At 26.6% G+C, this 1,153,433-nt stretch overlaps 62 protein-coding genes, 3 long non-coding RNA genes and 1 other non-coding gene across 95 annotated transcripts in view; 20 read left to right on the top strand and 46 right to left on the bottom strand.

Moving 5' to 3' along the window:
- The window catches only part of LOC132922869 (homeobox protein engrailed-like ceh-16), a 13,529-nt gene extending 10,322 nt beyond the window's left edge, over positions 1 to 3,207 (bottom strand). The window contains exon 1 of the mRNA XM_060986590.1: positions 2,181 to 3,207. Within this exon, the coding sequence (XP_060842573.1) occupies positions 2,181 to 2,634 (454 nt within the window). The 5' untranslated portion in view covers positions 2,635 to 3,207. The remainder of the gene's footprint in view (positions 1 to 2,180) is intronic.
- A 23,730-nt stretch (positions 3,208 to 26,937) lies between these two features.
- Positions 26,938 to 34,740, bottom strand: LOC132920305 (probable cytochrome P450 305a1). Its single transcript, XM_060982580.1, has 8 exons — positions 33,651 to 34,740; positions 29,842 to 30,096; positions 28,767 to 29,155; positions 28,237 to 28,345; positions 27,765 to 27,945; positions 27,566 to 27,683; positions 27,192 to 27,333; positions 26,938 to 27,108 (listed from the first exon to the last, which is right to left on the bottom strand). The coding sequence occupies exons 1-8, from the start codon at positions 33,751 to 33,753 to the stop codon at positions 26,939 to 26,941; spliced, it is 1,467 nt and encodes a 488-aa protein (XP_060838563.1). The 5' UTR covers positions 33,754 to 34,740; the 3' UTR covers position 26,938.
- Positions 34,741 to 34,888: 148 nt separating this feature from the next.
- LOC132920306 (venom protease-like) lies at positions 34,889 to 43,364 on the bottom strand. Its single transcript, XM_060982581.1, has 9 exons — positions 43,188 to 43,364; positions 41,479 to 41,626; positions 41,279 to 41,391; positions 39,482 to 39,829; positions 39,218 to 39,365; positions 36,132 to 36,298; positions 35,627 to 35,728; positions 35,386 to 35,534; positions 34,889 to 35,311 (listed from the first exon to the last, which is right to left on the bottom strand). The coding sequence occupies exons 3-9, from the start codon at positions 41,361 to 41,363 to the stop codon at positions 35,150 to 35,152; spliced, it is 1,161 nt and encodes a 386-aa protein (XP_060838564.1). The 5' UTR covers positions 41,364 to 41,391; positions 41,479 to 41,626; positions 43,188 to 43,364; the 3' UTR covers positions 34,889 to 35,149.
- Positions 43,365 to 85,978: 42,614 nt separating this feature from the next.
- LOC132923018 (uncharacterized) lies at positions 85,979 to 94,707 on the top strand. 2 transcript variants are annotated; one of them, XM_060986802.1, is made up of 6 exons: positions 85,979 to 86,144; positions 90,716 to 90,763; positions 92,134 to 92,178; positions 93,332 to 93,367; positions 94,238 to 94,317; positions 94,572 to 94,707. In XM_060986802.1, exons 1-6 carry the CDS (start codon positions 86,024 to 86,026, stop codon positions 94,572 to 94,574), a joined length of 333 nt encoding a protein of 110 aa, XP_060842785.1. In that variant the 5' UTR covers positions 85,979 to 86,023; the 3' UTR covers positions 94,575 to 94,707. The 2 variants fall into 2 exon arrangements, with proteins under 2 accessions (XP_060842785.1, XP_060842786.1); XM_060986803.1 differs by lacking the exon at positions 94,238 to 94,317.
- A 2,533-nt stretch (positions 94,708 to 97,240) lies between these two features.
- On the top strand, positions 97,241 to 98,982 carry LOC132922240 (PRADC1-like protein). Its single transcript, XM_060985650.1, has 5 exons — positions 97,241 to 97,552; positions 97,658 to 97,794; positions 97,866 to 97,984; positions 98,054 to 98,221; positions 98,350 to 98,982. The coding sequence occupies exons 1-5, from the start codon at positions 97,477 to 97,479 to the stop codon at positions 98,468 to 98,470; spliced, it is 621 nt and encodes a 206-aa protein (XP_060841633.1). The 5' UTR covers positions 97,241 to 97,476; the 3' UTR covers positions 98,471 to 98,982.
- Positions 98,983 to 99,084: 102 nt separating this feature from the next.
- On the bottom strand, positions 99,085 to 116,091 carry LOC132922239 (sialin-like). 2 transcript variants are annotated; one of them, XM_060985649.1, is made up of 9 exons: positions 115,747 to 116,091; positions 115,070 to 115,269; positions 112,214 to 112,447; positions 107,037 to 107,226; positions 104,812 to 104,936; positions 103,957 to 104,106; positions 103,739 to 103,871; positions 101,389 to 101,633; positions 99,085 to 99,538 (listed from the first exon to the last, which is right to left on the bottom strand). In XM_060985649.1, exons 1-9 carry the CDS (start codon positions 115,763 to 115,765, stop codon positions 99,329 to 99,331), a joined length of 1,506 nt encoding a protein of 501 aa, XP_060841632.1. In that variant the 5' UTR covers positions 115,766 to 116,091; the 3' UTR covers positions 99,085 to 99,328. The 2 variants fall into 2 exon arrangements, 1 of the variants encoding a protein (XP_060841632.1); XR_009660996.1 differs by lacking the exons at positions 101,389 to 101,633; positions 103,739 to 103,871; positions 103,957 to 104,106; ... (3 more) ...; positions 115,070 to 115,269; positions 115,747 to 116,091 and adding an exon at positions 100,397 to 100,471 and having other exon boundaries at positions 99,464 to 99,538.
- Positions 116,092 to 118,111: 2,020 nt separating this feature from the next.
- Positions 118,112 to 124,803, bottom strand: LOC132919727 (polyadenylate-binding protein-interacting protein 2B). The gene is made up of 5 exons (XM_060981528.1): positions 124,589 to 124,803; positions 123,183 to 123,388; positions 121,286 to 121,398; positions 121,116 to 121,215; positions 118,112 to 120,268 (listed from the first exon to the last, which is right to left on the bottom strand). The coding sequence occupies exons 2-5, from the start codon at positions 123,360 to 123,362 to the stop codon at positions 120,179 to 120,181; spliced, it is 483 nt and encodes a 160-aa protein (XP_060837511.1). The 5' UTR covers positions 123,363 to 123,388; positions 124,589 to 124,803; the 3' UTR covers positions 118,112 to 120,178.
- On the bottom strand, positions 124,589 to 132,834 carry LOC132919725 (heterogeneous nuclear ribonucleoprotein A1-like). Of its 7 annotated transcripts, XM_060981522.1 has the most exons (13): positions 132,703 to 132,834; positions 132,263 to 132,452; positions 132,010 to 132,167; positions 131,044 to 131,164; positions 130,759 to 130,966; positions 130,546 to 130,698; positions 130,201 to 130,320; positions 130,034 to 130,129; positions 129,876 to 129,921; positions 128,803 to 129,737; positions 127,601 to 127,663; positions 127,467 to 127,530; positions 124,589 to 127,379 (listed from the first exon to the last, which is right to left on the bottom strand). In XM_060981522.1, exons 2-9 carry the CDS (start codon positions 132,272 to 132,274, stop codon positions 129,878 to 129,880), a joined length of 912 nt encoding a protein of 303 aa, XP_060837505.1. In that variant the 5' UTR covers positions 132,275 to 132,452; positions 132,703 to 132,834; the 3' UTR covers positions 124,589 to 127,379; positions 127,467 to 127,530; positions 127,601 to 127,663; positions 128,803 to 129,737; positions 129,876 to 129,877. The 7 variants fall into 7 exon arrangements, with proteins under 7 accessions (XP_060837505.1, XP_060837504.1, XP_060837507.1 ...); XM_060981521.1 differs by lacking the exon at positions 132,703 to 132,834 and having other exon boundaries at positions 129,576 to 129,737; positions 132,263 to 132,696; XM_060981524.1 differs by lacking the exon at positions 132,703 to 132,834 and having other exon boundaries at positions 130,037 to 130,129; positions 132,263 to 132,696.
- A 4,946-nt stretch (positions 132,835 to 137,780) lies between these two features.
- On the bottom strand, positions 137,781 to 139,263 carry LOC132921231 (KRAB-A domain-containing protein 2-like). The gene has a single exon (XM_060984130.1). It carries the CDS (start codon positions 138,731 to 138,733, stop codon positions 137,969 to 137,971), a length of 765 nt encoding a protein of 254 aa, XP_060840113.1. The 5' UTR covers positions 138,734 to 139,263; the 3' UTR covers positions 137,781 to 137,968.
- Positions 139,264 to 141,932: 2,669 nt separating this feature from the next.
- LOC132921974 (putative leucine-rich repeat-containing protein DDB_G0290503) lies at positions 141,933 to 154,244 on the top strand. Its single transcript, XM_060985246.1, is given in 11 exon segments — positions 141,933 to 142,250; positions 142,333 to 142,615; positions 142,672 to 142,813; positions 142,887 to 142,995; positions 146,860 to 147,013; positions 147,087 to 147,290; positions 147,359 to 147,763; positions 147,765 to 152,139; positions 152,911 to 153,086; positions 153,631 to 153,729; positions 153,829 to 154,244. Coding segments are annotated over 10 exon segments (5,973 nt in total). The 5' UTR covers positions 141,933 to 142,250; positions 142,333 to 142,447; the 3' UTR covers positions 153,970 to 154,244.
- Positions 154,245 to 154,434: 190 nt separating this feature from the next.
- On the bottom strand, positions 154,435 to 159,957 carry LOC132920587 (heterogeneous nuclear ribonucleoprotein 87F-like). 5 transcript variants are annotated; one of them, XR_009660747.1, is made up of 12 exons: positions 159,700 to 159,957; positions 159,382 to 159,515; positions 159,167 to 159,287; positions 158,789 to 158,996; positions 158,542 to 158,724; positions 157,971 to 158,198; positions 157,810 to 157,911; positions 157,618 to 157,699; positions 155,422 to 155,505; positions 155,000 to 155,176; positions 154,669 to 154,813; positions 154,435 to 154,561 (listed from the first exon to the last, which is right to left on the bottom strand). XR_009660747.1 is itself a non-coding variant. In XM_060983084.1 (9 exons), the coding sequence occupies exons 1-8, from the start codon at positions 159,709 to 159,711 to the stop codon at positions 157,638 to 157,640; spliced, it is 1,050 nt and encodes a 349-aa protein (XP_060839067.1). In that variant the 5' UTR covers positions 159,712 to 159,957; the 3' UTR covers positions 157,271 to 157,507; positions 157,618 to 157,637. The 5 variants fall into 5 exon arrangements, 2 of the variants coding, with proteins under 2 accessions (XP_060839067.1, XP_060839068.1); XR_009660746.1 differs by lacking the exon at positions 155,000 to 155,176; XR_009660748.1 differs by lacking the exon at positions 155,000 to 155,176 and having other exon boundaries at positions 157,813 to 157,911.
- Positions 159,958 to 162,003: 2,046 nt separating this feature from the next.
- LOC132922695 (zinc finger HIT domain-containing protein 2) lies at positions 162,004 to 164,787 on the bottom strand. Of its 2 annotated transcripts, none has more exons than XM_060986339.1 (7): positions 164,436 to 164,787; positions 164,133 to 164,347; positions 163,147 to 163,330; positions 162,994 to 163,090; positions 162,715 to 162,924; positions 162,464 to 162,635; positions 162,004 to 162,394 (listed from the first exon to the last, which is right to left on the bottom strand). In XM_060986339.1, the coding sequence occupies exons 1-7, from the start codon at positions 164,459 to 164,461 to the stop codon at positions 162,252 to 162,254; spliced, it is 1,047 nt and encodes a 348-aa protein (XP_060842322.1). In that variant the 5' UTR covers positions 164,462 to 164,787; the 3' UTR covers positions 162,004 to 162,251. The 2 variants fall into 2 exon arrangements, with proteins under 2 accessions (XP_060842322.1, XP_060842323.1); XM_060986340.1 differs by having other exon boundaries at positions 164,486 to 164,786.
- Positions 164,788 to 170,298: 5,511 nt separating this feature from the next.
- Positions 170,299 to 179,753, top strand: LOC132920300 (short/branched chain specific acyl-CoA dehydrogenase, mitochondrial). Its single transcript, XM_060982573.1, has 9 exons — positions 170,299 to 170,493; positions 173,334 to 173,466; positions 173,789 to 173,889; positions 174,020 to 174,226; positions 176,895 to 177,065; positions 177,279 to 177,404; positions 177,481 to 177,663; positions 178,987 to 179,122; positions 179,261 to 179,753. Exons 1-9 carry the CDS (start codon positions 170,461 to 170,463, stop codon positions 179,437 to 179,439), a joined length of 1,269 nt encoding a protein of 422 aa, XP_060838556.1. The 5' UTR covers positions 170,299 to 170,460; the 3' UTR covers positions 179,440 to 179,753.
- A 993-nt stretch (positions 179,754 to 180,746) lies between these two features.
- On the bottom strand, positions 180,747 to 183,730 carry LOC132920301 (SRR1-like protein). Its single transcript, XM_060982574.1, has 3 exons — positions 183,353 to 183,730; positions 182,303 to 183,289; positions 180,747 to 181,520 (listed from the first exon to the last, which is right to left on the bottom strand). Exons 2-3 carry the CDS (start codon positions 182,353 to 182,355, stop codon positions 180,836 to 180,838), a joined length of 738 nt encoding a protein of 245 aa, XP_060838557.1. The 5' UTR covers positions 182,356 to 183,289; positions 183,353 to 183,730; the 3' UTR covers positions 180,747 to 180,835.
- A 206-nt stretch (positions 183,731 to 183,936) lies between these two features.
- On the top strand, positions 183,937 to 189,815 carry LOC132920298 (eukaryotic peptide chain release factor subunit 1). 2 transcript variants are annotated; one of them, XM_060982572.1, is made up of 10 exons: positions 183,937 to 184,309; positions 185,528 to 185,703; positions 185,772 to 185,899; positions 185,982 to 186,092; positions 186,155 to 186,385; positions 186,465 to 186,594; positions 186,767 to 186,987; positions 187,062 to 187,209; positions 187,421 to 187,519; positions 189,507 to 189,815. In XM_060982572.1, exons 1-9 carry the CDS (start codon positions 184,218 to 184,220, stop codon positions 187,498 to 187,500), a joined length of 1,317 nt encoding a protein of 438 aa, XP_060838555.1. In that variant the 5' UTR covers positions 183,937 to 184,217; the 3' UTR covers positions 187,501 to 187,519; positions 189,507 to 189,815. The 2 variants fall into 2 exon arrangements, with proteins under 2 accessions (XP_060838555.1, XP_060838554.1); XM_060982571.1 differs by lacking the exon at positions 187,421 to 187,519 and having other exon boundaries at positions 183,938 to 184,309.
- Positions 189,816 to 192,107: 2,292 nt separating this feature from the next.
- On the bottom strand, positions 192,108 to 197,572 carry LOC132920296 (charged multivesicular body protein 7). The gene is made up of 10 exons (XM_060982569.1): positions 197,236 to 197,572; positions 195,386 to 195,469; positions 195,141 to 195,323; positions 194,685 to 195,020; positions 193,518 to 193,713; positions 193,063 to 193,443; positions 192,848 to 192,967; positions 192,669 to 192,773; positions 192,456 to 192,609; positions 192,108 to 192,393 (listed from the first exon to the last, which is right to left on the bottom strand). The coding sequence occupies exons 3-10, from the start codon at positions 195,155 to 195,157 to the stop codon at positions 192,311 to 192,313; spliced, it is 1,392 nt and encodes a 463-aa protein (XP_060838552.1). The 5' UTR covers positions 195,158 to 195,323; positions 195,386 to 195,469; positions 197,236 to 197,572; the 3' UTR covers positions 192,108 to 192,310.
- Positions 197,573 to 218,284: 20,712 nt separating this feature from the next.
- LOC132920297 (pantothenate kinase 3) lies at positions 218,285 to 228,920 on the top strand. Its single transcript, XM_060982570.1, has 9 exons — positions 218,285 to 218,423; positions 225,176 to 225,354; positions 225,423 to 225,596; positions 226,842 to 227,012; positions 227,099 to 227,175; positions 227,272 to 227,448; positions 227,509 to 227,644; positions 227,722 to 227,835; positions 228,303 to 228,920. The coding sequence occupies exons 1-9, from the start codon at positions 218,294 to 218,296 to the stop codon at positions 228,357 to 228,359; spliced, it is 1,215 nt and encodes a 404-aa protein (XP_060838553.1). The 5' UTR covers positions 218,285 to 218,293; the 3' UTR covers positions 228,360 to 228,920.
- Positions 228,921 to 255,885: 26,965 nt separating this feature from the next.
- On the top strand, positions 255,886 to 288,019 carry LOC132921507 (uncharacterized). Its single transcript, XM_060984568.1, has 3 exons — positions 255,886 to 257,350; positions 271,970 to 272,083; positions 286,784 to 288,019. The coding sequence occupies exons 1-3, from the start codon at positions 255,948 to 255,950 to the stop codon at positions 286,863 to 286,865; spliced, it is 1,599 nt and encodes a 532-aa protein (XP_060840551.1). The 5' UTR covers positions 255,886 to 255,947; the 3' UTR covers positions 286,866 to 288,019.
- Positions 288,020 to 289,861: 1,842 nt separating this feature from the next.
- Positions 289,862 to 701,646, top strand: LOC132921140 (Kv channel-interacting protein 1-like). 3 transcript variants are annotated; one of them, XM_060983999.1, is made up of 9 exons: positions 289,862 to 290,121; positions 342,862 to 342,923; positions 418,530 to 418,570; positions 514,682 to 515,113; positions 691,173 to 691,297; positions 692,202 to 692,268; positions 692,994 to 693,064; positions 697,951 to 698,163; positions 698,659 to 701,646. In XM_060983999.1, the coding sequence occupies exons 4-9, from the start codon at positions 514,744 to 514,746 to the stop codon at positions 698,767 to 698,769; spliced, it is 957 nt and encodes a 318-aa protein (XP_060839982.1). In that variant the 5' UTR covers positions 289,862 to 290,121; positions 342,862 to 342,923; positions 418,530 to 418,570; positions 514,682 to 514,743; the 3' UTR covers positions 698,770 to 701,646. The 3 variants fall into 3 exon arrangements, with proteins under 3 accessions (XP_060839982.1, XP_060839980.1, XP_060839981.1); XM_060983997.1 differs by having other exon boundaries at positions 692,202 to 692,271; XM_060983998.1 differs by lacking the exon at positions 342,862 to 342,923 and having other exon boundaries at positions 692,202 to 692,271.
- On the top strand, positions 316,591 to 317,559 carry LOC132921965 (cuticle protein 7-like). Its single transcript, XM_060985236.1, has 2 exons — positions 316,591 to 316,751; positions 316,864 to 317,559. Exons 1-2 carry the CDS (start codon positions 316,740 to 316,742, stop codon positions 317,308 to 317,310), a joined length of 459 nt encoding a protein of 152 aa, XP_060841219.1. The 5' UTR covers positions 316,591 to 316,739; the 3' UTR covers positions 317,311 to 317,559.
- LOC132921148 (cuticle protein 7-like) lies at positions 324,371 to 325,726 on the bottom strand. Its single transcript, XM_060984007.1, has 2 exons — positions 325,567 to 325,726; positions 324,371 to 325,158 (listed from the first exon to the last, which is right to left on the bottom strand). Exons 1-2 carry the CDS (start codon positions 325,576 to 325,578, stop codon positions 324,667 to 324,669), a joined length of 504 nt encoding a protein of 167 aa, XP_060839990.1. The 5' UTR covers positions 325,579 to 325,726; the 3' UTR covers positions 324,371 to 324,666.
- On the bottom strand, positions 331,818 to 333,456 carry LOC132921146 (cuticle protein 7-like). Its single transcript, XM_060984004.1, has 2 exons — positions 333,297 to 333,456; positions 331,818 to 332,632 (listed from the first exon to the last, which is right to left on the bottom strand). The coding sequence occupies exons 1-2, from the start codon at positions 333,306 to 333,308 to the stop codon at positions 332,111 to 332,113; spliced, it is 534 nt and encodes a 177-aa protein (XP_060839987.1). The 5' UTR covers positions 333,309 to 333,456; the 3' UTR covers positions 331,818 to 332,110.
- On the bottom strand, positions 338,462 to 340,032 carry LOC132921167 (cuticle protein 19-like). Its single transcript, XM_060984031.1, has 2 exons — positions 339,876 to 340,032; positions 338,462 to 338,996 (listed from the first exon to the last, which is right to left on the bottom strand). Exons 1-2 carry the CDS (start codon positions 339,885 to 339,887, stop codon positions 338,598 to 338,600), a joined length of 411 nt encoding a protein of 136 aa, XP_060840014.1. The 5' UTR covers positions 339,888 to 340,032; the 3' UTR covers positions 338,462 to 338,597.
- Positions 346,509 to 347,674, bottom strand: LOC132921169 (cuticle protein 19-like). The gene is made up of 2 exons (XM_060984032.1): positions 347,575 to 347,674; positions 346,509 to 347,050 (listed from the first exon to the last, which is right to left on the bottom strand). Exons 1-2 carry the CDS (start codon positions 347,584 to 347,586, stop codon positions 346,655 to 346,657), a joined length of 408 nt encoding a protein of 135 aa, XP_060840015.1. The 5' UTR covers positions 347,587 to 347,674; the 3' UTR covers positions 346,509 to 346,654.
- On the bottom strand, positions 350,779 to 351,266 carry LOC132923149 (cuticle protein 19.8-like; the record flags this gene model as incomplete). The annotated part of the gene is made up of 1 exon (XM_060986983.1): positions 350,779 to 351,266. A coding segment is annotated over one exon (435 nt), but the record flags the coding sequence as incomplete, so codon positions are not given.
- On the bottom strand, positions 352,819 to 353,895 carry LOC132921171 (cuticle protein 8-like). Its single transcript, XM_060984034.1, has 2 exons — positions 353,743 to 353,895; positions 352,819 to 353,655 (listed from the first exon to the last, which is right to left on the bottom strand). Exons 1-2 carry the CDS (start codon positions 353,752 to 353,754, stop codon positions 353,302 to 353,304), a joined length of 366 nt encoding a protein of 121 aa, XP_060840017.1. The 5' UTR covers positions 353,755 to 353,895; the 3' UTR covers positions 352,819 to 353,301.
- On the top strand, positions 356,531 to 357,312 carry LOC132921165 (cuticle protein 7-like). The gene is made up of 2 exons (XM_060984029.1): positions 356,531 to 356,682; positions 356,765 to 357,312. The coding sequence occupies exons 1-2, from the start codon at positions 356,671 to 356,673 to the stop codon at positions 357,176 to 357,178; spliced, it is 426 nt and encodes a 141-aa protein (XP_060840012.1). The 5' UTR covers positions 356,531 to 356,670; the 3' UTR covers positions 357,179 to 357,312.
- On the bottom strand, positions 359,501 to 369,976 carry LOC132923143 (adhesive plaque matrix protein-like). The gene is made up of 5 exons (XM_060986977.1): positions 369,816 to 369,976; positions 369,142 to 369,690; positions 364,379 to 364,837; positions 360,276 to 360,377; positions 359,501 to 360,157 (listed from the first exon to the last, which is right to left on the bottom strand). Exons 1-5 carry the CDS (start codon positions 369,825 to 369,827, stop codon positions 359,696 to 359,698), a joined length of 1,584 nt encoding a protein of 527 aa, XP_060842960.1. The 5' UTR covers positions 369,828 to 369,976; the 3' UTR covers positions 359,501 to 359,695.
- Positions 364,217 to 365,142, bottom strand: LOC132921157 (cuticle protein 7-like). Its single transcript, XM_060984015.1, has 2 exons — positions 364,987 to 365,142; positions 364,217 to 364,837 (listed from the first exon to the last, which is right to left on the bottom strand). The coding sequence occupies exons 1-2, from the start codon at positions 364,996 to 364,998 to the stop codon at positions 364,370 to 364,372; spliced, it is 480 nt and encodes a 159-aa protein (XP_060839998.1). The 5' UTR covers positions 364,999 to 365,142; the 3' UTR covers positions 364,217 to 364,369.
- Positions 371,707 to 372,930, bottom strand: LOC132921170 (cuticle protein 8-like). Its single transcript, XM_060984033.1, has 2 exons — positions 372,816 to 372,930; positions 371,707 to 372,505 (listed from the first exon to the last, which is right to left on the bottom strand). The coding sequence occupies exons 1-2, from the start codon at positions 372,825 to 372,827 to the stop codon at positions 372,143 to 372,145; spliced, it is 375 nt and encodes a 124-aa protein (XP_060840016.1). The 5' UTR covers positions 372,828 to 372,930; the 3' UTR covers positions 371,707 to 372,142.
- On the bottom strand, positions 378,356 to 379,618 carry LOC132921147 (cuticle protein 19-like). Its single transcript, XM_060984006.1, has 2 exons — positions 379,458 to 379,618; positions 378,356 to 379,076 (listed from the first exon to the last, which is right to left on the bottom strand). Exons 1-2 carry the CDS (start codon positions 379,467 to 379,469, stop codon positions 378,558 to 378,560), a joined length of 531 nt encoding a protein of 176 aa, XP_060839989.1. The 5' UTR covers positions 379,470 to 379,618; the 3' UTR covers positions 378,356 to 378,557.
- LOC132921144 (cuticle protein 7-like) lies at positions 383,848 to 384,702 on the bottom strand. Its single transcript, XM_060984002.1, has 2 exons — positions 384,567 to 384,702; positions 383,848 to 384,452 (listed from the first exon to the last, which is right to left on the bottom strand). Exons 1-2 carry the CDS (start codon positions 384,690 to 384,692, stop codon positions 383,991 to 383,993), a joined length of 588 nt encoding a protein of 195 aa, XP_060839985.1. The 5' UTR covers positions 384,693 to 384,702; the 3' UTR covers positions 383,848 to 383,990.
- Positions 388,359 to 389,278, bottom strand: LOC132921158 (cuticle protein 7-like). Its single transcript, XM_060984017.1, has 2 exons — positions 389,148 to 389,278; positions 388,359 to 388,969 (listed from the first exon to the last, which is right to left on the bottom strand). The coding sequence occupies exons 1-2, from the start codon at positions 389,157 to 389,159 to the stop codon at positions 388,541 to 388,543; spliced, it is 441 nt and encodes a 146-aa protein (XP_060840000.1). The 5' UTR covers positions 389,160 to 389,278; the 3' UTR covers positions 388,359 to 388,540.
- Positions 393,283 to 396,880, bottom strand: LOC132921141 (cuticle protein 19.8-like). Its single transcript, XM_060984000.1, has 2 exons — positions 396,730 to 396,880; positions 393,283 to 394,453 (listed from the first exon to the last, which is right to left on the bottom strand). The coding sequence occupies exons 1-2, from the start codon at positions 396,739 to 396,741 to the stop codon at positions 393,641 to 393,643; spliced, it is 825 nt and encodes a 274-aa protein (XP_060839983.1). The 5' UTR covers positions 396,742 to 396,880; the 3' UTR covers positions 393,283 to 393,640.
- LOC132921139 (DNA-directed RNA polymerase II subunit RPB1-like) lies at positions 402,422 to 407,106 on the bottom strand. Its single transcript, XM_060983996.1, has 2 exons — positions 406,956 to 407,106; positions 402,422 to 403,865 (listed from the first exon to the last, which is right to left on the bottom strand). Exons 1-2 carry the CDS (start codon positions 406,965 to 406,967, stop codon positions 402,648 to 402,650), a joined length of 1,230 nt encoding a protein of 409 aa, XP_060839979.1. The 5' UTR covers positions 406,968 to 407,106; the 3' UTR covers positions 402,422 to 402,647.
- Positions 421,361 to 426,977, bottom strand: LOC132923141 (uncharacterized). Its single transcript, XM_060986973.1, has 4 exons — positions 426,843 to 426,977; positions 426,054 to 426,698; positions 422,591 to 422,755; positions 421,361 to 422,446 (listed from the first exon to the last, which is right to left on the bottom strand). The coding sequence occupies exons 1-4, from the start codon at positions 426,852 to 426,854 to the stop codon at positions 421,514 to 421,516; spliced, it is 1,755 nt and encodes a 584-aa protein (XP_060842956.1). The 5' UTR covers positions 426,855 to 426,977; the 3' UTR covers positions 421,361 to 421,513.
- On the bottom strand, positions 436,607 to 437,477 carry LOC132921164 (cuticle protein 7-like). Its single transcript, XM_060984028.1, has 2 exons — positions 437,320 to 437,477; positions 436,607 to 437,212 (listed from the first exon to the last, which is right to left on the bottom strand). The coding sequence occupies exons 1-2, from the start codon at positions 437,329 to 437,331 to the stop codon at positions 436,790 to 436,792; spliced, it is 435 nt and encodes a 144-aa protein (XP_060840011.1). The 5' UTR covers positions 437,332 to 437,477; the 3' UTR covers positions 436,607 to 436,789.
- Positions 441,748 to 442,525, bottom strand: LOC132921166 (cuticle protein 7-like). Its single transcript, XM_060984030.1, has 2 exons — positions 442,407 to 442,525; positions 441,748 to 442,322 (listed from the first exon to the last, which is right to left on the bottom strand). The coding sequence occupies exons 1-2, from the start codon at positions 442,416 to 442,418 to the stop codon at positions 441,918 to 441,920; spliced, it is 417 nt and encodes a 138-aa protein (XP_060840013.1). The 5' UTR covers positions 442,419 to 442,525; the 3' UTR covers positions 441,748 to 441,917.
- Positions 453,204 to 454,756, bottom strand: LOC132921145 (cuticle protein 7-like). The gene is made up of 2 exons (XM_060984003.1): positions 454,601 to 454,756; positions 453,204 to 453,986 (listed from the first exon to the last, which is right to left on the bottom strand). Exons 1-2 carry the CDS (start codon positions 454,610 to 454,612, stop codon positions 453,429 to 453,431), a joined length of 570 nt encoding a protein of 189 aa, XP_060839986.1. The 5' UTR covers positions 454,613 to 454,756; the 3' UTR covers positions 453,204 to 453,428.
- LOC132921173 (adhesive plaque matrix protein-like) lies at positions 458,979 to 468,715 on the bottom strand. Its single transcript, XM_060984037.1, has 3 exons — positions 468,557 to 468,715; positions 467,108 to 467,815; positions 458,979 to 459,711 (listed from the first exon to the last, which is right to left on the bottom strand). The coding sequence occupies exons 1-3, from the start codon at positions 468,566 to 468,568 to the stop codon at positions 459,205 to 459,207; spliced, it is 1,227 nt and encodes a 408-aa protein (XP_060840020.1). The 5' UTR covers positions 468,569 to 468,715; the 3' UTR covers positions 458,979 to 459,204.
- LOC132921172 (cuticle protein 7-like) lies at positions 486,920 to 489,823 on the bottom strand. Its single transcript, XM_060984036.1, has 2 exons — positions 489,673 to 489,823; positions 486,920 to 488,678 (listed from the first exon to the last, which is right to left on the bottom strand). Exons 1-2 carry the CDS (start codon positions 489,682 to 489,684, stop codon positions 488,343 to 488,345), a joined length of 348 nt encoding a protein of 115 aa, XP_060840019.1. The 5' UTR covers positions 489,685 to 489,823; the 3' UTR covers positions 486,920 to 488,342.
- LOC132921142 (cuticle protein 7-like) lies at positions 495,484 to 498,037 on the bottom strand. Its single transcript, XM_060984001.1, has 2 exons — positions 497,876 to 498,037; positions 495,484 to 496,269 (listed from the first exon to the last, which is right to left on the bottom strand). Exons 1-2 carry the CDS (start codon positions 497,885 to 497,887, stop codon positions 495,595 to 495,597), a joined length of 687 nt encoding a protein of 228 aa, XP_060839984.1. The 5' UTR covers positions 497,888 to 498,037; the 3' UTR covers positions 495,484 to 495,594.
- On the top strand, positions 524,896 to 525,052 carry LOC132923548 (U12 minor spliceosomal RNA). Its single transcript, XR_009661203.1, has one exon. It is a non-coding gene; the product is annotated as a U12 minor spliceosomal RNA (small nuclear RNA).
- Positions 540,347 to 541,259, top strand: LOC132921151 (cuticle protein 7-like). The gene is made up of 2 exons (XM_060984010.1): positions 540,347 to 540,501; positions 540,604 to 541,259. Exons 1-2 carry the CDS (start codon positions 540,490 to 540,492, stop codon positions 541,072 to 541,074), a joined length of 483 nt encoding a protein of 160 aa, XP_060839993.1. The 5' UTR covers positions 540,347 to 540,489; the 3' UTR covers positions 541,075 to 541,259.
- On the bottom strand, positions 543,898 to 544,812 carry LOC132921152 (cuticle protein 7-like). Its single transcript, XM_060984011.1, has 2 exons — positions 544,657 to 544,812; positions 543,898 to 544,554 (listed from the first exon to the last, which is right to left on the bottom strand). The coding sequence occupies exons 1-2, from the start codon at positions 544,666 to 544,668 to the stop codon at positions 544,084 to 544,086; spliced, it is 483 nt and encodes a 160-aa protein (XP_060839994.1). The 5' UTR covers positions 544,669 to 544,812; the 3' UTR covers positions 543,898 to 544,083.
- Positions 547,634 to 548,549, bottom strand: LOC132921156 (cuticle protein 7-like). The gene is made up of 2 exons (XM_060984014.1): positions 548,393 to 548,549; positions 547,634 to 548,290 (listed from the first exon to the last, which is right to left on the bottom strand). The coding sequence occupies exons 1-2, from the start codon at positions 548,402 to 548,404 to the stop codon at positions 547,820 to 547,822; spliced, it is 483 nt and encodes a 160-aa protein (XP_060839997.1). The 5' UTR covers positions 548,405 to 548,549; the 3' UTR covers positions 547,634 to 547,819.
- LOC132921153 (cuticle protein 7-like) lies at positions 552,589 to 553,493 on the top strand. Its single transcript, XM_060984012.1, has 2 exons — positions 552,589 to 552,734; positions 552,837 to 553,493. Exons 1-2 carry the CDS (start codon positions 552,723 to 552,725, stop codon positions 553,305 to 553,307), a joined length of 483 nt encoding a protein of 160 aa, XP_060839995.1. The 5' UTR covers positions 552,589 to 552,722; the 3' UTR covers positions 553,308 to 553,493.
- Positions 555,629 to 556,546, bottom strand: LOC132921149 (cuticle protein 7-like). The gene is made up of 2 exons (XM_060984008.1): positions 556,402 to 556,546; positions 555,629 to 556,299 (listed from the first exon to the last, which is right to left on the bottom strand). Exons 1-2 carry the CDS (start codon positions 556,411 to 556,413, stop codon positions 555,814 to 555,816), a joined length of 498 nt encoding a protein of 165 aa, XP_060839991.1. The 5' UTR covers positions 556,414 to 556,546; the 3' UTR covers positions 555,629 to 555,813.
- On the bottom strand, positions 559,388 to 560,297 carry LOC132921150 (cuticle protein 7-like). The gene is made up of 2 exons (XM_060984009.1): positions 560,147 to 560,297; positions 559,388 to 560,044 (listed from the first exon to the last, which is right to left on the bottom strand). The coding sequence occupies exons 1-2, from the start codon at positions 560,156 to 560,158 to the stop codon at positions 559,574 to 559,576; spliced, it is 483 nt and encodes a 160-aa protein (XP_060839992.1). The 5' UTR covers positions 560,159 to 560,297; the 3' UTR covers positions 559,388 to 559,573.
- Positions 563,293 to 564,207, bottom strand: LOC132921155 (cuticle protein 7-like). Its single transcript, XM_060984013.1, has 2 exons — positions 564,069 to 564,207; positions 563,293 to 563,949 (listed from the first exon to the last, which is right to left on the bottom strand). The coding sequence occupies exons 1-2, from the start codon at positions 564,078 to 564,080 to the stop codon at positions 563,479 to 563,481; spliced, it is 483 nt and encodes a 160-aa protein (XP_060839996.1). The 5' UTR covers positions 564,081 to 564,207; the 3' UTR covers positions 563,293 to 563,478.
- A 5,309-nt stretch (positions 701,647 to 706,955) lies between the features above and the next one.
- On the top strand, positions 706,956 to 713,005 carry LOC132920161 (uncharacterized). Of its 2 annotated transcripts, XR_009660699.1 has the most exons (4): positions 706,956 to 706,970; positions 707,946 to 708,833; positions 711,223 to 711,745; positions 712,210 to 713,005. It is a non-coding gene; the product is annotated as an uncharacterized LOC132920161 (long non-coding RNA). The 2 variants fall into 2 exon arrangements; XR_009660698.1 differs by having other exon boundaries at positions 711,223 to 713,005.
- LOC132920160 (nucleolysin TIAR) lies at positions 708,832 to 711,128 on the top strand. The gene has a single exon (XM_060982324.1). It carries the CDS (start codon positions 708,934 to 708,936, stop codon positions 710,095 to 710,097), a length of 1,164 nt encoding a protein of 387 aa, XP_060838307.1. The 5' UTR covers positions 708,832 to 708,933; the 3' UTR covers positions 710,098 to 711,128.
- An 8,461-nt stretch (positions 713,006 to 721,466) lies between the features above and the next one.
- LOC132921413 (GTP-binding protein 2) lies at positions 721,467 to 728,840 on the top strand. Of its 2 annotated transcripts, none has more exons than XM_060984435.1 (8): positions 721,467 to 722,573; positions 722,641 to 722,853; positions 724,453 to 724,662; positions 724,965 to 725,306; positions 725,381 to 725,563; positions 726,809 to 726,920; positions 726,989 to 727,162; positions 727,235 to 727,463. In XM_060984435.1, exons 1-8 carry the CDS (start codon positions 722,394 to 722,396, stop codon positions 727,237 to 727,239), a joined length of 1,419 nt encoding a protein of 472 aa, XP_060840418.1. In that variant the 5' UTR covers positions 721,467 to 722,393; the 3' UTR covers positions 727,240 to 727,463. The 2 variants fall into 2 exon arrangements, with proteins under 2 accessions (XP_060840418.1, XP_060840417.1); XM_060984434.1 differs by having other exon boundaries at positions 721,473 to 722,573; positions 726,989 to 727,176; positions 727,235 to 728,840.
- An 838-nt stretch (positions 728,841 to 729,678) lies between these two features.
- LOC132921415 (uncharacterized) lies at positions 729,679 to 731,757 on the top strand. 2 transcript variants are annotated; one of them, XR_009660866.1, is made up of 4 exons: positions 729,679 to 730,133; positions 730,210 to 730,312; positions 730,522 to 730,686; positions 731,419 to 731,757. It is a non-coding gene; the product is annotated as an uncharacterized LOC132921415 (long non-coding RNA). The 2 variants fall into 2 exon arrangements; XR_009660865.1 differs by having other exon boundaries at positions 729,679 to 730,312.
- Positions 731,758 to 731,982: 225 nt separating this feature from the next.
- Positions 731,983 to 1,012,139, bottom strand: LOC132921412 (atrial natriuretic peptide receptor 1). Its single transcript, XM_060984432.1, has 21 exons — positions 1,011,320 to 1,012,139; positions 962,376 to 962,787; positions 948,822 to 949,211; positions 916,970 to 917,084; positions 907,881 to 908,025; positions 902,692 to 902,970; positions 891,303 to 891,435; positions 890,350 to 890,431; positions 881,292 to 881,418; positions 879,381 to 879,464; positions 868,850 to 868,927; positions 867,390 to 867,566; positions 865,891 to 866,065; positions 855,210 to 855,368; positions 764,440 to 764,605; positions 758,265 to 758,414; positions 749,579 to 749,771; positions 749,330 to 749,504; positions 740,880 to 740,978; positions 738,523 to 738,614; positions 731,983 to 737,838 (listed from the first exon to the last, which is right to left on the bottom strand). Exons 2-21 carry the CDS (start codon positions 962,656 to 962,658, stop codon positions 737,623 to 737,625), a joined length of 3,318 nt encoding a protein of 1,105 aa, XP_060840415.1. The 5' UTR covers positions 962,659 to 962,787; positions 1,011,320 to 1,012,139; the 3' UTR covers positions 731,983 to 737,622.
- Positions 1,012,140 to 1,014,090: 1,951 nt separating this feature from the next.
- LOC132921414 (atrial natriuretic peptide receptor 3) lies at positions 1,014,091 to 1,029,157 on the bottom strand. Its single transcript, XM_060984436.1, has 3 exons — positions 1,028,703 to 1,029,157; positions 1,014,257 to 1,014,431; positions 1,014,091 to 1,014,181 (listed from the first exon to the last, which is right to left on the bottom strand). The coding sequence occupies exons 1-3, from the start codon at positions 1,029,079 to 1,029,081 to the stop codon at positions 1,014,091 to 1,014,093; spliced, it is 645 nt and encodes a 214-aa protein (XP_060840419.1). The 5' UTR covers positions 1,029,082 to 1,029,157.
- Positions 1,029,158 to 1,035,279: 6,122 nt separating this feature from the next.
- LOC132923092 (myb-like protein AA) lies at positions 1,035,280 to 1,042,025 on the bottom strand. 3 transcript variants are annotated; one of them, XM_060986900.1, is made up of 3 exons: positions 1,041,816 to 1,042,025; positions 1,038,821 to 1,039,114; positions 1,035,280 to 1,037,518 (listed from the first exon to the last, which is right to left on the bottom strand). In XM_060986900.1, exons 1-3 carry the CDS (start codon positions 1,041,972 to 1,041,974, stop codon positions 1,036,649 to 1,036,651), a joined length of 1,323 nt encoding a protein of 440 aa, XP_060842883.1. In that variant the 5' UTR covers positions 1,041,975 to 1,042,025; the 3' UTR covers positions 1,035,280 to 1,036,648. The 3 variants fall into 3 exon arrangements, with proteins under 3 accessions (XP_060842883.1, XP_060842884.1, XP_060842885.1); XM_060986901.1 differs by having other exon boundaries at positions 1,038,890 to 1,039,114; XM_060986902.1 differs by having other exon boundaries at positions 1,038,821 to 1,039,109; positions 1,041,816 to 1,041,904.
- Positions 1,042,026 to 1,047,880: 5,855 nt separating this feature from the next.
- On the bottom strand, positions 1,047,881 to 1,055,160 carry LOC132920571 (uncharacterized). 6 transcript variants are annotated; one of them, XR_009660742.1, is made up of 5 exons: positions 1,054,981 to 1,055,160; positions 1,051,694 to 1,051,855; positions 1,051,401 to 1,051,608; positions 1,049,388 to 1,049,492; positions 1,047,881 to 1,048,292 (listed from the first exon to the last, which is right to left on the bottom strand). It is a non-coding gene; the product is annotated as an uncharacterized LOC132920571 (long non-coding RNA). The 6 variants fall into 6 exon arrangements; XR_009660743.1 differs by lacking the exon at positions 1,054,981 to 1,055,160 and adding an exon at positions 1,052,536 to 1,052,746; XR_009660740.1 differs by lacking the exon at positions 1,054,981 to 1,055,160 and adding an exon at positions 1,052,136 to 1,052,463.
- Positions 1,055,161 to 1,055,869: 709 nt separating this feature from the next.
- On the top strand, positions 1,055,870 to 1,074,654 carry LOC132920568 (proline dehydrogenase 1, mitochondrial). Of its 3 annotated transcripts, none has more exons than XM_060983055.1 (11): positions 1,055,877 to 1,056,503; positions 1,058,520 to 1,058,728; positions 1,062,463 to 1,062,515; positions 1,064,624 to 1,064,782; positions 1,068,622 to 1,068,686; positions 1,070,207 to 1,070,382; positions 1,070,454 to 1,070,628; positions 1,071,017 to 1,071,259; positions 1,071,421 to 1,071,620; positions 1,072,017 to 1,072,105; positions 1,072,185 to 1,074,654. In XM_060983055.1, exons 1-11 carry the CDS (start codon positions 1,056,174 to 1,056,176, stop codon positions 1,072,388 to 1,072,390), a joined length of 1,905 nt encoding a protein of 634 aa, XP_060839038.1. In that variant the 5' UTR covers positions 1,055,877 to 1,056,173; the 3' UTR covers positions 1,072,391 to 1,074,654. The 3 variants fall into 3 exon arrangements, with proteins under 3 accessions (XP_060839039.1, XP_060839038.1, XP_060839037.1); XM_060983054.1 differs by having other exon boundaries at positions 1,055,879 to 1,056,503; positions 1,064,612 to 1,064,782; XM_060983056.1 differs by lacking the exons at positions 1,072,017 to 1,072,105; positions 1,072,185 to 1,074,654 and adding an exon at positions 1,071,803 to 1,071,925 and having other exon boundaries at positions 1,055,870 to 1,056,503; positions 1,064,612 to 1,064,782.
- Positions 1,074,655 to 1,074,726: 72 nt separating this feature from the next.
- On the bottom strand, positions 1,074,727 to 1,075,519 carry LOC132920570 (probable RNA-binding protein EIF1AD). The gene has a single exon (XM_060983059.1). It carries the CDS (start codon positions 1,075,442 to 1,075,444, stop codon positions 1,075,001 to 1,075,003), a length of 444 nt encoding a protein of 147 aa, XP_060839042.1. The 5' UTR covers positions 1,075,445 to 1,075,519; the 3' UTR covers positions 1,074,727 to 1,075,000.
- LOC132920567 (DNA polymerase subunit gamma-1, mitochondrial) lies at positions 1,075,306 to 1,079,270 on the bottom strand. Its single transcript, XM_060983053.1, has 3 exons — positions 1,079,000 to 1,079,270; positions 1,075,528 to 1,078,909; positions 1,075,306 to 1,075,445 (listed from the first exon to the last, which is right to left on the bottom strand). The coding sequence occupies exon 2, from the start codon at positions 1,078,898 to 1,078,900 to the stop codon at positions 1,075,553 to 1,075,555; it is 3,348 nt and encodes a 1,115-aa protein (XP_060839036.1). The 5' UTR covers positions 1,078,901 to 1,078,909; positions 1,079,000 to 1,079,270; the 3' UTR covers positions 1,075,306 to 1,075,445; positions 1,075,528 to 1,075,552.
- A 129-nt stretch (positions 1,079,271 to 1,079,399) lies between these two features.
- On the top strand, positions 1,079,400 to 1,083,630 carry LOC132920569 (centrosomal protein of 97 kDa). The gene is made up of 11 exons (XM_060983057.1): positions 1,079,400 to 1,079,635; positions 1,079,868 to 1,080,010; positions 1,080,078 to 1,080,236; positions 1,080,325 to 1,080,426; positions 1,080,536 to 1,080,804; positions 1,081,032 to 1,081,216; positions 1,081,287 to 1,081,670; positions 1,081,739 to 1,081,862; positions 1,081,920 to 1,082,019; positions 1,082,819 to 1,082,899; positions 1,083,130 to 1,083,630. Exons 1-11 carry the CDS (start codon positions 1,079,629 to 1,079,631, stop codon positions 1,083,358 to 1,083,360), a joined length of 1,785 nt encoding a protein of 594 aa, XP_060839040.1. The 5' UTR covers positions 1,079,400 to 1,079,628; the 3' UTR covers positions 1,083,361 to 1,083,630.
- Positions 1,083,631 to 1,086,741: 3,111 nt separating this feature from the next.
- Positions 1,086,742 to 1,100,707, bottom strand: LOC132923390 (transmembrane protein 165). Of its 2 annotated transcripts, XM_060987364.1 has the most exons (6): positions 1,099,662 to 1,100,707; positions 1,097,120 to 1,097,295; positions 1,087,889 to 1,088,008; positions 1,087,341 to 1,087,505; positions 1,087,177 to 1,087,282; positions 1,086,742 to 1,087,109 (listed from the first exon to the last, which is right to left on the bottom strand). In XM_060987364.1, the coding sequence occupies exons 1-6, from the start codon at positions 1,099,984 to 1,099,986 to the stop codon at positions 1,087,030 to 1,087,032; spliced, it is 972 nt and encodes a 323-aa protein (XP_060843347.1). In that variant the 5' UTR covers positions 1,099,987 to 1,100,707; the 3' UTR covers positions 1,086,742 to 1,087,029. The 2 variants fall into 2 exon arrangements, with proteins under 2 accessions (XP_060843347.1, XP_060843348.1); XM_060987365.1 differs by lacking the exon at positions 1,087,889 to 1,088,008 and having other exon boundaries at positions 1,099,662 to 1,100,705.
- Positions 1,100,708 to 1,104,495: 3,788 nt separating this feature from the next.
- LOC132923133 (uncharacterized) lies at positions 1,104,496 to 1,108,678 on the bottom strand. Its single transcript, XM_060986970.1, has 3 exons — positions 1,108,132 to 1,108,678; positions 1,107,697 to 1,108,074; positions 1,104,496 to 1,104,584 (listed from the first exon to the last, which is right to left on the bottom strand). Exons 1-3 carry the CDS (start codon positions 1,108,676 to 1,108,678, stop codon positions 1,104,496 to 1,104,498), a joined length of 1,014 nt encoding a protein of 337 aa, XP_060842953.1.
- An 11,507-nt stretch (positions 1,108,679 to 1,120,185) lies between these two features.
- LOC132923125 (uncharacterized) lies at positions 1,120,186 to 1,134,127 on the bottom strand. Its single transcript, XM_060986958.1, has 14 exons — positions 1,133,938 to 1,134,127; positions 1,133,121 to 1,133,192; positions 1,131,181 to 1,131,228; positions 1,129,637 to 1,129,651; positions 1,128,692 to 1,128,730; positions 1,126,560 to 1,126,619; positions 1,126,406 to 1,126,462; positions 1,126,232 to 1,126,279; positions 1,124,673 to 1,124,705; positions 1,123,217 to 1,123,249; positions 1,123,111 to 1,123,131; positions 1,121,806 to 1,121,844; positions 1,121,533 to 1,121,559; positions 1,120,186 to 1,120,310 (listed from the first exon to the last, which is right to left on the bottom strand). The coding sequence occupies exons 1-14, from the start codon at positions 1,134,047 to 1,134,049 to the stop codon at positions 1,120,186 to 1,120,188; spliced, it is 729 nt and encodes a 242-aa protein (XP_060842941.1). The 5' UTR covers positions 1,134,050 to 1,134,127.
- Positions 1,134,128 to 1,150,033: 15,906 nt separating this feature from the next.
- Positions 1,150,034 to 1,153,096, top strand: LOC132923182 (uncharacterized). The gene is made up of 3 exons (XM_060987030.1): positions 1,150,034 to 1,150,489; positions 1,152,164 to 1,152,476; positions 1,152,538 to 1,153,096. The coding sequence occupies exons 1-3, from the start codon at positions 1,150,450 to 1,150,452 to the stop codon at positions 1,152,617 to 1,152,619; spliced, it is 435 nt and encodes a 144-aa protein (XP_060843013.1). The 5' UTR covers positions 1,150,034 to 1,150,449; the 3' UTR covers positions 1,152,620 to 1,153,096.
- Positions 1,153,097 to 1,153,433: the final 337 nt, after the last annotated feature.

Raw genomic sequence — 1,153,433 nt, 5'->3', positions numbered from 1 at the left:
ATTGCGAATATCATAATGCTCACCTGTTTTGTACATATCATAGTCACAAAAACAGTTATAATATTCAATAAATATATAATTAGTAAAAAGTTATTTTTAAAATACCTTTGTTAAGATCTAAATATTAGAAGAGTTAATATTAATTATAATACAAAGCAACTTAATATAATATATTAACGTATTGTAACGTAATGCAAATAACTATAAGTTTTGCAACCATATGGTTGAGTGTAAAAAAACCTTTTTAATTCGTACTTATATCAATTTTAAATTTTAATATAATATAAATACCGTAATTTTAGTAGAAATTGATGGAAAATAATACAAAGAAGAAATCATCTTCTATACTTGGGTATTTTATAACATAAAAAACTAGTTTAATTTATATTTATGTGTTATATCAAAATTTGTACACAATAATATTTTATTAGCTAACATTTTTGTGCATGGCATAATTGTATTATTTATATATTGTAATATTGCGTACGCAACATGTACGTCACGTACGTTTTATAGGCACAAATAATTATTTCGACCAATAAAAGCGATTGGTGTTGAATTAATCAAGATCAAAGGACACTAAATTTTAACTGATTCAATTTTATAATTACGTTGTGCGCAAAACATTTCGGTATCGTATTAAAACGGGTATTTTATTTAAATTAATGATAGGTACTTCATTTTCTAATATTGTTGTTACAATAGAGCGTGTATCTGTTGAAAGAATTTATATACTATACTATGAAAAGAGTAAACATTATTTAGATTTTGTCTACTTAGTGTGTAATCATGCGTTGACAAATTGCATAAGCAACTAGTCGAACATTTAAAAAAATATCATTATAAAATTATTTAGGTACTTGTTATCCTATATAATTGCAGTGTGTTATATTAATATATAAAATATAATTCACATTAATATTTATAGATATATTTAGGGTGAGTCTATATAGAGACGACAAAACTAAAACAAAAGAGTTTTTCATTTAATAAACACAGTTTAGAATGTTTAGATAGTCTGTCACTCTGTGATATGAGTTAAAGGTTTTCGTTTGGATCTGGCATGTAATGAGTTATCTGATAATACTTAAGTTTAAATATCATAAGTTATAGAAGCTAAAATATACTAAATACGCAAAAAAACTCTAAAATATAGACCAATTACCTATTATTAACTAACAATTTTGTATCGTTAGTTTATTACTATATTTAAAATTGTTTAAATTAATATATTAAATATCTGACGTGTTAGCAATGTAAATTATTGAACTGGAAAATATTATCGGCACTAAATAGTATTAATAAAAATATAAATTCAGTACTTGTAAAGGTCATATTTTAAAATATGTAAGTCTCAAAATAAAAAGATCCATTTTTTTAAGAAAACATGACAAATACGAATATCTATTTCTTCCTGAATTTGACGAAATATGAATAATATATGTATTTTTAATTTTTAAGCTGTTCAAAATATAGATTTTTAGTTTAAATCGAGAGGATATTAAATATAAAACATGAAACTCCTTCAGCTTTCGAGCCTAAAAATAATATATAGGTAGGTATATTATATATATAATATTACAGTAAATAATTATAGGTAACTATAGCTGAATAACCCGGCTTCGCTCGTGTGTTAAATAATCGATTCGTATATAAATTGGGTTTTTTATTATAATTAAATTTTTTAAAGCCTATAGCCACGTAATATATATATATATATATACTATTTTTTATAATTTAACTTAATTTATGATATTTATAACTGAAATGACAAATAAAATAAAACTAAAAATAAATGGAGTGATTTACTCGTTATGTTTGATACAGTGGTACACCCTTATGAAAAAAAAAAATCGTTAAATTATTCAAATAACACGCTAAAAAACCACGAACTTTTAAATACAACCTACCCCACCCCCTCCACTAAGATAAAAAAAAAATGGAAAATCAGGTGACACTCAGACGAGGATTTGGAACATCTCTGTGAAAAAAATTTGAAAAAAGTCAAACAATGTCGTCACAAAATTGGATCATAAAAAACGGCTGTTCTCTATTTGTATACCTATATGATAAGGATATCAATAACACCTATAGTCGTCCTAATAATTCGTTACAAAACAATATAATATATAATATATAGTGTGGATACAATAAAGACGTATTATAATATTTGATATTACCTTCACGGAGTTTTTTGCCGTGAGCCGCCGCCGAACCGGTGGAAAAATCGAGCGCGGTGACCGGGCCCGCGTTCGACGGGTCGATCGCGGTCGCCGCGGCGGACTGGCCCACGGCGCCCGCTTGAAGGCCGAGTATCGCGTCGATGGTGAACGGCTTGGACGGTCTGGGCGACGAAGAGCTCAGCCCGTCCGACTCGGCGCTGTCCCGGCTGGCCGTCCTCGCGCCACCCGCGTAACTCTGGAACACTCCCGCGGCCGTGGCGGCGACGGCTGCTGCGGCGGACGATCCGTTGCCGGCCGCGCGGTGCAGCTGCAACTGTCTGTTGGTGATGTGATGTTGTTGGTGCTGGTGCTGCTGGTGATGGTGGTACCGGTGTTGCTGTTGGTGCAGTTCGAGCAACTGCGACAGAGCGGTGTTGTACTCCTGGAACAGCGGGTTTTGCAACATCATCATAGTACCCCCGTCGGTATAGGCCTACGTGTGTACAATATTAGAAAAGATAAACCAAGTCCGATCGCGTTCCGGAACGCCGTCCACGCCGCGGTTAATACCGCTTAATAGCAGTTTGTCGCGGACCGACGCGAAAAATCCGTTTTCCGAGCTGTGTGTTCCGAACGGAAACAATAATACGCGAAACAATTAATGAGGTTTATGCACTTTATTATGTTACGACGACGGCCTTATAATATCGTCGTCATCGTTCCACACACACACACACACACACACACATACACAGACACACACACGAGCGTGGAGCGGACCGCGATAACCGGGGCGATATGCTGACGGAATATAATATGTAATATTACGGTATCGCGTCAGAATATTATTATAACATATTATGTCTGCGCGTATACATGTGGACGTGTGTGCATTGGGATCGGTCGTCAACCGGACGTGTTGCGCGCGATCGACTGGCCGACACGGCGACGTTGTCCTGCGGAAGACGGCTGTGCCGCGGGTCCTGTAGTTCGCCGAACGGGCGTGTACGCAACGGACTGCCCGCGGGCCACGCCCCCCAATCCGCCGCTAGACCTGCGCCATTGGGTGAGTGACGGCGGCACGTCGCCTCTCGTCCTTCGCTCCCCGCGTTTCCGTTCCGGGGTGGTTGGTTCGGTGTGGATGCGGTGAGTGTGGGGAGGACTGGCTTTCTGGCGGCCGAACCCTTCGCCTGCTTCCGTCGCCCCCTTCCGCGCCCGACTACCACTACCTACCCTCCAAAATACACATGCGCGTTCTGCATATTACGATAATATTATAATGTTATTATCTAAGTACCACACAGCCACAGAGCCGTGTATATAATTAATATAATATATACGCACCGATAGCGAAGTCTTCGTCATCTCTGAAAACGGTCTTTGGGACGTGTATATTATTAACTATCTATCTTTATATAATATATATAGATGGATGTGTAAAGATGTGTACACAATAATAATTACTCTAATGACGAACTACGAAGTGCAACTACTATATTATATTATAGCCTATAGGTACACTACTAATGATTGTAACGTGTATACCTATAATTGTATTACCTATTTGTGGCTACTAAGATAATATAATACATTATTTTACGTATTTCATATTTCAGTATGATGATCGTTTTGAAAAGATTTCGAGTGGGAAAAGGGTGAATTTATAGTGTACTATATAGTACAAAAATATACAATATTTAAAACTGATTTTTTTTCTTTGATTGATTGATTTTTTTTTTTTTGACGAAAGACGAAGACTTTATAATGTCTTACTACTGATTAATTTTTTTCAATATATTATACATTATTAAAATTAATTAACACTGTCCAAGGGGAAGGGTCGTTCTGATCGACCCGGTATTCCATCTAAAAGTTCTGTAAAAAAAAAAGTCCGATAAATCTTTATATTAAATATTATTGGTTTTTAATATACTTTTATGTAAACAAATAAATAAAATCAATAATAATTAATCATAATATAATAATAATATATTTCAATATAAATATATAGATTATATATTTTATACATTTATACTAACACGTAGGCATATATTGTATTTACAACAATATTATACAATGAACAAAAACAAATATTACATTGGAAACATATTAAAAATATGATAACCCAAAATAAAAAATATACCCTTAGCTTTATAACTTTTACCGTGTCGTTATATTATTTTTCACTTAAAATTAAAAACGTTTCTATACTTATAACTCGAAGTTATTAGTACGTTCGTATAATGTTTGGAGTCTGATGTGTTTTAAATTTATTTTTGATGTTTGTACGGGTTTTTTTTTTTTTTTTGTTTGTCCAGTGTTACTTAATACTATTTTTAACCTATTAGCTCTAATCTCGAGTTTAATTTACGAATTAACACCCACATTGTTGGAGTTCTGTAGAATGTTTATTATTTTAAGTGGCTTCAATAACATATTCTACTACTCTACGTTTATATTAGAAATAAAGGTTTTGATCTTCTATTAATTGTATATGCTTACTATCACCAATTCCCTAATACAGACCATTTACACATGTGGTGTCAAATTAATTTAATAATTCATTCGCTTTAGAAATACTTATTTGTTTAAAAACATCCTTTCCCCGTGAACCCATTCAAGGGAATAAAAATGAATGTTTGCGGCTTTTTATCATTGAATAAAAATGACTATAAATGTGTCGCCATTTATATTATTAGTTTGTAAACCTAACTCCTGAATTCTGTGGAATGTACCCCGGCAAAGCACCCTCTAATTGTTAGTAATTTGGTACCACCAACATTACTAGCTACTGAATTTACTGTTTTTTTTTTCAAAATCAACATGTAAAAACTCGGAATTAGGGAACAAATTTTGTTGTTCACTTTTTTTAGAATAGTTTTAAACATAAACATATATATATTAGTTCTAACGAAGCAGTAATAAAAATGTTTGCTTAATTTTTTAATTCAAATTCAAATTTTAAATTAAATTTAAAATGTAATTAAAAGTTTAATTTCATATAAGTTGTCATACAGCAATTAAATGTTGTGTATACTATAAAGCACTATATTATTATTATTCAACTAATCGATTACGTTTACCTTCGATATTAAAATTTCAAATATTCTAAGAAATAAGCAAGTTTAGAAGGATTAGAATTACTATGTTACTGTTGTATAACGCATTTAACAGAACTTTCGTTTGGTATGTTGATTAAAACTTCATCTAGAAGATCACTAACTGCCTCAGCAAAACTTTGACTTGGTTTATAATTACCTATAGATAATTTAACATGCATTTTTTGTTTTACCTATTTAAAGTTGTTTCTATACTTCCAATGCAGTGAGATTGCCGATACGATTATATATTTATATTTTCTTTTTAATTTTACATTAGAAGTATCTTTCGATGGTGAGCATAATACTGCATATGACACTTGTATTTATTCTTCATGCTACATTTTCATCATAAACTCTTACTAAGTTTATGTAGTTATTTAAATTGTATACGTGTAGTAAAATAAAAAATAAATACTTGATTTTTAAATTTCGGTAAAATCAACTAAAAAATACGACATCCATACAAAAAAACAGAGAAACACAATATTATAATGATAATTTAATGATCTATTACAATAAAATGTTTAATTTAAAATATTAAGGATTGACTAATTACAACACTATTTAAACGTATTTCATCGTATAATAGCTTTTATACAGAAAAAAAATTATAAATTTCTTACTACCTATCTATAAATTATATTATATTGAATTGCTCATATTTCATTCCATACTTTTCTATACAATATGTCTTAGGACTTAGAAGCTATTATTTATATTTAGTGCAGTTAAATAAGTTGTTGTCTAATCTTTATATAACTAATGTTTTCTAAATGTTTATATTTATTAATTTCGATAGTTAGTCATATATACTTATTCAATGAATTTCAATAAGTTCTATTTATCAAGGTCTCAGTAGAACAAAAACAAAAATTTGAATTATTTTATAAAAGGTCCTGATAATATATATAAATAATAGGCTAATAAATACTAATAATTTTTAAATTAAAAACAAATTATGAGGGAGGTAATAAAATACCTCAGTAGCATTTAAAAAAACATTTAAGTAAATATAATATGCACTATATAGTTTACACTACTTTATAGTTTATACTATAACTATTATAATTAATACACCTTAATAGGATATCGATTTTACATTATATCAAATATCAGTATGACGATAATGACACGATAAAATCCTGAAATCAAACACTGAAAAAATATTAAACTTAAAAATATCTTAGCTTATGTTATATATTAACTAAGTAGGCCTTCGAATTTCAAATAGCCACAGTAGTTGCTAATGACACCTATTTATACTATACACATTTAACAAACAATATTTGAATGCATATACTAAATTAAACAACCAAATTATTTTTAATTTATATAACTTATTATAACTTATACAGTTCACACAGGTACGTATAATATGGTAGGTACTGTGATACTTATACAATATACTGTTTTGTATAGATTATTTATACTGGTATACATATTGTATATCGAATAAATAAACCACGTTTTTTTATATTCAATAGAGACTGACTATAGGGATTTACATTTTTTTTTTTATTCATACGAAAATAATATAACGATTATAATGTACACCGGTCACATTCAAGTGGTTTGTGGTATTGCATATAATATAAACACACGCAGCAGTTAACATAGCATTGATGCGCTTTCACCGGAAAATTGTCATATAAATTCCACACCGCACAATAAATGTTGTTTTTTCTCACTCTTCTTTTATCATCCATACATCCAATTTCCTTGTTCGGAGCCAAGTATATACCTCTATACGGAGGTCTCGAGGCGAGATGAGCCCACCGAGTGTCGAGTATATAGAGGCTTATCACGGTCTGACGGCTTCAAATTAAAAGTCAATTTCAGAGGAAAAGTGGCACCCCAAAATATTCATGCCCGTTCATTCGTTCAGACCACCGGTCCGTCGATGCACAGCGTTGTTGTTACTTGTTACCACTGTTATTATTATTTTTATTGTATAACGACGTACCGTACATCACTTCTGTATACATGTATACATTGCACACGCGTAATCTCGGCATTGTCTGCAGAACGGGGGCTAACTATTTTGACGGTGTGCAATCGACCACGGGTTCGATGCGCGGTCGTCGAGGGATAATAATATTCTATAGTCCAATAATAACGTCATGACAGTTGATTATCAAAACGCGCGTGTTTAATTCGATTCTCGACCAACCGGTTTTCAAACATTTTTAATAATACCGCCACCGCAGTGCCAGCGATCAGCGACAACGCGTGAAAACAATGTAGATAAGTACCCATAGCAGTATACTGTTCTAAAAATTAATTATAATTTTATAAATATAATAATAATAAGATAAAACGCGTTATTAGACCAGTCGGTAAAAATTGTAATTCTTTTGAATTTTGAACCATTTAATTGTATTATTGGAATACAGGAAAGTTAACGTTTTTATAAAATTAATAATATATTTTATAGTGTTTAATTATCTATTCATAAATATATTATTTTTGTATACATAGATAATCCTTTATATCAAATATGTACTATTATCACGCAGTGTTTAAATGCACTGAAATGCAGAATTATTTTATTACAATTAATAAAAATACGTAAAAATGCCGGTTTATGCGTCTAATTTTTATTTTTCCCAATTATTAAGTAAAGTACAGAGAATTTTTTACTTTTGGCCAAAGTAGGTAGCAGAAAAAATATTGAAATTGAAAATCTAAAAATTTGCTACAAAAGCTGACGATTGACATAAAAATAAAGATAAACATCATTTTTACTTTAATACATTCATGATTCTAAAATGATAGGTAACAATAAGCTACCAGCTACAAGTTAAATATTATAAATATTAAACTCCAAACAGACATGAACGACACGGTATATAATTACCATTATGGGTCCGATTTTAACACTATAACCTATGCCACAACTACTATATATAATGTTTGTAACTTCCCCTCTTCACCGGTCGCTGCCGTTCGACGTGTTCCCTATGGCAAAGTTATGTCTATCTCGGAGACTCGACCTCGGTATGTAATATTAACGATCTTTAGATCAGCGTTACCTCATTTAAGTTAAGTACTCGATTCTTGATATATATAATAGATATATCGTATGTTTATAAAATACACGACAGACAAGGTAAAAAGAATATGAAGGTTATATCGATCTGGTTATAGTGTGCCGACGTATCGTAAGTGTGGGTGTTCTAATGATCGTCAGAGTCTTCTCCATTGTCGTATTTTTGTTCGTGTCACACACCCCTGCCAAGCACGCATCGGTCATTGTTATATATTACCACGTTGCGTGCTGGAAAACTTTAAGTCAGCAGTCGGGCCCGCTTGTCATTCCACAGACTTAACATATTAACCGTGCCCTACCAAAGTAGAAAATATACGATGTCAATATTGTCAATTATAGACGGCAATCGTAATGAGTTTATAATAGAGTTAATAGCCATACCAAACCTCAGATTTTACCATGCTGATACTCGTATATTTTTATTAAAAATTAACTATATTTCGGTTCATCGCCAATAATTTATTTATTTATTTAATTGTTTCTATGAAAATATTTTATATTACGGAGTACAATAATAGTAAAGTACACTGCATAACTGAAACATCATAAACAAAAGATAATATGTGAGAGTGTATATTGTTCGTTTGATAATATACAATAATTTACACAAGTGAAAAAATAAAATTTTCTACCATGGTAACTTTTCTTAAATTTTTCAATTTTTAAAATAGCTGCTTTCGTTTGAACTTAAAATGCTGTGAATGTTGTATTCTAAGTAAATTCTTAAAATTATAAAATATAAATAAATAATAAATCATAATAGGTACATTCAGTATTTTTGATAGGTTTTAAAAACGTCTTTAGAAAAGTATTTTGCTTTAGATTTTGCAAAATAATATACAATTTATTCAATTCATTAGCTACCATTTAAACAAGTAAATTAAGTAAAAAGTAATTATACAAAATACTTATTACTAATTACAGTAGGTATAAAAATTATACAGAACATTTTTATTCTTTTAAATTACAAAATATATTAATAAATTAGTATTGCAAGTCAAATAGTAGTATCTATGATATAATATTTTATGCGAAGAAATATTAAAAGTAATAATCCTATGATATCTTGTCAAATAACGAGTAAAAAATAATAAATAAACGTGCACTTCACCTCTACGGTCTACACGCAATTCAAAGGTAATAGAAAATGTTTATAAAGTACCTATTTCTTCTAAGTTCACGATTCGAATACAAGAACCCTGAAGTATATATAATATATTATTATGTATATTGTATACCATATTGTCCATATTATTATTATGTACAGTCATCTTCGTTGGTATTAATTTCAATGCACCGACACGCGGTAACAACCGAATAAGAACATGCCTATTGTTTCGCAGTGGTAACACAATCAGCCATATAATAATAATAATAGTAATAATAATAGTAATAATACAATATTGTCTTATATTAATCGCACGTTAGCTGGAAGTTTGGAGGAGCGAAACGCGCGAGGCCGGTCTCAGCTGCAACTGTACGCGACTGTGGCAGAGGATGTGGTCGAAGAATCCGTCGACCGAGACGCGCGTTATCCAATAATAGTATAATATTATGTGCGTAAGTCAGTGCGCGTTTCCGAGTCGCACGACACTCGTATGTCCGTCCTGCCGGAACTTTGTAACACGGTTTTTTGATTTTTACACGGTTACCCATAAGCATATACTTGGAGTATTATTTGATTGTTAGAGTCTATTTTTGACCGGATAATACACATCGTATATCGTATGCCGCGTGTCGACGACGCAATACGATATTATGTAATACATAAAGAATAGTAATATGTTTGAAACCTCAGGTTAAGATATTATAAATCATGTATTTATTTTTTTAAGCATTACGATTTATTTGATCATGGATTTTTGATGACAATAAAAATCGTTTAAATATTATATATAAATAAGTTCATGTTCAAATGTTTCAAATATTTCTTTACCGCATCATGTAAAAAAGTTCGACAATCAGCTCACCTATTTTAGGTATAAATATATACCTAGTATATACTATATAATAATTAATATCATTACTTAATTATTTAAATTATTAAGTTTATAGAATAATACTAATACAAAAAGATAGTTGGTATGTAATGCTAAGAAATTATTACATATTACCTGATTTATGCGTTGACGAAATATTTTGAAATTTGATATGAACCCGAGGCTTACCCAATCATCTATTAAATTCGTGACCGTAATCAGTCTCGTCATTCATGCTACTACGTTAGCGCGTTTGTCAATACATTTATTTAATTTACTTTTATTTGTAGTTGTGTCCTGCAGATAATTGATAACGAATAACTTGTCTATAGATAACTGTATTATATACACATTAAACGCACAGAAGAATATTTGTCTTATAATAAATACCTACTAGGTAGTAGGCACATTAATTGTAAAACCTCTTTACAAACAATATTGGTTAATTTTTCTAAAATATTTTAAATATTATCTCTTTTAATATTTTAAAATTAAAAAATATCATATAAATATAAAAGTATTTCTACAAAAAAAAAAGCATGTAACTTAAAAATAATAAGCAGAAGTAACGAACTAACGGCCAATGAATAGGTATCAGTGTATCACACTAAATATACTACGCTACATAAATAATTAAACATTTAACTATAACGTCACTAATGTCTTACTTGCTAATTATTATATTAAAAAAAAAAAAACAATAAATAAATACATTTATGAATTTATTATTAGAGAAACTTTAATCAATTTTTGCTATATTTGTTTGCGGTCAAAGCAGGAAATATTATATTATATTATAGGTACATTCATACGGAATTCACGAGATTATATAGAATCATATAGTAGGTACTTAGGCACAAGCTATGCATAGGTACAAACGAAAAAGTGTGTTATTCTAAAACCAAGTCGTTCTCAATAAAATAATAATATTAAGATTAAAAATAATAAGGATACAAGGTTTATAATATATACACACAGGACAAGAATGTCAGTATTAAATAGGTATTTAATATCATACAAATCGTCCACACTATACCTGTTGAAATATACTTCCAGACATCGCATATTATATTTATAATAATATCACCATTTACACGATATATACTTATACTGTGTATATTATATTGAGCGAAAGGAATAATAGGAAAAATATATAATAATAATATAATACAACTATGTAGGAGGTCTGTGTATCTATATTTCCCATATATATATATATATATATATGTATATTATTATTATTATTATTATTAAAGCATCACAAAAGGGGGCGAGCGTGCACAACGAACCATCCTGTATACATAAGTCATGTAAGTGTACTACAGTCGCTTAATCGGATTTATTGACGGCGACATCGAGTCGACTTGGACCGGATATCATTTAGTTCTCGGCGACGCGCGACGTGGCTTTGCAGGCGGACTACAGCGAGTATACGACTTACCCACGTAGTTTGTCGTTATTATAATATTATCATTACTCGTATTACCTCATATGAATTTAGCCCCTTTTGTTCATTATACGGCAGTTCCGTTTTTCTCTGCTACTGCCGTATCGCTTTCGCCGACCCGATTATTATTAAAAAGTGTTATTATTACAGCGACGACACGCAAAACCGAACGTCGTGTAAAATAATAATACTACCTGTGGCATAGGAATACAGGCGCATGTACATACTTATTAGTGTGTGAGCGGGTTTTTTCTCATCCTTTGACTGCGGAGGTGTCACGTTACCATCAACCAAGTATAATATGTATACCTACTATATACACTGATATCGGCCGTATAGGTTCTGTAGGTACTTATACTCATTTGTATAATATATGTATATACTTGTACATAATATAAGCATCCCACAACTAGATATTATATTATAAAATGTGTTCTCCCGTTACTATTTACCGGCCGTGGACATATTAAAATTAAATCCTTCAACCGATTCCGTTGATCGCATTTCCTGTCGCTGTCGGAAATAATCTTCCTTAGGTGTTTGTATTTTTATAGACATAAATTGATTTATAAGTATTCTATCGTTGTAGCACGTAAATAATACAAAAGGTAATAATCTGTTTTAAAAATACATATATATATACGGCATGTGATGTGAGTATATAGGAATAGTAAGGTAAGTAAGGTGTAGGTACTGGCTGAAAAAAGTGAATTTATGTAAACTGATGATTTACAAATTATGAAATGTGATATCATAAAAAGGTTCATATTTTATTGTGTGTAGTGTGTTACAAATGTTAGAACATGCGATATGCTACTGTTAAAAATGTCTTTCCGCTATTAAATAGAAACGATTGTGCCATGGGAGCATCAATAAAATCGAATTTTCTCAATAAGTGGACTACATCAAAACGTCTCAATAAGTACTATTTTATGTCTGTATAGTATAATATCAATACATAAATAGCAAACGGGAAGTTAATAAGTATAGGTACTTATAGTTCACATAATTGAACTATTTAAATTCGTTATAATTAAATGAAATTTAATCAATATATATATATAATTACACATTGATCAACTGTATTTAAATATAAGCTGTATAGTATGTTTTCAAAAGGTTAATATTGAAATAGTTTAATTGTTTTATTTTATAATTGCACGATGAATAAAGAACCGAGTAACCAGTCTTTGATGAACGAACAGGAAAATAATGTTCATTGACCTCAACTAAATCTAACCATTATTATATCTAATAAAATTAACAGAGAATAGAGATACTATAGTATAGAAATAAACAAATTAGTAAAACATGATTTGCACTACAGTACTTATAGCCTGGCATAGGCACATAATATTATAACAATGTGCAGTATGTTTATATTATTATTATATTAAAATAAATATCAGTAGATTTTACCGATATTGGTATTTAATTCATAAACAATAATATAATATATTCAGTATTTATAAACATAATATATAAACGTAGTATAAATATAGATGTAAATTCATTTATAAGTACTTACAGTAATAGGTTTTCTTTTGTATAATACTCAAAAGCTGTTTTAATTGAGCCACTTAGATAATTGTACTATTAAGTTTGAACAAAATTATAATTTAATGGAATAATAAAATGTATCATAATATAATATTGAATAATTAAACTATTATTTAACAAAATATATACAATATAACAATTATAATTTTTAACAAACTTACAATTTGAAATAAATATCACAGTGCACAATGATTACTGTAATATAGTCTGTTTATATTTATTAATTTAACATATATGTAAGAAAATATCACAATATTAAAATCAATACAATCTGAAAAATCTTAAAAACTTTACTATAGCCGTATACTGTATTGTAGATAATAAACATACACATTATTTAAACCATTATTAGTATACTAATACAGTTAAATTGAATACATTATGACTGTTTTTATTGTAAAATTATTTTAAAGAAGTAATTTTAACAAGTCTTTAAACACCCAATAAATATCTACAATATTATAATAGAATTTCATTAAAGGTTAAAATCGTTTTGATGAATCATTAAGTAATTTATCATGCATTAGCAATACTCTAGGTTCCAACATTTTTGGAACCTACTAATAATATTGTTTGTTTTACATGATTGAAGTAGTAAGCTATATTTTTAAATATTCCTGAAAAATAAACAAGTACCTAAAGAAAAAATCTTTCAAGATGATACGTATATTTCAATACTACTTTAAATAATATATTGTTTATTATGTCCATGGTTTATATACGTAGTACGTAGTTTATGTGTGTCACAAATAAATAATATAAGTAAAATTTAATAATAATATTATTTCTTTATGCTTCATAGTAGCTATTGAGTCATAGATTCCGTGGGTAACTTGAAATTAAAAAATATATACATTTATAATTTATAGTATTACTATAATCAAATTGCAATTACTATTGTGTGACGGTAAATATGTCAAAATAGTGTAACATGTACAGGCTTCTTTAAACAGAATGTATAGTAAAAATCTAATCAACCGACACCTAATCAAGAAACTATATTTTAAATGCTATTTCATTTTTTGTTATTTACCTATCACTAAAATATTATATTTTCTTTTCATTTTAATATATATATGTATTTGTGTAAAATTCGTTAAAGATAATGTTGATCTCTATTAAGATACTATATTACACTGTAACTATTTACCACGTAAGCCGTGCAATTAAAACGTTATACATGATATACCGGCAGTTTACCAATTGCGCTCAAAACATTTTACAATACATATTACATAAGGAAAACTTATTAGTTAGTTATAGTTATATAATAAATGAATACACTAACTGAGTATTAATACGTCATAATCTAATATAAATAAAGAAATAATTTCTTTCCTTCGCATTTAACAAGGTACTAATTGACCGTAAATTATTCAAAATCAAAGTTTAACTATTTACATTATAATTTAATTTTAAACATTTTTACTATGATAATAATACACTCCAATTTTTTTTGGCGATTTTTAATATATAAAAACATTTTTTTTTTCACATTGTTCAAGTTACTTTACTTGTGTGATCAAATTGCGTAATAATAATAACGATTCATAAAATTCCTGACCTATTATAAAATATATTATTACTAGTCACCTAACCAGTAATCAATTGACTAATAAATAAGTTTTTAATTCTCAAACATTTTAGTGTGTAGACAGTTTATGTTTATGTTGATGGAATTAGATCAAACAATAATATTTTTACATCTGTCAGTAGGAAAATTTGAATATAAGCGCAATTGGTATACTGACCCTAAAATATAAGGACCACAATTGGTACACTGACCCTAAACAAAAACTTTGTTTTAGGCGCAATTGGTTCATGCTCAATATACCAAATAATCAACAGATTAAACTATTCAGTTGCTCCACCCTCACAATATAATTAAGTAGTTATTAAATATGTTTATTAATTATTTTTTGTTTGAAAAATCATTCAATACCCAAATAATTTTAATTTTATAAATAATAAAAAAAATTCAAACACGGATCACGTGGTCTACAACAAACAAGGTGACAGTTGAGTAATAACTTTAACTTCCATGTAGGAATGCCATCTTCCAAAAAAATGTATTAGAATATTATTTTATAAAACCAACATTAGATTTTAATTTTGATAACAAATGTATGATAGACAAACACAACGGGTATGCAAGGTATTTAATTATTTAAGTATATATAAACTAAAACACGGAAATAGTCCAAATTAAATTGATAATTAAACCATAAACAATAATTATTATAACATAAAATTGATCATTATTTTATAAAAATAAAATACGTACAACACGACAGGTGCAAATTCAACAAATTTAATTACAAATTTTTTCTTTGTGTATAATAACTCTAGTTACTTTTGAAAACTACGAAAATTGGTTAAATAATTTGTATATCATAGTTACGTTAACTACTTTTAGCGTCTCTCACGATGTACTATAATATTGATTATAAATTTACAATTTTTATTTTATTTTAAAGACACATAGCTACATATATGTATATTCTAAAACTACTTAAACACACTTACATTACTTATATGGATTAATTTATGAAAATAATTATATAAATTATAAGCATTACAAATTTTAACAGCATATTATTGTTTATTACATATATTTAAAAATCTTTAGTAGATATTATTATTGTGTAGGCTTATTGTATCGAGTAGAATAGAAAATTTATGAGAGTTGAATTGTCAAAGAATATTTATAGAATTATATAAATTATAGATTTTGAATAAAGTATACGTATTAAAATTATGTGTGTTATGTTTTTATTTTATTTTATTTTTGTTCATGCAATCATAACTTTTTAAAACAGTAAAAATACTTTCAGTTCAACTAAGGGTATTTTTCTAGTAAAAAATTAGATTTAGTTTGTATTTTAGAGTGTAAAATTATATAATACTTTTACAAATAAACGTTAAATATAAAAATAATCTAAAAATGACGCGACTTCTCGAATTTTTAAAAATAAAAACAATAGTAAAACGTAGGAAAGTAATTAATTGTTCTGCTATACAGTAGATGTCGATACTGTATGTCTGTGTAGTATATCTGGTCATTCAGTACCTCAGTATAATGGATGTATCACACTTTAATCTTAAATTCAATGATAAATCGTTATATACGAAAATCCTAATTCTTAAGTATAGATGTTTTGTCAGCAAAATTAAATTAACATTATGTGTGTATTTATATATTATTACGATTATAAGTTATTTATTTTATTATTTATAATATGGCAAGCTAAATTAATTTTTGCTAAAAACATCACATTTTTTATTATACTATTATATATTTATATCATATATTACTATTATAAATGTTTAAGTTATATATATATATCAAGTATCTGTGAAAAATATTTTTGAATTACAATAAAATAACCAACTTAACTTTTATTTTTTTAAATATCGAATTTTGAAAATGTTGAACCTCAATTGTCTCTAGTCAATACTCTTTAAATTCGATATATAAAAAAAAATTGTAATAAGAAATTATTATGTTATGCGTTAATATTCAATGTTGTCAAAATTTTAACTTTAGATGTTTATAAAAGAATAAATGAATATTTATATTTTTTTTATAGCCATTTTTAGCAAAACTTAAATGAAATATCTTAATATATTTTCAATAGATACAAATCTTCACAATTTTATGAATCTTTAATTTTACAAATTCTTACAATTTTGATGAAAGAAACGCTCATAAAAGTATTATTGTAAATTTCTATGCTGAGATTTTTTTTTAAAATTTTGTATGTAAAACTTATGAGAAGCTTTATTTAAAATATTCAAGATTTTTGACCAAGTATACATTTTTTACTAATATTTGTAGAAAATTAATTAGGTATATAGGTATATTTATAAGAAAAATATATATCATTATTCATTGTTAAATCCATCGTACCTCAGAATCCAAAATAATATCATAATTTTATATACAATAAATTATGTGTTAAGTACAATATTATAATGTTTTAAATTTTCAGTCTGATGTATAGAAGTACTGTATGAGTTCTTCATTAAAACTCCGATCAAATGATTTATATATAGTTGTTTGAAATATAAAAAAAATTCTAGAAAAAACCTTAAAACAATTATGTATTGTGCCTTTTAATAATTTTAAGTAATTAATTAATTCATACTTCTTATAGACTAAAATTTAAAAAAAAATTTAACTATGGTTTATACATTTAGAATTGAAAATTAATTTATGCGAGATGTTATTCTAAAAATAAAAACACAATACTTACCACTAAAATATTTTTTTTTAATTTTTAATTTTTGACTAATATGGTCATTCTCTTGTAAATATATAAATATTTAATAAGGGGGAGTTATTTGTTCATAGATAATGAGTTTTGATTTTTGAAATTTAAACGCATACTACGTTCTCTATTATAATTTATTGATTCTTTGTGTGTAAAATAAAACAATAATTGAGCGATTTTTGTGAGAATTATGGCATGCACTCATCCAATTTTTAAAATGTATAGATTACAATTTAAGAAGTATCATGTGTTTATGAAACATCGTATGCATTTAGATATATAGGGATATATATTAGGTACTTAGAATTTATGGCTATGCAAATTACCTACAGCTGCTAGATTAATATTGAAAAATATTATGATCGAACTGGTTTTAAAACATTTCTTATAGTGCAACATTTCACGACTTTCGAGTTTGTAATGACTATAAACTACAAGTACATGTTATTTAATACTTTAAGTACCAAAAATATCAAAAAAATTAAACCAACCTATGTATCACAAAACTAAACGAAAACTATTTCGTATATAATGTATATTACATTACTACACAATAAATACTAGGTGTACATTGTAGTTGTCCATGAAATATGAATAACATCATACTTATTATAACGGCTAAAAAAACAATTACCCAAAAACTATTATATTATAAAAACTATAAAAATATTTTTCTATTTAAAATATCACAGTATTATAATATTAATAAATAGAAAAATACATATAATATGAATAATAAACATTGAACATTTTTTGGTTTTAAGTAATTTGATTTATTAATTAGTTATTTAATACCTATGTATTTCTAACACAAAACTAAAAATAAAATAAAACGCAAATGACTGATGTAAAGAACATCGTATTAATAGGTTTATTGTTCAATATTTTTTATAAGTACGTTAAAATGTATAAATTATTATAATTGACATAATTGTTCAGAACACACCACATGTGATGCACCTATGTAATATATAGATGTAACTATGTAAGCATTATACTCAATATAAATTAATTACAACACGCTTTACGTTAAAATCTGTAACTTATATTCTTTGTATACTAATATGAAAAAATAAAAAACTATAATAAAATAATAATGCAATTAAGTGTTTTACTGCACTTATTTCAAAGTATAGGTAATCGCATATATATTTATTTAATACATAATAGTTTAATTCAGAATACAAGGTAAGTATAAAATAATACGAAGGTTATTTCATGAAAAAAACTTGTTATGTCTAATAAATAATAATAATAAATAAATAATATTGTTATTATATTAATTTCCGTTCAACTTGACTTATATCAAGTAAACTATAATATTATTCCGTTGTATCATAACGATAGGTTACGCCGTCAATCATTAGTCCCTACTCCCCAATCTATAACAGGAGGCGAGATCTGATTTTCATTGTAAACACCCCATATTTCTCTGATTTCAGATAATTGTTTCCTATTGTTAAGTTCGCTATACCTAATAAATTAATAAGTAGGGACTAAATTGTTTTGTTTAAATTACTAAAGATTTAAATATGTATTTGCATATACTTAATATATTTAGTTTAATTATAATGGCACCTATAATAGGCAATACGATATAATTTTTATACCTTATATATTTTTATTTATTTAAATTTAGTAAGCAACTATTTAAAATGTATTTTAAATTTGTTGAAATTGTCATATTGAATAAAATTTGTTACCAATTTTTAAAATGTCCAATGTTTATAGTTAGAGATTCAAATAAAGGTTCCTTTTAAGTAGCTCATACTGTAACCAACATAACAATTTATATAAGCATAATATATTTTATAAATATTCTAAGTTTAATTTAGACGAAATTGGATATTTAAACGAATAATTATGATTTTAATTAAATTGCTGTAATTTAAAATATTATTTATGGATGATTACAATTTTTAACGTATCTATATTATATTATATTTTACACACACAATGATATTTTAAAATGCAATGTTTTTGGCAAAATTTAATTCAACCTACGATATTGTTAATAGTAAAATAAATTACTACGTATAGCAATACAAGTATATAAGTATCATAAAATATACTTAGTAATGTGAACTAACAGTCCGTCTTTTTTCAGAATCATATTTCGTATATCATTGAATTAATATTTAGCACACATGACACATTACAGTAGTTATTAGTTACTTACTCAACGATGAGATACACACGAGATTTGACACATCTAACTGTACAAGCTGTAAAAGCAGAGCAGTAAACTTACTTTCCAATTCCCACCCCTATAGCGAGTTTATACTGCATAATTTTAATATATTTTAATGTTATAATATGATTGTGTCTTAGGCTATATGCATAATACACAATATTCACACATGATACGCATATACGATTTAATAATAATATTATGGTGTTTACAATTAATAATAATATTATATTGTCGTGAATATAGAAGTTTGAAACGAGATATTTTGTGTGTCGGGAGTTGTTCCCCGTTGGATGGAAATCGGCACCCATAATATAGAACAATGTATTATATCATGTATACACAGGTTGCGTTCTTAAGTAGTGTTGCAACTGCAATAAACAACGCGTTTCGCGCAGATTATCCGACGAATAGTCATCGTCGGTGCCGCGCGTGCAGTGTTGTAGCGGCGTTTAATTATGATTATTTATCATCTTTATTCCGCGGGCGACCATCGAAAACTTTCGACCATTGTGCGCAATAATGGTAATAACACAATGCATAATAATTATTACGTATTGTGCCGTAGGTATATAAGTATATAATATGTGTATAATAGGTGTACAGTCACGTGTATTGGAAAATGTCGAACCGAATCCCCCCGCCCACGCAGTCACACGCCTATATACTCGCGCCATAGTATGTAGAACGCAGTAACGCAGTGGCGTGGGAGTAGGGTCACACATATTATAATATGTTTATAGTGTTATAATAAGTATCGAGCTTAAATCATAAATCGTCCTGTTCACACTATTTTCCTCACTCGTACTCCTTTCTCTCTCCCTCTCCTATTCTCAATATCGCACACACATTACTTTATATTCGCAGTGTTCGGCGGTGTCTACGCGCTATACCCTCGCGTGTTATAATTATAAGCAATATACCGAACCCCTTCATGTTCGCGTATACCGACAATTATAATATCGTCGTATTGATACTCGAATTTAATGCAGTGGACGAGTGGCGTGCGTATTTATTTCCAAACACCTCTTGTCCGACCGAATACGCAGAAAATCCCTACGTTTTATATTATTATATTATGATCGAAAAAGGAGCGCGCGTGCGCTGTTGCTGTTGTTGTTGTTGTTATTATTATTATTTTTATTACGGCTACTCCGCCAACAGCTCTGACCACCCACCCCCTCATAATCATCAACAATTTTCACGCATATATATTCCATTATTTATATTATTCACGTATATTATAACATTCAATAATATAATATAATATAATATATATACACAAGGTGGTGGTGTGGCTTTATTATTGTTATTTCGAGTGTTTTCATTTTCCCCACGAAGACCTTTATTATGTTAACGTCGCCGACACGGTATGTGTTTTGTGTGTTCCGTGTACACGCGTTGATTCAATAGAATTACGAAACTACTGCGTGACGTTTTTGTATATATTATTATTATTATTATTATTATTATTGTACCTATCTATATTCGGCATATAATAATGTAAACTCGTATAATATTGTGCTTTACAATTACACACACACTCACGTCAACATGATGGGGACATATGTGTTGTGTGTTAGTATTATGTTGGTATATATTATATATATTATACAATGCGTAAATATTGCAGAGTAGTTACCGTGTATCATCGTATTGTATGTGGTTACAATATTAAATTGTACCGTTTTTAGAGTTTTTAAAAATACACTTTATTTTTTTTACGAAGAAGACCGTGACGACTAACGATAAAAATCTCGGCAAATAATTATCATCGTAATATAATATTACTCTATAGGTAATAGTTAAGTTTTTACACTTATTTTCTTAAAGCCCGACAGACGAGATAATATTGTAGTACAAGTTTAAATCAGTTATAGATTCAGTAGTCGGTTACCATAAATGTATACTTTTTAAATGTATTAGTAACATCTAATAGGTTTTTGGATAAGTGGATTATTGTGGGATATAGTGTATACATAGTGTATACATAGTGGATACAACTATAAACGTATAATACGTTTATAAAAATATTAAGACACAATACAGACAAATACATATAATAGAAGGGGTAGGCAAGTAGGTACTCGTCTGCTGTAAATTAGGATTCGAGTGGATCACTGTTATGGGTGTGTTAAATATAAATACAACGAATAACGATACACTATAGTATCATTATAAATGAAAAACAATTCTGAGCGGAAACAGTCTGTCAGTCTATACCAAATAATATATTTCATGATATTATAATTTTTCATATAGCTATTAAAGTAATTTATTTTACTTTTAGTTTAATGCTAGGTTAATGTATTTTTTACAAAAATAATGTATTTATTATATTGATAGTACTTATTACCGATACAATAAAAAAAAAAGTCTAATGAAATAATTGTTTTATTATTGACTTAGATTACTGTAACGACTTATAATTATTTTTAATACTACGATTTGTAATAATAATTACTTATATTAAATATATTTTTTCTATAAATTTATAAAATATTTAAATTACATGGATATTATTATGAGATTTTAAAACTAATATTATTTTATTAATATTACTACATATAACGATTTATATTGTTATTACTAGAAATTATTACTTTAGATGCATAGTTCTTAAACAATATTTAGCGAAAACGTCTCATTGAAAAATTACATTTTGGTAGAAAACAGCTTTTATTCGCATATAAAAGGGAACCGATTATTTAGTGCTAAAAGGCTATGCTAATTTTGCATGGTGATTATAAAATAAATAATTTTTAATCCACTCTAAAATAATAATTTTTAAATATATTATTATTTATTTATCCAACAATAATATTTCAAACATATTAAAATTATATTAATAATACACTTGGTTACATAGAAACATAATACTATTATATCGCAACAATACAATTTCAATTGTTTTGTTACCTTTATCCATAATATTTTAAGAATACACACGGATACATTGTGTGACATATTTAAAAATTAAAATATTCTACAAAATATAATATAATGCATAAGAAATAATTTTTCTATTTAATAGATTTATTTCTAGATATCTTATTAATAGAGTTCGGGACTTGTACTTAAAATTATCGAAATATGCTTAAAAATATGCAGCTATTTTTTTATTTTGATTTTGAAAACGCATGTTAAAATTATAAAAATTAAGTAGGTACATAATAAAAATCGTGAAAGAAAAACAAATTGATCGTAGTATTAACTGGCACATACCTATGGTGACCAGATATAAACATTTTAAAAAAAGTACATTTTTTCGGTAAAAATACCATGTGTAAAATTTGAATAAATAATAGGTACAAAACTTTGTCAATATTTAGGAAACATATTAACAGATAACAAATTAAATTAACTATGCTACCAACCATATTAGATTACATTAGCTCGAACCATAAAATATAAATTTATACCAAATTATAAAAATCATAAACATGTATTAGCCCATAATATTTAAAAAAAAAAAAAGTACAATCTTTTGTACTAAACACTATTTTTAAGGACACTGGGACATGTATCAAAAAAGAGTACTGTCATACGAAAAATAGTACCTCTGGTCACCATACACATACCCTAATAACCAATACTGAAAATAAGAAATAACGTAAATGAGTGACATGATTGATATGTAATCAGTTAACCGTGATTAACGAACGAACATGTGCTGCTTTTAATTTCGTCGTACAATTATTTAGAATCTAGATGTCATTAGGTTTTACCACAACAATACAATTGTCAATATTGTCAATAAAAAGGTTAATTCTTAAACGACAAAGAAACTATCGTAAACAGACGTACGAGTCAGGTATAATAGACTACGACCTTAATTTATTAAAAAAAAAGTTTTTGAATGTTTTCCAAATATGATTTTACGTAAATGTGTATTTAAAAAATGTAAAATATGCACAAATGTGCTAAAAATTGCTCAAATATGCCCTTTTCCTAAAATATGAAAAAATATGCTAATTTAAACTTAGTATTTAGTTTTGCCATTGCATATAACAAATTTATAACCCAACTAGAATAATCTACGACCTTTAAAAAAAAAACATACAGATGCAAGAAGTTCTGAACCTTACTTTTAAACCATATAGTAAAAAACAATCAATTAATATGAAAAAATAATGATTAATTAATATGTACAAGTTTACTACTATAGCTATATTTGTCAATTATTTTGCGTTCCATCTTGGTTTATTTAAACGTATATTTTTTTCAAAATATTGCCTATCTACCATGGGTATGGTATTGTATTTTATAAGTTATTAAGGTATTTATAATTTTAATTTTATTATTCACGTCATTTAAAAATTATAAAAAGGTATCAATTATAACTAATGAATACTAAATATTCATTTTTTTTTTATCCAAAAGTTCATCACTTAACAGCTGTTATAGATAAGATTAAATGTCTATTAATTTGTCAAAGTTGAATTAAAATTAATTAATTTCATTTTTAGTTTATGTAATTAGACAGCTACACATAAAAAATACCTACATAAGTACCAACTTATATATTATTTATACTTCAACGAAGAAATAATTTTCCAATACAATTTTAAAACAAAATAGTATTACATCATTAACCTAACGAATAATGGGACCAAATTTATACTTTAATATTTTATGTAATATTAAAATGATCTTAAAATTGTTTTTGAAAAAAATATAACTATGAAATGGAGGGGATAACATTGTTTTATTTTTATAATAAAATTGGCCAGTTAATGTTAAAATTGACCAGGTATAATATTTATGTTAAATGGTTAAATATAGTTAAATTATGTCTCTAGATAACATCCTGCAAATTACTTATTAAAATAGTGAGAATTGATAATTATACTTAAGGTCTAGGTCACAATCTCAAGGTAAAATGTACTTGATAAGCAGGCAAGTAAACTATAATTAAAAATAAGTTTGATTTATATATCTAAATAATATTATAGAAAAATAAAAACTATATCACGTATAAATAAATAATTTATATAATAAAGAAGTAAAATTGTTACTTTTTGATTTTCCTATTACTTATATTATTCTGAAATTTGTGTTTATCGTGATAATATAATGCTACGAACCACAATAATCAGTGTAGTTTATCTGGCTTAATTTATTTGCACCTTATACGATAAGTACCAATGAACAATGAACGAGTGATCAGTAGAACGCTAAAATAAATAATAATAATAAAAAAGGATAATATATTTTGTGACTTGTATATGATATACATTATACTCATCTACTGTAGGTTAGACAAATGTATTTTTGAGGTACTAAGATTTTTATAATATGATGAGATAAAGATGAGGTAATGGATATGATAATGGTGAATGGTCGGTTAATTTAAGAATTAGGCATTAGGTAATAATTATAATTTGAGGTTATTATTATATTTGTATAAAAACATTTTAATATATTATATTTTATTTGATATCCTTAACTCATTACTTAAATAATATTGAATATAATGTGATATTTTAGTAGGGGTATGAATACTAGAGATTTTTCTTTTTTCATATATTTTCATAGAACATAGCGTGACAGGTGTTGAGTCAGATGTCGCCTTACTTTTTGTAGAGCTTGCACTTCGGAATTATCTTATTGCATGTCGAATTAGTTCATTTTTTAAGAGTTAATAAAATATAAGATAATATATTGAAATAATATTTTAACATTCAATTATGATACACACAGAATTAATTTAACTCTAGAAAAAACATGAATTTTGAAAGTTTACAATAATTGAATGAAAACTAAGTGAGCGACTAAGCCAGTTTTTTTATGTCGTAAGAGTTTTTATAGATGAAGTTATCATGTTAATCAAGCCATAGACTGCGGCATTACTCAAAACATTTGTGTGGAATATGTGTCCCATTATAACTACAGGGTATTCTATTGTGATAGAATATGATATTTAATGTATAGGTAATGATTTGAGTATTTAAATTTATTGATATAATTTTATAGTAGGTATTTAATTTATTATATTTACTTTGGTTAATATTTTTGTATTTTTAAATTTTCTAAATTAATACAAGAATAACTGATGTGTGATATTGTATTTAATTTTCAAGATTTTTTTTTAAAAACCCTACATATTTTTATTAAAACTAAAACAATTTAAAAATTGTATTTTATAAAATAAGTATGAATAAATATTGATAATTAAAATAATGATTGAATGTTGAAAATTTCTATAATGAATATTTTTTAAATAGTAAAAATGTTAACTTCAATCACTCATAATAATAACTTAACAATTAAATTGTTCTGAATTCCATTATTGAATACAAAAACTAGATTTAATAATTATGTATTATATTTTCAATACTTAGTATTAAAAATAAAAATTTATGAATTTTAATTTTAATGAACTATAAAATACGAGTATATCGCATATTTTTATTATTACTAGGGATTTTAAAAAACAATTGTTACTATTTGTTTATAATACTTTTTCATCGGAATAAATCAAAAAAATGTGAAAATTTCAAATATCTATAAAAATCTCAAAATAGTCAAAATATTTTCAAAATTATATCATATATAGCAAATTCTAATATAAATATTTGGAAAATATTTCAAGTCTAATGTTATTAAAATATTAATCTTTGATTTACGCAACGAAAAAAATAAAATTTATTATTTCAATGATTGTGCTTGCATACAATTTTTCAAATTTATTTAATTTTTTTAATAATCTTAAAAAATATCAGAATTTATTTTCGCTTTTGATACATTAAATATTCAACAAGATCCAATTTTCTAACAGAAACCACCTTTAAAAATCGAAACATTTTTAATATTAGAGGTGATGAGAACATACAAAAAAAATATATATCATTCTAAAACAAATACATTTATCACTCCGCTCAGAATATAAAACATCATTTCAACGATGCATAAACTATATGTTTTCATAGAAATTGTAGAAAATAATTTATCTGTCTAAAATATTCACATTAAAAAAAAAATTTAAATACGCGGAATTTAAAACTTCAACTTTTTCTTTAATAAAGATTATACGTAGCAATTATTATTAAGTAATAATTTAAAAATCTGCGTTGACTTTTGTCTTACCATAATTATAGAAATCGGTATTACCAATATTGGCTATTGCCATGGGAATTAGGAAATAATTTTAAAACAAAATACACTAAAGATGTTCATTTTCTTTTAGACATTTTTATTTTGTAAGGCTTTGGTGTCATAAGTATACCACAATTTACTCCATCGGGTAACCTATCGATTTCGATAATAAAGTCATGTATTAAGTTGGCAAATACTAAACTAACAAACCGCTGTGCTAACGCTTCACCAGGACATCGTCTTTTTCCTACAACAAATAAACAATGGCATTATTATTATTTATTAAGCCTAATTACATCATAATGCAGACGTATAAATTAAACTATTTACCAAATCCAAAAAAATACATGTCTTCAGTTGTATTGAGTTTTCCGTTTGTTTCCATAAACCTCTCTGGGCGAAATACTTCAGGGTCATCCCATCTCAACGGATTGTGGTGTACTGAATATAAACTCATCAAAAGTGTTGTATTCTATGAATAAAAATTAAAACTTTATAATATTTGTTTTAAATCGCTAAACATTTTATTTACAAAATATTAAAATCAAAATTCAAAACATCAAACACATTTAATATTTTATGGACAAGGTAAAATTCATGCAAATAAAATGTTCATAAAAGGGAAACTATAGTTGAAAAATGCTCCACTATAACATAATCTAAACTGATTATAACTAAATATAAGCATTTCAGACACATTATACCTTAGGTATACTATATCCATTAAGATTTGTATTTCTCAACACACGTCTAGGACCTATAATTGGTGTTACATGATTCAGCCTTTTCGTCTCTAAAAGCACCGCTTCCACATATCGATTTCTATATTTAAAAATAGATTTAATACGAAAACAATTATATAATTAATAAATAATTTAAAGATGCCCATTAAATTTATTTTACTTAAGAATTTGTTCGGCTGTAATATACGTTCCCGGAGGTTGGATCTCATCCAGAATAGATTGAACTTTAGTCTGGACATCTGGCCACCGAGCCATAGCTAATATAGCAAAATCTAATGTACTACTACTTGTTGATGATCCAGCAATAAATAAGTCCAAACAAACAGCTATCAATTGTTCTTCTGAAATAATTAATTATTTTAAAATGTATTAGAATGAACATGAATAATAATATCAAATGTATGATATTATATTGTTATTGTTATTTATTATATGAAATTCCGAGGATGTATACAATTATAATTAAGGTTTAATAGATTTTACTTAAATGCCATAGATATTAAAACACAAATTATGAAAAAAGACTATATTATTTAAATATATTAGAGTAATTACATTTATAGATTACAATACTTCAAATTAAATTTATGCTTAATAATTAATCATACAATTAAATATATTATACTACAAACCAGTAAACATTGTATTGTGTATATCTTCTTTTTTCATTTGATGTAAATATGCGTCTATAAAGTCCCTGGTAGTGTCAGTTATTGTTCGCTTGTGATCCGCAATATTATTCTATATTAAATATATATATTGTTCAATATTGTATGTATTTTACAGGTTAACATTTATAAAAGAATTTATTCACAAATAAATAAATAAATAGATGTTGTCATTTTTAGGAAATTTCATTCTGAGAGTAAGGTGCTTAACATAGAAAAATCACAAATATAATATTAGGTACTTACCTAATATTAAAAACCTCTAAATTACGATATTTGTGTTTATTGAACACCTATCTCTTAATTAATCAATACAAGAAAAAATATTGTGCTGTTAGGTATTTTTTTTTTTTTTTAAATAAAACACTTATAAATGTCAAAATATTATGCAAAACGCAGGGAAAGACAAAACAAAATACAGAATCATAAATATTTGTTAGGTTTAAATCATATAGGAAATTATAAAAAAGATAACGAATTTAATGAGATCTTACAGATATCAAGGAATAAAGTTGCTGATTGATATCAGTTATGAGTGAGTAACCCGTCCTGATAGGTGCCAAATACCGTAACCACGGCATCTGGTTAAGCAGCCCACCAGCCATATCGAATGCTGAACTTCGTTTCCTCATTAACGCTAACAACTTAGGGTCTTCAAACTTAGTTCCCGCTGTTAGCTCCCATAAAACATTCATTACAGCTGATTGCAAGTATAAGGTCGGCGTCACACTTCCTGTCGCATCAATTAGACGTTGTACCATGTGTTGATATTCATCATAAATCAATTCGTCCACCCTTCTTTTTCCTAAACCAAGTAACTTCAAGTGTCTGACCGCAAACGATCTGTGTACTTTCCAAAGATCTCCGTCGGTCATTGTTATACCTGGTTTAATGCATACCACGAATATAATGAATAATTAGGATCAATGGGCTCCTATAATAATTCCTACTTTTTTTTTTTGTAAAATGCAAAATAATCATGAACAACTAAAAATGTATTTTAAATCATCAAGATTTTAAGCTTTATTTTTCACATTTAATCATTTGTTTTTAGGTTCATATCTTACTATAAACGTTAAAATATTTAATAATTTAAAAAAATTCTTTATTTTTGATTTCTTATTTGAATGTATAAAATCTTATTAAACAATATTAATAATAACAATATTATTGTAAAATGCTAATAAAATATACAGTTTTTTATTTATTCGTTTGACACATAATAATTGATAATATTTCAAAAGACAAATTTCAACAAGATCACGAGATCTTGGTCGTTGACTTGTTTTAAATTACACTTAAAATAATATTTTTATATTGTATTCCCATACTATAAATTGTATAGTACAAAATATTGATAATGAGTGTAAATATAAGGATGAAAATCAAAATTGTTGGCATATATTACCTAACCTTATTAATTATTAGTAATTTATTACTAGAACTTTCAATTATTATTTTTAACAATATTATGTTAACTGTTTTATTTTCAGATTGCATTTTGAAAGTAAAAAAATATTTTATAAGTTTGACATTTAATGTGATAAGGATAACTAATTATGTATTTACCTCTACGTTTACCCATTGTCCGGAGTCTCATAAAAAAATTATCAGGCCGACCTTGAAATTCATCTCTATGAAATGTTTCACTCAATAGATCGTTTCCAAACACAATAACGACGTATTCACGTCCTAATTTCAACCCAATAATATCAGAATTATATCTTTTTCGAAGTTCCTCAAAAGCCAAATATTGGCCGTTTTTGATAGACGATAGTTTAGCTAATTGATACGTATTTCCCACAAACGGTATCCATTTTGGCCCTAAGTATATATAAAAATAAAATAATAAAACAAACATTAATATACATCACTAAACCTATATACTTAATACTTATATGCAAGGAAATCCATTCAGCATTATTACCCCCATGTTTTCCTTTAATAATAAATTATTTGAAATCCTAATTTTTTGGGACATTTAAATATACTCAAAGGCCATATTTTCAAATTCTTAAATGTTTTTGTACTACTTAAGAGCTAAGGAGTATTCTGTGGGCTGTGGCAATACAAAAATCTGTGTTTTTGTTTCAAATGAGTACCTCGATTTTCATGTAAATTATTTAGTGGATAATTGTTTTGAAATTTTTAATAAACCTTATAAAAATCTAAACGAGTAGGTTTTTAATTATTTAAATGTTTGTTTTAAGTTTAATATTATTTGGATAAGTATAAATAAAATAAAAAATATGATTTAATATTATAATATTAAAATGAAAATGCTTTTATAAAAATAGAAAATAGATTTTTTTAAGAAATTAGATTTATTGGATCTAGTACTTATTATATACTTCGATAATTTTACAAATTATAAATTATGATGGATTAATATTAATTAGTAAAATTTCTAAATTACTATAACTCCCATTATTTCTACATCTTCCAAACCCATAATTATGAAACTGGTATCCTTTGTACACGAAATAGTGTAAGTCAAAAATAACTTGTAAGATATCATCATGATTATGATGCTTCAAATTTTTCAGAAAAATTATCTGCTAAATTATTTACAATAGAAATCGAAAGTTATCATCTAAAAAATTGGAGTTTACATCTCTACAGAATCATCCTAAAATTGTACAAAGAATTTAAACATTTTTAATTCAAATCCCGTAAAAAAAGGTTCATGGTGTTTTCTAAATTTAGTGATAATTGAATAATATTAATATACTATTGTAGTCTGTAGTATAAAATGAAAATGTATAGTTTCAGACTTTCAGTACTTAAATACGGGCATGTAAAGAAAGTTATGTTATAAATGGAATAATTATAAAAAAAAAACTAATCCAATTGAAAATCATTATACTACAATATTATGTAGTGTTAATATATATTATATATATATATAAAAGTGTTAACCTTAAAAACTTGTAGAATACCTACCAAAAAATGTAATCAATTTATCGTATAAATAACTTATCGGAAAAATAATTTCAAAATAAAAATATTTATTCAGAATTTAATTTTTGTGTAAAAAGTAGGTGTAATAATTTTCCAACTAAATGGTTAAAAATATATATAACTAAAGTTAAATCTTTTTTGAATACATAGATACTAAAAGATAATAGATAATCTTATTTTTTTAATTTTGTACGCCCACCCCCATATATTCATAATAATAAAAGGTATACACATTTGAACATCATATACTAAACAACTATATGTATATACCTTCACGGTGATTCAAAATATATGTTACAGCTAGGGCAGTATTTAGGGGGGGGCAACAGGGAGCTGTTGCCCCGGGCGGCTGATTATTAGGGCGGCCCTTGTTACAGCCATTTTATCATACAAGTATAAAATATTCATGATACAGAAAAATTGTTGTTATGAAAGTTTTTTTATTCAGTTATTTTATTTATTTTTATAATTTTTTTACAATACTTTTGAGGGTCAACTTTATGGAAACATAAAACACTTTTTACAATCATAATGTGAGGAATTTTTTTCGTAGTATTTTGATATATAAAAATCGAAATTCAGACGAACAGTTTATGAGTTTTAAGTATTTAAAATTTATATGAACGGAGTTATGTTAACCAACATGTTTCGGGGCATTTCAATAACCACTCCACTCATCTAAACTTTTAATGCTTATAGTCTCTTAAACTTACTACCTATTTGAATTTTTATTTTTATGTATCAAAATTCTACAAAAAAAAATATTCATATTAGGATTGCAAAAAAGTATAGGTTTCCATTTAAAAATTCTAGAGTTGATCCACAAAACCCACGTTAAAATATTGTAAAAAAGTATAAAAATGACTTATCATTTTAGATATTTCTATATAAAAAAAACTTTCGTATTAATAATTTTTCTTTATTATAAATATTTATATGATGAAATGGCTATAGCATAATTTTAACCACTTTGTATATACATAGATAAACTAGTTCTATCAAAACATTCAAAACTATTCAAATGTTAGTTCCCGATTAAATAGTGAATTATCATTTTGGCTAAAAAATCATAAAGAAAACTGAATTCCATATTTTTGTTCACACATTTTTATCACAACATGACCTTCAAATTTCAAACCGACCATTTTCAGATTTTTGACCTGTTTCTGTAATTAAATATTTTTATACTATAACTGATAACTATTTATCAACTATAATTGAATGGAAGTAAAAATAATAGGAATGTTGTATTTTTCAATAAATACTTAAATACTCTTAAATACGTTTGTTTAAAATAATGTTTAAAATAAATAATATATATAAAAAAAATGACGTACCACATATTAAAAATATCATTAAAATTTTAATTAGTGTATGAATAACACTGTGACAACCATAAAATAAATCAATTATATGTAGTAATACTTTTGTTTATTTTTCTGATAGGATTCTATAAGATTTAGAAAATATAATAGGTAAGCTAGGTACACGCAATAAGTACTACCAAATTGTAATTATAGAGTACAATATTGCAACCTTTATATAGTTATGTAAATACATAATACAATATATACCAAAATGTCATAAGTATGTATAAAAATAGGTATACGATATTATAGTAATGTATTATTTTATTACGAGTACAAAATAAATAATGACGATAAGACTAAATAATAATTAACTCTAATAATTGGTTATATGGTATTATAATTATAATTAGTATTTGTAAATATATTTTAATCATCGTAAAAACCATCCTAATTATTATGTAATCATTAATCAGAAAATTTATAACTTCAAAACTCTATAACTGTAATAATGTATCTAATAATTTTTCATACTATAATATATTATATTATAGTGTGTGTATTGTTATTTGTTTATTAGGTAACACAAATAATATTATGTGAAATACTAAAATGTGTTTATTACGTACAACAATAAAATACGTAATAACGAAATTACAAGATACACGTCACATATTTTGGGACAGTCTCACACCATATATTTATAAAAGCATATTATAATATTATAGTATTATACAATACGTAACAGTGTTTAAAATGTAGAAAATAAACGAGTAAATATAAAAAGAAAAATTATAATTCTTATTTTAAAAGAATTTACATAAACGTAACATTTTAACTATAACTTACGAGTATAATTCATTAATTTCACAATGCTAGTTTATTTCTTTGTAAAATGGTTTTGAAAGCACCAAGTGATCTTTTTTATAATATATCCATATGGATTCTTGCATACCAAACTCCAGTAGCTAATAATAAATTAATTATTTGAATACTACGCTGTGATTCAAGATATATGTTACTTATCTACATACCTATACTAACTTTATTAACCAATTTTAAAGCAAGTCATTGTTGAAATAAAAATAATTCTGAAAATTTAGACTTTACCTGGTGGATAGTTTTTTGGTTTCCTACACGTACGGAGAGCGATCAATAACAGAATGACTGTAACGAAACATACAAAATACCAAGACATTAATAACAGAGACATGATATTATTATTGTTTAGTTAGCGCTGGGACAGGTTAGAATAACGATAGGACAAACGGCGCACGTGGTAGCCGGCGAACGACTGGCCGTTTTTTATTCACTCATATAACAGTGCTTCAATCGTATTTATTTAATATAGCAATGACAAAGAATACTAGTTATAATAATAATAATAATAAATTGCCTCTGCAGAATCAGATACATGCGTGTCGTGTGTGTACATTTGTATAATAGTATAACGTATATGTATAATAACAATAATTTGTGCAGTAAAAAAGTGGGGATATTTCCGTTGTCCACTGTCCAACAATAAAATATGTTGTATAAATAATTATAAACACCATTAGTTTTGGCCGTTTGCCCGGTCATATTATACAGAGTGATATTCACACCGTACTGTACAAGTTATTAACTATTAAATATAGAGGCAATAATTATTAATTAATACAATATTATGTATCACGTGTTGAGAAAGAGATACTTATAGATAAATATATACAACTGGATAAAAAAGATGTTCATCCTTAAATTATCATTTATAATGAAGAGTGTTCTCTATTGCGATACAAAATTTAGAGTTATTTAACTTTGCGAACTAAAGAGCTATGATAATTTTAAAATTAAAAAAATTAATATTAATTCATCAACATTTAATATTATATATCATATTTTATAGATTTATAAAACCATTTTTAAGGATTATTATCCTTAGTAAATACATTTTAATAACTCAAAAATAACTCGTTTAAATTTCGATTTATAAACACCAAACTTATCAAAAAAATTACCTACATAATAATTTACAGAAACAGTAGGTTTTCATTTGACTAAAAAATGTTATATCACTATAGTTCACAGCACACAATACAAATATTACTCTGTATATAGTCGCATGTACCTATTTAACTTTTAAGTGTCTCTTTCTCGGCAGATATATAAAAATAAAATTAAAATATGAATTTTTATAGAAACTATCATTTTATTCCTTTTGCATTAGCTATTTTTCCACTTAACATAATCTCCGTCACCAATAAGTAGGTAGTTGAATGTTATCAACATGCTATGAAGTATGTATAACAATTCAATTAAAGAACAAATTATTTTACAGCAAAATACTAGGATCAATAAATCACAAATCACAAATCATAATTTATAATATTAAATAATAAAAGTAGGTATTAAGTATTTTTTTTTTTTTAACGTGAAACACTTGTGTCTGATATAATATTATAAAAAAAGCAATTATAATTTTAATACAAATAATATCATTTTTAAAACAATTAAGGTTAATATTAAGTAGTTATCTGATTAATTATAAATAAACCGATTACATGGAGTTGTCTATTTTTCGTTTCGTTCTAAGGTAAAATTCATATTAAACAGTACAAATATTCAATTTAACTGTAATTCATGTTATCTGCGATCCATTCAACAAATGATGACACTCTAGTATATACACCCGGATAACCCGGTTCAGCACACTTAAATCCAAAAGACACAACACCCACTAAATAATATTGATTACCGCTTGGCCACATCAAGGGACCTCCGGAATCTCCCTAAAATAACCATGACAATTATAAATATATTACAAATACATAGTATAATAAAATATAATAATTTTAATCAGCACCTGGCAAGCGTCTTTTCCGCCTGCTAAAGATCCAGCGCATATTATTCTGTCATCAATAACGGCTTTTTTATTAGCAAATGCTCGTTTACACTCTGCATTATCTAACACAGGTATCTGAATTTCCATTAGAGTTGTAGTACTAGGCCCCCCTACAGAATACATATAATATTAATAAAACAAAATATATGTAATATACCTATTTATAATGTACTGTAAATGTACTCTATATTTGTTTACTTACGAAATGACGTGGCACCCCATCCAGCAACAAACGGTACAGATTTAACTAACTTGTTGGCTCTATGATGCGACAAGATGGGTAAACAGATAGGTTGAATATATTCTAAAAGAAAAAAGTGTATACTATAAATCAATTTCAAATATTAAATTAATTGTATTTAATATAGATACTTATACATAGGTAATAAAGACAAGAGAATCTATGTATTTGAAAATAGAGATGCTAATATTTACAAAATACTTTTTTATACCTAAATAATTATCTATGTCTTTTTACATATAACGGTACGTATTAAATAAACACACATAATATACATTAATTAAAAAAGTTTAGAGCGTTTAATGTTCCACATAACTTATTTTTTAAGTATTTTAAATTACAAATATTAAATTTCAAGATGCAAAGGAGAACGGCCGACAGAAGAGTCAACGTTGATCGGGTTATATAATAATACAGTATTTAAAAAATATATTGTTTTAAGTACTGCTTAATAATTAATACTTACGATCGAATCTAACATTATTTTCTAATTTTAATAATGCAATGTCATTGGTGTATTCTTGTGCGTTATATTTTTCATGTGTTATGACACGTGAAATTGGAATATCTATTGGTTGAGCTCCGTCATTCGTCTTAGGATCTAAGTTCAAATCACCTAAATGTGCAACAGCTCTGAAAAAATAAATAGTTTGAAGCTACGATATTTTATATTAATGATTTTTAAAAATTAATTTAGCATAAAAAATGTTTGATATATTGTTTGAATCACCTTTGACAATAGCCGGCAATTAAATCAATGACATAATTTATATTAGGTATATGGTATAGTTATAGAATCAACTCATTGCTTAAAATGTATTTAAAATTAATATATTTATTTTTCGTAACCGTGTTTTATAATCAAGTTATTATTTTACTATTGTACTAAGTATATTTTATTTTACTTTTGATCCACCAAAATAATAACAAAATCAAATTTTTTTCCAGAAACCACACTCAGAGTTATAACTCAACGAATTTTTTCCTACACTGCCCCCAAGATGATAATTAATTTAAAAATAAATACACACGTAATTTTAAAATGAATCTTATCGCTCAGCTCATAATTGGAAATTTTAGCTGTCATTCTTTATTTTTAACTGTTTTTTTTAAATTACAAAAAAATCAATTTAAAAATAGAAAAAGTAATAATATCAAAATAGCATATAAAATAATGAACGTTTACAGTTAAAATAAATATCCAGTACATATTTTTTAACAATACGTTTGTAGATACGTGCCTAAAATTTTTTTCGTATTTTTATATAGCAATGACGTAAAAAATACATACATATTACCCAAATCTACAAATATTTTTCGAGGAATCGTAAGTCCCTACACCAGAGTAGCAGGTAAAAAATGACATACGTTAACCCTATATAAATATTTATATATATATATATATAATTATGTATGTGATGTATAAATCCCTACACGAATATAAAAATAAGATTTGTAGGTAAAAAAAGTACGTATGTTACTTCTTACACGACGGAAAAAGATATGTACTCGTATATAAAAAATTATCAAACTGATTAAACGAAAATATATAACATAGAAGAATATAATAGTGCAGAGCAGGTGTAAATGATGTAATAATATAATTGCACTGGCTTCGATCACTATGCGTGGTGTCTATACGTTATTTATTATAACGATATCTAGCTAATCGATATAACATGACATATAAATTTGATTTTTCTACAAAATATTTATGACTTTTCATTACTGATAAAAATATTACAGAAAACAACACCGAACAATTTATATTTTACATTACCACATTGGATAATAACAGTTATGTTAGTATTATTCGAAACATTATTAGTGTACATATTTTTTACGAAGTGACGATGAGCAAAAATCACGTATCCTTTATGTTTAGTGAAAAAGCTAAATACCTACTAGTTTTAAATGATTTTCAATTTTTTAAACATCATAATATTATATCTAAAAAAATTAATGAAAACACATGACTGTGTGTTATAAATAAGTGTAGTGGAAAAGTATAGGGCCAGCCCTAGCTTTTGCGGGGCTCTTTTTCCAATAGGTAGGTTTGAACGAAAATTAAAATGTTTTTATTTTTCATCAAGATACAGACGTAAAGATGGTCTTTAATAAGGTTACACAAAAAATAAAAACAATTAATTTAATTCAATAACTCTAATTAAAATAAACATTGTGACGTAGGGACGATGTGCGTGGTCATCGCATTGTTGGGCCTGCAAGGATCTTAAATAATAATATAAAATGTAAAGAAACAATTTTATCGTTTAATCATAATAAAAATATTTACCATCAGGCGACATCAGCAGTTTATATTCTTCAATCAACGTCTAATAAAAGTAAGAAATTGGTACCTAGCATGTATAATATAGTAAGTATAGTATCGTATACAAATGCCATCTACAAAGAATAAAAACAAAACCGAATAACTCGCAACATGCGATTAGCCAGCAGCAGGGATAAGACTATTATAGTAGGCTTTGTACATTATTTTTGATATTCCATTGATTAGTATTATTTTTGACCACAACGCTATCAGTAGGTATATTAGGTTTAATCCGGAAAAATATGTTATTCGAAAGTTCGTATCGGTTCCCTCTTGGCATACCCCTATCATAAATGTCGACTATAATCGGAAATCTTTCAATAACGATCGTTGATAGACGACGCTGATTCGTATATACGTGGTAGAGGTATTAAGTGTTTGGCTATTCAATTAAAAACTAATAATTTATAATAATGTTAATAAGATCGCCGTTGCTCATAGCTGTGAATGGTTTAGTTTTATTCCTGATGTCGTAATATGTTATAATATTGTTCTTTTAAAATATTTGTCTTACTTATGTAGGTAACTAAAATATTTTTTTCAGTATAAATAACTATGTAATATGTAATTCTCATAAAATATGGCGCAGGGCCTAGGACAAATGTCCCATAGTCATGCAAGTTATGAAACTTTAAAATTACAACAAATTAGTAATTCTTGTAAAAGAAATGCTTTAAACTTCATATGCCGTGTAGGAACTTACATACGTACTTTTTTTATTGTGTAAAACTTACATATCACATATATATCTTTTTGTTACCGTTTATGAACTTACATATTATGTATCTTTTTTTTTACCGTATAGGAAATTACATTCACCCCATTTTTCAATCGGGAATTCTGAACACAAAGTGGAAATAGGGTAGCTGATGAAACAGTTTATCACGAAGTATAGTCGGTGTTTGCTTTGTAAGTAATATACAAATAATATAATCAAGGATCATACGTATACATTTTGATAATATTTATATTAGTAAATACTTGTCAACGTATGTATTTTGCCATGAACAGCAATAATAAATATATTTTAATATGGGTGATTGCAAGTTCACCAAGTGTCTATATAACATATTTTTTTAACAACATTTACACATATTATACGCCGTCATAAAAACATTAAGAACATAATATGATACTCATTATGTCAAATTGTGCAAATAAAATGAAAGAATTTTAATCTAATTTATAAACTTAATGAATGCAATATTAAAAACACTTACAATTTTCGATTACCAATACCGACGGTGCAGTGGGCAGCTGTTATTACGTATCGTTCTGATATCAAAGTACCTCCACACAACCACTGATAATCGTTACTTGGCCTGCTGAGATCTCGATATCCAAGGGCTGTCATCCAGGGCCATGCGCCTAAATATGCGTTGAAAAATCAATATATGTAATTCAACGAGTAATTTATATAAACTTAATAAGAACTACTATATATTTTGTAAAATTTTTCAAAAATTAAATATGATTTAATTTACCTAATTCAGCTGGATTTCCTCCGACTATTCGAATGTGGCTAGCATTAGTTCGACCACAAATCTTTTGAGAAGGCAATTTGATCGACGTAACTGTTTCGTAAACTGTTGATCCGGATGTATTAGGTTTTGGAGTAGTTATCCTTTGAGTAGTATCAGGGTTATTGGAAATAGGTTCATTTTCCAATGGACAACATACCTTAGGATCTTTACCCTCATATCCACACATAGAGTTTCTAAGAAAAGTGACAACAGTAGAATTTGTTCTCTGAGTTTCTAATAGTGTTCGTAGTGGTGCACATGATTTTATGTTAATACAAGAGCCGTTGAGATCATTTGGCGTGAAACATTCTAAAAAGCAATAAGGTAATACATTATTTTTATTATAACAAATAAGTAATGGTCAAATTGCTTAAATTCAACGAGGTTGCAATACCTATTATAATTTAATTTAGGATGATTAACTGAAAATAAAAATTATTGCAAAATAGTAATTGTTTGAAAATTAACGTATACTTTTTCATCAGTAAAAAACTTTAAATAATATTAATCGTATAAAATTATTAACTCGATATTGATAAACCACATTTAATTTAAGTATATGAATAAGCATAGTACGTTTACATCGCTTTTTATTAATATTAATAATATACTCATGACTGAAAAATATGTCCAGTTTTAATAAATAATATTTTTTCTAATTAAAATAATTTAACAAAAAATAATAAAATATGCACAATAATATAAGCTTATAGACCTTATTCGCTCAAAATTATTTTTCATATGTAATGATTTATCAATAAATAAATATAACACATAATTACAGTAAGCTACTCAATCATAAGGTATGGTCGACACCTATTATACTGCCCCCTCCGTTATTTCTATGAATGATTCTATTTTTTAAATGAATACGATGAAATGTCTATAGTATTAACATGGAAAATAATAACTCCTTAGGTTTTCTATAGAGTTATACATTAAAACCGTCAAAAAAAGCGTTTATTATATGATCATTTATTTTTCTAATGTAAATTGTAATATAAATTTTGATGACATTTAACAAATTTAAATAATATTTTAAAATATTTAGATATCTAATGAAAACCCTAGATTTGTTAACTTAATAGTAAATATAACAAAGAAATTAAATCGTATATAACAATAAGACTAATTATTTTACAAATTATACGCATAGCTCAAAAATTCTTCAAATATTTAAAAAATATTATCAGTTTGACATGTAAAAAACACTTATTAATTTATAAATAATAATTTGAATTTTAAAAATACAATAGTCTTATAGCTTTCTTTATTCATTAATAGCCCAATGTATCATACTCAATTCAAAATCAAGTTAGTGTAATCACTATTAATACTGGCTTGTTTTAAAGTAAATCCAACAAGGGCAAGCAATTCATTGAATTGCATATTATAATACTAAACGCCTTTTGATTTAATTATAATAACTGCATAAGCTAAACAATTTAATCGTAACTCCATCCGTAAAAATAAACAATTAAAAAAAAAAAACAATTTTTATTATTGTTAGCAGGTATAGTTATTTAAATTGCATGTATTCAATAAAATTATTTAAAAAAACAGTTCAGAACCACCTATAGATCTGGAGCAAACTATTCTTTACATTTTTCTGGTAGGTATCTCTAACAACAATCGCTGAAGTTGGTGTTAAAATTTATCAAGTATTTTTTGAGTATAAACTAGAACCACACACTCATTGTTTTTTATATACATTGATTAATAAACAATAATATTAAATAATTAAGAAATACAACACACCATTATTGGATTGTGCCTCCACTCTTCTACCAATCTCCTGACTGAACACGAATACTATACAAATAATAAATTTACATTTGTCCATGTTAAATTGAGAAAACCAAATCTTGTACCTAAACACAAAAATGTAAGACACAATTGTATAAATTAATAACACACAATATGCTAAAGTCTACTCAATAATCGAAAATATATATTACCTTCGGTGATTACTTCTTGATTATGCTGCAGTTCTGACTATAATTACGTGATAAATATGTTCATGGACATTGATTATTTCTGATCGAAGGCAATCAATGTTTACAATATATAATATACGTGGCCTAGCCTTCGTCAGCTGATGAATCCCTATAATGTTTTTCATTAATTTAATAACATTTATACACCCATACAGTTATACAGTATAAATATTAAATATATAGGTATGCGTCTAAAAATAGTGTCCTAAGAGCATTAACAATAGGTCAAACTGATTAGGTACCATTGATTATTATACCTATCGTCAATAGTAATTCTATATAAAAATCAATCGATGATTTATAGTCTTATATATTCATATAGATATATATTGTAAATTAATTATAACTATATATATATATATAATACAATTTATAGATAGGTTTTATTGATCAACTGTCTAAATACTCTAAATGGTGATTATAAAATATAAAATAATTTTTTAATTTATTATTATTTATTTATCCGATAATCATATTTCAAGCATATTAAAATGGTATTAATAATGCACTTGGTTACTTATAGATACATAATAATATTAATATGGCAACAAAATACAATTTCAATTTGTTTGTTACTTTTATCCATAATACTTCAATTAGAATACACAAGGATACGTGATGTGAAGTATTTAAAAATTAAAATTGACATACCAAAATATATAATATAATGCATAAGAAATTAATTGTTATAATTTTTCGATTTTATAGATTTATTTCTAGATATCTTATCAACCATGTTGTAAAAAAACAATCAATAATTATGAGAAAATAATGATTAATTAATATGTATATGGTTACTAGCTATGCTCGTCAATAACTTTACATCTTGATTCATTTAAACATACATTTTTCAAAATATTGTTTACCTAATATTATTTAGTCAAATGTATGGTACCTATTGTATTTTACAAGTTGTTTAGGTACTTACAATTTTAACTTTATTATTCACGTCATTTAAAAACTAGAAAAAGGGATCTATTATAATTATAACTAATACTAAATATTCGTTATTTATCCATAAAGTTGATCACTTAGCAGATATTATCTAAAATATTTGTAATTTTGTTGAAATTTAATTAAAATTTAAAATTAATCCATTTCATTTTTAGTTTATGTAATTAGACAGGTATACAATGTAAAAAATATCTACATAGGTAAGTATTTATAATACACTAATTATACTTCAATGCAGAAATAATTTTCTAGTAAAATTTGAAAACAAATTACATCATTAACCTAACGAATAATGGGACCAAATGTATACTTTAATATTTTATGCAATATTAAAATGATGTTAAAATTGTTTTTGGAAAAAATATAACTATTAAATTGAGGGGAGAACATTGTTTCATTTTTATAATTGGCTAGTTAATGTTATAATTGACCAGTTATACTAAACTACATCCCCCAAAAAGTTAAATTACGACTCTAAGATTACATCCTGAAAATTACTTATTAAAATAGTGAGAATCGATATGTTATACTGAAGGTCTAGGTCATGATTTCAAGGTAAAATGTATTTGATAAGCAGACAAGTAAACTATAGTTAAAATATGTATTATTTATATTTCTAAATAATATTATAGAAAAAAAATATATATAATTTATTAATATGTATAGAAATAAAAAACTCGTAAAAATAATGTACATGAAAAAATGTGCAGTATTACCTGTTAATCTGTTGATCGCTTCTATTAAATTGACGTTAGTTTATTGATAGAATAAACTACCAACTACCACAATAATCAGCGTATTTGTCTGACTTAATTTATTTGTACCTTGTACGATAGGCAGGAACTATGAACAATGAACAAGTGATCAGTAGAACGCCAAAAGAGATACTAATAAAATAAGGTAATTTGATAAATAATTAAAATTCATATACTCATCAGCAGTTGCAAATCCCACCTCCAATTCGCTTTGTTCAAAACCGGTCGACTAATATGATTTTAGTACGTCTAACGCTATAACTCGAAAACAGGTTCCCGATTGTGCATGGTAAAAATTTGTAGAAAACAGATAATAATAATTAATAATAATAACAACATAAAAATGATTATATATTCTAAATTGTATTTTAAACATATAAATTAATATCTTTACAAGAAACATATGATGAATATTATTTATGTGGTAATACCACTACGTCACGAAAACAATTTTGTTTTAGTAAAAGATAAGCCGTTGGTATGTACACAATTTGAGGCCTAAGTAAGGGGAAAAGTTAAAACAAAAGAATATTTAATTTTGATCAAAAACCTAAGGTAGAAAAATATCTCCAAATGCTATTAAACTCATTAGTTATTGACGACGTTTATCATTTAAAGGATAATGTTCAATTAGAAAATTATCAATATAATAACTGCATGTATATTATCTCACCTAGATAAATATTGTTTAAGTTATATAATGTTCATCTTAGATAAAAAAGCCATACCTGGATAAATGTATCTATGGATACAATTTCGAACTGCAACGGACACATTTAAATATTCATAAACAATTTTGAATTGTCATGAAATAATTAAAATTAATAAGACTATTCTGGGAAGTATTTTTAATATTTATATAATAAATAGAAGTCGATGAAACGAAAAACGAACACATCAATTCAAAAGAAAATAAGAATATTTCTTCGAAATTACGAAATGCCTAACATGAATTTTATTCGCAACACCCGTTTATCGATGTATAATAAATACGTATTTATATCAAATATGTTACTATTAAGAGGACGCTACACCAGCATGTGATGCCTCCATCTTATATGCATACAACATAGTAGATCAGTGGGGGGCGACATTACAAAACGTACTTACTATTTCCAAAATGTCATGAATTGAGTTATAAGTACATTAGTACATAGATTCATGGGAAAAACGAACAAGAGGAATCGAATGGCATGGGCGTGGTCAAATTGAACCAAAACGTGTCCATATTAATTAAAAATAATAATAGATTATTGTGGTATAATGTACTATTTCCATGTCTTATATAAGATCAAAACGAACTATTTACAAATTACATCAAAACGTTCTATTTTCCGTGATGAATAGGTGTTTGGTTTTTAAATATGCGAAAAACGCACTAACTCCTAATATTTTTACAAAACGAACTATTTTTCTTTCACTTCAAAACGTACCATGTTCTAAATTATAAATAAAGCCCGGAAGTTCGAGCATTTGGATGTTTTTACCGAGTGTATCAAAAAGTTGCTGGATGAGTTATTAATTTATTTATTTATTAATTTTTCTAGTAATTTTTAATTTTAGTGTGCATATTTTTGTATATTTGAGGTTTTTTTTAAAAAAATATGCATATTTTAAAATAAAATTGTTTTTTATATTTTTATTGTATTTTGTTGCAGTTTACTTATGTAATTATTTTTTTTTTTTTTATTAATATTTCATGAAAATTTCAGGCTTAGTATATTTCAAAATTTATTTGTTGTAAAATATGTCCTTACAAAAACGTTGCAAATACAGTGGCGTGTCATACATTTGTCCCATCATGTGTGCAAATTCCACGGGCCCTTGGCTTGGGGGGCCCATTATTGCTCAATGTTCCACAAAATAAAAAAATTAAATAAATACAGTTATGTATGAAAAAGTAAAAAAAATTGTTTTCAATTTCAAATGGTTCTCATTTTGTCAATCTGATATCAGTATATCATTGTTATAAAATATAAATTTATGCATATCTATATTATTAAGAATAAAAAAATGTAGGTGGAGGGCCTTTTTTTAGTTTTGCACATAGGCCCATTTTCGGGTTAAACCACCACTGTGCCAATATAAAATAATAACCTGATTAAAATTAAAGGTCGTAGATACTTTTATAATTTAATATTATGTAATTTATATCCTGATGATGATACGGCCTTCCAAAAGATCTTAAAATTAATGACTTCATACATTTCAAGTATGCGCCAATTTCTTCTGTTGATGCAGAACGGAGCTTTTCTCTTTACAAAAATATGTTGACTGATGATAATCACCGTTCATTTGTACTTGAAAACTTGTCAAAGTCCCTATAGTTGTAAATTTTAATTCTTAAAGTAAATACAACATATTATATCATTAAAATTGTGTATATTTTGAATTTTCCCCGTCATTCAATTATTATTTTCACCAAAAACGAAAAAAAAATTAATGTAAAAAAAAAATTAAATGCATATTTAGCGCATCATATTTGCATGCATATTTTGATACTTTTTAATGCATGAACTTTTAGACCTTAGAGTTATATCAAACGAAATTAAAATAAACACAAAATGTACTGTTTCTAGTATTTTTAAAACCTTTTTTTGTAGATTTTAAATAATAAATAAATTTATACAAATGAACTTAGCAAATTGATTTGAATGGTTGGGCGTATGTAATTTGCGCCAAAAATAATATAGAGAAAAAAATATTCATGTAATTTGCACCACTTTTTTAAGGTTTTAGTTTGAGCCACATAAAACTAAATAAAAGAGCATTATGTAGTCTGCGCCATCTTGTACCTTCAGCAATTGTAATTTGCTCCACTTTTAAATAACTAAACTATTTTTTTTACTGATTAATATATTGTATTTTTAATCATCAATCAAGTTCATTTTAATAGTTATACATTTCTAGAACATTATTTAAAAAAGTATTAAGTATAAGTACAATTCCTGTTATTATAAAAGATATAAAAATCAATTATATTATAATTATTATAAATAAATGTATATAAGTTTAAAATAACTAAACATTTTTTTTTTTTACAGATTGACATATTTTATTTTGAAGCGTTGATTAATCTAATTCATTTTAATAGTTATACATTTCTAGAAAATTATTAAAAGTAATTAAAAAAAGTATTAAATAAATATAATTTCAAAGTATAAAAGTCAGCCATATTATTATAATTATAAAAAAATGTATATAAGTATATTAAAATTCCAACAAGTTCAAATGTCGTTCAGATAACTAAAATTAATTTTTAGATTTGACCCAAAATACATGTTATATTTTTATATTTTGGCGCAAAATACCACCTCTCGAATAGTTTATTTATTTATTTCTATATCTTAAAATATTATTATCATACACCAATCATTGTGATTATTAATAGTGAATTTCGCCAAAAGTGTCAATGGCTAGTTATATCATATTGATATTATTCATTTCAAAGACCGTTAACACCTTTCACTTTTCTAAAATAATACAATTTTTAAAAAGTATAATTTAACTAATAAAAATTTATAAATCTAGAACTAGATCCTTTATGTATCAACCAAGATTGAAACTATATCAATAAATCAGACTAAAACGTGCTATTACTTTATTTGTTGGAAATAGGACGTTAGTATATGCAATTCAGTAATTTATATTATGAATTACTAAATTAAAATTAAAATTATATAATTATAAATAATATATTCATAAATTAAATAAGTGGATTTTTATGAATTTTTTTGTTATTTATACAATATTTCTACGAGTTTCTAGTAATTCAGAATAGAAAGAGTCACGATTTGTGAAAAAAATGTAAAATGGAAATCGTACGTTCTTAAATTTCGCCCCACATTTGCGTTCAACCGAATCCATTTTATATTGTCAGCTGCTTTAATATTTGTGTAAATTTACTTACCTACCATCAAACTTATAGGTAAGAATATTATTTAGATCATCTCATATTAGGATTTTATTAATATTATAATTTAAAAGTGAGTTATGTCCATTTTAAGATTGCAATTTTTTACATGACTGGCTATAATTCACTTTAAAATTATAATATCAATAGATTATGCTGAACAAAAATGTACTATGTTGTCTCGTCTTACTAAAGCATAACATATCAATATTTAGGTTCAATAGTTCCAGTTTTGTGTTTTTAACATAAATATTAAAATAAAAAATAATTTATTATTAAACTCTAAAAAAATATGTAATTAATAATTATCGATAATTGATTGTTAATTAAAATTGTCATGAGGAAATGGAAAAAACAATGAACTTATTCAATAATTATTGTAGACATCAAGTCAACTTTAAAATAAACTTTGCCAGTCAATCAAGTAATCGATTTGAATATTTTATTATATATTATATCGATATTTTATTGTATTTCCAAAAATAAACAATAGATATTTTTAATTTTCACCAAAATAATTTATAATATTTATTATATTATCATTTTCATTATACGATAACATTTTCAAAATTTTTTATCTCTAAATTATTTATAGTAGCGGTCTTCACTAGAATCTTAAAAAGGGCCAAATATAATTTTTGAAAATAACTTGCGGGCCGCGTACTTTTTTAATGATAATAATTAAAAATATAAAAATAATAATATAAGATAAAAAGTAACGTTAATTTTATTATTTTTATTCACTGTTTATAGAATTTAGGATTTTAGGATATACAATTTAATTTTACATCAGGCCGCACTAAATTTGTTAACGGCCAAAAGGTTGCATAGTAGGGACCACTGATTTATAGGTTTGAGAATTTCTTATTTATTTTTTTCTATAAATGTCGATCAAAAGTTATTCGCTGGGTTAAAATTCTTGAAAATGTAATATAAGATCCCACAAAATAAATTCTTATATAATAAAATTATCGTTTTCTATATAAAAATATTAAAAATGCATAATCTTTATTTTATATTATGTATTTGACAAAATTCTTCAAAATTGCAAAAAATTATAAGCTATTTGGTAGTTACAAATACAAAAGCTTTTCTTTTTTTATCTGAGTTTTAAAATTTGAATGCAAGATTCTTGATAAGTAATTCATATTGAAACTATCAAATCTGAAAATGTATAAGGAATGATTTTTTAACCAGGGGGACAGTAGAGTGACGATATTGAGATGGGGATGTGGTCAAGTATTATATCTTGTATATTTGAGACTTTATAGTTTTATAAAGGTGGTATTAAATTTGAGCAACTCGGAAGAGCTTTTGCATGTGAATTTGTCAGTTGGATCTATTTTGTTATTTCGTTTAACGCAAAATGCTTGTTGGTCTTAAATTATGGTTTTAATAAATATTTATGGTGATAGTTAAGTTAGTTTTCTTCATTGGTTTCCATTTCGGCGTCTTCATTTTGTGATAAAGCGGCGTATTCATTATGAACTGAAAATTGTGTGTTTTATTAGTTTTAATAGTTTTAGATAGAGGCGTATGTTCATTTGAATTTAAACTTTATGAAACTTAGGTAAGATGACTTCGATCAAATTTTTAGTGAAAACATCGACCACATTGGACTTGCTTAATTGACTTCCTAATGGTTTTGTTTTCTTTAGTACGGTATTTTGGTTCAATTTTAATTGAGGAGATAGCTTTATTTGATTTGATATCAATTTTTAACTAGTCATGGGGTGTAATGTAAGTAGACTAATACGTAGATAATATAGTTTTACGATGGTCGTGTATGTATTTAAAATAATAATTAATATAAGGTACTTGCATAAGTTCCTGCTATTCGCCACAGAAGAGTGGTGATTTTTTGAGAAAAGCATTTATGAGAATGTTCCGTTTTTCATAAAAACGATAGAATTTTAATTTGATTTTTATTCAAGCAACAATTTATAAAGAATACATACATCATGAATACGGTGCGTCAAATATTATAATTTAAAACATTTTTCGTGGAACTTAAGCTTTTGTATATTTTATATTATTATAGATTTAACTATACACAATACTTAATATATATAATAATATTTAAAAATATTATCTATTTATAGGTACTATGAATCTATTTTTACTGTTCTACGGTATTTACAGAAAGATGATATTAAATATTGAGTTATATAAGTTGATATGATATTGTACAAATATATTATATTATTATAATATTAAATATTAATAACATAATAAATGCGATATTTTCAAAAAAATTATATAAACCTAGTTTAGTACTAAAAGTAAAACAATTTACTTACTAAATTAGCTATATCTAAAAAAATATTATGTATCACTTGGTATCATAAGCTAATAGAACGTTTCCGCTCAGAATCGTTTTCGATTACAATGAAATATTAATTGAATATAACCTCACAGATCTATAATGGTGACCCACACGACATACCACCTAATATAAAGCAGTGCGCTCAGTGCGGTATCCACATAACTAACTTTTTAATAATATAAATTTGTTTTTTAATAACTGTAAAATGAACAATAATAATTTTTTTGATTTAAGATTGATAAGTATAATAATTATATACTAAGTAGTTAACCTATTCATATTATATTACATATAATATAAAAATATTATGATCAGTACCATAATTCATAATTTATTATATCGGTATACATTTCAAACATATAAAGTTTATTTTTTGATATGAAGTATTATTCGATCGTTTACAGTTGATAAAATTTTCTTATTTGCAAAAAATCGTATGATAAATTACTATTGCGCATAATTCATGAAAATAAAATAACAATTGTTCAAGTCAAGTAAGTAGACAAAACCGAACATTTTATGCAAACGCGTGATCAAATAGATTTTTAAAAAAATAGTTTTTCTTGTAAATAAATTCGTGTGCAAAAAGATATTGTGTTTTTCATTTTTAGTCAGCGGTTCCGTTGATTTGTGTGCATCTGCAGAGCATATGCATTAGTCTATATATATAGCACGGTAAATACTATGTATGACAACAGCTGCACTTATACTGATTATAATTTACGATTAATCGATATAAAAATATCCCTATTACTACACGCAATGTTAAATAAATATATAAAATACGAGTACATCAAGCAAGAATATTATATCTAAAAAATTATAATTTGAGTTGAATACTGAATAATTAAAATCAGTTGAAAAATTATATTACAGCAATTATTATAAGAACTAAAATATACATTTGAATTAGAATAACTTTGGTCTTAATTAAACATCTAAGAAAAAATCCTAATTTAATTATTTTATTGTAACAAATTGAAATCTAAAATGTTTGAAATAAATCAAAATCGCATGATTTATTGACAAGTTTGAAAATTTACTCTGAACTAAAAATTACAATATTTACGCTAATCAAACGCTCAAGATGAGCTGTATTATTGGTTCTCGATAGTCCATATACCTTTGATTTACGCACATTATGGGATTCAACTCTGGTATCCAAATACACGGGTGTTGCAGTTAACATAGACTTATTAAACTATACGTGGATTCAATTTAAAACCGAAGAATATTCCGTTCCGAATAACCTCATTGTATTCGAAAAAGAAAGCTATTATTCTCTGGATCTACCTGGTTAACTGAGCAATTTTATAACGACTTCAAAGTCAATTTTCCAGAAATTTACATCGTCTGGCTTGGACACCTGCACAAATATGTCATAAGTCCATTTTAACAATTATCAATTTTAATAATATAATTTAATATTTTATTGATATTAACATTTTAAAGAGAGTTATAATCATTTTAAAGTTTTAATATTTTACATAGCTATAACTCAGTTTTAAATGAAAATTCATTATGATACCATAATAGATAATATTCTTACCTTTAGGTTTTATGAAAAATAAATTTTCTCTATTATTATATCTATAACAGCATAAATTGGGTTATACTAAACAAACATGTATATATTGTACAATAGTAAGACGAAGACTACAAATGCGAGTATGACGTCTTTTTATGATTTTGTAGTTCAAATATGACAAAATTCGAAAAAATCACAAAATTTTACAAATTATTTGATAAATAAAGACTTATACAATTTCAATTTCTACAGCTAAAGCATGATATTATAATACAAGCATTCTCATAAATAGTTCTTACTGAAATTTTAAATTCTAAAAAATATATTACAATTTTTTTGTATATAATAAATATAGACATTCAAAAATAAAATTTAAACAGAATTAGATATTTTAACGAAGAATATTATAGTATATTAATCCAAAAATATATAGTATTCATGGGAAATTATTAGGTATACATTTTTTTGATATACACAAACATATATTATCATAATAATGAAATACTAATAATCAGTATTACCATATTATCCATATTATTATATGCGATGTTATATAAATATATAAAATACACAATCTTGCCATATTGTAGCTAGAAAATTATAATTTGGACATTTAACGGTTGGAGTTGAATATTGAAAAATTATACAAAAAATAAATAAAACTAAAAGATTCATTTAAAATTAGGACAACTTTGCTTTTAATAAAACATCTAAAAGAAAATCCTAATTTAATTATTTTATTATAACAAATTGAAATGTTTGAAATAAATAAAAATCACCTGATATTATTGACGAGCTTGATAATTTACTTGGAACTAAAAAGTACAATACTACAATGATGACATTACGTTTTTATTATAAGTCAAACTTAGTTGTAATTGACAATAATAAAAGCATAGAAAATTAATGATTTATTAAATTAATTTTCTGGACAATTCATATTACTATTTATTAACGATTAAAAGGTAGTATTTTCAAAGGATTTTAGATTTCGAAAAATTCACACTACATTTATACTATACGCACTTAGACAATTGCACATATTGAACTCTTCTTAAGATTTAACGAATGCCTTTGACATTTTCGTGCAGGAATGATGCTTTTTATTCAATTAAAAATAAAAAAAACAGATAAACTGCAAGATTATAAACAAAAAAAAAAATAATTTTTTTCAATTTATAAAACTCAACCTATAAAATTATAAATTTTTTTATTGCATGTCTTTTTTAATTCAACTAATATGTAAATATGTAGTTACAAATATGTATAGTTAAAGAATTATTAACTTAACTATGTCCCTGTAATGTGTAAGCTATTAAGAAATTTAAATATATTATTGATTTATTTCATAAGAAATATATTTTTAATATACAAAATACACTTTTATGAGTTGACTATATGTCTATATTTATAAATAATATTTTTTAATTATAAATTCTCAACAAATTATTTTAGTCTTCGATTTTAAGCGGATCAATGAATAAAACATGTATTAATTTCAAAATAATGTGTGTATGTGTATTAGACTCTGAGTAGAACGATAAATGTATTTTTATTCAATGTTAATTTTTGTTGTTGTTTGTATAAACGATAAGTAATCGATAAAATGTAACGATCTTTAGCTTTTATGGGGGTTTCTGATAGGAAATGGAATCGAGTTTACGGACTTTAAAAAAGTTCAAAATCAAAAATTCCAATATTTTATACGAAATTCCAGATTTCAACGACAAAGTTGATTTTTTTTTTTTGTATTACTCAAGAATAAAAACCAGTAGATACCTACTACTCGTACATGAAATTTGTAACATAATAAGTTTATATTATCATTAAAATATAATAATATCATAAAAAATAAATACATATTAAAATATTTCGACTTTTTAAACTATTAAAAAATATTTAAAATTTTTTTAAATTGTTATCAATAAAAAAAATGTCATTGCCTATGATAAAAAACTTGACAATTTAATATAAGATTCACATAAATTTTTCTGAAAAAAACAGTAAAAAAATATTCAAAATACAAACGCACTATTTATTTTAATAATAATCTTTTTTATAGTTAACGCTTAAACACTTAATATAAATTTCCTCATAAGTAAATAATACCAAAAACAATAAAAAACAAAAAATAATAATATTTATGCATAATTTAATTTATTCAGACTATTTTCTAAATGCAATATTTTCGGCAAAAAAAAATTCGATCGTAATTTTTTTTTTTATACAATAATATTGATTAAGCACATAGGCTTAACTACTAATTTAAGTTAGGAGAAGGGCTAAATTTCTAAAAATATTTTATAGCAATTTTTTTTTATTTGATTATTATTTATTGTTTCTATTGGTGTTTACAACTGATTTGAATGATTACTCGTTTGTATGAAATATTATATTTTGTTATATTGTAGGCAAAAATAAAGTTAATACTAATATGTTTATATGCACATACATTTTTCCGAAAATTCTGGGGGGGCTGAAGCCCACCCAAGTCACTAGGGGGAGTTACGCCTATGATTAAACCATATGTGTTGTGGTTAGTGCTGAACTTCCACTTAGGCAAATTAAGCAGCTGTTTAGGGGCCCATACTTTCACGGGGCTTAGACTCTCGGCCAATTACAAAATAAAAGTCACACAAAATGGATCAAAATGGGAAAATTGTTCATGTAAAGAATATTATTTATTTATTTTGGATAGAAGTAGGCAACTAATAATATTATTATAAGGATAGTACTAACATGGAAATTAATATAATATTACAATATATTGTTATGGATGTATAAAGTGATAATGTGTATCGGAACCGTATTTTATAGATTTGATTATTATAATATTATAATATATCTTTATTATAATATTTTATTATTTGCAGCTTCTTATTAGTATTCGTAAATTTTCAATCACCGTAAGTGACTAACAGCCAGATATACTTACGCGACTAATAACAATTTGAATTTGTTTTTTTAAAATTATATTAAGTAAATAGTATAGTTAAGACATGTAATTTTTTTTTTTATTCCCATATATATATGTATATATATATACAGTGTGTAGTATAAAAATTGACAGTAAAAATTATAGCTATGGAAAAAATAAATTATTCATAATTAAAACTGAAATATATGAATATAAATAATATAAATACAAACATAATATTCTAAACAAAATTATATACCCGTAATTTACAATCAACTAAAAATGGACTTCCTTTATAATTCCTATTGTCATCAGTATATCAGTAGGTAATTCAAAGAAGTGCTATTAATTAAAAACCAGTCTTGATTTTTTGTAAATTTATTATTAATACGAAAATATAATTATTCCAATAAATAAGTATAATCTATTAAATTGTTTGATAAATTTAGTAAAAATACGTAATGGAAGTAATTTCTTCTTTTATCTAATGATTCAAAATTAAAATATGATAATAAACCATTATACTCAGTAACTCTGTATGCCATGGACATTCAACTTTGAGTTTAAACGATGTAAAACGGAGAAAAAAATTTTGAACTGTTACGATATTTTGAGTTGTAAAAATATTATCCGTGTTCTAAAAAAAGGATGCATATTCATAATTATTGTGATCTGACAAATGCAAAATATAAATTTCTTATAACATCGTATTCGTTAAAATTTGTACTTATATATGTGTACTTAATGAAATTTAGATTTAAAAAAGCTTTATTTGTTATTATTTCAATATGACGGTTGAAACATAGTTTAGAGTAAAAAGTAATACATATAACTTGATTTTCTAATATTGCATATTAAAAGCTTTACATTTGTAGTGCATTGGATAATGTTTTAATTTTACGATCTGAATTTTATTAATTATAAAAAGATGTAAGGCAAGATAATAATGGATCGCAAAACTTAAAATTGTACAAAGAACATGGTATAAGATACTAAATATTATCATGTTATACATTAAATTTAAAAATATTTTTGGTATTATTAGTGTGATAATTTGTTGTAGAAGAACGTAATAATAATGACAAAGTACACAAGACTTTTAGGCATAGCAAAGCAGTTACCTATACTATCCCATATTTTCAATTTGTACAATTAGTAGCAATATAAATTATAAGTTATAATACTTATTCATTTGTTTTTACACCTGTAGTTGTTTTAATTTTATTTTCCTTACATAAAAAACCTGTATAGTTTTATTTTTCATTGTTCTTTCGTAAACGTTAATCACATACTGTATTTTTATAACTTTTACATACCTAAATCATGAATATGCTTGTTACTAAATGTAAATTATTTATAACTGTTTTAATATTTTATTATATTTCCAATAGTGTAGTTGCAGGATTTTTAAAATGTTTTAGTGATGGCGAAGACATAGATTTACAAACTGATAGTCAATATTATATAAAAATTGATAGGAGTTTATTAAGTAATTATTAATTTAATATAATTGAGTATTATTTATATTTAATAATTTTAAGACAATTTATTTTTTTTATTTATATTACAAATTTTTTGGTTAATATTAATTTGTTGTTTTATTTTTTAGGACCTACAGTTGGTAATTAAAATTAGATATTTTAATAATATAAAAAATTATACATTTTTTTACATAAACATCGAATGGTTTTCAATTAAAGTTTCTCCTAAATTTCATATGCCAATTTCTCGTGGAGTGTAGGCATAATATCTGAAAAACATGTCCACAGTAATTATAAAAGGAATTAGTATTTTCTAAAGTGTATACTGCAATGCTTTTAAATCTATTTTGAACCTGATTAATTTTATAGTACAAGGTGACGTATTCTAAGATAGAACGTAATAGGGCATTGTATAGAGCCAGAGGATATCAGGAGCAGGATTTGCTTTACAGAGTTCCCCTGTATGCCACCATATAAAACCAAGAACATCTAATGACTTATTGATTAAATAGTGGATTTGAAGACAGAAGTGAAGGGAAGACACATTTAGAACCATACATATTTTACCTGGTTAACGCGGTCTAGTGATAGTCTGTAAAGACTATAGTCGTAAAATGATTTTACATTTACCGATGTCATTAGACAGCTTTTAAACATTACACCAATAAATCAATTTTACTAGAACTTCTCGGAATACAAATCAATACACGAGTTTGAAAATTAAAAAAATATAATAATTTAAATTCATCTTTTTTTCTTTTTGAATAAACATTTATTTAGTTTATAATTTCATTTTCATATCTGAAATAAATTTATTTTTAGTTAGTGGTATTTATCGGAGCAAGCTGTATAACGTCCCCTCTTCACCGGGCCTACGTCTTCCGACCATACTGGCTTAGTTATGTTTATATTAACGTGTGTAATATTAATACTAAGATCAGGGTTACCTTATTGAAGTAAAGCACATAAATATAATGTATAAATTAAGTATATTATTATTATGGTAGATTATGTAAAAATATAATAGGTATTATTGTATTTAGATTATATATATATATAAATATGTTAATTGGCTTACCGATCCGGGTAGATGTTGACGTGCCGTGAGTGTGGATAGTTGATGGTGGCTGTACGGATCGTCGCGGATCATCGTCTTCACTGCTGTGTTCTTCTCCGAATCCCACACTCCCGTCAAACACCGCCTCGGTCATAATTATATATGCCGCTGTGTGCCTCAAACCCCTTGGACAGCAGTTAGTTCCGCTCGCCATTCCTCACACTAAGCATATTAGGCAGCGTTTACCCTACTTGAGGAATAATGTACGATGCCGATAGACGGCAATCGTTACACTGTAGAATAAAAATACAAATCACCACGAAATAATACTCATTACTATGAATAATTGAGTATGAATAAAATCACTAAAATTGATGTACACGAACGATTTATTATTTTTATTATTATTTAAGTATTTTACTATTATTTTGCCAGATAAATTAACTAGATTGGGATTCACTGGTTTGTATAAATCACTATGGATATCATTGCTAAAAAAAAATTATAATACATGATAAATATCTGCCAACTAATAATATTATATCGAACATTTTTTTAGGTAAGGGAGACGATGATGTGGATCGGGAACCCGAGATAATAGAACCGAGTTTGTATAATAAACTATATAAATACAAAAATATACCTACATATAAATATGAATTATTCCATAAATATATTATAATATAAAATAAGAGTTAAATTTAAATTATTTTTATTATATTTGTATTTACAAGTAACTAACTAGAGGGAGATAGCCATCGCAGAAAACTGTGTTTTATGGACAGAAATAGTCTCGTTTTTTTGCCACCTCAATATGAGTATTACAGTGGAAGAGTGTTGTAAAGATTTAAAAGCTAAATAAGGATCGACTTTATAATAATTATTGCATAAAATGTATAACAGTCAACCTGTATAAAATAAAACCTGAATAACACGGAAACCTGTATTTTATGGAAAATGTATTCAGCTAGCGGCTCTAGTAAATTGTTAAATACAATTATTCCCTGATACAAGAATATAAGATGGCATCTGCTTATCGTGTAATTAGAAACAAAATTTCGTCATGCAGATATATAATATATAAAAATATATTATATTTTAACATTATAACAAACGAATATAAATCTTCATCAATTCCTGTGTTTATTTTATGTTGTAGTAGTATTGTACTATAGTAACACGTAAAAATTAAAGCAAATTTACAATCGTACAAGTGTGTAAAAAGTCAAGTGTATAATTTAGATACTTCACCAAAAAAAAAAAATGGTAATCATAATTATTAAAATAAAGTGAAACTTAAAATTCTAGAATATAAAAACCATAAAATGAAAACAGTTGCATTGGGAGATCATCTCAATAGTATGTAATACAATTTTGAATTAATATATAACAATAATCTTTATTATTAATCTTAATTACTATAAAATGTAGATATAGTGTATATATGTAACAATAAATAATAATACAAAGATAATAGATAATACAAATATAAAATAATAAAAATCAATCAAAATTTTATTTTATGTCCTGTTATTAATGGAAACCTGTAAGAAATGGAAAAAATTGTTAACTAAAAATTAACTCCCTCACATAAGTTTCAAAAAAAAAATATTTAAATTTTATTATGTATTATTTTAAATACAATTCTACTTCAGAATACTTTGAATGTGTGAAATTATTTTTTTTTAATAAAACAATTGAATTATAATTTATGTAATATAACAGATAATTAATTGTTAATTTTTTTATTTATCTAGACGAAACAGAAAGTAATACATATGTTAAAATATTTTATAGTTTTATTAATAGACACCTTTTAAATGTGGAAAAAATAGATTACCGAAAATTAATTCCCTTATTATATTGTTTTCAGAAAAATAATCATGTCTTGTTATAATAAGCATTCTGATAATATATATATTATATATATAATATAATAGACGAATTATAATTTATTACAATGACGTTCGTTAAATATTAGTTATTGGAAATCATCTACAATTTATAAACCTATTTTTGAGCATTTTAAACAAGTAGCCCCAATTTCCATTTTGTTATTATTAACATATTTCACCTTTTTTAACACTAACGGTTCAAAAGATACACAGAACTTTTGTATATAACATATTATAAGATTATTGGTGAATCTAGGTTTTGTAGGTACAAACATTTTTCTTATTATTATATCATTTAATTTAATAAACACAACATTTAGTGTTTGATTTTAGGTCTTACATATTATAAACATAATATATGTTCGAACACCGATCCTCTTGGCGCGTTTCAGCCGGGTCAAAGTCCACTACAACACGAGTGACAGTCCGGTCATCACACTTGTCTATTTCCCTCCCGAGTGGTCAAGCTGTGATCGCCGCGAACTTGTCGCCGCCGTCTCGGTCGACGCGTGAACTTGCGCCAGTTTTCACACCTTTTCTGAATATCGTCAAAACCGGTCGCCGTGTGTTGTTGCCGCGGTAAGCCCGACACCTTTTTGTTATACGTGTGTGCCCGGTTGCGTTGTCCGGTGGCATAAAACCACGTGTTTATTACGACTTTTAAGCGGCGTTTATATAAACTTACGTTTTTCTATTTAATATCGTGGCATTGTGTGCGACCCGATATATAATTGTATCATATTCTGCTGATACTCAACGTGCGATCACTTTTTTGCCCAGCTATCGGCCAGGGTGTAACGTACCTTTTTCGGTCGTTGTAATACATACACTATTTTGTATATATACATATTATATCAGTATATTATACGTATACTGATTTACGTCGTCAAGCTTATCCTAATATTCGATTATACCAGTAAAGATTCCCAACTTGGACCCGGGAAAGTTTGGATCGACACCACTACTGGATATCAGGTCTATTTTTTATATTGTATTATTGTATACCCTTTTTTTTATTGCCGTACAGGTAAATTAATTATTCCATGTTATAATTTAGTATTTATATTTTATATTATTTATTATTATAATTGTTTATATATTATTATTTTGGGGCCCCGTGTTGTTATAATATTTTTTATAGTTGAGTGCGACAGTGTCGCCTTTATTATTATATATATATATTGAGACTTCACAATTGATTTGTTGTCATAATAATTTATTATTCTACATTGGTAACCTAATTCAAAGTCCACGCGAGTCGCGGCAAACAACTGCTCATACATCGCAAGATTTGTGGCGGCGACCAATCAATATATAATATAGGTAACTTTCAACAAGGCTCTGGCTTGTCACTCGCTCACTCCAAAAAATTGAATCCACCAGTACATATTATGATTAACTCTAATGAGAATACTTGCATAATTTTATTATTACCCATATCCTGACATTACCTTTATAATTGTAATCAAATAAAACATTTTACTGTGTTATTGTCACCTTATTTTTCTAAAGCAAATATTACCTACACTCCATACTCCACGTCAAAAAACAAAAAAATATTTAATAAATCAATATTAATTCATAAAAATTTTGAAACTTAAACGAAGAATTATTCATTTTAAATAAAATACTACCTCCGAATACTTCGAATTTGTGTAATAATTTGTTCAAAAAAACAATTTAATTATAGGTAATTTATGTAATATTGTAGATAATAAATTATCAAATTTTCTTTATCTAGATGACGAGAATGAAGGTAATGTATATGTCATAATAACTGAATGTAACAATAATCTTGTCTTACAATTTATAAATTATTAAATCTTATTTAATATTGTGTTTACCACAGTACATATTTTTAAAATAAAATAATTATTAAAAGATTGATTAGAATATCAATGCAAATTAACCCAAAACCATGGTTTATACCTTGCATTATACAGTAAGACCTTCCCGTGCGGAAATTTCTAAATATAAATGTCTAAAACATAATATTATCAAATGGTAGTGACTTCAAAAGCATTATGTCATATTTAACCATGCTATAAATTTTTCAGTATTTGCCAACCAATACAAGGACTTTATAAAGCAGAGTAAGAATATCATTTAAATTAAGCTGGCGTTATATTGGAGGTTTAATTTTTTGTCATTTGGTATGTGAGATCTTCGTGTGTCCATTTAAATCCTATTTAGTATAACTTCTTCCTTAGAATGACGTTTTGCCTTTAATATCTAACTGAATTTTCTATTCGTCTCATTTATTTTTCCATAACACTTCACCATTCAATTTTCCATATTTTAATGCAATATTAATTATCTACAATCCTTTGTACACCATTAGTTATTATTAGTTATGTACTAATGATGAAAAAAATAATGTTTTACTATTGGTGTTATTTCCTACATTTCGAAATATCAAATAGGGCATAAATATTACAGAAAGTGTGAAGCCTGTTTATTTAGGAAATGTGTGTCAAATAAGATGGGTTCGCTTTTATGAAAACGGAAGTTAATTTTGTTTTTCCATAAAGATATATGTATAAGTACTCTCATATTGAGTTAAATTATTAAAATTATAATTTTAGTTATATTTCTTTCAAGAATCTCATGCTTAATGGGATTACAAACAAACAGTTTTTTTAAAGGAGTTGGAGATCGAAATTTTAAAAAGTGTCCTGATTGATATCAAGTAGATATATTAACAAATTCATATCAGTTATCAAATGTATAATCGCATTACTACGTCCATCTGTAAATTTGACAAAATATTGGTATATTTTAGTTGAAATAACAGACATTTGCAATCTCTTTAATGGTTTCTATAGTTTATAATTTATATTGAAGATACATTTGATTTTTTGTCGTTGGTGTTGTTTATTGCGTTTAGAGCTTTTTTGTCAGTCTCCTAAGTCATAATATTATCTTTTTTTGCGATACATACTATAAATAAAATGTATAATAACAAAAGCATCCATTCATAATTTTTAAATTTTCATTTTCCCTAAGTCAAGTATTATAAGTATAATTGTTATTACTGTTTTTTGCCAGAGCAAAAAGAAAAAAAATATTCAAAAAATTATAAATGGTCATATGCATATAATTTATACATGTAAGTTTCAAAAATTAAAACTTGAAAACTTAGATAATTCATTAATTAATATATAAATTAAGTACTAAAACTAAGCCTTAATTTAAATGTTATTTTTTATCTTACAAAAAAGTAGTAGATTGTTTTATGCTTTACTAAATTAAATTGTATTTGTGAGCAATGGCAATTGACCAAAATTTTCAACATATATTTAATTTTGTGTCTAAATCTTAAACTTTTTAAATGTTTAATACAGACATAAAAATTATAAATAAGTGTGACTTTTTTATAGGATACATGACTTTTTTGACTATACTATATTTTTAAATAGATACAACCATTATTTTTCGAACCATTTATGACACCTGGCCAATGTTGTGTAATGCTATTTATAGTTAGAAAACCCTTCTAAATTCTTTGAAAATACCGGTGTATAATATTTTCAAAATATGGAATTTTCTGAAATACTATATAATTGTCAGGTAATGCTATTTACTGGTATCAACGTATAAAATACCGCTGGCTCTAGTTTAAAAAAATCAAATTAAAACAAAGTCGAAATTTGATTTAACAATACATTATGTATACTTTAAAATAATTGTAATATTATGATAAATAGAAAGAAACGATGTGCAATAATTCGTCATGTAATGATGTATATATAGTGTATAGGTACCGCAAAACATATTGAGCTTATAACTCTACTATACACGGAAATACGTCATTCATTGCATCTCATTAATTCATTGTAATTTTTTGGTAGGAATTAATTCAATTAAGTCAGTGTAATTTTATTCAAAAAATCGTATTTAAATATAATAAAAAAAAATGTGCAACAAGTACGCGCGGATGAAGTGAAACTTCTTTCAGTCATGCAACTGATATTAGATGTGTATTAGAATGAAAGAAAAATAATACACTTTACAATTTTATTTTCAATAGAACTATTTTTTTTTAATTTTACTATTTATATATTTTATTTATTTATTTATTTATTTACAATATGCAAAAGGGGCGGTCTGTGACGCCGGCTCGTGATGTCCCGACCGTGCCCGACCGTCGTCTTTTTTTTTTTTACCCTCCGTAAAGAAGTTTCACTTCAATAATAATTTTACATAAATATTGTAATAAATATTACAAAATTCAACACAAATTACAGTAACAAAATAACTCAATCTAAAATTGTTACCTTAATAATATTGTTTTTTTTGTTTTTTATAAAAATCAAGGAATCATAAGTGAAGGACTATTCATTTGAAAAATTTATATTTTAAAAAATATTAAAATTAAGAAAGTAAATAATCAAATGTATTAACTTGATCTTTATTTTAATGCTGTTTTAACGTGTCATTTTTCTGTTTATAATCTATCTAATTATTCTATTTAAATATACAATATAATGTTAATACTATTATCAATATTTTATATTTATTTATATTATTTATTTTACGGGTTGGACCCATTTTTACATTACATGCATAGTTTGTTAATTATTTAAAATATTATATGTCTTAGGCATAATATAATATTATTACTAAGCTAGCTTAGTGTTTTAAATATTTACAATAATAATTAGTTATTTACAATTAGTATAATATTACGAATAATGTTGAGAACGTTATTAACCTTACAAAATAAAAGAAAAGATAATAATAAATATGTAAATAAATAAATAAAACGCTTAATATATAATACAATTAAATTACAATTGTTTTCTTAATCTTATTATTAGCAAGTATCTTAAGTATTTGAATAACATTTTTGGGCTCTTTCATTCTGGGCCTTTGAATTCATTTCCCGGTAATATAAAATAGCCCTATCCGCCACTAATTTTGGCTGATTTAAATAAAAGAATACATAGTAAAATTTTAAAATGTATAAGTAACGGCTCGTTTGCTACGTAAGTAGTGCGGCGGTCGTCATAACCGCACACTTACAACTGTTCATAACCGCACACTTACAACTGTTCATAACCGCACATTTTACACCGTTCAATTCTGTAAAATAAACAGGGTATGAAGCTCTTATATTTCTTTAGCACTAGCTCTGGTGCGTTGTGACTTGAAATGGATTTCTATCTCACTGAAAAACAACTGTTAAAATCAGGTGGGTAGACAAATCCGAACATTTTATACGAATATCGGAATATGCAATCAAATAGATTTAAAAAAATAATTTAAAATAGTTTTTCCTGAAAACAACTTCATGTGCAAAACACCATCGTGTTTTTCATTTATAACCGTTTTTAGTGTCGTTGATTTGTGCACGTCTGCAGCGCATATTATGTATTCTATGTATATAGCATACTATGATATATACTATGAATTGCAACAACAGCACTCACACAAATTATCATTTACGATTAATCAATATAACCATATCCATATTATTGTATGGGATGTTATATAAAATACATTAGGCATGATTATTATAGCTAGAAAATTATAATTTGAGTTGAATACTGAAAAATTATACAAAAAATATTAAAACTAAAAGATACATTTTAAATTAAAAAAATTTTGGTTTTAATCAAACATCTAAAAGAAAACCACAACTTAATAATTTTATTATAAAAAATTGAAATCTAAAATGTTTGGAATAAATAAAAAATACCTAATTTTATTGACGAGATTGATAATTTACTCTGAACTAAGAATATTATATTATTGTAGTATACAATGTATATTATACTTCTTAGTATAATACTACAATAATGAAATTATGTTTTAATTTAATTATTTGAAAATAATAAAAGCATAGAAAATTAATGATTCATTAAAATGATTTAAAAAGTAGTATTTTCAAAGGATTTTAGCTTTCGAAAAATGCACAGTACATTAATTATACTGTCCACAGTACGCATTAAAAAGAAAATATTAATTTTTTTATTGTTTGTATAAACGATAAATATTCGATAAAATGCAATAATCTTCATTGTGGTTTCTGATAGTAAATTGAATCAAGTTTACGAACTAACAAAAAAAGTCAACATTAAAAATTCCCAATATTATACACGCAAATCCAGTTTTCAACGACAAAATGGATATTGATTTTTTTTGGGTATTACTCATCATTACAAAATCGAGGACCCACAGAAAAATTATGAGTTCAATATTTTCATATGGTATTTGAAGTCAAATACTTTATCACATCTGGAAGATTAGGAAATTGGCAAGGACACTTAAATTTTGTGAAAAAAATGCTGCTTTAAAATCAAACGCACTTAACGATAGCGAGTTGTTACTAATAAAACAATTACCCTCCATTTAGTAGACTATGTAATGCATAAATCACGCAAAATAAATGTGCGCAATACTCACAAAAATAATATTAAATTAAGATGTTTCTATAACGCAAAATACGACGACCAAACACAACTAAAAATATCGTACGAGTTCGGGCAGCGTGTATTGTTAAAAGAAAATAATGAATATCATCCTAACCTAGCAACCAGCCTTTCATTTGAATAATCATTCATTATACACATACATACATACATACAACATGCTTCACCACAAACAAACAACCGGTCGGTATCCAGATGACAATATTCTATAATGTAGAAATTTAGAATCTAAATGATAGACCACGTATAAACGGATGCATTCTTATAATTGTTATGTACTCGTAATGTTCTTAATAATGAATACTGCAAGTGCAATTACATAAATACATAAAAAAAAAACCCATCTTGTAGCTAATTTTCTCCTTTACAATTTTTATTTAAAACTTTTTTATGACCTTTGACCTAGAATAACCTTTGAGGTGCTCGTGATTTCAAGATCAACTTTTTACATGTTATTTTTTATGACGACGTTATAATGGTGTGTGACAAAATTCAGCTTGTTGGAATTTTTCCGTACAGAAAATTTAACCCCGCCCAAGAACAAAAATAAAAGTCACACAAAATGGTTCAAAATGGAGAAATATTTCGTGTAGATAATGATGTAAGTCAAGTTAATAATTGTTCGCAACATTCAAAATCTATAAAGAAAACTATATATGATAATAGATTTCATTTTATTCAATAAATTTCAAACCATTTTTGGTAGTATTGAAATCTTTTAAATGGTGTGGTATTTAGTTATAATCGTATAAAATAGAACGTAATAATAATGATTTTCAAGTACAGCAAAACCAGATATCTGTACGTTCCCATATTTTTAGTTTACACAATTAGTCGCAATATGTATTTTAAGTTTTAATATTTATTCATTTGTTATTAACATACCGTTGTTTAAATTGTATTTCCCTTACATAAAAAACCTGTATATTATTATTTTTCATTTTACTTTTGTAAGCGTTTGTTGCATACTTATACACACCGTTAGGCGTTTATACACACCTAAATCATGAAAATGATTCTTGCTAAATGTAGATTATTTATAACTATTTTAACATTTTATTATATTTCCAATAGTGTATTTGCAGGAATAACTAATAATGTCATGTTTAATAACGTTCCAAGGAAAAATTTAAGTAATTATTAATTTAATAGAATTATACTAATTAATAATTATACTATTTCTATTTAATAATTTTGAGATCCTTCATTTTTTTTCATAGATTATAAAGTTTTTAGTTGATATTAATCTGTTTTTTATTTTTTAGAGCCTATGATTGGTAATTAATATTAGATGTTTAAATAATATAAAAAAAATTAAACGGATTGAAATCAAAGTGTCTCCCAAGGTTTATATGCTTTATTTTCAAAGAGTATAGGCCTAAAATATACACATGTCGATAGTAAAGGGGGAAAAGAATTTCTTAAGGTATACACTGCAATTTTTAGAAATCTTTTTGAACCCGATTAATTTTCTGATTATCCAGTATAGTGTAAGGCGACGAATTCTAAGATAGAACGTAATAGGTCATTTTAAAAAGCAAAAAGGCTATTTGCTTTGTACAGTTTCCCTGTATGCCACCATTTTTACCATACAAAACCAAGAACGCGTTATGATTTATTGACTAAATAATCTATTTGAAGACAAAAGTAGAGGTAAGATACATATTGAAACCCTAGAAATGTTATCTAGTTCATGTAGTCCAGTGAGACTATAGTCGTAAGACAATGTCTTACCAGTCTAAATAAATTACATAATTTTAAATTTACCGATTCTATGAAACAGCTTTAGAACATTTCACCAATTAATCAATTTGATGAGAACTTCTCGTAGTACAAATAAATACTACAGTTTGAAATGTGAAAAATATTTTCGGGTCTTCGTTAAAAATAAATATATGAATATATGACAGAATAAAATAATAGAATGAACTTTATTCTTAAAAATAATTAGAACGCTATGTCTCTATAAGTGTGATTAATACTTTGGGGAGTACTGAAACTGATATAGCAAAGATCATCAGACGAAGATTCGTAAAATCCCAACAAACTAGTAATATTTGTTTTCCGACTTCTAACTAATCTAAATGTTGACCTTAGTTCATTAAATCGAGTTCCTATCTAACCTATCGAATTTTTTATTTTAAGTGAAAATAAACATTTTTTTCTTCTACTATAGCATTCATGGAAAATTGTTTAGCGTAGTGTGGAAAATAAAAATATAAATTGACAAATCGTGTTTATAGTTATGTTTTATAAGCAATTCATGAATTACTCAAATAATTTATACAATTCGGTAAATTAAACAATTGAAATTTATCTTCAATTTTATTTTATTTTTTCATAAACATTAATTTAACTCAAAATTTCATTTTTATACCTAAAGTAAAATTATTTTTAGATAATGGTATTTATTGGAGCTAGCTATAGAATAAAAATACTCATAACCACGAAATAATAATCACTGCTTTGAATAATTGAATATAAATAAACCACTAATTGATGTCATATTATCATAACTTAACTTGTTAGTTTTTAAAATTAAACATTCATGTGTATAATTTAATAATTATATTAATATATAATATTTATAATTTAAATATTAAACTAGTAACGTTAACCAAAATGGGATTTAATGGTTTGTGTACTTCACTATGGAGATTATAACTTTAAAAAAATATAAATGATTAATAACTGCCATCGCATGTTAAGTTGAGCATATTTTTAGGTAAAGCAGACCATGATTTGAAATTGGACGTCACTTTACTGGAACCGGGTCTGTATAATAAACTACATAAGCTTTAAATACTAAAAAAATACCTACATATAAATATGAATTATTCCATAAATATATTATATAAAATAAAAGTTAAATTAAAATTATTTTTATTCTATTTATACTTACATAGTTACATGTTACTAACTAGAGGGAGATAGCCATCGTAGAAAACGATGATTTATAATCAGAAATATTATTGTTAATTTGGTTCCTCAATACGAGTATTAGAGAGGAAGACTGTTGTAATGGTTTTAAAGCTAAATGAAGATCAACATGAATCGAGTAAATCACATTTTCGTCAGCGTAATCGCTTTTACGGGTTTCTAAGTGAGTCGAATTGTCAGTGAAGTAAAGATGCTAGCTAAAATTAGGAGTAAATATTCCCTGATATAAGATGGTATTTGCTTAACATGTAATTGGAAACAACATTTCCTCATACATTCGTGTGTTATAGAAATATCTATTTTAAAGTTATAAACAAACGAATATAATCTACATAAATTCCTATCTAAATAACTTGATAAATATATTAATTATACAAATTATTTTTCTGTCATGTGTTTATTTTATCATTTTATATTGTAGTAGTATTATACTATACTATAGTAACTATTAAAAATTAAAGCAAATTTAGGATCTTACAAGTGTGTAAAAAGTCAAGTGTTTAATGAAGCTGGTTAATGTACTTAACCAAAAATATTAAATTAAAGAACCCCCATGCATGAATGGTAATCTAAAATATTAAAATAAACTAAAACTTAAAATTTTAGATACTGATAATTTGGGATTAAGTACATTGGAGGAAAAACTTAAGTATAGTATGTAATTCAATTTTGAATTAATATATGATAATAATTTTTATTATTACTTTTAATTACTATAAAATGTAGGTATAATGTAAATATGTAATAATATTTAAGACAAATAAAAAATAATAAAAATCAATCATAATTTTTTTATGTCCTGTTATGAATAAAAACTTGTAAAAAATGGAAAAAATTGTTTACTAAAAATCAACTCTCTTTTATAAGTTTAAAAATAAAATATATAAATTTTATTATGTATTATTTTAAATACAATTATACTTCAGAATACTTCGAATGTGTGAAATTATTTTTTCAAGAAAACAATTTATATAATATAATAAATAACTAATTATCAATTTTTTTTAATTATTTAGAAGAAGCAGAAAGTAATTCATATGTTAAAATATTGTATAGTTTTATTAATAGAAACCTTTTAAATATGGAAAAAATAGTTTACCAAAAATTAATTCCCTTATATTGGTTTCAGAAAAATATTCATAGGTTTTATTAAAATAGGCATATAATAGACGGGTTATAATATATTACAATGCTGTTCGTTAAACATTAGTTATTGGAAATTGTCTACAATATATAAGATTCTTTTTGAAAATTTTAAATAAGTATCCCCAATTTCCATAGTTATTATTAATAACTTATTTAATTTTTTTAACACTAACGGTTGAAAAGATACATAGAACTTTTGTATATAACATAATAATATATGATCATAGGTTTTATAGGCCCCAAATTTTTTTTAATTTTAATATCATTCCATTTTATAAACACAACATTTAGGATTAGATTTTAGGTCTTACATACAAACATAATATATAGGTAATATAACTTTCAACAGGGCACTGGCTTATCACCCACTCACTCCAAAAAATTTAATCCGCCAGTATATATTTTGATCAACTCGTATGAGAATACTTGTATAATTTTATTATTTCCCATATCCTGACATTACCTTTATAACTGTATTCAATTAAAAAATTTTACTGTGTTATCGTCACCTTATTTTTTTAAAGCATACATTACACTCGATACTCCACATCATAAAAAAATTAATAATTCGTAATAATCATGACCGCTAAACGAGGAATTATGTATTTTAAATACAATTCTATTTCAGAATAGGTACTTAAAATGTGTGAAATAATTTATCTAATAAAATAATTTAATCTCAATTTATTTAATATTATAGATAATTAATTACAATTTTTTATCCATTATCTAGAGAAAAAAATGGAAGGTAGTATATATGTAATAATATTTTATAGCTACTGAATTTAACAAGAATCTTGTCTTACAATATATTATAAATTATAATTTACAACGGTACATATTTTTAACAATAAAGTCAAAATATAATCATTAATATATTAATGTAAAATAAAGACAAAAACCATTTTAAATCTATCGAAATTATTGATTTATACTTTATATTATAAAGTGTAACCTTCTTTAACTGAAACTTCTAAGTATAAATATCTAAAACAAACATAATAACCATAAAACATATAACCTAACTTCGTAGGATTTACGTCATATTTACTTATGCCATATTTTTTCCAGAACTGGTTAATGATTACAGGATATTCATATCGCAGAGTAAGAATATTATTTAAATTAAGTTGAGGTTATATCGGAGGTCCAATTTTGTGTCATTTGGTAAACATATGAGATCTTTGTGTGGCCATTTAAATCTCATTTAATATAATATCTCCCTTAGAAAGAAGTTTGGTCTTCAATATCCAACTGAATTTTCTATTCATCTCATTTGGTTTTCCATAACACTTAACTATTAAAAGTTCCATAAATTAATGAAATATTTGTTTGTATATTATTAGTTATATCTTATAAAATAAGATTTTAAGTATTATATTTAAGGTATTATTAAATTTATTTCAAATTTAAACTATTTACAAAAGCATCTATCGATTATATTTGCATGTTTATATCAAGAACTATAAGTATAATTGTTTTTTTTTTTGTCAGAGTTAGCAAAAGAAGAAAATTCATCTAATTTTATGATACTATATGCACATAACAAATTTATGTTTAAACAACACGGGTGAGTTTTTAAAAATCAAAACTTGGAAACTAAGATAATTAATTAATTTAGATAAAATGATAAAATATTAAAACTTAGTCTTAGTTTAAATGTTATTTTTTCTTGCAAAGGAGTAGATTGTTTTGCACACTACTAAATGAATAGAACTAAACGATATGCAATTCTTCATAAAGTATTAATGCTATATATTGAATAGGTACTGCAAAATATTGTATTAGGCTTTTAACTACACGGAAATACGACATTCATTACATTTCGTTCATTTACTGTAATTTGTTGGTAGATTTTATAATTGAATTAAGTCAGTATCAATAATGTGATAAATAATACATAAATTGCTTACAAATTACAATAACAAAAGGACTCAATGTAAAAAGTATATCTTAATATAATATTGTTGTATGATTTTTTTTTTTAATCAAAAATCAAGTAATCATAATTGGATGACTATTCATATGAAAAAATTTTATTCAAGCTTATTTTTATAATAAATAAACTGGGAAACTTGGATATTATGTATTAGATAATTAATATTTAAAGTAAATAACAAAAGGTGATAACTATTAACTTGATCTTAATATTAATGTTGTTTTATTGTTTATTTTTCTTTTAAAAATTTTATTTATATATAATAAAATGCATTTATTATACATTTTTCAATGTTTTATATTTATATAAACTTATTTAAAATGTCCATTACCAATTAATTTGGTAGCTAAGCGTAGTTTTCGGAATGGTTTATTAGGTACCGTTATAGTGTAGTCTATAGGTTTTCTATGGTGTGATTTCATCACGTTATTATAAATTGTTATAGTTCATACTTTATATACTATGCCTAATACATTCTGACGGACCAATAAAAGACAGCTACAGTGACAATCATTCATGTATTCTTATACACGATAAATCATTGTACATGCTATTATTATAAGACATTATTTTGCGTTTATTATTGCAGTAGAATTATTTACTTAAATAATTTTTCAGTGCTTATAATTATTTTTATATTATTATAACATTTTTTTTTTTTTTTAGTGTAATTATTTTATAGGTTATATTTACATTTCTATAAGTACAGTACATATATACCGTGTGTTCACCAATTTAGGGATCGCTGAATACATCGATTTTTTTTTTACAAACTAATGGTATATTATAAATGCACATTTTCAGATAAATTTCAAATTTTTAATCCTCCCGGTACGCGCATGTGCAATCAACATGCATTTTTTTAAATGTCAACCGATGTTTTTGATATCAAATTCGTATAGACTTTATTTTTTTTAAATCAGGGAATATTTATATTAAATCAATTTTTATTTTTATTTGGTACCTATTACTCATCATCACAAAATCGAGGACCCACAGCAAAATTATGGGTTCAATATTTTCATATGGTATCTAAAGTCAAAGACTTCATCACATCTGAAAGATTAGGAAATTGGCAAGGACACTTAAATGCTGAGAGAAAAAAAATCGTGTCTTAAAATCAAACGCACTTGTCCGTTTTTATGCGGTTAGGTTAAGAAACTGCGATGTCTTTAAAATGCAGCAATTCTTTCAATTTTACTAACGGTTTTGACATTGTAATTTGTAATCCACGTTCAACATTAACAGTTTCGCCTACTGATAGCCAGTTGTTACAAATAAAACAATTAACCTCCATTTCGTAGACTATGCAATATATAAATCACGCAAAATAAATATACGCAATACTCACAAAAATAATATTAAATTAAGATGTTTCTAACACAAAACACGACGACCAAACACAACTAAAAATATCGTATATTGCAGCCAGTGCTTGAATTGGGGGTGGACGTGGGAGGACGGAATCCGCTTTTTTTTTTTAGCATACCCCTTTTATTTATTTGAAACGCAACGCTGGAAACGCAAAATTTGCTGTAGTGATTTTATAAATCATCAGTTTTTTCTGATGCTATACTCTATAGCCATAATATTTGTATATTTGTATCGACTATGAAAAATACAATTGGTTAATAATAATGGGTAATTAATATAATCAATCGTTAGGCTGCGGTGACCACACCTAGACCTTTTTGCTATGCGACCACTGCGATCCTAGATATTGTGGATGTGACTATTTTAACACTTCATTATAATATATAATATATATATATATATATATATATGAGAAGAAGGTGCCAAAAATATGAGTATTTTTTCAACAAATTTTACACCAATTCACTTTAAACAGTGAATTGGCCACAGTTGAGTTAATTGCTCATTTTTTACAGGAAATCCATGAAAAAAAAATATTCATAACTAGGTGCTTATAAATAATAAACTTAACTTAATGAACGTGGATATATGTATTACTAAAAAAAATCTTGTATAATTGACAATTATTATACGTTACCATTTTACAAACACTACCCAAAAAAAACACATAACGTTTGCGTAATGTGTACAATGTTTCGAACAGATTTGTATGTCATTCAACGACGTCACAGCCACCGAATAATCGGATCAGAATCGAATCGCACGCGTTGTCAGATCATTACAGCGGCACACTAGACGGGCAGCTCAAACGAGAGCGATACACCCGTAACGCGGAACTCTGACGAGTCACTGGAACTGTGCCATCTGCTCGCTAGATCCGACGTACGCGCGACTTGTCATTTCTGTGGAACGTAACCCGCCGTAGCTCTGCGCATATGTCGACAACGACAATAACGCGCAGGGAAACGGGGTTTTACAAATATACGTTCTGTTTGGGTCGTTTGGGAAACATACTTGAACACTTACGAATAACGTATTCCTACGAATGACTGTTTATCGTATAGCACAGGAACAGACAAAATAAAATATGCAAATATGATGTGATGAACAGTGCTTGCGCAAACGCAACAAACCGACCACTAATGCACTGCCCGAACGGTGTCAGACTTATAGAGTTAAGGAAATGTTAGAGCTGCGAATAGGTATGAATAAAATCACTATTTAATAACACGACTACAAGCAATATAATGTGCCGGCAAAATAATATGTTAAAGATCAAAAAATCTTTGACAAAAAATATAGATGCCTCATGCCTTCCCTAATCGCGCAAGTCTGCCCGGGGTGGGTCTTGCTACGACGGAGGACAGACGGTGAATGTCAATGCTGATCGTTTCGCCGAGCCTTTTATACCCGATTCATTAGCGATTACCCATGCAGGACAGGTATCGTGTTATGTGACAGATAACAAGAAACCGTTGAAACCCCAATAGTGCAATCGCCGATAAACGCACAATTTAAATAAAAGTTATTATAAGAATAAAATAATTATAACAATAATAAAAATAGTAATATTAATAATAATAATAAGATTAGGAATAAGAATAATAAAAATGATAATAATAAAAAGGAAAAGAAGAATCTAAAACCTTATCCGTACATCCCCCACTCACACCGAACGGAAAAATCGCCCCTTTCGGACAAAAATTTAAAAATTAAAATATTAAACAACTATTTATTATGTACAAACTTTTCACGGGATTTTAAGACTTTTCCAGAGTTTTTTCCAACCCGTTCTTTTGTATTCGCGTAATTTGCGTCTTTTGAAAGCTGTGCGTATATATACGATTTTTTCACCGTTTGTGTTTGTAGCGGTCGCGATCGCGGTAACGAGTACGACTGCCGATGACAGTCCCCCCAGACGTTTTTCTTCGTTATTTTTTATTTTCGCACATAGGATCGCGGACGCCGATCGACGTACGAGATATTTATTCTATTGTTATTGCTTAAATTTCCACGTATATAATATAAATTTGATTCGAAGCCCATTTGTCGATGTACAATACTGTTTTTTTGATTCAATAAATTGCATTTTATCGTATTTAAATTTTTTGTTATTCTTCTTGGTAGCTAAACTTTTATGTCATATATATTCAACCACGGGTTGTGCTGTATACCATAAAAGTGTTTCTCGACGACGTTTGTGTCGCATAATACTGTATTCATGTACATGGGTGTATATAATGTAATAATACATGATACGTTTTTTGTAGGTGTATTGATGAGTTATTAATAACATATTATATATCTTTATGAATCGTAATTTAAATTATAATGTCATTGGATGACGTGTAATAAAATAAATAAGTGTTTCTTTATTTTAAAATATTTTTATATAATAAATTTAATGATTTTTGGGGATTACGGGTGGCTGAAGGGGATGTGGGGGCTTTGATATTGAATTTTGTGTAAAACGCTCGTTCATCCAAATCAAGCACTGATTGCGGTCGATATCCAGATGACAATATTCTTAATGATACACGCATAAACAAATGCATTGTTATGTACTCGTAATTTTCTTAATGGTGAATACTGCAAGTGCAAATACATATATACATAAAAAAAAACTTCCATCTTGTAGAAAATTTTCCCCTCTACAATTTTTAATTTAATTTTTTTTTTGTACGACCAATTTAAAACGAGATATTAATGCAAAGGCTGTTTGTACAATAACTTTTGAAAATAAAATTTAAAATCAACAATTAAAAAAAAGGTTTTGTTTATTTCACTAAACATATTATCAACTTGTGGTTCCGTTATCACACTACAGTTAAGTTACTGTGTCGAGTTATCGCTAACGTTCCAAAGCGTACTAATATTATTATAAGACATAGAAAAACACACAAGGCATTTGATCTAAATCATATTGTTATTACTATTATTTATAATCATAGTAACGTAGCTCTACCTTTCTTATCCTAATATTATTTCAGATTAATAAAATAATGTTTATAAATTTGAGCAACAAACGTTTAAGTGACCGATACGCATGTCTGTGAAACAGACCACAATACACTACATAGGTATAGTTTGGTAAAATGTTTACTCGGATATAAAAATATCTCAATCTAGAAACTAATCAGTTGTAACAACCATAATATCATAAAGCGTTTCTATTCATGATTTTTTTTTTTTAATTAGAAAAGTCAAAAATTAAGTTTAAGTTGTGCACATAAGTGCATCATGCATGATAAATAAACTTGTGGGTACATGGCATGAAATTCGGACAGATCCGTCGAAGAGGTGGCATGCAATTCGGTTGGAGACGAAACTTTTTATCCTACAACAAATAACAATCGAGAAATTTAAAAAAGGCTAATTTCGTGACCTTAGACCTCGAATAACCTTTGACGTTCACGTCATTTCGAGATCAAATTTTTACACATTGTTTATGACGACGTTATAAAAGTGTATGCTAAAATTAAATTTGTTAAGATTTTTTTTAGAACGGAAAATCTAATTTCACTGGGCTATAGGCAAATTAGCAGCTGTCTTGGAGCCTAGGCTCACGGCAAAGTACGAAAAAACAAATTCACACAACATGAATCAAAATGGAGAAATATTTCGTGTACAGAATATTATTTATTTATTTATTTTTTAAGGCTTGGATAGAAATAAGCAACTAATAATATTATTATGAGGAAAGTACCAACTTTGAAATTAACATAACGTTATACTATATTGTTATGGGTGTATAAAGGATAATGTGTATCAGAACAGTATTTTATACATTTTGATGTGTTTATCAGTGATTATTATTTTTTTCTTTTGATTATATTTATTATTATATTTTATAATTAATGGCTTCTAACAAGAAGCATACGTAAATTTTCAATTACTATAAGTGACTAATAACCTAATATACTTACGTGACCGATAACAATTTAATTTTGTCATTAAAAAAATATATTAAGTAAACAGTATAGTTAAAACTTATCAATTTTTTTTCGTTTATTTTCTTTTATATATATATATACCTTTTATACGTCTACGTGTATTTATTTGTCTAACCATTTACACTAAACACATCTTTAGCGACATCTTCTTTTTTTGGATATTATTTATTTCGAAAAATATGTATTCTTTATTGTATTATTAATATTATTTATTGATGGAAAAATATAATTTATGAAACAACCTATATGTAAAAATATATTGTGTTGTACAAAAATTGTACAATAAAACCTATAGTAAAATTATTCATAAATATAACAGCAAATATATGATTATAAATAAAAAATGCTAAACAAAATTATATAAACATAATTTACAAACAATTTAAAATTTACTTCTTTAGAAATTCCTATTATGGTTATCATTCATCAGTATATTAATAGGTAATTCTTAGAAGTGCTATTCATTAAAAAACAGTCTTAATTTGTTATGGATTTATGATTAATTAGAAAATGTAATTTTCCCAACAATTAAGTATACACTATGAAATTGTTTGATGATTTTAGTAAAAATACGTGATGGAGGTAATTTCTTCTTTTATCTAATAATTCAAAATTAAAATACAATAATAAACCATAATATTCAGTATGCTGTGGACATTCAACTTTGAATTTGAAAGATATAAAACAGAGAAAAAGATTTTGAACTACTTAATAATAATGATTTTTTATATAACTTAAAAATTTAATATTAAGTTCTTAAGTAGATCATACTAAAACTAAAAAATAAAATAAAAATATACAAGTATACATTTTTTGTTCGGGAAATGATATTTTTAAATTCTATATTCTCGGAAAAAATTAATTCAACCATAATTTTTATTTTTTACACAATAATATTGATTATAAGTTATAACACACGTTTTGTGGCCTAAAATCGTGTCTATTCAACTTCAATTTTGAAAGATATATAACGGAGAAATAGATTTTTAATTGCTTCGATATTTTGAGTTGTAAAAATGTTATCCGAGCACTAGAAAAGGGAAGCATATTCTAATTATTATCTGATAAATGCAAAATATATAAATTTCTTAAAGTACCATATTTTGTAAAATTCGTACCTAAATGTACGCGTTTTGAAAACAAGAAAAATTAAGAAAATTAATATATTCAGAGATTAAATACATTTTTTAAGATAATTTGGCATCATTAGTTAACGATCTATTACCACAATTTTTTATAATCGATTGAATAAAGTTAATAACATTTTAATAATAAAATAAAAATTGGTGAAATGTGGTCGCACTGAGGGACACCTATAGTAACATGGATGGATTTCGAAAGATAATGTTTAAATTTCACGATCTGAGTTTTATTAATTGAAAAAGATGTAAGTCAAGATAATAATGGATCGCAAAATTTAAAATGTATAAAGTAAACTATGTATGATATTAGATTTCATTTTATTCCAAAATACTTTTTATAGTATTGAAATCTTTTAAATGGTGTGGTAGTTTGTTATAGAAAAACGTAATAATTATGACAAGGTACACAAGACTTTTAGGTATAGCAAAACAGGTACATATACTATTCCACATTTTCAATTTACACAATTAATCGCCGTATGTATTATAAATTTTAATATTTATTCATTTGTTATTAACCTATCGTTATTTTAATTGTATTTCCCTTACATAAAAAACCTGTACATTTTTATTTTTCATTATACTTTTGTAAGCGTTTGTTGCATACTGTATTGTTATAGTTTATACACAGCTAAATCATAAAAATGATTCTTGCTAAATGTAGATTATTTATAACTATTTTAGCATTCTATTATATTTCCAATAGTGTATTTGCAGTAAAAAACAATAGGGAGATGTATAAAGACATTGCAAGAGAATATTTAAGTAATTATTAATTTAATACAATTTAATATTATTTATATTTAATAATTTTTAGATCATTTTTTTTTTACTTATATTACAAAGTTTTTGGTTAATATTAATTTGTTTTTTTATTTTTTAGAACCTGTACATGGTAATAATTATTAGATAATTTAATAATATAATAAAATTACATTTTTTTTTTTAATATAAGTAGTGAATAGCTTTATGAAAGTTTTTCTTATCGTTCATATGCCAATTTTTCAAAGAATATACTCGTAGACGTAAAATCTACAAAACATGTTCACATTAATAAGTAATAATGCCGCTAAAATTAGTGTAAAATAAAAAGTTTAAAATGCACCCTGGAGAATGTTAGCTAATATTAGTAGTTTATTAAAGGTATTACTTGACCTACATACTCGTGTTTCGACTTAAATCCATTTATGAATAAAGATGTAAAGTAATAAGTGCTGCGAGAATTAGTAGAAAATAAAAATGAAATTATTTAATGCATAAATAATGTAACAGAAATAAAATGATGACGATAACAATAGTCATCAAATTGTAGTTTAAATCAAACTCATTTCATCATAGTGTTCACTCTGAAATACAATTTTTAACGTTATAATAATAATTATTGCGTTAAATGTAAAACAGTCAACGGTGTAATATAGAACTTGATTAACATGGAAACCTGTATTTTATGGAAAATCTATTCAGGCCTATGACTCAAATAAATTTCTAACTATAATATTCGCTGTTTTAAGATGGAACCTGCCTAAAGTGAAATTTTAAATACATTTTTGTCATGCATCTGTTGTGTATCGCGAAAATATCTATTTTAAAATTATAAATAATCGAATACAATCTACATCAATTCCTATTTAAATAACTTAATTTATATACCAATTATATATTAATTTGTTTATTTTATCATTCAATGTTGTAGTAATGTTATACTATAGTAGAACAACAAATAAAAAGTAAACCAAATTTACGAACGTAAACGTGTGAAAAAAATCAAGTGTATAATATAGATAATAATATCGACTATAGAGTCGGAGACACAAAAAATGACCGCTGGTCTCGCATTCATATCCACCATCGTAACAATTTGTTCTCATCAACCAAATAATGAATTTAACCATAGAATTTAATTAACTGCGGACTATTTATTTTATGACTTTGACAACCACTATCAAAAACCATCGTTTGGCGCATGACGGTCAGCGCTCATTTTTCAAGTCTCGACTATAAACCAAAATAATAAATTAAAGAACAACCGTGAATAAAGAGTAATCTTAACCATATCAATAAAGTAGAACTCAAATTTCTAGATACTAGTAATGAGGCATTTGAGAAATTCAGAAAAATGTTTAATGGTATGTAATAAAATTTTGAATTGTGACATTATAATAATTTTTAATATTATTTTAAATTATAATAACATGTAGGTATAATGTAAACATTTACCTAATAATAGATAAATATAAATACAGTGAAACTTCCATAAAACGAAGTCGAATAAGCAACAAAAAAATTCGTAATTTGGAGGAATTCGTTAAACAGAATTACGTATTTATTAATGAAGGTCATAGTTCTTAAAAATATTTCATTAAACAGAAAATTTCGTAAAATGGAAGTTTGTTATATGGAAGTTTCACTGTATAAAATAATACTAAACATTAGTTGTTGTAAATTAACATCAATATATAAGATTCTTTTTAAGCATTTTAAACAAGTAGCCTCAATATCCATTGTTATTATTAATATCCTATTACATTTTTTTAACACTTACTGTTCAAAAAATGTATTAAACTTTTGTAAACAACATATGAGAAGTGGCAAATCTGAGTTTTTTTTTTTTTTGAGCGGGGGTCACAAAATTGTTCTAATCATTATATATTCATATTATATTATTTTATAAACACAATTTTTTGGATTTGATTTTACGCCTACATTATTTACATACATAAATAAATAATAGTTATTCACTACACAGCATTGAATAGCGGATTTAAATACTTTCAGAAATATTCAAGGAAGCCCTGGTTTTCACTCTCTTCATCACACAAATTGAATCCACCGCTGCATATGATTAATTCTTATGACAACACTTGTGTAGTTTTATCAGTACCCATCTCCTTGCATTATACCTTAATAACTGTAATCATTTAAATATTGAACTGTATCATGGTTCCCTTATTATATATAGCAAACAATATACTCGATACTCTATAATCGCTAGATCTATCCAAGGGGACAATGGAAGTTATAAGCTTAACTTTGAGGGAGTGGTTATTAAAGATTATTTACAATACTTTTTTAAGGGGGCGTCTGTCAGATTTTTTTTTTTAAATGGGTGGTAAAGATAAAAAGTTTTGGAACTAATGCTCTATATCATAAAAAAAAATATATCAATTGGTATAATTTTAGCACTTACATGAGGAATTATTTATTTTAAATACAATTCTACTTCAGAATATATTCAGAAACAATTTAATTAAAATTTACGTAATATTTTAGATAAAATTAAATTTTTTTTCCTTTATTTAGAAAAAGATATTGAAGGTAGTATATATATATTATAATATTTTATAGTTTCTGAATTTAACAAGAATCTTGTCTTATAAATTATAAATTATAATTTCCTATTTTATTCTGTGTTTACCAAGGTACAAATTTTTAACATAATATAATCATTAGTACCTATATTAATGTAAAATAAAGACAAAACCATTTTAAATCCATCGAAATAATTAGTTTATACCTTGCATTATATAGTGAAACCTCCCTTAAAAGAACTTTCTAAGCATAAATATTTAAAACAAATATACTTACAAATATATTTACAAATAATGGTGACTTTAAAAGATTTACGTCATATTTAACTATGCTATATACTTTCCAGATTTGGCAGAAAATTACAAGGAATTCATAAGGCTGTGTAAGAATATTATTTAAATTAAGCTGAGATTGTATCGGAGGTTCAATTTTTGTCATTTGGTATCCATGTGAAATCTTCGTTTGGCCATTTAAATCCCATTTAGTATAACTTCTTCCTTAAAAAGATCCTTGGCAATATCCAAAATGAATGTTCTATTCATCTCATTTGGTTTTCTATAACATTTCGTCATTCAATGTTTCATATTTTAATGCAATACACGTATGTATCTACAATGCTTTGTACATCACTAGTTATTATTAGTTATGTACTAACAATGAAAAAAATAATATTTTACTATTGGTGTTATTTTCTACGTTTCTACGTTTAAAAATACGGTACACCGCGGTATATCGACCTCAAATCGGTTTACCGGTATTACCGTCAGCAATTTGGGAGTTCACCTGTTTGTAAAATTTTTTTTGACGGGAGCCATTTGGGAATAAGCAAACAATGGACGAGAGCCATTTAGGATCCACCGAGTCTTGCCACACATTCGTGGTCCTTGTGCGTCGGGCAATGGGTAAATTCAGATTTTTAATTATCGTATTCAAAATTAAATCGATAATTTACATGTTTATATTCTCCATATAAAGTATTGTAAGAATAATTGTTATTATTATTATTTTTCAGCAAAATCAAGAAACATATATTCAAGCAATTATAAATGGTTATACTCATATGAAATATATAAAATATCGGTGTCATTTGAGGTAGGTTTTTAAAAATAAAAACTTGGAAACTTAAATTATTTATTAATTAATACTTAAATTAAATAATGCAATTTATTAACGTAATATTAATTTTAATGTTATTTTCTTTTTTTCTTATAAGTGAATAGTAGATAGTTTTACACACTATTAAAGAAATCGCATTTGTGAGCAATGGCAATTAACTGTTATTTTAAACATAAATTTAATTATTGTGTCTAAAATTTAAATTATTATTAATGTTTAAATGTTTAATGCAGTCACACAATTTACAAATAATTGTGACTTTTAAAAAATACATGTCTTTTTAACAGTACTTTATTTTAAAATAAATATCATGTATTTAAGACTGATACATTTATTTTTCTAACCATTTATACGCCTAACCAATATTGTGCATCACTTTTTATAGTTCATTTGACTTAAAGACTAATGTAACCGAACTAGTTATTTCAATTCATTTGTTTTAAAGTAGTTATATACTCGTATTATTATTAAAATCCGTTTTCAAATAATTTTTTTATAATTCCTATTAATTATCTATAGGTATAGAAGTAAAATGTGGAGTAGCATTCTGGATCTTTCCTGAAATGACAATATAATTCTATAGTATTAAGTAGTGGTTCCTTAAATTAACCAAAGACTGACTTGCGGATTACTTTTTAGGCTCCAATTCCACATGTCATTCCTGCTGCATGAATTATTTGTATAATATTATGTAAACGTAGTTGTAGAGTTTATGTTAGATATCGCAGTATTTTCGGTATACCTGTAATCACTGGTTTTTTTGGTATTTTAGAATGCCCATATACCGTGATTCGATAATTATCGTTGTTAACAAAAATACTGTAATACATTTATAATTTATATTTTATAAATTTTAAAATCATTTTTAAAATGGATGTTAAGATTTTCTATATTTAAAACACTTTTAAAATCATCGAAAATACCTGAGTACAATATTTTGGTAATTACCGAAGTATGAAATTTTCTGAAATACCGTAATACTTGTAGATTATAACGTTTACCTGCATGTATCAAAGCCTGAAATACCGCTAGCTCTAATTTACATAGCAGATTAAATCAAAGTCGAAATTTGATCTAACAATGGATCTGCATTATACATACTTTAAAATAATTATACTATTATGATAAATATAAGGAAACGATGTGCAATAATTCATCAAGTATTAATGTATATAGTGTAGATACAACATAATATTATATAAAGCTTATGACTTAACTAAATACGGAAATATGTAGTCATTAATTAAATCTCATTAATTTGTTGAGAGATTTTATAATTCAATTAAGTCAGTGTAATTCTATTCGCAGAAATGTATTTAAATATTAAACAATGATTTTACATAAATATTTTGATGAATATTACATAAATAGCTAACAAATTACAGTAACAAAGATATTCAATGTAAATTTGATTTTCTATAAATCAAAATCGTAGGCTCTTTGTATAATTAATATAATATAATATATATTTTTTTATTTTTGCAGTAAATCAAGCAAGTATAAGTGGAGAACTATTCATATGAAAAATTTAGATTTAAGATTTTATTGTACATGAAATTTTTACCATAAGTTTATATTAATCATTAAAATATATTATCATAAAATAAATATATATACTGAAATATTTTGACTCTTTTATTAAACTATTAATAAATATTTTGAATTTTCGAATTTTTTTTTTTTTTAATTATAATCAATAAAAAAAATTCAGTGTGTTAAAAAGAAGTTTGATAATTTAATTTAAGATTTAAATAAATTTCGGTAACAAAATATTCAAAATACAAAGGCACAGTTTATTTTAACAATGATTATTTTTATACCTAAGACTTAAAAATTTAATATAAAGTTCCTCAAAAAAAGATTATACTAAAACTAAAAAATAAAAATAAAAATATGATTTTTTTTTATTCAGACAATGACATTTTTAATGCAATATTTTCAACAAAAATTAATTCAACCGTAATTTTTATTTTTGTGAGTTGTAGACTGAAATCGACGTATTTAATTCCTAATTTTGATTTTTTAGCGAAACTATTTTTTTTTTCCATTAGCTGCTTACACACACCTAGCGAATACTTAAGCAAACCGCTTAATATTTATACCAGACATAATTTTGGTGACAAGCTTTTTTTGTATATTATTTATTTCGAAAAATTTGTATTGTTTATTTTAGTATTATTATAAATTGATAGAAAAAACATCATTTACAAAATAAACTATAAATTAATGTAAAAATTCACTGTGTTGTATTAAAATTTTACAATAAAAACTAAAGGTAGTACCAAAGTATAATACAAATAAAGTATTCATAAAAACTGCAAAAATATAAATATAAACAAAATTATTTAACCATAATTATCAATCAACTAAAAATTTACTTCCTTAGTAATTCCTATAGTCATCAGTAAATTAGTAGGTAATTCTTAAAAGTGTTATTAATTAAAATACAGTTTTGGTTTCTAGTAGATTTATTATTATTAATTCGAAAATATATTATACCAATAGGCAACAAATAAATATAATCTATGGAATTGCTTAATAATTTTGTAAAAATACGTAATGGAGGTAGTTTCTTCTTTTATCTAATAATTTAAAATTAAAAGACGATAATAAACTATTATTCTAAGCAACTCAGTATGCCGTGGACGTTTAACTTTGAACTTTAAAGATATATTAGGTATATATATTAGATATAAGGTAATATTTATAGCTAATATTTAATATAAAGTTCTTCATAACCTCATAAGTAGATCATAGTAAAACCAAAAAATAAAATAAAAATATACAAGCATACATTTTTTGTTCAGATAATGAAATTTTTAAATGCAATATTTTCGGCAAAAATTAATTCAACCGTAATTTTTACTTATAAGTTTTAACACAATAATATTGATGATAACACATGTTTTGTGGACTGTAATCGACGTATTTGATTCTTATTTTTGATTTTGTTAGTAAAAATTTATTTTTTTGCATCAGCTGCTTAAACATTAAGCGTATAAACAACTTTTACACCAAATAAAAATTTTCCGGTTAAAAACATTTTTTTATTATTATTATTGTTATTTATTTCAAAAAGTTTAAAACTTGTAAAATTTATTGGTGGAAAGGTTAATACAAAATGGTCAAATAACCATAATTACAATCAATTAGTAGTCCTATATATAATATTCGCGGCAACCGAGAATAGTCGGTTTTCGGTCGTATCAGTCGTATCGGTACTTGGTTTCTAATATGCCCATTCCCCATGTATATTATTTTCAGATTAACAAAAAAATCAACATTAGTTTGCAAACATATTTTTTAAATTTTAATTTTCATAATAATAAATTTTATTTTATTATTTTTAATTATTAATAAATAAAAATGTTATTGATGCATATTTTTAAACAAATTCTAAGCATATTTTTATACTTAATAGTACATAATTGCATGCATATTTTTAAATATTTTAGAGCATAAACATCCGCTCCCTAAGTGACCACACTAAGGAACACCTAAAGTTACATGGATGGAGTCCGAAAGATAATGTTTAAATTTCACGATCTGAGTTTTCCGAGCATTAGAAAAGGGAAGCATATTCTAATTATTATCTGATAAATGCAAAATATATAAATTTCTTAAAGTACCATATTTTGTAAAATTCGTACCTAAATGTACGCGTTTTGAAACCAAGAAAAATTAAGAAAATTAATATATTCAGAGATTAAATACATTTTTTAAAATAATTTGGCATCATTAGTTAACGATCTATTACCACAATTTTTTATAATCGATTGAATAAAGTTAATAACATTTTAATAATAAAATAAAAATTGGTGAAATGTGGTCGCACTGAGGGACACCTATAGTAACATGGATGGATTTCGAAAGATAATGTTTAAATTTTACGATCTGAGTTTTATTAATTGAAAAAGATGTAAGTCAAGATAATAATGGATCGCAAAATTTAAAATGTATAAAGCAAACTATGTATGATATTAGAATTCATTTTATTCAAAAAATTTCAAAAATTTTTTTATAGTATTGAAATCTTTTAAATGGTGTGGTAGTTTGTTATAGAAAAACGTAATAATTATGACAAGGTACACAAGACTTTTAGGTATAGCAAAACAGGTATATATACTATTCCACATTTTCAATTTACACAATTAGTCGCCGTATGTATTTTAAATTTTAATATTTATTCATTTGTTATTAACATATCGTTATTTTAATTGTATTTCCCTTACATAAAAAACCTGTACATTTTTATTTTTCATTATACTTTTGTAAGCGTTTGTTGCATACTGTATTTTTATAGTTTATACACAGCTAAATCATAAAAATGATTCTTGCTAAATGTAGATTATATATAACTATTTTAGCATTCTATTATATTTCCAATAGTGTATTTGCAGTAAACAATTTTAGGGACATGTATAAAGACGTTGCAAGAGAATATTTAAGTAATTATTAATTTAATACAATTTAGTAATATTTATATTTAATAATTTTAAGATCATTTTTTTTCTCATATCATAACATTTTTGGTTAATATTAATTTATTATTTTATTTTTTAGGACCTATGTATGGTAATTACTATTAGATGTTTTAATAATATAATAAAATTATATATTTTTTTTCTACAGAAACATTAAATGGCTTTAAATTAAAATTTCTCCTAAGGTTCATATGCCAATTTTTCATGGAGTTTAGACGTACCTAATATGTACAAAACATGTTCACAGTAATATTTAGGGAATAATGAATATTTCTTAAGGTATACACTGCAATGCTCATAATTCTATTTTTAACCTGATTAATTTTCTAAACATTTGGTGTAGTAGGTATAATGCGACATATTCTACATGTAACAAAGCGTTGTACAGAGTAGGAGGATATTAAAAGCAGGATTACCTTTACACATACACAATTTTCCTGTATGCCACCATATAAAACCAAGAACAAGTATTGATTTATTAACTTAAATGCTCCATTTGAAGACAGGAGTGAAGGGAACATACATATAGAAATCTTAGATATTTTGCCAAGTTCACGCGGTCCAGTGATAGTCTGTAAAGACTATAATATTCGCAAATTGAATTTTACATTTACTTATGCTATGGGACAGCTTTAAAAGATTATTCTAATTAATACATTTTATTAGAACTTCTCTGAGTATAAATTAATACTCAAGTTTGAAATAGGTAAAATCCTTTTGGGTCTTCTTTAAAAATGAGTATACGACAGGGTAAAATAATAAAATTAACTATAATCTAATAAATATTAAAAACTGTATAGGAGAGATTAATACTTTGGGGAATACTAAAAAAAAATGTAACAAAAATCAAACGATGAGCTAAAGATCTAAATACACTAGGAATTTGTTTGCCGACGACTAACTAATCTAAAAGTTGACCTTGATTCATTGATTCAAGTTAATCTAACCTATGGTATTTTTATTTTAAGTGAAAATAAATATTTTTTCTGCTAAAGCGTTTATTGAAAATTATTTAGCATAGTGTGGAAAATGAAAATATAAATTACCAAATCATGTTTATAATTATGTTTATTCAAGCAATTATTCAATTCTTTAATTATTTAAATAACTTGTTTAATTTGGAAAATCTAGCGATTGAAATTTATTTTTAAAACATAAATTATTATCATAGTTTAACTTTACTTTTTACGATTAAACATTCATGGAATTTAATAATTATATTAATATATTTATTTTTTTAATATTTAACTATTATTTACTAGATCTATTAAGTGATATTGGATTTACTGGTTTGTATAATTCACTATAAACATTATGGCTAAAAAAAAAAATTATAAATGTTAATAACTGTCATCGTGTATTATATATTGAGCTTTATTTAGGTAACGGAGACGATGATTTGAAATGGAATACAAAAAACCTGAGTCTGTATAATAAACTACATTATATTATTTAATAAATTATATAAAAGAAGAATTGAGCTTAAATATTTTCATTCTATCTATACTTATAACTAACATTTGCAGCAAAATTCGAAGCTAGGATAGCCGTATCATCGTCGTAAATGGCAAGAATAGTGTTTTTGGTTAATAGAATTTCCTAGGTGTAGACGTTTGTAGTGGACCAACAACTGGTTGTCGAAAACATAGGTCGTGTCAAAATTAAGTGTCAAAATATTACTAAGTGTCGTTTATTTTTTTAATTGAAAATATTTCTAAGTCCAAATGATTAAATTCTGATGTAGACTGAAGTCTGTTAGCGTGCTTACGCAGTTTTACGCTAACTCTGGTAGATCACGTCTATCGGAGTCCTCTCCTGGGCCCCCTTATATAGTCAGTGTCCCCCGACCTACTACTCATATCCCTTTTGGCCTATTCCTAAGTGCGTCATTTGTTCTCACACTTACGCATTTTAAGATGCATGTGCGATGATAAATTCGGTGGCGATCTGCTGCCCACGTATGATGGTCAACCGCAATCACTGAGTCCGGGTTCCCGAAATTCATAATGTGATTAACATTGTTTACAATATATAACTGTAGGTCTATGGTTGGGTTAGGTTAATGCACCACTAGATTTGTTCATCTCCCAGCCTTGAGGGTTAGAGTCGAAAGTGGTTTTTATTATTATTGTTTTTAGACCTGACACAATACCGTTTCGGTACGATGGGCGATGGCTACCATCCTCGCACTAATCGGTAGTATGTTTAAATAAACACGTCGTAGTATTCTAATTGCCTGCTATATTATTCTAATATATCAGTGATCGTTATCCTAATGTTTATGTCTACGTCGCAGTATCCTTTATTATGTATTATATTATTGGTATGGGACATCAGAGCACTTAGCACGTTGTATAGTAAAGGTGACAAATCATTTCCTTGAGAAACACCAACTTTTATTGGGTGGAGGATGGAGTTACTGTTTTTAATACATTCGGAGAATAGTCTATATTCTATTTTCTAAGAAAGATTTCATGATAAGGTAATAAATAGTAGGTAGGAAATTTAATGTTTAAGCTCGAAGAGTAGACCAACGTGATAATAAAATGAGCTAAAGAATTTAGAATTGAAATTATTTATTAGTATTAATTAATATAATATTATAATGAGTATACCTAAAAAATTTAATTTGAAATTTGAAGCTCACGGTTTTTAAGTAGTCCAATCTGGAGATTGTTTTTGTTTTTTGTATGTACAAGTTCCATGCTTTTATATTGGAGTTGACTTTAGAGCTATTAAATACCGTGTTATGTAAGTTTATACTATATAATATACTGTATAGTAATCTTAAATGATTATCAACCGTCACCGTAGTTTGTTTCATAAAAGACGATTAATAATTATAAATGTATAATACTTAACTTCAACTGAAGTCAATTACTGTTGTTTTTGAAATATAAAAATACAATATAGTTAAGACATTTTTATTTATTTTTGTACTTTTATCCCACTATTGAGTTATAAAAGCACAAACAGTGACCGCAATTAGTAGGTAACCTTTTAGATGGTTGACCGCAACTAATACGTAATTTTTGATTTTGACCGCAACTATAGTAATCACCAATCGTGACACGTTCGGTCGAACACTTGAGAGATATCGAGGAAGAACCCCTTGGATAGAACTGTTTTTTCCCAATAGAGGTTGATATGTGGTCAGATATTCTGTGTACTTAGTAGACGGTATTATGTTTGGTGCGGAAACCGAATTGAGATGTTGGCAGTATGTTATTCTCGGGGATTATAGCTGTTATACGTAACGTGTATACGTTTTAATAGTAATTTCTATAATAATTTACTAAATGTAGGTAGCAGGCTGATTGGTCGATAAGATGTAACTAATTGCTTGGGTTTGTTTGGTTTGGAAATCATGAAGATAATAGAGTGTTTCCTCATAGAAGAGAAATGGGATAGTCTCAAGATGGCATTGAAAATATAGGTTAACTAAAGTATTGATTTTTTAGTAAAATATTTAACAATTTTTTTGGTGATTAAATCATGACCTGGAGACTTTGTTGGGTGTAACTTGTTAATTTTTGTGGGTATTTAAAATGGAGCAATTGATTTAGATGGTAGCGATGTTAGTAGCAGAACATACAGAAATAAATAAAGTGTAGATTATTTTTAATTTTTTAAACATTTTAATAAATTACCGATAGTGTTTTTGTAGGAATAACTAATGGGCTGAAGTATACGGGCATTTTAAGGGAATATTTAAGTAATGATTAATTTAATAGAATTTAATATTATTTATGTTTAATAATTTTAAGGTCCTTTATTTTTTTTATATTTTAAAGTTTTTGGTTAATATTAATGTGTTTCTTATTTTTTAGGACCTATGTATGGTAATTACTATTAGATGTTTTAATAATATAAAAAAATTATAATTTTATTTTACATAAAAATTTAACGGATTGAAATCAAAGTGTCTCCTAAGGTTCATATTCTTTTTTTTCAAAGAGTATATAGGCCTAAAATCTACACATATCAACAGTAAAGGAGGAGAAGAATTTCTTAAGATAATACTGCAATTTTTAGAAATCTTTTTGAACCCGATTGATTTTCTGATTATCGAGTATAATGTAAGGCGACGAATTCTAAGATAGAACGTAATAGGTCATTTTAAAGAGCAAGAGGAAAATTTGCTTTGCACAGATTCACTGTATGGGCTGTATGCCACCATTTTTATCATACAAAACCAAGAATACGTAATAATTTATTGACTAAATAATCTATTTGAAGACAGAAATAGAGGGAAGATACACATAGAAATCCTAGAAATGTTATCTAATGTTGTTCAGTGTTAATCTATAAAGACTATAAGTCGTAAGACAATGCCTTATCAGTCTAAATAGATGACATAATTTTAAATTTATATAAATTAAATATATTTAATAATTAACTATTATTTACCAGATCTATTAAGTGATATTGGATTCACTGGTTTGTATAATTCACTAATATTATGGCTAAAAAAAAAAATTATAAATAATTAATAACTGTCATCACATAATATTATATCGAGCATATATTTTTAGGTAAAGCAGACCATGATTTGAAATTTAAAGTCATTTTACCGGAACCAAGTCTGTATAATAAACTACATAAGCTTTAAATACAAAAATATACTTATATATAAATATGAATTATTCCATAAATATATTATATAAATTAAGAGTTGAATTTTAATTATTTTTATTCTATCTATACTTACAAGTTACTTACTAGAGGGAGATAGCCATCACAGAAAACGATTTTTTTCTAGGCAGCAATATTTTCGTGAATTTGTCACCTCAATATGAGGATTAAAGAGGAAGAGTGTTGTAATGATTTTAAGCCAAATGAGGATCAACATGAATGGAGTAAATTTTTTTCAAAAACTGAATGAAACATTTTCGTCAACGTAATCGCCTTTACGGGTTTCTGGGTGTATCGAATTGTTGGTGAAGTAAAGTTTAAAATGCACCCTGGAGAATGTTAGCTAATATTAGTAGTTTATTAAAGACTTAAATTAAAGAGTTTACTTGACCTACACACTCGTGTTTCGACTTAAATCCATTTATGAATATAGATGTAAAGTAATAAGTGCTGCGAGAATTAGTAGAAAATAAAAATGAAATTATTTAATGCATAAATAATGTAACAGAAATAAAATGATGACGATAACAATAGTCATCAAATTGTAGTTTAAATCAAACTCATTTCATCATAGTGTTCACTCTGAAATACAATTTTTAACGTTATAATAATAATTATTGCATTAAATGTAAAACAGTCAACGCGTGTAATATAGAACTTGATTAACATGGAAACCTGTATTTTATGGAAAATCTATTCAGGCCTATGACTCAAATAAATTTCTAACTATAATATTCGCTGTTTTAAGATGGAACCTGCCTAAAGTGAAATTTTAAATACATTTTTGTCATGCATCTGTTGTGTATCACGGAAATATCTATTTTAAAATTATAATATAATATAATCGAATATAATCTACATCAATTCCTATTTAAATAACTTAATTTATATACCAATTATATATTAATTTGTTTATTTTATCATTCAATGTTGTAGTAATGTTATACTATAGTAGAACAACAAATAAAAAGTAAACCAAATTTACGAACGTAAACGTGTGAAAAAAATCAAGTGTATAATATAGATAATAATATCGACTATAGAGTCGGAGACACAAAAAATGACCGCTGGTCTCGCATTCATATCCACCATAGTAACAATTGGTTCTCATCAACCAAATACCTAATGAATTTAACCATCGAATTCAATTAATTGCAAACTATTTATTTTATGACTTTGACAACCACTAATGAAAACCGTCGTTTAGCGCATGACGGTCAGCGCTAATTTTTCGTGTCCCGACTATAAACCAATAAAATAAATAAAAGAACAACCGTGAATCTTAACTATAAAAATAAAGTATAACTTAAATTTCTAGATACTGATAATGCGGCATTCAATAAATTGAGAGAAACTTACGATGGTATGTAAAAACATTTTGAATTGTGACATTATAATTAATTTAATATTATTTTAAATTATAATAAAATGTAGGTATAATGTAAATATGTACCTAATAATAGATAGGTGCAAGTATAACATAGTACTAAACATTAGTAAGTTGTTGTAAATTAACTACAATGTATAAAATACTTTTTAAACATTTTAAACAAGTAACCCCAATGTTCATTATAATTATTAATAAATTGTTACATTTTTTTACACTTACGGTTCAAAAGATACATAGAACATTTGTAAAAAAACATATGATCAGTGACAAATATAAAATTTTTCTCATTATTATAATATTCATTTTATATATACAATACAATATGATTTGATTTTAGTCCTTATATAGTTATATACATACATACATACATACATACATACATATTACATACATATTACATAATATAACTTTCATCCTTCATCATTGTATCCACCACTACATATGATCAATTCTTATAATAAAACTCGTATAATTGTATTACTACCCAGCTCCTGACCTAACCTTTATAACTGTAATCAATTAAAACATTTAACTGTATCATCGTCACATTATTATGTATAGCAAACAAATACTGGATACTCCACATCATAAAAATATTAATAATTCAAAATAATTATGACAGCTAAACGAGGAATTCTATATTTTAAATAGAATTTACTTCAGAATAATTCAAATGTGTGAAATTATGTTTTTAATAAAACAATTTAATTACAATATATGTAATATTATAAATAATTAATTATCATTTTTTTTTTTTTTTTACTTTATCTAGAAAAAGATTTTGAAGGTATTATTATTTATATAATAAATTTATAATAATATTTTATAGTTAATGCATTTAACAAGAATCTTGTCTTAAAACTTATAAATTTTAATTTCTATTTAATTCTTTGTTTACCTAGGTACATTTTTTAATCATTAGCATATGAATGTGAATTATGTCAAAAACGATATTAAATCCACCGATATTATTGATTATTTTATCTTACATTATACAGTGAAAACTCCATAAACAGAAATTTCTAAATATAAATGTCTAAAATGTTATATTCGCAAATAGTGGTGACTTCAAAGAATTTTATCATATTTAACCATGACATTATAAATAAATAAATATATTTTTCAGACTTGGCAGACGAATACAAGCAATTTATAATCGATGGTAAGAATATTATTTGCATCCCCCTTAATGGTTTCTTTAGTTTATAATTTATATTGTAGATACAGTTGATTTTTCATTGTTAATGTTTATTGCGTTTGGAGCTTTTTTATCAGTCTTCTAAGTCATAATTACCTTTATTTTGCGGATACATAACAAAAAATCCTATCAACGTCTTGCCATACATTCGTCGTCCTTGTGCGTTGGGTAATTATTATAGCTTTCTAACTGCTTATAAAATACTACCTAACCATTTAGTTGAGCAATCATTGAATTCTATGGTATTTAGTGGTGGTTATCCCTAAATGGATAAAAAAAACTGACTAGATGATTATTTTTAATGGCTCCATTTGTACATCTTACTTCTATTTTATAAACTGTGTCTAAACTTTATAAACATTTAGTTTATACAACAGTTTCTATTACAAATTAAACCATTGTCAAGTCTCGATATAACAATGGATTTATTTAATTATTTTAAAATCGATATAATATTATGAATTATGATGAACAAATGTAAACAATGTACATAATATATCAAGCATGAAAATATACAGTATAATAATATACTGCAATGTATTAAATTTTACCTATATATAGGTATATTATATATTTAGTATACTAAATACCTACTTCATTCGTTATTCTGTAGTACAACATTTTATCTACATTTTATAATTAAAAATTATTATTATTAAATAATTTTTTTCATTTAAATGGAAATTCATACAAAAATAATTAATATTTTAAAGAGTACTATAAATTGCTTTCAAATTGAAAAGAATTAAAAAAGCATCCAACGATAAATTATATATTTATAATCTCTATATCAAGTATTGTATGTATAATTGTTATTATTGTTTTTTTTGTCAGCGATAACAAAAAATAGATATTCAACAAATTTTAGATGGTTATATGCATATGAAGTATATAATATGTCGGTGCCATTGGAGGTAGGTTTTTAAAAATCAAAACTTGGAAACTTAAATAATTAATTAATTAATACTTAAATACAATGTAATAACGTAATCTTAATTTTAATGTTATTTCTTTTTTCTTATAAATGAGTAGTAGTAGATTGTTTTACACACTATTAAATAATTCATTTTTGTGAGCAATGGCAATTAACTGTTATTTTCAACATATATTTAATTTTTGTATCTTAAATTTGAATTCATTAATATTTAATAATGTTTTTTTTTTGCAGTAATTAAAAAATCAAGTAATTATGAGTGGAAGACTTCATATGAAAAATTTATATTTAGGTCTATTATTGTAATAAAAAATTAAAATTAGTAAACTTGAATAATTGTTACTTTGTTAGGCACCTTATTAATATTTAAAGTAAATAATTAAAAGTATTAACTTAATCTTGATTTTAATGTTGTTTTATTGTTTCTTTTCTTTCTATAATAGTATAATCACTATAATCTAACTATCTAATATATTCTATTTAAATACAATAAAATGCAATGCTTATACATTTTTCAATGTTTTATATTCATATAAACTTATTAAAAATTGCCACCTCTAATTCAGCTAGCGATCGTATTTGGTTATTTGGTACAGCAGAGCGTGATTTTCAGACTGATTTATAGGTCCAGTTAGCGTCGTTTAAAGGTTTTCTATGTTGCGATATCATCGTATTATTATAAATTATAGTTCATAGTTTTATACAATTATACTTTATATTAAATTTATATTATTTCATATTCATATGCTATGCCTAATGCATCCTGACGGACCAATAAGAGACAGCGTCAGTGGCAAAACACTCGTGTATTCTTATACACGATAAATAATTGTACATGCTATTATTGTATGATATTATTTTGTGTTTATTATTACAGTACGATTATTTACTTAAATAATTCTTCAGTGCTTATAATTATTTTGATATTATTATTTTAAGTTAGATTTGTATCTATATAAGTACACACACACACACACACACACACACACACACATATAATATATAGGGTTCTGAATTTAAAATATTTAAATTGGAATATTTCAAAGCTGCAGATAATTTCAGTCTTCTTGAAAAATTTTAATGAAATATTGAAAACGTAATCTTTTATAAACGTGTTCGGTTATAGATAATTAGAAATAATATATATGTATTTATTTACGAATTTTATAACTTTTTCATCATAAATTATAAAATATGCTATAAAAAATTTTGAAATTAATAAATATGCTCTAAAATCTAAAAATCTGAAGACGTATTTATCGAGACTGACGATAATTTTCACGACCTAAGGGTAGGTCTATTAATGCCATCAACAATAATCATTGAATTATCTTTCGACAAAAGTAATTACTAATTATTATAAAAAATAATCGTAGCAACTTCTATAGTTCTATTGTATAATATACTATATTCATAATTTCGATGTAGCTAAAATTTGTAGCTATGAGTATAAATATATATTAATCAATGCAGGCAAAAGGCAAAACATAATTTTTAATGTAACATAGAAATTTTGAAAATATAATCCAAGAATATCTATAGTATCAATATCGTGTTTTTATTTATGAATTTTCAAACTTTTTCAGCATAAATTAAAAAACATGCTCTAAAATCTAAAAGTTGCTAAGTACACAAATTATGCACTATAAATTTTTTATATTTTGTACGTAGTGACTTGAAATGGATTTCTAGCTCACTGAGCGATAAATCTAATGAAAAAACATGCAAATTTAAAAACTTCCGAGCCCTAGCCCTGTACAGTTGATATCATTTTTTTATTTGCAAAAATAAAATTCCAATTTATATATGTTATTGGAAAGGTTGAAATTTTAGATAAAAATCCAAGGCCCCCCAATAACGGAGGCCATTAAGCAGTTGCCTATCCTACCTAATTGTAAATATGGACCAGTATCTGTGATAGTACTTACCTAATTAAAAACGAAAATAAACAAATTATACGTAAAACGTAAAAGTATAAAAAATTTAGATTCCAGTTGACCGAGTTATTGAAAATACAATATTGACTGTGTTTAAATATTTAGAAGGTTGTGAATATCTAAATAAAACATTTATAATTTAAAAATAAATATATTTTTCTAAAATATTATATAATATTAACATTTATTGATTTATTTATATGAAATATAAAATATATTTAAACGATTCTAATTTAAAATCTAACATGTTATATAATATAATTATATATATAAATTATATATAGGTATATATATCATACAGAGTATGTTATTTGATTACATACCCTTATTTTCAGATTCAGAAGGTCAGAATAATTTTATAGGTACCTATTATTAAGTTTTGTATATCAAAAACTTACATAATATATTCGGGTGTCATTTTAAAATTATTGTATTCAAATGACATCAGAAATTCAGAACATGTATAATCAGTGTTACATAAACCATCTAAATCAATATCTTCTCCGTTAAAGGAATAAAAAATGTTTGGGTTTCTATTCCTTTAACTTTCTGATTTTGTCGAAATCGAAAAAATAACGTTTATAATTTTATTTTGAAAATTACCTGGTATCTAGGTACTGAGAAATTTTGGATTTTGACTCTTCCAAGTTTGCTAACAAAAACCACCCTATATTTATATAGCAATATTGGAATCGGACATTAGTCATTACTCATTATAGTCATTAGTCATTACATTTTATGATATTATATTTTAGTCGGACACTCGGACCATGAGCATTCTTAATATTCTTTAATCTATGACCCAGAATGCGGACTGCAAAATGTTTCCGAAATTGTTTAACCAATTTTACCAACGTGCGTCGCGCATTCGTCCCATCCCGTAGAGATAACACGTAAACGTTATCAGATTGTTTAGCGAATCGAGGCGATAAGGTTAAAAACGTGATAACTAAGGCGGCATATCCTAACGTGTATCGTGTATTCTACATTCGTGTATAGATTTCATTTGTGGCGTTGCGAGCGACTAATATTTTTTTTTTTTCTTAATGAATACTGAATAATAATTAACTCCACTCTCTCAATATAGAATGCTAACATATGTTCAAAATGCTCACGATAAAGGACGCGATCGATAAAAGACGCGAGTTGTGCACCGACAAACAGTTCGTTAATCTTTTAGCTGTTGTGCCGTAGTGACGAAAATGATTTTAATACGAAAAGCGGTCTTTATTGTAAACACATTTCTGTTGTGCGTTTTGTCAGTTTTCAACATTTATTGTAAGCTTCTGGTCATCTAGTTATTTAAATAATATAAATATCAATAGTAACAATAGTATAATGGTATAATAATAATATCTATATGTTTTTATACCTTTTTTCCAGTCACAAATGGAGACATGACTATTGTCGATGTCAAAGAATTTGAATATGGAGGTGACATATTTTTTGAGATTACACATCCACCAGAACTACAGTACACTTATCGAATAAGACCAGCCAAAAGTTTTGGCATCCCTTTTGTAAATAATTACCTATTATTATTAACTAAAATTAGTGTAATAAGATAATATGGAATTTTTTGTTTGTTAAGGACAAGGAAAATTTTCCAGCTAAAAAAACAAAATTGGTACTTGTCGACCCTCAACATGGATGTGAAATGCCTAAAAACGCAAAGCAACTTCAAGGAAATGTTGCATTTGTGAAAAGAGGGTAATTTTATTTATTTTATTGTAAAGTAATAATACTGAATAAAAGATTTTAAAAATATTGTATAAACAGTGTTTGTAGCTTCTTAAAGAAAACTGTGATATCAGAATTATCTGGAGCAAGAGCTATCGTTATCACAGACAACAACATTTACGATGATACAGCTTATATACACATGATTGATGACGAAAGTGATATGTCTGCCAATATTCCAGCTGGTTTTCTTGTTGGAAAGTCTGGGTAAGTTGTTTCTTTAAAAAAATTTAAAAAATATATCTATAATTTACATTCTAAACTATTATTATTACAATTTGTTGAAGAATTTATAAAAAATTAATATAATATTCATTAATTACACTGTTTTCTAGGCATTTAATACACACTAAAATGTCAGAACTCATGATGACAGAACTGCCTATCGTGTTTCCATTAAACATGACCTATGTACCGATACATGAAATCAAGCAACCACCATGGATAACAATTTGAATCTTATAATATGTTCAATTCAAATATAGACTGAAAATCCCTCCATGTTATTGTATAATAATAATGTTTAATTAACTGAACGGAAATGTCATGTGTTGGAATATTATTGCAAAAAACTGTAGACCTAATTTTTAAGAAGTTTTAACCGTCATTAACTATAAGTATGATTTTTATATAGATGTATAACATTATAAGGTTATTTTATTACAGGGTTATATTAAACAGGGTTGTTTACAACATAAATATGTAATTTTTAAATATTTTATTTGATTGAACCATTCATTTTTTGTATTTAATATTTATTTGTACTTTTGAATCAATGATAACTAATCAGGTGGTCAACAAAAATTTTAACAATGATAATAAATTATGTTAACAATATTATGATAAATAAATGTACCTTTACTTTATTAAATGTAATTAATTATAATATACCACGTCATAAAATTACTAATTATATTTTAATATTAAATAGTGTATTTTAATAAATATATTACATTATTATATACTTATTTTAAAATTTTAATCACAGTAAATAATAACATACAATTATCTACTTTATCTACCCTGGTTTTAATTAGTTTTATCGACCAATGGGCAACTAAGGAAAGAAATTAATTTTTTAAATGTATGCAACAAACATTAATTTTTTTATACAATTGTTGTTACAATATTTCTTAGGAAATGAGCAAAATGGCTGGTGGACTGACCAATCTTAAATTCTATTTGTATCACACAACTAGACAACTTTTTGGAACAATGAGTTTAAGCATTTTCAAATACTTTTGTCATTATTCAATTATAATATAATATATGTAATTTCAACAGCAATATAGCAACTAAAAATTACGTTTTATTTTAAAACATATGTGAAGGACGTATTGTTGACATATTTCTGGATGCGTTAAATATTATTGTTGACCGGAATGTTCCTCTTTCAGGAACTTCTAGTTTGCCAACCGACCAGAGTTGCAATTTTGCTGATCCAAATATTAAATAAAAAAACATTATGAAGATAAATAAGGATACAATTATCCATAAAACAGTGTTCCATTCTTCCTTGGTGTTCTGTAAAATATAATGAATTATCTAATTGCTCACCCAATATCAAGTTTACAATAAAAGTATTTAATATTTTAATATGCATCATACTATTACTGCCATGTACATAAATTATTTTATTTTTATAAAATTAATTTTGATAATAATATATACCTGTCCTATATAGTATATATATATATATACATATAAATATATAATGATATAATATAAACTATATGAGGTATCAAACTGTAGCTATAACTCAAAACATTAAAATTTTGAGTTACATCAAGAGTGCGATATAACAAATTACTCATTATTTCAAAAACTATTAATATTTTAAAAGATATTTTTATCTTTGTATTTTAAGTTTTTACTTTTTTGAAGAACAACATGCATTTTTAATTTCATATTTTAAAGCAGAATATTTTAGGATTATTTCTATACATACAAATCAAAAATCTGATGAGTAGCTTTTGACTATAAGTTTTAAAAGTTTAGGTTAATGGAGTGGTACGGGGATATACTACAGAATGTTGGTCAACTATTCCACTTACCTAAACTTAAAATATAATTAACCATATAAAATACAAAACATTGAAATGCCATTAGATGTGTTTTTATCATCTCCTGAAAAGTTGTCATTTTTGTACTTTGCCTTCTCATAAAAACCGTCCATATAATATATATATGTAATATATATACGAGTTGGGCATAAATTAAATACAATTTTATTTAGATGATTATTTAAATAATATTTTATTCGAATAATTCAAAAACTATATTAATTGACTAATTTTCAAAAATAGTTATTCGAATAATTTTTAGTAATTTTATCTTAGTTAACATATTAATGGTATTTTGGTAATTAAAACATTTACGTACCTATTAAGAACAATAGTTAGCATTGTATTTTAAGTTCACGATTGTAAATCTTCTTTTATTTAAAATAAATAGAAAAATATTACCTATAAATGAAACAAATATAGAATCATTAAAAAAAAATAAAGAATTTATATATGTTTGTAATTTTATTAGCATTATGTTTGAAAATTATTTAAACACATTTTTATTCGAATAATATTGTTTTTGAATTTTTCAAATAATAATATTTTCAAATTATTCTAGATAATATTGTACTGAACTCTGATATATATATATATATATATATAACCTAACCTAACCTTGGGATCTACGTCCGATTATATAATACATTTTAACTCAGGTGATTTTTATTGGCTCATTAATTACCTACCAACTAATCAGTGATAATAACGACTAATCTATCGAATTAAACATCCGGATCATCAAGGCAGAAAGGATATATTTTTCGTTAACCAAGTTCCTTCCTCAAATCTAAATTATTTTCTAGAAGAACTTAAGTGCATATCTACACGGGGATAATTAGACCAACCTAGGTCCTGAATTTCAAATACCTAAAAACGGTAGTCGAGTGGAAACCCATAAGGAAGATACCAAGTGGACAACCTAAAAAGGAATGAATATTTAGAAGAAAACTGGACTTAGAGAAATTAAGGATACCAAATTGGAAGGAAAAATTAAAAATCTCGAAGAGTAGAAGGAGCTAAAGGAGATATCAGTGGCGACAAAACTTCTTGAAGAGTTGTAATGCCAAAGAGAAAAAGATAAACAAATTAGCAATTAAAAGAAAAACACTGCCCTGTACGTGTTTTAGAAATTCCATAATAATTTTAAAAAAAAAACATGCATACAACAACATAAGATACCTATCCCGGCTATACCCTGTATACATATATATTATTATGATTCAATATTATTTTATTGGCGATCCAGAGATAAGACTTTAATTGCAACAGCCAACAATATAATATATTAAAAAGTATTTGCTTTCTAACTTGTTTAATAATGATGCTGTTGACATAAGTTGATGGACAGGCAGTTACGAATGCGATAAACGTTGACACACCAGACAGCAAACCTGCATAATTTGGAGCTAAATCTAGGAGTGTCGGAAAGAAACCTCCGCTGTAAGCAAAATCGCCTAAAGCCAAGTTTATTGATATTGCGGCAACGACATGCCATTTGGTGACGTGTTCTTCAAAAATTATGCTCAATAGTGATGTAATAACCATTAAACACCCTGTAATTGATTGAATAATACAAAATAATATAAATATAATATAATTGTACAATATTAAATTATAATTTACATAATTTATTAATTGACAATTTATTACAATATTGTGTACCAACCACTCTAGATAAAATATATCTAAATTGATCGCAACCACCTATATGTTTTCTACTTAAATAGGTACTTACAAAATAAATAAATGTACATAAATAATAAATATACCTATTATCTTATAGGTACCAATTGTACCAATTATCAGTCGTCCAATAAAAATTCTAAACAATTTTTCAAATTTTATGAATTTGAACTCTTAAAATATTTTAAAATTGTGAATAATATTAAGAATTTAAAATGTCCGTGTCCTGATGCTCCGTATGACATCAAACTTAGCAAATAAATTTAAAAAGTGATTTTCAAATAAACTTAACGAGAAATTCAAATCTGTTTTTGACGCATGTACGTGAACCACGGATATAGATACTAGTATCTATATCCGTGACGTGAACGTATTGGAAAGCGTCTTTATTTATTTTACACTATACCTATTACACTATATTTATGGTAACCAGACGTACTCTTTTTCGTAGGACAGTACTCTTAATTGACGTATGTCCTAGTGTCCTTAATAATAGTGTTAAGTACATGATATTGTACTCTTTTTTTTTTAAATTGTTATGTGCTAATACGTGTTTATATGTTTTTACTGTTTTTTATAATTTGATTATTAATTTATATTTTATGGTTCGACCTAAAGCATTCTTATTGGTTGGTAGCACGATTTAAAATATACTAAATCGTATAAATTTAAATTTTACACTTTGTATTTTTACCTTTAAAAAATAATTTATACTTTAGTTTAAGTTTACTTTAAATTCTTCAATATCAAAGTATTTTCATCATAAAGACACACACTGAATGAGTTGACATTATAATTTCAAATAATTGGTTTTTATAATTGATTATAATAATAAAATAAAAAGAGTAATCAGATGAAAAAAAAACAATTTTTATAGAAGAAGATGACCTATGGAAATATGGGTAAAACGGGTAGAATAGTATACGCATTGGGCAATTACGACAGATAAGGAGTTAAGTTTTAAAATGTACTTTTTTTTAAATGTCTATATCTGGTCACTATAACTATATTGTACAGTTAGATACACACACTAACATAATCAAATAGATAGATATCACATATTATAATCATCTCTATTCTTCTACATACTTAGCTTATGTCAAAGTGCTCTGCTTCCTATTATAAAAAGCAAAAAACTAAGACATAGGAAAAATGAAAAATTCAAGAAATATTTGAACAGGATGTGTGTATCAAAAAAACTGCAATATTAGCATTACACTGATTTATTGTATCATGAAAACTAATGATTATAAACAATTCAGTTTATAATATTATTCTCATCATTGGATCGATCACTTCAATAATAATAATACTACGAAGGTGCTAAGAAAATTACAAATTTCGCTAAACACGTTGGGTAGTATCGACTAACGAATTCCTTTTGAAACATTTTAAATATTAAAAAATTCAATGTTATATAATAGGCAGACATCGGAAAGGACTTACGGGGGCTTAGCGACTAATCCCCCCCTGAGTATTTCAATAGACCCCCCCCCCCCAAAAATCGAAAGTAATATATTATATTTGTGTATAGAAAAGATATCACTTTACATATTATAGCCCCCCTAAAAATTCAACCAAATGTCTACTTATGGTTGTATGCTATTACCGGCGTTTGGGGGAGGTAAAGCGAGACATTTTTCCAATGCCTCAAGTCTTTAATTACACCTATAACCTATAGGCTATATGGTTATTGGTTCCATAATTTTTATCCAGGGCTTCGTAAAAGGCCTTGTTTAAGCTGAACACTCGGAAGACTAGTAATATTGCTAAAACTTGAATAAAACTATAAACGTATATAACATATAATAATATAATAAAATCTAATACAAAACGACATAAGGATGGATCAACAAGTTAAGTTAGATAGAATACTTTACGGACACATGGACAAAATGTATGTACTTAACTAATATTTAAAGCAAATTTAAATAAACCGGTAATATTGTTTAGAAATTTCAAGTAGATACGTTACCAAAACAGCAGTATAGTTTGCGGCACACGGTATTAGACAGTCCAGAATAGTTTCTAACTATTGGATATGTTGTAGCGTTAAAATTTCGCGATAAAAACATCAAGATAAATGGTATACAATACAAATATCCACTCTGAAAATTAAAATTAGACCAACTTTAGAATGAAAATTAGAATTCCACCAGTTGTATAATAGGTACTATTAATACTACAGTTTACTTCGTTGGTTTGGATATTCAACATGGTTTGCATAAACATCGGCATGTTATTCATCATGGTGAAAATGTTCCACAAAAATGCCGAGTAACACGCCATATATGCGATAAACGGCAATGATGTGAATATGGACAACCACGGTATTACTAGCGGCTAAAACGCAGCGGTCACGAATTGAAAATAGCATTTACAAAATATTACAACGGTTAGGAGGAGATAATCACCCTCATTTTCGAGGGGTTTAATTAGGCAATCTTAAAGAAAATTAAATACAAAATAATATTTTTCAAATACACCCGTCACGCACACAGCATACCTACCTACAACCTACAAGTTTCAAGTTACAACCCTGAACCCATTGATTATAATTTATAAATACTAAATACTATAGAACTTATAAACACTAATATTTACAATAAATGCTACAACCAGCACTCAATGCCCCAATTGCGAGAAGTATAGAATTTAGTGGAGAAGGGTAGATTATCTACTATCGTTTTGTTTTGCATACCCAGAATGGCCAGAATCCTCGACAATTTATTATTATTGAAACGATTGAATGCGCTGTGTCCTATATAAAATAACTAAAATATTATTTTTTTTTTTGATTTGGCTACATTTTTGTCAAAGATACTGCATTGTTACTGTTAATTAATGAATTGAAAATTTATTTAGTAGATATGTTGCAAAAGTAAGAATTTACTACATTTTTATCATATTTATAGTATTAAGGTATGCTACTATGTTATCATATTATTATCGATTGTTGTGTTTTATTTTACTTGGGATTCCTTTTTAAATCATTTATATATAACATTATACATTTATAAATATAGAAATAATATGAAATATAGTTACCTCTTCGGATATACCGACGTTTTGTAATAGATATTCATATTCTTCTGGAGATATTTTTGGGTGATTGTCGGGTACGTCGTACAAATATAGGTGCCAATATAATATGAACAAAATAGATATGGTCGCTGAAATTAGTCGCAATTATATAATACAATATAAATAATAGACCTGAGACATAATATGTATAATTGTTAGGCAATGTATTATGTAGGACGTAGGTGTATAGATAATTTCGTCAACATTTTACTTCAAATGCTTATAAAAAAAATTATGACTATGTATTTTTAATTTTTTTACAAATGAATCTTTAAAAACAACTTATGTGGAATTTTGTAAGAGTTTTCATGCTTTTTGACAGAGCAAAAAAAATGTTATCGACATTCATAGAAATAAAACTAAAAAAATTGGAAATGTCTATATACAACTCATAAAGAGTCTAAATATTTTGAGAATTATATAATGTATATGTCGTAGGCCATATGGAAAATTAGTTTTTTTGCATCAAGACTAGGCTCTTCGCAATGGGGTAGCCCGTTTGCGAACTACTTATTATTTTTCCAAACAGCCTGCTGTTTTTCAGGCTCATTGTATACAGACTAACAGCAGTTAGGCCTTTTAAGAATTACAATCATTTTATGGTAAAAACCATTTTAATTATTTCATTTTAATAACACAGTACAATATATGTAACATTATTATTCAATACTTATTACTTATTAATTGTGTACAGTTGTTGACTATTTGACTAGTCGTTTGATTGTTATCATATTATATTGATGTGCAAAATGTATTATTAAAATATTATTACATTTAATTACCATTATATAAAATTCTATTTTTGTATAAACTTTTGTAAAATGTCATCTCTACTAGCAGTACTAAATCATCCTGTTGTAGAAATTTGAACACATTCTTTTATAAAACTTCAAATCATGAAAAATATGATTATCAAAATATACGAGTAGATTATGTAAGAGTAAGTGAATATTAATATCATAATCATAGTAGGGTCAATAAGGATTTATATTGTTATCATCAGATTTTAATTTATTATAGATTTATTTATTGATTTTCTTGCATAGGTAATATTTTATAAAACTGTTCTTTTCAAAGTTGTTAATAAATCAAGTAGATACTAAGTAGTAAGTACCTAACTAATTTAAAAAAATAGTATGTATTGATCAACATAGTATGATAACTGTCGCTGATAGCTCTGACTTTTATAAAACGAAATTAATGGGTGTTATTACAGCTAACTGCTAAGTAATATGTGTAAAAGGTGTCAAGTCAGATATTGTTTGTGTCATTAATGTCAATTGTCAAATCACTTACAAAAGTCTTAAAATGATTTAAAATTTAAAGTTAATAAAAATCTAAAAATTAGTATGTCTATGAGGTAGAAATAACTATTTTACATAATTAATAAGTAATGATGAATAATAATGTTACATGTTACATTTATTGTACTGTGTTATTAATTGATAACCCTTAAAATAAAATAATTAAAATGGTTTTTACCATAAAATGATTGTAGTTCTTAAAAGGCCTAGCTGCTGTTAGTCTGTATGCAATGAGCCTGAAAAACAGCAGGCTGTTTGGAAAAATAATAAGTAGTTCACAAACGGGCTACCCCATTGCAAAGAGCCTAGTCTTTTTGCAAAAAAACTAATTTTCCATATGGCCTACGACATATACATATGGTGAAAATTTAAGGTATCAACTATCTACTTATCGTGTACACATACAGGTAGGTAATACAAGAAAAAACACACATCATTGTTAATTATTATAGGACGTCAATTTTTAACAATTTTCGACGATTAGGACCTGATGCACTATATATATATTATGTTGTAACTAACGAAAAGTAGCTACTTAGATATAGTAATATGGAAAACAAAAAACATGATAGATTGTAACAGATGCAATATCCAAGGTCTGACTACTACCATTTATCTTTATAAATTGGTCGATATTCGATACTCTAATAACTTTTATTATTATAGCCTACAGGTAAATCAAACTGCAAGTAAATGCAAAAAAAGGATCTAAGTAATTAATTTAGTTTCAAGAAACTAAATCACACACTCCTGAAAATTGAATCATAATGATATTGCATATTTGCATGCAATTTGGCCTCTGGTCACCATTTCCCCATCAGCAATCTGTATACATACAAAGATACACACTAGTTAGACCCACCTCGGTGACGGATATACATTTACCTGGTACGTAAAAGATTAGTGACCATCCTCCAAATCCATAAATATTAGAACTGCACAATGCACCACTCATCGGGTAAATTATAATAGTCCCGAACGAGTAACCGCTGAAGCCGAAACTGAGCAGAGTTGATGCTTCGTCGTCCGACATCCAGGCACTGAACAACTGGAAAAACGGACCAGCCATCAACCCCTATAAAATCGTGTCGTATATAATAACCTAAATAATATTATTATATATTTGTATTATAATAAAATTATACACAATTTATGTATGAGGATTGAACGCTCTAATAGTTACCATACACTATCATTTTATATGTTAACATATACCTACTAAGTAGGAGATATTTTGTAACCAAGGCCGTAGCCAGAAAAAAAATGTAGTGGGGGGGGGGGGGGGTTAGAGAATAAATATGTTATATTATACAAGTTTTAAATGTAATAGGCATTTAAACCTATTCAATCTTATTTCAAGAAAAAATTTCGGGGGGGGGGGGGGTTCTGAACCCTGAACCCCCCTGGCTACGCCCTTGTTTGTAACTATAAGTTCTACAATTTGTATAAGTCACTTAAATCAAATAGATAAAGCAACAATAAACATGACGTACTAAGTCACAGAAATATAACCTATATATAGTAAAGATATACATATATAGCGATATGAGGGTCTTTTCTAGCCAATTCGAAGACGATTTGGAATAGTTTCATCTTTTCTACTTTGGCCGGGGTTTCTACATACTTGGATATTATTTTTTATTGTGTTTAATTTGGTGTTTTGTTTTGTCCAGTGATTATGCCATTTATGAAATAGAATCATCTGTATGAGTACTTAAATTTAGAATATGAGTGTCGGACGTCGGTAGATGAGGCTGCTTTGGATGTTTCTTGATCTTCCAATTCATTGCCATCAATTCCACAATGGCCAGGTATCCATAAAAAGACTATTTCTATTCCTTTTTGACTTACTTCATAGGTGTTTTCGTGGATAAGTTTAGATATATCTGTTGGATTTGTTAGGTTATTTATGCCAGTTAAGCTGCTGAGAGAATCAGAATTAAATATTTATTGTGCGACGTTTCTTTGTTTATGATTATGTTTTGTACTGCTTTGTAAATGGCTAATGCTTCGGCTGTGTACATAGAACATTGGGGGGGGGAGTTTGTAAGAAGAGGCGGAGTTATTATAAATATTCCAACGTTTTGGTCTGTTTTAGATGCATCGGTGTAGATGTGTTTGTAGTTGGGGTATTTTTGTAATGTGTTTTTTAAGATGTTTCTATACATAATAGGGCTGGTGTTTTCTTTTTTGAATTCGGAGATTTCTAGGTTTATGTCAAAGTACATTTTCCATGGAGAGAACTTCGGGGGTTTTATTTTTACTAGGTGTTAGTAAAAAGTCTATGTGATACGATATTTCGTATTCTTCAGCTTTTTTTATATTCTTGGCTAGATATTTGAAGGGTTTTCGATATTTATGAGTGATCTGGCTGTATAGAGAAGAGTGTTATATGTTCTTCTTAAATCCGGTGGTAATTCGTTTGCTAAGTTTCTGAAACTTTCAATGGAACTGGATTTGAAGGCCCTTAGTGCGAAACGTAATCCCGTGTTAAGAGATGTATCAAACATTTTTAGGTATTTTTGGTTAAAACTAAATATAGTTGAACCATATTCAGCTTTAGATCTAATTAACGCTCTGTAAATCTTTAATAGTGACGAGGTGTCGCCACCCCAAGATGTGTGTGAAACGATTTTTATTATATTGAGTTTTTGTATTAATGACGTTTTGGTGGATTTTAAGTGGAGTAACCAACTGAGTTTTGAGTCGAATATCAATGCCGAGGATTTTGATTTTATTTTTAGTTGGAATATGTCTGTTGTCTATTTTTAACTGAGGTATTTCTTGGTGTCTTTTTTTTTGAAAATAAAATATATTGGGATTTCTCACTGGAAAAATTGAAACCAGTGTTGTAAGACCACTTTGTAAGACTGTCAATGGTTTTTTGTAAGTAATATTGTACCGTCTTTGTGTTTTGGCTTCTAATTACGATGTTGAAATCATCTGCAAATAAATTAGCAGTTACATGTGTCCTTATTGTTTCAACGATGTCGTTTATTGCTAATAGAAAGATATTTACTGCCAATGGGGATCCTTGAGGAATACCGTTTTGTTGTGAGAAAGGGGTTGAAAGTGAATTGGATACTTTTACTTGAAAATGCCGGTCAATAAGGTAATCGTTTATATAGTTATACATATTACCGTATGCTAGTATATGAGTACTCTGTACTTCCATACTGAGTCATAGGCTTTAGATATGTCAAGGCTTAACATTCTTAGCGTTTGTTTGTTTCCAAGAGCTAGGTCGATTTTTGATTTAATTATGTATAGGTTGTCGGCGAAAACCACTTTGTTCTATATTTATGATGTTATTTTTTCCCAGGAACCAAATGAGACGAGTGTTTATAATTTTTTCCATTATTTTTGTCATAGTATTTAACAAAGTTATTGGTCTATAGCTATCGATGGGGTGTTTATTTTTTCCTGGTTTGATAATTGGAATAATTGTGCCTCTTTTCCAATCGTTGGGAAGAATTTCTAATTTCTATATTGTATTATATAGATGCAGTAGGTGGTTTCTGGCGATGTTATCAAGATTGTGAATGAAACAATATGGTATTCTGTCGGGACTAGGGCTTTTACTTCTACATTTCACGAGTACTACTTCCATTTCCTCCATGGAGAAAGGATCATTAAGGCTAATTTGGTCTGGACACAGAGGATTTATGTCGAATTTTATTTTAATTTAATTTTATGGTATATTTTCTGACTGTTTTTATTTCGTTAATGAATTGTTGTTTGTAAATCTTATCACTGAAGTTGTCTTGGAAGTAGGAATCTATTTTTTGGGCAACCTCTTCTGGATCGGATGTTGTACCGGACGCGTCGGTTATGTGAATTTCCTAGTCTCGATTTAAACCTTTGAGTGATCGAATTTTATTCCAAATTAGGGACGGGTTGTTGTTGTTGATGGTACTTGTGCATTTTTTCCATGATTCCTTTTTACTATTTTTGATTAAGTCGATTAAGAACATAGATTTGGCTCTTAGTTTTTTGAGTAGAATAAAGTGTTTTTGGGTTTTGTTTTTTTTTTAATATGTTCAGAGCTTCTTTTTTATTTTTTATAGCTTCTTTAATCGCGTCGTTCCACCAACGAACTTTTGGTTTGTGTGGCTTCCTATGGTTTTTTCAGATGTTTGGGTTAATATAGTTGTGAATGTGTTGACAATTTCGTTAATGTTTGGTTGGTTAGAATTAACCAAGATAATTTGGAAACTTCGTCGTCAACCATTTCGCTGAAAAGTGTCCAGTTTGGGTTTTTTAGGTTCCATCTACGACATTTGTTTTTGTTTGATTCACCCGTCCTAGGGGTGAAAATAATTTTGATAGGAATATGATCGCTACTGAATATGTCGGGTAATACTTTCCATTCAATTCTACGTGCAAGTGAGGCAGAGTAAAAAGTCAAATCGATACATAAAAAATTTCCGTTTGCTATATTAATGTGGGTAGGTGCCGAGTCGTTAAGTAACGCGATGTTGTCCTTTTCGAGTAATGTTTCAATTTCCTTACCCCTGGGGTCTGTTTTAATAAATCCCCAGACCGGAATGTGAGCGTTAAAATCGCCTAAAAGGATGAAAGGTATAGGAAGTTGTTGGATGATGTGTTCTATATCTATTTTCTGAATTTTTTTTGGTTGGGGAGTTATGTATATAAATATATTATAAGTATTATAATATACAGATAGTAGGTGCCTGCATAATAATACGTATACATTATATATAAATATATTACTATTATTACTACATTAGTTTGTATAGTAATAGTTGGTATTGCTAAAAGTTAAAAGCGTTGGGATAATAACGCACTTCGCTGAACTTGAACATTTTATAAATAATTGATCAACTAAAAATATAATTAATATAAGTACCTAATACCTATATATATATATATATATATATAGGTAATTACTATTTATATTGTTCGACGGTTTTTTTTTAAAGTTCCTCTGTTTAATTTCAAGTACCTACAAAATGGCTTTTAATAGATCCAAGATGGATATATATCCACCTTCAATAGATCCTTAAAATATTTTTACGAATTAGTCGAAAAGCACCTATTCACAATGCATTGTGTAGCTTGTCTGTAAAATACTTAAATACCCGTCAACATCATATAAAAGATAAAAAGATGGAGTATAGACACTATAGAGTTTATAACATACATTATTAATTATACTATTATAGTATTATTACAGGTACCTACCTACCTATACAATAACTAATTAGTAAAACGTGTTAATATTTGCTCTAAGATTGTCAAATGCTTTATTTTTATTGAAATAAAAAAAATAAATACCTTAGTCCATATAGCAGCTCTCAATCTACTCAATATTACCTATTATAATATATCAGTAACCAGTACTAGCGGTACCTATCTAGCACCAAATTGTTCGAACCACTCATAATAAAATAGGTCTAAAAATTCCTTTAAAACACAGTTGCACGAATAAAGGAAAAACTTTAATTAGGATGTCTACTAAAAAACTATCAATCAAGAAAACACGATAATTTATTATGATAAGCATTTAAATTATTATTAAATAAAAAAATAAGTAAAAAATAAGTAGTAAGTTAATTTTTTTTATGTATTAAATTTTATTATTTTAATGATATTTAAATACTTTTGACTTATTATGTTTTAAATGAACGAAGACTTTAATACTATGCTCGTATTAGTAACTTTTAGTATCAAATCAAAATCACAAATTACTCACCATAATTTTTTCGTGGCTATATTTACCTAACCATTCATTCAGATATTCATCGATGAATCATATAATACAGTTTTACTAAGTGGAACAACTTTTTTTAATTTTAGTGATCACCACCTTCGGTCAGTTTTCAATATTAATAACAATTCTAATAATTTTCATCAAAATCACGCCCTACATTTTATAACCTGTTTGAAAACCATTAATGACCTAATGCCCTAACTCTTACCCCTTTACCACGAGTATGTTTTTTTATATTTTGCGCTGACGTTTTCAATGGTATATAATGTACCATTAGGAATAACATTATTATAAATTTATAGACATTAACCATAATGACACTTTTTACCGCAAAAATCCCTTGAACAAGACGGCATGCAAAAAACAATTCTGTATGCACCTGCGCAGCTAACGGGCACAATAAATGAACGATGATATTTCCATATCCTGCGACCATGAACGGAAGTTTGGCACCGTAACTGTTTGAAATTATACCGCCCACCATTGTCGTCAATACATATCCGTACAGGAACGAGCCCAAAATACGGCCGCGGGTCGCAGAGTCCCATTCGAACTCGCAATTCTGTATACATTATCAAGTGCACGTTATAATATAATAATAATAGTTTAAAATAGTTTTAACTTATAAGTTATAAATATACTGTTAAAGACTTTAAGTTAGGATTTTTAATAAAAATTTAAAAATACATAAATTACATTCGCGTTAACACTAAACAGTAAACAATATAAAATCTATACCATTAATGCACTATTATCAATGCAAAAGCATGCATGACACTCTTTTGAGCACATGTACATGATAACTCTATAATAACAATAATAATAAATGTAGGTATTTATGGCTAAAAATGCAAAAAAAAATTCAATATAACTGTTTCATCATTATACTAGTGATCATATAGAACACACACATTTATAATTTAGCCAGTGGAATATACGAGTACACGACTATAAGAGAAAAAATAAACATATTATCTACTTTATTTATTTAACGCCAATAGGCAATTCAAAGAGATACAATAACAAGTTAAATACAAAAAAATTACAACAATAATAGTGAATAAATGATCACGTAGACAAAACAAAGGTAGAATACAGTGTTCATAGTGTAGTGTAATCTAACTAAATATTTGGTACAATTATAAATATTACATACAATACATACAATATACAATACAACTAAAAACTAAAAACTAAATAACTAATGTTAGTAAATAAATTCAAAAAATCAAGTACGGACCTAAGAGTTATTGAGTAAACAAAGCATTCTATGCAAAGGATGGTTATGGGAGTAGTTGGAACGGTGAGAGGGGACTAGGTAAAGAGAGTGATTCTTCCACATTTTCATTATTTTACTATTTACCATTATGGCACCTAAAAGAAAATGTTATTTTAATGATGAGTTTTCTAAAACTTGGAGTTTAATAAAAAGAGATATAAATGAATTTGAAACATATTTCACTTTTTGTAAAAGCTTTTTTCAAGTCGTTCACAGCGGTAAAGCTGAAATAAACCAAATGTTTTATAACTCCGGATACAAAAGAAGATTAAAAATTAAATTAATAAACAGTAAAGAAATTTACCTGTTTTAATATATTAAAAAAAAATAAATAGAATAAAATAGTATAAAATAGTACTCTGTCCAAGTCGCAGGCGTGAGGAGCCCTATTATACTAGGTACTACCCAGGGCTTCAAAAAGGTTAGACGGCCCTGTCAGCTACAGTGGAAAAAATCCTATCTATATGGTTTGCACTAAAATCATTTGAACAATCTGAAGAATAATCTCCAAAAATAATATCCAATACATTTAATAGCCCGATGAGTGAAACATAGGTATCTTGTAAGTAATTATTACATGCACAACTCATTATTTTTAACAGAAACATTCTATTGATTGAATAATCCAAAATGAGTATAATTGAACTAAGAAAAATAAAAAAATTTGTTGGTCCTAGGAATGTTGAGAAAAGAAGAAATATCTAAAATTCTGAACAAATTTTATGAAGAAGTTAATGAGTTTTATGATAAAGCAACTATACATACTTAAACAAATGGTCGGTGTCAACAAATCACTTGTATAGTTTTTATTAGATTATTTGGACCAATAGTAGGGCGTGATGTAGAAGAAACATTTACTTATTTATCTGATAAAAATGTACAGCATAGGCGTGTTTACGGGGGTGGCAAGGTGGGCATCAATTGTCTCCCAGTGACTTTATTGTTTGATCTGCTAACGTACTTAAAAAAAAAATCAAGTTTCGTAAAAGTATAAGACCGGAAAAATAAAATTTATAGTGAAAAATTTAAAATAGCAATTTGTTTTTAGTGTGTCAATACAATACATCATCATGAACAACACAAATAACTTTTAAAGCTAACGCAATATATTTTCTACTAAATATGAAAGGTACAATATAAAGAAAAAGATACAGAAGAACCAGGCGACCAGACCTAGTACAACTGTACAAGCAAATAAATATAATAAATACTAATTATTACATGTTTCAATATTTGATAATTAAAAAATAAGTATTTATTTTATAGTTTATAATTTTTTAAACAATAAATAAATTTTTTTGCATTGTTATGGCCTTATGGGTGTATAAAACATGTTCGTTTTTTTTTTAATAAATAGATATCTAATACCTATGACTCAATAATATTTTTTTTCCGCACTACTCGGTTTTGTTGGATGAAATTATGGCAACCCTAACCTGGCTAACCTAACCTAACTGGTAACCTAAAGGCTATAATAATAATTTAAATAGTTATTGTAAAAATCGTATACCCATAAAGCCATAATTCAATTTATTTTCTTATTAACGTTAGTCATTTATGATTTATAGGTAGGTAGTGGTGGTTGGTCAAGTGATTTCACTTTTTGGTTAAAGCCACCGTAAATCATTAGAAATATTCAATCCATAGCAGACTTAATCAATTGATCATAAATTGCGAATAAATAGCTTTGAATTTTCAATTTTAAACACCCTTATTATTAGGTACATCCCTAGTAAGTTAATGGCGAAACTGTTTTTATTGTTATAATAACAATAGTCGTCAAATGATAAGTGTGAGAAGACGAGATGGTATTCGAGACAACCGTTTTAAAGTTAAAATTAAAAAAAAATACACATTATCATATATTTATATTAGTATGTATGATAAATATTACGAAGCGTATACCCGTTTGCTATCTACCCACGGCAGTGTGGGCACAATGGCTTCGTTCAGTTCGCACGTTAAATTCCCAACAGGTTTAGACATGCATAGCAACGCTATTCCGAGATTATCTCTGAGCATGGCCATCTGAACCGCAGCCAAAAAAACACAAAATGCTATGGACAAACGACAAGAACCCCATAACTTTGGTCTTGGAGCCTGAACTAAAATGAGAAACATAGTTTGCAATATATTTTTAATTAGCTATTACATAATTTAAAATATGTTATAGACAAAGAAAAATTTTAATCAATTATTCTATCAAGCTGTATGTATAACTAGTAGCTAGTAGGTAAGTCGATGAAGAGTTACCACTACCAACTAAAAAATGTCTGCAACCAGCGAAAAAATTCTGAATAGGTATGTTTATTTCAATTATACGCATGTTTTATTCTGCTGTTCATTAAATAATTTTTAAATCACCAAGGCCTAAGGGAGAAATATAATTATGACGTAGATTTTTTAATAGAACCCGAAATTTCATTATGGGCCATGGCCCAATTGTTCCTCCCTCTCATGCCGCCACTGGTTTGAGTTATACATTGAGATTAAATATGTATAGGTATTATTATTAAAATGATTTATAATAAAATAGTAAATATCTGCACTAATTAGCCGCACTGACGTAGGTAAGTACTTACGATCTACATGATTTGACATTTTTCAAGGCAATTTATACACAAAATTTTTTTCTATTAAACAATTTGTTAAGGTATTCCGTAACCACGGAAATATTTTACTTCTGTAGATGTCTGGTATATATACTATATATAATATAAATACCTATTATAATAATTACTATTTTACTAATCATACTTGGAAATTATTTCATCATTATTTAAAAAATACTTACCTACTAAGATTTATATAACCCCCCCCCCCAACGTAAACGGAATACATTTTCATTGCAAAATTGTTGACAGTTTTTATTTCAGCTTGCTTACTTGCCTAATAAATCTATAATACAAATAAACAAGAATTAATTATTAAACTTTGGTCAAATTTTAACACAAATTGTTATAATTTATCTCAAAATGGATTTCTTCATTTTAATTCAAATTCGATCACTCTTTCCAATAATATAGAATAAATTATCAAACAGAAAAATAAATCATGCTTATTAAAATAAGTACATTATAATTTTTAACGTACAAGCAGTTAAAACATTTTTTGGTTGAAACTTAAGATGTAAACTAAAATATTTCTTCAAATTAAAGAATACTAGTATACTAGAGATGACTAAGTAGTGACTATTTAAGTCAAATAAAAATTAGTAACTACATAATGTATATTTAAAATTAATTATGAAGATTCAGTAGGGTCAGTAGGTAATCATTAATCCGAACGAGATTAGAAATATATACGGGATCCACCCCGTGGTGAGTAGATGGAAAATGAAAAACTAATAATTTAGTATTAGCTATGAGGTTAAGTTATAAATATGACATTATTAAGTAGATGATAGATGGATAGGTTGGTGAAGTATATTAGACCAAGGGTCGCCAACCTTTTCAAACAAGTGAGCTACATTTAAAGTTACCAGTCCCTGGTGATCGACATCCAGTAAAATTTAGGTCATTCTTTAGGACAGTGGTTCTTAACTTTTTTCGAATGACGAAACACTTAACATTTTATAAAGTTTTCGCGGAACATAGCCGTAAAATACAACAGTAATTATATACATTTTTGTAATATTTTTCTTACCAATTTTAAAATGTTGGCGAAACACCTACCAAGTCCACACAGGACACCGGTTAAAAACCACTGCTTTAGAAGATATTTGTTTGATGAGCAAAAAAAGGTTTCAAAGAATAATTATACTTAAGAACATTCGGGCACATTCCACATTATCCGAATTTTTATTACGTGATCGACTGATTGGCGTCCCTTGTATTAGACTATATAGCCTCTGGGCTTTGAACAATTTCAAGTTTTGCCACTGTACTATATTAAATAACCTTAAATGGATAGACAAGAACTTCAAATACCAATTCTAATACACAATGATTAGAATATTCACTAGCTATATTCCAGTATTACACAAACAAAAGTAGATTTTTAATTATTTTATGTAGTAAATAATAAAATAAAACCATATTAGAGCATGTATTATATTATAATTTATAACTTTATATCACAAATATACTAAAATATATTTTAATATATCATAGGTATTAATTTGTGATTTACTCTCAGCAATATATTTTAGGTTTATGCAAAATGTATTCATTATTCAGTGTACACTGTACCTACATCTATGAATTTAATATTCAACTCAAAAATTATAAAATGATTTTAACTTTATTTGTTTTAATATAGGTAACCAATAATATATTTATTTTACTAAAATATTTTGTTAATCTACTATTAATCATTAATTTTAATTATCAACAATGAGGCAAAATATTGTAAAACATGAAAAAATATTTATTTTGTTGTATTACTAACCCCCTTAAACAACATTAATCAGGTAATTTGTAAGTATTTTATTATTGTAATTAGTTTAAATTTTTTCACCTAACATAAAATACAATAGTTTCATTTCTTTCATATTTCTAGAAAAACAAAGGTCCAAATGATAATGAACAAATTCACTTTTTGAATTGTTCCAATGATCTAATATTATAAATATTGACATTTTTATTTTCAAAATCATAAATATGAATTACAGGGTTATTAAATTTTATATAAATATATTATAGAATGAAATGATAGACTGGTGTAACAGCCAATGTTTGAAAATCAAATGATTAAACTAAGTAACCATTAGAAAATTATAAACCTTTATAATATTATTTAACCATTTTTTTGATAATATTATATACCAGTTCCAAAATTAAATTTAAAATAATTATGTTGAACAGATACACAAATTTGGTTAAATTTAAAATAGCTATCATCACTATAATTTCAAATGTACGATAATAAATAAATATCCCTATAGTAAACTGCACATAATAAAATGATAAGTTCATGGGTTTAGTTTTAAAGTTAACAATAAAAATATACCTTGGCTTATCACAAAGTTTATTACATTCATAAATTGTGTATACTACATCAACCTACCTAAAAAAAAGTTGATTAACAAATAACTTAGCTCAATTTTAAAATTTTTTAGAAATTTAACATTTTTTTTTTTTTTTTAATTAACATGATTTTGAATGTCTAATACATCAGATTTACACTGTACTTAATAGTTCTAATTTAACCCACAAAATACATATTATACAAATTTGCCTACATAATGTTAGACTTGGGTGTTATGTTTATATTTTAGATTAATATTATAGTACGGAATAAACTATTTAAATTTAAGGTAACAATAATGAATAATATTAATTAATCAACTTAGCAATCAAAACACATATTATTATATTTTAATTACATTACATACCAGTATGGTAATGTTCAATTTGATATAATTCTCGTCAGAACTAAGAAGTGTATCCGTTTAAGAAATTAAATTGCTATAGGGATCAAATTATTATCTACAATTTAAACATATTAGATACTATTTTAGAAAGTACTAAAATTTTGTTATAATTATATTAAAACAGTAAAATCATATTAAATAACTCATTCAACTAATATATAATAGATTAGAAGTATCAAAATGGTGACATAAAAATCAAGATATAAATTTTAAACTTTATTGGAAATAAAATCTAAATTGAAAGTAAATGTAACACAGTAACAATCAGTCTGACGAGAGTTATCCAAAATATCATTATATTAATATTCCCAAAACCATATTATTGAAAATCATAATTACATATAAACATTAAAAATGTAACTAACACAATACATCAAATAAAATATAAATAATTCTAAGCTAATTTAAATAATAATCACTCATTATACGATTCATATTTCATTTAATTTAGCCATGAAACATTACACACAGATTTCTTAATAATAAAACGACTACAATGAGTTAAGACGTACAAAAATATTACTTATCACATCACTAATATATAATTAAAATATTATATAAAATAATATTAAGTAAACAACATATTTGTACTTAAAATATTAATTATTTATTAGGCTCGCTAAAGAATAAAAAAATCAAAACATGATATAATTGAAAATATTAATATTTTGGCATTGTTTTTAAAACAAAATAAAGTAATTTAACACAATTTCAGAGTACAAAAATGAACAGTAAATGATTTGCTTGGATTAATAGAAAATATTGGAATATTTCCCCCCTAAAAAATGTATATACCTATATGTATATATATGTATAAAATATATAAACTAAAGAAATGTTCAATCAAACCATCTGAAGTTCTTAGATTGAAATTTTTTCATGTCTGATTATAAAAAATAAATTCAAACAGAATGTCCTAGGCAATTGGAAAAAGCAAGATAAATCAAAACCATAAAAAAAAGAATTAAATAAACACCAATTATCAATAATTTTAATTTCTTTTTAATAAATCAACAATTTTTGTTAATAGTCCACCAATAAAATTAATTATTCATCTACAAAAAGTAAAATAACTATCATAAGCATAATAATTATTTAATCTTGAACCAATATTCAACCATTATTTTTAAAGTTGGTTAAAAAATAAAATAATATAATAATAAACAATCAAATTAATGTTATAATGTGAATACTAAAATAATAATTGTAAAATAAAAGATAATATAGATTGGAAAACACGACAAGTTGACTAAGTGGCAATATATTTAAATATGAATTGTGTTAGTCATTTTGTTTATTTTCATTTTATAAACATTATACTATAACTTTTCATTGTTACATTATAACCGATAATGAATCCAAGTTATACAAATAACAATAGTGATCAAAACATAAGTGCAATTTTTATCTTATGTGTAATTCAGTAATTTGAAATTATGATAAAATTGAGTGAAAAATTATGAGTATAATGAAGATTTACAAAAAAAAAAAATCATTATAGTCATTTTATTGAAAATTTAAGTTTTGTTTAATATGAAAATATATTATACTTTGTGATGATAGATTAATATTTACTTTATTTTATATATATATATATATTTATAATATATAGTTGCATGTTAAAAATATCTATTTCTCGCTTATGAAGGACTTGCTACTACTACAGGAGCATTAGTCAAAGACCTGGTTGCTAATGGTACAAATTCAGCTGCATCTGGATTTAAAGTACTCTGTAACACACATTTAAAATTCTATATTAAAGCAATGGAATGAAATCACAAAAAAAAAATAAATTGTTTTTAAAAAGTAAGAGGTCAGCATAATAATTGTTTTATTTTCTATTTCATAAACAGTAAATAAACTTTAGCCAACTGGTCATATTTTTAATTTATGCCTATATTTTAAATTAAATGAATATAAACAAGATATATATATATATATATATGTATGTATTGCCAAACCAATAAAAAAAAAAGCATATTCAATACAAAATAAGTAGTAAATATTTATATTGAGACTAGTATTTAAAATTATGTAATTTTCAATTAGTTACAACTATCTTAAAATTGTTTATTATTAATTACAGATTTATTTCAAAGAAATATTATCTTGATAATAATTATGATAGATACCATTTTAGTTCAATTACAAGAATAGCAAAATAATTATAAAAATCAGAGAATAAGAAAACTAATTAAACAGATGACCATGTCAGAATACTAAAACTTGAAAGAGACTATAGGAACCAATTAAATTAGATTAATATTACATTTATTCATGTAAGAAGTATTCAATTTTAATTAATACAATCCATAGGCTAAAATTAATATTTTTTCTTAATACCTTTTTTTGTTTACAGATAATTAAACAACCAAAGATATTTAATGTTATTAATAAAGATATCTCCATATAGGTTAAAATCTCTCATCATTTATAAAATCAATATATCATAACAATATGTATAAATAAATGTCACATGTCAGTATGTCACCGTTAAATTTTAAACATGCACAATAATTTACTGATTATCGCCAATATTTATTTTGCATGAAGTTAAAAATATACCATAAAACTTACTGTAGATTGCCTTGGCTGGTCACCATTATTGCAAGATGTATTTAAGCTCAAATGATCAAGTCTATGGGTTATCATTGAGGTAGAACTACTTGAACCATTTCTATAAATAATAATAAAGTTAAATTTGCATAATATAAGTATAAATATGTAATATAAAAAATTTAATTTACGTTTGAGCATCGCCATTTGCTGTGCCATTCTGTTTGCTATTATGTTGTTCATCATCTAACATAGCTTCAAGACATTCTTTCATCAATTCTTTTTCTTCTAATTCTTTCATAACCTAAATTATAAATATTTATTAAAATGATATCAATTCATAACTTTTTTGATATACATAAAAACTAAAAACATTTTCTAATTATGACATTTTATAATAACTATAGTACAACTATGTAACAATGATATATTATAATATCAACTATGACAATTTTATCAAAAATTAATTTTGTAGCTGAATTAGGTACTTGTTAATAGTCACCCGACCAAAAACCATATAAATCACCCAGACACACCAAGCAAACTAGCATTATGGTCATGCGATATTTTGTCGATAATTCCAGTTAATCTTACATCAGTCTCTAATTTAAAATGTTAAAAATTATTTATAATCGATACTTCTTTGTATCTAGATATGTCTCGTGTATGTCATCTATTAATGGAAAAAGAAAAATATTTTGTTGAAATTATATTTTATTATATGCTGTCTAAAGAATGGGACTTGGATAAATAATATTACACCAGAAGTCTAGTAGCGTTGTGGAGAACCAGGTAGTATAATAAAAATATGAAAATACAAATATGCAAATATATGGTTAACAGCGTCATGCAACATTTTTCTTATTTTAGTATTGAGATATCTATCCTAAAAATTACAATAATACAATATTACAGAAATACAGAAAAAGTCAATGAATCAATGTCTATACTCAGGCCACCAAGAGACCACAATTGGAAGACAACCAAAATTCATCCAATCTCTTGCATTATCAGCACCAAACCACCCGTTTTGCTGGTCGCCGCCAAAACGTAACGAAGTATAGTATAGTAGCGAGAGAAAAGTAGGTACGGAACCGTGGAGCTCTTTCATTTGGATCTGCCAAGGGAGTAGCACTCTCTCAGTGTGCCAAGTATAGCAATGTCTTATAAAGTAATCTACACAATTTTAATTTTTTAAATAATTAAAACAATTTTTGAATTTTTCAAACAAAATAAATGTGAATCCTTGCATCAACATTCTTATTAAAAAATAAAATAATTAGAAAAAAACTGTAACTTAGTGTTTAACTGAAAAATCAATTCAAAACCACCAATATAAACTTAAAACATTATATCCCAAGTTATAATAAATAGGCAAATAACAATTCAAGTTTTTCTAATAAACTATAAATGTACAATATTCAAATTAGGCACCAGTTCTGATGTTCTTTGAGAGCCTAGTGACATTGTGGAGTATCAGGCGCCTAGAGGCTCTATATTTTTTAAGATTCTCAGTAATCTAGACACAGCAAATATAATATTATAATTGAAGTGTGGAGTGACCCATCTTACAAATTTTATTAGCTTATAAGAAAATATAGTTAAAAATTAATTTTAATGAGTTTTTCCACAATTTTTTTAATTGGCATTCTAGGTACTGGTTAGGTTATGTATTCAAGTATAATTATTTAATATACCACTATTAATTATTAACATTATTTACTGTTTTGAAATGATATGTAAAAAATATTAAATAACATCAAATGTTCACCAAGTGGCAGGGTAATTAATTTTTTATATAGCAGTAGCATAGGAATAACAAATAAATACCCTTAGTTTTTTTCAAATAAGTATAACATTTGTAAAACACTTTTGTTGAACCTACCGAATATACTAACTACAAATTAATTAATTTGTTAACAAGTAATCTTAGTAAACTAATTATTTATAACTACACACTGTTCCAAAAATAAAATAATCATTTTTCAAGCATCATGAATGAATGCCACTCTACCATGCTGAACGATAAGCTGCGGGAGATGTACCGCATAAGATGAAAATTATTAGATAAATGTTGAGTATATTTACCTGTAAATCAAACTCTTCTTGATTTTCCATCCACATATATTCAGAAAAATCTCCGTCTCTGGTTGGTGGATCAATAGAATCTGAATTTGATTCTGTATCATATGGATTACTCAAATTATCATCATCATTTAATGTATTGTCATTATTTTGTTCTTTAGATTCTTCCTTGGGGACCTTCATTATTATTGTACTTATTCAATTATTTTCTAAAACAATATATACAAAGATATGTTAATAATTATATTTTAGTTAACATTCTAAAAAAAAAATCCATAAATAGTTAATACTGTTAATAGCCTTTGGTAAACATGCAAGGGATGTCAAATCCCTTGCAGTCAATTTTAAAAATGCTATAAATTAAATTGTCAAGTACAATCAATACATATCTGGTATTCTATTAATTTGAGATTTATACTTTAATCATAATTGATGGTACTACCTACTACAATGTTTAAAATAATTGATTTTGATCTGCATATTGTTTTTCAAAAAAATTACAGTAAATTGGGGAAATATTTAGTATCATAAACTCATTTCATTAGCAATCAAGTATAAGTCAGTGACAACTAATAAGGTACCCTATCTACTAAAAAATAATAATGTAAAAAGGTATTACTTAAATAACACCTAATTGTCAATAAAACTTTCCAATTTCCTTACAAGTGATTGTATTTGAAAAAAACCAGTTTGATAATGCCAAACATGTTTTACCTTTAATGATCTCAACAGTAACCAAGACGGACAATGTTTAATGCAGTGCAATATCTAGCAGAAAAAATGAGGTTTACATAAAAAAAAAAGGCTACAGATATTGGTTGGAAATATTATAAGAAATCAATTAAAAGATATGGCAATAATAAAAAATAATAATAATATGTTAAATTAATTCAAACGCAAAGTACTAAATTGGTTTTAAAGTACATACTACATAGTAGCTAGATACAATGTAGGAAAATTATATTTTAGGAAGTATTGAGGGTGGCCTCTGATAAAACATCTATTGTCGATAGTTTATAATCTACGAGAAATTGAAATTCAAGTGAAAAAAATAAACGAATTTAATAATATTCGTTGCCTTTCACAATGCCCTAGTTTTTAATTTTTATATATATATATATGTATGTGTAATTGCTCACACGTACACGCGCACACACAAATTATACGAAATACACGCTCGTATACATATAGACTAACACATACACACACACGCACGCAACATTATAGGAACACACCACGGCAGTGTACGCGTGTCGATGTTCTTGGTGGAGATGGAGAAAAAGAGAGAAAGAGAGAGGCAACGGCATGATAAAATATATAAAAAAAATATCACATTCGAGACATCGACAATATAAAAATAAAACAATCGTAATAACATTGATCATAATTTTATGTAAAATCATACTCACGAGAAGACGAAGAAAACGACAACCGCGGACTCAAACACGCCGATGAAAATGTAATCCAACGACGGCTGTTGAAAACGTTAATGGGCCGACAGGAAAAAAATACACGGCGGCAGCAAATATGGACGGTAGACTGATACTGATGACGTTCGCTTTACGTTTATTGAACGGTGAGACAGAGTACAGACTACAGAATAATCGAGCACGAGGAATATTGCTCAGTGCTCACAAAATGGAAGGTGAACGGGAAAAACGTCGTCGACGAATGAGAAGTGCCGATGCCGAGTAACTCTGCGCAGCGCCCCCAAGCGGCAATATTATTGTATCAAAAAAATGAGTACACACGTCTGACCGCCGGAGGCCGCAACGAAAAGTTTTACAAGCTGTACAAGCCGTGGCGCGCCCATCAGAGTGGTACCTCTGAATCGCTATACCAGTGTCGCCGGCTAACAAACCCAAAATTGTGTATAGTCGTCGATAATAACATGACGTGCCCAATACTCAAGCAGTGGTGGATTGGCGGCGAGCCGGCGACTCGTGAATAATAAAATGAAGAAACGTAGTCACGTTGATCGCAACAAGCTAAAACTTAAACTATATTATATACTCAATAGTCAATAGCATTATACCTTGAAATATTTAGTATGCATGATGCATAACATATTCTGTATACCTACCCTAGGTATGATCGGATAGTACATACTAGTATACTACTTAATATTTAAGTAGACAATTAACACATGGTTAAATAATATTAACATTTCGTATATTATTATGCTTACGTTTTCCATCTGCAGAACAAGTGTAAAACGTAAAACAACAGAAAATGCAGTTGTAGTAACTAATAATTAGGAAGTAGTAATGCACTAATGAATAATGATTCAGTTAAAGCTTCACTCCCGCAAACAACAGACAAGCGCTTTTTAATTAAAATTATTCATGAAAATTAATACGCAGGTCATGGAGCCTACGGATTATAATGGTTATAAATGTATAATCTACAAAATAACAAATATCCCATAACCGACTACACATCCGACATTTTCCGCTAACACCAAGTTTCGATAAAATATTAAAAAGTAACAATGTATAGCATATAAATGGTGGTTAAATGGCTAATAAACCTTACCTAATACTACTAAATTATTTCATTGAATGAGTTGATATAAAATATAGATTGTTAATCAAAAAAAGAATTGAAAAAATATTTAAAAAGGTAATAATTATTAAAATAAGAAATATAATTTCTAAAAAATTGGTAGCTATACAGAAAAAATATGTTAATTTTCATAACTGGATATTTGTTTATATAGATAAGTACTTGAAAATACACCTACCACGTACACACACCATATTAAACAGCTATAGATTCTAGTGGTTAATTTAAAACACATATCAAGATAAGATATAAAATGTTTAAATTAATGTAAATAATATACTGGTATAACATCTGTACAAATACACATTTAATCAAGAACTCTAAATTTCATTAACCTCATTTAAATTCTTACAATTATAATTGGTAAAATATAAAGATGGATGAAGTTGTATTTATAATGTTACACATAATATGTACTACCTTAACAATATCCTAAAGTAAAGTCAAGATACTAAATTATTAGAAATTCAAATCCACAAAATTGTCAAATTGGTTAATTTAAACAAGTATAATTTGAAGTAACCTATTTGTAACACTTATTAACTTATATTATGGTTAATATCAAACAATAAAAAGTAAAGATATTTACTCTGTGTAGAAAACATACCTAATATTATCATTTTATACTTTTTACTGTAGATTTTTAAGTGCAATACAAATAAATAATAATTTAATATCAATTTAGTGGCATTTTAGAGGTGCTATCCTCCACCAGAGAACTTTAATTCTCAATATCATTTCTTTACTAATTAAATATTATAACAAATACAATCTAAGTACGCTACTTTATAAAACAAAAAAAGTGTTAATCTAATCTTACATTAAAATATACTTGAATTGTGGATATTTCTTAAAAATGAAGTTTTTGAACTATTATTCAGATCCAAATATAGTTTTGTATTTAAGTGGAGAAATGAATCAAACGGCATTCAATATACATATATTTGTCAGTAGATGATATATAACAATAAATATTAAATTCTATACAATTTAAAACATTATATTAATTAAAAATTTGTTCAGTAGTTTTTCACAGAGAAAAACCCAAATATTATGTTTATAAAACACTATAAATAGTATGATATAAACTATAAATTGCATTTATTTAGTTTCAATAAAAACATTTTATATTAATTATTAATATGTATAACATTAAGTTCTCTTCGCTTAAATGAAGAATTATATACATATTTGCAAATAGACATATTTATAAAAATAAAATCTTAGTCATACTTAAAAAATATTAACACATACTCTGTTCAGCGAGAGAACACACTGCAGACCGACCAAAATTAGTAGTAGAGTAACGCGGAGGGTTGCGCAGAATCGACATGTTCTCTCGCTGGACAGAATAGTGTAAAATTTATAAAATTAAGTTTCCCACAGGAATTTGGGTAAAAAATAATTTTATTACATAACCATTTATTTTTTATGTTAACTTCTAAAATAGATTAACAAAATAACAAATGTATTTTTAATTAAATAACTGTCAGTTATAACATCTTAACATTTTTCATTGATTAACTTAATATTGTAAGCACTTACTTCAAAACAAAATGATTTGATATATACCCAGGTATAATGTACATTTTGAACTATTTTCTATGAAGTAAATGTTATGTACCTCTTTTAAACCTGGAAAACACCAATTGTAATAAAAAATATTACAATTTACTATGTCATAAAATTAATAAACAAATGCATTTCAATATTTGAACTAACCAAAATACAGTTACATTGCAAATTACATTGTCATCTTTTTGATTATGTCAGTTTAATTTCAAAACTGTGAAAAGACAATAAATAACTATTAAAATACAAGACATTTTATACTTATAAAATATTTCAAAAATTACCTCTGTAAATGCATGTATCAATAAACTCTTGATTAGTCGAAAACTGATTACTTGAGTATTTGCCTAGACATTATATAAATGGTATCAAGAATAAAATAACATGAAATAATAATAATAACATAATCATCATTGAATGAATATTGAAAAATATTCAATCAAAGATTGAATTTTTGTATTTATAAATATACAGCCACTAATATTATGGGGCCCAGACGTCTAAAAGATTGATATACAAAATAATCAGATTTATTTTTTACTATATTAAGAGGATGCCAGCGTAGTATTTGTTATCTCTCTCTAACCCACGCGGAACATAGCAAATTTTACATTCACAAAAATTAATATAACCATATTAATTTCTCAAATTAGAGTGAAATGACCTATTACAGAATTTAAAGTCAAGATCATTATCTAGGGCATCTCATAAGTGTTTCATTATATTTTTATTTTAAAGCGAGTTATGAGTATTTAAAAAATTGTAAATTGTTTATACATCTTAAAAAACTCATAACTAGCTTTAAAATAAAATTATAATGAAACGCTTATGAGATGCCCTAGATAATGATCTTAACTTTAAATTCTGTAATAGGTCATTTCACTCTAATTTGAGAAATTAATATGGTTATATTCATTTATGTGAACATAAAATTTGCTATGTTCCGCGTGGGTTAGAAAGAGATAACAAATACTACGCTGGCATCCTCTTAATATTCTTTATTTTACAAAATGTTAACTAATATGGTATAGTAAATAGTAATCTTGCATGCATTTTAAAATATAATTATAATCATATAAATTTAAGAAACAAGAAATTGATATTGATTGATTATACTTATTTAATATTTGAATCATTATTAGATACTAATAACAAAAACAAATACTAAGTATAAATTTAATTTTCTTGTAAAACTGTCATATAACTGCCATATTTTACATATAATTAATACTAAAATATTAAAAAAAAATTGTAGATTAATTAATTAATCTAGCCCAACATAACTATAATGACAGTATATTTGTTTAAATATCAAAATTAATCAAAAAACGACATTTAATAAGCAAAACATTTGACAAATAATATAATTAAAATTTAACTTTAAACATATTTTTATTTTATCATTGATCAATTTCAAATATTATACAATTTCATTTTTATTATTTATTATTTATATTTAATAATAAATTATAAATTGCAAACCTACCTAAGAAACTTACTATCTTGGAACCGGGGGACCTAAGTCCTACGCTGTTGATAGGAGTCTCAATATGTTGGTCTGCATTAAATGCCTAATTTAATATCTTGTACCCACAATCTATAACTAATCATCTATTGATAGTGAAACCTCTATAAAACATAACGATGGTGGCCAAAAATGTGTATTGTTGAAAGGAATTCACTATTCTGAGTAGTAAGATCACATAGGTATAACAGGTTTAAATAAAAATCTGTTAAAATATTCAATAATTGGGAGACGTTGATAAATAGAGATTTCACTTTAATATGATTAAAATAAAACACATGAGGAAATAATGACGTTAATAATAATATTTTACAGAATTTTAGAACATAACAATGTACACTACTTACGATCTGTTCCAATATAGTAGAAATTATGCCTACCATACTTAAGCATTAATAAAAATGTTCCTTCTAATAAAAAAATGTTTTGTGAATTATCATTAAATTTATTGAGTCAACAACAATTGTATTCTGGTCCCTGTATAAAGACTGGGTATTTTTTATTTTATTAATATAATAATATAGTTACACAAAAATTATTCACCATTAAATAAAACGTATTACATTTCAATTAACCAGTGTTTTAAATTTTAAAAATGATATTGGAAAAACAATAATTAATTAAATAAAAAAATATATATATGTATATATAGAGCAGGTATATAAAATGTTTTAAACTTATTTCACCTAAATTTTAAATCATAATGAATATGATAAACAAAATATTGTACTAACATAATTTAATAGCGATAATAAATGGCATTAAGTGTCAACATGTGAAGAGCAGATAGTTTTTGTCGGAAAAAAAACATCATTCGAATAGTTCAATACCCAAAAGTTGAAGGAGAAAAATTTGATGGTTATTGATTCCTACCAGCCTTCGCTTCAGCAACCTGCCTAACAAGATACAAAAAAAAATCATTATGTATAAAAAACAAAAAAAATCCTCAGTATTATTTTTACTTAAGCTAAGAATAATTTTTAAGCATTAAAAGTTCTAGTTTAAAATATTAATGTTAAATATGCAATACTCACTTTTAATACCTTCCTCTCGAATTTTGATGGAAATTACCACTACCTCCTAAAATCAATTGTTATGTTATTAAAATAAAATTATGCTAATATTCATAATTAAATGTATATTTTATTATTGAAAAAAAATGTAATTTAATTATTTTAACAAAAAATATTACCACGACCTGTATGATATGGTACTGCTCTATTGTTACCGAAATTTCCTCGCATTGGTCCTCCACCATATCCACTTTGACTACCTCCCCAATTACCTCCTTTAAAACAAATATATTTAAATTAAAATTAAATTTATATTTATTTATCTAGTAATAGCTGATGTAAATACCTCCATTACCCCAACCACCTTGAGAAGCTTGACTACCCCAAACATTATTCCAGCCTTGAGGACCGCCTTGAGCCCAACCACCACCACTGCTTCCACCGCCATATCCCCCAAAATGGTTACCTAGAAATAAAATTACTTATCATAAGTATAATTTTAATTTTGTATTTATCAACATTTAAATTGTAAGCTCCACAATAAGATAAAATAAGCACTCAAAATTAACAAATATATATTATATTGAGTATTTAGATTATACATCATAGTTTCTTATAAGAAACTTTATAAAATTTATAATTTAGATGTGTTTATATATATTATATTGTATACAAAATACAATACACTTGCCTCCCCAATTATTATTTGGTCCTCCCCAATTTTGTCCTCTTCCACTACTAGCACCACGACCACCTCTACGGCCTCTAGAAGCTGATGCTACATCTTTACTAACAGCTTTTTTAACTTCTAATTTAGATCCGGAAACTTCATGACTTTTGATTACTAAAAGAAATATGTAATAAGTAAATCTTGTTCATGAAAAATAAATAAAATAATACATACAAACAGCTTTATCAACTGAATCTGAATCATCAAATTCAATGAATCCAAATCCTTTACGTTGACCAGTCTCTTTGTCTGTAATAATTTGAATATTAAGTATATTTCCATACTGTCCAAAATACTCTTTTAAATCTTCTTCAGATTGTTCTTTAATTCCAGAAACAAACATTTTTTTTACAGTCCATGCTATGTCAGGTTTATCTATGTCCTATAATCATATCATAATGAAAAAAAACATAAAAAATGTAACAACAGAATTTTTATTATATTAGATTAAATATTCACATCACGAGGTACAGCACGTTTTGTTTCTACTTCACGACCATCAATTTTATGTGGTCTATTGGCCATAGCATCATCTACCATTGAAGATTTTGAATATGTAATAAAACCAAAACCTCGAGACCTAAATTATAGAGACAAGACTTAAAATATGTAAAGAATATATTTTTTCTTATACTCTTAAAATCATAATTTATAATTAGTTTTTTAAATTCATACATTTGTGCACAAAGATGAATTAATAAATACAATTTAATTTTCCATATTTAAAGGATTTAGTATTTTTTTATTAAAAGAGTATTTTCTAAATTTAATGTTAACTCATTTTTAAAAGCGTTGATATATCTAATTTTTGTATCAAAAACAAAATTTTTTTGAAAACTATATTAATATTTTCTAACTTATAGTATAATCAATAGGTCATATTCTTTTAAATTAATAATAATAATATCCAACCCATATCTGTAAGTATAATAAAAATAATCATACAATACATACTACTATAAAAAAATATAGTTAAAATAAACAAAACTACCATTCATATATTCATCAAGAATAGATTTTTTGATTCGATTTTTTTTAAATATTATGTTAAGAAAAATAACTGCAAATAATTAAATAATTGTGGAATATTTAATAATAATAATTAACATTAACTATAAAATGATTCAAATTAAACATATAATCTAACTAATTTTTACACTTTCATCAAAGTGGGTATTAAAAATTAGTTAAAATATTTCATAAATATACCAGTTCCTTTCAATTTCTAACCAAGCTAACCTATAAAATAATTCTAAAAAGTATTTTTGTTTATTATTTTTATATTATGCTAAGTTTTTTAGTATGGTTTTGTAAAAACATTTTCAACTACTTATATTTAGTACCTAATATATTTGAATAAATAAATTGATATTTTATCAAAACAGAAAGTTAATTAGTTAAATAGTTAAAAATATTATGTATAACCTTTTTGTGACAGGATCTTTCATAACAACTACATCCACAATATCACCCCACTTTTCAAAAAATTCTTTTAATGAATCATTTGTAGTAGTGTAGTTAAGTCCACCAATAAATAATTTCCTGAACTGTTCCGGTTCTTCTACATCAACAGTATTTTCTCCCTATTTAAAATGATATTATAATTGTTTAAACACAAGTGAGCAATAAAAAAACATTATATTTATATATATTTATATAAATCAAGTAAAACTCTTACCGATACACTCATTGTATGTTTTATGCAGATAAATGTACTCAATGATAAATTATATATTTTGTGAGTCTCTCGAAAAGCCGTTGGAATGAAACCACGATAAACAGATTTGACGGATCCGTTGAAGGTATATAGTACTAAATGCTTATGATTTTGAGTAACTAGCTAACCGTGGTGGGTACTAGGTGCCTAACTGTGAAAGTGCAAACAAATAAACAAATTACCGACTATAAAATACAAACAGAGTTCTGCTCCTGCACCATCGGCATTCGGCAACAAATTACAATTCAGTATTCACAGGCCACAGCGACAGCACGAGAACCTAACATTTAAGATGGGCCCGCAACTAGCGCCGCGATTCGAAATTGATAGTTGATATTGCAATATATAGTATTAAAATATCTATGATGTATAGGTATTATACTGTATAAAATACTAATTACCGAAGTCTGTAATACAGGTTGCCCGACAGCGACGGGCGTTGGAAGTTTGTATTTGGAAATCTGGTCTCTGATTAGTCGGTTTCGTTTTGATAAGAGGAACCGCTAAATTCAGTTAGCCAGTGTAGTAAACAAACCATGGAAATGCATATGAAAAAAAAAACATCAGGCTGGCAGACTGTAGCAAGTAAAGTTAGCGTCAAGCCGACAATGCGGCGTATGTATCTTATGGTAACACTGAACACGAAAAACACAAACTCGAGGTTGCCAACATGGAAGATAAAAATCCCACTAATCTGTCCCAAACAGACAGTGCACCAACCTTATAACATAGAACAGCGCTTCTCAACCCATATGTTACGCGGAAAACTCACAGGTGGTAATACGCGAAGAAAATCCCTTTTATAAAAAAAAGTTTATTAACAGTAAAAATTGGAATGAATCATTATTAACATTAAATATTATTTGGTTTTATTTGGTGGTGTGGAGGTCGTTTATAATCGTAATTATAAATAATAATAATAATTGTGCATTTGTACATATTTAATTTAATTTAATTTCTTTTTGTGCATTACATACTTATTTGCCATCATTTTGTAATTCCTAATAAAATAAAATTCTATACATATAACATAAACGTATACATTAATAATAAGCAAAAGCCAAAAAGAATGGTCAGGTGGTATCTAGGAACTTAACAGTTTTCAAACTGTGTAGAGTAGTATATAATTAGTATAACTATATAACTATAGCTACTATTATATTATTGTTATTGCTTAAAAGTTTTAACTTTATTCATATTCTCACTCCCAGTCTCAGAGGTTAGTCGTAAGACCAGTAGTGCCGATTTATACTTCATGTTATGGGGAAAAAATGCTGGTGTTAGACCCACCTATACTAAAAAAATGTTTAGTTAGTTACGTTCGAATGGTACTATATTTATTTCTAACTATAAACATACAAGATACTCCATAACAAACTATTTTTGATTATCACCCACCCACCCATAAAAATATTTCTGGGGAATTTACCCAAGTTCATACCCGTGTTCGGCGCTATTGTTAGTACATATCAAATTTGAATATTGATAAAACTGTATATTTTAACGAAAAATAACGATTATATAGGTATAATTATCTATTTTGTTTTAAATTATTACAAAAATATTATTTAAAGACACCAATTCGTGTATTATTATTTAACACTAACAGTGAAGTATTCAAAATATTATGTAGATTAGTTATAAGCTGTTTATACCATAAACTTATTAACACCTGCAGTGGCGGCTCGTCAGGGGTCTTTGACTCACCATAAAAAAAGTAGTAAAGCAATAAAAAAGTTTGAAGAAAATTGTAGTACCTATAATTTAATATTTTTGTCTATTTGGAAAATAATTATGATGGTTTTCGATATTAATATTGATTATTGATAATATTATAATATTTTTACATTAATAATGAGAAGACGGGTGTCATTCTATAATAATACGGGCGAAAAATATCGATAACAACAACTAATTACTAATTTATGCGATGCCAATGGCAGAAACTTTGAATGAGTCTAGTCTCAATGTCCTGAACAACATCTATACAATCTACCCCGCCCTCCGCCTTGTCATGCATATAAAATTTGTATAAGTACACAATTGAGTCTCTCGAACGGCAGACTCCCGAATAAATTTAAATGTCTTGCTAATAATAATATTACAACATAATAATACAGTATATAATCTATTGATATGGATCTATCATATTAATCTATCATCTATGGTAATCATCAATCTTCGCTATTCGTCGGAGACGATTGACGGTTGTAATCATTTTAACGGAGAAAAAAGTAGACGTACAAATCGTTAAACCGTACTTTAATATATATAATATTTTACACGTATATGCCGTTCTGTTCAGCTTATTTTTATGAAATATCTCAATATCTTCAATTCGAAACGTGGTGAAGACGGACGAGGAAAGGTGTTCCTGGGTCGGCGATGTGGTTACTGAACGTATATGGACATTAAATATGACACAACTAAGTTTCACAAAAAAAATCGATGTTTACGTGAGTTTGATTTTCTATAATTTTGGAGCTTTAATTTACTTTTTTAGACATAAAAAAAATACATACTTATTGCACCGGACAATCTACTACACGCCGGGTGACGTATACGTATGCATATTTTATTCCCGAACGCGCGATGCACAAAATACGTGAAACCAAAAATACATAATCGTCATATTAGTATATTACCAGAGTACCAGACCCATTTTATATAATAATTTATATTTATATTAATTGTATAAATAGCATTTTTCATTTTTAACTGCCCGAGTACTTGACTAATATAAGTTTTTTTATCCCTAACAAAAATAAAAAGTTTTCTGAAAAGACGCATTAATATTTTTTTATAATTGTCTGAATTTTGAATTTTTATAACATTATTAGATATTCATTTCATATTTCTGTGAAAACTATTTCTGCTCAACCGATTTTTATTTTTTTTTGTAGTAATTTAAAAACGAATAACTGTAGTTATTTGAAAATTTCAACAAATGTTAATGTTTGCATTTATTATACATATTATAATTTTCAAAATATTTTGACTATACACTTATATGATAAAATAACAATAGCACAATAGCAAAAATAGATGCATTTATTATATATTTATATATATATATATATTAATATCGCAAATTATCTGAACATATTAACATTAGAACCTATATATAAATAGTATGAGTAGGTATGTATTATTCCTAAATAGGACGGTACCGAAACGGCAATGATATAGGTAGTCACATGTGTATATAACGATGAGTCGAATGTGAATAACTGCTTGTATTTAGAAATGAATTTTATTTATTTTGTAAGTCCTTCTTTATTATACGTAGATCATAATCTATTAACTATTTAGTATGAAATATTAATTGAATGATTCAACTTTTCAATATTTTTAAAATTATTAATCATTTAGTTCAGCCAACCCGTAAACTGCTGTATATAGCTACTATAGTAGGTGACTACAATACTACATGTAGACTAGGTTAAGTATGTCACTATAACGAATTTGTACAATTTGAATTAAATTTTCAATGTATAATGCATAAATGCATTGTATACAATGTAAAATTATGCTGGTCGAAGATGGTCTTATTTGTTGGTGAGAAATTTTACCAAACAACTATTGAAATAATAAAATTATAATTTAAAAAAATATTCAGGATATACAATTATTATGGTTTTACGTATGAAATTAATTAGATACCAAAAGTTTCGTATGCAAGACAGCTGAAATATAAAAATGAATCCTATAATATCACAAAGAGTTCTATAAAAAAAACATATGATCTATCATAATATTATATTTCTCATCCATGGCAAACATCAATCGCCGTCATTTGTAGGAGACGATTAACCATTCTAATATTTTATTGAACAGTCGTCAAACAACAGCCTTCAGTACATGACAAGTGCTCTCATTTTCATAAAAAATTTCAATCATTTCATTCTGAAGCGCAAAGAAGACGAATGAAGAAATAAGGGCTAGCTGTTTCTTCGGTGGCTGATGTGCACGTTTGAACTTTGATATGGCACAGCTTGATTTCGCCGAAAAGCGTCGAAGGATACTTACGTAGGTTAATTTTCCCATAATTATGGAATATTAAATTTATCTTTTATACTTAAAATAAATATTTATTGACGTGTACAAGCTGCTATACTTGGATGACAGACTTATATTTTATTTCCAATCGTCCAATGCAATGGCCGGCAACCAGTGAGCTATTGTCTACGGCCCGCTTTAAATTCTAAAACGAGGAATTTTTTTTTTTTTAATTTAAAGTTCTAAACAATATTTTTTTTGCATAGTAAATAATTTAAGTATATTAATTTTTTATTCTTTTCTTGCCCGCAAACAGTTTTTAGTTTGTGAATGTGGCCCGAGAGTCCAAAAAGGTTAACCACTGGTCCAATGTATAAAATAGCCAAGAATAAAATTAAGTCGTCAAGTATATCTTGGATATGATCTATTTAGTACTTTGGGTGGTTAATAGTAAAATAAAATAAAAAATTTCAAATCTTGTCATAATATCGAAAACACAAAAAAACAAATGTATTATTATACGCTATATACTTGTATAATATCGACAAAATTAATTTATTAATTTAATTTTTATTAAAAAATGCTAATTATAGAATTTTGAAAAATTTACCAATTATCTACATTATGATTTCTCTATAGGTAAATTGTATAATTTTAAAAGCATTTTCATTATTTAAAACAATTATATATATAATACTAGCTGTCCCGGCACGGCGTTGCCCGTGTAGTAGTTGGTTATTTGGCATTTTCGTAGGCCATGTATTAGTGTTATTATGTATGAGAAAATTCAAAAGTAATAGGTAAAGTATCTAAATGTTGAAATTAAGCACAAACCAATGTTATTCATCTTATATTAAATTATAGCCGACCCGTCACAGCTCCGCCCGTGATTGGTTGTTTATTTTGTCTTCGGATCATGATATGTAGTATTTTTTATTAGTGAAAACTGTGTGCTTTATTAATGTTTTTTAATAGCAAAAACTGATAAATGGATCAGAATCCTTGAAAATTGAATTAATAATTTCTTAATAAGTTGTTAATTTATTCATTAAAAAAATAAAAAAATGTATATTCACAATATTCTTATAAACGTATACAGTGGCGTAGCTAAGAATTTTAGTTTAGGGGGGGGCAAAATTTCAAAATTGTTCATAATAATCATGGATTATATAACGTTAAATACACAAGTATATAGCTGTTACGGGTAAGGTCCAAAAACGGTTAGTGTACATATTACCCGGGTAATATGAAACTTATCCATATGAATAGTGTAATGTATACATTATCCACCTTAAATATGTATTATCCAATCAATTTATACATTATGCGGTGTGCTGTGGATAAAGTATTTGTATTACTATAATCGTAAACTGATAACAAACTGAAAATAAACTACTTGACTTGGATAAATATTTTTACCATCAAAATTGTTCTTATAATCAAATTCATAAATTGGCTATTTTAATTTTTTTCAAAAATATTTAAATTAAATTTTATTTTATTTTATTTTCAGTAGCTAATGAAAAATAAACATAAAAAAATTAAATTATTCATGTATCATCGCTAAAGTCTCTTAATGATAAATAAAAAAAAAATTGAAAATATTAATTAGAACAAAAGTTTTTTCAAAAGTCAGTTCTTTCTGTTACACTTACATCCTGTATATTGTCAACAATTTACCCCTTTATCGGAAACATTATGATCGTCTTTTTGTTCATAGTCTGTTACGACACTTTGCAATATTTCTTCCAATTCTTGTTCAGTGGTTAATTTTTCCACTGCTTCAGCTGGTAGTAAAGATGATGACAAACCAATTTTCACATCAGTGCCAAACATGGCCATGTATGGTGATCTTTTAATGCCGTCGTGATAGGCCCTATTTTTCATTAGCTGTACAAATCGAAGTCCCTCCGACCATGATTTACAGTTATTTGTCTTCATCCATGTTATCAACATATTTTGTATGTCTTGGTTTGCTCTCTCGACACTCCCTTGTGACTGACTGTGGCGTGGTTTTCCATGAACGATTTTCAGTGTGTCCCACATTTCTTTTAAGTCTTCTATTATTTTATTTACAAACTCACGGCCATTGTCAGATTGTAATATCATCGGAGCTCCGAAAATAGAAAATATGTCAATAAGATGTTTTGCAACTTCTTCTGCTCTCTTTGTTTTTAAGGGTCTTAATTGAACAAATTTAGTAAGGTGATCCTGATATACCATAATAAACCGGAACTCTCCATCCCCCTGCGATTGCATATCAATCAAGTCCACTTGGCACCTACTATTCATTTCCGAAAACACCATTGGTTTAATCACTAGACCCTTACTTTTAGATTTTTGTTTTGATTGACATGATTCGCAAAATTTTAAGTAAATAGATACTGCTTCTTGTGTTATATTTTTATACTTTTTTTTAACTTCAGCATTCATGCGGTGTTTTCCACCATGTCCAATACTTAAATGTACATCATGTAGCACATCATAGATATTTTCATCAGTAATATAGTACAAAATGTTTGTATTACCTTCCAACAACGGCAATATTAATTTATTTTCTTTTCCAATAGTAATGAGGTCATACCTTTTCAAAATTCGATATGCCTTGTTACTTTTTATTCCACTTGATCTCACATTTTTAATTTCCGAAACTATTTCATTATACTTAACTGCCGATAAATAAACTGAATTATTATTTTTTTCATTGACTATTTTATAAAAACATTCGTAAAATCTTTCGCGTGAAGTCTATATCTATATGTACGACACATGTATTAAAACGAACGACGAACTAGCACTGTACTAAATATTATGTGTTTAATCAAAAACAATTATCTACAATCGTAATTTTATCGTATACATTTTATCAAAGTACTTTAACCACTCAGTCGTAGATAATGTGTAAAATACCCGAGTAATGTACGAAATAAACGTTTTATAATTAGTATTTTTACTTTATCCGATAGGTATAGGTAGTGTTCACATTACCCGGGTAATATGTACACTAACCGTATTTTGTACTTTACCCGTAACATAGCCATATAGGTAGTAATTGCCCCTCCATATAAAAAATAAGTATAAAGTTCTTGAAAAATTAACAACAAAGCTAATTCGTTTGTTCATACCAAATCCTCCTATACGATTGATCTATTATTCACAATTTAAAATGAGAAATTGCATTTATTCCAAGAATTCCCATGATTCCCTCTGACTCGCCGTTTTCTTTCAAACAGCTTCAATTCCCGGTTAAAGTTTCTTTTGCGATTACGATAAACAAAGCTCAAGGTAAAACATTCAAGTACGTTGTCGTAGATCTTCGGACAGAGTGCTTTTCACGTGGACAATTATACGTGGGATTTTATCGAACTGGGGACCCAAATCATCTTATGATTTTAATTTCAACAAGAGATAAAACATAAAACATCATATACTCAGAAGTCTTTTAAAATTCTTCATCAATCATAAATTACTCAGCATTTCTTTTTTATCTGTATTTATACCACTAGAAAAATTTCAATCCGTTTCCATTAACCGTTTTTTATATTTACTTGCCGATCACATTAAACAATAATATTTGAATAAAAAATTCTACATATCATGGTCCGAAGGCAAAATAAACAACCAATCGCGGACGAAGTCGTGATGGGTCGGCTAGTTTTAAATAAAATACCTATACAAATATACCTACTGGCTACTTATATTGCTAAATATATATAAACTAGTATTCAATGAAGCTGGCAGTTTATTTTCTGAACTCAGATGAGATTTAATTACTAATTAATCAATATATATATATTATAAATAAATGTATCGTAATTTAATTATGAGTTAGCTATCAAGCCGTATAAATAGTAAATACAATTAGATATTACTTAGCAGTTTGGCATATACCTATCGATAATAATACATAATATATTTCCATCGCGTGTTAAACAGAAATAGATTGGTACTCCTAATGTATTCGTCATCAAGTCATCTCATTTAATATGCTAGCTTGGGCTAAAATAATTACAATACGTGGTGAGCATTCCACTTATTGTATTCTAACTTCTAACCTAACCTATGTTCAATGCGACAATTCATCGATTATATACAATATACGTACCTATACAACCTACCTACATATTATGTATATACTAGGTGTATAAATTATAAATGTATAAAATTCAAAAGTATGTTTTTAAAACAATAACATCGCCATTGTCGCACATGCAGTCCACGGGGGTGCCAGAGGGTGCTTAGGCGCTTAGCACCCCCAGCTTATTTTGAGCTAAGAATATTGTTAAAAGTGTAATTTTGCGTTTATAAAAATAAGTTTAATAAGTTTGTATTATTGTATTGGTAATGCACTAATACCATGGACGATGGACGTACTTTATATATATAATTTACATATTATATATGTACAATATTGGGTATTTGGGTTTGCGATGTTATTATGTTACCTATTTATAATTATAACGCATTTGAATTTTGGAAACGAGACCTTAACATCATAAGCTATCGGCTTGTCAATATTTAATTTATAGGTAATTTTATTTTACAATTTGGTTTTTACGAATTAAATGTTAAGTACCTAAATAAATCCCACAACAATTTGGTCAATAAAAAAGGTCTTTTAATAGTGATGTACTGATGTCTGATGATGTTTTAGGAGCTAAATATAAAAGTTTTATAGTATAGATGTCGTAGGTGGTACGCGAATATAAAAAGGTTGAGAACTGCTGCCCTAGGTAGTATATACATAATAAAATGATGCACGTATGCTTATTAACTATAATTTATAATTATCATAACAGATTATAATGTTTAAATAAATGAAACAACTTTCAAGTCCAATTATAAAATAAATCAAAAAGGTATTCTATAAAATGTATTGAATATAAGTTATAACATACGAGGTAAATAATAGATACCTAAGTACCTTTGTTATCTTAATGGTACAGATAAGCTCTAATAGCTCTATAATATAAAATAGTACGTATACTTATATGTAATCAGGTATATTTAAATATTAATAACAGTTATAAATTAAAACATATAAATAAAAGACAAATACAGCATACCAATCACTTTTACATAGACATTAAGACATATCAAACAAACTGAAATTAAACTTATTAACTCTCCTACCTATAACGGAAAAATTCCTCGGTCGAAACATAATAGAATTCATATAAAATGTATATACTAAAAAAATTGTACGAACAATTTGATTTTGTATATTTATTTAGTTATTTAAATAAATATCATTTTAATTGATATGAATTTATAATTACAATTAATGTCAAATAAAATAAATAAATTTAATAAATTTATAATTTTTTTCGTCTACTAAGCTCTATAGTCTATAAATTAGTACAACTCAACTCACTACAACTGTAAAGTGTGAAATGGACAAATGGACAATGAAAATTACTTTTTGTAGTCAATGGGGGTCAATGGTAACAACATAAACCTTTCTGGTTATTTTTATAATAATTGGAAATCCCACACTGGAATTTGTGAAATTCACAGATTGACGGTTGTGAACTGTTATTCGTGTTGTTTCAGTAAGTAGTTTGTGTAACAATAATGAGAATGGAAACATTGGAAACAACTGTACAATTAGAAATTCTTTATAGGTAATAATTATTATTTTTTTGATTATAATTAATAATCTTTGGCACTATTGGCAGACATCATATCAGTTATGGATTTATGCCTTTATATGGACTGTGGCCAATGACCGTTGGGCTTAAGATAAGTTTTAAAGTTAAATGGCCAGTCTTAAATTAGTTAAAAATTATAAATATTATACTTGTAACTTACACTTTATAGCAGACTTACAATTATATTTATAGTTATGTCCTATTAACGCAATAGTATTCACTGAATTTACTACGACAATGCTTTGAAGTTTGCACTGATTAAGATAAAATCAAATTCCGATTACTAGTATTATAGATGTGTAAGTGCTATGATAATTTAATCAAAATAATTTTTTTGAAATTAAATTTTTGAAACTTGTAATAAGTCATTTTCTTTCACAGTAAATTTAAGGAATATATTAATATAAACAATTATTGGTGGACATTATTAAATGTATGAGTGTGTAAGCCTAACTACCTTAGCACGCTCAATTCTAACAACACATTGAATAAAGAAATGGAAGATAAAAAACAAAATCAGTTGGAAAGTGATGAAGTAAATGAATTTAAATACAAGTATGCAGAAGAAAAACAAAAAAATGAAGAATTAAACAAATATTTATTGCGTTTGCAAAATAATATGATCACATCAGCTGTAGGACACAATGATCAACCCTCAAATAAAGTAAATTAAGCAAACACTTTTTTTTACATTTATCCATGTAATATATTTTATGTTAGAAAGGAGATCAACAAAGACGATTTTGGAGTGGAAAACTAGATAATACATTTTCTTCTAATAGTATTCTTGAAACTATTGAAGAAAATGATAGTTTACATCAACCAAGTGAATCATTAGCTAACTTTGGAAATCTAAATAAAGGTTTGTTATTTGTTTTGAATATTATAATATATTTATTTAATAATGTCTAAGATTTATATTATTATTTTTTTAGAAATTAAAACACCTTTAGAATCATTTGAATGGAATTTAATAAGAGAAGAAGATCCTACTGCAGTTACTGAATTCATAAACAACGAAAATACTGAACATAATTTATCTCCGTAAGTCTTTATAATATTGATAAATTAGTTGAATTACCCAGCTTTGCCTGGATTAAATTTTATTATGATATAAAGATATTAAGAAAAACAATTTTTTTATTTAGAAATGTAATTATATATATTAAATATTTCCAGAAGACTATGAATGATTCATGATGTAATTTTGAATGTATAAACTTAAAACCTAAATTTGGATTATTTACCATTTCATGGTTAGGTTTATTACACAATTAAGTTTGTTAAAATAATATAGTAGTTTATTGTGACCATTTTAACATTTTACCTAAGTAAATAATTTAATGATTATGCTTACAAATTATAATTTATGTTAATATTAAGTTTCAAACTTTAAAATATTTGTCTGATTACCAATGTCAACAAATATTCTTATTGAAGTTGTAAAATATTGAAATAATTTGAAATTAGTTAATATAAAATGGTGAACAAGTGCCAAGTGGGTATCACCCTGTTGTTTAGTAGGTGATAGGTGCCAATGGTTTACTGTGATGGACGTGTTAAATTTAAATTCAATGATATATTATTGCATTGACAAAAAAATTCTGTGCAGAGATAGTCATAAACCTATAATACCATCATTATATAATCAATGATGCCAGTGTTTATTTTATTATTTGTAATACTACTAGATAATTAATTAATTTTTGTTGAAAACATTGCATTTTCAAATTTTAATATGTATATAAAGTATAAATATGTACGTAAAAGTTCTATGTTGCCAAGAACAATATTTTTTAATTAAAATAAAATAATAAATGCTTGAATATTGTTATTAATAATTTAAATATAGAATTTTTTTTTAAATCTGTTTAAAATATTTTTAAAAAAATTATGTTTTTTTTTATTTTTAGATTTTTTTGTTTTCTGTATGAACTACTTATGAGGAAGTTTGTTTTCAATTTTTAAAGCTTAATTATAAAAATAGGATATTTAATACATTTTCAACTGCTATCAATTTGCAAATTTTTGTGGTTTTGACAAATTTTGTTAAAATTTGAACTTAAATGATTTTTTTTTGATAACCAGTTTGATGCCCATGTATTTTAAATATTTTTATATATCAAAAGAACAATTTTTGTAGGATCCTGTATTAAGAGGCCACTACACCCATTATGGCAATATGTGTTGTCTCTGTCTTACAAATATACTAAATGCAAATTTTCGTTCAGTAAAATTGATTTTGTATTAGAGTGAAAATGTGAAATGATTTATTCTCAAACTTAAAGGTGAGAACATTTGTGTTCATTCATCAGGTTTCTAAGATATTTTAATTTATAAGTGAATTATGAGAATTTTAAGTATAAATATTTTAGATAATCATAACTTATTTAAAAATTAAAATATCATAGGATATTTCAGCTAAACACACAAAATTGATTCTGTTGAACGGAAATTTTTCACTTATTTAAATGTATAACTTGTTAGACAGAGACAACGCATGCGAGTATGGTGTCTTTTTAAATTGTCAAACATTTTTGTCCAGAAAATATTTTTTTTTCTAAGCATTTATAAAAAAAAAAATTCAAATTTCTATAAATAGCTCTAAAAGAGTCAAATTAGTTTGAAAATTGTATTATGCTTATACAATTATGATATAAACATTTTTATTTTGATTGAGTAATAACATTTTGAAATTGTTCTAAAAAAATATTATTTGCTACAAAATATGTATACCATTTTTGAAATTTATAACTATGATGTAATTTCTAGTATTTATTCTTATCTATATTTTTATTATGTCAAAAATGTCTTGGATCATAGGGATATAAATTCTATAACTACCTTGTATTAACAATAATTAAATATTTGATACATAATATCATAGCAAATAACTAACAATTTATCACATACATCAACAAATGTACAATTTTACAAAAATTCATAAATATTGGTTTAAAACAATTTGATATATGATTCAATCTGGATGATGCTTATTATTAACCTAATAGCACTATAATACAAACATAGATGATATATGTTGCATTTAATTTATGTACAGTGGTATAGTACTAAAAAAAATTATTGTCACACACTACAGTATTGCATGCCTAAATCATTGATAAAAAATAATGTGGAGGACTCTGCCTCCCAACACCCTATTATAGTAATATCCACAGTATTTCACTTATTTTTATACGCATACAATATTACCTAATAAATAATAATTGATATTAAAACTCGTAATCCATTAATAATGTTAAAAACATATAATGCTAAAAAAAATAACTGAAAAACGGTATAATTAAACACATATATATAAATGAAACATTTTATTTTAGATCTTTAGTTATTGTGCTGGTATTTTCTTAACTTGTTGTTATCAACAACTCTATGGGAGGCTAACCAACTTTTTACATGGTGTTTAGGAAAAGGGTAGTATTAATACATGCATAAATTGAAATTATATAAAGTGGACACCCTTTATAGTTTATATGACCACAAAGTGGTCACTATACTACTGTTTGCGTATTTCCCGACCCTAGTACGTTTCAGCACAGGGGGCGGAGCCAAAACCTTTTTGCATGATGTGTATATATTTTTACCGATCCTAATGTGATTCAGCGCGACGCGCTGAACCCACATAGGGTTCGTAATTTTAATATAAATACTTAAAACAAATATAATATTACATTTTACATAAATTATTTTATTATCAATATTTATGTATTAATCGTCGTTTTTTTTTATGATTTAATTAACAATAAATACATATTCAGTTACAACCCTTAAAAGATGTGTGTCTAAATATGTTAAAAAAAAATGTAACACATCACTAACAATTTTTATACATTTTACACATTTTTTACAATTTTCTACAATTTACTAACATTACACAATTTTTATATACATTTTACACAATTTATACAATTCACTAACATTATACAATTTTTATACATTTTATATTATAACACTAGACGACGATATTATTAATATTCACAAATAACACTGTATGTAAAACAGCATGATTATAATATAATGTTGTCACATTATTAGTCCCTATTTTTGTATGTAGTAGCAAATGACAAATAGACAAAAAAAGTATATGTTTACAAGTTACAACCCTTAAAAGATGTGTGTCTAAATATGTTTAAAAAAAATTTTACTGAACTGAATATGTATTTATTGTTAATTAAATCATAAAAAAAAAACGACGATTAATACATAAATATAAATATTGATAATAAAATAATTTATGTAAAATGTAATATTATATTTGTTTTAAGTATTAGTATTTATATTAAAATTACAAACCCTATGTGGGTTCAGCGCATCACGCTGAATCACATTAGGATCAGTAAAAATAGATATACATCATGCAAAAAGGTTTTGGCTCCGCCCACTGTGCTGAAACGTACTAGGGTCGGGAAATATAAACTAATATTCAGTAAACATTGATGCTATTGTGGGGGCTTGTAGCATTGTGCTATCTTTTTTAATCTGCTTGTATAGAAGATAGATGTGTATAAAAATCAAAGTTAAAGATTATAAACTTATTGACTCTATGATTAACTAATCCGTCTATTTTTTTTATAAAAATGGGTAAAAATCCTGCAACACGAATATTTTTTTTTATTAATTTTTAATACAATTCTTTGACCTGTATTTTGGTTGCAGTATTATCAAAATGGTTAATTATTCTTTTACCTTTTATTTTGTTATCCCACTTTAATTTTTCATCACTATTGTATTTTTTTTTTATTTTTTTCCTATAGTATAATATTAGTTATCCCTATTCCTTATATTTTACTTCAGTGCTCTAATATAATAATAATTGATTTTCTTATCAAAATTATTTACCTTACCTCAAATTATACAATTTCTAATATAAAATATTCTATTATTCAGACCTTCCAGCATATCATTCAGTGTTTGTGAAACCCCTAAAAAAGTTTTAAGAGAACGTATAAATAATTACAAACATTTGTTTGAAACCAGTATGAAGGAAAACAATGAGCTAAGAGAATTCACTACTCTTGAGAAACAAATGTTTTATGATAATGTGAGTATCCAACCAATGTTTATAAATATATCCTATACCTATATCCATATAGATGTTTATTATCCTGTTATAGAATGAACAATTAAAAGAATTAAGTAATTTGAAAACGCAAATTGACAATCTTCAAATTGAAAAAAATGAATCTGAAAAAATGATTGAAAAACTTAAATATTCAGTTCAAGTAATTGAAAAGAAAAAATATGATATTGAAATTATTAATGAAGAACAAAGAATTAATTTTGAGAAACGAGAAAATGAACTTCTAGCAATAATTCAGGTTAATTTTATAGCAAGTTGACATAAAGTATTTATTTTTATACTAGTGTTTGTATTTGTTTTATGTAGGATACAAAAAAAGAGGTAAAATCTAAGGAAGATCAAATTGAGAAATTCATATTAAGTGATAACTTTAAGGCAGAAAATCAAGAAGAAATTAAAAAACTTGAAATGAAAATTAAAGAAATGTATCAATTGAATAATACATATATTAATGAAATAGATTCTTTGAAATTACAATTGTTAAATAAAGACAAACAATTAAATGTAGAATTGTCTAAACAATGTTCACTTTTTAATGAGTTATCTCTTCTTCAAAGTTATGCATCTGAAGCTAAATCAGTTCCTTGCAATATTCAATTCTTAACTGATGAAGGTTATTTTAGTCTTAAAAAATGTAAAATTTTGGAACTGGATCAACTATTAGAACAAATTCATAATATAATAGAACAATTACAACAAAAAAAACCAAATTTTAGTGGATGAAAATAATAATTTGAAATTAATAACTAATGATTTTAATATTAAAATGAATAACACAAATAAAGAAAATTATGAAATAAGATTAAAACTAAATTCAATTGAGGAAAAAATTAAGTTTACTATCAAAGAACTCAGTGACAGTTCTGAGATAAACATTGATAATTCTGATACAAATAGCTTAATTGATTTTACTGTAAACTATTTTAAAGAAAACTCAAACAAGATTGAAATATTGTCTAACAAGAACTTAATTTTAAAAGAAAAATTGTCCTTATCAAACATAAAACTCTGTGAAATAATATCATTTGTATTTAATAATCTTGAAAATATTCTTCAGCACATTTCTACTTTGAATGTTAAATCAAGTACAGAAATAGAGAAACTCAAAAAAGAACTCTCTGAAACTATAGAAGAAAATATATTTTTAAAATCTAGTATTCAAGCATTCAATATATTAACATTTGAATGTGTTGATATGATTGAAACAGTACAAATAAATCAATCAAATTTTATAAACATTCAAGAAGAACTTACTGCCTGTAACGGTGTTAATAATGAATTACAACTACAAATTGAAGAACTAAATGCATTGAACACAAATTTTAATACATTAATTGAAAACCAAATTAAAATTGAAAAACAAATCAAAGATGAATTGGATAATACTAAATTTGAACTTTCTCTAAAAAATAAAGAGATAGAAATTGTAGTTTCACAAGTTAATGTTTTACAATCAACAATTGAAGAAATGAAAACAAATACAAACTATAATCCTACTATTATTGAAAGACTAAATAATGCACTCAATACTATTAAATTTGAACTGGGAGAAAAATCTAAATTTGTGAATAAATTTAAAAATAACAAATCAGAAACAACAATTTGTAATAATTTAGAAAGAATTCATGAACTAAATGAGGTTATTACAAAACTTAAATCTGAATTAGAAGATAAGTTAATCAATGAAAAAGCTTTGAATAATGAATTGCAGATTGTTACGGTAGAATTGGATGACACTATTGTTAAAGTTGATGAAGTAAAATCATTAATTAAAATTTTAAATATAAAGGATAAATCCAATATTTTTATTATGGAACAGTTTAAATATGAACTTAAATGTATTAAATCTACACTTATTGAAAAAAATGAGTTAATTGAAAAATTAGAAAACATTAATTTAGAACTTTTAACAAAATGTAAAAATTCTGATGAATTAAATAAAATCATTACTGAACTTAAAATAAATTTGGAGAATAAAATTAATGTTGAAAATGAAATACGAGCTGAACTTAAGGCTAAAACTATTAAATTAGAGTATGCTATGCTTCAAGAAAATGAACTTCAGACTGTGATAGAAAGTATGGAGAATGAAATAAAATCAAATGTTGTTTTAATAGACAAATTGAAATATGAATTATCTACAAAATCAAATTTATTAACCAAATTAGAAAATATACATTTTGAATTAATTTCAAAATGTGATATAACAAATGAAACTATATTAAACAACGTGAAAGATAATGATCTATACTATATAAATATTCAAAATGAGTTACAACTGGTTATCAAAGAAAAATCATTAATTCAAAAAGATTTGGATACCATAAACCAAAAGTTTTTGAATATTTCAAAACATAATGATAAAATAAAAAATAATTTAGAAGATAAAGTTCAACTACATGTATTGAATTATCATAATTTATATACAGAATTTATTAATTTGTCTTGTGATATTGAATCATTATTAAAATATCAAACCATTGAAGTATCTAATCTGAGAGAAGAAATTCAACTTAAATCTACAGAAATTGAAAACTTGCAAAAAAAAGTACTTGAATCTAATTTACAGCAAGAATATGACAAACTAAAAGAAGAATATATGTTAAGGTCTCGTGAATGTGATGAAGCCCGACATAAAATATTACATTTGGAATCAAAATTATCAAGAAATAAAAAACATGAAAAAGTTCTTAGAAATGATTCATTTCATATTAGGGTTAGTGATAATAGTTTAGTGGATTTAAATGAAGAAATTGTTTTAATGAAATCAGAATTGGCCAAAAAAAATAGTTGTGAAAAAATGTTACTGGAAGAAAAAGCAAATCTTAAATGTAACTTGGATGCACTTCAAGAAAAACTTATTGATGTCACTAAAGAAATGGAAATTAGAGGAAAAAGATGTGAAGATTTAAATTCAATTATTAATGTTTTAACAATTGAAATAAAGGATGCAAATTTAGTTAAACAAAATCTAAAGACTTGTTGGAATGAAGCTGAACATGAATTACTTAAGTCTGGAGACCTCTGTGAAAACCTTAAATTAGAATTATATAGCGTGCAAAGAGAATTAGAAAATGCTTGCATTAAAACTGAATGTATAGAAAAGGAATTACAGAATCTTGAATTTAAATTTAATGATAAAATTAATAAAAAATACTTCGATGGTTGTGATGTTAGAAATCAATTAATTGATCCACTTGTTGATTATGTACATGATATTAAATTGAAACTAACTGAACTCAATTCTGCAATGATATCAGGAAACCAAAGTGAAAAACGATTTAGAACAAAAGTTATGTCTGTTGATGATGATGTTTTATCACACGATGAGTCATGGAAAATAAGCTGCAACTCCCAACTTGGATCTCCTAATTGTAAAATTGGTTTAGAAATTGATAATTTAAATAAGATTTTAAAAGAAAAAAATATTTTGATAAATACTCTACAAACAGCTAAAAAAGAAATAAAAAAAAGAAATTCTGAACTTCAATGCCAAATGAAAAAACAATTTGATGAAAACAATAAATATGTTAATGATATACAATTTATGAAAAATGATCTAAAAGAAAAAATATTGTTGGTGAGCAATTTAAATAATGAGTTGAACAAAATCAAAATAGAATATACTAAACTTGAAGAACACAACCAAGCAAATAAAAAAAAAATTGATAATAGCTATGACATTGATTTAGAGTTAATAAATGGTAAAAGGAATATTATAAATGAAATTAATCTTCTTGAACCCGGAAAAATTACAGGAGTTCTAACTGATCATGATTTGTCTAATTTGTTGGATATGTTTGTCAGCCTTATAATGATCAAAGAACATCAAATAGTAACCAACTTAGTTAATGACCAGAATAAAATTAAACAATTATATGAAGATAAAATCAAACAGATGCAAGAAGACATAAAAAAAGGAAAAGAATGGCAAGAACAGGTTGAAAGTGATAATGAAAAACTCAGCCTTGAACTTGAAAATCTCAAATTTCAAAAAAACAACTTCTCTGGTAGAGAATTAAAGATAAAAGAACTGTCAGAAAAAGTTTTAGAAGCAGAGAATCTATCCTTTAATTATTTAAGTGAGTTAGAAGAAATAAAGACTCAATTGAGTCAAACAAGTGAAAAAAATTATCAGTCATTGTTACAAGAATTTGAAGAGTTTAAGACTAGTTCAGAGCAATCTTTACAAGATTTGAAAAATAAACTTGAAAATAAAACCAAACAATATAACAAATCATTAATATTATGTGAAGTTCAAAAAAGTAGTTGTTTAAGTTTAGAAGATCAAATAGAAAAGATTCAATCAGAATGTGCTTGTTTAAAATCTGTTATTGAAAAAAAAGATGAAGATATTAAACACTTACTTGTAGGATTTAAATTGAAGACAAATGAATATGAAATAATGATCGAAAAATATAGTTTAGAAAAAGAAGAAATGAGAAATCTTTATGAAAAGAAAATTAATGATCTACAGCTTGATTTAAGTAATATTAAACATAAAATGTATTGTACAGAAAAGTTGCTAAAAGAAATTAATAAAAACAATGAAAAAGATCAAATTAAAGTTAAAATGAATAATCACAGTTTAGTTGAAGTAAATGATGTAACTGAAAAATTGCGGACAATACTTAAGTGCAATGGTACATTGCCAACAATCTATGAAAATATTTGTTCATTAATGACCAAATGTGAATATTTAGAGGAAGAAATTAAAGAATTGAAACATGCTAATGTCGACTTAGACAATGAATGTGATTCTATGTTAGAGGAGATAAACAATAAAGATAATAAGATATCTGAACTTTTGACTCAAGCAGATTTGTTGAAGAAAAACATTGAATTGTTAACAGAAGAAAGAGATTTTTTGAAAAATAACAAGTGTAAAAAATGTAAAAATGTCAACAATGATGTTAAAAAGTTAAATGATGAAATATGTAGTTATGAGCAAAACATTTATGAACTAAGAAAAGACAAAGGTCAGCTAATTGTTCAACACAATAAGGAACTGAAGCAACTCAAAAACGAACTACAAGAAGTTCAAGCTAAGAACTTGGAATTGTTTAACGAGTACAGTACATTATCTGGTAAGTGTAACTTTAGGACAGCGGACAGCAGTTCTCAAACTGTGCTCTAGGGGTCTGCAAAAGTAGTCTGGGTGCTCCGTGGGGAAATTCATATTAATCAAATTCAAATATTATATTTCTTAGTAACATTTTTATACTTATATTCAATATTATGAATATTATTATTCTTTGGACCGCACAAATGTATTATCTGAAAACTTTTATAGTCTAACACTAAAATTTTTTATAAATCCACAGATTGTGTCATAGTCAATAGTGAAATTGGATACAACAGGGTTATGTTAATTTTACATGACGTATGATTATTTAGCTTACATCTATAATCTATGAGGTTCTTTGGTCTTTACTCACTAGTCATCACTCATCGGCCATCGCTGATGTAGATATTATTCTCTGAGTATGTACTAATTTACCATAAATTTTAAATGGATCGTTGGCTAAATAAATCAAACATTTCATACATTGGGATTATCCTCATTAAATACAAATAAAGAAAAATGTATCATTAAATATTAAAATTTATAAATTACTAAAATTATGTTTTTTCCTACTAAAGTATTCAGTGTTATAAAGAAAAAAAATTAAAAAGTAAATCATTAACAATTAACATAATTGTTTTATAAATTATTGTCAAAAAGATAATCCTGATTTTTTGGCTCTCAACATTTTTTTAGAATCATAAGGGCTCCCGAATAAAAAAATTTGAGAACTGCTGCTAAATGATATAAAAAAATGTTAAAATTGATTTTATAAAATTTATTTTATTGACAGAAACTGCTAAAAATTTGGAAAAAACATTGAAAGAAGACATTCAACAATTAAATAGATGTATTGTGGATAAGAATGCAAAAATATCTACATTAGAATTGTTTTCCAAAACATATTCCAATGATCTCAAAAAGAAGAATCGTGAATTAGAAATTATTTTTAAAAGAGCAAAAGATGAAGTAACATTATTTAATAAATTACTTGTCAGGCGCAGACTGGTAAAAAAGGACACGGGATGCTATATAATTTAAGGGCAAATAACAAAATAACTTTGGGGAAATTCCCTCCCCCCAAAAAAAAAGAAAAAACTCAATGTTACATTATGTATATATTAAATTAATAAAGTAATGTATAAAAAAACTGCTCTAACTGATTAATCTATTTCTTTAATGGCTACTTAAATGTATTCTTTATGATTGTTTTTAATATTTTATAAATGATAGATCTGCCTACAACTTTATTAGAGGATTGTAACTTTCGCCTTCAAAATTTACATTCATTTTAAGTAGTGATTAAACTATATTTATGTAGCATCCCAGCATCCTGCCAGTCCGCGCCTGCTTGTTGTATAGAACACATCATAAATTAATTTGGTCTTTGTATTCCAATTATCCAATTTAAATCAAACTGTTAAATGTTTTGAGATATTTTTTTTATATAACAATATTAAGTAATGAGAAATTTACTTAACATATATTTAATATTAGTTTATTTATTGTACAGAACCATATGTTGCGCAGAGAATTATGTCGATTGAAAGAAATTAAAAAAGTAAGTACAGCTGATCATTTTACTCAGACCGTCGAAGAACAGAGCAGTATAGTAAGTATTAAATTAAAAAACTTCCAACTATTCTTTTTTCTTTATTATTATTGTTAAAATCCTAATATTGTTTTTACACTTTCCAATTAATTTGTTTAGATGCCTGACCAAAAATGTGTAATTGACAAAATTGCTAAATTTGAGAGTGATAGTAAAATGATGAAAATGATGCTACATCATCGTAAATCTAAAATAGAAGAACTCGAAAAGCAACTCAATGAAAGACATTGTAGAATTTAATTATTATAAATCACTAGCTTCAACTCTTTAGTTTGTATTTTTATAAAATATGAAAAGTATTCAATATTCATTTGGTATAAAAATTGAATTTTGATTATAAATTTATATTTTCAAGCCAATTAAGCTTTTAGTGATAGATTTCATTTGTACAGTTTATGTTGTATTTAAACAAAAACTATATTTATTTTTATATTTAAGTATTTTTCATTATACATTTATACTACAATTTATTTTTATTTTCATTTTTAACTAAATAAATAGCATTCAAAATTGAATTAGTTTAATTTTGTTTTTTACCTAGAGACTACTTAAATTGATTGCAAACATTTTTAAAATGTTCCATTCTTAATAATTATAAAAAACATGAAATAATTTGAAAATATACCATAAATAAATTATAGATTAATTTTTAGAATAATTTTTCTGAATTGAAAGATTAATAGGAATAATAAAGTAAAAACTAAGTTTATTAAAAAAGATTATATTTTTCTCAATTTAACACAAATTAAATTGTACGCATTATAAAAATGATATCTTAATTTTCGAAACACCGGCAGTTTGGAACATATTTCAGAATATCTGAACTGTAAACCTGAAATTATTCGAGTATTAATATTTTTCTGTGATGTACAATTTCTTTTTTTTATATATATTATCTTGGTATAGTTATTATTTAAGTATAATAAAATGAGATTTTACCTCGATTAATGTGATTGCCAATACAGCTCTGTGACAAGATCTTCTTAAATTCTGTAAACACTTATACTATTTTTCATATTATCAAAGCTTATTCTTGTGAATAAACTGATTTTCATGGTTTACATATTCAATACACTCAGTAGATCTAAAAAATATATTATAACTTAAATTTAATTGCGAAAAGTGATACCATAAAAATTGAGATGCAAATGAGAATCAAATGAAATATATAATTTTATTGCATAAATATGAACTTGAAAATAAAAAACCATGGGTATAAGGCTATTGTAAATCATTTGTTAAATTAATGAAAATGTAATCTGTACTATACTCGTTACTCAAAGAGTAACATCAGGCGGCAGCAAATTTTTGTTAGACCACACCTCTCGATTAAATAGGTTGCTGACTTTAGTTTCCATCAATTAGTTTAAACTGAAAAATTACTTAATCATCTTAGCTAATTGCAAGGTAGTAACAGAGTGAGGCGTTCAACATGACACATTTTTTCCTGCACAAGTTAACTCATATAAAAATTATACTTATATACAGTATAACTATATTATTTTGTTAAAAAGTAAAATTAAAAAATTAAACTAGTTTAGATTTATATAACCTGGGTTATTATTTTTATTTATGTTAATCTTAGGACATATCAATCATTGATTTAATAATCAATTTTTTTAATTGCAACATTTATTTATTCAGTATTTTTTAATCAAATGTACTAAAATGAATAAAAAACTTAATCCTTACTTTCTTTTAGTGACAGGACCAATGACAAAAATCTTAAAGAACATTCATGGTGAATGCACATCAGTTGACAGTCACTTTTCCATTCTAATAAAAATAAAAGGAATACATTTTAATATGAACAAAAAATGAGATACTCAATAATAATGATAAAAAAATAGATTATCATATCCTTAGATCCCCTAATATGCAACAAATTTTGGTTTTAAGTCGTCATTAGTATTATAAATAATTTTTAACATTATATTACAGAATAACTACCTAGGTTCATGAATCATTAAAGATTGGTTTGTACAAAAAAATGCAAAATAATGCCAAAATTTGTTGCTAAAAAATATGAATCCAATTTGGGTAAGAAAACATAAGTGTTTATATAACAAACCCTACAGGAAAATAAACAGTTTACCTTTAGTATTTGGATGACCTACCTACGATTGACAATCGAGGTTTGCTGCCCTAAATTGAATCACCTATGTGGATTGACGAAAGCTTTAAATGCATTTGCTGACAGCTTAAGCCCTAACAGGCTAACATTCCTATGGATCATTTCTAATAAACCTAATTAAAATTCAATTTTGTTGTTTTTCAATTACTTGCACATAAAATATGTTAACAATGTATACCAATAGACAGCATTAATTAAATTCAAATTTAAATGCTTACCAGTAAATTAAAACGCTTTGATTAAAAATAGATTGGTTATGAGACTACTAACTTAATTTAGCTAACATTTTCCAGAAAAAAAAAAAATTAAACAGGAAAAAACATTTGGTTTTGGAAGTAATGCTATATATAAAAAATTAAAGTAGAATAGAACAAAAAACTTAAATATAATTTTTTTGTGTTCTTAACTGTTAAAAAAAAAAAATCTCACAATACTCAATACACGTACAGGATTATAAAATTTACATCAACAAAGTTTTGGGGTATTTATAAAATTGTATCTAGTATGTAAGAGCTTAAAACTAAAATAACTTAAATTGCTTGATATTTTATGTTATTTATCATTGTTATTGAATACTATTTTGAATTTTCTTTTGCTAAGCCTATTAGTTTTTAATATTCTAACATATGATAAAATATCAAGCTATTATTTTAAAAAAATGGACACCAGAAGAAAATGCATACAATATATTATTTTATAATATATTATGATAAATAAACATACACACATACAATATAATATGATGTATACATTATTATTTACTAACTAATAGATATTTAAAATTCATACCTTACCTATAATATACAGAAATAGTATTGCTACCTATGTAATTTGTTTTTTCAAGAAATTTCTCTTTACATTAAGAAGTTAAATTACTGGAAGCAATAAAGGAGTTTTAAATATTTTCAAGATATATATATATTCTCAAATTGTATAGTAAGCACACAACAGAGAAGCTACATAAACTTAAATAAACCAAAAAACACATTAACTGAAATAATTTAATTTTAATGTTATACATATTATACAAATGCCCAGATAAATAATATAATTTCATAAATAAATATTTGTAGTTCATGTTATTAAGATTGTAATCTTTATTGTAAGAAAAAATATAACAATGCTATTGTATAAGTCCATTTAAAATAATTAAGTATAAGTAAAAATACTAATAACTTTTTAATTTGTACGAATCAAAAGACTAGTTAAAAACCAAATCATTCTGAATATTCTACATATTTATTAAGACTAACAGTTAAGAAATTATTTATAATATTAAGTAACCTACAACCTAATTTACTGTCGTTATAAAAAAATTGTGAAAACACAATTTCCTCTTATACAAAATCGTTGAAAATATATCAAATACTTAGGTAAGCTTCAATTAAAAAATACAAAAGAAAGATATAGTTGAGAAATATAAAAAGTATATTACCAATACAAAACACGTCATTATTGTACTTAATAGATAAATTTAATAAACTGAATGTGCAGTAGACGAGGATGAGAATGTATTTCAAATGACTGGCTCTTGTGTCATTATTACCCAACTCATGAACGGTTTTAAATAATACATAGAAATAACCGGTACGAGTTTCCTATTTTTGTTTATACTGCCTAACAGACTGCCTCCTCGGATCCTGCCTAACAATTTTCAAAAAATAAAAAACCATTTTAAATTAGAATCCTAAAAATATATGATCATCAAATAAATGGGGTGCAATTTTTGATAATATAGCTTAAACTTTATATACCTTTAGTTGAAAGTGTTGCATTAGTACCGCCGACCAGGATTTTGACCATAACCAGCATTACCAGCATTTACATTGCCAGCTCCTAAACAAAGAAAAGTTGCAAAATTAATGTTTGTAATGAATTGTACTTAAAAATATTATTATATATTTGAAATATTATAGTAAATAGATCACCAATTTAATAAATACAACTACCTGGGTTTCCATAAGGTGTAGCGCGATTATTAGAGGTATAATTTGATCTCATCGGGCCACCACCACCACCATAACTTTGATTTGGACCCCAGTTGTTACCTACAACATATGTTGAAATTAGACAAAAATTAATAAGAAAATTAATTTTAAGAACTTACTAGGTTGTTGTGAACCTCCCCAACTATCACCGCCACCTCCTTGGTTACCCCATGCTGGATTATTGTTACCCCAACTTTGAGGAGCACCGCCGCCACCTTGCCAAGCTCCACCAGAATTTGAGTTGTAACCACCTGCACTACCTCCATAACCACCACCACCACCGCCGCCGGAGCCATATCCTCCTCCCATTCCAGAATTTCCGTATCCTCCACCGCCACCATTTGATCCTAAAAACAAAATAAGTACATAATGCAAGATAAATTTTAAATTTATATGAATATAAGAAACCAAATTGATTTGGTCATTAAACATCTTTTACTTTCATTTCAAAAAAAATACCTTTTTAATATTTTAATGAAATGCCATCTTATTGAGCATTTTATTTAGGTACTAAGTAATTAATTAATACAAAGTGTTTTGACATTGCAGTATCAACAGGATATTTTACTAACATTTTTTTAATACATGATAAAAGTTCAAAAGTGTCATATATTTTAAATTGATGAATAAAATTAAAAATTGAATGCATGCAAAATATAATTGTAAATAAATATATATATTCATAATTACTGTTATGATGGCCTCCCCATTGTTCATTTCGCGGATTTCCACCCCAACTACTTCTATTGCCACCGCCTCCTCCGCCACCACCACGACCGCCTCGTCCACCACGGCCACCACCAGCGCCATCACTACGACTAATAGCTTTTTTCACATCCAATTTTCCACCAGCCACTTGGTGACTTTTAATCACTATATTTAAAAAAACATATTTCAATTTGAATTTTAAGAACAAATGTGTATAAATGTTACTCACAAACAGCTTTGTCAACTGAATCAGTATCATCATACTCAATAAATCCAAATCCTTTTCTTTGACCAGAATCTTTATCAGTTACTATTGTTACATTAGTGATATTGCCAAATTTTCCAAAATATTCATGAAGATCGTTTTCTGATTGTTCTTTAATACCAGAAACAAACATTTTTTTTACAGTAGCTGCAATGTCTGGTTTATCAATATCCTAAAATCAAAAAAATAAAATATTTTTAAGATTAAGATTTTTACTTTTGTTTTAATTAGTTAAAACAAAAACAACGTAAAATCGGTAATTTTATCATACTTCATATAAATTCATTATAAATTTTATGTGAAAATATGCAAGATAAAAAATATTAATTGTAAATTCCATACGTCACGTGGAACAGCTCGCTTTGTTTCCACTTCACGGCCATCTATTTTATGGGGTCTATTTGACATGGCTTGATCAACCATAGACGATTGAGAATAAGTAATGAATCCAAATCCTCGAGATCTAAATGTTTAAGTCATTATAATACAATACATAAATTAAAAATGAATAATTAGTTAATTATTAAACTAAACAAAACAAAGTAAAGATTGGTTACCTCTTGGTTTGAGGGTCTTTCATGACAACTACATCCACAATTTCACCCCATTGCTCAAAAAATTCTTTAAGTGAATCATTAGTTGTGGTATAGTTTAAACCACCAATGAATAATTTCCTGTATTGTTCTGGTTCCTACAGTTAAAAAAACACGCAGGTAATGGTTTATATAAAAATATTTCATGAAAGCTCTATTCAATTTGTTAGATAGATAAAAATATGGTCGTAAAATTAATACAATAATAATAGTTATTTATTCGAATAAGTTAATACAATAATTATAAGCATTGATTCGAAAAGGTAGGTTAACTTTACTTACGTCAGATCCCATGTTTGATGAGAAGCTTGTAATACGAACAAAATTAGAAAATGTGATGCAAATAAAACGGTAATATAATAGTCAATTGAAATCAACAAATCTTAATCAAGTGTTTAATAATTTATAAGAATAAAAAGTTATGTTATAAAGACTGAAATTCACAAACAAAAATGGAAGTCACAATCGGCCGACAGTACTACGGAAAACAAGTCAATAACTCGTAGTCTGAAAGTCGGAACGTAGGCGTCTGTGTGCGGTACATCAAAATGGTGGTCGGTTGATGTTGTATGACGCGGACGCTTGTTACAGTGTGAACAACTTAATTTTAAAATACAAACATATTTTGTTTTTGCAAATAGCGGGAAATATTCATGTTTCCGTTTAAAAACTAATAATTTATGACGTAGTCACGTTTTTAACGTTTTTTGTGTTTAAATGAACAGACATTTAAGGTCAATGAACTCCTAGTAAACTTAGATTTTGTTTAATTTAATAGTAAATTATTATTACCTGCTTATTATTTACCAAAACAATTTATTAAAAAAATGTATTCTTGGTTTTTTAAGTATAGTGATGAATGTATATTGGTGTACAATGATATATTGTGTTTATTTTTTAATTTTTGGGTCTCATAACATTCATAACCGTTTGAAGTGGGTAGTAAAAATGATTTCATCTAATCAATCTTGAATTTTATTAAATTATTTAAATTCCTAAACCTTTTCAAAATAATCGGCGGGTGTGGTGTAAGTGGGTACCAACGGTACCGGCGTAACGCTTTTCTATGCATTAGGTGTCGAATGTGCCAATTAAAATTGTTATACTTTTTTGGATTCAATGATATATGATTGCATATGAAAAACAATTTTGACTATTTTGAGTGGAGACGGTCATCTCTCAGCCAAGGATATTTATTATTATTTATTTTATGTTATTAATTGATAAGCAATTGTTATAAATTGTATTATATTTATATCTTTTAAATCAATAATAGACTTATTATTATAGGTGTATAAACGTATTTGGGATTTCGTAAAAAATTGTCAAGATTTTTTGGAGATAGCGAAAACATTTTTATCTAAATTTTTTTTATAAAGTTTGAAAATCTCAAATTTTTATGTATATCTAACTAAAAAGAAATCAAAATATTATGAAAATCATGCTATGTATATAATTATATTGGCTATATTTTAAATATAAATTTTCACAAACAATAACTTAGTATCGAAAATACACAGGTACAATCTTTTTATAGGCATTTGAAGTTCAAATTTTGTCAATCTTAGATATTTCTTACGTCATACCCATCTATCTTGTCTTCCTCTTACTAATGCAAAACATAAAAAATTTGCGTTCAGCTGAATCCGTTTATTTTATAGGTATTGTTAACTTTAATATTAGAGTCAATTTACCTATTGTGAAACTTAAAAGTTATAACATTATAAAGGGCATCTTATAGGCTTTTATTGATATTTTAATTTTAAAGTGAGTTAAGAGCATTATAAAGTTTTAACATTTTAAATAACTTTAATTCACTTAAAAATTAAAATATCAATAGAATCCTACGAGATACCCTAAGTAATATTATTACCTAAAGTTTGATAATAGGTAAAACTATTAATATTTAAGCAGACAGCATAAAATTGATTTTCCTGAACGTAAATTTACTATATTTTACTTTAATGTTTATAAGACGGAGACAACACATATGGATATGACGTCCTCTTAAATGTAAAGTTTGACTTTCTCTCAAACAATTTTAATGGGTTTGTTATGATTCAAAGAATAAGTCATACCTAAATAAAACATTTCATTAGGAATAATAGGAACAAATACTATTTGCTATGTAAAATATTATTTTTTAAATATGTATTCAAACTATTATAGTAAGTAACTAATATTGACATTTGACATAAAAAAATGCAAAAATGTAAATTTTTAGATATTGAGTGTTACCACTCTGAACAAAATAATAATTATGTAGATAAACCATTTTGAAATGGTTGTTTTTGAAAGTATATAGTTATGTTAACTAATGGTAGTAAAAAATTTCATTTATTTTACTATTAGACATTTAAAACTTTGAAAAATGTTATTTAATTACAATTGAATGTGAAGTAAAACTTTATAATACTGAGTGTTACTGCCGTACAAATATGTAATATACTACCAATATTAAATTACTTTACATTAGTTTAAATATGTAAACAGATTGCGGGTACAATGTTTAGATTGAAAAATATAATTTCATTGCCAATACAATGAATTTATTTATCTTTTAAAATACTTCTAAAAAAATAGGAATATACAAAATACAAATTTTATTTATCTTAAAATATTATTATTTAAAAGTGTATTTAAAACAGGATGAACAGTAAACAAATATATCATATATGTATGTACTAGAATATTAAATCAATGTCATATTTCGATCAGTATATAATACATGTTCTATGATGGTGTATTTTATTAACTTAACAAAGTTACCCAACATTTTATATAAATTGAACTTACATCAATGCACTATAAAAAAAAAAATTTATCACTTATTCTTATAATTTGCTTTCATCTACCCAAGATAAAAAATATTCAATCTTTTTCAATAACAAACGTACTTTCTTCATGTCTACAAGTATGGAATAAGTAGCTTTAGCATCAGGAAATTTTCTGTTAAATTCTCCTTGTTCTGTTTTTTCTGAAAACAAAATAATTAAAATAATAATCAAAAATGTAATTTTCTAACTTAAATTGTTTTTCAACATACTCAAAGAAACATTTTTTTGGTCATTTTTATACATTGTCAGTAAATTATGTATATCCGATAAAGCTATTTTGATATTATAATTGCAGTTTGAATCCAAACCATTACTAAATATTGTTTCTAAGTCATTATTTATAAGATTAAAACCTTCTTGAAAACCTTTGAACATTTCATGCTGAAAACCAAAATAATATAAAACTTAATAGTTATCTTAATACTAATTGTTGATATAATTAATGAACTTTATTTATTACCTCTTGAATACAAAGCTCAACAGATTTTACTGCCAAATCATATGATTCAAAATTCTGATTGAGAGATAGATTTTTTGACAAATTATAAAGTCCATTGATAAATTCTGATAAATATGATTTATGTTTACCATTATAATAACGTATCAAAAACACATATGGAGTTATCATATTAACTAAATTCCATTGAATGCAGTCTGATGGAGGTTTTTTCTAAATAAGACATTTTAATTACATTACAAAAACTCTGACAAAAATACTAAATATATAATAGGTACTTACTGAAAGTAAAGACAATTTTGGAATGTTGGTTATTAAATGTGGAAACTCATTATCATTAATACTCTCACTAACTTCTGTTACTATTTGTTTTTCAATCCTATTATAACAATTTATTTTAGAAAATATATTGGATAATTGTATAAATTAACTTACGGTAAACACCACCAAGGAGTAAACTGAGGTAGAATTTTAGAGATATCACCAGACTTAACAAGATGTTCAAATTCTGCTTTTTCTGAGTCAGTTAATGAACTCCAAACTTGCTCGGCATCATTTAGATCAATTCCATTCAATCGCTCATTGATATCTGTGAATTCTTCATCATCCGAATCACTTTCTATATCAAGTAGGGTTTACAAATTACATTTTAAACATAATAAATAATAATTACTATTGAGCTTGTCATTTTTTTTTTCATAAAAATTATTTCCTACATATTATATTGTATTATACTAGATATAATATTTGGTAAATTTCAATATTAAATAAAAAAATTAATTGAATAATATAAAATGTTTTGCCAGGAGTCTAAAATTGAATATAGCATGTAGCTATACTCAGTTCTAAACAGTTCTATTTTTTTTAATAATATACTATAAAATATAATTTGACTGAAGATAATACAAAAAATAGCTTCAAGACAGAAGAAACCAATTCTTTAAAGTTTTTAATGAATACTTAAAAAATCTAGTCAATAAAATATGTTTGATGCCCATTGAGAAATAATCATATGTGCATTAATATCATAAAAAATATTTTTAATTTTTAAAGATAAAGATGACATTTTGATATTTACTGAGTAATAATAGAAATATTTTATAGTCTAAATAAATAACAATGTAAATGATTTAAACTAAATATTTCCTATATAATTTTTAGGTAGTATTGTTATTTACTTATACTTTTTTTTAAATATTCAGTAATTTAATAAAATATGTTTTGTCATGATAAAATAGTGCTAAACATTGCAATCTAGATAAGTATAACGACTATAACATATAAAGCCTCTACTAGTCTACTATTTATGTTATTAGTAAAGTTATTGTATTAAGAGTAGATTATTTAAAGCTTAGGATACTCTTTATTTCATTCAGTTTTTAAAATATTAAAAAGATATAAGTACAATAAAAAATATTTACCAGAATCTTCATTTTCTCCATATACTCTTTTAAGAATGTCCATCATTTCTTTCTTGCCTACATCGTCGGAATCTTGAACATCTAATTCTTCTTGAATGCATTCTTTGTAAAACTGTTCTGAACATTCTAAATGAATTGGCGATTTATAACATATTAAGGAACAATAGGGTGCTCCACACTTTGGACAAACATATCTGCTAAGATTCCCAGTACAACTGAATAAAATACATATTGATGATATAAACAAATATTTAATTAAGTAATAAAAAATGAATAATAGGTTCATCAAAGATTTTTACTTACAATTTACAAGTAATATCAGTATTCATATTTAATACTTCAAAATTACTTACTGACAGAAAAAAAATGTATGAATACAAAATTATGTATTATAAATATGATAATGATATCACGATTTAAATATTTAGGCACAGAACAACGTTTAGGTATACAATAATTGCAGGCTGTATGTATGGATCAATAAAAATTGGAAAAAATAAGTATAGTCAGTAGGAATACAATTTCATAGCATAGTACACACAATATAAATTAATAATTATATACCTAACACAATATTATTATTATTTATTATTATTAAAATAAATAGGTATTAATCCCGTTTCCCGGTCTCTTCGTTTCGTATCATTCTTATCAATCGTGAAACCATCCATAAACCATAATCATGAACATAGAAAGATTCTAGTCTTCATGATATACATGGACGATGGACCTTATACTTATATCTACAATATATCTTAAATCTTCATACTTCATAGATAATTCTTAATTATCTATATAAATTATATCTTAGATCATATACAATTATCTTGTGTAAATGTATTATATTATGATAATATGATCTTAAGATAAAAGTATAGAACTATAGAACATAATTATAATTTTTTTTATTATTATTAAATTATCTAAAAAATTAAAACTTGCCGCCAAAATCATTTAATTTGAATATAATAATATATTGTATCTTATCACCTAAATTGGGTACTCGTGTAGTAAGATACTATATTTTTAAATGCAGCGATAAATGCAATTAAATATTGTGAGAGTTAATCAGAGCCGTAATAGAGTGAGGCGAGCGAGGCAATTGCCTTGGGAGCTTGATGCTGGGAGGCCAGGACCAGATTGGTCTAGCGAGCTACCGAGTAAAACTCGATGGACCATTTTTGATGAGTTCGTGTTTGGTCGTATTTTATTTATTTTTTTTTTATAATAAATTAGGAAAACCATTGGTAGAAAATAGAATTGATTTGAATCATTTAAACTGTACCATAGCTGTAATCAAACGTTAGAAATTCTAAAACTAGGTATGTATGATTGCCAATCCGGCCGGCGCTGTGGGGGCGTAAAACTATTAAATGATTAACTTATGAAAAAATATTATTAACAATTTAAGATTTTTCACTGTTGAGAATTACATAATTATTGTGGATAAAAATTGTATTTCTTGTTTTGCTCAAAACCTAATTACTAATTTTCAGATATTTCCAACTCTTAAGAAATATTAAAAACTACTAATGTGTCACCCCCCACCACCCGGGGGACGCATTACTAAAGTTCTGCGGATAAAAAAATGGCTCAATACGGCTCATTTTATTTAAAATAAAAACCAAATAATCCACTTACTTTTTCATCCATGGATGGTAGATATATTAGGGATTCATTAAAAAATACAAGTGAAGAAACATTAAATATCAGCCATACGCTATAACATTTGATCATTCATACCTTTAAATTTTTTATTTGATTTATTATAATTACTGAATTAATACTGTATTATTTCCTTAGGTAATTATGACAATTGGCACAGCTCATGTATTTTGTAATTAATATTTTTGTAGTATAAAATTGTATTTTTATATCCTTATGTTTACATTTTTGAAAAATTAAGGCCCAATTAGTTTCAATATTTGAGAGTAAAAATATATAGGATCCCTGATTGAAGTTTTAGTGGTTATAAGGGTTGGACATTAACGAATTAAAAAAATTAATGATCTTAGTTATTGGAGTTACAAAAAATTATTAACTTTCCCATCCTTGGTAAATAATACATACAAGGTAAAAATATCATAAAATTGTTATGACTTACCCGGTTGATACGGAAAAAGTCAAATTGAGCTTGCCGTCGATTGGTTTCTTCAGAAGACGGTTAAGGAAAGTTGGTAGGTTGGGTTCGTTTAGGAACCAACACAAGTTTGTTGTGAATTTTTTTCACAAAGTTTTTAATATTTAGTGAACTACGAATGGAATAATATGAACATGAACACCACAACAAAACACACAACACAAATAAATAATATTATACTCAAATAACAAAATTACCAGGAACGATATTTACTGGCGATAATGGTATTCACTGAACCAGAGTACCCTCATACAGCACTAACAATTTAGAAATAAATTATTTAGTTTACCTATTCTATACTCGTATTATAAAAATGTAGCAATTTTGACTCAATATTTATAAAAAAATTTCCTGCTAAGAGCCATTTGTTGTAATAGAAACTAACATACGTACCTTTTTTTCAGTGGAAGAGTATGCAATTATTTACGTGTTAGCTGTTACTCTCGTGTAGGAACTTACGATTCCCAATTTCTTGTGTGGGTTGCCTATACATATTGGGTAAAGTACCAAACTAACCATCCCTTTTACCGTTTTACCATATTGAAAATGCCTCAGACACGATGGTGCAGCAATATTATACTATTTTGTGGCCTAAACATTTTCACTTTTCAGACCATCCAAATAAAGCACACCAACATGTCAATATTATTCTTAAGCGTTAAGCGTACATCGCTTATACCATGGCGTAAATACGAGTACACAATTTAAGGCATAATTTATTATTATTCTATACTGTTGCAGGCAATTTCTTAAAATAGTTAAAATTCGATCTATGATATAGATAGGTATTAGACACTATGATAGTGTAACGTAAAAAATTGGCGGATAAAATTAACGTAGGTTCGTAGATAATTAACCAACTACACATAAAACATGTCTATATACATCAGACGTTCTCAAACTTTTTTCTCTGTAGACCACGTGCCAATTTTTTGTATTAATCGTAGATCCTTAATATTGCATTTTTATAAATTAATATCAGTAATATTACGGTGTTTTTGATAGCTTACACGAAGCTATATTGTCAAAGCCACTCAGGGTCGGCCTGGGTACCTGAGGGCCCAGGCAGGAATTATTTTCTGGAGCCCAATAATAATTTTATACTGTATTTTGGGGTAACACAGTACAGCCAGTACAGGGGCCCAGGAACTATAATACGGCAAGGGCCCAGGCAGGAATCCCGGCCCTCCGGCCCTGGCCAGGCCGACCCTGAAGCCACTCATGTAAATAGGTACTTTAGGAATCTCTGATATACATAATACATTATATATCATAGGTAATAATTTCGTGTACGGCTGGTATGTCCACGATGCACTCTAAAACTACTCAACCGAATTTGATGAAATTATGATCAATCGCCGATCAATGTAGTGTGTGATATATTGGTCTCCAATCATCATCATAAAATATAGAATAGTTTTTATTTTGATTAATGACCTCTTTACATGGGCGCCCGGAGAGGGGGTAAGACGGGGAATTTGCCCCCACCCCTGGAATTAAAATAGAATGTTGAACATTTTAACTTTTATTTTGATTTATAAATATTTCATCTATATTTTTACTTTAGTGTGTGGGATTGGTATTTGATTTCATATAATTCTAACATATTTTGTAGTTTACAAGGAATATAATTGTTATATATATGATATTTAATTGTAAATTGTTTTTAATGTATTTTTTGGTGTTTGATTTCATTATGCTCCTCCCTGATGAATTTTCTGCGGGCGCCCATGCCTCGCGCTTTATTATGTATTTAGGGCTGTGACGCTGTGTGACTATTTTTAACAAATAATATATAACCGATTGAAATAATGCAACACTGGGCACCGGGCAGGACAGTTATGTTAAGTTGATATTATGTCAGAAATAGCATCTATACACCAAATCAGAAAGCCAAAAATATTATTTATTCTCACGAAAATGTTAGCATTAAGCAAGTAAGCAACCAAATTTATCACAGATATATTTTGTATTCCTGGCAACGAAGTGCTCAAGTGCATGGTCAGTAGTTTGGTGAACATAGCCCATAGGTCCCAAATGGGAAATTGGCCTCGTCAAATTTAGAGTGAGTACCGCCTTACTCGGTACCACTATATTTGTTGACTAACATTCCTGCAAATAATGCAAGATTGCAAGAAAATGCGGGATGCTTTGGGCAAACCAGACTAGTGTGGTGACCTGGTCCCACACTAGTATTGATAACATTTGACAACTAAAATTGAGCAAATACTGCAGAAAAAAAAAACATTGGTACTTAATAAAATTGATACTAATATCGATTTGTGGAGTGTGGGGGAGGTATAAAAATATATATTTGGAATTTTGGCCGCAGTTGATGTATCACTCGCCACGCTACTCCAGTGCATGGGGTTTAGTTGGTTTAGACTTTAGACTATATAATATAGTATGTAATAAGTTTTATTCTAAATTCTAATGCATTTTCTTAAAATAAAATTTTTAATTTAGATATTGTACGACTATTGATGTATTTTTGTTAATCATTTGTAAAAAAAATGTAGGTAATATTTATAAAAAATAGAAAATGTTTTATAGTTAAGTAAGTATATTTTTCTGTTATTTCTGTTATACTCTGAATAGACAATATTGCATCTATATTTCGTGGCCTATATACTGTGGTTACCTTTAGAAAAGTAGTAGGTACTGAACTTAAGCTTTCAAAAAATTGTCAGGGGGGCAAGTGCCCCCACTTGCCCCCTCACAATTACGCCACTGGGTACTGTAATATATATAGGTTGTATGATGCACACATATAATATGATCATAAATTCGTAACATTATAATAACCATGCTATATGGTATTATACGGTATTATGTTGTCTAGTATGATTACCAACAATTAATAAATACATTATAATAATAGCAAGACAATATAATAATAATATAATATAATATTTAAATGTAAATATAATAATCCAATTTAAACATTTTAATGATTTTATAGTAAATGAAATATTTCATTACACTATAAATTATAGCAATAAAATTTTCACGCGTTTGATGATTTTATTATTAATCAATTAAGTAAATGAAATATTTCATTTATATAATTGATTAATAACAAAATCATCAAACGCGTGGAAATTGTATTGCTATAATTTATAGCGTAAAACATTGATAACCATTGTCGATCAGTATTCACTACAGTACATACACTGCCAAGATATTTGGTGAAAATACGTAGGAATGACCCACTACGTTTGGCTCGAATTCTATTCTTGAAGAACTAAACATTTATACTTCAGGGCTCAGGAGTAAATATTCAGAAGCCAGCTTCCCCAGCTCACAATTAATAAACCAACTTAAACAGTTAGAAAAATCCCGAAATATATGTTTCCTATGATTAGGTAATATATAATTTTATATATAAATATAAATAATTACAACTATTCAAGTTAGATTGGTACAAATTATTGATATTAACACTTAGTAATTGTTTAGTAGTGGCGTAGTGTTTATTATACAAGATAAACTTAACATAATATAAAGTGTTAAAGTCTATATAATTAGATTAGAATAGTTATGGCATAAATAACATATTACTTATTATTCGTTACAATTTTTTTATTTTTTAATAAAATAAGTAACTATAATATTTATGCTTGATATTTTAGTATGTTGAAATGTTAATGATAAATACGTAAAAAAAAGACATGTCCAATTATTATGACATAGGTATTTTTTTTAGATAGATATTATTTAATTTAAAATTCTTACATAACAATCAAATTATTTCAATACTATAATATTATACGTTTTACATTAATATCTATATGACTATATATTATAATAATACATAAACGTATATTAAAAGTAGGTACCAATTACATTATCATATACCTAATATACATATAACATATCATATTATTGTGTGATGCCATACTTTAAACCGGTATCTGATAAAAGATTATAGAATTTCAAACATCTTAGTGCACGTCCAATCAAAGTATTTGTTGGTACAGTAGGTATAGTTATAACATATTAAATAGTGTTGTACGCTGTACAGGTATTCAGCGACTGAAGTATTGAACAGAACACCTATAGACTATAGAGTTTATTGACGTCAAACGAGTTAGACGTACGTGAAAACCTAATCTTAATAGATTTATTTTTTTAATATTTTAAAATTATATTTTAATTAATTTAATTTGTTGTTTTTATAAAAACAATATGAGATCAATAATACTTAGAAGTCAATTAAAGGTATGTATATATTAAATTAAATAATATGCAACTTATATAAATATTGAATAAATAATGTACTTACACAATCTTTAAACGAAGAAATTAAAAACACATTTATTTTAAATTAATTATTGTTTTTAAGATTATTACTTATTAAAAAAGTAATATAAAATGCATTTATAATATATATTATACTATTGTTATGAATGTGTTATACATTATTAATAATTTATCTATGCATAAAAAAAAATGAATTTTTTTGTTACAAAACATATTACGATAAAAAATTATAAATAATAAGTTTTACTTGTATTTTACTCCATTAATTTAATTCAATTTAATGTAAAATAATTCATATTGTTGGTATATTTCCACGTTTACCTTATATATTTTGTAGTTCTTTCAATGGCATATGGCTCTGTTATAGACACAAATTAATGTCCAGGATGGGGGGGGGGGTATTTACCGGGGATAGCCACAAAAAAATTCAAAAATAAAATTTTAAAATAATTTATAAAAATAATTATTATTTATTTATATGTGACTAATTTGATAACGAAATAATAATTATTATTGTATTTAACATTTACATATATGTTATGAATAAGTAAATTATTGTTACTAGGACCGTGAATTCATAGAAAAATGCAATATAATATAAGTTTACCGTAATCTGTAAATGTAAAATATAGTCACTTTAACACAAAGTTTGAATTAGGTGCTCATGCATTTAATTTTGTAGCATGTATCTTTTTGCATTGTTGATTTGATATGTCTTTCAAGGACATTTTTTAACCTTAATATTTTTATTACTTTTTTTCTGTATTTTTAATAATTTCCGCAAATTAAAATTTTTTAATACATTTTATGAATTATTTTTATTCATATACTTTCGTTTTATAAATATTTTGCAAGTTCTAAACACACATCGTAACTCCTAACAATTATTTTACTGTTGATAGATTTTTATATTTTTTAAACTTTGATTTTTAAATATATACATACAGTGTATTTTATACTGATTTTTGTGAGCTTAATGCAGTTATAAGGATTTTATAACGCAGTAAGTCCACTGCTTTAATTATTGCTAACCATTGTCCATTTGTCCACTTGTACAAATAATGTTCGTATGGAATGTAATATACCTACTTCTATGTTAGGATGTTAATAATTTATAAAATATAAATAATATAGTAAATTAGTTATAAGTACATAAATTGACGTAGACAAATAGACAATAATATAATATAATATTAATATTATCTAATTAGTGTTTTTATAACGACATACTTTAAAACTAATAATGCAGTATTAATATATGTAATATAATATATACTATATAACATGGGCGTAGGTAGGGAATATTTTCGGAGGCGGTTTTTGTCTAAATTTATATTAATATTATAAAATTATGAATAATTTATTTGTATGTATTAAATACAATTGTTTTATATAATTTCGGGGGGTGTTTGAACACCCAAAACCCTCCCCTTACCTACGCCCATGCTATATATACTTTTGCTGTCACCGACTATAGCTAATAAGTCAATATTAAAAATGATACACATGCACTCGTATTATTGACATATTTAGGTTTCCGAAAGAACGAATAACGAGATATTACTTAGTACTTTCTCTTTTAACTATAAGATAATAAGTAAATTTTCCTCATTTTTTTTTATTTTGTAAAAAATTGAACTTTTAAAGTATAAACTAAAAAGGAGTATATAGGTAAGTAACAGTTTTGCTGTGTGGTAGATTTTAATGTTATAAATAAACCTTGCCCTTGTTTTCGAGAAGTAAATCATTGTAAAAAAAGTATAAAAAATATAATATATGTGTTAAATTTCAATTGAATGATAATCATCATTGCAAACGAAAACAATTTAGAGTGAACACGGCCAATTAATACATTAATTATAACTAATAAATAGGTTTTAAATGTTTTAATTTTTATAATATATTAATTTAGTTATAGGTATTAGTGTATTACCTATAGTAATTTACTTTAAAATGATTAATACGCACGCTAGGTTGAAATTATTTTTGACGAAAACATTGATATTATTGTTAGTATAAAATATAGATGATAATAATAAAAAATAAATAATAAATATATGATAATAATATACATTACGAGTTTCAAGTACTTACCCGCGAATATTTTAAATTTACAACAAAATAACTTAAGTCTTTACTCTTTAATTAAATATTTAATTTCATCTAAATTTCAATAAGAACTTATAATGATACATTTTTTTGTTAGTTTCTTAAATTTTTTGACTCTCTTGACATTCTTTTTACCAATATTTAATATTTATTCAAAAATAAATTGATAATGTTAAGTTTTTGTAAAATAAGCTTTATAAAGCATTATATAATTCATAGAGAATCTAATTATTTTTTAAATTTTACTTTGAATAGAAAATTGTAATTTCAAGAAGTATATTCTTCTTTTGATCAAAAAACAAAATCGATTTTGTCAAATATTAATTTTGCGTAAAAATATCGGGTTTTCCTTTTATTTTGGTTTTTGTTTTTCACGATCATTTTTGAAAGTATTTGGATTATAAGTAATTTTTATCCCCTAAAGTATTAACTATAGTTCCAATTTTCTAAAAGAACCCCCCCCAAATAAGTGAAAAATGTATGCATTTTTACTGTTTTAAAGGGTGACAGACAGGAAAAACTCACATCGTTGCGTAAAATCCATATATTATCTCTTCGTTCAGAATCTAAACTAGTTGATAGGTTTTATTAAAATTAATGTATAAAATATACCATACACGTTTTTACAATGAGTTATATTTATTTTTGTTATTATCTGAATAAAAATTTACAAAATATTAATTTTTTAGACAAGTTTGTTCGTGAATGGATTTAACAATTTTACTAGTTGTAGTAATAATTATAAATTGAGAAGAAATCATACAAATGCTCCGAGTCCGTTATCTATTTTAAGCGAAGATGAACAATTTTTTAAGGAAACGGGTATGTTTGTACTTTAATGACTGTATTTACTTAATTTACTATATTTACTGATTCATTCAACATTTTACATTAAATACATTTAAAATTATAATTGTACTACCTATGTTTATATAAATGACATAAAGTATTCTATACATATCTATGCAGACCTATATGAATTTTGCATTGTATATAGTATAATATATCTATATATATTTCAATATTTGTACATTATACAATTAAATAATTAGAATTTAGAACAGATATGCATTTATACAAATAATAGGTCGTATTTATATTAATTGTATTACATTAAATATAAACTACTTTTATTTAATTGCAGTTAGGAAATTTTCTCAAGATCAAATTGCACCATTAATAAAAAAAATGGATGAAGAACACAAAATTGACGATGAACTTGTGAAAAAATTATTTGAAAATGGCGTAAATATATCCTATTTATAGTATTTTTCTAATTAATGCAGGCCATAATGACGATTAAATAGTTAATATTCGAATATTATAATGATATTTATTATATACGTACCTATAATGTGTTCATAAAATGTTACAGTTTATGGCTATTGAAATAGATCAAGAATACGGTGGATCTGGATCGTCATTTATGTCTAGCACATTAACAGTGGAAGAAATAGCCAAAGTTGATCCTTCGGTTTCAGTTTTAGTTGACTTACAGAATACCCTAGGAAATAATGTTATGTTAAAAATTGGTAATAAAGAACAAAAAGAGAAGTATTTACCTAGGTTGGCACAAGACACTGTAAGTATACAGTTTACTATTAATATATTATAGTACGGTACTATTAGTATCTAATTTAATTTAGTAGATTTACTATTTAACTAATAACGAAAAAAAATTATGAAAAATAAAAGACTATCACAAACTAATAGATAATAATATAGTATAATAATACTTATAATATAATTACTAATAACTAAATAGCTATATACTTACCTATAGGCTAAACGTTATAGTTTAGTATATTATTGTATATTGTATATTTTAATAAAGCTTCGTTCAAGTTTTAGAAATAAGTAATAACTAATATGTAGTAAGTTATTGGTACCATTTAGTCCAGTCAAGACTATATTCTTGTACACACCATATATTTATTAAATAAGTTTTGGAAATATTTGTTGTAGATTAAAGTCAATACCCATATATGCGTATTATATTTAGTTTATCACATATAAATTAATAAGTAGGTAATAAACTAATAAATATGTGACAGTACCTACATATATCTCACTCTAATATTAAGTCACAACTATGACAACGGTCAAAAGGATCGATTTTGTTAAGGAAATTCTTAAAAGCTATCTAATTGGCAATTATTGTTTTAAAATATAAATTATTTTAATTTGTAATATTTATAATGCAGAAAAAGTATATAATTAGTACAGCACTACAACAGCAGTTGATTATTATAGTTTTAATATAAATAATATAATGAACAGTGAATACCATTATAATTTCTTGTAGTACCTATATAATGTATAATATTGACCTTTAGGTTATTATTAACTATTATTATACCTAATGACTTTTGACCTATCTACTGTTATCAAATAATTTATTACCAAGATTAAGTCGTTTTTTTAACCTAACCCAACTTACTTCCTACGTCCTTTCTATATTGTGATTACCATTCATACTTCGTATCTATACAGTAAAATAACTTAAAATTAAAAAATATATTTTATTCACATGCCTTTGGCTTGCAGTTTAGCATTGTGTCTTACATAAGTTAGGTACTTATCGATATAATAGCCATAGATGTAACTAGAGCGTCTAGAGTTAATTGAGTGGATTAAAGCCCATAGTTAAAATGATTAACAGAGCAGGGAAGGGGTTATGAGACTACACCCTCACCCCTTAATAAACAAGAAAATATATTAAAATTATGAATATTTTAAAATTCATTATATTTCAATAACTTGCTGGTTTTCAATTTATAATTCATTTTAAGTGAGTTTGAGAGGCTGAAGGGTGGACTGTAGAGAGTAGGTATACTATTAGTGACGGGAATAAATTATATAATTTAGACTTGCAATGAGGTATAACGTATAAAATACCATCAATCATCAATGAATATTATTTTTATATCAAATCCTTTGAAATTAAACAATAGATACCTAGGTATTAATAATAATAAAAAAAAATAATGCAATGATAATTGTTAGAAAAATTACGATCATAAATCAAAATATATAATATGTGTATAGGGATTTTGGTGCTTGTTTTAAAAAATCAAGTTTTAGAATGACAAGATTTAGAAAATCTATATTTTAGAATATGAAACTTTTAGAAAATCTGTGTTTTTAAAAATGTTAAATGGTGTTTTAGTATTTATCTTCAAAATTCAAAAAGAAAATATGAAACTGAAGCAACAATCGAATCGTTGATTTCAAATAAAGTATTCAAGAGAAAAAAGTGAAACATGGAATAATAACTTATTGCAAATATGTAAACGAATAGTTGATGATTCTAACTATAATATTTAGATGAATTTATGAGAGCTATTGCTAATAATCTTAAGTATTAATAATTATTATATTATAAAATAATTATTAGAAAACATTTTAATAGGTATACGAATAAAAAAAAAAAAAAAATATTTATAAAAATTGAAATTCTTAAAGCTTTATTTTCTATAACTCAGTGTTTCTATAACTCGGCATTCTAAAATATGACTTTCTAAAACTTCCTTCAATACCGTGTATAGGTATCATTGCATCGCATTAAGTATTTTCAAACATATATTTTTATATAGGAACTTTAATTGGTATTTATTATTCAAAAGGCTAAAACAAATTATTTTTGTTGAAACGCGTTTATAATATTCCTACTATTAGGTACCTACTATATGTCTATATATTATAGTATTATAGTCATCAACGGAGTGGTTCAATTACCTTTTGTAAGCACCTAGGTATACTTTAAACTCATGTACCACTACTCACTAGTTCATAACATTCACTCCATTTATTTAAATAAATAGGTACTGAATTACTTAGGTACTTATAATTTGTAATTTATTATTAACTATCTATTCGTTCAAAATTTGAGTTTTATATAAATACAATATGAATATATTATATCTATTCATATTCCAAAAATTATTCTATTTCTTAAAATGATAATAAAAAGTTATTGTGTCATTCAATAGGCAGTTTTGTTTTAAAATTCTGTAAAAATATTAGAAATATCATCATCCTCATCATAACTTATCCTCATGATAACTCATAACTCATAAGTATTATAATATGATCACTAACCACAACAAATTGTGGGGCCAATCATATTGTAATTTATCAATTTATTTTTGCAAAATTAAAAATTCAACAAGTTATTAGACACTCTTTATTAATAAATATATACCTATAGCAATAAAACAAATTAATTTATGAAAAAAAATTAATTTTAGGTTAGTAGTTTTTGTTTATCGGAACCTTCATCAGGATCAGATGCATTTGCTTTAAAAACCACGGCAAAAAAAGATGGCGACTACTATTATATAAATGGAACGAAGATGTGGATCTCAAATTCTGATATAGCAGGAATTTTTTATGTTTTTGCCAACACCGATCCTTCAAAGGTTAAATATTTTACTTAATAGTTAATATATCTGTATAATGAGTATTATCTATAAAATTAGGTACTTGTTTCAACATACGATTGTAGTATTACCTACTAATATAATTTTTATTTTAGAAAGTATTTTGAATTTAAATTGCAAATTTTAATATTTTCTATAACAGTATAGGTACTTATTCTGTAATTAAAAAAAACTATATTAATAATATTTTAGGGTCATAAAGGTGTTACATGCTTTATTGTAGAACGAGATCAAGAAGGATTTTCAGTTGCTAAGAAAGAAGATAAGCTAGGCATGAGAGCATCTGGCACATGTGTCCTCCATTTTGATAATGTCAAAGTATAAATATACAGTTATATACAATAACCAACCAATTTATATAACTAGTTTATAAACTGAATTTATATTTATGTAGGTACATAAAGATAATATTATCGGTGAAATTGGTGAAGGTTATAAAATAGCAATAACTTTCCTTAATGAAGGAAGAATAGGAATAGGAGCACAAATGGTGGGCATAGCACAAGGATGTTTGGACCACACAATACCATATACATTGGAAAGAAAACAATTTGGTTCAAGAATTTTTGATTTTCAAGTACGTTTAAATATATTTAATTGTATATTTATATGTTTATAAACCACCTATTTGAGAGACAACTTGTCGACTTAAGTAGGTAGGTGATTTGAAGAAAACAATAAAAAACTTTTTGTGCTACCAGTTAGGTATACGTGGTGGATAAACCAAGAGGTCTAATGACTAATGGAAAGGAATCTAGGAAAAAAAACCCATTGGTACCAACTAAAAACATAATACTTTTATTATAGTGTAGACTCAGGGGCCACCACATACAAGGGGCCCCTGTTTATTTTATTAATACGTAACTAATAATGTAACTATAAAAAAAAAAATATATTATAAAAAAACATCTATACTCTATAGTACCTACCTATATGACATTAAATAATTACTAATTATAAGTTAAAAACATAAAACATTAACCTAAGTCAAAATATATGTAAAATCATACAATTAATTAATAAATAATTCAATAACATTTTTTAACACACATTACTTATTATAAAATATACTATTAAGATACCTATACCATTTTCCAGGTAAAGTCTTCAATAAAATATAATACCTTCATCATTTTTAAAATAAAGTTAAATGTCAATTGCTTTTATTACTTATACCTTTATCTCTTATATTTCAAATGTATATTTATACCTATCGTTTGAAATATTTGGTGTATTATTGTTTATTTTATTAAATATTATTACGGTAAAAAAGTATATAACAATTAAAAAAAAGTGTTGCATAATAATTATTGAAATATAAGTTTATTGTTTAAAAATTTAAAATTATAAAATGTACATTATAATAAAAAAAGTATTATATATTTAGTTGGTAGGGGGCTGTTCTTCCAACTATCAGTGGAAAAAACTTGGCGAGATACACAATTAAAAAAAAAAATTACATTTTAGTTTGGAGAGGTGCATACAAGTTTCAGGAGTCAGGACTTGTGTTGTTTCTACAATACACGATTCTCTGTGGTGTAAATGCATGGCTTAATTACTGTTGGTTCATACTAGATTAATGTTTATTCTAAAATATTTGTAGTCAGCCCCAATTACGCATATAAAATAATATAATTAAAATATTATTTAAAATTTGTTTTAATGATAAGACAAAGAGTAGTAGTAGATTACTGCAATAAATTGATTATATTGGTTATTATTTGGTCCCACCATCTTAAAATTAGATATTTTTTTTATATTTTCACACATGATGGATCTATCCATAGATAACACATTCTATGCATTATCTCAATTTTGAATATTTTGTGACTTATGTCTCTCAAATTGGTCGTTCATATTGTAAATATATTATGTAATATAAACTTATTGTTATTTACAGTCTATGCAACATCAAATTGCTAGAGCAGTGACTGAAGTTGAAACAGCTAGGCTAATAGTGTACAATACTGCAAGATTGGTAGACGCTGGTTTACCATTTATTAAAGAAGCAGCAATGGCTAAATATTACGCTTCAGGTAAATTTTTAAGAAAAAAATACTATTAGGTTATTTATGTCACTTTTTTTGCCAGAAACAATCAATATGTCAACTATAAACCTATTAACATTTAAACAATTAATTTTTTTACTCATGTTAATGTTGTAATTTTTGTAGAAGTTGCAGGTAAAGTTACATCAGTATGCATTGATTGGATGGGTGGAGTTGGTTTTACCACAGATTATCCACAGGAAAAATTTTATAGAGATTGTAAAGTTGGGCCAATTTATGAAGGAACAACAAACATGCAACTAAGCACTATTGCCAAGTTTATTAAAAAAGAATATGAACAATAATTATTTTTCAGTTTTTTTTTTATATAATATTATATAAATTAATTTTAAAACAAATGTAAAATAAAATATTGTAACTGAAATATAATATAGAATATGTTAAGTTAAATAATATTCAAGAGAATTAAGAGAGAGTTACAGAGAATTTGATTGTTTACAACAGAATAAATTCAGAAAAATTGAATTAAATAATGATTATATTAAACATTGTAAAATATAGATTAGTATCAATTTTAAATGTAAAATTAATATTTGGCAATATTTTTTAAATTAAAAAAAAAACAATTAATAAATTATTATAAAGTTTTTGTTTTAAATTTGTATTTAATTGGAAAAAAACAAAATTATTTTAAATTAAATTGTTTTTTACAAAAATATTTTAATTTTCTTAATTCTAAATTTGGAATTTCTATCAATAATATAGCTTTTCTTACCAATTTTACTCCAATAATAACTTTTCTGATAACAATTAAACATACATTTTTTACCTCAGAGTTTAACTAATTATTTAATTTTTTGTAAACAGCAGATGACAAAAACTAGTTAGTTCAATGCTTGTTAGATAAATATTATTATAATTTATCAACAATTGAAAAAAATTTATGACCTATTGGATAAAATAACATATAAGTTTAGTAACATTTATTTGTTTTATAGTTTTAATTTTTATAACTTTAATCCTAATGTCATTATCAATTACTACTTATTGATTATAAATTATAATGGTATATTATATTATATTTGTATTCCTATACAAATTGTTTTTTGACATTTTCTAATGACAAATGTCACTTCAAATTTTAAAGATAAGATTAAAATAAAAGATGAAATAATAGATTAAGGTTTTCACAATACCTTATCCATGGTTTAATGATGTGAAACTTAGTTCTAATTTAACTATTAATTACAATGAAATTTATACAATTGAATAAAGGTAAATTAAAAATTCTTAGAGAAACTGTTGAAAAATATCGATTACTATACTACTTTTTTCAAATATGTTAAAACAATTTGTTTCTAGTGGTTGATTTGAGCAATAAGGTACTCCAGTGATTTTTTTCAAATGGCGCTACTGATAATGGATAAATGTAAAATAATAAAATTATGATGTAAAAGTAGAATCACAACTTATTTACATTTCCTTTAACAAAAATAAATTATTCATGAAACTTACAATTAGTGTATGTGTATTCATATTTTAGTATGAATGAATTGAGTTTTTGTCCGTTTCCTAATTTTTTGAAATAGTTTCTGTAAAAACTTAAGTCAATTTTGTTAATCGTATCTGTAGAATATGAATTGGTACACAATTTTAATAAAATATACAAAAAAAACATTTATTAATGAACCATCAAAATACAATTGTTTTGTTATTTTAAGTAATTATAAAGATTATATATTAAGATTGGAAAGACATACACTCAAATTTTGTTATAAATTCTAGTTCATCATTATCATACAATGGTTCTTTACTACGTTCCCAAAAAATATTTTCTAGTTCTTTTAATTTTTCATCAGGAAAAATATGAAGTGCCATATCATTGAAAACATCATCATATATAAAATTATCACAACATTTTTTTTCTATGACATATGGAGATATTTTTTGTACATAATAAGCATATTTATTTAAAATTCGGTCCAAAGTTGAAGTCACTGTTTGGTCAATGCTATTACAAACAATTATACAACTTGCTAGAATCTCCTTATTCCAATTTGCCCATAATAAATTATTTAATAGCTGTTTTGGACAATGAGGCATATATACAAATGTACCAGGTAATAAACTTCGTTTTCCTTCTTCATTTTCACTAAGTGAATCACATCCAACTTCAGCTAAATAGGTACGCTCAGCGTCCGTGAATTTAGGATCATAAACATAACAGTTCTTTACTTTAAATTCATTTTTAATTGTTAAAAGTAAACCTAATTGGTATTTAGATTGTATGCTCTCAAAAAAATTTCCTAATCCATAGCACAGGATTGATGATGGATTGGATCCGTTTAGTACCACTTTAATAGTTGATGAAAATTGTATCCAAAAAGGAGAAGTGGCAATGATATTTGTACATTCTTCTATGCTCCTATAAGAATAAAAATAAAATTATTATTAAATATTTTATAGGTAAAAATTATTTAAATAATATAATGATACAGTAATATAATTTATAACTGGTAATATAGATTGATGGACCCAATTATTAAATAGTTATTTAGATAGGTAGATAATAAAATGTATAATTAATACATTATGTTAAGTAGTATAATTTTTTTTTTACATTTGAAATAAGGCTTTAGTCAACTGGTCAAATTTAATGACCATCCACCAGTATATTTTGCCTTGAAATAATTTTAATGTCTGAATTTTGTAGTTTTTTTAAAACATTATTTTTTCTTTTCTCATATTCTACATTTAAAATTTGTTTGGAACAGAGTATTTTTATGAAACTTTTCTTTGAAAAGTTAGTCATTTTTCATCATTCTCTTGGAATAGCAGACTAAGTTTAACTCATACATAGCTAGTAGAAAATAAAGTATCATTCATAGATTTTGGAAAAATACTAGTTTCAGGAACTAAGCATTTCATCAGTATTTTTTCAAAGGAATATGATCTTATTGGTTTTATTGAATAATAGTTAAATGGTTAATTGATGTATAAATTGGATATTGAAGAAACAAGCCTAACTAATGATGATTAAATGATAAAAGTAAATACATTATTATTAATCTATACACTATACATATTTAATAGGTACTTTTTTAAACATAAAATGTTATTAACTTGTACAACTATACCAATATACATTTTAGTATAGTTTTAATGTTAATTTTGTTAATAGATTCTTTATAGATAGTTAGTTCTTACTTTTTATATTTTTGATTTCTTGTAGAAAAGACTTTTCGATTTTTTTTTGACATAATAATTTTATTATATACAAAATTTAAATTTTACGTCATACCTTTTATTTTAAGATAGGTAGTTACGTTTTAAATTATAAATGAAAGATTCCAGCGCACAGCAATGATTATATTATTCTTATAAAATCATTCAAGTTTATTAAGTTTAAACAATTATAATTTTGAAATATGAATTAAATAGGTATTTAAGGTATTTACAATATTTGAAAATTAGAATTGATATCTGTATTGATTACAGTGTATTCTATTATCTATACACGTGATTGTGTTGGGATACTGTGATAGTAGAGCCACAGTTTGTTCTGTGGTTTAAGCCATAATAGCCAATATTCAATAACAATAGGCATAAAAAATAACAAGATCGCACTTATGCTATTGTTCTGTGCTTATACCATTATACTTCTGTAGTTCTGTACATTAGCTTTAGATCAGATGATCTGATTTTAATTTTAATGTACATTAAATTATTTAAGTTATAAATAATAATTTGGTATCTCTATAATCATAAATTAATAAAAAAAAGGCAGTGGTGTCAAGTTCTAAAATTTGAGGTTCTGCTCTTATGGCCGTAGAGTACTGAATTATCGAGTATTGAGTAATAGTCCTGTTCTGTCCGGTTACTAACTCGAAAACATGAAACAAGCAGTGTGTTCAACGAACATATACACGCAACTAGACAATAGTATGACGATTGACGACTAACGTGGTGCGGTACCCAGCACCATCAAACACAGATGTCGCTGTGATCTGCTCAACTTTGGCGATTTATCCCTTTCGCTTTTGCCGTCCCTTTTCATTGATCCCTCCTCCCACTCACGTGGTTTGTCAACATTTTAAAAATTTTGATAAGTAGGAGTGGACTCTGGACGTTTCCATGGATGAAACACGCCGTCGTCGGAGCGACATGAGTCTTTAGAGCTATATTCTGCGTCACCTATAATTAGTTACGATAGAAATATATTATGCTAAAGTAACTCTTTTTTGTCATGTCACCGACACAAAATACACATCATCCATTTATCCTTTAAGCGGGCTCCAACTTAGGCAAGTATTCTATTAAGACTTAAACTAATGAAACGAATTTCCCAGCCCCCGACCGGTACGGTACGGCCGGTACGGTACGTACTACGTACACATGCAATAGTAAGCATTGACGACCAGAAGAGCCTTTCAGTCATAAACTCATAAGTCAATAATTTATAATTTACTGTCACAACTCACAATACTACAATACAATAACGAATAATGACGAATGAAATATCGAATTAATCGGATCACCGTGTACACGATTTATATTTTACGATATATTTTGATTTGCCGCCGTCGACGTATTCGCCGCAGTCTAAAGCAGTGCAGCAGCTGCTCAGCTGACGCGGCGGACACTGACGCACGCCGCGCGACCGCGTTATCACTCCACCTTATCAGTTATCACGGACTAGCGGACCACACCACCGCACCGCGACCTCCGCCCACCGACTACGACCAGTGGCGTGCGTTTGCGTCGTGTGCGTGTGCCCGTGTCCACGACTGCTGCCTGGCTGCTACCGTTTTACCGTGCGTGCGTGTGCGTGTGACGTTTGTCAGTGTGTGTGCGCGATCGAGTGTGTTCCTCGCGCCTGCCTAACCTACTTCGCCGAGTCACACATTTTAATTGATCAAATTTCAGAATAATAATATTTGACACGACGGTGTTTAATATATTTCATTGTATACCATTGTCCGCCAGTCGTCACTGCTCTGGTCGCGGGCGGCGGTAGAAACTTGCAGAAAATTGTCGACACAGTCGCACGCTAGTCCGCCGTGTGTGCGCTTTTTCAGTTTCTCGTATCGTTCTCTCGTTTTTGTCCTCATATTCGCTCGAAATGACCACCAACGGCGAAGAGACCACTTCGGATCGCAACGTAGAGATATGGAAGATCAAGAAGCTCATCAAGAGTCTGGAAATGGCCAGAGGGTGAGTGACGATATTATATTAATATCATATTATATTATTATGCATACTTACGTTTAAAGTACTACTACATCGCTACCGTTGCTTATGTACCGCAAAAGACTGGTATATTTATCAACGAGTGTATATTTCGATGCCTAATAGATTGATCGTCGTCAATTTGGTGGTTGGGGAGGGGGACAAAGACAGAGGTTTGCCCATAAGAATATATAATATTTTTCTTAGGTCAGCAAACAAAATGGTTTGAATCATGTTTCTTAGTCTACACTAATACATTACGAAAAAGTTATAATCTAATCCCATAAAAATACTGGTTTCTATTTATAATTGCAATATTTCAGCTCTAAAATATTTCACAATGATAGTTATTGTCGTTTACCCGTAATTTCTTCTGTCCGCGTTATTCAACATATTTTATAATATTTAAAATATTTTCATGCACTTCATAATATAACTTATAACTTATAAGTTATATTATTGCTTTTACTATTTGGTTTCATATTGTTTAAAAACTAGATTCTAAATAATTCAAAGTCCAATATTACAAAACAGATTTCATGGCAGGTTGATATTTGTTTTTCTTCTATTATATGTACCTATGTTAGATAACCATACTTTATATTTCATTTGATAATATATTAAAACGATATTTTTTAGTGGAATTATTATGTGTGTATTGCAATTTGTAAGTTAAAAATGATAATTAATAGGTATGTCCTGTTCTTATGGCTTCTGGGTATGGTATATTTTAATACTAACTGCTTATGAGAGTATTTTAGGAAACTGGAAGACGATGAAATTTCTTCTCATATTATCTTTATCAAGATCTATTATATTATAAATCATACTTACATTAATTTATAAAAACAAATTAAAAAATAATAATTAATATTTAGCATAAATACTTAATCCATATTATATTAGTGATTTTATGTTAAGTAATTTTTAGGACTAATTTAAGATGCTAATGAGAATTTATTTAAAAATACGTATTTATGTCTTTACTTTTTGAGATACTTTTGCTCTCATTGGTCTATTGAAGTTATGCTATTAGACATTGTTTCGCATTAGATAGTAGACAAATATGCTTCATACAAGTGGCTTTTTTTTAAAAACAAGTAGTAAATATCTATGGACAATGATAGTTTTTTATAAATATCATATTTTAACATAAATGATCCAATTGCCACGCTTACAAGTATTTAATGTTTTTATTTCTAGTAATGGAACAAGTATGATATCATTAATCATACCGCCTAAGGATCAGATTTCTAGAGTGAGTAAAATGTTGGCTGATGAATATGGTACTGCTTCAAACATCAAGTCACGTGTAAACAGATTGTCAGTATTGGGTGCTATTACATCGGTACAGCAAAGATTAAAACTTTACACTAAGGGTAATTATCTTAATTTTAATTGTACTATTGCCTCATTTATTAACTTTTTGTAATGTTTTATTTATTAGTTCCACCTAATGGATTAGTAGTGTATTGTGGAACCATTGTGACTGAAGAAGGTAAAGAAAAGAAAGTCAATATTGATTTTGAGCCATTCAAACCCATTAATACTTCTTTGTACCTTTGTGATAATAAGGTAAAAATAATTTAATTTTATACTCAAGAACACATTAATTTAAATTATACCTATTAAGCATTAACAATGAATTATATTATAGTTTCATACAGAAGCACTAACAGCACTATTAGCAGATGACAATAAATTTGGTTTCATTGTGATGGATGGTAATGGTGCATTGTTTGGTACATTACAAGGAAACACCAGAGAGGTTTGATTAGTTTTTAATTTTACTATTTATATATCATATAAAAATAAAAAAATATTTTTTAGGTTCTTCATAAATTTACAGTTGACTTACCGAAAAAGCACGGTAGAGGAGGTCAATCTGCCTTACGTTTTGCTCGTCTACGTATGGAAAAACGACACAATTATGTACGCAAAGTAGCAGAAGTAGCCACTCAGCTATTTATTACAAATGACAAACCTAATATAGCTGGATTAATATTGGCTGGTAGTGCAGACTTTAAAACAGAACTTAGTCAATCTGATATGTTTGATCCTGTAAATATATTTTATCTTTATTTATAAATATTGTAATACAAGTATAATAATAATAATAATAATTATTATTTTGTTTTAGCGGTTACAAGCTAAAATTATTAAATTAGTTGATGTTTCTTATGGCGGTGAAAACGGTTTTAATCAAGCGATTGAATTAGCTGCCGAATCATTACAAAATGTTAAATTTATTCAAGAAAAAAAATTAATAGGTAAAAATCTACCTAATACTTTTATATGAACTAAATGTTTTTTAGGGCCAGAAATTTAAATATATGGCATAATAATTTACGTTTATATTATATTAAATTGTTATCCTAATCACTGCTATTTAATAGATAAAAAATTAATTTAATTTAAGTTATGATATTTTTTTGTTTTCAGGACGATATTTTGATGAGATCAGTCAAGATACTGGAAAATATTGTTTTGGTGTTGAGGATACTTTAAAAGCTCTAGAACTTGGATCTGTAGAAACATTAATATGTTGGGAGAACCTAGACATTCAGAGATATGTCCTAAAAAACCACACAACAGCTGAAGAAAAAATATTACATTTAACCCCAGAACAAGAAAAAGATAAAACACATTTTACAGAAAGAGATGTATGTCCAATTGATCTTGATAAATTGACAACAATAATAATTGTTAAAATAATTAAAAATATATTATGTTATAGACTGGAGTAGAATTGGAATTAGTTGAGTGTCAGCCACTTTTGGAATGGTTGGCAAATAATTATAAAATGTTTGGAGCTACCTTAGAAATAATCACTGATAAATCACAAGAAGGATCACAATTTGTTAGAGGATTTGGTGGCATAGGAGGTGAGTAATTATACATTAAAAAAAAATTATTATTTCAATTAACAATTTAACAATGGAAAAAAAATGTTTTCTTACTTTTTAGATAATATTTAATAATTAATTATATATAATATACTGGTTAATAAGCTTTAATAATTAATATTACTTTTAAATTATGGTTGGACTCATTAATCCCTAGGGCTATAAGTATAAAATTTAAATTTATTGACAGGCATACTCCGCTACAAGGTTGATTTTCAGTCCTTGCAAGCGGATGAGCCATTGGACGATGTGAATCTTGATGATTACTAACTAAATTTACTAACCTAAGGTAGCTTCATTTACAATTAACAAGTACTGACGTGTGTTATATTATATGCATGAGTACATTTGTATTATGGTTTGATATCAATGCATGCATAATTAAATGCAATTCTTTTTATTTTTGATTAGAATAATTATTTATATTTTTATTTAAAATTTAAACTCACTTAGGTATGCTTCAGTTAATCATGAAATTCTAAAAACAATAATTTAATTTAATTTAACTAAAATATTTTGTATGAACATGCGTGTATAAATCTTAAGAGAACGCCATACCCACATGTGTTGCCTCTGTATTACTAATGTACATAATCACAAATGTATGTTCAGTAAAACATATGTATATGATGTTAGCTTCAATATTAGAGTAAATTTACCTATTATCAAATTTAAAAGTAAGAATATTATTTAGAAAATTACATATTATGCTTTTCTTAATATTTTAATTTTAAAGTGAATTATGAATATTTTAAAGTTGTAATATTTTACATAGCTATAACTCACTTTAAAATAATTTAAAAAGTAATTTTCTAGATAATATCCTTACCTTTAAATTTGATAATAGGTAAATTTAGTCTAATATTAAAATATTAAAGCTAACATCGCAAAATGTATTTTGCTGAACGCAAATTTGTTATGATGTACGTTAATAAGACGAACAACACATGCGGGTATGGCTTCTACCTCTCAAATTATATGTAAAATATCTAATTTTAGTTGTTTAATATTTTTATTTAAGTTTTAAATAGATAGTGACATACATATTTTCATAAACAGTTTTAATTAAAAGTTAATATCATAATCAATAGTTTATAATATTAATAACATGAATAAATAAATAATATATTAAACAGCTAAAATGTATTATCTGATATTTTCATATTTTTCATATTTTGAACATAATATTTATAATTTATAACATATAATATAAAAGAATTATCTTTAATAAAATATTTAGTTTTAATGATTTCTTATAATTTTAAAAGATAACCTAACCTAAAAATGTTAAAAATAGTACGAATATTAATTATTTATTAAGAGGACGTAGTGCCCGCATGTGTTGTCTCAGTTTTACACACGTGCAACATAACAAATTTTTGTTAACCAGTTTCAAATATTTCAATATTGTGCTGTTAGTTTTGATATTAGAGTAAACTGATCTATTATAAAATTTAAAGGTAAGATTATTATCCAGGGCCCTATGTAGCCTTTTATTGATATTGTTATTTTTAAGTAAGTTATGATATTTTTGAAACTACTAACAGCACAATATTGAAACTGGTTAACGAAAATTTGGTATGTCTCATGTGTGTAAGACGGAGACAACACATGTGGGTTCTACGTTCTCTTAAGAAGTGTTTTATGTTTAGATGAATGGAGTAGTATATCACATATTTTGTGGTGCATTGTTTTACATTTAAAGTTTTATTATTGTCTTAGCTTTTTTAAAATTATTTTAACATATTTTATAATTTGTTAGTAGTATCACTATGTGATTTCATTTTTTTAAATACAAAAGATTCTACTTGTAGGTTAAGTCTCCTAAGACTAATATCTTTTTGAGTGTTTTATATAATGTTTTGTGCTTTATTTTTATATCTACTTTAAAATGTTTTAATTATTGTGTTATATTTGCTTTTTAAGAAAAACATTCAATAGTCTTACTTATACATATTTTAAATAACCAATATTTTTATTATATACATACATTTTTTTTTATACTCTGCACATAAATTAGTCACATTTAAAATTATATAATCAACACTTTTTATGATTATTAAATTACGTTTAAAAGAATACAACAAAAAAATTAGTGAAAGTATGCAGTAAATATATATTCATTAACTTTTTGACGTTAGTGTGATACATGTTGAATTAACTTTAAAAGTAGTAAAAATATATATTTCTATTGATTGTTTCTTGCTTATTTAAATATTTTTCTTATACTTTATTAGTGTATTTGTTTGTTTACTAAGTTTTTGTTTAATTTTCAGGATTATTACGTTATAAAGTTGATTTCCAAAGTATGCAGTGTGACGACTTGGATCCAAATGAACTTTATGATATTGACGATTATTAGGATGTTAAATATTTAAAAGGATATCCATTGAATACTTAGGGCAACTTAAAATAAGTACAGTTCATTATAGCTTAAGCATGTTGGAAAAAAGAAGAATTCTATTATTATTTTTAACATAATTATTTCCTTTACTTGATGTTATCTTTTTATTCAAAAGTAAAAAAAAAATAATCATAATTCCATTAAATTTAAAAATATATATTTATATTTTTTAACATTTCAATATTGTGTTTCCCTTTATTATTATTTAACTGCTCCAATGATAAAATTAAAAAAGTAGATTACAATGAGTAATACAGGGTGATGCATGAGTATTAACACAGATTATTGGAATACAATTTTGTTTTGGATTGCTTGAATTATGAAATAAATTATAATTTTTTTTTTAAGATTTAATTTAGGCTCAATGGACTTCTAGAATCCCTATTTTAAATTAATTTATATTACTATATAAATTAAATTCTCAATATTCAATACTTTTATTTACTTTTTTGTACTACTTTTCAGAAATGGATATGTCTGATTATTTAACAAAAACCCTTGTTACATCCTTTTAAAGTCCTTCTATAATATGTAAAATAATTATTATATACATAGTTTTAATATTATATAATTTTAATATTTTATGTAGATAGTTATTTTTTTGACTTATTGATTTTATGGTATTATTGTACAACTCAAATCAGCTATTTTTTCTTCAAGCTTTACATAATCATGGTAGGGAGTACTTTTATCTGAGAATAGTACATATTTGATTCAACACTTCAAAGGCACAATTGCATATTTATTTTTATTTATTCAATTTGCTCAACTGCTATAAAATATAATTATAATTAGATTAAAAAATTATTTTTAGTGTACATTTTTCTATGTTCACAAATATGTATTTTTAATGCTTCCTTTTCATGAACAAGAAAAAATTCTAAACTCTAAAGCTTTAATCAACATTTATTGGTTGAGTTCAATTTCTGGATCTTTGAAAATCACTGACATTACAAATTATTCTTAATGTCCATACATGCTCTTTGAGTGGAGTACAAATATTTAAGCGACCATGTGATAGTATACAATTTGTAATTTGTACTGTCTTGTATTAAAGTATAATTTATCTACAGGAGTGGCCTTAGGATTTTGTGACTTATTGAAATGCTTTTGTGTGGAACACCTTAGGTAGGTAGTTTTTTTTGTTTTAACTTTTAGCCTAATTTATATTTGTATTTTATATATATATTTTTTTTAATTGTAAAAAAATATAAATAGAAGCTTTAATATCTAATACGTACAAAGTTTTTTTTTTTTTTTAATAAGTTGTAAATTGTATTGCAACATTTTTTTTATATACTTTAAATTCGTAGTCAACATATTTTGTAATCAATAATATAATAATAATAATATATACTTAATAAAAAAAAAAGAAATAGGGTTATCGAGTAGAATAAAAACAATCATACCGAATAACTAAATCAAAGTACTACATTTGTATTCATTTTAGGTATGAATTATTATATTTATATATGAGAATATAAATATTTAAGTATTACTACAAAAATAATTTTGTATTACTTTTTTCCAAGTAGGTGTGGCTTACAATTGTTTGTTTTCTTACTGTTCGGCAGTTAGTATCACATTAGATTATCCTAATTTAGGTTTGCACAATTTAATTATTGTTTTTTTGTTATAATTGGACAAAGTTTCTTCATATCTGAATTCAATCCTGCTAATACACTCGGTAATTTATTGTAATGTTGGAAAACTTCCTTACTGTTTTAAATGACTAATAAAGGCCTTTCAGTTAATACATCAAACCAAAACAATATTTACTGTAAAGAATTCTTACATTTCAGAACAGTGTACTGTTGCCTGTTACCAGTGGCTGGACAGTATATATTTTACAATTCAATCACACCAATGTATAAATATGTTAACCATTAAATATAAATAAGGGCAATACCATAAAAGGCTGATTTGACTTAGGATTATTCTAGTATTATCCTTAAATATAACTGTTATTTTACTGATATAACAACAATTTAGACACAAGTAATTAATTGATCCAACATAATATAAAATGTAAATAACATTGTTTTAAATATGGATACAATTATAGGTTAAAATGTACAAGTTCTACTAACCTAGAAAAAAATACTAATACCATAGTACCACACTAATACTTTCAAATTGTAATAAATGTTAAATTCAGACTTGGAGAGTTATAAGATTTAAAACACTTACAATTCAAATTATCGTAGTTCTACTTTTAGCAAACTTCAATTAATCTAGTTATGAATGTCAACAGGCTGTTGACTTAAAGGTTGATTGTAATTTATTAAGAATATGGCTTATGATTTTTACAAAGTTATGTTTAGGTAGTTGACAAAAATGTATGATTGTAAGTAGTTGGTCTTGATATGTTCTGTTCTTAAAATAGAATAATTAAACTAATACATTAATTTAACCATTTTACCTAGATTTTAATAAAATGAAAATCAGGAATCATGATAAATATTTAAACTAATTTTTAATTATTTAAAAATGTAAGTATATTTTATCACCAATGTTTTTTTTCTTGTAAAAAAAAATAGCAAATTACCACAATAACATTTGTACATTATTAGCAGTTTGGCTATAATTATTTATAATGTAAGTAAATATATAAAATTATGATATACATGATAATATTGTATTTATTTAAAATCATTATTTTCTTGATTAATTTACTTAATGTTCTCTCAACAACTGGAGTCTACGGTCAAGGTCCAATTCTTCACCTTCCAAACTGTTGTCTGGTACATTTGGTAGGTCTGTAAAATGTATTTTTCAATCATTATTACTATTGCCACATTACATGTTACTAAAATACTACCTGGAATATGATGTTTTTCTGTGTTTGATGCTATTGGTTCATCTTTACTCAAAAGGTCAGCCAGTTCATCTTCTAATTCTTGTTCGTTATACTTTTGTTTAACATCGACTAAACTACCCATTGCTGATTGCATATCTTTGTGTTCGTCTATGACCTGTAATAACAGTAATTAAAAATGATAACAATATTATTTAATTACTATATTGTAAATACTTCAGCTAATTCTGCCATGGTTTCATCAACATTATCAATTGTAAGACCAGTATCTTTGGATGAAAGTTTTAAAGCTGCAAGTCCATGAGCATATGATTGTAATACCTTTAAAATTATAATTTAAAGTTTGGTAAAAACATTACAATACATTATTTACAATACTTTGAATTGTTATTTACTTCGGCATTGTATTTAGATTCTTCTATTCTTGAAATTAAGGCTTGTACATTGTCAAGTGATTTCAGTTGCTTTTCTATTCTTTTTTCAACTTCTTTCTTTTTCCGAAGGTATGTTAGTGCCTACATTTTTTTAATTTGTTTCATATTAAATTAATATTTGATATAATAATAGGTATATATTACAAATATGCATGAAATGATCTTGAACAACTTACAATAGGCTTCATATTTTTGGCTATATAACTTTTAGCTTCTTTGGTCAAGGATTCTTTTTCAAAATCCATATTGCTAATTTCACCAATTAATATTTTCTCAGTTTCTTTTAATTTAAAAAAATTCTTTTCTAATTCACTAATGGGTTCAACATCTTTGTCACAACTTGAGATTTTAACTAATGTCTTGTTGGTCACTAGATGTTCACCACGTTCTACAAAAACTTTATTCCGAATTTCCAAAGAGTGTACTATAAGTTCAGTAGAAGTCATTGACACGTCAACATTCCACATTTCATGAAGTTTTTTTTGTAAATCATCCATGAAAAGAATTTGTGATTGTTCATTCACAGAAATAGTGTTAAATAGCTCATTAGCTTGATTCTGAAAAATAAAAATATAGTATTTAATAATAGTAAAATATTATTTATTAAAGGCTTATTAATAAAATGTATTACCTCAATCAAATGTAAGATAACATATTCAGATTTTTCATCAATAGCAGGAGTAGGAGGCAAAATTGATTCTTTAATTCTACCAACAGACCATGACAATGGATTTTTTACTAAAGTGTTTACTGCCCAAGATGACCAATTACTGTTACTTTGAGATGTCATTTGTTCAAAGCTTGATCGGGATTTTATAATACCTTCTCTGAATAAAAAATATAACTACAACTTAAAAGGTAATACATTTACAGTTTTGTCATAAACATTAATAATATTATTTTAGGTATATTCTATACCAATATATTTTATAATAATTTTAAACTAAAATAATAAGCAGAATAATATTTTCATAAAAAGATTTTTTGAAAGCCATAAATATTATATTTATAGTTTTATTATAGTAGATCAATACTTTATTTTTATAGCGGACATAGTCACATTGGATGATAACACATACTATATACTATATGTTTCGAGGAAACCGATTCTTTAAGATAATATTTAATAATATATGATGTATAAGTAATAATTGATAGGTATTTAAAATATTATGTAATGTCTATGAACTCAGTTATAGTCTATCCAGTTTAAGTAAACTATATTATTGAAGTTATTATCTAAGTATTACTTTACTCTATACCAAATTAAAATAAACTATCTCCCACATAAAAAATAATCAATGCCAGGACCTCTTGGCTCTTGGATAGTTTTACCATTAATTGTTATAAAGGCATGTTTTAGAATATTCTTAAAAACTTATAAGACTATTTCCAAAAGCAAAATGTTAATAAAAAGGACTAATATTATAATTGATTTAACAGGTAAGTTTTATTCCAAATTTCCAATGATAAATCAGGTATAATATGAATTTAAAGTTCTATTTTACGATCAAAACCTATCTAAATTAAATTATATTTTATTTCAGATTTAAATACTACATAGATTTACAGTTAAATCTAGGACAAATTTAAATGGATTTAATTGGTAAATTAAATCTTAACAAATGTCTATGCATGCATTAATATGTGAATGTAAAATTGAAACAAATATGCATTCAAAAACTGCATAGAAATATAGAATCTATACTATGGATTGTGAAATGGTTTGATGCAAGTATTATGGATTATTTATTTTATATTTTCTTCTACCTATAAGAATTTAGTAGACCAAACTTACCTAAACATATCCTCAACAACCGTCAGTAAACATAAGGGTGATCGTCCTTTAAACAAGAACCATGTTTTCAATTCATTTACAGAAAATGAACAACGGTGCCTACGGTCGCAGTCTGATACAATTGTATTTTTCCAGAATTTTATTTTGTTGTCATAATTCACTTCGTTTACTGACCGATTTTTGAATGGCGCCATTAATACTGTAATCCGTTCATCGGATAGACCTTCAGACCATTTTTGATTAGACATATTTTTTATTATTTTTAAGAAGTTACTAATAACACATCCAACAACACATCCATGAACAATTTGTTGCACAGGACTGGAGTAATGGTCACTGGTAGAAGACAGTATAATGTTAAAGTTGAGTATAGACAATTTCAGATTTGCATACAATTGGTGAATAACAACATCTAGATCAAAAAGTTTAATATTATCACTATCACTTAATACCTACGTTATTATAGTTTGCATCACGGATATGCACTTAACATCAGTGGTGTTTTCTTGTTATCCATAGATAATAATTCAGTCATTGATAAGGAAATTACTTATATTCAACATGTTCATGGCTGTAGCAGATTCTTACACGATTTTTTAGACATGGTATTATTTTCAAATTTTTTTGGATTTTATGAAACTAATTAGACATTTGATATTGTTGAGTATTTTTAACATTTTTTGTTTCATTAAAATATTTACCTATTTCAGTCAAAAAAACTAGTAAATTGAATACACGGCTCCTCGTTATGTTGTTTTTAGTTTCTTACAGCAGTTCGAAAATACCTACACATTTAACATTTTTTATTATAAGGTTTTGAAGTTTGAATCCTTACGTAAGAATTAGTTAAATTTGCAAATTATTTTCTAATTATTTGTTTATACAATTTAAAATGTTAACATCAATTACTTGGATATTTAATTTAAAGTTTTTTCAATATTTGTTCTTTGAACAATATTTAAAAAAATCAGTGGCGTACATTCAAATTTGCTCTGGGAGGGGTTTAAAAAAATAACTAACACTAAAACCTTCTCTTTAAAACTACCCATTTTTCTAACAATCAAACACATTACACGTATAAATATTAATAGGCAAAATAGCAAAACAAATACAAAGGTTTACATAACTCATGACTGTTAAATACTATTTAATATGCACATAATATATACGAGTACAGAATATTATATATATTATATTATTAATTATTTATAATAAAAATCATCATATTTTTTTAATACAAATGCTCCCAATTTTTGGTTATTAACACCGGCTTCATTTTTAGTAAAAGCAACACAATATTTGCAATATGCATCATTGTTTACTTCTGAATAGGCCAACCAGGGAAAGTTAATAAGCCATTTATACTGAAATTTCAACTTCAAAACTTTTTGTTGTTTACCAACTACTGATATTTTGATAGGAAAATTGTAATTAATATCGGGGACCCAAATTTTGCTCAAAACGTCTTCTATTTCACTTTGCGTTAACAATATTTATTTGTATAATGTGCAATGTCAAAAATATTATAATTGGAAGATGTACGATTAATATCTGTAGTCGAAGATGTGAACTGAGTGATAGGCGTATCAGATGCAGATACAGTTAATGGTAATGATGAACTAGAAGGTCTTATAACTGTTTGAGTTGGATTCAAGAATTTGACAGTGAATTTATTATTGAAGGTGGTTTTGAAAAAAAAGATTGAATTTTCGATTGTTTTTTTTCAGTCATGATTACTATTTATTTTACCTTCAAAACCTAAAATATATCGAATGATAATGATAATAAAACATTGCCTATATATTATGATATAATATTATTGTTATCGGCGATCGACGATGAACGACGTCATTTCGGGAAAAAATAAATACCAATACTAAAATCTTTTTTTTTTTTTATTTTCATTAATAAATACACAATCTGTACACAATAAGGCACAATAAGAGTATGGGCTATATATACAAAGGAAGAAAATCTTGAATGAAGAAGCCACCTACTGATGACACTTTCGTCTTTTAATTATGTTATTAATAGATTAAGGGTTTAGTAGGTCTCTGCACCATTGTCGTTTAAGGCGCCGGGGAGGGTTACCAGGGATGGTTAATACAGCTAGATTTTTTATAGGTGCGTTTTGATGTGTGTTAAGATGTAGGTGGAACCGTTTATAAAAATTTTTTGCCTCTTCTTGGATTGTTTTTATATGTAGGTCTTTGTGCAGGGTGTGATTTGATACATATGGTGGTGAATTGGTGATTTTCCTTAATGCTATATTTTGGAACCTTTGAATTTTATTTAAATTAGAATTTTTTGCATTGACCCATAGCTGTAGGCCGTAAGTCCAAATCTAAAATCTAAAACTACTATACTTAAAAATACAATATATACTATATGTGTATGCATATTAGCTTTACTGATATAAAAAAAAAAATCATTAACTTGCCCAGTCTTGTGTTTATAATTAATTTTAATATTTTAAATTTGAATGTTTAATGTTTTGTTAATAAACAATTTTAATGTTATAAACTCTAACTAATCTTATCTAAATACTTACCTATGATTTATGGAGTTCAATGAATAGTTATTAGTTTTTGACATAAACTTCTCCAACGATTTAACTAAGTTTGTTTTGATACAAACAAAATTAATTATGAAGACTTCTGACTTGTATGACTATTTACTGCACTACTGCAGGCACAATGACATTTACAAATTATTTAGACTAATTTTAATTTATTTATACCATGGTTCATGACAATATACCATTTATTTTATACTATTCACGGTATTATGGTAACTAATAGTTTTATACGATACTTACATTTCTGATCTATCTGTCTTGTCACATAGTCATTTAAAAAATGGAAAAATGGTACAGAAAAATATAATGGTAATGAAAATTTATTGCCAATATAATAAATTATTTGAAGAACACGTTGAATATTTTTTGTTAGTAAACGATGGAAAGTTAAAATGTATAATTGAGGTTTTAAACTTTGAACAAGCTCATCAAGTTTCGAAAAATAGTAATAACATTAATAATAATAATAATAATAACAACTTTTATTCAATACTTCAAATTTCAATAGTTGAAATAATTATTCTTTACGGTTAGAAATATTTCTTAGAGAGAAAATGATTTAAAATGTATAAATGTAGATAAAGGAGAGGAAATTATTGTTAAATTTCATGAACTACTCATATTTAGAGTAAAAGCCGAAGATGAAATTTAAAAAAAAAACATTTAAAAATATTTATTGGTTTTTTCATACAAGGTAATTAAAAAAAAATACAGCAACAGCAGAAAGGACATTTTCTACTCAATACGGCGCTTTAAACCATAATATTTATGCTACACAGTACTACAGTAGACGAAGATCGGCTAACTGGGTTAGGGTTAACCTTAACTCTTCTATTAACTCACGTTGATTCTAATGCACTCCTCTGTGGAAATCAGCGGGAAAGAGACAAAGAACACGTCCAAACATTCCAAAGAACGATGGTTAGATGGAATACAATGGCAGGAATAGTAGTGGTGGTGTTGGCAAAAACTCTTCAAGAGTTTTAATGCTAAGAAGAGAGAGAGAGGTAAAATAATAATACGATATATAAGATATAATATTATCAATTATAACATAATCTATGATGTTTCTGAAAAAAATTAGTTCAATTTTTCGTATTAATAAAATACAACTCTATTAGAATGACAGAAATATGAATAGATTATAAATTTATAAAATATCAAATATTCATTAGATAAAATCTGACATCGATTCCGCTCAGAATTGTTTATCATAAATAGCCAAATAGGTATAATGATTTATTGATGCATCTTTAAATTCAAATACCTTAGCTCATCCATTAGTTTTTATTATTCAGGCCTACAAAAGATAATTAGAATATATTACCGTATGTCCGTATATATGTGTAATTGGGTTATCCGTTTGCATACTTTTAATATTTTTTCGAATTTTTTGCCCACAAAACCACAACTCAATTGCGTATAGATACGGATTATTAATATCTGCACTAGAAGTCTAGAAAAGATAAAATAATTCAAATGTAGAACTCATTTACGAACATAAATTACAAAAAATTAAATTAAAAATCACACTAGTCACACTTATTTTATTTATTAAATAAATAATATGAAACATTTGTAATTTTGTAAGTTCAGGCTTAAGATAATACCACATCCATATCCATATGTATTGTCTACCTCTTGCATATAATTATAAATACAATATGGTAAATCTGCGTTTTCAGTAGAACGCATTACGTAATAATGTAGATATTATAATATAGTATAAATATATATATAATAATTTTTTTTATTGAATTTAGTTTTAAGTCTGATTCTGATTTAATTTGCAGTATTGTTTTAATGACAAAGTACTTGTTTGCATGCGTAAAAAACGTAGCAGTTACTTGTTGTTTTTTTGTAGTATTACTTGATACGCTTGCATATTATTAAATCTGTAACTGAGTTAAGATTGTAAATTTCTTGGTTATATCCAAATGAATCGTAAATTCGCAAGTTGAAATTCGTATCAGCAGGTTTTCGTGTTTTTTGTTGTAAGCAAACGAGTCGCTAGTTTTTAGGTAATAAATTCTGTATAAATACATAAACAAGTACCGCCGTTTTTTGTTCACCTCCATAAAATTCACTAGTACACTAGTAACCAGCGGACCATACTCAACAAATACTAAATTTTCCTTAGAGTTAGGCTTAGGACTGATTAAAAAAAAATTGTCTTACTAATTATTATATACAAAAAATAACTATTGATTTATATATAATATAATACGCGGAATTATTCTTAGTAAATTAAGGAAGTTCTAAAAAGTGATTGGGGCCCATCAGAATTTTTAATTTTTTTGTAAGTATGGGATTCTTAAAAATAAGCTTAGGGCCGGGCCCTGAACAAATCACCCAAGAAAATTATGTCTGAGTATGATCCTGCTATTGTAACCAAGAGCTATAAAACCATTCCAGTATATAAGTATGAAGTAAATGCAGTTTAGTTCAAATGAACAAAATGTATTTAAATAAATAAATCGCCAATTTGAATATTTTTATCCCAATTTACGTAACTCGATGAGTTAAAAACGACCGTGCAATCAAAATATTTGTAGCTCGGACTTAATTTCGAAGTTATATTAATTTGAATTTTATCAATTTGGTATTTATTATTATACTTCTTGCGTTATAATTTATAATTATTGTTTATACAATCGGGACCAGTAGGAGTAACTTCACTTCTTGTCATACTTGAACAAGTTGAACAAGAATGGTTATAAATTATAATATTCCAGAAGTTTATACAAATTACGATTATAAAACTGAAATGTCTTTAACGAAGTCTAACTTCAACCTAACCTAAGCTAAATCAATTCAAAATTACGGCTACCGACTACTGCCTGAAGTCACTACTCGTTATAATAATGATAACGCAAGTATAATAAGTACCAAATTGGCTAACTTCAAATTGCTATAACTTCAAAACCAAGTCGTCTGAGTGACTAGTTCTGATTGCGTCATTGCTTTTAATTTGCCGAGTTACGTAAACTGGGATAACTTATGTCCAAAATGACTAAAGGGAACTAAATTGATTTTTTTGATTTTTTCCCAAATAGGTACTAAAAGTTTATAAAAATAAAATAATTTTACCTTAAATATATTTTAACGGTTTTTTATTTCAAATTTTCGGACCTGGATTATCAAATTAATGTGATAGGTACTGTCAGATTCTATGTTTTGAATTTTCCAGTAAACTATTATCGACAACAACAATTTCTTGACAGTTGATAATTTTGGTGTAACACTAACGAACGAGACTTGATGGCTTACATCATGGTTTGCAGGGAATGAATGTAACTACCGGGTGTTAGCGACAGTGTTTCACGAAGGTCAATATTTTTTTGGTATTAAATTTCAATAATATAGGTATATTATTCTATGTTATTTATCTTTTACTAAATATTTCATTTAGAAAAATAATATTTTTTTGGTAAATGATAAAATTAATAATTATAAACTTGATTACTTGATTGGTTGATAAAATATATCTTAAAATAATTTACCCGTTCCCTTACGACAATTTTTGTTATCAATTAATAGTTAATAATTTGGTCAGTTAATCATTCCGGTTTGCAATAATGAGTTTTACCTTATAAACGTACATTTATGTGTTGTTATAGGTACGAATGTTGATCATTGTATGTGGTATAATTCCAGTTACGAAAAAATAAAATCTTGTAACTGGTAGTTGACCGTGGAGGAGTGTTAAAATGTTTCCCATAAAAATTATACAAAACATGTTTGTCACGATTTAAGTAAAATAAATTATGGTAACCCTATTTTAAATCTCGCAACCGTTTGATACCAATAGATTTTGGCGTTATTATAACATATTAACATACTGTCCATACTGAATACTGATAGTATTCATTTGGGCTTAATATATAAAGCAAAAATACATAATTAATGTAAATAACAATAGAAAGAAAATATTACCTATGTGACAAGTAAACGTTAAAATGAATTATGTTGATTTATGCTTTTGATGTCACGAAATTTGGTGTAACGAGATTTGATATATCGAACTTCTTACAGTAAAAACAGATCCATAGTATCTATAAATAGATAATATTTTAAAATAAATCAAAAATGTTATTACGCATAGAAAAATTCATAAAAATATATAATACATAATCGTTATTTCTCGTTTAATTGTAACTTGAAATGTCTATGTAAAAAATAATTGTCTTTATATATTTTTTAGATTTTATAGTTCTATTTTCTATTAGTTTCAATAAGAACTACTTATAATCTTGTAATGAAGTTTCAAAACTTAGGTACAAAAAGAAAAATTATTATGAATTTTTAATTTTTTCCCATTTATAAAAGTGAGTACTTGGAATTTTTAAGTTTGATTTCTTAAAAGTACAATTTTATATTCAAAACCACCCCCATTTTTGAAATTATAAGCATTTTATCAACAACTTATCGTATTGGAACATATGATAAAAATCAATAAATTCATCGCCCCGCTTAAAATCTAAAATGTTAGTCTACTAATCTTGTTTACAAATTACAAAGATTACAGCGTATTTACTAGCATTAGTAGCATTATATTGGTACGTGAATCGGTGAAACTTAATTACCGAAGCCTGTAAGTGGAAAGGAAAATAGGTGTTTTCCCTATGTGTAACTCCTTCAAATGCATGCATGATATTTTTGTCAAATACCTTTTTTGAACTTGCATCGTCTATTACCTGTTTTTTTACCCTAGTGTCATTCGATTAAAATAATTGCAATTCAACCATGCCATGTATATTATTCAACATTTTCCCCTAGGTGTTTCAGAGAATTTTTTTTTACCTACGCACATTTAATATACAAAAAACATATTAACTATACAAATTAATTACAGGAATAGTTTCTTAAAAATCTTTAACACTTATAGTTTATATACATATAACTTTCTACATTATTACTTATTATTATTAGTGTATAACCTTTACATTTAATATTAAAAATGAAATATTTATCTATACCTATAAGTAAGTAGGTAGTAGGTACGTATAATATATTACAATATAATATTTAAACTTAAAACTTTAAGATATAAAAATATATTATAAAATATCTATTATTTGTTAACAATTTTTTTGACTAATAAAATCAGTATTTATATAATTATGAAAAATTATTTTTATTGAAGTATAATAAGAATTCTTTGCAGTAGAATAAATTTTTGTCATACAATAATTATGATAAGCGATTCTGGGTGAATAAAATATTGTATCACTGGTAAAAGAGTTTACGCCGTTACTAAGTGCTATGTGTTATTTTTTATAATAAGTAACCAGGCATTGTGACAAAAATAATGAAAACGAAATCAATTTACTACTGTTGGATAGTGGCATGGTTTTACGTAATAAGTTTAAGTTTTCATATGTGTTATATATGTGTGTTTATTATTTTTTATTCTTAAGCATGTGGCGTTGCCTAAGCATGTTTGGAAAATTCAACACTAAAAACGGATTACCTTGGGTAAATATAATATTTGTTTAAAAATAATATACGGACTTGCATGCGATGACTTCAATTATTGGTTGTTGTTACCCTATCATAATTGGTGTTGTGTGAGAGATAAGGATAAAATATAAACACCAAATGCAAAATTGAATGTACTGCCAATGGATATTATTAGATTTTACTGAATCGAAATACTAGTATGAATTACACTCGTAAATCTTAATCCTCGGTGGATGGCATCACGGCCTGGTTATTCGTGGAACGTAACTAAGACAATAAATCACAGCCTTTGTAGTTGGTTCGTATGTATGTGTACAGTACAGCCAGATTTGTCACCCGTCTCAACTCTACTGAGATTGGGTAAGATGGGAGGTCGAACGAGTCGTGGTGTTTAGTGTTTTTAATGTTTTTATGTTTCTACTATTCTGAAGTGGCGGTTGATAAGATAGGAACGAAACAGATGTCGGCAACTTGCAATGCGAATGTTTGTACTTTGTAGATACTTACGATTTAACGAATTACCTACGATTGTTGCAATGTTACGGACTGCGTAAGTATATGACGAAGTTCTCCAGTTTATTATGCTAAATTAGTTAAGTTTAACTATGCTAATAATTTGTAGAAGTAGTAAGATATCTAGCCACCGAGGTTAGGTGAATGTTTTTTTTAAAATTTTAATTGGTTGGAAAAATATACTCTTGTCATCACTGCGTAATATGCGCGTATAGTTATATAATTCTAGAAACTTGTTTTTAGTGGAAAAGGCCATATAGTACCTATATACTAAACCTATAGTATAGAAACAGACATTTCTAATAGCGGACTAGTCGTAACTCGTAGAATAAGAGTGCCGTCAGTGACGGATAGAATGGGGGGAGGGAGTCCCGAGGATTCGCTCCCCTCCTTGATAGTTATATTTGTAAGGCCTAACACCAAATCCTAAATATTGTGTTTACAAAATTATATGATATAATATATAATTATATGAACAATTTTAGGCCCCTCGCCTAAAAAAAATCCTAGATCCACCACTCTTGGCTGTCATTATAAGTTTGTAGCGAGGCGACTAGGCACATACTATATTAATAATTGATAGGTAGAGTTATTGATTTTATATATATATAATAATGTATTATAAAAGTCAACGGTAGGGTTGGAATTTTAATGTATTGACACATTTTTCTATGTTTTATCAAAAGTACGATACTTGTTGTTGTTTCATCATAAATTCGTTCCGTGAAATGACTGGGTATAGTAATTTATACCTACACATTTTATTTTATTTCGAGATATTTAGGTAGGTGGTTACAATTTTTTTTATATAGGTACCTCAGTAAATATTTACGTAATGGTAACTGGTAGGTTAATAGTTTTGATGCAATGATGCATCATACATCAGAGACGGATTCTGACCAAGATAACAGGGGGGGGGGAAATTTTTAAAGGGCACTCATTCATTTTGATAAAGTATTTATTTAGGTACATACATAATATGTTACTCTTCACAGTCTCGTAAAGAACAAAAAAAAATTTTTTTATAGTAATAGTAATAAAAAAATATATCATTATAATTTTGTTATTACCCTTGAAGTATAATTACGTCAAAAACTAAAATCAGGGACTTCGAATTATTTTTTTTTAAGAGAACGGGGGGGGGGGGGGCGATCACCCCCCTGGATCTGCCACTGTCATACATAAGCTATACAATATATTATTATCATTATACTATATTACTATTAAAATTTAATAGGTAAACCTAATAGAATAGGGAATAAAACAAAGATTAAATATAAAATAATGTTCTGATTTTCAACAAATCTTTTATTAAAGTTAATAAAAAAAGGAAATACAGAAACACTAAATATTTATTGGTCCTACTGAAAAGTATAACTATATGGTCATACGTAGACCTGTGTATAGGTATAGAGTAACTGCAGTAGAATTCAGAAAATACAAAACAAAAAAATATGATTATTTGGTATTTACATTTATGCATTATGAAGTTGATACCTACATTCTTGTTGAGTTTCTATGTATTTCTATTTTCCTTGTGGTCTTAAACTAGTTAAACTCTTAAATATATAATGTTTATATGTGCTATATTATAGCTATATTCGACTATGGAAATAATTATATGATTGCCCCCTGGTACAACAGAACCAAAAATATGATATACTATAATTATGATGACCAGATATAAAATTTTAAAAAAAAGTATACATTTTAAAACTTAGCTCCTTCTCTGTCATAATTTCCCAATGCGTATACTATTCTACCTATTTTACCCATATTTCCATAGGTCATCTCCTTCTATAAAAATTGTTTTTTTTTCATCTGATTTTTCTATTTTATTATTATTATGAATTATAAAAACCAATTATTTGAATTATAATGTCAACTCATTTAGTGTGTGTCTTTATAATGAAAATACTTTGATATTGAAGAATTTAAAGTAAACTTAACTAAAGTATGGATTATTTTTTAAAGGTAAAAATACCAAGTGTAAAACTTAAAAATACACGATTTAGTATATTATCTTAAATCGTGCTACCAGCCAATAAGAATGCTTTAAGTCGAACCATAAAATATAAATTAATAACCAAATTATAAAAAACAGTAAAATGTATAAAACTCAAAAAAAACGAGCCTAACTAAATCTAAGAAAAAAAGCCCCGGAAAAATTTCAAATTGCAATAATATCAATGATAAGTGATAACCACAGATATATATATATCTGTGATGATAACTGATAATATTTAAGATAAATCGCGATTAAGATATATTTAAGATTTTTAAGTGTATCTTAAACATAGAGTATTACTTTATGATCTTAAATTATGTTAACTATTAATATTTTTATTGTAGGTGACAGGACAGGTGTTAAAAAGTAAAAACCATAACCGTATTCGTATTTTGTTTTCGTGGTGGAAAAAACATTATCATTTCTTATCACATGCAGTATTTTATATTTTTATCTGTGTCACCAATTTGGCGTGAGATAAGAAAATAATATAAAAAATCCTCAACACCTAATATTGTTGAACAAAGTTATTTAAAAAAGGTTGAGGATTATTTCACAATTGTTATTTTTTAGTCTGGTCGATTGGTAAACGTTATTTAGTGTAAGTTATTGTTGGATGCTGGCTAAGCATATTATATTATCATTACGACAACAATTACATTTTACTTCTAAGACCTATTTGTTTGCTTTCTTCGATGGATGTAATGAAAATGTCTGGTGAGTACTTACAAGTATTTTCATATTTTGTCATTAAGTAAATGTCTATTGCATAAAATGTACATTGTTTTAAGAAATATTTTATTTTAATTACACTAGTTTTGAATAACTATAGTAACTATATATATAAATATAATAACTCACTAGTCAATGTCACTATAATGCACTATGTAGTCACTATTCCTGATGTTTCTAATGGATATGAAATAACAGATAAAATTTATTTAGAGAAATGTTTAATAATCCAAGTGATTTAACCTATTTACTTTATTTTATAAAAGATTTAAAAAAAATAATACATTCTTTTAATATTATTACTTGGTGTCTTTCTATATTGATAAATTTTGTTTTTTTCAATAGATATGTCACCTCGTATGTCACTAAATTGAAGAGTATTAATTTTAAAATGTATATCTTATTAGATAATAGTTATTTTTATTAAAGATTTGTTTATTTTGTTGTTAAAAACAATTCTTACTTATTTGTTTTTTTTATTAATCAGTCTATATCAAATAAAAACTAATTTTTATAATTAATAAAATAAATTCACTTGTCAATAAAAAGCTTGATTATTAACTACTTAATATTTATGTTTTTAAAATAAAGACAGTGGTTTTAAAGGTTATTTTTAATAAATTAACCAAGGATAATTTATTGTAATTACACCTACAATTGTTGTAAACATTAGGTAATTAAATTTATGGTATAAAACTTGTAAATTTATCAAATCCAATATGTGTTGGAGTACATAATATGTAATTCTATCTACTATAGTATATCTAAGTTTAATTTTTTTTAGTATTCTGAAATTAGTTTATTTTAAGGGGCTCCTACACCGGCATTTGTTTTCTCTGTCATATAATCATCTCCCATATAATATAGAAACAAAAATACTCCGTGTATTTGAATAAATTATTAATTGTTAAAAATAATCAAAATAATTTAAAATTAAAACATGCGTATATTCATAAAAAATGTAAATATTAAAAATCTATCTGGTCAATGCACAGAAATACTCTTTTTTATAAAATATAAAATAGTGCTTTTGCTCTAAACTGAACTAAAGAGTCGTAATCATGGAAATACGAAGTATCTTTGTTCCTATATTATGTGGGAGATAAATAGAGAAAACAAATGCCGGTGTAGCAGTGCCCCTTATACTATTACTTTTACCTATCTATTTATTGTTTTTTTTTTATTTTGATAATATTTGTGATTTCATGTATTAAGAATCTGAGGTTATGCATAAGTTACCTATACTTGTTTCAATAATGATTTGAAATTATAAAAATTTCTTACCTAATTTATTTAATAAGTTACTGTTTATTTATTGTGTGTTAAATTAAATTGTTTAAAAGTAATTGACATATCTTTAGAATCAATATCAATATGCATTCTTTTTTATTAATTTTAGTATTCTAATGGAGATAGAAATTACTAAATTTTCATTTTTTACACAATTGTTCTTATCTACACCAAGGAATAAAAAAGTTAAAAAAGTTTCATGCATTGTAACTAGATTAAAAATCAAACAAATTTTTACTAGACAAACATTTCTAAGATGTATTTGATTAAATATAAATGAATAAAATAAAACTGATGTCTGAGTAAACTTTTATCATTTAGAAAGCTCTTAGTTTTTAATTTTTTAGATGATTTTTAATTAAACTAAATGTTGTACTCTGAATTATTTTATCAAATGAAATAGCTTAAAAAAATTATAGCCAATATAATGACAAAAAATAAATTTTCAAAAATCTTTTTTTTGAATTTAGTATATAATTTAATTATTATATAGTATTTTTGATCCATAAAAGTGACTTTAATAATATTTATTTTTTATTATGTAACATTGTGCAGTTTTTAAAAATTTAAATTAACAAATTAAAGTATTCATGAAAAAACTTACAAAAATATATATTTTCCTACCAGTTTATCTTACCTGGACAATATTAATAAATTAATTAATTTGATAATATGAGTATTAATGTGTTAATTTTATAAACTAGTTTATTTGTTACTTTATTTATTACACACTTATAATTTTTTTACTAAAATTAAATTTTGAATCCTATTATATATTAGTACTTTTATTTTCAACTGCTTTGCTCTGATAAATCTATATTATTAAATTTATTTTTTCTGGTTATTGCTAAATAGTTTAAAGGTTATCTGTTTTTTGTTAATTTTTTTATTTAACCTTTACTTCATGCCTGGTAAAGTTATGAATCAATACAAGGACAATTAATGTCTAATACACGTTATCTATTATATTATGATATACAGAGTGATTTTTTAAACATGCTCGCTCAATTTGTATGTTGAATCATACTTATAATTAAATTCTGATTTTTGGAATTTTTAAGTGCAGTTGAAAACAATATTTTCATAACTTTTATGGAGTATTTTGTAATATTAAAAAACTATTGGAATGTACTTGATTAAGTAGTAATTATTAAATATTAACAAATATTTAATGTTTTATACCTAATTATAATTACAAAGCTTGTATACATCATATATTAAGTATTAAATAGAGTTTTAGAGTTTCCTTAGTATTTAATATAGAATAACTTAAAAACCCATAATTCAAATTAAATTATAATACTTCAACATTTTTAGAAAAAAATCATCTGATTCACAATTTTAATTAACATTTATAGATTCTCACTTGAAAACCAGTGTTTTTATCACTACATGATACTCTTTAAATGTTATGAAACATCTACATATTTGTAAACACTATCTTTTACTAGACTTTGAAATTGCAAGAATCAGAATTTAAATATATGCATAATTTAAGATTAATTCACATTTATAAGAGTAAGTAAGAAAACAAATGCTATTTTTGGTGTCCTCTTATGTTGAGATAACTATCATTATTCGCAATGTGTTTGCTAAACAATGAAATAATCATGAACTTTTTATTAAAATATTATATCTTTAACCTTAAAATAACAAATTCTATAAAAATTAGTATTTATTTTGTCATCAATAATGAATGGAATAACTTTCACATAGTACAGAGTCAATTATTTATTATATCGAACAAGTATATAAAAAATTTCTATTGGATTTTTTAAATTTTATTCTAATATTTGTAACTTGCATATCTTGTGATTTATGATCAACCTTTTAGATACATTTAAAAATTAAATTGAGTGCCTATGACTGTTGTGGCCCAGTTTTATCTTTGAAACTAAAATTATTAAAATTAGTCATAAATATTATGAATTTAGATAAATCAAATTACAAATTATTTGAACATGTATTATTTGAAATTATAAGATTCAAAAATGGTTATACTAGTACCAAATGTTTAGTAAAATCTAAATAAATTATTAAGTAATCTATATATCATAATCTGTATTCAAAGTAAGTGTCTTGTAATAGTTTTTTCTTCTGAAGTTTTATATTAGTATTCTAAAAATGGCTCTATAAATTAGTATATTTGTTCAATTTGCAGCTAAGAGATTTGCTAGATAGAAAGTTTTGGAATAATTCTTATGTTGAACCGGAAAGAGTGTCATAGACACACTATCATAAAGATTATAAGAGGTTTAATTGCTTCCTTGTTCTGCTTATAATCTAAAATCCAAAAATGTATTAAAAAGAGACCTTTGCAAAGATTTGAATGTATTATGAGCATATAATATAATGAGCAATATACACATAGTATAGTATACTGCATAGTACACGATGAACCATTTTTTTATTTAATGTAAAAGATCTTAGTTTTTTGTTTTGTTTAATAAACAACGCCTATGTCAAAAAAAGAATAATGTTTATTTTCTCGTTATACATACTATGTTTACAATGCTCATTTACTAGTTATTTATTGTTTGTTTGTTATTTATTGTTTATTATTTTGAACATGTTTAAGTAATTTTTCATCGTGTAGTCCAGCGTCTTCACTATGATAAGTTAAGTTAATATCGATTATTATTTAACCGGATTTACCAGATTTATTTATTAATTTCTTGATGTACCTATATGTTTTTTTATTTTAGGATATATCTGGTTGGTTAGATGAAATATAATATTATATAAATAAATAAATGAAGTTTTATTAAATGAGAAAATGTTGTAATTTTTTAATAAAAATCATTTTTATTAAGAAACATATTTTTATTTTACATTACGAAAAGAGCAATGAATATAAATAATATGTTACATGTGGTTTTTTAGTCTTAAGACACTTTTTTAAGTAGAAAAAAACGTTTTCATCTTCAAATTCAACGGAGGTTTTTGGTAACTAATCGGATCTAGTTGGTACTTTTGGGAGGTTAAAATTGAAAATTCTCAGTACTTTTTAAAATAATCGAAAAAAACAAAATAAATATTCAAACTTTTGTTAACATTTTAAAATAATTGTTATATAACTTAGTTACCAAAAAGTAACTGTTTTAGATTTTTTGAATTATTTATTCTATAAATATCGATAAAAAAAATTTCACTCGGTTAAAAAGCTTAAAAATGAAATAGAAGAAGGTTCATTCTGTGCTATTTATAGGTATGTATTTTAAATTTTTGACTTATTAGATTTTTCGATTTATGTATGAAAAAATATTTGTTTTTGGTTAAAAAGCTTGAAAGTTTAATAATGGGTTCTCCACAAGTTAAGTTTAATTAAGATTTTAATCGTTAAAATATTAAGAAATATTGAAAATAAATAACAATATTTTTGTATTATAAGTAAGTATTTATAAAGTTCAAAATTTTAAAACGTTCATCATAGTCAACAAAAGGGTGTTTGGATTTTGCTGTTGACGTCCAGACTGTTATTTATTTGAAATGCATGCCCGATGGCATTCAGTACAGGAAATTAAAAATAATTTTACTAATTTGACAATAAAATTACATAGATAAAGCAGAAATATACAAGTGAATATATTAGCGCACCAAATTGATAGGTTAGTAAACAAAAGTAGTACGAAAGTTGTTCATAGTCCCAAAATGAGACAACACTTATACCTATAACTAAAAATGAAGTCAATTGGAACAATTATTTATATAGGTAGGTGATAAATGTAGTGTAAAAATCTGTAAATCAAAATATATACGATTTCATGTTTTAGCGTCGGTAGATTAATAGTAACTTACGTTAGATTAATACCTTTTTTTTTTATAAATGTTTGAAATTTAAATTATATTTATTTAACAAAAAATAACGATTTTAATTATTTTGATGTGTTTCAAAAATATTATTTGCGCTTGGGGATTTGAAACGTATACTAATATAATATTATGTTTATCATAACTTATGATTCATAAGTAGTTTTTTTTGAAATATTTATATTCATTTTAAGCTATATCCTATTAATACTTTGAATCTATTCACACTGTTCAATTGTAAATCGTTATCGACTCAAACAATATAAATTATTTTAACATGATATTAATATAAAATGTTATATATACAATAGATTACCTAATTTTTTGTGCTAACAAATAATTTATTCTAGGTACTATATTATCAAGTAACAGTAAAATAAATTACTATATTATTAAATTATGTACATACCTATATTATAAAATATATTTTGTCATACATTTGAATTAGACCGTCTTCACTCAAAATCGTTTTTATATACAATGATTTATCATTAATTTAAATTAAACACATATTTATCTACTCAATATATTTACAGTTAATTTTGAATTTTTATGTAACTTATTTAGAATTTTTAAAAGAGGACTTTTGTTTATGAAAATTAAAAAAATTGTCTAGTGATTATATAGTAGTGTCTCATAGTTATAATAACAAAATTCCAGTGACGTTAAAGAAATTGTTATGTATGAAAACAAATTTCAAGTATAAAATATAGTTAGAAATTAGTTAAAAATGTTTCATTTAATTATATGTAATAATATATTATTATCATAGTATATACAAGTTAATTGTAGTTATGCGTATGCCATACTGACGTAAAATATTTAGTCAAGACTCGTGGCTACTTCATATTCGTTGTTTGGCTTAATGGCATTTACGTATATACTAGGTATATTAGGTATGTATTATTTATATAAGTTATAAATATAATATTTTAAGTGTGTTGCACAGTCTGTGTAATTTTGTTTAGCTTATGTTTACAATTAAATTACATATTTACGTTTTGGAAATCAGGTTTTATTTACGACTGACTAGAATTTTTCAAGGTCAAAATTATTTGTTATAGTGAAACTTAGTAAATAGTGTTAAATATTATGAGATACTGCAGATGATTAGTTATATTGTTCATAATGTCTTATGTAGCCACGTAGGTATAATAAGTATTGGAGTGTTGTGATCAATATTCGTGTTATTAGTTTGCTGAAAAGTGTAGAATAGTATTTTGACATTACCTATAAAATTATAAGTAATACAGCCTAGGTATTATAAAAAATTGTATTTTATTAAAAATTTACAATTATTTTGGTGTAGCGTATATAATGTAAAGATCTAAAAACAATTAGATAGGTAATTTAAAAATTAGATACAGAAAACTCCCTTTAGAAAGACAATTATCGATTAGGGATTTGCTTAAACTTTATAAACATTAATCAGTTCATATGCTATATTAGCTATAATAAATTGTATAACGAGAAATGCAAATTAAAATGTTTAAGATAATAAATTCTATTGCGTGTTTGTAATGTTTATATAATTTGTTATCAATAATATAGTTTATTAATAATGATTTAAAGGTCTTCGCTTTTGATACTTAAAGAAATAGAACAATGCGTAGTGGCAGACGTATAATATTTTTATGACATATTCTGTTTATCTGCAGCACTACAAATACGTCAGTTTTTGATTAGGTACCTTTATAAAATATGTTCTTAGATTTTATTCGTTTTGTCGCATTTAGTAGTGACTCGTAGTTCTAATAATTATTATTTTTTTTTCTCATAAATTGTTTTTATACTGGTGCAGGGGATGCAAAATGTAATTTATTTGTGAATCAAAAACGTCATTTCAGTTTTTTAATTGTCTGTGCCATATTAAAATCAGTTCACAAATATGTTAAGTTATAAACTTTAGTACCTATATGCAGTTGTTAACAGGCCATACGATTTAAAATGTAAAAACAAAACCAACTAGAGTCTAGAATTGCTAATTCAGATAGAGCGGAGTTATGAATATATTGATTTTACAATGATGTGTGTCTTTTTATATCAGAAAGAATGCTTCAATTTTTAATTGACAAAATTCGTCAATATCACAAAAAATTATATAAATGCAATATTTTGCTCAAAATAAAATCAACTAAACATAATTCTAACTTACAATGCAGTGCAAATCAGTGGTGGATTGAGATAAATGATAATTGGTATTAGGAGTGCACATATTAATTTAGACAACCCACCTAAATTGTAAACACTACCACTATTAGCAAAAATATAAAACTATAATGACAAATGAGATATTAAATTTATATGTATTATTCGAAGGGTCAAATAGAGTAAATGACAAATGTAAATGGATTTGACAAAGTTTACCTTAATATAATTATTAAATACCCACTGTTAAATAATTTTTTTTGACATATATTTTGTAAACTAATTATATGTAAAATTGTCCATATATATATATATATATATATATTCAAATATTCAATATAAAAACAATTTATAATTTTTAATTTGCATTTGCCCGATAATAATTTATAAAATTAAAAATTTTGGGTTGGAAAAGGATATCTCTGGCTTAATTAACTATAGTAGGAAAAAATCTGACGGGAAAGTAAACAAATAATCAGTAGATATTAATTGTACTTTAAAATGGTTATTAAGTGCATTTTTACATTTCCTTCGTAATATAGGTTAAGATCGGAGCTATCGTAAATAATACAATATAGGTACACCATAAAAATTGATGGGGAAATTGAAAATGAAACAAAGTAACAATGTATTAAGGCAAATAATTCTGTATTTTATTGTTTTTTTAAATAAAATGGTTTATATAATTATTACTATATTAATATTCTCTTTTAACTATGTACAATGGACTATAGTACTCTTATCAATATTCAGTATAATATATTTGTATCATTATAGTCTATAGGTGGTAGTAGTATTAACGATAATAGTTTTCCAAAAATGTACAAAAATACATTCACTCCACATTTTTGGGAGTGCCTAACTTAACCTTTGATAATTTCGTCCAAGTCGCCCCTCTGGCAGTGTTGTAATAAAAATAACCAGAATATTATCTAAATAAGATAAAATATAACACTTAAAATAATTTTATAGATAATAGATAAAATATAACCAAATTTATATAGATAAAAAAAGACAACTAACTATAACGTTTTTTCTTAAATTATAATAATATATATAAATAAGCTTAAACTTTTTCACTCGTAAATTCATGTTTTAAATACGATTACTCCATCGGTGTATACCAGGGGTGGCGAACCTTTTTGGGGTCAAGTGCCAAATTTTCCCAATCAAGGTTTTGAAAATTTTTCACTTGCCCAAAAGAAATTAAATTTTCTAAGAATAAAAATGAAGTTACTGATTTATTATATATTAATTTATTAAGTTAGCACACCTTTTTATTGTAATTATAATTTTTTAAATGTATATAATTTGTTTTTTTGAATTTCTTGTTACAGTTATAATCAAAACTTTATAAATAGTATAATTTTTAATAATTCTATTTTTTTATGTGCTATTGAAATTTAATCAACGTGCCACCTTTTGCACGCGTGCCGTAGGTTCGCCACCCTTGCAGGTGTATACTGAGAATGAACAATAATGTGCTGCACAAAATTATTACAGTAAAACTCACGTAATATATAATAAAAAATAACTGAAAGTACGTGAAAATAAAATGAAAAAAGTAAGTTATGAGCTTATAGTTTCAAAAAAAAAAAAATTTTAAATCTTGTCACAAAAATAATCTAGATAATTATTTTTTTTTAAATAGTTAGATAAATTATTATGTATTACTTTTATCTAGATAATGTAAAAAGATGAATTAACTTGATAAAATGATTTTGATAATGCTTAACACTGATATATTATAAAATTCAAATTTAACACACATCTAATATAATTTATAATACTGTATTCAGTGGGGTCATTCGATGTCTCGATACCTATACTGTATATACTATATACTGTACAGCAAAGCGGTATCCATTTTCTTACTTTTGTTTTTATTTATAATATAATTCATCACTATTATCCTAAATTGTCAACCACAATTAAAAAAATATTGAAAATATATATATATAATAATTACAAAATATTGCCTCCATATCAGATTTAAAAATATGTATTCAGTATTGTCGTTTTCATTTTCTTTTTGCTAGGCTAAATAAGACGTTTTAAAAAAGATAGGCGAGAATTCATACCCTTCAGACGCTACATCCTCTATACTACCACTGCATTGTTGGTTGTAAGCACACTACTGGAAAGTGGAAGTATAACATAGGTAAACTTAATATTGCAAACACATTTTATATAATTTTTACAAAAATCTTAAAAACTACAATTGGCATTATTTTTTGTTGTAAATATAGTACAGTATTTTTTGTATATTTTTTAAATTTATTATCGATTTCTAATTAATTTTAATTAAAAAAATTGAATGTCTTTAAATATCGATATAATTTTATCGGTATTCTAAATATCGATACAATTTTTATTGGGTATTTTAAATATCGATAGTTTTTATTGAATTGTTTCGATTGTTAGGTATGGACTCATTTATAAATCGTTTGCAAAGACATCTGACATTGCATTATTAGAGGTACTATCAGTTGACAATGTATGCGGCAATGCATAGGGTCGTGTTTCGATTGTGTTTTTATTGTTGATTTCTTTCGTGTTTTATCTGGTAATAATTATTCCACATTGAGTTTCTTAGAAATTTGGACAATCAAGTGAAAAATAGTAAGTTTTAATAAATATTATTTTATTGCAACAATTATTAAGCTAAAATAAATACACTTGATTTTAATTTCTTGAAACCATAAATTTCAATAGAAATGAGTAATTTTTAATTTTAATTTAAAATTTATTACACAATTTTAATGAAGTAGTTCATTGTTGTATGCAGTACAACTTTAATAGTACTTAAGAATTAAGTATATATTTTAACAATTTATTATTATATTAACAGACAATATAATTTTATAATAATAAATAATTCGTTCTTAATTTATATCAGTATCTTGAATCCATTAAAAACAAACACAATTTATAAGATATAAATTCGAGTTTTTTAAATGCAAAAAATGATAAGACATCTGTAACTCTATACATATTATAATTTAAAGTATCTAGCCATAGGCTATAATATAATGGATAATGTATGTTTTATTATTATTTAATTAAAGAATAAAATAAATGTTTGTTAGTAAATTATTAATAATTAAAAATATAAGAGGTTTTTTTAAACATTATTATAGTGATATAGGTATTTGTAGTAAATATTGAAATCTATCTAGTAATTACGCACCATTTTAGCGTAACAATTTTTATAGATATTTTATATCTAAATCATGGGCATGGTTTTATAAATATTATTATAATTTATATTTAAACAATAAATAATAAATAAAATAATTTTTAAGTATAGAAATTACATTTAACATCCTAAGTTCATAGTCCTAATACACACATGCTGCCAATGGCATGAAGGTCACTCTCTTTTTCATCAAACAGGTTGTAATGCGTGTTAATATTATCACAATAATTTCTTATAACTATAACTTTAAGTATTAAGTATTGTTAGAGGTAGATATAATAATAGTCAATATATTATATTGTATTAGCTTAATTTAACTTATAAAATGTATAAACTATTATTGCTTTATAAAAATGTGTTGATTCCGTTTTTATAATTGAATATTAATGTATCATTAAGAAAAATCGATTAATTTGTTTATAAAATAACTAACTTACTATATATTATTTAATATAATAACATAACTTTTAAATACTTGCTTATTTCAAAGGTTGTTTGCAAATTTAATGTGCCAATAATCAAGCCTTATTAGTTATTACCAAATTTAACGATTAGAGAACAGTTTATTCTTTTTATTACCTTTATTTTAATTTGTACTAATGTACTTATACTACGTTTGAGGCATTTAAAATATATTTATGAATCATATACTGATTTGACAATTTATTATTATTTTAATTTCCTTATTGTTATATAAGTAAAATACAATTTTTTTTATCATTGGATAAAAATCAGTGATTTTATTTAGTTTTAATTATATAACTATATATATTGAAATATATTATATACATATATATTGAATTAAATTTAAAAATTAAAAAAAGTTAATAATAAATATAAAATATTTAGTTCTAGAAATACTTTAGTGTATATAGAGTTTGGATAGTTTACATTTGTTTTAATGATTTTTTGTACCTAGATGTATTAATTGGTTTTAAACAAATTTACTTTATTAATATTTGTATTATTATATCATTTTCTTCGCTGTTATCATAAAAATAAACATATATTAATTATTGCTAATTTTAAGCACACAACTTGTTTTATAATTAAGAAGTCGAAAAAAATTATGACAAACCTGATGTTTTTGACCTTAAATTTGTTATACACAACTAATGTACCCTAGTATTATAAAAATAAAAAACTATACATTTTGTTGAAAGTAAATTTTCTTTGGATTTTGTCAGATAAATAATGTAAATACATAATATTTTGTATACTACTATTTTCTTTAATTTACAGCTTATATGTTTAAATTTCTAAGACGTTTTGCTTTTAATTTATTTATTTTTTCATATAACGCTGACTATTATAAATCAATCAATAAATCAATAGATGTTGTTTTTAGTAATATTAGATACATTATTGATTATAATATTTTTATAGCCATAATTAATTAATTTGAAAAATTATATATATGTATATAATAATGTGGGAATTTCTATAATAAATTAAAATAAATTAGTCCTTTATTTTTATGTTATATTTTTTTAATTGTAACATTAAGTATTTGATTACATAATACTCAAGATTTAACGAATGAAATTCTATTTTAAAATTGTAGTCATGTCCTATCCATTTCGCACAATAATTTCTCCTTTAGTTGCTCTAGGTGCGCGTGTTAATAAAACTAATTTATCGTCTTTCATATGGGCAATGGGAATTCCCTCTCTCTACCATCTCAATGTATAGATTTGATTATTGATTTAAATCATTACCATTATATTTTAGTTACCATTAAGCCAGTCCTCCGATAGAAGGAGTGCTTCCTGCCTTATTTACTTTATATTTATAAATGTTGATAACGTAAATCTCTTTTTACATTGGTTTTTATTTTATTGTATCTTATTTTCCTTCAGGTATTAACCATGGGTCCTTATACTTGTAAAGAGTGTTCATCTTTGCAGACAATGGAACAGAGTCACACTACAGTAATATCAAATTCTTTATCCAATGGCATGTCAATGCATAAGAACCATTTTAATGGTAAAATCCCACGTAAGTAATCCATTGTTTTTATTAAAACGAGTAGTGGAGACAGTGGAGTATTATCAATTTATTTTTTATAATTTTGTTGTGCACAATATATTTTCTATAAATTTACTCATATTTATAAGATGCTTGCTTAAAGAATACTTGTTTAATATGTTAGTATTTAAAAAAAAAATAAATTTGTATGTATGAAATTTTACGTTATATTTACACTTTTTTATTATTTATGAATTTAAATAATCTTAAATTATTATGATAGTGCATTAGTGTAAAATTTGAATGAAAAAAAATACTGCCGAATAAAAATTTCATTATAGCATTAATATATTTAAAATTTTAAAGATTCACAATTAAATTTATTTATTTATAATATTATATATAACTTATGTTTTTTTTAAATATTTGTTATTCATTTATAATATTTAATGTTGACAAAATAAATGTATTTAGTTTATTTTTTATGAAACTAAATTATTTATTTTATTTACGTGAATTTAATATTATTTAACTTGAAAAAAAAATACGAAATCATATTTTAATATTAATATTAGGCTTAGTATTGAACGTTTGACCACCTGACGAGTTGAATTAATTTGAAAAAAGTTCAACTTTTCAGATATAATTATTAATTAGTTATGATAGGTTTTATGATATTTAATTAATATTTAATAATATTTTGTAATGCTTCTTATTTAAATACATTGCATAGTATGCTATTAACAATGTATGAATATATATATTTATATACTTATGACGTTTAGGTAATATCATTTTATGTATCATAATTTATTTTTATAAATTTATATAGGCTATTAGTCATTTTATATTAAAAATATTGAGTTCATTGTTTTTTTTTATGATAAAAATTTTTGGTTGTAATAATAATCTTTCAAATGCAATAGAGTTATTTTTTAAATGTAATTTGAAAAATAATAAATTGTGTATTTATGTATACCAACAAATAAGTTAGATAATCTAAATACGTATTTGTCTTATCTAAAGGCTATTAGATTTCAGTTGATTATTTATAGAGTTGGAAGAATCAAGTAATTGTATAAAATAAATTCAATGTTGAAAATTACATTATCTCCTTATTCACTAATTAAGCATAACCGTAAACGATTACGAAACATGAATAAACCGGATAACTATTACGGAGTTAGACATGAACATACACGCATACATACATATTAAATTTGAAAGCAACCATGCATCCAAACAGGAAATGTTTTCAAACCTAGGCACCAATCTACTTCTACAATAACAAGAAATTCGTTTATATATGCATTATAATATACATATAAAAAAAAGTTTAGTTATCCATAAAATACTAATTACTACCTTGCAGTATTTATATAATACCTGTATTATTAAAAATATTTATCACTTTTCTTGATTTTTCTTTTTACTATATTATTCGTGTATACATAAAGATATAAATTATTTTTATTTAATTAACATTAACGATTAACGAGACAATACAATCATATTATTATTGTGGTTTGAAAATTGAGTTAAAAAAAATTCATGATTTTTGAAAAAAATATAATATGAGAACGAGAAGTTTATTTTAATAAAAGTTATCTTATAAAATCTATAATGTTCACCTACAATTAGAAAAAGTATTTTTTTATTTTTTATAAGGTACTATAAAATTTAAACCTTCCTCTTTCCTCGAAAGAACAGCCTCTTTTGTTCAATTTTTAATATTCTAAGAAACTGTGCAAAAAAGTTTTAGCAAAAAAAACTTGTAAAATATACATACATTTAATAACTATAACTAACAAAGTACGTCAACCATCGTACATATACAGGCTATTCTTAATTGAGTATTTCTATATACTTCTTCATTATTGAATTTTCTTGTATGTAATGATATGATCTTATAATATTCGTATTGTATACTCGCATAATTACCGTTGTATGCTTATGCATAATTCGCGACGAATTATAATAATTATGGTTTTGCTGTATGACGTATTCAGAGCAGGTATTTCATATACAAATTATGTTTGATTGGTTCTAAAATTCTTTATCGAGCTTATAGAAATAAGACATTTAATATTCATATTTCATAGTAAAACTATATGAAAAGAGAACATGGAGTTTGTAAAATTATCCAAATTTTATGCCAAATATTTTATGCGATTTTATAATTTTTAATATTTTAATTTCTCAATCTAAAAAAAAATTGTATTAAAACTGTTGACAACATGTATATACTATATACTAATATACGTGTAGTAGGTAATGCAGGTAATACTTATCGTAGTATAGAGATCGAATTAAAAAAATGATCTGAATGTTATGTGGGAGACTACTCTTACAGCTGTGTGATTTATAGCCGTATATATATTTTAGAAATGTGTTAATGTTATATTACATTACAGAAAACTGTTTTGACGAATTCGTTTTAAAATTGTAGTCTACAATGGTGATTTAAGTGTAATTCGTGTTTATACATAATCGTAATTTTTAAAGTTTAATTATTTTACTCGAAATATTAAATTTTTTTTTAATAATTTTTATTTTTTTGTGTCTTGTTTGATTTTCTAATAATTCAAAGTTTAAAGTTAGTAACAAAAATAATAACTATGAAACCAAATAAACTTAAAAATTAATAACTTAAAAGTAAACAATTTAAATAAAAATAAGTCTGGTTCATCTTATTATCTTAATACGTAAAGAACGTAAAATATTATATATTGTATTATTTTCAATTATCTATGACGTTTTTATTAATTTGTATACTAGGTCATCCATATAGTGCATTTTTTGTTGGGTCCATGTCCATGATATAAATTATAGTGTTCATCTGTCTAACATTCATCGTATTCACATTTGTCATCTTTGTAATAATTAAATAATGCATATAACATTTTTATTGTAAGGAAAGTTTTATTATACATTTCTGCTCTAACATTTATCTAATTATATTAAAGTAGGTACTTGCATTAAATTTAAATTTTTTTTAGTAAATCTTTGCAGCATCTGATGCGCTAATTTGAATTGACAGTGTGACACAAAACTTACATCGCTATAATGAACAAATGTTTAATTTTAAAATTTAATGTAAAACCTGTTGGCGCCTCAAATAATAACCCAAACCCAAATTATCTTAGCTTTCTATTTGCATAAAAAGTTTTAGAAATGTAATAATTCAAAGAACTCCACAATTAACAGTTAATATTTGATTTGAAAAAAAATTACATACACAGGTATATAATAATGCAACTCAGATAATGAGCGGATCGCGTAGTCTGGTATAATTAAAGAGGGTTGATGAATTAATAAACGTTTATTGTAGTTTATAAAAAAAATTTTTATAATAGTAATAAGTATGTTTAATTTAGAACTATGAAACTATAAAACGTTTACAGTTGAATGGGTCATTTGAAATTTGTATTACCAGTATTTTGTACCTATAGGGTCGATGAACTCAAGTATGAACAGTATACAACTCTGAAAGGGTCACTCCAAGAATGATTAATTGACTAGATTTTTAGAAAAGCAAAATTTGGTTGGTTGTGCCAAAACGTTTTGATTGACAAGAAGAAAAAAACTAACAATTTAAAAAAAGTGAAACCGTCGTATTAATTATTTATAAGCAACTTTAAAAATATATTGTTGAATTTATTATTAAATGGTCGGTGTCGGTGCTTTTGTCTGTTTTGTAGCTCACTAGGTATTTATATTAGAGTAAAGTGTTTATAATCATTTATTACCTGCTTGCATTTTATAATTATTTGTCGATTGCCTTGAAATAAAGGTATATTTTTCCAATATTATTTATTGTGTACACTGTCGTGTAAAAAAACTAAAAACTATATCCGTAGTATTATGAAGGTTACATATTATTATCACGCATATTTCTATCCATTGATGTTTTCATCTGTATTTGGTCCGTTCACATTTTTCCTACCGGAAACGTAAAAACACTAGAAACCAGTTTCGCTTTGGCAGTTATTATAGGGTTATTCTATAGTGGATGGCGACGGCGGGCAACTCGATTGAACGTGCGTAATTGAGACCTCTCCTATTGGTCAAGATGTTCAAATTCTTCTGTGATTTTCTAGCGTTAATGAACGGGGTGGGGATCTGTATATCACAACTCTCGAGTTCCAAACTTTCTTCTTCTTCACATTAATATATTACTATAAATAATGGTCCATAATATCCGCTTGTCACTGTAACAATTTATCATATCCAGTTATCATAAAACGCGGAAATTAATTGATGTAGATGTCATTGCCGTGTGATTGCATATAGCAATGTTATCGAGTGTGATGCTAGATATTAAATCGAAAGACGTCAACAGTTAGGTACTACGACACCATGCACTGTCGTATATTTTGTATAATATATACAATACATAATAAGGTTTATCCGGGGTCTATATAACTATTATTCACATTCGATTTATGCATTATAAGTATTATTGATGATAAAGCGCACTGCATAAGTACAATAAGTACATATTTATGAGTTTTTTAAGAACCACATTTGAAATATATTATGATTAATAATATAATATTATACTATACACGAAACGATTTAATTCTAAAATGAACATTAAAATGGTGGAGAGGGAAGTAGATAACTGCTCTGCTGTACAGTAGCCAGTTAATGTCGAGTATATCTGGTCATTAAGTAGGCAAATTGCTGTAATGTATATATAAAATTTAAATTCAACGATAAATCATTGCTTACGAAAAACGATTCTAAACGAAGACGGCCGTTCAGCCTATGAAAAAATCGTTAAGGAGAAATCGTTGTAAAAAATTAAACATCAGCTAGTCGCTCATTAAAAATGTTTATGGAATTTTCTACACTCGTTTTTTTTTTATTCCAGTATTAATGGCTTTCGCGGAACCTTGAATTAACTTTTTTAAGCTTTTGTACCAACTGAATTTTTTATCGATATTAATAGAAAAAACTATAACATTTCGAAATAACGATTTTCACTAACGTTCTAGTTTTAAATTCTGAGCAGAGTAATGCATTGATTTTACAATGATGTGAGGTTTTTACTTTTTTAAGTTAATCTGCTTATGCGATAAGTAGTCGAAAAATGTCCAGTATTTTTCAAAATAATCGGGGAAAAAAATAAAATCTTTGTATGCAAATCCAGTTTTCGAGAAAATTAATTTTGTTTTTTTTTTTATTTAACTCGAAAACAAATAACTGTATATACTTTAAATGTCCACCAATTATGTATATATATATAAATATAATTTATATATGTATATGAACATTTATAAAATTATAATTTATAAATGATAACAGTTATTTATAGACATTTGAAAATTTTCATTTTTTAAAAATACCGATGAAAAATTATTTGGTAGGTAAAAATGCTTAAAAGTTAAATACAAAATACTACATAAGTTATTCTTACAAATATGTTTTTATATTTAAAATATATGTAGGAACAATTAATTTTTATAAGTATTTGAAATTTAAATTTTAACAAAAGTCCTTAGAATCACAAACATTTGCAAATCGTTCTGCACTTTAAAATGTATAATTTTTGTAGTTAAGGCTTGAACATTTAATATAATGTTCCTCACAATAAGTAGCTCGACATTCTAATAAATAACCATAATTTTTTTTTTAAACACAAAAGTAGACTAGTTCAATTTTGGACGAAATTACATATTTTAATATGAATAACCTTCTTCATTTTTTTTTAGCTTAAAAACATTATTTATTGGGACAAAAAACTTTTACGTAGGTATAGATATCATTATATTTTATACACACAATGATATTTTCAATTGTAATGTTTTGGAAAAATTGTTTCAACCTACTGTATTAGGTACTAAAAGTTAAAATAAATAATATTTTACTTAATAACAATATATAAAAAAATATAACTTAAAATATACTTGATGATATAGGCTGATAGACCATCTCTGATCAGAATCGTTTTTCGTATACATAATATACATTATACAATGCTACATAATTGAATTCAAATTAAATTTATCCATCACAGTGACTCGCTCAATACCTACAGTACCGTATAGTGGTACCCACTTGTCTAGCTTTTTGTTTTTTTCAATTATTTAAAAATTACTGAACATTTTCAATATTGGCTTCCTGAAAGTACTAACAAGATCAAATTTTCTACCAGAAACCACTATCGAAGTTGATGATCTGAGCATTTTTTCGATTGGAAAATATGTCTTTATAAAAAAGAAAAAGAAAAGAAAAATAATAATAATAAATCGATATATTCACCGTTTCGTTCAGAATTTAAAATAGTTCTATTTCTTGTGAACGAAAAACAATAAAATAAAATAATAAGATAAAAAAATAAATAAGCATTGCATAAGTACTACCTAGTATGCTTTAACCATTGTTATAGAACTATTGGTCAATTTTTAAATAACAACAATAATAAGCAAAATAGTATATTTCACAATGGCTGACTAAAATGTATACGCACACAGGTAGTTATTTTTGATATTTTCTTAGACCTTAGTAGAACTGTAGAAGTGTATAAGCTCGTAAACTGTGGTACCATGATTTATATTATTATAATAGTTTATCTGTTGTAAGACTCCGAACTCGGTAATAGTAAATGAGTAGGCCTCATGATATATTTTAGGTTATGATTTTAATAAATCGCGAAAAAATGTAGCAATACCAATACAATTTTGAATAAATTACTATATTTGTTATTTATATACCTAATAATTTATTACATATAAAATTGTAGTTTTAATAAAATAGCATTTTCTATTTTTTGTTAGCTATGCCATGGTTTGGTATGGATATAGGTGGAACATTATCGAAACTCGTATTTTTTGAACCAAAAGACTCGATTACAGCACAAACTGAAGATGAAACCCAACTCTTGTTTAATGTTACCAAATATTTGACGAAGAATTCGGCTTACGGAAAATCTGGACATAGAGATGCACACCAACAGGTAATGTAGTTAATTTATTATTATTTTATGTCTAAAGTTCTCGTTTTTACAATTAGTTTGTTTTACAGATGGACAATGTAAAAATTTGCAACAGGATAGGTACATTGCATTTTATCAGATTCCCAACTAGTGAAATGAACAATTTTTTGGAACTGTCCAAGAAGAAAGGTATGGCAGCTAGCGTATCTACAGTTTGCGCTACTGGTGGTGGAGCATTCAAATTTGAAGACATGTTTAAAAATGTAAGAATCAAATGTTTAAGGAATTATTTTTCCTAATATAATGTCAATCTAACAGGCTTATTAAAACTTTTGTTTCATAAAAAATTTAGGCATATTATTAATTAATTAATTGAAAAAATATTAGGTATTAACAGAAGACTCTACACTGAATGTGTTGTCTCCATATTATGAGTGTACAATATATTATGTACAATTTGTGTTCAGTAGTTTCAACTTTGTGTAATAACCTTTGTAATGGGTCAATTTTATCTATAATTAAAAATTATTACATGAAATTGAAAATGCCAAATATAAATTTGATATGCCGTACATTTGTAAGAAATGTGGCATCCTCTTAATACAAATTTTATGATATTCTCTACATTAAACCTTAAACTCCACTACTAAAAAATATTTTTACCCTGATATTACACAATTTTTGTTTGTATAATATTCAAATTAATTATTTTATTGTAATCTTACACACTAAATTTAATTATGATAAGTTTAAATTAGTTTAATTTTAAAATCTGTTGAAATAATATAAATTATGTTTGTCATGTGCTGAAAATGTTTATCTATAAATAGAACTACTATCCATGATTTCTATACATTTTAAGCTTAGTTATATCTTACTGTTTTAATTTGTTTAAATTAATAATAAATTATAGGAATTATATTTTTAAATAATTATTAGTAACCATTGTAGTTGATGTTATATACAAACAAATAAATAGTGTCTTATACAATTCTCCCCTCATTAAATTAATTTGATTTTAAAATTAGATTCAAATAGAAAATTATTTCTTAAAATGTCAACATTATTTGTTTTATACTTATTAGTTATTATGGATGATTATGGATGATAAAATTATACTCTGAATTATACTAGTTCTTTTAAAAATTATATTGACATATTCTGGTTCTATTTTACATAATGATATTTAGATAAAATTCCTGTTATTTGAAATTATCATTATTCTGCTTTTAAATCATATATAATTAAATGTTATATAATTGTTTTTACATATTTGATTATATGAATTCTAACTATTAAGTATATTTAATTGAATTGATTTGATTGAAACATCTTATGTTAACATTAAATGTCTACTCAAATGATGTGTATATAAGCTATGAATACAAATTTATAAAAAGTCAACTAAATAAAGATATTAACAGTTACTTTAGTGATGGATTTATTGTTTAATTTTTTTAAAGTTTTATAAACAAACATTTTTTAATCAATATTTTTTTTTTTTACAGGAATTAAATTTAAAGTTGTGTAAATGTGATGAACTGGATAGCTTGATTCGTGGCTTATTATTTACAGTAGCTTCAAACAATAATGAATGTTATTTTTGGTCACAATGTACTGAAGACGAGCAGTGTTCAACACAAGAATACACATTCCAGTATAATAAATATCCATTTATTGTACGTATTATTAACAAAAAAATAATACTTAATATATTTAATTGTTATTGTGAAAGTATTTTAATATTTTTGTTTGTGATTTGTAGGTTGTGAATATAGGTTCTGGTGTAAGTGTATTGGCAGTTTATGGTCCAAATAATTATAAGAGAATATCTGGAACGAGGTTTGTATTGATAAATTACATTCAAATTGTGTTAAGTCTATACCAATTACCAATATAAAATATTGTTTTAAAATGTATTTTTTATTGCTATTTCAGTATAGGAGGTGGTACATTTTTGGGATTATGTAGTTTATTGACTGGATGTAATACATTTGATGAGGCAATTGAATTGGCCGCAAATGGTGATAATGTTAAAGTTGATAAATTGGTTCGAGATATCTATGGAGGTAGTTATAGTAGATTTGGGCTGCCTGGAGAACTAGTCGCTAGCAGGTAATAAGTACAAATAATTATTTTGTAATTTTTTGTCAACTAATTAATTTTCTGTTATAGTTTTGGCCATATGAACTCTAAGGAGAAACGTGCCCAGGTTTCTAGGGAAGATTTGGCTAGAGCGACCTTAGTTACAATTACAAACAACATTGCATCGATTGCAAGAATGTGTGCTTTAAATGAAAGAATTGATAGAGTAATTATTTCTACTTTTTTTAATAGCTTATAATAAAAAGGATTAGTAATAAAGTTAAAATTATAATTATATTTAAGGTGTGTTTTGTTGGTAATTTCCTGCGTGTAAATCCAATATCAATGAAATTATTGTCACATGCCATGGATTATTGGTCAAATGGTTCACAGAAAGCTATTTTTTTAAATCACGAGGTAAAACATTCAATGTCTTAAATTATTGTTAATTGATTACATGCTTATTAATATATTTAATGTCATTCATTTTTAAATATAAAATATTCTATAATTTAACCACACATGATTAACAAGGTCATAACACTATTATTTATAATTATATTGATAACTATAGTTTTTTTTTAATTTTTCTTATTATATTTGTTTGTACACATGCACACCATATTTCTTATAAAATACATTTGATAAATTATACATTTAACATTATGAAATAGTTATACAAGACTAATAAAAACAATTAAAATATAATGTATACAATATTATGTAATTTTAGGTAATTTATATGATTGATAATAACCTTAACCCCTCCCTCCCTACCTAATTGTATTAGTAAATATTAGCAATGAATGATTTATATGTATATGTGTGTGTGTGTATTTATATCATCTAAACACATCTATTATTATTTAATTAATCATTTTCAGGGTTACTTTGGTGCAATTGGATGTTTGTTGTCATTTGACGAGAGATTTAAAGAGTAACAAAATATTGTTCAATACATTCCACGTTGCCAATCCATTTTGATTTAAGCAAGTTGTGTGTACTGTATAGTACATTATGAATATATATTGTCATAATTATTCATATTGTACTGACCCGGATAGAAATTATTAATTAATATTAATTTATTTTATTTTTAAGACAGCACATTGCACATTGGTAATTTATTTTGGTGATGTGTTTATTTTTTAATTTATAAGATAGAATAGTAGTCCCATTGGTATGATAAGTTACCTGTCCTATAAATTTTATTATTTATCCTCCAAAAATTGTGTTGAAATTCATTGTTCTATTATTGTTTCTGTCTTTATATATATTTTATTTTATTTTGTATATTCTGGCAACAAAAAATTATGTACAAATTTCATATTATAATACAACACAAAAATGTGATAAAATACATTTTTTTCATATTACTTTTATTTATAATATTTTTAATCAGATTAAAATTTTGTATTCAATTTTTACAAATTTAGATGTTATTAAATTATACAATTGTATTATCATAATAATTATTGTTGTAATAAATGAAATTGATTATATTATGTTTACATTTTATAAAGTAATATTCAACAAATTACCTATATATACCTAGTATTAAATTAAACCAAGTAAGTTAAATTTATAGGAAGGATAATTTATTAAATTTATTTTGTGTTGCGGTTTTATTAAGAGCAGTAGCGGTTTTGACAAAAAACCAAGTGGCGGGGAAGGGTGAATTTAGTATCACAAACACAAAAACATTATTTTCTTCTTCTTGGCAATGACTTTAAGTGTACTTATTTTTTTATTATTGTTGTATTATATATTTTTTTTTAAATATTTTCTGTTAATAATTGCCAAAAATTATTTTTTCAATATTTACATAATATTAAAAAGAATTTTAATCAAATTTTTAGAAAAGTGCTATCATCCTTCCAAAACTGCCACTGATGAATAGTAATACCATGTTATGTAGGCAAGAATTTCTAAAATTTGAATGACTTTAATTATTACGACTTATTTTTTTATAAATCATATTAATTTTGTTAAACTTTAGATAAATCGTTACTACAATTTATTTTCAAATAATTGTATATAAATATTTGAATTGTTTAATGTATATATATATATATATTTATTTTTTTATGTTTAGAATAACCAAACATTATTATAATTTATTTTTTAACTAATATTCAAGTATTTAAAATCAAAATTGTATAAACTGTTTTTCTAAAATTAACTTTTGGATATTTATTAAAGTGTAATTAATAGTCATCAATACAAAAATGTGTAATAAAAAAGACAAATATTATGAAAATATATTATTTTAACAGAATTAAGAGCGATTTAAAATGTAATAGTTATTTTAAAATTAATATTTATTTTTTGTAATTTTAGATATTTTCTCATATTTTATAAATACAAATCATAGATACTACTTGACAATTTTGTCTATTAAATATAAAATTAATTTTCATACCTAATGCACATTTGTATTATGTATCAATGTGGTGTTATTTTCAAAATATTTAGACTAATTTTGAGCATTTTATTTTAGCTTTAGAATTTTTGGCTTATAAGAATTTAAAAATACTCAATATAATATACAAGATGATTTTTGACAAAATTATTATTTCCTGCCGAATTAAGAAATTACTAATAAATAATAATGATATAAACTAAACTTATAAATATATTCTGAAAAATATCCCGTTCATCGTTGTTTTTCGTTTTGCATTTATTAAGGATATTTATATTGCTATTAGTAATATGATAGGTTGACATAATTTTTGAAACCAATATCACTATAATATTATTATTTTTTTTATTATTGGGTATTACCTATATTATTTGCTGTCATGAGTATTATAATCCAACTTTTAAATCAATACCAAAATATCATAAAATAATGTAAATAAGTACATTGTATAAATATATTAATAGCTCAGAATTAATCTAAATTTGTTGAAAATTTCATAGTATATAGTAAATAATAACATATACAAAATACTAAGAAATTTTACAAAATTAGTTTCTAGTCTCTGCCAATAATTTTTTTTTAGATATTAACAAAATAACTAAAAATCCTAATTTATTAAAATTTTAACTTAACATGTATGTTTATAAAAAAATGTGTATAATATATCAATATTCTATGGTGGTATGAACAATTTATGAGGAACTTTGACTTTGAACTTGTTAATTTTTCAACTTTAACCATTATAACTCGAAATTTTATAAGTTTTAAGTTATAAAATAACTTACCAATTTTCGTGATTTTGACGCAAATAGTGTCAGATTTTGAAAACTAGTCTTGAAATAATTACAAAATATCTATGTAAATATTTTCTTAACATTATTTAATTTTAAAATTACTTCATTACTCGTTGATTATCAAATATTGGATTAAAGAAGTTTTGTTTAACACAAAAACAAACAAATTTAAACAAAGTTTTTTATTGTGAGTCTGAATAAATTATGGAGGATATTCTTTTTCTTAGGTACATTATTGAAATGTTGTAATTTATCTGCAGGAGTATATTTTTAGGTATTAGAAGAATCATTTTCAAGTTTTCATTATTCCTGTTGGAAATTATATAAGTAAGTAATATAGCTAATATTATTATTAAGTATTTTTTTGTGTATGATAGCTTTATGATACTGCAGATGTATTAACTATATTTTACGTAATGAAACATACGAATGGGATCTCTTTACCTGCTATGTTTCGTGTAGGAACTTACATTAAATTATAGGCACTAAGCTAATGGGAGAGGTGGACCAGGCACTTCTGACCACCCTTAAATTATCCATTGCAATTGCGTCAATGATGTACGCAGAAAAAAGTTTTGGGGGGTGTTTTTGAAAATCAGTTATAGAAAAGTAGAGGGAATTTTTTTTTTAATAAACATACGAAATTTTTTTATGAAAACTAGCTGTACCTACTTAAGTACTATACCTATTTTTTAAGTATAAACATTGATATAAAGAAAAAATTACAATACTAAATCTAATTTTTGCGAAGTTTTAGCCATTATGTTAAGAATATCTTCACTAAGAATGTTAAGTCGTTTGAAAATTATAATCGTTTATTTTTATTGAAAAAATAAATGATATACATATGTTTAAAAATTAATTAGTGTAGATTGAGTGACGAGTGTTTGGTACACTCAAAACCATTTAGGTATCGTTTTGGTGCTTAAAATGTACGAAGATTCACCATTCGCCTAACGTCTTGGTATGTAATTTGCGTTGCCATCACATATATATAATATACATATGTGTCAACTTCGTGTGTTATCGGTGGCGTTATCAGTTTAGTTATGAATACCTACGGCCCGTCAAATTCACTATTACCGAACGACGCATCACATCGAAATCGCGCGTCTTCGCAGGTGATGCAAACGTCGGCCGGTCACCTTGTAATTGTTCCGTTGTGCTTATTATTATTGTTATCAATGACGTATTGACGTTAATATCACATATTATAGTCCGTGACCCGATGTCAGTGATGTCACCACAGTATTTTGATACATAATAAATATACATATGTCGTCACCATCACGGCTGCACTCAGGATATATATGTATAAATGGATCTCGTTCAGTACCGCCGTGTCACTGCAATTAGTGCAAAATTAGACACTGTCACTGCATTCAAAGACATGTTGACCATTGGTTGTATGTTCCCGCAATCCATGTCACACGAGATTTGGTTTTTTTACTTTTAAAATATGTTGTCGAGACGTCTCCGACACCGAAATCGTATTTTTGTACGATCGCAAAATACCATTTGCGATTTTGATCGGCTGCTTTATCGGTCACCGTATTATTTTTATGCGTCTTCGATTGCGTTCGGCGGTTCGTCAGCCTCCGCCGGCCGTGTCACGACAGCCTAAACGTCGTACACCAGGACATTTTTATTTTGACATGCGTTCTAGTGTGCCACTGCTTCGTGGCAACTTACTCGACGTAGAACGCTTTAGTACGTTTTTAATGTTTTTATCGTTGTTGTCCGCAGTGGCGTAAATTGGGTCCAATTTCTGGTGGTGCAGTGGCATATTGTCAACTCATAATTATTTCCAACTCACCAATAATCCAACTTCCTAAGTAAAATCCTTCCCTATAAACTATAATATTTTTCCCCATAATATATTTCTTTAAATATTAAATACATTTTGAATTATTTTAGCAGTAAAACCTTTATTATTATTATATTATAACAATAAAAAATGTTTTTTTATTTATTTTAAGTTGAGACGACGTCGTCTTTCCATAGATCCCGAATCGAATCAATTACTTGGGCCAAATTAATATCATTCTTTTTTTCGAGCTACAAAGTAGCTAAAAGCTAAACTACTAAGCCTTTCATCTTGTCCCATAGTCGTTCTAAGGTAAGTTTTTAACCTCTTTAGTCTTTAGACAAGAAAAAGATCTTTTGCAACCTGCTGTATTAGTAGGTACCTATTGTTCGGAATATTTTTAATGTCTCTGTAATTAATGGAAAACCTTTTTGAATATAATTTTGTTTTATGTATTCTATTTTTGATTCTAATTTGTCAGGTACTGAATTATTGCCATATTTTTGATTTTACTATTTTAAAATATAGATAAAATAATAATTTAATTGATAATGTCTAATACATGCACGAAAATTACAATTTTGTACCTGTTTATATATTATATTATATATTTCAATGATTTTCTGGTAGTGCAAAAACATACCTTTGCACCACCACATCTAAAATGTGGTGGTGCAAGTGCTGCATTTGCACCACCCAGTTTACGCCCGCCAACTTTTATACCGTTTGTCGTTATACCTTTGTACGCGCGATGCAGTACATTTTCGCTTTAACTATACCGTTATCCATGACGTTTCGCGTCCATCAGCAGACAGTCGGTTGCGTTGTTACGTATTAATTGTCGATCTCTCGTAAATTGGTAACGATTGCTATAACTCCGGTACCGCTCATAATACAGCCACCGTGTCGGGCGTGTCGCCGTCGGGCCGCGCGATTGTAAAAGGCGGGTGCCGTTCGGCTGGCCGCCATGCACAGGGGGTCGTCTAACGCGTCCATAACCGAGCATGCCCGTGAACTCGTCACACCACGGGATGCCGGAAAACGCGCGTTGGTGACTTATCGCCAGACTTCGTGCCTCCTCTTTCTCGGGGGTACCTACTCTCTGTCGTCCTATCCGACGGCTTCCACTAAGAACTGCAATTTTAAGTACGTCGTCGGTTCGTCAACTGCGGTATCTTCAATGCACGAAATAATCGTATTGCGATAATGATAATATTCGTATATTATCGATACGATTACCGATGATTTCATTAATAACAACAGTGAGTCGGTGTATTCGATTTCATTGATGTTGGCTGATTCGCAGACTGCAACTATTTACTACTCTTGTGTGGGTTTGACGTTTGAACTCTGAATTGCAAATCAACTAAATTCTGGTTTCGTCCGATGCCGTGCCTTCCAGACGACGAGTACGTTTTTTTTATTACTAGCCAGCTATGTGTGATGTTTATTATTTTTAACGGCCAGTTAATATTAGGAATTAACGCCTTTTTTATTTTCTATAGACGATTATTTTTATGTATAACACGTAGTATCTACGGTAAACAGAAAATTATATTTTAATATCTTGACGAGGATTTGTATTATTTTGTACTCGTTTTATACTTTTAAGAGGGGGTCTTTTTTTATATTTAATTTTTCTTCTTTTTAATTAAAGTCTACAGACATATTTTTCAAATGAAACTAGGTAATTTGAAAAAAAATCAGTGTTCGATTCAATGAATAGAAATCGTCATCATTTACAATGAGTTTGCGTTAATCACCGCAAGTAAATACCTAGTAATATTATATGAAATAAATATGCGATTTGTTTTTGGTAAAAACTATTCTAATCTATGTAATCTATGGTATCATTAATAGATTAATAGATTACCCACAGTTTTTTTCTCAGTAAAATCTGGCCCCTCAAAATGAAAAATTACTACATCGATACTCGTTATACAATACTATAATAATCAAAAATGAAATAATATTAAATAATAATAATTTTTAAAATGTACACAGACTCAAGAACATTTCTATAAAAAATAAAATTATAAATTTATTAATATATTATGATATATAGAAAGACGTGAAGACTGGGTAGTGGGTATTGAAGTTTAAACATCGGGTACGAAATCGTGGTGCCTGTAGTCTGCACATATCAACAAATAATATACCAAATTCGAAAAACACGAGTATAATAATAAGCAGCGTTTCGTACGCGCGGGTGCAGCTGCCTTAGTCTTTACAAAACTTACACAGTTACACTGATACTGTTGTTTATATAAATATTATAAATATACGACATACATAATGCATGGTAAAAATAATTTGGAAAATATTATCGAGTTTGCTGATGAAAATTTTAAATGTAATACATAATGATACTTAGGTATTTTGGATTCATTAACAAATACATTGTTACATTGTTCAAAAAACTGTTTTGAAGATTTCTCTGACATTGTTAAATAATTTGAAGCACAAAATCCAAAGAAAATGTCCAAAGAAAACTCAGACGAAAATCTTATTTCTATTAAACATTTAACAAGATTTTATGAAGTTGACATAGATGAAGTGGATATAGAACTATAGAGGTGAAATACTGTTCATTTTGTCTGGTTTAACATCAAGTTCATAATGAAACTAAACCATTAAAATTAAATGAACGTTGAAGTTCATGATATCTCGAGACGTAGTTTCTTCATGTCCAAATATTTATATATTTTGTATAAAATATTGTATACACCTCTAGTCAGCAGTGCAACTTCAAAAAGAAAAAATATAAAATATATCTTTTCTCAACTATAACTGAAGATTGGCTATCAATTTTGACAATATTGAACATAAAAAGCAACATAGCACAAACAAGGTTAGATGACTTATGTCTACAATAGTTATATTAAATGTTGGTATTAAAATATTACATAAATAAGGTAAATCACGAGCGCAGCGAGCGGGCGATTGTAAACTCAATCCGTGTTTTTCAGGTAAAAATTATTGACGTGTAACGTCGGCTCTAATAAAAATAAACGTATAACTTTCTCATAATATGTTTAAGAACCTTTAGCATTGCCCTGAGTACTAACCTTACCACGAGTAGGCAATTCTCATTATCTTCTAAAAATTATTTTCATTTTCATATTATAATTTATAGTACCTATTATACAGTTCGTAAAAATGTAGATACAATGTTTCAATGTTGGATTTAATTTAAGTATTCACTACAAAAAATATAAGTAAAATTGTAAGTTTGAAAAAGCATAAAAATATAAGCAAAATGTATTTATGTAAAATTGTTAGTGTAAAAAAATTTAAAAATATAACTAAAATTGTTAAATTATTATAATATAATAATATTATTTATTGATCAAAATGATCGGGCCGAATGTACAACCTACCTATTTTTAATACCTAAAATTTCCGAGTCGAGTTTCCAACAAAATATTTAACCGCGGGCCCAGTTTACATTTGCCCCACTAGCGACTTAGTAATGTATAGTTGGTTATACTTACCTGAATCTTCTATACAGTGGCCTCTTGTAAGTGAGGAGACCCATTATACTAAAATCTTAGGTTCATCACTGACAACAGCGATCTACTTATTGTTATGGATTATGTATAAATTTATATTTTTAGTAAAAATCGAAATCTAAAATTGCTCAGCGGAGCGACTTTGTCGCTATTATTTTTATGCATGTTGCGTCGTTGGATGCATATCGCAAAATTCATCAATTTAATATTTTTTGACGTCGAGCTTGTTTTTGACTAAAAGACGTTTACTTTTAAATTAATATTTTTATTTAACTCACAAATTAATATTCCATATTATAATATAAAAAAAAAAATCTCCTTTACTTGTAGAATATGACGTATTTTATAATATTTCCAGAATTTAAAATTAATATGTTTCGGGCTCTGTGTACATTATTATGTCGTTGTCTCCAAAGAAGGTACCTTTCATAGAACGATAGGCCATTTTTACGACTTTACCACTACACCTATTTTCGTTTTACTCTATTCTACGACTTAGTTTTAAAAGTCCAAAAACAAAATAATACTCTTTGAAAAGGTTTGATTAGTACTTCCGTTTAATACGAGACTATGGCTATTATTTTTACTACCATCTAAGATTACCTCCGTTATCATGATAAGCAAAATTTTAACAATGTCCATGCACACGTTCCAGCGCATACCTAAATACCTTAAATTTAAAGTTATATTTTAACCATGTACCCCACGAAGCTTCGTGCTTGGAGCATAGAGGCTTGTTGAAATGGATTCGTAATTTTTGATATTTTGATATTTTTAACTGTGGAAAATATTTAAAAATATCCTTTATCTAGGAATTATCGTGTTCGGGAGTATTATTGTGATTTTTTGTATTTATTTTGGTACTATTTTTATAATTTCTTCCAGTGGCGGCTATCCTTAAAAATATAAATGTAGGTAGCGAAACATAAGAAGTAACCACCCACCCTCAATAATATTCACCCATATAACATCACATCTACTGAATAGTTTATTCAACAAGTTAAAAAATAAATAGTTACTAGGATTATATTATTAAAATGTTCCAAAGTATTATTCTGTATTATTCGCGTACGAAAAATAACATAGACAACCCACTCCACCCACCTCTAATTAAAGGTGTAGCAAATGTAAGAAGGGTGTAATTATTTTGGTTATGTGCGACAATTCTTTGTGTTTTTCAGTTCAAGTACAAATAGGTGGAGAATTTAAAGAGATGAATTACGGACTTCATTACATAATGTACAGTCAAACACTCGTTGGTGTTCGCGTATTGATGTAATTGGTCCCGTTGCAGAACAATTACCGAGTATCATATATGCATTGAATCGCATAATTAATAAACTTCGTTACACGTTTCTAAAAAAATAAATTAAAGTGAAGTTAAATCAATAAACAAATATTTCACCTCATTTAAAACCCTGATTACATTCTTCGTTTTGGTATAAGATATTATATCGTCTATTGATTAAAGAAATGTTATTATACAAAAAAAAGAAATATCATTAAACTTGGAAATCGTTAATCGATCTCCTCTTAGATTTTTAAAAAAATATTAAAAAATATATAATATAGTTGGACTCAAATTAGCAGCAAGTAGCTAAAGAAATGTAAATAATACTAAGTTTTGCATACATTTAAAACAAGTATAAAAAAAAAAAAACATTTTTGGATTTTCTGCCTCTGAAAATAATGAATGCGAAATAGTATTTAGAAATTATGTGATTTGCTGTTCAATTAACTTTATTTTGTTAGATTTAGATCATAGATTTTAAGCAGTCAAAAATATTTTTAGTAACATTTTTGAGCCATTATTAAACTTTTATACTTATATACTTTTTATATACACCATTTAAGCGAAAAATGTACAGACAATTTTTGGAAACGTGTGTATTAGTCTCCGAAAATTTTGTAAAAATCTGATAACTCTTGCAGAAGTAGAAAGTCTTTCAATAAGTTGGGAAATTCACTGAAGACACGGTAAAGATCAACAATGGGCCAAGAACGATTAAACTCTTACTTTTTTATGTACGGACAACGCAACCACGGCTTCAACAATAAATGTTGACTATGTCATAAATGAATTTTCTGTGCTCAAAGATCGTAAAAAAAATAGTCACAATTCATACATCATACTTATACTAAGCTTTTTAAAACTAGTTGTAAAATACCTAATTTATAATACTCAAGATTACGATTTTGTTTCACACATTTTTTCTTTATTGTTTGTTTTATTAGCATTATTTGACATAAGCATTAATCAATAACTTTTATTTTATCCAATGTCTTACATTTTTTTTCCTTAACAAATATCATAAAAAAAGTTAACGGCGTTATTTTGAATATAATTCATTTTTTTATTAAAGATACAAGGGTTGTAAAGAGTGGAATTTTAAAATTTGTTCCCAGCCAATATATTCGTTTGTCCGGAACTGCACTTAAGTCTTTGTTGGAAGAGTCCCATAAACCGATTGACCGACAATCTTACCGCTAAACTTTAGCTGCAGCTACCGAGTAGTAGTGCTAATCCTAGTCCTGCCATAATACATTTTTATAGGTGAGTACTATATGTACTTATGTATGTTGTGCCTACGATAATAAGAAAGTAAAATAAAAATCTATAAATACATTTTGTAATAAATAAACTCATCTACTGCAGAATATTGTATTTGTATACATATTATTATGAAACATGTTATTATTTGACTTTTCTAAATTGTTATAATATTTCTTATAAAATTAAAACTATTGGAAAAATGTTACTATATTGTACTGTCTAAACTCTAAATACTATATAATATATTTTGTCGGCACATACATCTCGTATGTTCGATGCCTTGATGGCAAAATATCAACCAGCGAATGTTTATTTTCGTTATCTAATAGAAGTCATACTACAACTATGATCGGAGAAATATGACATGTATTTAGTAGCCTTCTATATGACGCTGCGATGACGTGATCATAATTTTATCAAAAGTGAATACGACATAAAAAAATTGGAAAAGTAGCTTCTTCGTGAATTGAATAGTTAATATAGATACGAAAAGTATAGGCAGGATCTAAGTTCACAAATATACATAGTGTTTCATCATTTTTATATAGGATATTTTGTCCTATCATAAACCGTTGTTCTATAATACATTTAAATAACCGTAAAAAAATCAATTTTTTAAAATAAATGAAATATTTGGTATTTATCGTTTTCCTTGAGAAATAATAAATTTATCAGAAATTGTATACTATTTGCTAGTTTTACTAGCATATACGAATCTATGATTGAAGTTTAATACATTTTTACGACAAGTACAATATTTTTCTAATTATACACAAAACATGTCAAAACAATCCTATTTTGAAATTGTTCAACCCCTTTGAGACACGCAAAGTGGGTGAGTAATAATAGCCAAATTTAACAAAAATTATTTCTTTATAGTAATGATTTATGATAATGAACAAAATGAGTGGGTGAGAGATCAACAATTTGTGACTTAAAAAATAAGGGCTACCATAATATATAGGTACACATGTCACATACGGCATATTACAATATAATATCAAAAAGTAAATTGAAATACGAAACATATTGTTATTCGTTATGAATATTATGTATATTATATTTACATAGCTGATCCTATACGGCGTTGTCCGTGACAAATTAAATGCACGTGATTTTTTCGCACAGTTATTTAGGTTGTTTTGATCAAACATAAAATACAAGTCTAAAATTATATTCTATCGTAGTAACTATTTTAAATTCTCTAAGCTGTAATTAATGCTAACCCTGTAACACACAAACAAAAATATATTCGTTTTTCGTGAGCCCCTATTTAAAATGCAAAATCTAAAAATTGACTACGGGGCGCACATCTTCGGATATATATGATTGCCTAAATACCAAAGTTTAAAACCACGAGTGTCAGTCCAACGCGTACACGCACAAACATGGCCTTTTATAAATAGGTATAGATTATCCGTATGAGTTGAATGTTGAATGATTAATGTTTATATTATTATTTATTGATTATCATCTCAAAACAACTATAAGATAATTACAAACACAAATCTCGTTTACACTTTTTTTTTTTAAATTTAAGTACTACATATACAGATGAAAAGCGTTATTAAATTTATATGTAGATATATTTTTTTAGAAAAATAATACAAGTGTTTAGAATATTTTATGTAGCATTCTCTATGCATACTAATTTGGAATAATAAAACGTAAAAAAAATTGGTTTAAGTGCCGTAAGTTGGTGACAAGTGCGATGTACGATGTATAATTTATTCATATAATCCGCTGCATTTATTTAATTCGTTTTCTGAGTAATATAATTTAGTTTAAAAATTAAAATACCGAACATTGCACTATTCTATATTATAATATATTTTAGTCAATTAAGATATATTATAATATTTTTAATTGCACATAATGTAATGTACCCGTATCACATCATATTATTTAATAATTAATAATTATTATTGTCAATCATGTTGACAATAATTATGTTGATATAAAACAATTCTTGTGTTAAATTAAAAATGAGTTATTTATTTAGAAAATTAATTGTTAAGGTCTATACTTAAATATGATACTATATAATAATAATAAGAATAAAATAAATATAAGATAAAAAAAATTATTAAAAATAATCTTAAATGTAATAAAATCAATTATTTTGTAAGTGTCAACACTTAATTTGAATATAATAATATATCGATACCGTCACGAGTGTCATCATTGAATTTGAACTCTGAATATTTAATTTGAGGTTAGGTACAAGGTTCATTATTGAAGAAAATGCTTATCAAGATTAACGAATGGATACGTTTTATTTGAGTTTACTATCTAGGAATAAATATCAACCAAAAATAATAAAGAAACCCAACGAGTTCTGGTAGGTATTCACAATACCAGTATCCACTTTTTAGTAATATATTATTAATTATTTCGTTTTCTGCCAATGTAAGTTAAAAATACTTCTTATTCATTTCTTTTATATATAAGCATATATTATACTGAGTCCTCTAAAAAGGTAAATTAAACAGATAATAAGTATTTTGTTCCATCACTCATTAATGGGATATTTCATATTTTATTTTACTCATTAATAAAAATATGGTCTTGTTCATTATTATTTTATATATTTATGTTTTTACCATATTTCTTTTAGTGTTAGATTTTTAACATTTTTAATATTATTTAAGTTTTAACTGTGTAATTGTTATATTTTTTTTACGCTCCTTAAGTTTTTTTTTTACATTTTTCACATTAATTTTTTTTTAATAAACTTATAAATAATCCATGTGTACTTTTTAATTCTACCGCAGTTTTGAGGTCAAAAGTTTGAATTGTAGTAATTTTTTTGTGGGAAGGTGCATAGTGTCATTAAAATTAAAATTGTCTCTAGTTTCTATTTAAAACAAAAATGAAATCCTTGTAAACAATTTTTATCATTATTTCAATAAAATATTTTTTTATTTTGTCTACTGTTTGACTGTCTTGTGAAAGAATGACTTCATTATTATGTATTATACTAATAAGAACAATATATATTGAAGTTTGAAATGGTCTCTAAAGTTATGATAATTTTACTGTTTAGCAAATAGCTTTTTAAATATTTTTCAAGACGACTCTAAATCATGATCATTTTGTAGTTATCCGGATTTGTAGCTTTATTCTTACTATGCTTACTATGTTAATTTTTAAAAATATTTCAATTATTGTATTACCCCAGGTCAATAGAAAATAACTAAGTCAAAATAGACCATTAACAAGTAGAGTAAAAAATAAATTGTTCTATCTGGTAATTTAATATTCTAAACGAAGCTATTAGTTTTACACTGATGTGCTTTTTTATACACTGTTTTTCGGCCGTCACTTTTTGGAGCAGTAAAAAAGGTATAGTTATTAATATACAGTTAGAAAACGAATTAAATTTGTACTGAAATTCACAAAACACACATTGAAAAAAACTTTGTAAAGAACTGCGCTCAATTTAAAAAATCTTGACTATTTTCAATGGGAATTAAGCTTTTATAACAACCGCTTTTAAAATTCAAACAATTTATTGTAAAAATTATATAAATATACATATTAAAAAAAAAAATAAATAATGTACATATAAATTAAAAAACCGTATACTATGGTTTATTCAAATTTCAATTCGTTTATCATTAACAAAACGTCAAAACACAACTTTTATTTTTGACGTTCATCGACAATATCATGAAAAATTGGCAATCAATATAAATTTTATAAAAAAAAAAGGAATTTAACTCCCAGAGAGAAGTATCTGTTTAAATTATCGAAAAATTATTTTAATACTTATATGTAAATATAATAGGTATTATATTTACATATCATATCGAAATACTTAACGTTTACACAGCGCATACTTAGTTATATAATATACGTACATATACGAGTTTTTGCGCACCACGTGATTATAATAATGAAGTATACACATGCACGGACAATGATACTGCAGCTCTTCTTTTTCTTTTCTTTTTTATACACGGTATTGCGGTCGTTCAGTAAAATATGTATGTCGAAATTGAATTTCGCTAAGATTTTATAGTTTGCATTAATAACTATCAGACGTAGAGTCCTGTGACGATGCAGCGGCGGCGATTGAACCGTGGGAATTGCCACCGCCGATTAACGTGTATATAATAATACATACAGTGTTATAGGTAAAGTACTTAACCCGCAGTTGCACCTAAATATCAGCTGTACAATGTCGTTTATGTAAAGTGTGCCCATTATATTCGTGGTCACTTGCGGTTTCGGTCGCAACTGGTCGGCCACCGTTCGAATGAATAATTCCATCGAACTACGTTTTTTGCTATTGTCGTTTTCTACGAGTATTATACACTGTCTAGCCGTTTAACTAAATGAATTATGCATATTATATTTATATAGGTATGATGCCCTTCATAAATATAATAAATATAATATATAGGAAGTAGTCGTATAAAATATACACGATAATATGCACCCACGTATTTTTTAGCTCCCCGAAAGTGCTTAAAAGCGTGAACCGTGGTTTACGGTTGAAACGATGTTTATTTGGTCCGATTAATTCCAGATGTGTTATCGCGGTGTGTATACGTGATCCGCGTGCCCACTTCAACAGACGCGTTTAAAGTATTATACTATTATAATATTTTACCTAAATGGTTTATACAAAAATTGTTTTTGGACTGCTACCTATATATAATATATTATAATCTATAGTGCACGTAGTAGGTAAATTATTGGTATTATTCTTATAATTTTTTCCTTAAATTTTCTTATTTTCTTTCATTTTGTCCGGATAATAATATGAAAACCGGATATGTTATTATTCTTATCTAAACGGCCTTCGAAGTTTCTTCAATAGCGTATAACAAGTTAAAGTTTTTTTTTTTGTAGTAGGTTTTTTTTTTGTCAACAAAACTTTTTATTACGATACAGTCTTGTAAAAGTTACTCCCCGTTTATATAGGTACTCGACACGATTTTCAGTTGACCACCGAGAAAAGGATTAACTACGTATTTAATGTATTTGCGTATAACACGAGCGTATATGCTGTTATTATTTTCAATATACGTTTAATTATTATGTTATTTATATTATATTACGCACAAACACACACGTAGTGTCGTTGACATTTAGCAGTTGAATTGACAATCATAATTTGGTTTTACATGTTTGTGTTAAACTTTAGTGGCGTATGTATCTATCTTAAAAGTCTATTGACATAATGATCTAATATCTATTAATGCAAATCCAAAATGAATTTTAAAGTCAATATTATTTATTGTATTTGAATCTAAATTTGCTTTAGTTTAATCTGACATGGTAAAATGTCAATCTAATATTATTGAATTAATTAAAAAATTTGTTTTTAAATTCTATGTTAAGATTAAGTTATTTTAACATCGGTTATCAGTTGGAGATAGTAAATTAAAGATAAATGATAATGGTAATTAATAGCAAATATGTTGAAGTATTAAAATAGTAATATTATTAGTTAAGATAATACTTATGTTATTTTGTGATGAATTAAAGTTGTATTTCTATAATATACAATATAGACATTTTACAAGCATTCTACTTCTATAGCACATGGCACTAGCCACTAAGGTCTCGTTTTAAAAATAAAAACCGATCTTGATTCCTTTTTTCTATATTATCTCTTTGCTGATCAACTTACTTATTATGAAACCCTTTTTACAGACTTCGCTGATGATACGCTAATTTTATCTTCTCATCGACCCAAGTTAGTCGGTACACGAAATGGCGTTTCGGAATAAAGAAATTAAATCTATACACATACATTTTTAAATTAATAAATGGTAATTTTCTAAATCCAACTTATGATAATGTACAATTACTTAGTCCATAAAAACTAAATATTAAGGTATAATATTCGACAAAGTATTACCAGTCTCCACATATACACGGAAAACGAATTGCACCAAACAATAAAAAATGCTTGCTGCATAGTGTAAGTGTTATATAAATTATTATATGAACCCACCATGCACATTAAATAGAATATTTACAAGATCCTTCTTATTCTAATATGGATGTAGGTACTTATAAATAAATAACTTAAGTATGGGGTTTTACAGTAAAGTCCAACTAAAAAAATTAAAAATAAATGACAAACATTTGGCAGTTTAAACCCTGAATATTATCAATTTATCATTAACGTCTCTATTATTATATCATAACTCACAAATAATAATATTCATTCCAATTTCCTTTTTCAAGCGGTAGAAGACTGAGACATACGTATAAAATGTACTTATAGATTTTGTATTAAAATAGAAAAAATATATTACCCATATTATTATATTGTTTTTTGACTAATTCAACTATAATACAAGTAACAGTATTGATTAATCATAAATTAACTGCAACACACAATCAATAATAATAATAGCTAAAAGAACATAGTTGTAAAACTAATGTTGTTATCACTCGTATCAAAAACCGGTATTTTTCACACTACACGGATGATTTGGAATTTTCAACAATAAATCGGCTGTTAATTGCAAATTGTTTAAATCCAATTGGATTGGTTTTGTTCTTCTTTTGAATAATATGCTCTAATCCGTCGTAATAAATAGATAATAATGTATTTCAGGTGTTTAAGATAATTTATTAAAACATTTTAGGTTTTTTTTTTACAGTTACGACAAATATAACTAACACTACTTATATAGGTAGGTAGATACTTGTGCTAATATGACAAAACGGTTTACTATGTACAATTTGTATTACAGTTGGTATAACGGTTTACACACTCATAAACTATTATAATACTGCGTAAAACGAACGGATAACGCATATACAGCGGCTATAATAGGTGTTGGATACTCGTCTCGCTTCGCTCACCTTAGTGAGCTGTACATTATTTTACTGTCTCGATATTTACGTATTGTCAATCGGAAAACATTTGGTAAATAATCAGATTCAACATATCATTATTCGAAGAACATAGTATAGTACATAGTTTATACTTTATGTCTTTATACCAATACGTATTATCGTCTTCTTCTAACGCGTTTATGATGGTGTTTCCAAATCAGATTTTAATATTTATGCATAGTTGATGAATTAAACTCGAACACAACCAGGTAACTAGGTAACTCATCTGAATCTTTATTTCAGGCAAATTTTGGATTTATACCTTTGTTAAACTAACCAGCAATAATAATATATGGGAATCGATGATCAATACATAGAATATCTCTTCAATTTGTATATAATTTTTGATTACTTGTAAATTATAATTCAAATTTTAATACCTATTATATTATGTAGGTATATATGCACATTTTAAAACGATTATTATTCGTGTATAGCACTATAGCAGTGATTAAATGTAATTTGTTTAAAAAAAAAATGATCTTATTCTATTATAAATGTACAATATAGAATATAATACGTTTATACCGTGTGTAGAGAATTAGAATTAGGCACATCAGTGTGACGTTTGATGGTACCGTCTGTTACGACGTATACACGTACAATAGTAAAGTTACTCTTAGCACTTCTTATTTCGTGACTAGATCATTTGAGTTTGGGTAACGTCACTTAAAAAAAAACAAGGCTATGTGCATTATGTTCTATTATTGTTATTATTATTATTATTATAAATTATTGAACAGCTTAAAAATATTATCGTTATTCATGACTTAACAAGAAAAAAAATATATAAATAAATAAAACCAACATTTCTTGAATATAATTCATTTTTTATACAGTTATATAAAATGATACCTATACGAGTTTTAAATAATTAAATTAAGTAGTGGACGGGCGTTGGCAAGAAATCGTAATAACTTATTTGTAGTTGGTTAATCACGTGTTGTGGTATAACTGTCTGTTATTTGTTTCACTTGACAGTTTGTTAAACGTTCTGAGGTTTAAAAAAGGGACAAAGAAAAACGATTTCTCTTAAGTTGTTTGCAACTTTCGCATCCGAATTCGAAAACAATGTATGATCTGATGTAGGTATCTCAGATTGTGCAGCACAATCACTTTTACGAAGACATCTGCAAATGAAAACGGAACACAATACCACCTAAGTTATATTAAAATGTTATTTTTTATTTAATTCAAGATTGTGTTTTAATATTAAAATAAATCAAAAGCAAAATTATCTGAATTTATAAAAATCAGATTTAAATATTTATTTTTATTTTTGTTTGATAAGTAAGAAGTTATGTTAAATTTTGATTGAACTGAATATTCTAACGTATTAGGTATAATATGCATTTTCAAATGCATATTTTAACGTATTATAATGCATTTCTAAATGAATATTTTAACGTATTATAATGCATTTTCAAATGCATATTTTAGGGTTTCAGTTTAGAGCACTTATTAATTAACATAAATACATTTTAATTTTAAATGTATAATAATATAATATACGGAGAAAAAACATTGCGTTATTATTTTATAATAACATTAATAGCTTTGCAAAACATCTAATTGCATGTAAAATATTAAGCTTTGAATATAGATAAAGTCTAAACTATAAACCAAAAACAGTATTTACATTTAAAATAAAATATATACTAATGAATTATTAATTTATAAATTTACAATGGAAATTTTATTATCTCCACACTACTTAAACTGTCTTTATTACTCATTACAAGATTTATACATTAAATATATATAAATTATATAAGTTCACTAACAATTAACATCACTTCTCCGTTTGAACTTTTACTGTTTGAGTTCATCTTATGCATAAAATTACAAAATGTTAATTAATCACTTTGAAGAATAATTTATCCAAATTTAGATTATTTAGATAGAAAATAACTGATAAGAAAGTAAATAGGAACAATGTTTCATAGTCTCGTCATGGATATATTTTTGAAATCCTAAAATATACATTTTAGTAGTTTATATTGTTTATAAGGTAGTGTACCTTATTTAAGTTGTTTACATTCAAATTATCTGAATCTAGATTCTAGACGGCAATAATTACGAATTTATTTGGTCTTGATTTTTACCAGGGATTTTGTTGTTTTTTTCACAGTCTTAGAGTTAAGTAAGGAATACAATTTTGAAACTTTGATGAACCTGCATTTTTAATAATTTTAAGATTGTACACAGTGGATATGCTATATAATATGTAGGTTATGGATTTGTCATTTGTATACATATGCCCTTGTATAATATATTGAATCACAATTATTAATTTATAGATAATTAAAAATAATAATTTAAAAAAGTTTCTCAATTCTTCATTGGAAATAAAAATTTTATAAATCGAAAAATTAATGATTGTAGTATTTTTATTTTGGTCATAAAAAAACAAAAATTAAAAATTAATAAAATTGATACAAAATGTGTATCGTTCTATATTATTATAGTTAATAGGAAACAAATGATTAATTGATATCGAAAGAAAGTGATTGTAATGATTATTGATCTGGAAGCCGGTCAAGCGAAGAATCGTTTGGGTAGTTTAAATATTTAGGTCGACTTTTTACAATATTTATTGATTGCAGTTTATTGTATAAATGACATTAAAAACAATTTACGATTTCTTTATCCATTAAAAGTGAATCTTTTGATGAATTAAAAATATTAGCCACAAGGACTACGGCAGTGAAAGAGTAATGTAGATCAAGAAGATGCAAGACAAGTGTTATGGGCTAGACACCATTTCGATTAAACGGTCAAAATATGAAATATATAATAAGAAAGTCACGGCCATTATTTCCATGCATTGTTTACGTTTCGCATGTGTATTTGTTTTGTACAATAATTGTGTACTTGGCTGCATGCAACTCAATCTCATTGTACGAATATACGTCTATAGGTATAGGTATAGGCACATGTATGTAATACACAAAAACTGATATTCACAATAGGCGGAGAAAGTGATTCATCTTTTCGTCTCTCTCTCAACTTCTTTTTTCTTACAGGCGTAGGCATCGCAGATAATTGCGTGCGATTATTTTGTCGATTCATCAAAACCACCTACGACGGTCACATATTAAACATAATAATAATATACAATATGCATACCGAAATTACATGCTTGAATTGGTAGTTTTTAACAAAAAAGAAAAAGAAAAAAAAGATCTAGGTTTCTATGGTCTGTAAAGATGTCTTGTGAATTGATGATGAAAAGCCATATTGATAATTAGATGACACGCGTGCATGAATAGTATGTTATTAATATAATGTTATTATACATCTGCCGAGGTATACAATATGGTTCTTTTAACATCGAATACTTATAATTTCAAGAGTACTAACTTTTTTCGAAAATTTAAGATATACAATTCTAATAATTAATATTGTTTATGTTTTTGTCACCTTTACGATTAAATGAAAACCTATAGGTATACATTTATTTTTTAATACTAAAAAGCTAAATTTAATATGTTATTTTTTAAATTTTTATTCTATATTCCTACTTTTTGAATTTATAATTTATTAATTGTTTTTATATTAATTTTCAATAAAATATAATTTTATTTTCATCTTTCTTAATTAACAGTATTTATCAGCTGTATCAAATACTATGCTTATTTTTAATAGATACACATCCCGTATTGTGTTTTTCAATAGATTCATATTATTATACTTTATTTTTAATGTTTTTCATAATACGCGTAAGGATAAGAAAAAAATCATTTAAAACGAATTAACAATTTTATTTAGTTTTAGAATTTTTTTTATAGGAATTCAAGCTTAAGTAAACACTCGTCAGCCAATTGTTAATTTGAGCATTAATTTTCATTGCATTTTCACCATGTTTTAAGATTGTATTAATATTATTTAAGATTGTTTTTAATATTGTATTACAATACGATACAAATGTAATTCGTTTTCAATAAGTGTTGTATAATCGTAAGTAGTGCTAATTATTTTCTTTTTAAAATAAGATGTGTTCGTGTAAATGTATGATTCCTTCGCGTTTTATACAAGAACTACGATCGTACCAAGTGTATATATTTTTATACACATACCTACAAATGCAATGGAACAAACCATGGTTTTAATGCAACAAGTAGGTTAACAACTATTCTTTTTTTATGCTATCGATATATATTTATTTATCTTTCTATACACACACACACACACACACACATATATATAAGTAATGTGTAAGTTATTGTGGTTTGTTAAATCAAAAAATACTCGATACAATTTGACGAAAAATTCTGTGATTGATTTCAGAGATACTTTAAAGGTTTATAGAGTAGTTCACCTCAAATAGGTAACGACGAACCGACATTTTTTTTTATTGATTACATATTTACAATTAATAGTTTAAACTACTATGCTATAACAATAGCAGAAAATGTTGTATCTTAAATTTTTCCATTTTTGCAGGTAGAAGTACATCTATACCAATTACTCCATTAAGTTATTGTATTTTAACTGAAATATAATAAACGTTATACAGTCCAATAATCAGCTCGCCTTGGTTGGCTTTGTCCGCAAAGCTAGGTATCTAAAACTAAAATACACGGAGTGTTATATTTTTTAATTGTTTTTTTTTTCTCGGAAGAAATTGGGTATACAGTAAGATATTAATATTATAAATTATTATATTAAGAAATTAATACATATCATATTGAGGTAACAGAAAATAATAAATAGTCTGAATATTTTTTAAGTTCACCAACACCTAATTAATTAAATAAACAGGTTTTTTTTTTTAAAAACATTTCCAAATTACTGACAATGAATAACGAATATTGTTTAAGGATACTAAATGACCCAAGTATAAAGTTTCAATTGTATTTAAGATGATGGGAAATATAGATCATTTATATCATGCGTGACATTTTTTTATTATAACAATGATAATAATATCATATTATTAAAATATTGTTAAATCGTAATTATAATTCACTAAATTCTTCTTTCTGCTACAAGGTACATATATTTATTTTTTTGTGTTGGAGAATTTTTGAAATAAAATTTGAAAAAAAGGCTAATAGAAATACTATTTTGTTCACATACTTTTTAGAAAATGATATAAAGATGAATATATATAAATTTCTGTGTTGGACGATAGTATTGTAATTTAAAAAAATAATATAAACATTACGTAAAATGCCATGAGATCATCCAAAACACATTTGTAACTATAAAATAATTTTTCATTTTGCGTTTTTTTTTAACGAATTTTATACGAACCAAATAATCTCGACTCATGATTATTGTTTTCGGTTCGTCTTACGTGTACTCAATCATAAGTAATCTTACTTCGATACGGTTTAATATTATTTTGGGGTTGATACAAATATTTGAAATCATATCTACGTGATTATAATAATATATATATATATTATATCGGGCACGGCAGTGTTGCTAATTGATTGAACGTTTAAAGTGTTACAATTAGCACCGCGGTGACGACTGAGCGCGGCTTTACCTAATAATTATTAGTATTGAAACCGTCGAGAAAACGTTTTGGCCCATTTTATTTTATGATGCGAACTACTGTTGCCGAATAAGTGTCTATATACGTATAATTGAAGCGAACTTTTTAGCGATATCATTTTTTTTTTGTGATTTATACTATCACAGTAGAAATAATATTACTTTATCGCAATATTTTATCCATGTATATTTTATATTATATTTTTATGATATCTGAAATAGTTTGAAACTATTAATTATAGTTATTCATATATTATATAATAATAATATGTTGCAGCAAACACCCAAAATCGGTTACAACCAGAATTTACTTGTGAAAACTAGTTAAATCTTAGTGTTTGTAAGAACATGATTTTACTAGCTATACACTGCATACCTAATTTATTAGTGGCTACAATCAAAATACAAGCAGATTTATTTACAGGTACCTATCTAGTTTTTTGCAATATTTATTAGTTTCAAAACTAGTTTTTATACATGACCTCTCAGCATTTCTAACACGTGTTATGAACGAATTGTTGATCAGTCAAGAAATATCATAGTTTGCTATGTACCTAAATTGGTAGCAAAAATAACGAATTTTCATGATGTCGGATATAGAGTGGAGGATTCAGAGACCCGCAAATTGAGCGATTCGGCCAATGACTCCTGAAGCTCTGAATGTTTTGTATTGCAGTCGATGAACATATTATAATGTTAGTAATATTTGAAGCCTCCTCTTTACAAATAACAGATACTTGTGGGATATTTCTGTAAATTAAATACCTATAAATACTAAAATTATAAATAATGTTAAATATTTTATGTAAATAATATAGCTTCCTACATAAATGTCTAAATTTATATTTAGTGTTCATAAAGTTTAATATTCTTATAAAGTTAATAGTTATAAATTAGTTATACAATTAATATTTAATGTTATGGACGTAATGTATGAAACATATTATTATTAATTCTTTAGGATATCCTTATGTGGTATCGTTTCGTTTACTTTATAGGATATATATACCTACTTACCGTGTAATGTGTCTTTATACAAAATAATTTATGTTTTGCATTGTTTATACCGTAACTGATTAATGATTATTAAATAAATTATGATCTTATATTATTCAGAAATAAATAATCTAAAACTGATATTTTTTATTATAATATGTAGTATATAACTATTGCTTTAAGATCCGATAAATAATTATGATACTTTACTGATATTAAAGCATTTCATTGAGTAACTGGTTTATGAATGCACATTTTTTTAATGTTAGATACATTCATTTTTGAAAATAATTTAATTAATTTTCATTCGGAAGTTGGTACGAAAAAATTTTGAAAAACTCCCAGGTGCTGCGTATTGTGTAATTTTAAACTTCTATTTTTTTTTAATAATGAATAAAAAAATCTAATCAAAATTGCTTAAAATATTTAATTTTATTTATTTATAAAAAAATACACATAATTTTGTTATAAATTCACTTGCTTTTTAATAAATAATAACTATGTCATTTAAATTATTAGTTACTAAATTAAAATTAAATTAAAGTAGTATTTTCATAAATTAAAAAAAAATAATAATAACTCAAAAACTGTATTATGTATAGAAACTCTCTAAGCCCTAAGGTATGATTGTTACAACTGATTAGATTCTAGATTAAAATAATTTGATATTTGAGTAATATTTTTACCAAAGCGTACAAAATAAATACTTTAATATATTATATATATTGACAATATGTCATAAATTAGTACATATTATGACGTTAGACATGATAAAATAGATGATATTAAACGTAAAACTAAAGTAGTAAAATAATATTGTAATAAGGTGCTATAATAATTGTAAAATTAAAACATTTATAAATTTAATATAAAATTAAAATCTTAAACATTTTTAACCACGCCAATACAACAATTAAGTTTTTGTTACATCTTAAGTCAGCAAAAATTGAAAGAAAAATGTGACTTTAATTTAATTTTAATTCAGTTAAAAAGTGAATTTATGACAAAATAAACTGTGTACATTTTTTTATGAATAAATAAAAATAACTATTTTAAAATTTTTTTGAATTAATTAGAGGTTAAAAATTTTAATAAGTAAAATTAAACACAGCATGCAATTCAAATAGACCCCTGTAAGAAGTGTATGCAATTTAGACGTTCCAATTTATTTTGTAATAAAAATAGTAAATTTATAACTGTACACGATACATACATTTTATAATAAACAAATATGAAATAATGTGGAAATGTGATAGGAGAGCGGATGTTGCCCCTTGGCAGCACCCCTAAGAGATTCCCAAGTGGTAATTTATTATTATTTTTTTGTATAAAATGCTGTGGCTAAATATATTATTATGCTCCTAAAAATATGTCATATTTTAAAACTAGGTTTTTAAAATATATATATTTATATATTTATATATTATATATATTATCTAACTGGTCATATAAATACGAGTATAATATGACTTAACCACATATGAAATTTCACTAAAAAAATGATACAAGCACTAGGTTAATATAAGTCATCGCTGTTTGTACCTAGTTTAGACGCTTCAAAATGAAAAAAAAAAAACAAAAATGTTAATACACAAAATATTTCTTTTTTCCAAAATGCATTGAATCAATCACATCAATGTTGCTATAAGTTTATTAATGTAGCCTTTAAAGAGGAGCTGTTCTGGAAACAACCTTTTCCACAGTTCATTAAATATAACATAAAAAACAAATATTTTTTTTTTTACTATAGAAAATATTTAAAATATTTTGAAACGAAATTTTAAATGTTCACAACTTCAAAGTTTTTCTTAATACCTACATTGTTTAGTATTTTATTATTGTACATCGTAATCTTTAGTTTTACGTGTAGTAATGTTTTTAATTTATACATAATTTAATTTAGGTATCATTTTATACATGCAATAAAATAAAAAAATTTTTTAATACTTAAATGTGCGAAATCATAAAAACATCACAAATAGTTATGTGTAATAATAATTATTCCAAGTGACAGATTTATTAGTTATTTTTTATTTGTTTAAATTTACAATAATATAGTTTTTTTTATTTGGTTAACAATTTTTATACAGTAAAAAGTATTTTTAATATTATCGATTAAAAATAGCAAATTATGTTTCAAAAATTTTATTTTTCAAATATTTTGAAAATTTGTTAAAATAAACTTGCAACATATCTGCAATATTATTATTAATAAATAAAGCTCTTTTTATTAATTATATACCTATTGATAAACATAACATTTTATTATCGCATGAAGGTTAGATTATTTATAGAATTTTGTTTATTTATTTAAATTATAGATACGAATTTAAATCTGACGGGGAATCACTAATTTGCTTTCATATATTTATGAATCACTCAATGATCTATACCTATGCGGTATAGTTATTCTATCGTGAAATTTAAGTAATTATTTTTTAATACATAATACATATTTATTTATATCATAAATATTTTAGCTAATATTGGTAGAAAGTTGATATATTAAAAATTCAAATCATATAATAATTTTATTGTAAAGTTAGTTTTATCAGGTTGTACAATTTATTATCTTATTCATTTTAATTTGTATGTGTAAATTCATGTTTCTATTTTAAATCCGTATTTTACTTAACAACTTATTTCAAATCAATAAACAAATAATGTATGAGCTACAGACTACACAATTCAGTAATTGTAATAAACAATTATCCATAAAAATAAGGTGAACTGCAAATGATGTTTTATTGTAATTAAGTAAGCAATAAAATTATAAAATGTATGTTTCTATAATTTTAATACCTTTTATTAAATAAAAATGACTATATTTTTTTATTTAAATTGATAATAGATACTTACTACCTTAGTAAATAGTTAGTGATTAGAAAAAAATATTTTGTATAATACTTATAATTTTTATAATAACAAATATAAAACATGGAATTATTACTATTATCTCTAAATATTTGGCCATTTTGGCAAGCATAAATAAATTGAAGAATCTGAATCATCAATAATAAAATGAAACTATCTAGTTGAAGAGTGATAAGCACATAAAATCTATATAATTCTAATTTCCAATTTAAAACGCGTAAAAATTTAAATTACAGTACCAATAGATGAGAGTATTGAGAGTCTAATCATTTTTTTTCACTATGAATGTTTTAATATTTTGTTATATAAAAAAAATATTAAATATTAAATTATAAAATTATCATTATTTATTTTTTATAAATCGGATAAATATTATAATGATCAAATGGAACATGTCAGAATACTAATACTTGTATTATTATTACTCACACAATAAATCATTATATTATAATTCATCGCTATTGAATCTAAATGCTGGACAGTGTGGTTACTTTAAATATTATTTATACTGCCCAATATAAATAGTTATTCTTGTTAATTATTATTTATGTGTAACTATTAGTACTACGTATTATTATATGTATTAATATACGATACATCGCTACGGTATTTTATAAATCCTATTAACTAGCCGAAATTTTTCTACTAAAATACAGACCATAGTTTATAGTGACATTTACGAATTAAAAATAAATACAAATTAATGAAAAATATGTTTCAAGTACAATTTTCATCGTGTCTACCGCAATATTTTATTCGAAAATTGTAGCCATTTCACATGGTCATCCGGTGGTCTGTAATGTCCAATATCCTGCGTCTGTGCATTATTCGTTCAACTTTCCCCGTCCGTCCTGCACAAATTAGGTCGAGGAAATTTTTAACCATCGGTTTATCATCGTCGTAAGGTTTTTTCTATCGTTCTTTCTTTTCTTTCGTATTAAAAACAATGGTCGGATGACAACCGCGTGTGATGATCTACTTGTGTGACGGAAAACCGTTTCATCATCGACGACGTTAACGACAGCGGCAGCGTCTGTGGCAGTGGCGATAGCGAAGCGGTGGTGGCGGTCGCAGTGTCGACGGACGTTTCTCCCCGCCACCAAAACGCTCGGCTGGCACCAAGTCTCGTTCCGGTGCACCATCCGATGAACATTCCGTCTTCCGCTATCGACCGGACCGGTGTACTGTTTAGTTCGTGATGTTTTACGAGATGCGTGACAAGCAATATGATTCCGGGTCGTCGTGCCTGGGCCGATGCTGGGTGTTGGTGGCCATGTGTGGGTTACTCATCACTGTGTCGTTCATCGGGATGACGCTGTGGCTCGGCATGAATAGCAGGCCGGATGTGCCGGCGGCTGTGTACCAGCCACCTGTACATGCGGTCCCGAACGTTCACAGACACCACTACGAGGTAACTACGGCCAAGTCCGCATTCCCGACGGCCGACTATGACGCGATGCCCACTACGAGCATAAAGAACAAAAAAGGTAGGATCGAAATAGTCGAACACGAGAAAATGGCCAAAATCGAACCGACCACTCCGATTACGCGAGTCGAGGCTAAGCTCGACGACGGTGTGAGCCCGATGGAGGAGACCATAGAGCCGTCCAGGGTGAGCGGGGTGAGAAAAAAGAGTGAGGTAGTGTATCCGAATTGGTCCGAAATGGAAGGGAAGACCGAAGACGAGGTGGAGCCGTCGCAAGGATTTCAACCTTACTACGTGAGTGAGCAGCCAGACACACAAAAGTTTAACCCCATACCCGCGTTTTCCTACCTTAAAGAACACCCAATCCGATTGCCAGGAAAAGACATCCGACCGCCGGGCACTAGCGAAAGCGAGGAATATCCCTATTTCTATCCCCAGTTCGAGGATGTAACGCCCGCAGATGAGAAAGCCGTAAATCCAGTGTTTACGTTTTTACGGAAAAGGTTACAGGATGTCCGCGATTGGTTGGCACAGTCAGGTATCCGGAAGAATCAGACTCAATGGATTCAAATGGTTGACGCTGTTAATCAATCACTGTACACAAAAAATGCCACAATCGTATTGTCTAAGCTTCGTGAAATGTACGCCAACACCAGTGATGTAGCTGCCGACACGCCCGTAGCTAGCCTAATTTATCCAGCTGCCGCTAACGATTCCGCCGCCAGCCTAGTTTCGTTTGGACTGTTGGCCATCGATCTTTTTCTGTTGCACAACGTACAGCAAATTGCCCTTAACGAAGACGCAGAAGCCGGGCAGCAAATGCTCAACGACCCGGACGTGGTGGCTTTGAATGCGCTGTTTTTGCCTCCCGACCGTGTGAAACAACTGCGGTCGGCCAATTCGAGAGTGTTATCGGACGAACGTCGAGACAGAAACCCTAAAGGATTCGTATCCGAGTTGATGGAATTTGTCAATGGTGGTTTAAGAGCAATACTTAATCTGAGTAGGGCGTACAGGAGTAGCTCTCGAGCGGCGAAGGCCGAGGGAAAAAGCGTGGGTGATAACCCCACAGCTAGTGGATCATCGTTGGATTGTATTTGGACGTTATACTGCCGAAATCTAGACAAGACTGCTAAACTAGACGGACCTTATGGATTTTTAGCCAAGATGAACAGGTAAATTTTAACACTTATATTAAATTAATAACAATATTCTTTAATTAAATCCTTTATAAAAGAAAAATTAATTTTTCTACATTGACTTTGTTCCACATTTTAAAATAATTAAATACTATAATTTGGATATTCTTTCAATGATATAAACATAAACTCAAAGTTATTAGTATAAAATAATAAATAATAGATTTAAATAAAAACATATAAAAATACCATACAGTTATTATACTTATTTATATGGTAGCAATAATTTCAATTACTATTTAAATACGTAAATATTATAGTGACTATAGTTTCCCTGTTTAAAGGAGGATTTTTTAATTTTTTAAAAATTACTAACGTCTTAAATTATAAAACACTTGCTACTTTAAATCATTTTGCTAATTAATTTTAATTTTAATTAATACAAAATTTTAATACTAGTATTTATAGATAATAATATGTATTTGTAATTTAGTAATAAGTAATAAATTGTCTCAATGTTGTCAAATATTTTTACTAAAACCACGGACTTAAGATAACAAATAATTAATTTTTATAATACAAATTAATTTTTTAATACAATTTCTATGAATGTCAGACAAAATCGGGACATTTTGAAAAGGAGAACTCAAATTTAAAAGTCGTTAAAATTTCCAAAATGTGGGACGTTTAGCCATTCTTTATTGTTATATGTTTATGTATATATTAATATATTGTTATATTAAAATTGAGTATTTTTGTTTCATAGTAAATGTATGCTAATTTGTTTACACTTTTTTTGGTCCAAATGCATAATTTAATAATCAATATTTCTTATGAGATATCATATTTTTGATTTTTTGAATTAAATAATATTATTATAGTTTTACATATCTTAGTACAAAATGTTGAATAAGACTTGCAAACGTATTTTCTACTTTTGTGAAGTCAGTTTATTTTTTGTATTGCTGTAATACTGTCATCGTGTATTTTAATTTAATTTTTAAAATTTCGGTCTAAGGATCAATTGGCATTTTTACGTTAATTTTTTCTCATTTATATGGGAATAAATAATTTATAAAAAAAAGTAGATAAATTTTTACTTAACGTATTTAATATTTTTTATAAAGGGCTTCTTAAACTAAATCAAGATACTACTTAGATTAAAAATTGGTTAATTAAGAGTGTGTTAATAAATTAAAATAATTCGGATTTCGAGTAAGTTGTCAATTTTTTGTTAAGTAAAAAGAACTTAAATTGGTTAAGATTATTTTTTTCAGTTTTATTGACTAATAAGTAAACTTTTAAAAATGATCAGATGAATAAATAAATAAATAAACCAGTTTAAAAACTTGAAAAAATAGAGTTGATCTATTTAAATTGGGCCGCATATTTTTGAGTTAGTAAATCATTTTAATAAAAATAGTATCTTGGTCAGATATTTTTTAAAGATAATTATGTGTGGTCTAAGCGTTGTATAGTTATAACTAAGTAGTAAACTTGAATATTAAAAACGATTAGATTAGTTCTACATAAAAGTTAAAACTAATAATGATAATATTATAATATTATGTATACTTATTAGTTATTATATACTAAAATATTATTAAATTAATTAAAATAAATACCTATATTAGAAATAAATGCATATTATTAATAAAGAATGAATAATAATAATAATAAAAATTAAAACATTATTTTAACTTATACTTATTTACAGTGATATATCATATACGAGTATATGTCTATAAATACCTATTTAAATGAGTTGATAGATTTCACATGTTCTATTTTTAGACTTCAATTCGTCCTGTTATTGCAAGTCATTAGCATTACTTACAAAATGAATAATAATAACATTTTTTTCTACGCTTTAAGTATTCTCATTTATTTCAAAATCCTGTCAACTATGACAACTTTCTCGGTTCTCATCAATTTACGAAATAGAAAATTTACCATAATGGTATTAGGAGTTTTGATATTATAATATCCTGATTTAGGGCTTATGTTTAAATTATTCGTGTACAAGCTCGGGACTTAATGGCTTACGTGGTTCCAGTGCTCCGCTGTATTTTAATTTCTGCAAAATCGCGCCTTTTAACACGTGTCTGAAATTAGACTTTATTATCGAATAGTCTATTCGTAAAATTTCTACGAGTCCAATTTGTATTAAATTTGTAGTCTTTGTCGTGCTAAAGTTTTGATATTAGTCACTATAACAGTTAATACGTAATTTCAATTATGAATACTTTATGGGATAAAGTTATTAGACATAGGTACGTTGGACACTATATGTTCTGTGTATGACTGTACAAAACTTTCGAATACTGTGCCTTTTGAAATTTATCTGATGTTAATGTGATCATTAATTTGGCGTTACAAAAAGAAAGTATAATATGTATACCGATAGTTTATACGATAATTGTGATTATAATTTAAAATACGAAGATTTTTGTGTTGGATTTACGACGATAATATGAAAAACGAACAATGGAACTATCGTTTTGATTCACTTTTGCGAGGAAATTAAATCCAATTGCGCGTTAAGCTAATAGCATCACAGTAATCTTTTTAATACTCAAAGTTATGTCTGACATTGCTGTGTTAAGGGGAATATTGCAGAGCACTGACCAAGAGTCAGTACTTCTTTTTTGGAAGTATATTAGTTATTTCACGTATATGAAATCAGTTTTTCACTGTACACAGATTTTTCTTTTTAATTAGTTTTTAAAAAGCTGTTTTGTGTCAATATCTTAAATTCGCAGTTCTGATATTTGACAGATCCATGTAGTATTTTCATAATCGCCGTACACGGAAATTTCAAACACGTTTAGAAACACACTACATTCTAAACACCTACGAAACAATGCATTTGAAAACTGGTCTGTATAGGAGATAGATACGTTTGTGCTAAATGAGTTTTTGAAATATGTTTCCGCAATTCTCAACACCCACGGCGCCGGTTTTATGTATATTTACAATAGTTTTCTTCTTTGGTGCAAAAAAAACCGAGCACGTATGAATTGTATAAAATACTATTTGTCGGGACAAATAAAGCAAAATAGGATCGTCGTTCTATGTCGGAGTGTTTAACGGGGAATTATTATGCACGTTCATTAGCATTGTGAAGAAACTGCAACATTATAATTTATATTATATAGCGGTTAATCAGGTGGAAACTCAATGGCGACGGCGTTTCAAAACACAATATTTTATTGTTTACAAAGTTGTCGTAAAAATGCCAATGTCTTTAAAATCCGTAAGATAAAAATATCTATCGTTTTTTTCCACACGACCGATTATTTTATATTTTTTTTTATTCAATTTTGTTCTAAGTTAAATACCACCAGTGCCCGTACAATGCTTTTACAAAATATATTTTGTGTATGGACAGCCCTTACCGAAGTTAATTATAATAATAATATGCTACTATGTAGACCAGTAACTCATTAACCGTAACCCTATAGGTATATGTAGTATGTACAATGTACATGTTAGATATTATTACGTATCATATATAGAGCGATCGAATTATATATCTGATCGAAAATATTTACACGATGTTATTATAATATACGGTTATAAATCATAACATTTATCTATTTAAAGTATTTTAAATTCTAAGCATAGCAGAGGACTAGAGGAGCTAAAGGTATTCAGTTATTTTATAATGATTTATATTATACACTATATATATTTTAATTATTTGGAGGCTGTAGCTTTAAAAATTAAAAATGCTTTACCATGAAAAGTTCATGTATACACACAAAAGTGATCACAAATTGTACTTGAGAAATATAATCTTTAGACATTCCATTTTTATCATAGTATTTTTGATGAATAAATGTCAACAAAGTAATTGTTACAAAATCTCTTAAATGTCGATTACTTCTTTAAAAAGGTAGTTTTCTTTTTTTTCTTTGTGTTAATGTATGAAAGTGCTTTAGTATTTAATTTATCATTAAATAAGTCAATTTTACTTTTTTTTACAAAATAAAAAAAACGTTTATTTAAGCAGAAAACATTAATATAATTTAAAATGTACCTTAGTCCTTTTAACATTAACTAAAAGATTATTTCAATTTAGATATCTTTGGATAGAATTTATTTTTGACATTACCTATATTTGATATGACATTTCGAGAGGATGTGCTGTGTCCGTCTAATTATTTCACATCATGGAAAATTTGCGTTCAGCAGAATCCATTTTATGTTGTTTGCTTTAGTATATTAAAGTAAATTTACCTATTATCAAACTTAAAGGTAAAATATTATCTAGGGAAATACATAGCTATGTAAAATATTAAAACTTTAAAGTGATCATAATTCAGTTTAAAATAAAAATATCAATAAAACCCTATGTGATGTCCTAGATAATATTCTTACCTTTAAGTTTTAAAATAGTTAAATAGACTTTAATATTATATCAAAGTAAATAATATAAAATGGATTCTGCTGAACACAAATTTAATACGATAGTAAAACGGAGACAACACATGCGGGTACAACGTCTTCTTAAAATTAGAACTTTGATTCATTTTATCAAATTATAATTGTGATAAAATGGATTTTGAAAGAGTATTAACATAGCTTATACATTTGAAAATCAAGTTAATAAATATATATACATTTTTGTATACCAAGAATCAAGATAAATGATAATTTTATTTATAAGAGATATCGAATATCTATTCTGCATTTTGTTTTTAACTTTTTTGTTTAGTTTTACTAACATCTAATGCCTAATATTATTAATGCCATTATTTTGATAAGAGATAATATAATAATATTATAATCAATATTTTATATATAGTTATTCACCAAATATACTATCACGTTTATGTTATAATAGTCATCAGATAAGGTAATTTTGATAAGATCTAAGTCATTCACTTATTTTATATATTCAAACATACATTAATAAAAAAAATGTATAAAGATTTAAGATTCATATTTAAACTATTTGCAAAGCCAAAAATAATTGTACCTATGTGTTCACTCAATGGTAATGGTCTTTCAATATTTAAAGTATAGAATGGATATAGTGGATATTATAAAATCTCGATTAACCGATATTAAATGCTAATTATGATGTATTTTACCTATTCTTTATACGAAAATAATATTGTTATGATTGTAGTTAAATAGTTCTATCTACTATAAATAATAAGATATGATTATCCCGCGGTAGGGGTAAGACAGAACGCTCGTAGTTGTTTCTATGTAATATAAAATTACTAGTACTTTCAACTTAGAATTGGTTTTTTTTGCATTTACTGTCAGTGGCAAATAATATGCAGTTTGTGATAATTGATAATCAATTTTTAACTCGTTATATTTATCATATAATATTTTTTATCGAGTTTAACACCAGTTGCATTTTATATATCAACGAAAAAATATCGTATAACCAAAATATCACCACTAAAATATTGCACAGACAAAATGTTGGTATAAAATATAAAATACATTTAATTATAATACAATATACATAATTTGAATTATTCAAGTATAATTAATGCTTAATAACTACTTATATTATTAATTGTTTTTGCTTTTAAATTCTATAATTATATCTACTACTACTAATTTTATAATATGTTTATAATATTAATTAAAAAGTATGCAAACTATTTAATATTTATTAATATTGAATTAGAGTTATATATACCAGGGAATTACATTATAATTTATTACATTTCTTCTATATTTTATACTGACGACATTTTGTCTGTGAATATTTTACTGTCGATATTATTTCTTTTTAGTGTATTGATTTACTTATATCAGTAGAACAATGTTTTGGTTACATGATATTTTGTTAGTATATCCATATAGTTATGTAGGTACTTACCAAATTTCTCAAAAACTTGAATGAAAGGATTTGATTTTTTCAATAAGAACAAAAAAAAATCCCTTATTGAAATCACTAAATTGTTTTTCTGGCAATAAAAGTCTCAATAAAAGGGTTGGAAATACTTGTATTATTTGTGAATAATGACGGTTATTCTATAAAATTGGATTTCGGTCATTTTTGGGTCGTTAAGTACTTTTTTTTTTTTGGATCGCGTTGAAAATGGTTTATTGTCTTTTGAAAATAGTAATTGAATTAAGTACCCTTTAGTATATCCGATTTCCCGCCTTTTTAATGTAATGTAATAAGTTTCTTTTAATATAATGTTAATAAATGATTATCATTTTTTAACAAAAAGAATAATAAGTTGTATATTTTTTTTACAAAATTATTTTAATTAAACATTAAAAACTAAAAATAAGTTTATTAAAATATTTTGTAAATAAAAAATATTGATTTTATTTATTTTTATTATATACCCATTTGAAATACTTATTACTGTATATTTTTTATGTATATTATTATTTTATTATAAATAATAGTAAATAATGCTGAAAATACTTAAATAATAATAAGTTGTTTTTTATAATGATTAATTAATATTAATTAAGACTTAAAAGGCATTTAGACATTCGTGCATAAATATTATAAAAACGTAAATAACTAATAACATATCTTATTATGTACTTTATTCTATGAAAACTATAGTCCAAAATGTCAAGTATAATCATAGGTTAATTTGTTTAACTTATAATTTTAAAAACAATTATTTAAGGTCCATATAAAATGTTAATATGATGTTTATTCATAAAATTATGAACATTAATATAATTGATTAACAGAATAACTATGGTGAGATGAAAAAAGTCGTAATTTTATTTCCCATAGCTACAGGACACAGTTTATATACTTACCTAAATAATATTTAATACAAATTTTACTTTGACTGAAAATCGGTTTTTTTAATTTTACAAATATGATTCGTCTTGAAGGTTAGGTTACTTATTTATTCAGTTTTATTGTAGATAGGTAATCGAATAGAAATTCACACATGTATATGACGATAGTAATGGTCAGTATGTGACATATAAATGTATAATATAGAGATATTACATTTCGAGAAACTAGTCATGATATAGATATTATACATGCTGTGATCCCCTTTAAAATACATGACGTTGGTATGTAAATACTATACAATGATGTCCATATATTTTAACTGAAAATAATCTTCATACATTATTAATGAAAAGTTTCATTTTTATTGTAGTTTTTTAATTATTAAATATTGCTTTATGATTTCTACACGATTTACAGCTTATTTTAATGAAAATCAATATAATATAATCATGTCCAATGATAATAATAATGATGATACAATACAATACATTTTCAGCAGTTAATAAATGACAAATCAATTAAAAAATGATATTGCTGTTTTTAAATCACTTATGAATCACGAGATTATATGATTACGAGAGCGATTTTACGAAATCATTTTTCTCGATCTGCTATTGTTAAGACAATTTTATTCATGTAAAAAAGAAATAATAGTTTTTTTTATTCTGTTTACTTGACGCCAAATTAATTGCATTTAATGAAAACGATACATATCATTATTGTTGAGGGTTATAATTAAACTATTATACCTAACTTAGCATAATAATATTTTTTAGATTTTTCCTACCTCCATAGTTATTAGAGATACTTTATTTTAATTGACGAAGAACAGTTACGCGTAACTACCCAGCGAAGAGGAAAAACGCACCGTGATAAAACGGAGTTTGTAAACAGTAAACACTAATTATAATATGTTGTTTTTTCAAAATTCGTTGCACATGTGATTTTTGACCGTTACAGTGATTAACTGGTTATTTACGTGGTCATGTGACGCGTGATGACGGTAAATAGGCAAGAGCAGTTAATAATAAAAAAATAATAATAATAAACAAAATATATAATATTATACATAATATGTACCTAGTACAATATTCTAACCATATTATAATATAATACATTGTTGTGCATATGCACGTGGAGTGTGTGTGTGTGTGCGTGTGTGTGTGTATAACACACTTCACGGTTTTTTGACTCCAAAGACAATTTACGTCCGCGCAGGGTTTCACAGTGCTAAATTGGACGTCATTATATGATCCGACTATAAAGACGTTTAACGAGCTGGGAATAACGGATTCCTCTAGAAAATCGTGCTTTAAAACGGTCGTGTTTATTATTATTATCATTTTTTTTTTTTTTTTTTTATTAGAGAACATATTATTATTATCATCATCGTGCCTATGTACACACACGCACAAACCATAATAATAATATTATTATACAACGGAAAATTCGACGTGAAAAGATATCAAAAATTATTACGGTGTTTTATTCCTGCGGGTCGTTATGAGTTGGGAAATAAGACGTTCGTTTCTGGTCGGATACAATCGGTTTTTTTGTTGTTGTTGTTTTTTCGCTGTTCGCTGTTCGTCTTTTTGGTCACGACCGGGGCGCGCACCGTGGCGTAAACCGTTAAAAATAGCTGGTACAATATTATTTGTGATAATATTATAAATAATATGCACCGGCTAGGAGAGCACCTCCAAAAATCGCGGTTTACGTGTGTGTAAATTATACTTAACGCGCAAAAGATATTTTAATACCGCATCGCTATGCGAATAATTTTATTATAATTAACGATTTGTAGGTATAGGTACCTCTACCTACTAATTATGACAGCGGCTGCGCCAGCGTTATATTCGTTATCCCATGGCAAGGTTTTGACGTTGTTCGCGGCTCTACAAACGCTCACGTCTTCCGCAGAGAAATATAATTACTGGCTTCTATACTATTATCATAACATTAACATAATAAAATATTTTATTTAAGTGACGGTGGCGGTTCCCTCGACGTGGTACGCCGGTGGGATGGCGTGGAACCGCGCGACCAACCGCAGCCAAAGTGTTGTGTCGAGATTTACGCGCGGTACACAAGATAGATATAAAAAAAAACAAATTTGCACACACACACGCGCGCGCGTACGTACGTACTTAAAGTAATAAAAACTTCACTTCGTCGACTCGAAGTTAAAATAGCGTTGGGGGTGGTGGGGGGGGGGGGGGGGGGAGGCGTGGAAACCGAACGACCGAAAGCCGCGCGTACACATGGACAAACAAGTCGTTGGCAAATCGCCCGATGTGTGCGAATAACGGGTCCTCGAGAGGCGATCAATTCGCTTCCGGCCGCGACGCGAGGAAAAGTTCGCTATACGAACATATACAGATAAAAGGTACCCACATAGATTGTGCCCGCTCTTTGACCGGTCGAAATACGCGTTTTCCCGACGTCGCGTCATCCCTGCCAAAGTCGCGCGTCCGCCGGGTTCGCTGCATTTTTGATTTTAACGATCGTGAATTAATTTTGAATTTTAATATTATCGCGCATTGCGCAATAAGACGGTGTTATGATTGTCTGTGGTGCAAAATGGCTGAAGAGTTTTCGCTGCGAGAAAAGCTAGGAAAATTATAAAATAATCCTTATTTGTATTATACCTAACCATCGAATTATGTACCCCGTGTTGTTAACAACGGTCTACGGTTCTAATTATAGTTTAAACAATAATGTACGGGTACAGGTATTGAAATAAGCACATCGTTAAACTTTATAATACCGTTTCACCGCGTGTAACCGCACGTTACCTAAACTGCACAACGTTGTTAACGATTTATATTTATACACGAATTAATTATTATGGTTTTACCACGTCTTTAGTTATTCATTTAGCCCACCGTTTAAAATTGTTGTACTTAAAATTATATTTGCTGGTCTTATTCTGATTAGAACAACATTAATTCTATTTTCACGAGCGCGAACAATTTAAAAATCTATTTACTTAACCGACAACCGTAGTAGGTAATGGTTCATAATTTTTTGATTTCTTACTTTAATACCTATCCTATTTAAACGCAAGCCTGTATATTAGTAAATAATTTTTAACTAAATAATAATTACAATAAAAAATAATAGATACGAATGGGTATATACTTAACACATAGTAAAGTTATATATTGATAAATTAATCAACCACTTAGCGTTGTCATGAATATCTAACACTTATAGGAGATATACAATATACACTATACATATTATTTTAATGTTAATGTTCAATTTAAATATTTCGATATTTATTGAAAGTCTAGAAAGTCCAGATTTCTAATTTTATCGCGTCAGCGCTAAACATTTTTTTCGATACGTGTGAGTGTTTAAAATTAATAAACAAATTGAAAATTCCGCTGTAATTGATTGTAATTACAGGCGGTATCTTTTTATGGTTATGGAATACAAAAATTAGTGCCCCGTTGTGAAAATTATCTAAAAAGTGGTAGAATCTATGTGAATAATGTTATATTTCTACTTAATGTTCAAATTATATTTAGTTTTTTGAATATTTATTATACTTGATTTTATTGCTGAATGGCAAATGGAACTTACTTTCTGGACGTACTTCACCGTATATTAAATTTTATAAATTATAAAACCATTATGTTCTACTTTTATAGTTTAAAATAGGAGTACCTGAGTATAGATTGGGTATTATAACTTGTTATTGCTTATAAATACGGAAAGAATAATAAATAATAATCATCTGGATAACTGTAAAGATAATTAATCGTCCATTAAAGTATTATACATATATTATTTTATGCATATAAAAAAAAAACTACCAAAAATGAATATCTATATATTATAATTTAATTTAATTAATTTTTAGAAGTTTCCAGACTTTGAATTTCAGAAGAAAAACAATAATATTGTTATTATTTTTACGTTTTTTTTTTTAAGATGATTTTATATACAAAGTTATAATTTTTGATCAGTGATTTACCTCTATGTCTTCTTTAGTTTAGTTTTAATTAATTTTAATAATTATATAGAAACCTTTGATTAATCAAACTAAAAGTTAAAATTTAATTATTAGTTTCTCATTCTTTATAGTTTTAACATAAAACTTTTAAGATTTATTTAAAAAAAATTAACTAGCCCTAGATAACCGCCTCTTTTAGAACTAGACTATTTCCAACACTCACTGTAATTATTAATTTTATATTCAATAACTACGAAAATTGTTATGTGAAATATTTTTATTCTTATATCGGTATTATTCTAAAATCAAATTAATATAATTTCAATTTTTTTTTAAATATTAAGATTAACCAAACTTAGAATTATTTTATTATTTTGATCAAATCATAGAAGTTTTAATTTTTGTTTGAATTCTGGTCAAAAAAACAAATCATTTGACTCATTTGAGTAATATTATAGTGTAGATTTTCATTAAAAAATTATTTAATTTTTGAAGATTAGATTTAAGTAAAAAAAATATGTATTAATATATGTAATGTAATATAATATATTACATTGTATTGGTGCATAACATGTTAAATTTCATATTTAAAAATGTATATAAATTAAAAATTGCATGTAAACATATCCATTGAATTATTAAGAAAAATTAGTTTGATATAATATACAAAATTGCGTATAATATATAATATAATTCAGTGAGTATTTTCTAAATTCGAGAACTTGATTTTGATCGTCCTATTTGTTCATCCGAATTGACGAAATTATACTACGTTTAATGTTTATTATACTATTTATTAAGCAGGTCGTTTTATTTAAAAAGCAACAGTTTGTGTTTGTTACGAATTTTTGTGTTTACGATAAAACGTATCCAATTAACATTTAAACCGTGAACAATTTCCTAGAAACACTACAAATTTGTCATTTACCCGATTGATCCTGTTTTGTTGTTTATTGAGACGAATATTATTATAAGAACGAAAATGTTCAATGTCATCATGAACTACTGCATATAGTGGTTTATTATGTCAACAATATTCATACAGCACCTGTACTTTAACAGTGTTAAATGATAATGGTTCACGTGAAAATAACTGAGAACTTCTTGCAGAGATTCTAATAATAATATACACTTACCGTTATCGTAACAACAATGTTCTGTGGCGCCAATGATGAGTACATCTACAGTAGATATATGTAAATTATAGTGGGTGCCAAAATTATGTAAACAAATGTAGAAAAAGAGGAAAAAACAATAATTTATGATTGGTAATAAAAAAAAACTCATATCGAGTTGTTACGATATTATTATAATATTATCGTTACTTGTTTTTTTTTTTTTATCGAAATCGAGCCCATTGTGCTTCGTGTGTAAGTCGAGCAAATACAACGTGTGATGATTCGTAGCTTACCCATTACAATAATTTTCTCAGTCTCGATAGAGAAAAAAATGTAAAATATTTTTATATAGTTCAAAGCATTTTTGCAACACCGAATTTTCGTAAAAAAATGTTTTTGCAGTAGTGTTTGGTTTTAAACTGTTATAGATTCTATCGAGCTAATGTATAACGTATTATATGAAATTTGCCAACGAATAATTTTTAATTGACACACTTCTGAAGTTCAGAATTAAATTACTATAGCGAGGACCATCTTACACGTGAGTCGTGACCTCCGTTGTACTCCTTCGTATACGTTTTAAACGGTTATATATATAATATGTTTTTTTAAATTTAATTTATGTTGATAACTCATAAATTATTATAAGTACTTCGCATTGTATGGCACTTTTGATATAAAATTATAGTGTTTTTTTTTTAAAAATTTGCAATACACAAAATTAGCGTTGCAGTCTAAACGGATCACCCTGTATATAGCACATTCCGTTTAATATGACGGTACATAGAATGAACGCAGCTTTGCGTTCCAAACCGTCGCTTTGACATAATATTATAATATAAGACTGTTCTAATGGACCGTAGCCAAATAGAGCTCAAACAATGACCGGTCGATTTTTTTCGATTGGAAATTATTCGTCGCACATTTAACGAAGATGAGACTGGGCCACGACTATACGGCGGTCAATTATGCACGCGACTATCGGCGTCGATGCACACAATTTCGTGCTATATTATCGTATAATATAGTAAATGTCACGTTATCATTATTATAGTTGTGTTTGTTTACTAACAATGTAAACGTGTGCAGTGCAATTTGTGTTTGGACAAATATTCAATATTAGGTTCTCTGTTTAACAAAATAATACTTAATACGAAAAAAGTATCACTCAAAACGATAAAAATGTAAATTAAAATTTGTATCACTGAATTTCGAGTGTAGTATAGGTAAATACAATTTATATAAGTTCGAGAATTGTAAAAAATATAAATATGAGCTACAATGAATTAATACAAGTCACTATTTTTTATCTAGTCAAATCTTAAATTATACAATATTTATATATATATACCTATATATATTATGTATAGATAATATTCTTTATTAAGAGTAACAGTTATTTACTACAATTAAGCCTACACAGGCGTTTAATAAATAAATAAATAGTTGTCGGGTTGATTAAAATATTTTATTATTATTTGAAGTTGGCATGAATTATTACCATATACCAAATTAACGTGTATTTAATAATAAGCATTAATATACGAAATAATAATATCACAGTTAGACATTTCGATATTTTGTGATCGCAGAGTGGCCGGATGGGCCTTATACCGACAGTGTACAGTACATGATATTATTTTTGCGTATGGCGATAGATAAACAGTAATAGTCTGGGACGCATGTCATCATATTGTTGCGTAAATAATATTATTATCCTCAAGGGAAATGAGGGTCATGGTGACAAAATATTGATTTTTGTAAATATTTTTAGCGTTGATGAAGTATAATGTAATGACCGGAAATAGTCTACGGGAAATTTATTATTGGTCTTGGATAAAACTATTGTATAATACGATATTAACATATACAAATTATAATTTTATTATAGTAAATAATAATACTAACGAAACAGTCGGAGAAGGCGTTAACACAAATCGTGTCGTATAATGTCGAGACTGTATATATATAGGTTCTTCAACTATAGGTAAAATTATTCAACGTGAACTACCTAAATTATTCATTTTAACATATATTCGAGTTATCGAACCATTAAATTATACTGTTAATCAATAATGATATTCATTTGATTGAGCGCGGCTGTGATAGCTAACAATTCATATTTGTTAATAATTATATTTGCAAGTACAATGTCCATTTTATTTTATTACCTATGTACCTTATATTTCTCAAAACAGATACAAAATATAATATTATCCATAGACATAAATAAATAAAATACCACTACTAAAGTACTAAATAATATGCAAACCAAAAGTATACCTACTATTATTATTATTTTTTATTTTTTATTATATTGAATAAATACTATGTTTTGATATTGAATTTAAAATAGATTACATTGTTTCGCTGGAAATCAAAGTTCAATTTATTAGAGTAACTAAAAAAATACATTGTAAACATTTTTGTAATGATAAATTATTAACATGTCAATTATCAAATCTCAAAATTTAAACGAGGAAAAAATAGTAAATGCACAAACCTCAATCAATAAACTAAATTGTTGCAGAGATTTACAAATACACGTTTTTGAATACTTGTGAATGATTGGAACTATCAAATTATTACCTTTTATCAATTACATTTGTTTATTTTTGAGAATATTAGATTTGTATTTTTATTTAAAATATTACTTATTTAATGAAATAAAATAATCATATATTTTTACGTTATATGGTCTGATGTCAATAATAATAATAATAACATTATTACGTATATACCCTCCAGACATTTTTTTTCCTAAATGAAATTTCTTATAATATGACCTCTATTTTTTTACTCAATTTGCGATGTTTATTTTTTAGCTTGGGTTTACGTTTAATGATGGGTGAATTTCCCGTCGAGAGAGCGCTGGAGCATCTAATCAAGGAATCGGCTCACGGATGGCGGAGATTGAATTGTGATCGGCTTTTCCCCAGGTATATATAACAATTAATTTTAACTAAGTTTAATATGGTTTATATTTTTTTTAGGGTAACCTTATTTGTTTAGGATAAATAGGAAAATATTAGGGACATCATAATTTATTCAATGTAATTATTTTTATTTAAAGAAAATATTATTCAAGAACATATAGTCATACCATTGTCAAAATGATCTTTGTAATAGTCTACGGTCTTTGACTTAGGTAGTTACGTCTGTAAGTAGGTTAAGTTGGTTAATCGGAGATTCCCGAAAATCAAGTCTACGTGGATTATCATGAAGAGGGGGGGAGAGTAAGATAGGTAAGAACTCAATTTTGACTTTAAGGCAATCCGTAGTTTGATGTCAGATTGGTTATTATATACACTTCGATGGTTCTAATATAACTCTATAGTTAATTATGACGTTTGCGTTATTATAAAAAGATAAATATTTTGTCCTGGTTAATGATATGAATATATTTGCACGGTTAAACGATCACAAATTGTTATGTTAATAGGTGTACGTGGTTGGCACATAAAAATATATTTGTCCACCAATAATAAAAAAAAAAAATCCTTAAGGTCTTAATTCAGGAAAATAATTCCGTACACTTCTTTGTACATAATGTTATAAATAAATTATTCAATTTTTGTATTTTGAGTCAGCATCAGTACTCTTGATAATATTAAAAATATGTAAAGTGACATTTACATCAATTTTGTATTTATACAGAAAAAAAGGAATATAGAAATGAATTACATTTTTTATGTTACAGAAATAATATTATACTGATTATGTATTATTATTGATCTATTATTTTAGAATAATAATATTTATTTATACTTTTTAAATTAAATATTATTTAAAAAAAAATCAATTAACACTAATTGTATTTGTATAGCAAGTATAATACATAAGCAGAGAGATAAATATAAATGGTTAGGTTAGGTTCTTGTTATGAAAAAAATACACATTGTAATCTAAGATATAGAAATATAGATAATGTAATAGGTAAGTATTCTTAAAATATTTTAATAATATTACGAAAGTATATTATCTAATAAATTCTTTTGAACACACATTCTGAGTAACAAAAAGTGAAATTTTTAGTATATAATATTATATAGTACCTATCATATAAGAATAACAATTTTAATAAATATTAGCTTATAATAAAACACATTAAATATTACGTGTTGTGTCATAAGCTAATCTCAATTTATAATTAACCCCTTTTTACAGTAAACTTAGTAACTTACTTATTATTTTCAATATATTTGAAACTAAACTTTACATCCGTCAAGATGATTTTAATTCACTGGCATATGTTCTACTCTGTGTTTATGTTGCTAAATTTTAAAACAAATTCATTACTTGCTTTGTATTTGATATACTAAATTACTAAATAACTAAAATCGATAGAAATTTATTATTTTAGACACCACCGTATAGTTGCAAGGTCGTAACTGAAATTAATTTTAGGAAAGATTTTAAGCCAAAAAATTGTTTTCTAATTTTATTATAATACTGTATAGATTATTTTACTATCATATAATATAACATGAACAAATTTTGGGGGGGGGACGGGCTGAACTCCCCAAACCCATCTAGGTATTACACTGTATAGTTGTATTGTATTGCATGAAGTTTTTTTATAAAATATTATTTAAGTACATTTAAAAATATTATATAATTTCAGTTTTATCTATACTTATTATTAATTATAGGTAAAATTTTAATGTTTTATACAAAAGTCATTACATTGTCATACACTCATAACTCATAATATTAAAATTGTAATAGATGCTAAATTTGGTGAAAATTTTTTAGATTATCCGGATAATTTTTTAAACATCATTATTGATTAATATATTTACATATATTTTTTTTATTTGTTCAATATTACATAATTTTAAATATTTGATGGTTAGGTGAACTCTTTTTAGTAGGTACTCATTTATATAAAATAAATGTGTTATATTATTAGTATTAGCAAGTGGGATATTACTTTAAATCATAAATTACATAATTTGTATAATGTATATTTTATGCATAGGTATACTATATGTCTATATATCCGAGTCTTATAAATCGCATTAGTCATTAATCATTATCTAAAAAAAGTAAATATAGAAATAATTATATTGCACACTACTGCAATAGAATAAAAAGCTAAGTATAAAATATATTATATGTCCAAATTGAAAATTAAACGATGACCACTGTTGTAAGTATTATTTTTAGGTTTCGCATTTTCAATAGTATAACACCATCCAATGTCATTTATCATTAGTGGTCCATCACACTTTCACTCGGGTTTATTGATGACCATCTCTTGTTAGTGCATCAATTAACCGACCTTATTCCAATGGTCACGCGGAGCCTTCTGTACACGAATGTGGTCGATTTATATAAAATACAATGTTCACAAAATTAATGTCGGTAAAATGAACCGGAATAATAAGGCGATAACAATAATAATGTAGGATAAATATAAAAAACCAAGTAAATAGAAAAATTAGTGATTGTTTACATAATTATTATGATATTTTAAGTGGTTTCTTTTCAATGGAGAAAGCTGATGTCAGACCACTAAGCACGGACGTGTTATCATATTATAATAAGAGATTAATATGCATGTGCTTGCCCACTATTAGTGAACATTTAAAACTTATAACTGTTCGAGTCCGATACAATGAGATGTAAATTGTTTTTGTAAGAAAAAATAAAAGAATGTATTTCAGACAAATGATGTTATTGTATGTAACCGATTGTAGGTAATTATGTAATTATTTCATCAAATACTTTACAGTGTGGCTTTCTGTCTGTAGTATGAATACATAAAAATAACCGTAATTTATGATTAAAATAAAATTATAATCTTAATATATTATCAGTACTTCGCCAATTAAAAAAATATAAAATATAATCAAAAACATGCGAATAATTTCTATATATCCTGAAATCGTTAAATATATTATAATGTGTTTTGTTTAAAATTAAGTTTTTTATAAACCTTTTGTATGAAATATTTTATGAAGTACAGTTTTATAATATGTAGGTACTTGTATGTTAAAAAAATGAATACATTTTTTGCATTATCTAATATTCGCATATTATTATTAACGTTATTCTAGTTTTTGTTTACATCATTTTTGCCCTGTTAACAGTATCATTAAATATCTGTTATAAATAAACAATATAATAAAATTAGCGTTTATTAAAATTATCACTTAAACACGAGGAATAATTTTATATTATGAAATTAAAATAGTCCATACAAATATTATTATCTGTATAATAGAATAATTTTTGTTTTTGATATTTCGTAATAATTAAAAATGTTTATATATATACTTTCTAATTGAATCTTATTGTTGTCATTTGAATCTGTTATGTTTTTAAAACTGGCCAATTTATTGTATTGTGTTTTCCCTTTAAATTCTGTGGTTCACTGTTTCATTACCAGTTTTAAATTGTTTACTTCCGGATCAAAAGTGAAATCATTTAGACTGATAAATGTCATATATTTTTTGGAATTCACTAAATATTGAAAAACATATCAATTCATTTTCATTTCAAAATCATACATAAATATGTTTCGCTTTCTGCGTTTAATTATAATAATTATCACTCCTTTGAAATGTATTAATTTATGGCCCTCTGTTTATAATGTTGTATGTTGTATTATACGAGTGTATTCCACAAAATAACGTTATAATATAGGATATCCTATGCGGACAAAGTATCACGACTTTCATTCTCCCGAGTATTAAAACGTTAAGATATTTATATACGTACCAGCACTGCCCCCGGTCAAGATTAACGGTTACTACGACGGTTGTTTGTTTGTGATTGTCGAGTTCAATAATATTATTAAATTGAGAATGCAGCGACCTTGCTGTTTCAAGATCAGTAGCACGATATCGTTTATATTTCGTTATGTGTTCTAAAAATAAATAAATATTTGTTCAAGGTTGATGTCCTCGGAATTGAATAATATTATAATAATACGTACGTAACAATACGTCGTGAGAATTTCGGATATTTTCTACTATATAATAAATTGTAACTGTACGGTTTGGTATGTCACGGCAATCGTAAATATGTACCTACGTAAAAACTACAAAGGCATGAAAAAAGAGAAAAAAAGACAAACACGAATACTAACTAATAATAATAATAATAATAATAATAATATGTAGGAAATGACATACGTCTAAAAATGAAAATAAATAACATTTTTCAGTCAAGTCTGGGGAATCGGGATCTATTGTATAGTGGCAGGAAACAACACAAAAGACAAAATATTGGCCATCGTGTCAGTAGGCAATAGTAGGTAATAATTACTATTATGGCGTGAGTGACAAACAACTGACACGCTTGCACTGTTCGTTTTCTCGGCAATGTGAAGTGGTGACCATCTACAATACGGACAAGGCATTTTAGATTACATGAAATATGTATGAGTAATATATTATGCATTGACGTTCTCCGAAAATCTTTGGGAAAGAAGTATCTGGTTTTTTTCTTATAATATCTGTAGAATAAAATATGTAAAAAAAAAATACAAAAATTTTCAAAAATGTTTTTACTTAATATTTAATTAAGTACTGAGGTTAATAATTTTGCAGCCACTCATTTTAATTTCCTGTACTGAATACAATTAAAATGCGTTTATATATTAATCTTGTGATGCATTTAATAACAATAAAACATGGTGCGATCTTCAACGAAATTGCTTCGCACCGGTTTAGCCGTTTTACATAATAGTATAATACAATACCATACAATAGCCATTGCAATATCTGTCCATTATATTATCGCACGTATTACGTTAATACCAGTTGTTTATATATTTAACGAAGTACCTTATGCAAAAATGACAAGACAGACAATTTTAATTTAAATGTCACACAACAATTTTTTAGACTAATTTCACGTTACTCAAAATAAAGTGATTTTTTTTTTACTTGTTTTTCTAATGTTAAGTTTAGCTGCTATAGTATACTATGGGCATTTACATATTGGCTGGTTATAGAGAGGTTTATAGTCTATAGAAGCAGACTGCCCCCCCGTCCACTCTTGGCGATATGGAAATCGCCACCTGGGTCGTTATAATTTGGGACCAATTTTTTTATTGGGGTCGATATTTTATGTGATATTAAGTAATAACTAAATAATTGAGCCAATTATATCAGTTTTTCGTGATCGATTGTAGTCCCAGTCCATCGCTGATTCGAGAAGTTAAACGCAACACGACACAATTATCAACGTTTTATAACTAAAATAATAAAATAATTTCTGACTTGTTGCGTCGTTTTCATTAAGTTCACCAGCTTAAATTTCCGTCATTACAAATGGCCATCGTATTATAGTTAATATCTAACATAACGTGTATGTTTTCGAGCAATTTACTGAAAGAAATAGATAGCGAAAACAATTTAGGTAATTACGTACACTTCTCATTTGCGAAAAACTCTCTCAACGGTTTGGGATTTTGAATTGTACGTTATTGTTCAAAAAGGTTATCTTATCTTGTCAACGTACAGGTACGTGTGTTGTGTGTACGTGTCATCACTCATAGCTCATAGCTTCTCTGTCTAATGGATAATATTTTTAATTTAATTTCCCTTTGAGTGTACATCATAGACTTTGTTGGTTTCACCGAATTCATCAGTGACGTGAATGGGAATGATATTTTTCAATGACTTAAATAATTTCATACTTATAATACACAGTTGACACGGACTACATATGGCCGAATGGCGAATAGTAAACACGTACCTATGAGTAGGTATGTTACAAAGCGATCGAAAACGTGGCATTTACAAGTTACGGCTGCAACAGTTTGCAGCGGCAAAGTTGAAGTACCTAACCTACACGTTTAAATATTATTATGTTTTTTTTTTTTAATCTGAACCAAATATCAATTGTAGTGCGTTTATTTCTCAACTATTAAGTATCATTTTATTATTGTTTTTTTAAAGACATGCTTATCTGACCGAAAACTTTACTACGTACCTACCTATACTCCTGTATATACCTACCATAGCGTTCCAGTTTCGGATGAATACAACTCATTGTAATAAATTGTCGTCGGCAGCAGCTTGGATCACAAGACCCGATAACGTCGTCGTGCGAAACAACCGCGAGCTATATATTTTATTATTATTATTATTATAAGTTTTTTTTTTCGTTATCGTTGGCTAACCCATCAGTTTTGTATGAAAAAAAAAATACCATACGACGAAAATCGGCGTTTCAGATAGGGACGTGCGTTTGAAATTTTAGAACCAAACGCAATAATATCGTCGTCGTAGTCGTCGTCATCGTCGTTTACCCGTCCACACCGCACTGCGTATACACACACACACACACACACTATACAATAATAATAACACGTGCTAGCAATAACAATACAATGATTTCGTTTCAATTGCGTCCGGACAAAAAAACAATTGGAGATAAACGTCGTCAACATGCACTCGTGCACAGTACTGTTTTACGACTTACCTACCTACCACACGAGACAAACGTTGTGCACAACACATATTATTTCTTGTAATATTATAATACGCGCGGGTAGTGCGCCTATCGGGAAAGTGCGTGCGTGCCTAAAATACAGCACGCGACAGAGCTGATATTTTTCGTTACGAGAACGATACACAAAAATGTCAGATTGTGTACTAAGTTCGATACTACATAATATTATCTGTTTAGTGTGTGTGACTATTGAAATTATTGACGGTTTTATGTTAATACCATACAATATGGTTATATACATAATACGGACTTGGTATTATCCTGTACGAATCGATCACACAGTCCTTCATACACTCAGCATCAGTGGTGATCAGAATATTAGGATGATTCGATTATTATTACAATTATAAACTTTTCTATGACTATTGGATGTAAAATAAATAATTGTATACAATTATTTACAATGATAATATTGTATACAAAGGACAGAGATAAAATCTATATATATATAATAATAATTAATAATACAAAAAAAAATAATATAATATAATAGGTATAAGGTATATTATAAATATTATACATATATAAAAATATACATAGTATATTATGAATAATTATAAAATTACATAAAATTAAATAATATAAAGTTTATGTGTATAATATTATTATATTCTCTAACTTATAACCTCAAGAACATCCTTTGGTTGTCAAAGGCTATATATATTGCAGGGACGACCAACATAATAGATATTCGAATACACTCAAATCTAATGGAAACTTTCAAACTAATGCTTTATATATATAGCAGAAGATTTAGTCATTTACAAAGCTACTGAGTGCACTATCTATAAGGTATTATAGTATTCAGCGACTCATTATCCAGCCTCATCAGTTTCCGAAATCCTACACAATCCCTGTATATAATATTACCAGGGAAATACAAAACAGCCATATTAGAGTACAACTCACTGACTGTAAAAATATTATCTACACGTGAATACTTGGTCATTATTATATAAATGGCAACGAACAAGATTGTTATTATTATGGACTACATTAGGTTATTGCACACTAAGTCTATTGAGGATATTATTCAACCAGAGTAATTGCAGATATAAGTAAAAATTATGTTTCGTAATTTTGTTTTACATTGCGAGAAGTTTCGTCCGCACGTATAGTAGACAATATAATATAGGTAATATACTAATATGATATTTGCTATGCTTCTTCAATTGAAACGCTCATGTTGTACGTCAACCGAACGAATGTCATTAACGTCGGCTATAATATTATGGTTTCACGTTCATAGATGACGTTTTTTCTACAAATTTTACAACTTCGGACTTCTATTATTAACACGGCATAATTTAGAGATCAAATACTCAAATTAAACACACAACTAAAGTTTCTTTATGATATTATAATTATTATGATTGTATCATTTGATAAACTATATTATATTCATCAGTTAATCGCTCATTATTTGCTGTTAATAAAAACCAGATTTAAGCTTATATACTCTTTTCAGAAGAGTTGAAATTTAATACAATAATCAAGTATATTATATTCATGTATTTAAAATCGTATAGATTTTTCGAAATTGAAAATTTCTTAATCATCTACGTGAAAATCATATATTTTATATAAACATAGTTCGTGTTTATAGTTAGAATTTGGGAAAGTTTGTTATAGTTAGTTGGAAATATTTGGTACTCGTTTGACCACCAGTAAATAAATAATTTTTAAACAGAGAAGACATTATACTCATTAATATTGTATGATATAAACCGTTTATTAAACTTTGATCCAGTGGCAATCGTTGATCTATGGCGACGGTTTTATGATTATACAATACGTAATTTTGCAGTCCACTTATAATATAGTACATTAATACATGACAGCGTTGATCTAATTATCTTTTAAGGAAATCCGAAAGAAAATTACGCGCTTGTATAAAACATTCAACGAAATTATGTTAACCACGAGTTCAAGGCTAGTGGGTATTGTTGATTTGTATTGTATTGTCAATGGTCAACTAGAACGAATGTTTTAAAGATTTTTTTTCTAGTAGATAAAGAATTATACTGACTAATACTTGAACGTTTCATATAATATAATATACAGTTAGAGGTAGGCCGTAGGCACATCGATTAATGACTACGTGGGTTATCAGTGGAGTAGGGCATGCTGCAGTAATCACAGATTACAGAAACACAGATTTATCCAGATAACAATAAAGTGAAAACTTTGTGGATTACTCGGGATTTTCGATCCACGTATTATGGTGCTGTGATATTCTTAACCCTTGGTCAAAAATACAATCGAATTTATTTTATGGATAATTAGCAATCTTATAATATTAATGTTAGGTATAAAAAGTAATGGACTCGGTAATTTATTAAAGTAGGTAGCTAAATATTTTAATCAAAGTGATTTATACTTAAATTAAAATTAATAGAATCAAAAAATATATTATTCGCATTTTCCGCGAGGGATTAAACCTTATGTTTTCTTTAGCATTACACGTGTACCTAGTACCTATGCAGTAAATAATGGTACATATAATATTGTATTATGGAGTTAATTCAACTATACGGTTTTTGATGTTTATGTAGTTATTAGTTTATCAATACTTATCACCGAAATATTTTTTTATGAATCGATATTTAAAAGAAAATTAAAGGCTTGTTTTTAAAAGTATTTAGTTTCATTATCGTGCTAGAAGTTTTATTCAGCTTTTAAAAAAGGCACCGTGTTAATGATCTTTAATATGTACACCTGTAGGCAGTATTATATTTCGCTATATTTGTGATTCGTGAGAGGAAGATCAGACACTAAATTACAGTACGGTATTGTTTAATTGTCTGTCGTGGGGATTTAATAATGAAAAAAGTTGATTGTTATAAATCGAAATGAAAACTATTAATTTATTATTATTATTTTTATTGTTATATTCAATCTACGTTTTATTTTATTTTTTGTAAGATAAGCATAACAAATAATTATTTATTAGATTTATGTAATACAATTTTACATGGTGTATTTACCGCAGTTCGATGAACGTGTCAATTAATAACAAGCACACCCAGAGATATAATCATTCATGACGGTGTATTTAAAATACTCAAATATTTGACGTCTCATTTAACTATTAACCCAATTTGTTCACGAAACTCAATAGAAATAACTAGTGTTCTCTCGAAATAGTCGGAATTATGACGATTTATCACGATGACGTATATAATCAATCTGTACACAAATTTCCCCGGGTTGTCGTTATTGATCTATACGACGTGTTAACTACATTTTTTTTTTACCTACGTGATACATTCATAATTTATTATTATTACTTATTTTTATTTTGATCGTAAAGTGGACACCGTCATACCTAGCTACATTATCTTAATAAAGTTAGCTGTTAGGAGGAGGACTCTGCATATACTACTGCAGTCGACTGATGAACAGGAAATAATAATTCGTATTTAATTACATAATTGTTTAATCATTGTTAATAGATACTCAATCAGAGCGTTTCCTACCTAAAATCCATAGTTATCATGGACAATAATTTTGTTTTATAAAATCTGTCATCGTGGTCGTGTTCATTTTTTCGGATCGAGGTTATCGCGTTTGATTGGGTTCAGTGAGTAAAATCGAAAGGAAATAGAGCAAATCACTTTACTCTCTCCATGATCCACTGACTAAGTACTGCTACACGTCTATATATACATATAGCTTACCACGTCTATATATACATATAGCTTACCACGTCTATATTTTCTCATGCATGTCTATGACAGTGTCCACTAATGATTATTGTTTTTAGTATAATATTATATATTCATTATATTGAAAGTTATTATTAATGTGTTTATTCGTCTCCACATCTCCAGCTACCGTTAACTTTTTGAAAGCGAATGATTATATAGGTAAAATTTAACACATAAGTAATCATTTGATTCGACAGAAGAATGGAAAGGTGTTTCAAACATAACAAGATTAGTTTAAAAAAACAAAACATGTTTACTAAATTAAAATAAATTAAGAGTGCCCGCGAAAAATCATCGTCATTTTTACGCCTTGTCGGAGCTGCATAATCAGGTTGTTAATTCACAATTAATGTAAATCGTTCAAATAAAAATATTAATAAATTAAAAGTGAAAAGTGTAACCTACTTATTGTTGTTAAAAACGTTAACAAAAATTGTATAAACAAAGACATAAATATTTATCAATAACTATTTATATAGGTTGATAAAAGTTGTTTCAATCAACGTAATAAAATGTGGTTATAATGTAGGTACTCATTTTATATTTGTATAAAATCTTATAAATTTTGTTTATTTTACATGTTTGTATTGATATTATATATTTATTGCCTTATTGGTAGATACTAAAATAATTGCGTAGGTATTTATACATTTGATTGGTTATTATTTCTGTAGTATTTTCTCTAGCTACTTTATTAATTGATGAATTAAAATTGAATTTCCCTACATAAAAATCAATTTCTTATTACTGTCAACGTATTGACATATATGCTACTAATTTGACTGAAAAAATTCACTATGGTGACTTTCATACAGATTTAAATGATTTAAATATCTTAAAAAAAATATCTCGTTACTTATAAGTTTAACATATTTAGTGTTAAATATGTATGAACAATGACAAAATATCTAAAAACCTTATTATAAAGAAAATGTTAATATTTTTAATTGTTTACCATTTTGTAACAATTCGCACTTACCTAAATATTATTAAAAATATTTAAATAAAATCTAATTTAATAAATTTAAATAATTATGTCAATCGCACTACGTTTTATTAATATACTATTATGTTTTTAATCATACAGTATGGATATATATATATATTATATAATGTATATGATACTACTATTAGTATAATAAATTTATGTAATAAAATTTAAAGTGTACGTATCAATTTACCAATTTAAATTAATGTAGTTATATTGATATGTTACTTAAAACAGTTATGGTTAATGTATATCTAAAATATTGAATTAAATGCTATTTATAATATATTCTATAAATATTTATATATTTATACATAATATAGAAAATAAAATGTAAATTATTTATTTCTCAGTTCGGTGAGATCCTTTATAATATACATTATATAAACCGGTATTTGTTCATATGTAGTAGTCCCTACGTAGTGATAATAAATGGAAGTAAACAAATTCTTGTATATAATATAGTGGTTAAATGTAGACTTGACTTATTACAAGTTAATACATATATAAATACACATTCTTTTTTTATACTTAATTATTCTAAATATTTTTATCCACGATTGGATAAAAATAACTCTGTTTTAGAATATAAAATCTAAAATCCTAATGAAATTAATTTATTTCATCGTACCTATTATATAATATTAACTCTGAATGTATAATAAAAAGTTTCAAGTGATAATTTATTTATAGTTATATTTGGACATAAAATTATAATCATATAGGATGTACAATATACTATTTAAATAATATTGTCAAATAAAAAATTTACTTTAAAAAATATATACAATTATAGGTATTCATAAAATCTATAATACTAAAAATATTAAGTATTTTTTTAGAAATATAAATTGGGAAAATAAAAAAAAAAAAACTAAATGCACTGTAAAAATGTTACAAAATTTGACTATAATTCTATGGGAATTTATTTCTAGATAAAAATAAGTACAAACTATGTACATTCCTAAAATATTTTTATGATTCAGTTACTAAAATAGTTTTAGATAAAACACATGTATAAATTATTCATAAATTTACATATTTCAACAGAATTTTTTATTCTCATTACAAGTTTAAGCGGTGTTATTATACTTTATTATATACAATACTAATTTTTTAATTAAGCTTTATTTTTAATAATTAATCATATAATTTTATATATTTTATAATATATAAATATAATATTATTAGTACTTTTATTATAAAAGGATATTAAAATAAGTATAAATTAATGAAAAGCATTTATTATTCCATGTACCTATTTTATTCTTTGAATTAAATATTAAATTTAAAACTATTATTGTAATGTATTTTTGTTTTTATAGATAAATTTGAATCTGCAGCTAAATAATTATAATAATAGGTATTTGGTTTAGAAAAAAGATTTTTAAAATGCGTGATATATATTATATAGCAAGCTTATTTAAAAAGCTTTTGTTAATCATACTTTTTTATTAATAGACACAGTGTTATTGTGTTACATACTAAAATGTTGTTAATAATTTAATTTTTTTGATTATATGAAATATATGTAAATTAATTATATGTACTAAGTAGATTTGCATTATAAAATAGTTAAAATTTTGTTATGGTAGTAATCTGCTGCTATTTATAATTTTGTTTTCAAGACCATTTGTTTTTCAATATATTTGTAGTATAGACATTATAAAACACCTTTTTAGTAGTTTAATTTTAAAATCATCATAATTTATGACTACATTCAGTAGTTTGAAATTTTCATGAGTGGTATTGATAATTTTTGGAAACCAATGTAAAACAGGATTTTTTTGGGAATTTTCGTTTGATCATAAATTTATGTTAATTTTGTCTAGATCAGTGGTCGGCAACATTTTTGGACTCCAAGGCCACATTCATAAATTAATAAGAGTTCGAGGGCCAGACAAAAATAAAAATGTTATATTCCAAATTATTTATAAAAAAAAAAATTTAAAGCGGGCCGTTTACATAGACGCACTGGCCGGATGCGGCCCGCAGGCCGCCGGTTGCCGACCACTCAGTCTGGTCTAGATAGTATTTCTGTAAACCGGCATCTGATAAAGTCTCTTAAATTCACAAGATTTCCTTTTAAACATTTTATTATATTCAATTAAAAGTTTGCAGTTTTTTCGTTCTAGTCACTAACGTTATAGAATAATAAAAATGTTTATTGTATACAAGTATGTGAGTAAGATTTTCAATTAATTAATGTATGTATATTATATTAATGGTAGTGTTATAAACTGAATTTTTTTGTCATAAACCATCTACGTCGTTGCCTCCCAGATGGGGATTGTTCGTGGGTCAAGATTAATTACCCAATTTAACTTTTCCGAATCAAAAATTAGGTATATATAATTAAGTTTGAGATTCACCGGAAAGGGGTTGTAACGTTTCTTGTGCTATATTTCTCTTAAGTAAACTACCCTTTAATGATTAGAAGTTAAGTAATGGAACATGTAGGATACAGAAAATTAAGACTTGAGTTATTCACTATAGGCTATTCGTTTCCAGTCGTAGCGTACCATACAAGCTGCAATAAAATCTATAATATTTAATTAAGCTTGATGATTTTAAAATGCAAATTATATGACAGGAATAAGAGGAAAAGCGAACATTTTTCATTCGACGAATGCAGGGACCCAAGGAAGTGTAATAACTTGTATTATTAAGGTTGAAAACGTCTATATTATTAACATAATAAAGGCATTTTGAGTGTAATATTAGATTCACATCATCAAAATTATTTTACATATTCAAACCTTTGTCTAAGGATTTAGTTCTTCAATTAGTTCTATTAGAATAGTATGGCTTAAATTATTTCTTTTTATTTTATCAAAAATTTAAGTAATTATATCTCAAATAATACATTTTATTGAAAAATAAATTTATAAAAATAATGTTTACGTGAAATCAATATATTTTGTCGTTATTTGAGAATTTTGTAAATTTTTTCATCTTTTAAATTTTAGTAAACCAATCCTAAACAATATATTTGAAAATCATTAATTTACTACAAATTGTTATCATACCTAATAAGTAATAATCATAACTAGTAAATCAAAGATACTTATTATGTGATATACGCATATTATATGAGAATATTGAATACGAGTATGATAAATAAAAATCAACGCATACCTAATGTGAATACATGAATAGTGATCATAGTGTGTCGATAACTGTAGATGTCATCATCACAACATAAATTTGTTGATGAAATAGGAATTTAATTGATTACTATGTATCGAAAATAAAATCAAACAAGAATGTTTAGAATATTATTATAATAGAATATGTTTTTTTCACATTTGAAAAAGTTTATCAATAAATTAAATGACATTCATTAAAAATCATTATCATAGTTATTATTAAACAAACATTTAAATAATTAAAAATATTATATTTTTTTTGTTTAATTAACAGTAAAATAATTCTATATTATTACTAAAATGTGTATTTTATTTTTTTAGGTGTAACGGGGAAGAGGCCAAGGAGGTGGTCATCGAGACGGCACTTGGGCAAAACCTGTCCGGTGATTCCGAATCATCATAATCATCTCTAAATTATTTTTTCTTTACTCCATCGTATTATACTACTGCCAGTGAGTTCGCTAGAAGATAGGATAAAGGTCACTTTTTTCGTGTTTTATTGATGCGCTCAATGTACAGAGACATTTCCAAACGGTGGGCACGATAAAAGCGCACCCGAAACAATCTTCCAGAAACCTCTGTTTATCAATCATATTTGATTCGCGGTCCATGATACGATAGTAATACATGACGGCACGAACTAAAAAATAATGAAATATAGTTTAAGTGTCTGTCGTTATTGAAAACTAGTTCCTCTGAAAAATAATGTGTTAGGTATATCTATAAAAAAATATAATACAAAAATTATGAAAAAAAAAAAATGTGTAGGTAGTTTATAACGGCAAAATAGTTTTTGTTCCCATCTAAACTAGCCGATAAATTTGTTCCAATGTGATCAGTAATTTTCTAAATCGATATCATCATGAACTGTGAATTGTCAACCGTTATTTCGGGTAGAACAAACAACAGGGGATATTATTATTTATATTATTTTTTATTTCATTTGTTGTTATACTTTCCATTTTTTCATATTCTATAAATTTCCTACACCTTAAAAGTATACAATATAAGGAACACCCGTCGATAACTTATATCAATCGTAACGAACTGTAGTTATGTGTTAACAGTAGTTTGGAATGATTTTATTATTATCCAATGTATATAGTTTGATTCAAAAATATTCTTCACCATTCAGCGGCCAAACATATGGTTTTTATAACTTAAAAAAATTAAAACTAATCTACCAATATACATGGGTCGGCTATCTGTTATTGATAGGTAGGTACTATGGGCCAGTTGATGTCGCTTCAATGTCAATATAAAATAATAAAATTAAACTCCAATATTATGTTGAATGTTCATATTTTATTTTGTATCTTCAAAAATATTTCTGTACAATATGAATTATTTACAAATCATCGCTAAAGGATTACATAATATCGTGCTAAGCGTAAGGTGTCGATTATTGTATTATTTAGGGAATATTTTCTCATAGTAAACTAAGGTATATTTATACATTATTTTTTAATAATTTATTTATGTTGTTTAGAGTTATATTTATTTAGATTTTATTAATTTATTATTATTTTTTTTTAATAAAATATTTTATTGAATAAACTATGTATTTATTTATTTACCTGACCTACGAAATATAGGGATATTTATACTTATAATTTATTTTATGAAGAATTTTTTTATTTAATAAAGAAATCATTCATTAGTCATATTAGTTACTTGCATATGGATTTGTGTAAGTAGTAAAATGTTTTAAAAATTGCCCAAAATAATAATTTATTTAATACTTAAATTGTTACAGATAATTTACATCATAATTGTTTGGTAATAATAAAAAATTAAGTGTTTTGATTTCTAAAATTAATATTTGTTTTAATATTTTTAGTTGTAATTAAAAGCATTAAGTATTGCAAGGTATAAAACTATGGATTTTAGTATATGATGCTCATATTATAGTTCCCCATAAATATTTCATAACTTTGATAAGATAATTTATAAATACATAAAATCGGACGTATACTATTTAAGTATGTTTATTATTTTATAGTAACAGTTAAGTCTTATATTATGGTTCATTATTAAAAATATTGTGTAGAATATAGAAGCATAGGAATAAAACGGTAGTTATTAAACAGTAGAGTTTGAAGAGACTGCCGTACATTTCAATAGAACAAAATATTAAATAATACTAAATAGTAAATACAGTCTGGAGTTAATAGAAATATTTACAACCTGTCAAAATGGCTAGCGTCCTCTAACGGTTGACGTCGTAGCGACCATCAAACGTAACGTCATGTATAGAGGATGGAATACTAAGATATATTTAAGGCAAAGATTATTTGCATTTTTTATAATTTGATTTACGATAATATGTGAATTCATTATTGAAATATTGTAAATTAAAAAATATAATACATTTCAAATACACGTTGGTTTTAAAAACTCCGCCCATCTCGTGATGGTGTATTTCGTTTTTTGATATTTATGTTTTTATAACCCAAATTTGATACATTTTCTATTTGACATAAATACAATACTAATTTTGTTGCGTATTACAATAGAATTTTTTGTATTACTAAAAAATAGTTTGCATAATATTGTATTGCAATATTATTTTTAATCATATTATTATTTATTAAACAAAACTTATAATAACTTCAAATAGGTAAATTTGAATTTATTTCTATTGTTTTTATAAAAATACAAGACAATAATCATAGATCATTTTTTATTTACTTACTTTATAAAGAGATATTATTTCAGTAAAAATAGGTACTATATAGCTATTATTAATTAGTAATTTGTCGCTCTGGTATCTGAATGAAAAAATATTTTGTATTTATTTAATTTATAATAGTCATATATGTATACACTATTCAACCTATATGTTTTTATTATTTGTATTTGGCTTTTTTTTTGTTAAAATTGTTTCCTATTATACTTTCAAAAATGAATGATATAAATTTGAAATTGAATTGAATACTGTCTAACACCGAACACCATGTTAAAAGGTAGTTGGGTAAGTTCCTTCAAGATGTGAAATGTGAATGTTTCGATGAGGCGCAGATAATACAATATAAATACAATAATGTACACGCGCCTCAACAGACAATATTTTATATTCATAACAATTTTGAATTTTGTTTTTCTACTAAATTGACAAAAATAACTTTGTCTCGAAACAAGCGGACGATAAACACTGTTCAAAAAATATAAATAGATTACTGTGGTACCGATGCAATATTATTAATTGCGGTTCATCGTCTACATCATAATAATAATAAATAATATTATTTTGTTATAACTTATTATTAATTATTACAGAAATAAAACACGTACAGTGAGGGTTTATTATTATCATTGTAGCGAAACTACGTCCCAACGTGCGCTGTGTCATGACGAAGGGAAGACGCGTGCTCGTCCCCGGCAGTAGCGTCATGACGCACCACCGGGTCGGATGTTAGAGCAGCTCGGTGCGCTCTCAGGTTAGAAGAGATTATATTCTCGTAACGTCGCGCCGATCACGTATCACACGCCAGTGGTAATGCGATTCGTCGCGGTCGAATAATATTTAACGTAATAATATTATCATAATCATAACATTGTTGTATCGGAAAGGAGCAGACACCCGACGGTGACGTTTCGACAGTTTCTGTAACGAGAGTTCGTAGCAGTGCGAGGGTATTGTTGCTCGGACTCGGAAGGTAATAATATTATTATTATTATTCTACAATTTTTATTATATTAAATACAAAAGAAAATTATTGTTACTCTAGTTGTGTTAGTTAGATTTTTCTAGTACATATTTTAAACGAATAATTGCAATAATTGTCATATTATGATACGTTGCTCTTTTTTTATATATACAATCGAATTATACAGGTTCGTGCATGTATTCAATTTTTTTTTTTGAAATTTACAATTATTATTTGTTATATAATTTTAAAAAGAGATTGATTTCACAGACCTTTCTCATAATAGGCGCTAAACACATAGTCAGGACTTTAGTAAAAAAAAAATTAATATTTTACTTAATTATTATTTGTTATAACATCTACGAACATATTTTTGAAAATTCTATGGTACGCACGAATAAATAATTATTTAAAAAAAAATTTAGGTTTCTATATAACAATTTGTAAAAAAATGGCTTACAATATTTTATATCAGCAGTCTGTTCATTTTTTATGATTCGTTATTGCTACACCAACGTTGTTTTAAATTTATAATCCTTGGTTTGATAAAATAAACGTATCCAATTAATCATTTTATTAACATGTATAATTAAATAAATGATAGTTATTAGTTAATACTGTTTAGAATGACACAAATTCAATAAAGGTATCATAATATTGCAATAATGTTCGGTACTTACTTAATAAGTACTAAAAATATAAAACTAAAAAGTTATTATAGATATAAATATATATATAATGTTGTGTATTTAGGTTACATAGTACAGTCATCTTCGCTGTATTATTAAATTACAATTTAATTTAGTTATAAAAGCTTTAAATTGTATTTAAATTATGAACAATTGGATTATAAGCAATATAACATTATTACAAGTAATGAAATTGTTGTACTTATATATAGATAAAGATGGTAATATTTTTGTTGTTATTAGCTTACAATATATTGATATCAACCAATGTAAATATAAAATATTTATATTATATAAATACATATTATATATGTATAAACTATAAGATCTTAAATTATTTTATCTCCCATAAATTATTAAGTTTAAATTTCAGGAACTGGAATCAAATCGTTAATTAAATGATGACGAGTTTTAAACTTGAAAATGTTATCAAACTTAAAGAAACAAAGAAAAATTGTTTTTGTTTATGTTGTTGGTATTGGAAAAATTTCTATACAAATTAAAATTGATAAGCAAAATTAAAATACAAATATAAATCTAAATATTATGTCTTGTATAGTATTAATCGATTAATTCATATTTGATTATGGTATAATCAACAATAGGTTACGAATAAAAAAGAAGGGTAAAATAAACTTTTAACACATTGAATGGTGAAAAAATAAATAAATATTAACAACAGTCAAATAATTTACAAAATTAGTAAGTAGGTGTAAAAATGTAAAAATGTTTTTTTTTTTATTTGAGTGGTATAAATAAAATATTGGATTAGGCTTATAAATAAATAAAACTATTAGGTTACAATGGTAGTCTTATAAAAAGTTAATTTGACTTCTGTATTGTGTTAGTAACGAGTCGCACTGTCATCGGTTTACGACACTACGTAAATAAAGTAAATTGTTGACATTAGTTACGTTAGCCAAAAAACTGCTTTATATTTTTGAAAATGATTCAATACGAAATTAAATTTCTTGAACAATTTACATTAATAATTTTGTTCATTTTTAAATTGAAATCCAATGTTCTAGAAATTATTGGTATAATATGTAAACATTGTAAACTATAAAACTCATAATTAGGCGTAGAGCTAAATAATATATTATTTATAATATTACTATAGAATACTTGTGTAACATAGGAGTTATTCGTTTATTATATTTTAGAATTTTGTGTTAGAACTCGATAAAAAAAAAATAACAAACGTGGAGAAAACGATTTTTCCATAGTAATATTATTACGCTGGAGAGACGTAGACTGCAGTGGTGCAGTTGCGTATAAACATCTGCATTCTTTTATGTATTATAATAATATTACCAAGAAAATAATGTAATATATTTTTTTAACATAAAAAATTGCGAATAAAATGCCGTTTACTTCCGCATTAACCAATTTTTATAATGAATAAAATATGTAAAATTATTCACAGTAGTCGATGGAGCAATCAGAACTTTGTGGTCGATTTATTTATGAGGTACACATATCTTTTATTGCTGAAAAATCACATATGTGCATGTTAGTATATCGACTATTTTATAGTTCTTTATTTTTATTTGGCACAGAAAAGCGCTATTTTCAATAGTTGTTTGTAAAATAAAGTTTTTTACAGGTGTTTTATAAGTGTATTTTTAATAAAATAAATTTAAAATAACGACTACCTCCATTTTTAAAAATAATTTTTAAGTTTGAAATATTTTAAAGACTTACAAATTAAATATGAGCTCAATCGTGTTATTTTATATATTTAAAATGCAATATTTCACAAATTGTAGGTGACAAATGATTGAAAAATTTATTACTACCTCGAAATATGCCAGTAATTGGCCCAATACTATTATTAATTATCAGTTTTTTTTTTATTAATTTTATCATTGAGTTCATTTCAGTAGTAAAGCCCACTTTTTACAATCATTTAAATTGTATAAAGTTCACATAAGAGATTCTAAGAATGTCATACTACAAATTATTTGAATGTCATCGGTGTGTGGTGGTAGTTGTCAGTTGGGCATGTTATTTGGTATCCTACTATAAGATAATAAATACTCGCATTATATTAATGTTGTTTATTTTGTACGTAAATTGATTAACAATAAGCTGATTGACTGTCCTGTGAGTTGTTTAAATGTCCCTAAGATCTCAGTACTAATGATAAAGGTCAAGTTCATCCTTAAAATCTATTCATAATCGTAATGTTTGACTAATATTCCATGTCATAGCTCATGTATTTTATCAAATAAAATAATATATTATAACATTTATTGTGCATATATTGTTATTTTACACTATAGTATGAATCTTTTGCGATAAATTACCATCTTCCATTTATACGTTTTAAAATAAATAATTTAAACTATTGTTTTTAAAGTTTTTGAAAGATAACATAAACACTATGGTAAATCGAGCTGCTTTTAAAATTGTTTTTCAAGTGAGAAAATGTATCATTGCGGTTTTGAATTCAAAATAATTGTTTAAAACTGCCTTCCTTCGAGGTCGACGAAGCGCTCGCCACTAAGTTGTGTACCACGTACTTAACATATTTGCTACCTACTGTTTTTCGTGTCTATAACAGTGGCCCATACTAACATACAAGCAATTTCCGGTATTATCATTGTTATTTTTTGTTTTATACATATTTATGAAACCCTACCATGTTTACCCAGAATATAAAAACACAATGAACTAGATATAGACTACAGTCTACATTACTTTTACTTTTAGAGGGTACAAATAATATTATAAGATGATTGAAGAAGATTGATGTTTAAGATTAATTTAGTATGTGGTACAGGTTTCGTTGGATATAATAGGTATGGTTGCCAAAACGGAAATACCGGTTGAACATCAACAATGAAAATAGTACTTCCGGTCCAGAGAAGTGTAGTCCGAGGTCGAAATATTATGTGATCACCAAAAGCCTCTAACACCACCAAACTACGGAAACGAGCATAGTTGTATCGGAAGTCAGTTTGTATGAGTTGCTATGTTTTGGTGGTTGCCGAGTATCACTGTTAAAATTTGCAATTATTTATTTATTTTTACCCTTGTTTTTTTCAACATAATGGTTGATATGTTTGGTTGGTAATATTTTTGTATAGACGAATAAATGATAGGATGAATATATAGCACAATTTATTGTTATATTATTATTTATTAATTTGTCATGATAATTTATGGTTTACAATGATGATCGTAGTTATATTTATGTATTTATATTTTATAAATATAAAAAACATAACAAATATCAGATAGGAAAAGTTTTGCTGAAAAAAAATGTAAAACTTATAATTATAATTAAGCATTTAAGTTTAGATTAAATCATCTATTATTTTACGCTAATATTATTTAGTCCTATTTATACGTTTGAGTATTTTAGTATTTTATTGTACTATAGTAGGGGTGGTGAACCTTTTTTGTGTTAAATGCTAAATTTTTTAAATCAAGGTTTTGAAAATTTTTTACGTGCCTAAAGGAAATTATATTTTCTAAGGATAAAAATATAACCAAGCGCACCTTTTTTTTGTAATTATAATTTGTAAAATGTATAATATAATTTGTTTCATTGAATTTCTTATAACAGTTATATCATAACCTTATATACAGCATAGTTTTTAATAATTTTAATATTTTCGCGTTCCGTTGAAATTTGACTACTGTGCCACCCTTGGAACGCCAAGGAACTAAGTCGCCACCCTGTTCTATAGTATCAATGGAAAATTAATTTTATCTTCAATATTATCATTCCTGAGTTATGGCATAACCTTATTAAATGTTATATATATGCATAATTCGAATAAGAAAAACACATTGTTAATCTTATTATACGTATTATACTCGTATTTTATTTTTCTATTAAATAATTAAGACATGTACTAATTATTTTAAATATATATAGTTACGTGACTTAGCCAATTTTATCATTCTGGAATAAGTAAAATACAATATGAGGCAAACTATGCTCAGTAAATATAATATTTTACATTTATTTAATTGCTAAGCAACCTTAGGAATCGTTAAATTAAAATTTTATTCTATGGATAAATAAAGAGTATAAATATACAGATATACTACTTCCAAAAAAAGTGGTAAATACTAAATTCTTTATCCAGAAACTAAGTCTATATGACGTAAAATATAAATTAATTAAATTAATTATCAATAGCAAAATTAAGTTATTACCATAAAAAAGTCTTGAGAAGTAGGTACGGTTGAAATAAAATATATCGGCGATAAAAATAACAAATAATAAAACACGGAAGGCAATAACGATTCTTGCCAAAAGCAAATACGAATCCATTATCAATCAATATTATAAAGAAAAGAAAAGTTGACAAAACTTTCTACTACATAATGCCATAATATAGTATTTACACAATTTATAAATTAATAATTAAATACAAATTAAAATACTTTTTAAAGAATAAAAATATCACTTTAAAATTCACTTGAAATTTAAAAAACGTACCATTTTTATCGGCATTTAAATAATTTACAATCTTCTACGTGTTATCCATATGAAGTAATGATATTTTTAGGGTGCTATATGTGGGTCCACCGCTATTTTATGTGGGCATATTTGTGTTTATATTTTTTTGTAATAAATATTTGTTTCAACTTGTTAAAAAAACTTTTTATTTAATTAATCTATTATGCACCGATCGTGTAATGGCTAATTACAAATCACTGTATTCTGCCTGACTACCGAGGCTGAATTATGATTATTTTTCTTTATTGAATTTGTCTTTATTATATTTTATAGTTCTATACATGTATGTCAAACGCATTTGGTTAGAATGGTAATAATTTTAAAATTAAATGCAGTTATTTCTGTAAACAATATTTGTAAAGTTTTTTTCATAATTAAGATTAAATATTATAATATTACAATAGCTGTTAACGATATTTACGTCTTATAAATTGTTTTATTTAATTATTATACAAAGTTTAAATAAATAACTTAATAAACTATTCTCATTATTTGTTTATTGCCGGATAAAGGTAAATGTGTTAAAAATAAATTATTCTTTTATGCACTTAAATCATATTATTCTGTACAACTGACGTGCTCAATCTACTCGACACTGTGCGTTAATCCACCAATGTCTTCAATCGGGAGAAGTGGAATTAGTTCTGATTGATTATAAATCTAATTAAATACCGACTATGCACCAAGGGGGTCGCTTATTATAAACAAATATTTCTCAAACTGCGCCGTCCGATTAATTACATTTGATAAACAATATTGAGCGAGAAGAAATATACTAATTTATAATACGAAACTCATAGAAGAATCCCGTAGGGTTAAAGATATCGATATCATTACGATCTAATGCCACCTTAATATTACTCGTAAAATAAAACAATATTTTTTTCGTATCAATTATGCAATAGGCACTTTATCCATAATACACTGGTACTTTATTTTTGAATATTATTAGTTTTTGTTTTTTTTTTTTTATATTTTACCGTCCGATAGACTATCGTCAATGATTGTATTAATACCTTCTTCCCTCGGTATAATATCCCGAGGCGTATTCTTCCGTTCTACCTAACGCAGAGGCGAACGTGTGCCTTATATGTGTCTACTGCGGTGTGGAATAATTGAATACGTGTCGCACGTAGTCTCCTATGCGTATTTTCGATTTTTCGGTTATTCGAAAATACGTATTAATAACGACGTTATCCCAAACACTGCCGTAACTATTGACCGCAAACAAAATACAACTGCGATATCACATTATTATCATCACGACGTTTAGCAAAACGTTGGATTATGACGTGTCTGTGAAAACGTCTCGTGCGTACCGGTCATGCATCAGCGCGCGGGCAGAATCGCGTTGACCGCTCTATTTTTGTTGTCGTCGTCGTCGTCGTCTTCTACGGTGGTCGAGACTACTGAGGCCGGTGGACGGGATCCGCTGGACGAGCTGCTCGCGCGTTGGTCCGCGGCCGCGGCCGGTCGACAACAGGATTCACGGGACGAGCTCCGGTCGCCGTTGGTCGACACCTACGCGCGCGGCACCGCCACCGCGGCCACCGCGGCCGAAACGCCGTGGCCGCCGTACCGGTACGGAGCGCGTTCCATAGTGACCGTGGCCCGGAACGGCCGGCTGGACGGCACGCCGTGCCCGACGGTCGAAGGCCTGTGGCTGTCCACGAACCTGGAGACGGCGTTCGACATGCGGGCCACCAGCCTGGCCGGCCGGTTGGACGTGCGGGCCGTCGGCTCGGACTGGACGGGCGGCGCCGAGACGGTGTTCGGCGACCGGGGCCCCGTCACCGCGATCGTCAGCCAACGGGACACCGGTAACGCGGTCACGTTCGTCGGACACTGTCGCGCCTCCCACGGCGTGGACACGATGACCGGTGCGTACACGATATCGATATATTAACGTTTGCGTGGTGATGTGGTGGAAGGGGTGGGGAGAGTGATGGGTTCTGCCCGCTCGTCATAAAAAGTGTATTATTATTAACGTCTATCAATCAGAGCAGAGGCTATATATTGATGTTGTTATTCTGTTTCGTGCTGAACTGCGAGAGTTTGCCGACGGAGAACACCGAGAACAGGTTATGGGTCACCGATCGACGCTTCCGCGACCAGTGTGGATCGGATTTATGCGTACCGCTTTAACGAAATATAATTATAATAATCGTTATCTATCTCTTTTTTTTTTTTTAACTTTAAAGAAAATTATAAAATTGTAAGAGATTCAACAACTACGAAATGTTAAACAACAATAATAATATTAATACACTATCACACTATAATCATCGCGAAAATAAGGAGATAAACACTTGTAGAAATAGGCAATTTCTGAGAAACACTAGATAATATAAATGGACGAAATCCGTGTTGAGCATGGGAACCGTTTACTATTTCCGACATTGCGATCCTTCATAAGCTCGACAAATCCCGATAGGTCCAGATTCACCAAAGACGCTAATTGACGAACATTTCTGTTTAGTGTATGACATCGAAAATAGCTCTCTACGGACACTGAAACCGGTCAAACGCATTAGGTTTTTTACTCTAAACTATAACATATAATATTATTGCCTAAACAATTTTAAACGCCACTATAATTTTTCTACATTTAAATTTTTAAATATCTGCGAATGCGGCTCTTACAAATATATATGTTAGTTGTGATATAGTCGATATAGATATATTAAGATGACTATATATACAAGGTAATTGTTATTGATTGCACTAATAAGACCACACAATACACATGATCGCTTAAAAAAATAGATAAATTATTATAATATGAATATTATCGTAGATTTATCGGAATTAATGAAAATTAATTAATTTATTAATCACTGAGAATGAACGAAAATAATTAAACACATATCTGCTAAATTAGTGATATTTGTATTTATATATCCTTACATACATATTATTTAATTTCAATATTAATATTATTTTGATCACGCGGCGTTACAGATAGGCTATTTAGCTACACATGTGTCCATATTTTGGCACTACTTATTATTACATCGGTTTAATTTAAATATATTTTTAATTTTATATCAGAGAGAGAGACTTATGTTTATCTTTGATAATATAAATTTGTTTTATTTGGAATTTTATTAATGTAATCGTATGGATTGTTGAATCGTGTCAAAGTACGATACTACAAATAAGGTGAAATTAGATTATAGTAGGTACGAATGTATGTATATAATAACTTAATGCATTAAACCGAGAAATAAGAATGCATTAATAAGCACAACGCGACAATATCTATAATTTATGAATTAATAAAATATGCAAGTCGTCGAAGCATTTGGTTTTTAAATCATTCGCTTACTTGCTGAATTGACGATAATTGAAATACTTTTCAAAGATCACAGTTGCAGGAATCCGTCAAATTCATAACGTAATGTTTAGTCGAAAGAATAATAAATTTGGTGTGATAGTTTTCATTTCTTTTTTTTTTAATACTTTAATATACTTTAAATATATTTGAAAATGGTGGAAATCATCATTAATAAATATGACATCTAAATTCTAGGCGTATGGGTAATAGCTTCACCGGTCAAGAATAAGTTGGATCATCATTTAGCCGTACAACCAATACCAGATACATTACACCGACTGAAAGTCGAGTAGACGCATTGTTTATGCTACTAATTTTAAATGTTCAAATGAATTTTTAATGTTCACATAGAATACTGATTGCCGTTGACTGTTGTGTATTTAAATGATTTTGTTACCATATTATATGTTTGTACATTTATTTCTAAAACAGATAATCGGACTGATTTATTAATAAAATTCCTACTTTACCCATTGTATTGTTTATAAAAATTATTTATTAATTTCTGGCCCCCGACGGAGCATGAACTCTGGTTCTTTATACCATAGTAGTTTATAATATTTTTTATTTGTGTCCACAGGATATGCAAAAAATGAACATTGCGTGTAAAAAAAAAATATCATAATAATAATAATAATAATGATTGCATAAAAGACTTGTGTACACGAATACTAAATTGTGCGTTTAATTTATACATGCATATGTAGTTTAAACTGTCATCTGCATGGTCGTATCAATGTCGCTGATAAAACAGTATTTTTCATTCAACTTATTCAGTAATTTGTTGCTGTAAAAATCAACAACGAGCTAGTCGTTTAACATTTTAACGTATTCTGATCTAAAAAGGTTATTTTTTAGAGATTAGGTACCACTATAACACATACTATTGGATAGTATATATTAATATTATGTTTTATTATAAATTTATAATATAATAATCATTTATTGCTGTTGTTATAATTATATATTTTGAACAAATTTAAATTTAAAATTTCATAACCTAAAAATAATAAAATAATAACTATAAATGTTTATACAGTTTAGTAAAAGTTGTATTATGAATATTATGTTTTAACTACAGTTCTTCGATTTTTCAATGATACTAAAAATTGTATATTTAAATTAAGATTCAATTTATATTTATACATTTATTTATTTTATTTTTTTTTTAATGGAAGTACGGTACCCTATAATTATTCATATGAAGTTTTAAATTCTTATAAGGTATTTAGTAGTTTTTAATTTTCGATTCAAGGCGTATCTTGACGGCAATACAAACGACATTATTGCACGTAGTTACATATACCTAATTCACAAGCAATTTCTGATATAACTTTAATATTTTAAATGTATTTTTATTATATTTATATTTTTAAAAATATAGTAAAATATTTTATCGCAGACTCAGAGGATGTTTTGATAAAAATGTTTTCTTCACCCGATAATTGCAATAGATGTTTTTATTTTATTTTATCATAATATTAGAACCACACAATAGTAGGGTTTTTTTTCGGGTTATGTATTTATTTCATATTTAAATATAACATGTGGAGAGTATTACACACTCTCTGTGACAGACATAAATCTACATAATATGAAATAGAACCATATTATAACATATTTTACAAAAATATGAATCATATGGTACGTATATTTTTTTGCATAACTACGACCAAGGGTGGCTGATTCAACACTTAAAACATCTCCCTCGCTTCGACAATAACGCTATTCAACGAATTAAACATTTAAATTTGTACATAATGCATAGTAATCGATTATTTTTTATAAATTTAAACTGACATATAGTATTTATATTATAGACATGTCCGTAAATCTAATCTTTACTTGAATATGTGTTTATGTGCTAACGATAGGTATTGGACTGGGCTCAATATTATTATTATTACTAAATTATTTTCATTTAAAATTATAAACGAGTAAACGGTGCACCGAATGGTATAATATGCACGCAGTGGTGACCATAAATTGCAACACGTTTGTCAGTGGTGTTGCGCAACGCATTTCGTTGTCGTCGTCGTTTATCAACATCCGACTTTGAACTTACTACTTCTCTAATGCACGCGTATGAAATGCATTCGCGCACCCGTTGCGTTCCAGTTCTGTCACCACGCGCAGGTAATGCGCGTGGCACAAAATGCAAAATATAAAAATAATAATAATCGTAGTAGGTACCTACCTATATATAATAATGTAAAACCAACAATTTCTGTGTGTGTGTGTGTGTGTGTGTGTGTGTGTATGTCTGTGAGAAAAAGAGGTTTACATATTATTGTGACGATGTCGTTAGATATAAAATTATGGCTTACGCGTGTTGTATAGAATGCTTGTACGGCATACTAAACACACTCCATCATTACCGCAGCATTGCCGGTACACCATCGGCCGATCTATAGCGATATTATATTAAAATCTCGTGTATTTATTGCCCATGTATATATTTATAATATCGTGCACGGTACTTGTACATAAAAACACAATTTTAATCGTTTACACCGTCACATCGATAATCTCAGCGATCGGCACAGAACACGTGATTTCTGTAATTTTTTCACAATAAACCAAAAAATCCGGTTTCGATACAGTTATATACGTATTATCGTATTGGTATATAGGTAATTATTGGTTTTGGAACGATTCCAAAATTTTGGTTTTCAACTCGCGGTTATTTTATTTATAATTAATTTTACTTTCCTCCGTCAGGTCGTCGAAACACACACACACGAGCGCCTCGGCACCATAGCTATAGTGTTTTATTATGGGGCCGTGTCGGTTATTAGCCGAGTTGCCAATAATAATACGAACTCGAAACGTGACGCGTACGGCGTGCGCACTGTTTTATAAGAAACGTATAGGTAGGTACACAGTTTATGGGCTGCAGCGATGCGGTGGCGTTCCGTGCGCGATAAAGCGCAACGAAACTTATGGCCACAGTTCCGGCCAATTCCCTTCCCTGTTGGCCTGCAAAAACAGAAACGAAAACTTTTGTTTCACAAATTAAAGAACACCGCCGCCACACCGCGTCATAATGGCATGAGGGTATTATATTATTATTATTACGTCGGTGTTCATGTATGGAAACAAATCTTATCGTGAAATGTGTACCTGCACAGTATGTATATTAATGTATAGCATACACAGAGTAATACCATTTTAACATTTTATGTTTGCGCATACAATTAACTTGTCAAGAAAAAAAAATATCACATGCACACAAATTTAAAAAAAATAGATACCTGCGATTTATAAGTAATATTTGTTTTGTCCCCTCCCCCCCCGTAAATTATTTACTGCTATGGCACTATAATGACAAGAACAAGTCTTATGACCGTTATTGTGTATACATTAAAAAATCAAAAAAAAACATTGGTTTAAGCTCTCTGTCATTATTAAAAAAGTTTAACGTTTGGCATTTAATCGTTATGTAAAAATAATAAAATAACTTATAATATGACTGTTGGCTTATATACCAGAAAACGCTTTTAAAATATCAATACCTCCGTATTGTAACAATCAAATTACTTCATTAATAAATACTATAAAAATTAATTGTCATAACCATAAACAAAATAATATCAATATATTATTATAATATTATTAAGTAATAATGTCATAATCATATACCTAAATATCGGGTTTTTCTTAGCAAAGATATAGAAAGGCAAAGAGAAAAAGTTTAAATCAGACAACAATAAATTAATCAACAAACTGTATTTTATATTAATAATTTTTTTATATTTTATTAGATAGATTAATTACCTTAATAATATAATAATATATTAAAATATGTAGAAATTATCATTAAATATTACAACGTAAATACGTAAATATCACATATATTTTGATAAAAAAGTAAATAAAAAAATATTTCGTATATTGACCTATATCGTAACATTTCATATTGTATCTTATCTACTTCAAATCATGGAAAGTTATCTTCTAAAATTTAGTAAATATTTTGCAAAAACGCATGTAAATATTGTAAATTTCTCACGCTGTTCGTTTGTATAATACACGAATGTAAAAATACTGATATACGTGTTTTATTATTATTACTCGTAATATCAGATTTATCATCTACCATCAGAGGCTATAATTACTGTTACTTATCATACTATAAATTCAGAAATTACAATTAAATTTTTTGCTGCGCTGTTGGGTAATGCATAGGTATTGGTAACGGACAAAACGAAACACGACATAATTATTATATTTTTTTTTGTTGTCTAGTGAAAGATACTTTAGTGTGTGCATTTTTGATTAACGAAATTTTCTTTGAGTATTACGTCGGTCTTTGTTGTCGGCTGGGTTGGATAGGACACGCAAACCAAAACCGGTCCTGCGTCGTATCGCTCCATATTTCCAATAGCCGACGGCTTTTTTATTGTGACAATCCGATCGTTTTGGCGGTACGTTATTATGAAAAATAAAAATAACAGTAATAAATAAATGCGTTTATACAAATATGCGTATAATCTATATATATATATATATATATATATATATATATATACACAACGCATTATACATAATCTACAAACATACACTAACACAATCATGATCATTTTGCTCGAGGCTGTTTCTGTGCACTGCAGCTGTCCATAATGTCGAAACCCCTTCGGAGCTTTCAAATTTTTATCAAAATGTTTCGTCACACTACTATCCTTGTAGTTATTATATTATAAGTAAATGGTCTTGTGCTATAGTACAAAAATTATAAATATCGTTGAAGTAACTAAGGTACAAATCATATTACTATTTTTATCACACGTGCATATTGAAAATATTTTATTATTTTTAATATTATTTATCTACAATGGAAAGGAATAGGAATCTTTATTTATGCATCAGTATATGGGTACATCGCAGGAACAAGAAAATTACATTTTAGACTAAAATTGTGATAAAAAACCTATCCCCGCGGTCTAACTTATTCCTAGGTTGTTCCTTGTTATTTGACGGTGGTTATAAATTAGTCATTTATAATTTTTTCAATGAACTAACAGGTTTTTTTTTGTTAAACGTTAATACGACCAGTTATAGGCTATCCAATAGTTATTAAACATATACAATATTTTGTTGCTAAAAAATAATTAAACAATGACATGAATACACGATTAGCGTTCAACTATTGTATTTTATATAGCATCAGTTAAATATAAGACTATACTATTTTGTTTCACTTACCTTGTTTTTATTAAAGCGTCTAGGTATCTTTTAAGAAACGTAATAATTAAATATATATTATTATTATTATAAAATATAAATGCATCAAAAACGTATAAGCACTATTGCAATATACAATTGTATCAATGTCTTTTTCATTAGAAGTTTTTGATTATTTTTTTTTTTTGGATTGAATCAAAGTAAAACATAAATATAGATTAATTTAAAAATTTTAATTTTCTATTATATACCTTTGTATACTTCATACAATATGGTATATTTACGTTAATTTTTAATCATACAAATTTGGCAAAAAATACTTAAATAAATAATTTTTGGAAATTGTTGGTAGAAAAATTACGAAATAATAGTTACTTACATATTTATTATACATAAATAGGTACATATAGTTTATTATACAGGTATTTTTTCCAAATGTGTTGTTAATATTAAAGCTATACAATTAAAAATGTTACTAATAAATTAATTTTTATGTTATGTATTTTTAAGATTATACTCGTACAAGTAAACCAATATAAATTGTAAATATAAAACTAACGTATACGTATTTTTATTATTTTTTAAAAATTATATATCATACTTGGAAATGTACCCATGTATAACAAAAAAAAAGCATTACATATTATTCATTCATTTCGAAAATTACAACATAGGGTATAATGGGATTTTTGGAGCATAGTCTATACTCTATACTAAAATATACAGTTTAATTCATTAATATATAAAAAAACGCTGTTACCAAAGGTAAAATACGTTAAAAATTAATAATATTAAGTACCTATTTATAACACTGGCAGTAATTAAAGTGTAATACGTTTTTACAAATGAAATTCCAGACTTTCAATTACAAGATAAACGATAATTTACTATTTATAAAAAGGCAATCGGTTTAAACCTCACCGAAACGTAAAATGTTAATCGATTGTAATTAAATATAACTAATATATTTTTTACATTATTTTTATTTATGTCTATATAGAGTTAACAAGAAATTGGTTTGGATTTAAATAATTACTATATATTAATTTTTACAGTAGGTAGATACATATTTTGTATTTAAACAATATTTACATATTTTATTAATGGCAAAAGAGTATCTTAAAGCTATAATTTTTTGCGTAGTTATTGTGCTAAAAAAGGAAATTATTAATAATTTTAGTACTACGAAGTGTTATAAGTGTTAAGAATGAAGTTCAATGCCTTTTTTTTCAAATGTTAACCTTGAAGGAATTACTAGAGCAATTTAAATCATAATTTAAACATATCATAAGATATATTGTCAGAATAATGTTGGTCACATTTAGTCATCATTACACTGTAAATAAATTATCTAATAAAACACAAGGTTAATTAATAGTATTTAAGCTAAAATGCATTTATCATCACTATATATATATACATTTTAGTGTAAGAATTTATCAAACAAATTAGCCCCTTCCCCTACAGGTGTACTTTGATCATAATCGAAGTTTTGTATGTGATAAGCCCTTGAACAATGTCATTACTAATTTTAGGTGATCATTGCGAATTTATTCCTACAAAGTATTAAGTGTTTAGCTCATTTTAATTAATTTGAAACTGACTGTGGTACAAATAGTTGCAATTTAATAAAATTATCATCTCAAGTAAACAGCATTCTACATTTAGATAAAATAATAACAAAGGGATATTAAATAATTTACAAAACTGTTTCAGTTCATTTTTAAAAATATGAAAGGTTACTAAAATAAAATTTAAGTTTGTTTTGTTGTAATTGTTAAAATTAAAATGTATCTATTGCTAGTGAGGAACTAATAACAAATTACAATATCAAATACGAATTATAAATATTTACGATTTTAGTGCCAATGATTCGTGTTTTTGTATAAACTCTATCGTATATATTAAATACCTATACCATTTTTATTTAAAATGTTGATCTGTGAAATTAAGTATTTTTGAGATCTTATTTAATTTGAAAAATATTTTTAAAAAAAATCGGATTCTTGCTTTCACTAATTATATAATATACAATGCATTATTGCTCACAACATTAATTAGGGCTTATTTAATTAAATGTTATTACAAGTTAATGTTCATATATTATTCAATTAGTAATTACGTTGTAAACTGCAGCCGCTATTCGATTGTCATCAACGTCAACCGATCACAAAAATACCAGGATTAAAAAAAAAAAATAAAAACAATATTTAAATAGGATTCTAATTAGTCGGAAATAAAAATAAATTATTAAACGATATTACGAGTGGAATGATTAAAAACACGTTTAAAAATAATTCAATGAAAACAATATATTTTCCTTTCTTTTCAGCACAAATATAAGGCGTTCGTCCCTGCAGTAGTAACGGCGACTATAAATCATTAGACATAATAATATAATAAGATACTATAATATGTTACATATTATGACAATGACCTGACAATTGTTTCGACGATTATATAGGTACGTAAACGATAGGTGTGAACCAGTTTTATTATTTTACTTCGCGTTATAAAATCTCGGTATTATGAAAACGTAATACAATACACATTCAAATAACGTGTAGAAATGTTAAAAAAAATCTCGGTTGATCGTATATCAGCGTGTCTCCTTGACCTATCAACAATATTATAAGCATGTACTTATATGTTTCGCCAAAGTAATGCGTACATAGGAGCTGGTCAGCGTTTTCATTCCATTTGTTACAAAATTTTCGACATTTATTATGGCAACAGTGAATTGAAGAATATAATATGATAGAGATAAGGTATACTAGGTATCATATTAAAGGTCTCATATGCGCACATAGCGTATCTTAAATATTTAAGAACAAGCTGCACGCGTAAACGTTTATTTGTTAATAATGAATTGTGACGAACCGAGAGTAATTTTAGGCAATGGCATACTTTGTTTTATTAAATTTAAAAATTAAATTAAATTCATTAAGGCAAAATAATGTTCGAATGTTGCGGGGTTGCGGAAGTATAAATTTTTCTTCGAATAAATCATAATATGTGTACTGTATAGGTTTATTTTATTTTATGCTTTTGTGTCTTTAAACATTATCATACGATAATTACGTGTGAATCGAACATTATGTTATTAAATTGTTATTACAACAAAGGCGTTCTTCCGAGCCCTGTCCTCGACGACGGATGTGAGTTGCTGTAGCTGTAGCTTTTACACCGCCATAATAGTCATGATGCACCACTTGGTGCTAAGTAGACGATTGATTTGGTTACGACAGAGAGATCATGATCTATCCGTATCGATACTTACCTTTACGGCTGTTGTTTGGCGAAAAAGTTGAACCATTCACATAAGCAATTCAGTTCTATACAAAGACAGTTGTTTTGGGAAAAACCACACGAGTGGAAAACGCATCCCCTTTTGATGGAATCAAACATAAGTGTTGCGACATGATCTGCATATACGATTGTATTAGGTTAGTAACGTTATGTTAGTAAAATTTGAATTGGAAAATCGTAACTAGGTCCCGATAATAATATATTTAGCTGGCGACAAAAAGGTCGGCTATAAATTCCTTATACATTTTTACCGATAAAATAACGTATTTACGAACATCTGATTTATCTGCTGAAAAAAATTATCTAGTCGTGTAGAAAATTAAAATTCGCGGAAAAACAGGGATTAAAAAAACAAAAATAGCGAAGTATAAATTAATAAATACCTAGTGGAATTATCATATATGCACAACAAACATGACATACTACACAATTTTTAATTTGAAATAAAAAACTAACTGTTTACCTGTACCTACTTCACTAAGATTTTTTGTAAGCTATATTTTTATGAAATGAAAAAAAAAACAAATCATTTATGTGTTGTAATGGGAATTGTCCCCTCATCGTGGTGTCTTCTTGTAATATATTAAATTATTCATAAAACTCAAAACTGTTTGGACCCTGTTTACTATACGCATACCAATATTATTTAAAATTCACGGACCAGTTTGCATATCAAATTTTTACTACCTGTAAAAACGGCTCTCTAACAGTTGCATAATATTAAAACCATCTAAATTTCGACTATATGGTTGCGACAATGGTTAATATTGTGATGTTCCTGTCGACCAAAAATCGTTACACAAATCATATTCTAACGCGTATTTATTAAGTACCTACTATATATAGTTATAAAATATTGACGGTTCGTAAACAACGAAAAGTGTACCATTAAATCGCATTTTGATTTCCACGTCGACGACGACGCTTTACCCATTTTCATACTATTGGCAAAATAAATAGCATTAAAGTTTATAAATTATATAAAACATACATTTGAATATCTAATACAAGATATTCTTAAAAATATTAATTTTTACTCTTTGATACACTTATTGGTAAATCTTTCTGAAAAAAAAATATAAATTATAAATTGGTACAAAACTAGAAAAAAAATCATGTTTGATTCCAAAAAGGGTAAAATAAAAATATAGGTAATCGCTTGAAAATGGACCCATAATGACTATAATCGTAAGTATTTAACTTATTTATAATATAAATGTTTAAATAAATATTACAATACTATTTATATACATACATATATTATTTTAAGTAGACTTATACCAGCAAGGTCATTTAAATTGAACAACGTTATAAAAATAGCGGGAATTATATTCAATCCTTTCGAAATCACCAACAGTTTTCTAATTACTTCAAAATGACTATTCAGTTCAGGACAATTATTTGACAAGCATTATCTCAGTCGGGATTTTAGGGAGACTACTAAGATGAATGACTACTCTAGACACAGTTGGTATGAAATATAATAATTTAAAGAGTCTTACTTTGAATAATTATTATAACTCTCAGATTTTGACCGTAAAATACTATATACTTAACTCCATATTTTATATTGTAATGTAAAAAGTATTCATCATTCAGACAAAAAGTTTGTATGAATTTAACTTCATAACCTTCCATGCGTTAAAAAAATTGGATTTTTAAATTGCAATTTTATAGTTTTTTTTTATTTTTGATATTGACAAAAACCGAATAAATGATCTTAATATGCTTATTGCTCGTAAAATCACGTATTAAAACAAATATTACTTATAATGAATAATTGAGTAAAAAATGGATAATTTTAGCAGTATTTCTTTATTATTGAACTAAAATTATTACATTTACAATTTTAATATTTATCGGAGACCTACAAGTTTTAACGAAAGAGTCAAACTTTATCATCTGATCCATTTTTAACGAATGATTCTTGAAAAATAATTATCTTATTTTTAGAGAAAAACAACACTTAAATATAAATCATGTTTTGAAATAATGATTTAGAACTAAGAATACTATAAACATTTTCGTCAGAGCCGTTGATTTAACGATGTACCTTTATATCTTCTGTAAATTATGCTCAAGACGTATTGTTAAAGTTAGTTCAATCACATCTTTTAATGAACCCTGACGAGGTCTGTTTCACTGAAAAAAAATTAACATTTAACATTAATGTCATCGTATAGGTACATCGAACAGTAAATAGAATTTTAAGTTGAACAACAGAAATCTACTTAAATAAATTGCAGTGATTTTAATAAAATGTTTGTACTTACAATATTTTGTTATATAAAATAATTAAAATTGTAATTAAATTATGTAAATTAAAGCATAATTTCCAGACTGAATATTAATTATCTCGGTTTACTGCTCAACAATAGTGGTTTATTATCCATAACGGATATACAGGCAATTATAAACAAAGAGAAATGCTCAAAACAAGAAAAATAAAATTTACTCGATTTCGAACAGTATAATTTAATAAACTAAACTTGAAATAAACAAAAGTAGATTTACGTTTAAATACGAAATATATTTTAACTTCGTTATATTTAATGTGAATTTAAATTATAGCAAATCATAGTATAAATGATAAATTTATATTCAATATAGATTCAACATATTCATTTTATTTTAATAAACACACGCATAGATTTAAATATAATATACCTATTTTATTTTATAGTGATTTTGAAATAATACTTTATTTCACTAAAGTTTCTATCTTTAAATTATGCCTAAATTAACTCGTATTAAATTGTAAATGGTAGATAAATGCCATTTTAATGAATGTCTTAGTTAATTTTTATTATCAAATTTAAATACACATTTTATAAAAGCATTGGTTGAAAGAATACAATATTAATAAACATTACACAAATTCAAAATAAGATTTTAAATTAATAATTGAAAATACTCATATTTAATTGTTTTTTTTTATGATTTAAAAAAATAAGTAAGTTTTTATTATTTTTATATAAATAATTCTTAAGTGTATTCACACGTATTATCTTTAAAAATATTATGTTATTATGTAACTTATAAATATTGATTAATGAAAACATTTAATAGTAGCTTCTATGGTTAATTCTTGTCCGTCGATCAATGACTTGTCCTAAAAAAATATTATTAGTAAATATTTTTCTCTTATTATAATATAGCAGTTTATTAAATAACAGTAGTTTCAATGAATGAATAATTTAATTTAGTTTATGATAAAATAAGTATCAATTAATATACATAAATATATATATCAACTTAATCGATATTATTTTTAGAATAAAATAATTTATAATTCGTTCAATAATATCAAGGGAAGGATTGCTAGAAGTTTTATATTTTATAGCGAAACTGGTTTTATTAACAAATAGCAAATTTATTGAATTGGATTTAAACTATTAATTAAATATTTAATCAAAAATTGGTTAGGTGTTTGAATAAGCTATACAATTATAGTGCTAACAATTTGGCACACTATGTTGTGTACAATTTTGGCCAAAAAGTTCAAGGCCTTTGTCACAGATATAATATTGTATCATTTTTAAATTATAAAATATTATATTAAATTAATCTTAACTAAAACAAAAGTTAATAAATTATAATATTTACATTCGAATACAGGATAATTTATCAAAGACGTTATTTTAAAAATGTACTATAAGAATTTATATTTCACAGTAACGATGAGTACTCATGCAATTATTTGCGTTGTGCCTATTTAAAATAATTCGATTTTATTTTATTTATATTTTACATTTAGTTGGTATCGTGTTACGTTGTAAACGAATAGAGCGATCGCTATAAATTAATGTCGGGTACCCATATTAAAAAAAGCAATAGCTCGTTATCAATAAAGGTCCAGTTCGAATTTCTCCAACTGCTGTCGTCAACACTCGCCACCACTGAGTATATAGTAATATATAGTAGGTAGGTGTCTGGTGTGGACTAGTGGAAAACGAACCAGTTATTAGTTGGTATAGCCAATGTCTATGATTTATGGGTTTACAGTGGATTATTATGCAAGTAAAGCTATATTTGTAGAATAAATAAACGAGCGAATAAAAAATAAAACTAAGAAAAACAAATATGGTTCGGGACTTGGAAATCTCTAAGAAAAAAATTTTGAAGAGTAATGGATGAAACAATGAGTCTATGCTCAATAAAAACAAAAACCATATTTTTCTTACCTTGACAGGTGTAACGGTCCGTACTTTTTGGTTAGTTTCACCCGGATGAAAATATAAAAAAAAATACTATGTACCCGCTAAGAAATAAGTTTTATACTTCTATAGTATGGATTAAAAAAAATAGATGGTCTAGAAATCAACAAGAGAAGAAACAGTTTATGGTGGTACGTGCCATGATATCTGGTGGCTAAAATGATTAATGCCCTTTGGTTTTACTGGCTGGTGTAACTGAAAAAAGCTCTTAGTTAAATATTATATTAACGCCTAAAAAGAAATTTTCATAATAAAACTCGTTCGTGATATTTTATAACCTTTCGTCAACTGAATATGTTGCACGGATAAAATGTACTACACGATACAGTAAATTATTACAAACTAATATGACAAATAAAAAAATATGACAGTATTGTGTCTTATAATTATTTTAAATCAATAATACAATTTTAGGGATACCACGTTATTTTGTATTGCGATCTGGAAGACAATAGTTTTCAAATTGCGGGTAATTTTTATAATATATTGATAGTACTATCATATTATATATATATATATATTTATTAATTACATTTAAAAAAATTAAAAATTAATACCACAATATATACCTAAACTTATCACGAGTACCATATTAAGTTATTATTTTTTAATCTTGTATTCAATTTCAAAATCCAAATCACAAAAAAAAGATATTCTACTTTTTTAGTCGAACTTGATGTACTTTTTACAAGAAACATATTTCCACTAATCTTTAAATATTATGAAGTAATTTTTTGAAAGTTGATTTTAAACCGACTCAATGAGTCTATAATATGGTCTATTACGATTGCTAAACGCAAAACGTATATTTTATTTACAAATGATTAGATAGTTTCATTTTAATGTTTAAAATAACTAATTCGATTTATAATTATTTTTAAATTATCGTAGTGATTGATGAATCATTGTGTAAACGGTAAAACTATATAATAGGCATGGTTTTAAAATGTGTTAGTAATATGGTAATAGCTGGTATGATATTTTATCGTTGAATAGGTACGTTTTCTGCATTGCTTAATATACAGACCATTAATTCTATTCGATATATTATGTTTACCAGATTTTGTCGGACTAAACAATTATTTATGATGTGCGATACATTGATATTGTGATAGATAATAACGTAAAATAGAATTATTAATCACTCGAAGCAAATAAATCCATTTAACATGGTTGCATCTTTAATGCGCGTAAGCATGTGAACATAATATTTTTTATTAGGATTTATTATTACCTACCTGGCCACGTTCTAAATTGAATGTTGAAAGGATAACATTATAACAATGTACGTAATAAAGTTTGTTATCTTTGATATAATGCTATAATGTATACGGTGTAACATGGTAAAAACACATTTATGTAATGACCATTCGTAACATATAAAGTTAATTTATAGGCGTAATATCTTATCATAACTAAAAAGTAACAATGAAAAAAAACTTACTTATCATATATACATAATTTTACTTAGAAACTACATTGTTTGGTATTATTCTATTCTTAAAATATAATTTTTATTAGAATGATAAGTTACTTCAACTCTTAACATTAGGATTAAAATCATATTTTGACATTTAATATTATGACGTGCCTTCAAATGTTGCTTTATTTTACTTGTGTAATAGATGTTTTAATCCTAAACTACTTAATAAAAATGTATATAATATTGAGTAGTCGGTCTCCGTGAATAATTTTCTGCTTTGTTAACTATGTGGTTTGATAAACTAAGATAACAAACCTTAGGGTGACATTTTTCATTAAAACTGTTATCTATTATAGAACTAAACAATAATATTTATAAATCTAATAATTTTATTGGATATATATATTAAATTTACATATTATAATTGTTAAATTTTTCGTACATGTGTTTCTATATGTATAATATAAGTAATATAATTTACATAATTATCCGAAAATACAATATGATGAGTAAATTATAAATATCAAAACCAACAAAACATATTATTGTAAAAATCGCTAATGAATTTTTTATTTATGTATTTATTTTTAATGAATCATAATAATATTGGGCTGGGTGTGTATAAGTCATTATTAATTTTTCAATAAAATTAAAAAATGAATGTTGTATAGCGATATATTACGTATTATATAGGTAATTATAATTATCATGTTGCCAATATAGTTCGAAAGTGCTCAATATACATTAAAAAGATTTTATCTAAAGGCGATAAACATAATACAAATACTAATATCGATATAATATTATTTATTTAAAGCCCAAGGCAAGCATAATATCTTTTCTTTATATAATATATTTTGACAGTCAAAAGTGGGTTGGAGTTTAAATGTTGCAACCGTGGTGATATTAGTGTTTGATAACAAAAAAAAAAAACTATAAATATTGATAAGTATTGGACTATACATATGTTAAAACAATTTTAGTTAAAAGTTGTCAATTATTAATAAAATAATTATGAAACAAATCCATTGTAAAATTAACGTAAAAAATATAATATGTGCACTTTCCTATTGTATACGAGCGATAATAATATAATGAGCAACAATTTTAATACATTTTTTATTATAATAATACTTTTTTTCCAACCGTGTATAAATTGCAGTACTTTCAAATCATGTTGGGGTGTATGTTGATAGTTGGTGGGTCTTTATTCTTTTATAGAAGGTAAAAGAAAAAGAAAACTATCGTGAGGCGTTTAAATTAATTTGAAATCGGTTGTAAATATAAATGCAATTAAATAAATGAACAATTAATAAAAAAAAAATGTTTTCAATTTTTGTTTTTAGCGAAATACCATTAGGAATAAATTAGTTTCGAAAATATATGTAATATTTTTCTCAAAACTCAAAATATTGATACTATTAAATATTAATGCATCATAGGAAATCGGTATAAAGACCACAACATGATAGATTGATTTATATAATAAATTTCATGAGAATTATATTGATAGTTAAGAAAACGGGAGCAATATGCTATATTATAATAGCATTAAACTCTTAGACACACTACTACTCTTAGTATATTAATTTTAAGGATAGAAAAAAGTTTTTATGGAACCTGTGGAATCGTGGTGTCTTTATTTCTTGCACAACATCTTGAATAAGTAGTGTTTCCGATGAAGTATTTGTGATTTATAAATGTTTGTAGTTAATTATTTTACCTAAGTAAAATTTAATTTCAAAAATATCTATTTAATTGATTAAAATAAATTAATCTTTTTCTAAATAATTTTTAAAATGTAATGATAATTACATTAAAATTTAATATGATAGCTGGTCATACGGCAACTGTGACCACACATACAATATAAATGTATTTAATGTACACAAATTTTGTGTGCTTTTCACGAAATTGAAAAATGCCTGTTTTTTCTCTCTATTTTAATGTGATTGTTCAACGATTTGTACGTATTATTACTTTTATAATTATAGGTTTTGTATGTATTTTAATGATAATAATCATTATCATAATATTAGGTCATGTACATATATAGGACACGGGTAGTATATTTTTTACTAAATTTAGATTATTGCTATAACATTTTAATTCCATGTTATAATAATATATAATATTATGTAGGTGTATGTACACATGAAACACATAAAAAATCTATTGCTATTGTTGATTTGTTATGGTACAATATAGCTGTTCATTAATATGGATTACCTGTAAATAAAAACTAGTTGGAATTCGAATTTCAAATTTGGTTTGGATTTCATTTTCAATTGGTAGAAGTTAGTCGAATTTATATTTTCTGACCACATGCGAATAAATTCGATAAAACTTTATCGAAATGTTTAAAAATTATATTATTTATTTATCGTAATTGTTTATTATTATTTTCTGGCCACAAGTGGTTTTCACAGGACTGAGGATTGAAATAATATTGTTTAAACGTATTGTACGATACTTTATTATTATGAGAAAAAAAAAGTATTATTAACTTCATTCATCATATCATTTTTTGCTTGTATTTGTTGCCAAGAGGTTTAATCTCAAATAAATTGAAGTTATCAATAATTTTTGTTTATTGAAACAATACTTACCTAATATATTCGTGTTTTCATTTGAGGAAATATGGATTTAATTAACTTTGTGTTTTGTATTTTATTATTACAAAAAAAAATACTTTATAGTTAATACAATAAAAAAAAAACATTTGAACATGTGAAACCAAAATAAGAACCTAACCATTATATTTATTAAGAATACATTGTATTCATGTAATTATTATAATGCAAAAACTGAAAAGTATACTAAGAATTAATGTGTGTTATCATCATTCGGTATACGATGCATTTATAATAAATTAATAAAATTATTTATACTTAAGTCGCAAAACTAAAATTAGTACAAAGGTTGTATTAATGCGTAAGTGAATGGTAGTAATAATTTAGGGACTATATTTGTCGGTAATCTATATATATATATATATATAGCTAATGAGGGATACGTGTCTAGAAATAATAAAGTATTACTTATACAACTTTAAGTTAAAAATAGAAACTTAAAGGTTAAAATTAATATGTAGATTATCATTTCACAAAATACATCTTATTAAAGATTATTTTGATTAAAAAATTATAGTAGATTAAACGTAAAAGTATTCATTACTTTTAAGGAATTAAAATCCCGTAAAAATGAGTTCAAAAACTAAAATAGTACCAACTAAATTAAAAAAAAAAAAATGGGCATTGAATGATTTAAAATTATTTCATTGGATATAATATTGAAGCTTAATGAGTATAATATAGTATACTTATAATTGATTATATCTGGCTTAAAAATGTTTGTAAAACTACATTATATTATGTAAGTATTAATACAACGAATCTTATTACGAAAAAGTTTTCGTTTGTATAACATTGTGCCCCTTGGGTTTCAAAAAAGCATATTATACTTTTATTTTATTTCTCTTACTCACCTCTTGGTTATATCGATGAGTGACCTATGGAAAAATAATACGTAATAGAAATATTGATACATTTAGTTAAATAGTGTGTGTACACAAATTGAAAGCCAATATTATGCAAATACAAGTCAAATATATACTTTTAAATTCAGAGTCATCTCGTCAAATTTGTATTGTGTTCGGGGTGTGGCGCATATAAGTAATGTTTGGATCCACGATATATTGATACGCTTGTGTCGATGATGAAGGCGTGGGACTGTATAGTTTGTGCTCAGGTCACAAAGAATAAAAGAAAAATATGACTTAACGGGCGTCTCCACCTCAACCGGTTCTCGTGCACGGCGAAATGACCAATGTAAGCCGAGCGGGACTCGTGCGCAAAATTTGTCTGGAAGGGATGCCGTAACAATGTTTTAGCATAAATACGGTGTCTCAGGTCTCCATATTCATCAGTTCATTTCTGTACACAGTTATCGAGCATTTCGACTCAACAAACACAAAACAAACAATAAAATGGCCGCTAAGGTAAGTTACAGTGTTATAATATGTGTGCATTCTAAGATGAAGCATTTTTTTTTTTAAATTTAATTTTAAGAAAATTATTTTTGGTTTTTAATTTTGAAATTTTGCTTTACAGTTGATCATCTTCGCCGCTTGTGTGGCTTCTGCTCTCGCCCAATACCCCGCCCCAGCCTACAAGCCCGCTTACTCAGCACCAGCTTACTCCGCACCAAAGGCTTACGCCCCAGAGCCCGCATACGCACCAGCCCCATACAACTTCGAATACAGCGTAAACGACCCACACACCTACGATGTCAAGAGCCAATCTGAATACGCCGACGGTAACGGTTACGTAAAGGGATCTTACAGCCTTTTGGAAGCCGACGGTTCCACCCGCGTCGTCGAATACACCGCTGACGACTACAACGGTTTCAACGCCGAAGTCAAGAAAATCGACGGAGGATACAAGGCCCCATACAGCGCACCAGCCTACAAGCCCGCCTACCCAGCACCCGCTGCCTACCCAGCACCAGCTTACCCAGCACCGGCCTACAAGCCAGCCCCATACAAGCCAGCTTATTAATTCGTCCTCAAACGATGATATAATAATTAATTATTATTCACATCATTTGTAACTGTATAATTGTACGATACAATGTTGTATCGTCGTTCCACCTTCTTCCGACTGTCCCTGATCAGCTGTTACACGGTTCCACTGTTTTGGAGTCCGCAAACCAGTTGTTTGTATTATTGTCATTGACTCATTTGTTTTTACTTTAATGATTGTGTACATTAATGTGTAAATAAATCATTCATCATATTCACCAAAAAATTGTTTTAATTTTTTTGTCATTTAACTTGATACATTTTATGTAAAATTGTATTGTGTGGAAACTAAATGTCTCTAAATTGCTACTTCACAATATTGTGATGTTTAATAGATATTATGTCGGCATAAACGAACGAGCTAAATTTCAATGTCAATTAAAAGACAGTCACCCGCACCAATCGAGTTGTACACCGTTCCTAGGTTGGACATTACCAGGCACTAGGCATCGACTCACAATAAGACTTCTTATAAATACGTTTTTAGACTTAAGTTTTAAGTGCATTCCAAATGCCTGCTGGATATTATAGAATGGCCACGATTTCAACAATATTTATTTAGTATCATATAATTATATGTTCTAGGATAAATAAATAACTGAACATTGTTATTTTAAGAAATGCTCTTTATTTATTATTATTTCACTAAAGTGATTATACTATTATTGAAATAAATAACAATACATCTAATATTTAATAATCGACATTTTAAATAAATTGATGTTATCTAAAAAAGTAAAAATTAGTATACTATAACTCTATATTAATAATGGATTATACAATTTTTATTACTTTAATAGTTTTAATGATAATCAATCCGAAGTTTTTAGTTTTTGTTCTACCCAACACTTGTGTTTTTTGGTTTTAGCTTTAAGCATTACTGAATAAAAGCTAGCATGACGCGTAAGAAGTAAACGACTTCGATTAAATGTTTTTGTAACTTTTTAGAAATCGTTTAGGAAAAAGAATTGTTTTTACATTTATAAAACTTGCCAGGAAATCTGGTAATAATATTAAAAATATATTAAAAATTAAGCATTATGTATATATTGGACAAAAATTCTGGTTGTATAATCAATGAATAAAAACATATCCAATATCATTAATCATTACACTTAGACTAAAAGTTGGACTATAGAATTAAAAGCGACAAGAAGATAGAAGAAGAAAAATAGTTTACATTTATATTTGAAAGATTGATAAATCGACAACTTCTTCGAGTTAGGTGTTCAACATCTTTTAGTGGTTCTGTACGACAAAATGATTGATCATTTGAAAATGTAGTTTAATACGTAACAAAACAATACCAATTTTACTGAAGGATTACTCGTTACACGTCAATCGAAATGGTGCATGTAATATTATGTTTAAATGAAATGTTAAAAACAAATGTTCATTTGAATAAACTAAATAACATGGGAATGCTTCTAATTTATACACGGTTAGTGTTAAATAGGCTGACTAAGGCCTTTGATAGTTTTGCTTTGATCACAGATAGAGGTATATTTTTGATTAACCTTCGAAAAGTAGAAATTCGAACCGAGTTGCACTTGCATTAAGTAATTATTATAACGAGCTTTGTAATAACGCTATATTAAACATTTGAGCATTCCTTTATTTTGTTTTCGTTTAGACACTACACGCTTTACTTCGAAACATAATCATTATACATTATATAACTTAAAATATGTTTATGAAACGGAGTGTTTTGATATAATACGGAATATTATGATTAAAAATACATTATCTTCTACAATAATATAATATAATATTTTTGTTCAAAAGTCTTAGCAGGTTTAAATATCAATTAATTTATAAACATTCGATATCATAAAATGTATATCTTAAATGCTAAAAATACTTACAAAAATAAAGCATGGGGCACTAATGCATTATAATTTCGCTTCACTGATCTCGGTGTGAGTTTTAATGAACAGTGTTATTAATAAACATTTAAAAGTAACAATAAATTATGTTCACATAATAATAATTTACTTTTTGAGATTTTTAATTGTTATTGAGTTTATCTAGTAAAAATACATGGTGATAACAACTTACAATTAAAATTACTATCTTGTACCAATATAAATATAAACATTATCAAAAGTAATAGTAAAATTAATTAAAATATATTTTCAATTGTTTTTTGTTCACTCCAGTATTGATGATATATTTTTTAAGACACTTATTTCGTCTTTTATAAATATATATATATTTATATATTTATATATCAAGTGCCTTTTTAGAATTTTGAACGTTACCGTTACGTCGTTAGTTTTCCGCAATTTTCTTTAGGACTTTTGTAAAGTTCCATCAGTATCTAATTTCCAATCCATTGGGTGTCCTATATACTAATGAAACTTTTAAAGGACTCCTTCAGCGCGAAAAAGTGTTTAGGAACACACGCACTATAATATAATTAAAAAAAATATTTATCTTATTGAAAAATCAATAATGCACCACCATAATATTATTAACTTGTTGATATAAAGTATACTATTAAACCTGCAGCATTAATTTAACAATGTTCGCATTTATATTAAAACTTCATGTATTAACCAATTTGTCTTACCTTATAGCGTACATGAGGTATAATTTATTAAGTTTTATGGATACTGTTAGATATTATTATTGACTATATTATTGATTAATTATGGATAAACTAAATACGTGTGTTGATAATACATTTCTTATCTTTGGATTAGTTTAAAATAGTATTGGTATTTCCTCAATAATTTAACTTATCAAATAGTTTCTAAATAAATAAATATATTAATAATATTAATAGCATGGTTTCTATTTGTTTATGAAATATTATAGAATATATACCAGATACCTATTAATATGGTAAATCTTGTCAGTAATACCAATGTATTCAAAAGCTAATCATAGTCATAACAAGTAATATTTATTTGTTGAAAACTCTATTAAAAATTATGTTTTACACGTATTATTACAACATATTGTTTTGTGTTTAATTACAATGGATCCTTGAATATGAATCGTGATTTTCGACGTCCATTAACCGGGATATAGGTTGGTCGAAAACCGAATCATTATAATATCATCGATACATCCATCACTGGCCGCAGTGCAATAAAGAGGTAGGTATAAGGACCTTCTGACCTGTTACCTATTGGATGGAAAACATTCGTTTCGAATGAATTAATAATAGCCAATATTATTATAAGGATCATAATATTATGTTTGATTGTATCTATAGAAAACTTAAGAAGTAGGTCATTTTTGGAATATATTAAATCCAATAACTGGAAAGGCATTGTCTCAACAACATTAGCGCAAATAGTATGTAATATTGTTCTGCCAGTATCACAGTGAAATTCGGTTGGAAATTATATTGAGAATATTGTAACGATTCCTTGTAAGAATGATTTTAGGAATAAAACGGAAATGTATTACATATTTTGTTATAAAAAGAATAATCAGTTCTAAATTCACGCAGTTTTTCTATTCAAGAGCTAATATTTAATATTTATGCAATATATATTTTAATACCCGTTTGTAATAAATAATAATAATTAGTTACAATGGGTATTTATTTTTTTAAATTTTAATCTCATACATTAAAAAAAAAGAATTAAGAAAAAAATATTTAATATTAAATACATTCTTGATTCTTTCGTTTGAATTATTAATTTATAATATTTTAAGGTGAGTTGTATTTCAGTAAATTATTGATTTAATAACTAACAACTATGTATTGCTATGTTTTTATATATTTTTCATCGTATCAATTTATTTTTGAAAACTTTACTTATAGGTCTCCGGGATAAATTTTAATACAGTAAATTGTATAGCTTATAACTTTTATTTATGTTTACCGTTGTATTAATTTGATAGATTCGTTGATTTTATTTATTAGCATTTAGTATTTGGAAGTGGAGTTAGTAATGTAATTCCCTATAGTGTGTAAGAGTATATTTTGTTTACATTTCTCAACCTGTAATATAAGTAAATTTAAAAACTTAGGGAAAAGTATCAATTTGTCGATTTGTTAATCGATAACAATAATAATTATGTTCTATGTAAAAACTTAAAATTGAAAAAATTAGTGATTATGAATAGAAATAAACTGTAAACAAATTCGAAAAATAACAAATAAGTTAACATATCGAAATATAGTGTTACTATCATCCACGCTTTATATAATTCTAGAGAGATGAAAAATAATTAGCGCATACCGTTCATTCGGCGGTGCCTACATAGGTATTATGATATGATTAAATAAAAAAAAATTCTAAAAAAATCTGTAAATATTGCATCACCGAACACGACTCGTGTCAGAATGAAATCACAATTTTGATTTATGTGATTTGTGAACAAACGTACATTTATTTAAAACTAAACCGAGATCGTTAGCGCGATCGAATATAATAATACACATATAATACATCATATATTATTAAATATAATAATATCACAGCATGTCAAATGTTTACCGTCAATCAATCGATATATGCATATAGGTACACGCTCACACATGCACAAAATGTATGCGTTATAAATGGTTATTAAGCGGACGAAAACTTACTATCATTTTTAAATAATATTACATAATGCGAATGTTCATTAAAAAGACATAAACCGGTATTAGCGGGCGTTTGGTGGACGTCGAGCGCGCGTGGTCCCACTGACATTGACCCAATATACAAACGTAGGTACGGTATTATGTTATATATGTTATATATTATATTATTCATTTATATGAGGTGTACACTATATTATGTATATTATACGCGCTAATACAGTTACCTATTAATACAGTTATATTCTTTCATTTTCATTTTTATTTATTATTATTATTAATATTATTCACTCTTTCTTTTCTCTCTCGTTGTATACCGCACATTCCTTTTCATTATTCGACCGGCGCACGTTATTAGTACCTGTACACACGGTATATGTATTATAATAAACATTACACGGTTCATAGACTGCAGTCAAAAGGACAAACGTCCTGTGGGCAAACACGGCCGTTGCCGCATATAGATCTTCGAATCGATTTATCGGAATGATTTACGACTAGATTCGCGCGATGGGCGTCATTATAATGCATAGTTAATATTATTATAGTAATATTATAACAGCGCACGCGCATATTATTACATATTATCATTATATTGTAATTCACGACGAAAAAACATACACGCGCATAAATTAATAGACAACATATACCATAGCTACATAAAATAATAATAAATACATAAATTATTGTTGCAGCGAGCGAGCTGCATTTCGATTGTTAACCACAACGTAGGTACGCGTTGTTTTCACAGGGAGCAGCGTCCTTAAAGGTACAATTATTTTGTAGAGGCGAACTGACGAAAGTGCACTGCGAACTGCGGGGCCTGACCTATCTATGCGTGTTGTTATCATATCTGCAGTTACACAACAAACAAAATAATATAATTTTTTTATTACGCCGTGCAGGAATTTCGTCTGAGAATGCCTCTCGAGAACGACAAATGTTATCTCTATAGCAGTGAAGTATTGTTTTTAGAAATGTTTAACTGTAGGATATACCTACGTACAGACAATAATTGTAGATCTTATATTATGGCAATACCACAATATTTACCTTTTATATTTAGAGTGTTGTGCGCAATGTACCTACATAGATAATTGTATATTAAGTTTTGCGTATCTTGATAGCGCGTTAAACCTATACACGAAGTGACGGTTTAACAACATTACGCGATAGGACGTTGGTATTTTCAAAAATGTTTTTCAAAGTTTGAAATGCTTATACTTCAAATAATGCTGACTCGTCTGTGCTATATGTCTATATACAATAGACAAATTACGAGTAACCTCCAAGATAAATGATGCCTATTAACCGTTAGCTTTATAATATACAAACCTTCTGTCAACGCCTATAAAAAATACTAAGTAGATTTTAATCTATCTTGGGTATAAAAATAGAAAACAAAATCGTTTCTTCACACTACTGTATTTAAGAAATCTATTGATAGGTGATTGCGTTGATTGGCAAATTATGATTTATTATTTTTTCGAAGATATATAATATATCATAAATTATAAATAATATATATATTTTAAAATGTGAATAAGTATGTTCATAATCAACAACGTTTGATGATAAATAGACTATCTGACTTCAATTCAAACAAACGTGAAATATTTTTTTGACTTATAGTTTCATTATAATGTTTACAACAACATAAAAACATCATAACCTTATTATATATTATAGCTTATAATATTAAGTCGTGAATAAATTTTAGTCGATTGTATGATTTTGGAAAAATAGAATTAAAATTGATGTATCTACTTTTTATGTTTTAGTGTGCATAAATATTTGCATATAAGATACATGTAACGATCATTATTTAATCTTGGATTTGCATAAAAATGAAGTCAAATAGTATTTTGTATTGATTTATTTAAGTTGTTTTTATTGCTCAAAGAATAAATCGATAAATAAACTATCGATTTAATATACTATTACATCATGCTCTGTCAACAAAACGGATATTTTATATACTGTGTAGCAGTCAGTAGCGGCTTATTATACTTAAATACTACTAGGTGTCTATTAAAATTAATAATATCTGTATTTCTATAAATTTTGTTTTTTCAATTTTTATCTTTATACGTTTGTAACAATGCATAATCTCATTCCATAAATACCGACGTCCATTCATGTAGAAAAATTGTATCTATTTAAATCTCACAGACATCGTTATAATAATACTACTACGATAATGTCGTGTAGGACCCGTTCACGTCCTATTACGCGTAAGATCAGCGCACGCCAAATGAACCAAGATAGGTACCAGCTATTCTTATGCGTATATCGATATTGTCTCCGTGCTCAATCGTACGACTACGCCTTTGGCAAATCATCACTGGTCAATTTATCGTGTGTTATTACATCGTTGTCGCGACGTAACACCAACAGTATTTATTATCATCGTTAGCCAGGAGTGTATACCAGGTATGCAGGTAGTACCGGACAGGTATAATATCATGTTCGAAAAAAAAACAAGACACGGTTTATCATATTATAGTATCACGACGGATAGATATAATATAGGAAATAATAATAATACAAATAATAATAATAATAATACTATGATGATGATGATGTCGTCTAGTAAGAATTATTTACAAAACACATAATATTTATACACGAGTTGTAGGTACACACACACACACACACACGATAATGTGTACGTGACTCGGACGGGTGTAGTTGGTAACGATCATATTGAGACGGTTTCACCGGCGGTGACGAGATACGGTGTCTGGAAGAGTGGCTGCGATAGATCACGAGAAGGAATGGCGGTTATTAGTACGCCTTGTACGGGGCGGGCTTGTAGGCCGGTGCTGGGTAAGCGGGCTTGTAGGCCGGTGCCGAGTAAGCGGGCTTGTAGGCCGGGGCGGCTTTGTAGGCCGGGGCCGGGGCGCTGTACGGGGCCTTGTATCCACCGTCGATTTTCTTGACTTCGGCGTTGAAACCGTTGTAGTCGTCAGCGGTGTATTCGACGACGCGGGTGGAACCGTCGGCTTCCAAAAGGCTGTAAGATCCCTTGACGTAACCGTTACCGTCGGCGTATTCGGATTGGCTCTTGACGTCGTATGTGGACGGGTCGTTTACGCTGTACTCGAAGTTGTACGGGGCTGGTGCGTAGGCGGGTTCCGGAGCGTAAGCCTTTGGTGCGGAGTAAGCTGGTGCGGCGTATGCTGGTGCTGGGTAGGCGGCGGCCGGGTAAGCTGGCTTGTAAGCCGGGGCTGGGTATTGGGCGAGGGCAGAGGCCACGCAAGCGGCGAAGATGATCAACTGTAAAAACGAAATCGGTTTTAAAATATGGCGGTGGTATCATATAGATTATGATGATGATATTATGCTGTAGAGAAAAACAAATATTAGCAACAAAAATATTGTCTCGTCCAAGCGATAACAGTACTTAATTTAATATTAACGTAATTATTATGAATAGGTAGTTTTATGACGAATAACGCGCGGTATCTCGAGTCGACGCTGTGCGAACAGCTATACGACCGTCGAGTGAGCGAAAACCGGACTGGAAATTCATAAATATTCTCAAGTTATAGTGGTAGGTAAATTTTAATATCATAATATCATAAATTATTATCGCTATATCATTATGACGAGACAACATTTCGTTTGCGCGAGTTTGTAGGTTTCCTCGAACAACCAAAACCGCGATTTGTCGTTTTGGTTTACCTTAGCTGCCATTTTAGTTTGTATACGTGTATTTGAGTTTTACGGTTTTTCGAAATTTGCGAGTCTTGTCGACGACGAGATCGGTAACTGATGACTCGGTCCCGAGCGATCGCCGTATTTATATGGCTCTGGTTATCGTCCACAATCCCTTCCATCATATTGCACGTATCGCGTATTCCCCGTCCGGTAAGACCGCGTACCTACTGAGTACATACTTTCGATATGGTTATAGGTTATAGGTACTACGGTATAGCACTGTGGTATATCTATTTTGATATTACTATTATTATTATTATCGTATATGCCTATGCGAACCGGTTGCGATATGTACGATTACAACTGCAGTGTATACCGGGTTATCGGTAGATTATTATATCTGTACACAATTTTTTTTTGCTCCGTGCCGCAATTGCAGGTGTCTGGCCGCGGCAGCGTAAAGGGAAAAATCTTCAAGGACACGTCGTCGTCTATTCGAGTTAATTTGGTATCGAGGAGAAAAAAAAAGGTTTGCCTCGCGTTTGCAGTGCCGCCGACTTGCAGTACCCGTGGAACATTTATTTCCAAATGATTTAAATTATACGTTGTCCGGTGGTTACGAGTGCCCGTAATAACTACGACTGCCGTTTGTGGTGTATTTTGTATTGTACCATAATGTGCACCAATTACCAATGTACGTTTCGTGTGCAGCAATACTAATAATATTTCAAAAAATATTCGTATTTGTGTAAAGTTTTGCTTGTCATGAATCATGCTATTATGTTTAGAACATCGTATCATGATTTTTAATAAAATAATTCGCTGAATGTCACAATAATCTTTTATTTTGCAAGCATATCACTTTATATTGTGTAGTATGCAAATGATAATACTAGCAATTTAATATCTGAATATTTTTTGGCAGTTTTAAATATATAAACCGATGCCTACGTAACTTTAAATATATTAATTTTTCAAACTCATTTTTTTTTTAAACCTTTGTTTAATTATAGTAAGAATTTAAAAAAAAACCACACAGTGTATTCGTAATCACGTAGAACTAGTCTTCAATCGGTTTTATTAAGTATTTTAATGTAATGACAGATAATTAATGGGTAGCTTAATAATAATAAATATTTTGACAAACATTTTGAAATTTCATACAACGACTCTAATATTGCTAGTCTATGATTAGCACTTCAGTTTTATTCTGTAGGCTAAGTGAGTAATTTAATACGTTTAATAAGAAAATAGGACGTGCAATTAACAGCGTAATTATTATTCTGGTAGTCAGTAATTTTGTGCATGTGAACACATCAGTAATAGTTATTAATTCCACTTTGTCACGACTTGAATAGATTTTTTTTTTGTTACTCGATATTATACTATAATATTATAGGTAAATACCTAAACCACAGAATACTAATTTTTTATTTGATATTTTTTTGGTGTATGTAGTATGCTTGTATTAATGTGTATTGTGTATGTAGAAAATGTAATAAATGAGAGGGTTAAATTAATTTTGTCCACTATTACCCATTAATTTTTTTCATTAAGCCGACAACTTTTTTATTACACTCGTATACAATGACAATAAAAGGTATACAATATTGATTATGGCCATGTTAAAAATTTAAATTGATCAATGATGACTAAAATGGTAACAGAACCAGCGCCACGGTCATCATGACATAACGGCGTTACGAATATAGAAATACCACGGACGGGTTAAAATATGTATTAGTTGTTTCTGAATAGTGTGATAAATAATTGAAAAATTACGAAAATGGCTAGCTTCATTCACCTAAGTTAAAGATGTAATTATTCATTAAGAGTTTAGTTATTTATAAAGTTCAAAGAGCGATTTTGAACAGAAAAGTTAATATTATTAAAATCAAATAGTTGAATGCGTTTACTATTAATCATGATTTAATTAATCATTCTTAAAAATATGCTATATAGTTAGATTAAAATTATGAAATGCCATGTTAAATTAAATGTTTAGATTTTAATACATAAATTAACTATGATGGTTTGTTTAAATAATATTTTTGTTATTATTTAAATAACCATGAAATATTATTTATATTTTAGCTATATTTTCATAATAAGTTAAACTAAAAGTGTTCTTACATTTATTTTTAAAAAAATAAACAGTTTTTAATCATACGAATTTCAATAGCATGTAACAATACTCGTATAGTCGTATTTTCTAAATTTAAATTCAGTGTGTATCGTATATTTAAAGTTTTTTTTGAATACATTGCATCCTATTTTTAATTAAAATCTGTATCTATAGAAGATTAAAGAGTTATAAGTACGTGAGATTTATTTTACTTACGAAATTTGATTTAAATAATAAATTATGAGTGAAAATGTATCTTATTTTATTTTTCTATGTTTTATTTTATCTCCTTCTCCTTCACCCACTTAAAATGTATCATAATCGAACTAAATTAGAACCATAAAATGTAAATATTTATTAAATAAATGTAATATGTATCTTAACATTTTTAACTCTTCATCTCCATCGAAAAGGTGATAGATAAATTGTTGGAAATTATTAATAAATTCTTATTGAAAAATTAGTTTTTCGATTTGAAAAAAAGTGATAGAGAGTTTATTAAAAAAAAATATCAATAATGGTGTGGCCACTATTCTATTAAAAAATATATAATAATATATTCATATATAATCGTTATAAGATACAAGTGTTGTTAGTGATCATTAATGGACCATTTTTATTGACTGTACAATTTTAAAGTAGGCGGTATTACACCACTTACACCCGATGGGTGGCATATGGGTGCGCTGAGCTTTCCCTATTAGATGAGTACATTGTGTTATTGAATATATTTATTGTATATAATGTTATAATATTTATATAATATAAATATATACATATTATTCACTGCCTACATTTTCCAACAAATACAAAATGGATAATTTGTTTTTATTATGTTGATTGCAATTTAAATACGTCTGTATTCATAGTCTTTAATAATATAATAATATATATTATAATACTATAATTATATATGTAGTGTACATAAAATAATAATTTTAGTAACTATGCCTCAACTAGTTTTACGATGTTATATTATAAGTAGGTAATATACCTAACCAATCAGCAATTTGAATATAACATGTAATTTAATAAATTGAGTGTTTTTTTTTTAATTTGGGCATTATTTAAAGAGCGTCCAAGAAGAAATGGTTATGATATTATATTAAATATTTATTCAAGCTATTATTATCGCATCATAAAAAAACGATTACGTTTATTATTTTTTTTAGAAGTTTTTCTAGAGTTATCCAATCTATGAGATTATAATGTATTTTAAACGTGTACAATAAAAAATGAGTTGTTTTAATTATATAATTGAAAGTGAATATCTATTTAACAGAAAAATCATTTGAATTATTTAAGAGAAAAAAATGGATTACTGTGCCAATATTAGATGGCCAGACAAGAGAATATTAAATAAGAGGTGTGAGTGTAAACTTACTTGTTTTAGTGCCCTACGGACTTAAAAAATATATATTATTTATGTAATTGTATCATTATTTTATTGAGTATGACCTTTTATTAAACCTGAATTTTCTATAAATGGTATTTAAAAAAAGATATGTGACATTACAACTAAGTAATGAAAGATAAATTAAAACTTCTGTCCCACGCGTCCACATCAATGTAAACTGGATCAACTACAAATTGATAATTTAGTATTCTTCATAGTATGCCAACAGAATATTTGTAGCAAATTCATATTTATTTAGACATTTGTAATATTTTAAGTTTATGAAAGTATAGTCGACTGCTTTCATATTTTTGACTGCAAATGGAAGCATTACGTAAATTATACATAAGGCTTGTATTGTATACAATTATTGTAAAAATAAATAAAAGTAATACAAATACTATACCTTTACGAAACGACGCATGATTTGGACAATGTTTCAGGATTAGTTTATTTTTATTTTATCGTAATCCAGAATTTTAGTAGTGAATGGTAAACCTTGACCTTTGTATTCTAAATTATAATCGGACACTAATATGATTTATTTGAATTTATTATAAGACGTTCAATTATTATTATTCGTGACATAATAATTGCAAACAGTTAAGATATAGCCTCAAAAGTATATCGGTAATCACTACAGTAAGTAGCACTATTTCTATTGAAGGTGGCCGATATGATTTGTTGGAGGTTAAGTACAATTGTGTATTATTGCAATACTGCGATATAATACTAATGTTAATTTAAGAAGTGCTTGCGATGAGTTATTATAATAATTTATTATCGTTCTGCGGTGATTTTTAGTTTAAAATATTATGTCCTAAGGTGATGTAAAATATGAAAATTATTACGGTCGTTGAGGTAATTTTGTTATTTCTCCGATAGTAGTGCACTTTAATATGTTTACACTACGTATATTATAATATGCCAATACATGCCATGCAATTCACTAAAGATATATGTTTTCAAGGCAGAGTTTTCGGGTGATTGGTAAATAAATTGCATATTATATTATGTACCTGCTGTTCGGGGTTATGTCGTGTTTGATATCAGCAGGTCCAAGAGTTCAACGGAAACTAATTAAGTGTGATCAGGGAGGTCATATTATATACATCACATTTAATATGATAACGATTTTTTTTTATTTATTTATGAGTTAACAATGGCGAACTCGCGCCACTGTATGAATAATGTATCGAAATCTCAACATTCGTGTAATACATTTTCCGATTATTTCTTATTGTAAAAGCAGGTGTAAGCAGGTGTTTTTTTTTTATTATTGTTTTATATTAATATATCAACGAAATATAACATTTATTATAAAACATGATAACCTTTATAGTTTTGAGCAGTGAAAATGTATACTAATATTAATCTTATAACGGAAGGAGATTTCGGTATTTGATATAGTTTTCAAGAAAATCAGACCACCAACATTTGCGTTTATTTTAATTTTTGTTAATTTTCATACTTTTATTTTTTTTAAAAGCAACTCATTAGACGATTAAAAATCTTTATATTCACAGTTAAATAATACCTACTTATTTAAGTTAACTTGTATACTATAATAAAGGTTTACTTTTACAGGAAATAAATTAACGAGGTAATATTTTTATATTCACAATAGTAAGTAGAGTTCTTTCTTCTTTCTAATGGGATCGTTCAAGTAGGTGGTAGTGTTTACGTGAGATTTTTACTAAACCTTCCATATTAACATGTAGAAGGAACTAGGCTTTTTTTTATTTTACGTCAAAACAGTTTGTAGTTTCATTGGTATTAATATAGACTTCGCAGTTTATTATAAGTTTTTTATTTTACACTTAATGAATATTTTTTATACGAGTATAACAGTACAAACAGTAGGCGGTAAATAAGTGATTTATTCAGCCTTATATTATGACGTATTTTCTTTATTCTAAACAAGTTACTCAGGATTTCAGCCAATTATCATTATTTGTTCTTATAACTAATTTTTGTAATAGTTACTAAGAGATCAATAATAATATTTGTTTATAGTTAATTTAATCTATGTTAATAAGAAAAGAAACGTATTATGTAAGTTGCGTTTTATAAATAGAAATGTATATAACTTCTGATTTACTATTTCGAATGTATAAAACATATTTTGAAATATTTGCTCATAAATTGTTTTGATACACTTAAATTTAAAAAAGGATACGACTACATTAGTGAACCGCAATTCTTTCACGGATCTTCATAATATTGCAATGATTTATCATTGCTTTCAAATTGTTAATACCTATAACGCAGTACTAGTACTACATCATTCGTAGAGCTGTCCAAAGCAGAACGAGTGCCTAACACACAACTCTTAAAATCGTGTATACTTTTACTTTTATATTTTGGGCTTATAATAATAATACAATGTATGAATGATTAAATATTAGGCGTTGAAAACAATATACTCAAATCGATTATCCCGCAATGGCGCAATATGATATTATTATTATGCATTCACGATATATCGGTACCTTGTCATATTATATACCTGTAGCTGTTAACTGTTAAATATCAATCATCGATTTCGATCGTTTTTGCCAATAATATTTAGTATTATTGTACATCGATCAACGATGTTTTTAAATCAACTACGCCGCCGTTAACGTCGGAGTGTAGTGAACTCGACGACGATATAGCGACTTCGTTGACATTATACCGACCGGCAATAAGTGTGAGTGTTTTTTTTTTGTTGTATATATAGTAGGTGAAAAGAAATAATAAAAACCAGTGCGATTATAACGTTTTGTAAATATATATTAAACTATACATTTACACAACAATAAATACAGGTATTTGATCGTAAGATGTTGTTTACGATGCACAGAGAAGGAAGGGAGCGTATACATAATCACATATTATTACAATACATTATGGGCAATAAACAATAATAATAATAATAATAATAATAATCACGATGACGACTCGAGAGCCGCGCACACGCACCAGCAGTGGTTTGCCGGCGACTAGTGTTTGGCTTCAAAAGATCGGAAGAAAAAGTTTTTACATGTCAGAAAGATGAAAACGAATTAGTAGGCCTTGTACGGGGCTGGCTTGTAGGCCGGTGCGGAGTAGGCGGGTGCTGGGTATGCGGCGGGTGCTGGGTAAGCGGGTGCGGCGTATGCGGCGGGTGCTGGGTAGGCGGGCTTGTAGGCCGGGGCGGCTTTGTAGGCCGGGGCGCTGTACGGGGCCTTGTATCCTCCGTCGATTTTCTTGACTTCGGCGTTGAATCCGTAGGAGTCAGCGGTGTATTCGACGACGCGGGTGGATCCGTCGGCTTCGACGAGGCTGTACGATCCCTTGACGTTGCCGTTGCCGTCGCTGTATTCGGACTGGCTCTTCACGTCGTATGTGGATGGGTCGTTGACGCTGTATTCGAAGTTGTATGGCTTGGGTGGGTATGCGGGTTCCGGAGCGTAGGCTTTCGGGGCGGCGTAAGCGGGTGCGGCGTATGCGGGTGCTGGGTAGGCGGCGGCCGGGTAAGCGGGCTTGTAGGCTGGGGCGGGGTATTGAGCGATGGCGGAGACCACGCATGCGGCGAAGATGATCAACTGTAACAAAACGACATCACGACGGTTAGGTTGGTATATTATTAGGTTAGAGTTGTTAAACGCGATAATTATACCGCACACGGATTGTATGCGTATATATAATAACATATAGTTAACCGTATTAATACAATAACTAGACAGCTGACTCGCCGATACCTCCCAAGTAGGTTGTGCCATTTGTATGGGTTGGTCGAGAACGATAGTTATTTAACGATAAGTGCTGTAGTACTATAATATTTTATATTTATGATAGTACCTACATATCGATTATTTCACAAGCAATATCGTTCCTGCCCAACTTCTCTCGTATTTTGGCTGTTGCAGACTTTAATTTTTTCTTAACAACGAGTATATTTGAAATGTATAGTTTTTAATATATATGTGTGTGTGTGTGTGTGAGTGGTTTAATGCTCGAAAACGTCGACGGTCGGTTTCGATTAAGTACCCTATAGAATTCAATGAATTTATTTTTATGATTTTCAAAAAGAATTTCAAAAACACGAGTGAAATAATATACCGTTGAAACGTGCACTGCGTTAGCCGAGAATGAGTTTATACTTGTTAATAAAAATTAAAATAAAGTTTTTTGAATTTTACTTGGACTGTGCGTTAGGTCTAACTCAAATCCTGCGTTACGATCATGAATAAAAATTAAGACACTTACCTTAGCGGCCATTTTAATGGTGTTTTTTTTGTTGAGATTTTGAATAAATAAATTACAATCGAACGATCACGAATGACTGGTGACTGTGACTGTGGAGTTTACTCTATTTATGCTAAAAGTTTCAGATGACTTTAATCCCTTCCAGTCGATCAACTCCTTCCAATGATTTCGATAGTATAACGAACCGGTTACATTGGAGAATAATGATTTAGCTAATATGGCAACCTCATAACCGAGGAAACATTGGACCTAAGGCTATTGGGTTTGGTTGAACGATAAAAAGAGCAACCTTGAATTTTTGTCCGTGCGGTCAAAAACAGTAACTGTCAGTGATACAGAATTAATTATTTAACATTTTGGATTGGCATATCTTGTCCTTACATAAGCCACAGCGAAGAGTATAATATTATAATGAAATTCAATTTTTCATAAAACAAATTACGTATTGACAATAATAGCATTTTATCAATCACCGTGTACCCGTGTAAGCATAATGATATAATATATACATATTGTGCTACTGCAGTCGATATAGAAAATAGGGCATTCAAATAATCCCCGGGCTATATATAGAATGACCGACAAACTGACAAATAGACAATGTATAATATTTAAATTTCATTTCAATAATAATATATTTTATTATTTTATCTATATTAATTAAATAGTATTATTATCTATGTAAATATGAAAATCTTTTTTAACAAAATTGCATTATATATTTTTGCATTACCAACAATGCATTTAATTTGTAAGTAAAAAAAAAACCATATTTTTAATAATCTGTGACCTAACACTTTAATTTGGTTAATATATGTTTAAAGATTGATTTATACTTTTTTTTATTTTAAGCACCACCCGATTAAAACAAAAAACCGATAAACATCAATAATGTATACTGAAATATTTGAAAAAGAAATACCAATACTACTGTACTTATTACATTCGTCGGACATTGTATTAGAAATCCCGGCCAGTTAAGAAATTTTTTGAAAGACTACGAGCATTATGTAAAATGACCGGATTTTCTACTATATGCGTTCTTAACGTATAACATATTATACGCATAAATTATGTATGCACATATCGGTGCGGCTGTATGTTCGTATGAGCATATGGGAGTTATACAATTTTGAAATACATGTAGACATTGTTGCAGTGGTGTTTACCCAATTACGAACGTGATCGCTAATTACGTAGCCAATTAGTGCGCACCTATATATTTTTATTCGTGTTCATTGTACTATAGTGAAAATCAACTTTAATATCCATATTGTATTTCAATTTCCAATGTATACTCTTTTTATTTAAAATTATTTTACAAATCGTCACGTCAAAAAACGCTTCTGAGTAAAGCTTGATTTAAATTGGACTTTTACAAAAGTTCATTAATATTTTTCAACGGTTTTTTTTCTATTATTGCTTTGAGAAAATAAAGACTGACCATTTTACAGTATTATTCAGGTTCAGTTTTTGATGTTTAAAAGTATAGTACAATATTATGAAACGTTTGCAATTTTTTCTTATACCTAAAAAAGGTTTAATTAGATTTCTTTTGAAACAATATTGTAAAACAAACACTTTTCTTGATTTGTTCAGAATCTGAAAATCTGGAAATATAATCGAAACAATAATAGTGAAAGTTTGGTTGGTAGCATTTTAAACAAATGTTATGTCGACTGTGTATTTGACGGTGGTTTGAGCTATTCAACAACAATTCGATAGAGTAAAGACGTGTTATAATATTGTAATCACTCACGATATTGAAAAAAATACGTAGGTGCTCTTTATTATGTTAGACAAAACGGTGCATCTCTAAAAATCATTTTTTAAGTACACGATAATATTATAACATGATACATAAAGTGAAAAAAAAGTACTCAAGTACTAACTATTATAATATTTTAGAATTTAGGTAAAATTAGGATTTTTTTAGTCTTACAATGATAAGTATTTTGTATTTATCTGTATTACCTTTTTTCAGTGAACGTATATTTAGTGAAAAGTAGCATATAAACAGTTTACGTTTCATGTTAAAAAATAAAAAGATCTTGGAAATGTCATTTTTGATTTTTTATATAATTTTGTTGAGTTAATATGACTGATAAGTGATATCGTTTGAAAATATCTAGAGAAGATTGACAAAGAACCACGGTTTTACTGAATTCTGGTCATGATCATTTTTAAAATCCAGTGGTTATTTATGAGCATAATTTATTATAACCATAATACCTGTGTCGAAGTGAACGAAGCGAGACGAGTGCTAAACATCAATAGACTTCTTATACTGTTCGCCTTGTTTAATTTAAATATATTATGTGGGTATTAGATTTTTGTATACTTTAATTAAATAAATATTATTATTTAGTTTATGCCTAATAATCAATTAATTAAATCATTGTTACGTTCTACCGCCATTAATATAAATGGTTGGTAAAATATTCAAATTGATAATTAAAACATAATATTGTTTTAATTCATGCATTGTTGTATTTAAATTAATACACTTGTTATTATCAATAACCGGTTTTCCAACAATACGATGCGCTAACATAAGATATATATCTTTAAAGTTGTTTTAAATAATAGGACATATTGACGTCTCATAATTTCTTTTAAATTTTGTATCAACTTGATATTACTTATTAATAGCAATGTTGATAGATTATTTAAAAACCACTTATTATTTAATCATTATGGACGCGGCGAACTCTCAATGGTATCAAATATCATAATTTGGTATAATATGTAGCATACAATGTAGTTAGAAAAATAAGATAATATTTAATTTAAATAATTATCCTTTTTTTAAAATTCAATTTTTAGGTAATTGGCTATTCGATATTATTATATATGTAACCTTTTTTCACTGTTTCCTTGACTTTTGACCTAGGTAATATATAACATAATAATACGCGTTTACTTTATCTTTCACTACTTTATCATATTATTTTGTATTTTGGCATTGGGTCAACAATGAAAAAATAATAGTAAACTCAATAATACTATTAATATTACCTACGTGTTTAGTGTTTATATTTACGTTAAAATATAGTTCTATCATAAATAATAGAAATAATTACATAGGTAGTTTAAGTACTTATTGTAAAATATTTATATGATTTAGCTGTATATTTTAGATTTTTAAAGAAACAAAATATATATCAACATTTTTACTTTAGATAATAAATGATTTAAAAATTAATAATCGCCGTCTTACATGGGCTCACCATATCAAAGCCAAAAGATTACAATTAAACTCCCGATTACGAATGCTCAAAACCCTAATTGTCAACAACAAACATTCAAAATTAAATATTAAATTACTTCTTTATAAATCTCTCTTAAAGCCAATTTGGACTTACGGCCTACAGCTATGGGGCAATGCGAAAAATTCTAATCTAGATAAAATCCAAAGGTTCCAAAATATAGCGTTAAGGAAAATAACCAATTCACCACCATATGTGTCAAATCACACACTTCATAAAGACCTGCATATGAAAACAATCCAGGAAGAGGCAAAAAATTACTACAAACGGTTCCACCTACGCCTTAACTCACATCCAAACCCACTCATAAAAAATCTAGGTGTATTAACCATCCCTGGTAACCCTCCTCGGCGTCTCAAGCGTAAATGGTGCAGAGACCTACTAAACCCTTAAAAAAAAAAAAAAAAAAAAAAAAAAAAAAAAAAAAAAAAAAAATATTTGTATAAGTTAAAATAACATATACGTATGTAAAATAAAAGACGAAGTGTCATCAGTGGGTGGCTTCTTCACTCAAGATTTTCCTCCTGTAATATTATAGCCTATATTCTTATTGTGCCTTGTGTACAGATTGTATATATATTAATAAAGAAAAAAAAAAAAAAAAAAAAAAATTAATAATCAATTGTGGTTCCTTAGTACAGTGATATTTTTCAAATGCTACGTTTTAAAAATATTAATTATAGATAATCAGGAATGCCCGTAACAAAAATTGTAAGATCTAGGTATAGATATAGATAAGATATAGACGTATAATATTTACCATAAGCATTTGTAAAAATAATCAAAACATTTTTAGTTCTTATAAAATTTTACTTTTGTTATAAGTATTTTATTGATAATTTGAGGGTAATTTTTGTTATGAAATATATATTTAGATTTAATATACCTACGTTTAAGGTGGATAGAATGTACATTTAATATTATTGTTAAATTATACATTTATTAAAAGATATAATTGATTTGGATAATTACATACTTTTAATATGCTAAATTATAATAATTATTCATTTTTTTCGGATACAACAATGTCAAATGAAGAAAAAGTAGTATTTTTACCTAATCCACGCAACTGTGTAACACATTACGCAAGTCAGTTAACCAAATATAAACATTTGAATTTGTATCGATATGAGATGCTCTTGTAGTACAGGTGCTGATTATAAGTATTCCATTTACAACAGATATTAAAATATGTCAAATCTGTGCAAATATTATAAATTAAAATTTTTTTTTTTTTATAGTTTTAGATGTATATTTTTAAGTTAGATTTTTAGCGAATATAATAATATATTATATAATATTTTGTATACATTTTTATAAATTTAAAATTGTAGGTAGAAACCAGTTTGATGGGATTTATTTATTATGAATGGTTAATTCAACAGTTTTGGTTTACAGTTTACTCACTACTGTATATTATCGAGTCCTCCTGAGATATAATATTTACGTACATACTACATACATATGTATACTAAAATACGTGCAATGTCTTAATTTATTTTCAGTTTTATTATAAAACATTTAAGTTATTTTATATGAGCTAACTACATAATATGCAACAATACTCAAACATCTTGAACTCTGTTGTCAGAACGTTGAACACAAATAAACAACTTTGTCGGAAAATATTATATTACGTGCTAGCCAAATTGAAGGATTTGACGCGCATCTATTAAAGAACGAATTGATCTGTACCATAATGCATAAACAAAACATAAATGAATGATATTGTAAGACCAGTGGATTTGGACAGGCATCCATCACTGTCCAAAACACTGAGGATTTATTCAAAATAAAATAATATAAAATGTAATCCGCACAGTGACATATATAATGGAAAGCATGATGCTTTGGATGGATTTAATGTATTTGTCGACGATATCATACAATACAACATTATAGAGTGCTGAGCTACGGTTTATTAAAAGTATATTTTACAGAAAGGTTATTATGAAAGTATTATACATGAAACAATATCGACACGATCACGAGACGACGGTGGACAGCAGCCAATGCCGCGGCAGTCGCATCATCAGTAATGGTATGGCGAAGACGGTTTGTACGGATGATGGATGGGCTCGTGGTAGCTGGTGGAGTGCGGCGCATCGTAATGGTAGTGAGCCGGTGCTTCGATTTTCTTCACTTCGGCGTTGAAACCGTGTTTGGCGTCGGCGGTGTACTCGACCACCCTGGTTGAACCGTCGGCTTCCAGGAGGCTGTACGAGCCTTTGACGTTGCCGTGACCGTCGTTCGACTCGTGATGGCTCTTGACGTCGTGGGTGTGTGGGTCTTTTACGGCGTACTCGAAGTGATATGGGGTGGGTGCGTGGGCGTAATGGTCGTCGTCGTGTTGCTCGTAACTGTTGTGCTCGAAGATCGTAGGTGGATAGGCTAGGGCCAAGTGGCCGAATAAGGCGACGAACACGATCAACTGCAATATTTCATAAATCTTTTTGGATTTTGGATTGGACGCATTTCGTGTTGGGTTATGTTTAGTTAGGTATAATTGGATTATATTTTTACACAATAAAATGTAGTTGGCGTGGGAGGGCTGTGGCTTATAGTCATGGATAATAATACATTGATTGAATTAAAAATTTGGCAGATAGCAAGTTGATAAAATAGTACTATTTATCATAAGCCGTACTTATAACTGAATATAATAATTATTGTAAATTGTTGACTCTTTGATCACAACTAAACGAGTATAGAAGCTATAGGGATATACTTTATATGTATATTGTATAATCTATGATTACTATTGTTTAAGTATTAAGAATTTGAAATTCACAAGTTTCAATTAATATAAATTCATTAAACTTATCAATAGCTACCTTTATGAGCTCATATAATAATATAACATTATAAAAGTTACTTAAAATTTTAAATTAGGTTTAGATGCAGAGTTTAGATATAAAACTTTAATCATTTATAAGTTTTTGGCCCAAAACTGGGAAGCGGTAAATTAACCACGACATTTGGCCGCATTGCAGTCTGCAGATACAAATATAATATTTGAATGATTTTCATTTAAGTAGTCTGTTTGAGTTAAAAAAAACTTATAGTTGGAATGCATTGAATAGAAAAATGAAAAAAGAAGATATATTATAGGAATGTGAACCGTTACTATCGTCATCGGAAAAACGTAGCAGTTAAAACATTGATATTATTTTATTTGAAAAACTACTAAATTACTAAAAGTTTATGCACATCAATGGTGATACATTATAATATTATCCGATCTCTGTGCTTATCTGCTAGTTGCTACCAAGATATAATATTTACTAAGAAACATTGTGGTGATTCTTACCTTAGCTGCCATTTTTTCGTTTGTTTTGGATAAAGACTCGGTTTTATATGAACTCTGCAGGAGACTTGTGTGTCTAAGAAAACTGACGATTGTGACTTTTATGTTTCGGTATTTATATAAAAATAATTTAGATTTTCTTAAGTCCCTACCATTCAATTGTTTACTTGGTCATGTTATATAAGAATAACTAGATCGTGGAAGAATTAAAAATAATCTTACGAAAACGAACAATATTACTTTTAAAATACATTAGTTCACGGTAATTTGATTTATTGCGTCATAAGCACAATCGTGTTAATTAAAGAATACAAAATAAAAAATATTTCCTAATGTTATACTATACAAATACTATCACATTATAATCCATATGATTATTTCAATAATAATCATATATAACGATCACATTATTCATGTGAAAATGTAAAATAATCGAAGGTATGTAACTCGTTATGATTTTAATAAAATAGAATATAGTTTTTGGGTTGATATTGTGCACTTACTTAATCTGCATATTATTAGTTTTAATATAATAATTATAATATATGTATGTAAATATGTATTCGTACATATGTACGCACGCGCATGTGTGTGGAAAAGTCTTTAAAATTGAGAGGAATACAAATAAACAGGTACCTACTTAATATAATTATTCATATCGCCTTGACATAATATTAATATATAATCCTAAAATATAAGAAACCAGTAAAAGAGTGAAATTCAAATTTAATGCCTTTTTCAGTACTTAAAATAGTAGTAAGCATTTAAATATATATTGTATTTAAATATATCAATAAAATAATTGTATTCTTATTAATTCTACATATTTTTAGGTACTGTTAATCAGTTATTTTATTTATTTATTTATTTATTATTATTTATTCTTCAAAAAGATAATGGGCCCTACTAAACATGTTATAAGTCTCCAATATAATAAATGTATTATTGTAATTTTAATTATATTTATACTATTACAGTAGATACTTAAGTTCAATTTTTAAATATACAATCAAATTCATTGGCAAGTAATATGTGCTATATTGCCAAATATTATTCCAACCACTAAAATTCATTCTCTTGTAATTTACGCTAAAATTAAAACCCTAACTATAAATGAAATAATGAGTTTATAGTCATCGTTACCAAATGGTAAGATAAAAGAATAAATCAAAATTAAATTAAATAATTATATTATTTATTTATTGTTTTAAAGTGATTAATTATATTATATCTTATGTAAAAATTAAATTTAAATTCTTAATAATTTAGTTATAATTGCATTTGTTTGTGATTGTCCATATTATGATATTCATATAATATTAAAATAAAATATATTTAATAACCCTTTGTCTATGAAATCACAGTTGGTTTTCTAATTGGCAAATCTTTAAGCTCGCAATTATAAAATTTAATTTTAAAGAATAATATCACAGTCTATTTTTTTGACATTTATATTTTCAATCAAATTATCACCACTGTGTTACATAAGTTATTTTTGTGTATAACATATTTACTTTATACTTGCGTTACGTTTTTAAAATATAATAATATACTTTAAAAAGTTTCAATTATTCCTCGAATAATATTTTTAAATTAGAACAAAATAACTACAGCTTTTATTATTTATTTAAATAATTTATTTTGTTAAAACTTGCACTTAAAAATTGTAAAAAAAAATAAACATATATATTATATATTAATTAAATTTTTTGAAACTTGTTAATAAATTGTTAATTCTTATAGTTAAATGTAACTTAAATTCTCAACTACAATTATTTTTGAATTATCGTAATTTCATTAAATTTCGAATGCTAATAAAAAAAAAAATATTATGTATCATTTATATTTTTATATAGCTATAGTAATAATTTATGAGAAACCTTGTATTAAATATTTAAGGTTTTTAACAAATAACATTTTTTTTTATTAACATTTATAGTAAAAATTGCAAATTTAAAATGTTTTTTTATATGTTAAATTAAGTCAAAATAGAAAATTATATTATAATCATTTGGTGTACATTTCAGGTATTCGTATATTCGTAATAACAGGGGCATTCGTTTTGCGTTATACAGGCACATTCAAAAAAAAAAATATATCACCATTTATCCATTATTTTGAAAATTACAAAATATGTTTTTAAATCTGACTCCCTAAAGTTGAAAACGAAAGTATTTTTACTTTTCTAAGAGGTGGAATTAAAAACACATAATTATAAATTCAATAAATTCATCATTCCACTTAAAATCTAAAATGTTGGTAAAACTGGTTGTATTTATGAAAAGAGACAATAACATTAACGTAATGAATGATAGTTTCTCAGACTTCTATCTTAATTCGTTTGCTTTTGAACAATATTACAATTTAATTAAAACAACTCGAATATGCAGAAACTGTTGAGTTTACAATGCATTATAAATATCAGCTATTTTAATAGGAATACTTGTAAGAACATTTTTTTTAAATACCATAAACTAAAGTATAGACGATTTTGTGTTTTATTTTTTAAGTTATAAGAAGTATAGCTTTATTTTATCATTCAGAATATTAAATGCAATCTAGCTTTACAGTACTTTCATTTTATTCAGAGCTTGTGATTTATCTATAATTTATATTAGCTTTCATATTACCCAATATTTCCAGTATTCATATTACTCTAGTAAAAGTAACGATAATTATCAAGTGCAATTATTTTAAAAAGTAATTAAAATCATATGCTTACTTTATTTTAATAGGAAATAGGAATTGTACTTACTACCCTGGAAATGTAGAAAAATATAGTACCTACTTATTAAAGTGTTTTTAATGAAGTGTATGTACTATTCAAGATTATATTTATTAATTTATCGCAGAAATCAAGTGAAATGAACAAATAAATATTGATTGTTTTAAAATACATATTATTTATTTATAATAAAAAGTTGTACGAAATCAAATATAAATATAAAAATTAATCAATTTAACAATTATTTGTTTATTTCTGTTTCAGATCTTTATGCATTATTTCATCTAACCTTCAATAATAAAATAAAGATATGCTTTAAATATCAGGTAAGTCACTGTGTGTTATCAATATTAGTATGTAAATTAAAACCATACATTTTTTGGGTATGTCTGATTACAATAGTTATTAAACTGCTGGTTTTAAAATACATTATATATTGATTTTTAAAGAATAGTTGAAATGTTAAAATTATCTGTAATTACTGTAAATACAATAAAATTGTGGTGTTTAATGGTCAGTAGTAATAGGACAATATTCAATAGTATTAAAAAATATCGAATATTGTCAACTATTAAGTAATATTAAATAGATGATAATTGTAGCCAAATATCAGTGATTTTGAGTCTTATTAATGCGTTTATTAATAATATTGGGGAAGTCGACAACTTTACTGTCAACAAATAATAATTTTGTATTTAACATTTTAATGTTTTAATCACAAAATGTTTACTTTAATATAAATCACCATTTTTGTATCATCAATATATATCGTATTTACATAATATATTGTATCATACTAATTATAGTGGAAGTGTTCATAACAAGAAAATTTATCAACAATTTACGTTAATAAAAAAAAATAGATATTATTAAATACAGTTTTCAATTGAAAATAAAGAAGACACAATTTCACAAAAACTTTACTTTTTATATAAATAAATTATATGTATTTATTTTAGAGTCAATGTTGTCATCTTCAGTAGCAAACATTCTTTCGTAACATGGATATTAGATTCTCAATTTATTTATATAAGTTTAATTAAAAAATAACAAATGTTTATGAAGAATTGTTACTTGATAAAATGACCTTAAAATAAATTACTATAATAGAATAATGGGCATATAAAGGCACATGTTTATAATACACAAAAAAAAAAATCAAATAGGTATAATTTAAAATAAAAATAGAATATGACGTATACACCATTTATATAGACTGGGTATCGGGCGCTCGTCAAGTTTTGTTCGCCTCGGGGCAAACCAGTATTGTAATATTATTTTTTAGTTAAATATAAATAATCGAAAATCAAAATATTCGGAATCAAACATTGTTTTGAGAAAAATTGTTTTTTTTTTTTTTAGATAATGTTATTATTTTTAACCACTAAATGAAGTTCTTTAAGTAAATAATTTATTTATTATGAGTAAACGGACATAATATAAATATGCATACAAATGTAAGTTTATTATAATAATAAGATTTGTAAACATAATATTTGTCAATATATAGATAATACTATGCTAACATGATACAAAGCCATTTTAATACAATACAATTTAAAAGGTGAAGGAAGTGTTAACATTGAAAATGGACAATATGCGCTTTATAAAATATAAAGTTTCATATTATGTTATAGTGGTGGATAATAGAGAGATAATTTGAAAACAAAATTTGACTGACCGCTGATAAACTTTGAAATTCATTGAAGACTATAGATGCGAAACCTCTACTTGACATTTTTAAATGTATTAATCCATGAATACTAGGATGAAATTTATTTATTTGATTTTAAATGACTTAAGATAGTTAGAACTACCGAAATTATAATTTAATTGAAAAACAACATTTTGTGTTACTCTATTTGTAATATAGTAGTATAGGTCCTAATGATTTCCTAAAAAAAAATACCATACGACCACGGTAAAACTAATAATGAGCTAGGTACTATTAATAATAATAAAATAATATTTTGACTAAGTATTATAATTTTTATTTAACGTAATAATAGTTATGAGACCAGTAAATAAAGTCTATCACGTAACATGCTAATATCTTATTAAGATATACAATATTTTATGTGCAACGCGTCAAGAAGATATTATTATGTATAACCATGTATAAATCGTATGCGTGATTGTTAATTGCGTGTAATACTGATGTGCTGGACCCACACACGATAATATTATATTTGGTGTTTTAAACATGTTCTTGCGTATAATTCATATGATTCATTATTAAAAGAAGTTTATGATGTGTTAGAATTGTAAAACTAATCTTCGTTGCTTGCAAAAGAGTAACTTTTAAAACTGCAAGATAAATAGATAGTCGTATAATATTTGTAGGTGGTATAAGATATAGAAGCGTGTAACGTATTTTAATGAATAATAAACTATGTCGTGATAATATAATATAAAAACCAACAATAGTGGTATTGAGGAGCAAAGTTCTTATTTAATAAACGAGTTTTCGTTCTTCCGGTAATCGCTGATATTTTATTTAAAACGCACACCAGTTTTTATAGTTCATTATCAACTAGCAGCACGCACAGGAGTACAACAAGAGCAAGCTACATAAATTAATAATAATGACAATACCTTCAATAATGATGAAAATAATATGAAGATACACAATACTGTATGTACAAACCCAATAGAGTTTCATGAAAATGGTTTTTTTTTTTCATTTTTTCATAGACATAAGATATTAATATTAATGTCGAATATGGATACGACATCAGGACTATGTTTTCTATTGATTTGGTGGCAAACGATGCCATTTTATGTAGTAAGTGTCCAAATACTTTTTAACCACTGCGGTCAAAACTTCAATATTTTGGTTAGAAAATATAGTATCACTGATCAAGCAGCAAGATTTCACATGTTTTGAATAACCGAATTTGCTTACTATTACCAAAAATGTATTAATAAATAGATGTACACTATTAAACCATTGATTGCACTAAGTTAATTGCTGTTCAAAACGTCGCACATTTATTCAGGTTAAAAGTTAAAATATTATAAAAATATGATGTAATATAGGTAATCTACGGTGATTTATAATATAATACATATCAATTATATTATAATATAGTAAAATATGGTAAATTAAACAATATCATGATATTGTAGTGTTATTATATTAGTACAAAGGAAAATAAGATGGACTCGAACAGTGTTTACATGGTTCACAATTAGTGATATTAAAAAACAGTTATTTTTGGCTGTCGAAAATATTTTTTGAAAGATAATAAACTAAAAATTATTATTTTCTAAGATATTAAAATACATTTCTATATTATATCATACATAATTCATAAACAGTGCCAAACTCATATAATGTTATTTGTATAAAAAATTTTCAATAATTAAATCTGTAAAACAATATGTAGAAACAAAGTTTCTAAACAAAATTATACAATAGAAGTTCATATTAAAGAAAAAGGATTAGTTTATGTATACAAAAAAATATCCATTAATCATCAATATTATCCATCGCTAAATGACAGTTTTCGGACAAGGCATAAGCTCACTCATTATATTTTTTATGGTATCATTGGACAAGTGCAAATTCAACCGATTTTCTGTTATCTAATTTTAAGTTTAAATCAAAATAAATTTCACCCGTGGTACTAGTGGTAAATATTACTGTTAGCCCGTAAAAAAAAATACTGATCCGTCAATATTATAAAGGACTAATTAATAATCATAATAAAAATAATATTCAACAATAAAAACGTTTCAATGATTTAACCACGAATTTAATTTTTATTTTGAGACAACGATACACAATGTTTGTGCTCTAATTTCATCAAATTCTTGAAAAACAGTGGAATTTCAGTTCCATATCACTTGGAATTTGCAGGGAAGAGTAATTAAAGAATAATAATAATAATAATAATAATAATAATACATTTCATAGTGGAAAGAAAATATTGTGTTTTATTATAATTGAATATAGTTTCAACTTAAATGTAGCTAACAATGAATGTACCAATACACTCAAAAAAAAAAGTAACAAATTTGGTAGAATTTCTTATCGGCTTTTTCATTCTATCCATCAATACGACTGAAAGTGCGATGCTGGTTTATATGGAACATGGTTTGGCTCGTAATAGCTGGTGGCGTCGGAGTTATGGTAGTGAGCTGGTGCTTTAATTTTCTTCACTTCGGCGTTGAAACCGTGTTTGGCGTCGGCGGTGTACTCGACCACCCTGGTTGAACCGTCGGCTTCCAGGATACTGTACGAGCCTTTGACGTTGCCGTGACCGTCGTTCGACTCGTGATGGCTCTTTACGTCGTGGGTGTGTGGGTCTTTCACGGCGTACTCGAAGTGGTACGGTGTGGGTGCGTGGGCGTAATGGTCGTCGTCGTGTTGCTCGTAACTGTTGTGCTCGAAGATCGTAGGTGGATAGGCTAGGGCCAAGTGGCCGAACAAGGCGACGAACACGATCAACTGCAATGTTTCGGAAAAGATTTTAGACTTAGTATCAGACTTATTTCAGACGACTCGTATATTGCACGGTATACTTTGATTTGGTCAAAGAGACCCGATTATCTTACAATTGTTTTTCGAATAAAATTAAAGAAATATGTTGGTAACACAAAATAGGCTCTGTATCTAAATTATTTTTATGTGACCACTCAATCGGATTTCGTTGAATTTTTAAATTGTTATTACCGAATGTTCAAATCATAATATGTGCACAAAATTCTGATTATATTATTATATTATATGAACAAAATTTTGGATATCCTAATTAATTTGAAACTAAACTAAAATATTATGATATTATGATTCTAAAATGTATGGTAATATCTACAATGATTATTTCTCAGTTACAAACATAATATATCGAGTAGGTACCTACAAAAAGTTTATTATTAATTGTTACAGGCAATAAATCAAAATTGTCTGAAATAAAAATGCTTATATATTTAAAAGAAAAAAATAGTTTTTACTAACTGATTAAGTCTTACCTTAGTAGTCATTTTTAAAGTTTTTGTGAGTGTAGACCGAAATGTATTATCATACGTTATGAAAAGAACACTGATGAATATTTTAAATGTGTTTGAAGTATTTATATTTTTTGTAAATCCCTACTATACTACTATTTACCTTCATTTAAATTAACTAAGATGGACACTAAGATTGGATCTATTACATCAGCTAATTAAAAAAAAACATGAAATACTCATTTTTCTGTGTACGTATATTATATATAATATTAATTATTTTATATTGTTTAAATTAATATTTTGATGTAATTTAAAGTACATTAATTTGTAAATTTACTAAAAAAAAAAAAAATACGGTGCCATTTTTATTTGTAAAACAATAAAAAAGAAATACGTCACTCAGAATATTTAGAGCATTTAACTCAACTGAAAAATCTCGGTAAATTTACATTTTTAACGACTTAATATAAAATACATAATACACGATAACAAAGATGTGTAAGTAATTTGATAATCTATATTATCATAAAAGATTCCGACTCTTATATCATGTAATTACAAATTTAGTTCATATTACAACATAGCCTAATTTTTGGATCATATATTTTTGTACAGTCGTATCAACCTACATAGTGTTACATTTGTTAGATCGTTAATGAAATTGAATGTTATTAAATAATATATTTTAATAGATTAAATATACATATAATTACGTTATACTACATAATTATCATATGCATAAGTCATATAATAATATGCTAGATTTTCAAAGAAAATATAATAGTTTTTTTTAATTAAGTTTAAAAGAATGTTATTTTTATTTTATAGAAGAAGAATACTATTTTTAAAGAACATTAATGCGTATAATTATCATACATAATGCGAGTTGCTATCAATTGGAAAGTATATTAATGAAAATCAATAAACATAATTTATTTAAATGATTTTAATTTACAATGATTAAATTGCTAATACCTTTGGATTATCCACAATATTAAACAGGTAAACAATTTTTATTAGATACATAATGTAATTTCAATAGCACATAACATTTCATGAATGTATACAAGTTTTTCATTTAAATCGAATACAAATTAATTATACGGAAGTATGTCTGTACTGGGGTAGATTGTGATGATATTATTACACACAAACACAGTTAGAATTAAAATATCTGTTATTTTACTTGATTATTTACCAAAATATTAATATTGATTATTAATTGGAATAAAAAAAAACATTATTAATTGTATCGTTTATTTATTGTTATTTTATTATACACCATAAAACCATAATATGAACTTAATCAATCGTTATTTTGAACAAGTTTGTTTTCAAAAATAATCTATTGTTAATACAGAAATTATAAATAATATTAATTAATTTAATTTCCTTTTTAATTCAAAATAAAATAGTTATTGACATATTAGGTAAATCTTTATTTTTAAATGTAGTTATATCTACCATGAAATGTAAATTTTAAATTTAAATTTAATAAATAGAGTATTTAGAATATAGAAATTTACTAAATATTTTTTTATAAATAAAAAGTTTATGTTTATGCTCATGAATATATCCAGTAGCGTAATTTAGGAAACATATCAGGGGTTGCAAGAATTACTCAGGATGCTCAAAACCTGTGGTGGCTTTGCTCCCACATCCCCAAAATTATAAAAACAAACAATGCCTTAATATATTATATCAATATAAAATACATTATAAATCTATATAATTCTTCTTATATATAGATACATGTTATTAAAAACTATATATATTAATTTTTTATAATTAATATATAGTACACAAACATTAATTTTATTTAAATTTTAAATCACATAATCTTTTATAATTATAATATAATAAATAATATAATCGTTTATAATTTTAAAACTGTAAGCTGTAGCAAAGTCCGTCAGCCTGGCACCCCGAATTTAAAATTTCAGACCACACCTAATTAGGGGTTAAGACTTAGGTTACAAATTATTACGAATTGGTTACTAATTTTTTAGTGTGAAAATTTTCGTTCACCAGTTTCAATATTGTACTGTTAGTTTTGATATAAGAGTGAACTGACATATTATAAAATGTAAAGGTAAGATTATTATCCAAGATCTCACGTAGCCTTTTATTGATATTATTATTTTTAAGTAACTAGTAAGTTATAATAATTTTAAAATGTCCTGGATAATAATCTTACCTTTACACTGTATAATAGGTTATAGTTTACTCTTTTATCAAAACTAACAGTACAACATTAAAACTGGTGAACGAAAATTTACCATGTTGTGGGTGTGTAAGATGGAGACAACACATGCGGATACTATGTCTTCTTAACTAAATAATTACTTACTTATTTTACTTATTTTTTACTATCTAGCGATAAACCATTAATATGAAAATTTCAGGGGTTGCAAAATAGTGCTTTTGCAACCCTTAGATTATATTTGCGAACCCCCAATTACGCAACTGAATATATCTACAGGAACATATGAACATTCAATGTTATTGTCTACTTTAGAAATTAGGCAATAATTAGAATGTTCAGTGCTTGAGAAAATAAAGTATTATTAAATATTTTTGATATTTATTTATTAGAAATATTGTATTAAAATTAAATTATTTATACATGATATCATAATTTAAAAGTTTTATCAAAAAGTAATCTTGATCTAAAAAAATAAAACTAATATTCAGAAATTCAATTTCACTAACATTTATAATTTTTTACTATTTTTACTAAAATTAATTAATGACATAGTATTTATGTATAGAAGTTTGATAGTCCTAAACATTGTTACTAAATCAATAATTATAACTTGTTATCGTTAAAGCAATGTCTTTTTATGTTAATATTTAAAATAAAAAGGATGGAATTAATTTTGTTTGAAATACTTTTTCATGCAGAAAATAAATTATATATTTTAACTAAGACTTTCAAAATAGAATGGTTGAAAAAGTATTTCATTTTCATGCGTGACGATTTAAATTGTTGGGTGCTCGGAAGTAGGTACACATCACAGATCTCACAAGGACAAATAATTATTCACAGTTGGTTATCAAGTTTGATAACTTATGTTACACTTATTTGCATGTTATTAGATTTATGTAATATATTTAATATATTTTTTAAACATAAAAAAAAAACATAGTGTTCGTTAAAATGTAAAAATATTTATTTACACCATAAAAATATAATATATAAAACAAGACGTATGTAAGTCACAAAAGTCAGATTTGCTGCACATTATTATGATATGTCATCACATATTTTGAAATAATTATTCTGAGTATGAAGAAATTATATTTTCATGATGGTAGTCCTCAATATGGGGCACCTTATGCCCAGCCAAGTCGAATATGTGTTCTGTAGACGAGGGTTTGTGTTCTGATTGAATTGTCTTGACTTCGGCATTGAAGCCATGGACGTCATCAGCCGTGTACTCAACTACACGGGTTGAACCGTCTGGTTCGACCAGACTGTACGTTCCCTTGAAAGTGCTATTTCCATCACTAACTTCGTTGTGGCTTTTCTTATCACCGGTCACGGGATCATGTACGACGTACTCGAAGTGATACGAATTTGACAATTGCGAACGATGTTGGTGTTTGTTGTGTTCGGCCAAATCGTCCAATGAAGGAAACGACTCTGTGAGACTTGCGCCAGTCACTACCACAGCAAACATGATATATAACTGAAATTTAAAAACAATAATTTAACTTTTAGATAATTGTATGAATTGTACATTTTTTTTACATATATATTTATTCGTACAAAAATTGAGCTAGATATACATGTAGTAGGTTTTTTACTCGCCTTAATAGTCATCGTAGATATTGATTTCATTGAGGCAGATGTACTATTTATTTATTTTTTTATTAGAAACCGATTTACAATGACTTTTATTGCAAACTATTCATACTAGCTATTTATGTGGTCTAACCTATACAAACCCCTTCCTAGATGAAGAAGATTTCACTCGTATGTGAATTGTAATTCATAGTTATTATACTTATTATTCAGATGCAATTAACACCTGTAATGGAGTTGTGCTATCTAAACCGGAAACGTCTAGTGAAAAAATACATTATTAATTATTATATATGTCTGTAGTTGGTGTAATAGTTTATAAGGATTAAACACATCATCACGTGATTGTAAATAAAATGGTAAATTAACGGTGAATTTATGTTTTATCCTATGTACAGCTAGACAAGTGTAAGTGTGTAGCGGAACAGTTAAACCTAAACATTAAATATAAATTAATTTTGTTTATATGATTTTTAATATGAATTAGTTACGTGGTGATTAATAATTCGTTTTAAAAATGTAATAATAATTTTATTTTTGCTATTCGTTTTTGTACACTCGTAAGTACTAAGTACGTACATAAATGGTTGTAAATTATTTATGCAATATAAATATTGTGGGTTGCTTTCCAGTGAAATTATAAACGTAATCGTGATTTTAATACAATTTTTATTAAAACTGTGATGGTCTAAAAAATATTGTACTAAATGTTTTATTTCAATACTAAAATTATTCAATAATTATTTTTAAAATTAAATTAGTTTTATAGTTTTTCCAAGAAACACTAGGTTGTTTACAAATCTTATATTTTGTGCGTAGAAAATAATAATATATTTTATGTTAAATTGGTCAATTGTAGTTTATCAATGAATTTAAATATATCTTTAAAACATTTCATTATTATATATGTCATGGTAATATTGTCACCTAGCTACTTAATAAAATATTTTTTTTAAGAAATAATAACTAAACAGGTTAAACTATGAAGAAATTGTTTTAATAAGTAAGAAACAGCTATTTACAATATGTTTACAAATATTAACACTAAAATGTATTGTCCTCTCGACCTAAAAAATATTTGAGACAAATATAAAAAACATCAATAAAATGAATGATCAGATCCCAAAATTGTATATAACCTATAAGCAGGTATATGAGAGTTTATTTTATTGATACGAAAAACAAATAAATATTTTAAAAATAACATGTAATAATATTTTTATTTAACATTCTTATTTTAAATATTAAATATAAATTTGTATTTTTTTTAAAGAAATGAATGCACACGATAAAACGCTTTCATAATATGTTGTGCAGTTATAAGTCAAAAAATGTATTTCTGGATTAGTAAGAAATTAAAAATAGAAAATGTTGTGTGAGAATACTTGTAGCTTTAATTATATCATAATTCGAAACCAAATAATAGTAGGAAAAAAATAATGAAAAATGCAATGATATGTGTATAATTATATTATGAATAGGTTTTATTACTTATAATTCAAAACATGTCGTTAGGTGAAATTAAAACTATATTAGCTTATATTGGTTAACAATTAGGAATATAATATTTTATAATGTACATAAAAAAACGTGATAAATGATTAATGAATGATGAGCACATGAGAATTTTTTATGTTCAATGATAGAAGACAATATTATACAAAACCAAAACAAGACAATATACCATAGTAATATATTATTTTCAGGTGAATATCAATTGGGTTTTAAGTAACCGGCTAGGATATTCTTGATGACGGCAACAATAAATATACAAATCGTACCCGTTTTCATATTTTTTAGGTACATAATATATTATATTATTATGGCATGGTATGACTTTGGGACCACGGTTCAATATGAACGCGATTACCAAGAGGTATATACATGAAGAAGACTCGATGTGTAGAAGATAGATGGTTCACATTAGAAGAGAAAAACAATTAGTATGCAGGTTTGTATGCCGGTCTGTAGGCTGAGTAAGCTGGTGCGGAGTAAGTTGGCTTGTAGGCAGCAGAGGCGGAGTTCCTGACGACGGCGTTGAAACCGCTTTTGTCGTCGGCGGTGTATTCGACGACACGGGTGGAACCGTCGGCTTCCAAAAGGCTGTACGATCCTTTGACGTTGCCATTTCCGTCGCTCGTTTCGTGTTGGCTCTTCACGTCATAGGTGTGTGGGTCGTTTACGCTGTATTCGAAGCTGTACGGGATTGGTGCGTACTTGGGCTCCGGAGCGTACGCTCTTGGCACGGCGTATTGGGCGATGGCGAGAGACGCGCAAGCGACAATGACGAATACCTGAAAATAAAATAGAAATAAAAATTAAAGTTTTGAATATATTAATATTTTTATTTGGTCGCTGTTATACTTTACTACATATTATACCTTGGCGATCATTTTGTCTGTATCGTTATGTGGTAGTTAAATAATTGTGTTTATTCTGCCGGCGACAAATGCAACACGGTGACTGATAAATTTCGTGCCTGTTGTCGCAGTATTTAAATCGAAAGATGTCGGTGTTACTTTTTACCCATTCCATATATTATTATATTTCAATCCCCAGAGTATGTATGACGCGAACTGGTTATAATTTAATTTAGTTAAATATTTGTTTCTGTAAAAGAAGTCATCCACGTGGAGACGTTTTACTGTTTACATTATATTTGAATTAATTATTTATTGTGAAATGGATAAATAAGTTACAAATCGAGTGAAAGGTACAAATAATTAAAAGTATGTAGCTTGTGTGTAAATTTATTTGTATTACATAAAATTGTTACGTTCAAATGCTGTGAATTATTATGATTATTAAAATTAAAATTTAGCTGGTTTGGCGCTTTATAATAAACTTAAATAAAGTAATATTAATATAGGTACCTATTATTGTTACGTCTACAAAATTAAACTATTACATTTTAAAGTAATCAATATTTGTAAAATATAATAAAGGTTTTCTGATATTAAATCATTTAAATATATTTAGGTAACCACTATTGTTTGTCAGGAATTTGAATTTGTCAATAATAGTTTGAAGTTTTAAACAATTAAAAAATGTATGGGTAAGTGTTGGATGAAGACATTTTCATATAATTTTTAAATAAAATTACGTTATTTTAGAATAAAAAAAATCAAAAAGTTATCCACATTAAACAGTTAACATATTTATTTTATTGAGCCGTTTAATAATATAATTTTATAATCGCGTAGAAATCACAATTGTTGCAAATTGTATATAATATGTACTATATTATACGATAAATAATTAGTTAAAAGAATGTAAACTTATTTATTATTGTTACAGTACATTTTTACTTAAGTAAAAATATATTAAATAAAAACTGAAGAAAAAAACGATTTCAGTATTATTTGAGTATGTGTGGTCTCTAGGAATAATATGACATCAGAAATTTTGATTGATAATATTAGTGTAACAAGGGGTGTTATAATCCCCGAGGAAAAAATATTCTCTAGACTATCATTTAATACGACAAATTTGTTTTTATTTTGCTTGTTATTTACTTTTAAAACAATACTAAATTATGTAAGATTATTATAAAATATTACGAATAACTATGAGTACCTATCGATTTACAATTAAATATTTTAATTAAAAACTCACATTTAAAAAAAAAAAAAAAAAATACTTTAACAATCAACCATAAATTATATCACGAATAAATTAAAAAATATGACAGCGATAGAGTAAAATTCAAAATATAAACTAAGCATTAATGTTTTATAATCTGAACTTGGGTACTTACCTAAAATCTAAATTTTACGTTACGGTAGTTTCCTACGTTATTTAATCAAAACAAATTTTATATTAAATCATAAGCATTATTGTTATAAAGTTAATAGAAAATATAATGTCCCACAAGAGTTAACAAAGTTTAAGTCAGTGGTGGTATTATGTAGATTAAATATTAATTCTGACATATTTAATATTCTTCAAACAATTTAATTGTCATAGAATAGTTTAAAAATTTAAAATATAGTTATCCAATGATTTAAACAATAATCATTTTTTTAGATTTTACTGACTAGCAATTATGTATATGATTTAATTATAAAATCTAAAAAATAAAACGATTGTCTATTCAATGTATTGTTTTATATAAACTTATTAGGCATAATGATTTTTTTATGTGTTAATTATAATAGAAAAATATATTTTTTATATTCAGGGGGTTTATAATACTGTTGATCATCTTGGCATTTGACATACAAATATGTTTTATGCCGTAAAAATAAAATTAGACATTTTGTAAAGACGTACCATATATTTATTATCATATTTAATATAATTAAATTATTTATAATAAGAAAAAGTATAACGCAAATGCTAAATCAATAACAAAACGTGAAATAAGTTTCATATTAATTAGCCCAATTAAGTGTACGGTGAAAAAAAAACAGTGCACTCCCGACACCAGCCCTAATAGGACAATAGATTCACCTATGGATAGCAATACAGTGTAGTAAATCTTATAAGTCAGAATAGTCCTAGGTGATTATAGTACCGACAACGGGGCCTTATTTATACGTTGTTCAAGAAAGAATTCACAAAATCATATGGCTGGCTATATAGTATTCATTGCTAACAAGATGGAAAAAAAAAAACTAAAGGGATACAATACATACGCATAAAATACTACAACCCCATTAAAAACCATTAACCGTAGTTATTATCTACCTCTTCGAGTCACATATTTGACAATAACAATACTCTCAGTAGTCCCATATAACAATTTTTATTATTTACAAACTAAATATTATACATATATCGAGATAGCTATATTCATTTTACAAATAAACTGGTAAATTACAGAAAATCGAGTTGTCATAAATTTTATTTATCGTTTGATATATGAGTATATTTATGATGTATAAGCTTAACCTATTTATCCTATCTAATATCGACAAAAAGTCGCGTTAATATTAAATTAAATGTATTATTAAAATATAAAAACGTGTACATAGCAACCTACAAGTTATGATTCGAATACTTTCTTCTATTACAATTTAAACGTGAACGATGATTACGTTTTCAATAAATTTAAAATATACCAAAAAGATTCAAATTCAATGTATAAAAAATAATGGTTTATAATAAGTAAGAGACCATCTCCATTTTAACCGGTTCTTGTCTAATGCGACACAATAAACGGGGCACGTGCGCCAAATATTATATTGGAAGGGATATAGTGTGACATATTTTTAGCATAAATACTGTGTCTCCAATCTCTGAATGCATCAGTTCATTTGTGTTCACAGTCATCGAATAATTTTATTAAACGATCAAAAATCCATAAAATGGCCGCTAAGGTAAGTCACCAGTGTTATCGTTATTTACTTAATCATAAAATTGTATAATATATATTTAAAATTTCGAAATTTTTCTCAACAGTTGATCATTTTCGCCGTTTGCGTGGCTTCCGCCCTCGCCCAATACGCTGCCCCAGCTTACAGACCAGTGTACCCGGCACCCGCTTACGTGGCACCAAGAGCTTACGCCCCAGAGCCCGCATACGCCCCAGCCCCTTACAAATTCGAATACAGCGTAAACGACCCACTCACCTACGATGTCAAGAGCCAATCTGAATACGCTGACGGCAGCGGCAACATTAAGGGATCGTACAGCCTTTTGGAAGCCGACGGTTCCACCCGCGTCGTCGAATACACCGCCGACGACCACAGCGGTTTCAACGCCGTCGTCAAGAAAATCGAAGGAGGATACAAGGCTCCGTACGTCGCCCCTACTCCAGCCTACAAGGCCTTCCAAGTACCAGCTTACAAGCCAGTCCCATACAAGGCATACTAATATCTTTTTTTTTCGTTATTGAGTTACCATACTAAATTTCCATGCAGACAGTCATAACATCTCATATCGCATGTTCATCAACCAAATATGTCATCATTGTTTTTATTTTATAAATAAATATCAAATAAAAATAACATTGAGTTAATTTTTTTTTTTATGTGAGTGCAAATATTATATACCATAAAATCTATATATCACCAATAAATAGATTTTTATATCATTAAATATAAAAAAACAATTTCCATAAATATATGCGCGGAAATGCTGTGTTCTTCTAGTTCTTGGAAATAACTGCGTTATATTTTGAAACTGGTTTTAAGTTTCGTCATAGTAATAATATGTTTTACTTTAGACACGACTACTCGAGTTTATAAAATTATGTTGTATAAAATGTTTACTATATAATACTAAGCAAACTTGCAAACCAATATCAAATGATATTAGCAAATTTACGATTAATTAGACTTTAAATATGTACAGTTCTCTATTATAAAGTGATACAATTTATTTTCTAATTTATTTGTTGGTTGTTTATCCACGAATTAAAAGAATTGTTAATTTACACTGAATAAGTAATATTATTATAAATAATTACTTTAATTATTGATTATTGATTATGCTTAAAATTATATATTTTTTTAATATAATTTATTAACTTAAAAAGTTTAAAAAATTGAAAAAAAATATGGTACTTAAATTAAAGTGTAGTTTTTAACTTAATAAATATTTAAATTACATTTTTTAATTTTATTTTTAAATATTTTTAAAAAAGAACCACATAATGTCTCAAAATAGTTGCAATTTTATTTAAATGTGCAAATTATAACCTAAAATTACAGTACTATAGGTAATATTTTGTTTCTCAGTGGTTTTTCTTATAAAATTAAATTTCTTAGTGTTGCAATTTTAAAATGCATACCTAAGAACTAAAAAAATATTTTAGGAACAAAAATAAACAATTTAAACAGATAAATATATTTATTTTTCATAAAATAATTGTTTTCCTATTTTCTTAATAATATCATCTGTTTTTACTTATTGCCTATTTCTTTTTGACTATATTATAGTATATTATGTATTTATAGCTATTATATACATTCTAATTTATAACCATTATTGACATGATTAAGTTAGATTTATACAGTTCATCAGAAAAATATTGTATACAAATAAAACAAAGCTCGCGTTTTTTAAGTAGTAGTTCAATGATTGTAGAAACATAATTTATTTGTAAACAAATTCAAGAATATGTTTTAAATATTATTCATATTTATTGATCTTTAATATCGTATATATATATTTTTTTTAATTTAAATTTAAATAATTAATATATAATATTATTATTTATTTTTATTTTTTTTATAAAAAAAATCCCACATAGCATCTTATTATATTATTATATAATAAAAAAGTTTAAAAAAGTTTTAAATGTATAAAAATATTTTTTTTTTATAAAATAATTCTTGTTATAATAGTTTGAGAATTAATCTACCATCATGATAGTACTGAAAATGTAATATTATGTTAGATATTTATCATATAAATAATACGAAAATGTAGAATAGACATTTAACTTCTAGTAAAATGTTTTTAAAAATTATTTTATATCTTTAATTTTAATTTAAAATTACTACGTACCTATATATTTTTTATGCGTTGAAATATATATATATATATATATATATATCTGAATTAATTTTATGAAAAGGTCGTTGTTGAACATAAACTTTTTATAATGATTCTTTCATTACAAATAAAGCGTATAATAACTGATAGTCATAATTATTTTAAAACATTATTGAGAGTAAGTCGATTAGACATTTAAATTAATTATAAATTACGATTGTTATAAGAAAAAAACAAAAAAAGTCCTATTCCATCAGAAAAAATGTTTTTATCTAGAATATTGTACCTATGTATAAAACTATTTTTATTTACTCTTATAAACTATAGAAATCTATACAATAATATACCAAATTATATTAATCTAGTTAATAATAATTTAAATATGTATAATATATTATATTCCCATTAATTATATTACTAAACAAAATTAATTTAAATTAAAATATTTCAACGAATGTAATTAAAGTTAAATTATTTTTTTTAATTTCACTTAAATTCTTCGCAGTACTCAGATTGTAGCATGCTTGAGTTTTGATCACGTTAAAGATTTACAATATTCTCTAAATAATACGAATAAAACCACTTACATTATTGTTTTTGCTTTAAATGTAATCAAAATAATAAAAATAAATATTATTTTGATCATACGTGATATAAGAGGACTATAGGGTGTAAAAAAATAATAAAATCCAGATATATTCAATAAATACACATTGGTATATATATTTACACAATAAATACACAAGTCGTACCTACTGTCTTATATATTAATATGGCATGGTATGACTTTGCGACCATGGTTCAATATGAACGCGATGGCAGAGAGGTATACACGAAGAAAATATGGAAAAAAGGCGATGAAGAGAGTTGGTTCACAAACAAAATAAATTATTAGTATGCTGGTTTGTATGCTGGCTTGTAGGCCGGTGCAGAGTAAGCTGGTGCAGCGTATGCTGGTGCTGGGTAAGCTGGGGCAGCGTAGGCTGGTGCGGAGTAAGCTGGTGCGGAGTAAGCTGGCTTGTAGGCAGCTGGGGCGGAGTTCTTGACGACGGCGTTGAAACCGTTGTAGTCGTCAGCGGTGTATTCGACGGTGCGGGTGGAACCATCGGCTTCCAAAAGGCTGTAAGATCCCTTGACGTAACCGTTGCCGTCGGCGTATTCAGATTGGCTCTTGACGTCGTAGGTGTGTGGGTCGTTTACGCTGTATTCGAAGCTGTATGGGGCTGGGGCGTATGCGGGCTCTGGGGCGTAAGCCTTTGGTGCGGAGTAAGCGGGCGCTGAGTACGCTGGCTTGTAAGCGGGGGCAGAGTATTGGGCGAGAGCGGTAGCCACGCAAGCGGCGAGGATGATGATCTGTAAAAAACGATTTACAAATTTAAAAAAAATCATTTTCACCTTAATGAATTTAAATTAAAAATCGTTTCGTTTAAAAAATTAAACGTCTTAAAATATCAAATCACGATAATCTTACCTTAGCGGCCATTTTAGTAGTTTTTTTTTGTTGTTTTGTCAATGTATTGAATAACTGTGTACAGAAATGAACTGGTGAATATGGAGAATGGAGACATGGTATTTATGCTAAAAATTTGTCACATCATCCCTTCCAGTGTTATGCGCTGAATAATATGAATAATATCCCACCAGGAATATTGTAGTATAACGTCGAACAAGAACCGGTCAGGGCGTAGACGCCCGTGAAGTACTTTTCATTTTTTTTTTATATAAATTGTGTTCGACAAGTGTAAATATGGTTCAAGTTCATCGAAAATATTTTATATGTATTTCGTTCACGTTCACGCTCTATTAAAAATGTATTTGTTTAAACGGACGTAAACTTATGAACCCACTCATCTCGAATACCGTGTGGATTAATATTTGTAATCCACATTATATTTGTTTCCAAGCTTATCTTATGAGAATCTGTTACCTTGTAACTATGGAAATATTTTAAAATTATTTTATTACGTCAGTGTAATTTTGAAATAAATGCTTTTATGAGATTTATTATTTAATAATATATAATGTAGATTGTAGGTATGTCTAAAAAATTGGCGAAGCCAATGATCATTTATTTTTGAATTGATGGTAAATAAGTATTAGAAGAGTATTTTAGATCATGTTATTTTATGATAAAAATTTTTTGAAATGAAACTTCTTATCGAGGGTGGATGTAAACACTTATTTGTCGTGTTGGATTTCTCGCCTCTCAAAATTGAAAAAAAACATACGTTGCTATAGAAGCCGTTTATGCAACTTAAACTAAACTAACCACCTCAGGATATATTGGTCTTAGTAAGATGAAGAAATTATATTAAAACTTAATTTATCAACACTTTTATAATTTGAATTTATCAGTTAATCAGTATTAAAATTTTAAGCGGTGTGTTTATTTTGATTATCAATTTGTTTATCAGAAAGTTTATTTTTATCCACACGCAATAATTATCATACTTTTTTTAAAAGTATTAAACAAAAACATACATTTTTTACTTCTTTATAAATTTCTAATGCAAAAAAAATAAATAAAATAATGGTTATAAATAAGAAAGTAAATTAAAAACTGTGTTGAATCTTATGTACAATCCCATTGTAACTAAAATTCTTAAGAGTTGACCCGGTTTCTGTTTTAAAAATAAAAGTATTAAGTCATTTACACATTTTACATACCTTTATAAGAATATCAAAATAAATACATATATATATATATATGTGTATATTTATTATATACATTAAATAGATGATTTCGCTTAAAAAAAATGTATTTATATTATTTTATAATACTGATAAATATTTTTACAATAATATAGTGTAATATAGGAGTATAATATTTATAATATTTATTATTAAAATATAGTATTTATCATGTCTATACTATTTTAGGTTAGGTGTTATTCTATATAAGTATTATCTTCAGACATATATTTATAGTAATTTTAGCTAGATAATATTTATTAATTCAACTTATGATCAACTTAATTTTTAATACTGGGTAAAAACAAAAACGATTGTCTTAGTTAGGTTTGATAATAACAACGAGTGTTATATTTATATTCTTAAGATTGATTTTTAATTTTTCTATAGAGTTTAACTATTTATTTTACTCTAGTCATTGTATAATAAACAGTTAAATAATAATATGTTATCAATTTTTCATATTAATTTTCATTGTGTATGCGTATAACATAATACACGTTTAGTATAAATTGTTGTATTCAGTATTTTATATTTAGTTCATTAAATCAATAATATTAAATAAAATCGTGATAACATATTTTAATTAATTTTGTTATAATTATTTTAAAATAAGACTGGATACTATAAAATGAAATTGCGAGTAAATAGTCATAACTCTTTCATCAGTAAAGTAATAGTCAAACCGATGTAAGTAAAATAAATATTAAATAACAAATCTCCTATAGCTAGCATTAATTCAATTGTAAATACAAAATTATTTTAGTCAATTATTTACAAAATGTACTAAAATGATGAAAATAGTGACTTAACTCAATAAACTTTTCTACTTAAACTATATAGTACAAATGGTAGATTATTTTCCTCTGAAAATTTCTGGATATATAACTCATTTTATACATGTTGACTTAATCCCTTTTTTAAGCGCACCCACGATAACTGTCAAGGTAATTTATTCATGTCATTAACTAAATCATTCGAGAATTTGAAAAATATGCGAAAGTAGGGTTTAAATAAAAATATTTGGTAGGTAGATACTGTTTGGTACTGTTATAGAAAATAATGTAAAATGCAAATAATATAAAATATGAAAACATATATGTTGATCGAATTACGGAATACCAGCGGGTCTTTGTGTGTATGACGTGACAAAAGATATTTACTTAATTTGTCATATTCATTTCTATAAATTAAAGTTCAAAACAATTTTTTAGCAGATTTGAACACCTTATCTAATGACTATCTCCAATAAGTTCGTAGTATGTAATACCTTATATTGTTTATTAACCAATTTTAGTTTTAGTCATACAAATATAATTGTATTCTTTTATCATAATATTATCTATAATATTTACTTGAACTGAATAGTAAGTTGAAAGATTACAATAAAAATTGACTATCGACAAAATAAAAATAATAAATCAAAGCAGAACTGTGCATTGTATTATAATTTCTCATTTACTTGAGATTTTTTTACACACAATTATGTATATTTTTGTAAATATTTTATTTGTCTTTAATTATATATTATATATTTTAAAAATAAAATCAGCGTAAACCATTGATTTCTAAATTATGAAAGTTAAGTATACTTGAAAATTAATCCAATTTGGTTAAAATATAAATTCTAATTTACAACACACATAGAATGTTCAGTGTTCACGAATAAAAAATGTTTATGTCTCTACATTATTGTACAAATTACAGTATAATATTTCTATAGGATTGTTTTTGTTTGACTTCTAAGTTATTTTATAAAAAAATAAAATAAATTAGTATATTAGTAAAATTATGTCGCATTATTCAAAATCATTATACATACATGTATATATATAAACCAATGTACAACATTACAAGAAGTCAATACAGTCTAAATTATAAATAATATATAATAAAATGTTTTGACTTATGTACTTAAATTAATGATAAAAGTCTTTAATACTAAAATCCAGCATTGGATATCCAAAATAACGTTAATATCTACCGAATAGTACATTTAAAAATCATTAAAAATAAAAACCATATAAAATATTCTGATTTGGTTATTGGTTTCGAGTGCATCTCGTCATTGAGAAAGTCACTACTACTGTGAATCGTTAATTTGAATTTAATAATAAATTAGTTAATACGAAAAACGATCCTGAACTGAGATGCAGTCATCTTCTACTTCTTAGAATAATAATGTTTCTTCTATATTTGTTGTTGTTGTTGTAAAATTAGATATTTAAATATCTATAAAAAGACTATTAGAAAGAAAGTATAAATTTGATTTTGTCAACAATTTGTTATGTGTAAATGTTCTCAGTTTTCCGTTGATTCGATTTATTATTATTATTTTGTTAACGTACTATATAGATTTAATTCATTATCAAATACCACTATACAAATTACAGATTGATACGTCATTATTACTGACAAATATTTGGAAATCACTTAGTTTTTTTCAAAAATCACTTTAATCATATTTTAATATGATCATTATATAAAACTGTGCATATTTAAAATATGGCTATTTTTTTAACAAGCTTTTTTGAACTAAAATATTATGTTATTATAATGTATGCACTTAATCAGTATGGCCACTGACGACTAATCACGAATTAGATATAGTGTATAGTATTATATTCTTATGCAATTCAAATGAATAATATTTAGTATATAATATATATATACAATATACATCTATAAATAATATATAGGTGTGGATATAAAAAAAAAACATTTGATGTTATTTAATTCACTATTTATTTACAAAATAAATACAACGATGACATAAATATGGTTTATGGACAGGTAATGAAGATGTTATTACAAACATGACCGTGAGATGGTTGTCTTAAACGGCGGCGTAGCTCGAGAATGGATTAAGACTTGTTAGTATGCCTTGTACGGGGCTGGTTTGTAGGCTGGTGCAGAGTATGCGGGTGCTGGGTAAGCTGGTGCAGCGTAGGCTGGTGCAGAGTAAGCTGGTGCAGAGTAAGCTGGCTTGTAGGCTGGTGCGCTGTATGTGGCCTTGTATCCTCCGTCGATTTTCTTGACTTCAGCGTTGAAACCGTAGGAGTCAGCGGTGTAGTCGACGACGCGGGTGGAACCATCGGCTTCCAAAAGGCTGTAAGTTCCCTTGACGTTGCCGTTGCCGTCGCTGTATTCGGATTGGCTGTGTACGTCGTAGGTGTGTGGGTCGTTTACGCTGTATTCGAAGTTGTACGGGGTTGGTGGGTATGCGGGCTCTGGGGCGTAAGCCTTTGGTGCGGAGTAAGCGGGCGCTGAGTACGCTGGCTTGTAAGCTGGAGCGGAGTATTGGGCGAGAGCGGAAGCCACGCAAGCGGCGAATATGATCATCTATAAGATATTGGAATAATTAAATAAAATAAAAACAAAATATCTTCTTAAAACTTTTATGTTGTGTATTATAGACATAGTGTCACTAGTCAGAGTTTTATTTCTCATATGTTATAAATTTATAATGTTATAAAAAAAAATATAAATACCTTGGCGGCCATTTTATTTGATTTTTTTGAGTTTTTCTGTGTGTGCTCGGTAGTACTGTTGATTTCAACTGATAGATGTTCACTATTGATTCTCCGTATTTATGTTGAACTCTTGTTTCGATTTCATCCCTTCCAACACATATGATTGTTACGTATTGTATGTAATTACTGATTTTAAATGCACTAAAACCGGTCACCGGTCGTATATTAATATATCATACATATATATATTTATGTGTTCATTGCTTAAGTGGTTACCGCCCCTTTACTGAACAATCCTTTCATACGATAAGTAGATCAAAATTATTAATATTATATAATAATATTATTTTAGTAACTGAATTTTTTTTTTAATTGATCTAAATTAAAGTACTATAAAACCGATTCTTTATAATTTAATTTGCATTAAAATCGGTTGAAACTCATGTTTACTTTGTAATTTTGTATAGATTTTTGTTGTGTAATTTTCATATTGTCATATTATTAAATTTTTTATTTATTTGAATTTCAAGAGCCGTAACTAATATTAATTATAACCGTACCATAAGAACTGCGTTATAAAATAACATTTTTTAGTACCATTTTATAAATAATAAATAAAATCAACTGTATTAGCTTTTTATTCATACAGGTATTCAATGTGTTTATACATATATATTTTGAAAAGTCAATTTGATTAGAAGCATCCTATTAATTTTAAATGTATTTAATTTAATCATTCATCTATAATTATAAATTTAAATAAACATTCAAACAACTTTCCAGTAAGTCAACAGCAAACATCCATTTCCTCGAAAAGTATCAATACTTTGGGAAATATTTAAAAAAATCTAACTCATTACTAATCAACGTTTATTTTTTTTTTTAGCTTTTATTTTAATTTTACCATAACAAAGTAGATTTTTTTTAGAATTTCAACACATAAAAGTCGAATTTTGAACGTTAAAGTGTAGTAATTAGTTATAAACTTATAATTTATAAATATTTTAAGTTTGAATGATCAAATTGGAATGTCTAGACTCTAGATATACCAAATAAAAAATTATCCAATGCACCATTTATAAGAACTTAAAATTTAAAAATATCTACTTATAAGTTAATTACTCATCAAAAATTCGATTTTTATATATTGAAATGTATTTAAAAAAAAATCTACTTTAGAATATGAAATTAAAACTATATACTAATTTTATTTCTAAAAAGTAAAATATTTAATAACTTTAATGATAAAAAAAGGGGAAAGTAAATAAGTACCTTGATTTACAGAAAGTGTCAAGTATACTTTGTCATTGAGTAAGTCATTTTAATTGATGTGTTAAATTTGAATTCAATGATAAATCATTGTACACGAAAAACGATTCTGAGTAAAGATGGTTCTTTAGTCTTTATTACTTTGTATAATTTAGTATACTTTATAATATATTTGTATTGCTATTGGTCGTATTAAACGATGTCGCCCAAATTTAAATTAATTTTTTTATCGTTTTCCATTTTACTTCGGTTTAAATATATAATACAAACATAATTGTAATGATAAATTTTATAATTGTCCAGTTAATTCTGGACATATTTTTTATGCTTAAAAATGGAGACCGATTAAACGAATGTGCTTAAAAACTGAAATACTTAATATTTGATTTTTTTTTTTTTTTTTTATATATTTGTAAAATGTGTTTATACTATTTATCTATTAATGATTGTTATTATTAATATAATCTGTAACTAATGGAAACCATATATGTAATAAACAAAACATATTTGATTTTTGCGAGACAAAACTAAATGTTTATGAACACCCAATAACAAGTTTTAGAGATTAAAAAAATAAGTTCCTCCCATGTTTCAAGGAATCTTTTGATATAACTTTTATTCAAAATCGTTCAGTATTTTTTAATTCTTTGAGGGTAAACAAAGAAATATTAGTTACAGATATTAGTAACATTCGTATATACAATAAAGATATAGTATATAGAACATAAATAGATTATTGTAATTTATTTTACTAATAGTCAAATGTTATGTTGAATTAATTTTTCCGAAAACGTTTTAATTTTTATAATATTATCATAGGTATATTTATATCATATTGTTATTAACTTTTAAGTCTTTATCGACTTACCGTATAGTACGGTGTGTAGGTTCAAAGTATAAATAGACAACAGTAAACAATTAATCTAAATAATTTTAAAATGTCATCGTGTATATAAAATATAATAATATACACAGGTATAGGTTTCAAACCTCCTCAAAAACATTTTTAAACTATAATAAAATAAGAATCGATTTAGTCTAATTTTGCATACAAATTTCCATTTTTAATTTTTTTCGTTACTTTTTCTTCACCAGTTATTTTGAAAAGTACTGACAAATTGTAATTTTTACCTTCTACTAGAGATTAGACCAACTAGATTCACATTCCTATCATACAATTTATTTGAGTTGAAGATCGGAGAATTTTTTTCTTCTATATGTACATAACAAAAACACACACTTATCATCGTAAAATCAATAAATTTATCACTCTGCTCAAAATCTGCAATAGTAAAATGTATATGTTTTTTCAAATAATTGAAAATGAATATTTCTAAAACATATATATTGTTAGAAATAATTCGTGTTTATCGTTTAATGAGTTACCTTGCAGGTTCTCATTTATTATTATTCCATAAAGTATATGTATACTAACATACGCATACTATAATATTTTATTATATAGGTATTTAACTTAATCAGATTATGATACGATTTTATAAATAATGTTTAGTTGTTTTTAAATTGTTATGTACTCAATAATGTAAAACATCAATTAATAGTATATGAAATCGAAGAAATACAATTTTACTAATTATAGTTTGTTTTTAATATACTGTATTTTTGTTTTATACTTTTAATACATATTGAACAATTTTTTGATGAACAGAATAAATATATGAAACATGAACGGATCATATTAATTTTCAAATTCAAATTTAAGTTAATTTTTATTTTTTTCTATCTAACGTAACCAAACAATATATATTATGTCTAATAATAAATAAATTATAAATTCAAGTAATTTTGTTTATACATTGATAATATTATGATCTTGAATTTAATGTTTGAATCCGCAATAACTTTATACAAAAATTAATAAATTAAAACAAACTTAACAAAAATTTTATAATAAAATTACAAGTATTTTAGATGGAAACAGATCACATTAGTTTTAAAAATCCATAGTTTTATAAACATATTTTTGTTTTAAAGTACATACATTTTCTGATCACTAAGACACTAACATTTGTTTTTATAAAGCCATAATATACCGAGCCGTTTTATTTATTTTCGAATAAGCAAACAACCATGTAAATATTTTATGCACATACCATACACAACCCCTAACGAATAATACAGTTCATTGCTCGTCCAAGTATGAAAGCATTACTAATAAAGTGGCCGACATGGGAACAACGTTGTACATCATTCTCCATAGTAATAAGGTGCGAAAGCATAAACTAGATAGGTATCTGAATTCGCGAACTACAGACATAAAATGCATTCATTGAATTATATATATATATATCATAGTATACTGAATACTGATGTTAACAGTATGATTAAAATAACAATAACCATAACTATATAGACAATATAATGATATTTTAGATATTTAATTTGATATAATTTGACAATATTTCTATGATTTCAGCTCAATCAAATGATAGCGAAATACTAACAGTACTGCATGCATTTTGTTTTTTATGACGACAATAAACATATATTGCTACAAATCATAAAAAATTATTTCGTATAGAAGTATGCGTTTAATTGCTATGACTTAAACGTTAAATCGTTTATTGTGAATATACCAATAAGTAAGACCTAAATTTTTTCTTTCAATAAACTGTAACCAATACAATTTTGAAAGTTCCAATACCCGATCTAGGATGTCTTGACGACGAGGAATTAAATACGGTCACAGGTAGACGAAAATAAAACACAAGTGATTTGTAATATGAATCAAATAAAACAATATTTATTTGATAAATAAATTAACAATTGAATAAATTAAACATGTTCGGGTGAAGTGAGAAGAGGAACCGTTTCTCGCTAACGAGAACTCAGCTCAGTGAGAGGGGTTGTGACACAGTCGGAATGGTTTTTGGTTGGAAATTAGTATGCCTTGTATGGGGCTGGTTTGTAGGCCGGTGCGGAGTAAGCTGGTGCAGCGTAGGCTGGGGCAGAGTAGGCTGGTGCAGAGTAGGCTGGTGCAGAGTAGGCTGGGGCAGAGTAAGCTGGTGCAGAGTAGGCTGGTGCAGAGTAAGCTGGCTTGTAGGCCGGGGCGGCTTTGTAGGCTGGGGCTGGGGCGCTGTATGGGGCTTTGTATCCTCCGTCGATTTTCTTGACTTCAGCGTTGAATCCGTAGGAGTCAGCGGTGTAGTCGACGACGCGGGTGGAACCGTCGGCTTCCAAGAGGCTGTAAGTTCCTTTGACGTTGCCGTATCCGTCGCTGTATTCGGATTGGCTGTGTACGTCGTAGGTGTGTGGGTCGTTTACGCTGTATTCGAAGCTGTATGGTTTCGGGGCGTATGTGGGTTCCGGAGCGTAAGCTTTCGGTGCTGCGTAAGCGGGTGCTGAGTAAGCTGGTGCAGCGTGGTGGGATGGGTAAGCTGGGGCGGCGTATTGGGCGAGTGTGGTGGCCACACAGGCAGCGAATATGATCATCTGAAAAAACAATAACAAACGTGCGTTTAACATAAAAATATTCATATTACTGATGCGATTCAATTCACTAAATCCATCGAAAATGTTAATTTGTATACGTGAAGACTGTTCACAAGTTTCGTTACCTTAGCGGCCATTTTTGATGTGTTTTTTTGGATTATTTGATTTGATCAAATGAACAGAAGAGAAGTAACTGGTGATTATCCTCATCGAATGTAGAGTATTTATACGGATACATCGAAGGTAATTTTTCCCTCCATAGTCTATCGTTACCAAATATTAATTGGCAGTAGACCGGTTAGTTAATGTAGTTCAATATTACCCAGCTAAATAATTATCCAATTATTATCATAATATCATGTATGATACATTTATTTAACACACAATTTTGAAAGTAGATTTAATTATTGTTTATTTCATTTTCCTTGAATGTTTTATATATAGTTTACTTATCAAATTTATGTTTTATAACCATGTTATGTACTCATATCATGTATAATTTTAACTTCAAGTGCATTCATTATTTGGCCAGTTTATTTGATTTCATTTTTAATAAAGTACCCATTTTTATTTTATGTTTTTTATTCGTATTAAAATTTTATATTAATTGTGTAGTTATAGCAACAATGTAATAATATTTTTGTTCGAACAGCCCTATATTTATCTCAGAATTAATTGTTTTAATTTAATTATTGACATAACAATAACATAAGATAGGTTCAATGGTATTGACCACACGTTATTGATTTACCTGCATTGTAAAAATATTATGTAAAATATTTTAACTTGTCGTGCACAATTTGATAATATTTATAAATTATTATACTACCAAATTAATTATGAGTAGATATTTTCAGTTTCCATTATATATTTAAACACTTTTTTTTTCAATAATGAATATAAATCTAATTTTTAATATCTTATTTTTATATTGAATGTTTTACAATTGGACATTTTAAAAGTTTTATCTGATAAAGAAAAAAATAAAAACTTATGTAATACGTCTTGATCTTATGACGATTTCCTAAAAATAGCTTGTGAAAATGTTTTATGAATATATACAAGTATATAACTGCTAGCTTAGTAACTGCTAATTTTCAGTCCGATCATGGTTAGTATACGTATATAAATAATATCTGGTAATTGATAGTATATCATCATATATCTTAGACAAAATAAAATTGTATGTGTAAATTACTTTCTGTAATTGATGTTTTGTATTTAATAACTAATTTTATAATATTATCTTCAATCTATATTTTTTTTATTTCATGGAAAAGTCAAAAATATTTTAAAATAATTTTCTGTGAAATTGTATCTATAACTTTAATATACGTACATTGTTTGAAAAGTATTTGAGAAGAGTGATGGCTTGTAATTAACTGTGCAAAATTGTTGTTAAGGTGGTACATGAATGCATATTATAATCTGCAGATTTGTAGGAATAAAATAAAATACAAATATGAAATGAGAATAACATTCCACTGAGAATACGCAATTATAACCATAATTGTATGAGGCACCCAAATAACTAAAACCTTTGCTTTGAGGGTATGTCTTAAATACATGTTTAATTCATATCGTAACCATCGTATATTTTACGCATCTAATAAAATACAAAATGTGAAAATAAATCAATTATAATGAATAATGATATTTAAAAATCCTTGTTGACATAACTTTTTTTTTTCGATAATCTCAATTATTCACTTATGACTATACCATTATTATAATCATCGATTTGCAATTGAAAATTTGTTGTCAAAAAGTCTTGTTTTAATTTATTAAAAATGTAAACCTGTATTATAGCGATGAACTTTTCTTTTATATTTCAGAAAATAAGAGGTACGTATTGAAAGCGAAACGCAGTAATACAAATCAGATGAAATATACAGCACATATTTCTGTGAACACAAAATTAATTTTTCAGAAAACATTTTTGATTTGATCAATCGATGTTGTCAGTAGGTTTTGATTAAAATTCACAGTGTAATATTGCAATAACAAAAACGCATATTTTCATTTTCTGTTATAATATATTATTATATTGTGTCAATAGTTGAATATTAATAATATATCACAAAAAAGTGTAGTGGATAAACGTACATAATATACAAATAAATATCAACTACAAATTGGTTTCAGATAAATCGTAACTTATAATTATTTACAAGGTAACTAATAGTAATAATCTTAAAGTGTACGAACCGCTCTAATGACCTATAGCTATATGAGTATGGGTAGGTACGCAGACTGCTGTCCGTGCAATAGCTAGCTGCAGAACGTGTAGGTATAATAATAATATTCGTTGAACTATTAAAATATTTAATAATATAATAGTATTATGACTGAATATGTGTCAGCAGCGTCGCGACCGGAAACGCGCGTGGCACGTGGATTAGTCAGAGAACGAAGGTCGTTTGGCGATTGGCCGTCACTCTCTCTCTCTTTTTCAGTACGGCCTGTACGGGGCTGCGGCGGGCTTATAAGCGACGTCGGAAGCGTATCCGCCTTCCTTCTTGACGACTGCATTGAAACCGTTGTAGTCGTCGGCGGTGTACTCGACGGTGCGCGTGGAACCGTCGGCTTCCAAAAGGCTGTAGAAGCCTTTTACGTTACCGTTGCCGTCGCTGGACTCGGCCTGGCTCTTGACGTCGTAAGTGTTCGGGTCGTTTACGCTGTACACAAAGCTGTACGGCGTCGGTGCGTTAACGGGCACGTTAGCCTTTACCGGTGCCACGTGGTAAACGGGGTACGCCGGCACGACGTATTGGGCCAGGGCGGCGGATGACAAGCATGCGATGAAAACGATCATCTAAAATAAAAAAACGTCTGTTAGATTTTGATAACAAACCTGCAACGGCGGATAGAATATTATAAGAAATAATCTCATCACAATGTTTCACGTCCGATTCGCTATCCTATTGCATTGTCAATTCAATAACTCTAATACGCTATAGTCCTACATCATACGACAATCTGACAATACTTGATCATATCGCACGTACGACGAGTCGACGAATATTCAAATAATACATAGCAATCCCAGATAGACTCATGATGGTAATAAAATATTTTAAGACATTTATACATAAAACTATAAAAGTAAATTGTTTTTACTATACCTTGACAGCCATTGTAATTTGTCCGTACTCTGTTTGCGTTAGTAAAAGATTTAGATGTACGTGAACAATTATCACGATAACTTACTGTCAACTGATAAATGGTGTCTCCAACGTCTCTGTATTTATGTCAAATGCATACATATTGTCTTGTCCCTCCAGACTTTTATTTCTCCACGTACGCACGAACCGGTCATACCATAAAGGTATTTTTGTTATACATAGGTACATAATATTACATACATTTTTATTCCTTATAAATATGAGTAAAATTAAGTAATCTGATCTAAAAACACAGAATAAAATAAAATATTTGATGCCGTAATGCATTGAGAAATTTTAATGTTCTATAATATTTGTAATAGCTTATAATTAATAGGGCTCGTAAATTGATGAATTTGAATATAAATGCATATTTTAAGTTATTTTGCTATAAATGCATAGATATTTGAGATTTTTAGTTTGATAGCGTATATTTCGTATCTTATTTGAAAGCAAACTTTTAAAATGAAGATACCATATATTTATAATGCTATGCTATTTTATAAAATTAAAATAAATAAATTATGTCATAGAAATTTTATTCGTCATATTATATAAATATATTATAATATAATATGATATAAAATATTATATTATTGTATTATATTTTCATATTTTCAAGATATTCATTATTTATATAAATGGATCCTATGTATTGCGACGACTCAATTGCATTCAATAGTACAATTATTATGCAAACTGGTATAGACGTGCTTGTCGTAGGTACGTTCTTATCTGTTAATGATTCTATATTTAAAAAAAAATATGTTCATACTTCTTGCAATACGTTTATAGTTTTTGTTGAGTCGTACGCGTTAAAAATTAATTTTTTAATAATTGTAATACAAAATACAATAAATGTTTTATTTAAAATAAATCAAGTGTTAGGTAAAAAAAAAAAAAAATTAGATAAGTTAACTATTTTAGATTTTTAATGCATACAAATGCATATTTCTGATGTTTTTGTGTATATTTTGCAAGTGTATGCAATTTAATAGCCTTACTTATAAATATGATTCATGTCCACGCAAACTTAAATGCGTTTAAAATTAAAATATAATTTTAATAAATGGTATTATTAAATTCCATATTGGATGATAATCTTATTTAATATATATAACTACAAAGATGCACTTTATATTTCAGAATATTTTCATTAGGTAATAATTTATTATCATAATAATTTATAACGTATAAAAAGGTTTTTATTCGTAGAAAAATTCTATGTTCAACTATTATAATTGTGGTAGCTAGAATTAAAAATCTTCATTAGAAGGATTAGTTCAAAAAAGTTGTCTATTAAGAGCATTAGCTCTAAGATATTAGAAAGCTTAAGTGAATAACATTAATGCTACATAATAATGCGTTGTTCTGTCGTACAGTTTAACGACATTGAATCGTATCTAGAAACTCTACGTTCCAAGAAAGAGTTAAAATAGGATTATAATTTAGTAAATAAAATATTATTATATTAAATGTTAATTTAAGATATATGATTTTATACAGTTTGATGATAAAAAATAAAAAATTATCAATTTAAATTTATGTATCACAGGCAATAGTATTGTTAAAAATAACGATTTTTCATTTTATCATTAATGGATAGAACAATAAAGTATGAATTTATACGAATCAATTACTTCAATGGCATATAAATATGATTTGTATTTTACAATATTCTTCATGTAGTAAAAAAAATAAAAATATGTAAGTGAAATCAATTAATCACAAATTTGGATGAATTCGTTTCAATAGTTAAAGTAAATAATATTAAGTACGTTACGATTGCGTACGGAATTTTTTCACTACCATTGTGTTATATATTATATAATTGGTTTTATTTCAGAAATTTTAATTATTAGAAGTATTTAAAATTATATTATTATTTAAAAAAAAAATCTGATTGAATAATTAAGTTAATAGAAATACACACTTTTTACTTATTATCTTGACGGTTAATTTACTATGTTCATTTGAAAATATTACTATTGTTATTAATGCTAAATACTGAGTATTATATGCTAGCCACGTTGCATTCATTTGCATACGAAATAGTAATATTTTTAAGGGTCAGGTAGATAAATCGTATGACACGACGTATGCCGTCGTACTACTAAAAGGGACAAACGTATGCAATCGCATTTCACCGATAATATTTACTAAGAAGTCTATGCGCAATTTAATCAGTGGATTTGCAATTATACACAGAGTATCGTAAAAACAGATTTAATTAGATTTATTTAATTGCTAGTAATTTTGATGAATTACTAGATTGATGAATAACAGTGTTTGTACATTGTTCGTGATTTACAACTTTTTTTTTTCTATATTATTGAGTTATATTTTTCTACGTAGGAAACAGGATATTTTACAAATAATAACAGAAAATATAAGCATTTGAAAACTTTTTTTATTTATAATTTATGTTTGATTTAAAAAGTATACGTTATCACTGATCAATATTATATTTTTCAAACATAAACTGTACAATCTAATAAATTTCAATATTATAGTATATTATGTGTTTTTTTTAATACTTTTTGATGTCAGAAATATTAATTAATTATTTTTTTTTTTATTTTTTTTTTACCACAATTATAATTTTAGAGCTTAAACTATTTTTTACACAAAATAAATTATTGTCGACGGTACAATTATTACAGATTATTGTTACACCTCCTTTTGTTTTATGGTACTGTTCACGCCCCGTAATATTGTCACTCGGGGCGATACTTCTTTACGTCTGTTAATTAAATTTTAAGAATTGGTACCTTCACCATGCAACGTACGCCCGATATTAATTAAAAAAAAAAAAAGATTGTACATTAATATATTGTAGTGAGAGAAAAAAAGTGTAACAACTAACGTGTAATAGACGCGCGTCTGTGTGTGACTGGAGCTGCAGCTGTCTAATACGTGCAACATAATATTATATATTATTATTATTATATAGTTAATCGCATCGACTACAACCGATAATGTATATATAATGACATTATATTATATCATTTACGCCCCATTTATGTATTATTATGTACCGGTTGGGCGTCAATCATATTTGACTGTTTTTTTCTTCATTTTCTCTAAAATAACAGATTGACGCGATCCAGCTATACCTACCGGCCCGCTACGATATGTAAGACAAACAGACTTTATGAGAAATATGACCTCAGAATGATCAAACGAGTGTAATGTGCAGTGCTTGTACGTATAATTTGCTATTGTGTAATATTAATGCGTACGAGCATAATGACGAATGACGATGAATGGATATCAAATAATATACTATAATAATACACGCGTTAGTCATTAAGTAATAATATGCATATATATAGGTTAGTGTGGGCGAATCAGTATAATCACTGGTAGAGTTAGTTAAGATGAAATTTATACTGCACTAGTTAAAATGCATTCATAAAATATTAATAATAAATTAATATGCGGATCAAAAAAATGCTGTACATTACCTATAAATATTATTCTTGAAATATTATGTGCTTACCACGTTTCAACTTGGTATAGACATTTTAAATCATAAATTGGTTAAGTGAATATAAGCGCAATATTTGTTTTCCTTCTTAGACCCGCGTAGATTACTACACATTAACGAAAACTATTTTTTTTTTTAAGATTTTTAAGTATTTTTGTACCTAAGCTAATCTATTACAATAATTATAAGGATAATATTTTTGAGCATTTGACACATTGGATTTTATTATTGTTAGAATATATATATATATATATACTTATATTCTAATTCAAAAATAATGAAATTATTTATTTAAACAGATATACATTTTTTTTTAAAAGTGTGTACGGATAATACTCGTATTTTACCCTAAAATTACTCAACAATATAAAATCTTATTTTATTTGAATGCATTTTGCATGTGTTTAATGTGTGATAGAGAGAGAAACCAAACAATAAAATATCTTGTTTATATTATATAATATAAGTATCAAATATTTTTTTTCAATGTAATACTGTACCACGGTGTAGACTGTAGATTATAAAGAGACAACTATAAATGCATAGATCCTTTTTTACCCGTTTAGGCCAAAGATATAGAATATCATATAAATGTTATGCAATAATAATTACGAATTTCAAATTAATAAATTAGAATAGTAATTAAATGATATAAAATAAGACAATTAAAAAAAAAAGAGTGATATTAAAATATATTAAAAAAATAAAATTAGATTAATATGCTTTTAAGTATCTAGTTAGAGGGTTGCTATTTAAAATAATTATATTATAATTATTAATTAATGTAAATAAAATCAAAAATATATATGTATATACATTTAGTAATTTAGTATATCATAATAGATATTATGTAGTTAGCAGGTAATCCACTATCATAATAACCTTTTTGTAGTTCATTTTTTTTTAAATACGATATTTTCATATTAATAAAATATCGAATGAGAATAAAACTATTTTTTGTTTTTTTGTTCTACATCTACATGCCAGGTAAAAAAAAATTCAATACAAAACATTAAATTACACGCTTTGCATAATTTTAAAAATATTTCTATTATCTAAAAAAAGTTTATAAAAAAGCACGATATTGGCGGGAAATTTCAACTTAATATATAACTACTATGCATATTATATAGGTATACTTATAATATTTATAATATTATATTATCATAATATTATTAAAAACTCACATTTTAAATTTTCATTTTATTACCAAATCGAATTGTATTATATTTTGTCACAACTGACAAGTAACAATATATTACATCTTTTTTTTATAGAACAAAACATTTATAAAATTTGATTGTATATAGGAAATTACTTGCTACGGAAATATTGGCATCCATTCGTATATTTTATTGGTTTCAATTAAAAAGGCTATTTAGGATACATTGCGATCTGAGTATACAATCACAATACATTACGGTGTTTATTTATTATAAAATAATGAATATTAAAATAGTTACTAAAAAAATTGCATTTCAATTTAAACTATTGAATAATCAACACGCTATAACTATTATTAAATTATAAGTGAATAAAAAAGTTATACCTACGATAGTTATACCTCGTATAATATGACATTTATTTAAAGTGTGTATCTTAGCAAAATACAATTCGTTATGCATTTTTGTATGTTTTGTTTTAATAAATATTATGAGTTATAATATGTAAGTCCTTTTCACTATTAAGGTAAATAGGTTGTTACATATACTTATAATTTCCCGAATAATATAATATTTTTATTCAAGGTAGGTAACAAATGTTCTCATATTATTCTAAAAATATTATATCTATCAAACTAAACTATATCTTATAGTTGCATGCTGTATGCATTTATTTTTTGAACGCTAATTACTTCACAAATTCAGTGGTATATACCTGAATTTGATCAAATATTTCCCAAAAATTCTTTTCAGACTATTTGCTAGTGTCTAAAGTGTAGACTTCAATTATTACTAGTATACACGCTGTAAAGCGTTAAGGGTAAATTAGAATAAACAAAACACAGATATTTTCAATAAATACACATTGATATATATATTTACACAATAAATACATAAGTCGTACCCATTGTCTTATATCATATTAATATGTGGCAATGTATGACTTTGCAACCATGGTTCAATATGAACGCGATGGCCCAGAGGTACAGGAAGAAAACATGAAAAAAAGGGGGCGAAGAAGAGAGTTGATTTACATGTCTGAGGAAGTTATTAGTATGCTGGTTTGTAGGCTGGTTTGTAGGCCGGGGCAGAGTATGCTGGTGCTGGGTAAGCTGGGGCAGCATAGGCTGGTGCGGAGTAAGCTGGGGCGGCGTAAGCAGCTGGCTTGTAGGCTGGTGCGGAGTAGGCTGGTGCGGCGTAAGCAGCTGGCTTGTAGGCCGGTGCGGAGTAAGCTGGGGCCTTGTATCCACCTTCGTTCTTGACGACGGCGTTGAAACCGTTGTAGTCATCGGCGGTGTATTCAACGGTACGGGTGGAACCGTCGGCTTCCAAAAGGCTGTAAGATCCCTTGACGTAACCGTTTCCGTCGCTGTATTCGGATTGGCTCTTGACATCGTAGGTGTGTGGGTCGTTTACGCTGTATTCGAAGTTGTATGGGGCTGGGGCGTATGCGGGCTCTGGGGCGTAAGCCTTTGGTGCGGAGTAAGCTGGTGCTGAGTAAGCGGGCTTGTAGGCTGGGGCGGGGTATTGGGCGAGAGCAGAAGCCACGCAGGCGGTGAAGATGATCAACTAGAACAAAAAACAAAATTTATATTATAAGTTAGAATTTTATCAAACGGTCGTGTTATCCATTAGATGTCTTTATGGTTTTGTGATTTAGTGAAAATAACGCGTATTTAATCCTCAAGTTATGAATAGGTAACGAAACAATATAATATGACACGTATAGTATACTTTCAATGAAGTTATCGGAGAAAAAAATAAAGATACTTGTATTTTTTTTATTAACGATTAGTTAAATTCATATATTATATAAAACTAAAACCTCCTTGTCATACGATACTAATCAACCATATAGACCATGCAAAAAATCGTGTTGAAGTACTGATCAAAATATTGAAATTTTATTTTGTCATAATAATAACGTCCTATGAGTGGTATATTTCTTACCTTAGCGGCCATTTTTGTGAGTGTGTGTGTGTTCTGTTGAGATACTAGACACTGAAGTTAATGGAATGAACTGAGTGATGTTTGGATTGCGCCGACCGTATTTATGCTAAAAGTTTAGGGGGTTATCAAATAATCCCTCCCAGACGGTAACGCGTGTTGCTACCGTACGTGGGTGTGCAAAAATACTAATATGGCGTAAAGAAAAAAATAATAATAATAAACAAGAGCAAACACAAACGCTCACACGCGTATACGAGAGAACCTTCACCTGGTAAACTGGTCCAACGCATTAAAAAACCACTCCCAAACAACAGGTTTTGATACAATATTATATCTATATATAGGTCGAGTGCACATGAGTTACTATATAATATATTATATTATATTACGAACGCACTGCATACGTCGTTGTCACCGTGATTGTATTTTCTTCATTGTCGGCGCGAAGGCGATTTACGATGTTTTTCTTTTAACCCTAATTATTACGTGCGCGATACGAACGCCTCGGGGAAAAATTTTACACGCGCGACACCGTGTGTGCACGCGTTGTTTATAATATATGAACCGAAAAATAATATTATACACGTACGGCACATAATATTATGTCCGATAATTAAAAAAACCTAAATCGCGAGATGTACAGCAACCATTCGCCCGCGTTGTAGTAAATAATATAAATCGACCGTAATGACGAAATTAACATGTTGATACAGATAATATAATATTATATCATGACGTAGAGGCCACCTACATAATGTTATACTATCGTGTAATATATTATACATATACATAATATGTTTTAAATAGTTTGTTAATAAATTTACGGTTACGATAATATTCATATCCCACGGTAATATCGTTTTCGCGTTGTGCATAAATTCTAGTGAGGAATTTAAAATATGACAATAACGTCTATGGAAATATTTGAGAATAATAATAGGATGATGTGGGGATGATGGGAATTAATATCTACCGTGGTGGTGGCGATACCGCATCTTTGATCGTCCAACTATGATTAGAAAAAAAATGTGTTAGTAGGTAAACTGTAGTATAGGTACATATTTTACAGTAAATTATATCGATACATTACCTACCACATAGTATGGGTTTTAAACACTATGGTGTTTAATATTTCGATAATATATGGTATTAACAATAATGCTTTTCACAGTATTATTTATCAAAGAGAAAGTAGAGTTTATGTGCCTATATAGAAGGATTATACCGTAATTATGATTCATTTGTGTGTTTGCATATCAAAATGTTATGGTTACATTTGTTAAGTTAAAATTAGCATTTTTTTTATTATTATATTTTTTTCGTATGTACTATATATATATATATACTTAACACCACGTACTATACGATCTTATATAATAATTTATTTGATACATTGTTATGGAAATGCTGTTGAATAATTAAAATACATTATAAGTAAATAATAAACAGATTATTACAAACCTACGTGCATCCTATATATAATATTGTCCACTAAATTGTTTAACTATATACATTTGTCTTATTCATTATAATCCTAGAATTTTACTGACATTTAAATATACTAGTACCTACTTACTTTACTATTATGTTTTGCATAAAAAAAAAAGAAACATTCATAATAGTTTTGGGATTTTATCCACTATTTCAATATTTGTGAATGATCGCCACGAAGCAGGTTTAATTATACATTAATTTCGTTTATATTAATTTTGGAAGATAAGACAATAAGGTTTAATTGATCAATATCAGGCTATGAGGAAAATCTTGTATCGTATAATATATAACTTATTACTATTTTAATTAAAATATACTTTTAAGATTTTTGATGCACTATGTATACTCACTCCTAATATTCCCTTTAATAATACATTTTTTTTTTAATTTAATTTTTTAGAGTTTTTAAGTATAATAAGGGATACAATTTTCAATCATTTAGATTTTTAATACTATTGAAGGAAACATAAGATTTCTGACATAATACAGATAATAGATTTGTAAAATACTCTTTAATATGACTACTATCATATATTGTATTTTCTCTGTTTCACAAGCATACAGCATAATACATTTGAGATTGTGTACCGATTGTGTATTGTTAACTTTTATATAAGATTAAATTGATCAATTATCAAAGTTAAAGATAAGAAAATTATGTATGCTTAAGCGTTGGCTTTTTTTCGATATGTTAATTATTAAACTATAGCTAAGTTAAAAATACACAGTTGGTTCTAGTGAATTAAAATTTTTTATGTTGTATATTTGTAAAACGTAGGCAATATATTTGAAAGTATCGTCCTTTAAATAGAATACAATTAATACCTATATATTTTTGTTTAATCTTAGAACAACAGTTTATTATTGAAAAAATATTTTTTTAAACTTCTCTAACATTTTTAAGTAAATACAAATATTATATTTTCTTATTAGATCTATATTTGTGCATCGCTTTATCATTTGAACAAATTTATAATAGTTTTCAGGACAAACTTGAGAATGCATTAGTAAAATAGCCCTTATTGGTCGTTAAATATGTCAATTTTATGTTTTGTTACAATACATATTTGTTTTAAATTTTAAATAATAAAAAAAATAATATAATTATGTTATAAAAATGATTTATAAAGATTTTTAAATTTCATACTAACATAAATAATATTGTGATTTTTTAGTCCACATATTAGTATTCAATGTAAATTTCAAAATAATTTCAAGTTGTTCGAGTTGAGAAACTAACATATATTTTTAACATATATTATAACATAATGATCAATTTAATAGAAGTAATAATATTATTTATTATATCAATCCGTATTTAGCAGTTCTTAAGAGTTTTTATTATACTAGAAAAGAAAATATAAAGACCAGTTTCGTATGTTAGTATTCATACTTTTTAGAATAAGTATATACCTATAATATACGTTTGAGCATTATTTTTAAATTTCTTAGTCATAAAACAAAAAAAATAATATTTATTTCAGATGGCTCAAAGTTTAAAATGATCATGTACTTTGGTAAACAATTCACTTTTTATCCACATGCACATTTAAATTCAATATAAAGTATATAAAGTTATATTAATTATTCTTTAATTTCTTTAAATGAGTTAGTTTTGTACACTTGAATATTGACCAAAATAGTTGTTGATTAAAAGTTAGAACTAATGTTCATGATATAATTTTAAAACTTATATTTATGTTAGGAAAGATACAGCTAGGCACTATTTATCTCGACAATTATGGTCAGGTTAAGTTAACCCATCTGAGAACTAGAACTAGTAAAGAAAAATACTTGTAATGTAAAAATTTGGCATTTAATTTACTTGAAATAAATCAAAAATTGAAAAAATATTAAATTTCCATTAACTAATCTACCTATTAAAAATACATATGAATAATAGATACTATAGTTTCTATAGGTACCTAATTTATTAACCACTCGTCTTGTTAAACTAGCAATGACAAAAGCTATAAAGTATATCAGTTAACACTCTATGTGGTACTTTCTGTATATTTTTTAAAACATGACGGGTCGAAAAATTGTCGTATTGGCAAGTTAAACTGATTTATACCATAAATACGTAATTACACAATTAGTGTTAATCTTGCATAAAATATCAAAAATGATAGAAAACAAAAAAAAAAACATTTACATTAATTTAAAAAAAGAAAAATGAAATTAATTCTAAATTTCTTTAAAAAAGCAGCTATCAAATCCAAACCCTAGTTGTAATTAAAATGTTATAAATATATAGAATATTATATAAATACGAATAAGCTTATATAATACTCGACTCTTATAGAATTGTTATAAATACATACGAAGGTAGGAAAGAACAATAAAAGAACAATACAATAAAAATTGTAAACATGTAAATAAAAATGTACCTTGATATATTTAATAATTGACTAACATAATTAATTTACTGTTTCAACATGTTAATTATACTTGTATATTTGTTTTAAAAACTATTTTTGCACACTGGATATAATTTATGAACCACAATACATTTTAAGGGCATAAGTAAGACGTAAGAGAGATTTGAGAATTGCAAAGACAATAGAACATAATATTTTACAAAAAATTAAGAATAATACATTTTTGTAAGTTCCATTAAATAAAAAAAAATACACGATGATTAAACGGCAATAACTATTTGAAGCCAATCATCTTTTCAGACCTAACGATTATAAATAAATAGTCAATTTTTTTTAACGAAAAACGTAGTTTACGAAAATATCTGTGATAGGTTATCACTATACTGACGCTTCATCAAATATAGGTTTTAGGATTATCTTTATAATATGTATATATTTGTATGAAACAAATTTTAAACTATATACAATATATATATATGTGTATGTGCATATAATTGTAAAAAAATAACAAATACTTTATTTATTTTATTTCATTATTTATTTATAAAATAAATACAACGATGACATAAATATGTGGTGAATAATGAAAATTTCATGACAATGGCATGAAATCAAAAAAGGTAAAGAAGAGATTTGGTTTACATGACAAAATAAATTATTAGTATGCTGGTTTGTATGCTGGCTTGTAGGCCGGTGCAGAGTAAGCTGGTGCAGCGTATGCTGGTGCTGGGTAAGCTGGGGCAGCGTAGGCTGGTGCGGAGTAAGCTGGTGCGGAGTAAGCTGGCTTGTAGGCAGCTGGGGCGGAGTTCTTGACGACGGCGTTGAAACCGTTGTAGTCGTCAGCGGTGTATTCGACGGTGCGGGTGGAACCATCGGCTTCCAAAAGGCTGTAAGATCCCTTGACGTAACCGTTGCCGTCGGCGTATTCAGATTGGCTCTTGACGTCGTAGGTGTGTGGGTCGTTTACGCTGTATTCGAAGCTGTATGGGGCTGGGGCGTATGCGGGCTCTGGGGCGTAAGCCTTTGGTGCGGAGTAAGCGGGCGCTGAGTACGCTGGCTTGTAAGCGGGGGCAGAGTATTGGGCGAGAGCGGTAGCCACGCAAGCGGCGAGGATGATGATCTGTAAAAAACGATTTACAAATTTAAAAAAAATCATTTTTACCTTAATGAATTTAAATTAAAAATCGTTTCGTTTAAAAAATTAAACGTCTTAAAATATCAAATCTTAACTTACCTTAGCGGCCATTTTAGTAGTTTTTGTTTTTGCTTGGTCAATGTATTGCTTGACTGTGTGCAGAAATGAACTGGTGATTACGGAGACCAAAGACATGGTATTTAAGCTAAAAATTTGTCGCCTCATCCCTCCCAGTCGTATATAGAAAACAATATACTCTTGGACAGTTACTGTATCGTGTCGTACAAGAACCGGTTGAGGCGGAGACGCCCGTGCAGTATGCATTTTATTTTTAACACATTTAATTTGAATTAGTGTATATATGGTTCAAGTTTGTAAAAAAAAAAATCAATTTATTCACGTTAACGATCTATTTAAAATACATTAATTGATACACGCTATTTCGGTTACTCCTAAGGGAGTGGCAAGTATCAACCTAAACAGCTTAAACTGAAACGCGCGCGTATGATATTCGTAACTATGAAAAGAGCATTTTAATGTACTGTTTAAATGAAAGCGTAAAATATGTACCCAATCATTTAATATTTCATACATCGGCCGTTTATAGTATAAATTAAATATTCATATTATTGATATTGTAAAATATAATTGTTATTTATAAAATTTCACAAAATCCTGTTTCTTAGTAATATCTTACGATTTGTATATAGTAGGTATTCCGTTTAATTATAGCCGAAAACGATCTTTTACGTTTTTCATTTCATTAGTAATTTTTTTAACAATTTCAATGATTATCAATCATGCAATTCGAGTAGGTGTAAAAATGAACTGGAAAGAGCGCGCCGCTTATACACTAGTTTAGTAGCAGCGGCGTACGAGAGGTTGTTTTTTTTACGCGATGACGGCGCGGCGTTGAGAACATAGTTGACATAGCATTCTATGATTCACTTGTGTTTCGCTGGTAATTTAATTTAGCATACCAACTAGGTCTAAACTGATACTTACGTGTCGTACATTTTCATATCATCTATGTTCACATATATGAACGGATAATATTAATATTTAAAAAAAATTTAATATTATCAATGGTGTAACTGAAACACTGCAGTGTATATTATGCGTATACTAATCACTATCTAGGTAGGTACGTAATAAACGTTTTGCAATACGAACACGAGTAGAATTTGAAAATTTTGTAATTCGTAAATATTTATAGACTATTAATTTTTGTGATACATTTACCGATGTTTCTGATTTGATGCGTTAAAAATGTCGAGTAACATCAGGGATTGTTTCAACCTAGTTTGCAGTATAACATATAAATGATCTTTATGCTTTTTGCAAACCTGTTGTATTATGTTACATAATGTATGTATACATTACTTGTTATGCTATACGAATATAATATTTCATCGGCAATCTTGCATCGATTCGCTGAAATTTTATATTCAGTTGGATAAAATCACGAATACAATAAATATTTATAGTCAGTAATAATGATATAAATATTATTTAATAACTTTCCAATCAGCAGTGTTTGATTTTAAATTAATAATTATGACAACATACAAAACACATTTATGTATATTATAATATATTTCATTATTACAAAACTTAAAACTCAAGTACTAGGAAAGACTAATCATAAAGATATACATACACAGCAGTTAAAAAGATATATTTTTATATAATTGTAAATTAACAATATAAAATGTTATTTATTGAATATGGAAAATAAATATTATTTTATAAGCATTGGACTATGTTATCTTATACTACCTTTAGGGGTATAGAGCAAAATGAAACAATAATATATATATGGTGTGTGTGTGTGTGTGTGTGTGTGTGTGTGAAATATAATATAAATATTATTGAAAACGATTACAACACAATTGTTGCGAACGAGCAGTCACGTGGCATATTATGCACTATATAACATATAAGATGTTTATATTTAGTATAGAAAATAAAAGAAAGAACATTCCTTGCACGTTGTTAAGACATAATTTTAGGTGTAAGCAATGGTGGGTGTTCTTACATATTAATATTATATTATGAAGAGTTACTAAACTGTTATTGAATTTTAAAAACTATTCCATCATTTGTTTCATCACTCAACTTCAAATAAAAACAAAATTAAATTAAATAATTTTCAAAATTGTAATTGGTAATAAATTGAAATAGCAAACCAATTTAAATATAACTTAACTATAACCATTAATGTCTTAATTTCTCAAGTGTGTGCATGAGTATTGATCATAATTCACAAAAAAATCATTTTATTTGTCATTTTATTTCTCGCCATATTTTTACAAAAATATAGAAATTATTTTAATTAAAAAACTGTTAATTGTTTAATATAATAGTGGTATAATTGTATCAAAAATGTGATCCGCGTGCTCGTACGGCTGGCAAACGCTTTCAGTGTGGCTTGCAATAAACATATTTTATTTTTTCAATATTGTTGAAATTTTAAATAAAAATAAATAACTATTGTAAAAAATGTCAAAATGTACATCTTTTTTATACCTAGTATTTAATACGGTTAGGTATATTAACATAATTATAATCAATAGACAACACTAGATAGCCACTATGGTTTTAAATGATTCACAGTTTTTCTCAAAATTAGAAATAATATTAAAAATCAGGTGATTAATGAAAATAAAATTTTGTAACTTGAATATTTTCAAAAAAATGAACTTTATAAAATGGATATCTTTAATTTTTTTGAAAATAATATAAATAAAAAAGTATATTTTTTTTAACTTTTTTACCAAAATATTAAAAGAAATTAAAATATGAAATATTTGTAGTTCTTGTCCTTGTGAATCTGTTTAAAAAAACAGAATTATGATTTCTCCATTATTTCAGGAGATATCGTAATGAGTAACTCCTCACGAGACACTCTGTATTGTACTCGTATTTTTGAATTAAATATAAGAATATGTTGTCAAAAACTAGTTTTCGCGTATTAAGTTCTCAAGTTTTCAATGTTGATCTCCAAAGTTACCAACTAGATCCAATTTGCTATTAGAAACCTCAAAGTTTAAGAATATTGCATTTTTTTTTACTACAAAATGTGTACCCAAACTCGTCATACGCAAAAAAGATATATACCTCATTGTAAAATTAATATACGTATTCAACACTTCCCAGTTCGCTCAGTCTAATATGAACAAAAAAAATAATTTTCATACATTCTAGGGAATAAAAAGTTAATTCAAATATAAGTTCAAAATAATAACTTTCCATGATTTTTTAATTATCATGATAACAGGTATGTGATTACTGATTATACTGCAGGTATAAATGTAATACGAATACAATTTTTTTATTAATTGAATCATTGTTGACTACATTGTGTAAACACAACGATTCAGTGTACCTATATACTATTTATAAGATGTGAAGTTTCTGATTTATTTTTAAATTAATATAAATGTATTATTATTTATAACTTTCATATAGAAAGCCGACTTTAATGCACACTTCTGTAGCTGGCAATATGGCGCATATTACATATTTTATCAGTTGAGTTTTGAAATTATACTTTAAAACCATAATACCATATTGTGTACTCGAATATTTTGTTTGACTTTTTATAGTCTGATTAGCCATTGATAACTCGTAAATTATGAAGTTTGAAATAAATATATATATATATATATATAGTTAAATCCGTTTAATTGGGACACATCGGGGGGCGGTGATCAATCTGTCTCTATTATCCGACTGTCTCAGTAAACCGATGTATAATGTAACTAATACATTTATTCGGGACTCTGCTTATGTTTCACCATTATGCGGTATCCCCATTAAGCGGATTCTACTGTACATATATAATTAATAATTATATTATATATTATAATAAAAAATAAATGCTCAGTATATGTTTATAGTATTTTTGAATTCACTATTTATTTACAAAATAAACACATTGATGAAATGATAATATTTTACATAATATTTGTTCGGTGAAAAACGATATGATAACAATTCATATTATGTCGACTAAACGACCATCACGATCGACGATGAGATTGATAATGGTTGGGCGTGAGGGAAAGTCTTTAATACGCCTTGTACGGTGCTGGTTTGTAAGCGGGCGCTGAGTATGCGGGTGCAGGGTAAGCTGGTGCAGCGTACGCTGGTGCGGAGTAAGCTGGCTTGTAGGCCGGTGCGGAGTTCTTGACTTCGGCGTTGAAACCGTTGTAGTCGTCGGCGGTGTATTCGACGGTGCGGGTGGAACCATCGGCTTCCAAAAGGCTGTAAGATCCTTTGACGTAGCCGTTTCCGTCACTGTATTCGGATTGGCTCTTGACGTCGTAGGTGTGTGGGTCGTTTACGCTGTATTCGAAGTTGTACGGTGTGGGTGGGTATGCGGGTTCTGGGGCGTAAGCCTTTGGTGCTGAGTAAGCGGGCGCTGAGTACGCTGGCTTGTAAGCTGGTGCGGCGTATTGGGAGAGAGCGGTGGCCACGCATGCGGCGAAAATGATCATCTGAAATCAAAAACGAAATTTACTTATAGTCTATACTTCTATAGTATAAAAATATAACTATACTCTCTCTCTCTCTCTCTCAAACATTAATTTTTATATTATTATTATAAAAGTGAGTTTCATGTTTATTTATGTTCATCCGTATAAAAATAGTTTCGGAACGAACTGTAATACATACCTTGGCGGCCATTTTATATTTTTGTGTGTGATAGTTTTTGAACTATATGCTTTGTGAGTGCTATTAGCAGGAACGTATTTGCACTGTATGTGACTGATACTGTTCACTTTAGATTCTCCGTATTTATGTTGAATCGTAACTGTGATTTCATCCCTTCCAATCTCCTTATTTGTTAAACATTGTACATTACATTATGTTTTACTATAATATATTATAGAACCGGTTATATAATATTATGTTATATTTTTCTTTTCATACATTCAACACGGATGGTTACCGCCCTTATGCTAAAAAATCCTTTCCAATTAATCCATATGCTGTATGACATTTTGGAACAATTTAAACATCAGTTGTAGAGTTATGTATATACTTTATATATTATTAACATTTGCTATTGATTACTTATTTTTCAACAATAACACTTACTTATCACGTTAATTATATTTTGACTAAAAGGATTATTAGTAATAATATTATTGTATTAATGTGTCTTACATTATGTATATCAATATATAATGCGTGAAGTAAACAAATCATAAACATTTTATATATATCACTCTGACCGAACCTATTTACGATGGTCAAATATAATATAAACCATTTTTAATTTATAATGCTTTTATTATTAATTATGTCTCTTAAGTACCTAACTGTATATCAAATAAAAATTAAATTAATAAAGTTTTAATAACGTAATTTATTATTTAATTAACGTCTAATAATGTAGCTAATATATGTACGGGTGCTTGAACATAACGGTTTGTTTTTTTTTAAGTATTGTTAGTAATAATTAGTTAGTGCATAAACATGTACCTATTCACGTGGTTAAATTAATTGTTTACGCTTGTCGTCTAAATTACAGAAATAATGCTATGTTCACATAGGTGTAGATTTCGAACCTATAATTTAATATTTTATCTATAATGTATAAGAGGTGGGAAGGACTATCGTGATTTTTTCTCAATAAATTTTGAACCTAAAATTAAAATTCTCATAGACTTAATATAGCATTAATAATTTTATTTTAACTAATAATCGAAAAATAACAATTTATTTTAATAACTATGATAATATGTTTAAAACTTTTAATCAAAAATAATAACCAACGACTTAACGAAAAATATTTTCTTTCGTTATTAAAATTGTAAGTTTTTACATTTTTATCTCTACGTAGTGATGTAAGTTTATTTGGACAATTTTATTTTTTAACTACATAATATTCTTTGTTAATCATTTCCATAAATCTCAGTTTGATTAATTCAATAATAGTTAAATTACTTTATTAAAGTTTAAAAGTTATTGTTAGTTCTTAATGTTTTTATTATATGTTTTAATAAAAAGCGCATGTTCTTTAGACAACTTGGATGATTTAGATTAATAAAATATGTGACTATTAAAAAGCATAAAATATTTATGTACATACTTTATTTTTTAATACAATACTTGTGTTATACGTGAATATATACAACCAGAATTTATTATAATATAGTGATCAAATTAAAATCAATTATTACTTTGAGCAATCAGTATTTTGTTTTAATTAACGAAAATGTTTCAAAACATAATTATAATAAATAATATAATATATAGTTTGTCTATGAAGGTAATGAATATAAGACTGAATAATGAAACATTATCATCAAAACTTTAAGTATTTAATTTAATATATAATATACAATATGCATTTGAATATCTTACAAAATGTTAATATATAATATGTAATCATATACGTGATTCAATTTATATATTACAACAATATTTATTAATATTATTAATTTTTACAGATTAACACACACGCTAATTAATACCAGATGCATGAATGTTGGTCATGTTATAGCATTTACGTATTACCTATTATTAATAGGTGAAATAAACTATATTATATAAAATTAAAATGTACCACACACGCAGAGCAATATATAACAAGACTATTCGCAATTTGAGAAAGATATAATATAATTTAAGTGCGGTAGAAACATAAAGTAAAAGTATAATTATATAAAGAGTTGTTATATTTGTTACATTGTTTATTGTTTTAATAAAATATTCGAACAAATTATTTATTTAATATTTTTGTTACAATATGATAAATTGCACACTACATCTATGTAAATATAGTAATATCTTGATATATATATATGTATAAATTAAAACTAAATGAGTTTTTCAAAAGCGTAGAAACAACAAAATATAACTCATAAATAAGTCTCTGTGATTGTATATAAGTTCGTGAAACTTTGAACCCTTTGTCGTTTGAGTTAAGTACGGCAAGCATTGCAATGCAATATATAATATGCCTAGACAACATTATCCACGTACAGTCGCACCGATTTTTAGGGATTAAAATACAATGTAAAGGCTCATAATATTATATAATATACTTACTAATCTTCCACGTTATCTAAATATCGTATTGATTTTTTTCTATTTTTAGACCTGTATAAGCTTTTTTTTTTTAATTAAACTAAAATGAAAATATTACAAACATTATTTTGAATTAATCAATTATTTTTTTTTTTTAACAATAATAAGCTATTTTAGTAAAATAATAGCTTATTATTAATTAATCAAATTTCTTATACCCTGCACGTTTAATTATGGAAAAGTAACAAATAAACACAAGTTCATGTTCTTACTTATCCTATTGTATAATAAATGTAATTAAATAATATTTTTTTAGTTTATTTACATTTTATAATATAAATATAATAACATTTTATCTGGTATACAATTCGTATTTCAGATTATTGTTTTAAATTCTATAGTATCATCAAATTCAAATTTTAGTGTACATTTATTTTATACGCTGTCTACCGTGTTGATGCTCGTCCACATACCTACTATCGTCAAGTAGGTTATAGTTTGTAAAACGAACAAGAAAACAGTCACTATAAACATTTAAAATATAAAATATACAACTATGTGATTTATGTCTTAATAATAATTGCTCGTTATATTATATATAACGTATTATAAAATATAATATTTTAAAAGGGAATTGAACATTTTTATTGATATATAATATTATTCTGTAAGGAGCATAGTACACATTTGCAAGATTCCTTAACATTTATACAAGCTATCCATCTTTATAAATAATTACATAATTATTAATATATTACATACATAAATATTAACGGGCTCTCATCAGTTATGCATTTAGAATAAGAAAATATAAGAAGTTTCACCTTAGGTCGATGCCTTGATGGTATTTCAACCTACTGAGTTGGGTGTGTTTACATATATGCATTTTTGTTCATTTTGCGTAAGAATATTGCGTGGCATATATACTTAAATATTACTTCGACGTGATCATCTATGCATATCTATATATATTGATGTATGCTTGCATTTATTTTATAATGTGCATTTATTAACCTATTTCTATTACGTAAAATAGCTTTAATTTACATTTAATTTTGTCTCTCTCGTTAAAATCCGACCTCACCACGTCGATATCTATTCTGTTCAATCGACCAGAATCACAGACGTTTACACATTATGTTAATATTTAATTAACAGATCTACATAACATTATTATTCCGTCCATACGCCATTGCTCGTAGTGGTTTAATACTGATATGAGTGTATTGTAGCGCAATAGTTACGATGATAATATGACTGGCGATTCAAAACGTTCATCATAATAATATTCGTGTGTAATTGTATCATTTTTGATCCGAACACAATAATTAGATAATATAGATCTATACATAGTATGTATAATAATAATACGTGTATGCGTATACACGACGTATTTGTATCATATCATATGGAATATGGTTTTAGGCTATTATCGCAGACTGTCTGTAGAGCCATCGTCTATCCATAACCGTAACCTTTCTAAAACAAATGGCTGTCACACAATGACGACAGATTTCGTAAACTTTATTGTTTCGGTTTTCTTTTTCGACCGCCTACGCTGATGGGTACACCTCTACAACGTAATTATGATCATTATTATATTACACGCACATGTACCTATATGTGTATCACAACAGGCGGCCGTTTAACGTGGTATTTTTCCCGACCGGTCGATGCAAATCGTCAATAACTCTGCGTGACGCGTGTATCAAAAGTGAAAAAAAAAATTACGGCATTATGTGACAGAAGAAAAAAAAAATGTAAAACAATATAATTTTCTATAATATTTATTAGAGTAGGAAAAACACAGAAGTAACAAATCAATAGTATGTAAACCATATAAAATAATAAAAAAAAATATATATAAAAAAATTAGGAAGACTTATAAAATAAATAAACGATAGTAATAATAATAATATTGCTTTGTCACTCGCACGTAAAACGTGCTTGTACGTGCTATACAAAACCGTGTAACGACGATGGTACAAGATCAAACTATTATGTGCGAACAGCATAATATCAATGTGACGTATTATTATTATTATTATTATTATTCGATCGTTCGCCATTTGTTTCGGGCGACGTCTGCATAGTTAAATCATGGGTGAACAGTCATTGCGAGGGACTCGTTAGTAGGCGGGGGTCGGGTAAGCCGGGGCCGCTGGGTAAGCCGGGGCCGCTGGGTAAGCTGGGCCAGCCGAGTATGCTGGAGCAGCCGAGTATGCTGGAGCAGCCGAGTAAGCCGGGGCCGGTGAGTAAGCCGGAGCCTTGTAAGCCGGAGCGGCAGCGCCGTACGACGGAGTGCCTTCCTTCTTGACAACAGCGTTGAAACCGTATTCGTCGGCGGTGTACTCGACGATCCTCTTGGTTCCGTCGGCCTCGATCAGGCTGTAGTAACCTTTGACGTTCTTTCCGTCACTGTATTCGGCTTGGCTCTTGACATCTCCGGTGTTGTAGTCGTTGACAGAGTATTCGAAGTTGTACGGCTTGGCCGGGTACTCGGGCTCTTGAGATTTGTACGGTGCCGGTGCGGAGTAGGACGGGGAGGAGTATGACGGTGCAGAGTATGACGGGGCAGAGTAGGATGGGGCAGAGTATGACGGGGCAGAGTATGACGGGGCAGAGTAGGATGGGGCAGAATAGGACGGAGCAGAGTAAACCGGGGCTGATTTATAAGCCGGGGTTGGTTTGTAGGCTGGACCAGCAGGCTTGTAGGCCGGGGCTTGGCTGTACGACGGGGTCGATTTGTATGACGGAGCAGGGCTGTATGATGGAGTTGGTTTGTAGGCCGGTGCTGGGCTGTATGATGGAGGAGCTGGCGTATATGCGGGAGCTGAGTTGTATGATGTAGTCGAAGGATACGACGAAGATGGGTACGAAGGTACAGAGATAGGTGTGACAGTGTTCACAACCAATAATAGGCATGCCGAAACTCCAAAAATCTAAAACACATGACGCATAAACAATAAGTAATTAAAATTTTTTTTTTATTGGTCAATTTAATTTTAGAAATTTCAGGTTATGTACATAAATATATCGTGCATACTATATAACGGTCTTAAATCAAAAGTTATGTTTGAACAGTATTATATTAGTTTGTTTTGAAAAAATACAACAGAGGACAATTAAAAAATAATTTCGTTTTAGTTGCCTGTTGAAAATATATTTTAAAAACGTGTATTTTTTGTATACCGAATAATATTATCATTAAAAAATAGCATTGTTGACAAAAGACGTGAAAAATAATCTTTGAGGTCGGGTCTGTCATGCATATTAAATTGTATGCACATTACGCACACATTATTGTAGTCAGATTTAAAAATCAATAATGAATTACCATCATTGCCGTTATGGTTTAATCTTGCGCACATTTAATGAATACAACTATTGAACAATATTTTTGTATACATCAATGCAGAGCGTTGTACATGTCTCGCGTTTTAGATAAATTTATATCACTTTATATATTTATAGACAATCCTACTGGTTAGTTTAATGCAAAACTTTCAAAGCTCGTAAACATATAATTATACTACTCCATTAGTAAATAAATCACAGTAAGTACAAAATCAATAAAATGTTGCATTTCGTACTACGAAATATTACTAAAACGACTGGTATGATTTTAAAGCGTCTGCGGAATACTTCTGTTACTATGTGGTTTGATCATTTCTGGATCGAGAGCGAAAATTCCTTTATTGGAAACCTAACGCAGATGCACTACGAAATCGCGTAATACTGCAGAGTATTTGTGTCACATGGATTATTTCTCTATGCAACCTCTTGCATAATACATGTTCGCTAGTAAGATATTAAACAGTTGTAATATGTTTGTTTGAGAAGTTCTTATTACTTTGCTCGAGTTTGACTGATTTTTAAAGTATTTATATCACTAGTACAGGCTTTTTTGAACATAGTATAATAACCTAACTTTAGAATAGGAATGATATTTTATAGGAAAGCATATTAAGTGTCACCTCGTTTTGTAAAAATAAAATCATCAAACAGCCATAATTACGTTTTCTATCGGAACAATTTACATAAAAACATAACTGCAGCAGGTTTAAAATGAAATTAACATAAAGAATTAAATTTTAAATTTACTCATAATCTAAAAGTAATAATTATATTATATATTTATAATACATTATACATTATAATATATGTTTACTATAGGGTTTTATTAGATTTATTAATTTAAAGATTAAAAAATTAACTAAGTACCTTGCAAGTTATGGGTTATAGCATACATGAACTAGATATATTATATCTACTTGGCACTAACAATATAAAATATAAATGTATAAAGTGAATAAAAAGTATTCATTCAAACTTGAGCAAGTACTATCACGACTGAATAATTTAAATTGAGTGAAATTTAAAAGCAAAAAAAAAGTATTCTATATTTGTATAATGTAATACGAGTATATATATTATACTAATTTACATATTTCTATGATAGTCATTATGTTAAAATTTATTTGATTTTGCAATTATAATTTTCTAGTAAAAGAAATAATTTTCATAACAGTGTCTATACTTAGAAAGTAAGATTATTGGGTATTTTTTATAATGTTTCAAATGTTTACAATACAAACTGAAATTTAACACATTACAGTTTTGTTATAATCTTTTAAATACGCAATTAATGAAATCTTTGAAATAAATAAAAATAAATATTTAAAATAAACTACACGTGAATAATTTTACGATATTAAAAAGATTACGGTATAACACGCGATCTTTCTATCACCGAAATATCATTATGGAAGCGATCATCATTTGTAACTTTATAGTGATATAATATAATGTCAGGTATGTCTTGTTTTGAAATATGCTTTGGAAAATTCGTTAAACACTCGGTTGACAGCTTTAATATTGTGTTAACATGATAATTATTTTAGCCGGACGTGTTCAAATATATCTAACGATGTACTCGAAAACGTGAACGTTGTTCGGTGCGATTGATCGAATTCAAAGTCGTGATATCGATACCGAATTTATCGTTAAACCGATCGAGTAATGCACAGACATTAATTGTTTTCCATACGTATTTATATTGTATCCGAAATGATAACCCGACGAATATCCATTGTAGGTGGCTACTACACACCGACATCAGAAATCTCGCGAAACTATTGTCACAATAAATAATAATAATTATAATAACATAATATTAATATATTATATTGTATTTCTACAATATCATTATACTCACTGTGAACGCCATGGTTTGTTTGGTTTCTGTGTTCGGACCAGTTCACAGCTCTTCGTCAGATGGGACAATATTACGTCGGCCACGCGGTTTTCGGTTTATATAGGTTTAAAGTTGGGGACCTCACGTTTCGGAGCGGGCGCGGCGTGGGGGTATCTCCGTATAATGCGCGATATACACACGTCATATTATGGGTACACATAATGCTGTGTGTAATGCCGCCGCCGTCGGCGTCGCGCGGGCCGCAGACCGCAGCCACAGCCCTCGGGGCCGCCAGCCAGAGGGGACGGTGCGACGACGTCCGGGCCGTAATAACGATTGTAAATAATACATAACAACGATTACATTATATCTATACCTACGATATGTTACAGCTAGACGTATTACCTATATATATATATTATACTAAGTAACATAATAATAATGTATAATATCATAATAGTAATAATAGCAAAGCCGATGACGTGTCGAGCGTGGTGAGCGTGCGAAAAAAATATATACCCAATATCGCAGTATTATCGTATACAGGTAATTGAATTATTATTATTATTATTATGTGACAAAAAAAATATATATATCATAAAGAATACGCGTGTGGTACGCGATATTGTGTACGCGCCACGCGACTTTTGACGAAACAAATGTCAGCGTATGTATTGTCGACAATCGGGTCAAGACCGTTCGGCCCGTTCGGGTTATGGGAACCGCGAACGTGGAGCTTTGGGGCACCGCCGATGTCGACAAGAGTACAGCGGTATAGTATAATATAGTGTATTTATAGGTATATACTATATAACTATACCGATATATATTCGCTATACACTTGTGTTTTCCGCAATCACCTGCAGCCGACCACCTCGAGTCGCCAGATTTCATTTCGTACCTCGACAACGCGCCGAAGGCATTTTTGTATAAGTCAATTTAATGACATTCGTACATTGCGTAGGTAAATAGGTAATATTATGTGTATTATAATACCACACTAGACGAGTTAAAATAGTTTTCTATTCATTCATATTTCGAAATAATCAAAATTACCTATAATTTTTTTTTTATATAAACCCAAGTAGTGACTCATTTTTAAACGATTTTGATACGAATTATTTTTATTTGAGTGTACAGTGTGTTATAAAAATCATCTGACATAATGTGGAGATATCCGGTTCTCACACCATTTCCTTCACTTGCTAATAAATAGTATTAAGAGATTACAATATATACAAACTTGTTTTGATAATTTTATAATCGCACTTCTTCAGATGCAAATTTATTGATACATATTTTATTTTTAAAATTTAAAATGATAATGGCTTCTGCTCTTAAATCTCATGATATATAGGTTTGTTGATTCCAATATTTTTCATCAGATCCACCTTTGAACCACCTTTTATGAGTCAATACATTTACAAATATGCATTATGCACTGATATTTTTATATACTCTAAAGAATAATTAATGTTCACTAAAAATCAAAAATAATTAAATTGTAAAGTATAGAAAAACTTATTGTATTTTATTACTTACCTTTAAATTAAAATTATAATGAATAATTCTGTTGTGCATTTAACTGACTTTAATGGGTGTTAATAAATATATTATTATTATGCATTATTGGTCCGGAGCGGAGCGTGCGTACAATTTTATACGATTCTACGATGATATTTTTGGCGTGGTAAAATGCAATATATAACTTTAATAACTGTTTATTAAATATTTAACAGTCCTAAAAATTGTATATAATATACTCAATTATACCCAGCTATTTATTATAGTGATGTAACTTTTTAATGTTTTTAAGGTTCACAAATAAATCTATAATAAAATACATAAAATGTAAATATTAAGAAATACAATCAAGCATAGACATAACGATGAATCTTTATCATTTTTGGTTGAATACTTCTCTGTTCAGAATCCTTATTCTTATGCAATAGTTTATTTTTCCCAAAAAAATAAAAATTATTCATTGTTGCGGATGGCAATCTATCCACTTAATATTTTGTATACCATTATATGATATATATATATTTTTTGAAGTTTAATTTCAAATAGTTATTGTTTATAAATAGGTAATAGCCACTATAGGTACTTAATATATATATATATATATATATATTAAAATAAATTATTCTCGTCATCTATATATTTTTTTCTTTGTTTGTATAGGTAAACCGAAATGCTATATTATAGATTATAGTGCTTTTAATACAAACAAAATGGGTCATTAACTAGTAGTATCATTATGCGACATGAGAATATATTGTAAATATCTCTAAAAGTTGATGTATAACTACATTAGTTTGGATCTCACCACAGTATCCAATTAAAGTGATAGAGAAAGAAACCCCGGAGCTTATACTTGAATGCACTTGACATTTTATTCAATTAAAAACTCTGTACGCTATATTCATTGTGTAATAAACTAATATTTTTGCATCCATCAATTCAAGATTTAAATTCATCATTCATATAGTACTTATAAGTTACATTAATGATCTAATAATAAAATAAAAAATGAATAAATAAATAAACAATAATCTATCCGTCAATTAAAATTATTTGAACATATTTTTGTGTTGTTTATAAATATGTATATTATTTATTCCTGTTTTTTTGTTTACTCATCAATTGTCAATGATATTTTTATATAAATATTATTAATTTATTAAAATGAAATATTATAAATAACATGCGTATATAATAATATAATAATTAAATAATCGAATTTCAAATCGTATGAATTAGATCACTTATTGTTTAATTAAATTCAAGAGAAGACAATTTAGGTATTATTTAATGTATATACCATCGAAATAAGTACAATTTGATGTAATATTTTAAATTTAAAAACCATGATGAGTCATAATAATACGCGTGACATGGAGTTTTTGAAGCACTTTTGTTTACATGAAAGTGTTCTCGAGATTATTCTTTTTTTTTTTTGTAATTTAATAACAAACTTACCAAAAGCTTCATATTTTTCATAATTTTATTATTTTTAAAATTAAGAATTTAGTAAAATAATCTGTTTGAAGTATCATCTGTGTTCACTTTTCAATATTAGAGAAGCTATATGAATGTTTTAGAGCACTTTTACCACGCTATAAAGATTTTTTAAAACAAAAAAAAAAATAAAAAAAATACTAAACCAATAGCTTTTGTTCATTATAAAAAATCCACTTTATTACCTTACATGCAGTTATTAAAATCGATGAAATTTCAAAAATGACCAGTAAAGTTATAGAAATAAACTATAAAAACCCTAATCATATAACACTAAATATTATACATATTAATAAATATTATTAAAATATATATTTTTTTATTCGCCAAAAACTCATTTTAATTTATAATTATTAAGATACCAAAAAACGGAAACACCATGAATGTCAGGTATTTATTGAAATTTTAAAGTATTAAAATTAAATGTACAATATTTGGTGCTGAATTTGTAAAACAGATCATCATATTTTGAACAAGATATTTAAACAGTTTAATTTATGACATAATGTAGTTTATAACAAATTTGTCTAGATTTTCGTGTTATTAAGATCATTTTATATTACTACATAGAAAAGATATTTATTAGTATTGTGGTTAAATAATTCAATAATATTATTAATTATATTTTAGGTATTTTTGTAAACAATTACACTTTATCTGAAATTTCTTTTTAAACTGATAATATACACAAATACTATCACTATTCAATTTTCAAATGATTATAATTTATAATATATTAAACAATAAACATAATATAATCAACATAATAATGTGTACTAGGTACGCGTTAATCGGTACATTCTCGGGAATCTGTTAATTTTATTCATGAGTTCATAATATTTTAAACTGTAATTCAATGATCGGTTTATTCAATACTTGGATTTAATAGTATATAAAATTGAATTTTTATATAATAATAATACATTAATACTAGTAATATTATGTACACAATATGATTTTAAGCAATACATTTATTGTAATAAACTGTATTGGAATTTAGTTTTTTTGTGTTTTTGTATACGATATTCGCCATTCAGTGATATTCGTGTTGTAATATTTATTATTAAATAGAATTTTTATGCACGTTTTAGTTGTTTGTGTGTTATAGCCCAACGTCAAACGGTGAACGTTCGAAATTTAGCATAATTAATTCGTTTTAATATGTTACCACGTGAGTGAATCTTAAGATGAACTCTAAAGTATGTTCAGAAATGTTACGTACCTATCTATTATATTATTTTATTATGTAAAAATATACATTATATGTAGCATGGATGCTGTAGAAAAAGATTATATAATATTATCAAAATCTATAAAACAATTACTTTTTAACTTTTTATAAAATTATAATTAACAAAATATTTGAATATTAGCGTTTAAATCGTTATGTCTACTTTTATTTTGTTTTTAACGTTCGTGCACGAAGAAAAATAAATAAATGTACCTATTCTTTAATAACTACATCTTTAATCGAAGTAATAGTTATTTTGATTTAAAATGTTTGTAGACCAATAATTTAGCTTAGCTAATTAATGATACATGGGTAATTTATCGATTTTTCCCTGTAGTATTGATTAGTTACATTATAATTATGTTTTATATTTTTATTCCAATGACATGAATACATAAGATACGTCTTAGCAAAATTATTTTTATACTTTAAAATAATATAATCCAAATGACAATTAATTTCATTCACCATTAAATAACTAATTTCAAGGTATGTTTATTCATACCTACAATACACATGAATCCACTTAAATATAATTTTTGTGGCTACGTTATTATTGTGAACGTTTGTTGATTTATAATATTTTATTTTTATAATAATTCTTGCAATTTCTATTAAATAACTATAAAAAAAAATTAAGTTAGTTATACTACTCACACCTCACAAGTTATGTTAAAATTGCACATATTATACAAACCTCATAATAATATTTGGATATAACCGGTATAAATAAAATTAGATTAATTATATTACTATGTGTAATCCATCAAAGATTTATTATAATTAATTAATTCTTATATTATTTTTAAAAATCAAAAATTTATTTTTAATCGAACTGTTTTGTATAAATTACATAATAAGTATCATAAATTCTATGGTAAAAGGGAAACAGCGGCATAAAAAAAACCACATTATTATATATAGAAATACAAACCCAGTTTTCACTGTCATTTGAATAACAAAGCTATAGCTCAAGAGATTTGTGGGGGCGACCAGATGAGTAGTAAAAAAAATCCATTTACGTTCATTATTTCATTTTTTTCTTGGTATCGGTACATATAGTCAGCAAATTTTCCTTTGTAAAAATTTCCGATAATATCTCATACAACATGAACTGTTTTAATATGTCAAGAGCACACTGTTTTTTTTTTAAAATTATTTATGAACAAAAGTTCAAATAGCTATACAATATTCATAAAATCATATTTTTGACCTGGCAAGTACATCAGTCCTATTAATTAAGGTTTGATTACAATTAATCATTTTACAATAAGTAATTTTATAAATTGAATAATTGAAGGTGTAAATCAATAATAATGATATAAAAAGCAATTTTCTCGTTAATATGTTCAATCCCAGATATTAATGAATAATATTATCATCTAGTTTAGTAGAATAAATCAATTTAATAACAACTAATATTTTAAGTAAAAAAAAAAAAAAAATACGAAAAAAGTCAACTTCAGAAATAACATATTATATTTATTAAGATGTAAATATAATAATTGATTTACAATCACATAGTTATAGTTTAAAAAATAAAAACAAAACAAATAACACATTTTTTGTTCTTATTCAAATATTTAAAGAGCATAAAAGTTAAGTTGTAACATTTATAATTTGGTATTCGAAATAAGAGTTATAATATTATTTCACTTTTTATCATGGTTGATAAATAGTGAAATAATTAGTACGATGGAGCTTCGTATTGTTGAGATTGTTTGGCTGGAACACCATAGGACGATTCTTGTTTGTTATACGCAGGTGCGTTATAAGAAGGCTGTGCACCATAAGACGATTCTTGTTTGTTGTACGATGGTGCGCTGTAAGCAGCTGGTGCAGATTTATATGATTGAGAGTCCTTGTTGTACGCTGGAGCTGATTTGCTGTAACCCTGAGCTTCTTCTTTTTTCACGTCTGCGTTGAATCCATTTTCATCAGCGGTATATTCGACTATTCTGCGGGAACCATCAGACTCCAACAAAGTGTAGTATCCTTTTACGTGATATCCGTCACTTTCCTCCTTTTGGCTTTTGATATCATATGTGTGTTCGTCATTTACGCTGTATTCAAATTTGTACGGTCTTGGTGCATAAGATTCTTCAGCATGAGTTTGTTGGCTTGGGTAAGATGGATAAGCCGATGTGGAATAGGATGGTTGTTTGTTGTATGATGTAGCAGGAGCAGAATATGCTTGTGGCTTAGCTTCGTATGAAGGAGTTGAGTATTGGGATACTGGGTACTTGGGTTGTTCATAGGACGCAGACGGAGCAGAGTAAGATTGTTGCTTACCGTAGGCTGGGCTAGAGTAAGAAGGAGCTGTGTAAGAAGGAGCTGAGTAAGAAGGAGCTGAGTAAGATTGTGGTTTACCATAAGCTGGAGCAGAGTAAGAAGGAGCTGAATAAGATTGTGGTTTACCATAAGCTGGAGCAGAGTAAGAAGGTGCTGAGTAAGATTGTGGTTTACCATAAGCTGGAGCAGAGTAAGAAGGAGCTGAGTAAGATTGTGGTTTACCATAAGCTGGGGCAGAGTAAGATTGGGCATGGGGAGCGGAATATGATTGTGCCGAATAAGACGGAGCCGAATACGATGGAGCTGAGTATGATGGAGCTGAGTACGAAGAAGGAGAAGAGTAAGCTTGTGGCTTACCATATGCTGGAGAAGAATATGAAGGAGCAGAATAGGAAGATGACGAATATGATGGCGCCGAGTATGAAGGAGAAGAGTAAGCTTGTGGAGCAGAATACGATTGGGGCTTGGCACCATATGATGGAGCTGAGTAAGAAGAAGGTGAATACGATGGCGAAGAATATTCCTTTAGTCCATGGCCGGATGAATATGAAGGCGAGCAATCTAATCCAGCAATGATATTGGCTTGAATTGCCAAACAGGCAATGATTAAGGCCTGTGAACATTAAAAATATAATAAATTACTTATTTTCACGGTTTGTAGTTATATTTTAAAATATAATTTTGTACAAGTACAATATGTCATAAAATTTGTTCCTTTAAAGCCTAAATTTGTTTATAAATAATGCGCTTACCCAGTTGTTATAATTAAAAAAAAATAAAAATTTAAAAATTCAATTAGTAAATAAATTAAGAGCAAACAATATTTTAAGTATACGTTTTATTAAAAAATGTATGTTTTCTTTTTTCTTTTATTGGCAATATTTTTACAAGTATAATAGTAACTACGTAGATCATAGATATATAAATATATTGTATTTAATATGAATATGTGTCATACCAATACATAATGGATTTTTATAAGCCATAGTTAGATAACATTGCATTTTTTAGTTATAATTAATTACATTAGAGTTATGCAATGTTGAATAGAAATAAGAATGTGTCAGTGAAAGAAAAAGGAAACAAGTGGTTTTACTGTATTAGACATTATTTTAAATTAAAACAAAACTATAATATACTTGAGGTCTGTTTCAATTTGGAACAATTACTATGTACGTGATTTAAACCGTTATCGATATAATACAATACAACAGTAATCGTATTAATTTAATACTCATCATTACTATATTTTCGATTTAATTTATATATAAAAAAAAAATATTAATAATAATAATTGCAATAGTAAACCAACACTAAAATAAGTAGTTATTAATAAAAGCTACGGAAATTTAAAAAAAAAAAATTGCTTTTTCTGCGGAAAAAATAGTTTTTAATTTACGTGCATATTACATGCAATATTACAATGTATTTATTAATCGAAACATAATATGGCTGGAACATAATATCAGTCACCTTATTAAGGTAAAACGTCATGATAAAAACGAAAGCGCACACTAACACACTTTGACAGATGTATATCAGTGGTACATAAAAACCGGTTCGGTTTCGACTTCTTTATGTTACAGTCGGCATGAAATAAAAAAAAAAAAAGCCGACTACTATTATAATATGTGTATAAGATATTATATCTGCCTACCTACATTGACTTCGCCTACTACGTGCATTATTATACAATACTATACATTTAAAACTATTATAGTATAACTGATAAATTTCAATAATTAAGAGTGATTGAATAAACTTAGTATTTTATTTTTATAGTATTCGACTACGATTATAAAATATTATAACGTGTATACCCAATAGACTTTTTCCAAAACAAAATTACTCTTATTATCATTTATCATCCGTAATATAGTTAAACGGATTTTACGACATTACATTAGTCACCTATCACATTTTAAGCCCGAAAACAGTAGGTATAGCTGCGAATTGTGATCGAATATTATATTATCATATACCTTATAATATTATCTACTGGTTTTTAACACTGAGTTCTAATTTTTAACCTGTTGCAATTTTTTTATGAGCAATTATTTTATATACGCATAATTAAGTTAAATGCAATTATTTTTATTGGTTATTATCATTATTAGTTTATAAGTTTAGAGATGGCGGAAAAAATGTCTTAGCGGTTTTTCAATTAAAAATATTATTTTTTGTAGTTGCATTTTATCAATATAGAAAATCTGGTTTCTGAAAATTGTTGCTAAGCAGTAGTTTTATTTTAAATTTAAAATGCTATAAATTAAACTATTAATATAATGTATGGTTATCGTGAAAGTAAAATTTAAACCTGAAATCAATAATAATTATCGTTTTGGCCTTGTTACAGATTTTTTCGTTTGTGACAAATATTGTCCTCTAACTGAAGGGTTTATCGTTTGGTCACGTATATTAAATACCTACGTATAATATAATATTATGTTTACTTTAAATATTTCATTGTTAAAAAATAAAATAGGGCGTGCCCTTAACATGTTTATTTTAACTTTATAAGATCATAATATATTTTAACGAAAATTGAAAAAAAACTCGAATTAAAGCGTTGATCGTTTGGTCTTGGCACCGTTAAAATATTATATTCGAGTTTTATATTAATTGTATTGTGCGTGAATAATAACTATCCTGATACATACAAAAAATAATCTATTCAAATCATCAATAGGATTAAACATACGAGTAAATGTATAATATTGTATAGAATAGTAATATTTAAAATTTTATTTACATAATTAAATTTAGTATTTTTCATTTATTAATATTTTATGTTCTTTTTACGATTTACAATTTAATGACATTTTAAATCAAGTATTATATTATGTACCTATATGTATATATTATATATGTATTTTTGATAAAAATTCATTAAAAACCACTTTTAAAAATTAAAATTAAACATAATTTTTTACTTTGCAATATTGTATTTATTTATTTATTCGTATAGTGAATATTGTGTTATTTATGTAGGTAGTAGGTACTATTAATTTTCTAAAAGCCATTAAAAACTCGATTTTATTGCAGATCTAACATGTTAAGACTTTCAAAATATCATAATAGTTTTTCAATGTATAATATAATATTAAGAAAATCTATATAATATTATATTTAATTAAAATAATCATCATTCTGATAATTTTGAGTTTGATGAATTAATATTTATTTAAGGATTATAATTGAAAGTAATTAATGCAAAATAACATTATTTATAAACTAAGTACATAGATAGTTTTAGACGGTAGTAATACAATATTATTTTACTGACATTTTGCCATTGATAATTAAATTAAAATATTATCATATTGAGTAAGTATCTATTATCTAATAATGTAAATAAATTGTTCTTTGGATGTTACAAAAAAAAAAAATTAAATTAAAACTGGTCACGAAATACATTTATAACTATTGATGTTCCAAAATACCCATCACGTCCAGTAAAACGATAAATTAGACATGTTTGTTCATTTTGTTAGAAGTTACCTAATTAAACTATAATTTGTTTCATATTATTGCGCATTGCCACGAAATAATACTATACACAAACATTAAAATATTTATACTTTCTCACTTGCTAATTTTAAATGTAAATCTTAAAAAAATAAAACCGTTAAATATAACTTCATCAAAGATTCAAAGACGAACCAAAAAAATAAGAAAAATATATATATAATATAACACTTACTTTGGCTGCCATTGTGTGGATAAGTTTAGTTGATACGATAATATTTGTTTGATGAACACTGATCGAACTGACAGATTATATTAATGTTAGTGACGAACGATCCGAAATTTATATACTATAAAAATATAGTCGTCGACCCTACTTCGGACACCCTTAGGATGAGTACGTAATGTATAATTACGTCCGTATACGATAAACAACATCATTTTCGGAGAATATCGTATATCGATCAACGTAGTGGTGTGTAGTCAATCAGCGTAACTGTCGCCCGGGGCAAAGAATTGGCCAAACGGTTCATCCCCGCCGGTAATAAAACGGTATTAATATCAATTATAATAACAAGTAATAATAATGAAAATTGCTAATCAAAACAAAATTACCCATGTAATTTGTCAAAAGAAATCGACGGGTAACCACTTTCGCCCTGTTATATGGAGGTATCTGTTTATTTAGACGCCGTCTAACTGGATAGGCATACGTAATATTTGTGGAAAAGTGTTAAATGCTATAATACTGTATGCATATAATATTATTATGCATGTTTATCATATTATATTTATATTTGCAATTGAATACCTGTAACCCTATAGTGTAGTTATATCTATAACACGAGCTTGAGGCATCAATTCGATGAACTAACAGAGTTAGCCATTATTGTGACCTAGTTTGAATATTTTTCCACAATTATTGGCCCGGCGAAGGATATCAGATCCATGTATTATAATACACCACCACATCAATGTCGAATGTTTTTTTTTATTCTTTAAATAAAATGGTTTAATAGTCTGTCTAGGTATAGATTATTAGTTAGTACAATTTTTGTGCATTTATTATATTTTCAATACCGTAAATTAACCATATTATAATAAATTATAATCTTATTTTTTGTATACAAGTATAAAAAAGTGTTAACCATCAAAATAAATTGTTTATTGACTGATCAAATTTAGTTAGTATACAATTATTTATATTGCATACAATTATTATTATAGCGTACTATAAACACTGTACTAAAACTTTAAACTCATTATAATATCAACTAGAATTACTAGGTACATTCTAATCACCTAGACTAACATGTAATCATAAAAAGATATCCACTATTAATATAGTTGATATTATGCTGTTTGGTGTTTATTACTCTAACCAAAATAAGAATTAAAATTAAATTTTATATTTCAAAGTTTAATTTTTTTTATATTACGGGACTTAATTTATAATCGAAAATATAGTTTTAATGGCATTTAAATTTCTTAGTTAAAAATATTCTACCAAACATTACGACATAAACACGATTTATGTTTGTAACTTTTAACTTTCAAATTTGTAAAAAGTTGTGTGCTATAATTTTAACCTAAGTATTTCTTGTTGTGTATTACTTTAGTACATACTATAAGAAAACTGTTTAGTGCTTCTCTCTGATTTAGTTTCTGACTAATATGACAATCGTCATTCGTTAAACATTTAAGATCGATGTTATTTTATTGCTGTCGATAAATTATAGTTGTGCGTACATTTCAAGGATACAATTATTTTAAAACAATTGTCAGGATTTAACCTTGCTCCATATTTATTTGATGTTTTAACACGTTATACATAATATATATATATATATATATATATTCAGTACCAGTTATATAATTATTTCAATGTGAGTCAAACATTGTAGCTAAACTTTAATATCTTTATATATTATGTATACATATTTTATACACACATATATAAACATATTGTATAATATATTGATCACTTAACAAATAAGTTATCTATACAATAAAATATACAACAATGTCTGCTATTACATATTTAACAATTATTATATTAAACCTTAATCAAGTATTTTTATTTTTTGATAGAAGTATTTCAATTTGTATTGAACAAGTGAAGATATATTTAAATAAACTATGCATTTTTACAACAAATACTAATATATTATGTTACTCTATAGTAAAGTCCAATTTGTTTTTGTTTTTGTATTTTTATAGAGATAGATTTAAATACTCACTAAAATATATTTAACATTAATACAATTTAATATAACGTGCTCTTTAGAATATACTCGTGTTAAAAAAAATACAAAACATTCGCTAAATTTTAAGTAAAATGTGCCATAATTTTTACTCACGAATCACAAGTATCTACCTATTAACACACACTCACAAACTCACTCACTTACGCGTGAGTATGTATTTGTCGATGCGACGATGCCTCAAGATAAATTGAGTAATCAAGCTTCATAATATTGTTATATTTTCTTTACAACATTATCAATATTTTTGTATTGTTAATATCTAATACCTATGCATAGCAATTTTATTTTTACTACTAATTATTTTTAATTATTAAAATTGTATACACTTTTACAATTCAAAGTGATAAACAATACAATTTTAATTAATTTTAAACCTTTAGATTTAGAATAGCCTACTACAATTTCGATAGTTATTTATTATTTATAACTAAATACGAATAAAATTAAAGTATACAATAAAAACGATATTTTAGTTTTAATGCAATAAATACTAAAGAATTTGATTGATACTATTGAATATAGAGCAAAGAATATTATTGGCTGGATAGGTATAAAAAAACATGACGAAAATTTCAAACAAATTAAATTAAGGTATTTTGATATCGTTAAAGACAAATTTAATTCAGAGGAACATTAAAGTATTAATGAATGGCGTTACTCGTTGTTCGCCTCTCAATAAACTAATTATTATAAATATTTATATTTTATATGTACGGTTAAGTATAATTTTTGATTATAAGTAGGTCGTGTTTATAATTTCAATAAATGCACATAAATTAAGTTAAATTATATATTTACGTGAGGTCAATAAACTAACGATTATGTATTGTTGAAATAAATAATTGTTTTTCTAGTGCGATTGAAATGGTTTTACGTAATTGTAAATATGCGTTGTGGGGGTTCGATACGAATAGAACCGTAGACGAAATTAAAATACGATTCCGTATGAATGAATATATTATTACATATTATTATGATAAACCTACTATGTTTTTATTGTACGATTGCATAAATAAAACATAGGTTAGGTACTAAGCAGTTTACTAACGTGCAACATACGGTCATCGTAGTGGTGCCCATATTGATGAAGACAATTATTTTTCGAATACTGTTTAAATTATAATTATATTATGTCATTACGAAACTATAATCCCATACGGCCGACGAAATCTACGTAAAATTACGATTTGTAATCGAATTCCGAGCAAACGCGAATTCGCTATACGGTAGCACCGATGTCGGCGTGTACACGCAAAACGCCAAGTTCGCGTTATAACTGTATATATATATATATATATATATATAAATATACGCCAAAATTATACCACTATCTAAGCTCTAGTAACAGCTGCCACATTCGACACGCACTATTGATCTCAGTCCCAGAGACGACTGTCCGTCATCATTACACATATTATTATATTACATCGATCGTTAAACGTTAACCGACGATTGACACGAATGATAATAATATTATTTATATCGTGGTCACGGTTTAAAATACACCGGAACCGAGTAAAATACACTTATAAATCATTTTAACAGTTCACTACATTCGAATCGACCAATTACAGGCCACTAAATCATGTGTTTGAGACGGTCCCCGAAGACGTGTAGGTAGCTCACTGTAATCGATTCATTAAATCATTGTTAGTTATATTGTCTATATGCAACCCGCGGTATAATAAGTGTATTATCTTAAATCAGTATCGTGTCCGTGTCGACCAGACGATAGTTAGTAAAGCGATTTTTGCGGGCGCGTCGTTTATTTAATGTCGTTATTGTATTATAATCAGACGTGCACCGCACGCTGCAACTATACCACGTACGTTATAATACCTATTAATATATTATTATTGTGATGTAATATATCACGGAAAGTGCAGACGGGATGTGACGCCGGGCCGTTCCGATCGGAGACGACCGTAATGATAATATTATTACAACCGGCGGGCCGGAAGAAACCCTTACGGGCGCGCGGGGCGTTAACAGTTTTATTACAATGCCGAATAATAATAATAATTATTATTTTATCGGTGTATAATTATTGCGGTAGACGCGGTACCGCCGCCGCGGGTACGACCGGAATTCGCGGCGGGCCGAACTTGAGGCCAACAATCTGACACGGAAAAGGATACGTTCAAGCGGCGGCCGTTATGTGTTATTGTATATATTTATATATGTATGTACATAATTTATGTCCCGAGATGAGCCTCCCGTGTGTAGGACATTCGGGATCAAATTAACCATAAAACATACTCTCACGGAATGTCTTGCATACCTCGACGCAAGAAATCGGAACCACCTATCCAGCGACTTATATGACATACTGTACTACCAGTTCTCCAATCACCGGACATATTCGTATTCCTCCAAGAAACAGGATTGGATAAACTTATTTAACTTTCTGTATACATATCATTATAGTTACTCATATAATTTAGACATGTATTATTATTTAAGCTTTTCTTATTGTGTAACACCTTTTTAAAAAAAAAAAATGTATCTTATCCCAATGGCCATGTTGCCGAGGGTTATTCTTTTCTTTAATAAAAAAAAATAAAAAAATAAAATAAAGTATACAGCGACATTCTCGTACTACAGTAGACAGCGAATATTATAACGTCGTAACGCTCTTTCGGAGAGATTTTGGGGGTGTATAATGTAGAATACGCGTTTAACCGGCCAAGCAATAACAGCAGTAGTAGGTATTGTATAATAATATTATACGGAGCAACATTATATGCGCACGACCATGCGTGTTGTGTTGCCTGCAAGGTTCGACGAAAAGGATAAAAACGTTATTTTATCAATTGCGTTTATTTTTTTCGACTGACGAATATTCACACTGTTGATTTGGATCGCACGCGGTGTGTGCGTTCCGCTGACATTATACGGTATACGAGTACAATATCATAACAATGACTAGGGTTCTGAATTTGAAATGTTTCAAAATTGAAAATTGCACTATTCCTTAGTCATTTCAATGAATTTACGAAAAAAATATTTTTCCATACATATTTTGATAGATCGATTAGTGATAGTCCATAGCTAACATTGATAATGTACGATTTATCAAAGTTAATAGTTCAGAATTTATTATCTTGTTAATGGTTTGTAACTTTACCAGTTTTCGTTTATCAATGAAGTAATATTTATTTAAAAATAAATGTTTATCAATGAAGTAATATTTATTTAAAAATAAATGTTTATCAATTAAGTAATATTTATTTAAGAATAAATTTTTATCAATATATTAATTAGGGACAGATTTAAATTAGGACATAGGTGATTACATAATAAATTTGAATATTATACTGTCATCGCCGTATATCTTTCATTAATTCACTCCAATAAAATGCTATTAAAATAAAAATGTATAGTTATTTGTTTGAATTAATCAGGCTAAACATCTACAACGTTATATTCAATACATAAAAATTATTTTTTTAACCGAAAAGAAATCTAACCAATATTATTGAAATAGAATAACGAAAACTACAATGTCTTATATGAGTATTTTTTACAACCCGCCTCATAATTCGAACTGACTATTATAGATATATGTAAATATTTGACAATCGATGTCGAAATATATTTTTCACCAAGTATTATGTATCCTTTGAGATTGTTTTAAAATTTAATTCGTAGAGTGTATTACGATTAAATAATTTGAGGGTGGAAAAAAACGAAAAGAAAATTATTAAATATTTTTCCAATAATGTTATCCTGATTTTTTAACCGACCGCGACAAAGAAGAACTCTTTAGATTTGATAAATAGATTAATGAAAAATTAACAATATTTAAATCACTATGTTTTATCCACAAAAATTATTTAAACTATTTTATGCTATTATTAACACTGTGTGAAAGTTATTGGGTTACAAAATAATGTGTTATATTCAAAATACTTTTTAGAGTTTTGAAAAGTTAAAAACTTTATCACGAATAAATCGAAAATGTATAATTTACTGGAAAATGCTTATAAATAATTTATTGTTTTTGAATTTTGTTTGTGATTGAAACAAAATCTATGATTACAAAGACTAAATATTCTATATTTTCTAGCGTGTATACAGAATTTGGTTAACTTTTTGAATTTACGATCTTAACATAAATATTGTGTAGGGACGGATAAATGTTGATTTATATTATGATTTATGATACTAATAGTTATTGATATAATAATATAAAATCTAACATTAGTATGTAAAATGTAGATAATTATTATTTTAATCATAATTATATATATATTATAATGAATAAATGTTGTATTTATTTAAATTCTGCGATATAATAAATATATAAAATAATTTGGTATGGTTAAAATGATAATGTAATATTATTTCATTGTCTCTAGTTTATACATAATTTAATGTTTTGAAGTTAAAAATGTCGCTTAACAACATTATTTGCACTAAGGAAAATCATAGTTAGGGTACTTATAGTTGAAGGTACATATTCTTCGGTTTACGGTATACGCAGGATTTAATAGCATAATTAGTTCACACAGCTGTATTTCAACAAAAAGCTTGTGATTAGAAGATCCGCCGGGTCGCTTAAACATTTTACTCGGGTGTTACGAGTGGCAGTGTGTCTACTTTTACCCATATCACAACGACTTGTCACAATATGAAACGTAGTTCGGTAACACGTTTACCGGTACTTCTTTATTATTTAGTGCAGCATTATTGTTTATATTTCTTTATATCTATAAAAATTTCGATAGCTACAAATTTATGATAAGCAAAATACACATCTTTGCAAATGATAATAATATACAGTTTGGCATTTTGTTTATTTTATTGTACTTAGGCGTATTTTATGAAGACCAGCATATTGTGTTTTAACCGTCTTACAAACGAATTTAACGTTTAGCAGAATTAATTTTATTTAATTTTAATTGACCTTTAAAAAACCTTGAAGTTGAAAACATCATCTGTGCTTGTATGTTCTTTTTTTTATGGTATTTCTATTTTTAAATAAAGTATAAGTATGTCAATCATTAAAATTTAAAACGGTGTTCGGTTCTGTTCTGTTCTACTTAAATTAAACCACTACAACGAGATCGAATAAGATATAATTAAATGCCACGTAAATATAATAGTAAATAGTTATTCAATTATTTTCACAAACACTAATCAATTTTTTGTTATTATCATAAAATTAATCGCTGGAAATATTGAGTTGATATAAAATTTTCTTAAGATCACGTACTACTACGAAATCGACTACGCGCTTATGATTCAAAAAACTTAATTAGGTATCCTAAGTTTTCGTTGGGTATTAAAAAAATAAACATTTTGAAGTTAGTTTGATATTGCAAAAGAAAAATTAAACCATAAACATTCTTGAATGGAGAATGATAAATTCCATGGCACATTTATTTGAGTGTCATTTATATATATAGGTATATATATATAATATGCGTATGTTACCCATAGAGTTTTTCACAATGTAAATAATGGGACTAAATCCATCAGTACGCGATTCGTTCCAAAGTCAACAATACACCGAGGGAGAACTAACGTGAAATTGAATTTTTCCCGACATATTTAGCCCGATACTCTTCCTGTGCCATCACCCTTTTTAAACTTATTTCCTGGGTAAAATAACATGATTAGATTCCGGAGATGACAGCTTACTTCCACCGTCAGAATATTATTTCTATGTATTCATTATGAACATATATTTTTTATATCTTTTACATTTTACTACCGAATGACTCAGTTTAAGCCTACGACCAATATGTGAATAGTCATATAATTTTTTAGTTGCATTATTAGCTCTAAAATAATTTAGTTTATTATAAATTTTACTTAAATACACCGAGACATAATAAACGTTTTGTAAAATAACACAGCACAAAAAATATACTAAAATAAAAATAAACATAAAAATATTTTTAAAACTTTATTGTTTAAAAACGGTTATGTAAAAATTGATTTTATATTATATACCTACGTTTTAAAAGATCCCGGTAACGCGTTATATTTGAAATTTAATCTTTTTAAAAAAATATAGTAATTAATTCTTAGTGTGGCGTTATGAAGTGGATCGATTTATTTTATTTGCATAAAACGTATATACGATACTGTTTATTTTTAATGGCATTTTCAACTAAAAATTCTTAGGAGAAAAAATAAGATATTAATATTCAACTATCAAATTCTTGTCTTGCAATCTATATTCATTACAAATATTTCGTATTAGATAACCGTGTACAATGTGTACATTGTTAAATAGTTATTGACTATTGTAATGGCTTTGCATTGTCGATGTTTGACACATAGTTATGTAAATATAACTATCATTTTAATTAACACATTATAGTATGTGAGTATTTTATTGTTTTCAAAATCGTTGTACCAATAACTTCTTAACGTTTCTAGAGCGATTTGGATCTCATTCTCTGCGTGCAGCCATTTTTATTGTATATAAGTGTCTATTACCTATACGTTCACTGATGTTAATACATTGTTCGGTCATGCGTTTATCTAACGAATATAAAATTATATTACATAATATTGATGTTGAATTTTTAAATGTATTGATAAGTCAAATTGATACTTTGAAAAGTGGAGATTTGAATTGTGATGATAAATAGATTTTAAAGTCAAGTCCAATGTTTCAAAATATGTATATAAATTTGTCCAACATTATAATAAACCGGAATAACGAATGCATAATAATAAAAATAATATTAATAATAATAGCATATATTATTATTATTATTATTATATTATATTATAAACTTGGTAGATACAGAGAATTAATTTTACTCGGGTAAGTGGGCTTTTGCGTTATGTGAGGTTTTTACGAACAGAAAACTAAAATGCATTTAACTTTCTCTATATTTATTATTTCATATGGCTGGGCTACGAAATCGTAATAGGTACCTATTCTTTATTTTTATTATGCATGCAGTTACTACATGTTGCACGAATGGGCGATCTTGTTTTAATAATATCGTAATTATATGTATAACATAATAATATGCAAACGTTAAAAACGTGGTTACTGTCCTTACGCTTGTAACAATTACATAAATGATACAAATAAGTACTGTTAACAGTAAAAATTAACTTTTATTCGTTATCTACCCGCTGTTTCTCTTGTGAATTGTGTTAATTTTTTTTAACCATTTCAATTAATAATTCTCATACTGTATAAAGTATAATACTAAAATATTGTATATATTTTATTTTTGTATTTAGGTAATTATAATATCAATATATTATATAATACAATGTATACGATAACATATAATTTTATTTCCAACCCAAGTTTCGTGTACCCATATTTATTTATTGACCCAATGACGCCCATAGACCATTATCGGAAACATATTACATTTTAAAAACGTAAGAGTAGTAAACTTTATTATTGAAAAAAAATATCTAAAATTAAAATAAATATAAATATTTTCTAAGCATTTACCTATTTTTTTATTTTTAAGTGTTGGTAAAAACTTTTAGATTTAAGCGAAAAGCTTGAATATTTAATACAACATTTCAGCATAAATATTGTAGTTTAAAAATATGAAAAACACTTAGGCATGATTATTATTATTATTAGCGTTATAAGACAATTTTTTTACAACATTTGTCGTGATGGATCATTGAATTTTATTTTAACATGTTTATTTACTCAATCACAAGATACATTTGATACCTGCTGTACACCAGTCTTCGGAGTGGTTACTTATTAGCCTACTTTTTTTTTTTAAATTTCATACTTCAAATTCAAATATTTTTCAGATTACTCTGATGTATAATTAATATCGAACTTTGAAATAGGTAGTTCAATCACTCATAAAATGTTTAAATACCTATACAATATTAATAAACTTATCTCTAATGTCTAACATGTTGTGGATTATTCCTATTCCATTCTACTCCACCCATTTTAACTTGAAATACTTATACATAATAGAACTTAAGTCTTATAAGTCACAACGAATTTACATTTGTTAACAATTTAATTAATATGTATGAAATAAATTCAAAAATATTTTATTGACATACGGAATTAAAAACGTAAATGATTTATGTCGTTGTCAATCAAAAATAGTAAAAATAATAAGATAAACATTTGTGATAAATATTTTTTTTTCAACAGTGTTGTTGTGCAAGAATATTATACAATTAAGTAAAAAATAAATAAAAACTTTTCAAAATTATAAATTTAGACATTTGATTGGATTACCTTGAATAAAAAAAATATGTAACAAAAACATCTATAATTATTTTTCTACGAACACCCTTTATATTATGTTCCATTTTAAGCAGTTTTCTGTGTACCTACTCGACACCGTGTAATTTATTATATCCTTCAAATATATCATTATTAATTATAACTTAATACTAATAATATATATATATACTTGATATCATTGATCTATATATATACAGAGTGATTCAAAATGTATGTTACAATCATTTTATCATATAATATTTCGACATATCTAAAATGGTTATCAATATTTATATTTTTTTACAATATTTTAGGTAGTTTTGGGGGTCGACATTTAAGTAATTGAAAATTTTTTTGAAGTATTTATGTATACATAAAAATCAAAATTTGAACAAGTATTATATGATTTATAAGTACCTATTTAAAATTAAGGTGAGCGAACCTTAGTTTTAAATACTTATAAATCTTTAATGTATTACTCTTCTTTATTTATATTTTCATGTATCACAATACTCCGAAAAAAAATCTTCACATTATGATTGCAAAATAAATGTAGGTTCCTATCTGAATTTCTGAAGTTGACCTCCAAAATTTTTCCCTAAAATACTGTAAAAAAAATATAATTTATAATCATTTTAGATATTTTTGAATACAAATTTTCGTATTAAACATTTTTCACTATTATGAATATTTATATGATAAAATGACTAACATCAATTTTAAATCCCCCTGCACTCTTAAAATAATAGTTTCATAACCATCAGCAAACAATTTTATAAGTACAATTTAAGTACATATTGAATAATTTTGATACCTATATAACATAATTGTGTGAGTACCTACGAATTATAGCAGAAATGTATTTTGTACATTATTATAATTAGTTTAAAATAAAAATTATCAAATCTTATAATATATAATAAAAATATACGATGATGTATTTTTAATTTAAAATATATACTGTAAGATTATCAGAAAATGTATAAATATTATATATATATATATATATATATATATATATTTAAATGGATATTCATAACTTTATAATATTAACTAATTTTATTTTAGAGCTTAATACACGATTAAAAGGATCAATTAGTATTTAATATTTATTGTTAATTAATTAATTGAATAATACAATAGGTAAGCAAAAATATAATATTATATTTAAAAAATTAAAAATTAAAAAATTAGAAAAAAAAAGGAAATATGTAAAGCTATGATCAATTAAAATAGTTGCATATATTATTTTTACAAAATATATTCTATTTATCATAATAAATTAACATTGGTATTACATCACATGCTATGAATATTAATTAAGTTTTAATATTTTATATTACAGATTACAAGAATTTAACGTGAAACACACTCTTTAAACTAAAGGTAAGTAATATTTTATAATTTCAAAAATATTATAGGTACTAAAGATTTTATACATTTATGCCAATGTTCAAAAATCAAAATTTAGTTGAAGGAAAATTCTCAAATTAAATTCTAGCACCTGTAAAGATGGAACATCTTGTGTGTGTGGTATTCAGAAGAGATTTTATATCAATTCTAGAATGTATTCTTCAATATTGAGTTGATAATTAGAAAAAATTGTCCCACGTACACTATCGTATACTCTCTGTGTTAATTTGATCACAAAAATGTATTAAAGTGCAGCTGTAGAATACCTAATTTGAATTTAAAATGTTTGTTCCGCTGTTCGTTAGCAATTATAGTATGAATAATAATGAAAACGCGTCATAATATTATAATATAATATGCTGATAGAGGAATTTTTCAAATTTTTCACACCAATATCGTGGTTATTGACAAGCGGTAAAAACACGTCAAAAAATAATAATGAATTATTAATGCGTTAAAAAGTTAATATCACTGCTGCGGGCCGCGGCTTGTGTGGCACATTCGCTGCGCAACGGCGTTATCAATACAGTGCGCCTCTGCGGCATCTATGACGAATACTACAGTTGAATTACCTATATAAAATGGTATCGTGTGGCTACCAGTGACGAGGTTCACATTGCGCGATTGTACTATAGGTAACTGTGGTATAACCGCAATAATATACGAATGAGTAGTACATGCAGAGTCGAGATTGCACCTTCTCCGACAATCTCTATAACATACACGATACACGTCACACGATAATTTTATCGGTAGTGCCATTAACTTTTATTACGTCCGGGCGAACAGACGGCGGCGAGATTATTGTATTTACGACCAACCATATTATAGTATATACTACAGCCGCGGTGTAGAAGGCAAATCTTACTCACGGAATATTCTTACCTTGGAGGTGTAGATTTTTTTAGGCGTGTATACCCCGTAAATTATAGTAATTGGCGTGAATTATAGAACTGCATCCGTGATAAGTGTATATGACAGAATACTTCAGGGATGTATTGGTAAATAATTTGTTGAACATATTACTATCGAAAATGTCAAGAAAAGTATTCTCACCCTGCACGATAATAAATTATACATACCTAATACCTTAAACCATAAACATAGCTACCTTTTACTCTTCCAACATATCACTAATAAAATAATAATAATAACACTATACAAATTATCCATATAATATTATGTAGAAATCAATTTAAATAAATAATATTTAATTAGAAAAATCTATTTTTATCCACTGAAAATTCTTTCAGCAGCGATAAATCTACACATCGGAAATATTTACGATTATATTGTATTGTCTGTGAGCGTTGTAGTAGACGTGGTGTAGTGGGTCATGACTCATGACTCATGAGTAACCATAGAATAAAAGACAGAATAACGCAAATAATAAAATAATATACTCGATCATTACCACTGACAGTGTGTACGGTGAATGGTGGTGCCTACACTAACCGTATACTTTCAAAGTTAATATTTTTTTTCGCTTATGCACAATTCTTTATAAATATTGTTATGGATTTTTATGAGCATGTGCCGTTTACGCTTCAATACACCCCTGTATCCTATTTACGACGAACGTTGACAAGTGGATGGAACAATGAATCGCGGCAGTATTAACAATAACGTATAACGCGTGTGCAATCGTGTATCACACAAATCTAATAACACATCTACGTATTTTGTATTTTTTGCAAGAATTATAATCCAATAGGTATTATTATCGTGTATAAAAACTAAGATATTGACACGACAAAATCAAAAAACTCAAAGTGATATATAAGGTATAATAATATTTGTAACTGATTTCACTGTATTTAATTAATTAATTAAAAGTGTCAATCTAATGACTCATGGTAAGCTATGAGTATACCTACGTATATTAGATCATTATTAATTAAAACGTTGTTCTTCATTGTTCTTCAATAAGGAAATACAACTCAGCATTATATGGCTGGTGGTATGGTATAATCACATCTTTATAAATTATCTTTTGCTCAATTCTATAGCACCTTTCACAAATCGATCTTATTTGATCGTTTTATCGTATTTAGAGACGATTTATACACTGTATATAAGACAATGCAAACAATAATGACATTATCCTTTCCTTAATTATACCTCTTAAAAATATTCTAAATAGGTAGTCTTAATTTAGAATTGTTTACTTAAGGCGTTAATTTACAGATATTTATTTAATATCAACAATTTTAAATAGAATTAAATTTTGTCTTAAGTTACTGTAACTAATATATTTTTTTGTCCCTAAGATATCTGTGTAATTGTTGTACTACATTCTCAACACAACCCACCACACATGGTTATGATAACCTCATAACTCGTATCTCCTAAGAATGTAAAAATTGAATTATTTTGATCTATTTAATATAAAAACATACCTATCATCTCTAAATTAATTATGTACACATTTACTTATGCCTATATATTTATAATTATACTCTAATATTTTCTTGTAGATTTTCAGCTGTAGTATTTATTTAAAATTGTTTAAATTGTATTTATAAAGTAGTAAAACACCTATACTCATGACTAGTCATAAGTAGGCCATAAATACGTACTTATTTTTATACTACCATAATAGGTTGTATACTTGAATATTGTGCACTATAATTAGGCACACAATGACGTTTATTTTAATAAGTAAATAAAATGTTTTTTAAATATAATACATTCGACGTTCATATAAAATGACCCAACTCTAAATTAAAACTAATTGTAAAGAATAGAAATAAAAATGACTCGTTATCGTGATTGAAATAATTTATTTTATTAATTACAATAAAACAAAATACACAATAATTTATGTCCAGATGGTAAGACAAAAGAGCCGTATTCCATAATAAAAAATTAAAGAACGGCGTAAAAAAAAAAAATTAAATTACTGACAATAAATTATTAGTAAGCCTTGTATGCAGCCGGTTTGTAAGCAGGGGCGGCATAAGAGTGGGCTGGGGCGGCGTAAGAGTGAGCTGGGGCGGCGTAAGAGTGAGCTGGGGCGGCGTACGAGCGAGCTGGGGCGGCGTAAGAGTGAGCTGGAGCGGCGTACGAGTGAGCTGGGGCGGCGTACGAGTGAGCTGGGGCAGCGTACGAGTGAGCTGGGGCAGCGTAAGAGTGAGCTGGGGCAGCATACGAGTGTTTGGCGTATGCGGCAGGTGCAGCGTATGAGTGAGCTGGGGCGGCGTAAGAGTGAGCTGGAGCGGCATAAGAGTGAGCTGGGGCGGCGTACGAGTGAGCTGGGGCAGCGTACGAGTGAGCTGGGGCAGCGTAAGAGTGAGCTGGGGCAGCATACGAGTGTTTGGCGTATGCGGCAGGTGCAGCGTATGAGTGAGCTGGGGCGGCGTAAGAGTGAGCTGGAGCGGCATAAGAGTGAGCTGGAGCAGCGTAAGAGTGAGCTGGGGCAGCGTAAGAGTGAGCTGGGGCAGCGTAAGAGTGAGCTGGAGCGGCGTAAGAGTGAGCTGGGGCAGCGTATGCTGGTTTGTAGGCCGGGGCAGATTTGTAAGCCGAAGCGGGTGCGCTGTAACCGTGGCTATGTCCTTCGATTTTCTTGACTTCGGCGTTGAAACCGCTGTGGTCGGCGGTGTATTCGACGACGCGGGTGGAACCGTCGGATTCCAGAAGGCTGTACGATCCCTTGACGTTGCCGTGTCCGTCGCTGTGTTCGGATTGGCTCTTGACGTCGTAGGAGTGTGGGTCGTTTACGCTGTACTCGAAGTTGTACGGGGTCGGGGACTCGTACGAGTGCTCTGGGGCGTAAGCGTGGTGTGCTGGGTAAGCCGGTGCGGCGTATTGGGCGAGTGTGGTGGCCACGCAGGCGGCGAATATGATCATCTAAAAGTATAATAAAATATGTATTTATTTAATACAAAATTTTAACTTAACAAATTATGAATCGTCTGTTTGAAAAAAAAAACATCGATCGCAACATCGAAATCAAAAATAGAGTCATTACGTTATTGAACGGAATCTAAATACCTTAACTGCCATTTTTGTTATTTTTTTTTCTGTATTGTGTGTACTTGGATCTGTGAATGGAAACTGATAACAACTGTCCAGTGATTCTCTGTATTTATGTTGACGGAAAGTTATAATTGCCTCCCTACCAAATAATTTAATTTTGTGAAGTTGTGTCATTACATTATGTTATAACCGGTTATAATATATAATGTATATTATTATTCTTTCATATTTTTACTTGTTTAAGACCAATTTTGTTACCTTATTTATGCGTAATGTTCCTTTCCAATAATTTGGACATACACGACGTCGTATCATTTCATTGAGATGCTGAAGGATTTTTATATTTTTATAAATTATTCTCAAACCTAAAATTAAATTAGTAATTTTGAAAATAAACCACACAACTAATTATTATTTAAATCGATTCAATGCCAATTACCTATCGATAACTAACTATTGATTATTAGGTTTTAGGTATAATAAATTAAGAATTCATGTATCAAGTCAAACACTCAATTTTTGAAATGATTTAAATAAGAATTTTAATTCTACAATATTCGAAAATATGTGAGATAAAATATCTTCGAAATAGTATCGATCAGTGCTTAAAGAATTTTTTAAATATGGTTATGATCTTATCAATTTTATTTTATTTTATTTTTATTTTATCGTTCTTATTTTCGACTTTGACGGCTAGGTCATTAGCTATACATTGATATAAATAAATATTTTTAAGGTTATGTGTATGCCTGACCTTATGTAGTTGTATCATAAAATCTACTTATAAACTTAAAGATAAAATAAAGATACATATTCATAATATTAATATTAATGGTTTTTTTATAATTATAATTGTAGTATAGTAATATTTTTTTTTTTTCAAATATTTGGTATATTTAATCGAATATTTTGATTTGGTTAAAGAATTTTATAGTTTTGTTTTAGTTAACTAGATTTAGTCCTAAACTTTCTTAAATTAAAGAGATAACTTTGTGTTCATTGTATTGTCCGTGTTTCTCGAAAATGTCATTTGTTATTTGCGTGATATCACATGATCGACATAATGAAAAGTCATCATTTTTTTTTCATTTTAAGTTGCTGTATTTTAATTTTTGTTCCACTTTATTAACTGGTGAGATTGGGGGTGGGGGTAAAATTACAAATGAAATTAATATTAACAAGTAAATGTAGAGCCTTAATTAGTTCACAAAATATAATTATACATATAAATATTTTCTAGAAATTTCTAAATTTTCAAAATGTTTTGTGTTATTAATAAATCTTTTAATTCTTCTATATGTTTTTAATTAAATATTAATATATGTACAATGTTTATGAAAAAAACTTAAAAATTGAATGTAAAGTTGGTCACATATTTTTTATAAATATTTTTAGATGTAATTATTTTATTTTATAAGAATAAGGGAGCAGAATTCTCTGATTAAAGTTTTAAATTTATTATGCTATAAAGTAATATTATGTTAGATAGTTAAACTAAATAAAAAATGTTGTATTATATATTTTATTATTTAGAAATGTTTAATTATAGAGACTTAAAACTTTTTAGTTACACATATTTTATCTACATGATATATTTTTAATTTATATTAATTTAAAGCTATTTTAAGATGAACCTATTCAAGCATACAGTACACAATATCTTCATATTATACTATTTATTGGTGTATTAAGATTTTATGTTTTTAAAATAATAAAATGTTTTTCTCAAACAATATAGTAATTAATTAAACTCTAGTCCATATAGCTTTTAATTAAAATTAAGTGTTGCTTTCAAAAAGTAATAAAATATAGCATGTATTATGGCGCGTGTGAAGTGAATTGGGTTGTCTGCAGTCTATATATCCTGTCCGAACTTTTTGATATACGTTATTACAATGTGACCTATTGTATTTAAAAATACGCGAAATCAATCTGCAGTATAGTAGGTTTTGAATGTACCTCGTAATTGAGTAAGTTGGTCTAATGAATCTGGTAAACTTGAATACAATTATAAATTATTGCATACGAAATAAATTTCTCTAAATCAAAGACCTCTGGAAATCTATATTTTTTAGGATATTTTATAATTTATTAATTTTACCATTAGTATTTTTTTTTTTATTATTATTATTACCATTATATTGAACGCATTTTTTTAAACATCATATATTTTATATAAAAAATAAATTATTATAAATATTAAATCTTGAATTATTGACTATTGTTATTGTCATTAACAATATGTAAATATAGTATTCAGCCTAATAGCGTCAATGTTATCGTAGTATTAATAACTTAAAATTAGTCTAAATATGTCGAGGACAGATGTGTATAAAAAATAATAATTTGATATAATATGTTTAGGCTAGGTTTCAAGTTTTTACAATTTATGTTTTTTAAATAAAAACAAAATATAAAATGCCATTTAAGGATAGGTTCTTAAACGTATGGATAATAAATTTATTGTTTAATCATTCATTATTTTACGCAATAACTATTTTTTTTTTAATTCTAATAAAAATACGTAAATTTTTTTTTTTTTTTGATTTGTAAACTTTCGTGATTTTGACTAATTTTGTTAATATTTTAATTTCAAACGCAAAAAGAATGGAATATTATGAACATTTTATATTTTTTAATGGATAAAGATAAATTTTTGAAATATGTTGTATTTAATTTACAAACAAATATTTAATAATTTATCATCATAAATTTAAAACAATGATTATAAATGTAAATATTTTGAATTCTTTATTTGTCAAAAATAGCCTTTATGTTATGAAAATTATATTATAGGCAGAAATTACTTATATAAATATTTAGTAATAACTGTTAACGCTTAATCGCTCATTAATTACAACATTAAACAAATTTGATCAAGTTTAAGTATGTCTAAAATTGCTGACCAAACAAATATATACATATGAATTATTAGAATTATTTCCTTAATTTAAATATGACATTCTTTATACAGCTATAACCATAATGATTATAATATAATGTATAATAAATCCCATTATATATAATATATTTTATAATTTAAAATAAATATTGAGCTCTAGTTGTAATCCATATAATAAAATTCCATAAATTTAATGAAACTTAGGAATATAACTTATAACTAAAATTGCTAATTGTATAATTTTTGGCTGGCTTTATATAATACGGTTATATCTTCACATGAATAAATACTTATATTTTATACTTAAATCAAAACTTGTTTGGTGGTTTTCTTGATTATTCGTGTATATCATATTATCAGGTTGTGAAGAGATTAAGGAATTAAGGAGGTACTAGTTTTCTATTTTTGAAAAAAAAATAAAAAAAAAAATTTTAAAATTCAAATGTTTTATTATTTAATTAACAATTGAATAAATTAGACATGATCAGATATTGGTACAGCAGAATAGATGACTTATATGTCAAGTATTACAATATTCATTATAAAAAATTGGAATCCTTAAATAAAAAAGAATTAATATGCCTTGTATGCAACTGGTTTGTAAGCCGGAGCAGAGTACGAGTGAGCTGGGGCAGCGTAAGCGTAAGAGTGAGCTGGGGTGGCGTAAGAGTGAGCTGGGGCGGCGTACGAGTGAGCTGGGGCGGCGTAAGCGTAAGAGTGAGCTGGGGCGGCGTAAGAGTGAGCTGGGGCAGCGTAAGAGTGAGCTGGGACAGCGTAAGAGTGAGCTGGGGCTACATAAGAGTGAGCTGGGGCAGCGTAGGCGTAAGAGTGAGCTGGGGCGGCGTATGAGTGTGCAGCGTATGCTGGTTTGTAGGCTGGGGCAGATTTGTAAACCGGAGCGGGTGCGCTGTAACCGTGGCTATGTCCTTCGATTTTCTTGACTTCGGCGTTGAAACCGCTGTGGTCGGCGGTATATTCGACGACGCGGGTGGAACCGTCGGCTTCCAGAAGGCTGTACGATCCCTTAACGTTGCCGTGTCCGTCGCTGTGTTCGGATTGGCTCTTGACGTCATAGGAGTGTGGGTCGTTTACGCTGTACTCGAAGTTGTACGGGGTCGGGGACTCGTACGAGTGCTCTGGGGCGTAGGCGTGGTGTACTGGGTAAGCTGGGGCAGCGTATTCAGCGAGTGCGGTGGCCACGCAGGCTGCGAAAACGATCATCTGAAATACGCATTGATATTATAATAATACTGATTATAATTTAAAATACAATATTTAACCAAAAATATATGAACTGTTAACAACTCGAGAAATCTTGTTCAAAATAAAACTTTGATTCATTATTATCAAACAAAATCTAAATACCTTAACTGCCATTTTTGATTTTTTGAACTGTGCTGTGTTGGCTTGGTTCTTTGGATTGAAACTGATAGAAAATCACTGTTGATTATCCGTATTTAAACGAAATGAACGTCTTGATTACTTCCCTTCCAATTACACATTATAATTACTTATTAGATAAATGCAGATTATGTCTGATTGAAACCGGTTGTGCATTAATGTATTATTATATTTTTAATTTTTTAACACTTTTGTAGCTATCGCCCTCTAAATAATTATATTGTATAGTCTAATGGTAACACTTATACATTTTAAGCTCTCCTACGTATTTGAAATGTATTTTAAAGGATATTTTTACATTTATTCAGAAAATTCATCAAAATAGTTTTCGATTTCCCCTTTTCTTATCGGGTACATAGTACATTACAATATTATATGTATTTATTTACTTGTCAATGAAAATTTAAAAGTACTATTATTAGCATACATCGAGTTGCAAATAAATTTAATTACAGATTGATTTTTTTTTATCGTAATATAACTTAAACATAAGACAATTTAATAACACAATGTCAAACTAATTAAATACAAATTTACCTGTATAACTAGTTTAATTTTATTTTAGATATATTTTCCGTTAACGTATCAAATTTTGAAATATAAAATTGTTTCTATTACATGGTTCTAAATAAAATTAATCTTATTTAATTTAATTTGAATATTATCCATGGTTTTTTTTTTACCTTACATGTCCGAAATATTTGGTTAAAATCGTCCTTAAACCAATAAAAAACTATTGATTCTTAAATTATGTAAGTACTTACAACAAACTTAAGTTAAATGTATATCATGGTGAATAAATAATATTAAATAATAAATAAAAATTAATTTAAGTAAGCTATAAATTAAACATATTGAAAGTGCGTTATTTATATTTTGTATTATTATATCATTTTCAAGTTTTATGTAACACATAATAATTATAATAGCTTTTCATTAATAAAAGTTTTATTTTGTATCTTTTTCATACACCTAGTGTTAAAAAGGATACCATTTTGTGTTTATTGTAAATTCGATGTAGAACTCTTAGATGTCAATTTAAAAATTGTTTAAATAATATTGTAAGATATAAAAGAAACATAATAATTTAAAATTATAATATTAAATACATTTTCAAGGAAATATGTATTAAAAAATGCATACAATTGCTCACGTATAAATATGTATGAATAGATTATATGAAATATGAACAAATCAGACGAAATTAAAGATAACATTTATATAAAAAATTTAAAAATATAATACACAATTGAAGTTCATAGATCGTATGAATGCATTATTTATTTAATATATTTATTAATTATTACTTACCTAATGTTTATTACCATGAACATATTACTATTCGTCGTCGATATTGAGTTAAATTTTTAATTAAACCATTACAACATTATGTAATATATATTTAATAAGTATATTAATTCTTACTTGAACATCAATAATTATATAATGTAAATATTTACAATGTACTCATTTTTTAAATATTAAACAAATTTAGCGGCATTAAAAAATATTTATACATTTTAAAAAATATATAAACTATGTACTGACTAATATATTTTAAGTTACGTGTATGGTATTTGTTGCCGTAATCTATACATGTTTTGTATTAACTTGATATTAAACTTAAGTAACGACTACTTGTTATAACTTGTAGTAACAAGTTATAACAAGTAGTCGTTCCAAAAATATATATTATCGAAATGATATCAAATATGATAAAATTATTTTCATGATAATATTTTATTTATTAAAAAATTTAGAAATAAATAAAAATATTTTTTCTTTTATTTCGTAAACAAAATTACAATGATACAAAAATACAACAGTAAGCCCTTAGTGGGTTAATACAGTGGAATGGGTACAAAACTACCTATCCACATACCTAGATCATATCCCTAGACTGGAACCGAAGAACTATAATGATATATGGTGCTTTGTAACGTGTATAATATTATGTGCTTTAATTTTCTTGTCTTTATTGTTAAAATGACAGTGGTCGTCAGTAGTTTATAGTATAACGCGAGTTGAATCTTAGATTTCCAGAAGGATGTATCATTATTTAACATTGCCGTGTCCATTGCTGTATTCAGACTAGCTGTGAACACCGTAAGTGTGTGGGTCATTTACGCTGTACTTGAAGTGGCAAGGGATTATGTACTCTGAGGCGTAAGAGTGGTGGCCGGGTAAGTTGAGGTGGCGATTGCATGGGCAAGTGTGTTGGCAACGCAGTCGATGAAAAAAATAATCAACTGCACTTCAATCTCTCTCTCTATAGTTTCAATCCGTAGATTGGTTTGCAGCCATCTTCCATTCTTCTCTATTATCCGCTTTCCTTTTCATTTCTACGTATGAGTTGCATCCTTGGTCCTTAATTATTTGTTGAATATACTCTAATCTTGGTCTCCCCCTATGGTTTTTACCGTCTATGCATCCTTCTATGATCAATTTTAGTAGTCCTTCGTGTCGCATTATATGGCCTATCCATTCGTTTCTTCTTCTAACTATACTTTTCCATATTAATTTTTCTTCTGATATCCTCTCTAGCACCTCTTCATTTGTTATTCTGTCCATCCAGCTTATTCTCAACATTCTTCTGTAGCACCACATTTCAAACGATTCTAGCCTTCTTCGATTTCCCATTGTTATTGTCCAGGTTTCACACCCATATAAGGCTATACTCCATACATATGTCTTCAATAGATTTTTCCTTATTTTTAGGCTAACGTTTCTTGATGCAAGAAGAGTTTTCTTGCTATTAAATGCTATTTTCGCTTGACAGATGCGTTTTATTATTTCACTACTATTTCTTCCATCATTACTGATGATGCTTCCTAGGTATGCAAATTCATCTACTTGTTTTACTGTCTGGTTTCCTCGTAGCTTTATCTGTGTTCTGGTCACATTCTCCCTTCCACATACGAGTACTTTTGTTTTTTGTACATTTATTTTCATACGCAAATCCTTGATAAAAATTTCGTCCATAGTTTTGATTAGTTGTTGTAAATCTTCTTCTGTCTCAGCAATTAACGCTATATCATCGGCGAAGCGCAGCATACTTATTTTATGACCATTCACTATTATCCCTAGGTTGGTATCCTCTTTTATCTTTTCTATTGCTTCTTGAATGTATGCATTGAATATAATTGGTGATAGAGTGCATCCTTGCCTCACTCCTTTGTTTATTTTCGCTTCTTCTACGTTATCTTGGATTTTTATAACCGCCAACTCATCTTTGTATAGTTTGTACAGCAGTTTCCTGTCTGCCTGTTTTATCCCCACTCTTGTCATCATATCAAACATTAACTTCCAGTTCACATTATCAAATGCTTTTTCGATGTCCACAAAAGCTATAAATGTTTGCTTATTCTTTCTAATCCTTTTCTGAATAATAATTCTCAGTGCCAGTATTGCTTCTCTCGTTCCTCTATTTTTCCTGAAACCAAATTGGTCATCCGTCAATGATTGTTCTATCTTGGATTCAATACGTTGGAATAAAATCTTTGTTAGTATCTTTGATGCATGTGATAGGAGGCTAATGGTGCGGAATTCCTCACATTTCTTTGCTGCTGCTTTCTTTGGGATGGGTATAATTATGCTTTTTATGTAGTCCTCTGGCATTTCGCCAGTCACGTATATATCTCTGATAATTTGGAACAGCCTGTTTTTAACTTTCTCTCCTGCCTCCTTCCAAAGCTCTGCTTGTATTCCATCAATTCCCGCTGCCTTTTTGTTCTTCAGATTCTTCAATGCTTTATCAAATTCCTCTCTCATGACTGGATCCTTTTCATATTCTTCCTCTTCTTTTGATTCGATTTCCTTAAATGTTTCTCCCTCATACAGTATTTCTAAGTATTCTTTCCATCTTTTGACAATATCTTCTTGTTCCCACAGCATTTTTCCATTATTATCTTCTATTCCACCGGCTCTGGGCTTATACTGCCCAAAGAACTTTTTTACCATTTTATATGCTTCTTCTCTTCTTCCTGTTTTCATAAGTATTTCAATATCACTACAATTTTCTTCCAGGTATTTTTCTTTTGCTTCTTTCGATTTCCTAATGACTAGATTCCTCAATGCTCTATATCTTTCCTGTCCTTCGGTACTGTTCAAATTTTTATACTTTCTTCTTTCTTCTATCAAGTTCACAATTTCGGCTGTAATCCAGTCTTTTCTGGCTGCAATGTTTTTATGCCCTAGAGTTTTTACTGCTATTTTTGTGATTGTCTGTTTCAAGTTCTGCCATCTTTCTTCGATGTTTTGTGGTTCTAGGGGATCTTCTATAGTCACCTCATTTGTGCATTCACTGTATTGTTTCCTTGATTTTTCATCTTTTAAGTTTTTAACTTGCCATTGTACCAATTTCTTCTTACACGTTATTTTTTTGAATTTGAGATTACACTTCATCATAACAAGATTGTGGTCGCTATTTATGTCCGCACCTGGGTAACTTCTGCTTTCTTTTACTTGATTCCTAAATCTATTTTTTACCATGATGTAATCAATTTGGTACCTATTAATGTCTCCAGGCATTTTCCAGGTGTATCTCCTTCTCTTATGATGGTTAAAACAAGTGTTTGTGATTATTAATTTGTGTTTTGCACAGAATTCTAGTAATCGATCCCCTCTATCGTTCCGGTTTCCTAAACCATAGTCACCTGTTATATTTTTTACTTTTTCTTCGCCAACAATGGCATTCCAGTCACCCATTACTATCAGATTTTCCTCCCCCTTGACACTTTCTATTAATTTGTCTAAATTTTCATATACTTCTTCTAACTCTTCCTCGCTACTATTTGTTGTTGGCATATACACCTGAGCTACTATTGTGTCCTTTGGTTTCGTCTGAAATCTGACTAGTATGATTCTCTCATTGTATTGTATGTAGCTTTTAACTTTTTCGCCTAGGGTTTTATTCACTATCAGCCCTACTCCTCCTATACCTGGTCTCTTCTCTGCTGTTCCCGTATGTATTATTCTGTAGTCTCCGCTCCAGAAGTCTCCTGGGTTCGGCCATCTTATTTCTGATATTCCAAGGATATCAATTTTCATCTTGTTCATTTCCATTTTTAGGTTTTCCAACTTTCCACACTGTAATAACGTTCTTACGTTCCAAGTTGCTATGAATTTGTATTCCTTATATTCTTTAACATTTCTTTCTCCTCTCGTAGTCCCCACCCGGAGATCCGAATGGGGGACTATTTTACCTCCGGAATATTTTACTTGAGAAGCTGTCATGTTGATTGCTGTTACTTGGGATATTAATATGGTGGTTTCCCGTTGCCTTCCATATGTCCATTTTGGTCGCCTCTTACGACGGGCATGGACTACCATGGGTGAATTCTAACCCCCACCCACAGGGGCACTTCAATAACAACAATCAAACATTTTTATTTTTTTATCTTTTTTATCGACATTTTTCAATTAAAATTGTAAAATAAACATGTTGTGGTTATAATTTTTAGATAATTTATCAAACAAAAATCGTTTGTACCGTAATGGCCATCATGTTTAAGAATACTTAATAATGTTGCAGCTTGTGTGCTTTTTGGTTAAGCTTCTTTAAACCGATATCTATTTCATTAATAAGAGTTAATATCTATATTAATTTATTGAATATAGTTATATCATTGTTTCTGATAACTTAATTCTCATATATATATATATATATATATTATAGCCAGTTATAAATTATTAATTTTTTTTCTGTTTCAAACAGTTACATATTATAATGTATAGTTAGTAGTTACCGTACCCTTTTGCTTAATACCAATTCAGTCTTTTCCTCTCAAGTAGAAATCGATACAATTTGTTATCATTTTAAATTACAGAATCAGAGCTTATTTACAGATACAAATAAATTACATTTTCTTATTTAAGAGCATTTAACTCATAAAATAATGTTTTAGTTTATATATTTATATAAATTTCAAAGAATCGTGTATAATTTATTTGTATTAGAACCTATAATTTGAATCTATACTTATATAATATCTTGCCGAATGACAAAAAATTGTTACATATTATATTCTATCGCTTGATTGGAAAGGAATAATTAGCAAACGGGTGTGGTAAATGTATAATTGTTTAAAGTACGAAAATAATTGGTAATATTAGTTAACCGGTTGTAATACAATATAATAATATGCGTTTAGAACATGCCGTTTTGGAAGAGATGAAATTTTAATGAATAGTCAACATAAATACAAATAATCAGTAGTAAAGAGATTTCAGTTCTAAATTATTTTAAAACCAAAAAAAAAACAGTTAAAAAAAATACAAAATGGCCGTTAAGGTGCTCATTTATTTGTTAAATAATATATCTGAAAACATAAGTATAGAAACATGTTCATTTTTGCATTTTTAATTTTAACGCTTTCATTGCAGATAATCGTTTTTGCAGCCTGCGTGGCCATCACATTTGCTCAATACGTGCAAATTCATCTTACCCGAGCACCCGGCACACCATGTATACGTTCTACAACACGCAATCTCTTACAACTTCGAATACAATGAATACAGTGTAAACTACCCAAACATAAACGACATCAAGAGCCTATCTTCCAATGCCAAAGTCAAGAAAATCAAAGAATATACCCACGGTCACAATGCACCACACAACGCCTCAGCTACAGTATATAGCAGCGGTTCTCAAACTTTTTTTTTACGTACCACTTAAGTATATTATCAATCAGTCGCGTACCACTAATGATTAAAAATAGAACGATCCAAATTTCAAATTGTATAGTTAAATACATTTATTTTAAATAATAAATCAGTAAAATACTACAACTGCAGTATAATTATTTTTTATTTATTAGTTTTTTTTAAAATAAAATACGAATTAAATAATTGAATGGGTTTATTATCTAAAAACGGCGTTCCGCGTACCACCATGAAGTCTTTCGCGTACCACAGTTTGATAACCGCTGGTCTATAGTTCAGCCTATTCCGCTCCAATTGCTTTCACATCTTACTCTGTCCCGGCTAACAGACCAGTAATTATGTACAACACATATTAATTATCAAAATGTTCATCCATAACCGTGTTATAAGTAGCTTGGTCGACATCGAGAAACACCTAAATCGTCAAAAATACTTAACTGCTTGTTTGTAAAATTATGTTATAATTGGTTTTTTATTTAAATAAATATTAAATCAAATAATTCTGTTCATTTGTTACTTATTTGTTGTTTAATATGTTACGTTCCGTAAAATGATCTATACTATATTACGATTAATGTAGGTTATCTGGCATTGTGATACATAACATCAAACTCCATACTCGACCTGTATATACTTGCAGAAATATTCAAATACCATCTTGCAAAACATTTTACTTTGACCATATCAGTGGCGTAAGCAGAATTGGTTTATAGAAAGGTACTATTTATATAGATATAATGTTTATTCCATATGTAAATGTCATATTCCATAAAAGAAATCATTATACGTGTTTTATTTATGGGGAAGGCGTAACCACCCCTACCGATGTCGGTAACCACTGGACCATAGTAAATAAATTATTATAACTTTAAACTATAAAAATCAAAATCATAATCAAATTGTCATTGTATATTAGCAACATTAAATGGAAATAAAAAGTTTACAATCATTTTAGTACGTGTTGTCTTATTTACTGACGTCGATTATGTATTTTATAAAATAATATTACAAAACTATACTAACCAATTATACGAAAAGTACAATTGGTTATTTTTTTTGTTTACATTGGATACCATATTTATATTAAATTATCGATATTATACTTTTAAGTATCGCCATGTCAAGATTATTTCATAAAAAAAAAATGAAAAAGGAGTTATTAGCTTATCAAAATGAAGTTTATTAAAATTAGAGTATTTGTGCAGTGGAATCGTGTATTATGTAATCTTGTAAAAGTTTGTCCCGTGTTCAAATTAAAAGTAATATTAAAAAATTAAAAAATTCTATAAAAATAAACGTAAATAAAACATATTACGTAATATCATCTAAATATAATTGTATATACAAGTAATGAATAAAGAAAAAACCTATTTTATAAACAGTTGGCAACTTATTGTGCGGCGTGAATTATACATACAAATTAAGCATTATATATTGTCCATTTGTCCGATAAACGATAGTCCATTTTGCCCGTAAAATATAATATATATAATATATCACCCTACTTTTTTATTTACGAAATAACAAAACAATTGAATATTATTTTTTAATTTTCTAACTAGCAAAAACTATCAAGAATCTAATTTTATCACTACTTAGTCGTTTTGAATTAAATAAATATTTAAAATTTTTAAAAATAATTTTCATTTTAACGATTACATTTTTAAATGTGTAGTATAATTTAAAAACAGGTGGAGTTATTTGTGAACTACTCTTATTTCTTGTGTATTTCTTAATGCACATTTGAAATCGCTAGTGAACTATTGTATTTAAAAAATAAGTGTGAAACTCATGCCTATTTATTATAATGTTTGAAAAGTTTAATTAAAAAATTATGTTACTCATACAATTAATAATAATATAACATATTTTGAGTTAACAGTATTATACATGCCAATAAATTTAGGTTAGGTAGGTAGTCCATTTTAGTTCTATGGTCCTTTTCTGTTAAAATATAATATTTTTAATTGTTCTGGCTGCACAGGTATACATTTTAATTTTTTTTTAAAACTCTCTCAACGTACATTAATATTGGTTATGGTATGTAAGTATTGTATGATATACTCGTAATTATATTTGATTGTCTTGTTAGGTGAATAAATTAACATTAATGCCATGTCAATCAAGTATAGTTGACGGACGAATAATATATTTACTTGTGTTAGTGAATTTTTCAATAATAAAACGTTGAAAATCACTAAAATACCTTTTTAATTTATTAAAATATATACCAACGTCAATTTCAACTCAATATAACAATGTTTGTATAATGAAATTTACTTGTTCATCGTATTACTAAGCTCCACTTACAAGTATTGCTAATAATACATATTATAATATTGCTTGATATAGCTCCAACAGATTGGGTAGCTCTGTAGTTGCTTAGGTCTATTATGTCCCACAGAAGGCAACATATATATTTATATTACAGATTACTATAGTAATTATTAATATCCAAGAATTATTATTTTAGGCTTATTTTAATGGTCTAATATTCCGGGGCGTTCTGATTATAAACTCATAAAATATCAAAAGTTGCATTATTTGTGTCGTCGTTTTATGGGAAATTACGAAATTTTAGATATTATCAGTATATCATTGCAATCAGTTATATATTAGTAGATATAAGTTACTTATACATTTTTCTGATTTTTATCGTATACTGGATTTTAAGATTAAATATAAATAATTTAGATGTGTGAAGCCCGAAGAATTTTTGGTGAATGGTATCAAAAAGTGCATATTTTATAGCAACAGCTTTAGATATGAGTAAACCAATGAGAAATTTAATTTGAATACTAAATATAATCTCTATTACCTACATTTGTTTTTTACTTTTTTTTCTTTAGCATTAAAACTTAAGTTACCAAGACCAATAGTATATTCGGCGATACATATTGAACCAGAACAAATCTAAAACCCCGTAATTAAATTTATTTAAAAAAAAATTAATTGAAACATTTGTTTTATAATAATATCGTTACAGCATATTATTAAAATTATGTTTTGTTTTTGTGGGTATATTATCAATTAATAATAACTGATTAAAAATAAAAACGCAGATATATAGGTAAAATAAATGTATGTATATATTTACAAAATTAATACAGTAGTCATGCTAAATATTTTAAATATAAACGTGATAATATTTAAAATAAACAATTATGATTCAGTGTGAACTTTATAATTGAGAAATGCACAAAGAAAATATGAAAAATGATGGAGATAGGTAATATTACTAAGTAAAATTAGTATGCTGGTTTGTAGGCCGGAGCTGAGTAAGCAGGTGCAGAGTGTGTGGGTGCTGAGTATGCGGGTGCCGAGTAAGCTGGCTTGTAGGCTGGGGCAGGTGCACTGTAACCTTGGTTATGTCCTTCAATTTTCTTAACTTCAGCGTTGAAACCGCTGTGGTCATCGGCGGTATATTCGACGACGCGGGTGGAACCGTCGGCTTCCAAAAGGCTGTAAGTTCCCTTGACGTAACCGTTGCCGTCGCTGTACTCGGATTGGCTGTGCACGTCGTATGTGTGTGGGTCGTTTACGCTGTACTCGAAGTTGTACGGAGTTGGGGCGTACGCGTGTTCAGCTTGAGCGTAAGCGTTTTGCGCTGGATATGCCGGGGCGGCGTATTGGGCAAGTGTGGTGGCCACGCAGGCGGCAAAAATGATCATCTGGAATAAAATAATTTAATAATTTAGTTTAAATAACAATAAATTGTTATATATATATATAAAGATTTATGTTATAGTAAATTTATTTAAAATAATATATTAAGTACCTTAACTGCCATTTTTAATTTATTTTTTTGAACTGTGCTGTGTATGTTCTTGTTAGTTCAACTGTTTGAAACTGATAGCTATTGACTATTGATACTCCCTATTTATGTTGACTGACAATTTTTAATTTCACCCTTCCAATCAATATTGATTAGTAAATATTTCCAAATTGATGTGTTTTATTATTATTACTTGAACCGGTTGTACCTATTCAGTAATCAGTATATTATTAGTGTTATAATTTCCATCACTAAGCGGTTACCTCCTATATTTGAAGGAATAGTATAACCCTTTCCAATTACTATTTTTATTTCGTGTAGCGTGGTCTAATTATTATGTGATGTGACATAATGTTACTATAGATTTCGTTAACTCTACTTATTTGGCATACTTCATATTTACATTCTATACGTTATAGTGTTATAAATTCGTATGTTACTATTTTAAAATACTTATAAAAAGATAATTCTGTAAATTTAATTTTGGGATTTTTGAACTGTTTTAATAAGAACTATATTTTGAAACAATAATTAAAACACAAAATTATGAATATAAGTTATTACTGCAATATTACTGAATAAAAATGTACATATTATACATGTTTAACTATTCACTGATGATTTAATTTAAATTAAATTGAAATGTATTAAAATGAGTTTATTTTTGATATAATTTTAGTATTTTAAAATAATAACGAAATTTGATTCTGGTTTCGTTTTTACTTTCAATTTTTTTCAAGTTATATTATTAAAACATTTTATATTGCACTTATCACGCATCTTGCTACCTAATTTGTCCTCGGAGTAGCTAATAATTATGCAGTGATAATTATTAGGAACAGTAAATTTAAATTTACCTAATATATGTTACAAAATCAATATAATGAAATAGTATGTAGATCATGTGAAAATGTAACCTTCTTTATATTCATTTACCTGCAAATAAGCGTTTTAAAAATTGTAGAATTGCATATTTGTACTCTCAGGTACAAATAAATTCTAGGTTATTGCATTATACAGTATTTTTATTTTGTATTATGTATACATAGGTATAACATTGTTTTTCACAACTCAACAACGTATAATGATTGATCTAAATATTATAGTAATGTTAGCGATACGTTCTCAACATCTTGCTCCGTATCATGCTCACATCTATCGAGAGAAGCTGTATCTAAATTTAAATGTAAAAACCTGTTGCCGTATTTTCATTGTATATTGACTCGTCAAAATAGGTGTAACTCAAGATTTTATTGTTGCTAGATTAATGCTGCCCATGAATTCAAAAAGTTGTTTTTATTATATTTCCTTATCCTCAAACGTATATTACATATTTATTAACAATTATCGAAAATATTATAGTTTTTTTTTATATATATATATAATTATTCACAATATTAGTAAATATTATAACACAATAATATATATTATAAGAGCAGTGACAAAATATTACTAATATTATCTTCTGCGAGCGAATGAAAATAATGAGTCCACAATAATTATTTTAAGAGCCACAGCTGATGAAATTAAAAACAAACAATTTTTTTAAATATAATACTGCAGATTAATAACGAAACGATAAAAAGTGGTTATTTCAATACTATGTTAACCTTTATTACAAATGCTTTTAAATATGTATTTACGATATTTTAATTTTGTAATAATTTGTCTTATTTAATATTGATCTTCGTGTTCAATAACTATTTATTGTACATTTGTTTAAGTTTTGTAATTTTGTGAATAATATTACAATAGAACATAATCTACGTGCATGAAGGTACACGAAGGTCGGGATTAACATTTCTTTATCTATGTAATTATATTAATAAGTAATAACGTGAGATACTATTATATCATAGCCCGACCCGTGGCTTATAGCCTGCAGCATTCATAGTCCTTACGTGTGACCAACGTCATTTCGTTTAAAGTTATAATAAAAAGTACAAATTATTTTAATTATATTCAAATATTTTTAAATTTAATATTATAATTTATAACTGTATCTTATTATTCTTATTAGTATTATTATAAAATTGTATGACCTGTATTATAAATTTAGGAAAAAATTATTGCCATCTCATGTATTAAAGATATGAAATACGATTTTAAAAGTACTCATAGTTTTCATCTTCTAAAAAATCTGAATATATAGTTTTGACTCACTAAATTTTTTATAAAATTGTCTCATTTTACTACAAATTCAATTGTTTTAATTATTATTCAATTTTAATCAAGCCATAATTAGAGAATAGCATATCAACTTTTCTATATAGATTTAATGTTTAAATTCTGATACATAATTTTATACAAATAACTTTTTAAAAATAATTTTGATTGCTCGTTAGAGCATAAAACAAGATTAATCGTGTGATATCCTAGTATTCATTATCATATAATATAACATAATTTATGAAATTATATTCAATTTATTACATTAAAGAGCTTTCAAACAATAATTTATTTGATTGAATACACATGTGTTATTCTTTAGGTAAGCAAATAAGGGAATGACTAACACCCAATTTCTAAATAATATGATGTTTCAATATAATTTCAACTAATTAATTTGCATACTAATAAATACTACTTATATTTTTAACCGTATGTATTCAAATTGTACGAGTTACCTCATTATTGTTATTCATACCATTATTACAAGAAGTCTAGAATACAATAACAAATTGCAATATTATAATATAATATAAAGTGTTTCATCTTTTTATTTCCGTATTTTTTTTTATTTTTTGTTTTTATTATTATAAATAATTTTAAAATATATATAATATATATTATAACATATTATTTTAAGTCGAATCACTAATATTTTACAGTGTTATAAAATAAGACATAATTAGTTCAGTAGTTATAGGTGAGTTCTAAAGTTTAGATAGAGTTAGTATAATATAGTTGGTGAAGTAGTGAACTACAAACTTCATGGGACACCTCTTGCAACTTTACTTCTCTTTCAAAACTTTAAATGCTTATTAATTGGAAAAAAATCCATCGTCTCAATATTCGAAGTTTAAACACAAGAGTATCTACTTTAGATTATACAGTAACACACTAACACATAAACACTGTGGTTATAAAAATCACGATATAATATATAATATTATATACAAAATATTGTGTAAAAAGAAAATGAGTGTACCCACTTAAATATATTATAATTGTCTCTTAAGTAGTATAGTTATTAAATAATATATTCTTAAATTAGAGTAGTACCTACTATGCAAGTAATTTCACTTAAAAAGATCTACTAGGTAACTTAATATAGTTTGCCGATCTCCACTCAGAATCGTATCGATGTATCATAATTATTGATTTCAAGTCGAAATATTATAGAATATTGTAATATGTATATTATATTTGAAATACAGGACATGTTAATTAGACTGCATTGGGTCATTTAACTTGAAATCAATAATTATAATATATCAATACGATTGTTGATTATATATTATGTATTCGTATATAATATGTATATTAACCGTTATGGTAGTAGGTAGTATTATTATAATATAAAAAAATCGTGAAGCATTCTAAAATGCAATTATAGAAGAATTTTTTTCAAAATACTTTTTAACGATAATACAATTTGGTAACAATATTTCTGATACTCAATATTAATAACGCAATATATAGTACACAGTTTACTTTAGCTATTTTGCATCTATGATTTATTTTATTTTGGTTTTATAAAAAAAAAAACGTATATTTCGTCCGTAGAAAAATTGTTTTATTAAAATGGTGATGAAAAATTTGTTATTCTTGTAATATACCAGAACACAAAAACGAGAAAAAGAATATAACCCTTATTTAGACAAGGTGTACAAATGGCAATGTCAAATGAAGAAAAACCTTTTATATTTTATTGTTTTTTTTAATTGTAACCAGAAGGATATTCGAGACTATATACGTGCAGCTCTATGATAAAGACATTAAAACTACCGCAGTAATTATATTACGTTCAAAATACGAAAACATTAAGCATTAAAGAACTAAGCACTATTTTACTGCTGCTGTGTAACAGTAATAAAAATAAATTATTGTAATTCAAATACTTAACTATAAGTCTATATATTTAATAAATATCAATTAAATACATTTAAAAACTACTGATATTTCTATCTTTCTTTTATGAATATGCAGCTGACCACAAGAGTTAAAAAAGATTTAATAGATCGGTGAAAATCATATATAATACTCTTGTGCTCTTATACAAATATTATTATTATGTCACTAACGCATCTGAGTAGCACTTCAGTTATGTTTTAATACAAGAGTATTATTTTATGAAACTTATTAGAGGCCACGATCGATTTGATCTTGCGTTAATATAATGACCATTTATGGAAGCACATATTTTGATGATATGTTTTGAACCGAACGCTATGATAAATAAAAAAAAAAACGGAGATACACAATAAATACATATTTGTTTTCATATATTTACACAATAAATACAATAGTCATACTAAGTTTTTTACATATTAATATGGTCATGTTTGAGTTTGTAACCATGGTTCAATGTGAACGCAATACAATTGAAAGGAGTACGAAGAAAATTAAAAACAGGTTGGAAGATGTAATTAAGAAAATTAGTATGCCGGCTTGTAGGCAGGTGCGGAGTATGCTGGCGCAGAGTAAGCTGGTGCGGAGTAAGCTGGCTTGTAGGCTGGTGCGGAGTATGATGGAGCTTTGTATCCACCTTCGTTCTTGACAACGGCGTTGAAACCGCTGTGGTCATCGGCGGTGTATTCGACGACGCGGGTGGAACCGTCGGCTTCCAAAAGGCTGTAAGTTCCCTTGACGTAACCGTTGCCGTCGCTGTACTCGGATTGGCTGTGCACGTCGTATGTGTGTGGGTCGTTTACGCTGTACTCGAAGTTGTACGGAGTTGGGGCGTACGCGTGTTCAGCTTGAGCGTAAGCGTGTTTCGCTGGATATGCTGGGGCGGCGTATTGGGCAAGTGCGGTGGCCACGCAGGCGGCAAAAATGATCATCTGTAATAAAATCAATGTGGTTTTTAAAAAAAAAAAATAATGTAATTGGATTTTTTGATAATTTATTAAAAATTATTTAAGTACCTTAACGGCCATTTTATGTATTTATTTTTGAACTGTACTGTGTTGTGTGTTTGTTACGAGTTGTGATGTTTGAAACTGATAGATGTTCTTTATCGATGCTCCGTATTTATGGAGACTGCTGTATGTTCAAAATTCATCCCTTCCAAATCGATCTATTTATTTAAACGAATGTGTTGAATTTTATGTGAACCGGTTATATACAATATTATATTATTTTCTTCTTTTTTCCATGTGCTAACGTCTAATGCGGTTACCGCCCTTTATTAGTTAAAAAATTATCCTTTCTAATGGTTGATTTGTCACACAACAGTTTAGGTATACTTTTACTGTACTATACAATTTCAAATAAATAATGAGTGTCAAATTTACCAAATATTCGTTAGTTCATCTAAATGAACTAATATCATAAAATCATAAAATGATTCTTATACGATTTTTTTCATAGATATACAGTAACTATGTTTTATAAAAACCATTGCTATAAAGCATTTACTATACTATTTTATGTTTTCCCTATAATATATCATTTTATTTACCTATTTTTATTTTTGTCAAACACTTGAAGAATAAAATTAAGAATTACTATTGCATTATAGATTATTTAAAATCAATTCAAAAGTAATAATTTATACTTATTAAATATATTTATTTGTTCTTCGAAACAAATGTTTGTTTTATTGTACATAGGTATATTATATAATGAGTTTTTTATATTACAGAACTTTGTTAAATTAAGCTAAGTAATTTTAAGAAATTTTCAAAATTTAAGAAAAACTCATCGCTTTGTTTTATTTTTTTGATAATTCAAGACAAGCTTTTTTCGAATCATGCGCCAAAATTGTCTTATTAAACTTTTAAGTATATAAGCATATTAATATGTTAATACCTATGAACATTTTTGTCTACTTCTTACCTCTAGGGTGATCTCCAACAAATCTCTAACATTTTTTTAATCAGTTCTGTAATTGTTAGCCTTAAATATTTTAGTTAAACACAAACAATCTTAGCTTCATTCAAAAGTATTTTATTTCTTTATTTTTATTTGAAAAAATTAACTGTAGAAATAATTTTCACAAATGTATGACCTTAAGCTTATTTGGAAAAAAACAAGTTTTTCAAAGTACAAAGTATTGCAGTGAGTTTTAAACTTATAGAATTGGTAACTTTATCCATCAAAAATAATAAAGAATATTTTTCACTATTTTATTTATATTCTAAGTAGAGCAATGAATGTTGATTTTTTTTAATTTAATTTTTTTATTTTTATCGCCTATACGATTTTCAACTTTTATATCTTATTTGATAGGAAAGTGAATTTAATTGGTACTTTTTGGATTAAAAGTAAAAGTTGTCAGTATTTTTCTTAGTAATTAAAAAAATAATAAAGTGGAATCAGGAAACTTTTACGTAAAATCAATTTTTGACGAAATCGATTTTCTTATTTTGATGTAATTCAATAACGAATAACCATATATATGCACACTGACCGGCGACCGCTCAGAATCGTATACAATTATATAATATAATATTTATCATTGAATTCAAATGTAACTCTTAGCTTACTCAGTGACGAGGTACACTTGGCACCTTACTGTATTGTATGCTCATTATTTTCATTTAATACACAAAATTAAATAAAAAATATTTGCGTGCCGTTAAAATTTGGTTCAGTGAACGATAGTTTTGTTATATTATAGTCGTGTACTCGTGTTCTATACATAAATATCATAGTAACTACCTATACTAACATAGTTGCATAAATTTACATAAACAGAGAAATGACGCCGAATAGTAGAAAAATCGAAAGTCACTCGTACTAGGATCCCAGAATGATATCGCGCAGTGGGTCGCTGTCGTTACTGTTATTAACGATACACTCGAGCACACTGCACCGCAAGACACGACCCCAATCATGACTTGCATAAGCTCCTGGTACGAGTCTCGTTGTTTCCAAGCAAACTGCTCGTACTTGATAGACAATCACTATTATGTAAAAATATGAATACATTGATGTAATTTTTATCAATATAGTATTAACTATTAATATATTAATATTATTCATTAATAAATTAGTACAATATAATATTAATATAACAATAACAATTATGTCAGTGACGTAGTCAGAACATTATTAATTTTTATTTTTTGGAAAGGGGAGGGGCACTTAATTTTTTCTAAATTTTTTGCAATGCTAGAATACCTACTTATCACCAATAACTTTATGACCCCTCTGTTTATATAAAGTGTCTACATCTACTTTTTATAAATACAATAAATTATGCTAACAACTTACTATGGCACCCGTACATTTAACATAACTATGTATTAATATTACTATAAACCATAGATTAATTAATTAAATTACCATATGTATTAATGTATTAATTGATTTAATTATATTAATATTATTATACCAATATGTGTTGGAAACAAACACGAAATTTCATTTTTGTTCGAATATTATTACTGTTTACTAACAATAATACATCATAAATTTTAACTTTTATCAGACATATAATATAAAACAAGCCATAGACGGGATAAAAAAATGGGATTGATAGTTAAATTAAAAAATAACAAAAACATTAATGTACACAGTACACACAAATTTCATAATTAAAATATGATTGAATTAATTCCCATTAATATAATATTAAAATAACCAATGGGAATATATCAAAATATATTTATGAATATTATAATATTCAGTGTACAGTATATTTAATGTAAATTTAAGCATTTACTTATATATTTATATATATACAGAATACAGATCATAAATTAGTATGACTATTGAATAGTAAACGTAATTTAAAGGAAATATCACAGCACAAATTATAAAATTAAATAACACTTTGCATTGCTGGTACCATATCAAATCACTAAAAAAAATTAGTAATAAAGTATCTTTAAATGTAAATAGTAATAATCAATAGGTAACACGTAGTACAGTTAAATCCGTTTAATCGGGACATATCGGGCGGTGATCTACATGTTCCAATAAACCGATGTATAATGTAACGAATCCATATGTTCAGGATTCTGCTTATTTTTCCTCATTAAGCGAGTTCTACTGTATTCAATATTAGATTAATATTATTGCTGCAAGAACAATAATATTCAATAGTAAATCTTTAACGGGTCTGATTGTGTTATTACATAATTTACATAAATATGAACTCCTATTATAAATATAATACATTATAGAATACTTAATATTATGAATCAAACATTATTCTCGCCTTTTGATAATTTGTAATGATGTTGTCTGAACAGACCAAATCATGAACTTACTTATTATTTTCAACTACATCATTACTTAAACCTATATCATTATTTACACCATATTTTATTTGTTATAAAATAAGTGCATATTTGAGACATTTAAATCTAAATTCTATTCTAATGTAGATATATTGTAATATTTCATAAATTAATATACTACAATTCCATACCATTTCCTCAGAAGCTTTGGTATTAAATATATCTAATATTATTATTATTATTATTTTTTTGTATGATACGAGTAATTTAACAAATTATTTGAGGTCCTTTTCATTATGATTATAACGTACATTTCAATATTCAATAAAATAATAAATTAATTAACATATAAACATTATAAACAATGAACATTTGAATTAAAAAAAAAAATATTTGTGAAATTGAGAGTTTGAGAATTTTATGATACCGTGTGACCGTCCACAATTACCGGCAATTTAATATATATGCCAATTAACTACCACGAAATAATATACCATGGACTATAAAACATCTAGTACCTACGTTCAAGAGCCCGAAACTATAATATTAATCATTAATTATTGTTCTGTGGTTAGATAATCTGGTTTCATAACATAGTTAAAACTTAAGCATATACATAATAATCAAACTATAATTGTATTCACAACAAAAATTGAATCCATTTGTATTCCCTATCTTAAGTCCGTGCTTATCGTTACTATTTTATATTTATAAATACAAATTGCAAATTATTTATTGTTATCATAGATTTACATTGAATTGTATATTAATGAATAATGATATAGATTTTAAAAAATGTTTTCGCAATATACTGAGCTAACAACAAAAAAAAGATTAAGTGGTATCTAATGCCCCCTACCCCGGTTACGGCACTAAATTATGTACTTCAGTATTCTATGTATTCAGTTGAATTCTAATTATTCGATTATTGTAATAATCTATATATCTTATAACTCCTTGACGATGATCATGCTGATTGCATTGTATTGTTATTTAAACATTTTTATAAGTTTTATTTTATTTTTGTTTCACTGGAGTTAAATTAAATAAAAACGATCCAAATACTTTTAATACCATTAATAACTATAATCCAGAGAAAAATCGTCACTTAATTTCTTTCCGTAAGTACTATAAAAGTATAATTATGTTAAGTTTAAGAAGAAGAAATTAAAGATAATTAATTTGGTGTACCATTTGTTTTTAATTTTTTATTCACCAACAAATTAATAATCTCAATTATTATACTTATGTAAATAAAATAAAATAATGAAACAATAATGTCGTATGTGACAGAGAAAAAATCTAAAACAAGTATTTACATAATTATTTAGACTAGACGTGATATTATTATCAAGATATACCAAAATATAATTGTGTTTTACTTTTTAATAATAAGTAATCGTTTATTTATCACACTAAATATTCCCATTATTTATATATAGTATTATACCATTTTATTATAAATATAACAACTATTAGTTAATCAATGATAATATTACATCATTACCTATATCGTTACAATTAAATAGTGTAATATACATAATATAACATCAATATTATTTTTTTTACTATTTATTAGTTTTTATAAATATTTACATTTCCCATTGTAATCTAATGCTGCATTAGAAATAAATTAAGTATTTATTGTAAGGAAAGTTGGGGGTAATCATATAAAATACATTAACATAAACGTAAATTATGAATTGTAATAATACAATAATATAATCATAACATTTATATTGTAATGTTTAACACACAAGTTATCTCAAAAAAATTGTTGTGCTATAAAGAAAAACTAATTGTGTTATTAAAATAATGTTAAAATTCAAGTGTTCAAAAAATGAACACAAATTTCTGATTCAAGATCATATTCATTAGTATTATTATATTAAATGCCTATAAATTAATACTACACATTTGATTTGGTGAAAATGTAAAATGTGTTTCAATTTTATTGTACAATGTACAATATAATATAGTTATAATATTTTAATTTATAATGTTTTAATACAATATTATTATATTATATATTTCATAAAATTATAGAAGTTTTGTCGTATAAATTCTCCCAAGCATTAAAATATAGATAAATATTAAATCCATAGCATTGTAGTATGCCAACGCAAAATATTGAGTTATCAATGTAGTTGTATTGGAAAACAACAGCTTGGACTTATTCCAATTCGATAACAGAGTTTTGCTCTGTTTTGTGCATGATTTAAACTCTAAAGTCAGTTGTTAATTATTTTTGGCATAAATATATTTTTCTTAATATTTAAATTGGCTATACTTATCAAAAAAAATATTTATATTTTAAGTTAAATACAATAATTATGTATTTTTAATTTATAAAAAAACTTATGAAATATCAAAATTATTATATTATAAGTAATACATGTATTTGTATGTCAACAGCACTTTTAGCCGAGAAATTTTATACGTTTTAAGTGGGATTATCTGCTTGAACTAAACTTAAAAAAACTTCCGGCTAAAAAGTACTGTGAACATATTAAGGCATATTAATAATTAGGTTGTATCAACTATCATTATTTATTAGTTAACTTAAATAAAATTGTATTCATTTCAAAAAGTTATAAGCTATATTTTTTTAATATTTTATTTATGTTTTTAGGTATTCATACAAACAAACTTTTCTTAATATTTACACAAGAAAATCAAAAAATTAAGTAGCCTTCATACATTTTTAAAATGTATTAATCTGATAAAATGTATTTATTTTGACAACCCCAAGTTTATTTGTTAAAATGTAAACTTGGTTTTTGTGGTTAATAAAATATTTATACACACAGTGCATATTAATAATACGAGTATATAAAACAACAAAATATACATTATAAAAATTGTATTAACGGCGAATTATATAGGCAATTTTAATATTTCCCAATATTGTAGGTTATACAATTCTATGTAGTTCTATTTATCATGCTTACTTCGATTCTCAAAAATACTTAAAAGTATTTTATTAATGTTAGTAGTTTACATATTGTGTTATAAATAATTTAAAGTAGGATGAAACATTGTATAACAATATAAAATATTATACATGCATATTAAATTAAATCTAAGACATATTATAACACAAAAATAATGTCTAATTTTCTACCATAAATACTTTTGTCGGAATGAATAATATTCGTACAATACAATATTTACAATTTAAATGTATCACTTTAAGTTAACAATAAAAATAATAAAAAGCGCTGTAAGTTTATAGAATAAATTATAATTAATAATAACAACACTAAGGCATAAATCATAAATTCAAAACTTAACAAATTATAATTAACTATTTACAATTTTATTAAAAATGCATTAATACTAAATTTAAAAAAAAAACTGTTTAGACAATTTTTAAAGTTATAATCGTATATAGATAATAAAAACCATGAATTATATTTAAGTTTTTGATATCTGTTACCAAACATTTAATATTTACATCGTTATCACAATTTTAAATTACATTTATATGACAAATTAGTTTATAGTCTCAAAATAATAATAAACACTAAATTATATTATAATATTACAAAACTTGTCAAAATTAATAATTAATAAATAAATTTACTGATGAATATTAAAATAATTAATGTATAGGTATATTAATAATTAAAAAACTCGTGTAAGATACCATACACCCGGGTCAAATCTATAGATAATTTTAATTGCATATTAAGTATAATTACAATTTTTAATCTTAAATATGTTTAAATAATAATTTAATGTAATTGAAAAATATTCATTTGTCTATTGGTTGTCTAGTTGCCTATATGGTTTCATTAGATCAACGGTTTTACAGGAAAAATAAATAATTAATTTAGTCATAATCATGAAATCATATGTAAACTATATAATATGATAAAGAAGATAATATTTTCCATGTCATAGTATTGTATTTTTTTCAATTTTTAAATATAAAAATAGTTATTTTTTACAAAATTTATATTGTTCAAAATATTTAGTTTTTAATATTCAAATAATTTATTTATATAAATATTATCAAAAAAATAATAACGAAATAGAAATGATTGTTTTTTTTTTATCGTTTATAGATTTGATTTCTCATCTACATTATATTTTCCTTATTAAGACTTCAGTTTTTACAGTTTTCACAAACATTTTATGAATGTAGATGTCCATGTGTTCTTAACGGACAAAATTGGTATTGTAAGTGTATAATAAATGAGTTGAGCTTGAAATTACAGTCAAAGTTTAATAAAAATAATAGATATATCATAAAATAAGTATTTAATAGCTTATGTTTATAGAATAACTAGGTTGAAGTGGTATTTCAAAACGTCCATCCATTTCTATTTTGTCACGAGCTGCTTAAAAAAAAAAAAAAATAAACCTATATTTCACAATATTATTTGTATAAGATTCATATTATGATAACTTATAATTTGTACATATTAGTATACGAGTAGATACATACAAAATCACAAATATAGAATAAATATAATATATATTTATACTATAGTATTATGAGTATAGGTCATTTTATTTTATTTGAATTAAATAGAAACAAATATAATATATAGATGATGTAAATATATAAGAGCAAGATACCGATACTATCAGGAAATTTATTAGATTGGAACTCTTCTCGATGCGATCATTTTGGCACTAGAAAGAAACCTTAGTTGAAATTGCTCTGCTTTGTTTCTTCGTTTGTCGGTAGTTTTGTATTTAAGTGTGTACGACTGTGTTGTACATTGGGTGTCAAATGGGTCACTATTGTGGGTGTTAAAATTTAAATTTAAATTACAATTCAATGGTGTATCTGAGCGGAAACGATCTCTTAACTTATACACTAAGTAATACTAAATATATATTTCATGATATGTTTTTTTAAATATGTTATTTATACAATGACTTTTTTTATTTTTAGTATTACGGTAGGTTGATATATTTTTTTTATCGAATATTTAGTATTTAATTTATTAATATAATAATATATATTTATACCATTTTATTATAAAAACTTACATAATTTAAAATTTAATTTTATCTTTCTATAAATACCGTAAAACAGCAAAAACACATTCATAATATAAATATATATTATTTTAAATAAGTCAAAAATATTATTGCATGTAACCGGGTATATAAAATAAAATATTATGATATACCTACATTTTTTAAGAAAAACATTTTCAAACTATAACAAAACAATTATAAATTAATTAATTAATTAACATCCTTATTTGTCGTTGAAATAAGTAATTTCATCCAAATTTTAACTTAATTTAATTAATAATTTCCTTTATATATTATTTAGATTTTATGATTTTAGTATGAACAAATTATGAGTAATCTTGTATTAAATTTCTAAAACTTAAATATAAGAATCAAAGTTTATTATGAATTTCCAACTTCAAATAGTTTGCGATTTTTTAGGTTTCTGACGAATTTTGTAATATACCTATATAGAAAAAAAATTGTGTTATATAACTTATGTAGAATTTATTTTTGAATTTTAAAGAACTTTCACTAATCGCATAATTTTGTATTGGCTTTTAAAAAAAAATATGAAAATTTGGCATGCTTTTAAATAGCTTAAAATTAGTTAAACATTTTTTGAAAGTTATATAATATAAGTGAATATTTTATGGACATTTTGAATATATACGGTTATTTGTTTTTAAATGATAATAAAAATGAAAAATTGTTTGGAACGATAATGTAGGTACATGTAAATATCCAATGTCGTAAAAATTTGAATTTAAAATGATCACAAAGAATTAATTTGGCTTTCCGATAGAATTTGTTTTTTATATATATTGAACAACATAAAAATAACGTTGTATTTAATTTTAAAATTTTAGGTTTTAACAAATAAATGTTTATGTATCTCTAACTACAAAATAATTTGTATTTTCATTTTCAAGATGTACATGCATTTAGTCAAAATTATAAATTTAAATTTTTATAAAAAAATGTTGTGACTATAGATTTTTAAGCATTTTTACCAATTCATAATTTTTTTTTAATATTTATAAAAAATTAAATAAAAAAATTCAACATCTTAATACACATAAAATCAATATATTCATCGATCCGCTCAGAATTTAAAAATTTAATTTAATGAACAAAATAATCAAAAGTTACCTATTCAACATATCGTTTAGAATACATTTTCTAGCTGTTGATTGCTGGGTTACATGAAACTTTTGGAATACTTTCTGATCTGCTTAGAAAACATATGTTTTAATTTTATTATTCTTTGAAACATAAAAGTCTTCTGTTGTCAACAATTATATATCTGTCTATAAAAAAACATTATACATGGCTAACAATACAAATATTATACATATATTCAAAATTCTTTATATATTTCTGTAAACAATAATTATTAATATAATCTAAAAATGTTATATGCATTCATTCAATTAACACCCTTTTTTTAAGATTATTATAATTATGATGACTAATATTGTATCTTTATATTTTTAAGAGGACGTCACATCTGTATGCGTTTTTTCTGTTTTAAAAATATAATGTAACTTAGCAAATTGTACGTTTTGAATTCATTTAATCTATATTACGGCGAATTTAGCTATTATCAAGTTTAAAGTAAGAATATTATCTAGTGAACATCATGGATTTTTATTGTATTTTAATTTAAAAGCTATTTATGAAAATTTGTATTCATTTAATTGTATGAACATTATGAATTGCTAAAAACTCTCTAATAATTTAAATATAAAATAACCTATGAGGTTCTCGAGATAGTATTCTTACCCTTACGTTTTATAATAAGTAAATGCACTGTTATATGCAGCATAAAAGAGTTAAATAGTTTCTTCAGAACGTATATTATGTTATGCGTTTGTAAACAGAGACAACGCATGTGAGTATAGCGTCCTCTTAATAAGAAGCCATAATATTATAATATACGCTTTTAATGTGGTGTGATGTAAGAGATTTAAATATTACTTTAATAAAAATTAAAAATTGATTTGAAGTAACTCACTGGTGATCTTGCATTAGAACAATTAACTTATTATACAATTATGATCGATATACGTACACAATTTTATTCGATAATAACTGAAGCAACTTTTGTTATATATAAAAAAATAAATTCTCTCATAAATAACTTTTTTTACGATAAAAAATAAAAACTATATAAAAATGTTACAAATACTCGTAATTTTACTGCTCAAATCATGGTAAATATTTTTAATTTTAACTAGGAATATTTCTTGGACTAATAAACCAACCTATAAATAGTTATTAAACTTCACGATTTATGTATGTTGCTGTCTAGTTCAGATATTAAAAACCTCATGATTTACTCTCTATGCTAATACATTACCATATTATGATATAAATTAATACCGGGTAACTGTTTAAGATATTTTGATGATTATTATTATAAAAAGAAAAGCGTTGTATTGCATTTACTTAATATATAAAATAAAATTGCAGATATACAAACGCAACTTATAAAACGTATATATAATACGATATATAGGTTAAGTACTACTCAAAAATACGATAAACACTCAATGTTTTGTGTAAAACACGAAAAAAATTTATTTACAAAAAACTAAGATGATATTGATGACAATAATGTGTATACAAAATAAAAAATACACACTTTACCCGCATGAGGTTGCGTGTAGGCATATGTAGTTACGAAAATGTTCTGAGACTTAAAACAGTCTTCGAAATCGTCAATGATGATGTCGGCGTATGAGATGCAACGTTCAGTGATTTGAGACGGTAGCGTTATTAGTACGCGGGCTTGTATGGGGCTGGGGCGGGCTTGTAGGCCGGGGCCGGTGCGGAGTAAGCGGCTGGTGCTGGGTATCCACCTTCCTTCTTGACTTCAGCGTTGAAACCGTTGTAGTCGTCGGCGGTGTATTCCACGGTGCGCTTGCTGCCGTCGGGTTCTACAAGGCTGTAGGAGCCCTTGACGTAACCGTTGGCGTCGGCGTATTCGTTTTGGCTTTTGATGTCACCGGTGTAGGTGTCGTGTACGCTGTAGTCGAAGTTGTACGGTGACGGGGCGGAGTAGGCTGGTTCTGGGGCGTACGGCTTGGGGGCGGAGTACGGGGCTGGCTTGTAGGCCGGTGCAGCTGGGTAGGCTGGTGCAGCTGGGTAAGCTGGGGCAGCTGGGTAGGCTGGTGCTGGGTATGCTGGGGCAGCTGGGTAGGCTGGTGCTGGGTAAGCTGGGGCGGCCGGGTAGGCTGGGGCTGGGTAAGCTGGGGCAGCTGGGTAAGATGGGTAGGAAGGTTCCTTGTAGACAGCCAGGGCGGTGGCTACGGCGCAAGCCGCGAAGATGATCAACTGAAAAAAAAACAAATTATTATACGACTGTTCATCTGAAAACTGTTTAAGCGGTCTATGGTGTAGTGTTTTTCGCGCCAAAATCGTAGTATGCGTAAGAAAAAGAGAGAAATGGTTAGCTATCGGTGGCCCATATAAGGATTGTACAGGCGATCACCGGAGGCTATAGTATGCTATCGGTGTTTAACAGTGCGACCTTGTTATAAGAGTGCGTCCGTCGGTCGTCGGCAAGTAAAAGTTATGGAAACCGGTCGGATCGCGGTGGCGGTAATCGCGGTGCGCCTAAGTTTTGTGATTACGTGTGCACGCGATTACGCAAATCGGGTGACGTTGACCGGCAACAGGTGTAGCTACACGCAAACTCCCTTCTATATATTTCCTATTAGATCGAATAACGGTAATACGATCGTTTGCAAAATTGTTAGCCGCGTTCGAGTGTTCGAAATGTTGGAAAATATCGGTTTTCACAGAATGACATTGAAGTGTGTGTGCGCGTAGAAAAGGTGTCTAAGTAAAAACTGGTCTGAACGCGTCGTGAAAAAAAGCCCGCAAAGCGTACAATGAAATACGATGTCGGTAGTTTAGAGTTAATAATAGTGCAAAATCACACTTACTTTGGCGGACATTTTGTATGTGTCTTGTCGAGCGATTGTTACTGCAGCACAGTGAATCGTGTTGGTCGTAGATGACTGTGGTTAATCGGTTGGTCCACGCTGGTATATATACACGCGATCGAGTGTACAGTTACCGGGCTCGCCCTGACTTGGGGGGGCGACGCCGTTCGCCGTTGATGCGTGGTGGGTCAACGCGTCTGTGCACACAACGTGCATACCGTATATGCGAGGGCGTATGCACCCAAGAGGGTCACCCGATTGACCGATTTCCCCCTCAGACAAAGGGGGCCCGGCATGGTATTACGCCATATCTCGGCGTAACACCGCGTGATAATGTTATAATCTGTGTTGTATTTTTATATTTTTCGATGCGCAATTAATCCAAACTAAAATCACGAAGAGTTAGAATGACCGTTTTGTACGGGCTAGTATTTTTAACTAGGTCATTCGTAGAATATTGTCTAGATGTTCACAAATGATCACCAAAATCTGTTCATGCTACCACACGTGTTTATTAGTTTATTTAAATCAATATCTCATTTATTTGTTTAATGCGATTTTATGGACGCCATGTAATAACTAATAATATTGATAAAAAAAAATATTTCTAAATTCATATAATACGGTCATAACATTAATTTGTTTATATAAGGTATACCTATACTATATAGTAATACAAATTATAGCATATGATGGAATTTAAGTTTAATAAATGTTTAAATATCAATAAAATTTAAACAAATTTTACTATAAAAACAATTATGATACTCTAGTGTATTTTAAAACCAACATCATACTTGTCAAAGAGCTGTCTGAAACGTTGATTATTTATATATAATATATATATATATTTTTTTTTTTTCATACCAAATATAATATGAATAGTAAATTGCGTTGCCTTAATAAGTATATGGCCTACGTATACAAAACATATGCACAGTGATATTTTTAGATACACTTCATATCACCTGTATTATACACTGGCCCCTTGTACTTTACAGGAATAGATATTATAGATTAAATTTTGACGAATTGATGATATATTAAATGTATTTTTTTTACTATTCACATATTTTAATAATACGTTTATACGAGTATAGCTTAATAAATGTGTAAAATTAAATTTAAACCTTGGAAAAATAGTCATCATATACTGAGTGATATTTTTTAGAACAATATTATATACGTGTATTCACATATTATTTTAATGTGCATATAATACACAAAGAATCAGTGGAAAGCACGGGTGACTGATTACCTCAACTATTTTTTTGGATACACTAGCGTACCATTACTTTTTTTTTTTAAAGGGAATGCATTGGACGGGTTGTTATTTAATCTTACCTATTTTTATACAATTTCTCAACTTAAATTATTGTATAAAATATATAAATATTTCAAAAATATACTTGAAATTTTTAATTATAACTGTACTGATATTTGATATTTAATACGTGGTAATTGATAAGTAACCATCGGACGAATATCATAGATATTTTATAGTACTATGATGGTGTAAGTGATAAACTGATTCATTATCTATTTGAATCTAGGTAACCAGTAATCATTCAAGATGTATACATAATATCCATAAAAATTGGTAATCAGTGATCTATTATTATTATTATTATGCATGTATAATGTACGTTATTTAAAAAAAAAAGTACTTGTTATACTTCAAAAATGCGAGTGGTGTTAATTTTTTTTTAAAGTAATTAAATTCTAGAGTATCTCTATTACATTTTTTACAAGTCAAGCATTGCGAATAATATTCAATATTTGCGTTTAAGAGTCAAACTTAAAATTTGCGAAGTACCTAATTGCATTATGTATTGCCAGCCGATTTAAAATGAGTATAGGAATCATATAATATTAAATATAAAGATAAAATACAGTATAATTATGTTTTGAAAAAGTATATATATATATATATTTATTTTAAAGTAAATTATTAAAACATTCCAGGTAAAGCATGTACATTATACTTGTCAGTAACTACAATTAATAACAATAAAATATACCATAAAAGTTAATTTTACATATTTATTACCTTATAACAAATAAAAAATTCAACAAAAGAAAATAAATTATTATTAAATCATTTATTTCAATAACTAATAGCTATTACATAACATAATAGTTACTAGTTAGAGTTAGATAATGCGATATAAAATATTATATTTATTAATCCTTTTTCAATAAACGGCAAATAGAATAGGCAATCTTACTACTTTCCTGAGTTTAAGATTATTTACTTCATTACTTGTCTAAAGTAAGACGAGAGTTGATTTTCCTTCTCATCACTAAGGGAGATATTAAATGCTCACTTCAACAACGTTAATATGTAATGATAGGTTTGCTTATAAATTTTAATACTATTTTTTAGATTCTTATTGTATGTAATGTTGTATTTATTTTGTAATATTGTTCATTAAACTATCTGTACTATTTGGCTTCGGCTCGTTTATTATAATTAAATACATTATTATTATTAAAATATATTTATTTTAACAATCAGAAGATACTTATGTTAAAAATATTTAAAGGTATAACTTATGTATTTGATACGTATTTAAAATATAAAATAATGCATTCGGTTAACTTGAAAAAATAATAATTACATGATAAAATAAAAAGAATTTATCATAATCATTAATCGATGTTATGTAAAAATGAATAATACACGTTGTAAATATGTTAACAATAAAAATATTGAAATAATAATTAATATCTAAACAATTATTAAATAACAAGATTTCTCATTTGAAATTTCAATTATAAACTATTCATATATTTGTTGTAAAATCCAATAAGTAATAAAATAATATCTATTTTATAGTTTTATACTAATTATTATTGCATCATGAATCTTCAGTATTGTTTAATCATCAAAGATGTTTAAAACCCGATTGTACTAAGATGAACAATTTTATTCAATTAATCTTGGTAATTTAAATTATTTAAATTATTTTTTTTATTTTTCGTTCCAAAATTAAAGCATGAAACTTTGATGCAAGATAAATCAGGCTCAATTCCAACATAAATATTCTCAAAATTGTACATGTTATACATTCAAAAACAAGGAAATATGCTCATAAGATTTTAAATTTAATATAATATAATATGTATAGTGGTGAAATAAAAAACACATAGATAATTTGAAACAATAGAAAATTATTTAAGTCGATATATGCGCATTTTTGTTTATGCAAAAATAATTTGAGAAAAACAATAGTAAATGCATATATTTAAGCACTGATTTTATTTTCCTCTACCTACTTACTTATTTCGAATACTGTAGAATATATTAAACGGCAATTTAAACAATTTATGTTAAACATTATTATAATAATTTATATTGTATGAACTTTCATAACAACTCGGGACATGCGTGAAGAATGATTTTATCATAAAACACGTAAGTCTTATGCACGTGCTATTAATCAATATACATTTACTTTACTGTATTGTTTTGTTTTAACATCATCACATGTTCAACGTTCATTATTAGATATACATATATTATATTAATAACTCGTGTATGAACAAATAAAAAAAAATAAAACATTCACTTTTCCTTATTTTGTTTATCGTGGTATATATATATATACCCGATGGTTGCATGTACCGTACCTACGTACTTTTTAAATTTTTTCAACGTATTGTATTTTCTTTATTATTAAGAATTCTCTAAACCTTTCATGTTTTTTATGATGAAAATAGGAAACAAAACCATACATTACGATGTTATTTTTTTCTCTCAAAAATACCTTGTGTAGTAAATCGCATTACATTGACTTGATAAGTTGATGAATATAACAACATAAAATATTATTTAAATTTACATTTCCTAAAGTGAGTACTAGTAGTAAAGCAAAACTAAATATTAAAAAAAAGAATGCGATCATATGCGTGTATATTTAAAAAATATCCATATTGAGATTAATATAATTTGACTACCACTAAATAAAAAAGTATAAAAAAGTAAAACAAAAAGAATGTCGATGGTTTATAATGATAAATGTATGCTATAAATTAAATGAATAAGAAATGGTCGATATTCCTGAGAAACATAAATTTAAGAAACTGTACGTCATAAATAATTTACAAAATACACATTTTTATTGTAAGATCATGACGTTTGTTCGTCATGAATTGTACTACGTTGACTTTACTATAAACCATATTGGTACTGCAGTGTAATACAATATGCGTACTACCTATGTACTCGTATAGTAATGGTATAGGCCGATCGCCTTGAGGAACAAAACACATATTTTGCTCATCAACCTGTACGGCGTGGAAAATGGAAAGTAGTAATGCATTTCACGTCATAAAAGGTATAGTGACAATAATAACATAAATAGTGAACAATTCGTTATCTGTTACGACATGGATGACGTTTATTTACAAAAAAAAACACAAGATGAAACCGATGACAATAGTAAATACATAAATATATATATATGAGAAAACACACGCTTGTGGTTGCGTGTGTTATACAGTTACGAAAATGTTCTGAGACTTAAAACAGTCTTCGAAATCGTCAATGATGATGTCGGCGTATGAGATGCAACGTTCAGTGATTTGAGACGGTAGCGTTATTAGTACGCGGGCTTGTATGGGGCTGGGGTGGGCTTGTAGGCCGGGGCCGGTGCGGAGTAAGCGGCTGGTGCTGGGTATCCACCTTCCTTCTTGACTTCAGCGTTGAAACCGTTGTAGTCGTCGGCGGTGTATTCCACGGTGCGCTTGCTGCCGTCGGGTTCTACAAGGCTGTAGGAGCCCTTGACGTAACCGTTGGCGTCGGCGTATTCGTTTTGGCTTTTGATGTCACCGGTGTAGGTGTCGTGTACGCTGTAGTCGAAGTTGTACGGTGACGGGGCGGAGTAGGCTGGTTCTGGGGCGTACGGCTTGGGGGCGGAGTACGGGGCTGGCTTGTAGGCTGGTGCAGCTGGGTAGGCTGGTGCAGCTGGGTAAGCTGGGGCAGCTGGGTAGGCTGGTGCTGGGTATGCTGGGGCAGCTGGGTAGGCTGGTGCTGGGTAAGCTGGGGCGGCCGGGTAGGCTGGGGCTGGGTAAGCTGGGGCAGCTGGGTAAGATGGGTAGGAAGGTTCCTTGTAGACAGCCAGGGAGGTGGCTACGGCGCAAGCCGCGAAGATGATCAACTGAAAAAAAAACCAAATTATTAAACGACCGTTTATCTGAAAACTGTTCAAGCGATTTATGGTGTAGTTTTTTCGCGCCGAAATCACGGTGTGTGCGAGAAAAAGGGAGAAAGGGTTAACCATCGGCGATCCGTATAAGGATAGTATAGCTGGTTAGATGTGTATTTATCGGAGTTAACGCGTACGACCTTGTTCGAAGAGCTAGTCGTGACGACGATGACGGTACCTATTATTATTATGTGCGGTCCGTTGGTCGGTCGGCGAGTAAAAGTTATGGAAACCGGTCGATAACGGTGCGCCCAAGTGTTGTATTGTTACGTGTGCGCACGATCGTATGGATTGAGTAACATTGACTGGCTGTCGCTGCACACTGCCTTTAATCCGCGTCTATAATTAATCCGAACTAGATCCATTCATGTTTTACCAATGGTCGCAGATCACTCGTTACTACTTAATCGTTCGGCGTTTGTACGATTTCAATACATTGTTATTGCGGCGATCGTAAGACGATTAATGGAAGAAGCTCTTTATGAAATGCAATTTATTCCCGATAAAAATTAGTGAAAAACTCAAATCGGTTGAATTAATTCTCAATAAATACTATGATAGCGACGACGGAGTGTGGAATTTTTTCGATATTGTAAATATTGTTATTGTCGAGAATAAAACTTATATTCGAACGATCGTGTGTGTCTGTGTCGTAGTTTAATAATAATATATAATTTCACTTACTTTGGAGAACATTTTTTGTTGGAGTTGTCGAGCGTCTGTTATTGTACTCGTGGTGTAGATTGTCGGTGACTGTGGTTGATCGGATGGTCTTCGCTGGTATATATACACGCGGCCGAGTATTGCGAGATTTGCCCTGTCCAGGGGGGGTAACGACGTGCGCTCGCGCGAGTGGACAAACACGCGAGGGCGTGCGCGCCCAAGGGGGTCACCGGGTCGTCCGGTTTCCCCTCAGGCAATGGGCACCAACATGTTGCTCCACCAAGATAGGTACTGTTCGCGCAACACAATTATTTAATCCTCTTGGTACCGACGTAATAGACGAAAAAGAAGAAAAAACTATATAATAATTTCGCGAATGAAGACACGGTGTGTTCGCTATAATTTATCCGTCTATTTTAATCTCGGATACCTGAATAAACGCGGTGAAGGTCTTCGCGCTACAGTTAATCGATCAAATGACCGGTGACATATGCTTTTATATCAAAATAATTTAATTTACCATCATTGTATAACACTATATATATATATATATTTACTGCATTTTTCACGTTATTAGTAAGTACTAATGATAAACAATATTTTATTCCACACACTTTTTTCTAAAATAGCGATTAAATAGATTCAACCATGATATCGAATTTTCTAAGTAATTGTAAACTAGGATTTAAATCCATGTTCGGGTTTCCGAGGTTATCAATTGAATTTATATTTTTCAAATACGTTTAAATCATCTGATTTTAATATTAGTATTATTTACGTCAACCTCGTGTATATTTAAGAATTATACTTTAAACGATGAAGTAAAAATTTTTATTCTAATATTTTATTATTTTGGATAATATAGAATACAAGACAAATCATAATGCTGTTGTAGTAATTACTGTTAAAGTGCTTAAATTTAAATATCAAAGAACTCATAAGTTTCTACCTTTTTAGAATTTATTAATAAGATAATTTTAATAATTCAAAACAAATGTTATTTTTTATGAAAAGAAATTGCATTTTTTTCGTTAATTAAAGAGCAATATTAATTAATATGGATTTCTATGGCTTATGAAAACTATTAAATCATGTATTTATTAATACATAACTGTACAATATGTATAATTATAAATAGTAAATGTTATAATATATTATTATGAATTAATATAACTATATTGCATAAATTACGATTAGGTTCATGGTTTATACTTAAATTGAGTTTTCTGATTTCAATAATTTCAATTCACTTAATGTTCTTATAATGTTACAATGCATTTTTTTACCAAATTTAAAAACTAATGACCATGGTTTAACTTCATATTTTGTAGTCATACAATGGATAATTGGTTAATAGTACTATATTATATTATTATATCACATTTAGTACAGTTAAAAGAACTGCAATTTGATTATAAATTATAATATATTTCATATGTGATCCAATATAAAAATATATATTTATATTATTTTATTAAAATACTTTTATCGGTGTTATTAGAAGATTATTTATTTTTAAATGTCAATATGTAAGAAATTAATGAGAGCATGTTTTATAATATTATGTACATACATAATATTTCACTCACTCTCGAAATATAAGCCATTTCTAGATTTAGTATTTAACAGTTATATAACATTATGACACACCCAAAGTTTCTTAGATTACAATATACTAAATACAAATCAACTTTTCAATATTTGTTTACATAAAGAAATTACATTTCGCATATAATAACATATTATAATATAATTTACAATAAAATAATTTTATAGAAAAATATTAAAACAATTTTAGACTTTAGTTGCTGTATAGTCAATTATATATTATAAAGAATTCAATTATATTAAGTTTTTATATGGCCGTATTTCTTGAAAATAAAACGTATAATTAATTTTAACTATACAATAAATCGTGGTACACAAAAATAAAAAATAGAAAACAACCATTTTATCATTAAAATGTCATAATAAAGATAGTATATTATAGCTAGTTGTAATGTACATATGATAATCGTACAACTGTGTACAAAATATAACTGTGAGTACATTTTGACTACAGACCACTATAAAATTGTGGCATCTACTTTTACGCATATTAAAAATAAATTAAATTTTAATTGATCGCTATAATACACACACGCATATTATTTAGTGTACAAACACAATCGTATTTTACGTCAATTTGGTTCTACCCGGAGTTCTACCGCTTAGAAAATTAAAAATAAAACTTATATTATATTAAATTTATAATAAATTCATAAATTTTAATAATTTATCAAAATTCTTATAACTAAAACAATCGAGAGTTATTGTTTATAGAACATTATTTTACAAGGTGCATAAATTAACTGTTTAGTGATTATATTCATTACTCTAAGGTTTATACATTTTATAATATAACGAGTCTTATACGTCATGACATGCAAAATATCGAATTAAAAATGAAATACATCGATTGGTAACTGATGAACCTCAACGTGTTCAGGCTTTTTGAATTACAAGGTGTACATGATGAGTTTTAGAGTAAAGGGGTCGAAAGATCAATGATATTGTGGGACGGTGTAGACAAGGCCGAATTTAATGAACTTATATTACTATACCTATAGCCATCGCGAGTAAGAAAACTGTTCGGAACTCGTATACCAATTATATACTATGCTCAGAATATTGTAAAGAAGCAATACTAACGCCAATCCGTCTATTATTAAAATTGATTTCTTCATTAATAAGAAGTGATTATTTCGATTTCATAACGGACGTTTTCATATTTTAATTTATTTAACTTGAATGTTATAATACACAATACATTGCGAAGTACTCAAGTACTACACTTAAAAATGTTGCATTTTATACCTATAACATCTTGTTACAGCTATAGTTATCAAATGATTTTAAATAATATCCATTGTTAAAAGCACATGTTAACAATTTCCACTGTGTTCATAATAAATTCTTATATCAATTATTATCGATAGAAAATATTTTTTTTTTAACAAATAGGAAAAACAAATTCTACAAAGAAAAATAATCGTTAAGTATTAATTAAATTCCAACAAGCAATATCGTTCAATACACAATGGATTTTAATTATGGTTAATTATAATTATTACATATAAGTGTAAATTAGTAGTTACCCACTTCCCCTAGCACTTATAAAATAAAAAAATTATAGTAGATAGAGAGTTTCAGTAGTCAATATTTTATAAAAAAGATACATACACTTTAGGTCCCCTCATATTCAGAGGTATTTACTATATCTTTCTAACGTGTTAATGATTGGGAATCCATACTTGAGTATGAGGAATGCAGTTTTTATTTTATTAATTTTTCTATATCCAACATTCTAATCCTCTTATTATTTTCACTTTTACCAAAAATAAATAGATAATAAACTTCTACTCTTAGTGTTTGTCCATTGTATAGTATTTATATGATGAAAAATTGGCATTTATAGTAAAAAAACGTATTGTGTTGGAGAAGAACGAGATTTTTTGTAATAAAATAAATTAAAAATATTTTGGTTTTCAACCGAAAACTTATATTTTATGATTTCCTCCAATGACGATCAAATCCAGCGCTACGTATTTTCTAATACTATTATTTTTATCTGTTTAATGGTTTTTTGCATTGATAAATATTGCCTTGAAATAGACCACAGAAATACATTGAGTTTTCGTTTTCATATAGAGTGTAAAGTAAATATTGTTATTGGTGATATACCCGTGTTCAATCTGCAAACAAACTGTTTTGTACCTATCTACGTCTTTTAATTTTCAAATTTGTTGAGTTTAAATTTTATCTATAGGTATATAATTACAGTGTAAATGGTATCTATTATTAATCGGCTATATAATTATATATACAATTTCAAATTCTATAAATGTATTATGCATTACCTAATAAAAAAGTGTAAATTATTAATGTAGGTACCTATACATTTAAAAAAATCTTATATGAAACAAAAATAAACATCTTATTCCAATCATAATATTAAATATTAGGTCGGTTTATTTGTTGTCGACTGGCTGATTTTTTTATGAATCTTTATTTATTATGTAATAATTCAAACAACCTATGTGTAGGTAAGTTTTTCCAAAAACTAATGGACAGGAAGACGGTTTACGTTAAATTATATTTACATTGTTGATGAGTTGTTGTTGACGGATGTTGTTATATAACTGTGATGTTCTTTGATTATATTATGTATTTTTAAAACCTACTGACTTCGGTCGGAGTTATACATAAGAACAATAAACGTTTGCTGAGATACGTGTTTACAGTACTTACTAGAGACATTCAATGGGATTTCATATTATTGAAAAAAATATATGTAATTTTATTGGATTTTAGACAATACAAAATAAAAAACTTTCTGTTTTCAAAAATGTTTAAACGTTTTTATTTTTAGTAATTTTGATGATGCAATATTAATTAATATAATGTAGAATTATCACAATTGTAATATTATATGTTATATCAAGTTAAGGCTTGTTGCAATTATATTTTTCTAAGCAATAATTTTTAATAATGTCAATTTATAAAATGTTTATATGTACAATGTCAAGTTGGCCTAATTAAAAAGTTATTCATTGAGACTCACTTACTGACAAATAGTAATATAATATTCACATCATCGGTGTATAGTTTACCTTGAAGAAGTATCACTATGATGCAGATATATATTATATAAGGTTTTAATAAGTTTTCATAGTACTATAGTACTATTTGTAGGGAACACATTTTTAGTTTTGTTAAAATTTTAATTAGAAAGTAAAAATTGCTTTTATAAATTAAAAATCTGAAAATCTAAAAAATATTTAGACATTTAAATGTTTTATATATGAATTGAAATTGTGTAGTAATGTACACCACGTTAACAATTTTAAATCAAGATTTAACAAATTATTTCGTGTTTTTAAAAAAGTTTATTTCAATGTGAGATTTTTTTTTCATTGAATAATTTTAATTTGTTATAACTATAAGTGCTTAAATAATAGGTCACATGATGTTAATTATGTATAAACATATTGGATTTTATTTAATAATTTCAATATTATTTTATAAATATCAAAATAGATAAGAAATGATGTATAGATGTATAGATAAGAAATTATTATAAACATTTTTTTCATATTTTATAAAAATAATAGCCACGATAGTATGAAATATTATTTTTCATTAGCAAAAGTAAAAAATTATATTTACTAATAAAAATATAATTATAGTTAAAAATAATTGTAAACAAACAATTATTTAAATTTCAAAAATCTTTTATAGATTACTTAAATGCAAAAAATATTTCCGTGTTAATCATATTATTAATTTAAAATGAAGTGTCATAATACAACTCTGCAATAAATTATTCATGCACTTGAAAACTTAAATATTTAATTTTAACTTTTAAAATATTAATTAGAACTGTTCTAATTATTTAAAACGTTATTTATTATTATTTTATTTCTGATATACTATGAATTGCACCTGAATATAATATGTATATTGTACCTATATATATATAAATATATACCACACTACATATCGAAAAGATCAATTACAAAAACCACATAGTATTTCATTTTGGTTCTAAAATTTGAAATAAAAGCAATAAATCGCCAACAGTCCATTAGTTACAATGAAATTCGAATATGTTAACAGTCGAACATAAGTGCCGTTATCTATTATACAGTTATTTATTTGAACGGTTTTCAACAAAGTTAACTGAAAACGATACTTTATATCCATCACATAAATAATAATTGACCACAAACTACAACTTGTGTATTATGTTATTTTTGAAAGATTAGACCTAAAATAAATTAAATACTAATCACTATATTAACAACTAACTATAATTTGGAAATTTGAAGTAGATAATTAATGTACAAATTGTTTGTTGATTATAGATATCATTACATTTTCATTATAAAATGTATAGTTTTTTTTAAAAAAAACTCTGGTATTATAATATTATAATGTTATACAAAACAATTAACATAATAGCTGAGCAATTTATTGAAAATGTTTGATTTTTCGAAGCATACTTTTTGATTGTGAACTATAGACTTATAAAAAATTGAATAAGATATTTCATAAGCAATACAATAAAAAGAAAAATTAATATAATTAATTTAGAGATACATATTTTAATAAGTTTAAATGTATATGAAGACTAAAATTCATTATAACATTGTATTATTTAAAACGGGAATACTGATTTGACTAGATAACACTTGATATACTGTATTACTGACTAATTTATATGCCGTTAATAATGTCACAATAATTTAACATTAACGTCTAATAATATTGGAAATAATTATGGAATATTATGTTTTATAGTATGCAGTGTACCAGTGCTATCAGGATTATTAGGAAATAAAAAGCAATTAATTATATTAAAACACAGAGTTATTGACAAATTGAAATTTTATTTACATAAAAATACAATAATTTATAATAATCATTTCTTAGAACTTAAAAGGAATTAGTACTGTTTGTACGGGGAAGGTTTGTATGCCGGGGCGGCGTATGATGGCTTGTAGGCCGGGGCGGCGGTAGAGTAAGCGTAAGCTGGGGCGGGGGTGGAGTATCCGTAAGCTGGAGCGGGGGTGGAGTATCCGTATGCTGGAGCAGCTGGGTAGGACTCAGTTGGGTAAGCTGGGGCAGCTGGGTAAGCTGGGGCAGCTTGGTAAGTTGGGTATGCTGGTGCAGCTGGGTAAGCTGGGGCAGCTGGGTAGGCTGGCTTGTATGCTGGCTTGTAGGCTGGGGCAGCAGAGTAAGCCGGGGCAGCAGAGTATGCTGGGGCAGCTGGGTAAGCTGGGGCCGATGGGTAAGCTGGAGCAGCTGGGTAAGCTGGAGCCTTGTAGGCTGGTTTGTAGGCTGGGGCAGAACTGTAAGATGGGGTTCCTTCCTTCTTAACTTCAGCGTTGAATCCGTTAACGTCGTCGGCGGTGTATTCAACAATTCTCTTGGTACCGTCGGCTTCGACCAGGCTGTAAGATCCCTTGACGTAACCGTTTCCGTCACTGTATTCGGATTGGCTCTTGATGTCGTAGGTGGAGTCGTCGTGCACGCTGTAGTCGAAGTTGTATGGGGCTGGGGCGTATGCGGCTTCTGGGGCGTATGCCTTAGGTGCTGAGTATGAGGCAGGCTTGTAAGCTGGTGCTGGGTATGCTGATGGTGCTGGGTAAGCTGATGGTGCTGGGTAAGCTGATGGTGCTGGGTAAGCTGATGGTGCTGGGTATGCCGATGGTGCTGGGTAGGCAGACGGTGCCGGGTAGGCGGGGGCTACTGGACCGGCAAGTGCGGAAGCCAGCACGCAGGCGAAGACGGCGACAGTCTGTAAAAAAAATTGAACAACGAGTTAAGAGCAGTTCTAATGAAATGTCACATAAAAAAACAATCAACAGGATATGAGATTATATTGGTGTTATTATAATAATCTTTATTATCAAATCTATATTATAATAATTTTTTGTGTAAATTGTTCATATAGCAAACTAGAGATTAGATCTATTTTTTTTTTTATTCCTATTGACTTAACTTTCGTTGAGTAATTTATTAGATGATAAATATTAATAATGTGTGAACAAGACGAAACTAAAAATTCGTGGAATTTTTAAAAAAAAATGATGGGAGAACTGGTAAATAAATTTTATAAAACTTATTTCTCAGGTATGTACGTATAAGTGAAGTACAAAACGCATTCCACATTTAAATTAAAAGCGTGCTATGCAATTTACTCATTAAATAGAAATAAAAATAATCAAATAACAAAATGTATTTTATCATCATTAATTACATTGATTCAATTTGAAATTATATATTAAACAGCAACTGATATTAAATATAAGTTATATTGTATTTAAATATTGAGATATATATATCTTTATAAAACTCAAGATATTATAAAACTGTTAATATTATAAATTAATGTAAATACAATAATGCACAACTTATTTATTAATAATAAGTAATAATATATTAATATAATTTAACACTGAAACACTATTTTTACTGCAAGGCGAAATTTAACATCTAAAACAAAATATTACTTATACTATGGTACTATGGTACTTACTTTGAATGCCATTGTAAATAAATAATTTTTTTTGTTGATGTTAAGTGTATTAATACTGAACGTTGACTGAGTAATGTTGATTGACAACGATCTGCTTTATATATTAATCCGAATGCCGAGTTTTGCTCCCTCCGGGGCGCACTGTAACCGTTCACAGCGGCAGTAGCGAGGGCGTACCCAGCGTCATGAACAGACGGATTGCGTGATCCCGGCGGGGCGTTTGGGGGTTCCCCCGAGCGAAATTTTACCGAAATAGCACCAGCTAGCCGGGTTATTACATAGTATTGTTATGCGTATCGTAACGGTTTTATTTTTATTTATTTATTTTTGCTACTGGACTGAATCACCAACTGGTTAGCCAACGACCACCTTACAATATTTCACTTTTCCTTTGCATAAATACTTTCTAAAGTCAAAATGAAATAAAAATTTGAACTACCGGACATAAATTTAAAAAAAAAATGTATTGTTCCGGTTAGTGTTATATATATGGCATTGTAGTAGACGAATAGAATTCTAAATTATAATAGGTGGGAGTCACGTTTGGTGTAGGCACAACCACGAAAAATAAAATCGCAACAGACGTCAATGATACGCGGACAAGTCACATCCATTTCGTCTCTTAAAATATATAACTCTAAATAATCCAAAAATACCTTGGTTATAAATAATATATAATATACTATTGTATTTATAATCAGTGATGATATTTAATACCGTGTTTTTACTTCTTGTAAGTTTTGTGTTTTATTTTTAACTTTTTCAGTTTGTATGATAACTTGTTTCGTTTCGTCGTCCAGTATTAGGATTTTACTACGTTTATGTTAATCAGGCTGGTTATAATATGGAGTGTATTTTTAAACTTGTTTACACTTTAGAAAACAAATTATTTTCATATTTTTTTAAATTGTATGGAGTTTTAATCTAACGTGTTACGTAAAGTAAATAGTTTTAATCCAATCACTAATCAAAACCTATAAATGTATTTTTATATTTATAATTACAACTTATTTTAATACGTAAGACCTTGTGCCAGCCGTCAATGGACTCAACTAGGATATACCAGCTACAGTTTAAGTCGTTTTCTCAATATATGTCTCATAAGAAAATATTCTGATCACGTATGATGTAGTACAAGCCTACTATTATTGACCTTGACTCTCGATAAGCTCAGAAGTAATAAAAACGTGTAATAAATGAAATTGCCGTAAAATTACTTCGATATCATAAATCATCTTAATTCACAAATTTAATAAAATTAAATACAGAATATGTAACTGAGGATGCAATTTATTGAAAATCAGGTGACATAGAGTTATTTAATTTATGTTCACATCATATTAGATACGTTGGATCACTGACAAATTTCGTAGTTAGATAATACAATTAAATAGATTCAGTTGAAGTCAATTTAACATATTTACACTTCTGTTATTTTGTTTTATATATAATAAATAAATAAAACAACAAACAAATAGCTTATACATTTTAAGAATAATTTTTACGATAGAAATGTATTAAAATAAATAGGTAAGTATTTACATTTAATTATATAAATCAAATTTATAAAAAAGGATTTTAAAATATTTATTTTTTTCTGGTTTATCAAATGATCGATCTTACAATCTCATTTGTAATAACAAATTAATTAATTTTGTAATAAATTATATACCCATTTCATGATTTTGTAAATATAAAAATTAGTTTGGTTTTTATGTCAAGTAATTACAATTAAGTAATATATTTTTAAAGGTAATTAAATTGGTAACCACGTATTCTACTACTACAATGATAACACTACGAAAATAAATAATTAGATGTCTATAAACGTAATTACTTTCTAGTTTCAAGATACCTAATCATTTAGTGATTTATTAGATCTCACGATTCTGATGTAAAAAATGATAATTCAGCTTAATATCTACTATAATATGTCAGTGATTGTTATTAAAACTTTGTTCTTCTTAATTATTATTTAATAAAGTATATTACATAGGTATATTCTCTCGAGTTAGACAGAGAAATACATAATTTGTAAAGTGACAAATGGGTACATGTTATGTTGGTACATATTAAGCGATACGCCATTATATAATATTATGTTAAATAATTTGTAACATAATGTAACTAAAACGTTTTATATTCATATACATATTTATAGGCCTGGTATTAAACGACTTTCGATAAATTTCTATTTTCAATGACTCGTTATTAGTTAATAATAAAAATATTCGAGTTATATTTTTGTTTATAAACTTTAAGTTTTCATGTTTGGTATATAATAATTAGAGATAGAATGTTGATGGCAAAAACAAGTACCATAAATGACCAAAAAAGTATTCAATAACCTAAAAACTAAAAAAATTAATGATAAAAAATGACTTGTCGAATTTGTACAATTCAATATACAAATATAATATTCAATAAGCTTATTTTTTGTTAAATTATATGTACTTGTATACGTGATAAAACTAATTCTACAAATGCCGATATTGCTATTACTTTTATTACCAACTTTCAGTATTAAAATCAGAAAACCTTTTATAACCTAATTTATAAATTAAAAATTAAAACCATTAGTTTTAGAGTGTAGAAAATGTATATTATCATAAGATGTTATTGGATTTTGTAAACCATAAGAGTAATAACATATCATTGAAAAACAGACCATAAAATGATTAGAAAAAATAAAATTTAAATATTTCATATGTTAAAATTGTAATACGATTTTTAATGATTTTATTTAACTGGAACTTTAAAAATATAATAAAAAATATTTAGAACTCTATAAACTATAAAAATTATTTTTAATACAACTCTATTAAACATTATATTTTACTCAGAAGTAATAGCTCTGTATAATTTTTCTCAAGTGAACTTGTATAAATAAAAATACTTTTTTAATAGGTAATTTAATTTATAGCAATATTGTTTTTTTTATCTTATGCTTAAAAATATTAATCAAAATTAAATTTTGACATAGTTTACTTTTTTTTTTTTACTATTTCCTTTTTATTTATTGATGATTATATTATTAGTAAATATAGTAAAATTATTCTATATCACCTTAAATACTTTACAAAATGAATTATTATTTAGACATGTAGTGATTGGCATTTCTATGCTTCAAATTATAATTTGAAATAAGTACAATATTTATTATACTTTAACCCATTCCTAATGTACTGAATTACTGTAAAATGTTAAATAAAACCATTGATCTATTAAAAATTTAAAATAATAATGCGAGGTTACTTTAATATTATTCGGCCGATGAGTTAATATTTCAGAAAAGTAATCGGGTTTATACAGTTTATTGAGAGTAATACACTGCACGATGTAAAAAAAAAAAGAAATTGGTTTGAATTTGCAATTGTAAATTTAGGTATGGCAATAGCCTCGCTTTATTTAAAAACAAATGTATTTTACCTCATATCGTATAAAAATGTTTTATGCATTACTGCTCCAGTATTACGCATTAGTTTGATTATTCGAGCAATAAACTGGCTTATATTTTTGACAATAAAATCATTAGTCTTCAGTCGATTATTTTTAGGTACCTACCATTTTATAAAATAATGCAACAGAAATATCTGAACGGAATAAATTAATAATCGTGAGCCAAAGTGTGTATAATGAAAACTATTTTAGCTGTATGCAAAAAATATTATTATAATAATAAGAATAAAACTATATAAACGGTAAATTTATCATATTTTTTTAGAATTTTTATTTTTGCGGCTGTGTGATATAGCGTTGGGTTTAAAATATAGCGTTCTTTATATTTTTATAATCATACTGTATACATCTTGAGAAGGTCCACTACAATAATATATGAACTATTTAGGTATATAATAGTACGTCACATCATATTATTAACAATACATAATGCATGTTACATACTTGTATATAAGTACTCTTGTACGTTTACGCGTATTTATGTATGTACGTGCGCGTGTGTGTATGTGTGTGTTTAACGTATTTAAGTCTTATTCATTGTTTGAATAAACATTTCGTCGAGAAAGTAGCTTAATAAAAAAATAAGCAAACTTCCATTTTGAAACTCTAGACGAAGCAATATTTTGGACCAGCGTACAGCATTAAGTAGGTAATTCGATGTTGTTTGAATCGCTCACAATCGCAATATACAGTGCACCATAATTCAAAATCGTCTATCAATAATTTAATCGTATTTCCCGAACAGAAATGATATTATTACAGTAGTAATGGTATTCTTATTGGGGTACACGGTCAAACGATAATTCGCGCGAAGACAAATTGCGGCTATGTAGCGTACTATATAGATCCATGTGGTATCCACAACACGTCTATTCCTGTATTATTAGGCAGAGGCTATCGTAATACGCAGCAAATCATAACAAAATTACAAGATAATAATATGTCCATCTCGTTTTAATATAAATATATATTTTATATACAAACTTTAATAATGTACGATAACGTATATTATTATCGGTCGTGCCCTTTGGACCGCGAATAACCAAACCACAGCTACTATACATTGTATGGTATTAATTTATCTGGATATAATATTTATCTATATATGCACATTATGTTTCCAAATTAATTAATTTATCGATGCGCCTATTATACCAATACGTGACTGTAAAGAGGACTACGACACGTGTTTCAACAGCTCGACGCTTCAAAATACGCGCACCATATTACTGTTCGAAATGTTACGTGCATATTACATTAATTTACATTAATTTTACTCGATTATTAATATCACCGAGCTTTTACCGATTACTATACACTTTTATACTATTATTATTATTATTATCGCCATTATTATTATACGCTTCAGTCCGTATTAAATATATATGTTCTCAGCAGTTGCACAATAATAATATAATACGATATTGAGGTGCCTACCACCGAATAAACGATGTTTGATATGAATTCACATCAATCATAATATATCTGTAACATTATTGTGTTGATATCTCATTCGTAACAACTGACGTACATAAAAACGATAGGTAAAAAAACGGCCGTAAGACGAAAAAAAACATTTGACGAAATATCTTTGCCAACTATTATTGTTATTATTATTGCCAGGGTACACCGGCTCGTTACTTATAATTAATGTTTTATACGAAACGCGTTTTACCATAGGCCAATAGGTCATACGAAACATACGGTATATAAAATGGGTGCACGCGCATATACCTACACATAACCAATAGTTAGCAATATCCTCGACGTAGAAACGATCTTACAAACGGTTTGTATTTTCCATTGCTATTTGCTCGTGTACGGGTCCCGTGCAACTTACAAGTCCTTGACCCTTTATAACACAATGATTATTATACTTAGGCCAAGTCGATCCTTTTTAGGTAATGATCGGTCACATATCCTATAAGAATAGTACATACAAACCAGAGCGGCGTGGTTTTTAAGATCACATGCGACTTCCTTCAGGATTTTTTTTTCTTTTACTGTCAAATACAAAACAGGAGCAAAATACTTAAACGGCAATCCTATTGCGCTTACATTCATAGAAAAAAAAGAAGAAAAAACAATCAATCAAATGAATGAAGCAATAATTTAATGACTCTCTTATAAATACATTTTTCACTGCGATACTTTCATATACATACTAGTTTGTATTTAACATCCTTAGTGAAATGGAGGACCTGCTGACGTTTAATGTGTGATCTATTTTATATTATATTTGTGTGTTCGTTATGCAATCTAGTATTTTTAGAAAATGGTCTGCTCATTTCCAATAAAAACAAAACATAATATCAATTAAAAATAAAATGTAGAAATAACTGTATTTAAAAAAAAATGTACAGTTAAAATAATTTTCGAAAAATTATTTATAAAAACTCAATTAAATACACAGCAAACTCTATTTAATTAAATAATATTTATTTTTCTCGTTCTATTGTAATTGGAATAAATAAATGTATTTAAATTTCTGAATGTAATAATATTGAAAATTGAAATAAAACTTACGACTTCTAAGAATAAGTAAACTTTTATGATGGTATTACCATTATACATATATTTAAATTCGTTAAATTAAAACTATGTAAATATTGCTTAAATTTATGAATTACAACAACGCTTTATATAGATTTTTTTTAAATTAAACCTTTTTTAAATAAAGTGTAAGTATTAAAATTTATAATTTTTAATACGAGGTTAAGCATAATACCATATTACAACAGCTTTACAAATGCGATGATTGATCATTGCACTCATATTATGTATCATAATATATTACAACACCGTTCTATGTAGATTTAGGACAAAATAAAATGATTGCTTAAAACTTAGTTTCTTTATCTGATATACTATTTATTTGTATGCATATATTTTTACCTGTAGCAAAATATACTTATATTATTTTTGCTTCAATTTTGTTTCGCTTTTCTTTGTGAAGGACATTGGTACCTCGGTACATCAATATTATAAACTCGAAAGCTACACTTACTTAGATGTCTTAATATCAATATTTTTTTATTAAGAAATATATACTTATATGCTGCTTAAAAATGTATTCACGTCGTAGTATATAAATATATAACATATAATTCATCTCGATAGCAGCCAAAATAAATCATATTATAAAATATCTATATTAATATTTATTATTTTTATATCTTTTGGATAGTACGTTTTATTGTTTGTGTATGATGGCACCTATATACAACGATAAAAAAATAGTATTCCTTAATTAATTTTGCTACAAAAACATAATCATATAGATAACAATCTAATAACTGGGGTTAAAGGATTTCCGGTATCGTGCTCGGACCTTGAACCTCTACCGCCATTTAACCAGTAATCGAAAACAAATAAATATCGCGCATTCACCTATTGTGCATAAAATACGTTTGTCCTCGAACCGGATTTCAAATAATTTCAACTGTCACCCCATTGTGTTGTTAGTCTGCAGTTTTAACCCATATTAATAATGCCAAAGGAAAGTTGGAAAAAAAATTAAAAATCCATATCACGCCTCGTTATTACAATAGTATTATATAGATTGTATACGTATATCTAATATTATATTGAAAAATAATAATATATATAATAGTTTTTTAATAATTATCAAACAGTACGATGTTTTTTATTGTAATATTATTATCATAGTATAGTTTCCAATAGTTTTTTTGAATGGGACCGTCTACTCAAACGGGCTGCAATTGGAAGTATAATAAATTGATAATATAGTTACCTATAGTTCAGTTATAACTACGCGTAGGTACGCCACAACGTTGTTGACGAAGGACATTGGCATTCTATAATAGTAATAATATATTAGGATTCATGTATGCTTACCCTTGCTTTTCGTCGTGGTTCGGGGCTAAAGTCCTTATCCTTGTTTTGGTAATCGCTAATTAATCGTAAATTGATTGTATTATGACCCGACAATAATATACATTGGTAGGTACGTTCAATAAAAAACATCCTCTTTATAATACAATATATGATATAATAGCACATTATTAAATCTCGTGTACGTGGGATTACGAATCATAATTTTTTTCCACTTTAAACCATTATTTACGATAGCTGCTGTCATTTCGGTTTTATCCCCCCTCCTATCCACCCACATCCCATCATCATCCATCACCCGGATCGGGCAGGACCTTGACATTAGCACGTTTACTGCATTCGACGCCGCCTCGACTACAACTGAAATACTGTTGTGGTGGCCGCGGGAACTTTCCACTATATTTGGTTGTAGCGAACGAGATATATCATTTAAACGCTACAACACACATAGTATGCTAATATTATAATAATAAAGTAAAGACAATAAATCCCCACAATAGAGGGGCGCTCGTATTGTAATTACAGTTTTTAAAATTGACTCGATTCACAATCGTACACGCCAATAAATTGGCTCGATACGTGTATTTTTCTTTTTTACTTTAGGCTATCAAGAACAAGGTCTGACGTGATTTATTGATGATCACAACGATTCGTTTCAAAAATATGGTAATCAGTTATCATTTAAATAAAGAACACTTTATATTTATTTTATTCTGTCGAAATTGTATTTATTTATAACATTATTTTATTATTACTTATAAATATCAGACACTATATTAATGAATTGCGAACCAACAATTAATAGGCTCAAATAATGTTTTATCGTTTTATTATAAATAATATACAAACAAGACATTTATGTAAATGTATCCAGTAAATATTTAACATTATATTATTTCATTAGATAATAATATTGTATAAAAATACAAACTTAAACATTATGATATTGTTTAGACAGGAAATAACATGTTTAAATATATCGTACTAATATATTTTTGATGATATAAAATTAAAAATTCTTGTGCATAAATAAGTACCTGTTATTATTATTATTATGTTTTATACAATTTAAATCAATTTAAGTTTTTATTTATCATGCAGTTTAATACATTAAAATTTAAATTTTATTGCCAATAATTAAACTAAACATAATGTAAACTTAATTTTTATAAAAAAAAAATAAATTCAGCTAAGTATAGCGATTTTGAAAAAAATTGTCTCTGCTATTAATTTATTTTATACTATATTAATACATTATGTTAAACTGTAAATTTCAAAATCACATAGTATATGATATAGATAATTAATGTGTAAGCTTTATCTATTATAATACATTATTGCCGTTAACTTTATAGTCAATTCGTGTACCGTAGGAATATGTGAATAAATTAGCGATATAAATAGTTTAAAGTTAGTCTAAATATTTTAATGACAAATATTTATTATATTTTCTATAAAATTCAATATATTTAATAACTATTATAACTATTTTATATTCGATACTATACATTTATACCATACACCTATTATACCTGCATGTTTTACATATTTATTTTGATAATTAATAATATTATTGTTTACGTCCCATATATTATATTCAGACATAAAGTAATTTAATACTTTAGTATAAATAGTGTTTTAATTATATTAGTATTAAAATATCATTGTTTTTCATTGAACATTTCAAATTTTTCAAAAACAAGAATAATTTTTAATTTATTTTTGTATTAGTATTATTTAAAGGTATTACGTTATTCTAAATAAAAAAAAATAAATGATTTTATTTTTAAACTGATATTAAACATTTGTGGCTCAAATAATAACAAGAATAATACTTTGTAATTTATAAAATATTTTAAAAGAAAAATATTTTTTAAACATTTTCAACGTATTATCAAAAACTAATATTGCAATAAAATGATAAATGTAATCCCGATTTGCAATTGTTTACACGTAGTTTAAATTATATAAATAAGCAATTAATTATTTAAATATAAATAATTAATAATATTGTTGCGGTACTTTTTTGTTTTCAAAACTTTATCTTTGTAATATGTACTAAAATCAAATAAACCTTAAAATAAAGATAACTTAAAATTAATATTTAATATTCTCGTTAAAAAAAAATTAATTGCCATTTTATGTTGAAATTAACATAGAAATGTATTATTTAAAAAGGTATTTTCAGGTCTTATGTAAAAAAAAAAATTATCCTCTGCAAATAAATTTTGTAATTAAAAAAGGATATTTTTAATTACTTTTGAATTAAACGTTAAAAAATATTGTTTTAATATTAACTGGTTTTCAATAAATTAAATTGCATAAATTATTTGAAGTTTATTATTTTATTTATTTATATATGTATATATATATACACACACACACACCTAGCAAAGTGGAAACGGATATGACGTGTTGAATTAGCCACATAATTGAGTGTGTATAGGATTACATTTTCTTCAATGAATTTCTTCTAGTTTTTCTAAAGTTGTACCTTACACTTATATAATTTAATGTTGAAAAATTCAATTAACTATAAATTTATTTTCTGAAAATAAAAAAAAATGTTTTAAAACTATATTAATAACATATTTTATTTTATTCAAATTCAACATATTTTTTTTATTTTTAAATGTTTTGTTATTTAATTTTAATGACTAAAATCCTTTTACGTATTACAATATTACATAGTTCTTAATTCCACTCCAGTGTTTTTGAAGTAATTTAAGTAAATTGAGGAGTTGACTTACTAAAAAGATAAAACATGCCGATGAAGATAATGGAACGTCAAAGATGATTATTATTTATTACGAGAGGCTATATTTTGTATTATGCTTTTTTGACTTATATTTTACTCAAGGCATCTTTGGATTAAATTGGAACCCGTTTTTTTTTTGCAATGAATTCAAGTTATTATTTAGTAATAAAGTATATTGACAGAAACAGGCTATACATGAATAAATATTCGAGAAACTTGTTCTGAAGATATATTTCAAATAATGTAAATTATTTATGTGTAGAATGTGTAGAAACTTAAAAATAAGAAACGTTATTTTTTTTACTATGATAGGTACTTATTATCAATTTTAATACACGCTTAAGTTGTTAATAATTTGGTTTTTAAAACTATTTTTATTTTAGATTCTAAGAGCAACAATGAACATTATGATTCTACAATAATAATGAGTGTTTTTTTTGTATAAGTGTAGGTACGCGATAAAATAAATATTCGAAAAAATGTTTCAATTTTAACTTTGATTGAAGTAGAAAATTGGATCTAGTTTGTACTTTAGAGAGGTTAAAATTAAAAATTTCCAGTCTTTGTTTGTATAGTAGAAAAAAAATCACACAATAACCTGTGAAGAAATTAAAATGTTTAAATAAATCCAATATTATTATTAAAATAATATTTTCAAAAATCTAGACAGTCTTCACTCAAAATAGTTTTTTATCGTATTTATCATCGAAGTCAAATTTAATATAATGCATTATAGCGATTTATTCAATAATCAGTTCCACTCAATACCTAGTGTATAACATATATAAGCAATACCCACTTTCCTGCCTTTTTGAAATAGAGTTTTAACTACAATTTTATAATTATTAGCTATATTGTAAAGTACATTAATTGATTTAGATTATTTACATATGAAATTGTTGTTTATTTTTAAATGACCATGTTTTCTATAATAATTCATACAATTCTGATTTTTTCAATATAATTTAATTAGCAATTTCTACAACTAATTAAAACATTATTTTTTACTAAATACAAATTTATGAGTAATATTTTTTTTTCTATTTCTGTAGTTGTTTTAATATAAACTGATATACTCGTACATTTAAAAATCTTTAATTTGAAAATCAGATATTGTTTTATAGTTTATTAAATGTATACGATTATTGTATAAATATTTTATACACTCGGTGTATCTTATTACAGGTACGACTGAATAATATTATTAATAATAAATAATAATATAATATCATATAGTTATTGATAATTCAATTTAGGACTTGCCTGTATGCCTGTATTTTGTTAACAATGATCGATTTTACACCACACTCAATAAATTGTAATTTATAATTATTAAACTATTAATAATCAAAAACTTCATTTAAAAAATAAAATATATTGTGCACTTCTTAAAAAAATTTAAAAATGTAAATATCAATTCTTTAAATTATTTAAAATTATTATCGTTAACTTAATAGTCAATACATAAAGAAATACATTTATTAGCTGCGTTTCTTAATTTTTTCTTCTTATAAATTTTAACCAAGTATATGACTTAACGCGATATGTTTCCAAAAAATCTCCTGTTTTAGATGTCAAAAAATAGTTAAGAATTATTTATGTTTATAAGCTTTTCTTCTAGTTTTACGTTATTAAAAATTGAATTGATCTACCGTATTTGCAATATCTGAATATTTTTTTAATTAAGCTCAGTGCATGAACAATACATTTATATATTTCTTCTTGAAAGTTTTTTTTATTTTTCTAAGATTAAGGTTCTAATGTTTTGAAGACTATATTATAATACTCATTAAAAATGTAGAAAATCTTTTAATCACAGTTTATTTTATGAGCACAACATAATATTATCTAATATTGTGATAGGAAAATTGAATTCACATCAGTGGTGTACCTAAATAGCCTATCTAGGACGCCGTGTGATCAAAACTTTATTTTTTAAATACATAAAAATAATCACAATTATTACGAAACACAACATAATAAAAATAAGGAATTATAAATTTGAATAATATAACGATTAGGAACACTGGATTCTGAAAGTCACAATTTGAATAGGCTTAAAGGTATTACCCGTTGACGGAAATTGAATTACTAAATTAATAATATTAACATATTCGATTTATAAAAGATGGCCTTAATGTTTTCAACAGATTGCCTAATACTTTTACATGCATATTAATAACAATAATACATAACTTTAAATGCAATGTCAATATTTTTAACATTATGCCATATCGTCGTACCTATAAAGCTACATGTCATATAAATGTATAAACCATGCATAAAAACAAAGTGTTGAAGTAAAATAAAATTATAGAATATAATAATATAGTTTACAGTATAGTAGGTAGTTTGTATTTATTTATTATTTATAAAATTATATCAGCACATCGGAGATGTATTATAATATTTAATTTTAATTATAATACATGAACTTTGACACTTTAAAATTTAAATAATACCTGTTAAATATGTAAGATATGAAAGTTAAATATTTAAATCTATGTATAAAAAAAACATAAAAATATAAACATAATAATTGAAGGTCTTATGATTTTTTGTTAAATTATATCCAATACTATGTAGTATTTTATTTTAGGTAGTTGCTAATTAAATGTTTTTCTATTATTCAGTAACATAAAAATGAATTTTCAGCTTGAATTGTATTATATCCAAAATTATAATCCAGATCGGAATAAAATAAAAAAAAAAATCCAAAACCGACCAATACTACCATTACAATCAGCACTATCGTGATTGCGTGTGCAGTGGTTACATTGGGCAAGTTATAATGATAACCGTAAAATAAATTCTTATGAATCATTCCATTTAGATTACACAAGTATAATAGCATAATCACTATTGCCATTCTGATGGATACATAAAATGACACCCGCAAAACAAGATATACTGTCAAGGGATGGAGTGAAATGGTTTTTGCATAATATTGTTCATATCGTACATCTATAAATTAGGTTAGATTATTAATATTAAACTATTGTTATGATACATCGATTTGTTATATTATATTATATAATATCACACTCTATTAATGTAATCATGGCTTGGCGATGGCGGAGGTAGGTTCGTTCCTTTTTAGTACTACGGCCGACGTTACATCGCACCTATAACACAACATAATATATTATAGTAACACTTTTCAGTGATAGGTGCATAATGATTTTTGAGATTACGCGATACATATTATTATTGTTATTATGCTTATCGGTGAGATACAAATTATTATAAAGGTCTTGTACGTGATTAGTTCCTGTAAACGCGTTCTAACGATCATACAAAAACAATGATGAGATGTTGGTCCCATCATAATGCGTTTAACACGTATGTAATGTTGTGCAAAGATAGCGCAAAAATATATTTTTACATTATCCATCACAAACGCAGACGAACTCAAACTATTTTTTATCATTAACCGCTGGAAATGTATATAAGATCATCCAACCGTTATACACTTTTCTTTTTGGATAATGACAAAATATAAATTTTTGAATCACCGGGTTCTAAAAATTAAAAAAGAAAAATTTAATGGAATCCATAAGATAAATGAAAATTGAACTAGACATATCATGCGTACTCGCATACGCACACAGAATATAACCTTCGCCCATCCACTAAGAACTATCGATGATGGTCGGGCATGGTTTTGTGCCCTCGTAATGGGACCTACAAGCGACCCTTTTCTTTGAAAATCGGTGGGATCTAATGTAATGTACTCTTTCGAAAACGGCCGAGAGCTAACGACAATAATATAAATATATATTTATGGCATACCTATACCGCGTTTTAATGGCTGCAAATGTTCACGGTATACCTACGAAAGACATTACAAAAACTCTGCACGTCTGTCTATATAGGTGTGCATTACGGTTAAATTGTTGTCATTAATTGTGGATCTAACAAGGTCGGACGGCGAACGGTCATATTATACTATTGGAGCGACCTTTATATTTGTCTCTGAATAATAATTGGCCTATGCACTCGAAATCGCAGGTACGTACATTCGCGCATGTATCTATTCACACTCTTATGTTTTTAATAAAATCGTATCATTTGAACATTTAGGATAATGACGAAACGAGAATAAAAAACGGTCTGACCTAATGGACGCGAATGTCATTCGTTCACGTCACTGTACATGATTTTCGAAGCTCAGATTTTCATATTACGTAGTTACTATCTCACTTCGTTAAATTAAAAACGAAGTAACAACATTTGAAGGTCATAAATCCATAATGAACAATAATAAATAAATACCTACCACGCCGTGTAATGAGTAATATATTACACGAGAACCGTATAGATACCATATCATTGTACTATTTATTATTATGGGCCTTTTTTTCTATGGACGCCAATGTATAAAGCGAAAAATGGTTCTCCGGCAGTTCTTTATTTTTAAACTTGTTATATTATTAACTATGATAAATCATATTGTTCATCCATGGTTGTTTTTCTTTTTATTAAACATCAATGCTATTTGGTTTTTTTTATCTCAAGTCAATTTGTTCAATAAATTAATTGTTCACAATACATATTTATAATACATAATAATAAATTATAATCAAACCCATCGTATTGCTCGTATTTCACTGACTTTTGTATTCGATATGTATTTTACAACATAATTGATATTATGTACCTACGTTTTTGCAGTTTATTCAAATTTTAAAACTTTTATTCGAACTATAGCTATCTAAGTATTATAATATTGAGAAATGTGTATAGTGAAAATCATTCATTTCATTATAGAAACTATACCTAACAATTAGGGCTCTAGTTTTTTTGAATTTCCCTGTTTTTTTTTATTTTTTAATGTTACAATCAAATTAAAATCATGAATCAACTAAAGAAAATAAATAAAATAAATAAATGATTATTAACTTAAACGTTAAATTATAAAATAATATTTATTATACATTTCAATAATATTACGATAAATGTATTTAAATTTTTACTAATCATAATACAAATTTATTATTGCAAACCAAGGTTTTGGATATTAAATAGATAAATTATGTAAAAATTATATCAATAATGTCATTGACTTTTATTAATATCAATATTACGTTTATTGTACACTTATTTAAATGGTCAAAAGTAGCTCAAGGCAGTGAAACCATTTTAATATAACTTTATAAAATGTAATATATTGTTTTAAATTATTAAATTAACTATCGTTGAATAAATCTTTTATATATAATTATTAAATTGTTATCTTTAGAATCTATAGAAATAAAAATAAGATATGAAATAAAGAATAAAGCAAGTTTTTTTTAAATGTATAATATACAATTTCAAATGATATTTTACTTTTTTCTACCAATTGATTGCTACGTCTTATTCGGTTCATCGAGTTTTAATACGTTAATACGTTTTTGAACTTTTTGACTGCTATCGCGCTATACTGATTGCAAATCACAACTGACTTATAGTTCAAGTTAATCGTACTGGAAACATTACGACCTTATGTCCGATGACATTGTTGGATTTTAAATTTGTTCATCTCAATAAAAGTACCTACTTGTTAGTTTTTAATATCGTGGATAATAATATAATATAATATAATATCAAATACATTAAATGAATACAAAAATCATGTTAACATAAAATAAAATTCTGATAATATGTTAAATAAATATTTTTTAAACGATTACTACTATTTTCGTAACATTAATATAAAACTCCCTTTGCCCCTGATTTTATTTTTCTTCATATACCGTGGCGTTGAAATAAATATTATAAATGTTACGTTTTTAATTTTGAATAACATAAAATAATGTTTATAAAAATATCTAAACCGCCGACCATTACTTGGTATATACTTTTATAGATAGAAAAATAATCGGTGTAAAAAATTTTAAAAAAATTTAAAATTAATGAAAAAATAGTCCCTATTTAAATATTATAAGATCACATTTTCAGTATGTTATATTTCATTTGTATAATGCCATTCAGAATTAGTAATAAATAATTAGTGTCATATTTAATCGTCAGTGAAAAGTAATGCATGTTGAGTTATCTGTGGGAACGTAAACGTTAAGAACAATAATGAAGTAGCGCGTAGGTGTTAACTCTAAGAGATGTAAACGGATGACAACGTGATTTTCAATGGGATTTTGTACAGAACCGTTTAACGTAATTGAGTAAATCACAATTTATAACAATATATCGTATGACATGGCATACATACACTCACACACACACACACACACTGTAAATATTGTCTTAGGATATATGTACGTATAGTTACGTCATACATTGTCAACCATTACATATCTTTATGTATATCTTGGCCTGATTATAGGGAATACTTTACGTCACGAGAATTTCATGAAAAAAAAATTGTTCTATTTTTAATCGCTATTGCATGAGAAATGATCTAGTATAATTTCATAAAATGTAAATCGTGAGAACGCAGTAAAGTTTTTTTTTCGTAGCAATGTAAATTTTTTATAGTTATACGTAATATAACATAGGTATATGGTATATGTATACGTATTATACAGACTAGTATATATAACATAATATTATAATATTATGTATTAATGTATAGGTAACACTGATAATCCATTTACAGATAAAACATTTTGTTATGAGTTACTAATTCTTTAATTATTTTCTATTAATTGTTGTTTAAATTTAATAAACTGTCTTATCGATTATATTTATTTGTAATAAGTTAAAATTAGGTACCTAATAAATATAGTATATAAGAAAACGTTAAGTACGCCGTAACTTATTTGTCAGACTATATTTTATAAAAAAGAAAATCATCTCGATAATATTATCTTCTTAAAATTTGATAATAAGCATATTGTTTAAAATAACTCGAACTGTAACAAACTAGACGTAGTAGACGTTACAATTTTTAACTACCTCAATGGAACATTTCGCTATGGATATTGATCATTAGACAGTCGGAGGAGATGCAACGTGTTACACGTTCTCTCATAAAAGAATAGTGAAAATACTTAAAGTAGGTAGGGTACTTACCAACCTATAAAATGACTATAATAAAACTGTTATCGTATACGTATGTATCTTATATAGCTATGCCGTCGTTGGGTTACGGTCACGATCTACGTTTATGATGTATTATTATGTTGTAGAGTAGGTACGCGTAATAAAATTATTATGTTTCGTACGCGGACATTTTTTTAAATTTTATTTCCTGCATGGCGACTACGGCGCGCGACGGCATCGCGATCAATCATTTATTAACGCCCAAGTAGATCGCACGGACCGGAAGCAGCGGGTTGTCGCAGTAATTAATATTGCACCGTCACTAGTGGTAGTTTTAGTATAAATGGCAGTAACACGCGGACGATATAATACTTAATACAGTGGCGTGTAAACCAGTAGCAGCAGTTAACTGACAGTGACGGTCGTGGCCGTAAGTTTGACTTTACTGATGCAGTGGCGATTTTCAATACACAAAATGCGGGTAATTGCGTTCGCGCCTCACTGATCATGACTGAATTTCAAAGACACTATTATAATTTATTTATATACCCATGCATAAAACTTACAGAGACGAACCGGATCATCGTTTATTCTTTCTTTTTTGCTTGCTTCCTCTAGAAATTATATTTTTTAAATCTCAATCGTGTCACGCGAATGATTGTATAATAGGTACATTATTTTACCAATTATTATTATTATTCATCAGTAATAATAATTCAATTCGATCAACTAAAATGCGATTAGCCGTAACGAATAAATACATTATACGTGTAATAATCCGCCAACAATAATAGAACACCCACATTTTAATTTTGTATTATTAATATTATTCACAAATAATGAAATAACATTGTGTCGGCACATTCTTAAACATTTTCACTCAACCTCGTAATTTTCAACTGACCCCGAAGGTCTGTGTCGTTAACTTTTATCACACAAACTGATATCATTCAGGCTATACCGATATATTATACTCGACAACGAGTTAAAATATTTTAAACGCATTAAAATTTATTAGATTTTACAAACAAATCGAGTACAGTCTATAAACGAGCTTAAGACGTCGTCTGTTGTATATGTCACGTTGCAGTGGTCTGCAGCTCCAATACAATTCCATTGATAGGAAACTGTCTTAAATTTATCATACTTACGAGCTATCAAGTTTAATACTTATTCTCGTACCATAGCCTTGATCACGGTTAAAATATCAAACTCTCTAGAAGTATTCAATGAAGAACTATAATCTTCATGAATTGTTTTGAATAATTATTTAAAATATATAACCTAATAAAATTATTAACAAAATAATCGTCCGGGTGTTTCTTTAATTGTATTGTGTATGATGTTTTCAAAGTAAGTGTTCGTGTAATAATCTAACACGTTGGTGTTTAACTTTTATAAGTTCTACATAACAAAATATTGTTACTTAAAAGAAATACTTACTGATGTATTATAACATAAACGGATAAACAATAATAATTTTATATCGATTGAATTTTAAATATAGTAAATTTTAAGAAAATATTTTAAAAAATAATAATAACAAGAATTTATCGTATTAATAACCAAAAGGAGAAAAAATATGTATGGCATAATAGTAAACACTAATAATTGTATAACAAAAAACCTTAAAACGATATTTTAAAGTTGAAATACTTAGGATTAATTGATAATAATATTGATATTTTTCAAATTGAATACCCTAAATACCACTGGCCAAACCAGCAAGTTAACGTAGTAACGTGTTAAGTTATTACTTACTAATCACTATTATAATACTATTAGTATGTAACAAATCACTCGAACAAATAATCATATTTTAATGTGGGCAAAAATCATACCTATATGTTATAATATAAAGGATGATTTATGTACACCATTAAGCAACGGTGTGAAACTAACTAGTGCTGCAAGGCACTATCATTTTATGCAAATGGTTTAAAATTTATTTTCGTTAACAATTTAGATTTTATCAAGTTTTAAGATTATAAATATAATATTATTATCATTTTTATATGATAAAATAGATGAATACTTTAGTTTTAATCAAAAACTCTTTTCATAAAATATTATTTCATTTTTGCAAAGTAATATTATAAAGACATTCATAAAAAAAAGTCTATTATAATCTTAATTATAATATCTCTGATGAAATGCTTGATTTTTATAACACGTCACGCAGCAATATCAACATAATACTCACAAGTACTCACGATTTTAACGGAGTTCTCACGAATCATTAAAAAATTATTTTTCTAACCGCGTTTTTATAATGACTAGTGCTACATAATGCCTCCCGGAAATCCTGAGATCACGTATCGTTCTCACACATAAGTGCATTACTGAATTTCAATTACACAGTTAAATACAACTGCAGTTCAAAGGACGGAATTCCAACGGTTACATCCAAATTTTCCGAACCCATAATCGCGACCACCGGCTCGATACTCGGAACGGACTTCCGTAGGACGCAGTCAGCCAAACAGTATTCGAATATTTTTCGCCGATAGTGACGAGACATTTGTTCGAACCGTCGTCTCGGCAGTCGCACACATATGCGCATGCACTGCGATAACGGTGATTTCATGATAACAGTAAAAAACAAATGCCATTTTCCTAACCGGTGCGTAGTTTTTTTTTTTTTTTTTTATCTACTACCGCGAATAAATCGACAACGAGAAAGAAATCGAAATAAATAAAAGGAGACAGAACGCATGACGCGGGTCTTCATCAGTAAGCTGGTTTGTACAGGGCCTTGTACGCCACTGGTGCCGAGTACGACAGGGCCTTGTATCCGCCTTCGTTCTTGACGACGGCGTTGAAACCGTTGTAGTCGTCGGTGGTGTATTCGACGGTGCGGGTGGAACCGTCGGCCTCCAGAAGGCTGTACGAGCCCTTGACGTAACCGTTGCCGTCGCTGTACTCGTGTTGGCTCTTCACGTCGTACGTGTACGGGTCGTTTACGCTGTACTCGAAGCCGTACGGGGTGGGTGCCGAGTAGGCGGGTGATGGGTACGCCGGGGATCCGGCGACGGCGGCCAACATGGCTGAAGCCAAAATCACAACCTACGACCGCCACGACACATAATTAATATAATTATTATTTTGGTGCGAATCTACAAATATGCTTATTATATAGGTGTAATGCACGCGTGCTCGGAACGGTCGTGTATTACCGATCAGTGCACGCGTTTTCGGTATAATGGTATAACCTTTTATAATTTGATTATTTATTTATATTTATTTACGGATTAAAAGCCAATTACACGAAATTGTTAATTTTGTGTACATAGCGAATATGAATATACAATAATTTTACATTTAGTATATTATCATACTATGTAGTTAGCATACAATAATAAATAACGAATAGAAACCGAATGAGGAGAGTTCAAAAAAAATACAAAGCGAGTTTTTTTTCGATTGAATGTATTCAAATATTAATATTATGCCTCTCGTATTGTACATCAATAAAATACGTTTCGTAATATTAATACGTATGTTCCATATCAATAATTTTGTTCATAATATCGAATGTTGTTCTGTATTCAACAATTATCACTATTAAAAAATGATCGATACAAGAGCAAATGTAAAAATTTAACATCTAAACAACAATCTATAAAAACAACAAATGCATGACCACTTTAAACACAAAAACAAAATAGAATCTGGTTGAATAATTAAACTGGACAAAAATCAATGTTTATATAAATATTATTTATGGATCGTTGTTATTAAATTTTGATGTTTATTTAACGACTGTTTAACTTTAAAATAGTCGAAGAATATATTTACTTTAAAGTACCAACAGAATTACAATACCGCCGATAACAATCGAGAATTCGAAATTAGTAAAATTATTATTTTCAAAATGTAGCGTTTAGTTTAAATAAATTATAATATTATTAGTGATCGTTTGAAGTTAAATAAAAAGATAAAACATCGTTTATTTGACATTAACAATGATCGACTTGATTAAAAAATTAATTATCTTCTCTAGAAAAATAATTTAGTACAACGAATAATAAAATCAAATCAAAATTTCAAAATATCATACCTTAGAAACCATGTTGTTGGATTTAAGTTGTGCGTGATCTGTTTCGGATAGAATTATATTGATCGGAACCCTGTTGCTACTGTTGTATTTATACTGCGTGATCTACTTATTATAATATAATGAGTTATGTCTCAGCATTTATCCGTGTGTGTGTGTGTGTATTTTCTCAGACTAACGACATAAAACATTGTTAGTTGCAAACGATGACCTACCCCGAGGAGTATATTATATTGTAATATTTTTAAAGAAATTTAAAAACGACCACTCCCCACGGAGACAGTCGATTATGCCCAGCAGCCAGTTGCAGCCGGTTCTATAGCGCGTGTGACCGGCCAACGATTTTTTATATAAATAACAATGATCTAGCACCAAGGCTGTATGTTTACCTCTGGATTCGTGTGTTTTTGGTTACTGTAGAATAATTCGTGCCCTAAATTTGTCACTATTAAAAATATAAACGCGTTTCACAATTTTTGCCGATTTATAAATTATGGTTTACGCATACGCATGAGAAAATTCAATAACACATTGCATCTACTAGCACTAAAAAATAAATGTCAAAACCCAACACACAGACATGCATACTAATGGTCAAGACGTCCGATAGTGGGAAGGAGATTTATAAAACTTCAATAATTTAATTTGTTTATAAATAAATATTCTACCATGGTCTTAGTTACAAAATGTAGGTACACAAATGGGATTAGTCAATCATCAATTATTATAATTCATATAATATAATATAAATACGACTTTTCCATAAATGATAGAAAATCAACATAAAATCTAAACTATAGAGACTTAGAATTTGAAAGCACTCTTGTTTTATAATGTAAGTACACATACACACAGAGAATATTTAAAAATTCGCATTTAAAAAAAAGGCTCACACAGGTAATTTTTAATTCACGAAAAACCATTATTCTTTTATATGGTTTCCATAAGTAACAAGAAATAAAATGTTCATTATAATTGAATAAACGAATAAATGTTAGACTTGTATTTTATATTTGGTTAGAACCACCCATTTAACGCCGCGGCCAAGACATACTTGTATTCGTACATGTATTATCGTATTTTTTTTTGTTCAATTACAGTTCAGTTTTTTAGATATATTAGCAAGTTATTTTATGAACGTCTTAGTTAACATTATTTGTGTTATAATAGAAACTCACCATAATGAGGAATATTATTCCTGACTTTCTTCTGACAACTTTAGTTATAAATCAATGTTTTTGATTTATTACTAAACAATCGCGTTTTATTAATTTAATTTAAATTATAAAATGCTCTTTAAGTTTTTTGATATCAGTACATCGAGTATTAAATAACGGATTTAACAAAGTTTAAATCATATAAGAGGTGTCATTTTTAACGGGCCCCACAGTGCATGGTGGTATAGTTTGTTATAGTAAAATAAATACTTATATACCTATAAGTAATAGCTATACATATAATAAGTCTTTTAAAAAGTAATATTCAAAAGTTTTATAAATATTAATTTTATATAAAAGTAATATTAATTAACAAATTATAGTTGTGTTATATTATGATTACTTATATCTATAATAGGTATCGGTATAGTTCTTAAAAATATTAAGAAAGTGTTCACGCAAATATAATACTATAATGTAATATGTGGTTATAACCATTGAGTATTTTTGAGTTTATAAAATGTTTAATTTTCGGCCTTACTTGAAATAATATTATATTCATGGGTTTGCATGAGACAAGTGATATGGTTTTTTTTACCTACAATTAATGTGAAAAGCAAGTCAATTTTATTCTGGTACATACGTCAGACCGTTTTGATATGGGGGACTCTTAAAGGATTACCCTAAGCATTAGGTCAAGTTCCAGACATTAAATAATACTCAAGTTAGCAAGTCTATGATAGAGATTGTTGTTATATTTTCTTAATGCTGAGTATGGCGTATGGCGTCTATTAAAATTTAATTAGGTAATAAGTTATTTATACGTGTCTTACTGTACTCGTTTAATTATTCACTTGCAACTATATGCGTTTAATTTGTATTTTTTTATGTTGTATTCACTGCATACACGTGAGATACGACGATAAATATAATTTGTTGAGTATGTGCTAACTAAATTGATCTTTGAAATAATATTTTCAGTTACATAGATTTTACTCGTACTTAATAATGGACAGACGACAGAATACTAATAAGTTAATTAGTATATGACGTTCCAGCTACATAAAAATGTAGTTGATATATTCGTGTAACTTTGTAAGTAATTACGTATTATTTGGAACAATAATATCTATTTATGCAATTACAGTATATGATATACATATTATTATTATGTATGTTAGTATGAGACATGAGTATTATAAAATTTAGTGTACACAATAGTAAACGGTGAATGAATGTTGTCTTTTATCATTCACTAAACAGTTAACACCATAATAATACAGTATATCTACGATTTTTATCGAAGACGAGAATATAATGATTTTATAATGTCGTATTCGTTCATCGTTGTCTCCAAAATAACTATAAAGTTAGTAATAACGTTATCTAATTCCACTTAAACGTTTCACATTGATGACGTATTTTATGTTTCGTATATAACTTTAAAACGTATTTCGTTATTATCAAAACGAAATTCTTTACCAAGGAGGAAGAGAGGCATTACGTTACAAATTCTTTAGTAAAATGTCTTATATACCTCTTATAAAATTATTTAATGTATTAAAAAAGATACAGTATAATAAATATAAGACAAAAAAATCATTCATTATGGTTACTATGGTTTAAAAACAGTTTTGGAAAAATTAACATAATAATAAAAACAAAAAAAAAAGTATACAAACCAATCAGTGAAAAAGACATTGTCACGAACATGACTTTAAATTTGCGAGAAATTCAAAACCTATTTCGTTTAGCATAAGTAAATAATATAATTTAAGCGTGCATCATACTAATAAATGTCACTATAGCAACTGGAAAAACATGTAGCAAAAAAGATCGCTATCCAAAAGATACGTTTAAGTCTTAAAAATATAAACAACAATCATTTTTTTAAAACAAAATACTTAATTCATACTTATCAATTCAACACAATTAAGTATTTATCGAAAAAAATTTTAATTTTATCAATTGGTACTGTTTTAATAAATAATAAAGTTTGAGATTAAAAGCTGTAAGAATACGATCGTTTTAAAAAAGTATATATAAATTAGTTATTTTATATTCATTAATATCGAGTCAAATACAATATTTTTTTTAAATACAATAAAATCTGCAGTTTAAACTTAAATTTCAAGTATTAAAATTTTTAAAATTTTTATTTTTATTTATTTTCATTTTGTATTCAGAATAAAATATTACATGAAAGTAAAAATTACTAATTCAAAATATTATTAATTATTATAACTGCATACTATATTTTAATATTTATAATACTTTTATCGCGTTAGTGTTTTTGTGTTCATGTAAAACTGGTGGCATTTTCTAAACAGAGTTTACGCGTCTTAATTAGAAAATCTTTTCTTTTTTTTTTTTGTAAAATTTAACACACAAATTATTCCAGAGACTATGTTAATTATTATAGGTTTAGTAACAAAACAAAGCAAAAGAAAATTAATTCCATGATATGGGTCAACAAATATATTTTTTTTAACTTTATAATAATTATTTACCATCATACTATTATCCAGGGCCTAGATTCTAGGCCATCAACAATTTTTTTTAAGTATAGTATAAAATATATTGAACTCGTGTTATATAGGTAGTAGTAGTGTTTTTATTTAGTATCTAAACGAGATTTGGTTTCATTATTGTTAGCGTTTGCAATAAAAAACTTATTAATATTTTATTATACACAATATGTTATAATTCATCATAAATTTTATTTTGTGATGCATTCATTTTATGAATACCATTTTGTGTACATGTGCAATGCGAATTTTTCAATTATATTTATTGTATTTATGTTGCATTCAATAGGTCAGTCAATGTTAGCTTAAAATTCATATTATAGTTATTGTTATCACTTATAATAGAATCTATAGTTCTATACATATACATAATATTATAAATGCACAATTTACACATGCATATGTATAATATATACTTGGTATGGTGTATACCATTAGAGATATACATATGTAACATAACCGTAACACGATCAACATATTAATAATTGATGCACCTAGCCAGCATATTGTCCTCGGGGATAAGGTAGTTTCAGAACTAACTAGTCACTTGTGTATAATAAATTGGTCTGAAATACAATATGGTACTCGTAATAGTATAGGTGCTACAAAATATCAAACAATAATTGTTGATTGATTAATAGTTAGTAGTTTTAGAGATTATTAAATATTGGTAACATATTCTTTTTTAACCGTTCGAATGTGCAATTATTGATGACACTATACCCTTTGTTATGGCGATTATGGAATTTTATAGTAGAATAGTTGTGTTATGATGTTTTATAATATTGTAATAATGGCTTTGATATATTTAAACATAAGATATTTTCCATATAATATATTAAGATGAGTAAATTTTATAATAAAGATAATATAAACTATAGATATTGAAGACTTGCCGCCTAGATGGATACTGTTAAAAATATAGTGAATAATATTGTTATTATTGAATATTTGATTAAAATAGATACCTATATTGATTAACTATGTTAAAATATTCAGATATTATATATTATACCGACACTTTTATCAAAAAATAAATATTATCAAAATTTGTATGTAATAATATTTTAATCAAATATTGTTATACCTATTTACTAATATTTATCTAACTGTCAGATACATAAATACGTAATTCATTATTTGATAATTTCATTAAACGAAGTGTATAACCATCGAAAATATAAAACAAACATTTGATATTTAAAATAATTAGCCAACACTACATTGCACCTCCACAATAATTAATATTTTATATAGCCAAAAATATTTTTATTGCTTGTTAAAGTATGAAAATAATTGGACCAGTTTTACGTGGATACCTACTTATATAATCAGTGACCTAGAAATTTAGACGAATATATTTTATAATCAACTTTAAGAATTATCAATGTAGTCTTATCGAATTATCAACGTTTAATAATATACAATGACCATAATACGAAAAATGATTAAATATTTATTTATACTAAACATTATCCGAAGAAAATTTTATATACCTACCCTTCTAATACCGATTAAAATATAATTACTAATAATAACTAACAGTTTTTCTGAATGTATTGCAGATAAATGTTTGGATATTTCACACATTTTCTCCTAATCTGACCTTATCTAACCCATTCATACGTAAAAGCGAATAATCTTATATTGAGGTGATCTTATAAGTGTACTGTATATTTAACGTAGATTCATTTAAAAGAAATAGTTAGCAAGTTGCTCGCTTAAATCCGTTGGAATCGAGGACAAATGAATTACTCAACTGTTAATAAACTCTTGTAGTTCCACATTTGGACAAGGCTCAGTAACCGTAATTCACAAATAATTATATTTATCCGAGGTCCGTGGCTTATGCTCTTTTATTTACTAAAAATTGCGTAATATGTTATCCCGTTTTAAGCCAATCATTAAAACATTATTATTACAGTACTTTTATTAAATGTAAACCTTAATGGCTACATAAATTCATTCACAACTATTTGATTAATTTATTTAACTTTTAAATTCGATGTTTTAATTTAATAAACGAATATTACGACCATTTAAATGTATAATAACCTCTTTACAGTCTGTAGTATGATACGAAGCAGCCATTGTAGGATTTTAATATAAAAAATAAATACACGTTTAGATTTACGGATTTGCAAATATTTAATAATTGTTTATTATATTTACATATAAATAAATAAATAACAATAAATTAGAAATGACATTTTGATTTTGAAAAGTCAAAAAGATTTAGCTTAGTAAGCTGGGGCGGAGTAAGCCGGAGCGGAGTAAGCTGGGGCGGAGTAAGCTGGTGCGGAGTAAGCTGGGGCCTTGTAGGCTGGGGCAGAGTATGAGGGAGCGGAGTAAGGGGCTTTGTAGGCCGGGGCAGAGTAAGATGGGGATTTGTAGGCTGGTGCAGAGTAAGCTGGTGCAGCGTATGCTGGTGCTTTGTAGGCTGGTGCGGAGTAAGCTGGGGCCTTGTAGGCTGGTGCAGAGTAGGCTGGTGCAGAGTAAGCTGGTGCAGCGTATCCACCTTCCTTCTTGACGACGGCGTTGAAACCGTTGTAGTCGTCAGCGGTGTATTCGACAGTGCGGGTGGAACCGTCGGGTTCGACCAGGCTGTAGGATCCCTTGACGTAACCGTTGCCGTCGGCGTATTCAGATTGGCTCTTGACGTCGTAGGTGTGTGGGTCGTTTACGCTGTATTCGAAGTTGTATGGAGCTGGGGCATCGTAAGATTCGTGTCCGTAAGCTGCTGGTTTGTAAGCGGCGGGTTTGTAAGAAGGAGCAGAGTATGAAGAGGGTGCAGAGTAGGCTGGGGCAGCAGCGTATGAGGGTGCGGAGTAAGCTGCTGGGGCAGCGGAGTAGATTGGTGCTGCTACGGGTGATCCGCAGGCGGTGGCCAAGATGGAGGCGGCGATGACTACGAACTATAACCAAAATAGAAGTATCGTTATTGTTGTGTTATAACTTATAAGTTATAATGTTATATATCATAAAATATCCCATTTTTTAGAACATATTAAGCAGAAATTGTATTTTTAAATACAAATAAACATAATACCACATTTTACTTACACCGAGACACCGTGTAAAAATATTTGATCAAAAAAATTATACTTAATATATCTCCTATATCGATATGTTTTTTATATACCCATAGAAAATATAAAATAAACAAGTGCGTACTTAAAAAGATTTCAAACATTTGTATTAAATATTCCATATATTCGTATCATAATATAATATACGTATCATAAAAGCGTAGAATTTATATTTTTAATAATGCTTTAATTATAACTTTAACTTATTTTATTTATATGAGATACCTTTGATATATTATAAAATTTAATGATCAACTTCGAAGCATATTTTTTAATAATATAATTATTACTATTAACTATAACGATTTTAAAAGAAAATGGTAAAATAGTTTAACAAGAAAACTCAAGGTGTAATCAGTAAATAAAAATAATTTAGTAAAAGTCAAAACTTTACTAATGGGTAATTCAAGATTTAAAAATAAATATTTAATTGTTTTGCTTTAAACAACATATTTTAGTGTGTATTTAAATCATTAGTATAATATTCATATATATTATTCTAAAAAACAAACTTGGATATTTTAAAATTATAATTTAATTTATTCGATTTTAAAGATTATGGTAGTACTAAAAAATAACTTGGTAGTGTTTTAATTGAATTAAGTTTTACAGAACTACTTACACAAGTTTGGTAATAAAAATAAACGTCTTGATTTAAAAACCAGTCAATTTATTAATACATTTAACCATATCAAAACAAAATAAGTTTATGCATTTAAGTACGTATTTCGAAAATAGAACTAAATAAAATGTGTATTTATTTTTATGATGAATAATAATAATAAATATTGATGAATTCATAAAAATAAAAATAAAGTTAAGTACATCCTACGTATATTTTAAATTACTAGGAAGTTAATTGTACCAGTTTATACCAATACATTTTATTAGGGTATGTTACAGTTACATTGTTTATGATGTAATAATTAGTGAATTATGATATCCAAAAAATTTAGGTAAATTTTTAAATCACAGTTTTTAAAACATAAAATTATATAATAATTTATTGGAAATTCACCTTGTCTAATTTAAACGATGAACAACAATTTTTTCACTGTGAATTAAATAATAAAACTTTATTTAATTTATAAATATACCAATTCATAACAAATTGTTTAAAATTTACTAAATGATCACATCAAAAAAACAGGAAATTATTTCTATGCATCAAAAGAATTCATTAAAAAAGTTTTTCTTAAATCAAACTGAATTCACGTATGATACCGAATACAAAGGCTAGTCTTAAACGAACGTAATGTGTTACACAAAATACAACGAAATCCATCGGATTGCGAGCACCGTAAAGTACTGAAAGTCGCATACGCTCCAAAATGTATTTTCTATTTCTTTATTTATTATATTTTCCCTCGTACACGTAACGTTCTACACTATTCAACTTAAAAATCATAATATTATCCATATAGTTACTTACCATGTATGCCATTTTGATGGTTTTAGTGGCTGTATTTGTGTGCTTGAATTGCGACAGTTACAGATCAAACGTTGGTGATTGATAGTTGGCAAATGTGGGTGAACCGATTTATATAGTCTTGATGCGATGGTAGTTTACCGAGAATTTGACGGGGGAGAAGGGGGCTCCGGCAGTTTTTCGGCATGGACGAAGGACAAATGCACCAAACACGCCCTACTTGTCCTCCGGCGTCATCGCCGGGTGTAAGCGCCATATCAGTTAATTTTTTTTCGAGGTTTAGACATAATACTACTGTTGTTCTCGTCAAACCCAGCCACCATCACTGGTAACCCCCTCACCACCTGTCACCGCCGCGGTTAAGGTTGAACCGTGTACTTCCGGTACATTTATAATTTATCATTTTCCATGTAGTCATACAGATATTACAGTTTTTTTCCCATTTTTTTTTTTTACGTACGCTAATTTCGTCTCCTCATGGTCACCGTGTAATATAATACGCGGTTTACCTGGTTGGGGGGTAGACTACTGCTCACTACACTGCTCCGATTCACTCAGTCTCGCCCGTTCTTAAACGCCAGATACGTTATATACACGAGATGTGCAAAGAAAAAAGTTTTATTTCCATTTGGTTTGCTTTAGGTAAAGATTTTTTTGCAAAAAATTAATTCTGCAAGGCAAAAAGAGTTTATGGATAACTTTTTCACAACAAAAATATTATGCAATAAACGTCTATTTTGAAAATAAGCTGAGCTAACTTTATTTACTACTTTTAATATTATAGTGTAAATACATTATTTAATATTGTGAATTTTACTGTATTCAATTAAATTTTTACCAAGGAATTGGTAATTAAATTATTATACCAAATATTTTATTATTATTTTTAGTTAAGCTAAAATTTGAAAAAAAAACCTTAATATTATTATAATACTAATGGCCTGTAGGTTTAGCCTATATATAATATTATTATATACTATTATAATTATTAGGTACTGTAAGTTCCTGCACATGTTGTAAATATATATTATATATACATAAAATGCTAATATTGTTATCGTACGAGTATAAACAATATTTTTTTTATCTGAAATATGACTATTAAATTTCTATAAAATAATACAGTTAAACCACTTATTTTTCATTTTAAAAAATTACCTTAGAATGAAAATGTATTATTTTAATGGCTACATAAATTTAAATTTTAAAGAAAAACTTATTCAATAACTTGTAGATTTAATTTAGTATACACATTTATTCATTAAATACTTATATTATGGAAAAGATAGAAAACAATGACCATAGAGAAGATATTGAGTGTTGAACATACACTTAGGAAAATATGATATAATTTTCTTAGAATATTAAAACCAATAATACAATTAATTTCATCGAAGCAATCTATTGAGTAAAATTTATTTTATTATAAAATTATTATCTAGTTATAAAAAGTTTTTTAAATAATAAACGAATGTAAAAAAATTGTATTAAATACTTTTTTCTGGTTACTAATTGCAATTCTATAAAACTTTAAACATAAAAACAAAAATCTATATTCTAATATTATAATTTAAATATTTTAAACCTTGATCATAAAATTGTTTAGTAAAAATCAGAAAATACATCAAAACTTCAAAAATATTTAATCATTAATATGAGACTTTAATCCTAAAATAATAATTATTATTGTGCAGTGAAAAAATACTAAACAGTATAAACTTTTAATATTAATAAAATATAGTTATAAAATAATGCTTAAGGTTTTGGCTATTGGTACTTTTTCACAATTTTCTGGAAAATAGCTACTGTTTACAATTATAACTTTATATCTAATTTTCAATATTTTTATATCCTTTAAAAACTTGTAAAACTCTATACAAAAAAGGAAAACACTTCACATTAGACCCTTATAATTTATAGTTAGAAGTATTTTATAATGCATTTAAAATCAATCAATTTAGAGTAAGATATTTTCCTAAAGATATATGTAAACACAACACAACATATTATATTAATCTATTTTTTTTAAACTATCTAAATGTTATTTATTACTAAAATTTTGGAAATCTTTTTATTATTTTTTTATTAACGACTCAAAACTTAAATCATACATTAACTACAACTGGTGGTTTTCATTTTTTATTTTCATAATTAATAATATCTAGTTATATTGGTTTTTTTTCTATTACTGTTTTTATAAAAGCACAAATTAATGAAAAACATTGTTTTCTTTTATTTATATGGTTTATCAATTATTCATAGTAAAATATTAAACTTAAATAATATTGGTACAATGATATTGCAATATAATATCAATAGAATTAAAATACCATACTATATTATATAATATACCTAATTTGTAATCGTGTTCTAAAATCGTAGACAATGTAATAACTCAAGTGTTGAACTCAGAAAATATTTTACCAACTATACACTCCCAAATCGGAATCATCGATGGCTTGCGATATGAATCATAGTCCTATGCCGATATTTTTTAAACACGTTATTCGCCGTACGACAAACGTAATAGGGAGTCGGTTAAGATAAAAATCCGTTTTGATCGTGTAAGACTTTATCAAAAAGCAAACGTTACGCGATGCCCGCATGCTCGATTTCAACATCGGGTTGTTAATTATTTCAATTAAAATTCACCTGAAACCATATTTTATACGCTAATAAATATAATATATCGCTAAAGGGTACGGTAATATTTCTAACGCAACATTACGCGTGTTCTTATTTGTCATTATTATATTATTATACTTTAAACAGTGAGCCATGGCCGCGGACGTATAATGATGTGATAATACATAATAACACTTTACGACTCGGTATTTAATATAATATATATTATATCATGTTTTTAAATATGATTCAACGTATCAATACTCAATAGCATAATATTGATATAATGCATCGGCGAGACATGCGAACAACGTTCGAGTGCACTCCATATACAAAGTATTATTATAACTCCGTTTGATGTTGAATCGCATTCATGTTACAATATTATATAACAACGTTTCGCCGTATAATATAGTAAAGGACGTGATAATTAATCCGATTGGCGGGTACCCGATCCGAGTACAGGTAAAAAAAAAATACAACGCCGCCGCCGTCACAGTGTAGAACCGCATATATTATACCTATAATATACCTACCCACAAGTTCGCCTGCACTCGTAGACACTGCAATGAAAGGCACCGCATAACTAAACATAATATTACACGCGGTGTACAAACGCACGCTTATCTTCGGTATTGCGGCTCATCGGACAATCTTTTAATATGTTGCCAATTTCATTCTACCGTAGAGCATTATGATATTACGGCGAACGACCGGTTTAATGCGATCAGTCGGCAGATTGATAATTAACCGTTGAATGCAAATATGCGACCCATAATGTAATATATTATTATACGCCTGCTATAATTATACACCGCATTACTCCAATTCGTCCCCACGTGATAGCATGAACACGAGATAATATTATTTGACACGCTGGAATTGCTTTTTCATTGTTATTGTAATTATCTGTACTATAAAAATGTCTTTAATTCAAGATTTAACTAATATCCATGTTTAATGAATATTTTCTGATGTTCAATAATTACCTTAAATTAAATACTTGACTGTTTCTTATTCGTAACAGTGTGAATACAACTTAAACCGTCAAAAACTATTTATGCGACCATAATAATAATAATATTCGATTGATGTGCATAGACGGACAACATAGTAAAAGTTCCATATTACGTATTATAAAGCTGTAGGTACACCAGAAAAAAGTTAGCCCAGAAATAAGTTATAATGATCTGAGAAGGTTACTCTCGGAAAGAAGGTTACATACTAAATGTATACATAACTATATGATGAAACGTAAGTAGAACGCTATTAAACAATAGAAATGCTTCAAAGATACAAGCAAAATATCAGTGCAGTAATAAGCTTTTATGTTGAAATCGTATCTTATATTAATATCTAGAAGAATTCTTCAATGAAGTACACATTATTCATTATTACCGGGTACATAAACATAGAGTAGGTAAACATTAGAACAAAATATTATAATATTTATGTAATAACAACATTAAATATTTTAAATATATATTTTTTTTTAAGTTAATTAAATCCGTCGAGAGCGCAATATTTGTGTGCTAAATTTGTATTATGATATTGAATAATAATATGAACTAATATAATAAACACTATCTTACATTTATTTACGTTTGTAACAATTTTTTAAAACAGTCTTAATAAAAAAAAAAAACCAAAAACCTATGATATTTAAGTATTAACTTGATAAAATTGTATGGTGATTTATTTATTTGTCATAGGCATTTTTTGCTGTCTGAAAAATGTGGCATCAAATCTAAAATAGTTTAATTAATATTTGTTTGAATATAAAACTATAAATGTCACATCGTTTTGACTGTATTTTATTTTTCAATAGTATGGATAATATTGTTTTTATTCAAACTTCCTTAACCTTATTTATACAGATTTAATTAATTTTTCATTGGACTCAATAAAAGATAATATTACTTTTTAAATGTATTTAACTTTTTTAATAGAAAAAACTTGTACCTTAAGTTTTTCAAAAACAATTAATCTATAAGAACGATAAAACTTAAAAAACTTTAATTTACACTTTTTAACATCCTATTAAAATTATAAAAACAATAATAACAGATACATTTACATTAAAATTTTAAGGCGGTGTTAAACGCGACTCTAACCACCATAAATAATTATGATGACTGATATTCGATATTATAATGTATATGTTTATTATAACTTATAAGTATAGTAATACGTTTTAAATTTTCTATTCAGACGGCTAATCTGATCATGAAAACCGCTTTTATTTATTTTATTTTTTTATGTGTCCTTCTTTCTAGGAACATTAATACTATGTTACACTTGCATACACAAAATCAGTTTGATTTCCTCATTTAATCGATCGTCATTGATCATTGAAGGAAACATGCATTTGTTATGATTTTTATTACAAAGTCTATGTAAGATAATATTTAATATGAAAAATATTTAATAGTTGATTTTATATTTTATTGTTTCAATGTCAATCAAATACAAATACAACTTGACGATAATTTTGTCACAAATTTTACTATGTAATTTAAATATAATATCATTAATAAATATCGTAATTTAGGTTTGATATTTTATCATTCATTAGTTATAAAATTGAATTGTGTTTAAAATTATATTTATGATTTGTTAATTTTAGAAACCACATCATTTTATTTAAATTTAATGAAATCATGAAATGAAATTCTATCATAATACAAATCAAAAGCGGATGTGATTATCTAACTACAATTAATTTAATTTAATTAAACATTTACACGCTAGATCATTATAAATCTCTAAATAAACATACAATTTTAAAATATTTTGTTGATTATAAGAAGAAAATAGATAAAATTAGTTTTCATAACATTTTCATTAATCTAATTTTTACCCAAATATTTCGAACAATCTTATATAATAAATGTAAAATATTATTTAGATTAAAAATTGTACATAAATATTATATTAAAATACTGTTTTCCCCCAAAATATTTTTAGTTTTCAATTACTAACACTTTATTACCGAAAACAATGGAAAACAAACAAAAGTAGTGCCAAATACGAAATACTTATCCATAATTTAATCTAATTTTTAGATTTTTTTTTTATTATACAATAAAGTAGTTTGGCACGAATATAAAATTATTTATCAGAATTTTTAATTTTAGTACAGCTACTATTGTCTTATTTTTAAAATTTTATATAACAACTTTTTTTAATATAAAAACTCTATTTTCTATTTATTTAGAAATTTAATCCATTATCTTCTTAAGTTTAAAATTGAATTTAAATTGGCATATTCTTGATCTAATATAAAATATGTAAATTAGATCAATTTATTGTATTAATTTATATACGAGACTTATTTTGAAACCTTTTTTGTTAATGCCATCAGTTTTACAACATTCTCTAAAAAATACATTTATTATATCAATCATTAATAATATGATGAAGATTATAAGACATAATCATATTAATAAAATATAATAGATATATAATACAATGATACATTGAGTTGAACCTTATTAAAATAAATAGTTTACTTTTATAAATTATTTAAAAACGAAATTTAGTAATTGTTAGTAGTTTTTTTGATTTTGAAACATTCTTATATTTATTCATAAATTCATAATAATTATGATAATAACTAAATTTAATTGATTATAATTTAAATAAATAAAAACAATTTGTAGTATAATATTATATAATTTTGTTAATAAATAATAGAACAATAAACAAAAAAAAAAATTAGGTACCTCAAATTAACGGAGAACACCTATACTAATTCTAATTGTATTACCTTAATACCCATATTTATTTTTATTTTATTAAAATATTTCATTTCAATAATTGTTATCAATATATTATAATACTTTCAGTTTTATAAATAAAATCCTTTTATTAAAAAAAAAAAGATGGAAAATATCTATAAGATGTAATCACAAATTATTAAAATACGTCTTGTATACGAATTGTATAGTTCTTTTTATTTCAGTTACAGCAATAATTTTAACTTATTTTACTATAATATATTGTATTTTTATTAATTTTTCAAAAATTATCATATTATAATTTCTGAATCTATATAGAATCTTACTGGAATAATATAAATACGACTCACAAAATATCTAAAAAGAGTTGCCCTATTTTTCCGCCCAACACCTATAAAAGCATTTTATTTTTACATTTATTAAAATTATATATTAAAAAATTGTTAATTTGATTTTATGTATAATTACCATATTATAATACAGCTTAAGATAGGTACCTAGGTAATTGTAAATCAATTAATATATAGGTAACAACAAAATATTTAATGAATATAGTTCCTTTTTTTATCGAAATATTAAAAGACTATTAATAATTATATTTATTATTCGTAAGAAAATAGAATTTATAAGATAATTGATAGGTAGTTAAATAATTAGGTATATAATATATTTTAACAAAATACCACGTGCAACGTGTATACTCGTGTCCTTTTTTGAAACGTTGACATTGCTGTCAAGGATTTCTATAATTTAATAATACAAATTTAATGTAATAGGTCGAGTCCAAATCAGTATAATTCTGGTATTTTGTTATAGGTATACTGGTACACATATAAAATTAAGTCACATCATAATATAACTTTGGAAGTTAATTCGTGAAAATATTCGTGGCTTAATTTTTAAACACTATAAAAATGTCACCTAATGAATTATGGATTAATGGCGATGAAATGGTCATTAATCACGTGTTCACGTCTATTCTCTAGGCAAACGCAGACAATCTGTGTTTATACCCTCAGTTGGAATTGAAAAAAATATTGTATTGAAAGGATAATATAGCGCTTTTTCTCTCTCTTTCTCTCTCTCTCTCTCTCTTTCCATCTTTTTATCTTTTGTACGACCGATGTTTCACTCTTACCCTTTATTTTTATTTCCATCCGTACCTACATACAAGTTACAATCTCTGCCGTTTGGTCACGGACCATTGCAGGTATATGCCGATTGTTGCTCGTTTCGTTTGGCACGCAGATGCGGTTGGTTGTCCACGAATACACTTTGCTTATGTGTGTGTATATATATATATATTCTGATACCTACCTACCTACATATATTATAATACCAATGTTGCATTTTCAGTGCACGATGTAGATAATATACCTATATAATAATACGACGGAGGTGAATAATATTCGAAAAGGCTGATGTTAAAAAGAACATATTAATATAATTGTAGTGTCCACGATATTTCTATACGTACAGTGTTATATTGGGAAAACGTCAACGATAATATATTATTACAAAACGCAATTAAACACTAAATGCAAAACACTGCTACCGTTTAAATTACATCACGAAACACCCAGTCGCGAAGTTGCGAAACCCCTCTCTTTCGTTGTAGTCGTCGTCCTACTCCTTCGACGAGACCACTTGGTCCCGGGGGCAAATGTCGCCTCCGGTGCCGTGTTACCGTATTCGAATAAAGAAAGTGCACGGTATCAACTGCGGTATAGTAGACTTGCTAAGTAACCGGTTTTTGACGACCGGTCTGGCCGACCGATATCTGTCTCAAACGACGTACAGACACATGTGTTTATTATCTGAAAGTGCAGAATATCGTAGGAAAACATTATGATAATGCAAAAAAATACGTTTATAAGCCCATGTGGGTAGGTATATATTATAATAAAATTATACATTGTGGTTACGGTAACAAGCCGTATAGTACGTAGCCGTGTGATGTGTCATTCGACAACTGTAAATCACTATTTCGGTTGTATAAGTTAACATATTGATTTAATAATATAATTTATAACGCAATAACCACTTGTTGAGCGGATTCGGTTGCGCGAAAGACGAGAGCCTAGAAAAGGTTAAACATTATCGGTCTTGGAAAATATAGGACGATCGGCAAGTGATCTAATATCTGATAAATATATTAAATATATTTTTTCGTGGAATAATAATGTGCTCATACTATCTTGTAATGTTATTTCTATTAAAGAAAAGATAAAAAATTAAATACTTCTGAATATTACAATAATATATTAGTAACTAATGATTAGTTAGTTAATTTATATAAATCACAACTCTTTTGTTGGGTTGTAATAACATTGAGGATAATCTAAAATTTCACTTCAAAATCCAATATCTCACGTTTAATAAATAATAATAATTCATTATATTGAGACGTATCCACTTTTGAAAATGTTTTTAAAAAACATTTCATTTAGATAATATTAGACATTCATCTTCTAGTGGTGACTGTTGTTTTTTCTCGTTAGATAACTAATAACTACTAAATTAATTAACTTAAAGCCTATACAGAATAGGCAAATACAATTCCCAAATCAATACATATCGTAATATGTTCAAATAGGTGGTACGTTTACATTCAAATGTTCATATTGAATTTTAATTAAGCACTTAAAAATATTTTAATTTGTCAATAACCAACCAATACACCTATACAATATATCTATAATATGATTTATATAATAAGAATAATCGATGATTTAAAACAATTTTCAAATAGTAACTATGGTATCTTTTACACCTACCTACTACATAATTTATTCGTAAATTATAAGTATCAGCATATTATTATGATTAGATAGAAACTTTCTTAAAAAAAAAAACATGATTTAATAATATAGGCTAATGTGATACAGTATACTTTAATAATACTAATCAAACCACTTCATTACATAATGACACCTAAAAAAACTAATAATTCTTATTAATGTATTCACGTTATAAATATATATTTATTGTTATTAATTAATAATTACGTGCATATAAAATCAATAAAAATATGCATTTTGTTTAATAGTTCACCTTATGTTTTAGATGTAATCTATGTAATAATTGACGGTTTGAATCACACACATGTATTATATTATGTTAACACATATAATATTTTTGATTTTTTTATATAATAAAAAATTAAATAGAAATTGTATATATAATAATAATAAGTAATATATAACGTAGTTTTATTATAATATGTGTTTCAATCAATACAACAGGTATGGTCAAATCGAATAAAAAAATTAATCTAATAGTTTTACGAAACAATAGTTTTGAATTCTTACACTTAAGATCCTAAATAAAATACTCAACTGGTATCTAACCTAAACTAAAAATCTCAGTCATTAGTATTCAAAGTCATACATAATAATGTGGTTACAATAAAAACAAGGGGGAAGTCGTTTATGGCGTTTTTCAAAACGGATGTTCATTTGAAAATCCCTTTTCACCGTTTCTTAGCGTGAAAACCATAGATGTCCTCAGACAATGGTGTCTGGCTTTTCCCGTATCAAACCCCCTGTCTAGTAGCAAAGCCCCTTAAAAGGGTCTTCATTAATTATTCTGTTCGGACACAAGAGGGCATTTCCATCATCGTGAAACATGTCGGTCGCACTACAATACAAAATTATCTCTCAGAATTGTTCCGCGTTCACGCTACGTTTCCTTTTGACTATAAATATCGTCCGAGAAATGAGACTGTTATTGGTGTATTGTAGAACCTAAATTATTTTGAGTTTACGTGGGACTAAATTTAAATTATTTACGAAAATAAGAAAAATTAATTTTTTTTTAATATCTAGAATCACGTCGTGTCCATTGCAAATTGCAATAAGGTAGGTGAGTATTTACCAAGAATTTAATTTAACGGCAACAAATATAGAAATTATATTTTTTTATTATTCAAACGAACTTTGTCTATATGAGAGGTATGTAATATTATTAAATATTCAATAATAATATTATAAATTTGACTCGTACCACCGAATTTATCGGTCCTGCGCCTATAAATATGTGGTTCCGACTTTCCAAGTCTCAATAAATCCCCAATATCAAATTATACTCGATAATATAATAAATTAAACGTCAGGTTTATATATTATTTATTGCAATTGTGAATAAAAAATATATAATACATACTCGTCGAATGCATTACAATTATATAGGTATACAGCATTACAGCGAATAACAGTACGCTATAATTGCGCTAAATATTTATAAGCTGTCAGAGAATACTAACACGTCATAATTATTATGATAATGTAAAAGTCAATATGTAACCGACCCTGGACATCATCTATATTTATGCAATAATATATTCTGTAAATAGCGCTTATAGCGTGGAAATCAATTTTAATTGCGGTTGATGGGTTTGAGAGGTGAAATAGACACGTAATGTGTCTCCGGTGGCCGTGAATTTTCCGATTGATCAATGGGAAATACCGACGGTTCATAATAATAGTATTACCTATTATCATTGTTGATCATTTTATGTCTATACTAATAAACTAATCGCTGTACTAATAAAAAGAGAAAAAAATGCAAAGTCTGTATGCCATTTCTAAGACCCGTCAGTTAATTTTGGTGACAGCCGATTATAGTAAGCCCCTTAATTTCAATCCACCAATTTAATTTAAAGAGATTTTCTCGAATCCATTAATAAGAAATAACTATTCATTAATAATGATTTAATTCCGTATAAAAACAAACTCAATATAAAATTATAATTTTTATCTCTTTCACATAATTTAAATATTATATAACAATTACAATAATATTAAAGCATATAATTCACAGAATTAGATAAAAAAAAAAAATAGATCCACTACCTAAAAAAAGAACAACAACAACAAAATATCAGTTAAGTATTATTAAAATAATTAATTTATACTTTTACAACTTTGAACAAAATAAAATAAAAAGGTTTCAAATTATTTTATTTGATTCGTTTTAGTGAATATTATTTCCTGGATTATTCGAGCATAAATTTTTTTTACATATTTTAAGAAAAATGAATTACAGAATCATTATAGTTTTAAAATTTTCCTAAAAATAAATTCCAAAGACAATTATTTTTTATTAATATTGTTCTATAAATACATAATATTAAGAAGAAAACACATTTCAACGTATAACATTAGTTATTTAATTTACTTAAGTATTTAAATAATGCATTATTTTACTATATCCGTTAGATTTTATTGTTAAACATTATATTTATTCAAATCGTTAAAATTAAATACATTTCTGAAGTATAATACGTATAAATTTAAATTATGGTAAATTCATAAATGGTTATAAAATTTAATTTAATTTAATTAAAACACATTTTGATAAAAAATGAATTGTCAATAAACGATACAATTAAATCGATATTTTGACATTTCAAATTTTTCAACTTTGACAGTGTTAAGTTGTAATCAGCTATATCTATTCCAATAAATGTATTCCAAAAAAACATGACGATGTAAGACAAAATGAAACCGATGTATATAGCATCTACATTTGACCTATTTAAAAATAAATAAATAAATCTTTTCATCATTATAAGGTATACGTGAAGTAATAATAAAATCAACTATTCGTTATCATCAATTATTTATTCTTATGTGTTATATGTGCAGACATTAAATATTAGCAAATAATTATCTATTTGAGCTCGTAAATGCTTGCGCACGATTAGAGCTGATTAAAAAACGTTACTGGACATAAGATACGACATTGGACAACGAATAATAATTATTATTTTTCTTCCCACGTCTAATAAGTTGTACAAACTTGTACTAGTTTATTGAGTAGCGCATTGAAAATTATTTAGCGAACATATTTTTTTGGGTTCATACATTACGTAATTGGGTCAAGAGAATTCAACGCATACGCGAATGTCAACAAAATATGTCTACTATAAGTTAGGATTATCTTATATAAAGTTAGTGTTTTAATTATTATTGAACACCGAAAATATAATAATATCTGAAGGAAGAATAAATTATGTCCAGTGTACTTATGTTTAAAATTGTAATTTATTATATACATACTAAGTACGATTCATATTTCGAATAAGTCACAGGATTAATTAATATGATTATATGAACAAATAACACATACATACAAATAATTATATATATATAGAGAGAGAGAGAGATAGAGAAAGAGAGAGATACACACCCATAATTTTAAATTACATAATTGCATTATTTAATTATGGTACCTACACAGATCTATTGTAATAGTCGCGTATAATCTGCTTGTTCAAATAACAATTACAATATATTATAAACATTGGAAATAACGAAATAGGAAAAAGAATTAAATTTTATAAGTACATTTATTTTCCATTTACTTGTGTATTAATATTGTAATATATTATAAATATATTTTCAAATTATAAATTATTACTATTGTGACAATTTCCATTTCTTGGATGAATGCAAATTTATTATTTATACTGAAATAATGTAATTTCTCAAAAATATTCAAATTGTGTGTATATTTTTGCTGATCAAGACTTTTAATTGTCTAAATCAGTTTTTGATAAATTGCAATTTTTAAACAGGATTAACGAGATTTTATTACATAGATATGTCGTCAACTTTATTAGAAAAATAATATAGTAAGTTACCATCAAGATCGTTTAATAAAATTATAAATTAAATTAAACTTTTTACTCCCGATCCTAAACTAATTTAGAACTCTACATTATAACTATGATATACCTACGTATGAATCCCCTATTATAGTTATGTGCTGACTTAGACATGATATTTGATATAAATGAATATTTATAAAATGTACCATAATTATTATTATAATGCAAAAGCTATTTGCCAAAACTTTTGCATTATATAAAATAGATACATATATATTTTTTTTAGTATCCTATTCAATTTAATCAAATAATGGCATAAAAAAAAAATGAAATCTTGATTCAATAAACATGATAACCAGATCACTATAATAATCGATAGCGATACATTTGTTCTATATTGGGTACTTCCTATTATATTAATAGTAGATACCCTTGGAAGAGATAAAAGGGGCTCAAAGTAATTAAGAAAAAAAAATGACATTATTGAAATAATTCAAATAGTGATCTATATAACACGCTCGGCCTTGGCGATTAACAAACCGGAGGTCCTATTGCTTTTGGCATTCCAGTCAAGTTCAGGCGACTATAATATAGATAATTACTTAACACATTTGTTTAACGCGCGTGCGCGTAAGACAAAAATTGCTCTAAAATATAATAAATTTATTATGCAATTTTTTTTTTTGCTTATCCTCTATAATATAATATTGCTCTTTAAATTAAATAATAATATTATATTCTCTATAGGTCATAAAAATAACGTATTATGTACAGAACGCTAAGCACCACCTCTGGTACATATTATATTATTGTAGTGTTTTGTGAGTATAGAGATCGGAAAGATTGCACACGCGCCGGTGCGCGTCCACGAGCGCGCTCGCGTGTGTGTGTATTTCGCCTTTCACCGTTGTCCTTGTGTGACAATGAACCGGCGGCGGCGGCGGCTGTGGTGGAAACTTATATTGCACAGGTAAAGGGGGCGACAAGCGCGCGGGCACACACATACCTGACCGATCACTTTTTTTAATCGCCTTCAGCGGAAATATTGTAACTACAGCGTTGTATTTTCAAACAGCCCGTAAGCAACACGATCAGCAGATACACTATTATAGTGCAAACATAATATTCATGATATCGTGTTACAGATATTATATTTTATTTATATAATAATACATAATTGTTATTATTAAAAACAATATCATATAGTGTTAATATGTTGTGCGAATGTGTGTGTGTGTGTGTGTATCGCTAGTTGGATTAAGGCATTTTGAGGATATACACTAACGATAAAAATATAATAATCATACAACGCATACCCCTTAAAATAATCTAAATTAAAATTTGAACGCATATTATATTGATTACATGGACCATCGATATATGGGTAATAAATAGTAATAAATTAATAACCTTAAATAGTATTTACGGTATACCTAAAAGAAAATTGTATTGGACACGCAGAGTATAAATAAGTTATAATATAAAAATACTTAAATTCAATTTCTTTTTTTTATAATTATATCATACATGCATACCTAATATAATATTAATAAATAGATGAGAAATTTCAGAAATATTATAGTTAAGACCCACTATATTTTATTTATGTTTTCAACTTAAATTAAATTAATATGTTAACATTTAATAATAAAATAACATTAAATAAACATAAAATAATAAATAATACATATTATGTTTTACAACTTGTTTTTCTACAAATGATTGTATAATGATTTTTTGGACATTTTTAAATTATAACTGTGTTTTTATAGCCACGTCGTTATTATTGTTATTATTAATTATACTACATATTATTCTTTAATAAATAGTATTAGAATACTAAATTTATTTTTTAGTACTAGCTATTATTATTTTTATTGTACTTAATCGTAGTTTAATTAATTTAAAATCTCTGTGAACATTGATAGCAATAAATTATGTAATATTAATTTTTTTTTAATAAGGCCTCCAAATTAGCTATTTTGTATTTTTAAATCACACAGCAAACAAAAAAAATAAGATTTTTTTCGAGGACAAATACTGTGTTTATACGATGATTACGATGTATAGATCAATAAATATTTATTTTATAAGTTAAATAGTAATTTAAAAAGAAATACAATCATAGGCGCAAATAGGTTGGCGCTTAGGGGGTATTAGCAACCCTAATTTTAAAAGTAGCACCCTCAAATACTTTTTTTATAATATTATAATCAGCAGCTAATTCAACGCTATACCTGGAAAATGAAGATATTAAGCACCCTCAGTTTTTTTTATTGAAATTGCGTCTATGAATACAATATTTGTACAAAATCAGGTATCATAATTTTTGTACTTGAATATTTAATGTTAAAAAGCGATAGTAAAAGTAATTGTATGACTACAATAAAAAATATTTTCAAGTGAATATTGAATAATTTAAAGTTATAATATTTTTTAAATAGATTTTATAATAATTATAATAATTTCTTTACATTAGTTCGTATAAACATTTAAAATTCTTACTCGGCAAGCATCGTCTAATCGTAACATTATATTTTATATATATTTACAATCAAAATTCATAGTTCTTGACTGTAAACGAACCAGTTTTAATGATATGTAATAATATTTAACATCACCATAAAAATATGAGTGCAAAATTCTTGTATGAATTTATATGTAACATTATTTGTTATTAACTTTAACTTTATCATATGTATATTTATCTTTATATGTCTATTTATCTCTGTACTAAGATTTCAAGTTAGGACAGTATTTTATTTTATTTTAATTATTTCTTTATAGTTTTTACCATTGGTTTAAATGATATTAAGTATATTATTTTAAGTCTATGTTACGGAGAATGGAAACGGCGAGTTGCTGTAGTCGTGTTTTTTCAATGTTTTATTCGCATTCTTCAGTGTTATTGTAACAAGTCAAACATTAGTGAAATATTATGTGCAGACGTACACGTAAGAAAACCATCTGCGATAGATATTCGCGGATTTGGTAGACGACATAAAAGATCTTTTCCAATACACCAGTTTTTATAATTAAACGATAAGAATTCTAAGAATGTGTATTCAAATTGGTAACTTGAATGTGATAAGTGGATGAAAAAGTATAGTTAAGATTAATTCTTCTAAATTGTTATTGTTTTCGTTTCTAGTAATTTAAAATATAAAATTTCGATATGACAACTTTAATTTTATATATATATATATATATTATTATATATACAAGGTGATTCTTTTATCATTGTACACTCATTATTTAAAAAAGTATTTATGTTTTTGAAAACATTTTTTTACATGGTTTCAATTTGTTAAAAAACAACATTTTTATTAAAAAATTATATTTTTAAATATTTTTTATTCTTATACTTTTTTTAAGTTTTTACTTTTTTGAATGACGACATAGAGTTTTAATTTCATATTCCAAAGCAGAATAATTGTCTGCATATTTTGATATTCATAATTTAGGGGAATGAAATAAAAAAGAGTAAGGAAATAAATATCACATACATTATAGGACAAACTTAAAACCGCTTTTAGAGTTATTCTAATCACTTTAGGAGTTATTACTACATAGTCAATCGGTACGATGTAAATTAAATTTTAAAACATCAATTTTGTGTTGAGAAAAAAACTCATTAAAATAAGTATACATTTTCTGAGTTGAAAATACTATATCGGGCGGGGGGAGGAGACCATCAATTTTTTTCTACTCCGTTAAAGTAGGAATTCTCGGTATAACGACACCGATAATTCATCGTTATGAGATATTACCCGCCATAAGGATGAATAATTAATATCTATAGTTAAACCTTGATTTACGTGTGTCACACAGGCCGTGTGCGATGAACGAATGATTTTGTCGCGGCGTACGACTACTACGTCAGCAGTGCCATCATGTACAGCGTGGTAGCGCATCAAAATTACGGCCGAGAACGGCGGGACAACCGGCAACAGACGCAACAGCACCAGCACGGGTCGACGTCGCAACAGCACCACCACCACCATCATCACCATCACAGCCACCACCACAACCAAAACCATCATCATGGTCAGCAAGCGGGTGGCGCAGGATCCGACGGCTGTGGCGGTGGAGGCGGTGGCGTGGGAACTAGTGGTGGCCCTTGCGGTGACGGTTCGTCGCGGCAACAAGCTCAACAACACCACCATCACCAGGAAGGCAGGAAACGGTCGCAGAGGCACCGGAATCTGTCGATAACCGGACGTTTCTTGAACTACATCAAGCGCAGGTTCAACCCGGTACAAGGTAAACGGAAACACTATCTTTTTGCCCGTAATACGTTTTCGGGTCCTTATTGCTGCGTTACAGATTATGTATTATTATTAGGGGTGGGTTCTCGAACTCTTCGAATCTACGAACGCATTGGAAGTATTAATTATAAGTTCGAATTCGGACATTTTGAACGGTACAAATAGTTCAAGGCGTTCGCCTATATTATTATTTTAAATATTTTGATTTGTTATATTTAACTTCTATAAACTTCGATTATTTGGATAAGATTCGAGTTTAAACATAATGAAAAATAAATAAGTTCGAGTTCGTGAAAACTCAATATGACCCACCCCTAATTATTATTATTTATATATTTTACAGATCAGGGCTAGTTGATTCACTTTTAAACTTATTTTGGGTTAGCCACTACACTATTTTTTTACTTTAAAGCTCAAACTACACTAAACGGTTAGGCACACGACGCTACATAACTAATTTAAATTACCCATCATCTTAGTTATTATTAAACGGTAAAAGACAGTGCCTAAGAGAAGAGAAGTTATAGTTTATATTCCATTCTATTGTAATTTTTTTTATTTTTTGTGACATTGCTCGGTATTAGAGTTGTTATCACATACTAATTAAATCACCTTCCCCCTTAAAAACCAAATTATATGGAATTGGACGGTAATATGTATTTTCAGCCATATGCTAGTACAAATTAAAGTGTTCATCAATTTATTCTAACAAATATAAATTACCCCATACATGTATGGCAAGCTTAGACTTGAAATTCGTAGAACAAGTATTCACCCTGTAAAATTGCATAAAATTAAAAATACATGGAACCGTATTTCATACTACATAATATATTATAACGTCATTGGTCCTACCACCATAATTAGCTGAAATGTATGATTACTTTTAAGATAACTTCCTCTTCTAATGAAAGTTCTTGGATACGCCACTAGTAATGGGTTAAACAAATAAATCTAAAAATAAATAACCAAGCAAATTTTCCCCATTGGTGGTTTATACTAAGTCATCATAAGTTATATCTCATAATTTACGCATTCAGCAACACATATTTATTTATTTTACTTATTGTTAAAATACAAAATACATAATAATTAATAAGCCACATATCCTTTAGAATAAAAATAATAAATAATAAATTCCAAGGTACCTTTATTAAAATCAAATATGTGTTATACAATTTGATATCAGCTTAATTTTAATCAATTTGGAAGATAAAAATAAACTACACTTGTACAAAGTATCAAAATAAAACAAATTTATTTATAATGTATTATTAGCTCACTCAATTTTAGACTTACAGTTATGTTTTTAACCGTCTGCATAGCAAATTTAATTATTGTATAACATAATTTATAAAATATACAAACCTACGTGTTTGAATTTTAGTAGAATAAATATCCCCAACAATAATTTTTTCATTATTTTGAAACAATAATGAATCGTATGAACATAATTACGGTTAGACAATTAAATAGTACAATACCATTAATACTACATCGTATTTCATGCATTTTTATTTTTTATACGTTGATTAGAATATATTAAAATAATCATGTAATTGTTAATTTCTTACAAATGAAAACACGAATACAAATAAAACAGTGTAATTGATTAAAATAAAAGAAAGGAAACATATGGTGGTATAAAGGACCCTAAAATACAATGCACTGATTTTCATTTATAAAGTGACCAAATTAAATGCTCGAGCTTAAACAATATCAACTTTTTCTTGTACCCAACTAGCCCAGGTCTCCCCTACGTCATAATATAACTATTTTTATTGTATTGGATAAAATATCCTGCGTCGTGTTATATATTTTTGTGTAAGAAGGTTTATTATACTTACACGTTTGTGGTTATAGTATGTGCAGACAATATATGAGATAACACAGTTTGTTTACAGCATACACAATAGTGTATCTCTTAATACTTTTTTTGGATCATTTACACAGTTTTTATTTAAAATATTGCTGTAATAAGGTAAAGTAAATACAGGTAAGTCAAAATATAAGTATCTATTAAGAGCTAACTAAATTTGAAGACAAATTAAAAATACATTCATCTCATAAATTTTCTTAGAAAATAATATTATTCATTTAGAATAACAAGAAATTAATATATTAAAAAAATGTAAATCTAAAAACTAAAATATTTTTACTTTTAAAAATTTCGGGGGAGGGGGTCCAGACCCCTAGCTGGACCCTCCCCCCCAGTTACGGAATTGATTATTGTTGTTATTTAAGTACCGTATTTAAGTCAATCTGTAGTAATATAATATAGTCTATACTCTAAACTCTATATTATAGTGGAGAACATACCTAGTTATGTTGTATTGAAAATATATAATTGATATATGTATTATATAGACATATGCGTATAATAATATAAGGGTACTTACTACAGACATCATATGATATTAAGTATATTACATCTCGAAGTACCTATCAGAAGAAACAATATTCAAGAATAAACAAAGGAGAAGAAATCATTGACATAGATTTTTATTATTTTATAACTAATTATCAATAATAGTGTTGCAGATATAAATATATAATAAATATGCCTAGTATAAAATATAATATTTGTGGGGTAAACCATATTATGTCCATATGAAACCATGATTCGTATTATACATAAAAATACGTGAATTTGTGAATATTAACGTTGGTTATTCATAATAATATTAGTAGTAATGCATATATATACTTAATACTAAACAAATGTACAATTTTATACTGATTTTATTATGGTGATTGTTTACTGGTTATTATTTACGCATTTTTTTTTTTTTTTTTAGATATTATTACCAGATAATAGACATCCATGTATACAGGACATAACAGACATATATTAAATGGTTTAGGATAGGGGTAATATAATCATATTATACATATTAAAGGTTTTGAAGTTGATTATAAATATACATAGATATAGTATAATAAAATATATTATTATTCGGTAAATTATAATTGATAAATAAATTAATATTATTTCTCAATTAATATAACACTAAGCTGATATTAAATTTTAATTTTAATTCACTTCGTTATTTAAGACATACAGACATTAAACAAATCATAAAACGATAAAAAAAAAAACATTTATAAAAACATTTTTTTTTTTAATGTTTATTAAATGATGTGTACATACAATTTACAATTTACACTTTATACATTTAAACAAAAATAAAACAGTTTTTACTTGAAGTGAGATAAGTAAGTAATTAAAAAGGTAAAATAAGAATAAACATAAACATGTAATATATATATATAATGTGCTCAGAAAAGCATTTGTAATTTATGTTTGCATAGCGTTGATTCAGTATTATTTGTACTTGAATAAATAAGGGTGTGAATACAATTATTATAATTATGAACAGATTAAAAATATTATATGATATGCTTAAAAGTTTTCATCAGAAAATAATTAGAATAATTATGTTAAAAAAGTCTAGAACTATTATAATAGGTATATACAGTTTATTTAAATCGTGCTCAATATCTTTAATCACACAGTATGAATGAACATAATACATTAATGATACATACTCATATTAAATATAATTTCAATAAGATTATTGTGTTAAACTATGTTATATTAAATGGTACGTTTTAAATGAACAAATTGTATGACCAAAGATCAATAACCAATATAATACGCACTTAAAGAAAATACTCGAACATTTAAAACCTTAATTATTATTGTGTACTTTAAATGAAACGCTTTTCTTGTATTATCAACGGTGCTTTTTTTTATTTCACTAAAAAAGATTAATTTTAATTACAATCTCATGATGTATATAATGTTTGCACCAATTAAGTTTCATAACGTTTTTCCATACCTATTGGGCGTAGGTGCCTAAAAATAAAAGTAATAACGAGTATTTCGTAGCTGAATAATGCGAGCAGTAGGACTATTCAAGGCGAATTAGTCGTAACAGTTTTGAAAAGTCGGTTTCTTAATATTTAATACTTCTAACCATAACTTATTATAATATTGCATATAGATACACTAGCTGTTAGTAATTTTTGAAATCATCGTGGCATGATTTTTTATTTTTATGAAAATATTTAAATATGTTTATTGTTGATATTATATATTTATAAAGATGATGACAGGGAAGCAAAAAATACAGGAGGTTGAAAATGGTGAATCTGTATATGAGTGACTATCAAATATATAATATATATATATTATATTATTGTCCTGTAAGTTATATTAGAGTATATAATTTTATATTATAATATTATTCAAACGCGTATATACGTGTATAAAACTGTGTAGGTGTAAGCGATAAATAACAATAATTAAATGATTTCACTGATAAAATATTCGTATACAAAACAACACACAAGTAATTAGTAATACTTAATTAAATAAAATGAATATTGACATTGAAAAAAATACTATTTATTTTTGATTTTTACGATACTAGTTTATGTGATGTTGGAGTGTCACACGTATTTCTCAAAATCCATTATCTTTCTCCTGTAAACTTAAAACACTTAACTAATTCAATTAACTATACTTGTTAATCGTCCCCCAAAATGTACTCTACTTAGGAACATGAAATCTATAAGGTATTCCAATCGTTCAAGAAAATGGAAATTGATAATAATAAAAAATTATGAAAAATAAACATATACTATTTTTATTGTCATGTTGTAATGAATTTAAATAACATAAAGAAATATTTTCAAAAATGTTAATACTTTTCGAGATCATATAAGTTTCCGTTGATACAAACTTAAAACCTTGATAAAAAAAAAATATAGTCGTGTTTAGTGCTGTCAGACAATTTTTAGTGGTTAGATTTATTATTCACAGGTTTCTCGTCCTAGGTCACATCTACGATAGTTATTTAGAATTTATTGTAATTGCACATAATTATTATGTAGTGTGTAAATTTTTAAAATCCAAATAAATCCTTGATAAAATAGTCACAAGATCGCGAAGGTCTTAAGTTCTGTAAGTAAAATATTTTTAAAAATCCACTGCATTAAGTTTTAAGTATATGCTATAATATTGCCAAATTCTAAGAATTAGAATTTTAATAAATATATAATCAAGAACTAAAATGGGTTAAGTCTACTTCAATAATTACAATATACACGGAAACCAGACTACCAGAGTCCAGAGAGGTATTTTGAAGGAGGAGTGACTGCTATTATTATTTTATGCTCACAGTATTAATTTATTTGTTATAAATTGAAATTTATAATAGCGAAGAGAAAAACAAATTTAGCATCGTGGGAAGCGTGAACATTTTGAACAGGTATGAATAGGTACGTCACGAGTAGGTCGGTATATAATACGTAGGTATATGTAAGACGTATAATAAGCCATAACTAATGCTGTAAAATAATATTGCAAATATAATATAAATATTACATATACTTCAATACTTGTAAATTTAAATATATTATGTTAACTGTTAATGTAATCAGTAAATAGGTAATGTGCTAATATGTATAGTTAGGTGTATAGGTTAGTTTTTTAATATTATTGTTCCAAACGTTAAGGTATAAATAGGTATACGGTAACTACCAGTATTGCAGTCGGATTCACGTACAGACTTTTCTTCAATGTAAAATTTGGTATAGAAACTAAAATAGTAGGTAATAAACACATAGTTGCACGTCAGCTCAAAACTTACAAATAAAAAAATTGGTGTAAATTCCGGGATGCACCGCCCATAATTGTGATCTTTTTTAGCAATCTTCGTGAAGAGTATTGCACGAAAAAAACGACCGTTGTCATTTTTACGTTTCGGCGTACCCGCGCTTACATTATTTCCGTTTTAAAAATGCTACGGGGATTCGAATACTTGTTGAAATTTTATCATTTCCAAAATCAGCCGCATATTCAATGTACATAATATACCTTAATGCATTATGTATAATATACCATCTGTAAATTTGGTATCAATTTTCAACGATATTATGTATTATAACAGTGAAATATTCTGCCCGAGGGAAGCGCTAAACGAGTTATTTTTTTCTTTACAAAACGAAATAATATTATTATATCATACTTATTGTGTTCAATCTCGTACCGTTTAAAATCTATTCGTTTCATGTTCCAATATTATACGAACTATTTGTAACGACAGTCGTCTGATTGACGCACTTATAACGGTATAGAGTTCGAGAAATTTCTGTTTCGTTTTCGTTGTATGTATATAAAATACCGAACATTGTCAAATCAAAATAATGAAGATTTGAACGCCGATCGTTTCATTAGACAACAGTTAGGTATATGATTATAGTCAGATACTATCAGTACATTTAGGTTCCGATTTCACAAAGAAACGCGTTCAATACCCGTATAATATGATATTAATTATTTATAAATAGTTTAACAGATATAAATTTTAAAATTTGTTCTTATAATTCTTGCGGATCGCATTATTGACCATTGTTCTATGATACATATTATTATCATGTCTAAATGTGTGGTGAAAACGAGAAAAATAATGTTGAAACGTAACTATACGTTTCTGATCCCCTGGTACTAATGTACTACATACGACATACATACACTGATACACATTGAAATATTATATACAATAATTGTATTATGTAATTTAACATATTATACAAAAATAAAGTGTAATAATATCGGACAGGAAAAATTTGCTCGTATAAATGTATAATCGCCGCATAGCTATTCAGTCGCTAAGCCGTAGGTTATTGTTTTCGTACTGTTCCTAAGACTTACGGTGTATTTCATGTAATAATATTATTGTTGTTTTTGACAATTTATTTTTCAAGAGAAAAAACATTAGTACTAATTCCATATGGCGCGCGCCATCTAGCGATACATTTAGATAACATACTATACAATATATTGTTCACTGAGAATAATAAAATAAATCACTAAAGTACCTATACTGACAATATTTAGTACATACTACAAAAAAAAAAAAAAAATGGTAATATAAAGTTATAAAGCGACTATCAATCAATCCAATATATTATTTTTGCACGATATCTAGTGGACGTAGACGTATGCAATATTTCAATATTTCTGTTACAATAGTATAGGTTATCTCGAACTATACGCGTGACTTCCGAGTTCCTAGACTGGCCGAACTTATAGTTTTATTTTTTGAAATATCATAAGTATTTTTCTTTATAGTGTTTGCAACGTTACCCTCCGGATTCAAATTCATTATGATTGCGTGTCTTTCACGGACCATAGTTAATTCAGATTCAATGAAATATCATGTTGCTTGAATTAGAGAGCTATTTTTATAGTGCCTACTAAAGTACCTACTTACTATTCAATTAAATTATGTCGGTAAATATTTGTCTTTTTTTAATGTTATGTTCATCGTCAGTGACTGGTGACGCTGTGTCGCATAACATAGGTTAACGTACTTAAAATAAACAATAGTGATGATTAAAGACACAATTTAGTATTTACATTAAGTGATTATAAATTATAATCACTTAATCACCGTTTTAATAATTTAGATAATTTAGTCGTTTAGTTACCTAATGCTGCTAATGCTAACGTATCAATATATTATGTATAAATTATTAGACAATTTTAAATGGGATATTAATTCTATTGTGGGGGTTTACTGAAACAAAAATATTTTAATGCGTTTAATGTATCTATATTTTATATTATACTGTTAAATAACATATAAATGTCAAAGAATAATAATAATAAGCACATACATCTGTTTATTACGTATTACTGTATTATATTTCACGGGTATTGACAAATAATTAACTACCTATCTATAAGTCATAAAATGTATTCAACTGTAGTATTTCCTTGGAGTGAATTAAGGACGACGATTTGAATATCGAAGTAACAATATTTCAAACACGCGTGACAGCCCGTGTAGGCGTAGTTTAGCTATAACGCCTGTAACTATTATTTTAAATTTAAACAGATTTATGCAACTTTCCCAGAACACTAACGTTGTAGGCATAAATATAATATTATTAAAGGTAGGTACCTACTTCATTATCATTTATGTTTATAGAACGTAAATTACGAATCCAGCTTCGATATTGACGAGAACAATCATCATGACGCCTGCACGGTGTCATGATATTTTAATGTTTTAAAGTAAATTTTTATATTTTATTTTTTCTAAACTTTTAATTTCGATATAATATCTAACATACTACATTAAGTTTCAAAATTTGTTATCATTAAAAAAAAGAACAATATTTCTTAGATTTTTGTTGACATTTTCTAAAAATATCCTAATATACTATGTAGGACCTACATTGTAGGTATGGCTATATATATTATATACATGTATAATAATGAACAGGCCATAATATTTAGTAACAAGCACCTGCCCATCAGTCCATCTTCCACGTAAGTATAGGCACAACAGGCACACTATAGTATTAGTCTGATTATATTATTTATTTATTAGTACTAACAGACATATTGCAACTCAGCTGCAGTCGGCCGTGTTCAAAATATGTACCCAACTCTAAATTTCTCGATCCTTTGCATATTCAATCCACCGTTGCCGTTGCCTTGGTCTTCCCACGGGTCGTTTTTTATTTTGCTTATTAATGAGTATCTGTCTAATCAGTTCACCCTCTCTACGCTACACACGACCAGCCTTACTCTAACCTTTTTGATCTCAAAAAAACCTAGTGAATTGCGTGCACTATATTATGGTCTGCTTATGTTTGCGTTTTTACGCTAATATTAGGGTTTAAAATAGGTCCATATATATTTCTGAGAATTTGTCTTTCGAAGGTCAATAATTTATTCTCGTCGCACACATCCCTTACTTCTGTAGTAAAATCGACAACAGCAAAAAATGAATTAAGCCGTAACGATATTGAAGAACTAAAATTTACAAAAATTAATACCGTAGTATTTTAACTCAGTCCCGAATATCAATTCATTTAAGAAAATGCCATATTTGCATTTGTTGTTGTCTCCATTTACTTATAAAATGATGTATAGCTATTTCATGTAATACTATGTTAAAACCTATATTATATAGTATAATGTGTTTTTTTTAATATTAGTATGAATTGATACATTATTATAATTTTATTATCATCAAACTCATAAGTTATGATAGTAAGACCATTATTTGTATACGGAATTTGTATTCTCAAATTAGGTGTTAAGATTTTATGAATTTAATTTATTTATTTTTTACTCCTATATCGCAGTTACCTATTTGCATTCTAACTATTTCAAATAATTTTACAGCAAAAAAAAAAAAACTAACCTCAAGGATTCGCCTCAAGTGCGTTCTAGAAACCCATAGACAAATATAATAGAATAGTCAATTAGTAATAACACTAATAACTAAATATTAAATATATCAATACTAATAAAGTATAATTAAACACATCAAATCTGTTAATTCGCTTAACGCGAATTCGTCGTGTTTTAAGGGTATTTGTTCGTGCACGGGCGCACAGTACTCGCGGGCGTGGCGACCTCTTATGAATTATTATGATATGATTATTTTACGCGTTCGTCGCGACGCCGCCGCGCCGGTGTGTCGACGGCAGATGGCGCTATTGGCGATGCGGTGTCCGGACCGACCGCGAGACACATCGGTTTTCGTGATGCGGAATGGACGCGGACCGCCGTACCTCCGCGAACGGCCACGGTGCGCATCGGGTACGCGATCCGACGGGTCGGCGGTCACTCAGAATCCGGAACCGACCGAACCGGCGCGCGAAAAAGCGCCGCGTCGCACGTGCACTCTGCACCGGAGCCGCGGGACGGACAGCGCATAAGGGCGGGTGAACGACGGTGCTACGATCGTGCCTTAAACTAATGAGTAAGGAAAATTTACAAGCCTTGGTGACGCTTGGCTTCAACAGTCATAAACTGTTACCTTAAATTTTTTGAAGGGTATAGGTCGTCCCCTTGACCGGTCCGCCTACTTTGCGGGCTGGTCGGGCGATAGCGATCTGCCCTATGATCGGCCTTTTAAAAAATTGGTGTATACGTCGGCCCCAATCCGATGATGGGTGTCGTCGCGTGCCGCCGTGGGGACTACGACTCGGCAGCCCTTCCTATATTGATTTTGGTACGAATTGTGATGTACCGTCGTATCTGTCCACGCGCGTACACGAGTTACGACGAACGTGTAACGCGTTGCTCTGAGCTACTCCGATAGCGCAATGTATAATATTATACAATATACGCCGTCGACGGTGGTGCAGTCGTATTTCCAGCGCCGCAAGTGGAGCTATCTGGTGGCCAAAATATTAGCGATTCGTGTTCCGCGTATTTTTCTTTTACGTGTTTTCGTTGATATGCACGATAAAATATTATATAATATAATATTGTCGTGTACAACATTACGCTGTACAGTTTATAATGTTTATATTATCGATAAATAATAATAATCAATGTCTAGCACGGATTTACTATTTTAAATCGTGATGACTAGATTCTCGTGTGAATTTGCAACCTTTTATTTTGCGTTTCAAAACCTTCTTAGAATTGACTTATAAATCCGAATCCAGTGAATTGGATTTATTTAAATAGTTTTGTTTCGCATAAAATTGCACGATTTGGGGCTTTTGCATTACGTTGCTTAATTATATTTTATCGAAAGTCACACGTTTTCGTATTATTAGATATTATTAGATATTGAACATAATATAATATTTTCATATATTATGTAGTTTTAACGAAAATAACGCGATAGTATGAAGTATAATATGACTAGTAGTCGGGCTAATGGCTATATTATGTATAACTATATTTTTAATAAAATGGAGGTAATAATATATATATATTGTAAAGTGAAAGGCATAATAGTAAATTAGAATAGAATTTCTATTGGTACAACACAAAAACTGTGTTTTTGCATTAAAAATATTGCAGCCCTTATTTGTTTCATAAAACACTACTTCCTTACCCGAAGTAAGTATAATACTATAATGTATTAATTAAAATAAATAAATAAATATTTGTTAAAGGGTTTGTATGATGAATAAACATACTTAATGAAGCAACCAATTGGTTAAAATAAAATATATTATTACTCATCTACGGATCGTCATCAATTACTATCATACATTTCCACTGTGTTATTGTAATAATAATATTATTTAAGCTAATAAGCAAAAAGTATAATATTTATTACAATGTGCATGTAAGAGGTAAAGAATATTTTAAACAGAGCAGTCTTGTATAATAAAACGATGACTTTAATCGACTTGTTCACCGCCGAAACGCCGATGGCAAAAATGTAAACGAAATCAATTATTAAATATAAACCTACCTACCTACTAACCTACCTATAAAAATATATATATTAATAACTAGTATGTTTTGCACGGCACTTTTTGCGCAGTAGAAATCATACGAGTCAACTAATTTAACCTGCGGTTAAGTACCTGACATGATTTGGATATGTATAATATTTCAGTATTTCACACACACTCACCTGCTATTTTTATCTTATGTATCATTATTATATCGTTTAATATTATATTATGTATATGGAACCTCTGAACAGTAGTACCTACCTATTACTTATTAGTATTTTAAATTGCACTTGCATATTATTATTATCGGTCAAAATGTAATAGCTGCAGGTGTACATTATGTACTTATAATATAATAATATCAAATATAAGCACAAGGCGATTCTTTTAAAGGCGAAGACTTGATTTATCGCAATGTATTAATGTTTATGAAAATATTTTTTTAAATATTTTGACATGCCTATAAATCATTACAAAACATTTTTATAAAACATGTTTTAACTATTTTTATCGTAAACAACACATCTATATTTTTAATTTCATATTCTTAAACAAATAATTCTCTGGAAATTTCAATACATAAAAATCGAATTTTGAACGAATAAACAATTAGTACCTTTTGTAAGTTATAATTAGGTGATTATGCAGGTCTTTATTCGAAATTAAATTTGTATATCAAAGTATGTCTTCATAAAAGTAAAAAAAAAACGTAACAAATAATACCAATAGTGAAAATACTGTAAATATTTAATGTCTCATCAAAATTGCGGTATTAATAACACAACAAATTTAAATCATTCATGCTATCGGCTCGATGATGAGTGTCACTGTTAAAATAATCATATCGCTCGTACAATGAGTATCTACACAACGCACTTTGATATTCATAAAAAATAATATACTACCTACGCGGCTACGTAATAATTATAAGTACCACTTGTCGGGAGGAAACCTGTTCTTCAATAAGTAACACAATACGATAACATTATGTCATTAACAATATATACATTTAATAATTATAATACCAATACGGCTATACCTGTAATTAAATAATAATATATTAGTTCGGGTATTTCGGCCGTACGTTAAGTTTAATTTAACCTTTTGCAATGTTTGCTTTGACACACCTACATCTATCGGTTTTTGTATACTTATTACCTACCTCGGTTTTTGGTCCATATACCTACACACAATCAGATCAGATGCCAACATCGTTTCTGCCGTAGCGCCGTTCACTCCACCGGCGCGGAATGGTTTTAATACGCCCCTACCGCGTATATAATAATAATATAATGTAATATACACGTGGTAGGAAGGCCAATGTTTTGGATATGTTCCTATATTCTAACGGTAGCCCGTAGGACCTAAACTGTTACCCCGTTCGATGGCACGACCCAACCCAATGCCTCAGTGACTGTGTTCGTAGTACACATCTGACATCTCTACACTTTGTCTCGCGATAACCGTGTTTATTGATACTAAAATATACGACTAGTTGTTATTTTTTTTTGTGCCAAAAATGCTAAATTGAACCGTGTAATGTATAGATGATATTTCTGTGTATATAAAGCACTTTTTTATATTAGTTCTGTGAACACAATTATTTTTTTTAATTGGAGTGTTAAAAGAAAATCGTTGAGTACTTAGATTATTTTTGATCGAAAATCAAGTTTATATATGGATATTTAAAACGATAATGTTTTCAATGTTATCAAAAGATGTGCATTTTGTTGACTTTCCTAAACTTATTCTAAACAATTTGAATACTTTTTACCGTATTGGAATAATAAAATTATATTAATTTCTAAAATGGTATATAACGCGCCATCTACCGTACAATCAATCGACCTTATTGAAAATTCATGTGCCGTATAGGTAGCAGGTTATATTCTAAAATTCGATTAATAATGATATTGATATACATTATAATTTTATTATTTATTATGTTCTTTTTCATATAGGTCGTATGTACGAGTAAAAGAACATTATTTGTATTCTCGGGACAGGCATCAAAGTCCAATATTGGAATATGAGAGTTGTCTATATGAAAAATACTTATATTATTTTATATTTTTAGAGTAAATGACAAATATCTTGATAAAGTATCGACGGTTACAGAGGATCAAATGTATTCGATGAGGTTTTTATGATTTTTTGTGTGGAAACCGTAGTGCTGTAACGATGATTAAATCGTTTGACTTTTAAATATTGGTTATATCGTATGGATGGTATATTTAAAAGGTTTTTTTTCCAGTTGTTACTGTAAGTGCAATTAAAATTTACTGACAATGATTTAACTATTTTTAAGAAACTCGGAAACTCATTTGTTTTAATGCAACGTTTTATCATTATTTTAAAAATCATAACAATAAATAATGATGCCGTGGCGAGAAGTGAAACGACTAACGGCACGAATGACTTACGCCACCTGGTCTCTGCTGCAACAGTGGTGTATTAACATTTTACAGTGGGAGGGGCGATATGGATAATCGTTCCACCCTTGAAATTTTTTTTTTTTTTGGTATTTCAATTAATGTTTATATATTAATGTCCAATGATATTTTTATAAATCCAGAACAAAACATGATATCGTAATAATTGGCGATATTTTTTCCACGAATATCAATAAAACAATAATAATTAATTCTCAAATGCCTATAGTGTAGTAATGTTGATTCTGAAAAAATAAGCAATACCTATGAGGTGTTTACAATTAATGCACTATATTAAAATAAAGTATGATTATATATCATGATAATTATAGCTTGAGTGCCCTAATATCCGAAATATCACGCACGGGTAAGAATTAAGAATTAGGCACCTATACTCAATGGATATTGATGTTATTGGCGTGTGTCATGATATTGTGAATATCAAAATTATGCCAGACGATCGTTTATGAGTAAAGTCTAAAAAATAGAAAGTAAGAATTTGCGTTATTATATATTATATTAATGACTATGACCATGTATAAATAATATAATTAAGTAATCATTTTTAAATGTCAAATAATATATTAAATTTTAACAAAAAAATATCAGAAAGTACCTATGCAATTTCTAACAGTGTTAAGGTAACTATGGTTAGAAAGTGAAGCGAGGATCCCCTTCGAGTAAGTGAGTTCTAGATAAATACGAATCAGTCAATCCCTTTCCCCAAGACAAAATCCTAAGCATGTCGTTTTGCTATAGTATCTTGTTTTTTCAGTCACGAGGGCAAACGTTATAATAATTTTAAAAACACAAAACACAAATACAAAACACACGTCGTTCGTTATTTTTACTTTATGGTCAACTCATAACAATAACAAAAATATAAATAAACGATAATAAAATTACTTTAGGTACCGTAAAAAATAAACAAATATTGACGTAATGAAATGCATTTCGACGCGCCGACGCGTGTGTCAATATAATATAGTGTGGTTACAGCATTGAAAATAAAAATGAATATAAACACACCTAGTTATGTACCTCACCTATGCTGGTGTTATTATTTTAATAATCACGGATAAATGCAAAACGCACCATAATTATCTACAATCTATATTCTACAATAATATTATTATAAATATTGTAAAATCATAAATTATGAAATATAATAAAACTTTCATGTCGTTTGTGACATAATATTTTTAAACGTCTCATAACCTAATGCCAAATTCCAGATTTAATGCGAAATTAACGTTAACAATAAAAATTTATATGGAACACCATATATTAAATTACTACCTATGTTATTATAGCGTGTATATACGAGCAAAACGATTTGACCGAATAACTACGATACACTTGAAAATACATATGAATAAAATACCAATACACGATTACGTAGGATTATGTAATAATCGATGATAATATCACATCACGATAAATAAAACATCGTTTTACTTACATACATATTTATATTAGTTTTGAGACATTATGTTTATTTTGTGTCATATAAGCAACTAGCGGTGTGACATTTGCCAACTAGATGGATCACCACGAAAAACTGTTGTGTAGACATAAATTCATACAGAGTACCTACCTATGTATTAATATATTATGTACCTATAGGAACCCTTCAACGTTGCAAAAGATGGGCCCTTCATTGAACAATGACTTAATATATTATTACATACATCAACTATACGTTATGCACGCTGTAATATACCTAACATAAATGTGTGATATGTAAATTGATACATATAGGTATATGTATATTTAGTATAGTCTATTTTACAATAGACCATACTAGTGCTAAAATACGCTTAACAATCATGTTCTTACGCAGATAAATCTTAAACGATACATTAGGTTAAGTTAGGTATGAACTTATTTAGAGAGTAAGCACGCGTTATTAAAAATATATAGTATCGTATTATAGGTACAGTTTTTAAAACGTTTCATTTTTTCATATTTTTAAAACAACTAGATGACTATAACTATCACGACTAATGTCAATTTTTCGTGCCTACGTATTAACGAAATATAAAGTTATAAATGTAGAATATTATATAAATTATACAAATAGTTTTATAATACTAACTTGGTAGTTTTAGTTTTATTACCAGTCGTCCGTCTTTAACAAATGTTAAAAAAGTGTATTTATTTTATACGTATATACTTTTATCGATGATGTATATTTCTGTTTAAAGATGTCTAAAAGTTTTTAGCGTATGACATCTGTAACTAACTTAAAAACTTTCAATTTGAAACTCATATTATTATGTAAAGATCTTCAGGACTGCAACCTTTTGAATATATTATCTTGTAAGCTGTTTTAAATATTCAGGAAGAGTTAAAAATTTAATTTTAAAGTTATATTAACTTAGAATTTATTTTAACGAAGATTTTACTCGGCATACTTTAAAATATGTCTGAGAAATAAATAATTTTTTGTGTCATGATAAAAATACAATTGAAAAGAATAATCGTTCCCGATTTTAATTATTATTAATACTTTTAATGATTGTTAAATGTATAAACGACGTATAATTTTTAAAATCAAGTTATTAATTAACTATAATTATTTTAAATTTAATAAATAAAATACTAGTTCTGTTATAGGTAAAAATGAAAGAGAGAAAAATTTTATTTCATGCAACTTTAATTATTTATTAACCTGGCATAATTTATTTAACTTATTACTATCGGTAAATGTATAATAATGTTGTAACTTAATATTTTTATGTAAATATCAGTAAATAAATTAAACTTAATTTAAAAAAAAACACAAGTTCAAAAATAGATAATTTATTTATACAATTAATTAAGTATTATCAAAATAAGAAGATGGAATTCAAACATACTTTTTAGTTTTGTAACAGTATAATTGTATAGCATTGATTAAGTATATTTAATCAATGGTTAAAGAGTATAGAAAGTTGGTAGCTTCTTCTTATTGTTAATATTCAACAAAAGTTTGGAGCTCATTGATAACGTTTGAGAAGGATATTACCTACACAAGAAAGGATTTTAAAAGAAGCGAAAGAAAATTAGCATAAAAAAGTAGATTATTATTATAATAATATAGTTTGGGTTTGTTCGAAAATTTTACCAGGAAATAATACTATACATATTATGTATATGAAACACAAATGGTTTATTTTGGTGTACGTATGGCGTTAAATGTTGTAAAAATACATTTTTATTAGAGTCACTTTTATCTTTTATTATCAAACTTGAACTTAAAAAAAAATAATAATACAATAACATCGACTTTCATTACATTTTGCAATTATATATCTACTTTTTATAAGTGATATTAATTTATTTTTATTTTGTTCCGGTTTCTTTCCAATTACTTTATAGTGATAATTAACTTTATATTATGAATATAAAATTATTACGTTGGTACAATTAATGCAAATAAACATTTTTTTTTCGAAGAAATAAAAATATATTTTTTTTTTTTAATCGAAAAAATTACTATCAGTTGTGATTTATATAAATCATATATAACACACTATAAACAGTAACATTTTTTGCCGGGTAATTTTCTATCGACACATGAAATATATTTGTTTTTATAATCTATGATAAATGTATTGTATTACATATGAAATGTACCCACATATAGTATAGAATATTATCACAATGAATGATTTTATCGGATTTATCTTATAACTATAAACTACCCGAGTCGAGTAACGACGCAATTAATTAAACTATTCACTTAAAAAATGCTCAACAACACAGAATATACAAACTTAAATTGGTTTTAATCATAACAATGGTAAATAAATTAAGCACCATCGAGAAATTCATAATTTTTAATAGATTCGCTTTTGTATTGAGTTTTCGGAAAGTATAGTTTTAATAAGGGCACCCGAGAAATCGTGTACACAGCATTTTCTAAATCAATAAGCATATAAGCTCATCGGAAGCATGGTTAATATAAAAAGGGCTAATAGTCGTTTAAAAAATATTTTTATACTCTTTTTTCGAACTCAAATTATGTGTGGAATCATCTTAATAAAAAAACAAGGTTACTGTAAAAAAAAAAAAAATATAATAATAATAATAATAATAATAATAATAAAAATATTTTATGGTTTTTAATGAATTATGATTTATAAATATCGAATAAAGAATTTTCCTCAGCAACGTTATATGGTATATGATGTATATAACATTTTAAATAAAGTATAATTGAAAAAAAAAATGATATTACCTGTCTATAGAGTAAGATATTTATCGTGGTAATTAAAATAATACTATTTAGTATTTGCCGTTAGTTATTATGTTAATATATAATTATGTCGTTGGGAATTTGGGATAAATTTTCCACCCGATGACAAATTATCAGTTTGTTATTTGTATGCATTATTAAATTATTAAATTATTCAAATAGTTTTGTATTTCAGTCAATGATATAGTTTTAGAAAGCACAAACAACACGCTCTGTGGCTAAAATTCAAATCATGGAATATCTCTATAAAGATAAACTCTAAGTGTTTATGTATTTAGTATTTAATTAATCATTGTATTTATTATATCGGAAGTAAAAATGCATCATTTCATAAAAATTAGCGGAAACATTTTTTAAAATGATTATTACCCTTTGAACATTTTTTTTTTTAATTTATGAATTTCATTCGATGGAAAATAAACCTTCAATTTTGCAATTTTTTTAGTCCAAAAATAATAAAATATAATTTTTAATTGTTTGATTCACTTATATTATTTACATGTATTTATTTGTTATACACTTATACATATAGGTTGTCACATTTCGTATATATATAAATATTAATCTCCTTAAAATTTAATTATTGGTTTATAATCTGATTATTTTATATATTTTTCCTTTGTATTTATTTTGTTTGTTTTACATGTTCTATAATGGACTTAGCTATTCGATTTTTGTAAAATATTTATTTCTATAGTATATAATAATATATCGTGATGTTAAATAATATTTCAAAAGTAGGTAGATAGTGAAATAAAATGTATTTTACGTATAATATTATTATTGACGATTGATTCGATATGTTGCGCTAGGGAAAAAAGGTCACGATATCCACTATCTCAAATACTCCCCTTCGTGTGAAAATGCTCCTGTGCTTAAAATAATTTATTTAAACTCGGCCTTGCGTAATTATACTCTTTTAAAACGATTTTCGGTTAAAACAGACATAATAATGTACAACATTTGGCTGTTTAGACGTGCAATTTACCACTGGCAATATATATTATTATTTCGTATATTTTCGATCTTTGGTAGTATACGCATCTTACAAGCAGAAGTAATTATTGATGTGCTAGGTCCTAAAAAATATATCCTCAAGACTGGTGGTTTTACCGATCGTTTCGCATGGTAGCTTATTATGTATTGCATATAATGTAAAAAGAAAGGTATAATATTATTGATTTTACAAGACTTTTCTTAATATATGCTATGTATGAATTAAAATTTAAAATAATAATATTTTAAACCAAACAAAACGCATGGAAGGTATAACTAATATAACTAAATTATAATTTATTAACCTCTTCAATAATAATATATTATAGTCTTTACCTATTATAGATCCATATGTGTGATGAATGATAATATAATGATATATAATATATCCTATATAAATATATTTACGTGAAAATATGCCTTTTGAGTAAAGCAATAAATTAAAATGTGATACAATGTCCATGCAATTTTTAATATACGTCATCAGGCAGCAAATTTCCTTAAATTTCTAAGAAGTAACAGCCGTAATTTCTTTACTAAACCGGAAATCATAAATTATGCTTTTTATTTATCGTTGAGATAAACGGATAAATCGTTTGTTACCTATGTGTTTTGTTAGGTTGTATAGTAATTTTATTATGTTTATGCAATTGGAAAAAATGACGCGATGGCGTCAAACGACTACATCGACGTTTCCAAGGATGGACGACTTGAATACGATCCTTGTATTATTATTGTTTTTATGGGAGAAGGTTATTAATTAAAAGCCAAGTTTCTGACTTTAACAGACGTTGCTGCCGCAGCGGTAATTTTGTTGTTTTCGCTATTGTTCCAATCGTCCAGCCGACCTTTTCATTCTGTTGAATCGACGCTAAAACTTGGCTGTGTAATTTAACATACATTATATTATATTGTAGCTAATTATTAGTTGTACTATACGGTAGAATTTATCATCGCACAAAATGTGCATTATATTTTATCGTGGATTACCGTTATTATTATCATCGCTGTTGTACCTATATACAATGTGTATATGAGTATATATGAAACGTTATTTATTATACATTATAAATTTCATATTTTAGATAATAATAATAATAAATACTTACGATCTTGTTATATGACCCTTATCTATATTTCTCAGCACGTGCTTAAAATACTAAAATATATTAGGTATCGTCCTCTTTCTATATAACCACAAGCGGTCACAATGTATTCTCGTCTCTCTCTAACTTAACATTAACCGGATTATTGTTTGTCGCTACAGCCGCGTTATTATATACTTGGTCAATGGGTATTGAGGTTTTTTAAAAAAGAGTCTACACACACTAATACATTCATATATGCGTACAGAATGTAATCCCATATTTAATAAACACATAATGTAGATGCAACAAACGATAATCCATTTGTTATGAATTGACGATATTTTAAAAACTTTTTTTAAAAATAATGTTAAGTTACGAGTATAACGTTATATTATTATGATTATTTATTTGTTACAAATGGTTAAAATATTTTAATTTTATATATATAGCAAACTAATCTTAAAAAGTAAATGTTATTAATGCCACCACCATATTATATTGGAATATTACCTATTTATATATATTTAAAATAATCATTTTCCATTTTTATTTTATTAAAGCAATATATTTTCTATTAAATATTACATATTATTATTATAGACGGTTAATATTTTATGAAGTTATGAAACAGCATATTATTGATGAATTAATTATTTAAATAATATAACCATAACCGTAAAGAAAAAAAACAAAACCATTTTGTATTTAAAATATATACTGAATAGCGTAGGAAAATCTTTAAAGCTTTTAGTTATATTGATAAATAATAAATAGTTGATAAAAAAAAGGTATAATAATAATTATATTAAAATTGATTTTATTAAAATACTATATGAAATAGACAGAACGTTTTTTCAAATTTAAATTTGATTTAATAATATACGTCTTATTACTTATATAAATATTTAATTTTCGCTTTGTAATTTCAAAATGTTTTTTTTTTTTTTAAATAGAAAACAACTTTTTTGTAATTGTAACAATTATGAAATAATTATGATTTTAAAATTTAATAAATTACAAAACTATGAAACCTAAAACACTTTCAACGCACTTACACAAAATGATAATGGTTAATTTTATTTGTTTTTAGTATATTTAGTTTAAAATTATCATTTATTTTCTGGACAAATAAAAACAATTATGTGACTTCGTAAATTAAAAAAAAAATTGTTTAATTATAATTTAATAAGTTAAAGGGATACGTGTTTAAATTTATCATCCTGTAGGTATATAAAAAAGAATTGTTGAAGGCAGACTTGGCGCCTTTTACATCATTCTACTAGAGACTAGACAATAGTCGGTCACACCCACCATGATAAACATTTTGTGAAATGAGTTCTTTTGTCAATTCTTAATGAAATTGTTAAACCTATAAACGAGTAAAATAAATAGTCTAGCACAAATACTATTGTTTATGGTGTTTTTATATGTTTTAAGTTAATTAATTATTTATAGTTGCAAATGGTTTAGAAACATAAAAAGGTTTGCAACTAGTGAACAATTATACTTATCATGTTATAGTAGGTATATTTATTTAACCACAGTTCTTAGTTTTCTATTATGAATTCATGAGATACCGTAATCTGAAGGCGTAAGCGCTGTATTATAAATAAAAATATAGGATAATCATAACATTATTATAAAAGAAATATCCTTTAAATTAATACAGAATAAAAGTACAAATACTATCAAAATAAATTACGATCGATTGGTGATTTCGCGTTATGAGCAACGACCGTCCGCGGTCGGCGAGAGTAGTCAGTTAATAAAATATTGCACGCTTTAGGACAGCTTTGTTTAAAATACGTTTCTAGAAAATATTAACTACAATAAGTTAGTAGTTCAATAGGATTTTCAATTAACTATATATTATATTAAATACTAGCTAGTATATGTATTAATAATAAATATATATTATATTATTTATATTATTTATATCTTATTGATTATTCATAGAATGTTAGCTTTTATACAAAATATTGAATTTACAATTTTTTGGTTACCAATTGTTTAATGTGTTTTATATTATATTATAAATAAATAAGTTGATATTTTAAAATTATTCAGTAAAAGAACTAAAATTATTTTTGCATATTTAAAAAAAAATATTAAATTTTAAAATTTAACCACATTATTTTACGAAAAAATATGAAAAAAGCTAATAATAATAATTATAACTATAATGTTATTTTTTTTAAATGTTAGCTGTATTGTTACATGATGCAGTTTTTCTTAAAAAAAAAAAAAAGTAACCAACCTACTGTAATTTATAGTGTATATAAATAATATGAGTGTGTCATTTATGCTGTTTTAGTAGTACCCGTACTCGATTCGAAAAAAGTTTATTATATATTTTTTTTAGTTTCGCAAATCAATGGATACCACCCTATTAGTCAGTTCTTCAACATTTTTATTTGCAAACTTTGCTTGAATGCAATACAATTACTAAAGCACAAACTAAAACCAATAATATTTAACCTACATTTTTTTGCGTTGTATTTTTAAAAACTTTGGTTTTCAAATTATTTTTATAGATCAATATCTATTAAAAGGGTAAGATAAACTAAAAATTAATCATTCTATTCTAATAATATTAATGAATTAATATTGAGTATTTAAAATTACACGTGACATCCTTTAATGCTAAAAATTGTTGAAATTTCATTAAATACTACCGTTTACAACTCTGCATATAGGAATATGATTAAAAAAAAGTAAAACTAAATTGTAAATGTTGCAATAATGCTTATCCCAAAAATGTTTATACAAACATATTTAACATACATTTAAATTAAAAAACTCTAATTTATTAGTTTAGATTATTATTTATGCATCAACATATCAATATAATAATAGTGTTTATAATGAACAAATAAAACTTATTCACGACTGATGCCTATAATTAAAAATCAGACTTCAGAAAAATTAATTAGTAAACAACTAATAATTATGTCGTGTCGTGACTGGTATGAAACCCGACTTATTTTATAAATTATATTTCCACAGAGTTAAGAAACCTTATAGTTTAGTTCTCAACAATAATAGTATAATTCTTCATATGTGTAACTAAAACAGAGAATAAAACTAAAAAAAAATTGTTAGAATATTTTATAACCTTCTTTTATGGTTTAAAAGAAAAGAAAAGATCAGGCTTTGAATAGTTGTTGTTCAAAAACTTCCTATCCTAAATATATACTTTGACCAGCAAACAATGATAATGGACTTTCATAGTTAGAACTTCGTGTGTATAAGTCACCACCCTTGGGCGTTAAGTAAACAGTTCCACCGAATCGGAGAACTTGCACTTATAAATCATTTGCTGTTGTGTGTAAAAATAAATTATATAATATATATTGCATCATATCATGACTATATAAGATATAATACCGGGGGTACGTTTCTGTAGATAAAGTGTGTAACTGTGTAAGATTATATAAATTGAAAATGTAATTGTAATTGTCGACAATGTTTGAAGAATTAGTATTCAATATTACGAGGGGAGGGTGCAGTTGGTTCGGTGATGATACTTGACACGTATACGATGTTTATAGATGCGTATGCCGCGCCATCATTGGTATCAGGACAAGTGATAGCTGCATGTTAAGTGATTTGGCGACGAGATTGTATTATAATATATTCATCACTTTTTAATAAAATCGCTCATGCAATAATAATTTGAAAAAAAAAACTATGTTTTGCACGCGAATTAATCTGACAAAACTGTACACTGTCTCGGCGACGGCCGGATTATATTATTATACTTAGAATTAAATATTTAATATTATTGCCATCTAATTTATGAGTTAATATCGTTTTTTTGTGTGATAAAAGTATTCATCATGAGATGTACACTATCTGTTCTATAATAATTTACACAGTTTTAACAGCATGCATTCCAAACAACTTCAAATAAATCCTTAGCCTCACTCATAATTTAAAGATAGAAAAAAAAATACATTAAAAAAAAAGACAATATTATTAAATCAGCTCAAAACGTGCCTTCAAATTCTAACACAGAAAAAAACAACAAAAATTATGGTCTGTTTTTATTTTTATATATTATATACATTTATTTCATTGTTTTGTATAATTTTAGCACCTCAAAAAGATTAAGTAAGTAATAATAAAAAAATAATCTTAGTTATTCAGACGATTTAAAGAAAAAATTGTTTCTGAGCGTTTCAATGAAAAAGTATTTGTTAAACAATCAAGTAATCTATAGTTGATACTTTAGGGGGTCTAAAATAAAAAAAATACCTTGTATCGAAAAAACTAAAAACAAAAAACAGGGAAAAAACGGGAATAACTTGGCCCCTGGGTCACATATTCACTAAAGACAAGAATTGATGATATAACATAAGTAAATCAATGTAAATCAATTGTTGAAGTCTGTATATTTAAACTAGAGTCTATAAGTGTATTAAAGCAGCATCCGCCTATAAACAAGTCGCGTTCAAACGATACTAGAATGTTTTTTATGTTATCAAATGATATCTTTCAGCCTCTTGACAGTTTTTTATTTAAAAATGGAAAATATCAAACAAGATTTCAAATCAATGCATCTATTTAGAATTTGATGGTGAATTCAATGATTGTGTGTATATAGATAACAAATTATAAACTATACAGTGACGATTTTAATTAATTTAACATTTATCAATTTAAAATAAAAAGTTTTTGTAAAGTTAAAGAAAGAATAATAAGTTAGGAAAACTCATTGTGCAGTCAACATATATTCCTAATATTTAAAATAATTTTTTTAATTTAACGGATTAAATTATAATTCTAAAATTATATACAAATGTATGCTACACACAAACTATCATAGATAGGTATCTATAAGAACAAGAAATAAAAAACAAATATCATAATATTCATAATATTGTAACTATGTACTGTTAACCAACAACCAGGCGGACGGATAAAACGGAGAACTCGGGTGAAATAAACTCATGTTTAGAAACACAAATTTATGAATGTAACAATAATATACTGAGCAGTTAAAATCATTAAGTATACATGATATACTAATAGTAATTAAAACATTTAAGCGACAGTAGAAAAATTAATTTTAAATATAGTATGTCAACATTATATAACGAAAGTTATGTTTTCAATGAACTTGATCCATATTTACACTATTTGAACACAATTTAATAAAAATTAAATACACTTATTGGGAGTTTACGCCCCAACCGGTTTTTGTTCTAAGATATACAGTCGTAATACACTAACTGCTAATGGGATATTGTACGCATGGAAGGGATGATAAAATTTTTAGTATAAATACCACATCTCTGGTCTCCATAATCATCAGTTCATTTGTGTACACAGTCGTCGAATAATTTGACAACAAACCCAACAAAACATTAAAATGGCCGCTAAAGTAAGTCGAAATAATGTTGATTGGAATACATTATGAGTAGTATTATAAAGCAACTACTTGTCGCACAGATATTAATTTAAAAACGTATTTTTTGTTTTACAGTTCATCATCTTCGCCGCATGCGTGGCCACCGCCCTCTCCCAGTACGCTGCCCCAGCCTACAAACCCGCTTACTCCGCACCCGCTTACTCAGCACCAAAGGCTTACGCCCCAGAACCCACATACGCACCAACACCTTACAACTTCGAATACAGCGTAAACGACCCACACACCTACGACGTGCACAGCCAATCCGAATACAGCGACGGAAACGGTTACGTCAAAGGAACCTACAGCCTGGTCGAAGCCGACGGTTCCATCCGTACCGTCGAGTACACCGCTGACGACTACAACGGTTTCAACGCCGTCGTCAAGAACGAAGGTGGATACAAAGCTCCATCATACTCCGCACCAGCCTACAAGCCAGCTTACTCCGCACCAGCCTACTCTGCACCAGCTTACTCCGCACCAGCCTACTCTGCACCAGCATACTCCGCCCCGGCCTACAAGCCAGCCTACAAACCAGCATACTAATTTATTTAGTCGTGTAAACCTCAACTTTCTTCTTCATATTTATTTCTTCGTGTACCTCTCTGGGCCCACGTGTTCATATTGAACCGTGGTTTCAAACACATACCATGTCGTATTGATATTCAAAACATCGATACGACTTTGTATTTATTCTGTAAATAAATATAACAATGTATATTTATTGAAAATGTCTACTATTTTTTTTTTCATTCTTACACCATCCTGCAGTCCTGCTAGAACACGAACTCTGTGTTCAATTGTGAAATCATTTATTGTAAATTATATTTTATATATTCTGTGAGTGCTTGATCAGTTGCGGAGCAGAAAACATGCATTATAGGCAAATTAGAAGATTATACAAAAATTAATGGCATTTTCCTAAACGATTTTAGTTGTATTACAAAAAATATTACTCACAGAGCTTTAACACTCTTTACTGGTATGCAGTACGTCGGTATTGACATATTATTATAATATAATCATAATAATAATTACTAAAGTTTTTCATATAATTATATTAAGAATTATATCATCTAAGATTTATTAAATAATTCACGATGATTTAGTAACATACTATTTCAGATTTAAATAAATTGAAAAGGTCGTTGTAAAATTCAAAAGAATATATTGTACGTAGAAGAAAGTTGCCATATTATAATACATTCTTTCCTCTGCTCAAAATCTAAACAAATGAATTAAATCAATCACAGATTTTTAAAGTTAAGACATGTTATACGCATTGCTACAATTGTAAACTGTCTTCTATATTATTGAATTATTAAATTATAAAAATTAATAAATATTTATATAATAAGAATCAATTCTTATATTCTATATTATATCTACAGCTCAATAATTTTCATATTATATATAGGGTGATTGTTTTATTATTATACACTCATTATTTATTCAAATTTTTTTTTTCACAGTAGGTACTTTGTATCAAACTTTTCTCAAACTATGAAATTTCTATTTTATCTATCTTTTATTTAAAAAATGAAAAACAATCAACTGTTGATTTTCAAATGAAACTGTCTTCTATATTATATTATTGAATGATAAAATTATAATAATTACCAAAAATGTATATAATAAGAACCTAACTTAATATTCTATATTATATTTACAGCGCCATAATTAGCATATTATATACAGGGTGATTTTTTTATTTTTATACACTGATTATTTATCCAATTTTTTTTATTTTTTTTTTCAAAGTAGGTACTTTGTATCAAACTTTTCTCAAATAAACTATGAAATTTTTATTTTTTCTCTCTTTTTTTTTAAAAAGTGAAACCATAATCAATGGTTGATTTTCAAATGATAACCTATTATATTTAAAATTTAATAAATAGTAGGTATATTTTTTTATGAATTTTAACGTTAAAATTTATTCGTTAGTAAAATATAGCTGCTCAAAGTTGGGTTACTGGAGTTTTTTAGGTGTCCATCCTACAGGTTATTACGACTGTGAGGCATTGGTAAAATCATAGGTGCAAATATGTAACTCTTCTTATCATTACCCATATTGTGACTACTGGTGTTCAGAAACAAGAAGTAATATAAAAGTATTTTTCAAAATATTTTGTGTTATGATTTACTCAAACTGTATGACATTTTTTTTTCACCATTTTATTTAAAAAGTGAAACCACAATCAACGGTTGTTTTTCAAATGATAACCTATTATATATAAAATGTAATAAATAGTAGGTATATATTTTATGAATTTTAACGTTAAAATCATTATTTTTAATTTATCCCTTAATAATTTATAGCTGCTTAAAGTTGGGTTTTGGATTTTTTTAGGTGTCTATCTTACAGGTTATTACGACTGTGATGCATTGCTATAAGTACAGGTACAAAGGTTATCACTACGTCGATAGTCAATTAAGAGTTTGTTACATATGAAAATATTACTATTACCTATTTTGTAACCACTGTTCTTCAGAAACAAGAATTATTATAAAAACCGAAAACAGCCCAATATTAAAGTGGTATATCTAGCTAAAAAATTAACGAAATATAATATTTTAAGGTTAAAATTCATAGTAAAAATGCACCTATTAATTTAGTACATTTTAAATTTAGGTTGCCGTTTGAAAATAAAAGTTCGTTGTGATTTCATTATTAAATAAAATGGTGAAAAAATAAAAATGTGATACAGTTTGAGTAAATCATGATATAAAATATTTTGAAAATAAAAAATGAAACAAAGTCAATACTTGACGAAATAATAGGTATATAATGATAAAAGAATCATCGTGTATGATAATTTCATTTTTTTATGATAATATTAAAAATGCTTAGATTGTTTAAATATTTTTACAATAGAGATGAATTGTATAGAAATGAGTATAAACTTAGTGATACCAGCCGACAGATCGTCTTGTTTTAGAATCATTTTTTTTATACAAAAGTATCATTTTATGGAGGTGATTTCGAGTTATTGAGTAATTTCAAAACAGTTTAAATATTATTTTTTTACTGACGATTCCTTGTATATTAATCATATAATTCCCGTAATATAATATAAATGACTTAAAACAAGTATAGTTATTTTGAATATCGTATATTCAATATATAAATTGTAATAAAGTGCATAACAGTAAAGAATGTTAAAGCTCTATGAGTAATATTTTTTGTATTACAACTAAAATCGTTTAGGAAAATACCGTTATTTTTTGTATAATTTTCTAATATGCCTATAATGCATGTTTTTTGCTCCGCAGCTGATCAAGTACTCCCAGAATATACAAAAAATATTTGAGTTCGTCTTCTAGCAGGACTGCAGGATGGTGTAAGAATGAAAAAAAAAATAGTAGGCATTTTCAATAAATATACATTGTTATATTTATTTACTGAATAAATACAAAGTCGTATAGATTTTGTTGAAAATCAATACGACATGGTATGTGTTTGAAACCACGGTTCAATATGAACACGATGGCCCAGAGAGGTACACGAAGAAATAAATATGAAGAAGAAAGTTGAGGTTTACACGACTAAATAAATTAGTATGCTGGTTTGTAGGCTGGCTTGTAGGCCGGGGCGGAGTATGCTGGTGCAGAGTAGGCTGGTGCGGAGTAGGCTGGTGCGGAGTAAGCTGGTGCGGAGTAAGCTGGCTTGTAGGCTGGTGCGGAGTATGATGGAGCTTTGTATCCACCTTCGTTCTTGACGACGGCGTTGAAACCATTGTAGTCGTCAGCGGTGTACTCGACGGTACGGATGGAACCGTCGGCTTCGACCAGGCTGTAGGTTCCTTTGACGTAACCGTTTCCGTCGCTGTATTCGGATTGGCTGTGCACGTCGTAGGTGTGTGGGTCGTTTACGCTGTATTCGAAGTTGTAAGGTGTTGGTGCGTATGTGGGTTCTGGGGCGTAAGCCTTTGGTGCTGAGTAAGCGGGTGCGGAGTAAGCGGGTTTGTAGGCTGGGGCAGCGTACTGGGAGAGGGCGGTGGCCACGCAAGCGGCAAAGATGATGATCTGTAAAACAAAAAATACGTTTTTAAATTAATATCTGTGCGACAAGTAGTTGCTTTATAATACTACTCATAATGTATTCCAATCAACATTATTTCGACTTACTTTAGCGGCCATTTTAATGTTTTGTTGGTTTTGTTGTCAAATTATTCGACGACTGTGTACACAAATGAACTGATGATTATGGAGACCAGAGATGTGGTATTTATACTAAAAATTTTATCATCCCTTCCATGCGTACAATATCCCATTAGCAGTTAGTGTATTACGACTGTATATCTTAGAACAAAAACCGGTTGGGGCGTAAACTCCCAATAAGTGTATTTAATTTTTATTAAATTGTGTTCAAATAGTGTAAATATGGATCAAGTTCATTGAAAACATAAATTTCGTTGTATAATATTGACATACTATATTTAAAATTCATTTTTCTACTTTCGCTTAAATTTATGAATTACTATTTATGGTTTATGATTCCACCCATCGTGATTATTAATTTTAACCACTTAATATAATATTGTTATATTTATGAATTTGTGTTCCTAAATATTAGTTTATTTCACCCGATTTCTCCTTATTATCCGTCCGCCTGGTTGTTGGTTAACAGTACATAGTTACAATATTATTAATATTATGATATTTATTTTTTATTTCTTGTTCTTGTAGATACCTAACTACAAAAGTTTGTATTTAGCATATATTTGTATATCATTTTAGAATTTTAGTTTATTCCATTAAATTAAAAAACGAATCTTTTATATATTAGGAATATAGAATGATTGCACAATGAGTTTTCTAATTGATTTTTCTTACTGTAAAATTTACTTGTTGAAACCAACTTTCTTCTTCATACCTATTTCTTCGTGTACCTCTCTAGACCCTCGTGTTCATGTTGAACCGTGGTTTCAAACACATATTGTGTTGTATTGATTTACGAGACATATTTATAAAGATGTATAAATAATATATATTTTTTTTCAAAATGTATTTTATATATTCACTGCGTGCTTCATAGAAAACATGCATGATAGGCTAATTAGAAAATTATACAAAATATAACGGTTTTTCCTTAACAATCTTAGTTGTAATACAAAAAGATTTACTTTTTACTGTTATGCACATTATTACAATTTATAATTACTACGAATCATTCAAAATGACTATACTTATTTTAAGACATTTATACTATACTATGGGAGTTAGATAATTGATAAACACAACATCGTCAGTAAAAATGATGAGTTAAATTAACATTTAAACTTTTTTTTTAAATTAATCATATATGATCAGATGTAATAATAATACGTAGCCATTAAAATATTAATTAATTATAATAATTTTTCATAAAATAATAAAAAAATGTTGTATACCAAGTATTTATTTATTTTTAACTGTAGATGGCTGATCAAATATTAACTATTCCATTCTAACTATTATATTCACGTAACAAACTATAAAAATATACAAAAAAAAAGATTGTTAAACACTTCTTAAAATACACGCTGGTTTCTATGCTTAAATGGGTGTAATTTACTTTATTAAGTTGTACATTCATAAATGTTTTAATTTAATTTCAAATTTATCTTAGCTTACTAAAAATGTATATTTACGTAATAAAAACCAACCTTAATATTATATTAATTATATTTCTACAGCGTCATAAGTTATGATTCATAACTGTTAAGTATATAACAACATTATTTCAATGAAATAATAAATTATAATAATTTAAATATTATTTTACCTTCTGCATTAGTATAGGAAATGCAATTGCTTTTTATTTATGAAAATGTTACTAAAATAAAAATCCAAGTACAGAATGGACATAGAATTACTCGTAACATACTATTAAATCTTTAATTTGTTCTTTATCATTTATTATTTTATGCGAATATTCATAAGTGATAAAATATTGTACTTATCTTATAATATGAAATTGATAAAAATGATTTTATTATTTAAAGACATTAACATTAAGTATAAATTATAAAGAAATTAATGGTTGTTAAAGGCTAGAAAGGATGTTAAATTAATGAAAAACCACTATAGAATATTCCAGGTTTATTTATTTATAAGGTAAATTACACTTGAATAGACTAACTTTTTCCAATCAATTATAATATGTTTAGATAAAATATATATTATTTTATTTTATATTCGTATTAAAATTGAATTAATAACAAATACGTTTTATTTTTTTTTTAGAAAAAAAACTAGCTTTATACCAAATTATGTAAATACAATATAATAAAAGGTATATTTATATATAGTATCTATGTATAATATACATATATGTACACATAATATATTAAATATGTCTGATTTCATAAATAATATTATATAAGAAATCTACAGTATAATACAATTTATTTGTATTTATTAATTCTAATAAAGATTTAATTTATGTTTATGGGTATTTATACGTTTTTTTTATTTCTGATTTTCAACGACTTGAAATTCTAATAAAACCATATAAAAAATCTGATAATGTATTTAAAATAAATGATAGTATTTTTTTCATTTAAAGTTGTTCAAAAAAGAAGCTAATAATAAAATATATAATTTTACAAAATGTTGAAAATTATATCAGAAATATGTAATGTTAATTTAAATATCACGTAAAATGTACAAGGTCCTACAACAACGACTTTTTCATAAATTATAAAAAAATTAATTTTTTGAGTAAAATTTATTATTGTTTTATAACTATATTTTATAATTTTGATCCCTCCCTCCAAATAACAACTAGATTCGATTTACTGATGGAAACAACCATCAATATTCAACCATCATATTTTCTGCATGAATAGTTATGAGAATCATAAATATAAAAAAAAATAGTTAAAAATAAAATAATAATATAAAATAATTAATCTAATTTTAAACACGTAAACCGTTATTTTTTGGATAATTTTCTAAATTGCCTGTAATGCATGTTTTCTTCTCTGCAACTGATCAAGCACTCACGGAATATATAAAATATATTTTAAAATAAAAAATTTCACGATTTCACATTTGAACACAGAGTTCGTGTTCTAGCAGGACTGCAGGATGGTGTAAGAATGAAAATAAATAGTAGACATTTTCAATAAATATACATGGTTATATTTATTTACTGAATAAATACAAAGTCGTATAGATTTTATCGAAAATCAATACGACATGGTTTATGTTTGAAACCACGGTTCAATATGAACACGATGGCCCAGAGAGGTACACGAAGAAATATATATGAAGAAGAAAGTTGAGGTTTACACGACTAAATAAATTAGTATGCTGGTTTGTAGGCTGGCTTGTAGGCCGGGGCGGAGTAGGCTGGTGCAGAGTAGGCTGGTGCGGAGTAGGCTGGTGCGGAGTAAGCTGGTGCGGAGTAAGCTGGCTTGTAGGCTGGTGCGGAGTATGATGGAGCTTTGTATCCACCTTCGTTCTTGACGACGGCGTTGAAACCGTTGTAGTCGTCAGCGGTGTACTCGACGGTACGGATGGAACCGTCGGCTTCGACAAGGCTGTAGGTTCCTTTGACGTAACCGTTTCCGTCGCTGTATTCGGATTGGCTGTGCACGTCGTAGGTGTGTGGGTCGTTTACGCTGTATTCGAAGTTGTAAGGTGTTGGTGCGTATGTGGGTTCTGGGGCGTAAGCCTTTGGTGCTGAGTAAGCGGGTGCGGAGTAAGCGGGTTTGTAGGCTGGGGCAGCGTACTGGGAGAGGGCGGTGGCCACGCAAGCGGCGAATATGATGATCTGTAAAACAAAAAATACGTTTTTAAATTAATATCTGTGCGACAAGTAGTTGCTTTATAATACTACTCATAATGTATTCCAATCAACATTATTTCGACTTACTTTAGCGGCCATTTTAATGTTTCGTTGGTTTTGTTGTCAAATTATTCGACGACTGTGTACACAAATGAACTGATGATTATGGAGACCAGAGACGTGGTATTTATGCTAAGATTATACCAAAATATCCCTTCCATTTGTATATTCCAATTTACGTACAATTCCTCACTGGTAGTTAGTGTATACTGTATATCACCGAACAAAAACCGGTTGGGGCGTACACACCTGTGAATTCTATATCATTAATATTACATTTTGGTTGAATATTATATAAATGTGGATCAAGCTCGATAAATCACATAAATAAATCTTAGTTGTTTTGTGAATAAAAAAAAAAAAATTAATTAATAAAAATAGTAGATAAAATAACCTAAATTTAATCTAATTGCAGTTTTAAATAATTTAATTATTTTCTTTTCTTTTTTGTTATTCGTAAAATAATAACTATAGGATATATATATATTTATTTAACTATACAGAGATTGGCTTTGAATATTTGTGTTTTAATAGCGGATGATCAAAATATATAGTTTGCCCATAAAATTATAATAATCACAGTTGGAGTTTTCCTGTGTCTTGTACAATCAATGTTTAACAATTAATTTTATTATGTCAAATTAGTTTATTTAAAAGAAGTGCTATAAAACATCAATCGTGTTTTTACACTGTGAAGTCTTTTAAAAAAAATATATACTCACTATACTTTAAAAATCGATTGTCATCAATGTTGTTCTAGGATTCATGTTTAGTTTAAAAAAAAAGTTTGTTTTATTTTTGAGTCTTCGAAATTGATTACCAATATTATTTATATGTAATTATAATAATTTACGAAATTCTTTGGAGTTGAACAAAACATTATTGGAGTATAAACGAAAACCCAAAATATTCGATGTACATAATACTTGCATTATTTTTTTAGATTTTTTTTTTTTTTAATTTTTTTCTCTTAATATCTTCTATAAAGTTAAGAATAATTTATAATTTGTTCCCTCTATTCTAACGACATAATGATAACAAATATCGTTGTTATTTATCATAGATAAAAAAATACATACAGCACAAACATCGCAATTCTTCATTAAATACATTTTTTATATACACTTAACAAAAGTAAATGATATATCACGTGGTGGCTGTATTTAACTCTAAAAAAATATTAAAATCCTGTCGTATACATTCTACGTATAAAAAAACCTAATGATCAATAAAATGCAAAACTAAATTCTAATTATAAGTTTGCTTTATATAAAAATGCGTATCGTTAGTTTAAATTAAAATAAAGTATAAACTTGAATACAAAATTATAAAAATAAACAATATTATAATCTAATACAAATTCAGATTATTCAGATTATTGTTCTATTCATCAAAATAATATAATACTAGTTGAATTATAGTATCCGAGATAAATTATTTATTAGGACTGTTATAAAAATAATATTATTTAATACAATAAATACATATTAAAAAATCTATTTATGACTTCTGAAAATCAGATTTTAAAAAATTAATTGGAAACAAATTAATATTTATGTTGTGCTGTGCAAAGTATGACAACCACCCTATATTTTTATAAAGTTAAGATTCTTGAAAATCTATTCATAAAAATAATCATTCATACTATATTCATAGTAAATATTTAATATTTTACTTTTTAAGAAACTTTATATTGTAGTTCTTAAATATAATAGGATAATTCCTCATATGTGTTAGTAAGACAGAGAATAAAACTGAAAAAAAAATTGTTAGAGCATTATATAACCTTATTTTATGGTTTAAAATAAATGTAAAGATCATGGCTTAAATAATTATTTTCCGTAATAATTATTTTCAAAATAATATATTTTGACCAGTAAACCAGGATAAGAGACTTTCAAAGTTGGAGCTTGCACGTATATAAGTGACTACCTTCGCCTGTTAAGCAACACAGTACATCGATTCAGAGTGTCATGACTATAATATAATATATAGAGGTTAAAATATTATGTATAACTATAGGTACGTTTCCGCGGATAAAGTGTTTGAAATTATATAAATTAAAAATGCCATTATTATAATTGTCAACGATGTTTGAAGAAGCACTCGTCGCGGTTAGGGTTCGATAGAGGTATAGTTTGTTCAGCGATGATACTTGACACATATACACTATACAGGTACGACGATGGCTACGCACGCGCCGTTGGCTTAGGCCTTTCGTGACAAATGATATCCACGTGTTAGGTGATTTGAACACTTAATATTATATTATATTCTTTACGTTTTAATATAATTACTAACGAAAATTAAAATTAAAAATAATAAACGCTAGTTTGGTACGTAAATTCATATGAAAATACTATACACAGTCATAAAATATTATTATAATATTATACTTAGTAGTTTAGTACATATTTGAACCACAATAATATTAAAGTTAAATTTATAAGCCATATAATATCGTTTTTTTTCCTATGATAGTATTATTCATTTTATTATGTCTTATATATTTTTTGTTCTCTTAAGTTTTATACAGTTTAGTTGTGTTGCGTTTTAAATTACTTCAATTGGCTTCTTAGCGCCACTCACAATATTTCAAAATGAAAAAAAACCACAATAATCTTATATCAGCTCAGTACATGTTTTAAAGCTCTTACCACAGTAGGCTATCCTCCTATAAAATATAATTTAATAATAAAACAATAAATTATGATTTTTCTGAGGTTTATATTATACAACTCTATGACTGTTATGCTTTCACAATATTGTGTAACATAATTTCGATGTATCGCATATCGAAAGTGAAATAAAAACAATATAATAATTTTCTAGACATTTTAGAGAAAAATGGCTTTTGAGCATTATGGTGAGTATGTATTAATTTTGTTTGAGTTTGTACACTTGTTTTTATTTATTATTTTTGTTTGGTCAGAGAGAAGCAGAACAATTAATTTCTGAGTTTGGTTTCAAAAATATAATCTACAGACATATAATGGTGTTTTAAATAATCAAAAATAAAAATTCTATGTAGTCTTGTGAGAAACAGATTCAAATGAACAAAAAAACGAGTTACTTGGCCTTAAGGTTGTAATTGTATAAAGGTAAAGAACCGATCGTATAGCATATAATAGTAAATAAACTGTTAAGTTCTCTTACCTTAATATTATTACTTAGCAAAATACTATAGCACCTGCCTTTTAAAAAATACTTCTTAAAATAATTAAAGTTTATATGCTACAGTTATTTTAAATACGTTATAATTATTTACATAATACTTTTTTTTATCTAATAAATTAACTCATATAAATTTATTTGAGTATAAATTATATATTTGTTCATTTCATCAAGGAACTTGAATTTTAGTTCGGGTACAATATACACTCAAAAATATATTTTGTTAAAAACATGCATAATACGAGTATTTCATGGTTAATAAATTATATACGAGTAACGCAGTATTTCAGAAATACAATAAAAACATTGTATTTAAACTATTAAAAGATATATTAACTAATTCATATTAAACATAACACTTATTAATTTTATTTATTATAAATGAACTGTTTAAACATATTTAAAATTTTTACTGAAGTACTAACAATAGTGTTTGAAAACTTTCACTCCCGTTCAATACAAGACTAGTTTTAAATAATTCTTGCTCATCCTTTACATTTTCAAATAGTATATTTCAAAATTATAATTCACAAGACGACCAATCATTCAAATCTCATTAACTATGAATTTAATTACAAATTAAAACTGCAAAATAATAATTTTCTAGTATAATAAATTATTGTTATAATACCTTAATTATAGTATCAGTGATAATTAAACATTTTTTTTTTTACTATTGTGCATAAAAAAGATATAGAGAAATATAATGTTAAATTAAAAATAAAACTATAAAAGTAATAAATAATATTATATGATGATAACATTATCATTGATCAAGATAATATGGATTGTAATCGGTAAACAGTTAATCGTAAACAGACAGATAAGTACAATAGATTTATTGTAAAAAAAGTATGTGACGTAAATTAAATTTACAATTTTTATGAACTTGATCCATATTTGAACAATTTGAAAATAATTTAATATAAACTAAAATAATGTACTTCAACCGCGTTTACGCCTCGACCGGTTCTTGATCAATAATACAAATTATGCATATTATATACTGCCGATGGGAATTTGTATGTAAAATGTCATATACGATAAATATTTCATATAACATGGAAGGGATATTTCGGTAAACTCTTAGCATAAATACCACGTCTCTGGTCTCCATAATCATCAGTTCATTTGTGTACACAGTCGTCGAATAATTTGACAACAAACAAAACAAAACATTAAAATGGCCGCTAAAGTAAGTCGAAATAATGTTGATTGGAATAAATTTTAAGTAGTATTATAAAACAACTACTTGTTGCACAGATATTAATTTAAAAACGTATTTTTTGTTTTACAGATCATCATCTTCGCCGCTTGCGTGGCCACCGCCCTCTCTCAGTACGCTGCCCCAGCCTACAAACCCGCTTACTCCGCACCCGCTTACTCAGCACCAAAGGCTTACGCCCCAGAACCCACATACGCACCAACACCTTACAACTTCGAATACAGCGTAAACGACCCACACACCTACGACGTGCACAGCCAATCCGAATACAGCGACGGAAACGGTTACGTCAAAGGAACCTACAGCCTGGTCGAAGCCGACGGTTCCATCCGTACCGTCGAGTACACCGCTGACGACTACAACGGTTTCAACGCCGTCGTCAAGAACGAAGGTGGATACAAAGCTCCATCATACTCCGCACCAGCCTACAAGCCAGCTTACTCCGCACCAGCCTACTCCGCACCAGCTTACTCCGCACCAGCCTACTCTGCACCAGCATACTCCGCCCCGGCCTACAAGCCAGCCTACAAACCATCATACTAATTTATTTAGTCGTGTAAATCTCAACTTTCATCTTCATATTTATTTCTTCGTGTACCTCTCTTGGCCCTCGTGTTCATATTGAACCGTGGTTTCAAACACATACCATGTCATATTGATATTCAATACAATCGATACGACTTTGTATTTATTCTGTAAATAAATATAACAATGTATATTTATTGAAAATGTATACTATTTTTTTTTTCATTCTTACACCATCCTGCAGTCCTGCTAGAACACGAACTCAAATATTTTTTATATATTCTGGGAGTACTTGATCGGAGCAAAAAACATGCATTATAGGCAAATTAGAAAATTATACGAAAAATAATGGTATTTTCCAAACGATTTTAGTTGTAATACAAAAAATATTACTACAGAGCTTTAATTGGTATGCACATCTTTACAATATATATTGACTATACGTCATTCAAATAACTATACTAATTGTAAGTCATTTATATTATACAACGGCAATTACACGATTGATAAAAAAAAATCGTCAGTAAAATATTAATATTTAAACTTTTTTGAAATTAAGCATTCAAATGTATTTAGTATGCGGGATTTGACATATTACGTGAGAATAATAATTAAAAATTATATAATCTACGATTTATTACATAATTTTCGATGATTTAGTAAACTGTTATTTGATAATATATTGAAATCGTTTCCATGCAATGAAACTATTGCTCAAGAAAAATTATTCATAAACAAAACGACTTGTCGTCCGGTATCACAATGTTATAAAAACCATAAACCACCTAATATTGAAAAGCTATCTCACTAAAAAATTACCGAAATATAACATTTGAATGTAAAATTCATTATAAAAATTAATAATTTAGTACTTTTTTAATATAGTTTACCATTTGAAAATCAAAAGTTGATTGTGTTTCACTATTAAATAAAATGGTGAAAAAAAAAAAAATATCATACAGTTTGAGTAAATCATAATACAAAATATTTTGAAAAAGACTTTTTTTATTACTTCTTGTTTCTGAAGACCAGTAGTAACAATATTGGTAATGATAAGAAGAGTTACATATTTGTACCTATAATTTTACCAATGCTACATAGTCGTAATGACCTGTAGGATGGACACCTAAAAATCTCCAGTAACCCAACTTTGAGAAGCTATAAATTACTAAAGAATAAATTTTAAAGTTAAAATTCATAAAAAATATACCTACTATTTATTAAATTTTATGTATAATAGGTTATCATTTGAAAATCAACCGTTGATTATGGTTTCACTTTTAAAAAAAAAAGAGAGAAAAAATAAAACTTTCATAGTTTGAGAAAAGTTTGATACAAAGTACCTACTATAAATAAAAAATAAAAAAAATTGGATAAATAATCAGTGTATAATAATAAAACAATCATCCTGTATATAATATGCAAATTATGTCGCTGTTAATATAATATAGAATATAAAGTTAGGTTCTTATTATTTACATTTTTGGTAATTATTATAATTTTATCATTCAACAATATAGAAGACAGTTTGCAATTGTAGAAATGCGTGTAACATGTCTTAACTTTAAAAATCTGTGATTGATTTAAATCTTTTGTTTAGATTTTGAGCAGAGGAAAGAATGTATTATAATATGGAGACTTTCTCCTACGTTTATAACGACCTTTTCAATTCATTTTAAAAATATATATAAACTATGATAATGTTAAAAGCGTGATATTCAAAGCAAGCAAATTATTCATGATATAGTTAATAAACTGAAACTAACTTAGTGAAACATACTGATATACCATATTCGTTAGGCATAATTTTTCATATACAATGTTATCCTTTTGTGCAAGTAATTTAGAGTTACTTCTGAAATAGTATGTTACTGAATTATCGTGAATTATTTAATAAATCTTAGATGATACAACTCTTAATATTATTATATGAAAAACTATAGTAATTATTATTATGATTATTTTGCAATAATACGTCAATGCCGATGTACTGCATGCCAGTTTTTCTGTACATGTATATTTAATTTAATAAAAGTTAAATATTTTTAAATGATGTACAGTTTATATACATTGTAATAATGTGCATATCAGTAAACAGTGTTAAAGCTCAGTGAGTAATATTTTTGTAATACAACTAAAATTGTTTAGGAAAATATCGTTATTTTTTGTATAATCTTCTAATATGCCTATAATGCATGTTTTCTTCTCCGCAACTGATCAAGCACTCACAGAATATATAAAAAATATTTTACAATAAATTATTTCACATTTGAACACAGTATTCGTGTTCTAGCAGTACTGCAGGATGGTGTAAGAATGAAAAAAAATAATACTAGAAATTTTCAATAAATATACATTGTTATATTTATTTACAGAATAAATACAAAGTCGTATCGATGTTTTGAATATCATTACGACATGGTATGTGTTTGAAACCACGGTTCAATATGAACACGATGGCCCAGAGAGGTACACGAAGAAATAAATATGAAGAAGAAAGTTGAGGTTTACACGACTAAATAAATTAGTATGCTGGTTTGTAGGCTGGCTTGTAGGCCGGGGCGGAGTATGCTGGTGCAGAGTATGCTGGTGCGGAGTAGGCTGGTGCGGAGTAGGCTGGTGCGGAGTAAGCTGGTGCGGAGTAAGCTGGCTTGTAGGCTGGTGCAGAGTATGATGGAGCTTTGTATCCACCTTCGTTCTTGACGACGGCGTTGAAACCGTTGTAGTCGTCAGCGGTGTACTCGACGGTACGGATGGAACCGTCGGCTTCGACCAGGCTGTAGGTTCCTTTGACGTAACCGTTTCCGTCGCTGTATTCGGATTGGCTGTGCACGTCGTAGGTGTGTGGGTCGTTTACGCTGTATTCGAAGTTGTAAGGTGTTGGTGCGTATGTGGGTTCTGGGGCGTAAGCCTTTGGTGCTGAGTAAGCGGGTGCGGAGTAAGCGGGTTTGTAGGCTGGGGCAGCGTACTGGGAGAGGGCGGTGGCCACGCAAGCGGCAAAGATGATGAACTGTAAAACAAAAAATACGTTTTTAAATTAATATCTGTGCGACAAGTAGTTGCTTTATAATACTACTCATAATGTATTCCAATCATCATTATTTCGACTTACTTTAGCGGCCATTTTAATGTTTTGTTGGTTTTGTTGTCAAATTATTCGACGACTGTGTACACAAATGAACTGATGATTATGGAGACCAGAGATATGGTATTTATACTAAAAATTTTATCGTTCCTTCCATGCGTACAATATCCCATTGGCAGTTAGTGTATAACGACTGTATCTTAGAACAAGAACCGGTTGGGGCGTAAACTCCCAATAAGTGAATTTAATTTTTATTAAATTGTGTTCAAATAGTGTAAATATGGATCAAGTTCATTGAAAACATAAATTTCGTTATATAATATTGACGTTCTTTATTTCTAATTTATTTTTCTACTCTCGCTTAAATTTATGAATTACTATTTATGGTTTATGATTCCACCCATCGTGAATATTATTTTTAACCACTTAATATATTATTGTTACATACTTGAATTTATGTTTCTAAATATTAGTTTATTTTACTCGATTTCTCCGTTCTACCCATCCACCCGGTTGTTGGTTAACAGTACATAGTTACAATATTATTAATATTATGATATTTATTTTTTATTTCTTGTTCTTGTAGATACCTAACTACAATAGTTTGTATTTAGCATACATTTGTATATCATTTAAGAATTTTAGTTTATTCCATTAAATTAAAAAACGAATCTTTTATATATTAGGAATATAGAATGATTGCACAATGAGTTTTCTAATTGATTTTTCTTACTGTAAAATTTACTTGTTGAAACCAACTTTCTTCTTCATACCTATTTCTTCGTATACCTCTCTAGACCCTCGTGTTCATGTTGAACCGTGGTTTCAAACATATATTGTGTTGTATTGATTTACAAGACATATTTATAAAGATGTATAAATAATATATATTTTTTTTCAAAATGTATTTTATATATTCACTGCGTGCTTCATAGAAAACATGCATGATAGGCTAATTAGAAAATTATACAAAATATAACGGTTTTTCCTTAACAATCTTAGTTGTAATACAAAAAGATTTAATTTTTACTGTTATGCACATTATTACAATTTATAATTACTACGAATCATTCAAAATGACTATACTTATTTTAAGACATTTATACTATACTATGGGAGTTAGATAATTGATAAACACAACATCGTCAGTAAAAAATGATGAGTTAAATTAATATTTAAACTTTTTTTGAAACTAAGCATCTATGATCAGATGTAATAATAATACGTAGCCATTAAAATATTAATTAATTATAATAATTTTTCATAAAATAATAAAAAAATGTTGTATACCAAGTATTTATTTATTTTTAACTGTAGATGGCTGATCAAATATTAACTATTCCATTCTAACTATTATATTCACGTAACAAACTATAAAAATATACAAATAAAAAAGATTGTTAAACACTTCTTAAAATACACGCTGGTTTCTATGCTTAAATGGGTGTAATTTACTTTATTAAGTTGTACATTCATAAATGTTTTAATTTAATTTCAAATTTATTTAAGCTTACCAAAAATGTATATTTACGTAATAAAAACCAACCTTAATATTATATATTAATTATATTTCTACAGCGTCATAAGTTATGATTCATAACTGTTAGGTATATAACAACATTATTTCAATGAAATAATAAATTATAATAATTTAAATATTATTTTACCTTCTGCATTAGTATAGGAAATGCAATTGCTTTTTATTTATGAAAATGTTACTAAAATAAAAATCCAAGTACAGAATGAACATAGAATTACTCGTAACATACTATTTAATCGTTTATATATTCTTTATCATATATTATTTTATGCGAATATTCATAAGTCAAAAAATATTGTGCTTATCTTATAATATAAAATTGATAAAAATGATTTTATTATTTAAAGACATTAACATTAAGTATAAATTATAAAAAAATTAATGGTTGTTAAAGGCTAGAAAGGATGTTAAATTAATGAAAAACCTCTATAGAATATTCTAGGTTTATTTATTTATAAGATAAATTACATTTGAATAGACTAACTTTTTCCAATCAATTATAATATTTTTAGATAATATATATATTATTTTATTTTATATTCATATTAAAACTGAATTATTAACAAATACGTTTTATTTTTTTTAGAAAAAAAAACTAGCTTTATACCAAATTATGTAAATACAATATAATAAAAAGTATATTTTTATATAGTATCTATGTATAATATACATATATGTACACATAATATATTAAATATGTCTGATTTCATAAATAATATATAAGAAATCTATAGTATAATACAATTGATTTGTATTTATTAATTGTAATAAAGATTTAATTTATGTTTATGGGTATTTATACGTTTTTTTTTATTTCTGATTTTCAATGACTTGAAATTTCTAATAAAACCATATAAAAAATCTGATGATGTATTTAAAATAAATTATAGTATTTTTTTCATTTAAATTTGTTCAATAAAGAAGCAATTAATAAAATATAATTTTACAAAATGTTGAAAATTATATCAAAAATATTTAATGTTAATTTAAATATCACGTAAAATGTAGAAGGTCCTACAACCACGACTCTTTCATAAATTATAAAAAAATTAATTTTTTGAGTAAAATTTATTAATGTTTTAGTACTGTATTTTAAAATTTTGATCCATCCCTCCAAGTAACAACTAGATTCGATTTACTGATGGAAACAACCATCAATATTCAAGCATCATATTTTCTGCATGAATAGTTATGATAAACATAAATAGTTAAAAATAAAATAATATAAAATAATTAATCTAATTTTAAACACAAAGACCATGTTCAACAGGACATAAAGGAATACGTAAACCATTATTTTTTGTATAATTTTCTAAGTTGCCTGTAATGCATGTTTTTTGCTCCGTAACTAATCAAGCACTCACAGAATATATAAAATATATTTTAAAATAAATAATTTCACATTTGAACACAGAGTTCGTGTTCTAGCAGGACTGCAGGATGGTATAAGAATGAAAAAAAAAATAGTAGACATTTTCAATAAATATACATTGTTATATTTATTTACTGAATAAATACAAAGTCGTATAGATTTTGTTGAAAATCAATACGACATGGTATGTGTTTGAAACCACGGTTCAATATGAACACGAGGGCCCAGAGAGGTACACGAAGAAATAAATATGAAGATGAAAGTTGAGATTTACACGACTAAATAAATTAGTATGCTGGTTTGTAGGCTGGCTTGTAGGCCGGGGCGGAATAGGCTGGTGCAGAGTAGGCTGGTGCGGAGTAAGCTGGTGCGGAGTAGGCTGGTGCGGAGTAAGCTGGCTTGTAGGCTGGTGCGGAGTATGATGGAGCTTTGTATCCACCTTCGTTCTTGACGACGGCGTTGAAACCGTTGTAGTCGTCAGCGGTGTACTCGACGGTACGGATGGAACCGTCGGCTTCGACCAGGCTGTAGGTTCCTTTGACGTAACCGTTTCCGTCGCTGTATTCGGATTGGCTGTGCACGTCGTAGGTGTGTGGGTCGTTTACGCTGTATTCGAAGTTGTAAGGTGTTGGTGCGTATGTGGGTTCTGGGGCGTAAGCCTTTGGTGCTGAGTAAGCGGGTGCGGAGTAAGCGGGTTTGTAGGCTGGGGCAGCGTACTGGGAGAGGGCGGTGGCCACGCAAGCGGCGAAGATGATGATCTGTAAAACAAAAAATACGTTTTTAAATTAATATCTGTGCGACAAGTAGTTGCTTTATAATACTACTCATAATGTATTCCAATCATCATTATTTCGACTTACTTTAGCGGCCATTTTAATGTTTTGTTGGTTTTGTTGTCAAATTATTCGACGACTGTGTACACAAATGAACTGATGATTATGGAGACCAGAGACGTGGTATTTATGCTAAGAGTTTACCAAAACATCCCTTCCATAATATGTTTATTTCATTATACGTACAATTTCTTACTGGCAGATAGTATATGCTGAATGTCACCGAACAAAAACCGGTCGGGGCGTACACACCTGTGAATTCTATATCATTAATATTACATTATGATTGAATAAAATATAAATGTGGATCAAGTTCAATAAATTACATATATAAAACTTAGTTATTTTGTGAATGAAAAAAAAATTTAAAAAAATAGTAGATAAAATAATGTAAATTTAAAATAATTACAGCTTTTAATTATATATTTTTTTCTCTTCTTTTTTTGTTATTTGTAAAATAATATATGTAGAATATATATATATATTTATCTTTACAGAGATCGACTGTTTAGCAAGATAAAGCTTTTCAATATTGATTGGTTTTTGGTTTTTATAATACTTCTAATTTCTGTAGACCAGTAGTCACAATATGTGTAAAGATAAGACAAGTTACATATTTTTATATGTAACAATCTTCTTATTAACTATCGACGCAATGAAAACCTTTGTACCTGTAATTATACCAACGCCTCGAGGTCGTAATTACTTGTAGGATGGACACCTAAAAACTCTAACCACCTAACTTAGAGCAGCAATAAATTACTAACGGGTAAATTAAAAATAATGATTTTATCATTAAAATTCAAAAAAAAATATACTTAATTTTTTATTATATTTTAAATGTAGCATATAATTTGAAAATCAAAAATTGATTGTGGTTTCACTATTAAATAAAAGAGAGAAAAAATAAAATTCTTCCTAAATATAATATGCAAATTATTGAGCTGTAGATATAATATAGAATATAAGAATAGGTTCTTATTATATATTTTTTTGGTAATAGTTTAATAATATTAACATTCATTCAATATTGTAGGAGATGTCTTAACTTTAAAAACGTGTTATTGATTTAAATCATTTTTTTAAATTTTAAGCAGAGAAATGAATGCAATATTTTATTTCTCAATAGAATTTAAATATTTGAACATCATCGCGTATTTTAACGATTAATATCGCTGTCAATTATTTTATTGTAAATCAAAAACATTATTGATGGATACTTTCTCCTACGTACATTATATTCTTACGAATTTTACAACGACCTTTTCTATTCATTTTAAAAATATATATATACTATGATAATGTTAATAGCGTAATATTTAAAGTAATCAAATTACTCATGATATAGTTAATAAACTGAAACTAACTTAGTGAAACAGACTGATATACTATATTCGTTAAGCATCATTTTTCATATACAACGTTACCCTTTTGTGCAAGTAATTTAGAGTTACTTCTGAAATAGTATGTTACTCAATTATCGTGAATAATTTAATAAATCTTAGATGATATAATTCGTAATATAATTATATGAAAAACTATAGTAATTAGTATAACGATTATATTATAATATGTCAATGCCGAAGTACTTCATACCAGTTTTTCTGTACATGTATATTTATTTTAATATAAGTTAAAATTGTTTAAATGATGTATAGTGTATATGAATTATAATCATGTGCATAACAGTAAAGAGTCTTAAAGCTCTGTGAGTAATATTTTTTGTAATACAACTAAAATCGTTTAACGTATAATATATTCATATAATTATATATATTGTATATATATATGTATGTGCAATTAATTTATTTTAATTATATTATAATATAATATTTTTTTCACTCTATATGTTTTCGCTCATATTTTTTTTTGCTCATTTTGTATTCGCTCTTTTTCATTCGTTTATTAACGTTTGCTCTTCTTCTTTCGCTCAATTGTCGGGATTCTACACCTAATAGACTCAAACAACCCGACTTTGAGCAGCTATAAATTCCTAACGGAAAAATTAAAAATAATGATTTTAACGTTAAAATTCATTAAAAAAAATATATTTATTATTTTATTACATTTTATATATAATAGGTCATCATTTGAAAATCAACAGTTGATTGTTTTTCATTTTTTAAATAAAAGATAGATAAAATAGAAATTTCATAGTTTGAGAAAAGTTTGATACAAAGTACCTATTGTGAAAAAAAAATGAAAAAATTTGAATAAATAATGAGTGTATAATAATAAAACAATCACCCTATATATAATATGAAAATTATTGAGCTGTAGATATAATATAGAATATAAGAATAGATTCTTATTATATAAATATTTATTAATTTTTATAATTTAATAATTCAATAATATAGAAGACAGTTTACAATTGTAGAATTGCGTGTAACTTGTCTTAACTTTAAAAATGTGTTATTGATTTAAAACATTTGTTTAGATTTTGAGCAGAGGAAAGAATGTATTATAATAAGGCAACTTTCTTCTACGTACAATATATTCTTTTGAATTTTACAACGACCTTTACAATTTATTTAAAAAATATATATATAGTACGATAATATTAATATCATAATATTAAAAGTAAGCAAATGACTCATGATATAGTTAATATCATAAAATTAACTTAGTGATACAGACAGATAAACCATATTCGTTAAGAATCATTTTTCGTATACAATGTTATCCTTTTGTGCAAGTAATTTAGAGTTACTTCTGAAATAGTATGTTAATAAATCATAGATGATATAATTCGCAATATAATTATATGAAAAACTATAGTAATTAGTATAACGATTATATTAAAATATGTCAATGCCGACGTACTTCATACCAGTTTTTCTGTATATGTTTATTTAATCTAATATAAGTTAAAATTGTTTAAATGATGTATAGTGAATACGAATTGCAATCATGTGCATAACAGTAAAGAGTGTTAAAGCTCTGTGAGTAATATTTTTTTTATTTCAACTAAAATTGTTTAGGAATATACCATTTTTTTTTGTATAATCTTCTAATTTTCCTATAATGCATGTTTTTTGCTCCGCAACTGATCAAGCACTCACAGAATATATAAAATATATTTTAAAATAAATAATTTCACATTTGATCACAGAGTTCGTGTTCTAGCAGTAGTGCAGGATGGTGTAAGAATGACAAAAAAATAGTAGACATTTTCAATAAATATACATTGTTATATTTATTTACTGAATAAATACAAAGTCGTATAGATTTTGTCGAAAATCAATACGACATGGTATGTGTTTGAAACCACGGTTCAATATGAACACGATGGCCCAGAGAGGTACACGAAGAAATAAATATGAAGAAGAAAGTTGAGGTTTACACGACTAAACAAATTAGTATGCTGGTTTGTAGGCTGGCTTGTAGGCCGGGGCGGAGTATGCTGGTGCAGAGTATGCTGGTGCGGAGTAAGCTGGTGCGGAGTAGGCTGGTGCGGAGTAAGCTGGCTTGTAGGCTGGTGCGGAGTATGATGGAGCTTTGTATCCACCTTCGTTCTTGACGACGGCGTTGAAACCGTTGTAGTCGTCAGCGGTGTACTCGACGGTACGGATGGAACCGTCGGCTTCGACCAGGCTGTAGGTTCCTTTGACGTAACCGTTTCCGTCGCTGTATTCGGATTGGCTGTGCACGTCGTAGGTGTGTGGGTCGTTTACGCTGTATTCGAAGTTGTAAGGTGTTGGTGCGTATGTGGGTTCTGGGGCGTAAGCCTTTGGTGCTGAGTAAGCGGGTGCGGAGTAAGCGGGTTTGTAGGCTGGGGCAGCGTACTGGGAAAGGGCGGTGGCCACGCAAGCGGCGAAGATGATGTACTGTAAAAAAGACGTTTATTGTGAATTAAAAACAATACAGCAAAGTTGTTCACTATTATTAATAATGTGTTTGAGTAAAATCTTAGACGTTCGGACAAATCAATATTTTTTTAACTTACCTTAGCGGCCATTTTAGTGTTTTATTTGATTGTTTTTTCTAATTATTTGACGACTGCAGTGTACAGAAATGAACTGGTGATTATTGAGACCTAAGTCGTGGTATTTATGCTAAAAATCCTTCACATCATCCCTTCTATTTGAATATGATCTATAATTTAAAAGCAGTAACTGTTTCCATTGATTAGATAAGAACCGGTCAGGGCGTTGACACTTATTGGTACATTAAATTTGTATTAATTTATTTTTTAATAATTTGAATTTAGTTCAAGTTCATTAAAATTATAAATTATGCTTACGTTCACGCTTTATATTTTTATAGAACTTTTGTAGCACTCATTTATCGACTTTAATATAATCTTGAATGCTGATTATAATCGTTTTATATATTATATGAGTACTCATGTTTTTATTTTTAGTCATACATTTTAAAAATGTATTACATTTTACCTACCAGTAAAAATGACTGTATCAGTTATTAGATATTACAACATTTTTTTATATTCGTAATAATTGTTCGATTTGGTTTTTAATTTATTACTTTTACTTAATTAGGGTACTATAAATATTTAAAAATTGATAAACTTTTTATTTATTTTATATTACTATGACTCCAAAATATTTTTATAATTATATCATATCTAGAAAACGTTAACATAAATGTTTATTAAAAATGTCAAATATTCATAATATTTTCATTTAAAATTATGAAATAATTAATTTCATTGAAGAATGATATATTAATATTTAAGTTCGGTGTTTAGTTAGTATTGTCCAATAATACCATTGGTATTTCAACTTTTGACTAGCCTAAGTACATACCAAATTCAATTTCCTTATTAGAGACCAATTTTCAATAAAGGAAATTTAATTATTTTTCCTTGTTAAAATTTCCTTAAGAAATAGTAAAAAAGGAATCATTAGAAAAATTCATTCTTTTATCATTTTGCTTAAAATTAAACTTGTATATTTTGTAACAACCTGCCAAAAGTATTAATGCATTATATTATTTGTATACATTTATTTAATATTTTAAAACAAATATTATAGCTTAAGCATATTATACATATTATTATAACTAAAAGTATCTTTTGCTCACCAAACAATATTATAATATTAAGTTAAGGTGATTTTTTCTATGTATTATTTTTTCATTATTATTTAATAAATTGTGTCAATATTCCCTTTCTTTTTATAACGTCGAATTAAGCTATTTTTACTTTCTTTTCAATAATCATATATTATAGCCTACCACTTCTCTCGTTAATAAATCTTTTCACTTTTGATAGAATTGTTGATTTTTTTATTTAACCTTGAGAAAACTGTTATGAATATCGTTCAATGGTATTGTTTAAAACGTGGAACTTAAAATTTTATGTATCGAATTTGCCTATCGACATCGCCGTGTCACTATAAATTATTAATAATTTTTAATAAACAATATCAAATGTATATTAAACATATATTATACATTTTATACATACATAATATTATTATTACAAGTTCACTAGATATAATAGTATTACGAGTATTTAAAATATTTAATCAAATTTACTGATATTATTATTATAATGCCTTAACACGATTTTATGATACTATAACCTGATCATTATAGCTGCTATTAAAGTATAAAAATAATAATAATAATAATTGAATATATTATGATTCAAAAATATGTTGCTTACCTAGATATTTTTTGCGTTGATATCTTTTCAATTTCCGACTTAATCCAAGTATAAATTTAAAATGTTTACGGAAGCCATACATTTTCTTTTTGCGGGTTTTTCTTGTCTCATTTTCACTTACATTTTTGGTTCAGATCAAATATCCTTTAATAATAATCATATATTAGTTATTTTATGATATAAATTTAAAATCCGTATGTGATATTTACTGATATTAAAAATGTATAATTTTCTAAATTTATAATATGTTATAGTATACTATTAAAAGTATACGATCATGTATTATTGTACTAATTAATAGTCATTTAACGTTTATTAAATAATTTTAATTTTTAAATATTAATTAAAATCATAAATTCTTATAATTCGTCTTTAATTTTTTGCAATCAATTTAAAATGTTTACATTTAAATCTAAATTGTATAAATTAAGTTAGTTATTACAAATCAACAAAGTAGAAAGTAACGACATAAAACACAATTTTCGTACAATAATTTATTTAGTCATGACTTTTATTGAAGTGAAGTAATAAATTGGATTTAATAAAATGTTGAAAGTTCATAAGATTTATTTTCAGGAAATAGAATTTTTATACGATAAATATTATACAATTTAAATATAGTTATTTAATTTTTACATTTTATGAAAATTCTGAAATAATATTATGACGATTTGAATTTATTATATCTATTTTTTACAATATTATAATTATAATATAGTAAAATATATGGGTTTTTTGAAACAAAGATATACTTAACATAAAATATACCTACTTGAGGCTATAGTATATTATGTACTATACTACATTACTATCCAAGTGATTATACATTTGAAATCCTTACACAGTTACATCTTAATTCGAGTACTTAATAAGTGTAATTATCAACAGTTATGTAATTTGTTATTGATTAATGTAAGAAAATTAGAAATCATACGATGGGCCTAAATTTATCTAAGTCGAAGTTAAAAAGTCACTGACACATTTTAAGTAAACATTTCAATTTTAACAACTCAAAAATCCACTTTTTATTTCTACCATATTTTTCTTGTGATTTAGATAAATTATTTAAAAGAACAATAGTTTATGTTTACATAAAAATATAATATATTCAAATAAAAACAATAGCCTACAGGTATATAAGACTTATCGTAGCGTAAAAATTATTTGGCAAATCTCATTATTTTTATGAACAAGAACGAATACAAAACGTGTAGCAACATTTATTATGTTTTTACTTTTAATAAAACCTAGTAAAAAATGTCTTAATAATTTGTATATTTTTCATTTACTTAACATTTTATTTTATTAAAATTAAATATCATAAATCATAGAAATGATTTTTTTCTTTGTTTTTTTTATTGTATTTCTGTTTGTTTTTTTTTTGGCTATTAATATTTAAAAACAAAATAAAAGATTATTTATACAATTAATTTAATTTAAATTAAGCTTTTAAAATATTTATAATTTATTAACATTTTTACTAAAAATAACTAATTTTTTTATTTTATAAAAAATTATGAATTACCTTATAATATGATTTAAATAAAAGCATACAAAAATGTGAAATAATCATTTTATTTCATATCAATGATTAAATCATTTTTAAAAAATTAAATTAATTAAATAAGAAAACATTCTAATTTAAATTAATTAATCCGTGTTAATCGTTTTGCATAAAAAAAATATGTATATTATATACACATGTAAGCACCTTGTAATAATTTCTTATAAAAAAAATGTATAAATAATAATCATATATTCTATTATAATAGTTAATAACATAAATTAGCTTCTTCAATGGCAAATACGTTTTAATACGTTTTTGAATTTAAAAAAAATTGTGATGCATCTTATTATTATAAACATACGATATACTCGTATTTAATTAAAATATATATTAATTGTCATAGTTAAATATTGGATTACAATTGATAAACGCTTTACACATTAATATTATATAAAATTGTTCAGTGTGTATTATTGTTATTATTAGCTATTGTAATTTTATAAATGAGATAAGATGATTAGTGCCGTCAAAGTGTTTTTGTTGCATTTAATTTTAAGAGATCAATCTTATCAGTTATTATTTTGTTTTAAATATTTTATTATCTTAAACAAAAAGTTAAAATGTCTATCGAGAAAAGCTAGAAATAATATTAATTTACTTATTATCATTGAAAAGGAATTTATTTTCAACTCTTAATATTGTTATTGCAAACTTTAAAAGTTCACAAAGTAAAATAATTACACTAAGCATTTTTAGTAGTACAGTGTGAATGTGCGATTTAGTATAATTAAACATCAATTTACGATTAAAGTTTTAAATCATTAATAATTGCCTTCAATAAATAAATCTTAAGAATAATGCTATAAAAACTTAACTTAATAATATTATAATAGACACTGCATTTTTATTTTTATTAGTTTATTTTTTATTAGGTTAGTTTTAATTTGTTATAATGTTTTCTTTCAGAAAAGAATTGACAGTAATACCATTAACAGTTTTTTTTTTAATTTGAATCGTACATTATATATAGCTATAAAAGCTATGGGAATGTTTTTATTTTCTTCTCAGCACTCAGCGATACTAAAAAAGTGTCTTTAGAATCGTCCAAGCTTACTAAAAGCTCACCCAAGAGTAGATTAATCAGTTTGCTTTATGACTTAACACAAGAAGGATAGGAACATTTTCAACTTCTATCCGTATGTCGATAAAATCTTTTTACGAGCTTTTGGGAAACTCAAGTCTATCTTAAAAGTTTTAAGCTGCATCTCTTGTGGTCTAATTCTATCAACAAAATGATTACATTTAGCATAATATTAATAAAACCAACACATTTTCTACCACTATAAAGTGTTTTTTTTAATCTACTAAAAATTTAAAAATCTAAAAATATTAAGCAGTAGAGTATGATATTTTTTATTAATTATTCGATGCTTTTTTTTTAAACGCTTCATATTTTCAAATGAATAAAATAATATTTTTTTAATATGACAAAATGTACTTGTATTTGTTGGACCGTGGACAAATCTATGTAATATTTTATTGTATTTATCAATTCTCGTGATTATTAATTTTGTTAATGGATTATATGTATCTATTTAATATAATAAATACAATATGTATATATTCTATATGATTATACGAATACAACTTACTCAATTTTAATTATAAGAAATTAAGACACACAATGTAATGATTTTGTAAAAATTAAAAACATTAATATGATTGATTTTTTTTATGTTAGTAAATGCTATTGCAAGTAAAAATAAAAATATCTAAATGCAATACCAAAATCATGACAATATTACAACACTACCTAAATCATTTAATATTATATTTGACACAGTTAGACACGACAATTGACAAATATGTGCACAACCACAGTGTGTAGATGAAATGTATAATAATATTATATATTATTACTTATATTAGGTAGGTACCTTATTTGTAGGAAACGTATATATAGCGCACATACATCATATTCATCTTCTGTGTCAATTTTTAAGCAAGTTTAATGTTAATGCAAAGTGTACGGATGATATATTATAGCCTGTTGTAGTACAGTGTGGTTATGGCATGTTCAATAAGTATACGAATAAGGCGTTTATATATATATAATATGTATGTAGATACATATTATATATGTTGAAAAGACGAGTAATATGATCACATTATATTATATAGGTATCAAACTATAATATTTCATAAAACAATCCATAATAATATTGTATTATAAATCGTTTTTCATCACAAAGTTATCACTGTGAGATCGTTTGGGTTATTAAAAATGCAATCGACTAAAAAAACAAAATATTTTCAACAATAGTGCGTGTAAAAAAATAATAGGTAATTTTTTTAACTTTACAATAATATACTGAAATTATTATTTTATCGGTTATTATTTTTTTTATTTTTTTTTTGAATTCGATTGATTGAGTTATTACAATATTTTTTTTATGTTTTGCAAATATTGTAACGGTCTGCCCTTTAAAATAAAAAAATGACATTAAAAAGGCCACAGAAGGATTTGAACAAATGCAGTATTGCCAGGAGAATAAATTTATCAACGCGATTGTCGCTGTTCACGTGCAACTTTTAATAACAACAACATCTGTTCCGAAGTTTTGCCGTATCGTCCCTCTTTTCGTTCTCCATCACGGCTTAACATTATTCCTTCACCGAAACTGAGAACCGAGAACTGAAAGTTTGTTTTGTGAAAGATATTATATTATTATTATTATTATAAAACATAAGTACTAAAGTTTATCCACGAACCATGCAATGCTCTTTTATTTTCATTGTCATATAATTGGTATTTTTAAGTATTAACTCAATTTAGTTCTTATTATATGGTAGTAAAATAATTAAAATAATAATATACTTCTACTGCGGTTGTTGAGGCTGTTACGACTATATTTTAATTTTAATATAATCACCCAATAAATATGGACTCTCGACAATTAACGACGGTAATGTTTGAAATGATTCAATTATTATCGAGTTGTCTAAAAAAATATGAACAAGGTGTATAAATGCACATTGTAATAAATTTACTGTCATTTGACAGAATATAGGGATTAATATAATAATCGTAGGGTGCACGGATATAATTGAATTAATGGGGACTAACTGTAATATAATTCATGGTCGTTCGGCATTTTGCACATAGTTTTAAATATTGCATCTCAATTGTTATGAATAAAAATAATAAATTAAATTGACTTTGCGATTTAATTTATTTTTTCAATGTCTACGAACAATTTTTTGACTGTGAAATAGATTTAGAAATACGTTCAGAGTGATCATAATGTATAAAATGATAATCAATCCAAACTTTAAAATAATACTGCTAACATTCATATAGTGGTTTATTTTTTTTAGTAAAATTTGTGTATTTAAATATTATTCTATTGCAATTCACAATGATGTCTCTTTTGAATAATCTTATGTCTCAATATACGTTAAGATCCAAACAATTATTTCGAATTCATAGGAGTAATGTGTTGAGGCCAATAAAACATAGAAAAAAAACACGCTATTATTGAAGTCACATGATCACATAAACCAATATATCGTCAGAATTAAAAAAAAAATAAACAAATTATTGAATTTATATTTACTAAAAAATTATAAACCTGGACCTAAATATTTACATGGAGTTAAACGTGATTGTATTTTGTATAAAAAGTCAATAAATATCATAAATTTGTCATGTTTTGTGTAATCGCACATTTACATAATTATTTAAACATATTTTTTGTTGTTACTGCAGAGAAAAAGTACGTTTTCTCACCTTACCTTATAATCATAGTACATTTCGTCAGTATAATATTAGAATGTGTCTTTTTAAAATGTATAACAATGTTAATAGAATATAATGGGACAATTAGATAGTAATGTATGAATACAAATTACAAATACGAATAATACAATCCGATAATTTGTCTCGTTGTTTACATTAATCTCACCATATAGTTTGTTTGGAGTTTTTAGAAAGAAATAAGTTACTGTTATCATTTTTTTATTTTATAATAATTAGTAATTACTTTGACCAAAGTGGGAAACAGTAAAACAACTATAAAAATGTTTATAAAAATATAAGCGTAGGATGGTTTAAATTACACGATTACATTAACGAGAAAAAACTTTTCGATTATTTTATTGCATCGAAATAAAATAAAATGTTTTAATTTAAATTATTTATTATGCAACTATAGACAAATATTTATTATTAGCATGTTTTTTTCAGAAGAGTATTTAAGAATTAATGTTTGAAATGCGATTGTTACGTAATTTAGTATAATAGGAAATTATCTACCGTGAAAAATGGCACATTGGATAATGACTAATATAATAAAAATAACATTATAAAAATAAAACTGCTATAATTCTCAAGCTTACTTACAACGGGACGCCAACGAAAATAGTTTACATATTTAGTAATACACAATATTTTATTGTAAATATAATAATTCAAAAAATGTTATTTTAATATTTTTAATCAATAATCTATAGTATAATTTTATATCCAGTACACACATTTTTTACTGTAGACTTTAAAATTAAATAATTCAATAGTATGGAGTTTAGACATTTTTATCGTACCTAATGATTTTTTTTCACAAAATAATAACAACATTTTGTATTTTTGTGCAATACTTAATGATAAAAACTAAAGAAAAATATACATTTTTGTGAAATTTCCGTCAAGAAAATATCATATATTATTAAACTACAGCTATGGTTAAACAATTATTATATGTTTATAATAATATTACGTGTGGATATAAATTAGTTTGACATGTAAAATTTAAATTAATTGATTCATTATTTTACGTTTTTATCACCTTACATCTGAGATACTTTTCTTATAAATGTTTTTTATTTATTCTAAAAATTTGCTGAAAAATACGAGAAAGAATAATAATTTTATGTATGTATGTATGTATGTTTGTATGTTTAGATGAGTATAATGCGTAATGCATTATCTACGCGCCATACGTTGACAATTTATGAATATCTTGGAACATGAGGATGAAACATTTTGAAGAATCCTTGTGCTACAATTGAGTAAAAAGGTATATCATGTTAACTCCGGGGTTTATGTTCTAAAAATTACAGTATAATATTATATGTAAAGTACATATAATGTGTTCAAACTTCTAATATTTCGTTGAGCTTTTATTGTGTTAACTGAAAATTATATTTTACTATATCTTATCTATAAGGTTTCAAGATAAGAGTATACTTTATATACGGTTTACGTTTATTATAATTTAGATAGTATAACATATGAATTAGGTCTGTGTAACATTATAGAGATTAACCTAAAAAGTGAAAATACCCAAAAAGTTCCTTACTATAATTTATTTTTATTATTATAATTTATTTTAGAGATTTCATTAAGCTTAAAGTCAGTTATTATTTTCTTAAACAGTTTTACAATTAGCTTTTGTTTTAACCTAACTAAACTCTTTTTTTATTTTTGATATTTTATACTATTTTATTAGTAACTACTAAAATATAAGAATAATTATCATAGTTTTATTGATCTGGTTTTTGATTAAAATGTTTTTCAATAATGTGACAATCATAAAACCATAATGTTATTTCGATGTAATATTGTTTATGGGTAACTTATTTCTGTTCGATAATAAAACTTACTATTAGATTATATTGACTGCTATAAATATGTCTAGGTATAGAGCTTATTAAATTAAATTCAAAGTAAAATAAATATTGTACTATTCAAACGGTAAATTCTCAACGGTCCGATATTACGATTCAATATAAACTATGAACATGACAAAACTGGTCATAATAATAATAATTGTAGTCTAACTTGTATCTTTGAATTCTACAACAACAATCTAAATAACCACCTATGTTGATTTAGTATGCCTAAATAGATTTTAACGGTAGTAAATATTATCTTCTTAGAGTGTATGTTATTATTACGAATATTTAATGTTTCCGCGATTACTTAAACGATCTAAAAAACTTTTTGTTTTTTAATTAAAATTGATAGAAAATGGACAAAAATATACTTAGGACGTAAAAAACAATGAGTTTTTGAACGTTTCAAGTAGGTATTTAATAATGACATGGAAATGGAAAAACCTCAAAAATAAAAGTTGCATATTACTTGATCAAGAATTACTTACTTTACAGTATTTACAGTGATAATGTTTATATAATGTATACTATATAGCATGTAACATGTGCAACAGCAGTGAACGGCAATGTGTTCAACTTTGAATGTAGTATTATAACTAAGGGACCGTCTTTATTTTGTCACGGGTAAGGAATGTGAGATGATACGCCGAGATTGAATCGATTTTTAAATTAGACGAATGCAGTTTCAATGAAACCGTGAGCTCAATGGTATTAAGTGTCAAAAAAAAGAAACATTCTGGAAATTCGGTGAGCTAAGTTATATAGTCAAACTATATAAACTAATAATTTATTGTGTACGTCCAAATAATTAATGTAAATAATATGTAGAAATTAAAATGTAATTTTTTGAAATTAAATAATATACTTTAATTAGATGTTAATATATATATATCATTTCTTTTTTTACAATAAATAGAAAATGAGATAAAAACTTTATGCAAAACAAACATTTCCGCTCGCGTTGGGTTTCGGGTTTTGGAGAATTATTATTCTCTTTGTAATGTGAATTACGGCTGTGGTTACAATTCTTTACACAACAACAAATTGTATTATAAATTTACAAACATCGCTGTAATTATTTGGGTGATCAACTCGATGCGCTTAACTAGTACCTATAATGCTTAACATAGTTTTAAAGAATTAATGTAAATTTCGTATTTTGGCTTATAATTTAATTATTGTTATTTAATATCAGCTTTGATTATTCAGTAGAGTAAAATGTTTTTAAAATATCGTAATATTTTATTATGAACGTAATAAAAACAATAATGAGACACAATGAGCATGAATGATATAATTTTAATTGGATTTTACGTATTTAAAAAATATAAATATTAAGTAAAAGTGGTATTTGTATATGATTTAATATATTATTTATTTATTATATTATATGAATCTAGTCCTAATTATATACATGATAAAATCACTAAAAGTTGTTGTTGAAATACATGTTAATATAAAAAGGAAAAAATATAAGATGCAATGGTCTACGTTTATAAATATAGAGCTGATACAATATTATACTAGAATTTATACATGACAAATAAAATAACGAAAATTACTAAATGAAATAAGAAATATTAGAGTTCCTGCACATATTTTATGTATACTTACCCTTTATATATATATTTATTAATATAACATTTAATTCGTTTACAATTAAATCGAATCGAATAAGTAAATAGATACAAATTGATAATTTAAATAAGTACATATATTAATACGATAGATCTCAAACTTAAATTGAACTTTCACATAATCATTGACATGGAGTATTATTATGAGGAAACTTTAAGTGATTATAAAAAGTCTGTATTTTCAATAAAATAATATTTCAATATATTATACTTGTAGAATAGGTAACTATAATTGAACAACAATTTTTGTTATATTTTATTCATTTTATTAATTATTAATTATTTGTTTTTTTTTTAAATACATCATGAAATTAAGTATATTTTAATGCATAATAGCTGTTTTTTGTATATTTTATTAGCCACGAATAAGTTGGACAATATGTAAAAAAAGAAAATAATTTTATATTTTTAGGAAATTTGGATATGGAAAATTAATAGTAAATAATATTATTTTAAAATACAATTGTAATAAGTCTATAAAATATAAATAATTTGAATACACATTTTAACAACATTTTTCAAACACCCATAGAATTATAAATTCAATTTTAGCTTTGGGTAATATTCTGAATACATTCATCGCTCTGCTCTGAATCTGAAATAAAAATATAATACGTAAATATAAATAAATAAACAAATAAAAAGTATATAAAAATTAATAATTAATAACTATAAACACAAAATAGAATAATTTTATTCTTATCAATTTAAGTTAATCACACTAATGGACAATATTAATAAGCTATTAAGACGAAATCGAATTGTTTTTTTTTTCAGTTTTTCTTTATGTAAATATCGAGTCATCAAGACTTGTACATCTATTGATACGGCATAAATATACGACCGCGGCGATAAATCACCAGGCAAACCGAACTCCGTAATACACAAATGTTGAATTTTGTCGTCGCACACGGTCGTATTGAATGACACTGTCGATGAATCGGATTCGCATTCGTCTTTATCAATAAATAGTCAATGCGTTACACTTACATTATTGTGTTTTAAGCATTATAGCGAGCACAACATACACGACTGTACTTAAACGCCGCACATTTAAATACAAAATATTTTCTGACTATTATATACATTTATTGGGTTTGAGGTGTTGGGGAGCGTAAATGTATTGGACGGGAAACAAAGCACTATACACGGTTACATTATTATCGTAATAATAGTCGTGACGCGTACTTCGAAATAACAAAATGTTAATATACCAACCAAACTCGTACGCGGATGTCATTCTCGTACACGCGCATTACACCGTCTTAACCAGTTCCGAAAGCGTCCGTTTAGCAAAATATTACGTTTGGAAAATTTCAAAAAGGTCTAGCACTTTTGAAGCTTAACCGTTTCGTATAATAACTACATGGTCGTTTCGGTACAGGTCGGGATCGACGTGACTTCTGAGTATACGTAAAAACCGTTTCGTATTTTCTTCGCCCTCTCGCGCGATATATTTTCTCCGAGCCGCGGACGGCGGACGGACACGCGCGCGACATACAGAACGGCTTGAACCGCGGTTTAGACGACGTCGTCGTCGGCGGCGGTGGCGGCGGCTTAACGTACACACACGGGGGCGTTCGTGGCGTACCGCCGGGGTTCGGTCGCGGCCGTCATCGCCCGTCACCACCGAGCCGAACGGGACAAGCTCGTCGTCGACGACGCCTAAGTCCAGCCAGTTTGCGCGCTCGCATACCGCCGTCTTGGACGTACACCGGTCGGTCCTCGTGTATCGAGTTTACAACGCCGCCGCGACGTGTATTCGGTCTAATTTTTTTTTTTTTTTTTTTATCGATGCCGTTCGAAAAACCAAATTAATTTTTCGTTACCCGATCATTCCACCGAAATCCATGCCGGAAGTGTTTCGTATACACCACGTGTACAGTGACATGCATTTTCGATGAATTCAAAATATATATAATACATAATATTATATATATATATATTGTTTTTAAAATTATTTTTCGTGCCTCTCTATTCCCACCTGACCATCCTCAACACGACGTTGTTTTTCATTCGATTATTGAAAAAAAAAAAAACATAACAACAAAGTTTCCTAAAATGTTTGCCCGGAATTATTATCCACATAGACACACGTGCCTCGGCTGCGACTGTCGTATCGTCACCACTAGGTAAATCTTAGCGATAATCACACAATTAATACCTAAAAAACTCTACTATAGACCAAGAATGATTTATAGTACTTATTATATTACATTATGTAGGCCGTCATCCCCCGAAATAGTGTGACGTTTTTACGACGTAATAATATCTCGTTAGAACACGTTTATAAATAACGGGTTAGAATTTTTTGCACGGTATAACATCGTATTATCAGATGATAATTGGTTTCTAAGTACGGTAATTCGTTTTTTATTTCATCCCTTTTTCACTAAACATTAATCTTTTAAAATCTGTACCAATTACGTCTTCTAAAATATACATAGCTTTAAATAATTATAATAAAAAAAAAAAATCATCGAGGTCGAAGTGTAACGATAATAAAGTAGTTAGGGGAGAGTATCCACCTAAATACCTTATGCATTTTATATAAACCTGTGTACGTTACGTTTCATAAAATTAATTTTGGAGTTTTTTTTTTTTAATGGTTCTTAAAATTTGTGTATGGCATGGCCTTAAAGTATTTATAATTTGTTTGTTTATATTATATTTGTTTTTTTTTTTTTAATAAATATTAATAACATTTAGGTGCTTCTAGGAATTTAAATTACATTTTAATATTCAACTAAGACGGATTTAAAATAATTGAAACACACATAAAATATTTACGTTATGGTAGATTTTAATAACTTACATTATTATCTTTTCAACAGTGGCATTAATAGTATTTAAAAAAAAAACTCAGGTTTTCTTGAATATGTTTTTAGTGCACTATTCAATTTTTAAATTATAAATAATCAAAAAAATCAAAAAATATTGAAACGAAATATGATATAATTTTAAAAAGTTCTCAATACTATTAAAATTAAAGTCAGCATATTATATTTATTCTTTGTTAATGGCTGGTAACGTTGAACCTTAGATTTATATCTATGTAAAATACTACTTTATAGTTTTTGTTCAATAAGACTTCTGTTTAGAAAAACTTTATAATATCTGGAATTATTCTATACTATTCTCTAATGAATGCATACAAATAAAAGTATTTGAATACCTCTTTACCGCATTGTTACATGAACACTTTTTTTAATATATTATGGTAAATTGTTCGAATAACTACTAAAAAAAATTGTTTGTATTTTTGATTAACATTAAATTGATTTATAATAATTTAAAATTATCTATTACAAAAATTGAAGAATATTTATGTTAATTTATAATTTTGTCTAACAAAAGTGGTAGATTAAATATAAACATTTTTATAAACCAGGATTCCATTTTGAGTTATACCAATGGTTGTTTTAGGTTAATTATTTTTAGATAATTAATTAAATTAGATTCCATATTACATTTTGTATCTATTAAGAACTCGGAAAAACATTACTTATAATCACAAGTCTGCTATACACGTTTTATAGTAATTGTTTTAAATTTTTAACAAATATGATATTATCATTCATAACGTTTCAATATTAGACATTTTTTGGGGTTTTTTCAACGATGTTTACTGAAGCTGAAGAGGTTTCACCGAATACGTACCTTAGTACCTACCATTGTTAAATGATGATAATTTGTATTTCATACAGAACCTTTAAATTATGTACAGAGAAAGAAAGAGTTGTTGAAATATACCTGGTTTATTCGTATAATACTCCCAAGAGATTATTACATCCTAGTTATATCAAAATAAAAACCCTTTTGGTTTTAATGTATTTTAAAAGTTTCACGTTTTCTACAGAGACTTGAGCCTAATATTCTTTTAATATTTTAAAATTTTAAATGTACCAGTGAAGTTGAGTTCATTATCAAAAGGTATTCTTCAACGCAGGAAACGTTCGAATGTTTAACATTCCTTCTTCGTTAATTATTACGTAACTAATTTACTGAAATATTAAATAGTTTATTTATTAGTGCTACAATAAAATTTAAAATGTTCATATAAAGTTCCATGACTCTTTTTCAAATTATAGGTACCTATTCTACTATGGGGAAAGCAAAGTTTCACTTATTAATTTCAAATGATACTCTTAATAAATATAATAATAATATTTATTGAAAACATGTACGACCATTGTGAACAAAGTAACAAAAAAATAATAATAAACCGTGCTCATTTTGTGTATTATTTATTTGAAACTATCACTACAACCATCACATGCCTCATTATGAATTAAATATAAACCATCGAAATTATTCTATTGGTCAATAAACACACATTTGTATAAATTATTAACATCTCACAGTAATATAGCATGTTTGGGAAATTGGCAGAGTGGAAATTGATTGTAGACGTGATACCATTGTATTAGGTTTTTTTAATATAGAAAATACACGTTCAATGTTGCGATGTATCGAAGCCACCAATTTATGGATATTTTCTTTCCCAAAAACCTTCTGTAATGTATATTTAGCTTCTTATACTGGACCCTATTATCTATAAAACCATAAAACCTACGCCAGAAAAAAAAGTAAAATAAATATTTCTCTATTATTTTTTTACAATCATATAGATTATTGGCACGTTTTCTAGTACGGAAAATCCTGGTTTTGTGTCAAACGAGTGAGGGTAAACCTAATCCATTGAAACTATCTTAAGTATATATATATATATATATATATATATATATATATTTAAAATATTATTACTGACAAAAATATGCAAGTACTTTTTTCATACATATATTCAAACTTAAGAATTTTTAAATTTAAAAATGTTCATAAGTATATTTAAGGACCATATTTTAAAATTCTTCGTTTTGTTTGTAATTTATATTTCAAATCAATCCAAACTGCTTTTGTTCAAAGGATATCCATCCTTTTTTACTATAAACTATTAACGAAATGTCTTGTATTTATATAAACAATTTAAACTAAAAAGAGTGATTTTAAATTTAAAAAAAAATCTCTTTTGTCTATAAATGAAATTGAAATTTAAAAACTTAGGTAATTTTAAAATGTGATATTTAAGTAAATATAGGTACCTAATTTTGAATAAATAAATTATTAAATTATAATGGGTAAGGTTGCTTGATAAATTACTATATATACAGAGAGAATATATATCACACGTCGAACCCGTATAATATAGATAATACAACGAAACTGCATCTGGAAAGGTCTCTTCTTCGGGTGGTTGAAATACCAGTCGAATAAAGTTCTTACGGTTTTATAGGGTTTGATTCAAAAGTGAAGTGTACAAAGTTTCGGTGAATATGTATATTCGAAAGAAAGGATCGAATATGTGGGATTGGCGATCTTGAGAAGAATCGGGTTTTCCATATTCGCGGCCAAAATATGATGTTTGGGAGCAAAAAGAAAGGTGAGTAATCGTTGATATACTTGTTATGAACGCAATTTATTTTTCCTAAACAATAATACCTTACGGAAGGTACACGTTGATCACGTCGAGAAAGAATTTTTCGGTGATGAATTTTTGTTACGTTTTTGTAATAAGTAGTGGATTTGACATTGTCATACCAATATTACGCTGTTGTGACCAAGGACCGGTGTTTTAATAGACACATGTCACAACCAATTTTTTAGATATCGATACTAATATTGGAAAATAAAATCAAACTGAAGTTTATTCATTATACCTAGTATATTATATAATATAAATTGATACATCAATTTGGTAAATAAAAACAGCTCGAATATTATATTAATATGATTATATATTTAATAATATCATCGTTATGTGTAAGAATTGCGTTTGATTTTTAGATATATTATGACGTTTGAATATTTACGAAACGTATTACCATCGTGCTGATTTTTACATTATAAAATTTTAACTTGCAGAATGTATTAAATTTCATCATTTATAAGTTATACCAATGCAACGGTACATTCACATTTAATCAAAACTTACAGGGTAATTTCATAAATTACAAATTATGTAAATATAAAATACCTATTATGATATTATAGTCACATATATATATTTCTATACTTTCTAGTATATCTTACAATAATTTAATTTAATTATATTAATTATGCTTAAAGTTCTACGTGTGGTGTTTGAATTATTGGACAGGTATATTTGTCGTAATAAATTAAAAGCAAAATCACATTTCCTCACGTTTCACGATAGCATCTATGTTTAATAAACTCAACTTTGTAATCATCTTCATCTGCTTATTCCACGTTAATAGAAGGGTCAACCATTATAACAGTTTGAGTTTGTGCATGAATAAATTATATATTATTATATATAATACCCTGGTGAAATGTCAACCTAACGTTTCATTAATTTAAAAAAAAATTAATCACATTGCAGATACGATATAAGCAGAATTCTTTTATTTCTATATATTTTAAGACCGTATCAATTTAATTTTCCGATTATACGTATGTATATTTTTTACGGTCATTCTATGCTTCATTTGCGCTTAATTCGTTTATGATGTAAATGTCGTTTCTACGTTTTCTATGCCATTTAGTAATTTTAGATTTATTACGTGTCAAGGAGCCCCATCAAAAATACAGAGTGAAGTGTTTTTAAAAGCCTGTATTCAAAGATTAACACGATTTGAGATATGAACGCGTTCAACAAAAATTGCCTTCTAAAGGTTTTTGTTTTTTTTGGTATAACTATAACTTTGAGAATAGGGTTCATAACGTATTCTACTTTATTTTTAGTTGTAGAAAATATTATTCTTCTGTAAAGCGTTCTCGGAGATGGTAATATTATTTTCCAAAGAAACAATTTTTTTCTTGACACATAAAAGAGCGATCAAAATATGTAGTTTTGTCTGAATAGATTCTTTCTTACTGATTCAATAATGTAATTTTGGTTGTATTTTTTTTTTTTCATATAACAATCATCTGTATCCTAATATTATATTAAGCTAAAACTTTGCCTCTCCATTATTTGGCAACTTATAATAGAGTTTTAGTACAAATATTCTCTATTCTGTGACATTCAAAAGCACAAGCTGAGTTTTTCTATGTGTAGGTGACATTATTAGATCCACTAAATCTAACGTTATACGGAAATGGCAAGATTCATATGAATTTAACAAACTATAGCTATCGCACTACGGAACGTTTCTTTGTTACGAATTGAGTACGTTTACATTATATTGACGTATTTATATACCATTCTTGACGGTTGAAAAAATATGTCAATTATGTATTCTTCCTCGACGAATTGGTTATATATATACGCCCTCTTCAATATCATTGCAATGTTTTTTATGTAGATAATAGGATAATAACTGTTTGATGACATGTCCTAAAAGGTATAATATATTTCATCCATAGTAAACTCTGATTTTTGCATTGTATGTCTCATGTATTTTAGATATTCATTCCATTTTTTTTTTTTGTTCTTATTCAGTTAATATAATAGACTAAGGACTAAAACTGATTATAGACTTGTTGATCTAAATTTTATTTTGACGACAGAGTAGATGTACCTTTTTGCATTAAAATTAAATCTAATATTAATAGATACAAAGCTTGATTTAAACGACTCGCAGCTATCTGTTTTTATTTATATTTTATATAAATATTTTTGTTTTTGTATTCAATTATTTTTTCTTATACTTAATATTATTACTTCAATAAGTTGATTTATAACAAATTATTACAATTATGAAAATAATAAAAGTAAATAAATGTATATTGTTTATTGTATAGTTATTTTGTATGTTTTATTAGTACCGCTCACAAAAAGAATTAGCCTAAACTCTAATTTAAGGAGGGGAATGAGATTTTAGTAAATTTACAAGGGGGCGTAAAAAGAAAAAGGTTGGGAACCACTGATCTAATATATATATGTACATTGAACACAGATGCAGATATGCAACACAAATTTATCAAATACACATAAGATAAATAATAAATGATTTAAAATCACACAAATATGTATGCAGATATTATATATGTACAAGAAAACTGCGATGAGAATAAAAATTGAATTATTTTTTAAGTGAATTATTAAAATTTTTATTTCATACCTATTTATTTGTATAGTTAATTTCTCATAATACTGTCATCAGGTCTATTAATAATAATAAAAAAAATAATAATAAGTCAATATATAAAGACTGTCATTGGCAGCGTGGAGCACAAACTTTGTCTTGAAAAAAATATATTTTAGCATAATATTAGTATAATATAGATATTTTAATTTTTAAATTCTGTAGAATAGTTAAAGAAAAAGTACTGAACACTAAGTTATACGCATACATTCTTTAATAATTAAAAATCTTAAAATATACACAAAATATGAAAATTAAATTTTTAGATTCATTATATTACATAATATTATAGATATATAAAAAACGGGAATTTTGTTTGATATATTAGATCTATTTATGTATAAATAATAATAATATTTGTTATTATTATTTATAATAAGCTAATATCCATTTTATTATTTAAATAATACATAGATAATAATAATGATACAATAATACCTACCTATACTTATAACAAAAAAACAGTTAGTTTGAGATATTATTAACTTGTCCAAATTACGAGTAGTATTCCACAATCTTCATTTTAACCTTCAAAGATAACTTTAACTATTAAAATAATTTATTTAGATATTTTAGTAGTATTTCATACATCACGAAACTGGGTTTTATTAATTTGTATGTTTTTTTTAGTTTACATTATTGTCTACAAACATACTATACATTATTACTTCAAGGTCTTAAGACAACAGTATTTTCCTATAGCTATGTGAAACATTATATTCTTGATAACTTGTAAAAGTAAGTTGAAAGTTTAATATGTTATCTACTTTCATTCATAATATTATAGTTTATATTGTATAATCTTAAAATGTTGTTGACGCACTAATATTTTACGAAATATACATATATTTTTTTAAACATTATACTTAAGACTTAACACGCCAAGTAATATCCTGTGCTCATGGTAATGCAATATTAGTTATAATACGTATTAATATATTTGGGCCCACAATTACTTTTATTTAACAATATGTCGTATTTTTAAGTACATATCGTTGAAACAGTTATTTGTAATAGTAATTGAAATCACAAGGTACATTTATGAAGCAAAATGTTATAGTTTTAATTTTTTATATCTACTGATATTATTTATAACGTTATTATCGTTAAAATACTTTACCTGTAACATCCCAAGTCTGCAAGTGCCCAAACACAAATGTCTGAATATAACCAACTGGTTTTTATATTGTAAACATAAATCAATTAGGTAATCAGCGAGTATTTTAACATCCATTGTAAATATTTCAACTGAAAAATCTAAGAAAAATATCGTATTTATTGATGGTGATTTCCAATATTTATTAGTAATATTATCACTCACGCGTTTGTATAATTTCTACCTCGTTGCTTAACTGTAGATATTATGTTATTTCAGTGATAGATTCACAATAGTTTCTAAATATAATATTCATTAGTTTATATTATATTTCTTTATATCTATATTTATTTTTAGTTACTTATTAGACTATCTATAATAGTAAGTAATAATGTATAGCACAATACTGAACTCGCGACAATATGTAAAACTATATTATCTCGTATCGTAATATATAGAAAAATAGAAATATTTTTTAAAGTAACTTTATTATATCTCTAGAAAAAAGTGTACATCTAGAAATATGACGAATAAATAAGTAAAGTTGCTCTTTTGTGGTGAAATAGTAGTGGTATAAGGAAATGTTTTGAAAACGATTTATGACGTACACTAGCAGACACGGACAAGTGTTTGGAAAAAATATCTTTTGAAGGAACGAATTATATTAAGAAAAACACGAAGGAGAAAAAGTAAAGCTTTGCCAAAATATTTTCATTTGTATACCCACTTATATGTTTAAGGCCCTAGGTTATATTTTTAAATATGAAAAAGACATATTTATAAATTGTAATTTGAAGTATTTTTTTTTTAATTTCTCCCAAATGTAGCAAGTTTAGGTTACCTATTAAAATAAATTAAAATAAAATTCCAAGATGTTCAACTAGTTTTCGAGTATTAATAAATAAAATATCTACTTTTAGTTTAGACATGTACAATTAATATAATAATATTATGATAAATCCAGTAATAATTAATAAATTATTATAAATCCTATGCCTATATTTTGTGCTCATAATTGTTTTTTAAATAGTACATGTCAAATCACGAATGTCGATATTTTGATTTTTTTCTTTTACTCTGTAAAAATATAATTGATTTTTTCTCCATTATCAACTATGTAAGTGAGAAAAGTTTTGTAACGTTATTCAAAAAACTTTTTAATCTTTTTCTAATTAAAAAAAGTGCATCTATTATCGAATTTTTGTCTAATCCTTGTCTGCTTTATTTATTCTCTCTTCTTATTATTAATCTGCACAATATTTCTTCTCAATTTTTTTCTTTCGATTTAAACTATTATTTATTTTCAGTATTTTTTTTTTTTTTTAAACACTGGTGTAAACAATGTTTATTCAGTCAACTATATTACACGCATCGATTATTTTGTTGTTTTCGATAATTTAAACTTTATACATTAAATTATGTTAATATAATTCCACAACTATTATTATGTTTTTTACTTAGTGCTTGAGTACGTACTCTGTGGTTTTTGAATACATTATTATTTCGCTACGATAGTCCGACCCACTTACACAATTTGCAAGGATGATATTGAAGTGGTACGATAAAAAGATAAAAAAAGGGCATTCCATTTAGCCGTTGGGGAATGTATGAATAAGGAAAAACCGTTTGGGGCATCAACAATGTCCCAAGGTAATGTGTGTTCAGAAATGTACACTTTAACCGATATTATGCGGCTAGATAGGCACACTACTAGTAAAATGTATACGATTGATGTGGCCCAACGGTAACGGCTTAACATAAAGTGAAATTTAGCATTTGAAATGTATAAAGTTAACATACGAATGGTTATATCCAACAGATAAAATGGGTATACGATGAATGTTTGAGTAAACCTTTTATATTACAATAATTGAATTACCAACATTTTGAGTACCTATATTGATGTATACATATTATAAAACATACCTCCATAAATTATTTATGTAACATATAAGTAGTTGGTAAATTTACTTAAGAAAAAAAAATCTAAATAAATTGTGGGTTTAAATAATTTAAAACATACGTTTAACATTTTATATTTTTTATAAATACATAAAAATAAGTAATCATAATTTAATTTGATATGAAATCGATTGTATTGTAAGCAATATGATTAGATGTTATATTAGACCTACAAAATATAAATTATTATCCTCAATAAGGGTTTAAATCACTCAAAGTCTTAAAATAAACAATTCTAATGTATCATTTTTTATTTATTATTATGATAAAGGAGAGAAAAGTAATACAATAATAAAAGCAATATTCATAAATTTTAAAAAATATGTTTTATATTTTTTCAAAAAGTCAGAAAACCTGAAAAAATAATAGCCCGACTCTGAATCGTTTTTAGATTGCAATAATAAATCACTTTGAAATTAAACTTTATAACATGCATATTGTATCTCTATATACACATTATTTGAGTGGTCTATTCATAACTACTGCAGTCCAATATGTAACAAATGTTCATACATTTTTTCTTCTATAATATTTTTAAGTAAAATGGTTTAAAAATATGTATAATATTTCAAATAACGTACGATAAAATAGTACAACAAATATATTTTCTCGAAACGTCAAACATGCGCTATTTAATACCCGTTGTTATACTGATACGTATGATGGGGACGTAATATAGGCATTAACGAGTTCGGACAAAGGGTGACATGATATTGTCAACAGTACAGTATATATTATACACTACACTTCCGTTTTACTGGTGATACCGGTCGTTTCTGGTCGTAGACTTCCGGACTGTCAAGAGGATTGACGACGAATAAAACTTTACGCATATTAGGTGCGTACGTGTCGGAGATACGATGACACGTGTTTGGATTCGTGATTCGATGAATTGGAAATCGCAGTATTTGAGGTTAAACGAAAACGTCTTATATATATATTATAAAGGAAAAGAAAAAAATACATTAAATTTCCATACCCACCGAGGTATATTATACGCGCGGCGTTTGCGGGTACCGGAAATAGAAAACGACGGATGAATAATTCGCCGACGAACCGCGTTCCGCCGAAATAAGAATTGCTTAGGGTTGTTAGAAAGGTGTTATACCAATGGTTATTACCAGGGTGATGTACTCGTATAAACGGTTATTATGTACATGGGTACTTGAAATAAATAACAATAATATTCTATAGAAATACCTAAACAATTTTGTACAAGAAATGTCTGAAAAAAGAAACACTCGACGTTAGGGTGGTGGCGATAGCCCACACGATTTAATTCATCTCAAATCTTTGCTCTTTACAATTTGACGCAATATTATAATATATTTTGTTGGTAAATATGAGAATGTCATTTTATTACTATACGTTGGAATCTATTTCGCACGTTTCCGTTTGGTAATCGCTAATAAAAGTCCGGAATACATTTTTATCAAGATTTAAACTTTTGCTATGGTTTTCGTTTTATGCAGTTAATTTATAAGGGCAAATATAAAATATCTATGTGCACGACTTACACAAATTTCTGTTTCACTTAAGTGTCAAATCGTGAGCTACGGAACTATAATATACAATTTTTATTATCATTAAGTATAATTTATTTGAAGCTATGAGTATTTTATAAAATTACATGTAGCCATTAAGGCGTATAAAATATTGTAGGATATGATTGAAATCGTGTTTTCTTTAAATTGGAGTGTTCAGCGTTCATTTAATATTTTAAAGTAATGGGAGTAATGCGAATACTAACACGCCCCGACCAATTTAAATTAGTATAATTTGCTGGTATATCGTCGCTTTATGTATGAGGATCTACTTGGATGCATTTATATTAGTTTCGTAATATTTGTTTTGTATTTAAGTCTTAGTGCGGTGCGGTGATATTATATTAAAAGTTCCGAGAGAAAGATGAGTTAATTACTCATTTTGGTTATTCTGTAGTGATATTATGTGCTTCGTGAATATCACATATTTTATACTTCTGCCGAGGGCTATTATTTTTTTATACCAACGACGAAAAGTAACTCGTTGAAATTTAAAGGATTAAGTTTTTCGTTTTAAAACGACTTTATTGTGGTTGGCTATTAAAAAAGAAATAACGTAACTAAGCGCCGTTATCAATTCGTTAATATTTCGTAGCAAACATATTATTTTACACATTCGTGAGACTTTTGTTGTAGGATGATGCAGCCGCGAGGGGCTGGGCTGTGGCTGTAATAGCTAGTAACTTTATAATATTATTATAATGTATGTTTTCGGCGAGCTGTGCGTTTTATGGTTTTCATTAATATTCCGGAACAATAAAATCTACATAACTGACATTGTAAACGTTCTGTAATTTTAAACATTTCCAGTCACAGCTTGTTTACTAGAGTGTACAGTAATCGTACTCGGTACGTTACACTAGTGCGCAAAACCGATCAAACGATGGATGTATATTATTATACTACGTGGATACGAGTAAAACAATATAAATATTATTATTCCGCACGGAGACACGATGATGATGATTTGTCATCTCTCTCTCTCTCTCTCTCATTCTCTCCCAATAAATTTATTTACCTCGTTGCGTTGAAACACATCGCGGTCGAGTTATATCATAACGATTTGGGGATTTTAAATGGTTGACCTATTACACCGGAGGGTTAGACATTCGCCTTACTTTCAATTTTACGGTTGGTAAGATTAACGTATAATAATAATAACAACAAAAACAACAACAACAACGGTATACAACACGACCCTTAGGACGTATCGTATAATGTACTGACAGATGTGCGCATGAATTACCTATTATATCCCTAAAATGCTTTGTATTTTTCATCTCATTGCACTTTTATATATTCTTTCGTACTTGCAATATTTACTCCTCTTCTTCCGCGAGCGGGTGTATATGTATACGTGCCGTGTATATAATAGCAAGCGATCATAACATTTTAACGAGTTGTTTACATTTCGCGCAGAAAATTATTATAGAAAACCGTTTAGAGAAACGTCGATGTTTACCGACCCCCACCGATTAGAAATTTATATTTATCGTTTTTATAATCTACAATACTATCTGCGGCAAATTTTATCGACCGTGACGTACATATCTTTTAAACAACCAAGTATATGCACACACACACACACACACACAAATACACACATGCATAAATATGCTATTATATGTTTCGTTTCACATTATGCATTTTCCATTATTCTGCCATCATGAGTAGAAAAATCCAAAGACTGCGTCCACCATTAACATTTTTATCATAATATTATAAAATTATCCATTAAGAGTTTATTGTTATTTTTTAATGTATTTATTTGGAGCGTAGTTTGATTGGCAGTAAAGTTTGTATGTAATATTGAACAAAACATAATAATATGAAAACCTGATAGGAAGAAAAATTATTTTGGATTTGTCTTCTAGATTGGCATATTATATGTAAAACATACGAATATGTTATATTATATTATTTTGTTAATTTATTATACAATTTGTTATGTTGTAAATTTGTATTATTATATTTCATACATTATTTAAAAATAGAGTGCACGTGTATGTAGTGGTCAGAGATAAAAACTGTAAAACGATTCATAGATGGAAGAATTGTTAGGATAAAATCTGTAGGAAAGTCTCAAACAAGATGGAAGGACGTAATACAATTTTTTTTATTGATAATTCATTAAAATATATTTATTAGAGAATGTGCATAATAGAGACCGATGGAATGAAATAGTAGTGGCAGTTATGGATCTAAAATATCTATTAAGCTGTTAAGAATAAGATTACTATATTTCTATAGTGTTATTTGTTTGGTTTAAACAATTTAGAAATATTGATGTATTTTTGTGAACGCAGTTATGATCATCTGCAGTACAAGCATTGTTTGAAGTCAAAAAACATAAATTATATTCGTTTCGTGTGCAGAATTTTCATAAATATAAAAGTACTTAAAAAGTTACACATACTATGCGTGTCAGAAAGTGTTTAGAATATTGATAGTTTGTAATAGTCTATATATATTTGAAGAAACATTTGTGAATAATAACGAGAATATAAAAACTAAAAAGTATGTAAAAATAGTATTCTAGCATCGACCAAATAAAATAATGTAAATTATTGTATTCATCCCGATCCGGTATCCAAAATACAAGTTATATTGTCCCAAAGACTACTTGTTTTATAATCACCGGTAAGATGAGTTTTTTGAAAAAAAAATGAAAGTCCATAATTCTATTGGGTTTATAATTATTACTTGTATTTCATTAATATTGAAATATTTTTAATATAAATTTATTGTAAAAGCATTTAAACGTAGGTAATACTGATCGAGTTGAATTAGATATTGAATATTAAAATGTAATGAAGGTCACAACACTGCAACAGACATGTTGAATACAAGTAGTAGCAGAGAATTTTATTTGTAATATTAACTGAAAATTACTTTCCAAAAAGTTGGACATTTGGGAGCAATTGGTTTGGTCGCGCCCCGCTATGAAAGAAAAAAAAACTGTCAGATGAATAAAATAAATCTTAATCTTGAAAGGAGTAGCGGCCTTTAGATTAATGACGATTTTTTTCCAGTCTATACAGCGAATAAATCTACCGTCATGTCGATAGTGCTCTATCGACGGTGGTGATGGTAATGGTGGAGGAAGCGTTGGTTGTGTGACGGTGGAATGGTGTCGACCGACACGCTAGTCGTAACGGTGTACCTTTCCAACGATATATCCTGTGTAACGGAAATAATGATATTTTCTTCGGTTAAATTAGACTGAAAATATAATTTGAAATAAATGTGCACGACAATACTGTTGATTTTTGCTGATGTAGATTTATTTTGGAACAGATGCCGAATAGACTCATTAAGGCGTGTAATGTCAAAACTCAGAAAGCAAAAAAAAATCGTCGCAAAAATTTTTGGATTTTTCTTCTTATTTTCTTCTTATTTTGTGTTTATTTTTTTTTTCTTGCGGGCACGCCATTATTCATCATCGAAGAGAAAGATCAGGCGACGACTCCGTTAAGAACGTCAAATTGTCATTGTGACGAAAACGGAAAATAAAAAAATAAAACCCTTTACATAAACGTAAAAACTATCTGTCAATTTGATTTTGATTCTTCCCACCCGCAGCGATCTTTAACGAGCATCGTCGCGTGTTCGACAAAAACAATATATCTTCGAGATTGCATTCTTTCAGCACGTTTTTCCGTTCGCACCTCCTACGCGAAAAGTGGCTAGCGGCTCGATAACGGAGGACCGCCCTCGTACACTGCTGTCGTTACGCGTATTATTACTGCACTGGCCACCGTTTCCACCCGGACAAGTTAGAGCACACCGGGGAGGAATTTTGAATACTGAAGATTGAAAGCAAGTCGTTAATATATCGATGTGTAAACAGCTGAATCCATTTATAGTAACACCGGTCGTAATGGCATGCCAGATTTAAGGACTTAAAATATTAAATGACCTGGCAAAAATGTTTTATATTTTTATGTTAGTTTTTAATTTTTATCGATTGTTGTGCCGTTTTTGTTTCGTTCATACTGATATATTGACGTTTATTTTTGATGTATTTAGACAAATAGTTTATCTATAATGACCACGTGATGACCATAATATAATTGACGATAAATGATAAGATAACATATCGAAGTATTATACAAAGAGTGTCAAATTATATGGCTATTAAAAATATGAAATCAAAACCAAACTTTAAAAAAGTAGAAATACATTGCAATTTTTATAAAAATAAATATTATAAAAAAGTCACAGATTATTGTTTAATATGTAATGAATAATAATAATTTATTTCCATACGAATTAAATATTTTTTTTTGACATCATATCGATTTCAGTTGAAAACTTGAAAACAAAGCTTATTATTCCTAGGAACTTGAATTGCCAAAAAATTATTGATGCATGACGAAAAGTCACCAATTTTGTTACTTTTAATACGTTTTGTGATTTTTGCATAACAATTTGTCAAGCAATTTGCGAACGAAAATCTGGGTTCATTGTTAATGGTATGCGTCGCTCGAACTCTATACGATGGAGGAAGTGTGAAAGTGAACTACTGCGTCGACAAGCGGTCATGTACGTGAATAATAATGAACATGATAATGACGGTTATCGATATTAATTGAAATTTGACAATAATAATATACTGAAAATGGTATTACCATACTCCTTTTCAACGTAAATATATTTTCATAAATGTTTTTAAGCAGACCTAAAAGTCCAATGTATTTTATCTTATTTAATAGATATATATAATATATTAAAAGTTTTTATTTTTTTCACCTATATTATCGATAAAAAAAATGTTATAGGAAGTCATGTCTTACTATACAATGCACGTAATCAAAGAGCACAAACTTGGATAATCAACGTGCGTCTCGAAGTTTATAATAGTCTTCGCTATTTAAACTTGTAACTTTTCAACATTTTTTTTTACAATATACTATTATACGAAGCATTAACAACTCACTGCCACAATAATTACTAATATTTTCGTTAAAAGGAACCAATAAACTACTAATGAAAGCTAAACGTAATTTCACTATGTCTGAGAAAGTTTAAACATAATATCGTGTGTTGCATGGTTTCATTCGAATTCGATACCAACTTTACTTGTTAGTTGCCTTTATTTTGTTTTATGAGAACTGAGTATGCTCGATTCTTAGTGTTTTTAGTATGAAGTTATGTCTCGGTGTTTGACGCATTACAGAGACGCGCAGTTTAATTTTACAGTTAAATTTATCTCAATTTCTTATCTATAGTTGCTTTTAATATGAAAGCGTGGTTCTGGTAGGTGGTTTATACATATTATTCGAAATATCTACACTACGTGATTGTTTTATTTTTACGCTTTTGTTTCTGGAAATTTTTACAACTTCCGTTTTGTTCAAATCTTCAAAAGGGGTCGATTTGTTGATGTTAAATTAGAGTGGAAGTTATTTTAAATCTATCTTATATTTTTGTTTTTATAATAATATATTATGCACTTGCACGTTTATATGGTATTTTAATCGATTAGATCATCATCTGGAGGTTACAATTTTATTAATTAACCAATAAAATGACAAGCACTTTATTTTATACCAGTTTCTTATTTTATTTTATTCAACCACGTTAATACGAATGGATTTTATTATTTAATACTATAGATTTTCTTTGTAAACTAAACAGTCAAAAAGTTATTTAATTATTCAGCTCGATTATATATACTCGTATGTATACATTATTACAGATTGTCTTTGTTTCTTCCATTACAACACTGATTGCTGTTACTTTTAAAGAGGAAAATATTAGTGATTCGTTAACCAGAAAACATGGGTCTATACGTAAATTGCCAAGTATATCTACTTTCAACTTTGTGTTACAATTAGTATCAATGTTATTTATCTCACGAGTAAATAATTTAAAGTATCAATACTGACAATAAGTCTTTGTATCATGTGAATAATTACAAAAAATTTAAAAAACACAAATTGATAATAATAATCAAAACAAAAAATGAAAAACATTTTTTCGGGACATTTTTCAATGAATTAAAATAATAGATCTTATTTTAGTATACATTTAAGAAAATAATAGTTACTAAAACAAATGGATACTTTGAAAACTATAAAATTTAATTTTTTTCTGTAATAATTTTGTTGCTCAAAAGATAAAATATGAGTTTTTTTCTATTTAAAAAATCAATGTGTTAACATTGCTTCCAAATAATGGTAAGAAGATTTCCTATATAAAAATCCACCTTGGCAGATTTTTTCATAAATAAAATATTGAATTATTCCTTGCGCATTTAGTTACAAATTATTCAAAACGAGTAGTTAATACAGTAACAATAATTATACGTATTCAATAATATTCAATAATGTATAATGTCTGTAGATATTAATATCGAGTAACTATCTTTTTTGTGGCTTATAAACTCAAAGCGAAACATACAGGTACACAATACAGTATTTTCACTGTTGTTCAAAGTGATCAAATAACGGTTCACGATAATAATTTACAAGCGAATTTTATACATTTGGTATGAACTCTTAATAAATAATGTAGTTGCTTGGAGTTCTAACATAAATGCGATGATAACATTAATTAACAGAGCGTGCCATAAACCCATGTTTATATTATGAATATACACAGCGTATTCAATAATAGGTGTTGCGGTAATTGATAAAACGTGTATATCTAACGTGTGCAAATTCTATAATTACTTCGGATTCATAAAATATGTGCTAAAATGTATTGTGTATATACGTCATATCTGTATGATACCTGGTGTAAAATGCTGTTAAGTAATCATATAGGTATATATAAACGTCTCATGTTGTATTTGTACATTTGAAGTGGAAACTGTAAAAGCTCAGAACCAAATATGTAATATCATTATTTTGTTTATTTATAAATAGCTTTTATGATTTAGAGAATTATGCATATTAATTCCAAAAGGACTATTATATAAAGTAAAAAATATTCAGTGTGATAGTGTTTTTTGTGTTAAGGTCAATTGATTTTGATATCATTTGTATAGAAAGATTTTTTTTTCTAATTATGTTAACCCACAGTATTTATTTTTTCTATATATTTTTTAACAAAATTAATTTTAAACGACATTTTTTACCATGAATTTAATTAAATTTTTTTTAATTACAAAACGTTTTTTAATCCATGTGTGTAATTTCGATGTGTTTTTTACATTATTTTAACGACTTCATGAACCATTTTTTTTTTATGTGTATGTGGTTCGCTGTATCTACTTATACGCTGACAATTAAAATGTATACCCAGGTATGATATTGAACACAGCCATTTATACATAATATACATATACTAATTCTATGTATATTATATTTAAAATCGACTACCATTTGGTATATCGTGCTTCAGGTATTTCTCTGAATACAACTCATCTAATGACGTACCGTCTACTTCACCGCGTTATGGAGACCCCGTGTTCATTATATGTCACACGCAGTTAACAAGGTGTTTTGCGTCAATTTAACATTGAATATTAAAAATATTTAATCGTATGTAAAATATGTTTTTTTTTTTTTATTTAATTGACCAAATATACGAAGGCATATATTTATTAAGTTTAATCAAAATTAATGTATAATTTTATAAGTATAGAAAATAAAATGTTTGTTAATATTGTGGTCGCATGAGCCATCTGGCAGACCCTACGGCCATTAAAGTATATGCATTTTACGCTGTTAGATTTTATACAATCCTGGTAAATAGTATAATATGTATACCGTATTAAAATGTTCACGGTCATAAATGTAGATCAAATTTAGTGCAATGCGTCATAAATCGTTTAATAAGTGTTTCAGTGGTTGGTAGAGGCGCCCTCGTAAACAAAGGATAAAATTCGATTGTCATTGCAGCTGCTGGGTACGTGCCTAACTCACAAAAGCAAAAAATAGCAAAACATTAATTAAAAATAAAACAAAACGATCCTCAGCGCATTTGTCTAATTCAAACAGCCGACTTAACCCGTAATAGATAAAATGTATAATAAAACATAATAAGATAAAATAAAAAACGTTTGTGAATAATAATTTATAATATTAATCTAAACATTGTAAGACCGTGAAATCCAGAAGGAAAACACTCATCGTCATTATTTAAGTATAATGCGGACGTGTGCTATGAAATAGTTTATAAACATAACAATAATATTATGATGAAAAGTGATACGGATGAATATACGATGATACGGAAAGTTAGTTAGTTTTTTTTTTCTTTTAGTTGACACGTCCTTTGTGGAAGCACGTACCACTTATGGGGTTTTGTAGGCCAAATAGCAATTACCGTGTGACAGCGTTTGGAATGCAGCAGATGGACGCTTCAGAGTATAACTGAGAGACGCGAAAAGTGTAGGACAGAGAGTGAGAGAGTGAAGAAGGCAGAGCGAAAGAAAGTCATTGGTAGAGAAATACTGCTCACTAGACGTTTGGAGTGTTCGCTAAGATAGACATTGTTGGTTTTCAAGTGTCAAGTGAAAAAAAATAACGTTTGATTGGAAAATAAAGACATAACATACTGTAAATCAAATTAAAAAATTGACACAAGTTTGAAACAAAGTCGACGAGGAGTTAAAAAAACAATGCCACTTATATATTCCTTACCAATTATGTCGATACTAGATATTGACCAGTTGACCAATAAAACCTTTTACTGAAACCACTTATATACACTAAAAATAATTATTCGAGTAAAAGTTTTAATTTTTTTTTTCTAGTTTACAATCGACTATATTATACATGTGGACACTTGGTGCATTTTAGGAGGTTATAAATTTGCAATGTGGAAAATAAAGTGGCTCAAACCCAGTGTTTAATTAACATGGTCTATGGACTATGGGTGTATTGTATACACACACTTTGATCGAGGAAGGGAACTATACTATCAATGCATAGCAATAGCATCTGAATAATGCCGGGATAAAATGAATAGTTTAATTAATTAAAATTGTTACTTGACTTATAAGCGTTTTCTGTTTCGATTTAGATGTAAAACCTAATTAAATACTGTCAGATATTTCACACACACACACACACACACAATATAATATTGTTTTTTTAATTTTATATATCCACAACATCGTATAATATTTATAAAAATATTTTTTTTTCTACGGATCAAAGGAAATAATTCAAAATGTATTGTTCTTGGAAAAGATTATAATATGAAAATATTTCCTTTGAAAATATAAAAACTAATAATTCAATTACATGTAATATAATAATATAATAGTATATAGTTGATATAACTCAATTCCAAGAAATATTGTAGTATAAATATATAATATATTTAAATTTATTAAAATGTTTTCTTGTTTGTAATTTTTTTATAAAAATTAAACGTGACTTTAATGTAGCCTTTAAGTATATATGTATATAGTGTGAGTGTGTGAATACAATATTAAATTTCTCATATTTTTGGCTACGCTTTAAAGAACTTTATAATCGTAAGTTGATGTGTCATGTATATAGCTTGCAAGATCCGTACGAATTATCGTAACGTATTATGGTTTTAGAAATAGTATTTCGAATATATAAATGCTGCACACGTGTTTTGTGGACTGTGTAGAAGTTATTTTTTTTTTTAAGATTATTAAAGAACGCTATACGCCATACAACCAAAGAAAAAATACATTATTATCACGTTAGGTCGACGAGAAAATTGTTTTTTTTTCCTTGGTGCCATCTCGAACAGCACGTATGCATCCTACAAAAAAACTCATAATAATGAGAAAATCGAAAAAAAGACGTGCTATTGGGTATAATTTTGGTATATAGAGTATCCCAACTCTTTGCTTGTACAATTGTTACCACACCGTTTCCGCGGGCATCTTCACCCTGAAGCGAAATCCATTTCGGAAAACGCGTTGGCGGTGCGGCAAAACCCATTTCCCGGACGACCGAAAAAATGTCGACAGTTATTCGACCTCGGGGTATACCGTGTTAGTCCGTTCAAGGGTCGGCGGGTCCAGTCTCCGATGTCGTGGTCGGTATATGTGCGTGTATATATATGGCCTTAACTTTACATGTTTTCTTTTTTACACTATTTCTACTTTCTGAGTGTACGCGATTTGTTGGTTTCCTCGGGTTTTCATTCGGGGACGTTATAGTGCCATCGTGTCGTTTATTTTACCGTTGTCTACGACGCGAGCGAACAAGATGCACACTAACCCTTTTTTTTATATTATACGTCTAGCACATTAAAAATTTGCCAAAGGGAGTAGTGAATCGAACGGCAATATAATTTATAGCGGTAGTGTCCATAAAATTGTGACAATTTTATGACGTGACCGTCCGCGGAAAACAGTGAAGACGCTACTTGTATACTTTTAAATATACTTGTAATATGTTTCGGTCGAACGAACATACAATAATTTCCTAATAATAACGAAACAGTAATCTCATATTAATAAGCTTGCCATTCGTTTGGGTTGAACCAGGACAGTATCGATTTTAACAGAATGTTCATATTAACCTAACCTGTACCCACCGGTCATACAATTATTCGCGATTTGTAAAAACGATCTGTAAAATTAATTTTGTTTAACTTTTAATGAATTTTACGAAAAAATAGGAATTATGCAACTCTATTGAAAAAAATTCTATGAATATTATCTAATATAAACAAATTTAAAAATTATATAATTTATACTTACCTACTAAAGTATTAAGAATAACTATAATGTCTATAAAATACCACTAATAAATAATAGTTTATTAATATATCTTTGTATTAGCTAATAAATATTTAAATGAAAAAGGATATTATACTCGTACACTTATTTCCATACAAGCATTACATGAAAAAAAAGTCATAATATTATGATGTTTAGGCTTAGGGCTTCAAAATCTGGCAACCCTACATATTATTTGTATAGTATAATAATATGTACTATCCGTTGTATGTGAATGCTATTTGCGGCGGCTTATGATGCATGCAATATTATTTCGATACGTTTCGGACAGACTAAACAACGACGACCGTCTATCTTGCAGTGATAATGTCCGTACGAATGACGATCGTCTAAAACTACCACGGCGATACGGCAGTCGAGATGACTTAAATTACTGCGGGATAATATTATTATTATTATTATGTGCAGTAATTTCGTATTTTTTTCATCCTTAACCTTGTAATGTCGCCACACAGACTTTTCGACCTCTTAACTGTCTACGCCACCTGCAAAAAATAAAACTATGACGTAACTAGCGAGTAAAAAAACAGTCAGATCGTCCTTTACAAGTGTCTTAGGTAAATAACACGTATAATTCCCATCAGAATAAAGTTTTAAAAAATATCACTAACAACAAAATTAGTTGTCAGAAATATTGAAAACTGAATAGGCAAAAACAATGAGAAAATCCGTTAGCAATAAGTAAATGCTGTAATATTTGTGACTTTCGCTTTACGAAATGTTGTATGTAGGTCAAACAAGGATAATTTATTACTGCAGGACTAAAATTTAAGGAACGTATTTGAAATAATATCTAACGTTATACTTTAATTTACGCCGTTTTGGTTTTATTCTTTAAGTTTAATTACTTATATAGTTATTTATTTACCCAACAAATATACTTAGTTTGTCGATTAAGAACATGAACTACATTTTATCGAATTCATTGTACAACTATTTTTTTATTATAATTATGATATTTCGGTATTAGTTTTATAAGTTATGTACTTTTATTCAATACAATTTCATTTTATTTTATAAAATATTGAATTAAAATATATATTAATGTAACATGGAGTTATTTTTTTTTTATGAATTTACGGGTTTATCCTTTTTTGATTTTGTATCAAATGTCTATTTCAGCCATTTTTACTCGGAGAAATTTCAGTTGTAGACATTATATTACAGATGTCACGTCGGTACAATGCATAAAATAATATAAGTATAGTATCTGGAATGGTGCCCGAACAGATCTTGTGTCTTATGTAGGTAGGTATTAATTATTATGGGTTCACCGTCGCCGCCGCCGCCGCGTCCTATCTGTTCGTATAATCCAGTGTTATTTCGTTTAATGTATTCCGCGCCGCACAACCCTCTCCCCCGTCACAAACACATACGCACTAGGTTTTAGTTAGATGCAGTGCTGCCGAATAAATAAAAACACTAATTGACACACAAATACGTCACACGCACGCGCGCATAATATGCCGACGACAGTTTACAGGCGACCTACAACCGCAGACGCGCGTACATTTCCGTTTCCACCCTCATAAAAACCGTTTTAGCTCGAAACCCGGACACATAATAATAATATCGTAATATATCGTAAAGTCATCGTCATCATCCGTCGGAAACGGTGGTGGCCGGAGGAGCGCGCGGACACTGAAAATTCGTCAACGCGATTATATTATGTACACGGTAATAAATTATTACTAAGAATATATTGCGCCTACTGTGAATTATTTACGGCAATCACTCTTACCATTGCCCAAAAAATTCTCTTGGGGATCGCCACTATAGTATTATGACACGGCCGTAGGCAAAGCCGGATTAAAGACCTATTGGGCCCCGGGGCTGAAATTTTATATGGTCCCTTTTGACGAAACAAGCTCTACAAAGCTGCTTGCCATGCTTGCGGGAAAATACATTTTCCAACTATTTCACAAATAGACAATTATATTATAAAATTATTAATGTATGTAGTAAATAGATTATATTGTTATATTTTTATTTTATTTTATTTTATATGTCTATAGAACTACTAATAACTATATAGTATAATAAAAGTTAATACTTCATAATTCATTAATTTAGATACAGACTGTAATAATAAGTTTTAAATTTATTTACAATATATATTCGTATACATGAACATAAAAATATATATTTATTATATAAAGTTAACAGTAAATAAAAATTACAGTAAGTTTTTACAAAAATAAAAAAAAAATTCATAACACCTTCAAATTTCTTATAGGTAGCTTAACTTTAAATTAAAACAGTTTAAACTAACATATATTTATGTATACCATCATAATAATAACTATAATAATTTGGCTACTTTGAACTTATCATGTCAATTGCATCTGAAAAAATTGTTAATTTTTTATTTGTCTGTAAATTTGTTTTTTCTTTCTTTTTACTGCTCCACTTAAAACTTTTGTTTTTATCATTTTGGAAAAAACGAAGATTATCAACCGGCTTTTTTATTTTAACACAATAATATAATAAATAATACAATGAATAGTAGCAGAGTGAACTGTAACAATATTAAACTAAATTATTATTATTTGTTCGTAGATAATTTTATTTTATTTGCATGAGATTTATAATAAATAAAATGATACTAAGTCAATGTATCATAAACACCAAGGGTTACTTAATAACTTCATGTATCAAGATAAGATATTATACACTATACAGTATCTACTAAAAGCGATTTTCCATGATTTTGTAGGTATTTAGCTAAGTTTTTGTCGATAAAAAAAATGGTTTTTAATAATATAGAAAAACTATTCTTTAAAATCACAGAAAAACGTCTATTAGCCTTAAATAGGTATGTAGTTTGTTCAAAAATATAATTATCGTTTATTACGTTCGTTACCTATACGTAACGTTTTAATGCGTCGAGAAACCGTATGTACTATGCGTCTATGCCTACTACAGGTGTATACAATTATACTTATAGATGTGTGTGTATGTATGGTATTCGTTCGCGGTGTTTATTAACACATTTAACTATGTACTACCGACATAATATCGCGTACTGGTGTAGCTCGTCTAATAGTTTTTTTTTCGACCCACTCGTTTCCGCGGAGAAAAGAAAACGGAGTTTAAACATACTCGAGTAAATAACAATAACGATATCACGCGAGTGGCGAGTGTAATCGAGAAGAAACACGCGGTTAGTTTCAAACCAAACAAGAAAAAAAAAATCGCGATTTCATTGGCCGTAGTCGACGCATCAACGATGTATAATATTATGCTACAGCAGACAGTAGCTTTTGAGACAGACTTAATTGAACAGAACGTGACGTCAAAATGAATTGTTTTATCTCACGCATGAGAAAAAAAAGTAAAAATAGCAGTAAATGTATTATATTATATTATATTACCTAAATTATATAGCGAAGTCGAGTAGAAAAAAGTTTCGTACAACGGAGTCGAAACTATAAAATCGAAAAGAATATGTAAGTACATACGTAGAATAGCGTGTAGCATAATAACATCATGTAGAATAATAATATCGTATCTACGTATAATAGACGTATAGTTTATTTAATTTAGTTATTTAACCACAATATCACCTATATATACCTGTGCGCTCTTACCTGTACAGCTGTTTTATTCATGTGTTCCGAACACGCGCGCAGTTATCGATTCAAATTTATTATTTCGACGGAACGCCAAAATTACAAATATTTGTTTTGCATTTCCCCGTATCTGTTATTCGCGCATATAATATAAATATGATAATATACATACAGTCGGGTAGTAATGCTATCCATAACAACCTATATATAGAATAGTTCGTTCAATTTTTCGCATGAGTCAATAAGACAGCGACTGTAGGTTTTCTCACGGCATCGGGAATATTATATTCACACCTACCGAATGGTAAAATCAAAAATACGATGTCATCATCACTGCTGCAACAGCTCTTGTATTACTACATAGTTTTAATCGTGAAATGTCGAGGTTAGGGGCGAGTGAAAACGTTTGCGTATCACCTGCCTATTTTACCGCGAGAACCGTTTACGGACATAGTTGGCAATGTTTATCAATGCACGCGACACACCGCCGTCGTCGGTCCAGAAACCACCGGCGCAGAGTTCATCGATTCGCGAAACTGTGGTAGTGACACCCTATATCGGCTTAATGATGTGTTACTAAACTGGTGAATGGGCTTATGCGGTGGTAGGAACGACGTTAAAACGCAGGAACCGTGTAAGACAAAATTATCGTTATTCTATTAATTACATACAATGAAGGACACCGACACGCTTTCGTTGATTGATGATTGATTGATTGATTGTTGCTAGTCCTTCATAAACTTGTGTGTACAGCAGTAATAATCACAAACACACGGTGAAAATCCAATAACGGTGTGTAGGATATCCAAAATATTGGAAATAGTAAATTGGAACTGACGGGATACAAATGTATTTCTGGATCACTCGTTTAACTAAGACCCTATTAACACCCGTCATGTTACCGAGTAATTTTAAAATCTGAATACAATTTTTATTTCTATATATTTTTAGAACCGATCAAATCGATATTTGGTATTGAGTGTTTTATTTTTTTTTTAATATATATTTTTTTTTTATATTTGACTGACAAATTTTAATCGGGGTTGGATTGATGGTGTAGCGTGAAAAAAGTATTCATCAAGTATAAAATATACCCTTTACAATACATATTGTACAATGCGTTGTGCAAAAAATGTTTTGTGACTATATTATAACCGAATGTGGAGACAGATAAATATTTTAAGTTTGATAAATCTGATTTCATTTGAATTGATTTGGGTCGATGTCACTCGGCCACATCGGGTTTTGTGTATTTTTTTTATACCACATTTTTAAGGATTTAATTTAGTTTGGTGTCCAGACCCTTGGTGGAACCATTCTATTTGAAAAACGATCCAATTAGCGAGATACGCAAGAATGGTCAAGTTTTTGTTTAAATTTTATGTCCTGTAAATTACTACGGTTTTATCGATGTTTTTATTTTATCTATTCTGAAAAGTTTGAACGTAGACATTTCATAAGATTCGTCATCAAATTTTAAATCACGGTTGACCGGCTGATGACCATATATGAAATAATAAATTAACAAAAAACAAAGTTTCATATAATTGAATAAATCTACAACATTGATACTTTGCTCGAATAACTGAAAGAATGCTTTCTTTCCTCACAGTTTTTGTCTTCTAATACACAAACGTGCGTATTTAAATTATATACATACGTATTTTTATACACGGCCTAAGAGTGGTAACGTTCTCAACGATTATAATATTATAAATGCATACGATATGACGTACGTAGTCTGTCAACGCAGCTGTTGTGTTTTGTGGTGCGACAAAATAATTACGCGCTACTGCCATGTAAAATAATAATATATAAATAGTAAAATATTTTATATTGAATCAACGACTACCTATTTTCGCTCAGTGTGGATAATATTATTTAGATGGCACTCGAGAAATGACACTGTTCTACAATGTAGAATCTACATCGATTGCAAAAACAAGCTGAATAGCAAACAATTACCTACGTCGTATGCTCGACAGGTTTCAGGAGTTTCTAAATTTAGATTTTACTTGTTTATTAAATTACATTTATTTTTATTATAAACTTAACAAAACGAATAGATAAAAAAAATATGCATGTTAGTTGTTCATTTTTTTTAAATTTAGCTATATCTGTGAAAATTATAATTTAGATATATTATATTATTTAGGGAGGGATATTTTGAATACAATATTTTTAATTTTTCGTCCCCCCCCCCCCCATTATTCTACCTTTAAAAGGAGATTTGTTTATTTGTGTCTCAAAGTATGGTATTTTATATTCTGATTAGAGCAATGAGTGTATTGATTTTACAATGGTGTGTGTTTGTTTATTTATGTGTCTGTCATTTATATTTAGAACAATAAAAATGCTACGATTTTCCATTTTGAGAGTGTTTTCTGGTAGTAAATTAGATCTAGTCAATACTTTGGGTGGTCATGAGTTTTAAAAATAACTAAGGAAAAACGGAAAATTTTATTAAACCGATTTTATTTTTTAATGAAGTACAAAAACAATTGACTGTTGATGTTTTTAATTGTACACAATAAATTTACGTACCAAACATTTATACTAGAATTTCCTATAATGGTAAACCTAATTTTAAAAACATGACACCATTTAAACTATTTATAAACATTTTTAATATTTTTTTTTATAAACCTTGATAACAAATTGTTTGCAAAGTCAAAAAGTATTTGACAAAAGAAACAAAGAAACTAGAAACAAAAGGTTTCTAGTAAGTGATAATTATAGCCATTTAAAAATACTAAAGATACATAGAGAGATTTTTATTTAAAAACATTTGATGTTAAAATTTTAACTTCTACAATTCATGATAATTAGTAAATAATTGTATAGTTAAAACAAATGAATTCGTATAATTAAGGATAAAATAATTAATGCAATGATTTTTAAAATAAATTCATATTGAACGAAAAAATCTTAAATATATACAAATATAATTTTCTTTTTTTGTTCATAGACAATAGACATATTGAATTCAAATTTGAATGAAATAAGATATTTTATGAAAATAATGATTTTAGTTATTTTGTTATAAATTAAAATATTATTATATATTATTCGCGGGAACTTGAAACTTGTATTTGTATAATTTATGTATACATTAAACATTATACCATTTTTAAATGTAATGTTTTTAGCAAAAAATAATTTAATTTATCGTATTATTATTTATTCGTATTAATAAAAAAAATAAATTACTTCAATAGCAACATAAATATATGACAAAATATACTTAGTAATATAATCTGACAGAATTCCTTCAATCAAAATCGTTCAATTACAAGGTTCATTCGATACCTACTGTACAGTAGAGCGGATATCTGCTTTTACCCTCTTTTTTTAAGGGTTATCGATAATACGATTTCGATGAAACAGCGTTATAAGTAGGCAAATCAAAAACCACCGCTGTCGTGGAATCAATTTTCCGATAGGTGTTCTATAATAATAGTATTAAATAATATAATGGACGGTAAAGCTAGGTTAGAATTTTAAAAATACATCAATTTTAAATGTCTGTAAGAACAACTTACAACTTAGGAAAAAACTTATATTGAATGCTCAAGCATAAAGTATTTAAATAAAAAAATAATAATAATAATAATAATTTAAAATGTATTGTTATAAAAACAATTTTTGAACAACCTTATACTACATTTTAATTTTTTTTACTAGTAATTTAAAACAACCCTACAATATAAAATCTATATTTTTCGTTATAGAAAACCCAAACTCTATGCCCTATGGTATAGATATTACATTCATATCAGTTTTTGCCGTTATTTATATAACGTGCTGATCGTTCTATTGTAAACATCTACAAAGAAATGTTGGTATTCCTTCGCACTCATAAGGTTTCAGTTATTTGCACTCAGCGAAAATTACGTGCGCATGACGTTTACTCGAGAGTCGTTTTCACCGAGTAATATTTTCGTTTTATAATCGAGTTTGTTTTAAAATTGAAGTTTTAACAATCACTATCGGTTTTCATTGACGGCTCGGTTATAACATCAAAATAGAAATATTTAAATTATTTCGTTCGAACGAAAAACAATTGCAATTGCGTTCATAATAATATTTAACATACCTGTATTTAATTACAAAGGCGTTATTATTTACTATTAATCGTTAATTTCCCGCGGGATCGGTTTTTAAAGACTGCTGTTATATAATATCCTATTACTTTTGTATATGTCTCGAGTTTTTAATTAATGCAATTCGGTTTTTATGTAAAACCACCATTGTTATATCGAGTGGTTTTTTTATTGGACTCCAGTGTTTCAGACTTTTGTGATATTTTGTTACCGGAATACTCGACAGACAAACAATTACACTTTTCAACACTGAAGGAGTAATCTCGAAGTAATAGGTATAAGTAATGTCCGGAACTGAATAATATTATACTCTTCAGTAAATTTTACACTGTTGTAAACCATAAACATTTCTTATTTTCCCTCCCCGGTCTAACCAAAGTATTCCTTTTGTGGCATCGATTACTATTCGAATACCTTACATAATCATAAATTATAACACAGTTTTCTTGGTGAATTAAAACTTGTTAATTTAGTTATTTTAATTTGATAAGGCGTAAAGCGTAAACGGAAATTGTATTTTTTACACAGTTACCTACTTATCATAAATCAAAAACTTAACATTGACTAAAAATTACTAAGTTTAATATTATTATCTACTTTATAATATAGTATTAAGTATGGAATTTGTTATCGTTAGATGTGCATTTTTCCATACCACCGCTACAAAAGTTTTACTCGATTAACTAGATTAAGTGAAATTTATTTTGAAACTTTTAATATTTAACTGTACGATTCGTCGTAAAATCGTTCAAAGCGTTTGATTTATTATTCAAAACAAATATTAGTATGAACGATAATTCAACTTTGTATAAAACACGGAAATCGATTGACAGCATGTAAATCGTACATGTCTAAAGCTGCAGTCGTTTTAAATTACACGTCAGTGACAACTTACATCTTAAAAATATGAAATGTTAATAAATGTTGTTAAAGAGTAAACACGATGAAAGATTATAAAATTTAAAAAATATATATATCAACTGTTCGAGCGCGTTTTGCGATAGTTGATCTCTGCTCTATAATATTATTATAAACCTACCGTATCGATGATTGTTATTTTACTTTACATTTGTTCGATTTACTAAAGTATACTAGAAATTGTCGATTACCTTTAAAAGTACACATTACCCAAAATGTATCGTATCCCTTGGTAAATTTCCATAAAGTCAGTGGTTTAATAGTAGTCCACCAAACGAAAACGCACAGCTCTTTTGATGAAACTCCGTTGAAACACTCGCTGGTTCGTCATTGTGTTATATTATTTGTAATCCATATAAACGAGTCTCGATACCGTCTAAAACGTCCTGTAAATAGTATAAAATCGAAATACGACGACTTACTGTCCGTCCGCCAGCGTCGCTGCAATGGATTAAGAGTAAATCTTTTCAGTGTCTCGGTTCTGTATATCTGCTGATTGAGTTTCTAGTTAGTTTGTGTACATAATATTTATGTCAGGTTATAGCAGTGGAAAAGGGAGATCGGACTCGTTCACTGTCAACCTGACTTTGGTTACGACATTTTCGTCTCCCTGCGCAGTCAGATTACCAAATCCCAATACCTAACTGAGTAACTGAGTAATGACACAAGCCCAAAGATTCTATAACTTGTTTATTCAAATTATCTTAAATTTTTTTGATATAAAAATAAAACACAAACTAATATACATAAATTCATCATTATTGAATATCATTTAACTGATATCATCGGTATTTTTATTTTATTTTAATATGCATAACTTTAGGTAAGAATTAAATTTTAATAAAAAAAACATTATATTTTTGATATATAATAATAATATGTTGAGCATATTATTCTACGTCTGATATAATGATACTAGTTTTTTTTATAATATTGATTTTGATTTATTTTGAAATGTAAACTATATAAGTACATAAATTTTCATTACTGGCTGATCTGTATACAACATTTTGGATTCAAAATTAATAGTTTTCTAGAAGCATATAATATAATATGTAAATACCTTCATAAAAATGTTTACTACCAGTCATTTATTTTAACTATGAAAAATCTGATTAAAATATATTACTCATCTGCTGTAGCCTCACCACTTCACATAAAAAGTACAATTATTACTGTTTTCATGAAAAATAAAATATTTCATTAATTCTTATTTTAGATAATAAAATGTTATATAGATATTTATTTTAAATTATAACATTAGGTAAATATAAATTATCTCGTAATTCATAAAGGTTAAATTTTTTTTAGTAATATTTAATTATTTATTTGATAGGATAGAACGTATTGAAGTATATTACTAAAGTATCAATCACGAGGTGAATATAAATTAAAAAAAACATTTAAAATAAATCAGTTCTATATTAAAGTAAACATTAAGGGTCAAATGGGGGTAATATTATATTTTACAGTGATGACAGTCATCAACACACGTTTAATATTATATAATATTATCTAAGCAAAATATATTGTTAATATATTTGTAATACATATCAAGATGTTTAAATATCATGTTATGAAAAAAATACGTATTACAAAATACGCGTTGTTTTGCTTCAATAAATATTAACGTATTTTTAAAACAGACGTCGGTAAGGTTATTCTGAATAAACTGTTTTTAGGTAATATTAATAGTTTAGCTATGTTAATTCAAATTAGATTACCTTTGTATGTTATACGCAGTATATTATATTATATTATACATCGGTGTGCATACAGTCGGGTTGTATTAGTTTGCAACACCTGTTGTAGAATCCCATACTCGACAACGACCAATTAGCATACAAATAACATCCTTAATAATCCCATCATTATTATTATTATTATTGTTATTATTATTATTATAACTGTATTACCACGACTAACCGTTGCTTGTATTTAAAGAGATATTTCAAAACTGATGCTCGAGAATTTATACTCAAATTATTAGCACACTATACTTTTTATGACCGTACATATTATACAACGTCATCATATCGCTCTTTACGTTTTATTATATTTAATATTATAATAAACTCATCAAAATGCTTAGTATTTATTTATTCTGATAGCAATAGTGTGGAGACATACATAAGCACAGTATTTAAACGTATCAAGTTTTATAATGCATAGCTAATACACGAAACTACAATTTACGCCGAAAGATGCAATTGAAAATGTATTAAAATCATGACGATTGCCATGTTCTCTGATAGGTATATGATACATAGGTATGGGGTATAATACGCATAAATAATTATTAAATATATATAAATAAATTTATCCGTCAAACAGACCAAAACTCAAAAACAGAAAGCAACCAATTTCTTCAAACGTACATCACCGAATATCGACGATAATATTTCATAGTTAAATAGTTCGAAATTCCATAACTGAAAGTACCGTTATAGCGTGATATTGAAGAACAGAAATCTTTATTAATATATGTAAATATATAATATGTATATTGTATAATATTCAATTATTGAGACAAATATACAATAAATAGATAATTTAAGATTAAACTGTGTGGTATATTAATGACGACGACCGTCATAAATACTAAATGTCGTTGGGATGGAAAAAAAATAGTTGGATGATTGTAAAATAATAAGATAACTTTGCCAACTGATCACAAAAGACAGTTATAATTTATGTTAACATTTTTACTAAACACATTACCTACCTATAAATTAGCGCTAAATACGAATATATATTATATAATATATACGCGGCTTTTGTCCTCATAGGGGTGTATTGTGGTGCAGTTCAAGTTCATGTAAGTGCGACCTTTAATTATTTTAAAGTTTGGGGTGGATCACCACAAAAGACACAAACCTTCGACAGACCGTATTCCTACATCATTTTGGTGGTATTTAATAATAGTATGACACTGAATGATTCACGATGTCTACGAGAGTTCGTCTATACATTTGTCATCGACAAAACTTTAAGTACAATATTACCTACGTTATTATCAACTTCCAACTGGACCATTTAGGAGTACAGCAAATAACATAGCAGTAATTATTAATTACTAATTATAAATGAGTTCTTGGAACCGGCAACTAATCATTACCACGCTCATGTCTTATTGTTAACAATACAATTGAGTATAGCTATCAGCTTGGTATATATAGGGAATATGATCGCTGCCGACGTAGCCTCTGTAAATGAGCTGACTCCTAACTTACTTCAGCTCACGTCGCTATAAAACAGAGGGTTTTAAATAAAATATAATATTTAGTTTTAAATAATAATATATCACAAAGAATAAATGTAATTGAATAATTATACAAAAAATGTCAATATGACAAAGACATTTTAGAACAGCGGAACAGTAATAATAATAATCAATGATCAAAAACAATAACAAATATCGTTAGACAATTTCCAGCTGCGGCGTCGTTCATCTGAAGATTTTGATAATTTTGGCTACAGAAACTTAACGATATATATATACAAACAGAATGATTCACCTAGAATTATCACGCCCTGTTTCTTTTTTAAAATCTGATTTTTAGAAGTCTTAAATATACGTAAATAACATTGTTTAAAATTTACGAGATTTTTCGTACCACTTAAAGAGTATCTTTTAGAGGTAAAACTTCTATTTTTTAAATGAAAATCCCCTTTCTGTCTTAAGTTATTAGGCGATGTCTTTTCTAATGCTGGCGAATCAAAATCAAAATTTGAATAGGCAGTTATATAGTTATTTTGATGTGTGTACTAATGATAATAGATTCGTGATTTATTAATAATATGTGCTAATATGTATAATTTTTAAGAATGATTTAATTATAACGTATTTACTTACTTAACTCTAGATTCAATATAACGTATATTTTTATATTTTTTAAAACCATTTTTAAGAAATATTATATTTTTCTATTATTATACGTTTTTCTACCTCAACAGTTGGATTGGAAATGAATAATTTAATTGATTTAATTAATTATATAGGTAATGGGAATATTTAAAATATTTTATTATTGAATCTGATACGACAAGGAGGCTTTTCTAATGTGAAAGGCTGATTACATACACATACCTAGAATACCTTACACATTGTATGTATTCTACCGCGATTCTAGTGACCAGCCCCAAAGTGTCTCGTCTCTGCAATAAACGCTCCATAAGTCTGCCGACGATACACACTACGGACGTGATAAAAAGTAAAACCGAGTCGCATAGCGCACACGATGATGGCAACGATAAGCGTCGTAACACGCCGCAGATATTCGTCACAGCCGACAAACGCGAGAGAAACAAAACGGACAGCGATACGTCCTCGCGCGTGTATGACACAGACTCGGCACAAGATAAACGCGACGCATAGTACAGTTGTACAAGCGGGCGACGAAGGGATAATGCATAATAGTTGCACGATAACAGCACGTTATTGGCTGTAGTCCGGTGCGATCGCGCGGCACTGAACGCAATATACGAACCGATAAATATAAATTCGTCGACACGATGTCAAATCACGGAGCCATAATTTTACCGCGATATCATTTTGTTCATAACATAATATTTACTACGTTTACATGCAGCAGTTAATGCGCATTGAGTTAGTCCGACAGTTAGGTGCATATAAATGCATTTTTAAATCGCATTAAACTGATGCGCATTTATTATTTAATTCGATTCGTCAAATCGAATTAACTCTTATTCCGGGATTAAGAAATTCATGTAAACGCTTTAATACTAATTAATATTTTGGCGGGAATTTTAAAATGTCAAATTATAATTATTTTGGTCAAGGAATCCAAAGTATAAAGCGTGGACTAAACAACATTCGCATTAACTTATAATATTGTATTCAACATCTAATCTTGATATTTTAGGTGCATATAAACCCGCTCTCTAATGCGAATTAAGTCGATGCGTGTTGAGTTAATTCGCATTAACTGCTGCATATAAACATAGTAGATTACAATAATATTATCCTCGTTCCTGGACGTAGTAGGTCGGCGAGCTGTTGTAGGGAATTAACGGGGTCGTTCTACCACCATATCTACGACGACGTCAAAGTGACAAACTAACAATTGCACGTCGTCATTTAATCATAAGACGTGCCGTGTACTAATATAATATTTTATACGTATCGTATATACATAACGGCAAAAGACCAGAACCGGCGCTTACAACATTGCGTTCTACGTCGTATAGCTACGGAATATATAACATTGTTGCCTTATATTCTTGTAGCTGGCGGTTGGTAATATAACGGCACATAGGTATATGTTGGTGTGATATGCATGTGGACCGTGTGTGGAGTGAAGTGAGTAAGTATATAGTAAAGACGTGATGACGTTAAATTGTGCAAACGCGCGGTGGTGGATGTGCTGGCACACCAAAAAGCGTCCGTGCACACACATCGAATATATTATCTATGAAGGCAACCGCGCCTATTATAGTCGGCGAGCTTTCGACGTCCTCTTTGATCTCGCTGCCGTAATCGTATATTTTTTCGCTAACGTCTACAGTTTTCAAAAACTTTAGTTTTTATATAATATCACTTATTTAACATATTTTCATTGTTTCAATATTCATGTTCATAAGGCGACCATTGCGTGGAAATTCTAGACTCAAGTATTTTAAACCAATGCATAGGTTGCAATTTAAAGTCAGATGTAAAAACCAGCGTTTTTTTCTTTTCTTTTTTATGTTTGACAACAAATTTTATCATAAAGAGTGGGGGTCATAGAACATTTTTTATGTACGAAACGAAAAATCATAGTTAGGTAATTTATTGATTCTACTTTTTAATTTTTTACTAATCAATGCTGTTTTTTCATAATGCATAATCGAACGACGATCTATATAGATTTCTAGATAAAGTTGACCACTTCGGACTAGAATGACGTTGAATACTTGTCCTGTTTTCTCAAATCTAGAAGACGAATAAATCATAATCTTCGATTTACGTTCGATCTATAACCATCCGTCAGTAGCAACATGCAACAATCAAAAAATTGTTAACTGAGCTTTAATAAAACGTGTAACGTCTTATCGTGAACGGAGCAAACTCTAGTTACAGTGGCGTAGCCAGGGAGAGGGGGCGGTGTTGACCCCCCCCCCCCCTTCGGCCGTATTTTTATCAAAAATTTAATGTTTATAATATAGAAATACAATCATTTATTCGTGGTGAAATGTATTCTGTTATGCCGTATTCACGTTGTCGACTACACTGGTGATAATAATCAGTAATTTATTTTATTTTTTTACTAACCCCCCCCCCCGCCATCCCCTAAACAAATCCTGGCTACGCCACTGCCTAGTTACATTAATTTTAAGCCTAATATCTCTTTGATTATTGATCGGAATTTATGTGCATAATTCATTACGTAGGTAATTCAAACGCAGGTATAGAATACAAATAATGTTTTCCCAATGAAAAAATATTATGGCTTTTGATAATATATTGAAATAATATATATCAAGATGATATTTTAAAATTCTAGGCATTTTTCAAATAAGGTACTTCAAAGAGCTCTGTGAAGATCCTAACTTATATTATTTAAAATACTAATATCCCACTTATAGGTACAGTAAAATTCGAACAAACTACTTGGTAGTTTGAGAGTTGTTAATTTTTATATACTAAGAATAATAGATAATAGATATATTATATTATATATTAAAAAAATATAAATAATATTTATATTAATCTAACGATATTTATCATTTATAAAATTAGTCAAAATATAATACATAATAGATCTTTCAAAAGTATCCAAAATCCAATAAGCATCGTAACCCGGTCGCAGATTAGATAAAGTCCGCATCAACCGTGCCCTATGCGGTCCCTGATGGTGGGGGAACAAATTTAAAGGAGTTAAGTTTGGTTTGTAAAATAAATAGTGATTTGTTTCGGCTTTGTCTGAGTTTGTGCAGCACACGCGTAACATAGGAATTTAGACGTGTTTTTATACCGATTGATCTAGTGCGATAAGAACTCTTAAAATAGATTTTATCTTTCGTTAGGTATACTTGAAAACTATTTTCTAACATTTCGGATCTTAAGTTTTTAACTTCTCCAAATATTTAAACATAAAGGCCACAATAAGAAGTAGACTTAACGAAAAATTATTAAAATCTGTTTTCAGAGTTGTTATCGTAAAGCTCTTATTTCCATCATTCTCACTAGAATGCTTATTGCTTCCCTGAATACATTGTTACATTTTAAATATAACATATCAAAATACTTAAACTGTAAGACTAATAAAAAGTGAAAATCATGATTTCCAATTTCAGTGAAACTGTAACATAATTATAATGTTAATGATGACGAAATAATCAGTTCTATGCACAAAAAATTATTTATATATATTAAAATATATTTAGGAATATAATATCCTCCCTCGACACGTATGATATATGATGTGGGACTGTGAATGGTGTTTTGGACAATATTGAAATATTCAAATGACGTCGATACATTTGAATATTTGCCTTTGATATGTTATGCAATTTAATTTTACATACTATCAGTTGATTTTTCTTCAAAATCATTCACACATTTCACATTACATAATAATAATTTACATGTATGCACAAAGCAAATATGTAAAGCATATTGATATCGATATGAATACATTTTTTTTTTTGTTTTGTCTAATTATTTCTAATTTTTTTACGTACTATAAAATAATAAATGTAAATTGAATAAATTTACATTTTTTAAATATAAAATATTGGTATTTAATTATACATTCCTCGTTCCAACAAACACAATAAAAATGTTACAAATTAATTCAACTAATTATAATCCACGTTCAGAGAGCACTTTATATCGTTTCACGATATTATTGATTATAAGGTACCTAGCTGTATATTATACAACAAATATGATTAATGATTATATACATTAAGGTAAATTTACCTTTAATTAAACACAAGATGAAAACATTACTTGTATGAATTTTCTCTTCGAATTTGGTTTAATAATTTTAGGGTTAGTTATAAATATAAAAAAAAATATTTAAATTTGAAAAACTACTCGCGTTGTGATGTTTAAAATATGGATTAGAAGAGAAGAGTTGTAGTCTTGTATTATGTTTTTTGTTTTGGTATTTAAATATTATGTAATTTATTTTCTTTAAAAAATTCATGAAATATTAAATTAATATGTAAAGAAAACAATAAATACTTATGAATAAACATATATATATCACTATATCAAGAGACGTATAAAATATACTTTTTCATAATTTAAAACGAAATGATTCAAATTCAGAAACCTACTTTTAATACTCGTAAATAAATATACTGTTAATATTAACAAACCACGATCAATTGCAATGGATTAAAATTCACTACGTGTGATGTAAATTAAGATAAAACGTAATTTTATACGACAAACGGAAGATAAAAAATACGACCGAGTTATCATCATTTGCTGACGTCAAAGCCCTAATTTTATCATATATTATAATATTATCCCCTCGATTCGGGACATGGTCGGCAAGCTGCGGTGCTTGTAATAACGTCGTTATCGTCCGACCTTCGTCTACGACGTTGAAGTGACGAGCCGACAATTGCACGTCGTTATTTAATCATCAAACGTGCCGTGTACTAATATTATATGGACTTATCGTATATGCAAAGCGGAAGACCGGAAGTCGCTCCTATGACACTGCACACGACGGGACAGCCAACGCGGAAACGCGTCTTTTAGAAAAGTTGACGGCTAAAACAAAATTAATTAATTCAATGCCAATACTTTAAACCAGAAGAGTCGTAATATAATATATGTATTAGAAATACATTATTTAAATTATATTAAATTACAAAATAATATAATATTGATATTAAATAATAATATCTTTACTTGATCGTTTATTGTATTAAATATAAAATAATTGGAAAAAAACTTTGTTTGTCGGAAAAATATGTCACATATTAGAGTTAAATCAAAAAAAATATATAATATTTAAAAAAAGATTCACCTATAAGTATAAAATGGGTATAGTACAGAAATCAAAATTCTCGTTAAAATATTATAGTACCTATACTTAAATATTAAATAATATTGATTTATTAAATATTATTTAATATATATTAATATATTTATCAATATATATTGATATGATTTTTTTCAAAAAATTGTAGTTATTGTTAAAAAATGTTAATAAAAATAAAAATTTTATTTTTTTTTTGTATTATTAAGTATATAAATCAATTATTAAAAAATTGACAACTTATAGTATCATGAAAATATCAGTATTAAAATATAGTATATAGTATCAATATTAGTGTATGATATTTTCGTGATACTATAAGTTGTCAATTTTGAAATAATTGTTTTATATACTTGAAAATACAAAAATATACAATTTTTTAACAATTTTTAATTTTATTAACATTTTTTAACAATAACAATTTTTTGAAAAAAAATCAAAATAAATTGTGGCCGAAGGGCTCAAACAGCATATTAAAATAAATTTTGTAATATTGACCAAATAATTAATAAAAAGTGTGAAACATTGTAAACAATAAACAAAACAAAACGTGTTAACATGAACAAAAACAATTATTCTTTTAAAAAAGGAAAAACAAAATCAGGTAAAGGGAGGCGTGTAAGCGTATAAGAAAAGGCTTCTGCAGTCACCTGTGCAGCGTTCCCGCGACCCTGTAAATACTAACCTAATACATTTTTTGAAAATGGTAATAATTATTATGTCATTTGGACATTTGGTATAATAGAAATAGATAATGCCTTTAAATAAAACTAACTAGTTTGAATAAAATATATATTTTATTTAAATATATTTTCTATTATGTATATGAACATAAAATATAATATTAAATAATATACTTTAACGAGTGTTTATTTATAAATGTATATTCTATTAGGAACTTCGCATATTTTCATAATATGTTAAAAATAAAAGATATTGTGTAGACACCTATTATAACATTGCAGATAATATTATAGAATACTACGCACTTTGATAACAGAATGTCCGTTATAGAATATATATATATATATATATACCACTGTTACCTTATTATTATAGTTGGCGGTCAGTAATATAACGATGTAGATATGTGAGTATAATGTGCGTGTGGATTGTGTGGAGAAAACTGAGTAGGTATAGACGTGATGACATTAAATTGCAAGCGCGATGGAAGTGCTGGCACACCAAAAGGCGTCCGTGCGCATGTATCGAGTATAGCTATAGCGAGTATAACTATGAAAGCATCCACGTATATTATAGTTTATGTCCTCTTCGAGGTCGCGGACAAAATGTCATAATTTTTCACTCGCATCTTTAGTTTTTAAAAACTTTATTTTTTATGTATCACTTCTTTAACATATTGTTATTGTTTCAATATTTTCTTGTCCATAAGGTGACCACTACGTAAAATTTATATTTATTTTTATACATAATATCAATTATTTAGCATATTTTTTCAATATCTCTTATTTATACGTTAAACTTTCTAGTGAAAATATTGAATTCGAGAATTTAAACCAATGATGTATTAGTTGACATTTATAAAGTCAACTAATAAAACCGGCATTTTCTGAGAAATATTAAATTTAAAGTATTACTGTGAATACCCAATTTAAATACTTATTACATTAAAATTGTTTTACAAAACAGAAAAGTAGGTTGACAAAGTGATTATGATCGGCATTAAAAAAGAGCGTCAAATCGTTTTGTTTCAACAGTTACCTTGTAGCTGCGCAAGTACTGGTCACGCGACTGATATAGTACTACGTTAAAATCACACCTCTGCAACAAGTGGTCAATCGACACCTTCGCAATATTAACCAAATCGTTATCGTGGTTTAGATCGCCGTAGGAAATATAATAACATGCTCGGTATATAAAAATAATACACCTCCCATAAAGTAATCGAAATCGAATAATGTTTGTTAAAATGTATTGTCGTAATGACTCGTGGTTATTTATGTGTCAATAGGCGAAAGGTAAAAGAAAATTGCATCCATAATTTATTTAAAAGTTGTGATCCAAAAAAATATTAGTCAGGAAAAAACAAAATTTTTTTTTTTCATTAGTAAGTACGTAGAATAATATAATTGGAACTATTTTTTTTTTTGTTAATTATTTTGTTACCCTCTTTAAGTCTAATACTTGAACTTTATAAAATGTCATTGTTTATTATAGAAAATAACTATAACTAGTACATGCCGTTCAAAATGTACTTTAATATTTACTCGTATAATATTATATATTAATATAATATTAACTTAAAAGGTTGCCAACAAAATTAAAGTCATGAAAATTAAGTTATTCTACACATGTTTAATACATCTGAAGATGTATGGTGTATTATAATTAATAATAAAAAAAAATTGACTATCAGAAATTTAAATGAAAAAAAATTGTAGTTTCATAATAATTATGTTGTTGATTTAATATCAAGGTAAGTACTATTTAGTGGACATGCCACTATGGTAAGTTGAAAATGTTAGTAATTAATATTAATTTGACAACATTTATAGTTTGTCAAAATTGTCCAAGTATAATAAACTGTAGATCCAATATTACTGTTTAGTATTATCCCTTATACATATGTATATTTTAATTGCTAAAACTCGTTGGAATTTTGCATTAGGTACCTATCAAAAAAAAAAAAAATTATCTACGAAATAATTTGCAGTAAAAAAGAGTGAGGCTCTCGTTTGAAAAACAAAAGTTTGTATCATTATATGACATTCCTAAACTAGTACAAAAACCTTATTTTGAAAATTTGATCTTGTAGTTTCTGTATAAATTATGTATTTAATAAATTCATTATTAAATTAAAAAAATGGGGTGCCATGGTTTGTTAATTACTCTGTATGACTGTATATAATGATCTTTTAAATATTGTTATACTCTACAGTGCGTTTTAAATTGTATATTTCAATTAAACGTTTTAATTTACGTTAACGTGTATTATTTTTTTAATAAATTAAGTATAAAGAAGAAATTATCGTTTTACATAATATTACAAGAAATTTTATAAAGTCTTTAGGACCACAACGCAACTCGGACCACTTTATGCGTCGCAACACAATCCAATTCGATGAAAGTTCAAAGCGCAGACTTTAAATGAACTGTGGACGAATCTAAACGTAACACGCGACCAACGGAGGTCACTATTTCGACGGTATTAACGGTCAAGGCAAACATGGACAAATGCATGACCACGTCAGACACCTCATGGACAAACAACGGACCTAACCTAACGTGCGACGCAACAAAATCGAGAGACGCGAATTTAGCAATATTGACGGCATGTCGACACACGCGAAGACGGGACATGACGAAATATAATATGGACGTGTACGAGAAGCAATCGAATATTATATACTATACACGAATATGCTTTAAAACTAAACAGCTGATGACGGCCAACCCGTTGTCGGTGTTCGATCAGACTAGCGTTTTGTCGGCACAAAAACGATCATGACCGGACCGGCACGACCGTTCATAATTTTAGTCTAAGTAATTTTTACCGGCTGCCGAATGTACCTTGTATTCATACTAACGACATGAAGAAGCGCAGAAATTGTTTTTAATTTGAAATTTAATATAGCTAAACAGTAAACTACTATTGTTTTAACGATCCGTCTTTTGGAAATAATTTGTATGGATTAAGGTATTGATGATTTTGAAAAAACTGCACAGAACTTCAGAAGTTAGTGGGTACCTCATAATTTACATAGTAGTAGAAAATAATACGTCGTGTGATTTTAAGTGGGTAACCGATCACAATATTGTGACAAAAACACCTCGTTAACTATATCTTTAGACAATAAGAGTCTAATATAATATGGTTTTGTATTCACTGAATAAGTGACAGTTTGTATGTAAAAAAAAAATACTGAACAGTTTACAATCAATAACTAGTAATAATTAGACTTAATAACATTCTTGTAATAATAACCGAGATTTTTGATCGGTACACCAGAAATCACCAGCCAAACGATTATCGCACAAAAATGAACAACAGAATCGCGTTGTCAAAAAAATAACATGGCGACCAACTATGGTACATAACTTCGGATTCGTTTTGACTCAAATCCGTGATGATGGTAAAATTCGTATCAATAGGCGGGTCTACCGTTACGAGATTGAGACAGTGTTATATGACAATAATATTGAACCTACGAATTTATTTGGCAGTCAGTGTGATGCTGAACATCAATAATAAGCACACCAGCAGAACAAGACGTGACGGATAAAAACATTGGATTGCACTCGAGATTACTTGACGGAACAAATGTTCGCACGGCCGATTTAGATTTGGCGACAAGCTTAACACGTTCCTATATACGTATAATACATCAGCTGTTGTAGGTGTTTAATGTATTATAGTATTATATTTAAGACAATAATAATTATAGTTAGCAGAAATGTATGTAAAAAAATATTTCTTGATGAAACTGTTGTCAAATTTTTGTTTCATTGTTTACGATTAAAATATTTTTATATTTATTTTTGTACTAGATACATTTTAAATATATATATAATTTATATTTTCTTTTAAATTATAAAATTCAAAAATATAATATACTTAAAATATTATTTTAAATTTCATATTTCTATTCAGAATTCTAGTTTACAATTTTGTATACCACAATTGAAATAAATTATTGGTAAGATAAAAATAACGAAGAAGTGGTTACTTTATATAATACAGTTTCATCATCGAAAATCCGAAGAAAAGAGAATGCTGATGTGATGTTTTTATATCCAACAACTATGATCGATGAATAATACTGTAACGCACTACACAATCAAAGTATATCTTATTCGTTCTCGAATTAAACATTTTTAAATCGATTATTAGGTACTATTAGTGATACTTTGTAATGGTGATATTTCTTTTAATCATTATAAATAAAATAGGAAAATTGAAAATAAAACAGATGAATTATGATTTTCAGCTCAGAATATTGCTTCAATCGAATTTAAGTATTAGTTAATTTTAGACATACGAAGAAAAATCTTGTTCAATATTTATATTTTAAACCAAGTTTATAGTAAAAGATCATTTCTTCTCTGTTAGGTAACTAATAACAATACATGGTTTTTTTTCTCAAATATTTAAACTAACTTTTATATTCACTACTTGGTTCAACATCAGTGATCTCTATTGATTATAAAACAAACAACAAGTCTTAAATTAGAATATTAGATTAATAAAAAAAAAAAAACAAAAAATGTTAGGACTTCGAGACTTTGGACAGGTAAATGATAAGGTGTAATATATTGTATTCACTTAAATACGGTTGCTGGACTGAGCGAACTTGCTGTCAATAAGTGACGAAAGGAATTGTCTGATGAAGCTAAATCTGATTGATCGATGCGGCAACAGCAACTTTATGCAAAAACCCATTCGACGGTCCTGCATACCACCGCCACCGCCCTACTGGTTTTATAGTGCGTCAACACCGTGGGTTGTTGATTTATTGCATCAGTCGCGATGGGATCGGTTTGTCAAACCGTCTGGACAAAAGAGAGCCAACCGTTTTATTTATATAACATAATATATTAAAATACATATATATATATATATATATGTTTATATGCGTATAATGCGTGTCGATGAGCGTGCAATACATTTTTAATGCTTTGCGAGAGAGAAACTGCGGGAGAGGGAAAAAAAATAACTTAACTTCGACAGTCGTCGTATTGAACCAAATACACATTATTTTGTAACTCGTAGACTGCAAGACGATATTATTTAGTGCCAATATAGTATAATAGTATATACATTACGCGCAGTACACACAGCTAAATACACGGGACTTGGGGTCACACATATATTATAGTTTATAATACATTATTGTAAGGAATGGCTGTTACGGTCTTTCTTCTGGTACATAAACAATGTAACTTTATGTGCTTATCTCCAATTTCAGTATTATAGCATTACGCTATTAGGTGTACTACCTTATTATATTTATAATAATCGACGATGTTTACGTAGCAATTAGAGTCTATAATACGAGATATAAATTTTTTAAATAAAATATTGATTTGAAATACCTAACTAAAAAATACTGTATTCATTTAAGTATGTTTTTATACAAAATGAAAAAAATTAATGATTATCAGTAAAAAAAAAAATCTGTTTGGGTAAATTTACATTTAAATTAAAAAAAATATTTTATTCTATATAAATGCACTTTTATACTTTAACCTAGCGAACTACATCGGTACACATTTTCATCCACAAAAGTAGTTTTATTAATAATTGTGATATTTGTTAAGCAAATAAGCAACGATACAATGTAGTTTATTTGGCTCGCGGAAACATGTAGTACACTTTGAAAAGGAATTCGTTCATTCATAACAATAATCAAACGGCATTTACGGCAAGGGCTATCAGTTCAGAGTTTCGGGAAATAATAATTTTAACAACAACGATAATAATAATAATAATCCGACATTAGAATCGACGACTGGCGGTGAACAATATTATTTTGGTTAAATATTATTATCATTATCGTTGTTCTAACAATAATAATAATTAATATAATAAGTATATTATTAATATTATATCATAGCTGGGAAACTGTGCGCCATTTGCTACGAAAACAAAGGGATTTGTGGTTGTAATATATGTATAGTACCAGACTATACAGTGTAATTCAACAAGCATACGTTGATATCATTATTTTAGACTGGCACTTAGATTTATTTATACAATTAATTTAAAGGTTTATAGAAATATTTGTTAAGCATAAATTTTTTTTTGAAATATTGATACAATTAAAACAAGTAGGTAGTTAAGAGAATATTAATTACAATATTTTTTTAAATTGTCATAATCCTTATTTCTTTAAACCTATTATTTTAAATATTTTCATGCAATTTAATAATTCAAAAATTAATAATTTAAATTTCGATTTAAATAAATCAAAATAAAAAAACAATATTTTAAACAAATTATAATAAAAAAGGTAGCGTTATCATAAGAAAAAAATGTGTAATAAATCAAAACACTTATTAAATAATCTGAAAAATGTTCATATTTTAAAATATTATTATTCAGTAGGTAGGTATACTTAAAATTTTTAATAACCATTATTAAAGGAAAACAATCGAGGAGAGCATGCTTTGTGAATCATCCTGTATATTATGATAATGATGATAATAATAATAATAATGATAATACACGGTGGTAGTACGCGCGTGTTTTGTTAAGGCAAAACTTTCAGCGATGTTGGCCGTCGTCAAAACTCGCCACGTAATAAAAACAAAGCCTGTTCGCCGCCGGCGGGTGTAACGCGATATTAAACGACCGTTGCCCGCCCGAGTAAATATTAATAATGGATTCTCGGTGCGTTAAAGTTTCTATAATAGATTTATCATATAGCAGCTTATTCGATACGGCGAAAATCGCTCGCGGACAACGCGTTTATAATGGAACGTAGGTGATATATTGTTTTATAATAATTTACAAATTATAGGCTATATGTCCTGTATTATAGTTTTATGTAATTCAAATTATTATTACTCCATAAAACAGTATAGAAAATACATTATATATATATTTTATAATGTATACATATACATATAATTTATTAAGACAGGCATGTTGTAGATTTTTAGTACCTATAGCAAAAATCTAGTTAAATTGATTGCAGAGTTTACACTAAAAAATAACAATAACAACAACTTTATAACTACGAACTTCTCGACTACCGAAGACTAGTCGATGGGCTTAACTAATGTTAATATTTTATTTTATTTCAACGTGTCACTTCTATGTATTTTATTTAAAATAAAAAATAATAACTTTTGTTAGGAATATCGACTTATAATTTTTTTTTAAATTAATTAACTTAAATGTATTATTGTTTCACGACTTTCACTGTAATACCATGTAATTATTACAAAGTTACAAATTGTTTAGGTGCCAAAAAAACAATTTCATATATTTCATAAAAATAATTATCTAGTTCTGTTTCTTAGAACAGTGAAAGAAGCTTAATATTGTTTAAAAATAACGCAACTAACATTTTACTTACTAATTGTTTCATCTTATTTTATCTAGGTTAGGCTAGGCTAGGTTTAATACTACTTAAAAAATATTGTAAAGAAAACGATGAAAACATGATCTATTGCAATATTTAGTTTATTGTTGTTTAAATACTTATGTTGTAGACATATACAATTTTTTTGTTAATAATTAAGTAGATATGTGTTATCTTTATCATAATAAAATAAGATGGTATCACTGGTATCAGAAAAACTGTAATTTAAGCGCAAAATACTAACCAAACTAAACTAAAGTATATAAGTAAAGTTTTAGAAACAATTATGAACAATTTAAATTTAATGTTATGTATCAAAACCTTGTATACGAAAAATGCGTTTAGTTACGAGACATTGCAATACGGTTGCGACTTACTGAGTTTAATTTATTTACAACTTTTCCAGTTTTTCATATTATTTAAATTATACAGATTATATATCATGATCCAAATCATGTATGAAACAATTTTATCTCAACTAATAAAGATAACTCATTTTAATTAACTTTTAAATTTTACTAATTTTATAACCATTTATTAATGATTAAGTCTTAATTTGTTTATTTTTTCTGCGTTTTTTTAATTAACAAAGTTTAAATTGTTAACTTGCCCATATTTTTTCGTAACAGTGGGGTATAATTATAATGATTACACAAAAATGTTTAGCTTAATTCTTACTTTTGTCATTAAAATATAAACATGATGGTGTAGTATTGAATCTGTAAATAATAATTTATGAGCGGATGATAAATTCCCGTAATTCCACAGTGAGCTTTATGCGTAAACATACTACGTTGTATACGATAAATATATTATATAAATGCTTGAAATATTTTGAGCTTCGTTTTTATACATCTTAACGCGTTTACAATACTCAAGATGGTAGAATGAACGATTATCTATTCTTTCCAGTTGTCAAATTATACTGTCAAAAAAAAAAAAATATATATAGTATATACGTATGTATAATGTATACGAATGTAATATATATGTATTTGTGTATATTGTACGTATGTGTTGTACTGTTGTGTGTGTGTTTTGTACCATCTGTACTATTAATACTGCTTTGAGGTTGTAAATCAACAGCGATGTTTTTTAAGTGTATATTATATATTATTAAACATACATTTTTTTTTTCAAGAAATAGGGCAATCTTTTAAAATATATATGATATTTTTATGCATAAAATATAGCTTAAAGACGTATTTTAAATGGATTTCACGGTGCTTTAACAGACTTGTATGATTTACTAAAAAAACATGATGTTACTTACAAAGTACTTATAACTTAATATTTTTGAACACCACGGTAGGTACGCTTTATTGTATAGGTGCCTATTATACTGCCGACACTCGCCAATTAATAAGTGTTTCCGTTTTAGTTATTTCTTAACAAAAAGGATTACACGTTTCCAACATCCTACCCATCATCAGATTACATAAAGATTTCAACTTTTAGTTTTCAATACGACTTATTCATTTCCAAGGAATATAACGATTCGATCAACCCGTTTATTATATGTAATTTCTATATTGTTCTGTGATTACAGTAAATTGTCGTACCTCGACATTACTACTATTTAGCGCTCAACCGATAGAGCATTGGTTACCCCAATGTTGATGCGATCCCTCCAGTCACAGCGGTACTCTCACCATTAACCGAGTATAAATCTAGTTTAATGCTCGCACAGATTTTTAATTATTTTTTTCGAATCATAGTAAAATCAAAATTGGATGGACGAACTTAGTTATAAATTTGTAGCAATTTGAAGTATAATACTATATATTTACACGTTCTTACACTAATAAGTAAGTAAAAAATAAATCGAATTATGGTCCATGAAAATTTTCATTCAATTTTCAATAAAATGCTGTGAAATTTTATTTCAAGAACGGCAGTATAATAATTATTATTTATTGAACTATGACACTTTTGAAATAGCGTGTTTTAAAATACTTTTTACCATAATTTTGGATTAATTTTGAAATACTCACGTTTTTGAAAAATTGAAAAATCAAAGTGAGCCCTAAAGTAGATTTATTTCTAACTACTTTTATAACAAAGTAAGGTGTCAATTTTTTTACCTACAAAATTATGACGTCTGCAATAAAATGGCATCAGAAATGTTTTATATAGTATTATTAATGAAATATAAAACAAATACTTATAACATAATATCAATGACTATTATCTCAGGTGATTTGACAATAACTAGTAAGTACAGAGGTATTCCACTGATTGTTGATTCACTACTGCAATTATATAAACATTTAATACTTATAAAGTTATACCTATCTAAGGTTAGGTTAATTTTTATACATTAAAGTTGTTAAAAAAATATTCCTCGAAATAGTATGCTGCCATATGCTTTAATGTCTTATATAATACATCACAGGTATTGCGTCGTATACTTACACATTCCTGTGCATAAAATAAGAGGAGAAAAGTGCAATAATACGATATAATATAATTCATGAGGTAGGTCTGGTATGTCTTGTACTCATCAATATACAATATACGTCATAGAATCGTATAAGTCATTAACGACAATATATCTTATATTCTCGTGTATTATAAAATGCATTTTATGAAGTTATAACGCATATATACTTATTTGATGCAAGCAAATATACGTAGTAGTTTAAACCAGATAATGCAGCTGCGTGTATTTTTAATCGAAATGATTTAGGTGTGAGTACGTAATAATCATCATAACTATCCATCACGAGATAGTAAAGTAATCGCACGTACGCATCAACCCGAGGACGCGTGAACCATGAAAACACAACGGTGCGCATCACTTGATCAGAATGAATATGACAAGAATAGTAGAGAAAGACTACATAAATAAGAGAGCCCGAGATAAGATTTTTTCAGACTCAATTTACTTAAGTTAGAGTGAACACCTTTATGACTAAAATATGACCTATATAAGAATTGAATTTTTTTTGGACTTCGAAATAATATGAATTGAAAAATACGCTTAGTAATATTGTCAATAAAAAAAAAAAAAAAACAATCAGAAAAAATTTGAAACTTCAATTATTTATACCACAAGCTTCTGCCATCTGTATACGATTGCTTATACGTGGATTGTATCAAAATATATGCTTTTACTTAAGCTTATACACTATTATATAGTTGTTATAAAAAAATAAATATACAAAATAGTAATAAATATCGTTGTTTTTAGATTACTTCGGATTAAGTATAAAAAAATATTTCAAAAAATGTTAGATATTTTCGAGGTGGTGACGAGTGTCCAATACTTAATACCAGGCTATTATTACAGAGATCGAGGATATTATGTAGATCCAATTTGAGACGTGTTAGTTAGATAATAATATTATTACAGAAATATAAAAATAATAAACCATATTGATCAAAATTGATTCATCTCCTCCCACAGTAGTCAGTAATAAGCTAGTTAGGTTCTCGTCAAGTAATATTTTAAAACCGTCGCTGCAGTAACACCGCCGCCGTTTCACAATCCGGATTTCGGATGCTGATTTATGGACGGCGTTTGCAACGCGACATTAATCCAAAACGTGCATGTAATCTGCAAGCACATCATTTATCTCGAGTGGCTCGTTCCGTCAAACGGGCGCCACGTGACGTAGTCTGCAACGTGAAAATTTGATTATAAAAGAGAGGGTTTCCCGTCCGGCCGGTCTCGACCCGCGTAATGCGCTCATGTCGGCGGCATTTGCAGCAGACAGTATTGCAGCCGCAAGACAAAACGAACGAGATGAAACTGATGATGAACTGACATGGACCGGTACGACAAGGGACTATAATAAGTCTCTTACCCGCGTACGCGTTCGTACGTGTTACCTAACCCGAGAGTAGGTACCCATCAAATAACCCGCAAAATATGGTTGCGTATTTGAGTGGTTTTACAGGAAATATACCCCTCGGGGACCTAGACTTAGATATTTTTCCATGTGTTTGCGGTTTTATTTATAAATAATAAATGAAAAACCGTCAAATTAGCGTTAAACAAAATACGAATAAACGAATATCGCCATTAAAATAATGCAAGAAGTCGATCGATATTATGGTGCTGCTAGTGTATCAAGAATTGTAGATGTTTAAAAAAAAAAACTTATTTCACCTATCTCGGCCATACCACCAGATACTATGCCACCGGCGTAATACTTACCTATAAACGGTAGGTATAAACTTCGGGGCGCGCATTATATATTTTATTGTGTTATGTTTACAATGATATAGATTGTTTACACTGTGAACATTTTAAATTCGGATTACGAAACACGTCGCTAATTAACTACTCGCAACTAATCTCGTATTTTGCGCGCTCAAAATAACTATGCTCTTCCTCCCCACCCCCCATCGCCACGGCCGTCGCGAATCTCAAATTTACCCGCACGTCACATATTATTATATACTGATATACCCACTAGACCGCCGTCATTATGCCATTCCGTTCGTTTCTTGTTGCTTCCCGTGGGCCGCATAATATTATAATACAATATAATATGCACCTATATCCCGTGTCAAACGGTGACATTTTAAGTTCTAACACGAAGAAACGTTTTTATTGTTTTGACGGTAGCAGTCGACGTCGCCGCTCGTGCACGCCACGCCGATTTTGTTCGTATATATAGTAAAAATAATCAATGCCATATTATCATCATAATGTGTACATCATTTTCTGTACACATTACCAGCATTACCAGTTGTACGTGGCTATAATTTAATATGCGAAATAAATGTTCTACCATCGAAACGGTTCAACTCGAAATACGCTTTTAAACTGTATAAATGCATTTATATTTTATATGCCTACATATGGGGAAAATTCATTGGATAAGTGGATCGATGTTCTTATAAGACACTCGGAAAGCCTTACACCGATCCGAGAATAACCGTGCAGGTGCTTCCCCGCGGAAGGCAGGATATAAATTGACAACACTGCAGAAAATATCGAGTCTGAAATTCGAAAACTATAACATAACTAAGTTTTTCGTACAAATAATAATAATAATAAGCTTAATTTTTATAATTGCTCTATTTTTTTCATAAAAAAAAAATAACTGACGAACTATTTTATTTATATATTATAATTTATAATAGATATTTGATAGTTAGATATACTAAATAGTTATAGATTATAGATTGCTCGAGTGAATAGTATGTTGGAAAGCGAGTTACATTAATTGCAGACTATTCTGATCTTATAATAAGTACTTGAAGTACTTCATTAAAATTAATATACCTACATAAAAGTGCTTCTTGAGATTAATAACTATTGATCTTGTACAATATTATGCTATATTGTTTTAATAATTGTTCATAAGAACATTAGAAGGATTTATTTAAATTGCTTTTGTAAAATGTGTATATTTTATGAAAATAATTATTTAATTATGTATAATTCATTCAACTGTAGCTATATATATATTTTTATTAATATAGTAAGTAAGGTACCTACTCAAATTAATGTATTACTATTTTTATGGTTTATTTTACATCTGTAGATCATTATTAATAATTATCTTCATCGATGTCGTCTAGTGTTTCCAATATATCATCCTCATTATTCATTATGCGTACAGCGATTTCAGAATACGAAATTTAATTGCAAATTAATAACAATAGCGATAAAACTTTGAAATAAAATTCAATTAAATAGTTACCTATTTACATTATTTATATAGGTTTTTATATTTTGAATAAATCATAACACATTGTTGAAAGAAAATATATTATCATAACAAGATTTGCGGGACGAGTGCACGTGGTATTGATATAAATGGTCCTAAACATGTCATAAGCCAATAATAAAACAAATAAATATCATAAACTAAAAACATAAGGTGCAACCCACAACCCATGTATTAAAATTCGAATACTATAACTCTATAACAATAATGAAAACGTACCTACTACTCAAAAATCATGAACGCTAAAGCATGATGTACTGACCATAGACGTGTTAAATGATAATTTAAAAATAATTTTGAATGTATTATGCATGATAAAGGAGAATTAAAAAGTAAATAATTTACAAAAAAGAGAAATTAGATAATCGCTCTGCGTCAGCCTATATTACTAAGTATATATTCTAGAATGCTAGAAAAAAAATAGCTTATACCTTTGATACTAAAATTCCACGCAATTAAGAATATAAGTATATTAATAAATATAAATGTATTATTACATAGAAACATATACATCCTATATCATATTTTTATATAGTATGAACTCTTAAAAAAGTAAGTTATTGTCCGTTTTCAGCCTCATTCTCTCATTCTCATCTTTCTGGCCTGACTTTTATTTTATTAATATATTTTTTTATATGTGACTCAACAATAGGTTTTCCCAAAAAAATTATATATAGACTACTGACGCGTCATCACCACCACACCGTTGCTATTATTAAAGTGTCAACCGACAGGATCTTAGCCTTCCCTCGCACTCGTGCGCGCGCACACGCACACAGCCCATAAGGTTGGCGTTGGATACGTATTTAACTTAGTTTTTACCAACCATTTGGATGACATGCACACTCCTCGACACATACACGATGGGGCCAGTGGCAGGTTACGGGGACGCGAACGGTTTTGCCGAAAACTGACACTTTCACTAAACAAAATTGTTTTGGCTTAAAATAATCTATAACTGTTTTAATTATTTTAGCATCATTAACTTCAGAAAAAAACACTCGCATTTGTATAATACAATTACGCTTTTTGTTCAAATGTATATTTTTTTGTTGTATTTCAATTTTTTCAGTTATATTTTTTTCACTTTTGGACTATAATATTTATATTATATACAATAACATAATAAAACTGATGTACGTGACCACTTTCCTTCGTAGACATTATTATGAAAGGGGGGTGGCGATATAAATTATAATTTATTTTTATAAATCCTAATTTTAGTTATTTTCATTTTGAATGATAATTGAATTGGAACTAAAATTGTATTTTATTTTTTTTCATATTCGATATTTACAGCAAGAATATAATCATATTTTAACAATGGTAAGAAATCCATCAAAAATAATATGAAAAAGTTCACTTTTCAGTTGATATATTGTATTATGCGATGCCTCAATGTTATAACAATATTTAACAGTTCAAGATAAATATTCATATAATCATATGTAAACAGTCAATTATACATGTTAAGTGTTTAATCTCCAATATTACATAGTTTCCCGTATAGTTATATATAGATAATAATACGTACATTGTATCGTAACAATATATTTGTGCAATGTGTGTTTACATTTTACACATCCCTCCGAGAGTTTATAGGCCAGTTCAGTTCAAAACTGTCGAATAATAATTAGACGCGTGCCTGTACTGCAAAATATGATAATGATAATAATAATAATAATAATAATAATAATAATCATTATTATTAGATATTATATTGATTAACGCGGCACTAATGTTTTAGTTTAGTGCTACATAGGCATACGGCGCCCTATACCTTATATGTAGCATACGATGTTCGTGGTATTTACTCGGTGTGTGTGATTTTACTGCGGCTTATATATAATTAAGTGTTCGCGTATTGTGTTGTATATTGCCGACGAGGGAATACCAGTGGATTTAAACAATATGAACATCAAGCCACAGCGAACGATTATTGAAAAGCGTGTACATAGTACAACACTAATATTATATTTATTAGCTAATGCATTTGCTGATAAAATATAAGCTGTTGTAAACGTCTAAATAAACATATTGTTTCGACCTACTTTGAAAAAGTCCACGCTGCTCGCCCGAAAAAACTAACTGATCGTCTAATGGCGCGGCGTATAATACGTTATCAGCTCCGTAGATACCTAGCCTACCCTGTACATTCGCTCAATTGATACTCCATAGATACCACCACTACCATCTATCCGTCGTCCGCAGGCGGAGACCACTGCAGTGTACGATATTATTATTATTATAATTTGATAGTTTGAATTTTTTTTTTCGTTTTATAGTTCTGTATAGATAACAATATGTATGCATAAAATATTATAATATCATACTGTTGTTCCGTCGGAATAAGTTTTGCATTATTCACGGGGTGGTGCGCATTATCGTCGTACGTATCAATAAATAATACTACTAATAATAAATAATAATACATTACACGGCTACCTATATACATAATAATAATAATGTCCGACGGCAACGACGATTGTGGTATAATACGAAATGTATGCGATAAAATATGTCAAAATTCATCGTTTGCACGCACGCGACAGTACGTAAATATTATATTATTATACGCTACAAAATTATTATTATTATTATTATTATTATACATATACGCCCCGCGTACGCGTAAATCGAGTCCCCCCCCCCGTTACACATCACGATATTTTCTCGTAAAATAACGTTATTTGTATCGTTATTACTAATTATCATCGCCGGTATAACTCTGACCGACACAAATGAGTAAATGACAAAATGATAAAGTATCGCACGGTTCGCACGTGCGGCGGTTAAAACACATTATTATTAACGTCGTCCGTCGTCGCAGTCGAACGCACGCGATCGCCAGAAACGGACGGACCGAGAACGGCTAAAAGCGCCACGTGCACGATTTGTTTAGCTTTCCGTTTAACGTTAAATTAAGTTCGTACAATTAAAATAGAACTGAAAAATACGCATAAATGACCTACGCTCTTCGATTACGAATATGGGTACGTTCTATATATTTATGTTTTTTTCATAAAATAATAAAAATATATCAATTTATAATCAAATAGAAATTGATTATAGGAAAAAGATAAATTTATGATTTTAATTTTAACGTCCACGTTACGCTATTGGATTCAGAGATGGTTCTAGGGGAGGCCATTCCTCAGTAAGCTCGTAATTCTAATAAAAAACCGTTTATTGTTCAAAAAAATACATTTACATATACCATCGACTATTATAGACACGTCTAAGTGTGTAATTAGAGGTATGCACCTTGTACCTTTTAATTATTATCTATACTTCGAAAGTTCAAAGTATAAACTATAATAATAAAAAATATACAGTGATATGATATTATGACTTACTCCCCCCTCCAGTTAAGTCCCTGGGAGCCGCCCTGTTTAGATTATTATTCCAAGTTAATAATTTGATGAAAAATTTTAGGTAAACGTTTTGAACCTATAACTTGAATATTAAATAATATGGTTTTACAATTATTGTAATTATAGTTTTGTATACTATAATAATAATTACATTATAATCATAATATAAACTTTTTTTATACATAAATCCAGGGCTTTAGCTACTCGAAATTAGTTTGTCAAGCTCCATTCATGATCATATAGAATAATTATGTTAAATATAATCGAAAAATTACATAAAAATAGTATATTATGTGTCCAATCATTCCTATTTTTGAAAAATTAAAATTGATTTTATTTTATTTGATTATTTTTAGTTTATAATATATCAATAACTGCATAATACGTATACGCATCGATACATTATATTATACGTAATTAATAAATCCACTTTTCAAGATTGATGGAATCCAGATTTAAACAATTTCTGGAATTTTATAAGGATAAAGATAACGTATATAAATACAAATTTACATTACTATACATTTACATATTCCATAGAAAATTACAATCTTGCACTTCTCTCAACAACCAGATAACTCAGTTCGACGTTTAAATAAACGTTGGTACGTGATCTCTTGAAAAATTAGAATTAACCTAAATAAATAATAACTTTTGTTGGCAGATTTCTATCATTGGGTTGCCTCCGTCTCTGTTATTTCACTGTAAATTACTCGTATACGTATTATTTTTACTGTATATTATTTGGTTTAACATAATTTTATAAAATTCACCGTTCACAGTTTTGACACAGAATATAAATATTCAGTTAACTAAGTGAAGTAACTTTGAACTTAAAACTTTAAACCCAACTTACGTATATTTTTCAACATTAACTTAACCAATCGAAAAACACAGTTAACTAATCTAGCCTAAAAAATAGTAAAAATTATAAGATTTACCGATATTTATTTAAATAAAACTTTACATACATGTATAAAAAAATGTAAATTTTTAAATGTACAATACAAATTTAACTAATTACATTTTAGAGTAAGTTGGATGGAAATTATGTAACTTCTTACTCGTTACAAATTACAATTATAATTTGTTTCGTAACTTTGATACGAGTGACTGATACTTGCAAACTATTTGCCTGTATAATATATGTATGTACACATATATATTATATATTTATGCAGACACGCATATGTATATATTTACAGTAATAGATAATATGTGCCAATGCATGTACTATTTGGTTCTTTATATTATTATATTAATTACGATCGTGATCAGTGACGTAATTTCAGTTTTCGGTAGAAGGGGGCAAAAGTTTTGACCGGCCTATAAATGGGTAAAAAAAAAAACCGCTGGCTTCGCTCGCAACGAATTATCTATACTTATATTTTTATCAAATTACCATTTTCAACTTACTTATTTTTTAATTTTTTATTCTTATTGTTACAAACCTTTTTATTACCTAGGTAAACAACACGATTTGCAAATAAAAACTAGATATTTTATAAAAACAATAACAAGTACAAATAAAACTGTAAAATATAAACTTTACCGTACGGCGTCACGATTATCGCAAGCTAACTGATTACTGAAGTCTAAAAGCTAAAACCAATGATTAATAGGAGTGCCGAATGGCTTACGGTTGATGTTTTTAGAATTTGTACTAATTTTAGATTTTAGAAATAAAACCATACGGAGATTATGATATTAGTTATTATTATTGTTGTTTCTTTTCCTTTAAAATGCACACACACACACACATATCCAATATCCATGCATGCATGTATCCGCATGCGTCTAAATATAAATATATTCCAACTAAATTATTAATTAAAAATGTATCATTACGACAATAATTTCTTAGTACACAGTATAATATTTTAAGAAAATACTATAAATTTTATATAGTCATGTTTTTGGACTAATTAAATATAATAATAAATAATGGTTCAACGGCAATCACCGGGCACCGGCCCATCGGGCTGCTTTTAAAATTAGACAGGGGCAAATGCCCACCTTGTACCCCCCTCCCAAATGACGCCACTGATCGTGATCAATGATAGTATTGCTTTAAGGACGGAAGCATAGTTGAAATAAAAGAAGACGTAAATTATTTAAACGTTGTCTGTCTTTACCGGACATAATTTTCGTCACTTGATCACTATTCAAATGCAGTGAATCACAATTATATCAACAAATCGCAGCTCAGATTTGACGAAATTAAATTACCCGATACGTATCGGCCGGATATCAGGCATGGGTCCAGTATCATCCAATATGTTTAAGCGAATTCGAAGGAATATTTCATTTTTATTGAATGGTTTATAACATTTAATTTTACGGCCACCATAACGTTTGCCCGTGCATATTATTTCAAATAACTAAATTTTCGTCCTGATTGTTTTTACAGAATATTTAATATTTGTTCACAAAAAGTCCAATAAATTTACATTCTAAATTGTTGGATTTTTTTTTTTTTTTTTGTTCATTTGCATTCTAACAAATCGATAACAGATAAATAAAATCGGTTCCCATACTAAAAATAAAAAATAAATAGTTTACACTTAAAAACTTTAAACAAATTAAAACCTAAATCCGAAAAACGTCAAAAACTTTTTAAATTTATGTAAAAATAATGTGTATATACATTATTGTATGTGTAATTCCATTTCCCCATAACGTATACCTATATTTACGAGAGAGTTTTATATGTTTTGGTTTTAGTTTTTTTTTCTCTGCTCTATTTTATCTTTTTTATCTTATTTGTTGTGCAAACTGATTGAATGAATAATATAAAACGTCCTCATCAAAAATAGAAACAACAAATAACAAAATAAAATCCGCTCAAAGTATAAAAAAAAATAAAACTTGATATACAAATTATAAAGCCAATATATTTTTGTAGTTTTCAGAGACTTTAATACCGGCTTTTACCTTGACTTTTATCGCCATAAATACATATATATGTATATAAGTATTCTTGGTTTTCTCAACATTTAATGATTGTTTTTTCTGTCACTCTTTATTATAGCATACGTTTATTATTTGTGACTTTATTATAGCAGCTGAATTAAATTAAACAGTACATTTTTATAACATTTTTAAAGTTAGGCATGATTAGAAACAAATAAGCTTCATACTTAATGACACTGAACGAAAAAACACTATGGTTAACTATTAATATTTATGAATATTACATCCATAAACATTATAAAATTCATGTATAATTATTATAACGTATTGAGGTGTTGACAAATTCAATGAATGTATATTTTATATTTATTAAAATGTATGGATTTGTAACTATATAGATATAATCCTTATGAGCTTTAATCGTTAATTTAACAAAATGTATTTGTCAGATATTATTTGAAAAGTGAAGATAATTTAATCATTTTTACCTCATCTATTTATTTATTATTATTTTTTTGTATTGTAACTATGTAATAATTTAAGTATTGGGAATTTAGGATCCATGAGTATTTTATGAGATCTTATTTATCCATTAATAATATTAAAATTTCACTAAAAATATATTTTTATACTATATCCACCAAAGGAACTATTTAAATATTTAATATTTTCTATAAAAAAAAAATTAGAGACCAATCTATTGAGTTGGTGTATGTGGTATGCCCAATGTACAATATGTATCTAACAGTTTACTCGTATGTATAATAATAATAATAATAATAATAATAATAATGGTAATGGTAGCCTGAAAGAGATAACACCGAAGACTTGACTTGAAAAATGATGGTGTGCGCCGTGGGGGGAAGGGATAAATCTCCTGCAACGATGGCGCTGTAACGCTGTAACTAGTAATTCGTGAAAAAAAAAAATAAAAATAAGAAGAATGAAACTCAAGATACATAAACCTTGAAGGCTTAAAACAGTAGATGAACTATTATTTTTTTTTAGAAATAAAGGGTTTATTTATTAGGTTATTAACCTACTTTGTATTAAATATCTTATTGACTAATAAAGGTTTATATTTTTTCGTTTATTTTTTAAAGCACTAACGTATTTTAATCATTTATTTTGTACTTAATTTGAAGTAATATTACAAAACAATATTTTGAAAAAATAAAATTCTATTTCTTCTATTTTTATCATTATTGTTTGAATTTTTTTACTTTCTGAATTTTGAATTCTAATCAGCATTTTTTTTTTCAGTTAAAGTGAGTAGTTTGGTAGCAATACAGGGGTGTCTCTCAAAAAGTTGATTCATTACTCTCCTGTAATTATACTTAAAACATCTATAATAGGTATAACTAACTAACTCATATCGTTCTAAATACGAATTGTATATATTAAAATTATTAAAAATATGCACCGTATTAGAATATGAAATTTAAAAACTGTAATTATTCATAAAAGTAAGAAACTTAAAAAATTATAAAAACAAAAAAATATTTCCAGAAATGTTAAAACATTTTTATAATATAATATTATATTATGAATGAAATGTTGTTTATTGGTAAGCATAGTTATATAACTTGCAAACGGATAAATCGATTTAACTCATTAAAAAATATATATATACTCGTGTCTCGTAATAATCCAAATAAAGTTTTATTTAAAGAACAATTTGAAGTTTTTCGTAAAATTGAAACATTTTTGATAAACTGAACGTACTTTTTTAATAGGATTTTTATATTAATTCGCGACCATATTCGTGTTTAACGTTTAATTGTTTTAATCGATTTTAATAATAATTTACAATGTTACCTATAGTTATTTTGATTTTTGATTACGAATTATTTCCGTTTGTTTTCTATTAAATATATAGACCAGTGACATCCAATCAAATCATGACACAAAAACGGGGTCTTCTAAACTTTAATATTTAATTTATTTAACATATATGATTATATTGTGTGATTGTGTCATATCAAGAGAGCTAACTTAATGTAAAAATTAACCATTTTTAGGTAATAAAGTGTGTTTTAAAAAATGTTCAGTAATTGAAGTATTGATATGATGTGCGTTTGTAATAAATAACTAAATCAGCGGACTAGTGATATTGGTCAACATTTTCTGGAAGTATCTATCGGAGAAGCAGCGACGTCCTGGTCGGTCATCGTTCTCGTACTCGCGACCGCCGCTGTTGAACTAGATAAAACATATTAAACACAATATTATGTTTATTTATCTGTTAGAAAATCAGAAAACCCAACTACGATGCTCGTCTTTTACATAAAGCCAATAAACACAAATTAATTCGATAATGTATGTATGACATATCACGATTACGATTAGGCGTTTACGATATATTATTTCCTATAGGTGTGTTGCATGAGCTCACATGATGATTTTCGGTTTTGGACTTTCTTACTTTTATAATGACCATCATTGTCAATATGTTTTAGTTTGAATCATTTTTTTTATCATTGTAAAAAATATAAGAACATAACATGTTGTTTTTTTTAAACGGCTTATTAAAATATTTACACAGTTGATACATTGTTGTTATTATTATTTATTATTATTAAAATTGTGCTATAACACGAGACGTTTTACTCGGTGGTAAAGCCATTGTTATTATTTTTTTTCTTTAACCGCGTAATATGACTTTTTTATATTTCTATCCTCCGTATAATACACAATAATTGCCACTCTAAACTTCAGTATTTTACGAATATTCGTAAAATATTATAGAAGCACCGAATCAATACTAGGTAGGTACGACATTTTCCTACAGTCAACTCCCATTAATATGCATGAACATATATTTAAATAATGTATGCGATACGTCATTAATATTTACGTTCTCTCAGATAGATTTCATTATACTGTCGTTACACCATCCCTTTGTCCATATACTCCATTAGTGTATTATCACTATCTCTTAAGCTCTGGGTCAGACGTTTAAATTATTTAGCTTCTATCCATCACACCGTATAACACCCCTTTATACCTCTCCGTTATAATATGTACGTTTCCCGTTTTTATCGCGTCCACTCATCCGGGTTGGCTTTCAAATTTTTCCATGCTTTTTTCGCGAACGGTTGAGTTAATTATTATCAACATCGATCGGGGTCCGGAATCTTATTAACGAAAAAACATTCCGGTTTGTCCCCCTATTCCTTTCAATATTATCTAAAATATAAGATCATTTTTAGTCTTAAATTGTATAATGGTACTACATAAAAAATTTAATTATACAATATCGAATAAAAAATTTTTATGTTTGCCGTTAATATTATACTCTGTAAGATCTCAATATTTTTAAAGTCAAATAAAATAGACATCGTTCATTATTCAAAAAAAAAGTTTTATTTTATCACGATAAAATCAATCATATAACTATTAACTTAGACAATCGATAAATTTATAAAATTCGAAAATGATAGTAAATAAATTTAAAAAAAAATAAAAATAGACGAACATTAAAAAAAAAAATGTATATTGTGGTGTACAAATGTGAGATACGCTGTAGTTATAATGTATATATATATATATATATAATTTATCGGTGTTTATTATGTAGGTGCTTAGTGAACGCCAAAAAAGTTTAGGTTATTGAATATTTTATTATTACGTTATGGATGCATTAAATTATAAAAAGGCATAATTCAAATTATTTGGTAACTATATTATTATTTATTATAATATTATTATACCATGACTGTTATGAAATTATACCTATATATAACGCCCTGTCTTATAATTTATTACTATGTACCCATACGTATAAAATAATGTTAGTTTGAGCTCTTACTTGGTTTTTGATTTTTATCGAATTCGTTTTTGAAGAACGTCAGATAATGTAGGATAAGTACAAAAAAATTGTTTACAAATTTTACAATTATTATTTAATAATAATTAAAAAATTAAACCCGGATAATATATAGATTAATATGATACAGAATACTAATGTAAACGTCCTAAATTTGAAAATATCTAATGGAATATAGCATACACTGTATATTATATTGATGTATAATATTATATATAAAAAAATATTTGAAAGGAATGTTTGAAAAAAGTTTATAGTTTTTAAAAATTCCTAACAATGAGAAATATTCTATTGATATCACTTGACTTCCAAAGTATTGGTTAGTAAGCTTATGGCTTATCGCCTATCACTTCGTTTGCTGATACAGTTTTTAGGAAACTCAAATGCTGAGAACGATAGGCACCTAAAATGATTATTGTGGCATTTTTATCTTCCACGAGCATTCTTTGAAAGTCTTGAACCACTGATGTCTATCTAGCTTCGTGGTTAATTGTGATATACATTTCACCATATTATATAGGGTAGCATAATCGTATTTAACGTCAAGTCGTTGATGTTTCATATAACGGGATAAACGTTATTAAGACTGACGCATACAACTGTCAACTTTCACCAAAAAAGGTTAATATGATTGACAACCATCACATCATATATATACCGTTGTATCATTTTTGAAATCACGTTTTATACATTTTATCAGTGTCGCTTGATAAAAAAAAAAACTCGAAACTTTTCCATGTGGGAACATTGTGTAAAAGTTGGACTACGGATAATAAAAATATTCAAGTTATCATAAGTTATAGGCTAGCTTGGTAAAATGGTAAGATAAATAAAACGAATCTATAAATAATAAAAGACCATAAGTTTAAATTTGTGTGAAATGTTGTACATCATAACTTGACTATTTTATGAATATTGACTTCTAATGTGAAATTCGTATAATATGAGATTAAAATTTTCTGATTTTCCTAGAAAAAAAGTGAGGTATTTATGTTATTGAATATTCACGAACATCGGACGGGGTAATTCCCGTATATTTTGTTCAAGCAACTAAATATTAATAATAATAACAGCCTTGTTCCTAGAATGAGTCTAGAATTTAGATAATAATAATATACGCACATAGAAGTTGTTTTGAGAAAAAAATAAAACAAAATTGTATACATCAACAATATATATAAATTTAATTGTTATAAACTTATAAATATTAAAGAAAAAAGTCAATAGGGGATCTACCCACCTCATCCCATTCCCACTGTTTGACCTCCACTGACGACAAGATTTGTTTTATTTATGGTTTATACAATCATATTTCATCACTAAACAAGAATAAGAGAAAATGTCATACTATAAATATATATTTTCTCTTATTTAAATGTATTGAAAATTATCGTTCAATAAAACAATATATTGTGTATCACTGTTAAGAAAAAATATTTCACGTGCCATAGTTTTTGTTGTAAACATAATTTATAATTTTCTTCAATTGTTAACAACTTTATGTTAGGCATGTAGTTTAAATTAACTATGTATCGATATTGATTCTTTGCAAAATTCAATTTTAAACCTAAAACAGGTAGAACATTATAACACCATAAGTTTATAAATTATTACAAATTATTGTCTACGTTTTTCTGAAATACTTTCTAAAATTAAATGTATTATTCTTTTTTCTTCTCGCTATCACATGAGATTAAAAATATTTTTCTTAGTGTTAATTTCCCAATTTTAATCAGGTTTGAGTATTATTAAACCTTATATGAAATTATGATATCAATCACAAAATCTTATCAATGTATAATTATAAATTAAAAATACTAAATCAACCTTATCTTTAACCATACAAGCTACACACGAGATACTCCATCTCATTTAAATTTAAATTAGATTTGAAATCTTCTATAGACTTTAATCGATTTAATTAAGTTAGGTTAATGAAAAACCTAAACGATTCAAATTTCAATGCATTTTTGGATTTGTATTCATATTTACTGACACTAAACGGGAAGTAATTTCGCTGCACCACCTAAACATAACTCACAACGTTAATCATATGTCACTCGTCAGTACGGTCAAAACGCTTTCAGTTTGCCGTAGGAAGTACCTATCTACGCATAACACATCGCACGGGTAGTGGCTGTTTCCTGCCAAACTAACCTTGGGCAGAAAAGCTTATACGTCTATGTGTGTAGGCATATTGTCGTTCTAATAATATTTTATTACCATTTTCAAATATATTAAAAAATTGTATCATTTCAACTTTTTGAGTATTATTCCCATCGTAGTACATGTCTTGTACCACAGTATCCGTAGTACGTGTCATAAAATATAATAATAAAAGTATATAATATTTTTTAAACTTATATTCATGTATGAAAATATATACATTTTAAAATTAAAAAAAAAACCCTGTAATTTTTGGAAATTTTAAATCAAAAATTGTGGATGATTTATTCCTTCATTTTTTCTCATCTATGTTCCAACGAGTTTATTTTTTTCAGACATTATATTATATTTAAATACTCCGCGAAATAAACTTAAACATATTCTAAAATATAAACAATAGTTGAAAGGAAACCGTGTCTGATAACGACATAGTAGATTATTACATACTATTTCATCAAGAATATTATTTTGTTTATATTATTTTATTTTAAATAACAATACAAGACGTGCCCGATTTAATACAATATTAAAATATATAATAAATATTGTTTGTACAAGCTATTTTAAAGTAGAATTGATGGTCCTTATTATGTTCATCATTTATTATAACGGTTAATTCAAATAGATAATACAGAATTATCATTTTTTTTTCTCAAGTTTACTTTGAAGTTTGATATTTATCTCTATAATAAGTACAAACCAGTAACCACCATTTAATAATATATTTTAGGCTTACTAACCCTTATATTCGGTCATTCGGTGGCTTCTAATCCGGGCATGAGCTTAATGTCGTCAGGTTCTGTGGCCCCTCAGTGCGTTCTAATACTAATAAACAATAAATAACTGTATAGAATCGGGTCAATATTAAATACGGACTATGAGCACAGAATAGATGAATTATATATTTCGTCTATTGTGTGCTATGAGTGTTGTTCAAAAAATGATAATGCTGATTAACTAGTATTACATCAAATTTAAGAGCATAATCATTATTATTATTTACTACTATACTGATTGTACCATAGTATTACGTATTATGTTATGCTGTTATTTTTTAAATTTGAATGCAAGTTATTATTTTTACATATCATATTACAGTATTCAAAAAATGTATACAATGCACGCGATTGTTGAGTTATTTTTTTATATTTCAAACTGAAAATATAATAATATGTGCAATGTACATGTAGTACCCTTCCCAATATAATTCATTCTATTAATCCGAATTTTCACAATAACATACAATAACATGTTTGATTTGAACTCCAGTTAAATAGAAGACTTTTCAAATAATGTATACACATTAATATAATATTATTTGAATCACCCAACAAATGTATTTATAATTTATAAAGTGCTTAATATTTTCCACAAAATATAAAACAAGTACATATCTGCCATTCATTACAACTTAAATAATATTGAATTACTAAAATATTATAAATATATTTATCATTACAAAGGTAACTATTTCGCTTATTAAATTATCATCTATAGTCTAACAAATATCGCTCAAATAAGTAAAATATTTATTTGATTTCAAATTAATTTCTCTACGATAAATAAATAACTGCGTAATTATAAATACGTCGATACTTCTAGATTACATGATAACCTATTTTTATTTTAGACAAGACAAATTTTTATTAAACAATACATTTTATAAAACATGCATATAATTAAAATTTAACATTTTATTAACAGTGATGTGGACAAAAGTTAAATTTTTGTTTGTCGTTTAGTAACTCAATGGAGATTTTAAATTTGGCATTCAAAATAATAATAATTTATTGGTTTTCATAATTACATTATACATTAAATAAAAGTCACGGATAAAATATCTTAAATTACAGCTATAGTCCAATAAATAATAAAGTATTTAAAAAAAAGAAGATATTGACGTTACGTCGTTATGTTAAAAAGAATTAAAAATGTTTTAAGAATAAAATTATTTGAATGCTAAATGTTTAATTTTGACGTTCATAAAAGATTAACCATTTTGATGGCATTCTAATAATTAAAAAAAAAAAAAACAGTTTTAATATACCGTAATTTTAAATCATCCAAATATAACGATTCAGATACTTTAAGTACTGTGACTGTTGTGCAATGTAATTTATTAACATTGAATACGATTAAAAAGTATATTAATTTGAATTTCAAACAGTTATTTAACTACTTTTTGTAATTGAACATTTAATTGCTGATTATAATATATTTTAAAGGTATCAATTGACTTTTATAATTATAAATGTAAACTATTTCAGTGCAGTCATGAATTATATTTTATTAATTACCTAAGTATTTATCTTGAATGAACAATTAACTATCAAGCCAAATATTTTACTAAAATAAAATATTAAGGATGCAATTGTTTTATAAGAAAAAAATATAATAAAAATAGTAATTATTTTTATTTCCGCTATCTGTTTATCTATTTTATACTTCTATGGAATTTAAAATTATAAACAATTTCCTCATTAACATAATTAAAAAGAAACATTTTAGAAATGTGTTAAATTACTTTTACTTAAATTATAGTATTTTGAATACGTTACGAAGTATATAACAATTCCAAAACTGTACTAGTACCCAAATAACTACAGAGTAAAATATGTATAATATTATATATATACCTATGTTTTTCTTTGATATTTTTGTATGAGTAACAGGATATATTTATTATTTAAATCATTTAATGAATAATCATTATAAATCATTTATAATTATAATAATAATAATTATTATTCAATTTACCAATCGGATCTCAAAAAAACATGAAATTCATAATTTTAGGTACTACTTACAATTTGTTTTTAAGTACTTTGTTACTTGTATTATTTATTTCTTAAAATACAATAATAACAACAAAAATAAAATATTATTTATTAATTTATTTATACAAAAATATTTCTATTAATTCTTATTTCTAATTATAAATTATTAAAATTCAAAAGGCAAAATCGTCAACGTCAACTCTGGAAATACACAAATACTCAATCTTCATTCATCAGTGGACAACCAGCAACGTCCCGTACCGATTAGCATCCACCAACCATACTGCAATTTAATTTTATTTAACAACTATATATCTTATGATTTCTTAAAATTTTATTTTTAACTGTTATAATCGCTAAAAGGAATTTTGTGTATACCCACTTTCCAATATAAAACATACAGTTGTTGGTGTACACTATAATACCCAGACTAAAATATAAAAATATAGATTATTTGGTTTTGAATATTTTAATATCATACATGGGCGACATAGCTAGAATATAAAAATCTGAGAATTGAACAAATCATCACCCAGAAAAAATTTCTGATGAATCACAATTTGTCAATTGAGCAGACGAATCTCATACAAAAACCAGTCACTCTTTGGGAAAGACGCTAAATCGGCACATTAAACATATATTTTGAATTGCATGAAATTGAAAAAAAAATTGTTAAATGTTATATACGTATTTATATATATATTACGACAATATCATTAAAAATTATACTGTTAACGGATTTATTATAGGTACAAGAATGAATGATGTCACCATAAAAACTGATGATAATTTATGTAACAAAAAAAGTGTTATATATTTTAGATGCCTTTCTATCACTACCTAAAAGACATGTTCACGGAAATCGTAAGCTTTTTTAAATTGTAATTATTATTATTTTTTTAAATCGTAAAGTAAAAATTATAGATGGTGGCCAAACCTAACCAAGTCGTTCAAAATACAAAAATGTTTTAGTTAAACGGACAAACAGTGTTCGCTGACCTAGTTATAATTTATAATGTAAAAATGCGTACCATAACTTCCAACCGTCACCAAAACATAATGTAAAATGGTTTAGAATATAAGAGTTTAGGGAGCAATAATTACTTTTTAGAACCACATAGCGCACCAATGTTATCTTACTACAAAGCAGCATCACAAAGCTTGGTTTACGCATTCTTTATTTTAACTATATTATTTTATTATATTATTATTATTATTATTATTATTATTATTATTATTATTACTAGGTATAAAGTCACGGCGAGGTTGAAGATTTATTAAGACACGCGTCTCGATCGAAAAAAAGTTATATAATACAAATATAATATATATTATATTATTATTCACGCGAAAACGTAAGTAGATAAAAAAAAAATTTACTCGTCCGTCTGCTATATATGACGGTTTACATGTGCAGCATAATATCCTGTTCTCATAACATCGCAGCGTGATTTAAACCACATCGAGTGTCTCACATATATATATATATATTATATTATAATATATGATGTATAATAACAATATTTACCTAAAATCGTGTATTCGGTATACCTATAATACTACAAAATATATAGTATTGCGTATACCATGCGTGTGACTAAATTATTATACTCACATATAATGTGGTTTTTTTTCATATTTTTGGTAATTCATTCGAATTCGTATTATATACATGTTTTATGTACATATTATTTTGTATTTACTACCTTCATCGTACAAACCACAAACACGCTGTTATATTTATTTTATTTTTATTTATGATTCTGTGTTATTATTATAACCACCATACCCATTCGCTATCTTTTTTTTATTTTTAATACTACTAGCGCGTGGATGTAAATAATACATATACATTATAACATAATATTTATGCACACACGTGTATCATATTATTGATGTTACGATAATCGCGCACTGCACCAACGTTCGGCGTTTGGCAACGGTTCTCAAACGTATACGGCACATATCGACAGAACAACGCCACGAAGGTATATAAATTGCACACGGCGAAGGGATGAAAATTTAAATTGCGTAGTAAAACCAGTGTAGTGAATCATTTGTATCAGTTGAACTGTATGGTAAATTAAAATTCTAAGCAGGCATGAGGATATTATCGTGCGTGCCACTTGAACTATATTATTATGAAACTTGAGCATTATGCATGCAAACCGAATGAATGCCATTAACAATCATAAATGTTCAGTGGACACCGCGAGGCGGATTTTCGGTATATTAGTCGTCTAGTAAATTAAATGTACCCGAAATTATGTGTTATTAACGGAGAAAAAAATCATTTAAAATACTTCATAATTTATTGTTTTATAACCTATCGCGGTGATCTATTCGGCCTGCCTATCGGTACATCGGTACAGACGATGGCCGTTCATAATATCGCATCCCAAATATATACGATTTACGCGAACAACTACCGTAAAAATATTATTATTTCAGTGCCGAAATATGTGACGAGCCCCATAATATATCGTTAATCATATCGTTGTGATACACTGCGACCACAGTGAACGGCTAGTGCGATATATTTACACAACCGCCAATATCGTTCACGAGGATACGTCCCACGCAATAAAGTCCAGTGGCGGCGAGAGCCGTTCGCTCTTGACCATAATAATCACCGCGAGTCGATCATCGTTAACTGCCGTACCGGCTGTCGCGTACATCGGACATTCGCGTACAACACTGTAACGGTGGTGTTGATGGCGGTACCGGGTGGTGGTGGTAGCGGTAGTTGTGGCACTGATGGCGGTCATAATGACATTTACGCTTCGGGTACGGAGGAAGATACTAAATTATAACGCAGTGTAGTGCAGTAACGTGGGAAACAGTACCTATGGCCGGGTATGTGTGTGTGTGTGTGTGTGTGTGCTAGAGTTGTAGTCTAATGAAAACAATTTGTTAATTAACAGCTCTGAAAACATATATTGCCGCTGGTGCTTCGGAGTGCTCCCAGAAATACGCTTTAAACCCCCCACTCACGGAAAAGCGTATAAAATAATAATAATAATAATAATTATTATTATTATTATTATTACTCGGATAAAGAGGCGTAATGCGATTGAAACCGCAAATTCTCGTTTAATACTACGGGTACCTATACAAGTGCGTAATAATATGTGTTTGAAGCTTGCAGATGTGTAGGTTTATGTAAAAAAAATATTATATACGCATCGTTTTAAAACACTTTTACGTTAACGTTACAATATCATAATAAAGTATGGCGTGCGGTTGTTGAGTATGTTATTTTAATACGAATCTATTCAAGCGGTTGTTATACATTTGCTTATTTTTACTTTAATTACTACAAATTGTTTGAAGTTGAAAAAAAATGTTTCGAAATAATATATTATAATACAGCATACACATAAGTATAGACATTTCAAACAAACCACATATCTCGTCAATATTGATTTACGTATTATACGGTAGATGGTTTTCTGTCATTAATCGCCGGTGTTGAACAAGTATTATAGCGGTAGTAAAATAAAATAAAATAAAATAAAATAAATTGTGTACAAAAATCACAAAATATGTGTCATTGCCGTCTACGATGATGAGTTTAAACTTTAAGAAAAACGTAACTTATCATTCATTGTTAGAATTTATAATATACCTATCATATTTTTAGAATATTAACGAATTATAATTGAATTTTAAATTTTATTTGTTAACTCAAAAATGTATTTTAATGATTGTGTTTACTAAAATGTGTTATATTTACAAGGCTTTGTTTTATTTAAACACCACGGCAAAACAAAATAAGATTTTGTCGAGTTTTTCGATTAAATATTTTAAAATATAACAAGACCATAATAATACAATTCGTAACCAATTGACTTTGGTTACGTCAGGTTTAAAAGATATATTAAGATCAACTTCTGATTAAAATTAGTTTATAAAATGTAGTTCAGAAACGTCATCCCTGCTCAGTGGACAGTAAAACGAAACTGCAAAATAGACTTGAATTGTTTGGACAATTCGGAAGACTAGTGAAGCGTGAATTGAATGATTTCGAGTAAACTATAAAAGTGGAGGTATCTAGTATTTTAGATGAGATATCAGTTGTACACAATGGAAGGAGATCGTTGGACAAACTGACGACGGAGACGATGGATTGAAAATAATTCGAACACAAAATGTCCAGTTTTCAAATCAATCCGAGTGGAGGTATTACTTGGTTACCTAGAGGATATCATTTGTTTTCTCATCGCTGTCTTTAAGACGACTACACGGTCAACGAGAATCGTACGGAAAATCTAGTGAAGAAATAAAAATGCAAACCGCATATTATATTAAATGGTTTTATTTCTCGTCAAAACGGACCTGCATATTTAATTAGATAACCCCGGGCGCGCGTTAGATTTGAAAACGACTCGATATAATAATAGTGAGCCAGAATAGTAGTAATAATACTGTGTTGCGTTGTGTTTAAGAGGCAAAACGTGTTTAAAATATACTAGTAAAACGTTCTCCGGAGGGTTTGTGTGGACAATAATAATTTTAACGAAACGTTATAATTGAATTGAAGGGTACGAATAAAACGACCAGTCGGCCGACGCTCGACGTGTGTGCAATACGAAATAATAACGACAATAATAAAAGCAGCGGACCAAAAAAAAAGGCAAACTCAGCAGTTATTATATTACAACACGATAAGGGTCTTATGATATCGTCGCTTGGAATTTCAGACGCCGCGGGACGGAAGCGGTGACATCCACAGTCGCGCCGCGTGTTGTGAATGGCGAAAAGTCTCAGGGTTCGAATCGGGATTGCCGGACATGCGAATACTGTATCATATTTTCATGAATGATGTCCGCACGAATTAACACGTTCTTCCGGTATAAGAATTTTAATAATAATAATAATAATAAAAAAATGAAAAATATTCAATCACGCCACCTTTCGCCTCTTCTCCACCATAGAAATAAATGAATAAAATATGCATTTTCTTCTTGTTACATTTTTATAATAATAATAATAATAATATGCTATCGAAAATTACACTAAACAGTGTATAATATAGTGTAAGATAAATATAATGTAATATAATACAGTGTTATATATGACATAACGATAATATTATCTCGGTTTTAATCGTTTTGTGTTTTAAACGGTGGAAATAAACAAAGCCGTACCTACGGACTACGGTATAATATACACAGGGTACCATACATAAGCATCCTCAATCCTTATAGCTTTTAAAATAACGCAGTTATTTAAAACTTAATTTTTAAAATTTTTAAATACACTGAAATATCATATTTTCAAATTCTTGAGATTTTTTGTTCAACTTAAAAAGTATCTTGTGAAAATACAAACTTTTGTTTTTCTAATATTAACCCCCCTCCCTCTTTAAACATTAAATAATTATTTAGCAGATCATTTTTTGAAAATGTTTACATATATAGATCAAAAATTTGAACGAATAATTTTTAAGTTATTTAACTTATGATAATTTTATAATGTCAGTAATTTATTTTCATCTATCAATATTTATTATAGTTTAACAAAAATGATCAGAGTATAATAAATACTAGATTGTTTTTCTAAACCATAATATTTAATAATTTTTATCTTTTTTTAAAACTAACTGTAAAACTATTCATTTGAATTTCGAATTAAATAGATCATATTTTTTAAAATAATTATTCATTACATGATTTAAAGTAAAAAAAGAAGGGGGTTCATTTTAAATACAAATGTTTATATCACAACAATACTTGTCAAATCACACCCTGTATAGTGTATATGCTAAGAGTTTTTAGTAACGGATTTTCTAGACAGTAATATTAATTGCACTAAATTAAAACGGAAGAGAAAAAAAACTAAAACAAAAAATACATTTAAAATTACCGAGCATTAGAGTAATCGAATCCGATCAAAAAGGTTAAGCGACCGCCGTCGCTCATTTGCATTGATACGCGCGCACAATTCAACGAATTAGTCGTTTTGGATTTATAATAAAAATTTCGTAGAATAACAAGAGAATACCCGACTGGTGTGGGAAAAATTAAATATAATTGACAACATATTATTATCGTTTCAGGACTGACGATTTATTATTAGATAAATTATTGTGAAACGCGCAAGGTAAAGTTGTTTTATTAAATATATTGCAGACCACGTGAAGTTCATGTTCAATATCGTTATTTAGCTATACCAATATCGAAACTACTTCAAATGTATTTAATTAAAACTCAACCTTTTTGGACTAATTTTCAAATGACTAGTTCGTCTGTACTGTCATAATTAGCTCATTAAAAAAATAATCAAATAACATCTGATGGAAATGAGTCGAGTTTTACTTTTACGACTCTTTTAATTTGACGTTGACCAAACATCAAATGTTAAGCTTATGAATAATTTAAATGAAAAAAAAACTGTGACAGAAAGAATAACTGTATCGCTTGGTAAATTTACTAATTGATATTTAGTAAAAGCATGCTCTCTTTCCGCTTAATAAGAATAATTCATTTTGATATCCAAATTTTTATCTTATTATTTTTGGTTTTTTTTTACCATTTTATTCGATATATAACTTGTTTATAATACCATTTTTTTGAAAATTATCATAAATCATAATATTATATTATACTACACAAAAGAGCACATTTAAAAGAAATGTTTATTAGGAAAGCTGGAAATCGATTATGCCAAGTTTATATTGTTACATAATCACTCCATTAATCATATAAGTTATAAGTACCATTATAATAGTGTTTATTTATTTACTTCGTCAAACTCAATATTTTTGTGTCTGATTTATCTCGCCACTGGTCATATTAATTTTAAACTCAAACTTCGGGTGACTTACCTATTTAAAATTAATTAACTCATTTTCACCCATGTCTTAATTCTTTGAAAAATAGAAACACATCGCTTCCGAAACATCCATTTACTAACAATAAATCAAAATATCATACATCCGTACCTACTCATAAGTTTAGTGCTTAGTGTAAAGTGTTTTTGACACGTATTTAGTTATCAAATATATCGCCTAAGTTAATGAAACGGATTATTTGAGTCAACAACATTTGACTATAATGATTATTGAATTTAAAATACACATGCTATTAACACAGATATAGTTTAATATTTTATTGATTATTCAACTAATAAAACTGCGTTTTATACACATTCCTTGTGGCTAAGGAAACTAAGACATTATTATTTATTGATGCTTTATAATTTTAAAACATTTAATTGAATAAAGTTGTATTTTACTATAATTTTTTTAAAATGTTAAAAAATAAAAAAATAGAATTATAAAACTATTTAATACACACTCAGATCAAATTTTTTATACCTATGTATTAGAATTTCCAAAGAAAAATCCATCAATGCTTTGGTCACGGAACTTTTAATATCAGGAAAATGATCATTTGTTAAACTTTCATAGAAAAATAATTATATATATTACGCTAGCACTTAACACACTAGATTATATCTAGTCCATAAAAAACATATTGAAACGAATTCAATAAGTTAAGCCGAATTATTAGATTTAAAATTAAAAACACTAATGTTTTTTCGTCAAACTTTTGAATATTTTTATAGTGCTCATGTTGTTCGTTTTAAGTTTACTATAACCAAATATTTATATACTTATAATGAGAGAAAAACCAAACGGTATTCTATTTTTTAGCATAGGTAGTTAATTTTCATGTATTGAATATTTTTGTTTAGATTATATTCTTTTATGCTTATTTAATGTAAAGATGTACTTTCCTATCATATAAATAAAAACATCTTTATTAAAAAATAAATATGCTAAAGAATTGTTCGTCATATCAGTTTCAGGTGGCTTAACATTATAATAATTATTGATGTGTAAAATACACTTGAGCTTTATTTTGTACACTAAACACTTTATTATATTGTTAGTTATATTATTTTTCTATGAAAACACATTTGTTAAAAATGTGATTGATTATGTTCGAAAAAATTGGACATTTTTCTCCGTTCATTCACTATAAGCCTTAATTATATTTTGACGTAAAAAGAGAATAAAAGCTATGGTTCCAATATGTCTCTGCCAATCAATACTTGGCTACAATATTATAAAAGTTTTTTTACTTTATTTTTTTTTACTGTTGTCAAGTCTGAGGTATACGGCGTGACATAATATCTAAGCCTCGCAAACTTAAAAAAAAAATGAATTAATAGATTTGGTTTAAAATATTTAAAAAAAAAAAAATACAATGTCATCAATTATTTTAGATTCTGAGCTGAGCGATGAATGTATTGATTTTACAATGATGTGTGTTTTTTCTAACTGTCAATATCTTTTGGTAGTAAAAATGATTCAATTTACAACTTTGGGAGTGGTTTCTGGTAAAAATTTGAATCTAGTTAATACTTTCGTTGGAGGGGAGGTAATATCCTTATGTTATATAGTTCATAATAATATTGTAATAATAAGTTATAATATTACAGATATTTAATATTGGAAAATACTAAAAATATAATATTTTGTATTTTTGTTGGCTTTTTACATCTTACATCACATTGAAACTTACATTATATAAATGTATATACAGGGTGATTCATGCTCGACTATTATTTTATTCTTAAGTATTATATTTAATACAATTATGATTGTGTAATTTTTCAGTGTCTAATAAGTAGGTATACTTAATAATAATATTTTCAGATTCTTTTATAATTTAAAAGTCCATTTATAAAGTTTCCAGTGTCGATACAAACTTTTTTTTTCAAATGATTACTGATCTGTATTCCTAAAAACCTTAGAGTAAATGATTTTTTTTCTTTTCAAAGTTTTGATGTATACCCAGTAAATTATAACAATTTAAATATTTTTTTATTTATACAATTGTTTTGCTTCGTAAAAATGTATACGTTCGTGTAGTATTTTGAGTACAAATGTCAAACTCAGTTAAGCAAAATAAATTCCGTATTAATATGCATCGGCAGAAGTCTATCTCTGGTCCGTATATCGTATGGGGTGACAATTATTATTGCTAGAACGATATATTATTCACGTACATTACGCGTCCTCTTAATTGTATATTGAGTATTTGCAGTAAATTCGATTAAGTATTCAATAACGGTCAGAGCACTGATTTACCGACGACAGGAATACAATGGGGGTATAGCTCGTCGCTAAACACAATATTTTTGGATACGCCCTTAAACGCGTGGTCTGTGTACAATTGTTGATATTATTATTAATCAATGCGATAATAACTTATCCGGCTATTAATTAACCTAATAAAATAATACGCACGACCGTACCTATCTGTATTATATACTCGCATGTATTATGCACGAAATTTATTATCGCGATTATATTATGTGCCCATTGCCTCGAACGCAAATAAGATGTTTGCCAGATGCAAGTCAATGGTGGTCGACGACAACATCGTTATGTTATTTAATGAACTCTGTTGATGCGCCCGAAAGCTATATTATGTTATTTAGGTGTATACAGGTATTTCGTGCGCGACCCTAAACACGTTAAACGGTCTGAACGACGACGACTACCATACTGATATTATTGTGATATGATATAATATTATTATTAAAAATAGATTTTGAATGACGGTGCCGTGTGCAGTGTTTTTATCAGTGACGGCGTGTTTAGGCGTTTATTTGGAACTCCATTAACAATTCAACAGCGTGCGACTAAATTATGGCCAATAATGAATCTGTACGACTACATTAAAATATAATTCATTTGAGCCAATTTTTATCCAACCAATTATTTATCTTACGTGATAAAACCATAGATATTGTACTATAATACTATGACAGAATTGTTAATAATTGACTTAAAAATAGTATTTATAAACCAGAAATATTAAATGCTCGATAACTAATTTTTATTAACTGCCATACTGTGAGAGCACATCTTGCACTACCTTCAGAGTTTTAAGTTCAAACCAGCCCTAATTATTACTTATTATATAATGTGCACACCAACGGACGACGAGGGACGGCCGCTAAATGATATAAATGGGAAGTGTAGATTATGTATAAAATAATATGTTAAAGAAACGAGGTGCACGTCACGAAATGTACGTTTTAACGAACGATATTTTTCTACGAAATTACACGTTCAAAGCAGCTCCGAGATTCGAAATTTTTGCTGGTTGGCTTATCTGTGTTCTGTGTATTATTATTTTTTATATATATAATATATACACTACTGTCCAGTTTCGTGACCGATCGTATCTCGTACTCGTATATTAAAAAATAAATGAATCTATCCCCAGGGTATAGTAAAATAATTATAACAATAACAACAATAATAACTATAACAACAACAACAACAACAACAACAGCAGTGTACGTATGTGTTTCAAATGCGAAAAACGAAAAAAAAAATCAAAGCATCTGCTATTATCGCGTTTTTGAGCGACCAAATAAAAGGTCAACCACTATACTACAGTGTTTAATTTTCCGATGGGTAATTGAACAATAAATACAATATGTACAATAAATTTCCGGTTTCGTGACTTCTCCGTGTTAATTGTTAACGCCACTAAAAACGTCCGTTAAACCTGAGTACAAGGTGTGTTTAGTGACTACGTATACTATATTTAACAGTATTAAAACTGCTGGTTTTAATTTCCACGCTCCTGGAACAGTTTCACACCGCTTTTAAACTTACTTGCCGGAAAAACCATTAATATGGATTCTACTGTTTCATTAATAATGCAACGTAAAATAAAAAAATTAATTACTACAAATTGTTCGAAACATAAAAGTAAATAAAATTACTTAATTAAAAAAAGTTAATTAAATTATTATACCTACTAAATATAAATTGATTAATCGCCATTTCACCAAGCAGTACGAACGCAATAAGGTTTGTGTTTGTCCAACGCTGTACATTTTTTACTTGCTAAATATGTATAATATATTTAATTATATTTATAAAATATATATTGTATATTTTGTTTTTACCTACTAATGGCTTAACAATTTGGTACTTAAAATGGAATCCATCGTTTTTTTTCTAAAACGTGTATTTTGACAATTTATTCAATTATTTTTATTTGTGTAACATAAATGACCAATGAGTTCAAATATTTTAGTAGAATAATAGTAATAAATTACATCCTCGTAGTTTTGATACTTTTTAAACGAGGGTTTTATTTATTTATTATTTTTGTTATTTTATGATTACAAATTGTAAATTTTAAAGCGTAAGCACGAAAAAATATCTTTTAATTAAAATATTATATTAAAGTTATATAAGTTACTCCACGATTCTGACAGTGTAATAATAGGTACCTAAATATTATAAAAATTATCAATTTTAAAAACTGTTAACTATTTTATTACTATAAGATGAATAGCTTACGTTTACGAAAAGAATGTAAAAAGTAAATGTTAAGATATATTTTCAGAGTTTGACTTTATAATATAGTATATAAATGTGTATAGTTGATTGTTGAAGTTGACATTTTTAAATCCAAAATAAATGTCTGCCAGACGCCATGTTTGCAATGATTCGTCTTTCGTTTTAGTACCAGCTGCAATCTGGTAATGGATCAAAGTGTATTAGATTACATAACATGTTAAAATTAAACGTCATAACATTATTATTATTATTTTATTATATTACGTAACAAATCAGAAATATAAATCTCATATTTTATTTTACGTATATAATTAATGATTTACATTAAAAAAAAATATATTTATTTACATCAAATCGTTGCGTATACAAGTGATGAATATGATGAATAAAGAAAAATTAAAAATTTACGACTTTCTTTTTATCACAATTTAAAACAATTAAAACCAAATTTTAAATGTCTGTTAGTGGTTTTTTTATTCAGAATAAACTATTAATATTCTACTACTTATAATCACTTTTGATTTACGAGTCGTTGCAGAGCATAGACAATATTAGTTAGGTCAGGTAGATATTGCGTTATATATATATCTCCGTGAACTATGTGAAAGGAATAAAATATTCTAAAACCATTGTTAAACAAAGCACCTACTTAAATAATGTATCTAAGTATGGATTTGATGGTGAAACGTATTCTACAATATTTACAGTATAGTTGAAGTCGTATCTATAATACCCATATAATATACTATTATTTTGTAACGATGTACCGTAGATATAGGTACACCATATAGTCCATATGCATATTCTTATTTCTTTTATAGTAAAAATAGTGAGCGAATATCTTTTGAATCGGTAGGAACTGTGCGTAACAATAACTTTGAAGAAATAATAATAAGAATAACATTATATCACAAACTATCACATGACTGCCTTATGGCTTAAATATTTAAATAGTATGCCACCGTACATTTTTTAAGAAATTTTAAATTTTCTTACACGTAAGTACTACTGATTTTGTATTGCAGATACATATATTTTTCTTCGATCAACTTTTATAATCTTATAATATGTAGAGATTTCTTTTTTTATTTGTCAAACATTTATCAGAATTAATATTTTAACATAAATGTGTCCTTTTATCTGTGATCTATATAAAATTCATAAGACGATTTTTTGCTACATCGCTGTTATCAGTTTCTATGGTGACATCATTCGTTACTATAACGAACGCGTAAATAATGTATAAACGCTAAACAAAATGCTTTTTAAAATTCTTGACAATTCAAAAGAAATGATCATGGCCCGATGTCTCTACTTAACAAAAGATAGGTTATTTCTGGTTTTCACCTTTAACCGACTGAATTTTAATAAGTATCACGTACCACGTGTTTTTAAAAACATTATTTTATAATGAATTCCAATTAAGTAAAACAATATATTTTTAAAGCGTTAATTATACTTTACCGAGTTTACAAGATAATGAGTGTTTAATGTTAAAACATCTCCGTGGCGGGCGTATAAATGTGAACTGTTATTAAATCGCCTCGTCATCGGGGTATCAAATATTCGGCAAAACTTTTAAATGTCGATTTCGGCTATCGGGAGTAGAATATTTTTTTTTCCTATTTCACGTTCAAACACGAAAAATCATTATACCGGACGGACGAACGTACCATTAATTCAACGCATTGTATAACCCGGCGAACACTTTTCGGCCTTATATTTTATATATTTTAAGGTAGGAGGTAGGCACTATGGCACGATAAATTATCTCCCGGATGCACTGCGTCGGTCTGTTGTGGTGTTGCGGTGCGAAGACACGGTGTCGAAAGTCTATCAAACGGTCCGTAGTGCGAACAGACAACAACAGACAACAATGTCGTGAAAACATCACAGGCTCCGGGCTGTCTAATAATTATAAACGTGCAGTGTATCGTGTATACACGCAAACAATGTATACATATATACGCGAGTGAAAACGTCACCGTTGTCCCAAACACGTACGTGGTAAACATACTGACGGAACGATACTCCGTTTGCGGCCATATAGTTGCAATAGTTGACTATAATATATAATTAAAGCTGTGAATAGAATTCCATAAAAAAAAAAATTACCAAAAATTGTAATATCGCATCCAAAAAATACACTAAACATTATTTTTATTTTAAATTAAGTTTTAAATCGCTTATTAATTTTTAATGAAAAGTCTCATTTTTTCGACTTAGATTTATGAAAAAAATGTATTATGCGCCTAATTTTAGTTTCTAGACAGATACTGTGATTCTATATATTTGTTGACGCCGATACTCATTATACTATCGATTTTGACATCATAAAAAAACTATTCTCTAATTAATGAATCATAATATTATTCTATTACTTTTTATATAGTTATATAAAATATTATTACCACCTAAACATCATAAAATTAAATTAAAATACTAAAATACTATAAAAAATTACATTCAAGTCGAAAAATCCAAAATAAAAACTTTTTTTATTCTCATTCAAAAAAATTATTTAAAATGTTGGTATAATAATTTGTAAAATAACAAGCATTGCGAATCTATAAAAAATAATGCAAAGTTTATCGAACATTTAATCTTAGTGATAAATATATTAATATCTACTTATATTATTAATAAAATGATAATAATAGTTACTATTATCATGATCACTATTGTCGTCATTATGGTGGGTACCTATCTACAGCGCTCATTACAGTTCAAAATGTTTGTACTATATCACTCAGTGGTTATTATAATCACCATTGTATTTTTTCTCCTCGATGCAAATAAAACAGAATAATAAAAAATATAACGATTCCAATGATATAACAGTATGATAATATTATTATTTTTCATACAAAAGAAATCCACTACATTTTTTTCATACAATACTTTTTTATAGGTTTGCTGCAACACTGGTGTACAAATCCGAATTGTCGTAATACAATATTAAATATTAATATGTAAAAATTTTAATTTTATATATTTTTTTTTTACACACATTTTGTATAAAAAATCCGATCGTATTCACATCATATTGTTTAAATTAATAAAATCCTCTGTCGGAAATTAATTATAAAGAACGAAATACTATTGTACTGTGAATTCGTCTAGACATAATTCAATTTATTATTTAATATTTTGTAAACGTCGACTTATATATTATGACGATACAGTATTATTTATCTGTAAAAATCGACGCTTGGCGGGTAAACTCTCCTGTAACGTCCAGTGTTCCAGCTCCACTCTCCAGTAAGGTGTAGATAATTTCCTATGGACCACGTGTCCCTTATTTAAGTCGTACACAACGGAATCATTTTTCTAAAACGTAAGCTCGGGGTTTTCGGTTAGCTCCGAGACCCTCGCAACGGCGTCATGTGAATATTTACAGGAAGAAGGTTTCAGAAAGTCCCCCCCACTAACTCGGAACATAGAAAGTTTTAATATTAGGTTTTTAAAATTACGACAAAACTCCATTATTTTTTGGTATAACTTACCCACTGAAAATAGCTTTTCCACAATCAAGCGGGTTTTTAACGGATCTGTTTAGCTGTAAGATTTCGTATTATTTTGTTGTGAGACATTTTATATTTTTATGGCTTTCCCACGAAAAAACTTTAATCGGAGGCGCCACTGATCATTCCCATTATTTCTAGCACATTTTATAAAATCTAAATCGCTTGGGTCACGAGTAGCCATGAGTGGAGATTTACTGTACTGTACTCTACTTCATACTGTGCAATATATGTCTCTATATTTTTTTTTATTTTCAGAACGAGAACAGTTTCCTTTATAGCCAACCCATTGTTTTAGAAGCAGTGTCTTATGCCTTAGGTTAAGTTTTGAATGCGCCGGAAAATTGTTAAGTGGATAACGTTCTGAAGTATAAAATAAAGGTCCCCAGCAAATAGCCAAATTTGACTCAGTAGTTGTAACTTGTAATGTATCATAATATGCTGTAAAGTTAAGCTCAGTCGACAAATATTGTGCTTAAGTCTAGACGATTCAAAGTTATTTTTCACAGACGGGCTGATTTTTAACCCGTTAAGATAAATCAAACAATTATTGTTATTTCCATGCCTAGTTATTAGTTTAGTATATTATAATAGTTCTTTAGAGTGTATCATCGTCGCTAAAACTATAAAAGTAATATTATAATATAGAAAATAATAATATTTGCATATAATACTTATAACGTATACTGCAATATACCGGAAAAGTGGAATCATATCTATAGTATAGAAAAATAATCTATCATTGTGTTATTTTAATGATATAATTGAAATGTTGAAAACAACAAAATATAGGTTTTTTTTATTAATTAATTTAAAATTCTTCACAGCGGTGGACGGTGGTAAACCAATTGTACAAAAAGTAAAAGTCATAAGTGCACATTAAATTATATGATACCAAGTCGATTGTAATGCATTACATACGATCAATGAATATAGTTGTTGATTAAAAATTCTTTTAAAATTTAATTTAAGAACTTTATAAGACGATTTTAAAATTTAAAAAAAATTATTATTTATTATATTAATACGTATAATAATTGTTATCAATCTGTTCATGTCGTAACTATAAACAATAAACGATAGTATGAAATATCAATACTGATTGTTCTTGTTTATACAAATTAAAAATATATACGGCGTATATTTTAGGGTTCAAATCTATTTATATAATAAAAAATAATAAGATAGTAATAATATTTTTGGGGAAATTATTATTTCATAACAGAGAATTTATATTTTTAATGAAACTGTCCAAGAGGATGTGATCAACGGAATGATTTGGAATAATATCACTCACAACAAAATTGTTCACACAATAAATTGTATTTCTTTGCTTTGCGTTTTAAATAGCATGCGACTGGCTAAATAAAATAATTGACTGCATTATATTCCAAATTGTGTATTGTAGCACTTGTATACTTGGGTTTACGTATAGAAATCTCAGCGTATTGTTAAAAAATTTACGTTTTTCTCAAGACGTGTATAACAATGCACACTGGACATTTTTTCATTAAACTCGTGTACTAATTTATTTATTTTAATTTAAATTACTTTTATTTAAACAATATTATTGAACACCATACTTTTTTTTTAAATTGTTGTTTTGTACATTTGTTAGAATAAAAATGATCAATGTATGGCTTAACACCTTAAAATATTATTGGTTATTATACAATATAGATTGCACAGTTAATATGTTTTAAAATGTGTTATTTAACAAAGACAAATAACAAATAAATACGAAAAACTTGAAAAACAATAATTTAAAAAGAAAATCTTTAAAATCTTAAAAAATATTTTTTAATGTTATAACTTAATTGTACTTACTAAGCACTGTGTACGCTGTTAAATTAAAAAAATAATGATTTGGATTTCTTCGAATTTTCTTTCAATTTTTCATAAAGCATAATATAAAATGTTTATCACATTTGAATAAAACTTTTGCTATACTATTCAAATGTAATGACTATATAAATTACATTTTCTTGCTTACGATAAGACGTTTTTCTAGGATTAATTTATTCTATTATCAACATAAAAATAAAATGTGTGGCCTTCTGAGTGACTTGACATACGAAATGTACGAATATACTGTTAAGTTTATTAATAAAATATATAGATATATTTTTTAGGTATACATTTATTAAAAATTATCACTTTATATAAAATGTATCTATAAAACTGTTGGCTCTTGGTATCATTGTATTTATACACGTGGTCTGCGAACCTATTCATGTTAGCAACCCATGATATGTATTTATATTTATATATAAAATATATATATATTAATAAAAATACAATTATTACATTTATTGAAGTTTGATTAAAATTATCATTATATTGACATACACGAAGGCGTAACTGCAAACATTTTTAAATAACACTTTATTAGGAAAATATTAATATAAACATGAATTACATGCAATTTTTTTATAGTTAAAAACGTTTTTTATTAAATTATAATATGTCTGAAGAGATGATTTTGTTTATATGTAATTTTATCAACTTAATTAAATGGAAAAAAAGTAAATACTTACTTTTTTTATTATTTTTAAGAAGATGGTTTATAAAATTATTTTAATACAAAATAATGTTTTATAAAATAGTTTCACAACAAAGTTCAAAGTTAAGTTTTAGAAAACATTTTAAGACTTTAACAGTATATGATATTTTCGAAATAAAAGTCTTTGAAAATAAAATATAAATTATAAATTGTTTACATTATCCGCCTACTTATTTTTTTACTTTATTTTTTTTTTTGTCATGTACCAAGTATTATCCTACATATTATTTATATTTTAACAAACAAATAGTTATAATAATGCAAAATCATAAAATTATAGTTTATTGTATACATTACTTATATACTATATTTACTTACATAAAAAACACCGCACTAAAAAGTTTTTAAAATTAATAAAATAATTCTATAAATCTGAGGAAATGTTATAATTTTGTAAGTACATCAAGCACTAAATAAATTACGCTAATTCTAGTTAATGCCTAAATAAATAATAACATTATACATATTATGATGATATAAATAATAAACATCCAAAATGTTCATTTTTCATTTTTCATTTGCGCCTATTTATTAAGTGTAATCATTGTAATCAATTGCTGTTTTTACAATAAATACCATGTATTTTGGACATTGGCAAAAAATAAGTAACTTGTATGTTATGTAACAAAGTTTTTGGAAATTTTAATTAGACACGTAAGCAAATTTAATTGCTTCGGATAGTATGGGTAATTTCAAACATCAAACCATATCTAGTGACCTTTATTTATATTAAACTATGTATATTTTGTATCGTTTTCGGAAACAAATTTAGATTCTTAATTTGTATTAAATAATTACCGTTATCAATTGGTAATATATTTAATAGTTACAATTGTTTGGCCAATAAAGATGTGTTACATAATAATTAGTATATTTTTATCTACAATATATAATTTGTGAATCGTTTTATAAATATATACAATTTGGTATTAAAAACAATTTTCTACGAACATATTCGTATTTTATAAGGTATTAAAAAAGTGATAATGTTATGGTAATATAAATATATATTTTATTAATATATACCTATATATTATATTATATCATCAAATATCAAATGTTATGTTAAAAGAACAGTTAACTTTTAAATAATATTTGAGAATTCAGTCGGAATTTATTAACTGAAAAAAGTATAAGCAACTGTTAGAACTAAATTAACAAATTGTAATATTTTTTTATGTTTAATTTTTATAATCATGCAACAAAAAATAATTTTAGGGAATAGACAAGTAAAATATTTTAAAAAGATAAAATTCCTTTTATTTCTAAGAATAATAGAATTTTTAAGAGCCATTTGTTCTTTTTCTATAACAATAATATTATAATTAAAAAAAAATCCTGCACAAGATACAGAGGCAAAGTACTAGAGCACTCATCATTTCGCTTCGGTTACCTCGCTATATTAAATTTTAAATAGGTTTCTGTTTATTGTCTGTCCATCTTTTATTAATTTAATATTATATTATATTAATAAAATATTTTACCTAAATGTCAACATATCCGTATTCAATTAATGATAATAAAGATATATTATATTAAATTAGTTATACATTAATTGAAAGAACTATGGATAATAATTATTTATTTTATCTGTCATGTAAGAGTCTCTATATTTATAATATGTTTTAACAAATCCAAGCCAATGATAAAAGAATAATTAAATCAAAACCAAATACATAATTTAAAAAAAAACAAAAATTGATAGAATATTATAAGTGAATTTTGTTTTCATATTACAATTAATACATATTGTAAAAAGTACTTAGTTTTTGAAATGTAGAGAAAAATAAATACTATATATTAACTAAATAAATATATATATATATATATATATTATATATAATTATATCCATATGAATATTAAGCATTTTGCATTTTTATATTACTTATAATTTAGATGTCCTAAGTCTTAATTAATTGAAATATCGGCCATCGATACTGTTAATAAACTATTGTTGAGTTAATGTTGTGACATTAATGGACATTTTGTTTGGTACATCATACTTTAATATACATTTCACATTATTGAATTAATTATATGTTAAAAATAATATTTATAAACGTATATCACAATATAAGGTAGCAATATACATGTTTTATTGTCTATATATAGGTAAACTTTGATTTTCCGGGTACTCGATGGTATTTAGTGCTACAGTACCAAATTCGGTTTCCGTAGTGTCACATTAGAGGAATTGAGAGCTTTATTTAAATGGTGTTGTAGACGCTTAGTATGGATAATTTATCATGATTGAGACTACAATTAAATTTAAATAGTATATTCAGCAATTCAAACAAGTCATTCAGAATAGTATGTTCTTTTTTATATAAAAATTATTCAATGCATAACAGCAATTACAGTAAATAATTTTAATATAATATAATGTTTTATTGTAAAATGAATAATGATAGTGAATTTAAAAATATAACTTCCACTACAAACTCTTTTCCTTGGAAAAAAATGGCCGTGTGTAAACATTTTGTTTCAGGATACGATTCATGCGGAAATTTTTGTAAAACACTCTTGTGTATGTGTACGTATAACTTTCTTGTGTATAGTGTATACGTATGCTAAATCAAAATGTATAGCTTATTTCTCAAAATACTATTCGAGGGTGACAATTAAATGGTTACGGTTTTGCTCTAAGAAAAACTGCTGCATTACTATAGCATTAATCTCGCGATGCAAAACTTTGCACTTCATCAACACCCATTGCACCCCCCCCCCCTCTTTCGAAACACGAGCTATACGAGTTCATTAAGCCACCAAACTTTTAGTAGACTTTTATCAATAGTAAAAATACTTTTGGTCCGAAAGTTTATTCTTTTGTTGTTTTTGATTTATCGACCATTGTTCTACGCTCGGTCATTTGCTATATTTCTACCGGAAGTTGCTTACGACAATATTTTTGGCTCCTATAATCCAGACCGATTTCCACACATACAAGAAAGAATCAATGAAATCCACTCAAACCATTCTCTGCCTTGCCTGCTTCACGTACAATAAGCTCACGTTGTAGTCTCACGAGCGATTTACCTGTGTACATAAACTCCGAGTGGGTAATGTTACGAGTTCGGTTTTCTTACGACCTAACCCCACGTTCACCGTGTATAGACCAATTGAGTGCACGGCCGGAGGTGGATATCGTAGGAGTTGCCATTTTGAGTCCATAATGTAAATGATTATTATGATGTATCCTTTAAACTTCATTTTCGTAATTTATCATTGTATTAATAATAATAATAGTTAGGTACATTTAATTTTAATAATACGTTTTACGCATAATGTTTAAAACGAAAATAGGATTAAACTAGGAGTCTCTAAATAATATTATTTATTAAGAAATAATTAAAATAAAATAATATTTGTTTTCATTAGCCGTGGAATATTTGTTATTAAATAATTTACATACACGGTAGAAAAGTGATAAGAGTAAAATACTTAAATACTAAAATATAAATTAATTAACTAATGCTATAGTAAGTTTAGGATATAATGTTTTTTTTTTTTTTTACTTATCATCAAAATTCTTAAGTTATTGCAAGTATTTGCACTACTACAATAGACAATAAACAATACAATTTTCTACCAACAGCCACAACAAAAAATATTGTTAATAAGACTAAGTTTCCACAAAATTAGTGTGACGTGATTAATCACGAGTGCGTCTATAATATTACTGTTTTCGATACTCACACGCAGATACATACACACCCATATTGTTATACTTCAGAAAAGCTATTTATTCATTTCCCCTCCACGTCCGCTTTTTACCACCTCACTATCGACGAGAGGGTTGTTTTCCACTATTCTTAATATTTAATATCAGCGATCCGGTATTTTGATCGATCTACCCTTGCCCAAGATATGACGTGATAAATTATCACTTCCTCGTCCTACGTCACCTCTCTCCCCGACCAGAATTAAATTTCCCATCGCCCGAAAGGTTTTACACGCCATGGCTAAGCCACTGACGTCCATAGCACATTTAATTCACTCATTTCACACCTTAATTTGTGTAGAAGAATAAGCAAAAGAAAATATCCTTTTAAACGTAAATATAATAGGTATGCTGATTTCCTTTTCGGATCAGACAACTAAAATACGATTATCATAATTAAACTGGCGTGTTTCAAGTCCAACAGCACTACCGCTGTATACGACCCAATAGTGAATTATAATACGGTTTACAAGGCATAGAGATACGTGAAAAAGATGATATTATATCGAATTACCGTATTACCATTACATTATAATATATAAACAAAATATCACCGCTTTTCTCTTTTTCTCGTCCAAGAAAAACTTTCGTTTTCCAAAAACGAGAAAATGAAAACACATGTGTCAAAGATGTTTATGGACGTAATGGAATACTGTGACGAATCGAGTAATTCAATGTATTACTAAAGGATAACTATTACCCGATAATATTTGAAAGTCTTTTCTGTAGTAGTGTAGTATCTTAACAGGTAGCCGATCCCTCAGACGGAAAACTTCGTGTGCGTAAGTTTTAACCACAAAGGGTTCAAAAGGGTTGATCAATATATTTTATACTATTCTGCTATACATAACTTTTTTTTTTATAAACATACTACTCCAGTAAAGATCTATGAGCATTGAGCAGTTTACATTATTTTACTGAAAATAGAAACAATTTTAAAGGATTATACTAATTAATTACCTGTATAAAATTATCAATTTTAAATTTAACATTGAAACTATTATAAAAAATTAGAAACCTAATAATTCCGATTTTACTTCAAATAATTTCTTTCTGCATACAGCTTTTTATCTTTATTTATTATTATTATATTTATTTACATTATTGAATTATTGTATAATTTAAAAATGTATATTCTATTGTTTTCAAAATACCAATATATAATATTGACAACTAAATTTAAAATGTTTTAAGAACTGTTCCGCGTATCAAACAAATATAATCATTTTTTTAAAAATGCCTAATTATATCAAAATATTATATATTTTAACTGAATAGTTATAAATTTTAAACAATAATTGCTACTGATATAAATTTAAATATTTTTAGGGCGAGAATATAAATCGTAGTTGAACAAAAAATTTGTAAAAACGATATATTTACAAAAAATTAATATATTAATAAGAATGATTAAAAATTAAATAAATAAATGTTTAAGTGTAATAAAAATTATACATGATCTATTATAATTTATACATGTAAATTAAAATATTAATAATATTCTCGAATTATATGTATTATGTGAATTGTACATCATACATAATTATTGTACAATAACAAAAGTCAAAAGTCGAAACTGATCATAAAATATACATAAACCGAGAACGTAGTAAATCCGTGTTTAAATCTTATGAAATTTATTTTTGTCAAAATAACTAAATTTAATAAAATAATACCATAATGTATCATTTCATACATTCTGTCTAATAATGATTTAAAGAGAATAGAGAAAAGACAATCTTGTGTGAAATAAGCTCTCGTTTGGTTAATGTTTGCGCTTTGGAACGATTTTAGAGAGAAACAAAATGCGTTTATTATGTACACAATATCTAAACATCTGGCACTTTCTCTCATTGTCAAGAGATTTCAAATGCGTTTTCAGCGTGCATTATTTGTATAAAACTTTGTTTTAACTCATTATTTCCGTTTGAATGTGGACAAAGTACCGTTTTGAGTCATATTTTAAAGTGTTTTTATTTTGTTTTTACAATACGATAAATGTCTTTAAAGCACCCTAATGCACTCATATGAAGTCGAGTTTTTTTCTTTCGTTGAATATTATTAGAAAATTGAAAAGTTTTACTTCAATACATTGCAGTCGTATATCGCAGAAAAACGACACGTGATTCGACGAAAGCTTCGAATGTTATTTAAAGTAAATTCTCCTTTATAAAATGTATCTTCTGATCAATCGATATAAAATATAACTATTTTATACTTATCAATTCTGAACAATCGGAAATGTCTTGGATAATCGAAATAAATGTATAATTATATATACTATAGTGATACATTTCAATTATTGGTTTAGATATAATAATTACGTTGTCGCAGTCCCGTTTGATTAATAACATAAAAACAGACAAAGTCACTTAACAATCAATCTCACGCTGCTACAACTGACAATGTATTAACTCTTTTACAAAATGGTATTTCAGGAAATTCTATATAGTTAATATAGAATATTTTAAACTCGGACGTTCGGCAAACCCAAATTCATTCCCAAAATGGTTAAAATAATTAATATTCTCGTCAAAGTGAAAAGCACACGTGTTTGTGTATATTTGTGTGTGTGTGTGTAATACGAGTAATACCGAATTATGGGTAATGTCAATATTATGATAATTATTTTCGACTAAACCTGGGTTAACTATCCGAAGGAGATTGGGTAGTATTAAAAAATATAAAATATTTTGAATACATTATGTTTATGTACCTATATTGAGTATATATTTTTTTTAATATTCTTATTATGTTCTCAGAATACTTCTAAAAATATAAATTAAATTAAAAACAAATATTGATGTATTTCTTATCACAGATAACTATAATATACAATATACATAGTAATAATGAGTAATAAAAAATTTCATGAAGCATAAAATTATAAATTATATTATAAAATTTCAATTGCGTGAAATACTTCAACATTTTAATACAAATATTTATGTTAACAAATACAAATTTTAATAATACTTATTAATTGTTATTTTTAATACATTTAATAATTATTATGTTTCACATGTAAAATTTTAGATTTCAAATATAAATAATAATTAATTAAAACAAAATAAATGCCGTTGTCAAATCGCATTACTAGAGAGGCCAATCAAAATCTCATTTAAATCGACGAATGATATAAATGAAACTAAGATCAGGTTAATGTAATATAGGTGACAATATTCGATTTTTAGTAAAACTGACCCAAATAATATTTTATTTGTTGAAATTTCAATTGGTGACGAACGAATCATGATGATCGATCGTCCATGTACGGAAATCGGGAGTTATTGTTTTCATTCGAATTTATATTATAATATAATATATAACATAATAGTAATAATACTAATAATAATATATGCCACGTAATACTATTGCCTACATAATTTATAATTCTATTTTGGGATGCGCATAATTTCACAGACGAGTGAAAATACTTTGTGTGTGTTGAACTGCGCAGGACGCGTTCTACGATGTTTTTACCGACGAATTATAGTGTTTCCGTGCGGTTTTGACATTCAAACATTTCGCGTGGCACTATATTATTTTATCGGCAATTAGTCAGTAAAAACGGAAAAAACTACGATTGTATTTGGTTCACATGGGGGAGGAAAACAATGAAGGAATGGCTTAATGAATTGACATGTTCCAGTTTTGTGTTATTCCATTATTGATTATGACTTAAAATAACTGTTTTGATTCACTGTAAATTTCAATATTAAACAAATATTACGACCTATTGTTATTGTTCACCTTATAATTTTGTTTTGCATAGTATAACGTAAAATATTTACATACGGAAACGGAAATATTCATTATTTTTCTTTTTCCACATATAAATATTTGTTTAACTTTTGTAGAAATGTAAATGTAATTGTACACAAACATGATTTTTTCTTAAATCATAATATACAAGTCTATCATTTTTAAACACGGCTGATATTCATGACGAGAATCACATTATCAGAAACTTTATCATATTTTTTAAAAAATTGCATTGTTTACATGAAATTAAGAAATCGCGTTAGAATATTTTAAGCAAACAAACATTTATCGAATCCTAAATAATCACAATATTATTTATAAAGTTCAAATATTCAGTCTGAGGAAAAAATAGGTTAATTTGTTTGTTCACATCGCAAAATAATTGATTATGTTATTGATTTTTTAACACTTTACGTAAATTATAGATTATAATAATGCACAGTATTGTTACTCATATACTTAAATTGCCTTAATATATTGTTTGATATGATAACATAATCATACAAAAAAAAAATGGTTCCCGTTGTACAATTTGCATATAATATTATGTTTTTTTTATTTTTTTACGATTAAAGTCGTGAAATATTCTCGAAAAAACGTAAACATGTCATCGAAGTGAAAAGTGATGTAGTGTGACAAGGATCAAAATTTTGGTTTTTTTACATAAATTATTTTCACTTGTGTCACAAATGAATTACATAAAAAAATTCAAGTTTATTGATCGTATATTTTTTTGATTTTCAACCGACCAACCTTATTATTTACTTCTATAGTATCTATAGTATACTCTTTTAAATGCCAATACCTTACGTTTTCGATAAATGACACTTGTCTATATTACCGTATTTATAACATAAAACCAATAACGATTCATTGAACAAACTGCAAGAACGTTGAATACCGAATAAATCATTTGGCGAAAAAATTTATATCGTATCGTGCTTGACCACAAAACATAATGAAAAGTACCTCAAAAATGACCAAGAAAAAACTCATAACCTCGATACACGGATGCCTATAAATCGTTTCAATAAGAGCGTGACACCGTTGTTGTCATTTTTATTATTACAACGGTATTTTTTGTAATCAATTTTATATACGTTAAAACTAAAAATAATAAACAACTCATAACTATAAATATTGTATTCCTTTTAAACATTTTAATTTACGTTGAATAAAACTCATTACCTCAACTCTATATTTTTATTCGGGATATTTATGATTTTATAATTTATAAAGCATGATAATTTTGAATGTTCTCGTGTCAACAGATTTATAACTTATGAATATAAATATTAATTAAAATTATGTACGATAATTTTTTAATACTTAAAAAAGCTTTTAAACAAAATTAGTTATAACTTTTCATTAAAAATTAGATATAATAATCCATTCTTAAATTATTCTATTCGAAAACAAATTGTTATGTCTTATAACAGTTGAAATAATATTATATATTATAGTAAGTATATTAGGTTTAAAAGTATAAATACAATTTTTAATATATTTATATATTTATAAATGTATATCAAAAAGATAATCGAAACTTAAAAATGTTGAGTAACTAATAAACCTAAGATTTTAAACCCCTTGGATATTTGATCTAAAATGCTTTTTCATATTTAAATACTCATAATGACTATTTTTTTTTTTGTGGCAATTATTTAACGCTGAATGATATTTTAAAAACTTTTTTGATAATAAAGAGATAAATAAAATACAATTTGATTTCATAAATTATTTATAATATGCTTATCTAAATTAAATAAATTAACTTTTAAGTATTTATTACTATTTTTTATAATCTTCATATTATAACGTTTTAATATTATCAATGTTTTTTTTATTTCATTTTTAAGTATACGACTGACAGTTATTTGGTTCTATTCCAAAGTTTTTTTAACAAAATATTTTTAAATTATAAATATATAATACATAATTATAAAATATTATTGCTTGTCATTGTTATGAAAAATAAAATAAAATATAATTTTTCTTTTTGTCAATGATATTTTTATTATTTATTTAAATAATTTTACAAGTAACTTGAGACTTGACTGAGTAATATTTAAAATGTAAAAATCCGATATATCAGATTTAAAAACTTTCATTTTTATTTTATACTAAAATATATAAATAAGATACAACGACAATGAATAATCCAACTCATAATAATCAGAATAGTCGCTTTTAAAAATATAAATGTTTTATTTTTCTTTGGTAATAAAATTGTTCAATATTTCAAAGAAAAAAATGCTTTATTATAGACTGTTATGTTTTCATTCGAAAAACTAAATAATTTATAATATTTAATATAAAACATTAATCGTGAATGAAATAGTGACGTGTTGCCGGAAGATGTGAGTAAGGCCCAAACGTTGTTATTTCACAATGAGTATTTTATTTAAACTCCAATTCGTTATTTCTGTATTGTGTATTAATATAAATGAATAAACAAATATATAAAAAATATACGAAAAATCGAGAAACGTCGGCTTTATAACTATTTTTTATTGCATTTGAATAGAATACATCGACAATTATTGTAAATTGTGAACCTTTTTAAATTAAATTATAATAATATAGTCTTATAGTACTTTTTGCCTGTAGGTATCTAAATATTTAATCTGTTATGCTCCGGAACACACCAACAATAGTCCGAGTTGAATGTGCATTATTTAAATTCTAGAAATATCGCGTTGACAAAGTTAAAAATGTATCGATGTAAAACTACGAGATATTCCGTAAATACAATATTTTAACATATTATCAGCTACACAAATAAATTAGTCGATTGTCGCGATCGGGCGGTGGATAAATCAACGGACGCCGAACCAAATTAATGTTCACCTATAAATATATATATTATATGAATTATAATGTACGTGTAAAATTTCAACAACAGCTAGACATATAATGTTATCGCGAAATGCAATATAATATAATTAATATTAATCCGTAATTTCATAATAATATATCAGTTTGTGGCGGTGGAGCACACGTCCAACCGATGACGGGTTAATCGTACATCATACTCGTCACCGTGCACATAACGAGCACATTCGAGACATACGCGTATACAATAACATGATATACTATTATATAAAGATAAATAGGATGGAAAAAAAATTTCTCTACGGTGATCCATTTAACGTATATCACGATAATTATTTCAGAAATCGCTTACGTTTTTGAAAATATTTCTTTTACTAAATGTTAAACCCGTTACGAGATAACATCTTTGGTAAAAATTATGATTTTTTTTTAAATTTAATAACCCTAATTGAAATATTATTTTTAGTATTTTGATCTAAGATAATTAAATTTCGAACAATTAGTTTATTAGTTATAACTTATAAGTTATAGTTTACAACTTATTAGTATTTAAAGTTTGCTGGGCGAAATAGTGGACCAACAATTTACGGGGTACTCCTGTAGTACCATTTTACTTCGGAGTATCTAAACTTTAAAATAATATACTTATCTCATAAATCTATCGTCCAAAATACAATGTTTATAAATTATATAGAAATTTTTCAAAAAATATTTTGCGTTAGGACTTAGGATAAGGAGTTAAAAATGTATGATGACAATAAAAAAAATAAAATATCCAAAATAATAATTAAAATAAAATTTTTTTTAAAAAAATTAATGTTTTTAACGATCTAAATTTAAAAAAAATTTATAAAACGCATTAATAGTTTTTGAACTAAAGAGTATCTTACATTTAATGGATCATTCGGTATACGCTTGTGGGTATCGTGTGTGCGATCGATGACGCACGTACACGCCACCCCGACTATACCTTTGAAACCACAATATCTAACCCGTATAAATATTATGACATATCTAACCTATAATCTTGTAGCGGCATACGCAAAATTAGTTTATAGGGAGAGGAAGTTACTATCAATACAATAAAACAATATTATTTGTACAATTCATATCATATTATTAAAATTTCAAACACAAAGATAGCGACATAATTTAAGTCCGTGACTTCAAACACTACCTATAAATCTGTACATAATATATTTTTCAAACACCGAGTAAAGTACGATTCTTTTAACACGGAACACTTGTCGCCATGTTTAAATCCAATAAAATATGGAACTTTATTTGTGCAAAATAAAACTCGAGTAATCATAACACAATTTATCAAAACGTTGAAATCCTAAAAGATTGTAAAAGTTAAACGAAATCAAGTCAAAATCACTTATTATAAAAATATAATCCGCTTTCAAAAAATACTTTTCGAACGACCGAGTTTCGAACAATAGAAATCACGAATGGCTAAAAATTTGCCGCGTTAAAAGAATCGCCCGGTGATTTATTATAATAAATACATGGCACGCACTACGCGTGAAGCGACGCAATCGCGTATTGTAACTATAATATTATGATTGTGATTTATCCGATGTCGACGATAATATAGCGGCAATAATATTACAATGATTCAAAGTTTCGGCCGTGACACTGCTATCATCATAATAATAATAATATATTATACATGTAAATGTGCGCTATGAACCACCGTGGAAAAGACTCGTGCCGTGTACGGTAAAATTTGTTTTTCACACGATATTTCGTACACTGTGATTTATGCGTTGATGTGTGTGTTGACGGACCCGCACGCACACACACGTCCATCCATCCGCCCACCAACCCACACACACACACACACACAATGCATTACACTCCAACAGTGTGATTCGTGTATTGTGTACACTTATACTCTCTTCGGCCTCTTTCCCGTTAAAAAAGACCCCAGTCCGTATGGTATATTTTGATGTTTACGAATACTTACTTCCGATGTCACGAATCCTTTCAAACCGGATTAAAATCCGTCGTCACCGTCGTAAGTTTCGTGAGAATATAATTTTTGGTTTTCATTCGTGTGCCTATAAGTGTATATTATATACAAGAAGATTCACTACGAATGCTCTGTACTATTTTATCCTTTAATAATGTACAATGATTTATTCTAATTCTAATTTTATGGTTATTTAAATATTTTAAATACATTTATTGACCATGTTTTAAATATATATACTTTTATAATTTTAAGGAGTGGCCTATGGGAAAAACAAATTTGTTTTTTTAAATTAAAATTGAACTTTTTACTTCAGATTGTTAAATATATATGGTTTTGTTTAAAATGTTATGTATCTAAATCCCATAATATATATGAACAAATTTAATAGTTTCAGATTTATTAGAATGTATGTTCTAAGGATAAATCTACTATTTTTATTACAAAAAATTTGATTACTTAAAAATTACGTTCAGATTTTTATTTAGATATATTTATATTTTCAAAAAAATTCATCTATTTCAAAATTTGAAATGATTATATGAAAAATAAATTGGTATCGCTGCAGAACTCTATTTTTAATTTATTCAATAAAACTTGGTTTTAAAAATAATCATAAAAATTCTAAAATTCATTATTTAAAAAAAATAAAATAATAGGGTTGAGATAATTGAACATGGGGATATTGATCACTAAAATATTATAACCGACGACAATATCATCGAACCTATTATTTTGCCTAAATAAATATCATGTAATCGCCTCGAGTATAAGTGAGTATAAAATTATATTGGAATCAATAAACCGTGTATTTTTTTTATGCATTTTTTACAACCAATCGTCAATAATAATAGCAGTAATAATACAGATAGTATTAAAAACTGATAGTGTAAAAAAAATAATTGTATTTGCGATTTTGCTTTCAACTGTTTTTCTATTACTGTAATTAGCATTTTTTTTTTCATTGAAAAACTATTAATACGCTTATCTTATTTTCTATAGTAGTATAATATACTTAATCTTTGTAAGTACATCGAAGAAATGGAAGCTTGTGGGACATGCGTTCTAACCTTATTTTTATAGTTACACTCGTAAACATAAATAATACAATTATAATTATATAAATAAATAAAATCGTCTGGTCCGCTTTAGAGATAACGATAAAAGTTGGTAATTGACGTTTTCGTTTGTCACTTTGATTTATAATTACAGCGATTAAAATTTCACGACTTGTGCATTTCAAATTTAAATAAATTCGAAACTATATTGTGTATTTTATATTCGGTGTGAGTTGTTATGTTTTGTTTTTATTACGTCTATTGTTTTATAGGATTTGTCGAATACAATATAAAAAGATTACTGGATCCAACGAAAAATAAAGCGCAAGATGCACCGTCCTAAACATATTATACCTACTCAAAAGAAACCCACTCGCTGTTTGATTTATTTTATTAAACATTCGTTGTTTTTATACAATTTATATTATTATTCCAAACACATAATTTTATTTTATACAATGATGCGCATACACCCAACGTTTTGTTGTGAGAATTTATTTATAGCTTTGATATGGAGACGGCATCAATCTTAATTTATCAGTGTTCGCTAGAAAATCCAGACCACAAAGCCACGGAACCACCCATAAAATGAATTATTCCTTGTTAAAAAAAAAATAAAAAAAATGACTGAGACTAATAAAATAACCAACCTTAAAAGTCACCATTATCATTTTTCGACGAAATGTCTAAGTTTTATAACCTTCAGTCACAAAATCCCAATTTGTCATAGTACGTGAAAAATCAGGTTTATTATTTTATTTTTATTTTTAAGGCGGAATAAAGCATTGCCGCTTTACAAATAACATACGACGGCGTAATATATAGGCAATATATGTGTCTACACGTGTAGGAGGTTATATGCAATGTATCAAAACAACTTACACCGTTCACAAATTATAATTCCACTTTTTTTCCAAAACGATGAAAAAATACAGTTTAAAATAAAAATATATTACCATCGACCGTCGGGGCATAAATAAGCCATCAATTTTAATTTACTAAATGCATTTAATTTACAACGTAAACATTGATGGTTTTGGGCTGACTCGTACGATTATATATTTTTGTTTCGCCGTAAAAAGAGAAAAAAAAACGTCATCCGAAATAAAACGATAGCTTTATTGCGCGACTTTCAAAACTCTTAACCAATAAAACTAATTATGATTCGTTTCAGTTATCAAAACGAGAAGGCAATCTGTCTGTGATCGTCATGTGGTCACATCAGACGTAAGGCCGAGTGAACGAATCGATAACATTTAAGGCATTGTATACTATCACTGATTGCCAATATAATGATATAGAATACTGCTTACTAGTTATTTCTTATAATGATTGTATTCTATTGTCTCACGATCGTCGTCACATTTTGTGCTAAAATAGGTACAATATATGTTTAAAATGGTTTCACTACAGAGACACGCATTATCGCAGTGTCATAGAACGTACTATTAAAATCTTAATAATCTTAATGAGAGTTAACACTTGAATGTTGACCGTATCGTCGGATTTTTCGAATGCGCTGCGCACTCGCAGAGCGTGTGTGTTGTGTACATAATATACGACACATTTTTTTACTATTATGACATGATACACATAAAATACGAGAACGAGTAAAGCGCATAATACACTATTATGTGTACGTAATATTATTTTCTGACCATATTTTTTACTCTCGAAATGTGCCGGATTTACATCGCACGATAGATCTCGTATATTATTGTAGTGCGCGGCCGATACAAATGACCGGTCGAATTAGCCGGTGAAAAATCGATTGCGCCGGTGCCGAATGTCCGTGTTATATGGTCCGTCGTCCGGTCGCCGCGCCGAAAGCCATTACAATCCAAATGAGATAGGAGTTCGGGGCACGAGGCGGGTCGGGGTGATTTGTATCCCGGTGTGCAATTAAGGGTTTGTATATATGCGTCCGGGGCGCGGGACAGTGGTGCGAGCGCGGAATTACCGGATTTTCGACGTAACCGAATGCTCGTCACTCAGACCACCCCGTCTTCGCCTCCGCCACCGACCACCACCCCATGTGGTGCTGCACCGTTGACGTGAGGGCATGCAGAGGAAAAAGGAAGAAACGCCGAAAAAAAAAATCAATCACCACAGTGTTATCGAATGTAACCGACCGGTGCCAAAAATATATTTCCGTTATTAGAACGACACCGTCGCGGCACGATCGCCAATGTATTGCGCAGCGCCGTCGACGACGGACTTTACCGCTAGCCCAACCACCGCCACGCCAAACTCACACGCACACGCACAACCGCAGACGGTGCCGATAGAACACGAACACGGAATTGGACAAAGTCCAAGGTATATATGTGAATTCGTCACCGTGTCGTTAATCTGGTATATATATTTCGTATAAATGTCTAGATATTATATATATATATAAGCACTCGTGGCGGTGACTCTATACGTTTTACCGATAGCTGCAGTTATGTGGACACATTTCCGCGTTTAAATTGAAACCGCAGTGGCTAACTTATATAAAATAACAATAATAACACCTAATTAATCGATCGCATCGTTGTGTAAATTGTTTACAAATGGGGCCATATTGTACGCCCCGCGTTGCCGCAATTATCGTCATTCGTATCGATTCAATTACCGCGACAATGTGTCGACGGCCGATTTCATCTCCCCTGCAAGACGCACATATACCTATAGTTGGACCGGGCCCAACACGAGTACATACCGCTGTGTGTGATTCCAAGTTTTTAGGCCGTTCGACTTTTTATTATATCTGTATATATATATATATAATACACACACGCACTTTGTGATATAACGCTGTGCGGGCGCCGACCCGTCCGCCGCCCATCATTCTTGTCGGATATAATAGTCGGTCTAGTTATAATGCACCGCGGGTAGTCCGTTATTATATTTACGACACGCGACAACGAGTTCGTTATAATATTATCATTATTGCGGGCAGTCCGGCACTTCCGCGTCGACAACGGAACCGACAGAGTTCCTTATATCCTTATAGTGATCGCCGTGCCGAACATCTGTTCCACATTGATTATTATTTAACGACGTCGCACGTTCCCGGTTGAGGTGGTCGTGAGAAGGTGGGTGTTGAAGAACACGAATACTCGTAGTTAAACGTAAAATGTGTTAACGGTTTAATACAATACTCGTGTATTAAAACAAATTAAAATAGCTTACCGCTATTGCGAAAAGTCACTAGGACTGGAAGTGACTGTATAATACTCGCGGCGGTGTAGCTGCGGCAATGTCCACGACGAGCAATAATCAAATAACGGAGTAAATATAGTCAGTCCAGAGCCGTGACTATACACCTTCTACATAACACTAAGTGCTCTACCCATATTTATAATAATATGATCCCGTCAATGTCGGGCGGATGTCCACTAGCTAATTATAATTTTGTTTCAATGTGAATCGGTAAAAAACATTTTGATTTCACCTTTTGAACCAGGCTTTCCGTAGGTTCGTATGTGTGCACAGTGTGTCGATTATCAATATACTTGCTTATATTATATTATTATGAATTATATTATTTGCATAGTTTAAAATCTAGACTACGTTAGCATTTTTTTTTAAAAATGTGTTTGGGCTTACTACATCCTCAACAGTAAAACGCGACAACGCGCGCATTTATCCAGCAATACAACTCAGTGATATATATTATTATAAATTTAATAAGACGTACATATCGATACGACCCCCCAGACTCTTACGGTCTCCGTCCATTACGTCGTCGTCGCTCGAATAATTAATATCCATGCATTCGTGATAATAATCAGACGGTATATATATATATACAGAATTATTGTCATATCACGTTTCCTGTTTCGTGAATGATAACAATATGTTTTATTACGATGTTTATTGTGTGCGCTCATAAATCCGATTATAATATTATCGTCTGTGAATTTAATTACTGAATGCAGTCGTATATTCGATATCTAACAAGTACAATCAGCGCCCTCGACGATGGACCTATCCTCCACGTCGCAAGTTACACATAGTACATTCGGCATAATTTGAACGCGACGTTGGAACGAGCCCAACGTGAGTTTCTGAGCAAGCTTTTAAAAAAAAATTGTAATCCTTATTTTTTACATCTTTAAAAATATTTATACAACATTATGTTTAAATACAAATATGTGTCGAAACAAATAATTGCATTTTGTATTCTATAATATTATTTATAATTACACAATTGATATATCATTGAATAAAAACCGTACAAATTTAAAACGATTGCATCTCATCGCAATAATTTGTTTTTGCCAATAATAAAGTTATGTAATTCTTAGAACTATTTTTTTCTAACATTCGTATTTAAAAAAATAATATAACACAATTTTTACTATAATCAAAAATATATTTTGAACATGGTTATCTTTATCATTTTTAAACTTTGAAAACTAAAACTAATAAAACTATATACTTATCATTTAATCAAATGCAGCTTTTATTATTAAATCACAAATTTAATATTAATTGATATTCTAAAACCAATGAATTGTGTTTGTTAGAATTCGATATTCAGGAATCTGATAGAAGTAGTTACGGTAAAATGTAATATAAATTATTGTTTATGTGTGTTTTAAATAATTTTATAAATTCTCATTGAAATTCACAATAACATAGTTATGAATCATAATTATAAACAAAAGCTAAAACAATAATTTTATTACTGATTGAATTAAATTTTATTTCATAATTACATTAATAAAGGCAAAATCACTTATTTAAAAAATATATTTTCACTATAAAAATATGAAATTCAATATTTCAATTAAATTACACATATAATTCAGACAAAACAGATTTTTTATTAAATATATTTATTTGGGCCATAGTATCTATGTAGAAGATTTTTTTTTATTCCAAAAAATATGATTTGACAATTATTATGAAGTTGAAGTTTAAATTTAAAGTTTAAGAATAAATAAAATAATGAACTAATATTTAGTGCATCTCACAATGTTTTAACCTGGTTTATAAATTACTTTTTATCGTTTTAATTTTTTAAATATGTATTTGTAATAATTATACTTGTATTTGCAAAACACGTATTTATTTATAATTTTTTTTTTTTTGTTATTTTTGTATTTGAGTGTATTTGGTTAACAAGCTGTAGTCCTGATTTTTCCACAAAATGTAAAAGTAAAATTATATTTTAATTCTCATTAAATATTCAGAGAAACGTAAATTTTTCATATGGATTATTTTCTAGATAAATTTAAAATTCATAATTCCATGAATACTTTATAATATAATAAGTAGTTTAACTAAAAAAAAAAAAAAATGTAAGCCATACTAGAGTTGGAATTCAGAAAAATAATTTTTTCTATATAAAAGAAGGGTTTGGTAAAAATTTATTATTGAACAGAAAAATACGGTGGATGATTTTGTATGTTTTTTCTTACAATAGGGTATTCATATATAGTATTCTGAAAAGTATTTTCTTCATTTGTGAATAAAATAAAAATATATTTTACATTCAAAATCAAAAATAAATACCATCTTTTTATATAAAGGTGATAGTCTTAAATATATAATAACTTAAATAAAAGAAAATTTTGAATTTCATTCATTGATTGATCAAAGTAGGATAAATAGAAAATATATTTACATAAATATTTTTTTTCTTAATACATACAAAAATAATATCAGCATATTTGTCGTACCTAAATAAATTGTTGATATATTTAAATTTATTGAAATAGATCAAAAGCATAATGTATTTAATGTCTTTTAAATATTATCTCAAACCAATAAATATAATGTATCAAGAGTTTTAATAAACAATAATTTTTAAAAGTTAAAGTCTGTTTTCGTCTTCCTATAACGTATAGTCTTGTCTGTAGCAAACACTTTTAAGAACCTTTCAAAATGTGTTAAATATTATACATAAATTCATGAATCAAACTTGTAAAAAAAAATAAAATAGGTACAATAAAAAATAAAATTGCAAAAAAACAGTTGCTTTATATTACTTAAACCAAAAATCGTGGACATTGACACAAATCCAATTATCTGTTTCTACTATAATATTTAAATATTAATATCGTAAATATATGTATGCAGTATGCACATGTTGTTTATAAATTAAAAAACTTTCAATATAATTTTTAAAAATAGTAACAATGAATAAAATAATTTAAACTATAAACAAATAAATTATGGAAGAATGCATTATGTCATTATCATACTTGATGAGACTTAACGCGCGAACAGCACTCGAGTTATTATTATAAAATACAGAGTAAGAGTATTCCTGAATAAACAACACATGTTCTAACTTTACTTTATCGGATACATTCGACAACATTGTTAATAAATGTTTACAATTCCACTCGTGGTAAGTTAATGGATAATTTATAGAGGAACTGGAAGTACCAAACCGTCGTTTATAAAACCGCCCATAGAAATAAGCGAGCGAAATGTTCGCTCTTGGATTTTGTTGATGGCCATCGGCAAAGGCTACAGCGTCTGAGGAGTTGTAATTACTCGCGTTCATCTCAATGGACCGTTTTTCCTCGCCGTTCAATGTTATCATAACAATAGGTGTATTATTTATAAGGAAGTATATAAATATATAATATTATATGGTTATGTATTTTTATCACTGATGAAGTCTTGGGCAATTCAATTTAAAAATATTTTTCGCTTATATGACGTGAGTACTGAAAATATTCATTCAATGGTTCTAATTGTGTATTTTTTATGCATATTATATATATTATTATTATCTAAGTAGATCGCTGAGTTCATTAGATTATATATTTAGATTATCAAAGCCTGTTTTCATCAATTTCAACAATGAGTACATTTAATACAAAAGGAACAAGGCGTTTATAATACTCGCCGTATGGTCGTGATTAAATGTTTTTTCAGACGAAGATTACTCGTCGAAGAGTTCAAAACAGTTATTTTTTTTTTTTAGCATATTATGAGAAAAATTGATTAAATTTTTTAATCCAACAATCTGACTTATTTTGAAGTTACTTATCAAGTTATAACAATTTTAAATATAATAAAGTTCTGATTATAGTAATTTACTTACAATTCAGTTTTACAGCGTACATACTCATAAGACATAATAATTAGTTTTTTATTATTTTCATATATTGTACAGCTATAGAATTGATAATAATATAAAATATATAAAATTATGATATATTTAAATAATATATTAAATATTTTCCATTTAATGAATTGATTAAACCATATTAAAACATAAGATATTTTATACAATAATAAATTGTATTTTGTGTTAAAATAGTTGTCAGTAATATTTTGACTTAATAGTTTTTTGTTTTGAAATATTTAAACTTTTTTGATGGAAGAATACAAAATATTTCTGGAACGCTTCTAAGTTGAAAGTACATACTCGTACTTTTTTAAATTATTACTCCTGTGGGAATTGCAACACGACAAACAATATTTGTATTCACAGAGCTTAGCTATATTTACCAGAGATATGTCAGAAAGATGTACTGAATTCCCAATGCTATCGAAGGCCCGACCTAACCGCCCAACTTGTATAATGATTAAATACAGGGTTGACTTAAAAATGTGTATTTCTATCTATTAAAGGAGGAATTTTAGATATTTCTAAACCCCAATGAGTGTTTTAAGCAACAAATTAAAAATAAAAATAATTCACGGAATTCGTTTTTCATCAAAGTTATACTTGCATAAATAGTAAAAAAAAAAATGAATTAAATTATACATTTATATGAATTGTTATTGAATTAAGTATACCTACTTACACACACGCGTTTATATGTCATAATATGTATACATTATTTTTAATATACAACCGCTTACAAAATAATTGCACCGCCTAAATAAACTACATCCACGATTTGACGTAGCCAACAGTAAATATTCGCGTTGAATTTATTTAAATAATACTGGCTAAATATTATGTGCAAATAAATTAATTTGTGTGCTATAATCAATCATAATATTGTATATTCGTATCTCAATTGAATGTTGAATGCGTGTATTTGATATGATATTAGAAATTACTAAACATACAAAATACATAGTTTGACTTTGACATTTTAATGAACACCCGATACGTGTTTTACCTTACACTATATTTCTAAAACTGTGAAAATTTTACGTTTTCCGTTATTATAATCATTATACGTTTCGACGTTAAACATCATCGCTATCGGCGCTCGTGCGTAATATGTATTATTTACGTACAAATTCGCAGAATATAGTGAAATTAATAAACCAACTAAGCTGACGTGCTGCCTACAAGCGGTTCAGATATAACCAAAACTTTAATAAACTCAAGAGCAGCTAATGTAAACTTAAATAAATCAAACATGCTCTCGAATATTCCAATCGTACAATCCAACCGAATGAAGACCCAAAATGCAAACTTTATTTCAAAACAATCGATTCAATAATCTGATTCCTAATCAAAATCCAACAACATCAAAAATAAACATTAATCCACAAATACTCGGTCACTGTATATTATATGATAAAGAGAAAGGATTTTGGCATAAAAAATAAATTATTTTAATCTGATAATACGAAAAAATTACAAATATTTGAAACTTAAAAAAAATTATTAGATGAACTTTTATACTATTAATACATGACGATTATAATAACAAACATTTCATCCATTATATTATGGTATAACATCAAAAAGTATTTAGGAGGAATACTGGAATATTAGGTTTACCCGTACAAATATTTTCCAATTTATATGTGATCGCGGAAAGAAACTAAGAATAAATTAGAAAAATAATAGGTATATTTAAGTCTAATTAAAAACCTCATGATATGAAACAATAAACGTTACAAAAGCTATTTTAAAATTGTCCGTGAATGACGCTTAATCGGCTAAAACGAAAAAAAAGATTAAACCAGGGAAAACCTAACCGACAAAATCTAACCACTAGGGAATATTTAAAAATAAAATGCCGACTTTGCAGCTGAACAATAACAATAAATGTAAAATGACAACGCAATGGAAATAATAATGCCATTGTACTCCAAGAACGAACTTAAGAATTAAATTCGAATTTTTTTAACACACAATTATTACTAGGAAAATGGAATATTAAACAGTACCTACTACCTACATAACTGAAAATATTAAATTCAGAACTATACAACGCACCGAATACAAATAAAAAAAAAACAATTTACTTCGATAGAAAAAAATTACTCATTTTAACTGTCAGGAAATCGAACTCAGTTGGATAACATACAAATATTTAATGGAAATAATTGAACAAAAATCTATAAAATTTAAATTATCTTTATTATATAACATCATATTATTATTGAAAACTGAAAATTCAAATAAATAAGAATTGAAAATACAAAACAGCAAAAAAAAAAATATATTCTTAAGCTATATTATGATCATATTTTATTTACAAGTAAATACCATCTTAAATTTTAGCCATATAAAACGTTAAGTTTATACGACTAAAAACAAAGCATATCCTCAATTTCAGGTAATATTGTGTAGTTTAATGCGTAGTCAATATTATTATATAGGTAGTAGAAGAATTTTTATTGTGTACTATAAAAACACAATACATAAAATTATATCTAAAAACATATTAACTTAGATTTATCAGCTACATTTTGTTGAATACATTATTTTTCCTGTTAAATTAACTGTATTGCGTATGCTACGATTTTCATTAACACTTTTTATTCACTAATGATTGAAATTTGAAATATTGATGATTTAATAAAATATGTTGATAATTTTTTTTAAAGAAGGTGGTTTACATAACTATTGTACTTCCAGGTATGGAAATAATTTAGTTTTACACGAATAGGTATTGTTTATATTTTAACTATCATAACTAAACTCAAATCCTTAATCTTGATAGACTATTAAATTAATAACCAGCAATTGTATATATAAATATTTAGAAAAATATTTCAAGACTTGGAAAACCGAGTTAAAAAAAAATGCGGTGTCTCATTAAAAAATATTATCTTAAAATATAATATGTAAAGCAATGATAAGCTCCGACAAGTAATTAAAGACAAGTATATTTATATATTCATCCATTATACTTTGTACACATTTCTTCTACTAGCAATAAATAAATAAATATTATTATTATTATTATATAATGTATTTCTACAAAGTTACAAGACTGGGCTAGCGACCAATAGGCAATAGGTACAAGATAAAAGAGTTTAGATTCAAGTTAGCATGTTTTAGTTTCTTTATATACAATAAATTTGACTATGGAGCATTCTATTAAATAACGCTCATTATTAGTTTTATTTAATTTTAGACACATAGATTGTGAACATAACAAACACCAGGAACTTGACGTTATTTATACTACTGATTGGACTTGTCCTTATCCATTGTTGGCTACTGTTTAACTGTTCATTGTATAATAATAATTATTAATATAAACATAATAGTTATAATATATAGGCACTATTAATAGACTTAAGGTAATAACTATTATTGATAATTTCAAAATTATAAATCAATATAATATTTGCATATTTCATGTAGTCCTGATATTAATAACACTAGGTACCACAATTTAATTAAATAAATTTGTAATATTGGCTAATTCTGTAAGATAAGTGAGAATTTAAAATATTTGTTAAGTTTACAATAAAAAAAATGTTTCTAGGTCAATTTTTTTAAGAGATTAATTTTAAGTTATTTTTGTTTATAACCCCTTCCAATACCAACCCTTGTTTTATTTTTCATAAAGATGCAAATTTTTGATTAAACCGAAAGTATCACTGAACATTTGATTGATTATTTACAAACACCACTTTTTTAGAATAAAAAATAATATTTTTTCACTAGAAATATATGTGGATATTTTTTCGTAAGAAAAATGCTTATTCTCTGTCATTTATTTAAGTACCTAGATAAAATCAATTGACATATTTACGTGATAGAAGTTTGCCCTACTCACAATCTATTCGATCGGCTTAAAATTGGTGCCAATATTTTGCAACTAATGAGTATGCTCCCTCCTTTGCATATAAAAAGTTGAGGTATTGTTTCGTAAATAATAAGTAGCTAACTATAAAAACTTAGTAATGAATGGTTAAAAATATTGGCACAGATTTTGGAGTTTATTTGATAAATAAATGGAACATTCAGGCAAATTGTATATAATTTATATTATTTAATAAAGTTATTAATAAAGAATTATATTTCATAGCTACAGAATTGTGTTTATACAACAATTGTATTAGTACCTACTCATACATTAAATTTACATTTAGAAAACTCAAAATTGTAGAATTTATCATTTTAATATTTTGCATTTGTTATAAGTATCATAAAAAGTAGTAAAATTGTAAAATAATCTAAGTTAATTATAAATAAAACATTAAAAAAAAAAAAATTAAATAATATAAATTTCCAACTACAGAATGATAAGTAATAAAGATAGGTCATAAGTATAGTTACTTAGTTAATAATAATAAACATAAAATGATCAAAAATATATACTCACATAATATAATATATAATATTATTATTAATTAATTTTACATATAATGATGATTTTATTTAATGTTAACTTTAACTATACACACTAAAAATAAATATTAATTATCATTAAACTTAATCTGACTGATTATAAATTATAATCTTATTATTTTTATTTTTTTTTGTAAGCAAAAGAAATTAAGACAGAAAATAAATAAATTATTAATCATCGATGTCAAATTATCATCTAGCTCATTAGTCATTATTATTGTACTGACTTATTATGGTAATTATATTATTATATATAATATGTACTTTAACACATCATATTTTTAAATAAAAATGAATTAAATACATATATATATATATATATATATATATATATATATATATGTATATATATACATATCATTTTATCGTCGTACCGATAACTCGAACGTGTATCACTAGTTAGTTCTGGACTTTTGATTAAAATACGACCATAGCGAGCCCCATCTTGAATAATATTATAAAGTAACGATTTTGAAACGGATTCAGTTTCCTACACAACTTTTCTGTACAACATGAGCCCAACTACTCAAGCGTGAACGGTGTTTATATAGAGTTTATTAGCTTTTACTCTTGTTAATTTCAAATAAAATATAAGGAATAGTAGATATATTATTTTAAATTTTATTTCGGACTCAACTTCAAAGTAGATAATATTGTCAGAAAATGTATATATTCTTTTAATGTTGTTTGATGTTTCCTTTCAATTTAATGATAGTTTACAATTATAATTACGTCAAACATAACCTAAAACTTTTAATAAATCTATACTGTAATTTTTTTTTTTTAATTTTTAGCTCATCATTAAAGTATACAATTATTATTACAAACAAATAATTTAAATGTGTTATTTAGCTAAAACTTAAAAAAATGTTGTAATCATAAATTGTAATGTTTTTCTTTTGTAAATGTTTGTAACTCTAAAGCATGTTTATTTTTCAATGTAAATTATGTTTCTTTATAACACTATATAAATACTTCAATATATTTAGTATACACTATACATATATTGTTTTTCTAAAAAAAAATATATAATTGAAATAACAATACTTGATAAGCAATTTTAGGTTAGTATTAAAGAATTTCAGTTTTTTTTAATAAAACGTAAATAAACATTAATTTTAGCTAATAAGATCATAGAAGTTCATTATGGTAATTCATTTTTTCAACTTGTTTTCATCAGTATTTAATTCAAAAACGTTATCAAATAATGTTAAAAGTGTTAATTAGTACCTCTAACATTAATGAAGTATATTTCGAGTATACAATATTTTTTTGCTACAGTATTCATGTACAACTATTAATTATTATATTAAATTAATACTCATTTCTTATCGCATTCACAGTTTAAAAAATGTATATAACATAATTAATTATTCATAATACAAACATTGCATCAATTCTTATAATATTAAATGATTAATATTAGTTAAATTACTTTATAACTTCATAATGAATTATGATTAGTAGGTAATTCATAATTCTATCAAAAACTATAATTAGCTACAATAAATGTCACATTGATCGAGCAACTGAGGTTTTTAATCATATTATAAAATTATAAAAAAAAGTTAGAATATAGTAGAGGTTTTCTAAAAGCCTTTTTAATTTCTAGATTATTAATGATGATAAAAAAACCTTTACTTTCGTATTTAAATTTTACAAAAATGATACATTTCTAACATTATACGCTCTGTAAGGTAATTTCTAGCAGTACATTTATAATCGAGATATATGTTGTTTTGATTTTTTTTTCATAGTTTTTGATAATTTAACTATATTAGTGTCGTAAATTCACGGAATATTTTTGAACGATTAATGTTGTAAGCATAAAAAAAATTATATTAATTATTTTTCGTAAGTTAATTTTATAATATGGAGCTAAGGTGAATTTGTATATTACTATAGGAGGTACACATTTTTATTGACCAAAGTGTTAAAATTTTAATATTTGATTGAAAGTTTACCTACCTAAAAAATATTCACGAATAATTTAAAACTGCATGATAATATAATACAGATTGATTATTAATTACGTAATCAATATTTATTGAATATATATGATTTATTATCCCGTCATAGCATTAAATCAAATGAGTTTATACTTCAGTAATATTTTATACCTAATTAATATAATTCTATAATGTGTGGCATCAATCCAAAATCATTAAATCTACTGTATAATTTTTATTTTATTTTTTCACAATTTTATTTTAAAACAAAATATGTAGGAGGTACCTTTTGGTTAATATAATAATAAATTACTTATGTAATAACGTTTATATCGTTGATAAATCGTCTAAACAACATTGCGACACATAATTATTCAATTTCACTGAACTATAATTATTTTGTTTTGAATATTACAATTTAGGTATAGGTAGTTAGTAATAATTTACTAATATTAGTATAATTTCAATACGATATATACAAATATCAGTAGCCAGTCGGCAGTCTGTATAGGTAAAAGATATATAAATGTTTGTATTATACATATCTTTAAATTTTATTACAGTCAAAACTATATTTTATTTTATTGACATGTTTTATTGTATATCTGCGGTAAGGGTCGTCTCGCACCAGAAAATATATATAATCTGCTACGGCAATAGTTTATTATTAAAAGTACGAAATGAAAATCAAAAAGGTTTTATTGCTGTTGTTGCCTCTCTTGGCCCATAAACAATATAAAATACCTTAAAAGGGAACACCATTAACTCCTTCGTCTGGTAATGCCATTTTTGATGTTAACATTAAATCTCAAAGGGGAATCGAATAGTAATAACCAAATAATTTAACATCAATATCAATAAATATCTAATTTATTATATAAGTTTTTATAATTTACACATTTTAAACAATTCCAACATTGTTATTTATTAGAAGGTACTCTTGCAAATTGATGCGTACATAATATGTGTAACAAATATTTTTCTAAATACATGTTGTAGTATTATGATTTAATGTGCTTAATTTAGTTTTAATAAATACTTAGGTTGAGACGTAGAGTTCGCTAAAAACTTGTTTTGTTTTGCATAGAATTAAACTTAAAAATACTGTGCATTTTTACATTTTAGTTTTAATAAATTATGTCTTTCTAATATCTTTTAATATGATTTTATTTTATTTTTTTTACCAGCATTATTCATATTTTATAAATAAAAAATTTACATAGGTACCAACATTTGTTAGTTGATTTTTTTATCACATATTTATGTTATAAACTTAGTAAAATACTTTTTTTATTGATCATTTTTAGTTTTTAAAAGAATATAAAAATAATTATTAGATATTATTAAATATTTAATATTTTGTTATTGTTCATGACACTATTTTTACAAAATATGTTTAGCAAAGTGAGAAAATTTTTAAAACTATTGGTTTTATGCGTTGTTTATATATTTTCTGAATAAATATATTCACTAAAATATTTACATAATATGTGGTAGTCAATTTATCTAAATTTAACACAATTTGTATTATTTACATACCAAAGTGGTATATAAGATATGAAAATATTTTCCTATATTTTTAAGCAAAATTTCAATAATATACTGTAAACAGTAAAATGTATGGTAAAATATTTTTTTTTATGCTTTAAGAACTTACTAAACTAATTATTTGTAGTAAAATAGAATAACTACAATTAACTTAAAATTGTAGTATTATTTTTACGTACGTAAATCTTTAACTTTTATAATTTTTATTATATGCTATGGAATATTATGCTAATGAATCAAAATAAATTAAAGCGAAAAAAAGCCTCCCATTTTTAGACACGTTACAAACATTAAATGTATTTTATTTACGACCTTAATCTCATGATTTTATACATGTCAACTAGGAGGAGGATACACCAGAGCAAAATGTTAAGCAGAGATGGGATTTTAATTTGGAATAATTTAATTTTAAGGCGGAGTACTGGAGAAGCAGTATGTTGAAACTGTAGTATATTTACTCGACTATCATTAGTTGTAAAATGTACTTTAAGTTCCTATCAATTTTATCATTTTTTAAATTGTGTATTCAATAAAAACCATCACATACATTAGTGCTTATTATATGCAAAATTGTTTTCCAGAAAAAATTTTAATTATTTTTTCAGTTAAAAATGCTTTCATTTTTCATTTGTAATTAGGTATTAATTTTAAAGACAAGTTGTATTAAATAAAAAATAATATCCGACAACCAGTGATAAATATTTAAATTAAAATAAATGTTTTACTATTACCTAGGTAGCTAGGTATACTATAATATTCTTAATTCAATATTGTATGTAAATGAAACATATTATCATGGTCTGAGTATCAACTATCAGTGCAATTACACGAATACTAAATATTAAATAAATTACTTTAGAGTTGTTTAAATGATTCTAAGTAGTCTGGATATACTTATTATGGTTAATACTATCGTAATTTACGTAATTTATATAATTATAATACCTATTTATATGGGAATCAATAAAAAAGATTTACTCACAGTACTCATACATTTGTTTTTGATTTGTGTTACAGAAGAAGATATTGATGAGTTCAATATACACGTATCGAGGTACAGACCAGAAGAGTTAACAAAGCTCACAAAAATCACCAAGTTCAATAAAAAAGAAATCCAACTAATTTATAGAGGTTTTAAACAGGTATGTTCCTATGATGTAAAGTTTTGACATTTATTTTTGTTTGGTACTTTCAGACAGCATTAAAGAAAATTAATTTTAATATCTCAACTAGGAGTATATGACTAACAAAGGAAAACATTTTTCTTGCGTCATTGCATTTTCGTAAGACATAATGATTAATAGCTGAATAATACCAAGCTTCGCAGATAAAAGCATAAAGCTCATTGCATTAATTAATTTACTCATCTGTATGATAATAAAGAGTGGTTTTGATTACTTATAAACAATCTTTGTTTTTAAACGTAAATAAATTAGCAGCCTTATTAAAATTGCTAGATTTAATTTTAGAACAAATATTAAATTGGTAAAGATCTAAGTATAGATTTGTTTTTATCACTAATCAAAATTATTTATGGACATATGACATAGCGTTTCTATATTATAAAGTTTTTTTTTTTAATTAATAAGTGATTCAATAATTCTTTTTATTTCTCTTTTTGCCATGCTTCATAAACTTATAGATAATTACAAGAAAATTTGAAAAATTAATTTTCTCAACTAAAATGTATATAAATGTAAAACAAAAACTTTAAATTTTGTGTGCTTTTAAACTACCAAAAACAGATTTTTCTAAAAATAACTTAACAAAAAAGCATAGGTGTACATAATATGTCTCTAGTTAAATATGTTGGTTCCATGAAGTTTTTAATTTTTAGAACAATATAATACTGTTGGCATATATCCTGGTAAATAATAAAGTTATGACATTTTCATATGTCTACTTATGCAATGTAAAATATTAGAATTATACAAATTAGATATATTTTTATATAATTTTCAAAGTAAAAAAATCTGAACTATGATTATTTTCGTTTATTTTTTAGTTAAATACATTTCTTTAACTAATATTTACATTTTGTTTTAGGAGTGTCCTACTGGTATGGTAGATGAAGATTCGTTCAAGCACATATTTTCACAATTTTTTCCCCAAGGTGGTTAGTAAATAAATTAATATATATTACACATACATGTTTTATTAAATATTTTTAAGATACAATATATTTATATAATACAAAGTAATAATTGTAAGGGAGAAATTAACATTAAAATATATGTCATTTTCTATGTGAATACTTTATTCAATATTTATGAATATCATACATTTCATTTCTACGGTATAGCCAATTCTATGAAGTTGCCAACTTGCAACTCGTGACTATTTTATTTAATAAAAGAAACTTAATAATTATTATTATGAATTTTTTTATGAAGCATTTTTAAAAAATTATTTTATTATATAAAATGGATTTATAAACATTTAAGCTATTAATATTATTTTATTTATTCATATGGCTTGCAACATACTCATGCTGTTCACTCCTAGTATAACTATTTATATTTTTTATAAATAATAATTAAATTTAAATTCTGAAGTATCATATAACGTATTTAAATCTATCAGTAATCTATTGTGTTGATAATATAATTAATCTCATTAATAAAGTGATCTGACTTAAATCGATTATACATAATATATCACATATAATATGCAATAGTATACTAATCACTGACGATATATATGATATCACACATCATCATTTAGAATTTTCATATTGTTTCACTATTTTTAAATTCTAAGTAGAGAAAGAAGTGTATTTGTCTTACAATGATATGTGATTTAAAGTGTGTGTCAATTTATGTATACCATTTATTTTAGATGCCTCACAATATGCCCAATATGTGTTCAATACAATCAAGAGAAATCAAACTGGAAAAATTAGTTTCGAGGTAATTCAATTTTCCTTATTAATATTTAGCAGTAAATTGTTTTACAGTATTAATGTCTGATTAACATATACATTTTTAATAGTATTGATCTTCATATTGATAAAGATATATGAGTTGGATGCATATAAAGTTAGATATACATTAAAAAATGTCCCTAGCAAAATAAATTTAATTTAATATCAAATTACCGTATACATACGTTACATATGTACTTACTCTTAAATCAACAAGAATACATTTAGAAACTATGTCAGATAAAGCATAATATTATAGTATTATCTACAATCATAATAACATGTGTACTTATAAAACCTGTTGCACATATTTCATCTTCAAAGTAATTCTTTACTTTTACTTTAGGTTTTATAATATGCTCTTTTGGTAATTAAGACGTATTGAGTATTAATGAAATTATACATTTCTTCCTAAATATTAAAACACTTAAAACTTATAATATCTTATTTATTATTAATTTGTTGGTGCAATTCAATAAATAGCTATACATTTTAATACGACTACTTAAAATTCTGAAAATGTGTTAGTTAATTTTTTTTCTAAAAATAATCAATCTAATCCGTCGAGGTAAGTTAATTTGATTAAATTATAATATTAAAAAAAAACTGAATTTTTGATATAGTTTCATCTTACATTCTCCTTTATCTCTTTCTCTCTGTTGCACAATATTTATCTATATAGTTGACATATTTGTAAATTCGTCTACTCATATTTTTTAATCCAAGCAAGGGTTTTTTTTTAAATTTATTTTTCCAATCGAAAAATCAAAAGAAAAACTTTTTTTAATTCATCTTAAAAATGAAAACGAAAAAAAAATAACTGAAGTTTCTTATCAATGATTTTCAACCATTATGATGAAAAAACCTTTTTATATTCGCTTACAATTGTATATAGTGTTGACGTAGAACCTTGATGTATTTAAAAAACTGTAGATGAGTTATGAAATTGTTTCAAAATAAATTAAATATAGGTATAAAAGAAAACAATAATGTTTTATGTGTATAAATTGTAAAATTGTATAGGTTGTATGATATGACAGTGTCTAGAAGGAATATAAATTAAAATATAAATTAAACTAATAAGATGTGAGGTTGGATAAATGTAAACAAATGCAAATAAAATTGTTTCATACTAAAATATTAACAGTTATAGTTGTTAGGAATTTTATTTTTTTAATTTTCTCATACTTTTATACAGTTTTATACAATTAATTAAAACATTAAACCTAATTGTTATTTTTTCTTTAAAGGACATTGTATTTACATTTTCAACAATTGTTTAAAATTAACCCACTTCACTTATACGTAAATGTATTATTAATTATTTAAAATGTAGTTTTCATTGCAAAACTGATTACAAATTATTTTTATATTTATAATTATTAATAAAATAGAGATATTCAAATAATAAGGCTTGCAAGTTCTAAGTGATATTAACCACTAAATATTATAATATATATTTAAAATATTAATGTTAATATTTATAAGTGATTGTGTTTTATTTAATTTCAATTTCTCTATACTTAGATTTATATAAACTTCAGCTTACTCAGTTCTGTACAAAAATAGACTTTATAATATATTTTATGTGTGTTACCGAAATACTCAATAATAATAACCCAAAGGAATTTCAATTTATTTTTACGATATTTTTTCAGTAAATAACTATTGTCTAGATTTTAATTCTCTCTCGAAGTTTTGAAATTCCATCGAGGTAATATACCTATAAACATTTTAATACTACTGAACTATAGTCAATAAATATAATAAAAATACAACTTCATGATATTATGTATAGATACATTGTTAATTAATATTATTTATAACAAACATTTCGTATTATTTATGATTTATTTTATAAATTTAAAATTTAAATGATTAATAAAATTGTGTTTTATTGAAATATTGTTTAATAAATTAGATAGTAATAAAAAAATATAAATCGTTTTAATACAAAAAAGAATGATTTCAATTTAAAAGTTGACACAAACTATCGTAAACGAAATTGTCTTATTAAAAAATACCTTTAGGGTACATAATATGTAGATTATAGGTAATCAGAATAAAGAATTCATATTTATTTCAATAATAAAGTATAAAGTAATATTATATTATACATAAAAATATGCTTAATACTTATAATATGGTGTGTTTAGTGTAAAAATTAGATATTAAATAAAATATATTCCATTCCTTATATTTTTTTAAAGCGTTTACTAATTGTATTTAAACAAACATAGTGTAAGATTATATGATTAAAATTAAATATAATCTGCTTGAATAATTAATTTATTTTTATTTTAAACAACTGTATTTCATTAAAAGCTATTTTTCTCTTGTGAAATTTAATTAACTTAAGAAATCTAACTTACACTACAATCAACAGTTAACTTACAATAAAACTAAAATCTTTACCAACCTTTTTTATAACATTTATTCAAAATTAAAAATGTTCTAATTAGCTTTTCTAACGTAAACTATGGACAAATAATTTATTACCATTATTATAAAATACACGGCATATTTTTTTTATTAATGAAACCAAAATAATAATATTAATATTTCATCAAATATTTATTTATTTATTATCTTTTACATAAAATAATCAATGAAGTTCATTCATTTTTGAGATAAATATTTAAATTTGAACATTTTTTATTTTATTTTATACTTATATTATATTAATTATTATTATACAATTATATAATGGAATTTACCATAATAATATGTGTAAAATAAAAAAATCCATAAATTAGATATGCACCATTTTTATTATATTAAAATTATTATTACATTTTCAATTTTATTAAGATGGTTTTCATATATTTTCTAAGTTGATAATACATATTTTTATACTTGAAATAACATATTTGAGAGGTTTTTTTTTTAATGAGTAACTTACAATTTAAAAACAAAAAGGTATATATTCACAATACTTTAAAGTTTAATTATAATAACTTTACGCTTAGAACTATTTTTCAAATTCACTCATTTATCATTGAATTCAAATTTATAACCACTATCCCGTGCCGGGTGAAGTGAAGCGAGACGAATGCCCGAATAACTGGTATCTGTATATCCTGTCATGGCTTAGTTAAATAATATATATAATAACTAAAATCAATAAATATAAGTAAGAACCCATATTGAATGAACCCATTAATATTTAACGATAGTCATTAAATGTGCGATGAATTCCAATGTTTTCACTACATTGCTTTTATAAATGTATTTGATTTGTAATATTTTACTTATAAAATATAAAGGACAAGATGATATAAACGTTTAGCAGAGGTCTTCTAAATAATCGTATCTTTAAAAAATAAAATGTTGATAACAGTGAATCGAGACGCAGTATTATAAACTTTACATAGTTTCAATCCAAAATAAGTTATGTCATTAATAATAATAATACACACAGTTCGTGGTTCTTCTTCAATAAGTATGTAGGGTAATTTATTGATAATTTAGTTATTGCTATTATAACGCCAGCTACGAACCAATAGTTGTTTATTGCTCTGACTAATTTGTGACCGAAAACTAGCATCATGAGTGGTTACTGGTTAGTGGTTAAATTATAAACTTAATGTTAACATTTGTGTGCGAAATATATTGAATTAAACATTCAATGAGAAACTATGTTACAGCTGTCTGATGTATAGGTATATGGTGATAAACTTTTACTTTACAATACCATAAATTGTGTTAAATAACATAAAAATTCCTTAAAATCAAAATGAGTTTAAAAAACCCATTTTCATACTAATATTTTGTTTATACTGGGTTTGATATATATTGTCTAATAATAATAATTTTATTACGCGTCTACATTGGCACGATTAAAGTTTAAATTACTCATCTCCTGTACAGGTGCTTATTTTTAATGGTATAATTGGTGATCCACATTATTTTATAAATGTTAGTCATGTATATAATATAATGGTGTTTTATGTGACTGTCACGTATTGGAAAAGTTATTATTTTTGTTATATACCTACACGTTACTGATTTTAAAAAGAATATATTATGTATAGGTATACCCAGACTGCTATAACGAATTATCGTACTACACCTTTCAGTGACATAGCGTGTCCGTTAAACCGGAAAATAATCATATATTATATTATATACGTATATATCTGTTTTCCGGATGACTGTATTCACTACAGTAATATATTACATCAAACTTGATTCAATTGTAAATCATAATCTTTACTAATGATATTTAAAAAATATACTACAAATATTATTTAAAAATTATAATAATAATAAAAAAAATTAAAAATAATTTCAGCTATAATAAAAAATGGTTCATACTTATTTATTATCTTGTTTAATAAACTATAAGATAATTTTATTATTTTTTATTAAATACCTTTGATTATTTAAAATGTTTAGAAATTTAAGTAAGTTTTAAAATTTGGGCAGAATGTGATGAGTAGAGAAGTATTACACTAATACATAATAGGAAGCTTTATAATATACTTTACAGATTATACCTACGAGAAGTAACTTTGTGAGACTCTGTATCTATAAATCAGTGGTTCTCAACCTGGGGGTCGTGTTAACATTATTGGGGAGGTGTAAGCAGTTATTACGAAGTAAATATTTATTTATTAAATTATTTTTATTTTTATTTTAAAATGTAGGGGAAAATGAATCTTTTTTCGATTTATAGGAGGGGGCGCGAAATTTTTGAAAACCTACAAGGGGGCGTAGGATAGAAGAAGTTGAGAACAATTGATGTAGATTAATCTGACAAAGTGACGGATTTCATAGCTTTGTCTAAGCTAGTAATTAAATAAATATTACTCAATACATATATTATCGCAATATTGATTTAGTTAATACAACGCATTATTTTTGTTATAGGATTTTTTGGCCATATTGTCCAAAGTTTCTCGAGGAAGTGTTCAAGAGAAACTTCATTGGATTTTTGGTTTGTACGATCTCAATAAAGACGGAGTTATAACAAAAAAAGAAATGCAAGACGTAGTACATTCCATTTATAGCATGCTAGGGAGACATACTGACCCACAAGTAGATGACCAATCTGCAAAAGACCATGTTGACCGAATTTTTCATGTAAGTTGCTAATTATCGTAATTATTTTAGAACAAGTTCAGATTTAGAAACAAACAATAATCAATTAAAGAAAGTAAAAAGACACAGAGGTATATAGTAGTACAAGTATACTATGTACTTATTTATATATTACGTATCTTAAATTTTACTTAAATACCTACTTCATCTAATAAAAAAAAAAAAAAAACTTTAATTCTAAATCGATTTCTATAAAAACAGTAATAAATGTACTTATCATATTATAATCATATACATATGTATTGAAAATATACAACTTTAGTGCATATATATTTTTTTACTTTTTAATTTCATCGAGTTTTTGCGTCTCATAATATTTGCATATTTCAATCAATATCGACCATTATTCACGTTGCAATATCCGTAAAGGCATAATTTATAAATCATGTTAATATATTATACGAGCGCATCACAGATTTGTTATTCATTTGAAATAATAATAATATAATAATCGTTATTCGGTGTTGTTTGTTACAGTTAATTGACAAAAACAATGACGGTAATGTGACATTGGATGAGTTGATCGAATGGTGCAGCCGGGACGAAGGAATACTCCAGTCGCTAGATACATTGGACACTGTTTTGTGAAACGAGCCACGCTCGTCCGACGTGCGCGTAGGCACGAGAGACCGGGCGAGCCTATTCAATTGGTAGACAGACGAAATAAACTTATGTGGTGGCTGGTGACGAGAAAGAATAAAATTTAAAAAAAAAAAAAACAAAAAAACAATAAACAATATCGAAAAACTCCGCTAGACGCCTGCCGTGATCATCGACCCCTTTTTGGCTTTTTGAAAGGAGAAACTTGTTGACGTAACTTATTAATAAATTGTTGTATAGTATTTAAATTGTATCACTACTTTCTATATGTATACTCAATACTAATTATAATAATACTCAGTAAATAAGACGATAAATGAGGGGAATGTCACTATCACAGCTATCTCTATACTTATAATAAAAGAACACTTGATGATGCACTTTTTTCATAGGTTGTAAAACCATTATATCATATATGAGCTGCAGTTTGGCTACAAAATGAGAAATACTTGCGAAAAGCTGTTTTATTATTATTTCTAAGTTGTTGACGTTATATTTTTAACAATGAATCCTGCACGGCCGTCGATCGGATATAATATATGATGTACGCGGACCGGAAACAATCGCATCGTTATAGTAAACAATAATAATATATTATTGTACTATGCCACACACTACCGCCGGAAACGCATCTATCTGTATATCCAATACCGTATCTAACCATATTGGTTTACTATTATTGTTTTATAGTTTTTCGCGGCTAAACACAACACGTAATTAAATAAGACCTATAATTATTGGCTTAAAACAAAATATTATTGTGTATTTTTATCGATTTTTAGACGTTTACTAGAATTTGCTGAAATAATATTTATTACATAAGATAAAAAAAAAATGTTTTTAAATATATTTCGTTCACAGTAAATGTAGTTATACAATATGGTATTTGTATCATAATTGTGAAGTTACTATACTTAATATTAAAATAATTCTGTTCGCTACAGGGTAATCTAAAAATAGTGTCCAATTTTTCTTCCTATTGGATACTTAAATGTTTTCACGTTATAAGTAATTATAATTTATTATAAATATTAAAATCGAACAAATGATTGTTTAATACCTAATTTTTCGACTTAAGTTCTACTAATTTATTTGTTTCTATCGTATTTACTGGTATTTCGTTATTATTATTGTTATTTACTTATATTCAATGACAATACTAATAATTATTAGATAATAGTGGTTTTTTTTTTTAAACCGTTTAAATACATTTATTATAATAGTAAATAAGCTAATAGTTCATACTTCTAATGGCCTACATTAATAGGTTTCAATTGTTTTAGTTGTTTTTCTTATTGATACTTGTTTCTTCTTTGATACGTTTTACAATTTTTACTTCAACTTGTGAAGATCAAAAAAAAAGGTACATAGATACTGTTATACATAATGTTTTTGATAGTTCATATATCGACCTATAGAGTATAGGTACAATATTTTTATTATTATTCATACATAAATTCGTTGATCAATTAAAAGAAAAAATAAACCATTTTATATATTATGTTATCTTTAGTTGTTTACATGAAACACATATCAAAAATAAAACGCAGGTAATGTGTATTTTCAATAGATCCAAAACACAATATATTTTATGTAGTTATGCAATTATTAATTTAATAGCAATGTATTTATTTCATGATAAATCAAAATATGCAAAACAATACAATTTGATTTGATTCAATAAAATTGTATTATTTTATCTCTACAGTTTAAATTATAACGATATTAAATTTACGAAATATCTTTAATTATCTATATCAAAACTATTATCGAAATCGAACGAAACTACAACAACTAACAATATATTTAATTTACAATACGAGTTATTGTAGTAATTAACGTCCGATAAATTTGTGTTTATACGAATTAATGTATAGTTTAAAAACAAATTAATGTCCAACTTAATTTATTGTTTACTTTGCCCAATTCCTATGTATAACTATTAACTAAATGTCTAAGTAATAAAGAAGTATTAAAATGACATTGTGTTCGTTTAAATATATATAATTACTAATTCCAAACGCTATATTAAAATAAATATATTAAATTATTATATATAATATTATTATGTTCTATATAACAGTGTTTCCCAACCTAGAGGGCGTGTACACATTTCTGAGGAGGCACAAGCTGTCGTCAAAAAGTAAAATATGTATTTATTTAATTATATATTCAATTTATAGGAGGAGCAAGACTTAAGTCTCTAAAAAGGGCGTAGGATAGAAGAGGTTGGGAACCACTGTTCTATAAATTCGTTTGTAAAATATTATTATTACATATTTATATCGGAATATGTAAAATGTTCATGTAGACTATTGTTGCCTGTTGGAACTCTGTATTATATTCAATGAAAATAAGTTGTGGTTGAATTGATAGTCGTCCAATCATATTTTATTATTTATAATAAATACTATTTAATTTAGTTTCTGATTTAATTGGTGTTTAATTCGTTTATTTAGCAAATTTAGACACAACTTATTTTTGATGATATTTATTTTGAATTTTAAAATTTATCATGATATAAATTTATTGTACCTATAATTATAATTATTATTATTATTATTATATATGCATAATGTACCTATGCCTTTTGAATATGTGATGTTCTATTATATTTCGATGAAATTCATTGTAATTTATTGTAAATAAAAATTATCCCATTACAATTGGTAATTTTCTAACAATTAATGAATATATAATTATTATAAATTTTTGTTTGAAGATTAAAAATTCTAATTTAATTTTAATTTTAATAATTATGAAGACTTGATTATAATACATTTTATAGTCTTGTATGACCATACTGGTCAATGATCATTCGTCCGAAAAATCATCCAATATAAGATAGACTCGACAATTATATAATGTGTAAGTATATTAAAGCCACGCTTAAAAAATAATATTATAAATCACTAATTAATTTTAAATTTAAGTTACATTTACCTACTTTTTATTTATTTTTATATAAAACAAAAAAGTTCTTACGAGAATCATGTTAATGCATGGTTGCACAAATAAGCAACTTAATTATATTATTTTTTAAATTAATATCTAAGTAAGTAGTGCTTATAACAGGTATAAGTTAAAACTTAATTAAAAGTTTAAAGTAACAAGTAACAACCCTTATATAAATAACAAAATGTATTTCAAGATGAATTTAACTTATTTAGAATACTTATCCTACTATATCTATATTATAATAGATATGTCTTTTTTTAAGTAAAATATTTTATCAGCAAAGTATCAATGATAATTATAATTATACCAACATGATCTCTGTCATACAGAGTGATATTTTTTTTAATGATTTTTATAATTAGATTTGTTAAAGTCTAATTATTACTATAAATATTTTAATTATATTTTATATGATATACCTACAGTTCATAATACGATATATTTAGATATATATATATTTATGTGAAGTACATCCACATCCACTATAAATTAACGGACGACACAAAACGCGACTATTTTACATTTTCACATATTCTTTTAAAAATCTAATTATTTAGGTAATTATGTACCAAACGAAAATTATAACCACGAATATAATTCTTAACACATTCTAAATAAAGGTATACGACCTAGAAAATATCTAAAATCATTCATCAATCCACTTTGGAAATTATATTATGTTATAAATTATAATTATTATTTTGGTAAATTTTATTAGATTTATCTTATTATCTTTGAATAAATAAATTATCATTAACATTCTTACTTACAATGAATATAATTATGATAATGGTTTTCAGTTATATTAAACTTTTATTTATTATGAATTATTAATAGTTAATTACTATTAATTATTACATATTTACAAAAAAAAAAATACTTTATACTTAAAAATAATCATTGTTGCTATATTATTTAACTATATAGTTAGAAAATTATAATTTTTTTTTTATATAGATCATTAGTTATGATTTTATTACAGTGATACACCCAAGGGGAAGCTTTAGTGCTGAAGCCCCCGCTTATATTTTATTATATTAAATTATATGTATTATATTATACTTTTAGTATTACAATTTACGGTAGGTTGATATAATTTTTACCGAAATTATTGCATTTATTATATTATTAATATTTAATTATTATTAAATAATATGTATTTATACGTTATACCACATTATCATAATATTATATCAACTTCTATCTTTTTTTTACTAAAATGTGATAACACATTTCTGTAAATACTGTAAAACAGCAAAAATATATTTATAGTATAAATAGATAATATCTTAAAATAAATAAACACATTCATTGCGTAAAGTAAAAACTATAAAAATATGATTTACGTTTAATAAAATATTAAATAAGTTTCAAGTTTCTTCGAAGCCACGGATGTTTTTAAAATATAACAATTAATATTTGTAATTATTAGTATAAATAGTACAAAAATAATTTTGTCCGAATTTGAGATTAAAATATATTGTAATTAAATATTTTTTAAATTTTATGGTTTCAGTGTGAATTTATAACTTATGAGTAATCTTGTATTAAACTTTCAAAACTTAGATACATAGACAAATTTTTATGAATTTCTAACTACAAAATAGTTAAACGATTTTTTGCGATTTTAAAGAATTTCGTCAAAATTCTAACTTAAAATGCATAAAATATAATAACTTGTACCAGTTGTACATATTTTTAATATTTTTATACAAATATGAGAATAAATTACGTGGGATTTTGGTTTAAATTTTCAAGATTTTTGACCTACTGAATAATTTTTAATTGATATTGATATTGAAGAAAAAGAAATTTAAAAGAAAAATCGAAAATTTTTCATGCATATAAATAACTCAAAAAGATTTTAAAAGCTGTACTATGAATAGGAAATAATAATTTGTATTTGAATTACAGAAACAAATAAAAATCGTTTGGGAATAAATAGTTGTTATACTGATGAATACCATCTTATAACAAAAATGTAAAAATGTTTTTCCTTTATCTATACTATATATTATATAATATTATAAAGAAGAAAGATTTGATTGTTTGTATTGAATAGGCTCCGAAACTACTGAACTGATTTAAATGAAATTTGGTACATAGATAGTTTAGACACTGAGAAAGGACATGTGCTACTTTTTAATACTAAAAAAGGGCTTTAAGTGGTTGAAATAGGGGATGATATATATTATAACAAAATTAAGCAACGTTGTGTTACCTACCGAGATCGGCGTTAAAGGAGAAGCCGAAGAGAAGTCAAGCTTGACGGACGGACGCTCGGATAGGTGGACATAAAAAAAGCGAAGGACACAGGGAGAGCACAACCTTGCAAGGCGGTAAATGTTATCTATATTACGTTTTCCGCGATCATGATTTTCAGACTGACGTGTTGTGGTGGACATCGCGGTAGCGGTGCAAGAAGACATTCATACCGACACCGTCCGACCGGCTGATCGGCTGCAGGATAGACGCGAGTATCGGACAGCACCACGGATGCCGGATGTCGAGCATCGGCGCGGCTCACACGTAGGTACTCGCGGATGGCAGTGGCGGTGGCGGCAGAAGTACAGATCCGGGTGCGACCGATTGTGTTTAAACTCGATCGGAGCGAAAACGACGTATCGGACATGCATCGGTGCGGTAGTTCACTGAATTTTCGCCCTGGAATCCCGTCGGCCGAGCACGAGTTGAGTTCTAGTCGTTACACTCTATTACATTAATTGCGCTTGCACTCGCCCGAGTCTTCGTCATCGCCCGCCGCCGCTGCAATCCAAGTGCACAACATCGCAGTCCGTTGAAATCGCGCCGTCACCATTGTTCACAGTTGTCGCGCTTTCGCAACCCTATGTCCAACACTGCTCTCAAATCTCGATCGCCCGGGAACAGCTGCGATAACGTGAATATATGTGGTCATAATAATTCAATTCTCACGAACGCCATCGGGTTTCTTTCCCACCTTTTTTTATCCATCCAGCTTGTCACAGTAGTTTTTTTAAAGTATTTTTGTTATTGTTTTTGGTTAATTAATAACTATTTGTTTATTGTTATGAAAATTTTGTTTATTATAAAATAAATAACATTTTTTATATATATAATACATGACAAACTTTGTTTTTCATTTAATCATTTGTATTATTGTTCATATTGCGTGTACCAACATGTTGTTTGGGTTGAAATAGTTATGTCCAAAAGACATAAAGATCTACCGTTCTGTTGCACAATAAGTTTGGAGTGTATTTAGTTAGTATCATGACTTCTCAATGCCGAGAGATATCACTAATAAAGATGTATACGATATTATGGTGTTAAAACAAATGCAAGCTCTATTTTTAAATTAAAGTTGAGTGTATTTTTCGTAATTTATTATGTTATTTGTATTAAATTAATACATTAATAATTTATATATTATATTTTATATACATATTTATTAACATAATAAAAATAGATTCATAGCGATGGCACCTATAAATAAATAACATTTTTAAAGAAATCAAAAATGTTATTGCGTGTAGTAAAATTTATATTAATATAAAATACATACAACTTTATTCTTTATTTATTATTTAAATGAGTAATTTAGCCCAAATTGGAATTTAAATGTATAAAAAAATTGTCTTTATACATTTTTGAGATTTAATGGTTTCATTATGAACTATACTTATGAAGAATTTTGTATTCAATTTTCAAAATTTAGATACAAAAAGAAAAGTTTTTATGAATTTTTAACTAATTTCATCAAAATCCTAACTTCAAATACATATAAAAAAATGTGTGCCTATATTATATTTTTATACAGATATAAGAATTTGGAATTTTGTATTAAATTATCAAGAATTTTAACCAGGTAAATAATATTGTTAATCGACATTTATAAAAAAAAAACTAAAAATAGTTAAAATTTCTTATGCAGTTAGGTATGCATAAAAATAACAAAATTACCTACATTACAAAATTTTAAAAATATTATCGTGTAATGAAAATAATAATATAAATATTTGGAAAAATTTCAAGTATATATTAATATACGAGTACCTATATATTTTTTTTTTTTGAAATACAATAACATATTATATAAAAATTGTTTGAGGAGATATAAATATTTTACGGGTGAATATCAAATTTCATGAAAATTTATACTTCAAATTCTCTTAAAAAATTAATTTGACTTTACGGTAGAATTTTTTTTTCTTATAAAGGTTTAAAAACTAATAAAGAACCTTGTATTAATTTTTAATTCTAAGGTATAAAAAACAAAAATGTTGGTACATTTCAAACTGCAAAATATAATTTGTACATTTTTGAATTTTTATGTTTATTGTCAAAATTCTAACTTTAAACGCTTAAAAAAAAATTGTGAATATAGACCAAGCGATTACTTTCAATCCAAAAGTAACTTTACAAAATCCATTTAAAGGTACGGTTTCCCTGCAGCGTCAAAGAGTGGAACAGCACGGCGTCATGACGCTGCGTCTAGACGCTTACCTATGTCCAGACCGGTAGTTGACGCTAGACGCCGCGTCTGGACGCTGCAGGGAAACCGTACCTTTACGTTACAGGTGGTAATTATTACATAACAAACATACCATATATTATAATAGTTGTTTTTATTCTAACTAAATTTACTCAATCTTTGTCAAAGAAATATGATATTGATATTAAATTGTATAAAATATAATAATCATAACCATAAATAAATTTATCTGATAACATATTAAATTTATATACTATAATAGTAAAATATCAGAGAAAATTATTAGTTTATAAAAATTAATTTTTATTTTACCTATATACTTTACCTTACTTAACAAGTTATATATAATATATACTACAATCAGTAGGTAGGTAGATACATAGTAGTTTAGTACTAACCTATTAGTACATTTCTTATTATTTCTTTTCTCTATTATTCAAAGTACTGAATTTCGAAGGGTACTTGTTGAAAAACATAATTATTATTATTATTGCTAACATATTATTATCAAATGCGCAATATTCACATAATCTGTGATAAATAATAATTTCGAATTGTCAACGGGCTACAAAGGGAAATAACCAACGGAGAAGATTTCCATTTGAATTTTTAATAATGCTAATGTATTTGTATAATCTATGCACAGCTGGTTGTAAAAATGTACGCAAAATCATGATGTGAATAAACGTGAAAAATAAGGCCACCTCAAAACCTATAGGGCATGTATACTGTATACACTGCACTATTGTGTAGCGATGTAAGTACCATTAGTATCAATAGGTATATGAGATATTAATCGTTTTAATCAAATAAAAATATAGTATAAAACTTTTACTATAAAAACTGAATCCGGACTTTTCGTCCTCGATTTATCTACCATATAAAAATATAAAATGTAGGTACTCTACTACCCGCATATGCCATGTGTTATCTCCGTCTGACAAATGTACAACATACCAAATTTGCTTTCAGGAGAACCGATTTTAAGTTATAATTTTTGAGCAATTTGACTTATTGTCAAACTTAAAGGTAAGAACATTATCAATTATCTCTCATAGTCTCATTGGGTTTTTACGATATTTTGATTTTTAAGCAAGTTATAATTTTATGAGTATATTGTATAATGCTAAAATATAAAAATACCTATTGATTATAAGTCAATTTGTTTTAAAATTAAAAATGATTACATAACATCGGTTCTACTGAAAGCAAATTTGCTAAATCATACGTTTGCAAGACGGAGACCACACGGGTGTAATATATAGATATTAGGAAAAAAAAGTTTCCCGTTGCATATGTAAATAAAAATATATAAAATATAAGATTATAATAAATTTATTATTTATTATACAATATTAAAATTTATATAAAAATATATTTATTCAGTTATAAAATATCTTTCTTATATTTTGACCTATTTGTTATTTTTAAAAATTAGGAGTATATGTAGATTTATCTTCATCAAAACGTTGACATAAAATGTTTAATCGAACTTCATAATAAATTTAATAATAATTAAAAAAAAATTATCTTCTATAATAATATTATTTAAAAAATATAAAAACGACTTTTTTCCGTTTACGCTTTATATAATTCGCAGCAATAATATATATAGTTAGAATACAGTAGGTATACATATTAAGATAAGAATAGACTTATAATATGTAATAATATATAATATGTATTGTAATATAATATTTTATGTATAACTATTAGGTATAATCGTTTTCAGGGAAGTTGTAAAAATATAAAACAACAAAAACATATACACGTCGAACAGATTCTTTTAAAGTGGCGACAACTAATACTTAATAATAATAATTAAGTACAACATGGTAATAAATTGTATCACAAAATAAACAATAATCAATTATTTTTTTATATTAAGTCGTTTGTTTGTTTAGCTGGTTAGTAACTACCATTCGGATGAGAACACATAAGACAAAACGTCACCACTTAACTTCTGCGGTGGTGTAGCTCTCTTTGCCTTTGCCGCCATATTTGAACAGCACTATCCGTGCGCGGTCGGTCGCTGAGCATTACGTCAGCGACGATCGCAGTGCCGCCTCACCGGAAGGATCAAATTGTCACACTACTCGTCGGTAGTCGGTTTTCTCGCTGACGACGTTCCGTGCTTCGGAGAAACGATTTCGACCCACAACACATACTATTACAATAATCCCCACCAACGTCATAACTGGCGGACGAAAACGCGGTCGGTTCGTCATCGCCGTCCACCGGTAACCAGTGCGGGCAACTGCATGCGCCGATTTCGACTACACTGTAAAAAGTGGTGATACGAACATTTTTTTTAACCTTTCATTATTTACGTGAACTTTTTCGCTTTACGTATATTTTTTCCTGAAAAAAAAATGGTGTATCTCGTTAGGCGTTAGTGAATCGTGTTTTGATTGTTATTATTATTTTTTTTTGTTTTCGTTTGCTTGTTCTCTAAGTATCATAGTCGCACCTTGTCTGCCGACGATTCTACCGACGTCCGGTGAATCGCGTACGTTTCAATTTGGTTTTTCCGAAACGGATAAAACGATACGCCCGTCCATTGTTTGTGCAACCGCTCCGAGACGAGTCGTCCGTTTCATCAACAAACGCTTAACAGTCTGTGAGTAAACCAACACTTTAAATACGTTTGCTATTGAAACACGTACGAAGTATTATTTTGTTATTAAAATAAAAATAAACGATTTAAGTAACAGTTTAAAATGAGTGACGAGAGCAACCCTCGTACGCTATACGTTGGTAATTTAGACCCATCAGTCACCGAAGAGTTACTATGTGCATTGTTCACAAACATTGGTCCAGTAAATGCATGCAAGGTGATACGTGAGCCAGGCAGTGATCCTTATGCGTTCCTTGAATTTGATACTCATTCGGGTGCGGCTACAGCACTAGCCGCAATGAATGGTCGACTCTTTTTAGATAAAGAGATGAAAGTCAATTGGGCCACAACGCCTGGCAATCAGCCTAAGCTTGATACAAGCAACCATTATCATATATTTGTTGGGGATCTAAGCCCTGAAATTGAAACACACACTCTGAAAGAGGCATTTGCACCTTTCGGAGAGATTTCCAACTGTCGTATTGTACGCGACCCTCAGACTTTAAAGTCAAAAGGATACGCTTTTGTATCATTTGTAAAAAAATCTGATGCTGAAAATGCTATTAATTCAATGAATGGCCAATGGCTGGGTAGTCGAAGCATCAGGACAAATTGGTCAACTAGAAAGCCACCTCCACCTAGAGCCCCAAACAAGTACAGTGGTTATCGAGCAGTAACATTTGATGATGTTTATAATCAGTCCAGTCCAACAAATTGTACAGTATACTGTGGAGGCATTGTTGAAGGCTTAACAGAAGAGCTAGTTGAACAGGTGTTTTCACGATTTGGCACAATTGTTGAAATTAGAGCATTCCGAGACAAAGGGTATGCATTTATTAAGTTTTCTACAAAAGAAGCAGCAACAACTGCCATTGAAGCTGTACACAATACAGAAATAAACGGACACCCTGTTAAATGTTTCTGGGGTAAAGAATCAGGTGACCCAAATAGTGCAGCTAATCTTGCTGCACAAGCTGCAGCTAGTACTGATACTACTGGCCAATACTCATATAATATGGCATATAATCAAGGAATGAATTACTGGTACCCATATGCTCAAATGCAAGGCCAATATGTGCAGGGTATGCAAGCCAGCTATGGTGGCGCCGCTGCTTACAGTCAATATACTGGATATCCATATCAGATGGCAAATGCCACTGCATATCAAATGGGTAATGGAACAGGACAAGCTGCTAATGGACAACAGATGTCAACACCAGCCAATATGCAAGCTGGGGTTTACTCAATGCAGTATCAAAGTCAGTGACAACCGATAAAATAGATTTCTATAAGTGTTGAAATCTTATAAGTTTTCTCATTTGTGCTCTGTATATAAATCTAAAAAAATACTAAAATATTAGAAAACAGATGTATGAAAATAAAAATTATAAATTTAATTTAACCCGCTGTTCCATTATTTATAGCACATTTATGGCCTCATTGTAAGTTAAATTTTTTTTGTATAATTTTGTCCCCTCAGTCGAATAATTAATATATACCTATATATATATATAATATATGTGTATGGCTATATATATATATATGTGTGTGTGTATATATTTATTTATTTATATTTTATGTAAAATCAATATCAATATTTAATATGTATATTATATATTATATATACATATATATATTTATATATATATATACTAGATTAGGTTATTAAAATACATTGTTAATTCCATCTAGTATAACTACAGTATGACATTTTATTAATAGGATGTTAGGCATTCATTATATTATATTATTTTAGATGTTATTTCTATTATAAGGTTGTAAAAATTATGAAGAACCAAGTGCGTTCACCATTTGAGTTAACTCAACTGCGAATTTTGTATAATTATAATTATGCTATATACTATTCATGTATTTGTTGTGTTATTATAATACCTAGTTAAAAATAACTTAATTATAATACCTAATGTTTAATTGGAATTAGGTGTCTGAGCTGAATATAAAACACTTTGTTGACAACATAATTTGTATAAAATGCAATGGATTCTTGTATTTTGTATACTGGTACAAACAATTAAAACTGATTAATCATAAAATATTTTGTGAGAAACTGTGACTTACAAATAAATTAAATATATAAAATAATTTTTTACAATACTATTATAGTTAATATTTAATTTGTGTATTATTGACATGTTTCATTAGGTGTCTGAGATTCATTTGTAGTTGTATTTTACATTTTTGTGTGAACCCTAAAGGGCTGAAAAGATGTTTAAGTCTAATAAAAATATTTACTGTGTATTCATTATATGTTAATAATAATCAATACACTTTATCAAATATCAATGTTTTATATTCAAATCATTTTTCAAAAGTATCCTTTTGCATATTTTTTTGCAAGAAACAAAGTATTTTGACTTATAAATGCTTTCAGGATGGATAATATTTGTTTTTTCACTGAACAACGCCTGAAGAATTAAGAAATGCCACACAAGTGATTGGCTTTTATCAATGTTGTATTCCATTAGGTACCTACGTTCAGTTTGTTTAGTAGAGTATAGTATGTTTTATCCATTTTGTGTTTATTATCAATTGTATTGAAGAAATAAAATGTTACTTTTTTCATTAAATAAACACATTGTTTAGCTTACAGACTACCATGTTTGAAAAACCATTTGTTTTCTGAAAATGTATGATTATTGGTCATTGAAGAACAATATTGCAATATTATTCTGAACATCTATTTCAATCGGATTAATACGAATTGGATATTACATACTATATTAGTCAGTGCAATTAATAATAATGTTTAAAACAAATTATACCATATTGAAGGGAAACAAATGTTTCAGAGTAAATGCCTTACTATTCAGTCAAACTTCTGTGTGCACTAAGACAGAGTACTATATGGCTACTTATTATAGGCTACTTCCTACTGGTGGAGGCATTTATTAAAGGTAATTGATATATTATTCTTTTTATTTTATTAGTATTCTGAGTTATATTTCATTAATTAAACATTTGAAAAAATTTGAACTGTATATTTATTTTTGTATAGAAAGTTATTTTCTATAATCAATTAAGTATACATTTACTCTTTACATTCTGCTACAACTTTAAAATTAGACTCTGTCAGTGTTTTAAACATTTAATTGGCCTGTAGTAGGTATACCTAATATTAATTATGTGTATACATGGTTAGTGGTTACCTATGAATTTAACCAAAATTATTCAAAAATGTGTATTTATTTAAATATTGATGGACAATATATGTTTTTAAATGGAATACATGTTTACTCTTAAAAATTTTAAATATTGAAAGAATTCTTTATTTATTTAAAACAAAATATTGTATATGAATAAAATCTGATTACTTCTCTGACTGTGAAAAGTAATTATTCTGTGTTCCTCAATTTAACAGATTATACCTAAACTGGAAGAAGAAAGTTAATAATCAAATTCACAATTGAAAGGTATATTAATTTTACTGGTAAATTCAAAATTATCTCTATTTTAATGTAATAATGTTATGGTAAGATCTTTATGTTTAGAGGTATAAGGCTATGCTATTATGATATTTATAAATTATTTTAAATGGCATTCTATTTTTTTTTTTGTGTGTGTATGTGTGTAGTGTGTGTATTCAAAATGTGGTCTTGACTGAAATTTCAACTTATAATTATTTATATTTATTTTTATTTTGGTATTTATGTAATTAGTTATATTATTCTTGTATAAAATATCCAATTAAAAAATAATATACCTATTTATTTTATAATAATTATAATTAGTTAAATAATATAACATATTATATTATTCCTTTATGTATGTGTCAGTTGTTTCTAAAATACTTAAAATATTAATGCAAATCAAGCAATAAATAATTGACACTGGTATGTTTTTTTTTTAGCTGAATGTTTTAAAAATGTAAATATTTGTTCTGAATAATTAATTTAAGAATTAAAACGGGTTATTAAGTAACAATTGTTTTTCTTTTTTTATATACAATCTTTTATTATTAAATTGATTAAAATATACTCTGACATTAAAGTGCAGAGTTATGTAAATGTTTGTTAAAACTCCTGAAAATTATTAATTTATTAGTACTACATTATTATACCATATACTGGATAAAAAAATGTTCAAATAGCCATCATGGTTTTAAGTTGTAACTTTTAAACTGTAACCAATAAATAAGTAAAAATAATTTTATATTACATTTGTGTAGTTTATATTACATTATTACTTGTTAGTTATTACATGCTTTAAACCATACTGGAAACATGAATATTTAGTATTATTTCTATGTTAAAATTATTATTTATTTATTTGTCTTAGAAGTAAATACAATAAAATAAAATAATATACTAACCAGTAGGTACATAATATACTTACCTATACAACGCATACAATATTATCAATAAGTATACATTGCATTATTGACTAAGATTCTTTAATAGTTTTTTATCAAATAATACAGATTTTTATCGGTTTATATCAAAATAAAATCACCTACCCATTTTAATTTGTATTTACTAATAGTATGATTACACATATTATAGTCACGTCTTACCAATATAATATTAAAAAGGTATTGTATGTTTTTATCGAATTTTTTAAGTTATACTATAGTATAACTTATAAAACTCAATAAAAACATACAATACTGACCAATCCTCTATGTAAGCAATCAAGAATAATTTTTACCTTATATAATATAAGGTAGATACCCTTTAACTTTAAGATAGGTATCTTTTTGAAATGACTATAGAAGTAAAGTGTTGGCACTTTGGCAGTGATATATTTTTGTAGACTATTGGTATCAATATTGATATATTAATATGTACTACAATATTTAAAATTGATGGCATTAACCATGTGGTTTTTTTTTTTACATATAAAAAAGTCAAATTAAGTACAAAGGTATAATTTAAATTTAAATATTAAGTATATTGTAGTACCTAATGCCTAATGGTAGAAAAATGTATAAATGAATATTTACTTTGTATTAATCTACATTTTCAAAGGTAAAATTTATATTGTGTACCTTTATGTTTTACTTATGATAAGTGCAAGTATTGTATTCATTCCAATAAGTTTAAGAATTATAAAGTAACCTACATAGACATTAGACAGCAAGTTTTTCAATAGATCGACCAATACAAGTCATATTTAAGGGACTGAACAAACAGAGTAGGTATGACATTTATTGATGATATTATGTCCCCTTAACCACCTGTCATAATATATGCACCAAAAGAAATGATACAATCCATATGGATGTATAAAATACTTATATTCAACTACCATCATGGCAGGAAGAACATCATGATAATCAGCTCGATTAAGGTTACTGTTATTATTATTAATATTCATATATTTTAATGTTATTTAGATTTGATATAATTTTAACAATATTATTTAGATAGGCAATATTTATTGTTTATTTATTAAACAAATATTATCTAATATAGTGGTATAATACTGTAGGTAATTACTATAAAAATATCTATATTCAAGATATAATAGAGAAACTAAGTCCCCTGAGACTAGGCACTGATTAGAGCTCATAATACAAAAAGCTCATAGGTGAATCAGAGTATCACAGGTATCAGGGTCGGCCTGGCCAGGGCCGGAGGGCCAGGATTCCTGCCTGGGCCCTTGCCGTATTATAGTTCCTGGTCCCCTGTACTGGCTGTACTGTGTCACCCCAAAATACAGTATAAAATTATTATTGGGCTCCAGAAAATAATTCCTGCCTGGGCCCTCAGGTACCCAGGCCGACCCTGACAGGTATCACCAGTTTTAGGACAGTATGGAAATCCAATTGATGTTGTAAACTACCGATCCATCTCTCAATCTCTGGTCTTCCTTTCCTAGTAAAATGTTTGAGCTCATATCTATAGTATTTGATTTGATTCGTGTTAGATCACGGTTATCTTTTTGTTACTTTTGATAGGCTAAGGGCTATAGCCTATATCTCAACCCTTGCTGTGCCTGGACCCATTTGAAGTATAAAATATAATCACGGACCCCTTCCCCTTACAAAAATAAATAAATATTTTTTATTTAATTTTTATTATTTTTTAATGATAATACTAAGACTTAAATATCAAGTAAACTAGGTATTAAAAAAACTCAGCTACCCCATGGACCCCCGAGTTGCCGAATAACCATCCACGGACCGTTGGTTAAGATTAAGAACCTATAGGCATTGGTAAACGTAAACCGTTCCTATTTTGGATTAGTTCTTATCTGAGAGAACAACAACACCTCTCTTTGGTAAGACTTCAGATCAATTCCGTGTACCTATTATCTGATGTAAGACCCCTTATTATTTAATATTTTTATAAATATGTCCCGTTGTTTTTTCTATTTCGCGTTATTCTCCTTATCGATTATATTACCGTCGATTTTATATCGATTCCGCCGGCTACTGTTTATCCCTCTCTTATTTAAAAAATACAGTCCTACATAATATACTATGTAGGTAATATATATATTAATAAAATATTAATAATTGTATAATAATTCAAAACTAAATTTTTAGTCTATAATCAATACGTGTATGAGAATATTTTATAAAATGTATTGTCTAAATTGTATAAAATAATATGAAGGAGCAAAATGCAATCCACACATTTGGGCATCAAGGGAAATAACATCAGAACGTACTACTAATAGATGTGAGTCTTTCCACTCAAAATTAAATTCACAATTCACAAAAGCTCATCCCAACATTTTCATATTTACCCACGTTTTAAATATAAAAATACAAACTGACACTTACACGCATATAAATTATGGAATAAATATCAATACAATCAGTAAAAATAGTGCATTTAACATAAAAAAAAAAATAAAGTATTAAAAATTTACGATAAAAAAATTTCTAAAATCACTTCTTTAAAACATGTGTCCAAATACTACCAAAAGTAGTTATATTAATTATTTATATTATACCTATTTATATTAATTAGATTATACATTTTAATTTTAAATTATACATTTATTATTATTTTATTCTTATTATATATACCTACTATATATATGCAAGGAGGGGGGGGGGGGGGGATAAACAGTGTCCGGCGGAATCGATGTTTTTCTATAAACAGGTAATTTCGGCGGAGTCAATAATTCCCCTATCACATGATTACCAAATCCTCCAAAAAACTCTTGATACCTATATCCAATACCTAATTCACTATCGAGTGCAATACCTTAATATTATCCCTTAATACCACCAAGTGTAAAGTTGTACTTTCGTCTTTCATTGCTCACGTATCACGTCGCACAGTGATTAATTTCAATTACAATCTTAAATTCTTAACGGTTTGTCCATTTAACGTCTCATTATAGTCATTAACAGGCGCGTATGCAGGGGGTTCAACCCCCCCCCCCTCCCCCCCAAATAATTTAGAGTAACGAGGAAAAAATTGTTTTATTATGTTGTGACACAATTTGTATTGCTAAATTTTGTAAACCCACCCCACCCGAATTTTTTTTTTTTGTACGCACCTGGTCATTAAATCATTAAAAAGTTCTCATTTCAAGAATATATAGATACGGGTTTTAAGAAAATAATAATGGTATATATATATTATATATACCTTTTTTACACCTTTTTAAAACTAGGAACGAGTAGGAACTGTGAGTGTAAATATAATAAAAAACAAATTTTCTTTTTTTTTTATTGTATTATACATTTCTGACTTAACAAAATATCGTTTTTGAAAAAATATGGAATATGTGTATAATAATTTTACATTTATCATAGTAGGTAGATTGATGAAGATGGGCGATGCCATAACAATTATTTCAAATTTTGGCGGAAACGGTACATGCCCATGATACGTCATGGTGTTTGAATATGCTATAAATGTAACTGTTAATGTTTAGAGTACTTTTACTCGAAAACCATTATAGATTCAAAAAAAAAAAAACATGAGCCTAATATTGTTATGGTTTTCTGTTAAACCTCGGAATTTAAAATAGGTAGGTACTGATTATTTATAATAGATTTAATATAATTAAGCAACAACGCACGCTTCTTTTGTTAATAGTATATTATTATTTATTACTAGAGTTAGGATGTTGATGACTTACATTTTTTTCCCTTTAATTCTTTACAATGCTATCCTAGCTAAAAATTTGATTCATGCTCTCTTGATGCAGAATATTCTAATTTTATTTTGCATTTTTCGGCATTTTTAGCTATAAATGCATTTTTTTGTTTTTTAACGTCATTTTTTCAAAATTATTAAGTCATTTTTTCATCTTTTTGGTCATTTTTTGTAGTTTTTGTAAAATGTGGGGTAATTTTAGATTTTAGAGCAAGTGTTAAACTCAAGTTGGAAACAAATTTAATTTATTTAAAATCTAATTTAATTTATATTTTATTTTTTAATTTATTTTTAATAATTTTATACAATGCTTAAAATGTAAATGTATACTATTGTTTATTATTTTATTAATATTATAATCTATAATTCATATTTTAAATTACTATTACAATTACACCCATTATCACGCCCATATCTCTAATGAAAATTATTATTTATAAATACATTTTTTTCACTTACTTAATTAGTTTTTTAGACCATTTTTAAGGTAATTTTTTGAACCTTTTAGGGAATTTTTGCATTTTTTTAGAACATTTTTGTGTGTTTTGTAGGTCATCACATCTTAACTCTATTTATCACTATAAATAAGTATCCTGTCATCCTGAGTATCTATCCATATTCCATTGCAACCTTATGTGAACTAAAACAGTTAAGGGTTATAGCAATAATTATAATTTAATTTTAATATCTTATAGTTTCATGGTTATAATAATTAGGTATTAATTAGCAATGGTTATTTACCATAATCTTCAAATATAGTAAATATAGTAATATAGTAGCCACTAACTATACATTCTTTATCAGTAAAAACATAATACAATATTACAATAATATAGGTCGGTATAGGTACGAATTAAACTTTATTGAAAAATAGATAAATAAACTTGACATGTAATTGTGTAGTCGATATATATTTAAATACTGAACTCAACATTTATTAATACAAATTACAATTTAATTGCTTTTTGCAAAATATTAATATTTAATAAAAAAAAATTTTTAATAACATGTAATAATATGATGTTGTAAATTACCTAAATTTTTTTATTATTACTGTAAATGGTGATTAGAAATAGAAAATGTAATTAATATGTTTTCATATTTCAGACTAGATTACTAGAAATAAAATATTTATCTATATGAATAAGAAAAGAATTAGAAAACCTATTTTGATAAAAGGATGTGCGTAATCAATTTTTTATCTTCCTTGTAACTGAAAAATATCTCTTAAATAATTTTTTTTTTAATTCTACCATTTTTGTATTAGTTAGTTAGTATGGATTTAAGAATAATGAATATACAAAAAAACAGTGAGGGGGCTTAAATAAAACTAGAAGAAGCTTAACCCCTAGTCTCCCCAAATTGCGCCGATGTAATAATAATTGATGTAAAAATGCTAACCATTTAAATTTAAAATTGATCAATTTAATTTTCAATAGAGTGAAAAAACAAATGGGAGGGTTGAAAATATCCAAATGCCCACCATGTGTACACTACTGACTGATCAGTAGGTGTAGAGCTTGTGTATTATTATGATACCCATCATATGAAGGTAATAGCTATAGGTGTATATTATATATCGTTTATATGAATAGCCTAATACTTAATAGTATAATATATAGAATAGTATTTTTTTCTAGTCATTGTCACATTATTGGTACCAGGTATCTCAACAATTGTCACCTGCTATTTATCATATCATTCATCAACTACAATTATTTAGTACTTATAATTAAATATATATAATGTACATTTTCTGTTATATACTCGTATACTCATACCTACATGTACATATACGATATACCTCTATGATGATATACCTGCATGGCTGCATGGGCTGCACTTAGTTTTAAAATGGTAACCATACCAATTAAACTATTAAAGGACGTACTAAGATATCACAATGTTTAACTATATTCTTAATTATATAGTAATATAATAAAATTTGAAATACAATACTATATGTAACAATAACTATGTCATGATAATAATTTATTGATATGGGTAATACTTTTAAAAAATTTTAAATTATTTATTATTAGCGCTAAATTAAATTACCATACAGATACCTACTCATAAATATACTGTTTATACCTAAGACATAAAAGTATATTTAATCAATGTCTAAAAGTAATAAAGTTACCATACGTCACATATACAGTATTATTCGGGACGTATGGTATAGACGTATATAGTACACTGTATTACCGTATACAAAACAATAAAACATAAGTAAGTATTAGTTAAACGTATAGGCACTAAACATGTTGATAATGTTGATTTAATCAATTTTAAAAATAACAATAAGTACACCAATCCATAAAACCGTAATATAAATCATGTAGAAATTTATAGATCAATAATGTTTCATGACAATACTTTCTCTAAAATATTTGAAAAAATAATTAAATTAAGACTTGCTAATTATCTTGAAGCAAACTTAATACCTACTACCTCTAACTCAATCTGACCTTAAAAAAAGACAAAATACTGCAAGTGCTAATACCAGTTTAACTTATAAAATTATATAATAGCAATGGATTGAAAAAAAAATCAATCAGTTTATTTATGGATACAAGTAAAGCCTTCGATACAGCATGTAAATGTAATAAATTATAACTTAAAATAAATAAATAAATAATTTAAACCAAATCGGTATTAAATACAAAGCTCACAAAGTTCAAATAGACAATGCAAAAAGTAAAAATTAATTTATGTCCTTTGGAGTAATTCAGGGTACAATATAGGAATACATTATGTATTACCCGGTGTCACCAAATGGCGGCCCGCGAACAAATTTTATCCGGCCCGCGGATAAAGAATAAATAATATAGGTATACTACGACAACATTATGTGTAATTGTATATTTATATGTACTTAGAATTTTGATGGCCCACGAAAAATTTTTAGATTCCGAGTGTGGCCCTTAAAAATTGTTAATTGGTGACCCCTGTTAAACATATATTATCCCTTTTATTATAACTTATAAGTATATATCATTTATACCACAGGTGTCTGTCTAATCACCAAATTAAAAGTAATCTATATATAGATTATATAGTACTGATAATGACCGGCATGCGGCAACACGAGGAATTCTGTAAACAAATAACAAAAATATTAAAAAAATGTATATAATTAAACAGTTTTTAACAATAATAAAACTGTCTTTTTAACCTTTTCAAATTAAAAAAGAACATCTCCAAATATTACCATTTTAAAAGACCATGACCCAATAAAATTTAAAGACAATATAGGTAGGTAGGTAGGTACATTGTAAATGCCTTTCCATAAACAGTGTTAATTTATACAAAATACTTAAGAATTACATTCAACCAGAATTAACGATGGAATATGTGAATCTTAACATTAAGTCTAAAATTATGTAAATTATACACTTTTTTATAATATGGCAAAACTATTTTTAATATGCAATGGTTAAAAAATACATAATATGCATTTATGCCTTAACTAAATCTATAATAGAATTATAGAACATAGTAATGGTATAGACTATAGTGGAGGAAATACATATTAACTGCTTACAAATAGCACAAAAACCTCTCTAAAAATTATATTTCGTAAAATAGATTTTTCTGATTAAACAATTTTATTATACTCAGAATATCGAAACAGTTATTCGTAAAACAATTATATAATAAAAAATAAAAAATCATTATATTATATTATTTAGCACTATAAAATTTGATATATGTAGCAATTCATAACTATAAACCATAGATAATACAAGATCAGAAAATCTAATATTTCCCAAAATAAACACCTCAAAATATTATAATAGTTAGCTGAGTTAACCTAGTTATAGGTATTTAATATTTGGATTAAGATTATAAAAAATTCTCCTTTTTTGTTATTGATTATTAAACAGTAAAACATTTTATCAATACAATAAACTTTAATTTATAATTTATATAATTATTAATTGTATTACTACTAGGTAGTAGGTATTAAGTTTATTAATTATTATTATTAATTTTTAGAGAGTTGTCTATCAAAACAAAGGTTTTATCTTTGGTGTTAGATGCTGCGGTGCATATCAATATAAGTAGGTAGGTAACTAATTTTTGTAAACGTCGATTTTGCTAAATAAATAAATTATTATCAAAGAAATATATATATTATGTTATTATATACGTAGTACGTATGTGTTGGGGGATACTTGGGTCTTAGACAGTTAGACGTATGAATAAGTGAGCTCGGCGACTGACGACCCAGTTATTCACTAGATTACTTAATTTATTCGTATAGGTATATAGTTATAGTATATTGTTATATAAGCAAATGCATTGTGTCTGTAGACTGTAGTACATATAAGCGTTTCGTAATTATTAAAACCCGTAGGTACGTATTACTCAATTACCCATAGTCAGCGTGAGCCTTTCACTCACGGCTATCCGTTCATATAATGTTATTACGACCGTCCACTATAATACTATATACTATGTTATACATATTTTATACGACTGCATAACAATAAATAATAATTAAAATAATATTAATATCATGTATGTGCACTTTACACACGCGTGTGCTGGTGTGCTGTGTAAGTAGATACTACGTCACGCGCTCACGCGATTACCTGCGTTATGCATTTATTATACTTGTTGTTACACGTTACACCATGTTATGCGATTTATATGCATACGGGTTTACACTGTTCATAGCCTACGAATCGCGATCATCAGTGAATACCGGAATGCTGGATAGCCGCGAATATCACCAATCGCCATAAACATTGGAAGTTTAATGTTCATGCACAGACTAGGTACGTGAAAATATACGAATTTTCATAATATTATGTTATTATAATAAAATAATCTAATCCGTGCACGCGTTCCATACTTCCATCGACCATCGCTGTTTTCGTTCGTATTTTTATAAATAATACCTATAACTATACTCGGGAACGCTATTAATAGATTAATATATGTTTTGTCGACAATTATAACGAGTGAACAAGCGTTTCGCGTAAGTGCCAAACGGGAGGTCAGTGATGTGATGATATTTTTTTCCTAGGTCGCGCGAATTCACATTTTGGCACGAAAAGTCGGAAAAGTGAAAAACAAAAAAAAACACCTGTTCGAAAAGTCGCCCTTGAAACACCGTATCGTCGGATGTTTTCGCGTCGCGCGATAACCGCAGTCGGACTGATAACGGCTGCAGTCGGTCGAGTAGGGTACCCACCGCAATATCGCGAACTGCCAAAATACGGTGACGGACGACCTTAAGGTGCTTTGTTTATAAATAAATCCGGTGCCAGTGGGTGTACGAGTGTACACTCGTCACTCGTTCTCGAGTCTTGGACGTTGGTCGATGGTCTTCGCCCGTAAGCCGATTAATTGTTTTATTGTTACGGCGACGACGGTGGCGCGGCACAGCGTCGTCGGATCGCGGAGCAGTGAAATGATCTGTAATTGCGTTTAGTCGAAGGAACAGTCGAAAGCAGTGCCGACGACCGATATGGATTCGTTCTTAGACCTATTCGATCCGGGCACGAGTCCTCCGACCAATTGCGACGTATGGCCAGAAGACGACAACGATGCTTCCCGCCTGCCGCCCGAACCGCAAATGGGCAACGTCGAGTACAAGCTCAAACTGACTAGTCCGTCGAAGTTGCGCTTTGAACATCTAGTCACGCAGGTGAGACATTTGTTTTATACTTTACGTTTTCAACAAAACTTATGACATTATGCTTATTTGTGACTAGCTAAAGTGGAGGCTAAGAGAGGGGCACGGTGAAGCTATCTATGAGATCGGTGTCGAAGACACGGGAAAGCTAACCGGATTGTCTTCTGATGATATGAAGTCCAGTTTAATTACATTGGATCAAATGGCCCTCAAACTTGGTGCCACTACATCAGTATTACGAGAAAGATCTGTCAGAAAGGATAAAATAGTTGCGGAAGTCTTAGTTAGAAAGGTTTTTATTTTTTATTTAAAACTATTATTTATATGTGTGATTTACATTAAATTTATATATAATATAAGTTGTATTAGTCTTAATAAAAATAATTTCTAACTATCTTATTATCTTACAAATTTATTTTTATAATATATACTTAATACCTAACTAATTTAAATCAAATTTAAGTAATATTTTATAATAATAGTAATAATTCTATAATATGATCGTAGTATAAACATTTGAAGATTTTATATTATCTATTACTTCATATTTTTCAACCTTTTAGCTATGAACATTTAAATTGATATTTTTTCTTATAAAATAATGTGTATCGTTACATATTATTAAAATAATGTAAATATGTAATATTTACATAAAATATTTTATTCATAAATTATTTAGAGCTAAAATAATTATTTATTTATTGATTTTTGAGTAAAAATGAAACATTCATGCTTATAAACAACAAATTGCTTACTTATTTGTTTTTTTTTTCATACGTGTCATTCAAATTGTACAAATGAAGGTCAAGTTCATAATTTAAGAAAATTACTATTAGTCGAATAAAAACTGATCATACAATTTATTTACTAATTTCTTTATAAAAACTATTTTATTTGATTTTAAAATTATACAGGGTGATTCTTTTATTAAACAACACTCATTATTTCAAAAAGTATTAATGTTTTTGAAAATATTTTTTACATAGTTTCAAATTGTTAAAAAAACAACGTTTTTATTAAAAAATTATATTTTTAAATATTTTTTATCCTTATAATTTTTTAAGTTTTTTACTTTTTTGAATGACAACATAGTGTTTTAATTTCATATTCCAAAGCAGAATAATTTTCTGAGTATTTTGATACATAAAATTTGAATTTAGGGCGAGTAGTTTATGAGTTATACGTATTTAAAGTTTAGTTGTGTGGAGTGGAGTGGTACGGGGTTACCCCACAAAATGTTTGTCCACTATTCCACTTGTCTAATAAATTGCTTATTTAACTGAATATGGAGGTTATTAAACATTTTTAATTTTACTATCTAAAAAAGAATTTTTATTTAACTTCAGTCTATAGTGATCTTTTTGATATATTATGCAAGTCATTTTATTTTCCTTTGATTAATCTTATCGAATTTAGATACACAATAAAAAAAAAAAGATTATATTAATTTTGCCATCAATAATAATTGAAGATTATATTATATTATGAAGATTATTCTTTTATGATAACTCTAAAAATGTGTATTCATCACATATAAATATCAAGGCCATATTTTATGAGCACAATTTCGACTAATAAACAGTTAAGAATTTAACTGAAAGTAGTTTAAATACATCACTATTTTCATTAGTAAAATTAAAATTATAAATTATTGGTTTTAGCATAAAACATTAATTCTTACATGAAACCAGTTAATTTATAAGTATTTATTATCAAGTTTATTATGTAGTTACTATTTAAAATAATTACAAGTTGTATTAATTGTATAATACATGTTTAAAGAAAGGATATTAATCATTTTAAGTATATACATATATTTTTCCTTAATATTAGTATAAAATGTCACATTTTTTTAGAGCAAGTTTAATTTAATACAATTTGTATGATTTAGGTTCCAGATGACCAAGAATGTATAGAAGTTATGGTTGCTGTGTTAGGAGGTGCAGATGCTGGTAAGTCAACTCTTCTTGGTGTCTTAGCACATGGCGAATTCGATAACGGCCGTGGTAGTGCACGGTTAAATGTTTTAAGACATTTACATGAACTTAGATCTGGACGAACTTCTTCTATATCTCATGAAATTCTCGGTTTTGATACTGAGGTAACTAAAATGTATTATAGTTTATCAATGTATAAATAATGAATAAATTAAGGTTAATACTACACGAACATTTATTTATAATATAAATAATTAAACTGAAAACAAAAAATTTAGGGTTACAGCTTTAAAAATTATAATATAAAAATGAAAACTACTAGTTCTGGATATATTTAAATAAATAACTTGGTCTGTAACTTTAAATTGTTTTTCTAGTTTTTGTTAACTAATATATTTATCATTGTTTTATTTTTTTATCATAACTATTTACAATTTCTATTGAATTCAATTTAAACATTTTTCAGGGTGATGTTATTAACTATCAAAAAGCACGTACAGCTGAAGAGATTAGAGATCGTTCATCCAAGTTGATCACATTTCTTGATCTGGCTGGACATAAAAAATATCTTAAAACTACCGTAGCTGGTTTAAGTGGTTACTGTCCAAATCATGTTATGTTAGTTGTGAGCAGTCCAGCTGTAAATGTTTCTAGTCCTACTCAATTAGACATGACCAAAGAGCATATGGATTTAGCGTTAGCACTTAGGCTCCCATTTTGCATTGTTGTCACAAAGACTGACATTACTCCTGCAGACAATACAATCAATTGGTTGGAGTCAGTGTTGAAATCAATTGGGTGTCGAAAAGTAAATTATATCACTTGTTTATTATCTGTTTGAGAATCTATTAAGTTTATAAGTATATACATTTTTAATTTCAGGTTCCTCTTGTTATTAAATCTGATGATGATGTCATTACAGCAAGTTCAGCACAGCCAACACAAAATGTTGTACCTATATTTACCATATCCAGTGTTACTGGTGAAAATTTAGATTTACTAACCAGATTTTTATACGTTTTACCACCAAGTATAAGTATAAAAGAAAAAGAAAGATTGGAACAGGTACAATAATATCATTTACTTCTAAAGTTGTTTAAGTGTGACCCCACCAAGGTCGATGCAGAATATATTGCTCCACCACTAATTTAATAATAGAATTTATGCTATAATTGAATACTACATGACAAAAATTTTAGTTGTACCTATTTGTATTTCTTTAGGCTGTATTTATGATTTATATTGCAAATCTTGTTTGTACATATATGGTTGGCATTGTTGGGTTTCTGTAACTTGTTATTTTAAACTAGCAATGAATAGATTTTTCTCAAGTTTTTGAATATAACAATATACAAATTTTACTATAGTAGAAACCGGTTATATAGTTGCAAATCAAGTTTCAGGACATTAAATTGAAGATCCTGGAAAAACTTATATTTTATGTGCTCATTTGTATCAGTTATATAATGATTATATCATTTACAGATGTTGACTGTTATTTTTGGTTTTTTTTAGAAAAATATTTTAATTTTATTTATAATGACAGTATTACATTTGTTGAAGGAAATTTAATAAAAGATAGTAATAATTTTATCGTTGTTTGATAATTTTACTATCAGGAAGTTTATGTACTTGATTGCAGTAAACATGCAATTAATGAATATCAGAGAATCTATAAAAAAAAAATATAGTGTTTAACAAACTAAGATAACAGAATTTTTTAGTATGCGATAATTTTAATGCAAATACTTTTATTTTACTTTTTACTGTATTTAAGTCACGATTTAGTGATAAAAATATGATACATCATAATATTATGTTCATGTATTATATTATCAATTTTTTTTTAACATTTAGAATTATGACTCAATTATTATGATCAATTTTTACTGGTGTCCCTCGAATGTCATAAACGGTTCTACTATATTTTGTTTCTCTAAACATTAAATATGTACTTTGATAGATTCAAATTTATGAAAACTGTTATCTTTGAAATAATTAAAGTAAAGAAGACAATAATGAACACATTTTTGTAAATTAAAATGAATAAGAATGATTATTGGCCTAATTTTTTTTTTTGTTAATTGTTTATTATATATTTTATTATATAATATTGATATTATTGATGTAGGAAATATGTATCATGTATATTATCATATTTTTAAAGACACTAATGGTATTCAATTATAGTGATTGTAAATTTGGATAGTCAAATACAATTATTATATGGGTGCAATACATTTTTTTTTCAACAGCTTAAAGTATCAAATTTTATAAAGTCCATAATATTTTTTTTATACTTTTTTTTAGGAATGTTGTCAGTTCCAAATAGATGAGATTTTTAAAGTACCAGATATTGGTACGATTGTCGGTGGTGTACTTACACAAGGTGTTGTGAATATAGCTACAGAATTAGTCATAGGTATTTAACAGTAAATTTATTAAACATTAAAATATTAGTGCAACATTTTTTTTTTTTTTTTTTTCTAGGTCCTCTTGATAATGGAACATTTGTTCCAGTCACTGTACAGTCTATACACAGAAATAAAGCTCCATGCCGTGTAGTAAAAGCAACCCAGAGTGCATCATTAAATTTAGAAAAAGCTATACCGGGCCTGAGGAATGGTATGGTTTTATTGGGATTAGGCGTGAATCATAGTGCCTGTATGTTCTTTCAGGTATAGCGACAATTTAGTTGTGTTGAAAAAATTGTTGTTATCTGGATTTAATTTGTAGGCTAGGATTGTGGTACTTTATCATGCAACATCTATACATAATGGATTTCAAACCACTGTACACATTGGGAATATACGACAAACTGCTGCTATTGTTGCTATCATGGAGTGTGATAAACGAGGCATGCACACAAATGACTCTGCATCAGTAATATTTAAGTTTGCACGTCATCCAGAATATGTAACAGAAGGCATGAGATTATTATTCAGAGAAGGGCAGACTAAAGGAATTGGAATTGTTACACAGGTGTTTGCTTTGCAAGTAGTGGCAGGATAAACATTTTGTTTGTATATAACCGATAGTTGATATTTACACAGATGAATATACTAAATAGTACTATAAACCAAACTTTTAAAATAAAATCACATGTTGTATACAATATTTTTTACTTAATATAATGCATAACAATTTTATCTATAGTAATAACAATATATTTAAAAATTTTAAAGCTAATTTAATATACAACTATAAATATATCAATATTTTTAAATTTAAGATGACCATTCTTAACCATTTTATGGTGTCTTTTTATGTAATATCCATGTTCAACGGTTTAAGAAAAACATGATAGTTTTTTAAATATAAATTAATAAATGATTCATTAGACATTTTTTTTAAAAGTTTTATTATTCTTGTATTCAATATTATCATTTTATGAAAATTTGAAGTGAAAAATTTTATGCTATCATTTTATGCAAAAGTTAAATTGAAAATGGCTGTTAATGTTGTATACTGTTATTTTTTACAAACATTAATAAAATGAAATTGGAATATCAGTTGGGTTTTAGGAAAGTAATTAAAATAATATTGTTTGGAAATATGATTTTGCATATCAAGTTTTAAATTGACTATTTTTATTATGCATCGTAATATTACAATTTTTACAAACTCATAAAAAGACATGTATATATTATAAAAAAACGTTGTTATTTAATATGTTTAATGCTTGTATAATGTAAAAATAACAAATATATTAATAGTTTTTTTGTTAATTATAAGATAATATAATGATAATAAAAACTACAATTTATTTATAATTTAAATATTAAATATAATATATTTTTAAAGCATACAATACAACATAAATGTTAGATTTATCTTTTAATATATAAATTACTTAAGAATTTAATGTCTATTTTATATTTAATTATTATTGTATTAAATGTATAGTGTAGAAATAATTTTAATATTAGTTAGAACACTTATTTATTTTAGTTGCAAAGAGGTAAACCTGAGAAAAAGGAATGAAGTACAAAAAGTTATTTTAACTTATAATTTTAGGATTTATATTTTATAGTTTAGTTGTAAAATGGTGTGACTGAGTTATATATTTTAATTTAAAGAGTATTCAGACACTAAACTATTTTAATAGAAAAACAATGTTATAAGTTAAGTACATAATAATATTATCTTAAGTTTTTTTTTTAGTTTAAATGTAATAATGTTTTTACTTGTGTTCAATGTAGCTATACAGCTTAAACAATAATATTAAATGCATCATTTATCAGTACTTTTGTTATAGTTTTTATATGTTTTTTTTAGTTATCAATGTTATATTAATCATTTACTATTTTTTCCCCATTAAACAGTTATTCATATAATACAATTTTTGTTTTAGATGTTCATTATTAAGACACCTTTTTTTAAATTAATTTTTTGGAAATGTGTACTATATTTTAGATAGTTTTTTGATACCTAGATTACAATTTTAATAAATTCTAAACAGAAAAATAAAATACCAACTCGTCACTTGGTATACAACAGTAGCTGGAAATACATTTTTGTCAATTTGACAAGACAAATTTGTTCAGAATCGCGGGGTTTGCCAACAATGAATGTTATCAAAATTTCAAGGAAAATCTATTCTACTGTATCTATTTTACTTTTTTAAATTAATATTTCATACTGCAAGTTGAATTAATTTTTGCCAAAAATATACAACATAATTATTCAGTATAATCATTGATCATAAATACTATAGATTGTTCACAGGACGATTTTTTAGCGTCGAACAATAAAACTACCGGTAGATGGCGATATAAACCAACAATACTATAAAATTCATTTTTTATTCTTGCCGCCGTAACTATGATTAAGTGCAGTGCGAGAACTGTGTAACTAGTATTTATAATTAATGCTACAATGTATATATACATGCAGCAATCCGAGCGCATGCCAATACCGATGCAAATTAATGTGCACCGTTTAGTCCGTGACACGTTATGTCAGTAATGTACTGATGTAATTATGTTACTATAATGTTATGATATATATAATAAATAAATATATATCGTCACAAAATCGTCCAAATCCACAGTCGGGATATATGTGATGAATGTCGTTCAGTACCGTCATCGTCAGGCCACCGTAACTAGACGTCGTAACTGCAGCACTCAGACGAAATATGCTGTCAGTAATTGTCAATTGATTGTGAGTTTCCGTAATCTCATAATCACATGATATTTGATTAATTTTAATTTTTTTACTTTTACAATATTTTTGTGAGACGTCTCCGACACCGACATTGTGTTTTTGTACAATTACAAAATACCATTTGCGATTTGAATAAGCTTCTTAATCGGTTGACGTATTATTTTAATGCGTCCCCGATTGCGTTCAGCCGTCTGTCGCCTTCAATCGCATTGCGACGCGTAAACGTCGTACAACGGGCCGTTTTTATATTGTCGTGCGTCCGAGTGTGCCACCACTACTTCATGGAGGACATCTAGTTGGTATTAAACGCTTCAGTACGTTTTTAATATTTTGATCATTGTTGTCCGACTTATTCGCCGGTTGTTCCATCGCCGAAACAGTTTACACGTGTCGTCAGTAGGGTCGACAAAACAGTTTTCCCGCAAAAAAAAACCGAAACATTTGACATTTTTAATTTATTATATAGGTATTCGTCACTTTTTGACGGCAATCGTTACTTTTTGACTAATTCGCCGTAAAAAACTGATTTTCCGCGTTTTTAGGCGTTCAAATCGTACAAGAAGCTTCCGAAAACGATATATCGTGCAAGAGGGACCGTCGGCCAAGGTTTATATCTAAAAATAATTGTGAAAATCCAAATATTAAGTACTTAAATCCAGTTAAAACCACTTTTTTGAAAAAAACTCGTATGCAAGTTTTCGAGCAGAAGGATTTGATTTTGGACCTCGAGACTTAACACGTGTCGTCAGTAGGGTCGCTAAAACAGTTTTCTCGCAAAAAAAAACCGAAACATACGACTTTTTTATTTTATTTTATCTTATACATTATTACAATGTGACCTGTTTGAGTTGCAGATTGAGGATGTGTGATTTTTGGCATTATGCGTCGTCCTAATCTAGTGCATAGATATTATTGAGTTCGTTTTGACAACGAAATTGATGTGCCACCGATTATTAATACTCAGCTGACGTACAAACGTTCGGTTTATTGGTTATGGAAAACCAATGCAAACACCAAAGGTAATATATATATTTATATATACAATAATGAACTTGTAATATATACCTGTTATATGTATAATCTTAACCACAATAATTAATAATTTAATATTTAGTTTAATGTATTTTAGTTTTGGTTCATAGTGTATTTCAGAGTGTAATTAATGTTGTCCTCTATAGCCTATATACTATGTCACCAAACCCTAGTCTCGTACTGATTGTGATCACGATTCACGATCTAAAGTTTTGAATAATTTAATTTAATCTTATCTTGTAAAATATATTTTCCTGTTTATTCGTACAAAGTTTTCACGATTGATTATTACCAATTTATTTTATCCGTACTAACTGTTCGCGGTATGCAACTTAAACAATAGATAGTACAAAGTGTCCGTTTACTATATTATTATACCCGCCTATTAGTGGCTGCTGTCTGCAATAATGCAAGTCGCAATAAGGTGTAATTTCCTAATATGTGGTTTACATTTAACACGATAGGTAGTTAATTTTTTATACTTACTTCTACTTTTAAACGTTTTAAACCTTCAAACAAATCCATTTATTACCTATACAACATTTTTATTCAAAAGTCTTTCGACTAGTGTATTCACAATTTCACAGTGTATAACTAATGGATATTTAGTCAGCGTTAAACCAGCTGCTGATAGTATGCTGAAACATTGCTCGAATTCCCTGTCCCTCTTTCAGTTTTTCAAATTTTTTTCTTATATTTTTGTTACTTTTACTTTATAGTGTATATTATATTCGATTATTCGTAGACCGAAGATTAAAATGGAATGGACTGGAAACAAGAGCCTTTTCACTAAAGGCTGGTAAAAGCAAAATATATATTTTGAAAAATTAGCATGATTACTAATGTAAGTGCTGCATCTATTGGTTTCAAGAGCAATGTTGATTTAATCTTTAAAGAATCTTTGTCTAAATAACCCTAGACTTTAATATTAAATACATATTTATTTGTAGTCGGCAATGGATGGTAATAGTTAAAATCCATTAAATAATTCATTATTCAATTTTATTTGTTAATAATGTTTTCGTCTTTAGTAAAAAAATAAATAAATAGTATTTGCTACGAACAATCATTTTATTGAAGGTATAACATGAATAAATAATATATTAGTAGAATAAATGTGCCATGGTATTATGATAAGTGGTTCTTTAATCTTTTTTGAATAAAACATGTGGGTGGTGCAAACGTGCAACTGAAGTCTCTCTGGCAAACTTAAGTTCACTCTGCCGTACGCCACTAAAGTTATAATAGGATATAACGTATGAAATAAATTAACACAGAATCCATTTAGTTATTACAACTATTATTTAATATAATATAATGTACTGACATATTAATTATTTCGAATGAAAACACAAACAAGAACTAGAATACATTTTATCACCTATCATTATTAAATACTAGCTTATTATGTACAATAATACAATGCGTCATAATATTTTATACAAAACGATTTACTGAAAATGAATCTTTTGTTTTTATTTTTTTATTTTTCGTGGTATCGAAAAGACGGTTTATATTATTTTAATAATAATTATACTTAATCAAAATAAGACCTATTTATCATCACATTTAGTGTGATAAATATAAACATCAATAACAATACATTTTTTAGTCATAACGTATATATTTTTTTAGAATCAGATAATATTATACGATTTATTCGTTATTTAAGGTCAGATATAATTGTTGTGAAATCAATTTTAGAACATCGCCAAAAAATAAACGAAATAAACAAATACTAATTAATTATGTGTGTCAATGAATTTCGTAGTAAATCGTTCCGTATTATATTAATCGCATTTTTTTACTATGATTATTAATCTTATTTGGTCCTCCAGTACAATCAATACGAAATTATACTGTCGGGCGCACATATATGCGCACGTAGGTATATAATAATAATAATATATAGGTAATATTATAATAATAATTATACATTTATAATAGAAATCAACAGTAATATGTTCACTCGTGGTTACATGCACAGGATGGTCCATTCGTTTTGATATGGCTTATAATGTGAATCATAACAATTTATCATTTAATAACTATATATATATATTATAATAATAATAATGTTGCACACATAAATTTCACTTAACAAAAACATCGATAAACATATAATTATTGTTTTCGTATGAATACATTGTAGTTTAATACTTCTATTACGTTTTCGTTCCAACGACATTTAACGAGCGACACGATAACAAAATCAAACCAAAAGCGTTATACAGCAAAATAAAATACATAAACATACTACTTATATTTAATATATTATTATGGGTAAACAGTATTATCATAAATTTTAGGAATGTATTTGATTTTATACAATACATTATACAACATTATGTTAGTTTATGTGTTCGATTGTGATTTTTCTATATTATATATTAAAGCGAATTACGCAAATATTATGTGTTATATTATTTACCTGCAATATAACACTCGGGTCTAATATATAATATTATTTGATACAACTCTAATCTGAGTAATAACGTTGAAATTATATTATAATAAATAGGTACTCTAGGCATTAACTCTAGAGAAACAAAATATTAAGTATGGTTTCATCAAAAAAAAAAAAATAAAAATAAAAATAGAAACAAGTAAAGCCGAATAATATAGTAATATAGAACAATAATAATACAAAAGGATAATACAATTAATAAATTATAATATATTATATAATGTAATAGGTATTTTATATTATATAGTGTTGGGGACAAAATGAGATCACGAATTTTCTTTTTTTCGCCTTTTTTTTTTTAATGAGTTAAAACACAACTTATTAGGTATACGCATAATATAGTTATTAAACTTTATAAAAAAAAAAAAAAAATAATAATATTAACGACTATTATTTAATTAACACAAAGCGGTAACAAAACGAGAATAATAATTGTATAGATATAAAATCATATAATAATAGATTAAACTGTTATTAATATTTGTCGATGATTGTCTTAAAACTCCGTGGAATCTATATAATATTGTTATCATTTTGTGCTTCCTAGCCCCGGCCGTATTTATCGAACTTATTAATACGGCTGATATAATAAATATCACCCACCTAATAAATTATTTAAAAAAAACTTGTGACACTTAAACGATGACGTGCTCGGTTTTTAGTCGAGGAGAAAATAAATAACAATGTTAAAAGGCATTTCTAGCGCATGCTGCAGCTGCATGCAGTAAGTCATTGGTATACCATTGAATCGACATTATGTAGATATTATTGTACAATATGTAAAATATATTTTGGTAGCCACAACAGTTTTGTTAGCGTTAATAAAAAAAATACACAACATAATAAAATAATATAATAACTAACCTATATTATTATATAATATATTATGCAATCACATCGAATGCACACTGTTTACGCATTGTTGAAAACCAGTAGATAAAAGGATATTAATATAATAATACAATATAATATTTAACTTTATACATAAATTATAATATATAGAATCATACTTAAAACGTATGAATGATTTTTTAAATTTAATTATTATCTAAAACAAAATAATTATAGTATATTATATATATAAAAAAAATGGTTCGCGTCAGTTATATAATTAATATTATTAAACATTTAATCATTAAAATAAATTGTATAAAAGGGGTGGAGGAGGGAGAAGGGACGAGGCAGATTGATAAAGAGACCCTAATACTATTAGAACGAATGAATACGTATTAAAAATACTAAGTAGCCAGTAGATACCTATCTACATATACACATTACATCGACAAATTAACAACAATAACTTAGTAGTTATATTTTGTAATTAACTCGCCGCCGCAGTTGTTTTTATTATTTAGTATTTACCACCTAGTCGCGCTACGACGAACCGTTTTACAAATACAATTTCAATAGCGTAACATTATTATAATAACAATACGCGTTTATGCGGGTTTTTTTTTATTATTTTTTAATCCAATAGTCAACACAGCGCCATCATTACATACCTACACAATAATAACAATAACAACATCGACGCGATCGAAATGAAATGAAATTAAGATCCGCGGGAGGGAAATCAGTAAATCGGTAAGTACCGATAACCGCCGTTGTCCCTATTGCGTTTTATTGCAAGTACTCGAAAAATAACAGTACCTAATAATATCTGCTTTAGTTTGATCAGCAAGATCTAGACAATATTTATATATCATTAAATTTAAAAAATCATTTTTTTTTTAATTGTCATGTTATTTTTTTTTTGTATAGCGTCAGTTAAAAGTTATATTAAGATATTATGAAATTCTAATAACCGTATAGTTCGGGTCTTATACTTTCAGGAAAATAATATGAACTAAGTTGAGTTTAGTCGGGGCATACAGGTTTTTTTGTTGTTTTATTCGATTTGCTGTTACTCGATAGGAACAGAATGGATGAAAAATACAAATGTGTTGTAAAATATTATTTTAATACTTTCTTTTAATACTTGTGTAAGAGTAAATCATTGCAAACCTGACGATTTCCAGACTGGATATTATTTTTTATGAAACCTATTTATTTTTTTGCCAATATTTTTAACGAAATTGTCTATTATTTTACTGAAATAATTAAGTCTTTAATTAAAATAAATGCGTAGATAGGTATAACCTATCAACCATAAATATAGTCATGATTTAGACTTTTTTTTTGTAAATAGATTTTTCAATTAACAGGTAATTGAATTATACAATTTACCGGGAAAAACATTTTTTAAATACACTCGACTTTTAAACTAGTTTTTCTGCACAGTTTTTAGGACGAAAGCACGGTATTATCGAACTCGTGTATCACTAGTCTGTTGTATAATATCTGAACGCATTAAAAGACTGGAGGCACCCATAATATTATTAAAGATCTAATCTACTCGATTTACAATATAATATTATGGTTTTATAAAATGGGAATATAAATTACTTTTAAGTACGACAAGAGTGTGCATTCTTTTGCACGCCTCGACGAGAAAATATTAAAATCTATATAGGTAGTAATAATAATAGCAACAACAATAATAATAATAATAATAATAATAATAATAATATGTCGTCACAAAACAGAATAGTCCGTCGTCGGACAATCCCTCTCGCCCGATCGCGTAGTAAATCTATCTAATTCTAATATTATACATATACAATATCATAAACCGTGGCAATTACAACGCCGCCCAGGATGGGGTAGTTCTCCCACATCATCGTCGACCTCACAAGATCGTTATGATTGTCGCGCGTTCCAGCAGTGGTTATATGATATCACGACGACACGACGTGCTAAATATATCATACCTTACCTACACGGTTGCTGGTCGCCGGCATATATTAATATATTATTATATAGTTATGGCCATAATACATTGGTAGGTGTAGTTATACGATGCCGAATGGGATTATAACGACGGACGACGACGGGTAATGATAAAATATTAACTGAGAAAGTGTGGTCGCACCGCAATCACGATTATTACAGCAGCTCATTCTTCTCTCCGATCACCGGCATCGCAGCGCGCGGACATTATACACCGCTACGACTATTTTTTTACAGCACGTAAAAAACATAATATATAACCGCTCGTCCGCATACCTAGGTAATATATCATACTATATATTATACATAGTACCTATAATTTACGCACATTATTATTGTTATCGTAACCGGGTGTCTTGTGCGTGCGGTCGGCAAAAAACTTCGGCTGATTTACGTGATATAATTATATCATAATGATATGGATTATAAAAATATATGATCATCAGCCGCAATGCCGATGACAGCCGCAGCAGCGAACTATTCATCTCGCGGTACGTACGAATCCGTCGATTAAAGTCATGATGGGAGGGGGGAGGGGTACCGGATGTAATAATATTATTATTGTCATGGTCCCCTGGCTAAGCCACGTCGCCGTTCGATGTTCAGTCGCGGTCGTGTCGTGTTGGACACCCACAATTGCACACGGCAATACTATATAGGTATATGCCGTTTATCACTCCCTCCCTCCCCCCCGAGTTCCCACACGCTCGTTACACCCCATACACGTTCACACAGACCCCCAAATCAACCGTCCCCCGCCATCGTCACCTCGGCCGCCACAATTGCGTTATTTTGACGTAAATATAAAGCATTTTATGCCAATATATTGCGTTATACTGTCGCAGCTGCTTAATAATATTATCGTACGATCGGACTGATCACGTGCGTTGTACAACAATCATATCTCCGCGGAACGATCGTAATAATATATTTTATTTAGCAGTGAATTTTATGACATTTCAGTTGGCGACGATATTTCGTATGGACGGCTGTCGTGCAAGGAGATCACCGGCAGTCATCGTGTCGGTCCATTTATATACATTACTTACACATTGTCGTGAGAGACGAGTGAGTTTGACTTTTGACTGCAGAGTAGGTGGTACCTATCGTAACCTAATACGCGACAATGGCGAAATGCTTTTATCATCGATTTTAGTTTATCCGCGACTTAAATATATATATATATATATATTAGACAGTCTGCCACCGAAGATGACTTTCGCCGCAGACGATATGATTGTTACGATATTATTATTATATTACATAGTCTGCAGCGCGCTTACGTATGTACTTATTACGTGTCTGTGACAAAAATCGCGACTATGGGTGAGAGCGGAAGGGTGGTGACGATAAGCGGCGAGAGGTTTGCGATCGAGAAGGAAAGTTCTAGACTGCAGCAGACGATATATAAATATATATACAGTACTATAAACACGAAAATGCGTATTGCATACATAATACCATTTGAATAAACGCGCGTAGATCGGGAGGGGTGTAGAGAGTTTGAAGTGGAGGGGTAATGGTTTTTTTTATTTGGTTTTTTCCTGAGTGACTATAATAATATAATTATTTTTATGTATGTATATAAAAAAAAATTTAAAAAAAATACTAAATTGTATGAATCTTCTTAGCCGTTGTCGCCTTGTAAAAGCGGCGTGGACGCGCTGATATTGTTGTGGTTGGCTATGCTGTTGGCCACGGACTTGGTGGACGATGACCCGACGCTGTTTGTTGCGTGTAATTTAGAAAACGATCCGATCGGTTTAACCGGAAGCACAGGAGCCATTTCGGCGGTAGGAGTTTTCTCGCCCAACAACCAGTACGTCGTCACTTTTCCTTTGCCCTATACGAGGCAGAGAGACGAAAAAAATTAAGATTTTTCATTAGTTTGGTGTCTGTGAGTCTACTGTAAGTGCACAAGGCATGCAGGTAAAAGGTACTGAATAAGTATACTGCAGCTGGTATGCTCATACTAACGGCGTACTTTGGGATTTATTGACTTACACGAGGAAGAACTTGACAGTTATAATAGTGTTATATTAATTGATGGGCAATTAGAATACAAAAAAAAAAAAATTGATATGATTTTATGAATGATATGATAACAATTATTTTGTGATCGTAATAATTATTTACTATGTAGTATGTCAGAATTTGGATTATACGCAGCTGTATAATGTACTAGGTGATTCATTGTAAGGTAAACCCTATTTTTCTGATGGGTAAAATCACTATACATTTTTTATTGTCTATTTCTGGAGGAAGAGGAGGTTTATTGGGTTGATTGGGAGTTATTGAATACGCCACGTAGTGATTCGCACCGTCTGTCGTCATATTTTTCGTCGTTTTTTCAGAAAAAGTAGTAGTAGTATACATATATATATATATATATAGCGTGCAGTTGATATTACACACACACACACACACACACACACACGTTACACGTATAATATATTATATATATAGACCTAGGGGACGACAAAAATGACGCGTAATGGACTAGAAAATAATGGACCTAAATCCTTACCTTCATCTCGATTTCGCCTCTGAGTTCCAAGTCGAACGTGCCAAACGTGTCGAGCACTTCTTTTGTTTGCGGACTCACGTGGATTTTCAGCGCTAGAAAACACACATACACACACATTTACAATGATATAATCGCCATCCAAATAAATATATATATATTATATTTGTAGTATGCACAGCCAGGAACAATCAGTTAATTGCGTTTTTCTCCCATTTAATTATTTTTTCCTTTCGCTTCAATAGTAACGTGTGTACAGAAAATCATTTTTCTATGTTTACATCCATTGAAATGTTGAATATTCGTACAAATTAGTACAAAATATATAAATGTGTCGGTACATAATAAATAATACCTATTATGTATCGATTTATGAGGTAGGCTCAAGGCGAGGTCAGTGTTATTTATTTTGTTTGTTTTGTTTTAGTATGTGCGAAGTATGTGCGAAATTTTTAAACGTAATCGTCGTAATCGTTTAGTCTCTGGAATTTCAAATGTTTTACCAGAAATGCTCGCTAGAGTATCGAAGCGTAGTAAATAAATTACAATAGCATCGGGAGTAATATAATAATAAGACAATTTGAATTTGTACATTTTTGCGATCATATTACTTATTATTTACACCACAGTTGGCGAAATACATATTTACACAGATTTGTTAACTTTTCACGGAACTCGTGAATAGAAAGGGAAATCTGCAATATTTATATTAAGGTAAATGTGAATATTACAATAATAATTTGTATAATAATATTATATTATGATAACACGCAAAGATTAAAGGTTTAACGAATGATTGATTCAACGCAGCTTAGTAGCTAGGCAGGCATCAAATAATTTATATTTTCCTGTTACTTAAGTTATATATTGTTTTATATATTTTTAATTTTTATTACTATGATATAGGTAATAATTTTTGAGTACCTACTGCAATTTTATAGACAAACCGTCAAGGTGTGATTGGATAATCTTTTGGATTCACGGATTCATCAGAACCCGATGATTATATTTTACGTAGACGCCTACGTAAATATGTAGGTACACCAACCGTCTCTTAGATAGATTTCGGTTAGCATGACATGCACTGACGAACGAGTTCGGTGGGGTTTTTTGACGTACTAAATTGACAGATTATGTGGAAAATGCGGTTCGACGGATAGACATACGCGTGTGCGTACTCAGATTGAATGAATAATGACGAACATTTCGGTGTATTGAAAAATGTGAACCGAAGTTAATTTTTAAGATCGTAAATTTTGGTACCGAGATGATTTCTGACAGGTGGAATAATGCATTTCAAAAGAAAAAATAAATTAGATATTATATTTTCCCATAACCATACATGTATTCCGTCTAAAAAGCGCAGTCGCAGATATTAATAATAACAGTATTGCGAATCATATTTTTATATTGAGCGCTACGTTCTACACCATTGTGTGGCTTTACGACGAACCCTTTTTACCGACTAATAAAACAGTTTCGTATTATTAAATACACATATATATATATATATTATTTACCTATTTATTAAAGGCACGTAAAATTGATTTCGGCTTGTTCGAAAAGGTATTTTGATAGTATGTATAATACTGTAATATACTGTTATACCTAACCCCAAACGGATATTACGATAGGTGGGTAAAGGCACAGTAAAAATGATAATGGCTATTATGTCCGGATTCAATAATACGTGGGAACGTATATAGTACGTATATAGAATAATTCTACGTTATTATTATTATTATTATATGTATAATATATATTATGTCGTTGTTTTGTAGGTCGTATGATTTTATTCCGTCCACGGAATTCGATTATCCAGATTAGTTTTGTCTGCGCTGATATTATATATGCGTGCACAATACGTCTAAAATTTTATTACGTACCGATATACGGACGGGAACAGCAGCTTTACCGCGGACGCCGGCACTGCGCAGGATATGACGTACCGATATAATTCATGTATGTGTGTCGGGGAGGTTGAATATTGCGCAGTGCGAAGGGAGATCCGTGTATATTATAATATTATTATATAGTTACTATATAGCTAGGTAGTTTGCTGTATACACCGCAGTTGACCTAGTGACCGATCTATATAGTAAGAGATCCGATCCGAATGCACACGGATACAATAATAATAGTAATAATAATAAGTATCTATACTATGTTCGTGTGCTTATGCATTATTGTTTTAGAATTTCCACGTACACGGTTAATGTGGCGAAATGATAATAGGTACGTCGTGATATTGTATATACGTGTTTAAACGGGTATTATTCGTTTCTGGGTTAAAGCGACGGCTCATATATTGTTTTTTTTTAATATCAACGAGATTAAGGGGAGTAGAATATAAAGCATACCTTGTCCGTTGGATTCCATTCTCGAGGCTGTGTTGACCGTGTCTCCAAATAAACAGTATCTTGGCATTTTAAGTCCGACCACTCCGGTTACACAAGGTCCTGGAGAAAAAAAAATAAGGACATGTTTTTTAAAAGCATATAGGCATAATATAATATTGTATTAAAAATGTTAACCTTTGAACGTCAAATAAACTATATATTATTTTTTGTCCTTTATTTAGTTTACCGTTCATTTCTAATCGGGGTTGTAATATGTTATAACGAGGAAAAAAACGTGTTTGTAAAATTATGTTTGCTCTAAGTATTTTTTAGACAAAGATATCAATTTAAAATTTAGAATAACAATTCGCTAGAGTAGAGATTACTATAGTTCATTGAATGTTTAAAATATAAGATTTTTTTTTTTAAACCAAGACGTGTTAAAGTGCACGGTATTCAAATAGTTTGAACCCAGACGATTAAAAACAAAGCGAATCTTTTTCGGCGTCTTAATTTGATTGTAAATTTACGACTATCATTTTTATGAACCACCGACTTCTTCTATATTAAAATATCAGACAAGCTATAAAAACAACGCTATCGTAAAAACTCCCCATTTGAAACGTTCAATTAAATTTTAATAAAAATCTGACCGCGTGTGTATTTAAAATAAATTCGTATTCCTCGTAAACGTCTCGTATACACCTATACAGACGGTTATTGTAGTGAAATTTTAATGGAAAACCTGATCAATCGTTATTTTCGTGCATTCAAAAGTAGATTTTTACAACAACTGCAGTTACGACTTTAAATTTTTTCGCTTATGTTTAAAAATTTATCGAATGATTATTTTATGCGAAATCTTCCGGGTGCGTCGATATTTTATAGTGCACGACAACTCATAAAATAAACCATAAAGTTAAAGGCGTTTGCTTAAAATAATATAACGATGGATGCAATCAAAGGGATCACACTATATAGTGTTGGACCGGCAGATAAATTACATCGGAAACTCGGTCAACGCAGGCAATATAATATTGTATTTGCGTTTATCGCACGTATAGTTCGCATGTAAGTGTATAATACTATGGACGAAATTTAAAACGTACCTATTTAAAATCAATTTAAATGTCATCGTTTAGTTACCTATTTGTGACGGTAAAATTGCCTTTTACGAATTAATAACATTATTTATACTGTTAAAAGATTGCGCGTAACGATATGAGTTGAGATCTTTTCGACAAGCGCACATTCGTTAATTCTATTTTAAATTCTAATCAAATTTTATAGCAAAAATAATATACACCGTGTACTGGTTGTTGTATTGTTGACAACAACCTAGGACTAGCGTGACAATATTATTATTTTATGATGATTGAAATTTAAAATAAATATATTTCTAGTATTTTTTACCATCTTTGATGTTGACATTTTCATTCGATCAATCGTGAACGTTGACCTAATAGCCATTTATCAATTATTATTTAAATATTAGATTAATGCTTTATTAAAAACAAATCCACGAGTTTAAAATATTGATTTTTTTTTAAAAAATTGAAAGGAAAACCCGTTATACGCATATAACTGCAAGTGTTAAAATTTATCATGAAAACTTTGTTACAATGTTTAGTTATAATAACAACAATCTTGTCGTTGCCTACAATAAATTGGATGTAAAATATAAATCTCAGCGCCCAAATCACACATTTACACTTATCGATACAAACTGCATCCTGTAATAATTACTAATGAAACGTCCTTGAGCTTACAAAAAAATGCCGAAATGTTAATGTTTTAACAGTTCAGACTATAATTTTCATGTAGCTACTAATGTATTCCCGTCACCTGATGATTGACGCGATCTCAAAAAACGAAATGGCCAAATCAATGGACATAATAATTGCTCTTGAGGTCATCCCGAACATCGGGGGTATGTAAATACATTCAGCTATAACGATACGCAATAAACCGGTCGGGTGTTTATATTGCCGTTGAGTTATTATAGACAAGCGAAGTAGATCCTATTTGGTCTGTGACCGTTTCAGAGACATTCAAACTATTTTCTGTCCGATGCAAAAGTTTTAAAATTGACATAGTTCAGACGGACGCGCGTGCTTGTAGTTATCTCCGTAGCGTAGAATAACACGCAGTGAATTCTGTATGTAAGATAAACAAAGAGAGAAGATAATGTATACATATTGTTCTGTAATTTGAAAACCCGAGCTTTACTCCACAGCTTCCTATATTGTATAGTATATAGGTGTGCGCGTCGTTATTTATCAGCCTTTTTGAAAATACTTTTCAGATTAAAATATAATGCACTACACAGCGCGATGTTGTTAGCCGAAAAAATCCATTTGTATTAAAATATTCCGTAGTGGGTGTAAACTATACACATATATACACAGAAACACGCACGCATATAGGTATACGCAACAAATGAACAGGAAACAGCCATTATACCTCCTCCCCGTTTGGTGTATAATGATAAATATATGTTGTTTGTTAATAGTTTTTCGACACGAAATCGATCACTGCGTTCGAAAAACAAACACGTTTGTCGGAATTCGTGTAAACGTAAACAACAATGATTATTATGTGATTTTCGATAACGATTCGGCATTAATAAGTTTTTACTGCGCATGTGCGAACTATAAAAAAAAAAAAAAAACGATACGGATGTCGTATGATTTTAAGCTAATCACAAAGAAAAATATATATTTAATGCTGACGTGGATGTGTTCGGTATGTGTATAAATCAAAACTGATGTCGAACGTACCTATAAAAGTCTTGTATATTATCTAATATCTGAATGTTTATACTGTAATGTGAGTCTTTTTATTTAACTTATTTAAGATTATACATATTATTTTAATATTTAAAGGTATATAATAATAATATTCGGTGAACATTGACATTTTTTTTGTCTTTAGAAGTAATGTAATAGTAAGCTTAATTTGTATAAAAAAAAGTTAATTTCAGAAAAATGAATTTATAACTGTCATTAAATTTAACTCAAATTTAATTCCCCCCATCATAAAATATTATGCTTTTAGGGAAATTCTAAATTTCAGTATTGTTTTTAAATTTTATTTCAACTACGTATATAGTATTTGATTTGGTAAAGAAAATTGTTTTTGTTATTATTATATTTAAAAACCAAATTAGTTGTACAAACAAAAAGTAGTAATTATAATAAAAAAAATAAAAATGTTGAAAAAAGAAGTGATATATTATATTATTTATACATATTATTGATATTTTTAAGCTGCCTACAGATAAAATAAAACAATTCTACATGAGCTAAAAAAAAAAAAAAAAAATACCATAATAAATAGTATAAATGGCCAAAAGCATAAAAAAAGCACTAGAATTTATTGTCGAATAATTGTCCGGTTTCGAGATAAATTTTAACACAAAATAACTATATATATGATAATATATTGTAATTGTTGCGTTTTGTGTTACTGGCGCTATTTAAAAACGAAGTGGGACGTGTCTGAAAAAAAAAAATTGTTCAGGTAAATTTTCTTGTACACACACATATTATTACAAACGACGTCGTCCGCGAGAGCCCGGCGTAGTGCAGAACGCGAACATAATATCATATTATTATATGATACCTGCAGCGATATTCGTCGAATAGATTTGCGAGAACGTTGAACAAGGGATTAGTATATATGCGATCGCTGGCGGCACGTGCAGACGCGATGGCAATAAAAAATTTAACGTGTTCGTATAATATAATATATATATATATACGTTATTATGTGCGTATCGGGAAAGAGAGAGGGAACAAAGTCGTCGGAAAGCTCTGCGTAGGAGCGATTACCGTTATTGCCAGTCCCCGCGGCGCAGTCGCCGAGAAATGAAAAACGCTTTGGCTGTCAATTTTATTTTCGGCTCCGCCGGCGCAATTATTTTAATTTATTTTTGTTTTTGTTGTTTTTGGTTTTTTATTTTAGTATTGAGGAGCGACCCGCCGAGCAATTCTATTTCCGAAGGCCGGCGGCCGAGGCGATCCAATATCACTGTGGCAGACATATCATTATATACGTTATAATATAAACATAAATTTATATTATATTGTTTGACCCGCTGTACTAATTTGCATACGATTTTTTATGGGAGTTTTTTTTTAATACTCAGCTGCTTAAATAAACACCATCATATAAACAATAGAAAGCGATTAGTTTTTTTTTTACAAGAATCGTACTGATTTTATAAGATTTGCTGTGCTTTGAGACTTTATTGTATAAAAACCTTTTTTTTTAGATTACAAAAATTGAATGCGAAAATATCAATAGCTTGCAGTGAATATATCACCAAAACGGGTAGTATTATTCACAATCCAAGCATCAATAGATGATACAAAAAAAAAGAAAGAATCCGTTTTTGTGTTCTTTGGAAAATATAAACATTTGTATACTTTTGTCGTAGTTTTATTTTTTCTAGCGTTCGTCAGCGAATAGGGGTTTTGCAATGTTATGTGTATAAAACACTGCAGGCAAAGGCCAATTTCGTTGGAACGCTCTCGATCGGTTCTGCAGAGATATTATCACGCCGAGGGATTTCGTCATTTCGGTGCTGTACAATGGCTTTTATCGTCCGGTTAGACTTGCCACGCGAATAGTTGGCCGCAGAGAATGAAATTATAAAATTAAAAGCTAAGTAGGGTAATAACGCGTGACAATAATTATTCATTTGCGGTAAAAAAAAAAACAAATAAACAAAATGCAATGCTAACAATAAAGAGTATAGACGTTAAAAAAATGTAAAAATGTGCTCATTGTTTCGAATAATTATGAAAACTAAAACTTTATTTTCATCAAGTCGATTTACACGATTTATATTCTTATTCTTATTCTAATTTTAATCTTCGGAAAATAAATGATTAGCTGACCACCGTATGTTTTATGCGAATACTGATCATATAATTAAACCAATAATTAATGTTGTATACTATTATATTTAAACTTTAAAAGCTTATATAAACAATTATCTAATGAGAGTTCAATAATCAGTTTTGTTTGAAAAAATAATGTATAAAAATAATTTTATTCAAAATGTTAAATTAAAACTTAAATGTAAAATACTATAATAAGACTATTATAATCAATAACTTATAGTAAAATAATACCACGTATAGAAATACATTGTGTTTATTATTGACGGAGAATCGTACATTAATACAATAATTATAGTATCGCGTGTTACTCGTGTTGGAAAAAATCTCTTTGCAACGCATTGGGTCTTCGGATGGTAAAACATATTGCATATTTTTTATTGTCCAACAAAGTTGTCGGTTGTCTTATACCTATGCTGAGTTGAACCGTTATAATTTAGAATGATTTCTGATATGGCGATAATTATCAAACGACGTACATCACCAAAGAATCGCGGGTTGCCGACCTGACGTACACTTTAAACGGAAATAATAAATTGTCGAATGCCACGCTTTACTCACACGTACACATTCACAGAATGCTAATAAACACGGGATTTAGATATACGCAGTAGTACTTGGGCGATACGAAAATTGGCACACGTAAATCTCAGAGGAATAGCTAAACAACCGCTCGCTGTTTACTTTAAGCTCTTAGATTTACCTTTTTAAACCTATTATCTTTGTTAATATTATTATCAGAATACTATTTAATTCCACAGCGCTCTATACAATTACCTGTCTGCGAACATTTGCATTGTACTGGCCATTCATTAACGTGTGTTAGTTTGACGTACAACAAACGCCTTTACATTAATTTTATTATTGTGATGCAATCTATGGAACATTGGTTATTGAATGTCATGCGCGGAATTCAAAGGAGAACGTCATATTATATTATTATTATTATTATTATTATTATTGACCGAATAGGAGTTTTGCGGTATTTTTTTTTTTTTTTTAATTTTATTGGTTTTGCATAAAAAGCGAGGAATAATTAATTTACACAGACCAACGTCATTAGTTCGATGAAAAATCGCGCAGCGCTTAAAACGAATTATTATCGATTAAAAATAGATTTTTAACATACAAAAGATTATCATTTAAATCCGTATATTTTAATTGCATAATATTGTTTGTTTTTGTACGCCGCGACGTGTTTTCTCGAAGAAATTCTTCGCTAAACGATTAAAATCCGTTGTTCCGATTCGGGCAATGATTAATAAACAAAGACGGACTATAGCGAGACTGAGTGCTTTTCTCGCGTGCACCGTGCATTTGCAAATACTAAGAAATTAACAACAGTTGGACGTGAATATATTATTTTAGTTATTTGTATTTTAACTAGTGCCGCGATTCCAGCCGAGAATTGACGGCATGTTTCGGGTCTCAGCTAATGATGGTTTTCGTTGGGTTAGAATGTATATTTGCGAGTATATTAGTTTTCTTCGTAGATATCTAAGTATCAAACTTTAAGCAAACGACGAATACACACACGCGTCCATAGAGACAGAAACCGACACGATCAAACACGAATAATATTGGACGGTATTTGAGTAAAAATGCGTTATTAGCCAAATTTAGCAGTTTTTAGATTATATTATGTAGAAACAATAGTATTGTACCCGTTTTCAGCATTCAAATATATTTTAATTTTCTATTTTTTTTATCCTAAATTATCTGTGAAAAATTCTTGACGCGGTCGATGCTGAAATTATTTGTTTTTTGAAAATTAATGATTTTGACTTACGTTTCATCTAATTTTTATTACTATTTGTGAATGATAATATTGACAACCTTTTATAATGTCTATAAATGAAAGAGGCTATCATATAAAATGATAATACTAATATCATAGTTAAATATCAGTTTCTAATAATATTTAGTTCACAGTTTTATTAATAAACTAATTAAATATTATGCACTATAGCATTTTTAGTTTCCATTATCGTTTTAGTGTCTTAGCAGTTATTTTTAACTTAAGAGTAATATGGGTACTTATAAAGTTCTACATAGTTGGTTTACACGTAATATTGAAAACACTTTTTAAGTCCTACTAGTTTGATGCTACTATTATTATTATTATTATTTTTTTTTTCATTATTGAATGTGTATAATGTATTACACTGACTTATCTGTTTTTATATGTATTGAAATTTTTATTAATAAAATATTGTCTATAGCTTAAATTTTAATACTCTGAGAAGAGAAGAATTAAAATTCTTATTAATTCTGTAAATATATATAATATTGAATGAATAAGCATAACTCATTGTTTTTATTCAATTATAATTCACTATTTATATTTAAGTAAAAAATTCAAAATTATGTTTATCTGCTCAGGTATTCTAGCTGTAATCCACTAACATTGTCTATAGTTAAATTATTGTAATAAGTATTAAAATATTAAGATCGATTATTTATTGAATGCCCATGTTATGTGTGCCATTGTCAAGAAGAATAATACAATTTACGCAATTCAATGTAAATACTTTATTTTGTATGCGTAATTTATACTACGCAAATAGCATGACGGATTCTAAAAAAAACTTAATATACTCTACTGTACTTCAGTGATATACAAATATACAATTTATTATTTTAACGACCCTGTAATATATTAAAATAGATATTTATAAACTATACATCTTTAATCTTTAATAATAAAAGAATAATTTATTTCATCGAATAAAAACTGTAATAATTATTTGAATTTTATATACTGGTTTGATATACCTAAATATTGTATCGCGTTGTTTGCTTATAGTTGTGTACAGAAAACATCAATAACTATCGATTGGCATCGGAATCATATTCTTTAAAATGTATTTATTTTTGGGAATGGTGTAATTTCATCGCGTCTTTATTGCTTAGTACGTTTAGATATGATTAAAACAGTGTATTTTAAGTTGGAAAAACTTTTTATCACTTATTATTTACTTGACGATCACGTTATTTTTAAAGTTACATATTACAAGTCTTACTCATATGTATATCTATAAGTAGTATACACACTGTTTACTTTAAGCATAATATATATAAATATTTCGACTACATGGTTGTACCTATGTATATTATACAATATACACGAGATAGTCTCTGTTTCTTATCGTTTATAATATTACAGTTTTGAGTATTATATTACAATGCTACGTCTTATGGGGTTAGCGTAGAAAATGGTTTAATATAATAATAATTTATATTTAAGATATTATGTCTCGATTTGAAATTTTAGTAAAACGAGTTTAATATAGTTTGTAATATATTGTATTTCAGTGACATATACTATAATCATGATCCAAACTCGAGGGAGTTCGCTTAAGAGCACTGACCCGGTGTGCCAGGAAAACGTCTCAAACCGTCCAAAGTTACAGTGTCCCGATGTTTTCGTATAAATTAATTAAAATATAATAATGGAAAGCAATGTTATAGTTGTTTACGATGCATACGGGTGTATATTGTTTAGGCGTAGATATCGGTTCATAAATAAGTCCGACAAATCGAAACCATCGTATTGTAACTTACCAGTGTGCATACCGATACGCAACTTAAGTTGATCGTCTGGTCTGTGTTTGATGGTGAAACTGTGAACGGCTGATCGTAGAGCGAGTGACATTCGAGCTATCTCACGGGCGTGTAAGTTTCCGTTGCGTACCGGAAGTCCAGACACAACCATATAAGCATCACCGATGGTTTCCACCTGAATTTAAAAATAAACAACTCAAGCTATAATGTTAATATTTTTTATAACAAAGTTATCTTTTTGGAACTTGCCTTATACACGTCAAAGTTCTCTATAATAGAATCGAAACATGTGTAAAGATCGTTGAGCAGATCTACTACTTGAAGTGGAGTACTTTCGGCGCTCAGAGATGTGAAACCCACGATGTCACTGAAGTAGATTGTCACGTTGTCATAAGTTTCAGCTACCACAGATTGTCCCAAAATCAATTGACTAGCAACGGACCTATTTGGGTAAAAAAAAATAAATCATAAAAATATTATTAATCAAATTAGTACCATTCCATTCATTCCTAAATAATTATTAAAGGTAAAATGTCTTCATATTATAATGCTTTAATATTTGTTCATAGTTGTGATCTTTTGAATTTGAAATTGTTATTTTTAATAATTATTTTGTTTTTAATAAAAGTAAAGGCTTCAAATTCCAGGTCATAAAACATATTTACAATACAAGTATCTTTTTTAAACTTAATTGGACTTGGCTTATTAAGGCTTATAATAATTAAATTTTATTGGGAATGTATATATTTTCAATGGTTATATTATAATAATATTATACTTTGGCATTAATAACAAAGGACATTTTTATTGTTTCACTATTAGGTAACTATTTTCAATAATGAATAGGGAACGGAGCTACGCTTGATTAAAAAGTATATAAAATTAATAACCAACCGCACGAGAACAGAGATGGCATTAAATTAATTATGAAAAAAATAATCTTAGTACCTAGAGGGGGTCTAAATGAGTATTCATATTTTAGATCGACAGTGCCAATATGAAGTCTGTTGCTGGTGATACCCACCAAGTATCTGTGGAATTGTGATTTTATCTCTTATAAATATCTTTACCGAGTATTTATTCTTATGATGAGAGTATTTAAATATTTATAAATTTAAAATTACAATTATTTTCTTTAGAAAACTCATAAATAAAAAGACTATATGTGAGAATAAAATAATGTAGTGTATATATCACGGAAGTTATATAAGTTTCCATTTCCACCGCTATAATAATAGTGATACGAGTATGATATGGTTTGCAGTTCATTATTAAGTATACAATGTTTATTAATGATCATACACGAGGACTTTGACCGAAAAATCATATGCGAAAATATAAATTTATAAATATTACGTGAACAATTTAATAGTCCATAACCATAATGAAAAGTTTTGTATAGTAATTGAGATTCATAAATACTTCTTAATTGTAAACAAAATAAATTTGAATGTTCAATAATAACTATTTATTGTTTTCAATACTAAATGTAGATCATGATGTCTGATGTCTATTATAAATTCAATTTAATGGTGGTATTGTTGATAGTATTTAATCATAAATGTAATAACTGAAAATATTTTATAATAATAAAGGTAGATATCGCAGTGAAGATAAATAAAATTGAATTAGTTTAAAATAATTTCAGAAATAATATATAGTACAAATGAAAAATGATACCCGTTTTAAAATACATCTAAAATGATCATAGATTTTAATATACCAATAATCTACATAATGAAATATTGACAAAATTATATAAGTAAATATTGAATATAACGTTATACGATTGGTTAGGTTAGATATAAAAATGTATGTAGCATATCAATATAGTAGACAAAATTATTGCGATCAATATATTTTTTTGTGTACAGAGAAATATATAGTATATTCATTGGTTTTTTAGAGGAAACTAGAATTTGATTTATTATCCTGCACCTCTGCTTAAATTTTTTTTAAGAATTCTATTGGTCCATTAAAATAAAAAAATAATGGATATAATTTTACATTGTTCCTTTCAAGGTTTTTCATCGTTATGGTTTATTGAAGTAATGAAGTGTTCTTAAAAATATACTTTTTACACGTGCGTTATTGTTAAATCGACACTTAATGCCATTGCAAAGTTTTATCGTATAAGTATTGCAGTTCTACAATGTTGTTACTTTGTTAGACATTTTAATAGAAAATTGAATACGATATACGTTACGAATAAAACACGTCATGGTATATTATTAACTATCTATTTTTACCTTTGCCTATTATACAGAACAATATGTTTAAATTTGTTTTTTTTTTCGGCGTGGGTTTTATAAATTCATATAATTAAAACATAAAATAAAAATTACTATAATGTATGATATACAGGATGTAAATAGGTACCACAGGATATTTCGATTCGCATATTCGGCGCAATGCTTTAGTGCCACTGCATTATAGTGTTTCTATACATCTAAGAGGAATGATAAATCGTCGCACTCGGATAACGATTCGAAGCGAAGATCCATTTAATGTTTACCATACATTATTTATATCGTTTTTAAAAATTGAAGTGTTCATAAAAATAAGTTGTGAATAACGATTAAGGGTCGCTGTAAAACCCAAATAGCTTCTGTATGTACACTACCCATTCGGTATTTGAAATGCAATTAATATAATGCTTACTCAATTTATATAATATATACACTATATTTTATTAGCAGTAAACATATAAAGTAAAAATAGTAATGATTAAAAAAAAAAATTGTCATCTCACAAATGTTCGTTTTATGGTAAATAATAATAGTTATATAAAGTACAAGCAGGGGCTTTAATACGATATTGTAATATTAAATTATAATTTGCTGTATAGTATTATTATATTGTATACGTAATGGATAAATGTATAGGTACTACGGTATCCGTAACAAAAACTTTCGGAATAACATGATATTGTTGTAACTTTCAAGGCGGTTTGCTTAAGTTTCAACAGTAAATATCAATTTTAACAAAAGTTGTTGTGTAGAACGTAGGTACGAAAAATAAAATTGGTACACACAGAATCTGAAACTTGAATTTAATAAACGTTATTCGCATGTCCTTCGGCTCTATACATCTAGAGTACAGTTGTGTTTATATTATGTCAACGCTATGTATTTGTGTTGTATTGTCGGAAGTATTGACTTATCGTATGATTTTAAATGTTAATGTTTTACTGAGCTCAAATTATACGATGAATTATTTATCAATAATGTCTGAACAGTTTATGTTTATTATTGACGAATAAATAGTTTAACATCGTAACAATCAATAACATATAATTATAACAATATTTAAAATTGATAATACAATTTTAATGGCGTTAAGTGTCAATTTTTTATAAATAATTTAATAATTTCAGTATAATATTATCTACAGTATGGGATAAATTAAATAATAATTATTATAAGTAGACAATATGGTGTCGGTTTTGGTTATTTAAAGTCGTATTATAGTTAAAAAAAATAATAATTCATTATAATATCAATCTTTTTTAATTTTGGTATAATATTCCAAATCAGTAGAGATATTTAATAGAACAGCTTAAAAATGTGAATTCGAGCATTATATTATCAGGTTGATCAATTCAAGCAAATGATTTTAATTCAAATTCTTTGAATGAACTATTCGGAACTCGTGAGAAATTGAAACGCTTTTACTTATCACTTTTATCAAGTTACTTGAATAGTATTTGTTTTTATATGTATTTGTGGATCTGTAAGTTTTGAAATATTTGAACGTAATTATTACTAATTTTGCACTGTGACATTGTCATTAACTATTAACTTTTAAATATCTTTATTATTGTTATAATAAAAATAATAATAATAACAATAACACTAGAATCAATAATTTATGAATATTTACGATACGATTATTATGACGATTCTTATTAATATAATGTAGAATTATTGTAATACATGTTTTCTGTATAATACATTTATTTTAAGAATATTGATTTATTAAGAACATAGGTACTTTTTAATAATTCATATTAAGTACTACGAGTAGAATAGTATTGTGCTGTAAAAATGTTATTAATTCTTATTTTCAACAACAATGCAGTTAATCCAACAATAAACATTCAAGTTCACTTACTAGTCATTATAATATTTTTTGTTCGGAACGCCGACGGGCAAATGTTTTCTGCATAAACGTTTTTTCACATAAAAAAAATAAAGAAAGAAAACGGTGGATAGGTACTTATTGCGATTTCATTTTGTCGTGGACAATCGTAATGAATAACTATTATGTAACGAAGAACCTATTGTTTTATCGTTTTTCGATACGTAGAATAACGATTGTTGTGAAGATAATAATATACCTACATTATAGACTATATAGTACCGCAGCCATGTTACATTACTTTTTGTTCAGCGTAAAGTTCCGTGTCGTCGCGAGGAAAGCTCTTGTCTCGTTTATAATCATTACCCGGATGTCAAAAGACTTCCGACATGGCGGAGGAAATAATCCTGAACGCGGATATAGGATTTGTCCTCCTTTTTTTTCGTTTTGTTTTGTGTGCATGCGAATTAACTCGTCAAATTTTTGGAAGGTGAACTCGTGATTCGGACTAATCACGCTTCTATAAATCCTATGTACCCACCAGTACCACCATCAATCATTTCGATATATCGTATAAAAGTTTCGTGTAAATTCGATGGTAAAAATCATTTATGACCTCCGCCTCCGTCCCGAATCGATGCGTACGTATACCTATAATACCTGCATTATAGTTATTAAATCGTATAATATTCTCGGAGGTTAATGACGTGTGAGAGATTATCTCAATACAACGGCACAGTATGATTACCAGATACAATGGGAGCTTATATACCTATTATTATAGTATTATTTTTTTACTTGCCAAAGTTTGCATGTCGAAAATCAGGAAGAATGCCGAATCGTCAACACATTATATTATTTATATAATATATATTTTTTTAAATAATTTATCGAATTATTATATTTATATTTGAAAACGCTATAAGGCCATTCTACACTGTGTTTGCGTTTAACTTTTATATAAAAGACACATTAAAATTAATTGACTATATAGAAGACACTTAGGAATGATATGATTGATGAGTCTTCGTTGGCCAATATTGTATCGTTCTATTAGTATTGGTCGATTGCACAAAGCGGCTTAATGGAACTCGGACCGGGATAAATGTTACGGGAACCGAAGGTGGAACCCTAAAGTTCACTCTATAGATAGTAAGTCAGGGGCATTAACTTGGCCATTAATAATAATAATAATAATAATATTATCACACAATATTATTATACTTTTATAGCAATGGTGTCGAACACATTGGAGCCACTATCGCCCGTGACAATATATACTGATATCTTTTAGGGTAAGTATTTATTGTTTTATTAATCATTAAGCAATAGCTTCTTGGATATATATTTTATTTTATTTACATTGATTTTTTTTCAAACATAAATATATTATTTTTGTATATTTGTATACGAATAAGTCTTTTTTTAAAAAAAAAAACAATTCCATATATTTATATTGCTTGGTGATCTCAAAGTTGAGTGCACATTTTTCATGATGTCCGTGTCCATTATGCGGTGTGTGTATCATCCCGTATTGAGTTAAAAATCTTAAAATGTGTTTTACTATCGTGTAAATATTAATACTCTATGTTTTCTGTTCTATGGAGTTTGTAAATTCCTAAATTTTTTCCTTTTTAACTGTTTTTATTCATTTTTTCAATTTTAGAGTTTATATCAGTACAATATAATATATTTATTATATTTATTATTATATTTTAATAGTATTATAGTATTATATTTTGCACTGTATTTTTCATTTGATGTGTAATAATTGTCGGAAATTTAATGTTAAATACGGTGGTTAAACTTATGTCAGTGATAGTCATTAATAACTAATGGGTTCACACTATTTGTAGTACGTACTAAAGTTAACACGTCATTATGTCGATATCATGGTTGTAAGAATAATATAATTTGAGATAAAAATAACAAGATCATCAGTACATTGCTAGACAGTCAGATAACATGACCCCAAAAAACATGATATTGAACTTTATTTCGGGAGTCAAACCATTAAAGTAAAACGAGGTTTTCTCATTTTCATTTCCCAAGTATAAAAAAATACAAAAAATGTTTTTAACTGTGATGGTTTTGTTTAAAACTTGATAATTTATTGACTAGGTTTCTGACAGAAATATTTATACAAGTATATACTATTACATTATCGGTTTTAATAGTGTAAAATAATTGGAATTAATTGATAAGTTAAAATATTTTATGCCTATACGGCTACATAAGTTGAATTCTGAAGTAATTCAGAAAAAAATTATTCCGAAGCAGTACAGAATTGCATAGTTAGCCGAGCTTAACGAGAGTTAATGTATCTATGACTGTGTTTCACTACAATATATATAATCTGTTTTTATTATATTATTTCCTAAGTAATTAGACATGATTTTTTTTCTAGATTAATATTCACAACGAAATATGGATTACAGTATTTCCGACGCCAAGTTTGATATACAATTATCTAAGATAAATTTAAATTTTTTGTTGTCTTAAAAAAAAAATACTTAATGGGATGTTTAATATATTTTTTTTTTTTTTTTTATTAAAAGAAACTTTGTAAACAATTAGCTTCGACAATTATGATTATAAATATTACATAGAAAACAATATTAACAACAAAAATAATATTACAAATAAATTAAATTTTTAAACCAGTCTGGTTGATGAAGGATATAAGTGAGGTAATAATTGGTAGTTTAATATATTATTATCATAAATTATTTTCACAAGTTAATTTGGTGTAATACACAAATACGAAAAGTAAATAATAATTTTATAATGAGGGTATGTTGCCCTTTGTCTATAAATACCCTAAGTATAATAATTTTAACTGGAAATTGAATAATTTTATGAAACGAAATAATTCTCTACAAATGTGTAATTTGTTTATCGTTTTTCAGAGTAGGCACTTCATTTTATTTTTGCATTCGTAATTATTAAAAATTGTTATTCAGCGCATTATTCTTAATTGTCACGATAAATAAAAATAATAATGAAATCTGTCATAACATCATATTTTCCTGTTGACAGGAGAGAAAAAGCTCGATAAATGCGGTAATATAGTTGCTGTAATAAATATTTTTTGAACATTTTAAATTTGATTACAAAAGATAAATGAATTTGTTTCGAACTTACATATTATGTGGTTTTTTATCGTCTGGGTTAAGTCTGGGTTTTTATACAGTGACCATCACAACACTAAACGTCTACACTGACATTCAATTAAATTTAAACCGTATTCCAAAAAATAGTTATTACTTTTTTGAGTTGAAGAATTCTACCGATTTTTTGTGTAAAATATAATTATCGAATTGTGAATCACGGTTATTGGTGAGCAGACATAATTATATGATTTATTATACGATTTATTAACCATCAAAGGTTATTATTTATTAACATAACTCTACTAATTACTGTTTCGAGGATAGATTATGTGATTTATTGGAGAACCATTATTCATTAAACATTATAGCTATAAAAATCGCGATGGTGTAGAACGTAGGTACTGCAATATAATGCTGTAGTGTGAGACTATGACAACTTTAAAACTAAATTTGTATCATTTTATTTATAATTATTAGTTAAATTATTATCTTTGCGGTTTTTACACATATTGAAGTGTCTATATTAGTTATTGTATCAATTTAAAATATTGTCATCAGCTTTGTTCGATGTCAATATTTTGGGAACAAAATGCTATTGTTTTATGAATCTTAATTACAAATTATATACTTTTAATATGATATAAATGTTCTTACTTAATTTGTATAATAATAATTTATCCACACCATTAGTTTAATAAAATACAATTTTTGGGTAAACTACAAAAATATAATTTTAATTTAATAAATTAGAATTTAATTCGAAAGTTTTGTTAAATGGATAAAATTAACCCTTTTAGGAAGATATTTTAACACCTTTAAAACTATTAAAACATTTTAATGAAAGAAGTATAATAACATTTTTAATAATATTTTTAAAAACCAAGGAAACTTAAATTTCTATAAACTATAAAGTGAAATAAGTTTTTAATGCCATGTAACATAATTATGTTAAGCTTCCTTGTTTTTAAATATTCATAGTAAAGATTTTGTTTAAATATGTTCCAAAAATCAGGTTATAGGTGATACAAGTATATTATACTACAATCGTTTTTATAGTTTTAAGATTTATTAGTGTTTATATTTACTTATAGCTGAACAAAACGAATATTATAATATTATTGTTATTACCGATTAATGGATTAATATTATGTTGTTATATATCTACTAATTACTATCGTGTTCAAGTAAAATAGAGAAATATAAAATCAGTAATCAATAAAAATAATTGTTATAAAACTGGTTATTATATTATTGTATCATCATCTATTACGATCCTCTTTATTATAGGGGAATACGATTAAATGTTAAAATTTAGATTAGACACCGCATACCCTATGGCCTGGTGAAATATTTATGTTTTCTAAAAAACTTGAGTTTTAGTATAATCGTATAATACATTTATTCATAGTCAAGATACCCAATTAAAATTAAATGTCAAAGCTATTGCGTTTAGTTGTTAACTTTTAGTGAAAATTCGTAATTGATCGTTTTTCATCTAGTTTTGTAAGAGTTATTTATTTTATTTTAAGTATTTATATATATTTAATAGCATGGCCATTAAACCTCTGTTCTCGAATAAAGTAAGCCTTAAAAGAAAATTCTTATAGATGTATCTATTTTCTCAATTTGTCATAACTTTTTTAATTATATTAATGTACCTACTTTATTGTTCTTATGTATTTTATAATAATGAAAATGGGTTTCGCATGGGTTTTTAAGGAATGCAATTAATGTTTACTTACTTAGGAAGCAATTGATACAGTAGTTCTTCACATTTTCTTTTTTCTTCCAAATAGTCTGCAGTTCTTTCTTCGACCAATGCTTCTAAATTGTTGGCATACTGTTCCATACGAGATAACAAGTTGTCAAGAATATTGTTGCTTTCGTAGTCCCTGGAAAATATTTACAATAACAATTACTAAAAAATATTACAATTATTTTAATATCTATTGTGCATATTATCTCAATTCGTTCGTTTGTAACAATATTATTAATACTCGATTGATACTTTAAGAAAAGTTGTCTAAGAATTCAACATAAATATTATTTATCCAGTAAAAAAAAAGTGATAACATTAATGATTAAAATAAATGCATTTTGTGATTTAGTCTAAAATGATTTGTTGAAGTTAGTTTTCAGAAAATGAACAAAAAAGAAATTAAGTATGACCTATAAAATTCATTATTTTGAAAACTAAAGTTTATTTTCGGTAAAATAACTTTTATTGTAAATAAATAAGATAATATTAGAATTTAATTATATTAAATAGTATACAGTCATGAAACTTCAAACAATGCTGGAAGGTAGTCTCATTTAAAGGTTATAAATATAATATATATGTATATTAAAAAATATAAATAAAACTATTAAAATTGTAGATTCCGTTATTTTATGTTTAGATTTACAGTGTAAAACTATTTTAAAGTTGTCCCAGAGAATTATTTATGGTAGGTTATATAGGTACATCTAATAAGATAAAAGTATTTTTATTTTGATATATTTCTAGATTTTGCATAATGCTTTATTGGTAATATTTTGTTAAATAATAAATATACATTTCTATAGAAAATCACTATCTAAGAATTTAATTTATGTGAGATTTTTTTTTTATTTAACGATGGATTAAAGGTTATAGTACTTATAATGAAACAAAATATTCATGGAAATAACCAAATTACTAATATATAATAATTATTGACTTCCGTTCATTTTCAGAATATGTTTTTGAATACAACCAATTGCTTTTAAGTGTATTAAAGTAACGTATTATTTTACTGAGCTCAATTGCTAAAATTTATAATTATATATAAACCTATATACAAATATTATACTATATTTTGAGATAACTTTACTGAGATAAGATTTTGTAAATTTCAAAATAAATGTATGCATTTTAATTTCACACACTGGTCTTATAAGAATTTATTATCAACGTATATGATTAGATGATAAATATTAGCAGATTTTATAGCCACCCAAATAAATGATAAATACTGATTATAACTTTTTTCCATTATGACATTGATGGAATGATAAATTACGATCATTGTATTAATGTACTATTAAAATTAGCAACAATATTGTGAATAACCTAACTGATTCTTTAAACTCATGGCGTGTAGTATATTTAAATGTTTAGAACACATTATAATATATTTTAATATAAAAAAGATTATAAATTGTAATACATATTTGGATATAATGAATTTAATAAATACTTAAAGATCAAAATTGAAAGTAATAAATATACATATATATATTTTGTTTAAATTGATTTTGAATTGTTTATTATTTTTAAATTTAAACAAAAATCTTATATAAAGCATATGATAGAAATTAAACGTCATTAGAGTGCGATACCTTCTGAGACCATTGGACTTTGTGATCTATTGACTTAAGTATTCAAGTATACTTGAATTGTTATTTAAATGTTATCCAATAGGCGCATGGCAACTCAAAAATAATTATTTATTTTATTAATTAGCAATAATGTATGCGTATTTGTTTTCATTACGGTTAACGAATTCGTGGTTGCGTATACAATTTTAAATACATTTTTTTCACATATAATATTCATTCTTGATTGAAATACTCAAAGCTACTCGTTTAAAGACTTAACCTATAATATTTAATTTACAATGCTTCATTTCGCTCCTATAAATATCACTAAAATGTTATTTACCTTTGAAAAATCCCAATTCCCACACCCTGTAGCCCGATCGTCTGAGTTAAAAATTTTGGCGTCGCTTGTCCGAGTTTAAGTCGTACGTGACTTTTAAAGGTGTTGAACCCCGTATTACCGGAACAGAGAAGCATAAAAAACATCCGTCTTTTCACTAAAACCCGTGGTAATTTGTTCATCCCACCATGGTTATAGTGATTTATCTACGATGACGGCGGAAAATCCGCTATCGCATTTCCGTTCACAGCAGATTTTTATTACTGTGCTCAGAATCCACGTGCCGAAAGATATTGTCGCGCAAAAGACGAAAAACGATTGTAAGTAGTTTTTTTATAGGGCCGACGTCAAATTATATTAACGAACTGTTAGTATTCGTCTGACTTTATTTATTCAAAGCGATTCACTTCTAAAAATTGTCATCGTATTATTGTTTGGTGTATGACGTTAGCCGATAAGCAAGCTCACACTGTGACCAACGTGAAACTATCTCGCCTCAGATTTGAGTTGCCATTTATAGATGACCATAAAGGATATATTTTATATTTTATAGTCAGTTTTAAGTACGTACGCATAGTGGGCAAGTTCTGTGATGGAATTCTTCTACGATTTTGAGAAATCACTGACATGCATCACGGATGATAGTTTAGTTAATTTATGGGAATATGTTAAAATTTAAAATATCGTATAATATATATTATGGTTATTAAGTACTTTATAATATATATTTTTTTAAATGAAGGTTATGAAAATCTAATTTTTTTTATTATACAATTTCAATAAATTATTCAAATTAACGTTATTATTGGAAGATTTTTTTCTGAAATTTCGACGATCAGAATACTGTTATTGCTTCACATGAATCGTAAATACCATTTGATACAAATTTATCAAAGTAGGTAGTTAAGAAATATAGTTTAATGCATAATATATTAGGTATACAATATTATGTATTAAATTTAAGTAGTTTAACCATGAACGAGAAATTATTTCTAAAAAATAATAATATGTGCAGTTATCTTTAAATTTTGTTAATTGAATATTAAATTCAAAATTTTATTAGTGCATTTATTATTTTATGCATTGAAATATAAAATTATTTTTTAAATTTGAAAGTATATAAAAATTAAATTACCAAAAATGTATAATTAAAAAAAACGTATAATATATTGTACGTAAGAGGAATACGGAGAGAAAACATTTATTATCTATCTGCTTACAGTCCGATCTGTATCTGCTTATATTATATTTTGATAACCTAATTTTGAAATATATTATGTACAAATGTAAAATATTTTTTGTTATAATTTATATTATTATATTGAACAACCAATGTTCTATTTTATCTTATCATAATTCCCTAATGTATAAATAATCTAATATTTACCTATATTAAAATTTTTTTAACTAAGAAATTAAATATTTTTCAAATTAATATTTAATTAATATTCTATTTAATTGTTTTCAGTAGTGAAAGAATTATCTTTAAAATCTGTTTTTGATAATTATTAGATATCAATAGAAAATTTAGTTGAGAATAACACAATAGATGTATTATTCTTTACATTTAACTTGAAAACGGATGTATATGGATTTTATGCAGTTTGATGTCAGCAGCAGTTATCATGGGACACAAATTTAAGTGGTTAGAACAATTAGTCCAAACCTCTTAAATTAAATGATGCTTGAAAGTATTCTTATGAAAACTTGTCACGAAATTGTTGAGTCACCGAATGATATCTCTGGATTAAAATTTAATTAAATATCAGGGTTTTGAATTTTAGTAGTTTTGGTGAATAAAAATAACAATTTTTAAAGTCTATTCACTGAATAATATTTTATTTAATAGAAAAATATAATTTTACTAATTTATAAATTAAAAAAATTGTTCGTAGATATTTTAAAGATTATTCACTTTACAATGATTTTATGATTGCGACTTTCTTTTAATAGAAATGATGATTTATTAACCAGTTTTTATTGTATATTGTAAATATTAATGAATGGTTAATAATTTTTAAATAATGTTATTATAAAATGACTCAATCGCAATCAATTGATCTCCTATGTTATGTAGTTTATTGTACATTATTATTCAATCAATATAATAAATCCATAAAAAAAATTTATGATGTATAATATCCATAAAAAATCCTTGATAAAAAGGATTATATTTTTAAAAACAAGTAGTAAAAACTATATAATAATCTTAAAAATAATTGACGCTATAATATTCTGTGTGGGTATTTTAAAAGCCTACATGGTTCGTAAATAGTTTATATACAATATAATAAATTCAGTAATGTATCATATTTTATTCCAATTGTAAAATATTATATTCAAACTGATAAATTATTTTAGTTATTTTCAATATTATTGATAAATAATTGGTGGTATTTTGTCGTATGTATAACTCATAAAGTTTTTAGATAAAATTGTAGATTACTTTATATTTATTATTCAAATAAGAATATTAAATATTATAGTAAATTGAATTTTTATCCATCATTCTATTTTTTTATTTTGTTACTGAAATAATATTTTGTATAAAATTAATGAATAACTACGTTAAAATTTAGTTTGATAAACTTATTTCAATATTTTTACGTTCAACTAATACGTTTTATGTCAAAGTTTTTCACATTTAAAACTGTTATTATTTTTATAATTTATTGATTATTTACTTGTACCATCTATAATAGCTATATACAATTTGAAGTAGCTATGATAACCTCTTGAAATGATTTATCGCTGTAGACTGGATAAAATAAAAAAAAAAAACACTGAATGGAATGATTCAAAAATGCCTCTCGAATCCTTTTTGGGTTATTGTAACAAATACGAAAAAAATTGTTGGTTTTTTTATTTCGTTTTTATTTTATCCTTTATTCGAACTAACACCAAAAATGACAAGAGATTCACATTTTTTTGAAAGGTTTTTCAATTTCTTGGATTCTCAATTCCAATTTTGATGACTATCCACTACTTACGATTCATATAAAAAGCACATGTTAAAATTTATATACTATACTTTTTTGTCTGCATAATGATAATAAACTAGTTATAATTTGTCAGTTATATAATATAATACTATGTATATTTTTATCGTTGAGTAAAATTAAAATAATGATACTGTTTTAAGTATACTGAATTCATAATTGTTAGAGATAAAAAAAAATAGTTATTTTCTTTACTAAATATTATATTATAAATTGTAATACAATTGATGATAATTAGTATGAACCGTTTTTTTAAATTCGTAAACAAAGTATATATCTATATTATATTATATTTAAATTATTTATAGGATTTAAATTTATAAATACTATTTTTATTACTAGCTTTTATGTTGTTATAGTTTTAAAATACAATAACGTTTGTGACTAAATGATCAAATCCAGAGGTTGGATTGGTAATAATAGATGGCTTTAGTTAACTTGTGAGTTAATAATTAACATTTACACTGCCTGGAATCATTTTCAGCCAAATTAGAATAAAACAAAATATTAAATTTACAGACAAATAGTATTTTTTTTTTATTCTATTCATCTTGTTAGGATGAGTGACAAATTTACAATAGATTAAGCTTTTTATTAAATATAATTATAATATTAATATTAATATTAATTATAATTGTTTCGTCAGTAAATATATTTAACAAACACGAGTGTATGACTAATACAATTATTGATGTGTGAAAATCAATTTTATGTAGTTTATTAATACTCAACTGTTTTTATAAAATACATTTTAAGATGAAACTGTCAAAAAATTATCTTTAAAATTTACTGAATTTTTGAAAAGCAATTTTTATAAACAACTTATTTTTAGCAGAAATAATAATTCACAGCGGACACTATTAAACAATAACTAAAATGTTCAAAATATTGATGAGGACAATGTTCGCGGAGTTATTATTAATTTATAAGTCCAGTTTACAGGCATTTACTTGAAATGCTTACACTAGGTTTGCCATTAGCTAGCCAGAAATTTATGAACCCTGCGTTCACGTGTAACTTTTCCTCTTTGTACTATAGTACAGAGTACGGGGACGATGAAACTTTTGAATTACATATTTTATACGGAAGAAATAAAATCCAAAAGTTTAGACTGGTCACAAAGGGTTCGTATGTTTGTGTTATGCTATAGAAGAAAAACACGCTTCAGAAGAACCACCGATTGAAAAATAAAGGTATATTGTGAATGATTAATTAAGCTAAAAGACTTTGATAGCTCACTTGTTTAATTTCCGTATGACTGCTTTGAGTGTGGTAAAATCAGGTCGGTCAGCAGGGTCTTCCGTCCAGCATCGTTTCATTAACACACCTACTTCCTCGTCACAGCTTAAATCCGCTACACTTGGCCTTAGACATTTTTCTTTGCTTTTCACACTGTCTACGATTTCTGTAATATGATAAAAATAAATCTAATAAGTTTTTATAGATAATTAAATTTTTTTTCATTTATTAAAATTATGTGTTGAGCAACCTAGTTAAATAATAATTTACACAAAATACACTTTATCGATACAAATACCTAAGCTAAATCAAGATTTTCTAGATAAAATATAATAATATTAAGGATATAGTCAGATTAAAATTGATTTGATTGATATAACGATGTATAAACTAAATCGTTGTATTTATAAATATTGTACGACTGTGTTAAATTTTCTAACGCTGTATATAGTTTATATTTTACCCAATATTAATATTATAAAAAAAAATAGCTTGAACAAATACTAAACTAATAACTTAATATATTATTATATATACCAGTTTCCAATATCGATGTTTTATAGCCAAAACAGTCCAATTATCAACTTAAGATAATATTTATAATAGTTTATTTCAAATTTAAGTAACTAACAAACAAATATAGTTGTATTATATTTAAATTTAAATAAATGTTTCTGAAGAGAAAATGCACGGGTAGTCACAAAACACTATAGTAACTATTTATTGAAAAAAAAGTAAATTGATTAAAAATAAAATGAAACATTTTATTTTTTATTTATATTTTTTGTTTTTGAATATCATTCAAGTAAAATGTATAATATTATGGTATCAGAACAACAATATAATATATATTTTTACGGTTATCCTTGTGTAGAAGATTGTAACAAAGTTTCTATAGCCATGTTTTGATTTACATATTAAAATGTTTGTCATTGCTCTTGTACAACATCTGGTGACAACCTAACACGGCGAAACTAGCGTATTTTATGTCATAAAACAAAGCACGTAGTGGCTAATGAACTCCAGTTATGGGCTGTGAACAAGCACAAAAGTGCGAGTTTTGGTAATTACGAAACATAACATACATTTAACGTTTACTTTACATAAATTACAATGAAAATAATGATAGTTGTAGTATAATGTTTATAACTCATAACTATTACTACAATTTCAACGCGTTTTATTATCACACCATCGGTAATTACATCTGTATGTTGTATTTTATTAATACCCAACATGATTTTAAATTAAAAGTTAATTTTGATTCGTTTATGTTGATTATGTCAAGTGGAGATTATTGCGAATACACCAACGGAAACAACATGTGTTTACCAGTATTAAGTTTATCTCAGTAAAAGTAATAAGAACCGACAAATCTTTAATTAAAAAATACCGTGTAAATATGTATTTATAATATTATAAACAAGCATCATAAGCTAGTTATGAGCTATCATTTTTTACCGGATAACAATTGCTAAAATAAAATTTTTTTAGATAATTATTATTTATTAAAAAATATAGCAAATGTTGTTCAACTGATTATAAAATAAAGAAATAACGATAATTTTATGAATTTTTATGTTATTATTTGTTTAAAAATTTAAATGCTGTTACGATTTTACTCACACTCGAGTGAATATTTATCGTCTAATATCGTGTTTAAATTTGTTAGTTATCGGATGTCAACGCAAAAGTGATTCATTGAGTTTCGGAATATTTTAAAAATATTTGATATAGTTATTCTGTAAAATAATAATAATAGTTTCTAATTTTATCGTGTCCATACTCCATATATAATCCACGATTAATGCATTTAAAAACTAAATTTTAAAGCTAGAAAAATTAAGTTGTTCTGTGAGGGGTTCACGTTACATGCATATTATACACATGTGATAATCAAACGTCAAGCAATCAATCAAAACTAATTGAACCGAATGACGGATGGGATAGTATAAAATATTCTTTGTATGCATTTAGTGTTGTCTGTTTTGTACTGGAGTGGTTGGTCTTACTCGATTTGACCCGGACAGCGTTCTGCTAAAACAGGGGTGAGATGCTTGGACGATACAGTAAATTATTATTATCATAATAAATGTGTTGCATTACGCGTTATGGCAGTAATGAGTAGAAATAAACATAAAAGTGGAGATAATATAAGCGTGTTGATGTGGATGAGCTTGGTAAACTATAATATAACATAAGCCTACAACACTGTAACAGTAATCGCCGTTATATAGACGTGTAATAATAATATATGAAATACAATAATAGTTAAATCACGTTGTGTGAATAATGAATTACTAGCGCGACGATACTAATAACATTATCACGAGGGTTAACAACGATAATATGCATACACTTTATACAGTGTGACAAAACGAACTGACAGATGTTATCGCATATTTATGTAAAAACTTACATCTAATATATTATTAATTATATTTATATTTTTTTATTTAGATATTACAATACGATTGTTGTTAATTTTGTAGGTATAAAAAAATTAATTAACATTAATGAGAAAAAAAGTTCTTAAAATTTACTACGTACTATTTAGTTTCCTATGTTTGACAGTCATTATTTCCTATACCCTGTATAAAAGGTGATGCGCACAATGCAATGATTATTACGACTATAACGAGTCACTCGCTATAGGTACGCCGTGTTCGACCTGCCTCGCAACAGTGCCATTATTTTGCATAACCGGAACGCCGTCTTACTATGAATGATAATATTGCCGTGTATTCCGCAATGGTCATATTATTATTATTATTATCGTCATCATATTCGATGGGATAGGTAATATTATTATCGTACACTAGAATAACGTGATAAAATTCTAACATGTTCTATTTAAAATTAATTACATATTATGAAAAGGAATTATGTGTGTGTTAATCAAATTAACATAGCACAGTGTATAGCAAATTATCTGACACATAATATATTTATAATAATCATTATGCGAGTGTGTACGTACTATGTAGTGTTATCAACAGCGGACGTCAAGCTTTCAGGGAGAACACTATGCTATTTTTTTCTATATTTTTTTTTTAAACGAAAAAATAAAAAATATAATCAATATATTGTGATTTTTTTTCTCGACGTGTTCCACTATTATATCAAAAGCAGTCGTTCGGATCACTGTTTTGTCTTTTTTTAGATGACATTTTATTGGCTAACGATACCAACAAATTGACTCGTTTATTTTATTCGAAACCTTTACAATGGTTTTGGCGATGAACGATACGGTTCAGTAACTGATTTTAGTTATCGCCACGGAAGTGCCATGTAGAGATTTTCGTTATTTTTATGACATAGGTAGTTGTAATGAAATAAGAACTATTGGAAAATTATTGCAGGTACCTATTCAATACCATTATTATGATCATTAGCGGTTGTAAACAATTTTAGATATGATTACTTATGATTACAAAATATTTATTTTTCAAAGTTATGTAAGTTACAATAGTTTACGAATATAACTTATTTAAGTTTTTAATTTTGATTTAAATTTCCAACTACTATAAAATAAATGTATTGCAATAAAGCGATTATAATTTTGAAAAAAGAGTTTATAAAAATATCGGATCCTTTAATGTTTGTCATAAATTTTATCAAACTTTTAAACACAATAACATGTTCAAAAAATGTAAAAAAAATTTGTGAATCTGTAGTGATGAATTTTAGTTGTATAGGGAAAAGATATTGAATAAACTGTATAATTATAAATAGCTTATTATGATAAATATTATTAATAAAGAAAAAAAATAATGTTTACAAATACAATTATATGATTTTTTCATAATCACACTTTTCAAATATTCTATCTTTTAAATATATTTCATTTTTAATATACGTAAAATTGTGTTTTTTTATTATTAACCTAATTTTATTAATCTATTACGTATTTATTATTTTATTTAAAGTTTGACTTTAGAATATTATAATTATAATTCGATATTTGTTTTGAAATATTATAGTAAATCAAACCAAATATAAAAATATTATTTAGCTATCTTATATTTTTAAAAAAAAATCAAGAGTTGACCATATGCGATAAGTACATTTTTAATGTAATTTTACATTTCTGAAATAACTTTTGTTTTGTTACAGATTAAAATAATTGTTAAACAATTATTCTTCAGAATTTTAATTTACTAATGAATTATCGGCAATGAATAATACAATTTAATTTCGAATTTCAATTCCATCTAGATAGGTCAATACAAATAACAGAACAGTAATGCTCGATCCCTGAATAAACATCAAGGTGTGTTTTTTTTTTTTTTTTTTTTAGAATAATTTAATGAACTTGAATGTTTTCATTGATATTGTTATTTAACTTTCAACACAAATCAAGTAAATATTTAAATATATTTTGTTTATTTAATTAATATTTTTCATGAATATCTTAAATTATTCAACAGGGAAACGTAATATTCATAAGATATGTGTTCAAGTGATACAAATTAAATACTTAATATTTGTAATCGTTTTTAAAAAAGAATATTTAATTATTAATATATAATGTTTATTTATTAAATGTTTTGTAGATTTTTGCAAATATAAAATATTTAAATATTATATATTTTTTAATATTATTTACAGTATTTATTTTGCCTAATCTATTATGGCATTTGTTTATTTACAAACAAAACAATAATATTTACTTATTACACATTGTTTTTGAATAAATGTATGTATTGTTAAAAAGTATGAAAGTAGTTTAATTTTGCACATATACCTACTTGCGGTTGTGTTTAACAAGGTTATGCTTTTACGGTCTCAAAAATGTCAAAACAGAGTTCTGAAAGTTTTATTTTGAAAGAATTATTAAGGCACGTGTATTGTGATGCTATATCTGTCTGCCTCTTATTCTGTAAATATATTTAAAAAATGCGAGGAAAATGAAATATTATAAGTTATTATGTTTGTACTTATAAAATGGAATTATTAAATACATTTATTTAATTATAAATAATATTCAGTCACTTAAATATAATTTCTTGTGTTTTGTAATAGTGTAATAATCATGCCTCAAATGATAAACTTACACTTATAATAAAGTTATTATAATATGCATTAGTTCTTTTTTAAATATTACGTAAGGGATAATGTTAGTCCGTTAGCCGTACATTATAAATAATTTATGTCAATTTTATTTATGTGTATTGGATTTTTTGTAGTTATATAATATATGTTTTAAAAATAAATTTAACATTTTTTAGAAAATGTCTGTTTAAAAAACTGTTTGAGGGATTTTAAAATAAACAATGTAAATAAATAAAGTAACTTTAGTAAATAGGTCATATGCAATCAAAAGCAATTTAAGATTTTTTTTCACTCGTTTTTTTCGGCTTTACTTACAGATTTTTATGAATAAGCCTAGAAATATAATTGGCAAAGGATTCTATTTTATTTTCTCTGACGGATGGATACGGACATCATATTTCAAATGTCAAGATTAATCGGCGTTTAGCTTGACCTGCCTAATTGATTACAACAATTAAATGTCAGTAGCACGTGAATCACGAGCATCGTATTTACAAAAATCGTAAGTGTTTTATTTAATAAGCCTAGTGTTTGTGTTTTTAATCAAAAAGATTTTAATTTTACTGGAAATCCATTACGAAAATTAGGAGAAAATATTGTTAAAATGTATAAAAAATACTTATTAACGGTAATGCTTTTCATTTAAGTGTGTTGCAACGATAGTTTAGCAATTAATTTAATCAAATTAATTGATATTTTGGAAAATCCATTAAAAAAACTTATCATATATTATATGTTAAGTTTAAAAAACGAGAAAATGTACTTTAAGTTTATAAAATTAAACATATTTGGACAATAATTTACAAATTTGATGCACTATAAATACGATCTAAACAAATTAAAATTTTAGTTACGAATATTTAAAATTAACCAAAAATTGTATGTAGGTAAAAGAAATTAGAAATAATGGATTATTTCCATTTTATTTACTTTTTTTTTTTGTTATTATTTATACATTATTATAGGAAATTAATTTAAAAACGATAAATGAAAATAATAACCAAATATCATAGTGACACATAGCGTTTGCCATTATTATTTTCAAAAAGTATCGTTTATTATACATATAATAAATAAATACCAACTTAAACTTATAAGCATTATATCATCTTATAAGATGATAATTATTTACGGTTATTTGAATTACGCTAAAGTCAGCCTGAAGTTGCCGACTTGACCATTACAAACTTCCTGCAATGACTAATAGTGTAACGGGGTGAGGATGTAGAATGAGTTTGAACCAAAAAGTTCAAAATCCGATTATCAAAGTTAAACAGTTCGATTCGTGTGCAATTCCTCTTGAAAAGAACGGGTTTGTATATAGCATATTGTAGTTATTTTAAATGGACAGAAAGAAAAAAAAACAAAGAACAAAAAAGAAAATTAACTGGGTGCGATATTATAGTTGATACTGGCATTTTTTCCTGGTTAGAAAAAGCTGCAGAAGGCGTTATATTATGCATATATAACAAATGCCTGTCTTGGAATAATTGACTAGTTAAACTACTGAAGGGTTGTAAAAATGATTAAAAAAACACTTTACGTTTAAGTTTTGTGAAAAAGGAATTCTATTGTATAAACTTTTTAAGTTTGGTATTAAAAAAAATAAAAACCATAACTTAGCAATATTTTTTGAGGCACAATGAAACCATGTCTGTAGAAAAGAATCAAAAAAATATAGAAATATACATTTAAAAATGTTAACTGAAAGCGATTTAAAAAGAAGTGAAAAACTGCATGGCGATCATAATATGTTATTTTTAATATAAACTGAAATAATAATAAATTATGATGACTTTCATATTTTATACATTAAACGTATATATTGCACGAATACGACGCATTTTCATTCGGTATGTTGTGATGTTAAATCGTTGTTTGGTTAATTTGTCGGTTTGACATTAATTGTAATTTAAAAACAAGTATAAAAACTGCGATTTCTTGGAATAAATTGGGTCGTTCAAAATGAAATATGAATATAACACATGCATAATATTATAATTCTTGTTTACTATAACTTAAACAGCCGAATAAAAGTATTGCACAGTGTTAATTGTGGAAAAGAAGGCGTGTGTGACACGCATATAAAAAAACGACTCATAAAGTATACGTATATTCACAATATAGGTAAATGTTTGAAATCACTGACATGGCGGTCTATAAAATGTTGTTCCGAAAGGGCTGCAATATTTTTTTTAAATCAAATATTTGCACTGCGTTTGTTTATAATATCAATACCTATACGGGGCATCTAAACCTACCTGTCTGGCGTAAAGCTGCGATAATACTATGAAGTCCAACCGTATCGGTGTGTGATATCATAAGCCTAAAAATTGTGGCGCTAAATGTTTTTTATTTATTTATTTTTTTTTTTGGTGGCTGGAGTATAATAAATCACAATGGAACGTGAGTGTAAAAAAAGTCACCACCCACGAACTTTCATTACCACCATAATATATTATCGGTAACGTTTTAGTATAATAAATGTGAGGGCGGCAAAGGCCATTTCTGCAAATGGTTATCATAACGTTTTTATTTTTTCTTACGTACACGATATGAATATAAACTTTATTCTTACTACGCACGAACTTTCTCTAATAATATGAATAACATAGGCAATATACTTTTCTAATACGCCATAATATTATTATATTATATAATCTTCAAAGAGAAAAATCTCAAGGTATAATATAGTTTCATGTATTATGACCTGTAAAACTCAGTATTTGTTTAATTTAGTTTTAAGAATATTTAAAATTTATAGTTGAGAAATACATATTAATTGTTCGTAGTAACGGTTTATTTTAGAGTCACTCGAAGTAGAAACCATATGATTTTCACTCACCTCGATCGTTAAACTCACAATTTATCCACAATAATGTTTCATCTTAATTTTTTTACCGTCCTGTCAATTTATTGTTATTTCAATAATAATACATTAGCTGTTAAGAAATATCTATGGTCGCCTGACAAACTAATAATATTGAAATATAAATTTGTTTCAAAACGATCATTCCGATAAATTTCAAACATACTATTTTGTAGCCTAACTATAATAATAATAATAATATATGCATTCCCCGATAAGGTCGAATGAATATATTATATGAAAAAAAAATCAGCTTTAATAGATTTAAGGAGTAGTATAGCAGACTTGATCTAGAAAAATAAGGCCGTCGAGTTATGAGTTGAACGCATGATAGGTACTATTGTTTAATGAAATTGAAGGGCATTGTTAAGCCGTTATTTCACGGTATTTTAAAACGAACAATGAAAATTGCATTACGATGTCATATTATTATTCTTAAAATCTCGAGTGGATTAACGATTACGTATTTGTATGACCTTTTTTTTTATTCAATTCATTTTTATCTCTTCGAACCACTCAATTCTATAATTTCGGTTTTTGTTCGAATATAATGAAACTTAAAGCGAACCATATCGTTTAGGTTCGTCGTTATTAAATTTCTATGTGAAGCTGTTTTTTTTTTATTATTATTATTATATTTCATAAGAAAACTATTATACTGTACTGTCGATTCACTGCAGTCATCCGATGTCGGTATAATCCGGTCAAATAACTTCTGCAGCTCGGACACTATTACACGCGTTACATATACACAGGTATTATATTATTTTATTCCGTGAAATGTAATTAACTGGGGAAAACAATCGGTTCGCAGGTCGTACGCACAATCTCTACGCGGTTAATCTACACACTGCAATAATAATATCGTCTGTCACGATCCATATACACCTGTACACAGCACGCACCGCACTGTAGTTGTATACTCATATACCTAATGTTCGGGAATTACACTTACGTTTTAATCTAAGAATTACAGAAGCGGCTGGCACCGATGCAGGCAGCACAGGCACCTGCCGCCGTCACCGAATGCCGTGTTGCAATCCATATAATATATTACTACTATTATTATTATTATTACTGTTTCTCCCCCCCGTCCGCGTCACTGTTCTGAAAAGCTCACCGTGTCCCATCTCCGTCCCGACCTTCCTGCGTATGTATATATATTATATCCTCATCTAGAGGACTTTTACGTACAACCTCGATAATAACTCGAGCCCACACACACACACACATATAAACATACACGACGACGGCAGTTTTGCAGCGTGAATCCCGCGAGAAATCGATTCGTTTTTCAGCAGAAAGAGCACACACACGGTTCACACGCGTTTCTGGCGTAGATCTCGTGTTTAGTGCTCGGCAGACGTTTCTTTTAATTATTTCTACTATACACTCTGTGTCCACTGAAATTCTGAAATCGTTGTAAGCTGTTATATACGTATAACCGCACAGCTTCTCGCCTGCCAACGGCGGTGAATTGGCGTAAAATAATAATAATCGGTCTACGTCGATTTCATCGTCACCGTCACTAACACGGATTTCCGTCGACATTTGATTAAAATAGTATTTGATAATAACAATAATAAAAATAAAAAAAAAACCATTAGAAGATAAAACCGAAAACAATTATCAGTCATTCAGTTTTGTTAATATGGGTTTGGATATCAAACAGAGAGTCATTAGAGAACTAAACATTATGTTTTTTCATACATAGGTACATATTATTTGCAAAAGTTTCACAGATAACACATTATTGTGATCTAAATTTTATATTTTGGTTTTATCCAGATAGCTATTTGAATTTAATACCTGATTTTAATAATTTTTAATAGATTTTGTTGGATGTAATATTTTATATTTTTGTTTTTCATAAATATTACATGGAAATTTTCATAAATTTACAGTTTATGCAGTACATTTTAAATTAATTGTGTATGTTTTAGTCATGTTAAAAATTGAGATAACATATTATGATGTATATTTTTAATTATTCATGTACTTTGAAAAAAAATATTTGTAACTATGCTATTTCTAGATTAACATTTACATATTATATTATATTATATTATGAGAACATTTTAACATTTTAAAGGTTTGATGATTGAATGAATATACTATTAATAATACTTTTGAACAATTTCAAAATTAATATTTAAAAAATATCGTCATTTTTTACAAACGGAAAATTGTATTAAAATCGCTAACTGAACACTATTTTAAGGTTTGTTGGTGTTACACAAACTAAGTAAATTAATTTATTATATATTTGTCAAGAAACATACAATTGAAGAATATCTAAATATTATCGTCTGCAAGTCAGATTGTGGTTGATTGTGCTGTTTAACTCGGGATCTTTTTTCGTATACGATGGTGATTTCTCATTGTTTTTAAACATAGTACTATTACTATTGTTGCACAATCAGCGATCCATGACCGACTCACCTAACTTAACTCTGTAACTCTCGTTATTTTTTTCCATCTCATAAATACTTACTTGCTGGTATATATAGTAATATAATATATATAGTACGAAGGCAGATCGTTTTATTTCCCCGGTGGTTCGTGTGTATGATAAATATAATACGCGAAATCGTACGTAAGAGAAAAACCGTATGAGACGTTTTGTAGAAATGATGACATCACGCTGCGATCGATGCAAGTAAAAAAAAAAAATCAGCTGCGAATGGCGGCTTTGCAAATATATTTTAAATTAGCCAGACTTTGCGGCTGAAAAGCACTGACGAATCGGTTTCAAAGAGCGCTGTCATCAAAACAAATAATATTGTGCTACATAGTGTGTATCAGAAACAACGGTCAAATATAACTAACAGTGTCCATGTTATAAGTTTTTTTTTTTTATGACGATTTTAAAATTACTTTTCATCGGTATGAAGTATAAACATTGTAATTAATAATAACTTAACTTTTATTTATATATATTGAAAAGACTAAAAGTTATAAAATCGCTGGTAATTTATGTTATATATATACACACACACACACATATACACAAATATATGTATAATATATTTTTATTTACATAATATACGTGGTTAATGGCGCTTCAAACTTATTGAACAATTTAATTTGCATTTTCTGCGACAGAGTAACTTTTTTTTTTAATTCGACAAAACTGTTTAAACAACAACTGCCTAGTCGTCTAATATTATTTTGCTATTCGATATTCGTATATCATGATATCGTGTGCATAAATTTAATGTAAAAACGATGTAAAGTATATAGGTATAAAAGGATGTCTGTCGAATTGACATTTTTCAATTCTACTCGTTTTCTTCGTTGTACGGTTTTATCGAAAAAATAACCGAATATTTTATTTTTACATTTTTATTTTCAAGACTTATGGATAGGATAGTGTAATTCAATATGTTTGTAAAGTTACATTTTTCAACCAATATGATGGTATATGATTGCAGATAGGAGCGTATTTTTACATTAAATGAAAAATACTTTTACTTATTTAATTTACGTGATTTATTTTCACGTATTATTAAAAATCTTGGTAATTTTTTATTTACTAAAATAGTTTTCATACTTGCGGTTTTTAATTTGTGTAGTTTTAAAATATCTCTCAAAACATTTATCATTTTAAATGAAAATATTTGGCTGAATGCTCTGTTACAAAGAAAAAAATAATAATAACAACTGATATAGATGGTTTTGATTCTTTCGTTTAAAATGAATCCACGGAGTAACAAAATATAACTCTACTAAAAATTAAAGCTATTCGTGTTTTTTGCCCATCTCTTTATTGCGCGTAAATAAAAAAAAAATCGAGTTTGTCGTTAATCATAATGTAAGGCAGTATTGTAACTATTCCATTTCCCCAACGGAAAAAAATTGAATTTATGGTAATTCCGATAGGGACCTTCACAAGAAGGTAATAAATAGAATTGTGGAATACGTATTCGGAGAGCTTGTGTGTATCGTTGAATATTTCGTTGTTTTATATTATTCGTAAAAATAATTTATGAAATAAATTCATGCACAGGTAACTTTTTTTTTTTAAAATTCATATCGAATAGTTGTTTTTTTTTTGTTTTTGCGTTCGACGTTCTAAACAAAAATAGTTCACTCGCACTAAAAATATTCATGTTCATAATGCTATTAATACTTATTAATGATCATATAGTATATTTATAAGAAATGGATATATAATATTATTATCGTTAAATTATTTCGTGTATATCTGTAATGCCATTTTGCAGAATTATATTATAAAAAAGCTTCATTGCAGCTATACAGATATTGTAGAGATGGTTCCGGAATTCTCCAGGGTTGTCTTATGATGCAAATAAACCATGTAATTTTTTATATTTAATAATAATGCATTATGTTGTAATAAATAGTAAAATAAAAATTAATGTAATTTGAAATTATGTCCATAAATAAAATAAATACGTGTAATATAATATCACTCTAATCTGGGTGTTTACTATAATAAAAAATACACTTTTATACTAAACATTCATGTATTTATTGAAATAAAGGTTTTATTCGGCTTTAAAAATTACTATCGTATTTTTTTTTTTTTTTAGTTCCGAGAACATTTACGCAGTATATAAAATACTAAATTATATTGTTTAAAGGTTTAAACCGTTTTTAGTTTTTGTTCGATATTTAATGTGTCAAATGGGGTATTAGTACGTTCGAGGAGAATCAACGATCGGGATTGGATATGATTCATGATCACGTAAATATTTCACCTTTTTTTTGTACTATTTCATACAAATCGACCATCAGAATATCAGCCAGCTTTAAAGAATTATGCGACTCGCGCGGGTAAAATATGGCCTGTTCACATATTAAACAGTGGCTTAATATAGATTTGTGAACCGTGATAAAGATATTGTATTTGTGTTATTCATTTCGAAATATATATACTTGGCGAGGGTTTATGTGTGTGAGTTCGGAAGTGTTGTCTATATGTGTTTTACCGAGAACCTGGAAACTATGTGAAATTTGGTCTACATATTATAGGTCAGAGGGATTTCGGGTGTGTTAATAATATTCAAAATTACTCGAGAACCAAATTTAACTTCATGTATTGCATATTATATACAAAAGTTTTTACTCGTCTGGCTTTATTTTACTTGCTTATAATATACTAGTAGTAATTTACTGATGATATAGTGTATTTTTTAAATAATGAACCTATTTATTATTTACCTTTTTCAAAGTGTTAAATTTATAACAAAAACAGAATAATTTACGTTAAACTTGACGAAAGCGGTACCAAATCAACCCTATTATAAATACCTATTAACCTATTAAAGGGATAGTATGATATGCTATTTATTTATTTTTTTTTGATTTAATTAATATAATATAATATAACGATAAATATTTATAGCATGAAATATATTAACTAATTAATTTACTTAGAACAAATTATTGCTAGATTTACTTTTACTAAAGGGTGATTTGTTAAGCACGCGAACACTCCATTTTTCTTTCAATAATTAATTTAATTCAGAATCTGATTATTTGAATTTTTAATTATATTTAACCATCAGATTTTAAAATAGATTTTTATACTATTTAAAGAGTGTTCTTTGGCGATACCAACTCCTTGTTTGTCCAATGAGAATGACCACGTTTTGTTGTTAATTATTAAACAGATTACTTTGTTTAAAATGTTATATATCTAAGTTGAGGTTCGAACAAGTAGTTTTTGAATTACTTAACTTTGTTTAAAAAGGATAATAGGTCAATAACAGTAGGATTGATAATTTAATATAATACTCGTAAAATTATAGATATTAATTATCGATTAACGTTTTGAAATTGTAAAAATTATATTAGACTTTAAGTAAATTAAGAAACTACTAGTTAGAATTTTTATATTTAATATTTTTAATAAAAATCATATTATGCTGTAAAAAAAAAATCGTAATTCGAAGAAAAAAGGTCGGTGTTTATTTAAAAAAACGAAGTTTGTGCAATACAAACAATTCTTGAATGTTAGAATTGAATATGAAGTTTAAATATTTGAAAATATCGTCCTAAAGGATATTTAAAAAATCAGAATTAGAATAAAATCATTATTGAAGAAAAACCAGAGGTAAGCGTTTTTGATGTAAATCACTTTGCATGTTATTGGATATTACACAGTTAACTGTTTAGCTCGTTTACCTAAAAAGAAATAACCGTCCATTTTTGACAAAATCATCTAGCTGGTCCTTATATTATATTTGTGTGCTCATAGTTATGTGGAAAAATGTAAATGGAGGTCGCACACGTCCAGTGGTAGTGTTTTTATTTATTTATGTATTATATTCAAGTGAAATCGCTAGGGTCTTGCGTACATACAATTTTATCGAAATGAATATTATTATATTATAACTGTCTGTCTGAACATTTATGTCAGTTCTACAGTTGGAAAAAGGATCGATTTATTTATAATTAATAAAATAGACTATATAAACATTAACATTATGTATCGTCATGAGATAAATGATAACGTAATGAATAAAATCATGACTATTGAAAATTAATAAAATATAGATCAATATAAAACTTTTTATTTTAATCATTAGAGTTTTGATTTGATTTTATAGCACTCACTACGAAATTAAAATGTATTATTGCTTAAGTAGTTTTGTATTAGTTACAAAATAATAATTTATTAATATTATACATATTGACAGGCAATTTTGTTCGTGATTACCGAAATTGGATTAAAGACATTTGTAACTCAATAGGTAACTGACTACACCATTATTTTAAATCGAAAAATATATTTTTGTGTTTAACATATTATATAAATAGGCAATATATTAAACATATATACAATTTCTAAAAACCAAAAATTTTCATTTATATTACAGTCTCATTTGGTAGACGTTATGAAAATAATATCAATGTTGTGTGATAAAAATGAATGAATAGTTATAAATAAAGAATGGATATAAATGATCTAAAAACAATAAAAATGCATTAAAAAAATACGATTTAAAATAACAATTTATTTTTTATGTACTAAAAACTGTTCTTAAAATTATTTTTAGCATTGAAGAAATTGTTATTCTTATTAATTTTTTGTCAAATTGCATGTATGTCAATATATACATAAGTGTCCACACGTGTCAATAATAATTTTGTTTCACAAACCATATTATAGGTGGCGACAGCGTCATATTTGTTTGATCCCGTAAAAACATAACAAATAATAAAAATAAAAGTAGATACAACATAGAAAAAAGATAATATTTAATTTTATTATTTTACTATTTTTTTTATAAAATTGTATCCATTTTTACATAAAAATTATATAAAAACATATAAATGTACTAAAAATTAATAAAAATGCAAAATCATAAGTTACATTGCCTAGTTATAAACGATAAAAAATAAATCATTACATCTATATTTATAATATTGAAGTATTTATTAAACTATAAAGTGATCAGCAGGAACTGAGTGGGAATTTGATCCTCAATTGAAAATCAAAATTCATCTGGACATTTTAATTTGATTGTTTATAGGTATACCTATATTGTTAATATATTTTTAAGTTGTGTATAATACAATATATCGTTTGGATGATGAAATGTAAAAAAATGTTATGTTCATCGGCTGGTTGTGGTAATAATGTTAAATATTGTTTATAATCGATCAGTGAAGCGCAGTGGTGTTATAAGATGATAATCTTATTTTAAGCACGGACGAAGGGCCAAAATTATAAGATGATGTATTCATAATAATATAAAATAATATAATTTACTGTCCGTTGGTTTAATATGATATAATCTAATTAACATGTATTAGTATTGAATTGCGTTATTGTAAATCCACAATATTTTGTTTATACCTATTTAGAATTAATAATTAAGTTTTAAGTGGTATTATTCGTTGACCGACAATATATGCTATAAGTGGCTACATAGAACACGTGTACACATTCATTTTTCACCTGGCGATAATATTAGTATTTGACGGTGAGAGAGACATGATGTTCCATTTTTAGGTTTTACTGGTTTCATATTACTAGCTACTTAATACTTATATATTATTATTAAAAAAAATTAAATTATCTGTCTTACTTTTGATAAAAAAACATAATTTTAAACTTTATATTAATAATATTATTAAAAAGCATCATTCAAACTAAAATTTATTAAATAGACACGTAAAGACTTCCACGATAATCATGCTATCAAATATACTATATCAAATTTAGAATCATTTTTAAGATTTTTACGTTTCCAATGTAAAATGTATATAACTACTCATTAGTCAAATTAATTAATTAGGACGTTTAAATTTAAGGTAAACTCTCATAATTCTAAACATAAATTGATTTTTATTTAGCGAATCATCTATCATTTTAATATACTTAAATATAATTTTAAATTCTATAAAAATAAATATTTATTTCATTTTTCACTTCAAGATATTTTTCACATTTATTCGCTAGTTTTTATTTTTATTTTTTCTATGTACAATATATGAACATTTATTTTGATTTATAGTTTATATCTTTTAAATATTTTTTTAACTATCTGCATATTTAATATGTATTTGAAATTCATTTTCGTAATAAACGATATTATCATTATCTATTAATATATTTGCAAAGATATTATGCGCACAATCGACGAATAGATGGGTTGCAAGAACGACGAGGTAGATTTTTACAAACATTATAATACATGCGTATTCTATACAGAAAATCGGATTCGATTGAATTTTAAACAGTATTAAAATGTCGTTGGCGTACGAATAAATCAGGTCTCTGGTCGTGAGAGGTTGTGTGTGTGTGTGTGGGGGGGGGGAGAAGAATGCCGTTAATGTCCGTTAAGACCTTATGGCCCGTCGTTTGGTACTCGGCCCGTTCGACGACGACCCCTCGAATTGAAATATTATAAAGAACGGAAAAAAAAAACGTTTCAACCTCGCAAAAACAATTCTCTGTAATCAGCACCTATCTTATCGCTAACTTCCTCACACCGGTTTCATCCATTACGTTTGTTACGCTACGTAATTCATTGATTTTATAACAGCGTGTGGTATTAATATTGTGTGGGTTACTATATTAAATAGTGTATAGTGTTGAAGCCATTATGGAGCATTGGTTATGAGATATAATATTATTCGTATACTGTCATTTATAAATTATTTAAAATTAGAATAGGTACATAAATAATAATTGTTAGCACGGTTTTACAAATATATTTAATTACAATTAAATGCAAAATATGATAATTTTTTTGTTATTTTTATTTTAAAGTATGTTTAATAAATAATTTATTATTAATAGTATGATTAAAAATAATACTGTACTTTTTTTTTATAAAATCATGAATTATTTTTTTGTTTGTAAATATGTGATTACAATTTCGATTGACAATGGAAATTTCAAAGTCAGACCGCTTTTCTACTTCTATTACTTTTAAATGTGTACGAGTGCACTGATCATATTATCTACAATGTATTTTTATTGCTCTTCGTTTGAACTGCTAACGTAATAGGTCACATATATTGATCAATGAATTACTAATTTTTTTTACGAAATTACACAATATAATATAATATTCTAGTCACGATAACATTGCCTAAAAATACTAATTACAAATGATGGTATCTCAACCGTGAAGCGCTCTTAAAGCAATTAACTCAATTTTTAGCGTAAAAATATTAGTCGTAGAATATGTAGTAATGGCATTTTAATTATACAATCTTAACGCTATGGAATGGCTAATAATTATTAATAATATTACGTTGAATACATTGAAATAATAAAATAAAAAGACACACGTTCTATTAATTGTTAAAAAGTAAAAATTTGCTTATATTTTTATAAAAACGATTTTGTATAATATGTTGTTTAAAATAAAAACAAAACAGATTAAAAAAAAAAAAAACAATGTTAATATTTGTATTTATAGTTCCCATCTTATTATATTATAATATATTGCGGTATTCTACATGACTGTCGTAACATACGCGTATATGCAAGGGTAATATGCAACGTATTTGTTGTGGTCGTCGGCGTTGTATATTTTCTATTATAATGTATAATAGAATACATATATGCATAATGCATATATGTATTTTTATATAGATATAATAGTGGTTTTTCCGGATAGAAAAACCTCAGACCGGAAAACGCCAAGACTGGTCGAATGAAAAATGTTCGGGCCATAAAGCATTCGGCGAGGACCACCCACGGAAACGCAGTGAACTCTTTGCAGACTTGCATAAGTCAAATATCAAAAATAATTATTTACTTGATACGTTTTTGATTTAAGCTTAGGAGAGTAGTTTAATTATTGGTATGAGAATAAATTATAATTTTTTTAAAACAAAAATCTATATCTCTGCAAACAATCATTGAGCCGAAGCATGTCAAGAAAAACAGTACAATGATTGTACATCATTAAAAAAATAAATGTATTTAGACGAATATGATTTAAAAACCGATCAACACTCAAAATTATTTTTTGAATGCAACGATCTACAATATTTATAGATACATAAAAGGTTATACTATATTATGAGTAGGTACATACACGAAAGAGGTTAATTAAGGAGTTACCCATTAGTGACATTTAACTTCATTAATTATGATAATGATTTTCATTATTTTGTTATAGGATATTGAATATTATTACGTTTATGACGGGTATAAAATCATTATGATTCACCCGTTTCTTGTTTTAACAGTTTTTTATTTTTCTGTAATTTTAACAATTTAACTAAACATGTACCAGACAATAAAGGGAATTCGAGTTTAGGATTTATGTATTAATATCTATGTACAATTAGAGATACTTAAACGATGCTCTCGATAATTTTGTGTCAGTGACTGAAATTAATGTTTCATATCGTTTCCACCTGATTTAAAATCTAAAAATTATTAAATATAATATAATAAATTAAATATAAATGAATATTCATTCGAATGTTGTCAAGTCATATCAACTGAACGGTGATCAATTTTCAATATGACAAAACAATTGTTTTTTTATAATAGGCACACAAAAATTATTACTATTGGGTGATCATATAATACCTATTATAGTATCATATTTCATTTTAAATATTTGGAAATGAATTGTATCGGATGAAAACAAAAATATTCAAAACGTAATACACTATAAATAGTATTACTATACGAATAAAATACATACACAGATGTAAATCATTTGAAGTTGAATAACGCGTTTTTTATACGTACTGCATAATATAAATGTTATTAATATTATATTATTATATATCGCATGCATTTTCGTTGTACGTTTATTTGATTTTTGTATTATATTATACTATTATAGTGATCAGCTGCTACACGCTTTTTGGTCAGTTATTTAATTATTTGGCGAGCCACAAAAGGAGGATAATATGACTCGAAGTTTAACAGTTTCGAAAACTGAAAGCTCGTACATAAATAAATCGTATTTTACTGACTAAAATTTTAAAATGCACTCAATGGGAAAATGATATTATAATTAAATCATAACAATGCATTTTGCAGTTTAGTATTATGAACACAAAAAAATCGTTAATAATAAACCGAAATATAACACATAAATATTTAAATAATACCATAAAACCGAGAACACGTGTTTGTTATAGTATAAAAATGTAATATTTTATCACGTTTACAGAAATTGAAAATTAAAGACTGATATAAAAGAATGCAATCTGTGCTGTTTCATTTTCTTTGAATAGGTACGTAATATATTTTATAAATTATTTTTATTATTATTCGCATTGTTATTGTACATTTTACCAACACGATCACTCGCTATGTTTTATAACCTTAACGACACATCGCTAATACGTTATTCGTTATTGCATATTTTATTACACATCTAGGAAAGCGTAATCCCGTCGACGAATTCGAGACGACAAAAAACGAAAACATAATCGTTTAATAATGTATAATGATATTGGGACGTGTGCCGCGTGCACGATAATGATATATATATATAATTGCGGGCACGAGGTCCACGTCTATTATACCGTGTCATGAGTACTGAATAAACACATCGGCGAGAGGAGAGGTGATGCATTTTTATACGAATTTAATAAGCGGATCGCTACTATATAGCCGTAAACATGAATTTATAGGTCAGGTTATAGCTAGTACGAGTATTTATACGGCAACGATGCGATTACGGGTAAACGCCGAATGCCCGTACGGGGAAACGCTCCGTTGTGTTTGGTTACAAAGTTATTTCCACTGACGACACAGCCGCCGCAACCGTATTCGGTCGTATAATTATATTACATAAGTATACAAAGTAAGTCGCCATACGCAAACGATTCTGGCCGAGATACGGTGTACGCGCATATCTGCTATGTATTCGAATCTCGGTTAAGTTTGTTCTTTCCATTACCGAGTTACAAATATTTACATAGATTTGTGCACGTTTTCTATTTGTCACGTATTAATGATTGGAACGTATCTACCATACTGTATTTAAGGGTTGAAGAAATCAAATTGGTCGGTTATCGGAACGCTAAAGATTATTAGGTATGGCGTTGATCATGAAACCGCTGGCCGATGTACGCAGATAAAGGCGTATTTTTTTTTAGTGTAAACAATAATATTGGCAGTTTATAGTAAATTGTATAATAAATAGTTCGATGTGTACTATACTCAACAGTCAGTGAGAATATAATATTCGTGTTAACCCTATTGTTTAGCTCAAAAACATAAAACATTGTTGCATTTATTTTGTGGAAGGCTGAATGCCTCATTATTAGAGAATTTTTTTTTTAAATTAGAAAATATAATTTTTTTCAGTTGCAGTCATCGATAATCATGATTAATAATAATACTAATAATATAAATAAAAATTAACTTTAAACCACTTAATTATATTATTTATGATAAATGTTAATTAATAAACATAGTCTACAAAGGTGTTATCTGTATACATAATTAAATATGGCTATATAGGTGTTAAAATATAAATATTAACTCTAAGATTAAATCCAAGTTTATGTTTTACCAACTCCGTTATAAACAAAATCACTAATGCAGTTTCAAACTTAAAAGCATTTTAGCGCGATAGTTGAATTAATATTTAATAGGAAACTATTCACCTACTACTAGTTATTATACCAATAAATAGTATACGTGCTGTATATTTACGGAAAACATAATGGAAACAATGAACTAGTATGCTACATTGTTTAAAAATGTTTTTCTTACGGGCGTAAAATCGATAAAACTCATTAGTCTTTGAGTCATGTTGTTCAAAAAATTAAAATTCTATAAGATTTTATCATATTTTATTTTCAATCAAAATAAAATACATTTATTACCCACCCGTTTGTTGTTCTATCTATTATAATTTAAATGCTTATTACATTCATTACAATAGTAATTGGCAATAATAATAATTAGTTTACAGTAATGTTTGTAAAGTTTGTTTAGATGATACCAATTATAATATTTATAATTTTTTTTTTATAATATAGGTAGTTATAGGTATAATTATAATTTTTATAATTAAATATTGCTAATAAGTATGACCTTTGGTAGCTAGGTGAAGTAATAGTGTCAGTATATTTCGTTAAGAATAATTTATTATATTTCCTTCTATATTAACTTAAATTAATAATCGTTCTAAGCAATAATTTTACGGTTTATGGGAAAAATAAAAATGTTCTTTTCTATTTTTGAGTGATTTTATCTCTAATTTACTCTTATTTAGATATAGCTGTTTTCATTAATCTAAATTGTAGGACTAATAAAAATCAATAAATAAAATAAAAACATTGGCTGGAACATGAAATTAATTATTAAAAAAAACCCATTTGAAAAAGCTATAAAAGTTGTTAAAACGATAAAAAAAATAAAAAAATAATGTATTTAAGAATTTAGGATTTTCATGAATTTTCTAAAAATCGGAAAAATCAAGTATTTATAGTAATTATTGTTATTTCAAATAATGTATTCAGTTATAAACTTATGCAATGTGTTCATATTACTAGTTTAATATATTAAGGTATATAATCTGAGACTGAGAGAATATTATATTAGAATAAAATTTCTTTCAACTTGATTTTACCATAATATATTATTTTATTGAATATACTGTTTTCAAAACAATCTGTAGTCTAAAGCTTTCTCCTGAATAATAAAGTTTTACCTTGATTCTGCTGCAAAGTTTGAATCTACATTCAATAAAGTTATTTTGCTCTATGCCTCTATAGAATAATAAATATATTATATATTTTCGAAACATCACTTAATTAGTACTTTATTGTTGAAAACCATTTATAGTAGTATATTAGTATATTCGAATAAAACATGTATCATATATTAAATTTTATTATAATAATATTGTTTTAATTAAAAATAAAATGTTATCTATAATTTATAATTTTTAATTAGAGCACGAGGGAAAATGTTTAATGATTTTATTAATTTCATGTACATATATATTGCACAGTAATGTGATTAATTAAACATTTAATATTTTCTAGAATCTAGATAATAATATGATATATGCAACTAATCCGATTTTAATTAATTTTTTATGCAAATATTATAAATTGAAGTGATTGAAATCAAAATAATTAATTAATTTTAATAACGCACTGAAATGTGATTTCCAACTCTATTTAAATAAATACAATAAATAAATACAGGATGATAAATGCGTGCAATATATAAATTACAACCCAATTAGATCACAAATGATTATGATGATTTAAACGCAACCCTGACGAGGGTAGCCTGTCATGTATTAAATATTCATATGGTGATGTTTCGATCCCGTAGAATTTTGCCGATTATCGAATTATCCGACAGTTAAACATTACGTCAAGTTAAACGCAACGAACTTTATCCGAAGTTTAAGTCGACCAATATGCAAATACCACGTCTCCACGTATGGTTTTGACGGTGGTATATGGATATACCTGCAAAGTTGACGGCACAATATCGTATGCGAGACCACAACAATAATAATAATTGACGTCTGTATACCTGTGCGTACAATATAATATTATACAAGTTTGAAAGTACATTAATAATTCTAACGTTACGCATTGTGTGAAACGTTTCCAGTATGACAGTTGGCGTATCTGCAGTTCAAACTAGGAATGGGGTTGGTTTATTAATTTTTTTTTTTTTTAATACAACTCGATACGGAAGGTTTTTTCTCGACGACCCACATTAATCAACACTTTTGAATTTATTTTTTCCAATGGAAATATTCATTTTTTATTTAATTTAATACTGACCTGATAAGCAGACATACAAAAAAAAACAAAAAAAAAAAAAAACACAAAATAAGACCCGATTTATAAGTGGTAGTGAAAATATCTTTAATATATGGCACAATTACTTGTATGTCAAGTACCTAATCGAAATTATAGGTTCCTTTTCCGGTAGAATGTAGGTTTTTATTTCGTTAGGTTAGGTGAATATTCATTAAATCGAAAAATATTTATGTTTTTGAAAACATTTTTATGGCATAATATGATTTATTTGTAGTCATTAAAAAATAACATTAAAACAAATATACATCATTTTTTATTATTGCTTATTGTAATCAGGGTGTATAGTCGATTGCATATTCCAGTCGTTTTCGTAGAAATGTTGACGAGAATCGAGATCTGAAAAGGAAATCCTGCTTCTGTCAAAGGTGCTATCCGTGACAAAAGGACGCTCTGCACTTGATCATTGTTGTTATGGAACCTTGCCAGTTATTCAAAAGTTGTAGATGTGCGGGTGTGTAGGTATATATCTTTGCTCTCGGTATTCTCGAACCACACTTTCTCGAAGTTTTCAAGCCTATTTATTGATCATTCATTTTGCACCTATCATTTTTCCAATATACATATATGCAATATGACATTCGAACTCGGTTTTCTATCATTACTAGGGGGAGGTACTCTTTTACTCAAGTCTATCGATCATTTTGTTCTGTACGTTTTTGACAATATAATATTCTCTGCGGCATTTTTACACACGCCACAACACATATATGTTTTGTTTAACGAATACAATGCAGTGACATCGAAAAAGAATAGCCCAGTGGTTTACTCAACGGATCGTAAACGGTAAAAAACATTCCACGAACAAAATGCCATAAATTCTGTATTGTTGTTTACCATGATTGGTATTTGACATAATTTTACAATATGGTTAGTGGTTACTATGATCTATACAGAAATACTGTTTTAAACGAAAATACAGTCCATATTATTGTAAAATTTATATTTTGATAAATTTTACATTTCAATGCATTATGGATAATAATTTATTTCAGAAGGAAAGTGGTTGGTTAAGGATTTAACTTCATATTTCTATAGTACATAGATTGAAAGACTACAACGATGTGTTAAAGAATTCTTATAATTAGAAAAAATAGAAAATAATTATGATGGATGAATATTGAATGTTAAAATATTTAATAAGTTTATTATAATTGCTTTAATCGTAACAGGTGAATTTGTTTCATTTTGAATTACTTGATATTTACTATACAGAATAGTCACTCGACTATCTACAATATAACTCATCGTGATCGTTGTTCGAATAAATAAATTAGCGCTGTATTTTTTTTTTCTATTGAATCCAGCAACTCGAAATCATATTACACGTAATACATTTTGCAAATAAAATGTAAGATACCCGATCATCTCTAAAATACGCAAATTTTATGATTGTTGTTGGCTTGTTATATATTATTAATTTTAACGTTTAATTATCTCAAACAATTATTCTATATGACTTTTCGCTTAAAATTTATGAAACAAAAAGTCAAAACATAAACTCATTCTACGACACAGCTAGCAGACGTTGATGAATGACTCAATCCTGAATCCAACTGTTGTATTTTCGTATAAGCACGAAATTATTATATTCAGATTTTCGAAATGATAAATTGGTGTAATTAATTATATAGGCCTACATAAAAACTGTAAATCGATAATAGTACGTGAATGCTATATGAGTATATTGACTATAACACTGTATCTAGATATTCATTTTGCAATAATTTACAACCGAAAATGCGATTAAAAAACACAGCGATATGATGATAATATAAAACGATGGACTAAAATGTACCGGTTAGATTTGTTGACTAGGTATGGCCGTACTACTTATAAAGTATTTTGTTGAATTTCTTCATATAATACGCTGTCAAAATAGAAAGACTCTTATTGAAATTTCTTAGTAACAACGAATTCAGGCTTTTCAGTCCAGGTATATACGCGTAATATTATTAAAGCCACCGAACCACGAAATATAGCAATATTTAACAAAATCTTTTTAAACGGCGTTTTTCGTGGAAACTTTAGCGAAAATGAAAAATTATACTTTATCGTAGTATTATTATTTTTTTTTATATTCATGGGAGAGAATTTTATACGTCGTTTTGAAAAATAACGCTGTTCTGTTCGTGTTTTAGTTCACGAAAAGTATTTTGCAGAATAGTCTACCGTTAACAATTAATTATGATTAACACAACAGATCTAAACTTCAGTTATTGATATCATTTTGAACAGAAGCACACATATTTGAGGATATGGATTTTCGTGTTCTTATACACAATATATTAATACTTTCCGAATGTTTTCATCTCACTGGACAGTAAGGAATGCAAACAATTCGTATGGCGACGTTCGGAGCGTATGTCATGTACGTAATAGCACGTTATAACGGATTGAGAAATACTTAAGTTATATGTTATCATATTTTAAACTTATAAATTATTATTATTTTGAAAAAAAAATGTGTGGTGTATCGGTGTGTATCGTGACTATTATGCTTTTATTATCAGATTTTCTACCCATCGTATTTTTCATATATGGAAAGAACTAAAATAATTATTTCGAAAAACAGCTGAACAATAGGTTATCCATTAATTCCATTAGCCAAGTAGAGATCTCATATTATTAGATGGTAAAAATATGTTTATATATATATTTTTTAATCCTTAATGCATTCAGATGATAATGTACTTTATAAAAAAAATCTCAAATTTAATGACACAATTATTAAGCAAATTTCCTCATTGGATATCCTATTTAGTTACTTAGTTTTGAAATAACTTTTATAGATTAATCAGTATCTATTACAAATTATAGTTAAATTAATATTAATAATAAATGCTAATTATAAGATATCAAGTTATCATCCAGATGTTCCGCCTTTATTTTGTTCTTATGTAATATAATTTAATATTGCAAGATATAATTTAGAAATTACATCACTGACACTCACTGGATGTTAAACGTGTCGAAGTAAAAACATTATATACGATATACAAATAATAAACGAGCACAAAAAAAATAACAACAACGTGACATGCGTTTTATGCGCAGAAATCGAGTTAATAATAAATTGCGAGTCCTAAAAGGAGACGGTGGCGAATGCCAGGCGACAACTTTTCACTGATCCAGTGGGTTGGGTCCACTGGGGAGGATTTTCATATAAAGAATGCGATCACACGGAGATATGTGATGGGTACTTTTGGTGACTTTTTGTTTTTGCGTGTGTAGGTACAAAAATACACGTAGAGTGCGTAAACGCGAAATACCTGTTTCGAGTATATATACAAACACTATATAATAAGGATGCAATTCGAATAATACATTATTATAATGTATAGCGACCGTAAAATTCACACGAGAATTCACGCATCGTTCCGAAACGGATCGAATGATAAAAAAAATATACTATGATAACAACGATATTATTATTATTATTATTATTTATAACGATGAATATAATTCATCTACAACTGTAGCTGTAATCGGAAATTCACAGTATCTCATAAAAAAAAAATTAAAATAACAATGTAATATCATATTTTATAAACCTCTTTCTGATTCTTGTTATAAAATATTTGTTGCAAGGCGTAATTAATAGGCAAAACAGGTACGTTTTCGCAGTCAAAAGTATAGTTATTGCCTAGATCAGTGGTTTCTAATTAGCATGATTAATAATTATACAAAATAAATGTAATTACAATAAAGTAAATAATAAAGTCGATAATATTGAAATATCCGGTTGTCTAATGACGGTCATCAACTATGTTATAGAAATTATAAAAAGCTTATCAAACATATTAAATGTAGAGATCGAAGATAATAACCTTAGAAAATAGGCTTTTAGAATTTCGATCAAAAAAAATAAAATAAACTGTCCTAGTATTGTTGATACTAGTACTAAATTTAAATTTATTAGAGCAATAAAATTAAAAGCTAAAGATTAAAACGGGTTTTTTCTAATGAAATCCACCCATCGTCTGTTAAAAATAATGTTTATTGTATAAATGATCAATTAACAAAAAACACTAAACGATTATTCTGACTGACTAGATTAGTTTCCAAAACATATAAAAATCGTTTTTCATAAGCGAATCATTCTGATGCATTCATAAAACCTTTAAAAATCATTTACATCAATTAACTAAAAACATTAAAAACAAACAAAAGCATATTAATACAAATTTAGCGATTTTTTTTCTCTTCTTTCTAATTGTTGTGTTAATAATATTATAGTTTAAGTAAGTTATATGTTTTCTAATGGTATTTAAATTAAATTAAATACTGTTAATAAAATAGCTACAATTATTATTAATCATTTGTCTGATATTAACTTCAATAACTGTGTATTTTCGATTTTCTACTATAAATTTGTAGTATTACTCGTCATATTTATGTAATTTGATTATACTTAAATCCTAGTCCTTATAATTTTAAAATTATGGTTCTTACCAAAGATTGCCTCGATGTTGACTTGAATTTTAACATTAATGGTTATAATACTTTTTATTATTTAGGCATATAAAGCAAATTGGAAGGCATCATAATACTCATTAAAGATATATATTATATATTACAGTATATCAGTCACTGACGTTATTTCAAATTCAATCTTTAGATATAATTCATTGGAAATAATTGTTTACTGTAGCTTAAATGCCTATAGAATTATTGATCGGTATACACTTCTCTTGCACTATATATATTAATAGTTTTTTGTTAGGTCTATACCTAACTATTGTTTATTAAATGGTTCAAACGATTACAAAATAATAATTTGTCGTAAATATTAATATATTCGATAATAATTGCAGTTATGTTTCAGATTATCTAAATACATTTGCTGTGTATAATTTTATTTCGTGCGTTGACGAGTACAATAGATTATCTTATGTTATAGACCATTATTTTATCGAAGATACCTACAGCAAATTTGTTCTCATATATTATTAAAACTGATATTATAGATGATTTTAGTTGAACTATTATTATTAACAATGTTGTCAATGTTATCATTGTTTGAGAACGTAATACTAATTATTATTACATATTACACAATAATATTTATTAATTTTTCTAACCTAAATAATTTATTATTATTCTTTAACTGTTACAATTTCTTATCTGACTTTGAGATTGATACTTCACTAATAAATGTAATAATAAAATTGGGAGTTAATTAAGGTATCTCAAAAGTCTCCCTTTTTAAAATAAACTTAAAAAATTAAAAAAATTAAATTTAGAATAACAAAAGGACTTCTTGTTTAGATTAATAATTTATATAAGAACGCAAAAGGTTCCTTTTGATCTTAAATTGAAAATTTTTTTTTATTAAATATAAAAATTTATTAAATACTTTAATAAAAAAGTGTGTAATTTTTATTACAGTAATAAATTTACTTTATTTAAAAATAATATTAAAGATGTCTGGAAATTAATAAATAAAGAAATATATACAAACAAAAAACAGGAATTTTTTATTCCAATTGTATTGAAAGTAATTCCTTTAAAATTGTTTTGACTGATAAAACAAATAATTTTAATTAAATAAATATTTTTTTTCTAATGTTAGTAAAAATATTTCGAATGATATTTTTAAAAACAATTTCAAAAAATTGAATTGAAATCATATGAATAATAACTTCTACATAAATTATTTATTCATTATTTATTGACCCGATAAATCCGTTTGAAATTTTTAATTTACTAAAAAAATACCTGATAAATCTTTATTTTATAATAATGACTTGTATAACTTGATTTTAAAACAAAAAGCAGACTCTGTTTCTACTTCACTTTTTATTTATTTTTTAACAGATCATTAAAAATTACTGAAAAATATCACTCTAGCTATAAACAAAATACTAATAGTTATTACAAACCTATTGCGTTAACTTTTACTATATCAAAAATGCATTAGATCAATACTAATATCATTTTTAAACCAACATTTTTACCCGTCTAATCAATTTGTTTTCTAATAAAATATGACTATCATAAATCTTTAAACTAAAACTTCACATTTTATACATAGTAATTTAGATAAAAAAACATAAAGTACTAAGTATTTTCTTAGATTTTAAAAAAGCATTTGACTCTAACTGTAAACCATGACTTACTTTAATAAATTGCATTTTTGTGGCATAACAGTAAATGCACTTAATTTAATTAAATATTTTATTACTGATAGAGCTCAACAGGTAAGACTTAAAGGTGCTTTGAGTAATGATAAAACAAATTGTTTTACTGTACCCCTCAAAGCACAGTACTTGGCTCGATTTATTTATTATTTACATAAGTGGACTTTTAAATTTAAACCTTAATTCAGATATACTATGTTATGGTGATGAAACTGTTATTTTGCAAGGCATTAACTATGAAGATTTATACAAGACAGTTAATATTTGTTTAGCGCCAGTAGAAAATTGGTATAATAATAATAATTTATAGTTGAATTCAGCCAAATCTATGCATATTTTTCTTAATATTATGAAAACTTCATATCATGACATAAGTACTAACTGTTCATTATGTATATACTTTTTTAACTGTATATTCATAAATTATCTGTGTGAGAGTATCTTTGGAATTGGTTAGGTTCTTGTATCTTGTTATACATTTTAAGTATAGAGTAAAATATGTTGAGCATGTTTATTATATAAATAATTTATTAGAAAATTATTTTATAAGTTTTGTTTATATGCTCAAAGAAATGCTAGATACTAAAACTATTAGAATTACTTTTTAGTTCTTACACTATCAGTTTTTTTTTATGGTTTCTCGGTGTGAGGTTGTATATACTCCTCCTAAATTCATGTTCTGTTTAAAACTATTTATTAATTAATTAAAATTATTCTTAATAAACCAACATTACATTCTTTTAACTTAATTTATTCTGTAATTCATTGTTGGTATTTTTATTAAAACTTATAAACGACAAATTGTATTACATATGCATAAAGTTAATATTTGTACCTACATTCCAACCTACACATTGTTAAAATGTAAGAATTAAAAAAAAAAATTGTAATTTAATTTAACCGTTATTAATTATATTATTTTTTTAATTTCTTTGTTTTGCAAAACATTATTAAGTTAGATGATTGTGTTAATTTTAAAAAGTAAAAGAACTATAATAGCAATACCTATTCATAATTTGTAATTGTTTTATATTTAATATTGTATTTGTGATATTCAAGTCTTGTATAAATTTGTTTATTTTGTTTTCTAAACTCAGTTAGTCAGTCCAGCCATTACTATTTATGCATATTTGTTAAGCTCGTAACTTTTATATTTATGATTTTAATATGTTATTCCTATACTTACATATGGTTTGTTGTTGCTAAATAAATATTATAATTATTTTTTCTAGTATAAAAGTAGAACTTGTCTAAACTTGTTAACTTGTTGTAAGAAGGGACAAGTGGGTAAACGTAAAAACCCCAGTACAGATATTTATAATTGCTAAAAAAAAAAAAAAAAATATTAAAAATATTAGAGAAAAAGAATTTTTTGTTATGTGTATTTTCTTGTAATTCGAAAATCTATAATCCTTTATACTTTAAATTTTTATTAAATGATTATATAAGCATATTTATTCATGTTAAAATGAAAAATATATTTTTATAATATTTGAGGTAGTTATAATAATTTGCAATTGTTTGCGATTTTTTAAAATGTTTTATCTATCCATTGTGTTATTATACATTATATTCATTAAATAAAGCTTTATTCTTGACACAAAAACAACGACAATTTTTTTGTAATGAAAATAATTAGCTAGTTATGAAAAAATATTAATTCATCTATGTTTCAGAATTATTTCAGCATTGTTACCAGAGATTAAATTCTTGTATTACAAAATTTGTAACATTCGTCGTATGTTTATATTATATAGTACAAGTATTAACGTATTTTAAATTAATATATGTTAAATTATGTCATACACTGATGCACTGACGAAACCATTCTGGCCTATTCACCTCAATGAACAATATGTCAGTGATGTCTAGAGCTTAGATAAAGGTTACGTCTGCATTTAACATTCCAATTGAACAAAACAGACTGACCAATTTCAATGTAAGAACTAATGATTTCACTGGTCCGCTAAAAATATGATGTAGTTCGATACTAAATACAGTTATTACTTTGTCTGAATTTGGGATTAACAAGGCATGTTCCCAGTAGTTCAAACTAAGTCAATAGGAATAGCTTCAGAACTCGTGAAAATCTACGATTTTGCTAGCCCGCTGGGAACATCACACTTCAATACCTAATATCACGGGGAAATTAGCAGAAGCAGCCTGGTTAGTTAGACAACTGATTACAAAAAAGTGACATTATACAAAGATATCGTTGTTTCCACTTCAAAAAAATGCCACACTTCCTGATAATAAAAATACAGTGAAGGCGTGTAGAATTGAGGTCAACATCTAACCTCGACCGTTTAAACGCAGGTAATAAATTACAGGTTACAAATTTTAAAAAATGCATTAAATGCCTACTTAAGCAATAAATAATTTAATAATTTAATCGGGTTTTTTGAAATCTATAAAATATTTTTATACGAGTGTTTTATATTCAATGGCTTAAATAACAATAATATAATAAGTTATAATTTATAAGTATATATAATATATAAGTAATAAGTTTATTTAAAAGTTTGGGGGCCTGAATGATTGTGGAAGGAGCGGTACCGTGGTTATAACGAACACAATTTATACGAGAAAATATGCGTGGTTTTTAAATTGTTTTAACATATTCTATACAGTATTATTATTTATTTCATGTAAAAAAACACATAGATTAGACAGTTCCCAACAGTTTAAAATTATGTTGTTTGAATTAAAATCGACACCTCATAATATCCTTGCTGTGGAAAAAAACTAAAATAAGTTAGAAGTCGGTAGTATCTATAATAACGGACACGGCGGCTAGTTGCATAGATTTATGATAAAGTTAATTGTGACTAATGGAGTTTCATAATATTGTTTTACAAATAAATATTTAATCTATACAAAGTTTTAATTAAATTACAATTCTACTATTAAAAAAAAAAAAAATCTTATCGATTATTACTTCTTTATCAGTTACCGGTAATAATTTAATGCAGCAGTTAGTGACATAATATTAATGTAGGTTATTAATTTCAGTTGATACTTTTCAAATCAACAGTATTCGAGAAAATCAATTTCTTATTGTAACTTAAAATTTATATTATATTTCGTTTGAAGTGAAATAATTATGTATGCCATTATTATGACACTATTAAAATGTTCAATAAACCAATAACTATTATTTTTTTGTACGTTTAGACATTTTAACAATGCATACAATATTATACGAGTATATGTGTTAAACAATGAAAATAACGTTTACTCGGATATTTTCAGCACAATATTGTATTAAAAATTGAATGTACAAAATGTATAACAGGCGACTAAACGCAAACATTTTTTTTCACTGTGGTTCTTCATATAAAAAAATATTTTATATTCCCATGACACTTAAAACTTCTGACCTGTTTTATAACTTTTTTTATGTGAAAAATAAAACTTTATAACTTCATTGATACTTACACAATTTATACGTACACAACTTGTATTACAATATTTCATAACTATTATTATTTTCTTTGTTACTTGCATCATATATAGTCTGTGTATATAAAATATATTCAGTAGAATGTTGGTATATACACGAATGACAACTATACTCTTAAATTCTAATTCGATTTCAATAAATAAAAACGAAAGTTGTGGATTATTACAAACTAATATATAAAGTTGAGCAGCGTAGTGTGTGTTGCAATTTAAATTTTCATTACTGAAATTCTAAACAAAAATAATTAAAGGTAAGTAATTTAAATTAATATAAAATATACAGTATTATGTTTGGCGTTTGTAGACGATCATCAAAGAAAAATTGTAGTTTACTCAATCGGGATGTTAGTTTAAAAAATGCAGACTATTATGCTACAGATTCGTTTGATAGAATCGGGTCAAAACGCAACCGCTGTTTGTAAATATAAACACATAGGCGCATAGCACACTCCATATTTATGTACCGTATTGTAATAGGTTAGGTTACCATTAACATATAAATTCCATAATAGAATGTAATATCTGATTTACGTACAAACCCGTGCATGCTCTATATTTCATCCACCCAATTACTCGCTGTTGTATCACTAATAATTTCACCATATCAACCTATTTGTATACGAAAACGGCAAATTTGAGCGTCGTGATTTATATTTAAAGAAAAATATATTATATGCATATACATACTTATCTATTTATTATATTATAATAATTTTAATTTTTATGGTCTAGCCTAAATGTGACTATTGTCTGGGCAAATCGACCAAAATATCTTACGCTTATACTCTAATGTATATACATATCCATTAATTACAGATGAGTGCTAAATACTCATCAGCCTATAAAATGTTTGTGTTTTTAAAAAAATAATATTTATTATATAATTTTAAATTCTATTGGGATACGCAATTTTATCATAATGAGAGTTTTTTTTATTCATTATTCTTTTATTTTTTTTAAAAAATCTCACACATTTTTTAATTTTTATTATTAAGTATATCATATTTTATGTTACTTTGTTACTTATTGGTATCTATGTGCCTATGTTTTAAAATGTATTTATTCTACAGAACTCCGGAAAATATACGTATACGTTTATAAAATCTCAAGTATTATATACCTAATAAAATTGTAGGACTAGCAATTCGTCGAAGCATTCTATATGAATAAATATATTATACAATATATACAGTTAGCATATAGAGTTAAATTTCCTTTTTATGCAACGTCTGAGGACCAAGGATTGAACTGTTTTCACGGTAATATTGGATTTCAATCAGAAGCTATCATATTCCCGACGGATAAACCACATCGGGAACGGATATTTTGTCGTAGCACTTCAACGCGTAAAAAACAATACTTATGCTGAACTATATTACAGTTCTCCAAAAAAAAAAATATATATAAATTGCATTGATAGATACAAATTGTCAGTAAATTGGTAAATTCAATTATAAATATGAAAATATTATTTCTAACGATTTGCATTTCTCATAGGAGACTTTTTTTTCGAATCGTATTATTTTTTAACATATAAATAAGTATAAGTATTATATTATACCTGGGTAAAATTCTATTTAGGTTCTTGAAGATGTGCAACGAATCGTTGAACTGTTATCACGAACCACTCATTATTTCAAGAACTTGTGATGTTTCTGCCATTTTATGGGAATTCTACGCACTTAATGAGCAAGGGTTAATACTTATTCAGTGACTTGAGAGCCGTACCGCATAGTTCCAACGAAAGAACATCGGCAGAACTCTCGGTTGTGATACATAATATAAAAAAAATATATCAGGGAAATAATAATAAATAAAATAAGAAATATGGATTGATAATAATGAGAAGTAATTATATTAAAGTGTAGATTAAATGTTGAAAAGATAAATAAGGAATATTTTACATTGACAAAAACATAATAATATTATAACAGAATAATAATTTTTATTTAATAATGAACTGATGGCAAACAATAAGATATAATAATATAAATTACATAACACATATAATGTAGCGAGAAATATGGCAGTAAAATTAAGGGCCTAAAAATTTCGTGTCGTTATATAACTATTAACATTTTATACTAGGTAAGTAGAGTAGTAAGTCAATATTTTTTAGGGTATCCCCCGTATCGCTAAACACCGCCCATATAAACTAAAAGTACTTTTATAACTCAAAATAATGATCCTAATTTTGATTTTTGTTTATCGAAATATTCTAAAATATATTCTATTTCAGAATATGAAATTAGAAATGTATATTGCTATTCAAAAAACTAAAAACTTAAAAAATATATAATTTAAAAAAAAAATTGTTGTATTTCGACTGTAAATTATATAAAAGAAATATTTTCAAAAATGTTAATAGTTTTTTTTTTTAAATGAGTGGTTCTTGATAAAAAAAATCACCTTATATATTTATTTGTCATGTATTTTTTAAAATATACTAAGTATGATATTAATAATAAATTAATACTAATAACGGACTCCTTTTCCTATTTTATGACATAACCCGCATAAAATGTTTATAGTCATATATAACAAATGGGATTATCTGTTATAAATATATATTGAAAAGTAATATCAATATTATGTTTTAATATTATTTTGATGGTATACTCAGGAGATCGAATTATTTAAAATACATTTTGAAATTGATCACTTCCAAACATTACTGCAGTGTTCTGCTATAGACGAATATTATCAATATAATATTTATCAGTATTTATAACAATTATAAATATTCGTTATTTATTTAGAGAAAATTTTCTTCAATCTTACTGTGTGACCCGTAGAGTGTTTTTATTATGAGACACGAGTATTGATCAGCTTAATACTATAATTATATATTGCGCAATCTACCGACTTGCGGAAGTCTAGCTGCCATCGGATGCCGGAAATCGGATTCAGTACCTGCCATACTTGACCGATATCTGGTTAAATGTGCCACCTCGACCCACTTTTAGGTGGATGTATTGTATTAATATTATCATATATTAAAAAATTATAAATATATATTCAAATTAATGTTATGTGATCAACATATTATATTTTAATCAGTATCACATATAATATAATATAATAATTAATAAGCTACAACTATTTATGTTAAAGACCATAATATTTAAATCTTCGATATAGTATACATACGGTTAAAGACTAATTCAAATTTACGCCCATATATCCTACGGACGTATTTATTTAAATATCATAAATAATAATTAATAATTATATATAAAAGTGCATGGAAAAAATATATTACTACAAATACAAAATATATCGCATTCATTAGTTGTATAGGTAGTAGGTACTCACACATTTTTGAAACACGATTGTTTTATTTTGATTTATTTTAATATACTTATATAGCAATGTTATTACTTTTTATCAATTCATTTTTATTATAATATATATATTTAATATTGGTTTTAAATTATCATTAAATCTAACAAAAAGTTTTTTATTTCTTAATTTTCAATTTATATTGAAATAAAAATGTTATACATTAAGTATACAATATAATATTAAATGTTTATAATATGGGATAGTTATAGACTATAATTATTATAGTTTAATATTTTAATATTATGGGTAATATTAGTGTGAAACTAGTTAAATTGGGACAATTAGGTAGGTATTTAAAGTTTAATATATTGAATATTGAGTGTTGGTCTTGCTCATTAATATTATGTAAATCGTGTGAGTAGTTTTAAAGGTCTGAAATCTAAACATTCGTTTACTTGTACTAGAACGATTATGAACGCGTAATATCATCTAGATTAAAATGAAAATAATTAACACGAGAGCATAGACTCTAGGATATTGTTATTACGTACAATAATGCGGTATTAGTAACATTGTGCAAAATCGTAATACTCAAGATGAATATTTAATTGTTATAATACGACTGAAAAAGAGTAAAACTAAAACAAAAACAAAAAAATATTTATATATAATAAAACATTATAATTATTATACTTCTCCGTCAAGATGAAATCGTAAACGTGGTTTGTAGAAAAAAATCCTGGGATTAAAAGTACCTAGACTGTTGTGGTTGTCTCCATCTGCACTTCATTAAGTTCATGTACATAGTGATTATGGGAAACTTCAAAATAGAAATAGCGAGGAGAGTGTTTTTATTTTCACAAAGAACAAGGCAAGAGCTTTAATAATAGCATATTATACAGGTGTACATAAAGTGTGTAGAGCGCTCGCTATCGTTGAAAACGTGCACGCCAGGGGTGTAAACCATATACGCGGTAGTCGGTACATCGCGGCGAGCGTGTGTAGAAATGAATAAAGAGAAAAAGCCGGATTCGTCGTCTGTCACTGTCCGTCAAGCGTGACGCGGTTAACATATAATTCTCCGGAACGTGGCAAGATAAATATACAATAAGAAGAAAAAACAATTACGAGTGGAGAACGTCTGTCTGAACAAGCGAATAAATCCAAAGTGGGCTACAACGTCGTACAGGAGAGAAACTCTGGAAAATGCATGAAAACTACTACGGTATAATGCATATTAGGGCCAGACTACGTGGGTGTAAATAGGTCCTGAGTTGAACAATTCGGAGTAAGTTCAACGGCCGAATAAGCTAACCGAAATTCTTTTAACATTTTATGTGATGAGCGGAGGAAAAATACTTCGAGACATGTTTAGCTAGGACTGCTAGGAGAAGCGAACAAGAACAGAATACAATTTTTAAGTTGATTCAATATAGAAATCTGAATGTCCACAATATTTAATTCATTTTTATCACCAAAGATTACAATACTGAAATCAGAATTGTGTTTGAGATATAATAAACGTAATTATCTAAAATTTCACATAATAACGTAAATCAAGCATCTTTATAATCAGTGGTTTATGGATCTTTAGAGTCAACGAGTCAACATATGATTTCTTTAAAGTCCATAGAGCAGGGGTCTCTTGTTTTAAAATAATGTTTTATTTTATTTTATATAATTTATACGTTTCGGTGATTCAAGTTCTAGAATTACCGATTTAAGTATAAATTGTTGTAATACAAATTTAACGTTTTAACGTGTACTTATTTTTTAAAAAACAAAATCAAATTTCTGTAATACATTGCTAAGAGTCTATTAAAGGCAATTCCATTTTTGATTAAAATTACATATTATTTCTGTAATTGGTCATGATAAAAACTGATTTAGAAGATGATATTGATATTTCCGTAACGGTCCTAGATGTAAAGGTAAATAATATGTATCCAATATAATTGAAAAGCAAAAAATATATAAGATATACCTAACATAAGCTAGGATTGTTTTATCAAATGATACTCGCGTTATTTCAAAATCTATTAAGATTTTTGAAAATAAATTTTTTAAATGTAATTCATTATTTTCATTCAAAATAAAACATTAAAAAAAAAATTACATTTTCAATATTTTTATCAATATAATTTTTTTATGTTTTTACTTTTTACTATTTTCAATGATAATATACTTTTTTAATTTCATATTTCTTTTTTAGAAAATGTTGATACATAAAAATCTAAATTCAAAGGATTAGCTAATGAGTAGTTAGTATTTTAAGTGATATTAAGTATTTTTATTGAGCGGAGTGGAGTGGTACAAGGATACCTCCAAAAATGTTGATCTATAACTGACATTAAAATGTAAAATAAAAAAAAATAGTTAATAAGAGGCACGTGGTTTTAATATTTGTATAATCTCAAAGCAATCCACATCCCAGAAAATGTTAAAGACCTCTGACGTAGACAAGTATATGTGAGCGTTTATTCATTAGTTCAATTTTAATCTATTCTGCCGTCCCGCAAGTCGACTGTAACCGTTGCGTATCTCCCGCTGTAGGGTATCCGCTACATGGTTAGTGTTTCTATTACCTATAATCTATATATTATATTATGTTACTATGTTTACTAGTATATGTTTGAGATGACCGTATCTATATTTGTTATTGTCGGAGGGAAAAGGGTATAGGCATAGACGCCATGACAATTATTTCAGTTACTAATTATTATTATTATTATTGTTATTAACGGTGACGAGATTGCAGTGAGAATACAATTTCCTTGGTTTCATACGTTACTATAGAGTGTGCAAACACGAACGCCGATAATGAAAGATGCATTTCAACCACTAGGTATACAGTATACACGTTCACGAACCCACCGTATATTGCGAGAACATTGAAAAAGACACTTGAGTAAGTGTGTGTGTGTGTGTGTGTGTGTGCGATACGTTCGCGTCATAAATAATTTACAGACGCGACCTCGACACCGTTTCTCTTCGGGGCGAACGAATAATAATGATAAAAAGTAAAGTAAAATAAAAACGACGGGAAAATAAAATAAATAATATTTACCCTCTTTTATTCTTCCGGTGAACGACGCGTGTTTTTAATGACGTTTTTTTTATTCTGTTTTTTTTTTTTTTTACATCATCGTCTTCATCACCGCTCGATTCTCCGGACAATATAACACATACGTCGTTGTCGACGTCTACCCGTAACATATTTATTATACATACCGCACATTATCACGATTCCATTATAGTGGTGGCAAATAAAATATATAATATAGAGTCCGTGCTATACATTAAATGTAACACGCGGACATCGCAGCTCCGTTCCCGGAAGATTTTATAAATAACAATTAATTGTAAATACAATTATTGTGCAGTTGTTTAAATGTTCGATGTATGCACACTAGTGCACTGTGTTTCTAGTGGATTTTCACATCGATTTGTTAGTTTCAGCCAATCGATTTAGCAATGGTGTAAGTCAATTTTCGTTCTTTGAACCTGCTTTTTGTGTAATTATATGGTGTTTCTATATAGTTTATTAGCCTATTATTGAATATTGGAATTTTAAACTGCACGTCGTAACTATATTACCATATTGTAATATTAAATTTATGTAAATTACATTTTATTATTTGATGTGGTGTTTTTTAATAATAAAAGCATGGTTTTAATGTTATATGTTGACGCGAAACTGATTAATTATATTTAGAACGGTTGTTATTTTATTGTAGTATATTAGATGTAAACATGTGATATGATACATTTTTGCTAACGAAATATAATTTTTATAATTTTGAGCGTTGCGGAAAATGTGGATTTGATTTAATTTAAACATTTTAACGAGTTTATTTTTATTACATGTTATAGGTTTTTATAATATTAGCAGTAAAATTTGTTATTTGTATTTAGTAGTAACCGTCAAGGCAATCTATAATATTTTCTAATTAATAAATATTAAGCAATTTTGTACTATTCTATTTACTCAAAAAAATATTCCAACTGAAATATTGTATTTATTTTAATTATGGCAAATGTTAAGTTTAAATTTATTTATTTTTTTTTTAAGTTAGTATTTGATTTTATCGAGAGTATTTGTTTAAATAAATTAAATAAAAAATAAATTGAGTGGTTTTGTTTGCACTGAGATACTTTTCAATACTAATGTATCACCGTAGTTTTACTAAGATATTGCAAGAGATAAAATAAAACAACGAAAATAAATTATAAATAAATATATTTAATTAATAGATCGATGTGATAAGTTGTAATCTAATTTTATTTTTGCATTATCACTAACAAAAGACCAATGTAATATTTAAGACAACTAATGTTGCGTTTACTTGGTAAATGTTTATATAAACATTATAACGAATTGTTATTTTGTAATCATTATAGAAATCATACAGATTTCCGGCTGTATTTCAGAAATAGCTGTTTATTTTACAGTATTTTATAATAAGCGTTGAGTAATTTATTGATTATTGACAACAAATCGCCTCAATTACAATTGTTCTGTTATTTAAGTTCACCAAAACGATTTAACTATTATTTTGTGGAATCAGAGTTTTTTTTTTTATAAGCACCCAACATTTCACAAACGTCACTATATACTGATATTTAAACGATAGACGAGCATGGAAAAAAATAAAAAAGGATTTTAAGATTATACTATATACACATATTAGTACGTACTAAATTCATTGAACCGGTGATTGCCATTAATGGATGTTCGTAGAAATTTAGTATGTTTTTTTTGAAACGCAAAGAATTATGAGCAATTTTAAATCATTATTGATTAGCACAAAAATACTTTAATGGTCTTTTTTAATGATAATAATATTATCTTGTTGATTTTTATTTCACTTAAGTTGTAACACGGCGTCTTGTATAGGCAAAATAGGTACATAAGAGCGTTACTTAAAGTACGAAAATACAATTATTAGTTATTATACTTAATATGAATTTATGATATTATTATTATTGCTATATTCAATGTTAATTGTTAGTAAATACAAATAATTGGTAACTTATGTGTTTGCCATTTTTGAGTATTTTATGTTTTATTCAAAAATTAATAAAATATCCTTAATTTAGTATAAATATAAATTAAATTGTCGTATGCTGTTAATTCTGGTATACTGTTCATTACATTCAAAACTCCCAATCCATTTATGTATTCTAAATATATACACTTTTAATTCACGTCATGATTTATTTAATTTTAATTTATTATCCTTAACAAATAATTGTGTTTTACGTTGGAATACTTTCGTATTCAAATAAAATATTTTTATTGTTCTAGTTTAGTACCTATAATATCTTCAAATAAGCATAATAAATATTTTAAATATATTTTCAGAATTTTATGCTTATAATACCAACTACTAATTAATATAAAATAGCGAATAGTAATATTATACATTATATTATCAAAATATAGCTATGCAATTTTTAATTTAACGATTTATTTTTTAATTCCGTGCTGTTACATTATTTTAATATTTGAAATTATATTTTTTCAGAAATATCTAAATCACTTTATTGAAATTCTAGTAATAAATATACTTATTTGACTTTAGAGGTAAAAAGAATCTGCATATCTGTCAGAATTATACAATATACTCGTTGCATGTAATCAAACAATTGGCAAGTGCATTTTTCATTTCACACGATTTTTGAAGTAATTGCTTTTAACAAAAATATATTAAAATAACAACGCACGTAATTTTTTTGAATACAAAGTTGAATATTATGATTTTTTTCAGTGAACATTGAGGAGCGTGCTTAAACGTAAACAGCCTTAAATGTGAATATGTTTTCGTATAAATGATTATTCTTTTGACCCGTGAAATCGATTCATATATAGCTTATACAATACATATATCATTCATTTTTTAGAAATACGTAAATATATAATATAAATGTATTTATATATATATACACCTACTGACATTTTATTCTCCGTATAATATATGTTTTGAGTAAATATTATTCAACAACTCTATATACGTTTACTAGAGAATTTTTTGCATCTCTAACGTTTTGTTTAAGAAATTTTGTTATTTGGATTTTATAAAGGGTATATGAGTATATTATGTATAGTATATATTATGTATATATATAATCATATTTCTAAATTGTATACATATCCTATAAAAATATAAAAGTTTGCACTCTGTTTAAGTGCATTTATTCATGTTATTTAAGGTGTAAAATATATGAGTTATCCATTTAATACTATCTTCATGTATGGTTTAAAAAAAAAAAAAGAATAATAATAAAAAATAATTGTAAGTTTTGAGGATTTTTGTTGGAAAATTACATAACTTTTGTGTTTAGAAAATAAAATAAAAATAAAACAGACAATTATGTAAACATTGATAAATAATTTTATTTTAAATACAATTTTTTAACTATAATGGTTGTATTCAGAGTCTTTCGTTATTGGAATTTGAATTATGATATAACGGAGGATATTAAAACAAACAAATGCTGTTTGTCAAATTGAAAATGTTTTTTAAGTTACTTGTGAATTAAAAAATGTCATTTATTTTAAATTAAAGATCAATTAATATTCTTAGATTTGTTTGCATAGTAAAGTTAATCAAAACAGTTTTGAGGGGCGTTAGAATTTATGGACATTACCCGACCAATCCGATTGACCTATTTTCACCTTTTTCGTTTACAATGTAATCATATAGAGGATTGCGACGACTCGTTAATTAAACGACCAAATTAAAATTTGTTCAGAAGATGGTTCAATTAACAGTGGAAATTGATTGGAAATGTGAACATCAACAAGCGAACGTGTCACGTGGTATATTATGCACATATAATATGATATATTATATGAGTAACACACATAAACATAAACATTATAATTATCATATTTTATAATATTATTATATGTTAGGAGACCCTTGTCGCCGCTTGAATGCCATCCAGGTATAAATAAACTACAATGTTACTATTATAATGTTATTACATATTGTATGTTGAGTTTACAACGGCACTCAATCTGACGATTTTTAATCATCGTTTATATGCTAGGTCTGTTTCGTCCAACACCAAATTATTGTGATCCAATTTAATAGTCGTATTTTTTATTATATTTAAATGTTAATCAAAGTAGTTACTTATAAAGTTATAGTATTGTGTTTATAATTTTGATTTTTTCCTGTTTAAAAATATTGTAGAAATGAATTGAAACCTGATGGTTTGAACAAACCTGTAGTCTATATTTTTTGTGACCTCTATGTAGTAAATAATATATTTGGTCTTAGAGGATTTACTAAAAGAGATTTTCAACAATTCAATATTTGTAGTTATGAAAAATTTAATTTTTATAGTTACAGCTGGCAATTTGAATTAGCATTGAAATTAAGTTCTGTGTAAAACGAAGCGCCGTCTTAAATGGATATTTTAAACAATAATTCTTATACAAATGCGATTCGTTTTATATTTATGACTATGTAAAATGTATTTATTTTGTACGTTAAAACGAATTCGTATACTATTATAGTTGTTGTGTAAATCTACTCAGTATTAGTAGTTAAAATGTAGCAGATATTTTCACTGCGTCGACACGCATTGGTTTAATATTATGTTTACCAAGTTCATTACACAAATAAAAAGTTACCTATTAATGTGTTATTTATCATTGTTTCCAATTTTTTCAACTATTTTTCAACTATTTGTTGTTTTTTACTACTTAATGTCGCATCAATTCAATGTTTTCAATGTTTAAAAAAAATTTAATTATTGTTTTAAAAATTTCGCTAAAAACAAAATTTTAAAAAATATTTCTGGCGAATAGTATAATTTAAGTATCAATAAACTTCAAAATTAAAATTAAAATTAAATCAACATTTTTATAATTTATTTATTTAATTTTTTTTTTAAATAAATACATTTTTATGCATATATTATTTTAATATTAATATAAATATAAAAATGAAATTAAAAATCATTTAAAGTGTATATTATATTTTTATCTTTGGAATTTTATATGCATATTTTAAGGATCTTTAGTGCAATAAATTCAAAGCCCCAATATTTAGTAACCAACATTTCACGGAATACCATTGAGCCATACATACAAACAACTTAATATAGTAAAGTTATAATTAACTAAATTACATGTTTTTAGATGTGGTTATTATGTTCGAAAAAAAAAAATTTTAAATTACTTTCAATTTGGTTTTTGTAAAATAATATTTAAATAAATATAAAATTAATATTTAAAAAAAATTAAAGCTTTCAAATAATGAAAGAAGACTCATTACTAAATTATTTAGCATAGACAAATATATTCTATTTGTTCTTTTTGGAAATCCAATTTTACTTTTAATTCTAAAACGTAATTTTCTTAATTTGTATTAATTTATTTGAATATTTATCGAATCGTATAACATGGTTCGCATATTGTTTAGATCCATGAACATGGGACATGTAACTTAATGGAGTGAAACTGAGGGTATTAAACTCTAGTGCGGAGAACAAAATACGTCGACAAAATTGATTGAGCATTACCAGCTGTAAGGTATAATATGATATCGGTTAAATGGGTTTAAAGGGGCAAAAAAAAATTGATCATGTGGAAATAAATTTAAATATCACGTAGTTTACTGACTATTAATCATATTAATTATGTGGATATAGTAGTTTAAATTTGTTTATCAAATTTAAAGGTTTTATCAGTGATTGATTTTTAATTATATTACACCATATTATAATACATGATCAATATTTATGCACTAGTTATTAGTTTTTAGATATTGTATTAAATCATAATTAGAACAAAATTTATGTAAAGTAATAAAAACAAAAAAAATTAGTTCCTTAAATAAAATATATTGTACTCTGGATTATAAAACTGAATTAAATATATACTTTATATCTAAATATATTGAAATACTCCAAATATAATGATCAATGATTATTATCCCAATATAATAATATAACTAATAAAAAAAAAATATATACAACATAATTTATGTATAATATTCTATAGATATTTATAATCACTCTATGTTATATATATATAATATCATAATCTTTTTATTCACAAATATACGGATTAAAATAAAATGTTAAAATGTTTGTAGCGGACCTTTATAAAGTATATGTATAATACGTACTAAAGTAATATATCATAATTTATATACAAATATCAATACTCTACGTGACAATACAAACTGATACTAGAATTGATTATTTTTGTTGATGCGTAGTATTCAGCTAAAAAGTGTTTATTTTAATTGTTTTGGATTATATCTTGATTAAAATCAAATTTTACACACCAATATATTATTAGTCAAATAATAAAAAAATACGATTTATGTAAATAGTAAATAAATTAGAAGTAAATAGTGAATACAATATATGAAATCAAGATTGCTATTTTTATTTTGTAAATAAATACAACATGACGTTAAAACAATTTAACGTACACTACAATTGTAATGTGTTTAAAATATTATTATAACAATTTGTTTTTCTACAAATGATTATCATTTTTACTGTCCAAACGATAAGACTATAACAAACTACATAGATAGCTCAAGTTTAGTTTTCATTTTAGATTTTCTATACATAATTTTATGACAAATAATAATAATAAATAGAGTTATGAAAAATGTGTTTTATGTAAACATTTTGTTCATTTTGTAATATATGTATATTTTAATTAAATAAATATAATTCTAACGATAAAAAATGCATTATATTGTATCACCAAGTTTAGATGACCAGTTTAGAAATTTTTTTAATTTTTAATAATAAAGAAATAAATGCAATAATAATTATTTTTTTATATACATTTATAATCATTGATCTACATGTCCTATGTCACTATTAAATTTTATTTTGTATTACTCAACTACGTCTAAATAAAACAATAAAACACATTTATGGAGTCGATGTGTATATTTTTTATGGATAACGATATAACTGACCTATACATTTTTCATGGAGTTATAACAGACAATAATTCCATCGGTCAAGGTTAATTTGATTTTTTTAAGAGCTTAAAGTTCATATACACCGTAACCTTCTTTATATTTTTACTGACATGTATTAATTTTTTATAGGAAACGCGAGTTTCATGGTCGATGGTATTTGATTCTAAGTAAAACTAACCGACCTAAGAATTGCAATGATTTTAGAGCTCCGTGTTCTTTTGTTTTTAAATAAATCGTAATTTTATGTATTTTAATATTTTTTTATTAAATAAAATAAGTGTTAAAACACTTTTATGTATACCTTGTCTATAAATTGGAGATATCATAAATTATTTATTACTTCTTTATAGGTAACTGCTATTTCAAAGATTGTTCGTTATAAAAAATATATTATAATTAAAATTATATTATTTTATTTTAAATTCAATTTGTATACGTCAGTACCTAACTATTTGATTGTTTTAAATATTAATTGAGTTTTTTCTTGCAAAAAGTTTTGATTTTTTAACGATATTTTCGTTTACAATTTTCAATTGAAATTATTTTCGTTGCTATCAAATATTTTACAATAAATAACTTAATTTCGATGGAAAGTTTTTTTTTTGTATTCCTATTCACTTGGTCTATAATATTATTAAGTAGGACATTTTACCGTAAAATTGTATTAAATTACACTTATTCGTTTTACCGCGATTGGATGCGCATTATTATGACAATATAATATTATATTGTTCATGAAAATGAAACGCTGCGACAATACAACTATAAGTCCGGACATCGTCGAGTCATTAGCATATATCCGTTTAAAGTGATCTCCCGGCTGTGTACACAATATAATAGTATACGTTATTATGAGGTACGAAATAAATTTCGGCAGGCCACAAAGCCGGGAGCGACATTTTGTTTAGCATATTTTTGCATTTGCAAAGGTTCTTTGCGCCGTATATTATGGTTGCGCGAGCGGCGGACTCGTAATTTGTTTGGAAGGTATAACCTTTCTCTTACTTTCGGTCCGACGCGGTGCGGGTTCGTCAGCGCATCGTCTAAATTATGGTTTTAATAACGGTCGACGATAAATCTAAGTTGATAACAATATTTCTATATTTTATCCATGGGTTTCGGCCATCGCACGACGTGTATGGGCACGCATAAATGTTTCCGTCGGATAGGCTGGTGTAAACTATGAAATAATATAACTATGTAATTTCACAATGGACAAACTATAAAAATTTATATTTAGTTTTGACCTCTTGGGGTAACAATGACCCACATGAGGCTGGAGAGATTCGTCCCGAATCACATGACTGAGCTACTAAAGCACTGTTTGTACAATTTACAATGGGTTATGCAGTTATTTTAAAGCAGCTTATCTAAACACCGACGAAACTATGCGTGTGTATAGGGTTGATGTGGTACAAACTTAATGAATATTTTTTCCTACCATATTTTCAACATGTGCCGTATGATAAATCATGGCATAGGAGAGGGGAGGGGTACATTTTCAAACGGAATAAGTGATTAAACAAATAAAATAATTGCCCTGCCGCCATTGTCGATCGGGTTAGAGAAAACTCAATAATGAAAAATCTAGAAGGCTCATCGTAATGAGTCTATAAAATAACAGACCATAACTTTAATTCAAAAGTGAGATATTGTATGACACAATGCGTTTAATGTTCGTTTTTATAAAAAAAAATATAAGGCAAAATACAAAACGAATCTAGACAATTTTCCTCCAGTATCCATCTTTATTCTTTATCAAAATAAGAAGTTCTAACCCACTTATTTATTTTAATTGGTACCTTTAATTTTCTGACCAAGAATATTTGTCTAAATATTTTTATGTATATGTAAACCGTAAACATTAAATGTGAAATAATTTTAAATTAAAAACAACTACGATAAAATTTAGTAAAATATTTATTTCTTATTTATTTCTTTAGAAAATGTTAGAGCTTAAAATATAACGTTATATTAAAATTTAATGAGCATGCTGTATATCATAATTTACAAACTATTGTCGATTTTTAATTATTTATATAATATTAATTTTAGAAGTGTTACACTATATAAACATATCAAATATCAAATTATAATTTAGTTCATAGATAACAGTAGAAAATAATATAAAGAATATTAATATAACATAACTATATTAATACTATACATACTATATTAATGTTGGCAGCTAGTTAAATTTACGTGTTTCTTTTCCGAAAAAAAAAATCATGGCAGAAAGTGAAATATATATACCTTTCTCATTTTATTTTTTCGAGAAAAATGGTCCCGCTCAAAAAAAAAAAAATGTACACGATAGCGGGTGTGTAGTTTATAAGTATTATACTGTTGTATACTGGCATAATATACAGGAATCATTTACACCTCTTACCCAGTCCATATCGTATACATATTAGGTATAATATACACGGTATATATTATTACATATACATTGTATCGATGCATGCTGCTGTTGTTGTTATTACTATTATTATTGTTATTATGTTAATGCCGTTCGATCGTAATGTGTTCGAATGGTCCATGTATAACCACACTGGTACCGATATACGGGATGTGACATAAAGGCCTACGAAATCTGATCAACCGTGAATGATAATAATATATTATTTAGTTAACGAAGCTTAATATTGTATTGTTATAACTTATAATAATGGTTACGATAATCGTACAATTATAAAACAGATAAATGTTTATTTGGTGAGAAAGAAAAGTCATAGGACGGTAGTTGTAGTCTTAAATACATACGTTTTCGTTATTGGTACATATTATAATTATATTTTGTCACATCCTGTATACACGCACGCCCAAACGTATCGTACTCAACTGATCCGCGTTTTATCAACAGTATAACCTACCCTCCGGTTCAGAAACCACTTAGAAACATATTATACATGTTAAAAACGTATATATATATATATATATATATATACATTATATATTATATATGTGTTGTATACATACATATATTATATAGCATATATATATATATATGTACGTTATAACAATATCATCACGTTGGCGGCGAACCGTGTATGTGTTTGTACAAGAAAAGCGTTAATCTGCCGATCAAATATGTGCTGTACGCTAAAATAATATTTGAACGTGGGTAATTAGAGCGACTTGCATGGCAACATTATTGCTATTTTTTAAATTTCGTTCATCTCACTACAGACGACTTTTTTTTTTAATACTGTATGTGTAGCGATGAATACATTTTCTCATAATGTTTGAATTATTTTGTTTTTTTATTTTACTTTTTTTTCTGATTTTTGTTTTGTGCTTATCGAAATCAAAAAGTTTGAAAATGTAATAGAATTTTTCCTTATAAGTTGTTCTAACAATATTTTATTGATATACAATTAAGTTAAAATGTACCTAGATGATATATAATTGGTATTAAATGCAAATAATATGGTGGTTTGTTAGAAATTGTTATTCAATATTAATATTGGTTTGGTAAACTATAATAAATTATTATTAATCTACAAGGGACTTTAATTTTTTCACCACTTTATTCTATGATAGACAATTTTCGTGATCAGAGTTCTATAAGTTATGTAAACGTAAAGTAGTTAATTTGTGATAAGTATTTTAATTACTACGGTTTTCTTACAGTTTGGAGAAGACTTAAGATAGTTATTGAATAATTATAGTTTTTGGTGTGGGTGTGCATAGTAAGCTACACTACGTCATAAGACGTCTATTGTAAACCGTTTTATGTCACCTTATATGATTGGTACATATTTTACATTATGCAGTGGGCAGATATCCACTCAACCCACCGTATGTTTTATGAGCATTGTAAGTAATTTATTCATTGTGGTAACATCACAATATCTAAACAAATTATTATCCACCTACATAGAGCTTTGCGCCCTTCAGAGCAAGCGAAGAGTACTTTTCCGGCATATTGAGTGTACGATCTGCAGACATGAAACAATAGAATTGCAGTTGTAAATATAAATCGGGCAGCTCAACAATTTTTGGTTTGCTATGATCGAATTCACAATAATAGTAATTAAAAACATTAAACCTCAATAATATTCATGATCCAACTTCTTTAATTTATTTTAATTATGTGCTATAATGGCATTCATGACTGATCACCTAAATAAAAAAATATCGAAAAACGTTTAATGTAATGTCCAAACGTTTTTCGTATACGAATTATGTAGATTAATGATGATTTCGAATGTTTAAGAACATTAAAGTTAAAAATTCAGTTACGAATAAAATAATATGTTCAACGATTAACGGGCATATAGGAAATAAAAAAAACATCATATATAATATATATATATGAGTATATACATTTTACGTATATAATAACAAAAAACGTAAGTATCAAAAATTAGAATAAATATAATTTTTTGTTTCCGGACTCTGAGTTTCACTTATACAGTATAGTGCATCAGGAAGTGTAGGAACTGCAACTACTGTAAACGCATAGACCTCTTACGTCGTTGCCACCGTTAAAACAATATCAAATACTAACATGACATACAAGCACAATAATTGACAATTCATATTATACTTTATCATATTTTTTGTTCTGGTTAAAGGTTTATAGCAGTAACAATGAAACATTTTATATTATAAATAAAAATAATTATTATTTAAGGTTTTAAAATAGATGCTTCCCCTGTGCTTATTATTATAATATAGTTGATATTATTACAAACGGGGTTCGTTAAAGTTAACGAAGACTGTGGACTGCAGTTTATACTTATTCTATTTGTTTTTATTATTCAAAGTTTAACGGTTTCGAGAAAAATAAAATGTTCGCTAATTATTTCCTACAGAATATCTTAAACTTAAAATCAAAATTATAATTTATTATAATGAAGAGTATTATATTACACGAGTGATGTGTATATATTATTATTATCTGTTGTATCGTATTATTATGTTTTCGCTGAACAAACAGGATGTGGTGGTAATCATATTTCCACAATATCATTATTCGTTGATAACAATGATTATAATAGTTAATACATATTTATCGCAGAACAACAAACTGATAATAAATTATTAATATTATTATTATTATTGTCAAATGATTATCCAAGCATGGTTGGAAATTAGTTCCTCCTCCAACCAGGTCATTTAATATTCGTTATTGTAATAGTGTTAATAATAATATAAGCACCAACATCCGAATAACGAAATGGAAAATAAAATAAAATGTTTTTGAATATAATATTTTGACGTCGAGTAGGGAAGTTCGTGTTGAGAACGTATGTGGAACATTACTATAAAAATGTACTATAAACGAATGGCCGCAAATGTGTATTAATTATGAAAATAAAAATTTTTTTTCATTGCAATATTATTTAACATTTTATTATCTTTCCATTAATTTTGTATTATACGTTGTTAGACTAAACAGTTAAGGTGATCAAAATGGTCGACCGCAAAGGTTTTAAAAGTCGTTCTCATTAATTTTTTTAATGTCTGTACGTTAATATTTATAACACGAAAATATTATTATACTCGTCGTTGATTATTTTTATTATGACTGTCTTGGCAGCCGTTAGCATACGTTTCTATATAAATATTAAATAGTATAGCTTGATTATGTAAAGCCACATTTTGTTTTATCAAATGTGAATAATTATGAAAATGATTTTTGAGTTACGCTAACAAATAATCATTTAATGCCCTCGATTGGCAACGAGCAACTATTCCTAAGATTTATTGCCAATAAAATGTAATGGTGTATACTTCAACTTCAACTTAACATGACGTTAAAATCTACTCAAATAATAAATAATAATTCTCTGCTTCGGCGTTGCTGTAAAGTGGCTTCCCATCAACACAAGTACGCACGTTATTTGTCGGTTATTTAATATATTTCATCACACTTACTAATTATATACTTATATAAAGTGTGTTTCACCAAGAATTCTTCCTAAATTTAATTTCATTTGATAAATTAATTTATTCAAAAACTAGTTTTTAAAATTTAAATATACCTAAAGACTATATTTTCAAATTACTGATATTTATTTTATAAATACATATATATATATATATATTACTAACATTCTGCATATTATGATGACTGGTGATAAAAACTACTGTTTAAAATAAAAACCTCACCTTTTACAATAATTTATTTAATGGGTATTATTTTTAATAATGTTGAAAAAAATGTTGGATGTTTAGTCACTTATCTAGTCATGTCACGATACATAATATTATAGAATAAGATGTCGAATGAGAGATATATTTATTAATAAGTAAGTCCTCGGTTAGGCACCTACCATTAAGCTGTGAGTTGAAATAATAGTAAACAATAATAATAGCGTATCCAAAGAAAATGACGGGGCACGGTGAGCTTGAATTGTTGCGCTAACAGAAACGTCTCTTTTGTAGTGTGAATCACGAGAGAGAATTTTGATGGCGGTTGGTGGGCGAGCAGGTGACATCGGAGTGCGGGTCAAACGAGCTTGATCCCGCGTAGAACTATAAAATTATAGTTTGCCGCGTGTAACATAATCTAACCTAACTATGATTGTTTGCTATGTTCATGGTTTATTTCCCTATATTAATGTCACGGAGTATACCTACAAATCTATCAGATTTCAAACGTTTGGTGTCCTCGTGGGAACAAAACACATTCACTTCATTCTTAGTGTGGTTGTTATCGAATTAAACAACGTTTAAATAACCAATTTGGGTCGGGTTTATAATAATACAATCAATCAACCGTAAAACATACGTTTTTATACATAAATTTTAGTATGTACTTTGTCGATTATAACGAACAGAGTGATAATTCAAACCACTCAGAATGTCTTTATAAATTCTGGTCAGAAAACAATAATAATAGTATATACAAAATATTATGCGATGTGATGAAAATTAATAATGCATTGTCAATAAAAATGCAAACGCTAATTATTCTTAAAATCTAAAATTTCTGAAATTTTGACGAAACTCGTATTTTATATTAATGTCTAATAATTTATGATATTACGATTTATCGCAAAACTTTTTTATTATTATTATAATCAGTCCATGGAATCTATATTTTTTGTACTTAATAATCCATTAGATTAATAATAATATGCTTAAAATGTAATTGGCATATATATAAATTATTGATTACATAGTTAAAAATAGTTATATTGATTGAAAGTAATACGATAGAGAATATAAAATAAAATTAATGTGATGTAAAATAAAATAGAGGATTTTATTGTAATAATTTATGAGTTTCTATCAAATTTGGTTGATAATGTGTGTTTTCAGAATTCTACGAATTTGAAGATTATGTTTGGTATCGCGGTTAATATTTTCAGTTAGATTCTTGAGATTCTAAATGTTTTCCTATTTTTGTCGTATATTCTTTATTCTGATAGGATGTATTTGAATTTGGGAAAGACACCAGCTCATGAGCAAATAGTAATTTTTTCTCTCTTAATTAATTATAGGAAACTATGTAATATTTCAAGTCGTTAGAAAGAGATGATCTCACATTTTCTCGGGGTGTTTACTGGGGAAGCATGTTCGATGGTTCTTTCGATTTGGTTAAGCTTGGTGGATAGTTTGTTTCATTCTTTTTTTTCACTGGAAAGTATACGAGTATACCCATTTAAATTGTTTTTTTTATATCATACTTTTTGCATGGTAATTACCCCGTATTATGTTACAGTGATCAGGATCAATAATGTTTTTTGTCAGACAATAATGTCCTATACGGGGGTTTTAAACAATACTTTTATAGTAACATTAGTAATGTCAAAATGTTATTGACAGTTTAATGTATTAAAATCAATCATACTTAATATCATTAATTTAACTATTAAAAATAATATAATTTGTAGGCATAAATAATTAAATAATTTTTTGTAGTTCAAGTAACGTTACTAACAGTAATAAAAGAAATATTGATAAATCAAATATTTACCATAATATAATAAATTATAGGTGATTTTAATAGATAAACGATTTCTATTTCAAAACTTATATTTTAAATTACTTTAAACTTTAGAGTAAGCAATCCTCAGTTTTTCATTTAATAATGAATTCATTAAAATACTGATTTTTAGAATTTTTAACTAACGAATCATATTTTAAAGTATTTGAGATTTGTAAACTACTTAGGCAGTGTCTTATAAAAAAAAAAACTTCTGATTTTAAAATGAAATTATTTTTTATTTTCTGTAAATTATTTTTTTTAAATAATTCTTCTAGAAATGTTGATTAATTAAAATAAAAATTCGAACAGTTATAGTTTTCAGTTACCTATTAAATGTAAAAATTGTTTTAAAAAAATTTAATGTGATTTGATATTTGACCTTATATCATAAAAAAACATTTTTACAAATTATAAATGTAAATAGATTAATATTATTAAAATTATTCATAAAATGTTAAAGTCGTTTTCTCTCTAATGTCTCAAATTTAAGATCAGTTTTTAGAATATAAAAAAAAAAATAATTCGAAGTATACTAGTTTGAATTAAGATTTTGATATTTAAAAATGCCCAGAAAAATTACCACTAAGGCGCTAAAGTACGTATAGTAAAATAGAAGGTTCTTTTTTGAAATATAGCATTTTTTACCTCCGGAAAAAAATTAATGTTATGTAAGAAAAATCTCAAGAATTAAAATAATGTCTGGTGTTAGGCATATTCAAAAATTCCCAAATTAATATTTTATAATTTAAAGAAAAAGGGATTTCACATGCTTTGTAAATCATTTGAAAAATATTTATATTATTTTATATTTCAAAACAAAAACTTATACATTGAAACATTAAGAAAGTAATACAATTAATTTATAATTTAAATTTATATCTACCTATTTAAAGTTCAAATACTTTCTATTAAAAAAAAAAAAAAAAAATAATAATAATAAAAAAAATCGATTTTTAACTACGTTTTTTTACATTAATATTAATTCAAGGTCATTGTAATTATTTGCGTTCAATAAAATATTTTCAAGTTAATAATTATAAGGTAATAATTCCGATTAATAGTTTGTGAATTATAGTATTTTATTTCTTATTTTCTTGCATTTATTTGGTTAATTAAATAAATAATTAACAGTTAATGGAGATTTAAAAATAATGCAATATATTAAATCAGTATAATTTAAAGGACATTAACCATAATGGCATATTAAAGTGATAATATTTTGTAACAATATAAATGTTTACTATCAGATATGAAAATAAACTAATAAAATATTTTATTTTAATATTTATTAATTCAGTGTAATATACCTTTGCCTAATAAAACCGTAACAAATTATTAGCTTATAGTAAAGTCATCATTTTATTGTAATTTATATGATATACAAATGATTTATCATACTCGAAAAATTCCCTAATATTATATTATATCAATGAAAATCATGTTTTATATTACTTGTAAACGTCGATAAATAATTGTCATTTCATGACAGAACTCACTCACACTAATAAACAATTATAATATATTATTTACATTCGTATTGATCAATATATTATAATATCACTACTAATAATATGAGGTTCGTTATTATTATATTGTATACGTTTCATTTCGATCTAACTAAGACTTACATGTAACATAATAACATATATTATTTGTATGCCATCATATAGATTATATAATATCATGTTGTAGAAAAGCTTTATGATATGTTTGATATACGAACCAAAGGTAGATATTATATAGATTTGTTTTAAAAGCACTAAACAATTTTCATAACAAGAACTATCAAATTGTATGTAATTTCAAGTAATATGTACACACAAATTTATACAGTTTGATATAGTAACTACATAGTATTATAAACCGGCAATGAACTAAATTTATATAAAGTTAAATTAGTTTTTGTTTTGAATTCTAATAAATATGTATTATACTTTTTAATTAAGTTTTCATTAAAATTATATGAACTTGTGATTTTTGATTGCTAACTTATTTTTCATTTGATATTTAAATTGAAACGTTAAGTACACGTCATTACCAATACACAGCATAATTCATAAGCATGCTCGCCTCATTTTTTTATTCGATAAAGCAATTATTCAAAACTTGATTTTTGTTATTTTTAAATATGCTCAAAGGCATCAGTATTAAATTCTTGTGATTTTTGTATTATTTTAGGAGTATCCAGTGAAGGTACAAAATTCCGTTTTTCAAACTATAATTCCACTTTTTTACTATACGTTATTTAGCGAATATTTTATTTTTACGTATTAAAATCAAAATTTTAAACTGTTGATTTTGTGTTATAATATACTAAGTATATTAAGTCCATGATGATGGTGTTTGGAAAAAATGTAGGTTTTTATGATTTAAATATTTTAGCAATTAATATCTATATATATATATATGAGTTGGAATGATCGCAAGTATAATAAATATTTGATCCAATAATACATTTATTTATACTTTTGTAAAAACCTTTTTTCAGTATTGAAAATTACTCAGTTGAATTTTGAGTATATCAAAACTTTCAAAAAAGTTTTCCTCTAAATAATTTACAGTAAAAAAATGGGATTTTTGTTTGAAAAATAAAAGTTTGTATTATTAAAAGACACTTTTAGTACAAAACATTTTATGAATTTGAAAATATATTCTCTAGTTATATTTAAAAATTCATAAAATCAGGTTTTTACTAACTACATTATTCATGAAAAAAGGTATTAAACATACTTGTGTATCAGACACTATATCAAACGTTAAACCAAGGTTTGGTTATTATTTGAATAAAGAAATGCCATGCGTTTGAAGTTATAAGAAAGTTTCATAATTTCTAAGGCTTAATTACCGTGATGTTTTAAAATATTTTAGAAATGATCGCTAGAATATAGTAAATAACAACCAGTAGATTTTTGAAACTAATTTATTTCCAAAAACCAGGGAAGTTTTATTATAATACTTTAACAATGTTTCTGCATGGTTTGTAGTTTTTCAATAATAATTATTATTTGAAGTTTTTGTAATATTTTTAACGGTGTTTTTTGTAAATAATTTAAACAAAATAATACTTAATGTTTTGATTTATCTAAATTATGCACTGTGTATCTACTACATTATATTATTTAGGGTTTTTGATAATAACCTACGGTGAAATCATTAATTGATAAGTTATCATCGACATTTTTTCTACGTAAGTTTTATTCCACGCATTGTTTCGATTATATATTGAATAACTATAATATATTTATTTGTGCTGAAAAATATCTTGCAAATTTGTTGTCTTTAGGCGAAAATATTGTACTCATTGGTCACATCATTAAAAACACCAATTCTTTTGTTGACCGTTGTGTATCGATTAATAATTGAAAACTATTTATTGTGGTATTGTTTTGGGTGATATTGTTAGTCCTTTTGTCCGCCTAGAATCAACTTTAAGATTACTTACTGTAAATCCGTTCGATTAGAATGTAAACATGATTTTTTGTTCTCAGAGGATACTATATTAAACTAATTATATTATATTCATAACGCTTAACTAATGACGAGAGTGTTAATTTTTTCCTACTTTTTAATTAAAAAATAATTTATTTTCAATTAACTAATTCTGTATGACTTTATATATTTAGAGACTATAATTTATGTTTTATCGATTATAAATAAATATTAAATATTCATTATAAATAATTAAAGCTATGATATAATTAATATAACTATGCTTTGTCCGCGTACATTGTCTAATATTTTAACGTTACCTTACAAGTTATTTTTATAATTGTACAACCTATATTTTGCTGGTTTTTTTATATATTCAACGTGACTACATACTGTATGTTTTATTTTTGTAATTTATTTGTTGACTTTCAAGAGATTATATAATATAATATCTTTCGAGCTTCTCTATAATAAATTATACAACAAGCGATCAGAATCTGCAGCCAATTTACATAACTCTTAAAACTATCGAAGATTAGCTAATAAAAACGATTTAATTATATTTAAAAAGTTCTAAAAAATAAATTATGATTTTTTTAAATTAGAAAAAAATGACCAACCAATATTTGCGAGACCGGTATAAATAATTGTAACATGTGTATTAATATTATATTACAAATGGTATTGATTGTGATGATAAATTTGCGAGTTTTAGGTAGTCAAGCTTATAAGGTGGTATCTTTAGGTAATACACCTAAAAGTATAGTATATTATATTAATAAAACTGCTTTTCAACTTATATACATATATAGTACATATTTGAAACGATAATGTTATTTTATAATGAGACATGTGCGTGTTAGGTCTTCTGTTCAAACGACACATTAATATACATTAATATATAAATTATCGACACTGACCGCTAAAAAATATATATATTATATTATAATATATATATACATACTGTACGCCAAATTTGTGAAATTTCAAAAAAATGGCACGATGTATATTTCAGAATGCCACTTCCGCCGTTATGATCAAAATTTCTTAAATTTTACCTATTATTACTTTTTACTTTAATTTATATACATTTTATAATAGCGTAATCCACTTTATTTAATTATCTATAACAATTTGATTGAATTGTACTACGTTTTACGTGAGACTATGGATATAATACATATATAAAATATATAAGAAAGGTCTTGCCGATTTCACGTATTAGTAAACGACATAGCTAATTTCATAAAATGTCATAAAATGAGTAATCTTTCTGCCAATTTCATGAAATCGTCAAGTTCACAAATTTGGCGTAATATATACATTATTGTGATTCATGAGGCGACGCTTCGACGCGGGGACGTTACGATATCAGGGCAAGTAGCCAAAAATACATAAATGGCAACCAATATCCATCGTTTTAGTGGAAAATATTTAAAAAAAAATGCAAAAACCAAGTAAACCTATAGACGCCGGACGCAAATTACGGTAGTGAAATTGGTGGAATGATGATTTTATGTATACGATCTTTGATGGTGTGTGTGGTGGTTTTAGGGAATAGCTTTTACTCACTGTGTCTGTACCGCTGTTGCAGTATGTTGTTGCAAGTGTAACAGTTGAGTGTACAGTGTGCCCGGCGTGGACTTAGTGCACTGGGTTTAGCCATCGGTCACTGTGACGATAGCGGTGGCGGCGAAAATTGTATGATGTTTAATGTATGAAGAGTCGTCGTCGTCGTCAGTGGCGGCACGCGCGACAGGGACGACGGGTCGGGACGAACTGACGGTGGTGGCGGCGGATCGACGGTTACGCGAAAAACAGCGACAACGAACGCCGCCGAGCACGAGCGACGCGAAAACGCACGGGAGACAGTCGCCTGTGGTGCGCGCGCGAAAAGAGATTTTTTACCCTCCCCTAGTTACAACTTACAACCCGACGCCACTGTAGCTGCTCTTGTCCTACGTTATACACGCGATGGTATTCTAATGATGATACATTGCTACTTCTGATATACACGGGCATATTATTAATATTATTTTTATTATGTAAACCTTGCAAGTCAGTAGGGAAACCTCCGTGTTTGCGGATATTCACACTATGGTCTTCGGCTCTATCGATTCGCAAATATACTTTACGATGACACCAAAACGCAAACCGAACAAATTCGGTACGATTTGGTTAGGGTGGAAACTATAAAATCCGTTTTCGATGAAATGGTCGCAACTCGCAATAGCTTAATTTTGGCGGGTTCCCGTATTGTTTTTGGTGTTGGTTTTGAAACTCCAACGCATAATTATATGACAACTGCTGGATACTATATTGGTTAGGAATAAAAAATATAATACATTTAAGTGCTGATAGTACCGAATTGTTAATACATTTATTATTATATAAAACTATAGCTATCACACGGGTACAAACTTTAATCAGAAGAACACAAATCGGATAACCATAGTAACTAGTAGGTACCGAAAGAAAAACACTTTTATGTCAGATTGTTAATTAGCTATAACTAAAAAAAATGATATGTTTATACTACTAGTGTATACTTTTGACAAAACTATATCGTTTTTTTTTTTTTTTTTTACATCATAATACGTATAATATCTTATGACTTAAAGTATTTTAATAGTGGTAACACGGCGATCTGAATAGGCAATTTAGCTACACCACTTTTGTGGTTACATAATATTATATTTTCTGATTAATAATGTTACTATTGCAAAAACAGTTGTACAATGATTTCAGTGTTGGTCATAGGATTCTTCTTGAGATTTAATCTTATGGAAATAATATATTATGAGCAATTCACTCGAGAAGATACGCTCATAGATAATTTAGAGAGCATCCGACCGTTAGGACACGCCAAAAACGGATCGAGTTGGGTAATAATTTTATTTATTTTTTTTTTAGGATAGGTAGTTTTCTTTAGATTACAAGCTGGGTAATCAGACGATAAGGATTCTACTTTGTAACCTCAATATTTTACGATTTCTTGATTGCTATGATTTAATAAGCTTTAAGTTACTCTATTCATTATTTTGTTATATTGTAAACAGAATTATTTATAAATCTGAAAAAAATGTAAAATGCAATACGTATTAAATATTCAAATGATAACATCAATTTCATAAAGAATTATTTACTAACCGATAAATTTATGTTTAAAAATAAAAATAAAAATAAAAGCATTTGTTGTTGTAAAAATTATTATTAGTAAACTTAGGAATATTATTTATTATTATACTTTATGGTATATGAAGAAAAAAAGAAAATTTTACAATACTTTTCATAAAAAAGAACATTTGGAACAATACATAAAAATTTAATTTCGAAAGAATAATCAGTTATTTATAAATAATTAAGTTTATTTGACGATAGCATTGATTAGACTAGTGGTCCAAAATTGTATGAGAAACCCTTGTATTATTTTTTACCACTTATTTAAACATTGAATACTTATAAATTATAAGTTTTAACTAATTAACCATTCGTTTGAAATTTGAATTTTACGTAACAAAATACTCCAAAAAGTACTTTGCTTTAAGATATGAAATAAAACATATATATTAAAGTTAAAAAAGTAAACCTTAAAAATGAATAATGATAAAAAATTATAAAAATGTAATTTTTTCACATAATTTGTCTTACAATATACATCAGTATATACCATGTAAAAAATATACGTTTTCAAAATAAGTTTCAACTTGTTGAAATAATATGTGCAAATACTCTAATGAGTCTAATGAATCATCTTGTACTTATATATACAAATAACGAGTATGATAAATTTAAAATGCATAATTATCCCAGAGACAAGTCCAGGTGATTGATATTGCACTATAGAAGTTTCAGAGTAATTAAACTTAAATATTTTAATCGCAAATATTATATATCTACATATACGTACATTATATTATAAAATCAATGTATTTAATTATATTTTAACGTCTACTTAAACATTAATAGCACGTCAAGATCAAACATTTCAACATTTTGAATCACCTATATTTATACCTAATAACTATGATTAAATCACTGGTAAAATTAAAAACATAATTTTTTGTTGAATAAATATCATCACTTTTTAAGTATTAAAATTATTTGGTTTTCAAAAATTAATTATTTAAGTTATATGTGATAAAAATTTAATGTAATAAATGTTTTGTAAAATTTAAATATAGAATAAATATTTTTTATAAAATATTGTAAAAATCCATTCAAAATGTACGATAATGATCGCTAAGTTAAAATGCTATTCATCGGATAATTATTATTTTGGTCCCCTTCCAAAAAAAAAAAAAAAAATACAATAATATAAATGTATATTTTAAAATATAATATTATTCAAATTAAAAAAAAAATATGTTATCATTCCACAGCTGCGTCAACTACATATATTTTTTTTTATTAAATTAATATCATAAATGCCTTAATTAATTAATCATTTTCTCGACTATTGTTAAATGGAATGTATGTATTTTATATATTTCATATTTACATTGACGTCATATTATTAATTAACCATTTTCATAACGCATGTATCGATCATATGTGTTAATAATAATAGTGAAATGCATAATATTTTGGTATAGCAGTAGCAGTACGTTCATTCTACGAGGTCTGTCGATAAATGTATTAACAGTTAATACTCGAGCTTGAAGTTTCTAAATACTTATGATCTGAAATTAATGCGTTTTACTATAAATCAAACTGCAATATTTCAATTTGTCAAGTAATTCAATGTAACAAAAGGTTTGATTTCGGAGCGCGATGCATATTATGTGTACTATTATTGTTATACCTAAATTGAAACACTATAAACAGCGACACGAAATAGTATAAAGATCGAAGTGTAGTAAAACTGTATAATATTTCATTCAAAGTATGTATATTACAATATTGACTATATTGTATATATATATATATATTTATCAAAACAAAATTGGACATTTAGGTATATATTACATAAATCGAAATATCCAGCGACACAACTCATAATTCTGTACGCACAAATACAAATATTCAACATTCGATTAATCATGTTCTTATTGTTCTCTTGGCACAAGTACTGCGAACCCAATAAGTTACTTGACGTAACTATCCTTCAAATGTGAAACATTATGATTAACATTTCTGGATGAAGTATCGTTAAATTTAGTTATAAACAAAAACCAATGCATAATTAGCAGCTTTATTTAACGATTCAAAAGAAAATATTACCGAGTACGACAATGATATTGATTATTTAATATAGTAAATCATGAAATTATTATGATCTTTTCTTACAAATTAAATATATTATGATTTTTATTTTGTATAAATGTTAGTGTTCTTTTTCATATTATTTTATGAATTTTTAACTGCAATTTTATATTTATATTTTTACATTACAAACATTAGACGTCATATCTATTTCATTAAACGAAAAATATAAACATGATTTATGAAAATAAAATATGAATGTAGTGACAAACTGTGGTGGTGTAGTATTTCGCTCATAAAAATATATATATATATATGAAATAAAATAAGATTCATACATCAATACAGTTGCACGTGTAATCCAAGTTAATTATTTTGGCAATAATAAATATTATCTAAAAATAAATTACCAAGAACAAAACTGTATTAGTGTATAAGTACATACGAAGGTAAATAATATTAGTGTAAGTCTAATAATCTGAACGTCTAATAATATGTTATTGTAGTGCGTAGTGTAATATATTATTAGATGTGCATAATATTATATTACCGTATGGGTATTATCGATAAATAGTGAACTAAAACACAGTATATCATAATAAGGCATAACCTATACAGTATAGAGTACTATACGTTATCGTAACAATAATAATATAATATGCGTGAGCGCGCGTGTTATTGTTTTTGCACGCTAAGTCGAGTTCGGCGCGGTTTACGCCTAACCAGCTTCTGTTCGTCCAACGAGTGTTGCACGACTATTTGGCCGACGACGACGAGAGAGATAACACATTTACCATTTACCAACTGCGCTGTACACGGTAGGTGTATAATATCATACATTAACTGTGTACTGAAGTCGTTTTAGAGTTTATCGTGGCGGTCGCGTTACTTTGGCACGGCGTTTCTCACCGAAGTGCCACGCCACTACCGCCACGCCACTATCATTACCACTGAGCACTGCAATAATATTTGGCTCATGTCCTGAACATTAAATAATTTTGCCCCTGTATTCTTCGATTAGTTATTCGACTATACGGATACTTACGATCATAATCGTATGAAGAAAAAGTCATGGCCGGATTTATGTATTTATTTAGAGAGAAAACCGGGCGAGCGTTGTATAATTCTCGTCATTTTCGTGATATGTTCACTACATTTTAGTGTAAAAAAATAATAAATATTTTTAAGCTTTATTTTTATATCAAATAACTTAAAACTTTATAAATAATTAATCGACAAACACTAATAACGCTCATACGGATCCAGATTATAACAAAACATGTCTTATAATGTATACATACATATTATATACATATTTTAAGAGTTAAAGCGATTTATTTTACTTGTATTATCAACACAAACGATCTAGACGATTATATTTCAATTGCGTAATAATAATTATAATAATTCGTACTAAATTAAAGCTACTTGTGTTATGTTAATTAAGTTATATTTTTACATTGTGATTATACAGGAGAAAATAATGTTCACAAATACTTAAATTTTTATCGACGGCTACAACTACTGACGAGTATTTTTTTTTATTATTATTATTTCATTATTTTATTGTAAGCACGTTCAGTATTCATTCCACAGTACATCACAGATTAACATACACGCGAAAAAACATATGTAGGTACTGTATATATAAATAACATGTGTACGAATATTGTAAATCAAAGACGTCTTGAGATTTAAATTTATTTGCGTTATATTTAAGAGTACAGTGGATTTGACTTTGTTTCCTTTATATAATATATATATAAAAAAAATTACAATAAAAAATAATAGTAAAAAGACGTGGCGCCACGTCGTTGTGCGACAAACTTTAATGTTTGGCTGTAAATAAGAGTTGAGAAATAAATGAGATATTATGTTTAAATTTTATGTTCAATGAAGCACTTTTAATAGATAAATAATAATATTTTATCATAATATTATATTTTATGTATACAATTTTATATGTGGTTTTACAGTTTGAACGAAAATATGTTAACTTTTAACTTATGGAATTGACAATTATATTTTGTACACACAAATAGCGATCGATATTGTATCTAACATTGTAATTAGTAATAAAACTGTATTATTTTGAGATGGGTAAGAAAATATGAGTTATGGAAGAATGAACAGAAAGCGTTAGTTTTTCGTTCACATAAACGACAAATTATTTTCACGTTCTGTTTCGTTTAAGTTTTTTTTTCAATTCTCTAAATGGATAATTTAATCAACAAATGATCAACCTACCATGTGATATTTATGTGGTATATGTTTTTATTAATATTGTTTAAAAAAAGTCAGTGCACATTAATTATATGGCTTTTAACTGGATTCAGGGGCGTAACGAGAGTGGGTTAATTTATAAGCGGCCAGCTTTGAGATTTTTTTTAAAGGGGTTTGTGTCTATGTAGCAGGTTAACGACGGGACTGGTAATAAACAAAACCATGTTTATATTATTAAAGACTGACTGTAGATATTAAAATGGAAATATAAAGGTGGTTGGTAAATTTAATACAAATTACAATAGTATTTGGTGATATTTTATTTTCCGTGCCATTTTTATGGTCAAAAATCGATATTTGTACATAATATTAAGTATATTATAATTATATAATAATACCTACGCACATGCATCTTAAGGTGAGTAGGTCGTCGGTATTCTTACAATCACACAACTTGCTAATGCGATAAACATTTAATTCCAAACGCAGTAACTTGACAACCACTGTTTTTGGATGATAAACTATAATTATTTAAAACGTACCGTTTACTGTTTAAGTTCTTTGAATAGTAACTATAAAATTACAATATTTAAAAGATTAAATACGCTCATCGCCAGTATAACGTCGAACGGGAACCACAAAACGATAATTGTAAATCGTTAAATATTAAAAAAAACTACTCCGTGTCGAATATAATGAGGTTGTGTGTATATCCGTGAGTGTGTGTGTGTGTGTGTGTGTGTGTGTGTGTGTGTGTGTATTATATAATAAGTATAAAAGTGTTCTTTATATTGTATACAATGCGGTCGATGGGGTTCTATCAAACAACTAACAATTTCTGCTCCGCATCTCCGTATTGTTATACTCTGTTCTTAACTCTTTTTCTTACGATAAACACCAACGTTTTGTTCGCTTTGTGTAGCTTATTTTTCTTCTATTATTATCATTACCATCTTGTATATCAAATTTTTTGAAGACTAACTTAACCTTAACTATATTTTTTTCATTGATTTCAGATTAACTTTGTATACATATACATTATACACTTATCAATCTATGTATAAAATGTATACGTATACTCATACTTCAGAGTGTATCATAGTACAATAATAACAATAATACATAATAATAATAAATAATAATGCTGGCTTATCTGTAGCTGTAAATAATTATGTATTTTTAGTTTGAAGTTAGTTGATTTAGGTTTTTTTTTTAATCATACATGGTAAACTTGTGATGTTGACTATGGCTGTAGTGGTATTGTGCAAGTAGGTACTTACATCTATAAATATTATTGTAGTACGCAACAACACTTATATCTACGCCACTTACTTCACCTTTATCACTGCAATGTGTACAGATATTTAGTCTGTGGCAAAATTCTAAAGCACTTGAAATTGTTGTAATTAGACTTTTCCAAAATGTCACAAAACCATGCTCTAAGTAGTCAAAATCCACGTATATTTATAACGTATAATCATATAATAATATGTACTTATAATTTGGGAATAAAAAAATCCAAGACCCTATACTATTATTATATTGATATCCAAACTATTTTCGTCATCGTTGTATTAATTAATATTGAATTATTGAAACTAATGCAACTTAATTACAATATTATAATTTGCATTAATGAAAATTAAAACCGAAACAGCTACTTAAAGTCACAAAGAATGATGTTATTAATGTACTAGGAAAGAAGATATGACCTAAAGTAAAAGCATATAACTTAACTATGTAGTATTTATATGACATAAATGAAAAACAAATAAAATATTTAATAACAAGTTCTAAGAGCATAAACATTCTTAAACATAACTATAAAGTAAATATGAGTGAAATAATATTGAGACTTAGACAATCCCACGGTAGCCTGTCTTCCAAAAAATGTTAACACATAATTTCTGCTTATGATTTATACATTTACGCTTTTTACTATTAAATTAATACCCTGTCCACAAAAATATTATTGGTGTACATGTATTTGAATATAAAAATATAATCTATGTCAATTGACTATCTAATTAGCCACACCTGGTTTACCTACATACCCTCAATCTTTAAATAATTAAAAAACTCGATAAGTGGCCGAAGCAAATAGATTAAAAAAAAAAATATATATATATACATTGATTATTATAGATTTTGATCAAGGTGGTGAATTTTTTATTTAGTTTCTCGATTAAGAAGGTTGTACGATATTAATGATAATTTTTTTAGTGGTTTTATCTTGCATATATTTTTTACCGTTAAGTGCTCTGAATAATTTAATATGTATACACGTATATGTTTGTTTATTTTTTGTTTAAATTCACGTCGAGTATACATCCAAACGACCGTGAATTAATTAGATCAGAAGGGTCGAGAACAGCAGGCGCCAATCCTTTTTACGGTGCACGAAAAACACAATATTTCGGGTCAGAAGAACACACATCCTTGGCGGTACATTAGACGCGTATGTAAACTCGGACATGTGCGATTGTCATTACACTGCTAAAGTTGTTTTATAGTGAGTGCGGTGTTAGTTAGAACGAGTACAATATTAATAATGCAGTATGTGATTCGACCACCGAAACGCTCAGAAACGTTAATAATAAAATATATAACGTCTTCGTCCGATTAACGGTGATTCGGAAAGGGCGCGGAAAAAAATTCGCTATCAACCCATTAATCTTCCTATAGCTATTTACTGTGGCAATGCTGTGATGGTATTACTTGACGCGGTTTTTTCTCTTTCGAGATCATAACCTATAAGTGCGTGTGTATAGCTCGAGCAATCCGTTTGAAAAATTGAACAAAAACCGTCCGAAGTGGGTCCGGGCTAAGCTCCCGGATTTACGTCTACTTGTAAAATATTATAATATAGCACCGCGCAGATATGAATATAGAAAAAAAAAAAGTCAGGATTGAAAATCGGTTCTGCACACTCATACGCGTGGGAAACCATAATATTTTAACTATCCGCCGACCGGGCCGGGCTAGTGACAAACCGTCCCCGGCGATCGTTATAATATTATGTTATATCGTTCGTGTACCGTTCGGCGATTTTCCACGTCGCCGTCGCGTCGTTAAAGCGCAACTGTTCTGTGTTTCAACACAGTGTGTTTGTTACAGGGCATCGAAAGCGAATTTATATATGACTAAGGTGCCTTTAAATTATTGCTGTTGCAGAAATATAAATTGAAAAATAAGAAAACCGCGCACCGCCACATCGGTTGAACTTTATACCAAAACTCGCTTTACCCCCGAGTCACCTTCCCCGTGTGCGGCGGTGCACCTGCGTTTAATGTCGTCGGTGCGCTTAAAATATTATACGGCCACCGATATCGCACGACGGCAGATGTCACGCTGGCGTGAATTGTCGACAATTTTATCACTGTGGGTCGATAAAAACGTACCACGGTATCATTAAAACCTGACCGTAGTTGTACGATATTGTGGGATACGCATTTGTTATATATTTACAGTAAACATTGCGTGTTCACGAAAACGTCGATTTGTATAAACATATCGACCATTTTGTGTATTTATTAGAATTCAAATTTCAGACGAGAATAATAGTGCGCAACAACTGCTTCGCGGATCGTCTGTGGCTTTACTCGTCTATTACGTATCTTCATAATTTCAAATAATATTCGTCTGGTTGATTAACCACCTCTTGGTTCATGACCGTGGTTCATAGGTCGTGGCTGATCATATTTATCGTTTCATTTCACCTGCTGAGTACAGCGACCGCATGTTCCATTTTAATTTTCTTCCAAGTAATTGTTATAAACCTTTAAATAAAACCTTTCAGCTGTCTCTCCATCGAAGTTATCTTATTGTCATAAATTTGAACTTTTTTTTTATAATTTCTATTGTTTTTGTATTTTAGCAATTCATTAAAATGTGAACCACATAATACTAAAGATACGACTCCCTTGTATTGTCCCATTATAGGTTTATTACTGCGTACTGTTGCGTGTAATAAATAATTAGAATTTCCGAAATCACGTGTTACGTGGTGTATAAATTACAACACATAGTAGACCAGTGTTTGATATGAAAATATGATTGAAATTTAGTATTCTTGATATTCTTGTTTATTTTATCGAATTCCTAAATTGAATATTTCATATTTTGTACGTCCTTTAGTTAAACGTTGAGATAATAATTGCCCGTTATTATGGTACATCAGCACGATAATAATAATAATAGTATTTTGTTGATGCATATCTCAAAGGCTGTTGTTACTTATAGTCTTCCACTTGCCTGTCTGCATAAATTTAGATGTTTTTTGAAAAGTGAATTATTTTTCCTTAAACAATTTCAACTTTATATGAATAATTCAAACCAACCACCGCCCTTGTCGCACTATCAATATTATTATTACTATCATTAGCATTGTTTATTTTTTTTTTAACATTATTACTGTACTCAGAATATTTAACGATCAGTTGAGGAAACTATTAAAATATTAAAAGTAACAGTTTTTAAAAAAGACCAGCGATAAAAACCCAACCGATAATTTTATTAGCACGCCACAAACAATATTATAGAGTTATACAAATTTCTATGACAACTTGCAAATGTATAAAAATACAGTGCAAATAGTGGATGATTATCTGAACAATAGAACTTGATGAAAAAAAAAAAAAATAATAATATAGTTATGCATAAGTTATGAAAATTATTAGTATGAAATGGTAAATTCAATAAACTAATTGTTTAGTCTGGATATATTTTATTGATGTAAAAAATAATGCTGTTTTTTTAATCATAATAATTGCAATTTATAAACCTACAACACACGTCTTGACAAAAATTGTTAATCCACATATTATATAACATATTAACATATTAACATAATATTATATTGTGCTTTTCAAATCATTGTGGTTTACACGTTATATTTATGTAAAATCAACATTATACACGGTTATATTATAATATTATAATAGTATATGGATTGTATTTTATAAAATCAACTTACCATTATAATTTATAGTATTAATCCAACCTAACTAGGAATATATATTATAAATTGCACAATTGCAGTACGTTTAATTAATTCCATTAAAATATAACACAATATGTATTATAAATGTCGTAACGACCATCAAGTGCCTTACATGTATTTTAGGAACTTGCAATGAATAATAATTAATAATAACATGACAAAAAAAATTTCCCGTGAAAAATGTCACATTTTGTTATTATAAAGTTATGTCTGGTAAATAACTTGGGATATTATTCATATCCGGCTCGTGATATTTATTATTCATGGCATACACAATGATATATTATTACACATAATTTTATTAAATACCATTTAGTGTCAAATATATATAGGTATATACATCAAATTACGATCAACATTACACCGAGCTTTTGCAAAATAATACTTTTAAACATTTTTGTGTCTTTGTGAAATGAGACAGAATAGTGCAAAAACAAATTCAGCAGAAACTATCGTTATTAATCTGAACCTTTTCTTTTATCTTTCCAAAAATTAACCATCCAGCACATTGCATTACTTTTAAAAACCTATAAACGCGTTACTAACACCATTGTTATACAGCGTGGGTTGCAAAAAATGTAAAATAAAACGTAAGGCGTACAATCGAATTTATAGCTTAAAGTCAAGAGTTTTGAAAACGAAATTTCTGCGAAGAAAATACTGATGATATCGAAAAATTCACGGAAATCATCTACTATTTATTAATTTTTATATAGTCCGATTACGTATTTCAATTAAATATTCAAATTTTTGATTAAAATTTAAAAACATTAAACTTATAAACGAAAAAAAAATATTTTTGAATATTTTAATCATAAAATAAACATGTCTTATAAAAATAATAAATAAATTACATAATTACATCTTAAAAACAAACAATTGAATATAATATATGTCATTGTGGCATTGTATGTAAACTACATATTATTATATTTTAAGACGTGACAAATATATTCGTAAATAAATATTGATATATAGCAGAATTCGTATGGTGCTTATAACAGTTATATCTCAGAATAACAGATATTATGTGGTTGTATACAATTAAACAGTGTAATAGCTACTACCTATCAATCATAAAAATAAAATATCTTACGATAATAGTAAAATCGTAATAAATAGTAAATTTGTATAATATTAGAAAAATTCACATTTACTTAATTGATTAATATTTATAACTTCGGTATGTACACCGCTGATCTATAATAGTATAATAAATAATATTATGTGTATTGAAATTATATTTTAAAACTTAATTATAATGAAATTAAAATTATAAAGCAAATTGTTTTAGAGAAAAAAAATACTTATGAAAAAATACGTCATATTTTTTCGGAAATAATGTAATCATCTGAAAATTCCAGGGAATTGTAATATTCTACGTTTAGTGCCTGAGCTCCTGGAAATCTCTATGATAGTCGACCCTAGTAAGAGGTCTGTTGCACCATTTACAGATAGAACAATTTCATTGAATTAAAATGTTTGCTCCTTATTTTGTAAGCACAAAAATATGGTGGCCTTGAAATATTTACGCAAAATGTTGGTTATGAAATTTCTAATAATATTGTGTATAATAATTAATAATATTATTCTAAAATTACGACTCGTCGAATTACTATAGACACAATTCTTTTGCCGAGCGATGGAAGCGTACACGCCTACTCAACATAAGTGTAAAAAGTTTTACTTTTAACTACAAAATATTACAGTCAAATTTACTTGTTGTATTATGGATAATGTTAGTGCAGATTACGAACTATAATATAAATAACTACTATAACACGAATTGATCTCGTAGTATACTTACACTATGTCGTCATCACTATTAAATTATTACGTTTGACATGCGTACGTATATTAATAAAAAAAAAAGTTATATAATTTTTTGGTGAAATTATTTTATGATGATAGTCATGGATATTACGCTAGGCAGGAAGTCTAGGCGAGGCACTTTATTGTGCCTTCCGAACAGTAAATTACCTAAAGTAGATTGAGAACTTTTCCTCCAGGCAACATCGGATGTGTCGTGTCATAAAGTATTATGTATTAGATGTATTTAAGAAGATTTTTTTTATTCTACTTAAAACGTGCCAAATTTTGGGGCTTTGAAAACACTTTTTAATATTTCGTACTAAAATGTCAATCGTTTTTGTTTGTTTGTTTGTCTGTTTATTTATTTTTTTGAAAACGCTAACGTTTCTAAATATTAAGGCAATGGTCCATTAATATTAAAATTTGAGCATCAGTGAAGTAGTTCAGAAAACATTGACGAACCAAAGTTCTAGTATAGCTGTTGCCACTCTCCGTATATCTAAACGTTATGTAAATAATACATTTTAATCGTTGTTCAATATTTGTACACCGGCAGACGATCAGCTAACCAGAATTCTACTTCAGAATATCAAATTATATTTTATTATAACTACATACTATAATAGAAAACGAGCATTTTTTTTTTTTTATTGCTGCAAATTGAATGTAAACGTGTATATTTCAATATTTTTAAAACGCGTGTTGTGTGCTAAAAAAAAATAATATCGTTCGATATACATTATGTATGGACGATAAATAAAATAAAAGAAAATGAAATAATAATAATAATAATAATAATAATAATAACAATAACTATTCGTTCCTAAAACAACTACAAACACACAGTCACGTTGCACACACATCCCATCAACTTTTTTACCTCACATTGTCCACGTTCCCCGACACTACCACTACTTTCACCACGCCACTACCACAACGCCATCGCTGACTCGAGCAAACACGCACGCACGGACAGTAGACCAACGCGCCGCTTCGACGCGCTGAAGTCCTATCGATCTCTACTACTGCGAGCACCGACTCCATCAGATCGCCGCGCACGGGGTCGGTCCGTGAAGATTTAGTGCAAATAGATATCGGCGGCCGCCGTTGTCAATCAACAACTGAGCGTGCTCACCCATCCGAAGAGGTTCTCTCCGATCTTCAGTCATATAATATTATGGATAAATATATATATATTTATATATGACGTATATATGCGGGTGTATTAAAGTAGCCCGAACACGGCGCTACAAGACGATACGACGCCAAAAGCGGTAGGGTAAACACGTTCTCGTAATATATTCTATGTTCGCAGCGATTGCTCGGTAAGTCGGATTAACGGATTAATGGATATAGCTTTTTTTTTATTTTTTATATTTTTTTTTTTTTTTTGCCCGACTTCAGATGTCGTAATGTTGTTGTGATTTGGTTGCTAATCATCTAGTCAACAACATTTTTTGACACTTAGTATAATATTTTAGGTATTATACGATGTAAAGCTACGAATACACATTATATAGATGATAAATCGATCGACATGACGAACAAGAAAATAACACGTCGCTTTTTTTTTTTTTTTATTAAATGACATAGGATTATTAAGTCCTTTCAGTTCTTTTTACGACGCAAGATCAATCTATCTATTCCTATAATAAGGCGTTCCACAGACATACGTAATATACAACCATTAAGTAAACCACTTGTTACCGCATACTCTATGGCTCTGTGCGATACATAAATTTACATTTGCAATCAACCATATTTTATTTTAACCCAACCTTGGTGTATCATAATTGAAGTAAGTTGTATTTTTTGCTATTATATTTTAATTGTTATAATTTCTGTTTTTTAATGCAAGCTATATTACATACTAAAAATATTTTCAAAATTCTAGATTCAATTGTTTAAACCATACATTTCATGTTTTAGAGTCGAATTTTCATAGGATTTGCTTACTTTATATATTATTTTATTTTTCTTTCAATATAATATATTGCTTTTATTCTATTTGGTCAAACTATTCCTTTTTATTTTTGTTCATTTTCTAAGAAAAAAAAAAACTGTGAAAGTACCTATGGACAACCGGGACAGTAGTTACAGATATTGAAAAAATAAAATTCTCTTTACAGCAAACTCAAAATCTAATAAACAGTAAAAATGTATTTGCTTATTTGTATTTCAACTCTGTCAGAACCTATATACGTTTGGGAACTGGGAAGATCTGATCATTTTCTGGATTTTAGAATTACCCTCGTCACGTCCGGAGCGAAAAAGACTCACAAACAACCATTGCAATGCTGGTTTACGTATTGTTAAGGATACGTTTATAGTCACAGATTGTAAATACGTCCGAGTCAATGTTTGGACAACCACGCCTATGCCATATTGTCCACGACCTACGTATATATGATGTGCACTCTAAATTAATTTAGTACTTTGTGCAAACGGACCACGAAACAATTTTTAATTAGAAACGAAAAATGAGTTTTTTCTTTTTTAAAAATGGATTATAAAATGTATAATAAAATCAAATAAGATATTATTAAAAACCCTGTCAATAAATATTTTTTAATATCACTGTATTGCCGTATTGACTATACCCTTAATCAGCGTACAATTTTTTTTAAAACTAAATTCCAGCCAACAATAATTATCGATTTCTTGCTGATATAATACTACATTATTTGATATAGCTACAATGTAAAAAATGCATAAAATTTATGTTTATGTAATTTGGTTAGGATTCCAAATACTAGGTATCTTGTAAAACGTACGATGTAGGTGGAGCAATTTTAGTCTTTGATATTGCTATTTTCATAACTTGATTTTTATTTCTTGTAAACCATAACGGTATGGTTCTGTAATTCTAAAAATTTATGTTTTTTGGGGTAAAATTAAATTTTTTTAATTCAAATTTTTATTAATACTGTTAGATTTTGTTTAAAAGTATGAATACTCAAGGGAAATCAATACACACTTAAACGTTTAATGTTTGTTATAAAAAAAAAAAAAAATGAAACTACAAATAATTTACGTTGGATACTTTCTAATCTCAAAAATTGATTTTACGATCAAGATAAAGTCAGTTATATACAATTATATGATTATATAAAGTATATTGCAATACAGGAGTGCTTTTAAATATATACTTTTTTACATTTCATATAGAAGAGTTTGATATCAAATCGATTTTGAAATTGAACTAAAAGTGTTTTTTCACTTTTTTGCTTCAGTTGTGAAGTGTTTATGTGGAAATAAAAATCAAATTAAATTATACTTTTGACATTCCTGTGTATTCAATATGTAAATATATATATGTGTGTATGTGTTGTGTATGTATGTATGTATACATACAATTCTATTTTTGGAAGATGAGAATATACTATACATTACAATTGTTTTATGTCCTAAAGGAAATTTAATTTAAAAATATTATAAAATTACTGAGAATTTACATTATTATATTTAGAATAATAACGAAATCTCAAGAAAATTACGGCTGAAATGTTTTTTTCCCAATTGATTATAAAACTACAGAATACAGGTAATTATATTAAATTTTCCATAAATCGAACGTAATAACCAATTTGTTTTAACTACAAAAAAAATAACGGTTATTTGATTACAACACTCTTAATGCAGCCTGTATGTAGGACATTTTTGAGTATAATTTTTATTACTCCGCTTTTAATTAATATGTGACATTTTCTAGTCATTATTTTATTAATAAGTGGAAATAATTATGGACCAAATTCACATAATATTATATTTTATATTATCAACGCATGATTTTATGTAACTGATAAAGTCATTAACTGTCAACAGGGTCATAACTATTTTTTTTTTTTTTTTTTTTATAATAAAATAATATCGTTATCTTTTGATGAACAAATAAAAACCATTGTAAGGATTTTATCAGAATGGCGTCACATTTTATATTATAACAGTTTTGAAGAAGTAGCGTAATTATTATTTATACTTTTAAAGTTCTAAATAAGTTCACATGCATATCCCGTAATTCGTAAATATTCCGGAATTACAAAATTATAACTTAACCAATAATATGCATATCCCATGAGGATTTTAGAATAGCAAAAGTTAAAGGCTTTAATCTTAAATTAAACATATATGTTTCATTCGATTTATCGAAATCCCCAAAATTTACGATTATTACAATTGATTAAAGTTTAAATACGTTTGAATTATTTATGCACGGTGTTCCGCTACGATCGGACAAGATGGTTAATTTGAACACCTTTGACTGTGTAAAAGTTTGCAACTCGTTACATGTAACTATCGTTAGATATTTACAGATACCATGTTTGTATCTGGGTCGTTTTTTTAAAACTTTAGTGGAAATATTAAAGTTTTTTCATGGGATTTCACAGGATATGTAGGAAATGAAAAGATAACGATGTGGTGATAATTCTTAAATAAAAATATAAGTCTCCTGAATATGGAAGTCCTAACACCAATTGGTACCTACATAAGAACGTCGGAGTTGTGTGCACTCACATTTTGGGCGATCAAAGACGATGCACTGGCGCCCGCTTGCACGTAAATAATTGTAGTGGTCTACGCGTGTTATTCTTACGACCGATTCGGCAATTGATTCGTAACTTGTGTACTACTTTATTATTTTTTTAACTTGAGCGTTGTAGCAGGTCATGCGTATCAGAGTTATATATAGTTAACGAACTCAGTATATTTCACCATCACAGTAGTAATAATATCACTTTTCTCCCAGTGTGTTATTTTATTTATGGCACGTCCCGCAAAAACCTGCTGTCGAATATCCTGACACAAAATTCACAGGAATGAGATAAAATGTAACTCTATTATATCCCTGCATCCTTGCCGCAACTATACAAAGTATTCGTATTCAATTATCATTCGCAATTCACTTAAAAGATATAATTTTGTCTCTTTATCGTATTTATTTTTATTTTTCATTTTCTTGAATCTGATTTTCATCTTAAGACATTTAATATAATATATATATGTATATGTTGTATATATATATATATATATATATATATATATATATATACACATACGCGCAAGTGCACACACACACACTTACACACAATTAATGCCAATTAATGCATAGTATTGCATTCAGTACAAAAAAAGTTAATGTATGTCTAGTTAATGTATATCAATTATAAAAAAAAGTTTAAGTTGAGAAATATGAATAGTAATTACTTTTGAAAATACTATGACAATAACTCGACAACTATCATATTAATTCATCAATCGATAAAACTACCCGCAGCTTATTATTTAGATTAGTCTGAACAAATTATTTTGTTGAAACCTCTAGTAAGTATTATTATTATTATTTTGTCTCAAATTATATATGTATTATAGAGACGTGAAAAATTCAGGATTGGATGTTTAGTTTTTCAAAATTTAAAAAATATTATATACCAATAATATTAATATAAGTAGATGATATATAATATTTATGTACGATTTGTTTATACACGAATTGTAAACTTCATTATTGGTCGTTGATAGTGAATATAACATAATTGTACTTATACTTATTAAACATAATTTTATTTTTCACATTTTTTTATCAGGTTTTTTAGAATATCAAATTTTTATAAAACACAATATGTTTCAGGATTTTGTGAAGACAAATATGATAATTTTAATTTTGTTTGATTTTTGATATTTACATTTTATAGTTTATTTTAAGAAATATACAGGATATTTAAAATTTATTTTTTTACGTACATAGTAGAAACGTACGAATCTATTCTGAAAATTAATACAAAGTCTCAAGATAACCTGATAAAAATTTTACCCAATAAATTATATGGGACAGTGTAAAAACTAAATTCAATGTATATAATATCATAAGTTATAACATCATTAGAGTATGTACTTGTACAAAAGCGTATAGACTAAGGATAAAATATAATTTTAAGACAGAAAGAGGCGATATGTATATCATGATATTTTAGTAAAACATATAGGAAATAACTACCTAAAGTAAGTAAGAGAAGACGCATTCCAATATTATTATATTTTTCTGAACGATGTTTGAACTTAATAAAAGGGTCCAGGAAAATGGTCTTTTGAATTCAATAAAGTACGAACATTTTCGTTTATTCTGTCCTAAAACGTTTTAAATCTAATTTTACATAATGATAATATATTATATAATATATACCTATTGTAAAAGGCAAACATAATTAATTTTGACTTTGCTTCATAAACAAATAAATTACACATTATATTTATTACTGTATTATTGTTTCATTCTAAAATTAAATTAATTAGCATTATATATGTTTATCATCAATATTTCTAAGATTAAAAGTGGTCAATTAATATTTAACACTGTTTAAAATCATTATTATTTCGAACAAACAATTTATTTAGAATGTACCTCATGTGTGTTTTCAATTTATTTTTAATTTATTTACATGTAATAAACTCTAATAATATTATCATAATTATTTGATCATTAATTTTGTCTCTTTTACATTTCTTATAAAATACCACACGTTCGGGGTAATAATGATTATTGTATTAAAAACTAGGGAAACAATTTTTTTAGTTAGATTTATTGAAATAGATTTATAGTGTCTGAACAAAAAAACTAAAAGTATAGATTTGGTGAGTACAAAATAACGACCTAATTTCCACTACAGTCTCGCTTGCATTTTTGAAAGAAATAATATGGCGTTTTCATTATTTTATAAAATATGGATTCCGTGTTTATTCGTTTGAAGAACAAACGTATGTTACTATACCGTATTCTATGTTAACTTTATAAATTATAACAAAGAAAACGCAGTTATGTGGAAATTCATAGCAGTGTGTTAAAACGAACAATATTTCATAACTATGAATAATTTTTTTTGTTTGTACGCATAATTCTTCAATGCGTGATATTCGTTTTGATTATTTGTGACTTAGTATATTATTATGATGATGCTCATTATTAATAAAATTGGTCGTAAACTCGTATTACATACATGTATCGAATATATATTAATTATTTAAATAAATAATCATATATTTGTTAAAACCATTATATTTAAAATCAAAGTTGAGATAGGAAGAAAGAGAAAATAAAGTGCGAAATTAAGAAGCACAAGTATCACTAAAAATATATTTCTATGACCATACAAAAATTGTAAGTTATAGTCACAGGTTAAAATTATAATACCACCTACTCGTTTCATAAATATTTATTGTTACCGTAAAATTATTATTTTACCACCAGAGTAGTAATTGAGGTAAGTTAATTCATTTTATTTACTTAATTTTCGCTTTTATAACTTTACTGTATTATGTACAATGTACATACGTTATATACATTATATTATATTAGTATATAATTAGTATTAATATTACGAATGTTATATTGATAATAAGACATTTATTTCAAATGCAAACCAATTAATTCTGTCTACGTTTCAATATTGTTTTGTCATTATTGTTACTATTATTAATATGTTAATATAAAGTATTATACGATATATATCTCAATTAACATCTCTACTTCATTATAAAATTATTATTCATTACTTATATATACAAAATAATTAATAAGTTTCCACTCTAATTGTTCAATATCTATAATTATACCCGTTTTGTTTTATCTGCTATCGACATCTGAACACCATTGTTATAAGGCCATCACAGGATTCACGAGAGAACTCAGCCAAATTCAATACATACATAATATATTAATATATCATAATATTATATTTATAATAGAAATGTACTTTGAATCCTATAAGTGAATATTGACAGTCTTGAGATGAATGCATCTTAGTAGGAGGACTTAAAAAAGAGTTAAATACTATTTTTGATCAAACATAAAACTATACGTAACATTTTCACCCTTTATGTCTTTGTGTGATAGTTAGAATACCGGAACAGTTAACTCCAAAACACGATGGTTCCGGTATTTGTATTTATTTTGTTTATAAAGCGATAGATGGCAAACGACGTAGTGCTTTCCAAAGGAAATAACAACGATAAAAATATATAGACTAAAAGCAAGATAAAATTTTGATTGGATTTTAAAATATCTCCAAAGGGCTATGTTGTAGACTGTAATAGAATATTCTGGTGCAGCAGTTCAAAGCATCCAATATTATGGTCATATAGATCAGACTATTTTGCTTTGTAGACCATGTTGTGGCCAAGAACATTGAACTGCACTTTAATACATGTAACGTAATATAATTTATAGGAAAGTTATAGTGTAAAAATATATAACACGAGCTAGTAAATACTAAATGGAACCAAATGGTCAATGGTAACCCATAAAATTAAAACTTTTCTTTTTAAACTTTATCACAAATATTATTTTTGACCTAAGAACTAATAATAATTACCTAAACTTTAATAGTAATATCTATGAGTTTTACACGAAAGAATACAATAAAATAATCGATCGGAAAAATGGAATTTTAAAAAGTTAATAAATAACTAGGTACAGAGTTATTAATTAGTTAGGTAAAAATAATAAAAATAATAATGATGTATCTAATATAGTAGCGGAAATATGGAGGAAATTAAACGTGACAAATCACCAATAAAATTTTGATTAAATATAATTTATATTTTACATGAATGTGATGAGAGAGAAACAATAACATTTGGAGTAATATTTTATTTTGGTTTTTAAGCTGATCATCTTTATTACAAATACATTCTCTGAACCGTTTAAATTATTACCTTATAGTATACTATGAGAATATCTTTATACTGATCTATAATTATCATACATTTGGTAAAATTTTGGGTAATTATTTATATTAAGTGTTCGCAGTCGTCATCTTTCAATTGTACATAAACAAGCATTTAAAAAAAAAATCCAATGACTAACTGCTGAGTTGCGTTGCGCGGGACGTATATAAAAGTATATCGGCTTAACACCTGTAAGCAGCGCACCTAGTCGACTTTTAAAAATGACACATCACGTGGTAACAGATATGTGAAAGCCATTTATTGGAACGAACGGGTGCATGAAAAACGATTTGACACATGTCACACCCTATATATATTACTATATGGAATTTTCAAAATATTTATTTCACGAGGAAACGAGACGTCTGTGAAAAGTGTTAGTAAATTCCGAATCCCACCATCCAGCTGTGTCCGATTTCCAGTCCGTATAATATATAATATTATTGCATTATATACGGCGGCTGCTGCCGCTATGATATAGTGTAACGTAATACGGCCGAAACGATAAGCAATAATTTCACGATTTTACGACAACGGCGAGACAGATAATAAACAAATGGATCGGGACCGCGTAATAATGTTTGAACATTATATTATTATAATATAACTCGCGTACAGCAGTGATCGAGACGGATATCGAAACGTACACGACCGGTATAAGCTTAACTACGATAATCGCACAAGTCGAAAGTGGCGCGATTGCGATCGATTAGCTTTTAATCGCGGACGACGACCTCGACAATCCATTAAATTACGATAGTGTACGCGTAACATTATGACGTATACGCGTGTCCTAAAACGCTGTCTCAGACGTCGTATTTCACACGTCATTATTTTACGTCGTGAAAACGGATAAACGTAATTATATTTCAATATATCTGTTCTCGGCGTGTGAACGTATCGCCATAACGATTCTGGACGGGACCGGACTTCGCCGAGCACCGAACAGGTATAATATCTTACGTCTTACGCGCGTAATATCACAATAACGCGGTAGCGATGAGCGACGGCGGCGGCGGCCGTAGTCGGCGGTTGTTCGAATTCAATAGACGCGTTTGGCAGCCGTGTGCACACTATGGCCGGCGGGCGTGAGACGGGCGTGTATCATCGTCATCACATGACATAATAATAATACGCTATTGAATAGAAAAACCGTCGACGAGACGAATTCGAGCGAGACAACGTCTTCGCGCGATACCCATTATCCTTTTTGACGGTACGTCAAAGGCTCACCGCATACAGTGTTATATCACAAACGCGTTATTATACGACGACCGGTAGGTAGAACTGGGTATGCGCGGTAAGTGAACCTCGTAACATATGACGTTATATAATATGATCGCGCTGAGAGGATCAGCACTCGTTTGGCCCGCACTCGTAGCGCAGCGGCGTTCCATCCGAGTGCTAGTGCATTGTGTAACAACGATAATATACAGTATATTATATTGTAACAACAATAATACAATCATATGCATATCGCATTATATGTTTCGGGCGTTCCACTAATTTCGTAGACGCGATATTATTTCGAGTGTAACGAGCTGAGCGCTCGCGGATCGATTGCGATTATCCGCAAACGAGCGCCACTTCTGTACGACGCACGAGGAATGTGTAGTGGTAGTCGTCTCCGCAATAATAATATGTCGCGGTGACGTTAAATCCTATGCGAATTAAACACTATTATATTATGCGATCGGAACGAAAACAATGTCGTAACATATTATTGTATTGTGCGCCGATCGCAGACGCAGTGTGTGTGTGTGTGTGTTTGTGTGGCATATCGAGACGTCGTATACGCCGCTAAACGTCTGTTTTTTCGTCTGATTCGGCCGTTTATTTCTATCGGCGGTTACGCGCATTTGAATAACTCGTGTGAACTTCGTTTATTCCACAAAAAAAAAATCGTAACCAGCCATTCGAAATGTTCTTAACCGAACCCATAAGTGTATCGCGCCACCGTCTCGAAATATAATCTCGAATTGCGATGCGACTTCGCTTAGCCCGAACGATACTATCGCCGTTACGGGTACTCTGGGTCAACATGTATGTAATATATTATTGGGTTTTGAATTACGCCGCAGCGTGTAGGCTGATGCGGTATTTCATTGCGTGACAAAGCAAGTTTATTCTGACATCAATAAAGTTGTCTCTGAAACGAAGTGTGTTCCATTACTGTATAAATCAAATCAACCGATGGTTTCTGGTGGTCGCCGTAATGCAATTTTTTTCACCCCGTTTGATACTTCAAAGCCGTTAAAAATCTGTCTATTACATTTATAATAAAAACATAAAAAACTAATAATATTGATTTAATTTAATGATTTTACTAAATATATACGTTCATTACGGTCGGATGATACGATGACAAGAATATACTCGGAAACAAAAATTATTATCTTTAAATTTACGATTATGCAAATATTTACACACATATATTATACTGGAAAAAAATACAATCCTATATTTAACGATCGCAGAGTACAACTGCGTACAAATGTATTAATTTAAATTATCTAGTCATAATAACTTTTATTCATATTTATCACGATTATAATAATTTACATGAGGTCTTCCGAAAATTAATATATTTACATAAATGTCGTTACTGATTGTATGCGTGCACCTAGACATTAAGGTTTAAAATTATTTGATCGAGGCTTTATTTTCTATAACAGGTTGTCACACATAATTGTTAGTGTCGATTACTTATAATTATGCACAATGCAATAGTCGATTTTTCGGTACTACAGGCGAGCACTAATCAAAGTGTACACGACTAATCAACCGTTTGCGTGCAATAGCAATTTGTGACATCGGTTTTCGTCGTTTTGCGCAATGGTGTTTCGAGAGATAGGAATGGTGTGCGATGGATCCAATTCCTTAAAGTATACAGATTATTATATTGCACGATAGAAAATGTATTTGGAAAAATATCGAGAAATTCGCCGAAAATGAGCTTCAATCTGAAACTTGTTCGACGTATTATTCGGTTGAACAAATCTATGACGACCTGGACATTTTTATTTAATGTATTATTTTTTATGTATTTTTATTATATAATATAGAAGATACGTAGAATTATTTATTGTGTTATACCAAGGTTAATACTGAAATATTGTTATTATTATTTTTAAACACCAGCTGTATAAAAATAATGGGCAATTTACGAATACATGACATACATAAAAAACAAAACCGATAGCGCAATACTCCTAATTACCTATATTAAATTGTATATTTCGTGTCTTTTTTTAAATGTATTATTTTTTATTTGACTAACAACGACGCATCTAATCAATTGAAGTTGGCATTGATAAAATCTAAATAAATCAGCGTCGGTAACAAGCAAATTGGTTTCGGGTGGATTTGTCTGGGCGTTCGGCCCATAAATCAAACGAGTGGGAGGGATCTTCTTTCCACCTAGTAGTGCCACCTCGCTCGCCACTAACCACCGCACAAGCAACGCCACTACTACCGCAAATTGTGCGGCTCATTAGTATTCCAGTCGTTTACAGACAGGTTAGGTCAGGTCTTAGGGTCGCAAACAATTTTTACTTTTTAGAGCTGTTTTTATCTAGCCGCGAGCAATTTAATTAGACGCTTAATATGGACATGAATAACTATATTCAATTTATAAATAAGTACTAAGAAAAATAACGGTTGAGTTTAATACAATTGTTGAAAATTTAAACTGTTAAATCTAATGTCAACAATTATGTTCAATTGTGTAGTATTTAACTGTTCATAACTAACACACTATATTTATTACTAACCGTAATACCATTTAACTAACTATTGATAAATATATATTTATCAATATGATAACTATATGACAAAAATACGGAGTTAGAATTTTTATTTTTTAGCACTATCATATCCGCGTTTATGAAATATATGTGCAAACGTAAATTTGTTTCATCTATCTTTTTTATAGAACTGTCGTTATACTAGTATTATTATGTAGATTATGTAGTGCTATAGTGTATATACATTGAGTTAAGTTGAATAAAATAAATAAATAAACATACAAATTATTATAATAATGATATAATATGCTCATCAGTGATGTGCATGTAATCTTATTGTCTCTTATTGTCAATTTGAAATTATTATACTGCCGGTGCCTGCGGTATGATATGAATACTCGTATTAGGTACGTACATTTGCAAATGATTTAAATTAATTTAAAATATATTGATTTATACATGCATTTGAATCATCTGAATACATTTTGTACAGACCTATTAATGTAATTTAATGAGAATATTTTATAGAGTTAAAAAATATCGGTTTTACTGCTTGTTGAATGATTTGTTATATTGTAACTATTTGATTAATTTTAAGTAAAATGTAGATAGCTTCGGCGAATAAAATATTTATATCATATTATACTTCTATAATTCATTATGACTTAACTCTACGTTGAACTAGAGGTAAAAATGAAACGATATTGAATAGTACATTATATAGATAAATGTAATACGATTGTCGAACTACAACTAATAAGGAATTTATAGTCACACTGTTTTAATTATTTAAAATTGTATGCAACAATATATCAAATTGTCCGATTATAGAATAAAAGAAATAAATTGTGTGTTATTTTTTAACTCCAACGGTTGCCAGTGGTATGTTTTATATTTTATTCAAATAATTTTCCATTAGTTAAATTCATTTCGGTGATAAATAGTAAAAATGTTTTTAATTATTTAATATTTTAATTGATAATAATTTTGATATTCATATAATAATAATAATAATAATAATAACCATTTTAAAAATAAAATTTATTTTTTTTGTCGTAAAAAATTGTATGTAAGTACAGGAAGCTTAAAAATAAAATATGAAATATAATTTCAGTCCATCACATACAGATATAATCTGCTGAGTATATCGTACACAATACCATATCTGTGTAATATTTTTAATAATATTAGCACATTTTTAACAGATGGATACGTTTAGAAGAAAAAAATGTTTTCCATGAATAACAATTTGAAACGAAGTGTAAACTGCACTATGACATACATAACGGCTCGTCATGAAAATATCGATTCAGCAGAACTGTTTTATTGTATGAAATGGCGGTTAGACGATGTTTTATGATATATATATACATATATATTATATATAAGTAGATCGGGACAGTTAGTGTGCACTGTGTATGCACATCGAAACGTATGTACTAAATCATTGCAGTTAAGTTATTGCTGCAAGACAGTGTCGATTGTTTTATGCTCGTTAGTGTTAAGGATGAAATATGTTCCAATAATAATTTGTACAATACTTAACTATTATAGTGATTATTATAATCCATTGTATGCACATAAAACAATATTTGTCCTTTTTGTCCTTTATTGCGGCTGCAATTTACGTCATTAGTTGGTGATAAAATTATATATATATAGGTGTATAATATATGAATAAATAATGTTTAATAGCGACGTATGTGTATGTGCATATATAAAATATAATTGAATTGAGTTTTGCATCAGTGGAGGGCGTGTTGACGTTATTGGCAATTTATTTATAGAGTGTTTAATTTCACGTACTTACACGTTTATAATAAATAGTGTGTGTTGACACGCGGCGAATTTAACGATGCAAAATCACTTTATATTACACACACACAATTAGATTGCGTAGGACCTCTTTACACATCCTTTATTCCAAGTACCACTGAATCTCGCATCGTCTTTAATTGATCAGTTCCTATGTCGCGTTATCAACATTCGACTGCAGATGCACCCCTCCACCCGAGAGTGTTTAATTAATAATTGTTAGATTTCGATAGATATCGGTGTAGCTTCCCCGAAAGTGAACTTCAAAAGTTTCACGTAAGCCGTACAACAGTGCACGAGTAGAACTTACGATCATATTGTTTAAGACAAAACCTGCTATTTAGACAGGTAATTAATAATTCCTAAGAAGCTTTATCGTGTAAACCGCTTACGTTCGGTCATTGTATTACAAAATATAATATATAATGTATTATTTATAAACGATACGATTTTTAACAGCATGTCAGACGTAAAGCTTGATTAAATATATGGATGTAGTAAAATTCAATTAAAATTGTCAAATGACATAATTTCTTAAAAAATGTATCCGATATTTTTACTTTAATGCTCCTTCAATTGCCCTAAATAGTGAGATAATATATTGTTATTACCCAGAAACGTAACGCGAAGTTGCATACATTTCACAGTGAATGATTGGCCGTTATACAATGAGACATCATTCTTTGCTCCTCGATTATCTACGTTTGATATAGGCTGATTATGGTCAACGAGTTTCTACGACTATTTTCGATCATAAAAAGTTGAAAGCTTATAATATATTGCACTTTCCGAGGCATCATTCCAATAAAACTAACAAAATATTATCATTGACATTGATTGGTAAAAAAATTATTTTTGTTACACACTGAGCAATACACCATTTGCAGTTTTGGGGTTCTGATTATCATGTTACCACAATACCTCTTTTGAATTGAATTGTTGGTACTAATTAAATGTATTTGTTTTTAAATTATTAATTTCAAAATATGAGTATATTAAAATAAATATTTATATATATTGATTAATAATACAATTTAAACTTTTTACTTATTACATATACGTTTTTATAATATATTATTCATTTAAAATACATATAATATATATATATATATATGAATATTTTTAGTACATTCAACGTAAAAAATTAAGTAATTAAAATCTACTACCTACCTTTGAAAGCTTAATTTAATTTTCATATTTTTAATTTTCTAAAACTAATAATAATAAATAATTTAATTCTAATAATAAAAGATAACAATTATATTTTGTTTAATTTCACTTATATCAACAAAAGATCAAATATTATTATAAATCTACAATAAATTATATCATTTAGCAAACTATTATTAGTTTATTTATAGTTTTCAGCTGTAGACTTAGCTGTATTATGATAGCCCTTATAATGTATCAAGTATTATTATTTATTTTTATATGAAAATGTACAATAGTAATTACGATAGTAATTTTTATTTGCTAACTCAAGTTTGATGAAATGTATCTTAAATATTTACATTTATTTTTGTGTGGTCATTAATTTATTTAAAAATAATAATATTTAATATAGAAAGCGAAACAATTTATTAGGTAATAATATAAAACAAATTTTTCATTCTTAAAAATAATAAGACCACCATAATACAGCTCAGTGAGATGAGTGGGAGAATGTATAAGAATCGTACACTTTTGTACCGAATAATAGAAAACGTTTGGATAGTTTACATTTTATATTGTTATACAGTTCTTTAGCGACTCAATTCTACAGTTTTTATTTGCTTAATTTTATGTTTTTATGCTCTCAATCTCATATTATATATTGCAATACATTTTTTGTTCATAGAATTTTTATTTTTGTGTAACACTAGTTTTGTTTAGACACACACTGGTAATTTACTTCTTGTTTATTTGAATTCTCTAACCTTTATTTTTCTTTACATTCATGTTTTACTTGTCACAATTTGTATGGATTTGTAAACAAAAATAAAATAACAAATTCAAAAGAATACAAACGAATAATAAACAATGAACGATAACTATTTAAAAATTATTAAACAAAATAAAGAAAAAAAATACTATACAAATATTTACGTTTAATGGGAGAAGTATTAGGAAAGCAATCAAAAAACATTATTGAAGGAGACAAATTTACATGTTCAGGCAAGTTCTAAGTTTTTTAGTACCCCTGAAATATCAATAGATAGTGTACTATTAAAATATTTGTGTTATTTTAAAATAATTTATATTATATTATATACTTATATGGTTTATACAGTAAATTAAAATATATTAAAGGAGTATCTACTCGAAGTTACTCAATTAGTTTAAGCATTATGTTTTGATCTCAATAACATGGATATATTTATAGAAAACATTACAAATACAGATGACTATTTAATCAATAAAAATAAAATAAATACACTAGGTAAGTTAATGTTTTAAATGTTTATTTTAATGGGCAGGTATTTCATATTGATGTGATTCTTTATTCAAACGTTGAATTTTTGTATTTAATATATATTTATACAGCATACATTATACTGTTATAGTTTTGAAAATGTATTGTTTAAAAATTATATATATACATGGTGTAACTCGTCTATTATACAAATGCAATAATGTCAAATAGATAAATTACACTCTGTATAAAACCAAGTATTGAATCCGTTAATATTCCAACGAAAGTTATTTAGTAATAGTATATCGTTATAGTTGAATTTGTGATGTTGCCAAGCAACGAGATTTTAAGTTTTGTAGCTGATTGATTTCTAACTGTGCACACAATACCTGTCTCAAATGAAAGTCCCTTGAAAGGGGATTATGTCTATATAAGCTTATTCCCAGTGTCTTTAATTTGAAATGAAGTAAGTGACTGAAGTAGTATGAATTGGCTATTCCACATCACGACTAGGTAGATTTTCATATTCATTTCCCAATTTTATTTCCGATAAAATCTGACTGTTTGGTAGTAAAACTATACTTATCTTGCCAATTTCAAACATTTGAATGTTATTTTGCACACTTTTGTGACACGCACAGTGTATATATAGAATGTTTAGAGTAATTTTATTTAATAAATCGTATTTTACTATTTTAGTATACAGAAGAGGAACATGTACGTTACATAAACGTCATAGTTTAGACTTGTTTACCAATGATTATCATTTCATTCGTCATATTATTCAGTACCTGACAATTTACATTAAATTGAATTATCCACGTAAATATATGTTATATACACGTGCAAAAGACAATGAGGCACTTTGTTGTTGTTTATTTTTTTATGTTTATCAGAAGAAAAAAATAGTTATGTACATTAATTTAAAATATGTAGCAGTTTTGATCTCAAAGAAAATGGTAAATTACAATAATGCAATATCATTACGTAGGTATATATATTAAAATAAATAAAATAAAAACATTTGTAACTATATTTTATTTTTACAGACAACTTCATTATTTTTTATGCCGACATATCATAACTATTGTTTATTGTGAGTATCAAAACAACGATTTTTACTTATTTTATTATATTTCTATAATATTTGGCTTATACTTTTAAAACTAGTTATACAGTTTTCGAATCTTTTTATTTTTAAATATTATTATTGATGATTATTCAAAATAAATATCATTCAATTTAAGAGTTAGATTTTAAATAATTATCTACAATATTCATCAAGAAGTCATTACACACCTAACGTTGTATTATTATTTTCAAGATAAAACTGACGACAAATATTATTGTTAATATTTTTAATTTAACATCATACATTCGATGGAAAAATATTGATACAATTACAATACAATTTAATCTCTAAAATCATATTTTATTCGAAAAATTAACGATCGTGAAATTATCATCATATTATGATATATTAAAAAGGAAATAGTATTATTAATATAATAAATACATATTATATTATATTATTATCTTTAATCTTCATGATCAAATGACTTTTACACAAAGTGCACTTACAACGTGTTTACTCAAGGAGTTATTAATTAATAACTTATAAGAACATTAACATTCTTAAAGTAGTTTAACCAAGCAAATTATAGTGATTTATGTAAGCATGCAATTGATATAAGAAGGTAGGTATTTTTTCAATAAAGTACCTACTATAACCATTCATTTGTCAGTTGATATAGTTAAGTGACATGTTTTATTATTTCTTATAGTGAACGCGTGACTGATAAAAAGTTGCTTTCGACAAAGTGTAAATTTATTTAATCATAATTTAACTTGTTATTATCGAACATAATCTAATAATTGTTATAATTTTATATAAAGACATAATTTAATAAAATCAAATTAACGTTTGTTTTTTTTTTTACAGCGACTATGAACTAGAAACGATAATTATTTTCGTCGTCCTTTGAACTTGATATATTTATATTATTTTAACACAATTAAATCTCGATTTAATATTTTTCAAAACTACTTTGTACACGTGATCATAGAAAAACCTACGTAAATTCTAAGTATATTATATTTTTTCAAGACTGTCAGCGCCCTCTAGTTTGTAACAGCGTACGTTTCGCCTGGGTCGAGGGTTGGCAGATCTCGCAGCACTGAATAAAGTCCGACAAAAATATTATAAAACATTATCGATTGTCAATAATAATATTTACACGCATTGCACTCTTGTCGTCCGAACGATAGCGCAACAGGTATGAATGTATGATAATATTTACATTTTACATAATATTGTATAGTGTATATTATAATATAGTAACTGCGTATTAGCGATATCTTATTAATTCTAATAACATTCACGTGTAGTTATATCTAAACATAATAAAAACGGTAATAAAGTATTGTGACTGACCTTTGGGTGATAACGATTCGTTGTTTCCGAGGTAGAACGGACCCTGTCTAGTGACGATCTCGTGGACAATCACGGCGAATGAATATACGTCACCTTTGGGCGTACCTTCCGGAGGTGGATGTCTGATCCGCAAAAGTTCCGGTGCGGTCCACAAGAATCCTAAACAATACATACTAATATATTATACACTGTTAGCCATACGTGACTAATATACTGTTATTATATATTTGGAGTTAAATTGGGTATTTAAATAGCATAATAATTTATAATCATTTTTAACGTACTTTAAAATTTTAATAAAGTAAAAACACAAAAATTTATAACGATACTATAAATAAAGTTTATTCACTACTTTTTAATTTAGCTAAATGTGTTGTAATAGTTTATTTCAGACTTAAATTACATAGAAACACTCAAGAAACAGTCACCAACAACTTTTATAATACAATACTTTCCAATCGAGTTTGCACCTTCCAATGCTCCCCTGGAGTAATGATTTAAATATCAACAAAATGTTTAACGTAGTTTTACATAATACAATTTATTATCAATTATATATTTTTACCGCAATGAATTAATTTAACTTATAATCATTAATAATTTAAAAATTATGTATTGTATTTGTCTATCATCAATCAAGTGGCAAGTAATAATGAAAAATAATAAATAAACATTTTGTATTACTTATAGATAGTAGATACTCTTATAATAGTACTAATTTATGTACCAATTGTGTAATTATATAAATACAAATAAAAAAAGTTGTTAAATTTTGATTGCATTTACGTTTTATGCCGATAGAAAAATAATAAATTTCAGACTTTATTTCATCCATACTCATTAAACTTTACATCAATTACAAATTAAAATTCTACAAAATAATATATTATATAGGTATATGATCATATATATATATGTATATATTATGTACATAACATATTTCACAAGGTGCAGCAAAATAAACTATAATTCTATAAAATCATTTCAGAGACACCGGAAATTCACCGTAGATATCCTAAGCTTATAATGTAATAAAACATACAAACTACAAAGTCCTTGGAGTAGTACCGATATTAAATTATTATACAGTCAAAGTATTCCACTATTATCCTTTCAGTATTAACTATAAGCTATTCAATTTTTTTAATAAAATATCTTTGCTGTTCAGGTCATCGTGAAAATTCCTCTCAAACACTCACTTGGATCACTTCAAACATGATATGAACTACTAAGCGTTATTCTACCTTTGTCATTCGAACTACTGACTACTGTAAAGCTTTCATCTCAATTACTTTGCTGAATTCAGAGACATAATATTATTTTGAATTTAAGTACCACAGTGTTGTATTTCATTCTTCCATGCGTTAAAATATTCAACCGTGATAAATTTGTACAATAATGTTAATGAAATAAATGATAAATCAGTAAATCTATAAAGCTATAAAGATAACCAGATGAGTCTAGAGTCTAGAATATAAATTTAATTTTACAATAATTTAAATTTTTGCTGAAAAATATTGTACTGTTTCTAAAGTTAATTGTTATTATAACTCATAACAATAGCTGAATAAAAATGTGCCTCCCTTTCAGAAGTGTCACATGAGGAAATCTATCAACCACATAAGCTTCTTATGTACGTCAGTTATCATTAAACTATTAATTAAAATTATTTCATAATTAAAATTATATTATTATTTACATTTATAAAAATATTATTTTAATTATGAAATAATAATTATCATCCTTTTTAAACATAAAAGCAACTAAGTAAATGGCAATTACCCGTTTTGAAAATTACTATAAAGAATATACAAAATATCTTATTAAATTTAATGGATGAATTAGTGTTAAATGTTTGAAATAATTCAAAATATACACACTATTTAATATTTCAAAATTCATTAAACGTACTAACATAATATTTTACATTAATACACCGATAAGGATTTGTGGAAATGTATAAGTTAACATGGTTAACTAGTAAATCTAAAAATATATGTTTCCCTATATTCCTATATTCTGGTAAATAAAAATAGTTTTTAATATATAATTTTAAATAATATCGTAAAAAACTATTTATTATATATTATATTATATTATTATTTAAAATAAAGTTTTGAAAAGTTTAGAATTATAGAAACTTATAAAAAATGTGCATATTATATGTATTAACATAATAATAAAGTTGGCAGTAAATTAATATTTTACTTAAAAAACTAAAAAATAATAATCATCACATCTCTATTATTACTCTTTGAATAATATTTTTACCTGATATGTTGTTACTTTATTTTAAATAAATTCACAATGTATCATTGCATTTAATTATATTATAATTCACAAACTTTATTGTATTTAATACCTGAAGTATCAATTTATGTTATTTATAAATCTGTAAAAAAAGGTTTAGATAAAATATAGAATTTTTATATATGAATCTAAACATTATTAAATGACACAACTTAATAAGAAAAATAAATATAAGTTACGAGAATAATCTGTCAGCGGCATCTAATTGTTAATTCTATGGTACATTTCAAATGAAATATGAAACTTTTTAAATTTTTAGTGCCATCTAAGCTTTTAATCAATTTTATTTTGCAGTTTGTAAACTAATTTTGATTAAATATGTTTACACAGTTATAGCATTATAGCTACCATTATATTATGTATCTATATTTTATACATAGAATATAAAATGTTTTCTAAAATTAAAAAAAAAACACAATAATGTTATTTTAACTAGTAATTGTTAATAAATGTTTGCTAACTACGATTAACAATGAAAAATCAATTATTTTACACAAAAGTCTTATTCGAGTACAATAATTATGCATACTATATTTAAACACCATGTTTAAGTTATCTTTAATGTATTAAATGTAGATATGTAGCAAAACAAGATACATCAGAAAAAATCGCCCAATTTAAAGCAAACTAAATTTGACTGTTATATATTTTATATTAAGTTACGCGTAAATTTAATTTTGTATATATAATATATTCACGACTTTCTGTTACCTTATATTCCAATTACCGCGTTGTTTTAAGGGAAATAAAATATGATTATTACTGTTCAAGACTTTGCGTTTATAATTTTGTATGAAAGCAAAATATAAATAAATATACCTATACCTCAACTCTTGAGGCGAAGTGCCCAAATAAAGTGAACGTGAACTTAATAACAAAATAAGATACTGTGGTACCATTATTTATGGAATGTTTTTCGAAGTAGATGGGTATTCAAGGGCCATATCGAATAATGGGATGAAATGCAGAAATATACTACTTATGTGTGTACAATTTTCACAAAAAAAAAAAAAACTTGAATTATATAATTTTTATAATTTCGTTTCAAAAATGTAAACATAACTTTTTACATATCGTTTTGTTTTATACAATGAAAATATAGGGCGGTCGTTTCTCACTTTACGCCTCTACCCACAAATTAATTGAATTGAATAAATCATTGTCGAAAATAATGTTCGAGGACGACATTGTTTATAATAATTGCTGTAACAATAAAATAAGGTTTTGTCGAAACGAGACCGCCATATAGGATTTGCTTGTAATTTGTCCAACTTGTAGTATACGGGTCCATAAACTATTAAGTTCTAAAATAATAAACGACTCTTAAAACATCAAATGATTAAAATAATTGTAAGTCTAGTTGAACTCATATAAACTTAACATATTTAATCAAAAGCGAAACGATCGAATGATTATACATGGCACGTAAACATATAAAATGTGTATTATTAAAACATTATTCACGTAAAATTTTATGATGTTTAAACTGTTTAAAACACGAAATAGTGAAAAATTGTATTTCTTGTTTTAGCTTTATATACGAAAATACCATCTTTTCGTATTTTTTCAATATTATATTATACTATAATATTTTATAAGTTGTTCACCATGTTACATGTATTAGTCAAAAATAAAAATAAAATGTTTTAAAAGATAAATTGTATTATATTATCATTAATTATTATGTTTCATGGTTTCTATAGTTAATTTCGGCTATCATAATTATTCAGTGTATTCCTAGTTCCATTTTCCTTGATTTTGAATGGTTGGTAATATTAGTATATTAAATATAAACATTTAATTTACCAATTAATATTATTATACATTTCTAAAAATAAAAATAAATATTTTCATAAAAACATTGTGTGAATGTTATAAGAGTTTTACAACAATTTAAACATTTAAGCCAATGTGTTTCCTTTAGCGAAACCGTTTTGTAACAAAAATATTTAATATAAATAATTTTTGAAACAAAGATATTTGAAACTTATTAACTAGACATAAACATAATTTTTCAAAACAAATACATTTTTATTCATGTTGAAGTTGGCTAACTTAATGTCAATGGATTCCTATACTTTTTGAATTTTCGTTAAAACCACGCTAAACGTCGGTTCATATAGAACCATTATCAACGTTGTAATTGATGAGACATTGCTCAGTAGTTTTTAAGGCCCAAATGGATTTATCTATCCTCAAGTGCGGCCATGCCAAGTTGTAATAACGTATATAAGCTTATAGATACTAACGATGATGATAATAATATTACTATTCGTATGTTGTATCAGAAGAACGCGTATCTTTAAACTATTGCACTTCTATCGTCAGTATCTATAAAGTTAAATAATATTATATATATACCATAAATATATTATATTATGATTATTTATACATACGTTTTACGCTTATCGTAAAGTAATGTATTTATTAATACAATGTACCTATGGATTATTAAATTTAAAAAAAAAGAAGTTTAATGATTCATAACGGAAACTTTACTGGCCTAATAAATTCATGTAGTAACGTAATATTATCTTGTCTTTCGCTAAATCCTATAATATTACAATTCTTTAGATTGTATATTTTGATGACAAAAGACCATAACTACACAATGGCCTAGTGAGTTTTGAATATATAATATACGCTACAATAATATTGTTAATTTTATTAGATTTTTTGGTTCACTTGCATTATGCAAATATTTACGTAAAAAGAGAATTACATGAGGGAATATTAAGTTAATTTCAAAAATAATTATGTCGAACAAAAAGTGTACGTGTATGAAAATTTATTTCATTCTTGTTTAGTCGAAGTTTATCTCGTATGCGAGAGTTACAAAAGGCAATAAAAATTATTATAATAAATTATATGCTGTAGACATTTTCAAAATGTATAAAGCATTGTAAGAAAAAATGTTTAGAATCAAAAAAATATTTTTTTTGTTACTTCTCGTTCTATATCAATATGGTTGATTTAAGTAATCATAACATGTAACATATAATCATGTAAACATAATAAGATTGTGATTTTACATGCTTATTCGAAATATACGTGTACAGTGTAAACCACCTAAACTTTTGTTGAACCTGTGTTCTGAATACAATATGTACAATTAAAGAAACCTATTATACTACATATATTTATTATTAGATGGTTTATTAAATTTTTAATTGGTATTAATGTATACTAAAGAATTTATTTTTTAACAAATTTCTTCTGTGAATTATTATATTATGTCTTTATTTATTTTTACGGGTCAGGCGAGTCAGCTGTGTATTAATTATTACTTTAGGTTTTACGTTTGTCACTCAGCTATGAATTATTCAAAATATATCTGCTACGATTGGGACATGTCCAGTGGCTCATATAACGAACTTTCTGACGTACCTTTGTACCAGGTTTTAATTAAGCTAATTCGGATATGATTTCCGCCATTCTGAACTTCTCGTTGTAAATTAGTGAACTATCGTTGTCAGAAATGAATCACATAATTCATTATTTAAAAAAAATATAATAATTGTTATAGTAATTTGAGTTTAAAATAATTTTTATGCATCTTGTCTTGTGCAGACATGTATATTGTACAATTTACATGTATAATATAATATTATAAAGAAAAACGTATAATTATGGGATAATATCGCAAGGCATGGTACGTGCACCAATAATCAATACTGTTTTACTTTATTTTATTCTGTTTAATCAATAGCACCTGTAAAATTGACTCAATTTTAAAAATAAACCAAAATATTAGGTTACAACCTGTGAAAATTAAAAATTGTATGTATAATATGCAAATTATTGAAATTGTTCTTCTAGGTATTATTTTTGCTCTTAATCTCTTATCCACTTGTCATAATGCTTAGTAGTATTAATAACAATTAAAAATAGTTAATTGCCTGGACATAATTATACGTACACACTACACATAATATGTATGTACACAAGAATTCCTAAAGAGAATTGAATACAATGATATTTAGTTATTATTGCTGTAACTTACAATAACAACGACGTTTAATTAACATGAAATAATATAGAATAATCGTATAGGATCTACAGGGAGAGTTCTGTACGTGCCTTGATTAAATTTTAGTAATACAAGATCTAAAACTAACGGATTTAGCTTACGGTATATCATCTATTGTATCGTTATTATATGAATAACATTCATTAAATATATATGTTTGTAATAGTGCTTTCAAAAATGTGAAAATAATTTATTCAAGCAAAATTCAATATACAAGCGAAAAAAAAACTTTTACGGGGTGTATAATTTAAAGATAATTAGCCATATCGTACAGTAGGTAAATAGCTTATAATACGTTCAACTTATTTTTAGTTAAAACAACAAATGCGTATAATCGCACAGCCCACAGGTATACATATACACACGGCTGCACGAATATGCATTAAATGATGGCGTATAATGAATGACATAAATATTTAACATTAATGTTTTTCCTATTATTTAAATTAATCAATACATTAAAAAAACATATTTTATTCAATAGTATCTATATGGTTATCATTTATAATATATAATAATACGTTGTTTCATTGATTATTTAAAAAAAATAATATTGTTATAATATTATGTTATTAAAAAAAATAAAGTAAGACTATTGACATGATATAAATCAATATCTACTAATATAATACACTTTAAGATATTACCTATTTTTTTTTCTATTATAAGTACAAATAAAATTAATTTAATTTTAACGTAAAACAATAATACATGTTCATATAGTGATTTTTCGAATCTAATTGAAGTATTTAATATAATATGACCAAAAATATAGTTCTTGCACGTGCTGGAATTATTTAAAACCATATTAGAGAACATATCATTATAGTTGTCAAATGTATGAATATAATTAGTAATGTTTTATAAACTCTCGTTGGGTGTATGCTTAAATCTATCTAAGACAATTAAAAAAAAAAAAAAAGCAAACAATTATTGATTTTAAATCAGTTTTCAAGTTTATAGTTATCATATTATATTAATTATAGAGTTATAGTAAACCTAAGCAATTATTTAGTTATTTTATAACACACATTTTAAAAACACTTAATTTGTATTAGGTATATTAAATTATGAACACACTTAACACACAGTGTGGTGGTAGTTATAGTATTATTTTAAATACTACAGAATAAAATTAAAAGAAAAACGTGTCATTCACAACGTGTAATAATAAAAATTATTCATCGATATATGACGGAAAATACTGATAGAGTATTTCCACGACGGCTTTCTAGACTCGTGTCGTTACATGGCCTGTGATTTCAGTAGCAGATATTACACAAGTAAACATTTCGAAATTTTATGGCTCCAAAAAGACATTGATATTTTTCTTTATCGGTCATATGAAAATTTATTTACCCATTACGGAAATCCGTATAAAAATCTCAATAAATTTATCGCAAATCAAAGTTGAAATATATTCTCGTAAGGAAGTTAATAATAAAAATATCATATATTATTCTAATTTATATTAAATTTGAAAATAACACATTTAAAAAAAATCAATTGTATGTTATTATATTTATTCAATTAACAAAAATGGGGAAATATAGGTAGCCGCTTGAATTTAATGATGAATTATTACCTAAGAATAACGATTCTAAGCGAAGATTGCCTGTCAGCCTATATTACCAATTAATATATTTCATTATATATAAATATTAATATTTTATTAATAATAATTTATCTTACAACTAGTAATATGACGGGTTGAATTAATTTTTACCAATAACATTGAATTTAAAAAAAGGTAGGTAAGTGGGTACCACACTGCTGTACATTAAGTGTCAAGTGGACCACTATTATTTATTGGTGTGTTAATTTTCAATTTCAATTTAATGATGTATCATTGTGTACAAAAATAAAAAAATCTAAGTATAAATGACTAGGTTAAGTTATATCACCAAGTGATATGATTTTTAAGATGTAGCTATTAAAACCATTGATATTATTTTTAGTATTATAGTAGGTATTGATGTATTATTTAAAAAAAAAATTAAATTTATTATACGAAGTAAAAATATATTCCACGTACCCATAAATAGATAATATTTTAAAATAAATCAAAATGTTATTGCGTATAGAAAAATCCATAATAATATAAAATAAATAACATATTAAGTTCCCACGAATAATGTTTTTAAACTATTGAAAATAACTAACATATCGTTATTTATTGATTAAATAAGAAATGTTGTCCAAATTAGAGCTTAAAATCTTTATAAAAAAATAATTATCTTATTACATTTTTTAGATTTTATGAGTTGAGCATGAAAAATCTTGTATTAAATTTCAAAACGTAGATACTAAAATAAAAGTTTAAATGATTTTTTTTATTTGTCTTGAAAAATATGTAATTTCAGCTACGGATACTAAGGACATTAACATTATATAATATATTATATATATTACATTTATGAAAAAAAAATTAAAAATACAATTTTAAATTAAATAATTATATATTTATATACATTGTAATCATTGTTGGCTATATTAGATTTAATATTTCGATTAATTTAAAAAATTCAATTGTGTTCGTTTTATTATTTGGTTTGGATCTAAACTTTTTTATTCAGGTGGATTATTTTGAGTTTCTCTCTATGTTTCTTGTATTGTCTGTATTTTATAGTGAGCGTGATGCTGCATGATTGGAAAATTGGTGGGTCATCTTTTGCTATCAAATATCCATGCGCTATCCTTTTTTTGGCCAATTTTGGTCCAATTCTTATGAATTTACTATAAAATAGCTTGAAGTTGTTTACGATTTTGACGAATTTCATTACAATTCGAACTTAAAATTAATATAAAAAAATGTGTCTATGTATTTTTAATAATTTTGTACATATGTGTATGAGAATAACTTATATGTGATTTAGTATTCAATTTTCAAGAACTGTGAGCCTGCGGATAATTTTTTATGGACATTTTTAAAAAAAAATTAAACAAAAATATATAAATATATAAATTACTATATTATAATCAAAGAAAAAGAGTTAAAATGTTTTCGAAATTTTATTGTGAATAAAAAATAAAATTATAATTATTAGGTAAAAAATTAAAGTTGTACGTTTATTTTGAGTTACCTACATCAATAAATCATTTTATCGAAAATTGGATTTGCATAAAAATGCCTGTTTTTCCAGATTTTAAAAATACATAAGTATTGAGCATTTTTAGGATTGACCACTTTAAAGTACAAACCAGCTCCAATTGTATATCTAAAACCATTCCCTATTTGACAAAAAACGCATTTTATTGAAAAAATAACATATAGGTAATCAACCACAAAAAAATCAAGTAAGATCACAGTAAAATCAATGCGTTCATCGCTGCTCTCGGAATCTAAAACTTTTTAAACTAAAATTCTTGAACATTTGACGCTCAAATGCTTAAAAAATATTACCTAAGTAACTTAAATGTTTTTAAATATTTTTGTAATAACAACATAAACTTTTGAGGAACCATGAATTACATTTTAGAGTTTTTGCCCCAATGAAAATTTAATATATATATAAATAGATTAAAACAAGTCAAAATATGTATAAAACATACTAAAATGTGTAAGAAATGATAATATAAACATTACATTTGATTATTCATTTATGAATTATAAAATAAGAATATCTTAATGAATTTTGTCTTAATTATGAATCGTTATTTTCTATATACATATAGGAGACCACCCCTATTCACTCATCAACGCCCAGACCAAACCACTAGGTCTAGAGATTTGAAATTTTGTACAGAGGTTCCTTTAACAATGCAGGGGCGCACACAATAAAATTCGACTTCTATAAAATATTTGTTTTTAATAGTGTATTAATATTTATAATACATTACCTATGTAAATAACTATCGAATTTACCTAATAATTAATTAATAATACCTATTTATAAATTAAGTAAACAAAATATAGCTAGTTATAGCACATTATTTAGAAATCATATATCGTACAATATTAAGTATATTATCAAGATTATAATAGTCTATTATAATACTTGCACAAATAATAAATATAAAAACAAATTTAATAATAATGTTCTACTAAATATTTATCAGGAAAGATTTCCAATGCACAATATTTTACTAGATAAATGTTATCGACTTTCCTTATAAAAAAATCAGATTTATATTAACATACAGACTATATATGAATAAAATATGCAATTTAAATTGGAATTCTTTTTTTGATTTTCAAACATATACATCTATATATCTATATATAATATATTTACATTATTATTATATCATAAACACATAAAGTTAATATTTCACACCAAATATATTAATATTTTTTATCATTACCTATCGGTGGAAAATAAAAATAATAATTGTACAAACCTTTCCAGTAAGCGTAAGAATCACTGTCACTATTCGATTCATTTGTATGACTATTTCGAAGACTTCTAAGACCAAAGTCGGCAATTTTCAGAACAAATCTACTATCAACCACACAATTGCTAGATTTGAGACCGCCGTGAGAGCGAAGTTCGCTACTATGTAAATAGCACATTCCCTGAAAAAAATGCAATAAAATTTGTATCCCTTTATAAATATTATACAATAATTTTTGTACTACTCAGATAATATAAATAAATACGTTTTTAAAAAATCTAAATAATAACAACAACAAAAAAATTCGTTATTTTGTTAACATTTAATGCTCAATCAATTATTATAAAGTTTAGTTGAGTTAGATATTGTAACTTTGTGAAGAACCTACATGATAAAATATTCATTTGGATTCATAAAATAAAAATTTAAAAAATTTTATCCTTTATAAAAAAAAAGTTATACATCTAAAATATAATATCAATACACTCATAATTTAACTAGATAATATGATACATTTTAGAAACACTCTAATTATTATTTGCATGTACCACGTATCATTATCATTTACCTTAGTAAATAAGATGTCAAGTTTTTGGGCCTTTTCGTTTACTTTTTTAACGTGCATACTTTTAAGTTTTAAGACATATTTATGCAATAATTATTTATACATTTCATAATAATTAATATATCTATTTCTATTTTCAAAAAAATAACCACAGTGATTTACAAGAAACATACATGTATAAAACTTCAAATGTTTTCTCTCCTCTATCAAGAATTGTCTAAAAAATATTGTACAAAAGTATAAAAAAAATAAAATAACTAACCATCCATCTAGTGAAAACCCTTGGTTATGATGTACAGAAAAAATATGATATTAAATACAGACTGTAAAAATATCTAAAATGTTTATATAACAAAAAAAAGTACACGAAACATTGGTTTGCAGATTATGTTTAACATACATAACTCGTAATTGAAAACTGTTGTTTTCGACCCAAGTTAACTTTGTATGATGAAACATGATATGCATACAAAGAGATCTTATCGTTATTATTATTTTTTTTTATATATCATATTTATATACTATTGCGATCGTTTACAAACACGAGTATTGTAAAAACAGACTACAAAATAATGATGTGGTCAACACATCGTTATATCTGAAATTAATTGCGGTCTAACACCACGCACTGCTGAGACTCGAGATCAATATATCACTATACGGCGAGTGTGGTCTCTTTCTAACTATAATTTGTGTTAATTTAGGTATCGCGTTCTTAAATAATACACAGCGCACGCATTCATAGCATACAAAATAAAATTGCTTGCGTATTATCTTACAACTCGGTGGTTGTATTTATTATACGTTATAATAGCTATGTTATATTATTCTTTACAGAAAAAGATAAAATATGACTGTTATTAGTAGACATCAGTACAAAGGTTAAAAGAAATAAATATAAATTGTAAATAATGATAAGTTATAAATTATGTATAATTACTTTAACAATATCATGCATCAGACTGTACCGGAACATCCAATCCAGTTTAAATTGGTCATTTTCAAGAATGTCTTGTAAACTTCCTTTGGGACAATACTCGGTCAATAGCCAACAGTAATTGGGTTCTATGCACGCTCCATAGAACTGAACTAAATGGTCATGATGCAAATCTTTCAACTGAAATTAAGCATTATTATTTTTTAATACAATTTTTATCATTAATTAATCCACCTTGACACCTGTGTACTCAAAAAGTTACTACGTTCATACATATACAATATTCTTTTTTAAAACAAATAAGATATTTGTAGAATACATTTATAAAACGAATAAAAAAACAAGTATATTGTATTTATTTCATAATATATGATTCCGTTTTCTGAGTTTAATCATAATTACATCAATCAATGAATATTATGATTGTAAAGAAACAGAAAATAAATACCCAAACCAAAAGATTGATTTGATGAAATCAACAACAAATACAATTAAGTCTATGTTGCCATATAGCTCTTTATAATACGCTCCCGTATAAAAAAAAATTCTAAACTCAACACATCCCTGAAATATTTTGAACTTATATCAATATCTTAGACATATTATGCTTTTGAAGTACTTTAAAAATACTTAAAATGCTATAAATCATAAATCAAATTACTTAATTATCTTAACCTATCACCATAATAACCATATTATATAATATGTGTTAATGGTATATATATATAATATAAATTATTGATTATACAGCATTTCGTAAGCTCAGAACTTAACCATTAGTACTATCTCTCACGTTTCACCAAAATTTGTAATCATCAATAATCATTATATCAGTGTCTTAATCCATCTCGATTACTTCGCTAGATCTCACTTTTATCTAATAATTGGTTTTTCAATGATTTAAAAACGTTGTTTTTGATTTTCTCCCTCTTTCTTTATCTTTTCCTTCTAACAACTAAAATTCTCGATTTCTTTTTTCACTTTTATGAGCTAGTCTTACAATAGACGTACAGTGTTGTTAATATTTACGATATACCTACAGTATATATATATATAAATATATAATATTATGAATTATTATAATTCATATCATTTTAATCTGTTGTAAGTTATTTATTTATTATTTATGTTATACTATCGTTAACATATATTATATTTACGCTTTATAGAGTCTATATTATAGACCTTTTATAAACATAATATAGTACATAAATTAGGTCATGGATGAAAATATACGAGATTAATTTAAACTAAGAACGAACCCATTTCATTAGCAAAATTCTATATTAAAAACATACCCACAAGAGTACGGGATATTAAAATTAATTATACATCAACAGGGTCATTTCATGTGTAATGTGTATATAAACATCAAACATTCAAATATCCGTGTATATAATATAGTTAAAATACACATTCACACACTATTGACTCTTGAGCATCGAATTAAGTTTTCTACATACCCTTTTCAATTCCAGCAGGCGAGGACGTGTCAACTCCAAGCGCGATCTCTTTAACGTTTTTAGTGCAACCTTATTACCCTGTAATCAGAAAAAATAATAAAAAAAAATTACAATAATATCGATGAAATGCTAGCTTGTATGGAAAAATGTCAGTAAAAATATTAAATATAAATACGAGTACAGGGTGATTCACCAAATATTTTTTTCCATAAACTTTTCTTTAATAAAATATTATTTAAATTTACATTTTTTGCAACTTTTAAGTAGATACTTATATAAAATATTTTCAAATCCTTTTCTTATGCAGTTGTAGGATTGTAGGAATGTATTATGATGAAATAAACTTCTGTTTTTAAAATGTAAGCCTTTTTTGTATTGCAACTTATAAGTTGTTAAGAAAACTATTTTTTTTTTTTTTTTTAATGTGATGTTTATACATTTTAATTTAAAAAATACTTTTTTCAAAATTCAAGTATCAATAATATAATAATTAAAATTTATAGTTAATAAATAATAGGGTTAGATATAGGGTATATATATAATGCTTTAAAAATTATAGTGGATAGTTAGTATAGATTTTCAATTTATGTTTTATACATATTCTCAGTAAAATTATTTTTAGAGGATTCGTATACATAGTACATAAAATGTATTTGATAAATCATAAATTACTCGTTTGGATTTTGATTAAGATACATCAATATTTTCAATGAAGTCATTTGATTAACAATTTATTCCAAAATAAGTTGGTTCTCGTTTGAAAAAAAAAAAAATTGTATTGTTACAGTAAACTCCTTAAATGGTATAATTATCTAAATAATTAAAAATATGGTTCTTTTGTATATTAAAAATTATAAAAATAGGAGATTGTATAAACTTATTAGTACAATAAAAATAGGGATGAGTATGTTTGGTGAATCATTCTGCATATACACTATTTAATATGCGTAGTACACCACTTATTACTATATAACTATCTCTTAATACGTAATAAAATAATAATTAAGAAGCTCAAATATTTTTATTTTAAGGACCTAAGACTATATTGTCATCGTAAAATAACGAAAAACAAATAAATGAATGACTACAATATGTACGATGCTGTGAATACCTATAGTAATTTGAAAATAACTTTAAAATACTTTTTTTTTGTATTCATTTTAAAAAGGTGGACAAATGATTACCGTTTTGCTGTATAGTAGGTGTTGAGTAATGAATATGTTAAATTTGAATTCAATTATATATCATTGTATACGAAAGACGGTTCCTAACAGAGACAGTCCACCAGCCTATATCACTGAGTACATTTCACGAAATATTTTTTGGTATTTATCTTACTATTAGTATTAGGGTATGATAATTATTAATTTAACTCTTGCCAAAAACATTTCATTCATTTTATTATTGATACTTAATTATAATGATAAGAACATATTACTCGAAATCGACACCAAAATAGTATAATATATAAGTATATATTATTACCTAAATTATATAAGTGTGTGTGCATGTATATATGAGTGTGAATACATAGGTTTGAATATAATATTTATAGTAAGAGAAACTACTTATATTGTATAATAAAAATGATACATTATAAAAAAATGTATACAATACATAACGTGAAACAACAGCGATGATTGTAACTATTATACAACTGCACCATCAATATATTCACGTATTTTATACAGTAGTGTACGTAATGTGTATTTTATACTTATCACGTATCATTTTGGATACATAGTTATGTCAGTATACAGAAAAATAAAAATAAAAATTATAATCTGGTTATTACAATAGTGTGTTTTGTTAATGGTGTTCATTGTGCCTATTTATTTATGATAAAACTCGAACATCTCTCGTGTTGTGTACACATAATATGCATAGAAATTCAAACGATAATGCTACACGCTATGTGAAATTCAACGTGAAGATTATGAGAAGTCGCTTGATATCGGCTTCAATAATGCAGGGAATGTGTTTACTTTAATGCATTCCCGTAAAAATTCAATGTTCTATGTATATTAACACTTATAATTAAAACATTAAAAAAAATCTTAAGTTCGAAACTTTTCAAATCTATTACACTATGATTGTGGTATCAATTTAAGACATTAGTTAATATACATTTAAAATCTATCACATTCATTGGGTTCATTTAAATTATATTAAATTTGTACTTCCAAATCACCATAAAATTTTAGTCTGTTGAAATTTTCTAAAAATAATTTTTTTGAACTTCCTTATACAGTAGTGTACATAAAATAACGTAATATTAAGTATGTATTTCACAGCTCTATGAAGTGCATTTTAAGGATCCTTATAGAAATATTATAGTTTCATCGATTACCTAAGTCTTTACAGTTAGCTTGTTTATAACTAATTCAATATATAACGTGTACGTATTGTAAATGTTTAGATAATAGCTATTTTTTGTAACTATTATAGATAACATTTCATTTTTATGAACAGAGTTGATGAAATTTAGTTTTTAATTAAAATCAACGTATTTAAAAATTGATTTACCATCTGGAACACCTCCAAAATTAGAGAATATTTATTCATACTAAAAATTAAGTATGTCAAAATCTAAACGATTCTATGCCCTGAGTGTTTTTAAGCTGTTTAGAGTTTTCACAATGGATCCAAAATACGTTACTAATAGTGTTGAATTATTATGTAACCTATAAGTATGAATAATATTTAATTTAAACGTTAAGTACTCGTTTTGAGTAAATATAAATAAAAATAAAAAAACTTTTATTTAGTATTTAACTTATTTACTAACCAGAATTCAAAATAAAAAAATATTTACTGTGTAGCATGGTCCGTGCTAAACCAATAAGTTTCCTTATTTTCTCATATTTGTAGTCAAAATGTATGTAAATATTTTGTATCGCACAACCTATATTGTTTATTTATTTATAAACAAAGATTGTTCTTTGAGTTATCCACTATATCTAAAAATTATATCGCTTTTTAAAAAAAGAAATAATAACGAACACCGAGAAATGAAAAATTAGTTTTGCACTTTAAAAGGATTTTTCAAATAAAATTTAAAATGAACTAAAAACTACTTATGAAATAAAATAATTAAAAATTATATGTTTATATCATAGGAATAATAATGTTTTAAAGCCCATAGATGCGTTGTTCTTAAAAATTTCCAATTGTACTTTCTACAAATCACATTTATTTTTGGAAATTAAATATATGACAATTATTATGTGATGTTTATAATAAGAATTAACTAGTTTTGTTTTAAACTATTTATTTATTTCATCACCAAATTGTGAAATTGTGTACATATCTGGTATGTATATTTATATGAATAACTATTAAAAACGTTTTACGTTTCCGTTTTAAATGTTTAGTCTCGGTTGGATCATAAATTTATAATCTTAATACTACTAGAAATAAAAAGTCAAATTTGAATTGTATCTACATTCTACAACAATATTATTTAAATTTTAAATACATCTTGGTAAAACAAATGTTAAAATATTTTAATTTTATGACTTGGCAATCATTAATGCAAAAATGCTTCATCTCTAATAAGTAGCCATTTTAAAGAGCTTTGATTAATAGTGATGGAACTTTCTGAGATACTGAGATACTAACATAATATATATATATACATATATTGTTATAAAAAGCAAAACAAAATATATGTAACTGAGATTACTTAACTCTAGCTAAGTAAGTAATAATTATAAATTTATACTTTTAAAGAATATTTTAAGCAATATACGAGATACTTTTAAGCAACAATTATGAATTTTAAATAAAATGTTTTTCAAGAATTTTAGAGGAAATTATTTATGATAGATCATATATTATGTATATATTTATATATATATATTTTACTACTTTAGTTTTCCAGATTTTTTAAGTATGCATTTATTTCAAAAGAATAATATTATTATTTGTATTATTCATTTCATGTTTCAGTTACTAAATTAAATATACAATTGTGCATTAGTAAATAATTACCTTAATTTCTTAAGCATAAACACGCAAAGTAATACAAATTTATATATATTGTGTTGAAAATTATTAAAAAAAAAAAGAAATAAATTATACCTATTACTTTTCTTATCTATGTCTTCTTTTACTTACTTAAATAATAAATACATAATTAGAAAAATTACAATATTCGTAACATGAGTTATAACTTTCAAAATAGAGTTTTGGTTGATTCTCAATAATATTGTATTCTGTTAGATGTAAAAAAAAATAGAATACAAGTTATAATTAATTTTTATGAATTCATTATAAAACTAATTAAGTGAACATAAAATAAGACCTTTTACCAGTAAATTATACACTAAAAGTATTTTGATTGATATAATATAGATTTAAAATATACACAAAAACTAAATATTAATTTAATTTACTTAAGGATTTTTTTTAAATTTATAATTCTCCAAAAATTGAACATTTTAATTAATGGATTTAATAATAATATGCTATGCAAAATGGTTCTAACTACTGCAAAGAATCATTTGCAGTGTTTTATTTTCAGTGGTTAACGAAGCTTTAAGAAAATTTTAAAAAATTTTACATTAGAAGAATTCTTTGAAACATGATAATAAAAAAAATAAACAGTTTAAAACCTATGTGTACACTGTACACTCGTATACAACAGTTTATACGATATGTTTGTTACAAATATTACCTCTTTACTCTTGCAAAAATCTAAAAAAAAAATAGCTGAAAGTATCCTGACATTATAGTTGTTATCGATAAAATAAAAAAAGTTTAAATCGTTTATCTTACAGTAGAATCGAAAAAAAACCAACATGCTGAATAAGTGGAATATAATGCCAAGTTATGTCATGACACCCATTTACAGTAACAATAACTGTTTAGAATCTATCGAGAATGAGACAAGTGATCGAAAAAATTATATATAAAAACAAAAACGGCACAAAGATACGTTTTAAAATCCTGCCATATTTTCAAAGTACTTATTATTTTTTCTAAGACAGAAAAATATCTTTAAATATATATTATCATAAAAGATTACTGAAAAAAAATCCTACAGGAACTTAAAATCGTATATTATATTTTTATAATTTATTATGATAAAATAATCAAACGAGAATAAATATCGTAATGATAACTAAAATAATGTAGGTCATATCATATTGTTTACTTATCAATAAATATTACCAATAGTTCTGTTATTTTAACGAAAATCTTCCGCAGTGTAAATGTTTTGTTTCAACGAAACACCTGGTTTAAAAGACAACAATTGCTGGCCACTATCAATTTGATAATTTTTTGTTGGTTTTTTTTTTTATATATATATTATTTATAACATTCATTATTTAAAAATATCCATTCGTACTAGTTTTTGGGAATTACATAAAATTTGTGGGGTCAATTTTTGCGACAACGGTAGAATTATTTCGTGTTTCAATTATATTATAACACAATTTTATCAAGTCAGTCTACGTCATGTTGGATAATTCGCCGGCCGTAGATTCGTTGGAAGCATCGTATCTGCAGACCATTACCACCACCACCTCCCCACTGATAGCGACCACCCCAACCAACACCACTACCACTACTACCACAACTACCATCACTACCACCGCCACCACCACCACCGCCAGTACTACTTCTGGCCTGTCAAATCGAGATGAAACGCGCCGGCTTTTCATGGGCAACCTGCCAAAGGTGAAATCGGAAGTGGAAATTTGCGAGGAAGTCAGCCGAAACACAGACGGCCTGGTGCGCGTCATCACGTATAAAAACTTTGAAAACCCCATGTTGCACCGAGGCTTCTGTTTCCTAGACTACGAGTCCAGTGCAGCGGCCGCAGAGGCCAAGCGCCGGCTGTCTGGGTGCACGGTGTTTGGGTGCAAGACGATTGTTGATTGGGCGGACCCGGAACCGGAAGCGGATGCCCAACAGATGGCCGCCGTCCGAATACTGTTTGTCCGGCAGTACGGTGGAATGCTTGATGAGCGCACACTGGGCGACGTATTCGGCCGGTATGGCCAGGTCGAACGTGTCAAGAACTTGAAAAACTATGCGTTCGTGCATTTCGAACGTCGGGCGGACGCTAAGAACGCTATGGATGCGCTGGATGGCGCTGTGGACGAAGCGTCCGGCGTCCGGATCGACGTGTCATGGGCCAAACCACCCGCCGAAAAGCACATCCGGGAACGGGTGCTACGTGATCGGGAACGGCGTATCCGATTGCAGATGCCTCATTGGCCGCATCGCTCTGAACAAGAAGTCGTTCCCGTCTGGTTTGAACACAAGATGTGCGATGCCACCGCCCCCGGGATTACTTCGAACGCCGGCATTAGCTCCACCATACCGTACTCCAACTATGATCACTATAAATACGAATTTGGCAGACAAAAGTTTACGTGCACGTGTCAAGTTCAACGAAACGTCGAAGAAGTGCCACCACAACGAAAACCGGAAATACAACAAAGACAACCGGAACAACGAAAAAGCTGCAGGCATGTTGCTAATCCGTCGATTTCGGCGGTAGGAATAACTTCCTCAGTGAACAGTAATCGTCAACATAACAGTGATGATGCAAATAATCAAATACGACAGCAGTCACAGCGGATACCTCTTCAACATCAAAACATAGTCGGAACCCCCGATTCTCGCGTCGGAATTTCCACCACTCGACACGATCGCGGTGATTGTGCTAACGACATTACATACTTGGACTCAATTATTTTAAAATTTTTTCATAAGATTAGTCTAGACCAATAATATAATAGACATAGTCAAGCCTCCGTTATCTTTCCCGATTTTAATATATTTAAGAAAAAAATTTCCCAGCACCGCGCGATGATTTTTGAAATAAAAAATTATTAAATACCTAAAAACGCAATAGAATTTTAATTTTGTTCAGCACTTTAAGCAGTTCTATTGGGTAAGTTGAGAAAAATATTTACAATCATTAAGTGCTTTCGTAATATGCCTCGGATTAATTGCATTTTTTAATTTGTGCCAATTTGTGTCTTCGAGATTTTAAAAATAAAATATTATTATTACACATATTATTCATTACAATCAAATTTATAATAATTAAAATGTAAATCATATTTTACAATAATAATTATTTTAGAGAATCATTTTTAATTTATTAAATTATCAAAATGAAACTATGATATTGGCCTGGACCAATAATATAACGTTTTAGAATATTCATATTGATTTGAGTGGTACCGCTGTTAATATAATCAACATAAAACAGTAAGAGTATAATATTAATAATACTTCTAAGTACCTAAGAGAAGACATCCCAAATAACTATTGTTCATTTTATATCCGACCTTATTTTAACGTGACCAAATAACTTTGACACCAGCTATTTTGGTACGGTCAATTTACAACGATCAGTATACGTACTTACATTGAATCCATTGAAATACTCACATAATACAAATGTAATGGCTGTACCCGTATTATTGGTATAGTCATGGGGCCATTAAAGTATCGACATAATATTATGGAAAAATCGTAACATGAAACTACATGCGAGACGTACAGTGAGAAATAAATTATTGATCAATTTCTTATAGCGAATGAGATAACCGTAGTTAATCATAGATGGTATACAATAAATTTGAATTTTGCGTTAGCTAATAAATTATTGGGTTCAACAAGATAAAGTTTATTAGGAACGATATTAAATAACAATATATTGATTTCCAGTGCTACCATAAAATATGACATATTTCATAGCATTAAACTCTGATTTTAAACCAAATCTTTCTAATGTTTCTACACAAATTAGGTTTTTAATTTATCTTCTTATTATTTGACTTTATAATATTTTGTAAGAATTTTAGCCACTACCACCACTGTTTTCCAATCGTCCATGCCATAAATTCTATCTTCCCAAGTTGTGCATGCACCACTTCTAGATTGTTTTTATCTCATAAATTTTTCATTACATATACCTCTGCTATGACGCTTGTCATTTTAGTTTTTACAAAAAAATTTATTTTGGTTTAAATGTAGCTTATATGTAACATCTTATTCTCTAACTGTTTACTGTTGCTCCATTATATTATTTTTTTCGGGTATTCTCTGAGTTTTTAATTATCCAAGTTATTGATACTTATTATAGTTCTTCTGCAATTAAAATCTTTGTTCTTATATTTAACCTATGTACGTCCTGGTGACTAAAAATCACGGTTTAGTAACTTTTTAAGATACTTCTACTATCTGGCTATTTTATCACTAGAATCTGTTAAAATATTTGTTTTACAATCTTTTTAAGGTTTTTAATATCGGTTATTATTATGTAAACATTTGAATTAATCATGAAATATGAAGTTTTCATAGTAACAAACGATTCAGATCCAAACTTTTAACATAATATATTAAATTTAAGTTATATGAGCAAAAGTAAAAACTCAAATAAACAAAATAATCTTTTTATTTTTAAAGACATCCTCTGTTATATTTAGACTTTTAGTTAATAATATTTTGTTTCTATCAATTTCGTATACGTCAAGTAAAGTCAACAGAATTTGAAACAAAAATATACATCATGTAAAATAATAAGATTAAATCGTTCAACCCTTGATTCTTCAGTGATAAAATAATTGAATCAAAAGTTTCTTTATAAAACGCCAATGTACAGTTATTATCACATTGAACAAATACATGTTTATGAATTCTGTCTTTCTAAATTTTATGCAGTCGGTAAAATGTACCAAAAATAAATCTTATAAAATAAAACTATCTAAATATATAATGTAATATAGTTGTACATCATTGTAATATGCATTTAAGGAAAATTGAATAATATATATTAAGTATAATAATATATTTATAGTAAACCTAACCTTAATACATTATAATATTATATTTTTCTAAAACCATATAAATGCTTCAAAGTATCACAAATATTAATGATTTTGTAGTTAGTATTTGATCTTAGGTAATTATCTTACAGCGTTATAATTTGTCCTATAATATAATTATAATAATCCTTAAAATAGTAAATAAGAATAGCTTAGAATGCTTACATCTTTGGCGAAAGTGCTTATAAAGAATTAAAAGTACTATTCAACTAATTCATATAATATAAACCTAATTAAACATTCATAGTTCAAAGATAAAATTGAACAACGATTTTCTCGATTTTTATATTTTATTCGCTACACGAACTTTTGATAAAATTAATATTTTCAAGACCAAGATAATAAACAAATGTTTCACCAGTTTAATTATAAAATATAACTATGCTTGATATTATTTGAATAAAAATTGTGACCAGAAATATAATATTTTACGACAAAATTATTTAACCAATTTATAATACAAACGGAAATATTTTAATTACATATAATTAATCATTTTTATTTTTTTTTTTTAAGCAAATAAAAATGTCTCGTTTTTTTTATGGTTTTAAATATTCTCAGTAAAGGTGCTTTTACAGATTTACGAGTGTTATAATTAGTATTAATATATTTTTAGTTCGTTATATAAAAATTGGGTTTTCATACGAATATTTTTAAATTAAACACTTGATCAAATATGCTACTACACAACAATCGACTCAGTTATTTAAAAAATACTTTATAATAATTTTATAGTCTATACACCAAAACTGATATGTTTAAAAGTGTTAAAAATTCAAAAGTATTTTTTTGTCGTTTAACATTTATAATATGTAACAAATTAATCATAATATAAACTACCTTTCAGAAAAATATGTCAACTTTTCGTTTATCAATACACACAAGTGGATATAGTTATCAGTAATTAAATAAACAAATAAGCGATGATAAACATAATAATTAAAATTACTTATAGTATCTACTAAAATGAGTGTGTTACCGTGTTACGTTTTGTCCTGTAACATGAAATTATAAAAGTAACGATTATTTTTTTTCAAGTAGTTATGAATAACAATACCCTGCCTGAATAAAAAGGTATCAAAATTAACGTTGCTAAAAATTCTTGACGGACACTTTTTGTAAAATTTAATTGTGCGTAGGAAAACTATACTGAGACAATCAACAATTGATCTTTTCAATATAATAACTATACACTCGATTTATATTCAACAAATAAGGCTTAATACTTAAAACTTTTAACCGAAAATAAATATTATAAAAATGTTTTAGTAAAACCAATACAGTTTGATTTTAACTAATAATGTAATAATACGATTCGAAAGTAAATGTATACCAATATTTGATTTGAAAAATAACAAATTATTAAAATGTTTCAATTGGGAAGATACTATGATAGGGGTCTTTATATATTTGTTTGTAACATAATATCCCACCGACCAACGTATAATAATATGATACCTAACCCAACAATAATACTTATTATCAATGGGCTATACAGAACTTAGGTACATAAAGTACGTTTTTCTTAAATTAAACCAAATACCAATAGTTAAAATGTTAATAATAACTATATACGTGGTACATAAAATAGTACGGAGTTTGTCAGAAAATCAATATATATATATATATATAAATTTATAATTATAATTATCCTGAAAAGCTGTCCGGGTACTGACCTTGTAAAATGCCGTTTGAATGAATATTTGGCGTCCATAGTCACATTGACTCATGAGGCTCATGAGGTCATCTGATATAACGGTCTGCAATTGAAAAAAAAAATAACCAAATTATTTTTATTGTGAATAAAGGTATACTCTTGAGGTATAATAATAGTATACTCTTAATAATGCACCTAATTAACTTTTTAGGAATTCGTGCAAAAGTGTGGATTTGTAAAACACGATTTTTTTTCTAACGTTCGCGTAATTATTATAAGGGGAAATTCTAGTAAAAATGTTGACGGGTTAAGTTCAACAACTTATATACACCACGAGCCAATTATCGTGTAGTTAACGTGGTGGTATAACAACACTTAAATAAACGCGTCATTATAGTAGCGAGTACGCCACTGAAATTCTGGTAAAACGCACAAAATGTAGCGTAACAATAACATAATAGAATATTTTAGTACACTTGATTGTAATTTTATTATTACTTCGTTGATATTTTATTACATAGTTTGTTATTCGACACGCAAATGACGGTTACGGTGAAGAGGTCGATTTGAAGCTATGCAGGCGTTATGAAAACGAATATCGCCGTGGCGGTATGTAATAATATTATTTCGTGTAAGCGTGACGACGTAAAATCATAGGAGAACGCGCGGTGGTAGGGAAGATAAGAGGGTTGAATTTAAGAGCAAGTCGATTCCTTCCTGGATTTTTTTTCTTAAACATTATATTTTTCATAAAAACGTATCTCAACGGTATTTAGTAAGGCTCGGAATGGCTTCGTTGCAATTAGTTTGATTTTCATAGTCATCCGATGGTGGTTAAAACCGAATTACCAGATATATATATATATATATATTTATTCCAAGTGTAACTATTGCTGAGTCGGTTTTAAAAGAAGCCCTATCTCTATAAATCCAGCAGAGACCAATCATTTTGGCACGGTCACAAATCGAAAAGCGGCAGATACAGATAAAGGATTCGATTGACATAAAAAAAAAAAAAAAATTATGATTAATTAATAAAAAGCAGCAAAAATGTCGTATCATGACTTCTGAATAATGATGAGCGATAGCGAAATCCTTGTACCTACCTTGAAACTCGGGGCACATGGTAAATGTTTAAGGCAGCCAAAAGTGCTTATCCAAAGTGCGGTGACGCGAAGAAAGTATAATTTTCGTTTAATATTAAATAAAATGCATGTGTTGTAGAATCTTAATATAAAATACACTACCTACAAAGGCTTTTTAAATTGCCTTCCCGCATTTCCGCAACCACAAATATTATGCGTATTACAACACTATTTTCATTAGGTAAGTATACTATTTTTCAGTCTACAGGTTGTTTAATTTTACGTAAAGAACTTGTGTAACTCAGACACTTATGTTTTTAAAAAATCTAAACACTATTCCTTTTTCCTGAATATATTCTAATAATATTCTTTAAGCTGTTTTTTATTTTTTGTATTTTTATATTAATTTTTTTTTGATTGAATCTGATTTGATCATAATATGTCAATTGTCTTATGAAAATTTTCTATTTTAAATATGGTTAGTAGGAGTAAAAATATTTAATTATTTTAATGTTTAACTTCGATACCAATGGAATATGAGATTTAGTTTTGTGATCAAAATACAAATGTAATAAGACGATTATAATATATTATAAAATTATATTTATTATTATTATTATCGTTATATTAAGTACATAACTATATACTATTATTCTAATTATCATCATTGCCGTCCTTTGTTTAATAAGTGTATGCAATTGGCATCATGAAACAAGTGGATTCATGAAAAAACCACAGAAAGTATTAACGACGGAAACATAAACGGACTTTTAAAACGAATTCCTCCTGTGTATAATTTTCGATTGCTGCAAAGCACAACAAAATGTAATAATTGCATAATTTACCCTTTGGCTGTTTCTTCTAATCAGACTTGTCATGCTCATTCTCCATTTTTCCTGCGGCACTCGTATGATGTCATTGCAATTGACTTTCCACGTCATGGATGCGATTTCAGCTTCAAGCTTATAATGTCTAGAAACAAAAATATTAATATCGTCATAATTATTTATAGGTACTATTGTTTATAAAAATAGCAATATGAATTCTATATAAATCAATAGAATCTGTGTAAATTTCACATAGAAAATTATTCATTTTTTTTTTTTTTAATGGCAACAATTATTATTTATTAGTATTCTAATACAGTAATTCTACTTATTATTGTTAATGATTATTCTACAATATTACTCTAAAAAAAGCAAATTTTAAAAATATATTTTATTTTTTTGTGAAAATTTTGTATTAACCTTCATAATCATAATCTTAGAATAATAATAATAAAAAATAAATAAAATAGAATTTATAAGCTATAGAAATATTGCTGAACGACAATGCGCATCTTATTTTCACGCTTACACAATTTCACATCAAACGAATTTAAATCAACCACATTGTCGAAACGTGAAAAGCAGGTTTTAGAATATATTTTTTTGCTAAAATTGTGAATCATAAACAAATAGTTGAGAAAATGGTTTTCTACTAAAATATTTTTACATTTAGGCGTCGAAGCTCTTAGATATATTAAATATAAATATATAATGAATATTTTTAGATCGCGTATCGATTTTATTTTATTTTACCAATTACTTTTGTTTTCTGATATATTCTTGTTTCATAATTACTTTAACATGAATAAAAATTAAAAACTTAGCAAAAAATCATACTTAATAATAAAATAATTTATACTTCTGATTATTAATTATATTAACTACTAAGTCACCCTATGCTCAAATGTATACTTTAGAAAAGCAAAGAATATTTTAAGGACATATAGATTTGAGATCATATACGAAAATTCAACTTTATATTTGTTAATGCAAATTATTTTTTTAGAAAATCCATTTTAAAATTATTAAAAATAAAATCACATGGGTATTTATTACTTAAATAATATAATATTATATCATATTATGTCTTATAAATTTTTTATCATAGACCCAACCATAATTTCATAAGTTATGAAATTTACTATACTTTATATGATTGACCAAATAATAGTGTTTGGTGGTTGTATTAGATGTTTTAACAAATATAAAAATTACAAAAAATGTGTCCCGTCACAGTTTTCTCAGTGTGAAATGATATAATATACCATTATGCAGAAAACAAATAATAATAGTAAAACATATATCAAACGTGTGGATATTCACTTTTAACCAATTTTTTTCAAAATCGATTAATATATTTTAAAATATGTTGAAATTCATCTACAATTTTTCATTTAGTAAATTATTCTAAAAGACTATACCTTCATAGTTTAAATGAATTATTTATACACATCACGCGTGTTTGAGTAAATACTAGTATTAGGAACAAATTTACCGACATTTACGGCAGACAAATAGAATCTAATATGATGCGACACGTGTAAATTTCTACTAGTTTGTCAGATTAAACGTTCACTATTTTTCAGTGTTCGTTATCTTAATGCTATATGTATTAACCATGGTAGACATTTTTTTTATAAATTCATAAATAACCTTTTTTAATGAAATATAATAAATATTAATTGTAGAAATTCATACATATATATTCGTGATCACCGGTATGTACTGAAATGTCAAAAACATTTTTATATACTGATAAACAGCTATTACCCCCTCCGAACTCCGAAGTATTTACATTACTGATGTTAATAGAAAATACATAACATGTTATTAAAAATATTATTTCAGGTATAATAATTTGTACCTACCAACATCTAAAAAGGATAATTAGTTTCAGAATTAAATTAAATTATACATTATATATTACTACCTATACACAAAAATTTTTTTTGAGCAAGTGTAATAAAAAAAAAAATGTAAAAAATACAAAACATTATAGAATACACCAAGTATTTATTATTATTATTAAATTTTTTTATGTCATGGTATAAAGAATTATTAATGTAAGCACAATTCCACCGACTTAGATCATAATTCATAACATATATTTTAATATTTATAAATGTTTATTCGATGTAAGTATTTACTTTGTTTTATCCATTCTGAATATTTTATATTTTTTAACTATGGAATATATAGTTAATATTGAAGTTATACAATATAATATATTAAATTTAAATAAATTAAATAAGTATAGCATTTGTAAGTATAAATGCATTGCAAATGAAATCCTAGAAATAAATATTATGACGTATATATTATTTATAATATTGGCTTGATTCAAACCATTTTAACATACAAATTTCAATGCAATTGAAGGGTAATACATAACTCGAAACTATTGTTAAAAATTAAAAAAAAAAATGTACACGGCGCAATAAATTAGAGAAACTAAATTAATTTTAGTTTAAATTACAACAGATATTAATTTTATCACTTTAAAATAAATAATAAGTAAACAATGGCAATGAATTAATTGTATGGCCGCTACGACAGTTGTATACATTTCATAAATGGTATAGTTGTCTAAAGATTTATTACTTTTATAATATTGTTCGTGTGAATTTCGCAGTCATAATATGAAAGCAGTTGAGTATGCCACCACCACGTAAAACTTTTCATAACTGTGCTTAAAAGTCCTCAACACCTATCACAATAAAAGTTTATGATTTGGTTACAAAAACCCCAACTCATCCGTAGTTTTTAACATTAATTTGATTTTTTTTTTTTTGCTCAAAACTTTTAGATGACATTTGTTTACGAAAGTATTTTTTTATCTATTTTTTAATTGTTAAAGATTCTAGTGTTTCATATTACCGTAACAATAATATTAATATAAACAAAACAGGTATAAATTAAGTTTTACCGTGTTTCACTATTATGCTCTGAACAATAACGTCGAAGTCATATCCTTATCGATTACTAGGGGAGATAGTAACCGTGAATTGTATACGTTTCTAGATTCAGTAAGTACCGAAATTAATATAAGACATAACCTTCAATAGGAGTTAAATAAAACACAAAAAAACATTAACAGTACAGTATGAAAAGTATAAAGTATGTTTACACTCATACAATTATTGAAAGTTTAAGCTCCGTATACTAAAAACTTTTCAGATAAATCATAGACACACATATGTATTCATGATTTACGTTTTCAAACTATTCCCAAGTACTTTTGTATTCATATATTTTAAGTTATTATTTTAACTATGAACCTAATTATATTCGTCATTACTTTGTTTCAGAAAAATATGTATAAAGACAACTAATTTTACATGTATTTATAATAATGTGAAATATTTACATTATTTGATTCCTACATTTGATAGTAGTTATATATTTATTATAACAACTATATTCATTGTGTTACACTTACTATATTTAATTTTAAAAATTCACAATAAAATCGTAACTTCAGTCAAAAAACATTTTACGTAATAACAGTATATACAATTCACTAAATGCACAGATAAGTATTGCGAAAAATAAGCATACATAAATCATACACATATTTTATACGTATATATTTATAATTTATATATATTATGATGTCGACTATACTTTCAATAACATTTTTGACTCCGCACTACTTTTTTTTTACTTTAATATTAATACTTTTTAGCCAAAACACTTTAGTTTTTTTTTTTTGCATTTTAAATCTCTAAGGAATAATTGTGACATGGAAAAAACTCCTAAGGGTTAAAATAAAAATAAAATAAATTTGGTTTAATAGTTATCGATTGATTGAATCTCGAATTTTGGATTATTTGATTATTTTAAAAAGTGCACCAATTATACACAATAAATTTAGACTTATTCCAGCGTTAAATTAATAAAATACAATGTTAATTACTAATTTTTTTCTGTATGGTAAATTGGTAAATATAAACGCGAATACTTTTTTATACAAAACAAAATATGGTCAAAATCTTTAAGTACTATTTTAATCTACAAAAACAAAAAATACAAAACGCTAATTGATAATTAATAACAATAAATAAAAATAATTAATACAAATATTAACAGAATAAAGTATATATTATATACTTTTCCATATATTTGTATAATAATGTTAACTATAATAATAGAGCTAAAAAGTTAGCTTAAAATTCATATTTACATAAATTTATAAAAATAGTCATGTGTAATAACTAATTATTGTACAAAACTGTTGACAATAATACGTAATTTAGGAATAAGACAAATTAGAATTCTATACATTTTAATTTAAAATAGTTTTGAAGACTATAAATAATTTGAATAGTATTAAAGGTGATTTTACCTTCGTAGTATCTTACAATAATTAAAGAGGCAATCAAAGTCCAGTATCAAATGAAGTCCTTTAAACCTTTAAAATAATACCTTCTATTAGTATATAAGTTATAGATTTTTCAATCAATTCAAATGGTTTCCAATTAGACAAATTATATATTTTGATTGCCTTCAACTCAAAACAATATGACTGTTAAATAATTCAAATTAATTAACAAACAGTTAGATATTATTTATTTTCTACCCAGATTAATGTGCAATTATTTATTTTAAACAATTTAGCCATTTAGGTATAATATAGGATATGTCTTTCAGAATATTTAAAAAACATAATAATGATTCTAAATATTAAAATTACCATATTATTAATAAATTTGATTAATTTTTATAATACTTTAAACAAAAATGCAATATGTCATTATTCTATATTTAATTGTAAATAATCATAATTTTTCACAAACCACGACATCAATTTTGGTTAACTACCAAGACTTCTCATTTCCACGACACATTGTGTCAAACAACACAATATAATGTATTTCCGGCCTAATTTAATACTAATATCAATATTAAAAATACGTTTTACTGTAATGGACCTCAATCCAAATTTAACAAATTCTCAAATTGTTATTTGTTTATGTTATTCAGTATTCTAGTGTTTTTACTATTTAAACCAGTTTTTCTCAACCGTATTTAAGTTACCGCCCTCTTGAATGACAATCAATTTTTTAACTCCCCCCTCCCTTATGTGGGCATTTTATAGTTAAGAGTACGGGGAGAGAGATAGGAAGGGAATTGATGATTTGGAAACTTTAAAAAAAATAAATGATCTAATAGGTATAATTCATTTTTTCATTGATGATTTATATTTTTATTTATATTAGGTACTAGTAATAAGTAAATTAATTAAATTAATCAATTGAAAAAAAAACTTAATAATATTATCAACTTATAATAATAACGTACATTTTTTAGTTAAAAAAAATATGGCTATGCTTATTTGCTTTTGTAGATATGATTTTTGATTGTTGCATAAAAAATTATTTTTGGTCGAACTTGATGGTTTTTAGAAATTTTGTTGACATTAGAATTGATATTAATAAAGATAATAATTTTGTCAACAATCAATAATAAGTAATTGTGCATTGCTCAACATAGTACCTACTAGTAACTGATAATTACTATATGGATGATCAAGTATGTATTATTCTTAGGTCGCACCATGTTCAACGTTTTTGTGTGAAAACTCTGTTCACCCCTTTACCACCCAAAATTAGTTCACCGCCCACTGAGGGGGATGGCGATATACCCGTTTTAAATTTTAAACCATTTTAATCAATCGTATTATTACTTATTACTGCAGTATATATTTATTTTTATTATATACCAAATACACTAATATACATTAAACAGTTACTAATTTTTGTTTACTAGTTTTGTAAGCAATCTACGGTTATCCTCAATTGAATATATTTTTACGTAAATTAAGAATACAGATGAATGAATGCGATCTGCACCAACACGTACTTACTAATGATATTAACATACTAACTCTATTACTCTTAACGGTAGTCAGATAATACAATTATGAAACTTTAAAATATTCTGTATTACGATTACAACTTACTTTATTTTTCAGATAAAAGTTATCATTATTTATGCAAATTTAATATAAAAATTTCAGTTTGAAACACGATTTGAAAATAAATTAATATATAAAAGACCAATGTGTCATAAACAAAAGCTACTAAAAAAACATCTTTGGAAATAATTCATATTAAATATTAAACGTGGAATAAAACGGAATTCAAACATAGGTAAATAAAATATATTATATCATAATAGTATTAATTATAATTTATTTTGATCGTAAGTGATTAAATAATATTGTTATATACTTTGTTTTATATTATAAATTATTATTATGTAAGAAAATTATAATTTTAAATGAAACGATATTGAGACGATTAAAATAAGGCTGCGATTTATACTACAAACATTGATATTTTGTTAATTTAATATCTATCCACAATTAATCTTAGATAACAATATCATAGTACCTAATACAATCTATTAGCTACCAGTCTTTAGAAAAATTTTGATCTTTTTTTTCCTTAAAAGTTTTACCGCTTATCAAAAACATCATTGCAGTGTTTTTTTGATTTATAAAATCACAAATATTTGTTTTTGATGGTTTATAGATTTAACAATTTCTCAATAATAATTAGCATATTATAATTTATATTGTCCATTGGTCAATTAAATATTTTCAATTTAATTAGTAGGTATTACACTCATGTTTAATAAACATTATTCCGTTAAAATGTATTGTATTGTTGTACAACTCATTAAAATACATTAATTCAAATTGTTTAATATATGGATTATGGGTTGTAAACTTGTAAATGTATTTAAACTACACATAAATACAGTCCACGTTGACTGTGACACTAGTCTAAAATACTATTAGAATAAATTCTAACAATACCAGCGAAATGTTTGTAAACCTATTAATATATCACCATTGCAGTAAATCTTTGATATATGTAAATGCAGAGAATGCCATTTAATCCAACAACAAACCATACTATAACACCAGTCAATTTAATACCTCAACATTTATTATGTTATAAAAATAATCAATTTATACTATAATATTGGAATTGGGTTAATCAGCTTATTGTTATCCCAATAGAATACCCATTGTAACAGTTATAAATATTTATTTTATTCCTTATAATATCGCATTTTATAACAGAAATTTAACGATCTGTTTACTTAGAAATTATGATTAAAAAAAAAGTTATTTTTTGGATCGTCTCTAATGGTATAGTTTCAAGTATTAAAGATTGAAAAAAAATTGTATTATTTGTATAAATGGCTTAAAGATCACTCTGAATTATTTATATCGTTGAAAGGGATCTGATAATATTCCACAAAAGCACACTACCAATAATACAATGAAAAATAATCGGATATAAAAAAAAAAAAAACGCTGACACTGAATCGTAAACATAAATAATCTATATAAGAGCTTTACCTGAATAATAAATGTTTAGTAATGAAAAGTTAGTGTATAGGACGTGTCTTGACGTGCGGTCAAATAAACTTCTTTTTCAATTTTTTCTTTTTATTTATTTTTCGATCAGAAGAAAGTGCATAGGATACCCGAAGAAAACTGAAAAGGCCTTCGGCTGTGTTAAATTATTCAAGTCTTTAAAACTTTTTCCGAATTTCAGAAGCTTTCGTTAGAGTTTTCTGAAATTTTAAATATTTTAACATAACGATTTAATTATACATTATACTGTAAGAACGTATCTTAAACATGTTGTTTAAATACAAATATTGTAGATAGCTACATATAATTTATAAATTATATATATTTATATTTTATATTAGCATTACTGTGCTATGTTTTAGTATCATACGATTAAGTTAGGTTAGGTTGAATCTTCATTATTAATTTTTATAATACATGTTAATACTATAAAATAAATCAAATTATATTCAAAAAAATAAATTATAGACAAATTACATTAATCTCATATCGTATTAACTGAATAAAAGAAAATCAGATAATTATTTCTCTAAATCAAGTAAACAAATTGTTTATTTTTACCTCTCCCAAAGAATCAATGATTTTATAATCATTATACATTTTAAGTTATTAGAATATATACTATACCAACCTATTTATAATACGTAACACAGGGTTAACAAAGTACTTTGAATTTTAGAATAATTTTTAACATTATTACAGTACTTACACATATTCAGTTAGAAATTCATATAATACAGGCATATTATACGATGAAAATATGAGTGAATTTCAACTGTACCTACAAAAACAAATATTTTAGTCCCAATACTTATGAATCTAATTATGAAAATAATTACTATCGTTTAGTTCTAAGCTAATAATATTTTAAAACACTATAGTTAAATAGAATTTTAAACAAAGAATAAATAATATAGTAATTAAAAATTGGTTTTATTTACTTTTTTAAAAAATAAAAAAAATAACGAAATTTGTATAATACAGTTATCTAATTTATACTTTAATTTTATTCATTATTATTCAAATTAAATAGCATTCAATAAAAATAAATAGGCGAGGAAAAAATAAAATATAAAAGAACCAATTAGATATCAGGTTAAAAATTGTAAAGACATTACTAAAATAAAAAATGTATACAACAAAACTTTTCTAGATAGAAAATTAAAGTTTAACTTGTCAAATAACTGGTATCATTTTTGATGAAAAATAGTAAAAATGAGAATAATAGTCATCCATACTTCTTCTGGATGATTCAAAGCACGCATACAATACCTACCCGAATTCCAACGAAAGGGGATCCTGATTAGACCATTAATAATGCAGCCGGATACGTGCCAAAGAATAAAAATAAAAAAAAAATATATGGTCGTTTAACCGGTATTTTCAATGTTTTCATTTTTTTTCTTTTTACGAGATGAGAAAACGCAGCATGAAAACATTTTGGGAAACTACAGCGTTTCTACGATGAAAATCATATTCAGCACGAAAATTTTCTTCCGAACTATAAATAACTATTAAATAAACAACTATATATACAAATAATAGTAAAAAAATAGTATTATTATGATGAGATAAGATTAAACGATTTCTATATTTAAATCGAAAAATTATAATACTGTAATTCGTTATAGTTTCTATTTATTTCATAACTACAATAATTATTTAATTTTTTTCATGTATTACCTGTATATAAGAGCTGAAGCTATTGCGAGGATCACTACAACTGAACTGAGGACTATACTGAGTATTGCATAACCAGGCATTGCTAAACAAAAATAAAAAATAATATTACTACCAATATTTCACATTTATTTAAAATACGCTTATAGCTTAACCTATTTATATAGTAAACAAAGTACACCACAATTAACCAAAACCCTAAATTATACAATAAATATAATTACGTGTATTATAATATTAATTATTAGTAGTATAAGTCAATATCCTTCTGAATAGGTATCTTAAGTAATATTAAAGGGTATACGGTTTGATCGTGAAAAATTAATTTAAAATTAAAAATATATAAAAGTTATAAACAGTAAAGTAATCAGAAAAAATACAATTAATAATGAAAGAAAATTAAAATTATTAACTTCATACTATGATAAAATATTTCAAATAATTTTACTCATTCCTAATAGAAAATGGATAAAACTTGCGAAATCATATTATATTGAAATCCGTATTCAAATTAGTTGAAAATATATGAACAGAAAAAATCAAATTTCAGATAACATTGAAATTGAAAAGAACCAATATAAAGAGCAAATATATTGGTAAAAGAAGGATATTATAAATCTAAAAATAAAATAAATATATAAAATAATAATAGTTATATATAAAGTAAAAGGTAGATGGAACTTTTTTTTGTGTATTTCTTTATAAATGGTTTTAAAGTGAGAAAAGCGGGGAAAATAATAAAAACATAAAAAAATATCACGAATGTTTCGTGCTGATTGAAATTGGAACAGTAAAAAATATAAACATTATATTAAGTAAAATATAGCGAAAACCATTATAAGTTATGTCGATACTGGCGAATGATGATTTTCTTGAATGTAAAGATAACACACGTTCAGTTATTCTCATACGAGAAATCCCTCAGAGAGACTTAAAGTAGAAATGAAAGTCATTACTTTTGCAAAGAGAATTGTCAAATCCACAGCTCGGTATATCCGGTGGTGGGCTTGTTCTGCCACCGGCCCAATGAATGCTCATGCCCGGCACGTATTCTAACGATTGATTTTTTCCAATATAGTTTGCCACTATCTGCCAAAAAAAATATAAAAAAGCAAAACATTAATGATTATTCAATTACAACAACAATACATTTAAATATTATTCTCTCAAAAATCAATAATTTGTAAACAACTTATTAAATTTGTGTATTAAAATTGATCCAAATTACCTATATAATTTATAATAATAATGACAACCGAGATAATATTAAAAACAAAACATAGTTGTTTTTATGTATTTCACCTGATTACTTATCATGAGACATTATTCTGAGTCTGTCAAGTTTTCGGATTTTAGTCATGAATTTCATTTATCGAATAAAAACAAACGATCCATTGTTCAACCAAAGCCGAGTTTTGATTTTTTAAATGGACTTATTTTTGATGTTATTTATTTGCACATTATATTCATAAAAGAGACACAATTTGAATACGATTATCCGCTTAGTAATTTATAAAAAAACATAGGAAATGCATTATCGCGGTGACAAATTTAAATTCTTTTGATTTTATCATTATGGTTGATGAAGCAAATTACTATAAGACAGTAAAATATACATTTATTACATACAAAAAATAATTAACATTTTAATGAATAAATGTTAATAAAAAATAATACATTTATTTTCTTTTATAATTTTCGCGTTGATCTTGTTATGGTTCTTAATAAATACGAAACGATTTTTTTTTTGTTTTTGATTTAGAATTTTTTTAGTAAATCTGGGTTTACCGGAAAAATAGGTAAAAATTCCAAAAATCTTTACTTATTAATTTTAAAAATAGGATTTCAGATTTTTTTAATAGTTAGTAAATTGTTATTTTTTTTGTACATCTAGTTACCAAATTATCGAATAATGTAATTTAAGATTCCATGCAATACTGTCAGTGAACGGAATATCGTATCTCCTGAGTGGAGAGCCCAACAATTATTAAACTTTTTTATTGAGATCGTTCACAATGCGATCATTTTTACAATCTCGTCATATACAAACAATCTATATTATTGTGTTCAAAGTGTACCGTTTAAGGTTGAATTCTATTCGTACAGATACAATCATTTCAGCAAAAACGTTCAGTATTTATTTCTATATTTTATCCTTGAGCGGCTTGAGCAAAATAAACAATAGAAATTAATATAATATCACGCTATATATTTTTATTACCATTCTCTCGCTGTATATATTATTGATACACCACTTGGAATTTGGATTATACCAAGTAAAATTGCATCGTTCATAAGCAAAACATAATATTTCAAAAATTAAATTAAATATTCAAACTATAGTATCAAAAAGAAATGTGATCACGATCTCAACACTGCGTATACTTGAAATAAATAATATTGTTATAATAATTCAAGATAATGTATATTTAATTTGATTTTAATTTAGTTTTGTCACATTTAATGAGAAACGCGTTTGTCAATTAAATATATATTATAGGTACAACAACGTACATCATGGTATAGTATTTTATGTATATATATATTGTTCTATGTGAACATAGCGAACTTTATATAAAATGCACTAACTACTAAAAACAAAATGAACTTTGTTAATCTAATGGCAATAACAATTATATCATTATTATTGTCATTGTTGTATGTTTATTATTTTTGTTGGTTTTGGCTGGCAATTTTGATAAGTCGTGTCAAAAGGTGGCACGCGCTACGCCGTTACTTCCAGAGAATTGTTCGGTACCCGAGCCAAAAACAAAGCGAATGGTTCGGGGGATTGTTTGGAATATTCGAGTTACCCTTGTTTGGTACTCGAAGTCAATAACACAAATGCATAAACCCTATTAAAATGCGTTTTAAAATAAAACTATTGTTATTATTATTTTTTTAATTTTAATTTTAAATATATTATTACAATCGCAATATCATGCATACGACATAAATGGTACTGAGTCATGCGTTGTAGGCGCTGCATCGTATAAGCATACCTTTATTAATACGTAGTCTGTTCAACAGACATACATTTTCCTGGGGACATATATTTTTGTTTTGTTTCATTGTTTATTTGAATCTATACCTGAAACCCGTTTTTTAACAAAATCTTTCATGTATTTTTTTGTCAGTTTATTTAATATACAATAGATCATTCAACATTCGTGCTTAATCCCTGTACCGCAACACAGACATTCGAATTTTCCTAGTTCTATATTGAACTACGAACTTATAATGGTATGAAAAATATTTTTCTGAAATCGGTTCATACACCCATACTAAAACTAATTTATGAATTTATACCAATATTACAATTTCATTTTATTTCGATATTATTATTACTTTTCTTGCCCGTAGTCATATAATACTAAAATAAAATAATTAAATGATAAATAATAAAAAAAAAAAAAAAACTAAAACTAAAACTAAACACGCAAGTAGTTTTTAAACATTTTAAAGCATCGACATAACTCATATTATTATCACTATAAATGAAATTTGTCAATAAAAATAAACAATAACAAGATAGTTTGTACAATTATATGTTTATTATAAATAAACTAACTCTAAAAATGCGTTTATCATATTATAATTGTGTACTTTTACGGCATACCCACGTGAATAAAAATCGTGAAATCGTATAATGCATTGGTGTACTGACTACGCATCCATCGCGTCATTAGGTTATACGTCGTTAGGACGATAAACGCTGCAATAATATTATTATAGAGGTAAAACAATTTTGTTTTTGTGTTTTTTTTTTTAGCACGATTTAAAAACAATTCATCGTTGTTTCCGATACCGACGGATGAGAGATAAATCGTAAAAAAAAATTCTGTCGTACACACGTTTATTTATCGTGATGATCATCAACATCGTCGTAGTGGTTGTCGTAGTTGTGCTGACAGACAACTATGCGTATTGTGTGGCGGTAGAATAGGTTAGGCATTTATTATTATTTCCTAGAATTTGACACTGTTTGTCGTCGCGAGCACATCGATCGGAAACGTACGACACATCAAATGTTTCGTCGATTCCGTCGAAAATACGCATCGTCGTATTAATAATAATGTACCTGTACGATATTACTGCATTGTCTCTGCGTGTTCTTGTCACCGACCGCGACGTATTCCTACAATATAGCGCTGTTATTATATGGTAAAATAATATTGTTATATTCGTGTGGCTGTTCAAACACGGCGGATCATCCGTTTCGGGTAAATACGATGTGATGTTATATAGTTACGACGAAAGAATAATACGATGTAAAACGGCAGAATAACTATAGGTACTTATGGACCGTGACAACATTGACGATATAATATGAATGCGCAACACGTTTGATTATATCTTTGTATACGTATGAGAATAATTTAACATATTATGACGCTAATATAGTGACGTAGTAACTAGAACAAGTTTTAAGGTAAAGGATCCAATGCACTTTCTTATTTTTTGAGCAAAACGATAAATGTATTGATTTTACGATAGGTGTGTTTTTTTATTATTATTATTATTATTAATATGTGCATCATCGCTTTTTAGGGGTGGTAAAAACTTTTAAAATTATTAATTATTTTCAATAATAATCGAGAAAAACAAAAAACAAATATTTAATAGAATACATTTAATATTTTATACAATCAAATATTTATTTTTAACGTTATAATATCAATGATATAACCTCCATCCATATCCTCTCCGATCTGAACTCTCTCTTCCCATTTTCTATGATTAAATCCACACGCTCATAAACAAGAAAGATTATTATAATAATGATATGACTATATGACTATATGCATACTGTATTCCGTTACTTTAAGATAATAATAAAGAATTAATAAATAATACATTATACAGCCAGTGGAGAACTATGGACTCTGGTGTAATATTAATTACTTAAGTTAAAATTTGTTTACAAAAAATAATAAATTAAAATTGTTTTTATTTTATCAACTTAGGAAACTTAATAAATAATTATTATTAAGGATTATCATAATTTATAATAATGATACTTGAATGCTCATAAGAAAATGATTGCCCCACTGATACACAAGGTTGTGCATCATTTGTAGACATGGTAGTTTAAATGGTATTGTGAACATTTTATGTGGGCCAATATTTACACAGCCAACCCATCGATTAAATAGTTGGGACAAAAAAAAAATTAATAATTAAAAATAAAAACGAATTTAAAAGAATTATAAATGTACCACAACTTTAATTTTGAGTTCAGTATATTGGTACTTATTATAATATTATGTCAAGAGGACACTACACCCGCTTGTGTTGGTTTTGTCTTACAAATGTACGATATAAAAAATTCCCGTTCAGTAGAATCGGTTTTGTGTCGTTAGCATTATAATACCTATTATAGAGTGAATTAACCTATAATCAAATTGAAAAATTCTCTTTTATTTTTCGTACATTATATATTAATTTTTAATCGAGTTGTGAGTATGATGTAAAACATTAACATATAAAAAAATTCTTATAACCCTTTTAGAAATATCGTAAAAACCCGACGAGAAATACCGCAGGTAATACAACGTTTGGTCTCCATACACCACCCTTCCAAATAACGGTACACCCGAAATTAGTGTTACACTAATCTGACGATGGACCTACGTGAACACGCGGCGACCGATACGATAATGATTATATGCTTATTATAACCATAGGTAATACGCGTTTGGGGGTGTTTTTCATTCGCCGCGAAATATATTTCGGCCGCCGTAAAATTGAAAACACTTCTCTTGTGTAAAGCCATTGCTTTCGGCAAGAATATAAAATATGTAATTTAATGGAACTCTGCTGTGGAAATATCGGCTTAACTTTTTCACCCTTCGCGGCACTAAGTAATTATATATGTATATGTATTTAGACGCCTGCAGACACCGTTCTGACTTTCCTTTCATATTTCATAATAATATTTTTTTTTTCAAACACTGCTTGTTTTGTCTTGCGCGTTACCTCTGCGTATAATACAAATCCGCTACTGCCACCGTTGTCATTGAAAACGCAGTAATCGACATTATGTTTAAGCCACAGAGTATGCCAAGAAATCTGAGCCGTTTACTTGTTGGCTATCTTTTCGATTCTGAACAGTCCTAATTTTGCATTCATTCCGCATTCTAGTTATACAAGACATTACAAAACTCCTTGATGTGTACAGAAGAAGCTTTTCATCGTATAGAAAACAAATATACGACACAGCACTATATTATTCATATCATAATGCATAAAACGTAAATTTGGTAAACAGAATATTGCCATACTGTTTGAAGAAAAAAATGAATTGCGACGTTCTTACACAGTAATTTATCAAAAACGTCGATGGTTCTCAGTTCTCATTACGTGTTTTTTCTTATTTCATATTTTTTCCAGTCTACACACGAAATTTATTTTTAGATTGCTGTGTACTGTTTACATTTTGAAATTGATTTCTGGTGAATTTTTTTTTCATTATTAATCTAAAACAAGACGTTCCTTGATTAAAAAATACATTCGTGCAGTTTGATTCAACTCTTTGATGAATTTTAAAGATATAATTTCGAATAATAATTTATTTGTTGTAATTTTTTTAGAATGTGGTATGAGATGAGTTGTGTGAGATGTTTTTCTACGCATATATTCGGGATTATTTTCGTGAATGAAAAAACTAATATTATCTTAGAGTTAATATTAATGACCATAGAACAATAAGTTGTATCGTTTGGTACAAATATTCCGTATGGTTTGTCGTATGGTTTTTGTGTGGTTTAATATCGAGTTATTAACATGACAGTTCCAGTAGTTGTGATGTTTAGATTTAAGACCCATGGCGGTAGCCATCATAGCTAAATTATTTACACTCATAAATGATTTATGATAATCGGCGATATGCAAATATTATCATGAGTGGGTGGTTGACGGGTTATTAATGTTTGGTGACATAGTCGCAAGTAGACTAATATTTTTGTGGGTGCAGAAAAAATGAAGAGCTCACAAACCCGCGCGGACTTTGTCTTCCACACCCCGTACCTCTATAGTCTTCACATTATGTTTATAATAACAATAATTTAAAATATATGTATGTATTTTATTTTAATATTGGTAATATAATTACAGTCTAACAAAATAAAACGATCAAAACTATTGTAACATGATTTTTCATGAATGCAAATTATATTTATTTAAAACTTGTTCACTTTTCAAACTATTTGTTATGTAAATCCCATTGTATATTCAAATAATAACTAGAGACTATTTATTTTTCTTAATATACAGTATTATAGTAAAAAATATTTTTATTGATGATAATAATATTTTCTTCAAAACTGTTAAGTTTTAATAGAAAATGATTTTATTTTTAGCGTGCGTAATTTAAAGTTGGAGGTGCAAAAATTCTCTGTATACTCCCTAAGTTTTACTTATGTTTGGTGCTTAATTTGATTTTCATGCTAACTATTAAAACTATACCCCTATAGCACATACTTGCGTGTGGCTCGATCAACGCAGTGTATTTTATAATCAAGAACTTAAATTTTATTTGTGTTTGATGAGTGACTTTCTGGAATAGAAGCATTCAAGCATGTCTATATCATAATGATTAAATCGTGTTCATAAAGTATTTCTAATATTTTTATTTGTTTTAAATTGTTAACAATCCAATTTAATAAATGTATAATTAAACTTATTTTTTTTAAACATTATTAACCATGGTTTTTCTAATTTTTTTTCCGAATAAGGTGAGGTAAAAGTGGTAATTTATAAGGTATTAATATAATCTGCACTGTACATTATTAGTTTATGTGACAGTTATTAAATTATTGTGTAAGGCGCTTCCTGTCTCATTAGCATAAGCATTTGATAATAGTGCATTTTGTGACACTTTATTGAATGAGTTAAATTGGTTTGTTAGTTAAAAAGTATTTTGGTTATTGACTAATTGTTTTACAATTAAGATAGTATTGTTATTATTTAACTTAATACTATCTGTGATTGATTAAATAGATTAATACCTATTAAAACGAAACATAATAACCACCCTAATTGTTTTACTAAAAATTTTGTATTTTTACAGCTTATTATAATTCATAGTTACTAAGCTATGAAGTCTACTTATATTTCTGACAATTTTTATATAATAATAAAAAAAGCCATAAACTATTTTTTTTTCCATTATAATCCGTCTTCGAGGCTCACAGCAGTTTCAACTAAACTTCTCCAACCTTACCGGTCTATGGAGTTATTTAATCTTCTGGGTTTATCAACCAATCTTATGCTTTTATGTCTGGCTGTACCCTATCCGTCCATCACTATTGAGGCGTTCCGCTTAGTCGTTTTCTGGATAAGTTCTTGATAACCATATTTTTTCTCATTTTTCCTCCAACTTGCCACATGTGCCCAGTCCTGAACAAATCTTTTATACAACATATTTTTGAAATTTGGTTTACTATATGATTTTTCCAGGTCTACGTCTTTTTTCTTTTATAATAATCTATGATTGCGTCCCTTGTTGGTTCATACATTTTTTTTTTAATACGAGTATACCTTCTTTTCAAAAAATAATAATTTGTTTTTATTACTATTAAGTAATTGACCATATCCCACAAGCCTTCACGACAATTGGTCTTATAAAGCTAGTTTAATATGTGTAGTTTTTCTTTAGTTTTCCAAGGTAACATTTTGTAGCTAAATATTTTATTCATTGCAAAGTATGCACGGTTAGTTTTATTTGTTCTCTGCCGTACTTCACTATACATTTTATGTCTATAGTCGATTTTTAGCCCTTCATACTTGATAATATCTTCTATTTTCTCAAACACAAAATTCTCAATTTTTACGTGTGTTATATCATCCAAATTGCATGGCATAAATTTAATAGTTAGCATAAAACTAAATTTACTAATAAAAAAAAAACGAATAGAATACGCTCTAAAATATTTTTTACGAAAAAAAAATAAACAACATTAATAATGGTAGTAAAATGTTATATTTTCTATGTACCTAACCATAAAATTTACCCGGAAACTATGAATTACAGCACGTACACATTTTTCCTAGTAAAAATAACCATTTTTACCATAATATAACATAATACGAGTAGTGCTAATTTTATCTTATATTATATTAATATCGTTAAAATCAAGTGTACTATAAGTACACCAATACACCACTATCTGTACGCTTAAGATAAATTTTATTTACTAAAGTACTTGAAAAACCCTTTATTAAAAATGGTAAGTATTATAGGTACACAAACTATAAATAATGTATTATATTTGCTATTTAAATTATTAAAATTTAAAATTTGTATTATTTTTAAAAATGTATATAATACATAACTTATTTTTCTGAAAAACTTACATAATATATTTCATTATGAATTTGATGTATTTTAACTGAATTTCATCGATTTAAAATTAAATAATGTGATCCATAATTTATGAAGATGTATAATTTATGTTGTAAATAAAACTACATGATATGAATATTTTTTTCCTGTTCAAATGTATAAATATTCGTAAATCTAAAATCAAATAAAGAACTTAATATTAATAATGTTTTTGCTTATAATAATAAACACTAAAATGAATATTAAGTAAAAACAAAGAACTTTTATTAAAATAAATAACGTAAATAAATTGATGTTCAAACATATTTTTAATTACCTGTTTATAATTTTATATAAGATCTTTTAAATATTCTTGAAAATACAATATAGACAATAATTAAATATTTAGTTTTCTAATTATCTTTTCGCATTTTCCAACCACTATTGGTTCTATCACTTCTAAGAGTATACATAACTCAACTCAAAGTTCAAAAATTACTTTTGGTTTTTAAAATTAGTGTAAAAATTAAAGACATATTTCATATTTATACTAATACAAAATTAAAAGAATTTTATTAAACACGAAAACCACTGCTTAAAAACATTTTAATTTATTTTCAAAGTGTGCCAAAACTTGTTATTAGTTACAAAATTAAAATTTTAATTTTAAATTAATTTAATTCAATAATAAAAAATAACAAAAAAAATAATATTTTTCTTCAGTTGCCTGAAATTAAAGTTTGTTTTAACTTAAAAACACAAATCTATGTTAAATTTAATTTTCTAATTTTTTTTTTTTAACGAACTTTAAATTAAAAATGTCGCTTTAGTTTTTAAACTCTATACTGAAATATTGTTTAATATACTGTCTGTATAATATAGAAATATAATTTTTGTATTCGTGATATTATTAGATGCCATTTGAAGGAAGGTTGTAGGAAATTAGCACCCTAATTTTGAAATTAGAATTATTATGTCATCCTATCCGTTTTACGAATAAAAAAAAAAAAAAAAAAAAAAATGAAAAATTCAACTGCATATTTTACACAACACATAAAAAACCCAATTAAACCACACGCATTTATCTAAATTTTATTTTATCATTTTATCACTTTAAGTTCATCCCAAATTTAAATTTTAAAGTTTTGAATTTATTAAAGTATTTAGTAAGTAATTTTCTTGCAATTCAAAACGTATGTAAGTATTGTAATTCTTTACAATTTAATAAAATAGTATACATGTACATTTGACGTGGTAGTTTACAATGTTGATAGCTAGATTATTCAGTAAATACCTCTAAATGATAGATAAAGTTCTAAGGATGGTGTTTTTGATGTAATGCAAGTGATTTATTATAACTAAACGTAAAACGAAACACACGAGTATTGTAGATTGTCATAATGTTTTAACAGTGACGAGATAATATTAATTTGTATTTTTTTTTTCACACACACACCCGTCACGCATTATAATATTGATTTATAGTCTAAACTTTAAACTGTTTAGAGTGACTGATTAATTATTATATTTTTTTTTCCAAAAATAAATTTATTCCTAATAACATATAGGTTGTTACTATAATACGATATTATACGACACATTATTCAAAACCTAAAGAGACTTAATACCTAGTAACTAACAGTTCCTAATATTATCTACGCAAAACGGCTTTGACTCTAATGAACGTACGATAAATAATATACGGAAATCACTCTTCGATAGTAAATATGATAAATCTAAATTGGAGACATTGTAACACGGATGAATGATTATTTCAAGCACATACTCATTATTGCGGACAATAGAATTCACATTGGATAATTGACAGATGTACAAGTACACACGAAACAAAAACAAAGTAGGAAATACGTACCTAACCTACATATTTCATATTATCAAACCTACTTTGCATACACAAGGCGAGATCTATGATATTCGGTACTGTGTTAATAGTATCCAACAACTAATTCAATTTTTTTTTTTTTTATAATAACTTTAGAACACAATTCATTATAACAAGTAACAAAATATATACCCATTTCAATTATTTACGACGAAAAACAAGTAAACAAATATCGAGGATTGAGATATTTTGATGTGATATGACAATATGACATCGTCGCCGTCAGCGAGTAATGAAATACGACAAGAAGGACAAGAGCTGGAAATGATATTATAATGTGGCAGATACAATACCGAAGGGTATTTGTCGTACACATTTTGTAATAATATTTATTAAAATTTACATAAATATCGAATTACTTGTACAAAACTCATACACAAAATATATTAATCATTCTTCGATGTATGAAATAATATTTATTTGAGTATTTCCTACCGTATTTTTAAGGATAATATTAATTAATACAATTGCTTAAGGTGTTATGTCTATGTATTAAGGTTCAGCTACTTCATTTTAATTAAAAATAATTTAAAACCAACTGTAATGGAACCTAGTTCCCAATATGTCTAATGGAGCATAAAGGTTCATCAGATATACACAGGATACCAAAGTCATTGTGTAATTTAATTATGAACTTCTTGAGATTTTCAGCTTTATATTAAATTCCCAATAATTTCTATAGCCATTGAATCATTTTTATTCGATATGTATTGAAAAAAAACTAAACAGACGTCAATAAATAACTCAAAAAAATCAACAAATTTTGAATTTTCTATCGTATATAGAAAATGATAATATAAAAATGTTATGAACATTTTAAGTAACCAATGTAGTTTTGTTTTTTGTGATTTAATTTAGAAAAATAAAATTGAATTTGACGAAAATTGTATTTGTGTAAAAAATCTCAGTTGTCCTTATTACTATTATTTTTTTTGTTTTTTTCCGATTATAATATTAGAAATATTTTACTTTAGACACATCACGTCACAATAAGTAAACATTTTTTCTAGTCCCTATGATTATTTACTCCCGCCGAGAATCTTAAGTACTTATATAGCACCATATAGCACACTATGGTCGAAATAATAACAGGCTATAAATCGATATGTGAATATACCTTGAATTCGTGTGTCGTTGGGTCCATGTCGAGCAGTGAATAGTCGGCGATCCTGTCGCCATTCGCGTCGATATTGACGTCACCGGTGATCCCCGTAAAAGTCCTGTTCCACATGGCTTTGACGATGGCCGTCCCGTCGGACTGATTGCCGCCCCTCGCCAGCGTCTCGTTAAGCGCCAGTCCATACAGCAACACCGCATCGTAGAACGCTGTCACGAACGTGGACACGGATTCGTTGCCAAACGTGAAGTTGTATTTTTCTTCGGCCACGCGTTTTACCTAAAAAAAAAAAAAATTCTCATTATTTTTGATAATTATTGAAAGGCCAATGATAACGAATTATTTTAACATGTCATAATATAACACACGAATAGATCGATTATTGATATTAGATACGTCGTAAACGCATAAAGTCAAATCATTTCAATTTTCAATACGAATTTACATTGTATTAAAGAGAAGTAAATGCCGCGTCGATAGATAGCGTCTCAGCCGTTTATATTATACTATATTATAATACAAGTACACAACTCCGGAGAACGGGTAAGAATGTATTCAATATACGGTACGTAAACTTTACGTCATCGTCGTATTATAAATTGAAAGACGAGCGTCTTCCCAGAATATGTATTATTCCTGTACGACTTCGACAAGTTTTATATTATTTAATAATAATGTTATGATTTTGTTTTTAAAGTTATTATATAAATATATTATTGTGTTCAAAGGATTTTAACACGACGTATTTATTAATCAAACTTATTAACACTTTAACTGAGGTACATAATTTTTCAAGCTGGGAATATATTAATATGTATTTGTTAAGGTGATATTTTTATTAATTATTATTATTCTATTGCTTAAGCACATCTCTATACCAGTTATATAATTCTTCTTCTCTCTTTTTTAAAAAAAAACATTTATTCACAGAGTTATTTTTGTGTTTGAATATGACCAATGTAGTTATTATGGAGTGAAATAAATTGAATAACCTATGTCAAAAATGAATAATAAGTTGAATATGTACAATGGAATTCTTTTGAATAGATTGTATAGCACAAAGTAAACCCAAATACTGTGCAAAGGATAAATATAAACCAAATTACATCACCACAAGTAAGGTCCTCAAAGTATTTACAATTAACATGGCTTGTTAGACAAAAGTCCCAGAGACTATGTCGATGGCTAAGAGGCCAAAAGTTGTATGTCCAATTTTTCTCAAAATCGTTTTATAATTCTATTGGGTTAATCTGGGTCGTCTTTTTGATTTGGTAAAAAACTATTAGTCAATATTGTAATTAAAACATGTTTTATTTATACTTTAATTTTTGTGATTTTAGCGCAAGTTAGGTTTTTTTAGAGCACACGTATAACAAGTCCTAAATTAATGAGACATACAATAAATATTTTACCCTTTTCTAAATATTAAGCGGACAAATATAAAAAGTCCGGATTTGTTACTTTTGTCAAAAACAATTTATTTAATTTTGGACGTGTAATGTTTTAGATAATATTAAATTAGTTAATCTATTTATAAAAAATGAACATGATGTCCGGACGTATTATTTTTTAAAAGAACTATTTATGCCGTTTTAAACACTGATGATACGTGATACGTCGATACGTCGTAATAATATTATTATTATCGATACAATTTTAATATTATTATCATTTAACGTGTGATGCTCGTGTAAAATTTTGTTGTTGTTGTGTCTCCAGTTTTATGAGTTTCTCCTTTTTTATTTTAATTGGTTAATACTTTATAATCAATACAATTAATTAAAATACAATATAATAAATAATGATAGGTATTATTATTAATTGTTTTATTTATAAATTATTATATATTATACATTTTAAACATTAATTCAACTTTGGTTTGATATCTTAGATTAAGTACCTTGTTTTGTTTTTTTTTTCTTAACATACATTTTTGATAATTAAAGATGAAGTATACTTTTTATTTTTTATTTTTATTTGCCAATAAATTTTGTTTTGTATTTTAATAAAAAAATTATACTTTTTAAATTTTTTATTTGTATAAGTTATTTTTACACTTTCACAGAATTGATAAATAAAAATATTTTTTTTTTTAGAATTTGTCAATACATTTTTACTATGATTATGTTTAAGTATATTATGTATGAAACTATATTTATATTTCTTACATTTAAAATGTGATGTATTTAGTTAGCATAAACTAACATTAAAGAACTGGTTTTATTTGTCTAAAAATTTAATGAAAACTAAGTACTTTTTATTTTTCACAACGAATACATTTTTAAATATATATATTTTTTTTATTTTTTAACCTTTTTACGACGATTATATATATATATATTTAATTTAGTATATCAAAAAATTAGTTCCAAGTACATTTTAACTATTTATATTATTAATTAATAAGAGTTTTTATTAAATTAACAGTTTTTAATATGTCCATCAAAACATTGTATGTCCATGGTAAAAATATATTATAATTGCCATTTATAACAAGTCCCATTTAAGTTTAAAAGTAACATTATTTTGACGTTAAGAAAATTATTTAAGACTAAAAAGTAATAATTTATGTAATCTACAGAATATTTCACAAATAAATCAGTTGCAACATCGAAAAACAAAAATCTATAACAGAAGTAATTTGATGTGGAATAATTTAAAATCTAAAAACTGCTCTCCTGTAAAATTTAGAGTTTGTGACATACAACTTTTGGCCTCTTAGCCATCGATGTGTACTATATAATTACCCAACAATTAAAAGGTATCTACTATAGATGACATTATTTTTCATCCTTTAAAATGTGTTTTTGAGAATGGCTACCATTTCGTACTAACATTGATGTTTAAACTATAACTATTATTTGTTGTTAATATCCACTAATATAATTGTCTGGGTATTGTCAAAGGAATTTGTTTTATAGTTATGGTATATATATATGTTTCATTGTCCCCGTTATCATATTATACATATAAATAATTGTGCTATGTATAGATACGTATTATACAAATATTCAATAACGTATAATCATTAATCATACGTTAAAACTAAACAAATATAATGAAGGTATACAAAACATATATACCACAATACAAAACGTACGTAAAAATGAATATCTATTTTTTGGTTTTGCCTATTTTTACAATAATTTGTCACGGACAATTTATACAAGTGTTAGCTCGCAGTGTTTATGTACACCTAAACGACAACCTGAATTCCAAGTCGGTAAAAATCCAAAGATTAACTATCTAATAAATATATTATGAAATAAAAAATAAACCGTTTAATCCGATACGTGAGCAATGAGCATATAGGGACTTAGTAAGGACGTTGTAATGAATGAGGGTAGAAAAATAAATAAAACTGAAGCTTTTCTCACATTCAACACCTAAGTTTGCAAATAATATATGGATTCGAGAGCATGCGTGTATGAACACTGAACAGGAATTAGTTCATTCGGAATGAACTCACCGTTGATAAACCTGCACCGCCTCGTAATTTGAATTATATGATAATTTGTTTAGTGTTACGAAATATATATTAAGGTCTTTATTTATATATATATATAATAATATTACTCCCTAACATTTTTATATTATAAATTATTCATTTCACCTTTTCACATTATGATTTAAAAAATATTTTAGCTTAATTAAAGACAATATTATGACATATTTATTTCATCATATCCTCCGGAAATGCAAATCATATTCAACTCGTTATATTCGTTATATCATATTTTTTTCTCATCATATTCTTTACTAGCTTGTATTATAATATTATGAATTTACAACTCTATACTTTTGATGAAGTCAAGTAGGTAATGGTAACCACTCAAGCGTATATTTGATAGGTACCTGCTTTAAACAATAGGTTTCACGAATTAAAAACGATTATATTTCAGAAATATAATGATAAAAAAAATGTATGAAACCCAAAAAATTAACAAAAAATGTAAATAAGTCATATACATTATAAATTAACGTTTAATAAGTGTAGGTTTATTAATAGTTTTATATAAAAATATAAAATCTTGGTATAATAATTTATTGATATTTAACTCTTGGAAAAATTAATAAATTTGCTTCAGTTATAAATTAAAATAATACTCATATTGTAATATTTTATGAATGGTACGCATGCGAATAATTATTTAATTCTGATATTATTCATTTACATATTTTTTAATTATTTATGTAGATTATATTTTAGTAAAATGAATACCTACCTACATATTAATTATATTAATGTTTCAAAATCAGTAGTTGTAGCTTGTAGATATTGGATTTTTTTATTCACGAATTTACTTTTACCAAAAAATATGAACTGATCCAAGCCTTTTATTTTCAAATGAAAACAATCCGTTTTATTGTAAATTGTGAAATAAATCATTTGTTTAAATATCGTTGTATATCAAAATGTAAACTTATAATTTCTGAACTATGAATATGTATATAGTAAATATACAAAGGTTTATAACAGTTTTAATATTTAGTCTTGTATTTATTATATTTAGACAAATTTTGCGAATTATAAAATGCTATAAGATAATGTATAAGTATAATTTTCAAATTATTCTTTATCAATTGTCCCCCATATTTTTGAAAGCTATTACCATGGACTATTATTCTTATTCTTAGTACATAGAGTTTAATAATTAACCGATTATTTGTTCGATTTTTGATTCATATACTTCAACACTTAACGTATAGTTTTTATTTGAATAACTATGAAGTTTGTTTCATAGTCCATAGGGCACTTTTGAAACGGTATAACAAATCTAAATTAATGGAAATATGGTCTATAAGTTTACCTATAACTTCAAAAATAAGAATCAAAATAAAAGTAAACATTCCTAATGAATCACCCTGTACATAATAATTTTCGTATGATTATGAATATTTTTGATATTCCGGATGATATATACGACCGTTATTTCGGGTCACATAAGTCATTTTACAAAACAAAATGCCCGTCTAACCTAACGCACATGACCTAGCAGAGCCATAGCGAATTGTTGCAATAAGGTAAACTGATTTATTTATGACCAACCCAAATATACAAATATATAAAACTGTGTTTAAATGTAAAATACAAATAATACAAAAATCCATCATGCATCAAATAATGTCGGTAAAATAAAAATTGAAATGATTTTTTTTTTTTTGTTCTCGTCGCTTTTTTTACTTACCTCGACGGAAAAGTTGCGATACGCCTCGTTGTTGGGCGTACGTGCCGTCACCGTAAGCAGTGCGCTGTACGCTTTTTTTGCCCGCTCGTTCCGCTCCGCTGTGTCGTTGCCCACGTACCATGGTGTTAAGGATCCGTTGTTCAGACTGCGAAGAGAGCACACAAAAATTAACAAAAAAAAAAAAATAAATAAATAAATAATAAAAAATAACAAACATTTTACACAAAAGTATGCGGATGCTCTCTTGGCTTTTACGCTGAGTGATAAAAAGACCATTTGAAGTAGCTTAGCACGGGCCTTCGCCAGACGCACATTCGCGACAATTACAGACCATTAAGAATACTCTTAATATACCTACTATACGTATATACTGTATATACATATATATACAATATTATATACATAACATACATTTTGTGTACATATACATATTATACATAATATACATATATATCAACGCGTGGTGTTAGAGACGAGGAACAGATGCAGTGGCTGATGTAACCCGTCGCACACCCACATCGTCCTCTCAACGAGATAATTTTCGCAACGACTTTTCTCTCACTCTACGCTACACTAAAATAATATCCATAATGTCCATAATAATATTATAGTAATGAATATTTAATAGATTTTTTATTTGTGTTATTATAATATTGTATACCTATCGCAATTCAATTAATAACTTTAAACGTGTATATTATTTATAATATTGTAACAAAATTCACTTGAAAATATAATTATATTAAATTCTTCTATCAAGAACCGCGCAAAGAATAACTTCATTTATTTTATAATATAATTATAAAATAAAATAAAATCTGATATTAACGAAGTATTTGTTAAGTATTTTACATCGAGAAACAGTTACAAATTTGATTATTATATAAATGAAACTGGAATCGAAATATCGATGCTTGAAAATTATTAAAACCCGTAATAAGCATTATTCATTTTCAAAAATTAAATTTCAGCTCGTAGCATATACTTAAAGCATAAATACTAAAAATTGAAGTGACTGTTGATAAAATGTCATTAAATTAAATGTGAAAAAAAAGGTTCTTTAAAAATCCAATGTCATAGTCCATAGACCTTAGTTATATTGAACTATATTTGTCCCTGTATACTCGTATACCCATCATAAAACATACATATACTATTAAATTTAAATGGAAAAAAAGAAGCTTTGACATTGCATTATATACTTTAGGGAAAACTCGTGGGATATTCATTTTAGGGTGGTAATACAAGCTGCTTTAAAGTAATACGATAACGCCTTTCTCGTCCTTCGAACACTGTAACATACGACGTGTGAAATATCAATACGGAACTCTCGATAAAAAAAAAAAAATGAAAATCCCGTAAATGTCAATTTAAATAATTTTACGAATGATATATTTTCATAACATGTTTAGAAGTACCTTTTCAGCTAATAGAAAAAAAGTACATCACCCAGAATATTTTTATCAAACAAATTAATTTGCATAAACTGTATATTTAGTACCTATTTAACTATATGAACCGTAAAAAAAACGCAATATATTTCTATGTTAGTTTATTGTAAATTATAAAAAGATAATAAAATAGTTTCAAACATATGCGAATTGACAAAGACGCACGAGGCTTAAATAATAATATAACAACGGAAAACTACTGTCATACTCATACAAGCAATTTACAAATAAATGCAGGAACATTATAGTTATAAAAATAAAAATAAATATTTTTTTTTTTCGTTTATACAGCCAAATTAGCTTAATTGGTATGGTCTACGTATATTATTCGGTATCATATAATAAAATATACATTGACTGCGGGCTTGAGTTTTAATGAGATTTTCGTTATTCGCGTTTTTGGGCAATATAGGCGGAGTAACTTACAGTACCTAGTATACACATGCGTTTAAATTATTGTTTCACCGTGTTTTTAAACCCACGACCGGCATACGACGGTCAAGTTAAAATGTGGGTCCCAATTATTTCACTCCATTTTTTTTTTTTGCTCCCGTAATCCAATGGACCCGCTGTCACGTGTTCGAAAGAATAAAAATAAAACATTGGACTAAGAAAGAAAAGAGTAGGAAAAAAATAAAAATAGTGAGAAAGGTTTCGCGCCATCAACGTTCTTAATACAAATGTCGTATTCGTTTCTAGACTTATCCGATACCGAAATATAGGATAGGAGCTTTTATTACGCGATAAAATAAAAATGAATTATAAGATAGTTTTTTTTTCGGTATTATTATTCCTTAAGTATTGTTTCTGTCACAAATTTTTCCGCAATAGTACAATACATCGTTACAATTTAAAATATATGTGATATTATTTGAACACTAAAAATCTGAAAGCTCCATAGAAAACACTTCAAGACAGCTTATATTGCAATAAACTATTTGTGTACAATAAATTTTACATAAACTTATTTTTAACCATAAACAAATTTGTGTAGTTAGTTTGTTTTGTAAAACACAGATTAAATTATTATAAATTGTCATTTGAAGAAGTTTGGTCAGTGAAATTTTTTCACCAAGAGCTGGTATAATTAAGTATTGGTTCTACCTTTATAACTGATCAACGTTATAAATAAAGTAATACATTTAAAAAATGAAAATAATAAAATATGTACCTATTTAATCCATATAAATTAGTCGAAACCCGTTTGTTGATTGTATATTGAATTTATTTATTTTTACTACATTTTAAAATATTATGTAGAATTTATTTTTTTCTATAAAATTTTATCCTTGCTTATCAACCCCCCCCCCCCAAAAAAAAAAAAAAAACCATTATTATTCTGTTTTATAGCTAAAAATTGATATTTTTATTTTTTTTGTGTTCACCTACCGTTTTGAGATCGTTGATACGAGTGCACATACTTTATTAGTTCTAAAATTTAAATTATACTTTTAGTTTTTACAACAATATACATTTATTAAATTCTCAAATGTCACTCATATTAACAGTAGTCAGTACATACATTTTTTTATAATTTTTCAAGTCCCTTTCTGAACACTTCTCAAATAAATATTTAATTTATATTCAAGCAATTCCAAAATCTGTTTCAACATAATAAATTCTTTTTATTATTGACTCATAAGGAATAAACGAATATGTTTATTACAACGTTGAAAGTGTAGGTGTATTTATTTATAATATATTATTAAACACTAAAAAATTAATAAATTAACATCAAACTGCATAAATTATGTAGCTTTAGCGTCTGGGTTTATCCCCTTTATCGATGTATGATTAAGTGTATTACAATTTTAATCAACGATTAAAGAACATTTATTTCCAATAATTCATGTTTTGGTAAAAATAAACTAATTGAAATAAATTATTCTAATTGAGACTAAATTAATATTGTTTGTGCTATTTTATAAAATACAGTGGAAGTATCATGCATTTTCAGCCTACTAAAATTATTTATTTGTTATTTCGACATTTTTAAGAAAAAAAATAGGTTAAGTGTAAATGGCTTATGAGTGTGATATAAAAAAAAGAATTGAAAAATGGTTACACGTAAACGACAAAGTTGGCTGTCATAGAAGTATTGTCATGTATAAAATATTCCAAAATATATTTTAGCTGCACTTTATCACGATTATATTATTATTATCGTTGAAAGAGAACTTGAAGCACCTATGTTAAACTTCAAATTCAATAAAAAAAAAAACTCAGACCATTATATTACATCATGTACGTCATATCTTTTAATCTTTTGATAAAAAATAAAAAATAGGCGATGATAAAATACGTATTCAAAAATAAAATACCATTCGGCATTCATCAAACAAAATATATGCTATTCAACACTTATTTCAGCATCGTGAATCACAGTTGTGATGAACAATAAATATAATTTACTGGATTTACAAAAACTTATTAATAAATTTAATATCTATAAGACAGTACAGGAATAGTAATTTAAGTAGGTAGTTAATTATGTATTATATTTTATTTGGATTATAAAGTAAATTAATGGTATCAAAAAAAGTATCATTAATATCACTTGAATGCATTATTGTTGATATTAGCAGTTATATTTCCATTCATGACAAAGTACGTATAAGTACTTTATAATTTTTTTTCAATTATGAGTTCAATTTAAAATATTAAGACCGCGTTGATTTTTGTCTGTAAGTTTGAATGGTTCATGTTATTTATATATTAAATATCAATACAGTTTTTTTATTTTTAGATATTTAAGATATGGAAAGTTTTCTGAATGAATTGGATCATTGATAGAACTAAATTGGTGATATTTTGAAAAATATACGCGAATTTATACCGTGGCTTATTGTTTTGTCTGCCTTTATAATTGTGATAGAAATGATTACTTAAAAATAGCAACGCCCGTGTAACTTAAATCTTTTTATACTTAATAAATTAAATATTTTCGTATTATTGTTATAATCTTTTACTTCTGTTATTAATTAGTGTAAAAAAATGTATTAACGAGAAGATTTTTGATTATAAAATAGAGTTTAACTTAGAGGGGTATCTACGTTTGAAATAAATTACAACCCTATTTTGGGTACTCTGTAAAATGTGAAACTAAATAGCAATGTATAACAGTGTTAATTTAGTTTTGATGAATGATGCAATAGATTCCACGGACATTTTATTTGTATCTCACTCTATAAAAACGTATTTATCTTTATATTATTATTATTTGTACCAGAATATTTATGTCCATATGGCTAACGTATACCACTTTGCCTTTTAAATTTGGGCAATTCAAAATAAAGTAATTTAAATGTTATTTTTTACTAAAATTCCTGGCCCTTCCAAATGAGTGCGGGTAATGTGATCCATTAATAATACAAACAAAAAAGTAAAAATGAATGTTATTTATACTAATAAATAATAAAATATTATAATTGATAGCTTGTATGTTGTGTATAGATTTTAGATGCATAAAAATAATGTACATTTATCAATTTAAATCCATGTTTTTTTTTTTTTTTGAAAAACAGAGCAAACTAATCTGTGTAATAAAATTGGTAGTATTTTTATAATTATTATTTTTATACAAAGTATCTAAGTATATTACAATTATGCTTATTTTATTTCTTTTTTTTTAATGAATTTTTTAACAAAACGGTAACCAAAGGTTATCTAAAAGAGCGAAATGCAACTTAAAGTCTTATACTTGTATATTAAAATTCACAAGTTCAGTAATACAACGAATCAACAATCATCAATATTAAAAATTCAGTGACTATGATATTGTTGTAATGTGAATAGTAGATAAATAAAAATGAATATATCAGTAACGTAAATAGAATTTATTTTTAGAGTTTAAATGAATCTAAAGTTGTAGAGGAATAACTACATACAAACATTAATTGTATAATTTTAGAATTTCCAATGATGAATTGGTACAAAGGCTTTCTAAATAATTCGAATAATTAATGTGTAAGTTTACAACGATAACAATGGTTGAGCGATAACATTCTACCAAAAAGACGAAAAATATTTGAGGAAAACTTCTTTAACACTAAAAATAAATATATATAATTAAATACAAACGCGTATATATATTAGATGGTAATTTTCTTAAAATAAATAAAACGTACATGCGCTGTAAAAGAATAATTTAAAAAAATAATCAGGTAAATTTTTTTTAAATAATTTATTAAAAATATTATTTTCATTTAAAAATTACTTTAGAATTTTATTTCTACTTGTTTTTTTTTCCATTTTCGACATGGGTTATAATGTACGATTATAATATTTTAAGAAACTTTAAGAACGCCACTCATTTACAGAGCTACACATCCACTTTTAAAGGTATTTGACGTAGTAAACTCTAATGGAATATTGAGAAACATTAAAATTAAAATTCTTAAATATATTAAATACTATTTGAAAGTAAGTTACAAACCAGTATGCTTACTATACTTTCAGTATAAAATGTTTGGTTGTTGCTTAAGATAATGATTATAAAAACATCATGCTCGAAAAACAATCACTTAAGCTATGACCATAGTTGAGAAATTAAATATATATTCATTAGAAAAGAAAATATTTTATTTTTAGTAACGTTTGTATTATAATTTTATTTTATTTTATTTTTTGTATTATTTATATAAAAATAGTTATTATAGTTTTGAAATTCAGTAGTTTAATGTCTTTTTTAACTTAACTAACTTTTTTTTTATAAAAACTTAAAAAAAAAATCGGTATATGACACAGCAAATATTCTTTATTGGCTCTTTTTCACACGAAACGGTTTTAACAAACATTTTATGGTGTGTAGCGTCATCTGAATTTAAATTTAGTTTGTTTTATAGAAAATATATTTTTATTTTGGATTCTAAGCAAAGCGATGAATCTATTGATTTTACAATGATGTGTGTGTATGTGTGTGTGTGATATTTTTTTTTATGTCTATCGTCGCCTTTTGGAGCAATAAAAATGCTTCGTTTTTAAACTTTGAGTGAGGTTTTTTTTAGAAAATTTAATTTATTCGATACTTTGCGAGTTTAAATAAGAAAGTCAGAGTACTTTTAAAAATTATTATGGTTTACACACTGAATAGTTTTTCAAAATATGTTGACTCTTTTTTAAATATTTATGTACATTTAAAATTTCTGATTTTTATTTTTTTCTATAATTGTTGATAAAATGTTTTTGCTCCGTCATAAAGTTTGGAAATTTAATACAAGAGAGGTTTCTCATAGTTCACGTGTAGATAATTTTTGATCTGAACCGTTTTTGTTATTTAAACTATTTCAAATTATACTTAAAAATAATTTTAATATTACCGATATTTATAACTTCGTATTTTGGTAACTTAATTAGAAATTATTTAAATTAGGTAACAAACTAATTATGATTCAAGAATTTCAGTATCATTCAACTATACCTAATATCCAAGTTAAATTCATTAGCAAATATAACAATAATTATTTTTAGAATTAATGCGTATACTATGATACATTCATAGTTTTAAGGGTTATTCTTATTTGAAATTCAGAAATGTACTACCTATGAGATGTTTGATAGATATATTAATTTTAAGTAAAATATTTCAATAGTTTTACTGTCAATATACTTAGCTTTGAATCTGAGAATATAAATCGTTTGATTTACGTACTTCGTATATACTAAATACTGGAAATGGCCTTCGGGGATGAAAAATTACAGATTTTGGCAATTGCTTCATGGCAGGCTTGCGTGTGCGCTCCCCAGATTTTATCTACAGCCAATAAACTACTTACCTTATGTAGGGGGTTTCGAGAAGTTGTATACAATGTGATACATTTAAGTGTCTACACTCATTAATTTGAAATCTTTTTGTTTTTAATTATTTTTTTTTTTACATTAATTATTAATATCATTAAAAAAAAAATACATATTAAAAAAAAGAAATACAACTTTATCGTTAACAATTGTTTTTTTTTTAATTTTTACCTTTTTTTATGTACAAAATGCATTTATAATTTTGCATTCCACAGGAAAATATTTTCGAAGTACTACATCAATATCAAGTTTTTAACCAGTTTATTAATTTTTTATAAGAAGATATTAAAATGGTTTGATAATCGGATTAGAGTGAGAGAGTAAATGGCACAGTTGTACCCCATAATAAATGTATTCTCTATTTCACTTATCCAAGGTTTGAATATTATGAACTAATATTAATTACTCATTATAAATCGTATTTGTATGTATTAAATTACTCTGAAAATATTCCCCATCAAAAAAATGTATGAAATAATTCAAAAAATGTATAACCTAAAATAATGAAAATATAATTTTTTTAATAATGCTATTTTATAATCACTCAAAGTTGTGTTTGATATTATGAAATTATGTTATAAAATTCACCCTGTAGATACTATATGGGTGGATACTTATGAAACGCTGCAGAGAAACGAAAACCAAATAAACTTAACGTATGTACTATCCGGAAAATATTGCCAATATACTCACTCTTACTTCCTACTCAGATCTCGTTGCATTTTCGGGAAAGATTATTATCCGTAAAAAGCTGTAAAATATATTTTTATAAGTTTTGTTCATTTTCAATTTTTATTATCTATCCCATTATTGGTTTTTATTCAAATCTAGAAGCCGGAGATAAAATTGTTCAAAATATTTGACAATTAAAATCGGTGATAATGTTCATATATCCGTACAATAATATAATTATCTATATGTACCATACACTGGATTTGAACATGATAATATATTGATATTTTATTAAAAATAATTATAATTATTTGAAAATTCATTGGAAACTTTAAACCATGTTATTCACACATACCTACCTACTAATAAATTACACATAAATGTTACACAGTTAAATATCGAATTACAAAAATTTTTCAATTATTTATATTATTGTTTAGATTTTTTTTATAATTTAATAGCAACTAAACATTATCTTTCCGTCCAAAATTACTTTTTAATTTATCCAGTTACTTTTATTTTACTATCTATAATTACATAATAAATAAATTATAATTTATAAAAGATTCACTTTATCGTATTTTTAGTAATAAAATGCTATTTAGGTTTCTGTTTTTTCTTAATATTCATTCAATAAGCGAATCCTTAATGAAATACAAGTCATTAGACGTGATATTTTAAGCTTATTCCACATCGTTTACAGCATTTGAATTTTCCTTCGTATTCAGTCAGATGTATGGAACTTCAGTAAAATGTATTTCAATTTTATTAGCAATTGCATTAATATTTGGTCTGAGAATTATACTGTCAAAAGAATTCCTTTGTATAGTTAAATACAAAGATTTATCTACAGATGAGTTGAATGTAAATTAAAATTTAGTATAATGTTTATATTAAACAGCCATTTTAAATAAAATATAATTTAAAAGATTATAATTGTATTTTAAATTTTTATTTAATAAATGTAGTCAATTATGTAATAAATACTAATATATGTATTACCATAGGTAGTTGTTGGATTTAAGCAAAATCATTTTTTCAGTATTGCTATAAAACATGTGCACCTATGCGATCTACCAATCTTAGCTAATAATAAATACATTATTTTCCCACTGAGTGAGCCGTCTCTTATATATAAAAGCACACCGCATTAATATAAAGATGAATTACCTGCTGAATAGCTCAATGTTGAAAAATACGTATTCTCCACTATCAATCATGTTGAGTTCTTCAGCGGCCAACAGTATTTCCCTGACTGTTAACGGATTGGCACACACCACCATAACTGAAACAGAAAAGAGTTTTGAAAATTCAAACTATGGTTGAAAATCCGCTTCCGGGTTGTGTGTGTACAATGAAATGCTGTTACTGCTGTCAAAAAGAGTAGGTAGTTGTTCATTATTATTGAAAAGCGTAGATTTTTTTTTTTATTATTCCGCTGGTTGGTTTATTTAATAAATTGTATGCGTTTAAAATGCAAAAAAAACACTATACGGAGCATAATATCTTTGCCATATACTCGAGGCGTATAATATAGTATTATCTTCATTCGGTAGCGAAACTAGATTGCCCAAGGCCGGTGAATAGAACTCCCAGAGCCCCACTAAGATGTTTTATAAAAATGTATTTTTAACACCATAATTTTTAAAATGTCTATAATAATATGTACATCATACACTATAAATTATAATAGATAACCAATATTATAGAATATGTATTTTATGTATTTACTAATTATACATGAGAAAGGCATTTTTTTCTCTTATTATAATTCTCTATTTTGTGTAGTCCCCTATAAAGTATGAATCATGTAAGAAATATTTTCGTCTATCCATCGTAAATTTACAAAAAAAAAAATTATTACTTAAAAGAAAAATTATAATAGAATATTTTTTTTTTTTTTACAACTATCAACACCTTCAAATGTATATATAAAATTACAGAATTATCATGGACTACAAAAGTGCGTAATAATATTTTAAGTCAACAAAAGTGCGTCATTTAATCAGTTTGCTAGGGATGATATACATATCATTTACGCCATAAAAAAAATGCATAAGTATAGAAAAATAATAATTAAAAATATTAATATATATATTATACATATACCTACTAAAAATATATATATTAAATATATATTAGGATATATTAAAAAATAATATTTAATTAAAAATTGAATTTTTTTTTAATTTTAAAAAGAGCACACAAAAGTAGAAAAAAAAAGAAGTCATTAGGTAGGTACTTGAATTAAAAGGGCAGTAGATTAAACATAAAAACACATCTTTGTAAAACAGTCATACTCCAACGGCACGCGCGCCTATTGCTAATTTATTTGAATTGTAAGATCATACACATACCAATAAAAACAAAGTTTAAAAACAAACTAATTTCTACTATCATTAATATGAATTTTTAATTTTAAATCAGGGACTATATCTCTTTTCCTTCCAATCTCCTATAGGTAGGTCTAAATATTTGAGAAAAAATTGTATCACATATGTAAACGTCTATTTTAAATTTAATTCTATACGTGAACACTGAACACTAAATACCTATATATTATAATACATACAGTAGTTTATTTTAAAATGTATAACTAAAGAACAAAAATGACTATTACCAGATTCATTAATTATTATTATTTGAAAAATAAGTTTAAAAAAAAAGTATAATGTGAAATAATAAAATGACTATCTTATATAATTTTTACAAACTAGTTGAATAATGCAAAAAATACTCATGATATAGCATCTTTTCACTTACAGTTTCCACTCGTATCTCGTAAAACCACCAATGCATACATATTTATGATTTTATAAATAAAAACACAATAGTAGGTATTTGTTAGCTACATAAAGAAATAAACCAAAACCATGTGGGTTCTGACTATAAAAAAAAAGTCATGACTCATTACTAATGAGTTATACCAATTTATTATAATTGTGAATAAGTACACGTTATCATAATATAATATCAGATATTTCAATAGAAACATGTAGACACTATAGTCATAGACCTAATAGTATAAGGTCTATGATTAGAATATATATATATATATATATATATATATATAATAAATATCAAACAACCACAAACTAAGATTTATCTATAGTATATTTTAGTTCGTGCAAACAACTATATAGACATAGATAATAATTATATGTTTTATCGGTATAGATATACTAAATATTATCATTGAAGCAATAGAATCTTGATGGCCAAATAACTACAGTCTAAATATTCAGTGTTGTCAATTTATAAACGCTGACACACAAATACACGTCATATTTCTCCCATTTTAGATTCTGAGCGAAGTGATAAATGTATTAATTTTACAACTATGTGCGGTTTTTTTTATAAGTATTCAAAATACACTTCGGTTTTAAACTTCAAGAATGGTTTTGAATAAAAATTTGAATATATTCAGTATTTTAAAGGGGAAAAATTTAAAAATTCTGATATTTTCAAAAATAACAGGAAAATCGTAGGTTTTAGTCAAATTCAATTTTCGACAAAATTGATTTTATTTTTTTGTTTAACTCGAAAACGAATAACCATATAGATACAAAAATGTTCACCTAACACAAATGTTTATATGGAAATTTACTATGCATAATAAAATTTAAAAAATACTTCGAATCTTATTAAGTTATTTAAAGACATTTGAAATTTAAAGTTATTTTAGTTTAACATATTATAAATTTTGATAAAAAAAATTTACTTGTTCAAAAAATTTTAAGATTAAATATAAGATTCCACATAAATAGTTTTTATAGACATAAAAAAATATTTAAAATTCATTGGCGAAATTTGTTTTTATAAGAACTTGATTTTTAGACTATGAGAAAATTTGCCAAATTCACAAAACTTTAAAAAAATTTTCGAAGTTGAAAATGAATATAATATATTTATTTTTTTTTATGGCTAAAACTTGGAAATTTAATATTATTTTTCTCATAACAAGCTCATACTAGAATCAAAAATCTAAAAAAAATATATAAGCATGGGTTTTTTTTATAGACATTTTAAATTTTAATAAAATTACATGTTTAAACTATGTCCTTATAAATAACGATATTCATTATTTTGTTATAGTTTAAAAACATCATTCATGACACATACAATTTTTATGAGTAGTATTATATTTTATATACTCAATAATATTTTTAAATGCAATATTTTAACAAAATTAATTACACTCACTGTATTACTATTTACTAATATTTAAATAAAATACTTTACTTTATAGAAATATCAAAAAACATAACATAAAATATACCTAGTGATATAGACCACATCTATTCAAAATCGTTTCCGCGTGCAATTAAAATTGCACATATCCATTAAAGTTATCCAACACTTATCGTACAGTAAGGTGCACTTCCCGTCATTTTTTTTTCATGCAACAATAATAAAGCGTGATAAAAATAAATTATTTAAGTGGTCACTCATTCGATTCCTTTAAATATTTGAGACATTTGGAAAGTTTCACATGTACGTAATACCACCAAAGTTCCACCAACAGCTGCAGCTATATTACATTGAGTATTATACCAATTAAAAACATGCAAGATTTGTTTTCATCGTTAACATATTATTTTTTTATTTAATTATTCAGTGTATATTTTATTTATTTTATTTGTATCTTAATTAATTTAACAATGATTGAATGAAAAATATTCCAACATAGATATACCTGCAGTATCGTCATTAAAAATCATGGTTAAATAACATAACTACTGAAGGTGACAGGTAAGTATATTGTAAAGAGGATTTAACACGTCGTTCACGTACAAGCACATAAGGTGCTGCTTTACAAAGTTTTTCCTGACAAAATCAGAGACATTTAAAAGTGCTATATTTCGGAAAGTCCCCGCATAAGTGATTCTTAAAAGTTTTCAAGCTTACATTGTAAAGTCAACATATTTTAAATCTATACACAACAGCTAAAGGACAATAGATCTTTTTATAGAATTTCTAATATTTATAAAAGTAATAAAAACAAAAACAGTTGGACAAGCTTATATAACGAATTTGATTCAAAACCCTTTGTAGACCATTCAATATAATTATTCTGAAAACCACTATTTTAAAGTTGTTTTTTTTTTCAAATAAAACATCGTATAATTGGAAATCTATACTTTCGTTAACTCGTAATTTTTAATCAATTTTTGAAGAACAAACATTTGTATTTAACTAAGATATATGTTTCTGTAAACATTACTTTATTTTAATTAAGCTTTAAACGATATGACCAAGCAAATTATTTTTTTTTAATCGAATGTTTAAAAAAAAAAAAAGTTTTCTTTTATCAAATTAAAAACATTAAGTTAAACAAATAATTTATGAATTTAAGTTCTATCCCACAATTTTTTGAAAGTAACATTTTAAACATTTAGGGTATGCAAATACAATTCAATCTATGGTAACCATGATTTGATTAAAGTATTCGATTTCTTAGCTATTAATATTATAATAACAATGTATTTAAATATTCTTCATAAAATATGTTGGACAAGATCGGTTTGCCGTTCAAACTGGTATTATACTCATGTCAGCTAAGTTGTTGAATATTAAGTGCAAATTTAGTTCTTCGAACGTGAAATTAACGGTAGAAAATTGAAGTGAAAATACAATATATAGTTAGGTTACCTACCTATCAACCTACCCCACCACGAGTATAATAATACCCTAGACGATGCTTTACGACGCTAATCTAACCGACGTGATAATTGAGTTTGACCCATACCGCTTTAAATTAGTAGGTAAATTATCGGGGGGATGTGGTATTCATATTTTTTTGACATCGACCCTTTATACAATATCGTTTAAATACATCCAGTAGTCTGTTCACGACAATATAACAGTTACTTAGTTAAGTGTTCCTGACAGGAGCGACCGAGCTATAATGAACTAATTCGTCGACCCTTACCTCGTTTACCGGACGGAACTCACTTCAAATTAAGCGACCCATAGTCACTTAACAGACGTAATATTATAATGTATATATTATATACAATGCAATTATTATCTTCACGCGTCATAATAATAATAATGTGTATAATTAAACGATCGAATTTCCTAAATTTCACTCTTAGACGTATAAATCTTAACACATTTGACAATATGGGTACGACAAATCTTATATTGTATTGGGTGCAAATTTTATCATGAGGACATTAACTAGTCTTTAAGTTAGCGTTTATCGTTCAACCATCAAATCTAATTAAACACAATGATTATAGTTGAATGAATTACGACATGTGATCGCTACAATTATTACATTCTATACATCTTCAAACGGTTTACACTTATCCCCGTCTTCCATGTTGCACAAAACAATTCAGACGTTTGAAACGCACTCAATTAAATACTCTCAGAAGTATCATAAGAACATGAATTAGACGACCTGTGCGACAAACGACTTTGTGTATAATATATATACTTGACTTATATTTTATGTATTCAAACGGTTTCAACCCAACATATATACTAATGTATGTTTACCTACTGCATCATCTTGACTTTGTTAATGCATTTTAAGGAAATGTACCTATATATTAAGTTAGTACAAACATATTATATAAATTATAAGAGAACAAAAATAAATAAATACAATTTCTGCAACATTTAACAAACATTATTTACAAAAATAAAATGCTCTCAACCGTGTTTTAACTATTTATTATTATCATAATACTCTACTATAGTGTTTGCTCTGAGATAGTAAAAAGGCCCCAATTTGTTGAGTATGCGGAACTTAGTTATAGCAATGTGTTGCTTAAATTGCGTACATTATACAATGCATATTTGTACCTAATAATATCAGTTGTTTAAACAGTTTTAAACCGTTAACATATATACCAAGTATATCTATTTGTTTATACATTTTGAGAAGATTATCTCAATTTCCACTTTATTCCAATATTCACAATTAAGCTAAACATTTTAAATTTTATCTACAAATATAGAACTAACTTTTAATGTTTTATCGTTAAACTTTCAATTATATTCCAGTATAATATTGTTAAAACATTCTAAAATTGAAAAAAAAATAATATATTTAAAATTCCAAAAATATAATATTATATTTAATATCTATCGATAGAGATACCTATGAAAGGCGACCTCGAAAAATAGTGGAATCTAATTTTTAGTCACGTTCTGGCTATATCTTCATTGAAATAAAATATAACTCAATTCTTGTATCAAGTAGTATTATGAATACCCACTAAATAATAAAATAAATATTAAAAAGACTCGTATCCATGCATATTCCATATACTTATTATTATATTATTGCTTATTGAAATGATATAGTTATATATTAACATTATTAGAATAAATAAACAAAGGGCTTAATGTATTATGTATTACCTTCTAATTAATGTTCAATAACAGTTTCACGTTGAAAACTATATACGACAAAAACTTAAATGCAATATAATATTACCTACCTTCACAAGCCGACTTCGCAAAGTACACCCAATTTCAACAAGGTATTAAATTATTTTATAAACGTTCTAAATACTGTTAAGTGTTGACATTATAACATCAAAGTAATACAATTTTAAATCTTTGTTAGACATAAAACAATTAATTATTATTATTATTCAAAATAAATTTTCATACACGTATTAATAATGTAAACACAAATCGTATTTTTCCATGAAATTAAATTATTATTAATATTGTTGTTTGTATTGACGAAATTAGTTTTCGCATTATAATAATATAATTATATGATTTTAAACTTTCAATAGTAATATATTAGAAAAAATGTTCTTTTAATAAAAATAAAATATATTGAATATGTCATACGATTTTAGTATATCGTCATTACTACCTACCTACTTACATTGTGTTATATAATATACTGTTGAGTATTATTATTTTCACACTTAATTGACTTGTATGAGTATTATAAGTAGTATATGATATGAATTTTATAAATTGTTATATTTTATTATATTATTTACAAATATATTTCATTGAATATTTTATTAAAACAGTGAAAATATACAGAATAAAATAAATATCTAGTAAATATAATACATATCTAGATAAAGTATTATGTTATAATTCGACATGATTATTACATGAATTCTCCATGTAATAACAACAATAAATACACACGTTATAATAAATCCTGCATGCTTGTAAGAAATTTGATATTTATTTTTATATTTTTTTCCATTGGTGATAAACTGATAACTGATAATAGATATTTTATTTTACATTAATTGTGGCTTCTTAGTGTTTCTCCTGTTACTATTTGACTAAATAGTTATATTGGTTAAATATGAATACAATATTAATTATTCAGTTGCAAGATTATTTTAAGATAACAATTATTTTTTATTTTGTTAAAAGTATAATAGTTAAATAATTAACTTTTGATAATTTAAAAATGTATGAAATAATTTCATGTACCTTATAAAATGATAAATTTTAATTAACTATGATAAATTGAACTCTATACCTATTTTTTTTAATTCTACAATATTTTTAGTTTAATAATTTATTTATTTTAAAATAACTTCTTCATAGTTTTTAAATATTGAATATATTGTATAATGTATATTATCTTACAATATGTTTCCTCGTATCTATAAGTAGAAAATATTTCTAAGAAATAGTTTGTTGACTCTGCTCAAATATAAGTAATCTTTTTCCTTTTTATTCATTAAGAAACTTTTCATATCTTAGATTATATTTTGTTGATTTTGTACAAAAATTATATTTAGAAATTATTGAACTTCCATTGTAATTCTTTATACGATTAGATATGATCATCTTACTGTGATACAATTGAAGTTTATCTTTTGAAGTTTTGAACTTCACTTTTATTATTAATATGAAACACTTAAACATTTACTTAAAATAAGATTTTTCAATAAAACCAATAAAATATATAAATCAAATTGTTTAAGAAAAGTTTAAGGATAAATATTAATAAATAGGTTTTGGCAGATATTAGATAATATCTGTTATGAAATATAAGATTTTTTATTGCCAACATTTAGAAACAATTGTACATTAATTCTCGAGTTACCCCATATATTGGAGGTAATTAATGTACGGCTGTAGTTATTCATTGACGGGTATTTTGACGTAAAAAGCTTATACAATGAGAAACTATAATTTGTTGGTACATAATATAACATTATATACAAGGGTATACAAGATCGATAATGTTCATAACATAAAATAATAATATTACAACGTTTGTAGATCATTATTTTAATTTATAATCAAATTCCGCTTTTATGTTACCTACTATTCTATAACTTACAAGTATATCCAGCGTGTGTAATTCATTATAAATCGTGAACAGAGTTCCGAGTTGAAAATTAACGTTCCGGTAAGGGAATTAATTTGCACATATGCGGCCGCTGTATAAATTGTTTTACGCTCGATATAGATATAATGATACATTATAACATGCTATATTATATTTGTTGATATATTAATTTAACAATACGTGTTTTTTCAGATGTCACATTTACATTAAAAATACATTTTGTTCGAGTATTTTCGAAACAAATAAAGAACATCGTAATGTTTATTACGGTTATTGCAAGTAAATGAATATTTATGAGGGCACATTAGTGCACGGTGTTTCGGCGCGAACGTATCAAATGCAAATACAATAAACACACTGTAGATTTGCGAGTTGCAATATAATATAAGTACAATGAAATATTATGGAATATGATATTATAATATGGTTACACAGTATACTCAGGTATATATAAATATATACATATATACGAAGCGAGATAAGTGTAATTATCGTTAATAAAAGCCAATTATGATAATATTTATTGTTTACGTAAGATGCGCGTGAGTAGGTATAGCTATAATAAATGTAATTTTGATAACCACCCCTAAAAACGAATTTATCTCTCGGGGAAGCATTGTTGTTTGGTGTACCTATACAAATAGTGCCTTGGCCTTCGTTTAACGGTCCGGATGCGGAATAATTTCTTATCTGTATACATTCACTACTCCGTAATAATGATCATTATTCTTAAAACGAATCATAATAAGCTGCTCCCAAAAAAACACACGCAGACAAAACTGAGAACTTTAGGTAATATCGCATTTAATGACAATAAAGAGAAAAAAATAATTAAAAACCAACTTTTTCATCACCCCTCACTTGACAAACACAATATAAACAGCTTTCGTTTGAAAACTGCGCACTATTGTCGATATATCATGTATGCGTGCTAAAATAATACAATATGAATACGCATAAAAGAAGTCAAGTTATTTGAAGTTTATACGTACCGCAACAGTGGTACAGCCAAAGAAAACCGGATATTCACCTCTCACCCCAATGTGTTCATACAATTTTGATTTTTTATATATACTTACTTAAAAAGAGTATTTTCAAATAATTACGTATCGCATAACATTTATGACTAGTGTTCTGTGAAATAAAATCTCCTATTTTTTAAAAAAAAAGAGAACATTCCTTTTTTTGTTTATTTAAAAACATGATTTTTTTTTTAATAGGTACATTTTAATCTGTGTAAAACGAAATTCGAATAAGTAGTTGTTGAGATACTTAACTTAATGCAGTAAAAATAAATAGTATAATATGATAATAAATAGTAGGTTTAAAGATATTAGAATTGAGAATATATAATATGTATTATGCGTATGCATAAATAGAATTTAGGGTTATTTTAAAATTATGATAGTTATCTATATTAATGATAATATTATAATAATTAATTAGAAATTTATAATTTTTAAAAATCGTTTTAGCAAGATATTTATTAGTTTAAATATTATATCGATTTTCTATTTAATTTAAAAACATAATTAATTATTACTATCTCTAATACATATAGACAAACAATTAATAACTTAAAATTCACCTAATCGCTAAATGATTTAGACACATCAACATTTTTGATAAAATCATTGGTTGATTTTTTATAAAATCACAGTAAAAAAACTTTCAGTTACCATAAAAAAAAAATGAAAATTGAATCGCAATAGGAACACACGTAATACACATCATGTACAATAAATTGTACATAACTAAATTTAAATACATATTATTTGAAAAAATTCTCTTATTTCTAATGTATGTACTAAATAATTTCAATAATCATAAATTGCTCGACTATAGCATAAAACAGAGGCGAGCATGCTTGGTGAATCATTCAATACATTATAAGTTACGTCGGGTGAATCAAATTGTAAAGACTGTCTGTACTGTGTGTCGAGATATCTAGTTCGTATTTCATAGGATTACCCGTCGACAAACTTTTAACGTAGAGCACCATAGTACATACGTAAATACAAGTTAAACAGGTAAAAAAATACACATACACTCGAAGTTCACGCTCTGTATTATAATATTATTCTGAACCGAGGCTGTTTCTTGTGTGCTCGTCTGAGCTAAACTTTGTTGGCTGTTTGATTTTATGTAAATATAAATAATAAATACAGTTTTTTTATAGTCCGTAAAAGTACAAAACTTCATATTTTTATCATTATAGGTGTGTGGGTATTCCGAGAAAACCCCGGTTCCTATTTATATTATTGTATTGAGGTTCCTTACCTAATGGTTTTTAATATACCTATCAGCTAATACGTATTTTGCAGATAGACGAAAGCCTGTTTGCGTGAACCATTTTCGTGGTGCGTTATTATGGTGACAGATCATGCGTCAAAACATCAACAAGTCAAAAATCACAACAAGAATAAATAATACAAATGAGTCAGCAGTGGTGCCACTACCGGAGGTATGGGAACTTCGAACACCGGAACCACCAATATTTATTGACTAGTCTCGGCTAAACCAACAATAGCTCATTCCCCTATTAAATTACAAATGTCATAACAAACATCAAAACCATAATATTCTAAGAAACAATAAAAAAAAAATGTATAAATGTAAATGTATGCATGTAAATGTATAAAAACAATTCTACGAATTATAGCTCAATTCTTTAATAGTAATAAAATAAAATAAAATTATCGAGAACATAATGTAGAAAAATACAAGTTTATTGTATTTTATCCACTGTCTGGGTTTGATACTAATGTTTTATTGAACTATATTAATCTATAACTAATATGGTACTAATATGGTATGTATTTCTAAAAAAAAAATTGGATGAATTATACTAGCAACTAGCTATGCCTTTTGACGTATAGGTAAGTAAATATGGCAAAAACCTTATCATAAAGTAAAAAAAAATAAATTGTTCTCGCTTCACTCTAAAAAGTTATTTAAACCAACCACTTATTATGTTAATCATAAAGGTATAGTTTGTAGTGTTTGTGCTTCACAGTGATTATTTTGGATATTCCTTGAAGTAATTGTCTTAAAAAAAGACCATGAACATTTTAGGTACGTTATTAAAATGAATTAAATTGATGCTAAAATATGTAATTTTGAACTACAAATACTCTAAAAAAAAATTATTTGACATTCTGGTAGAATTTTTTTTTTTTATAGAGGTCGAAAAACTAATAAAGAACCTTGTATTTAATTTTCAAATCTTAAGTGTAAAATAAAATGTTTTTTATTTATTTTTAATAGAGTTTACCATTATACGCATAGGTACACCGGTACACGTGTCTTTATCTGAAACGAGATTAAGGCTAATGTAATTAAAATACACATACATGAACACAATATACATATATTTTATTACCCGTGTGTTTTTATTGAAACTATCAAGATTGTCTATTTTTATTTATTAAATTTTAAATTCCCAAAATTAATATTTTTAAATCATAATAAAATAATTAATTTAATTAATTCATAATTTAAATGGGTAATTTCGTTCAAGTTAGAATTTCAAATACTCTTAAAAATTAATTTGGTAGAATTTTCAAAAAAAAATGTATATATTTATAGTTTGAAGAATTTATAAAGAATCTTATACTAAATTTTGAAATCTAATAACAAGCATTTTTATAAATATCTAATTACAAAATATCTTATATTTTTTGAAATTTTCATAAATTTTTCTATACTTATAAATTTAATACTTATTAAACAATTTGTGACTTAATGTTAACGATATTTTTTAATTGGGATATTAACCACTTACTAGAAACCTAGTATTACATTTTTAAGCAATTTTACCCATTCATATATTTTTATTGACATTTATAAAAAAAAAAAAAAATAGAAAATTTCAATTGTTTATATATTTTGAAAATTATAAAAATATAAAAAATAACAATATAAATTATCGGTGAAAATTTCAAGTTTCTATGGTTATTTATTTTTAATTAAAAGAAAATAAAAAAAATAATTTAATCAAAATCTAGTTTAGCGTAAGAAATTATAAAAAAAAATAGTGATAATTTTTAATTTTGACCTCTCTAAAATACAAACTAAATACTATACACATCAATGTTAAATCAATACTACTTAAGGTTGGCAAGTGGGTACCGACGTACTGTTTTTGTATATTGGGTGTTGAGTGGGTCATTATTTTGGGTGCCTTAAATTTGAATTCAATGAGCTATCACTGTATACGAAAAATGATTCTAAGCTGAGACGGTCTCAAATAGTGTCAACCTATATCACTAAGTTCATTTTATGAAATGTTTTTTGATGCATTTACTAAAGTAATTTATTTTACTTTTATTAATTTTTTTCTTTTGGCTATTTTAAATACTTTTTAATAATTTACAAGTAACCTTGTATTACATTTTTAAACTTTTTTAAACAGTTTATAGGGAACAATTTTTGACATTTGAGTTAATTATTATATTAAACAGTTTACTAAATAATCTACAAAATAGAAACAATAAACATTGTATTAATACCGAAGTGGAAATCTTAATAGATAATATTGAAGAAAACAAAGAAGAGAGTTATATAGTTATTGAAAAATAATTTGATAAAAATTGTCAAACATTTTATGATTAATGTAACATTATTAAAAAGTGTACATAACCTAACCAGACACTATTGATTGAATTAAATTAATTACACTAAAAAAAAAAAATACTGCAGTTCATAGATTAATGTTTAGAATACAATAAAAATGTTATCAAAATATGTTGCGATAAATAAAAATGAATACTTTGATGAGTTTATGGCTTTTATAAATAAATTTAATGGCTGGTGAAAAAATGATATTTTAGTAGAACAAAAACCGGTACAAATATTTAATATTATATTATTCAAAGAAAAATATGTAAATGTTTCAAATCTTACAATGGTTGTAGAGTTTGTATTTTGTTTACCGGGATCAAACGCATCAATATAGAGCGAGTATTTTCTTTGATAATAAACAATTGGGCTAATGTTTAAAATCATATGGATACAAAAACAATAGAATGTTATATGGTAACAAAAACATACGGCTTGAGTTACATTGAACTTAACAACGAAATAATAAAAAAAAAAGCGTACAATGCTGATAAAAGCCCCACAGCACTGAAAAATACAAGGTGTCCAAATATGAAAAATAATAAACCTGAAAATCTATCTAGATTTGTACCTATATTTATCCCAACTTAATTATCTAATCAAAATTATTAATTTTAATATTTTTTATACCTAAATAACGTGTAATTTCTTAACTCTATTCATAATTATCTAATTGTTTATGAGAAAAATTCAATTTTGGTGTCTCAGATTTAATGTGACAACCCTATGTACCAGATTGTACATATACAATGACTTTTATTTGGTTTATAACGAAGTAATATTTTTTTTGAAAAAGATTTTAAACGAAAAACCAAATATTTTTTATCGTGTTACGTAAAATAGGTTGATTTTAAATTGATCATCTTGTGTTTTGCTGCTACCTACATAAAATGTAGCTGATAAAATGTAAATGTTTCATTTTTCCATGTTCTGTAACGCTTGAATACATACAACAAACAAAACATATTTTATATATTTATAAGTTTGGGTCTTTGTGTCTTCATTCTTGAGACTCAGCCGTTGCGCTTTGTTCATTGGAGTTTGAGGAATCAACGCCACTGGGAATAGCTAGCAGATTACTCGCATGCCACGTTAATAGTGTCGTGGAATCTTTGATACGGAATAATGTCATTTATTTGGACGATATTCAAGAAATCGGGTTACTTAACGTCTGGTAAGCACAAAACTTTGAACTCGCTTCTCCGATATTTAATCTACGAAATATACATACCTATTTATGTTTGTAAAAGACGTTTCTATTGCATAAAAAATAAAGCTGATAAGTCTCATGTATGATTTAAACTTTTAAATACTAAATTTAAGTAACGTAACTGTGTATTGTATTACATGCTATAAATATCTACTTACTCACTCTGTTAAGCATAAATCTTAAATAAAAAATCTAAAGTTATACATTTCCAATAGAATTGATTTTTGCACATTGATTAAATAAAAATAAATAGTCAAATAAACTAAGGCCGACTATATTTGACTTATTTTAATACTTTTACTATTTGATTATTATATGAAACTTATGGTTTATTGTTTATTATCTCGTATAACGCTAAGATTTCAATAAAAACTAAGGTGCTGGCATACTACACGTATGGTTAGCTAACATAAAACCTCATCGTGATGTAGTTTACTGTTATTGTTTGTGAATTAACTGGGTAATCATAAAAGGCGAAACCTGTTTTTCTAAACATTGAAAGAAAATGCCAAGTACATACTATGACTAGGCCATTCGATTCTTCTTTTACCTACCAATCGGCTATGTCTGAAATTATATACAATGACCATATCGGTATATTATTTTTGCACGCATACTATACAATCTTGGAAAAATGTTTTCATGAATAAAACATAATATACAACCCAACGAATGCTGGGAAATTTTATATATCGTCGATATATTTGGTATATTTTTATATTTGGTCCCTTGACAACATCCCACGTAACGCCCAACCAACAATTGAACAGATGTTTTCATTTTGATTTTTAACACATGCAGGGTTCTCGTGATTTTATTGCATTTATTTTCATAATATTATACCAAGCATTGAGTATTAGTACTTACAGCTGGTTTGATTTTGGTTTTATAAATTAGAAAAAAAACAAAAAATATTAACAATGGGCATTTTTTTGCCTAACAAACATTTTTATGTAAAATAATTGTTTTATGACGAATTTATCAACTGTTGAAGTCACCAACGCCTAATTACTTATATACACGTACATTTTTAAGTTTGAAGTTAGTAAAATTCGTTTACAATTTTTTTTACGTATAAGGAAATTTAAAGTCCACCATCTGATAGTAGATTTTGGGTGATCTCCCCTTAAAGTCTACAAGTCGTATTATATTACAATAATAATAATTAGTAAATTATTAGTAATGGATACTGTGCAAGAGACACTACAGCGGTGCACTCGAAATCCAATCACCTTTTGTGCTTTGTAGACCTCTAGCCAAAAATTGCCACTAGTTGATATAATGTAAAACCACACAGACATTTTGATTGGCTTACGTAATCATATACAGACATATTGTTATAGAGTTCAATAATTTAAGTTACTTATAAACGTATATATATATATGGTTTATATGGCACATGTTGACCACTCGGAAAGGCATGCCCTTAGTTCACCAAACCACCTCAAAAGTCTCCCGAATAATGAAGTTCCCTCTCGTCCCATCGTCTATCGAATACCAAAAATGTTTATACGCTGAAATGCGGTCACCGTATATCGACCGTGCACGTATAAATGTCCATCACATAACCAGTGCACTTCAGGAACGACCATACCGAGAAATGTAATTGATGGTGCACGATTAACTCCCATGAACTTCGATTAATTATAATATAATAGGCATTCTGTACATGACCGGTAGATTATACGTAAAATTAATAATAAATAAAATATATATATACAACACATCTTAAGAGGTTAAACCAATAAACCATGTATAATATAAACTTACAAAATCACCATAGTCTATACAAAAACGTTTAATTTATATTTGTATAACTGCGATTTAGTAATATTCTTATAGGTCTTATATTCCTAAAACCCTTTTGTTAATCCGATAAAATATATTTTTTTAATTTTCTGCTTGTACCGTTGTACTGTATAATCTATGGCTAAGTAGTAGGGACATAGTATTTATCATATAATCTATTCGTCATAAAATGTTTTCAATAAAATATTTTGTCTATTTTGTACCTATAATCTATATACTTGTACATTTCTCTGAGGTCTTTTTCACTGAATATGTTTTTAACATCAAACTTTTTTTTATAAACTATATTAAGCGGATAATATACCATGATCGTATTATATAACCGTGAGCCATATGAAACAGAAAACTGATTTAGGTAACGTATTTACTGACTGAATATGAAACGGTTTTTGTTAAATGCAAACGATTAATTGCATTCTCATTAATGAGATTACTTTATCGATGACTACATACGATTTACGGTCTACTACCTTCATAAAATACTTTATAGCATTGATTTTCATATTTTTATGACGACAAAAACTAACTCAATTCGATCATAAAATGTGTATTAAATATATAATGGATGGGATTCACCTATAAAAGATAAACCGCGTAACTACTATATTTGTCTATTCTCGATATAAGCTACGCGCATAATAATTTAGTAATTTCTGAACTCGTAAAATACATTTCATATATGTACAACATAAAACGACGTGAATATAATTCAGTTTAAAATAATTATTCATCATAATAGTCTCAATCAAATGTAATTATTTTAGACCTTTGAATTTAATTGATGATAAACGTGTAAACTATAACTGTGTTTGAACTAAAAAAATAATATAATAAGCTTGTTATGTTTTGCATCCAACGCTATTTAGAAACAATTTGCTATGATAATAAAGCTTAAAAAACTGATCCCAGCAATATAATGTTTCATTCCATTCCTCGTGAAATCTTACCACATCCATCGCTACCACTGTCGAAGTACATTGCACACCAGGGGCTCGTTAAGTTAATCGGATTATACCCGTCACCGTACCCAATCCATTTCCGAACCCGTCTCTATCTGACAATTTCCGAGGATAAAAACTTTTCCCACCGCACGTCACGCGTGCACAATACCGTTGCCCGTATTACTGAGATTACGGCTTTCAGAACATAATTCAAAAACAGATTTTCAAAAGCTTTTGCCGAGTGCAGCTTTGTTGAGTTGAAGCACAACTACCATTGCGCACCTATGGTAAATATTTTCTAAAAATGTCTCACCCGTACGTTGTATTATTTTGTGTATTAGATACACCTACTACATTGGATGGAGAAATACCAACATAAAATGACTTTTTCGATAATATAGAATTTAAGTATTATGCAGTATGTTATAGAGCGCAATAAAAATGTTTCTGGCAATTGATATTCAATATTAAAGGCGTTCAATATAGAATATTCGTAGATTAAATTAAATTTACAAGTCAAGTGTTAATTTCTTTTTTTTGTGAATATTCGGCTTACAAACTTTCCATTTTGTTCAAGTTAAATCATAAGTCTAAAAAAAAAAAAACAAATGTATTAGAAACTACTATAGTAAAACCTTTAAAACTAACTTTAAATATTGCATTCAAGTACGAAAAAGGTTTTTATAGACATATTGACAACTAAATTTTGTTTATTTATTCTAATTTAATGTGCTTTTTACAAATATAACAGGATTATTGTCAAACACGTAAATTAAAACTAAGCTTTAAAACTCAAAATTTAAAACGATATTTTCATATCATTAAAGTAGTTGAAACTAATTTTTTTTATATATATAATTTATTTTCATTAGTTTATTAAATCATTAAGAAGTATTTGAAATAAACTAAAACAAAAATAGTCTTAACGAATTATAAAGTATTTATTAAAATATGGTGTGTACCTATATAATATGATTATTATATAATCTATAACTAAATAGTTTTAAAAAAAATAAAATAATTTTTTATTGTTTAATATTTATTTTAATTTTAATATAAATCATTATTTATTATATTGTATGTTAATTAATGGAGAACTTTTAAGCTTACGAAATCAATAATTAATACAATATTTAATTTTATAAACAATCATATCATTTTAAACAAAAGAGGTAATTTTATTTTTAACGAACTCAAAAAAGGTTAATGTTTTTGCGAACGAGTAACAATATAGCTTATTCAATAAAACGGATATCGCTCACAAATTAACTATCAAAATAAAGTAAACCTATTATTTTAGAAGGCTTTGTATAAAATAAATTGAATAATAATATATTATAATAAACTATATCGATAAACTAACTAAATTGACTAGATCCAAAAGGTATGCATTACATTGTTAACCAGTAACCACCATAATAATGGATGGATGGGTACACGAATAGAAATATTATTTGTCAAGAACAATATAATAATGATATTTGGTTATAAAGGTATATATAAATTTACCTATACTCCAGATTGATAAACATAAGAATGACCATTATCCTCATCAAGAAACTGTCACTCCTTTCAGACCTATTATAATATTATAGAGAGTGAACAGTAAAATTAAAATTATAATTAGTAAATAATTCAATTAAATGTATATCTAAAGGAGTTATATGTAAAAGCTAAGTAAAACGCACTGATATAAAGTACACATATCGTGTGACTTAACGTATTCAGGCACAGGTTAAAAATGTCAATGAATTTTAACATTGACTGTTTAAGTTATGCATAATGTATTTAATATACCCATTATTAACAAATAAAATAATTTAATACGTAAAACTATAATAACTATATGATTTTAAAAAAGTGAAAAATATATGAAAGCTGTATTAACACATACGTGTAATTTTTTTAAATATTTAAAAAATATATTCTATTAAATTGTTTATAAAGAAAATTAAAAAGCTTTGAAATTGACTTATCAATAATTTACAATTACAATGTTTAATATATGAATTAACTATTTAACAATACTATTTGGTGAATCTAGTGAATATTCTTAATTCAATTAGTAAAAATTTGAATTCTATTCAATTAATGACTCAATACTTTCGATGTAGAAGGTTTATAAAAAATCTATAAAAAGGGACGAAAAAATAATAATAGTAAGCTTAAAATAATGTCTTCTCAACCTTAAAATAAAAGCTCTATTGGGTAAAATAATAATTTCAGGGTTTAATCTTTTCTTTTTTTAGAACAATGGTAGAATAACATAAATATACTTTGGGCAAAAGAAAACAAAAATTACCCAAAATAAAAACAATTAATTCATCTTTTAGTTGACGTTTACTAATTATGATATAATAAAAAGTATTCAAATAATACATGATTAATATTATGTTTTTGCTTAAAAAAAAACCACTAATATAAAATGTTACATAGTATAATAGTAATAAAAAGTAATTATTTAGTCAGTGTAGAACTATAGTAATCAAAACTTCATTTTTCTATTCTACATTTTGTTGGAAAATATTATATAAATATATTTAAATGTTTAGTTTAATAAATTACCTATTATATTTCTAACTATACGCCAGTCACTTTAAAAAATACTAAAAAATCGAGGTAGGAAATTAAAATAGTATAAACATAATTTTATCGAGTAATTACATAGATTTGTATTAAACAACAAAAATTTAATATTAAAAATAAACAAAACTAAATGTGAATCCTGTTAAAATAATAAGAATTTTTACTTATCAAGACACATTTTATACCATTAATTATTATTTATCTTAAATTACAATTTTAAAATAGATGTAAAAATTAAAATTAAAAAAAAAATAAGATTATAAGTTAAAAAATATATTAGAAGTAATGATACATATAAATATAAATGAAGAACTTCAATTACAATCTGAAGTTAATAAAAAAACAATATAAACAAAAAATAATTTTGAAATATTATTTCTAGTGATTTAAAAATTAACCACTGTATAAATTTGTAACCCTTTAAAAATATTTAGTGTAACTAACGAATATTTTGTAGGTACCTTGTTTGTACTTTGTTTTTCATTTTTTGGTATAAAATCAAAAATTGAATTTTTTATGATGATAAAGCTGAAATGCATTTTATAATAGTTATTTAAAAGTGTATTACATATTATTCTTATTTAAAATTATAAAAATCTAAAAATTGTTTAATATTTTCAATTTATTAATTTTATAATTAATGCCGGAAATTCCCTTGATTATTGTTTTAAAACTTATCAAAATAATGATTTTTTTTTAATTTCCCTTCTTACATAATATTTTTTCATACTGTGGTTTTTAAAAAGTTATGTTACGCATCAAAAAATAATATAAAAGAAAAAAAAAAGTTCAATCATAAATTTAAAATATTTAAATATATATGTATATATATATATATAATATATTTAAGTCTCATAGTATATTATTATATACAAGTAAACAAGTCTTTAAGCATATTTGGAAGTTCCACATTTTAAAAAGGATAATCAAATTATTATTTTTGTTCAAACAGAATAAAATATTTTTCAAGAATTATTAAACAGCTTAATGTTATACTATTAAGACTGAAATTACATAAAGCAGCTTTGTGCTTTATATTTTAGAATCCAAACAAAGTAAGGCAAGTATTTGTTTTAAAATTATATTATAAATATTTTATTTTATGTAAATGACCAGCAATTTACGTAGAATCCTTAAAATGATAAAAATTATGAATAATGGTGTTTTATTTTCACAGTATTTTTCTTAAACATAAGAACTAATGAAATTAATGAAAAACTGTAACTAAAAAAATTACTAAATCGAATTTATATTTCAATAGTATCATATTATGTTTTTTTTCAGATTTAAATAATTATAATTATTTAAAAATAGATACTTGACGTGTATTTATACACATATAAATAGACCAAAATATAAGATTTATTATCTTTAACAGAAATATTATGACATATAATATACATCTACGTTTTATAAATAAATTACTATAATGAGAATATATCTGCTAAATTAATGGAATAATTTATAATACGTAAATGCTTATGTAAAAAATTTTCTACGAAAACTTTCTATACCTAATTTATAGTCAAGTTTTAACAAAACACTGGTTTCAATATCAAATTTATTATATATTCTATAATATTAGAGTATATATTAATATTCTTAGGTGATACGATTTTACGCTTATTAAGTTTCTAATTGAAAAAAAATAGATATGCATGATGAAATATTTTTGACTGACATAACATCATTATTTTGTCAAATATACATAAATAATTATAAAATTAAAAACAACGCGTGCTAAAAATAGTACTTTTCCAGACTATTTAATCAAATAAAGAGATAAAAAACGAATAAACTATAAAAATAAGTTAATAAAATAATCCTAAAAATAATATCAAATTGAAATAAATAATCAGTTGTGAAAATACCTAGGAAATAAACTGGTGAGAACTTATAATCAAATGTCAAATTACGTCTAGTCCTTTATCTTAGCCTCAGGACTTAGCACAAGGATTACAACAAACAACTACCATAGACTATCATGTCGTTACGAGTTATCTTTCAAAATATTGTGATTCTTACAGATATGTTTGCGAGTTATCTTTATTTTATCTAAAATATACTATAGGTATATTTGTGCATGTATAATATATTATTTTTCATTTGAATTTGTATCTAATTCTGATTAGAAAAATCGTGTATGAACATAGACAATTGTGCTATATTTGGGTAGTATTAAAATATGATTTGTAAATTACTTATTTAATCAAATAAAAATTGTTAAATTATTTAATATAACACTGATTTCAGACAATATGTTATTATGGTAGGGTCTATACAGACATTGCAATTTAAATTATAATACATGTGCTAACAAGTTCAGATTTATATAAACACACATATATATATATATTAATATTTTATTATTTTGAAGCAAGTCATTAGCATTTTAAAACTGAAAATTATTATTAATATATATTATTATATTATTCAATATATTTATATATTATATAATTTATGTATTAGACTAAATGTTAATGACATGAAAATATTTTATACCGTTGACATTTCGGGAGGCGGGACCGGGTAGGCAAATCCCAATTAACCCTTTCCGTATAGTATGTCCATATTTCTATCAATACAATAATAGGTAATATAAATAATATAATATGTACCATGAAATACAAAAAATATAACAGAAAATTATGGGTAGTCCAAATCCAAATGTATAAAGATATAACTACTACACCATATTATATAAATGGACTATATTATGTAAGACGTGTTGGTAGGAACAAAACAATAAAGATAGGGTTTTAGCGGAGATTCAAAATGACGAGGCGATTAAACTATAGCAATTAAAGTAAATAGCATGCGTGGTCACGTGGAACGTAAAAGTATTTTGGAAGGTTAATCACGACCAAACCTAAGACCCAAATTAATTAACCTCCGATCTAAATATCTAATTCTCTTTTTGATGCATATAATTACTGCTATGGTTTTACAAATAGATAATTCACATACAATACCAATGGAACATGTGTAATATTGTATTTTGCTAACCATTGTTATTTCAATGTCAAATTGTCTAAATATTTTACTTCAGCAACTAAAAATAAAATTATAGAACGCTATAGAACGAAGATTTTTTGGAATTAATATTAATAGAAACATATTTTCTGACCTAATGAAAATAACCAGCTTACCTTAATAGTCATAAAGTTACAAAATATTTATAATTTCATTACAATTTATTGTAAAACGGTTTAATCCTTTCAGGATATTCTAGTCCGACTACACAAAAAGATAAACTGAGAGAAATTATTGATGTTGTTCTTAATATTTATGATTTCGTGACTTGAACAAAGGGTTATAAAATACAATATTTTGATTTTTATTATGTAGTTAAAGTTATAATATTATATTTGACAACCATAAAATAACCCGAAAAAACTAGTTTATAAAACTATAACAGATTAAATTCAATTGTAAATCTATGTATATACATATAATATCTATATATAAAAATGTATTGTGCTATTAATTCTTCTCTATAATCACCTACCATATTTTCTAAATAGAATCAGACAACTTGCTAAGCCGATTCCCAAACCTACTTGAGCGTTTCCATTTTATTCCCATTAATCCTAATATGTAACATTTGTAATCCTTGTTTGTGTAAACGATATTGTCCATAAAATCCTAATTGGATTATTAAATATACTATATGAGCATAATAATAATAATAATATTAAAAAACAATTTATTTATGGAATAAAATTTATAAATGTGTTAATTTTATGAATTCATAAAAATAATTATGTAAGTATAATATTTTCATAGTAGAAATAAAGATTTTTTTTTCGAGATTTTTAGAAATGCATCATGAATGCATCTATAAAAAATTGTTTTTCCAAAAGCATTAATACCGTATAAGTTCTAGAACGAGTATTTTTATTCCATTATTTTTAAACTACAGAAAGCATTGTTCTTCTCTATTTTTAGTTTTTTCTTAATAGATTAATAATATCAAAGTAGTTTAACACGTTAAACGTGTATGTCAACAAGTAATTGAGTAATTTACGTATTATCGCGCCGGTTGACGGTATCAATACATACTCAACACCGTGGACCAATTAATTTATATTTTATATATATAATATATACATACTATATTGCTATTATGATGCTTTACTGACTTAAATAGAATTATTTTTATTCTTCACTATGAATATTCATATATTTTTCACGAGTCGTATGGTATAGTAAGATTTTCGATTAGAGCTATTTTTAAATTATTATTCACGATTTCGAGTATATATACGTTAATGTCTTGTATTTTGTACAATAATATCTTATCATATACATTATTATATTATAATTTCAACAATAAAGGTTTATAAAATAATTGTATAACTTGTACTTGAATTTATATAAAATAACATAAGTTAATGCATACAGTGTGATACCAAAACCTATAAATAAATAATGTTTTTTACGTAAAGGCGTTGTAAATTTTAAACTAACGTTTTAACTTTTTCCATCATTACATTTATCGAGTTTGCGTTCAGAAATATATTCAAGTTTGTCTGTAGTTCATGTATCTTATTGTTTTCTTTTACATAAAATAATGGCATCGCGCTACTTTTAATTATCAGCGACGCCCAAGTTTCCGTGCCGTACACCTATACTGTAGTATATTAAACGTGTTAAATTTTTTACATAACCAAGTTGACTTTTTAAAAAAAAAACTTATTAAATTTTGCCACTCATTGCAAAAATAATTAACTGTGTATATACAATTTTACAAGTAATATAAGTCAATTTAACAATTATTATTTGTAGCGTGAAAACATAAACCAAATAGGTAACATAATATGTACAAATATTTAGGTCAGTTTTGTGTTTATTGGATTTTATTGTTTTGCATTTTCAATAAAATTTGAATTCAAGTATATGTATGGTTGACTATTTGAGTTGAATATTACATAATATTATATCAGTATATATGAACGTATAATAATACTAAACAATACTAAACGACATAATACGAGTATAATCAATGTTTATGGTAGAAAACTAACTCAAATCGAATGTGTGGGCCATTTACTCAATGTATAAAGAAACACAGGTAAAGTAAAACGTAGGACACTTGGTCGCATGACGATTTATGTTAGGTTATATCTAGAATTTTATTTTCTCGGGAATTTCATAAACTTCTTTTCGTAAATAACAAATGAGAGGATAGTATATGCTCGTATATATAGTTACGTAATATTTATGGGCTCGTATTTTATGTTTTATTTTGAATGTACCAATTGTAAAAATAATAACAAAAAGGTAGGTTCTTATACATAATATGGCAATTTATAGAATATAACGTAATGCAAAATAATGATCATGGTATAAATGGTATCAATTGAATATTTTTAAAAATCGTGTAAATGGAGTAAACTGCGCTTAGGCCATTATAGGCACTAATAAAAATGATAAATACCATAAAAAAAAAAAACTTTTCTTTTAAATAAGTAAAATCTTAAACATTTAGGTTTATAAAGCCAAAAACTAAAGGTATGTTGAGGAGTGAGGACCAAGTGATGATTTGTTTTTGAATAGTAGGCAATTATTTACATTTATGATTGGTGGTGACCGATTATATTTAATTTAATCATATTAACTTGAAAATTTCGATTATTGTTATTAATAAATGTGAATAATAAATAATAATGGGAATCTAGTTATTCATTAGTATTCAAATAGTAGATAACTATCATTATAATCAGATTAATTATACTGTGAATAACTTATAGTTGCATAGATGATAGTAAAGAAAATGTAATTACAAATGTTTAGTCGCCTATTTCATATAATTTAATTTATATTCTACATTCAATTATTCAAGTAACTACTACCAAACATCAATTCCTATCATATTAATTTTTACTTGTTTAGCTTTAATGTATTTATGGCTATGATTAAATACTTAAATATGAAGGTAAAATGTAAAAATATTTGCAAATTGACCAAAGTAAAAGCATATACTATAGAATTTATAAATACGGTGTACTAACTTATAATTTTAATTTATTTATAAAAATTATAGGAATTGTTTACCTGTTTAACACTTTATCACTGTATTATATAAAATGTCCTTTGTTCTTCAATCCAAATTAAACACTCATATTATGTTTCTAATATTTCAAAAATTTACTTATAAATTATAATATGTATATATCGTTTTCTGTAACTTAACTCACTGTGCATATTATACTTTATTTGAATGCTTTAATTAATATGGTTTGTATGAATTTAATCATTTAATCTGAAAAGTATTCGGGAATGTGTATTAATTTGTATTAAAAAATATTAATAACGATTATGAATTTGATTATTACCTTTTTTTAATTTTCGCAATTCCTAAAACATTTATAATTGCACTAATGAGTTGTAAATTACTACCAATGTCTACTCTGAACCTCAAAATAACTATTTGAATTAATAACGGTAGTATACGAAAAACTAGTCTTTACATTACATTAATGTATTTAGGTTTTTAATATTTCATGTGTTTTCTGAAGATTTATCAGTCATTTAAAAAAGAAATCCTTAGGTAATAGCCGCTACCTATATGTAACTGTTAGCAATATAGTTTCTCTCAGACTACTCGAAGCATATTTTATTTTTACAGAATTATAATCTACTTTTGTTGTTAATAATAATACATAATATATATGATATATACATTTTTATTAATTCATAGAACATATATTAAGTACATTTATGTTTAAATTCATCATCTATTTTCATTGATTTTGTTTATATTTTAAAAAGTTTTCATGGTGGTTATTCTCCGCGACATTTATATATATTGTATACGTATATAAATGTATATATATATATTTATTCATATTCAACATAAATCATTTCAGCATATCAATTTCACTGAATCAACTTGAATATACATTTTGTGTATTTAAACAAAAATTTCTAGTAAACTCCATAATAATATATTATTATGATGATATATACTAAACTTATAACATATAAGTAAACAATCACACTGTATTTTGTACTCATGTTAAAAAATGTTATTGTATTAACAAAACTGTGGTTAGAAAATTGTTGTGTTATGCATACATAAAATTATGATTCAACCATGATTAAAATATATATTTTGAAAAAAAAACATGAATTGCAATTTGTAAAAGAAAAAAAAATATTAAAATAAAATCTTGTTCAACTTTTATTTTCATAAAAGTTTAGTTAAATATAATATTATATTGAATCAAATAAAAAAATATAAAAATCTATACTAATATAAATTTAAATTGTTTATTATATTTTGTCGGTTTCCTGTATTATACTTATACGATATAAATAAATCCGTTTTAGATATTAAGTATAATAATGTAATTTATAACAAATTTCATGTATTCCATTCATAAAATCCAATCTAAGAACTTACTGCCGTATTTTAAAAAAAATGTTCAAACCTTTTAGGCTTTAATAGGGTATACGTAAATTCATATTTTTTCAAGACTTGTGTTAGAAAATTATTTGTAATTTGTATAATATGTTTTCAATTTCCACACTATATATTTATTTACAAGGATACAATTTTAAAACGAAATACTAAGAACAAAATTATACTCAACATCATCAATAAATTCTGCAAATAAATCATAATGAAGAAAAAAATCTTCCACGTGAAAATAACGATGTTCGGAATATTGGTACGGTCCATACATTTATAACAAAAGAAATAAAAAACGCGGAAAACTGGTACTATTCAAAATTTAATTTTCAGGGGTTCTAAGATATTTACAATGTTTCTAATATAATTTCGATAAATCACCATCGTCAACAAGTTAAATTTAAATAATACTTAAAACAAAAAAATAATGTTAGCAATCAAAATTAACCAAAAACACAAATAAGTACATACAAAGTAGTAGGCAGGTAAAATAAATATAAAATATAGGTACAATATATATAATATAAAATAATTTATGATTAATAATAATTATTTAGTATACTTTGCTATATTATTTAAAAATTGTCCTATTTATTTTAGAAGCTCTCACATTCGTTGTGTAGTTTGTCTTGCAAAGTATTTTTTTTTTTAATTTTTAGGCGGTAAGGTATTGTGTATATTTGATTCAAAACGGGTTCTTAAAGGTATTATTTTCACTCGCAGTCACTCGTGAGTCGTGGTTTCCCATCGATTGTCGGTAAAATGAAATTAAAAATAATTGTTGATATTTTATTATTTTTTTTTTTTTTGATAAAAGTTTGGAAAACCTTGACTATTGTGGACCGTACCAGTATTCCGCGTTTATAAATACCGTACCAGTTTTCTGTTTACCGAAAATAACACTGATTTACGATAAGAATATTTAAACTGTCAACAAAATTTGAGTACATAATATTCAATGTTTGTGTAAAGTTTTTGAAATGACAAATAAATATTTATAGCATTGACATGGTTTGATTTGGGAAATGTAGATGACGTTGATTAATAAAATTCAAAGACACATTCAAAAATTCATTCCTCGCCTACGCGATGTTCATATATATATATATATATGTATGCATTTGTTACACGCATGATTTACGATTTAACTTATCCATTACAAGTCTTCAATGTAATGCTTTCTGCTCATGTTTGACATTAACTAATACAAATCAGCCTACTGTGTAAAAACTCTACAAATTGACTATTAAGCCCAATTCGACATTGTAATCTGGCCTACCAAGACGCAACTATAAAATGTACGTAGCAAATAAATTACAACCTTTTACTGGAATCTTAAACCGTAATTTAGCGTGTCTACGGTTAATTTTTCGTACTGGCATCCCTCGAAACTCGTGAACTTGACGGAGACCACTTGAATTGAAACAAAGCGCTATTTTGTCTCGGGACGTTATAAAAAAAACCACCTTAAAATTACAAATGTTTTTACATTTTCTGGACATGGTGCATAAATAACATTACTTAATTAACTCGTAGCAATAATAGAAAAAATCACAGTGTTTCAATACAATTATTTAGCTAACATGTTATACGATTTCATTATTCAACATTTCCAATAATAATATTAAAAACTAGTTAATCATTTTATACGACGGATTATTTATTTTTAAAAATACAATTTCAATTCAAAAATTATTAACGAAGTAATTTCAAAAAATAACCAAACACTCGTTTAACATAAATTTAATGGACACAACTACTTTTTACTACACGATTTTTCTTCATAATGCATTGTAAACCCTAGTATTTTATCATGCGTGCACAAAATCGGGGTGTTTTTATTTATTTTTGTGCGTGTAAGGTACGGGTCTAAACGATGTCGATTACTCAAACGAGCTTGTTAATAGTATTATTGTTTGATCAAACGAATAGCGATGATGATAGGGCGGAGGAAATATATAGAACTTGCACGTTTAAGTCACCAGTCACTGCAACCGTTGTCTGTGTGTACATTATTTTGAAGTAGATGTACACTGTATAATAGCTGCAGTGGGACGAGTGGTAGAGAACTTTCACGGGCGCCCCGAGTTCGCCGCAGATGACGAACAATATTATTAGAGATATATGAAACCACCAACACTGCCGATATAAACGGCAGCACAATTCACAGAAACGATAGCTGTACGAGCCATAATTAAATGACGCGGTGGCGTTCGCGTTCATACGAACACTGTGTGGATGAAACGAAATAGAAATGCATTGAAAGCAGCTGCCGCCGTGCGATGTCAGTGCATATTAAATTAACCTAGGCAATTGATCCTAAGTATATCTGTGGGAGTAAACAAAATGCCCGTCACATTTGTTGATTTTTTACGCGCTAAAAAATGCTATTTACTTCAAAAATATTGATGTAAATATTTTTAATCGTTATTAATTCACTGTTAAATTAATACAGTTTGTTGTTTATACTTGTTTAAAAAAAAAAAAAAAACCATGTAAAATGACACTGGTATCGCGTGTAGTAATACATATTTTAAACGAGGCATCGAGTATTGAAGTATCCAAAATATACGGTGATTAACTGATTTTTCGTAGAGATATTGTGGTCGTAGTAAGTTATAATATTTTTGAAAATAAATTTGGTAAACGTTTTTGTAGACACTTCGTGGGTTATTGTATGTTTAAACACTGTTCGTTTATATTTTATTCGATTACAACAGCTTTTCAACAAAGCACCAGACGCACATCCATTTACACATAGACACAGTACGCTGTTTACAATATAGTTACTACAAACGCTATTTTTCTAAAACCATCTAAGCTTAACCTTCTCATTATTTGAACGATATTGATGACTCTACAGAATCAATCACTATACGATTTATTGCTTGTCCGAATTTATCCGTTATAACAAAAAAAAAAATATATATAACATTGATATACTTTTAGATATAAACCAGATTTACTGATTAGATTTTTCAACAGATATGGTTTTTGGTATTTAAAACACACATTTATAATTTAGACATATCATTTAATTTGAAATTAAACTATGTCTGTGGTTACTACCTAACTATATTGTGTTTATAAAGATATCTGATAATAATAAATAATTGTTCGAAAAAATACTGAGTAGATATAAATATAAACATTTGTCTCGAAATCTATTACTCTAACTACCTCGTATTTACGTTAATTAACAACAAAATATAATTAGTGTTTTTGAGAAAATTACGTTTCTCTGTGCATTATCTTTTTTTCTAATAATTACTTTTCATACGTTTGAAGTCCAAATCGTGATGTTTTAGTTATTTAGTTTGAACACTTTAAATATATTTTAGTCTGTTACGACTTTACTTTTTTTGTATTTACCCAGTGTTTGTTTAATATTCAATAAAAATATATTTATATATAATCAACGAAAATGTATAGCATAATATATACAGCGTACAATAAATGTATTTTTTACACCAACAATTTGTGACTCTTCAAATCTAAATACATTAAAAGAAAATGTTTTTCTATTTACACTAGCTGTATAATTTACGCACGAATTATAATTTTTTTTTTTAAGTATTTTGAATGTATGTGATTCCTTTTTAGCAAACATTTTCTAATATAATAATATAGAAACACAGAAGCAATAAATTTATATACAAATGCATACAAAATTCAATAAATATTTGACATTTTATTATAACAGTCTTTGTACTCAATAATATAAAAAGTAAACTATAGTTTTATCTAATATTGTTTGATGGATTTTTAACCAAATTTAACTTTTGACCTTGTTTTGATTGAAACAGAAATGTTCAAAAAGGAAGTAAGGTGTATACAAGACGGTAGAATTGAATATAAATAACTGATCATCGTAAGGTACAGTTCTATAAAAACATCAATGTCAGTCAAGATGAACATTCTTCAATTAATATAGCTAAGGACGTTTTACCAATTTCTAAAAATGTAAATCTTTAGGAAACACGAGTTTTTTTATTTACTAATGTAATGCTTATTTTACATCCATATGCTCGTGCATGGTTATACGAATTTTTATCAACCTATCAAAATTGTTTTACTGTTCATTCATCTTTAAAATCAATTAGAATGTGATTTAAATAATAAATACAGTTTTAGATAATTTCTAAACAAATTAAACGGATATTCTTAGTTATGCCTTTTTTGGTACAAATTAAAAGAGTATAGCAATATTATTTAAAATAGCATTCAACCGTCTCAGCTTTTCGGGCAAGACTATTTTTTTTTTTTTTTTAAAGTAGATGGTAATCTAATATCTATCACGACTTATCTTGTTTCCGTTTTCAGCCCTTACTATAACAATGTGGCGTTCTAAGTTGTGAAACGAGAAGGATTTAAATAATGGTATAAGTTTAAAAACGTTTTGGAACGTTGGAAATGTAAAAATTGTAATAGACATTTTTGCAGCTATAAATATCATTATAATACATTGAACAAAAAAATTAATAAATAATGTGTAGGTTTTCTGAAAAATGTAATAAGTACCTAGTTGTATTAGTGACTAGATTATAATAGATAAGGTTTCCCTAGTACAGTTAAGTTAAATTAGGTATTTATAGGTGCAATTATTGAAGTTACTCTTTAACAACAAGCTTTAATAAATTATAAATTCGGATTATGTATACAGTAAACTAAAAGTAGTGTTGATATTATATTATGATATTATTATTCGACTTGGACGGATTACGATTATCGTTTTTAAAACAATGGTCGACAAACGAAATTATTATCGTGCCCTCCATCAACGGCACCGACCACTGAGTCGTATAAACGAAACCGCACCAGCTGCAACTCGTGAAATCGGGCCGCTCGAATCGATATATCTTCGGCACAGGGTCAAAAAGGATTAGTCAGATTTTCGACATTTTTGGTTATTATAAACTCTAAAAATCGCTATTTTCTTGTTAAAAATACATTATTATTATAAATAAGTAAAAATATTTGACTTATTCCGTTTTCGTCGAAAAAAAAAAAGAAGCGCAATACTTTTTTTTTAATCTGCGGAACGAATTGAAACGTCAAAACCTGACACTATGGGTTTCAAATAATAATATTATTAACGAGAACGACGACGACGCGCATAAACCAACGACACTCACTTCGTGCGCTGTGCGACAACTCGGTGAGCAATTTTTTGAACGAGTCTCTGTTGTCGGTGTCGTTAAAGCTCTTGTGCACGGGCTTCAGACCCAGTGCGATGAACACGGCCGACAGCGTGAAATAGCACTTGGAGTTGCCCATAAGCGAGTTGAGCCCGTGATTGTAGAACATCAAACCAGCCACGTTCCAGCCGAACACGTGCAGTATGTGCCGGAGCGCCTCGCCGACCAGCTTGTACGAGCCCATCATCCTGGTCAGCGTCGGGTACTCGGAACGGTTGTCGAAGTTCTCGGCCAGCGCGCCCGCCGTCAGCACCGGTATCTTCCACACGCCCGCGTACCGCGACACGGGAGCGATCACGTAGTCGCACACCGGTCCCAGGAACAGATCTGAAAACAGCACATGTCCATATTGTGGTTAGATTGGTTTGGGCTGGGTATAAGGTACACTAAAATATTATGTATAAAATATGATGTCAAATACGTTCAAATATTAAATTATTATGTACTATAACTGATATAACAAATCATTTTACGCATTAAAACGTAAATCTTTAAGGTCATAAATAGAAAAATAATTATAATTAAATTTGAATGTTTGTACTATTTCTTAGAGTATTAAATATATTATAAACTATCTTCATTAATGGTATTTAGTTATATATTATATTTGGCTTATTATTTATATATTGTAATAATTAAAATAAAATAACTGTAACGATAATTGATAGTTGAAAGAACTACATAATAGTAAAAACAAATATTATAAATATTTTTTTTATTTGAAAAATGTTATTATATCAATTTCAGTTTTGGGCCTAATTTTTCCGATTTTACCATCCTTTTAAACTGATTTGACATTATCTAGTGCTACAAAAAATAATTCACATACTTTGAAAATAACAGCAGCGCCTCTCAATCATGTGAGTACTATAACTTAAGATAAATAAATCAACAATAGATAAAGCAGCAGACTTGTACTATTGAGTAGTAAGTATTAGGTATAATAAATTACTAAATTTAAAATTGTAGATAGATATAGGCACAAGTTATAGTTTTAAAATTTTTCTTTTATCTATACTCGTAGTATTTACCACCAAGCCAAAATTAAATATTTGTTTTTAATCGAAACAAAATAATTTTAATGTTTTTTTTATAAAATATAAATTATCATAAGACATAAGGGATATTGATTATATTACTATTAGACCTTTAAATTGTTTAACACATTTTTTAATTTTTTATTTAATTGTATATTTAAGTTTAAAGTTTCGATGACATATTATTAAAACATAGTGGTTATATTTACAAACTTCGATTAAAGGACTGGGTTTCTTTTTTCAAAATTGACTTTATTACTAATGCGTGACTTGTCTTTGAAACGACGCGATTTCTGTAACATTACGTTGGTTGAACGAAAAAAATTAGACCCACAAAACCAAGTTATGCGTTCATAAGAAAGTAAGAAAGCGCGTAAAATGTAATTTTGCGTTCGCCCACCTTTAAGTTTAGAAAGAATGACTCAGTGCCTTTTAGTGGAACGCCCACTATACACTATATACATACCAACTGCTATATTTTGTAATTGTATCGACCGCGCATGGTTTTAACAAGCCGACGTTGGTTTGGATACATTTCAGTCATAATTTTCAGACTCTTAGTGGTATAATATTAAAGTAATCACCACTGATTATGTATCCAGAAAACTAATAAATTTCATAAACAAAGCTAAACTCCATTAGCTCAGTAAATCAATGAACAAATATAAATACATAAACACAATATAATGTTTGTGTAATTTATTATGTAAATAATATAATCACCGGTCAATAGCTACACAGTTGATGGTTTTGAAAGGCTTAAACAATAAATATATATATGATGATTGCACAAATCTGCTTTTAGTCAAGTTAAAATGCTGTGTACGATTAACTTGCAGCAGTTGTTAATAATATCTTAATTTATGCTAGAGTTAATTACAATTGATTAATTATTAGATATTTTATTAGATACTTTCAAAGTTCAAATAATGTTGTCATAAGTATTGACATAATATTTCCAAAGTGCCTAGTAATTAATATAAATAATTTTAAGTTTTAAAAATAAAAATAAATCGTACAATTAAGTTATTCGTGTTAAAAAACAATTAAACAGTACTGATTTGATAATATTGATTAAGTATTTAAAAAAATCATAATACTCGTGTAACTACTGAAAACGAAAATAAATCGCGTGATGTTATTAAAAAAAAGTAACACAAATACAATTTAAAAACAAAATAAGAATAAAAATTCATCAATTTATTAAATATTGAAACTTAGTTCTATATTTACTCAATGAAAATAAAAATGAAAAATACATAGAATTTAATTTAAAACTTTGTTTAGAATAAATTACTTAACCATCGTCATGTACATTCCAATGAAAAGTGTTATGTAGTATCTATTGTATGTTCAGATTTTGCATAATATTTTTAAAAATATCCATTCGACTTTCATCTTTACCACGACAACCAGGCTTATTTATTTTTAGTATTACTTACACAAATTACACAAGTAATTTTCATTTAGAAATGCATAACATTATAATGTTGCTACTATTAATTACAAATCGTCTTTATTCAGTATTTTCTGTCAATAATTTACAACCAAAAATAAAGCAGCTAATTAATTTCGATGTACATTTGTTTATTATGATGATAGATCGTTAAATTTTTTTCAATATTAGGTAGTAAAAAAAATTGTAATTTAACTGCAATTTAGTTTGCAATAAAAATATGTTAACTATGATAATTATTAATTATTGAAAATAATATTAGGTACTACCTATATAGTGTATATAAATATTTATAAGCATGTAATTCATAAATAGGTACATTCTACATAAATTGGTAAAATATAAATCATTGTCTGTTAAATGATAAAAACGATTTTAATTGATACATGTTATACGATTTTATACTTTTAAAATAATTTAAGCAAAAATCTATTAGTATTAATTAATAAATGTTTTATTGTAAATAGATAGCATAATCGCATATATTGCCTACTCAGATGTTATATTATATTTTACAAAATTTATTGAACAATATTATTATATAGTGCAAGCTATAAAAAAAAATGTATATTATAAGTAAAAAAAAAAAAACCATATATTTGCATATTGAATATTATTCTTACAAATTCAGTTGACAGATAAATAAAACTTGAAAACGTTTACTCTTGGTAAATATTATTTGTACATAACTTTCCAATCATAAGTAGTTGCTACTGACATCAACTGTCATGTTTTATGTCAACCACATTATAATTTTATGTTATGTATAAAATACTGATGATTTATGATTTGAATCCATGTATTACAAATTAAATAAATGAAGTGTGTGCCTATTAAAAAATATAAAAAAGAAAATATGAAAATATATAGGTACAGTAAATCATGAGACTAATTTAAATGTATGTAGTCATAGTTTGATTTTGGCTCTAGGCTTAATGTAGATATAAATTTCAACAGATGTTTTATTTCTAGGTACCTGTGATATATATTATATATTTCTCCAGTATCTTAAATAAAGCACTGTTCAAACATCTAAAAATGTTCAATTATTTCCTGTCATAAAAACATCCATACTACTAATTAAAAAACTAAATATAATACCTATATATTTACACGATAAACTTAACATATTAAAGATTGTTCATTAATTAGTCAATTATAACAAATTCTTTGAAAATTAAACAACTATAATAAAATTTAATTATGAATAAAAATTAAAAAATTAAAATTTAAAAACCGAATTACAACATATTTCAGTTTTTACGATAATTTCAATTTGGCTTTTTTGTTCAACTGTTCAGACAAGACAAACAAGAATCTGATGTGAAGTTGGTGTACATATTTATACCCTAAATGAACATACAAGTTTATAAAGTTTTCGATAAAATCGTAAATGTAATTATTGTTTTATTAATTTATAGAAAATGTAAATGAAAGACTTCTGTAGTACAAATTGAAATTGCATTCCCTTTCCTAATGCGTAGAACAACAATCGTTTCATCGTTACCTTCTAAAGTTTACGGAAAATTCATCAAAATATTTATGCACTCTGACAGTTATCATAAAGAACTGATATATTTTCTTTGTCTATAATTATAATTAACAACTTTGGAAATATATTACAACAATTCACTGTAACAAATGCATTGTCCTAATGAAGACAATGAATTCAGAATTAGGGACTTGAATACAACATGCCCATTGAAGTAATTAATATACTAATTATTCAATGTAAAAAAATTAAATTTTTATAAAATTCTATCATTCATTTCAAATTTATATTTATCAAGTTTTGAATTATCAAACGACAAACATCTAACAATAATTTATTTTAACTATTTACATTATTTTATAATGTATGAAACCAATATATTTACGAACATTGCACTTTGATAATTGACTATTATTTATAAACTAGAAATAATTTAATCAAACGATGAGAAATTAACACATTTAAATAAATAGAGTATAAAACTATTAATATTAATATATAGTGTAATATGATTATGTAAAGTGGGTGCCTAAGTACTTAGTGCTAATGTTTTTAACTCTATAGAAATATTTAACCAGTCTTCGTTATCTATTTGATGTTAAAAATATATTATTTACTTGATATACCCAAACTAACATATTATTACAACAGTGATCGGCAACCGGCCCGCGCCGCTATTGTATACCGCTTTAAATTTAAGAATATAAAATTTTTATTTTTGTCTGACCCACAAACTCTTTTTAATTTGTGAATGTAGTCCAACAGTATAAAAATGTTGCCGACCACTGTATTATAATATTAAAAAATGCCTATTTAAAATTTAATTTTATAAACACTATTGTATAAATAATATAATAATATATAAGTATACTTAAATTAATTTTTAATTTTTTTAGCGTATAAATAAACGTATTGATTTTAAATTATTTTTATTAAAAAAAAAAATTCTATGCATATTTTATTCCGGAAATAAAATTTTATATTAATCATGTTTCAATTAATAAATCTACCTATATTTTAGTAATACAATCCCATGCCACTCACAACTATTGTTAAAACAATTAACGCAAAATGTATTTTCACTATTACACGAATTTTATAATGTACATAATATAGATAAATTATTATTATCCGATAATATAGATACAACCTTATGAGGTATTTTGGAATTTGTTTTTTAATTTTATTTAGAAAATAACACGAAAATAGTTTTATATTTTTTTTTATCTGGAATTTTCTCAGTATATTATTATTTCAGCTTATATTTTAAGATAAACAGATATTACAGTAAACTGTATGATTCCTATTGTAGTTAATTCTGAAAAAAATGGTTTTAAAATAGTTATTATGCTTTTTAAAAGTCTTATTAGAATTATTTATTTTATAATTTATGATTTTATAAAAGTCATATATACTATATGTATAGTTTCAATGTATTTTTCATATGCTGTTACGAATAAATCGCTACCTACTAACTATACAGAATTGTACATTCTCTTTGATAAAATTTATTACAAAAAATATTTAATATGATATTTTTTTACGGATATATTTTAATTAAAATACATTTGTTTAAAAATAAAACATGTGTAATCTTAATATTATTATTGGGCTACAGGTGTTTTATTTTGATATATTTTTAAAATATGCTTAAAAGTATGATATAAATTTTGGAATTATCAGAAATTAATCAAAGAACGATTTTAAAAATTAATTCAGATTATATTAAGTTAATTTTTGTTCGTTATTCGTATAATTATTATTAAATATACATATAATTCAAAATAAAATCTTCAAATGAAAGTGGCGTGCTCAGCTTTTTTTTTAAAGGGGGATGGAATAAATTTTTTTTCTGTTTACTGGTCTTATTCCAACAAAAGAAAAAATTGTATTCTTGCATTTACCATCAAGCGTTAGTAAATTATAATAATGACTTTAAATACTAAAATATTTTAATACATTTTTTTAAATTAAATTAAAATATAATTTTAAAAAAAATAATCTCCTTTCCATCTGCATATTATAATTACCAACTTATAACGTATGCATAAATTAATCCAGTCGTATAAATATTTTTCTCGCTTTGTATTTTTAGAGCAACATTTGTACAACAATATCTTAATAAACAATTAAATAAAGAACTACATGGTTTTATATATTTTATAACATTTTGATCCTTTGAGTATTTCAAAATATGATTTATTAATATGGCTTATCCGCGATCATGTAATGGTTTGATAAATGTTAATCCTATTTATTATTCAACTAATATAATATATAATTAATGTTGAATTTAATGACATTGTAATTGTTTTCATTTAAATAATTAATAAATGTTTAATTTTATTGGTTACATTTTTCAATTGAAAAATTATAATTTTTAAATAGTTGTTTGTAGTTACCGATTTTGATTTAATTGAAAATTGGATACAAATTATACCTACTTTAGAGTTTAGATATAGATGATATTATATAGTATATTTATTATTTATATTCCATAAAAATCATAAAAAATTAATCATTAACTACATCACAATGCTTGACACATAATATAAACGTTGGAGGAAAATGTTTTATTTATAACCATCATTTTATAACTATGCATTAGATTTTGTTTAATTATTATTAATTTTTAAAATTTAAAACATATTAAATTATTTATCATACAAATTCTTATTAAAGAATTATTTATTTCAGTCAACTCTGAAAATCATTTTCTTAAATATTTACTCCAAGGATTATTATTATTATTATTACCTAACCTTTATAATTTGAAGGCTAATATCATAATTCATTCAACGTAATATTTAAACTATAGTAAAACTCTAATGATTAGAGTCTAATAATTTATTTAATAACTATTTGTTATTGTTTTTTTTTTTAATAATTAAATAAATTTATGTTATTAGTGATATTGTAGTCGTGTCTAAATGCAATAAATTCAAAAACCTTTCATCTACCACCAAAAACTTGAAAACATACGAACTTCACCACAATACTTAATCAAATTTGTCTAATAATTGTGTTTAAATGCTATTAATTCTAATGTATAATAATTTAAGTTAAAATATTAGCTTGCTTTGAGCCAAATGAATGTGGAAAGTCTGCTCTCTTTCTATTTGAAAGTCAAATACATAAAAAGTATTTTAACGAATTAATGGCAGATTAATGTACATGTGTTCGTTAACATAAATTATCCTTAAATTTATTTATACAAAACTCTTGTTGTAAAATACATATTAACTAATGAACATAATGATAAAATGAGAATGGATCATGGAAAGCAACATTGTTCCAGTACATTTACACACATTTTATGACCCCACAAAGTTTTTAATATACTTTGAATGGGTAAAGTTTTTTGATCATCGTTGTTTAGACTAATATCACATATTACCATAGGTTACATCAACATCAGGGTTTTCAATTCAATAGAAATTACGTATTTATTATACAATATTATACATTGTCTTATGTATTATGTACTAGGTGGTTCTAAACGCTGATCATTTTGTTTCGCCAAACCCCCAACCATTTTTTTTTTTTTTTTGTGAGTGAAGAATTTATAACTAATATAAAAATATGAACGTAAAATAGTAATAAATTAATAATAAGTAATAAAAATATTATAAATTGTTAACATTTATAAATTCATGAATTATCCGCAATGCTAATATAAAAATGCAAAAATACATCTTTATTAATGTTATCTTTACATACACTTTGTTACTTATTACAAATTCTTAAATTGGTTTCAAATTAATTCTGATTTAATATTGGCAAATTATCCTCAATACATCATATGTCGTATTTTTTCATTTTTTTCGTTAAATCACCGATATCTAAATACTCAAACGCATCTGTTTGTCTTATCTCTAAATGTTACTTTGATTTCTTGTTGAATGCTCTTTGTGTTTTCGTATATTATTTTCTCAGATTTTTTCTTTATTATTTTTTTTTTTGTAACTCACGTTCTTTATCTGTTATTTTAAGCTTCTCTTCCTACTCGACTTGCAATTTAGAAAAAAATCTAATATTGGTCACCAGGGTAATTATTTAACGAAATTATTCTTCGAAAATTATTTGTATATTAGATAGAAACTAATGCTTTTTAGGTAATTAATTATTTATAAGTTATTTACATTTCCAGTTACTAACTGTATATTATTTATGTCTGCTTTAAACATTAAATTTTTAATCAGAATTATTAAACAGATCACATAACATGCGCAGTTAACTAATGATCCAATTGAGCTAGGTTAGTTGAATACTTATGTGTATACAAACTAGAAGTACAAATACTATACACCAAATTAAATAATTAATTTTAAATGTTGTTAATAATTTACTATATAGTATATATAAACTTGTAATTCCTTATAATTTAATAATAATCAAATGTTATAAATTATATTTAAATTAAAGTGAATATAAATTAAATGAATGTTATATTATGTAAAATATATTCAGATTTTAGTAGTTGATAGTAGGTACTTCGTTAAAATTATAAAATCATGATAGTTATCAAACTATTATGTAGTATGCTATTAAGCTAGGCACATAATGTCAGAGAAAATTGTAAAGGAAATAATATATACTATTATCAGAAGACTAAATTAATTTTTATAGTCTTCTTCATTGTGAAATAATATAATAAAATATATTAAAACAGGTTTTCCAAATGTATTAATTATTGTAACGGTCAAATTATTTATTTCTAGTGGTTCGTATGGTGAATAATTGCATATATTGTATGTTCCGTTTTCTAATAAAAAAGTAAAGTAACTCGTTGTCTGACTGGTGTATTATACTAAGTGTCGAATGTACATATACCTACTTTGTCATTGAGTAAATAACTGTAATGGATGTTTAAAATTTTAATTCAATTATAATTCATTGTATCTAAACAACTATTCTGAGCAAAAACGATCGGCCTATATTCTATATTTTAATATTTCTAAGGTTTTTATTTTAATAAATATTATATATTTAATGCAATTAGTAATACGATAGGTTGAACTTATCTTTGAGAAAAAAGTACATAATATAATGTATAATAATTATTATAACACTATTTAATATAAAATAACCATTTATCATTAACTTATAAGTCAATACTGACGTGGATACTGTAGAAAAATTTGAAAAGATGTGTGGTATAAATAGATTGATTTTTATCTAAAGGTACTTAAAAATTATTTGTATGTGTAGTATAGTAACTAGTAATTAACGTAATAGTGAACAATTTTGAGTATCTTCGAATATTTTTTAAATTACAACACAATAACTAATATCGTTATTTTTTGGTTAAATATACATTTAAATATAAAACGCTGGTGCTGACTAATATTGTCAATATTTAAAATCAAACGTTAAAAAAAAAAAAAAATGATGATATTTGTATTTTAAATATTTTTTTTAGTTGCGTCAAAAACAATTTAAATATAATTTAATATTCAATTATCAAGCGCTTCACTCACTAACAAATATTTTATTATACATAAATCAAAAAATAAATTCAAAAATATGAAAATGTTTTGTTAATTATTATTAAAATAATAAAAAATAAAAGTATTTTCAAGAAAATTTAAGAAATTTAATTTTAAATTACAACAAAATAAAAACAACAATTTGCTTTTGCTTAAAAAAAACATTATTTCTAATTTTATTTTTGTTTTTCTCAATTGTTTTAATAATCAGTTGAAGTTTTTTTTACCGAGTACCAACTACATGCAATTTTCCACCAGAAACTAATCTCAAAATTCAAAATTGAAGTATTTTTAAAAATGATGAAAAATACAAAAAAAAATTCAATAAAGGAAAATAAAGACTTGTTTTATCTTATATTATGAATCAAATAGTATCACCTAAATTGTTTGTATTGTATATAATACTAAAGACATTAAAAAATTAATTTTAATACTTTTAGATGTTGAAAATATATATTTAAATTTTTTAATACTACTTAATCCTGTATTCAATTTTATTTGTTTATGAGTCTATAACATTTATTAACAGTTATTATTGTTTAAAATATTTTAATTGCTACCGTGTTTAAATGGATAATCAAATAAGTAATACATGTATGAAGAATGTGGTCTTGGATGATTATAATATGAAATTGAATTAAAAACAATACTAATCAAAAAAGTAATCATTCATTGTTGCCAAACAATAGAACTAGCATGGAATTACATGAAACAAATCCAATATATATATATTATATTAGTTTATTGCCAAATAAGCTTTAAGAGTGAAAAGTTCGGACTCTTATAATTCCCAGTGGTAGAAATAAAGTACTAAAAACACTGTCATCCATTGTTATGATTAGAAATGTAGAAACTCAAAACACGACTACCGGGTTCTTCCTAATTAAGCTAAAGGACGTTGTTTATGTTATTTGAAAGGTATATCTTGTTTTCAAAATTAGGGATTATGAAATAATTTTGTTAAATCTCGGAAATATTCTTCCATTTCTCTGAGGTCTACAAAAATTAATCAACTCGACGATAGAAAAGAATACGTACTGGCTACTTCCCTTTTTAATTTTAATCACTTTTATAAAAAAAAAAAAAACCCTTCATAAAATATTTGTATGTGTAGTTTATAGTGTTATAACAAGGATAGAAATCCACCTCTGGGTTTTTCATTAATTAACGATTAAACATATTATATAATTATATGATTAAAAAATATCACTCTCAATGAATTTTCGTTAATAATACCTATAATATTGAGCCATAAGTTTTTAACGTATATAACTAAAATGATGATGCACATAAAGAACCGTTAAACTCAGGATCAGAGATTATATTTCAGAATAATTTACTTTATTATTCCACGTTTGATGGTGAAAATTCACACCACGATATCATCACAAAATATTGAAGTTTAATGTTATAAGTTGATAAAATATCATTGATTAATAAGCTTAAACTGTCATCTCATTATGTCAAAGGGAATTAAAATGTTTGATAATTAATCCAATATGAACATAATGCTAACACAGTCACATGCACTTGTTAGCGGTAGGGACTAAAAATAGGCTTAGCCTTAAAGGCTAGATATTTTCCTTTTGATGTATAAATAAAGTGTTAAAAATAATGCTATGACTACAAAATAAAAATAAAATAACTCTAAAATGGTTATTTAATTTATATATTTTACATTCAACATGTATCGAATTTAATTATAATATCAGCTAAAAAATAGGATAACTAATAGATAAATATCATGGCATTTGATACAACTAAAAATCATAAATAAATCAATTCAAGAAAATATAATATACATGAATTGTCAAATATTATAGATTTCAATTACGTAATATTATGAAAAAATAAACAAATTGTTCATGAATTTCATGTTCATGTTTCCTAAAATTTGTACACAGCTTACGATTCTCCTTTATAAAAGTAAATGAAAATTAAATTATTAAACTTAAAACTTAAAAACTTATTTTTCAAAAATTTAACATTAAAAAAATAACGTTTGAAAATTATATACCTAAAATATAAAGTAAAATACACTAACCGGTATCAAATTGTAAAATATTCAAAACTTAAAATCAATATTATATGATGTATAAATGTTAATTTAATTCAAATTAGAGGACACTTCAAAAAAATGATTGATAAATCAACAAAAAATAAAAATAAAATAAGGTTTCTGAGAGTCAATAAACAGTTTTGTACTTTTTGTGTATTATAATTATACTCATCTACAACACTTTCCAGGACAATTATTAATTTATTATTATTTTTAACACAGAATGTACTATGATTGTTTTAAAATAAAAAAAAATATGGTAGAAAATCAATGAGTATATTAAATAGCGCAAAAAAAAAATTGTTTGACAAGATTGATGATCGCGATTTAGTTAAACAACAAAAAAGTTTATTTTTTCCGCATGCACAGCCAAAAACTTAATGTATTTTGAACCCTACTAGTCGACCAGAAACAACCAAAGTAGTATGTATTTATTTAATAATTTATAAAATCAAAATGATTTTTTTTTTTTATTCCAGAAATATTTTTTCAGTATTGTGTCTGCCAGTATGATAAATATTAAATAAAATATCTATTAAAAATACAACAATATTTATGTTTCTTTTTAGAAAATACTTTATATTCCCAAATAAAGTATTTGTATCATTCTATTTGTGTAAAAACAGAATTTTACTGATAAATTAATAAATATGTCGTAAATGACGAAACCGTTTTTATTTATATAATTTACTTATAATTTCAATATGAAAGTTTAGGTATAGCCATAAAAAATTGATTTTTATTGTACGTACGTAGATAAAAATGAATAAGTAATTTGCTTACCCATTTATTAAACCAAATATTATTATTTAAAAATCTCTAATTATGCGTTTTAGTAATATACAATTACTAAACATTAACAACGATTAATTATCTCAAATTAACTTTTCTTTTTAAAAATTAAAAACCCTTAAGATCCAACCACTATTAATTAAAAATGATTTACAACTTTCAACCAATGATTGAATAATGTGTTATATAACAATATAATATAGATTAATTATATAAGTTCTTCTTTGAGGTTTTTTTAAATTTGTTTTTAATGTTAACTTTGCCACTATTTAGATAGTTCCTTTCTCTAATTATTTATTTATTTATTTACGGACAAAGTCCAATAGGTATTATACAATTTAATTATAAGATAACAAGGTTAATCATAGTATAATAATAGTAGCAGTAATTATAGTAATAGTTATGATAAATTAATATATAAAGTTATTTTAAATAGATTGTTTGTGTTTATAGTTTTTATTATCAGTTGACTAGATAAGAGAACCATATTCTAAGATTAATAAACTAAACACAGTAACTTTGGATCATTGAAACTTTTGCACTTCTTTTTAGGAAGCTTAAATTTGAGAGAGAGCTTAATTATTTACTATGCTGTTTAGATTGATTTTAATAGTTGTATGTTGTCAAAACTTATTCCCGAGTATTTTACTAATGCATCGTATAATAAAAAAATATAGAATTATATTTATCAATACTTATAACCATGTTGTTATCATTGCATCAGTTAACAACATTATTTATATCGGTTATTTTTAAATCCTTAATAATATCATTTAAATTTGATATAGATGTGAATATTTTAATATTATAATAATTTTGAGTAATTTAATGACTCTTTGATATCGTTGATAAGTAAGAAAAGTAATGATGATAAATGGCTACCATGAAAGATTCCTGAAATAAAATCATAGAAAAATAAAAATTTATATTTTCCAAATTTAGTTCTATAAAATAGATGAAAACCATGAAAGAAAATGATCTCTATAGTTAATACCGATTTTATAAAGATTTTCCACTCATGTTTTTATTGAAATTATGAAATTACTTAACTCAATATTTGAAATTTATACTTTATAATTAATTAATTAATATGTAAATTAGCGGTTTGTTCAAGTAAGTGGGTTTCAATTAATTAACTGAAAAATTTGGAGAAAAATCTCACTCACCACTAAAAGTGTGTACTTCAAATGCTGCCAGTGGACCTTCTGTGGATGAACATTTTCCATTCCTGTATTCGATATTTATCTTCCATCCTGGCAACGATCCTTTAGGCTGAGCGATTGCTTCTGCAGCCAATTTAACAGATGGCAAAATGGCACCCAACGTCTCTTCATTTTTGGATGCATTCAATGGTGCTATGACTGCAAACCGCACCACACCAGGTACTGTGGTCGTCGCCCACTCGGCGAAGAACGCTGCGCTCACCAACAACCATATCAACGCACCCATAATTGCGTCAAGACTTTTCTCGTCAGTAGCAGATAACGGTTATCCGATGCATACTCTGCATTATCGACTTTAGACTGATGACTAACCTGTCATCACACTCCATCGAGATCTTAATTAATCCATCAACGTCTAGAAAATAAAAAACCGTAATTTTTATCACAAGAGTTTTATTGAGAATCTTATATAATATTATCTAAACATATATGTATTTATAATTGATGATATACTATTATTCAATCCATTACCAATTTTGTATGTTTTAATTAATATTTTTTTAATAATTTAAAATTGAAATAAAATATGATTTTTAATTTATATGCATATAATATTTTATCAAGGTAAAATTACTTTTTTGGATTTTTATCAACTTCCGTGTTTTTTTATCTATTTTTAACGACCATCTATAGATTTAATTTTTAATACTTAACATATATGTTTAAGTAGAATAATATTTAAATATATAAATAACACTTAACCTATCTAATATAATCTATAATACTATTTCTACTATAGTATTATACTATTATCTATTTTATACATAAAAACTATTCCTTCAATATTTGATAATGACAGTTATTTTATAATAATTCATATAATTGATAAAAAATCATTATTTTATGTTTCAAATTCTAGTTGGTTAAAATTTAAACTTTAAACGATCGTAAAAACATATTTATGCAACTATATATAATCAAATATTATTTATTGATTTATAAATAAAAATTACAGGAAACTTTCAACTTTGTATTTAATTTTGATAATGTATGATATGAGAAAATAATTAAATATAAGATATAACAATTTATATAATAATTATATTATATATATTGTATAGTTATTAAGTACTAAATAAATAATTTTTATAGATATACACTTTTGTAGTTATTATTATTGATATTTGTATATGCAATGGATAATATATGTCGCTTCCAGGCATAAAGTATTTTAATGCCCTACATACAATTATTGTTGTTAAGTGATTCTATTTGGTAAATAGACTGAAGCTTCAATAGTCAAAAGATTAAGTTCTAGGCCCTTTGTGCAGCAAGCCATAGATGCACGTGCTATTGATATGAATGAAAAAATATCAAATATACTAAATAAATATAAGTTTATCCAATGAATGTGTTATATTTATCATACAGTACAGCAAACTACTGTAATCTAAATCATTGAATGTTTTTCATAAGTTGGTTACATCATTAATAGTAGAATAATGTTTTCAATACTCGCATTAATATTCTAAAAACTATTCAAGTCCCATAAAATACTAATAACAAGACCCTACAGAGCAGTACAATATAAGTCACAAAAAACATTATTTTTCCAAAATATTTAAGAAAAAACAAAACGACTCATTATAGCAATGATAAATCAAAACGAATATTGCCAGAGTATAGTTTATTAACTAAAATAAATAAAATGAAAAAGAAATTACCAAAAAGATAAATTATTACTAAACAATATGAAGATATAAATTGAAGATAAAAATCAATAATGCATCACATGATATAATGTTATTATACCGAAATTATACACATTGAAATAATTATAAAAACACGATGAAAAATAAAATATACAATTAACCAACTATTAATTACCACGATCATATAGATCAAAAATAATAAGGAAATAATTTAATCAGTAAATAGAATTAAAATTTAAACTTCAAAAAATATTTGTGATATTATACTTAATTTTTTTTTATTAAATACAAGAATAACATAATAGAAGAATATGGTATTACATTTTCGAAGATTTTTACCAATGAAATGTATTGAAAAAAAATAAAAAATCTCATACATATATAGCTCAATGTGCCAAAACATTTATCTAAAAAATTTCTTTTTGAGTTACATAAAAAAAAAAAAAATCAATTTTACTAAAAATTGGTTTTTCGTAAAACTCCACGCAACTTTATAACATTTTACTTTTTATAAGCCCATCATCACATCAAGATTTGTGTTTAACGTGTCTTACTTTGCAACCTTCGCCGCCTATCAGACGCGCAACGAGCAAGTTCTGGACGTTATTTTACTGATCACGCCAATGGTATATAAAAATGGCGCCGGAGACATCCGTTTATGACACACGCGGTCATGTCATCGTTTACGAATTTTGTATGTTTATTCGTATCCCTCAGTAGAAAAAAACTCTAACTTTTTTTACAAGGGTTTGATTTCGAATAAAATCTAAATCTGAATATAATAATAGAATTGTATTGACGGTTGCCTATGGTTTGGTTGTGTACGTTATGATCTCAACATTTTCTTGCAATACAAGTTCACCGATCATTTAAACTGAATTATGTTTTTTCGATTTTAATAATAATAATAATATTTGATCGTAGTAGCATAGTCTCAATATCGATGTGGAAAAATGCGTGTTAGTACTTAATTAATCATACCGGTTTTAAAGTAAATTAGGTTTTCTAACTAGGAAATCGGGTTAAACACTAAAAAAAAAAAATAATAATACTATTATAAAGAATATAAATTATTATTTTAATAATAATATAATCTTATACACATACGATGTATTTTTCGTCATCTCAGTAAATATTTATATTATTATAGTTTTCTTTAATCGATAAATTACCAATTGTACATCAATACATTTAATAAGTGTTAATCTGAATCTAAAGTATTGGAGTACTAAACTGCAAAAATACCTACTTATATAGGTAATACAGGAAAATTTGCTTTTAACTTGTTCTCTGAATGTTTATCATTGATTTAATAAAACAACAAAAGCAACATTTTAAAAATGCATTCAATATTTTTCAACAATAAAAGAATAATCAAATATTATAGATATCATCATATTTGTTCTTCTTTTTCATTTTCACTAAATGTCGAAACAAATTTAGAGAGTAAAAACTTAACTCTAACTTTACGGTCAACGCAATTCTTCCTAAACGGATTTATATTATGGAGTATCGAAATTCGAAACGAACAAAACTTTTTCAAAACCTTATTAACCGTTTATCAGTAATTCTATTTAAGCACTTTTATATTAATTTAATTTATACCTCGTTTAATACTATAACATACGATAGACAAAGATTCTGTTTCGCATTAAACCCATTACTATATTATTATAAATAATTTTTGGGGCATAATTCGTAGAGAAATAATAAAAATAAAAATGTACAATGCATAGGATTGATATTGCTTCAAAGTAGTACACCTATTATTTATTACATTTTTCAAATGTTAAAAATTATGAATAATTAAATACTTAGCCATCATCATCAGCACGGTAAAACTACTGGCTACATTACGTCGAGTGGATCTAATTCGCCGTCGATTAAATTTTATATCATACGCCCATACCTATGTGTTCAATTTATGATACCACTTTATACTTTAGACACTTTAGTGTTTTATACTTTTATGTACAGACATTTTAACATATGTTTATAATGGAAACAATTGAAATACAATTAAATTATATTTCAATATATCAGTAGTTACAGTTTAAGTTAACGCAGATCCCGTTTATTTTTTACTTTTCTTTGTCCCGTTATCATGAAATGTTTACATTAGTTTACATTTTTAGAAGAAATATTTTTCGATGGCAATAATATACACGCCATACTACATGACTAGTAAACTTCAGTGTAAACTAGTGCATATATAAGATAACAACACTATATTGCTGGTATGAATTTATAATACGAGATCAATGATCAAACACTAACAATAAAATATGAAACAATTTAAAAATTATTACTTATTTAATTTATTTAAAATTTCTAATTTGTAAGATTTTATTAATCATTAAGATTTTTGTTTTAAATTATTAAACTGGGTTATCAAAAACACAAAACAAAATAATAATTATTCAGATGTTCTATTATTTATGTTAAATTTAATATATTTTTAAGTTCTGTTGGTTTATAACATAGAAGTGTTCTATACATTAAATGTAATTTCAAAATAACGCAACAGTCTTCTATAGTAGGTACTGACTACGGCCATTATGACATGGGATAATTTGTAATATAAAGTTTACTGTAGGTATTTGAATTTATTTCAACTGTTATTTTTTTTTAAATTGCCTAGTTAAAACAACTTAAAAACACATGTGACGTTCTCACAATCTCACTACAGTAATTTTATTATAGTAGATACGAAAAAAAAACATTTTCATATGGTACAAAAATATATCTTATATAATGTCATCAATGAAAAAGAAGTAAAATAATACCAATTTTAGTAAATTGATTACTTTTAAAAATTAAATATATATATATATATATATAAATTAATATACGTTTGTATGGAGCTTATAAATTTAGAAACTACTTAACCATTGACACTAGGAGAATATTTATAATAGCATAGTTTTTCAATCCTTCTAGAAAATCATAGGCTGATTCACACAAATTATATATTTTTTTTCCATATGAAGGGTTCTTGTTAAAATATTATTATTAATAATATTATTATAATCTAGATATGTATATATTACGCTGTCTCAGATATAAAGTACTAGTGTACATCAAGTAAAAAATAAATTTGGTTCCTTGACAATACGTTATGTAATATTTGGGATCATTCGCACGATTATTCACCTCACGAAACATTTTTTTTTTTTTTAAGAAAAAGAAGTGGTAGGTATTGAAGAAAATTATGTTTAATAAAAATGTCAACGTATGAAAACTAATATAAAACCTGGTCAGAATTAAAATTCTTTTCATAAAAAACCCTGAGTGACAATGTAAAGAACGATTCGAGCAAAATTGTAAAATATATAAGGTACGAAAAATAAATCGTTGCATCATTTTAAAGCAGTACCTTCCGCTATTACCTATAATAATTGGCTAGGTTATCATCTCCATGCTATATTTTATCTTGATAAATTTAATTTTGAAGCTCAAGAAAATTAGGTTGGAGTATAAAAAGGAAAAACAGAATTTTAAATTTATTAAGCAAGTATTAATACACAACAGCATATATATATAAAACCGGATATACCTACAGCTTTTTATGATCAAAGTACATATAATGAAAAGTAGCAAGAAGTTGTTTAAATATTAAATTCAAACATCTAAAATGCATTCATACGATTTTTACTACAAAGTAATAATGACCACGTAACATAATACCACTAAAAGGAATCGATAATGTTGATTGAAAATATCACGAATTATTATATCATAATATAGAAACGAAAATCAGAACTTTCATTTTCAGGGAAACAATTTTGTTCCAACTTTCCACCCAAAACCACAAGTTTAAATTGAATATTTAATTACATTTTTAAAGTAAATGTCTTTCCCAATGATTATAACTAATTGTTCAATTATTTTTTTATAATTTTACTGTACATTTAAAGACGAAAATATTATTTTTTGGTAAAAATTACCATATATATTATATAATATATATATATTACTAGTTTTAAGATAAGTAAAAATATAATAATTAGTTTATAAATTTAAATATAAGCAATTAGGTCAGTAAACACATAATATTTACTAGACTATACATTTTAATTAAACATTTTAGAAATGCATTTTATTATATTATAACTATACTATAATTATAAAACAAAAAATTGTCAACGTTTTAAATAACAAAAGAGTACCTACTTTATTTTATTATCTGTAATTTACGTGTATAAAATACTTAATTTAGTACCTTTGTTTTCTAAATGAATAATATAATATTTAAAAATCATAAAACTTATATGAATAAAATAATACTTTAATATTTATTGTAGGTGAAAAATATATTAAGGCATTAGTTTTTCTATGAAAAAAATATATGGAAGCAACACTTAACAGTATACACATTTTTTCACTAATATATTTACAACAATATGTGCCAACAGTCTAGGTGGTCTGGTTTCTATCAAATAGGAAGTTTATAGAAAGTACACGACATTATTACTTAAAAACATTTAATGGATTATAAGGTATCCAATTTAAACATTTGTTATAAATTTTTGCATCAGTATCATACTGCACTATATAACAATAACTAAAAGAGCTTATTATAGAGAATAAACCTACAAGGTATAGCATAAAAAAAAATATTTTCTTGTAATATTATAAGAATAAAAATGTTATGGTGCTTTTATTTATATATAATTTTTTCCTTGTACAGTTGTACATAATATTTTAGTATTTTATAGTTGAGTAAGTTTAGTGACACTGAGAAATAAAAATATTTTTTTAGAAATATGACAATCAATGAATAAAAATCCAACAACCATACAAATGCTAGTTTTATCATCAATAGATATCAATACACTGCTAATACTTAAAAAATGAATAAAATAACTCTGATTTTTTTTAATTAAAGATTTAGGACTTGAGTTACATAATAATAATTTAAAATTAAAAAAGTATATTTATGTGATATTATTAGAATTTAGTGAGATACTTAAAAAAAATGTATAAGCTTTGACCCAGTTGTATTATTCGATTTAATTAATCCATAATACAAATTAATGAATCAATACGCACTGGCATCTAAGAGGATCAACACAAATTAAAGTCATTGAAGGATCCTACAAATGTAGAAATGGACAATGACGAGTGTCAAAAGTACCTAAAGTTGTTATTTGACCACTCCCGCGTGGATGATTTTGGACGATGACCACCACCACCACTAACAACAAATAAATATTGTTTAGTGGGAATGACTCTTTTGGTTCTACATCGCATGTCATTCTTTGGACCTCGGTAAAGAGGGCCTCCTTCTTCAATGCTTCCATTTCCCTTGCAGCGTTTCCCATAGGACAGCAATATTTTACCGACAAGACAAAATTAAGTGTTAAATCATATTTTCTTGCGCATCGAGTGGTCCAGTGCATTGCATCTGACATTTGCACTTATAAGTTACACTTTTGCTAGTGTAAATGACATTCAGAGTATCGATGTGCATATTATATGATGAGTGTACCTACCTATATACACGTGAAGGGAGAACAGGATTAAGACATCTGTCAAGTAATATCCTTACATACCCTGATATATAGATATATATATATTTCACATATTAGTATCACTGGTGACCACACCAAATAGTTTCAAGTTCTCTATCTTAGAACACGTACAAACGCTCTAACATTTGACTCTTAAAGTCTGAAATTAAGTAAAAATCAGTCAAAACTTAAGTGATTTACATCGGTACACAGTTTACAGTTAACTATTTTAAGTGTATAATTCTCGGTAACAGATTACTTTTTATTGCTGTTTTTTGTTATGAATTATTAGTAATTATTTGTAAACGTAGATAGCCATGGAGAGGAACTTAACTTTCTCATGAATATATTCAGCTTAACTAGAATATTCAACAATTTATTGTGATTTATTTTATTTTTTTAAGTTATGTAAAGGAATAAAAGCCAATAAAACAAAATCAATCCACTGTACATTCACGCTTCGATAAATTGTTTGCTCTACATCAATCATCTACCCCTGTTATCTTCCCAAAGTGTCCTCTACCTAGATCTCCATTAGACCGCCGACTAACCTATGCAACCCATATCAATACCAAACGCCTGGCTCTAAACAACCGGTCCCGCCAACTACGCCTTTTACTGTCTTCCAAGCATATCAACCTAAAAAATAAACTTATTTTATACAGATGCTCTTCAAACCAAAATGTATTTACGAAATCCAGTTATGGGAGCCATCAGATCCTCTAACATCCATAAAATCCATACATTCAAGTATAAATGCCTTTGCCAAATAATCTAAGTCCCATACTTTGTCTCTAATGTTACTGACCGCCAAGATCTTTCAATTCAACTCGTTAAAAATGTTGCCAAAATCTTTTAAAAGCGCTTTCATTCGAATTTACTCAACCACTGTAACCCAATGATCTCGAGACTATTCATCCTCGCCATTCCCAGTGATCCCAGAAGGCACATAAAACGAACGCGGTGTCCTGACCTATTAAATTATTAACTCCCTTGATATTCCTGTCACGAAGTTCCATCAACGGAGTACATCTTCAATCAAGACCCCAGTTTCTAAGATCTTAACTTAATATATTGATAATTTTATGTTAACTTTACATCGTAAAATTGATATTATTGTAAAAACGGAAATTTATAAACTGTTCAATTAAAAAAAAAAAAAAGATTAAAAATGGTTTTTTTATGACTAATTTATTACATATTTGACATGTTCATAGTAAATACATTATTTGTTCCTACAAGGTAAGCTCAAAATATTATTTCTAAAATATTGACAATTTTTATAATAATCAGTGTTAATTTTTTTTTTTTGATTTTTTTTTTTGATTGATGAGTATTTCAGCTAATAAGTTTACTCGATGAAAATGTTTAATATTTAAAAAAAACTGTTATTTTTAAAATATAAATACATTATTTCGTATCTATAATTTTCTATTTAATTTCAAATTTCAAATTGTAAAGCAGATAAAATATAAATAATAATATATTCAAATGTTTGATGTTCTATACTATTATTGCGATTTAAATGAAAAAAAAACAAATTGAGTTTAGTTACATATTATATTAAATAACTATTTAAGCATACTATAATTGTTATCTATTTGAAATTTGATAAGCTTTTTAAATAATATAAAACTAAATCTAATAATAGTATTATTCTTACAAATAAACTAAGAAACATAAAGCTTTCCATCGAAAAATGGAATTTCTTCGTAAGCCTAGAATAGGCCACATGCATGACGCATCTATCCACTCATCCCTCATCACCAAAGAACCTGCTCCAGTATGCAACACACGCGAGGAAAACCTTTCGATTCACTACATCGCTTTTAGATGACCAAAATACACCACAACTCGAATAATTTTCACCAATTCAACATCTCTCCAACTAGCTCTCGGCAAAGAAAACGCCGAAACAATTTACATTTTTTCTACGCAATACATTTAAATAAAACTGTGTTAACAACTGTAATTATTTCATTCTTGCTTTCCGTAATCTATTTTTATTTCTAAATTAAAATGTAGGCAAATAATCTATGTTGTTGAAGCTTTTACTTTAAATTTAAAAAAAAATTAAATAGTATTATGTTTAATCTAATGTGTAGGTAATAAAATTGAAAACAACATCTTTTAAGATATAAATAATTAATTTAAAATAATAATATTTAATTATAAAGATGTATTGTATTAGAATCATTAAGCCAATAAACCTAGACAAATTAAAACGATGTCAATAAAAAAAAAAATACTTCTTAATACTTTTATTAAGAATCGATAAATCAAACAACTCAATAACTTGTATTTTTTATATATTCAAAATGATCGATAAGTCCTACCAGAATGTTCATAACAAGTCATTGTGGTTCATCACGACGGTAGCATACAATCAAACAAAATACTTAAATCGTTTATCATGTCACAGACGTTTGTTTTCGTTATTTTGCATAATTGTATTATAATGATTGAATAATACTTTAATCAATCATTATTTTTATACCGGGAAAAAATAAGCCAATAATACGAGATCTCTGCTAGGGTCACCGTGTTACTTGAACCCATTCGTCTGTTGTCTTTTTATAAATTTGGCAATCTTGTTACGTGTTTTGAATACAAAGTACATTTTACTATAGGTACGTTATCACGTTGTATCAAATAGGTACCTGTCATAAACATTAAATTACAATATTTTTTATTAACATTTAAAATTAAATTTACGGTGAATTATATGTTTTTAAATTATACATCCATATTATTTATTTTGAGTATATATATATTACAGGTATATACCTATAACTATGTAAGTAATACAATTAAGAACTTTGGATATAAATACTCAAATAATAGTAAAAATATATTCATATAATTATATTATATTATCAAATTCAGCTTCATCTGAATATCAATTTATTTCTGAATTTAATTCAAAATATTATTACATATCAAAATGTCACACTTAACAATATTCTTATCCTCAGACATATACCTATAAAGAATTATTTGTATTCATAAAATAATATAATCAATATTTTCCATTTTTTTTCAAAGATTATGTGATAATACATTATCAAAATGTGATTGGGATTATAATAAGTGTGGAAATTCCTGTTGAGAAAGACATTTTAGGTTTTAAGCCAGTCATTTTTCATAGTGGTAGAACACAAAAAATATATAATTCAAATGACGTGGGTTCTCTTCATAACCGAAAAAAAAATCATTGCATCTTAAAAATGAGTATATATATATATTTTGTATAAATTATTATTTACATTTTTTATCACGACCCTGTACCTCCAGTTTAAAAGACTAATCAGCCACAAAACATTCAACTACTCTTATATTAACTCTCATTAGAGTTGATGGTTAATAATCCATGACATGGATAATAGATGAAATTCACACGTCAACGTCGCAGAACTACCAAAAAATAATGCATGTTGAAATGTAACTCATTTAAGAGGTAGAGAAATAAAATAATTCAAACATTAATATCAAGTGTTACAAAATAGAAGCACTTGGATGAAATTTTTGTACATTAAAAAACACCTAACTAATGAATCACGCCAAGTAGTAACGAATAAATATAGACCTCCATAAAAAGCATTTAAAAACTAATAAAAATACTATAAAAATGTAACTATATATTATAGGTAATCTAAAATATTAAGCATTACGGTTTACGATTTACGTAGTAGTAAACGATAAAATAATTATGAACTTATGACAAAATTAAAATGGAACATTTTAAATTAAAGTTACAGACATTTAACTTCTCATAGAATTTTAACCTTCTCCCATTTATAAATTAGATATTCGATTCTCCAATAATATATTCAATATTTTAAATTTATCATTTACAATTTAGTATCTATATTTTATATAATATAATATTACTTAATTACTAATTTATCGTTCGATTATCTATATTATAATAACAAAAGACACAAACACTAGAATATTTAGTAGTATTTAGTAGTATTTACTTAGGTGTGTAATTAATCATGCATAATTAGACTAGTAACAAAGGAAATTTTTTTAAAACCAAATAAAATTAACTAACATCAGCATCCCCTCTCACAAAAAAAAAATCAAATGAATTCAACTATGAACATAACTATGTTGGATGATTATTATGATTATATACTAATATAATTATTGTTAGTCTGTTTCATACATAAATAATAATAATGCTAATGATAATTTTTAAGCCCAACTATAATTGTATAGCCGTGTGTACATTTTGAAGAAATATGTATAAATATCTAATTTATAATTAATAGAGTTAAATTACCGTAAATTTAGAGGATCTAAAGAGAGAAATAATAAAATACAAAAAAATAGATCACAGTATAACCTACATTCTGGTAGAATAATGTTTAGTAATATACTCAACTTGTAAGTAAATATAAATCTAAACAATGGTAGTCTCAAGAATAAATGTGTACAATAAATAAATGGTGATACGAAAAATGTAAGATAATTTGAATGATAACGCAAGGTAAATAAGTGTGAATAAAGAAGTGGGATTACATTTCTCAAATACATTAAATAAGTGATTTTATAAAGTAGGATAAACTACGAAGAAAAACCTTTGCAAACAATTGCATGAATATTGACAAGTGATAACATTCAGTTTTTAGTTATAACTTTATATTATTTATTTCAAAATCATATAGGTGTAGCACTGAATTGCACGAATTTAAAATAAAACGACATATATTTTTATATTTAATAATCCATATCATCAGTCAACTGCTCTAAAACTAATATAATACAATAATACATATATTAATAAAATATGTAATATTAGGTTGTACAATTAAAAAAAAAAAAGAGCAAATGAAGAATTCACGAGCTGATTCCGTTTATTTTATAAAAATGTGTTAAAAAATAAACAAGCATGAAATAATATATTGATTGAAATTATGCAGCTTAGTAAATCGAACAAGTAAGTTCATTGAAGTTTATAAAATTAAAATAATATATGCTGTTAGAGCATTAGAGTGATTCACGATTACAATAATGATACCTATATAGTATGTACGCATTAATTGTTAGAGCTATTATTTTAGAGTTCAAAATAAACATCCACCAAATAATCTAATATAATAATGTTCAGAATGTTGCCAGAATATCAATTTTCAGTGGTGCTAATACACATTGATGACAAAGTAAGGCATCGTAATATTTCCAAATGATAAAATTGTGAACGAATAAAAATAATTTTAAACATATCTAAATACGAATATCTAGTAATTCTACTATGATTTGTAATTATATATAAAAATATTAATAATTAAAAAGTAGGTAGCAAGTGTAAATTATAATTTAATTTATTGCAAATAAAGTATGTTTAATATCATACTATTACACAATATCCATGAATAATAAAAATTAATTTAATATTTCCACAAAATATTAGTTTAATGTAATGTTTAATTTTCATCAGCTAAACTAAAAACTATATGCTAATCAAAAAATTGAATGTTGGAATGGGGTGATCAAATTGAGTTAAATTATTATTTTTCAAAAATAGTTCTAATAACAAATATATTTACCATAGAGCACGTCATAATGTAATATAACACATTTTACATAACCAACTATGCTTATAAATGTATTCTCTTCGCTACCTATAGTAACTAATACATACCATTTTGATCTAATGTGTTTTTTTTCAATTTTACTTTATCTTTAAGATACGCGTTTAAATTAACAATACATTGTATATTTTGAATAGGTATTATAATTTTTTATGATTTGTAAAAATATTTTACAATAATACAAAAATTATAATTTAATTCATTACTATTAAATTATTATTAAAAAAAATATTATCAGTCATTGAATAACTAAAAAATAAGTATTTCCTATTGAATTTAGTTAGATATTTAATAATAATAGTTTGATATAAAATACTGCAGATTGGGTATAATAATATATAAAATCTAAAAAAAATAAGACTAAGTATATAATATACTTAGTACACATCATTACATCATATTTTGTTTTTTTCATAAATTCACTTTGAATTTTTTTTTTATTATTATTATTGCTTATGGCTTTGACCAAATTATTAAGTAATACAATAACAATAAACATAAGTATCCATCTATAAATAAATAGTTTCAAACAAAATTCTGAATAGTGATAGATAATAATAATTAATAACGATAATAAAATATGAAATAATACTTTGAAATTAAGTTAATGTCACACCGTGTTTTTTTGCAAAAATTAAATATTAATAATTGTGTCACTGTAAAAATGTCAATAAAAACATAATTTTGTTAGTTTCAAAATTAATAATAAGCTATTACAAAAATACAATGTCAAAATTACACTGAATTAAATTATTTTTTTTTTCTATAAATAGAAAATGAATAAACACGTTACAAATAAAAATAAACACGCAAAGTATCGTTAATATAAGTTAGTATTATAGTTTAGAATATAAAAAAGCACATTTTTTTGTGGTTTACTAAAAAAAAAATAGGAAAAATAATAATTTGAATAATCATTGATTATTGAGTGTTTTTATACCAGACGGGTTAGAATAAATAAATGTAATATAATAATAAAAATGAATAAATAATTAATTATATTAAATAAACAAAGAGTATAACTTGTAGTTCAAATACAGCCATAATTTTAATAATAAAATTATTTTTAATTAATTTGTCAACTAAAAGTTTTACCAATAAATAGTAAAAGTCTTCAAAGAAGTTCATATATTTATATACATTTAAACTTATTTGTAGATATACCTACTTTTATAACTTCACAAAAAAAAAATAATAATAAATTATCAAGCAAGTTTAAATTTTTATAAAGAAAATTCAGTTCCCAATTTAAATTTTGTAAAACTATTACCGATTTAGTGCTCTACTACTACAGATTTTCTACTTTACTGTAATGAATCATTTATATTTTTACTAGCTATATTTTATATTTTACAACTTATCATTTAAATTTATAAATGTGCGTATGTTTAATAAGCATATTACTATATTAGGCCCTTTATAAACCTACTACATAGGTTTATATTATAGTTTAGATTAACCACAGTTTAGTTTAAATAAATACTAGACATATTTTCAATTTGATGATTATTCATAACTATTTTGTCCTGTAAAAAAAAATACTATTGGAGATTTTTAGTCCATTTTCAAGGTAATAATTATTATAAGTACAATATATTGACGTTGACCCTATACTTACCATAGCTTATGGTAATATAAAAATGTATAGATTATTACCTAATTGTTAAAAAAATATAATAAATTATTGCAAGTGTCTGAAATATTGTACTTTAATCTTATATGTATTAATTGATGTATAAATACTGTTTTAAATCCATGTTTCGAATGAATTAAAACAAAAACTTACGTAACTAGTTTTTATTTTATATATTCTACTTATTTATATGGTTAACATTTTAAGGAATAATCCTTATAATGTGTACGTGATATGAATACCTAATATACATTTATAGTTATAAACAAAATACATCTATGAAAAACATTTATTTATGATTTACTTGTTATTAAAAATGTATTACAATTACCAATCGATTATTTATAAACATATAACAAAGTTTGTTATAATAATACTATAAATACGACTTTCTACTAAAAATACCATTTTAAAAATTTCATATTAGATGACAATTATAAATGTTAAGAATATATACTCTAAATTAATAATAATATTATTAATTTATTGAACATAACAGGTAAAAAATATTAAACATATAATTAAAATTCTCTGTATTCCATTATCATAACAAATTCTTAAAAGAATAAATTTGTATTTTTGAAAAAAATTGTTGTTACAAATAATTATGTTGATATATTATACGACAATAATTATTTATACGAAAATATGGTACATGAAAAAGGCAAATAATCAAATTTAATATATAACATGTAACTATATTTCATTAAAATTGTATTCTGTAGGTAGATAGGTAATCATCGTAATAAAATAACAATATACTTCTATTATGTGACAAAGATAGTTCGGAATTCAAAGTGACCATTTTTAGATCGCGAATTAATTAGGGTTTCATGGCATTAATATTTTATGGTCAACACAATCTGACCGACATTAATATCTGAACAAAAGACTTACTCTACTAAAGCTCCCTTTAAATTCCTATTTTAAACTTGCTAAGTTGGGACTTGTATAGGTACAAGCACATTACATCAGAAACCGGAAACCAAATTCAACCGGATGCTCTTAGATATAATATTATATTCGCAAACAATGCATAATATTGAAATATGCTTTAACTTTAAATATACCTATTTAAAATTTAAATTAAACATAATCATCATTTGGTTAATATAACCATGTTTCTGATCGTTAACAATATAAAGATAAACTATAATTATATATATATATATATATATATATATATATATATATATATATTATAAATATATTATATATAATTATAGTAAAACTAGTATAGTCTCAAGCATAAATCGCATTTTAATCAGTGTCGTAATACTATAGGTACATTGAAACAATTAGAAAATTGTGATTATTGATTAATAAAACATATGTATTTATTATTTATTTTTTTAATATTAATTTGTATTTTGAATTATACCTATTATACGACTAACCTCAATAAATTTAATATTAACTTTTTGTGTTAAATATCTTCTATATAAATTTTATTTTTATTATAGGTGCAATAAATATAATTTATAAATAACTTATAAATTAACAACATTTTCACACCATAATTTAGTGAAAGACTTAAATTATTTTACAATTATTGACGTAATCATTTGTTTCCTATTTTAAATAACTTCATTAAAATTAATGGAAATTATCTAATAATAGATATACTGATAAAAAAATTTATTTATCTTTTTCCTTTCTCTTTTTGAGTTCAAATTTCAGAGCAATATCATATTTTAGGTTGTTTTTAAAGATATTCATTATTTCCTGAATAGATTAAACTTTTTAATTTAATAATTTTCTACTTTATTTAAAAATTCAATGAACAAAGTTTATAACTTCTATAATTTAATCGTATAATTTTAACCCTTTCCTTCTTAAAAAAAACTTAAAAATATAAAATTCTATAAAAAAAAATTATGCGATGCAAGAAAAAAATAATTGTATTTAACAAAAGTGACTATATAGTAATATAATAATAATGATAAATTTAATAATTTTAGTAATAATTTATGGTATTTAATAATTCACAGATATTATTTTCTTTCAATTTTTATAAAGACACATTTCAACAACTTGATAACCACGTTGTCATTACCGGAACTAAATATATTACAATTCATTTTTATAAAAACATAATACCATTGATTATAAATAATTAATCAATGATAATACGAAGCATTCAAAAATAGCTAATTTAAAACGATTGTAGATAAAATATTATATTTTATTATATTAAATTAAATGTACGTCCTTATAACTAGTAGGTTTTTCGGTATATCACTAACTATAGTTATAGTAACAACAGATATTTATCAAAAGAAAAAAAATATAACGATAAAGTTAGACAAAGTACCATGGACATGGATTATGTAAAATTCGGATGCCTCTCAAAAAGTTTTTACACAACTTAAAATTAAAAAATTATATAGTACTAGTTATAGTCATTATAGACTATATAAATTATTATAAAATTAAACGATAAAATGTTTTAAGATTAAAATCGTATCATTATATTTCAAATACAATTAACTATTTATATTTATAATAAATATTTTAAAATTAAAAAAAAAAAATTTACACTTATATTATTAATAATGCAGGGCCTCTAGCTGATTCAATACGATCTAATTAAATATTAAATGAATTAACTGTAATTTAATCGTTCAAATAATTGACAATATACAAACATGCGTATTTCAAGATCTTCGAAGATCATTAACAAAGCAAAATGTATGTCTAAGATTACTTATGCAACAATTAAATCCAGAAACGTTTAGATATCCATCAGACAAAATTGTTCAATTGTATAACCTCCAAACAAAGGCTTCCGGAGTGGTAGTAAATTGGGGGTTTGCCACACCGTTGGATTCGTGAAATTGTTTAACGACCAGTTGTTTTCAAATAAAAATTTCAATGCCGAGTGACCGTATATGTTTTGCTCTCTATATAAAATTCCTGTGGACACCCAAGTTTATCACAAAAACATTATATAGTTGGAGAATTCAGACAATCTAAAAGACGACAAGGAACTTGATCGATCGTTGCAATCATTCGATCTTACAATGTTACAGAGTAATTAAAATTTACATTGAGCCTGGTAAGTATTAAGTATCGGAGTAAAATGTAACTGCTAGGTAAAATCTAATATAACAATATTGTTGTTAGGAATACGTAAACTTACGGTTTATTTACTATTTAAATCGTTATTTATCAATGTTTAAAGTTTTCATACGCGAAATGCGAATGACAGATTTGATACAATTCCTATACAGATTCTATACGATATATAGGTACAATACTATTTGCATTTAATTTGGATAGATATGTTATCATTATATATACATATCATAGCCATACGTCAATATATTAAGTGCACAAATGCATCAATAGGTAGTTTAAATTGTTTACAGCCATAACGGCATTGACATTTCTGTATAACATTTAAAATGAAACTCGTGCACAATATGTTACTACTCAATCCTAATCAAGTTCCTTCGGTGTATTAGTTCTACAAAGGGATTGATTGGTCAAGTTTACAACGCTGCATTAATAATTGCATCGTACCATAATATACTTGACAAAATACCACAGATGGTTAACAAATTCTACTGGTCGATAAAATAATTATATTATCAAACACTAATCGAATAATTTAAAGAGTTAATTTGCAAAGAGCTCTATCTCTTTGTTTTGTATGATTATTTGGTTAAGATACGAATTAAGATATTGCATTTCGTTTATGACATGGCAAAGTATAAAATATAAATCCACAATAGCAAAACTACAAACTATATTACCGTAATTTTTAATTGGTAAAAGTTTCCCAACACTTTGTTGATAAAAAAAGCTCTAACACGATCAATAGTTAAAGAATGTAAATATAAATCTAAAAGTAGGTATCACATTGTTTACGTCGCTCTATAACTCGAGCACGATTAATACAGAAATAAGAAACCTGAATGCTTTTGGCGAAAGACCAAAAATTGCCATTGTTAACGATTTGCTACATTCGGAAACTAAATAAAATCCCAGGTGACCAAATTTATTCCTTTTTTTTTAAATTCAAACTTGGCTAATTGCCTTTAAATCTTAATTTTTTTGACTTTGTACATAACACGTAACAATAATTAATGTTGGAAAGCAGTACAGTACACTCAGCTTTTCCTTGTTTAAAATATATTATTTTTTTTAAGCCACTTTTACCAGTTCTTACAACAACTAACCGATAACCAACTATATTAAATAATTAATTTACTTACAATACAATATTATGGAAATAACACATTGCTAACCGAGATAAATTTTCATCAAAAGGAAGCGAGAAGATATGTATATTGATTATAATTTATATGTTTAAAGTTATGACTTATAAGTTTAATATATAATATACCTATAGATTACTAAGTATAAAGAATATTTTTTTGTTGTTTGATGTTTTTTATAAATTAATTGGTACCTACTACAAATATGTAGATATTTTATTTTAAAATACTATATATATTATATTTATATTTATATATACATGATAAAATTGTTTGAACCTCAGATATTATTTTAACACGGGTATGAAGTAACATAAAACTATAAAATATTTTATATTATGTCATATTTCAGTGTATTATATTAATATATTATTATAATAATATATTTTAAATTTTCAAAAATAAGATTTGAAACACTCTAAAACATAGGATAACATAATATACAACGAATTCAAAATTATATATCGTCATGGTTACACATTGACTGTACAATGTACAATTTATAAATTCTAAAGTTTACTGCATATACCAATAGTTTTAAAATTGTTTTCATTTTTTGCTAAGCTTATTATTATGTTTTCTAATTTTTCAAAATGGTCAAGCCTAATACCTAAAATGTTAACTGAAAATGAATGCATTAGAATAATATGACACTATATTAATTTTAAATTTTAGGTGGGTATCGTAGTTATTAAAATATTAATTCATTATAACAATATTTAGATACTTAAGGGAAATAACAGTTATTTATATTTTTAATGCATTTATTTCCATAATAATAATAATCTAAAAATATCTAGTAATCTATGAACAAATTGTAAGTTTAATTCATTATGTTTCCCATTTTAAAAATGTTTGTAGTTCAAACCAAACCAACTGAGCTTATAATGGTATTGTCCATGCCCTTAATAAAATAATTTCATAATATTAAAAACTATCAAACCCATTTATAGACAGACTTCTAGTTCATACTATTTTCCATTCTGTATATTTTCAAAAATTAAATTTATTCTATAAAAATATAAAATCATTTATATACGTAGTATAGAACTATTTCCAATTACTAAATTAATTTAATGATTTCAAATATCATTAAATTTCAATTATTAGTTAAAATAAATGTAATACAACTTTGATTATAAACATTACAAGCATATTTAATAACGAATTTAAATTTAAATATTCAACTATTTTTAAAAGATTGTATTGTGTATTTTTGGAAAATTTATGGATTCCGCATCTTTATACAATAATAGGTATATTAATATTTTATAATATTTGAGTATAAAATGCTTATACATTTCAAATATAGTACATATTTTTCATAAATTCGTTCAATGAATAATATTGTTTACAAAAAATTAATAAGTTTATATATATTTTTTTTCATGATATATTTAATTTATTTTTATGTTTTTAAATTATATAATATATTTATATAGGTAGTGTAGTTCGAATTTATAGAAAGTTTTAGAAAATATTGCGCTTTTGATTGATTATTCTGAAATTATTTAATATTCAAAACCATTTTGCGTTAATTAAAGGATAACTCATTTTATATAATGTGTCACTTTACACTTAAAGACGGTTGACAATAATTTAATATAATGAAAAACTGTTTATATATTTTTAAGACTTTTTAAATAAAATAACAATTTATTTAATTGTATAATTGTTTATAATTCTATGGTTTTTATATATTTATTCATAGTAAATTGTACATAAATCAATCAGATATAACTACTAACTAACTAAACTTAACTACTAACTAATATAGTATGGTTTACTGAACTAAAAATAATAATCATAGTAACTTTTCCAGCAATATCATTCTTATATTTATTAAATGGACTGTACGGATTATACATCACCTTACTACTAATGATTCAAATTAAAATATAAAGGGATGGGCATAATTATTATATCCAATGATATAAAAATCTTTACTGTCCTCTCAGACCTAAAATATTCTAATACTATTAATATCTTCTACATACTTCCAATGACCCATATTAATACTATAAGAATTATAGTAATGTTATTTCGATAAACCGTTTAAAGGAGTGACATTATGGACTATTGCTAATAATATTAGTATTGGATAAAGTTATTAGTGTGAATTTAAATTGCACGCAGTGCCCCGCAAGTCTTGAAAGCATATAATATATCACATATAATTGAGTAATGAATATTGATAGTAATATTATTAGTAATGATATATTATATCAAACAATATTATTTAATAATAATTTTCAACAACAATGTTAAAATACTTTATTATGGAGTATAATATGCATGTAAATTTAAATTTAAATTGAGAACATCTATACACGATTAACTTTATATCATCACATTTTGATCTTAAATTATACGATGTGTATTTACAATTTATTGGCGTACTTACGCGCTTCAGTAAACCCGGTTTGATTATTTTAGTCAATACGATGAAACAACAACAGCGAAGCAATGAATTTACTAACAGAAGATTAAAATAAACTTCCGAGTAACTATTATACCAGTGTAAAACAATTATTCTTTATTCAAAAAATATACTATTAAAATTGCAGTAATTATACCATTACGCATCTTATTTTATTTAGGTGAAATTTTGCTGTACGTATGTATTTAAATGTATTGATATAGTAAGTTATGCAATGATTGTCCTCAATTGCATTACTTAAATATACAGAGTGTAGATATTTAATATTATTTTTAATTAATATAATATTGTTTCAAAGTTAAACATAGTCTATGGACGGATAATGTTCAATATAATATACTGACTATTGCATCGTTATTTCACGTAAGTAAATAGCTATGATCACTTTAGGATAGCGAAATTCAAAATAATACAAACAATAGACTAGAGCACCCTCTTTCAATGCCACATGTGCACTTTAAAGAATACTTGAAATTGATTGATAACATTAATGATGCCCGTCTATCAGTGACGCTTCTGCTTGTGAAAGTCGTCTTCTATGCTAAAAAATCTTGTTTAATTGTTCGTCTTGCTTTAAAAAAATTTCAATCCACGCCTAATTTAAGTAGATATCAGGTTGCTATTAATGGTGTTTATGTTTATCAATTTATATACGTACCGTAACTGCAAAAATTGTATGATGGAATGTAGTTGATGACCTGGACATTATATAGATAAGTGATACGTGATTAAAATTTAATAATTCTAACCGATTTTATAGGCCTGCTAATGATAATAATAATAATTCCTTATTTATATATGCCTTCATAAAAGGAATGATATGTATTTGTGTATAAACTACATTACAAAATAAAATAATTTATATTTTTGTACTCATATTACTTATAACAAATCATAGTCATCAACAAACAAAGTTAGATAAATAAACCGTTAAAAAAATATATATATGTGCAGATTTTAAACATATTCAGCAGTAATTGTACTACTTAAAAGGTCACGCCAGTACAATTTTTGTTTCCGTTTTCACGCACGTGTAATATCCTCTCTCTCCATATTTCACCAATTGTGATTACATTATTTAAATTGAAGTATTGTAACATATTATTATAATTAAAAATATTAATATTACCTATCCTGTGTTTAGTGTGTTTTTTTAGTATTTTTATTTTTAACGTATAATATAGTGAAAAAACTCCTATAAGTATTTCACTCATTTTCATTATATTACTGAAACTGAAGAATCATTACTTATTATAAATAATTATTATACCTACTAAAAAAAAAGCTTCTGAAACAGATTATTTTATTCTTTATAATTTTTATAATAAGTAATGATTCTTCAGTTTCAATAATAAAATGAAAATTAGTGAAATACTTATAGGAGTTTTTTTACTATATTATACGTCTGTACGTCTGTAAAACAAAATAAAAATGTTTACTGATGCGCTCACTTTATCTTTATACTTCAATGATTATACTAATATAGGCCTTATTATCTATATATTATTTAAGTTTCACTACTTCAGAAAATTGTAGTCTAATATATACATATTTAAATAATACATTTAAACAAATTTAAATGAATAAACTTAAGCTTAATTTTATTTAAATTTTAATTATTAAGTCAATATTATACAATTTATTTAAAATTAAATTTAACCTAAATTTAAATTTATGTTTGTAAAAAAACCTACATATCTATCTGTAAAACCTATCTTATGTTGATAGCTAATTTTACAATGAATAATCAAGTAAATAATTGTAAATTTGTTTATCAATTCTTTATACATATTAGGTATAATAACTAAATAATCATATTTTATATAATAATCACATATAGTTCATAATTTATGAGTCCTTAGTCTAAATATTTTTATTCTTTACATAACTAAAAATGAAATAAGAACAGCATTAATTAATTAACGCATTGATAACATTCAAATCTTTCATTTTAATAATCATTGTGCTTGCTATAATAAAAATTGTCATAATAATTACAGTGAATCGCATATCTGTGCTTAAATTTGAGAAAGGTTAAGGATAAGATGGAAATTTAATCGAAAAATAGACAAACCCTAACATCAACCAATCGTTCCCTCTTCTCCATCGTAAAACACTCAGTCTGATTACTTATAATTAAGTGCACACGTCTATCAGAGTTAGCACGGTAAAATGACCTACACCGTCGTCGGTCGGACGATAAAATAATATCCATCAACCAGCCAACATTAAGGTTATGATATAGGAATACTAATTCACGTATATAACACACCGACCCGATCTTTCGCTAGTCGGTTTTCATTTTATAAACTCGCCCGGCATTTATATCGCATTAAAGGACCTTTGACCAATTTCTGAAATTAAGGAATTATTACCGGTTACTTAAACCAATTCAAATTTGAATATTATACAGGAAATCGGATTAATAATAAATCATAAATGTATATAATAGATGCGATTATATATAATAATATGGATAGTGGCTATAACAAAGATATTATAATTATCAAAATAAACCACTATTTCTGTAAGATGATCTATAAATATTTTTAAAATATTATAATAAATAAATACATAAATTTGTGATAGATTACTCATTATCATAAAAGTACTTTCAGGGTTACGTTTTTAAAATGTTCTAATTTGAATCTATATCTTACAACAAAAACTTTTTAACTTTCCAAACATTAAGTATGGGCATTTAACCGAATATATTATAAATTATAAAAATAAATTGATTCTCAGAAATTTTTGGAACCTAAAGTATCTTATAAATGCATAAATGTATTAACATAAAACATGAATATTCATTACTCATCAATAATTGAGCATCGTCGAGAATAGTTTTTAAAAACGTAATGACTCATGACGATGAAAAATGACAACACACCTATAACAAAACCACTTACCCGAAATAGTGGCTTACTATTCATGAGGAGAATGTCTGGCATATTTAGTTTATTCTAGATTCAAAACAATACGAATAAAATTAAAGTATACTGATGATGAAATGTAAGCTTTTTAGAAAAAAAACATGTTGATCAGATAAAATGATCAACATCTTGGAATGCAAGTGTATTAATTGATAGAAAATTAAAAAAAGAAGGCAATTAAAAAAAAAAAACATAATAAAAAAGATAAGCAAATGGGTAACTACCGCTTAACTATATTATATTAAGTGTCAAGTGGGCTACTATATTAAGGGTGTGTTAAATTTAAATGCATTGATATATACGTATTAATATGTACGAAAAAACGATTCTGAGTGGAGACGGCCTGTCAACCTATATCACAAAGTATATTTCATGATATGATTTTTTGATATAGCTATTAATATAATTTATTATATTATTATTAGTATTTAATTATAATAATAATATATATTCATAGCATATTATTTCAATTAATATAGCTTAAAATGTATATAAAAATAAATGCATAGGTAGTTAAGATAAATCTTAAAATAAATCACAATGCGTAAAGTAAAAATAATAATAATAATAATATAATATACGTAAAAGATTTAAGTTTCCACCAATAATGTTTTTAAATTAGGTATAACGAAATAATTTACATCATTCTTTATCTTTAAATAATTAATTATTTCTAAATTATTTGAATTTAAAATATCTATAAAACATAAATGCTCTTATAGCTTGCAATTATTTGCCCTTTTAACAAATTTTGTCAAAACTCTTAATTCAAATGTAAAAAAAAATTGTACCAGTGTATTTTTAATATTTTTGTAATAACGAAAAAAACTTATGTAGGATACTATACATAGAATTTTCAAGAATTTTGATCCAGCAAATAATATTTTATCGACCTCTTAATAAAAAGAGTTTTAAAAAAATGAAAAGTGTATGATTTAATGATAGAATAAACCTTTGGTTTACATTATTTACTTTTTATTTTTTGAAATACAACAAAATATAAAAAATTGTTTGAGCAGAAATAATTATTTTACGCGTGAATATCAAACATTGTAAAAATTTTGATTTAAAATTCTCATAAAAAATTAATTTTGTTTTTTGGTAGAATTTTTGTATATTATATGGGTTGAAAAAATTAAATAAAACTTAATATTACATTTTCAAATCTTATGTATGAAACATTATTACAAATTTTAACAAAATAATTTGCTAATTTTCGCTATTTCTATGAATTTTACCGAAATTCGAACTTTAAACTATTAAATAATATTATTTTATTTATGAATTATAGATTTATGACTATAGATTTTCGATATTTTTTAATTGAAAAATTAACAATTTATGGGGAGCTTTGTATTTTTTAGCATTTCTACCTGTTGAATAATTTTTAATCGACATTCATAGAAAAAATATTGAAAATTTCTCATCATGATTATAATAGCTCAAAAATAATTAAAATATTTTTAAAATGTTGTAATTTAAACATTTAGTGAACATTTCAAGTATATACAGTTATTTGTTTTCGAGTTATATCAAAAAAAAAAAAAAAAAAATCAAATTTAATGAAAATTATGCTATTACATAAAAATTCACGTTTTTCGTTAATGTTTTTGTTTGTTTTTCCCATTCATAAAAAAATCTAGGCATTTTATAAAACAAACTAGATCCAATTTCCTACAAGAAACCATCCCCATTATCCCCAATCAAATGATTTTTAACGTTCCAAAAGGTGATAATAGAGAGAGAAAAATAAAACACACATCAATGTAAAATTAATATATTCATCGCTCCACTGAGAATCTAAAAACTGTAACAAAAGAAGAAAAATCTAAACACAACCATTTTTAATAAAATTTTAATTTTTAGGTTTACCTATATTATTTTTATTTACGAATTCTTACCCAGAATTATTTTTTATTGCATAATACTTTCATATAATAATACGATTCAGAAACTAAAACTTGATCATGTATAATTGTCGTCATTTGGTTATTTAATACTAATTAATAATATGTAGTTTATATTTCCACTATAAAAGAAATTTCGATAAAAATAAATTTTTTTTTCTATAATATATTGTTTATTATTTTTATATTGTATTGATAGTTTGATACAAATAAATTGTTTCTATGCTTTTAATTTGTTATCAAGGCATACATGTGTCTGTTAAACGCATTACATATAACATTATGTTACGATATGAAAAGCTAATAAAAGTTTGAATGTATATTGATAAACCTCAATGATTAGACGTGACTGTGGTTAATCGGTCGTTTTATTTACAGTACATTTACATCATATTATACGAACTACGACAATCGAATCATTATTTGCGTCCGCTGATCCAACTTCAACATCCGTACAGCTTTTAGGTTTGATTAATCGTCTCCGTTTTAGTACCGTACGTGATGCGCGTTTTACGATAATCGATTTAATGAATGTAGTCATCGAAAGTAAGTGACTCGCAACAATTTCTTTGCTTATTATATTTAAAGTATGTCGACACATAACATTTTATTAAAAGTTTCATAGTTATAACAATTTTAATACGTATATACAATATACATATTATAATATAACATTAATAATTTTAGAAAATATGCGTTCTACTTAGCGATGATAATTATTAATTGAAATAATATGGAAAATGAAGTTTATATATGCAAATACTACTCGGCGTTATAATATAAGAATAAGTTATCAGTGTCACCTGATAGTAAAATGCCATGTGGCAGCTGTGGTTGTTGACGTACATTTTTTGTTTTGATCTCTATTTTATAGTATCGGGTTTCTTGAAATATTTTGAGTTTCATATGGACATTTTTAAATTGATTTTTAATTCTAAGCTTTAATAGAGGAGGTATTCCTCTTGAACTAGAAGCCTTTAAACTTATCCGTAAGAATTTTTGCTAAGGTTTGTATTTTTTTTTTTTTTGGACATAACAGTTTACGGAAGTTGAGGATATTTTTGTTTAGTAAATGCAATATTTATATGAATCATCACATTTTACGCATCAAAGCTGGAGCTTAAAAGATTTATAGATATGTTCGTATCATTGAAAATTAGTATATTGTGAGGCGTCTTTGGATTTTCGACGTTGTTCTGTAATTATTACACAATTAAGCAATTTAATAGTTTACTAAATCTGAAGATGAGTTGTGATAGAGGATTTTAAATAGCTAAACTGCTATTTATAGGATCGACGTATTTTCTTTATTGGTTAATTATACACTATAGCTATTAGACATTTTAAATTCTTCCAATACTAAATTTATATTTTTATGATTATCTTTTACAGACTTCTTTTTACTGTCGAGATTCCTTTTTAATTTTTGATACTATAATATAATATATAGTATTCAAATTTTTTCCTTTTAGAAATTTGTGTGAAAATCAACAATCGTTTTTATGTTTATTTAATATATTTCGTTTGATTTATCAAAGTAAGTAGCAGTGAAATCATTTTTATTTCTTCTGATGTTTCTTGGTGAAACTAAAATACTGTGAACGATTGATGACAATGGTGGTAATTTAGAGATATAGTTTTATCATTTATCTATGATTGTAGTGTTTGATTAATTTGATTATCTATTTGAGTGTCGAGTGATGAATTAAATCCATTATCTGATGTTTCTTCTTGATTTGTTTCCACTGTTTCTAATGAGAAGTAACGATTAAGTTAAGAGGAAAATTTTTTTTATTTTATTAATCTTTGACTTCTTAATTATTTTAGAAGACCTGATGGTATCTGAGAGCCTTCATGATCCATGGAAAAAAATTGGATTTTTTAAAAGTATTTAGTGAAGCCGTGAAGGGACTTTACATTCTTTTATATCATTTAAATAACTTGAGTTTATTGAACCTGATGTAAGACTCATTGTGAATATGTGTATTTAAAGAGTTTTTAACAGGCCTATCGTCCGTTTGGCCATGAGCAGATTTGTCACAATATAGCTGGTTTTTATGCACCTTGTATCATAAAGGTATAATACATTACCAGTGAATAGCAGTGTAGCGTATTCACTGTATATTACTGCTATCGATGGCTATTAAAACCAGTGCGTGGTAATTAACGTGCTGTGTGTGTTGACTCTACAGTGTTCCAACACGTACTATTCGTAACAATACAAACCTTTTGGTTACTTAATTTTAATTGGGTGTATGCTTTTACCCTGTGCCGAATTGCTATAATGAATTATAAAATTATCATTGTCTTGTAAATAATATAATCAAAATATATCCTTTTTTTATTAAAATGTATTATCAATAATATTCAAGCTACAGAATATAGATAATAAGTCGATTTTTAAATCAATCAAACTATAAACAGTAAGACAAACTACGAATCATAATGATATCTTGATTAAAAGCATTAATTTAACTTATTGTTATTTGTGAGACAGATTAGATTAATGTAGTAAACATTTGTAAATGGGTGAGTTTTAACTACAAGCAATATAATAAGTGATTAACATATTAAAATTAAACATCATTCCATTTTATCAATGGAGTCGACTCTAAAACGATTGATACTACTAAAATAATTTTCATAAAAAATTATAAATTTTAACTTTTCATAACAATAATAATATGAAATAACTGTAAACATTTTAAATGTAAATAATATGTACAAAAGTATTCGTGTTTTTAAAATTAGACTTGGAAAATACTGTTTTATAATGATGATTCTTAATATTTTGATGCATAATATTACTATTATTTTACATTTAAAAATGAGCTGATATAAATATTATTTAGTTGATGAATAATTTTAGATTAAATTTATCTTCATATTGAATTAATAAAACAAAATCAATTTGTGTAACAAAAATAAATAAATAAATACTGCATTACCTTTTATTATAAGGTATACGTATGGTTATAACTAATAATATTTTTGATTAAAACTATATTATTTATTATTACAGAACTAAAAATGTAAGTACTGAGTAGTTTCAAATAGATAATAGACTTTGGTTTCGTCAAAAAATAAATATTAACTAGGAATTATTTTATTACTTATTGATAATAGGTAAAATGATGATTAGTTTTTTCAATTAATTTAATTTAATTTGTTTAGACTTTATACCGATCAAATAAATCTAAAACTTATGAACGAACTACACTCTAACCAGAGTACTAAAGTACCATACATCACAAAAAGTAATTAATAATAATTTAAAATTGTAAACATTATTTATTTATTTTTATCTATTGGAATCATATTATATGTAACATAATCATATATGTAACTTAAAGAGTTTAAAGAGAAATGATTATATTTTAAAAATATTATCTAACCTATAGAACATCATAATTTACGAAATTGTATAAACGTTTTTCTAGAAAACACTTTTTTGTATCATACCAACAAATATTTATTCCTACATATGTAATGTTACTATGTTAGCTTAATATTCCTGTTAATACTCGTAAGCCTAGCGTGTATTTAATAGTTTCAATTAGCAAGTTTGTATTGGTATAATTAATTTTAATAATTAGTGCCTAATAATAATTTAATTTATACATTTTTTTTTAACTTCTAACTTTTACTATTATCAACTAAAAGTATAATATTAGACTTACAATAACTTATCAGAGTTCCTTAAAAACATAAGTCAATATTGTTTAATATGCATTTTAATTTGAGAATGGCATTGTTCAAACTATATGAGGGCTTTTTTTAATATTAAAAGAATAAATAAATTTAGATATTATGACTCGATATTTTATAACATTATTACTTACATAAATATAAATATTCAATACACTGGAAACAAAATTTTCGAAAAATTCGATACAAAATAAAAATAAAATGTGTTTTAACTCAATAACTAATTTAATTTATTTAAATTGTAGAAAAAATATGGAAATAAAAACTGTATAGTATATGTAAGTAGGTACTGAATTATACTGAATTAAAAATTAAATCACAAATACAGGTATGAAATTTCAAAGTATAATACAACGTTCATACCATTATATTACGTTTTCTTCTAAATTTAGTTTACGGACGTTATGTAGGTAACATAAATATATATTGCACGTTTTACTGAAACAACATTCTAACAATCTAACGCCTCCAACAATCACGAAATCTTATCAGTAAATAACATGATAGGTAATTACTAAAAAAAATATCGTTGGTGAAATTCCAATTATCACGAATTTGTATGGAACAAGCTCGGATATTTTTAGTTTAAAATAATATAGAATTCATAAATTAGACCAAATGAATTAAAGTAAAAATTACTATATAAACATTAAATACATAAAAAAAAAATCAATACATTCATCACTCCGTTCAGAATCTAAAATATATAGTAAAATATAAAACACTTTTTCAGTTATAATAATTAAAACCCGAGATGAAAACAAAAGTATATACCACAATTAATACACTTATTTCAGTAGGTAATATACTTTTAACGTGCATTAAATTTACCAAATAGGTACTACATTTTTCTTATAACAAACAATGTAATAATTATCGTGTAATAAAGAATAATTAACACTTCCAATCTTATTACAATTAATAATTTGTAGACTAAAAATGTATTTTAAATAATATGGATATAAATTTATGTTCAGAAATCTGAGATATAACGAGTGATTAAAAATAGTGTTTCATTTAATCAGCTATTAAAACGGAATACGTATTTCATTAATTTTATGAATAAATATGACGTACGAGTAATTGATAGCAACTGTTGAAAAGTTAATAATATAGACAATAATGACACCAAGACATAGTCTAGAGACTAGAAAAAAAACCGTTCAAAAATATTTTGACTGAAAGCCGACTAGTATGTATTTTATAAACGTTTGTTCAAGTGCGTGTGTTCGACACGTTTTTGCGACGAGACTATAAGTTAACCGTAGGCTATAGATCACGTAACTAAACGGAGTGGGCCTAGGAAAGCGGGTCGAGTGTTATTCTATAATTGTCTCTGTAGAAATTATGATATAATATTATTGTTACATTACGAATTTACAAAGTATGCATTATTTTTTTACCTGTTGGTTTTATTGGAACTATAGCCTACAGCCAACACAACAACAAGGTTGATGTAAAAAAATAATTATTGTCTAATAATGATTAATAACAAATAGAAAATGTAAATTTATTAATAATTGATTTTTAAAACCCTCGCCACACGTTTATTTTTTATACACAATAATGTGATAGTGTTAAAAATATTATTATGATCAGCAACTTACTAAAAATAAGGTATGTTATCAATTTATCATTTTAGTACTTATTAAATGATTGTGGTATATTATTATGTTGATATCGTATGGTATATCAATATAACTTGAAACACTTGTATTAGTTACATTCTTTGACCCGTCTCAGACAACTTAACCCTAAATGAAAATACAATTATGTATATGAAAATTATACGAGATTATAAGCCCAATATAATCTTATTAAAGTTAATATTTACATGGTTTACTATTCTGAATCTAAATGGGAATATAATATTATAAACTATTTCCAGTGGAATTTATTTTTAAAATATAAGGCTATATCATGATACTGTACTATAAAGTTTTTTATTTGATTGTGGTTCAAAAAACACGCAAATTAATTGTATTAACTAATAAATTTAATAACTATATCAATATATTCAGTAAGCCCGATTAGCAATAGATAGTTAAGTAAACGTATAATCTCTAGTAGTAAGTAGTTATTATAATATGTAATCGGTGTATTGTTTTAAAAATTGAAATTAGTTGACTGAAATAATAAACTGAAACCGTTCATCGACACTGCTTGTTAAGCTATTAAATGGACTTCACTAAACGGTTTTTTTTTATCCCAAAATACATGTATAATGTGTATATATCCTTCACGCCAGACAGTACTATTAACACTAAATCTTTTTCATGCCACGCCTGTTATGTATACATGTCAAACAACAGCAGGTGGCTCAATGTCTGCAAATGCGAGCAAGTACATTATCATTAGTTATATTAAATTGTATATGTACAGAAAAACAAAGACATACTTATATACACTTCTCTCTTTCCTATACTACTTATATAAATTTATATATATATATATTTTTTATATTATTTAAAGTTCAACAATATATACAAATACAATATATATATTTTGTTGATTAAACAAATAGAAAAAAAATATTATGACTAAAAGTGTAGATATAACTATATAAGTGCCTATATTTTTGTTATATAAATGGTGTTCCTATATTTTTTTTAGAACACTGGTCATAAAAGGTCAATGGACGCAACATTTTTTACATAGTAATTCTGTATACATTAATACATTACATAGCAAAATGTTTAATAATAACATGAGATGATACAAAATTACAAATATTACTGTTTTCATACTCCTAAATGAAGTTTAAAAACGTTATGACTTCACAATTAATAAATTATTAAAAAATTCTACGATTATTATATTTTTGATTTAAGTTTTAATAATAATTTTCTTATAAAACAGTAAGCGAACATGATTTTAAATCTATATATCATTTCAATTATAAAAAATTTGTATTGCTTTTCCGTGAACCTACTTTAATAATTTATTAATTTCCTAAAATATTTTACATTTTAAATTCTGAACGGGCCGAGGGAGATATTACAATATAATATATGTGTATATTATTTTTAATAATGAAAAGACCTAAGTATAGGTAATTAATTTTATTCTATTAGCGATTCAAAGTAGGTAATGATTGTTTTGTTTAATCAAATTTTATTTAAATTAAGTTTAAATTACAAAATCTTTTTAAGTTTTTTATTTTTTTTTTATACTAACTTAATTATTATAGATTCTGTTTCAAATATTTTGAATTAAAATATTATAAATAGTACCTAAAACAAGTATATGATTAACGTTAAACTCACTTTGTCGTATATATTTTAGTTTCAGTGGCACCTATTGGTTAGGTACGAATAGATAATTTATTATAATATTGATTTTGTAAAAGTTGTAGGATCTTTTTTTTTTTTTAATAGTAACGATTTTCTAGGTTTTTAGTAATATAGCACAAACTGAAAATTCAATACAAATTGTATTTAATCTTAAAAAATTATTTTTGTATTTTTTCATTTCTTAAAATGCATTTAGAGTCAATGAAGTATTGTTAGTAAGCTATCAATTTTTATTTTTATTATCCTGGTTAGAATAGTGGTTTGATAATATTTTTAACGTTTATTTAAATAATAGTACACAACTATCTTGCACCAAGGCGATCCTTTGATTGCTTGAGACAATTGACCAATACCTATATATGTATGACCTTATAGCTTTATTTTATTAGATTATCATTAAGTAATGACAAATATACAAACATATAATATAACTAGTTAGGTCATTACATGAAACCAGAACTAAGGTATGGTATAATTATAAATTATTAATTTTAATATTGTATGTGTAAACATTTTAATTTATTATACGCCTGTTTCAACTGAATTAATTGTCATAATGTAATTCCCATTCATAAAATGTATTAGTCTAAAGTAACTGTAATATATTGAAACTGGTTTTATTTTATTTTTTCATAATTTTTTTTATTCTATGTTATACTTGTACCGATTATATTTTTATGTTAACAGTTTAAATAAGATGATTCTGTTTAATTTATTAAGCTTCTGCTCTTCATTATCGTGGTTTTATATTTAAAAAATAATACGTTATTTTCTAAAGATTTTACCTCCAGCTAAGTTAAACAAAACCTTTTAAGTACTTATACTCAGTGTTACTCGAAGACAATAAAATAATGAAAATAATGTACATAATGAAATTTAGGAAGTTTCATATTATACACTGTTCACAGATTTGGTATTCTCATTCACTTCATTGTTAAATGCACTCTTACATAATAATTATCTATGTCACTTTAAAAAAATATCAAAATACAATTTTTTTGAATCTGTTGGAGACTATTTTAACGTAATAAATAATAATACTACTGTTTTTAAAAAATTTTTAGTAGGTATTTACTCTATATTATATTTGTTTTCAACATTATTTTTAAATTTACGATAATTATAAGTTATAACAATTATTAAGACTTTTTTTGAACTCTAATAAACAATAAATAAAGGTAAAAATCTAATATATCAGAGCCAAATTTATCGTATGAGAAATATGTATACCTTAATTTTCAATATTTTAATTTTATTGTTTGTCAAACATGAAAATATCATATCAATGTCTATATTCTTTTCAATAATATTGAACAAATAGCTCCAATGAATTATTTGAAGTTTTTAACTATAAGTTAAATCACTTGAGTTTGGTTTCTGAAAGTAGCTCATATTAAGTAGCACATGTTAAATGTATCAGATTTAAATAGTGAATTAAGATATATTAGTTACCAACTTCTGATTATAGAGTTCAAAGAATAATAGATCAATATTTATCAATAGTTGTATTTAGAATAAATCACATAAATTTTATTGAAACCGATATGCATAGATGATACGCATAATGGCTTTTAAAAAAACTGTTATGAATTTAAGTGATATTAGTAGAAATAAGTTCGAAAAAACACCCAAATATTTAATTACTATCAATACATATATATAAAGGATTTGACAGTAAACTAAATTATTACAATTAAAAATAATAATAGATACAATATTAATAATAAATATATACATATTATATATTTATAGTAATATAATGAAAATTTGAAGTGTTTTGTTTTATTTTGAGTTCCAATCAAAGTATAATAATCAAACTGTGTTTAAATTATGAAAATAAAAATTCACAATTTTCGATAAAATGTAAAATATGTTTTGATAAATGTTATGTGTACTTAACTGCTCCTTAAGGTCTTATGATTTTAAAATAGATCGAAAAAATATATTCAATTAATAATGTGATAATTTCCAATTGTACGAATAAATTTATTATAAAAATATGTTTGAACCAATATTACAATTCAAATAGTAAAGGTTTATTTTAGATTATGATCGAGTCGAGGAATATATTCGTCTTACAATTATATATGTATTTGTGTCTAACTCTAAAGACACTTTTTGTACCAAATAAAAATGCTTCAATATTGAATGTGGTTTCTAGTAGTTAATCAAGTTCAATACTTTTATGATGAAGTATCTACGCAACACCGATTTTCGTCAAAATCATTTATATTACTATTCGTATATTTTTCTAAACGTAATATAATTTTCAAAATATTTTAGCTCTTTTATTTATAAATATTTGATATCATATGCAATGATTTAGATCAAATTAAAATTTAACACATCCATTACAGTCACATCTTTCAATGACAAAATACAAGATTCCTTATGTTATTGTCTTAATTTTTTTTTTATTACCGAAAATGGAATTAATAGATTGTATAAAATGTAATATTATTAAAATAAATAATTTAAAAAATTGAATTAAATTTGTATTACCCACTTATGTTCTCATATTTGTGACTTAAAATTTTCCCACTAATCGTATTAAATATTTTATTTTTTTAAATAATTATGCATGATGATAACGATAAGATAAGTGATAAACTGATAATTATATAATATTTTAGTCTATTTGAATGCTAATATGAATAATACGTTTTAGTAACAAATATTTTTTTGAAAAACATCTTTTAATATGTAGGCAGTATAAATAATTGTCAAAATGTACAATATTAAATTTATCAAAGTATGATAATTAATTTTATTTTATAAATTATATACGAGTATGCATTTATAATCTATTTTTTAATCACAGTAATCATTAGTCTGAAAGAAAAATTAAATATACGTATAATATTGGTTTGTAATACTTTCCAAGTATTGGTCAATGTCGTTTTATGTGGTTTTCAAATATATTTTTAATTTCAAGCAGAATAAATAAGTAACATATATTGGTTGTATCTGGTATATTTAAGTGTTTTAAGTATCATTTTTGGTTTTTCAAAAACATCTTAGTTTATGTTTGTCTATATTCAAGTAAATTCAAGCCAAAATGCTAAAGTGTATAACATCATGATAATAATATCATACACGTTCCATCACACGTCCGATATCTAAAGATGGTCTGAAGACCTAAAGTAGATGTGGATGTATATGGAACAAAATCGAGTCCTGCATCATTTGTTGTTGTATACAACGACATACCAACTAACGCTATCCTGGTACAATAATAATATGAAGCAATTAATTACCTACAAATGTTAACTAGTTTTTAAAAATGCTAAATCTGGAATCATAAACGAAACCAAGTCTTAAAACAGAAAATAGCCAATAGTCGACAATATTGTTTTTTATAGACGTGTAGGTACCTCACTTACAGTTTTCACTCAATATTTTCTTTCGTGTAAGTACTCTACGTGGAAATAAAATGTATTCGTATTTTCTCACATATATGCCTAATCTATTATTCGAGTTGTTCGAGGGTTCTTCTCTAAACGCTCTATCGTTGTTTTGAAATTCCAAAAAAAAAAAAAAAAAACAATAACATTTTCCTCGTAATAGTTTGCATATTTTTATTATTATTATTATTCTATTCTAAGCACCAATTCATTTTTGGTATAGTGACTGTTGAAATTTGATATTCTTTAAAATTATCGCGTTAGGTGTAGAGGTACTTATTTTTAATTTTCTTATCGACTACCTTGTGCACGCGCCTAATTATGTTATAATCGCATAATCGTCGAGTTTAATAATAATAATATAATCTGTAAAATACTGAAAGCCGATAAAACAACAAAAAAACAATATTATGCAGCGGTCGTTTTCGGCGGGGCGTACATACAACTATATAATAATAGCGTCGTTCGAAGTTTACAACCATGGACGAAGAAAACGTTCTCGGCGTGTGGGTTAGGAGGGTTAAAGAAGGACAAAAGGGTTCGAGCACTATGTTGTACAGTCTTTTAGTTGAAGTGCTGCGAGAGGATTACATCGTTCTGTACACGGAGATCGCGTGGGATTACGTACGACATCCGTGGTATAGAGCATACACCGGTCCCGCGGCAACGGCTGCGACGATCGCCGCAGTGTACACTGCCCCGTGAATATTCATAATAATATTATAATACCATTAGTTATAATTAAAACTGAAAATAAAGTGGCCTAAAAAATCCAATAAATGCCCCAAAATTTCAAAATAATATCAATATTATTTTATTTTAATAAGTTTTGAAACCAAAAATATTATTATAACATTTAAAAAAAAAAGTTTTACATGACTTACAATTTGCTTAAAATTAATTTTTTTGTACTTTTATTCTGAAAAACGAATTGTTCTCATTGAATTTAACATCACCACTCGTGATTTTGGTATTTTTTTGGCGTATGAATCCGTTTAAAAAATTACGATTAAAAAATAATAATATTCAATTAGTTAAACCTTGTTAGCACGCTAAAAAATTACTTTTTTAATTACAAATTTTATACCAAAAATTTAAAGGAAATCCAGACTTTGTATTAAACGCCTTAATAATCTTAAAATACTCTTAAAAAATGAAGAAAATTTCTAAAAATGTGAATTGTCGAGATTATTATTAATATATATTGTAGTATAGAACCCGTAGCTGAGCGACCGAGCCACCACACTTCCGATGCACATAATATACCGTTTATTACCACACGGCTTACATTTATGCCCACGCGTTTTGCTAATAACCCGTTATCATTGCGCTTCCCGGTATGTGACATCTCCCATTTGGCGGCGAATCAACAAAATAAATAATATTAATAATAAACACACAATATTATCATCACAAACCGCAATTGACAGATTTGCCTCGATTTTACAATGTATTATTATTGTATTGCGACGTCAAGAATATCATATACTCGTAGATAAAAAAATAGGTATATCATGCGATCGAGGCAACCTAACCTCGAATGTGTTAAAAACATTATGTTATTCGTACAATAATTATTAGGTGCCTATACTATACATCACGTCATTCAATAATGCAGATGGTTTAAGCGTGCATATTAGGTAATACTGGTAATATAGGTAGGTAGGTATATTATGTATATAATATAATATCAGCATTCCATGGTCGTGATATCCCAATACTGTTGTGATGACAATCGTATGTTATGCAGTATAAATTATATTCGGTCATGACAGCCAAAGGGCAATGGACAGCGATCAAATTCGTGGGGCGGAGGGGATCGGTGAAAAGGGAGAGAGATAATATCTTTCAGGTCAACAATCGTAATAATATTAACCATATTAATATTTTTATCAGTTATTATTTTGAATTTTTTTTTAGCTTTTTATCGCATCTCTTGATTATTAAAAAAAAATACAAAATATTCGATATTTTATACATGCGATTAATAAATCCACACATTCAAATCAGGTCAAAGTTTCTATATGTACGAATAAATATATGGTGTATACATGTGTATAATACCTAAACCTAAAATAAACACCAACAATGGTGGGTATTTATTTTTTATTTTTCCGAAAACAACGAGCACAAAGACCTCCTGCCGGTGACAAACTGACAATCGTCCGAAAACAGGATAATAACAATTAAGCTCTGCGAAACAACGGAACGTGTTATCGTAAGTCACACCCCGTTATATTGCAAGTGGCGAGGAAGTGGTGTGCAAAAAAGGTGATCGTTAGAAGCCATCTTAAATTTTACTGCGTAATAACTACTGTGGCATTATTACTCGTATACACACTGTTTATTTTTATTTTTTTCAAGTTTTCCTGACATCAAACCATCTAAACTTATAGGTATTCAGATTTGAAATTGTTAACATTTGTACATCAGATAACACATGACATACACTTGGCGAATAAATGGTTAAAAACAAAAAAAAAATAGTTGATAAGTTTAATTATAATGGTTAATTGTTTTTTATTCCTCGTTTCGATATACGACGATGATCTATATAATATTCCACAACAGTAAGTTATTATTATTTATTATGTTGTTATTCGGTATAAACGCGATAGTGCTCGTGTGTACGTGCGCATTACTTATTATAATATACTATTATGTATTATAAAATGTATACATATACGCTATTTTTCTCCGAAATTCGTATCGGTCCGACGACAAAGTTAATTATATGCTTAACCGCCGACGTCTGGCCGTGCACTTTCTATTTTACACGAGCGCCCGGGTGGTTTGCGCAGGACCGCGCAATGCTCCGGTAGGAACACAACAAAATTATCATACCTATAATGACGGCCGTCACACGGTGTCGGTATAGTTGATAACGACAGAGACGTCGCCACTGCTGCCGTCGGTGTCGTCACACACACCTGAGAATTGCGAATTCGATTTAGTAATAATATAATTAGTCTGCACGTGTTATAGTCTTTAATGAGAACTGAACAAAACTCATTTAAGATTACGCGATAAACTCGAATTGCATACAATGCAAACTAGAACTCGTATATTATTATTATGATGATAAACCGTTATGTATATTAAATAATATAACGCTGAACTATTCGATAACTTTTATACGACTTGTACACGTATATATATATATATATATATCAGCTGTTGCCTGTTTACCTATTTATAATTGAATAATAATAAAATATTATAATGTATACATTTATTCAAATACTATGCGTTTTAATTTATACTTTTTTTCAAACAGTTAATAAACCATACCAATTCAAAAAAAAAAACAACAACAAATCAATGCACCAATAAAAAAAAACTTTAGTAATAATGAAATAATAATTAAATAATATCTGCTAATATTTATTTAAAATATAATGAAGATTAAAGGATTAATAAGATGGTTATATTAATGTCTTAGTGTGTAACCATAAAAATATTTTTACACAATGATTTATTATAGTTTGAACTACAAAAGTTTCTAAAAGTCAATGAGTCTACACAATATGAAACAGACAAACGTTTCGAAGTTTAATGCTTTTATAGTAGAACAATTTTGTTAGTTGTGATAAATATGACGTACAAACCCCAGTATGAACGCAAACAACCATAATGTATAAATGTTTAAAGAAACATCGTTCTTCCAAATGTGTTCATACTTTTTATCTATTATACATCTATATGTGTAAACTCAACGCAAACATAAACCATACGCCATTAATATAAAAACGTATTTAACGTCTACCTATTATCGTCGATCAGTAAACAGATAGATTCTTTAAACGAAGAAATAGAGTCATTGTCAATTTAAAAACGTTAAAATCAAAATACGAGCACTCATCTGTAATCATATATTACGTTTAAAAGGATACGTTTTTGTACTACGACTAATATAAAAACAATTTTTATACGTCACAATCAATTAATAATTTACAATATGTATATTTATATATTATACCTATATTACTGTATCAAAGCATATTATATACGTTCAACTCATTCAAGTTCATCACCTGAATAATAATTTAAATGTAAATTTATTAGCGCATACACAGCACCATGCACGAACATTGATTGTTTAATTACAACTAATGAAATCATTATAGTGGTAAAAAAATTTTTGAAATATTAAACTGTTAACTATTTGATAAACCAAGATAATCCAAGGAATTTGTAATTTTTTAAAACACGTTCGTAAAACAATATTATAATGAATTATATATATACAAGATACATTTTGACACACACTGACACACTGCAGACATAAAAATATTTTGCATAATGATCGTTTAAAGTAAATAGTATAAATTTAACTTTTATGCTATAAATATTGTAACTGCTATTAATTTTTTTTAATTATTATTAGATTATACTATTATTGTGCTAAACATTAGTTTTATCAAACGTCAAGCATTAAAAACTATTAAGTAAATTATTTTATCTTTAAAAAAAATTTAACATATCTTTTTTAATTACCACTTTATATTGTTCCAAGTATGTGTACCAGATTTATTACAAATAATAATTATATAATAACTCATAACATCATGTGAAACAAACAATTTAAGTAAATTTAAAATATTATGAAAATTAAATACATTGTTTTTCTTTTATTATTTTTAAAATTTAAACATACAAAATTTAGTTAATGTTGACACTTCAGTATAATATATCTGTTCAGGTTCTACGTAGAAAAAATTAATTTAATTTATAAATGAAAGCATTATAATATCCAGTAAAACATATGCAGAGTGGTTTTTTTAGTGAACATTTATTATTTTGAAAAGTAAAAAGAAATGTATAAACAAAATTTTTTAAATTGATTTTATTAAATTTTGTAACTGAAAGGACTGTTTTATGATCGTTTGAAATTATTATTATTTAAAAAAATAAAACATTTTCTTCGAATTTTTCAAATTAAAAACAAAATTATATCAGCCTTAATAAAAAATGTTGAAAATTTAAAATAATTTCAATAATAATAATTTAATAGTTATTTAATCTTTATTTAATCTTTATTTACGGAATATAATTCCCAATTACAATTTAAATATAACAGTGTGGTACAGAAAAACAATGTAAACATAACATAATGATTACAATATTTAACATATAGATTAAAATAACATTTTTTTTTTAATAACATATTAAGATAATTTATGAGTTAAGAATAAGAATATAATATGAAACAATGAAACAATATGAATAGATAAAATTATAATGTACTGAATTACAGAAATTCATACTGCAGTTACAAAAGAAAATTTTTTAAAAGACAAATTGAAAAAATCGAGGTTTTTCCTAGTGTTACTTATATTAATTTATTACGCCGGGAATTTAATAAGTAATTTTTTATAATTCGTCTCAGATAGAACAAAGATTTATCGCGTGATCCAATTTTATCTATTTTAACAGAAACCACCCTCGACATTTAGATCTTTATGGATACACAATATAAAACACAACAATAATATATTCTTTGCTCTACTCAAAACATAAATTATACTATAATTGTACAATAAATAAATTATATATTATCTTGTATAAAATATTATCAAATTGCTTAATATTTATAGTAGGTAAAAATAAATATATTTTAAATTCATATAAATAATTATTAAGTAATATACAAGCATATAATTAAACTCTCTACATTTATTACTATATAATAATATACAATATAATACATAGCTAATCAATTTTTGAGTCCTTATTATTACAATATGTATAGGATGGAATATTGTACTGGAATATGACCAATATAGTTTTGAAACCTTACATGTAATCCAGATTATTATGACTTTTCCAAAAAGGTTATCCTTACGTCCAACGTTCCCGAGGTCTAAAACTTTTGATTCCTTTCCAAGTAAGTACACGTCTGGCTTCACAAGCAGCCTACGCTCTACGTTCATACTACCTACGTATTCAATGTACCTAAATTATTACTGCAAATAATATATTAACTACTAATAAAATAATATAATGATCGAAGACAGTTAATATGTAATGTGATACTAAAAATATATCGTTACACCACAGATGATGATAACAAGGATTGTAAGCTATGAGAGAACAGTTGTAGGTACACATTTTTGTCACTGATTATATTGTGAAATATGTGTTGTAAACTTGTAAATTAAATTAATTAATTATTTAACTATTCTACATTGAAGTTTCTTGTATAATTACATTATTCTAACAATATAAAATTCAGGATTTTAGTTAATATTTATTAACATTGAAAGTCATTAGTTAGTAATTGAAAATGAATTCACTTCAATTGGTCAGTGGTCCACTAACAACATATTTAAAATGTATTTATACGAACTAATGGTACATCCACATTAAGCAACCCTATATTGTATTAATTAATTAAATCAATCTATAAAAAAAATATTTAAATTATTAAAATAAAGTAAAATTACTAAGCTTGCGACCAAAATTTGTAGTAAGTAAAAAACGTCGTTATTATCGAAATTTTAAAAACACAATACTAAGAATTTATATTAAGAGTCACTAACATTAATTCCATTGAATTTAGAACACAATTAATAAACTTCATGAAATGGTTACAAAATTTGAAATGTTAAAAGAAATAAAAACAATTTATAGAATAATGTAACAATTAATACTCAATTCATGCGAAAGAATGAATATTCTAATAAATACAACCAGTACTGGCATTATATTATAAACTTGTAGTATTTTAAATTATAATATTTATGGATAAATATTAAATGATGAATTACCTATATGTAATATGTATTACGAGTAAAATAAAAAAATAAAACTATGTAAATATATATGTAACTAACCAATAACACTAAAAACATAGCATTAATATATACTATTTTTTTTAGAAATAAAAAAAAAATGCTTACAAATTTAAAATAAATACAGTTTTGATTTACCTATCTCCAGTACTATAATTAAAAATGGTGAAACTAATAAATAGGTAATAATGAAATGTAATGCTAAAAACGTTTTCAAGTTATTAATTTCAGTTTCATAATTATCATAATATACTAATTAATACAAACCAATTTCGCCCGATGAAAATATGAAAAAATATAAAATACTTTACTAGATAGGTATATTTCAGTTTTAGTGTACCTCAGTTCACTGTTGAACCAGAGTCGGTGATTTCATTTTGTGAATTATTTCCCACATGAACAATCCGCCTATTGAATGTAACACTTAATATATTTTCAAAAATGTTTAAAACTACTCTTTACGTGTTTTTGAATAATAATTTCTGAAATTTTCGTCAAAATTGGTCATGCAGTTGTTGAATCTATAAACTACATATATAAATTTATTTTTATGCGCAGTTATCACTATTCATTGGACTTACTTTGGGATCAGTCCATTTTTTTTAATTAAACGAATTATTTAATAAGGCAAAAGGCTCCTCCCTCCCCCCAAAAAAAATGTAATATGTGTAATATGTATTTAATATTTATATATAAATTAATAAATATATTTTGTAAACAGAAATATGTAATATAATGTTTGGGTATTTAATAGAAAAAATTTAAGTTAAATATGTATTTTTTTGTTTATTATAATAGCTTAGGTACCTAATTGATTTTTGATATAAATCTATCCAGGGTTGAATGGGTTTTACCTTCTTCGCTCTCAGTACCTCTGTATTATATAAAAGTATCTTGTGTTTTGTGTTTTGTAATGAATCTGATCTTATATTTAAATATTCAATTTTCGTGAGCCAAAAAAAAATGTCAAAGTAAGGAACACTATCTCGTTAGTAGGCGCTTAAAATATTACAAAGATTAGACGTAAAAAAAACGTACAAATTGACATGTGCAACAAATAAAGCTGTAGCCTGTAACTCACAAATATTATGTTGGACATAATTCCTAAATATGATACATTACAAACCTAATACTTTGTTTATGTGGACATCAAAATACATGATGTAATATTCAAACGACTGATCCAAATACCATGGTATAGGATAATAATTCTTTTTTTACCTTTTATTAATCATTTGATTTCTAAACTAAAAATAAGGTTCAATGAAAAACTTAGAGAAGCAATGCCTTTAGAAGAATTGATACAATATATGATGAATGAAATATTATTAAAGGTGCAATGATAAATAGAGAAGATTGGTCAGCTCAAAAAATGCACATACAATAAATTAGAAATATAAATCTGGAAGAATAAATGGCTTAATATTCAAACTGTGAAACCAGATACCGTGAACGAAACTTGACCACTGTGATGAACTGATGAATTTTTCCCTATTATAAAAACATCAACTAATGCTAAAAGAAGTTTCTCGTCATTAAAACGTTTAAAAAAATATTTGAGTTCAACCATAGGTCAGAAGCGTTTGAACGGCTTAGCTGTCTTAAACATTCATAAAAAGAAATACCGATACATATTGATGAAGTGATCAATATATTTTCAAGACCATCTAGAAGGATGACAAAGGATTTTTGAATTTAATTTGATATGTTTATTAAAGTTTGTTATTATTATAATTATTAATATTAAATAAATTATTAAAAATATACATAGATAACTTAAACTTAATGCCTATATTTTTATGTACTTGGAGTAAATTTTTTACTCTAGCTCTTCCCTTTTTAAATTCTAGATCTGCCTGCCTATAAGTAATATATATAGATTTAAATATGAAATTTTGAACACTCCCCGGTTTTCAAGGAATATATACGTATGAACAACATTCGTCGACGCCAATTGGATAAACAGACTAACAGTTTTGAAGATGAGCGAATACTAACAAACGCACAATACATTTTATACTTCATTGCTGTAAAGTAAATAATCTTATCTTAAAAACATATTTACCTAAAATATTTAATAAACTATTTAAATAAATTTAGAAAAATTCATACACGATACAAATTCTTACTAAAAATAATAATAGAACATTCTCGATTAATATATTATTTATCTGTGTCATTAGGTAAAATATTTCTAAGAAATTGACAATTTTTAAATGTAGTCATTGTTATTATAAAATCATCTTCTTATCGACTTTAAAATCATAATGATTTTTAATATTGTTTTAAAGTTATAAATATAATTATATATTACACATTTTCAAATAATTGTAATGCTTGTAATGAATAAATTATAAAAGTTATACCACAATAAATTGAAGTACTGATCATCTCAATAGATAATTTTTTTTTTTTAAAGAAGTTTGTTATTAAATATAGAAGTAGAAAAGTTTAGAATATTAACGAGGAAAAGTTTAAAAGTTTCTACGGACCCAAGCCTTTTTATACTCTACAGGGTGATTTACCAATCATTCTCGCCTTGAGTTACCCCTTTTTGCTTCAATAATGCAGTTATTTAAAATGATTTTAGAATTTTCAAGTTTAATTAAAGACTAAATTTTAAATTTCTTCAGCTTTTTTTTTACTACGTACTTAAAAATAAACTGTAGAAATACAAAATTTATTTTAAAATTAGCCTCCTTACTCTTTTTACTGTACTATTTTTAGCGAATCATTTTTCTGAAAGTTTTAATATATCAAAATCAAAATTCTAGCGACAAGTGTTTGAGTTATTTAACTTAGTGTATTAAGGATAATAGGTCCATGATAATGGGTTTTTAAAACTATAAAATATGGTACTTAAGTTTATTATTTAAAAATCCCAAAAATCAAAATTTAAATAATATGCTGTTTTTTATTAAAAAGTTTATAATTTAAAAGTAATAAAAATAAATATCGAATAATACGAATAAAAATTTTTAGTAAATACAAACTAACTATAAGTTACTTGTTACTAAAATTACCTAAAATTTAACATAAAAAAAAACTGAATTTAACACATACATAAAATAATTAATTAGTTCATTAAATTAATATAAGTGAATAAATTACTTTTTTTAAATTAATCAATTCGAAATAATTTCATTTATAAAATTAAAGTTCTATAATATCAATATTGTAAATAATGTTATTATTTAATTACTTACTCTTTGCTATAAAAACAATTTAATATATTCTGAATAAATATATTTTTGAAAAATACAACAAAAAAATACAAAATTACTAGAACAACTCTACAGCTATAATTTTAATGTTTGCAAATATAGTAAAAAAAAAAATAAGATCAACTAAACAGAACATTTATATAAATAATGAATTCCAAGAGAATCGTTTCCAACAATAATTAATAAAGCAACGTAAACAATTTCACTTAGCGCATTTCCTGAAGAACTTTAACCAACCATAAATTGTACTATTTCATTGGCAATTATTCCACAGGGTTTGGTTAAAAAATCTTACAAACGTATGTTAGAATATTTTTAAAACTAACTACATTTTCCAAATGGATGAAAAAATTACAGTTACAGTCAAAACATCACTTCAGTGATATTTTGAGTAACTTAAATAAAATATCTCAAACACTCGTAAAAATAATAATAGGAAGAATACATTTATTTAATTCAAAAATCGAATTTACTTTCATACAGAAAATATTATATATCTGATATTACCTATAAACATATTGGTAATAAAATTGAGTAACCGACTAGATAACAATTTTTAGCTGCAATCCTAAACAATAGTCGTAAACATAAAATCTAAATCCAAAATGCCCAATATATTTGACATTTCCCACTCCACTAACAATTATACTCAAACGAACAATCGGTCTACAGCTGTCAACAATATTTTCAAATGGTATAATGTTGATTATTCAAATACAATTTTAAAATAAAAAAGTGTCATAACATGTGAATGATATTTTATTGGTTATTGCAAAATATTAACAAAAAGAATTGACTAATAATACGCTTGCTGATGTACCTATATATTTATTTTGTGTAACAAATAACAATAAAAGTAATAATATCCATTGTTCAATATATAACTATATACAGTTTAGTTGCATCCTAATATGCATTTTGTTTAAAAATAAATGTACGTAATAGTGTAGTACACGTTTATAGAATATTAAAATATGAATTTTAGTTATCGTGTATAAAATGTCTTCATTATTTTTCCAATGACATAATATACGTAGTAAATAATATATAATTTATTATATGAATACGATATCGTAATTAAGGTGCTATGAATTATGAATTTTTAACTAATTTTTCATAATGACAAAATATCCTACATATTTCTTAAATTAAATAGGTATTTAAATAAATATATTAAATTTCCAATTAAAAGGCATTTATTCTTAATACTATATTATTAAAATAGATAAAAATAATAAATATTATTTAGGGCAGTATAATATTATATATTATATAATATATATATATATATATATATATGTAATACTGAAATATTTATATTATTAAAATATATTAACCATTAGTGCAATCGGTAAATTGTGAAAGTACAAGTATTTAATATACATATTTTATATTTTTGTCAATGAATTATTATTATTAAATATACATCATGTTCTAAGTATTTGATAAGAAGTTCACTAAAAAATTTTAATCGAGTGTAAATGTATTAAATATACATAGTTAAGTAAGTACTGCTTATCATTTAAATATTTATATTAAAATTCTATTATTATTTATTAATTATTTTCGACCCACATTTTATTAATTTTAAAATAATTTGAACTTATTTAACTTACAAAACAGGTAATAATAAATTTCATTCCTTAAAACAAATAATTGTATATTTCAAATATATACTTTATTTCCAAATTTATAATGCTTTTGTTTTAAATAGATTGATTATCAATAAGATATAAATACTTATAAAAATACAAATATTAATGAAAAAACATTTTATATGTGAATACTTTATTATTATACTTCGTATATACTATCTAATATTATTTTGTTTTCTTTATGTCCACTTTAATATTTTTAGATACATCAACATTTTATGTCATTTCTTTAAGAAATTTAAACATGTACAAAATCGCTATGTTGTCAGAAATAATTCATATCCTATTTCAAATATTATTGAATCCCTCGAAAACTCTGAATTTTGACTACAAAATACAAAAAAAAAAAAAACATTTCAAAACGGCGTATTACGTAGAATAAATATCCAATATAGGTGTACCTAAATAATTTTGGTGACGAACAAACATCTTAAAAGTGCACTCGGAATTTCACTAGTGCAAATTGGCTTGGGTTCGCGCCAAAACTACAATACTATTAAGCACTGAGATTATGAAAAAAGTAAACATTTTGATGCTTTGAAAATAATTGTTAATTATAACTAATACTATATACTTCGAAGATCATCACTCGTAATATTAACGTAGATAGTTATTTTTAATAATGTTTGCTTATGCTCTTACACCGTTAATTATTATTTGGGGTGTTACAGCGATGTATAATAGGCATACAATCATGTAATATATTATGTATAACGTATGCGTTATTAGTAATACAATTATTCATGATGAATTGTCTTTCCCGATCAATATAATAATCTTTAGTAAGGAACATAATATCACTTATGTGTGTATATATAAAAATAACAATACATAATATTACGATGTATATCTCTCTATAGTCGGTGTTAAAAATAAAATAAAATAACATATTATTATCGATGTCTTACCTCTATGCGTCAGCGGCGTTTTGTGGTAGTAGCGGTGGTGGCAGCTATAATGTTGCGTGTCGGCCTCGGAAGCAGCGGGCGCACGACCCAGGATAACCGATGATCACGTTGTCCGGCAGGACATGTCCGAGCGAAGATGATCGTTCTCGAGGTAAAAACCTTTGGCCGACGGCAGTTAAATCTTTAATTTCTTATTTTTCTAAGACCTAGGTATACGGCGGACGTCACTATAATAAATCGTATTATATTACGGCTATACACACGGCGAACCGCACACGCGGCGTCTCGGCGAAAAAAATCGGATTTCGACGGAGAACAATATCGTTTTTGTTCTTCCTTCCCACCGGGCACGTTTAAAACCGACGACCCGCGAACGGGACCGGCTGTCGTTCAGCAGCAACGGACGGGTTTGCTATATCGGAGCAATTCGAATACTCGCGGCGAACTCTGATCGAAAAACGAATGTATCAAAAAAAAAAAAAAAAAAAAATTATATAAACGCACAACGAGTCGACTTGATGTCGACGACGGCCCGACGGACTTTGGCGACGTCGATGACGATAATAATAACAACGACAGGTGCCCGGTGCCTAAAATACGCGTAGCGGCGAGGCGAGGTAAAAACGCGAACGGACGGAGACGGCGAAGCGAACACGACGCACTGGCTCTGTCGGCTGCGGCACGTCCGGACCACACGACGATCAGGTCTCTTCGTCGGCGTGCGCGCGGCATAATATCCCCTCACTACCGCTACCGACAGCTGTTGGCGGCGGCGTCGGCGTCGGCGACATCGCGCGCGCGTTTCGTTTAATTTTTATTTTCATTTCTTTTTCCCCCCTTACCCCTCCCTATTTTTACATTCTCCCGACTATTGCTCGGCGGTTTTCCTCTCAAACCTGTTGATCCGCCGCGACAACAGTATACGATATTATTATTATTATTATTATTATTATCATATACCGACACGCCACCACCGCCGCCGCCGCCACCAAAGAGTTTGTTTACGCGTTACAATATTATTGAGTATACCATTATGATATCTATCTATGCGGTGCTCAATAGTGGGTCGCGGGTATACGAGTATATTATAGAGTCATAGAGATGTCAACTATAAATATAATAGGTATGCATAATATGCCGTAGACAGGGCTGTGGAAAATATGATTTTACATGTGGACGAATTCATCGCTCTGAGAATTCAAAGTATTAAATAGGTAGGTGATATACAAATTTGATTCGATACATTGCCGTTCTAAATGCAAAATTTTATTTTATATCTAAGCGCGCACAAATGTCTCCTTGTGTTTTAGATTATGTATTTAGACAGGGATGAGGGGTGTTGATTTTGGCCAAATTTTATACCTAATACCTATATAATATTTTAGTGGAAAAAAAACTTTTATCGTGCATTAATTCCATAGGTATTTTAAAATTCATATAATTAACATAATGTTTCATAGTTTATTTCCACGCATTAAAATAATTCAAAGTCTTAAATAGTTATAACTTTATAAATACCTACTTCTCATTAATATATTGTACATAATACTGTCACCTAATTCTTCTTTCAACTATCGTACTTATGACTTATCCCGTGTTCAGCTTAGTAAATAGTAATTGTCAATACTTGTATATAGTAAAATATTAAGAACTATAGGTATTAAGTACATAAAGAAAATATTTATCAAGGTGGTCAATGAAATAGTATCATTGTAAAGTAGAATATATTACACTATCTATTAATTACCCTCCTTTTAGTATAGGTCCTTATTTTATATTTTATATAATGCATATAGATAAAACCTATAATAACTTTGAAATTATATATTGTATCTGTATGTAATAAAATAATATTTTAGAAAACTTAAAATTAGTATAAAAAAATTAAAATAATTGAACTTAATAAGTAATATTAATTGCAGTTGTCATTAATATGTCTACATATCTAGAAATGATTGTTGTTCTAATACAGAAGGAAATTCAAAAAAGAGTCTAAAATTTTTGTTGCGAAATGTAAGCAAATATGTCTAGTTAATAATGTTATAAGCTGGTAGGTATATGTTTACGTTGTACAACATTAAATAAATATTGGTGTTTAGTTCATTCGAAGTTTTATTCAATTTTATGATATTATAATATAAAAACTTGGTAGTTTCGAAGTTAAATAAACGGTTAGTAATATTTTTCAAAATGTTAATTTTCATTAAACAAAAAAACAACAATCTTAAAATAAAACATCAACAGACATTTGTACAACTATAACAAATTACAAAAGTATTACAACAATTTACATATTCCTTTATTATTTAAACTGTGGTGAAATATTTATGGCTAGGTATATTATGTTATGATAGTATTATTATTATTATTATTATTATTATCATTATGCAAGGTACTAGGCGTGGCACGATTCATAATAATGCATACAATTCGGTACATACTTAATCGTTCCAAACAGGATGTAACGCAAGCACGTAATGTGCAGTCTAAAATGCTTCAAGTAATTTTTAAGAAAACGCCTATCTACCTACCTGCCTACCTACCCCTTAACGAAGTGTTATGAAATATCTTGACAACAGCATTTCCAAAATTGGCATCAATAGTAAGTATAATCTTACATATTATAAATGTGCAATGCTTACTTGTGTGCTTAGAACCGACCTCGTTGCGTAAGTTCTCCGTTAAGTTGTTCTGCGGGTTTTTCGCCAAATCGAATGCATCGTACCTAATACTCGCATTTCCTTTGAACATCTCCACTAGAGTCTTTGTCATCAACCCACAAGACTGTTTTCCAGATACTCTCCAATACCCATCAATGTCGTATATAAGTAATACGTTTTTCCACGAATATCTGAAAAAACCCTTTCAAAAAAGTTCATATAACTCACGTGGTTTTAAGTACACCGCTAGAAATTACATCACACCGGTAGTGGTTACCTGTTTAAAACGCTGACAACCACATCCGCTATGTCTTGGAAATCTAACATGCCTGTGCGTACTAATAGGAAGTACTTGCTTTTAGGATCTCGTTTTTCCAATGAAAAATCATTTGTAAAACCACCCGTTGTGAGCAATGGTGCATTCCAAAACTTTATCATCCTGGCAACGAGATCTAAAAAAATAATAGATACTTCAAATTAAACTTAAAATCCATTTTAAATGTCTAAATTGTTTTAAAATTATTTATACTATTCAAATATAGTAGGTCATCATACTATAAAATCAACAGAACATTTATTTTGTATTATTGTGTAATTAAGAAGAATAGTTTTTTATCTAACGACATACGAAAAGCTTACAACGCTTAAAACTATTGCAAAAATTAAATTTATTGAGATAATATAATTTTAGTAACTATTTTAAGTGAATTATCTGTTCTAATACATTATGTCGTTTCTAGAAAAGATACAAAATTAAATAGTTTTTCTTTTATTAGATGATTGTTTTCTACTTTACAATTATATAATTAATTATAAATAAGAACCACTTACCTAATATATATATATCTAAATTACATTTTCATGTACGTTTTTAGCATTAATTATTTATTTAAATTAATATGTACAATTATTTTAAGATATTTTTACTGAAAATATTTTATGTTGTCCGGTAAATATAGTAACCACTTGAAGTTATTATAGAACAATTCAATTCAGTGTTTACGGATTATTGTTAATAGTATTATACTTTATGATCTTGCATAAATATACAATATTTTAACAAGTAAATAACTATGAAATCTTTTTATTTAAACAATTATTTTATATATTTAGAATGTTTAAGTACTCAAAATTCATTAAAATTATTCAAAGTATAAACAGCTGTCGTATTGTGTATACCAACCTACAAATACAATTTTAAATTTATAAAATACAACACTATTTTTTTATTTTAAAAACATAAATCTTGGTTAATAGTAAACAAACTAAAAATGATATCTATGTAATTTTTTTTATGAACAGTTTTAAATAAAAATGCGTTTTACAAAAAATAATATTTTGTAGAATTATATGTGAAATTAGTTCTCTTTACCTATAATTTAATGCTATTATTTAAACTTATTTATAGAGTTAACCTTCTATGCAATGAGAAATCACAATTTTTAACTGCTGAATAAACTAAGTATGGCTTACACAGTTTTAGTAATATAGTATTATTAATATTAAATACACCAATATGGAAGTACGTATCTATCGTTTAACAATGTTGTATGTAAAAGTTTAGTATATACTTTTAAATAGTTATTAATATGAAATGTATAGGTACCTTACTTCTTAATAAAGTATATTATGATTATTTTAATTTTTGACTTATTACATTTTTTATCATTGACTATCTTGAAAGTTCTGTAAAAAATGTTTATTCTTCTACAACGAATAAGGATTTTATTTATTTCAATTTGTAGTCCAAAACCTTGGATTATATACTCCAATGCTATGAACGCAATATTTCGAAAATAACTTGTTAACATTTAATTTATAAGCCTTTGACAGTACTTGACATAAAATATGGTTTATTATAAATAATAAATTAGTTTCACTCATTACAATTCTATAATTCATTGCTTTCAAATGTAATACGGCAACATTAATATAATACAATATATACTTCACCTCAACACAATCGCTTAAATAGCTCAACCAAAGCAATATACTACACATTAAACATAAATTATTAAAGTAGGTGGTATTTATGTAATTGTTTGAAAATAATTTTTGGCCTAAATTGTATAGTTACATTATTAGTAATCATTATAATATTATGTTGTTAATATTTAATACAATTTTTTAAATTTCTAACAAATAAAAGCCATCATATTATACACATTTTTCCTAAATATATGTTTAATAGTCAGTAGATAGTGGAATAAGTTATAATTTTGCTATCTTCGTACTTGAATTAATCATTATTCATTTTATAGCTTATAATATAACTGACTCAACTATTTGATTGGTTGATTTAGTCGATTCAAATAACAATTGACGCGAATAAAGGGGACAAGCTACCCCACACATTTCGCTACTAGTTAAATAATCACCAGTAAAATGGTCCACTAGATTTATGAAAACACGTATTATAGATTAACATGTAACTTTCAAAGTAGACATATAAGCATGATATAACTTACATTAACACTAACTATGTATAAATCTATTATTCTAGTATCTAATGCAATTTAAATATAACCTATGTTTACATCATATTTAGTTTGCCTTAAATCCAAGATAAATATTATTCCGAAATGAACTCAACAACAGGATACTTGTAAGCATATTATTACTATTACTAATACTAATTTAAAAATATTATTGTATATTTTCATTATTCATAGCTTATTATATAGGTTCTATGCTTAACTATAAATTATGGTCATTATTTTATTTTATTCACATATATTATTACAATTATTTTCAATAGGAAGAAATAAATAAAGTGCCATTTATTTTTAATTATAATAACAGCTAGTATAAGTTTATAGATGAATCAAAAAGTTAACAGCATTTTAAAAATGAACATTTTGAAAATTTAAAAATTATATGTTAATATACAAATTACAAATACTAATGAAATTTATTACTTGTATGTTTTTGAGTAGTATAATATATCTAAATATCTTACTCATTTTTTTTTTTTGACATATAATAATATGTTACTATGTAAAATATCAGCTAACTTAGTTTCATCCATGAACTTAGTGATAATTATGTAACAGTATTCATAAAAAACCTATTTAATAATATTGTTGGCCATTTATTGGACATATAATTGATATATTCTTATAATTATTTAGCCCCTCGTTAAAAATGTGTGCGGTTTTATTTAAAAGCACTACTAAGATCACACTAATGGCCAACTCTTTATCACAAATTCAAGAATAATCTAAAATATGCATCACGATTTTTCGTGCATTTTTGGGAAATGTCCTTTAATAAAGCATGTATATTATACTTTAAAAGTATTCACTTCAAAATACAGGCATATACAATTATACAATTTGTAATGTACTGTAGAATATAAAATATGTTCTTTATATACATTTATTATTTAAAACTTGATTTTTGAAAATTATTTTTTTTTTTTTAATGACAAAGAAGACATTTTAATTATATGGCTTATTTTAAATTTTTATTTGTATATGTTGTATAAGTGGGTGTGGTATAACAAATCACGAGGTGATCGGTCAATTTAGTCAAAATATCTTTTGACAAAACACGTCCTACGGATGATAAATAGGCTGAAAATTATTGAAAATATTTATAAACATATCAGTAGTACAACTGTACAATCACTGCAATCTAATAAACATTGGCGTATAGTGGGATTGTTCGGTCGATAAGCGCATTCAGGTAATAATAATTATGTATAATCATGGGGACTAATTTCAGCAAGTGTATTTAATGGTGTCCTATATTCCCAGTTGAGTTGGTATACTAATACAATCTAAAAGATAAAACCAACTACACTTCAATAAAATATGAATCTTATATATTTATCTAAAGTCAAAATGATTATGCAAACAGCAAGAATTAGTGTCGAAAAAGGATAGACTTTGTTTTTATAAATACTCTTTATTGTTAATGGCATAAAAATACCTATCATATTATTTTTATGGTATACACGAATTAAAAATATAATAAATATTCAAACTAATTAAAAATAAAATTGAGCACACAAATTTCAAAAGTAGATACCTATACGGAATAAAAAATGATTTAAATCTCATAGGATGTATACACAGTACAACAAATAAAACTTATATCGATGGTTTTAATCCCTTAAACACTATTTCAATCGTATATTAAAGCAATTCTAACGAGTAGTGCCAGACAAGATACATGCCACATGGACTGGATCGAATATATAAACGCAAGACTGCAGTATGTTGAATAAAAGCCATTAAAGTAAGTAGTGACTAAGTAACTTAGTAGGTACACATATTTTATGACATATTATATTGCTCGTCTTAACCCATTTCAATTATTTTTTTCATATAATCTTAAACTATACCAGTTCCGCCATCGATAAAAAAAACATTAAAATACGTACCTTACTACTATATATTTAAATATAATTATTATCAATATAATATTATATAGTTTATTTTAAAGCTGTATTTGTAATACTATTTTAGCTTAATTATTTTTACAATTTTTAAAAACAAAATTATATGTTTTCTTTTTATATTACATATTTAATAAAACATTACTAAATTTAAAGTGCTCTAAAATAAACAATAAAAGGATTTTTAAATTAAATAGCTTTCTTCAGGAAAAAACACCATAGGGTTTTTATACTAGATATTTTTAAAATCTAATTCTAAAATCCAATGTAGTATGTATTTACTTGTATATGTAACGTACGGATATAAATTAATAAGATTAACAATAAAGCGTAAAATATGTAACATCAATATATAATCATAAACACTGTTCTAACAGTTTATTTAATATTATTATAAAATATTATTTATTATCAAAATTATTTAATATTATAAATCTATTCAATCTTCTCCGAAAACGAAATTTAATTATTTTTTAAGTGTTTGTTAGTGATAATAGTAACTAGTATAACAATATAAGTATATTATAACATGAATCTCTAGCAGAGGTAGTTTTGTTAATTTTTAAGTATAATAAGTATATGTTCTTTGATTCTCGAAACACTTATTTATGTAAAAAAAAAACCATCGATTATTCAATCTAATTAAGTTATTTTAGCGTGTCTTTACATGAAACTTTTCGAGTTAGACTACTCGTAAGGTTTAACAAAAAAAGAAAATAGTTTAGCAAAACTTATAGCACAGCCTAAAATGTCTGATGCTTGAATTATACGGATGAATGAAAAATGTGACAAAAGTCTATAAGCAGTATTGACTAAAAACAAATCATTGCATTCAAATAACGTTTTTCAGAGACCTTAGAATACTAAATATTTGTCTTAACTGAGTTGAACAAATAGTACATGCTTATATTTATTTATTGTTATTTTTCCGCTATTCGAAATTTGGTTCAGAATCTTATAGATTATAGATAACACTTAAAAACTAAGAGGTATTAGATCAAATATTTTTTAAATAGTTTTTATAATTGAAAATTAAATATTAATATTTTTACTTCATTGAATAACAATATTTATATTTAAACAAAAATACAAAATATAATTGACGTTTCATTGTATTATTTATTAGTCACTACATGGACAACATATTTATGAGAGGGCAAACTGAGCTGACTTCAGCTCCTCTTGACATTTTAAGAAAATCTAAAAATTATTTCCATGCAGGTCTATAAAAGTTGCTTAATTGTCTTGCATTTTATTGATTTTAAATTCGTATCTTTTATTATCTCTTATTTTATGCTGCATTATATATTTTATTTTATTTTATTGTATGACGATGTTTATACAATTTTGTAAGCCCCTTCTCTCTGAATTAAAATTCTAGATACGCCAACTATTGTATATTTGAATAAACCATTATTATTGTTAATTGTTATTAATATTATGACCAATATAGTTTGATTCATCATATTTGATATTTCAATCATATGTAAAACGATTATTTTTATACTAATAACATGTGACGTATTTTATAATGTACACGAATGAATCGTTAAGATACATCAATATCATTATATTCCGATAGTCATCACTCATTTATTTGCATAATATATGTGTACTTATAGTACTTATTATACGAATAGTAATAGCAACAATTGAACGCACATATGAAATTTAAAATATATGATATCCAATGTCTATAAATACTACAAATAATACTGAATATTAAAAGCACTTTAGTCAGCATTATTATAAGTCTAATAAATGTAAAGCTAATTTAAATATACCTCTTGAAATCGTTATTGGCTTATGCGAGTAACTAATATACATTGGTACCTACATATTTTATAATCGAACACATACCTATTGAAAAAAGCAGTTATCATCATCTGTTATTATTTGAAAAACAAAAACTACACACTTCACAAAAATATGTTTTAAAATGAATGTACGATAAACAATTTCAATACATTTGACTAATTTTTATAAGTATTCGTTAAAATTTAAATGTGATAAAAGACAAATTTTACAATATCGATAATAATCGATATAGGTAATTTTACGCCTTCTTCAACTAGTACATACACTTATATCGTAGAGTATTTTTGTAGAACTTAAAATCCAAGAAAAATAAATTTAACTATTAATAAATTAACAACATTTTTTTCAAAATAATATTAAGTTAGATTAAGTTTTAATAGATAAGTACAAAATGCATTAAAATTATTATTTCTTTTTAACTACGCATTTTTAAGCAATATTATAATATTATTAATTTAAAAATTTTTTAAATGTAATTATATTTGAAATCTTTATTTACATCAAAACCTTTGTCACAGTAGTTTAAAATTTAAATTACTCTTTGTGGATTTATGATGTTTTACCTTGTACTAGTTGTACAGTAAAAATATTTTTTTTTTAAGTCTTAAATTGTCCTACCACGTATTTGTAAATTTGTTATTAAATTTTTAATGGTTATTAAACAATTTTTGGAATGATATCCATAAAACTAATAGTTTTATACTAGTTTAACAGTAATGACGTTATATAATGCTATATTAACCGCAAGAAACAATAACAGACAGATGTTTCAAAGCTATCAAACGTGTGTTCTAATGAGGAAACTAGGAAACTTAAATATAAAAATAGTATAAAATTGTATTTTTATTTAATTTATAAGTAGGTACATAAATATTAAAACCCATTTACGTTTTAATATAATACATAAATCAATATTGTATTTGTATTATTATAGTGCATCATTGTGTGCATTGAATTATAGTAAAATATTGAAAAATAACTACTTTTTCACTCGTTGAATTCTTGTAACTGTTATTACTGACACTAGTTTTATTGATTTAGGTAATGAATCAATTAAAAATTTTAAATCATTTAAACATATTGAATCACTTGTTGAACTATTTGTATTTCAAAAAGGAATCAAATGGTATAAAAGATCTTTTTTTTTATTGAGTAAATTTTTTTTTTGTAATTGCAATAAGTCAATAAGTACAATATTAACATACCTATTGATATTTAAAAACCTGAAAATTATCTACTTTACTATATATTAGGTGTTAAATCTACCATGATATAATATTCATAATAATGTGATTCATTTTGTAATACTTACAAGTATTTTAATTGTTTTATAATTTTAAAAAAGCTTACCTTATACCTAACCTAATGATTATTGTTATACATATTATGATTATTCAAAATATACAGATCGTAGAAACTTGAAGCAATCCGCTATCTCTTAAATTATTATGTTCAATTTATGCCTATACACAATCAAATTTACAATATATTTATATTAAAATAATCGCTATTTAAAGGCATTTTAAATTTTCAAATTTAAAAAGTTGATAAAACGTTTTAGTCAAAATCAAGAAGTTTTAAATCGTATACAACACGCTAAATAAGTTGTTATTTTAGCAATATTTAAAAATGTATGTAATTACCAAATCGAAAAACAGTATATATGGATGATACTATCCCATGGGTCTGTGAGCATAACATATTTATAAGACATAAAATATTTTAGCTCTAGTTGCACATAAAATACTGCCAACACATATAGTAATGATTTTTGTTACGTTCAAATTTATTTCTTTACAATGAATAAAATAAATATTATAGTATATTTAGTATTTTGAATAATTACTATTTATTTAAAAAAGATGATTTCTACACAGGTAATTGTATTACACATTTTATAACAATACACCTTCTTGTTTCAAAATATAAATAATAAGAAATTTGATAAGTGAACACTGAATAGTAGCATTTTCAAAAACAAAGAGAAGTGTTCTCATAAGAAATTAATTTTTTTTGTAATTTAAATTTTCTTATTGACAATTATTATTTTATATATTGAGATTTGTTTTTTAAAAATAGACTAACGAAGGGTGTAAAATGTTTGAAAAGATAAAGATCACACTACACATTTCCATGGTAACAACACGCATACATTTCTCATCCAACGTGAATAAATTAATGTTTAAACAACTTAATAATATACTTACTAACGAATATTCAAACACAAACTAAATGCAAAAAGGACATGACACTCACATTTGTTGTTCGTGGAACGCATATTACGTTGATATAGCATCAAAAAATATTTAAGTACGGAAATCATAGTACCCACAAAGTTTTTTTTTATTTAATTAAATATCTACTATACTTTTGAATTAAAAGTGTACCTGTTTAATATAAAAAAAGCTCAATGTATAAATATTGCACATTTTTAAATAAATGTTATGGTACTTATTATGTCAGAATTATTATTATTATTACTTATTTTGTGTGAACATACATACAATAGTATCTATAAGGGAGGCTGGAGTCCTAAAAATGTATTATAACTAAATAAAGTATCTATGAGAACACAATATTGCCACCACAAAGTTATAAGTTTTAATTTGTATGAATTATCTAGAAAAATTATGAGTAAAATTTAGATTGATTAAAAATTCATAATGCATAAAAATTGTTGTATTACCTGAATTCCATAAAATTATAATATATATATATATTATACCTAATATAATAATTAATAATATTCAATATCAAAAATCGTACGCATACCGTATACGGTATAGTTCTTTATTTTGATATTTTTTAATATAGATCGTAACTTTCATAAAGAAAATTATAGAACTTTAAGAAATTTTTGAGGGGACTGAAGCTCACCCAAGCCCCCCCCCCCCTTGGTTATGCATATGTATATAATACATATAAATTGATCGTTATATTATAGTTTATTTTATTCTTGTCCTAATGTCCTGAAACATAAATAAAGCGTAACCATAAAAAATAAATAATCAATAGCATACAATTTTATTGATTGTATAATAATGCGTATTGTTTATATAATATTGCATACGGGATTATTCACCGAACATATACTCGCTCCAATTTTTTCATTTAACTATAATATATACTAAGCATAAATGTCCTTAAAAACGATTTTACAAAAATATTAAATAAATGTGTTATGAAACTTAGGTTTAATATACTTGAACCATTTTTACAAATTATAAATGTTAATTGATTAATATGAATTACTAAAATGTTCAACTCGTCATAGCTTATGTATTATTGTATTAGCATAGTATTAAATACCTGGTACACGTATTATAGGTTAAATAAAATTAATACAAAAACAGCTCTTGTTTAAGAAAAAGTTCAACTTCGTAACAATCATTCGAATATTTTTAACATATTGTGTTATTGACATTGGATAGAATAAAACACTATCAACACTTAAATAGGTTAAATACGTATATAGCGTAATAGTATAAAATGTAGCATAAACAATTATAATATCCACTGTTTAATTTAATTATATTTAGCTAGGAATAAGAATTATCAATAAATTATTATTTTATAATTTAATTAGCGGTAAACTGACGCAGTATAATATGTACGGATAAATTGTATACTACCTATAAAACATTATGTGTTGTGTCATTAAATATTGTGTAATTCACGCTGAACTCCAATAATAATCCTATTACTATATAAATGCCTATGTTACCCGAGATTTTCGAGAACACGTTTAGTAAGGTATAAAGATTAAAGTTAAGTACTTTTATTTTCAACATTCTACATTTTTAGCATTTAAAATTTTAAAATGGTAAAGATATATTAATTCAAATTGGTTTATTATTTTTAATATAAAATGTCAAATTTAATTTTTTTTTTATTATTATTATTATTAATTAAAAAGTATTGGTATATACATTTCATTTTAATTCACTTACTTATATTATATAAAATGAATTATTTTTTAAATAATTTGAAATATAATATAAAGAACAATAATAATTAATAATCAATTTACGTTAATGCTTCTTAAGTTATGTAAAATTATGCAAAATTATACTCATTTATTAATTCATGACGTTAAATGATTTCGTTTAATTCAAACATTTCAAACTTATAAAGTAATTCATCAAATAACTGAAAATATGATGCAAGTAAAAAAATATTTTAGACACCCTAATTTCATTGAATCAAATAAAAGAATTAAATGAAAATATTTAAACTAAAATTCGACGAATTCATCGCAATCATATTTTAATACTCATAATAAATCTTATTTAAGCTCATATCAATTATTAATTATGCACACCATTAGCATAATTCAATGGCAATAATGGCAGAGCACCTATACCTATTATAGGTACGTGGATTATATTATACTTACATTTTATTTGTATATAGGTTATAGGTATGTATACCATAAATGGGTACACAGTACACACTCATATATATTATATACATTGATTAAAATCATTGATATCCGTTCGGAAACTCAAATAATAACCTAATGCAAAAAACATGTTGTTAACTGACAAATAAGAAATATAATAAACTTTATATGATACTTTTAAGGGATCAAAAACTGAGAGAGCATATAACTATGTAAGTTAAAATCCTATTATCAAATACATAAGTTATATTATTAGTTTTGCGAACTTTTCTTTTTTAATATTGATATTTGAACTTCAATAGATTTTCAGTTGACTTTTTACTTCAGCCATCGTATATAAGAAAAAAAAATAATAATCCACAATCAACGATGACATTCCTATAACAAAATCAAAAACCTACCGAAATATGTTCAAGAAGTCTTAATACTAAGTCACTAAGACATGATGTTACAACAGAAAACATATTAAAACGAAAATATTATAAGACATAAAATCAATAAGTCCTAATCAGGGATAAGACTCAAACAAGTCAAACGAAACATTGATTATTTCTAATATTTTATAAATCAAATTAATGATAATAGACACATACGCACACTGCTACATTACGTAGAATTAATTAGTTCTATTAATCGAAATAAATCAAAATCTTCACCAGTAAAACTTTTCCACTTTATTAGTTTTCCAGAATTGTAGTTAAGATAATAAAGATTAGTTGTGTATGGTTTTGAATTGAAATTACCTACATGTATATCTACTCAAAAATAATGCCGATAAATAATCCCTACAATTATACAAATATAGTTGGGGCAGACAGTGAGAAACGCTATGTAAATCATAAGATATTATAACAAAATTAACTATACTGTACGAGTGTAAACATAAAATTTAAAATCCCGCGGAAAACGATATCGTACACAAGTTTAGAATTTCGGATTATATAGTATAAAGCTCGTGACGTTTACAATGTTTATGTATCATAGTGGTCGTTTATATCGAAAACGTTCGCTATAGCATAAAAGTTTGTACCATAGAAATAACACGTTGCTGTTGTCCGCAGAGACAAGTAAAATAATTATGAGGTGTTTTTAAATCTTTGCCAATGCAGTTAGCTCGATGTTACTATAGTTGCAATTAAAATTTCAAGTATTGCGGGACAACTCGAATTAAACTGCAGTACGACGATGCGCCGGCTCAACATATTAAGGGGATTTTTCTCGAAATGAAAGGCGTGACGATGAGTCGTGCCCACGGTGTGAAAAAAAAAATGTTATAAAATAATGCAATTATTGTTGATGTTCTGCAACCCGCAAATTTATACACAGAACGGCAATTGTTTTTTAAATTATTTTTATGCAAGAAATAAAACAAGTTAACTCATTTACCATGGTTCAGTAGCTATGTAAACTATTCTTACCAAAACATTTTAAATTTACTAATCGCGATTCACAGTTACTATTGTAAAAATATAGTGTTCATGTACAGTTGTGTGTTATAAAGTATATTAAACCAAAACCCGTATACCGAAGTTGTGTTTATGAGCATATTACGTATGCGCTTGTGATGTTTCCACACGTTTAAGTACATTTTAACAAAATACTTTTTACAATGAACAATCAATGCCTATTTACAATACATGCATTATGTTAACCGATGCACTCGACTTCTATACAATCAAAACGAACCCTATACAAATTAAAGGCATTCAAAGAAATGTGTAAAAGTTTAAAAAAAAAAAAATTTCGTAATTTTAGAAAATAAAACTTTTAACCATATAATATTATATATACAGTATACGTATATATAATCACACAGTGGTTAAACTACTTTAATAATTTACAACCCTTTCGAAATAATTATTGATACCTGGGTATACTCCATTACCCATGACCATAATTATATACGTAATACATACTCGCCCACACATATTATCGAGGCCATCGTCCTTAAGCGTGGAGATGTCACTGCGAAATGTATACAATTTAACTTCCACAACTACACACACTGCACAGTCATATTTATACAAAGTAACAGCGACGTAGTCAGTGAGGGGGAGGTTATCGAGTAAATATCGTTTGGTAGAAACTAAAAATAAATGGAAATCCTATAAAACCGTGTTTTATTGCTACAATATTTAAAAAATAAAATAATAAAAATACCATGTTATTATATTCTATTTTATACTTAAATAGTTATAGGTACTGTGATCATTGGTCTCTGCCACCTGGTCGATGCTTAATCAATACGACTATTTGAGAATATAGTCGATACATCGTACATACAATGTTACTTCCTGTGAGTACTAACAATAGGTTAGTTTTTGATTCGAAACGAAACTAGGACCGTATAGGTTAGGTTACCGTATGTACGATTCGTGATAATGTATTCGTATTATATTTTATAGTGAAAAGTTTTCCTGCGTGTATAAAAGGTACTGTTGTGCAGTGACCAGTGGCGTATCTAAAGTTTTCATCTTGGGGATGGTACAATTAAGTAACACTCGTATAGCTGTGGAGGGTTCCTCGCCCCATACCCTTCAACATTAAATACAGACAATATTTAATAATATGTACTAAAATAATATTTATAATGCTTTTATTAAAAAAAAAAAAATGTCAACTCATTTTATATTAAATTGTTAACACATAACCTTCAATCAATTTTAAAAATGTGCTTAATATTTCTTCTGTTTCAATTGCATTATCCGAATCTTTTTAATTTATATGACACTTAAGTTGGTGAAGCATTGCTATACCATACCTAATACTTTCAAGCCATTTGTTTAGTCTTCGTATTGAGAAAAGACTGCGTTCACACGTTGTTGAACTAACGAGGATGGTTAATGCGACATCCATAAAGTTTAAAGAATACTTCTTTATTTATAATTATTAATTTTATGTCATTGGTACTGTTTTCAAACAGTTTTTCCATACAAGCATTTCTGTTTAGTAAACTTCACGTGTTAGAATCTATTACATCCCTAAATCATAGAAAATTAAAGAATTTTACTAAAATCTAAAATTTTAAGAAAATATTGACATTACTTAAGACTTATATTATCTAGTATGTACTTAATTATGATGAATAAAATGTTGACTATATTTATAGCCCATAATCAAAAATTATCAATAGCTTATTTAACCATCTAAAGATTTTCTTTTGAAAACCTAAACTTTAAATTATCAAATATTATACTTTTACATATTTATTTATCACAATGTTTAAAAAATGCGTTTACGTAGTTTTCTTAGAGGTCATCATTTATCAGCAGGATTATCAATTACTGTATTGTCTATGTGTAAGATACGCTTGTGGCATTGCTATTTGCTGAGACCTGTAGTCGGTCAGTCATCGGTGGCATAATAAAGATGTTCCAATATTCACTACATGCGACGATATTATGACGTTACTTATTTACTACAATAATAACACATATAATCGGAACGCAAGGTTATAATAAATGAAATAATGATAAATTCTTAAAAAATAAAACTACATTGTTAAATCTATATAGGTATTTTAAACTACAATGGCATGGAGCTTAGGGCGCTGAAAATTGAAGGCTGAAATAAACTGTATATACGTTTCACAATAACGTAATCGTATTATCTTTAAAGGTGAACAATTTTTTACTGTTATCACACAAGGTACTGCTGTAGCATTGTGTTTCAATTTTTGATTTCATTCACGTATCAAATAAAAATTGATTTTGTTTGTGTTTTTCGGCGGAGGGGGAGGGTTATATACTTAAGCAAGTGGATTTTACAAACATATACGATTGAGGAGCAAAAATCAAATCAAATGTTTCGTCATTTTCAGGCGTGCCACAGACTTAACTGCTCATCATAATAATATATATTTTTGTCACAGTCGTTTATCAGTATATATATAATAATAATATCCAGAGGCGTATCCAACGGGGTAGGCCCGGGCCTACCCTGATTTTTAGCCCTTAAGTATACTCAAAATATGCATTCTAAGATTAAAAACAAGATTTGTTTTATTTATATAAGCACTCTGAATACTGAATGTAACCAGGCCTGTCCTAAATGTTGGTCCTAGACACGCCTCTGATAATATCTTATCTAAAATAAACTGACCGACGCCATAATCGCAAGTGGGTCCCAGGAACAGGTCGACGCGACCGTTGATGATCAGCTCGAAACCGGAGCGCATGGCCTCGATGTCCTCGCAGTTGTCGTCCTTTTGCATGAACCTGAACGTGACGTCCGTCTCCCGGAGTATGCCCTTGGCGTACAGGTCGCGGACCGCGATGTCCAGCACGGGCATCACTTTGGACAGCGTAATGATGAACTTGGACTCGGCGGGCAGTATGACGGCCGCGCGGATCTCCACCGGCCGTCCCACGGCGGTCGACCCGGCGCTCGTCGACGACAACGACAAAAACAACAACAACAACGACGACGGCGGCGGTGGTACGAACGACACGACGGCGACCGCGATCGGCCCGCGGGTCATGGTCGGCGGCGGCAGACGTTTTCGTCGGTGCGTGTGTTCGCGGACTGCCGAGATAGCGGACGAAGAAACGACAGAAGTAAAACACACACACGATAATATGCGGAATACACGGTGCTCGACGTGGGCGCATGTATCGTCATTATTATTATTATTATTTGTTTGAACACTCGAAACCGCGTTGTGTGTGTGTGTGTGTGTGTGTGTGTGTGTCAGCGTAAGCTAACCCAACCTGTCACGAGCACCTGGTCGACTATATCGTGTGCGCGACTCTCGACGAATTGATAAATCATTATTGCCAAACGACGACAATTGTATAATGTATATATATATATATATGATATAGATAACACAGCGGGCGACAACTGTGTAGTGGCTAAAAAAACGACGGTGATGGGTACAATCAATGGCATAATATAATAATATTATTACCGTATAATGATGTACGCGTATAATAAAATCGTGCGATAACGCGCGGCCGTCGCGTCGACGCTATGGGGTGGGTGGTGTTCGCGTCCAAACGTGTTTCGTCGTATTTTCATCGGCGACACGCAAAAAACACGTCGGACAGTATAAAACAATGTAATTGAGATGAGAATGCCACACCCGCATTTGTCGTCTATCTATTATATAATATACGACATTATATTGTAATCGTATACCTATATAATAGGTACCCTACGTGGTACGACTTACAATGTATAAGCGTGCGCGACACGGACAATTTTCGCCAAACTTTAGATGAAAGTTCAACTTTTACCCTCGCTATATGGTTTTAGTATTGTTTACAACGCTATGTTGAATATTGTCGATCTCGGCAACAATGTTTCTCGTGTTCCGGTTTTTTCGCAATATTTCGATTTTATAAGCGAGTTATCATTAAACGGATATGTTTATGACCTATATAAAATATTTAAATTTAGAATGTTCGGGATTCGCTTGAAAATTACGACAGGTTGTTTCTTGCCTTTAAGGCTTTACATTTATCCTATAGAATTTCATGACACAACTATAGTAATATATTAAAACTTACAAGGCTAATCGAATCCTGCCAACAACCACCTTCATAAAATGACGACCATAACGACGATGAAAAAATATAAATATATAGACAAAATATAGTGACGACTGTCGACTGATAACATTATTGACGCCAATGTAACAGTATCGTTTGTCGATTTGTTGCAGAGGAGTTGGGGTTCTGTCTTCAAGTCCGAATACACGTGTCAGTTGCAGTGCACCGCAGTGAGTGAACTTCGGGTCTACATGAAATAATATCTTTACCAACATGAAGAATTTACAATGATTCATATATCATAGGTGAACATAGGCCTAATAGAATATTTACTCAGTGATGGTTTACAGGGGGTGGTGACCTCCTTGGGTTTTTTCTATTTTTTCTATTCGGATTATTTTTATAATATATGTTCAAACTTTTTTTTAAATAAAAAATTTAGGACGATAACAATGGAATAATATTTGTTATCACAAAAGACAGAACCTACAACTAGAGTTTAAAACTCTAGAATATAATTAAACGCATCATACTTTAAATAATTTAATCGTTATTAATTTTTTTTAAGTAATTATTATAAATACAATATTCTGAATATCCTAATATTATAGTTATTAATTATTATTAATAAGTTTAATTTTTTTGCATATTAAATTATTTTAAACAGCTTATCTAAATAATGATTTTAAGTATCTTACATATTATCATTATATATTATATATATTATGCATTTTATTTTAGATTATAGACACATTTGCAAACTTTTTATCATATAATATATAATGTACACGGTTAAAAGTAAGTATAATTCGAAGGTAGTTGCTTGATAAAAATTCCAATAAAACTAAACTTTTTAAATTATGAAGTAAAAAAATTAAGTTATACGTCATTTATGATAGGGGACCATCAACAAATTGTATTCTTTATTTGATATATGTAATTATGGTGTGGAAGCCCAACCAACTTGAAATCGCCGCCCCCCTTGATGTTTTATCAGAACCATTACTGTATTTACCGGCCCTGAGGGCACTAACTTTTGGTGGCCCCAAAACCCTACAAAAAGACACTACAGTTTGTTTTCTCATGAATTTTAGTATTTTACTATGCCAACTTTTTATCTATAAAAAAAAAAGTTGTCCATCATTTTAATTGATAAATGAAAATTTCTAAATATTGTTTTTCAAACCATATGTTAAATAGTTTATAAGTCTAGGTAATAATTTCTGAGTGAAATAATATGGCCTAAATAATATGCCTAGTTATATTCATGGTATCATAAATAATAGGTAACAACAATTTATTTTACACAACAAGTGGCGGAAGAAAACTTCAAACTTGTATACCTACAAATTACAATCAATGGTAAGTTGGTACTAAAATTATTTTTATTATTGTATAAATGTATGCGGACACGTAATAACAATGTTTGTGGATAGTAACTAATAGCTATTATTTAACAAATAGATATAGTTATTGTGTGATAAAATTGAAAATATATAATTTATTATATTCAACAAATCTGTTTCATTATTTTTTTGGTTCGTGAACGGCTTTGCGTGGTGTGTCATTTGCAATGCAATTTGCATGCGTGGCCTTTTATAATTTTACTTACTGTACAGTATGCAGCTATCTAAATGCATGGTATGGGAAATGGGAATACATATCTTTATCAGATCTTCACCCACGAAATAAAATCCTGATTTGCACTACTGACACGTACGTATACCTCTAAAGGCATAACTTATTACAAGTGCCGGGAAACAGTGGATTTTTGTACACTTGTATGCGTTCCTTGTTGGGCTTGTTGTAATCTTATAACCAAAAACCAATAATCAGGACATTGACGGTGCGAGTACAAGCAGCATTGTAGTCGAAACAGCAGGTCGACTTTTCAAAAGTTCGAGTAGTTTTATGAGTGACAACGATAATTTACCGAATGTCATAAAATATTATCTTAGTATTATTATCAGTACTATAATTAAATACTATTACGTGTATTGTATATATAAAATTTTTTTATCAAACGAATATGTTAATAATGTTAATAATAACTGTGATTATTATTTGGAAAGATGTCGGTCTGTGTGATGTTTTTTGTCATGGTATGATTGACTTATATCATCATACCCGAAAAATGCATTGCGTTGTGAAATTTACCTTGACACAAAAAATACACACTATACGTTTTTCACGCAATCGTCAGTACGCAATAAAAAAAATCTTCCTATATATAGTTATGTTTTACTTTGGGTGTATTTAATACTTCATATACTTACTCGTTTTATTCTGACCATGTCCAACAATTCCCCTATCTTACTTTTCCTTCTCAGCTCTCTGCATAGATATAATATATTATAATAAGGGCTCATATTTGTATACATGAATATATATATGACTGAAAATGCGAATTATTTTAAAATATATTTCAACATTGTACAGTTTTTAGAATATATTTTACAGTTTTAAATTTATACAATAATATCTATGCTAATTTGATAAAAATCATAATTATTTAATAATAAATGAATAAAATATAAATATTGATAAACCTTGCTTTATATTAATTGAAAACCAAATTCGTTTTTATTTTAAAAATATTGTTTTATTATGAGCGTATTTTACCAGATATTTGGTCAATATTGGCGCATAAGCTCATATTTCATTCGCTTTTCAGCAATTCGGTTGTTATTCCGTCTACTTACTCGTTACAACAGTTTACATTATCTAAATCGTTAGTGTCATATATCTTAATATCTATATGTATCATCTTTGGGCGGCAACTCACGTGCAGGTAAATTACCCGCTGACAATAAAACCAAATCTTCTTTGACTATTAATCGTGGTACAGATCCCAGCTACACCCTTGTCACTGCATGTAAATCAAGTACTGATTCACTTATACTGACGTTCTCTGGGTTGGCTGAATTTCAACATATTATAAATAATCCACCTATTTTAAATACTTCAAACTCTGTCTCCAATTATAATAAATCCTTATCAACGACAACGATTAGTTACCATGATCATTAATTATGCTATATCTACAGAAAATTTTAATGAGTCTAATCCGAGTACCCCACTCCTCGCGATAACTCTACATCGCCGATGTCTCTTTCAAACAATACGATCCTGAACTCCGATATTTTTATCGTATACGGCTTTACAGCTTGTATTCTATTGAACCTTATTTACTCATTTGGTATAATAAAAATCGATAACGAGATGTTCTAAGGGAAGGGCGATTAGATTAAGTTATCCAAAAAAGGATAAAATTGGAAGATAAAAAACAACATAATACTAATAGGTAATAGTTTATGGATGTTTTTTATTTATTTACTTTTATTATTATTTATAATGTACAATGTACATAATAGGTACAGTAATAACCTATGTCTTATAAGAACCTGTATTTTTTTTATTTTTAAATTAATTATTTATAAATATTTGTATATGATTTAAAAAGAGGTATAAGGGGTGTGGCCCATGTGGGCATAGCCCCCACAGCTCAATAATGTTTAACAAGCGATGGGGACGCTTTTTTTAAAGTAAACAGAGTCCCCCTACTTGGCCTACTTTAATTTGTCCCAGTCGAGCACTGCCAAGAAATACTATTATCCGTTTCAGCAGACTCCACGAGGGCCATTCGCTTTTATCCGATCACGCCTATACATTTGAGTTAGGGCTTAAATGACTCTCCTCTTTGTACACTACACTTAACTGAAAGCGTCTGCGATCTCTTATATTTACCTACTCTTAGACTGTCCTGCATTGCATACCAAACGTATAATTTTGCTCTGTTACCTTAAATCTCTTAATATCCCCCTCCAGCACCTTCTCTGTACTCAACATTAAATCTTAAGTGGTCATCAAAAATAACTAATTTAGTATTGAATGCTGGTTTCGTTATTTAATATTTGTATTACTTAAATTAATTGTCAAGTCGTCAATTTTTCATTTATTAAAATCTAATAAATAAAAAAACTCATATTTAATAATTTTTAGTTATATTACTAAGAGACTTTATTTTTCATAATGAAAAGAAACTCGTTTTCTCAATTGATATTGTGTGTTCCAGCAAAATAATAATGACAAAACTGATAGTAGTATAAATAAAATAATAATAATAACTATAATATTTATTACCTAATTCAAAATACTATTATAGAAGTACACAATAAGTTTTTACCTCAATCAAATCTTTTACTCATCATTAATCGGTAGTGTACTTGCGTCGCTATGAACTTATAAAAGGGCTTATCACTAAACCTATTTAATTTTTTCTTCGTCTGCTTACACACATGTATTAAGTTAAATATTAAACCTTCATTTTTATTTCACTCATAGTGATTACATTGTCCGAATCAATGTTATATAATAACTTTTCATAACAATTAAAATAAAGTATAGCTTTATCTATGTTTTACCAGAAGATTTTTTTAGTTAGATACTCAATACTTAATAAATCATAACTAACTTAAAAATAAATAAATGCTTCTGATAAAAAACAAATTATATTATTTATTATAATTATTATGAGTAAAGGGTAATTATACTTTAATTTCAATTATTTAATATGGAGGTTTTACTATTTTCTATGTGTATCTATGAAACGGAAAAAAATGTTAAGTGCAGAATTACCTTTTCAGAAAATAATCGAAATGTGATTACGACTGTGATCGTTCCTAACACACTGCGACTACACCTTTAATAGGGAGTACTTACAAAAAATAATTTGCATCCAGGCCCCAGGGTTTGAATACTTTTTGTTTTACCAATTCGATTACTTATTTAATTTTTTTTATATTAAATACATAATGTATTAAACCATCAACATTTTTTTATAAAATACATTCTGTTTCCAAACACAAAACTACAAGTAGGTACTTAAAGTTCACCATTTAAAATATTTCAACTCTCGATAATAAATTTTACTATGACTATACTATATAGGTCATAGACTATAACTATTTAATTAAAATAGTTTTTAAAAACGTTTTATATTTAAATGCATTTCTCGTCCAAGCGGCAATAATTATATACTTCATTATTTGTGTTATGTATTTAACTTACTTATTTCATCCTATGAAATAGTAAGTGGTTTTACCGAAGAACGTTCGATTGTCAATGTGCATAACAACAATATAACATAGTCATTGTAGTTAATAATAGTTCATTTATTAGTCGTGTGATTTGTTATAAGATATTGAAAAACTATTACCTTAGAATTATAGTTATTTTTTTCAAGACAAAATAATATCACATAATTACGAGTACATCAAACAAATTACAATATTATATATACATTTAATACAGTACATTTATCTGCATATTTTTAAAATAACAATATTTACAATATTAAAAATATAGCTAAATTTGAATACCTATATTGGAACAGTGTATGATATGTGTTAACGATGAGTCACAAAATACACGGATTGATATTTTTGAGTTGCACTATACAATATTAACATACGCAATACACGAAATATAATAAATTTTTAACATTAATAAGTGGTAATTTATATAAATTATATTAACGAGGCGTCACAGAACCTATTCAACTCAAAACAACGTTATAGCCAAAATAAATAATAAACTATATTTTATAATATGCCGATGTAAAAAATATTTCATCCAACGATTAAAAAAACAAAACAAACTCTGAATGGTTTTTAATTTTTAGAATACCAACATGAATAATTTTAGCATGCGTGTCTAACGTCCGTGAAATATAATATTAAATATTAATAATAATGATAAAAAAATAAAATTAATAATAACGACTCCGAATAAAGAAAAGTTTACCGTAACGAATAATGCATAACAAAAAGAATAATATAACAAACCATAGAAAAGCAACTACACATCAACATCGTAAGAAAGTTCTGGATTTTATTTTTATCTTCTCTGTACAGTTAAAGTCTAGACCCACACCGGTCGTTATCGTTATAATAGTGTAAAAATTTAGGAAGGTATTGCCGTGTAAAGTTTACATAGGGACGGCGGAATTGTGACAAGAACGGCCGTCGCGAGGTGCACGGTGTGTGCACGCTACACGCACGACGCATATTGCAACAACGAACAAGCGTAACATTACATTATTATTATCAACCGACTGCTAAATATAATATAACATCAAGCATATTGTAGACTTGTATTATGATGATAAACGAACGGTGACGGTCATTGTAAACTCATAAAATCGTACTTATCTTATCAGCTCGTTCGAGAGTGTCGATATAATTGTTATTAACTCGCGAATGAGTGCGAAAGATATAGATAAAAAAATTTTAAAAAAATAATAATGATCACTAACATTATTATTATGATAATAACACACATGCAATGGCTAAATAACGGTAAATTCGAGTACTTACACATTTATATGATATATACAAAACGAAAAAAAATCAAGATCGACACGAAAAAACGATCACTCGATAACCCTCAGACCCCATCCCACCCGCTAACCAGCCACCCACCCGTCCAACAAAACGTCCAGCGAAATCGATCGATCGCGCATGACGTCTACACAACACGATCGCCGGCCATCCATCAACTGTAGTTCGAATACAAAAACGGACAGTATTTGATGGTGTGCGCGTTGTCGCCGGTGCCGTTGCAGTGCTTGCACCGGAGCGCCCTGAGCTTGGGACAAGTGGTGCGCGTGTCGTCCCGGACCAGGTGGCCACCGTACACCTCGGGCGGTTCGTGGTTCTTGTAGCAGAACGTGCAATAGTGCTCAACCAACTTGTTGATCGTGTTGTTGTCGGTGTTCACGCAGTAGAACAGACGCGACGGCCAGCGGACCGTTGGCGATGCCGAGCGGCCGTCCGCGGCGTTGTGCTGAACGAACTCGGCCGATGACACTGACCGGCCGCAGTCAGACGGTGACGATTGGACCGCCACCGGTGTCCAGCCCGTGACCGGCTGTTGTTGTTGTTGTTGTTGTTGTTGTTGTTGTTGTTGTTGTTGTTGTTGTTGTTGGCGGTGGTGGTGGTGGTATGGGTTTTGGTAGTAATGGTACTGCTGCTGATGCTGCTGTTGTTGCGGTGACGACGTAGCGTCGACGGCCGCCCAATGCGAAAAGCTCAGTTCACTGGCCGACGAAGACGACAACGTGCAATCAGCTGTCGCCGACGCCGCCGCTACCGTCGCACCGACGCCGCCGCTCCAGTAACCAAATGAGTTGTTGTTGTTGCTACTGTTGCTACTACTGCTGCAATTGTTGTTGTTGTTGTTTGGTGATTTGCCGTACACCGCGTGGGCGTTCACTGACGATGAAGACGACGATGACATGGAACGGTCGGACGCCGCCGGTGATGCCACGGCTGCTGTGTTGAGCGACGGACGGCGTTGCGTGCCGGTCGATGTGTTCCACTGCGTCCAAGGGTACAGCACGTGTCTTTCTCTCTTCTCCATCACCTGATTGGAAAAAAGGAAAAAGTCGCATATCATTATAATGCAATATTATTATTATGGTGGCTGGGCGATAGAATAATTCATGAGACCATCATTGTCTCACGACCACCAATTGGGAGGCAGTGCCCGTCAGCTATAAAATATGACATATTATTACATGCACGGTTTTGTAATACCTATACAATATTCAGGTGGTGGTGATGGTCAACCTCTTCGGGTCCTTTATAGTGGCTATCTATATATTGGCCTCGAGAAATAAAAAAGTTCACGCCGCCACTATTACTAGGTACCTACCTATTATATGATATCGTCGTCATCACGACAAGCGCGACATGCCAGTGGCGATATTATTATATTTTATACCTGAAACGCATGAGTTTTTGACGGAAAGCACCAGCCACGATAAATCATCGAACGTTATTATGAATATTATTATAATTTATTAATTTATAACGAAATTCCGTAATAGCATATTATGCAGTCACACATATAATATGCATTTTGTTTTGATAGTGTTGTTATATAATATAATAGGTAACTGCACATGTGCGCCGCCCGATCTCATATTATTTAATATTTCACATTATTGCTTTAGCGGTGTATGTAATACTTTTTTATTTTTTAATTCTAAATCAATACAAGTACCCGACGACCCGCATGAAAAAAATACATTTAAATACATTTAACTCGTGTATACCGCCAAAAGTTTCTGACGGGTAATTCATCTCGAGTTGATTTTGTTGATAGACCATTAATACGTGTACATTTTTCAAATAAATCAAATCATAGGTATATATAACAACGTTACGTCAAATACTTACCTACTTTTTAAATTTTATTTTTATTCCGGTAGCTGGTAGGTAATTCCTATTTTAAAATATATTCCATCGGTATTTTTATATTTCCGAGTACAATTAAAAAAAATACCGTCATATAATTAATCAAAAACACGCGTTATAAGGGTTATCTGTGATTAATAATAATTAAAATCATCGAATTTTTTCCATAAATACTGATACATTGTTCAACTATTTTAAATTGTATAAATACAAATGTATTTCAATGAGATAATGACCACTATTAATTAATGAGGATAATTCTTATTGTAATTAATGCTGGCTTTATTACACTCTGGCGTACATATTCTAATAAGTTACTAATTAAAATTCAAGCTTTAAGCTTAAAAAAGATAGATAATCGTGTTAATTACTATAGTATTTTGTAATATATTGTACGTTGTAATGTTTTCAATAAAAAAAAATAAACGACAATAATTATCGCATAAGTAATAAAAAAAATACTTACGTTTAGAGGAATAGACTTAAGGTATTGTTGATAGCTAGATGAAAGAATACACGAGACTTTGGTATTTACCCAATCAAATATTTCGTTTGGATTGATTTCCGAAGGTTTGAATAATTCATCAGCTTGTTTTCTTATGTTCTCGGGAACCGTTAAAATAGCTGGACCAAATTTTTCAGCAACTGTTATTGGTTCATTATACATCCTTAAAAAGTTTTCAGATATTTCATCTTGTTCATCAGTCAACGATATATTCCATGTTAATGATCTTTGGTTGTTTTGATTAATACACCTGGACTAAAAAAATAAATTGGTCACTAATCTTATTTTTTTTTAAATACGCTACATTATTTGTATAAACATAATGTAAAATAGTGAAGTTAAGCGTGAAAAAAAATTATATAACCTGTCATCCATAAGTAGTTATAATGGTAATTTATGATAATAAAAAACAAAACCATTGAAAAATATAAAAAGAAAATCACCGGAAAAAACTAATGGAGAAATAAAGTACCTAACTAGCTAACTTTATTACGTGGACACATTTCTTTAAAATATTTTATAATGCTACAGTAATTTTAAAACATTCAACATGTTCAACCATTATATTTAAATATAAGAATGTTCATTATTTCTGACCAGCCATCAATTACGTCCGAGATAAAAAATTCTATGAAAAATAATAAATTAATAACAAACCACATGTATATAGCAGTAAAAGTCTACAACATATAATTAAAATCGTAATTTTCTATAAAACATTTGAACTAAAAATGCAGTTTTCAGCGTTATTTAAGTACTCGTGTGTATATAATACGTATGTTCAATAAATGTATATTATGAAGTCTCGAACGGTTGAGATTCAAACTATATTATTTCCCGGAGTACCTATAACTTATAAGATACCTCTCAAAAATCCGATTTTAATTCAAGTTCATCCAGCTAAAATATTTCGTTGTATTAACATTTTACTCTAAACAGTAAACACACTAAAGACTGGTAAACACTTAGGTATAACGATGTTAGCGTGAACATTGAATACATTGTAATTTGTAATAATATAATGCATACGAATATGTATGTATAGAATATAGATAATATACATATAAGCAGAAATGCGAGTGTAGTGTATTTGCATTTTCTCATTATTGTATTAGGATAAATTAATAAAAGCTGTTTTTATACATTATGGCAAAAAAAATAATTTAATACCGTGTATAAGATATTATATTATTATCAAAAGTTCTAGGAAGTGGGAATTTATTTAAAAGTCAATGGGTACATTTAATTATGCAACCACCATGTAATATACTATTATAATATGTATAAAAGATATATACGTAATGGAATATTATTTATAATAATTTAATTGATTAAATATTTCGGAAAATATACAGAATTTACCCATAAATTAACGTAATAATATTAATTTTTACTAGAATAAATTCCAGAACTAACTTCTAAAACGTTACAAGTTAAATACAATGCGGTTGTAGGCACGTATTACTGTTTACTAATATAATTTTTTTTTTTTGTAACATTATTTTGTTCATCATTGTTTTAATAGTCCCAATAAGTTGAACTCGCTAAAATCAAAAAACTGTACAACATATTCGCAAAAAAAATTTTTTTAATTTTAAACTGTTTTTTTTTATCATGTCTTACCTATTCTTTATCAAGTTATACATAATAACTACAACCAATATACTTATATAATATATTAGTATTATCTAAAACATTGGACAAATGTTTTGCTATCTTTAATCGTCATTCAACGGTATAATATATGTTCACATAAAGGACATCATACACAAATACACCGCCAAATCAATACGCATACATTTCATATAATGTTTGAGAGTGAAGATCAAAGGGCATAATGTTTGTACAAATACTTCGAGATTATAATGTATTGAACATAGTTTTACTGTTTATTTCTCTTTTTCTGTTTATATGTTATAAATTATAGTTAAATTAATTTAAAATTAATGATTACATTTTTATTATTTTTTTATATTATTTTATATATTATATATTATTAATTAGAGTATAATAATATTGGACATTTCGTTATAATATAGGTACATACCTCTACAAAATAATATTGTTTATCATTAAAAACTGTGTTACAATTCATTAATGTGTCATCCTATCGTATTCAATAGTCGTAAAAAAAGACTATTATGATTTATTTAGAATACATATAGTTGTATTATGGTCACACTGTCAGTGTTAGATGTAAAAATAAATAAAAATTACAATTATTTATTAAGCATGTTCACCAACTATTAACCAACTCCTCTTAACCTTTAATAAATCATTTATTCAAATTTTGATTTTTAATGATTTAAAACCCTATTTTGAAATAAGTACTAAAAATAATTTACAATATAAGGAGTGTGCTGTAGCAATATAAACTTTTTTTATTGATAACTGTTAAGCATAATATTATATAGGTATTTTTTAAAAATATTGCATTGTTTATTATATTATATTGTATTATAATAATAAAAATTATGACTTAAGTCCAAAAATTTTTTCTATCAAAATCGAATAACGGTATTGAAATCTGATATTATTAATAATATCATAAATTTATGATAAATAAACTGTAAACATAATATTTATCAGGTTAAAAAATTGTATTCTTATAACGTAATTAACGTATATCATGTAAATAAGTCTCTAAATAAAAAACAAATTTTTTTTTTTTATGTTTCTTCTATGCATTGAACATTTTAACACATATAATACCTACAATTATTATCATAGTCTTACATATTACGTTAGGTTAATCACGCAACTAGTACATACCTACATTATACATACGTTTTAAACTTTTAATCTTTAAAACGTTCAAATGATCATTTGTACGATAAAAACAAGTCATTTAATTACTAAGGAGAAATTTTTAAAAATAACCATAATCTTTAGAATGCCCTTGTCCTATGATGTATAGTTTTTTTTTTTATTATTAGGTATTTCAATAATTACTTACCTGTGGTAAGATGGGAGCAACGATGATGGAATTTCCGCAATAACTTTGGGTCACTACTGCCAGTGAGTCGTTGTCGTCGTTGTCGATCGACTGATTCGACTGAAAACTAATATCACTACTGTCTGACGACGAATTTATAGATAAATTAATATCGCTCATGACGTTCGGCGACGATGGACGACGATAACAACGGTTAGCACAACGACTACGGCACTACCAAAATATTATTTTATTGTTATTAAATGTTACGATAAACGACGTTCAATTGTATAAAAACTATTTATTTTAGTAAAAAAAAGTTCATCAAAATATTATTTTAAGAACAGTCACAAGACGACGAAATAACAATGATGTTGATAATATTAAAATATAATAAACAATACCTAATAATAGTAATAATAGTTGTATTGATAGTTGTAATATTACATAGTATAGCGCTGACGTGCAAGTGTTGGTGTCTGTTGTATATTTTCGCGTAGACAAAGGTTTTTTGGGATAGGAGGGGTCGATTAAGTCAGATCTTCGTTGGGCGAGCATAAAGAAAAAAACATTATTTGTCGCGGTCCTCGAATGCCGAAGACAATCCGTCTACCGACGGAGGTCTTCGGACGTGCTCGCCGAAAACGATTTGAAATCACGGCGATTACCAATCACAAGAACGATGATAATATTATATTAATAATAAGAACAAATAAAATTAACAAATCCTGTCTAAAAAAAAAATTAATCCATTGGGTCACGTGGGTTTTTCAGCAGTTGCAACTCAGCCATCTCGCCCATGACCTTATGTTTATGTATAACATTATTATCTTATTATCTTGCAGTATTATTGTTTTTAAAACCTCAGTCCATATTTCATACCATATTATGCATATGCGATATGCATGGCAGTTATGCGAAGTTATGTGAAAAGTCATCACTGCAAAATGTCTGCACACGTGCCTGATATTTAAATATTAAAAAGGATTGTGATTAGCTATTGGGGTCTGACCGTCTGGGAATATACCTACGTCTGAATTTCATTACGATTTTGATTTAAAAAGTTTAGATTCCCCATAACATATTAAAGTATTGATATGATCAAATTTAATAATAATATAAATTATGAAGTACTTATAGTATATTAGTATACTACCTACCTAACGTATTTATAACTTAAAGTAATTTTCATATTAATACGGATAATATGATGAAACCCTTATATTTATTTAATGTTTAAATACACTTACTCACTTAAGACTTAATTAATACCACTTATGTGATATAATATAATAGCAGAAACGCCAGAAACTATAATTGTGTGTAGTACTGTAGTACAAAAGGCTAGGTAAGTGTGTTTTTCTTTGTTTTTGTATTTTTAATTCATTCGTTCATATTATGTATCTATTAATACATTTTGACATATTTTTGTAAAAATATATTCTCTGTATATCTAATATATAATATATAACAGGCAAAAGTCGAAATCGAGCAAAACTCAGAAAAGCAAAACGCGAACTTCTCTTGACATTTGGGCGAAACCACAGTGACATTTATCGTAAGATTTTTTACTACACGTAATTAATTTATTGTTTTTATCTACAATTAATTCACATACACCTAATCTAATTGTAAGCGATAGGGTAATAACAATATTATTAAATATAATTAATCATACATGTAAACACCTCAAAATTAAATTTTAATATATATACTATATAGGTATATAAATATAAAGTACCTATATGTATTTTTATACCTACTTAAATTTATTAATTTTTTTAATTCACATTATATTTTTATTATCATTTATGCCTTATACGTAATCATACTTAATTATATTTTAAAAAAAATATTTATTTTATAGTAATTTATATTTAATATTAGAGTATTTAAAACGCTACAGTTTTTCCCAAATATGATTGGTCATAATAAGGTTTGCCCGGGAAAAAACCAAAATATGACATTTGGCCAAGTATCGTGGGCAGTTCGCATTTTGCTCCTGGCATTTTTGAGGTTTGCTCGATTTCAACTTTTAACCGTAACATTATATGCTAAATGTTAACTATGTATTTATAGATTAAATAACGTACTATATATTATTCATACAGAAACTTAGACTAATTCGTGTTTATGTGTAGGTTTAAATACATTTATATATTAGGCAAAGCATCCCGTGGTAATGCAAAGTTTAATATAAATTGAGTAGGTAGTACAAAAAAAAAATATTTTTATTTGTAAGTATCTATACGAAGAAAATCAAACAAGAAATAAATAATAATTTTTTTTTTTTTTTGTTCTAAGAAAATAAATTTATTTTGTCTTCTAATGACTACCTGTAGATAGGGCTGTAAGATAAAAAAGTGAACATAACTTTAGTATTTATTTCACACATTTTCCCATACAATTCCAATTTAATTTTACAAATTTTAAAATTATTAAACATTATATCACTTATTAACAATAAACTTTTACATTATTATTTGAGATTAATGTCGTTTAACGATTTAACAATAAAATAAAATCATCAATACTTTCTACAATATTATTATAGAAATTTGAAAATGAATTTAAATAATTTAATACCCATAATAATTCGTCACTAGTCTAAGACACCACGAAAACACAAGTTTATTATTATTATTATCTATTAAATCATCATCATTATGGTTTTTTAATTTTGTATCTTCATAAATATGAGAAATATTTTGAGGATGAACCTTTAAATGTTAAGAGATTTACCTCGTAAAATAAAAAATATACATCACCGTACTTAAAAACGTCGTAATGAATGATGATCTTTTCGTCCAAAGTAATAATAAAAAAAGAATTCTTTATAACTAAAATCATTGATTATAAATACTTATATTTATAATCAATGCTAAAATGTAGTCCCTTGTCTCTGCAAATTGTCAAGTATAGGAGAACTTTCTAAAATATGGGTAGATATAGGTATAAAACACTAGCAAATAGTAATTATTACTATCCTGCTTTCTGCTTAATCCTAGCATTATACTGGAGTCCGGATTGGTCAGCGGCATAGAAAACATTAATTCAATCTTTGTGCACATGTATGCACATGTATAGATACTAATTAAAACATCAATTTCAAATACCTTAATTTATATCCAATATCAGAATATGTCAATTTACTTATCTTAGCTGCTGATCATCTACCTTAATTATTACAAGAATGCTTTCCTGATTCAGAAATAATAAAAAAATGTACTATGTGCCGGACATTAACTGAAGGTGTCACGAAAATACATCGCCGTAAATTTGTCGTGGTGAATTAGGCGCCGGTGTAATATCGTCACGCGTCATATAACCTAACCTAACCAACTACAGCAATATAAGTATATGACTAATATGTAAATTTATATTTATAAATTTATATATAGCTATTGTAGTTATAGGTACATAGATCCTCAACAAAACGATGAATTAATTTAATATCTTTACAGTGATGTATAAATAGTTCATCTATTGGGTTAAGTCTTTACCAACCATATACCGTAGAAAGTAGAATAGGTACTGAGATCAATTCGACCTCAATGGAAAATCTTTGTTTTCCCGCCAAGTTTTGCGACCGGGGCTGGTGCTTGGTAGGCATAGAGAGTGACTACTTGGCAATAATACTTATATAACTTACAAGATCTACCCGAAGGGTAGTTATGTAAATATGTAATTGTTAGAGAAGATATCTCATTCCAGGTGAACTACTTCCACAATAAGGGGTTTGGCTAGCTTGAGAATGAGCTTCTATTAAACGTGAGGTTCGAAAGACCTAGTTTTGTAACCGAAGTTAGCAGAATACGATATAAAGCAAATTAGCCTCCATACGTATAAACGACGTAGCGGTGATTCTGTGACCTGACTTTATACAATTGACCTTGACCATATCTCATCTACACGTACCACGGAACAACTATACTTACGTCTATATCTACATAAATCATAAAGTAAAAAGTAATAATTATTATAATTACTCTATGGGTTTAATTTTGGAAATATCTAATAGCATCATCGTTCTTAACTCGATAAAATACACAACTTCCATATTTTTTTTTTCTAATTTTCTAAGGGTTAAGGGCCGTTGCAAAGTAAATTTTTTCCCATTTTTATAACATCAATAAGATCTGTAATCTCACTTGGTAGGGTATTAAACTTTGGTTGATATTATTATAATATAAATGTACTCAATATTGGTATCAAATATAGTGACGTATAAAGGGGAGGGTTAAAGGTCCCCCCGAAAATAATTCCTATATACGCCATTGGTATTAAACAATTTGAATTTATTAAGTTCTTGCAAATAATAAAATTTAAAATTGTTAATTTACGATTGTCTATAAAATATTTAGTCAAAAATTGTTAGTAATAGGGAATGGAACGAAAAAGTTACGTGAACTGCTGTCTGCTGTATGAAAGATTATCATAAAGTCATTGATGCAACTATGGGGGACTCAGGCGGACTTAGCCCACTCAAAATATATTTTAGCCTCCCCAAATTGTTTTGATTACTTAAGATTAAATAATAATTTAAGCATAAAATAGTTAGAATGTGAGATACATCCTATGCAATATGACGTAGAGAATTATTAAGCAGAATTATTCAAATATAAAATAATAAAGTTTATTTTGCAATATACCTACGTGGCTACGTATAATTTAATAAATTTTATTTTGGTGATTAAAAATGGACAAAAAAACTTATTTAGTATTTTTAATAGGTACCAAAACAATTATCCGTATTTGTACAGTTGTTACTATTGATATAAAAATAATCCAGACCTCCTAGTTTTTTAGAAAGCATGAAAGTAATTAAATTAGGTATTTATTTGTGGGCCTACAGCCCCCCTAATATTTTAGACCTAGTTGTACCAATACATAAAGTGGAGTATCCATGAGGAATCACTTTCTTTTGAAAAATTATATAGGCTTAAATATTTGTTATACATTCATTAATATTCAACAATTTATGCTTTTATAAAACATAGATTTTTAGTTGAACACCTTTTGAATTTGCACATTATCAATTACATTGTTTTTTTTTGTGTGTGTGAAAAGCAAGGGAAGTAATCCCTAACAATTTAAAATATTAATATTAATAAATTTCTTTCTTAATTCTAATAAAAATAAGTTCATTATTTTTTTAATTATCACTCAGGTCTCCTCGTCACCTATTAATGATTAATGATCATGCAACTTTCAATTTTTTTTAAATAACTAATCATTTTTATTAATTAATCTTATTATTCATTTTTATTGTAAACTTTTATGTCTCAGTCAATTTAAATACCTGTGTATTTAGTAGATACTAAATCAAGAATCAAGAAATAATTACTAATTTACTTTTATTTAAAATCACTACCTAGAACATAATTAATTAAAAAAGTATATTTAAATTAATTTTAATCACAACACAGTTGAACATTTGGGGCAAACATGTTATTGATTTAATCCATAACTCCTTATTACACATATATTATCCTAAGGATATTTTAAAGTGCTTATTGCCTACATTATATGTATAACACTTTGAACATTAACTTGAAATATTATGCTGGTGAAATTGTAAATTTAGTAAATTATTTAAAAGGAAAAAAAGACTTCAGTACTTTACCCATCAATTACATACATCAATGTTAAAATGTAGTGTACTTCAAAATGGTTTTTTTTTTTTATAATATGCAATAATTTGTTTTTGAATTTAATACAATTTCAAGAACTATCATATATATTTATAATAAATATTACTTGTAAACTGTACTTGGTAATTAATGAACATGTAATTAAAAATATAATTTACAATCATATAAATTATAGACCAAATGAAGAATTTATTAATTTAGTGTTTAATATAAAATTGTATTCTATTTTTGAATCATATAACTTAACCTAATCATATAATCAAACGTCTTACAATATATGTTGTTGGCATTATATTTTATGATTATAATATTATGTGATAATATAAGGATTTTGAATTATATAACTCTACTTAATATAGTATCTGTATATGTATATAAAAAGAAACTGTGATCTTATAATCGTAAATTCTTTTAAATAAATTATGGTTGAAATTAAAAAACATATACATTTTGTTTAATATTTGTCAATAAATACATATCATAATACTTATTTGTTATAAAAATACTAAACTTTAAAATACAAAAGTATTTTACTATTAAATAAACAAAATATACCCTTAAAAGTAAAAAGGTAAAATAGACACTTGTAATGGTCCTAGAAGATGATCTGAATCAGATAATGTTAAGGTTAAGTAATCAGTAGTTTAAAAAAAAAAATTTTAATTGAGAAATTCAACTGACTGTACATTCTTAATACAATAAACCAAAAATATAGATTATTTTAATTTACAGGTGTGTGCCTTGAGTGGAGAGACTATCCAGTAATGTTTCTCTAGATGTAATCCATGTTAGTAAAAGTAAGATGTTCTTAACATAATTTTCTCTAGAAGCTCTTCTTTGCTGACTATAACAAATAAACAAACTAATATAAATCATATAAATATATTTTAAGTGCACCATGACTTTATCCAATTAACTATTATGTAAAGTACTTAAATAATATATATTACAATGTAATATAGTTAATTGGTTATAATTAAAAATATATAAAAGCAAAATAGTTAACAAATTACAAATAACACTAATAAGATTCACTAAACAAATAATCAAAAATATCCATACTAATTACATATTGACTAAATCATATCTCTATCAGCAGGTCATTGGTCACATGCAAATAATAGGAATAGTCCATGACCTTCGCTTTTCTTTAAAAAGGCTTCAGAAGCTGAAAAAGTCTCTCAGTTGTCTGTCTATAATGTTTGTCAGTGTGTTTTATATACAAACATATTAATTTAAACAATCACATATAGATTCACTTGAAACTATATTTATTTTTACACAGTTACTCTTTTTTCTTTAAAGAACATAGTTACCATTTAAAAATAACATAATCTTTATATTCTTATTTTTTCCTCTTAAATCTGCCATAAATGCCCATAAATAAACCTCAACACGTCTTGTAAGTATAAAATATAATTATTTCTGTAGAAAAAATCCATTAAATTCTCACACATCTTATGAATGATTAAACTATTATGTGTTACTTATTATACTATTGTTAAAATTTATTTATAACACTTCCTAATCATATTTAAAGTATTTAGAGTTTATATGTACATATTTCTTGATTCACTTCCATAATAAATGTAAGGTATCAACATCATACAATGCTACAATGCAGTTCTATTGAAATAATACAAATAGTAAGAAAGTATTATTGTTTATCAAATTCACTAATATGTGTTTAAACAGATATAAAAAACAGAGCATAAATATAAGAAACATATAATTACACATAATATACACACAAAATATTCACTCATATTTAATGTTCATTTACACATCATAATGCATAATACTTTAAATAGTAGTAGGAAATAATAAATAGAAATATACTCCTGCACATATCTTGATTTCAACCATTTATATTTAAATTTAATTTTATATTTTTATTTCTTATTCCTATTATAATGGGATTAAAAGGTTATTAGGTTACCTATAGTAAGTTGTAAAGGCCTGAGTTTTTCCAAATAGATAATCACCTTAAAGCCTCTGGCAAATTCCTACATCAATCACTATAGTTCTACCTTGTTGTCTAAAACTAAAAAAAAAACAATTAAATTCATATTTTTAAAATTGTCTATACCTCAATAATTTAGTAAAAATAAATGGTAATTAATTGAAACTCTAAGCTACTTTTAAAAAACTATATATAATTTATATAAAATAAAACCCAATCAATTAAACAAAATATTTTATTGTCCAAAAATCAAAAATTATAATTTTGTACATAATATATATATAAAGTAGTGCCACAGCAATCCGAATGGTTTCAGATGTACATCACCACCGTTCTGTTATTGTACTTATGTAGAACGATAAAACAACAATCATAACGATTATTAAAATTGCATATCACACATGTGCGTCGTTTAAAATGCATATGTCAATAACACCAAACTGCCTGTATGTTACCAAAATCAGAAAAATACGTGGGTAACAAGAAATATTTATGAATTATTATTTTTAATTATTTTTGAATTGGTTCAACAGTGAATTTGATCCTAATGTTCGTCATCATCTTTCATCAATTAGTTTTCCTATAGAAGCTGTACTACTATTAGATAACTGTCCAGGTTACCTGTCTACTGAAGAACTTTGTAGTAAAGATATCAAAATATTTGCAATGTTTTTACCACCAAATACCAACTGCTTTTATTTAACCAATGGATCAGAATATTATTCAAAACATTACATTGAATTACTGAAAAAAATTACTTTCAAACATTGTTGTAGATAAAAAAAACTTGACTTGGTGACAGGTTGAAAAAAAATCAATCTTTAAGATGTTGTTTTTAATTTGGCTAACTGTTGTCTCAACACGTCTGATTAAAATGTCATGGAAAAACCTAAATTCATACCTAACTACAGACAATGAAATATTTAGAGTTCAAGAGAACAGTCTCCCCATTGTTAGCTAAGTTTGCTCCAGGTACGACTACGATTGAAACCAAGATTCAACAGTGGGCATCAAGTGTTTGTGATGAAACTATTTAGCATCAAGACATTTTAACCAATGAAGAAATTGTGCATGCTGTCACGAAAAACGATGTTGAAGAGGAAGAAGACAATGGACTTTTGCCTGAAAAATATCAGCTTCAGAAGCCACGAAAGCATTGAACATGATAAACTATAAGGAAATTATGTTATTCAGACATATACAAGATAAAGCACTTGAGCAAAATGTAAAAACCAGTATTCAAAAAAAATTACTGAATATTTCAATAACAAACGAGTATGTATATAATTAAAAAAAAAAATGTAATCAATTATTATATTTATTGTACACAAATAAATAAAAAAAAATTTAAGTTTAATTTGTAAGACAATTTTGTAACAAAATCATAGGTAATCCAAATTAATAGTTAACAACCCTTTTCCCCAATTCCCTTTTGATTACAGCGACGCCACTGTATATATTTTAATTACAAAATTCAAATTAAGTTGAATACTAAAATAATACTCATCAATATAAAATCAGTAAAAATTTAAAAAAAATATTTATTTTTAGGCATCAACATTTTCAGAATATTTCTAGTACAAAATAGTAGTTTAGTCAAATAGTATAACTCCTATATTCTGTTTATGTTAAACGTAGTTAGTGGCTGAATATTTTGCAGAGGCATGATGTACTCTGTCAATTAAAATACGCACAATATGTACACAATAGGCCTTCAGGTTGATTTGGTGAGGATAGAAAAAACGAGTATTGTCTGACCCTCACTTAACTAAAACTGGTAACTGCAAACTACATTTTTTTAACTTGAACAAAGTATAGGCATACTCATAACTATATTACAATTTTTTATTATTTGTAATGGACATATTATGTTGTATTATGAAAAGGATTACATACAGTAACATATGAAACAAAAATATAAAAATAATAATTGACATATATAATATATACCTATATATGTTTGAGGAATATATTAAAACTTAAAGTTACCTGTTATTATCACGAAGCAAAATATTCAATCAGGTCATAATGGAACGAATAATAAAAAATAAGAATTTTCTCATGGTTTAAATTTCACTATCCATATTTAAACAGGAATTATTTTAAACCGTGGAGCTTATTTTATATAATTTATCTTTTAACATCTCCATGATAAATTTGTATAATATTAAGTCACCCAAAAGTCTTCTTTTTATATCTAAAAACATTATTAAATAAATATAACTACAGTTAAATATTATAGATGAAATAACAGAAGCATGTTGGAGAACATTTATTATTACCAATAATTTAATATAATAAATCCAACATTGCAGAACTTATTTGATCTGTTTTATGAATATTTGAATACCTATTTGATTGTTGTAACTATTGTAGATAGTAGTTAGTTTCTTATTCCAATGGATTTTTTTTTCTTGAAACATTGTCAATTGTCAATATCGTACCTAGAAATAATTACACAGTTCTATACAAAAAAATCAGTATAATAGTTAGCATTAAGCAAGATCTTATTATGGTAGTAAGTATGACTTAAGAAACCCACTAAACAGATGACCATAAATAATATTATACACAACATTTATATATTAGAACACAGCATAAGAATAATTTATTAAACATAAAGTGAATATAATAGTAAAATAGTGACTATTAGATACGAATTCCAAAATTCAAATTTTAAATTTCAATTTTCAGCGTCTAATCAGTTATTAGTGTATTTATTACCTATTTGTGCATTCTATGCTGTGATTCGTCCAAATATTGATTAACATACAACTGTGATAACAAAATCATATTTTAATGTCGAATGAGTAAAATCACTAAAATACTAGTCACTAATATAGTAATATCAGAGTGGGCCGTGCAATTCAGCACGTTTAATTAAATCTTTGAAAAATAATTAAATAGATTGATATATATCAAAAAGACTGATGAACTGTAATCATGATTGTTAAGACCAAATTTTAAATTACATTCTTAATATTGAATACTGATTAGTGTGTAACAAACCTGAACATTATCCCACTTATAATGAATTATAGGCCTACGTGGCTATATAATTATATCGTAAAATGTAAAAAAAATAAAAATATATATTAACTATTAACAAATAAAACACACCTACTTTCTTAATATTTCTTTATTTCGTATAAATTATAATAAATCACCATACTTAACTTGATAAACTACATAAAATATACAAATGAAGCTTTCTTTTTTAGGTTAGGTCACTGTGCCTAAAAAGTATTTTCCTATACCTAAAACCATTGACTTATAAACTATGGAGTAGTCAATAGATCAAACTAGGTATAGTATATAGTCAATGCTAATACATATTAAATATTTTAAATTACTTGTCACTTGATGTTTAGCATAGGAAAAAATATTTTTTTTTCCTTTATTTATATATACACAATCTGTTCCTAAAAGGTACAATAAGAGTATTTGCTATAAGTTAAATAAGTAACATGAGAATTTGATATAAGAAGCCACCCAATGATGACACTTTTAGGGGAAAACCGAAAAAATATAAAAAGTAAAATGTATTCTAGTATTTTTCAAAACAATATTACAAAAGTATGAAATTACAATAAATAATACGTGTCCACTGTATCAGAACCCAGAGGCAACGTTATGAAAAACATTTTATCTCTATGTTAAAATGTTAGACAAAATCGATTCTCAAAGGAAAATGTTGATAAATCAAACGTAACCGATAGTTTTTGTCAAAAGCCAAAACATACTATGTAATCTAATACTCTTAAAATATAAAAAATAATTTTAATTAGGATGTTAAAATTAAATTTTTAATGTTACTTTTTTTTCTTAACGTGTTGTTTCCAAATTCCAATACTAAATTATAGGTCACGCTTCTCACATTATTGCAAAATGTAGTATACATACTTAACCAAAATGTTTAGCATACCTAATGTATTTTACCGTTATACGTCAAACCTTGTTATTACCATTTAAATATGTAATCGAGAAATACAAAAATTAAACTACTTTTATATCAAAAAGCGCTAGAGAAAATATCGTTAACCTCTATAAAATAATTCAAATTCAAATTAGGTATTCGATTAATTTTGAATATTTACAATAATGTACCTAGTAAATACGATGCCATTATGCCAATGACTTTAATTTTAATTCAAACCAAACAAAAATTATGATAATCTTATCCATATGCATGTATGAGAAATCCAGAACGACGATTTAAAAAAGTATCGTGATGAGAACATTGAGAACAAGTCTGACTGTTATCTCGGGGCCGAACTGGCCGAGGCCCTGCATATGATTGTAAATTCCCGCCAAAGTTCGTAACATCCGCTCGTGCCGCTCATAGCTTCTTTCTTCTTTTTCTTCTCCATTCTATATTTATATTTATATTTTATTCTAAGTGACTTAAGTCCATAACTTTTTGAATATAAAATATAAAAGCGTTCATTTATCAAAAATGTATCCCAATATCGTTTTTGAATAGGTGATAATAATATGTATGAATTTAATTATGTTCGTTGTTTTTTATAGAAAACAGGGTAGCAGCCTAAGTATGGCTAAATTGGCCAAAGGAACAATAGCCATACATATTCCACTATATCTACCCGTTAATTTGTTCAAGTACTTCAGGTAATGTTTTTCAAATATGTTTTCTATACATATTACAATTACACATAGAGAAATTGATCATGAGGTCTATAACGATTAAAGAATATAATAGTTATTTAGTTATGACAAAGAAATATGTCAAAGATAGTGTTCTATTAAAATATGAACACATATCACATACGTGAATATGAATCCTTCAACATCACGCTAAATCGAATCTGAAAAATGTACCAAAAATGAGTATATTTACTCAAACACTTCAATCATAGATGTTTCGTTATCGTAGATGAGTATGATTGTTCAACGTTTAACGTCAATGTTAATGTTGAAGAAAAACAATATATATATAGAGAGGTAGATGTTGTAAAAGATTCAAGTAGGCATCTCAAATTATTGATTTAAAGAAAATACTTGAACAAGGTTATTTTTCTATCCGTCATAAGTATAAATGTAAAAAAATCCAAAACAAAGAAATATAATTCGAGTTTGAACCGTTTGAGGAGAAATTAAAAACTTGCTTTAAAAAGATTTTTCGTGAATCAAACTATAAAATATAAATAATTAGTAGATGAATATTGTGCTGTTAATTGAAATAGCATTGATTTTTATGACGAAAATAATATACGAGATAAACAATAATTATTAATTTGTTAAACAGTGAAAAAAAATCATCGATGGAGTTGTATTTCAAACTAAAAATTGGGTTTCTTTTCATCATACAATGTTTATTATCATATTGTATAACGACATAATAACAACTAAATTTAAATGTTTATTTGAAGCGTTATGTTTAAAACATCGAATAATAGACTTGATTGGTTGTTAATGTATGAAGAAAAATTGAGTGTGTTAATTATAACTGAGCTAAAACGTATAACTAAACACTAAACCCGTGTTGACGAAGGTTTAGTCCGGCAAGTCGATGTAGTATAAATTATTAATTAATAGTAAATAATATTACCAATAATAGATTAGTCAATAAATAGCGTCGCGTCACCCGGACACCGACCACACTAACTACTGATGCGTCCGTGTTGGGAAAACTTTACGATAAAAAATTAAAAAAAAAGAAAAATGTGCCAAACGTCGCGCGTCGGCGGTTCTACCGCAGTGCCACCGGCGCCAGCATTATTACGGCGCGCCAGTCACGATTCAGCGGCGTCTGAGCGGGCGGCACTGGGTCAAAATTAATTTTCGCGACCGACGCTCTTGCGGGTACGCCGCCGCGGCTGTCCGCTTGTACAGTTGTATATACACACACACACACACACACACACGTCCTACTACGGTGGTCGGTACTCCGGTGGTGCCGTACGTCCGTGGACGTTTTGCTTTTGCATCGAAGGTTACCTCGTTGACATTATCATCACTCGACGCTCGTACTCTCAACGCTGTTGTATTGTAGTCACCAACTCACTACCTACAACTCTCCGTAGCCCCTACTTCTTCGTCCCTATAGTCTGTACCCGTTTGGCGTTCATCCCGCGGCTCACGCTAGCACGTTACACGTGTATATAATATTATAGTACATAATATAATATTATTATTGTTATATTATTTCGCTCGGCGTATCGGTTGCCGTCGTGTTTCCCGCGAACGGGTACAACTAACTCGATACTCGATAGTCGGCGACGGCATTCTCACGTCGACAGTTTTCTAATTTCGTCTCCTCAGCCGTTCCCCACCCCGTCCTACACGCGTTCGTGAGACTTACGTCGAATCGTCAGGATTCGGAGAGCGCGCGCGCGTCAACGTCGTCGTCGTCGAATTTTGTGCGAGTTTTGCGGCGCGCGCACACACTGGTGTGTGTGTGTGTGTGTGTGTTTTCGCTACAACTGGCGGGCGGGCACGAGAGTGTGCGTGTGCAAGTGTGAGAGCGCGTGTCCGTGTGTTCTATAGTGACGGTGGTGTGCGAGTGCGTGCGTGTGTAGACGACCCGAAGGAACCAACCGGCGGCCCCAGTCGACGGGATCACACGAACGTCTGTCGCCTGCTCACAAGTGCACACAACTTCGTGACAGTTTCGTGCTGTGGAATTGGGTCGGTCGGCGGAAATATACGTTGGTAATCGAACTGCGTCGTTAACGATATTGTAATATAGACAAGTACACACTCAGTCCATCGGAGGAACGATCCAATCAAATTGTCCGTTAAATGGCTTTTCTGAAAATATCCACATCCCGTAAGTGCAGTCAATTACTATTGCAAGAGCCGCTCAGAAACGACGTGTACGCTCGGCTGGTTCGGTCGCTGACTACCAACGCCAATGGATCCGCAGAACAGCACCAACAGCGCAGGAACAGCAGCGTGGTGTCCGGCCCGGCGGCTGGCGTTGTCGACGCGAAGCCCAAATGGGATCAACTGGACACGTCGTTCGCCAACCCGGAGGCCACATTTAAGAGCAAGACCACCTGGGAAATATTTAGAGCTTACATAGTATACCAGCTATGCTCGTCCAGTTACCTCGTCGAGAACAACATGCAGGTAAACATGTCACTTAACCTCGATCCGTAACCACCGTCACGCTAAACTCGAGTATAGTGTACTATATTTGTGGGTAGTTGAATACATCGTCACTCTAGGAGTCACATGTGCATTGACTGCACAGCCGTGTAACACTAGTGCGTGGTGACTGGTGGTTTGTGTCTATTCTATAGGTACTGGTACCTACTTGGTGTCCCTACACACTTATCACTTGAGTGTGCTTATCTTTGTTCTTTAGACATTATGGTTTTAAACTTAAAATCATTTTGTTTCATTAAGTATTTTAGTATACACTTATACATTTAGAGTGATGAAACAAAATTATTGTCATATTACCTATCTACTCAATAAAAACTACCACACAACTTCTCATATAATTTACTTAAATTAGACATACTTGTAATTGTGATATTCAATCAATGCCTAATCAATTCTTATTTCTAATTTTTTGTATTTATATTCATCTATAATGATACACAAATTATATTCTATACGTCAACTATTTTCTATAGCTTCACTATTCTAGGTAACTATTTAATTTTCAAGTTGGAAAATCAGATGATTTTTGTTTGATAAATAATTAACTTGAAGTTAACATGCTTGTTTTCTACCTCTTTTAACTTTAACATTTCTTATGTTTCTAATCTATTATTGATATTAAATAGATACAATTCATGAAGTCTAAATTTGAATTGATTTAATTTATGTTAAAGGTTATCTGGAAAATAATTAAAAACATTAAAAAAAAAAATATAAGTTACAGGTCAATTGGTCAATTATTATGTATTATATTAATTACATATTTTTTCTTTCTCGTATAATAGATAACAATTAAAAAAAATTGATAATATTATTATTATGAGTCACCATATTTAAAATATGTTTTCTGTATTTATTATGATCAATAAGGCTGCTGGTTAAATACAAAACCCATGTTCAAATTTGCTAAAAATAAAAATCTGTCTGCACATTATATTTGGCATATGTCAGAACACATCTAGGTATATTTTGTATGATTTTTCACTTATTGTTTAAAATTGTGTAGATAGCCATTCAATGCCTATTAAAAATAATACATACCTAGGATATTTTTTTAAAAAGAAACTATTAGTCTTAATATTAAAATATAAGTTGAGAATTTTATTTACCTCAACCACTTTTTACACTGTAGGTATGTTATTTCGTATTAACTGAAATTAGTCTAAAATCTAGATCATATCACCAATCATCATGTTAGTTTTACTACTTAGTTTTAAGTTTTCAACTTGTGTATTTTTTATAGTTACAGTACTATTTTAATAAACACATAATATTAAATAAATAAATATATATAAAACATAAAAATATTCAGATGTTAAATTTTAAAAGTGGAGTTGATATTTTGACCTTATAATTATTAATTCGAAATTAAAATATTTTTTTAAATGCAAGCCTTATTTTATTCACTGCAAAAAATATATTGGATGATAGGTTAAGATAGTTAATACTTTATTTAATATAACAATTATATTGTTATATAAATTAAAGTAGGTATTTAGATAGGTATACTATAATATATAACAACAATTATGTTTGTAAAATGCACAAATATTGACTTATGAGCAGATAGGTAGGTTATTTAATCCTATATCATAATTTATTTATATAATTATAGTTTAATTTTTTTTTTTTAAGAATTAAAATAGATTGAGGAATAGAGGTTAACTTAATCTACTTTACTTATAACTATTAACTTGGCTAAAATATTTTAAATTATAACTTTATATCGATGCCTATATATTATTTTTAGTTACATTTTAGATAACTGAGATAGTTTGGTAGTAAATAAAACAAAAATATATTGTTACATAACCTCATACATAACTTTTATGTGAATGTGACATTACATTATTTTTCCAATATTAACCCATTAAATTAATCCAAAAGTGTTAGTCCCTTACATGTTGCTTGAACCAATTTTTATTGTATCACACAACTTTATTTTTGTAATTATTATATATTTTATAACTTTTTTAGCTCATGAAACTTTGCAAAGCTGTTTTTGGTGAAAAATTATTTACCCTAATGATGAAAATGACATTTTATGGTCATTTTGTTGCGGGAGAAGATCAATATCGTATTGTTCCTACATTGAAACGCTTAAGATCTTTTGGTGTTAAACCAATATTAGACTATTCTGTTGAAGAAGATATTAGTCAAGAAGAGGCAGAAAAACGTGAAGTTGAGTAAGTATGATTTTATAGTCCTTAATTAAATTGTATTAAATTAGATAAATAAATGCTAATGTTTATTATTAATCAATCAAATATTCACAAAGATGATAGAATTTAATATTAGGTACCTACAGATTATAATTCAATAGCCTTGATCTTTGATATATACAAAGTTGAAAGGAGATCCCGGGGGGAGGGTATTATAGGGATGCGAGATCTTTTATTTAATGTATCATACTTGGTTTAGCTTATTAGTAGAATACAAATAGTATATAGATCAATGATGTTTTATGTAATGTTATAATTTAATTATAAATTCAATTTAGAAATTATTTTGTGTTGTAATAACTTATAATCAGTTTTAAATTCTAATAGTTTGCACTAATAATTACTTTCTTTAACATTTAAATACTAAGAAAAAATGGAAAATGGTTTAACCTTTACATTTGATAATGAGTCAATTTACTCTAATATTAAAATTAATAAAATTAAACATGCACTTGTCAAGTAAAAATATTACACACTGTAAGATAAATACAACAAATGCATATGGTGTGCAATCATGCAACATAATGTTTTGATCAAGTTTATAAGAATAACTCCAACTATGGATTAGAATTCAAATTAATTAAGATTTTACTCCATAAGGAAAAATATTTTGTATAATATTTGTTTGTTTTGTATAAAATGTATTAAGCCCAAGGACAAAATCATACGTTTAGCGTATTAATAATAAAGTTTACATGATTACCTCTAATAATATATTATTTGTTTTTTACATAGCTAAAATGTGTTAATGTTAATTTTATTTAACTTATGATAATTTTTTTTCTCTATATCTGAGAAAAAATAACATATTCAAACTATAATTAATAATGGTGTACTCTGTTTTAATACAATCAATTATGATTATTTTGTTCTATTTAAAATATATATATTTATGTATATATAAGTTCTTACTTTGAAAACAATAAATAATCAAATTCAAAAATTGATTTCGGTTAAAATGGTATATACTTATTTAGTTTTAAACCCCCCACCCTGGGATCTAATGGTATTTGAGAATGTATTTTTATAATTGCCACTCAGAAATATTGATATTTTTTAATAACCTTTAAAAAGTAAAAGTAATTCATTTATTATCGAATGTATTTATTTATTTTTATGAATACTAAATTTTTTTACCAAGTTTATAATTTATGTACATATTCTTTCCTAATGAATTGTTATCTTTCTTATTAATATTTTAAAAAACAATTGTTTTTGAAACAGTTATGATTGAATGGCTAGAAGTTATTTTATATTCTTATTAGCCACTTTTTCAATTCCAGATATATTAACTTATTTCAAATCAATGATTTATTACATGTTTGTATTTGTATTAAAATTTAGAATCTAAGTTAAAATGTTGATTATGTGGTACCAAATACAATTAAACTCTTAAAATTCTTAATGTTAGAGTAATAAAAGTGAGAAAATAAGTAACTGCTTAACTGTATAGTAAGTGTTGAATGACCCTTGTTATTGAGTAGAAGTCACTAAAGAGTATGCAGCAATGGTCTGTTATAATGGGACACTAAGTGATTTTCTGGTAGGTCAGTACTTGATGTGGCCATGTGGCCAGAACTCAAATAGTGTTAAAATATTTTGAAAGTTGGTCAAATACCACGAAACGATTGTTTATGATTTGCCGTGCATCATTGCTACATTTAAGTTTTTAATTTTCGTAATGCTAAAGCAGTTCCCACGGCTCCGTCGGTTTCAAACATGAAAAAATAAAAAATATTTTTAATTTTAAATATATGTAAATATAATGTATTAATATTACTATAAAAAATACAATAATTAAAAAAAAAAAAATTATGACAAAATTTTTATCACGTGTATTCAAGAATTAAGAGTGTATTCAATTTAAAATGTGTAACTCATATTTGGTAAATAGTTATATTTTTATGAATTTCTTACCTATTAATATATTTTTACATGGTTTATTATGTACGATTTTGATCAGCTTTTTTTCAATTTGTTTCTTTTACGTTTTTTTTCAAATTGAAATTAAATTGACAGAAGTGTGAGAGTTTTGAAACTGAGCGTTATAAGTTCGATAGAACCTCTCCGATTCATTTTTCATACTTAAAAAAAAAAATGATAAGTAACTAAGATACAAATAATATTTTAATATTTACCGAGGATTTTCAGATGGTTCTTGTACATACATGAATAGTTATATTTTAAATTACGCTTATTTTTCTAAGTTCTATGAGGTAGTTGAAATTAAATGGCAACAGTGCCCTAAAATTGTAGTTAAAAACCATACGCAATCGTGAACACTTGTCAATAGTAATAAATTCCTTGTACTTAATCAGGAAAACAAAAACGAAAAAATTAAGGATAACGGGAATTTTCACGTTAAACCGATTTTTAACAAAATTGATTTCTATTTTATTTTGACTGCAAAAACAAATAACCGTAGAAATTTTCACAAAGTATTTTAAATATTTCGTTTGTTTTTGAGCTGTTTATAGGCAAATTAAATTTACGATTTAATTTTTTTAACGTTAATATAAAAAATTTTGCTTGATCAAAATCCTTGAGTTAAATAAAATGTTCTTTAATAGTTGTTATTAATAGAAATTAAAAAAAAATAATGCGTGTAAGTCTTTTTCTTATTTTAAATTAGTTCGTTTTTATGAAAATTGCAATTTATTAATATAAATATTTATCTAAATTATTTTTTTATAAGAATATTCAAGTTGGATAGTGATGTAAGATACGCTTAATTCTTTTTATATATGTTATCTTTTACATATATATATATACGTAACGATGATTAAACATTAGCTATTTATAGCCAATATTTGATATATTAAAATGTATTTTCTTTGTGCGAATTTAAAATTACAAAAAAATACTAATCTAAGGAAACTGAGCTAAATAGTTTCCAATTGTATTTAAACGATTTTTAAATTAATAAAACATAATAAAAACTGATGTTGAGCGTTTCTAATTGACCCGAGTATATAATAAAAGATTTATATTTTAAGTGATATGTCTATACATAATAATACAAGCTATATCCACCTATTATATTATTTATAAAATATTTAAAATTAAAATTATAAACAAGTTCCCAAAAATATAAATATGTTTAAATTCCATTTAATTGATTCGTCATAAATTATTCATTCTTATATTTATTGATATTTTCTTATCTTTAACCTACCATTTTAATACTATAACGTATAATTATTATACGTTTAAAAAAATATATATAATTAAGTCAGTTCTAATACACTTAATTATTATTTTTAAATATACCTAATTATATACCTAACCAGGGTATGTTAAATAAGCTTGTAGACAAATTTTGTGTGTAATATTCACAACTCGGTGATGGATTTTTTACGCAATATTTCAATTTAGCTAAAAAAAAATAATGGTTTTTGCTTCAGTTTGAAATATTGATAATTATTATTTATTTATTCAATAAAGAATGCAACTTAAGACTATAAATATATAACAGTCATAAAATTGAACTTCAGTAGTAGGTATGTTATTATACAATATATTTATTATTGTTGTATCGTTATTTATTATTTATGGATTTAAGTTTAAATAAGTAAACGTCATTCAAAATATCACTATTTAGAATGTAAAGCTATATTATTTTATGAAAAAATATTTATAGTATTATGACTACAATAGCAATAGTACCAAGTTTACTAATATTTAATATTTATTTTTAGATCAAGCATGTCGGAAATCGAAAAAAGAGACCAAGATGCTGCTCAAAAAGAAGGTAAACTTTTATGAATATGAAACTTAAAGTTACAGTTCAATCAGCACTGGTTTAAATTTTATTTAACTGCTCGATTTATTTATTTTTATAAATGCACTAATTTGTATTGAATATGTCTGTGCTAATTTTAATCCACTAAATAAGCTCAGATATATATATGTATAATATTTTTTCCTTCCCGTACAGATTGTAATCAGATAATGGATCTTTTCATTTCAATTGTATATAATTTTTGTCATATTAATTGTTCATTTATCATTAATGATATTGATTTATTTATACTTAACTTTTTACAGTTAGTAATTAGCTGAATATAATGGGTATAGGATATTTTACTTCGAGTACATGTTAGTCTTAGCCTTTAAGGTAGGAAAATTGAGTTTTTTTTTAAACTTAAATTGATGCATACAAAATAAAGAATACGCAGCAAATTTAAAATAGTTTAAAAATAAATTCTAGCAAATTTGTACTATTATTTATAGATTAAATTCTAAGCAGAATGTACATATCCATTTTAGATTTTGAGCGGAACGATGAAATCGATGAATGTACCTATTGATTTTATCATGATATGTTTATTTTTTTTTTTGTATTAGAGTACACTATAATTTGTCAAATAAATTCTTCGATTTTCAAAAATGGGGGGTCATTTTACACATCAAATTGATTCTAGTTTGTACTTGAAGTTTTTACCAAATATTTATATTATCTTTTTATTATAAAATACAGTTTTCTAAAAATTATTTGAGTTATTTATAGGTATGAGAAATTTTAATCTTATAAATGTCGAAAAAAAATTATTTGCTTGTTCAAGTTTTTGACTTTAACACAAGATCACACAAATATTATTTTTATAGCTGTATAAAAATATTAAAAAATACTTTATAGGCACAATTTTTTATTTACAAAATTCGTTAAAATCGAAAAAATTTCAATTTGTAGTTAAAAATTTATTATACTTTTCTCTTGTATCTAAGTTTTGAAAATTTAATACAAAATTCTTCATAATTAGTTCTTACTGAAATTATAAAATCTAAAAAATGCATTAATCAACTATTTTTTTATAAACATTTTAAGTTCCATTTTGGACGAAATTACTTATTTAAACTATAAATAATGATATGATAATTATTTTAATATAATCTAAATTCATTATGTGTGGGAAATTAAAGTTTTATTTATTTTAAAATTTTATCTATTTAATACTATTTATAGATACTATGAATTTATTTTTATCGTATTACGGTATTTACAGAAAGATATTATTACATTTTAAGTTCATGTAATATGGTATAAATTTACAAAAACAATTCTATAATTTCGGAAAAAATTTTATCAACCCACTATTATAATATTATAATAATACTAATAATAAAATATATAACTAATAGCTGTATCAAAAAACATTATCTATTGCCCTATTGGTGATATAGGCTAATAGACCGTTTTCGTTCAGAATCGTTTTTCATCTAATCATCTATAATGAATTCAAGTTTAATAGATCTACTGTACTTACCGTACAGCAGAGCAGAACCCCACTTACCTATCTTTTTAATAATATTAAATAACAAATTTCAAAATAATTTATTATAAAATATAAAATATGTAACATTTGTAGAGGAATACCTACCCACATGTTTTGTCTTCGTAATGTATTCGACAATTTTCGTTCAGCAGTTTCAATTTTGCCTAAATAGTTAAATATTAGAGTGAATTAATAATTAATCTATTAGCTTTTTAAACTCTAAGCTAAGAAGTAAGAATATTATCTTAGTTCTCGCTTCTCTTATTCTTTATCACAATATTTTAATAATTGTTAACTGAGTTACGATTATGTAAAGTTTTATATAATAAAACTATACATTAATGTCTTAACCTATGTTTAATAATAGGTGAATTCATTCTAATTTAGCTAGCTACATAAAATTGGAACTGCTGATAACAAATGTATAATATTTTCTATTTTATTTGACGGAAACAAGACATGCCGGTCCTATTATGTTTTACATATTTTTAACACTGCCATTTTAACTAATTTTGTGTTTGATTTGACTAACGCATGCATATTTGTGTTTGGGGTGGTTCCTATTGGACAGGTTCTGTTACAGCGGAAACAGTTGGAGGTTCTTTACCACAGTACCACGTGGATAAACAATTCGCAGACAGAAGGTACAAGGTGCAGAGTGCTCGAACCTATTTCTACCTTAATGAAGCTACTTGTGAACGTAACATGGAAGTATTCCAAAATTGTCTACATGCAGTAGCCGGTAAGATTTCTTTTAAGAAACATTTTTATTATTAATAAATCAACTACTGAGTTTTGTTTTGTGACCAAACCAATGCCTAATAATAGAATTGTCATTAGTCGTTAGTCAGACCTTCATTATGGGTCAAGGAATAATTCAGAAAACATTTTTTTTTCTCAATTTACTGACCTATATTGTGAGTTGTGACCATAAAAAAACTTGTTTCACATTCTTGAAAGAAATTTTTTGCATTTATTATAAATATATCATGCTAATAAAATATAATCCATTGATAATTTATATTATGGTATTAAGAGTATTAAGTATAACTTATAAGCGTTGCATTGTTCATTTTCAATAACTTAATAAAAACTGATTTATGTAATATAATACATAAATATATATCTTTTTTAATCTCGATAATTCATAAAATAGTCTTTAATTATAAAATTATTTATCTGGTGTTTCATATTTTTTTTTTTTTGTAATACAGTAAAATTATTCTCCATGCAAATTGTTTATATATTTTTATAAATTTTCAAAGTAGGCATTGCCAGTATAGCGTTTAGCGGAAATAATCGTGTGTTGTTTACTTTATTGTTAGAGTGAAGTGTGAACCAATCTATATTGTATTATACAAGTTAAAGTTAAGAACATAACTTGTTTGTATATTTGCGTTTTTATGATGTTTCAATTTTTATAAACGCTATGAGCTTGGGAAGAGGACTTAGTACTAAAAAGTCACCAAATATGTATTTTAAATATATAAAAAAAATTGCTAAAATAAAGATACTTCAATTTCGAGCATCTTTAATTTAGAAATAAAAAAATCGCAGACAGAAAAACGTGTATAGTTAACCGTAAAAATACGCTGAAGAGTGAAGACTGAACAGTGAACCCTGAATGTGATATGTTTATGTATAGTATATTATATATCAGAGGACCCGTATGATCCGCTTATCGATATTATAGATCATATTATATTTTGTCTTGTGAACAATTATCCAACTAATAACTATAAATAAAATCAATCTAATTAGCGATTCTTGGAAATACATGCGTCCGCATATATTTATATAATATGATATAAATTTAAATCAAACATTTTGATTATATACATAAATATAAATAAAATAAATTAATGATTAATGTGTACCTATTATTAAATATAAAATTAAAGAAATATTGTTTAAAAGCAAAAAAAAAAAAATTTAAAACCAGTTTTCTCTTATCGTAAAACGTTTTTTTGTTTCTTACTATACCATTACAATTCGAAATACTGTAATAAAGAAAACCATGTAATTTTTTTAATTTTAACTTTTAATTACATCAACAAAATTATTAAGCTTATTTTGGACGCTGGTTTTGCCATCTAATTAGCTGTCTTTTTGTTTTTGTCTATAATTTCTTCTTTTACTTCTTGTAATTAGTTTAATATTTTTCTTATATAATTGCTATATTTAAATGTTATATGTATTTTATGTTATATGTATCTTTCTTAGATGTATATATATATAAGCTGTAAACCCTTCAGAAAATAATTGTTGAGCTAAAATGGTTTTATACCAGCAGCTAATAAAAAAAAAAAAAAAAAACTTTTAATTTGATATCAGGTTTTATTTACTCCTATAGTCCTATATTAATGTTAATATGTAATAAGTTATTACATATTACTATTACATATTATTACTAATAACAGTAGATTGTTCTGCTAAACGCAAATATAAATTTTGCTATAAAGAATGTGGGTTAGAGCAGTGGCGTAATTTGGTCAACATTTTTGGGTTGCAATTTTTTTTAAGTGACCATGGATATTTAAATATGCATATTAATACCTTTTCTCTCCCCTAATTTTAAACCTGAAGGGGGATTCTATTTTTCTTTTCAAGTGGGTATCGCTCTGCTGTGTAGTAGAGACCGAGAGTTGGTCTCTATAATTGGTGTGTTAAATTTGAATGCAATGACAGTGGCAGCCGGCAGGTATAATTGTATACGAAAAACGATTTTGAACGGAGATGATTTGTCAGCCTAGGATAATTAGCAGGATATATTATATTATTACCTATATTTAAATTGTAATATATCGTATTTTTACGTGATTTCGTAAAAAAATAAATTTCATACGCTTATTAAATTATTTCTATATTGACGCTGACATTTTTTTTAGTTATTTGTAGAAAAACTTATGGAGAACCTTATATTCGGATTTTTAACTTTTAACATATTTCGTAAACATTTGAACTTTAAATACTTATCAACAAAAATTGTGACTAACGATTTTTGATTTTTTTTTTACTACGATAAGCACAAATTATAATAAACCTTGTATTAAATTTTAAAGATTTTTTGGATAGCCAATTTTTTTTTAGTCATTTAAGAAAATAAAATTTAAAAAAATCGAAAATTTCAATTGTCTATAAATAGCTTTAAAAAAGTCAAGATATTTTGAAAATTTAATCATAGATATATAACGCTAATATAAACATTTTGTGAAAATTTCAAGTATTTACAATGATTCGATTTTGAGTCACAGTAAAATAAAAAAATCGATTTTTTCGAAAACTGCTTATGCGTAAAAAATTCCGTTTTTCCGTTATTTTTTTAGTTTTTCCTGACGCTTTTGAAAACTATGGGAAATTTTTTACTTTCGACCTCTCAAAGTACCAACAAGATTCAATTTCCTTTTCAAAGAGGTGCTGAAGTCACTGCAAAGCACTATTACTTCTCCAAAACGTGATGACAGACAAAAAAATTTAAAAAAAACTCATATTGTAAAATCAATACATTCATCACTTCGTTTAGAATCTAAAAGAGGAAAAATGTTCATAATATATATTATGTAGGTAACAAATAATGATTTATTATATAAGATTTATCATGCGATATCCACATGAAACTAAAACACTATATAAGATATAACTAAGCATATAACACTGCAAGTACGATTTCTCGATTACCTATAGGCTATAACAAATATTTTAATTCAGTATTTCAGTGGTAGGTACAACCGTTCATATGCTACCGTGCGCCACATGAATGATAGGGGAGGGAAAATTTTGGTATTGCAAGACGACATTGCCATACCTGAAATTTGTTTGGTGCTGCAAATGTAACACTTGCAACACCCCAATTACGCCACTGGGTTAGAGAGAAAATAAACAGTGTGCTGAACTGCTGACAATATGACGGCTGCGTACGAGTTAATTCCCGGGTACTTGTTTACCTACATTGATACTGTTGAGTTGATTCCCGGGTCATTGGTCATTACATATTATTTTAACCCGGGAATCAACTAAATACTAATACATAAAGTAGGTCTTGGGAACACATACTGCGTGTCTGACATGCTCGAGGAGTCGGGTCGTCATGTTGTCTCCGCCTTATGCCCTTATAAACGTAAAACCTGGCAAATTTGCGTTTAGCGGAATCAAATTTATGCTTTAAGTTTTAATATTATAATAAATTTTTAATTTACCTATTGGCTATTATTAAACTTAAAAGTTAATTAACTCTAATAGTCTAATATTAAAGCTAATAGCATGAAATTGATTCCGCTGGACACATATTTGCCATGTTATACGTTTGTAAGACGGAGACAACACATACAGGTATGGCGTCCTCTTAAGGTTTAGATAAGTGACATGTTTTTCAGATTTTTAAGTATACAATTTTTATGTTAGGTAGTGCTCATCTCTGTATATTTTATGTAAACTTTTGTTATAACTTATAAAAAAAACATTGATAATAAATAATAATACTTAATAGTATTGCCGTATTGGTATAGCTAAATGTTAATTAACATTAAAAAACAATTTTTTACTTATAAATATTTTAAATTTTAATGTTACATTACTGTTTAGGTGCTACCTATGGAACAGGAATTACAGCAATCAAATTAACAGCTCTTGGACGTCCTCAACTTTTGGTAAATTTTAGATTAAAAAAAATATTTATGGATTAATGACTTATGTAAAAGTGTTGAAACAATTGCTATAATTATTCTTAAGAAGACGTAGTATCCGCATGTATGTCTCCGTCTTACACACGTGTGACATAGCAAATTTTCGTTGGCCATTTTCAATATTGTGCTGTTAGATTGAGTGGACTGATCAACTGACCTATTATAAAATTCAAAAGTAAGATTATTATCCAGAGTCCCACATAACCTTTTATTGATATTGTTATTTTTAATTAAGTCATGATTATTTTAAAATGTACAGTTTCAAAAAGATCATAACTTTAAAAATAATAGTATCAATAAAAGGCTACGTGGGGCCCTGTATAATAATCTTACCTTTGAATTTTATAATAGGTTAGTTCACTCTGATATAAAATCTAACGGTACAATATTGAAACTAATGAACGAAAATTTTCTGTCACATGTGTGTAAGACGGAGACAACATATGCGGGTTCTACATCCTCTTAATAAATGTAAAAATCTACTAATGTCAAATATATTAGTTTAATATTATTTATAAATACCAAATCAATAACATGTTGAATTATCTGAAAGGATTGAGCCAAAATATATTTTATTTTTAATGTTATTACAATTTAACAATGAATATAAGTGGTTAGTGTTCTATTAATTACTTATTAGTGGTTATTATAATAATTCAGTAATGATTGTAATTATACTGACTGAAATCCCAATACTTTTTACTAATCTTACCCTATTACTCCATTTTTTTTATGGTAAATTATAAAACAAATGGTTAAGTAATGTGCAAATTTATTGAACTAAGTGCATTCATTACATGTAAAAAAAATACATTCTCTACCCCTTAACAAAGACAATTTTATTCAGATAATACCATTTTTTACAATTTGAATACTATTGAATATTCACTACATTCGAAAAAAATATTAATATCCAAAATTAAATTTTTTTAAATTTCTAAAAGATTTGTACATTTTATTTAAAGAATGCTATACCTGCATTTAATTTTTCTGTATTACAAATACAAAAAATTAAATTTTACATTTACACCGTGAGTTCATTTTTCTCAATTATTTTTTAAATTAGAGTAAATTTACCTATTATAAAATTTAAAAGCAAGATTATAATTTATAATGGTATCTCGGAGGCTTTTATTGATATTTGAATTAAATATTAAATTATTAAATTAAATGCTCTATAAAACAATAAGCCAGTATACACAGTACAATTACACTTTTAGAATGCTCATAACTTGCTTAAAATAATTGTGTAATGAATTATTGTGAATATAAAATTTGCTATGTGTAAGATGGATTTGATACACCGAGGTTTAGTATTCTCTTAAGACATTTTCTTAAAAATAATAGGTACCTACTTGAAATAAATTATATATCCTATTTAAATTGTTAAATAATTTCAGTTCATAATTTATTTTCAAAAAAATAAATGATAAAGAATATCAAATGTTAAATATAAAACTAAAAATATTAATTTGATATTACAGTTGCAATTGTCAGAAGTAATTATGAGAGCTCGTACATTAGCTAGTGAAATTATGGGTGGCAAAGGTAATGTAATTGGTCAGCATCTCACTCTCGAGGAATTAGATAAACGTTTGTTTGAAGCTGGAATCAAGGATACAAAAAAGTTTTTGGAAAAAGTCACCAAGGACAGTCAAGGGTAAAATTAATTTATAAATTTAAAATGTTTGTTTTTATTTAAACTAATTAAATTGTTATTGTTTTGTTTAGTGTTATCCATTTATTCCCATGGAGTGGTCTGTTAGATGAAAATTCTGAACTAAGTGATTCGTTCCGTGTCCCTTGCTTGAAAGAAGGTCGTATGGTCAGACTGTTATCTCAATTATCTAAAAAAGAAGAGGAAATGTTCCGTAATATGGTTCATCGACTTAATACATTAGTCCAAGTATGAAAGATACAGAATTTTTCTATTTTTATAACTTAAACATAATAATTTTTATAGTTTCATACTTTTTTAATGATAACATGCAGTTGTGAATTACTATTTCAATTTGTTATAACTAATGAACATAAATTAATTATCCAAAATTTGATTTTTATAGATCAAAGTATTCTGAATAATATTTTGCTTCATAATATAATTATTATATTATGTGGTAATTTAAAAGAATAACAACTTAAAAATTCAAAAAAACAATTTCAAAAATTTTTTTTAGTAAAAATCCAAAAGAAATAATAAAAGAAAATTTTTCAAGTCCGAAATAATGATTATTATGTTAAATGATCAAAGTGGAATCAAATTAATTATATTTATTTATGCAATTTTTTAACAGACTGCTAAAGACCTAGATGTCCGTATAATGATTGATGCTGAACAAACATATTTTCAACCCGCTATATCTAGATTAACTCTTGAATTGATGCAAAAGTATAATACAGAAAAAGCTATTGTATTTAACACATACCAATGTTACCTAAAAGAAACGCTTAATGAAGTCAAGACTGATTTAAATCAAGCTAAGAGACAAAAATTCTATTTTGGAGCCAAACTTGTGAGGGGTGCTTATATTGATCAGGTAAATTATTTAAGTTGTAATAATTAAAAATTGTATTCTTTAATAAAAGAATATTTCTAATTTAGAAAAATTTATTAATTATTATTAACTGTTAATATTATAAATTTATTTGACTTAAAATTAATTATTTTAGTATCCTATAAATATGATGAATTTTATAGGAGAGGGCAAGAGCTGCAGCATTGGGCTATGCTGATCCAACCAATCCATCTTATGAAGCCACCACAGAAACTTATCATCAAACACTGACTGAATGTTTAACGCGCATTAAGCAACTGAAAGATCAGGGCGATGCTTGCAGCAAGATTGGTATAATGGTTGCATCACATAACGAAGATACTGTACGTTTCGCATTATCACAGTGAGTAAAATTAACATAATGCTAATATGTAAATAAATATATTTATTTATGTCATTTTGACATTGGTCCAATACTTTAAGTGAATCTTTCAATGTTATACCTAAAATGTAATGCGGTAGGTAAAAATCAAAACGGGGTTAGAAATGGTTAGGCTACGTTTGTTAATTTGATAAATTTTGCAGAGACACATAGAATAGTGTCTAAAAAAGCATTTCCAACGCCATCCAATACAAGGGAATAGCGATTACTGGAATAAAATGCAGAAATGGATATTACACAAAACAATAAAACAAAACAAAACAACAGTACTCATCATTTATGAAAACCACCACCAACATAATAATTTAAAATTTGTTTCATAAAACATTTTTCGTTTTTGTTTTCCTCACTTATCAGAATGAAAGAAATTGGAATCTCTCCTGAAGACAAAGTAATCTGCTTCGGACAGCTGCTTGGCATGTGTGACTTCATCACGTTCCCCTTGGGTATGTTGCATAAATAATATATTCATATACGTTAATCTATTGAGCATAAAATAAATATAATTTGTTTTGAATTTGACAGGCCAAGCAGGATATTCAGCGTACAAGTATATACCATATGGCCCAGTCAACGAAGTGCTACCATATCTGTCTCGCCGAGCTATGGAGAACAAGGGTGTGCTAAAGAAGTTGGCCAAGGAGAAAACATTACTGAGAAAAGAACTTGTCAGGCGTATACTGCGTGGGCAGTTTTTCTACAAACCTAATGGCAATTATACGCCAGTTTAAGAACGAAATATAAGCCTTAATATCATATAGTAAGCGCAAGTCTCTCTAATGGTATGCCGATTAGTCTTATGTTATTACTATTCTCCCTCCAATATTAACTTAACTTAATTGTATGACCGATCAGATCTGAATAGACAGTACTTTTCAGTATTATAAGCAATAATAGTTTGATTTATATTTCAGAATCTCATCTTACCTAAACACGTAAACTTGTACTTAAAAGTGATGGAAAAATATGTTTATATAATTCCATTTTTATTTTTTTCATCCTTAATGGAACTTAAAAATAAACTACCAATATGTTCATATAATTTATTAATCGGTTTACATTGAACTGCGCTTTTAAATTTATGCCGGCCTTTATTCGTAGAAAACAGTTTATTACTGTTTATAAATAAATTGTAAAAGTATAAATATATACATAAAAAATAGTTCGTTTCACATTTTTGTAAAAAAAAAAAAAAAATGTTATGTTATTTTATTTTATACAAAACATTTAGTTAGTTCTACGCTAATAATATTGAGCTACTGAAATATAAAGCCATAATGAGTTGTGCCTATATAAGTGATAATATGTCTTGTTAAATATTAATATTTATAGAAAATATTGTTGACTTTTTTCAGCTGTAGTAATAATTAGTAACTATAAAAATAATATGAATAAGAATATTAAAAATATTCAAAATTGGACTATAAATGGTTATAAATTTGATAGTTTTTTTCTCATTAGTTCAAAGATTATCCATTATAAATAATAAAAAAAAAAATTTCAATCATCTTTAAAATGTAATACATATAATATGTAAGTGTATAGGTTGTCATATTAAGTATAAAATATTTGACATTTACTTGTTGAAAAAGCTCAATATTTATCTCATTAACTCATATTTATCACTTTCATGCTAAATTATCAAAACATTAATTGATTTATTCATCATTTAAAATTTCACAACAATTCCTAAATATCCTAATGTTTTATATATTCAATTGACAATTATTATTATATTAAATGCATTATACCAATGAAAGAAAAAGCAAGTTCAAGTCATTTTTTAGTTTAATATATGTAAGTTTAATAAGATATTAGATTTTACTTATACTTTTTAAGATAATTGAGCAATGTGATATTAAATTTAAAAGCAAAAAAAAAATTTAACAAACTTAAATTAAGCTATTTATGCATTCAAATCATCAAAATTTTAGGCAGTTTTCTCCTTCTCTTAATAAATTACTTCTGCTTTATGTACCCACATACTCAATTTATGATCTCTGAAGGTACAAGTGATACAACAACTACAACACGGCTTTTTGAGCTTTTACTCAACTAATTTGCTATAGTTATTACTTATTGTAAATATCATGTAAGATAATACAAGTAAATAACCTACTTTTACAGTTGTTTTGATAAATTATAAATGAATCATAGATATTTTTAGATCTGGGAGAAGTCACTTAATGGTTCATATGTTTAGGATTGTTGGTTTAAAACAATAAATTGAATGATATTAACAATATATGAAAGGAAAGCAAGTTTATTGTTTTGCCTTTTTAGAAATATTTAACCAATATTAAGTTATTAAATAACTTAGATTTAATACTTATAATTTATGAGGGTAGTTAATGTTTGTTTCAAATAGTTTCTATTCAAATGCTAATAATTGCAGTAAAACAATGTATTAGATGTGCAGATATTAATTATTATTATTGTAATTTATTAAAAAAAGTATTAAAATCCATTTATAAATATTAATTAAATAATACACGTTTGATAAATACAATTGGACATTGTTTTATTCATTAAGAAAAAAGTTTTAGGGATGAATAAAGTATTTAACAATTTCATGTTAAAAATATAATACTTATTAATGATTATAATGAAATATGAAAAATATGTTTCTTCTCTTCAATACATTGTTTAAAACAACACTTTTTTTTAAAGTTTTTATTTGCCACTATAATATCAAGCTAACAAAAGGATCTACAGTATGACAGAAATTATGGTCTGGACTGTCACCTTAAATAGTGGTCTAAAACTGACCAAAGGTTTGAATTCCACAGTATTAACTGTTTCTATGGTATAGAATAAACTAAAAACCTATGTATTAATCATATAAATGTCATTTTCAGTTTTAGTACCAAAACATGGTCCTAATTTAACCTCAGATTGATTTAGTTTAAATAAAAATCAAGCAAGTTCTAATTTAAAGAGATTACTGTAACTCGTGTAACTTGCATACAATTTAATAAACATTTTAACTCTTCAATTTGTTTAGTTATTTATCCTTGATTTTGTATATCTACTTCCTACTTATATAATTTAATTATTTAAACAATGATCAAATTATTATAATTTTATTTTTTATTTAAATAATAACTTTTTTCGTGTAATAAAAAATTCAATTGATTTCATAACAAACAAATCATTACAATTACTTGTACACTATTTAAGTATTATACAATATAATAGTACTTACAAATTACTTAAATGTATTTATTTTCCAAATCGAAGCTTAATATATAAATCACATAATGTTTAGTAACAGAATAGTCTTTGTTTGGCACAATACATGTACAGAAATTACAAATATAAACATACTCTTGTTCTAATGATCATGAAGAATAATCTGTATCTTCTGACGGATCATCATGATCAGTATCTGTATCGGTACAACTCAGGTCGCTGATCGTAGTAACAATAGGTCGATTTGTATTTGGTTCAATATCATAATTAATGTCTTCCTTCCCCCATCCTTTCTGTTTCATTAGTTTCATGTCTTCCTTGGTCAACACACGTACAATTTCGCCGCGTACCTTGTCTCCTTCAGCTATTGGTTCAATAACAACATAATCATTACGCTTTACCCATACATTTCGTCTGAATTTAGCTGGCATTGAAACAAGAAAGGTTTCATTGTCTTCAACTGAGAATACTTCATGAAGATTATTGCCGCGACCAGCAATTATGCGAACAATGCGTTGTTCATCTACTGGACCATTCCAATCAGCAGTGAGCATTTCTTTCTGCACATGTTTACGTTTAGTCGCCCTAGACATTCTGTAAAAAATAACACTTAATGAAAAAAAATATTTACAAAATTATTTTTAATGTTAACATAAATCTTAAATATATGATTTACACATATTTTTTTTTTGTTTAGTCTTTTATTTATCAGTTTTCCTCTTTTTCTTTTTGAACACGCCAATGTTTCCACCTGACAACTCTATAGCTTTTATAATGTCCAAAGATTCTCCAAGTGGTACTCCATAACCTTTAAATAATCCGTGCGGGTTGGATGGTGTAACACAATCGTTTAGAGCATCTTTTCTAAGAGCAGTATCAACTTCAACTGAACTAAAAAACGCTACTGATTGAGGCAAATCAGTCATACCTAATTTTTTGACACAAAATGCTCTGACTAGTAAGTTTGTTACATGCAAAGCTAATGCAGTCTGATAACGATGTTCATTTGGTACTAAATAACGTATCTCATCATGAAAACTTAGGCAAAATCGTACATTAGGATGGATTAACCAACGCATGCATACCAACATTAAATGAAGGAAATCAACCGCACCACTTTGCACAACCCAATTAATTCTAGTAGGTATAAATTTATCTATGTCCACTCCATTCATTTCTAAAGCTCGACTGAGTCTTGATTCTAAAAATGGAGTTTTTGGTTGTTTTGAACATGCAATTTGTTCTAGGCTGTTGAACATTGCAGATTCTGAACCTCCACTCCAAATAGGTTTATTAAACAATTCATCAACACTTTTATTATAAATAGTACATAGCTCTTGTGCACCAAGTCGGGAATGTTCTCTTTTTTTAACTTCTGGTAAAACAGTGTCATGAAGTTTGTAGATTCTATTTCCTTTTGTCATGTTAAACATGGCTATTGCTTTTTGTTTTGCTTGTGTAGGACTTAAGTCTGGATTGAACTGCTTTAATAATCGTTCAGAAAATGGTTTTCCTGCACCATAAATCCTAGCATAATTTAATACTTTTGCATTATCTCTTGTAATGCCTATTGCTTTAGCAGTTGTACTATGCATATCTGTGCCATCACTTTTCCTACCACTGAGTGTCATCCACCCAAAAGCTGTAGCGCCGTGTTCTTTACCATAATAAGAATCTCCAATAACAGATGCTATCCACAGTTCTTGAGAATCAACATCTGCTCCAACTAAAGAATAACCAGGAGGTGATTGGATCATACTACGTAATTCAGATCCAACACGTTCATCGATAGCATTAGCAGCTGTCATCCATGTTCTTTCAACTGCTCTACGAGTTAATGTTCCACAAACAACAACCTGAGGTATGATAGCACCATATCCCTTTGATTTGTCAGTCCAAACCACAATTTGCCCTTCGACCCGTTCTCTGTTGTTTCTCCAATAAGATAACATACGTGATATTTCAATAATATGCTCAGCATTGCTATCCTTACCAGAAAGTCCATTTTGAGAAAATTTATTTAAGAAATCTCGTGCAAGTGGATTTCCAACATTTAAATGATTTCCATCTTTATGTGGAAGTTTCAATATACCACAGCCTGTTGCTAAATTTTCTTTGCAAGGTTTATTTCGTATGGTTTTGTGATTTTTTTTTTTGAAAATACATTCATATTTGACTAGATTTGTTTGGACATTTTCATGAAGTTCAGTATTATTTATTTTTATTTTACAGTCACAAGATACCTTATTTTTAATATAGTGATTTTTTAATTCTTTAAGAGGTACCAATTCAGCATCTGGAAGTTTTATGTCAGTGTCATATGGAACAAGTTGGCCCCAACCATTTCCCCTCACATAATGTAGGGGGAGAGATTTCCACATAAGAGAAAGTAATTTAGGCACAAGATGCATACCAGAGCTTATGAGTAATGGACCAGGAACCCAATGGAGGTCTTTAGGAGGTGCACACAATTTTCTATACCATTCTGGATAGCCAGCTAGATGAGGTGTTTTTAGTGGCATTCGTTCACATGTTGCCATCAATGGCTTAAACATTTCTTGCAATTCTAAGAATTTCTTTTCGTAAATGTCTTCTGTTTCTATAGGTTTATTTTCTACTGTAATCTCTAGTTTCTTCTTTTTTTCTTTTTTCAGTTTTAATTGCTTAGGTATCCAATTTTGATCCCAGAGCCACAAATCTTTTTTATAATTGTCATTATACATTAATTGACAAGCTTGATTTGCTTGCTGTGAAAGCAAAAATTTAGATTCAATGTCCAAGTCTTCATATATTTCATTTGAAGTCTCCAGATACCTTTTCCAATTAGAATTTACTGGCAAATATGATGTACCCAATTCCAAAATACCGGCTAGTGTAACAGGATGAGGAAAACGTTCTAAAAATAAAGGCCATAGTTTTTTCAAGACTTTAGTAGTGGCTTTAACATCATTTGCGCAGTAGCTCATTAAATTTTGAAAATCATTATTAATATCTTGTAGTGAACCTTTAACAAATATATCACGATCACTCTTGGACAACTCAGCTTTACAATATAATTTATACACTTCATTTAAACTATTTAATGAACTATGTTGTTGCCAAGATTCATCTTCAATGATATCCTTAGATTTTAATAATGTTTTCTGATAACTAGTGATTCCACTGATGGCAACATGCAGAGACATAGTGTCTATAAATCTAAGAGCTGTACGATTTAGCCAATATTGCTCCATAATTCTAGCTCTATCAAAAGCAACATGATGGCCTACACACAACTTGGGAGTATTTGACCATTCTGTGATTTTTTCTTTGGATTTAGTTGATGTCTCTAATGGAATAAGATCGTTACATGAATAACCAAGATATCTACCTGACCTGGTATTACAGCTGATTAAGTCTTTACTCACCCAACTGTACCAAGCTTCTGATGTAACAGCAGTTGCTAAGGTAGGTAAGTCACCTTCTCTACAGCATACTTCAACATCAAAAATCATTACTTTTTCTTTAGGATAATCACATTGCTCAATTTCCTTCCCATACCTAGTCCAACCTTCTCTGAACACCCATTCTTTAGGCATATCAGGTATTTTTTGTTTTAAAAATTCATCCATCAGTATTGAATAGGGTTCACTTTGCATTTTACCAATTTCATAAAAGTGATCAACTATGTTTCCTTCCAATGGAGGTAATTGGAGTTCAATATCAGGCACTTTGTGCAATTTTGAAGGTAAATCATATTTGGACAGCTCATTTAGAGCCATCTTCAGAACATTTTCATCTGTGGTATGAGAGTCGTTGAAAAGCTGATCATACAAGTTGGCTGACAACATTTGAATGTTCAATGGGTTTTTACGAAATTCCGTCTTCTCCTTTGGTATCAAACGCGGTATTCTGGTCAACGAGTCTGACATCATAGTTTCTTCTTCTCGAGATTTTTCGGCCAACAGTTCGGTTATTTTGTCTCGCTGCGGGAATTTGGATACGGTACAGTATTTTCCATGGCCCCGCACACATTGCGCATAATAAACGTTAGCACGGTTCCAATACATTCCAATACACTATATAATTTAAATTATCAAAACACGTGCGTTACATGTACATTAAGCCTATAATCTCAAAAGTTTTTAATTCTGATTAACGGCACTTACCTTAGTAAATAAATCAACCCTCAAACATTTATTATATGTAAATATATTTGAATAAATACGTGTAAGACTAATAAATATATTTTACATTCTTTATTCTTTTTCTTATTATTCTTTTTTTTTTTTTTTATGTAAAAAGCCAACAGAACTGCGTACACTCGAATTGATCTGAAAGTGAACGAGGCGATGAAAAATGAAAATAATAAAAATAAATAATAAGTAAATAGTAATAAACATGCGCATTCAATAAGTAGTAGCCTAGAACAGGTACCCTGTAGGCTGTAACACTCATGAAATACGAATAGTATGTGGCTTTCAAAATATAACAAAACATTCAAGTCCGTTCGTAAGTTCTAGTTAGTTTACTATCTAAAAAGATAGTGATACTTGATAAGAATCGGGATGATATTTACAGTTTACGCTGAAATCATAACTTACCTAAATGTTTGATTTATTAAATATAAGTATTTATATTTTTTCAATTTATATTTTGTTTTCATCAGATCCTTGTATTAATGATATGAATATAATATTTTAAATTCGTTGTTTACCAATTACTTGTGTTATTTTGGTGCCAAAGTAGAATCGTATAACATATTATACATTAATATTATTTATACATACTCATCAAAATGACTGGTAAGCTAATTTGTTTAAATTCTTAATTTTTTTTAAATTTGAATTGATAATTTCAATCATTGTGTTAATAATCATTATGCTTGAACATAATAAAAATTACAAGAAATTAACAATAGCTTCTTAAATGTTTAGGTTTAATGAATTTTAATAAATATTCAAGCTTATAGTAATTAGTATAAAATGAAAAACGAACTGTATTGTAAAATAATTGTTTTAATTTTCAAATGTTTAGATATTTCGTTGTTGGATTTATCTGGGCAAGAATTGCGAAAGTTGCCAAAACATGAAAACAGCCATATTATTAAAGTCTTAGATGTGCGAAAAAATTGTTTACAGAAACTGGAAAATGTCGAATATTTTACCAACCTTAATGAAGTAAATAATTTTAAAAAAATATTATAAAACATTTCTATAAGTAACCAAATTAAATTATTTTTTTAAGTTAATTGCAAGCCACAATCAGATGATGAGAATGTATACAGTAGCAAAATTAACAAAAATAGTAAAATTAGATTTATCTAATAATCACTTGATGAGTATTGAAGGGCTCAGAGATTTAATAAACCTATCATGGCTTAATTTATCCAATAACAAAATCAAAGTATGTTCTATTCTCCTATCAAATATATAATATAACATAATGACGTATAAAATATTTTTCCTATTTTTTTTTTTTTTTTTTTTTTTAGATTATTGAACATTTATCAACTAATGTCAACTTAGTGCACATAGACTTGTCATTCAATAGCATATCATATATTACTAATTTGAGTCATCTCTTAAAGCTTGAAGTATATTTTGAATACATATTTTAATTATCTAAATAAAAATTATGATATTTATTATAATTATTGATAACTACTGTGAATTATTGAAAATAACATTTTATTATTCTTACAGAAGCTTTTTTTGCATTCAAATCATATTTGCCATTTAACCAACTGTCAACATTTCCTTCCAGTCAACTTGCTTACTCTTACTTTAGCCAATAACAATCTTAATGATTTGAATGAAATATCACAGCTTTGTCGTCTTGATTCATTAAGAGAAATCACTTTAAATGGTAATAGTTGCCTAGAAGGGTACACATTTAACTATAGACCATTTGTAGTCAATTGGTGTCCTAGTGTAAAAATAGTTGATGGTTATGCTGTGGATGACATTGAAAAGTAAGTATTTGATAAGTTAATATAAATTAGACTTGCTAATAATAGATAATGATATGATTGATATGTAATAATATGTATAATGATAATAATGATATGTATTTCCAACAACAACATTTTATAATTTAAAATTGTTTTTTTTAGGTATGTTTAATTTTTTGAAAATTTATACTTAATTTATACTAGGAAAAATTTTTGAAAAATATTTAATAAATCTCATTATTTTTCAGTCTTAAAGCTGAATGGCTGTATAGCCAAGGTCAAGGACGAAAATTTCACACTGGACAACATGCAGCTCTTGTCCGTTATTTAACGGAAACATGTCCAATTACAAGTCATGCTTTAGAAACTGAGCAAGAAAGGAAATTGAGATTAGTTTTGAGTAAAGCTCAACAATATAGAGAGCAATTACATAGTATGTATATAATTTGAATTAGAGTGCATTTTTATTGTCTTTTAATATTTATTATTTTGCTCTGTATTAGGAACGAGCACACCAAATATTAAAGAATCAGGACAAGAATCATTGATGACTAGGAGTCTAGACCCTAGTGTACTGAAGTCTACTACTCAAAGGCTATCTACTGGTTCAGAAAGTTGCCAAGGAACACCTAGTAGTATGTCTCGTAGTGTCCATTTACCAATGACTGAAGTCAATTGTTTTGTCCAATCTCCACCTTTACCAGCTGCCAGCACTATGCTGCCAATATTAGACTCATTACCTAGCCCATTGACACCAAGTGTACCTAAATCAAGACCTATAATTGGTGTTCAAACTCCAGCTGGTGAAGAATCACGAGCACCTACTATGGAAAAATTGCAAATGATTAAAAATAAAGCATCACAAATGAATGGCATTGAGAACAAAGGTAAATTTAAACATTATTAATTTTCAACACTATTTTAATAATGTAAATGTTATTTATTTATTAAATAGATTTACACCAGTCAGCTATAGTAATACAAAAAATGTGGAGAGGATATCATACTAGAAATTTGAACAAAAATGTAACCAATATATATCAGCATGTACAAATGCTGCGTTTTAATCAATACATTAAGTAAAGTATTTCATCTAAGTGTTTTTTTTAAAAATTATATAATTTTGAAATTTTTAGGCAAATGAGTAAAGATTTAGTAGATACCAAAAGTACTCTCGAAAAAGAACATAAATTAGTGGTATTACAAATGCAAGCTATAAATGAATTGTGGAAAAAGGTATTTATACTATAATATCATTTATTTTGTATAATATTTATTTATTTATTTAAATCTTCTATATCTATGAGATTACTGGGCCTGAGACAAACTCGTTTGAAGGTCCAGAATTATCTATATATACATTATAGAATAGGTATTAACAATATTTATGTTAAAAAGCTAATTGTATGTAATAAAAAAAAAAAAATAATATATATATATTATAGGTAATATAAGTAAACACAAATAATTTGATGATAATAATATTAATTAATTAAATAAATCAAAAATAATAAAATTCTAAATAACAATATATATATTATATAGTAATAACAATGAGGTATAATTTTATTCATGTATTATCAATGTCAAATTCATACAATAACCGGTGTGAGATTGTTTCTTAAACAACATCAATGGCATGTTAGCTAAATAGGTGGGCGCATTGAATTGTAAATCTGAGTTTCTACAAAATCAAAAATCTTTTGAAAAGATATCTTTTTTAATGTACTTTTTTTAGTACATTTAATATATATATATGTTTATTACAGTCAATAGTATTGAAGTAATGACTGTTTTTTATTAAAATAAATACCTTGTAATTTTGTGTAAAAATAATGTTTGGTTTTGATCATTGTCAAGTTTGATAATATATTCTATTTAAATGAATAGCTGTTAGTGTAAGCATGATCAGTATTATAACATCAGTTTAAAATCATACAAAATTCTTGTCACTTTATTTTTATATGGACCCTCCTCAATACAATCTTTTTCATATATTTAAAAATTAATAAATAATCATTGTAAATAATTAAAGGTTAACAGTATGGACAACAGATTAGGCAGTGATAATAATAGTGATTCAAAGTGTCAGACGTGCTCTTCATTGGATATTAAGGTACTTAATATTATTGTAATTTTTATTATATTTTTAGATTTAGACTGAAATAAATGGAGAGAGAAAGTTGTTACTATTGGTTTAGAACAATGCTTAATTTATTTTTAAATATGAAAAAATGTTTATGTAATAAAAAATCTCTTAATGTTTAAATCTTATTTATAAATTATATATCAAGTTTAATTGGTAAAATTAGTATTTTGAAACTTGATTATTTTTTTTTTCTTTAGGTTCAACAGCTACAGGAGTCTATGAATCATGTGTTACGATGTGTGAGTCCCTCATCACAAAGTGTTGCAGAAACACAAACGGATATTATTGCTGTACAGACACCAGCTGAAGAGAGTTGTCCAAACGCCAACGCAATCACTAGACCTAATTTTCTTCCACTTTCCAAATCTTGTACGAATCAAGTCGTAAAAACTACCAATGCCCCTACAGCAATGTCTTCAGACATCTAAATTATAAATCTATAAAACCAAAACTGTTCAAAATGTCTATTGTATAATACTTATGTACTCAATGTTAGAAAATCATGTATACTGTTACAATGATCTAGTCAAACTGATTGAACTTAAATATTCCTTTTTTTTCTCATATTTATTATCTATTTTATTTTTAGAAATCTTATTATTATATAATAATATAATACGTAATTTACGTTAATTTTATAAGATATGTTCTAATTGGTTTTTTTACGATGATATTATATAATAAAAACAATTTTATAAGTGTTTTTGATATATTTATTTATGGAACTGTTCAGTACTTAACATTCATCAGCTGTCTTTAATTTGACATAAATCATTATTAATTATTATTTGCTGATAAAAATATTTTCCATCATCCCTCAATTTACATTGTAATCATCAACATTTAAAACCTTTTTAACAAATTTTTGTTTGAGGTCACAATATTTTACTTTCAATAATGAAAAGTAAAAAATTAAAACACTAGACTTCTGTAAGAAATAGAAGGTTAATGTTAAAGTGTACGTCAATTACATAATTGAATTATTAAATAATTAAAAAATAATAAATAAATGTTACTATCACATTAAAAAAATACAAATGTTTAAAAAGAATCCACTCAATAATAACTTCAATATTGTCTTTCCCTTTATGTCAAATTTCATTTATTCATCATAATTTACATTTAATAATTTTTTTTTATATAATACTAAAAATTCCATCACTTTATTAAGTATATTTGTTATGACTAAATATTACTAGTTAGTTTGTTAATACTAGTTTTTCATTTTGTTACACATATTCTACCTAAATTAATGTCTTTCATGTTATTAATAAAATAAAGTTAATAAATAGATATTCACAAATCCTAAAAAAGTTATCATCATCAGCTAAAATATATGCAATATCCTAACTACCCACTGTATAATTTCTAACAAGAATTCACAATTTCTCATAACATTTAGTTTATCATAACTGGGTGGTTATCTATTAACATTTTTGTCTAAAATGTTGTAAATAGCTCTCACATATTGCATTATTAATTATAAGTAAAATATGAATACAAAATAAGTACTAATGCCAATGGTTATTGAGAACAATGTAACAACAAATAGTTTGAGTGCAAATTTGCATGTTATTTTGTTTGAGTAATGTGTAATTCAAGACTCCAGTACTGTTGTGTATACCGTCAAACTGGCCGCCAATTTGGGGCGTGTGTTTAACTTTGGACAAAAATATTATCTTTTAGTATTACCTCCATAACAATCTCTTCTCAATTAATTAATGTAATACAAGAGTTCTGTTGTTATCTTAGAAATATTTTAAATAACTTTATTAGTGTCGCAGCATCAAATTTTAAAAGAAAGTATTAGTTTTTATTATTTCATTTTATGTTTAATATCTATCGTTTTGAAAAGGTCCAAAAACTTACATTAATACTCATTGATTGAGACGTTTTACATACAAATTGATAATCAAAAATATGTTTGGATGTGTGTTAAATTTACTACTCTATATAATAAATTATTATAAATTATAATCCTGCATAAATTTCTGTAAATTACGTTTAACTTATTTAGTCCAACTTGGGCCACTGTTATTCAACCTTTGACCAAGTTAGATCTAGGATTAATTTAAACAAGTCCATTACATTTAAATGTGACTAACCTTAATACAATTTAGTCTAAACACTACCTATAATTATATTTTTAATTGTGTACAGATGGGTAAATGTCGGAGAAAAAAACTGCAAATTAATTAATACAATAGTGGTATCATTGTATCAAATATGTGGCCCATGTTATGGCCAGTAAACTAACTGGCTGGCTTCTCAAAACTAGAAAAAATATTAAAAATTAAGATATTAATGAAATTAAAATGTTGAAACGTCAATATTTTCAGAAAAATGAACTTTACAAAATGGATACCTTCAATTTTTTTGAAAATAATTAAATAAAAAATTATATTTTTTAACATTTTTACCAAAACATTTAAATAAATTAATATATGAAATATTTGTAGTTCTTGTCCTTGTAAATCTTATTAAAAAATCACAATTATGATATTTCTATTATTTCAGGAGATATTGCAGTGAGTAAATCCTTACAGGACACCCTGTATTTACCTCAAAATTCTAAGTAAAACAAACGTAACATATAATTTAAATGTTTTATAAAGCAAAGTTTATTTATATTTTACCTACATAATAATTAATATGTAATTCATCAAAGTGTACATGAATATATGATTATTATGATTTAATCTGTATCACAAGAACTTGTATATTAATGTATCACAAAATTTAATTTTGGAATTAATAACTTTTATTAAGTATTATAATCATTTCATGTGCACATTTCTTAAGATTTGGAAAAGATTTTTCTGGCAACATGGTATAAAATTCTAGAATCTAGGTACCTTGAAATAATTATTTGTTATGAGCTCGACGACTTGATGACTTCAAGCTGAAGCTCTGTTAAAAAATTGTATATGCCTATGGTGAACGGATTTTCAAAAATACAGAATACGTAACGGATATAAATCTGACTATTATTAGTTATTATGAAAAACACTAAAAGAAACACCTTGTATTTTATTATTTCTTTTTAATAAGAAATTAATAAATTAAGAATAATGAAAACTAATATATTATTTTCAAAACATTAAATAGCTTGGTAGGCTGGTTCAAAAACATTAGTCAGAATCTGCCTGCAAGTCTCAAGTTGGACTCTTGAAATAGAGAAAACATTTAGGATTTAGGAATGCTATGAAATGACATGGAAATCAAGAGTGCTAATAAGAACTGTATACCTATTCCAAAATTGACAATGACAATCTTCCAATCATTTGAACTAAAAATACTTTACTAACTGGAGAACAAAATTTATATGTATGACGTGTATATACTGTTAATTTTTACAATTAAAGAAGTCTTATATTATCAAAAAAAATTAGTTATTAAATAAACTATAATTTTTATGAACCAACACTATATAATGAAATAATTCTATGCACAAATAATTTCAACATAGCCTTGCATCACTATATCAATATTATTAACAGTATACTTTTCGATTTAGGTTCATGGATACTAAGAAAATGGACTTAAACATACAACTGAATAATATGTAACAGTTATTGTATGACAAATAAAAAGTAATAATAATTAGTATTATATTATGTTTTTTATAATTAAAAATAAATATTATATTATACAGATAAAATTCATTTAATTTAAAAATAAAAATAATATGATGCATGATGCATATTCAAACAAACTATAATTTATTTGTATGATACTTATCATACATAGTTAGATAATTAAAACTATTAAAATATAATCAAAAATAATTAAATAATTGACAAAAGTACTTAGGCAAATATATCAATTTTATTATCATCAATCTTTATATTATATACTATACATTGTTATACCTTATGGCAAATCTCATTAATAATACTTTATTTATACAAATATAACAAACATAAATAAATCAATAATACAAAAATTAACAAATATTATTGAATTTTACACTTGAGTGAAAGCATACACTAAAATAACAGTAGTGAAATATAAATATCACAGACGAACTAAGTATGCTGAGCTCTGATACTGGAGCATTTGCAATGGCCTTAATAGTTGTTGTGACATTCTCATGGCTACGTTTCTCCTTCATTCGGATCAAACATTAATGCAGTCACAGCGAACATTATAAATACAACACCACCCACAATAGTAACTATTAAAAATACAAATACATTATTTATTATATTATGTTCTTATTTATTTTTATATTAAAAACTTACCAGTTCTAACAGATATTTTTTGAGCAATGAAACGACCGCCAATAACGGCTAGTCCTGTACATAAAGAATGTCCTAAGACTCCCCCAAGTGCAACACCATAAGCATCCTAAAAATCATTTAACAATTAAAAATCAAAATATAAATTTAGTTTTAATATTTTATACTTCTCTAGCTGCTAAAATTATAGTGGCTAATTGACTACGGTCACCCCATTCTGCGAGGAATGTCATTGTAAAAGCTTGAATCAGAGTTTTTGACACAATCAACAAACTCTTACTGCCGAATCGTAATCGACATCTTTTTGGAGCTTGTTGTTCTATGTCTGCATCCTGTATCAAAGTCAATGTTAGCACAAAACATAGAATTTATTTAATTCTATAATTGTGAATATAATAATTTCAGATTACATTATATTTCACTTGAGTACTTTAGAGAAATTGCGATTAGGTAATAATTATTACTAAAGTTAATCATTTAAGTGAAATATAAATTATACCTAATTAAAAAGCCATTGAAAATCTACGAGCGGTTATTTTGCTGGGGAAATAGTTCATGCTGCAATGATTTTAAAAACAAAACAAAATATACCTACATCTTTATTTATTTGCTATTGTTTATTACAGTGTAAATCGTAATGCATAATTTAGGAGATCTAGCAGATTTTGTAATCATATTTTACTGTATTGTAGGTATTTTATTCAGTTATTCTTACCTTTAAGTCAGTACTATTATCAACAGTCACGTTGATAGTTTCAACCACGGATGGCATAACCGCGGGCGATTTATCATCTTTCTCGGTGACTGGTGATGCATCTTTATTATTCTTCTTGTTCTTTAGGTATTTAATAATTTATTCCCAAATAATAAACAGCCCAAAGAAGTGTAGAAGGATAATGTTAAAAAAATGCCAAAATGAAAAAAAAAAAAAATGAATTAACCTAAAATATTAATTAATAATTTGAAGACTACAGCAAATAATAAATACAGTTTAAAATTAAAATATTTAATACTAAAATTATTATTATTGTTTATCAATATAGATTATTTGTGGATTCTGAATAGAGCAAGGCAATTTATAGTTTTCCAATGACACATTTTTAAAATTTACCAATATTTTTTTTTTTAAAAGAAAAAATTAGGAATAACTTTAATAAAATGTTGTTTAACATTTTTTTGTTAAACCAAGCTCAGCTCAGAATCAATATAATGTGATAATAGTAACACATTTATATTATAATCGAAATAATTAAAAATAATAATAAAATTACCCAATATTAGAACCATAGACCAAATATTTGTATTAATTTACCGATTATGGAAGCAAAATTAATTAATTTGAATCCAATACAGACAATAATTAATACAAGCATTTAGGTCATATATATATAATTATGGTTATAATTTTAAAATTAGACACAGCTACGCCATTAATGAAAATGGCCATCAATTATATGTTATATACTTTAAAGAAGCTAACACTCATTACCTTATCTTCTTTGTCAAACTAATGGAGATAATAATAGACATATTACAAATCTTGTTATGAATGTTGTAACAATTCACAGTTTTACACTTAATAAACTATTATGCTACACTAGAAAATTATTTCTAAGGGGATTGCAAACATACAATTTTAAGATAAATAGGCTTATTTTCATACAATCAGTCTTTTAATGATGTGATAATGAAAATTAATTTAAATTTCTTATCTTGTTTTATTGAGAATGATATTTCAACTTTTTAATGAAAATAGCTTTATAATAATATATCTATTTATCTTTCATAATTATTTTCATATCAATTAAATTATGACACTGTTGAAATGGAAATAGTTAGTATTATTTATAGCATGACAAGGATCTGTAAAATAATCCTTTAAATAAATCATGTGAAACGTGTGGCTCATAATCAAGATTTCTGGAAAATTAAGAGTAAATAAAGAAAAAAAATATAAATTAAGTTTTATTTTGTGTCTTAACTATGTAAAAGAGAAATATATACAGGTATATATATTAGGCGTAATATACTTAATACACTTTCCCGGTGACAATTATTATAAAATTGTATGAAATGTTTATTGTGCAGCCAGCTATGTATTCTTTTCAATATATTTAGGCTTTATTAATACTTTACGTTTAACATGCCTGCTTTAAGTGATATGTGAGTAACTTATATAGGTATAATATACCTACCTAATAAATTTATAGTCAACATTAGTATAACAATTGGAAAAATTTTAATTTTTTTAATGAATAGTAAATTAATCCAATACAGAACTTGCATATAAAACAATATCTGTGTTCATTCATTAGTTTTTCTAAATATTTTAATTTTAAAGCGAAATAATTTTGAAAATTTAAAAATAAATGCATTATTCATCTCACATAATAAACATACTGAAAACAATCTAATATTTTTATCTGTTTAAAGGAGTATACAATTATACAATTTAGTAAAAATTAAGGTTATTATAAGTCATTTTACACAAATCTCAACACAATTTTTAACCCTCTTACTTGTACATAAAAAAATAAAATAATTTATAATTGGCAAAATAGGCAAAAACAAATTAATATAAGCTATTAAGACTTAAAAAAAAAAAAAAAAACTAAGAACAGATTTTATATTATGTACCAGGACGTATATTACATTATATTATGTAATTTGCCCATGAAAGTACCCTTTTTACGGGATTGCAAACAGTCATTACTTAATATCTAGCGCCAAAACATATCTAAGAAGTATCAGAAATACCAATATTTGGTAATTTGTTCAACATACATAAAACATAGTATTATGATTGAAAATATTACTGAATTTATCATGAAGTTTACTTCAGAATGATGAATTAAAATTTGTTTTGGTAGTCTTTGTTGATAAATGGATTATTTGATATGATGGGCAGAAACAGTTACATAGTAAGGAAGAACAGGAGCAAGGCATTCATGAACCCCTTTTAACAATTTAAATTCTGTATTAAATATTGAAAATTAAAAGTTAATGCAAAAACTTAAATAAATCTGAAAAAATGTTAGAACCAGAAATTATTCAAATTTTTGCCAAAAAAAAACGATTCCCAAGTCAGAGATCGGCATGTAAACTTTCTTGATTTTAATCATTTAGAAATGTATTAATTGTATGCAATATATATGTATAATGCATTTTATTTTTATTTTCATTTAGTGAGATAGATCTCTGAAACTAGAGAGCGAATTTTGTTGTTTGCGGTCTTGTTAGATTTACATTGGCTAAGAGAAGTGCCATGAAGATTTTCAGAACTTTAATTTTATAGTTAAGAGGATGTAACACACTGTTTGTTTTCTCTCTCTAGCCCACACGCAAAATAGACAAAACGCATTTACGCAGTCTGAGTAGAACTCGCTTAATTTTGGTTGTAGAGTAAATATACCTATTATAAAATTAACGATACAGTGGACGCTGCTGCTTATAAAACTAGTTTTGAGACCAGCACAAAGTGAGTCTTATAGTTATAGCCCAATAAACCTTATAGCCTATAGGTAAAGTAGAGAAAAACGAAAAAAATGAATTAATCTTTAACTTTATCTAGCTATTTTCATTTAACATAATATTACATATTATTATTTATTATTTAAATAACGGCGTCGTAAATAATCTTCTTTAATTTTTATGATATACACTACCTATACATATAGAATTGTTATTTTTGTTTGTGTTTTGTTACTTTCGAGTTTCGACTATTCTGTCAATATACTGCTAGTACTCATATGTTTATATTAAAATAAGTGCCTCAACTTATTATTCTCCAAGAGTTTTTTTTTAAGTAAGAATAGTTTTCTCTTTTATTCCACCGGTGGAACTACACCACTTCTGTCGCCATGAAGTTAACCTACCTCATTTTATCTGCCAATTCTTCAGTTTTTTGACGCGAGCATCTTTATTTTAGACTTTCACAAACCCTTCTTTTAACGCTCATTCAACATTATTATTCTTTTCATATTTTTTCTTTTTCTACTCCCACGTAAAGTGTGATAAGACATGAAATTAAAATCATGACATAAAAATAATTTTTCAAAACTAATTTATTTTTAAATTTTTTACCATTTTCTTCATTATATTATATAAAATTATGAGTTTTATATTCTGAGCGGTGCACAAAGCAACGAATGTTTGTAATTTTACAATGAGATTTTTAAATCTATTATCAGTCACCACCTTTAGGTAAAAATGTTTCGTTTTAGAATTTTAAAGATAGTTTTTAGTAGCAGTTTGAATATAGTCGGTATTTAGGGGAGAGAAATATGAAAATAATATTCTAAATACTTTTCAAAATTATCATGGTTTACAATGGAGGATTTAAAATTTTTCTTTTTTTTTTGGGGGGGGGGAGAAGGGGGGCAAAATTAAAAATATTATTATATGTATATCATATAATTTTGTAAAATAATATTTAAGATTTGGTGTTAGGTCTTACAAATATAATATAACTGTCAATGAGGGTGGCAAGCCCCTGGCCCCCTCCTTGAATCTACCACTGATGGTAATAATTTTAAAAATACTCTTTTTATAAACATTTTTTATTTTAATAAATGTCGATAAATCGTTTTATACTTCATTATGGAGTTTGAAAATATAATACAAAGTTCTTCATAACTCAATAATAATAATAATAATAATAATACTAAAACCAAATAATTTAAAAATGTATAAACATAATTTATTTTTATAGACATTTAATATTTAAACGAAGAATAACAATTTATTATTTTTTTTTTTTTTTTGTACTTTAAGAATATTATTATTGAAGGTTTGAGACTTTTGTTTATTATTATACTTTTTTACACACAATGACATTTAAAAATACTATGTTTTCGGTAAAAACTTATTTCAACCTACCGGATTAAAAATAGTAAAATTAATTACTTTAATATAACTATATAAATATAAAATAAAATGAACTTAGTAATATAGGTTCTGGTATAAGTAAAGACCTTTATCATTTCTCCGCTCAGAATACAAAATGCAAACTTTTCAACAACAAAAAACTGGGGAAAAAAATTAATGAACATTTTTACGCAAAACCAGTTTTTTATAAAATTTAATTTTAGACATTTTAAATTCAAATTTTGACAAAATGATGTACATATTTAAACGAAGAATAACGATTTTATAGTTCTTTTGTTATAATTTAAAAATATAATTTGTGTGTTCTTGAAACTTAACGTAGGTATATGTATATTATTATTATATTTTATACACATAATGGAAATTGCTCAGGAAATTGAAAATACAATGATTTTGGCAAAAATTAATTCAATCTACTGAATTACTAATAGTAAAATTAATTATTTAAATATCAATATAAATATATGTATCGTAAAATAAGCTTAGTAATATAGGCTAACAGACTATCTTTATTCAATATCGTTTTTCATATGCAATGATTTATCATTGAATTCAAATTTAAAACATACAATTTACTATATGTATAGTGATTTACTCAATGACAAGGTATCATAGATGTATAAAGAAACGGAGTGATAATAAAGAGGTTCGGGGAGCCAACATTGTTAAAAAAGATTGCATACACTTCAGGTTCAATCGTATGAACAGATATGGGCTATCTCTTTCTAAAAATGTTGGCATTTTACAACTAAAGGGATGGGGACGCGCAGTCATAGATTAATATGCTTATGCAAGACACATACTAATATACTATACAGCGGTTACCCATTTCCACCTTTTTATCGGCATCCCCCGCAGTCAATCCAAAATCCTGACTACTTTCACAGGACGGGACAAAGGTAAATATATATTTTTTTTTTAATAATAATAAACGTACGACAACGGAATAGTAACATACCATACACAAACGCCCATGTGCATGCAAGTTATATGCGTTTAATATCTGTGTGACTGTGCACACACACTTATAGTCAACTACAATAAGGCTTGAATGCACGTATATTTCAAGTTATTTATTACGACCTCTTTAAAAACGGACATTGCCTCCCTTTCCTGTTTTATTAAATGTAGTGTTATAGAACCAAAATTATTCAAATTATATTATGTAATATAATTATTTAATAAAAAAACTATTTTTAGATTTAAACATTTTCTGTTTCTTTAATGATATTAACTTTAGATGGCTAAGGAGTAAGGACAATATGTTACATTTTCCAAATCTTAACCATTAAAGTGAAACCTCGGTAGTTAGTAATCCTATCCTCAAAGAATGTTTAGTTTTTAATCAGATACTAAAATAATAAGTAGTATAAATAGCAAAAAAAAAAAATAAACATTTGAATACGTATAGGTACATTTAGAGATTAATAGAGTATATTAATTTAGATGTACCTATGTATCAAATATTTCATAATTAGAGAATACAAACAAAAATAAAAGGCAAAGGAAAAAATATGAAGCATTAAAGGCAAACCACAGATGTATACTATAGACATTGATTTTATAGTAGTCAATCAGTCAATGATACATAGAGTATAGACTATATACTGTATATAGATGCCCGACTTGGTGACCGGCACCCTTACTTGAAGCAAACTGTCATAATGTACGTTGGGTAATGTTTACAAATAAATTTTAATAATCTTAATGATAATTAATAAAATTATAATAAATGATTGTTGAAAGTTTAAAAATTGAAACTTGAAACTTAACCTTAAGCTAAAATAGTATTTAAATTAAATGTAGATTGTAGACTATAGACTGCAGGGGTCACCAAACAGTCAATCGCGATCGCCTGGTCAATCTTTCTAGGAATGTAGGTCGATCGTAATAAAAATTAATTTTACCATTATCAGTCGATTGCATACTAAATAATCAGATAATGCAAATTGATATATATTGTATTCTAGAAATCTACCATTATTGGTCATTGTGATAGTCGGAATACTTTATTATTGTCAGTTATAAGTTATAATTTGATTGTCAATTAGTCACGTGCAACATGTATTGTATGTTCCGTATATTTTCAATTTTACCGAATTTATTTAGAATTTAAAATTTTTACAATACCTAATAAAATGAATGCAAATAAAAAATACAAAATTTATCGTTTTAACCAGGAATGGAAGTTGGAGTTTTTTTAATGACATTAAAGGCAAGTGCGTGTGTTTATTATGCTAAAATACGCTTTCAATTTCAAACTTAAAAAGGCATTATCGAACAAAATATGATTTTTTTTTTTACTTTTTCTCGTGTATTATTAGAATATTAGATTATTATTATTAATATTATGGAGAAACAATAAATAATTGTTCTTTAGAGTTTAGACTCTTTTTTTAGCTCATTAAACAAATTTCCTCCTAAAAACCTAAATTCTCCTAAATGTCGACCACCAGACTTAAAATTTCGAATTTTTAAATTTGTAATTACATTATCATAAAAAAAAAAATTGTAAACATTTTCCATCTTATTTGACTTCAAAAAATGATCATATAATGGAATATAGGAGTCGGGCATCTAATATATACTATATATCTGTGAAACAAACACATTTAATTTGATAATCATTATTTATTTTTAATTTAACTAGAAATGGCATATAAATGAAAAGTAAGCTAAGCAAAGATAATACAGATGTTTACACAAATAATAAAGGTAATCAGCACAGGCTAAAAGCAATTAGAACAATTAGCAGAAATTTGCATTATTTACTTGTGTATAATTTTGTGTATTACAATTTATATACCTATTCTTTTAATGCTTAAGTATAAATATATATTAAAATATTTTTATGTTGAGTTTCATCGCAATTAACTCTCTAAAGTACTCAATAATATAACATAAATAAATATAGTACTTAATATTCTTAAAGTCTTAACTAATAAGTAAAATTAGAGTTGATTTACATATTATATAATGTTAAAATGCATTTTATGATATTAATAGTGGCATTGATAAAAGAATTATATTCATACTGATGAATAAATTAAATTTTTTATACAGAATAAGTACAAGTGATACTATAAAAATAGATTAATTTGATAGGAGAGCTTAATTTTTTTTAGTTACTAAGTTTTATAAATGAACTTATTAAAGAAAATTATAAATAGAAAAATATTTATGGATAGTAAAAAAAGTCAGACGACAGATAGGTTTCAGATGTGGATAGATCATACACAAAATAAAGTACTCTAATTTAAGTTTAATTGTAAATAAGTGTATTAAAATGTTGACTGTTATATAATTTGATTAAACAATTTTGAGTTAAAAGTTAAAAGCTCGTATACTGCTGCAGTACCAAAGTACTGATAAAAAGGTTCTATTGATTTTATATAGCACACCAACGGTATGGTACTTCATATTTAACCTATTTTAATACTTAAGTTAAAATGTATTGTACAAACAATTTTTTGATAATAACTTTTAAATATTTTAAATTGAATGTATTAATAATTATTCCATATTATCTAACTATATACAAAGTAGAAAAGTAGTATAACAATTTACAGTGTTATTAGAAAACAAAATTAGTGACTATAGATAATATATTTTTCATTCTAAAGTGTTATTGATAGTTATTATTTTTACTTTTGCCTACAAATAAATAGTTTGATCTTTATTTATTAAAAAATGTATATCCACAGATAAAATTTTTACCAACAATTTATATCACTATATTCTAAACATTATTTTGATGAAATTTGGAATAAAAAAATAACTATTATAGTTATCTTTTGTAATTTAACAAATATTATTTTAAGGGATTTATTTTGCAATTATATACGTACATTAACTACACACAACAAAATATTCAAATTTTATGGTTATTATATAGATGTTATAAACATATTCACACTATGCCATCATATAGCTATATGTGGTATACATATTCCAATATCAACTTAATAGTTTTATCTAGGGTTTTATCAACCAACTCATAAGTTATATAAGTAGAGCTGTGACTTTGTAGGAAAGTGCAATTTTTTTGTGGTTGTGAAATGTAGCTTTGTAAGTACATAATTTGAATTATGTAACAACAAATTAATTTATGAAACTTTTATTTTGCATTTTTTGACATTTTTAATTTTTTTGCCTTATTAGGTCATATTTTCCTTTTTGGGTATTTTTAATTAAATTCTGTCAATTAACATTTTTGAAAACCTTTTAAAAAAATGTTTTAGGTAAATAGCATTATTAAAGAATCAATCAACTTCAAAATCAAAATTCAAATTAAATCAACTTTTTAATAATTTTTTTTTTTTTTTTAATTAAATAAATAAATTTTTATGCATTTAATATACTAATATTAATATAAATATAAAAGTTAAATTAATAACCATTTTAAGTGCATTTTATTCTATAGTTTTTGGCATTTTTTGCATTTTAAGTGCATATTTTATTGCATTTTTTTAACATTTTAAATACATTTTTTAAGGTTTTTTAGTGCATTAAAGTCACAGCTCTAGTTATAAGTTAATAATATTAAAATAATATCATACGTAATTTTTACATATCATTACTTTTCTACTAATATTAATAATTAGAGAATGAATGACTGACAATTATACAATATATCAGTCCTGACTAGAGAAATATTGGTTGACAAAACCATTTAAGCCCAGAATAATTTTTAGTATACAATGATTTGTCATTGAATTAAAATTTAACACATCCATCATCATAACCCACTCAATGACGAGATATACTTAAGACCTACTATAGAGCAGAACGAGTTCTTAATTTTTTATTTAAATTTAACAAAGTTGATTTAATTTTTTTTATTGTGTGTATGATATAACTAATTTAACTTTAGTATACATTTAATAGAACTATAATATTATTATATTATTGGTTAAAAATTAAGTTACCAAGCATTATATTTTATATAGCACCACTTTCATTAACACATACTAGATTTTAAAATAACATACACAAAAAAATAAAGTTGTTTGCCAAATTAAAGCTTTCTGCTTATTTATAAATAAAAATTAATTATTACCTCATCATCTTTGCGTCGTAAATTTGCTTGTACTTCTTCAAGTTCATCTTGTCCTTCATTAGGAGACATTTTGAACCCTTCTCTTAGCATTTTAAGTCCAAACACAGCAAATAAAGCTGTTGATATATAGTATGTGTATGCACGAGGTATAACTGTTGCTGCATATCCAAATAAAACTGCAAAATCAATAAAATATAATTTTCTTCAACAGAGTATCTAACCTAAAATATTTGAAAATATTTTGTATTATACAGGGTACTATTCATCAAGCATGCTCACCTCCTTTTTATATGTAAAATCATTATATTATCCATTGTATTATCCTTAATAGTTAAAATAATAAATATAATAACTGAGAAATTATTTATATGAATTTTAGTTTAGAATATTTAGATTTTAAATACATCAAAATTTTCAAAAATATAAATAGGTTAGTTACTTACTTTAAAAACTGTTCTCATTATAAAAATAGATGTTTATATTAAAATCAAAATATTAATTTTACGTAAGTACACTTGATTCCAAAATTCAGAATTTAAATAAATGCATCTTTTAAGGATAAAAGGATTGAACAGGCTTGGTGAATCACCCTATACATAATGTACAATTATTACATAAACAGTTTCATTCCTAAATACTGTATGCCATTGAATAACAAAACCATATAAACAATTGAATATGTCAAAACTTTCAATGTTAGCATTTCAACATAGTTACTAACAAAGAGTAATAGCATTGGATTTATATTAGTATATCAATATGCATTCAATAGTAATAGGTAAATATAGTACCTATATATTTGTTGTTACTGCAGTATTAATTGTACACTATACAAATATTACAACAATTTTAGATACATAGATAACAAAAACTTTTTAATAGTTATGTTATTATATCCTTTCATTATTTAATAACAGAAATTTTAATTGCCTATTTAAAAACAATTGCTACTAGGCAATAAAAAAGAAGTAGGTACCTACTCTATATAATAAAAATTGTTTAAAACAAAAAATTCTGTAAAAAGTACCTAAAGTTTTATCATTAGTTCAAGAAAAAATATAAAAATTTGCATTGAATTATTCAATTTTTTTATTTTAATACCTCTTTTATAGTAGGTACCTATTTAATTTATGGATTTAAAAAAAAAAAATTAAAACAACAAATAAGTACCACCTAATGGCCTAACCTATAACTAAAATTATTAAAAATTTTGTAGAGATAAAAATCTTTATTCTGAACGAGCTATACCAATTTCTAAAACTAATAACAGTGGCACAACAAGGAGGGTGCAATAAGTGTATTTAATTTTATTTTTAGCTTGCATTCCACTTATATCATATTGACAAAAATGACATGTTTTGAGCATTAGTAGGTACATATTTGTAACACCCCTGGCGGATGTCGATATTTAAATTTTAAATAATAAGATTATTTATAGGTACATATCTATTATTATACTATACACTCATTTAAAAATAAAAGATCAGATAAAGTATTTTATGAGTTATGATTGAAATTACATTTTATAGAAGTTAGAAATCCAGGTCCATTAAATTATATTTATTTTATTATTAAGACTAGGAAGGTACTATACACAGCACTGGATTAGCAAGGTATCAGCCTACCGAGCTTAAGAATTTTAAACGTTTGACTACAGCTGAAGCTACTGTATAGTTTAAATAATTCAATTCAATTGTATTTTCTACTAATGTAAGTATTAATTTATCACTATAATAAAAAAAAAATACAACTAAACACTCAAAACCGGTCCATCAGGTTTTACTCGGTAACTCGCCAGGCTAATCCAGCCCTGTACTTAGGTAAATCATTTAAGAAGTCCAATTTTACATTCAAATGAAAAATATTGTAAATTAGTAATTAAATAGAATTCTAGACATAATGTTTAGTTTCCTTTAAACAATTATTAAAAATTTAGATTTAAAAAAAAATTCTTGAGGTGGCTTGAGGAGCTATTGAATATTTTATTAACTAAAATAATAATATATTAAATACACAAAAATATGTGTTTACTTCATTTTTATTATAGGATGTTAATATGTTATAATACATATTTAGGTAAATTACCTAATAAGTAATTATAGAAATTTTGTTAACATTACATAATTTAAAAATACTCAATATTTGAATTTTAGTTGTGCCTATACTTACCTATCTCATAAAATAAATTAATAAAGGTGATTTATGTGGGTACATAATACTACGGTACTACCTATTATACAGATAAATGTAAAAAACAATTAATTTTACAACTTTTAAGGAAAACTCAAGAATATTAAAAAAAAAAAAAACTAAAATATAAAATTAATTTAGTCTAATGCTAATTACACTAGTATTGCGCAATAATCTTTAGTGATTAGTAGTTACTGATTAGCAGGTAACTAAATACCAATCAGGCAATACAATGCAAGGGCTATGAATCAGTTTATGTAAATAAATACATTTTATATTTTCATGTATAAAATCTAATGAAGTAGGTACTTAGAATTATTTTAAGATATAAAATAAAAAAATGTAGTATTACCTGATAAGACTGTCATAAGTGCAAGAGCAGATATGGCACCAGTGAACACAGTAATTCTTGAATGTCGCATGGCCATAATAGCAGCAATGAAAAATGTCTTGTCGCCCAACTCTGAGACAACTATCACAGAAAGTGATGCAACAAAGGCATGTACTAATCCCAAAGAAACGGTAGGTGTATGTTTCGTTGTCTGCTCAGAAGTCAACGTATCACTATTGTCTGGTACCATTGTAGGCAGTAGATCATCATTTTCATCCACTGGGAGCGAACTGGTTGTGGTCGCGGCTATTAGGACCACTAACAGCACACTAACTTTTGCAAACATTGTGTTTGCCGTTTGGTATGAAATTTCACCAACACAGTCAATAAGTTACAATAATTAATATACCCAAACACGGATCGAGCACATATGTCAACAGTTGACGGCACACCAATTTCACATAGTTAGAATAGTATAGGTACTATTCGAGTTTTGGAAACCGAGTGAAAAAACTAACTCAAAGCAGGCGGTACAAAATAAAATATATTTTACTGGTATGTATTATGTAGGTACTTGGTAATTAAAATTAAAGCAACGTTACTGACAGTACCTAATAGTAATATTATGATTTATGATGATGAGTAAAACAGAGTTATATTTCAAACAAAAAATAATGTACGGCGAAAGAACACAAGTGAAATTATACGTGCTTAACACGACACGTCCAACAATTGACGCGCCATCACCGTAATTAACGAACGTTCGGCATTCGGCAGGCCCAACGACGACGACGACGACGACACTACGACCAGGCGGTTAGGGGTTACGTAAAGTGTTAACAGCGATAGAGCCAAGAGCGGCGTGCGTTACAGCGGTTGCCGGACAACGACAATGATGATTGGCGTTAGCTGCGGTCGGTGCGAGAGCGCGCCGTGGTGCGTAGTTCGGTCTGGGCGTTAGGCTTTCACGTGAACGGCAGTACGACACACTACCAGTTACCACGACGTCTGTACAACACTACAACTGTTGAACTAAAATATATTATATTATTATATTAATTTATTATTATAACATGGTGATTTCATACAACGTTATCGTACTCGTGCGGTGCGAGTGATATAGATTGTAGGCATTCCGATTTCCGAGCAGTGTGGGTAAATCAAGAAGAAAGCAACGGTCGCGGGTCGTCTACACGCTGTATAATGACGTGTAATAATATTAATTTTTAATACGGTGTGATATCGACGTTAACTGTTACAGTATATACCATGTTGTATAATATTTGTAATTATAACATATTTTGTGTAATATTTATTGTTTACACAATTACACATTTTTATTTTTATCTTTTTCTGTCTCACGGTTTTAAACGGTTAAGTACAATGGTATATTTGTATGCTATTTGGCATTGACATTTGCATAACTATTGTATAATAATTTGGATACATCACAATAACAATTATATTATTATACGTCAAGTTTAGTGTGTACCTATTATCCTAGAACAATATAGAAACGAAACTCGATCAGCTGATCGCTGAATTGGTTCCCTATGATCTGAAGTCTGAACAAGGAATTGGTTCCGTAAACCAACATGATGTTAGACACAATGTTACCGATATTATGAAAATGGTTCCAAGACGTAGGCGGGGTATCTGCGCGGGGTTGGGTTGGTTCCCGTCACGGCGTCACCGTAAATTGTAACATCGCCACACCGGTACGCAATTTTTTTATTGTTTTACAAACCGACTAAGTTTTGTTTTACAAATTTTGTGTTTGATTTTCACTTCAAAATGGTTGTAAAGTGTCTAGTGTGTTCGAATAAGTATGGATCCTTATCAAATGTTACTTTTCATAGATTTCCAAAGGATAGCGAAAGGTAAATATTATAATTAATTAAATATTAATAATTTATTAATCTAACAATTTTGTTATATATAATTGTATAATGTTTTAGATTTTATAAGTGGGTTGAACTTTGCCGTCGTCCTGATCTAACAGAAAAGAGTCCAAACATTTGTAAACCTACTTATAGACTATGCTCAGAGCACTTTGTCAAAACAGATTTCAACAGTAATGGTCGGTTGAATAATAACGCTGTGCCTTCTGTATTTAGCTGGTCTGATGTGGAGTTGAAACAAACTGATTGTTTAGAAACAATCCCTGAGGAGTCCATTCCTAGTACTTCAGGAACAATGGCCTATTCTGCTGACATTAATAGTGAATCTCTATCGTCAATCAATTGGTCAAATATATCTGACATATTTTGTTCAACTCCTAAAAGCTCTACATCAAGATCATTAACTTATTCATCAGGGAACACTTCAACGTGTACAACACAAACACATAAAGATTTGTCCAGGAACACACCACGAAAGGTAAAACTTAACAAACTGCTAATTATCCAAAAGAATAAATATAATGATCTTCATAAAAAATATTGTGCACTTAAAAAGCATTGTTCTGACCAAGAAAAAAAGTCTTCAACATTAGAGTATTTTCATTTAATGTGCGACAAGTTTCTAAATAAAGGTTTTGCTAATTTTGTTAAAGTACAGTCCAAACTAACATTGCAAGATCCCCGTGGGCATAGGTTTTCTTATGAGACAAAACAGTTTGCACTCATGATACATTTTATGGGTCCTAAAGTTTATAGATTTCTTCGGAAATCCTGGAGTTTGCCATCTGTTAGAACTTTGCAAAAAACTACAGAGAATTGGGAAATTAATCCTGGTTTGAATGAATTTTTGTTCAAAGTTCTAGCAGTAAAAGCAAACTCCATGACAGCAAAGGCTAAAGAATGTGTCTTGTGTGTAGATGAAATGTCACTTAAATCTTTTCTTTTCTTTGATTTCAAAAAAGATGAAATAATAGGTTTTCACAATACAGGATTCATTAAAACTTGCGATGTTACTAAATCAGTTATGGTCATTATGATCAGTGGTCTACATAGTTCTTGGAAACAACCTATAGGCTATTTTTTTGTCGCTTCTACTTGTACTGGATATGATCTGCAAAATATAATCTTCCAAACTATTCAAAAGTTGTCCAATATTTCTTTTAATGTAGTAGCAATGATTTCTGATTTAGGCTCAAATTTTAAGCGCTTTGCAGATCAACAAAGCATTACCCCCCAGACCCCTTACTTTAATGTTGGAGACAAAGAAATTGTTTACATGTTTGACCCACCTCATTTATTAAAGGCAACTAGAAATAACTTTTTCAATTACCGTTTCAAATCTCAAAACAAAATAGCAGAAAAAATTCATCTTACAAATTTTTATGATTTTGATAAAAGTAAACAACATCAATTGGCACCTAAATTAACAGATGTTCATTTAAATCCTAATAGTTTTCAAAAAATGAAAGTCAAATTTGCATGTCATGTTTTTAGTCATACAGTGGTTGCAGGGATGACTACCCTAGTTTCTTGTAATGAATTGCCACATAGTGCTTTCGATACAATTGATTTCATAGATTCCATGGATAAACTGTTTGATATATTTAATTCCCGCCCCAATTCTACCGAAGTTTCTAATCATGATGGATCAAAACGTTATTCATTGCCATTTTCAAACTCTTCTTATCAGAAAGATTTTTTAAATTTAATGTTTAATTATTTTGAAAATTTAGAAATTCAAAAATTTGATGCTGTAAAAAATGAGTGGGTCAATATAGCTAGACACTATAATATAAAATTTATTAATGGCTGGTTAATATCAATCGCTGGATTAAATCGTCTTCATCAAAATTTAACTAATAGCAGTGATTCTGAAATAGATTCAATATGTACTAATAGGTTAAATCAGGAAAAATTAGAAAATTTTTTTGGAACTGTAAGAATTCAAAATGGAAATTGCATAAATCCTACATGTATTCAGTTTAAAAGAACTTTTAAAAAACTTTTTTGTCTTGATTATTTTGAGCACTCTGAAGGTGCTAACTGTATTCAAGATTTAGATGATGTCTTACTCACTCTTGAAAAAACTCCTATAAGTGAAATTAAAGTACTTTTCCCTGAAAAAAATCCTATTCAAATTCCATTACCTATTGCAAACATTAATAATTACAAACAAATTAATATACCTGAACAGAATGCTTTGACATATATTTGTGGTTACTTAATTGGGCAATGTTTAAAAGTTCATCAATGTACAACTTGTTTAAGTTTTGCACAAGCAACTACTTCGTTATCCAGTGAAACATTTTATTCCCATTTTAAATCATATGAAGCAAATCCTTCTTTATTATTTGGTAATTTAATGATGCCCGATTCTACTTTTTATCAGTATATTTTTCAAATTAATCAAGTTTTTGATAGACATTTCATTTCATTAGCTCCTCAGCCCAACGTGGGTAAGACTCTTAAAGATTTAATTTTAAATACAATTTTTTTCTATCATCCGTGTGATAATTTTCCTAAAGACTTCTTAATTAACTTATTCTTAAGATTTCGAATATATAACTCATTAAATAGAACCAACAAGAAATCTCAAGCATTACGTACTGGTAAAATGAACAGAAAAGTTCAAATTCTTTCAAATTTATAAATACTGAATTTAAAAAAAAAAAACCAGCTGTTGATATTAATTCATTTTTGTTTATGCCTATAATGATTCATAACCAACGAATGTGTAACAAATTAATAGTAATTTCAGTATTATTAGCCAAATACATTTCACTAAAATTGTTCTTTTTAGGACTAACCTCTGGTCATGTAACAAATAATAAAATTGAATAGTCTTTTATTATATTGATTCAGAAAGCGAATACTTTACTTAACCAGTTCTTTTTAGGACTAACCTCTGGTCATGTAACAAATAATAAAATTGAATAGTCTTTTATTATATTGATTCAGAAAGCGAATACTTTACTTAACCAGTTCTTTTTAGGACTTAAACAGTTCTTTTTAGGACTTAAACAGTTCTTTTTAGGACTAACCTCTGGTCATGTAACAAATAATAAAATTGAATAGTCTTTTATTATATTGATTCAGAAAGCGAATACTTTACTTAAACAGTTCTTTTTAGGACTAACAACTGTGATCATATGAAAAATAATAAAATCGATGTATTCTTTTATTACAGCGAGCCATTTAGTATTGTTATAATAAAATGTATGTATTCTTTTAATGTAATATATTATTTTTCATTGAATAAATTAAATATATTCTTACGAAATTTCCAATGTGTTTGTTCTTTAAGCCTAGTATTTTATTCCAAATCCAATTACCTATTATTACACTAGTCATTAATTTAAGTATTGTAATATTTTTTCATTAGAGTAAATTTTAAATCTTAATACATAAACATAAATCTTGGTAAAATTAATAAACAATATTGTCGTATTCGTATTGTACAAAAACTACAAAATGGTACAAATGATATTGTGATATTGATATGATATATTTAATTGATAACGTATGCCACGCCCATCTGGAGACCGTGTTCAAGGTCACAACTGCCTGATTCGGCCAACGCACGGAGTTTCGTACCCCTGCTATTATAATGGTTATTGGTTATCACTTTATCAGTCAAATGATTCTTGGTAGCCGGTAATTTGCTATCAGGCCGGTGACTGTAGTAGTAATCGTAGTATTAGTATTTAGTATACTAGTGTCGTGGTGTCGTCTGTCAGTGACACATAGATATTTGATTTGATAGTTTGATGCGCTATTGGGTACTCGATGGAAACTTACTGAACAAGTACTTCGAGTACTCGTCTGTCAAAACATGTTATCCTGGCTCAGGAAGTCAGGAATCGTGAATGAGTGAGGAGTGAGTTCGCCTAGAACAGGCCTATAAGGCGGGTTGCGCAGGTACCTTTTACCCATTGGCAGGGGCGTCATTTCACATTTTTTCATGGGATGCAAAACCAATATTGAAAATCTAAAGTACCTAATACCAGTCATATCGCATGGTCGAGTCATCCCATGAATTTTTTTCAACACACTTTTTGTGTAAACGTAGATAATTTTATAGAAATTATAGTATAAAACCAGGGCCATATTTATGCAAGGACAAATGGGACATTTGCACTGGGCCCACTCATAAGAGGGGCCCACCGACTTCAGCCATATAAAATTAATTATATACCATTTTATCACAATATTTTGAGAAAACACAATTTTACTTGGATGTTTTGGTGGGTTATACAGTATGTAAAAAGTATAATGGGGATTTCTTGAAAACGACGGTTTTAGTCAGCATTGACGATAACAAAATTTCATTGTCGTTATTATCGTCGTAATATTATATAATAATAATATAATAATTAAATAATATATTACTAAATACTAATAATCGTAATATAATAATACTATTGACGTTGTTTTGCGTAGTTGCGTGGTGCATTCAGTCTTGCGATTTACGTCAATCATATATTTTATTGTATATTTATTAGTCATTTGTGAATTATTTTTAATAATTTAAAATATCAAAATAATATTAAGTGGTTTAATGAAGAGAAAATTAAAATATAAACGAGATCAAGAAACAAAAAAATTACACGGTAGTTTGGATAAATTTACATTTAGAACTAATTTATCTACTAGCGCACAATCGCCAGGTAATACATTTTTAATAACAATATGAAATAATACTCTTCTATGATCCAACTACTCATATACTAATTAGATACTTACAGCATTAGTTTAAAAATATATTATGCGTACATTTTTATTTTAGCATTGAAGAAAATAAAGATGGACAATGTGGGGCCCAAAAATGTAAATTGTACAAGGCCCACGAATTGGTAAATCAGGCCTTATATAAAACAAATAACAATAATTTTGTTTATGGGATGCATTTGTACACCCTTGCATCTCACAAATGACGCCACTGCCCATTAGGCACGTGCCCAGGGCCCCTAGCTCCTACCAGATCTCCAATTGATAATCGATATTCCAATAATAGATCCGATATTAATCGATAATAGACCGCCCCTATTCACTCATCAACGCCCAGATCGAACCGTTGGGTCTAGAGACTTGACATTTTGTACAGAGGTTCCTTAAACAATGTAAGAGCGCACTAAGAAAGGATTTTTGAAATCGGTAATAACAAATGTTTACGTGTAATTTGTATATCTAAATATCTATATTCATATAATAATAACAATAGCAGTCGGCCGATAACGGGAAATAGGTACAAAATATAAATAATTAATAATAAGTTCTATTTAAAAAAAAATATTGGTATAAATAATAATATATAATATTATAATATAGGTAGATAGTAATCTACAGTTAAAAAGTTATAAATAAAATTACAATATAATATAATTAGTATACCTACGTCATTTTAAAGTAATCTATTGGCTTTGAATGAAAATACTCATAATATACATTCAACAATTACTTATTTAAATTGTCGATAATAGTGATTAACATTTAACAATGATTAGCAATAATATCATGCTTATCTGTCACCAGATTTTTACTTTTTACCTCGCATATAGGTACAAGTAATTTCACTCGCCCAAACTGACTATTATTTTTTTCGCAGCAAACGAATTGCGTCCCAAGATCCCTTTTTCATACGAATTATGAATAATATTTAACAACTATACTAATTACGTCCAATATAAATACATTATTTTCCTTCCCATTTAATACAGACTTAGGACTGTCAATAGCAACATAAAATATTATATTGCTAAAGGTAGGTTAAAAATATTGTTTTTATCGTTTCGTAATTATTATGTACATCAAAAATATTGTTTTCGTCGTTAAATATAAAAATAATAATTAAAAAAAAAATTCCAAAAAATATAAGTTAGGTTATAAGGTTATAGTTTTCACATGTTATTGTAATATTATTTGTGGCTCGGTAAAAATTTGAACGATACAGTTTTAACATAATCAAAACGTGTAATTTCGTTAAAGTCGTATTTCATCATTTGATTTCTTAAAAATTCTTGTTTTTCACATATTTCACGTCTTATTTTCTTCCTTTGACTACAGCTACGAATTTTTATGTAAGTGTCTTTTTGTACGTTTTTAAGTACATACATCAATAAATTTATAGATATTTGGATGAGCAGAATAAAACATACCGTTTAATTTTGAATGGAAAGCTTCACAGCTATTTGTTGTCCTTGTAATTGATCCCGAATACATTGCCCATAAAGAAGGAGGAAAGTCACAATCGGGGGTTAAATATGTGTTTAAAATATAATCTGTAAATGTTTCTACTTTTTTATTCTGTGGTAAAATTGATACTATATCATCGGTAAAACAGTTTTCTACATCTTCAGGTTTCAAAAAAGGGAGACCAAAAAATATTTTTAGGTAATTGCTTATTTCTGAATTTAGATTATATTCATTACTCAAACCTAGAGCTTGAATTTTTCTCCACCAACTCTGGCCTAAATGGAATCGGCATCCTTTTAATTCGACAGATGGCCAAACAAATAATGCGGCCGAGTGAATTGCTTTTTCGAAATCAACAAATAACATTTTCGGTAAAAAATTAATATTATTTTTTATACATTCTGAATTTAGATGAAAAAATGCTTTCTTGTAAGTTTCTACATTTTTATCAATTAATAAAAAAAAAACTAATGGTATGTAATTTCCATTTGATAAACCGTGAATGGTGAATAATTGTGTAAATAACTTAGGACAACTTTTAAAAGTTCCATCAACAAATATTGTGTCAACTTGACCTAAGAACTTCAAATTAGTTATTGTTGAAAAAACTAGTATATTATTTTCATGGTCGTTAACTAATAGAAACTTTTCATCTTGGTTACTTTTAATGTTTTCTTCTTTCAATGAATTATGTAAATCTAATATATTATTTGGCAGCTTGGGAATTACAGATGCTCGGGCGTGATGCATATTTTTGCGAATTAAAGTTAAATCATAACTGGTCAATGTCGATACGTCATTTGACAATTCCCTATGAATGAGTTTTGAGGGCTTATCATATAGATCGTCTATTGCCTTTCGTTTTAAATTATTGCTTAATTTTTGTCTGTTTAATATTTCTACAGAATCGTTTTCATGGTTATGATCAGTAGGACGTTTCAACATTTCATTTTTATCGTTTAATTTAGCATATGACTTACATGTTTTTTTGACACACTTCCAACGTTGTATATCATTTTTCAATAGTTTATGAAAACAAAATTTAAAATCGTTATCGTTTGAATCCTTTATAGAAATCAATGTTTTATTTTTTTCACTTATCATAACGTCACTTACAATTAAACTCATATTTTTAAATAAAATAGAACAGCGCACAATTGTCAACGAAACGGAATCGAAAGACATACTAACCGATTTTTTTTCAGAAATACTCATATAGTCGTATCGATTATTGATTGAGATTATCAAAGGTATATTCTGATATCAGATAATCGAGACACAATTAGAACAGACGTATCGAAAACCCGGGACGCAATTCGTATAGTCGTATCGAAAACCCGGGACGCAATTAGTATGTCACAAATCGCAATTTTTATATCGGGGACGCAATTCGTATGCAGCCATTTTTTTGGTTAAAATTATTACCTTCGCCCAAACAACCAACGCTCTTTGTACGGGCAACGCCGTGACTGGCAGGAGTGCAGGACAGCTAGTTACCGATAAGGCGATAAATACACTTATTTTGAGAAAAATCAAAGAATAATCGCTAATAGTAATAATTAGGGCCTGAAGTTGTATACATTTGTATGTTTTTTTCAAACAGTCCAAAAAGAAGCTAGATAAGTTACAAGTTTGAATATTATACTTAGTCAATAGACCTGAAATAAAAAGTTTTATTTTGCATATTTTTATATATTTTGCCATTTTTCGACACGTATAGCATATATTTCTGTATTTTAAGATTTTTCTTTGTATATATTGACGGTTTTTTAATACATAATAATATGTAATATTTGTATTAGATTAATTTAAATAACTTGTTTATACTTTATAATTATATTTACAGTCAATACAATTTGCTATTAGAATGTATTTATTTTCATTTAGCCAAATACCGAATTTATATAAAAAAAAAAAAGAAATATTTTCGTTATTGCTTTTTCAGATTAAAATAATTATAATATATACAACATCACCACTAAAAATGTGTCATTAGATAAAATAATTTTTTGTAAAGATATTAAAAATAATTAAACCAAAGATTTTTTTATCATATTTTTTAGTTTTAAGGACATATTATTTCTACAAAATAAGGGCATAAATGCATACTTTATAGTGTATATTTTTAAGGTTTTTAGAGCATATAAATCCACGCCCTATAGTATTAATAATAGTAATAATGAAAAAATAAAAATCATTTATAGTTAAATTAATCTAGATTTTTTTCTTATTTATCACCACGCCATTTACCTGTTTTAATAAAATATCTCTCTGTCCAAGTCGTAGCCGCAGTGACGGATTAAGAGTTAAAGACGCCGGGGGAAAAATAAATTTTCCAAATAAAAAGTTATTGGTACTAAAATTTTGACACCTTTCTTAACTTATGAAAATTATGACGCCGAGGGCAGTTGCTCCCTTTTTCCCCTGTTAAACACGGCTCGTAAGGGCCCAAAGGCCTCAAAAAAGTTAAAGACAGCCCTGGTGCCGCGTAAAACTCAAAATTTGAATATTCAATTTACAAATAAGGCATTTTGTTACTTTAACCCAATATTTAACCAGAATTCGAATTGAATAAAATATTAATTGTTGTTTAACACTTTCTATGACGCCTGCCAATCACAAATATAATATAACATATAATATACTATTATACGAGTTACATGTGTTGCTGGGTGCTTGCGCCCGACTACTGACTAGTACCTATTATTATGCTATGTGAATAAAAATTAACAGTTCTACTATATAGTATTCAAAGTAAAATTTAAAAAAAATGATAACGATAAAGAATATTAAAAATTATTGTTTTTTGTTTAAAATGTTTTATTTTGATTTGAAATTATATGAAAAAAATATTTTCAAAAAAATTTATCTTAAGTGGGTGTCAGACTGTCAGCAAACAGTAGTTTGTTTTCTCTCTCTAGCCTATGCTCAGCATAGATAAAACGCTTTTACGCAGAATCATTTTTTTATGTTTTTGAGTAATCTTAGAGTAAAATTACCCATTACAAAAACGATAGAATAACATTTTTGAGGGTATGACATATTGATTTATCTAAGTATTGTCTCACAACAATTTAAATATCATTTAAATTTACATATTTTTTTATTTTAAAAGTCGAATACAAAATCAAATAACAATAAAATATAAAACCTATAGGTATGTCATTCTCTTTATAATTTTTGTAATAGCCAATAAGTAATTTCACTCTGAGGTTACTCAAAAGTCATAAAAAACGATGTTAGGTAAAAGCATTTTATCTATATTGTGCGTGGGTCTGAGAGAGAAAACAAATAGGTAATTACGTTGACATCATTTTCATACAGATTTCGATAATTAATGTGCACTGTTTGCTCACACTAAATAGCTTAATTTATATAAGTATGATGTATATGTATAGGTGATAATATAAATGTAGAACATTTGTTTTAAATTTTTTTTATTTTGTATGTACGATGTCCTATTATAAAAATTCAGTGTAAGCAATTTAATATTATTTTTAATACAATATTGTGCTGATATAATAGTGTAATTCTCATTAATTTACTAAATAATTAAAAAATATAGGTATCTACCATGAATTTTATTTTAGTAAAATCTATTAACTATAAATGTTTTTAATAATTATACTTATAATACAATACTGGCATCAATAAGAGTAATAAGACAATAAAACCAACAAAGGAATTCAATTATAACATTACTTATTACATATTATCATAATGTATTAAATTTAATTATCTTTTGGTATATTAACCAATGATAATCTATAAATATTATGATAAGATAATATATTTTTGGTGGCCAATGATGAATTTTATTTTAAATTTTTATAATATTAAGTAAAAAAAAACCTAAAACTTATTTTATGGCCCCCTTAATATATTTGAAAACGATGTATATAATAATATGACTTCTGTAAATGTAAAATTGCAGTGTAGAGTAAGTGCATAAAACTTAGTCCTCTTAGTCTATATCTACGACCATTAATGAGTGCTGTCTTCCTGAAGGTGATCTTGTATTATTTTTCAAATTAACTCCCAGCTCATCAAAAATTATTTTTTGTTGTACTTGGTCTGAAAATATAATAAATTAATAACACAATAATGCTATTCCATTCAAATAATTTCAAAAACATCTAAAACTAGTTTAATAATTAATATTATACTAATCGGATACTAAGTTTGAAATAGTATTAATGTTTCTTTACAAAATATTTAAGCTATTAAAATATAAATTTCTCATTTTGTTTCTTAAAAAACATTGTGATTGGTGTTGGTATAACTCAATCATATAATTATAAACTATAAAAAATACACGAGTGTTATAACTTATAACAACAGATACACGATAATACCTAATGTTTAACCAAGTGTCTGAAACACCTTATACTATTCAATTTATTACATTTTTAATTTTATAGTTGACTTTATAATTTGGTAAATGATAGATTATACAAGTAGCTAAGTATAAAAAGCTACTTAATGATGAATGAAAAAATATTATAAAATAATTAAAAAGTTGCATACCTTTAAACAAATTAAATTTATTTTTGAAAAAGTCTATATGGAACGGCATAATTTCTAAAGAGAAATAATAAAAATATTATCCTGATTGATGCGTAGTAGAAGTAAATAAAATTATAATAATAAAAAACTTTTATCTAATGTTTTCAGTGGATATACATTATAATATATTTTTGTATAAAGAAACAAGTAAAATTAATTGAATCAGCTTTGTAATTAGTATAGTAAGTTAAAGTCTGTAGAGTTCTTAATTTGTTTCTGTTTCAAGAGAATACCTATACAAGTTTATAAAACAGTTTATGATTTTCTTATTCTTGTAGATTATATTAGATATACTCATAGGAGTGCGCATGGGGGAGGCAGGGGAGGCAGCTGGCTCCCCTGCGAGATTTTCCGCTTCCCAAAGATCTTATATTTATTCATTAATACCAACAGGCCCGAATTGGGCTGGCGAGCTACCGCGATAAGCGTGTCGGGCCGCAAGATTATTATGATACATGGGCCGCTTGCCTAGCTAAATTAACTGGGCCGGTAAAATTATTGTGCTCGGTAAGTTTCTGGGTCCCAATCCGGCCCTGTGCACAAGGAACCGTCATCCCTTCTTTTTATATCAATAAATTCACGAAAATCCAAATATTTAATACCTAACGCCACTAAAAATCACTTTTTTGAAAAAAAAAGTCGTTTGCAAGTATTTGTGATGAAGGATTTATTTTTGAACTCCGAAATTTTACAAGCGTTGTTAAATATGTAGCCAAAACATTTTACGCGTGGAAAAACACTAAATAATCAATAAATGTTTTTTATTATTACGGCTCCTGTCACTTTTTTTTTATGTTTTTCAGTTTTTCACTTAAAAAACTAAATATACGTGTTTTTCAGAGGGAAGGGTATTCGCAATCACTCTAAAAACGTTGAAACGTGCACAACTATACCAATAATACCTACCAATTTTTGATAATATTTAAATAATTATATGTTCAAATATTCAATATTGGTATACTGGTACCTATGCTATTTGATATTTGAAAATAGTAAATATTAAAATCCACAATAAATTAGTGTGACATCACATACGTTAGCAATCCTTATTAAAATTTCATTTTAGATCCAAACAGAATAAAATACACATTTAAAATGTATGAAGAAGTAATCGAAATGTTCAAAACATTAGACCCTACCGCTAAACGAAGTAAATGGAACTTTAATAAAACATATTACTTATAAGTTGTTCAAATTATGTTTTCTTATTTATTAATTTTTTTTATTATTTATTCTTAATTATTTCTTATTATATCTTCTTGATTGTTAAAGATATTATTATTAAAAAGGACTTATTGAAAACTCTTGGTAATTTTATTTTTAACCCAACTCTTAACCGTATAGATTATTATTATTATTCCCGCGTATTTGGAGGAGGGGGCGCTAATCCCCCAAGTACCCCCCATTTCTGCCAATGATATTTATAACTTAGAATTTTTTTTAAAAAATAAATTTCATATTATTATTGCAATAAGTACACAGCTAAAATCAAAAAGTTCGTAAATTAAATATCTTACTCATATTTTTCATTCTCAATACGTAAAAGTTATAGCTTTCACGTCTTAATAAATACGCTGTGAACATAAATATATAAAATTGATGAGTATTTTTTATTTAAAATTTTGAAGGAAGGTTTGAAAATAGTAGTAGTAAATTTTAGTTTTTAGGTGCTTTGTGATTTAAGCAGTTTTTCAAAAATTGTTTTAATTCTCCTTTTTGAAAATAAAAGTCATTGTAGATGGTTATAGTACAGTGTTAATAGATGTTTATAAAATTAAAATATTAATAAGAAACAAGTCAAATCAAAGAATATTTTCCAAGGCTTATTTATAATTGATTATATTGCGTGATTTTGCCTGTCTCCTGTATTGAATATTATAACTTTATTTATATAATAAATGCTAGAAATTCGGCAGAATTTCAGGGTAAAGATTACTCATATAGTCATATAGTTACATAGAGTAAAGTTAAGTTGAGTTTTATTTGAAGATAATCTTATGTTGTATATAGATAGTAGGCTGGGCGCACGCATACCAATGTACTGTAAAAAATAACTGCCATGACCCGCTTCATTAGTTGCGGCCACTTCTTTTGTAATGCTTTGGTTTGCGCGCGTCCATAAATGTAGATTAGCATACTTACGTGATTTTAAACTTTTCACTCGATCTATGCTCATCATGTTCTCTAAAAATTTGTAATAAATAATTTAAATAATTTAATAAAAATGCACAAAATATTATAAACAAGTAAACAAATATTTTATGTCAAATTAAGCATTAATAAACCTTAATAAAAACAAAGTAAATAATCTACATTGAAATAGGAGAAACCGCTAAATCCCTTATCTATTTAGTAGCTTTTGATTATACGTCTATACCTCATCGTTAAGTGAGTAAGCTTACTTAACATATTAAGTTAGAATCTAATGATAAATATTAGTATACGAAAAATTAAGTGGAAACTTTATGACTGACCAGCTATGTATATTTTATAGTATATTTAAACTTATATAACAACTGCATATTTTTTTTAGTTATAAAGTAATTTCAATTAAGTTTTATCGATAATATTATCATATATTATTCCTACATAATTTTTTATGTAATAGTGCCATCAATCAGGATCTTTTATCATCGATGAAAGTTTGTTATTTGGTTTGTTTTGACAGTTGTATTATGCCGAGTCGAAGGGATTTTAAATTCATGACCGCTAGTACCATAACCATGATAGTCTAATGACTTAAAGTGTTTAACATTAGGTATTTTGTTTAGTTAGCCAATTATTGCTCAGTTCTGGAGTTATATGTGGAGACCGGTCATGTCAATATATGTCAATGTTGGAAGTTTTTTCGCAATGCTCTCAGTTTTTCTTAAAAAAAGTGGTCTTGAGAGTAGGTACCTTCACTAATTACAATTTTTTTGCCAATAGAGTTTCAATAAGCCTAATTTCCAATTTGGTTAATTGATAGTAATCAATGACAATCAATCATCACCTTTGTTATTGCGTACGAGTCGTGTGGAAGAGTTATTAACCGGTTCTGATGGCATAGATACAGTTGTAAAGGTTCTCACAAGACCCGTGATAAAATAGTGTCGGTTATTATTATAATTTATAAATTATAAGAGTATAAGACAAAGTATCAATATTTTTAACCGTTTAGTTAAAAGAATTTTAGAAATTCTAGAATACAATACTTTTTCTATATACCTACTACTGAAAAATACGTCTGCGCTGGCTATATGTATTTTTCAGTCTTCATGAACTTGGGTAATGCCGAGTTATTACCATCAGGTTTGAAATTTTTACAATGGTTTAGTGTGTACTGTGTGTTTTACTTGGTAATCGGAAACAAAAGCCCCGTATCAACTAAATACATAATTCGTTATTTTATTATGATTTACATAATTAAATATAATCATTACATTTATCTATGTAAAATTTCTTTAACATATTTAAAAGTATAACTTATTGCAATCTGCATTTAACATTGTCGATAATTGTCATTTGTCATTTGTACCTACATAATTAAAAAAACGTTTAAGGGTAAAAATTTAAAATAATTAAAAAATATAAATTAATTGTCATTTGTATATAATTTAAACGATCTATTTAACATTTTTTTAATTATATAATATAAATGACAAATTAAAATTATTTTAAATTTTCACCTTTAAATGTTTTTTAAATTATGTAGGTACAAATGACAAATGGTAAATGACAATTATTGACAATGTTAAATGCAGATTGCAGCTATACTTATAAATATGTTAAAAAAGTGTTACATAGATAAATGTAATGATTATATTTAATTATGTAAATAATAATAAAATAACAAATAATGTATTTAGCTTGTAAGGGAATTTTTTCCTATGATGGGGATTTTTTTTCCTAGATTTGTTTTACTTTGTGTCATATATAATATACCATAATATATGGTTCGTTTTTTATAACATTTATAGATATTGATAATAACGTTTTTTATCTTAAAATTTAAAAATTATTTTTCATTAGGTACATAACTTGATGTTTTGACTTAATTTTGATAAATTCTAGTTAGGTATCTTAAATAATACATACTTCGAAATGAATTTTTATCCCCCTTCAACTTCGAGTTATCGCTAGTCATCAATTTTATAATATTAACAAATCGTTCCTATCACCTGATTTCCCAGTGCAATATTTGAAATTAGTAATTTATAATATTATATTCTGTGACTAATCATGTAAGATGTTCCAATTGTTTTGGTTTAATTTAAATTTATTTAGCCATTAAATAAATGCTTTTAGTAAATTCTTTATAACTTATAAGCTTTATTCTTTTATACATTATTTGTATGTGTTGAAATCCGGTCGGAGGGCGAGTCACTGCTGTTGATTCATATTATAAGATATACTGTGGTGATAAATAGCATATACAACTATACAAGTATGGTAAAATTAAATTATATTTATAAATAATAATAATTATTATTATTTATTTTTATTCATAACTGATTCTGTAAAAAAATACTTTTAAGAATTATTGTAATTAATATACAATTCAAATTTAAAAATATCCCAAATTAAATAGTTTATAATATGCATATTTTGTAATCAATACGAATTGCTGGTTTTGGTGACGAAAATAAGCAAATATTAATAAACAAGGTTTATGTATTAGTATCAAGTATTTAAAATTCTAATATAGGTCATTAAAATATTATTAAAACATTTTTGATATTTATTTTGTAATTCTTAAACTGTTATAAAAAAGTTTCGAAATTTTCTATTAATTAAAAATTAAGCGAATTGATATCCTAAAGAAATAGTTTTTCATTAATTGTTTTAATTTTCGTTGTTTGCAAATAAAAGTTACAATTTAACGAAAGTGAAAAAGAAAAAAAAATTTAATTAAATCAAAGAATCTTTTCTAGGTAGTAGGTTTATTGGTAACTATTAGAATTTTGATAGTTGATTTATACCTATAAACAGTATAAACCTATAGTAGTTAAAAATAATTTTAACTTACCATCTATAACGTTATTCTCGATGTAGTTCGCAACTTTTTTGTTAAGAAATACTATAGATGGGATTTTTAGTTTAAAACAAGAATTTTAGTATTGTTAACATTCCTCATCTTTATATAGTTGGTAAAAATGTACTTACACAATGCCTCTACTGCATATAAAATATAAAAATTAATTTCATTATTTATTTATAAATATAACAAAACATTCATTACTTCATTAGGTAACATTGTTGGTTCGTCATTTAATACTGAATTATAGGTATTTATATATAATATTTTGTGTATTACCTATCCTAAATAATTTAGTATTTTTTTTTGAATAAAGATATGGAGTGATAACTTTATAAATTATAAATATTGCATTTATATTCTAGATCAGATTAAGTCATGACTATACATGTTTAAATAAATATTAAAAAATATTTAGTCTTTAGATTAAATTTGATTTATAGAAGAAATTCTGATACATTTGTCTTAAGTATATGATTTACATTTTAATTACTCATTTAAACGTAGGTAGTTGGTACTAGAGACGCCAGAGACTGGAAACTTATCATTAAATTTCCATTCCTGTTTCCGGTTAAAATTATTAAATAAGGGTCTTACCGGTTCTTAAAAATGCATATTTTCACATAACATCTTACAAGAGTATGTGTAGTAGATACTAGATAGATCACTTCCGTACTTTTAACTTAAGCCAATAAATTATACTTTATAAACAAATAAGATATTGATTTAAAGCCACAGTAGGATAGGCATTAAATAATAAATGAATCTACATCACTATAAATATTTTTAACTTCGTAGGAAATAATATAATAAGACAGTCGCGAACGCAGGAAAAAGAATCTTAGGATATAAGGTAATTTATTTTTTGTTTCTGATATTTCGGAAGGGGTTTAAACACCCAAAACCCCACTGCGTTCGCACCTAGTATTAGATGAATTGTATCTATTTAATAGTAATTGTATAAGATAATTGAAGAAGGCAGAACTAATTTTTAATGATGGACGTGGAAACTCGGCCCATTTAAAATAATAAAATACAGAACACAGAAGTATCTAAATATTTTAAATATAATATATTTTGTTTCAATCCTTGGTTGGTGCAAAATATTATATAATTATATGTAAGTGCTTATTATAACTAAAAAGAAGCAACTACTAGTATAATAACTTATTATTTCTCTTTAGAACTATATTATCTTAAAATAATATTGAAATACCTGTTTGATAATGTCTTAACTGATAATGATCAGGTGACTCATCTATTTTAGGTAGAACTGAAAATAAGTATGCATTATTCGATTATAAAAATGTAATAATCAATTTATAATTGACTATAAAATATAGATATCATTAATTTATTAGATTTTAACTAACGAATAATGATTAATAAAAATCGTTCAATGAATTTTATATACCTACTAGAATTGTCTACAAAAAAGTCTATGCAAATCGGTGTTGGTACCGATACGGTCGAGACTCGAGACATTTACTAATAAAATAAAATTTGTAATGTAATTTATAATGTAATAAAATTTTAAATATTACCATTCATCAATGTAAATATGACTCGACAAAAATTGAAGTAAAATAAAAAAATTAATATTGTAAGACAACGCATACATGATTCAACAAATTCTGCCGCTCAAATTTTTCGTGAAGAGTACATCGTCAGGGATTAAATTTAGTGACGTAGGAAATCGCTAGGGAATTCATTGGATCCAAAATCAAAAGAAGATGTTATTGTACCTAGTGATTTTGAATTTATATTATTTGACGACGAAAAAGAAGATAGAATTATAGGTTTAATTTTCAAGTAAAGGTAGTCAAATTCCCCCGAAGGAAAAACTTGTTTTGTGGAAAGCACTTTTAAAAACTGTAGTAAACAGTTTTATCAAGTTTATACTCTTCACATTGATATTGGGTCTACGAACGACGAAATAAATGTAATTCCCGTACTATATTAATTCATTTGTTTCTAACTTTAAAATACACCAATAAACACGAAAAAGGACTAAGTAATTCCTAATGTTATTAAACTCCTATTATATCAGTTAAATTTTTAAATTAAATAATTTAGTATTAGAATATTTAATTACTAATAGTTTTATAAGTTAAATAATATTAAATAAAAACAAAATGCGACTAAAAATTACTTACATTTCATGACTAAAAATAATTAAAATAATCATATTAATTTTTATTTAATAATCAAGTACCTATACTAATTAGAACTATTAAAGATTTAAGGTGTAACAAATTATTGATTTTAAGAACTATCAGGAAATATTTTATATCACAAAAATTATGAAACCCGGGGCTTGCCAAACCAGGAATGATCATGGTATAAATATAGAAATCGGAATCGGCTGTTATAATAACATTAACTAAATACAATACAATGTTCGAATATTTGCTCCGACATATTCGTCATATATTATAGTAAGCCACATAATATAATTGAATAGCTTCCAAAAAGACGCAACAACTGGACTGTAGCTAAATTAAGGATCTAAATAAATTAAGGTCTAGTAAAAGATGAACGGGAACGTCATAAATTATAAGAAAGTTTGCAGTACAGTATTTTTAAATGTACTATGGTGGTCGAGTATACAAAATCTTTATGCCGTGTACTTTAATAAACTTAATAAAATTTACTTGAGTAATTATTAATAAATTATTTACAACTATGTTTATCTTAACAATCATTTAAAATCATGACTTTGGAATGACAGTATGCACTATGCAGTATGCACGTTACAAATGAAATATTTTTTTTTCGTGTACCTACACGTGATTTGCTGAAACGCGTGAAGATCAGCCAATATAAATATTTCAGTAAGATAAACATTCAATTTATTGGCTATTAGGGCTTAGTTGTTGTTATGTTCTTTATTTAAGCATATTTTTTTTATATAATAATTAGTTATTTTATCGAACTTACGTGTTATAATCAACTTAGATTCGTTTTCATTCAGTTGGTAAAACTTCGGATCAACTGCAAAATGTATTATTCATTTACACTATTATATATATATTTATATCCACATTCTGATAATCTCATTAATAAGTAATAACCTATTTCAATTACAATAATCCAGTGATATAAGGTTTACAGCTCGGAAAAATACCCACCTAGTTGTTTACAACGATGTCATAAAGGTGTGTACCAAAATTCAGCTAGGTGGGAATTTTTCCGAGCTGCACCCCTTTTTTCGTCTAATATCACTGGACTATAATGAATATATAACCAGAGGCGTTCCGAAAATGAAAATCAAAAGGGTTGAACATTTTTAAAAATACCGATTATAATCTTTTTACTTAAAAAATATTGACCAAAAATATTTGTACAAATATACCACATATTGAGTATCACACTAATAATCGATTACAACTATCATACAAATCTCGGATGTCTACTACAAGATTAAAAATTGCCTAAATGTCCCATCTTAAACAATAAAAATCATAATATTATTATAGCTCACTAAGCTCAGTCAGATATTTTTGATTCAATAAACAAAAAAAAAAAAAATTAGCAAAAATTAATCTTGTAAGTGTTTTAATAATGTGGCTGTTTAATATTTTTAAAAAAAGTTGAATTGTGTATGTGCATTTTTTGGATATTACAATTTTTCCAACTCTAATTTAAAATTTTAAACACAAAAATTTTGAAACAAATATACATGATTGTACACACACACACACACACACACACACACACACACACACACATATCATTTATTAATTAAATGATTTTTATATTTGACAGAGTACGTGTGGATTTACAGGATAAATACTCAAGAATAGATACGAAATAAATTACAGTAAATAGGTACCTATATCTAATATAATTTCAAATCAAAATCATTATAAAGTACAATTATACAAACAATGTACTTATCTGATTATGGAATTTATTATGTAATACAATTGTGTAAAAACAAAAAGATAACAATATAAAGGTATGTAGGTAATGAACTATTTGTAGCAAGTCCATTAAGTTAACCTTTAAAACAATATTTTTTCTTAATAATTACTACGTCATTTAAAAATAATTCTAAGCATAAATTTATTATTTTTAAATTCAGCCCTTTTCACTTGAATTCAACAATTTCAATCATTTTTAGCTGTACAAATCGTTTAATTATCCGTTTACCTACATTATTCTATATTTTTTTTAAGTATAACTAAACTTTCAAGTATAAACTTAATATTACCTGTATCAATGGGATTGGGGTCTTCAACTGTTGATAAAATGTAGAATTGCATGCAATATTATTTAACTTTATTATAAAAACTTATACAAATTAAATATAAAAATAATGTATTGATAAATTATTATACGATTATTTATTTAACTTTACTAAAATATAGATACAACTGATACAAGTAGTGATAAATTATTATTATTTATAGCTACATGATGCTGCGGGTAATAATTAAAAATAATGATTTTTAAATATTAATTAAATGCTTTAAAACAACTATACTTTTATCCATCATTATATCTTTTATATCCAGTAATACATCTAAACATAAAAATTATATAATTATTTTTAAGTGTTAATAACTAAAATATGCACTCTAACCTAGAGACTCTAATAGCGACAAGTGAATGTATATTAAAATTACAGAATGTCATGGCAAGATAAATGCTTTAAATTAAAAATAGGAATTTTTTATGTATTCACAAGGAAGCTGTAGGTACTTTGTAGTTTGTACAGCAAGAGAGCATGCCACAGCCATACAAAAATCGGTAATCTGTACATCTTCAAACGATAGTCAGATATGGTGGAACAGTTCTCGATGATACGTTAGTATTGTATACTCGTTGTACGAGCATAAAAAAATAAAACTATGCAAAATAAAACATCGTTTAAGACTTAAAGAGGCATAGAATCTGAACTGCAGCAAGATACCTAACATAACTGAATATGGTTTTATTATTGCTCTTATGATAATTATAACATAATCGATTTTATAACAATAGTATTTTATTAATACAAACATGAAGTTTTTAAAATTACGATATGTGGTCAATATAATTTATCGTTATTGCTGGTAAATGGGAGACAAATTTCAAGAAATACTATCAATTAACTTTTCTTCAATAACGCGTTCGGTTTATATGTCATTTTTTTTTAAGAAGAAAAAGAATTTATTGTTGTATAAATTTTATTTTAAATTTAATATCTTAAAATATGCAAAATAAAATTTTGGACAAAAAACTTAGTATTTCAAAAAAATAATCGTAGTAAATATTATTACACTTATTTCACTACCTACTTATTAAAAATGTAGATTTGATAATTGACGAGTTATGAGTTAATGATATATTTACTAACAAGACCCTTTTTTAAAGTACACCATTTGATATATTGTTGATTAATTTCAAACTCTACTCAGAATGTTGTAAGCAATAATATGAAGTTTATTATTAGTAGGGCTCGGATAAAATGGATTTGAATCTTTTTTTTTTGGAAATCTTTTCATCTAAAAATGTGTTAGTACAAAAGTTGACTTCATTGAAATATAAGTACTACTTACGCAGTACCTACTACGTTTTTGAACTTAACCAGTCACCACCAAGTAATCCAGTTTTAAAATGGACAAGGCTGAAATTTTAAATTCTTCTTATTGTACAGTTTAATGCAAATGTAATTAAATTTTTTACTAATTTTTTTATACATAATGATTTGAATTTATTTAATAAATAGTGCATTTTTTGAAAGGGCATTTATATCCGAGCCCTAATTATTAGTATTGCTGCTAAAAATTATGTTAAATTTAATTACCTGTGTTTATAGCCACATTTACTGAAAATGTAAATCAATTTAATATTTTTTAAAGTAATACATTTTACACATTTATTTATAATCATAATTTTCTTAGCATTTTTACCACTGTTTTCTATTTTATTTTTCATCAGATTTCCTAAAAAATAAATTTTTTTAAGTAAAAACAAAATTAAATAATTTAAACTTTTACTAAAAATTGGTATTTATATTATAAACCAGATATCTATTAAGAAATAATTAAGTTTGGTATAAACGATAATGATTAAAAATATATTTTAAAATTTTTTATAATCCATTAAAAAATAAATATATTGCTGTTTGATATTTTTAAAGTGGATACAATATTATCCATTTTGGGGTATTTTTTATGTATAGATCAATTTACTGTTATGAGGTAGTAAGTCTTAGACGTTATGTTTATCTGGTTCAATATATATATGAGAAGCTTTTGATGTTACGAGATTTCATCGGTACACTTGTATGTAAAATATATAAATATATTTGTTACAATTAAGTTTAAAAATAAAGTATTTTAGATTAACAAATAGTACTGGAATGCTTTTAGGGAGATTTTTAATAAATTAAATACAAATTTTAATCGTAGAACATCTCCGTTTAACACAATAAAAAAAACTACAATAATGAAAAATAATCAAAAGAAGTAGTAATACCCTAAACACTATGAAATGCTTGGCACAGAATAAATTAAAAACTACATATAATAAATTTAAATGGTATTTCATGAAAGCTATATACTGAATTTTCTAAAAAAACAACCATGAATGCATGAAAAACCCGAAACAAGTTACAAGGGACAAACATAATTCCTTTCACGTGGCTATTATCTATTTTGCCCTGCGTGGAAAATAATAAATCAAATAAGACTAGAATTAAAAAAAAACAAAAATTTAGATATATACAAATGATGATTGAAACAAACAATTAAAACATTAACTGTAAAAATGAATAACGATTAATGACAGATATAAAATTAATTAATGAAATTCTTATAATTTTTAATAATCGAAAAAATAGAAAATTTTGAGAAGAGGATTAAAATACATAACAATGCGATAAAAATCACTTATTATATTGAGAAGAAAAGGAAATACCTATTCATAAATTTGGACAACTAAATAATAACAAGATATGTTGATATTTTATTCTCTAGTGTTCTTCTTATTTTGGAATTAATAAGGTAGATACAATATACAATCATGTTTATTATTGAATATGATGGAATTAGTTACGTGATACTATTTCTAAATCGAATTTGTACATTTAATTTATAGTACCTATCGAATCATAAATATGTTTTTTGTTTTTTATGTATGATTTTTGTTTACATATGTTAAACAAACAACATTACGATATTCTTCATTTAACCTTCAACGTGTACGACGTCATGATAACTATCAATTATTATTCAGAAATAAATTTGTGTTTTAATTTTTTAATTGTATATAAAAACTACAACTGTGAAAAAGTTATTGATTATTCACCAAAAGATAAAAAAAAAATATACAAAATATATTAAATTATAAAAGATTGATATATACCATCGAAATTAATATCTGAATCATAAAATGTATCTGAAAATTAAATTAAATATAATTAAATTTATTTTGGATATGTATTTCTTAAAATATAATATAGTAAATTTTACACTTTACAGATAATTTATATATGTTTTCAATATACTATATTCTACTCGTATATACTATTTACTCGTATGTTTGATATAAATAGTTAATAGCACTATTTAAAAGTGTTTATATGTGTGATATTATTATCGTCTTTTTACAAAGTTCTCTTTGAATTTTAAGACAATTTTTATGTAGTTACTTTCCATTATTCTCAAATATGTGCAATAAAAACGCATTAATGAGAATTAATTATACATATATTATACTGGCTGCAAACGAGATGTGTCCCAAATACTAAATTGTGTTCTTAGGTTTTTTCAGGTTACACAAATTGTGTCCATCATCTTTTTTGGGGGTTACACGAATTGTTTCCCTCGGTTTTCTTCGGGTTACATACAAGTTTGGTCTAACTAATATAAATTAAAATTAAAAATAACTACACAAATAGTTTTAATAATATTAAATATCAGGCAAAAAAGTAAATAAAACAATTTTTATAAATTCACATTGAGAAATTCGTCCATTACAATATTAAACTCAATTAAAGGTGTGTTAATTGTGTTATATATTATATTTTACACGAAAAATGAGAAATTCATACAAAAAATTGTCATATTATTAGGTATACAGTGAGTTTCGCTTAATGTGATCACATTGGTTCAGATCATTTTTATTCTATTAACTGGTTGATTCGAAAAACATTTTTTTTTTATTGATGAGTTTATATTTATATGTATGTTTAAAATTTGATAAAAATAAAATAAATTTAAAATAAAGTGAAGAAACTATTTATTTTTGATTGTACTTGAGAATCGACTATTTTTATTTTCATATTAGCCTGAAATTATAATCCATATTCAGTTAATATAATATATACTTCATTTTTAATTATTTAAAAATTAATAAATAATAATGTAATATGTACATTGTACATATTGTATTTATAACTTTTGAAACAACTGAAAAGTATCGTTTTCGACATATTTATGAATAGCTCCTTTTAACTTTTTCAAAACAATTCTTGTTTCTTTTTAGTGTAGTAAAAATATTAACCTAACCTAACAATAATCAATTGTGGTTTCGTCTAATTAATATAAATAAAAGTAAAAATAACTACATAAATCATTTTAATAATATTACATATTAGGCAACAATTTAAATAACACCGTTTTTATGCATTTTATGAATATTTTATTCTTGTGTAAAATATCGTTTTGGAGTAATCAGCACACAATTTGTGTACCTAGAACTTCATAAAACAGTTGAGACATAATTCGTGTATCCTGCTTCTATGATTGGGACACAACTCGTTAATTGCGATTATACTACGAGTAACCTTTATATTCTTCTGCTTTCAGGCGTTGCTGATGAAAATGTAAGAAATAAGTTATTTAATTAAATTATAACTAACAATAATATTGTATACTATTTCTCTAAAATTACATTATGTAGCTAACTATTAAATGGCTCACATATTAATTTGTACATAGTGAAAATGTTTGCTATGGTTTGATTCAATTCTGAAAATCACAATTTTTGTAATATATTGAATTAATATTGACATAAATTTAACATTAATTGTATTATATATTAATTGCAATGTTATTTTATATATTGATGTAATAAACTAGGTATACTATATTTACCAAAGAATTCTGGTCTTTTATGCCAATATTTAGGAAAAACGCCAGTATAGGTTTGATCTAAAAATATTGATTTAGATAATTTATTTTATTTTAAATTATACATATTACTAAATATAATCAATAAAACTGTAAACTATTATACAAATAAACTTACCTTTATCCACAGCAATTAATGATAATTTTTCATTATTGATGGTATATTCATAATTTTTTTCTGAATAAAAATGAATAAATTAAAATTATTATACAAAAATACCAGATCCACAAAACACAAGTTTTTGGTTTTCAGCATTAAACTGGTATTATTATCTATACTAGAATATATTAGAAATGATTTATTTACTTAAATATATAGATATAAGATTACGATAGGAAATATATTTACAACTTATCTTTTGGTGAACCAGATTTCTTTTGTCTCACTTGTCCTAATAGATTATTTATGCAGTTGTCAGACTTTTTTTGTAATATGTGCCTTTATTTAAGACATGATAAAATATTCTTATATCTTTGTATCAATATTATCAAATCTCACATTATTTATCTACCTTGTGTTTGTTACTTTATGTATGTACTGAGTTAATATTTATATTAACATTATCATACGACTTATATTTTTGAAAATATATCAATTTACAATTATCTTCATCATATAAAAAATAATCTTTAACAACAACTACAATAAGACTATTTATTAAAATAACAATTTATATTGTATAAAAAATATATTTACAAGTGTAAAAATATGTTAGCAATACAACACATTATAGAAGACAAATTGTTGTGATAATTAGTGAAATAAATAAAGAACTAGTTTAAAGAAGAGAAAAGGTAGGTAATTTTTTTGCTGTACAGCAGGAGTCATTTGAATTCAATAATAAGCCATTGGGTATACAAAGAATTTCTATACACTTATATAAATTAACTTAAAACATATTGTGATTTTGGTTTTTAAGTTTGGCGGTATTGATGAACTTCACGATGTTAGAGATTGGCAGAGGATTATTCAATGGTCGTATAATATTCGCACGATTAAAGAGGACAATTTATTGTGGTATAGGCTGAAATATTAGCAAATTTATTTTCTTGTTAGAATGTCCGAGAATTTAAAAGTTTTCGATCTTATAATTGTAATCATTTTGTAGAATGCGATTTTGATTTGGAATATGTAGCTTAATATATGATGGATTAAATATATTTTTAATATTATTGATATTGCTCAGAGAGTCTGAGAAAATGATGGTGTCTTGGAGATATTTATTTTTTAGGGCTTTATCACGGCCATTGACTGTTATAAAAACTGAACTAGAGGTGGGGAGTATACTCGTATATATATATATATATAAATTGCGTTTTGTTTCACAATACTGTGGTTTCAACCTCGTTTTGACTTTTTGAAACGTCTGTATAATTTTCTTTGTTTATGAGTTATGACATTTTGTATCATATGATAAAATTGTTGTCTATAATATTGAAAATGTATGTTTTTTAAAATATAAAATTTATTATTGGTTTCGTTAGAAGCTAGACTAACTGTGTAAGTGTAATGTGTAATACTTAAGAGATTTCTAGATTGTTTGCCTGACGAAGTATTGGTAATATTTGAAATTTTGGTTTGAAATAGAGGATATAAAACGTAAGTTATTTGTCAGTTTTAGCCCATGAATTAAATTTCAATTTGAGTTTTCTTTAATCAAATCGAGCTGTTTATTATTTCATTAATAATTTACTAAATAATTTAAAATTAAAAACGGAAATTCTCATTTAAAATTCTATAGGTAGTATCATACTATCATCACCTATGCTTCTAAGTAGTATACAAAATAGTGCTACTCAAAAATCTAAAAATATCGTCTTTAAGACTTTAAGTATTATATTTATTAATTTAAAAAATTAGAATTTGAATAAATTAATTATTAAATTAAAACAATGAGAGACGAGAGTGAATACGTTTTGCGAATTAAGTACCCAGTAAATTCTTTAAATTTCTTAATTCCAGTAAAAACTTATTATGAGGAACTTTGTATTAAACTTTCAAGCTTGTTGACTGATACATTGTTTTTCTCCATTATTTTAAAAATGCGATGAATATTTACAATTTTGACCTCTCAGTACCAAACAAATTTGTTTCTAATCAGAAAAAAATAGTTATATTGAAAATTAAAGACTTTTATACTATACTTATAGTACAAAAACAGATCATTATAAAATCAATAAACTAATCATTACACTGATGATCTAAAAATTACTATAAACTAAAACAATACAATGGCTTAAAAATCTTACTTAGATTATCATGAAGTCCGAATTCAGGATTAAAATAACCTATAACGTTGATTTGGAATAAAATTAAAAATTAAAATTAACATTATTATTATATGTTTTATATAATTTAAGATAATTTATAACCTAATATTAAATAATAAAAAAAACTCTTGTTTTATATTGATTGATATTATATATTTACTGGCATTTAATATTTTCAATTTTATTTAAGAGAAAATAAAATGTCGTCATAATGACATAAAAATCGAATAACTTTTTCTATTTGTATATACATTTTGACGATTTTTATTCTTTTTGAAATAAAAGTTGAACATTTAAATTATTTTACATTATTCAATACAACATTAATTATGAATTTTATATAACTGAGATACTAAAAATACCTGATTATAGGAAATAATAAAAGTTTTTATGGTTTTATAATGATATACATTTTTTTTGGCATGTGATAGGCTAGATTATACTTACTATAAAATGAGTTACCTAATAATCTCCAAAGTTCGGAATTTAAAATTTATAAGCTTCATTTTTTGAGTGTTGATGAAGAATCTTTTAAAATCAAGTATATATGTCTGAGTGTATCAAGTATACTTTTACTGTTGTTCACTTGTTCATTTAGGTTATATAAAATTACTTTATTATCTATGGTCATATTTCTGGCTGACTGGCTCCATGACAGTTTAGAATAAAGAGCCTTGATAATCGGTACATTTTAATAAGGGCGTAAGGCTTTTTAGTCGGAACATTCAATAATAATAAGTAGGTATGCTTATGTTTAATAGATAGGACACCATAATGCGTTATTCTTGTATACTGAATCTGTTGAAAATAGTTTCATTGCGATGGCTTCCATCAATTGAAATGAAAGTAAAGGATGAATATTCTCAAAAATGTAAAAATACTTTATTTTTATATAGATAATTATTATTAAATTTTAATACTTACAAATATAATAAGGATCTGTTAAAATAAAACATTAAAATGATTGAAATAAATACATTTTAAATGTTTAACTTAAAATATTTGTTAAGCTGATATAAATATAAATAAAATTTATTTCCTCTATTTTAATATGTTTTCTATAGGTGTTAAATAATATTGTATAATTAAATTTGTTATCAATTTACACGATAAGACATTTTTTGAATAATTTTTACGTTGAAAATGTACTTATATAAACATTTGTCATGATTATTTTTATATCTAACTAAGCAATTGTTCTTATTACCTATAATTATTTAAAAATATGATCCTGTATTCCATTTATTTATTCAAATGAAATATTTAGGCTTTAGCCAATATTTTTCAAAATAAATTGTTAAAATTATTATGTTTCTCGTTTGTAATAATAACCTATTTTTTTATTATTGAAAAAATTTGACTATTAGATCCAACTATTATTAACTACCTGTAAAAATATGTACTCAATTGTCGAAGTGGGAAAAAGCTCGAGGAAAAGGCATTCTTCTACTTTTTATAATTTACATATTTCATCGCTTCATTTATTTTGTCTAAAATTATACAGCTCCCTTATAATTATGTACAAAGATTATTGGTTTATATAAATGATTTTCATATACCATTTAGGTATATTTTGATGATGGTGTTTAGTTTCACAATAATACAATAATATTAATTATTATATTTTTGATAAAAACAAGTATTTTTTTCTTGTTTAAAATTGTATATTGAACCACGTAATGTCTGCACTTTAATGTAGAAATATTTACTACTGTTATTTGTGATACCGCTCAAAGCAAACTATGTGCTTCAATCTATGCAAACCTTATTGCTAAATCTCTGTTTTTAAATGACGATGTTTTTATTACTACATGGTTCACTGTAGTCGTATTTATCTGGTGACGTGGGTTGAATATTGTCTTCGTTTTGCATGTTGTCTGGTTGACAGTTGTCAAAGTCTACAATCGTACTACAATAAATATTAGTTGAGTGAATCAACTCAATGTACTTATTGTTAATAACTTTATTATTTCAACAAAAATGAGTTATTAAAATTTCAAATTTTTTTAACAAAGACAAAAAAAAACAATTTTATTAAAACCGAACGACCATACATGATATACGAAGTAGTGTGTGTTCACGGCATCGCTTTATTGCTATTATTGTACAATACAAGGGGACCATTATCAATAACCAACATTGGTAGTTATATCATACCCGCACATACACACACACACACACACAACACAACACAAATATATATATATATATATATATATCTTTAAAGACTTGAAATAGTGATTGGTCTAAAAAAATAAAGATAGCATAGTAATATCTTCTATTCTGATTTCAAATAGAATGAGATAACTTTTTTTAAATATCCTTTATTTAGTTTTCTTTAATAATTCGTGTACATTTATTTGGTATGACATTTTTGTGATGGATTATTTTTTAAAACTTAATTTGTGTATTAAACATTATATTGTATATTAAATTAATTAGAAAAATTAAAAGTTAAAACAACTTACTATACAATGACAAATAAAAGTATTCTGGTTCTAATATCTTCTGATTGACTAAAATTGTATTAATTTGTTATATAATGAGCAACGATCAGTTAATTTGAAAAGTTTTTATTGGCAGATTTGATTATTATCAAATCACTTAACAATACAAGGGTAAAAAAAAAACAATAATAATAGTAATAAAAGAGAGGTAAGCAAAGGAGTATCACACTGCTGTACATAAGATGTCGAGCGAGTGACTATTATGAGTGTGTTGAATTCAATAATATATTATTGTAAACGAAAAACGATTTTGAGCGGAGATGATCTGTAAAATTTTATCATAAAGTGTATTTTACGATATGTTAATTTGATATAACTAATAAAGTAATTTATTTTACATGTAGTACTATGTGAGATTGATTTAATTTTTTTCGAAAACATTGCATTTATTATATTATTAGTATTTAATTATTATAATAATATGTATTTATATTTTATACCATATTATATCAACTTATTCTTATACAACTTAAAAGTTAATAACATCTTTTTGTAAATATCGTATATTGTATAACAATAAATAAATAATATTTTAAAATAAATCAAAAATTTGTTGTGTACCTATAGTAAAATTTATATTACATATTATAAAATACATAACAATTTAAGTTCCTACAAATAATTGACATATTGTCAAAGTTGGAACTTAAAATGTCTATAGAAATAATTGTATTTCTACATATTTTACATTTTATTGTTTAAGTATGAAATACTAATTTATTGAAGAATCGTGTAATAAATATTCGAATCTTAGATACAAAAAGAAAAGTTTTAATACATTTCGTCAAAGTTCTAACTTCAAATATTTATTTCTAATGCATAAAAAAAAATTGTGCCAATGTACTTTTAATATTTTTTATTATAAAGATATAAAAACAATTTATGTGAGATTTTGTACACATTTTCAAGAATTTTAATCCAGCGAATAATTTTTAATCGACATATATAGAAAAAAAAATTTTAAATGTCATCATAAATTGATAATATAAACATTTAGTTATTCCTTTTCGAATTACACCAAAAAAAAAAATCGATTTTGTCTGTAAAAATGGGATTTGTATTAAAATAATTTTTTTATCTTTTGTTTGTTTTTCCCAATCGTAAAAAATAATACTGGGAACATTATTATTTTTGAAAGCCACCATGAGTTATACTATATTATATTATGAACCTATTTTTTTAATGTTTTATGGTATTTAGACAAGGATGTTATTAATAGAGTATTAGTATAGTATAAATATATATTTTTATAACAATTAAATACTTATAATCAGGGCTTTGTATTCGAATCATATTTTATTCGGGTTTCGGATCAGATGCTGGATGTATTAATAATATATCACATGAAGGTTGTAAAAAAACAAAATGTTTCGGATTAACCAAAATGTTTTATTTGGGGTTTGGTTAATTCGAGTGTTTTGAAAATAAAATCATTCGGGTTATATAAGTTTTGGCCGTTTCAAGTGTTTGATTTTTTTTTTAAGGGTTTTTAGGTGTTTTTAGGGGTTACGGGTTTAGGATAATTCGGGTGAAAAGCTCTGCTTATAATATGATAAATGCAATATTTTCAGAAAAAATCTATCAACCTATAGTTATATTAAAAAAAAAAAAAAAAAAATACTTTAATAACTAGGTATATCAAAAAATGTATTTATAAGTCGATAGACCGATTCCACTCAGAATCGTTTCATGTATACAATAATATATCATTAAATTCAACACACCTATAACAATGATTCCCTGAACATCTTATGTACAGCAGAGTGGTACCATTTGCTTTATTTTAAAAAATTAGATATTTTTTGAAGGTAACTTTTTATATAGAAAATAATATTTTTTTAAATAAATTTGAAATAAACGTGGTATACAATTTTTATATTTAGTTATGTAGAAATACTAACATTTTTTATTTGGATTTTGTATAACCTGCAAGTTGTATTTCGTATATACAATATCTGGTATCATCTTGAGTTCTGTAACAAAAAGATAAAAATGTCAAAAAAGTTGGTGAATATGCAATATTTTTAAGTTCACCAAATTAAATTATACATTTAAGTGTTTAGATTCTAAACGTTGCGATGAACATTAATTTTACAATGAAATGTGTTTTTTAAAAAAACTTCTATTTTATTTGTCATAAACTTTGGAGCACCAATTAGTATTTCAATTTTTAACATAAATATCTTTATTGATAAAAAGTGAATTTAGTAGATACTTAGAAAAAGGTTAGGGGTCACATGTAAAAAGAAGGGAAGAAGAAAATCAATATCCTATATTATAGTTAGTAAGTGTCGAGTGAACCTCGTCGTTAAATATATCATTGTAATCTATGGTAATTTTTAAATTACAGAAATATCAGAAAATTAATTTTGTTTAAAATTGGATTAGCAAACGAAGTACTGTTTTTCCCAAATTGTTTTTTGTTTTTACCAATTATTAAGAAAAGTACTGTGCATTTTTTTTTTTTTTTGAACCCAAACATATCAATAAATTTATTTTCTTACTAAAAAATAAATTGAAATTAATAATCTTTTATTTTTAGTATAATAAGAAAATTGATGTCACAATAAAAAAAAAATAATAATACAGATCGTTGTAAAATCAATATTTTAATCGCTCTGCTCAGCATCTAAAACAACTAAATTCATTGAGATAAAATTTTAAATAAGTTATAAGAATATAATATATTTGAGTAGGTATGTAAAATAAATATGTTACCTTCAATACAACGATAGTCTTCAAATGATTCTGAATAAACGATCATCATAAAAATGATATTGGTGTAACAATAAATTAAATTCATTGTTCTTTTACAAATGTTAGTGATCATTAGTGTAAGAACAATAATAAAATAATAAATTGTTTCAACTAATTGTAAGTTGCTTATGACAAATTTTTTATGTTAAGAGAACAAGCACAGTTGAGCAAATGAAAAAAGGCTTCTGCATTTATGTTTTTGGAAATCAACAACAACGCAACTATAGTGAAGTGGCAAATAAGTGTCACTACATTTTATAATACAAATAGGGAAATGTAGGTAACTACTCTGTTGTACGGTAGATGTTGAGAGTACCTCGTTATTGATTAAGTCACTGTAATGTATGTGTTGAATTTGAATTCAGTAATAAATCATTGTATACAAAAGATGATACTGAGCGAAAACGATTTGCTTAAAAAAATAAATAAAAAACATCATTGTAAATTTAAAATCATTAGAACCATCTATTCAGAATCTATTAAATGTACGTACTCGAATGTCTTAATTTGTCTTGCCTAAAAATGTTTCGCGTTTACCCCTTTACTCTTCACATCTTATAAATTTTTCTTCTGCTTCTTCTACTTTAAAAAAAAAAACCTAAATAGAACATTTTTTTTTATTTAAAGAATAAAATATAATCGTACGGTACGCCCACGGATATGTTTTAAAACGTTATGCATTATTCAACGCGGTTAGGTACTGTGTTTTACAGATATTTAATAGTTGGCACCAGATTCAAGATAATATTTTACTAATAATCACGGTTGTATATCTACAACCGTGCTGATTTCACAACGAATTGCGATATGGAGACGGCCCGACCACAGGACAAACTCGAGTTGGTTCCCAGATTTCAAAAACAGCATAGAATAGGTATATTTTATAGAGTACATGAGTTGGGTCCCGGTATATTTTATGAAATCCACGAGTTGGGTCCCGGTATATTTTATGGAGTACATAAGTTGGTTATATTATATATGTTATATTTATAGTTGGTATATTTTATGGAAGTATGTGAGTTGGGACTAGCCTATTTGCGTTACCCAGAAGACACCACGTGGAGGTTGGCTAGAATGTCTCCCAAAAATTTTGTTTTTTGAAACGTTAAAGTAACGGTCTTACGATAGTATTATCTTAAATGGGGGGTTCAACTTTACTGAATCGCTATAATTCATGATATTGATTTTAAATTTACTAAGTATTTATCAATGTAAAGAACTAAAGTGTAAAGCGACTGATATCATTGTACTGCAAATGTACAATGTACTTAATTTATTAAATATTAATTAGTATCGTTCATATTGTTCATACACAATTTCAAATTTTCGAGTCAAAACAACTTAAAATCAATAACACTCAAGATGCTATAGATGTTTTAAAATCGGAGTATTCACTTCGTAATATGCTTTCAGAAGTGAATAAACTTATAAAAATTATATTGGCTATTCAAGTTTCTTCTTGTACTGCAGAAAGATAATTTTTAGCATCGCGGTGGTTAAAAACATTTTTGAGGGCAACGATGTCTCAAAATCGTTTGAATGATTTAGCAATATTGCATATTCATAGGAATAAATGTGCGGATCTTTTAAAACATAATATGTTTTTTCATTGATAAGACCAAAATTCGTCATAAAAATACATTTTCCATAAAAATTGATCCTGTTAAGTTTTGTTTTTTTTTCAATCTTAGTGTATTGTTGTTACATATTATACTAAGTTCATATGTATTTCAAATACTCTTATATATGTAAACTATAGTTAATTAAAATCAGTTTATTAAACACATAAGTCATATTATATTAAATTTCATACAATTTATCAGTATTAACGAGGTATATATATCCAAAAAAATTTCAAATGAATTGAAGGTAGACCAGTCTAGGTATAGGTATATAATTATGTATCATGTATTATCAAGTATACGAATGGTTAAAGGCGGCTTTACACACTTATTTTTATAGGACAGAGGGGTAACCTTGATAACCCTATGATTTTTTTAAATTTAAGTGTCTATAGGTTAGACAATAGATTGTGTGTCTTATTGTTATTGAGACCTCCAAATTTGTCCATTTCGACTTCAGTAGAATCAGTTCCACACCGGAGTACGTTATAATCGACTGTTCAATTATTAGGTACATGCAATAAATTTATATATTTTTTTTTATTATTAGAAATGGACTTTTCTTGATAAGATGGGTACTTGATATATTAGCTGAATATTTATATTATTATTTTATCTCTAAAAAATAATAGTCTATAGTAAATTTTGATTTTTGTCTAAGCTATTTATAGAAAATTTTAATTTTCTATTATTTTTCTATGGATGTAGATAAAAAAATGTATCAATGGTAAAAATGCTTGAAAATGTAATACAAGATTCCTCATATTAATTTCATTCCCTAATTAAAAAACATTTAAAATAAGCATTTAAATTTAGAATTTCGACAAAATTCGTCAAAATTTCGAAAATTATAGACTATTTTGTTGTTAGAAAATAAAAATTCATAAAAAAATTTATCTTTGTACTTATGATTTGCAAATTTAACACTAGGTTCTTTATACGTTTTTAAAACTAAATAAAAAAAACAATTACTAGAAAGTCAAATTAATTTTTATGACTGTTTGAACTAAACATTTTTACAACATCGGATATTCAACTGTATAATAACTACATTAATAACTAAGTCTTGGATTTAATAAATGCACTAAAGTCATCGAAAATGTCCTAAAAATGCCCTTAAAAAAGCATCTTACGACAAAATTTACCTTAAAAATTAACAAATACATAGATAATATTTTTAAATAGCTACATTTAAACTATTAAGATGTATTATGTAAAAATACAATATTATATTATACTCGCATATTGACAAATATACTAAGAAATGCGAAAAAATAAAATCTATAAATTTGTTTACACTGTTTTACAATATTTTTAATAAGTTATTATTAAATCATAACTTATATACTTAAATAATACAATATGGTATAAATACATAATATGTTATTATAATAATTAAATACTAATAATATAATAAATGTAAAATTGTTTGCAAAAATTAAATCACACTACCGTAATACTTAAAGTAAAATAAATGACTATATAAAAAAGCATATCATGATAACAGACAACAGTATAAATATACTATACAGTATATAAAATATAACATGCAATATACTTAGTAGTATAGCATGTCAAACCATTTCCGCTCAGAATCATTTTTTGTATAAATTGATATATCATTGATTATTTCAAGTTTAACAATCTATTACAGTAACCCTCTCAACACCTAATGTACTTATAACTGAACGGAACCCGCTGCCTACCTTTTTTTTGTTTTTCTTGATTATTATGAAAATTTTTTGGAAGCATTTACTTTTGATCCCCTCAAAGCTCAAACTATCAACGTTATTCAATTTTTTATCAGAAATGATCATCGAAGTTGAAAATCGAATTATTTTTACTGCTTTTAAAGGTGATGATAGACATTTTAAGAAGAACACACATCATTATAAATAAGAAATTCATTACTCCATTTTAGATTCAAACATTTGTAAATTTAGCTATTTAAGCTTGCGTAATATTTGATTTCAATTTCGTTATCATTTCTGTTAGGAATGTGAATTTAGTGAGTATTTTTTCGGTCAAAAAAATTCCTTATACATTTTTTAATAATTGGAAAAAAATGGTAATTTTAACACAAAATTAATTTATTTTATTGTAATTCATAAACGAATAACTACGAATTTTTGAAAATTTCACTAAATGTTTATATTGGAACCCAAACATATATGCATAGGTATTACATGAGTATTTTCAAAATATTTTTGCTCTTATTGAGCTGTTTTTTTTTTAATATCATTGATTGAATTAGCAACCATTTTATCATAAAAAAATGGCAAAAATAATAATAATTTGTGAAATTATAAGTTAAAATCATTGTTGTAATACAAAAGTTTTTAATCATTATGGTTTAGTATACAGTATATACAGAGTATATAGTACAATTGTAAATTGTATAAACTTAATGTAAGCCTGTTACAATATATTTTATTATTTTATAAGAATAAACACAGTTGAGTAAATTAAATGAGTGTATTAAATTTGTTTTATATTATGAGCGGAGCAAAGAATATATTTCATAGGTTATGACATAACATTACATAACATTGACATTGTATGACATTTATTTTTTATTTTTATGTCTTTTTACAATATAAGTAGTATTAACACAAGATTTTTCAATCTTGAGAGTAGTTGGATAGTAAATTGGATCGACTCTGTACTTAAGAGAAGTTTTGAGAAATTAAATACTTTTGAAAATAAAAAATTCCCAGTACTTTTTTTTAATAAATGAAAATTAAACAAAAAATTAAGGAAAAACAGAAATGTTACGCTTAATTAGTTTTTAACTAAATTGATTTCTTTATTTTGTTAAAATTCAAAAACAAATTATTGCAAAAACTTGAAATTTTCACCAAGTGTATATATTATCATTTATCATTTTTTATATATGATATACATTTTTCAAAATATTTTGACTCTTGAAAAAATTATAGATAATTTTGTTTTCTATAAATATTGAACAAAAACCATTCGTCGGGTAGAAATTAAAAGACAATTTTTATTTATATTATGCATTTGAATTAAGATTTTTAACGAAATTGGTCAAAATCGAAAAAAATACAAACTTTTTATACTGAATAAAAACTAAAAAAATATATAAATACAATTATTTTATACATATTTTAAGTTAAAATTAGAACGATATTATTTATTTAAACGATAAATAACGATGTTAATTACTTTGTTATAATTTAAAAACATTATTCGGGGGAACCTATAACTGATATTATCATGAATTTTACTATATGCAATGAAGACATTTTTTATTTATTTTATGATATTCTTTATTTACGCTATAAAGTATAAATTTATTTTTACAATTTTACGGTACATATAGAAATATGTTATTATATTTTGGGTTGTTTAAGTTAAAATAATATTATTATAATAATTTAATACTAATAATATAATAAATGCAATGTTTTATATTTTAATGCGTATATATAGATCTATTTTCTCTAAAAATTAGTTGTGACGGTAGTGTGGAATTCCCTTATGCTACAATGTGTAGATATTGCAATATTTCTGGATTGTGATCACATAATTCAAAATTTAATAGATATTCATCATTTTTGATTAAGTATTTAAGTCTTTTGTCACTACCACCACTCTTCTCCATATTTCACTGTCAAGAGTTAGCTCTTCACAGTTGGATATGTCCAATATAACAAGGTATTTTTGTAGTTTGTTTATCTATCACAGTTTCAATTTACTTATCTTGTTCAGCTTTTACTTTTCATTGTTGTCATTGTGTCTCAATCATTTATCATGCTTATAACTTTCCCATTTTTCTATATTGAATTTTTCCGTGTTTTGATTCCATTATGGTCCAGATATTTTTCTCAATATCTTCCTTTTGAATCTTGCTAAACATTATTCATCTTAATACTATCTTGATACTAATTTGGATTTTAAAATTGGTTTCAGAAATTAAGCAAAATTTTGTTCTGGATTTCCTTATAATTGTTACCCGATGAATTTATTTCTATTCCTAAATATTTAAATTTGTCTACCTACCACGTAGTTTTTTTTCATGGTATTAAGTCTTATACTTTTTAAATTTGTTTTATGATATTATTTGTAGGTCGTTATACCAATCGTAACTTGTTTTAACCATTCACAGTAATATGAGAATTAATGGACACTTAATTGAATACAATATTCATATGTGTCTTACAGCTGACAAATACAAATGATTTTACTGTTACTGTTAAAATATTTAAAAGATATTTTCGGTGATCAATAAATTATATTTTACATTTTTATAACCTATGATCTATATAACCTCCCCCTAAATTATCGCATTCAAACTGTATCTTTTAATAAGAAAAATATAATGTGTAAACTAAATGGCCCTTACTGCCGAAGTTAAAGACTAATTAAAAAAAAAAAAAACAAATCTAAAACAAATTTATTGCCCCGTTAGTATATTTAAAAACAATGTATGAATTAATATAACTTATTATGTAAACATAAAATTGTATTGAAGGGTAAATGCATAAAAATTAGCCCACTAATAATATTAATTATGAACTCAGTTATCTATTTGAGCTATTGTAGATGATTCTGCATCATCTCTGAAATTAACTCCCAGCTCTTGAAAAATTGTTTTTTGGTCTTGGCCTGAAAATATAATAAATCAATAACACAATTCTATTGTATTCAAATAATTTCAAAAGCATATAAAACTAGTTTAATATTATACTAATTGGATATTAAGTTTGATATAGTATTAATTTTTCTTTGTAAAATATTTAAGCTTTTAAAATATAAATTCCTCATTTTATTTCTTATAAGAAAACATTGTGCTTGGTGCAACTCAATCATATAGCTATATACTTTAAAAAATACACGAGTGTTATAACTTATAACGATAGATACACGATAATACGTCATAATGTTTAACCAGGTGTGCTGAAACACCTATAATACTATTAAATTTTTAATTTTATAGTTGACTTTATAATGTGATAAATTACATTTAAAAAAAGCTATATATTTTAATGATGAATAAAAACATATTACAAAATAATTATAAAAAGTTGCATACCTTCAAACAATTTAAATTTCTTTTTGAAAAAGTCTATATGAAACGGTATTATGTCTAAAGAGAAATAATAGAAATAATAAAAATTTAAAAAAATATTATTCTGATCGATGTGTGGAAATAAACAAAACTATAATAATAACAGAAACTTAAATAATAACTTTTATCTAATGTTTTTAATGGATATATATTATAATGTATTTTTGTATAAGGTGTCAAGTAAAATTAATTGAATCAGTTTTGTAATATTAGTATAGTAAGTTTAAGTCTGTAGGGTTCTTAATTTGTGTTAAGAGAATACCTATAGTTTATAATTTTCTTATTCTTGTAGATTATATAATATATTAGATAAACTTAAAATTCAAAGATTGTGAATATAAGGCATGGATCAAATATGTTTAATTCATAGTATAATAATAATGAAAGTTTTTTAAACACTGATATTGTTGTAATATTATTCTTAAATTTGTTTTGTAATTGCTCATCGTACCATTTTTAATGTATTTAATATTTTTGCCATGAACAATAATATTATGATAATTAAGGACACCTAGATTACTATCTTATTCCGACATGGTTAAAAACTGAAAAGATCTAGTACTTATATTTTATAGTATAACATATAACTATACTAGAAATATTTTAATTAATATTCCTTGGAAAATTTTTATTTGATAACATACACAAATATTAAATAGGTACTTAAAATTATGATAAAAACGCAATTATATTTAATATTCATAACTTAGAATTTAAAAAATGTATTTCATATTATCATTTCAATAAGTATACAATTAAAATAAAAAAGTTCGTTAATTAAAAATCTTACTCATATTTTTCATTCTCAATACGTAAAAATTATAGCTTTCACGTCTTAATAAATATGCTGTAAACATAAATATATAAAATTGATAAGTATTTTTTATTTAAAAATCTGAAGGAATGTTTGGATTATGTATATTATAATTAAATTTGAAATTTTACTGAGATTCTTATATTGCATAATAATAATTTGAAACTTTTTATTTATTTTAAATTTAACCAAATTGATATTTAAAGAATCAATGTTTAATAATATTTTAGTTTTCCTTTTTAAAAATTAAATCAAATAATGTTTTCCAATGTTTATTGATGTTAGATAAGATTTTTGTCTTTCTACTATTTTTAATATTAGATATTTTATTGTATGTAATATATGTTTGAAATGAGATAAAAATAAATGCAGTGATTACAGTTCTATTGTATCTTAAAATTGTTTGAGTTTTATTTTAAAATAATAGATGTTGCGTCTAGTTATTCTAGATAGCAATATGCTGAGCGAACACCAATTCAATGAAAAATACTAGCATGACCCAGTGTATTAAGCTGGCCGCCCCTTCGGTAGTAGGTACAATAGGGGCAACCGCATTGCTTTGGTTTGCGCTCGGCCATTAATGGAAGAATGTAGGATAGCATACGTGATTTTAAATTTTTCGCTCGATCTAGGCTCATCATTTTCACTAAAAATAATTTTATTAAAATTCACAAAAATATTATAAATAACAATCTGATTTATAAATAAAGTATTAGTAATCATAAGAAAAAATAGTAGTAAGTAATATACTCCGTTACTCGTAATGAGTGAAATAACTATAACTAAAATAAATAAAAATGTATATTGTTATTCAAAAAAATAAAAAACATTTTTTAAATGTTGTGTTAACTGGAAATTATGTAAAAAAAATACGTTTATAGATTTTGAAATAATGAGTGTTGTTTAATAAAAGAAACACTCATTATAGAACCTTTCGACTGTACCTCATCATTCAGTGTCTTATGTTAGAATTCAATGATAAATAATTGTATAGAATAATAGTTAGACGTTTGAAATTATAAGATTGGAGTATTTTAAATTACTTTATACATTTATTAGGATCCTACTTTATTCTTTAATTTTTTTTTCTCAAAATATACTTACAAGGTTGAGCTAAATAATATATATTGAAGCATATAAGAATTTCATACTTGTACTGTAAGTTTAATAATATAATTTGTTCACGAGAGTGTTAGAAATTTCCTCTTTTAAGATTTTTATTTTTATATTTATGTAGATACTAAGATACTTAAGTAAAAACTTAAAAACAATTTTCTTTCATATTTACAAAAAATATGAAATTAAATAATGTAATTTGTTTTATTAGGGAGGTTATAATATTGCCTCTATCTGTTTCTGTATTGACAGATATAATTGTGTCTCTATTACGAATAATATTCGTATCCTATACTATAGGTATATACAAATGACTCTTTAACAAATGGATGTTCATTGTTCAAGCGAAAAAAATTCTAACTGTATATGAGATTGCCTATCTTAGCCCCTTTTCTAAAAAAAATATATGATAATAACATTGATAAAATATTAGCTTATTTATTCAGAATTGTATAAAATCAAAATACGTTGTCTGTCTTTTAGTGAGTAGATTAGTTCCAATTTAGTACTTATATTATGCTAATTTTAATAAATAAATATATAAATTTATTTAATAAATCAAAGTTAATTCTTCGGGTTAGGATTTTCTTTAACATCCTTATCTAGCAATAATTTCTATAAATAACTACCTTTTTTCTTCTATATTTTTTGTTAGTCAAAGTTTAACCTAGTTTAACTAAATAGTTAATGATTAAGGACTGAATTATAAACATTGTCATAGGTATATAACATAACAGTTTTCATAAATTAATTTTATAGATATCTAATGACTAATGCATAATTCAAATTTAATAAATGGTTAATTTTATCAATATAATCAATATACATATTATTAAGCTCATTTAATTTTTTTTCGAATGGTCTCTCATTTTTACATTGGTCATAATACCAGAAATAGGGAAACGGGAAACAATTTATTATATTTTAAAAATCATATAATATTTAAAAATTATAAGTTTTTATAGATAAATTAATGTGGGTGGATTTAATGTGAAAAATCTCCAACATTTTAACGTCTTTTTTATGTTTTATGTTAACCTAAGTCGCATAGAAAATTTAATGAAAAATAAAATTAATGATTTTTTCAATGTTGATTTTCATGCTATGTTTCTGTAGAAAAAGACTAATATAAACAAATAACAATTTCTACAAGGATTAGAAAACTTTTTTCCTGCGAAGATCTATTGGTTATTTTAATCTATATATATAAAAATCTAATGCTGTTTGTTAGTCTCGCTAAAACTCGAGAACGGCTGGACCGATTTAGTTGATTTTGGTCTTAAATTATTTGTAGAAATCCAGAGAAGGTTTTAAAGGTGAGAAAATATGAAAATGTTCGGAATCAATTTTTAATATTAAATTTAAATTTACATGCTTAATTGCATGGTGTATTTCGGATATTCCCGTGACCGACCGCTATAGTAGGTTTCCAGCTACCTGTAACCTGATTTTTTTTCTTTTGTATATGTTTTGTGGTCAACAGCGTGTAGGTATGAATTGTTCTGAGAAGTATAACTCGACAATCTAATCTATCCTTATGTTACCGGCAATATGTGTAATACAGTCATTACATATAATGTCTAGGTATTTTATAAAACACCGGTTGATTTTAGGCAAATCATTTAAAAAAATAATTTTAGCTTAAAATGCCTAAGCGTTTTACATATTTCCTAGACATTTTATAGAGCACCTAAACATATTTAGGCAAAGTATTAAAATAGTTGTGATTCATTTTATAATAGTATACTATATTAACATATTAACATTTTAAATTATGATATATACTATTTGTTATAACATGTAAGGCGAGAATGACAACGAGAGTTACACAATACTTTGTTTTTAACACACAAACATTTTTTACTTTAGCATCTTGTTTTACATGTACATTTTGTAAATCTCTACCCACTGCCTGTTGATTGTTGACTAGCAACAGATCGCAATGCTATCTCTTCAACTGGTACCTCATCTAAATGTAATAGTTTTTTTTTGACAAACAGTGAACTGTGATCTAGCATTTACTTGTCTTAAAGTTCCATTCTTGGTACCCAGTCGATAGAAACCATCATTTGTAATCTTTTAAAAAATACACAATTAATAATAATAAAAAAACTAGTTTAAAATATTTTTAACATGTACCTCGGTTACAACTGCTAGTATATTGCGAGCAACTAATCGGCCTTTGTCGACATCCGGTACTGGAATCCGAACTGTTGAACCAATCTCAACTGGAAGAAGTTTTTTAAAGTGAAAACTTCTTTAGGCGCGTTTAACACTTTTTGTCTGACAGTTTTTTTATTTTATCAGCTTGAATTTCTTAATTTGTTGTCGCATTTTTTCGTAAGTCAAGAGCATTTTCGTTATTTGATTTAATTTTTGTACTTGGATCCTCTAATTCAATAATATTTGTAGTTGTTTCACTTTCTGTAATTGCTGTTTAATCTTCTTCTGTTTAATATTTTCTACGACTTCGTCAATATCTATGGTATTTCTCAGTGTTTGGAAAAAACATCGTTCATGAACGCACATTCACGCGTTAACGTTCATATTTAGTGAACGATATGTATTTTTATTTTTGAGTTGAATCGTATGTTTATGGGTTTCTATATTTACTGCAGGTTGACGATTCATAAAAAAAAATTAAAAAAATTAAATGAACGACCCATAAACGCGTTCGTCTTTTTAAAGAACGTGAACGTGAATAAGTTCCTTTTTTAAGAACTGAACATGAACGTGAACGAATTCATTTTTTAAGTGAACTTAAAACTACTAACTTACTACACTGGTATTTCTAATTTAAGCGATAACATAATATTATTACCTAACTTTAATAAATCATTATATATAACAACTAGAGATTATGTGTATTATATAATTCGTCTGGTCATTTTAGTTATTTTATAAAATACCTAGACATTATATGCAATGACTGAATTACACATACTGCCGGTAACATATTACTATCTTCTATCTCCATAATATATTATATATTATATAGAAATCATGTGTCACAATGTTTACTCGGGATGAACTCCGAAACTATAAATAATAATCCAACTAATAATATATTAATTATATTATGAATCTTCTTGATTTTTTTTTTTTAAACGAAAGAGTATATCACGGAAGAGGTTTCTATCGCAATAGCATTTGTCTAAATTAAAAAACCTCTGAGTTATCTACTATTAAAATAAACGTGTATTATTAACGTGTTAATTGTATAAATCGTATACCTATAAATATACGAGTACATATACACATAGGCGTAAATTGGGGGGACTTAGGGGAGCTTAGCCCCCCTACATATTTTAAAGTTTTTCAACAAAATTAAGGTAATTTATTAGAGAAAATTATAAAATGTAAAACGTAATTCCTTATCAGAATATCCGATAGGTATATGTGTAAATGTGTTGTGTTTGCTAACATTTAAGCTTCATGTATGAATTTTGTATTGTAAATTTATAATAAAATTAAAATGATTGAGGTATACGTTAATATTTTATAACGACAACTATAAAAAGTTATGTATTATACATTTATACGCCGTTAAGTAAATAATTTTGAAGTTTTTAAATACCTACATCTTAGTATCTTATATGATAAATGTTACAATAAAATTGTTCTATGTTTATAATTTAAGCCTCCCCCCTCTAACAAGGCAATTTTACGCCCATACATATACATATACATGTTCTTGATGCATTCCGAAACTACTCAACCGATTTTGATGAAATTATGATCAATGTGTGTAATTCTATCTCCGTCATAAGATATTAAATAGGATAGTTTTTATCCCGGTTAATGACCTCAATATATATTATGTTTAGGGCTGTGCGATTATTTAATAAATTATTCGAATAATGTATTATTTTTAACAAATGATACATAATCGGTTAATCGATAGAAAAAATGCAACTCTATATAGGCGGGGCAGTTAAAGGCAACCAAACTTGACGCGGGTGCATTTTGTACGGGCGACGAAGTGCACGGGGACAGCTAGTATATTAATATATATTAGTATAATTACTAAAACAGAATAATTATTTTTTTAACAGAAATTACAGCTGATTTATATCTACACACTTATATTAGTTAAAAAGTAATTTTAACTTACATTTTACTTGTTTCTGAATGTATTTAACAACACTTTTGTTTAAATATACTATAAACATGATTTAAAAATAATATACATTTCAACATCACTAACATTTAAAATCTTGTATAGTTAATAAAACAGCACTTACACAAATATTTTACTGGATATAAAGTATATAAAATAATTTCATTACTTATTTATGAATCTATCAAAGTATTAATTAGATAAAGTTATTGGTTCATACTTTATAATTATAATATTTGATTGTATATATATACTTAGTGTATTACCTATCCTAAATAATTGTATTTATATATCCAAATGTATTTTGTTTAAATACAAATGTTGGGTGATAATAACTTTATAAGCATTATCATTTAAATACCAGATAAAAGGATTTAAGTCCTTCCTACATATCAAAAATATGACAAATATTGAGCATTTAAGTTAAATTTGATTTATAGACAAATTGCTAATAAATTTGTCTTATTGAATTTTAATAAGAAATTTAAACATAGGTAGTATAGGTATACCTATAATATTGTATAAATATGCGTAGGTATCTATTGTGACTAGAATTATAAAGCAACTGTATAAATATATGTTATAATTTATTGTTTCTTCTTTTTTAAATTTAAAACTATATATTATCGAAATAATATTGGAATACCTATTGCATAATGTCTCTTCAAATAATTATCAGGTGACTCGTCGTATTTAGGTAACACTGAAAATAAATGATATTAATCGTTTATAAAAATATTTATTAGTTTTTTTTTGTTATTACTAAATCACGATGATCGTTTTTTATTATTAAATATCAATTTATATGGATACAATATTAATTGTTAAATTTATATTTAATAAATAGTTCTTCATACGAATCCATAATATTATCCACTAATATTTTATACAAAAAAAAAAACGGTAGGCCAATCATTCGAAGAATATATTTATTTTTCTTTAATCAATATATGTATTTATTAGTTTTGAATCATAAAATATATGAAGAAATTTGAATTAATTATCAATTAATGATGTTATTAAGCTCCTAAAATCAGTCAATTTTTAAATAAAATTGATTTGTGTTAGAACATTTAATTAATAATTACTTGATTTAAATAATATTAAATATAAACATAACGGAAGTAAAAATTACTTACATCCCCTAACTGAAAATTATTACAATAATCATATTAATTTTAATTTAATAACTTTGTTAATGAGTATAATATACACCTATTGAAAATATTGATTTCAAAACTAACCAAATAATTCTTGACATATGATTGTCAAACAAATATTGAGTATAATTTTATTCTATTCTTTTTAATTGATTATGTTGATTTACCAACATTGTTTAGAAAATAGTTGTAAATATCAATTTTATTAAGAATAAATATTTAAAGTTGGAATTTAAAACTTCTGTTTTAAATATCTTACAACGTTTAATATCCTACAGTGTTTTGACGAAACGTTGTGAAGAATAAAATTATGATGGCTTAATCTTAACTGTGTAATATCTGTATAAACTGTATAAACCAGAAGTAAATAAGTTATTGCAGGTACATCTATTTAGTATTTTTCTATAATTGAGTTATTAAAATGTATGGCCAATATTAATCATAACTATATTAAAGGTTATTAATTCTTTTTCATATGCTTAGTTGTTATTTTGTTTGATATATCAATATATTTTTTTTAATATCATTTTAATAGTCATTTTATAACGAACTTACGTTTTAATATGTAATTAAATTCTTTTTTATTTAAATAGTAGAACTTCGGTTCAACTGCAAAATATATTATTAATTTAGGCTGTTATATCTACATTCTGATAATTTTATTAATTATCTATTTCTATTATATAGAACAGCGGTTCCTAACCCATGGGCCGTGGGCAGTTTGGAACTGAGGCCTGGGCTGTGGTCCATATAATTTTATCATTGTGACAATAGTACATTACTAACATAAATATTTAAAATAATATTATTATATATTTGTATTACAGAGCCGCTGATCAGAGTTTGGGAAAATAACTAAACTAATTAGTAGAAATGTTTCAATTTAATAAAACAAGAATATCCAATGTAAATTAATCTTTTTAACAAACACAATATTATTAAGCTGAATTAAGAATAATTAGATATGTTATTTGCCTGAAACTATTAACAACCTGTGTTATTCAAACATTTGCTCATATTAATATTGCAAACATTTTTCTAATATTATTTATTGGTTGAATTTATATAGAATTTATTCGTGCTTATAAAATCTTTAAAAAATAGATTTAAGCCACAATTTTATAAACACAATTTATTTTTTTTGGTTTAGAAAATGTGTGTACTGCAAAAAAATAAAGATCTTTAAAATCTTTATAAGTATGCAGATTATATTACAATATGTCACCGTAAGTTCCACAAAAACTTCATACAAGTAGAACAGATACGTAAATCTGAAAAATTAGAACTAATGGAAGCAACTATTGAAATAAACAAAAATGAAATTTTTGTACAAAGAAGCGTGCACAAAATAACAGAAAATAAAGGAGATGAATTATAAAATATAGAGAAAGAAAAAAAATCAGTTATTTCTGACGAACCAATCACAAAACACCAGCTTAGTTGTTAACATATTGCAGGTAAACCCATGATCCATACAGACCATACTCGTACAGTTATAATAATAATATTAACATAATTGAACATACTAATATTCACAATTAGAAAAATTGTACGAATATTTAGATTTGGATAAATAGTTTCCCTATCCATTATTCGGTTTATAAAATGTCTTAAGGTTTTTTTGCATAAAATGTATGCCTATAGTGGATCAGTAAATTTAACTAAACTTAAAATTTTTTACTATGCAACAATCAACATGTATAAAATATAACGCAATGAAATATTTATCATTGTATATTATAATAATTGTGTAAAAATAATATAATATATATTTGTGGTAACACCCCACGTAACAGAAATAAGATAGAGTAATAGAGGGGATATTCTACTAAAGAAGAAAATTAATCCTGCAGATTGTGCTTCTAGTAAATATACAATACCTGAAAATAATTCAATCATAATATTGCTTAAAGGATATATACGGAATGGAATCGGATGTAAAAGTTTTGGACCAGAATATTATGCCATCATATTGTTGATTTTATTTTGGATTTTTTTTTTTGGTTATTAAAAACTTCATTATTATAAATAAAAGTTGGCAAAATTATATCTAAATCAAACTGATTTTTAACAACTATACATGTGTCACATTTGATGTTGATTTCGACAGTTACAGCAGCTGTGTGCGTATCGTACCGTACATATATGTCAACTAAATTTATATTTTTATTAACAAATTATCAATACACAAAAAACATCGTCAATAGTAAAATAGATAGGTACTAGTACTACTAGCAGTCAAACATTTTATCGCGTCAAACAAGTTTAAATGTTCGATTATATTAGACTAGCTTTTTGATGGCGACCGATAACAACAGACACGGACGAAATGCTATCGGAAAAATAATGCATTTTATCGGCTGCCGAAATAGACATACTAGAAAAGTCATCAGAGTCTACAGGGGGAAGGATATGGCCACTTGTCCCCTCTAATTGGATCCGCGCCTGATGGGTGATACAATAGCGATTATCACAGTGTGAATTTCACACTATCAAAACATTCTCGCCATAATATAATATTTTACTTTACAAATGTTTGTCTGACATTTATGTGTGTCATCTGTATATTTTTTTATTCAATTTCTATGGGTAAGTAAGTAATATTTTTTTATATAGCCAATATTTGAACGCATAATATTAAGTTATTAGATATTTAAATAAATATATTTATATCTTGATAATATTTTGATATTTCAATGAGCATAGTTACTAAATTTTTAGAGTAGCTTCAGTCCACCTAGGGGCAAATGTAAACTAGGCCCGCTGTTACTTTTTTTTATTGTAATTGTAAACTCGGTCCGGAAATTTTAGGTAATAAAATAAGTCGGTTGTAAACTCGGCCCAATAATTTTGATACTTAAAAAATATATAAATAAGGAAATATCGATGAGTGAATACATAGAACTCATGGTTTTTTACATTAAAAAATAGATTTATATTATATAACCTTTCATTATTACACTACAATTTTACTTATATTTTTACACTTTTTTAAACTTACAATGTTGTATAAATACATTTTATTTATACTTTTTGTACTGAATACTCAAATTAAATTCAACATCGAACGTTTTATCTACATTTTTACAAAATGTTATATTTGTATTTTGTATAACGAATTTTATACCGTGAATAATAATATTAAAATAAGAATAATTTTTAAAGGATAATGAGAATTACCTCCTCGTGGTGTTCTCTGGGTAATTCTAAATAGTTCTCAGAAATATTATAAGAAAATTATACGTTTATTTTTTATTTGGGCCAACTTTACACTTCAATCATTTTCACCTAGAAAAAACCCGGGCCAAGTTTAAAACTATATCATTTTTACCAGAAAAAAAACATGGATGGAGTTTATAAGTGCGATACCCGTTCCCACCAAAAGTGGACCATTCCCTTTTCCACCAAATAAGATAATATACCACTTTTTACCAAAACAATTGTATTAAAAGTTATAACACATTTTATTTTAACACACACAGTTGTAATGCACAATATGAATTGTGCAACTTTTTCACTTGTTTATAAAATATTGTCCCATTATATATATTATCTTGGTTAATCAACATAAAAGGTAATAAGCACGGCAATGGTTTAGCATAGTTACAATCAAATACGAAAAACGTACAATATATATTTTACATCAATCCGAAAAACACACGAAAAGTATATTCTACAGTAAAAAAATATATCATCCAATTATATATATACATATGACTATATGGGTACTATATAAATAATACCTAAAGTATCTATACCATAATATATCATTTTTTTTAACCCAGCATTAATATGTTAAATAAACTTATTACTGTACTAAAGGTTTTAATATAAGCGTAGTATATAAATTGTTTTGGTAAAAACGTTGTTAAGTTAGGTGGATCTCATTTGGTGGAAACGGATATTGGTGGAAAAGGGAAAGATACACTTTTGGTGGAAACGTGTTACGTCTGTTTACAATAGACCTTTAGAACATTTTATTTCCTCGGGCCGAGTTTACGGTGATACTTGTTTGCGCGATTCAGGCCCGATTCGCCGACACCCAATTCGCCGACTACTCGTTTCGCCGACGCGAAAACCGGTTTCCGGTAAAAATGAAAAAAGTTTCAATTCGCCGACAAAACGTAGTTTCATAAAATACAAAAATAATTTTTAAGTGGAAATCTAGAATATTACAATCTACCATCAAAATGTTAATATAACTTTTTACGTAATATTTTTAGAACTTAGCAACACTTAATTTTTTTACCATCATTATTTTAGGTGTGCTAAAATTATTAAATTATTTTACCGAAACATACTTGGATCCAGATATTTGTCTATTTAATAGAAATATGTGGAATCATTTTAATACAGATGGAGCAAGGACCATAAACCACCTTGAAGGATGGCATGCAGCTCTTAATAAAGCTGTTGGTAGACCAAAGCCAAATATTTTTATTTTAATCAAAGAGCTAAAAAACCAACAATCAAACTTCGAGCTTGACCTCATAGCACAAAAAAACTGCAATAGACCACGAAAGATGAAAACTAAATATAGAAAATTAGAAGAAAGGTTATCATTTGCAAAAGATAGGTAAAGCGTTTATGATATATAATAATACATTTTTTTCTAACATTTTAAATTATAATTTTAGGTTACTGAATGGTACGATTTGTATTTTGGAATACTTAGATGCAATAATGTTTCATTTTCATTTAGAAAACGGAAGCTTATAATGTTAATTGTTAATTTATAGTATTAATAGTAAAGTTGACTTGAACAATGTTCGTGATTTATACAAATAATTTAAAGCAATAAAAAATAATATAGTTTAATTAGTAAGTATAATTCATCACAATATAGTGTGTCGGCAAATCGGGTGTCGGCAAAATGGTGTGTCGGCGAATTGATTTGTCGGCCAATCGGTACGTCACGGTTTGCGCACAGTACATAATATTTTACCTGGAAACTAACTTATAAAGCAGTTTATCCTATATTTTTTTAAGTAAGCATAATTACATTTTCAAATAAAATCTATATATTACCTGATTGATTAACGGGGTTTTTTTCTAAAACTGTTGAAAAAATGTAATACATGTACTTTATTGAAATTTTTGTTTTATTGTTTAACTTAAATATTTAAACTAACAAATAAAAAATAAAAATAATGTACTAATTTATTATTATCTAACTACCTAACTTTACTACAATATACAGGGTTTGATTAATAATTATTATTGTATAAAATGCTGTAATATTTGAAAATAATGATTTTTAAGTACTAAGTAATTTTTCAATAATAAATACCTTTATCTAACATTAATATGTCATTCTTATCTAGTTCTGAAAAGAAAAATTAAAATATAACAATGATTTTTAATTGTTAGTATAATAACTCATTATACGAAAAAATACATATTCTAACATAGAATAATAAAATAACAAGCTAATGTCTATTAAAATAATAAATAAAGTTATGGCAAAATAAATTCTATAAATCAAAAATTGATTTTGTCAATAACAATGGCATTTTTTTTTGTCAATTATTTT

The sequence above is a fragment of the Rhopalosiphum padi genome, chromosome 2 (assembly GCF_020882245.1).
Source record: "Rhopalosiphum padi isolate XX-2018 chromosome 2, ASM2088224v1, whole genome shotgun sequence".
Taxonomy (NCBI): domain Eukaryota; kingdom Metazoa; phylum Arthropoda; class Insecta; order Hemiptera; family Aphididae; genus Rhopalosiphum; species Rhopalosiphum padi.
Note: the sequence above shows the minus strand (reverse complement) of the source record. Positions and strands in the feature narration are given on the sequence as shown.

Coding starts and splice junctions, on each gene's coding strand:
- LOC132920305 (XM_060982580.1), bottom strand. CDS start 33,753: ATGTCTCTGTTATTAATGTCTTGGTATTTTGTATGTTTCGTTACAGTC. Junction 28,346..28,766: donor AACTTTATTCCTTGATATCT/GTAAGATCTCAT, acceptor TATTTAATATAG/AATAATATTGCGGATCACAA. Junction 27,334..27,565: donor ATGGATATAGTATACCTAAG/GTATAATGTGTC, acceptor TTTTATTCATAG/AATACAACACTTTTGATGAG.
- LOC132920306 (XM_060982581.1), bottom strand. CDS start 41,363: ATGGACAAATGTAAATTTATTATTTGTATAGTATTCGTGTTCAGTCAG. Junction 39,830..41,278: donor GGAGGCACAATCCAATAATG/GTGTGTTGTATT, acceptor ATTGCTTTTTAG/AATGTTTCACGCCAAATGAT. Junction 35,312..35,385: donor GCGGAAAAGACGCTTGCCAG/GTGCTGATTAAA, acceptor TGGTTATTTTAG/GGAGATTCCGGAGGTCCCTT.
- LOC132923018 (XM_060986803.1), top strand. CDS start 86,024: ATGATTCTTGCTAAATGTAGATTATATATAACTATTTTAGCATTCTAT. Junction 90,764..92,133: donor AGTCATTTTACCGGAACCAA/GTCTGTATAATA, acceptor TTAAATTTCTAG/ATACTGATAATGCGGCATTC. Junction 93,368..94,571: donor CAAGCAATTTATAATCGATG/GTAAGAATATTA, acceptor TTTTTTTTGCAG/TAATTAAAAAATCAAGTAAT.
- LOC132922240 (XM_060985650.1), top strand. CDS start 97,477: ATGATTTTAATACGAAAAGCGGTCTTTATTGTAAACACATTTCTGTTG. Junction 97,553..97,657: donor GTCAGTTTTCAACATTTATT/GTAAGCTTCTGG, acceptor CCTTTTTTCCAG/TCACAAATGGAGACATGACT. Junction 98,222..98,349: donor TTTCTTGTTGGAAAGTCTGG/GTAAGTTGTTTC, acceptor ACTGTTTTCTAG/GCATTTAATACACACTAAAA.
- LOC132922239 (XM_060985649.1), bottom strand. Junction 103,872..103,956: donor TGAATATCCAAACCAACGAA/GTAAACTGTAGT, acceptor TTTAATTTTCAG/AGTGGATATTTGTATTGTAT. Junction 99,539..101,388: donor ACAGCATCATTATTAAACAA/GTTAGAAAGCAA, acceptor TATATTTTACAG/AACACCAAGGAAGAATGGAA.
- LOC132919727 (XM_060981528.1), bottom strand. CDS start 123,362: ATGAAGGTCCCCAAGGAAGAATCTAAAGAACAAAATAATGACAATACA. Junction 121,399..123,182: donor AAGAAGAGTTTGATTTACAG/GTAAATATACTC, acceptor TTTATAATTTAG/GTTATGAAAGAATTAGAAGA. Junction 120,269..121,115: donor ACCAGCCAAGGCAATCTACA/GTAAGTTTTATG, acceptor TGTGTGTTACAG/AGTACTTTAAATCCAGATGC.
- LOC132919725 (XM_060981522.1), bottom strand. Junction 130,699..130,758: donor TTCAGTTGATAAAGCTGTTT/GTATGTATTATT, acceptor TATTTCTTTTAG/TAATCAAAAGTCATGAAGTT. Junction 129,922..130,033: donor ACCATATCATACAGGTCGTG/GTAATATTTTTT, acceptor AATTGATTTTAG/GAGGTAGTGGTAATTTCCAT.
- LOC132921231 (XM_060984130.1), bottom strand. CDS start 138,733: ATGAATGCTGAAGTTAAAAAAAAGTATAAAAATATAACACAAGAAGCA.
- LOC132920587 (XM_060983084.1), bottom strand. Junction 158,725..158,788: donor TTCAGTTGACAAAGCTGTTT/GTGAGTAACATT, acceptor TTTTAAATATAG/TGATTAAAAGTCACCAAGTG. Junction 157,912..157,970: donor GGGAGGTTCACAACAACCTA/GTAAGTTCTTAA, acceptor CATATGTTGTAG/GTAACAACTGGGGTCCAAAT.
- LOC132922695 (XM_060986339.1), bottom strand. CDS start 164,461: ATGAATACTGATATTACTTGTAAATT. Junction 162,925..162,993: donor CAAAATTGTCTTTACTTTCA/GTAAGTACCTAT, acceptor TGTCTTATTTAG/AAAAAACCTCCATCAGACTG. Junction 162,395..162,463: donor CCAAAAAAATGTTTCTTTGA/GTATGTTGAAAA, acceptor TTTTGTTTTCAG/AAAAAACAGAACAAGGAGAA.
- LOC132920300 (XM_060982573.1), top strand. CDS start 170,461: ATGAGATCAATAATACTTAGAAGTCAATTAAAG. Junction 177,405..177,480: donor TCCATTTTGATAATGTCAAA/GTATAAATATAC, acceptor ATATTTATGTAG/GTACATAAAGATAATATTAT. Junction 177,664..178,986: donor CAAGAATTTTTGATTTTCAA/GTACGTTTAAAT, acceptor TGTTATTTACAG/TCTATGCAACATCAAATTGC.
- LOC132920301 (XM_060982574.1), bottom strand. CDS start 182,355: ATGTCAAAAAAAAATCGAAAAGTCTTTTCTACAAGAAATCAAAAATAT. Junction 181,521..182,302: donor AGAAATCAAAAATATAAAAA/GTAAGAACTAAC, acceptor TTATTCTTATAG/GAGCATAGAAGAATGTACAA.
- LOC132920298 (XM_060982571.1), top strand. CDS start 184,218: ATGACCACCAACGGCGAAGAGACCACTTCGGATCGCAACGTAGAGATA. Junction 186,988..187,061: donor CACATTTTACAGAAAGAGAT/GTATGTCCAATT, acceptor ATTATGTTATAG/ACTGGAGTAGAATTGGAATT. Junction 187,210..189,506: donor AGGATTTGGTGGCATAGGAG/GTGAGTAATTAT, acceptor TTTAATTTTCAG/GATTATTACGTTATAAAGTT.
- LOC132920296 (XM_060982569.1), bottom strand. Junction 192,968..193,062: donor CCAAAAATATGAAGCCTATT/GTAAGTTGTTCA, acceptor AAAAAAATGTAG/GCACTAACATACCTTCGGAA. Junction 192,774..192,847: donor AATCTAAATACAATGCCGAA/GTAAATAACAAT, acceptor ATAATTTTAAAG/GTATTACAATCATATGCTCA.
- LOC132920297 (XM_060982570.1), top strand. CDS start 218,294: ATGGGTCCTTATACTTGTAAAGAGTGTTCATCTTTGCAGACAATGGAA. Junction 218,424..225,175: donor TTTTAATGGTAAAATCCCAC/GTAAGTAATCCA, acceptor ATTTTTTGTTAG/CTATGCCATGGTTTGGTATG. Junction 225,355..225,422: donor ATAGAGATGCACACCAACAG/GTAATGTAGTTA, acceptor TTTGTTTTACAG/ATGGACAATGTAAAAATTTG.
- LOC132921507 (XM_060984568.1), top strand. CDS start 255,948: ATGTTTTACGAGATGCGTGACAAGCAATATGATTCCGGGTCGTCGTGC. Junction 257,351..271,969: donor TTTTTAGCCAAGATGAACAG/GTAAATTTTAAC, acceptor TTTATTTTTTAG/CTTGGGTTTACGTTTAATGA. Junction 272,084..286,783: donor TGTGATCGGCTTTTCCCCAG/GTATATATAACA, acceptor TTATTTTTTTAG/GTGTAACGGGGAAGAGGCCA.
- LOC132923143 (XM_060986977.1), bottom strand. Junction 360,378..364,378: donor ACAAACCAGCCCCGTACAAG/GCATACTAACAA, acceptor TTTTTAGCATAA/ATACCATGTCTCCATTCTCC. Junction 360,158..360,275: donor CTACTAAAATGGCCGCTAAG/GTAAGATTATCG, acceptor CGTTTTTTACAG/ATCATCATCCTCGCCGCTTG.
- LOC132921144 (XM_060984002.1), bottom strand. CDS start 384,692: ATGAGGCGACAAATTTTTAGCTTAAATACCATGTCTTTGGTCTCCGTA. Junction 384,453..384,566: donor CTACTAAAATGGCCGCTAAG/GTAAGTTAAGAT, acceptor CGTTTTTTACAG/ATCATCATCCTCGCCGCTTG.
- LOC132923141 (XM_060986973.1), bottom strand. Junction 422,756..426,053: donor CAGTTGCATACAAGGCATAT/TAATTCTTTTTT, acceptor CGGTTATAACAT/AATGTAATGACACAACTTCA. Junction 422,447..422,590: donor TAACAAAAATGGCAGTTAAG/GTATTTAGATTC, acceptor TTATACTTTTAG/ATGATCATATTCGCCGCCTG.
- LOC132921173 (XM_060984037.1), bottom strand. Junction 459,712..467,107: donor CAACTGAGTCCTACCCAGCT/GCTCCAGCATAC, acceptor GCTGTCTACAAG/GAACCTTCCTACCCATCTTA.
- LOC132921140 (XM_060983998.1), top strand. CDS start 514,744: ATGTACAGCGTGGTAGCGCATCAAAATTACGGCCGAGAACGGCGGGAC. Junction 692,272..692,993: donor ACAATTTTTTCCCCAAGGTG/GTTAGTAAATAA, acceptor CATTTATTTTAG/ATGCCTCACAATATGCCCAA. Junction 698,164..698,658: donor ATGTTGACCGAATTTTTCAT/GTAAGTTGCTAA, acceptor TGTTTGTTACAG/TTAATTGACAAAAACAATGA.
- LOC132920160 (XM_060982324.1), top strand. CDS start 708,934: ATGAGTGACGAGAGCAACCCTCGTACGCTATACGTTGGTAATTTAGAC.
- LOC132921413 (XM_060984434.1), top strand. CDS start 722,394: ATGGATTCGTTCTTAGACCTATTCGATCCGGGCACGAGTCCTCCGACC. Junction 725,307..725,380: donor AATCAATTGGGTGTCGAAAA/GTAAATTATATC, acceptor TTTTAATTTCAG/GTTCCTCTTGTTATTAAATC. Junction 726,921..726,988: donor AGCTACAGAATTAGTCATAG/GTATTTAACAGT, acceptor TTTTTTTTCTAG/GTCCTCTTGATAATGGAACA.
- LOC132921412 (XM_060984432.1), bottom strand. CDS start 962,658: ATGGGTGCGTTGATATGGTTGTTGGTGAGCGCAGCGTTCTTCGCCGAG. Junction 758,415..764,439: donor GTCATACGGAAATTAAACAA/GTGAGCTATCAA, acceptor AATATTTTCCAG/GGACTACGAAAGCAACAATA. Junction 738,615..740,879: donor AATGGAATCCAACGGACAAG/GTATGCTTTATA, acceptor TGTGTTTTCTAG/CGCTGAAAATCCACGTGAGT.
- LOC132921414 (XM_060984436.1), bottom strand. CDS start 1,029,081: ATGACCCGCGGGCCGATCGCGGTCGCCGTCGTGTCGTTCGTACCACCG. Junction 1,014,432..1,028,702: donor CACTTGCGATTATGGCGTCG/GTCAGTTTATTT, acceptor TTATTTTTTTAG/ATCTCGTTGCCAGGATGATA. Junction 1,014,182..1,014,256: donor GTTGTCAGCGTTTTAAACAG/GTAACCACTACC, acceptor CTTTTTTGAAAG/GGTTTTTTCAGATATTCGTG.
- LOC132923092 (XM_060986900.1), bottom strand. CDS start 1,041,974: ATGAGCGATATTAATTTATCTATAAATTCGTCGTCAGACAGTAGTGAT. Junction 1,039,115..1,041,815: donor TTGCTCCCATCTTACCACAG/GTAAGTAATTAT, acceptor TTATTTTTTTAG/TCCAGGTGTATTAATCAAAA. Junction 1,037,519..1,038,820: donor TTAAGTCTATTCCTCTAAAC/GTAAGTATTTTT, acceptor TTTTCCAATCAG/GTGATGGAGAAGAGAGAAAG.
- LOC132920568 (XM_060983054.1), top strand. CDS start 1,056,174: ATGGCTTTTCTGAAAATATCCACATCCCGTAAGTGCAGTCAATTACTA. Junction 1,070,629..1,071,016: donor GACTTAATACATTAGTCCAA/GTATGAAAGATA, acceptor ATTTTTTAACAG/ACTGCTAAAGACCTAGATGT. Junction 1,071,621..1,072,016: donor GTACGTTTCGCATTATCACA/GTGAGTAAAATT, acceptor CTCACTTATCAG/AATGAAAGAAATTGGAATCT.
- LOC132920570 (XM_060983059.1), bottom strand. CDS start 1,075,444: ATGTCTAGGGCGACTAAACGTAAACATGTGCAGAAAGAAATGCTCACT.
- LOC132920567 (XM_060983053.1), bottom strand. CDS start 1,078,900: ATGTATTGGAACCGTGCTAACGTTTATTATGCGCAATGTGTGCGGGGC.
- LOC132920569 (XM_060983057.1), top strand. Junction 1,080,011..1,080,077: donor ATTTTACCAACCTTAATGAA/GTAAATAATTTT, acceptor TATTTTTTTAAG/TTAATTGCAAGCCACAATCA. Junction 1,081,671..1,081,738: donor GAATGGCATTGAGAACAAAG/GTAAATTTAAAC, acceptor TTTATTAAATAG/ATTTACACCAGTCAGCTATA.
- LOC132923390 (XM_060987364.1), bottom strand. CDS start 1,099,986: ATGTTTGCAAAAGTTAGTGTGCTGTTAGTGGTCCTAATAGCCGCGACC. Junction 1,087,506..1,087,888: donor ATAATAGTACTGACTTAAAG/GTAAGAATAACT, acceptor ACTTTGATACAG/GATGCAGACATAGAACAACA. Junction 1,087,110..1,087,176: donor AAAAATATCTGTTAGAACTG/GTAAGTTTTTAA, acceptor TATTTTTAATAG/TTACTATTGTGGGTGGTGTT.
- LOC132923133 (XM_060986970.1), bottom strand. CDS start 1,108,678: ATGTTGAAACGTCCTACTGATCATAACCATGAAAACGATTCTGTAGAA. Junction 1,108,075..1,108,131: donor TTTTCATCTAAATTCAGAAT/GTATAAAAAATA, acceptor ATTTCGAAAAAG/CAATTCACTCGGCCGCATTA. Junction 1,104,585..1,107,696: donor TTTCCATTCAAAATTAAACG/GTATGTTTTATT, acceptor TTACATGACCAG/AGGTTAGTCCTAAAAAGAAC.
- LOC132923125 (XM_060986958.1), bottom strand. CDS start 1,134,049: ATGATCACTAACATTTGTAAAAGAACAATGAATTTAATTTATTGTTAC. Junction 1,126,620..1,128,691: donor CGGACTTCATGATAATCTAA/GTAAGATTTTTA, acceptor ATTTTTATTCAG/AAAAAAATTATGAATATACC. Junction 1,120,311..1,121,532: donor CCCCAATCCCATTGATACAG/GTAATATTAAGT, acceptor TACATTTTGCAG/TTGATCCGAAGTTTTACCAA.
- LOC132923182 (XM_060987030.1), top strand. CDS start 1,150,450: ATGTGTGTCATCTGTATATTTTTTTATTCAATTTCTATGG. Junction 1,150,490..1,152,163: donor TTTTTATTCAATTTCTATGG/GTAAGTAAGTAA, acceptor TCATTATTTTAG/GTGTGCTAAAATTATTAAAT. Junction 1,152,477..1,152,537: donor TTATCATTTGCAAAAGATAG/GTAAAGCGTTTA, acceptor TTATAATTTTAG/GTTACTGAATGGTACGATTT.